This window comes from Chiloscyllium punctatum, chromosome 38, assembly GCF_047496795.1.
Source record: "Chiloscyllium punctatum isolate Juve2018m chromosome 38, sChiPun1.3, whole genome shotgun sequence".
In the NCBI taxonomy this organism is placed as follows: Eukaryota; Metazoa; Chordata; class Chondrichthyes; order Orectolobiformes; family Hemiscylliidae; genus Chiloscyllium; species Chiloscyllium punctatum.
The window spans coordinates 40,815,905-41,806,270 of record NC_092776.1 but is presented as its reverse complement, the minus strand read 5'-3'; the positions used below and the strand labels follow the sequence as shown (position 1 = coordinate 41,806,270).

The 990,366-nt window shown below is 40.9% G+C and overlaps 4 protein-coding genes and 1 long non-coding RNA gene across 15 annotated transcripts; 3 read left to right on the top strand and 2 right to left on the bottom strand.

Annotated features, from left to right (window-relative positions):
• The first annotated feature begins 134,023 nt into the window (after nucleotides 1-134,023).
• On the top strand, nucleotides 134,024-145,755 carry LOC140463548 (homeobox protein vex1-like). 9 transcript variants are annotated; one of them, XM_072557691.1, is made up of 5 exons: nucleotides 134,024-134,110; nucleotides 138,412-138,497; nucleotides 138,626-138,910; nucleotides 139,435-139,625; nucleotides 143,837-145,755. In XM_072557691.1, exons 2-5 carry the CDS (start codon nucleotides 138,479-138,481, stop codon nucleotides 144,125-144,127), a joined length of 786 nt encoding a protein of 261 aa, XP_072413792.1. In that variant the 5' UTR covers nucleotides 134,024-134,110; nucleotides 138,412-138,478; the 3' UTR covers nucleotides 144,128-145,755. The 9 variants fall into 9 exon arrangements, with proteins under 9 accessions (XP_072413792.1, XP_072413785.1, XP_072413786.1 ...); XM_072557684.1 differs by lacking the exon at nucleotides 134,024-134,110 and adding an exon at nucleotides 135,264-135,332; XM_072557685.1 differs by lacking the exon at nucleotides 134,024-134,110 and adding an exon at nucleotides 136,518-136,585.
• Nucleotides 145,756-181,677: 35,922 nt separating this feature from the next.
• Nucleotides 181,678-183,143, top strand: LOC140463547 (homeobox protein vent1-like). Its single transcript, XM_072557682.1, has 3 exons — nucleotides 181,678-182,117; nucleotides 182,204-182,466; nucleotides 182,660-183,143. The coding sequence occupies exons 1-3, from the start codon at nucleotides 181,754-181,756 to the stop codon at nucleotides 182,969-182,971; spliced, it is 939 nt and encodes a 312-aa protein (XP_072413783.1). The 5' UTR covers nucleotides 181,678-181,753; the 3' UTR covers nucleotides 182,972-183,143.
• A 13,361-nt stretch (nucleotides 183,144-196,504) lies between these two features.
• On the bottom strand, nucleotides 196,505-412,679 carry kndc1 (kinase non-catalytic C-lobe domain containing 1). Of its 2 annotated transcripts, none has more exons than XM_072557681.1 (31): nucleotides 412,614-412,679; nucleotides 412,051-412,242; nucleotides 372,167-372,365; nucleotides 360,813-360,871; nucleotides 324,283-324,429; nucleotides 311,904-312,021; nucleotides 310,350-311,500; nucleotides 306,217-306,331; nucleotides 301,342-301,413; nucleotides 301,151-301,212; nucleotides 300,905-301,063; nucleotides 298,212-298,289; nucleotides 282,545-282,659; nucleotides 282,287-282,452; nucleotides 280,420-281,348; nucleotides 278,465-278,612; nucleotides 258,001-258,236; nucleotides 255,507-255,952; nucleotides 245,239-245,332; nucleotides 243,839-243,936; nucleotides 241,615-241,829; nucleotides 238,920-239,036; nucleotides 235,708-235,855; nucleotides 234,655-234,837; nucleotides 234,159-234,374; nucleotides 228,028-228,110; nucleotides 225,459-225,609; nucleotides 222,705-222,827; nucleotides 220,764-220,823; nucleotides 211,605-211,759; nucleotides 196,505-197,205 (listed from the first exon to the last, which is right to left on the bottom strand). In XM_072557681.1, exons 1-31 carry the CDS (start codon nucleotides 412,614-412,616, stop codon nucleotides 197,202-197,204), a joined length of 6,042 nt encoding a protein of 2,013 aa, XP_072413782.1. In that variant the 5' UTR covers nucleotides 412,617-412,679; the 3' UTR covers nucleotides 196,505-197,201. The 2 variants fall into 2 exon arrangements, with proteins under 2 accessions (XP_072413782.1, XP_072413781.1); XM_072557680.1 differs by lacking the exon at nucleotides 196,505-197,205 and adding an exon at nucleotides 205,118-206,927.
• A 38,187-nt stretch (nucleotides 412,680-450,866) lies between these two features.
• On the bottom strand, nucleotides 450,867-981,727 carry adgra1b (adhesion G protein-coupled receptor A1b). The gene is made up of 19 exons (XM_072557678.1): nucleotides 980,526-981,727; nucleotides 919,486-919,557; nucleotides 771,906-771,977; nucleotides 765,631-765,702; nucleotides 764,056-764,127; nucleotides 751,580-751,743; nucleotides 730,556-730,769; nucleotides 683,327-683,491; nucleotides 676,584-676,782; nucleotides 662,314-662,463; nucleotides 651,531-651,692; nucleotides 638,895-639,116; nucleotides 544,417-544,624; nucleotides 543,314-543,522; nucleotides 504,649-504,776; nucleotides 497,346-497,469; nucleotides 480,125-480,270; nucleotides 455,943-456,038; nucleotides 450,867-453,581 (listed from the first exon to the last, which is right to left on the bottom strand). Exons 1-19 carry the CDS (start codon nucleotides 980,741-980,743, stop codon nucleotides 452,345-452,347), a joined length of 3,930 nt encoding a protein of 1,309 aa, XP_072413779.1. The 5' UTR covers nucleotides 980,744-981,727; the 3' UTR covers nucleotides 450,867-452,344.
• On the top strand, nucleotides 795,646-847,695 carry LOC140463729 (uncharacterized). Of its 2 annotated transcripts, XR_011954760.1 has the most exons (4): nucleotides 795,646-795,758; nucleotides 826,535-826,624; nucleotides 838,368-838,523; nucleotides 847,405-847,695. It is a non-coding gene; the product is annotated as an uncharacterized lncRNA (long non-coding RNA). The 2 variants fall into 2 exon arrangements; XR_011954761.1 differs by lacking the exons at nucleotides 838,368-838,523; nucleotides 847,405-847,695 and adding an exon at nucleotides 829,043-829,388.
• Nucleotides 981,728-990,366: the final 8,639 nt, after the last annotated feature.

The following is a 990,366-nucleotide window of genomic DNA, read 5'->3' as shown; positions in this document are numbered from 1 at the left end:
GCCCAGGGGTTGGCTTCTGGGGCTTTGGGCCATATCACCATGGAGATGATGGCCAGGATGATGATACATGCATGACACCTGAGAGGCTTCAATTCTTCACTCAATGGCTGGAAGATGTTGGCCAAAGAGTCAATCACATTACTGTGGATCTGGAGTCACATGTAGATCAGACCAAGCAAGGATTCTAGATTTCCTTCGTGAAAGGAGGTGAGTTAACCAAATGGAATATGACAAGGATCAGTGGTTGAGTCTTAAATATGTTTGGCTGAAGAACAAGTTGTCTGGGTGTTTTGAGTTCCTCACCATGAGGCCTAATAACTTGCCCCACCTTATCTTAGCAAACTCATCTCATTACCTACTTACTCTGCCCCAATAGCATCCAGCATGTCTGATTCCAGCCCTATCTTACCCATGCACCATTCCCAGAACAACTCAACACCTGGCAGATATCTGTCTAAAGACCATTGGCTCTTGCTGCCATGCCACCTTCAATTCGCCACTGTATACCCGGACAAGCACCAGCATTCCAAAGCTGCCAAGCCTAGTCAAGGTTATTTCCGGAAGATGTCAGAGAATGGGAAGGTAGCACCACAATTCTCCAACAGGGATCTGGAGGTGATGATCAAGATGTTGGTGCAAAGGATAGGACTGCTTTTCCTGGAAGACTGGCAGTGGAAGTCACAAGCCTGGTCCAAGATCACATCTGGGTGAGTGCAGTCTCCTCAGTCCAGAGGAATATCCAGCAGTATCATAAGAAAGTCAAAGACCTTCACCACTCCACCAGGATAAGTGCCAAACTCCTCTCTCTGTTACCTCACATTCACTTGATCTCTCCCACCTCAACACATCCACCAAGGCACCTGTTATGCCACTTTCGCTGTTGCCTTCAACGTCTTCCCTCACTGCTCTGGCCCAACAAGCCATTAACTCTTCATGGCATTTGTGCTGCCTACTCACTCACCAGACCACCTCACCAACCTTTGACCACCTGTACTAGGATGAAAAGCTATGCCAGTCACTTTCAACTCACTTAATTCCTTCCTTTCCCCCTTACAGGAAAGGGCAGGCCATAACAGGGCAGTGAGGACCTGAATGGGTGGACAAGCCCCCACCCCATGCAATGAAAAGGTCCTGGCTCTTGCAGGTGAGGACAGGGACCATACCTGTGGGGATGCCAAAGCATCATGTCCTCCCAACCTAGTAAGTATGAACCTTTCCCTCTTCATTTCACTGTAACTCTCACGTTAAACCTACTGTCAATCTCAGTCACTGCACACCACTCCTAAACATTAGCTGTAACACTTTCCCTCTCACTTTGCACGTGTCACCAGCATGGCCATCACATCCATGGTGATATGGCTGGCAGCCCTAGATGCCAATTCCTGGGCCTGAGTGAGAGCATTGGGATCTCATAGGAAGCATCAGGAAGGCTGCTCCCTGCACACTCACCAACTCAGATACTGACATCTCAGTGGGAGAGGCAGGTTTAGACAGTGTGGATACACAGTGATCTGGTGAGCACCTCACAACGACAGCTCTACAGCCAGCCAAGGGAGAATGCCCCAGGCCACTGGTGCTCGGAGAACTATCAGAGACCAGACACACACTCAGGCCCAGCTTGGAGAGGACCCTGTGGTGTTAGCAATCAGGTCTGCATCCACGTGTGCAAGGAGAAACTGCATGAGCAGACAGGGATGCAATGGCCCTCATGGGACTCTCTATCTGTCTCGATTGACAGGTTGGTGGCTGCAATGCATAGCCAGACCAGTACCCCCACCAAAACTGATAATGTGATGCCTCATAAGGGCCAATCACCTGGACTAGCACCAGATACTTTGATGGTGGAAATGGCAACCCTCAAAACATTTACAATGTGTTTAAGTGAGCATTTAAAATGCCATAGCAAACAAGACTACACACCAAGTGCTGGCAAGTGGGATTAGACTTCTTGTGCCAGGACCCTGTGCCAGGACTGTCTGACAATGGGTGCCTCCATGGACTTTGTTGACGATTACTCCCCTAAGACTTTGAAACATGGCTGCGTGCTCTCTGCACATGCAATGTATTTTCTGCATAAGCTGCTGGTATGTGGAGCAGGGATGACGTAGCACAGTGCCAAGATATATGGCCCTTTGCTGACTGGTCAGGCAATCTGTCTGGTTGCATGACTGTGCAGACTGACACAGCAAGGCAAGGCATGGATGCTGTGAGCACACAGACAGGCAGTAAATGAGTGAGCACTAAGAGAGCCAAACTGGAGATACAGTCTGGTCAATCCTTCAGCTGGGTGCCTGTACCTGCACACTAGATATACTGGCTGCAGCCTTTCAGTATTGCAAATCTGTGCTTTGAGAAGGAGCTCCAAGTGGACCAAAGAGGTGTTATAATGATTATAGCAAATACCAGCTGCCAATCCATAGATGAAGGGTGCATGCAGTCCATGGATAGTGCCCTGCGATGCTGATGGTTTGTCTAAAACATGGAGGTCTTTTGAAGGTTGCGGCAAGCTGAAAATCCAGGAACCCACTCTTATTTCCGAGTTGGGGTTTTGCCACCTTGGTATGATAAGAAGCAGAATAATAAAACGTTTCTATTAGCAAGCTATAATTTTCCTTTATTAAAACCTGCCACTGCCTAGTGAGAAACTAATTTCATGCTGGCCCAAAGTATAAAGATGGAATGAGATGTGCCTGATGTCAAGCTTGGTCTTGCTGGATTCTTGTCTGATTCTGACACATACCTCGCCATAGCCCACATCTCTGAGACCCCAATAAGATCCCACCCTAGTGTTTTTTTTATTCCAGGTTTTCTTAAATGAATTTAAATTAGAGCTCTCAAGGATAGTGGAATCAAGGGTTATGGAGATAAGGCAGGAACAGGACACTGATTAAGGATGATCAGTCATGATCACGTTGAATGGTGGTGCAGGCTCGAAGGGCAGAATGGCCTACTCCTGCACCTATTGTCTATTGTCTATTGCCTATTTTCTATTGTCTAAATTACACCAGCAGCCTCAGCGAAACTGCTTACAATGTCATTTTTCTTTGTGTCCTCAGCCAAATTGGATATAGGTTTTCAATTCCAAATAGACACACAATTTTAACAACACAAGAAAAGATCCATGATATCCATTCAGGTAATAAAGCACTTCTCTATTCTAATCCCATTTGCCAACACTTAGTGTGTAGTCTTGTTTGCTATGGCATTTTAAATGCTCACTTAAACACATTGTAAATGTCTTGAGGGTTGTCATTTCCACCATCCTTTCAGGTAGTGGATTCCAGATACTCACCATCTTCTGGGTGGATTTTGTTTCCTCAAATCCCCTTTAAACCTTCTGTTCCTTACAGAAGAACTGTGCCCCCTGGTTATTGACCTCTCTATGATGAGGAAAAGTTTTTCGCTAACTGCACTATCTATGTCCTTCATAACTTTGAACACCTCAATCAGATAGTTCCTCAGTTTTCTCAGCTGTAGGGAGAATATTCAAACCAATCAAGGAAAAAATGATTGAGAAAGCAAACCTGCAGGACTTCAACTACGACAACCCTTTGAAAATGAAAGTCACAAACTGAAATTTGATCTCTCACAGATGTCTGTGGTACACTCTGGTAAACAAAAATAAGGATCAATCTGAAGATAATTCGACAGATGAGGAAATAAAGAGTTCATTACTGCTCCTAGGATAGAAATTTTTCTTTCTGCATACAGTACACATGCTTCAGAGTGAGTCTGTTGTGGTGTAGACACATTTTTCTTAAGAATTCCTTTATAAAGTAAGAGTGCCCCATTATCAATAAATAAATTTCTGGACCAGGATTTTACAGTGTTTCAGTGCAGCATTCTGATTTGCAGACTTGGCAGAAGATTTGAAAATTGCAGCATGTTCAGAGAATATTATCAGTCTTAACCTAAGCTAACATTTGGCTGGTGAGATGTTGAGCACTTTTGTTCTGCATTTTCTGTTGCTTTTGGTTATAATCTCCTTGCCAAAGAATCATAACAATACCAGATCGGATCTCTGTTGCTGACATGAACTTACTTTTCCATTACAGAATCACAGAATTGTTAGAGTACAGAAGGAGGCCTTTCAGCCCATCACGTCTCTAACAGCTCTCTGATTAACTCTGTGTCAATTCCCCCATATTCTTTCTGTTGCAATAATCATCTACTGTGTTTCTGAGTGTCTCCATTGAATCTATTTCTAGACAGTGCATTCCAGACACTAACTACTTGATGTGCAAAAACATTTTTCCTCACCATGCATTTGCTACTTTTGCAAAACACTTTAAAACTGGTTCCTCTGGTTCTTGATCCTTTTACAAGCAGAAACAGTTCCTCTCTATCCAGATCCCGCATGATTTGGAAAACTTGTCAAATCTTCTCTGAGCCTTCTCCTCTCCACGATAAACAGTTCCAACTTCTCTAGTCTTTCCTCATAACTGATGAGTTTTATCCCTGAGACCATCCCCATAAACTCTTTTGCATTTGTCCTCTGCAACTGCGTTTGGAACTGTACACAATAGTCCATCTGGGGTCTAATTAGTGTCCTGTATAAATTCATTATATATTTCCTGCTTTTGTATTTTATGCTCTTACTTATGAAGCCTAGAATACTGTATACTCTATTTACATCTCTCTCTGTCTCTCCCAGCCTTAATATCTTCTGCACTTGCGCACTTGAAATGTCGGAACATTCAAGGCTGTGAACCAATTCCTGGAAAGTAGATAACTCAAAACAGATTCAATGGGCCAAAGGGCCTCTTCTGTGCTATAAGACTCTATGACAATGACACAAATATGCCCAGGTGCCTTTGCTCCTGCACACCCTTTAGTATAGTAGCCTTTATTTTATATTGTCTGTCCATATTCTTTGTACTAAAATTTCTCATACTTATTCTTCCATTGAATCAAAAATATGAGTGGCAGGTTCATTTTCTACGACATTCTTTTCTATGCCAGTTCTACCCTCTCTTCTGAAAGATCTGTATTCTCTTTTTCTGGTCCTCAAGATGTAGTCTCAGATGGATACTGAGTAAATCTCTGTGTCTTCTATATCTGCTAAAAGTCAGAAACTCACAGCCACCCACACATCTTCAAATAATAGAGAAGCATAGTGATTAAAAAGGACATACAACTTGTTACTGTTCTATTTCCCATTACAGTGAAGTGTAGCCTGTAGCTACCCTTTGGGTCCAATCCCGTGCCCCAGCGTTGAATGGACAATGTTTGGAGAATGCTTGGCTTCAACCAAAGTGTAGCACCTGGAAAAATGAATATATTCTCCCTGTATCAGCTTTAAAATTAGTTTCTTAACACTAACCATGATATTAGTACACCAGAATTATTTTTCTGAGGCTATGTAATCAGGGAATCTAAAATCCTGCTGTAGACCTATTATAATTCCTCAGCGTGCTCGACTGCTTGGACAATATTCACACATCTGTGATCTCTGTTTCAATGTTTGTGCTTCTGATCCAATTTTGAGTAGTCTCTCACTTGTCACTCATGACTGTAACACTAACTGGGCTGAGATCCCTGTTTCTGAGCTACTTTAATGGTGTTGACTCTGTTTCATTCTGTGCTTTCCACTGGCATATTTTCTGAGTGCTCTTTTCTTTACCATCCATGTGAAGACTCTGATCTATAGTAATCTATTATTAACTGTGACCAACTGCTTTTATAATTTACCCCATCCTACTGCATGCTTTGTCATTGTTGGGTGGGATTTCCCATTCTGCAATCTGATGCCGAGTTTAGCTTTGAAATCCTTCAAGGAGTCAGTACTAGATTGCTGCAGAATGCGTTTCAGCCTTTGCCACCTCTTTTCTCATCAGGTTGGCTCAGCCCTCACCCACTCCACTGTACTCTCATTCGGTTTCACGTCATGTGGTCTTTACCACATTTATCCAGTTTTATGGGTCAGGCACTGCTTGTTACCATGTAGCTCGACATCCAAGTAAGTAAATGTTACCAAACTTCATTAAATGTAACTACATACAAGAGATTGTAAGGGAGGAATCAGTGATGCCCCATAGGCTCAGGTCCAAGTCTCATGTTATCTGACAGCACGATAACATAGACCCTCCTTTACAAACTCAGTAGCATAGTTGGAGTGAAGGTATACTTAACTCCTCACTGCACAAGTATGTGGTTCGTCTTTGCGGTATTGGCAGTTAAATGATACAAATGGTTACCATGGAACAGTAGGCGTTCATGAAGAGGTATAACCATATTCCCATTGATCACATGCTTATAAATGATCACACTAAGAAAACCAAGAGGTGATTCCTGGGAATGGTCCATGAGTGCTCAAACAAAAAGGGAGAGAGGTCAACGAACGAAATGTTCTAATTACAATGGCACAGGTTTGAATAAAAGCAGCATAAGACAGTTCACAAAAGGAAACTCAATGAAAGCTGATGGAGAAAATGTTTCACCTCCAGGAGCTGAGGCAAGAGGGGAATTTGCCAATGTCAGATAGCTTCTTCGATGAAGAAGAAGAAAAAGACATTAATTAAACATAATTTGGATATGCCAAATTTGGACTGGGGTGTACAAAGTTAAAAATCACATAACACCAGGTTATACTCCAACAGGTTTATTCGGAAGCACTAGCTTTCAGAGCACTGCTCCTTCATCAGGTGGTTGTGGAGTATACGATCGTAAGACACAGAATTTATAGCAAAAGTTTGCAGTGTGATGTAACTGAAATTATATATTGAAAAAGACCTGGATTGTTTGTTAAGTCTCTCATCTTTTAGAATGAACATGTTGATTTCAGTTCTTCCATATGTAAATCGCAGAACATTTAACTGTTACATTCTGAAGTGAACTTTAACAATTGGTGTCATGCCGGCCCAGATAATGCATTTAAGGTGTGAGCTGCCCTGGGCACACAGGATCGAGCATGATAGCAGGATTGAGGATTAGCCCATTTCAGAAAGGGAAATAACAATAGCAATTTGAAGAGCAAATGAGTAGCGTGTAAAGAAACAGAATCAGTAATACAGCCATAGTCCTCATTTATGCTTCACCAACATAACCTCATTCTATCATACTATTTTTTCAAGTCATTGCACCTTTAGCACACCTTCTTAAAGTTTTCTTAATTGTGAAACCCCAAGTTAACACTTGGATTTAATGCAGGCAGGATCTAGGATACAGGATTCCCAGCCTTGCTACATAGATGTGTTGAGAACACATGTTGAATAGTGGAGAGTGTGTGGTCCACAATCCATTCCAAATCTTGCTAGTATGCTCATGGTAGGTGAAATTAATTTTACCAACTGCCATAATAAAATTGGGAACCGAGCTGACTGGAAAGCTCACAGCTGAGGATCAATAACACCCAGTTGAGTTATGAACTTCTCATTTTGACAAAGAGTAGTTCACTCTACAGAATATTGAGCATTTAGACCAATACTGATTTAGATGTTTAAAAAATTGTTGAAGCAGCATTATACTGTGGCATTCTAGTTTTCATTGATTTATGTTGCAGTTAGCTCATATTTTGTGTGCAATCAACCTTGGATCTGGATTTGTTCCTCTTCCTAAAGAAGTCTAATTAAGTTCTTATTTAAAGAAAAAAAGCACATTGAATGGGTTTGAAGGTTTGTTGCGAAAATGGATTTGATCAGAATGCTCAGAACTTTGACTTTAGCTAGTTTCTTACTGGAAACAAATTCTGCAGTAACATTAGACAATGCCAAATCCATCTCCAGAACTGAATGTCATTGCATTGCCACCATGATTGATGACAATTCCAGCCATGAACAAATTAAACAGCAAGTTACAAACTTACTACGCTCTGTCAGAAGCTAGTAATGCGATTCAAAATAAGATTACTGAACAAGAGCTCAAAACAAACCCTTGCAAACCTTAATTCAAATGACACAAAAGAGGGACAAGGGTCTCATTGTTTCAGAACATAACAGGCTATAGTGGAACAAATAATAACATTGGGTATACCGTGAATAATTTAAAATGCTCATGATAAAATATGTATTGAAACAAAATAAAAGCTCCAGCTCATGCCTTCTTCAAAGAACAAACAAATAATGCTTTTATCATATTTTTGCTTCTATCTCATCAGTTTTTATGATGTAATCAAAAAATAATTTCTTACCTTCATTGGACAGATCCCTGTTAAAAATGACTAGGGAGAGGATTTCATCGCAAAGTATTTCATACATTAGATGCAGAGAATAACTGTTGTCTTCTTTAGCCATTGCCAGAGCCAATTGTAATGGAATAAGAATTAGTTGGATTGAATAAACAGCAGGCAATCTGACAAACTACCACACAGAAGGTAAAGAAAGAATCTACCATATTTTCCTCCCTTTGTCAATCATGTTTTGACTGCAGATTTCACTTTGACATAAATAGTTACAGCTGAATTTTTGCATCATCCAAAACTTAGAAAATGGTATTTACTGAAATGTTCTTGTTTGTGGATGTAGGTTTGCTCGCTGAGCTGGAAGGTTCATTTCCAGACGTTGCATCACCCTACTAGGTAACATCTTCAGTGGGCCTCTGGGCAAAGCACTGCTGCTGATTCCTGCTTTCTATTTATATGTTTGGGTTTCTTTGGGTTGGTGATGCTATTTCCTTTGGTGATGTCATTTCCTGTTCTTTTTCTCAGGAGGTGGTAAAAGGGCTCTAACTTGATGCGTTTGTTGATAGAGTTCCAGTTGGAATGTCATGCTTCTAGGAATTCTCATGTGTGTCTCTGGTTGGCTTGTCCTAGGACGGATGTGTTGTCCCACAGTCATCCGAGGACAAGCCAAACAGAGACATGCACAAGAATTCATAGAAGCATAGCGTTCCAACTGGAACTCTATCAACAAACACATCGAGTTAGACCCCATCTACCACCCCCTGAGAAATAAACAGGAAATGGTATCACCACAGGAAATGTTATCACCAACCCAAAGAAACCCAAACATATAAATAGAAAGCAAGAATCATCAGCAGTGCTTTGCTCAGAGGCCCACTGAAGATGTTACCTAGTATGGTGATGAAACATCTGGAAATGAACCTTCCAGCTCAGTGAGCAAACCTACATCCAGAACCTCAACCTGAGCTACAAATCTTTTCAAAACTCACTGTTCTTGTTTGTGCCTTTGGGAGCAATATCAATGAATGTTTGATATGGAGACTATGTCCAAACGTCTTTCAAAAAAACAAAATATAAAGCGCCCTTCCAGACCCTCAGCAATCCCACACACTCACTACACCAACCTCTGACACCTCTGGCATTGTACCCTCATAACTCCTCAATGCCTCAATGTCAATCCATGCCCCTGCATTTATCCTCAAAACCCTTCTTACCTGCCATGTCAACCTATGTGCCCATTCCCACCAACAAAACACTTTATACCCCTTATGCCAATCCATGTCCCTTTACCAACTCTGCCATGACCATAACAGCTCTTTTGCTAATTTAATACATATTCCAATACCAATATTTGTTTATTCTTATAACTATCATGCCAACTCACCCAGTATCTAATATGAGTAGATGTCAGGACGCTGAAAAGAGGAGAAAACATAAAGTTCACTACATTGAAAAAAGTCCTCTTGTTCCTCAAACCCACCTACTACATTTACATTCTTTCACCGTATAAGTCATATTAACAACAAATATTTCAGTCCAGTGCACCAACCCATATAACAAAACAAATTGGAACTCATAGTCCCACTTCAAATAATCGATAATTACTGGACCTGTCAATCAAACTGTGAAATGAGAGGGACACTACAATGATAACAGAGGTTGTGAAATCATTTGTGCAATGGTAGTCCAGTAAAGGAAATCATCAGATTTATGTCAACAGATGGAGTGAAATGTCAAGGAAATGTTTTTTGCCACCCAATATATTAAAAGCGTATGACTTTTACATGCCTTGGTAGATTGGCAGCTACCTTTGACGGTGCCTATTGACACACTTTACATGTCCTCTTGGCATCTCTGACAGATCCTCACGACAGTTGCTGTTGACACTTTTAACAGTTGATTTTGTCAGGTTTACTGACAGTTCTAATGACCTTTGCAGATGGTGAGTTTATGCACTTCTAATGGCACTCATGTCCCCTTGTAACATTTCCAAAGAAGCATTACTTCCTGTAAAAGGAACCCCACCACTTCCATTAGTGTCCCAGGTCGACATTCAAAGGGGTACCTTTCTGCTATCTTGGTTCGCCGAAGAAATGCATAAGGTTCAGATCTGCTCTTAGAATGTCTATTCTGCACACCAGTTTTCACACTCCTGAGTTATTAAAAACAGGGTACTTAGTGGCCAGCTGCTTCTGTGAACTGCCCATGCACAAATCTTAACCTGACCCTATTCATGCCCCTATAAAAATGGAATGTTCTATATTTGGAAATTGGGGCTTGTAATTCCCAGAGCAGTCTACCATCTTCACTACCACGGAGAGGCTTCAATCTTGGCAAAAATCCAGGCCTTGATGAACTTCAAACTTTGTATTTATATCATCCTGAAAACCAACCACTTCCAACTCCACAATATCACTTGACATTACCTTTATCTCAGCCCATCTTATAGAATCATAAAGATGTACAGCATGGAAACAGACCTTTCAGTTCAACTCATCCAGGCCGACCAGATATCCTAACCTAATCTAGTTCCATTTGCCAGCACCTGGAACATATCCCTCTAAACCCTTCCTATTCATATACCCATCTAAATGCCCTTTGAATGTTGCAATCGTACTAGCCTCCACCACTTCCTCAGGCAGCTCATTCCATACATGTACCATCTTCTGCGTGAAAACATTGCACTTTAGGTCTCTTATGTATCTTTCCCCTCTCACCCCAAACCTATGTCCTCTAGTTCTGGACTCCCCCACCCCAGGGAAAAGACTTTGTCTATTTATCCTTTTCCATGCCCTTCATGATTTTATAAACCTCTATAAGATCACCCTTAGCCTCTGACACCAGGGAAAACAGCCCTAGCCTATTCAACCTCTCCCTATAGCTCAAATCCTCAACCCTGGCAACATCCTTGTAAATCTTTTCTGAACCCTTTCAAATTTCCGATAGGAAGGAGACCAGAATTGCAGGCAATATTCCAAAAATGGCCTAACCAACATCCTGTACAGCAGTAACATAATCTCCCAACTCCTAACTCAATACTCTGACCAAAAAGGATGCTGCCTGACCTGCTGCGCTTTTCCAGCAACACATTTTCAGCTCTGATCTCCAGATTCTGCAGTCCTCACTTTCTCCTCCAAAAAGGAAAGCATACCAAGCACCTTCTTCACTCTGCTGAAACCCTCACAATGTCATTATGACCTTTAGCCTCTCATACTCAACGCACTCCCGACTGGTCTCTTACTTTCTACCCCTTGTATAAACCAAACCTCTGCTGTCCATGCCTTAACTCAAAGGAAGATTTATTCTCATATCATTCCTGTACCTGCTGAACTACACCGATTCCCAGTCAATCAACACCTTCATCTTAAAATTTTCAATTCTTTTTCTGTTCCTTTCATGGTTTCACTAACCTCTAATCTCCTCTAACCGTACAACTATCTCAGTTAGTCTAATTCTGGCTTCTTGAGAATTCTTAGCTTCCATTGTGGGTGACTTTGTTTGCAGTTGCCCAGACTCCAAATTCTGCGTATGAGTTAAAGCTCAGTCAAACAGTGAGATTTGAATGAGTGCCTTAAAACAGAAAAGTGAGGTCGAGACCCTAAGAATTATAGGGCTGGAATTACATTCTATAATAACCCTGATGAAGGGCTTTTGCCTGAAAAGTCGATTTTTCTACTCCTCAGATGCTGCCTGACCAGCTGTGCTTTTCCAGCACCACTCTAATCTAGATTCTGATCTCCAGCATCTGCAGTCCTCACTTCTGCCTAGCATTAAGCAGAAGCTCTGTTAACTCTGATATATAACACTGGTACCGGATGGAGCATTAAGCAGTTTGGACAGATGGCAGATGGAATCTGGCCTAGTCTCCCCACAGAGACATACATGTCTGACCTACCTCCTGTTAGTAATAGTTAATGTTACCTGTATATAGTTGCCATATAAAAATACATACCTTGATACTTACACAATTGCCCCAACTGTTGAGAATTAATTAAGGTTCATCCTTCACCACAGGCTACCAGAACCTCCTAGTTGAATGTAGGAGGAAGGATTGGTGGCAGCTATTTGCTCCATCTGTGGGTTCAGTTAGCTTAATTGGCTGGATGGCAATGGAGAGTGATGCCAAGAGCAAGGGCTCAATTCCCACATTGACTGAAGTCACTACAAAGGTCTTGACCTCATCCCTTGCCTGAGGTGTTGTGATGCTTAGGTTAGACTTAGAAACAGTCATCGCTCTCTAATAGGAGGGTTAGGGAATATTGTGACTTCACTTACCACCCCAAACACAAACCATGATTATTAGTATCCGGGTAGCACATCAAAACAGCTTGCTAGGTGATTTCACAGGAGCGGTTAAGTGTCAACCACATAAATCTGGGTCTGGAGACACATGTAGGTTTCCTCTGCTAAAGGACATCAATGAATCACAAGGGTTTTTTAATGATAATATAGAGTAGTTTTGTGACACCATTACGAAAAGCTTTCAATTCCAGCTAAATGTTATTTAAAATAGTTGAATTTAAATTCCACTGGATGCTTTGGTTGGAGTTACTGCCCCACATCTCCAAGGCATTAACCTGGTTTTCCAGCCCACAGATAGTACCATGACCTAGCTATCTCCTCTTGTAACTCTACAGTTTAAATCTTTTCTAATATTAGTATTTGAATGAAGCTCAAGATGGAGGCAGCAGACATACAGCCGCAGATTTGAAAGGCTGTGATTTAAAGGTAATTCTCAATAAGTAAATAGTGTTACAATGACAATTCCCAGAACATAATTTAGGGATAAGTCGCTTGAGTAATAAAATTGAGTTTTTATATGCTGGATCGAATTTCAAGGCACAATGCACAGTATTATAAACTAAAACAATACCTTGGGAAATCTTCACTTATCTAATTATCCATGAAAAACTCTAAAAGGCTTATCTTATTTTCCATCATCCTTCAGGCTGGAAGTAGGGTGGGGTGGGGAGGGTGGCAACATTTGCATAAACATTTTACAATAGCTTTGACTTCCTCTGGCCTCATTCTGTCAACACATCACATAATTTTGTGGTACCATGCCGAGATATGTTCTGGCAGAAGATGGGAAAGCATTGCAGCATTTTCATTTCCTGCTGTCTGCTTACTTTATTAATAACAGAAGTAAATCCTGCTGGCAAAACCATAAGACCTTTAAAAACCGCTTTAATACAAAACAAATTAACAAACAAATAAGTCACAAAGCCAGGACATAAATGTCCATGGAAGAGGACTGACCTTAAAGTGAAACTGCCCTGTAAAAGCAGAGACTCACATACACATGTGGCTTCTGACGTTATTGTTTAGTAAATCAAAGGGGCAGATTTTACTTTGGCAGATAGCCTTCTGATTTATGAAGTTGGAATTTCAGATTACCAACTGGGAAAAATAAAATCATTCTCATATCTTTGATACCACCCACAGATTGTACAAGCGAAACACTGGAATCAGTATCGCCATTCTGAAACCCACAGAAAATGCTTCAGCTTCTAATTGCCGTTTGAATGCCAGTACAAAATACTGCCAATCATTTTGATGTCAGCCCCCAGTGTTTTCACTGAGCATTTGCCTCGAGTGCCAACCTTGGTGAGCTAGCAAGAGCTAGGCTGGGTGGTATAATTAGCACAGGCAGGATTCAGGTGTGGAGGGAATGGGCATAGCTGGTGGTCCTCATCAGCCCCCACTCAAATACGTGTCTTTCATATATTTTTGTTATACAGCTGCTCCCTGTGCCAATCACTCATATATCTTTTGCATTGGAGCCTTATTAAGTATTCAGGTAGCATGCTAATGAAATTCTTTAGCAAATTCAATTCACTTTCCGATATCTCGGTATGAATTTTTCCAGGTAATACTCTTGCACATTATGATCATACACACTCAAACTGCACAAAACTAGAAAACAAATATTTTGAAATTTATGGATTCTATGTAATAAATCAAGTGATATTTGCAGCCTGAATTCATGTTTCTCAGTTGTTACAATGTTTTATACTTTCTACCATGGGAGAAATATTAACCTATTGACAGAGACAGTTGAATGATTGTAACCACCGAAAAAATAGTTGTACAGAAACTCTCTCCAAATGTTTTGCAGAACAAGCAATTTTTAAGGAAGCTGGAACTGAAAAAGCATTAGCTGCCAGCAGAATCAATCTTCTTACCTCTTGATGGTATGCTATTTAAACTAAGTGGAGACAACAATCAATGCAATGCTGCATGGCAATTGACCCAACCAGAGTATGAAGTGACACCTGATGAGAAAGGGCATAGCAAGGAGCTCAGTGGTCAGTGGATTGACCATATGGCATGCCAAGATAATTGAGGAATTGGCCAAACAGTTGAGAATTAAGTGGAAGCCAGTGGAGAGCTGCTTTATCTGCTGCTAGAGCATCAACTTCTACCATACAAATCGTACAATGTTTGAATTCACAGACAACTGTTCTCAAATAGTATAACCCACACATGTAAATAACTGACCCAGGGCCGAGGACTGTGGCAGGAGGGGTAATAAGTCCAGCAAGGCTCAATATCCAGGACCTGAGCTATGCTCAGCTCAGAGGCAAACCTGCTGTGACCAGGCCGGGGTGGGGGGAAGGGGGGGGGTGCCATGTTCACATTGGGGAGTGGGGATGAGTCTACTGTGCTCATTCCAGGGACAGCTCCAGGGCCCAAGATATTCCCCAACACTGCAACCAATCGTGCCTGCTTTGGAAATGCTCTCAACTGCGGGAGTGCTGATCAATATCATAATTGGCCAAATGTCTTTTGTCAAGAAGTTCACCCATATTGCCCCCAAAGACTAATTATACAATAATGTTGTCCCAATGTGTAACAATAGCGCCACCTTGTGATCTGAGCTGGATCGCATGTCACATGCACTTTTCAAATTTATTTAAAGATAGACTGAAATATTTCACTCGACTATGCTCAATCTGAATCACTGATTTGCTATAGTTAACACAGAGCAAGTGAACAAGCAGATCAACAGCTTAGTAAAGCAGCAAGTTCATTCAACTGACCACTAAGCATACAGGAAAAAATATTTTTCTTTTAATTGTTAAAGAATATTTTGTTTTCCTTTTTGCTTAGCTTCTCATTCTAACTGGCCGAGTTTCAGACGCATGCTTTTCCCATCGCTGGTTGGGCTTTCCTTTGAGATTTAGCTGGCTAACTGACTGTTGTCTCTACATTCACAACAAATCCTCTGACCTCTTTCCTTCTATTGATTCACCAGCAAGCCTGTTAACCACACTACCTGAGACCATATTCCCAGCAGATGCCTTATTCTGTGAGCTTGCTGTTCAAACACCACAAGTTGAATAGGCTGAAAACCCTTCCTAAAATTTCAAACAGAATTCTCATTGCATATGCAACTCTAGCTCAGATTCTTCAGGATCCTGACCTAAATTTGCAGCTCTATTATTCTGTGCATTTCAACCCCTGTGTTCTTCCATTAACTTAATAATAACATGTTTATACATGAATTATCACAAGTTCTGTCAAAGATATGAACCTCAAGAATCCCAAAATAAGTGGTGGCATGGTGACTCAGTGGTTAGTAGTACTGCCTCATAGCCCCAAAGCCCTGGTCTTTCAGAGGATCAAAGACATCCTGGGCTGAACCTTTCGCTTACTTGGCTCAGTATTATTTGAAGGGTGTTTTGCTGCGAGGCCTATGAGATTTCTTGCCATATCTTATCAATTCACCTCATTAACTACTTTCTCTGCCCCTACGGCACCACTCATGTCCAATTCAATCCCATTTTACCACATTCCATCCCCCAGAATAACTTGACACTTGGAGGACATCCAACAAAAGACTGACAACCCTGGTACCTGCACTTTCTAATATGGGTCATTGTACACCCAGACATGGTCCTGCACAAGAACTGGCACTCTGAAACTGCCTGCCCTGTGATCAACGGACAGTATGAAGGTTTCAGAGAAGGGGAAGCTAATATTGCAAGTCCCCAGTAGGGACCTGGAGGCACTGGTAGAGAAGGGCATCCACGTCATGGAGGACCAGCAGAGAAGGGCATGTCATCAGATGCTGGAAGTCCGGCCTGAAATTGCCAACAAGGTCAATGCCATCTCCAGGCTATCGAGGAATAATTCCACAAGAAGGTCAATGAAGTCTTCCATTGCTGGTCAAGAGTGGCTCAGTGGTTAGCACTGCTGCCTAACAACACCAGTGACCTAGGTTCGATTCCAGCCTTGGGTGACTGTCTGCGCAGAGTTTTCACATTCTCCCCGTGTCTGTGTGGGTTTCCTCTGGGTGCTCCATTTTCCTCCCACAGTCCAAAGATGTCTAGGTTAGGTGAATTGGCCAAGCTAAATTGCCCATAGTGTTCAGGGATGTGTAGGTTAGAGAATTAATCAGGAGAAAATATAGGGTATGAGAATGGGTCTGGGCGGGTTACTCTTCGGAAGGCCGGTGTGAACTTGTTGGTTCAAAGGGCCTGTTTCTACACTGTAGGGATTCTAATTCTAATTCTAATTCTGAAATAATGCTCTAGCCCACTGGGCACGTGGAGGACTGTCAGAGAGCAGACTTCTGCACAGGACCAGGCAGGAGAGGAGCCATGATGCCATGGATGTCGAGGTGTCCCTTCTACACCAGGAGACAGTGTAGTGCCAGCAGGCACCCAGATGGGAAGTACACACAGAACTCTCAGAAATCACCCCTCAGGACATTCCAGGTGTGGCTGAGTCATCCACTTCCAACCTCCCTGACCATTCCAACCTTTGGGAAGTTCAAGCTGAAGGGAGCCCACTTGCCTCTGACAAGAAGACTCTCAGCTTGTTAGGCCATACAGATACAAATACTCACGAATCACCCTATCAAAACTGCAGGGCAAATGGGCCCTACTGCTGAGCAGGCGTGCTCCACCCCAACTAGGGACCCTGGTACTACACTCAGACATAGTTGGAGGGAAAGAAAGAAAAAAATCCTTGTGAGGGCACTCCGATGGCATGGGTGACAGCTCAGTGTGGATAAAGTCTCACGTTGTATAAATTTGATTGGCTTTGCACCACATTCATTTCAGTCTCTGTGTAGCCCCGAATGATATGTTCCAGCATGGTGCCCAACATCATGACCACACAATGTGTCCCATAGATAGACATCTGTAGTGAAGGGCTGCTGCAACATTTGCAAGCAAAGGGAACAAGACGTATACAGGACAATGGGTTCCTCTGACACCATGCCCCTCATACTAAAACATCCCCATTCCTTTCCTGCTTTCTGTGTCCAAACGTATTGGTGCCGAATGAAGTAGTCAGCAATGTCCGGGCAGAGAGATGTACCACACAGATAGAGCTTTAGTATCTATGTGAGGGATTAGACAGCCTACAGGGCTGTGTCGTGTATCAGGCCTGGCTCTGTGTACTATGCTGTTTCCCTTTAAAGGGCTTTACATTATTGGGTTGCTGCAGCCTCCTCCTTCTTGGTCATAACACGTACTCTGCTTACCTTGAGTGTGGTCACAACCATTTCTGTGCATACTTTCAAATTCCAACATGAAGGAAGGTGACAGTGAGCCACCAGTGTTCATCTCTACATGTCAATGAGCCCCTGAACATGCAGAGCGCCATGGAGTAAGCCTTTCACTTGCATCTCCCCAGGTCCCCACCCAACTCATCGACATAAGCCTCCACCTGCCTGCTTCTCCCCCCCCACCCCCGAGCCCCAGCAATAGGAAAGGACCACACCAAGTTTGTTCATCAACCATACCCCACTTGAAGCCAGGGTGTTCATAGCTGTGAGCGAATTCCCCCTTTCACATTACCCCATTGCCAACCACATACCCACCCTTTACAAACACAGTTGCCCCTTCTTCCTGATTGTTATGCCTCTTCCCCTGAGTCTGTCTCAAAAGAGTAGAGTCCTGAGACACCTTTCTACAGCTTCCCTGCCTCCCACCCATCTCTCTTTGCCATTAGTTCCTGTGTGTGTCACTGACATCTGTACACTGCCCCAAAAACATTAGCCCTACCCCTCCCGTACTGACTAGCATGGAGTCACAGGACTGACTGGAACCCACTCCCAAGTCTGCAAAGGCATGGATACGCTGACTGAGAACACCCCGACATGATTCTGGAACTGCTCTTGGCTTACTGTGTGGGGCAATGTGGAGAAAGTGCGGACTGCAGATCCCGGAGATCAGAGTCAAGAGCGTGGTGCAGGAAAAACACAGCAGGTCAGGCAGCATACGAGGACTGGGAGAATCAAGGTTTCAGGCATAAGCCCTTCATCAGGAATGAGGCCTGTGGGTCAGGGGGCTGAGAGATAAATGGGAAGGGGGGGTGGGGCTGGGGGGAAGGTAGCTGAGAATGCGATAGGTAGATGAAGATGGGGGAGAAGATGATAGGTCAGAGAGGAGGGTGGAGTGGAGAGATGGGAAGGGTGATGGGCAGGTCAAAAGGATGGTGCTGAGTTGGAGGCTTGGGACTGGGACAATGTCGGGGGTAGGGGAAATGAGGAAACTTGTGTATCCACATTGAGCTTGGTGATGGAGGAGGCCCAGGACCTGCGTGTCCTTGGCAGAGTGGGAGGGGGAGATGAAGTGCTTAGCCACGGGGCAGTGGGGTTGTTTTTTTTTAGATTAGTTTTCCTACAGAATGGAAACAGGCCCTTCGGCTCAATGAGTCCACACCAACCCTCCAAAGAGCAACCCAACCAGATCTATTCCCCTATATTTACCCCTGACTAAGGTACCTAACACTATGGGTAATTTAGCATGGCCAATTCACCTAACCTAGACATCTTTGGATGGTGCCGGTGTCCGAGAGATGTTCTCTGAAACAATCTGCAAGTAGGTGTCCTGTCTCTCGAGGTAGAGGAGACCACATCAACAGACACAGTCGATGACATTGGTGGAAGCGCAGGTAAAATGCTGTCGGACGTGGAAGGACCTTGGGGGCCTTGGACTGAGGTGAGGGGTGGTGGTGTGGGCACAGGTTTTGCACTTCCTGCAGTAGCAGGGGAAGGTATCAGGAGTGGGGCATGGACTGGTTGGGGGGGGTGGCGTGGATCTGACAAGAGAATCACGAAGGGAATGTTTTGTCCAGAAATATATCTCTGGTGCTGGGGTCCATTTGTCGGTAGCTGAAATGATGGAGGATGATGCGATTTATGCGGAGTTTGGTGGGTTGGAAGGTGAGAAAGGGGGTTCTATCCTTGTTGAGTTGGGAGGGGTGGGGTTCGAGGATGGAGGTGCGGGAATTGGAGGAGATGTGCTGGAGGGCATCGCCGACTACATGGGAAGGGAATTTGCGAACTTTGAAAAAGGAGGCCATCTGGGATTTTCTAAGGTGGAATTGGTCAACCTGGGAACAGTTGCAGCAGAGGCAGAGGAATTGGGCATTTTTACAGGAGGTAGGGTGGGAGGAGGTGTAGTGTAGATAGCTGTGGAAGTCGATGGGTTTGTAGTAGAGTGGTGAGTCAGTCGCTGGAGATGGAGATGGAGAGGTCCAAGGAAGGGAGGGAGGTGTCCAAGATGGACCAGATGAATTTGAGGTTGAGGTGAAAGGTGTTAGTGGAGTTGACGGACTTTTCAACCTCCTCGTGGGAGCACGTGGTAGCACTGATACAGTCATCGATGTTGCATAGGTGGGGTTGGTCCTACTCATGGGTGCCTCTAGGGACCAGTATGAACTACTTCCCCAAGACTTTGAGACATGGCTGCTTGCTTGCTGTATATCCTGAAGAAGTCCAAAAGAAGGGTTACATTCAAAATGTTGACTTTTCCATCTCCTGATGCGGCCTGGCTTACTGTGTTCTTCCAGCCTCCTGCCTGTCAACTTTGGATTCTGGCATCTGCAGTTTTTCTGTCTCTGACCATGTTTAGTGTATGTGCCATGTGTTTGCTGTGCAAACTGCTGGCACATTGTGCTACTGTGACACACTCTCATAGCAAGCTCTCTGTCCTGCTATCTGGCACGGCAAGCTGCCTGAATGTGTTACTGTACCCATTGGCAAAGTAAGTCAAGACGTGGATATTGCAAGCATGTAGGCAGGCCTTGAGTGTGCTCAAGTGAGCAGCACTGAGACACAGCCTGGTACAATTCACAAGCTGGGTGCCTACCTTTGCACATGAGGTGTCCTTGCAGCTGCCTTTCAAAACTAGTGTATGGAGTACCCTGCAAGGCAGGTCTGTGCTTAGTAAGTGCCCTGCAGATACATCAGAGAGGTGTAATGAGGATTGTGAAGAGTTGACAAATGTTGGATACAGACGAGCAGTCCGTGTAGCTGGTGCTCATGGCTTTTGCATGAGTTTCTCCTTGATACAGAGTAACTCAGACTACTTGCAATGAGAGACAAGCTTAAGTTGTCAGATACCCACTCTAACTTCCAGGTCACAAATTTTCAACATCAGGCTTATTTGTTTATTTTGTCAGATAGAAAATCGAACATTAATGAGTCGAGTTGGGCCAGCAATAAAGTATTTAACAAGTTATAATTCCCTGAGTTAACAACTTACGACTGCCTAGTGAGAAACTCACTTTGCCATCTGGCGGATGGAGCTGCAGATACAGTAATGGTGTCCATCCTTGTCATGGTCCATGTCTTTCAGGCCCCTATGTGCTGAGTTGCCTGAATTCTGAGGGTGTCTTTGTCACTACAATCCACCATTCCCGAATGTTATTGCTGTGGATGTGCTCAGCACAGCTACTGGAGCATTTCTCTTCCAAGAATTGCCAGAAGGAGATTAAACAAAAACAATGTAAGAGAGAATTCCTGCAGTGCAGAAGGAGGCCATTTGGAGCATCGAGTCTGCACTGACCCTCTGAAGAGCATCCTAACCACACCCAACCTATCCCCATAACTCTGCATTCCCATGGCTAATCCACCTAGTCTGCGCAAGTCTGGACACCACAGGACAATTTAGCACGGTAAATTCAGCTAATTTGCATATCTTTGGACTGTGAGAGGAGACCAGAGTACCCAGAGGAAACCCACGCAGACACAGGGAGAATGTATACACTCCACAAAGGCAGTTGCCCAAGGCTGTATTCAAACCCAGATCCCTGGTACTGTGAGGCAGCAGTGCTAACCACTGAGCCACCATGCCACCCTTTGTGTCTTAAATATCATGATTAGATTACTTACAGTGTGGACACAGGCCCTTCAGTCCAACAAGTCTACACCGACCCACTGAAGCGCAACCCACTCATGCCCCTACATTTACCCCTTCACCTAACACTATGGGCAATTTAGCATGGCCAATGCACCTGACCTGCACATCTTTGGACTGTGGGAGGAAACCAGAGCACCCGGAGGAAACCCACACAGACACGGGGAGAATGTACAAACTCCACACAGCCAGTCACCTGAGGCGGGAGTTGAACCCGGGTCTCTGGCGCTGTGAGGCAGCAGTGCTAACCACTGTGCCTCCGTGCCACCCAGATACAGGAACTCAGTATTGAAAAGTCTCAGTTATTTGGAACTGAGAGAGATTTTCAAATCCCATAATGGATCTTAAAGTTCTCATAAAGACCAAGCAAAGACCACAGGTTTCACAGTTTGATGAAAAATAATTAACAAGAATGCCTCATTAGATACAATGATTTTGTCTTCATCTCATGAGATTTGCATTCAAGGGAATATGTGCATGGGAAATCACAGATGGCAATGATGCCTCCACAGAGCAACTCTTGACAACGTTACACCAGCTGATAACGAATTTTCTGACAACCTCAATTCCCAGAAGCAGACAAGTAAGGAGCAGTTGGCCATTCAGTCCCTTGAGCCTACTCCACCATCCAATATGTTCAGGATTAATTTACTTACTTCACATTCCTGTCCACTCCTAATAACCTTTCCCCCTGTTGCTTATCAAGAATCTGTCTACTTCTGCCCTAGAAATATTCAAAGACTCTGTCACCACCTTTTGGGGAAGAAACTTTCAAAGACTCAGACTCTGTGAAAAGAAGTCCTCCTCAGCTCTGTCTGAAATGGCCAAACCATTCTTTTTAAACACTGTAACCTGATTCTAGATGATCTCGCAAACAGAAACATTTTTCCACTTCCAGCCTGTCAAGACCCGTCTGGGTTGTATACATTTCAATCAAGTCACCTCCTACTACTCACATTTGCAGGCAGCAGAAATGTTGGGTTCATCAACTCAAATAAAACTTAACCTCATCAGAAAGGAACAGGCAAGGATCCTAAATGTCTTGCCATACCATGGCTAATACTAACCAAAAGGGAAACTTTGCAGCCTAATTGTGAAATCCTATTTCAAACAGGCAAATTTTAGCAAAACTCAAAGTATCAAGGAGACTATGAGCAGAGTCACTGGGGACATTAAGAAGTTTCTGAGGGAAAATGGTACAGATGATACTTCATTGTAAATAGAATCTCACATTTATAAAAGTTTTGCAATTCAACATCGTCACCTGTCAACTGTCACGCTGAAAGTGATGTTCCTCCTGCTCAATGAACTCATCTTCCTCCTCAGAAAACTGCTGTCCCTCTTCCAGCCCTTCAGCCTCCATCACATCTCCTCTTTGCCTGCTCCAATTGTGCAGAGTATAGCATGTTAGGATCATGCAGCCCCCTCTCTCTGGAGTATACTGCAAGGCCCCATGTCACTGGTCCATGCAGCAGAACCTTCAGGAAGCCGATCATTACCTCCACAATGGCCCTGTTTGAACTTTAGACTGTATTGTATTGACATTCAGCCACAACCAGGGGTTACATAACGCAGTCATCAGCCATGGTTATAGAGGGTAACCCTTGACTACCACTAACCATCCTTGTAAGGCATTCAGCACTAAAAACAAAGCAGGAACATAGAGGTCAGGCAACATCTGAGGAGCAGGAGAGTCGATGAAGGGTTTATGCCCGAAATGTCGATTCTCCTGCTGCTCGGATGCTACCTGACCTGCTGTGCTTTTCCAGCGCCACGCTTTTCAACTCTGACTCTCCAGCATCTGCAGCCCTCACTTTCGCCTAGGAACATAGATGCGTCAATGATAGAGGCAGTTAGGCAACTTCCAGGATGCAAACTTCCAAGATGTGTTACCATTGATGGAATGGAATCCTTTCCAAATGATGCAGCACACCCATTATGATACGGTGCTCTCAAAACAACACGTGTACAGTATCTAGTGCCCTGTATCTGGGGGGGGGGGGGGTGGTTGTGGGGGGGGCAGCTATATAATCAAAGCCTACTGCCCAGGCTGCAGCACTGACCTTGTCATAGGAGAAACAGTGTGCCTGAGCTGATATGAACTGCATTAGCAGCATCTTTCTTGCATCTGTGGATTAAGAGATTCTACACAGGTCCCCAGTGGATCCTTGGAAGCAGTCAACTGCATAACAATGTCGTGGAGCTGTCACTTTGATGGCCACTAGGTAAGGATGGTTACCCCCCATCCCTCCCTCACCTTTCAGCTTACTGGTCCCACTCCAGTAGATGGTGTCCCAGGGCATCCTCAGTCTGTAGCAACAATGTGCTTGCCTTGCCTGGAGGCAATAGTATTGTGAGTAATAGACTCTGGGCCTCCTGAACCTCCTCCACATCCTGAGGGATTCTTCAACTGGGACTTCTTCATGTCAGGCTGTTCAGCAATCCCTGAAGGTTGTGCAAGTCGCAGGGTTGATTAATAAATACCCCTTTGAAGGTCCTCACATCACTCACAAGAGGAACCTGCTTACTCAGACAGGGAAAAGAATACAAGTTGTCCATTCACTCCATGTGTGGTCACAACCACATTCCGTTTCCATAGCGCTGTGGAACTTAGATGAGAAAGGAATGCAGCACAGGGTAAGTCACAGGCTCAGCCTGGTAATCAAACCATCACTTCCCTTTCTTCTTTGCACTTCCTGTAGACTCTATCAGTTCTGGGCTTTGGACATTCCCACTTAACTCTTTTATTTAAGTCTTCCACAGAAGTTTTGTCAGCATCAAGGGATAACTCTAATAGAGAGATTCGACCAAAACTGTGCAACAGGTTTTGGAACAAAATCAAATGATGTGGAATAAGGATCTCAACAGGAATGGTACTGTCATACAATAAAGTAACAATGGTCATAACTCATTAACCCTTCAGAAGGAACAATGCGTCAAAATCACGGACAACATATTCCACTGAAGAATCATGTTCCATCGCTACTTCAGTGGGATAAACCAAACTAACAACATAAAGACAAAAACAGAAATTGCTGAAAAAGCTCAGCAGATCTGGCAGCATCTGTGGAGAGAGATCAGAGTTAACGTTTCAGATCCAGTGACCCTTCCTCAGAATTTCCTCAGCACAAAGGGCCGGATTAGCCATAACTAACTTCAACATGAGACAAACCAGATCATCCCAGTCTTACACATACTCCATCAGGATAGTCAAACTTTTACTAAATTTAAAAAGTATGTGTGTGTGTGTGTGTGGTTGTAAACCTATTTGGCAAACAGACTTTATTTATTTTAGACAATTATGTACATGACCAGAAAAAAAATTAGGGGGAGATGTTGTGCAAGACAGTGCCTCAGTCGGTTAACTGGCATCATTGAATGCTTCAGGATATACAGGAATATTCTAAAGAAGAACTAATCAGTATAATAAGTGCTAGGTTCCAAGTGGCTAAACGGTCATGTTTACTTACTCTTAAGACAAGCCGGAGATCTCACAAGAGACTTGAGTAGCTAAAATACAATGTAACTAGCTATGAAGTGATATGTATCAAACCTACACGGTGCAACAACACTGAACCTCTTTTCTGTCAAAGATTTTGTGTAGGCATTCTTCCCCACTTGATATCAGTAATTTAGAATAACGTTAATAGCCACCATAGTACTACTGGACCACAGGGCTGCTCTCTCATTAGAGACCGGTGGTTTAACCTGAGGGTCACTGTGTTTCAGGTGAGGGGAGAGGCTGAGAAGGGAGAGCCCTTCATGGTAACTTCAGCATGTGGAAGAATTAAACTCACACTGTTTGCATCATTCACCATTGCAAACCAGCTGACCAAGCTAAGTGAAACAAAAACAGAATTTGCTGGCAAAGCTCAGCAGGTCTGCCAGCATCTAGGATTAAAAATCAGAGTTAACAGTTTGGGTTGAGTGACCTTTCCTCAGAATTGAGCTTACTGAATTCTTGGAATGCAATTAATATCAAGAAGAAAAATCAGTTTCAGTGAATCTACCCAAAGCGTCTCAGCTCGACACAACCGCAGTGTATACCAGAGGTTTCAATGCAGAACACAACACTCACTGTGCAGACATTTGGTACGATAAAATAGTTCTTGGATTTCATTGGCGGTTTGTAACATGAGAGCAGTGTGCTGCTTGTTGCAGCATGGTATTATGGCCTTACTATAATCTGATGTGAAGTAACAAACTAGTCATTGCTGCCAGGGAAATAAGACTGCATAGGTCTTATTGCCCAGTTCTTGCAGACATTTGTATTCCTGCCTATATTTATCCATTCATCTGCCCACTTTTGGTGGCCATGTCTGCAGGCAGAGACAGCCAGAGAGCCAATGGTACAGCATGAATATTTCAAGACAGTGTTAGTATAAACAGTTGTCCATCTCAAAGCAGTGCTGTCATTTCAACCTTGTCCTTAAACTGCTGTTGGGACATGAAATCAATTTTTTGCTCAGTTTCAAGTTCCCTGAAGCTAGTAATTACCATTACGTCAGCCTTCATGATTTCAAGATAACCAATCTTTTCAGTTTCATTGAACTATGTTTAGACATTATCATCAATAGTCACAGATGAAAGCATTGATGCATTTACCAAGATGATAGTGACTTTATACAATTGGGATTGAATCATTTTCTAAGGCCACTACTGGTCATCGAAATAAGATTACTTTCTGCCCTTTAAAGATGGCTCCATTGAATGTGACAGAACGGCACTGTGTTAACTTTGAAACCAAATGTTTTCTTTCCTTTTTAAATCTACGATACACTTCTATCTATGTTTGAAGATTAAAATGCAATTCATTATTCTGAATATTTTTGAATAGGCACAATATGCTAACTGCCTTTTCTTGGCCCATGATACCAAGCAACTATTGATCCCATTATCAGTTGCAATGCAATGTATGTCACTCTTTCTTCATGAGATAGAATTTCAAGCAGGTCTTGTACTCTGTGGAAATCAGTTGTACTCTGGCACCTTGTCAAGCAGCTTACTTGTACTTTGATTTTCACTGAGCTAGATATATGACACTGAATTTTATGAATTATGACCACTAAGTTGGCTACTGAATTGTGATTCTGGGTAGCATTATGTCAAACAAGATATATTGCCTGTGTAAAACCAGTGTATGTTTTCATTATCCCATTCTTCCATAACTTTCACTGTGCTGCCATCACTGCTTTCAACAGTCATCTCAGCTGTCAAGTAACTGGAACACATTCATTCATCCAAACAACAGCAAAACGAGAAAGGCCAACAGCTGTGGTCACCCTCTAATGGAACAACGTTTATCAGTGCTCATGCACAATAATTATTACTGGAGCATCCAACGGGCTTTGGCAACGAAATAACCTAGTCAGCAATCATGGGCAAGTGTGAATTTGATATATAGCTGGTATATTAGTCAGTGGTAAACTAAATGAAAATGCCTTTAGCAGTTGCATTACAAGGAGTGCTTCATTTTTTTACAGTTAGAGTGGTTGAAATCGGGAAGAAATAATGGTCTGATGCCAGAAATAATACAAAGAAATATTGAAAAAACACACAGAATTCAGTTATTCAAATGACTGAATGAATACATTTAGAAATGAAGCATTGCAGAGTTGTTGGAACAAATTAATGTACTAGCATACTTTTTATCAGTTTCTAAGATTGAGGTCCTGCTCCAGAGTGCATAATGATACTGCAAAGATTTATTTGGTACTTTTGAATAACTAAATCTTAAGGGTCATCAAAACATATGACCTGGACATACTGAAGAAACAAGGTAAAACTTCAAATCAAAGCTCAACCACTCTCACATGCCTTCACATTCTCATTCTTCTCAATTCTCTCTCTGCTCCGTCTTTCCACACGTCCACAAGCACTGTGTCACAGTACTCCAACTCCTTCCGGTGCTACTCACACCACTTACCCCTTCCCAATCCTTACTCCCTCACACTTTATTCCTGTCACACCAATCCACATCATGCGACTGAAAAAGGCACAGAACAGCTCACAAAGAACACTTTCCTCATTCTTAAAAGAAAAGATGGCAAAATGTCTGAGGAATGTGTGGTAACTGGAGGACAGCTAGACCATCAACTCATTCTGCTGATAATGAAGGAATCTGATGGATAAAGGCATGGCATGGTTATGGCAGGGCATATCACTAGAGGATATGTCCTGCAGGGTTTCATTATGCTTTAGCTTTCTTTCCTTTCTTGTTACTGTCTCACTTACACACCCTGCAGCAACAGCAACCTGTCATTTCTCTCCACGTTGACACTATAAAGTAGTAAATATCCATTTCTTTCATTTCAGATGTAGAAACAGCAGAGACCACTGAGGAAGAGATGATGCCACACAAGTGTAAACACACATTCAGACTGGCTCCACTAGTACTTCAAACCGTGGATTGGAGAAGGAGGTTTCATAACATGCATCACCAGGTACACAGTAAGAAATGATCTAGGAGCAACTGTGCTCTGTTTGCAGTATTCCTATCCTCCTCATTTTTAATCACAACTGCTCTTTCTCATGAGAGTTGATTTTAATGCCCCCTCCACTTCCTCTATCCTCGAAACTGGACTTAACACATCACCCAGGAGTGCAATAAAATGTGTGAGAATAGACCAGCCATCAAACACTCTCAAAGAATTCTTCCAGAACAATTCAATTGTGCAACAGAGAGCATTCCCAAAAACCTTTGACCGGCATCTTAACGACAACAAACCAACAAGTATTATATGCACAATGGAAGTAATATCTCTATAACCTGAAATCCTGGTCTGTTCACACCATCATTGATGGGAGCTTTCATCACATGTAGCAATCAACTGGAGGATCAGATGATATTCATAAAAAAGCCCTACATCTAGTGCCAAATGCATTTTGCTACTAGCTTAATGTTATAGTGGTATTAAATATTTTATTTCTTATACAGCAGGCTTTGCATGATTCCAACATACGTTTTAGATGCTAATGATGCACCCATTCTAATACGAAGAACCCAATTGCATCATGCCTCTTGTCCAAATACAACACAGATATCTAGGGCTCCAAGCTCACATGAAGATCCTAGAATCCCTACAATGTGGAAGCAGGTCATTTGACCCATTCAGTCCACACTAACCCTCTGAAGGACATACCACCCAGTCCCATCCCTTACCCTAACCCTCTGACCCTGCATTTCTCATAGCTAACCCACCTAGCCTGCATATCCGGGGACACTATGGGCAATTTCCCATGGCCAATCCACCTAACCTGCGCATCTTTTGACTGTGGGAGGAAACCAGGGCACTCGAAGGAAGCCCACCTAGACAAAAGGAGAATGTACAAACTCCACTCAGACAGTCACCTGAGGGTAGAATCTAACCTGGATCCCTGGCGCTGTGAAGCAGCAGTGCTAACCACTGAGCCACTGTGCTGCCCAGGATGTTCACACAATCATCCCAACCAGAACTTTGTGATTCCTAAATTGACCTTCGAATTGCCTGCTTCACACTTGAACAACAGACTTGGTGCGATTAGATCTCACTATAATCAGAACAATTTCTCCCCTATATTCTCCACGTTATCATTAGCATTGTACCTTAAACTTCACACAATTTATGGAAGGTGATATGTATATTTATTTTCTATCTTTAGACTCAAGCTTCATGATGTTTTCAATTAATTTCTTAAACTTATAAAATCTATAGCATCTGATGACAAGAAAAGTCTTTCTCAAAAATTGATCCTGTACCTCGTGACTGTTTGGATGACAAATTATCATGGGACATTTGACATGTGTACTCTATGTACAACCCACTACTTTCATATAAATATCCAATAAATCCCCTTAGTAAGCACTGAACACTTCAATACTGTCAGATAGAGCATTTGTCTGTTTACCTTGCTACATATCAAAGTGACATATGTATCCCATTTGAGACTCTCTGAGATCATTACTTCCAATAAATTTGCTGAATCAATCTGTTCAGTGACAGTGCTGCCAATTACACATTTGTCAAAGTCTGGCTGTTTTAATTAATCAATAACAAAGCAATAATAAGCCTGATGCTTGTGCTGTTTAATGTAATCCATCCAACACCTTGATTCATCAATTAAACTGTACTTTTCCTTCCATCATGTGGACAAAGCAAATCGACAAGTAAAGACTTGACAAATCTAATTACAAGCAATTGATTTTGTTTAATTTAGTTTCCTGTGAAATTAGGCTCTTGAACACTTTTCTTTTGTATCCAGGAATATTGTCACACAAAACCGAATGACTTTCCCAACACTAAATAACCGGGACTTTGTTTTTGTTTTTAATGATTAACAACCACCAATGGAGCCAATTAGAGGTTTACATGCAAAGCTATCAAAGGTGAGGGGGAAGGAGGAGGGGAGAGGCAGGGAGAACGGGCAGGGACTAAATCAAAATGGAGTTGGGGGGGGGCGGGAATAAAGCACTGTATCTTGAACCCTTTTATCTTCCATAATTTTCTGTGCAGCCATGAGTTCATCATTTTCTCAATCAACTGGGGAAGTCTGATTGTACCTGGATGGCTAGCAAGAATCTGATTTTCGGATTGGACTGTTAAAAAGATTCCAGTTTTTGCCCCTGAGAATATGAGACCTAATGATGAAAGATAATGCTTTTACTTGATAGCAGTTTTATGAATAATTATGTTCAGGTAAGCAGGACAGTACGCTAATTGCCACTGCAGCCTGATATAAGACCATAAGACATAGGAACAGGAATCAGGCCAGTCAGCAAATTGAGTCTGCTCCACCACTCAATCATGGCTGATACATTTCTCATCCCCATTCTCCCAGTTTCTCCCTGTAACCCTTGGTCCCATTGATATTCAAGAACCTATCTATCTCAGTCTTAAACATACACAATGACCTGGCCTCCACAGCCTTCTGTGGCAATGAATTCCATAGATTCCCCACTCTCTGGCTAAAGGAGTTTCTCCTTATCTCCATTCTTAAAGGTCTTCCCTTTACTCTAAGGCTGTGCTCTCAGGTTCAGGTTTCACCTACCAATGGAAATATCTTCACAAGATCTACTCTGTCCAGACCATTCAGTATTCTGTATGTTTCAATTAGATCCCCCCGCATCCTTCCAAATTCCATCGAGTATAAACCCAGAGTCCTCAAACGTTCCTCACATGTTAAACTTTTCGTTCCTGGGACCATTCTCATGAACCTCCTCTAAAGTCACTCCAAGGCCAGTACATCCTTCCTGATTTATGGGGTCCAAACCTGCACACAATTCTCCAAATGTGATCTGACCAGAGCCTTATAAAGCCTCACAAGTACATCTCTGTGTCTCAAAATAAATGTCATCATTGCATTTGCTTTCCTAATTACAGACTTAACCTGCAAGTTTATCTTGAGAGATTCCTGGACTAGCGCTGAAAATGTGTTGCTGGAAAAGCGCAGCAGGTCAGGCAGCATCCAAGGAGCAGGAGAATCGATGTTTCGGGCATGAGCTGCCTTACCTGCTGCGCTTTTCCAGCAACACATTTTCAGCTCTGATCTCCAGCATCTGCAGTCCTCACTTTCTGCTAGAAGATTTCTGGACTAGAACTCACAAGTCTCTTTGCACTTCAGACTTCTGAATTTTCTCCCCATTTAGAAAATAGTCCATGTCTCTATTCTCCCTACTAAAGTGCAAGGCCCCACACTTTCCCATGTTGTACTCCAACGGCCACTTCTTTGCCCACACTCCTAACCCATCTTAGTGCAGCCTCCCTGCCTCCTCAATGCTACCTGTCCCTTTACCTATCTTTGTATCATCTGCAAATGTGCCAGAATGCCTTCAGTTCCTTCATCTAGATTGTTAATGTACAAAGTGAAAAGTTGTGGTCCCAACATTGAGCATTGCAGAACACCACTTTGTCGCTCACTTCCTGCTTGTTTTTTGAAGTACATGATAGGTCTTCAAGGCCAAAGATGGAATTAAAGTGAATCCAAAGCTACAGCTCCCCTTGAGAAACTAAAGAACTGCAAATTTAATGAAAGAGAAAGAAATTCTTATCAGAGAATCAAGCACCATACAGTAAACACACAGAGAATCGAGAAAAGAAATGAGGAGCAATGTAAATGTATGAGTGAAGACCAGTGGTTCACATTTCTCTGGAAAAGTTGAAGTGTAAGAAAAACATTGTGAAGATCCATTCAGGAATGATATCCCATGCAGTGACCTCCATTTCCCTCTTCTTCTAGCTGCTTCTGTTCTCTGTTCCACCTTTTGCCTATGCCTTCTTGTTCTCCAGCTCCACAGTATCAGCCATTGCACGCGTTGCCAGGTCATGAGGTCATGGGTTCAAATTTTGCCCCAACACTGAACACAAAATTCATGGTCGATCTCCCAGCACAGCACTAACTGGAACATCATACTGATAAAAGTGCTGTCTTTTGGATGAAATGGCATAATAGAAACCCCAAAGCCCTATTCTGAAGAAAAACAGGAGAGTGATCCCTGATGTCCCGCTTAATATTTATCCTTTAATCAATACCTTAAAATGGGGTTATTATCACATCGCTCTTTTGGGGAGCTTGCTGTGTACAACTTGATTGCCACGTTCCCACAATACAGTAGGTAAACTTCCAAAGTACTTCATTAATTGTAAAGTAATGTCCTGAGATAATGAAAGATGCTACATCAATTAAGAATTCTTTATTTTAATGTGCCGATCTAAAATACCACTTAGCAGAAACGATGTGCTAGTCCAGTGTTTAGTGCAAAGTTGCACGTGAAGGCCGAATTCACTTGTGGAACACAGAAAACAGCCAATCAAAGACTACAGGTTAACTACAGCAGCCTCGGAGAACAAGTCAATAAATAAGGAGGAGATGAGCCCTTTGGTTAACATTCCTGGAGAATCCACCTTGATGGTTAATACCATAAATTGCTGGGTGAGTCCACCATATTGTAAGATCAGCAACAAGAACCAAATACCACAAAACAGTTCTGTAACAATAGGATCTTGATTTAAGTAATGTTGTTTTTGAATAGCTTTGGTAACTATGGTGTGTCTATATGGTGAGTGGCACACCTTAGGCTTTGGGCCCAGCCTGCACCCCGCTTCTCACATTGAACTCATAGGCACTCACTTATCATCTCCAAAATGTGCATGGTGTAATCTAGGCCCGTAAGGTCTAATTAATTAGTATGAACAGCTTTGATCATCTTCTCAAGTTAACCCTGCAGTAAATGTTAATACCCCTAATATCTGTAAACATTTTCTCCCCCAAAACACTGAGATGCTGACAGTTGACATGTATTGCAGCAACTGCATGACACAAAATGTGTTCTGATCTAATTTATCTTTGAATCTACTGCCTGGGGTATTCAATGCAAATTTTATTCTTTGTCTCTGCCTTTAGGCTCTTGCCAAACAATGTGTGTAGAAGAAGTAATGGCACAGTCTGCTGCACTTCATAACAGATTCTACAGAGTATGTCACCTTCTCCCAGCACTTGCAGAGTTGACAGCACATTCTGGTGAGTGTAGTTAATGATTTTGACAGAGGTGCACTCTGCGACACACAATTCAGAAATGAGAACTTAATGAAATTGTTAGGTGAGACAGAGAAAAGTTCAGAAAAAGGTTCCTTCTTTTAACATGTATCTGCTGAATGGCTTGGGGATTGGCGTTCCGCAGAGTTTTCATGAAACAAGAGTTTACGCAATCGCACAAACCTTCGATGTGTTATGTTCAGTCTTCTACGAGTAGATTATGCCTCACAGCTCACGATCAGCATGATAGTTGGGAGTGTAGCTTGTACAGCTAGTGCAGGGCAGCCAGTGAACACTGAGGGAGAAGGAACAGAATGACTTTCTCTCACAACGTTGCAACTCCTACCATTGATGCCTTTGGCATCCACTTGCAGAAATCTGTTGCTGTGAGATTTGACCCCCTGGGAATGATTTATTGGAAGGAAAAAGGTTAGTCACACACATTAAAAACACCACACAAAAAAACGACAATGTAAATTGGTGATTATTCATTTGAGAGGACCATAATCAGAGCTGTTGAAAGACAAGACTAAATGATGTATAAACTTCTGCGAGACACTTCAAAAGAACTGATGAAGGGAAATCATAGGTGTTGCATTCACCGCATTATTAGATGTAGTTACAGCTGTCACGGGGATAACTCATGGATTGGAGGCTGAGGGTGAGTTCCATCTCAAAAGGGCCAATGTCATTTTTTTCTCTTCCAATTTGGAGATTATTTAAATCTAACTAACATGTGCACTAGAACAAACAGAGCAAAGAGAAATGAGAGAAATAAATTAGAAATAACTTTGCATGAATATTTCATTTCTCCTTAGAGCAGATGATGTTTGCTCACTTGGGATACAGAAAGAAATGCATGTTGGGAAGAGATCACATGACATTTTGGTTGATGATACCATTCTCAGCATCTCTGAAGGCTTGCTCATGTACTGGCTTACACAGCAGAGACCAAATTAGATAATATCTGACGTGCCCCATTATTCAACCCAATTCATAATCATAGGATTCAGAAAATTAAGCAACTTTTGTCTAGACTTTAGATTCACAGCTTTCCAAAGGGGTCCTAATAATGAACTTGCAACAGCAGCATCCTTATTACTCAGTCTGAATTATGATCTAGATATATAGACTTCTAATTGAATTGTACAGCTAGCAGTACAGTCGTGGTCTCTGCCTTCATATTGTCACATTTTCAATAGAGTGGAGACACCAGCTGGTCAGGACATAGTAACTTTGCTCTGCTGCACTGTGGGAGTTTCTAATTAACATCATTAGCCTTGATTACAACCAGTATCCCTGATCTCTAAACAAGCATCCATCACCTCACTTCTTTAGCTTTATTAAATAATGCATAGGTCATGTGCTGGTATAGTACAAGAGCATGGATTCTCCCTGAGTAATAGCAATATATTGCAAGATCACTGCTGTGTTCACATAGCATTATCATATTTATCAATTGGTACCCCTCCTGTTTAGATGTGCCATTTGAAGCCCTCATCACCATGTGGATTCTAAAGGTAATGTGCTCATCTCTTTGAAAGCACATCATGTGGTAACTGTTCTGACTCTGACCAGCTGGTTTCACTGGACATATAGTAACATGAAGGGCAGAAGCTCCAGTTCTACTGCTAGCTGTACAGTTCATTTATCGATCATTTTAGATCGAATATCTTTCACATTTCATACAAAACAGTCCTTCTAAATTAATCAAGATTCGAAAGAAGTTACCACTTCCTGCTGCTTTTTCTGACTCAATAATCTGGTCTTTTTTCCAAAGTTAGCAGCATCGAATGTTCAATTATTTACCAGTCTTCAAAGATTTTGCTCAACAATTAGCCTTAAGGTTGATTATTTAGGCCACCTTCCCATCTATTGGACCTTAAACGTGACCTTACAGGGCCAGGCTGAGGTCAACTAATTCTACCTTATTATCAGAACATACAACAGAGAGGCCCAACCTCAGATTATCCATGAGCAGTATCACGGGGGATCAGTTAGGAAGTTGAAAGATTCACTTGCTCATCGTTACACATAATTAAACTCCTAGTGATGACACTGAACTAGCTGTTTGGTTATTTCACACATGATCCATGATCCAGTGAATTAAGGACTGGTTCAAATGATGTGAAGGAAACCAGCAATTCCTCCATATACCTGTCAACTGAAAGAAATAATCTGATAACAGCTAAAAAAAGATGCTCTCAAGTGACCTAACTTTAGTGAAGTATTTTAATTTCTCTCTCCTGCAATTGATTTCTAATAAGTAGAAAAGTAACAACAATCCATGCATCCTCTGACTCACCCTCCTTGATATTATATGTAATACTAATTTCCCAAGGCAACTGAACTGGTGCTGCTAACTATGGTGAAAGAAAGGAATTTTACCTTATATTGTATCTTTCATGGCCTCAGAGTAACCCAAAGAGATTCACAGCTGATGCACTAAGTTTTTAAGCGCTGTAACTGTTGGAATGTGGGAAACACAATTGCCAACATTCACATGTTTAGCTCCCACTGGTGGCCATGTGATAAAGAATTAGGGAATGGTGACAACAAAGCAAGAGGCCATCAGTCCATTATGTCCATACTAGGTCTCTATAAGAACAACACATCTGGTCCCAATCCCTCCCTCATTTTGGAAATAATTTCTCTTTGGATAGTTAGATTGTTCTGTTTGAAAGCCTTGATTAAATCTATCTGCACCATACTGTCGCATAGTGCAAACCAGGGCCTTAGCCACCCACAAGGCAAAACTGTTTTTCTCATATCACCATTATTTCTTTGGCCAGTCACACTAAATTAATTTTGTCTTGTTCTTCCGCCAATAGGGACAGTTTTTCATTATCTACTCTGTCCATACATTGCATGATGTTGCACACCTCTGTCAAATCTCCTTGTAACTATCTCTTCTCCAAGGAGAACAGCTCCAGCTTCCTCAATTTATCCACATAACTGAAGTTCCTCATCTCTGCAGGCATTCACATAACTCTTTTGTACATGCTGGTTCATGGCTTCACATCCTTACTAAAGCAGGATGCTCAGAATTTTATACAGTACACCAGTTGAGCCTGAGTTTTTGTTTGGAGATTTATCATAGCCTGTTTGCTTTTGTACACTACTTAAAAAGCCCAGGAACATGGATGCTTTATTATCCACTTTCTAAACCTGCCCTACTACCTCAAATCATATGTACAATTTTCTCTCAGATCCCATGCTCCAACACTATTTGTATCTTTAGTTTACATTGCTGCTCCTCATTCTACCTACCAATAGGAATCAATTCACACTTCGCTGCATGAAGTTTTATCTGTTACATGCCTGTCCATTTCATCAGCGTGTGCCCTCTGGAAGTTTATCCTCCTCATGGTTTATAATACTTCTAAGCAGGGCACAAAATATTTTGTTTTGTCTATAGTACCCATTTGAGGGCCTCTTTTTGACTTTTGGGAGCTGCTCTTTGATTTACAGAGGCATATTGTTTTCATTCTCATTACTTCCTTTATTAGGGAATGCAATAATGTATCATTACCCTCAATATTTGGATTGAGGGATAGAGTATTAGGATAAAGTTTTGGTACATGAACTAATCAGACTCACAAAGAAACAGGATTAGAAAATGCATCAATGACCACAATAATTACCAACCTCATTAAACAAAGCTACAATACAGAATAAAAGCATTAATCTCTGAGATACAATAGCATTTAAATTGGCAAAAGAAAATAGACATGAGTTAGGAAAAAGGTTTTGTTTTCAAAATAGGCCACACATACTTCGAAACACAAAAGCTATCATCCTAGCATACTCCCTGAAGACTAGTGACAATGCGGATATACATTTTCATCACAGCTAGAATAACTTAACCAGGAATTTCATATCCTTTTAATTTCGTCTCTGAGTTCAATCTCAGAGTTTATTTTTTAAAAATGGTGCAGTGTTCATTACAATAGCATCTTCCATTTTATTTCCCATACACTCCTGAATGTATGCAACCTTCAGCTACATTCCAAATTTGTTTGGAAGTAGTTCACTTCTGCTGTGATTTTACATTTTCCCAGCTCTTCGTTATCTAGTATTCCTTTATTGACAGGTTTGAACTGTTGTCTCATCTTTGCAGTTTCCCTCTCTCTTCCAGCCCCCTTACAATCTTCCCATCTCTCCCATTTATGGTTCCCTTGATTCCCTCTAGCCACTTTGCCACTCGTCATCCCTTGCTCCTGGGCCTCAGTCCTTCACCGACAGACCTTGACTCTTTGACCTCGTTCTCCTGGTTCTCAAACCCTTCTCCACTGGTTGTGTTCATTATCTCCTGCTCGTGTCTGAGCACAAGATTAAGCCAGCAGTTCTGTTAGTTCTATGTTTGATACATTGATTGATCTTTCATGATTGACTGTAACATTCCTGAACTAGCTACTTGGTCGACTCTGAGTTGTAAGTTTTCAGATGTTAATTTTTGTGAACAAAGAATCTTGAGGTCATGAATCTCATTATCCAGAAAGTATTTATCTGTGATTAAATACTGGCAGGCATCCTGGACTGGAATATGTACCTTTTTATTGCTGGAGCTTGGATTTAAATACAAACAAGGTGGAAAGGTAAAACTTTACTGCCTACTGGTTATTAAGTATCTGTTTGAAATGGCGCTGTGTAATCTTAACCCAATCCCTGAACCTTTGCAACAACACTACTCACAGTTTAATATAATTTGATGCCAAGTCTGCAATCATTCTCAAAATCTGACCCTTTCAAATGTACCTTTGAAGCCTTAGCCTGAGGTATCAGAGTCTTTGATCCAACTCAGTTCTCTCTGTTAGGTGATTTTGAGCCACACGAGCTGGGACATGTCTCAAAACATCATCACACAGGCATGTACACACTCTTCATTGTATACATGCATGTACGTACAGCAGGCCAGAATTTTAAGGAGAGCAGAGAATCCATTAGTAACCAATGTTAACTATCAAAGTCCATCCTTCACTGACATTGTGGCATCATAACGTACAATGGATCCAGAACAGTTTTTCAGTTTCAGGTGCGAAGCTGAATTGGACACTGTGCAAATCCACTAGGATAAAACACACAGCAACATAAGAAAGAATGGGATGAGAAAGCCCAACCTAACCTTTTGAGCTTGCACCTTTCATAGACAAGATGATTTGTGCCCAGTCATAATTTGTCAGTGAAACAACATAAATGCGGCAACAAAATTAAGAATACTAAGACTTTTAGAAAAGCCATAGGAGAGTTGGTATCAAAAATGGCACAAAATGAATAGTGATGTAGGAAAGACTGTTGCAGCAAGGTGAAGTCATAATGGGGAAAGATTTCTTCTGTCCATTATCAATAATGACAATGCTAATGTATGTAAAGACTTGTTACAAATAAGAAGCAACAAAAATCATCCAAAATCCTTGGTTGAGAATAGAAAAGGCTAAAAGCTTCATTTGGCCATGTTTTACCTGATCTTGAACCCAGGAATCCTTGGTGCTGATAACTAACACCCATAAGAAAATAATATACACTCCAAAATCAGCATCTCTCCATTTGGTGAGCACAAAAAAATACCATTTCCATATAAATTTAAGTGAAGATTTTACAGACGAAGATTTTTTGAGACTGTCATTATTTTCCAGTTTGTGCAAATGGTAGTTATAGATTCATTAACAATTTTATTATTAGCTCTGTAAGACTCTGATTCAGATATTTCAATAATTTTAATGATGTTTTGTCTTCTGAAAAAGAACTGCAATGTGAATCTTAAACATGTCAGATAACCTTGATAATCTGTGAAGAATGGGGATGGCCTTGGCTTTGATTTCAAATCCACAGGGATGGACAGCCAATTTATGCTCCTTTTATCACTCCTATGATACTGAAAAGCTTTGGAGTAGTTGAACCTGATTAAACTTTATAAAATTATACTTTGTTATATGAAATACCTCAGCTTAACTCAAAGAATATTTGCACATATAGTGAACCAAACATGGCCACCTTCATCATCTGACTTTAGTTTTCACTTCAGAGACACAATCCGTAGCTATTCATCTTAAAAAATTGTTATTGCCAGTCTAAACCAACAGCTTTGTGTTTCAATAAAACTCTGCCTCGTGCAGACATCAAGGTCAGAGCAGTGTCTCTCAGAACAATGATGCTGTTTGTCCCTTACAAACACAGAGATAAATGCAGAAATTCTTTGGCAATGTGAAGTTTAGTAATACAGAGTTACAAATGTAAAAAGTAACAAAGTCGCAAGATTCTGAAATGCGGCCATTTTCATAATTTCTGTTTTCATGCCAAAAAACAGAGTAGTGTGCAGTTGATTCTTTTAAAATAGAAAACTTTTGTCCAAAGCTTACCCAGTTTAATTTTTTGATTAAACTTTGAAATGCATGGCTCGTGCACATCTGAAAACAAGACTGACTCACTACCAATGGTACACACTCTACACTGTAGTATGAGGCACAGACCTGCCTAATCAGCGCTACTTTTAAAATGGGGCTGATCTGAAAAAGCACCAAAACTTAGCACTACTGATATTTTTATGAGACCAGGAGTAACAAGATTCAACCTACTGTCAACCACTCATTGCCCCCATTCTCCTCCTCCTGGGATAGCCCATGCCTCTCCTGTCATTCAACCTCTAGCTGGGCTCTACAGGGGATGTACAGAACTCCCCAAGTACCAGTCAGTGATTTACTTGTCCAGTTCAAGCTGAGCTTAATAATTAATATAGTTCTCCCCAATGCCATAATTAAATATTAATTGTAAATTTAAAAACTTGCAGTTTGTGAGTTAAGCCTTCCATTGGGATGTAGCATAATGTACTGCCAATTTAGGTGAGTTAAAATTCAAACGGAAGCAACAATATAAATTGTTAAGAGGCAAAGATAAAGATGGATGTACATTTATCTACACAAAGCACTACAAAACTGCTGTGTGAAAGTGCACATTAATTAATAACACAGTGAATATATATAGTTAAATTATTAATAGAAACTGTTTGCAATACAATTAGCAGTTAGAAAAAGCTAAGTTAAAGTTAAAACAGTTAAAAATCACATGCACAATGGATTGATGTGATTAACTCAGTCTCCACCATTGAACACTTTCAGTAGGTGACCTCAGTTCCAGAATTGATAAAGATAACACTTTTAAACAGCAAAATAGCTGCCATAGCTCAATAAAACAGAAAAAAAAGTTTTAATTATCCTAAGTAGTGTGGTCGCTCTTCACCACCAGAACCCTACCCCTTCCTGCCACTCCACTCTGCACCACATTTTCCCAACACAGTGATAGAGAAGATTTGCTACAATATTGCTCCTACTGATTTTCAACCAAATTGCCATGCCCAGGTAACAGTTAAATCTGCTGCATATTTACTTCCAGTGACAGATTTCCTTACCTCTTGAGAATTAGTTTCATTATAGTTTTGGCATATAAGTTTATATATATATTATAGAACTTGAACAATTAACATGGCATTGATTTTTCCAGTTGCAATTAAAATGTTTGCTGGGAAAGGCATTTATTAATTTTGCTAAAGGAGACTTTATTGTTAAGATTGAACGTCAATATACTTTATAAATAAACAATGCTTGTAGCATGTCAACGCTTGCCATTCTGATCAAGATCCCGTTGTAATCTGAGGTAACCTTCTTCATTGTCCACTACACCTCTAATTTTGGTGTCATCTGCAAACTTACTAACTATCTCTGTTATGCTCACATCCAACTCACTAATATAAATGATGAAAAGTAGTGGACCCAGCACAAATCCTTGTGGCACTCCACTAGTCATAGGTCTCCAGTCTAAAAAACAACCTTCCAACACCACCCTCTGTCTTCTACCTTTGAGCCAGTTCTGTATCCAAATGGCTTATTTTCCCCATGTTCCATGAGATCTAACCTTGGTAACAAGTCTCCCATGAGGAACCCTGTCGAACACTTTGCTGAAGTCCATATAGATCATGTCTACCGCTCTGCCCTCATCAATACTCTTTGTTACTTCTTCAAAAAAACTCAATCAAGTTCATGAGACATGATTTCCCACGCCCAAAGCCATGTTGACTATCCCTAATCAGTCCTTGTCTTCCCAAATACATGTACATCCTGTCCCTCAGAATTCCCTCTAACAACTAGCCCACCACCAATGTCAGGCTGACCAGTCTTTTGTTCCCTGGCTTTTCCTTACCACCTTTCTTAAATAGTAGCCTTTTGCCAAGAAAAAAAGATATGCAGTTGACATTTTGGATCTTGCACTTATTAAGACAGATGTAAGAATGCCAAATTTCAAAGGAATAATTACTTCACTTGCATGAAAAACAGGGTGCTGACTGATTTGCCAGTAGACTTGGATTGATTGAAGTGTACCCGTGGAGAACACATCAGACAACAGTGATCTTCAAGCATCTTCTCAATTAAACAATTAACAACAATTAACACTGCTGGGTGTTAACTTCTTTCCTCAAGTTGTACATGAAAAGCATATTAGGACAGCTTACTGTGCTGAAGGTGTTACATCAATATAAGTTACTGATATTGTCAATTTCACATGCTGCAATTGACAACCAAAGAATCTGCACCAGGCAGATATGATTGATGTGAAAAAGTGTAGTCAAAGAATTTGACATGAAATTAGAGAAGTTCTGAAGTAAATATGGACAGTAAAACTAAGTGGTAGTATCTCCACCCTGGGCCAAAATATCGGGATTCAAGTCCCATCTCTCCTAAACATCTGTCATAACATATCTGGTTGATTTAAAATATCTAGAAAGAACTTGTACAAAAGTACAGATTATTGAAAATAAAATTCTGTAAACAGCAAGCCAGCATAAGAAATGAAAACAAGAATTCCACAAGGCAAATTAAGGTGACCCAGAAGCTACAAACAAACAGAATTAGGAAAGAGGCAGCTGCTGTTCCAAAAAACATATTGGCGGTTGTGAAAGCATTAGAAGTGAATGCAGATTTGGAAGGTTACCAGTATTTATAATTTGGACCTTGCTCATAACAAAGCCAGTAGATATTTCCAGCTGTGTTACTAACTCACTTTCAACAGAATTGATGAAAACATCCCTTTGGATTTGAACATCAATTAAAGTCATATTATTTGTTTATTAATACTTAGCATCTCAACTATTCCTCAAGGATAAAATTTTACACCGTGTCTATATTTAGTGATTTTGGTGCAAGTTCATTGCGTCCCTTAACAATCAACCCATATTCAAAACTTGAGTGAAATTGCTCTCCCAATAAAAAATAATGGGAATGTTCTGTTTTTGTCTGTAACCAGCAGCCCAGTAATGAAATGATAGGAGTGGTGTTGAAATGTGCAATTTCAATTTTGTTACTGGGTTAATTAAAACTTGACATTCAATCAATTATTAACAGAAATTTCATTCCCTGAAGTAATACACAAAGTGCTACTCATCATGAAAGTTCCAATTATCCAGTGATAAACAATTACAAATTAGTCTTGTGTGATTATACATCAGGAATTCCAGCAAAAGATCTGCCTAGGTTTAAGGTACAGGAATGTAAAAAAAAATTAGATGTCACTCATTTGTGTTAAGGCAAATGCTTTAATCAGAAGCTGCTTTGTATTAGTGCTGCATGAGATATTCTGTACTCAATTTTCTAGTTATATTTCACACTATTAAAAAACAAAATGTAAGTAAGTGAGCAGTTCCAAGGAGCACTGAATGTGACTGATGGGTCTGTAGGGATACATGAAAGGCTACTGCTGTCAAGAGAAGACAGCTTGCTTTGCAAATTAAAGCAACACTCAAGACTGCATTTAAAGCAAAACAAAATAAGCAGGATTTACCAATGATTCCACCTTGACTGCCAAAAATTCAGGCTGTTTATTTCCTTCATCAACATCTTATTTAACCATTTTATTTAAGCTTAATTTAGAAGAACAATTCATGGACTTACCTGGTTCTTCCAGCATTAAACAATGCCTTGAGGTGCTTCATGGAACAGGGAAGTTGAATAAGTTGCAAAACAAAGCAAAAAATAGACAGAGCAACTTAATGCTTGGCAAAAGCATGTCTTTTGAAAAGGTAATGAGTAAAGGAAGGAAGTGGGGAGGTGAGTGTTCATTTTGGAAGGGAGGAAAAAAAGAACAGAATACTATTAAAATGGAGAAAATTTGCAAAACATCTGCAATACAAGGGGACCTGAAAGTACTTACGCACAACACCCAGAAAGCTGTCACGCTAATCCAGGAAGGCTAAGGAAACATTGGTCATTAGTTCAAGGGTTTGGAGTATCAGAGTAGGATGTCTTACTGCAAGGTGCTGGTGAGACCACATCTGGAGCACTGTGAGCTGCTTTGGTCATCTTATTGAAGGAAAGATATCATTTTATTGGAGACAGTTCAGAGAAGCTCCAATCGAATGATCCTGGTATGGGGGTTAAACAGGTTGGGGCACGACTTACTGGAGTTTAAAAGAATGAGAAGTGAACTTGTTTAAAACTGTCGGATTCTTAAGAGGCTTACAAGATAAATGTTGAGAGAATGTTTCCCCTCATGTGAGAGTCTAGGACCAGAGCACAAAGCCTCAGAATTAAAGGGGTGCCAATATAAGATTGGGTTGAGGAGAAATTTCTTTTCTCAGAGAATTGTGAGCCTCTAAACTGTGGGAGCTGAGTCCTTGTATATATTTAAGATTGAGATAGATAGTTCTTGACTAGACGTGGAAACAAGGTTTACAGGGAACACGCAGCACAGTAGAGATGAGGAATGTCAGATTAGCCATGATCCTACTGAATGGCGGAGCAGGCTCTAGCAGGTGAATGAGTTACTTCTGTTCCTATTTCTTACTATTTTATAGAAGTCCAGAGAGTAGGATCCAGGAGCCTGAAGGTTCTGCCACAAGTGTTGGGCAGACAGCAGAGGTTATACAAAAGATAAAGTAGAATAAGCAAAGTCTTTGCAAGGACATAGTGGCTGGAGGAGATTAAGAAAAATCAGGTGAGTGATGCACTGTACAGATTTATAAACCAAAATGGGAGTTTGAAATATACAATGCTGGGACTCAGGGAACAGGTTTGGTTTGTTCTTGATCTGTGGGAAATGCTGACAAAGCCATATTCATTGCCCTTTGCGAGTTGTCTTGAAAGAACTCTCCTTGAATTTATTGCAGTGGGATTATTCCATTAGGGTCAACAAGAAATGATGGTCAGATGGAGTTCATTGCAAACAAAGATGTGAGCTATGAGATTGGGGGCGGAATTTTACGGGATCTGAGCAATGTGGGCTGTGGTGGAATGTGCAGCAGTCGGCTATGTCAATCTCACATCTATGAAATGTGCCAGCAGTTTATGTGCCAAACACACTGCATGTGCAGCAAGCAGAAAGCCTTGTATCCAACACTTTGGGAAGTAGTCCTCAATGAAAACCATGGAGACACATGTCAGCCAGCAGTTCTCAGCCAAATATGTTAAGCCCAGTCTCCCATACCATCAAGGCCATAATCAGGGGTCCATTTGGATGTTCTCACTCAGGGGTCCATGCCTCTGCAGTCCAGGGAGTGGGTCATGATCAGTGTGTTAGCCCCACAGCAACAAATCCAGGAGGTAGGACTAAAGCAGTCAGGCAGGTATTGAGGCACCAGTCAGGGGTCTGAGATGTCTTGTCCAGCACTCACCAAGCTTCAGCAGGCATTGGGATCATCAAGTTGTGGGAAAGGCACAGTGCAATTGCGAAAGCAGCAGCAAACTTTTCAGGGGTGATACAGTAAAGCATAACTAGGAAGAATGTAGTGTGGGAGGTTGTGAGAGGTTGTCTGCACTATGGAGTGCTCTGGCCTCAAGAGGGGGCAGTATATGACCAAACTTGGCATGGTCACCTTATATGCCAGGTGCTGGTTGGAAAAGGTGAAATTAGATGTGCTGAGTAGAGACTTGGAAATGTGCTGTGAGGTTATGGGAGGGGTTATTTGGAACGTGTTTTGGATATTGAGGGGCTTACCAGCGCATTCAGGCTATGGCTGTGAGTCACTCGAAGAGAGCATTCACTGTCACCTTCCATCCTGATACAAATCAAAATTATAGGGAAGAAAATGGATGTGAGTACATTCAGATTGGGGGCAGGGTGCAGCAGGGGGTTGGGGAGAGGAGATTAAGTGAGGGAGGGGACAGCAGAAAAAAAGTCATAGGGTTTTGAAAATGAAATATTGGCCCCAGCACTCAGACACACAGACTCTTCCAGCATCGATTCTCTCTGCATGTTGAACCTTCCTGGTACAGCCACTGGTGGACAACTCTTTGACAGCTACGCCTTCATAAAGAAAAGGAGCCAAACATTAGGGATGTTGACAATGGAGGGCCAAGATGTTATCATGACCCAGTATCATGTGTAGTATTTGTTTCCAGCTGGTGCAACAGGTACTCAGTGCAGACTCCATCCATTGAGTCTCTTCTGTCTCCACAAGGGGTTGCCAAATGGCGTAAAAATGCACTCAGCATCTACACATAGCGTCTCACAGACAAACCTTTTAGCAACAAGCCAGAAACAGAAGTAAGAAAGTGTTCCTGAGCTTTGACTAAGAATATTAGACTTGAAACTCAGCTCAGGAATAAACAGATGATAACTATGCAAGGCATTAGTGAGACCATGCCCAGAGTATTGCATACAATTTTGGTCCTCCTAATTGAGGAGGGATGTAATTGTAATGGAGGTAGTTCAGAGGTTCACTAGATTGATTCCAGAGATGAGGGCTGTGAAGACAGATGGAGCAATTTAGGCCTATACTCTTTGGGGGTTGGAAGAATTAGAGGAGATTTAATTGAAGTAAATAAGATGTGAAAGGGAATTGACAAAGTAGATGTAGAGAGGATGCTAGGGCATTCTAGAACATAAGGTCACAGTTTTGGAATAAGGGATAGCAGGTTTAAAACATAAGGAGAAATTAATTCTCTCCAAGTGTCATGAATCTGTGGAATTTACTACCTGAGAGTGCAGTGGATGCTAGGACATTGAGTAAATATAAGAAGGAGATCGACAGATTTTTAATTAGTAATGGCTTGAAGGGTTATTGAGAGTGGGCAAAAAAAGTGGAGTTGATGCAAAGATGAGATTAACCATGATAGTATTAAATGGCAGAGCAGGCTCAAGGGGCTGAACTGCCTCCTCCTTCTCTTAGTTCTTATGTTCCTATGTTCTTTAGGTTGAGAAAGTGACTGGGACTGGATGTGGGTCTGGACTGGAATTATGGTGAGGGTTTAGAAATTGGCTAAAGACATTGACCTGAATTTAAGTGTGAATAGCATCAGGTTTTATTGCTGTATCCAAGACGGAGGACAGGAAAAAAATCTGGCTGTAACAGGATGCTCTTTTTTTGAGGTATTTTAGATGTTGGAGGTGATTTCCTCGAATTCCAGGAGCAGCTGTTGCGTTGTTTTGGAACTTTTGGAGAAAAAAAAAGTCAAAACAACGGCACTTTTAAAAGGGAGAGCGACAGATAAAGGCAGGACATGGTCAAGTCCGTGCAGGAGAGAGAGAGAAAGAAAGAAATCTACACTGCTAACTAACACAGCAGTGAACCTGCGCAGTTCCTGCCTTTGCTGTTTGAATTCATGTATCGCTGGACATTGGAGTGCGTCTGGGAAAATTAACAGACAGTGAAATTCACAACTAATCTTGGAGTAACTTGTTTGGGAGAGGTCACAGCACAGAAACGGATAGAACATAGAACATTATAGCAGGCACTTCTGCCCTTGGTGCTCTGCCAACCTGTGAAACTGATCTGAAGCCCATCGGACCTACAATATTCCACGTGCCTATCCAATGACCATTTAAACCCATAGAATTGATGAGTCTTATGACTGTTGCAGGCAGTCCTTTCCATGTTTCTACTACTTTCTGAGTAAAGGAACTACCTCTGACATCTGTCCCACATCTATCACCCCTCAATTTAAAGCTATGTCCCCTTATGTTCGCCATCACCATCCGAGGAAAAAGGCTCTCACTGTCCACCCGATCTAAACCTCTGATTATCTTATATGTCTCAATTAAGTCACCTCACAACCTTCTTCTCTCTAATGAATAGTTTTAAGTATAGCCTTGCTGTAAATCTATAATAGTGAGTAGAGTGGGTTATTTCTTGTTTATATGTTTATTTGAGATATGTCTCTTGATTAAACTTTAAAATATAAGCCATAACTATTAAGTTAGTCTGTTTTGGAGAGGAATAAGATGGTGCTATTTTCTGAGTTTGTAGATTCGAAGAAGCAAAAATGGCCTTTACTAAAGTGACATGCTTTTCTTGGTGATGTGGGAGTTTAGGAAGAGTTTGTGTTACTGAGGATTATATCTGCAATAAATGCCATTGGTTGCAAATCCTATCAGATCCAATTGATCAGTTGCAGTGACAGTTAGAGGCAATGAGGAATTTACAAGAGCAAGGGGGTGTGATGGATGGCAGTTAAAGAAAGGGAGAAAAATTGCAGATACAGCCACATAGATGGGCTAACTCCAGGAAAGGTAAGAAAGGGAGGCAGCTAGTGCAGGAGTCTTCTGTGACTATCCCCATTTCAAACAAGTACACTGTTTTGGAAAATGTAGGGGGTGATGGATTCTCGGGACTGTATCATGAATAGCCAAGTTTCTGGTTTCGAGACTGGCTGTAATGCAATGAGGGGTACGTCGGGTTCTAAGAGATTGATTGTGTTAGGGGACTCTCTTAACCGCATTCTCCCACTTTCTTCCGGTAACTCTTGATCCCCTTGACACTCAAGAACTTATCTATCTCAGTCTTAAATATACACAATATTCCAAATGTGATCTGACCAGAGCTTTATAAAGCCTCAGAAGTACATCCTTGCTTTTACATTCAAGTCCTCTCAAAATAAATGCCATCATTGCATTTGCCTTCCTAACTACTGACTCAACCTGCAAATCTACCTTGAGAGAATTCTGAATATTCCCAGAACAACTTGGATATCGATGAACAGACTAGCAATTCCTTGAACATACAGCATCTTTGAAGGCCTACTGTGCCCTGGACAAGTGTTGGCAATTCAATGTTGTCTCTTGCTGGCAACATAATTGCACGGCACACTTACAGCGCCAATCTCTCATCCTAGTTGGTGTAAAATAACCACGCCACATACTTTACCTGTCCCTAGTAACCTAGCAGCTAAACACCCACCAAGTCTGCCCTGTCTTGTCTGTGTGCCCACTATCGGCTCATATCCAGTAGAGGAACATCACAGGCAGGCAGGAAATCAGATGAATGCACGCATGAGCATTTATTTAATGGTAAAAACGAACACAAACAAAACCAGTCGGGGTTGAAGTTCCCCTGACACCATGACCAACAACTATTTTCCATTCTATGATTGTCTGCTAACCTGAGCTCTGTCATAGACAACTACAGCTTCCTCCTCCCCAATTTCTTTATTCTCAGAAGACTTTCCCACTGGCCCACTCTTTCAGCATCCAGCACGTTACCTTGTTACCCACTCCAACTGAATAAAGCACAGTACACCAGCATGATGCAGCACACTCTATACAGAGTATTTAGAAGACACATTGGTGGCACACCCTGCAGATGAGGGTTGAGTACGTTCCTCCATGCAGTGAGACAGTGCCGCACCCCAATAACAAGGGCCATGTCTCTACCATTCACACAGCCTTAGACTCAGAGTGTGCACCATCTTGGTGAAGGTGCTAGGCCAGCTGAGTGACCACCCAAAGTCATCAAGAGGGTAGTGCCTGAAGCATACAATTCCCTCCTTATCCTGGGCCCATATAAAGTGCTTAACTTCTTGCTGCATTCAATACTCACATGACAGATGATCAAGCGATAGTCTGTACTGAATAATGTTGCATAAATAGTGACTTCCCCTCAGCCTGCACGAACCTTTTGGCCCATTTCCACATTACTGAGATGGCCATGTTCAATCTGCAAGCACTAAAGACATGTTGCAAATCAGCATCTGAACCCTAAGCACTCTCACGCTATACACATTACAAAAGGGCAATGAAGTGATTACATAATAAATGTAGCTGAACCTTTGCAATCACCCACTCCATGTCTTTGTTCCTTCAATGTTTTAACATCCAACAAACATAGCTCTGAAGCTTTTGCCTGTCAAACTGACACTGTTCCCCCTCCCCCTGCCCCGCCCCCCCCCCACCCCCACCCCCACCGTGCATCAGCCCAGCCGTTTTGCCATAGCGTGTCACATCGAGAGAATGGAAAGTGATGGCAGTGAATGCTGTCCACAATGGCAACATCAGCACAAGACCCTGCCTGATCACCAGTGAACTCTATCACCAAAGCCTCCATGTCCCCTTTTGCCTTGCACCACCCAACAGCCTCTTTCCATGCATCCTTCTCATATGGAGCCTCACCAAAAATATCCTCCCTCCTGCCCTAAATTCCAGTATTATTGATTAGATTAGATTAGATTCCCTACAGTGTGGAAACAGGCCCTTCAGCTCAACTAGTCCACACCGACCCTCTGAAGAGTAACCTGAATGATCCTGGTAATGATCCCCACTGTCCTTATACTCCCTCCTCAGTCATGAAAGCACATGTAGGATCAACAAATGAAGAAGGACTGATGCCCGAAACGTCAATTCTCCTGTTCCTTGGATGCTGCCTGACCTGCTGCGCTTTTCCAGCAACACAATTTCAGCTCTGATCTCCAGCATCTGCAGTCCTCACTTTCCCCTCAACAAATGGACACCCAGGACTGCGTTCACTCTAGAACTCCAATCAACTTGTTAAGTAGCCCCTCGATTTGACTGACCAGACACCAGAGCAGTGTATCTCCCTGACTGACAGGACTCAATTCCCCCAATTGCAGGTGCTGGCTGCTGCAGAACCGAACATTCTCTACTCCCCGCCTGACCTGGAATAGCTTTCCCCAACGTGCAACCAAAATAGAAGATTGAAAATGGCCAATCCGCTGGGCTGTGTGCAGACAGTTCTCGTGAGTGATGGTACAGGGCTGCCTGACCAACAGCAGCTCCCAACTTGACAGGACCATGGACTAACTCCCATGGCCAACATGACCATTTGGTTGCAAGGTTGCTGCCACATAAAAAGCAGCCTGTCAGTCTGTCTCCTCTAAAGAGCACCTTGATAGAACAGTACAAGTATTCTCTGGCTCTGGTTGAGATGCCAACATGCTCGCTGGCAATGAATGCCATGGCATTTAAAGGTAAGGATTTTGGGAACATGCAGATCAGTGATAACTAAGTGAGACCAAGCAAGTCAATTTGAGATGCAGCCTGCTTCATTCCATGAGCTAGGTACCTGTCACTGCACACACAGTGAATTTGCCCCTGCAATGCAAGTCTGTGTTTCCTAAGCAGCCTGCACTTACAATGGAGAAGTTTCAAGTTGGCTGCGAGGGTTTGGATGTATCAGATCCTATTGTCTGCTGATGAGTTGTGTGTGTGTGTGTGTGTGTGTGTGTGTGTGTGTGTGATTTGTGCCAGTGGATTGTGCCATCAGCTGTACTTTGGTTGAGTGTATTATGGAGGACATTCAGAGCATGTGATGAGCTGAATCCACCAGCTACATGCTCTGGTCTCCACATTGAGTCTTATCGATGTCTAGCTTGTTTGGTAGGTTTGGTAAAGATTAATGTTGAATACTAATGAGGTGAGTTAGGCTGGCATTTAATAAGCAATACTCCTTCTTAATTGGCTATTATGTTGCTACTTAGTGAGAAAGTCGCCTCACTGCTTGTCAAAATATGGAAGATGGAGTGAGATGTTCCTGATGTCAAGATAGATCTCACTGGATATCTTGTTCCACTATTAGAAATCCCACCATAGCCCATGTTGCTCAATCTCCTATAAGATTGTGTCAAATGGCTTTGGTGTTACCAATTATCAGCAACATTGAAGCAATTGAGGGCAGTGACCTCAATGGTTTCATTTAAAAGAAGTTGGGATGGTGGGAGTTCTTGCCCAATAGCCTCAATTGCCCAGGACTTGGCCAAGCAAAATCTAGATAATGGCAACCAAAGGAAAATGGTGGTGGGCCTGGCAATGCTGACACCTTCCCCTGAAGGCAGAGTGCCAGTAAGGCCAGTCAACAAGGCTGAAATGGTCTGCATTTCTTTCAAGTACCACATTAATCTGGGCCTTCTAGCTCCTTTCCAAGCATCAGCTGAACCTCCAAGATCAGAGGGCAGGCCATTCCAGCACAATGATGTGTTCACAACAATGGGACAAAGTTCACCCTCTACATTTTGTATCCATCTACTCCAGCATAGGGCAAACTAATTTAGTCTGTATTCAGAACCACCAACAATTGCCAAAGACAGAACTGGAATCCTGAGAACAAGTAGACTTTCCAGCTTTTGAGAGGGACCTGAGTATGTAAATTAGCTTGTTACAGAGATAAGATTATGCTTTGTTTAATTTACCACATATTGACTTTATGATCACATAAAGGGGAAAAAATGGATTGTATATTTCCAGATTAGACCATTTTAAGCAAATGCATTTGATATGCTGAAATGAGTCCTGTTCATTGTTTTTGATCCCATGCCAAAGGTCTTGATTTATTTCCATGATCAACGTGGGAACAAAAATTATACTTTTGGACCTTGTCTGAAGTCCGTCTGCAATACCATCAGCTTTTCAGCAAGATTTATGATTATAGAAATGCATATGCATAGCAAGAATGTAATGCTCTCAGCCAACCTGACTGTGGAAACATTGGCTATTCAACTGGGTAGTGGGCTCATGGATAGCCTTCTTGCCCAGCCATTAATTAAGGTGCTTAAATTGGAATTAGATTACAATAGATGGTTAATGGTCACTTAAGGACCTCAATCCATCTCTGCTGGTATTTAACCGATGGCAGGTATGGCAGTCATAGAAAAGGGAGCCACAAGAGCAAACTCTGTTTGGGATGTTTATGGGCTCAGGGCTCCAAGCTCATTGAGGTGTGCAAGATGTATGGTTGGGAGGGACACCTGTAATTTAAAGACACGCAGTGCTTAATTGAGGGACCTAGCATTGTGAAGTCAGATATGAGGGGGGGGGGTATGGTGCCTGAAGATTGCTAGCCTGCCCTCCCTGCCAACCCCCACACCAAAGGGTAATCTTAGACCTCTGCTTGTTGCATTACAAGCAGCCACCATCACTCATCCTGTGATGCTGCCTGTAGTTCACAGCTACCAGGATCTGTTTGACCAGCAACTCTTGGAAGGTGGAATTTCCACCACCTGGATCCTTAATCCCAGGGCTGCTTCAGTTGCAGGCCTTGGGGGGTCTTGTGGCATTGTGGGTAGTACCTTGACCAGGGGCTGTAAGCCCTGCTATCTGCATTAAGTAGTGTCCACAGTAGTCAAAATCTTGACTAGATAATCCTGCTCTCACTGAATTTGAAATTTATTCCATTTAATTTGCCTGGGAATTTCCGTAAATCTTTTTTTTTCTGAGCTATCAATCTGATTACTGGGATATGAATAAGATTTGACTGTTGAGAATTGTCAGGTCATGTTTATGTTGCAATCAACTACAGAGGAGCTACAAGCAGAGAGTAGGCTGCTGGGTTGAATGAGCTACTCTAAGTAGTAGGTTGAAATCAGAACAAGTTCACCAAGGCTGTTCAATCCTAAAACATCATCCTTTCATGCAGTTATATATGGTCTCCTTTGATATCAAATGTATAATCCAATTGCTGTGCAGTGATGTAATGAGCCATAATAATCTACCATGCTTGAGGTTCAGTGTGTAAGTCAGTCGGGGAGGCATCAAATTCCCTTGCCATTCGATATCCAAAGGTTTATATTTTCTGGCCTTACATTAAATTTAAACCTATTCTGATACTAATAACAATTTCTGGAAAGATATTGGACAGTGGACAGGTAATTATAACCTGAATAATTCATGCACTTAATCAGTTGATTCAAGTTTTTTTGAAATGGTTGATTATCTGTTAAATTGTTAGTATGAATTTGAGGAAAGCTACATGCTAAATAAAGTTGTGCATCTTTGGGTTTTCTTCCTACTTAGAGCTGATGAATAATGAAAAATAGAGGGTTTTACTTTAAAAGTTGTTCCTTCCTAAAACCTCCTTGATCAGATTCAATTCCACAGAGACTGAATGGCCTCTGCTATCATTTCCAAATGGAACAACTCTCCATAGCTTTGACAATTGCCTAGCTATTCAGCAGACAGCATCACTACTAATTATCTTGCTATCAGTTACCTATACTTCTTTCTGCTTTGTATTGGCATTACAGACTGTTATCTGTATTCTGCCAACACAAGGCACTTGGCACGCATGCCTTCATTGCTCAGTCCTTTGAGTATAGGAGTTGGGAAGTCATGTTGAGGTTGTACAGGACATTGGTGAGGTCTCTTCTGGAATATTGTATCCAGTTTTGGTCGCCCTGCTTTAGGAAGAATATTATTAAGCTGGAGAGGGTTCAGAAGAGATTTATCAGGATGTTGCCAGGTGTTGAAGATTTGAATTATCAAGAAAAGCTGAGACTTTTTTCAATGGAGCATAAAAGGTTAATAGAAGTTTATAAAATAATAAGGGGTATAGATCAAGTTAATGGGATTGGGAATTTCAAGACTGGGGGGTGCATTTTTAAAGTAAGAGGAGAGAAACTTTAAAGAGGCATGAGAGGCAAATGTTTTCACACCAAGGGTGGTTCGTACGTGGAATGAACTTCCCGAGGAAGTGGTGGATGTTGATACAGTTACAACATTTAAAAGACATTGAATAGGAAAGGTTTGGAGGGATATGGGCCCAGGAGCAGGCACATAGTTTTGTTTGAGATTATATTGGGCATGGACCGGTTGGAACGGCGGGTCTGTTTCCATTCTGTATTACTCTGACTCAATGTACATGGGCATCACTAGCCAAATCAGGCATGACCTGCTGCAATAATCTCAATGAGAAAACTCTTAAATAGGAAGAATTTCAAGATGAGCCTTGAATGTTTCAAGCGATGAAGAAACTGGATGATGGTTATTAACAGGAATCATGACAGATTTTCCCTCTCCTGTCCAGAGGTGCTAATACCAATTCCATCAATCTCATTGTTAGCCCACTGTTTCTAACTTCAGCAAATTCAGCAGAGTGAGGATTACACCTGAGACACTGTTGCTCTGAGCTATTAACAAAATAAATATCAGGTCCTTTCAGGGGAGCTATAGCTTAGATTTAAGAAGGTTTTTATATTGGAATTGATAATCTAATTTGATTGTTTAAAGGCAAGATAATTACAAGGTGCCAAAGAGACAGCTCATGAACAGAAGATGATAACATAAGGGGAGATGGGGAGTAATTCAATTATCTTACCCAATAACCATAAAAACAAAATTACAGGACAAGAACTGCCTACAGTTTGTGCAGCTAGAAGCAATATAAATCATTTTGGTTTTAAAACTTTATGGAATTGCTTCAGCAGAATGGGGAATTCGCATTTGCTTTAATTGCATGAAACGTAGCAGTCCAAATAACCTGTTCAATAAGGACAATATGTAGTTGTAAATCTCATTCTCCAAATTCAAAAGCATCAGAGGAATATTTTAGTGAAATGATAGATATGTTGTGTGTCTTAATTTCCTCCACTAGCAGTAGAATTTCTGCCCACAATTTTCTCTTTTCAAGACTAACCGTTGGGTTGGGTTTAATTAGGTGCAACTAACTTTCCACCTCCCACTGCCACAATGCTCACCAGATTACACACCAATCAGGTTGTTAAAAGTGGATCAGTGAGATTCGCTGAGCTGGTTATGTAAGCAGAAAACCAGCCACTTTTCTCACCTGCCAGGGTGTTATGTAGTCGAGAAGGTGGAGAGTTGAGACTATTGACTGGTGTCAGATCAGCAAAGACCCCAGGGTGCTTCCTGGCCTTGCCAAGAACTACATTGGCAAGGTGGCAAGAAATGGACCATATCTTTCCAGGGCAAACTCAATTAATCATTCCCCGTTCTCACCACATCTCACGCCATCCGTAGGCAGGGGAAAATTGCACCCTCAGTCCTTGTGTACATTCCTCTCATTGTGACTGTTACTTTTCTCTGATTGTGTTCTTACATTCTTGAATTGTTGAGGAGATCTTTTAAGTTTTGTGTATCTTTTTCTTCCTGCGGTTTTCTCCTTTTTTTATGTTCCTTTTTTCTTCTGTGTGTTTTCTGTTTATTCTTTATTTTCTTTGTCACCTGTTTTTTTCAATCCCTCATGGACTTGAAACATGTGTCCATCCACCAACAAAATCTTGCACGGATACAGTAAATAAGAATGAGGATTTGAAAGTTGTCACACTGACAGACCAAAAGGCAGTATGAGGCAGCAGGTACAGTGGTGAGTGACACCTGGTGCAAGTGAAGTATGAGTAGGAGAGCTTTGAATAAACAGAGTTATATCAGATCAAAGATGGGAGTTATCCGGGAGAACGTGGAGGAAGTAGGTGAAGAGGTAATAAAGGCAGGGATGAGGTTTCAGCAGCCGATGAACTAAGACAGTGATGATCAAACAATGTTCCACAGGTGAAAATAGGTGCTTTATTAAAGGTTTTAGTGATGGTATGGATGTGTGGATGGAAGTTCATATTGAGTTCAGGTCCGGATAGCTGTCATTCTTTTATGTTTCTGAGTTAGTATTTGTTCCGCTCTCTCTTCACTCTGATCACTCTCTGCCATCTCTCAGCCTCTTTTTCGTTTTCTCATTACTGTTGAACTACATGTCTGGCAGCTTCTGTCACTGCTTTTGGCTTATTTTCTTCTAGCTCTGTCATGAAGTAGGGAAAGAAAAGAAAATATAAATGACATTAAAATCATTGTTTAGGAAAAGGAAATAAAGATGAGTGTACACAAATAGGATGAAGTGATAAACATAAGCAATTAAAATACAAACAAGAAATACAAAAATAGGAAAAGCTGGAGAGGCTTAGCAGGTCTGGCAACATCTGTAGAGAGAAAGCAGACTTCAAACTTTAAGTCCAGTGACCCTTCTTAAGAACTGATAGCTAGGCATATATGCTGAGAACAGGGGTTGGTGGGTGAAGGAGTGAGCAGATTGGAGAAAATGAAGCCTGCAGAGACAGAGGGATTATTAGGCACACATAGGGATGGTTGATAGCAAGCCAGGGAGGAAGAAAAGCTGATATTGAGGACCACGGGTTGGCTGTGCTGAAGACAGGGCACAAAAGGAGACAAAGGGCAGAAAGAAGGGACTTCAGATGCTGGAGATTAGAGTCTCGATTAGAGTGGTGTTGGAAATGCACAGCAGGTCAGGCAGCATCCGAGGAGCAGGAAAATTAACATTCCTGATGAAGGGCTTTTGCCCGAAACGTCGATTTTCCTGCTGCTCGGATGCTGCTGACCTGCTGTGTTTTTCCAGCACCACTCTAATCTTGAAAGAAGGAGACAAGCCAGATCTGCTGAGTTTCTTCAGCAACTTCTGTTTTTGTTTCAGATCTTCAGCCTCTGCATTTTTTTTGTTTTATTATACACAAGACTAGTATTTTCTTTTCAATTTACCACATTATTTATTTCCTTGAAGGACTGAATCTCTACATTTGTATGATTAAATCTTTGTGGTTAGAAGGATTATTCAGCATTTACTACAGTGGTAAACCACAGTTGGTTCTGATTGAATAAATTCTATGTTTTTCATTTGTTATTACTGCAATAATAGCGGGTAATCTGTTTACATTTACATATTGACAGTGATCTCTATGTAGATTGTGAAAGATTGTCCAATTGCGCAGCCTATGAAAGAGCAGGGTTTCAATAATAGCAATTTCCAGGTTTCTGTATTTATCTGCGCATGTGCAAACATCAGAAGTTGCTGTCAGTTTTACAAATGAATGATGGCAAGCACCGATATCCTTGTAGTTGATAAAACAGCAAAACCATGGCAATTATTTCTACCATGCACTTACAACAGTACAGCAATAGACAAGATACAGCTCTTAAGGAGGTTTCTGGTTTGTATTTTAACTTGTTTCCTCCTGCAATACCAACCTTACACGTATAGAAGCAGTCTATCACAGGCCAAAGATAGTTAGCTAAGTAAGTTAAACCTGACAGAAAATATTAGGTTTATTTACAGAGACACACAAAAATACACACTGGTCTCATCCCTAAATTGTTGGGCCTTGTCCCTCAAAAGGACAACAGAAATTCCTTTCCAGATGGATATTTTAAATCAATGCATGCAGATCTATAAAACCTATAAAAGTATGTAGATTATGCAATGGAGATTCATCACAGCTAGTTAACACTTCCTACAAATGTTGCACCACTGTCTACACACATGACTAACTTGCCACTAAAATTAACCAATGGAACAGAATTTTAGCCATCTGCTACCCTGCTGTGGTTATTATTTAACAGCTAAATGGGCTGTGAAGGATTGTCCTGTTGTTTTTGACACAATGTTCTAGTCAGTGATAGACACAACAGAATCACTAATCCCAAGATACTCTTTTCTTGCTCAAAATATTTGAAAAACATCACAAGAACTGAGGAGCCAGTAAATTTAAATTATAAAGTTAAAAACAAATCAACGATGAATATCAATGTTGGACTTGTCACCACTTTATGAAAATTAAAGTCTCAGTCAGGAACACCACCAGATTCAGCAGAGGAAATGTACACATCTGTGTGGAAAGGAACACAATTTTAAAGAACCTAGTAAATTGATGCTGTAGAAATTATCAGACAGCAGAATCGTCCCAGATCCTAACCAATGTGGGCTATGGTGAAGGATTTATGAGAACTGCATGACAGGTCAGGCAAAATCTTCCATTATGTCACGAGTAATATGCCGCATTTTCCAACTAAATTCCATTCGTCGAGTCAAGATTCTCGCTAGTGAACAGTGAGAGGCCTATTATCAAAATATTGCTCATTATCACCATCATTTCCTAATCTTGTTAATATGCATCATTGATATCCAGTTTCCCATTCTTCCATCCCCCAGATAGAAACTACAGAACTCCCCATATGAAAGTCCTCCAGCTCTCCGTCCTGGATGCCTGGCACCAATGTCTCTGGGTATACTCCATGCCTGTAGACACTGGCATCTAACACATGCCAGCTTCTACATGCCACATGGCACATCTCCAACCACTCTCATGGGATATCAGGGCACACTGAAAGCTTATCATTGGGATGCAACTACAAAGACATTCTGTGGGCAGGAACTGGGGTGCCCAGGGGTGTAGGCTCCATGCTCATTTAGAATCATAGAATCCCTACAGTGCAGCAAGAGGCCATTGAGCTATTCAAGTCATACTGACCCTCTGAACAGCAACCAACCCTGACCAAATCCCCCACCTTACCCCTATAACCCCACATTCCCTATGGCTAATCCACCTAGCCGACACACTCCTGGACACTACAGACAATTTTACCATGGCCAATCCATCAAATTTACACTGGTTTGGACTGTAGGAGGAAATTGTAAGACTCAGGAGAGCATGTAAACTCCACACAGCTGGTGACCCAAGGCTGGAATCGAACCTAGGTCTCTAGTACTGTGAGACAGCACAGCTAACCACTGAGCCACTATGCCGCCCGCTCACTCAGCATTTAGCTGGACACTCAAAGCATCCAAGCCTTCCATTATGTTCACTTTTTAAGCTTTGTACTCTCTGCCAAACTTTAAACACTCACTGTACTTTTGTCTTGCCTTGCTGTTTAGCGCAAACACAAAGACAGGCAGCTTGTTCTACTTGTCAGCAATCATCTGCCAGTGGGGAAGACACAGTGCTGTGTAGCCCAGTAAGTCTCACACCTACACAGCAAACATTCTACACATGCATCAACCAAATGGCCATGTCTCAAAGTCTAAGGAAAATAGTCATAGAGTCACAGAGATGTGCAACATGGAAACAGATCCTTAAGTCCTAATTGTCCATGTGACTAGATATTCTAAATTAATCTCGTCCCATTTGCCAGCGTATGGCTCAAATCTGTCTTCGTCCTTCCTATTCATATACCCATCCAGATACCTTTCAAATGTCATCATTGTACCAGCCGCCACCACTTCCTCTGGCAGGTCATTCCACACATGCACCACCCTCTGAGTGAAGAAGTTGTCCCTTAGGTCCCTTTTAAATCTTTCCCCTCTCACTTTAAACCATTGGCCCCTGGATTTGGACTCCCCCACCCCAGGATAAATAAACCTGTCTGTTTACCTTATCCGAACACCTCATGATTTTCTCAACCTCAAAGGTCACCCCCTCAACCTCCAATGCTCCAAGGAAAGTAGACCCAGCCTATTCAGCTTCTCCTGAAAGCACAATCCTGGCAACATTCTTGTAAATCTTTTCAGAACCCCTTCAAGTTTAACATCTTTCCTATAGCAGGGAAACCAGAATTGCACACAGAATTTCAATAGTGGCCTAACTAATGTCCTGAATAGCCGCAACATGACTCCCAACTCCTGTACTCAATGCACTGACCAATAAAGGGAAGAATACCAAACACCTTCTTCACTATCCTACCTAGCTGCAACTCCATTTTCAAGGAACTATAAATCTGCACTCCAAGGTCTCTTTGTTCGTCAACGCTCCCCAGGACCTTACCATTTAAGTGTATATTCCTGCCCTGATTTGCATTTCCAAAATGTAGCACTCAAATTTATCTAGATTAAGGGGTCTGGTCAGTCATCAATTGGGGCTTTCCACCTCATGTCAGTCAGGTAGGTGGGCCACAGACATTACTGGGATCAGCTGAGTGAGCACCGAAGGTGTGTGGGGGATTGAAAGCTGGGGATTGGCGGAAGCAGTCTGGATTGCATAAAGAAGGGCAATATTCTACACATGAGGGACGGAGATGGTATTGCTTGGGAGCTGCCAGAGGTGTTGTGATAGTCAGTCACCATCAGTGGCCTCAACAGGAGTCAGTGCAGCGCAATATGGGCATGACCAAACTAGTTTGAGGGTTCAGGTCCAAAAACAGAGGAAGCTGAAAAAGCTCAGGAGGTCTGGCAGCATCAGGGAAGAGAAATCAGAGTTAACGTTTCAGATCTGGTGACACTTCCTCAGAACTGGGCTGAAGAATCAGGATGAGAATTGGAGTGGTAGCTCGAGATAGTAGGCGGGGTTCAGTCAGAATGGGCTGCCCAGACAGTATGAAATAAAAGGTGATCTGATGGTTTATGGTAGGGAACCTGATGTCGAGGCTGAGCCCCTGGTACTTAGAGCCCAGCAAGCCCTACAGTATTCTGGATAGCCTGCCAAGTGCTAAATGTGATCTACAAATGGAAAATGACTGCAACTGTGGACAAAGTCAGTGTCTGTTCACCAACCAAACTTGCAGGCAGTGATAAACCCTTGATGAAACCCAGCAAAAATGACCCTTTGCTGAAATATGGTTAGTTTCCCACCTAAGGTGAGATTTGTGAACTAAAGTATTATCAAATAGAATTGTCTGGTGTTGAGATTGGTGTCTGATTAAATCCAGCCTTTGGTGTGCAATGTAAACAGATTGAAATCCTCAATCTTAATAGATTTTAATAGTTTGAAGAAGATATTTCATTTTAGACACCATGTAAATGTTCCAAGGAATAGAGAAAATTGCTTCATGTTTTCTCTGCAACAGTTTTTTAAATCGACTCTTAAAACTCCACTTTCTGCATCAGCCCGATAAGAGGAATAAATTAAATGAGCATATTTAAATGTATGAAGCTTCCAGAATACAATAAGTGCACAGCATTTGAGACAAGCACAGGATTACATCCCTGTATCAAGTTCCACAACAACGCATCACAAAATGTTTAAAAGACAGAGAGCTCTCATTTAAATCTATATAGATAGGGTAATTCAGCTCCAACCAGTAGTCCAATCTGACAGGGCTAAAGTGCAAAAACATTTACCAGGACCTCAACTTCAAAGTAGTATTCAGTTGTTGAAAATGAGAAATATACAATGCTATGCACTGAAATTCTACATTAGCATTATTCTCAGGCATTCATACAAAACAAAAAAAGTATCAATTGAAAGCATCAGCATGTGCTAATTGAGGCACTGAACTGATTTGACTATTGAATCACATTAAAATAACATCTGCCTTTTTGCCTATTTTTAAAATGTTGTTTTGTCCAATTGGTAACAAAGGGTAGTTGAAATCTGGAAGTCTCTCCACCAAAAAAAGAAATGTGGAGGCAAATTTTATTGAAAATTTCAAAGCTAAGTGATAGATACAAAAAATCTAGGATAAAGATCCAAAACCACAGAAAGTAGTTAAGATCAGATCAGCCATTACCTTATTAAATGACAGATCAAGACTGAGTTGCTGAATGGTTTCCTCTTGTTCCAATGTTGCTTCTTACATTCCAAAGACTCTCACCATTTTAAAATTTCAGTTTCTAGTTCAGGACATGAACCCACAACTTTGGTTATAGTCAAAGGGAGTGAATGTTGTTTGATGGAGGCACAGTCCTTCAGAAAACAAGTTAATACACGCTCCTTTTGCTTCTTTCATTGGGAAGTAAAAAGACGTAACTTTATTTCAATAATTTTGGAGTGTCCTAGCCAACATTCCCTCTGCAGAAAGAAACACCAAAATTCATCTCCATGCCATTTATGGTGTCCTGCTTTATTGAATACCTCAAAAAAGCCACATTTAAAAGTACATACTCAATTTCTGGAGGATTTTTAATCTCAGAAATGGTGAAAGTAGGGAATTATACAGGTCTCATTTCAGGGTCACTGCGTTGATTGTCTGGAAAATTTCATGGCTGTGTTACGTGACTTTAAAACTTATCTAACAACTATAAAAAGTTACCGACAGACAACACCTCATTTGTACTTTCTGTTTACAACATATAATGACATACAAGTCAGTTTTACAGCACAATGCCACTTTAAATTTGAGATCCTTCCAAATCTTTACTTTTCCCCAATATTCAATACTTGTTTTGTTGCAGCACTAATGAAGGTTTGGACTACATGGAGCTAAGAGCACCCTTGCCCATATCAGTTCCCTTCATATATTGCAGTACCCGTGGCACAAGGTATTCTTGTTCAAAACACGGCTTCTGGCAATCGATGTACTCTAACGCAGGTTTCATGGGAATGAGTCTGTGAAGGCTATCAATGTGCTTCCTTTTTCACTGATACTTATATTAGATACATTTGGTTATCTCCTAGTAACACATTTTTGAACAGAAATCCAGGACAGACAAGGACAATAACGACAGGCTAAAGAATTTGCTGGCAAGGCATTTATAATCACTGAGTATGGAGCAGTTCATCTGAACTGTTAACGAATAATTAAAGGAATGGCTATTTAAAGATGAGACTTCATGACTGAGATATACTTTTACGTTGACTGCATAAGTATATTTTATTTTAAACTGATTTTTCTGTCAAGAGATATTCTGACTTACAAGACAATTGAAGTAATGTACAAGATATTGATCAGGTGGTGTTTTCCTTCCAGGAGTGAAAGATGTGATCCTTTAGCATCAAATCATTTATCTCATTTTCCCTGTCATACAGCCCTCTGTAAAATTCAAATTAAGTCAGGTATCATTTTAATTGCACAAAACAATGTGACATGAAAAATCGCTACCTGTATATGTTTTACTACATTGACCACTCTTTAATAATTCAAGAAGGTAACTGCTTATTCTGCCCATTCTTGATACTGCTAAGTGCCTGAGAAAATGATGACATTTATTCACACGTCCTTGGCTTCTGACTGCCAGACAAATCTCTTAATGATTGAAAACAGCTGGGAAAGGAGGTCAGTTCTTTTCAACCATCAATATTCAAACGGCAGAGCAGGGGGACGATCTAATTTTTTTAAGCTTTCCAGATAAGGATTACATTCCATGCATGATGATGACTGCATTTACAGTGTACCTGATGTCATACACTTGTACTACATTGCAGCCTAGTGTTGCTTTTGATGCAAAAATTTGAATCTCCTTAACATTATTTTGTGTACTGAGCGGGTAATTTTAACTACCCAAGATTGTTGGATTTGAGATCAGAGTGTTCGAATTGAAAATCTTAAACCTGACCTCATTCACCTCCAACTGGTTACATCCCAGGCTAGTGGGTTGCCAGTTTTAAATATGATCCTGGCTGAAAGACTTATATTTAACCCAAGTTACAGGTTTAACCCTGGATGGCGGGGTGTCCCCAGCTGTTGGGAAGTGAGAACAGCTTTTGCGGAAAGCTAACTGGCAACGCAGCAGTCCTCCTCAAGCAGAAGGGGCAGTATCGTTCCTCCATATCCTGTAAATTTACAGATAAGACCATCGCCAATAACTCACCATCTAACCACCATTCCTTGACATTCATTGGTATTAACATCATTGAATCCCTTATAATCACCATCTGTGGATTATCATTGACCAGAAACCCAACTGGACTTGCCATTTAAACACAACGGCGATAAGAGCAGGTCAAAATCTAAGCATATGGCACCATGTAGCTCACCTCCTGATTTCCCAAAACCTGTCCATTATCTACATGGTACGAGTCAGGAGTATGATGCAATACTCCCATTTGCCTGAATGAATGCAGCTACAACAACACTCAAGAAGCTTGACACTATTTAGGGCAAAGTAGCCCACTCAATTGGCACTACATCCATAAACATCCACTCCCTCCACCATCAGCACTTGGTAGAGCAGTAATATCCAGTTACAAGATGCACTGTGGAAATTCAGCAAAGATCTTGAGACAGCACCTCCCAAACTCATGACCACTTCCATCTAGAAGGACAAGAGCAGCAGATACATAGGAACACCACCACCCTAACCTTTAATTAGCTGCAAGGAGAAAGTGAGGACTGCAGATGCTGGAGATCAGAGCTGAAAATGTGTTGCTGGAAAAGCACAGCAGCTCAGGCAGCATCCAAGGAGCAGGAGAATCGACGTTTCGGGCATGAGCCCTTCTTCAGGAATGAGGAAAGTGTGCCAAGCAGGCTAAGATAAAAGGTAGGGAGGAGGGACTTGGGGGAGGGGCGTTGGAAATGCAATAGGTGGAAGGAGGTCAAGGTGAGGGTGATAGGCTGGAGTGGGGGTGGGGGTGGAGAGGTCAGGAAGAAGATTGCAGGTTAGGAAGGCGGTGCTGAGTTCGAGGGATTTGACTGAGACAAGGTGGGGGGAGGGGAAATGAGAAAACTGGAGAAATCTGAGTACATCCCTTGTGGTTGGAGGGTTCCTAGGCGGAAGATGAGGCGCTCTTCCTCCAACCATCGTGTTGCCATGGTCTGGCGATGGAGGAGTCCAAGGACCTGCATGTCCCTGGTGGAGTGGGAGGGGGAGTTGAAGTGTTGAGCCTCGGGTGGTTGGGTTGGTTGGTCCGGGTGTCCCAGAGGTGTTCTCTGAAACGTTCCGCAAGTAGGGGGCCTGTCTCCCAAATACAGAGGAGGCCACATCGGGTGCAGCAGATGCAGTAAATGATGTGTGTGGAGGTGCAGGTGAATTTGTGGCAGATATGGAAGGATCCCTTGGGGCCTTGGAGGGAAGTAAGGGGGGAGGTGTGGGCACAAGTTTTGCATTTCTTGCGGTTGCAGGGGAAGGTGCAGGGAGTGGAGGTTGAGTTGGTGGGGGGTGTGGACCTAACGAGGGAGTTACGGAGGGAGTGGTCTTTTCGGAATGCTGATAGGGGAGGGGAGGGAAATATATCCCTGGTGGTGAGGTCCGTTTGGAGGTGGCGGAAATGACGACGGATGATACGATGTATATGGAGGTTGGTGGGGTGGTAGGTGAGGACCAGTGGGGTTCTGTCCTGGTGGCGGTTGGAGGGGCGGGGCTCAAGGGCGGAGGAGCGGGAGGTGGAGGAGATGCAGTGGAGGGCATCGTCGATCACGTCTGGGGGGAAATTGCGGTCTTTGAAGAAGGAGGCCATCTGGGATGTACGGTATTGGAACTGGTCTTCCTGGAAGCAGATGCGGCGGAGACGAAGGAATTGGGAATATGGGATGGCATTTTTACAGGGGGCAGGGTGGGAGGAGGTGTAGTCTAGGTAGCTGTGGGAGTCGGTTTATAGTAAATGTTCATGTTGATTCGGTCGCCCGAGATAGAAATGGAAAGGTCTAGGAAGGGGAGGGAGGAGTCTGAGATGGTCCAGGTGAATTTGAGGTCGGGGTGGAAGGTGCTGGTAAAGTGGATAAACTGTTCAATCTCCTCATGGGAGCACGAGGTAGCGCCGATACAGTCATCGATGTAGCAGAGGAAAAGGTGGGGTGTGCTGCCAGTGTAGCTGCGGAAAACGGACTGTTCCACATATCCTACGAAGAGGCAGGCATAGCTGGGGCCCATGCGGGTGCCCATGGCTACTCCTTTGGTTTGGAGGAAGTGGGAGGATTGGAAAGAGAAGTTGTTCAGGGTGAGGACCAGTTCAGTCAGTCGAAGGAGGTTGTCAGTGGAAGGGTACTGGTTGGTACGGAGAGAAAAGAAGAAGCAGAGGGCTTTGAGTCCTTCGTGATGGGGGATGGAGGTATATAGGGACTGGATGTCCATGGTGAAGATAAGGCATTGGGGACCGGGGAAGCGAAAATCATGGAGGAGGTGGAGGGCGTGGGTGGTGTCCCAAACGTAGGTGGGGAGTTCTTGGACTAAGGGGGACAGGACCGTGTTGAGGTATGCAGAGATGAGTTCGGTGGGGCAGGAGCAGGCTGAGACAATGGGTCGGCCGGGGCAGTCAGGTTTGTGGATTTTGGGCAGGAGGTAGAAACGGGCGGTGCGGGGTTGTGGGACTATGAAGTTGGAGGCGGTGGATGGGAGATCCCCTGAGGTGATGAGGTTATGGATGGTCTGGGAGATGATGGTTTGGTGGTGGGAGGTGGGGTCATGGTCAAGGGGGCAGTAGGAGGTGGTGTCCGCGAGCTGGCATTTAGCCTCAGCGGTGTAAAGGTCGATGCGCCAAACTACCACCGTGCCTCCCTTGTCTGCCGGTTTGATAGTGAGGTTGGGGTTGGAACGGAGGGAGTGGAGGGCTGCACGTTCCGAGAGTGAGAGGGGTGGAGAAGTTGAGGCGGTTAATGTCATGGCGGCGGTTGGCTATGAGGAGATCGAGGGCGGATAAGAGGCCAGCACGGGGTGTCCAGGTGGATGGGGTGTGTTGGAGGCGGGAGAAGGGACTGTCAGAGAGTGGGCGAGAAGCCTGGTTGAAGTAGTAGGTGCGGAGGTGAAGGCAGCGGAAGAATTGTTCGATGTCACGCCGCGTGTTGAACTCGTTAATCCAAGAGCGTAGGGGAATGAAGGTGAGGTGAAACTGCTCCCAGGAGGACCAGTTCCAATACCGTACAACCCAGATGGCCTCCTTCTTCAAAGACCGCAATTTCCCCCCAGACATGATCGACGATGCTCTCCACCGCATCTCCTCCACCTCCCGCTCCGCCGCCCTTGAGCCCCGCCCCTCCAATTGCCACCAGGACAGAACCCTACTGGTCCTCACCTACCACCCCACCAACCTCCATATACATCGTATCATCCGTTGTCATTTCCGCCACCTCCAAACAGACCCCACCACCAAGAATACATTTCCCTCCCCTCTCCTCTCAGCATTCCGAAAAGACCACTCCCTCTGTGACTCCCTCATCAGGTCCACACCCCCCACCAACTCAACCTCCACTCCCTGCACCTTCCTCTGCAACCGCAAGAAATGTAAAACTTGCGCCCACACCTCCCCCCTTACTTCCCTCCAAGCCCCAAGGGATCCTTCCATATCCGCCACAAATTCACCTGCACCTCCACACACATCATTTATTGCATCCGCTGCACCCGATGTGGCCTCCTCTATATTGGGGAGACAGGCCCCCTACTTGCGGAACGTTTCAGAGAACACCTCTGGGACACCCGGACCAACCAACCCAACCACCCCGTGGCTCAACACTTCAACTCCCCCTCCCACTCCACCAAGGACATGCAAGTCCTTGGATTCCTCCATCGCCAGACCATAGCAAGACGATGGTTGGAGGAAGAGCGCCTCATTTTCCGCCTAGGAACCCTCCAACCACAAGGGATGTACTCAGATTTCTCCAGTTTCCTCATTTCCCCTCTCCCCACCTTGTCTCAGGCAAATCCCTCGAACTCAGCGCCGCCTTCCTAACCTGCAATCTTCTTCCTGACCTCTCCGCCCCCACCCCCACTCCGGCCTATCACCCTCACCTTGACCTCCTTCCACCTATCGCATTTCCAATACCCCTCCCCCAAGTCCCTCCTCCCTACCTTTTATCCCTACTTTTCTCATTCCTGAAGAAGGGCTCATGCCCGAAACGTCGATCCTCCTGCTCCTTGGATGTTGCCTGACCTGCTGCGCTTTTCCAGCAACACATTTTCAGCTTTAATTAGCTGCAGCTTAGAATATTAGCACATTAAAGAGCAAAGCTCAGTGTCAGACCTGAAATTAGACCACCCCTCTGAATCGCACCACAGCTTCAACATCCTGCCCAATGAATCTAAAATCTCCCTCTTTGATCAAGCTTTTAGATTAGATTCCCTACAGTATAGAAACAGGTCCTTCAGCCCAACAAGTCCACACCAACCCTCCAAAGAGTAACCCACCCAGACCCATTCCCCTACCCTACACTTCCTCATGCACCTAATACTATGGGCAACGTAGCATAGCCAATTCACCTGACCTGCACATCTTTGGATTGTGGGAGGAAATCAGAGGAAACCCACACAGACACAGGGAGAATATGCAAACTCCACCCAGACAGTCACCCAAGGCAGGAATCGAACCAGGGTCTCCAGCGCTGTGAGGCAGCTGTGCTAACCACTGAGCCATCGTGCCACTCATAATCATGCCTTCCTTGAATTGTAGTTGAATTTTTGCCAGCCTACACTCTTGAGAAGGATAGAGACATAGAAAATAGAAGCAAGGATAGGCCAATCAACCTTTCGAACCTGCTCCATCATTCAATCTGATTATGGCTGTTCGTCCAACTCAATATCTTGCTCCTGCTTTCGCCCCAAATCCTTTGATCCCTTTAGCCTGAGGAACTAATTTAACTCCTTCTTGAAGTCGTTTAGAACATTTTCTATGTTAAAATGCTGTTTAAATCAAAATTCTTATCTTGTGCAAAAAGGTTCCCACTTTTCTTTTTGTGTTGGTTGTGAAGTACATTGGAAGGTTCTATATAAATGCAAACTATTGTTGTGTTCAAATTTTAATTTTCAATTTGAAGGCAGAATCAGGCCCAAAATGTTCATTTGACAGCGAGGTTGACAGATCTAATCTTTCCAATATTTCCTGCTTTTATTTCACATTTCCACCTCTTTAAAAATACTTTAAAATTACTTTAATTAATCACATACAAAACAGATCTCCATTTAAAACTGAACGTTTCTTAAAAAACTCATTTTTACCAATGACACAGGAAATCACAGAAAATGTTTGGGTCACAACCCTCAAAGTAGGAACTTTGATTTATTCTTAACTCATTCTCCAATACAATTTCATTCCTTTCACTAGAAAATTCACTGTTCCTGGGAGTGCAGTCTCAAGGAGGAATGTCAAATCAAAAAATCTTGATATACTCCCTCTATTCGATCCTTAAAACTTCTAGTGTATCAGATGCATTCCAATTGTATTAATTTCACCTTTTATTACCCTCAGTCCCCCGAGCTTTCTCACACAGTCCATTATACTTGTGTCAATAAATACTGTTGCTTAGAGAAAAATAAAAGTTCATGAAGATCACAAAATTTTAATATGCTGCGCCAATATTCCAAACTCTGAAGCTACTAAAGCTTCATTGCTCATTCGTAATGACAGATCTCAGGCTCACAGTTTCTGTCACTCTCACAAGCAAAATGAGGGGTGTAGGTCTATTAGGCGAAGTGATAATAGACTAATACAGATGCTGGAAATTAGAATTGACAAACATCTTCATGACATGAAAGCTTATCCCTCAGCTTTCTCCTTATTTAAAAGCATAAACCAATTGGTTTTGTTTTTACTGATAGCTGTGGACTCTCATTTTCAGTACAATCCTTACCAATATACTTCTATAATTATAATGGTGGTGCAAATTCATCATTTACATCCAGTATTATGCCTCAATTTGTCATATTCACAAGCAAGGGATACAAAGAGATATTTCACATAATTCTGAATGTGCTTTTGTCTGATTATATACTCCTGTGAAGTACCCAGAGCATGTTACTATGTTGAAGCCACCATTCAAATAGAAGTTGCTGATTTGACCCCACCCTAAATCTCACAGATGAAGAAGTGTTGACTGCATTACCCAGTTTCTGAAGTACCATTCCCTTCAGTTATTTCCCTCCATGAGCGAAATGGGTAGAAACACATAAAAGAAGGATAATGCAGAGTCCAGGCTCAGATCAAATTAAACTTGTGAAATGAAAATATCACTCTCTGATGCCTCTGACAGCCTTACCTGAAGCTTATGGAGGAACATTAAATCATTTTTCTAACATATACAAGTTATAGAGTCATAGGGTCCTTGAGTCATACAGCACAGAAACAGAGCTTTTGGTCTACTTGTCCGTGCTGACCAGACAATCCAATCTGAGCTAGTCATTTGCCAGCATTTGGCCCATATCCCTCTAAACCCTTCCTATTCCAAAACCAAGTCAGGTGCCTTTTTAAATGCTATAGTTGTACCAGCCACCACCACCCCTTCTGGCAGCTTGTTCCATACACACACTACCCTCTGTGTCAAAACGTTACCTCTCAGATCCTTTTAAAATCTTTCCCTTCTCATCTTAAACCTTATCCCTCTTGTTTTGGACTCCCCCCCCCCCCCCCCCACCCCCAACCATGGGGAAATAAACACCTTGGCTATTCACCTTATCCATCCCCATCATGATTTTATAAACCTCCATAAGGACATTCCTCAGTTCAAAAGAAGAAACGGTGAGTGAAGTGTTTCTGTTTGACAAAACTAACTTTGCTGCATTATACACATTGTTCATGTCATTGTGATCTTGTATTCTATTATTGTCCATCTCAATCATCAAGCTAAGCTGTGATTCAAATAGCTGATAGAATTGGTTTTCACAGACGTGGAAATTTGTGGATGTTCTGAGTTAGAATGGGGTATTGTTTGTGTCAGAGTAGGAAAATTTTACCCTGCTTCATGTTCACATTGTAACCGGCCTGGACCTATTGCTCCTGTTTTAATCTTGTAGAATACTAACAACTCAGCTACATCTATCCAAAACTTGATTTGTGACTTCAGGCATGGCTTTGCAGTGAATGCGTGGGGATGAGGTGAGCTCCCAGACAAACTGGCCAAAAGGAAATTATAACAAATATAGAACAGTGACCATAACAAGTAAAACTAAAACTTCATGAAAATTCTCTACTTTATAATAGCATACTTCAATGTGTGATGATCAAGCCAAGGAGCTAAAATGATTGTAAATGAAATACATTTGACTGATTTTATAAATTAGATCCATGCAGAAAATCCCTATGATTCATCCTTCACAAAAGGATCAAAACTAAAACTTTAGGTCATGACATCAAAGATGGAGCTCACAAATAGATTGCCCAGTTCATTTCAGGTTGATTGGTTTATCTGGGTGAAAATGAACATCTCTAATGTTAGTCTACTTGGTAAAACACAACAGCCCTAAGCATATAAAGTGGAGTAAAGCATTTAGAAATATTGCAATCTGCTGCCACCTTGCGGCTTCTTCCTGTAATAAACTGATAATGCTGATTTTTCAAGATTATTTTAACTGCTTATTTTGTTAAAAGCAAGTTATGAAAAGTAGCAAAATATATGAATGTTAAAGTGTGTAAAATGTCAAAAATGAACAGAAGCATGTGGACAATAAAGCTAAAACTCTGCTCATCTATTCAAAGGTTTGGGATGGTCTCTGGGACTTGTAGATGGAATTCAAGTACATTGAAGTGACCCTGTCTTGAAGCCCAGGAACAGCACCATTTTATAATTGGGGTTGTGCCCCACATTTGCAGGTAATATCAGACTAGTACAAAGCCATTCTGAGGAGGGAATCCAAGGCCCTCATGAGAGTAAGGACTTCAGTAAAAATATCTCTTCGTTCTCCAGGAAGAATGTTGGAGCTGTGTTAAGAAGGTAATTACTCCCTCTGGGACAGATTGCCTTGAAACATTTAGTTCTTTGAGGCCTTACACTAGTAACTAAACGGACTGGTGTGGGATCAGCTCTGACTGATTTAGTAAGGGTGAATTGGGGGTAATTCCCAGGAATGCCCACAAACATCTGTCCTTCTCTCACGTTACCTGACTGCTGCAGAGCTGTGTGTGTGTGTTGGGGGGTGGGAGAAGAGGTGATAAAGGGAAGAGAGAAGAGAGAGAAAATGAACAAAAGATGTCTCATGGCTGTGTTCTGCCCCAAACTATACTCCTTGTCCAATGTGGATTGTACTGTACCTCAATTCTCTATTGCTCCACAAGAGTGGAATTGGTCTTTGGTGATGGTACAAAATAGGCTTTTGCAAATCAGCAACTCATTGCACACTCTGCCTAAGTTTGTTTACTATTGACTTCAATAGAACAGAATATCAGGCAGCCCATGAAAACCTGGACAAAACATTCACTATCACTCATTTTCCTATGCTGTTAAAGGTTAAATCAATCTCATGTCTCTTTTAACAATGTAAATAATTAATAGATGAAGCTCTAAAGTATGCATTATGTTTTAGCTCTTGTCTTTTTTTAAAATTGTAGATTCCTGTTGGTGCTATGATTTAAATCATCATTCTTCTCGCAGGTTTCTGGGTTGTGTAGAATGAGGACATTTCAATGAACCTTTTGCTCCAAGGCAATTGGGCCAGTCTGTCAAAGGACAAGAATATACAGTCCACGCTGTCATGTGTCTCAATTAGGTACAATTGCTGCCTTACAGCGCCAGGGACTTGGGTTTGATTCCAACCTCGGGCGACTGTCTGTGTGGAGATTGAACATTCTCCCCGTGTCTGTGTGGATTTCCTCCGGGTGCTCCGGTTTCCTTACACAGTGCAAAGATGTGCAGGTTAAGTGAATTCTGGATTCGTGGTGCTGGAAGAGCACAGCAGTTCAGGCAGCATCCAACGAGCAGCGAAATCGACGTTTCGGGCAAAAGTCCTTCATCAGGAATAAAAGGTTAAGTGAATTGGCCATGATAAATTGCCTATAGTGTCTTTCTGACACTATGGGTGGGTGCATTGGTCAGGAGTAAATATAGGGGAGTGTTTCTGGGTGGGATACTGTTCAGACGATCAGTGTGGACTTGTTGGGCCCAAAACAGCCTGTTTCACATTGTAGGGATTCTGTAATTCTATGAAAGTTCACAGTGGCAATATTAATGACTTGTTCACCACAAAGTTATACAACATCGTCAATGCAATGAAACCATCAAACCAACATGTTCAAACTATGAATAGAATCAAACATCAGTAATAAAGGGGCAAGAGAAAGTTTAATGAAATGCCTTTTGAAAAAAAGAGAAAAAAAGTCTCTGCAAGTACATGTTTCTCATGGGAGTTCTGTCCTTGGCTTGTGCTGAGCTGGCTTATCTAGAGACGGGGAAAACTGCCTGTGTTTCTTTTTCTGAATCCAGCAATCAGTACTGTAAATATGAGCATGTTGCTATTGAAAGAAGAAGCCAACAGGATCAATTGTGATGGAGGCCCAGCCGAATAAATCTCACTATTTATTGTCCAGGCTCCTTAAAATATTGTTGACATTTGGTATTCCACCAACTGTTGCTTTAAGGAGATAGGTAATAAAGGTGGGTGAAACAAGTCATAGCCTTCATGACAAGGAAAACATATCTCAGAAAAGAGGTAACTCGGAAAACAGAAGAAAAGGGGTAAAATGCAGAAGGAAAGAAAATACAATTTCTGTAAGAGTGCAGTTCATAGCACACAAGAAAAGAAATAGGAAATAACAAATTTATAAATGCTCACTCCTATAATCTGACATCCTTTAAAAAAAACCATGCCTGCATCCACACAATCTCAAGTTACCCGACAACCACTTTACCAATCCTAATACCTTCAACCATATTTGATAAGTCCCACTTGCTAACAGCAATTGCGCAATGATTATTATACAGTTCCAATGCCTTCTTCAGGAACTGCCTTTTTAAGAAAAGAAGGCATCTGCAAGTGAAAAGATGGTCACTGGATCAGGGGTCAAGTTAGCTGGGGCAAATATCAAGTCTCTACTACCTTAGTAAAACCTCTGAAAATGAGACATGTTAGATTTGAAATGTTGATTTTGTTTCTCCTTTTGCAAATGCTACCAGGTATGTTGAGTTTCTCCTGCATCTCCTGTTTTGATTTCACATCTCCAGCATCCACAACACTTTGCTTGAGTCTAATACTTCATTTTATGTTTTTCAAAGCTGTATTGCAAAGATTTTTTCAACCATATTTGTCATCACTAAAGTAAGAATACTAAATACTAAGAAAACGGTCATGATTAAAAGCAAAGATGACAGTCCTATCACTAAGTACAGGCAGCCAGTTCTCCAGGTGTCATGAAACTATGCATGTTTTATATTTAGAGTGATTTCCTGCCACTTATTCAATGAAGAATACAGGAGAGGATATCAGGAGCAGCACCAGGCACGCATAAAATTGAGGTGTTAATGTGCTGAAGTTACAACACATACTTGAACTTCAAACAGTGGCAAGCATCAATTGATAGATTAGATTAGATTACTTACAGTGTGGAAACAGGCCCTTCAGCCCAACAAGTCCACACCGCCCCGCCGAAGCGCAACCCACCCATACCCCTACATTTACCCCTTACCTAACACTACGGGCAATTTAGCATGGCCAATTCACCTGACCTGCACATCTTTGGATTGTGGGAGGAAACCGGAGTACCCGGAGGAAACCCACGCAGACACGGGGAGAACGTGCAAACTCCACACAGTCAGTCGCCTGAGGCGGGAATTGAACCCGGATCTCTGGCGCTGTGAGACAACAGTGCTAACCACTTTGCCACCGTGCCACCCATAAGATCTAAACAATCCCATAGCTAATGGATCAGATCTAAGCTCTGCAGTCCTGTCACATCCAGCGGTGAATGGTTGTACACAAGTAAATAAATAGTTGGAAGAGAAGGTTCCACAAATATTCCCACCCTCAACAATGGATGAATAGATGAGCCCAGCCCAGCCCAGCAGAATTATGTGCAATCATCCTCAGCCAGAGGTGCTGAGTAAATGATTCATCTTGACATCCTTTTCAGGTACCCAGCATCACTGATGTCAGCCTCCAACTAGTCTAATCGAGCTGTTCCTGCATTGCTGCAACTCTGGCACTACCAACAATGTGGAAAAATGCCCTTGTATGTTCTGGAAACAAAAGGCAGGTCAAATTCAACTTAGCCAATTGTGATTACCCAAAAACACAGAAAATAGGAGCAGGAATAGGCCATTCAGCCCTTTGAACATGCTGTACCATTCATTATGATGAATCATCCAGTTCAAAAGGCTAGTCCTGCTTTTACCCATATCCTTGGGCCTCTTTAGGCTCAAATGTTATCTCCAGCTCCTTCTTGAAGTGATACAATGTTTTGGCCTTGATTACAAATCCTACAGGCTCACCACTCTCCGAAGCTATTTACCCCTTATCCTTAGGCTGTGGTCCCTGGTTCTGGACTTCCTTACTCTGTCTAGTCCTGTTAGATTGTTATAGGTTTCTATAAGATACCCCCCTCATTCTTCTGAACTTCAGTGAATATAATCTTAACCAATTCAATGTCTCCTCATACATCGTCTCCTACCATCTCGGGAATCAGTCTGGTAAAGCTTTGTTGTACTCCCTCAATAGCAAGAATGTCCCTCTTCAGATAAGGAGACAAGAACTGCACACAATATTCTAGGTGTGGTCTCACCAAGGCCCAGCATAATTGCAAGAGGATGTCCCTGCTTCTGCACTTGAATCCTCTCTCTGTGAAGGCCAACACACCATTTGCCTTCTTTACTGCCTGCTGCACCTGCATGCTTACCTTCAGCAACTTGAGTACCAGGACACCCAGGTCTCAATTTACCGCTATTCAGATGCCTTCCTGTTCCCAGAGGAGATAACCACACATTTATCCACATCTGACATGCATTTCCCCACTCACACTCAGCTTCTCCAAATCATACTGAAGCATCTCTACCAGCTTCCTACAGCTCATCCTTTTTTAAATCCAATTGATATTCATATACAACATCCATAACTAGTTAATTACTTCATAATTAATTTGTTCTTGCTTTTCTTTTAAAAATCCCTTGTCACCACTTGGTCAAGAACAGGTTATGTTCAAAGAAAATCAAGACAGGCAACTATTCATAAAGCCCCTGGACATGATTCAAAGTAGTTTTGTAAAATGCCAATGGTAGAAACTGACATTTTTAAAATTTGCTCATGGGATGAGGACATTGCTGGATCAGTCAACCATTAATACCTATCCCTAATTACCAAGAGGGAAGTTAGGAATCAGTCCCTTACTGTGGGCCTGGAGTCACATGTAGGCTAGGCTAAGTAAGGATGGCAGACTTCTTTCCTAAAGAAAATTCGTAGAGTCATAGACTCATAGAGATGTACAGCATGGAAACAGACCCGCATGCTGACCAGATATCCCAACCCAATCTAGTCCCACCTGCCAGCACCCGGCCCATATCCCTCCAAACCCTTCCTATTCATATACCCATCCAAATGCCTCTGAAATGTTGCAATTGTACCAGCCTCCATCACATCCTCTGGCAGCTCATTCTATACACATACCACCCTCTGCGTGAAAAAGTTGCCCCTGAGGTCTCTTTTATATCTTTCCCCTCTCACTCTAAACCTAGGCCGTCTAGTTCTGGAATCCCCAACCCCAGGGAAAAGACTTTGTCTATTTATCCTATCCATGCCCCTCATAATGTTGTAAACCTCTATAAGGTCACCTCTCAGCCTCCGACACTCCAGGGAAAACAGCCCCAGCCTGTTCAGCCTCTCCCTATAGCTCAAATCCTCCAACCCTGGCAACATCCTTGTAAATCTTTTCTGAACCCTTTCAAGTTTCACATCTTTCCGGTAGGAAGGAGACCAGATCTGCATGCAATATTCCAACAGTGGCCTAACCAATGTCCTGTACAGCCGCAACATGACCTCCCAAATCCTGTACTCAATACTCTGACCAATAAAGGAAAGCATACCAAACGCCTTCTTCACTATCCTATCTACCTGCGACTCCACTTTCAAGGAGCTACGAACTTGCACTCCAAGGTCTCTTTGTTCAGCAACACTCTCTAGGATGTTACCATTAAGTGTATAAGTTCTGCTAAGATTTGCTTTCCCAAAATGCAACACCTCACATTTATCTGAATTAAACTCCATTTGTCACTTCTCAGCCCATTGGCCCATCTGGTCCAGATCATGTTATAATCTGAGGTAACCCTCTTCGCTGTGCACTACACCTCCAATTTTGGTGTCATCTGCAAACTTACTAACTGTACCACTTATGGTCACATCCAAATCATTTATGTAAATGACAAAAAATAGAGGACCCAGCACTGATCCTTGTGGTACTCCATTGGTCACGGGCCTCTAGTCTGTAAGCAGGATAGGTTTTATGACAAATGACAGTGATTATGTGGCCACCATTAGGCCAGCTTTTTTATTTCATACTTCAGTCAATTCACACTTTGCCATCTGCCATGGTAAGATTCAAGCCCATGTCCACAGAATGTTAGCCAGGGACTCTGAACTAACATACATTACTGCCTCCCCATAAGCACATGTTATCTTCAAATCTGCTTTATTATTGAGTTTGAACAGGAGCAACGTTTGATCAAACTTGAGTTACAGTATTTTAATAAACCTGATTGTACGTGTTGTCCCATACTGCCTGGAGCGATGGGACTTGAATCCATATCTTTTGGCCCGGGTGTAGGAACACTGCCATTGCACCACAAGACACTTTAATGAAGCTCAATGTTTTTCACCCTAAATTTCATCATATTCCAACGACATTATCAGACTTCAAATGCAATTCTATCTCTAATCTGAGCTTGCCAGAGATGTTAGAAAGCAGAAACCTGTGTCATATCATGTGTTTGAATGATTATAATGTGGATAGAGTAAAGTGAAAGTAACTTTACAGCATTCATGGTGAGCCAACATGCTCAGATACATTCTGGCCAGTACGTGATCCTGGCAGAGGGCCGTGGCAAATTCAAATTCAATCACTCTGATTTAACCTGGATTGCTTAGGGAGCTCACAATATTACATGATTGAAAAAACTAAAGTCTAACTACTGTCATAAATGCATTACTTGTGTGTTACTAAATAACGGTTGTCATGTAAATCTTTATTTTGGCAGCAATACACAAAATTGTTGTAACATTTAAACTTTTAGTTCCATATAACACACATACACACACACACACACTCACACACAGATACACATACACACACACTTACACAGACACACAGACACACATGCACATACACAGACACAGACGCACACAAACACAAACACAGACAGACACACACACAGAAACACACATACACACACGCACACATGTTACTTTCCTTCCAAAAAAATTCCTAATATTCCAATCTTCAACTTGACTGGATATTATGCAAAAGATAATATTTTAGAAATCAGAATTTGTAGAAATTGCATATTTTTATTCCTTTCTTGGATGTGGATGTCGCTAGTTGAGCCAGCGTTTACTCCCTAGCCCTACTTGACCCCTGAGAAGATCATGGTGAATTTCCTTCTTGAACTGTCGCAGTCCATTGCTATAGGTAGACCCACAATGTCACAGGGATGGGGTTCCAACTTTAGAAACTTGAAGCGTCAACAAGGGGCACTATGGTTTAATCACAAATCTGAGGGTTTCTTGGATGTCATATTTCAGGACGTGGTAACCCTGCAGCATAAGGAAGTTCGGGCAGAGAGGTATTGGATATTTGCCAGACAAAAGATGGGAACTAGAGAGACAGTGAGGGAGTTTCTCAAAACCACCTCGCTTCCAAACCATTTTATGGCCTTGATCATCTAGGTGGAGAGGGTGGGGGAGAAGTGTGGAGGGCAATAGTGGTAAGGGTTTGTTAGTGAGGAGAGTAGACAAACACTCCTGAGTCATGTCTATGGCCACTGGATCATATGTTGCCTCCCCGGTGCCAGGATCAAGATTGTTACAGAATGTAAGGCATTTGGAGGAGGAGGAAGGTGAACAGCCGGAGGTCATGGTCCATATTGATACTAATGACAAAGGAAAAAGGAGAAATGAGGTCTAGCGAGCTGATTTTAGAGTGTTAGGTAGGAAGTTTAAAACACAACTTCAAAGGAAGTAATCTCCAGATTACTTCTGGTGTTATACGATAGTGCAAAAGGAAATCGAATGATAAAGCAAATGAATATGTGCCTGGAGAGAGTGTAGGAGGGAGGGCTTTAGATTGCTAAGGTATTGAGACTGTTTCTGGAGGAAGTGGGAAATATGCAAGTCACATCTGAACAGAAAGAGAACCATCATCTTCATTGCGAGGTTTGCTAATGCTGTTGGGATGGATTTAAACTGGATTGGCAGTGGATGGAATCCTGATGAGTAGTTAGAGTCATAGAGTCATAGAGATGTACAGCACAGAAACAGACCCTTCAGTCCAACTCGTCCATGCCGACGAAAGAGTCATAGAGTCATAGAAATGTACAGTGTTTATATCTTTCCCCTCTCACCCTAAACCTATGCCCTCTAGTTCTGGACTCCCCGACCCCAGGGAAAAGATTTTGCCTATTTATTCTATCCATGCCCCTCATGATTTTATAAACCTCTATAAGGTCATCCCTCAGCCTCTGATGCTCCAGGGAAAACAGCCCTAGCCAATTCAACCCCTCCATACAGCTCAAATCCCCAACCCTGGCAACATCCAACAGTCACCTAACCAATGTCCTGTACAGCTGCAACATGACCTCCCAATTCCTGTACTCAATACTCTGAACAATAAAGGAAAGCATACCAAACGCCTTCTTCACTATCCTATTTACCTGCGACTCCACTTTCAAGGAGCAATAAACCTGCACTCAAAGGTCTCTTTGATCAGCAACACTCCCTAGGACCTTACATTTAAGTGTAAAGTCCTGCTAAGAGTTGCTTTTCCAAAATGCAGCACCTCACATTTATCTAAATTAAACTCCATCTGCCACTTCTCAGCCCATTGACCCATCTGATCAAGATCCCATTGTAATCTGAGGTAACCTTCTTCACTGTCCACTACACCTCCAATTTTGGTGTCATCTGCAAACTTATTAACTGTACCTCTTAGGTTCCCATCCAAATCATTTATATAAATAATGAAATGTAGTGGACCCAGCATCGATCCTTGTGGCACTCCACTGGTCACAGGCTTCCAGTCTGAAAAACAACCCTCCACCACCACCCTCTGTCTTCTACCTTTGAGCCATTTCTGTATCCAAATGGTGAGTTGTCCATGTATTCCATGAGATCTAACCTTGCTCACCACTCTCCCATGGGGAACCTTGTCGAATGCTTTACTGAAATCCATACAGATCACATCTACTGCTCTGCCCTCATCAATCCTCTTTGTTACTTCTTCAAAAAAACTCAGTCAAGTTTGTGAGACATGATTTCCCACGCCCAAAGCCATGTTGACTTGTCCTAATCAGTCCTTGCCTTTCCAAATACATGAAGAGGTGAGAAGAGAGAAGATGTGATTAATAGTTAAAATGCAATTAATTGCATCTGGAGAAGAAGAAATATAAGCTAGAAAAGAAAGAAGTGAGTTTAGCACAGGATTTTATATAGGAAAGCCTGAGAAATAAAACAGATGAGCTGAGGGTACAGAAAGAAACATGGAAGTATAATATCAGAACTAAGATTGGGAAGTAATAGCAGCTCAATATTCCTGGTCACATGTCAAGATTAGAGTGGTGCTGAAAAAGCACAGAAGGTCAGGCAGCATCCGAGGAGCAGGAAAATCGATGTGTCAGGCAAATGCCTTTCATCAGGAATGAGGAATCCTCATTCCTGATGAAGAGCTTTTGCCCGAAACATCGATTTTCCTGCTCCTCGGATGCTGCCTGATCTGTTGTGCTTTTCCAGCACCACTCTAATCTTGACTCTAATCTCCAGCGTCTGCAGTACCCACTCCTGCCTATTGCTGGTTACATGTGAAACAAAGAGATAGAGGGTCTGACAGAATAGGAGGAGGGTCACAGTATTAATCAAGGAATGAATTATCGCGGTAACAAGGGAAGAATCATCAAATGAGGTGGTATAGTAGAAGTAAAAAAGGGACAAACACACTGTTGGGTACGTAGTCAGGGAGAGATAAGGAATATGTAACCAGATTTCTGAGAGGTGGTGGAACAATAAGTCAAAAGGGGATTTTAACCACCCAAATGTAAAATGGGATAATTTTAGTGTGTGAGATAGGGAAGGGAAGAAATTCTTAAATGGCATACAGTAGAACCTTTTTTAGTCAGTATATAGAAAGCCCAACAAGGGAGTTCTGGACCTAATATTTGGAAGTGATCCCTAGCAGGTGGAAGGTATATCATTTTGAAGATAGTGGCAATAACTCAGTTAGATTTAGGATGGCTTTAGAAAATGATAAGAATGAGCCAGGAATAAAATTTCTGAACAGGGGATAGGCTAACTTTATTAAAATATGATTTGGCCCAAGTGAACTAGAAGTAGCTACTGCAGATAAAACTGTGACAGAACAGTGGGAAGCATTCAAGAAGGAAACATTAAAAGTACACATCAGATAAGACCCATAAAGGGTGGGTTTAAAATTGGAGAACTCTGGATGTCAAGGTTAGGATTAAGAAATAGAGAGAAGTTTATAGCAGAATCCACTACCACAGAGAATAAAATTGCAGGGCAGGACCTTAAAATGGAAATCAGGAAAGCTAATAGTGTTTTTGAGAAAACAGGTAGACTAAAGAAGAACCCAGAGGGGTTTTACAAATACCAGTATAAAAAAGAGCAAGAGAAAAACTAAGGAAAAAGTAAGCCGCATTGAGGATCACGGACGTAATCTATATGTGGAGCTGAAGAACATTGGACAGTCCCTCAATGAATATTTTGTGTCAGTCCCCAAATATACATCAGGTGGAGAGCTGTAAAATATTAGAAGAAATTAACAGAGTGAGAGGAGGTAACAAGTATAGTGGCTTTGAAAGGGGGTGAAATCCACAGGCTGTTAGGGGATGATGCAACAGAGGAGATGTTCTGAATTCTGGGAGTAATTTTCACATCTTGTCTGACCACAAGTGAGGTCCCAGAGAACTGCTAACATTGTCCCATTATTAAAAACAGGAAGAAAAGATACACTAGAAAATTACAAACCTCTGTGACAGGGAACTTATTAGAAAGATTTCTGAGGGACAGAATATTTGGAGAGATGTAGATTAGTCAGGATGTGTTTGACAAATTTGAATTTTTTGGGGAGGCAACAGGAATGTTCTTGAGGGTAATCCATTTGATATGGCCTACATGGACTTTAGTTAGATTTTAGATAAGGTCCCTCAAGGCAGTCTGGTCAGATACGTTGGTTCGAAGGCAAAATGACATATTGTATCTGGAATTGGCTAAGAGAACGGTAGCAGAGGACGACGCAGAGGGCTGGTTCTGTGACTGGAAATGTGTTGCCAGTTAAGTTCCATAGAGCTTGGTGCTGGGGCCCTTGCCATTTGTTCAATAATTGAAATTTTGGATGTAAATTTAGGGAGTATGATCAAGAAGTTTACGGATGACATGAAAATTGGTATGATGGTAAATAATGAAGAGGATAACCAGGAAGATGTCAATAGACCAGTCAGGTAGGCAGAGCAGTGGCAAATGGAATTCAAACCAGAAAAGTATGAATCAATGTACTTGGGGAGGACTACAAAGGCAAGGGATTACAATGTGAATGATAGAGCCTAGAAAGTACTGAAGATCACATGGACCTTGTGTGCATATCTATTAATCCCTTGAAGGTAGCAGGATAGGTAGGTAAAATGGTTAAAAATGGTGAAATGAGAAATCTGCTTTTATTGGCTGAGGTACAGAATATAAGAGTAGGCAGATCATGCTGGAATTATATCATGCGCTGGTTAAGTCACAACTGGAGCACCGCGTGTGGTTCGGGTCACCCTGTTATAGTGACAGCACTACAGGGGGTGCAGAGGAGATTTACCAAGATGTTTCCTTGCCTGCAAGGTCTGAGATCTGAGAAGGGCTTGGGTAGGCTAGAGTTGTTTTGCTTGGAGCAGAGAAGATTGAAAGCTGATCTAATAGAAATGTTAAAGATTATGAGAGACATGGGGTGGAGAGGAAGATATGTTAGTGATTAGTAGAAATGGCTAAGAGGAGAGTTGAGAAATGTTGTTCACTCGCAGGATAGTGGGGGTCTGGAACTCACTGCCTGAAAAAGTGATCGAGTCAAAAACTCTTGTAACATTCAGGCAATATTTAAATATTCACTTGCATTACCATGACTTTCAAGGCTATGGGCCAAGAGTTGGAAAATGGGATGAATGATGTCAGATCTTTGTTGAGTCATGCAGGCACAATGGGCTGAATGGCCTCCTGTGTTGTAAATATCAATGAGTCTGAATCAAGGATATTGATCCAGTGACTGTGAAATAACAGCATTAAATTAATTACAGTAGGTATTGCTTCGAACATTGCTCCCTTACTACTTCATTTAATGGATGGGAATGAGAGGGAAAAAAAACTATCTAGAGGCACAAAATAATGTAAAGGCATATGGTTGGATGTGGCTGTCAAGGGTGTTGTTTTCTAAGTTGGCTGGATGGCTGATTTGCAATGCAGAGTAACATTGACAGCATGGGTTCAGTTCCTGAACTGGCTGAGATTACTCTTGAGGATTTTGCTTTGTAACCTCTCCCCTTGCCTGAGGTGTGCTGATCCTCAGGTTAAGCTGCCATCAGTCATCCCTGTCTAATGAGAGGGCAGTCTGGGGATTGGTTAGGACTATGGTGACTTTCACAATGACATGAATCATCTACAGCCTTAGGTGCATCACAATGAGTAAAGATTATTAAACCTAAGTGCTCAACTTTCGAAGAAAAGTTGCATCAGAACACAATTATCTGTTTAATGTGAAGTCGGAGACCTCTCTTCGGTTAGAGTTTGTACCAACCTCATCTTTCCGTGTTTTATTCCATTGATACCCTGGTGTATGCTCAGCCAAACTAGCATGTTACCATTATCCACCTTTGGAAGATATTTGTCACAAGCAAAATTTTGACTCTCACTCTATCTTCTTAATTATGAGAAATCAAAGAAGTCAGCCATCTTTTCATCATAACAAAGATGTTTAGCGGAGATCTGATATTCAACATGATAGGGACTTTTGTAAAGGTGGATTTGGGAAAATTTGATTTCACAGTTCGGTGAGTCATTAACAAGAGGACTATAAATTTCAGCCCACCTTTCAATGAATTTGGATTCATTTTTCCTTCACAGAACAGAATTGTTATGCATTTCCAGAAATAATTGCATATGCAAAACCAATTATAACTTTAAAAGATGATAAATACTTGAGAGAGAAAAAGCAAGTGTGGGAAAGGGCAAAGGAATGGTACTAAGTTGGCATCTTTTTCAGAAAGACAGAACAGAATAGAGCAATAATAAAAAAATTCTGGCAGTCATTGACAATTATTGTCCTCCTTACAGATCTGAATCTCACTGGCTTTATCTGCCCATTGAACAGAGTAAGCCTGACCCACAGGGCATTTTGGAGGAGTTTAGGAATTAATTTGTATTTTTATTAGAATTAAATCTATTCAATTAAGATCTTGCATCATTGGAGCAGATATTCCTCTTCTATCACAAAGCGATGCAAATGTTCAGCAGAGCAACACTTCCCAACCTGGCCTGAAGCTACTAGTTAAAATCATTTACAAACCTGACGGCAAAGGGTAAACCCACACCCATTGATGTCAGTGCTCCAGGATTAGGCGTTGGGTGGAGTGTGATGGGAATTGGTGCAGTATTAAGGGGCTATTACCAATGGACTCTTTTTTTTCATTCACTCATGGACTTTGGGCGTCACTGGCTGGCCAGCATTTATTACCCATCCCGAGTTGCCCTTGAGAAGGCGTTGGTCAGCTGCCCCCTTGAACTGCTGCACCTATTTGGTGTAGGTAGATCGACAATACCATTAGGGAGGAAATTGCAGGGTTTTGACCCAGTGACACTGAAGGAATGGTGATATAGGTGGAAGGCAAAATGGTGAGTGTCTTGGAGGGGATCTTGAAGGTAATGGTGCTCTCATAAAAGGAAATACTCATAAGGGGTAATGTTTTTCTTTTCAAATTTACCATTTTTAAGTATGCATTGTGATTCAGGAAACCAATCATAGATTACCTTCAAGGTAACCCTTCACAATTCACCATCTCACATCACCCAACCCACTGAGGCTCAGTGTAGCTCTGCTCGGGTATTTGTGTAAATGAGTGTGAGATGACAGAGCATTGACTCATACAACACTGAAACAGACCATTCAGTCCAACTCATCCATGCCGACCAGATATCCTAATTAATCTTCTCCCATTTGGGCCAGTCCCATTTTGCAGTTCAGTAACCTGGCAGTTTAATAACCTCACACAAATCTACAGACCAGTGAGCCTGACATCAGTGGTGGGCAAGTTGTTGGAGGGAATCCTGATAGACAGGATTTACATGTATTTGGAAAGGCAAGGACAATTAAGGATAGTCAACGTGGCTTTTTACGTTGGAAATCATACCTCATTAACTTGATTGAGTATTCTAAAGAGGTAGCAAAGAAGATTGATAAGGGCAGAGTGATGGACATCATCTATAAAGACTTCAGTAAGGCATTCAACAAGGTTCCCCATCAGAGACTGGTTAGCAAGGTTAGATCTCATGGAATACAGGGAGAACTAGCCATTTGGAAACTAAACTGGCTCAAAGGTGGAAGACCGAGGGTGGTGGTGGAGGGTTGCCTTCAGACTGGAGGCCTGTGACCAATGGTGTTCAACAAGGATCAGTGCTGGGTCCACTGCTTTTCATTGTTTATATAAATAATTTGGCTATGAACATAGGAGGTATACGCAGATGATGCCATGATTTGAGGTGCAGTGAACATCAAAGAAGGTTACCTCAGGGTACAATGGGATCTTTATCAGATGGGCCAATGAGCAGAGGAATGGCAGATGGAGTTGAATTTAGACAAATATGAGGCACTGCGTTTTGGGAAAGCAAATCTTAGCAGGACTTATCCACTTAATGGTAAGGTTCCAGGGAGTGTTGCTGAACAAAGAGACCCTGGAGTGCAGGTTCATAGCTCCTTGAAAGTGGAGTCGCAGGTAGATAGGATAGTGAAGGCGGCGCTTGGTATGCTTTCCTTTATTGGTCAGAGCATCGAGTGTAGGAGTTGGGAAATTCATGTTGTGGCTGTCCAGTACATTGGTTGGGCCACTTTTGGAATACTGTGTGCAATTCTGGTCTCTCTCCTACAGCAAGGATGGTGTGAAACTTGGAAGGGTTCAGTAAAAATTTACAAGGATGTTGCCAGGGTTGGTGGGTTTGACCTATGTGAGGGGCTGAATAGACTGGGGTTATTTTCTCTGGAGCATCAGAGGCTGAGGGGTGATCTTATAGAGACTTATAAAGTCATGAGGTGCATGGATAGGGTAAATTGACAAGATCTTTTTCCTGGGGTGAGGGAATCCAGAACGAGAAGCCATAGCTTTAGAGTCAGATGGGAAACGGATCCTCAGGGATAAATGTTTCATGCAAACGATGGTACAAGAATGGAATGAGCTGCCAGAGGAGTGGTGGAGGCTAGTACAACTACAACATTTAAAAGGCATCTGGATGGGTATATGAATAGGAAGGGTTTAGCGGGATATGGGCCAAGTGCTGGCAAATGGGACTGGATTAATTTAAGATATCTGATCAGCATGGACATATTGGATCGAAGGGTTTGTTTCCGTGCTGTAACATCTGTACGACTCTATGACTTTATGAATATTACAGTCGAATGAATCTGCCACTAGTTGGAGAGGAAACTCCTCAGAAGTAACAGGGAGCTGTGAACTAAATAACAGAATAACAAGGCAAAAGGTTTCAAATGGAAGAAATATAGCTCCATGTGTGTGGGAACATTTCAATCAGCATTTCACGCAGGCCGGATATTGTCACACAGTGTGACTTGCTGTGCAGGTGTTGAATGCAACAAATCTCTATGTGATATTCTGGCTGTCACAGTCTTTCTGCCCTGGTGGGACTGGACTAATGCATGAGGAAACCTGTTCTCATGTTGTTGTGAGATGAGAATAGGATCAAAAACATAATGTGCTTGACAGCTGAAGGTCCTGTCACTGTCGGAGATCATAGGTCAATACTGAGAACTTGAGTCAGCAGCTATGCAATCAAACTTCAGCAGTAAAGAGAGAACAAGAGTAAGTGGGGATTAAAATTGAGAAAAACAACTGAAAGACTGGCTAAATTATGAGTTTAACAATGAAGTAGTCAGTGAAATAACCCCCTCATTCTGATTACACTATGAATCTCTTTAAATCTTTTCTTACTTTTCTGTTTCTGCACATCTTTTATACCCAGGTTAGGAGAATCAAAAACTAGGGGGCATACGTTTAAAGTGAGAGGGGAAAGATTTAAAAGGGACCTAAGGGCAACCTTTTCACACAGAGGGTGGTGCGTGTATGGAATGAGCTGCCAGAGGAAGTGGTGGAATCATAGAATCAAGGGAAAAGACCTTGGCTATTCACCCTATCCATGCCCTTCCTGAATTTATAAACTTCTATAGTGTCGTCCCTCAGCCTGAAATGCTCCAGGGAAAATAGCTTCAACATATTCAGCCTTGTCCTACAGCTTAAGCCCTCCAACCCTGGGAGCACCTTGTAAATTTTTTCTGAACCCTTTCAAGTTTAACAACATCCAGAATACAATGATGACATTTACAAGGCATCTGGATGGGTACATGAATGGGAAGGGATATGGGCCTAATGCTGGCAAATGAGACTAGATTAATTTAGGATATCGGGTCAACATGAATGAGTTGGACCAAGTGTCTGCTTCCATGCTGTTCAGCTGCATGACTCTATGACTCTGCCATCCTGTCTTCGATCAAGCTCTCTGCCAACTTTGGTTAATGCACCCTGTACAAATACTTTACTGGGAAGAAAATGCTTGTGTTAAGAAAAAGCATAAGTTGGAAAGAGCTATGGCAGCCACTGCAACAGATTTAACATTTTCTCGCTTCTCCCTTTTTTCCTGAAGATGTTGACTCATGCTGGGTTAGTGTCTCACAGTCATCAACCCCTCTGACTGTCATTACAGCACAAATCCCACAACCAAGCTTTGCAGCAGTTTGAGAGGAGGAATTCTTGGTTGAAGTACTTTTTTTTATAACTTCTCTAATTCCAATACCTCTAACCTAAACAATAAAAAATGATAATAAATAATAAAAATGAAATGCTACTCAATAAAATAAGGTCACCAATTTAGTCAGCTCGTTTCAATCATTGTGTGTCACTGGCAATGAAAAAGTACTAAGCCTTCCTAATGTGCGCCTCCTTCAGTATGTGCACACAGCACATTCATGCACTTGCATAAGTACACACTCATACCTGAGAGTACACAGAGACAGAGCCATTTCCCTCCAATCAAGAACACTGAAAGCTAACATAACGGTGGCACCCGTACAGAAGTATTTGTAAAACTCCTAGCAGCTGCACTGTCCAAATAGCTGAGCAGAAATAAACTGCAATCTCTTAAACCATTAATATGGATTTTGTTAAGCAAGCTCTCTGCAGAGCTATAACCCTGTTTCACCCCTAAAATGTTTGGCCATGCCTTGTGATCCATTAACCTGGTGATTTTGGTTTTAATATTCATTAAGTAAATTTAATTAATGCCCTCTATTTATCTCAACAGGCAAGAAGAAACATCAGTAAATGGTTGTGTGGATAGCACAACAGAAAAGGGGACAAGCAAGTATGTAGTTTAGGAAAGTGAGGATTTATACTCAGTACTTAAATAATTCAAAAATCAACCTGTTTCAGATGTTCACTTTTGCCTGAGAGCAACAACTATTCTAAGACACAGAACACTTTCAATATTTTATCTTCTCACCCAAATGAATAGGTACATTTGCTGGATAAAAAAAAAACTCTGGGGCCATGATAATAAGGGATCTGCAGCACAGGCACATGAACAAAAATAAAGTTAAGGAGATAATAAATTACTCTATCACTTAAGCTATCTTAAATGGACAGAGAAACAATGACATCTTTTGAGTGTACCCAGTATATTTAAAGAACATGGTATCTTCCTTCTCTCACAATACCATTGGTGTTTGATCCTTCCAGATAGAGCTCCACAGGTTTCAGGTACACTCTGTTTCCACTGCTGGCTCCTTGCTCATACAGCCTGTTACAGAGTGGGAGTCCACTTGGGCCATGATAATGTTTTGGGTCAGCAAATGCAGCAACTGTTGGAAGAATAACTGAAGAGATAGCAGCTCCAGAAATTAAAACAGGGGAGGAACAAATACGACATCTGCCAAACACAAGAGGTTGCCCATGTAAGGCAGAATGAAAAAAAAAAGTTCTCTCTCAGGTTTGTGAGCTTTCGGAATTGTTTCACTCAAAAGGCCATGGAGTCTAAATGCTTTTAAGGCCCAAGGTGGATAGATTTTTGATAAGCAATGGATTAAAAGGTTATTGGGGGAGATGGGAAGGGTGGGGTTGAGGTTCTAATCAGATTACCAATGGTTTTTGAAATGGCTGAACAGGCTGAGTGGTCAAGCGTCCTTCACCTGCTCCAAATGTGGGTGTCTGTGAAAATTCAAGTTCATGTAGAAGTGTAAAAGGTACGATAGTTATGATCAGAAGTGACACCAGCAAACCAAACCCAGAACTGTTTCACTCACTTCAATTCCCACTCTTTCCAAATATTGATTTTTATTTTGTTTTTACTAAAGTAGTTAATTTGGATGTTTGTCACATGTAAATCTCTGGTCATCTATTCTCAGAATATTGTATTGCTGTCTTTGAAACAATTTTTTTTAAAGAAAGCAAAGTTTTGGATTCTTTCTGCAATCTTAAATTACCACAATTGTTACAGTTAGTAACTTGTTACTTTGCTTTTCACATTTGGCTATCAACCAATTATTACGCAGAAAGATTATGAAATCATAGCAGACTTGAAACAAGAACTGGCAATGAGAAAGGAGATATGAGCTGTGAATGTAATAGCAGGAGGCTTTGAAAGACTCCCATGTTCTGATAGTAGTCTTTCTCCGTACCTTTGGCCATTGCATTGTGTTGCTTGTGCATTTTCAGAAATTAAATCTATCCCAAAGTATCATTGTGACACTCAGTAATAAGGTAATAAATAGTCTTTGACATAAAAGGATTTAAAGAGTCTATATGACATTTCTGCAGCTGTTATGTAAACAAAACCGATTCAAAATTACAACTTTAACATTGTTACTATGTTTTGGTACACTTGAGTAAATTAGAATGTAAAAATAAAAATAAACAAAATTAAATATTTAACCCTGACAATAGTCAATGAATGCTATATTACAAAAATTAGCTTGTATATTTGATGTTTTAGAAACTTGAAAGAGAGCCAGAAAAATGCTTCTGACATTTATGCTCCTGACACGTCAGTCTTTTGGATCGTCTGCCTCTCCTCAGATCACATCAAATAAAGAGATGATCTCACAGAAACGCAGGGTCAGCCAATGACAGTGAAGCTGATCAATGGGGTAGATCAAGAATAATAAAAATATAATATGGCAATAATAATAAAAGACATACTTAAAAAGTACATGAAAACACTTCATATTTTTCCCATGGAACCTATTGTTTCAAATAACTTCACCTCTACTGATAAAGGTTTCTCGTAATTTATTCTTTACAATCAAAACATTTAGAGTGAAGTCAGAAAGCTGGCTGCTGAAATGGGTGGGATTAAACTTTTCATGCAGCACATCAAAAATACAGTCCAATGCTGTTAAGACAGTGTGGATAGTGGAAATGTGTGTTTGTATTTGGTAATGTATTTGTGTTAATTTGCAAATTAAAATCAATTAAGAACATCTAAATGCATTATTCACTGGGCAGATGGCAGAGTTAGCTCTAATCCTGTCTTTAATTGGCTACAAGAACAATAACTAATATTTATATAGCACCTTTTAATGTGCTGAAATTTCTCAGGATATTTCACAGAAGCAGAGTAACATAGAATGTGACATCAAACTGTTTAAGGACAATTTAACACTTCAACCCCACGGCATCAATGTGGACTTCAACAATTTCCTCATTTCCCCTTCCCCCACCTCACCCCAATTCCAAACTTCCAGCTCAGCACTATCCCCATGACCTGTCCTACCTGCCTATCTTCTTTTCCACCTATCCACTCCACCTTGCCCCCCCCCCACCGACCTATCACCTTCATCCCCTCCCCCACTCACCTACTGTACTCTATGCTACTTTCTCCCCACCCCACCCTCCTCTCACTTATCTCTCCACCCTTCAGGCTCTCTGCCTTTGTTCCTGATGAAGGGCTTTTGCCCGAAACGTCAATTTTACTGCTCCTCGGATTCTGCCTGAACTGCTGTGCTCTTCCAGCACCACTAATCCAGAATCTGGTTTCCAGCATCTGCAGTCATTGTTTTTACCTAATGTTTAAGGACAATCTCTGCTTCTTGGTCTGCAGCACATCTGTTGTAATGATACCACCTTCCACCAAGCTGCATCTGACATGCTTTCTCTTATCCTCAGCCAAGTGTTGACAGAGCCTTCAGCCATTTCTAACTCATTTCTGCACTCTGCCCTCATCCTTTTCCCTCCTTCCTGAAACAACGATAGGGTTACCTTGCCCTTACTTACCATCCCACATGTTTCCACATTCAAAGGATCATTTTCTGCTCCATCTTCCACCTCTGGCAGGATGCCCCCAACAAACATATCCCCTCCCCTGTCAGCATTCCACAGAGACCATTTTCTCCATGATAACCCTGGTCCGCTCCTACATCACTCTGACTCTATGGCAGCTTCCTATGCATTTGCAGAAGGAGAAATACTTGCCCATTCACACAACATCCCAAACACAACTTTCAGGTGAAGCAACATTTCATTTGCACTTATTTCCATCTAGTGTACTGCATTCACTGCTCACAATGCGGTCTTCTTTTCCATTGAGGAGACCAAATACAGACCACTTTATGAAATACGTTCACTCTGTCTGTAGGAGTGACCCTGACCTCCTAGTTAGTTAGCATTTCAATAAACCACCTTGCTCCCACGCTATCATTTCTGTCCTGCATTTGCTGCAATATTCCAGCAAGTTCAAGGAACATAACCTCATTTTCTGCTTAGGCACTTTACAGCTTCAAGGTTCCAATATTGAATTCAATAAGTTCAGAAATTGACCACATTATGTCTGAAATCCATTGTTCTTACATTGTTTCTCAACTCCAACAACCCATCCTAAAGCCTCGTCTTGTTTGTCATAGAGTCGTAGAGTCATAGAGATGTACAGCATGGAAACAGGCCCTTCAGTCCAACTTATCCATGCTGACCAGATATCCGAAATTATTCCAGTCCCATTTGCAAGCTCTTGGCTCATATCCCTCTAAAACCTTCCTATTCAGGTACTCATCCAGATGCCTTTTAAATATTGTAATTTTACCACATACGAACACTTCCTCTGGCAGTTCATTCCATACATGCACCACCCTTTGTGTGAAAAAGTTGCCCCTTAGGTCCCTTCTCACCCTAAACCTATACCCTCTAGTTCTGGACTCCACAACCCCAATGAAAAGACCTTGTCTATTTACCCAATCCATGCCCCTCATGATTTTATAAACCTCTATAAGGTCACCCCACAGCCTCCGATGCTCCAGGGAAAATAGTCCCAGCCTATTCAGCCTCTCCCTATACCTCAAACCCTCTCACCTTAGCAACATCCTTATAAATCTTTTCTGAACCCTTTCAAGTTTCACAACATCCTTCTGATAGGAAGGAGACTGGAATTGCACACAATATTCCAAAAGTGGCCTAACCGGTGTCCTGAATAGACAGGCAGGAGGCTGAAAGAAAATAGCAAGCCAGGCAGCATCAGGAGGTGGAGAAATCAACATTTGGGTGTAACCCTTCTTCAGGACTGGGGATGGGTGTGGGGGGAGCTGCAGATAAAAGGGTGGCGGGGGCTGGGTGGTGCAGTGGGGATAGATGAAGACAGGTAGAGGGTACAATCTGGTTGGTCAATGGGAGGAATGAATCTGGTTGGTGGCAGGGGGCAGTGGAAGGGATGTGGAGGGGCTGGGATGGGAGTTGGGGAATAGGAAGAGAGGTTATTTGAAATTGGAGAACTCAGTGTTGACTCCTCCAGGCTGTAAGCTGCCCAGGTGGAAGATGAGGTGTTGTTCCTCCGATTTGCTGTTTGCCTCGTTGTGGCAATAGAGGACACCAAGGATGGTCATGTCAGAAAGGGAGTTGGAAGGGGAATTAAAATGGGCTGTGACTGGGAGGTCAGGTCGTCCCTGCAGGCCCAGCTGAGATGCTTGGTAAACCATTCCCTAAGTTTACATTCCCTTTCCTCAATGTAGAGAAGACCACATCAGGATCACCTGATGCAGTAGACTAGGCTAGAAGTGAGGCTGGTGAACCTCTGTCTCACCTGGAAGGACTGTTTGGGGCCGTGGATGGAGGTGAGGGGAGTGGTGTGCCAGCAGGTTTGCATCTTTTCTGGTTGCAGGGGAAGGTACCTGAGGTTTCGGGGGATTCGGCGGGGAGAGTGGCGTAAACCATGGACTGTTGGCGGGAACAAACCTTGTGGAAGGCAGAGAGAGGTGGGAGGGGTAGATGTTCTTTTTGATGGGGTCTAGTTGGAGTTGGTGGGAGTTCTTAAAAATGATGTGTTGGATGCGGAGGCTGGTGGGGATTAGGTGAGGACAAGAAGGACTCTGTCTTTATTGTGTTGGGGGGGGCAGTTTACAACAGTGGAGAAGGAAATGGGGGTGGTGCGGCAGAGGGCTGTCTGGATGACGTCCTGTATAGCCACAACATGACCTCCCAACTCCTATACTCGATGGTCTAACCAATAAAGGAAAGAATACCAAATGCCCTCTTCACCACCCAATCTATCTGCAACTTCACTCCAAGGAACCATGAACCCCTACCCCAAGGTGTCCCTACCCAACAACACCTCTCTCCCTCCTCCCAACTCCAGAACCTACAACCAAGTGTATAATTCCTGCCACGACCCACTCTCTCCACACCCCCACTCAAAATCAGCACCTTACATTTACCTAAACTAAACTCCATCTGCCTCTCCCCTGCCCACCGGCCCATCCAATCAACACCCCGCTGCACCCTGAAGTAAACTTCCTCGCGGCCCACTACACCTCCAGAAGACCATAAGACCATAAGAAATAGGAGTGAAAGTAAGGCCATTCGGCCCATTGAGTCCACTCCACCATTCAATCATGGCCGATGGGCATTTCAATGCCACTTACCCACACTCTCCATACCCCTTAATTCCTTGCGGGATTAAGAATTTATCAATCTCTGCCTTGAAGACATTTAACTTCCCACCTCCACTGTGCTCCATGGCAGTGAATTCCACAGGCCCATCACTCTCTGGCTGAAGAAATATCTCCTCATTTCCATTCTAAATTGAAGCCCCTAATTCTAAGGCTGTGCCCACGAATCCTAGTATCCCCGCCTGATGGAAACAATTTTCCAGCATCCACCTTTTCTAAGCCATTCATTATCTTGTAAATTTCGATTCGATCTCCCCTCAATCTTCTGAGCTCTAATGAATACAATCCCAGGATCCTCAGCCGTTCATCGTATGTTAGGCCTACCGTTCCAGGGATCATCCATGTGAATCTCCGCTGGACACACTTCAGTGCCAGTATGTCCTTCCTGAGGTGTGGGGCCCAAAACTGGACACAGTACTCCAAATGGGGCCTAACCAGAGCTTTATAAAGTCTTAGTAGCACCTCACTGCTTTTACATTCCAACCCTCTTGAAATAAATGACAACATTACATTTGCTTTCTTAACCACAAACTCCAACCCTGGCATCATCTGCAAACCCACAGACCATACCTCCCACACTCACGTCCAAAGCATCAATACAAATGACAAAAAGCAGTGGACCCAGCACTGATCTCTGCAGCACGTCTCTGGTCACAGGTTTCCACCACCACCCTCTGTCCTCTACCTTTGAGCCAGTTCTGTATCCAACTGGCCAGCTCCCCCTGTATTCCATGCAATCCAACCCTGCCAACCAATCTTTCATGAGGAACCTTGAAAAATGCCTTACTGAAGTCCGTATAGATCACGTCCATCACTTTGACCTATCAATCCTCTTCACGATGCATTTACAAACAAAAATTCTTTTACCTCTTTGTGCCTCTATTCCCTGCTTAATCATAGACCTGTCAAGATGTCTCTTAAATGTTGCTATTGTATCCACCTCCACCACTACCTCTGGCAGCGTACTGCAGGCACCCGCCATCCTCTCTGAAAAAAAAACTGCCTCTCACATCTCCTTTACATTTACCCCCTTTTATCTTAAACTTATCTCCTCTAGTAATTAATATTTCTACCCTGGGAAGAAGACTGCAATTTATTCCTCTCATAATTCAGAAAACATCTATCAGGTCACCCCTCATCTTTCGATGTTCAAGTGAAAACAATCAGAATTTGACCAATCTCTCCTCAAAGGTACTACTCTCCAAACTAGACAATATTCTGGTAAATCGTTTCTCTACACTCTCTACCTCCTTCTGATAGTGCGGTGACCTCAGCTGGACACAATATTCCAAATGTGGCCTAAATAAATTTCTATGCAGCCACAACACAACTTGCCAATTTTTATAACCCACGCCCCAACTGTGTGGAATGAGCTGCCAGAGGAAGTAGCAGAGGCTGGCACAATGACAACGCTCAAAAGGCACAGGTCCAGAGGGACACGGACCAAATGCCAGCAAATGGGACCAAACTAATTTAGGATACAGGTAGTTCTTCTATAATACGATGGTTGTATTCTTGTGCAATCCAATATTATAGAAAAATTGTGCTTAAGAAAGAGTGCTTGTGTCTTATTTACTTTGCTCTAAGTATAGAGGAGCCATTCCCTCCTTTTCACACCTTAATTTACATTTGACATCTCTATTTCTCCTTCTCCATCATGATCAAACCCTTTATCTTCAACTCTAACCAGCCTAACGTGGCAAAGTCAGTGGATATCAAAAATCAGTTTCCAATATTGGCAGATATGATGTAATCCTTCCCACTATCAACTCTATCAAAAGTACATTTAAAACTTTTTTCCAATGAATTTCAGTTCTGAAGATTAATCATACCAAACTCGCAATGTGAGTTCCTTCTCTCTCCATAGATGCTGCTAGATCTGTTGAGTTTCTCCAGCATACTCTGTGTTTGCTTCAGATTTCCAATATCTCCAACATTTTGCCTTGAGAGAGAAATTGGTCTAATGACTAAAAATGTGGTCAGAGTTAGTTTTGAAAGAGTGCGTAAAAGGAAGAAAATGAGGTAAAGACAGATGTAGAGGGGGAATTCCAGAAGTTAGGGCCTAAGCAATTGAGGCACAACCACCAATGATAGAGTAATAAAATGGGGATGCACAACTGATGTTGAATTTGAATTGAATTTATTGTCACGTGTACCGAGGCACAGTGAAAAGCTTTGTCTTGTCAGCAATACAGGCAGATCACAGAATTAAGTAGCATAGATAAGTAAATAATAGGTAAACAGTGGCAAGATCAAAAACACAGGTACAGGTGAATGTTAAGAGTTTGTGAATCCATTCAGTATTCTAACAACAGTAGGGTAGAAACTGTTACGAAAACAGCTGGTGCGTGTATTCAGGCTTCTGTACCTTCTCCCCAGTGATGGAGGCTGTAGAAAAACATTACCAGGGTGGGATGGATCTTTAAGAATCCTGGTGGCATTTCCTTGACAGCGGGCCTGGTAGATGGATTCTATAGATGGGAGGTTGGCCTTTGTGATTTCACCTCTCTGTAACCAGGCTGAGTTCACCTCTCTGTAACCATCCCTGATCTTGAATGGTACCGTTGCCATACCAGGTAGTGATACATCCAGACAGAATGCTCTCCATGGCGGACCTATAAAAAATTTGCAACGGTATTCAACGTCATGCCAAATTTCCTCAGCTGCCCAAGGAAGAAGAGACATTGTTGGACCTTTGTAACCAGTGCGTCTACATAACGAGTCCAAGAAAGCTTGTTATGGATAACCACTCCCAGTTGTGGAGCTGGAATGTTACAGCGATAGAGAGCCATGGACAGATTTGAAAATGAGGATGAGAATTTTTAAATCAAGATATTGCTTGACCAGGAGGTAATGTAATATTCAAAGGGCAAAGGAGTAATGGGTGAAAGGAACTTGGTGTGAGTTAAGCTTTTGATTACCTCAAGTTTATGAAGCATAGAGCATGGAACAGTTGAATCCAGATATAACGAAGACGTCAATGAGGATTTCAGTAGTTGTTGAGCAAAGGAATAGGTTTGGCCAATTTCATGGAGTTGGCAATTGCTGGTTTTAGCATTGGCACATATATAATGTTAGAAGCTTATCACCCCATTATATGTGACAACATAAGTACAAACATATTGAGTTACAGCAAGATGTTTGATACTGATGCAAGTAGCTGGAGCTGGGGAATTTCCTGACTCTGCTGTGGTTTAAGCACCCCAATAGATTCAATTTCCACTCTGTGAAGGTGGGAAGGATTGCATCAGATCTGCCAAAATTGGAACCAGACCCTAGATATCCACTAGATATTGCCAGGTTAGGCTGGTTAGAAGGATTACCCTGACTCTCAGAAGCTTTGTCCCTGTTGATTTGTTTGTTACGTCCTCTAGTCCTCATCCCTCATATCTCCTCACCTCTGACCAAACTCTCATGACCCCTCACAGTCCAAGTCAATGTCAACTCCATGCTAATACAGACCCACACTGCAATGTCACTGTACCCCCATGGCATAGCATATGCCCCACTCACTCCCATACCCCTCATACTTGCTTACCCCACCATATCACTATGACACTTCAATAGCTACTCGTAAAGACACTCACCCAATATTCACCATGGGCAGATTTCAGAAATGAAGAAAATAAACATAATCTAATATGACTATTGCTCATGCACACAGTAGTGGGAAAAATTGCCATTCAAGAACCCCATTCAAAGCTTTGAAATCTCTTTAATATCCTCTTCAAACAGTCCTGAAGAAGGGCTGATGCCCGAAACGTCGATTCTCCTGTTCCTTGGATGCTGCCTGACCTGCTGCACTTTTCCAGCAACACATTTTCAGCTCTGATCTCCAGCATCTGCAGTCCTCACTTTCTCCTCTTCAAACAGTCAAGCAAACTATGAAGCCAGAATCTGGTGTTGAGATAACTCTTGCTTTTGAAACACAAGTAAGTATCCATACTGATTTAATAACAGCACTTGGGGAATTGTCAACAAAGCATTCTACAGAGGCAGCTTAAAAATATAGAACATAGAACATAGAACAATACAGCAGAGAACAGGCCCTTCGGCCCATGATGTTGTGCCAAACATTTGTCCTAGCTTAAGCACCCATCCATGTACCTATCCAATTGCCGCTTAAAGGTCGCCAATGATTCTGACTCTGCCACTCCCACAGGCAGCGCATTCCATGCCCCCACCACTCTCTGGGTAAAGAACCTCCCCTGACATCCTTCACCTTAAATTTATGTCCCCTTGTAACACTCAGTTGTACCCGGGGAAAAAGTTTCTGACTGTTTACTCTATCTATTCCTCTGATCATCTTATAAACCTCTATCAAGTCACCCTTCATCCTTCGCCGTTCCAATGAGAAAAGGCCTAGCACTCTCAATCTACTCTCGTACGACCTATTCTCCATTCCAGGCAACGTCCTGGTAAATCTTCTCTGCACCCTCTCCAAAGCTTCCACATCTTTCCTAAAGTGAGGCGACCAGAACTGCACAAAGTACTCCAAATGTGGCCTAACCAAGGTCCTGTACAGCTGCAACATCAATTCACGACTCTTGAATTAAATCCCTCTGCTAATGAACGCTAATACACCATAGGCCTTCTTACAAGCTCTATCCACCTGAGTGGCAACTTTCAAAGATCTATGAACATAGACCCCAAGATCCGTCTGCTCCTCCACCTTACTAAGAACCCTACCGTTAACCCTGTATTCCGCATTCTTATTTGTCCTTCCAAAATGGACAACTTCACAGTTGACAGGGTTGATCTCCATCTGCCATTCCTCAGCCCAGCTCTGCATCATATCTAAGTCTCTTTGCAGCCGACAACAGCCCCCCTCACTATCCACAACTCCACCAATCTTCGTATCATCTGCAAATTTACTGACCCACCCTTCAACTCCCTCTTCCAAGTCATGAATAAAAATTACAAACAGCAGAGGACCCAGAACTGATCCCTGCGGAACTCCACTTGTAACTGGGCTCCAGGCTGAATATTTATCATCTACCACCACTCTCTGACTTCGACCAGTTTGCCAGTTTTCTATCCAACTGGCCAAATTTCCCTCTATCCCATGCCTCCTGACTTTCCGCATAAGCCTACCACGGAGAAACTTATCAAATGCCTTACTAAAATCCATGTACACTACATCCACTGCTCTACCCTCATCCACATGCTTGGTCACCTCCTCAAAGAATTCAATAAGACTTGTAAGGCAAGACCTACACTTCACAAATCCGTGCTGGCTGTCCCTAATCAAGTGGTGTCTTTCCAGATACTCATAAATCCTATCCCTCAGTACCCTTTCCATTACTTTGCCTATCACTAAAGTAATACTAACTGGCCTGTAATTCCCGGGGTTATCCCTATTCCCTTTTTTGAACAGGGGCACAACATTCGCCACTCTCCAGTCCCCTGGTACCATCCCCGTTGACAGTGAAGACGAAAAGATCATTGCCAACGGCTCTGCAATTTCCTCTCTTGCTTCCCACATAATTCTAGGATATATCCCGTCAGGCCCAGGGGACTTGTCTACCCTCAAGTTGTTCAAAATGCCCAACACATCTTCCTTCCTAACAAGTATCTCCTCTAGCTTACCAGTCCATTTCACACTCTCCTCTTCAACAATACGGTCCCTCTCATTTGTAAATACTGAAGAAAAGTACTCATTCAAGACCTCTCCTATCTCTTCCGACTCAATACACAGTCTCCCACTACTGTCCTTGATCAGACCTACCCTCGTTCTCATCATTCTCATGTTTCTCACATATGCATAAAATGCCTTGGGGTTATCCTTGATCCTATCCGCCAAAGATTTTGCATGCCCTCTCTTCGCTCTCCTAATCCCTTTCTTCAGCTCCCTTCTGGCTATCCTGTATCCCTTCAACGCTCTGTCTGAACCTTGTTTCCTCAACCTTATGTAAGCCTCCTTCTTCTTCTTTACAAGACATTCAACCTCCCTCGTCAACCAAGGTGCCCTCACACGACCATCTCTTTCCTGCCTGACACGTACATACATATCAAGGACACGTCGTATCTGTTCCTTGAAAAAGTTCCACATTTCCACGACATCCTTCCCTGACAGCCTACGCTCCCAACTTATGCTCCTCAGATCCTGTGTTACAGCATCGTATTTACCCTTCCCCCAATTATAAAACCTACCCTGTTGCACGCACCTATCTCTCTCCATAACCAAGGTGAAAGTCACAGAATTGTGGTCACCATCACCAAAATATTCACCCACTAACAAGCCCATCACTTGTCCCGGTACGTTACCAAGTACCGAATCCAATATGGCCTCCCCTCTGGTCGGACAATCTACATACTGAGTTAGAAAAGCTTCTTGGACACACTGCACAAACATCGCCCCATTCAATCTACTTGATCTAAAGAGCTTCCAATCAATATTTGGGAAGTTGAAATCGCCCATGACTACTACCCTGTGGCTTCTGCACCTTTCCAAAATCTGTTTCCCAATCTGTTTCTCCACATCTCTGCTGCTATTGGGGGGCCTATAGTAAACACCCAACAAGGTGACTGCTCCTTTCCTATTTCTGACTTCAGCCCATACTACCTCCAAGGCAGAACCCCCTCGAACTGCCTTTCTGCAGCCGTTATACCATTTCTAATTAGCAATGCCACCCGCCTCCTTTTTTACCACCCTCCCTAATCTTACTGAAACATCTGTAACCAGGAACCTCCAACAACCATTCCTATCCCTCTTCTATCCACGTTTCCGTGATGGCCACAACATCGTAGTCCCAGGTACCGATCCACGCCTTAAGTTCACCCACCTTATTTCTGATACTCCTTGAAGTATACACACTTGAACCCATCTCTGTGTCCGCAAGTACTCCCTGTCAGTGCTACCTTCTCCACAGCCTCCCTACATTTTTGGACATCCTGACAAACAGCTAGCCTACTTGCTGGACTACAAGTCCAGATCCCATTCCCCCTGCCAAATTAGTTTAAACCCCCCGAAGAGTGCTAGCAAACCTACCTCCCAGGATATTGGTGCCCTTCTGGTTCAGGTGCAACCCGTCCTGCTTGTACAGGTCCCACCTTCCCCAGAATGCAGTCCAATTGTCCAAATACCTGAAGCCCTCCATCCTACACCATCCTTGCAGCCACGTGTTCAACTGCACTCTCTCCCTACTCCTTGCTTCACTGTCACGTGGCACCAGCAACAATCCCAAGATGACGACTCTGTCCGTCCTAGCTTTTAGCTTCCAGCCTAACTCCCTGAGCTCCTGAATGACTTCCCCACCCCTCTTCCTACCTATGTCGTTGGTGCCAATCTGCACCACAACTTCTGGCTGCACACCCTCCCCCTTAAGGATTCTGCAGACACGGTCCGAGACGTCTCGGACCCTGGCACCCGGGAGGCAACAAACCATCCGAGAGTCTCGCCCATGTCCACAGAACCGCCTGTCCGTCCCTCTAACTATAGAGTCTCCTATAACTAGCGCTCTCCTCCTCTCCCCCTTTCCCTTCTGAGCCTCAGGGCCGGACCTCGTGCCAGAGACCCGGTCACTGCAGCTTACCCCTGCTAGGCCTTCCCCCCCAACAGTATCCAAAACGGTATACTTATTGTTGAGGGGAACGACCACAGGGGATCCCTGCACTGCCTGCATCCTCCCCATCCAACCTCTGACTATTACCCAGCTACCTCTGTTCTTTGGCGTAACTATGTCCCTGTAGCTTCTATCTATCACCCTCTCAGCCTCTCGAATAATCCTCAGTTCATCCAACTCCAGTTCCCTAACGCGTTCTGTGAGGATCAGGATCTGACTGCATTTCCTGCAGGTGAAGTCGGCAGGAGCATCGGTGGTCACCCCTACCTCAAACATCCTGCAGGAGGAACATTCCACCGCCTGTGCTGCCATTACTCTACACTTAGTCTCCAAAACAAGAACACTGAGTAGCTTACCTGTGGACTTTAAAGTTAGGTTAGAGGAGGAGGGTGGGAGGGAGGCCCTACTTTGTTTTGTCTGGTTATGGTTATGTTTTGTCTGCCCTACACCAAATGTCCAATCAAAGCAGATGAGACTGGCAGTTTGCTAATACTGCTTTCAGTGAAAGAAAGAGGGATCAGTACACAGTCCAGGGAGTACTCAAGGACATGTCAGTAAAGGACATTAAAATGGAGGCTCTGTGAATCAAGCAGTCACTTGCATCCTCCAGCTAACCACTCTGATTTTCCAGTCAGGAATTGTCACCAGCTAGATCCTTGAGCAAGGAGAGAAATTTATGAGCTGCATTTTAATGTGGTGAATTACAGAAATCATGTAGTCGCTACCTGTCGGTGAGATTCTGATCTCCCCACTGAAACCAGAATGGGAAAATCTTTCTTCGCGTTGAGAATCAGCTTTTCTCGTTCTTGCCATATTTTCCCACATTTCCTGCCATTGCCCACGTCACTCAACCACAGGGAAATTCTGCCCTTTATTTCTGACTTATAGTCACAGTTCTTGCAGTGAATCTTAAATTTGGTCATTCTGAAATAGGTAAAAATTATAATGCACTATCTTTCCCATCTATGCTTGATGTTTGAGCAAATATACAGATGCAGTACTGAGTGGTAAGTTTATGGATATTTGTAAAAATGGGAGCTGAAATGTTGGCAGCTGAGTTACCTGCGCACCAAGTCATAGTATCAAACCAAACCTTATAAATAATATAACCAACTCCAGACTTAACTTTGATGCTGTTTGCCAAGCCTATCATTTCAGAATCACTTTTCTGAGTTCAGATATTGTAAATATTTCTTATACCTTAGAGTGTCAGGCAGTAATCATTTCCAGACTGATCCTACATCAAAGAACTAACTTGATAGCAGTTGCGTATGCTTTCTTCATTAATTTGGGAATTGTTAGGTGCATCATGTTATACAAGTCCCATAGTTAACACATAAAACAAAACTGAAACCTGAGCAAATGGTCAAGATTTGGCTTGTAATTTTATTCTTATAATTCAGCAGGAAAGCATTGAGACACATGGTACATTTTTAATTCATTCCTGGATGCTGCTGGACAGACCAGCATATATTGCTCAGCCCCAGTCCCTCATGAAGGTGGTGGTGGGTCTGCTTCATGAACTGCTTCAGTTCACACACTGAAAGACTGCCCACAGTATGGTTAGGTAAGGAATTTCAGGATTTTGCTCAGTAATAGTGAAGGAATATCAATATGTGTCTTAGCCAGGATGATGTGTGACTTGGAGGAGAATATACAGTGTTCTTATCAATGGGTTGCTGCTGTTGTCCTACTAAGTGGTACAGGCTGCAGGTTTGGGAAATGCTGTTGAAACCAAAAAAATGCTAATTCAAGGATGATACCTAATTGAAATCCAGTTGACCTTCAATCCACTTTTGATGCACAGGCCTCAGTATCTTCTAATGCAACTCATACTATTGGCTCAAAAACTGAAATTGCTGATAAAGCTCAGCAGGTCTGGCAGCATTTGTGGAGCAAAATTAGGGTTAATGTTTTCATTCCAGTGACCCTTCCTCAGAGCTGTTGAGCTTTTCCAGCATTTCTGCTCTTGTTTCTGAATTCTAGTATCCACAATTCTTCAGGTTTTCATACTACTGGCTGACTGAACCTATATTGGCAATGCTTCATGGGTTATGGTTTTAATTCTTCAGCACATGACCTATTATAAGAAATGACCTATTGTATCCTCTTGGCCTAGCAGATCTTTCGGCCCAATGCTGCAAAGCATAAGCTGACTTTAAGAAGTAGGATCAGATCTACACCATTGAGCCCATTGCTTCTGCTCCACTATTTATTGAGATCATGGCTGATCTGGGGATCCTCAATCCCACTTTTCTCCATAACCCTTGATTCCCAAGACAATTAAAAATCTGCCTGTCTCAACCTTGATAGAGTGAGAAACAACACCAGTTACTGTGAAAGATTGGCAGTGGCATGTGTTGGGAGTATAGAACTAAATTTTACTCATCATTTTCCATCCAAGCACAATTTTATGTCAAAACTTCCATATCCTTTTCCACAGTAAATACTGATTTGTGGGCGGCACGGTGGCAAAGTGGTTAGCACTGCTGCCTCACAGCGCCAGAGACCCGGGTTCATTTCCCGCCTCAGACGACTGACTGTGGAGTTTGCACATTCTCCCCGTGTCTGCGTGGGTTTCCTCCGGGTGCTCCGGTTTCCTCCCACAGTCCAAAGATGTGCAGGGCAGGTGAATTGGCCATGCTAAATTGTCCGTAGTGTGAGGTAAGGGGTAGATGTAGGGGTATGGGTGGGTTGCGCTTCGGCGGAGCGGTGTGGACTTGTTGGGCCGAAGGGCCTGTTTCCACACTGCAATTAATCTAATCTAATCTAAGGTCTGCGAGGATATTTGCCCGGGCTAACACTCTGACAAATCCCTCAGCTCCTCTCCCTTTGCTACAGTGTTATGACCTAGCATTGGTGAGAGATGTTTACCTTTATGTGGGCAATAGTAATTAAAATTATAGGAAAAGAAATACAGCCTGCTTGAACAGTGGGAGTGCTAACAGTGCTAAAAGAGAAATTGAGAGATAGATGTTAATTATTGGTGTGAAAAGGGAAAAAATGAGTCCACTCTGCTGAAAGCAAAGCCAACAAGACAAAAGTTCATAATCAAAATCAAAATGGAAGATAGTGTTCATGCTCTGAAGTTGTTGAACTTAATTTTGGGTCCTGGAAGCTGTAAAGTGTTTGGAAATTGTGGTGCTGTTCTTTCAGCTTCTGTTTAGCTTTGGTGGTATACTTCAGCAGACCTAAGATGAAATCTTTTGCATTTGAGTCAGGATTGTTTATTGAAATGACAAACAACTGAAAGGCCAGGGTCATTACTGTGGCCAGTGTGGAGATGTTCTACAAGGTAGTCATGCAGTCTGCATTTGGCCTTAGCCATATAAATATTGAAAGCAGTAAGTACAGTCGAGTATATGAACGAAAGTCAAAGGGTCCTGCCCAAAACATTGACTCTCCTGCTCCTCTGATGCTACTTGACCTGCTGTACTTATTCCCGGCTCCAAATTTTATCAACTCTGACTTTCCAGCATCTGCAGTCCTCACTATCTCCCAAAAGTTGAAGTAACATGGTGCTTGAACTGCAAAGTGTGATTTAGACCTTGGACAGTGAGAGGAAAGAAGTGAAAAGACGAATACATGGAAATATGTCATGAGGGTGAGGAAATGTTAGGAGTGATGGAGGATTGAACCAGAGTGTTCTGGAAGGGCTGGTCCCTGTGGAATGCTGACAGTGGAAGGGAGGGGAAGATGTGTTTGATGGTGGCATCCTGCTGGAGGTGGCAGAGAGTGAATGCAGAAACTGGTGGAAAGTGACAATAAGGAGAAGCCTGTCATTGTTATGGTAGGGATGGGAACTGGTGAGTTCAGAAGCGTAGGAAATGGGTCAGACACAGCTGAAAGCCCTGTCAACCTGACTAAAAGGGCATCCTCAGTTGAGACAAAAGTAAAACATGTTGGAGATACCCCATGGAAAGTGGTAACATCAGAACAGATGCAACAGAAATGCAGAAACTGAGAGAATGGGATGAAGTCCTTGCAGAAAGCAGGCAGTGAAGAAGCATAGTCAAGATAAGGATCAGGGTTTGGGGAGTTAGAATCTCTTGCCTCTGACCTGCTCTTGAAACCATAGTATGCGTAAGGTTGTTCAGTTCAGATCCTGGTCAATGTAATCCCCAGGAAGTTGACGGTGTATGATTCAGCAATGCAAATGCTTTTGAATATCAGAGGCAATGGTTGGATTCTCTATTTATAGTCATGGTCATTCCCTTGCATTTGTCAATGCACTTGTGAGGTGCAAATGTTGCTGGTCATTTTTCAGCCCAAGCTTAGATGTTTTATAGGTCTTGCTGCATATGAACATGGACTGCTTCACTATCTGAGGAGTCATAAATAGTTATCAACATTGCACAGTCATCAGTGAACGTCCCTATTTCTGAACCTATGACGTCAGGGATTTAATTGATAAAGTAACTGAAGGTGGTCAGGATGAGTACATTGCCCTGAGGATGTCCTGGGACATTATTTACACCAGTCTGAGATACATTAAGGATTCATGATTGTATTTGTGACTTGGCAAGTATTTTTTTGTTCCCACTCACAAAACTGCATTCTCAGATATTGCATATTTCAAAACCACATGCAATCCTGTATGTAAATAATAAATGAAGCCAAAATACGGACTTTTCAGCCACTTTTTCATTGTGCACAGAATATTTTATTACTCAAGTGTTTCACAGGAGACACAAGAGAAAAGTTCAGGAAATAAGATTCATGCAGTGTCAAACTATTTTTATATTCGAGCCATGGTGTCGTGTTTTATTTATTAACCTCAGTGCAGTAATTGTCAGCATTCCCAAAGGAGCAGCCCTTTTGTGTCAAATCCAATGCTGACTAAAGGAGTTTGTCTCAATGGTGAGGCACAATGACTCCCCCTCCTCCTGAGCTCAGCACAACATAACAGCCTTGAGTACTGAGTATATGCAAGTCAAAAAAAAAACAATTCCTATGTAAAATTTCACTGGCCATGTTAAACTGTGCAAATTAATGGTTAATTTTAAAAACAAAATTAAAAGATATCCAGTTCTGAATTTCAAGGTTGATACTATAGGCTCTTAGTTCTCCTTTGAAACAGGAATCCCTGTTGATCCTAAAGCCCTAGCAACAGAGAAGAGACTGGGAACAGACAGAAACACATACAATGTTGAAGTAGAGGGATTCAAGGTGATAGATAAGGCAGAGGAAGAGGTGCCAGGAGCCTAGTTACTGGCTCCACATCACTCCATAAATGGGCTTGAAGATATTTGTATGTGTTTGACTTATCAACATGGAAACAAGTGTAACTTTTAAGGTTCGCAAAGAACTAATTGTCCTGTCTGTTCTTTACAAAAGATGTGAGAGCAGTCCTGTTATTTTATGCTTCAAAATTGGGGTTCTTGAAAATGGATTACTGTACAATTGCTAAATTAAATTCCTTTCCTTGGTATTCTGAGATCACAATTTTTTTTTATGTTAATTTTTTTTAACAGCAGCAACAAGGAAATTTCATATGAACACAGTTGCTCTTAGTTTCAAGGCATTCATTTCTGAGCTATTACAGGAGATGCAGCTCTGCAACTGTTTAATCTACACAGCTGGAAGCAGCATGATGCTTAATTCGCACATATACTTTCCTAAGATGGTTATCTTAAAGTTCAAACTGACAAACTCAAACTAGAACTAAAATACACTGAGACCACCAAGGTGAGAGGAAACCAGTTAAGCAGAACCAGTAGATGGCCAATGAGGCACTGAAAAAGGACAGTGCCATGCACACACACACCTACAATGGAGATAGAGAGGCAATCATGTACAAGAGCTAAGGATAACACTGCCTTGATGCTTTGTTGGTAAATGCACTGTCATTGATAACAAAATCTAATCTCACCTATATTCCCGTGATCTTGATGCTGGTGTCAGTGTAGATCAGGGACAGAATAACCTGCTAACATGAATAATAAGCACTTGGGTGATGTGCCAATGGGGGATTCAGCCCAATGGTGCCAGTAAATATTAGCGATTTTCAGAAAAAAAGATAGAAGAAGATTCAGAAGATGTTAAAATAAGAGAAAATCATACATATACACAAGGAGAGGGATAAGAAATACATGCATCCACGAAATCACATGTGCACATGGAAATAGGAAATACACACATATCAAGAAGGACAGTTCCATGTGCAAATGCTCAAACACCCACTAACATGTACAAGGAACAAAAACAATATGCACCCAAAAGAGACAAATTAAGAATCTTACAGAGGGAAACATAAACATAGAATCAACATTATGTACCAAAAGAGACAATTTAAAATGTACACAATCCAACGTACATTAAAACAGAGAGAAAGATGTACAACAAACCAAGAATATTGACATAGAGACTAAAAACTAGATACAGAGACAGAATAAAAGACACAGAGAAGATGATATGCCAAGAGCAGGGAAATAACGATATACATCAACAACAAAAAACAAAGAGATCCAAAAGTATAAGGAGGTCCACAAGAATAAATATTAGATGCTATCAGTCAAGCTTCTTTAATGCTTCAGTGCTCAATGTTACTATCTTATTTGACACTGATTTATACTGAGCAGGAAAGTTTCTGATTTATTGCACTTCCTACACTGAGGCACCACTGAGAGAAAAAAAAATTGGAACCAACTAAAACAGACAGTGGTTATCTCATTGCCTTGAAAGTGCACACATGCAACTGTGTTCATATGAAATTTCCTTGTTGCTACTGTAACAGATTGTTCACCCATTTTAAAAGAAACAGTTTATGGTCTCAGAATATCAAAGAAATTTAATTTAGCAATTGTACAAGGAGACTTCAAATCCTATTAGGGCAGTTTGAGAACTTGTATTCAGTGATCATGAAGCTATCAGAATAATTTCAAACCTTAACCAGTTCATAATATGTTTTACAGAGGAAAGTTTGACATCTTTGTATGATCAGGTCAAGAGATAATTGCAGTTCCACACCAACGTTTTGACCTTTAAATGCCCTTTGAAATCGCCTAGCTAGTCTCTTAGTTGTATCAAGTTCCTATGGGCAATAAATTATGGTCAATAATGCTCACATCGCAAGAACGCATTAAAAGTAACCTGCCAATACATTGGTTGAAATCCATCTTACATGACAGCACAAAGCAGAAGGAATGAATTTGCAATATGCTATACAGCCAGCCTGATTTTATTTTCTGCTAACTTTGAACAGAGTGTCATCAGGCTGAGAATTGGTGCTTTTACGACCAAGTAAAATTTCACCCCCTTTCCCCCCAAGCAATACCTGTTCCCAGAAAAGCCATTGTGCCAGAATGCATAGTTGTAGGTCAGCCTAAGATATTACATTACAAATAGAACAACCAAACAACAAATAGATTTATACAAGAAACATGCAAAATGTAAGACAGACAGATATAATACATATATTGGTTTCAGATCAACATAAAGTACGATCATCAGACTGATGACAAAAACTATATGATCATCAGCATCTGACGCTGTGATAAGCAGTAATGGAACTCCTCCTACAATCACGTCATTGAGTCATAGAGATGTACAGCATGGAAATACACCCTTCAGTCCATCTCGTCCATGCTGACCAGATATCCTAAATTAATCCAGTCCCATTTGCCAGCACTTGGCCCATATCCCTCCAAACCCTTTCTATTCATATACCCATCCAGATGCCTTTTAAATTTTGTCATCGTACCAGTCTCCACCTCTTCCTCTGGCAATTCATTCCATATACGCACACCACTGTCTGTGTGAAAAAGCTGTCCCTTAGATCCCTCTTAAAACTTTCCCCTCTCACCTTAAACCTATGCCCTCTAGTTTTAGACTCCCCAATCTGGGGGAAATACCTTGACTATTCACCTTACCCATGCTCCTTATGATTTTATAAACTTTTATAATGTCACAACTCAGCATCTGATGCTTGAGTGGAAATAGCCCCAGCCTATTCAGCCTCAAACTCTCTAAGCTTGGCAACACCATTGTAAATCTTTTCTGAACCGGTTAAAGTTTCATAATGTCTTCCTATAGCAGAGAGACCAGAACTGAATGTAGTATTTCCAAAAGTGGCCTAACCAATGTCCTATACATCCACAACATGACCTCCCAACTCCTATACTCAATGCACTGACCAATAAAAGGCAAGCGTACCAAATGCCTTCTTCACTACCCTGCCTACCTACTATTCCACTTTCAAGAAACTATGATTCTGTACTCTGCTGAGAGTTCAAATTACCATTATACTAACAATGAAATCATATTAACACTATGTTCCTGTTCTATGTACTTATGTGTCAGTTACGTTAGTGAGGAGATGGGAGAACAGACAATAGAGTTCTAACTGTGCAATCACTAAGTTAGATATTAGTAAAATGAAGAAGTCAATTGCAAAGATCTACCAGCATGGATTTTGCCTTACTTTGAGAATAAAAGCCCCACTGTACATGTGCAGCATATATGTTCACCGTATCATGCAAGTTTTATGTGCTTGCAAATGCATATAGAATAGTAGCAGTGACAAGTGTGACTACACCTCAGGTAAGTGATGAGGATGAGAAGGCAGCACTTGCCTGGTAACCTCGGCCAGTGCAAGAATTCAACTCACACAATTGGCATAACTAACCAGCCATTCTGCAAACTGAGCTAACTGACCCCTCTGACATGAACTAGAAGACAGTATATTGCAACAGAGATGCTATCAATGTAACAAGAACCATTTGGAACTAAAGCTTGTATCCACTTACTTTCTGGAACAGCAGTCTTCCCTCCCCAACTCCCAGGACCAACCAGAAACAGCCACCTACAAATGAAGTTCAAGTCCACTTTCCCCATCATACTTCAGGCAAATTTCCAAGCCATTGAAAACAAGCTGGATGCACTTAAAGCTAAACTCACCTACAAAAGGAAATTGAGAGGCTGCTGTGTGCTGTTTTACAGAGACATAGTTCACTCCTGCTTCACCTCACCTGAGGGTTTCTCAATTCACCAAATGGGCAACTTGGCATCCTCAGGCAAGGCAAGGGGTGGTGGGGTCTACCTCCTAATCAATATCTCTTGGTACTCAGATGTGGTGACCCTGGTGAGCTACTACTCCCCACAGCATCTAATGGTGACGTGCAGTTCCTACTGCATGCTGCAGGAGTTCACCTCCACTTTTCCTGACAGCAGTTTACATCCCTCTCCATGCGGAAGTGAAGAACACACTTGATGAAGTATTCACCACAACAGAGAGCCTTGAGACGGAAAACCCTGAGGTTTTGTTCATTGTAGTTGGTGACTTCAACCAGGCCAGCCTCAAGACCTTGCTCCCAAAATACCAACAACACACCTCCTGCCCCACCACAGGCCCAAACATCCTTAACCATTGCTGCACAAACATCAAAGGCACCTGTTGCTCCATCTCCTCACTGCATTTTATAAAATCAGACTATAAGGCTGTGTGGCTTCTGGCTTGCAAGCAGAAACTGAGGTGTGAGGATCCCATACAAAACATAATGCAGTCGTGGTCAGAGGCAACAGCAGGTTCTCTACAGGACTGCTTAGAGTCAATGGATTAGTCCATACTCATGAACACAGTGGCCAATCTAAATGAGTATGCCACAACTGTTACAGACCTCATCAGTAAGTGTGTAGATGACTGCACGTCAAAGAAGTTAATCCAAATGTTCCCCAACCAGAAGTCATGAACCAGGAGATCCACTGCCTCCTAAAGTCCAGGTCTGCGTGCAATTCTGGTCTCCTTCCTATCGGAAAGATGTTGTGAAACTTGAAAGGGTTCAGAAAAGATTTACAAGGATGCTGCCAGGGTTGGAGGATTTGAGCTTTAGGGAGAGGTTGAATAGGCTGGGGCTGTTTTCACTGGAACGTTGGAGGCTAAGGGATGATCTTATTGAGGTAAATAAAATCATGAGGGGCATGGATAGGATAAATAAACAAGGTCTTTTCCCTGGGATGGGAAAGTGCAGAGCTAGAGGGGTTTAGGTTTGGGGTGAGAGGGGAATGATATAAAAGAGACTTAAGGGGCAACTTTTTCACTCAGAGGGTGGTACGTGTATGGAATGAGCTGCCAGAGGAAATGATGGAGGCATTTAAAAGGCATCTGGATGGGTATATGAATAGGAAGGGTGTAGAGGGATATGGGCCAGGTGCTGGAAGGTGGGACTAGATTGGGTTGGGATATCTGGTTGACATGGATGACTTGGACCAAAGGATCTGTTTCCGTTCTCTACATCTCTATGACGCCATGATTCTATGATCCTGACCTATACAGTAAATCCAGTTACGACCTTTGCAAGGCCATCAGAGTCACCAAGAGACAATATCAGTCTAAGCTAGGATCCCAGACTAACCACACAGACACCTGTTGTTTGTGGCAAGGCTTACATGACAAAATGGGCTACAAAGCAAAGTTGAATAGAATCGCTGGCAACAGCACATCCTTACCCAATGAGCTCAATGCATTCTACACTCATTTCAAACAGAAGGGCAGTGAAACAGTCACCTGACCTGACAGCCTCGGGTGCACCTGCACCCACAGTCACCCACACAGACATTAGATCGGCCTTCTTGAGAGTGAACCCATGGAGAATAACTGGCCTAGATGTAGTCCCCCAGCCATGCGCTCGGATCCTGTGCAGACCAGGATCCTGTGCAGACTGGCAGGTGTATTCACAGACAAGTTTAACCTCTCCTTAATATAATCTGAAGTTCTCACCAGTTTCAAGAAGACCACTATCATCCCAGCGCCAAAGTCAAGCAGCATGCCTCAATGACTAAAGCCTGGTGGCTCTGACATCCATCATTATGCTTTGACAGGTCAGTAATACTGTAAAATCCCTACAGTGTGGAAACAGGACACAACGATCCCCTGAAAGATATCCCATCCAGACCCATTCCGCTTGACTAATGCACCGAACCTACACACCTCTGAACACTATGGGCATTTTAGCATGGACAATTGACCTAACCTGCACATCTTTGGACTGTGGGAGGAAACTGGAGCATCCAGAGCAAACCCACGCAGACATGGGGAGAATGTGCAAACTCCACACAGTCACCCGAGGCTGGAATCAAACCTGGGTCCCTGGCACCGTGAGGAAACAGTGTTAACCACTGAGCCGCACTCCAGCCTCCCAGTTTACCTTGATCCTCTACAATTTGTCCACCATCACAACACATCTACAGCAGTTGCTATCTCTCTGGCCCTACACTCATCCCTGGAACACGTGTATAACAAGGATACCTCCATTAGGCTCTTACTTATTGACTACAGCTCCAGTTTCAACATTCCAACCAAACACATCTCCAAACTCTGTGACCTAAGACTCTGCACCCCACTCTGCAACTAGATTCCTGACATCCACAGACCACAAACAGTAAGGATGGGTGACAACATCTCCTCCATGATCATTCTCAACAGCAATGACCTGCAAAGTTGTCTACTTAGCCCCCGACTGTACTCCCTATGCACTTACAACTGTGTGGCCAAATTCTGCTCAAACTCCATTTAGTAGTTTGCTGATGACACCACTATAGTGGGTCAGTTCTCAAACATTGACAAGACAGAGTACGGGAAAGCAATACAGAGCTTAGTGACATGGTGTAACGACAACAATCTCACCATTAATGTCAACACAACAAAGGAGCTAGTCATCGACTTCAGGAAGCAGAGTGGAGGACACACTCCTGTCTGTATCAATGGTGCTGAGGTGGAAATGATCGAGAGTGTCAAGTTTCAAGGATTAAAATCAGCAACAGCCTGTCCTAGTCCCACCATGTTGACACTACAATCAATAAAGCACAACAATGCCTCTACTTCCTCAGCAGCCTATGGAAATTCAGCATGTCCACAATGATTCTTATCACATTTTTTTATAGATGCACCATAGAAAGCATCCCACCTGGATGTAGCACAGCTTGATATGGCAAATGCTCTGCCCAAGACTGCAAGAAACTACAATGAATCATGAACACAGCCCAGTCCATCACAGAAGCCACCTTTCCAATCACTGACTCAGTCTATACTTTGCAATGTCTTGGGAAAGTAGCCAATATAATCAAAGACCCCTCCCACCCCAATTATATTCTCTTCCACTCTCTTCCATTAGGCAGAACATACGAAAAAAAACTAACAGATTCAAGAACAGCTTCTTCCCTGATGCAATCAGATTTTTGAATGGACCTCTCAAGTATTAAAGTTGATCTCTCTTTCCACCTTCTCCACAGCTGTAATAGTGTATTCTGTTCTATTACCCTGATGCACTTTGTATGGTATGATCTGCCTGTATAGCACGCAAAAGCAGTACTTTTCACTGTACATGTGACAATAGTAAATTGAATAAATTTTCAGGTATGCAGCACTCTCGGTATAAAATTTGTAAAATCTACCTTCTTGTCTGTTGACCAAGTAAGCAGATTTACAACTCTAGGTAGGTCCAAATTGGAACATTTTTATGCACAATATTAGTTCAGACTTTGTAACAACGATAACAGTGAGGATATCAGCTGTCAGGATTCTTACCAGATAAATTTGATAGCTGTCAGCTTTTAACCCTATTTTTCATACATTGTATTTCTAGACGGTATAACAAACATAGCTGCCATAAGATGATTTTCTGCTGAGACGAGGGATAATCAGCCCCCTCATTATCTCCTTTTGTTAAGTCTCTCCCAGTTTGAAGTTTTAATCATACTTTACAGGTGCAGTATTTCATGGGCTTCACACAGGATCCGGCCAGTCATTCACTGAAATCACATTGCAAGTTTTGTTTTCTGTAGCAGTCCAGTTTACATATCCAAAAGGCATCACGTTTCTGAAAGCAGGAAAGAACAATCATCAGGGCTCTTGTAAAATTTAACTTGATGTATTCCTGTATTGCTCCTACCTAAATATCAAATACGATGGCATAAAGCCTTCAGCAACAGACATTTAATGTACTTAATCAATGTTAAATTGATTTAAATCAAAACAAATAAAATATGCTACAAACAGGACAGTGGATTGGTCCAGCCAACCTGTCTTTGCAGAAATAATGGGATATTCATGGAATATTAACCCACTCCCCTGACCCAGTACCTGTCTCCACTCAAGCAACGTTCTGAAAGGTGCCAAAAAAATGAGAAACTTCATGCCACTAATTTCAGAAATGTTATTGAAAATTGCCCAATATGTGTAACAGTAAAAGGGATAGATACGGAAAACAAAAGAATGCTGGAAATCCGATCAGGTCAGACAGCATCCATGGAGTCAGAGCAAACTAACATTACGAGTCTAGAAAACACTTCATTGGAGCTGATGTGAAGTGTGGAAGGGACGGCATTTATAAATGATGGGGGAGTTGGTCCTGTGATTTGAATTGAACTTGGAAGGTAGAACATGGGAAAACAGCATATGAAAACATGGAGTCAGAAAATATTTTTCTCAGACTGATCAACTTCCAGAATAATCATAGCAGATCTTGAAAAGAAAGCAGGATCCATTCTTCAGAATAGAAGGCATCTAGGGTTACCTAACAAAAGCTGAAACTAGAATTCAGATTTTGCAACCACCTGATTGATGCTTGCTCAGTTGTTTCCAGATTGAATGAAGAGTACAGGAGGGCAGGAACAACACCAGACATACGTAAAAGTGAGGTGTCAAACTAGTGGTGCGACCAAACAGGATCTAGATTCTGGAATCATGTGACAACCAATTGTGAATAGTGATGGACAAATGAATAACTCACTGGAGGAGAAGGAGCTACAAATAGCCCCATCTTCAATGATGGGAGAGCCCAGCGTATCAATGAATGAATGAATGAGTTATTGTCAGATATATCTAGGGAGATGCCATGAAAAGTGTTGCAAAAGATAGGGTTGAAGCATTCACAATAATCTTAAGGCACAAGTGCCGAGTGCATGATCTATCTCCATAAGACATGGGTGTGGAATTAGGCCTTTTGGCCCACTGCGTCCACTCTGCCATTTGACCATGATTTGTTTTTCATTACCACTCTCCTGCCTTCCCCCAAGTGTATGGTGCTAGAGCCAGATGACTTATGAGGATAGTTAGTAGAAGAAAAGGGCTAGGTCTGCAACCATGGCTGATGGCTCGTTTAAGTAACTCTGTGACTGAGGGCAAGTGGAGACACAATGCAGTTTATTCTTTAAACAGCACCATTGTGGAGCAGGCAAAAGACTTGCTAAAAATAAGGATTGATCTGAGGGATAGGGGACAGATGTGGAGGGCTTGTAGTATTATCCAAACAGAGTGCTACATAATCCTTGCAATCTATGCCCTTCACACTGGAACACGCAAAGAAGGGATGTGATAGACACTGGAAACGTGACAGCAGTTTTCTGAGGGAGAAGATGAGGACATTGAGCAGGTGAAACACAATTTTCAGCATAAAAGGGCTCCGTAGTGTCAGTTGCAACAAGCTAGACAGGACTTAATAACAAGATTAGAGTGGTGTTGGAAAAGCACAGCAGGTCAGGCAGCATCTGAGAAGCAGGAATTGACGTTTCAGGCAAAAGCCCTTCATCAGGATGCTGCCTGACATGCTGTGCTTTTCCAGCACCACTCCAATCTTGACTCTAATCTCCAACATCTGCAGTACCCATTTTTGCCTAGGACTTCATAACACCCAGTTTCAACAGATGTCAGCTGGATGCAGTGATCAATCACTGACTCAGGCTTTAGTTGCTGCTCAAGAGGCAAGCAGTCCCCGTTTATTCTCAGGAGCAAATGCAGCCTTTTTGTTTTTTTTATTTGTTCTTGCAACATTTTCAACTGCTTGAACGCCTTCCAGTATGTGATGCGCCAACATTGAACAATGAGATGTTATGTTACGTTAGGCAGGAGTGCAAGTAAAGAACTCCCTTCGACAGGGCTCTTAGCCAGATGTAGCTAAGGCCAGTTAACCTGATTGATTCTTGTCAGCACAGTTACAAATAACTATTGATCAGATGGGTGATAATCTCAAATAGCAACACATTTACAAATGTCAGCTTTTATTTGCAATGAAATATCATCTGTGCCATGGATTTACCTCAAAAGTATTATTCTTTTGTATTCCTCCTGCTATGAGCACTGTGGAGGCCAGTTCCTCTGTAAATTAGGGAAATATGTAATGTTGATTTATTCAAATACAAACTAAATAGATTTCTTTTAGAAAAAAATATTTTGTGTGTCTTGGTATGAGTATTTTAAATATTAGGTAAATAAGACACACTGGGGAGGAATTGGTGACTTTTGACAGATGATTCCCAAGTATTTTCACCACAGGGGATTTTGCACAACTCATATTTGGGTCTGTTGTGATCTAGTTGATCAAGATTCATGGTTATGATTAGTCAATTGCTCCATTATATTTGTATCAGGATAATGTAAAGTGAACTGGCATTTCCAGCATTTTCTACCTTTCTCAGGCAAAAAATAAAAACCGAACTCCCACAGGATGAGTTATCATCCTCCTGCTGTTGAAATATAGCAGTATGAGGACCTGCAGTGCTAAATCTTTTCACCAATTTCATAATCAGACAAAAGAAATTCATAAAACTCAAGCTGTAGTTACTAAGCTTCCAGGATTGTCCTGGGGGGTCTTCAGAAATCACATATTAATCTCTTGGGCACTAAGCACCCAGGAGGGGGGAAAAACACAAATGCATTTAGAAATTATATATTTTTTAATTTGAATACATACTTGTTAGTCATAAAAATATTAGTGGTGGACTGAAAAAGGCTGATGGACTGGCTGGAGTGGCTGGAGTAGGAAAATGGAAGTTCATGTCTCATAAACTCTTGGAATACATTGCCCAAAGTTGGTAACCCAAGCCCAGCAGAACCAGGTTCATAAAGTTATTTTCAGAGCTACTCATATGTATTATCTGCCACTTAAAATCACTTCTGCACCCACCACACACCACAAGGAAATGGATAAATTAATGAAACAATGCGAATCTAGGGTAAACACTTGGAGGTTGTGTGAAACAAGAATAACATCATATTCACAGCATTGACATAGCAGAATTAAGCTTTAAGCTTTTTTCAGTGAGGGGTTTCTTCCAGCTGTCAATCCCCTCCCACCTAGAAATATGCATCATAGACTGCGATACAACCTTGCTTTCATTGTTAGGTTGCCATGAAATATGAAAACATTCAGGAAATCTACACTACTGTCACTTTGGCACATGAAAACCAATTTAGCATAAATGCCCCCAGGGTCAATGATCAAAGAAACAGGCCTGCATTAGTTTCATCTGTGTCTTATTGGAATTTCTGCTCTCCACTTATGGCATTCTATTCACCACAATAGGGGATTGACTGAATCGTTTGAAGCAGTTTTACAAAGGTACGCACATTAGTGCTGTTGGTAATCAAATATAATGAAGGGTGAAGGTTTCACCCTGTCACCTATTAGTGGTTGGTGTTTCTGGGGATGATTGCTTTCATTTTCTGCATATTTTTGCCTTGTTGTTTTTGCTTGCTGTGTCAGCCAATAAAGGTCAATAAAATTATATTGAAGCGATGGTTTTTAATTCACAACTAATAAAGCTTTCTGCTTACCTAAACTGATATAAACGGTTCCCGTAGAAGGCAGTACACAATGCATACATTTCTGACCAAGGTTTCAGGGAGTGAGCTGCACACAAGTAACAGTAGAAAATCAGCTAATTACTGATAACATTGCCAAGGTCTGTCTGAGCATCATCATTATTACCATTATCATTACCTTTAGCATTCCTCGCAGTTCAGAAACAGAACCTATAGGCTTGCATCTCAATATCTTTTATGACAGCAGTTTCTTTCTCGATCACCATTGCAATCTTTCTCTGCCTATTTTTCAATTGATGTAAATCAACATTACATGAAACATGCTGAGCACAGGGAAACTCCTTTCTTAGTCAACGTTGGGCCTTTAATGGCCTGCCGTCAGACTCAGAAACAAACCTCATACTGGGGATAAATTCGACCCATGTTTGTAATGTATCCTGCAACACAAGAAAGCAAGTGAGATAAAAGAATAACAGTTTGATTGTCTTCATATCATGCTGACTGCTGATCTTTTCATTGCCTAAGCTGCCAGTTTTGAGTCCTGCAGATTACAATAAATTTAGAAAACAGTCAGTGTATGAACTTTTCTGCAAATGATAGCAGTACGGGTGGTTCCAAATTTTCAAAAGGCGAAAGAAAAGACAGTGGGTCATAAATTGTTGCAGCAAGACATCTAACAGTGCCTACTATTAGTTACACTTTATATATGTTGTGTGTATAATATTCTTCCATAGCAACCTGCTGCAAATGGAAGCTGGTAACGGTATGGTGAAGGGAATGAGACACCTGGGATTTGAGAGAACAAGTCATACAGTTTGTCTCCTGAGCCAGCCGGAGTGTAGTATTATCAAATAAACAGCAGAGCAACTGAGTAGGACATAGTGAGTGGGCAAATTCAATGCCTAATCGGATACAGAATGAGAAGTAAAGCATAACTGGGAAAAGAGGAAGAGATAAGAGATGGAAGGGATGGAAAAAAGTTAATTTTATTTTTTAAACTTCAACAGCAATTAAATCCTGAAGGAATGAGACTCCACATTTTCAGCACCAAAGTTGACATTGTTAAAATATTAGTTAGATTAAAATTGACAAAAGTTGACAGTTTCGATGCATGCAGCTTGCATCTAGTCAGCAATTTCATCCCATTCAAAGCATTTCAGAAATGAGACATAGAACAAAGACTGACTTTTAAAAATGCTAATGGTGGAGAGATTTACTAAACTTATCAAAAAAAGCTTGGTTTTCTATGTTTAATCTGTCTTCATCTGAGTTTGCTGTAGCATTTTTGTATAAACAATAGTAAGAAATATTAGCTTCACTGCTACCTGACCAGATTTGGAGATGCTGGTGTTGGACTGGGGTGTACAAAGTTAAAGATCACACAACACCAGGTTATAGTCCAACAGGTTTAATTGGAAGCACACTAGCTTTCAGAGCCACCATCACCTGATGAAGGAGCGTCGCTCCGAAAGCTAGTCTGCTTCCAATTAAACCTGTTGGACTATAACCTGGTGTTGTGTGATTTTTAACCTTACCAGGAGATAGTGGACCACTTTGTTAACTTCCAAAGCAATAATTTACAGTTGGGATTGAGGAAATTGACAGAAGAAACTTATTAATAATTGAAATTACATCTAATATTTTCTGCAAAGTAAAAATTTCAAGCAGACCCACGGGACACATGTCAAGCTGCTATGGTTTGTTCATAAAGAAGTTTGTTAGCCTTCAATTAAACAAAAATCCGCCACTATTTTCCAGCATAGACTGCAACTGTATTACTTTCATTGATCTATGATATGGAGGTGCCAGTGTTGGACTGGGGTGGCCAAAGTTAAAAATCACACAACACCAGGTTTTAGTCCAACAGGTTTATATGGAAGTATAAACTTTCAGAGCACTGTTCCCTTGTCAGGTAGCTGACAAAGGAGCAGCACTTTGAAAGCTTGTATTTCCAAATAAACCTGTTGGGCTCTAACCTGATGTTGTGTGATTTTTAACTTATTTGATCCACTTAACCATCAGAATATCAGATTACAGCTCAACTTTATCTACCTGACTGAAATCTTCCAGAAAATAAGGATTCCCTACCTGGAAACTTCTGAGGAAATCTGCAACAAGTTCTGCCTCACTAGGTTGCCAATGATCAGGTTCTGGTCTGCAGACATCTTCAGCCAAAGGGAGAGTGATGTCAAGGCAGTCAAATTTACCGCATCCCTGAACCTGGATAAGCTGTTTATCCTCTTCTATGTTTTTTCATCCAACAAAGTGAAAGTGAAAGCTGGCGAACAGAAACAAAAACAAAACAAAACTTATCCACCAGCATCGCATTAAATTGCAGAGATGGCTCAAGGGGCCAAATTCCATACTCATGCTCCTCGCTCTTCCATTCTTATGTTGGTCATTCTTCCGACTCATTCCAATACTGTATTCTGTAATAGTTGCAGTACGCAGATTCAGAGAGAGTTCCTAATGCATTGTAAAACAGAGCAAACTCCTTCTTCATTTTCTCCATAGAAAATTGGCAGACTTTGCAAAGTTTCCTGTCATAGGACTCACAAAGCACCAAGCAATTACTTGTTTGTTCTTCAAAGTATAATCCCTTGATCTTCTTGAAATACAAGGAGCTCTACTCCATCAATGATCAATTAGTCATTGACCAGAAACATTGACCTGTTGCAAGAATAGTTTCCAAGCCAAACTAACACTAACATGATTTTAAAATATTCATCATTGCCTAGACTATTTGAGGGAGAATACAGACCAGGTGAGACTGGACCAGCCATAAATTACAGCTGAATAGTGAAACCATGACACTTAGCAACAGTTAAGATTGTTATCAAACACACTGTAGCCATATTGAAGAGCACTTCAAGCCAATGTTGCAGTTTCTTATAATGAAGTTGTTGTAAATTTAGGGTCATGTGTTAAACATTTCCTTGCACTCAGAGATGATAGCCACTTTCAAAACTCTGTGAGTTCCTTCAATATGAGTTGTCCCCACACTTCTCATGTCTAAGGATACAATAGCATAAACCAACACAGTAACAACTCTCCAATCTTAACTGGATGGTCAAACTTTTTGTGGGCTTTTCTTCCATTTCTTTAAGGGTGTGCTGAGAGAAAACTTAATGAAACAAGACAATATACAAATTATGAAGACATTTTATTTTGTAGCAAATGAACATAAAATATGAGTAGATTAATTTAGTAGACTAACAAATAGTTCAATTGTGCAATTGCACAAAGTAATTAAAACATTATGACACTTTTATTTATTCACATGTGGGGTATCACTGGCTGGCGGGCATTTATTGCCCATCCCTAGTTGCCTTTGAGAACGTGGTGGTGAACTGCATTCTTGTACAGCTGTAGTCCATGTGCTGTAATTTGACCCATAATGCTTTTAGGGAGGGAATTCCAGAATTTTGACCCAGAGGCAGTGAAGGAATATTTCCAAGTCAGAATGATGTTTGATTTGAAGGGGAACTTGCAGGTAGTTGTGTTCCCATATATCTATTGCTCTTGTCCTTCTAGATGGAAGTGATTGTGGTTTTGAAAGGTGCTGCCCAAGGATCTTTGATGAATTTCTACAGTACAACGCTAAGATAGTACACACTGCTGCTACTGAGTGTCAGTGGTAGACAGAGTGGATGCTTGTGGATGACGTGCCAGTCAAATGGGTTGCTTTGTCCTGGGTAGTGTCAAGATTTTTCGAGTGTTGTTGGAGCTGCACCCATCCAGACGAGTGAGGAGTATTCCATCACACTCTTGACTTGTGCCTTGTAGATGATGGACAGTCTTTGGGAAGTCAGGAGCTGAGTTAGTCACCAGAATATTCCTAGCCCCTGAACTGCTCTAGCCACTGTGTTCATGTGATAAGTCCAGTTGAGTTTCTGGTCAATGGTAACGCCTAGGATGTTTATAGCTGGGATTCAGTGATGGTCAAGGGGTAATGGTTAGATTGTCTCTTACTGGAGATCGTCATTACCTGGCATTTGTGTGGGCACGAATGATACTTGCCACTTGTAAGCCCAAAATGGGAAATTGTCCAGATCTTGCTGTATTTGAATATACACTGCTTCAGTATCTGTGGTGCTGAACATTGTGCAATCATTAGCGAACATCCCCACTACTTACCTTATGATGGACCTCACTTCAGCCAGTCAATATTCTTGACTGAAACAAATAATTCCTGCATTTTGCATGTGAACCTGGTCAAAAGTTTATTCCTACAGCTTTCTGGTTCCAAATTTGATTGACTACCTGTGTCTCAGTTTATTTTTTGTATATGTCTCTCTAGCACAGTACCAAAGAAGAGGACCTACACAAACCAATTGCTATTGAGAATTTGAATATTAATTGCTAATGAATTGCTTGTTTTTCACAATCTTTGGAGAAAATAGCTTCCATTCATATCTGAATAACTTATCAAATTGGTATGTTTTAACTGAGTAAATACACTTAACATTAATAGCCCATGTTCAAAAGCAGTTTAAAGCTCTTCTATCACAAACTAAAGAGACAAAATCTCAAAATGGGGTACTAATGCTAACGTAATCTAACAACAGGGCACCTGGTATATAAAAGGAAAGGAGGTCCACAAACAGTCAAGGTCATACTGATAAGAAAGAAAGTATCCCCACTGAAATACATCTATATGCAGTAAATATTGTACATCAGTCTTCTGCTTACAATACCTTCAGCTAAGAATTCCATTCACTTGATGCATTAATAGTCACTTCTACGCATGGATGGCTTAGTTCCCAGTATGCATTCATCAATGTAATCATCTACTGAAATCAAACATCACTGATATCAGTCTTTTGATCTCTATTTACTTGAGAGTGTACCATACATTGGAAGATGTTAAAATAAAAAGAGACAAGATTTGCACTCCCTTAGCGGTAAATGTAGGTGAAATGTCAATAAGAGCTTTTGGAATTAAACTGGTCTATTGACTTCTGTGCTAGATAATAAAATTGCCCTTCAACTACTGATAGTGTAAACACTGCTGCAATGGCTGTCCACTTCCTGACACATGAGCAGATGCATCCATTTGCGATTGACTTTTTGTTAGCATTGTCCTTTTTCAGTCATTCACGGGATGTGGGACCACTATCAAGGATGACTGTCAATCTTCACACTGTCTATCCCTTGTGAAAGTTGAGCTGAGTCATCACTTGAACCAACCAGTCCAAGTGGGAAAGGCACATGTCCAGTGTTAGAACATTCAGGCTTTTGACACAGCCAGAGTGATGTAACAACTGTCTGTTGCCCTTGTCCTTCTAGGTGGCAGGCATCATGGGTTTGGAAGATGCTGTTGAAGAAGCCTTACTAAGTTACAACAGTACATCTTGTAGATGTTACACACCAGAGCAATGTTATAGCTATAGTGGAGGGAATGAACGTCTAAGCTGATGCTGGGGCACCAGTCAGAAAGGATGGAATGAGTTCCTTGAGTGCAGCAGCACTCATCCAGGCAAGTGAAAGATATTCTATCACACTCCTAGCTTGTGTTTATTGAAGTGGGAGGGGTAAGGAGGTGAGTCATTTAGCACAGAATACTCAGCTTCTCATCGATTCTTGTTCCAGCATTTATGAGATTAGGCCACTTAAGTTTCTGACCAATGGTGACAGCTAGGAAATTGATAGTTGGGATGTGGATGGTTATGCCTTGTACCTGTGTGTTGAGAATATTAAATGCCACTTAGCAGCCCAAGCCTTAATGTTGTCAAGAACTTGCTATATTTATGCAAGGATGACTATCATTCATTGGGAGGAATTGCAAATTTTATATTTTGTGATTTTCAATTTTGCAAATTTTATATTTTTGTGACCTTGACCTTAAGAATAGTCACCCTCACTTTATCTCTGGAATTTAGCTTTTTATGTATATCTTCACCAAAGCAGGTAAAGCTCACAGACTTCCTTTCCTATAGGGCATTAAAGAATCAGATAGTTTTTCTCTTATGATATAAAACTAGTTTTTTTCTTATGATGTAAAACTAGTTTTTAAGAATCCAGATTTATTGATTGAATTTAAATTTCACCAACTGCCCTGATGGGATTCAAAACCACATCCTCAGACCATTAGCCTGGGTCTCTGAATTAATAGTTCAGGACACTACCACAAAACCACTGGCTCCCATTATGGTGGCTGAAGTTGATAAAAAGGCTTTACATTGTGTTTTGCGTTAATGCTGAGCTCTGCCATTATGGAGTATGTAACTCTACTCCATTAACCGCTTAATCATCCGTAACTATTCACCACTGCTTTGATTGAACCTGGGTTTGTGGGATCATTTAACTCTGTCAATTGCATTGTGTTCACTGTCTAGCGTGCAATGCATTTTGCATTGTGGCTTTAACAGGTTGACACTTCATTTTTAAGCGTAGGTGGGCTATTGTTTCTGGCAAGCTCTTGTAGATGTTCACTGAACAAGATTCAAACACATATATGATGGCAATACTAAACTGACAGATAGCAATCTTAAGCATGCCTGCTGCACTTATGTACTTGCTGCTCTAAATGTAAGACATAGGAGCAGGAGTAGGCAATTTGGCCCCTCAAACTGGCCTCACCATTCAATAAGATCATCGTGGATCCACCCCAGGCCTCAATGCTGCTTTAATGTCAGTTCATCATAACCTTCAATGCCATGGTGTTTCAAACATCTATCTACCATTTCTTTAAATACTTTCAGTGATCTAGCCTCCACAATTCTCTGCTGTAAAGACTTCTAAGAGAAAGTAAGGACTGCAGGTGCTGGAGAGTCAGATTTGAAAAGTGTGATGCTGGAAAAAGCAGGTCAGACAGCATTGAGGAGCAGAAGAGTCGATGTTTCGGGCACAAACTTCCAAATATTCATAGAGTCATAGGGATGCACAGCATCCTTCAGTCCAACTCGTCCATGCCGACCAGATATCCAACCTAATCGAGACTCATTTACCAGAACTTGGCCCATATCCACCTAAACCCTTCCTATTCATATACCAATCCTGATGCCTTTTAAGTGCACTTGTACCAGTCTCCAACACTTCCTCTGGCAGCTCAATCCATACACGCATCAAGCTCTGCGTGGAAAAGTTGCCCCTTAGGTCTCTTTTATATATTTCCCCTCTCACCCTAAACCTGTGCCCTCTAGTTCTCAACTCCCCCACCCCAGGGAAAAGACTTTGTCTATTTACCTTATCCGTGTCCCTCATGATTTTATAAACCTCTATAAGGTCACCCCTCAGCCTTCAATGCTCCAGGGAAAACAGCCCCAGTCTATTCAGCCTCTCCCTATAGCTCAAATCCTCCAACTCTGGCACATACTAGTCAATCTTTTCTGAACTCTTGCAAGTTTCAAAACATCTTTCCAATAGGAAGGAGATCAGAATTGCACACAATATTTCAAAAGTGGCCAAACCAACATCTTGTACAGCCACAACATCTTGTACAGTTCAAACTCCTGTACTCAATGAAATCAACGTTTCGGGCCTTTATTCCTGATGAAGGGCTTTTGCCCGAAACGTTGATTTCGCTGCTCGTTGGATGCTGCCTGAACTGCTGTGCTCTTCCAGCACCACTAATCCAGTATTTGATTTTCAGCATCTGCAGTCATTGTTTTTATCCTGTACTCAATGCTCTGACCAATAAAGGAAAGCATAGCAAACACCTTCTTTGCTATCCTATCTATGTGCGACTCTACTTTCAAGGAGCTATGAACCTGATAGTGACAAATGCCTGCATGCTTTCTGCTGAAGAGTTTCATGAAAGGCACAGTGTTGTAATCAGTAACCTTAGTATTCAAGTGTTAAGATTACATTAAAATATATGATTTAAAGACACACAGGCATGACAGAAGTTTGGAATAGGGTTTCACTAGCAGCAGTTGATACCACGTCAATTATTAAACTGAAATCTGAAATTGAGGTTTTTTTATCGGTCAAATAAATTAAGGGATACCAGGCAAAAGCATGTTGCTGGAGTTAGGTTGCAAATATGTCATGACCTCATTGATTTTTTTAAAATTAATTAATCTCCAGAAGGAGAAATTCCATTGCATCGCAGATTTAAATGCATGTCCCCTTAGTCTGTAACCAAGTCCCCTAATTCAAGACTTGTCCCACTCCTCAATATTCTATCCTCCCAGCCTCTCCAGAATGTTGAATGTTCCAATAGGAACATGCCTCACTCTTCTAAACTCTAATGAATAAATATCTGACTTGTGTAGCTATTTTTGGCAAGTCAACCCCTTTGTGATAGGAATCAGCCCAGTGAATCTTTATTGAACTGCCTCCAATTCCAATGCATCATTTTTAATATGGGAATTAAACCATACACAACATCCCACCAACACACTGTAGTTGCAACAAGACTTCCCTATATTTAAACTCCAACCCCCTAATAATAAGGGCAAATCCATTTGCCTTTTTAGCGACATGTTGCAACAGCATGCTGACTTTGTGCTTCATGCAGAAGACACTCAAATCCTTCTATGCTGAACGTTTTTGATTTGATTTGATTTATTATTGTCATATGCAGTGAAATACAGTGAAAAGTAGTGTTTTGTGTGCTATCCAGGCCAATCATACTTTTGTAAGTACATCAGGGTAACAGAACACAATATAAAATATGGTGGTACAGCTGCAGAGAACGTGCGGAGAAAGATCAACTCTAATGTACTGAACATCTCTTCATAAGTCTGATAACAGTGGGGAAGAAGCTGCTCTTGAATTTGTTGGAACATGGTTTCAAACTTTTGTATCTTCTGCCTGATGGAAGAGGGTGGAAGAGAGTACACTGGGATGGGAGAGGGTCTTTGATGATGTTGGCTGCTCTCCTGAAACAGTGGAAAGTATAGACAGAGTCAATGGAAGGAAGGCTGGTTTGTGTGATGAACTGGGCTGCATTCACAACTCTCAGTAATTGCTTGCAGATTTGGCCAGAACAGTTGCCATACCAAACTGTGATGCATCTGGATAGGATGCTTTAGGTGGCGCACTTATAAAAGTTGGTAAGAGTCATTGTAGACATGCTGAATTTCCTTAGCCTTTTGAGGAGAAATTCCTCACATTGCAGAATTAAATGCATATCCCCTTAATCTGTAACTATGTCCCCTAATTCAAGACTCCCCCACTAGTGGAATCATCTTCTCAATATTCTATCCTTTCTTATTTGGAGTGTCTCTCAATTTTTTTTCTAAAATTGATTGTTTTGATTCTTTCTGCCAAAGTGCATCTGCCAAATTTTGTCCACTCATTCAAACTACCTCTTGCAGATTTGTTATATCTGCACCAGGATGTGCCCTACCACCTACTTTTGTATTGTCAACAGATTTGGATACATTACATTCTGCCATCTCCTCCAAGTCATGAAGACAAATAATATGCATTTGAGGCCCTAGAATTGATCCTTGTGGTAATCCACATTTCTCCTACAGGAAATTTGCAGTCTTCCTAACAGCTGCATCCCCACAGAATTCCATGAGCATTTAAATATCCCATTGCCAACAAGATCCAATTCAGATGGAGACTCGATGATTTCATTTGTCCAATGTCAGGAAAGCATGGTTGTTCTTGTACGATTTAGTCATCATGAAGATGTGTAATTTTGTCTATTTGCACACTGCAACTTTTGCATCACGACAAAACACTTTGACATTAAGGAAGTCCAAATGTGTTGTATAACAGCCAAGCAACCCTATACTGAGAGTTCAACTTGAGGTAGAAAAACATGATCAGGTATCCCATCAAAATAATGGAAAAAAACACGAAGCCAATTTTACTTTAAAATCAAAACCATTTCCATCCCTATCCCTATTTTTCTCAAAGATTCTGTAACATATTGGAATGCTGGGCACTCTCTGGTAACTTGTCTAAATTATGAGTGCCATCATATTTTGTGATCTTATATATAAGAGGGAAAAGGAAATTGAACCCAAAACCTTAAAGTACACTTCTTCCTCAAGGATTACTAAACTCAGATCAAAATGAGAAGCTGCACTTGTTTTCTCCCTTGTTTCACATATATATTAGAAGACAAATAATTATTCTTTGCCAATTTTCCCAGGCCAGAGATCAAATTGGAGCTTTCTAATTAGCAATGGTTCAGTACAGTGATGGTCAATGTCAACTTTCAAACTTCCAGGATGTCCTTTGGACTATCCTTAAGTTTCAATTATCAGTAAAAAAAAGGCCTTTATACATTTTTCTAGCAGTTGGCTGTCAATGAGCTGAGTTAAACTGTGTACTTGTGTTCTTTCATTACTCATCAAATCAGCATTAGTGCTGCAGTCTGCTGAGACCTCCTGAAGCACACACTGACAATTTAATGACAACAGTTGGATATGAATTCTGATAATTAATTCATCCTAATTGTCATTTGAGATGTTGAGATGGGTAAACATTTATTATTAAAACATATTCATATGAAGAAACAATAGATAAACAGTAAAATCCAGATAATTTTAAACATGGGACAGACAGAATCATCAGATTTTTTGATTTGATTAGATTCCCTACAATGTGGAAACTGGCCCTTTGGCCCAATAAGTCCACACCGACCTTCTGAAGAGTAACCCACCCAGACCCATTCCCCTACATTTACCCCTAACACTATGGGCAACTTAGCATGGCCAATTAATCTAACCTGCACATTTTTGGACTGTGGGAGGAAACTGGAGCACCCAGAGGAAACCCACGCAGACATAGAGAGAATGTGCAAACTCCACACAGACAGTTGCCCAAGGCTGAAATCGAACCTGGGACCCTGGTGCTGTGAGGCAGCAGTGCTAACCACTGAGCCATTAGAATGATACAGCATTGGGAAAGCCATTTAGCCATGTGTGCTGGATGTTCTGTTGTCCAAAATACTCAGAATTATTTTGCATCAAAAACAACAAACGCAACTTCTACAGGATTTTTGGTGTGAGTGAAAGACATTGACTGAATCACGAAGACCTAAGTTCAGTTCCTGTGCTTAGCTCACCAATCTTAGCCAAAACGGTATTGGGACATTATAACTCATTGGTGAAAATTCAGCCAAGTCTCACTTGATCATTCTCCAGTGCTGATTTGGAGATGCCGGTGTTGGACTGGGGTCAAAGTTAACTGGTGGACAAAGTTAAAAATCACACAACACCAGGTTATAGTCCAACAGATTTATTTGGAAGCACTAGTGTTCGAAGCACTGCTCCTTCATCAGATGTTTGTCCGAAGAAGCAGCACTTTAAAAGCTAGTACTTCCAAATAAACCTGTTGGACTATAACCTGGTGTTGTGTGATTTTTAACATTATCCAGTGCTGCTTACTAGAAAATATACAAATGTGGAAATTTAAAGAGAAGGATGTGGTTCCTCCATATTTTCTACTGCAGGCCAAATAGTCTGTTCATCTTCATTGTTCAGGGTCACAAATGGGAAACAATCATTTGGAAAGGATTTTGTAAGATGATCATTTCCCATGGAGCAATGATTATGTCAGAAGATATTGGACCTTCATATTCAAAAAAACCTGGCCTGGATAAATACTTATTAGGTTATTTTACCATATATTAAAACTGCTTGGACACCTAACATTTATAAATTAAAAGTTTAAAATACTGATTTTCCATTCTAGACCAAATATGAAAGGATGCTTAGGAGAAACATCAGAACAGTTTCACGCTTTTCATGGTTTCACATAGACTTATTAAGTTAGACTAATTGCAACAAGTTGGCACTGCATAACTTTAATATTGACAGCACTATATTAATATATTTAAAAGATTCAATCAGTGGATACAACAGCTGAAGGACATAGTTAAGTTTTCTTCTCTTTGATGCCCGTGATATTTGCTTGAACAGCAGTAAAAATCCTTGTACTCTGTCCTTGATGCCTGTGCCCTGTCCTATCTGTTGGAAGGGAGGCAATGAGATAAGACGGAAACTTACTGTAAACTCCTTGGAACTACGAGTTCTCCATTATATCATCATTTTGAATGCACTGACGCATAGGATGTATCAACAGATGATAATAAGAGCAATTTCTTCGAATATCGGACACATGTTAACAATGTACATTTTTCCACTAACTTTTTTTTCCAATTATACATATCATAACTCTTCCATGACCGTTTGTTAAATACGTGCTATTCCGTTTGAACGAGGGCTTTGTACTAAAAAATCTTGCAGGTGCAGCAGAGACCTTGGCCGGAGTCTGCAGCTGATTTTTTTTTATATTCGAAAACAGTTACACTGTGTTGTTAAATAAGCCGTCAAGGTCTTTCAAATGGGATAAATGTGGATGAGAGACAGCTTCTCAGTATTCTGTCTGCAAGAGGGGTAAGTAGTACTTTTGCGGTGGAAATTGGGCATAATTACGAACAGAATAATATCAATGTAAATGTATACAGCTGTCTGTTAATGCATTTTCTTTCATCAATAAGTTTTTTTTATGTTAGTCTTAAGAACAGATGTGGTTAGGTGAAACTTTACGATAGCAAGAGTTAAGATATTTCAAGGCATTTAGGAAAATTTTCACAAAGCCTCAAACCTTTTTGTTGTATGTAGTGCAGGTTTGCGTCATCACAGACCTTCTATTTTTATGCACTTGCAAGGATAAATTTGCATTTGAGAAAAACTTCGATTTGCTACCGAGACTAAATATAGCAACTTGAAATGGTCACTGTTGAATGATCGTGTGGGTCTATTCAGTTGAATAATGCCGCGTGTCCCATTTTAACAAAGCCTTATGAATGGATTTATTGCAGGACTGCACAGCACCTTCTGGGACTTGGTCTGTACTCGTTGTTCCTTTTTCCTATGCACATACCTCTTTGAGAATTTGGTCTAAAGAGGCATAGGGCATGGGAAAATGGGGCGATGGAGGCTGCGTCTTCTGCCTGCTAACCATTGATGAAGAAACCTGCGTCATTTTAGGTCGTCGCCAATCGCTTGTCACAGTGGATGGCAAAATCTCCGAACGTCTCTCTTTTTCAATATACTACTTTAAGAGAAAATCAAACCGCCGGCACCTTTATATTTCTATTCGTTGCTGAAATAAAGTCGTCAATATTCAATTTCAGTGCCTGAGTGTCATCTGTATTTCAAACTAGTTTTCCACGTCGGGTGCAAATCGAAAGTCATGGGTGGACTAATTTGTTCAAATACAGTTCTGATGAAGCCAATTATATATTTTCAGAAATAGCGTATTTTACGGCAGAGTTATGTCAAAGACATCACCAAATATAAAATAAAATGTCAGTCTTTGTCAAACGGGCAAAAACCATTCAATATGTCAGTCAAATCTCGGAATTCGGAGGTCAAATACACACACACTATTTCTGGACACGACTTGTATACTCTATGTATGGACATGGGGTCCAAATGCTTCCAACATTCATAGATTGTAAATGTTTAACTGGAAAACATGCCTGGGGATGATTAATACAAAAGCCAAGCAACTGTTTTATCACTACTCAAGCTCAAACAAGCACATTAAATTTCATGTAATAGTGACAAAAAAATACGAAAATAATCCCATCAAAATCTATGGGAAGGAGAAAAGAGACTGTAAATTAGCGTTGGGACTGCATTCTAAAAGTGCCTCTGTAGCTAATGCAATGGCACGACTTTTGAACTGAATTGCCAAAAGCTCCGTATGTGTGGGTCTAATCTCCAACATCTGCAGTCCTCACTTAGCTCCCAGGTGAGCTCGCCATTTATAAAATTACTGAGAAAAATAAATATTTTGGGCAGTGAGGAGGAGATAGCCCAGTGCGTGCGTTACTCACATTTTAAATAATGAACAATCAAAGATCAAGTCTTTAAATTTACTTTATTTTGGTAAATTAAGTTCCATATCGTTAACCCACGATATTGTCCGATCGTTTTAAGAGAATGCATTGATTGCACTCGCCGCCCATGGTCAGTAACTCGACGGTAAGTTGTGCCTCGGCTTTAAAAGGAGTGTTTGAGGCCCGCCAGCTCCCAGCAAATAGGTCTTCCAAAGCAGTTGGTTGTCAACCTCAAAAGTAAACGTACTACATTCCTTAAGTCAAGAAGAAAAAAAAAGAATAGACAGATGCTGGTTCTTCCAGGTTGTCCGCTTTAGAAAATTAAACTATTTCTTTCTCAGGAGTTATTGCCAGCAGAATTTTTCAGGTGCCCACAGCACTCCATTAAATGGAAAGTAAAACAAGTGAATGTACTGCTATTTGACTGAGGGGGGGGCTTCACAATTCAAATTGAGTCTATTCTCGCTGGTGCGCGGGATGGGGGTAGATGTTCCCGTGGATTTATTTGAAACAAATTCGGATTTGGTCACAGCGGCACACAAATGAAATGCTACACCGAACGCAACTCCTACTCCCCCCTCCCCCACTGTTTCTGGTGCATCTTTGAAGTCTTGGTAACATACTGCAGTTCAGTGGGTACCTGGAAATCATAGAATCCCTACAGTGTGGAAACTGGCCATTTGGCCCTCCGAAGAGTAACCCACCCAGACCTACTACCATAACTAATGCACCTGACCTACACATCCCTGAACATTTAGCATATCCAATTCACCTAACCTACACATCCCTGAACATTTAGCATATCCAATTCACCTAACCTACACATCCCTGAACATTTAGCATATCCAATTCACCTAACCTACACATCCCAGAACATTTAGCATATCTAATGCACCTAAACTACACATCCCTGAACGTTTAGCATATCCAATTCACCTAACCTACACATCCCTGAACATTTAGCATATCCAATTCACCTAACCTACACATCCCTGAACATTTAGCATATCCAATTCACCTAACCTACACATCCCTGAACATTTAGCATATCTAATGCACCTAAACTACACATCCCTGAACGTTTAGCATATCCAATTCACCTAACCTACACATCCCTGAACATTTAGCATATCCAATTCACCTAACCTACAAATCTTTTGGACTGTGGGAGCAAACTAGAGCAGCCGGAGGACACAGGGAGAATGTGCAAACTCCACACAAGACATTCGCCCGAGGCTGGAGTCACCTGGGTCCCTAGCGCTGTGAAGCAGCAGTGCTAACCACTGAACCATCGTGTCGGTAAAGGTATGACATGTAGAGTGTGTCACCTATTCCCTACAAACTGTTCACAGATTCCTAACACCCGCAGTACTTTATTTCATTTTAAGGTTGATTTGGAAATGTGTTCTCACACTTTGGAATTGAGTGATCTCAGCACTTTATCTAGTTCAGATGTGCAGTTGTATTAATTCGGAGTTGCATTCGCCTCACTTTTCCTGAAGAGATACCTGAACCTTCAGGAGCAAGAATCCTGGCTGATTTTCTCTATAACCAGGAGAAGCAACGTTTTTGAACGTTCCCCAACACACACCCCTTCCGGTCCCCTGTGCCTTTGAACTTCCAGATTAAACAAAATAGTTTTCACTCCACCCCACAGAGGGACTTGTTTTCCATTGGTGACGCCCAGAGCACATTCCCAAAACAACTTTAAAATAAAACAAGGAACTGTGATGTTCGAAATCTGAAGTAAAAACAGGAATCGCTGGAATTGCTGAATGAACCAAGTACCCAATCACTGACATACTCGGGGTGACTGTAACTGCTTTATTTCTGTCCCACGTGAGTCCTCAGCCCGAAGTAAAATATGAGCTCAGTTTGCTTAATGGGAAAGGAATATTAATATAAAGTTTGGAAGATGATCAGGGTTTAAGAAAAGGAAGGTTGCGTTGGAACAAAAACAGGAATCGCAGGAGAAACCCAGCAGTTTTGGCAGCATCTGTGGAGACAAAGAATTAACATTTCGGGTCGGTTCTGACCAAACACTGGATCTCAAACGCGATCTCTGCTTTCTCTGCACAGATGCTACCAGCCCTGCTGGGTTTCTCCAGCGATTCCTGTTTTTGTTCCAACGCAACCTTCCTTTTCTTAAACTCTGGTAATCTTCCACACTTTATATTAATATTCCTTTCCCATTAAGCAAACTGAACTTATAATATCTTTTACTTCGGGCTGAGAGGATACAAGTGGGACAGAAATAAGACAGCTACAGTGACCCCCGCGTATACCAGTGATTGGGTACTTGGTTCATGAAGCACTAGTGGTACCGATAGGAATTGCAGGCGACAGAAATGTCGAGTGTTGACAGTTGTTTGCGGGGTTGCGCTGATAAGAAGCAGGAACACTTGTGGCCTATTCGGCCCATTGAGATTGCAGCTTCTTTCATCTGCACTTCGCTGCTAGATCCCCATTACCCTCGTCTTTAGGGTCAGGCTGAGGTTTGCACCTAGAATGAGAGCTACCCAGCTCGCGGTTCCTCACCGTGGCTAAGATTATGGACGACTATGTGAACTATTGGATACAACCAAATCATAAGTGGTACGCGTGACTAGATCAGAACCAATCTCTAGATCCAACAAAGTAAATGGTTTGCACCGCAAGATTTTTATTTTAAATCGACCTGTTCCGCCCGCTGGAGCAGATGGGCCTTAAACCCGGGCCTTGTGGTCCAAGGGCAGAGACACTACAACTGCACCACAAGAGGGCTTTCAAGCATTTACGGGGAAAAAAAATCTAAAATTGGGTCTTCGGGAAGAAAATGGTATTTTAGAAATAACTATTAGTAACGTGTGCACCTCATTAATTTTATCTATTGATTCAGAAAATTGAAACAAGGAGGTCCCAATAGGAACAGGTTCTAGAGACAGCAGATGCTGGAAGTCAGAAGCACATGGAACAGCGTTGAAGTTTACTCGCAGTCCTGAGTAAGGCCTCATACAATCTGCGATTACAGGTGGGCCAGAAATACCAAACCATCAAAACGGTAATAACATTTAGACCCACTGTGCTCACTAAATTTATTAAATGTTAACGATGTTACAGGTTTCTCCAAACTCAGAGCCATATCGGTGTGTACCCACCTCACAGATAGAGAGGCTTTCTTAGCTGGAGGATATAATCAGCTCCTGCACCACTCCAAAAAAAAAGCATAGTTGCGCCTCAAGATTTTAGCTGCTGAGTGGTCAGTTAATGGGAACCACGCCATAGCCAAACTATTTAAATAGACTTTAATGAAACGACTAATGGAGTGGAAACAGAACTTGGACATGTCCTTAATTCTGTGCAAACACAACAATGAAGCATCACTTTGAGACATCGACAATATTTGATACTTTAAAACAAGTCCAGAATGGCCATGCAGGACAATATCAATACCCACACTGAGACACAGGACCGAGCACCGATCAAATAGGAATATAACAACAACAAAAAGTATTGGAGAAACTCAGCAGGTCTGGCAGCATCGTTGGAGGGAAAGCAGACTTTCCAGTCCAGTAACTCTTCTTCAGATAGGAATGTGTTGTGTTTGGTCTTGATCAGAATTCCTGCGTTTAACTTTCTTCAAATTTCACGATTGTTTTCCCCAACATCTGATTTTGTAACAATTCAAAATCGGTTTGGCTCCAGTTAAAAGCTGTTTGACTTCAGTCGGAGTTTTAAAACGATTGGTAGCTGACGAACATGCCAGTCCTATGGGGATAGAAATTCACCATGATACTGTACATCAAAACATTTTAAAGTTAGCCATAATTCGCATATTTTCTGATTTGACGTCCATTTGTGTATGTTTAGACCTCCTGCGGTTTTACACGCTAAATCTGACGCATACAGGAAAGTTGTCCTTTGATTTTCACCCAGACCTGTAGCAAATGTCTTATATTTGTAATTGCAGCCAGTTATAAAATAAGAAAGCGCATTATATTCTGTAAAATGTCGAACATTTATTCCATCCCATTTAAGGACACACCATTTGGAAATATCTGACATTCCACTTCACTGTGAATCTGATGCTCTTTAATACCAGTGGCCTCAAAATGGAAGTAAGGGTCACCTCTGCCCTCCCCAAAGCGCACTTGTAAAATTCAAAAGCAATAAAAGTCAGTAGGCTCTACGTATAATCAACCATGACACAGGCCCCGCTGTGAGACAGTGAGCTCTTAATTCAACAGCACCAAGTACAAGTTTATCGCCAACAAAAGTGTTTGCAGAAGCGAGGGCATGAAATGAGACATAATCGTGTCAGATCGTTAGAAAACTGCTGCATTGTGAGGATTGTGTTTGGTAGAGAAAAAAAGTTTTCGAAAGGATACGAGGATAAAGCCGACAAGTACAGGCCTGTCAGCCTAACATCCGTAAAGGGGAACCTTTTTGATGTAGTCATGTGGGGGGAAGTAATTGGCAATTGAAATGTATGGATTAATGAATGAAAGTCAGCTCGGATCTGTTAAAGGTACATGGTCTTTGGCTAACTGAATCGAATGCTTTGATGAATAATGGAGTGGGTTATGAGATCAGTGCGGTTGAAATGAATATGAACCTTCAAAAGGTGTATGACAAAGCACCATGTAAGGAATTAGGAGATTAAAGGGAGCAGCACAGTTTTTTTCCGATTAGAGGGAATCACGCAATAATGTTGTCGAAGGAACATAATTGGAAGTACTGTTCTGCTATTAATGATGTGGATATAAGTCAGGGCTCAATTACGATATTTCTAATTGACAGAAGACCTGGAAAGGTAGTTATCAGGAACAAGCAGTGAAATAACCCTGGGAATGATTTAAACTGACTGCGAAATTGACATACATATGGCAGATGATGCTTAATATAGAGCATTGTGAGGTAATTTACAGCAAGCCATAAAACAGTGGGGCAAACGAAGGACCATTCGGCCCATCCAGTCTGCTCTACCACTCAATGAAATCATAACGAATTTAATGGCCTTCCACGTCACTTTCCTGCTTTTTCCCCATAGCCTTGACTCCTTCACTGATTAAAAGCTTGCCTCTCTCAGCCTTCATGAGGTAACCTCTACCGCTCTATGTGGCAAAGAATTCCACAGATTCCCTACCCTCGAGCAGAAAAAATATCCCCCCCCCGTCTTCAATCAGTCATTTATTTATTTAGTCACGATAAATTCACTTTTTCCATGTCAAAATGAATTCAGAAACGAGAGGCGGACAAACGAAATGAATGCAGAAACGGAGATTTAAAGGTGTCTATACAAGCTTGCAGCTGGCAGAGCAAATTGTTAAAAGGCCCTGGTGATAAGGGGTGCTACCCTTCTGAAAGGAGTATCTTTGGAATTATATAGTAAATGTCGTCAAAGATCACATGTTCATAATTTAAAATGGAGTAGATGTCCTGAGGATTTAACTAATATGGCTTCCGCGACGTGGCCCGGGATTGGGTGATTTTCTGCAGCGGAAGGGTATGTGGTTCCTGTCTTCTGCTCGACCTTTAACAAAGATGGCCTTTGTCTTACTTTTTAAAATATGATTCCTGTTTCTAATACAGCACTGTGGTAAGGCGCCTTTTCACTTTTTTTTGTCAAAATACGACGGACAATACATTTCTATTTCATGCTTAATATTCATCACACCACACGTGCGATGTTGAGAAGGTGTTTCCTTTGACCACCTTTTCGATCCTCAATTTTTTAAAAACTTAATGTTTCTTTAAATCTTCTCCAGGCCCCTTCCCTCTCCTTCTGCAATTTTGTCCCGTCCCAGTTCTCTGTGGCCCCAGGCCATCCTATGGCCCACTATTCATGACTAGGCTTTTTCTGAACTCTGAAGTTCTTTCCCTAAACCTCAATCTCCTGGTTTGAAACACGTTTTATAATCTGCCTCTTTAATGGATTTTTAGATATCTTTTTTAGTTCCATAACACTTGTATGAAATGCATGGAAAGAGCTTTCTTCTCAATGAGAGGTAATAAGATAAATGTAGAACTCATCTGACCAGACAGGGCAAAACTACACCCACAATCCATGTCAGGACGCGAACCAGTCAGCACCGCTTTAAAGTAATTGATAGGGGAATCACCAGTGACATTAGGGAAAACATTTTCAAGCAGGGAGTGGTTACAGAGTGGAATGCACTTACTGAGTGTGGTGGAGGCAGGGACATCCTGAGTTTCAAAAGGAATATGTTGGATTGTTGTATAAAAAGGACGGATGTGCATGGTTACAGGGACAAGAAGGGGGTGGCGCTGGGTGAGATGATCACAGCCCCAGAGCCAACACGCTGGACGAATGGTCTCCTTAACAATTCAGCGACTGTGTGAGGTTGCTGGTTGCCAATCTGATCCTGCTTCTGAAAAATCTATCCGTACAAAATTATAGAACTGTGATCTTTCCCGACACGTTTAAATCAAGAGCTGGCGCCAAGTGCATGAATTGAATTGTGTTCATAGCTGATTCGGGGAAGAACAATCACTTATTCAGTTCCAATTATCATTTAAATTGCGATATCCCCACAAACGAGAACGCAGACAGTATTATCCCGCTTCGTCTGTAAAGGACAGGCATTTGTTCATCAAAATCAGATCTCAGTAAATGACAGCAAAGATCCATCCTTCCATTCCAGGCGTGATTAAATCTTGCCAGTCGAGAGTATGGCGCTGGAGTGGCACAGGAGGTCAGGAGAATCAACGTTTCAGGCAAAAACCCTCTTGCCAAGAGAGTCTGTCTCCACAATTTAAAACAGAAACAAATTAGGCTATGTATATAAATATTTACTAATACAGCAAGGCGAAGCAAGACTTTATAACCCGCTGTCCCCTTTAATGGTTTCGATATTAGGTATCATAAAGGTAGCACTCGCATGAAGCGGTGCCAGTCAAATGCAGAGTTTTTACTGGAATATTCCAAATGTTTTTTAATGAAATCTTCTGGTCCTGAGATAGCCGCTTCCAACCTTGGAAGAATGGACTGAATGGTCTCACTCAGTGCCCTCATGTTTCTGGGGCTGACATTGCAGATGCCCCTTTCGAACCAAACCAACAAATAGAAATCTGTGACAAAGAATAAATAGAATCTGCACAGCTTACCGAATCTGATTTCGCAATTACTGCCCCCGTTTGAATCCAGGATCTCGTATCCCAACCCCAGCCCATTGCTGTAACTGTGTTGTAATTAGTGCTGTCAGATAATCATATCTGTCCTGGCCTTAGTGGTTGGATTTGCAGTATTTACCTTGAGTTAATTCATCACCGACACTTATCGGTATATTGATAATGTCATTTTATTTCTAGTTGAACTTGGCGCCACATCTCGATATCCTCAATTTATCACGTCGTGTATTCATGGTTCTTCTGTCGGATGTTGCAAGGGTCTGCTGGTGAGTCAAGCTCTTGTTTATTGGAATCCTTGCTTTGATGTAGAGGCGAATTTACTCATTAGTGTAACACAAAGTCCCATAAATACTCGCTTGTTTGTGACACCGCCGCCGCTCTCTGCTGTGCTCAGGGCTGAGGATGCTGGAGATCCCCTACTCTGTGGAGTGGCTTGCTCAGAGCAGTCAAAGACTGGATGGGCCTGGGCAACATGTCAGCCTGAACCAGAACCTGGACGGACAATCTGCCGGCAGCAAGCAAGCGCTCACTGTTCAACAAGAGACAGGGGACGGTGAGCTGTGCAGAGCCGACACAGCGCACAGCAAAGACAGAGGGATCCCCAAGAAAGAGAGTGAAAGCTCAGTAAAAAGCAAGAACCACTGGGGCAAAACTCCACAGGGAGCTTTGGAATCCCCCGGTAAGTAATGATAATGAATAACAAGCAACAAAGGGACATCTACTCCTTAATGAACTATAGCTCCAACTTAAATCTCCTTTCCCGGCCTTAAACTTTTTTGAGTCTCAAATTACTACAGTTGCTGGAATCTGTATTGGAACAGACAAGGCTGGAGATCCCAGCGGGTCAGCCAGCATCCATGGAGAGAAAGCGAGCTAATGTTTCGAACCTAGCTGACTCTTCATCAGAATTGAAGTTCACTCAAACGTATTTGTTTCCCTCCTAGTTATTTTTCTGTCTTTACCCAACTTTGTTTCGCGTTTCCTTCCTGTGTGAAGCTTTATACAATTGCTTCGTTCAGAAAAGCTAAACCTATGAGGTCGCCTGAATTATGGGGCTGAAATCGGAATCCAGCTCATTTCAAAGACTGGAGCACGTTACAGCAGAGGGTGGACCTTTTGCATTTTACTGGAGAAGGCCTAGCAATTGTCTCCGGTGGTTTGCACCAACCTTCAGTGAGCTGCATGTTTGCCTTCTCTATACAGTGAGCTGCGAAGTTAGTGCCTCCCTGGACAGGGACTCCAGAACCGAGGGATGGGCTGATCGCCGGAGGCTTCGCACTGTCTTCACCGGGGAACAACTGCGCGTTCTCGAGTTGAGTTTCCAGTGTCAGCAATATCCGGGATCCGAGCAGAGGCGGAATCTAGCTGGAGAGCTTCATCTATCCGAGACACAGGTGAGCACTTCCCCTTCTCTAATTCGGCCCAGCATCAAACCATGCCCCTTTCATATGCACCCCTCTGAAAATGGCGATCTCGATGAACGGGAAGATAACTCATCGCCAGCTTCTGTCTTTGGCGTCTTATCATCAACCCTGGGGGAAAATAAAATCATCTTATGCTGCCAGCTAACTTGGCCAAGGCTGGGAATGCTTGTCCAGCTACGCAGAGAACAAACACACATTTCACTCTGCTGTCATATAGCACAATGAAATTATTGAGCATGTGAGAACTCCCAAAATATTTCCATACAATAATTTGGGAAGCATTTTCCAACAACTTACACTTACCCACACACAGCAAGTTCCTTGCTCTTTATGCCATTGACAAATGACAGAATAGACTTGTGTTGAAAGGTCATTACCAATCTAAATCATTCACTCTATTTCTCTTTACGTGGTCCAGGCAACCCATATTCAAGTCCCATCTATTAGTGTGTCATATTCAAATAGATTGATTCAAAGTAATTATTTCTCTCCACAAACCTGCTGAGCATTTCCATAATTTTCAGTTTCAGATCATATTTCCAGCATATATAGTATCTCGCTTTTACTAATTCAGTTTGTTTTGTCTTTTCCACATGAAAACAGCCAATATCCTATCAATAGATCATTAAAAGAATTTTTTTTAAATGTCAAAAACTTGGGTAGCACAGTGGGAATGAGATAAAACCAGCTGCTTTTTTTACTGCAAAAATACACTTTATTCATAAACATTATCTGCATAATTTGGGGCAGCACTGTGGCTCAGTAGTTTGCACTGCTGCCTCATAGTGCCAGGGACCCAGGCTCGATTCCATTCTTGGACAACTATATTGGCGTGGAATTTGCACATTTTCCCCATGTCTTTCCTCCAGGTTTTCTGGTTTTCTCCCACAGTCCAAAGATGTGCAGGTTAGGTGAATTGGCCATGGCAAATTGGCCCATAGTTTCAAGGAATGTGTAGGTTGGGTGGATTAGCCATGGGGAATAAAGGGTTGCAGGGATTGGGGATGGTGGTGGTGAGGAATACTTTTCAGAAGGTCAGTGTGGACTTGATGGGCTGAATTGCCTGCTTCCACACTATAGGGGTTCAATGATTCTATGATATAAAAGGTCCTAAAATGGTTCCATATAGTCTTTACAGAGAGAAAAAAAATAAATTTGATATCTCTCAGATCATCTCCACAGTTACAAAAACAGAGACATTTCCATTCATGCACAAAACTACCTATTTTGAGATAGAGAGAGTGCCTGAGAACTGAACTGTTATACAGAAGTATTTCAGATGGTGGCCTTTCCACACTGTACCTTCGTGGCTTTTCTTGATTTCAAAAATATAATACTTTATTCATAAAATTCTTTACATGCATACATAATCACTAGAGCAGTTCGACTCTGGACAGTTTTTACATATTGGGAACAAACAAGCATTTTGTACTTATACAAGATTATATTTATGTATATTTGGGGCAATGGGGGGGTCTGATAACTGAATGGACCCCCACTGTACTTTGGCAGAAAGACACTTTGGTGGTCTTTCCCAACTGTGCACCTTGGTGTCAGCTGCCCCAAGAATAGTTTTTGATTTAGCCAGAATTGACAAATTCTTACAGACTTCCAATATAAATCTGTTAAAGCCTAATGTCTGTCATCATAACTGACTGCAGAGTCCACTCCTCAGTCCTCCCAAACATAAGAATTTCATTATTCCCATAACTGCTGCATCGTGTGGCCAGATTTTCAAAAGTCAAAATTGGTTCACATTGAAAAGCCCTTGGAAGCCAAGACTGTGCCAGATGAGTCACCAGTTTGGGAGGGTCTAGGTGTGATCATGTGATGGTGTGTTGATTGTATGAGATGGTAAACAGTCGTGTTGAAACCACCTCAAATGTTACTGCATCTAGTCAGAGACTGTAAACCCTATTGGAGAGTTGATGGGACAAGTAAAGCTTTTGTTTTATCTTTTGGCTCGATATCCAGTCTATGAAAATGTTGCAGTGCTGCATCTGAAAATACTACTTAGAAAACAGCGCTCCAATGTTCGCAGACTCTGTTACCACCATGCCAGAGCCTCTATAGGGCAGAATCCTTCTGTCATACTGACATTTCAAAGATTTTCCAACCTTCTGCCTGCATTGTTACACATGGAATGTCAAATTCAAACATGCCTCACCGTATTTTCAAATTAAATTTCCAATTTTAAAGGTACAGTCTAAATGGGTAGAATGTTTTATGGCTACATTCACAATATACACTATTTGCAAATGTTTCCAGCTCATAGTCAGAGAATTCCTCCAGTTATTACATTTAAACAGACATGGATTGCCAAGTTATGAGATACTAACACTCCCACAATGATCTGAAGTAAAAAATTCCTTTGAATTATTTGTCATAAATTAATGATCTCCAAATATATTAAAACTACATGGGTTGGCATTCTATTTGACCCTGAACTGAACTTCAAGCATCTATCCCATAAAGCATCAAGCTAACTTGTCCATGTCCATTCATTTACCCTATTTTCAACTCTGCCCCAGGACATTCAGTGCTGAAATACTTCTCCAATACTAAATGATCTTTGGTATGGACTATCTCAACGATTTCCTGGCCAGCCTCCAACTGGCAAATTCCACAAACCTGAGCTTATCCAACACTCTACTGCCTGATCCTAACTAGCGCAAAGTTTCCTTTTTCTTGTTGACCTACAATGGCTCCCAGCCTACTAATACCCCAGTTTTAAAATTTTCAACCTTGTTTTCAAATCCACCCTCATAATGTCCCCTAGACCTCTCCACACCCCACCCTACTCATCCACTGGCTTCACTATTTCTAATCTCCTTCAGTCATACAACTATCAATGACATTGGAACATTCTAATTCTTGCACATCTTCAGTTTTCATCATTCCAATATTGGTGGCTCTGCCATTGTCCTTCTGTGCCATAAGATCTAAAATTCCCACTCTAAAAGTCTCCAGTTGTTTATCTCTCTGCTGTTAAGAGAGAGTAAATTCCTTTTTTTTGACTAAGCAATAGACAATAGACAATAGATGCAGGAGTAGGCCATTCTGCCCTTCGAGCCTGCACCGCCATTCAATATGATCATGGCTGATCATTCCTAATCAGTATCCTGTTCCAGCCTTATCTCCATACCCCTTGACTCCACTATCTTTAAGAGCTCTATCCAATTCTTTCTTAAAAGAATCCAGAGACTGGGCCTCCACTGCCCTCTGGGGCAGAGCATTCCACACAGCCACCACTCTCTGGGTGAAGAAGTTTCTCCTCATCTCTGTCCTAAATGGTCTACCCCGTATTTTTAAGCTTTTAATAATCTGTGCTAAATGGCTTAATGCCCAATTTTGTTTGACAATACACTTGTGAAGCAGCTTGGAATGTTTTACTACATTATATCTAATATAAGGTAACTTCCAGTTATTAAGGCAGCATGTCTTCTGGCTCACAGTGTGAAATTCCATTGGCGATCTTGCTAATGTTTATCATAAGACAGGGTTCTACTCCTCTCAGTGTATATTGTGGTAACAAGTTTCAGCAGGGAAACAATCTCTGAGCAATAGAGGCAGAAATAATTTAGTTTGGAATTGTTCAGCGACCTTTGCTAGAAAATGTTCATCAGTGTTAACTTTGTGTAAAGTAGGAGCAGACTTTGTTGCATGCTTCCTAAATATTAAACAACATGGCAATATTTACTGTCAAACCTCACACAGCAAAGAGTGACAATTTGAGTGAGTTGGTGGGACAAGTTGGAAACCATGGAGTCATAGTCCTGTGAGTCAATTGGAGTAGATTGGTTTTCTTTGATTTATTAATGGAATGGCAAAGTCAGCATTTGTGACCACACCTAATTGTACTTGAAAAGGTGATAGTGAGCCACCATTCCATATGATCTAAGAATTTCTGGTATGGATGATTTGCATGATTAAAGAAAAAAGGGAATTGTTTTTGCTAGCAGGGTGATAATGTTCTAATGTTACAGAGTAAGGACATTTTTCATGGCCAATGATATTTTGCAGTTTTTGATGTCAGAATCTGTATGCTGAGTACAAAAGGCATATCCAAGTAGAAAAAGCATAAGGGTGTGCAGGAAGGAAAATTTATCCAGGTACTTAAAATAGCTCGAAACCATTTGGTTCATTTATTTGTGGTGATGCTGTTTCATATTCTTTTTCAGGTCAAAACCTGGTTTCAAAATCGTCGAATGAAACTCAAACAGCAGCTTCAAGATGCTCGGGCTGAGGCATTTAAATCCAGATTGTTTCTTCAGTATTTCTCCAATCCCTTTGTCTCTATTCAAAGTTTGTATCCCATGACAAATTCCAGCTTTGTTGCTCATTTCACTGAATTTGGACCTCACCACACACAGACTTCTACCCCTTTATGTTCTCTTGACCATCGGTCAAACTTACAGCAGAGCAGTGCAAAAGCCACTCCTTGTCGATTCCACCCATATCTGCGTATCTAATAAAGAAATAAATTTATGGCAACATAAGATGCACATCAAAAATAGTAACTATAGATGATCTTTCATCAGGCAACATATTATAGTATATTTATTTTTTACATCTATTTTTGCAATTGTTTGTGGGACATTATTGCAATTGTACACACTAAATCATGAAGTCTTGAAAATCTTTCATCAGTAATCAGTCCTGAACAATCAAGCCTAAATCAGGTTGTGCTGAGAGTGAAGCATTGGTTTGCGTTCTTGTAATATACATTCCTTTTTATTGAAACTTGTTGAATCATTTGATAGATAATACAGAAGTTTTCAAAGGAGTGATCACAAGAATACATTGGAAGTTATATGGTAGACTAACTGTTTCTGAAAGATAGAGTTTCCAGCTTAGAATATCATATGCACAGGACAAAATATTTATCATTATTACTGTGGTTTGCTTCAACCAGCTTGTGACTCCAGAACTACTTCCTTTGGATTTTGTCTCCAGAATTCTCTAGACCTAACTCCAAACTGAGATGCAAATTTGTAGAAACAGATAAGGTCTTTAAACGACAAATGCTCCTGCATATTGTGGGTGGAACTGCTTTTCTGAATGGTCATTAGACAGTAGCAAGGAACAGTAACTCTGTTCATTCATTCCTTTTTCTTGCAAACTTATAATACTACCTCTCCTGAGATTTGTGACTCAGCCTAAAAATAAAAAAAGTGCGTAGTTTCATTTCACTAGAATTGTTATTTACATCAGTTTATACATCATGCTTTCATATTTCAGTATTGAACTTAATTTATAATAAAACTAGTAATGGTAAAGGAAAAACATGCAAAGAAAGCATTGTGCAATGAGCTCTAAGGTAAACTGCATTCACACTAATAATATAATTACTTCACATAGGTTATTGACATGCTTTTCAAAATGATGTGGCCACTATTTGAAAATTAATTAAAATAAGGTTGTTAGTGATAATGAGGCAGTAACCCAGTTTAGGTACTACGCAAATCAAATTTTGAAAACGTAATAGATTATTGATTCTAACAAAAGCAAATTTGTTCAAATGGTGACTAATGCCCTTTTTAAAATGTGGTCCCTGATGCTATGGTAGGCTGAGATAAGATGGATAAAGAAAAATTCTTCCCATTAACCCATAAATTAAGGAGAGGGAAATGCAGATTTTTAATCTTAGGCAAGTGATGCTTTGGGAATGTGAAGAATTTTTTTTATGCAGTCAGTGGTAATGACTGCCCATGAGGGTAGTGAAACAGGAAATAATTAATGGTTTCAAAAGGAAATTGGATAGCAGTAACAGTAAATAAACTTCTAGGCCCATGATGATAGAGTAGAAGAAAGGGACTGTCTGGATTGGTTCATGATGAGCCAACATGGATCCAATGGACTAAACAGCATCATTCAGTGCCTTAAATAGTTCTGGCACAAAATACTTAGAACAATTAATACAACTATGTTGTAAGTAATTAATAAAAACTACATTTTGTCTAATTTAATTAAGATGAAAAATAAACATCAAAATGACAGTAACATAAAGAGTAACCTTTTCCCAGTAAAAGTGGGTGAGTGTTATTTTAGTATGTACTAATATGGTTATATGTATAAATACAGGTTTCTTTGCATTGTGCTTTAAGTTTACTCACCCTAAAATGAGTCTTGACACTGAACAGTTTATGATCTACATAAGTACAGACATGTGCATCACAAACACAGTTGACCATTTGGAACCCTCAGTCTGAGCCACCATTTGATAACATCATGGTTGTTCTGATCAAGGCCTCAACACCACATTCTCTTTTGCCCCTCAATCAAAAATCTAATACTCAGCTTTAAAAATATTCAATGACTCTACATCCAGTGCTCCCTCGGTAAGAGAATTTCACAGACCAACAATTAGCTGAGAGAAAAAATAGTTTCATCTCGACATGAGAAGAAATGCCATTATTTTTTAAACTGTTCCTAGTTCTAGTTTCTCTTACAAGGGGAAACATTTGACAAGAAGTCAGCATTTTCGAAAAGTCCGGTTTTTGAAAGAAAATGTTTGACGTTTAGACCTATGTTAAGTATTTGGTTATGACTGACAGCAGACCCCACACACTCTTATTCCAATCAGGCTATAGATTGTTCACCACCATCATTGAACTATATTTATGATCTTATTATACAGGTCTTAAATTTGAATAACACAAAACTGTGTCTTTATAATAAATATATATACATATTGCATCAATCATGTGCTCCTTTTCTGTTGACAACTACATAGTTCTAATTTGCCCTCCTTTTACGAAGTCACCTCCTGTTCTCCTGACCCTGTCCCTATCATGTGCCTGTACTAAGAATCCAGCCTATAGCGTCATGTCCATAATGCAATTTGCCTAAAGCTCCACTGAGCATCTTTTTCAATGTGCTCCCAAGACTTGGGTGGCATGGTGGCTCAGTGGTTAGCACTGCTGCCTCACAGCACCAGGGACCCAGGTTTGATTCCAACCTTGGGTGATTGTGTGGAGTTTGCACATTCTTCCTGTGTCTGCATGGGTTTCCTCCAGGTGCTCCATTTCCTCCCACAGTCCAAAGATGTGCAGGTTAGGTGAATTGGCCATGCTAAATTGCTCATAGTGTTCAGGGATGTGTAGGTTAGGTGCATTAGTCGGGGTAAAATATAGAATAGGTCTGGATGGGTTACTCTTCGGAGGGTCAGTGTTGACTTGCTGGGCTGAAGGGCCTGTTTCCAAACTGTAAGAATTCTAATTCTAATCCTAAATCCATCATGGCTTTGGCTGTTCAATACTAAGCATATTTCACTGCAGAAGAGTGTGATGCTGGAAAATCCAGGAGGTCAGGCGTGGTTCGAGGAGTAGGAGAATCAATGTTTCAGGTATAAGCCCTTCATCAGGAAATGAGGCTTATGCCCGAAACGTCAATTCTCCTGCTCCTCGGATGCTGCCTGACCTGTTGTGCTTTTCCAGCACCACACTCTCGACTCTGATCTCCAGCATCTGCAGTCCTCACTTTCTCCTATGTTTCACTGAAGTCAATGCAAATTTCTGCCACAGCCTATTTCTTTTTCCATAGCATATATCCAGCTAACTTATCTGTTAGAATTGAATCTTGCTCACTTTCACCCTCTCCCCATAAATGTGTGACCAAGCTGCCAAATAGATAGTGTGAAAATGGTGATTATGTTTTCATGTGCTGCACTTCAACATTTGTTTTCAATGGGAAGATGGATGATTCAGGCAGTGCAACCTTGCAACTAAATGACGTTGACATGTATGGCCATGAACATTTGGAATTGTGTTGCATTGGTATAGATAGATTTTATATCACAGTAGTACACTGTCACAGAGACAACATGTCAAAAAGTACTTAATTGAATGCAAGACAGAAAACTATTGAGTAAAACAGCACAGAAAGAGGACATTTGGTCTGCTGAACTAATATTAGCTACTCAATTAGTCCCACTCCCCTGTTTTTTGTTTCTTTTTAAATATTTATCCCAATTATCTTTTAAAGTTCTAATTGAAAATATTTCCAACACACTTTCAGACAGTTTCCTTCATGTTGTGGTTTTGTCCGCCGAGCTGGGAATTTGTCTTGCATTCGTATGTGGCGCTTAGGCGGTTGGCACAGGATTCGCATTTCCTGGCTTGTCTTAGCGTCTCTCGCCCGTAGGTGTTCAAAGTTTGGGAGAAGATTTGTAGCTCGGGTGCTCGTTGTTGTGGTTCTGTTCGCCGAGCTGGGAATTTGTCTTGCAAGACAAATTCCCAGCTCGGCGAACAGAACCACAACAACGAGCACCCGAGCTACAAATCTTCTCCCAAACTTTGAAGTTTCCTTCATATTATGTAGTATAAACATTACTTTCCTCTCATTACCTCTGGTGCCTTTTGCCAAATGTTAGTCCGATTAACCCTTCGATTACTAGAATGTTTCTCATTAGTTATTTATAGAGTCATACAGATGTACAGCATGGAAACTGACCCTTCGGTTTCCCTGCAAACCCTTCCTATTCGTATACCTATCCAAATGCCTCTTAAATGTTGCATTTGTACCAGCCTCCACCACGTCCTCTAGCAGCTCATTCCATACACGTACCACCCTCTATGTGAAAAAGTTGCCCCTTAGGTCTCTTTTATATCTTTCCCCTCTCAACCTAAACCTATGCCATCTAGTTCTGGACTCCCCGACCCCAGGGAAACGACTTTGCTTATTTACCCTATCCATGTCCCTCATAATTTTGTAAACCTCTATAAAGTCACCCCTCAGCCTCTGACGCTCCAAGGAAAACAGACCCAGCCTGTTCAGCTTCTCCCTATAGCTCAAATTCTCCAACCCTGGCAACATCCTTGTAAAATTTTTCTGAGCCCTTTCAAGTTTCACAACATCTTTCCAGTAGGAAGGAGACCAGAATTGCATGCAATATTCCAACAGTGGCCTAACCAATGTCCTGTACAGCCACAATATGACCTCCCAACTCCTCTACTCAATACTCTGACCAATTAAGGAGAGCATACCAAACGCCTTCTTCACTATCCTATCTACCTGCAACTCCACTTTCAAGGAGCTATGAACCTGCACACCAAGGTCTCTTTGTTTAGCAACACTCCCTAGGACCTTACCATTAAGTGTATAAGTCCTGCTACGATTTGCTTTCCCAAAATGCATCACCTCGCATTTATCTGAATTAAACTCCATCTGACACCTCTCAGCCCATTGGCCCATCTGATCACGATCCTGTTGTAATCTGAGGTAACCCTCTTCGCTGTCCACTACACTTCCAATTTTGGTGTCATCTGCAAACTTACTAATTGTACCTTTTATGCTCGCATCCAAATCATTTATGTAAATGACAAAAAGTAGTGGACCCAGCACCGATCCTTGTGGCACTCCACTGGGCACAGGCCTCCAGTTTGAAAACCAACACTCCACCACCACCCTCTATCTTCTACTTTTGAGCCAGTTCTGTATCCAAATGGCTAGTTCTCCCTGTATTCCACTAGATCTAACCTTGCTAATCAGTCTCCCAGGGGAACCTTGTCGAACACCTTACATAAGTCCATATAAATCACATTTACCGCTCTGCCCTCTTCAATCCTCTTTGTTACTTCTTCAAAAAACTCCATCAAGTTTGTGAGACATGATTTCCCATGCACAAAGCCATGTTGACTATCCCTAATCAGTCCTTGCCTTTCCAAATACATGTACATCCTGTCCTTCAGGATTCCCTCCAACAACTTGCCCACCACCGAGGTCAGGCTCACCGGTCTATAGTTCCCTGGCTTGTCCTTACTCCCCTTCTCAAACAGTGGCACCATGATTGCCAATCTCCAGTCTTCCAGCACCTCATCTGTGACTATCAATGGTACAAATATCTCAGCAAGAGGCCCAGCAATCACTTCTCAAGCTTCCCACAGAATTCTAGGGTACACCTGATCATGTCCTGGGAATTTATCCACGTTTAACCTTTTCAAGACATCCAGCACTTCCTCCTCTGTAATCTGGACATTTTGCAAGATGTCACTATCTATTTCCCTACAGTCTATATCTTCCATATCCTTTTCCACAGTAAATACTGATTTGTGGGTGGCACAGTGGTTAGCATTGCTGCCTCACAGTGCCAGAGACCCAGGTTCAGTTCCTGCCTCAGGCGACTGTCTGTGTGGAGTTTGCACATTCTCCCCGTGTCTGCGTGGGTTTCCTCCGGGTGCTCCGGTTTCCTCCCACAGTCCAAAGATGTGCAGGTCAGGTGAATTGGCCATGCTAAATTGCCCATAGTGTTAGGTAAAGGGGTAAATGTAGGGGAATGGGTGGGTTGCGCTTCGGCAGGTCGGTGTGGACTTGTTGGGCCGAAGGGCCTGTTTCCACACTGTAAATAATCTAATCTAAAAATACTCATTTTGTATCTCCCCCATTTTCTGCGGCTCCACACAAAGGCCGCCTTGCTGATCTTTGAGGAGCCTATTCTCTCCCTAGTTACCCTTAATGCCTTACCTTACCTAGTTACCCTTACCGTTTGTCCTTAATGTATTTGTAAAAACCCTTTGGATTCTCCTTAATTCTATTTGCCAAAACTATCTCATGTCCCCTTTTTGCCCTCCTGATTTCCCTCTTAATTATACTCCTACTTCCTCAGTCACCTGCCCTGCCTTATTTCCCAAGAGTAGGTCAAGTTTTGCATCTTCTGTAGTAGGTACATTCACATACTGAATCAGAAAATTGTCTTGTATACACTTAACAAATTCCTCTCCATCTAAATCCTTAACACTTTGGCAGTCCCAGTCTATGTTTGGAAAGTTAAAATCCCCTACCAGAAGCACCCTATTATTCTTACATATAGCTGAGATCTCCTTACAAATTTGTTTTTCTCAATCTCCCCCTGCCTATTAGGGTGTCTAAAGTACAATCCCAATAAGGTTATCATCCTTTTCTTATTCCTCAGTTCCACCCAATTAATTTCCCTGGATGTATTTCTGGGAATATCCTCCCTCAGCACAGCTGTAATGCTATCCCTTATCAAATATGTCACTCCCCCTCCTCTCTTGCCTCCCTTTCTATCCTTCCTGTAGCATTTATATCCTGGAACATTAAGCTGCCAGTCCTGCCCATCCCTGAGCCATGTTTCTGTAATTGCTATGCTATCCCAGTCCCATGTTCCTAACCATGCCCTGAGGCCATCTGCCTTCCCTACTTAATCAAAACCATTAAAGATTTCGGACACCTATTAAAAATTTAACTTGGTCTGTTCTAATGAGGACAACATAAGTTTGTCTAATTACTTATCATGTAATTTAAGTCCCACATGCCAGCAATCTCCAAGGCTATGACAGCTTTTCTGAAGTACATATTATTCAGAACTAACCACAGTTTCCCAGAGATTCTTTCATCTCTGAATATTTTACAAACGTTTAGCACAACACGTGCACTCTATCCTCCTGTCTATAACGTCAAGGATTCTATATGATTCAAATGCTTACACAAGACTTGTGACTCTAAGATCCCTCTCTTCTGCAATCACTTCAAAGTTGCAGCATTTACATTGTCTCACCTCAATGCAAATTTCTCTGTATTAAATGACATCTTGTCACACATCTTACTCAACTCACCCACCTGCATACTTGCTTCTGAAATCTGTTACCATTTTCCTCACCGTTTAGTACATTTCTAACATATAATGCTGTGTGTTTTCAAATCAAAGTCATGAATATAGGTCAAAACGTACAGTGATTCCAACAGTGACCTCTGGGGGACACAACTGCACTCTTCTCTCAGTCTGAAAATTAATCACCAACCATAACATTCTGCTTTCTATCCCTTATCCAATTTTGTATGTGCATTGCTCCTGTCCCTGAACCTCACAGACTATAATTTTACAAACAAATCTCTTGCGTTATGCTATATCAATGCTTTGGAAAGTCTATATACACAACCTGAATCTCAATCCTGACCAACATGCTTCATGTTTCATCAAGTAACATAAACAAGCTCATCCCCCCAAACATAATGTGCCTTAACCCAATGCTGTTGCCATTCATTTATTTACTGACATTTTTGCAAGTGAAAATTAATTTTGCTGTGGATTAAGTGTTAACCTGCCACAGAATTTGGTTGACTGATCTTCTTGTTCTTGAGTTTATCCCTCCTCTTTGAACAGTATAACGTTTGTGTTCCTCCAGTCCTGGTACTATTATCCCAAGGAGGAGTGGATGATTGTAGACAATCTTTATTTTCAATCTTTATTCTGCTCAGCAACTATGGACACAGTTCATTTGGATTAAGTGAAATTTCCACATCAACATTTTATCCTAACCAAGATCTCCACTCCCTCCTTTATTACTGTGGCATTGGCAACATCCTCACTTTTAAGAAAGACATGAGATACTGATGTAATACCATAAGGCTGGCCTTTGCATCCATAAAACAATTTTTAGTACTTAATCAGCCCCACCTTTTCTTTATATTTTGAGGTCAAGAAAGAAATTGTATGAATGCAAGTTCATTCTTTCATTACTCAAGGGTGGGGTTGGAAAGTAACCAGTGTGTCTGACATATTGAAATGTATACTGTATCTTAAAATTCTTTTCCTTCAACTAAAACCTAATTCTATTCTAAAAACCAGCATAACGTCCTGTTCTGGGTTGCTATAACCCTACAAACCACATCAATAGAATCATTGAATGTGAACAGAGCAGCAGGCGATCTTTCAACTCATCATATCTATGCCAGGTCTCAGCAAAAACAACTCAGCCAAGTCCCACATCCTTGCCTTTTCTCTAAGTCCTGCACTGTTTTTCTCAATTGCTTATCCAGTTCCTTTTTAAAAGCTACAATTGAATCTACCCTATCACATTCTCAAGGGTAAAAACAATGACTGCAGATGCTGGAAACCAGATCTTGGATTACTGGTGCTGGAAGAGCACAGCAGTTCAGGCAGCATCCAAGGAGCTTCGACAAGGCATTCCAGATCCTAACCACCGACTGCATTAAAATGTTTATCTTTGTGTCACTTCTTGGTTCTTTTGTCAATCAGCTTAAATCTGTGTTCTTAACGTTGGTTCTTCACCCTTCTACCAGGAGAAATAGTTTCTTGCTACTTGGTCTGTGTCAATCCCCTCATGGTTTTTGAATACTTCTATCCAATCTCCTCTTAAACCTCTCTTAACAAAGACAATCCCAACTCCTCCAATCTATCCAAGCAAATTAAGTTGCTTGTCTTTGGAAGGATTCTCAGAAATCTTTCTAGTATTCTGCATGAAGCTAATTTAGATCCTAAGGGACCTTTCCCTTATTTTGAAATTGCCCCCTCTGCTTCTAGACTCTCTAACCATGGGAATCATCTCCTCCCTCTATCCCTTTAATCATTTGAAGGTTTCAATGAGATCATTTTTCATTCTTCAAACGTCTAGAGATTACAGGTCCATTTTCCACATTCTTTCTTCCTAAGACAGTCCCGCTATCGTTGGAACAAGTTTGACGAACCTTTATTATACTCCCTCAATTACAATGATATCCTCCCTAACATAAGGAAACCAAAACTGCAAACATTACTTTAAGTGCGGTCTAAACAACGTTTCACACAATTGAAGGAAGATTTCTCCATTCCTGTCCTGAAATCCTCTTGCAATAAAGGCTAACAGTCTATCAGCTTTTGTAATTGCCTGCTGTACTTGCATGTTAGCCTCTCGTGACTTACTGTCAGGGACATCCATGTCCTTTATTACATTTACACTTTACAACCTTGCATCATTTAAGAGATATTCCATCAGCTGTTCTTCCTACCAAAGTGGCTAACTTCACATTTTTTCTATCTGCCACACCTTATCCAATCACCAAGTCTGTTCAAATCTCTTTGAAGCTGCTTTGCATCTTCCTCACAGCACATTTTATCACATAGCTCTGTGCCATTTGTGAACTTGGAAATAGTACTTTACGTCCCCATATCCATATTTTGTGAACAGCAGAGACCCAAATACTCATCCTTGTGGGATTTCACTGGTCAAAACCTGTCAGAAAATGGTCCATTTATTGCTACTCTCTGTTTTCCACATATTAAACATTCCAAAATCCACCTAATACAGTACCTCCCACCCTAAGTGCTTTCATTTTTGCGAGCCAACTTCCTTTTGTGGAGTTAGGTTTAGAGTTAGCCTTCTGAAAATTAAAATATACAATGTTCATCAATTCATCATTCAACTGTGTTAATAACCTCCTCTAAACACTCCAAAAAGTTCCTCAAACATTATTTCTCCATTCACAAACCAACACTGATTATTGCCAAACCAATCATTATTATCCAATTATCCACTGATCACATCCTTTATAATAAATGCTAGCAATTTCCTAAAATTAGTATAAGGCTAACAGGTATGTGATTCCCTATTTTCTTTCTGCCTCCTTTTTCAAACAGTGGGGTTACATTTGCTACTTCCCAATCCTTTGGAACCATTCCAGTATCTGTTGAATTTTGGAAGGGGATCATTGATTTTCTATCAACTGCATATATAATGTTTCTCAGTACTCTGAGATGTAGAATAGGTGCTCAGGGACTTATCAACCTTCAGTCCCATTAATTGCTCTGACACAATCTTTTTACTAACATAAATTTCCTTCAATTTCTCATCCTCCCAAGTCACATGGATTTCTAATTCTGGAATGCTGTTTATCACACACAGTAATGAAAGACCCAACCCAATCATTTAGCTACTATACTTTTCTCATCATAAATTCTCCTAACTCTACCTTTAATCAACCTTTGTCTTAGCCAAGCAGTTCCTTTCTAAATAAATATAGAATTGTTTAGACCCTGTTTTTATGTTTTTGGCTCATATGTGTTCATATTCTATTCTCCTTTTATTCGTTTGTTGATCTTCCCCTGCTCTGTTCTAAACAATTCAAGTTTTCTGGTGTCTCTGGAATCTTCATAGACCTTTTTCTTTAATCTTACACAATGCTTAATATCCAATGTTAACTATAGTTGACTGACTGTTTTAGATTTTTATGCTTTGAATGAATATATGGTTTCTGTACACTACTTAATAAATATTTAAGGACTATCCATTCCCAAAGTATCATCATAGCTTTTAATGTATTGTCCCAATCCATATCAGCCAATTTGCACCTCATTCCTTCATAAATTGCTTTGTTCAAATGTAACACCCACCTCAGATTACTCCATGTACCTTCAACATCTTTCATATGATAATCACTCATCTTTACAGGTTAGTTTATAAAAAGATTATGAATTAGCCCTTTATCTTGACATAAAATAACTTGTTCTGTATGTAAGTTAGCTGGCTGAGCTGGAAGGTTTGTTTTCAGACGTTTTGTCACTTTGACTAGGTAACATCATCAGTGAGAGTCTCTGGTGAAGCGCTGGTGGTATGTCCCGCCTCTCCATTTGGTTTCTTAAAGTGCATGATGTAATTTCCGGTTCTTTTTCTCAAGGGAAAGTACATGGGATCTAAATCGATGTGTTTATTAATAGAGTTCTGGTTAGAATGCCATACCTTTAAGAATTCTCGTGCGTGTCTTTGTTTCGCCTGTCCTAGGATGTGTGTGTTGTCCCAGTCAAAGTGGTGTCCTTTTTTGTCTGTATGTATGGAAACTAGTTCTCTCTTCAGTTCCTCAATATTCTGCTCTAGAAAACCATTCCTAACACATTGCAGCAACTGCTTCTCCACAGCATGAGGGTTCATTATGTTGACCTAACATTTACACAGATTGAAGTCATCAATGATTACCGTACTACCCATGCCACATGCTTCTCTAAGCTCCTGATTAATACCATAGCCACATTATCAGTACTGTGTGCTGGCCTGTAAACAACTAGCACCAGTGTTCGCTGCTTGTTGCTGTCACTTAGCTCCATCCAAACACATTCTTCCAATCTGCGATCCTCCCTTATTAATATACTGATCTCATCCTTTATTATCAGTACAACTACAAGCTGCTTTTTCTTTCTGCTCATCTTTCTTAAATGTCAAATATCTCTCAATGTTCAGTTTATAGCCTTGGTCACTATGCAGTCATACTCCTAGAATGGAAAATAGATCATACTCAATGACCTCTCATAAATGTAATACTAATTTTTCAGATGATTTTGCCAATGAACAGCAAGTAGGTGAGAAGAGAGGGCAAAAGATAGATCCTTAGGGGATGCCCTTTGGATTCATTTTTAACCCTATTTGCCAGAGCTCTCACATGTTCCCTTTTTGCCCTCCTGATTTCCCTCTTTAGTAAACTCTTACTGTTTTTATACTCTTCTAAGGAGCCACTCGATCTCTGTTGTCCAAATAACATATGCTTCCTTCTTTTTCTTGACAAAAATCTCAATTTCTCTAGTCATCAGCCTTGCCTTTCACCACAACAATAACATACTGTCTCTGGACTCTGGTTTCCTTGTTTTTGAAGACTTCCCGTTTTCCAGCTGTCCCTTTACCTGCGAACATCTGCTCCTCCAATCAACCTTTCTAAGTCCTTGCCTCATACGCTCTTCGGGATAAAGGGATCAAAGGGTATGGGGGAGAAAGGAGGAACAAGGTATTGAGTTGGATGATCAGCAGGGATCATATTGAGTGAAAGCGCAGGTTCAAAGAGCCAACTGGAAAACTCCTGCTCCTATTTTCTCTATTTCTATTGTGGATGTACCTACTAGAGAAGGTGCAAAACTTGACTTACTCTTGGGAAATAAGGCAGGGCAGGTGACTGAGGTGTCAGTGGGGGAGCACTTTGGGGCCAGCGACCATAATTCTATTAGTTTTAAAATAGTGATGGAAAAGGATAGATCAGATCTAAAAGTTGAAGTTCTAAATTGGAGAAAGGCCAATTCTGATGGTATAAGGCAAGAACATTTGAAAGCTGATTGAGTGCAGATGTTCGCAGGTAAAGGGACATATCAAATGGGAAGCCTTCAGAAATTAGATAATGAGAATCCAGAAAAAGTACATTCCTGTCAGGGTGAAAGGAAAGGTTGGTAGGTATAGGTAATGTTGGATGACTAAAGAAATTGAAGGTTTGGTTAAGAAAAAGAAGGAAGCATATGTAAGGTATAGACAGGATAGATCGAGTGAATCCTTAGAAGAGTATAAAGGAAGTAGGAGTATATTTAATAGGGAAATCAGGAGGGCAAAAAGAGGACATTAGATAGCTTTGGCAAATAGAATTAAGGCTAATCCAAAGAGTTTTTACAAATACATTAAGGACAAAAGGTTAACTAGGGAGAGGATAGGACCCCTGAAAGATCAGCAAAATTGTGTGGAGCCGCAGAAAATGGGGGAGATACTAAATGAGTATTTTGCATCAGTATTTACTGTGGAAAAGGATATGGAGTTATAGACTGTAGGGAAATAGATGGTGACATCTTGCAAAATGTCCAGATTACAGAGGAGAAAGTGCTGGATATCTTGAAATGGGCAAAGGTGGATAAATCCCCAGGACATGATCAGGTGTACCCTAGAACTCTGTGGAAAGCTAGAGAAGCGATTGCTGAGCCTCTTGCTGAGATATATGTATATATGGATAGTCACAGGTGAGGTGCCAGAAGACTGGAGATTGGCAAACATGGTGCCACTGTTTGAGAAGGGTAGTAAGGACAAGCCAGGGAACTATAGACCGGTGAGCCTGACCTCGGTGGTGGGCAAGTTGTTGGAGGGAATCCTGAGGGACAGGATGTACATGTATTTGGAAAGGCAAGGACTGATTAGGGATGGTCAACATGGCTTTGTGCATGGGAAATCATGTCTCACAAACTTGATGGAGTTTTTTGCAGAAGTAACAAAGAGGATTGATGATGGCAGAGCAGTAGATGTGATCTATATGGACTTCAGTAAGGCGTTCTACAAGGTTCCCCATGGGAGACTGATTAGCAAGGTTAGATTTCATGGAATACAGGGAGAACTAGCCATTTGGATACAGAACTGGTTCAAAGGTAGAAGACAGAGGGTGATGGTGGAGGGTTGTTTTTCAGACTGGAGGCCTGTGCCCAGTGCAGTGCCTCAAGGATCGGTGCTGGGTCCTCTCTTTTTGTCATTTATATAAATGATTTGGATGCGAGCATTCGAGGTACAGTTAGTAAGTTTGCAGATGACACCAAAATTGGAAGTGTAGTGGACAGCGAAGAGGGTTGCCTCAGATTACAACAGGATCTTGATCAGATGGGCCAATGGGCTGAGAAGTGACAGATGGAGTTTAATTCAAATAAATGTGAGATGCTGCATTATGGGAAAACAAATCTTAGCAGAACTTATACACTTAATGGTAAGGTCCTCAGGAGTGTTGCTGAACAACGAGACCTTGGAGTGCAGGTTCATAGCTCCTTGAAAGTGGAGCTGCAGCTAGATAGGATAATGAAGAAGGCATTTGGTATGCTTTCCTTAGTTGGTCAGAGTATTGAGTAGAGGAGTTGCGAGGTCACGTTGCGGCTGTTCAGGACATTGGTTAGGCCACTGTTGGAATATTGCATGCAATTCTGGTCTCCCTCCTATTGGAAAGATGTTGTGAAACTTGAAAGGGCTCAGAAAAGATTTACAAGGATGTTGCCAGGGTTGGAGGATTTGAGCTGTAGGGAGAGGCTGAACAGGCTGGGGCTGTTTTCCTTGGAGCGTCGGAGGCTGAGGGGTGACCTTATAGAGGTTTACAAAATTATGAGGGGCATGGATAGGGTAAATAGGCAAAGTCTTTTCCCTGGGGTTGGGGAGTCCAGAACTAAATGGCATAGGTTTGGGGTGAGAGGGGAAATATATAAAAGAGACCTAAGGGGCAACTTTTATACGTGTATGGAATGAGCTGCCAGAGGAAGTGGTGGAGGCTGGTACAATTAAACATTTAAGAGGCATTTGGATGGGTATATGAAGAGGAAGGGTTTGCAGGGATATGGGCCGGGTGCTGGCAGGTGGGACTAGATTGGGTTGGGATATCTGGTCGGCATGGACAGGTTGGACCGAAGGGTGTGTTTACATGCTGTACATCTCTATGACTCTATCAGTTGTTGTTCAGGTGTTTGCATTCAGATTTCAAATAACTCAACATGTTGTAGGAATAATAGTCAACTGTGGGTATCCAGTATATTTTTAATATATTCAGGTAAGCATCTGCGACATGTGGGTTAAGTTTCATTCTGCAAAATAAGGCAGCTATTACAGACTGTGGTACATAGGCTGATTCTTGTTCAACTGTTGGTGGGAGGAGGGGGGAAGAATTCTAACAGGTAGGATTATTTGAATTGATTATTTTTGCAATGACTTCAAATAATCCACTAGTGGCATTTATAAATTCACTGTCGGGTGGCATGGTGGCTCAGTGGTTAGCACTGCTGCCTCACAGCACCAGGGTCCCAAGTTCGCTTCCAGCCTCAGGTGACTGTGTGGAGTTTGCACATTCTCCCTGTGTCTGTGCGGGTTTCCTCCCGGTGCTCCGGTTTCCTCCCACAGCCAGAAAGTGTTAGGTGAATTGGCCGTGCTAAATTATCCATAGGGTTAGGTGCATTAGTCAGGGGTAAATGTAGGGGAATGGGTCAGGGTGGGTTACTCTTCAGAGGGTTGGTGTAGACTTGTTGGGCCACACTGTAGGGATTCTAATCTAAAAAAACCGATATTGGTTTATGTTTGAAAGTAATTAGTCCAAATATCTTTGATTGTTTCTAAGACTTCGTTTGACGATGTGATACATTGGTGATTGGTGCGCTAGCTGGCAAAGAGAGAGCAATGAATTGGGACAGATCACTACAAACCTAGTCACACCCTGGTCACTCAGATTTGCTTCAGTCATTTTTACGGGCAACTGCACACTCCGCTGTTTAACCTTTCATAGCACTGCTGGAGATGCAAAAGGGATCACAAGACGCTTTTCCTGAAAGAAGTATTCTTGGGATTAGTGTTTCAAAACCAAATGGATATCGCCACCATTAGTACACGGAGTTATTTACATCACTAAGCAAAATTAAAGCCCTCCTTAACCCCAGGAGTTAATTTTCTTGGGGCAAGTTTATGTTCAGAAATTCTCATAAAGTTTAAACAAAAGTGACGAATACATTCTGATTTTAATGCCCTCAATTCCGTTGATAAATGGACCACTTGTCCAGTTACGCACTTTAAACAAAACGATTAGAAGGGGAAAGTTGGCGAGTTTTAACCAAGTGGCTGAATCTGAAAGAACCAAATTAGCCCCTGTGTCTAACATCACAGCGCCTACATTTTCGCACGCAGACGGGCGCCAAGAGTCTGGCGCTCAAGTGTTAATATAAATCGTCCTGTTGTGGCTGTTCCGATCGTTTGACTATGATCAAAGTCTCGTGGGAAGGGAAAACAATAAAGCCAGCCAAACAAATGCAAATTATAGTGTTTACAAATCATTTACAGTGCTGGCGGATTGTTGCTAATCTCTAAACGCGGCCAGCGATACACAAGATGTTTATGGTAAACCTCACGACAACTGATAGCCATGACCAGAGGTTTGTTTGAAGATGAGAGCTGGGTAAATCCCATCTAACGTCACACTTTTCACTAAGAAGGACTGACGTCGTCATATATAAAAATAACAGCGATGAATTCCTCTTGTATTGACGTCCGGACAACAGTGTACACTCACATTTCTGGCATCCCTCAAACATGTGAATTTGTTAGTAGGAAATTGAGAGTTCCTTTCCAAAAGACCCTTCAGGATAGAGTGATGTTTTAATATAAAGCAAATTACTGCTGATAGTGGAAATTGGAGTGATGCTTTGTTGGGTGTATATTCGGTTCTAATGAGTACGGTCACATATTTCATACCCCAACTCCGTTTGACCAAAAGTTAAACTTTTAAGTCTATAACATCTATAATTACCAAGGTTTCCAATTCAGTAACATTGTCCCTTTCGCCTGCTGCATTAGCCTCAAACTGTTCAAGAAGAATATATCAACCTTGGAAAGAGTACAGCAAGGATGTCCATTCTTTGGTATTTTTTTCCCCAGAGTGTTGGTGTCACTGACCAGGCTGGCATTTGATATCTATCCCTAGCTGTCACTGAGAAAGTAAGTCACCTTCTCAGGCAACTGTAGCCCATGTAGTATAGGTGCCTCCATGGTGGCAAAAGAAAGGAAGTTGCAGGACTTTGACCCAGTAAGAGTGAAGAAATGGCCATATAGCTTAAAATGGGTGGAAGTGGGTACTGCAGATGCTGGAGATTAAAGTCGAGCTCTTCAGATACTGCCTGACCTGCTGTGCTTTTCCAGCACCACTGTAATATAGTTCCAAATAAGGATGGTGTGTAGCTTAATACAACAAATGCTGGAGCTTGAGAGGAATTTTGCATGGTGGTGTTGCCATGCAACTGCTGCTCTTGTCCTTCTGGGTAGCAGGGGCCAGGGTTTTATAAGATCCTGTCATAGAAAGCTTGGTGCATTGCTTGTGAATAGATCTACACACTATTGCTACTATATGCCATTGGCTGAAGATGTGACTGTTCAAATTGATGGATGATGCACTGAGAAATTGGGCTGCTTTCTCCTTAATTCTGTTGAGCATCTCAAGTATTGTTGAAGCTATACTCATCCAGATAACTGGTGTGTATTCCATCACATCCCTGATTTGTTTGTTTTAAGTGGACAGGCTTTTGAGTAGTTTGGAGGTGTGCTATTCACTGCACAATGCCCAGTCTTTGACTTTGCTTTGCAGCTTCAATATTTATGTGGCTAGTCCAGTTAAGCTTCTTGTCAATGGCAATCCCAAAACGTTGATGGTGGTGGAATTAGCAATTGTACAGCTTGTACCTCCTTAATCCAGCAGCCTCATATTGGACAGTCCAGAGAATTTGCCTGATCACGTGCGGATACATGTCAGGGTCAACACAGTTCATAAACCATTCCTTTCTCTACTATCCCGAAGGATTATACAAAGGCATTCTATGTGTGCTACTTTTTGATGTTGATGCTTGCTGAGCTATTCAACTATCACTTACACAGGCACTTGTCGAATGGTGATGACTATTCTTCTTGTCTATCTTGTTGAATCACTCTTGCAGCTTGGTTTGAGTAATATATTTTGGTCTTTGATGTGTTTCCATTACATCATTTACAGAGGAACCTCAAATTTCTGACCGACACGGTTGGGGAGTGTTTCATTTGGTTCACTGAATTCCAGATAATCGAATGCCGGATAATATGGTGTAGCTGAACACCAGGACCTTGCAATCTTACTGGATAATCCGATAGTCGGATAATTGAAAGCCGGATAATCGAGGTTCCTCTGTATGCAGATATGACCTTTTGCTTGAAATTGTACATCTGCTTCAGCTATAAAATCTGTGGCCAACTTAATGCATCTAACAGTGGAAATTCTTTCTGCAATTTTGATCTCAACCGTAAATTATTCACTTCTTTATCTTTACTATACCCACCAGCACCATTCGCATGATTTCTTCATCAGCCACTTGTTTAATAATTGGTGCACCTTTGCTAACATCCATCCAATCCTGTAAACCTTCCTCTCTTCAATTTTGATCCACCCCAAGCTCTGCAGGGTTCGATGAATTGTTGGCATTCTCCAACAACTCAAGAATAATTTGTTTGTCTTGACATAGCCTCAATCCAGTGAAATCATTCTCCTGAGCTGCATCAGACTACTCTCATGAAGGTTGGCCACAGATTATGTCGTACATGCTTCAGAGTGGGCAGATTAACCTTCAGCCAGGTGCAAGCTTGTGTCCAGACCATACCCTTGAGGTGAAATTCTTTTTGAAATGTTAGCGGATCTTCCAGCATTAACAGCCACAAGCAATAGCTGCACAAATTTGGACCTGTATTTCAATTTAAGAGATTGTTAGATACCCTGATTGCAAGGCCGAATCAGAGATGTATAGTTAGGGGTTAAAATACACTCCAGCAGGTGCGGGGTAACACTTGTACAATGGGCTGTAACCTCAGGAACAAATTATTTCTCAAACCACAATTTAATGATTATCCAACCTTTCTTGTTGCCACAGTAGAAATCTGGGAATATTTTAACCCTTTAAAGGACCTTGGACTCACATGACCTTGAGCAAGACCAAACATCCTGTCCTTTAAATCCTTCACTCCAGTTGACACCTCCTCAGCCTCAGCTGTTAAAGTTTCATGAGACATGCAACAACAATAGACAGCAGTTTCATCAGCATTGTACACAGTACTGGGGATAACCACTCAGTGCCAACTAACTACAAATTCTTCAACAAACTTTGCAGTTGCTTCAATATCTGCCTGCTTTTTCACTGTACACTCATTGTAGACTAAAGCTATCCCCATTCCTAAACTTCTGCTGCCATCGTCATGAATATTCATACTCATGGTGCAAGTTCAGTTCTTTGTGGAATATTTGCTTGGAAATGAATAATTCTGCACAAATGCTCATTCCAGTCTTCTACAAAATCTAAACCCCTGCGAGATCTAAAATCACTATTTTTACCCTCCTTTAATGTCTTACGGACAGCCATAACATTCTTACTTTCATTGTCAACAAAAAAAATTCTTATTCATTAGATATTTTATGTCTCACACTCTGGAAAACCCAACATTGTAAGCTTCACAATGGGCTTTTTTTTCAATAATTTAACTTTTTGCTGTATTGAAAATGACTCATGTTTGTACTTTGCTGCTCCCTTTGATGTAATTTCAAACTATTAAATCATTAAGTTCCAGGAGCACATCAGAAAACCAGAAGAACCACGTTTCCTCAGAAAACTTTAAAATTGCTGGACCATAGAGATTGCCAGAGCAGAGATTGCTGGATTAGGGAGGAACAACTTGGTATGGCATTGAATATCAAGAGGCAAAAGCTAGTCTTGCTGTGGGATGTGGCCACCACCGGCCAGCCATGATTGTTACTTGCCACCTATTTATACAAAGCTTGAATTTTATTCACAAACTGCTTTAGTATCTGAAGACTTGAGAATATTACAGAATATTATAAAATCATCAAACATTTCCACTTCTGGTCTTATGACAGGGGAAAGGTCATTGATGAAGCAGATGAAAATGGTTGTGCCTATGACACAGCACTGGGGAACTCTTGTCATGGAACTGAAATAACTGACCTCCAACAATCAAAACATCAGTTTATAAAGAAGCAACATCCTATGAATGCTGGAGGCCTGAGAATGAATATGCTTTTGACAATTTCCACCAAGCTGTCCATGATGACGGCAGTCATGGTGGGTCTTATGGCATAGTCAAGAGTGTGGTGCTGGAAAAGCACAGCAGGTCAGGCAGCATCCGAGGAGCAGGTGAATCAAATTCCTGAGGAAGGGCTTATGCCTGAAACATCGATTCTCCTGCTCCTCGGATGCTGCCTGACCTGCTGTGCTTTTCCAGCAATACACTCTCAACTCTGAGCTCCAGCAACTGCAATTCTCACTTTCTCCTAGCCTAATGGCATTGTGGTAGTATCTCTATCTTTGAGTCAGGAGGTCTGATTCAAGTCCGACCTCTTTGTCATAATATGCCTCGTTAAAACAATGATATGGCTGGTTAAAATAACTGTCACAGATTGGTCTCAAGCAATCTACATAATGAAGGAGTTGAGAATAGACTTGAGGTGTTATTTGGCCAGGATTGGTCTTTTCTGGGTTTTTGTATGTTGTCATTGTCTTCATAGATGGATTTTTACTCCAAGTGAACTGGAACAGTGTGGCTAAGGCCTATTCTTGTAGTAGGGCCTATTATTGTAGTATTGTAATGTAGTTATTTGTAGCTTAAAATTAAATGGGCTGGCCTTTCAAACTTGAAGTTAGAAACTTTGAAGGAGGTTGGAATTTTATTTTATAATCTGCAGATGAAACTCAGTCAACTCCTAGTATTATGTCTGAGATGGGTGGATACCTGTTGGCCAAAGTGTATATGGATTGAAAGGGGAAGATGATGTATAGTGATCAATCATTCAGATGTTCCAGGATCATCCCATAACCTCCTGTGCCCGAATGATTCTGTGATTTTCTACAATTAGAATCAGCATTTGATGCTGATTTGCTAAAGGCGCAAGAAAAGCATTATTGATTTACCAATGAAAGTGGTGTCTTGTGAATGTGTCTGGCTGATTAGGCACTCCGTTAGCAAATTAGGTAATGATTTGATTTATGAGCTTGATAATATCAAACATGCAATATATTTTAATTTCCTATTTGCTTTTTTTACATTGATGGATGATGTACTTGCATATGGAGGGGCCCCAGCACAGATATGCTGGAAATGGAATTAGAATAGATGGATTTTTGGTGACAGCTATGGACACAACGGGCCGAAGGGCCTCTTTCCGTATTGTTAAAAACTGTAATTGACTCGTTTGGTCAATTCAAAGTTGATTTAATAGGCCACTTGCTATTATATTTTCTTTTAAACATCTTCCCAGAATTGTTACTGTGCTGAATGAGGCTATTCGGCCCGTCAGTGCAATTTTTGCATTTCCAATTGATATTACAGACAGCACATAAGACAAACGGGTAGGGTATGGAGACACTCACTATGTGGATCAGTAACCAACGCATGATCGAACATGCTCTCTCTCTCTCTCTCATTAAGGCGACTTCAAGCCTGTGAGTAACGGAGAAAGGATAGGGCGGGGGAGCAAACTGCACACCAAAGCCGTCTCCCTTTCTTGGATCTGTCACAATCAATTAAAGAGGAGAGCGTTTGTTCAGGCCGGCTGAGAATTTGCATGTCTGAAGAGGCATCAAAAGGGAAGATAATGAGCAAACAGCGGGAGCCAGTTTGAACTAATTAAAGACATCAATGAAATATTGGGAATCGCTAAAGCTGCTCATTGTTGGCGCCATGAGGTCTGTGTGTGTCCATTCTGTAGATTTTTACCTGGGCAGCCACCACACAACAGATCCCAAGGAAAAGGCTTAATTTATGTCTCTTGGCCAGTTTTCATTATTATGGGACTTCTGTTTGAGTTATATTTCGAATGTCAATACCATAGATGTTTGCCATGTTTTCTGGACGAGACCATAATCAAGGATTTTAAACTGGTTTCATCCCAAGATCATGCAAAACAATGTATCGGTATTATGATCAGCTCCCGTGCCGTTGGGGTTTCATAAGTTAACGGGAGATAGACCCAAAATATTATACAAAATCCAAAATAATAAACTAATAGGGGTTAAACAAAAAATAAAGTTCCAGTGAAATGTCGATAGGGATGAAACAATTAGCGTTAAAATTAACCTTGAGTTAATTTAATCTAAATTGGTTTCACGGTCATTTTTTATCACCCGAAACCATTTTCGAATTTTCTTCTGACGTTTTCGAGACCCGCGGGCATTATGCTCCCTGAATCATTCCGGGATATAAATGAACATTAGCACCTCGATTCAACATCTTCAACAGCATTTGAAAAATATCCACGTTTCTGAAAAGTGCAAAACTGAGACTACAGTCACACTGTGAGAGCGTACAAAGTTAAAAATCACACAACACCAGGTTATAGTCCAACAGTGCTTCCAAATAAACCTGTTGGACGATAACCTGGTGTCGTGTGATTTTTAACTTTGTACACCCCAGTCCAACAGCGGCGTCTCCAAATCATGGCTGTGAGAGTGGGCAGCTTTGCTTTAAAAAAAACCCCATCAAATATCATTAGGAATAGCTGAGCGAAAATAACGTGGCAAGTAAAGCGAGCTGCTTGTGAGGGCGCTACACCTTGGCCCGTTGGACCCAGTTGGCCAGTGCATTCTGCAGCTCAGTGGGGCGGCCTTACACCTCCACTCAATTGATACCATCGGCTGTGACAGCCTCTCACGTCTACGGTCAGTTCAAAGGTGTGAGCGACACTGCACACACAGTCTAATGAAAGTCTAATGCTCCCCAAGCGGATTGAATGGATTTACAATCGCGCCATTCTATTGAAGTATAGAACATACGTGGCACAACCAATAATGTGAGATGATCAGTACACCATTGTTTTCCGAATTATTCACAAGTTTACATTTCCCAGTCGAATATCAATGTCTATTTGTTTTGGAGATAGATTCGGTTTTTAGTGAGTAGATTCTGTTGAAAATTAGATTAGATTCCCTACAGTGTGGAAACTCGAGGGAAAAAATAACTGCATAAAATGTCTAAGTTTGATAATGTGTTTGTCTTCTGGACTAGATTTAAAAAATACAAACAGACACTGCATATTACCAACATTAATAACAGATTTACATGCACTAAATTTAAAGTACAACCAATTCCACAAATCTAATGCCTTTAAATAAATTAACACTTTTTACCATAATTATCATAACATTTCTATGAATAGAGTCATAGAATTGTACAGCATGGAAATTGACCCTTCAGTCCAACTTGTCCATGCTGACCAAATACCATATCATAAATTAATTTTGTCCCTCTAAACCCTTCCTACACATATAGCCATCCAGATGCCTTTTAAATGTTGTAATTGTACCAGCCTTCATCACATCTTCTGGCAGCTGATTCCATACACACACCACCATCTGCCTGAAAGATTTGCCCCTTGGGTCCCATTTAATTCTTTGTCCTCTCACCTTAAACCTATGCCCTCTAGTTTTGGACACTCCTGCCCTGGAAAAAAGACCTTCGCTATTCACTCTATCAATGCACTTCATGATTTGATAAACCTCTATAAGTTCAGCCTCTGATGGTCTAGGGAAAATAGCCCCAGCCTATTCAGTTTCTCCCAGTAGCTCAAACCATCCCCAATTCATGCAACACCCTTGTAAATCTTTTCAAAGCCCTTTCAAGTTTAACATCATCTTTCCTAGAACAGTGAGACCAGAATTGAATGCAGTTATTCAAAGGTAGCCTAAACATGTTGCTTCTCAATATAGATCCTTACAGTAATAGCACACTACTATGCAACAAACTGGACTTATATGTTTAGGGTTTAATGTAGTCAAACAGCCAAGGCACTCAAATGTGTAAAACAACTGTGTTATAAAACAAAATATGACATCAGGCTACAAAAGAGACATCAGGACAGATCACCAAATGCTTGACTAAACAAGTAGATTTTTAAGAACGCTTTTCAAAGAGGCAAGTGAGATTGAAGGATGTGGGGAGTTTCAGAGAGAGATTCCAAAGTTTATGGCTTTGGCTGATGAATGCCAGAGGTGGAGCAATAAAGTCAAGGATTTCAAGAGGCTAGAATTAGAGTAACTCAGATTTATTGCAGGATTATCATGTTGAGCAAGAGTTACAGTGAAAGAGTGAGGTCGTGAATGTATTAGCAAAAATGAGAAATTTAAAGTCAAAGTATTTCTTTCCCACTGAATGGAGGGGTAACAGATAAATAGCACTTGGTGCAAATTAGAATATGGACAAAGTTTAGCTGATGTTCAAGCTTATGAAGAGCTGATTATGAGAGGGTGGCTAGGACTGCATGAGAGTACTGAAGTCTAGTGGTAATGAAGACACAGGTGAGGGGTTCATCAGCAGATGAGCTGAAACAAGAGTGGAGCCAGATAATGTTACTGAAATTGAATTAGATTTGAATAATGTCATGGCTGTGTGGTCAGGTCATCATCTCAGGTCAATGTAATATAGAAATGTACACTTTCAAAGGACCATTAAGGTGGTAAACCATAACACAAAGGTTCCGAAGAATCTGCCAAAAACCACAAATGGAAATATTAGGAGAAATCACAAGACCGTGACTAATTAGATGTGTTTTCTAAACATGTGCCTTAAAATTGTGGAACACAGCTTACTGAAAGAAGAGAATTCCTGAGCTTACAGTTTAGATGGCTGATGGAATAACCAGCAGGGTCCACAGAAATGGAGAGATTGCAAAAAAAAAACTGAACCAGACCATCATATTTTTCTGAGGATCGTAGAGCTTGAGGAGATTCCAGAGCACGGATGGTTATAAGTATTTAAAGTTCAGAAGTTGGAAGCCAATGCAGAGCTGAGGTGATTTGGTGCTATATATAGGTTCAACTGTATTAGGGTTGAAAAGTGTGGTGCTAGAAAAGCGCAGCAGGCTAGGCAGCATCCAAGGAGCAGGAGAATTGACGTTTCAGGCATAAGCCCTTCTTCAGCAATGAGGCTGGTGTGCCAAGTGGGCTGAGATAAAAGGTGGGGGGGAAAATTTGGGGGAGGGGCGCTGGGAAAACAATAGGTGGAAGGATGTGAGGGTGAGGGTGATAGGCCAGAGATGGGGTGGGGGCAGAGAGGTCTGGAAGAAGATTGCAGGTCAAGAGGGCGGTGCTGAATCCGGGGGTTGGGACTGAGATAAGGTGGGGGGAGGGGAAATGAGGAGGCTGGAGAAATCTACATTCATCCCGTGTGGTTGGAGGGTTCCTAGGCGGAAGATGAGGCGCTCTTCCTCCAGGCGTCGTGTGGCCAGGGTCTGGCGATGGAGGAGGCCAAGAATCTGCATGTCCTTGGCGGAGTGGGAGGGGGAGTTAAAGTGTTCAGCCACGGGGCGGTTGGGTTGGTTGGTGCGGGTGTCCCAGAGGTGTTCCCTGAAATGTTCCGCAAGTAGGCGGCCTGTCTCCCCAAAGTAGAGGAGACCACATCGGGTGCAGCGGATACAGTAAATGATGTGTGTGGAGGTGCAGGTGAATTTGCGACAGATATGGAAGAATCCATTGGGGCCTTGGAGGGAGGTGAGGGGGGAGGTGTGGGCGCAAGTTTTGCACTTCTTGCGGTTGCAGGGGAAGGTGCCGGGAGTGGAGGTTGGGTTGGTGGGGGATGTGGACCTGACGAGGCAGTCGCAGAGGGAGTGGCCTCTTCGGAATGCTGATAGGGGTGGGGAGGGAAATATATCCCTGGTGGTGGGGTCTGGCTGGAGGTGGCGGAAATGACGGAGGATGATATGATGTATCCAGAGGTTGGTGGGGTGGTAGGTGAGGACCAGTGGGGTTCTGTCCTGGTGGCAACTGGAGGGGTGGGGTTCAAGGGTGGAGGTGCGGGAAGTGGAGGAGATGCGATGGAGAACATCGTCGACCACATCGGAGGGGAAATTGCAGTCTTCGAAGTAGGCCATTTGGGCTGTTCGGTAGTGGAATTGGTCCTCCTGAGAGCAAATGGGGTGGAGGCGAAGAAATTGGGAATATGGGATGGCGTTTTTACAGGGGGCAGGGTGGGAGGAGGTGTAATCTAGGTAGCTGTTAGAGTCGGTTGGTTTGTAGTAAATGTCTGTGTTGAGTCGGTCGCCCAAAATAGAAATGGAGAGGTCTAGGAAGGGGAGGGAGGATCTGAGATGGTCCAGGTAAATTTGAGGTGAAGAAGGCATTTGGTATGCTTTCCTTTATTGGTCAGAGAGTTGAGTATAGGAGTTGGGAGGTCATATTGCGGCTGTACATAATTTTGTTAGGCCACTTTTGGAATATTGCATGCAAATCTGATCTCCTTCCTATCGGAAAGATGTTGTGAAACTTGAAAGGGTTCAGAAAAGATTTGCAAGGATATTGCCAGGGTTGTAGGTTTGAGCTACAGGGAGAGGCTGAATAGGCTGGGGCTGTTTTCCCTGGAGCGTCGAAGGCTGAGGGGTGATCTCATAGAGGTTTATAAAATCATGAGGGGCAAGGATAGGATAAATAGACAAGATCTTTCCCTATGGGATGGGGGAGTCCAGAACTAGACGGCATAGTTTTAAGGTGAGAGGGGCAAGATATAAAAGATACCTAAGGGGCAGCTTTTTCAGACAGAAGGTGGTATGTGTATGGAATGAGCTGCCAGATGAAGTGGTGGTGACTAGTACAATTGCAACATTTAAAAGGCATGTGGATGGGTATATGAATAGGAAGGGTTTGGAGGGATATGGGTCGGGTGCTGGCAGGTGGGACTAGATTGGGTTGGGATATCTGGTCAGCATGGACGGGTTGGACCAAAGGATCTGTTTCCATTTTGTACATCTCTATGATTCTATGACTGTATAAATACTGGTAACACAGAGTAAGTGGAGAATGTGGTACAAAGTTGGAGTGTGTGTTTTTAATATACATGTACACCTTGCTCCAATGTCTTCAAACTGTGTTGCCATGTAGACAACAACCAACATTAGATCCTTGAAGAATAGGACCAAGATTAGCAAGGCAGCCTCAGCGTGGTACCGTGGGGGATGGAGGAGATACTAATTGAGTATTTTGCATCAGTCTTTACTGTGGAGAAGGACATGGAAGATATAGAATGTGGGGAAATAGATGGCGACATCTTGAAAAATGTCCAGATCATAGAGGAGAAGATGCTGGATGTATTAAAATACATACACGTGGGTAAATCCCCAGGACCTGATCAGGTGTGCCATAGTACTGTGTCAGAAGCTAGAGAAATGAGTGCTGGGGCCCTTGCTGAGATGTTTGGATCATTGATAGTCACGGGTGAGGTGCAGGAAGACTGGAGATTAGCTAACATGCTGCCACTATTTAAGAACTTTGGTAAGGAAAGCCAGGGAACTATAGATGGTGAGCATGACATTGGTGGGCAAGTTGTTGGAGAGAATTCTGAGGGACAGAATTTACATGAATTTGGAAAGGCAAGGACTGATTAGGGATAGTCAACATGCTTGTACGTGGGAAGTCGTGTCTCACTAACTTGATTTTTTTTTCGAAGAAGTAATGAAGAGGATTGATGAGGGTGGAGTGGTGGACGTGATCTATATGGACTTCAGTAAGCCGTTCGACAAAGTTCTTCTAGGTAGACTGGTAAGTAAGATTAGATCGCATGGAATACAGGGAGAGCCAGCCTTTTGGATACAGAACAGGCTCAAAGGCAGATGACAGAGGGTGGTAGTGGAGGGTTATTTTCAGTCTGGACGCCTGTGACCAGTGGAGTGCCACAAGTAGCAGTGCTGGGTCCACTATTTTTTTGTCACTTATTTTGTTACAACACAGGGTAAACTCTCCTGCTTAATTTAAAACCAGCAACACAGAAAATATTAATCCCGTGCAGTAATCTGTGATAATTTGAGAAGGCCAAGAATTATTTAAAGTAAAAATTAACAACTTATTGACAACTCTGTCCTCTAAGCTATAGTTTACCTTCCCCATCCACAACACTAGTCCGATAAAACTCCCAATTAAGACTTAGAGTCATAGAGATGTACAGCATGGAAACAGACCTTCATTCCAACTCGTCCATGCCAACCAGATATCCCAACCCAATCTAGTCCCACCTGCCAGCACCCAGCCCATATCCCCCCAAACCCTTCCTATTCATATATCCAACCAGTTGCCTTTTAAATTTTGTACGACCGAAGGGTCTGTTTCCATGCTGTACATCTCTATGACTCTACTACTCACTCTGGCAGCTCATTCCAGACACGCAACATCATCTGCATGAAAAAGCAGCTGCATAGATCTCTTTTAAACATTGCCCCTCTCACCTTAAACCTATGCCACCTAGTTCTGGACTCCCCCACCCCAGGAGAAAGACCTTGTCTATTTATCCTATCCTTGTCCCTCATGATTTTATAAATCTCTATGAGGTCACCCCTCAGCCTCCAACACTCCAGGGAAAACAGTCCCAGCCTATTCAGCCTCTCCCTGTAGCTCAAACCTCCAACCCTGGCAATATCCTTGTAAATCTTTTCTGAATCCTTTCAAGTTTCACAACATCCTTCCGATAGGAAGGAGACCAGAATTGCACGCAATATTCCAAAAGTGGCCTAACCAAAGTCCTGTACAGCCGCAATATGACCTCCCAACTCCTGTACTCAATACTCTGACCAACAAAGAAAAGCATACCAAATACCTTCTTCACTATCTCGTCTACCTGCGATTCTATTTTCAAGGAGCTATGAACCTGCACTCCAAAGTCTCTTTGTTCAGCAACATTCCCTAGGAACTTACCATTAAGTGTATAAGTCCTGCTACGATTTGTTTTCCCAAAGTGGAGCACCTCACAGATATCTAAATTAAATTCCATCTGCCACTTCTTAGCCTATAGACCCATCTGATCAAGATCCCATTGTAATCTGAGGTATCCTTCTTCGCTGTCCACTACACCTGCAATTTTGGTGTCAGCTACAAACTTAATAACTATACCTCTTCTGTTCACATCCAAATCATTTATATAAATGATGAAAAGTAGTGGACCCAGCACCGATCCATGTGGCACTCCACAGGTCACAGGCCTGCAGTCTGAAAGACATCTCTCCACCACCACCCTCTGTCTTCTACCTTTGAGCCAGTTCTGTATCCAAATGGCTAGTTCTCCCGGTCTTCCATGAGATCTAACCTTGCTAATCAGTCTCCCATGGGGAACCTTGTCGAACACCTTACTGAAGTCCACACAGATCACGTCTACTGCTCTGCCCTCATCAATCCTCTTTGTTACTTCTTCAAAAAACTCAATCAAGTTCGTGAGACATGATATTCCACACACAAAGCCATGTTGACTATCCCTAATCAGTCCTTGCCTTTCCAAATACATGTACATCCTGTCCCTCAGGATGCCCTCCAACAACTTGCCCACCACCGAATTCAGGCTCACCGTCTACAGTTCCTTGGTTTGGCCTTACCACCTTTCTGAAACAGTAGCACCACATTAGCCAACCTCCAGTCTTCTGCCACCTCTAGCACATGAACCACCTGTAGGAGGTCACTTAGGGGTACGAAAGACTGAGGCTAAGATACAAAAACCTATTTATTCGCCTGGACTGCACAAAGATGTGGTTAACTTTTGCCATACGTGTCATACATGATAAATGGTAGAAATGGTAGGTCAGCCACAGGCGGTAATAAAACCAGCCTCTTTGTTGCCAATTCCCACATTTGAAGAACCTTTCACGTGGGTTATAATTGATTGTGTAGGTCTCCTCCCGAGAGCTAAAAGTGGGAGCCAGTACTTGTTAACCATAATGGATGTGTCTACCAGATTTCCGGAGGCAATTCCATTATGGAGTATCAAGGCAAAAAAAGGTGATAGAGGAGCTTGTAGCTTTCTTCAAACAGTATGGGCTACCCAGAGAGATTCAGTCAGACCAACGGTCAACTTGTACTACGAGACTGTTTAAGGAGGTTATGGATAGCTTAGTTAAAAGTCACACAACACCAGGTTATAGTCCAACAGGTTTAATTGGAAGCACTAGCTTTCGGAACACTGCTCCTTGATCATCTGATAAAAGAGAAACGCTCTGAAAGCTAGTGCTTCCAATTAAACCTGTTGGACTATAACCTGGTGTTGTGTGATTTTTAACTTTGTACAACCCAGTCCAACACTGGCATCTCCAAATGATGGATTGCTTAGGTATATAACACTTTAATCCAATTTGTATCATCCTGAATTCCAGGAAGCTTTAGAAAGGTGGCAACAGGCCTTGAGGCCATGTTGAGAGCATACAGTCAGAACTACCCGAATGATTGAGTTAAAGGTATTCCATTCATGTTGTTTGCCATTAGAGATGCCCCAAATTAACTGACTCAGTTCACTCCCTTCGGTTAATATTTGGTCATGAAGTGAGAGGCCCTTTGAAATTCATTAAAGAAAAATTGACAGGACCGAAGTCAGAGATCTCGCATTTAGATTATGTATCAGAGGGGAGGGAGAGATTAAATAGAGTTGGCAAGTTAGCTAAACAGCACCTAAAAAGGGCATAGTGTAGAATGAAGCAGGTGGGTGATAAAAGCTCTGAGACTCTGACTTTTTTCCGAGGGGATAACATTGTTATCAGTACTGTTACTAATGAAAGGAAATTCCTTCAAAGCCAGGTTTAAGGGTCCATATCAAACTGAGAAAAAGTGTCAGGTGAACTACCTAGCAAAGATGCCAAAGAGAAAAAAAAGGTATCAAGTATGTTTTGCGAACATGTTGAAACCACATTATACTAGAGAGAATGAACTGGAGAAACAGGTGTTAGTTAGTGCCCCACAGAGTGAGTAATCAAATCCAGATGAAGTGGATTTTGATGTGCCTCAACATAGATTAAAAAATGAAGAAGTCCTTGAGGAGTGGATAAATGAGTAAGCTATCAGGAGCACAGAACACATGTTGAAAGACTTGTTCGTGCAGTATAAGGGACTAATGCATCTAACCCTAACCTATACAGCCCTGAACACCATGGGGCAATTTAGCATGGCCAATTCACCCTAACCTGCATATCTATGGACTGTGGAAGAAAGCCAGAGCACCCAGAAGAAGCCCATGCAGCCACAAGGAGAATGTGGCTGAAATTGAACCCAGATCCCTGGCACTGTGAGGCAGCAGTGCTAACCACTGAGCCAGCATATCACTTTCCCTGGAACATCAGAGGCTGAGGCGTGACCTTATGGAGGCTTGTGGAATCGTGGGGGGAGTAGATGGGGTGGATGGACAGGGTCTTTTCCCTGCGGTGGGTGGGTGGGGGGGTCCAGAACTGGAGGAAATAGGTTTAGGCTGGGGAAAAATGTGATCTGTGGGGCAACGTTTTCACGCAGAGGGTGGTGTGTGTGTGGAATGAACTGCCAGAGGAAATGATGGAGGCTGGTACAATTACAGCATTTAAAAAGCATCTGGTTGGTTATATGAATAGGAAGGTTTTAGAGGGATATGGGCAAAGTGCTGACAAATGGGGTGAGATTAGGTTGGGATATCTGGTCAGCATGGACGAGTTGGAACGAAGGGTCTGTTTCCCTGCTGTACATCTCTATGACTCTATGACATATGTAAGAATCAGATGGGGAGGACTAATGCTGTTGTACACGTAGTAGACGTAGGGAATACTGCTCTGGTAAAGCAACAGCCCTATTGGCTTAATCCTTTCAAAGTCAGTCAGATCCAGATGGAGGTGGAGGGCATACTCGACAAGGACATCATCGAACCAAGCAAGAGTGAGTGTAGTTCACCGATCATCTTAGTTCCCAAACCGGACAGGGCTCAACGATTCTGTGTGGATTACCGGAAGGTCAATGCCATTACAATATCGGACTCATATCCAATTCCTAGATTGGAGGACTGTATTGACAGAGTCGGACAAGTTGGAGTTAATGTGTGGTTACTGGCAGGTACTTTTATCAGAGACGGCAAAAGAAATTTCTGCATTTGTTACCCAAATAGGCCAAAGAGATGCCCTTTGGAATGAAGAACGCACTCGCCACATTCCAAAGACTCATGAACAGAGTTGTGGCTGGGTTAACAAACTGTGCAATCTATTTGGACAATGTAGTGATCTTTAGTAAGTCCTGGAAAGATCACATGGGACAGTTGGCAGAGCTTTTTGAACAACTACGAGAAGCAAAACTGGGGATAAACTTAAATAAAATGGAATTTGTGAAAGCAGAGGTGACGTTCTTGGGACATAACATCGGTCATGGAATATTGACCCCATGGAACACAAAGACGAAGGCTATCAAAGAATTTCCATGAACCTCGAAGAAAGAGGTACTTCGATTCTTCGGACTCAGCGGCTGCTCGTTGGATGCTGCCTGAACTGCTGTGCTCTTCCAGCACCACTAATCCAGGATTCTAACGGAAGTTTGTTCCAAACTTCAGCAGTATAGTAGCTCCATTAACTGATTTGTGGAGAAGAACATAAAGTTTCGGTGGACAGAACCATGCCATTCTAAATTGATATTAACCACTAAACCAGTTTAACTGAACAAAACTTTTCAAAACCCTTTAAAGTCACCATCTATGCTAGTAACATAGGAGTTGGAGCTGTACTCCAACAGGAAGATGAGGATAGGATTGAACTGCCAGTTGGTTACTTTCAGAACTGTTTTGCCTGGAGCGCAAAGGCTGAGGGGTGACCTTATAGAGGTCTATAAAATCATGAGGGGCATGGATAGGGTAAATAGACAAAGTCTCTTCTCTGGGGTGGGGGTGTCCAGAGCTAGAGGGTATAGGTTTAGGGTGAGAGGGGAAAGATATAAAAGAGGGTGATATGTGTATGGAATGAGCTGCCAGAGGAAATGGTGAAGGCTAGTATGATTGCAATATTTAAAAGGCATCTGGATGGATATATGAATAGAAAGGGTTTGGAGGCATATGTACCGGGCGCTGGCAGGTGAGTTGACATTCGGTTGGGATATGTGGTCGCCTTGGATGAGTTGGACTGAAGGGTCTGTTTCCGTGCTGTACATCTCTATGACTCAATGACCTCCTGTCTGTATGCTACCAGCAATACCACCTGATGAACTTTGATGCATTTCTCCTCTGCACCAACCTGAGTATGGTCTCCATTTCCGTCTGAGGATTCTATCTTTCAGATAACAACCCTCCGGAATATTCTCTGCCTCGTTTTTAGAGTATGCATCCACTTATATATCTTTTATCGTCTTGTCTTGCTGTTGCAAGTGTCTTAGTCTTTCAGGAGTAAACACTTCTGTCTGACCCTCTGCCTATTCAGGTTTTGCCTGCACCATTACATCAAACAGGGTATCTGCTAACTGAACCTCAACTCCTTCAGCTTTCTCTTTACATTTTGCTTTGTGCTGTGACTTACAATAGTGGGATCTGGTTACCACACAGTCTGGGAAAGTACCAGGATATTTCTGTTTTAACTCCCCAGTTTCTTGGTCTTCCTTTGGCTTCTCCATAACAAGGGTGTCACTCCCACCTTGGATCCTGCTAAATCATTCCCAAGAACAAACTGAATTCCTAGAACTGGCACTCTGTCAATTGCTCCCACTGTAAATTGCCCAGTCTTGAGTTGGCACTCCAACCTGATCTTTCATAGGGGAATGCTAAATTTCTGTCCATCTGTCCCACAAATTATCACATGCTTGGTAACAGATCAGAAAGAGTACATATTCACTCATCCTTTATTATCAGTGACTGGTTAGACCCTGTATCTCTCAAAATTATAACTTTGCGGCCTCCTCCCCCTGTGCTTCCTGAGTAAACTTTACCCACAAAGGCAAATTCTTTGTAGAGATCAGGTACTAACTCCATACCCAGTCCCTGCCCAGGCTGTGCACTCTCCTGAAGCTCCGTGGTTCTTCTTGAGATCTCCTTTACTACCTTGACTAATGCCATTGGCTTAGCTTCTTTTACCACATCTTTTCCCTCAGCGTCTTTCTTTAACAACCACCACTGTGACTACACGTCTCACCTTCTGGCAGTGAAAACACCTTTTCCCAGTGCCCTTCTGAAACCCCCGGCACTGTAATTTTTGTGTCCCACTCCATTACGGTAGAAACACCTGAGGCCTGTCCGCCCTCTTGGGCTTCCTTAACCTGTGGTAAAATTTTACTAGTGCTGTCTACTCTTGGTTTTGTAGTGTAGGATTCCCCCCTTCTCCCAACTTCTATCCCTCACAGGACAGAATTCTGGCCGGAAGCTTGTCTTATACACCAACACGTACTCATCTGCTAATCCTGCTGCCCTTCTCACTTCCTGAATTTTCTGTTCCTCCACGTGAGCACCTGTTACACTGTATCTTACTGAGAACACTTGGTGCTGTCAAGTAGCTCTACCAGCTTTTAACTCTCGTAAAGATACACATACTCCCACATCTTTGTAACATATACAAACAATTTGGATGTGAACATAAGAGGAATAGTTAGTAAGTTTGCAGATGACACCAAAATTGGAGGTGTAGTGCACAGCAAGAAAGGTTACTTTGCTGAATACCATGGAATCTTGATCAGATGGGCCAAGGAATGACAGCTTGAGTTTAGATTAGATTAGATTAGATTAGATTACTTACAGTGTGGAAACAGGCCCTTCGGCCCAACAAGTCCACACCGACCCGTTAGGTAAATGTGAGGTGCTGTACTTTGGAAAGGAAAATCAGGGTAGGACTTAATACATTTGATGGAAAAGTCCTGGGGACAGTTATTGAACAAAGAGACCTTGGAATGCAAGTTTATAATTCCTTTAAAGTGGAGTTACAGTTGGATAGGATAGTGAAGAAGGCATTTGGTATGTTTGCCTTTTATTAGTCAGAGCATTGAGTATAGGAGTTGGGAGGTCAAGCTGAGGCTGTAAACGACCTTCATTAGGCCACTATTGGAATACTTTGTGCAATTCTGGTCTCCCTGCTATCAGGAGGACGTTGTGAAACTTGAAAGGGTTCATTAGAGGATTTACAAGGATGTTGCCAGGGTTGGAGGGTTTGAACCAAAGGGAGAAGCTGAATATGCTGGGGCTGTTTTTCCTGGAATGTCAGAGGCTGAGAAGTGACCTTATAAAGGTTTATAAAATTATGAGGGGCAATGATAGGGTAAATAAACAAGGTCTTTTCCCTGGGTCGGGGGAGTCCAGAACTAGAGAACATTGGCTTAGGGTGAGAGGGGAAAGACTTAGAAGGGACCTAAGGAACAACTTTTTCATGCAAAGGGTGGTACATGTATGAAATAAACTGCCAGAGGAAACGGTGGAGGCTGGTACAATTACAACATTTAAAAGGGATCTGGATTGGTACATGAATAGGAAGTGTTTAGAAGGATATGGGCCAAAAGCTGGCAAATGGGAGTAGATTTATTTAGGGTATCTGGTCAGCATGGATGAGTTGGACTGAAAGGTCTGTTTCCATGACGTACATCTCAATGACTCTATAAATATAAACACCAGAGATAATACCAGGAGGTGATGCCAATGAGAATTAGAAAGAGAACACTTACATTTGATATATTCTGAAAGTGCTGTACACATTCCTGATGAAGGGTTTATGCCCGAAATGTCAACTCTTCTGCTTGTCAGATGCTGCCTGACCTTTTGTGTTTTTTCCAGTGCCACACCTTTTGACTCTGGTTCTCCACCATCTGCAGTCCCTCACGTTCTCCATGTATAAATTCAAAGGCTAGTGCCTCCACAGCTAAAAGATAAACCTGTTTTAAGATCTAAGATAAGTCTATACCAGAAATCTCAGTGAATATTCTATGCTGAGCTCTGTCATGTATTTCCAGTATTTGTAACTTCTCTTATAGAGGCTCCAATACTGAATCTGAAGGAGAAATTAAGTAAAATCCCATGCAAGGACTGCCACAAAGACTATGTAGGACAAACAGGAAGAAAGTTAGCCACCAGGATACATGAACACCAGCTAGCCACAAAAAGACACGACCCTCTCTCCCTTGTAGCCCTACACACGGATGGAAAAAACCCACCATTTCGACTGGGACAACACATCTATCCTGGGACAGGCTAAGCAAAGACATGCCAGAGAATTCCTAGAGGCCTGGCACTCCAACCACAATGCCACAAACAAACACATAGATCTAGATGCCATCTATCAACCCCTCAGAAAACGAACAGGAAATGACATCACCACAAACCCCAGGAACCCCATCCAGGAGAAAGATATAAATAAAAGCAGGAGACAACAGCTTTGCTTCACTTGGAGGTCACCACTGATGATGTTACCTAGCCAGGTAATGAAACGTCTGGATATCATACCTACAGCTCAGCGAGCAAACCTACACCCTAAAAATTAAGTAGTTTGTAAAGCAAACTAATAATAGCTAGAAATACAGGCAACCTCTGTAGTTGCAGAAATACGTAAAGATTCAAGTAGATGAACTTTCATTTGGATTGACAAAGTACTAATGACCTAGAGAGTGGAGTAATAACCTTCTTTCTTCATAATGTAATATAATAAACAGATTGGAAATGGCTTCTCCCACTTTAATAGCCCCCTCATCTACCAGATGGGTACCAAAGACAGGACTGCAGAGAATTCCCTGTGGATGGTACCATTTTGTGACAGCACCTGGAAAGGATTGTAGTAGGGGAGGAGGTGGAATTCAAACAGTTTGTAGAGACTGTGGAAAAAGGCAGAATGCCAATTTAACTGGTTCTCTCTTGGGAATTCATTTGTCATCAGATAGACTACATTTTCATGGTGTAAGATCTGTCAGAAGGAGGTGTCAAAAGTATCAGTAATGATGTATGTTCCTAGAATCTTTCCTTTGAACCTAAGGCGGTATTAATAATTAGATGTTCAGTTATTGCCAGAAATTTAAATTTTCAGCTTTGCTCTTCTCCAGTTAGCCTGTTCCTTTCAAATATATGTGGTCTGCGACCTCACAATGTGCTACAACAAAATTCACATTGGATTTTATCAAATCTCCGTAAGATATTGCTGGCAAGTAAGAAATGACAGCAAATTATACTGCCCATCTATTGTTACTAACAAAATGAAGTTTCCTAAATATACGAAGAACCATGGAGAGAAATGTTGAGAAATACAGTAAGAGGATAATTGGTCAAAGAAATGTCAGTATGAAAGTTCCTTTTCGACAATTCAAGTTCAACGTGTTAGCATCAAAGAGAAATCACCAATAGGTCAGCAATTTACTGGAACTTCAGATGTATTCTCTGAAGAAATGCTAGTTAGTGAAGTTAAATCAGTGAAGTAACTGAAAAAAAAATTGATAAGGGCCTGGGACCTCCAACTTTTACCTTTCAAGTATAAGGCTACTTATTGAAGCTTAAGTTCAACATCCAACTGTGAGTTGTGCTATTTTCATTAAGTACCACTTTCCTAAACATACAAGGCACATTTGAGATGAAATGTTCCATACTCACTGAGATTATAACATGTGTCAACGTAACAAAATAGTAGGAAGCAAGATAATAAGAGGCAAGAAATAGAGCGGCTCTGCATCAGAATTAATGGATCAGAAATGGCCAAGATTAACGGCCAGCATTGCTGACATTTCATATGATTAGCTTAACTATTAACTCAAGAGGATATGTTGTTCGAGTTATTTTACCGCTTTCACTGGGGGAAAAAAAACTATATTGAGGAGGAGTTGAGATTCGCTGGAGAGTCAACGGTTAGTAATGTCTTAATACATTGATGTTTTTAGATTGATTAACTCTAAATACTGAGAGAAAAAACTCGTCAAAATAAACAGATGTGAGTTTCTCTCGGATTAAAGTTTCTCTCGATGTGACTGTCTTGCTGTCTATCTCATTGTCAGAGACTTTTTGAACATAGGGCACAAATTAAACCAGTTTCGTCTTACTGGCTGATTATACACCCATGTTAGACAGCGGATACACTTTGCAAATTGTTGAGAGCGACTCTAAAAGAAAGCGATACGTGTTTAGTGTGTATAAATATATATTCCTTTCATTACTAATCATGCCTATTTACGAAACAGCACGCATCCTTCAGATGTGTAATTTTATGTCCCATTTAGGAAGGCCAGGGAGAAGGGCTGCAGACATGATGGAGCCAGCATTCACAGATTTGCCGGATACTCCAGCACATTAATGATTTCCTAAATTAGAGCCAATTGTTTGGCATTGTCTGTCCGTTATCTTTGCTTTGAAGTCTCTTCACACATGGAAATCTCCGCTGCGAAAGGCCACATAAATTCAAAGCTGCTCGCAAGCAACTCAGATGGATCAGAGAGCACTGGAGTGACAAAACACAGGGAGATGATGGTCAAAGGAAACTTTTCGATTGACTGGCTCGCTCGGAGTAGCCGCGAGGGGTACACGAAAGAAAAAGCTGAAGAACACAGCCCGGGTCTTCCTCTGTCTCCCAGCTTCTGCCCCCTTAACTCAACACAGCCTCGGACGGACATCTCCCAAGAGAGGCGAACAGAACCTCGGGACCCCCCATCGGAACAAAAGGGACAAGCACTACCCTGGATGGGAGAGTGTGGGCAGGAACCGGCTCTGAAAGACTCAGCGGGCGCGGAGTGTAAGTAAAACGCCACTTTACTGAGAATGTCCAGCAAGATGCGGACGCTCGCTGACAGCATTAATGTTTGATTTGTTGTTGTGCAGTGTCCGGTCGTGAGGATTGCTGGGCCTCGGAGAGTGAGTCTGGCCGATCAGATTGTACAGTCCGAGAGGAGGAGGATGAGGAGGAGGAGGGGGAACAGGCAGACAGAAACCCGGAGGCTGACGGCGATGGGCCTCGGCGTGTGCGCACCGCTTTCACCGCCCAGCAGCTCCACAAACTGGAGAAGAAGTTTAAGCGGCACACCTACCTGGGGGCGGCGGAGAGGTCCAGGCTGGCAGCTTTACTACACTTGTCCGAGACTCAGGCAAGTCAGCAGAACCTCTCCCTGTAAGCCCATTCCTACTCGCTGTAACTCCCAAAGCACCCCATGTGTCAGCATTCCTCTTCACTCTGACCTGTACAGCCTGAGGACTTGCACTTTCTCATGTCGCAAGGATTTGTACTCTTTTTGAAAGGAATTGTTTTGTTTTAACTCGGTGTATTTTCCTCACTCCCAGGTGAAGACTTGGTTTCAAAACCGCAGGATGAAGCTCAAGCGCCAGCTACAGGATCTGTACTCTGTTTCCTTCGCCGGCCCCGCTTTACTCACCAGCCCAGCGCGGATGAGAGAACCGCTCCTGCCTCCCAGCTCCTTCCCGGGATACTACCTTCAGGCCGCTCGCGGCTCCCACCCCTTCCCCCAGGCCGCCTACCAGCAGCCGGTTGCTGGCCACTGCCCGAACGTGGAGGAAAGCCTTTCTCAGTATCAGGCCTTTCTTTACCCGCTGCTGCTGAATCCTTCGCCAGGGGGGCTGTACATCTGTTCCTGATAAATTCCAGTAGCCAGGACTTGGGACTTTGGGAAGTCATGTTGTGCAATATCGCTAACAAGGAAGACATACAGTATAAAACTAAAAACTGCCCTTATTTAATGCCCTATTTAATTTTGTAATTTTTCTATCTATTTTGATAATAAAATTGACAGTTCGAACAAAAAGATCATTTTTCTGGAGTGCATTGTGCTTATTTAGGGTGTTGCTTGTTCCAACATAGTTTTCAATTCTCCTATCCAACTTCATGCCATAACGTAAAGCTTGGACAGTAGGTTCTACATAGTAAATTGAAGATTGACACAGACTCCTAATAGGACACAATATTGAAGGTACACTGGTATTGTCAAAGTGCCTTAAAGGGCCGGCAGCCTGAACTCAGACTGACCTCTTCATTCCAGACAAATGATGTATCACTGTTTCAATCTGTCCAGTACTCATGACTAACTCTGACATGGTATGCAGTAGATAATCAAAAACATAATTGTAGTCAAATTTTTGATGTTTAGAGGGTATTCATAGCAGTATGTGAAGTAATTTATCATTTCCACACTGATGCAACATAAAGAATGGTTCAAAATATGCATTGCCAGTCCCAGCAGCTACATAAATACACAGTGAACCTATGTTCAATGTTTGTTTATTTGTTTAAATTTTAAGTGCTGAAGAACTCCAATTTAGGAGTAAATTAATGAGCTGAACAATGTAATCTTGAGAAAGCCAGATCTTTTCTCAATGCTTGGAAGTTCAGGGTCAATCCCCACAAAGATTCTTGGTGGGATGTTGGGCTGCTCTAGAACAATTGGGACAGTTAAAGATAGAACCATGATAGCAAATTTATGAAGTTTACTTACTGAAAGAAAGCTCTTGGACCTTTTTCTTGTGCATGCTGAGAAAGTTAACAGAAGTGTAGAAAGGGATGATATGTCATATGTTAAAAGCTAAAGGTTCCTCCATCTAGTATAAATTAACAATGCTAAGAGAATTTAATGTGAGGGCCCCAAACAAGATGGATAGAGTTTGAAAGAACCCAAAGTTAAAAAGAAAAATGCTTGAATCAAGAAGTGAGTTAAGCAATGCCAAGGTCTGGCAGAATGTGCAATATTTCACTTTTTGGAGGTGTGGAGCAGGGTCAGAATTTAATAAGGGAAAACATCATGAATAAATAGTGACTGGAATACACAGGTTTAATCAAGATAATTAGAAAAAGAACAAGGAAGGTTTGAGATTGTTTTTAAAAACAGAAAGTAATGATCTGGAATTCATAGCAGAAGCAGATTCACTTTTAATGAGTGAATTAGAAGCAGGCAGGCCAACAGGAAATGGCAGGTCATAGAATTGAACAACTTGACTAAATATCTTCTGTGCTGTGTGATTCTGTTTTAACATTTTCTCCTCCTGAAGGCACTGGATCATAGGAGGGTTTTAGTTCACAGGTGCATATGTCACACTTTGCAGGTACTCATAAACCAGTATTAACTATGTCCACAGATGTAAATGTCATTGCTGCTAAACTGCTAGAAATATTTGATTTAGGTTGCCTTATCGGAGGACGTTTTGTCCAATATGCAGTATGGCTTGGTTTAATGTTCCCACGAGTTACTTAACTATAGTGACAATACCAAACAAAACATTCATTGTTTGCTATCCTCACGTAAATGAAGGCGTAATGACATATGCAAAGCAGAGCCTCAAAAGAGTGAATTGAAAGAATCGTTGAAGTGTAGGAATGAAGTTGTTTATAATGTGCTAATGGATGATAATGCAATACAAAGAAGATTTGCGTGAGTAATCAGGAAATGTGCAAGGAGTTTCAACAAAGGCAGTTTCACTACCAGTTGGAGAACAATCAGTGGTGTGTGCTTCAGTGGCATAGTGAAGGATGGAAAGATTGCCACAGATGGAAAACAATAAATCAGGCTCATCAGATGAAGAGACTTGTAAACATTTGCTTGTCATGCAATTTATGACAACAGAGCCACAGACCATAATTCAAAATGGTATGCAGCCCCACTACTCTGATAAAATTGGAATTTCTCTTCACCACTATTTTCAAGGATAGAATACTCTCCACTTCCCCAGGTCTGGCACTATCATTGGAGAGAAGGCAAGAGTTAACACTACAAGTCCAATGATACTTCTTCAGAAAAGGAAAACTGGAGCTGATGAAAATGAGAAGTTGCATCTGAAGAAAGATCATTGAACCCGGCTTTCTCTCCACAGATGCTGCCAGACATGCTGAGCTTCTTCAGCAATTTCTGTTTTTGTTTCTGATTTGCAGCATCTGTGGTTTTTTCAGTTTCGATTCTGTTTTTGTTTGTTCCACCGCCTTCTCTCAGTCTATCCGTTAATGGTGTAGAGTTCATAGAAATTGCACTCCAATAACTCACCAATGTTTCTTGGGCCGCATCTCCCAAACCTACAACCTCTGCCACTGTGAGGGACAAAGGCAACACATGTACGACCTTTATCTTCAAGTCATAGACTATCCTAACTTGAACTATATTTGGAGATGCTGGTGTTGGACTGGGTGTACAAAGTTAAAAATCATACAACACCAGGTTAAAGTCCAACAGGTTTAATTGGAAGCACACTAGCTTTCGGAGCGTCGCTCTTTCATCAGGTGGTAGTGAACTATATTGTTATCCAATACTGGTGTTGGTCAAAATCATGGAACTCCCTACTGACTGCACTGTGGGAATATGTTCACTGCTTAGAGTGCAGCCATTCAAGAAAGTTGTTCACCACCATCACCTTCTCATTGGAGAGAGGGGCAACAAATGTTGGCCTTGCTAGTAGTGTGCAAATTCTTCACATTTTTTGTAATGGTTGGACAGAAAATAAAGGTGGAGGGGAACAGATTATGTCCCTTGGCACCATCCCAAAATCAACCGCTGGCTGACTGCACAGAAACTTGTTGGGTTGCCATAGTTTCCTGCTTCACTCTCTCGAGACCACCTTAACATAAAGAGATTATTTGAGTTTAGGGAATCCGAGCCTTGCAGGAGTTACCACTTTCAGCAAAGAAGCCAGAAGGGACAGGAGAATCAGTCTGTTTATTGTGTGGCATTGAACAGAACGATTCTGGATTAGTGGTGCTGGAAGAACACAGCAGTTTAGGCAGCATCCGAGGAGCAGCGAAATCGACGTTTCGGGCAAAAGCAGTGAATGAAATGGAATATGCAGGCGTAGGAGAGGTTCGAACACCATTAGTATGAACTGTGTTGGATCATGAGCATTAAAAGCTTCATGTTACATTACAACAATAGACAGAACCCTGTGTGCTCTCCTCAGTAAGTAGAAAGTTAGTACACTTTCAAAACATTTAATTTCATCTTTTTAATGAATCACATTTTACCGCCCAGTCGGAATGACTCAGCTTTCCCCGCCAATTGCAGCTGATCAAAAGGCACTGAAGCAGTTCCCAGGGTGAGAGCAGAGGTACTCATAAACACCTCAGTCAGATGGGTGCCTCGGAGTCAGTCTAGGAAACTGCTCACCGATTGAGTGTAAACGGCGGAGGTAGAACCTTCAGCGTTCGCTGGACGGACGGTCTGAGCACAAGGTGGTCTGAGCACAGGGTCTACACAGCACATAGCCACTACCTCCTGCTCCTTTCCGAAATGAACAGGTCACATAACTTCCTAAACATAAAATTATTTGTTTCAAAATAATCTCTACCTGTCATATTCTCGGCACTTGTTACGCTATATCAGGGGCAGCATTGTGGCTCAGTGGTTAGCACTGCTGCCTCACGGTCCCAGGTTCAATTCCCGCCTCAGGCAACTGTCTGTGTGGAATTTGCACATTCTCCCTGTGTCTGTGTGGGTTTCTTCCTGGTGCACCGGTTTCCTCCCACAGTCCAGAGATGCGCAAGTTAGGTGAATTGACCTTGCTAGATTGTCTGTAGTGCTAGGTTCAGGGTAAATGTAGGGGAATGGGTCTTGGTGGGTTGCTCTTCGGAGGGTCGGTGTGGACTTGTTGGGCCGAAAGGCCTGTTTCCACACTGTAGGGAATCTAATCATCACTAAACAACGTTTCCAAAATGTTCCGATAACAATGTGATCCAGACAATATCAAGGCAAGAATTATTAATGAAAAGTTGTATAAGAGACTTGTATCATCGGAATGACTATCTATAACCTCACTGTTTACAAAGGACGGATGATGTACATTAACTACAATAAAATGTATATTTTCAACACAACTTGAACAGAATTTTTCGTAGGACCTTTGCTCCTTAGGGCATTATTTCTCAAACCTTTTAAGGTATTGATTACTCTTCAGTTCTTACAAATAACCTCCGAAAGCAATTTAAATTACTTTTAATTATGTGATACATACCAAAAGTGACAAAATTAAAAATCATACAACACCAGGTTATAGTCCAACAGGTTTATTTGGAAGCATTAGATTTCGGAGCGCTGCTCCTTCATCACGCACCTCCAAATTATATTAAAAGTGAGACATGTTTGTAGCAGGAATGGCCGCGCAAACAGAAACAAATTGTAAAGGGGGTGGGGTAACTACACAAACTCTTTTATAAAAGCGTCTATTCGGGAACGATGGGCGGAGTAGTTTTATGCGCTGTTTGGTTTTTTTATAGCCGACACGGAAGACCATCAGGAATCACCTTCGAGCCAGCGCCATTGCCAATGTGCCTGAATGTTTGTTTCCAGTGTTACACCGAAGTGTTTACATTTTCCTTTCCGCCCGTGTAAACTGCTGGTAAAAAACACATTTATAACTCGCTCCAGGAGCACGGCGCCAGCGGTCTTAACATGAACAGTCCCAGCACTTCCCACCCAAGAGAGCTAATCGCGTGAAATAGAGCTGTTGATCTCCCACAGAAGTGTTAATGCCGAAAGCAAACCATTTAGGTGTGACCCCCGGCAATCATTCCAAACTAATGGCACTGAAGCGCTCTGAACCACTTAACTAATATTAACATGAAAGGTAAAAAGAGACGCGGCACTTGTAAAAGCTCAATGTTGAAATATAACCTTAAAAAGCTCGAAACATCATGTAATTGTGGAACGTCTTAAAATAAATGGGTTAATCCCCCCCAAAAAACGACGTATGTCAGTAATTGCTTGAATTTCAGTCGGTACACAGGACAACAAATAAAGGTGGAAAGTGCTGAAGAAACTCAGCAGGACTGAGTTGACATTTCGAGTCCATTATGACTTCTCTGTTCCCTCACTCCACAGGTGGTGCCAGTCTGCTGAGAGTTTCTACCTTTGTTTTCATTTCAAATTCCCAGCATCCGCAGCATTTTGCATCTATGGCCTCAGAATGAAAGAATCGCGAGGTGACAAATCAATACATTTCCTTGTAGAAGTGAGTTGACTTTAGGAAGTGCTCCCTAATTTATACATTCTCACTGTTGATTGTTTCTGAACTCTGGGTTTTAGCGGCTGCTAATCAGTTTCCATCTGCAACAAAGGATCGCGCAAATTAGTGCTTGATCTTCAAAAGGCTCCCGCTCATGACCTAATGGGAGAACTTTGATCTCCCCTGGTCCCGCTTAGCACTGCATTTGGGCAATGAATTGCCATTTAAAATATCAGAGGGCCTTGATTGACTATCAGTTAACTTCTGCGTTCAGCATCCCCGCCCCCTGTTAACGGTTCCCTTTTGTAGCTGCAGGGCGGGACACAGCAGCAGGGTCTCACCGTGTTACAGAAGGAGGTGGAGACGGTGGAGTTACCTCAGAGGAAACATTAATCGAATCAAGAGGAATTGCGCGTAGTTGTCATTGGACAGCCCATGCTGTGTAACAATGTCACCGGAACTGTTGGGTGGCAACAGACTTGAGGGGTAGCTAATCTCCCCTCCACCATTCGTAGTATCCAACGGTAATGAAATCGTTGAGTATTCACAGCAATCATTCTCTCCCAGCGGCTCATCCCCAGCCCGTGAAGTTTTGAGCATCAGAGTTTCAAAATATTTCTTGTTCCCTCGTTTGTAAAATGTAAAACCAAATTCTTGTCTGCCTTCTATAATGAATTTCAAAACAATTACGTTTTTTGAAGACGATGGGAGTTAACCCTGATAGAACAGAATGGACATTTTTGAGAATGGGGATTTATTGTCACGTGTACACAACTACATGAAAAATACAGCGAAAAGTTTGTAAGTCGCCCAACCGCGCCTGTATTAATGACAGTATGATTGTGATGAACGTTCATTACTTGGCAGTTCAATTATATTTCTCTCAGCATAGAAGCTACCAGATTTGTTCAAAATTTCCAGCCTTTTCTGTTTTTACTTTATATTTTAAGAATCCACAAAACGTTGCTTTTGAGTTCTCCCTTGTGGACTGACTGTTAACATCGTTTCAAAACAACATTGCTGTTTGTATGAGTTTACAGCACCCAAATTAGTGACTGAATTTTCTGCATTCAGATAGTGACTAGTTGTAAGGGTACTGCATTGGCTTGAAAACTCTTTGCTCATGAATAATATGTAAGTTTCTTCTGTATAAAAGTTATCAGTCTATATGATAGGAAGTGTCCGCTTTCAAGGACAGTTCGTGAAACTGGAGTATCTTACTCGCTGTGTGATGGGACAGAACTTGAATATTGCTGAAACGTTTCAAATTGCACTCATCAAGGCAAATGTGCGAATGGCAAATTACAAATGATCATAACGCATATCCTGCAGGAGAAACGGAATTGACTGGTTGTTAACACTAATTCCATGGCAGTGTTTTGACCAAAGCAGTGGGGAACTCCAAGGTTCTCAAGTTCCATGGTAATTTAAAACGGGTGTCATCTTGCTGAAATAGTTCCCTTTGTATCCATGTACTAACAGGTAAAGCAAGCCATTTCATGCTGCTTCATTGCAACAGAGTGATGTTTTCCCCAAAAGTATTGTCACTTCAAAAATATGTTCTACCCATTACACAATTCAGCAATATCATGAATGAATTTCAGTACCAGTGCAACAACAGACAAATTGGCTTTAAGACTCATTGTTTTCCTGTGAAAATCAGATGTTCCTTCAGTTGCTGGTAATAGGCAGAGTACAGACTGGTATTCAATCAACCTTTGAGTTTGCAAAGCCCAAAACAAAGAGTCTACTGTTAGATGTCATTCTGTAATTGTGAATAATCTTGCTGAACAATCCATATTAATAGGTGCATGACCACCAGTTTCAAATAATAGTCACAGAGTCATAGAGATGTACAGCCTGGAAACAGACCATTCAGTCCAACCTGTCCATGCCGACCAGATATCCCAGCCCAATCTAGTCCCACCTGCCAGCACCCGGCCCATATCCCTCCAAACCCTTCCTGTTCATATAACCATCCAAATGCCTTTTAAATGTTGCAATTGTTCCAGCCTCCACCACGTCCTCTGGCAGCTCATTCCATACACGTACCACCCTCTTGTGTGAAAAAGTTGCCCCTTAGGTCTCTTTCATATCTTTCCCCTCTCACCCTAAACCTATACCCTCTAGTTCTGGACTCCCCCACCCCAGGGAAACGACTTTGTCTATTTACCCTATCCATGCCCCTTATGATTTTGTAAACCTCTATAATGTCATCCCTCAACCTCTGATGCTCCAGCGAAAACAGCCCCAGCCTGTTCAGCCTCTCCCTATAGCTCAAATCCTCCAACCCTGGCAACATCCTTGTAAATCTTTTCTAAACCCTTTCAAGTTTCACAACATCTTTCCGATAGGAAACAGACCAGAATTGCACGCAATATTCCAACAGTGGCCTAACCAATGTCCTGTACAGCCGCAACATGACCTCCCAACTCTTGTACTCAATACTCTGACCAATAAAGGAAAGCATACCAAACACCTTCTTCACTATCCTAGCCACCTGCGACTGCACTTTCAAGGAGCTGTGAACCTGCACTCCAAGGTCTCTTTGTTCAGCAACACTCCCTCAGACTTTGCCATTAAATAAATAAGTCCTGCTAAGAGTTGCTCTTCCAAAATGCAGCACCTCGCATTTATCTGAATTAAATTCCATCTGCCACTTCTCAGTCCATTGGCCCATCTGATCAAGGTTCTGTTGTAATCTGAGGTAACCTTCTTGCTTTCCACTACACCTCCAATTTTGGTGTCATCTGCAAACTTACTAGCTGTACCTCTTATGCTCACATCCAAATCATTTTTGTAAATGACGAAAAGTAGAGGGCCCAGCACCAATCCTTGTGGCACTCCACTGGTCACAGGCCTCCAGTCTGAAAAACAACCCCGCATCACCTCCCACTGTCTTCTACTTCTGAGCCAGCTCTGTATCCAAATGGATAGTTCCCCTGTATTCTGTGACGTCTGACAGTGAGAACCTTTTTCCACGTATGGAGTCAGCTGTTACTAGGGGACACAGCTTTAAATTAAGGGGTGGTAGGTATAGGACAGATGTTAGGGGTAGATTTTTTACTCAGCAGGTTGTGAGTTCATGGAATGCCCTGCCAGTAGCAGTGGTGGACTCTCCATCTTTCTGGTCATTTAAGTGGGCATTGGACAAGCATATGGAGGTTATTGGGCTAGTGTAGGTTAGGTAGGCTTCGGTCGGCGCAACATCGAGGGCCGAAGGGCCTGTACTGCACTGTATTTTTCTATGTTCTATGTCTAACCTTGCTAACCAGTCTCCCAAGGGGAATCTGGTCCAGTCTCCCACGGGGAACCTTGTCAAGCGCCTTACTCAAGTCCATATAGATCACATCTACTGCTCTGCCCTCATCAATTCTCTTTTTTACTTATTTAAAAAAACTCAATCAAGTTTGTGAGACATGATTTCCTACACACAAAGCCATGTTGACTATCCCTAACCAGTCCTTGCCTTTCCAAATATATGTACATGTACATCCTGTCCCTCAGGATTCCCTCCGGCTCACTGGTCTATAGTTCCCTGGCTTGTCCTTACCACCCTTCTTAAACAGTGGCACCATGTTTGCCAATCTCCAGTCTTCTGGCACCTCACCTGTGACTATCGATGATACAAATATCTCAGTAAGAGGCCCAGCAATCACTTCTCTCATTTCCCACAGAGTTCTAGGGTAATAACCCTTTGGAATATCCTTAACCCTATATGCCAAAGCTATCTCATGACCCCTTTTTGCCCTCCTGATTTCCCTCTTAAGTATACTCCTGCTGCTTTTATACTCTTCTAAGGATTCACTCGATCGATCCTGTCTATACCTTACATATGCTTCCTTCTTTTTCTTAACCAAACCCTCAATTTCTTTAGTCATCCAGCATTCCCAAACCTACCAGCCTTTCCTTTCACCCTGACAGGAATATACTTTCTCTGGATTCTCATTATCTCATTCCTGAAGGCTCCCATTTTCCAGCCATCCCTTTACCTGCGAACATCTAATCCCAATCAGCTTTTGAAAGTTCTTGCCTAATACCGTCAAAATTAGCCTTTCTCCAGTTTAGAACTTCAACTTTTAGATCTGATCTATCCTTTTCCATCACTATTTTAAATCTAATGGAATTATGGTCGCTAGCCCCAAAGTGTTCCCCCACTGACACCTCAGTCACCTGCCCTGCCTTATTTCCCAACAGTAGGCCAAGTTTTGCACCATCTCAAGTTGGTACATCCACATACTGAATCAGAAAATTGTCTTGTACACACTTAACAAATTCTTCCCCATCTAAACCCTTAACAGTATGGCAGTCCCAATCTATGTTTGGAAAGTTAAAATCCCCTACCATAACCACCCTTTTATTCTTACAGATAGCTGAGATCTCCTTACAAGTTTGTTTCTCAATTTCCCTCTGACTATTAGGCAGTCTATCATACAATCCCAATAAGGTGATCATTCCTTTCTTATTTCTCAGTTCCACCCAAATAATGTACCTGGATGTATTTCCAGGAATATCCTCCCTCAGCACAGCTGTAATGCTATCCATTATCAAAAATGCCCGTCCCCCTCTTCCCTTGCCTCCCTTTCTATCCTTCCTGTAGCATTTGTATCCTGGAACATTAAGCTGCCAGTCCTGCCCATCCCTGAGCCATGTTTCCGTAATTGCTATGATATTCCAGTCCCGCGTTCCTAACCATGCCCTGAGTTCATCTGCCTTCTCTGTTAGGCCCCTTGCATTGAAATAAATGCAGTTTATTAGTCCTACCTTGTCCCTGCCTGCCTGACTGTTTGACTCGCTTCTGTTCTCAACTATACCAGTCTCAGATTGATCTCTTTCCTCACCATCTCCATGGGTCTCACCCACCTTACTAGTTTAAATCCTCCTGAGCAGCTCTAGCAAATCTCCCTGCCAGTATATTAGTCCCCTTCCAATTTAAGTGCAATCCGTCCTTCTTGTACAGGTCACTTCTACCCCAAAAGAGATTCCAATGATCCAAAAATGTTAATCCTTCTCCCATACACCAGCTCCTCAGCTACACATTCATCTGCTCCATCTACCTATTCCTGCCCTCACTAGCTCATAGCACTGAAAGTAGTCCAGATATTACTACTCTCGAGGACTTCCTTTTTAAATTCTTGCCTAACTCTCTCTAATCACCCTTCAGAATCTCAACCTTTTCTATGTCGTTGGTTCCAATGTAGACAACGACCTATTGCTGGCCCCTCTCCCCCCTTAAGAACATTCTGCACCCTCTCTGAGACGTCCTTGATCCTGGCACCAGGGAAACAACACACCATTCTGATTTTTCGCTGCTGGCCACAGAAACATCTGTCTGTACCTTGGACTAGAGAATCTCCCCATATAATTGATCTCTTGAAATCCGACGTACCCCTCATTGCATTACAACCAGTCTCAATACCAGAAACTTGGCTGCTCGTGCTACGTTCCCCTGAGAATCCATCACCCCCTACATTTTCCAAAACAGAAAACTTGTTTGAAATAGGTATAGCCACAGAACATACCTGCACTAGGTGTCTACCTCTCTTACCTTTCCATATATGTGACTGTATCTCCCCTTTCTATAACTTCCATTCATCACATACTGTTGCTGTTGCAAATTCCTCATTGCTTCTAACTGTCTCTCCAACGATCCATTCGATCTGGTAAGATTCACAACCAACAGCATTTATTGCGGATATAGTCAGCAGTAATCCTTAAACTCTCTTTAATCTCCCACATCTGACAAGAAGCACATATCACTCTACTCAAGGCCATATTTGCTCCTTCACAATCTACAGACCCAGAAAATAACACCGTCTTATTCCTCTATAAAACAATGCCCCAGGTTAGATTAATAGTTACGGCTTGTATTTTAAGGTTAATCAAGAGACATATCTCAAAAACATCTAATCAAGAAAGAACCCACTCTACTCACTACCACAGACTTTCTGTAGGCCACTTAAACAATTAACTCATCTGATTCTGTGCTGTGAACTTCGCCCAGTTCCTCCAAGATCAGTTGTGAATTTCACTGTTTGTTAATTTCCGCAGACGCACTCCGATGTCCAGCGATACATGAATGATTTGAATTTGTGAGGCAGGTTGGTCCTGGCTAGGAGAAAGTGAGGACTGCAGATGCTGGAAATCAGAGTCCAAGCATGTGGTACTGGAAAAGCACAGCAGGTTAGGCAGCATCCAAGGAGCAGGCGAATTGACATTTCAACTGTAAGCCCTTCATCAGCAATGAGACTTGTGGCCCAAGGGGGCTGAGAGATAAATGGGAGGGGGTTGGGGCTGGGCGCAAGATAGCTGGGAGTGCAATGGGTAGATGAAGGTGGGGTGAAGGTGATAGGCCAGAGAGGAGGGTGGAGCGGATAGATGGGAAGGAAAGACCGGTAGGACAGGTCAAGAGGAAGTGGTGAGTTGGAAGGTCGGATTTGGGATAAGATGGGCAGAGGGGAAATGAGGAAACTGGTGAAATTCACATTGATCCCGTGCGGTTGGACAGAAGATGAGACATTCTTCCTCCAGGTGTCGGATGGTAATGGTTTGACAATGGCAGAGGCCCAGACTTGCATGTCCTTGGTGGAGTGGGAGGGGGAGTTGAAATGTTCAGCCAGAGGGTGGTTGGGTTGGTTGGTGCATGTGCCCCAGAAATGCTGTCTGAAACATTCCACAAGTTGGCGTTCTGTCTCCCCAGTGTAGAAGAGACCACATCAGGAGCAACAGACACAGTTGCACACAGATGATGTGTGTGGAAGTACAGGTGAATCTCTGTTGGATGTAGAAAGACCTTTTGGGACTTTGGACGGAGGTGAGGGGGGAGGTATGGGTGCAGATTTTGCACTTCTTGTGGTGGCAGGGGAAGGTGCTGGAAGTAGGGTATGGGCTGGTGGGGGGCATGGACCTAACATGGACAGTAGCAGAGGGAATGGTCTCTCTGGAACACAGATAGGGGTAGGGAGGGAAATATATCCCTGGTGGTGGGGTTTGGTTGTAGGTGGCAGAAATGGCAGAGGATGATGCAAGGTATTTGGAGTTTGGTGGGGTGGAAGGTGAGGACCGGAGGGTTCTGTTCGATGTTTGGGACACCTCCCATGTTTGTAGTGGATGTCCATGTGGAGTTGGTCACCAGAAATGGAGATGGAGAGTTCCAGGAAGGGGAGGGAGGCATCCGGGATGGTCCAAGTAAACTTGTGGTCGGGGTGGAAGGTGTTACTGAAGTTGATGAACTGTTCAACCTCCTCGTGGGAGCAAGAGCTGGCGCCCATACAGTCATTGATGTAGCGGTGTAAAAGGTGGAAAATGGTGCCGGAAGATGCACTGTTCTACGTACCAATGGAGACGCAGGTCCATGCGGTTGCCCAGGGATACACCTTTGGTCTGGCAGAAGTGGGAGGATTCTAAGGAGTAATTGTTGAGGGTGAGGACCAATTTAGCTAATAGAGTGAGATTGTCAGTGGAAGGGCACTGGTTGGGTCAGAAGAAAGAATGGAGGGCTTGGAGGTCTTCATCATGGCGGATGGACGGATACATTGTGAAGATGAGACCTTGGGGGCTGGAGAAATGAAAGTCATGGAGGAGATGGAGGGCATGGGTGGTGTGCCAAACACAGGATAGATACCCCCAGTCCTCACCATCCACCCCACCATGAAAGGCTTATGCTCAAAATGTCAATTCAAATTGCTCCTGGCTGACAGGCCCCCTGTCCTATGACTCCCTATATCAAGGAACCCTTCATGAAAACCAAAATCCCATCATATTGCCAATGTTGTCTGCCTGAGAGGTGCCATCAATCCCTGGTAATGTCAGACAATAATAATAGACACACTAGTAAACATGTCAACAACAAAGTTCATTTGCTGAATAACACTGCCTTCACAACTTTTTTCTTTTATTTCAGTTTCAATTTTGAAATAGCCAGTCCATATTATCTTCAGTTCAAGCTGTTGTTTGCACAGTATTTTATTTTCTGTCATTTGTTTATTTAAGGATTTATGTAAAACCTGGCAGTGTCATTCTTTAATGTCGAGTCATAGCCTATTAGGTATATTTTTTACTAGAGCTTCTGAGGTATCTGCATAATTTCAAATATATTGTTTTGACAATACACTTTATTGTTAATACAATACAAAAAATAATACATTTTATTTCTTATGCATTTCCAAATGTAACAACTACTCAGTATACAGTGGCCATTTGAATTTATTTGATTTTGATAAAGTACATTTTTGCCATGCATCTTAAGTACATAATTCAAATACAAAGTGTGACTGGTGATCCCAAAGGGATATATTATCATTGTAGAGAACCACTTGGTATTACCCTTGTTTCTAAGCTCAAGTACTGTACAAAGCTGGAGACTAAGAAAGGATGAATTTTAGTTCCTGGTGACAAGTAGATAACAGCTGAAAATGTGTTGCTGGAAAAGCGAAGAAGGGCTCATGCCCGAAACGTCGATTCTCCTGCTCCTTGGATGCTGCCTGACCTGCTGCGCTTTTCCAGCAACACATTTTCAGCTCTGATCTCCAGCATCTGCAGTCCTCACTTTCTCCTACAAGTAGATAACAATCTATCACACGAGTATGTTGGAAGCTGAGAAGATTTTTATTTCCACCCCTCAATTAAATCTAGCCAGTCTACTTCTGGAAAGTATTAGCTAGCTAGCAGACAGGGACTAAAATTAGTCAGGTCAGAGACAGTCCATCAGCATCTGAAGAAGGTTAATCACAACAAACTCAGAATGGAAATGACTGGTGCACAGAGAACTTTGCGATTGTTGGTTGCTAGGAGAGGGAACCCATGATGCAAGAGTCTTGGACTTTTCCTTTGGCACTTGGAAGAGCATTTCTTCAGGTTACTTGCTTCACTAGGCCTTTCTGGCTTCTTGTCTGGTTTACCTGGAATAGCAACTGTGGCAGGTGTCTCGCTTATAGACAGTTAAAATTCCATTGGGCTCTGAAGTATACTACCGGATTTCAATTTTCCCATAACATTAAGTATTCAATTGAAGTCCAGCAGGAGTTTTCTACCTACCATGAAAACCTGTGAAGGTAAATGGAACCACTCCTTTTAAATCACTTTCCTGTTCCATTCCCACTGATTAGAAAAAAAATGCCCCTAACTTTGAAGTTTTCTGTTGGGTAACCCAGAGTATAAAAATCACAAATGCGTTGAGTACTGATCAATTATTATAGTTACAATAAAAAGACTTCAAAACACATTTACTGATGTCATAATGGTAGTATCAATAATATGATTACTACTCGCATCATTCTTGCAATGAGGACTGAAACAATAGTAAATGAATATGAAAACAAAAAATATCTTCCATGTTAGGTCAAATAAAAGTTATGGAAAAATGAATAATTGTAATTTTGTTGTCAGTTAATTTTTTTTTCTCAATCTTCTGGTGTGATTGACTCTTGTTGCTTATATATGGATCATAGACTTGAAAATGTTTTCTGTAAGTGTGTCACTTTTCATCGTGTATAAGCGAAACAGCGCATAGTAGCAGTCAATTCAAATACACAAGACAATGCAGTTGAGTTCAATTTTTCTTTGCACAATGTCTAGAGTTAGTGTTTTGAGGGGTTACTGAAGAGCCAGCCAAAGATCTGGGGTTTTGGTGGTGATGGGGGAATGGGTGGTGGATTGAAGCTCCAATATTTACTCCACATGAGATCAGCTAAATCAGCTCAGAGTTGCTGGTTAAAATGGCTTCATGCTATATTATCACACATGTAATTAGACTGCTGTAAGAGCCAGTGTTACCACTCATAATTCTTTATGATGTTGCATTTTTTGACAAAACATAATATATTCATCAATATTCTGTGAAACTGGTTTGCTGTTTGAATTCAATTCTGAAATTCACTTTAAACCTGCATTAGTTTCTTAATTTTGAAAAAGTAACAAGGCTAGTTGTTACAGACAGGAACTGATGATCTATGTGGTCACAGAACACTAATTTCTCATATATCACACAGTTACTCATTTCTGCAGAAAGTCCTAGAAATAGGAAATATATTACAGGAGTCAGCCATTCAGTCCCTTGAGCCAGCTGTAGCATTTGACACAATCAGACCTGATCTGATTTTGGCTTCAAATCAACTTTGCTGTCTAACCCCAATAAGACTAATTAAGAATAATTTTCTTCCCAGTCCTTCTGCTGAGCGCAAGTTGGATATTCTGCATGAATGGAGCTCAATCTGCTTAGGTGCATGCATCTAGCTTCTTTGCACTTGGTTCTTTTCCAATTTTAAATCCTGTGATCTCATCCAGTTCTGAAACATTAACTTGTCTGTTTCTTGCCACAGATGTTATCTGACCTGACCTGAATGTTTCCAGTATTTTGTATTTTTACTAAGGCATCAGGGAAGCTACTTCAGCATGTGTTCTGTGATAGGCCTGGTGCACACATATGCCCCATTAATTACTGCAGAATGACCATGAACCAAATCATCCAAGAGCCAGCCACATATCAGCAAATAATAGGACTTTGATGGATGCCATTAAATAAAGATATCCTGAGCCATCCATAGTAGCTTGGAATAACTTACAACCTCTAGTCCAGATGATCCCATTTGTGTAATTTTGTGCAAATCCTACAAGGGACATTTTTTGGCAGGGGAAAGAAAGTCTAGAAGGCATTTTGGGGATTATAGTCATTTGAAGCAACTCTAAGGTTTGAGTTTCTGATTCCCATGAGCATTTGTTCCTTCAAATAAGGCTTCAGTCACCTAAATGTATGAATACACTGCTAATTGATATTACCCTTATCCCATGGGATCTGTGAAGAGACCCATAGCCAAAGAACTTTCAAGGCATTGGTCATCATGCTTGCCAGTAGAAGTGTTGTGTCTGCCCTGGAGTATGGTTTATAGTTTCACAGATCTGTACAGAGCAGGAGAATTCCTGATGAAGGGCTTATCCCTAAAACATTGATCCTCCTGTTCCTCGGATGCTGCCTGACCTCCTGTGCTTTTCCAGTACCACACTCTCAACTCTCATCTCTGGCATCTGCAGTCCTCACTTTCTACACAGATCTGTACAACCTGTCTCTTGAACTTAATCCTCTAAAAGCTTTGCTCCATTGTGAGGTGCAGCAAAGTTTTGTGGACCAATGTTGTCATGCAAATGGGTTATGATATGTGGGTCTCCTTCTTCTTGAATTACTTCGCTGACATCCAAACATGTCTCTATTTTACATTCTAAGTAGCATTTTGTAATAATATGGGAATTCCATTCTGCTCAGTGTAAGGTGCAATCCACGAATTTCCTGATTTGGAGATGCCGGTGTTAGACTGGAGTGTACAACATTAAAAAAATCACAAAATACCAGGAGTATAAGCTCCACAACCACCTGATGAAGGAGCAGCACTCCGAAAGCTAGTGCTTCCAAATAAACTTGTTGGACTATAAACCAGTGTTGTGTGATTTTTAACCAAGAATTTCCTGGTTGTCTTCAACAGTTTCTGCCAAAGTACTATTTGTTAGCACAAATGCCTTTCAACTACTACCAATACAGGCTCTCTTTAAGCAGGTTAGCATTTCAAAAGCAATGTTTCAAAACTGAATGCCCACTTTTGATAGCATCAGCCACAATTTGATCTTCAACAAATGAGGGCCATCATAACATCACTTCACTTCACTTTACATATTTGTACCTTTTAGGGGTATTAGAATGGTCTCTCCTTATTCACAACTTAAAGTGCAAATGAGCAACTTTGAAAGGAAGCCTTGCAATGATATCATGTCATGTATGATTTTGGGTCATTCCATAACTTTTTAATGCCAATGAATTAGTTTTGAAGGGTAATCATTTGTAATATAGGAAACATGGCAGCCAATTTGCACACATATTGATGTCACAACAGCAACAAGATTAATGACCTAAACTGTTTAGCAGAGATCTTTTAAAGGAAGAATGTTAGCCTGGGCATTTGTGTGCTAACCTGCTAGTTTTCAAATGATATCATGGAAATCATTTTGTCCACCTGAGTGGACAACCAGGACCTCTGTTTGAGATCTCCTACAAGTTGGCATTTCTGGCAGTTCATCTCCTGGAGTATCAACCAAGATTATGTGGCCAAGTCTTGGAAGTGCAGTTTGAATTCATGAGCTTCATTACTCCAAGACAAAACTGCCACTACAGGACCTTCTGACTTAGCCTAATGGCTCTAGATCCCATTTTCCATGACAATGTACCAAATAAGTATCTGCAACAAGTCCAACCACCAGTGAAAAATCAGTGACACAACGTATGAAGCTTTATGTTCATGCATATATTTATTGTTTGATTTACATGTGTTTTTTAAATATTTAATTTGAAATTTGTTTCTCGATCTACTAATGCTTATCCTTTCTTTGCTCTCGCTTGCTGCAAAGAAACAATTGGTGCACCGTGATATCCTTTTCCCAGCAATTTTTCTCAAAGGTCTTTTCATTGCTGGGAATTTTCAACCAATGGCCCACAGGGATGGAATCTTTCCTTTTGGAATGCAAATTTGTCAGCAAGCATGGAAGTGAGGGGTTAGGTCTGCTTAGATGTGAGTTGGCATTTCATCTGTTATAATCCCAGACCAGATCACCAATTTGTTACAATCTAGCTGGGGCCCAGTTACTTCATCTAACTGAAAAATAAGAGCATGAAATCTCGGGGACTTATTAAGAGAATAATACCGCAAGATTTCTTGGTTTCAACAAACAATAATAAATTTGACAATGTGAGAATGGTAATACAATCAACAATTATAATTGTATTCTAAATCCCTAAAATCAACATTTGGCTTATATGGATTGTACCATTGTATCATTGAATACCATACAATGCACATCAAGTAGCAAGATCAAGACAGGTCCCACTCATTCTCCCTACATGTTAATGACATGGTACGTCATCACATCTCATAAACATCACAATTCCTCATGTTTACAATCTGGCTTGAAACACTCTCTTAAGAGCCACACCATCCTGGTCTGCCTCAACTGTTGTGTCTGTTCTGGTTGATCACCTTCCTTTTAAAAAAAAACTGCTGAAAAACAGTAAGTTTCTTTCAAAACAACTGCTATTATTACCTCTCCATAAAAGTGTCAATCAAACAGACTGATAGAATATCAAAAATATAAATTATACATATCGGGCATCTCTTTATCTTCCTTAAGTTATGATTGAACTAGTGACATAAATAGATCACAGAAAAAAAAGGTTGTGAACTTTTCAATCAAGTAAAGGTTTTCCTGGTGTATAAACTAATGGGAGTCTAGGCTCTCAGTCAAGCATGTATAATGAGACCCTTCACCTTAGCTTTGATTTGCTGCCCAGCTCAGGCAAGTTCATATTACACACCAAAGAGAACATGAAATATAAGCAGCAAGCAATCTCTCTCATCAAGCCTGTTCCGTCATACAATAAGACCATGGGTGATATTCAGCCTAATACCACATCTGCCTAAAATCCATATTGTGTGGCTCTCTATAATCCAAAAATCCTTACAACATACTCAATGATTGAACATCCACAGACCCTGAGTCAGAGAATTTCAAAAACTCAAAACCTCTAAGTACAGAGATATCTTCTCATTCCTATCCCAAATGTGTGGCCCCTCAACCTGCAATGTTGCCCTCTGGTTACAGATTCTCCCAGCAGGAGTAACAGCCTCTCGGCATCTACCCTGTCAAGTAAAACAAAATTAATAAAAAATATATGGATATATTAAGTGCTGGTCAGGAATGTGGATGGCTAGCAGTGGGTCTTCATTAAGATGGAAATCCCACCTGCCCCTCAAGAACTGTCAACGAGTCAGAGCCTGGCAGCTCTTCGTTGCCATCAGTGTCACCCAGCAAGCAGAGGCTAATGTGGCAATGCAATCACCAAAGACACACAATTGCTAAGGGGCCCAGATCACAGCGGAAAGGGTTCAGAAAAGATTTACAAGGAGGTTGCCAGGATTGGAAGGTTTGAGCTAAATGGCTGGGGCTGTTTTCCAGGGAGCATCGGAGGCTGAAGGGTGAATTTATAGAGGTTTTTAAAATAATGAAGGGCATCAATAGGGTAAATAGGCAAAGTCTTTGCCCTGGGGTGGGGGAGTCCAAATCTAGAGGGCATAGGTTTAAGGTGAGATGGAAAAGATTTAAAAGGAACCTAAAGGGCAACTTTTTCATGCAGAGGGTGGTGCATGTATGGAATGAGCTGCCAGAAGAAGTGGTGGAGGCTGGTACAACTATAACGTTTAAAAGGCATTTGGATTGGTATATGAACGTGAAGGGTTTAGAGGGATAATGGGCCAAGTGCTGTCAAATGGGACTAGATTAGGTTAGGATATCTGATCGGCATGGATGAGTTGGACTATAGGATCTATTTCCATGCTGTACATCTCTATAATTCTGTGACTCTATCAGTGAGGGCAAGATAGAGGTTGGCAGAAGAGAGTCAGCAAAGAAGGAGGGAGAAGGGAGGTCAGAAGAAAGAGACAATTCTGATGCTAGTTCCTTCAATCAGACTCTGAGTGCTTCTCAACAGGGTTTCCCCATAACTTTCTGTGTAACCAATGCGCTGCAACCACTGGTTTCATATAGAAATACTTGGATGAATCATTAAGTGGAAATTAATTACACACTTGAGGGTCTCAGTTGGCATTGTGGAAAGCCTTATGAAACCAATCACAAGCCAACACCTCCAACTCACCTTGTTGGATAGCATTAAACTTGCATTAGATGAACATTAACTTTATTCCTGCATGTTTTTGACCTGGGTTAGAATAATCCACAGTCAATCCAATTCTTTGCTATTCTGACACTGGTGTAGTTATGGAGAAGTGTGAACTCTCATTAGTTTTTTTTCTATTCAATCATGGGATGAGGGTGACATTGGTTGGGCCAGCATTTATTACCTATTCCTAGTTGTTCCTTAGAAGGTGGTGGTGAGCTCAAGCAAAGTCAGCATAAAGGGGGAAATCATATCCAAACAAATTTACCAGAATTGAAGAGGCAACAAGCAAGATAGATAACTGGATGTAATATATTTGGAATTTCAGAAGGCATTTAATAAGGTGCCAGACATTAGGCTATTTGGTGAGGGAAGAACTTATGGTGTTGGAGGCAGTGTATTTGCATGGATTGAGGTTTGGCTAACTAATAGAAGACAGGGAGTTGGGATAAGTGGCCATTTTCAGGATGGCAACCTATAACTAGTGGTATTCTACAGGGAGTAATACTGGAGCCACAAGTATTAACTATATATACTAATGCCCTGGATGAGGAAAGTGAATATGCTATTGATAAATCTGCAAAGGCACAAAAATAAATGGGAAGACAAGTGTTAAGGATGAGTCAGAGTCTGCAGAGGGATACAGACAGGTTAAATGAATGGACAAAAAACTTGGCAGGTTTTATCTGATGTGGGAAAGTGTGAGGTTTTGTCTTTTGCAGAAAGAACAGAGGTGCTGAATATTATTTAAACAGAGAAAGACTGGAGAAAGCTGTCAGATTGATTTGGGATTATAAAAATCCAGCATTCAATTTCATTGGGTAAAACTATACAAGGCAATAATCAGACCACAGCTGGAATATTATGAAAAGTTTTAACATACTGATATACTGACATTGGAAACATTCCTGATGAAGGGCTTTTGCCCGAAACGTCGATTTCGCTGCTCGTTGGATGCTGCCTGAACTGCTGTGCTCTTCCAGCACCACTAATTCAGAATTTGGTTTCCAGCATCTGCAGTTATTGTTTTTACCCTGACATTGGAAACAGTCTAGTGAAGGTCACGTAGACTGATACCAGGAATGGAGGGACTGTCTTATGAGGAGATGTTGAGAGGATTGGGCCTATAGAGGCAACCTTGTTGAAATATACAAGATTTTTATGGAGTTTGATAGGTTTGGTGCAGAAACGTTGTTTCTCTTTGTGGGAAAGTCTAGGACCAGAGGCTCAAATCTCAGAATAAGGTCTTGCACATTTAAAGCAGAGAGGAGGAGGAATTTCTTTTTTCAGGGTTCAGTGAATCGTGGAATTCGTTACTGCAGAGAGTTGTGTCACTTAGTCAAGGCTGAGATAGATAGATTGTTAATCAATAAGGGAATCAAAGGTTATGGGAAAAGGCAGAAAAGTGGAGTAGAGGTCAATCAGGTAAGCTGTCATCTGACTGAAGCAGACTTGAGAGGCTGAACTTCCTACTTCTGCTCCTCAATCTTATGATTTTATTTTGTTACAGCGACAATGAAGCTACCGAGATATATTTCCAAGTTAGGATGGTGAATGGCTTGGGAGAGCACTTGTAGGTGTTGCTGTTCCTTTGTAGCTTCTGCGCTTTTCCTTCTAGTTGAAAGTGGTCATGGATTTGGAAGGTATTGACTAAGCAGCCTTAGTAAGGATCTGCAGTGCATCTTGTAGATGGTGCAAACTTCTGCTATTGATGGTGCAGGGAGTGAACATTTGTGGGTGTAGTGCCAATCCAGTGGGCTGCTTTGTCCTGGGCGGTGTCAGGCTTCCTGAGTGTTATTGGATCATCCAGGGAAGGGAGGAGTATTCCATCATACTCCTGACTTGTGTGTGTCTACACCACCTGAATCAAACCCATTTTCTTTGAAATAAACTTTAAGTTCACTATTCAAGTAGGAGATTTTAAATACTGCCTTAAGTCCAAGTAACTATAGCTATTATGTAAGAATGTTTTATTGTGGTTTTTCTAGACTATTGTGATACTATATACCAATGTGAATTATTTTCTTACTGGTTACAGAATAAATGTGAAGATATTTGAGAAGTATGATATAAGGAAAATGCACATTTCATGTATACTGAAGCCAGGTGAAACCATTTATTAGTTAAAGCTTTTAGTCAACATTCTGAATTGAATGCCAAATAACAAGTTGATTTTATATTTTCAATTCCCACATAACAATCTCCCAGCTGACCTGCCCTGTAGAACCACTGAGTTGAGAGAGAACATTTTGCTGATGATGGCAAGAGAACCACAAGTATTTTGAAATACTGAAGTGATGTTTTATTTATATCTAAAGGTGCAGGCAAGGTCACTGTGATGAACATTTCACAGATGGTGGGTGGCAAATCTCCATCTCACAGCAAACCATCAACACACCATCCATCCGTTACTGGAAAAGCTCAGCAGGTCTGGCAGCATCTGTGAAGAGAAATCAAAGTAAACGTTTCAGGTCTGGTGACCCTTCCTCAGAATATTAACTCTGATTTCTCTTCACAGATGCTCTGAGACCTGCTGAGCTTTTCCAGCAACTTCTGTTTTTGTTTCTGATTTACAGCATCTGTCGTTCTTTCGGTTTTTATCCATCCATTATTATTTGAAATTCCATTTCCACCTTAAACACCCTGCTGCCTATCTAGTGCACTTCTCATTACTTTGTCAGTAATTGCATCCATGGTGGATCCAAACCATTCCCAGAAGTAGGTTGTCTAATAGCACTGCCTGAGAGCTTACAGCGAGTTGCCTTTCAAACTGGGAGAAGTTCAGAATACAGGAAAACTTTCCATGTGGCAAAGGCAATAAAAGATGTAATTGTCAATTGTTGTAGCAAGTATTTGTACATTATCAAAGAAAATAGGTTCAATATATACTCACATGTAGTAAATAAATTATAAGCTGACATGCAAAATGAAACTGTAGGCTCCAAATAAAACACAGTTTAAACAGATAATTTCCCTTCCTGATTAAATTCCAACATTGCATTTGGCAAACAAATTAATATACATTTGTCAACAATTTCCTTAAATGACCCAGAAAATTGTGGATTTCCAGTTATGTTTTAACAGCTTATCATTCATTTCATACACTACCCAAACAAACTCCCATTGATACTTTTGAACTTAAAGTACAGAAAGGATCGATTAAAGAAATTAAGAATACATGCATGGACTTCACATAGAATATACAGTACAAAGACAGGACACTTTGCACACCAGTCCTTTCCAAAATTAATGCTCTACATGACCTTGATAGAATGAAGGTCAGTGCCTACACTGATGAATATATTTAAGAGATTTCCTGAGCAAGATTAAATTATAAAATAAAATAATATCAGGGAAGCATTTATGTGCTAAATTTAAATTGTTTGGAACTTGCTTTTCTGTATTAAATATAAAGACTGATTTAGTTTCTAAAGTACTGGTGCTTGTAATTAGATATAATTTTACTGGATAATAAAAGTGTACTATAATGTGTTCTTACAAATCCCTTATGAAACATAAAAGAAATTTGTAAAAGCAATATTTGTGTTTTTTTAATAATATAAATTTACTTTCTACTAATTATACAAATTGCTGGAACATTCAGGAAGACACTGTCAGTTAGTCTTCCAAACAAAAGAGTGGAAGTTTATTTTGAAGAATAGGTATGTAGTTTTAACGTATTACTGGAAGGTTGCTTTCACCTTACGAAGTGTATCTTGTATCTTGCGTGAGTGCCCTTCAGTTGGCAACTGGTAAAAATTAGTTTTGTTTTCTGCAGCAAGAACATGGACATCCACTTCACTGAAGTGAGATATTTGGTGCCTCAGATGTGCCTGTAGCTCCAGATCAGGGGTGAACATGTACTGCTTTTCTTGAAATGCACGAATTTGACTGATCACTTTGGCTATTTTCCTTAAAAGAAATCCAGAAATTTACAAGTAAGCACTGCATTAATATCCATGATAATTTGTTTTTTAATAAAGTAGCGCGATTCATACCAGAAACTAATGCAGAACCATTATTATTACAGACCGCAATCTGAATACTGAAAACTCAGGGTGAAGTAACAGTAGATGATAACAATTTCTGCTAAAAGGAATGAGGACAATAAGGCTCATTTGCTCCTTTGGCCATAGGTTCAGGTTTACTAGATTCACCAATTTGCAAGCTGTATTAGACTCTCTAAATTGCAGAAGGAGGTAAAGTGGGATGAAGGAAGGTCATGTAATTATTGGATATTGGCATTTTGAAAAGAAAGGTAAAAACAATGACTGCAGATGCTGGAAACCATATTCTGGATTAGTGGTGCTGGAAGAGCATAACAGTTCAGGCAGCATCTGAGGACTCCTCGGATGTTGCCTGAACTGCTGTGCTCTTCCAGCACCACTAATCCAGAATTTTGAAAAGAAAGCCCAGCCAAGGGCATGGAGTGGTGGAGGGACAGAAAATACTGGCACCTACCAGCATGCTGGGTTTGGGCCCTGGCAAAGCTACTTGCCACTAATAGACCATGCCTTCCCTTACAGGACAGGTAGCCGATTAAACTCCAAACATGCCTTGCCACAGGCCGTTAAGAAAGCAACTACAATTTCCCAGCATACCTCTAGTTTCCTGACACCACAGGAGCATTTTAAGTACCTGGAGCTGAGAAGCTCTCTTTGCCTAACTCTGGGTGAGAGTCCAGACAAAGACTGCCCGAACAGGCATTCTTCTCCCCCACTACATCCTCAGCAGCGGCTCAGCTGCTTTTTGTCTTCTTTTAGTTGGAATTTTTTCAAACAATTGGTCAAAAGGCAATCTCATATTGTAGCAGGACAAGCAGAACTGTACACGATACTCCAAAAGTCGCCTAACCAATGTCCTGTACAACATCAACATGATGTTCCAACTCCTATACTTAATACTAAATGCCTTCTTTATCACTCGGTGGTATTGTTTTATGGGTAATGCATCCCCTCACACTATTAGCATGGATAGCTAACACCAATCTTCCTGCTTAATCCTGCTACACATTGTAGCATGGTCTCAGTTACTGACCTTTTATTGCTGCCCAGTGTAATTCTGTAAGAACTCTGATTAACCCTTCAGCTTTCAGAGCTGCCAGCCACCCATAATTGGATAGGGAGGATCCCAGATGAGTGACTGTTGCCTTCAAGAGTGGGTTCAGGTCTTGGAAACAGGTACAACTCCTGTTCCCTGTCTCTGAGCAGAAATGCAACCCTAAGAACGTTCTTATAACTTTGAAGAACTTGGCAGAATTCCATTCCATTACCTCTTTGCCTGAAGGCAGATCCTCAAGTCACCGCCTGCTAAAACTATCCCATGCCATTTTCCTTGACATTTTTTTTTAACCAGTGTGTGTTAGCCACTGCCTTTCATTCTCAGGTGCGAAATCAAACTCAGCTATATAGGGTGGTATGGTGGCTTAGTGGTTAGAACTGCTGCCTCACAGCACCAGGGACATGGGTTCAATTCCAGCCTCAAGTGACTGTCTGTGTGGCGTTTGAGCATTCTCCCTGTGTCCGTGTGGGCACTCCTCTGAGTGCTCCAGTTTCCTCTCGCAAGCCAAACATGTGCGGATTAGGTAAATTAACCATGCTAAATTACCCATAGTGTTCAGGGATGTGTAGGTTAGGTGTATTAGTCAGGGGAAATGCAGCGCAATAGGGTAGGGGAATCGGTTAGTGTGGACTGTTTCCACACTGCAGTGGTTCAACGATTCTATGATTCAGCTGGAATAAGAATTGAACATTAACTGCTGACCTTACACTAAACCTCTGTACATCTTCTCACTAACTGGCCACTACAGCTTAGAGTCATAGAGATGTACAGCACAGAAACAGATCCTTCAGTCCAACTCGTCCATGCCGACCAGATATCCCAACCCAATCTAGTACCACCTGCCAGCACCTGGCCCATATCCCTCCAAACCCTTCCTATTCATATACCCATACAGATGCATTTTAAATGTTGCAATTGTACTAGCCTACACCACTTCCTCTGGCAGCTCGTTCCATACACGTACCACCCTCTGAGTGAAAAAGTTGCCTCTCAGGTCTCTTTTATATCTCTCCCCTCTTACCCTAAACTTAAGCTCTCTAGTTCTGGACTCCCCCACCCCAGGGAAAAGACTTTGCCTATTTATCCTATCCATGCCCCTCATGATTTTACAAACCTCTATAAGGTCGCCCCTCAGCCTCCGATGCTCCAGGGAAAACAGCTCCAGCCTATTCAACCTCTTGATATAGCTCAAATCCTCCAACCCTGGCAAAATCCTTGTAAATCTTTTCTGAAACCTTTCAAGTTTCACAACATCTTTCCGATAGGAAGGAGACCAGAATTGCACGCAATATTCCAACAGTGGCCTAACCAATGTCCTGTATAGCCGCAACATGACCTCCCAACTCCTGTACTCAATACTTTGACCAATAAAAGAAAGCATACCAATCACCTTCTTAACTATCCTATCTACCTGTGACTCCACTTTCAAAGAGCTATGAACCTGCACTCCAAGGTCTCTTTGTTCAGCAACACTCCCTAGGACCTTACCATTAAGCGTTTAAGTCCTGCTAAGATTTGCTTTCCCAAAATGCAGCACCTCACATTTATGAATTAAACTCCATCTGCCACTTCTCAGCCCAATGGCCCATCTGGTCAAGATCCTGTTGTAATCGGAGGTAACCTTCTTTGTTAACCACTACACCTCCAATTTTGGTGTCATCAGCAAACTTACTAAATATACCTCTTATACTCACATTCAAATCATTTATATAAATGGTGAAAAGCAGTGGACCCAGCACTGATCCTTGTGGCACTCCACTGGTCACAGGCCTCCAGTCTGAAAAACAACCCTCCACCACCACCCTCTGTCTTCTACCTTTGAGCCAGTTCTGTATCCAAATGGTGAGTTCTCCCTGTATTCCGTGAGATCTAACCTTGCACACCAGTCTCCCATGGGGAACCCTGTCGAATGCCTTACTGAAGTCCATATAGATTACATCTACAGCTCTGCTCTCATCAATTCTCTTTGTTACTTCCTCAAAAAACTCAATCAAGGGTGTGAGACATGATTTCCCATGCACAAAGCCATGCTGACTACCTCTCATCAGTCCTTGCCTTTCCAAATACATGTACATCCTGTCCCTTAGAATTCCCTCCAACAACTTGCCCACCACGGACATCAGGCTCACTGCTCTATAGTTCCCTGGCTCATCCTACCACCTTTCTTTAACAGTGGCATCACGTTAGCCGACCTCCAGTCTTCTGGCACCTCACCTGTGACTATCGATAATCCAAGTAAGAGGCCCAGCAATCACTTCCCTAGCTTCCCACAGAGTTCTAGGGTACACCTGATCAGGTGCTGGGGATTTATCCACTTTTATATATTTCAAGATATCCAGCACTTCCTCCTCTGTAATATGGACATTTTTGAAGATGTCACCATCTATTTCCCTACATTCTATATCTGCTATGTCCTTTTCCACAGTAAATACTGATGCAAAATAGTTGTTTACTATCTCCCCCATCTCCTGCAGCTCCACACAAAGGCCACCTTGGTGATCTTTGAGGGGCCCTATTCTCTCCCTGGTTACCCTTTTGTCATTTAATGTATTTGTCATATGCTTCCTTCTTTTTCTTAACCAAACCCTCAATTACTTTAGTCATCCAGTTTGGAAGAATACTCTGCAAAAGAATGCAATACTGGGTTTTGGTAGCCTGAAAATGTAAGTTTGCATCATGTTATGATTCTGTGGCTTTAAGAGGTGTCCTTTGTCCTAGTTTTTCTTAGGAAGAAAGGTTGAGACAGAGGCGCCAGGCAGCTTGCTCAAAGCCAATAAACAGTTTGTGAGGACTTAGAGTTTTTTTTTAAAGTTGGAACAACAGAAGCAGCCTCACTGAACTCGGATTTTTAGTTTTAGCTTTCTGCAATTGCTAAGCTCTTGAAGCTGGATGTATCAATTCTTATTCATCCCTCTCTAAAAACTGGGATTTTCTTCCTGCTGCTAGAATTGCATGTGAGACAATCTATTTTACTGAATTTGCCTTTGCCAATGGTGTGTTTATGGGCTGTAAGTATAATGGAACAGTTAATTAGTAGTAGTTTATATATATATATTATTTTGTTGAGCATTTAGATGGAATTACAGATAAACCAATTCTTTTTATTTTATCTGTATTTTAACTTTGTGTAAAAATAAACTGTGTTTTGTTTAAAGTTGAATAGTTTGTCCAAATCATTTGCATCTAGAACACAAAGCCTTACAGTTATCTTGAAATGAAGAAAAAGATAGGGTCTAAGATGCCTTCTTAAAAATTTTGACGGGGGTTTGTTCTGGTCTAAAACAATTGGTATAGTCAAATGATCAGTTAGCAATTTTTTTTAATGGATAGGTTTGATGTTGAACTCCTGGATTTATACATTTAAAACATTAAGATAAGAAAAGCAGCTTCGTGCAAAATGCAACAGTAATTCACTTTACGACATAAACATAGCTATTTGCACAAGATAAAATTACATCCCTGAGGAAGAGCAACTTAGCATTTATGAAAATGTTTATGACATAATAGGGTTAAGATTGTCAAACTCACCTTAGTTTTGGCCATTTGTAAGTGCCATTAGCCATCGTAAATGCACCTATTTCTATCTGTTGGACATGCATTGCCAAGATACGAGTACAAGGTATTGCTGGCCTCCTGAAGCTATCTCCTTCCATCAGGCATAGGCTGTCACTCTTCAAGAAAACCTAATAAACCATATTAAAGGTAACTTACTCTCATTAAAATAGTGTTTAATTTTTATCAAACAGCTTCTTATTTCATGCTTAAAAGGAAATGCATGTGATGCTGATAAAAACAGGACAGTAAAATTATCAGCCAATTTGAGATTTTTCCCAAATTTTTCCCACTGCTTCTTACATTTGCAGTGTAAAACTCCTGACAAATGGTAGTTATTTGCTTTAACACAGCTGAATAAAGTCTATTTTAAATAATTGTGCCAAAGTGACTGAATGCTCTGGCCAAGTAGAATAAAATCCATGAGGCAAAAGTGAGGACTGCAGATGCTGAAAATCAGAGTCTAGGTTAGAGTAGTGCTGGAAAAGCACAGCAAGTCAAGCAGCATCTGAGGAGCAGGAAAATCGACATTTTGGGCTATTCCTGATGAAGGGCTTTTGCCCGAAATGTCGATGTTCCTGCTCCTCAGATACTGCTTGACCTACTGCGCTTTTCCAGCACCACTCTAATCTAGAATAAAATCCACGGCCACTAAATTGCTTTAAGTGAATGAGCAAAACTCACTTTATTTGAGCTCAATCACTTTGATTTTTATTTTGAGTCAACCAAATCTTAATTATTGGCAATTGCAAAGTATCACAAACAATGCTTTGATTGGTATGTAATACTATGTTAATCTTTTGAACATAATGTACATTTATAAATAGTCACAAAATTGGTGTAGGAGAAAGTGAGGACTGCAGATGTTGGAGATCAGAGCTGAAAAATGTGTTGCTGGAAAAGCGCAGCAGGTCAGGCAGCATCCAAGGAGCAGGAGAATCGACGTTTCAGGCATAAGCCCTTCTTCAGGAATGAGGAAGGTGTGCCAAGCAGGCGAAGATAAAAGGTAGGGAGGAGGGACTTGGGGGAGGGGCGTTGGGAATGCGATAGGTGGAAGGAGGTTAAGGTGAGGGTGATAGGCCAGAGAGGGGGTGGGGGCGGAGAGGTCGGGAAGAAGATTGCAGGTCAAGAAGGCGGTGCTGAGTCCGAGGGTTGGGACTGAGATAAGGTGGGGGGAGGGGAAATGAGGAAGTTGGAGAAATCTGCATTCATCCCCTGTGGTTGGAGGGTTCCTAGGCGGAAGATGAGGCGCTCTCCCTCCAGGCGTCGTGTTGCCATGGTCTGGCGATGGAGGAGGCCAAGGACCTGCATGTCCTTGGCAGAGTGGGAGGGGGAGTTAAAGTGTTCCGCCACAGGGCAGTTGGGTTGGTTGGTGCAGGTGTCCCAGAGGTGTTCTCTGAAACGTTCCACAAGTAGGCAGCCTGTCTCCCCAATGTACAGGAGGCCACATCGTGTGCAGTGGATGCAGTAAATGATGAGTGTGGAGGCCCAGGTGAATTTGTGACGGATATGGAAGGATCCCTTGGCGCCTTGGAGGGAAGTAAGGGGGGAAGTGTGGGCACAAGTTTTACATTTCTTGCGGTTGTAGGGGAAGATGCCGGGAGTGGGGGTTGGGTTGGTGGGTGGTGTGGACCTGATGAGGGAGTCGTGGAGGGAGTGGTCTTTCCGGAATGCTGATAGGGGAGGGGAGGGAAATATATCCTTGGTGGTAGGGTCTGTTTGGAGGTGGCGGAAATGACGATGGATGATATGATGTATCTGGAGGTTGGTGGGGTGGTAGGTGAAGACCAGTGGGGTTCTGCCCTGGCGGTGATTGGAGGGGCGGGATTCAAGGGCAGAGGAGCAGAAAGTGGAGGAGATGCGGTGGAGAGCATTGTCAACTACATCTGAGGGAAATTGCGGTCTTTGAAGAAGGAGGCCATCTGGGTTGTTCAGTATTGGAATTGGTCCTCCTGGGAGCAGATGCGGTGGAGGTGAAGGAATTGGGAATATGGGATGGCGTTTTTACAGGGGACAGGGTGGGAGGAGGTGTAATCTAGGTAGTTGTGGGAGTCAGTCGGTTTATAGTCAATGTCCATGTTGAGTTAGTCGCCCGAGATAGAAATGGAGAAGTCTAGGAAGGGGAGAGAGGAGTCTGAGACGGTCCAGGTAAATTTGAGGTGGGGGTGGAGGGTGTTAGTAAAGTGGATGAACTGTTCAACCTCCTCATGGGAGCACAAGGTAGCACCGATACAGTAATCGATGTAGCGGAGGAAAAGGTGGGGTGTGGTGCCTGTGTAGCTGCGGAAGATGGACTGTTCAATATATTCGACGTCGAGGCAGGCATCGCTGGGGCCCATGCGGGTGCCCATGGCTACTTTGGTTTGGAAGAAGTGGGAGGATTGGAAAGAGAAGTTGTTCAGAATGAGGACCAGTTCAGTCAGTCGAAGGAGGGTGTCAGTGGAAGGGTACTGGTTGGGTCGGCGGGAAAGGAAGAAGTGGAGGGCTTTGAGGCCTTCGTGATGGGGGATGGAGGTGTATAGAGACTGGATGTCCATGGTGAAAATAAGGTGTTGGGGGCCGGAGAAGCGAAAATCATGGAGGAGGTGGATGGCGTGGGTGTTGTCCTGAACGTAGGTGGGGAGTTCTTGGACTAAGGGGGAGACGACAGTATCGAGGTATGCAGAAATGAGGTCGGTGGGGCAGGAGCAGGCTGAGAAAATGGGTCGGCCAGGGCAGTCAAGTTTGTGGATTTTGGGCAGGAGGTAGAAACGGGTGGTGCGGGGTTGTGGGACTATGAGGTTGGAGGCGGTGGATGGGAGATCCCCTGAGGTGATGAGGTTATGGATGGTCTGGGAGATGATGGTTTGGTGGTGGGAGGTGGGGTCATGGTCAAGGGGGCAGTAGGAGGAGGTGTCCGCGAGTTGGCGTCTAGCTTCAGCGGTGTAAAGATCGGTGCGCCAAATTACCACTGCGCCTCCAACCTCTCACCCTCACAACGTGCAGCCCTCCACTCCCCCCAGTCCAAACCCAACCTCATCATCAAACTGGGAGACAAGGGGGCAGTAGGAGGAGGTGTCCGCGAGCTGGTGTTTAGCCTCAACAATGTAAAAATAGGTACGTCAAACTATCACCACGCCTCCCTTGTGTGCTAGTTTGATAGTGAGGTTGGGGTTGGAGCGGAGGGAGTGGAGGGCTGCACGTTGTGAGGGTGAGAGGTTGGAGTGGGTAAGAGGGGTGGACAGGTTGAGGCAGTCAATGTCGCGGTGGCAATTGGCTATGAAGAGATCAAGGGCGGGTAAGAGGCCAGCATGGGGTGTCCAGGTGGATGGGATGTGTTGGAGGTGGGAGAAGGGTCATCAGAGGGTGGGTGAGAATCCTGGTTGAAGAAGTAGGTGCAGAGGCGAAGGCGGCAGAAGAATTGTTCGATGTCTCGCCGCGTGTTGAACTCATTAATCCGGGAGTGGAGGGGGATGAAGGTGAGGCCTCTGCTGAGAACTGATCTTTTATCATCAGAGAGGGGGAGGTCTGGAGGGATGGTGAAAATATGGCAGGGCTGGGAGCTAGGACCTGGTGTGGGGCTGGAGCTGGGAGTGGGGACGGGGTTAGGCATGTGGGTGGAGTTAGGCATGGGGGTGGAGTTGGGTGTGGGGACGGAGTTGGGCGTGGGGTGATTCCAAATCATTTCTTAAGAATTTGGACTTTAAACCCGTGACAGATGGATGTTGGTCTATTTTTTGTGAAGGGGTTTAAAAATGAACATTGTTGTGAACCATGATTTTCAACCAGTATGTGCCACCTGGAGTATTCATGGATGCTTGGTAACATTGAAAGACATCAGCTTGTATCTGGGTTCAGAATCACTGAGGAGTGCTTTCAGCTTGGGAAAACCCAGAAATTGGAAAGTATTTTTTTGGCAGTTTGAAGGAGACCGGAACCTGAGCATCACCACATGCAAATTCCCCTCCCAGCCACTCACCATTCTGACTTGGAAATCTATCCCCATTCCTTCAGTGGTACTAGGCCAAAATCCTGGAACTCCCTCCCTAATTGCTTTGTGCATGTACCTACACCAAATGGACTGCAATCTTTCAATAAGGCAGCTCAACGCCAACATCACAATGACCACTTGGGATGGGCAATAAGATGCTGGTCCAGCCAGCAACATCCCCTTACTATGAATTAATTAAAAGCAAGAGGTAGATGGATGTGGAGTCTCTCCTAAACATAAAGGAAATTGATAAGAGCAATTGAGGGATTAAGTTATCGCAGTAGAAGAGTGTAATTAAGTGTAAATGTCCAGACCAGAGGTGTTTGGTTAGAACTCTGTAGATTGTTCAGGGATGAGAAAGTCTAGGCTCTCAGTTATGTAAATAAACAAAGAAGAGGCCTTTCTGGGACCAGAACTGAGAAGAAGCAATTAGGCCAAATTTATAGATGTTGATCAGTTGTACGGTTGTGGTGTTAGTACATAGATAGGATTTTGTTTTGCCATGTGTTTTGAAACCTTTTAAACTGTCTTAAATTTAGATACCTTGGTTTGTTATTACTTTCTTATGTGTGCTAAATTTCTGTTTATTGTTAAAACCAAATTTGCAGCCTGGCTTGCTTATGTTTCAGTAAAAGACTACAATGTTATATTACAATGATATATGATCTATCAAGCCCATTTTATTCTGGGATGAGTCAGAGTTGAACAGCATGGAAACAGACCCACCTGTACTGTGCTGTACCATGGCCCCTATCCAGAAGATGTCTTCTGTCTTGGAGTTGTTGAAGTTGTAGCTTCCTACTGGCAAGACCCCAGCACCTTATCTGCACGAATGCCTCGGTATTCAGGCCAAAGGGTCATTGCACAGACAGGACTATTTATACTTTAAATATCTAACAGAAATTGCTAACTTTCCAATATTATGAAAATTCATTTTTTTTTTAATGTGGCTGGTTCCTAGCAAAGTTTTTTAGTTTTCAGGGAACTACACAGTTAGCAGCAAGCTGCCATAACAAAATTGGTTTAACTTTGCATATTGCTCAGAAACAGACCCCATTAAGACAAATGGTTTGATTTGGAGGGGAGCAGAGAGACACAAAAAAAGATCTGCATACTTCATTATCACACCCTCAGGACAACCAAAAGCACTTAACCAATTTTAGAACTGCAGCCACCATTGTTATGTGCGTAAGCGAGGTTGGGATATTTTGTGCACAGAAATATTCTGAAGGAATAAAAGAATTCTTTTGTTTTATTTCTGTGAGATGGGAGCATTAGTGATGAGGCTAGGATTTATTGCCCATCCCTAATTGCCATGGAATTGAGTGGCTTGCTGGCACATTTGAGAGTAGTTAAGAGTCAACCACATTTTTGTGGATCTGAATGGCACATAGACCAGATCAATTAAGGATAGAGATTTCCTTCCATAAAGGACATTAGTTTTTATAACATTGATAAAAAGGTCACAGACTGCATTTAATTTTAGGAAAAAAGTTGTTTATGGGATGTGGGTAACACTGGCTATCTTTTTGCCCTGCACTAATTACCCTCAAAGGTGGCTATCTGCTTTCTGGAGCCCAGCAGTCTATGTGGATAAATCTGCAGTGCTGTTAGGGAAGGAGTTGCAGTATTTTAGCTCCAGCAACAATGATGATCACAGTTCCAAATCAGGATGGTGAATCAATATTACCAAGCCTAGTTCTCAAGAAGGGTCACTGGACCCAAAACTTTAATTCTGCTTTCTCTTCACAGATACTGCCAGACCTGTTGAGTTTTTTCAGCAATTTCTGTTTTCATTACTGTGACCAGCTTCCAATTCCATGATCCATTCTTTGATTGATCTTGTGAAGTGGCCATGCTAAATTGTTCATACTGTTCAGGGATGTGTAGGTTAGGTGCATTTGTCAGGGGCAAATGTAGAGTAATAGGGGAATGGATCTGGGTGGGTTACTCTTCGGAAGGTTGGTGTGGGCTTGTTGGGCCAAATGGCCGGTTTCCACACTACGGATTCTAGGATTCTATGATTCTAACTCATCCATGCCAACCAGGTATCCTAAATTAATTGAGTCCCATTTGCTATCATTTAGTCCATATCCCTCTAATCCCTTCTTATTCATACATCCAACCAGACGCCTTTCAAATGTTGTAATTGTACCAGCCTCCACCACTTCCTATGGCAGCTCATTCCATATACGCACTACCATCCAAGAAAATGTTGCCCCTTAGGTCTCTTTGATAACTTCCCCTCTCACCATAAACCCATACCCTCTAATTTTGGACTGCCCCAACCTGGGAAAAAAGACCTTGGCTATTCACCCTATCCACACCCTTTTATGATTTTATGAATCTCTATAAGGTTATCCCTCAGCCTCCAATGTTTCAGGGAAAATAGCCCCAGCCTATTCAACCCCTCCTTATAGGCCAAATCCTCCAACCCCAGCAACAACATTTGTAAATCTTTAACATCTGTACAGTCACAACATAACACTCCCAATCCTATACTCAATGCACTGACTAATAAAGTTTAGCATACCAAACACCTTCTTCACTATCCTATCTAGCTGGGACCCACCTTGAAGGAACTATGAAAGTACAGCTTAATCAGCAACACTCCCTAAGGCCCTACCATTAAATGCATCAGACCTGCCTTGATTTGCCTTACCAAAATGCAGCACTTCACATGAACATTCTTGTTCTAGCCAAACTCGGGACCACACACAACGTTTTCTGCAAAATGTCATCATCAGCACTGCTTATTGCTGTCATTCAGAAATGAAAAAAATTAAACAGTTTTGCTTCAAATTTCCAACCTTCTCTCATGTTCACCTGATCCAGCTGGCTGGTTCCTATCCTGACTTAATGGTTTCCATTTTTGAGTGTGGGCTGTTCACCAATATTCATTACAAGTCTGATTCCCAGTTCCCTTGATTATTTCTCTCACCTTTCTTCCCTCCAAGGATTCCATTCCATTCTCCCAGATTCTCCACCTACATCACTTCTTTCTGATGTACAATCTTCCACTGGAAGGCATGACATAACATCCTTTTCCTTGCCCAAGGAATCACACCCCACCCCCACTACCGCTTTGCAGAATTCTCCAACCATCCAGTTATTTGTCATTTCAATAAACCACTTTACTCTCCTGCCCTGAGCCTGCTGCAATGAACAAAGTACAATTCAAGAAACAAGACCTCACTTTCTGCATTGGCACTTTACAACCTCTAGGACTCAATATCAAATTCCACAACTTCAATGCTTGATGGCGTGACATCTGTTCTCCATTTTTCTTACATTCCTACGCCCCACCCCACTACCTCCCAACAGCCCTGTTTTTTTGGGTCTTGCTTACTTTGCTCTCAGTAGAGAACACCTTAATTTACGATCATTTTATATTATCTTCTCTTTCACCATAATTAACTTCCCCTTTGAGTTTTGCCCTGGCCCTCCACATTGTATTTATCTCTGCTGCTTCTCTGCCTGTTAAAAGAATTAAAATAATTTCCAACCCATTTCAGTTTGAACATGTCACAATGGATTCAAAACGATAATCCCCTCTTCACAGTTGCTGCCAATCCTAATTTTCTCCAGTATTTTCTGTTTTACATTTCCATCATCCATAGCATTTTGCTTTTATTTGGGCTTTTAACTAAAAAGGAAATTAACATTAAAAAAAAGTAAACTTAGAACAAATTCACACTGCTGGTATCCATGAAACTCCATCCTTTGCAGTACACTCATCTGTCTAGTGGTAACACCAGCTGGGTTTATACCAAAATAAAGACAATCATTTTCACTATGTTTGTGCTGGCACCATGGATCACCAGCATATCAGCCCTGATACAACAACCCTTTGTTACAGTGCTCACCTCCTCAACCTTCCTCTGAACAGTAAAAATTCCATCATGCTTTGGAGATTGAACCCTCAGGCATTTTCAAATGAAATCCACAGGAGAAATGTAATTGTCAACTTGGTGGGAGGAAAATTCTGGGCCATCCCTCTGATCAATGCTAGTCTTGACAGACCCCCTGCCAGGCCACTTGTACAAAGCAAAATATCCTCTTTGGGGGAAGAAGGAAGAGACCTCCCTACCTACCCAAGCAAGCCTATCTAGAGATACTTTCATGCACCTTTGAATGTCTTAGCCTGTGGTCTTACATTTAACTGCCTCTTGTTTGCACTACCTGGAGCTGATGAAATTGATGGGACATTAACTGGTTGTAACTGGCCATTAAGGTTGACTACAGATGTTTCTGAGGGTCTCGTAAGTTGACAATGTGACAAGACTTTAGATACTAATTTTATCTCATAGAATTGGATTCCTGAGGTCTGGAAATTCATCAGGTGCAAGAGTGAACTGTGTAATTGTATGGAACAGGAGTGTGTTGGGAGCAATCTGAGAGGCATGCACTCCATGCATGATGTTGTTGGATGCTATCTCCTCATTAAAGTTCGCTTTAAGTGTTTTGTATCTATTTATTTCATTGGCATGTACAGAGGAACCTCGATTATCCTTCATTCGATTATCCAGCATTCGATTATCCGAATATTGGCTTATCCAGCAAATGCTCGGCTAAACTATGTTATCTAGCATTCAATTATCCAGAATTTGATTAACCAAACGAAATACTGCCCGCCCATGGCCTTTGGATAATTGAGGTTTCTCTGTAATATGCACAGCTTGAGCCCACTTACAACCTGCTAGCATGAAGAAGTGTGCTAATGTTGTAAATTGGATAAAATTCTTTACACTAACTTCACACAATTTAGCTAGTCATCTGTTGAACTGAAGGTAGGGTGTTGCAATTCAAAATTAGTTTACATTGCACTTAATATATGCCTTTTATTTCTCCCACTTGACATATCTCTGAAATGACCTTAAATCTTGATAAAGGTTGAAATTAATATTTGTCCCAAATGCAGGTCATAAGTTTTAGGCACACATTTTGGTAATTTAAACAAAAGATGTTTAGCCGATTGTACTTAGCTCCTTGTGCAAGCAGAAAGCTGCTTTGGGAAATACGGGATAATTACTCAAATGAGCTAAAGAACTTTTCAGGGCAGTTCATTTTCACTCACACACCTCTCTTCAATAATATTACTTGTAAACACATAAGTCATGCTGATAAAGTAACTTTGACATCCAACTATTTTTTGAGTATAATACCTGTACAGCAGTCAATTCCTCCATGATTTCTAATGCCTTTGAGGACAAGCTTTTCCATGACTGAAAATAAGAAAGCACATTTCAAAATACTGCAATAACATTCCTACACAACCAGCAGAATGCTTTTGTTAGTGAAGGATGAAAGATTTATGTTTATTTTCCCAATTTTCTGACAAGTCTCAAAAATGTCATTCATTTGTTGTGACTAGCAATGTACAGGAAATAATGAAGAGGCACACATACAGTCCAACCATAGGTCCTAAGTACTAAAGAAAGGCTGCAATCGTTGAATTTTTAGTCTTATTTCAATATTTTTCAACTTAATGAAAACAAGGATTGTAAAGTTAAACTTTCAACTTTTTCTTTAGTTTTTATGCTATACTAAGAGTGACCGTAATGTTTAACTTTGAACTTTGTTCCTTATTTCTTACAACTTTGTCTTTGTTTCTGTACCTAGCTATTTATACCTAGGATGGCGCTGTGTTTGGGGACATTTAACACTTTTCACTGTACTCCTGTACTTTTGTACTTGAGCATATGTAACAATAAAGTTTAAATCTAAAATCTAAACTGGCAGATTATTACAGAACTGGCAACTTTGGGCTACTTGTAATTCAAGGCCATACTTTGGAAGATAATTAACAGCAGCTCACTCTGATTTGGTTATAGGTCATTCTCCCAGTCACAGAGCTGGACGTATGGTGCTCACAGGCAGTCTGTCACTTGGATTGTCATTCTGTCATGGCCTTTTGGCATGGGTGGTGGGGATAAATGACATGGGAAATAAGAGAAGTGCAATTGGAAACTGAAATAATGAAACCATGCATAATTAAAATTCAAAAATAAGCAAGTCCAGAGTGAAAAATGTCTTGGTCACATATATCTACCCTATACAGCACGGATCAGTGACTGCCCTCATCCATGGGGAAGTAAAAAAATCAATATACCTGTTATAACTCCAGATATTCCAGCTTTGTTTGTCAACAGCTATCAATCCAGTTCCCTTTTAAGTGTGAAACTGGATGCTGAATCATCTACTTTCTCTGGTTGTCTTTTACATATATATGCCCAGAAGAAGAAAAACAATTTTGTTTTTTTTTAACCTTGTTCAAAGTTTGTGATCCATTTCTCAGAGACATTCACTTTTACCTGCTGATCTTCAACTGAAGGTTCACTTTTGAATGCAGTTCAAAGGAAAAAAAATCAATGACTAAATTTCAATTAGATACACTCACCTTGTATCAGATACATTTAAGTACGCAATGTAAAATGTAACCATTTTTTCAATGCTACCTCGCCAGAATTGTTGATTTATATTATGGTGAGCAGCATGGGGGTTTTAATTTTACTGCTTCAGGTCAATGGGTTGAGTGTGAATTCTAACTAAAGGAGCAGGTTTTTTTCATATTGGGAATATTACAGCTGAACAACATCATGTGCTAACCTAACAGGTGCAATGACTAGTAGGTCAGGGGAAAGCAATTTAAAATAAGATCCAAGCTGATTTTTCTTTGAAATCATCAGTCCTGGCCTCAACAATATAAAATATCAAAGTATTTTGTTTATACTGTCTAAATTATTCCAGATTAAGTGGTAGGAGAATGCCAATTAACATTAACACACAAAAGTGGTGATGCTGACATGTTATGATTAGAAGTATACATTAAGAGAGTATGGATCATAAATCAGACTGAAATAAGACTAGATCTGCTTTTGCACTCCAAATAAAATGAGTCATTTATCAGTAATGATTGTGATTGGTGTTCCTCTGATTAAAAGGGATCTGTAGTGATCTGGCTGTGGTGGAAGTTGTGAGGGATATAACTAAATCCAGCAGGAAATGTAGAATACCGAAGGATGTTTCAGTTAAACATAAACAAATAATAAGACTGATCAGACGAAGCTGAACGAGTTGCTTTCTCAATCTCAGTAATTACTTACAGGTAATTGCCGCACTATCAGGCTTTCCAAGCTATTAAGAATTTGCATGGCTGTGGCAAAATTTCTCAATTCATAACAAAACTTCGCAATTGAAAGAAACTTTGATAGTAGTGCACTTTGTGCCTGAAAAGGATAACAACCATAAATTCATTTCAAGGATGATTCCTTTGAATAAAGAACACCCAGCATGAACATTTTCCACATCAATTCACAGTTTTTTTGATAAATGTAATATCTTTGATTTCAAAGAATATGTTATTGCTGGTAGGAGGCAATACATAATCTATCAATCATGAAGCATAATAATAAAGATATTTTTAGACTTCTCAAGTATCCAACGAATCAATATAAGCATTATCTATTTATACAAATGATAAAAAAAGGAGCAGACTTTTTGGCCTCTTCAGTTTGCTCCACCACTCCACCATAAGAAGATCACAGCTGCTCTTTCTAGATTGCAACTTTCAATCTAGATTCCTGCTTACCCAAAGAACATTTCAACTCCTTGCTTATCAATTACATATCTACTTCTGCATGAAAAGTATTCATAGGTGTTGCTTCTACCATCTTTTCAGGAAAAGAGTTCTAAACCTTCAGTGATAACACTCTTTTTTGTCTTTTATCTGTTTTAAATAGGAAACCAGTTATTTTTTAGAGAGCGACCCCTAGTTCTGGTTGTTCCCTTTTGAAGAAACATCCTCTCCATAAGTACCCTGACAAGGCCCTTCAAATTTGCATGTTTCAATTAAGTCGCCACTTACTCTTCTAAATCTCGACAGATAACCGAGCCTGTCCCACCTCTCCTCCTAAGACAACCTAAGTAAACCTTTCTGAACGATTTCCAACTCATTTCTACCCTTCCTGTAATAAGATGAATAATACTCCTGCTGCAGTCCCAGCAGTGCCCCGATTTAACTGAAGCATAATGCTGTTTCTAATTCCCTTCACAATAAAGGACACCATTCTATTGTTTTTCCTGATTACTTTCTGTACAGTGTCTCCACACAAATTTCAAGAAGACTAACTTTCAAACCAAATTCTCAAGGCACTTGGCATGAATGTAATGGAAAACTGAGAGCATATTTCTGGTGAAATCAGATGCTTGTATTAGTTTAAAGAAGGTAGCCGTTATGAATATGTGACAGAAAAAGAGTCTACAAATGATTAGATACCTAAAAGTAGGAGATCTCAATAGAGTTATATGAAACTAAGCAGGCATAATATATATATATATTATATATATATAAATATTCCTTTGAGGAGATTTTTAAAAAATTAGTTCATAGGATATTGGCACCTCTGGCTGGGTCATCATTGATTGTCTATCCCTAATTGGTCAGAAGACTGTTAAAAATCAGCCATGTCGCTCTGGGTCTGGAGTCACCTGGCCAGACCAGGTAAAGACAGCAGTTTCCTTCCTTAAAGGACATTAGTAAAATCTACTATAATTTGTTTTTAGCATATTCATGCCAAAACTGGTACACAATCAGAAAATTTTACCAAATGATGTGACAAGAGAAACTAGGAGGAGTGCGTGGCACGGTGGCACAGTGGTTAGCACTGCTGCCTCACAGCGCTAGAGACCCGGGTTCAATTCCTGCCTCACGCAACTGTCTGTGTGGAATTTGCACATTCTCCCCGTGTCTGCATGGGTTTGCTCTGATTTCCTCCCATAGTCCAAAAACGTGCAGGTTAGTTGAATTGGCCATGCTAAATTGCCTGTAGTGTTAGGTGAAGGGGTAAATGTAGGGGAATGGGTCTGGGTGGGTTGCTCTTCAGAGGGTCGGTGTGGACTTGTTGGGCCGAAGGGCCTGTTTCTACACTGTAAGTAATCTAATCTAAAAATACATTTACATGTGTTTTGTTGAATGTCAATGTTATGATAACAATGTAAACAGCTAAAGTTATGATAGGAGACTGAAAGAACACCTCCGCAATTTCAGGATCACTACCTCTGTGACAGTATGTAAAGGATGAAAAAGAGGTCAAGGATGAAAAAGAGGTCAAGAATGAAACGATTTGGTATACTGGAATGAGGAGAAAGTGAGGACTGCAGATGCTGGAGATCAGAGCTGAAAATGTGTTGCTGGAAAAGCGCAGCAGGCAAGGCAGCATCCAAGGAACAGGAGAATCGACGTTTCGGGCATAAGCCCTTCTTCAGGAATGAGGAAAGTGTGTCCAGCAGGCTAAGGTAAAAGGTAGGGAGGAGGGACTTGGGGGAGGGGCGTTGGAAATGCGATTGGTGGAAAGAGGTCAAGGTGAGGGCGATAGGCCGGAGTGGGGTGGGGGCGGAGAGGTCAGGAAGAAGATTGCAGGTTTGGAAGGCAGTGCTGAGTTCGAGGGATTTGACTGAGACAAGGTGGGGGGAGGGGAAATGAGAAAACTGGAGAAATCTGAGTTCATCCCTTGTGGTTGGAGGGTTCCTAGGCGCTCTTCCTCCAACCGTCGTGTTGCTATGGTCTGGCGATGACCATTACATACTGGAATGACCATTACATGGAGTTCATTGAATCTGATGTTGTATCCTGAACAAACTTTTGACTGAACAAATTCTGACTAAATATAAAACTGGTTTCAAATGTGTAAAGGGCTTCATAATTTTTAGTCATTTTGCTAAAGTTAGAGAAAGTGTTGTTATTCCACAAAAAAAGAACATTATCATTCAAATAAAATTCTTATTATTACAGTGAGGTTACAAATTATAAATTAGTTCCTGTCACAAAGTTGTATATTAAATAATTTTGGAATCCTTACCTTGGGTGTATTACATATGACAATTTCAGCAGAGACCCAGTGACTAACGTAGTCTGCATATTTGATCAGGTCTAGAAGATACTGGCGTTGTCTGTAATCTAGCACAAACAAACTGCTGCCCTCTGCAAATGCTGATTCTGAAGAAACGGGCCTGTGAATAATTACATTAAAACCTGTTCTATAAATTATATTGGTTGATCTCTGCTATACTCACAATATTAAGGACAAATACGTGAGGTAAATCACTTATTTTTGCTGTTCAGGTCATTACAATCAATTACTGTTAAATGAACACAGGCCTAACCAGATTCTATCAAAAACCTAATAAAAGCTTTACGATGTCAAGAATTTTTGGTTTGTTATTAGAGCTTTGCAAGAGATTTCTTTTGAAATATGTTTTTCATAATAACAATCATTATGGTGGACAATGTCCAAAATTTTATTTAATGCAGTTTAATGCTGAAAACCTTCACCACCTTGAATGCCATATATAATGAAGCTCCTAAAATCTGCTGTTATCGCTCAGTTGTACACTCCACAAGAAGCCAAAGTTTTCCTTTTTTGATGCCATTTACAAGAATTTCAAGTCGTTCTGGATTAGTGTGGAGTTCTTAACACTTTGTTCCTCTGGATTGTAAAAATATGCTTTCAGGAAGATTCTCTAAAAGGCCACACTATGCATTCATATATTTAGAAACCCTAATACCATTTTGTGGTTTGAACATCATGTAATGAATCTCTGTGCTGGTCTTAGTCACCATCATGTTTCAAAAACATTCAACTATGCAGCCATTTTGAAAATTTTAAAGCATCAAATCCAACAAGTTAGTTACACTTAAAATGTCTCCTTACACACTTTCAAAGATAACATGGCATTCCCAATGGACAAAAAGATGTTTGATATGACAGTATTGTTGAGCTTTTCTGGTTTAAGTGCTAACCTATAATAAGACTTTATGAGAACATGTATTTTCTACCCAACAGCTCTTTTATAGCTTTCATCTCACAACAATTGTAAAGTGCATACACACTGAGATGTAATATACTGTTGCAATAAAATTTTATTTCAGATTGGTGCTTAACTCAGCACCAAAGCTGAATGTGGTGGTTAGTGTTTCCTCCCATATTATAGCCTAAAGGGTCTGTAAAATGAGTATAGGCACTGTCTAAATGGCCACACATGTCTTGATATATGGGACAAATTCTTGCGGATTTAGGAATAGCAGCACATGCAGACAAGCCTCAAGAAAGCAGCAGATAGTAAAATAAAGCCTCATAGATTGAATATGTTTGAGCCTTTGCAAGAGAATACTTTTAAATCTCTAATGGGAACAAAATTCCCCTCTCCAGAAATAGAGCTGGGAAATATTATTTTATTCAGAAACTAATAATTCTGTCAGGTATTGAAAACAAAAGAGCCTGGGATCTGGTGGCTGTAATAATCTGAAAAATCTATTCTTTGCTGCATGCCAGAATACAGTTAAATATTAAGGCCAGTGAAGACACTATTGGGACTATATGGAGCAATGGGTTGCTTAGAAATATTGTCTGAAATTGCAAAAGTTAGAAATAGAAAAAAAAGATTAAAGAATGCAATCTATCATAACTGTTAAACCACATACAATGCTGCCAGACCCCAAGATTCCATCCAAGCGCTGCTACATCCTGATTTAGTGAGGTAAGGTAACTTAGACAATATAGTTAGTTTTTCCCATAGTTGGTGACTCTGCCCCCCCCGACTGAAAAATCAAAGAAAATCTCTATGGTTAGGAATTGCCAATCTGATTTAACCTGTTAACTGGTAGAGGTTCAGACTTCCATCTCCATCTGAAAAGAACGATGCAGAACTGCTGAGACTTCTCTTAACTCCCAACAAGGATGGATGGAGCTGAACATCAATGTAAGTGATTTTACCTGCATAGGCAGGCAACAAGCATACTGACCTTCCCTGCCACCCAATTTTCCACCAATTTTACACTGGCCAGTACATTCAGAGGATGTAAAATTCTGACTTATTATTCAATTCAATAATCTGAAACAAGGGGTTGGATAAATAATTAATATTCTTATCTTTGGTCATTATGTAGTGGTTGCCCATTTCCTCACTGGGAAGAAAACGTCTTAGCTATGGATTTAAGTGTGGCTGCTCTCATAGCTAGACAGTTTAATGCCATGACATTTACAAATAAAGGTCGGCAGTATGAAAGAGTAATAGGAGGCTGTGGGTCTTTAAAAGGCAAACCTGAATTTTGCATGCATCAGGAAAGCAGCATGAGAAAACTGGATAAAATTTAAAATAATCCATAGGTGGGTTTGGGGGAGAGAAGTGGTTGGAGTTCAGATACTTTAACAGCAAACTGCTGAATTTCACTCACTTGACGCCATTTGACCAAGCCAATGAGAATATTTTCTTGCAAACATGACCAGATCATAAATACATGGTTATATCTAAGCCAATGTCATATAGTTTTATTCACATGATCAGTTGTATTAAAATCGACAATTGTAACTAAATTTCTAACGAGACCTCGAAACATTCATGCAAAATTTGGAATTAGAAGGTACTCACTTTAGGACTGTTGTAGGTTTGTCTTTAACACCAAAAGCTCTTGAGTTCAGAAAATGGACAGGGTGGCAATCTCGAAACAGTTCCTGAAATGAGAATGTGCACTGATGAACAAAGAATTTGGTAAGTATTCAAATATTGATTTGGCACTTGCACTAAAACTTTAAAACATTTCAGAGAGAAGGTAAGTTGTTTTTAGCACAGCTGTGTGCATGAATGATGAACATAATCATGCCATGCTCACCATCTAAAAAAGTTTTTGCTCATGTCAGAATATACAACAGATAAATGTCATAAAGCAGAAGAATATAAGGCAAAAGAAATATTGTTTAAATTTTAATATAGGGTTTTGCAATAGTTTCAGGCCGCTGCTAAAATAAAACCCATAACTAGTCCAGAATCTTGCCACAAGAATAAGGAAAGTTGAGTAGTTTACCTGGATGGCTAATAGTGAGTCCACCTACAGCTCTGAGATGCAATTAGCTAATAGTCTGCAGCTGGACACACGTGCTGCATATTTGGTTGTGAGGGATATAGTACGAGAAATATCCATGATCTCTTGCTTAGCATAGAAGGAGCAGATCATAGGTGCAAGCTCAGCTACCATTATTTCCCTTTACATTCTAATCTTTAGTTGCTCCTGTTAAAGAATACTAACTAAACATTCTAAACATTCTCACTTCAACCCAAAGCAGGGCAGCACGGGTTTCTCTTCGGAGGGTCAGTATGGGCTTTTTGGGCTGAAGGGCCTGTTTCCACATTGTAGGAAATCTAATCTAATCTCATGAACTAAAGCAGATTAATTCGTCAAAAATGTAAAGCAAAAGTATTTGCCTGATGTTTTCTAATGTAGGGCTACTTAAAGGTTTACAGATGTTCTAGCAAGCATCTTGATTATGTGTGGAAAAAATACAGTAATGTCTCAAGTTCAGTATGACACTTCTTCAGAACTAACTTCTGAAGAAGAGTCTTGGCAGACTTGAAATGTTAACTCAGATCCGCTCACCCAGATGCTACCAGATCTGCTGAGTTTCTCCAACATTCTCTGTGTTTGTTTCAGATTTCCAGCATCCACAGTAATTTGCTTTTATATCTCCATTTTATATCTCAATTTAACAATCTATTGTTGACAGAAAAGCCCATATCACAGCCAAGACTATTAGAAGCATCTAATAGTCTTCTGCTATAAATCCAGTGTTGGTTAATCTAGTTTCTTGGAGAGCAGCACTGTCAATGTTAAATTTAGAGCGTTAATAATTGATCAAAACCATCCTTTTTTTAAAAAAAGCAAATCTTCCATGGGATCTGGGTATCGCTAGCAAGATTAGTGTTTGTTGACCATCCCTAATTATCCTTGAATTAAATGGCTTAATAGGCCATTTTAGAGGGCAGTTAACAGCCAATCAAATTGGTATGGATTGAATGTCACATGTGGGTAAGGATGGCAGAATCCTTTCCCTACAGGGCATTAGTGAACCAGAAACAAAAACAGAAACTGTTGGAGAAAATCAGTAGGTCTGGCAACATCTGTGGAGCAAAAACAAAGTTAACATTTCCAGTTCAGTGACTCTTCTTCAAAAGAAATCATGGTACATATTGGTACCAACGTCAGAACCAGTTCTGATGAAGAGTCACAACTCAAAGCATTAAATCTGCTTTCGCTCCACACGTGCTAGCAGACCTGCTGAGTTTCTCTAGCAATGTCTGCTTTTCTTTCAGATTTTCAGTTCTTTGTTTTGACAATTGATAGTCTCATGGTCTCCATTTCTGAGACAAGCTTTCACTTTAATCAATTAAATTGAAATTCCACCAGCTCCAACTGCGGGATTTCAGTCTGTGCTCCAGAGGATCAGCTTAGCCCTTCAGATTACTAGACTAAGGACATTACAACTATACCACTGTCTCCCCATATGTGCTTTGCCTGTTAAATGCAAGTTCTCATGCATGCAAGACATATAGGTGTTCCAGATTCCAAGCCAGAAAATTTTTAGCTTTCATTTTATGAATGTGAATACAGGGTGATCACCATATCCGCAGAATCATTTTGCACACTTTCAGTTACTCATAGTTTATCACGGCCCAAAGGTATTACAGGGAACATTCCAGAACCAGGAACCAGGGGATTCTGGGAAGGTAAGTTTTCCATTTAAACGAATGGGTTTGCTCCTATCCGTGGTATCGGGCTACTGCAGTAAGTCTTGGAACGTATTCCTCCGTGGGTACAGGGCCTACTGTATTCATTCCCCTAAGTATATCCCAAACTCAAACCCACTTGACAGGACAGAATCCCACATCCTCACACACCCATTGAGGAAGGCCAATGTTAGCAAGTCAGTACCTTACTGGCTGGGGGCAGCACACCTTTAGGCAGATGGTAATGACCAATAAAGTGCAATGACTCTTACCACTATCAGAAGCATTCTGTGGCACCCTGCCTACACCAGTCAACGTGGCTTATAACCTGTAAACTGCTACTTCCCTCGGTGTTGGTTCCCTCACTGGTAACAAGGAGGATGAAGTACCCTCTCAATTTGTTATTAAAGCTGACATGTTCTCTTCAACTGTTTTGACTGAACAGCCTCAGCAGGATTTGAAATCACATGGTAGCCATTGGCTGTATCTCCCTCTTGGTCTTATAAATTGAACTGTAGGAAGGGGAGGAGTACCTTTGTTTGGAGCGCAGTGGAGTTGCCGAAGGGGATTGTTTAAAGTGATTAACAGTGAGCTGTTACGTTACAGCTGTTGCCTTTTAAATGTAATTATATCTACCTCCACCACTTCTTCTGGCAGCTCATTCCACACTAGCACCACCCTCTGCATGAAAACATTGCCCTTTTAAATCATTCCCTCTCACCATAAAACTATACCCTCTAGTTTTTGACTCACCCACCCCAGGGAAAAGACCTTGTCTATTTACCCTATACATGATCCTCATGATTTTTTAAACCTCTATAATGTCACCCCTCAGACTCTGATGCTCCAAGGAAAGCAGTCCCAGTCTATTCAGTCTCTCCCTATAGCTCATGCCCTCCAAATCCTTGTGAATCTTTTCTGAAATCTTTCAAGTTCCACAGCATCCTTCCTATAGCAGGGAGACCAAAATTTCATGCCGTATTCCAATAATGGCCGAACCAACATCTTGTGGCCGCAACATGACCTCCCAAATGCTATACTCAAAGCACTAACCAATAGAGGCAAGCATACCAAATGCCTTCTTCACAATCCTTAATACCTGCAACTCCACTTTCAAGGAACTATAAACTTGTGCCTCAGGGTCTCTTTGTTCAGCAACGATCCCTAGGACCTTATCATTAAGTGCATAAGTCCTACCTTGATTTGCCTTTCCAAAAGTGCAGCACCTCACATGCAGCTAAACTCCCATCTCCATCCTCAGCCAATTTACCAATCTGATTAAGATCCATTGTACTCTGAGGTAACCTTCTTTGCTGTCCACTACATGACCAATTTTGGTGTCACCTGCAAACTTACTAACTATCCCTCCTATGTTCCCATCTAAATCATTTATATAAATGACAAAAAAAAATTGGACACAGAACCGATCCTTGAGGCACACCACTGGTCACAGGCCTTCAGTCTGAAAAGCAACCCTCCACCACTATCCTCTGTCTTCTACATTTAAGCCAGTTCTGTATCCAAATGACTAGTTCTACCTCTTTTCCCTGCCTAAAGTCACCTGGCTTTTCCTTACCAGCTTTCTTAAATAGTGGCACCACGTTAGCCAACCTCCAGTCTTCCGGCACCTCACCTGTGGCTATCGATACAAATATCACAGTAAGGCCTTTTTGTTTAAGACCCAACACTTATGATAAATATACAAATGACAACTAATGCAATTCCATTTTTATGTTTCATATCAATGAAAACTATAGAATAGTACTTCAAATACTCAGAGGTGAGTTTTAATTAATTAAAAATATAATTTAACCCATGAATGTTAATTAGTGACTCATGTCCCATGTGAATCATCTAATGAACACAAGTTATAATGATTTACACTAATTATTTCAACAGTGATTCTGACAGGCAGATTTGATCAACGTTAGGTCAGTTCATCCAGAACATGAATAATGTTTAGAAGCTTTGGCCCAGATTCAGGGTAATGAAGACCCAGAGTACAAAGCAAAAAAAAGCTACAGCTTGCTGGGGAATTGGTAGAGGTTACAATTGATGGCATTCAAATGTTCAAAGAAGTGTTGCAACAGCAGGATATCATAGAAGGTTAATGAGAATTATCCAGGAAAAAGCAGCAAAGAACACCACCGAGACTCATTAGGTTGATATATATTACAGTTACTTCCACTCAAAGGAAGACTTATATTTATTTCTGTCCTTCCTTTCCACTAAGAAGGAATCTGTAAAACCTCCCAATCCCTTTGCTGCAGACCTTACCCCATCTATATGATAGCCTGGATTCACCAACAGCGACATGAGTCTGAATTCCCCACCACAATTACTCCAGAAAGACAACAATGATTTAGTTCAAAACACCACAGATATAAACGCTTATTATAAAAGTTGCGTTTATAGCTTTACCTGCCTGGCTGGGGCCCTTTCCTATCACTCTCTATTTCAGTGTTGCCTGCCTTGAATATCTCCTGCTTTAGAGAAAAAGAGCACATAATGTTTGTGGCACTGATCCTTAATTCAAGAATAGCAAATTGATCACTTTCCCTTTGTTTATCTTTAATCTAAGTAAGAAAAATAACATGACTAAATAGAGAACTTTGGTTTATATATAGTACATGTCAATTCCTCAAGATATTTCAAAGTCCTTTAGAGTTAGTTCTTCTGAAATGCAGGTATTTTTGCCATGTTTGTCTTTTACATTAGCACTAATCTTGTGATGATGGTTATTGATGTATAGTCAGTGAAACAATCAAGTTAAACCTCCCTAATCAATCTCCCCTTGCTAGGAGTTATGTTGATAAATAATTATACAAAGATTCACATGAAGGAGCAACTCAGATGTAAGAAATAAGACAAGCAAGGCTGATAGAGGAAGAAGTACATACTGAAAATGGATTTTTCATTTCCAGCCAGATGCTTTTATCCAAATAGTATCGATCCTTGTGTGAACTACAACTAGTAACTTGTTGTGAAAAGACTTTAGGTGGCCAAATGGGCATAAGTCCAAAGTATAAAGATGGGTTCTGATTGGTGTGGAAGTAATGTAGGTAAAGGACTAGATAATGCAGAGCCCCTTCACCTTTTCTGAACAGCTGAACCAAAGGACAACAATCTTGGCTTGAAAATGGAGTATGTTGTAAACTGTAAGTAATTCCAGTGAGCATGCAGTAAATCTGGAGAATGGCCTCCTTGTGAAGATTCTGGAAACAGGTTGCACTGATTCATTGAGAAGCAACTAAAATAGACTCAGAAAACAAGATTTTAGGGCACTGTGTTTGAGTAACTTTGAAACAAGATGTGCCATACATATATCAAGCTAGGGAAGAATAGATGTCTTTGGACTTAAACTTCCTAAAGCTTTCCTTTCCTCATATCTGTATCTGTTGTAGACCCAATGCTAGATATTTATTGCAGGTGCTGGATTAGTGGTGCTGGAAGAGCACAGCAGTTCAGGCAGCATCCAGCGAGCAGCGAAATCAACGTTTCGGGCAAAAGCCCCTTTTGCCCGAAACGTTGATTTCGCTGCTCGTTGGATGCTGCCTGAACTGCTGTGCTCTTCCAGCACCACTAATCCAGTATTTGATTTTCAGCATCTGCAGTCATTGTTTTTACCTTATTTATTGCAGGTGGTCAAGTCCACTATCACAGTAACATGTAATTCTGGGCATCATAGAAGGCAAATGAGGTGAATCTTGAGTTGTTTAGCTCTCAAAACTTCTAGATTCCTATCATGGTAGTTGTAAACAGACCTTGAGATATTGGTACAATTGGCTTTGATAGGGACAAATTTCCATTTAAGGCAGGATATTACAAGTGAAAATAAAATCAGATTCAGTCGTGTTTAATATTTATGTATGAATGAATGGTAACGGAGAGAGCATTCAGTGAAGAGCAAAATAGAAATTAGAGAATAGAAATATGATTAAAAATATATTTTACTTTGTTACAATTTTTTTTAGATAATATGAACAGAATTCCAATGGTACCTGTTGTAGCAAGGTCAGTTGCTGTGCTAGATGTTGTGGACTGTAGTCAGCCAACATGAAAAGTCCTTTCTCATCAACTTTCTGGTAAGCCCCTGACAGTTCTCTTGCAAAGCCAGTATAGCAGGGCTTTGGCAGTGCAGTGGCTATGGTGTAAGACTTTTCCTTCGGTTGAAGGTTTGTAGGCTCAGCACGCTTGCTAATCTTCCATTTAAAGCTCTGTTTCAACAAAAGATTAATAAAAGGTAATGTGCAGCAACATTGTATTACACCTGAAAGATCCACCAATGAAATCCATTCTAGTGAGGCTATGTTCTATTTTCAATGATTCTGGCCTGTGTTAGAATTCCCAAGGACCAAATAACATAGTTGAAAAAAGCAAAACAACACACTAGTTATTCAATTCCAAGGCACGGAGAAGAGGTATGTTTCCTAGGTACAACAATGAGGAATAGTTCCTAATACATTGTTTATCTTCAATTAAAAAGGAGTGCCATACCTTTCGAGAAATATCTTCATCCAAAACCTTTTTGAACATTGAATGAACTGACTGGTTGTCCTCCTCATTCCCCAAATCCTCAAACATGATGCTGTCATACAGTGGATTATGGGCTTTTTCTTTCTCAGAGAAGCTTTGAAGTAAATTTATTAAATATTCTCCTCGACTGTCATATAGAATAACCTTTTAAAAGAAAGATCATATTAAGTCAATTTAATATTTATTATTATTCAGCTCTTCAATGATCCACGTTGCATAATTAACCATAGTTTTGTATCTTTGGGATTCACACTCAATCTCTGATTTAATGAAGTCTATTCATTAAAATTATTGAGTGTATAATGTGGTAGTATGACTTCCACTGCTGTTTCATTGCTCCTGTTTTATCAATGAAACTCTGCATATATATTGTATTGTGCAGACAAAAGACACATAACAATTGTTAAGTTTATTATAAATGTAAAGACAACAGTCCTAAATGAATCAGTTATGCTCATGGTAACTATGTTGCGATTGAACCCACCAGTGCCACCCAACAATGATGCCACCAGGGCTTGAGAGTGCAGCGGTTTGGGGCACATAATCCAAATAGAGGGAGCTGGTGGTTGTATGACAAAGGGTGCATTCAGGCTTTCATCTTGCACCACAGTTTGGCAGCCTGGTGGAACCTTCCTCTTCTCAGGGCTTTCCCATCCAGAAACCAGCAGGTTGAGGCTCCAGCTGACTCTTGTGTCAGCGTTAAAAACAAATTCCTTCCATCTTCAATCTTTCAAGGTACAGTACCATATCCTATCCCAAGCTGCCATCCCAGCAGGGTTCACTTGCACTCTTCGGAAAGGCTGTACATCTGAATTTCATTCAGCATACTGGCCTTAGGGAATAATATGGGTCCTTCTAAGGTCAAGAATGTGTGAATTCAGTATATGATTGCTGAATGTTTCAATATTATCATTCACTGCATGCCCAAGCTTTAAGAAATGATCCCACATTTGTGCATATTTGTTAGTGAATGCCTTTTGGTGGTTTAATTATTCCAGCTGGGTTCAGAGTTACCTTTGAGGAAATAAAAGTTTCTAGCTTGTTTAAAACTTCAGTATCTTCTGCAAAGTCTACATAGTAACATTCTTCAATCCAGGCCTGCAGTAGATCTAAACTTCGGTTATACACATTTATGGAGTCAGATGAATTTCTTTGATTCGCACTGAAATTGTAAAAATAATTCAGATTACCTATTCTTGTGTAAAAATATTGCATTAAAATTAGTAAAAATGCGGACATGACATCATGACATCTATAAAAATCTAAAGGATAAGAACTGAATAATTCAATACATATTTTATGCTTGTCACTGAATCACATTTTGGATGTTAAGAGAAAGCTCTGATGCAGGCTTACAAATTTTCAATATTTTAAAGGTAAATGCTGAGTGTCAAAGTTCCCACAATTGGCAAACAGGATATTTCAATTTGCTGGGCTAAGTGATTTCCAAAGCCTAATACCTCTCTGGAGCTGTATGGTAAGTCATAGAGGTTTATAGCACCGAAACAGGCCCTTCAGCCCAACTTGCCCACATCACCAAATTTTCACAATTAAACTAGTCCCATTTGCCTGCATTTAGTGTGTATTCCTCCATACATATCCCATCCATGTACCCGTCTAAATGCTTCTTAAATGACAAAACTGTACTCGCTTCCACCACTACCTCTCGCAGCCCATTCCAGACACTCACGATCCTTTGTATGAAAATATTGCCCCTCTGGATCCTTTTGTATCACTTCCCTCTCATCATAAACCAATGCCCTTTAGTTTTAGACTCCCCTACAATGGGGAAAACTGTTGGCTATCTGCCTTATCTATGCCTCTCATGATTTTATACCTGTATGAATGTCACCCCTCAGTCTCCCACGCTTCACAGAAAAAAAATTCCAGTCTATTCGACCTCTGCTTATAACAAACCTTCCAATCCAGATAGCATTCTAGTAAATCTTTTCTGCACTCTTTCTAGTTTAATAATATCCTTTATGTAGTAGGGCAACCAGAATTTCACACAGTACTCCAAATGTGGCCCCACCAACATTTTGCACGGCTGCAACAAAATGTCCCAATTCCTATACTCAATGCCTTGAATGATGAAAACAAGCATGTCAAAAGCTTTCTTCACTACTCTTTCTGCCTGTGACTCCACTTTCAAGGAGTTATGAAGCGGTACCCAAAATCTCTTTGTTTTTATGGCACATCACTGGTCACAGGCCTCCAGTCTGAAAAATAACCATCTGTCTTCTACTGTCAAGCCAATTTTGTATCCAATTAGCTAGCTCTCCCTGATTCCCTTGAGATTTAACTTTACTCAACAACCAGTTATGTAGTTACTTGTCAATGCCTTGTTAAAGTCATTTAGACAAGTAATTTCAAGTCTAAACCCACTATATCACAGAAGTATAATATTGTCAATCGTTGCACATTGTGGTATTAAGCCCACAGGGTACAACACAGCTTCATTTAAAATAAGATCTTGTCCTACATTCAGAGTTACAATGTGATTTTTGATAGCACTCTATTTTACAGTGACATTGAAAAATAGCTGCATCTTTAGTTATGAACTAACTCTTCTTCATTGATATGTTGATCTTCTACCTGCAGGTTTTTGTGACATTGCGACTGTTGTCATGAGTGAGTTCCCTTAGGAGAGCAATAGGTATAATTTTATAGCACTGATTTTCTAAGCAACATAACTGATTAAACATATATGTATAGCTTACAGAAGAAAAAAACAAGTATTTTTTCTTCTCTACGAGATATATATGTGTATGTACATATTAAAACAACTAGTGCAATCTGATATGAAAAACATGAACTTCTGTACATTCTGTCTCTACAGTTCCATCCAAAATAACAAATAATTCTAACGTAGTTATCACTCCATCCCAAAAGTTGAAAAGAAAATTGTGCTGGGCTTTTTCTACTGAGGTGGGTAGCTCAAACTGGGAAATTTCTCAATTTTGCAGTCCAACCTCGGTTTAAAATGCTTCAAATTTCACTCTGTCATGGCAAAGTTGTATTGAGTTGGGTTAGCTGACCCCAGAAGGAGACCATCGGCACTACTAGGGAGGGCAAGTGTTGAAGTCAATTACTTAGAAGATCTGCTTTGATACTCTGAGCCTTTGTTCCATTTTTTAAAAAAACAGTGAAGCTCTCTAGATCTCACCCCTTGTCCAGCCTCTCTCACCTCAGCGCTCTCCTATACCCCATTCATGCCAAAGCACTCAGTCCCCAAATTCCCTCAAATGCGTCTTTTCATCTTCACAATCACTCCCAGGATCCTCCATAGCAGAACTCATGAGTCATAGAGCTCCACTAAAAAATTCTAATGATCCAATACTCTCATACATACACACTTGAGAATAATTATAATCATGAATCTTATTCAAAGCTCTTAAACCTCAAGCGGTTAATCCTGTGTAAACAAAACACATCTGACCCCACAACAAAATTTCGCAATAGCACTTTCAACTGTGAATCACACTGTAAACTCAGAACACCCAGCTAAAATACTAGTAGACTTTGAAACACAGTCAAACATTCTCAATTAAATATAATAATCCTCACAATAATTATGACGGTAACAATGATAATAGCCATTTGGAAATGTTAGCAAAGTCCTCTAATGAAACTGTATTAACACATACATTTTTAACTTACATCAGATGGCCTGTCAATCAAAGTACCCTAGCAAAGTTTTCTTTATAAGTTACATAGAGAGCTTCATGTTTAAAGAGCAGTGGGTTTGTAAAGCCTAAGCGCCTGATGCTTAACCAAATATTTTTTCATCCTTCAAGAGTATTTATATCTATACCATTATATTATTACACTGATTCTGTGGATTAGCTCCCTTGGAACAGAAAATAAAAGAGTCCTGCTTGAACACAGCACTAAGCTGAAATGATCTGAATTTGGATTTCTATTCTGTGTAAATCACATTCTAGCCTTTCCCAGAGCCATATGTAGGATCTGTTGGATGTGAAGGTGAAGCTTATACATCATCATCCCATTTTATAAAGTTCACTGAGACTTCCAAATCAAGTCTTAAGGATCATTTTGAGATATTTTGATCATATTGTCAAATTTGAAGTCAATGTTAACAGCTAGAATCACATCACTTAATTTGATTAAGTTAAGACACTTTCTAATACAGTATAAAAACATACATGGCAACAGAAAATGGAAGAGAACTGAGAGAGAGAGGTATGCTGTGATTTATACAATACCTGATATCAATGACACTGCTGAATCTATCTTCCAGAAACTGAAGAAATTCACAAGGTGATGTGAAATAACGAAAAGTATAAAGAAACTGCTGGACGTAGCCTTCTATTACTGCATTACTGCAAAATTAACAACATCTGTTAAATATACACATTACAATATGCAAAAGCGAAGAAAAAACGCTGTTGCACAAATTGAAAATGTCTTTCCCAGACAAATAAGAATCTACTGTTTCCTCCTAGGTAGAAATCAAAATAAATCTTTCTGATACACCTTATATAATTAAATTACCTATTACTGAACAATGGAGATTGTAGTCTGCATTTGGAATTAATCCTAACCAAGTTCTACACATTATTAGTTTATAACTAAATATAGATGAGATTGAAGCATCGAAATTTCTATCAGAAACAAAAACAAATCATTAAGCTTTCTTACTTTAAATTCAGGTCTTCCCCTGCAAATAGATAGCTTATATCAAGGAAATGCTTCTTTTTGAGAAACAAAATCAGAAATTGCTGGAAAATCTCAGCAGGTCTGCTAACATCTGTGGAGAGAATGCACAGTTAACATCTCAGGTCCAGCGGCCCTTCTTCAGAACTTCAGAACCCATTCTGAAGAAAGGTCATTGGACCCCAAACATTAACCCTGCCTTTCTCCATAGATGCTGCCAGATCTGCTGAGTTTTTACCGCAATTTCTGATTTTGTTTCTGATTTCCAGCATCTGCAGTTCTTTATCTTTTTTTACTTCTTTTATGAGATTATGTCACAAAACTGAAAGTCTATTCTTCATGATTTCTAAAACAAAATTGCTACAGTTCAATGCAAAAAGTAAATTTCTCTCTTCAAAGCCTTTTCCTTTTAAGCATTAAGTATAGTAAAAATGTCAACCTTGCACTTAATAGTAAACAGGCATTGCTGACAATACAAATGCTAACATCTTGATGGATCCTCAATAATAGACCACTACTGTATTCAGGTAGTCACAAGAGAATGGTTTACAAACAAAGCAATGAGGAAAGTGGGTACCATAGAGATGTCATTTGAATTTACAATTAATTTTGAAATGGAAACTATACCAGACATCCTCAGCAACATGATTACAAAAAGTTGTCAAAATATAGGCTTAAGATTGTTTTAACATTGTGTTAGTGGAAGCTATCTTGAGGTCTATTAACTCTTAAAATAAAGTTAAAATTACTTTGTTAAATTTCTACTCAAGCAAATTGTAAACTTCTGGTGTACAGTTTTCTTGATAAAAAGGCAATGCTGGCAACTGCCTGAGATAATTTGATTAGATTTGATTTATTACTGTCACATTGACTGAGGAACAGTGAAACGTATTGTCTTACTTGCTTTACAGGCTGATTGTACTATACAAGTGCATCAGGGTAACAGAACAAACTGCAAGGTGCAATGTAACAGCTGTTCACAGAAGATAACTTTTAGTTATTGGGCATAATCAGACGATAGTGAAGCTTATTTGGAGTATCAAATTAGAAGTCTTTGTAAATTACCTTCAACAAAACACTTAATAATTTTTTTCTCCAGTATGTTCCCAAGTCATGACTGAAAATCTGATGTCTAATTTTATTAATAATTTTTTAAAAAATTTACAAGAAGTAGGATTGGTTAAACAATCTTAATTATCCAGGTATTCATTATTCTATGAAGTCAAACAAAGCAAGCATAACATTTGTCAAAATTAAATACTCTGAAAACTCCCAGAAGTAATTAATAAAAATATCAACCTGTTTCCATGGCAAAATCAAAATCGTAAATACCACTGGTGGGGAAGGAGGTGCCTGTGGTGCTTGGCATGGATCTGTTGGGTTGAATACCCGAGTTCTAAATTGTGGTATACTATATAATAATGAACCAGTAATTACACACATCACAGTTTAGACATTGATCTTCTAAGAGCTGCTCATTTATATAACAAGTAACTGAAATACTACCACACTTCACAATGTTGAAGCACATATATTAATCCCCTGCAAGCAACAGACAAAGAGGCAGGCCCAGCACTGAAATGTCTATAACACCCAGTCTCTCAATATCTGAACTCCGCTATTGAGTTTTCACTTGCAAAGTTACAGTAGCACGAACTGCAGCTCTGTAATTTAAAGGCATCATTAATTACATTTTCACTTCTCATTAAATTTTATTTGTGTTAAAGGAAAATTATATTTCTATCTAAATGGGCTTTTTCAAAGTTGGGATAGCTCTGCGTTATCATAAAATAGCTACTAGTGTTTTTTATATTATATACTGCTCAAGTAAATTTAGTACAACACACATTCTGTTCATCTAACAAGGCATTTAATAAGATTTAATGAGATAGATAATTAATTAAAATGATAAATTTTCTTTATTCACGTGTGGGATGTGGCTGGCCAGCATTTTATTGCCAGTCTCTAGATGCCCTTGAGAAAGTGGTGGTGAGGTCCCTTCTTGAACCGCTGTAGTCAACTTGGTGTAGGTAGACTCATAATGCCATTAGGGAGGGAATTCCAAGGCTTTCAAACAGTGACAGTGATGGAATGATAATATTTTTCAAAGTCAGGATGGTGACAGCTTGGAGAGCAACTTACAGGTGGCAGTATTCCAATGGTCAGAAATGGTCTTGCAAATACAAATTCTTACCTTTTTAACTTTGCAATTATATTTAATATTCCTTGCTATGTGCTATTCACCTGCTATAGAGGTTTGCCATCAGCCCCACTGCTGTTCCAGCCTGAAGTATTTGTGTTCTGTCCTTGCTTTGGCTCTGATCACCCTTCAAAGAGTGGAAGGTGAGGAAGGAATTGCTATCAGTTGATCTGAGATTTAATGTCTCTGGTTGGAATGAGGAGGTGACCAGTAAATGAAGAACAGAGGAGTTCAGGCCCCATTGCTCCATTTGCAATATCTAGAGAGACCAAAATTACTATTGAGACGAACAATGACATCTGTTACAACAAAAACAAAATATACACGTTGGTGGAAATTTGAAACCAAAAACAGAAAATTCTAGAATTACTCAGCAGATATTACTTAACATCTGTGAAAAAAAGAAACAGAGTTAACGTTTCAGGTCTGCAACCATTCATTCAAAAGCATGAGTGAAACAAGGACCCCTTTAGGATACCATGCTGACAGTTTTTTATTCAGTAAAATGGTGATATGTCAGAGGAGCTTAAAAAGCAACATACAGCTTGTCTCGTGTTCACAGTGAAGTAATTAGTACCATGGCTCCATTACAGAGGATGTCGGATCAGAATTCAGCAGTGTATTTGAATAATTGAGCATGATATTGACAAAAGCAAAAAATGAGTGGCAGATTGGCTGAATTAGGGCAGAAGAGGGTGATGCTGCAGAACTTTAAGGTGACTTTTTTGATGAATAGGATATTTGGTTGAATGGGGAGTTTGTAAAGTTTATGGTTCAACCTGAGGGAGAAGGGAGGGAAAGAGGACAGAACCAGTTGTGAAGGTATGAAGTTTTCCTCAGGTCCAAAAACAATCACTTTGGTCTTCATGATGTCTAATTTTACAACTCACACAAGACAGGATGTCAGTCAAGCAGTCTTGTAACACACAGGAGCTGGAGGGATCAAAAAGACTGGTTGAGTGACTGAACTGTGAATTGTTCTAAGTGGGTTCCTTCAAACCTGAATATGCATTAGAAAATTCACTTTTCTTATCTAAGTAGAAGAGTCTAGTTGAGTAAACAATACAAAGTTTATTAAATTAATGCAATAATTTATTATTACATTAATATGACTTACATTATGACTGAAATTGGTGGAAGCACGCTAGCCCCAGTTCTGTCTCACAAAGAATCCTTCTTTACTCTGACAAATTCCTTATGATCTTACCACAGTGGGTGGGTATTTAATCAAGTACCCAATCAAGTATTTTCCTTTTCAGACCCATACTGTCAGCCTAAATAAAAAAAAGCTAACCCCATGTCTGCACTGAACACACCAATGGGTAACACAGAGGAAGTGGAGAAGGGTGGGGATATGGGTGGAAAAGATAGAATCACAGAGCATTCCTGAGATGATAGGATAGGAATTGGAAATATTAATTGGTGGAAACACTTATGGATGGGTAAAAATAAAAAGCTGCTCCCATCAAGCTAGACAATCAAAGATAGGCTTTAGGTGGGAATGTTATGGTTGACAATGTTGAAGGCTCCAGAGGAGGTTGTGGAGAGATAATGCACCATGATTATTGAGAAAGTTATCTGTGACTTTGGTTTATTCATTATTTTTATTCTTATTTTTGTGTTTTGTGACATTAAAGATTAAAGAGTCAAACTGAGAGTTGTGGGAGAGACGGATTTGGATGTTCATTGATATTAAGACTAAAAGATTGGAAATGGGGCTAATTTATAGATGTAATGGGTCAAATGGCAAGTAGGGAAGAATAGCAGTAGCTTTGAAACACAGGAGGACAATGGTGATGGAGAGGGGAAGAACATACAGTCCATTAGCCTAAGGGCCAGTAAGAAATTGGGTGCTCATGAGTGATCATGGGCATGAGCTCACAGAGGATGGTTTATGGAATATGAGCGGGCAAGAGAAATGTGAAGAGAATTTGAGGAAGCTGATACTCCTGAGTGTAAAGTCATCCTTAAACAACTGTGGCTCCCAAGGTCAGGGTGTTTTTTGTAATGTAAAGATGTTTGCAGTAGTGCATTCAAATAGGTGACAACTTCATGCTAGTCATGTACATGTGTTAGAGATTATGTGGAGATGTGTGGGTTCTGCAATAAATGTAAGAACACAATCTGTGATACTTTAAGCTACATATATACAATCTATAAAACTTTGTTCATAAATAATAACAAGAAAAAATATTGACTTCATGGTATGCTTAACAAATATAGTTCCCATTGATATATCCTTCATTAGACTTTTATCATTGAATATACCTCAATATACTTCTTTGCCAGCTCAAGGAACTCCATTTTCAGCTTCATTTCTTCAAGCTGTTGCCTCAGTTTGGGCAGCACCACCTTTGCATCAATTCCTTTAAATTAAAATGTAATGTTACATTGTAAATATACAGCAAATAAGCCAAGTCAACCAATGAAAGCGTTAGGGACAAAGATTTGCATATCTTTTCAGTAAACTCAATATGGTGCCATGAATTGAGGACGATATGCTAGTACCAAATTTCCACCAAGATCAAGAAGTTTTCATTTTGCAGTGACCCAACAGTGACCAAGTAACTAAAGTCAGGCCTCAATCTGATTCTGGAGGGCAAATATCCATAACTATGCTTGGCAAGCCATTTTATTTATGGAAGGTAGCACTGTCAGGGACTTATGCACTTGAGCTGGTTTAATTACCTGTTGAAGGAGTGGAGTTGATTAAAAACAACTGTAATAGTTCAAGTGGGCACACTGGTAAATTGACCAAACTCAAATCTAATACAGACTCTCTGAAAATCTACAAAAAACATCCTATGAAAGAAACAGAAAACAATTCTAAACTGTATGTTTGGTAGCATAAGTCTGTGTAAACACTCCCCACACTAGAGACAAATAGCTGCCTCACGGTAGGGTTGCCTGCCTCAAGGTTGAAAAGGGAAAACATAGGAAAAAGGCTACAAAAGCAGGTTAAGGAACTCATCTCTCGACACTGGCCAACCTGTCCAATATATTCAAGGCTCAAGTCAGGAGGGTGTTGGAATGACTTCCACTTGCCTGGATAAGTGCAACTGCAGTAATACTCAAGGAACTGGTACACCATCCAGGATGAACAGCCTCTTTGATTGGCAAACCACTTCACATTCATTCCCTTCCCCACCAATGCACCATGGCAGCAATGTGCATCAACTACAAGGTGTACTGCACACCAATGCCCCTTTGACAGCTTCTGCCAAACCTCCAATCTCCACCACCTAGAATGACAAAGGCACAGATGCATGGGAACACCAACTAGCTGCAAGTTCCTCTTCAACTCACACATCATCCTGACTTGGAATGCTATCACCATTCCTTCAATGTTGCTGATACAGAAGCCCACAGCTTTCTTCCTCACAACATTGTAGGTCTACCTTCACACCAGCTTCTCAAGGGCAATTAGAATCACAGAATTGTGAAGGTGCACAGGAGGCCAATCAAACCACTGCATCTGTGCCAACTCATGGAGCATTTTACCTTAGTGCCAATCTCCTATCTTTACCCATAAACCTACCCACTGGTTTTATTTAAATAATAATCCATTGACCTCTTGTGCAATTAGGAATAGGAAATAAATGTTTGCCAGTCATACACCTGCCTCCTATGCACAAATAACATAAAAAAATCAAATGTACCATATTAACCTTTGTTTCTTTTTTCCTGTTGTTGGAGTTTCTGGTAGAACACTTTAGTTTTTCGAAAATTCTTAGTCTCCATCATCAACTGTTGTTCAATTTCCTGTGAAACCAAAATAAGGTCAGTTTAACTTCAAAAAGTAAAAGAAAATCCTTTGCATTATAGCTATCAGGAACAGTGTCTTCGTGGTAATCCAGAGGCAACGATAATGGTCCAGAGATTTAAATTCAAATCTCACAGGCAGCTGGGTGAATTAAAATTAACTTAAATAAGTCAGGAATAAGATGTGTAAAGGTAAGCATGAAACCTGCAGGTAGTCATAAATGCCCAATTTGGTTCACTAAATTCTTTGAGAAAGAAAATTTAACCTAAGTATGACTCCAGACACACAACAGTGTGAAGGACAGTTAACAGCCCTTTAAAGTGGCCCAGCAAACCAACCAGTTGTACCAACCTGCTACAGAAAGTCAAATAACAATAAAACCCACTGCAACAAAGGCCTATACAGAGCAGTATCCTCTGCAAAGTTTGCCTTACCTACATCCTTTGCAAACATTTGGCAGAGCTGTCCTACAGGCAACAGCACAAGGTAGTTCGAATTATATTGCACTACCAACATCTCAGACAACTTTCATCACAATCAATGAGATGGTGCGATCCCATCAGTGAATAGGACCAGCACAGGTGGTAGTATAGTTGGAAGACAGTAGCATCTAGCGTCATTAGTACTGACCCCAAACCCCACCAGGTTTTGTTGTATCAGTTCAAAATTGGGAAAGGAAGTTTCCGACTGTTTATCACATATTACTTTCCTGCTGGACCTTAAGTTTCAAATTTAAGATCTAATTTGACACCCAGCTACCTGCACATCTGAAACTTTATGATTGTCTACCTTACCATATCCTGTGTCATTAACCAATCATCAGTTTATTTGCACTCAACATGTCCATACATTGGCTCCGAAACACGACTCTAATTCATTTTCCTGCATCTGTTCCAGCACAAAGTCTTGTTCACCTCGAATTGATATTGTCACAAACCTCTTGTAGCACTTGCACTGACTTCAAATTCTGCAGCCTCACTTTTCCTTTCTTTGAGATTTCTTCAGTCCTTGAATCATTGCTATCATCCTCTAACCTATCCCACAATAATGTATGGTACATTCTTCTCTCCTTCCAATGTAGCAGTGTTGCAGGATCTTGGTCACAGTCACAAACCCCAGAATTCTTTCTTCAAGTTCAAATTCCTCCTGAAGTTCAACACGTTCATGAGGTGCCATTGCTCAACCTCCACAACCTTCACATTCTCCTCAGAATGTGAACAACACACAAATGGAAAAAGGGGACTTTTAATTGACATTGGATTGAAAGTGTTGTTTCTAATGTACAGCTCCTCAAGTCCAACAGTGCCAGCGACAGCCGTGTTGAACACTAAATGCCATGCAGTCTGTAGGTTCTAAGTCTCAGAGATCAGGACCAAGACTGTCACACGGGTAGGGATATATGGTGGGGATAGGGGAATGGACACCCTGATGGAAAGGTCAGAGAGGAGGGAAGACCATGGGGTTAGACCCTGTGGGTAGGTCACTTATAGAGTCATAGAGATGTACAGCATGGAAACAGACCCTTCGGTCCAACTCGTCCATGCCGACCAGATATCCCAACCAAATCTAGTCCCACCTGCCAGCACCTGGCCCATATCCCTCCAAACCTTTCCTATTCATATACCCATCGAAATGCCTCTTAAATGTTGCAATTGTACCAGCCTCCATCACTTCCTCTGGCAGCTCATGCCATACACACACCACCCTCTGCGTGAAAACGTTGCCCCTCAGGTCGCTTTCATACCATTCCCCTCTTAACCTAAACCTATACACTCTAGTTCTGGACAACCCCAACCCAGGGAAGAGACTTTGTCTATTTATCTTATCCATGCCCCTCATTATTTTATAAACATTCATATGGTCACTCCTCAGCCTCCGACACCCTAGGGAAAACAGCCCCAGCCTATTCAACCTCTCTCTTTAGCTCAAATCCTCCAACCCTCGCAACATCCCTGTAAATCTTTTCTGAACCCTTTCAAGTTTCACAACATCCTACCAATAGGAAGGGGACCAGAATTGCACATAATCTTCCAAAGTGGCCTAATCAATGTCCTATACAACCGCAACATGATCTCCCAACTTCAATACTCAATACTCTGATCCATATCATACCAAACGCCATCTTCACTATGCTATCTACTTGTGACTCTACTTTCAAGGAGCAATGAACCTCCACTCCAAGGTCTCTTTGTTCAGCAACACTCCCTAGGACCTTACCATTAAGTGCATAAATCCTGCTAAGATATGCTTTCCCAAAATGCAGTACCTTGCATTTATCTAAATTAAACCCCACCTGCCACTTCTCAGCCCATTGGCCCATCTGATCAAGATCCCATTTTAATCTGAGGTAACCCTCTTTGCTGTCCACAACATCTCCAATTTTGGTGCCATCTGCCAACTTACTAACTATACCTCTTAAGCTCATATGCAAATCATTTATATAAATGATGAAAAGTAGTGGACCCAGCACCAATCCTTGTGGCACTCCACTGGTCACAGGCTTCCAGTCTGACAAACAACCCTCCACACCACCCTCTGTCTTCTACCTTTGAGCCAGTTTTGTATCCAAATAGCTAGTTCTCCCTGTATTCCATGAAATCTAACCTTGCTAATCAATCTCCCATGGGGAAGCCTTGTCAAACCCCTTACTGGACTCCATATAGATCACATCCACCACTCTGCCCTCATCAATCCTCTTTGCTGCAATCAAGTTTGTAAGACATGATTTCCCACGCACAAAGTCATGTTGACTATCCCTAATCAGTCCTTGCCCTTCCAAATATATGTATATCCTATCCTTAAGGATTCCCTCCAACAACTTGCCCACCACTGGTGCCAGGCTCACCATCTATAGTTCCCTGGCTTGTCTTTACCATCCTTCTTAAACAGTGGCACCATCTTAGCCAATATCCACTCTTCCAGCACCTCACTTATGACTATCGATGCCACAAATATCTCAGCAAGGGGGCGAGCAACCACTTCCCACAGGGTACACCTGATCAGGTCCTGGGGATTTATCCACTTTTATGTGTTCCAAGATCTCCAGCACTTCCTCCTCTGTAATATGGACATTTTTCAATATGTCACCATCTATTTCCCTACATTCTATTTCTTCCATGTCCTTTTCCACAGTAAACACCAATGCAAAATATTTGTTTTGTATCTCTCCCATCTCTTGCGGCTCCATACAAAGGCTGCCTTGCTGATCCTTGAGGGGCCATATTCTCTCCCTCATTACCCTTTTGTCCTTAATGTATTTGTAAAAACTCTTTGGTTTAACTCTATTTGCCAAAGCTATCTCATGTCCCCTTTTTGCTCTCTTGATTTCCCTCTTAAAGGCCTAATGCCTTTATACTCTTCTAAGGATTCATTCGATCTATCTAGTCTATACCTTACATATAGAGTCATAGAGCCATGGAGATGTACAGCATGGAAACAGACCCTTTGGTCCAATCCGTCCATGCCAACCAGATATCCCAACCCAATCTAGTCCCACCTGGCAGCACCTGGCCCATATCCCTCCAAACCCTTCCTATTCATATACCCATCCAAATGCCTCTTAAATGTTGCAATTGTACCAGCCTCCACCACTTCCTCTGGCAGCTCATTCCATACCTGTACTCCTTTTTCTTAACTGAACCCTCAATTTCTTTAGTTATCCAGCATTTCCTACACCTACCAGCCTTTCCTTTCACCCTGACAGGAATATACTGTCTGTGGACTCTCGCTACCTCATTTCTGAAGGCTTCTCATTTTCCAGCCATCCCTTTACCTGCGAACATTTGCCCCCAGTCAGCTTTTGAATGTCCTTGTCTAATATCATCAAAATTAGCCTTCCTCCAATTTCAAGCTTAAACATTTAGATCTTGGCTATGCTTTTCCATCACTATTCTAAAACTAACAGAATTATAGCTGCTGGCCCCAAAGTGCTCCCCCACTGACACATCAGTGACCCTGCCCTGTCTTAGTTCCCAAGAGTAGGTCAGGTTTTGCACCTTCTCTAGTAGGTACATCTACATACTGAATCAGAAAATTTTCTTGGATACACTTAACAAATTCATTTCCATCTAAACCCTTAACATTATGGCAGTCCTAGTCTATGTTTGGGAAGTTAATATCCCCTATCATAACCACCCTATTATTCTTATGGATAATGAGATCTCCTTACAAATTTGTTTCTCAATTTCCCTCTGACTATTAGGCGGTCTATAATACAATCCCAATAAGGTGATCATCCCTTTCTTATTTCTCAGTACAACACAAATAACTTCCCTGGATATGTTTCTGGTAATATCCTCCCTCAGTATAGCTGTAAAGCTATCCCTTATCAAAAACATCACTCCCCCTTCCTCTGTTGCCTCCCTTTCTATCCTTCCTGTCGCATTGTATCCTGGAATATTAAGCTGCCAGTCCTGTCCATCCTGAGCTACATTTCAGTTATTATTATGATATCCCAGTCCCATGTTCCTAACCATGCCTTGAGTTCATCTGCCTCTTTCGTTAGGCCTCTTGCATTGAAATAGATGGCAGTTTAATTTATCAGTCCTACCCTGTTTTATGCTTTGTCCCTGCCTGTCCTGACTGTTTGACTCACTTCTTTTCTCAACTGTACCAGTTTCAGATTGGTCTCTGTCCTCACTATCACCCTGCCAGTATATTAGTCCCCCTCCAATTCAGGTACAATCCTCCTTCTTGTACAGGTCACTTCTATCCCAGAAGAGATTCCAATGATCCAAAAATGTGAATCCTTCTCCCATACACCATCTCCTCAGCCATGCATTCATCTGCTCTATCCTCCTATTCCTACCCTCACTAGCTCACAGCACCGGGAGTAATTCAGATATTACTACTCCTCTCGAGGATTTCCTTTTTAAATTCCTGCCTAACTCTCTATACTCTCCTTTCAGAATCTCATCCTTTTCCCTTCCTATGTCATTGGTTTAAATGTGTACAATGACCTCCTGCTGGCCCCTCTCCCCCTTAAGAACATTCTGCACCCTCTCTGAGACATCCTTGATCATTGCACCAGGGAGGCAACGCACCATTCTGATTTTTCGCTGCTGGCCACAGAAACATCTGGCTGTGCCTCGGACTAGACAGTCCCCTAACATAATTGATCTCTTGGAACCTGACATACCCTCATTGCATGAGAGCCTATCTCAATAGCAGAAACTTGGCTGTTCGCGCTACATTCCCCTGAGCATCCATCATAGAGTCATAGAGATGTACATCATGGAAACAGACCCTTTGGTCCAACCCGTCCATGCCGACCAGATATCCCAACCCAAACTAGTCCCACCTGCCAGCACCTGGGCCATATCCCTCCAAACCCTTCCTATTCATATACCCATCCAAATGCCTCTTAAATGTTGTAATTGTACCATCTTCCACCACATCTTCTGGCAGCTCATTCCATACACGTACCACCCTCTGCGTGAAAATGTTGCCCCTTAGGTCTTTTTTATATCTTTCCCCTCTCACCCTAAACCTATGCCCTCTAGTTCTGGTCTCCCCCACTGGAGGGAAAAGACTTTGTCTATTTATCCTATCCATGCCCCTCATAATTTTGTAAACCTCTATAAGGTCACCCCTCAGCCTCTGACGCTCCAGGGAAAACAGCCCCAGCCTGGTCAGCCTCTCCCTGTAGCTCAGATCCTCCAACCCTGGCAACATCCTTATAAATCTTTTCTGAACCCTTTCAAGTTTCACAACATTGTTCCGATAGGAAGGAGACCCAGAATTGCACGCAATATTCCAACAGCCACTCTCTACATTTTCCAAAACAGCATTCTTGTTTGAAATGGGGATAACCACAGAAGACTCCTGCACTACCTGCCTACCTCTCTTACCTTTCCTGGAGTTAACCCAGGTAACTGTATCTGCAACTTTTCTACCTTCCTATAACTGCCATCCAGCAAATCCCCTTGCTCTTGTAAATTCCTCATTTGCCTCCAACTGTCTCTCCAACTGATTCATTCAATCTGATAGGATTTCAAACCAATGGCATTTATTGCAGATATAATCCTCAGTAACAGGTAAACTCTCCCTAAACTCCCATATCCAACTGAAGAGCATCTCACTCTACTAAAGGCCATTTCTGCCTCTTTCACTCTACAGATCCAGAAAATAACACTCTTATTCCTCTACAAAACACTGCTCCAGGCTCACTTAATACTCATGGCTTATATTTTTATGTTTAATCAAGAGACATATCTCAAATAAAACGTATAATCAAGAAAGAACCCACTCTACTCACTACTGCAGACTTACTGTAAGACCAATCTTAAAACTATTCACTTATCTGTTTCTGTGCTGTGACCTCTCCCAAACAGGTTCCTCCAAGATGGCTCTCTCCCTCCTGCACTGCCTGACTGTGCTGCCTTTGTCTGTTCTGCTTCCTTTTAAAAGTCCTGTTGTTTTGACTTTTTTTCTCCAAAGTTCCAAAACAATGCAACAGTATATAAAACAGTAATTGCTGCTCCTGGAGTTCAACAAAATCACCTTCAGCATCTAAAATACCTCAAAAAAAGAGCAGCCTGTTACAGCTAAAAAGTTTTCCTGTCTTCCAAGGGCGCCCTTGAGAGAAGGAACCATCCTGAGGCCTGAGCAGGTTGAGCTGCCAGACATGCCCCTTGTGCCTTACCACAAACTGTCCTCAGAGTCGAGAGTGTGGTACTGGAAAAGCACTGCTGGTCAGGCTGCATCCGAGGAACAGGAGAATCGATGTTTCAGGCAAAAGCCCTTCATCAGGAATCCTGTGTCCTTTTCCAGCACCACACTCTCAACTCTCATCTCCAGCATCTGCAGTCCTCACTTTTGCCATTAAATTCCCTCAGTTAGGATGGGGATCAGAGGGCAGATCATCCTCGGCCTTACCCACCTCCATTAAATTGCAGGCAAATAGGAGTGTGGAGGCCACCTTGGAATTTAATGAGTCCCTCCTTGCCTATCAAACCGGCCAGTTGGAGACCACACACTCATAGAATCCCTACAGTGAGGAAAGAAGCCACTCATCCCATCAACTCTGCACTGATCCTCCCAAGAGCATCCCACCCAGCCTACCCTAGCCCCATAAACCCTACATTTCCCATGGTTAATCCACCTAACCTACATTCCCCTGGAGGCTATGGGGCAATTTAGCATGGCCAATCCACCTAACCTAGTCTATTGGAGGAAACCAAAACAACTTGCAAAAGGTCAGGGGTAGAATAGGGAAAATTCCACACAGACAGTCATCTGAGGCTAGAATTGAACTCAGGCCCCTGGTGCTGTAAGGCAACAGTGCTAACCACTGAGCCACTATGCCACCCTAGTGACAATCCTGTCACTAATTCAAAATCTGGATTTACTCTCCCCTGTCCTTGCTTTTAATAACTGAGTCAAGCACCTTCCTTTCTAACTCAGCCACCAACTCAATATTCACATCATGGGGTCATATAATGAATCTCTACCATTTGCAGCAAAGCTTGTTCAGTGATTGAGCAAATTGGAAATGTAGGGATAGCCCAAATCAGATTTGTGGAATAAAGGAGCAAGAGTGTCTTGTCTGGAGGAAATGAAATGGGGCCCAACACTTTAAGAAAGTTTTTGTTTGTAAAATGTTTACATTATATCATTTAAGTTAAATTTTACTATTTGCCACAATTGCCTGGTGATGAAGTCCTAGAGTGTTTACCATTGATGCCCCTTTAACCAAGTGATGTAATTCACCTTCATCGGATATGTTCCAAATTGCACTCTGAGTATTTAATTGATATTTCAGATCTATGAAGGAAAACGTTACAATCTTATTTAGCCAGAATCCAGTACTTCCAAAAGTAATGCTTGCATCAATTTGATTTTATTTAGCATTGCTTTCGAATGTTTTCAATTTTCGAACGGCATCTTGCCATTATTCATATTATCAACCTTGAAAATTAATTTGAGCAATGCTTTCAGTGTAAATGGTCAGTTGTAGCTGGTGCACATCTTAACTCCATCTACTCACCCTGGTTCCATTGCCCTTAATTCCCTAGCCAAACAAAATGTAAATATTTCCATTTTGACATTTTCAGTTAGGCTCCTAAAACGTGTTTGGAAGTTTGTGTAAAATATCGCTTCCTAATACAAAATAAGTTAGGGCTTGTCTCCTTGTTCTGAATTCTCCCACAAGGGGAACACAGCTCTTTTTACTCACCCTGTTAGCTTCTTTAATATTGTAAACATTTCAATTAGATTACTTTTTCAGCTTTTATACTTAATCCACGCACAATTTATGCATCTTGTCATCATAATTTAACCTTCTTAGTAAAGTTAATGATGAATCAGTGCTGCACACTCCTGAAGCCAACAGATCTTTCCCAAGATGCAGTGCCTGGAATTGACCCAGTACTCTAAATAGACTCTGGACGATACTTTTTCTAACTGTAACATTAACTTTCTTCCCTTTACATCCCATCCCTATTTGTGATAAATGACAAGTTTCATTAGTATTTTGAATTACCTTCAGTTTCTGTACTCAAACTTTTACTGTTTCGTGTATTTGAGCCCCAAAAATCTCTCGGCTACCCCGTCCCCAAGTTTCTCAACATTTAGGAAGCAACCTGATCTTTCTTTCTAAAAATCCAAAGTGGATGAGATGAACTCAGACTTCACCAAGTAGAGCCCAATCTGAAAAAGTTTTGTTCACATTCACTGAATCACCTCGCTTAGCATGCGCATGCAAGTGGGGTAAGTGGCACTCTATCCTTCCATTTAAGTTTGTTATAAATATACTGAAAAGCTAAGGCCCAGTACAGATAGCTGGGTGACCCCATTTGTCATATGCAGACAACTTAAAGACATCTGTATCCAGTCTTCCATCTGCTAAACAACTCCCTACCCATTTAAACAAGAAACAAGAGTTGGCCTTCCGCCATTCTAGTCTGTGCACCATTCATCAGATCATGGCTGATTTGCTTTTCACCTCAACTCTACGTTCCTGCATTTCCCTGATAATTTACATTTCCTTGGTAACCAAAAATCTAACTATCTCTGCCTTAAAAATAGTTAAAGATTCTGCATTCTAAACCTTCTGGATAATGGAATTCCAAAGACTCACAACTCTCTGAGAGAAAACATGTTTCCTCATTTCAGTTTTAAATGACAGTCCTTATTTTTAAACCATGAGTACATTACTTCCAATTCAATGCTATCATTCTTTGATAACATTTTATATTATCAAATGTTAATTCAGCACCACCTTGAAGCCCTTTTTTTATTCAAAAAAAAGCATCACACTACTAAAATTTTCAAAGCATTTATCTTGGATTTCTAGATATGCCTTTCCCTTTATAAAACACAACTCTTACTTGTCTATAATAATTATTTATTGTGTCTTCTTGTTAGTTGATAGCAGCAGGTTTGCAACGAATAAAGGGAAATGAATATTAGAACAATAGTAATCAATAATGCTTTATTTTAAACTTTATTTTATTGTCTTCTGTCAATATCAGTATTTTCAGAATCTATTGTTTCCAAGCACCATTTCACTTGTAATGGTTATTGTACAGTGTTATGCACACTCTGTTACGGTGTTTTTAAAATCTCATTCTCAAAACAACGAAGTGTACAATTCCATTCAGAATTCAAATGCTCATTAGATTTTAACTGCAAAGTTTGCATAATAAAGGAGTCGTGACACGGTAAGTTCTAACTGAATGGCCTTCAGTAATTGAATTCTGATTCTTAGCTTTGATACATTTCTGTGTATTCTCTATAAAATTAATTTCTTGCTCTACAAAAAAGACAATTCCTTAGAAAGTGACAACAATATAAACTACAATTGGAATACAAATAATAATTATTGAATGGAAATGAAAACTTACAAAATTTTGAATTGTAAGTGAATTCAGAAGAAAAATGCAAATATAGACTTGTACTAGCCTTTGCTTTGTTTGTTGGATAGAGTCAAACTCCAATCTTTGTTTTTTTCATATGCTACTGTACAGAAGTGAACTGCTGCAGTGACTAAAAATGTATAAAAAGACATTTTTATGAATAAAGTCAATTTTTGAAATAAAAAAAATGAAAACAAAAGGACTGATTTTTGAATGTCAGCCTATGAACAAAACTCATGATTCATTCAGAGGCAAGCGGTTCATTTAAAATTCTTTTTCAAGTCCACTGAAGTACAATGACAAATGCAACACTTACCAACAATTTGGCCTCTATGTTCTTTTCTTCATTAAAGTTATGTTGACCCATTTGCTTCACATAGGTCTTCACTTGCTGGTTAAAATACTCGCTCCCAAAAAATGCACTGCTCCATCCTGGGTTGCATCTCTTTCTCCCTACACTTGATTCTGTTTGCCGAAGAGGCAAAGAAACTTGGGATTCAGATTCTTCAGTTAAATGGCCAATATCATCCTTCCTTTTTTCATTGCTATGGCCAAATTTTAAATCTTGACATGGAGTGCAACTTTCACCAGTAAAGTGACAGTTATCTTCCATCTGAAGGAAACGTTTTGTCACATTTTGCTCTTCTTCCCAATGACCTGAGTTAGTCTTTACAAAGTTGGTTTCATCAGGTAGCATACTGCTGACATCTTGCCCAAGGATTATGCTATCATTGCTGTTAAGCTGGTCTTCCTTACAGTTAGCTGTAGAATACATGTCGAGGAAATTTACATCAACAGGTTATGTAGTTCATTCAACAGATTCTTGTATCAACTAACAGCAAGACTGTACGTAACATCATGACAAGTGTGTCCTGTGCGAGATGGAAAACGTGTTTGATTCAAATGTCAGTTACCAGGGCAACAAGCACCAACTGAGATATCTATCAGTATGAGTCTTTGCATGTTTAATGTATAGCCAAGCTTTCAATACTGCATAGATTCAATAAATTATGTTTTTATCCTGCAGGTTGTCACATATATTTAAAAGGATAATAGACAGATGAGCATCATCAGTTCTCAAAGATAATAGTAGCCTTCATCAGGTCTTTTCAGGAAAGAGCAGAACTCACTACGAGCTCTGGTTGGAAAATCAAAGGGGTGGATTTGAAGTCAGAGCACCTTTTTGGAGGCATAATTTCTCCTCTACTTGGGCTTCTACTTGACATGTTGCAGGTTAACCTGAAGGAAACTCTAGGACATCAATGGAATGGAAGTTGAGCCCCTATTGTTATTTTAGACTCCCAACAAATACAATTTTACTTGCAAAGTAACAGATCTCACAATAAAATTAAGCTGTCAAAAATAGAGCTGATCAAAATTAACTTCATGATGCAAGTCTAGATAATTTATGGGAGGTACATCAAGAAACACTAGTGCTATCCAGCGCATTTTCTGATAAAGCAACACTGTGGTAGAAAGGAAGCATGTGATAGTGCAGCAAGACTCTGAGCTGTCATGCAGCCAAACTCCAAACATTTTGCACAAAGATTCCCTGACAATGGCAAATGGTGGCTTCAAAACTATATGAATAGTGAAGGTTGGGAGCAGAGCCTTGAAACAGGAACATGACTTCACCTCAAATTTTGTAGCCTTAACAGTGAAGCATGTTATCCAGAGACTTTGATTGCAAATGGAAAACCCCAAGGCAACTCTGAAAGTGAGTTAACAGCTCAAAAAGGCTGACTAATACCTTTAATGCCTGCCTTCTGTCATATCTGTTAAACATCCACCTCATTTCAAGTGGTTCATCTTTTTGCATATGCCAACAAATTCACATTTCACTCATTTGTGATCGACGGGTCCAAAGAGCAAGGCAAATATATAAACCCTGTACAAATCTGGAAAATCATGAATTATTGCAAAAATTATGGCATCATGCAGAATTGAACGAAGTCATTGTGTCTGTGCTGAAGTACTATCCAATTAGTTCCATTTCCTGCTTTTCTCTCACAACCTTGCAAATAAAGTATGCATATTCTATTTGCTAGTTCTAGGAAGCTGCTGCCAGCACCCTTTCCATTGTAAGAAGGGAAATCAGGCATGGTGTTTGATCGGGGGCAGTGGTAAAGGGAAATTCACTATCTCTCTCCCTGCACCTTGTATTCTGACTTGCTGAGGTTGAACTTTGCCAGCACCGTGTGCAACACATGGAAAGATGTTTGTGAATAATGTCTGGAGATGACAACTGCACAGAGAGAAGGCTGACTCGAATCGGGTACTCTGTGTGTATTCACTGTTGTTCATAAGCCATCAAAATATCTAAGAATAACTTGGGTTTGGGGATTTGTTTGCACAGGTAGCCAGATGACTGTTGCGAGATTCTGAATAACATCAGGTTCAAGTCCTGTTTTGGATGAAGCAGACTTGCGACCTGCTTGAACCTGGATGTGCACTGTCTCTGTGCGTGATAGGCAATGTTAAAACCGACAGTGACAAAGAAAAACTGCTGAGAAAGCAGCCCAAGGTGAATGAATTAATCATTTAATCTGTGTCTACAGGGGAAGAGCCATTCTGATTCAAAGATTATTTCACAAATTCATTATTTCTTGGTAACTAGAGGCTAAATGAACATGCTACGCAGGTATGAACTTAACATTTAAAAACTAGGTGCATAAGAGCCAGAAAACAGGCGTAATTTATAATTTTTTTGAAATATCTCATATCAAACTATCCTTCCAAACAACAGCAGCATTATTCCAAAAAACAGCAGCATTATTCCAAACCAACTTTCAATTTGTAATTTGTAATACCTGAATACAACAAATCAGAAAGATCATTCGCTTTCAAAGTATTGCATTCTCGTGATGGTGTTGCTGATAATTGAGGTTTGCTGGTGAATACTTTGGTCTCTCGACCAACTGCTTTCACCAATTTATCTTCGCTACTTCTTTGTTCTCTATGCATAGGATCTGAGTTGTTTTTATTCATGGCATGATGTTGTGCGATGTTAAAATCATCTGGATTTGAACTTGTGGCAGCCCTTGACCTGAAACATAAATAATAATTTGAGATCACGACAAGCTTCCAAATTTGAATCTGACAGGAAATAATAGATGAAAACTCTGATTATGGTGACATATTGAAAAATGTCCATATTACAGAGGAGGAAGTGCTGGATGGCTTGAAATGGGTAAAGGTGGATAAATCCCCAGGACCTGATCAGGTGGACCCTAGAATTCTGTGGGAAGCTAGAGAAGTGATTGCAGGGCCTCTTGCTGAGATATTTGTATCATCGATAGTCACAGGTGAGGTGCTGGAAGACTGGAGGTTGGCTAACATGGTGCCACTGATTAAGAAAGGTGGTAAGGACAAGCCAGGGAACTATAGATCAGTGAATCTGACGTTGGTGTTGGGCAAGTTGTTGGAGGGAATCCTGAGGGACAGGATGTAAATGTATTTGGAAAGGCAAGGACTGATTTGGGATAGTCAACATGGCTTTGTGTGTGGGAAATCATATCTCTCAAACTTGATTGAGTTTTTTGAAGAAGTAACAAAGAGGATTGATGAGGGCAGAGCGGTGGATGTGATCTATATGGACTTCAGGAGGCCTTTGACAAGGTTCCCAGCGTTCAGAAAAGATTTAAATGGATGTTACCAGGGTTGGAGGATTTGAGCTATATCAAGAGGTTGAATAGGCTAAGGCTGGTTTCCTTGGAGCATCGGAGGCTGAGGAGTGACCTTATAGAAGTTTATAAAATCATGAGGGGCATGGATAGCATAAATAGACAAAGTCTTTTCCCTGGGGTCGGGGAGTGCCGAACTAGAGGGCATAGGTTTAGGGTGAGAGGGGAAAGATATAAAAGAGACCTAAGAGACAACTTTTTCACTCAGCGGGTGGTACGTGTATGGAATGAGCTACCAGAGGAAGTGGTGTAGGCTAGTACAATTGCAACATTTAAAAGGCATCTGGATGGGTATATGAATAGGAAGGCTTTGGAGGGATATGGGCTGGGTGCTGGCAGTGGGACTAGATTGTTTTGGGATATCTGGTCAGCATGGATGAATTGGACCGAAGGGTCTGTTTCCGTGCTGTACCATTCTATGACTCTAGGTCTCTATGTCCCCAGTATTTCAGTTCTATAACTCTTACAACCTTTAGGTGTAAATGTTTAAGTTACATCTAGATTAAACAATAACTTGCATTTACTTGCTACACGTAATAAAATGTCTCGAGGAACTTTGCAGGAGAGATTTTCAAACAGAATCAGTAGCCTCATTCATGATCCTAGAATGAAGTTATCCGGATCCAGAGACTTGTCAGTCTGCAGCTCTACCGGATTTCTCAATACCTCTTCCCTCATGATTTCTCTTGCCCTTGCAGTTCCTGATTTTTAGGTATTACTGGAACTTTTTTGTATACTTTAAAAATAAAAGCAAGCTGTTTGTTAATTTAATTGATGTTTCCTTATTATCCACTATTAACTCACCATTCTCAGTCTCTCGATCACTGACACCCATTTTACTCACTCTTTGCCTTTTTAAATATCTTTAGAAGCTTTTGTTATACATTTTAATACACGTAGCTAGCTTCCTCTCATACTTCTTCCTTCAGATTAACAGTCAAGATTTTCTCAGAGTCTGAGTGACACGGGTGATGGTGAGGTTTGTGACGGAATAGGACAAGAAACCCCTTGAAGTCAGTCTTGATGTGGGGACCATCTCACTAAAGCTTTTAGATGTTTTCCAACCAGCCTGTTCAGTGATGTTACTACTGTGAGACTTAAACCTGGGACTCCTGGCTCAGAGGTAGGGACACTGCCACACCTGTACCACAAGAGCTGCCAAAGTGAAGAGGGTGTACAAATCTAAATTTATAGCTATATAGGGAGGAAATTATCTCACTAAGCAGCAATGAGTTAACAGTTAAGAGGATTATAGCTTGTCAAACATCTTAGTAATACCATATCGCATGTATATATTATTCAGCTTCCTAATTTAGCGAACACACCAACAAAACTAGATGTTGAAAGTTTGACATGCCAGTCAGAATGGATACCTGATAACTTCAGCTTGCCACTGCAAGCAACAATGGCATCCCAACAAACAATCGATAGCACCAGTTGTATGTACCTTTCATCCATGGATATTGGTATCCAAGCTCTACAACCATCCCAACCAGCGTAGCACCTCTCCAATCCACTTGTAGGAAACTGAGGGAGCATAGACATGCAATGCAGGGATCAACGGCAACCAGCATCGAATTGCGGCAACAAGAAAATTGTGTGCACAGGTCCAGCCATCCAGCTCACCGAATGAGCCACGCTGCATCTCAGGGCTGCTCATTTGCTCTCTTAGCACTCACTCAGTCAGCACCTACCTCTGTGCTTGCAGCATCCATGCCTTGCCATGCTATGCTGTACCATGCCAATTAGAATGTTGGCACTTCAGCTAGAGCCTAAATGTATTAATACTACTGTACTGCCATGCCCTTTTGCACAGACACACAGACAGCTGCTTGGCATGGTTGTCAGTGAGAATCTGTCTGGGGGGTTGGGGACAAGGTTTTGCTGCACGACACACAGACATCAGTGTAACACCGAGAGTATGTGCCAGCTGTCTGTGCAGCACATTGCATAATTATTCAACCAAATCGCCATGTCGGTAACTGAATGGGGGCTAGCCCTCAGTCCAGTTAAGATGGGTTTGCTTTCTAAGCTGGTTGTCACTGTACTGTCAGCCATGGCTGCAGTCTATGCTCAGTTCATGGCCTTGGCCATGGTCATTTGCCTTCATGGGCCAAGTACGGATATGTCCAACTACAGTTCGGGGAGTGGGCAATGGCCAATCCTGTAGGGTCAGAAGCAAGCTGTTAGGGGATAGTATATTGTCAATGAGGGAGCTGCAATCACAGCAGCCAGGATTCTGCTCAGTCATGGTTAGGAACTGATTATCATAGTTGGTCAGAGGTCTGGGAGTCTATTGATTATTCAGGAGGGTGCAAAGAGGGGCCTGGAGAGCCTGTTGGGGGGTTATGCCAAATAGGGCAGGGGAATTAAGCCTGTGGGTGGGAAAATAGAGGTGTTTGTAGACGTAGAGGCCACGATGATGGTAGGGGTGATCTTGAGGTGCATGCGGGTAGGATGAACAGCTTCAAGGGTATGGGAGGCTATGGCAATGGGTGGCAGTTGTTGGCAGTGACTACCACCATGGCCCAGCCTGGCATCATTAAGATGTAATATCAGAGTTTGAAGGCAGGGAAGACAAATGAATGGGGAGTTCAATGTGATGGATCTCCACATGGGGGCTCGGCTGGTGAGGGGCGGAAATGGGCTGTTGGAGAATTGCAAAGTTGATGGGGATACAGTAAAGGTAAATTTGTCACTGCCCTAACCACTGCTGCAGCTACATTTCATTTACAATAATTTCTTCACTCATTTGCAATGCCTGTTGAGTCAACATGCTTAGATCAAATGCTGATCAAAGGTGATTTGCACAATTCCATTGGTCACTACAAATTGAACATTGGCAACTCAATCATGCTGGCATTAGCAACAACAGATTAAAAAAGGCCAATGCTGGCTAAAGGTGAGACATTATTTATGCAAGGGGATTGTGGGAATCAAAGACTATCCATTATATCAATTTAACAATGATCTATACTGAATGCAATGGGGAGTTGAAGGATTGATGTGGGTCTGGGATAAAGTTAAAAATCACAGAACAACATGTTATAGTCCAACAAGTTTATTTCGTAGTACAAGCTTTCGGAGCTCTGCTCCTTCATCAGGTAGCTAGCAAATCTAACCTGGTGTTGTGTGATTTTTAACTTTGTCCACCCCAGTCCAACACTGGCTCCTCCACACCATGGTCTGGGATAGGAAGGGGTGCAGAGACACTCCCATGAGATGTAATGTGCTGGTCTTTCAAACGGTGGCACATTCACCAAGTTGCTGTACATGTGGGACTGAAGCTGAATGAATGATGGAGGTACGTCTTTCGTTATTAGGATGGTGCTTGTCTCTTGGTCTGGAGGAGTGCGTGCACCCCTCACCCACAGAGTATGCCATCAACAACTCTACAGAGAGCCAAGAGTTTCTTTCACTTCTTATATTCCCAACATGGGTACATGGGTCATCTCCACTGAGAGTCCTGTGCCCCGTTGTTGGTGGCATGTTGGTCGCTTGCTGTGGCAACCTACCTGGAAATGCCGGGACCAACAAGAAACCCAGGAACAGCAGCATTCTACGGTCGAGAACAAGGAGTACCCAGCTTAGTGAGAGGTTTTCAGCAACATGGCCACTTGGGATGTGTTGTATGTACAGGAGGCCCAAAGGTTTTCAGTCGCTACTCCATTTCCTTCAGATGTGCAAAATACAGTGTTGGTGGAAGTTCCATATTAATTTCCAATATTCCACTTTACTGTGATGGGACGACACTGTATGCCAGAGTAGGATTGGAAAGCTACAGGACTGGGAGGCCATCCTCTTCCAGTGACTGTGAAGGCAACATCTGCTTTGAACTTCCATGTGCCTGGCTCCTCCCAGGAAATGATGGGTGACCTCTGTGAGATTTGGACTCGCAAACGTGTCAGGACAAGATCACACTCATTTACAAGATGGGTGCTGCAGCCTAGGCAGTAAGTTTCAGGAATACAGCTTGCTTCCCCCAGGTGCAGGGTGCCATCAACCGTACACATGTGACACTATGAGGGCATTGTCACAACACTGCAGAATTCATCAACAAGAGGGGGCTTCATTCCATTCACATTCAGGTGATCTGTGACCACTTCCTGGAGTAGTGTGTGTGCCACCCTGGCAGCTGCCAGCATTCCTACACTGTGGGGCATTCTTGTGTACTTGGTGTGTTTGACACAGTCCAGGTACCTTACAAAGTTGGTCACTGAGGGTCAAGAGATACCCATTGTGACCATGACCAATGACACGACTATGCAAGGCCTTAACTAATGCAGAGTACAGATAGAATGTTGTCTATGTCTTAACCAGAGCTGTGGTGGAGCAAATATTGGAGCTGCCAGTTTCACCACTTGGGCTGGTCTTGGGTGCAGGGGAGAAGTGTTGGAGGCAGGGGAGCTGAGGATGGCACTCCAGTATTGTCTGGACAATTGGAGCAGGCAAAAAGGTGACATGCTGGAGACTGAGGAACTGGGGAAAGGGGAGCAATTTTTTGAGAAAGAGCTGATTGATACCTGATTTCAGTGGATAAGAGTCGGTGTGGTAGGCAATCATTGGACTGTAAAATGGTCATTGCTCACGATTTCAGTTTTGGGATCAAATTGCAGTCTGTATTGTTTTTTTTTGTGTTCCTTTTTTGTAGCTGTGAGCAAAAGCCTTTGTTTGGAATTGTCACTTCTTGTCTGTGTATGATGTTCCCTTATTGGGCAATGGCAAGTTGTAGATCTCCAGTAAACACTGGTATACCATAGAGAGGCTGTTTGGATGGGATGCAGTTGAAGTTAAAGCTATTAGAATCTTGCTAGACCACAGGGCTACTCTCTCAGAAAGAGACAACTGTTGGTGGCTTAACCTGATGGTCACACACCTCAGGTGAGGGAGCAGGTAGAGGAGGAGAGTCCTTCATGGTAACCTCAGCCAGTACAGGAATTGAACCCTTACTGCTGGCATCCCTCTGCTTTGCAAGCCAGCTGTCCAGCCTACTAAGCTAAAGTGATCTGGAGGTTGAAAACTGACTAGGGTGAGAGAATGGGGTTGATGTACAAGGGAATGTCATCCATGTGCCATGTTACGTGCTTGAGCTGCCTGGCCTTTTGGTTGCTGTGCCATTGCTCTGCCAGCGAGGGGCAACAACAGTATGCCAACACAAACTGGGTATGCAGTGATCCTTCAAAGGCAGGAACAGGTGCAATGGCTGACAGTCTTCCGAAAAATATCTGCCGATTACTGAGCTGTTCTGGGAATGGCAAGTGGTGAGATGGGGCTAGAATTGGATGTGAGGATTGCCACAGCAATTGGGTGGATAGTTAATGAGGCAAATTGGAAAGAAAAAGCAAGAAATTTCACTGGGGTCCTGGTGAGAAGCCCTCTGAAAAAAATCTGACACAACTTGCACTTCACCAACGCAAGATACAATCCAATAAACTCAGTTATCTCTGCTATCCTATATGTTCTGACCAAAGTGCTTTTAAGGAGTGAATTAGAGATGGAAAAACATGCAGAAAGGTTTCTGTTATTTCAATGTTATTTCTACATGTCAATAACATTTTCTATTTTATTTCCAGCTTCATGTCAAAAGTAATTTTTTAAAGTGTATTTTGTCTTACAAATGCTCTCTTCCTCTTCATCCTAAACCTGAATTTGGTTGTGTAGAGTCTTTCCTGGGATCCACCTCTCAGCTGTACTAAGACAATATCTTCTTTACCTCTGTTAATGCTCTATGGTATCATTTTTGAATGAAATGAAATCTAATAAAAGCATATGGCAACATTTATACTGTTATTTTTAAAAGAGACCTTGTCAATAAGGGTGGGGTTCTCCCCTCCCTGGTGTGGAGAGAGTAATGGTGAGCAACGACAGTAAAAATGAGAAAATCAGATTCTCAATCTTAATCTTAATCTTTACCCTTTCCAGGTTTTCTCCATGAAACATGAATGGCAATTTCAGAATCTCATTGTCGAGTTGTGACTACCTTACTTCTATACATTTGTGTCTCATTAAATCCCCAGCTCACCTTATTTGTGTGTCACTTGTAATTCTCTTGTCTTTCACAGAGAAACCAGATGGTACAAACTTCCAGCATGTATATCGGAACGGGTTCCTGGTGACTGCAGCTGTCTGAACGCTTGTCCCAAACAACATGCAACTATTTCTTCACAACCTCCTTGTATATTCCATAGCCACTGTCCTCCTTGATGCTTTGAATGCGCTAGTTGGGATCAGCAACCAGTCCCAGCATATCAACATGCCTGCTCTCAGACCAATTTCCACACCACTCTAGCCCTTTAACACTTTGGAAAGCAGAGATGCCTATGATTTTCATGTTTCTGACAGGTTGCTTTACCTGCAGGGACACATATGCATCTCATGCATCTGCATAAAATGCACTGAAAGACTCTTAGATTGCTTTCGTAGGCCTCACTCTATTTCTTAGTTGGAGGATACCAGCCTCTCTGTGGATTCCCTTGCTTTATTAGTATGCAGCATCTTTAGTTCCCATTGACAAGCCATCAGCCTCTCTGACTGGCATTACTCTTTGGTGCAGAGGGAGAGGTGGGCAGCTTCTGATGGAGGGTATAACTGAATAGTCAATCTAGTGATCAGATCCGGTGGGGAGACACATTTTGCATGTGTCACTGTGCTAAAGTTACTTCACACTGGCAGCAAGTGGTTTACGTGACAAGCAAGGCAAGTGCTTCAAGTATATGGCCTGATGTGAATGTCAGGGCCAAGCAGTTTTTAATAGGAAGAAGGGGACTAAGGTCAGACACAGGGAGTGCAACACAGACAGTCAAGGTGCTGACCATGGTTAGTCAGGTTTTAGTATGACTAGAGTCTGAAGATCTGTGACCTTGCAGTCTGGGGACTGGACCACATTCTGTCCTGGTACATTGGGTGGAGTGCTATTGAGGCAGCAGTCTGATGGGGAGGTGGCCATGGTCAGTTAGGACAGTTCTGCCAGGTCAGTCTGGCAGTGGGCCATGGTCCCATCCTGGGGAATTGGTCAATAATTATCAAGGGGTTATCAAGTGACAGTACATGAAATCCCGAGAAATCAGACAGGCTTCATTTCCTGGAAAGCTCAAAGACTGGTGACAGTGATGAGGCAAAAAGAGGCAAAAAAGGTGGGACCTCATAGTGAGTAGGAGGGGGCTAGGAGCTCTGAAAGTCGGGGTCAGAACAGGTACAGTATTTCAGGACTCCACGTGGACAGAGGCCATAGTCAACAAGGGCACATGGAAATTTCCGAAGTCATAGAGGCTGGGGTAAAGTGGGGACAGTGGCAGTTATGAAATGGGGCTCAATGGAAATGGGGAGAGATTGAAAGGTCATAGATGCCACAGGAAAAGCAACACAAAAGAGAATAAAATGAATGGGGTAATCTGTGTGTCACAAGCAGAGCCTGCAAAAATGACAAACAGAACTCGGGTGGAATATTGTCCTGTTGGATAGAAAGTCAACAATGCAATAACTAGACAGAATGGCTAACACCACAAGCAAACTGGATCGAGTAAATTACTCATTTTTCCTTCGGGGTAAGTAAAACTTTGAAATTGCAGGAATCATGCTTCCACTGATTCAGTAATGCCACCCATCTGACTTCAATTTGCCCTTCATCAGCAGGTCATTCACTGGTGAAGAATGTTAATGAAGAATTATGGCCCCAAGTAACTGTAACTATGATATCGTGCTCACTAATCACCTCCTTATCTTGTCAACTAAACAACTGCAATGAGAACAAGGCACTTAAAAGTCAAACCTGAACTTCTGATATCACAACCAATTTCTGCAGCAAGATCTGGAAAATGATGCATTGGTGCTGTCAGATTCAGACAACAAATGGCAATTGGACAAGAACATGGAGTGTGATGTGGAAGGGAGCTTTTTCTTTTTGGGGAGGGAAATCGCAGTAGATTACTAGCTGAATTCTACACTCAATGCAGCATGAAAACTTTGGTTATCTCACATAAAATTGGATAAGGTCACATACCTTGAGCTCCGAATGGAAATTGACAATGATCTCCTTGTGAAGTCTTTCTACCACACTGTGTGAGGGCATAACTTCACTGTGATGGACTTAAGAGGTAAGTAAAATCATTTCAACATTCGGATAAACCCCACAGATTGTCTGCTCATGGAGCTCACATGAAGAACATTGATACAGGAATTATTGTGACCTTGGTGCTATTCCCAATGTAGAAACAGACAGTGATTGTGACATTAATCAGCAAGAACAAACTGCACAGTCTCCAGAGGGACAAGCATCAGCTGAAGATATGGTGAAACTCTGCATGTATAAGACTTGCTGTCATTTTGTTCAGCTTCAGTTACTGATTGATGATGTCCTGGTCTATCATTTCCAAACTGAGTCATTTTCTGGAGGAGGACTTGTTCTCAGAAGGCCTAGGTGACAATCCCATCCTGGTGGTCATCAGATTCAATGCTTCACTGAATCATTTAAAAGTGCAGCTGAAAACCTATGCACCATCTCCCAATCCTTGAACCATAAATAATCTGGGATGTTTCTGATGCCATTTTTACCACAACATAGCTCTTCATATGTTTCCCCCACATCCACTCACATTGCTTTTAAAGCAACTTTTCACCAATCTCCAAATTCTCTTGACAGAAAAGGCATCCACTCCATCAAGGTTCAAACCTTATGTGACCATCATTGGCTAAATCTGGACGTCTGCACCAAATATCCTGACAGCCGTCATGACCCTTATACACTAGGGAGCTCTCAGGTTCCTGTCTCCAATACAAGGGTGGCTGCTGGGACACAAGGAATGGGATGATTTGCACAGGTCAGGCCCTAGCATATTCCCTGCACATTGTGTTAAGCTCCACTATTGTCCACATTAAAATCAAATGCCTTGACTACAGTCTTCAATGGCAGGTGCTGAAGAAGGGTTCATGCCTGAAACATCAATTCTCCTGCTCCTTGGATGCTGCCTGACCTGCTGCGCTTTTCCAGCACCACATTTTCAGCTACAGTCTTCAATGTCATTGCTCAAGCTACCTGTGGTCAAGGAGTCAGTTGTTTGTTGGAGGTGAACAGCAGCTGGCTATTAAAACTTCTTTCATCCTTTGAATGTCTGAAGAGGTTGTTCATCTCTCACATGGGTGTGACGTAACTGAGTTCAACAGTAAAACTTACACTGCAGCAGATGTTTTAAGCATTTAAGTGAATATATAGTTCTAAAAGTGAAAAGTTACTGACTCAATGTGACTCAGTAAATTTTCTTCTTCCTCTGCCTCCTGCTTTGTCTCGGTTCATAGATTCATGCAGCACAGAAAAGGCCCTTTAGTTTATTAAGTCTGCACCAACAGAACTACCACTAAAAATGTACTAATCCCAATATCTTGTACTTGTGCAATATCTTTGAATGTTGTGATATTTGAAGCACTCATCCAAATGTTTGTTTAAAGGTTGCAAGATTGCCAGCGTCCAGATTACCTCAATCTGCTGGATTAAAAAGGCTTTCTCTCAAATCCCCCCGAATCTCCTGCCCCTTACCCTATAACTATGCCCTCTCATGATTGACCCCTCAACCAATGGGGGGCAGCTGCTATCTATTCACCTGTCCATGCCCCTCATAATCTTATACGCCTCAATCATGTCCTTCCCTTAGTTTTTGCTGGTCTAAAGACAGCAATCCAAGCCTATCTTATACCTCAATTTCTCCATCCTAGGCATCATCCTGGTGAACCTCCTCTGTACCTCCACTAACGCAATCACATCCTTCCTGTAGAGAGGTGACCACAACTGCACACAATACTCCAGTCATAGGCTGACCAATGCTCTGTACAACTCCAACATTACCTCCTTGCTCTTACATTCTATGCCATGACGTATGAAAGCAAGTGTCCCACATGCCTTGTTAACTGTCCTATTCATGTGCTCTGACAATTTCAGTGATCTGTGAATAATTACCCCAAGATTTCCCTGTTCCTCTAAGCTAGCCATTCATTCTGTTTCTTTTTCCAAAGTGCATCACCTCACATTTATCAGGGTTAAAAACCATCTGCAACTGTTCGGTCCATCTGACAAACTCTCCATTATGTTCCTGTATCCTACAACCATCCTCTTCACTACTAACCACTCTACCAATCTTGTGGTCATCTGCAAATTTGCTTAGCATTCACCCCACACTTTCATTGATATAATTTATGTATATAACAAACAATAAGGATCCGAGTACCAATCCTTGTGGTACACCGCTGGGACACCAGCCTCCAGTCACTCCAATTCTGTGTTCTATTACTTAGCCAGTTTCTGATCCATCTCACCAGGTTTCCCGTAAATCTATGTGCTTTAACCTTCTCAGTCTCCCACATGGGACCTTGTCAAAACCTTTGCTAAATTCCATATATTCTGCATCAATTGAACTTTCCTCATCCACACACTTGATCATACTGGTGCAGTCCTAAATTCCACAGGTGGGGTGGAGAGAGCCTGTTCTGTGTCTGGTCTTGTTGGCCTGGAAGGGATGGGCAACTGTTCTCAGGTATTTTTGGTTTGAGGGGGCCCAGGAGTACAGAAAGTCTCTCGCCCAAGTACAAGCTCACCTTTGTTGGTTTTGCAGGTTTTGGGATCCCAGGTGAGGGGGACGAGGGGGAATGGGCAGCTTTGGAGTGGAAGTGGGAGAAAGTGTTGACTGCAGATGCTGGAGGTTAGATTAGATTAGATTCCCTATAGTATGGAAATAGGCCTTTCGACCCAACAAGTCCACAATGACCCTCCGAAGAGTAACCCACCCAGACCCATTCCTCTACTCCCTATAATTACCCCTGACTAATGGACCTAACACTATGGGTAATTTAATATAGCCAATTTACCTGACCTGCACATTTTTGGATTGTGGGAGGAAACCGGAGCACCCGGAGGACGCAGACACAGGGAGAGTGTGCGAACTCCACACAGACAGTTGCCCGAGTGGGAATTGAACCTGGGTCCCTGACGCTGTGAGGCAGCAATGCTAATCACTGAGCCACCATGCCACCCTGAGGAACAGGAGAGTCAATGCTTCGAGCATAAGCCCTTCAGATATTCCTGATGAAGAGTTTATGCTCGAAACATTGACTCTCCTGCTCCTCAGATACTGTCTGAGCAGCTGTGCTTTTCCAGCACCACACCTTTCAGCTCTGCAGTGTACTGAGAAGAAGCTCTGAGAGTGCCCGAGTGTCACTCTTCCTCTGTATGGGTGCTTGCTGGCACCACGCTGTCTCCCTGAGAAGAAGGGGCACCTCCAGCCTGGCCACTGATGCTGATCACTCACAACTACAGCAATGCAGTGCAGGTCTGTGTGCAGATGCAGCAGACACTGAGTGCCTCCGTGGTGGTCGGCACCCCTATCTGTGCCGACAGCCAGATGCCACATATGCTGGAGCCAGCACAGAATGTGGATTCCTCAAAGCAGCTTACTGATGGTCTTTGATTAACCTGCCTGACCTTCCTGTGCCTGTCTGTGCAGTTCAACCAATTCATTAATGACTGGGAACAGGGGCTTGACTTCTGCCGGGGCTGAAAGAGGTGGCTGGTCCCTAGCAATCCTTGGAGTTTCTTCCTCCACTCTCTGCAGAGTCAAATCAGTGACGTGCTCATCAGATTGTGCTCCCAGGTCCAAATTGCAAAGAGAACTCTCGGAGGTGCAAGTCTCTGAGCAGGTGCAGGCTGAAGTGGGAGCCTCATCAGAGTATCCTTCTGAGGGTTCAGGGGCATTCTCCCCTCGAGTGCAGGTGGAGCCGACCTCACTGTGGAGGTACGCTAGGTACCTGCGCAAAAGGCAGAACAAATTTTGTTTTATAAAAGGGATAAAAGCTTGTGCAGGTTAGAAATGAGTTTGCACTGCATTAACAGGAGAGCAGTGCAACACAGTATAATGAAGCTTACAGGGTTGGTTGGCCCATAGAGGTGTCTGCATTCCCACACGAGCAGCCAGGCTCTCCTTTGGATAGCTCCAGTCTCACGGGGAGTGACCAACCCTACCCCACAAAACACAATGAGTGGTGAGTCTCTCCAGCGAATGAGTTGGTGATGCAATGGATGGAAAGGGCTAGGTATTTGAGAGGATAAGGATGTGAGAGTCATTGAATGGATATAATGCATGGAACTAACTCTCGCCATTCATGAGCCTCGGTGAGATGTGCAGTGTGCAGAGCCAGAGCTGGTGAGGGATTGTCCACTGAGTGTGAGTTGGCTAAGAGGAGACGGTGGCACACACTCTTACAAATGCAGAAGATCACTCATCTTCCTCCGCTTCATATGGGACGCAAGTGCCAATGAAGTGGGGAACAAGCTTTCCTTTCCTTAGGGCTGTTTGTTGAATGTTGCCGCTTGAGTACCACCAGTGAGAAGGCTTTTTACTGGTTTGCAGCATCTAAACTGGTGGGCAGCTGGGCTTTAAATATGGCATCAGAGGCATAAACGCCAGAAACATGATAATTAGAAATGGGAAAGGTTTGCCCGAAGTGTCATTGCCAGAGAATGACAAAAAAAAAGACAATTTAGTGAAATTTGTCTTTGGCAGATGCAAATTAAGCATTCGGCACCAGTTTCAGTCTGAACTTCTGGCTCAGTATAAAGCAGATAGCTAAGTTAGTATTGTCTGTTTTGTGCTGATGCTGATGATAATACAAAATAATGATGATGATACAAAATAATACATGGCTTTGAAAAGGTGGATGCTAGAAAATTGTTTCTGTTAGGCGAGGAGACTAGGACCCGTGGACACAGCCTTAGAATTAGAGGGGGTCATTTCAGAACGGAAATGCGGAGACATTTCTTCAGCCAGAGAGTGGTGGGCCTGTGGAATTCATTGCCACGGAGTGCAGTGGAAGCCGGGACGCTAAATGTCTTCAAGGCCGAGATTGATAGGTTCTTGTTGTCTAGAGGAATTAAGGGCTACGGGGAGAACGCTGGCAAGTGGAGCTGAAATGCGCATCAGCCATGATTGAATGGCGGAGTGGACTCGATGGGCCGAATGGCCTTACTTCCACTCCTATGTCTTATGGTCTTATGATGCACTACTTTTCTTTTGTCTCCCTATCGCAGAATATTTCCCAAGATGGGATGCCAGGGGGAAGTTGGATGGAAGGCAGTATGTTGACGCAAGTACTGGTGAAGGATAAAAGACCTGGTTACAAATGGCCTTGTCAATGATTGAGACCAGAGGAGAAAGGAGATGCTGAAGGCAGAATGGTCATGGGTGACCAAGAATACCAGCAAGAAAGTTTATCTGAAGGGAGAGATTTTGGGAGTGGAGGGTCACAGAGAAGTGTAGGAAAGCAAAAATGAGACAGAGATTGATTTCATCAAAGATGAGAATTAATTTAGATACAGACTCAGATTAGACTGGATAAGGGATATTGCTACATATCATGTAAGTTTCAATCAAAAGCCAAAATTTCAATGCAATCACTAGCAAGAAAGTTAAAAATCACAGGTTATCGTCCGGTGTTGTGTGATTTTTAATTTTAACACCCCAGTCCAACACCGGCACCTCCACATCAACAAGAAAGACGATGGATGGCAATGATGAGTGAACAGACCAACAGGCAGGAAGCACACAGGACAGAGTGAATGGTTCACTAGCAGAATGCAAAAAAGTAACACAATAAGTTGCTGGGGAGAGCTTGTTAAGTAGGAGGGCTTGGCAGAAAGGAAGATGGGCAAATGGGGTTACCGTTAAAAAGGCAATGATGGTTGCCTTGAAGGGTTCTTTGGAGACTGCCAAAATAGGTACAGAATGAAGGGCGCAGGCATTTTAAGCCTGAAATGGGGAGCAGAAGGAGAGAGAAACTGAATGAAAGGAAACATAAACAATAACAAGCAGAAGAGAGACATAATGGTCTGAGATGGGCTAAAAATAATACAATAAAGGAGAGTGAAATAACTGGCTCAAATTCAGATGGGTAGCCATAATGTGCACTCAAAGAGTGACACAGTATGATGATCAAATTCTATAATTTATATCTCTTAGTCTGACTATGCAGTTCAGCATTCTAGTGGCTCTGTTGATTACTACTCGGCATTCATTGAGCAAGTTATACCTAATACTGGTAACTTAATAGCATTCCTGGATGTTGCTAGCATCTTTAACGATTTCAACATTATCCCAGGGCAGCATAAATACACAAACAGAATAGGCCATTCAGCCCTCAATCCAATCTACTATGCATTGGAACATGGTTGATCAGTATCCTCTGTCCTATACCACCAACTTTTCCTTTCTAAATATAATACTTACACTTAAGTGCTGTATTATTCTTTGTTCTTATCTGCATAAGCTGAATTCACCCATCTCTGTGCCAGATTTGGGTTCAGCATACATGCTTTTCCAAATAAATTTCTCCCTCAGTCACATTGAAATCTATGCTCACATCATGGATTTTCAGTCCTCTTTACTACTGTTCAATTCTATATTTAAGAGCAGAAATTTCTTATGAGGGTTCCAGTATATCATTTGATTGGGACTATTGTTTTACAATAGATTTTGTTTGTAGAATACAAATTTCAAAATGTTCTACAGTCGCCTTTTGAATATTTACTTTTGAAGTTGTAGGAAAAAGCTTTTGAGGTATTTCCAGAAAATAATTATGGCTTTCATAAAATATATCTATAACTTTAAACAAATTATTTGACTTGTAACAGTTTAGTGAAACCTAACCACCAACTTAGCATAAAAATTTATCAAAGTAACAACTGTATGCAGATCCAGTGAAATTAGATGTGGTCTATGATGTTCTACTTAATTGATTTTAAAAACGTATATCTTTTGGATAATCTTATGAATTTAGATGGAGAATTGGTTCCCAATAAACATTAAAAATGTTAAACTAATTAGAAGCCTTAATATTGACATTAATTGAATAGTTAAATGCTTAATTTAGAACACTACACAAATTGGTACACTCGTTCTCCCATTTTCTCTGACAATTTATTTAACCTAGGTTGCCTAGGATACACTTGTGTTCTCATGGCAACTAAACTGGATGCTGCTGCATTTTTAAACATGTAACTGCATGAATACTAAACTGATGCTCCATAAGATTCTCCAAAAACATGGATACGGGCATTGGCTATGACATTTTAAGCACACCAATGTTACCACTGAAATAAATTTTTCAGATGATTTTTTCAAACTCTCGTCTATTTGTCATCATTTTAAAAAATGCACACATACTGAACACCAGCAACATAATTACAATATCCAACTTGCTGCACAAAAGCATTGGAGATTGAGAAATGAGGAAGAAAGGTTAGCACAGATGGCCAAAAGCAATATTGAAGATTTAGTTTTTATGGAGGGAAATTGACATAAAGATAAAGAGAGGCCTAGGTGGAATGTACCTTAATGTGATGTGAGGGACGTACAAGGAGTGGTATTTGCTCTCAAATATTTACTTTGTAATATTTAAAGTATTTAATTTTATGAAGTTTATTAGTCCCTACCATCAGCTGTTTTGCTATCAGAGTAATGCTGAAAAATGATCTGCAATTTACCAAATGCAAACGTCAAGAGGTCCTGTCCTCCTTCCTTTATAGTTCTGAAAATAAAATGACCGTACTTTTGGAATTAGATGGGGAACGTTAAAATCACAGTGATCAGAGAATGACATGCAACAATCCACAGCGAGAAAATCAATTGTCGGCATAGTTCAATAGGGCAAGAACAGGACTGACTGGAATGATAGATGAGCATGAAAAATGGCTACTTTCAAAGAGGAGATAGTTTAGGCACAGTCAAAGTATATTTCCTCAAATGAGAAAAGTAGAATAAACAAATCCAGAGCTCCCTGGATGACAAAGGGAACCAAAATTAAGATTATGAGGAAAAAGTGTGTTTATGACAAGTGTAAGTAGAAAATAAAATTTGAGAACCAAGAGGAATACCGAAGGTTCAGAGGCAAGATGAGAAAGCAAAGAAGAAAAGTAAACAGGAATTATGAGAAGAGACTGGCAGTCAACATAATGAAGTACCCCAACGCTGACTATGGCCAAATGAGTAAAAGGTTGATAAAAAGAGAAGTTAGGGCTGATTTGGGACCAAAAACAGGATTTATATTTGGAGGCAGGGAGCATGGTTGAAGTATTACATGAATACTTTGCACCAGTCTCACCAAAGAGGAGATTACAGGGGAGGGGCCTCAGGCATTAGAGAGTTCAAAATTAATAATAAGAAGGAAGTCTTGGACAGACTGTTAATGCTTAAATTTTATAAAGTACTGGGACCAAATGAGACGCATCCAAGGGTTTTGAAGGAAGTGAGAGTTGAACTTGCAGAAGTACTGCCCACAATGTCTCAGGTCTCCCCTAGACTCAGGGAAGGTGCCAGAAGATTAGAAATTGTAAACATTACAACTTTGTTCAAGAAATGACATAAGGATAAATACAGCAATTATAGACCAGTCAGTTAGCATTAGTGGAAGGGAAGCTTCTCGAACCAATCATATCTGGATTGAAAGAGTCAAACATGATTTCCCTTACAGAAATTCATGCGACCTAACATGCTGGAGTTTTTCGAAGAGGTAACAGAAAGTGTGATGAGGGTAATGTTGTTGATGTGGTACATATGGACTTTCAGAAGGTGTTTGATATATTGTCACACAACAGACTTGTGAAGAACTTTAGTGAGTTTGGAATAACAAAGTCAATAGTATCGTGGAAACAGAATTGGCTGAGTAATAGGAACAGAGAGCAATGGTCAATGGATATTTTTTGGGATGGAGGAGGATTTGTAGTGGAGATCCCCAGGAGTTGATATTGGGACCTTTGTTTTTCCTGAAATATGTCAATGATCTAGTTTTGGTGTGCAGAGGACAATTTCAAAACTTTCAGATGACAACAAAGCTTGGAATAATTGCAAACTGTGTGAAGGACAATGCAAACATCTAGAAGGGCATAGGCATGTTGGTGGAATGGGCAGATAAAGGGCAGATCAGTTTCAATGCAGTGAAGTGGAACATAATGCATTTTAGGAGGAAGAACTTTGAAAGGGAATATAAAATGGGGGGGGGGGTCAAATTCTAAGAGGGGTTGAGGATCTGAGGAAGCCAGGTGCATATGCGCACAGATCATTGAAAGTAACAGGGTAGGCAGAGTAAGTAAAGCATATAGCATCCTTGACTTTAATTACAGGAGCATGGATTACAAAAACAGGGAAATAACATTGAACTTGTATAAGCCACCTATTTGATTTTAGCTGGAGTATTGTGTACAGTTCTGGGTGCCACTTTATAGGAAAGATGCAAATGGATTGGAGAGATTGCAGAAGAACGGTTCCATGGTTGAGGAACTTCAGCCAGGAGGACAGATTGAAGAGGTTAGGCATGTACTCCTTGAAGAGGAGGTAGTTAAGAGCATATAAGATAGAGGTTTTCAAAATCATGAGTGGACTGGATAGAGTAGATCAGGAGAAACTGTTCCCATTCAGGAAAGGAAAAAGAATAAAAAGACACAGATTTAAAGTGATATGCAAAAGAAGCAAGAATGATGTGAGGAAAAATGTTTTCATATCGCAAATGTTTCGGATATGGAATGCACTACCTGGAAATATTGTGGGGGAGGGTGGTGCAGATTCAATTGAGGCATTCAAGAGGGCATTGCCTAATTTTTTTTTTGGATAAAAGTAATATGCAAGAATATGGGGGAGAAAACAAGAGATTGGCACAAGGTAATGATGTTCATTTAATGAGCTAGGGCAGGCACGATGGGCCAAATTACACTCCTGCTGCACTGTAATACTCCTGTGATTCTGTGATCACATGGCAACTCTTGCAAACAATTTTATTTCATCAAATGAAATAGTTCATTGTTTGTCTAGGTTATCGGATAGGTTAGTGACAGAAAGTTGAAAGCAAGATTTGTATTTATATAGCTGTGATCGCATGGCAAATCTTGCAAATGATTTTATTTTTTCAAATGAAATGGTTTACTGTTTGCCCAGGTTATAGGATAAGTTAGTGACAGAGTTGAAAGCTAGATTTGTATTTATATAATGCCTTTCATAATCTCAGGGCACTTCAAATGCTTTACAGCCTTCTTAAGTATGCTTGATGTCTGCCCACTCTTGTAAAGTAGGAAATCTAATGCATTGAAGACAGTAATCCTTTAAAGTTCCTTCTGAAATGCTAAATATTTCCATTTCAGTATGTGATGTTTTAATAGTTATAATATATGGTTGCAGTGTAACAAATTTTCCTCTGAAGAAAGTTTTAATCAATCATAATTTCACTGCATTCAACAGTACCTTGCCTGATAGGATCACAACACATGCAATTTCAGTACTATTGATCTTTCAAACAACAACATGAAAGCTCTTCATGACATTATACAAATAGTCGACAAGTCAGTATTTTAAGCAAAGGTGAGTTAATAGAGAAAAACGTATTATTAAATAAATTACTGATTTGAATTGACTAGAAAATAAAGGCAATGATAATTGTTTACAAATTAAATATAACAATTCTAAACTGATATTAGACAGTTCCTCTCTGCTCGATGTCACATGTCTGTTATGCTTCTCCCAATCCACATAGAGTTTAACCTTCTCTTTTTTTTTGTCTGGAGTCTGTAAAACGTCCCCTTCATGTCTCCCTGTTGGGCTGCATACAGGCTTTCTGGTTTTGCTGAGTTAAGCCAGTAGTGGTGCTGGTCATCTCAGGACAAATCAAGCTCACCATGGGACCCTTAAACAAATGCTGTGACTCTTGCTTGCATAAGTAAAGGGACAACAACTTCAGGATGGACACTGCACACAGATGTCTTGAGATTTATCAATATGACAGCAAGTGGACCCTGTTTCATAATAGATCTGTGCAACCCGTTCATCCTATTGGAGGTTCAGTGGAGGGTTGGCCATGTGAAAAATAGGAACTGAGTTGAATTTCTAAGTTCATGTGTTCATGATGAATTTTGAATGTATTAGACTTTGAGGCAACTTTACATGTGTATTTGTACAGAAAGGGAATCTGGAAATTTTGTGGATGTTATAACTCCAGTGGGGATTCTCTGAGATAACTACAATCCACAAGTTCAAATCTCTGAGTTGGGATTTCCTCTTCCCTCTCACTCCTGCCTGATTTTCTCTTCCCTCTCACTCCTTCTGTGCACCTCTACAGTCCATGGCATAAAGGAATCTGGTGACTCCCTTATTTATGAGGTCCTGAATCCAGGCCTCAAAGTGTGATTGGTGGAGGCAGTCCCACTTTTAGCAGATATATCTAGCCAAAAGGGGTTTGCAATCAAGGTCAAATTGGATCCTGAATGATGAAGGAAACAACTGATGAAGGCCCATTTCTCCTGTACAAGAATAAGTGAGGACCCGACACCTCTCCTGAGACAAGACAGGTACAATGTTGCCAAGGTTTATAGCAGAGGAGGGGCCACATCGAATGTGTCTCCAATGGCTGCTTCTGCAGCTTCCTTCTCCTGACTCTGTGAACTCTAGAGAGTTCCGATGCTGAGTCCTGTAGAAGAGACAAGTCTGCTCGCAACTCACAGACTTCGACATTCAAGGATTGTCCAGGACATTTGTGCAGATTTTCTAAAAAAAAGACAAAAGTAATGGATACTTACAGTGATGCAGGATGTGGAGGATTCCCATTAACTACCTCATACAGATGTTCCAGTAGTTTGTCATCCCAGTAGAGGTCACAAAACTTCTCCGATATAGCACTAGTGAATGTACTGAATTTAAGACTTTTCAAGGATAAGATGTACTCACCTTATGAAAAGAAATCAAAAGTCTAAAATCAATTATAACAATGTACTGTTAGCTTTCATTAAGCTAAAGTTTTTAAAATTAAGATTGCAATTCATAACTGGTCCTAAGAGATCTGAATCAGTATTAGCTAAGACAATTTTTAGATTTGTCTCTAGCGAGTACAAATGCATCATGCGACACTAACAGTTCAGATGGATGATGATGGTTCAAATACTGTATTTTTTTCTCTTTTACACAATTACTGTACAAAATAAGACCTTTCAAACAAGAATAATATTGATCAAAACACAGATTTCATTTATTTCTGAATGGAAATTTTTTGTTTGATTTAAAAAGACTCAGAGGATTAGTCAAATTATTTTAAATGAACCAAAAATAAAATGAGCCATGAATGAAAAAACACACTGAAATTGAACTTCTCTCTTCATCACCTGCACAGTTGATACAGCAGAATTCTATGGAAGGACATGGAGGAGTTTATTGGGGTAAGTAGGACATAAAATCATGAGGAAAATAGTATCACCAGAACAGATAGTGAACATGGTACACTCTACAACATTGAGTTCAAAAGCCATAAGCAATAAGAACTGAGCTAATCACCAAATGGGAGCACGTGCAATCTAGATGATGCACTTAATGGTGTCAAGGCAGAACACCTGTGATGTTACAGACTTTCAACAGTCAAAAATTAATTCAGTTACATTTGTAAAATGGAATTTAAAAATGTTTGCCAGGTGCCATATCTCACTTTTATGACTGGCAAGTCATGCTTTGGGAAAACCCATGCTGTATACTGAAAAGGCATTGAAATTGAGAACGGATCATATCCTGTTCCAAACAGCACTTCTGTTTTACAGAGTATGCACCTATCACAAACAAAACAATTAATTTCAATTATAATTACCCAGATATATAAGGTGAAAACAATTCCATGTTCATTCCTGATTCAGAAATTTCACTTTGATCTATTATTATTGCTAATGAAAGACAGCAATCTGTGTTAATAGCACTCAATGTTTTCACATTAACTTGACTCCCAAGTTTGAGGCCAGGCCTACCAAGGCCTCATTCAAATAAACATGTCAGCATTGTCTTTTGATAGAGTAGAGTAAGAGTGAGAGGGAAGAGGAAATCAGGCAGGAGGCAATACCAGGGACTGGAGGGGAGAGTCTATGGCAGCTGCCATGTTGGGAAGAGCTTCTAACAGGTATTAGCTCTAACTTTTCTGCTACTGGTGAGAGTGAGGGGGAAGGGTTAGGTCTAAAAAGGCCCAAACATCTTTAAAGACCCTGCGGGAGGCCTACTGTTCTTTCCAGTTGACAAGAAATCTTCAGTGTTTTTTCCTTGTAAAAACTCCCCATGATTATTCTGTTGACATGGTTCACTGATAGGATTTGGCACTGTGTGGATAGCCCACAATTTTTACTTGTAAAATATAATACCAATCACAATATCTGCCACAACCTTAGCACATTAAATAGGCCCCCATGCACCTATCTGGAAGAACAGTATTCCAGCACCCAAAACATTATTGATTAAAATGATGGTGCATGAAAATTAAGTGCAAACCCTCCAAACATCATTTGATGTCAGTACCTGCATCTTATGTGCCACTGGGTTGAGTTTAAAATCAGGGCTAAAACAAACCAATGCTTTAGCCATGATTTTAAGATGTTCAATAAAACTAAACCAATTGTTCAAAAAAAAATTACTGAAATTAAAACTGATGGTAAAAAATATTATCATTTTGCTCTATTTATATAATTATTTATAAAATAATTTCTATGTTAAAATAAAGATCATCTACCCATGACATGGGCTTCTTCACCATTCTCTAAGTAACCATCAAATGCAAACTCTTCTTTAATGAGCTGAACTGCTTTCTGCAAAAGACTGACAGGCTCTGGGCTTGATGAATTTATTGCCACTAGATTGTCATGACAACATGATGAGATGCATGCAGAAGGTAAGTGGACATTTTCTGAAATTTCCGCAGCAATGTTTGGAACAGCGGTGAATGGTTTTATTTCATATTCAGTATCCAATGACTCCTGCGCAAAAACACATCCCTCAGAGAGTGGTGCCTCTAAGGCAACACAGTCAAATTCAACAAATTCACTAGAACTGTTATTGGAAGGCTCTGATAGAGTGTCCTTTTTCATCTCAGGCTTTTGATCCTTATGGCCATCAAGTGTAGAATTGGGCAGGTTCTGCAACTGTGATCCAATATAATTTGAAGAATTCCCTCTGCTTCTGCCAGAGTCCCTGTTTGAAAGTACTGTAGATTCTGAGAAGAGTCTATTCAACTCATATCCAGAAGTGTTAGGCAGAACTGATAGCTGTTCTGGCACAATTGATTGACCAGGTGGTGAAGTTAGTGTCTCCATTTTGGAGTTCTGAAGTTCATCGTTTGTTGGAAAAGTGGAAACAGCTGAAGAATCAGAGTTACAATTTGCTTTCTGGTACTGCAAACACATTGTTTGTGCTAGATTTGCTTTGCTTTTAACCATGGGAGAATGGTTGGCAGAATAAATTGAGCTGCTTTTAGTTTGATCTGACGTAGATACCAAAGATGCTGGTGTGTGAATGGTGCTCTCAACACTTTTACAGTTCACAGCAGATGCTTCCACAACGATATCATTTTTAATATTTTCGATGGACATTGCTTCCTGATTTTCCTGTTTCAGAGCTATAACAAGTTGTTTGGCTGTTGAAGTTTTACTTGACACTTTGACACTGTTGGAATAGGAGAAACATCAATTTAGAAAGATAAGTACTTTTGTCTGCAGAAAATGTTGAAAATAATTTTGAATAGCTTGTAAATGTTTCAATCCCATGTGCTTAGACTCTCAATTCATGCAGAAATGATGAATACCAGAAAATAAAAGGAGAAAAATTGAACTACTTCGAAATAAAATGGGACAACTGCAAAGGAATGTTGAAATTATTCACTTTGCTTTCTCCAACTCCCACCCTGGACCCCATTACTTTAAGACCGAGTAAAGAGACCGTCCTTCTATAGGAGATAATATTACATACCTCATCAGTGTAGAAGTCTGTTGATTAAACTATGTACCAGTGAAACACAAAAATGTTCTTGAAATATACAGAAATAAAACCAGAATCATATGCATTATACCATTTCCACCTAATGCCATTTACAAAATTAAAATAATTTCACAAAATTAGAAAAATAATAGTACATTTGACACATAAACAAAATGTAACTACATGCTGCACAAGAGGACAAACATAATAAATGATTTCATTCCATGCAAAGGATGAAGAAACACATGATATTGAAAATCATAAAAAAAACTCCCAAATAATTCTATCACGTAAGCTGTAAAATTAATAGCTGCGTCTTTTATTGGTTTGGAGGAGTGAAGTTAGTTCAAAGAAACCTTTCATTCATTCAGTAAACTTAACTTTATTCAGAGACATGTTTTTATTATTATTGTACTTGTCTGATTATCCAAATAACACAATTTTAAATTCAGAGCCATTAAAAATGCAACCAATGGATTATTCAATAACTATGTTTTGTATATAATGTGAAAAATACATATTTTTGCTGAATATTTTTAATATTGTAAATTCCCAATATCAGTCCTGGACACAAATTATAAAACTCAGAGGGGATTTGCTTTCTTATATCATTAATGCTTGATTACCTTGTTTTCTCTTTGTGCTCTGTGAGTATTATAGGTTTGAAATGGGTGGCTGGGGAAGTGAAGGCCTCTGGAAGTTTGGAAGGGGACTTGCCCTTTACAGAATACTGACAAGGAATTGGGCCTTTTACAGCTGTCAGCTTACTGTCACTAGCAAGAGGTACAAATCCTATAAATAATGAATGAAAAAGAAAGAAAATTCAATGGTCATGCTTTGGCAATTAACATGAAAGTGTGCAAAATTCTAATAATAATCAGTACCTAGTCTAGATGATTCTTGGGCAAAATCTGCATGTCCCAATGGAGAATTTGAAAATTCCAGCTTCTTTGTTTTGAAATTCAATCCAATGACATCCGTTCCTTTTTTGTGGTAATTCTAAAAACAAATGAACAGTTGTGAGTTCACATAATTTTACCTGTAAGCACTAAATTTACAAAAAGAATGAACATAGACTCTAGAAAATTGTATATACAAACCAGAGCAAGAAAAATATTAATAGAGAACTGGCGCCAAAGACTAATTCAAGGCAAAGTTAGACACTATACATTCTTCTTTCTGAAAGAAACACATTTTGGATTTCTCCAGGACATCGAGCTAAAGCTAAGGAGTCCTTTAATATTTATGTTTATCTTATTTTAAATAAACTTTTAAAATGGTTTTAAAATCATACTCACAGCTATTATCTGAATAACAGGAAACAGAACTATAGTGAAAATATTTCTTTCTCCAAATAACTGTCGATATATCTTGGAGATTACTGAATGTTAATTTGACAGGGAATTGCAAACTCTTTATGAAATCCATTAACTTCACTTGACAAAAAAGAAATTCAGTCTACTGTGAACTCATAGCCTGAAAATAACCTGATGGCTATACATCCAACCAACCACATTGGCAAAAGTGGAAATTGGCAACTTTATTGCATTTACTCTGAATCCAAGGTTCACTATTCCAACCCCCATCCAGGTGGGGACATCTTGATTGACCATTCAATGTACTCCTGCAGGACTTGAAGATGTCATTATTATAAATTACATAATACATGAGTAAAAGTTTCTAATTTGTTTTTGGACTTGTGCAAAGGCCTGGCTGAGAGCCTAGACCATCGAGTCAGCTGCAGAGTAAGGGGTAGAATTGAATTTGGTAAAAAATTGTTCACTCAAATTTGCTCCCCTCTCTAGCTGTGAATGCTCATACTTTGAGTATATTCAAGACAGAGAATGATAGGTCTTTCCATACTAGACCTAGGTAGTGGTTTGCAGGGTGTGGTGCTAGAAAAGAACAGCTGGTCAGGCAGCATTGGAGGAGCAGGAGAATTGATATTTTGAGCATAAGCTCTTCATCAGGAATGAGGCTTGTGGGTCAAGGGGGCTGAGAGATAAATGGGAGGGGGGGGTAGTACTGGGGGAAGGTAGCTGGGAATGCGATAGGCAGTGAAGGTGGAGGTAAAGGTGATAGGTAGGAGAGGAGGATGGAGTGGATAGGTGGGAAGGAAGATGGACTGCCACCGAACTTTTTAACTCCCCCTCCCACTCCTCCAAGGTCATGCAGCTCCTGGGTCTCCTTCATCACCGAAGCCTTATCACCCGATGCCCGGAGAAAGAATGCCTCATCTTTCACCTTGTGACTCTCCAACCACAAGGAATCAATGTGGATTTCACCAGTTTCCTAATTTCCTCTCCCCCTATCTTATCCCAGATCTAACCTTCCAACTTGGCACTGTCTTCTTGACCTGTCCACCTTCCTTCCCATCTATCCGCTCCATCCTCCTCTCTGACCTATCGCCTTCACCCCCACTTTCATCTACCCATTGCATTCCCAGCTACCTTCCCCCCAACCCCCTCCCATTTATCTCTCAGCCCCCTTGGCTCACAAGCCTCATTCTTGATGAAGAGTTATGCTCAAAACGTCAATTCTCCTGCTCCTCAGATGCTGCCTGACAAGTGTGCTTTTCCAGATCCACACTCTCGACTATAATCTCCAGCATCTGCCGCCCTCACTTTTTCCCAGTGGTTTGCCAGGGGCAATTTCAAAGTGTATGGATGAGACAAAATTTGGAAAATTTGTAAACTGTGAAGAGGAAAGTGTAGGAGCCTTAAAAAGACATTGCTACATTGTGAGTGTGGCTGGATAGGTGGCAGATGAAATTCATTGGAAAAGTATGAAGTGATATAATTTGATACAAAGAACTATGCTAAAAGTTGTGCAGGATCACCTCAGTTCCTTTGTACATTCCAACCTCCTGCCATTTAAGAAATACTTTGCACATCCATTCCTCTTATCACAGTGGATAACCTCATTTTTTTTCACATAATATTCCATCTACCATGTTCTTGCCCATTCACTGCCTGTTCAAATCTTCCTAAAACCACTTTGCATGTTCCTCATAACATGCATTCTCAGTTAGCTTTGTATCATTCACCAAACTTAAAATATTACATTTTGTTCTCACCCCCAAATTATTGATATATATTGTGAACAGCTGGAGCCTGCCAATGTGAGAATGACACAGTTATTCCTTCTCTTTGTTTTCTGTCTGTAAACCAATTATTAATCCACACCAGTACACTATCTCCTGTTCAACGTACTTTAACCTAACAGTCTCATCTGGTAAATTTATCAAAACCTTTCTAAAAATCTAACTACACTATGTCCATTGGGCCACCTTTATCAATCTTTTTATTAACACCTTCAAAAAACTTCAATATGTTCATCAAACGGCATTTCCCATTCACAAATCCATGCTGACTACTCCCAATCAGTCATTATTATTATCCAAGTGTCTGTTTATCCTTTACATAGATTCTAGCACCTTCTCCATGACAGTGGCCAAGTGGTAAGCATTGCTGCCTCACAGCGCCAGGGACCCAGGTTCAGTTGCAGTTTTGGGCGACTGTGTGAAGTTTGTACATTGTTCCCATGTCTGTGTGGGTTTCATCTCACAATCCAATGATGTGCAGGTAAAGGCCATGCTACATTGCCCATCGTGTTCAGGGATGTGTAGGTTAAGTGCATTGGTCAGGGGTAAATATAGGACAGGGGAATGGGTTTTGGGTGGGATAGTCTTTGGAGGGTTGGTGTGGACTTGTTGGGCCAAATGGCTATAGGGATTCAATGATTCTATGACTGACAGAAGGCTAATAGGTCCATTTGTTGTTTTCTCTCTGACTCACTTCTTTAGTAGTTGGTGATATTTGCTATCTTCCAATCTGCAGAAAACATTCCAGAATCCATAAAAGTTTGGAAAATGACTACCAATGCATCGACCATCTGTAGCCTGCTCCTTTAAAAGGGGAGAGAGACCTTCAGGTCTTGGGGATTTATTGACTTTTAGTCTCATTAATTTCTCCAGTATAGTTTTCTTGCTAGAACTAATTTCCTTCAATTCATCATTCTCTTCAGTTACTTGGATCCCTTCTTCTAATAGATATCTTGTATCTTCCTCAGTAAGAACAGACATAGAGTAATCATTTAACTTCTCTGCTATTTCTCTATCCTATATTTTACTGACTCGCCCTGTCATGGAACCACCTATGTTTTAGATAATTGTTTCCTTTTTATTGAGCTTTTACAGTTTATGTTTATATGTTTTGCTGAAATACATTCACATTCTGTTCTCCCTTTCCTTATCAGCTTCTTGTTCCTCATTTATTGTATTATGAAAACCATTTACTTCTATTTCTGGCAACAAGATAGCCCTTTCTTTAAATCTGATAAAATTCAGAAATTCCTTTGTTAGTCACCGTTGGCTTACCTTTTTTGAGTTTTGCACCTTGAAGGAATGGATAATTCCTATAAGTCCTATAATAAGATTATCCATTGCCAATGTATTCTAGGCTTCATTATTAGGGGCATAGAGTACAAATGTAGGAAAGTTATATGAATTTGTAAAAGACAGTGATTAGATTTCAGCTAGAGTATTGTGAACAGCTCTGGGTGTCATGCCATTTGGAGAAAGTGAATGCATTGAAAAGAGTACAGATGAGGTTTACAAGAATGCTTCCAGGGATGCGAAACTTCATTTATGAGGATAGATTTGAAAAATTGGGATTGCCTTCCTTGGACAGGTGAAGGCTAAGGGGAGATTTGATCAAAGTTTACAAAATCCCAAGTGGTCTCGACTGAGTAGATCGGGAGAAACTGTTCCCATGTGTAAAAGATCAAGAACTAATGGGCAGAGTTTAAAGCCTTTTTGCAAAAGAAGCAAACATGAGGTGAAAAGAAACATCACACAGCAGACAGTTTGAGAATGGATTGTACAGCCCAGAAGTGTAAAAGTAGTAGGTTCAAAAAAGTCATTTTGCAGATGTACAGGAGATTGGCCAGGTCACTTTTGGAATACTGCATTTAATTCTGATCTCCCTGCTGAAGTAAAAATGTTGTTAAACTTGAAAGGATGCAGAAACGATTTATAAGGATGTTGTCAGGGTTAGAGGGTTTTTTGCAAAAGGGAGAGGCTGAATAGGTTTGGGCTATTTTCTCTGGACCATCAGAGGCTGAGGGATGACTTTATTGAGGTTTCTAAAATCATGAGGGGCATGGATAGACTGAATAGCCAAAGTCTTTTCCCCAGGGTTGGGGAATCCAAACTAGACGGTATTGACTTAAGGTGACAGTGGAAGGATATAAAAGAGACCTAAGGGGCAACTTTTTCATGCAAAGGGTGGGACGTATATGGAATTAGCTGCAAAGGAAATGTTAGAGGCTGATACAATTACAACACTTAAAAGGCATCTGGATGGGCATATAAATAGGAAGAGTTTACAATGGATATGGGTCAAATGCTGGCAAATGGGACTAGATTAATTTAGGATATCTGGTCGGCATGGACGAGTTGGACTGGAGGGTCTGTTTCCATGCTGTACATCTCTACCACTATTCGAGGCATTCAAGAGAGCTCTAAATGATAATTTAAGTGGAAACAATGTGCAGGGGAAAAGGCAGGAGTTTGGCATCTTGTGAAATTGCTTTGCGAACTGGTACAGAATGGACCATTTGGGTTCTTTCTGCACCTAAGCAATTCTTTGATCCAGTGAAGTAGAGAGAATCTGCAGATGGAGAGAGGAAGATTATGCGACTGGGCAAAAATGTAGCAGATGATGATGATATTGGAAAATATGAATTCATCCATTTTGAAAAAATAGAAAAGAAAAAGACCATTTAAATAGAGAGACATGGCAGAGCTCTGAGAAAGAGAGTTCTGGGTATCATAGGATCATCATAGAATCCAGACAGTGCAGATGCAGGCTATTTGGCACAACAAGTCCACATCAACCCTTCGAAGAGCATTCCACTCAGACCCACCATCCCTACCCTATCTTGTAAGTCTGTATTTCCCATTGGGCAATCTGCTAATCCACCTAGCCTGTGCATCCCTGGACACTATGGGCAATTCAGCATGGCTGATCTACCTAAGTTGCACACCTGTGGGAAGAAACAAATGTAAAAGTAGAGAAATTTTACAGGAGCTGTATAGTGCCAAATTGAAGTCACATCTGGAGTGCTGTGTACTGTTCTTTCTCCTTACTACTTATACACTGACGCTGAATTTGGAGCCATTCAGCAAAGGATCACTTAACTCATTCTTTGGATGAAGAGCTTATTTTATGAAGGATGGTTTGATGGGTTGGCGTTTAGAACAATGAGAGAAGATATTATTAAAACATAGATCAGATCTCAAGAGGATTTAATACGGTACATATCGGGAGGGGGTTTCCTCTTATGGGGAGGACTAGAATGAGTTGACACAGTTTAACAATAAGAAGTTTACCATTTAAGACAGAGGTGAAGAAAAATATTTTCCCTTGAAGGCTCATTAAAGGCATGGAATTCATTTCTCCAGAAAGCAATGGAGGCTAGGTCACTGAACTTATTCAAGACTGACTCAGATAGACAAGGGAATCAAGGTAACAGGACACAGTCAGGGCAGTGAAATGAAATCGAGAACAGAACCAGATCAGTCATGATCTTATTGAACGTTAGCACAACCGTGAAGCACTAAATGGTGTACTCCTGCTCTGAAGTCCTATGTCTTTTGTCTCTCGTTGTCTGTCAGGCTTCCTGAGACACAGAAAACCCTGCTGTTCAAACTTAAACCTGGATGACAAATGAAACATGGAGCACATAGCTTTGCTGTAATAAACAGTCATTTGATACAACAGAACTTGAGTGCTGCTGCTGCAAAAGAAATCCCACATATTGTTAAAGCTTTTTGTTGTGCACTTGTCAGGACAATTCACAAGAATACCAATGTAAAGGGAAGAACAGAATGTTGATTTGTTGATTCCTGATGAAGGGCTTTTGCCCGAAAAGTCGATTTTTCTACTCCTCAGATGCTGCCTGACCTGCCGTGCTTTTCCAGCACCACTCTAATCTTGAGTCTGATCTCCAGCATCTACAGTCCTCACTTTCACCTACTTAAATTTAAATCGGTTGGTTGACTCTGATTGGTCAAGGCATTACCCAGAGGAATGAACCAGACAATACCTGTTGCTTATTTTGTTCAGCTTAAACAAGCACAATAGGTCAACAGGTTCTTTTTGTCCTTAAAGAGTAGGGCCTTGTAGAAGTACCGGAAGGGACTTATAGCAATCTAAAAGTGGTCTTTATATATTAGATTTTGTGCTAATATTGTAATGGACATAAAAACATTTATGAAATCCATCAGCACCATCAGCTGCCATATAGCGGTACTGCACCAACTGCACAATATACCCTTTTGAAAATGTTTAACAATTTAGCAGAACATTCCCAGATTCTCACCTACTGTTACACTGAGGACCTTGTTTTTTTTTGCTCTCGTTGAGCAGGGGTTTTGATCCTCCTCCAGGGAAATGTGCAGGTATTTATTTCGAAAATAATTCTGTAGCCCTCTGCATTGCACTTGCCTGTTCTTGTATTTTCTGCTGAAATGTGGGTGTATAATCAGTTTATCAAAAACATTATTAATACCAATGAATGGGAGGAGCAAATATTTACAACAAATTTCCCGTCATGTGTTTAAGTGACAGTATCTTTGACACCCAGTGTTCATATGAGATGGTGGTAAGACTATTAAATCATTATTGGTCAAAAATTATAAAATTCAATTGAAAAGCAGTTGACTGAGCCAAATAAAGACCCTTCCTAAAGTAAATGAACTTTTCAGGCAGCAAATGTTTGTCAGGTCTCTGCTGCCTTCTGTTATTTTGCAGCTTCCCGAGTCAGAGGAAAAGTAGTGGCCCAAAAACAAACTGAAGTTATTCACATAATATAGACCGCAAAAAAATTAACTTTCCCATTCAATGTTTAGCACTAAAATAACCAAGCAGGGCATGTTGTCCAATGTAACTAATATTCCAAAAGTCATAATTATCATTACAATATAATGTGGCTATTTGAAAAGAATTCTTCAGTAATTAATGTTTTCCTTGCATTTGAACTGAAAACTCCTGTCCCTCCCAGTTCCTGTCCCCTTCCTTTATCTTCATCACAGCAAGTCTGCAGAAATCCTGTTTGTTTATGGCTGCTGAAGTAAAAAGCTGTTTGTGTGCTATAAATCTTGACAGAAAATGTTTTCCAACATTCCTCACAGATTCAGGCTAACAATCAGTTTGGTTCTTGATGTGTAGGCGTTGTGGTTTTCTTTCAGTCCACCTCACACAAGCTTTGTGCTTCCTGCTCATTTGATTATTCACCGTTTTCAGTGAAGCGGAACCCATGTTACTGGCTGGCTGAACATTGTGAAGCAATCCCTGAATCCTCAGGCAATATTCTAGGGGCTGGGCTGCTAAGGTATAGCCCTACAGTACTCACTGGAGGCAGTCTTTAGGTCATGGGGAACTGCCGTGACATTCACCACCTTGCTCTTTTAAGGGCGGAGCCATTGGACTGGGAATAGCAGGGGAAGGAGGTGATGCCTTCCAAGATGATTGCAATCCAGACGGGCTGACTGATTACTTACTGAGCTCTGGTTCCACTCGGGTACCATCTCATACCATGTTTCTCCACAGTTTCCCATCTTGCTATCCATCTGCTTCATCCCATTACTAAGTCCTTTAGACTACAATATTGCGATAAAGGCTAAAGACCAAATGGCTTTCCAGTACAACTTTAACAACACAACGCGTTTGTGACAGTCATAAAGAAGGAAGTTGAAAGATCTTTCCTTTTGTGATAAAACGCACAAAAAAAAATCTTTTACAAACAAGTTCTGAAATAAATAAACAAGGAACCTACAGAGTTGTGCCGCACTGCTCTCATGTCATGCCTTGTCTGATCAGGAGGTGGAGAAAAGTCATCAGCCTTGGGCCTAGTCTCCAAGCAGGAGAAAGCGAGGACTGCAGATGCTGGAGATCAGAACTGAAAATGTGTTGCTGGAAAAGCGCAGCAGGTCAGGCAGCATCCAAGGAGCAGGAGAATCGACGTTTCGGGCATAAGCCCTTCTTTAGGAAGAAGGGCTTCCTGAAGAAGGGCTTATGCCTGAAACGTCGATTCTCCTGCTCCTTGGATGCTGCCTGACCTGCTGTGCTTTTCCAGCAACACATTTTCAGCCCTAGTCTCCAAGCAGACAGCCTCTGGTTCTTCATGTTGACTTGAAGACAAAATGAAAGGGGTGGAGGGATTTGATGGCCTATCACCCAACTATTAACCCAGAAACTCAGCTAATGTTCTAAGGACTCAGATTCGAATCCCTCCGTGGCAGATGGTGGAATGTGAATCCAGTTTCCAGTTTTAAAGAACTGAGAATTAAGAATCTACAGATAACTGTAGTCGTTTGTCGGAAAAATTCAGCTGGTTCATTAATGTCCTTCAGGGAAGGAAACTACTATCCTTATTTGGTCTGACCTACATGTGACTCCAGAGCCTAGCAATGTGGTTGACCCTTAACTGCCCTCTGATATAGCCCAGCAAGCCATTCATTGAATTAATTGCTACAAAGACATTGGCAAAGAAATGAAAGCGGATAGACCACCTAGCATTGACCTCGGCACCGGAAAAGACAACGGCAAAAGCAGCCTTGTCAGACTCTGCAAAGTCCTCTTTACATCTGGGGGCTAGTGCCAAATTGGGAGAACAGCCTCACAGCCTAGTCAAACAACAGTCTGACATGTGCTGACAGAATCACACCTTACAACATCCCAGGTACCACCATCGCCATCTTTAGATATGTCCTGTTCTACCGGCAGGATCTTCCTCCCTTGGCTGATGAATCAGTACTCCTACATATTGGACAACACTTAGAGGAAGCACAGAGGATGTAGGGGTGCAGAATGTACTCTGGGTGGGGGTTTCAATGTCCACCACCAAGAGTGGCTTGGCAGCAGCATTACCGAATGATCCTTTTAGGTCCTAAAGGACAAATCTGCTAGACTGGGTCTGCAGCAGTTGGTAAGGGAACCAACGAGAGGGAAAAACATTCTTGACCTCATCCTTACCAATCTGCCAGTTGCAAATGCAGCTTTCTAGCACAGTTATTGGTCAGAGTGAAGACTGCACAGTCCTTGTGGTGAAAAAGTCCCACCTTCACATTGAGAATAACCTCATTGTATTTTGTGGCACTATCACCATGTTAAATGAGACAGATTTTGAGCAGATCTAGCAACTCAAAATGGCATCCATGAGGCTCTGTGGGCCATCAACAGCAGCAGAATTGTACTCTGCACTATATGTAACTTCATCACCCGGCATATCCCCCACTTAACCATTGCCATCAAGTCAGGGATCAACCTTGATTCAATGGAGGGTGCAGGAGAGCATGCTGGGATTAGCACCATGCATACCTCAAGATGAGATGCCAACCTGGTGAAGCCACCAAACAGGATTACTTGGATGCCAAACAGCTTAAGCAGCAAGTGACAGACAAAGCTAAGCGATCCCACAACCATTGGATCAGACCAAAGCTCTGCAGTCCTGTCACATCCAGGCATTAATAGTGGCATACAATTACAAAAACTCCCTGGAGGAGGCGGCTCCACAAATATTCCCATCCTCAATGATGGAAGAGCCCATCATATCAGTGCAAAAAGATATGGCTGATTTCTCTTAGCCTCCTCCAGTGGTCCCCAGCGTTACAGATACCCATCTTCAACCAATTTGATTCATTCCACATAGTATCAAGAAACAATTGGAGGTACTGCATACTGCAAAGGCTGTGGGCCCTGACAACGTTCTGGTAATAGTGCTGAAGGCTTGTCCTCCAGAACTTGCCACTCCCCTATGCAAGCTATTACAGTACAGTTACAACACTGGCATGTATTCCACAAATTGGGAAATTGCTCAGGTATGTCCTGTACATAAAAAGCAGGACAAATCCAAAGTGGTGAATTACTGCCCATTCAGTATACTCTCGATCATCAGTAATGTGATAGAAGGTGTCATCAACAGGGCTATCAAGCAGCACCTGCTCAGCAATAACCTGCTCAGTGATGCCCAGTTTGGGTTCTGCCAGGACCACTCAGCTGCTGACATCATTACAGCCTTGGTTCAAACATGGACAAAAGAGCTGAATTCCAGAGAGGAGGAGTGAGTGACAACCTTTGACACCAAGGCTGCATTCGACCGATTGTGACATCAAGGAGACCCTAGCAAAGTTGGGCAAACTCTCCACTGGGAGAAAGTGAGGACTGCAAATGCTGGAGATCAGAGTCCACAGTGTGGTGCTAGAAAAGCACAGCAGGTCAAACAGCATCCGAGAAACAGGAGAATCGATGTTTCGGGCATAAGCCCTTCATCAGGAAATTCTCCATTGGTTGAAGTCATACTTAGCAGATAGGAAGATGGTCATGGTTGTTGGAGCTCAGTCTTCTCAGGTTCACGACATATCTGCAGGAATTCCTCAGGCCCTAGGTCCAACGATCTTTAGCTGCCTCATCAATGATCTTCCCTCCACCATAAGATCAGAAGTGGGGATGTTCGCTGATGATTGTACAAAATCCAAGACCATTCATGACTCCTCAGATACTGAAGCAATACATATTCAAATGCAACAATATCTGGACAATATCCAGGCTTGAGCTGACAAGTAGCAAGTAAATTTGCCATCACTACTAATAAGAGACAATTTAACCACTGCTCCTTGACATTCAATGGCATTACCATCACTGAATCCCCTGCTATTAACATTCTGGGGGTTACCATTGACCAGAGATTCAACTGGACTTACCATTTAAATATTGGCTTCAACAGCAGGTCAGAGGCTAGGAATAGAGGAGTGAATAACTCACTTCCTGGCTCCCCAAAGCCTGCCCACCATCTACAAGGCACAAGTCAGGAGTGTGATGAATATTCTCTACTTGCCTGGATGAGTGCAAACCCAACAACACTCAAAAACTTGATACCATCTAGGACAACACAGGTTACTTGACTGGCACCACATCCACAAGCATCCACTTCCTCCAACACTGATGCTCAATAGCAGCAGTGTGTACCATCTACAACATGGACTGCAGACTGAAGAAGCAACTTACATACCTATAATCATGTCCATCTAAATGGACAAGGGGAACAAATACATTGGAAACATCACCACCTGCAAGTTTTCCTCCAAGCCAGTCACCATCCTGTCACGGACGTATATGGCCATGACTGAGTGATTAACAGAGAATAGTACTGGACCTACACAATCCAGGTTTGCAGAATCTAACACCAAAGAAGCCTCAGGGGTCATAATTTGCTCACTGTAAAAGCTTCTATTACATACATGGCAGGCCCTCTTTAGTGTCTTTCCCTGTAGAAAGTGTCCTGCAGGCTACTCGCTGACTGAAAGAGCTATCCCCAACATTTTGATGATATTTAGTTTTGATTGTGCTGGTTTCAGTGGAACTACAGACCTGAACATTAAGTTAAAAACTAGTTCTGATCTGCCGCAAAGTACGAAAAGTAATCTAAAATGTCTTGTAGCTGTGAATGAAGAATCTTTCAATTCTTATAGCTTCTTATTGCAATCTTTCACGATTTCTGTACCATCTGCCACTTTACTATGTTTACCTCACAGTTTCATTTAACCACAGGGCACCTTTGAAAAATCACCAGTTTTTCCATTGCTGATAACTTGACTGGAAACAGCACATTTTAATAACTTAGCTGCAAAGATGCATGTTAATATAATTATTCCAACGGCTGCCTGCACAACAACTGATTTCATTTTATATCCCCTCCCATTGGTGTGAATTTCTACATATGCCTCTTTCCTTCCTACACAGGTGGCCCATAATGCTGAGAACAGAACTGTGTGGGAAGAGGCAATTCTCTGAAGAAGCAGCACCTGGCTTACTTGGTACAGAGTTGTGCATGAAGAATGTGGCAGAACAAATTTGTAGCCTTTCATCAGGCTGAGGACTAGTGACATTTTTAGCATCATCTTCATTCTTACTCTATCTGATCACTCACTTATTAGATGCCGCAAATGAAAGTTCCATCGCACAAAGTGGGGCAAATTCTAATGTAATTCATTCTGCATATCATTCGGTTATTGTCTCCTTTCACTCATTTTCCAGGATTGCTAAAGTAGGGAGTGCAGCTCTAAGTAAAGTCTGCACTTGCTCTCCACTTTAATGTACACACATTCACAGCAGCTGTTCAAGGCACTGGAGGCCCATTCTGTTGCTCCCAGCTGAGGATTAGTGTTTTTGCAGAGTAAGAACTTGGAAAATGGTGGTTGCCATTCCCCTGACTTCTCAAATAATTAAGCGCAGGAGCTGAAAATCCAGATATGCAGGCCCATAATTTCCTGATCAGGCCTTGATTGCGAATGTCATTCATCTATGGAAGGGCTTGAATGGGAAGTCAGAGCAACTAATATATTTCAAAACGTAAGTTGCAATGAGCAGACCCTGAATCTGATGATCATTATATTAAAATTGTGGGATATAGGTAGTGTTACTTCTGCAATCATAATTACTTATGCAAGGTAAATGAACTCACACCAGTGTGTAATTGTTTCAACCAAGAGCTAAGTGAACAAGAATGAAAACTATGTGAAGGAAATATATAATTGTTTTGTATTCGCTAAAATGTGCATACAAGAATGAAACGTGCCTGCAAACAATGGTAGACGTTACAGACAAATAGATAAGGTGCTGTGAGGATGTAGGTTAAGCCAGATATGCTTGTACAAACAGTAGTTATAAGCATCTGTTTCCCACTTCTGCAAAAACGAAAAAACAAACCCCAAATAAAGGTGATAAGGTTCAATATGGTTGAGGAATGGGAGGAAATGTTACAAGTAAGGGAACCAGATGGCAGTGAAGGAGGATATACCTAACAATGGACCACAGCAGGATGTGGTGAAATGGCCAAGTAAAACCTGCACTTTGTTAATCACAAGGCCGGATAAGGCAAGAGATAAACAATAGTAATGGGCACCGGGTTTGGAGTGGTGAATCCTATATAAGAAACGTACTTGCTAAACTCTGCCTGTCTATTTTAGGCACCACACTCGCAAGCATATAATAAACGTACTGATCACTTCAGATCTAGTCTCGGACTGAAATTATTGAAGTGAGTGAGCTGCGTTTTTCACAAAATCAATCAACTTGCACAAGGTCATCTTGCACATGCTAATTATCCAAATAAAAGATAAAGACTAGTAGTCTTTTAGCACCGCCTTTCACCACCTCTGAACAAACCAAACTATATAAACACTATTTCAGATGTGGTCTCACCAACACCATGCGGTAAGACTTCCATGCTGTTATCTTCCAATCCCCTTGCAATAAATGTACAGACTTCCATTTGCCTTCCTGATCATTTGCAGTACCTATGGACTGACATTCTGTGATGCATGTAGCAGAACACTCAGATCTCAGATACCTCTGTACTGCTGGCTGCTGCAATCTCTCTATCATGAATACCAACATAAAATTTCTGTCCAAAGCCTCTGCCATTTGTTTGGTCAGAATCATCAGTTTTCTTGGCTACTTTCTAGAGGAGCAATGCTAGCTTTAGATAATCTTTTCCTATTCAAATTATTAGATTTGTTTCTTTTAATATTACTATCTAACTTTCTCTCATGCTTTCTGGGTCTTTATTATATTTTTAATCATTATTTTCTGGTACATAAACTCTGACCTTCCACTCAACTTTGCTGATTTGCACACTATTACTTTCGACTTCATATCATCCTTAATATCCTTTTTTAACCATAGATGGTGCATTCTATACAAGGAGTTTTCTTTCTCATGTGATTAAATCTTGAATTTTGCCACTGCAACTGTCCAATCCTACCTTTTAACCTAACTTCCCCTAGTTTACCCTAGTGTACTCCGCCTTCATATCCTTTTGGTTACCTTTATTTACACCAATAATCATGGGCCCACACTTCTCCCTTTCAAATTGAACTTACATGCTACCATGTTGTGATCCCTGTCACCAAGAGGGCCTTTTACCAGGAGGTTAATGATTGCGCCTGTCTCATTAACTAAGTTTAATTGACAGGGTATACGTTTTGCCAGGAGGGGTCTCTTCCCCACCCTTCATCCCAACACCACCAGTGATAAAGACCATAGTGAATCAGGCCCAACTCCAGCAGATTGCCCCACAGTCAGAGTGACAGTGATTCAGGTGAAGACATCTATCATTTTATCAGAGAAGGAAGTCCTTCTTCGGAGATCTTCTGGACAATCAGTTGGCCAACAGCCCTCTAGTCCCAGCAGCACCAGTAATAGCAATGTGCACTGTTGGCACAGCATCACTCTCTTAGATCACCAAGAAGAAGCCAAATAGAGTAATGAGGATCCTCAACAAGTCCATGATAGGAGGCCACACAAGACAGCAGTGTGAAATGGTACGTGGATAGCAACGACCATGAAGCAATATCAGGGCAGGGCTGGGAGAATCAGAGAGGGCAATTCCTTGGGGGAGCGAATGGAATCTCAGGAGTGTCCATGAGGCCCATAAAAAAAGCTATCCTCCCTTTCTTAATAGTAACTCCAGGAATGACATCTGCAGCTTGAAACCTGGCTTCGTTCTCTGCCTTCAGTCAAAAGTCTCAATTGGCCCAAGAGTGATTGAGCCATTAAAAGACATCACTAACTGGGAGTAAAACTGCAGTACATATGGGACAGGTGGGCAGATATTGGAAAAGGCACTCATCGTATTACACTGAATTTTCTACCTCCTCCTTGCCTATCTGCCAAGCCATTGGAAAATTGTAAAACTCTGCCTAAAGGTTTCAAAATCTGAGGATGTTCAACCAGTGTAAAACATGTTGGGAACTGATAACGTTGACCTCTGCTAATAGACCTGGGGTCGACTTTACGCTGTTATTCCTAATGTAAATCAGTGAGCACCTGATTTACAAACTGCAAGCTCTGAGTTCATTTAAACTTAGAGAACACAAGTATATATTATTCATAAACATGACATATGATTTAGCATAGATTTATAATTTTGAGAACGAGAATATCAAATGAATGTTTTGAAGTGATACAATCATTTCTGATGGAGAGATCAAGGAAATGTACTGAAATGAATGCTGGAGTTTGAACTATCAGGATGAAGGAGAAGTGGAAGGCCTGAGACCAGATGGAAAGATGCAGAAAAACTTTAATCACATCAAGATAGGAAGGGGAATAATTGACTGATAGGGAAGATGGAGGAGGGTGATTAACTGGCATTGCGGTAACTTCAAGGTAATTGGGAGAAGCCAAAAGAAGAAATGTTGATTCGAAAATGATGATATCACCATAGCATCAAATGAGTCTCAAAGTTAATAATCTCCAAAATCTGTGCTCTGTTGAGGGGAAAAGAAGTAAAATAAACAATATAACTTTATGATATTTCAAGCATTGCTTTAATTCCTCTTTTCATGTAGTTCATGCGCTTATTCCAATGTAAGCAACATTATCACAATTCTGGCAGTCATGCAACAGAAATTAAAACTGATGTTTCAGCAACAAAGAAGGAAGGGTCTCTGAACAAAATTATTTAATGAGAATATAAATGTACCTGTATAACAGAATTCCTCAGCAGAATCAGAATCTCTCTGCTGTCAATCCCTCGCTTAATGAGATAATCATTGCAAATCTGTGAGAATAAAAAAAAATACATGAACAAAAAGACTGATGATGTCATTTGCAGTTTCTGATTTCTGTAAACTTTCTGGATTTGCAGGACAGAGCAAAACAATATGTTTTCCCATAAACTAACTTCAGCTCTTCACCTGTTACTTTAACTTCTATAGATCATTTCAAACATATGTGAGCAGAATGAAAGAACATCACAAATTAAGATCTCTGCCTGGAGAATTTACTGATCCTAGTTTAGACCACCCTAGATGGTTACTGAGGATTCCTATGCCAGAAGAGTGTAATGAGTTTTTTTGAAGAAGTAACAAAGAGGATATGATCTACTGGAGTTTAGTCAGGTATTTGACAAAGTTCCTCATGTTAGACTGGTTAGCAAGGTTAAATCACATGGAATACAGAGAGAACTAGTCATTTGGATACATAACTGCCTCAACAATAGAAGACAGAGGGTGGTGGTGGAGGGTTGCTTTTCAGACTGGAGGCCTGTGACCAGTGGAGTGCCACAAGTATCAGTGCTTTTTGTCATTTATATAAATGATTTGGATGTGAACATGGGAGGTATGGTTAGTAAATTTGCAGATTACACCAAAATTGGAGGACAGCAAAGAAGGTTACCTCAGAGTACAACAGGATCTTGATCAGATGGGCCAATGGGCCATGAAGTGATAGATGGAGTTTAATTTAGACAAACGTGAGGTGCTGTATTTTGGAAAGGCAAATCATTTAATGGTAAGGTCCTGGGGAGTGTTGCTGAACAAAGGGGCCTTGGAGTGAAGATTCATAGTAGAAAGTAGAGTCACAGGTAGATAGGGTAATGAAGAAGGTGTTTGAAATGCTTAACTTTATTGGTCAGTAAATTAATTACAGGAGTTGGGAAGTCATGTTGTGGCTGTACAGGACATTGGTTTGGTTAGGCGTCTATTTGAATACTGCATGCAATTCTGGTCTCCCTGCTGTAGGAAGAATGTTGTGAAATTTAAAAGGGTTCAGAAAAGATTTACAAGGATGTTGCCAGGGTTGGAGGGTTTCGATAAAGGGAGAGGCTGAATAGTCTGGGGTTATTTTCCCCGGAGCTTCGGAGGCTGAGGGGAGACCTTATAGAGGTTTATAAACTCATCAGGGTCATGGATAGGGTAAATGGGCAAGGTCTTTTCCCTGGAGTGGGGGAGTCCAAATGTAGTGGGCATTGGTTTAAGGTGAGACGGGAGAGATTTAAAAGGGACCTAAGGGGGAACATTTTCATTCAGAGGGTGATATGTGCATGGAATGAGCAGACAGAGGAAGTGGTGGATGCTGGTATATTTACACCATTTAAATGGCATCTGGATGGGGTATATGAATAGGAAGGCTTTGGGGGATATGGGCCGAATGCTGGCAAATGGAACTAGGTCTATTTAGGATATCGAATCAGCATGGACGAGTTGGACTGAAGGCTCTGTTTCCATACTGTATATCTCTATGACTTTATGAATACGAGCCAACACTCAATTCAGGGCAGCACGGTGGCTCAGTGGTCAGCACTGCTGCCTCACAGTGCCAGGGACCTGGGTTTGATTCCAGCCTCAGGCAACTGTCTGTGTGGAGTTTGCGCATTCTCCCCGTGTCTGCGTGGGTTTCCTCTGGGTGCTCCGGTTTCCTCCCACAGTCTGAAGATGTGCAGATTAGATGAATTGATCATACTAAATTGCCCATTGTATTCAACAATGTGTAGGTTAAGTGCATTAGTTCGGGGTAAATATAGGTTAAGGGAATGGGTCTGGGTGGCTTACTCTTCAGAGGGTCAGTTTGGAATTGTTGGGCCAATGGGCCTGTTTCCACAGTGTAGGGATTCTATGAATATACATGAACACTTCTTCTTTCCCAAGCTAAGATTTGAATATAACTTCTTCAAATTGGTATCATTGTTTGGCTTTAATCTTCCCTTTCAGAAGCAGATTGTAGTCAAGTGAGTCACTGGGGCTGTTCAGCCCAGATAAATAAAATTCAGGTGCCCCCTTCTCATACACAGACTATGGTTCGATTACTTGAGTTGTTATTACTTTGTGAAAATATTACTCCACCTGCATCATTTATAATAAACTAACTGGTGCTAATTAAGCCCTGCCAGTTTACAGAGTTGAAAATATTATCTTCCTTCATTTCCCATTGCTTAGTAATGATGCTGTAAAATATCACCTTATCTAAAGCTCTAAGATGATGAGTTGCACTCTCCTATAAAAGTGATTCTGCAAGAATATTCTTCACTGATTTCGAAAATACGATGGTTTGAGGTGGATGTAATTTTAAGTCTTTTTTTATATTCAAGTATTTTAATTATTCGCAATGTTTCAGAACCTATTTTCTATTCTTACCTTATCAAAATACTGGAGCTCGATTATCATTACCATTGTCAATGACAAGCAAGTACAGATAGATGGTGGTGCAGGACTACAACTGACTGGATTGATTAAGACTGCATAACCAGGAAGCACAAGAATGCGCACACATTTTATCAAAAGTCATTGAATTGTTTTTAAGAGATTTATTTTTAATAATAGTGAGATTACTTTGATATTACTTGTAGAAGTATAACAGAAAATGCTAGCTAGAACATATGAGGTTTGATACACGTACCTCCAGTGCATCTGTAATTGAAGGTCTTTCTTTGGAGTTTCTCTTTGCCATATCCAATAGTAGCTTCTTGAGATTTCTAGACAATGGTAACTTCTGATTTACTGGAGCATTGTACTTAGCAGCTGCCCACAAAATGGCCGCAATGCCATAAACGCAAACCTGTCAAGCAAATACATTAACTCAGAGAAATCTAAAGGGTTTTTTTTAAGGCTTTACAAGGAAATACTCTCAATATAATAAGCAAACCTTTTCTGTAACCACTCCTTGTGTTTCAAATTCAGGTGCCAAATAGAAAGAATCCAGATTTCCTAAGTGAAGATAATGTATGCCAATGAAATAAAGCTTATAGTGGTTGTTCACTATTGAAAATATTTTACATTCTTTATTCAGAACATAAAATTCATAATGCAGAAACTAAAAAATGCAATTCCCCATACCATTGCACATTGGTGATACAAACAAAACTTCTCCATTAGTGTCAATGTAAGCAGACTCCAGGCATAAGTATTCTAGAAAATATAAAGAAAATGTTATCGGAGTTATGAACAGATAATTGTTTCATACTGCTGACTGAAATAATTTACAAAATTAGTTAACTAATCATGCCACATGATTACACATCAGAAGCCCATACAGTCCAGCCAGCTAAGTTGATTAATGATAACAAATCAAAGTTAGCATTTGTGTAGTTCTGTTTGTCCACTATAGTTAATGATGTAATAAATAGCATTCTCATAAAAACCTCAATCCGAGCAAATCCTATCTGGATACATCACAGCATGGTAATGCAACTGTGCTTCCCAAGACTGAAAGAAACTACAGAAGGTTGTGAACACAGCCCAGACCACCACACAAACAGCTTCCCATGCATTGACTCCATCTATACTTCCCGTTGCATTGGGAACCAACATAATCCAAGAGCCCTCCCACTCCAGTTATATTTTCTTCCACCTCTTCCATCAGGCAGATGGAAGTTATAGAAGTTTGTATATGTGTATGAATAGATTCAAGACCAGCTTCTTCTCTGCTGTTATCAGATTTTTGAATATTAATGTTAATTTTGCCCAACACCTTCTCAGCAGCTGGCACATTATATCCTGCACTCTGTTCTGTTACTCTGATCCACTTGTACAGTATGCTCTGCATGTAAAGTACGTAAGACAATACTCCTCATTGTACGTCAGTACATGTGACAATAATAAAGCAAATCAAATCAAATCAAAGGATGCCAAGTGATCTAAAAGAAGAACTTGAGGAATGGCTTGACCAGGCATGAAAGTAAAAGTTAGATAAGGGAAGCTGAAAGGATCACTTGACAAATGAGTTTCTGATAATTTACAGAGAATGAGCAAAATGCACAACAACAAAATGTATTCAGGAATGTAAATATGGCAAAAACACATGTGTAATATAGGGTAAAGTTGCCATTGTCCTACAGATCATCGGGCTGCTCTCTCTTTAAAGAGAAATGACTGGTGGTAGTTTAACCTGAGGGTCACGCTGCCTCAGATAAGGGAAGAGTTTGAGAAGGAAAGTTCTTCATGGTAACCTCAGCTGGTGCAGGAAATTAATCCATACAGTTGGCATCACTCTGTATTGCAAACCAGCTAACTCATCCCGTTATTAAATATATATTAGAAGTGAACAGGCTACTTTCAAAGGGGACGATATTTTTAATGAAGAAGAAGTGTACCACCTTCTCCTACTTCTGGAGCCTTACAGTGATTAATAATTTTTTCAAATATTAAGCTCCTTGAGTCTGCTCTGCCAATTGACAGGATCACGACCGATCTGATTATGGCCTCAATGGCCTCAATGTTCCACAGGTATTTCACCTATGGCATGAAATGCAAGTTTAAACTACATACCATGATATGACAAGTTGAGTAAATGAACAGTTTAAAATGAAACTCTGGGACACAATTGAATTTTCTTCCAAAGACTCTGTTTAAAGTGAACCAAAAGAAACATCAAAAATATACAAAACATGTACACCAAACACAGGCTTTGGCAAGTCAGGTGAGACAGGAACAGTTTCAATTCAAGCTTGTTAAGAACAGTATATTATCACTGTCTAGCTGCCCAAAAGGAGTTTGAGAGACATCTGAACAATGTAGCAAGTAACTTATATGGAACAAGAAGTGCTGTTATGATGTAGGAAAAATAAATTGTGATAGTGTAAGCGTAAGATATTGTGTGCAGAATCATCTAATTGGATACCTGTACCAGGCCTAAAATGCCTGAAAATATTATATCCATAATACTGAGTCATAGACCAGTGCAACTGGGCACTATCTGCAGAGGTGTGTAACTCCCTTTGCACACACTCAAATAAAACTGGTGAACAAAATAACTCCAGTCTTTTCTGACCACTGCGAGTACAAGAGGGACAAAACCTTTCCATTTCAATGTGTTTCAACCACAAATATCTTACAATGTCAATTTTAGGAATGAGTATAAAATCTACTGTCGCCATCTGTTACCAAATAGCAACTAAGACAAATGTTTGTTGACTACATTAATAAAGAAAGGCAGCACTACTAAAAGATAAATCAAATACCTCGGGCTGAACCTTACATTTATCTTTTGGCCAAGTGCAAGTTGCATCAAACCTTTTGGTTTTTTTTTGGTCCTGATACCTAGTGAGTATTCTCACCCTTTCTTACCAAACTCACCTCAGTAACTAGCTCTCCCACCCCAGTCTGGTGCCCCTCAGACCCAATTCCAGCACAACAATATCACATATTGTTTCGGAATAATTTGCTACTGCTAAGATATTCCAGAATTGACCAGCATCCCTTGTACCTGTGCCACCTTTGGAAGCTCAGTATGCACCCAGAGTTACCCTGCACATTTTCTGACATTTGCTCCCGATTTAGACTGGGGGAAATTGGTCCACTGCTGTACAGGCAGTGATCTGGATGGCCTGCTCAACAGGGTGGTGTTCCTTAACACATTTGAAGAATGTTTAAAAGAAGATGTTCATCCTCATACAGTACCTGCTCTTCCTGCTCCCTCCCACTGCAGACCAGCAGAGGAGGCCACACAGTATATCTTGTCAACCTGGTCCAGGATTGTCATATAAATCAGTGCAATCTCAATCATCTGGAGGAATACTCAGCAATATAGGAGGAAGGTTGATGTCCTTTTTCACTCTGCCAGCATTAGTGCAACCCTCTTCTCACACTCACTCTAACCTTGCATACCTTCTGTGCTGCTACTGTCTCACCCAGAATGCTTCCCCAATTGCACTAGAAGCAACAACTGTGCCACTCTCTTTTGTGTCTTTTAATAGATGCCTCTGCCTCTCTATCTCTCTCTCTATCTCTCTTGCATTCCAGGAGAGGACCAGTTCACAATATGGCAGAAAGAGTTAAGACAAGTGAGGGACTGCCTCAGCTCCTCATGTCTTATGTAGATAACATCCTGACTCTGAGCATCCTCAATGGCTGATTGACCATGGTCAAGCCCACGGATTTGTATTGAAGACTGCCCTTGTCTTACTGTGCCAAGATCCCAAGTAAAGGCTATGCACAACATCTAGGGACAAAATTATTTCAAAGTTTGTCAAAAATCAAACAAAATCTAAAAACAAAAGGACTACTGCAAAAAGATTTGTACATTGGAATGATGTCTCAACCCCTTTAGTGGCGTGGCAAATGTGTCGAAGTTATTGAGGTGTGAGAGAATGAATGTGATTCTCTGCATCCAGAAAAACCCAATATGGTGACTGAAGTTGAAAATGTAAAGACAGTCTTGAGCAGGCTACTTTCAAAGGGGACGATATTTTTAATGAAGAAGAAGTGTACCACCTTCTCCTACTTCTGGAGCCTTACAGCGATTAATAATTTTTTCAAATATTAAGCTCCTTGAGTCTGCTCTGCCAATTGACAGGATCACGACCGATCTGATTATGGCCTCAACTCCACTTTCATGCCTACTTGTTGTACATTCTCCCTTGACAGTGAAGAATCTATCTATTTCTGCCTTTACACACAGCTGTCCAGGGAAGAGGGTTCCACAGATTCATGTACTTGTCAGAAAAAAATGCTTCATTTCCTCCTTATATTTAAACTGTATCATTTATTTCTAATCTCTCCTGCATCCTTTCAGCATTCACCCTGTGAAGTTGCTTCAGGATCTTCGATGTTTAAGTAAAATCACCTCTCATTCTTCAGTGAACCTTCTCTGAACTGTTTCGAGTGCAATTACTTGCTTTTTAAAATAAAGACACCAAAACTTCACTCGGTACTCTAATGTCTCACTAGCACCCTGTACAAATCTGGTAAAATATCCCTAAATACATTTCCTTTTCCTTGTTATAAATAACAACATTCCATTTGCTTTCCTCAGTACTTACCTTTACTAACTTCTTGTGATTGATGCCCTAGGACATCCAGATTCCTCTATACCTCAGAGTTCTTCAATCTCTCTTCACTTAAATGTCATGCTAGTTTCTATTCTTCCTGCCAAAGTGGAAACATTAATTGTCTCCCTACATATTCCAAAAAACTCTGACTTGGGGACAGTGGTGCAGGTGCCAGGAGATCTCCAAAATATCTTCCAAGAGGCTATAAATTCTGTGAGTATGATCTTAACCTCAACAACTACCTGATGAAGGAGCAGCGCTCCGAAAGCTAGTGCTTCCAAATAAACCTGTTGGACTATAACCTGGTGCTGTGTCATTTTTTACTTTTTCCAAGAGGTATCTTTTTTTCTTGTGTGAGTCTATGGATTTCAATAGACTTTTCAGATTTAAGGGACATCAGGGTTCTAGTTTTTCATGACCTCACTTGATATCTACATGTAAGCACTTCATGATTGTTTAGACAGAAATTGGGTATGGAAACAACATCTGACTCTTCTCTTAACAACTGAAAATATGGTTAATAAGAGCTCACCATTGCTGATTTGCCTGAGATCATCTAGCTTAGCATAGACTAGGGATCAGACTTGAGGCCCTTGTGCCTTCCACAATCAACTGCGATCAGTTTCAACAACATATTTGTAGTTTCATATCACTTTTGGAAAACTTTAATGGGTGTCTTTTAAGACATTAACAACTTCTACTGCTGAGTCTTAGCAAAGATGGCAATAGTGACTGATAAATATAAACACAGGAATGAATTACATTTATGGGAAGTAGGTTGTTCTTAAAAACTAAATTATATGATGCAGCACATATTACCTGATTATGTTTACAGTGTAATATTTTCTCTGCAGCTTCCCGACATAAACGAAAAAGGAAACAAATGTGTACAATTTTAATAATATTGATAAGAAAAGCAAAAAAAAGCCTTGTAGCACAATACCTGGATAATCCTTGCAGAGTTGCAGACTGATCAAACATTCATGACACAGAGCCCACAATTCATGATCTTTCAAGGGTCTATCATCCTCAGACAGTAGCTCCTCTAATGAAATATGCTGGTACAGGAATGGGAGGGAGAAATAAGAATCAGTATTCTGAACAAATTAACTTTGTTAACGCAAGTATACAAGCAAGTTACATGTCAGGATCACATGAGTATTAAATGAAAGGGTGAAATTGTTGTTAGCAGAATTGGCAGATAAATTCTAAAGCTGGCTGCCATTAACAGACAATCATTAACTTATTGCTAGGAGTGTAATTAAGCTGTACTGTGACACTGGAATGGTAGGACAATCCATTTGTGAGAAAATGTACTTCTTTGAGGTGGTAGTATAGTGAATGACAATAACATATCGGAGTTTGGTGATATGTATGGGAAATCTAGTGGAATTGTATAGGGCACAAGTAGATGATTACAATAATTCTCTATTTCAAATGAGAGTTTTACACCTCGACAAAAAATAAAAGTCATGCAACATCCTGCTCTCCACTTCGCAACAACATAGCATGCTCAAACATAAGGCTAAGAACAGGTTTAGTAACTTTGCCCTTCCTTCTGGACAATTCTCAATTTCTAATAAGGTGTGATTTCCAGAGAAATACATTAAGTTTTATTCGGCAACAACTCTGATTTTCAAATAACAATTTTAATTTCCAATTCACAGGTTGTGTTGTTTCAAATTGGTCAATTTTTGAACAATGCACAATGGTTCGCACTGCTGCCTCACAGGACCCAGGTTCAATTCTACCCTTGGGTGACTGTCAGTATGGAGTTTACACATTCTCCCCATGTCTGCGTAGGTTTCCTCTGGGTGCTCCGGTTTACTCCCACAGTCCAAAGTTGTACTGATTAGGTAGATTGGCCATGTTCACTTGTCCATAGTGCCCAGGGAAATAGCCATGGAATAACCATGGTAAATTGTCAACAGTATCCAGGAATGTACAGGTTAGGTGGATTGGCCATGCTAAATAGTCCGTGGTGTTCAGCGATGTACAGATTAGCTGGATTTGCAATGGTTAGTGTGGGGTTACAAAGATAGGTTGGGATGTTCTTCAGAAGGTCACTGCTGACTCGATGGTCCATATGACCTCTTTCTGCACTGTAGGGATTCTATTAATATCGACATCTTCTTTGACACAAAATGTTCTTTCAGATTTTGAAAAAAAATATTCATGGCCATCACAAACAAGGTTAGCATTGTTTGTGTTTCCTTGGTAGGGGGAATTGCTGCAGTTTCAATGGTGTCAGTTTGCCCATGGTGCTGTTAGGAAGGGAGATTCTGAACCTTCTTGAGTATTATTGGGGCTGTATTCATATGGGTAAATGAGGAGAATTCACTAACATCCCTGACTGACACCATGCAGTAGTGGATAGGCTTCAGGTCAGGAAGTATGATATGACATTTAGAATTCCCAATTATTTTTGTATGGCTGTACAGCATAAGTATCTAATCAATGGTAACCCTGCGATGGAGATGGTGCTATACTCAATGATGATAATATTGTTTAATGTCAAGGAGAGATCGCTAAATTCTTCTTGGAGAGAAATAAAATGTTCATGACAGTTTTCATTTTAGAGTAGAAGACACAATGATAAAAGTGATCATCGGTTTTGAGACCAAAGACATGGCATTGCTATCACGACAGTTGTCACTTGGGACACAGAACAATCAGCAGAAAATAGCATGAACCAACCTAATTCAGAGTGAGAGAACAGGGGAGAAATTCATTCAGTGTCAGATAATAATCTCCTTTAGGAGTAACTATTCTAAATATATTTAGAACTTTCCCTTGAGGGATTATTTGATATATTGATGGTTTCTACAGGATGAAATAAAATTGTGCAGTAAGGGTTTTGTCCTGTGGCAAAAAATTTCACAGCAATGCCAACTCTCGATAAATTGAAGCACTAATGTCAGCTCAACACAACTTTCATTTTTATCACTGAATCAAAACCCTAAAGGAAAATGCTTTAAGTATATAAAACAACAAGCTTGGATGTCTAGCAAAAAGAACTACTCAATGATAGAATGCGAGTCTGTGCCCTCCATTCATGACTTGGGAACCTCCAAGCCTGGTTATACTTCTATGAATAAGAAAAGGACTTGGGGTACTTGTATACAATACGTAGAAAACTAGCACACTAGTGCAGCAAGTAATCAGGAAGGTTAATAAAATATTGGCCCTTATTTTAAGGGGTTTAGAGTATAAGAGTAGGGAAGTCTTACTGCAGTTGTACAAGATACTGGTGAAACCACACCCGGAGCACTGCGAATAGTTTTGGTCTCCTTATTTAAGGAAAGATATCATTTTATCAGCAGTTTGGAGAAGGTTCTCTAGGATGATCCCTGGAATGGAAGAATTGTCTTATAAGCAAAGGCTAAACAGGCTGGGACACTACTCACTGGACTTCAGAAGAATGAGGGGTGATCTCATTGAAACATGTAGGATTCTTAACAGGCTTGACAGGGTAAATGTTGAGAGAATGTTTGTTGAGAGTCTAGAAAAGAGGGCATAGTCTCAGAATAAATGGATGCCAGTTTTAGACTGAGATGTGGAGCAATTTCTTCTCTCAGTGGGTTGAGAGTTTTAGCAACTCCATGCCACAGAGATCTGTAGAGGCAGAGCCTTTGTGTATACTTAAGGCTGAGAGAGATTCCTGATCAGTCTGGGAATCAAGGGTTATGGGAAAAGGCAGGAAACTGGATGTGAGGAATATCAGATCATTCATGATCCTATTAAATGGCAAACCAGGCTCAAGGGGCCAAATGACCTACTCCTGACCTTGTTTTTCATGATTGATTGGTCCTAATTGATTGAAGGCCGGATGCATTTTCAAAATGAGAGGTAAAAGCATGAACAACATAATTGTTGTCAAGCTGTTCTTTGCAACCCATTTCCTGTGTGGCATTAATAGAGACTTGGATGTTATTGACCTTTTCATCTGCAGACAATACACAACTAAAGGAAGATCCCATGGCAGAAACATAATAAAAAAAGGTTTCTCACTCAAAATATAGCACTGACAGCAAGACCAGAATCGTGTACTCCAGTAACCAAAAATTCACATCTTAACATAATGCTAAACTGAAGCTAAATGAGATTTAAATTTGGGAGAAATTATTTCAGTGTATGTCAGATTTAAAAATATCACAACACCAGGTGAGAGAGCAACTGGTTTATTTGGAAGCACTAGCTTTCAAAGCACTGCTCCTTCATCAGGTAGTTGTCCTCCTGATCATCATCACCATCACCTGATCATCAGCCACCTAATAAAGGAGCAGTGCTCTGAAAGCTGGTGTTTCCAAATTAACCGGTTGGACTATAACCTGTGTGATTTTTAACTTTGTACATTTCCTAACTTTGCACGTGGGTGGCACAGTGGCTAGCACTGTTGCCTCACAGCGACAGAGACCCGGGTTCAATTCCCAACTCAGGCAACTGAATGTGTGGAGTTTGCACATTCTCCCCGTGTCTGTGTGGGTTTCCTTCAGGTGCTCTGGTTTTTCCTCCCACAGTACAAAGATTTGCAGGTCAGGTAAATTGGCCATGCTAAATTGCCCATAGTGTTAGGTGAAGGGGTAAATGTATGGATGGATTGCGCTTCGGCGGGTCGGTGTGGACTTGTTGGGCCAAAGGGCCTGGTTCCCCGCTGTAAGTAATCTAATCTACACTCCAGTCCAACACTGGCACCTCCAAATCATGAGAATGCCAGGAAACTATCATCACTTAATCAAGAATCTACTTTCAGTAGTAATTCACCCATGCGTTATAAACTTGCATATTTTGCAACTAAGCAAAAGTGCAAAATGCTAAAGTGATTAATTTTCTGGTGTTTTAAAGAACAATTTAAATTAGCGTTTATCCTAAACTCAATTCAAGTTATCTTCTATAGCCTTATTAAGTGAAGGTGATAATGATTCATAATGCTTTGCAAAAGATACATTTATGATATAGAAAAATGAGAATGAAAACTATGAATCAAGAAAGAATGTCTTATATTTTTTAGCAACGCACACAAAACATTGCACTTAATAACCAAAGAAACAACATATCTCATAAAAATTTTCATACCTGTTTATCAAAATGAAATTCTACAGGATCATTTTCAGCAGCTCTGATAGGAGACATCTGCTCTCTATTATCATCTTGAGAATGTTGAATGACATTGCTAAATAGCAGGGTATTACTTGTTGATAAATCATTCACACTTTGGGAGCGGCTTTGTTTGAAACTATTTCTCTGAGTACAGCCAACAATTCTTTCAGTATCTAAAAAAATACTGTCCAAATGAGGCAAATCACTTGCTTCAGTTTTTGCTGCCCTGTAACTGTAGTCTCCAAATGCAGCCCTTGTGCCTAGTAATAGTCCACTGGAAGCAAGCGAATCCATTTGACTGTTCATGCTTGCTGAAGTAAATGATAATGCTGAGATTTTAGCTTTGAGACTTTTCGTGGAAGACATTTTCCCGAACGTGAAGGGAGGTTTTAAGGATCGTTCTTTGCTTTCATCGAAAATTAAGTTACAACTCTTGGGCAAGTTCTTATTTACTGCTGCTATACTAGAGACCTTCTGAGTCCCATCACTTGACCTGTTCACATTTAACCTTTCTGATGGAAGACTGTTCTTTGGAATGAAATTAACATCATTATTCTTAGTTCTAAAAAGTACCTTCTGAGGACAGTCTGTAATATTCAGCATTTTGACAGAGCCGACTGAAGACAAAGAATCTGCAGTAATGTCAGAAAATGAAATTGGTGAATGATTAGATGTGACAGATCTGCCAAGCTCCATTTTGGATTGATGAAGATGTTGAGAACTGCCCGCCAATTCTGTTGGTAGTTTTGGTAGCATTCTCTTCCGAGCTGTTGATCGTTTCTGAGGAACAGGTGAAATCCTGTCGGCCTCATGTCCTTTGGTATTCATTTCAGTAGAATTCATAACGAGCACTGGTTCCCGTCTCTCGCACAATTCTGCTGAACTCATGTCATCTAAACATGGCTGGAAAAGCTGATCACCTTCAACAGTTAAATCTGGATCTACGTCTTGCACACGTTTCTCAGTCTTGCAAATAACCTCTACTGTTCCGCTGTTCTGCATGTTTAAATCATATGGCAGGTCTTCAGTGCTCGATGAGCCGTCTGCTGGGTTTCTTTCACTTGTTTGCAGCTCATGACCTACACCTTCCTGACGCATCTTCTCTTTACAGGTCTCTTCACATCCATCTATGTAAAGATTTTGAAAATGCAGATCAGTCAGATACCAAGATCCATTTCAAATAAATAGAAGGCATGTGTAAGTTAACAAAATGCACTCCAGAATAGATGAAAGAATAAATCTGTAGTAATAATTCAATCTCACTGAACGAAACATCTGGGGAGTGAACTTATTCAATGTCAAGATCACAGAACAGGCATGTCCCAAATGTACAGTTAAATTTTCATCACTCCCAATCTTTTTCCCACTGAAGTTCACAATTTAAAATCTTTCTGGAGAATAATTTTCTAGACTTGTCATTTTCACTTGCTTTGAAAGTAGAAAGCTTGGCGATATTTTCCAAGTTTGGAAAACATCTGAAAATGAGCCAAAAATTTCTTGTGGCCAGGGAAATAATTATCTAACACCTACCTTGGAAAGCACCAACAGATTCAATTGAAAGTACTCTTCTACCTATGGCGGACAGATTACGGCAAATACTGTCTGAGGATAAGCATTTTAGTTTCTCTTCACATGTGGTGATGATACTCTGCAGAACATAAATAAATGGGTAACATTATTAAAACGTCTATATTAATAATACATGTCATTGTAATAAAACAAATGCTGAGATGAATGGGTCTTTTTCTGGTTGGAAAGGTGAAATTACTCAGATGCCACAGCTTTCAGTCCTTCGGCCCCCAACTATTTCCAATCTTAATTAATGACTCGGATGCAAGGAGAAAAAATTATACAGCCAAATTTGCACATGACTCTAAAATAGGTGGGAAAGTAAGCTGCAATGAAGAACTAAGAAATTTACAAATAATCTCTATGTATAGTTTCAGTGAATGGGTCAAAGTTTGTTAGGTGAAGTTTAACATGGAAAGTGTGAGGTTATCCATTTTGGTCAGAGGCATAGAAAGGTAACTTATTATGTAAATGGAGAGAATTTTCAGAATAACTTAAGAGTCGTAGAGTCATAGAGATGCACAGCATGGAAACCGACTCTTCCTTCCAACCCGTCCATGCCGACCAAATATCCCAACCCAATCTAGTCCCACCTGCCAGCACCCGGCCCATATCCCTCCAAACCCTTCCTATTCATATACCCATCCAAATGCCTCTTAAATGTTGCAATTGTACCAGCCTCCACCACTTTATCTGGCAGCTCATTCCATACACTTGCTGTAGAGGGAAAGGATGTCCTCTTGCACAAGTCACTGAAAGCTAGTATGAAGGTACAGCAGATCATAAGGAAGGCAAATGGAACTCTGGCATCTATTGCTAAAGGAACAGAGTATAATAGAGAAGAGTTGCTGCAACTGTACAAAGCATTAGTGAGAGTGCATTTGAAGCAGTATATACAGTTTTGGTCCCCTTATTTGAGGAGGGATGTAGTTGTATTGGAGTCAGCTCAGAGGAGGGACACTAGATTGATTCCAGAAATAAGGAGCTTGTTTTATAAACAGAGATTGAACAGTTCAGCTCTATACTCTCTGGAGTTTAGAAGAATCAGAGGAGATTTAATTGAGATACATGAGATGCTAAAGGTCATTGATAAAATAGAAGTAAAAAGGATGATTCATCTTATGGGGCAATCTAGAATGAGAGGTCATAGTTTTAGGATAAAGCAGAGCAGATTTGAAACAAAAGAGGAGAAATTATTTCTCTCAAGGGGTCGGGAATCTGTGAATTTACTTCCCCCAGTGTGCAGTGGATGCTGGAACATTGAATAAATTTACAAAGGAGATGGATTTTTAATTAAGAATAGGTCAAAGGATTATGAAGAGCAGGCAGCAAAGTGGAAATGAGGCTGAGGTGAGCTCAGTCCTGATCATACCAAATGGCAGAATAGGCTCAAGGGGCTGAACTGCCTACTCCTGCTCCAGATCCTTATGTTCTTTATGCTTTTGCCAAGCAGCAAGGTGAGTTTTGTGTCTGTAGCAATGAGTTACCAGTGAAAGGGATTATAAATTGTTAAACACTTTATTAATGCCATAACTTGCCTCATTCATATTCAGATTTTTATATTACCAAATGCACCAATAAAACGGATAATTGAAAACAAAGGGGAAACCTGGTAAATTCAACTCACCATTGGCTGTGGGAACCCTCAATGATGCTCAGCTTCTCAGGCTACAGTTCATGGCCACCAGCCACACATACCCTTGTCCAACCTGTTGGCATCCAAGAATTGCCAACCCCTCTTCACCATTATGTCACCTCTCCAATCCACTTATGGGCTGTTTGTGAAGCACAGACTAACATTACAGGGTGGACCAGAAATGAGCATGAAAGGATTATGGGCATGGACAGGAACCAATCACATGGATTAGACCAGTTTAAATCTCAGGGCAGCCAGCAGGCATATAAACGACGCAGTGCCATATTCCTGATGTTGAATTAGGATTTGCCAAACCTCTTGTGCAATCCTGATGTGCCAGCAATTTAACAAATCAGCTAAGTGTTTCATCAGTTTCATACAGTTTATCTCTGAGTGAATTTTCTCATTCTAGCTTACCAAACTCATCTTACTAACTACGCATCTTGCCCCTATGGCACCTACTTGTTGCATTCTCCCATTCACTGTGGGCAGAAGTACTCGTCACTGCCAGGACATGCCCATGTTCCAGTTGTGCACCATGTTAGATGCTGTCAGTCCTGAGCTACCCTGCATGCTTCACAACATTTGACAAAGGAATATCCACGCCTTCGCGTCCTCCTCCCCCAGGACCAGCAGACAACAACCAGCGTTCCCTCTAATTTTCTTTCCGGCAGTGCAAGCCTCCAAGATCCATGTGCAGTAGCGACTTCCAGGACTGGAAGTGAATGTTGTAATCGACGAGTCACCACCGATCATTGGAGCAGCTGCATACACACAACTGCGCAGTTTCAAGGGAATGCTGACCACGACACCTTCACTCTGCCAGCCTGGTCGCTGATTGCTACCCTGGACAATGTAGTGTTGATGATCTGGAGAAGTGCCCAGTAATGCTACCAGGTCAATGATCTTCTCCGCTTTGCGAGGGATGAGTATCATCATCTTTTGTCATTGTACAAAACTTCCCCTGTGGCTCATGGCACGTGATATCTTCTCTCCCTCGCTCCCACCCACCCAATCCCTTCACAGTGCATGGCATCAGCACTGCCCACCCACTCCCTCGGAAGCACCTTATCACCTGCACTGGCACAAACTGCTTTGCCAGGCACTTTCATTTCCTCTCATCGCTCCCTTTGTCTTATTCCAGGAGAAAGCAGCCCAGAAGACAGTAGAGAAAGTCAAGAAGGGAGGCAGGGTGCCCAAATTCAACTCCTCACCCCGGGGTGAGGAGAGGATCCTGGCACTGGCTGGTGTGGGCTGCAACCATTTAAGTGGATATGCCAGATACTGACATCATGGTGGGTTTTCTTTATGATTAATATCCTGAGCACCTGCTGGTAAGCACGTCATTGCCACATGTCCATAGGTGGTCAAGGAAGAAAAGCTCCAGAACTCTGGCATTTGGATGACAGATGGAGACCAAGGACCTGGTCAGCCCCAGGCAGGAGATGATCCAGTGATATGAGTAATTAACAACTTCCACAAACTGCACAAGTAGACACAGCAGCAGCAGACAGCTTTGTCAGAGCGTCCAGGCAAAGTATTCCAAAGGCTGTAGGACTGTAGCAACACAGGAGAGGCAGGACTTGCAAGGTCTGCTGGATAAATACACAAACCGATTGTTCTACATGTTGGTGCTCACCGCCACCAGCCAGGTAACAGGGGAACGAGGAGCCTCCTCATGACGAGACAGGATGGTGCCACTAGGCACTGTATAACCAGACCTCTTGCATAGTCTCCTCTCCGGATACTTCAGCGGTGGCTAGACCTTTCACTTCTACTCTGCCTGCCAGCCTTAGCCCTCTGGGAGTTTGAGCTGAGGAAAGTGTTCCTATCTGTGAGTAGGACCCACACAATGTGTCTGCACCCTTGAAAAACAGAATCCTCCTTGTGGTCACCCTTCACAACTATTATTCCCTCAATGTTACAGCATGCTGTCTCCAAATTCCATAATTCAGTTCACAAATTTACCTTCCACAGAAATGACCCTGATGAACCCCTAACTTCGTGTGGATGAATCCCCCAGGACTGACAATGAACTCGTCTGCCTTGAAAGGATAACCCAATCTGGTGAGACTCACCAGACACTGACGGATCTCGATGCAGCTCCCTGTCTCGTTTCCCATGACGCTCTCAACTGTTTGCACTAGACCCATAGGTCTCAGGGTGGCCCACTCCCCAGAGATACAAACCCCCTGACTTTGATCATCCCAAGTAGCTGACAGACTGGACTCAATGAGGGGGCAGTAAGCCAATGTGTGTCAGATGCCAAGATCCATGGATGGTGGGGGTTGCATGCTATTGCTGTTGTTGACAGGTGGGGCCAGAGGAGCAAGCACTGAGCTGGAGTCACTGACTTTCATGTCACAAATTGTCTCCGTCTAGTTTCTATTCAGCAGGCACAAAAACTGGGAACTCCATATAAACGAAATGTAATTAGATAATGATTGGGCAGAAGATATAAAAGTTTGAATATGCATATGAATAAATTCAAGAACAACTTCCTCCCAGCTGTAATTAGACTTTTGAATGGACCTCTGAAGTTAACGTTTATCTTTCTCTCTCTGCACTTTCTCAGCGACTATAACGCTATACCCTGCAATCTCCTTCGATCTGATGCACTTTGTATGTTATGATCTGCCTGTAGAGCGCACAAAACAACACTGTTCTCTATATCTTGGTTTTCCCAACTTTCTCACCAATGTCTACAGCAGAAGAATGCACCCACGGAATAATATCTAGTGGGACATAAAGTGTCAAACAAGCTGACGGTGTGCTGAGGGTGAAGACTCGTGAAGGTTTTGAAAGAGGAGTGTGAGGTGGCAAGATAAAGATGTACTGCCAAAATTGGGACAGCTGTTTAAGACTAGTCAAGAAACAGTCTGACATCGTCACAGTCGTACAGTTGTCTGTAAGGTATAGTTCCAACACCATGTCGAGGCATGTCGTGTCCCACTGACAGGCCAGGCCAAGCTGAAGTGACAGCACAATAGCATACATTTAGGAAGGAGATATCACATTGATTCTGTGCCCTCTACTGCTACCCTCTCCTCAGCCCATGAATCATACTTCAGATTGAACACCACAGACCTGCTCAGTGACACTCAATTTGGATTCCACCTCGGTCATTCGACTCCGAACCTCATGACAGCTTTGGCTCAGATATGGGCAAAAGAGCTGAATTCTGGATGGCAGATGTGGGAGACTGCCCCCTGACATCATTTCAAATCCTTACCAATGGTTATAGATGCATCATAGCAAGCATCCTAAATGGAATCATCACAGGGTGGTTTGGCAACTGCTCATCCCAAAGCTGCAAGAAATTACAGAGAGTCGTGGACACAGCCCAGTCCATCACATTAACCAGTCTTCCATCCATTGGCCAAGATGGAGGACAGGAAAAATTTCTGGCTGTAACAGGCTGCTCCTTTTTTGAGGCATTTTAGGTGTTGGACTTGATTCCAGGAGCAGCAATTACTGTTTTATATACTGTTGCACTGTTTTGGAACTTTGGAGAAAAAAAAGTCAAAACAACAGTGCTTTTAAAAGGGAGAGGGACAGACAAAGGCAGCACATGGTCAGTGCAGGAGAGAGAGAGAGAGAGAAAGACACCACACTGCTAACTGACACAGCAGTGAACCTGCGCAGGTACTGCCTTTGCTGTTAATTCATGTATCACTGGACACCAGGAAATTTAACAAACAGTGAAATTCACAACTAATCTTGGAGGAACATGTTTTGGAGAGGTCACAGCACAGAAACAGATAAGTTGAATTGTTTTAACTGTGGCCTTGCTGTAAGTCTGCAGTAGTGAGTAGAGTGGGTTCTTTCTTGATTATATATTTATTTGAGATGTCTCTTGATTAAACTTAAAAATATAACCCATATGTATTAAGTTAGTCTGGAGCAGTGTTTTGTAGAGGAATAAGACTGCTATTTTCTGGGTCTGCAGATTGAAAGAAGCAAAAATGGCATTTAGTAGAGTGAAATGCTCTTCTTGTCAGATGTGGGAGTTTAGGGGCTGTTTATATGTCACTGAGGATTATATCTGCAATAAATGCCAATGGTTGCGAATCCTATCAGATGGAATGGTTCAGTTGGAGCGACAGTTAGAGGCAATGAGGAATTTACAAGAGCAAGGGGGTGTGATGGATGGCAGTTATAGAAAGGGAGAAAAGTCGCAGGTACATAGATGGGGTAACTCCAGGAAAGGTAAGAGACGGAGGCAGGTTGTGCAGGAGTCTGCTGTGGCTATCCCCATTTCAAATAAGTATGCTGGTTTGGAAAATGTAGCAAGTGATGGATTCTCAGGGGATTGTAGCACGAACAGCCAAGTTTCTGGTATCGACATTGGCTCTAATGCAATGAAGAGTATGTCATCAGGTTCCAAGAGATCGATTGTGATAGGGGACTCTCTAGTCCAAGGGACAGACAGACATTTCTGTGGCCATCAGCGAAAAATCAGAATGGTGTGCTGCCTCCCTGATGCCAGGATCAAGGATGGCTCAGAGAAGGTACAGAGTATTCTCAGGGGGGAGAGGGCCCAGCAGGAGGTCATTGTGCACACTGGAACCAACAACATAGGAAGGGAAAAGGATGAGATTCTGAAGGGAGTATATGGAGAGTTAGGCAGGAATTTTAAAAAGGAGGTCCTCGAGAGTAGTAATATCTGCATTGGTCCCGGTGCTATGAGCTATTGAGAGCAGGAATAGGAGGATAGAGCAGATGAATGCATAGCTGGGAGCTGGTGTATTGGGAGAAGGATTCACATTTTTGAATCATTGGATTCTCTTCTGGGGTAAAAGTGACCTGTACAAGAAGAACGGATTGCACCTGAATTGAAAGGAGACTAATATACTGGCAGGGAGAGTTGCTGGAGCTGTTCTGGACCGATTTAAACGAGTAAGGGGTGGTGGTGGGGGGGGGGGCGGGTGGAGGTGAGGGGTATGGGACCCAGGAAGATAGTGGGGAAAGAGATCAACCTGAGATGCTACAGCTGGGAAAATAAGTGAGTCAAACAGTCCGGGCAGGCAGGGACAAAGCAGAGAACAAAGTAGGACTGATAAATTAAACTGCATTTATTTTAATGCAAAGGGCCTAACAGGAAAGGCAGATGAACTCAGGGCATGGTCAGGAACAAGGTATTGGGATATCATAGCAAGTACAGAGACATGGCTCAGGGATGGACAGGACTGGCAGCTTAATGTTCCAGGATACAAATGCTACAGGAAGGATAGAAAGGGAGGCAAGAAAGGAGGGGGAGTGGCGTTTTTGATAAGGAATAGCATTACAGCTAGTGACGGGGACATGAGATACCTTTGGTAAATAGAATTAAGGAGAATCCAAAGGGTTTTTATAAATACATTAAGGACATCAGAGTAATTAGGAAGAGAATAGGACCACTCAAAGATCAGCAAGGCAACCTTTGTGTGGAGTCGCAGGAGATGGGGCAGACACTAAATGAGTGCTTTGCATCGGTGTTTACTGTGGAGAAGAACATGACGATATATAATGCAAGGAAATAGATAGTGACATCTTGAAAAATATCCATATTACAGAGGAGGAAGTGCTGGATGTCTTGAAATGCATGAAAGTGGATGAATCCCCAGGATCTGATCAGGTGTACTCTTGAACTCTGTGGGAAGCTAGAGAAGTGATTGCTGAGCCTCTTACTGAGATATTTGTATCATCGATAGTCACAGGTGAGGTACCGGAAGACTGGAGGTTGGCTAACGTGGTGCTACTATTTAAGAAAGGTGATAAGGACAAGCCAGGGAACTATAGACCAGTGAGCCTGATGTCATGGTGGGCAAGTTGTTGGAGGGAAGCCTAAGGGAGAGGATGTACATGTATTTGGAAAGGCAAGGACTGATTAGGGATTGTCAACATGGCTTTGTGCATGGGAAATCATGTCTCACAAACTTGATTGAGTTTTTTGAAGAAGTAACAAAGAGAATTGATGAGGGCAGAACAGTAGATGTGATCTATATGGACTTCAGTAAGGCGTTCGACAAGGGTCCCCATGGGAGACTGGATAGCAAGGTTAGATCGTATGAAATACAGGGAGAATTAGCCATTTGGATTCAGAACTGTCTCAAAGGTAAAAGACTGGGTGTGGTGGTGGAGGTTGTTTTTCAGACTGGAGGCCTATGACCAGTGGAGTACCACAGGATTGGTGCTGGGTCCACTACTTTTCATCATTTATATAAATGATTTGGATGTGAGCATAAGAGGTATCATTAGGAAGTTTGCAGATGACACCAAAATTGGAGGTAAAGTGGACAGCAAAGAAGGTTACCTTGGATTACAACAGGATCTTGATCAGATGGGCCAATGGGCTGAGGAGTGGCAGTTGGAGTCTAATTTCAATAAATGTGAGGTGCTGCATTTTCGGAAAGCAAATCTTATCAAGACTTATACCCTTAATGGTAAGTCCTAGGGATTGTTGCTGAACAAAGAGACCTTGGAGTGCAGGTTCATAGCTCCTTGAAAGTGCAGTCGCAGGTGGCTAGGATAATGAAGAAGGCATTTGGTATGTTTTCCTTTATTGGTCAGAGTATTGAGTACAGGATTTGGGAGGTCATGTTGCAGGAATACAAGACATTCGTGAGGCCATTTTTGGAACGTCGCATGCAATTCTGCTACCTTTCTATCGGAATAATGTTGTGAAACCTGAAAGGTTTCAGAAAAGATTTACAAGGATGTTTCCAGACTTGGAGGATTTGAGCTATAGGGAGAGTTTGAATAGGCTGGGGCTGTTTTCCCGTTAGCTTCGGAGGCTGATGAGTGACCTTATAGAGGTTTACAAAATCATGAGGGGCATGGATAGGATAAATAGACAAGGCCTTTTCCCTGGGATGGGGAGTCCATAACTAGATTGCATAGGTTTACAGTGAGAGGGGAAAGATATAAAAGAGACCTAAGGGGCAACTTTTTCACACAGAGGGTGGTACATGTATGAAATGAGCTGCCAGAGGAAGTGGTGGAGGCTGGTACAATTGCAACATTTAAAAGACATCTGGATGGGTACATGAATAGGAAGGGTTTGGTGGGATATGGGCCGGGTGCTGGCAGGTGGGACTTGATTGGGTTGGGGCATCTGTTCGGCATGGACAAGTTGGACCGAAGGGTCTGTTTCCATGCTGTACATCTCTATGACTCCTTGACTCTCTGACTCCATCAATACTTCCCACTACCTCAGGAAATCAATCAACACAATCAAAGACCCCTCCCACTCTGGTTATACTCTCTTCCACCCTTTTCCATCAGGCAGAAGATATAAAAGTTTAACTACACATAGAGGAGGAGAAAGTGAGGACTGCAGATGCTGGAGTACCAGAGTTGAAAAATGTGGTGCTGGAAAAACACAGCAGGCCAGGCAGCATCCAACGAGCAGGAGAATCGACGTTTCGGGCGTAAGCCCTTCTTCAGGAATGAGGCTGGTGTGCTAAGCGGGTTGAGATAAAAGGTGGGGGAAGGGAATGTGGGGGAGGGACACTGGGAATACGATAGGGGGAAGGAGGTGAGGGTGAGGGTGATAGGTCGGAGAGGGGGTGGGGACGGAGAGATCGGGAAGAAGATTCAGGTCAAGAGGGCAGTGCTGAATCCAAGGGTTGGGACTGAGATAAGGTGGGGGGAGGGGAAATGAGGAAGCTGGAGAAATCTACATTCATCCCGTGTGGTTGGAGGGTTCCTAGGCAGAAGATGAGGCGCTTTTCCTCCAGGCATCGTGTGGCCAGGGTCTGGTGATGGAGGAGGCCAAGGACCTGCATGTCATTGGCAGAGTGGGAGGGGGAGTTAAAGTGTTCAGCCACGGGCGGATGGGTTGGTTGGTGCGGGTGTCCCAGAGGTGTTCCCTGAAAACTACATATAGATTCAAGAACAGCTTCCTCCCAGCTGTAATCAGACTTTTGAATGGACCTCTCAAAAGTTAACATTTATCTTTTTCTCTCTGCACTTTCTCAGCAGCTGTAAAACTATGTTCTGCAATCTTCTTCGGTCTGATGCACTTTGTACGGTATGATCTGCCTGTAGAGCGCACAAAACAACACTTTTCTCTGTGTCTTGGTATATTTGACAGCAATAAATCAAATCAAACCAAATTAAAGTTTTGTCAGGATATGGTTTCAAGGAGTCCAAGCAAACTGGAATCAAGGGCATTGGGGGGAAAAAAGTCTCCACTGGTTAGAGTCATTTCTTGCACACAGGAAGATGTGATTGTTATAGATCAGCCATCTCGGATCTAGATCCAGGAGTTCTTCAGGATAGTTTTCTCGGCCTAAACATCATCCATTGTTTCACTAATGACCTTCCCTCCATCATCAGGTCAAATGTTGTTCGCTAATGATGCACAAAGTTCAGAACTCCTCGCAACTCCTGAGATATTGAAGCAGTCCATGTTGAAACACAACAAGAACTGGGCAATATCCAAGTCTGAGCTGACAGATGGCAACTAACATTCAGGCAACATTAGTGCCACTTAATGGCTATTTCTTATAAAATAGAATTTAAACATCATCCCTTGACATTCAATCACATTAGTATCATGAATCCCCAACTAACAATACCCTGGAGATTACCATTGACCAAACAATTAAAGTGGCCAGCCATATTAATATTGTGATTGCAAGAACAGTTCAGATACTAGAAATCCTGCATCAATTAACTCACCTCTGACTCCCCAAAGGCACAAGTCAGAAGTCTGATGGAATACTTCCCACTCGCCTGGATGAGCACAATCTCAATAACACTCAAACAGCTTGGTACCATCCAGAACACAACAACACAAATGATTGTCACCAAATCCACAGACATTCACTCCCTCCGTTACTGCTGCTTAAAATACACTGCAATAACTCACCAAGCCTCCTCTGAGAGCAGCTTGCAAACCCATAGCTACTTCCATTTGGAAGGACAAGTGCAGCAGATACATGGGAACACCACCTCCTGAAATTTCCCCACTAAGCCACTGTTATGGACCAGACCCAACCCCCTCAAAAAATATGAAGATAGTCTCGACCCTACCCTTTTCTTATTTTATAGGTAAGTGTAAGGCATTGTTTTCCTGTTGCAATTTGATTGGTCAAACTACCAGGCTTGAAACAAAACACACTTTGTTCATACACTTTAATAAAACACAGACAAAATAGAAATAAAATAATTGGCTCAACTGCAACTCTATTGAAATGCTTAAGAAAATAATAAATACTAACTATTACAAATTAACTGTTCCAATAACGTAACACCCCATTAACACACCCTTGGGAATGTGTAATTCAGTCAAATGTATTGTCTCACATTCAATTCTAGCAGTAGGATGAGAACCCCAGCTTTCAGCTGTAACAGAGAGAGGAGTAAGAGCTACCACATTCAGGTTCAAGGCACCAGCAATCGCTACTGAAGGCTAAAACTAAAAAAAATCCTGATTCTGTGGGAGCTTGACCCCACCCATTCAGGCTGCTTCTATTGTTCCAACTTTAAAAAAGAAACTGCAAGGCTCCTTAAGCTGTTTAGTGGCTCGAGCAGTCTGCTCAGTGCCTCTGTCACAGTCTTTCTTCATAAAAAACCAGGACAGAATACACCTCTTAAGTCCATAATATCATCACATCATTCACCATCCTGACTTAGAAATATATCAGCATTCCTTCAGTGTCACTAGGTCAAAATCATGGAATTCTCTCCTGAACAGTATTGTGAGTTTACCTACAGCACATGGACCACAATGGTTCAAGAAGGCAACTTATCATCTTCTCAAGGGCAACTAGGGATGGGCAATAAAATCAGTGGTGAGCCACTTTCTTGAATTGCTGTAGTTCGTGTGGTGCAGGTACACCCCTCATACTGTTAAGAAGCAAGTTGCAGGATTTGTACCTCGCAACATCAAAGAACAACGATATAGTTTCAAGTCAGGATGGTGAGTGACTTGGGGGATTGTCAGGTTGCAGTGTTACTGTTCATCTGTCCTGGTCTATCGACATGGGTTATGGATTTGGAAGGTGCTGTCAAAGGAGCCGAGGTAAGCTATTGCAGTGCATCCTGTAGATGGTGTGCACTGGCTCCTCAATGTACCAATAGTGGAGGGAGTGAATTTTTCAGATTTTGGATGAGGTAGTGGGAAGAAGAAGATGGGGGATTAGGGACGGTGGTTGATTGGTTTGACTGCTCATCCTGAGGAATACTTAAAGATTTCTCAGATAGCCAGATACTTAGGTCCAGGAGTTTGGCATTAAGACACTTGCCTCCTGAATCCACCAAGTTTCTTGCCTTAATGAAACTGCTGGAGACACCAGAAGACCACAGCTAAAAAACAAAATGAACTGAATGACCATAAGCCTTTTTCATTATTAAATCTGCATCAGATTGATTGCTTGCTCACTTTACAGGCTCAGACAGAGCTGGAAGTGGATGGTTAGAGTCAGGTTTAGGGACAAGAAGCATAGTTTTCAGACTAACCCAAACTTGCCTTATTTCTTTAAAGTTCAAGATCCCATTCCCAGACTATTCCCACTTTAGAACCTCTCACGCGTGGCCCACAAATTTCCAGCTTTTTCAGATACCCAGTTGGCCTATATGTACATAATCCAAAATTTGCATTATGAAGAGGTTCTTACACAAAGTTATACAAAATGATTTTATACTCAGGGCTCTACATGTATGGAGGAAAAATAAAGCCATACATAAATTCCACCAAGAATCTCAAAATCATACCTCAATGTCTGGTCTGTCTTCAGGCTTTTCCTGCTGCATTTGATCGAGAAGGCTACTTAATTCTTGGCTGAGGTTTGGTTCTAACTCTGGCTCTATCACAAACTCAGCTGCAGCAGCTAGCGTAGCCCCCAAAGAATAGACGTGAGCCTGAAAATATTAAGAACATGCATAGAAAAGTTACAGTGTTACAATATTTGTTGGATATCCTGGTACATTAAAATATATGCACTATATAATGTAACTCTCACAACGTTCCAGCTGTTATCTCAGCAAAAATAAATGACATTGTTTCAGGTTAATGTTACATTTATTGCTGAACAAAATGTTTTTTGGACAAAAAATATAGTCATTTCATTTGAAATCAAGTAGCACTTGATACGATAGGCACCTTAAAAAATAGGAATTACGTTTTCTGGAGAACTTAGTAAGGAATTATATTATTTAGCACTAGTCCAAATAATAAACTGTGATAATGATTGTATTACAGTAGCACAAAATCCAAAGTTTTTCTCATCGCTGCACTTACAATAATCACCATGACACACAGGTTACCAATGATATGTTATTATTGTTACCTTACAGCACTTCTTCAAATTAAATTTTAACTCAAGCGTGATTGGTGTGGAGCAAAAACATTTCAGAAGACTGTACAGGCAGTCCCAGAGTTGCAAACGGATTCTGTTCTTAAGTCCATTTGCATGTTGATTTGTATGCAAGTCTGAACACAATGCAGGACAATATAAAATATATTCATAAGTACAGGAAATGTACGTTGGATCTTTAAAATGTTTATTAATGCATCCTTTTAATTCAGAAGTATGAGCACTATAAGTCATATGTTTATAAATTGGGGACCCACTGTAAAAAACTATTTAACAAACTAATTTGCATCAAAGTCCCAAAATTTGTAAAATTTGGGTGGGAGTGGAGTAGAAATCTGTACATCTCAACCTTGAATATACATAAGAACACATTCTCGACAGTCCTCTGTAGTAAAGAATTCCATAGGTTCACCACACTCAGAGAGAGAAAGAAATACAGCCAAGTGTGGTTTGGGAGAAGTTATTCTCAGGAAAGAATTCACAGGAAAGGATTACTTTTACTTCATCGTAGAGCCCAAAGGAGCACTGCTGGTCCAGCTGGTCACAGTCGGAAAGGTTACAAACATATCCACATCATTTTTTGAACACAGGTCCTCTTCTGATTGAATTCAGGTGGGAACTGAAGGCCCACTCTTGTTAAAATTTCTGCTTCTATTCCAATGATCTAATTGGAGAAGTGTGTATGCTTCAAGGACCAATTGGATTTTGTGACAGGAGACTCAACTCTAAGATCATACCCCTACTAATCCTCCTACATCCCAGTTAGTTAACTTGCATTTGTAATTTTTATTGTGTGTTCTCCCGGCCTCAATTTGGCTTTTTACATTTATCACAGTTGTGGAATACAATTCACAGAGCAGTGATAAATGCTGGAATATCATATGATAATAGCTGAATTTTACTTGGCTGTTGTTAATCAATGTTATCGATGTCACTCTCACATTAATACATATACTGTGTCATGAACTAGGGACAACAAGGTGAATATTAATTGGGTTAAAATTAAAATGCATGCTAATCTTGAAATAAGTGCTGTAGTCATACTTAATTTCTTCCTGGCATAATGAGATACTTGACAAAGGATGGGCTTTGAAATTGTTAGTTCAGAAGTTGCAACAATAACAGGCTGTGTCAGAATATTATTCACTCTACACAGAACAAGGGAATAAGGAAACAGAAAATAGAGACCAGTTGAGCTATTACAGAAACTAGACCCAATACTGAATGTTGAGATTTCAGAGGCCTGAATGACGTTGGATATTATAACATGAACTAAAACTCTATTATTGAGAAGTTCTTTGGCTAACTGAGCTCAACTAAAATATCCAATTCTTAGTCCACACAGACTCAAGTGTGGTCATCTTTCACCACAGCAATGAAATTATTTAACTTCTAACTCACCATGAGCAATCCCATGCGAGATCTGCCTGTTAAAATATAACTTGACACTGACAACACTGCACCATTTAGTAATGTCAGTACAGGCTAAGTGATTCAGAGAATGTTAATCTATTAATTGGCCTGATCCAAAGATCACATTCATCATTTGTCCAATTGCATAAACAAACAGCTTATATTTCAATGACTAACCAAATACACAAGTCCTAACATGCAACACCAAGGACATTATATTGTGAAACAAGTCAATGGAGTCTAGTATCTACCAGGCCCTGTTAAGACTCCTGTTACAAAGAACAGGGTTTTTTTGTTCTGTCCAGATTTGCATCAAAAGATTGAGATTGCTTTTCATGACGTAAAGGTGGAGGTGATCAGACTTTGTGAGTATCTGCAGTGGTTCAATGGGACTTGCCAATTAAATGAACTAAATTAGTGAGAGCAAAACAAGTGACAATACATGTAATACAGTTGTTGTGTTACTGGAGAACAGGTCTCCTTTACAGGAAGAAATTTAAATGAGCTAACGATCAACAAATGTAACACACGTATAGTCCAACTGAGTAGCACATAGGGAGGCTTGTTTCATTTTGACAGCCTCATTTAAATGTTGCTGCCTATTTCACACAAGCATCCAGAAGTAGCTCACCAGGTTCAAGACTGTACAGGACAGAATTAAGCCAGTTGGTTCATTGAATGTGCTCTGCCCTTCAATCATGGCTGATAGCCAACAGAAATGCAAACTGTCCTGGAAAAAAAACACTCTGGTACTGCTGTAAAAGGAGCAGTCAATCTATGATGAGCCCATTTAAGGTATTTTTAATCTATCTGTTCAGAGATGTTCCAACACACCTCTGGAGCAAGTGGACCATGAATGCAGGTCACTGGCTCAGAGGTAGGACACTACCACTGCGCAACAGGAACCCTATATTAAAGTTACAGTACAGAACCAGAGTCCACAAAAGAATGCAGGTATTTCTATCCATTATGAGCCCATTTAGCATCACAGGCACAAGCTGATTTCATCCCTTTTGCTTCTGTTCTTGTTGATGAAAGTGATGTTGAGTGCCAGGCTAGCGTGCTTTTATGTTTGATTCCAATGTTGCTAATTGTGGAAATGGTTGTAAGTACATTAAGTTTGATCAAGCTGCACAACATAATGACATTCATCCCAAAGAGATGCATGAAATTGAACAGCTTTGCTCAAATAATAGCTCATTTATTTCACACCATGAAGGGCTTTGAAGTCCTTGAAGCCTGACGTTGTTCCTATGCACTCAAAGTTGGTAGATGTGATTCCAATATTAAATATGGGGATGTTGAAAGCTAAAAATCACAGGCCACTTCCATTGATGCTTGAAAGAAAGATTGAAAAAAAGAGGAACTGATCTGATCAATCCACCACAACAAAATGCAGAACCACATTGTACACCATCACAATCCTCATTGACCACCCTGACGTACATACAAACAGTCATGCAGTCTCTTGCAAGAGGTGAACAGAAGAGAAACTTAGGACTAATTTCTACAAGTCGCCCACAAATATGTCAAGCTAGCAACTTATCCACAGGAAATCCCAGCTAAGTGCACACATATTCAATAGTCAATTACCCTTGACAAAATAAATTTTCCTTAATACCTAATTCTTTAATGCCTTTCGTACAAATGCCCTATTCTCCGACTTAGCCAACTAAAGTCATGAAGAGAACAGACTCCAAGTATTCCTATCACAACTTCTGGTGGCTTTGCACTTCTCTAATGAAAAAAAGAAACTAAATCCTGTACAGCTAAAATTTGGATACCATTTTGATTGACCTCCTTTGGAAGTTTTCCAGTGCCTTGACATCCCCACGGTAGATCATGACCAAATTTGTGTCTCTAATAATTTTTGTGTACAACTTAAATACAATGTTGTTGGTATTAGTCAACAACAACTTGTATTTATACAGCAGTTTTAACATATCAAAGAATTCCAAAGTGCTTCATAGGAAAATTAACCAACAAAATTGGACACTGAACTATATAAGGAGATGACCAGATGGGTGATTAAGACTTGATCAAAGAAAAAGGTTTTGCAAGAGTCATATAAGTAGAGATAGAGAGTTATACAGAGAGTTTACAAAGGAAGTTCAGAATTTGGAGTTGAGGCAGCTAAAAATATGGCCTCCAAACATGAAACAATTAAATCTGTGGATGCTGAAAAGACGGGAATTTGAGAAATACAGCGATCTCAAAGGGTTGTAGAGCTGGAGGAGAGAGATAGGAAGGGCTAATGGAAGTCTTTGAATACAAAGATGATAATATTAGATCAAAGGGGGGGTCCTTGCTTGGGGGCTGGTCATAACAAGGTCCATGTCTCTGTTGCATATAGGAGTGCAGGTAACACAGTGATTCTGCAGACTCATCATCTGAGTGCTGGTTTTGATGCCTTTCTTATCAAACATTCTTCTCCACAGGTAGCCAAAGGCTGGATGAGCACATTGGAACAAGACTGAGTTTCAGTAGCAATGGCTGCCATTGCTCAAAGGATGTGGCCAAGGTATGAAATAGCTTCCACATTGGCAAAGACTTGTTATTGATCTTGATTGTCAGAGGTTTGAGGGGGGAGAGGTTGTTTTGAATAGCAGGAGCAAGCTGGCATAGGATCTTGGTGTTCCAGATGTTTAGCCTAAGGCTAATTCTTTAATTCACCTCAATGAATGGGGTTGGAGCTCAGCATCTGAGATAATGCATCCACAAACATTATCTGTGTATTGCAGGCTTGATGACAGAGGTTGGGCTGCTCCTGGTTCTAGACCAGAGGTGATAGATGACACACTGCTTATCCAGTACAGTTGCTCCACTGCAGAGGGGAAGTTATGGAGATAAGGTTCAGTGTTGTGGCAAGGAAGTTTTTAGATTAGATTAGATTACTTACAGTGTGGAAACAGGCCCTTCGGCCCAATAAGTCCACACCGCCCCGCTGAAGCACAACCCACCCATACCCCTACATGTACCTCTTACCTAACACTACGGGCAATTTAGCATGGCCAATTCACCTGACCTGCACATCTAAGGACTATGGGAGGAAACCAGAGCACCCGGAGGAAACCCACGCAGACACGGGGAGAACGTGCAAACTCCACACAGTCAGTCGCCTGAGGCGGGAACTGAACCCGGATCTCTGGCACTGTGAGGCAGCAGTGCTAACCACTGTGCCACCGTGCCGCCCACAAAGTTAGATAATTTTGTGTGATGACAGAGCTTTGGTGATGCCAGTTTGCATTGATATAGAGTCAATGGTAGGATCCATTGGTGAAGATCACAGCTTGTAACCATCATGTAGCAGGAGCAGAATGGTGATAAATTTCAGAGGGCAGCCAGATTTCAGGAGGACACTCCACAACCTCCCCATTTTGACAGAGCCAAAGGCCAATGTGAGGTGGATAGCTGCCGGGCATAAAGGTTCCTGGTGCTCTCTGCAATTTTCTTGGACTTAGTCGCTGTGAAGATCATGTGCATCTCAATGGGTTAAATTTGCATTCTAACTTCAGGAAATAGACATGGATAAAATTGTGCAATGACTTCTCCTGTGACAAGCAGCAGGATACTCCTTTATAGTTCAGTCTCAACATCTTTCTTAAAGTTGGTCACAAATATGGCCTTTAAGAGACCTTGGCTTGCCTGCTTCCTTCCAGATGAGGGAGACATTGTCATGAAAGGAATTTTCTATTAGCCTGAGTAGCATAGGCAGATGTAAGACAAATGAAAAAAATACAGCAAGATTGAATAAATAGCTAGATTCTTGGCATTACGAGAAAACAGCTTGCGATTTTTCCTCTTGCAGTTTAAACAGCGAGTTTTGAATCTTGCGACTGAGTGACGATACCTTATGTCCATGCACTTGCATCTCATTGTGAGCTAATCATGCCTCAGTTATAAGCAGCTCACAATAATCCCCTCCTCCTCTCACAAACCAGCTGGTGCAAAGTCCTTACATGAAAGTCAGAACATTTAAGTAGCAGCAGCAGCTCATCCCATTCATCACTGGGCTTTCATCCAACTCCACAGTTTTTACTGTTTGCCTGCAGCACTCCACCATTTCCCAACCTTTGACCAGGGAAATCGGTATCTCCAAAACAACAGCCTCGCCACATTATCACGACTGCTTTGATACCAACTCACACACTACTTGTGCCCTTCAGGACCTCACTTTGGAGCTCAGGATTTTTTCACAGGCATCTCCAATATAACATTAGTGGTTTAGTCTTGCAGCACATGCCTACATAAGGTTACGTAGCTCAGAACTCCTTATTGAAACCTGCCATTGGCCTCCTTTCCTTGCAATGAAGTTAAAGCACACTGTCAAAGTCATAGAGTCATAGAGAAGCAAAGCACAGAAACAGACTCTTCGGTCCAACTCATCCATGTCGACCAGATATCCCAACCCAATCTAGTCCCACCTGCCAGCACCCGGCCCATATCCCTCCAAACCCTTCCTATTCATATACCCATCCAAATGCCTCTTAAAAGTTGCAATTGTACCAGCCTCCACCACTTCCTCTGGCAGCTCATTCCATACATGTACCATCCGCTGCGTGAAAAAGTTGCCCCTTTTATATCTTTCCCCTCTCACCCAAAACCTATGCCCTCTAGTTCTGGACTCCCTGACCCCAGGGAAAAGACTTTGTCTATTTATCCTATCCATGTCCCTCATAATTTTGTAAACAGTTATAAGGTCACCCCTCAGCCTCCAACACTCCAAGGAAAACAGCTCCAGCCTATTCAACCTCTCGATATAGCTCAAATCCTCCAACCCTGGCAACATCCTTGTAAATCTTTTCTGAACCCTTTCAAGTTTCACAACATCTTTCCGATAGGAAGGAGACCAGAACTGCATGCAGTACTCCAACAGCGGCCTAACCAATGTCCTGTACAGCCACAACATGACCTTCCAACTCCTATACTCAATACTCTGACTGATAAAGAAAGCATTCCAAGCACCTTCTTCACTATCCTATCTACCTGTGACTCCACTTTCAAGGAGCTGTGAACCTGCACTCCAAGGTCTCTTTGTTCAGCAACACTCCCTAGGACCTTATTGTTAAGTGTATAAGTCCTGCTAAGATTTGCCTTCCCAAAATGCAGCACCTTGCATTTATCTGAATTAAACTCCATCTGCCACTTCTCTGCCCATTGGCCCATCTGATCAAGATCCTGTTGTAATCTGAGGTAACCTTCTTCGCTGTCCACTACACCTCCAATTTTGATGTCATCTGCAAACTTACTAATTGTACTCTTATGCTCACATCCAAATCATTTATGTAAATGACGAAAAGTAGTGGACCCAGCACTGATCCTTGTGGAACTCCACTGGTAACAAGCCTCCAGTCTGAAAAACAACCCTGTACCACTACCCCCTGTCTTCTACCTTTGAGCTAGTTCTGTATCCAAATGGTTTGTTTTCCCTGTATTCCATGAGATCTAACCTTGCTAACCAGTCTCCCATGGGGAACCTTGTCCAGTCTCCCATGAGGAACCTTGTTGAACACCTTACTGAAGTCCATATAGATCACATCTACCACTCTGCCCTCATCAATCCTCTTTGTTACTTCTTGAAAAACTCAATCAAGTTCGTGAGACATTATTTCCATGCACAAAGCCATGCTGACGATCCCTAATCCGTCTTTGCCTTTCCAAATATATGTACATCCTGTCCCTCAGGATTCCCTCCAACAACTTGCCCACCACCGATGTCAGACTCACTGGTCTATAGTTCCCTGGCTTGTCCTTATCACTTGTTCGTGCTACATTCCCCTGTGAATCGATCACCCCCTACATTTTCCAAAACAGCATACTTGTTTGAAATGGGGTTAGCTACAGAAGACTCCTGCACTTACAGCCTATCTCTCTTACCTTTCCTGGTGTTAATCCATCTATGTGACTGTATCTGTGACTTTTCCCCCTTCCTATAGCTGCCATCCATCACATACCGTTGCTGTTGCAAATTCCTCATTTTCTCGAACTTTCTCTCCAACCGATCTATTCAATCTGATAGGACTTGCAACCAACAGCATTTATTGCAGATATAATCCACAGTAACCCGTAATCTCTCCTTAAACTCCCACATCTGACCAGAAGTGCATATCACTCTACTAAAGGCCATTTTTGCTCTCTCACAATCTACAGACCCAGAAAATTCCTCTACATAACACTGCTCCAGATTAAATTATTAGTTATGGCTTATATTTTAAGTTTACTCAAGAGACATATCTCAAAAACCATATAATCAAGAAAGAACCCACTCTACTCACTACTGAAGACTTTCTGTAGAACACACTTAAAACTATTCACTTATCTGTTTCTGTGCTGTGACTTCACACAAATAATTCCTCCAAGATCAGTTGTGAATTTCACTGTTTGTTAATTTTCCCAGATGCACTCTGATGTTCAGCGATACATGAATTCAAACAGTAAAGACAGTAACTGTACAGGTTCACTGTGGTGTCAGTTTCTTTCTCTCTCTCTCTCTCCTGCACTGACCTCACCATCTGCCTCCTTTATCTGTACCTCTCCCTTTTTAAAACTGCTGCTGTTTTGACTTTTTTTTTCTCCAAAGTACCAAAACAATGCAACAGCATATAAGCAGTAATTACTGTTCCTGGAATTCAAGGAAATCACCTCCACCACCTAAAATATCTCAAAAAAAGAAGCAGCTATTACATCCGGAAATTTTCCCCCTCCTCCATCTTGGATTATTGCTTCATGGTGTTTAATGGGAGGGCTCTGGAGTACCATTACTGATACACTGTTCTATTTCCAACCTTCCATATGGATTATCTACTCATGGATCTGAGATGGAGCCCATGGTCTAGGGAGCCACTGGGAACCTGTGTATCAGCTTCCAACCCTTAATCCATAAATCTGTCTGGCATATAAGTGATGGCATGTTCTCCAGAGCACAGCTCTTTGAGTGTTTCTCTGTGATGAAGGAATTCCAAGGAATGGGATTCTCGAACATTGTTGGCTTACCCTCACCACAATGGACTGCGCCCACATCACTCTGAGAGTACTCCATCATTCACCTGGAGAGTTTGTCAACAGCAAAGGCACCCACTCTAACAATGTTCAATATATATTTGATCATCAATGCCAAATTTTGGAGGTCTGTGTTAGTTATCCAGGGAGTTGTCATTACTCAATCTCTCAATGTAATCAAGAACTCACAGGTTCCTGCTTCAATCCACATCCCTGTGGTCATACAGACATGGTTGCTGGGAGACAAAGGCTATCTCTTCCAAACAGGACTCATGTTTATAAATTTACATTTACAAATCCCTCAGTAGGATACACAACAGTGGTACAACACTGCCCATACTTTTATCAGAACAACAGTACAGCACACCTTGAGCCTCCTTAAATGAGGCTTTGTTGCCTGCACCACCCCAGTAGGGTCTTGCTGCACAGTCCATAAAAGGTGTGCTGCTTCACAGTGGTATGCTGCACCCTTCACAAGTACAGCCAATAAAGGGGAGAATATTCTAGATCATATAAGAATCAGAACTCTGACTGGGATATCCAAGAGAATATGACAGAATTATGCCCAATCAAGCAAGAAGGGCCAAACAGAATGGTATTCAAATCAGTTCCAGGATAAATTAGCTGGGTGTGTACCTTCTGTACCCAATGTGTTAGTTATAAGGTAAGCAGTTCTCGATAGGTCCTGAATACACATGGACATGTTTATTTCTGCACTCCTTGAACTTTTCAGTTGCTCAATAAATCTTTCCTTATCCATATGATTGTACATGTGGTATCTTTGGCTGATTCTACCACAAGGTATTTACAAAATTCAGATTCTTTTCATTGATCGGGAGGAAGCAGCAATGAAACAGGGCAGTAATGCAGCAGAAAAGATGACTGATCTCACTGCCTATTGGTACAGACTGCTTTAGTGTCTGAGGATTTGCAAACGGCACTGAAAATTGTGCAATTGTTATTGAATGCTCCCATTTTTGACTTTATGATGGAAGGAAGGTCACAGCTGAAGATGACTGGATCTTTAATATAACATTTAAATCCTTTGATCCTACTTTAATCAGTGGTCACTAGCATATTCCTGGATCTCAAAATTAAACTTACCAGTCCAGTCTCTATTGATTTTTTTTGTAGTCATACATGAATAGATTTGTGACAAAAGAGAATTTTTCAAACTTTAACAGGTTTTGGGTCTTATCTGCTGCGTATCTTTTTTAGCTATACATTCACCACAGCGCATCTCTCATGTTCAGTAATATTTTCACACATCTCTTCCACAAAAAAAAATAGAACATGCAGCATTCTGGTTTCTGTGATTCCATTTTTTTTCAATGTGAAAATCCCAGAAATTAATATATGGCACTGGAAAAGCACAACAGGTTATTCTGTGAAAAGAAGCATGACAAATTCTCAACTACTGTTTGATTTTAGATGCACTGTAGTAACTCGATTGTTTACCACTTTCTTCCATTAGATGGCACACTCTCCCCGACGTCAAACATTCCACACAGTGATACTGCTGTTTTCCTTCCGAAATAATGTTTCCATTTTGCTGGATTTGTGTGAGAGATATTTAGTCTGCTTCGGATGGTTGCTGGTCAGTTTAGGGGGGATTCCTCAAATACTGACAGAATTGGCAACATTCGCCAGAATTTTTTCTGACTGTGACCGACTATACTAATACAACTGGTATCCATTTTTGACATGACAGAAACAACAGATTACTCATTTTAGGACAGTGTTATTTTTCAGTTTGTTGAGCATATGCAGTTCCAGACACTACAGAGGTCTGATATTCCTTAGAGTGATTGTTTTAGAATATCATCAGTTTGCATTATCATTTGTACCACTGCCAACATGTGAGCTATTGTTCTTTCTTCATCTAAAGGCAGCAATGTCACTGCACATTACTTCATTTTGCTCTAGGCATACTAACTCTTGAGTTCACACAGTAACTTGTAGTACATGCCAACAACACTCAGTACTTGATGCCAATAAGTCTCCAGTGCCTATTGTCTCTAGTTTTCAGATTGGTACTAGGTCGTGTCAATTGTCTCTTTAATTGGCCCTTGGATATTAAACTGCTGTGAGTGCTAATGCGAACCTGGTACCATGAAACCTCAGATCAGAATCTGTGATCCTTTCTTTGACAGGCTTATGCGACTTATGCTTATTATGTCCTATTGTGCTTTGTGGGAGCAAAGCAGAGTGTTCTGTTCAATGACAGAAGTAGTGAATAACAAATTCAAATGTTGGAGCTGCAGGAAGATGAACTGATTGAGACAGTGCCAACCTTTATAATGAACAGGTCCTGTGTCAGCATCAATACAGATGTCATTGTGAAAATCTGCATGTTGTGTGATCCCCAAAAAGCAATCAGAACTTATGACTATTACAGACAATGTTCATTTTCATTCTGCACAATGTACATCTGATTAAGTTTTTGTACTTGGCATAAATACATAATTTGTTTGTTTTATTGAGTTGTTCATGCATGAAATATATAATTGTAGTGCATTTTCTATCATAATTTGGAGAGTTAAAAGTATAAACAATTCTGAAGAGCTTTCGCTCTAGTTACATCTATAGAAGTGACATCAAGTAAGTAAATAAGATTACAGAGGTGAATTTTTGACTCAAAGATTTAGCATGGAAGAAATGGATTTCAGTTCATGGGGCAATGCTTTTCAGATTGGAGGTCTGTGACCAGTGGTGTGCCACAAGAATTGGTGCTGGGTCCACTGCTTTTTGTCATTTATATAAACGATTTGGATGTGAACACAGGAGGTATGGTTAGTATGTTTGCAGATGATACCAAATGGGAGTTGTAGTGGACAACGAAGCAGGTTACCTCAGAGCACAATGGGATCAGTGGACTAAGGAATGGCAGATGGAGTTTAATTTAGATAAATGTGAAGTGCTGCATTTTGGAAAGGCAAATCAGGGCAGGACTTATACATTAATGGTAAGGTCCTAGTGAGTGTTGCTGAACAAACAGACTTTGGAGTGGAGGTAGATAAGATAGTAAAGAAGGCATTCGGTATGCTTGACTTTATTGGTCAGTACATCAAATACAGGAGTTAGGAGGTCATGTTATGTCTGTACAGGACATTGATTAGGCCACTTTTGGAATACTACATGCAATCCTGGTCTCCCTGCTTTAAGAAGGATGTTGTGAAATATGAAAGGGTTGAGAAAATATTTATAAGGATGTTACTGGGGTTGGAGGATTTGATCGATAATGAGAGGCTGAATAGACTGGGGCTATTTTCCTTGGAGTGTCAGAGGCTGAGTGGTGACTTTATAGAGGTTTATAAAATCGAGGGGCATGGATAGGGTGAATAACCATGGTCTTTTGCCTGAGGTGAAGGAGTCCAAAACTCGAGGGCATAGGTTTAAGGTGATGTAAAAGGGACCTAAGGGGCAACTTTTTCATGCAGACGGTGGTGGATGTATGGAATGATCTGCCAGAGGAAGTGGTATAGACTGATACAATAACAACATTTAAAAGGCATCTGCATGGCTTTATGAATAGGAAGGGGGTTAGAGGGATATGGGCCAAATGCTGGCAAATGGGACTAGATTAATTTTGGATACTTGGTTGGCATGGACGGATTGGACTGAAGAGTCTGTTTCCGTGCTGTACATCTCTATGACTCTCTGACTCAATAGCATCAGTACTGAGGAAAATAGGACCTGTACTGTTGGAACAACCTACACCTGAACTGTGCCGAGGCTTGTCTTTGGCTGACTGTGTTAGTAGGGTGTTAGAGAGGGCATTAAATGAAATAGCTGCTTTGTGGTTTAGGCATTAGTGCTGAAAGAAGATCAATGACCATCTCTGTTCTGCCAGGGGAAGTGCTACAATCAGCTCTCTACTACCTCGCACTAACCCTATCTCAGCTGCTGCATCCAACTCCCACCCACCAAAGCTCATCTTCCCAACCACTCTCACGACTACATAAAACGCGTTCACTTACTCGCTGTCACCATCAACCCCTCCTCCGTGAAGTAACTCCACAGAAGCCAGTATCCTATCACCAAGTCACCCTTTATTTACATGTGGAGAGTCTTTGACAATGATCCAGCTCCCTCAGACCAAGCTGTCAGAATAAATAGGACGTCTGATACTCATGTTTATATCTATCGGCCAAGGCTCCCTGATTGGACCAAAACAAAAGCCTCAATCAGGGAAATCATATTCTATGAGGTCTACCTGCCTCACCTCAGTATAATCACTCCACTTCCCTTCATTCCTTCTGCACCTCTACTCACACCAAGCTCTCCCCACCTCTGCTAACAGCTGTGCCACCCAACTTCAACTCAGCCTTTCACAATCAAAGAGCCAACTGCTCATTATCAGGCAGCAAGACAACACAAATGGTGGGATGCCTGACATTTGACTCCTCACCCTCTATCAGTAGGGTCCTGACCTTGTCTGTCCCAATCAGCCATCTGACCATGCCCAACCCAGTAGGCTGATACTGAAAGTTGCCCATACTGCCCTGACTCAAAGGATACTCCATTAATGTACCTTAGCACTATTTTCCTCTGATACTGGGGCATAGTCATTTGGTTGAAGTACATGTAGAGTGTCTGCCATTTAGTAGCATGGAGTTAGGATGGTGGCAAGCAGCAACATGTCCAATCCTTGTCTGGTGACCCGCCAACTATGGATTTCAGTCTGTGTTAAAAGGCAAAGCAGGATAAAGCAGTGACACTGCAGGCGTCCAAGTTGGTGCAAAGAGAGTGAGTGCTGTGAGAGCGAGTGAGTGAGTAAGCAAGCAGCCCTGTGATGCAGCCTGGTTTGGTCTGTGAGCTGGATGCCAGTCCTTGCAAAATGCCTTGCAGCAGCCCTTCAATGCCATGTACCAGTGGACTCCAAAGTGTAGCATGGCATCATAGAACTGTACGACAGGCACGGAGAAGCTGGCACATGTTCAATGCCAAAATCCATGAATACAGGTGTATGGCATATGCAGTTGATCAGAAAATACAACTGGTTGCTCCTGATGTCAAGAAATGCCTCGCTGGACATCTCAAGGTGACTGCCCTAGATTTTCCACCATAGGCCACATCAGTACATCAAGCTGCCCATGGTTTTAGTTTCATTTTGAGTTCTGTAAGTTGTGGCAAATTGTCTGGAAGTGCATTAAAATCAGGCCTTTAGAAACCCTTCAGGTGAACAGTTCAGTGCTTTAGAAACAAAATAGAAAAGTGAAATTAACAATTGGGACATTGCTAGCAATAAGGTGTCACATGACACAAGAAGTCAGCAATAGAAACATTTCGTTTGAGAAAGACAGAGCCATCCAGAAGGTCAGTGAGTGTGCAGATTTCTTGCAGAGAGAAAAGTGAGGCATTCAGAAAGGGAAAAGAAAAGCTTAGAACATCACCAGTGCAGTTTAGTATTCTCCAAAACAGCTAGGGCAGAAGAAAATATGTCCTGAGTAGCTTAAACATCAGAATGAGAAAAGCTCCAGAAACAGAAGATGGTGGAATAGGAGTTTAATGAATTCATGTTAAAAAATATGTGCGCTGTTTTGTTTGGTTTAAGGTTTTCACGAAGAGACATTAACTAAAGAAATTGTAGAGTTAACACAAACATTTTCCAAAAATAAATCAATTTCTGCTGTGCCCAGTTAAAAAGGAGTTTTAAAATGTAAAAGGCTGACCCTTCACTGATTGATTTGAGTATATGTATGGTTGTTGAAGGTAAAAGAGTTATATTTTCATTTCTGATAACTGCCATAAAACCATTCCAAATGTAAAATAGTTTGTGCTGTTCTTTCCTTTCGCTTGGAGTAAACTTTGTTTTTTTTTGTTAAAAGTACATTGGCAACGACTTGTGAATGTTCAATGGCTCTGTATGATAAATAAATTAAAAATAACACAGTCTGTCAAGGCAAGCTTTACTCAGATCTTACTTGTTCACTATTACTACCCGCTGAGAACACAACAGTGCAGTGAACAACAGAGTAATACAGTAGAGCAGCAATTTGTGTAATGATTCCTGGAATGCAATAAAAAGGAACAGAACAAACAAACTTGAAGATGCACTAGAAGATAAGGTCAGAGATTGCAAAAATAGTTAAAAATAAAGATTTAGGATTCTCTATCTGAATGTACACAACATCTGTAATAAAAGCAATTAGTTGTCATGCATAGATTGCTCAGTAGGATTAAAGAATCCAGTTGAATGTCAACTGGGGCTGGGATCTGATTGTTAAAGAGTATTTTAAATAGTGGAATGACAGGAAGTTAGGAAAAGGTGGTGGGTTAGCTTTGTTAATTAAGGATTACATTAATATAAGACTGAAAGATGACTTTGCTCAAAAGAAAAACATGTAAAATCAGTTGAGTAGTGGTAAAAATATTGTTAAGATAGCAAGACACTTCTGAGAGTAGCTTCTTAGCTCCATATGGTGGTTGCAGGACAGAATATACAGGAAGGAATGAATAGGACATGTTAGAAATGTGTTGTAATAGTCACGAATGACTTAATTTACATAGAGACTGAGAGAAGTAGATGAATAAAGGTCATCTGGAAAATAAGTTTGCATTGTGTTTTCAGAACAATTTCTTAGAGCAAAATGTTCTCAGTGAGCAGGCTATTCTAGACCTGACAGTAGATGAGATTCTGTAAAGAGATACGATTATTTCAGTAACCTTATGGTAAAGATGACAGTGATCACAATGTGTCAGAATTTGACCTTCAGTTTGAAAGGGAGAACTATGGGTCCATGACTTGTATTTTAAGCATATTAATGTGTACGCCCCAGTGGGTAAGAGTGAATGGTTGGCCGTCCTGCAGCAGCTTCCACTGTTGCTGGCCACGTTCAGGCTGGTCATTCTGGCTGGAGAATTCAACTGTATCACTGATCCAGATGGATGATCGGTGCAGGGGGACAGTAAACTGGATGCCACGTCCAGAGTCCTGGTGGAAACAGACAAAGATGCTAAGCTGCATGACGTCTTCAGCACCCCTGCAGTCGGAGCACAGCTTAGATACACCTGGTCACGGGCAGACGGGTCTATCCACTCGAGGATAGATTACCTGTTTGTGTCCTGAACGCTCTCGGTCAGATCCACTGATGTCAAGCCAGTGTTCTTCTCTGACCACTGCCTCCTGCAGGTTGACTGTCACCTACAGGATGAGCAGCGGGCCAGTAAGGGAACGTGGAAGCTGAACACCAAGCTGTTGACCCTGGGAAACATTGAGGAACTCAACAGGGACTATGCAGGTTGGAGAACCGTGAAGCCCCTCTTTGAGTCCCCAGCGGACTGGTGGGACACAGTAAAAGGGAACATCAAGAGGTTCTTCATCCTCAAAGGTGTTCAGGTGAGAGAGAGGCGAGGAAAACTGTCCCAGCTCCAGGAAAGTATGCAGAACCTGCTCCTGCTGCAGATGATGGGGGTCGATGTCACGGAGGACCTCAAGGAGGTGAAGGGCCAGCAAGCCTCGCTCTTTGCCTCAGAGGCCTCCAAGATAATCTTCCGGTCCAGGGTCCGCTCGGTGGAGCAGGACGAGACGTGCTCATGTTTCTTCTTCAAGAAGGTGCACAAAGAGAGCTCTGTGCTCAGCAGCCTGAAGGAAGAAGATGGCTCAATAACGTCATCTCAGGCTGACATCAGGAGGATCAGCAAATCCTTCTATGCCCGTCTATATGACGCGAAGCTGACCAACAGCGCGGCCTCCTAGTCATTCCTGTCCTCTATCACGGAGGTTTTAAGACGACAGAAACGGGAGAGGCTGGACCAGCCGCTATATCTGGATGAGCTGACCAAGGCCCTAGAGTCCTTCGAAAAGAATAAAACTTCTGGAAGCGACGGCTTACCGGTCGAGCTCTATTCTGCTCTGTGGGACTTGATTAGCCAGAACCTGCTGGAGGTGTATGTCAGTATGCTTCGGGCAGGTACCATGAGTGAATCCATGAGGAAAGGCATCATCACCCTCATCTACAAGTGGAAGGGGGAGAGGCAGGAAATCAGAAATTGGAGACCAATCTCACTATTGAATGTGGATTACAAACTTTTGTCAAAGGTTATTGCCAACCGTGTCAGGTCTGCTCTGGGGTCAGTGATTCACCCTGACCAAATCTGTGCTGTACCAGGCAGGATGTTCGCTGAGAGTCTCACACTCCTCAGGGATACGATCACCTACGTGCAGGACAGAGGATTGGACACCTGCCTCATCAGCCTGGACCAGGAGAAAGCCTTTGACAGGATATCACACACATACATGAGAGATGTTCTCTCCGAAATGGGCTTTGGGGAGGGAATCTGCAATTGGATCAGACTGCTCTACACCAACATTGTCAGTGCAGTCTCAATCAATGGGTGGGAATCAGAGAGCTTCCCAGTCAGATCTGGAGTCAGGCAGTGCTGCCCTCTCTCTCCTGCCTTATTTGTGTGCTGCATTTGCCGAGTCCATCAGGAAGGAGCCGGAGAAGGGTGACTATTCCTGGCTGCAGGGGCCTGCCGGTTAAGGCCTCCCTGTACATGGACGACGTCGCCATTTTCTGCTCAGATCTACTGTCCGTGCACAGACTCATGTGCATATGTGACCAGTTTGAATGGGCCTCGGGGGCCAAGGTAAACCGAGGCAAGGGCAAGGCCATGCTCTTCGGGAACTGGGCCAACCAATCCTCAATTCCTTTCACCGTCAGGACCGACCACCTGAAGGTGCTGGGTATTTAGTATGGGGGAGCTGGGGCATGCACCAAGTCTTGGGAGGAATGTATCAGCAAAGTGAGACAGAAACTGGGCAGACGGAAGCTACGGTTGGTCTCCAACGTGGGAAAAAACCTGGTCATCAGGCGTGAGGCACTGTCATTGCTGTTATACGTGGCACAGGTCTGGCCTATTCCCAGAACCTGTGCCGCTGCAGTCACCCGGGCCATCTTCCAATTTATATGGAGATCAAAGATGGATCAGGTCCGAAGGGACTCGATGTACAAAGATCCGGGTAACAGGGGAAAAAACACACCCAATGCCACCCTCACCCTGATGGCCACCTTTGTGTGTGGCTGCATCAAGCTGTGCATGGATCCCCGGTAGGCAAACACCAAGTGTCACTACGTACTGAGGTTTTACCTGTCCCCGGTGTTGCGAAGGATGGGCCTGGCCTCACTGCCGTGGAACGCTCCAAGTAGTTGGACCGTTCCGTATCACCTGTCCTTCGTGGAGAAGTTTATGAAGAAAAACACCTTTGACCACAAGTCCATCAGGAAGTGGTCAGCACATAGTGTCCTTGAGACCCTTCGGGAAAAGGAGAGGGTGGATCCAATCGAGCAGTTCCCTGAGCAGACTGTCAAAGTCATTTGGCAAAATGCCTCATCGCCAGAACTTTCCAACAAGCACCAAGACATGGCCTGGCTGGTGGTGAGAAGGGCTCTGCCTGTGAGATCCTTCATGCACGCTCGGACTCTCAGCCGCACCACACACTGCCCTTGAAGCGGCTGCGGGGGGGACGAGACTGTCACACACCTCCTTCTGGAATGTGCCTATGCAGAAGAAGTCTGGAGAGGAATGCAGTGGTGTTTGTCGAGGTTCGTCCCGAGCAGCTCCATGACGTGGACTCCGTGCTGTACGGTCTGTACCCGGGACGCACACCAAGTCAAACATCAACTGTGCCTGGAGGATCATCAACTCGGTGAAGGACGCTCTCTGGCCGGTCTGAAACCTGTTGATCTTCCAGCTGAAGGAGCTAACTCTGACTGAGTGTTGCGGCCTGGCACATTCCAAGGTCCAGGACTACGTGTTGAGGGACACGCTGAAGCTTGGGGCAGCGTCCGCCAAGGCACGATGGGGAAAGACCACGATATAACGTCTGCCTGCCTAAGAACAGGGGGCCCACTCAGTAAGTGGGCTCTGCTCACACCTCAGCAGAAGAGCTGGATAGTAAATGTACAGACTTGTATATGAAAAATAAATTTTGATGTCTGTATGTAAAGCAATGTAATGTGGGCACAAGAATGGTTTGACCAATTGTATAGAGATCCAAATAATTTTATGAATAAAGTTTATTTTTGAAATAAAAAAAATAAAGCTAATCTTAAGGAACAAGACAGAACTGGCCACATTAAGCTGGGAAACCAAGTTGAAAGACAGGGCAGTAAAGATTCACTGGCAGACCTTTAAGGAGATATTTAATAACTCCCATCAAAGACTAACTCAGTGAAAAAGAAAGGTACTGTCAGAAGGATACATCACCTGCTGTAAAACAAGGAGGTTATGGATAGAGTTAAAAACTGAAAGAAACAATCTACAAATCTGCAAAGATTAGTCATAGGTCAGAGGCTTGTTCAAGCTTTAAATACCAACAAAAAAAGGCTAAAATGATAATAGAGGTAGAAAACAGATTAAAAGAGAAAGCTAACTGGCAGTATAAAAATCTAGCAAGACTTTCCACAACTATTTAAATAGGAAAAGAGTAACTAAATCTTGCATTAGTCCTCAAGACAAAACAATGTCTGGGGAATTGATAATGGAAAACAAAGAAACAGTGAAGGGTGTGGTGCATGTCTTTGTGGTGGGAAAGCTTAGAAAACTAAATGAAAATCAAGAGGTGTTAGAAGGGGATGAACTTAAAACAATCACCATTATCAGAGAAATATGCCAGTAAAGCTATTAGGTCTAAAGGCTGAGAAATTCCCAGAAATGGGCAGCCTGCATCTCAGGCCTTCGAAGAAGTGTCGGTACAGTAGATTTATCAGTTTTAATCTTTCAGAGATCCTCAGAAGTCATGAAGGGTCACAGCAGCTTGGAAAACAGCAAATACTATATCTTTATTCAGGCAAGGAGGGAGGCAGAAATCAGAAAACTACAGATAAATTATGTCATAGTAAAAGGTTCTGGAATAACTTATTAAGGAAGTTATAGCAGGATATTACAAAATCATGATGTGATGGGCAGAGCCAACATGGCTTTGTGAAAGGAAAATTATGTTTAACTAATTTGAGATTTATTTGAAGTGCAAGTCAATAAAGTAAAACCTATCAATGTGTTGTACTTGGATTTCCATGAATAATCTGACAAGATATCAAAGGTTGCTACAGAAAATAAGAGTAGATGATGTTGAAGGCAACATAATATAGCATGATTGAATAGTGATGCAGACTTGATGGACTAAATGACCGAATTCTGCTCCTTTATTTTAGATTAGACTACTTACAGTGTGGAAGCAGGCCCTTTGGCCCAACAAGTTCACACCGACCCTCCGAAGCACAACCCACACATTCTCCTACATTTAGCCCTTTGCCTAACACTAGGGGCAAATTAGCATGGCCAATTCACCTGACCTGCACATCTTTGGACTGTGGGAGGAAACCGGAGCACCCAGAGGAAACCCCGCAGACACGGGGAGAATGTGCAAACTCCACACAGTCAGTTGCCTGAGTTGGGAATCGAACGCGGGCCTCTGGTGCTGTGAGGCAGCAGTGCTAACCACTGAGCCACCGTGCCGCCCAACTAATCTTTTATGGTTTTATAACGGATTAGTTAGCTAACATGATGCAGACAGTAGGGATAAATGAGTCATTTTCAAGTTGGTAAGCTGCAAGTAACAGAGTGCCACAGAAATCAGTCTCAGGTCTTCAATTATTTACAATTTATATTAATGATCTGGATAAGGGGTCCAATGTATTGTAGCTAAATGTGACAATGTCACCAAGATAGGCAGGAAAGTACATATTCAAGAGGAGTGGGGAAAAAAATAACCGATGGAGTATACCTAGAGTAAATGTGAAATTATTTTGGGCAGGAAGAACAGAAAAGCAGAATGCCATTTAAGTGGAGAGAAATTGCAGGCTTTCAAAATACAGAGGGATATAGGGATTGTGATACATGAATCACAATGTTAGTATGCAGGAACAGCAAATGTTTAGGAAGGCCAATGGAATGCTGCTTATTGCAAAGTGAATGAAATATGAGACTGGGAAAGTTGTGCGGCAGCTGTACAGGGCATTGCTAAGATATAATCTGAGTACCGTGTACAGTTTTGGTCTATTATTTGAAAAAGAAAATTAGTTATTTTAGAAGCAGCTCAAGAGAAGGTTTGTTTGCCTCATTCCTGAAACGAAGGGATGTCTTCACACAAACAAAGGTGGAAGGGCCTCTGTTGCAGAATGAGGCAATCCAATTGGAACAGAGAAGATTTTGACAGACTGAACAGGGTGGATATCTGCTAGATGTCTCCTCTTGTAGTAAAGAATAAAAGTCGGGGACATAGTTTCAAAACAAAAGGTATCCATTTTATGGCAGAGACAAGGAGATTTTTTTTCTCAAAGGATGAAATTTGTATCTCCAAAAGGAAATGGAGTCTTTATTAAAGGTTGATTTATTAATGGTTGTGCTAGACAGATTTCAAGAGACAAGGAAGTCAATGGGAAGTTATGTACTGTGAACAGGAAAGGTGAAACCAATCACACCATCCCTAACTGTATTGAATGGTGGAGCATATTTGATGTGACCAAGTGTCTTTCTGCTCCCAAGTCCTATCTAAAGCAATCCATAACCCCAAAATAGCACATGCCCTCATTTATTATAATAAATTAGCAATTAACAATTAAAGAGAACGGTGTACTGCGATGCACTATCAGACAGAAGGTGTCAGCTTCGATTCCTGGTGTGTGCTAAAAATACCCCTGTGGTTTGGGAAGAGAGGTTAGTTTAAGAATGGAGTTGACATGGTTCCTGACCATGATCCAATATGTGGACAGTAACTGAAGAATGGTTCAGTCTCATCTGTGATGCCAACAATGATCAAGTAGCCTAGCAACATTCACCCAATTCAAATATGAAACACAATCACCTTTATAGTCTGTGGAAACCCAGCATGAGGTCATATTTTTAGATGAGAGGAAACTTGCTACAAATAGAATTAAAACTAGGCTTTAAAACCAGTGTAAGAGACAGTATGAATTAATTTAGAGAACAACTGTGCCAAGCTGATGGTGGAATGCAAGTGGGCGACATGACAAAGTTATCACAGCCAAGACCTCAAACATCAGAATTACACAAAGGTTGCTATTTTTCCAGAACATCAAATAAGCATGGTACAGTTATCAGCTAAACGAGCCATCAACCATATACTTGTAAAATTTGAATTGCACATGCATTGCAAGCTCAGCAAATAAGGATCAAAAGGCATATCTTGCCCTTGAACAAAGGCTATTTCCTTCAGCTGTAGCTTCTGCTACAGTGTGCATTAAGTTCACTTGTTTTCCGAATGGTTGCTGACATTCAACCCTGTCCATTTGACAAGGATAGGAGATTTAGTTATCAGGATTACTGGCACACAACACAGCTACAAACAATCTGGCATTTTAACAAATGTGTTTTGAGAAGTGTTTGAGGCCCTCACCCAGACAGTAAAAAGGCTGAATGAGTCTGACAATGTCTTTCACAACCAAATTTTAACCAGCACCAGTGAGGACAGAACCTAGCACAGATGTTTCTAAGGTAGTCCACAACGTATGAAGCCTCCCTTGCCTCAGGAATCCTAAAACTGCATTGGACCCACCCCTTCAGTCTTTCTCCTCAGAATTGTTTTGTGTGTCCGTGACTGCAGCTTCTTCTCATGCTTACCCACTGGCCTGCAATTAGTAACTTCAAGTCGGGTGCAAATCAGGTTTTAGGCTTGTTTAAAATTAAATTGGGGAAAGGAATGCCCGTATAGTGCCTGCTTCTGACAGAATTAAATTTGAGTTTTTACAGATCGAGGAAAATTGCACTATATTCACACAAAAAATCAACAGGCATTTGGTGTTATGTTCTAATAGCATGCCTGGGAAATGTGCAAAGTAGACAGTTGAAGACCATTCCCTTCTAAGGAGTTGCTATCAACATCACTACATTTCAGTTGTTATGAAAAAGAGCGCTTTAATTTTCATTACAAATTTTGACCCAAGAAAGAAACTTAATGCAGGCCCACAAACTTGAATGGCTGAGAAGTTAGACATAATCTGAAGCAGTCTTGGACTGATTTCTAACTAACGTTGTCATAACTTGGATGTTGCTCATCTACCTAGAAGTAAGATGAAGATTTGAGCACAGTAGTCTTGCATGAAATGTTTATTTTTCCAATCCCATGTGCGCTCCTGGTCTTTTGCAAGATCATTTATCACAGAAGGAACAACTGGGCATGCATTCCTAAGAGACTGACAGAAAACTAGGACATTGCATTTTTAGGTCAAAAGAAGAGACAGAAACTGTGTGTTACCTGATTCTGTCAATTTTTGCAGATTCACTGGTGGCAGAATATACAATTTCAGATGAACGTCTGTGCAAGTCAAGTTGTCCATGTTGTTAAAAACTTTGCATCTAGTGTGAGTCTATGACACCTTTTAAAAATCACACACCTACAGTGTGCCTCATACCATCCCAGTCTCTCATCCCTAGCCTAAAATGTCACAGGAAAATTCATTGATTGGCTTAAAACCATAAGACCCTTGCTCCACCCTTTGATCATGGCTGATATGTTTCTTGGTCCTATTCTCCTGCCCTCTCTCTTTAACCATTGATCCCCTTTCTAATCACGAACCAATCTATCTCTGTCTTAAATACACTCGATGACTTGGCCTCCACAACCCTCTGTGGCAATGAGTTCCACAGGTTTGCTGCCCTCTGGCTAAATAAATTCCTCCTCATCTCAGTTCTAAAGGGTCATCCCTTCACTCTGAGGTTGTGCCTTCAAGTCCTAGTCTCTCCTACTAGTGGAGACATCTTCTTCATGTCAACTCTACCCAGGCCGCTCAGTTATCCATAAGATTCAATGAAATACTCCCTTATCATTCAGAACTCCATCGAGTAAAGATCCAGAGTCCTCAACCACTCCTCAAAGAACAAGCCCTTCATCCATGGGATCATTCCTGTAAACCTCTTCTGGATGCCCACCAATGCCAGCGCATCATTCCTTAGATACGGGGCCCAAAACCGTTCAAATGTGGTCTGACTAGAGCCTTATGCAATCTCAGCAGTGCATCCCTGCTCTTGTATTCCAGCCTTCTTAATCTAAACGATATAATTACAAAACAAATTAAGGCTTTACAGAGTGAATACAAGAGGCCAGGTAGAAGATTTGAAAAAACAGAACAAAAGTAGTAATCTCTGGTTTACTCCCAGGGGCAATCTCAAATGGGGGCAAGAATAAAAGAATAACGGAGATAAATCAATGGCTGAAGAGATCGTGTAATGTTCAGGGTTTCTGGTCTTTGGATTATTGGAAACTGCTGGGCAGTAAAGACTTGTTCATAAAGGATGGATTTCACCTGTCCTGGAAAGGGACCAATATTCTAGCAGGAAGATTTGCAAATCCTATTAAGGGAGATTGTAAACTATGAAACAGAGGAGGTGAAGGGATCTAAATGGCAGAGTAAATAGAAAGATAAATGAGGATGGTTTTGAATCTGAAAAGAACAAGTTAATTAGAAAAGACAGACAAAAGCAAATCAGAGAATGAAGTAACTCTGAAGAATTAAACTGTATTTATTTCAATCCAAGGGGACTTACAGGTAAGGCTAATGAACTCAGGGCATGTTTGGGAACATGGGATTGAAACATCATAGATATTATAGGAACTTGGCTGAGGCACAGACAAGACTGGCAGATCAATGTTCCAGGTTTCAGATGCTACAGGAAAGATAGAAAAAGAGGCAATAGAGGAGGGGGAGTAGCATTTTTAATTAAGTAAAATATTACTGCTGTACAAGAGATGATACTTCTGAAGAATCATCGAGTGAGAATATATGGGTGGAAATTAGAAATTAAAAGGGAATGATCCCATTAATGGGATTATATTAAAGACCTCTCATTAGTCAGAGGGAAATTGAGCAACAAATACGTAAAGAGATCTCGGATATAACAAGTTTGTAATAATGGGAGATTTTAATTTTCCAAACATTGACTAGGACCACCATGTGTAAAAGGTTTGGATGGTGAACAATTTGTGAAATGTGTTCAAGAAAATTTTCTTTATCAATATGTAAATGTTCCTACTACAAAAGGAGCAAAACCTGACCTTTTGGGTAATAATGCAGGACAAGTGACTGAAGCATTAGTACGGCAATACTTTGAGTCTAGTGATCATAATTCTATTTGTTTTAAAATCTTTATGGACAAGGATAAGCCTTCCATAAAAAGTAAAGTTCTTAATTAGGGTAAGGCAAATTTTAATGCTATGAAACAGCAACTTTCAAAATTGATTGGAGTAGACTGTTCACAAATCAAGGGACATCTGATAAGTGGTATGGTTTCAGAACTGCGATAATGAGGGTTCAGAGTCACTATGTTCCTGTTAGAGTAAAGGATAAGACTGGTAGGATTAGAGAATAATGGATGAATAAAGATACTGAGGTTCTAGTCAAGAACAAAAAAAGTCTTATATTAAATATAAACAACTGAGTTCAAATGAATCGCTTGAACAGTATAAAGCATGTAGGGGCATTTGTAGGAAGGAGATCAGGAAGGCAAAGTGGGGCTATGAGATGGGTTTGGCAAATAAGGTTAAGGATAATCCAAAGAAATTCTGCAAGTGCATTAAGAACCAGAGAATAACTAGGGAGAGAGTAGGACCCCTTAAAGATCAAAGAGCTTGTCTTTGTGTTGAACCTCAGGAGAAAGGAAAGATATTAAATGAATATTTTGCAACAGTTTTCATTGTGGAGAGAGAAATAAGAGGCTAGAGAACTCAGGAAAATAAATATTGGTGTTTTGAAAACAGTTCACATTATGGAAGAGGAAGTGCTGGAGGTCTTAGAAAACATAAGACTTCCAGTGTGTCCAGTGCATCCCAGGACTTTGTGGGAGGCAGGGAGGAAATTGCTCGGCACCTTGCAGAAACAGTTGTATCATCTATAATTGCAGGTGAGCTGCCAGATGACTGGACAGTGGCTAATGTTGTATGTTTGTTTAAGAAGGGATACAAAAAGAAGCCTGGCTGTCTAGCAGAAAGCAGAGAGAAGATAAAAGGGTCTTTCTCAGGATGGGATCCGGTGACAAGTGGTGTTCCACAAGGCTCAGTACTGGCACCACAACTTTTCACTTTATACATTAATGCTCTAGATGAAGGGCATTCAGGCTAAGTTTGCAGGTGGTATGAGCTAGGTAGAGGAACAGGTAGCATTGAGGAGGCAGATGGAGTACAACATGGTAAAGTGTGAGGTCATGCACTTTGGTAGGAAGAATAGAGGCATGGATTATTTTCTAAATGGGCAGAAAACTCTTAAGTCTGAAGTGCAAAGAGACTTGAGAGTTCTAGTCCAGGATTCTCTTAAAGTAGACTCACAGGATGTGTCAGTAATTATGAAGGCAAATGCAATGATGGCATTTATTTTTAGAAGACTTGAATATAAAAGCAGGAACGTATTTGTGAGGCTCTATAATGCTTTGGTCAGACCACATTTGGAATACTGTACACAGTTTTGGGCCCCATATCTCAGAAAGGATGTACTGGCCCTGCAGCGTGTCCAGAGGACATTCATGAGAATAGTCCCACAAATGAAAGGATTAATATACAGGAATGTTTGAGGACTCTGAGTTGATACTCAATGGAGTTTCGAAGGATGATGGGGGATCTATTCGAAACATTCTGAATGGCCTTGACAGAATGGATGTTGGGAAGATGTTTCCATTGGTAGGAAAGACTAGGACCCAAGGGCACAGCTTTAGAGTAAAGGGAATACCCTTTGGAATGGAGATTAGGAGGAACTTTTTCAAACAGAGAGTGGTGAATCTATGAAATTCATTGCTGCAGAAGACTGTGGAGGCCAGGTTATTGAGTATGTTTAAGACAGAGATAGATAGGTTATTGATTATCAAGGGGATCAAACATTATGGGGAGAAAGCGGGAGAATGGGGTTGAGAAAGTTATCAGCCATAATTGAATGGAATAGCGGACTCGATGGGCCAAGTGGCCTAATTTCTGCTCCTATGCCTCATAGTCTTATGGTCACCTGGGACCTTCCTGACTCCAGTGATTCCTGAAAGATCAGCACCAATGCCTCTACAATCTCCTCAGCTATCTCCTTCAGAACCTTGGGGTGAAGTCCATCCAATCTACCTTCAGACCTTTCATGTTCCACAGAACCTTCTCCTTCATGATGGCCATTATACCAACTTCTGTCCCTGGCCTCTCTTGGACTTTTGCTATACTACTGGTGTCTTCCACAGTGAAGACTGGTGCAAAGTACTTGTTCAGTTCCTTCATCATTCCTTTGTTCTCCAATACTACTTCTCCAGGCTCATTTTCCAGAGATCCAATGACCACTGTTGCTCCTCTCTCAACTTTTATACATCGTAAGAAAACTCTACCAATCTTCCTTTGTATTATCAGCTTGCTTACCATTATATTTCATCTTCTCCCTCTCATTCCATTTTTAGTAGTCCTCTGCTAGTTTTTAAAGGCTTCCAAATCCTCTAACTTCCCACTACTTTTCACCACATTGTATGCATTCGTTTTCCGTTTATACTGTTCCTGAATTCCCTTGTCTTCTCCTCAATATATTTCTTCTTCCTTGGAATGAATTTCTGCTGTGCCTCCCAAATTAACCTCAGAAACTCCTGCCATTGCTGCTTCACTATCTTCTCTGCTAGGCTCCTCTTCAAATCAACTCTGATCAGTTCCTCCCACACATGTTTGTAGTTACCTTTACTCAGTTGGAATACTGTTACATCTGATTCCAGCTTCTCCCTCTCAAACTGCAGGGTGAGTTCTATCATATTATGGGCACTGCCCTCTAGGTGTTCCTTCACCTTAACCTCCCTTATCAAGTCTGCCGCCTTACACTTCACCAAATCCTGAATTCCCTGTTTCATAGTGGGCTCTAACACAAGCTGTTCCTCAAACCACCTCATAGACATTCTAAAAAATCCTTTGCTTGGGATCTGCGACCAACTTGATTTTCCCAGCTCACCTGCTACTGAAGTCCTTCATAATTAACGTAATCATGCCTTTCTTACATGCCTTTTCTATCTCTTGATTTATTTTCTGCCCCACATTCTGACTGTTGCAAGGAGGCCTGTACACAATGCCCAGCAGAGTCTTTCATTCCTTTGTGGTTGTTCAACTCTACCCACACAGATTTTACGCCTTCAGATACTATATCACTTCTTGCTATTAATTTAATTTCATTTCTGAGTAATAAGGCACCCCACCCCCTCTGCCTATCCTTTCCATAGGACGTCTATCTCTGGATATTGAGTTCCAGCCCTGATTCCCTTGCAACCATACCTCTGTGATATCCACAATAACGTACCTGGTAATTTCAAACTGTGCGACAAGCTCATTTACCTTGTGTATTTAAGTACAACATCCTCAGTTCTACATTCTACATTGACTTCCCCCCCCCCCCCCCCTCCTCTCCTTCTCATATGCTGCAGCTCTACAGTGCCTGGTTAGACTTGAAATATTGTGTTCAGATCTGGTCACCTCCTTATAGTAAGGATGTGGGAACTTTAGAAAGGGTGAAGAAGAGATTTACCAGGACGCTGCCTGGACTGGAGGGCATGAATATGAAGAAAGGTTGAGGGAGCTAGGTCTTTTCCCATTGGAGCAAAGGAAGATGAGAGGTGTCTTGATAGAGGTGTTCAAGATGATAGGGCATAGATAGAGTGAAGAGCTAGAGACTTTTTCCCATGGAGAAAATGGCAATCATGAGGGGGCATAATTTTAAGGTGATTTGAGGAAGGTTTAGAGGAGATGTCAGAGGTAAGTTCTTGACACAGAGAGTGTTGGGTGCATAGAATGCACTGCCAGTGGTGGTAGTAGAGTCAGATACATTAGGGACATTTAAGCAACTCTTAGATAGGCACAGGGAAAAAAGCACAATGAAGGGTATGTAGGTTAGTCTGAATTTAGAGTAGGATAAAAGGTCAGCACAACATCGAGCGCTGAAGGGCCTGTACTGTGTTGTACTGTTCTATGTTCTGTGTCCCCTTATCTGTTGTGCCTGAAATTAGATTCCTGAGCCTTTTCGTACTCTCTGTCCTTTGACTTGCTCTGGAAGTTTCAATAACTTTTGTTGATCTCTGTCACTTTAACCTTTCCCTAACTTTCCATGTAATTGAACTCAACCATTAGTTTCATTAATTACATATCTATTCTTATCAAATATAGAAACATTACATTCCAACACGGAATGAGAGCCACCAGAAAATTAAAAATAATTCTACCATTCTTTTGAAAGCTATGCCTTAGAGTTATGTCTAAATCTCAACTGAAATTTTAATTCAGTCCTGTACTGAGGAAGACCCAAACTGTTGGACTATTATCTTTTAGATATTGTGGATCCTGTCAACTAACATGTCTAGATCCATGAACTAGGAGTCAAAAATGACTGTAATTCAAAACTCAATGCTTACAAAACCCATTGTGACAATTTAAAATGAGAATCTGTGCTACATATACTCAAAATTAGCTTTTCATTTGGTAATTACATTGACTAACAAATTTCCTGTTTTGTTTCTATCTAATAGAAAGAGGACTCTGAGGTTGGAAGATGATAGCATGTGGAAAGAAGTTTGAGGAAGGTGTGATCCAGGGCAATAGTTGACTGGTTATTAAGCAAATAGACAACAGTTACATATGATGGACATATTCAACAAAACCTGACAAATACTTTTAAGGTAGGCTTCTTTCTAACATTGAAATTCCAACATTCATAAAAAGGTAAATGTCTTCAGAGAATGATTAATTTTAATTTTAATGTAAGTTATTAAAAAATAAGATTGTGCAAAAAGAGGATCACAGTAGTTTCATGCTAGAGAAAGCCACCTGATGTTTAGTACAGAAAAGCTTTGCTGGGGGCAGGGATAGATTCTCCAAGATTCACACACAGTAGGATACGCGTCGTGTTTTTCTATCATGGGATGGTTGGTGGTTTATATTGGGTGGTATATTGGGTATATGTGCAAAGATGAGATTCACTTAGGTTTCCTGACATTATTGGAATCAAGTATTAGGTAGCTTGTAACAGGCAGTCGATCTTAAATTGATCCCTTTGCGGGTGAGTAGAGGTGTATTTCTAAACCCATGCCTTCTACAACTTAATTAGGCAGATTTTCTCATGACAATAATAAACCCACTTTAACAAAAAAGGAAAACTCTTAGATTTGGATTATAGTCACAATATGACAAAAGCATTACTACAAGAGATAACTGAAGTTAATAAAGTTTCAATTCGGGGTTTTGGGCCAACTAAGATTGAACAGAGGAACAAAGGATAACTTAGTCAGTTTCCATCCTGAGAACTGCAGGTTGAGAAGAAGCATGTATTGAGAAATCAGGCACACTGTCCACTCAGTTTTCCACCATCACTTCTCAAACTCTCGGCTTTTATTCCCATTGTTGACCTAATACTAAGTAACCCATTCCATCTCCATCCCATCCTGCCATGCACTGTTCCCAGAAGAACTCAACCTCCCCTGGACATTCACCACACAAAGAAAATCCCTTTTGGCAGCACCATCTTCAATAACCTAGAGTGCACTTGGGAGGAGCATTGACATCTGACGTTTACCCTGCTTGTCACTGGTGACTTATTGGAGATGGCTGACAACGGCAAGTTGGCATTGATAGGAACCTGGAGGTCCTGCTGATATGGATGTGCACAGGAAGCCCATCTTTTTCCAGGAGAGGAGGTTGTGCCACTGTACAATATCTGCCTGGTCAGACATCGTCACCTGGATCAGTGCCCTAACCAGGCCTCAGAGAACCAGGCAGTCGTGCCAAAAGATCATTGTACTTCTCTATACCGCCCGGGTAAGCACCATAATCAGCTGTCTGTTAACTCCCATTCACTTTATCTCCACTGCTGCACTCCTCCCACCAAGGTTTCAGCTGTGACAAGTCCTTGGGGAATGCAGAGATACAGTTGCTCTGTCAATTGAGAAGTAACCACTGGTAGTAACACTAAAATGCTACCATTCACCAGGCGGACAGTACATTGCAATGGGCACCACCTTGAACCACTGGCCGCAATGCCTTCTGCCTTTTGTGTTCCACAGCTGCAGCCATTGAGCTGAGCACATCAGCCAAAAGGGAATCATCCCGCCCAGGGGGATTTCCTTGACCTCAGGGGAAGAACCCCTTCAGACTTGGAGGAACCACTGGCAAAGGTGGACCAGTCCACCCTCCTCCCAATCCAGCCAACCAGTGATGACACTAAAATATCGGGGACTCGATGGGCCCCTACAGGCTTCACTCTTCATCAGGTTATCATCCAAGCCAGGTAAATGTGCCAAAACCTGTCTCACTTTCTAACTCATCCAAACAACCACCAATCCCTCTTTCCCTTTAACATCTATGAATGGTGGCAGTGGGATGACTATGAACCATCCTCTTGGGTGGCTTGCTTGGCCAATCCTGGCAAACACCCACACAGACCCCTGATTGGTGGCTACACGATTGTGGAAGACCTCCTCCCAGGCCCTAGCCTAGCCCCTATGGAGACAAAGGAATAACTTTGACCTGTTCATTGCAGCACAGAGGCATGACCCTTTTGTGCAAAGCCACCTCAACCAATGTCCAGGACTGGTATGGGACACTGCCCTTGACTAACCCTGCACTGGACCTACCCAACATGGAATTGGTTGGGGTCTTTCAGACAGGTCCCACTGCCTGCTGTACTTATACTGAGTTTGGCCTGAATGCTGCTCCCATGTGGTGCCAGTGATAGTCTAATGTTGTTCACTGATGTATGAGAAGATGCAAACACACTCGACTGAGCATTGTAGCACAACATGGCCATCCGTCCAGTTGCATGACTGCACCAACTGCCAGTGCAAGGAATGGCAGAGCAATTGAGAGCATGCCAGTAGGCACTAGGTGTACACATTCTGCGAGAACAAAGGAGTAATCCTGGTGGATTGCATGGTTCACATTGCTGGCTAGGTGCCATCCCCATGCTGCTACCTGACCCAATGCAGCAGTGTATGGCTGGCAGTCAATGTGCCCTGCATCACAAACATGCGAGTGCAGGGTGCAATGCCATGGCATAGAATCTATCCTGGAAGTTAGGTGCCAGTGCCTGTTGTGAAAGGATGGGTGTGGTCACGGGCAACATGCAGGTCACTTGGAGCAAGCAACAATATGAACCCTCCATGAACCCTTTCTGGTTCACATGTTGAGTTTTCTTGGCTAGTTTGGACAGACTTTGGTAAGACTGCAACCCGTGGTGAATTGGGCTGTTAACAGGACATTCAACAAATAATGAAGAGCATCAATTTGGAACGTGCTACTTTTTCTACTGTTGCTTATAAGTGAACATGTATCAAGAATGGGCACCCAGAGAATAGGGTTGGTGAAAATAGTCTTTATAATTTTTAATTTTATCAGTGATAGGACTTGGCCATGTTTTCAGGTAATACATGTAATTGTAAAGTGTTGTAGAATTGGAAAATCACAGAATGAGTTAAACAAAATAGAGTTGATCGGACAACACTAAATAAAAATGTCTAGTTTTTCCAAGGTAAAAATTCCACTGTGGTCTACAGGTCCTTCTATTATTTATATAAAAACTGGTAGATAATAATGCACTTCAGATGATGGGCGATATTTGGTCTGCTTCTGAAAGAGATGCTAAAACTCTAAAGTATATCCTCTGATAGGTTTGTTGGCCAAAATACAAAAGAGAATCAAGTTTCAAGACCTAGAAGAATCTAGAGAATATTCTTAAAATTATAACAACAAATCTGAAGGCAAGGCAGAATTGATGTTTCAAATAAGAGAATGTACTGAGCAGTGTTAATGATCAAGATAAATTCCACAGCCAGACAACTTTCAATCTTTCCCTGCCCTCTTTCCCAACATTCAATAAATCTCTGTTACATGAACATACTTCACATCTGAAATAAAAACAACAGCTCATTCATGAGGTTGCGAGATTAACTGAGCAATCAAATTTCTCCCACAAAGTTGGAAACAAAAAAAATTATGTTTGAAAGCCAACAGGACACATTTTGCTTGGTTTTATGGATGATATATGCATGTGTATGTTTAATCATGTAGCAACAGATGTCAGGGTGACAAGGAAATAAATTCTACAAGGAAGGTGATAATGATAAGCACTTAATATCTTGTTTGCTTTCCAAACAGCAAGGAATAACAATCAGACAAATTTCCATTCTCTGTGCTTGTCTATGCCCATTGAATTACATCAAGTTGTGACACTCAGTAAAATTTAAACAAATCCAGTTGGCCCACAACAGAGGCAATAGTATGCTGTTTATCATGATAACTTCATCATTATACTTTAAATCTGCATGTTAATAATGTAATATTATTATACAACAAGTGCAAAAGCATTGTTTTGAAATCGATAAGACTAATTTCAACAAATTTTCTTTCAACATTTATTTCTTAGTAAACAACAAATAATAATCAAATGGTAAATTTGTGAAAGGTAATGTTTTGTGATTTCCACTGAAGGAGGTGCACAGAATAGTTTCACCTCTCCTTACATCCCAATTGAGCTGTTTTCAATTCAATTTATTACTTCTCTTGTCTTAACTGTGGCAATATCAATGTAGGAACACCATGACAGCACTAATCTGAGATTCTACATCGCCCAGAAGATTTTAACGTAGAACTTGCACTTTACAAAAGAAGTATTTAAATTGGAATCTATACATAGAATAGTGTGGAAGCATGCCATTCGGTCCATCGAGTCCATATCCACCCTCCGAAAAGCATCCCACCCAGACCCTCTCCTTATGCTATCCCTGTAACCCTGCATTTCCCACAGCTGATCCACCTAGCCAACACATCCCTGGACACTATGGACAATTTAGCATCGCCAATCCAGGTTACCTGCACATCTTTGGATTGTGAGAGGAAACCAGACCACTCAGAGAAAACTGATGCAGACATGGGGTTGTGAGAAACAAAGCCCACTCACTTCAATAATTTCAGTCCGAGACAAGATCTGAATCAGTAGTGTCATTTATTTTACACTTGCAAGTGGGTGTGATGTCCAGTGTCTATAAGGCAGAGGACATACACACCAAATTCAATTCATACACAACATTTATATAATTTGATTTCTTTTGTTTTACACTGCTCCTCCCCTGTTTACATCTTCCACTTCCCGAAGACCAGCCCCCATTACCCCTGTTTATCTCTTGCCTTATCCGGCCTTGTCTGTGACAAAATGCTTATTTCTGGCCTCAAGTCTGTTTGACCTAATCCTGCTGTAGGTCATTTTTAGGCATATTCTTTCTTCATCATTATCTACCCCCTTCATCTGTGCCTTTCCCGAGGCCGTTCTGATCCCTATGACCCTTTTAATTGGGGTTTGTTCCTCTGTCTCTGTAAAAGTGGGAAACAGATGTTTATACCTACTGTTTGTACAGGCGTATCTAGCTTAACTTCATCCCCTCACAACATCTTATCTACTTGCCCGTAATGTCTACCATTGTTTTGCAGTCACATTTCATTCTGACATACAGTTTCAGCTAATACTAATATATATTTCCTCCACATCGTTTCCATTCTTGTTGACTCAGCTCGTGGCTAAAACAATTACACACTGATGTGAGTTCATTTTACTTTGTAAAATGGAATTGCAGAATTGCAGAAGTAACATTAATTTACCTACATCCCACAGGGTCAATGTACAAACTCCTCACAGACAGTCACCTCAGGGTGGAATTGAACCTAGGTCCCTGTCAGCATACATTCCACGTGTAAATGATCTAAAAATGACTCCACAGTATAATGTCAAACATCTCTTCAAATGACCAGTTTAAAAAAAACTTATCCCAAATTCCTAACAAATTTTTATGAGATGGCTTTGCCTGCTATTTAAATCCAGGCTTTATCCCATTTATTTCAAACAGTTTGGATTGGAAATTCAACAATGCAGCATTTATTCTTCAGGTAGTAAACAACATCCTAAAGTATTCAACCTGAAAATCAGGAAGTGTTTTCTCATTTGTGAGTCAGACTTACATTTGTGAGTCAGTCAATATGGGCCAAATGAAATACTCATGCAAATAATGGGTCAGTGTGTTGCAGCTTCCTCCACAAGATTGGTTTTCCTAAAGATGACTAACACAAGCTGTGCCTAGAAAAACCAAGTCTGTGTTGGGTAAGGGAATCCTTAAAGAGGATGCTCAATCTGATTTCATGTTCAGTACAGATGGGCCTCAATTTCAGTGTCGCTATCACTGCCAGTACCACCCATTCAGCATTGCTACACTGAGGGCACTACCAAGAGCCAGTGTCACCATCTCAATGCCCTGATCTTCCAATTCATCTGATTCACCAGCTTGACAATAGCAAAAAGCCAGGCTCTAATATCAGCTTCGCTATGGGTCTCATCATTCTGCCACGGAGATGAATAGCCAGCTCCAATACTTCCTTTAAACTCTGCAGCCAGTACAAAACACAACGTGTTCCATGAAGACTTGCACAAATCAATCTAGCAAAAATGTTTTAAAGGGGCTTCACATGTAAGCAATTCAGCCATGCCCTAACCCCACACCAACTCAATTTGAAGGCACAATGGAAGGTGCATTGACTGGCTGATCAGATTTTAAGGCAGCGAGCCAGGCAGCATTAGGAAGTGGAGAAGTCAATGTTTCGGGCGTAATCCTTCTTCAGGACTCCTGAAGAAGAGTGACACCCGAAACGTTGACTTCTTCACCTCCTGATGCTACATAGTTAGGCACATGTACATTTAAAGATCTTGAAAAGGACCTTTTCTGACCATTTTCTTCATCTCCACCATCCCTTTATTTCCTGAGAGCTCTCCCTCTTTTACAGATTGTGCATCCCACCTTCAATACAACTTTTGCCGTGAGTTTGATGCCACATGAGACAGATTGGTTGAGGGGAAAGTAAAGTCAAGAACTGTCTTCAGGCTTCAATTTCAAAGTAACATTATTTATTATGCTTTTGTATTAACTACCATTGCACGTGACAATCATATAACAGGTCCTGACTTAGTTACATCAGGTAATAATTAATCTGTCTTCAAGGGCTCATTTCCACATGCTCTCAGTCAGTCTTTCAGAAAGTCTCATTCTAACTCTGCCTGGCTTGTTGTGTTTTTCTAGCCTCCTGCCTGTCTATTTTGGATTCCAGCATCTGCAGTTTTTTTTTGTCTCTGATCAGATTTCAAGGCTGGTTACTTCTCCATTAATATAAATGGCTTAATTACTCTGCACACTATCCTTCTGATCACATTCATATCACAAAGCACAATATGCAGGCTTGCAAACTGCAAAGGATCTGCACTGGATAAAAATGCATAACATATTTGGCAAAGACAGAAGTTTGAAAGCACTTTGGAAAATGAAAAGCCTTTTAGGTTGCTGCAGTTTGAAATAATTGGCCTTGATTAATAACTATTCCTAAAAACCTCTCTGAAATCGATCTAATCTTACCAGACATTTCACATAAAGGTTTCTGGCATACGTGGTTGGGGGGTGGGTGTTCTCATTGAATTTTCAATGCTATTCATTGGGAAAATATTTCCTGCTTTCCTATTATGTTCACAAGCTATTTCTACTAACCTCAAAGGTATTGCCAGTAATGTCAAATTCAGGGGGTACAAAGGCACCTTCTGGATCATCTGTAAAGAAATAATAAGGAAAATCAATCACAAAGCACTAAAGTAATATTGCGGTACTGAAGAACTTTGAATAGTTCACACATGTACATTTAAAGATCTTGAAAAGGACCTTCTTTTACAAGTTTCTTTTTCTCTCCCATTCCTTTATGTCCTCAGGGTTCTCCCTCTCTTATAGATTGTGCATCCCACCTTCAATACAACTTTTTCCATGAGTTTGATGCCAAATGATGAATTTGGGTTTGAGACAGATTGGTCGTGGAGAAAGCAAAGTCAAGAACTGTCTTTAGGCTTCAATTTCAAAGTAACATTATTTATCATGCTTTTATACTAACTACTATTACACGTGATGAACATATAACAGGTCCTGACTTAGTTACATCAGGTAATAATTAATCGGTCTTCAAGGGCCTGTTTCCATGTGCTCTCAGTCTGTCTTTCAGAAAGTCTCATTCCAACACTGCTCATTCTATGGCATTTATACATAGTGAAATGCAGCTCTGTGACATCAACACAAAGTTGCTCTCGGGTCTTAATCCCTTTACACTACACTATCATCTTACTGGAATACAGAAAGATTATGACAATTCCTACAGGAAGCAAGTGACTAGCTTTGGTGACTTATCAAAGAATATCCCATGTAGACTTCATGACCTGTTTCAGGATTCAACACTTCTCTGACCTGGATTTTAGTGGAGAGGCATTTATTCATGATCCACTCCACTTAAGGACAAGTGGTCTGGCTGATGTCTTACCTGCCCACGATATTATAAGGGACAGCTTGGAGGTGGGCAGGAAGATGGTGGGCTAGCCACCCATTCTATTTTACATATTGCCTGTCACCTCAGCTTCATACTGACTTAATACTGAAATTTTTGTGTGCGAAACAATGAGTATTGACAGTCTATTTGTTACCAGGAACCATCACACCAAGCCTCCTCTCAACCCTTAATTAACATTCATGTGAGCTTTTGCAATATTAACCACTGGTAAGAAATGTGGAGCAGAAATCCTGCGTGACATTCCACCTTTCCTTGCCATGGAGCATAATGGTGGGTTGTAGTTGTTCCTAATGTTGCTCCACCTCACTCATTTTTCAGAGTAGTGTTATGAAGTTGAAGGAATATAGAGAGCGTGAATGCTGTTCTGAACTAAGAGCTGACAAGTGCCTGTGTATATGACTAGATGGCAGTCTCAGAGTGCACTAGAAAATTTAAAATATGTAACATTTGCCTGTGAAGTGGATACCTGAGTTTTCATCGCTGTTTTGACAACAAATTGAATTTAATCAATCAATTTAAATTAAATCAAATTAAATTATGCCCCAGGATACTAAAACCCAATTGAGTTTGAATTTATTGTTTTGCCAACATTGAACTGCCATTGAGAGAGACCTAAGAAATTAAGAAACACACTCTTCTAAAGGTACCTTTTCATTTGAAACATACTTGCAGTAAGAAGAAAGAAGATGACCCAGGACATTCAGCAGCCAGAAGAGCGAAGTCACAGAAGATGACCGCAGCTCTGTAGTTTTGAAATTAAGTTGATGTAATTTTAGTAAGCGTCTTATTGGAACAGCATGGAGGCAGATAATAAGCAGTTAAGAGAAAGAGTGCTTAGAATTGTGAATAGTTGTTGTTTAACATTCACTTTTAGAGTTAAAAATATATTGATATTATTTTCTTTAAATAGTGGAATTTGGGGGTTCTCTATCACTCATATTTTAAGACTACAAGGCGAGATAAGCTTTTCTGGGTGTTGGGTTTAATTAACAGATAGGTTCACTGCCGTGTCGTAACAGTAGAAACAGGACTTGGACCTTCCTGAGAGTTTGAAACAATGAAATAAAGATTAATAATCTATGATAATCAAGAAAAGTCTTGTAAATATATGAAGGGATAGCAGTGCACTCGTAACTATAGTCTACATGTAACGGAGCAATGTTCAACACTTCTGTGTTCTATGGTGAGCATAAAGACAAATGTGGACCCTCGGGGAATAGACAATGTTTGAATGTGTACTCCCATTGATTTCCCTCGACTTCAGGCTGTGAACCTAACAGATCCTGGTATTCTGATTGAGGATTTAACCATTACTAGGGAAACAAATCCACAAATTTTAATCTGAAGAAATACAAAAATACAAATTCAGGTCAGTCTTATTGTGTAACATTACTTTTTCTTTTTGGGTGCAGCTCCATTTGCGACCATTGGAAACGATATAGATAAAACATAAAATTCGTCTTTCTGAAGGCAGAATTGAAAAATTACAACTGCATTCAAAAGCACTTCGAGGTTCTTAGCTGAGTATGAATTTCTAGGGCCTTGAATACAGCCAGGCACAGACCAAAATTAAAAAGTGTATAAGCCAAGCAAACAGGTATCCTTACTCAAACAGTGTCTGTGTTTTTTTCCAGCTGGTGGTTTTCTGTGAGGTAGTGACAGGTGAACAACATATATAAGATAGCAACTTCAAAATATTGCACGACAGCATGTGGTAAATGGACTGGCATTTAAGCAGCCTTAAAATACCGAAATGAATTCAATAAGACAAAATGGGTCAGAAGACTTTATTCTGTCTTTATCATATTTCAGGGCTTATATAATCAACTTTGTCAAACACTAGTTTTTTCTGTAATCAACAACTGGATTCCAAGTCAAATCAGAGCCAGATATCAGCACATCAAAATGGTTTGAGGTAATGGAATTTCATATGATTCATCAATGAAATATAGAATTCAAACAATGTCATGTAGTATTCTCAATTAACACACTGGGAATAGATGCAGATGTAAAGATTATACAAAGAAATCATTTCTTTACTTTCCCAGGACAAGAAAACTGAATATGAATAATGAAGTCGTGTGTGCTTGGATACCAGGTGTGCAACTAAAGTAGAGTGACAAAATTTCACATTCTGTTATTTTTATTGGGCTCAAGTGTTTGTGACCAGTTCTTCTAGAGAACATTTGAAAGCTCCAGATTGAATGCAAGATATTTAAATGAGTAACTTCATCAATTTGACAGTATTATTGCAGCTTTATTTCTTTTCTGCTCTCCACCCCCATTTGTATTGGACTAAAGGGAAGGTCTATTGGGACTACAGCTCATATATACTTCAGACTAGTTCTAGAATAAAAAGAAAAAAAAAGCACAAAAGAGAAGTACAGAACAGGACAGGACGTTAGGCCCTCCAAGCCTATGCCGATCATCATGCCCTAACTAAGCTAAAAAACAAACTTTCTGCCCTTATTCGGTCCGTATCCCTCTATTCCCTCCTTATTCACATAACCATCCAGGTTCAGCTTAAATGTTGCCATTGTGCCTGCTTCCACCATCTCTTCAGGCAGTGCATTCCAGGCTCCTACAACTCTCTGTGCGAAAAACTTCCCTCACACATCTCCCTTACATTTCCCCCTCTCACCTTGAACCTGTGCCCCTGTGTAATTGAAACTTCAACCCTGGGAAAACGCCTCTGACTATCCAACCTATCCACACCTCTCATAATTTTGAAGAGCTCTATCAAGTTGCCTCTCAGCTGCCACCTTTTCAGTCAAAACAATCCTAGTATTTTTAACCTTTCCCCCAGAGCCAATGCCCTGGAGACCAGGCAACATTTGATGAACCTTTGCTGCACTCTCTCCAAAGTTTCCACGTCCTGAAAGTGTGGCAACCAAAACTGTACACAATACTCCAAATGATGCCTAACAAGCACTTTTTATAGTTGTAACATGATTAATCAACTCGTGTACTCCATGCCCCTGGCCGATGAAGGCAAGCATGGTTACAGGAGTGTTATCCAATCCAGATATTTACCATATTTCAAAAACCATCTTGACTTTTTTTTGAAAATGAAACTGGATTTCCTGTCTGCACACTTTAAGATAATAGGTGATATATTAGCTTTTGACACACTGGGAGTGGAAGCTTGCAGGAGAGCAGAGGAAGTCCAGAGGTTAGTGCAGTTCTTATCCTTCTTTTTCCTTTTCAATGCATTACAACATAATTACAGTGTTTCCAATCTATGAGCACAAGCAAGGGTGATGTCATTGACTGTTCATCTGGTGTCTGTTCATTGCCAGAGTAGTGTACCTATTGTTCCTGTGGTGAGTGTTGTTGCCATGGAAACTGTTGTTGCTGATCTATATCTGTTGTTGGAAACAGTGTACCTCCAGAAGTAAAGGTTATCTTGTGTAAATGGGGATGTGACAACTTCCAGATCAGCTATCTACCATGGAAGAACAGTTTCTCTAGCTGTACATGTGTTTGTGGTTCTGATAATATTGTGGTCATTGATGTTCACTGCTTATGACTTAGGGGACAATTGCTCTCGCAGTTGTCACATGGACTGACATTTGTTGAGACCACTGAACATTTGGACTCTGACTGGCTCTCCAATATTCAGGTCCGGCAATGAATCAGAAGGTTTATCAATGTGAAATTTGGTTTTCTGTCATTTCATCTTGATTTTGTCTCACACATTGATTGCTACTTCTGGCTTCAATAGATTCTTCATGACTGTAAAAATAGTTTAGATGTGGCACAACCTTAAATTTGATTAGACTACTTTCCATTTGTTTCCCCACTCAAAGAATAGTCAGTGGTGGATTTACTCTTTATGATCTCTTCAACAATTTTGCTGCTGCTCAGCCACTCCATATGACTAGGATGTGTGGAGATGATGTTTGGTGTTGAATTTCCCAATTCAATCCAATGCCCTGGATACAAATAAATCTAGTTGTCCTTTTTGCATAAACATTGCTTCAAGTCACTGGCATCATGCTGCAAGGTGACTTCATCATTGACACTGTAGTTCCTTAGTACTGTTGGTCATCACTCATTGATTGATTCTAGTGGTAGATCCTTTTTGTTCTGTGCCCAAATACCATTATGTGTCCTAAACAGGAAATTTGTACAGAGAATCACGCTCTGACAGCAAATTAGACAAGACAGCAAATTAAATAGTTCACAAATTCAACACACCATTGCATTGTTTTCAACCTATTGATCACTCAAACTCTGCTCTCATCTTATCAGGATCAGGGTGAAATCCTTTCACTATCAGTATATAACCTACATACTTGGCTTCAGGCTTTTCAAATTGCAACTTTTTTTTGTTCAGCTTCAAGTTCAACTGGCAAACCCTCTAGCAGTGGTGCTAGATTTTGATTGTGGTCATTCATAGTTTCTTACATCATGTCTCCATATCCACAGCCTAGCAGATAATCCACAAAACCTTCCACTCCAGGAAGATCATCACCTCATGCTGTCTGCTTTGCTATTTTTCTGGAGCAATGGAAATGCCAAACAATATCCACAACGTTAAAAATCACACAACACCAGGTTATAGTCCAACAGGTTTAATTGGAAGCACACTAGCTTTCAGAGAGACGCTCCTTCATCAGGTGATTGCGTCGCTCTGAAAGCTAGTGTGCTTCCAATTAAACCTGTTGGACTATAACCGGGTGTTGTGTGATTTTAAACTTGGTACACCCCAGTCCAACACCGGCATCTCCAAATCATGACAATATCCACAACCATCTGTATCTGAATGTGAAACAGCTGCTTTCACCGAGATTCAGTTGTCAGTAGCCAGCCTTCACATAAGCTTGCCACAGCAGGTTGTAACAAAATGTCTTCAATGGTTAACATGGGATAGTGAGATCATTTGAAGTTTTATTGAGGTCCTTTGGATACATTGAGTTTCCAGAGTCTTTTCACTTCTGCCATGCTGTTAATCCATCTGTGTAAGTTTCAATTTTTAATTACTCTTTTCCTTTCCACATCTTTTATCTAGGCTTTTGGGCAGCTCAAACTTTCCTTGGCAAATGCTGTGTTGGTGTCATATGGTCATCCACTTCACAATGATATTTAGATTAGATTTGATTCTCTACAGTGTGGAAAGTTTACCAGGAAGACACCTGAGATTTGTAAAAGGATTTTTTTTAATCTTCTTGGATTTACTAGGTAATCAATTGCTTGGTAACCTGTAAAGCACTGAAAATCTCTTCTGGAATGTTTAAAGTTTTTAGACTTCCTTTAACTGAGATGAATGGATTTGTGCTTAATGTCTATTAACAGAAATGCCAGACATTCATTCCCATTGTATTGGGCTTTCAACTTAGCTTGTACTCTTAGGATGAGTATTGATCCATCAAACAGCCTCAACAATACCTTTCAGGGTTTCATTTCTGGGTCACTAACTTGACCAACTTTGCATAAATCTATAGAGCTCATAGTGTTGTGTAAAGCACCAACCTTTGATGCTCTTCTTCTGCTGTCATTATTCAAACTGTCACAAACAATTTATCCCTTTTAGATGTGATAGCAGCAATCTCTTGTATCGTACAGAGTGCGATTTGTCAGTCTTTGGTTGACATCTCTCCTGTAGCCATCTTTACTGGTTTAGTTCACTTTACACTGGTTCTAGTTCATAGGAACATAGGAATTAGGAGCGGCAGCAGGCAATTCAGCCCTTTGAGCTGATTCTGCCATTTAACATGGTCATAGCTGATCTTCTCCTGGGCTTAACTCCACTCTTCTGCCTGCTCCCCATAGCCCCCTTTTCATCAGGAACATATCTATTTCTTTCTTGAATCAATTGTTTGATTTTGCCTCCACTGCAGTCCATGGTAGTGAATTCCACAGATTCACAACCCTCTGCCAGAGGTAGTTTCTCCTCATCTCAGTTTTGAACCTGCCTCCTCTCACGTTAAATCTATGATCTTCTGTTCGAGACTGTCCCACTAGGGGCAGCATCCATACAACATTCACATTATCAATTGCCTTTAGCATTTTATATTCCTCAATCAGATCACCCCTCATTCTTCTGATCTCAAGCAAGTACAAGCTTAAGCTGTTCAACTGCTCCTCAATGACAGCCCTTTCATCTCTGAAATCAATCTAGTTAATCTCCAATAGGTTCATATATAACATGAATATGGGGGTTTTAAAAAGTGAAATAAAAGCTTTCAAAATCTGTTTGGTATTTCTGCTTCTCAGTGAAATCTAGGTTTCAGTATAGCTGGCAGCACTCATTCCCCAGCACAGATAATAGCAATGCTATTCTTAACTGCTCAAGTTGTTCACTTACTTTTGTAACTATTTCATAATATGTTTTTGAGAGTGTGGAAAAAGTTCCAATCTTGAGTCATATTTTCTTTTGTTCACAAGCTTTTTGTGATTAGAAAATACATAACCATTTTGACACAAAGTTGCAGGCATTTTGTTTTACTCCTCGTTGATTCTTTCGGTCTCCAGCTCTCTTCCACCTAGGAAATCCACACATTTTCAGTTGCACCATCCCTGACACCATGTTGCAAGTGATGTGTGTTTAATGCTGCTATAAACTGCACACAAAGGCACTCACAGAATAGAAAGTACAACACAATAGCAAACCTGCTACAGCTTCCCACATCACTGAAGTGCCTGTCATGTAGGCGGTGTAGTTTGGCAGCGTGTTCCAGGATTGTGAGCCAGTGATGATGGCAGAATAGCAACAGAGTTTTAAATCAGAATGGTGTGCAACTTGGGGAGAATTTTCAGGTAAAATTACGCTCCTTCAAACACTAACCATTTTATTTCTATTTTTAAGCCCAGTCTAGAACACCATTCCTCAACAATTTCATTTTTCAGTATGCACATCCTAGTTTTATCCACTTCATCCCTTTCCCATCTGCTCATCTACAACTGACACACCTCATCCTCCTGTAATGCCATGCCTTTGCTCTCATACTCTCAAAAGATGCCTTCCAACTATATATTCCAGAGATGCATTTCTCCCACTTACTTTTCTTTTCTTTCCACCACTTCCCCCTTTACAGAAGAAAGCACAAAACATAAGCGAGAGGCAGAGAACTCAAAATAGGCCTCCAGCAATCTCACAGCTGCAGGGTAGAACAGGCTACATACTAGTGAAGTTTCAGTGTAGCTAGCTGCCCGGCCTGGGGAGTAGTCAGCTATTCAGGAACAGTATTCAAAACTGGTCATATGACATTCAAAACTTGATCATGTGCGCAATGTTTCCTTAAAACATTCTTATATTAATCATTCTAATTTATGTCATGGTTATTGACAGGGCCTTTAAGTATTTGAAAGGAGATGATCCGGGAGGATACACCAGCTGGTCAAAAGAAGTCCCTTCCTCTAGGGTTCACTATCACAGGATTAATTGTGAACTAGCTCAGATGCTCTCAGTTCAATGGCACTGACAAAACAGATACTTGGCTTCTACTTTGTGATGAAAATGTGTTGCTGGAAAAGCGCAGCTTGAACTGCTGTGCTTTTCCAGCAACACATTTTCAGCTCTGATCTCCAGCATCTGCAGTCCTCACTTTCTCCTCCTTCTACTTTGTGATGTATGAGAAGTTTTCATTTGTTGACAAAATGACAGTATTGCTGGGAAGGCCAGCAGTTGTTGCCCATTCTAAGTAGCCTTTAAGATGGTTGTAGTGATCTATCTTCTTGCACCATTTTAAAGTCCTTGTTATGTAGGTACACCAGCTAATACCCAAGGGAACACCAAACCTCTGATCTGCTTTTTGTGGCTCCAGCACATTGATGATGGAGAATTCAGAAATGATAATACCACGGAATGTCAGGGATAATTTAATGGACTCTCTTCTGCTGAAGTTGCACGTTATGTGGCACAATGGATCACTTAGCTCTGTCCACATAATATTGCTTCCTATCTTTAGCAAGTGTATGATTCTACAGTCATTGCAGGGTTGTCACCTCATTTTTAGTGTGACAAGTGATGAACAAGATAGAGGACAGTGAACAGCTCACGCTGGAGGTGGTGAAAACCTCCAAGATCTGTTCAGCTGGACACAGAAGCTGTGCAATGGGGATTGTCAATTATTTGGATACTTCTGAATGACAAATAATGTCTCATGTACTGGTTTGCATACTGTGCATGCTTACAAAGAGTCTCTCTTCAAGCATGTGCAGCATGATGTTGAAGGCCTTTGTGTGGGAGTCTTCATCAATGAAGAAAAGGTCTGCCTACACTGAGAACTAAATTTCAAAATCAGCTGAGTGTAGGCCTTCCCTAATGGCTTGCTCCTATTGAATGATGATTTGAACAGGCTGAATAATTTCACCTTCATCGGTTATTCAGTGCCTCCGAGAGTTCAAGGCTAACTAATGGATCATGACAGAGACAATGACGAAGAGAGACCTGAAAGTGGGCACTCTGCTCAAAGCAATTCCACTTCATCTTCTGTCCCCATGCCCTCCTTAATAAGTTGTCTCATACCTTGATAGCTGAGTCAGCTCCAACAAAGGTCTTTGGTAGGATCCTCGTGGGATCCAAAACTAAGGGAATGCCAGTACTACAGTGGAGACCTTAACAGTCTGCCACTCCCTCTGATTGGGTAGGAAAGGAAGAGTTCAGCTAGAGATATGAACATGAATTTATTTTCTCCCAGTTAGATTCACTACAATGTGAAAATGGGCCCTTCAGTCCAACAAGTCCACACTGACCATCCAAAGAATAACCCAACCAGATTCATTTCCCTACCTTTACCCCTGACAAATGCACCTAACACCATGGGCAATTTAGCATGGCCAATTCACCTGACCGACACATCTTTTGGAATGTGGGAAGGATCCCATGCAGACACAGGGAACCATGCAAACCCCCATGCAGACAGTCACCCAAGGCAGGAATCAAACGCATGTCCCTGGCACTGTGAGGCAGCAGTACTAATTCCTGAGCCACCATGCCAATGCATGGTGTTATGTTTGACTTTTAAGTTTGTTTCATTTTTAAGGACAACTATTGTTGCAATTCATTACATTTCTGTCTTGCTTATTGGTATTTGGTTTCTGCCTGCAAAGTAATGTTTTCAGCTGGGAAGAATGGCAATGCATAAATTGAAACCAAGCAATGTAGGGATATTAAAGGAATGCTAGTTTGTTTGGTGGACTGTATTGTGTTATTGTCATTGTTGGGGGCAGGGGTGGGTAGGTGATGGAGGTATGTAATATTTTATGGATACACTTGTCACATGACTGTTTGTGGGATCAAATCATAATGTGGGTAAACAGGCAGTAGTCAGTGTTACTAACAATGCTTTTCCCAGATATGGTTCAATGTTGTCCTGGAAATAGTTTGAAGGGGATATGTGCTCTGTTCCTTGTTTCTTTTTCGAGGAGAATCTTTCCCAATGAGCAGAAGGCAGCACACCTGAATCATTCTGGAGATCCTCACTAAGACACACTGAAGGGTGCTTTCAAAGTTGCCCAGGCATATCTGATTGTCACATGACTTCTCTCTTGGGTTTAATTGGTTGAGGCCCTCATTACTCAATTTAGAAACTGCATCAAGAGAAGACAGACTACCACAGATTGTAAGCTTCTTGATCAATGCTCATGAATCTTGCTCACAACTGTATAAACACCTTTTTAAAAGCCCCAAGTCTTGTTCAGAATATAACTTCAATTTGTAAAGCTTTAGTATCCAAGATATGTGTCTTTTTAAGCCATACGCATAAACTATACCTGAAATTCAAATCAGTGCTCACAATAATTAGAATATATGTGAGGCTATGAACTCTAACAGTCTTTAATATTCTGAGTTTGGAAGGAATCCCTAAGAACATTCCTTTTCAGGTCCACAAAGCTCAAACAGAATAAAGCAGTGAGCACTAAATGTAAACCCAGAGCTTCGTGGGACACATGAATATGGACATCTCAACTGCATAGAGTGAAATGCAAGAAGAACCTATTATGTTTTAGTTCAAAACTAAAGAGAGAATGTAGTTGACAGATTTAAGTTCTTAGTCAACATCTATCCAAAACAAATGTCTATATTCATTAAAGAAAAGACTATGTACATCCACCATTAATGGTTTACACAGTCGGTGGTTTAGACAGGAAATGCAATTAAGTCATGAAAATCACAAATGTCTCGTTACCATTTTTGATATTTTGATTTGATTCTATTATTACTGTCAAGTTCTGCCTGTATTGATCATTTCAGGAATGGTTCAGGTTTTATGTGTAAATGAAAATCACATATATATCTTTTTTGCCGTGATTTCCAAAGTTTTATTATCTCCAAGACTTTCAAGTTAAAGGGAGAATTTTCCAAAACTGAAATTACAATTAATTGACTAGATTATCCTCCCAAATATTTCCCAGGTTGTTTTGCCAATTAGCAAATGAAGACAATAAATAGAGTTCAACGAAAAGAAAGATTGGTCATCGAAGCTATTATACATTGCATCATGTGAAATCCTCTGAAGTTCACTACCATTTGTGTCATAAAAGGTTTTGAAGAGCACACAGTACTTACCACTCAGCTGCTCCATGAAGCAAACATTCCCATTAGCATTGAAAGCCAATGTATCTGGGGTGATACAGAGAGTATGAAAGAGTGGAGTGTGGGAGATGCTCTTCATTGAAAGGCAACATTCTAGGCAGGCTGCCCAGATATCCTGTTCACTGAGGCAGCTATCTCGTAATGACAGGATGTCAGCAAGGGACACATTCTCCTGCCAAGTAAATACATAAATTAAATAAGAAACTAACAGTGACAGCATGAGAAACAGGTTATTATTTTTAAATTTCATTTGCGTACAGCCACAGCCTATCAATATTACCCACATTCTCTTGGCTTCTCTGCAGAGCATTAAGAAAGGGGATCATCTTAATAGACAGATTAAATGTAGATTACTTAAATAAGAAGATTTAATTATACTTTGAGTCATCACCATTGATATGAACAACCTAAAAAAAGTGAATTCCAGGCAACAATTGTTCTAAAATCAAAGTTTTTGCCGTGGGTGGAGAAGTTTCGTCATTCACTTCAAATGCATTTATACACAATAACTTACAGCTTTTCCCAGTGGAGATTTCAACTCATGACATTTGTTTGAATTCGGCACCCTCTCCAGGGGATTAGTGGTGGCTGTGAAATGGGCAAGCGTTTTGAAAGCAGTTTCATCAGTCAGTCAGACTCGAGAATCATCACAAATAAAAAAGCAGGCAGTAAAATACGGCAACTTGAATTAAATTCAAAGCATTTCATACAATGCGAGTGAAAGACTAAAATGTAGACACAAAAGAGAAAATACTGGATTAGTGGTGCTGGAAGAGCACAGCAGTTCAGGCAGCATCCAACGAGCAGCGAAATCAACGTTTCGGGCAAAAGCCCTTCATCAGGAAGGGCTTTTGCCCGAAACGTTGATTTCGCTGCTCGTTGGATGCTGCCTGAACTGCTGTGCTCTTCCAGCACCACTAATCCAGTATTTGATTTTCAGCATCTGCAGTCATTGTTTTTACCCACAAAAGAGAAAATCACAAGTGCTATAAAAAGTAAGTTGCAAGGTTTGTGAAGGTTTGTAGCTCATGTTGAGGTTTAGGGTGTAGGTTTGCTCGCTGAGCTGTAGGTTTGATATCCAGACGTTTCATTACCTGGCTAGGTAACATCATCAGTGGCAACCTTCAAGTGAAGCGAAGCTGTTGTCTCCTGCTTTCTATTTATATCTTTCTCCTGAATGGAGAAAGCAAGTTACTTTTTAATAGCTGCAACGTTATTTTTTTCTGATGGAATTTGATTTGGGATTTCACATTTATAAAATTAGTTTTGCTGTGCATAGAGAGTTATAAAAAAACTCAAATTACTCCAGAGCGAACCAAGTTTAAATTTCTTATTGGTTTTTTGTGTGATTATAATGGGCAATTATGCAAAGTTAGCATCTTAAGTTTCACTTCCATTGGTAAAGCTACAAATAGTGCAGCATATCTGTCAGCACAAATATCAATTTTGGGATTTTAGTACTTAACTGCACATGTGTTGATGCTTGGGATTGTCAACAGTCTCACCCAATAACACCAGCAATTGCTGGCAGCTGATGAGATGGTTATTTCCCAATCAACAGTGCAGCTGTAATTGATTGGGGGGATTTTAATGCCACCTCCCCCATATCAGGTTTTGAGGTGGGACATCTAAATTCCAAGTACTCCTAGGGTTCCTATTCCAAGGGAAGGCCAATGCTGGCCATTTAAATTCTGACAATCACTTACTACTGGTTGGCCCTCACCAGAGGTAACATGGAGCTGCAAACAAGTGAGTACGACTCCGATTGCAAACATTACATTAGATTATGTTCTTAAAATGATAGCAATCCTATGCATATGTTCAAACAATTTTGAATAGGTTAGTTTGACAGGATCTGGGGTAACAAATGTTAAGCATGCACATACACATTCCACTATAGGTTATTATGAATGTAGAGCTCAATTCTTAATGCTACATTAGCATATGTTCCCAGAATTCTAAGTATACATTTTCTTTTGGCTGTGAAAATTGCAAATGAACTGTTTATTGCTAATCACAACATTTTGAAAGCATATTGGAAAGGACGCATTGTTTTGCAATGCAAGCAAGTAGCCTTTCATTGGGAAGCTTTCCTATGCATCTGAGGGCTACCCAGAAGCCAAATGAAAGAGAACTATCTGATATACCAGAGCTGAGAGGCCAGAGGTGACACTGTTCTCATGTGGATCTTTGGTGGTAGGAGGTGACTTGCAAAACAAGTTGTATGCCTTGTTTTTCAAACCATTTTTAAGTTCAAACTGAAAAGTACTTGTAACTCACGTGGTTTGTGGTTCTCAGTAACACACAACCTAAAATAGGATTTTGAGTTTTTTTTCTGTGCTAAGGTAGATCTCATAATTTTCAATAATAATAAATTCAAAGGAAGAAGTGACCTGTAACTCCAGCTGGTCAAATATTCACAATTTAAAATAATCATTGTGATTCAGTGTGCACAAAAGTAAAGAAATAATTCCTTGGGGTACAGAAAGAAATTTTTTAGAGAAGTGTTTCAAAGCAACATCAAATGGAAAAAAATCTGTTACCATAGTAACACAATTCCAACTTGTTTCCTATTGAGAACTTGAAATAGGATGCATAAATTAAATTTAGAATTGTTACTTCACTGTTTGACATATGCTGATTAACAATTACAGTTAAAACTAGGAACCAGCTTAAACGTTGATCCATGACAATTTTTCAACTGTTTGAAATTGAATTGCTATTTTCTTAACAGTGAATCATGTGATTAGATTAATAAAGGTTTTAGCAAATGGTTCTTTCAAATTCTGTGCAATGCCTCCGTTCAAACCATCAGTTACATCCTAAAAATGCAACATTTTTTCTACCTTTTGATAAAAGAAAGTTATATGTTTCAAATCAGTTTCACATTCCATGGACACATAAAATACCAACAAGATGTATGATTACAGGGTGTGTTGTTAGATACTCACAGCCAACAAAGTGACATCAACTGCATAAATAAATTGATGCTATTTTTAATGTACATGATTATATGTGATATAAAATAGGTTTACGTTATCTGTTAAACTCTGTACATTACAGGTTTTATTAAACTGTTTAAAATGCTTTATTGTGCAAGTAATCTGCTCTTTTGAAATTTCTCCTGAAAAGAAAATTGACAGTAAACGTTGCCTTCTAAACACTAATTTTCTTAAGCATTGAAACATTTGAACAATCCATGAGAGGAGATAACCTGCTTCCAGGATCTCATTCAATGTCACTCCCAAGCAGCTTTAGGGAGACGTGTAAAAAATGGTTCCAAAAGAAACAGGAATAGAAACAGACTGTTCATCCCTCCAGCCTGCTCTGCCATTCAATAGGATCATGGCCAATGTGACTTTTCTCTACTTTTCTGCATTATTCCCATAACCCTCGATTTCTGACTGATCAAAAATTTATCTCAGCCTTAGACATACATAAAGATTTTGCCTCCACAGCTCTCTATGGCAATGAGTTCTAAAGATTCTCAATCCCCTCAGAAGAAATTCCTCTTCATCTGAGTCTTAAATTGATGACCCTTTATTCTGAGACTATGTCTTCTGGTCCTTGATTCTCCCATGAGGGGAAACATCCTCTCAGCATTACCTTCTCACAAACTCCTTAAGAATCCTACATGTTTCAATGAAATCCTCTCTCATTCTTCTTAACTCCAGTGGGTTGAGTCTCAAACTTTGCTCATAAGACAAACCCTCCATACCGTGAATAATCGTAGTGAACCTTCTCTGAATTACCTCCAATGTAATGACATCTTTCATTAAATAAGGGGGCCCAAGCCATTCACAGTTCCAGACTTCCCTATTGTTATACTCCACCCCTTGAAATAAAAGCCAACATTTTACTAGCCTTCCTGATTACCTGCTGTACCCGTGTGCTAGCTTTCTGTGTTTCATACAGAAGTCCCCCCCCCCCCCCCCCCCCCAAGTCCCTTTATATTGCAGCTTTCGGCAGTTTCCCTCCACTTAAATAATATCATTTTTTTTGTTCTCTCTTCCAAAATGAAGACCTTCAAAATTTCCCACACCAAACTCCATTTGCCAATTACTTAACCTGTCAATATCTCTCTGTAAATTGTTTGTATCCTTCTCACATCCTGCCTTTCCTCCTATTTTTGTATCCTCTGTAAATTTGCTACAGTACATTTGCCTCCTTATTTCAAGTCATTAATATCTATTGTAATCAAATGCAGTTCCAGCACTGATCCCTGTAGAATTCTAGTGGTCACAGGTCACCACTGAAAAAGAACCACTTATCCCCACTCACTGTTTCTTGCCAATTAGCCAATTCTCTAGCCACGTCAATATACCACTTCTAGCACCATGGGCTGTTTTCTTGTGACTTCACCTTATGTGAGGTACTTTACCAAACACCTATTTGAAGTCCAAATACAACACATCCATTGGTTCCTTTCTATCTATTCTGGTTGAGATTTCCTCAAAAAAACAACTCTAATAAATTAGTCTGACAAAACTTCCCTTTCATGAAGCCATGCTGACTCTGCTTGATGAGATTATGATTTTCCAAATGTCCTGCTATTACTTCTTGAACAGTGGATTCTAATACTTTTCCAACAAGAGATACTAGGTTAATCAGTATTTAGTTACCCAGTTTATACCTCCCTGCCTTTTTGAATACGGGTTTCACATTGGCAGCTTTTTAATCCTTTGATACTTTACAGAACCCATGGACGTTTGGAGAATTACAACCAATGCATCTGCTATTTGATAGCTACTTCTAGGATCCTAGGATACATCAGGGTCAGGAGACTTATCTGCCATTAGCCTCACTAATTTGTCTAAAACTACTTCTCTAGTGATGTGATAGTACTTAATCCTTCCTCCATATTAATGGGATGTTCAAAGTATCTTCCACTGTAAACCTCACTTAATTTCTCCCGAGTTAAGGAATGCTCCATTACTCCAAAGCTGCTTTCTACATGGATGTCAGTGGAATCATTGTGGGGAAGTCAAATCTATACCCATCTCTCTGTGATTGATTGTTTGTGAGCAAATGTACTCAGTTGTTGCATTCTCCCAGTGTTTTATAAGAAATTAGCTGCATTGCTCCTACTTGCTTAGGTTAACAGGGCATAGGATTTAGTGTAAATAGGCTAATATAAACATCCATAATCATGCTTGTTTACAAAAGCTAGTTAAAATTACATGAAAACAAAGTGCCTTTACAACTTATTGAAAGCTTCTTAGCTACACTAACCTCAATTACCTTGTTGTAAATTCATCTTTACCAAGCTTGTTAGGAAATAAAAATGTCAAAAACAAAGTAAATTGATTGTAGAGCATCCATTGCAATATACTTGATTGGAAATTGGAGATTTCCCATCTTAATCGAAGTGTAGACAGTTACAGATACAGCAGTTACATTAAGAATACCCGACCCTTACAAAGGGAATGGTTGTAAGTTCTCATTTACGTTCATGCTAAGCATTGATCAGAAATAAATTGAAACTTTGCAACCAAATGACCCAAAATGCAATGCAAGTCCTTTTATGCTGTGCAAACATCACAATACAGATTTTCTGGTTACTAATGAAGGCATGGCATGTGTCTTTCACCTTGATAAAACTCCTTCCACAGAGTCTTAGAAGCCTGCACTCTGAGTCTTGCTGCTTTTCTGCCACAGATTTTAAATTGGAATTGGTGTCCTCTACTTGCAGTTTGTAGGGTCTGTGAACAGGGCTGGCAACGAGCAAACTGATTAACTAATCAAGATGAAGAATTCTCAGGACAGAATCAAAAAATACACTTATTATACAGAAGGTGAAATAATGATCAAGATAATCATGTGGGAGTGAAGGGGAAAACCAGCAAAACAAAAATTTTAAATAAAGCTAAAATCTAACATTTTAATTTTCTTCTGGGGAATGAGATTCTACATTTTTGAAATTAAGTCACAATTAATTGCAAGATTATTCAACAGAAATTCTGAGTAAATATATTACTAAAAATTCAGATATCCCTCTCTGAACAAGGCTTCCATTAGTCAGTCATCAATGAACTCGGCCCGGACAATCACAAAGGCCAACCTTCCATCTAATGAATCCATCCACCAGGCCCACTGTCAAGGAAAGGCTGCCAGCATTCTCAAAGATCCATCCCACCCTGACAATGTTTTTCTACAACCTCTATCATCGGGGAGAAGGTACAGAAGCCTGAACACACGCGTCAGCCAGTTTCGTAACAGTTTCGACCCTACTGTTGTTAGAATACGGAATGGACTCTCAAATTTTTAACATTCGCCTGTACCTGTGTTTTTGTTTTTGCCGCTGTTTACCTATTATTTACTTATCTATGCTTATTAACTATGTGACCTGCCTGTATTACTCGCAAGACAAAGCTATTCACTGTGCCTCGGTACACGTGACAATCGATTCAATTCAGCTTCAATTCATGGTGAGAATAATGTGTATTTAGTGCAAGTTCATGTTAAATCTGCAAAGATTACAACAAAGCACCAAATGGTGGAATGAGATTCCTCTGACAGCATGTTCTGGGTTTAACCTTCACAGGAGAAAGTGAGGACTGCAGATGCTAGAGATCAGAGCTGAAAATGTGTTGCTGGAAAAGCGCAGCATCCAAGGAACCGGAGAATCGACTTTTCGGGCATAAGCCCTTTTTCGGGAACCTTCTTCATTCCTGAAGAAGGGCTTATGCCTGAAACGTCAATTCTCCTGTTCCTTGGATGCTGCCTGACCTGCTGTGCTTTTCCAGCAACACGTTTTCAGCTTTAACCTTCACACCCTAAAAGACCTATACTGGCTAAGTTATACAGTGTGCATTTGACCCCCACCTGTCACCAGGTTTCGGGGGGAAGAGGGGGATGTGGTAAATGTCACCTGGAATCTCCGAATTGAATAGCAAGGGTTCCCTCAATGGGGAGTATTACTGGCTTTATTAACTACCTGCCACTGGTGGATGAGTACCCATCTTCCCACCCTCCGAAGCCACATCTTTAAAAATAGTCCACAAGTGGGAACATGCCAACTGTTGGCATGCAGTATAGTGAGAAAATAAACATCACATTACCCATTTCCACCTTGCAATGACTATTCTGCCCATTGATTAGCTGAAAAGTAAATAATATCTGATTGGTATTTAATCTAACATTGCTGATAAAATTGTAGGCAACATCCAACCCTACCCACCTCAAAAAACATATTCAATTCATATATTCTATTACATGATTATTTAAAAGCTTTAGTCATATCCTTTTAATGACTATCAGCTCACGCCCATGTCCCTTCATGATACTGCACATGTCGAGAACATTCTTAGCCCCAAAAGCACAGCATGTTATTGTCCTTATTAAAAGTCATGTACAGCACAGGGGCTTATTCATCAATCTTCTCTAAACGGAAATGAAATCTACTGATTTAGTTTCCCTGCCAGTATATTTTCGAACAATCCATTAAAAGTCATAAAGGCCTCTGTGGAATCATTAAAGTTGTTTGCATACACAGTCTCACTCCACTTATTAAGCCAACCGAGAAGGCTGGTGCTGGGAAAGCACAGTAGGTCAGGCAGCATCTCTGACCTGCTGTGCTTTTCCACTGCCACCCTTTTCAACTCTGAGTCTCCAGCATCTGCAGTCCTCATTTTCTCCTTATTAAACCAACCGTCAAAGGAAAACATTTATTAACCTCTGCTGAGTTACTTAGTCTCTGCTGAGTGTTTGAAATAACTCCACAGAGGCCAGCATCCCGTCACCAAGTCACCCTTTATTTCCACACCGAGTCCTTGGCACTGATCCAGCTCCCTCTGAGCCAGCTGTCAGAGTGAACAGTGCCTCGGAAATTCCTGTTCTTTTTTTTCTTTTCTTTTTTTTTTGAATTTTACTTCTTGCAAATAAGGTTCTTGCCAGTGAAGGGTGAGAGGCCTATTTCTCTATTCAACTTTTGGTTAGTGAAATAGCTGCACAGAGGCAAATATCACCAAGTCACCCATTATTAATAAGTGCACAGTATATGGGTTCTGACCAGTCAGCTCAAAACCTGTCCCTCAACTGAGGAGACTTTTTGAATCCCTTGTTTATTTTTTTTTACACTCAAGTGGCCAGTCACAACTCCAGGGTGTTGGTGGACACCGCGTGCTCCTTCTCCAAGGACACCCGGGGAAATTCCTGTTCTTATCTGTGACCCAGGGCCCCCTGATTGGACCAGCGTAACAGCCCCAATCAGGGAACTCATATTCTATGAGGTCCACCTGGTCGACCTGATTTCAATCACTACAGTGATAACCCATTTCATTTTTATTGAGCTACTACTGATATTAAATTACATTGGGCTCTTAAAGGCTCTAGTGTGAAGCTCCAATTCTAAACTTAACCAGCCAAAAGATTCAAGTCAGTCATCTGGTTTATGCCTCACCCAATTTTATTCTGCTCTGACTTCAAGACTGGCTTCAAAAGTTTAAAGTTACAATGCAGCAAGAAGCATTTTGCTCTCATCTGCTTATTATCCATTTGGCAACAATCAGTTTTCAGCAGCTATCACTTGCTCCTGATGTCTGAGCCAAAGAATCATCAAGCAATACATACTTGGACACATTTCACTGAGACAGGATCCCCATGCTTTCAGAGATGAAGGTCTGACCATTTCCCCTGATGTTATATGGCTGAACAACACAATTTGTATGTGCCAGATGCATAATTTATGCTGATAATGTGAAGCGCATTTATTCTCCATCCGTTAAAATTACTGCAGTTCCTTTTCTCCTAATTTTAGGGCATTCTCCTTGAACAAGGTCTTTCTGCATGAAACTTACGAGATACTGCTAGGCTCAGGAGAGTGACATTGGTTTCATGATTTTCAGAGCTGCTAACAGATCTTTGCAGTAGAACGGGTATAACTGCACACAATTTAGTTGCAGTCAGTTGCTGTTTACTTGGCTTAGACATTGTTAGTATGCAAGAAGCAGCCAGGGACAACCAACCTCTGGTAAGTACTGGAAGAGGAGGAGAAGCTGACAGTCGGTAAGGGTAGAAGCCATCACAAAAGGACAAACAAAACACCGTTTCATCTCATGATGCCAGCAAGAAAGTACATCGGCCCTATGTTAGCCATCACAAACTCCCTAGAGACCAATGCCCAAGAAGGAGCACTCCAAAAGCTCTTAGAACATAGAACATAGAACATAGAACAATACAGCACAGAACAGGCCCTTCGGCCCACGATGTTGTGCCGAACTTCTATCCTAGATTAAGCACCCATCCATGTACCTATCCAAATGCCGCTTAAAGGTCGCCAATGAATCTGACTCTACCACTCCCACGGGCAGCGCATTCCATGCCCCCACCACTCTCTGGGTGAAGAACCCACCCCTGACATCTCCCCTATACCTTCCACCCTTCACCTTAAATTTATGTCCCCTTGTAACACTCTGTTGTACCCGGGGAAAAAGTTTCTGACTGTCTACTCTATCTATTCCTCTGATCATCTTATAAACCTCTATCAAGTCACCCCTCATCCTTCGCCGTTCCAACGAGAAAAGGCCGAGAACTCTCAACCTATCCTCGTATGACCTACTCTCCATTCCAGGCAACATCCTGGTAAATCTTCTCTGCACCCTCTCCAAAGCTTCCACATCTTTCCTAAAGTGAGGCGACCAGAACTGCACACAGTACTCCAAATGTGGCCTAACCAAAGTCCTGTACAGCTGCAACATCACCTCACGACTCTTGAATTCAATCCCTCTGCTAATGAACGATAATACTCCATAGGCCTTCTTACAAACTCTATCCACCTGAGTGGCAACCTTCAAAGATCTATGTACATAGACCCCAAGATCCCTCTGTTCCTCCACCTGACCAAGAACCCTACCATTAACCCGGGGAAAAACCCGGTTTGTAAACAAACCTGTTGGACTATGACCTCTGACTTTGTCCAGCTCAGTCAAACACCAGCACCTTCACATCTAGAAGGTGTGAGTTAAGCAGGGAAGTTCTTGTTGGCATACAGTTGCAGATACAATTGGCAATTAAAACTCCTTACTTGATTTCAAAGTTACCACTCCATGTAATTTCTATATATCAGGATCTTTTTCAGTGCCTATCAAGGAATATATCTGAACTCTATCAAACTGCAGTCCAAAGTGCAATACACATGGTGTTTAAGCAGATTACAATCAACATAATGGACTTTTGTGGTGTAATGGTAGTGTCCCTGCCTTTGATCTGAGAGACTTGGCATCAAGTCACATTTGCTCTGGATACAATATCTCTAGTTAGTTAGAAAACATCAAAGAGCATTGTAGTTGCTGCCAGAAAATATCTAGAATTCACTGAACAGCAACTAACAATAACTTTCATAATAGCCAAAAGTTTGAAATTGGAATATCTTTAGTTTCTGTAGCTTCAAACTTATGTTACAGAAATAGGAACAGATATTATTCTATCAATGTTCAGACTCGATCTTTCAAACAAATAAACATGAACACGAGAACTCAATGGTCTTCTAAAGGTATACTTTTAAGAATCAAATAGTTTCTTTATTAAATGATAAATAATCAGAAAGGTCATGAAGTTACTGTTCCATCTGAAACTGCAACCGCCTTCATACTAGACAATAGAGTTGTTGGTCCAATATATCGATTTGCATTTCTGGCTTTCCCAGTTCTTGGGATTGTGTCTTTCAAGATAATCACATCAAGAATCTTACTTTTGGTTGTTATGAAGAACAGATTGTGCCATGATTGTTACCCACCCTTCTTTTGCAGTGACCAGTTTGAGAAAGTCATTCTTTACCAGGCATTAAAGCATCAAGTTCAATTTTCAAGGACCCACCTATTTTAGGTGCTTGCCTCAAAATGGGTGCCATGCATTTGCAATGGAACCGACAATGGTGCGCATTGGGCTGAGACTTTTACAATAAAGTTGGCATGTTTTGTACCAGTTAAAGAGCAGAAAATGAATACGAATTCTCATGGCATAGTCTATAATCCCCAGGACTGCAGAAGTCAAGTTAGAACCTTGGTCTTTATTAGATTAGATTCTCTACAGTGTGGAAACAGGCCCTTCAGCCCAACAAGTCCACATCACCCCTCCAAAGAGAAGCCCACCCAAACCCATTCCACTACCCTATATTTACCATGACTAACGCTGTGGGCAACTTACCAGCCAATTCACCTGACCTGCACATCTTTGCATTGTGGGAGGAAACCAGAGCACCTGGAGGAAAACCACACAGACACAGGGAGAATGTGCAAACTCTAGACAGACAGGAATTGAACCCAGGACCCTGGTGGTGTGAGGCAGCAGTGCTAACCATTGAGCCACCGTGCCACCCATTACTTACAGACAGGAACACATATGGCAAAGGTTTACTCCAAGAAGCACTCCAGTATCATATCCCAGTGAGAAGAAGAAAGAGCAGTACATCTTAGGGAAATAAAGGCATTTGTGAGTTAAATGCACCAGGACTTCTATTTAGATCACACACTTCCCACAGCATCTGCAAATCACTATGAAGGATGGCATATATGTTCAACATCCCTGGGAACCACCTAGGCTTGTCCTCACCGACATAACTACTACAGAGGTACATTTTTAGGTCATCTAATTCTTCCAAATCTTTAACCACAGAGGGTAAAGATATGAAAGAAACCTAAGGGGCAATGTTTTCATGTAGAGGGTGGTATGTGTATGGAATGAGCTGCCATTGGAAGTGCCAGTGGAGGCTGGCACAATTACAACATTTAAATGGGTATATGAATAGGAAGGGTTTGGAGGGATATGCAGTAGGTGCTGGCAGGTGGGATTAGATTGGGTTGAGATATCTGGTCGGCATGGGCGAGTTGGGCCGAAGAGTGTTTCCATGCTGTACGTCTCTATGATTCTACGACTCCATGTATGTGACCCAGCTAGTTAACTGCTAATAACTGCAAGAATCAAGTAACAGAACAGGGCTTAAGTCAGGGTACAAGGAACAACACTGTTCCTACATTAAAGATGTACTGACTTGACTGAGTGGTCAGTTTCAAATGTATGATGGTATTCGAGATGGGACGTATTCATTGTAACTTTATATGTAAGATCAAGACCAACTGTAGATCCTGTCAAGGAAGACACATTAATACTTTCTGGATGCTACTCTTGGGAGCATGAAATAGACCAGCACTCCTTTCATTCACTGAATTCAGTAGCAGTTATTAAACAGGAGCTAGATATAGTCACTGTGACAGCCCATAGATTCCACCTCATGCCTCACTCTACTTTTCCTGCATTTCTTACATCCCTCCACCTGCCAATTTGACATGCTATTCAATGCCTTCACATCCTTCCTAAAGTGTTGTGTTGAAAACTGAACACAAGTTTCCATTTGAGGCTGAAATGTATGTGTGCTTGCTGATGACAAATGCAAACTTTGATTTGATTTCTTATTGGTAAATGTGCTGGGATACAGTGAAAAATATTGTTTGGCATGCTAACCAGACAAATCAGACCATACATAAGTAGATCCAGATAATAGGACAGAAAGCAGAACATGGTGTATCAGCTACCGAGAAGGTGCAGAGAAAGATCAACTCTAATATATGAGAGGTCCATTCTATTGGATAACAACAGGGAAGAAGCTGTTCTTGAAACTGTTGGTACTTGTTTTCAAATTTTTGAATTTTCTCTCTGGATAGAAGAGGATGGAAGAGAATATAATCGGAATGGGAGGGAGCTTTGATTCTGTTAGTTACTTGCCCAAGACAGTGAGAAATATAAACGGAGTCAATGGAAAAAGGCTGGTTTTTGTGACAGACTGGACTGCAATCACAACTCTCTGTAACACACGTTATGAGGAGGACAAAAGAGCTGCAAAGCATTATAGACATATGAAACGAATGGGAAACAATGTGATAGGTGGAACATAATGTGGAGAAGTGAAAGCTTCTCCCCTTTGATGGGAAAATTAGAAAATCAGAATTTTTTAAAAAAGGTTTGAAACTTGGAAATGTTACTGTTCAGAGGGACTTGGGAGTACTGACACAAGAAACACAGTTAGCTTGCAGGTATAGCAAGCAGTTAAGAAGACAAATGGCATATCAGCCTTATTGCAAGGGTATTGGAGTGCCAGAATAAAGAAGGCTTACTACATTTGTGCAGGGAGGCTGAAAGTCTACATTCTCTGGAGTTTAGAAAAATGGGAGGTGATCTTCCTGAAACATGTAGAAGCTCTCAAGGTATTTGACCGAGTAATCAATGAGGTTGTTTTCCCTGGCTGGGGAATCTGAAAAAAAAGGGGCAGGTTGAGAATAACAATTAGGAGAATTTTCACAAAAAGTTGCAAATTTTTGAATCTCTACCCTGGAGGATTGCAGCTGCTCAGTTATTGAAGATACTTATAGCTGAGAAAGATGGCCTTTTGATCTCTGTGAACCAAAGAGACCAGGATGGAAAATGAAGTTGAAGCCAAGGATCAACCAAGATCATTTTAAAGGGTACAGCAGGCTTAACAGGCCATGTTGCTCTCCTTGCTCTCCCTTCTTGTGAATTACTGTTTTATAAAGTTCCATTATAACTTTGTTTCTTTTGAACTCGATTTATAAAGCCCAGCATCTCTCATGTCTTATTAAATACTTCCTCAGCCTGCCTCACTATCTTCAAAGATTTGTGCATATATACCCCAAGTGCCACTGCACCTGTACTCTCAGAAGAACTGGGTCCTCAATTTCATTTTTCTTTTCCGCATTTTTCCTGCATCACTTCAACTTTCGGCATTAAATTCCACCTGCCACATGCCTTCTCATTCCACAGCCTGTAACACCATCCTCCTGGCGTCTCTCAAAATTTCCAAGTTTTGTTGTGGCTACAAATTTTGGAATTGCATCTCACATGTCAAAGTCAATAACATAGATCAGGAAAAACTGTGCATTACACTGGTTCCTTGGGAAATGCACTCTGTACCACGGCTTTCAAAACCAAACTGGATAGCCAGCTGAAAAGAACAAAATGCAAGACTCTGAGGAAAAGCCAGTGCAGGAGCTGAGCTGAGCTGCTCTTATAGACGACCAAGACTGTAATGACTGGCACTTGCTTCTTTGCTGTGGTTCTGATAAAATATTTAAAAACCTTACGAAAATATAAAATAATAAATGCTTTTCTGCAGGAATTCACCACTGTTCTTTCATGAACTGGTTGAAAGATGTCATGTCAAGTTTTATTTTTGGGTGTGAGCATATCTGATTCCTGAAAGCTCCAGAAAATCTGATGCCCTACTGGCTCCTCAAATAACTGTACAACTTTAGCTATGACCCGAATACAACAGAGATTAAAAGCAATGTATTACTTATTCAGGTTAATGAGGGTGTGGGAGGATGGGAGAGAAAGTGGTTTGCTTGAATATCAAAGAGTTAGCAAAAGTTTGTTGTATGTCTTGCAAAATGACCCTCAATGAATACATTTCCCTGGAGGTTCACAGGAAGCAGCTGTTGTAAAAGATTAAGAGGCCAATATAATTTCAAAATAATTGCTTTCTAATTCTTGCCTAAGCCTAACAATCTCAGCCACACAACCTAAACCCCTCTGATATCAGTGTACCTCAGCTCCCTTCAATTCACCATTAACGATCTCATTTGCTTGATGGAATTCATCCCTTAAACATCACCTTTACAACCTTTCTCTTGGTTTTTATTAGCATTTTTGCTATTTTCCCTTTGACTACACTTTCACCACATCTCTTAATTATTCCACTTAATTAAACATTTGACTTCTCTCCAACTGAATCATCGTTTTTACTTAACAACACTAGGAACACCAGAAGGATGCAATTTGCTTTTTATTACTGTGGTTGTTTAACACTCATTTCCACCTGAAATTTATTCACCTTCATATCTAAGAGCAGTGCAAGTTTTAAGAGTCCCCAACATTAGAATCGCTACAGTGTGGAAAGAGGCCATTCAACTCATTGAGTGTGCACCAACCCTCTGAAGAGCAGCCCATCCAGACCCAGCCCCTCACCCAACCCCATAACCCCAAACTTACCATGGCTCATCCACCTGATCTGCACATCCCCAGACACAATGGGGCAATTCAGCATGGCCAATCCGCCTAACCTATGGACTATGGGAGGAAATTGGAGCACCTGGAGCAAACCCAAGCAGAACGGGGAGAACGTGCAAAGACAGTCACCCAAGACTGGAATCGAACCCAGGTCCCTGGGTAAATAGGATAGTGAAGAAGGCGTTTGGCATGCTTTCCTTTATTGGTCAGAGTATTGAGTACAGGAGTTGGGAGATTATGTTGGGGCTGTACAGGACGTTGGTTAGGCCACTTTTGGGATATTGCATGCAATTCTGGTCTCCTTCCTATCAGAAGGATGTTGTGAAACTTGAAAGGGTTCATAAAAGATCTACAAGGATGTTGCCAGAGTTGGAGAATTTGAGCTATAGGTAGAGGCTGAATAGGCTAGGGCTTTCCTTGGAGTGTCGAAGGCTGAGGGGTAACATTGCAGAGGTTTATAAAATTGAGGGGCATGGATAAGGTAAATAGACAAGGTCTTTTCCCTGGGGTGGGGGAATCCAGAAGTAAAAAGCATAGGTGTAGGGTGAGAGGGGCAAGATATAAAAGGAACCGAAGGGGAAAGGTTTTCATGCAGAGGGTGGTGCATGTATAGAATGAGCTGCCAGAGGAAGTGGTGGAGGTTGGTACAATTGCAACATTTAAAACACATCTGGATGGGGATATGAATAGGAAGGGTTTAGAGAGATATGGGCCAAGTGCTGGCAAATGGGGACAAGATTAGGTTGGGATATCTGGTCAGCATGGATGAGGGCTCTGCTCCCGTGCTGTACATCTGTATGACTCTATGGTGCTGCAAGGAAGCAGTGCTGACCACTGAGCCACTGTATTGCCCTTTATAAAATTAAGAAAATACTAAGCTGATGTTGCAACTTTGATTATCTCAATATAGTGCACCAGAAATTATTCATGAGCAGACGTTAGCAGTTCTCAAAAGCAGTAATCAACACATGATTGTGTATGATGTGGTAATGTCTGAAACACTTTTTCATGCTAACAGTGAACAGGAATAGCATATGTGGTATGAGGTACGACTGTGACTGCTGTGTGCAATGAAGTGTTAAAGACCCCAGGTCCTTTCAGTCATAGAGATGTACAGCATGGAAGCAGACCCCTCTGTCCAATCCATCCATGCCGACCAGGTATCCCAATCCAATCTAGTCCCACCTGCCAGCACCCAGCCCATATCCCTCCAAACCCTTCCTATTCATATACCCATCCAAATGCCTCTTAAAATGTTGCAGTTGTACCAGCTTCCACCACTTCCTCTGGCAGAGTTTTGAATTTCACTGTTTGTTAATTTTCCAAGACACACTCCGATATCCAGCGATACATGAATTCAAAACAGCAAAGGCAGTAACTGTGCAGGTTCTCTCTCTCTCTCTCTCTCTCTCTCTCTCTCTCTCTCTCTCTCTCTCTCTCTCTCTCTCTCTCTCTCTCTCTCTCCTGCACTGTCCTCACCATGTGCTTCCTTTGTCTGCTCTTCTCCCTTTTAAAACTGCTGTTGTTTTGACTTTTTTTTTTCCAAAGTTCCAAAACAATGCAACAGCATATAAAACAGTAATTGCTGCTCCTGGAATTCGAGCCCTCAGATGCTGTATTGGACTAGGTCCTTGCACAAAGGCCTGAATCCATGATTCATCCTGATTTTCAAGATTAACATCTATTATTATTTAATTTGGATTTTATTTTCAAAATCAAACTTTGGTCAACAGAAGGCCCTTGATATGTTTACATTCCATCTTGGCACTAAAAGAAGTAGGGGAAGAGAAAAAATTTGAAAAGGGAATGTTACTGGAGGACTGGCAGCCAACTAATATTATACCCATGCCATAGTGCATAGGTGAGGTCCTAGGAACTAAAGATCAAGTAGCATAGCATCAGTGGTAGAAAAGTAAAGGACCATTTATCCAAACTGAAAAGGACATAAGTGCCAGACAACTACACAAGCCGGCAAGAGAAATCATTATTTGATCTAATTCTTTCTGTCAATCCACTTGTTCTAAAAGCTCCATCTAGGAGAGTATTGATAGAAGTGATCACTCTATAATGCATGTTGAGGAAAAGTCTTGTCTTCACAGTCAGAAGACTGTCCATCATGTTATGTGCCCCTACTACCATGCTAAATGGACAGATTCAGAGCAGCTAAAAACTGAATATCCATAAGGTGCGAATGGTTAAGAACAACAGAATTGTCTCTGATCACAATCTATAACCTCAATGGCCCTGCATAACCTCACCTCACTCCACTACTACCATTGAACCAGGGGATCAATCCAGAATGTCGTGGACAAAATATGTGCTTACTTCATTTCCTTGATTAATATGTGTTGTAAGCAAGTGATATGTCTTTTTATATTCTTAGACTGTGGATCACAAATTAAATTAATTCAGCAACAAGAATTTGAGAGTTTTAAAACAAAAAAGTAATGTATTTTCACATGTATAAAACATATTTTTTAAAAAAGATGGCACCTTTCTCTTTGACTGGGACTCAAATGAGCTTTGAAAAGTCAACCCATTTCTGAACTTGATCCACAGGGTGTTGTTCCATTTTTACCTATTTATTTCCAAATAAGAAATATGCTTCCTTGTCTGTCTGTCAACGTGTGTTTGAAATTAAGGCGTTCTAGTTCAATTTGGAATACAAATATGGTGGTTAACCACCTTTGCCACTTGTTTAAAGAATAAGTCTTGCTTTGGATATATAAGTTTTGTATGACATCATTAAAGAAACCTGTTGGACATCTTTTCTTTAGTTATTACTACAAAGGCAAGACAAATTGGTCAATTTTAGTGATTAAATAAAACACTTCTGTACACCTGGTGGAGTAGTAGGGCTTGATTACCAGTTCCGATCAGAACTGGCAAATCTTCAAAAGGTTTACAGAAAATAAAAGCTCCATGTAGGGATTATTGTCATTGCTTACATTGAATTAGTGCTTGATCGAAAAGTTAGTATTCAGGCACATCATATAATCAAGAATGCTAAAGGAACCACATCCTTTACTATGAGAGAAACTGAACACAAAATAAGGACGTTATGCTTCTTTTATACAGGGCATTGAGGAGACTACATCTCAAATACCATGTAAAGCTTTGATATTATTTAACAAAGTAGACATGAAAAAGGGGTTTCCTCTCATGGGTCAGTCCAGAACTGGGGCTCTGTCTTAAAATTAGGGGTCACCCTTTTAGGACGATGAGGATTTTTTTCTTTCTCTTTCTCAGAGTTGTGTGACTTTGTAACTCTGCCTCAAAATGTTGGGCTGTTGAATATTTTTAAGACAGATTTAGATAGATTTTGTTAGGCAAGTGAATTGCAGATTGATGGGAATGTGGAGTTCAAATCACAAACAGATCATCTACGGTCTTATTGAATGGTGGCACAGGCTCAATGGTGAATGGTTTATTTCTGCGCCATTGTGTATGTTTATTTGTAACATACAAGAGCTTGAGAGGAGTGCAGAATAATATTTTTGAAGCTGCAGCAGGTGCACCTGAAAATGATGAAGCCGAGAGACAACTCCACAATCAAGGGATCAAGTTAAAGTTCTGAAATCTTCTCACACTCAGTATGATGGTGATGAACAAAGAAACACAACTAACCAGGATAAGGAAGTTAATAAATTTCTCATCTTCAATACAGCATTCAAAATCATCTTCAACCAGAAACATCAAGTGAATGATCCTTCAGGCACTATCACCATGGGTGCCAGTCTTCACCCAATTCAATGCATCATTTGTGGATTTCACAATGGCCAAGGGCACTGAATACACCAAAAGTTATGGGTCTCATTCAACACCCTGCTGGTGTGCTGAAGATTTGCACTCCAGAACGAGCGCTAATCATGGTGATTCAGTATATCTACAACATTGCCATCTGGCATTCAGTCAAAATAGAATATTGTCCTGATTTTTTTTCTTTTGAGAAAAAGCAGGGCAAATCTACTAAGTTCAATTACGACAATATGTCCTTCCTCTGAAACATCAATGTGATTAAAGCTCTAATCAACAGTGCTATTAAATAACACCTATTCATCAATAACCTACTAACCAATGCACAACTTAAGTTCTGCCACAATCAGACAGCTCCAAGACCTCAAAGTGTGTTAATGGTATATCAACTGAGTGTTCAGATAGTGCGCATTAACTAGAAATTCATGTGTGTCCTGATAACAGACTCTTGTGGTGCAGTGCTATTGACGTGATCTCTGGGCCATGAGATATGGGCTCAAGTTTCATCTGCTCCAGAGGTGTGTAACAGCACTGCTGAACAGGTTAGTTGGAAAAACACATGTGGGCCATTATAAATGGAAGCAGACAAAGTGTTGTTATTAAGTTTTGAAGGTGTATGTTTTACTGTCTGTTCCCTTAAGTAAAAGCTTGTTAGTATGTAAGGACAGCATCCAATCCAAGCCAAGCACAATGTGGTTGTAGCATTTTCCGGAATCAAGATATATTTAACAGGTCTCAAAGCTTCTTCAGTGGCAGCTCCTACTTCTATGATCCCCCGCTACCTAGAATAACAAGGTCAGCAGGTACACCACCTCCAAGTTCACTTCCAAATCTCTGATATACAGTATCAAACGAACATATACATGCTTCTAAAGTTACACCACTCAAACTACTCACAGTTCTCACTTTCCACTTGTTGAAAAAGAACTGCAAACTCTAAGTCACTAGCTATGTATTGGATAATTGCTTCATCAACCAATACACAAAGCTCACTACAGCCATATATACATAACAATGTGTGACTGGTAGTCATGTCAACTGTGAGACAACACTCAAAATATAAAACAGTTACAATTACATGACAATAGGGAATCTGGCATAAAACGTGATGCTAAGCTTCAATATCAAGGCAAAATCGAAGAAAGTACTGGACAGAAACACAGCCACACTCCCATATATCCAAAACCAGGTTTGTGTTGCAATACATTGTTTGCTTATTTCTCATGGTTTGTGCACAGTACACCTTTAAGAGACATGCTTATGATAGCTTCATTGTATTACAGCATCTGACCTGAAGCAGAACAGTCGCAGGCCACTGACGTCAGTGAAAGCATGCTACCCTTTGTAAGTGTAGAGTTTAGTATTAGCCGAGACAATGAAGTGCCCATGACTAGAGCAATTATATATAGTCAACAGTTGAAGGTTTCAATACCATGTCCCCATCTTTTAGATGTTATGTTACGGAAGCTAACATAACTGGGGAGTATTGCTAAACAAAGAGACCTTGGAGTGCAGGTTCTTAGTTCCTTGAAAGTAGAGTTGCAGGTTATATAGGATAGTAAAGAAGGTGTTTGGTATGCCTTCGCGTATTGATCAGAGTATAGGGTATAGGAGTTGGGAGATCATGTTGCAGCTGTCATGTAGGCCAGTTTTGGAATATTGCGCACAATTCCGTTCTCCTCCCTATCGGAAGGTTGTTGTGAAATTTGAAAGGGTTCAGAAAAGGGAATTTGCCAGGGTTGGAGGATTTGAGTTATAGGGCCAGGTTGAATAGGCTGAGGCTATTTTCCCTGGAATATCGGAGGCTGAGAGGTGACTTTATAGAGGTTTATAAAATCATAAGGGGCACAGATAGGACAAATAGACAAGGTCTTAGCCCTGTGGTAGGTGAGTCCAGAATGAGAGGTCATAGGTTTCGGGTGGGAGGAGCAAGATATAAAAGGGACCGAAGAAGCAACTTTTTCAAGCAGAGGGTGGTTTGTGTATGGAATGAGCTGTCAGAGGAAGTGGTGGAGGCTGGTACAATTGCAACATTTAAAAGGCATCTGGGTATGTGAATAGGAAGGTTTAGAGGGATATGGGCAAATTGGACTAGATTAGATGAGGATATCTGGTCGGCATGGATGAATTGGACCGAAGGGTCTGTTTCCATGTTGTACATCTCTGACTCTATAAGCACTGCTGCATCAAGCACAAACAGCCAGCTGATGACTAAAGCACACACCATGGTTGCACTTCAGCAGTGACTGTTTATCAAAGAGTTTAAACTTTCATTGGTGGAATCTTGGAAACCTTTTTGGACATCAGCTAGATGTCAGGCTAGCCTTCAAAGACTTCAAAATAAAAACAGCCACAATTTGTGCAAGTTGACAGCCACAGATTGACTAACAAAAAGATATAATGATCTTCTTTCTGCTCAAAGTACAGCCTTATTCAACTGGAAGACCTATAGCTCTTAAAACCAAACAAGCCAACCAACAACCTGCTTTCTGATTTAAAATGTTTAAAAAAATAGAAAGCTTCTTACAGCATTGATACAGAGGTCCCCTGAAAGAAATACATTATTTTAAAACCCTAAAAGAAAGCCTTCTAAACTCATCAGTATTACTTGTGTATAAAGATCGGTTGGTTCCACCATTTTGTCTCTCCAATTCAGTGCAGAAGTAAAGGGAAGACCCCATGACATCCCCAAACATTATTTGGTATGAATGCTGCACAGTAGCAGAAGTCTTCCACTGCCAGCCTGTATTTTTTAAAGGACTAGTTTTTAAAAGCGATCTAAGTCCAATTAAAGGGCAGCAACACTGAAAAATAAAGTGAAATGAAAGCAGAAGGAGGAAAGAATAAAAAGGAGAGAAAAGCAAAATAAGCCAAAGAACGCAACAAGCGACAAATAAACCCAGCACACTCTTTCTAAAAATGAAGACCTTTTACAAGAAATGGAAGCCAAACATTACAGTATAGATTGGGTACCTTTACTGAATTACAGCCATTTAAGCGACAAGGACCTGTTCATATTACTGATTAAATCATTTTATTTACTGACAAATGATCCCAAAAAGAGCCCTGAAAATCTTGCTGGTTGTTGACCAGAATTAATACACCTGGTCTGGTGTTTTTGTGGAAAATAAGAAAGATCCAGAAAAAGTCTGGAAAGGACTCCAGGACAAACTCAGGGTAAGAATTAATTTCAGGATTAACAGACTCTATCTCCTGTCACAGCCAGAACCTGTAAGAGTCAACTGACCAGCTTGTAAGATGACGACGCAGTCAAGGGTATGGGGGAATTCTCTGATGAAGAGTTATCAGGGAAGCTCATCAAATTAGTAATCACTTCTATGTTGATTAATGTCTTCAGGAAGGATATTCTGAGCAAAGTAAAGGGTAATACCATTGATATATTATTTGAAGATGAATACAATTGTGAAGTCAGTGACAGGCCAACAACAATTACATGCTGTGGTTAGCAAAGCACACCAAACCACCAAGATGTGTCATAGATGTGGTCTCATGGTGGCTCAATGGTTAGCACTGCTACCTGACAGTGCCAGGGACCCGGGTTTGTGCTAGCAAGTGCTGGCAAGTGGGACTGGATTAATTTAGGATATCTGGTCGACATGGACGAATTGGACCGAAGGGCCTGTTTCCATGTTGTACATCTCAATGACTCTATGTTCTGAAAGGGTGGGTCAACATATTTTAAAAACTAAAATCAACACAGGAGCTGGTACCAATATATTAGCAATATAGATCCTGAACAACACATTCTTTAGCAAGTGACACTTCACAATACCACCCTTGAGAGATGGTCTTGTGGTTTATATTGGATCATCGATTCCATGCCTTGACAGAATCACACTGCCATGCTAAGGTACAAGCTCATCTTGACTTCCTGAAATCTTCTACCTGTTAAATACCAACTGTCCAGCAGTGGCAAGGCTACCAGTCTACACAGATTTCAGTCATCAGAGTTCATGACATTCAACCCACATCCACTGTTGTTGCACTGTCTACACGTATCACATCAAATCAAAAATCATGCAACACCAGATTATAGTCCAACAGGCTTATTTGGAAGTACTAGCTTTCGGAGCATTGCTCCTGTGTCAGGTGGCTAGTGGGGCAGGATCATAAGATACAGAATTTATAGCACAATATCATAGTGTCATGCAACTGATATGATATATTGCACAAACTTAGATTATTGTTAAGTCTTTCATCTTTTAGAATGGGTTGCAGGTTTTGATTCATCAATATGTTGTCCCAGAACTTCTTTCAAGTCACATTCTTGAGACAACTTAAGGTTTTATAAAAAAAATGGTGACGGTGGATCAGTGGTTAGCACTGCTGCCTCACAGCACCAGGGTCCTGGGTTCAATTCCAGCCTCGGGTGACTGTCCGTGTGGAGTTTGCACATTCGCCCTGTGTCTGCATGGGTTTCCTCCCACAGTCGTTTCCCAACAACTTGTGCAGGTCAGGTGAATTGGCCATGCTAAATTGTCCATAGTGTTAGATGCATTAGTCAGAGGGAACTAGGTCTGGATGGGTTGCTCTTCAGAGGGTTGGTGTGGACTGGTTGGGCTGAAGGGCCTGTTTCCACACTGTAGGGAATCTAATCTAACCTCAGCTCATCTCCATGAACATCAAACCAGGTGAGTTGAGGGCATTCTCAAAATTGATATGTTGCGCTTTGGCCAAGGCCAGTGTGATCAGTTACAATCAGCATCTGCAAGAATTGCAAAAGAGCATTCTCCTTGGTTGGCCAAACAGTGTCTGAGAAGTGTTGTTAACTTTGACCAAACAGAGTTGAACTTGGTATATCACAGCGAGTCATTTTCAAGGGCAAGTCCTAATACCAAAGAAATTGTCATGACATCACGATCTTGTAACGGCAGGGATACATGGGTTTTTAATGTGCATGAAGGTTTATAAGCAAATATGTGTATTGGTCAGGAATGAATTTGGATATTCAACAACTTGTGAGGCATGAAAGATAAACCAACCCCAACAGTAGAGGGAACCTCTATATCCACACGATATTCCATCCACTGCTTTGGATGAAAACAGCAAAACTCCCTCACTCATAGTGCAAACAGATTATATCTTTATGACAGATCACTTCTCCAAATTTCCCATTGTTTGTTGACAAAGCAACATAAAAAGTGCAACCATCACTAACACAATTACCATTGTTTTCTGTTTATTCAGTATTCCTGAATGGATAGTGACTGCCAACAGACTGTAATCCACTGACAAATTGTTTGAAGACATGGGCCTCTCCCCACGTAGCACCCATATCGCATTGTCATTCCACTATCTTCACTTAAATTGTCTAGCAGATGATATGGTTCATACAATCAAATCAGCGATCAAGTGTTGCGCAAGAAAACAATATTTCTACATTGCATCACTGCATTTTAGAGTCTTAGAGGTACAAAACAGAAACAGACCTTCAGTCCAACTTGTCCATGCCGACTAGGTATACCAACCTAATCTAGTCCCGTTTGCCAGCATCTGGCCTATATCGTTCCATACCCTTCTTATTCATACACTCATCCAGATGCCTTTTTAAATGTAATTGTACCAGCCTCCACCACTTCCTCTGGCAGCTCATTCCATACACAACCTCCCTTTGCATGAAAAAGTTGCTCCTTAGGTCACTTTTAAATCTTTCCCCTCTCACCCCAAGCCTATGCCCTCTAGTTCTGGACTCCTCCATGCCAGGGAAAAAACCTTGTCAATTTATCCTATCCATGCCCCTCATGATTTCATAAACCTCTAAGGTCATCTGTCAGCCTCTGATTTTCCAGGGAAAATAGCCCCAGCCTCTCCCTGTAGCTCAAATCCTCCAACTGTGACAACATCCTTGTAAATATTTTCTGAACCCTTTCAAATTTCACAACATCCTTCCGATAGGAAGGAGACCAGAACTGCATACAATATTCTAAAAGTGGCCTAACCAATATCCTGTACGGCCACAACATGACTTCCCAACTCTTATACTCAAACATACCAGACGTCTTCTTCACTATCCTATCTACCTGCAACTCCACTTTCAAGGAACTATGAACCTGCACTCCAAGGTCTCTTTGTTCAGCAACACTCAACAGGACCTTACCATTAATTGTGTAAGACCTGCTCTGATTTGTCTTTCCAAAATGCAGCACCTCACATTTATCTAAATTAAACTCCATCTGCCATTCCTTGGCCTAGTGGCCCATCTGATTAAGATCCTGCTGTACTCAGAAGTAATCTTATTTGTTATCCACTACACCTCCAATGTTGGTTTCATTCACAAACTTAATAACTATACCTCCTATATTCACATCCAAATCATTTATATAAGTGACGAAAAGCAGTGGACCCAGCACCGATCCTTGTGGCACACCACTGGTCACCGACCTCCTGTCTGAAAAGCAACTCTCCACCACCCTCTGTTTTCTACATTTGAGCCAGTTCTGTATCAAAATGGCTAGTTCTCTCTCTATTCCATTTGATCTTTCAGGGACTGCCACACCCAGCTTATGTTCACATGGAAAGTGCAAATGAACTTGCCCAGCAACAAACTGTCTGACAACTCCTAGACCCAAAAATTCTCATTGAAAGCCAGAGGATAGTGAAAGAGATACATGATCTGCAAGCACAAATGCGCATTGGGTAGAGAGTAAACCAGAAATCCAAATGTAAATACTTGGATACCATCAAAGATTTTTAGAAAATGTAACTCACCCAGATTGTTGAAGTCCGCGCTGATCATAGTGCTAAAATGTGAAGGAGCAGAACCAGCTCAAACCAGTGTATAAAATGCCAATCAGGCACAAAACGAATGAGGAACTAATCTGATGCTGATTGTATGGGGATGATGAGTGACAGCAATCAGCAGGAGGATAACCAGGCTGTCAACAAAGAGCAACCACAAAGAATACATGCCTTTCCAGGTGGGGAGACAATTACCAGATCAGGACAAGTTGTCAAACCACCACTTTGTGAGATTAAAGTGTAAATTGTAAGCTCATTTTATGTGTTTGTAAAATTATTCATTAAGGAAACATGCCTGTGTACACCATTCATATCAGTTTGGGATAATTATTGCCTTTGGAAAAATGGGGATGTTGTGGTATTTCTCACAGATAGTATGCAGTATATCTTTAAGAGACATGACTGTGAAGGCACTACAGTATCATAGATTATAATCTGAGATCAGAAAGACCTTGGATTCCATTTTAACTGGGACCACGTGAAGCATGACGTATTCAGACCATAAGACCATGAGACATAGGAGTGGAAGTAAGGCCATTCGGCCCATCGAGTCAACTCCGCCATTCAATCATGGCTGATGGGCATTTCAACTCCACTTACCCGCATTCTCCCTGTAGACCTTAATTCCTTGTGACATCAAGAATTTATCAATCTCTGCCTTGAAGTCATTTAGTGTCCCGGCCTCCACTGCACTCCGTGGCAATGAATTCCACAGGCCCACCACTCTCTGGCTGAAGAAATGTCTCCGCATTTCTATTCTGAATTTACCCCCTCTAATTCTAAGGCTGTGTCCACAGGTCCTAGTCTCCTCGCCTAACGGAAACAATTTCCCAGCATCCACCCTTTCCAAGCCATGTATTATCTTGTAAGTTTCTATTAAATCTCCCCTTAATCTTCTAAACTCTAATGAGTACAATCCCAGGATCCTCAGCCATTCCTCGTATATTAGACCTACCATTCCAGGGATCATCCGTGTGAATCTCCGCTGGACACGCTCCAGTGCCAGTGTGTCCTTCCTGAGGTGTGGGGACCAAAACTGGACACAGTACTCCAAATGGGGCCTAACCAGAGCTTTATAAAGTCTCAGTAGCACATCGTTGCTTTTATATTCCAACCCTCTTGAGATAAATGACAACATTGCATTCGCTTTCTTAATCACGGACTCAACCTGCATGTTTACCTTTTAGAGAATCCTCGACTAGCACTCCCAGATCCCTTTGTACTTTGGCTTTATGAATTTTCTCACCGTTTAGAAAGTAGTCCATGCTTGTATGCTTTTTCCAAAGTGCAAGACCTCGCATTTGCTCACATTGAATTCCATCAGCCATTTTCTGGACCACTTTCCTAAACTGTCTAGATCCTTCTGCAGCCTCCCCATTTCCTCAGTACTACCTGCCTGTCCACCTAACTTCGTATCATCAGCAAACTTCGCAAGAATGCCCCCAGTCCCTTCATCCAAATCATTAATATATAACGTGAACAGCTGCAGCCCCAACACTGAACCCTGCGGGACACCGCTTGTCACCGGCTGCCATTCTGAAAAAGAACCTTTTATCCCAACTCTCTGCCTTCTGTCAGACAGCCAATCCTCAATCCATACCTTGAACACCATGGGTCCTCACCTTGCTCAGCAGCCTCCTGTGTAGCACCTTATCAAAGACCTTTTGGAAGTCTAGATGGACTACATCCACTGGGTTTCCCTGGGCTAACCTACTTGTCACCTTCAAAGAATTCCAACAGGTTTGTCAGGCACGACCTCCCCTTACAAAATCCATGTTGACTTGTTCTAATCCAACCCTGCTCTTCCAAGTGTTTAGAAACCTCATCATTAATGATGGATTCTAGAATTTTACCAACAACCGAGGTTAGGCTAATTGGCCTATAATTTTCCATCTTTTGCCTTGATCCTTTCTTGAACAACGGGGTTACAACAGTAATCTTCCAATCATCCAGGACTTTCCCTGACTCCAGTGACTTTAGAAAGATCTCAACCAATGCCTCCGCCATTTCCTCAGCCACCTCCCTCAATTCTAGATGTAGCCCATTGGGGCCAGGAGATTTATCAATTTTTAGACCTTTTTTGCTTTTCTAGCACTCTCTTTTGTAATGGCAACCATACTCAACTCAGCCCCCTGACTCCCTTTAATTGTTGGGATATTACTCATGTCTTCTACTGTGAAGACTGACGCAAAGTACTTAAGTTCTCCAGCTATTTCCTTATCTCCCATCACTAGGCTTCCAGTATCAGTTTGAAGTGGCCCAATGTCTACTTTTGCCTATTGTTTGTTTCTTATGTATTGAAAGAAACTTTTACTATCATTTCTAATATTACTGGCTAGCTTACCTTCATATTTGATCCTCTCCTTCCTTATTTCTCTCTTTGTTATCCTCTGTTTGTTTTTGTAGCCTTCCCAATCTTCTGATTTCTCAGTGCTCTTGGCCACTTTATAGGACCTCTCTTTTTCTTTAATACATTTCCTGACTTCCTTTGTCAGCCAAGGCTGTCTAATCCCTCCCTGGATAATCTTTCTTTTCTTGGGGATGAACCTCTGTACAGTGTCCTCAATTATACCCACAAACTCCTGCCATTTTTGCTCTACTGTCTTCCCAGCTAGGCTCTGCTTCCAGTCTATTTTTGTCAGTTCCTTTCTCATGCCCTCATAATTACCTTTTATTTAACTGTAACACCATTACATCCGATTTTGCCTTCACTCTTTCAAACTGCAGACTGAACTCTACCATATTATGATCGCTGCTTCCTAAGTGTTCTCTTACTTTAAAATCTTTTATAAAGTCTGGTTCATCACATAGCACTAGGTCCAGAATAGCCTGCTCCCTTTTGGGCTCCATGACAAGCTGTTCCAAAAATCCATCCTGTAAGCACTCCATGAATTCCCCTTTTTTGGATCCACTGGCAACATTATTTACCCAGTCCACCTGCATATTGAAGTCTCCTATGATCACTGTGACCTTGCCTTTCTGACATGCCTTCTCTATTTCCCAGTACATGTTGCGTCCCTGGTCCTGACCACTGTTAGGAGGTCTGTATATAACTCCCACTATCGTTTTTTTGCCTTTGTGGTTCCTCAATTCCACCCACACAGACTCCACATCATCTGACCCTATCTCATTCAGAGCCATAGATTTAATTTTGTTCTTAACTAACAAGACAACCCTGCCCCCTCTGCCTGCCGCCCTGTCTTTTCAATAAGTTGAAAATCCATGGATGTTTAACTGCCAGTCCTGACCCCCCCGCAACCACGTCTCTGTGATGCCTACCACATCAATCATTCACGATGATCTGTGCCATTAATTCATCTGCTTTGTTACGAATGTTACGAGCATTCAGGTAAAGTGCCTTAATGCTAACTTTCTTATCATTAGAGATATTGGAAGTCATAAGATGTCCTAAGTTATCCTTCCTTTTTGCTGCATTCTCAGTCTGCCTCAAGTTTAAATCCGCCTGCACACATGCTATCCTGCTGCTTATCTTTCCATTTAACTCCATACTCCCTGTCGCTTTCACTTTCCCTTCCCCCCCCCCCCCTCTTGAATGGCCTTCTGTACCATGGTGCCGTGGTCAGCTGGCTCATCCTGTCCAGAGCCCTTTTCCTCATCTGTACAGGGAGCAAGAATCTCATACCTGTTGGACAAGATCAAGGGCTGAGGCTCCTGCACTCCTGAATTCAGGTTCCCCCTACCTGCCTCACTTACAGTCACACTCTGATGTCCCTGATCACTAACTGAATGTGAATTACTTAATCTCCCAGGTGTGACTGCCTCCAGAAACAAAGCGTCCAGGTAACTCTCCCCCTCCCCAGAGAGTATTGACAAAAGCATGGTACAATTCATATCCAGTAGTTTAATCCTAGTCCATACATTGTCGTGCCTTTGATTGTAATATTTCTATGTATCAGGAGCTGTAATCAACATTGTCAAATTCTTACTACCATGTTACCTACATCTAGTTTTTATGTCAAGGAGTTAATACAAGAACTGCCATACCAAGTACAGATACCCTGCTGTTGGAGGCAAAAGCTCCATGATGGCAATTCACATATTAAACTTGTGTTCATCTGAAAATACAACAGCGTGCAATTTGTTTTTAGAATCCATTAGCAACAACTATGTGATCTATACAGCACCTTTTAATAGCGTAAAACATGTCTTGAAGTGTTTCAGCAGAAAGTCGATACCACATAAGATGGGGGACAGAGGCAGTTTGAAGAATCATCGACAGAGATAAATTTCAGGATGAAATTGCAAAGCTTACAGCCAATGCAGAACTAGCACTTATAGGGACTTTTGTCAGATTTGGCTTCTGGTTATGATTTACAATTGCGACCACTATTATTATAGAGCATAAAATGTCCCAAAACAAAAAAATAGAGGGGAGGCATTGTGGCTCAGTGGTTAGCACACCTGCCTCAGTGAGTTCAATTCCAGATTTTGGAGACTGTGCAAACTCCCCACAGACATTCTGCCTGGATTTTCTGACTGCTCTGGTTTCCTCCCGTCGTCCAAAGATGTGTAGGTTAAGTGAATTGGCCATGCTAAATTGCCGGGATTGAGTGTGTTGCTGGAAAAGCACAGCAGGCCAGGCAGCATCCGAAGAGCAGGGCCGAAACATCAATTTTCCTGCTCCTCGGATGCTGCCTGACCTGCTATGCTTTTCCAGCAACACACTCTCAATTCTGAACTCCAGCATCTGCAGACCTCACTGACTCCATGTCAAATTGCCCCATAGTGTACAGGGATGTATAGGTTCGGTGGATTAGTCATGGGAAATCCCGGACTATACAGTAGGCGCGTGGGTCTGAGTGGGGTCTTCAGAGGGTCAGTGAAGACTTAATGGGTCGAATAGCCTACTTTTGCACTGTAGAGATTCTACCATTCTATGATACAACCAGCACCTGTAATGGAGTAAAAGTCTAGAATAGGTTTCTGTCAGGATGAAGTAAAAGTCACAGGAAAATGCAGGAATGAAGTTCCCAATGACTTTGGAGTCCAGAAGTAGAGGTGGCAATTTAAGGATACAGGGTCTTTAGGACTCAGATGCGGAGAGAGTTCTTCACCCAGACAGTGGAATCCTGTATTCCTGATGAAGGGCTTTTGCTCGAAACATCGTTTTCCCTGCTCCTCGGATGTCTGCCTGAACTGCAGCACCACTCTAATCTAGACTCTGGTTTCCAGCATCTGCAGTCATTGTTTTTACCTAGTGGAATTCTGTACCACAGAAAGCAGTTGAGGTTACAACATTGAATGTTTTCAAGGAGAAGTTAGAGAGATGTTCTTGAGGCTAAAACTTTCAAAGGTTACGGGGAAAAAGCAGGCATGTGCTGCTGAGTTAGATGATTAGCCATAAACATACTGACTGGCAAAGCAGACTCGAAGGACCCAATGGCTGACTCCTGGCACTGTTTTCCAGATTCTTATGATGATTTGCCTCTGTCACGTTCTATATAACTCTTCACTGCCCATTGCTTCAGTAATTTTGCAGCAGTTTCTATCCAGGTTTTATCCTTTTCTTTTCAAATTCAGTCAGTGAAATTTAGCATCTATACTATAATATTTTACCAATTAACTAATAGCAATAATTCTATTCAGATCTGATGACAACATATTCTTTATTACAGATACTACAATACATTGGCACTGGCTTTTGTTTTTGTTTACATAGGATATAGGCATTACTGGCTAGACTATCATGTGCTTCCCATCCCTAATCACCCTTGAGAAGGTGGTGGTGAGCTGTCGTCTTGAACTGATACAGTTCATGTGGTGGAGGTACGCTCTCAGTGCTATATTAAGAAGGGAATTCCAGGATTTTGACTCAGTGACAGTGAAGTAGTTCCAAAATAGAAGGATGTATGGCTTGGAGGGATACCAGCTGGTAAGGTTCCCTCAAAGTCCTTGCCATCTGCGGAGAGCTCCAAGGTAGCAATTTCAGCAACCGGAAGTCCAATGTCAAGATCAGTGTGCTGATGTCAATCACTGTGCATGGAGTCTTGGATCAGCTGTGCGCTCATGCATCTTGTATTGTCCTTCCAGGTAGCAGAGATCGCAGGCTTAGAAGATGCTGTTGAAGGAGCCTTAGTGAGTTGCTGCAGTATATCTGGAATCATTGCTATCATGGTATTACAATGGTGGAGGGAATGAATGCTGGTAAAGATTTTTTTTTGAATGAAAATGTTACTTGCCACTTATCAGTCCGAATCTGAATTTTGTTCAAGCTTCACAACTGAATAGATTGCTAAATCCACAAGTGAGGGTTCGGATGAGGGAAAATGGGAAGGGGAATGATATACGAATGAATAGCAATGGTGGAGTAAAACAAGCTGACCCATCAAACTGCCATAAGTTGTCATAGAGCAATACAGCATCATCACCCCAATGTACATTCCTCTGAGACATAGGCAGCCAACCAAAAAAAAATGAGTTAGCCATGGTTAGCAAAAGAAGTTAAAGACTGCATTAGGTCAAAGGAGTGGCTTATAAGAATGTCAGATAAACCTGATGGTTGGGAGCAATTCATTACCAAGCAAATTAGGACCAAGATGTTTATAAGAGATAAGGTCACAAGGACTATCTGGTGAACTGCAAACATTTCTAATGATATGTGAAATGAAAATTATTAGAAATGATCAATGTGGCTCAATACAGGAGACTTTATAGTGGAGAACAGGGAATTGGCAGAGAAACTAAACAGTTGTTTTGTGTCTGGCTTCATGGAGACAATGCAGAAAGTCTTCCAGAAATACTAGGTGACCAAAGGGCTCACATAATTGATGCGTTAAAATAGTAACTATTAGTACAGAGGTAGTATTTGAAAATTAGCTTAGTGGAGGGTGGATAAATATCCTGGACCAGAAAAGTTTCATTCCAGTGAGTACAAGTCATAACAGAACGAGTAATAGTGCCATGTTGAGAATAATCCATTTATTCATACTGTCTGCTTTTTGTCTATTAACCAATTCTCAAGCATTGGTGATATAATTCTATATCTTCTAGAAAGGTTCCTGCTGACTGGAAAGCAGTAGATGTAGCTCCACTGTTTTTAAAAGGAAAATGAGATAGAAGGGAGAACTACAGGCCTTTGCGCATGACATTCACAGCAGAAAAACTTTTAGAATCTATTCTAAAGGATTTGATAACTGGACATTAATAAATGAGTGGCAAAACTGAGGAGAGTCGATGTGGATTCATGAAAGGGAATCATGGTTGACAATCTTTGAGTTTTTAAAGGATATTAGTTTTATTTTATTCATTCATGGGGTGAGGCCAGGCATTGACCAGGCCAGTTATTATTGCCTATCCCTAATTGCCCAGAGAGCAGTTAAGATGCACTTTGCTGTGGATGTGGAGTCAAATGTGACCAGATAAGGATGGCATTTTACTTCCCGAAAGGGCAAGAGTGATCCAGATGGGTTTTTCCTACAATCAGCAATGGATTAATGATCATCATTAGACTCTTAATTCTAGATTTGTATTGAATTTAAATTCTACCATCTGCCACGATAGATTCAAACCTGAGTGTCCAGAACATTATCTAGGTTTCTGGATTAACAGTCCAGCGGTAATACCACTAGGCCATCACCTCCCTGTAGTTAGTTGTAACATAAACAAAGGAGAACCAATGGATGTCATGTATTTGAATGTTCAAAAGACACTGATTTACTAAAAGATAAGTTTAGTAAATCATAGTGCAAGGGATTCAAAGGAATATATTACTATTGTTACAAGCATTATATTACAAATTGAGAATTGGTTAACAGACAAAAAGCAGACAGTTAGAATAAATGGATCATTCTCAGGATGGGACGCCGTTAAATCGCAGAATACCACAAGAGTCATTGCCAGGTCCATAATTATTTACAATCTACATAAATGATTTGGATGTGTGGGCTGTTTCAAATTAACTGGTGATATTAAACCTTGTGGGAATTTAAGTTGTGAGAAGGGTACAAGAAAACTTTAAGAGGACTTGGACAGGCTTATCGTCGGGACCAGAACATGACATTGGAATATAATGTGAAAAATAAATGTGAAGTGATTCACTTTTGTGGAAGAAAAACAGAAGGGCAGAATATTTCTTAAATATTGAAAGTTTAAGAAGTACAGGTATCCAAAGGGATTGGGCTATGCTTGTGTATGAATCACAAATGCTAGCATACAGGCAAAGCAAACAATTATAAAGGTAGACACTGTCGGCATTCAAGGAGATGTGAGTCAAAACTGAAAATATCGTGCTGCAGTAGCATAGCATCTTGGTGAGATTTCATCTAGACTACTACGTATAGCTTGAGTCTCCTTATTTAAAGAAGGATCTGCTTGCCACAAAGGGAGTGTAACAGACGTTCACCAGATTAATCCCTGGAGTGGCAGGATTGTCTTCAGGGGAGATAAAGCAGAGATTTTGGTACATTTGCTCTAAAGTTTCATAGAGCAAGGGGTGACCATATTGAAATTCTCAAAAAAATCACAAGAGAGTATATATAGATAGGAAGTCTCCCAATTGGTGAACTCTAGAAACAGGGACATTATCTCTGGATAAGGAGCTGGCCATTTAAGACTGAGATGAGAAGGAATTTCTTCACTCAGAAACTGATGAATCTTTGAAAGTGTCTACTCCAGAGGGCAGTGGAAGCTCAATCATTGATCACACTCAGGACAGATATCGACAGATTCCTGGAGACTCATGACATTAAAAGATATGAAGATAGTGAAAGAGTAGATGCTCAGCTGTGATCTAGAATGATGGGGCAAGGTGATGTGCTGAATGGCCTAATCTTGTTCCTAATTAGACATTGTTAAGGAGCTATAAAAGCCCTGAGGAAATCCCACAACCATGTTGAAGAATTAAAAGATTTTGGGAAATTCTCTCTGACACTAATGAACATGAATGAGACACAATGAGTAATGTTTCATCTACATTTAATAAACTGCAATATTATTCATAACTAGAGATTCATCTGGCTCCCTAATGAAAAACATGCGGTGAAGTCGTCAACTTTATTTCCCACAAAGTTGCCTGCCCCTCCACAAAGAGTTATTTACATCTAACTTGCTTCTGTACTCTGTAAATTATATGCATCTCCTCTGCCTACTTAAGTTTCAAAATTCAAACAATCTAATGTCTTCACATTTTAAAGATTTCAGTCAAATCACCTCCTAGCCCTTTGTCTTCTACAGTGGAAAAGACTCAGCTTTTTCTTTAGTAACTAAAACCTTTTAAGTTTGACATGTGTCTAGTGCGCCCCTTCCTTTTTTTTTATCTGGTAACCTGGTACCTTGATCAAAATATTCCAATTGATATTTAAAATATGGTGCCATTGGACAATCTCAGTTATGTCTACATACAGCAAAATTCAGGCTTGATGTTGTGAAACTTGAAAGGGTTCAGAAAAGATTTACAAGGATGTTGCCAGGGTTGGAGGATCTGAGCTACAGGAAGAGGCTGAACAGACTGGGGCTGTTTTCCCTGGAGCGTCGGAGGCTGAGGGGTGACCTTATAGAGGTTTACAAAATTATGACGGGCATGGATAGGATAAATAGACAAAGTCTTTTCCCTGGGATCAGGGAGTCCAGAACTAGAGGGCGTAGGTTTAGCATGAGGGGAAAGATATAAAAGAGACCTAAGGGGCAACTTTTTCACACAGAGGGTGGTACGTGTATGGACTGAGCTGCCAGAGGAAGTGGTGGAGGCTGGTACAATTGCAACATTTAAAAGGCTATTGGATGGGTATATGAATAGGAAGGGTTTGGCGGGATATGGGCCGGGTGCTGGCAGGTGGGACTAGATTGGGTTGGGATATCTGGTTGGCATGGACGTGTTGGACCGAAGGGTCTGTTTCCATGCTGTACATCTCTATGACTCTATCTCACACAAGTGAGCAGTAATGACTTCCTCCAACAAGAGAGAATGCAAACATCTCTTATAGACTTTCAATAACATTGACATCACTGAACATCCCACTATAACACCTGAGGTTACCGCTGACCATGAACTGAATTGGGTCAGCTAAAATGAATACTGTAACTTAAACAGCAGGTCAGAGTTTAGAAATTCTGAGGCACATAACTCACCTCCTATCTCCCAAAAGCCTGTTCACCATGTACAAAATACTGAGTTTCAGGTCGAAAGAATTAAAGAAGCTCAACTAGATCTGAAAAGGAGCTCTCTTGATAGTCACAATACCTTCAACAAGCACATCCTCCACCACAGTCAGACAGTAACAGTAAACATACCATGTAAGGAATTACTGCATTAAGAAACCAAGGTTCATTCAACAGCATCTTTCAAACCTGTAATTTCTAACACCTAGAAAGGTGAGGACAGCAGGTGCGTGGAAATCCATGATTTGCAAGTTCCTCTGGAAACTCTAAACTATCCTCACTTGGGACTATTTTGTTGATCCTTCACAAGATCAATATCCTGGAACTTCCATCCGAACACTGTGCACTCCGTGTGGCAATTCCTACGCCACATGGACTTCAGCAGTTCAAGAAGATGCAACTATCTGCTCAAGGGCTATTAGGATTGAGCAATTAATTTTGGCCCTGCTAGGATCCTGCAACTGAATAAATGAAAAATAAAGAATATCCTAGCAATACACCTGAATGCTAAGTTATAATAACAAAAATGCAATATTGATTCATTACAAACTGAATCAGAGTTAATTCATTTATCTTTTTGAATGTTGACTGTGTTTTTCTGTCATTTAATGACAGGGAAGATAAAAGTTCAGGCATACTTGGCACTTTGGTCAACATTTTGTGTATGCTGTCATAAGGCAGTAGTAAATGTTTGGTACTGCAGCATAACAACAGGATTAGGTTTACAGTCATTGTTATACAGTCACAGCTACATTCGCTGCATTTCAGAAACTCCGCTTCCCAAAGCTATGTTTAGCAGTCTGCTAATAGGAAGCAGCAGCACAGAATTGTCAACTAAACATTTCAATGTTCTAAAGCAAAGAACTAAAGAGTAAAGCAATGTGTGAAACAACTGAATCTATGAGGTATCAAATATAACTTTGTGTTAGCAATGAAAGAAAAGAATTGTCATAGAAAAGTCAAGCAGTAACAAGTGAAAAGTGACAGCATTAGTCATGATGGACATCTGGTCATGAATGTGGGTTATGTAGGAGGATGCAGAAACACATCCACATCTCTCTTTCTCTCGCTATCTCGCTATCTCTCTCACTGTCTCACTTTCTCTCTTCCTCTCTCTCCCTTTTTCTCCCACCCTCTCTGTCTTGCCTCCTCACTTTCTCACTTTCTCCCTTCCTCTCTCCCTCTCCCTCTCCCTCTCCCTCTCCCTCTCCCTCTCCCTCTCTCTCTCTCTCTCTCTCTCTCTCTCTCTCTCTCCCTACCTCCATCACTCCCTTTTCTTATTTGCATTGGCTTTCCATTTTTGCGTGCCTTACATCATGTGCCTTGGCATTAGCACTATTCCTTGTAGCTATAATGAAATTACAGATGCAAATTGGGAAAAATGGCAGCCCATGAGAGCAAAGAGAAGAATGTACCTTATGGAGGGACTGCTTAAGTCATGCATATAATACTAACTGAATATTTTGCATGTCATACTTCTTCAGATTTTCTAAGCAAGCATTGACTGAATTGTAGCTAATGTTTAAAATGTAATTAAAGTGTTCAACCTTAATTCTGTCTGCTTTGTCCAGCACTGTGAATGGGACTGTTGCATTAAGTTCTTTTTATTCCAGGGTCTTCCTACATAACACAGGAAACTCTTTGATAAGGCATCATCCACATCTGATCAAGTGCTGATAGACAGAACAGTTGGGAGACTCTCTGGTTCTACCAAAATGCAGAAAAGGAACTGAATATACAGCAAAACTACATGCTACTTCTAAAATGGAGTCATGTAGTGAAATGGGTACTAATAAATCAAGTGAAAACTTTCATGCCTTCAAAGGCCAGAGTCATAATGTCTAGAAAATGATTTTTCAAGTTGAATGCACAGTACAAATGATCAACATTTGGTTCCTTCCTTTTTAATCTTTCATAGATTATGTTGGACTTTGATAACAAATCACAAAACTGATTTCAGGAGATCTTGGCTGCAGCCATAAATTTTACTGATAACACCAGCGGACAAGTTACTTGTGGATAAACACAGCATATCAACCACAGGAAGAGATGGAATTAATAACAACAGAGTTATAAGGAAGTGATAACTTTTACCCCACTCAGACAATGAGCCAGAGTGCCCCATTATAAGTGTCTGATTTTAACTGCATGGCATACAATGGGTAGCTGATCTTGGCCACTGCAGAGAACTAAAATAATCCTTTCAGTGTTTTCAAACAGTGACTTTGGTTTTTGGATCATTTGAAAGATCTTTTGGCACATCAATATGTTGTGTGCAATATTGCTTTGTAATGTGTTGTATATGTCACAAACTAACCTATTAAGCCATAGGTTAATTGCATAATTATGATTTAAATATAATTCAAAATGATTTCATATGCAAAAGGAAACCAAATTATCAGGCATTATGGTTTGACCAACAGCACTAAAAACAATCATTTGTTCTTCCAATTTTCTAACAAAACTATTGTTCCTCATAGGTACCTTCTTTGGGATCTCAGATCTTGAAAATCACCACAGAGCAATAAAAATTACTTTTTTCTTTAAAACATCAAAGTACATTGTAATGAAGGACAGAGTCAGGAAATCACATATTTATGCTACTGCACCCCCACCTTCCCCTTAATCGCTATGTTTATTGCTGCAACTCAATTTATGTACCATAACATCCAACACTCCAGTCCAAATATACAGCTCCAATACATATGGACAATATCAAACATTAAAGTAAATTTTAAGAAGTTAATATTTTATAGACCACAATATTAGATTAACATCGTGTAACCACTTCAAGTCATCTTCCTTTGACACTTTCTACATTCTTGGTGATTTTCATTGGCATTGTTGACCATAGTTTGATTCCTTTTCCTTTTTATCTTTAGCTTAATTGTGCTATTTATCTCTGGGAATGCTTTTCATTTGACATGCCATCTCCTTCATTTATATAATTGCATCTATGATGTATTTGCGCAATCTCATATTTAAAGATTCCCCATCACTACTATTTGCTAACCAACTTGCAAAAACTAGGTTGGGTGACTTTATTTCTTAAAGCACTGCATTTTGCCTTTTTACAGCCTAATGCCCTCAGCTTGCCAATGCTTTCTGTGTCAAATTTTCCAGAATTAAATCAAGCAACTGTTAGCTTCTTGTTCGACAAGAAAAATCATGATCTAGAATGCAGTTCAGGGTGCATTTGAAGTATGCTTCACTTTGAAGAATTACATTAGTTTAAACCAGTTTATTTTCTGACGGTTATATCACCAATTTTATTACCCAATGGTTCTTGTACATCTTAATGAACCCTTTGAAGATCTCCCCATTGACTTTATCTCCACTGTTTGGTGAGTTGTAACATACTTGCAACCGTATCATTGCCTTCCGGCTTCTTAACTGTATCCATATGGATTCAATCATAATCTAATACTCTGGAACGTTCTTCTATGTTAGCTTAGCGATAAATCTATTATTAATGCCAGCTTCCTTCATTCCCCCCCTCCCCCGCCATTTGTTGTGAAAATGTTACAATCGGAAGATGAAAAGTCCCGTTCAAACCATTACAGAAACTGTATAATATCCCTCCAGTCTTTAATAGTTGCAATGCATATTTAATCATTATTTCGCAATGACCTATTTCAAAATGAGAAGCATCATCATTCTGCAGTGTTCATTTGAGCCTGAGATGCACAACATCAACTGCAACTTTGTCGATTACCTCAAAAAAAATGATCAGTGCATAAAGCATCTATATATTATAAACCAGGTAATATTCAAGCTAACTGTTCGACTTGATTATTGGTGCCGTTTTGTTAATTATGACTGACGACTGCTTACGAGTTGACAGATAATACATTTTTCAAAATTGGAAGATTTCTGACAAACGGGGCAGCTCGAGCATTGAGGGTATTTTTACCAGATAACATTTTTTCCATTAACCGCTCCTGTAAGTTTGTCTAATCAATTAAAGTTGAGTTGCGGGTTACAAGTGGCTGGAGGAGAGCGAGTCGTGCAAATTCACTGCCTGGCCTAGAGGCCGATCAATTTCCAGTCATCGAAGGACTGAGCATTTGGATTAATTCCACCCGGGGCTGAACGACAAGGAGTGTTTACATAGAGGCATTGCACCGGCAACTTAGTCAATGGCCCAAGCCTACTGGAACTCCTTAAGAAAGATCTGAAATACCGCAGGAACATCAATGCAGACCTACCTCATCTTCCAAAAGCGTAGGAAGAGGTTCAAATTCATAATACTCCCTATCATCATCTTCATGATAGTACAGAGCCATCGCTTCTTTGTAATTGGGATCTGACGGGTGAAGAATTGATGGAGAGGTAGTGAACAGAGTCAACAAAACCAAAAAAAAACTGAGTCGAGATCTGCCTCTCTTGTCGATTACAACCTGTTTTTATTGAGAACAGGCAAAAAAAACAAAAGTCAGTGCAGCCGTGCCTCTTCAGAGAGAATGCTCAGCAGAGAACACTTTAAAAAGAAAACAAAAAAAAACATTAATTCATGTCATGTTCGTGCAGTTTTTTCCCCTCCCGCTGCGGAACTCGCTCTTCACACAGTCATGGGAAAGATTTCTCGGTCACTGATTTAATATCCCCCTCCAACCTCCCCCTTCCCCTCCCCTCTCCCTCTCCCTCTCCCTTTTCCACCGACCAGCCCAGATTGAGGGAGCTGAAAGATTTATATTCTCTCTCTCTCTCGGTCAGTTTGCTAAACGCTTGCTGTCATGGCAACATCTCCAAATAGCAGCACAAGCCGCACCATAGAATCTGCAGCTCCGTTCCTGCCGGGAGAGGCAGCGGCAGGGAGCGGGGGCGGGAGCCAGGGGAGGCGGAGGTGGGGGGGGGGAAGGTATGGGAGAGAGCGAGGCGGCTTCAGCAGCAGCGACCCCGCCTCGGCCGCTACACTGCGGCCACGAAACCCCCTTCACCCCGCTCCACACACTCCGCAGCCGCCCAGCTCCTCCCCATTCCCACCTCCCCCGCCCCCTTCTCCCGACCTCCAGCGCACAGTCTCTGTGACTGACGTTTGAAGAATGGTTGGGGGTTAACACAGGTAAACCCCGCTATTGGACCCGGGGAGGCATCGCCAGGTTAGATAGCCCAGGAAGCGGGGGTGCGGGGCTGGGAATAGGATCGGACTCCGGGAGGAGCAACCCTCTTCCCCCATAATTTCCATTACAGTACAATCTGCCCACTGTTAATATGTCTACCTGTGGCACAGAAGGTTTCGATTCAAGTCCCACCTGTCTGTCATAACATGCCCTAACCGGCTTATGAATATTATGACAATTGAGATCCTCAGGTACAGAAGGTCTCTCCCACCCAGTAGATCCAAATCCAAGCCTGACCTGCCCCAGAGGTCTATCATAACATATCTCGACAAGTTGATAAAGAAAAAAATAAAGTTGTACATCTCAGCGATTTCCCCAGATTTCGACCAGGTTAGCACCACTTAGAGGGGAACATTGCTGTCAAAGATACTGTAACACTAGAGGCTGTATTGCAAGAGGGGGAAAAGGGTGTCTCTAAATTCAAGTGGGCAGTGGACACTCTGGGCAGGAGCTAAAAAGATAATGGGAGTTAATACAGGCAATCATGCCTTTAGAACTCAGTAGCAATAAGCAGTTTAATGGTCTCAAAACAAACCACTCAGCTGGATTGAATGTATCTTCAAAGGCTAAATCTTTTCTGAAGAACCATTAACTTCTAGCCACCCCATTCACCAACCCTGTTTCCCTAATGTCAGAATTCTATATCATGCATGACCATACCAGTCACAGTTTAGATTAGATTACTTAGTGTGGAAACAGTCTCCATCCTCACACACTGAGTACTACTGTGAGACTCACATCTACATCTCTCAGTTTGCACATACTGCCAGTCATGGTAGGCGCATCAGCCAAACAAGTAGCACCACAACCACAGGCACACTTCCCAGTCCCTTACAAAACAAGGTAGCACCTAACTATTCAGTTAAAGGTGGATAAATCCCCAGGACCTGATCAGGTGTACCCGAGAACTCTGTGGGAAGCTAGAGAAGTGATTGTTGGGCCTCTTGCTGAGATATTTGTATCATCGATAGTCACAGGTGAAGTGCCGGAAGACTGGAGGTTGGCAAACGTGGTGCCACTGTTTAAGAAGGGTGGCCAGCCAGGGAACTATAGACCAGTGAGCTTGACCTCGGTAGTGGGCAAGTTGTTGGAGGGAATCCTGAGGGACAGGATGTGCATGTATTTGGAAAGGCAAGGACTGATTCGGGATAGTCAGCATGGCTTTATGCATGGGAAATCATGTCTCACAAACTTGATTGAGTTTTTTGATGAAGTAACAAAGAAGATTGAGCAGTAGATGTGATCTATATGGACCTCAGTAAGGTGTTCGACAAGGTTCCCCATGGGAGACTGATTAGCAAGGTTAGATCTCATGGAATACAGGGAGAACGAGCCATTTGGATACAGAACTGGCTGTGACCAGTGGAGTGCCACAAGGATCGGTGCTGGGCTTTCTCCTTTTTGTCAGTTACATAAATGATTTGGATGCGAGCATAAGAGGTACAGTTAGTAAGTTTGCAGATGACACCAAAATTGGAGGTGTAGTGGTCAGCAAAGAGGGTTACCTCAGATTACTACAGGATCTGGACCAGATCAGCCAATGGGCTGAGAAGTGTCAGATGAAGTTTAATTCAGATAAATGCGAGGTGCTGCATTTTGGGAAAGCAAATCTTAGCAGGACTTATATACTTAATGGTAAGGTCCGAGGGAGTGTTGCTGAACAAAAGGACCTTGGAGTGCAGGTTCATAGTTCCTTGAAAGTGGAGTCGCAGATAGATAGGATAGTGAAGGGGGCGTATGGTATGCTTTCCTTTATTGGTCAGACTATTGAGTACAGGAGTTGGGAGGCCATGTTGTGGCTGTACAGGACATTGGTTAGGCCACTGTTGGAATATTGTGTGCAATTCTGGTCTCCTTCCTATCAGAAAGATGTTATGAAACTTGAAAGGGTTCAGAAAAGATTTAGAAGGATGTTGCCAGGGTTGGAGAATTTGAGCTATAGAGAGAGGCTGAACAGGCTGGGGCTGTTTTCTCTGGAGTGTCGGAGGCTGAGGGGTGACCTTGTAGAGGTTTACAAAATTATGAGGGGCATGGATAGGATAAATAGACAAAGTCTTTTCCCTGGGGTGGGGGAGTCCAGAACTAGAGGGCATAGGTTTAGAGTGAGAGGGGAAAGATATAAAAGAGACCTAAGGGACAACTTTTTCATGCAGAGGGTGGTACGTGTATGGAATGAGCTGCCAGAGGATGTGGTGGAGGCTGGTACAATTGCAACATTTAAGATGCGTTTGGATGGGTATATGAATAGGAAGGATTTGGAGCGATATGGGCCAGGTGCTGGCAGTTGGGACTAGATTGGGTTGGGATATCTGGTTGGCATGGACGGGTTGGACGGTTGAAGGGTCTGTTTCCATGCTGTACATCTCTATGACTCTATGACTCTATTAATTACAAAAACTTAACCAGTAGGAGGCAGGCATTGACACAAGCTCTCACTCAGTGGAGGACAAAGTGATGGAGTGGCCATGTTTGAATCCATGGCCAGTGGCAGGGTTTAAAGCATGAAATATGCAGCATATTTTTGTTTAATCCATTTCTGAATGGATTTCACCTTCATTTGCAAGCTCTTTGATGTTCAAGCTGCAGATAGTGTTAGCGTTCATGTCCCATCTCCCTAACAACCTTAAACCTTGTGCTTTTCTCCTTTTAAAACTGCCATGCAGTCCAGCATTGGCACAAGAGCGTTCAATTCTCGTTGAGCATGAAATTGTCAATGACTCACTCAATCTCACGCTGGCAGCCATCAGCTCAGAAACTGATTTTGTTTTTAATTCATTCTCTGGCTAGGCCAGCATTTAGTGCCCATCCGAATTACCCAGAAGGCAGTCAAGAGTCAACCACATTGCTGTGGTTTCTGGAGTCACATGTAGGCCAGACCAGGTAAGGATGGCAGATTTCCTTCTCTAAAGGACATTAGTGAACCTTTCCTGACAATCAACAATGGTCATCATTAGACTCTTAATTTCAGATTATTTTTAAAATTTAATTCAAATTCTACGATCTGCCACAGTGGGATTTGAACCCAGGTCCCCAGAACATGAGCTGATTAATAGTCTAGCGATAATACGACTGGGCCTTAATTATGTGTTCTTCAGAGCATAACTTAGAATGGGGATCTGCATTAAGTGAATTACCATGCTCAAAAGGTCAGCAGCCAGGGCAAGGGATTGAATGACATTGGTTTCAGCTCCGTAGCCAATGAAGTTCTGCTGCAAAGGATATAGATAAGGACTTTCATGGCACAGGAGACAAATGGACACGCACAAGGAAATGCTTTGTGAATTGGCAGGCCAGCCAGAAAGCTTGTTGTCATTGGCACACATTATAGGGAACTCTAGTATCAAGTTGGCACAGAGACTTAAGCAGACTTTGGAGCCAATCATTTTTAAAATGTAGGTGGTGCTCAGTACCACTTGAAAATCATAAGGCAGCATCTGACAGTCAGTGTTTCAGTTTCTACCTCAATACAAGCAGAAGCCACCTTATTGTTTGGATCTTGCAGTGAAAACTCAACTAATGTCATGGAGTCTCACTTTGATGCTGTCATAACTGTGGAAACAAATCTCACATCAGTTCAGCTCAAATTTCCAACAGGTTAAAACATCACTGAAACATATTGTGGGGGAGTTACAGAGCCTGAATTGAGCACAATCTGCTGATCTCTATGTGGTTGGCAGTGTTCATGTTCCTGCACTGATAGGCACAAGAGAATGGACAAAGGTGATTAATTTATTTTCATATGGAATATTGACTTATCAAGTTGGTTTGAAATGGGTGTTTTGTGGTGGTGTTTATTCCTACATTGTGCCCTCAGTGACACAGAACATGGACAGAGTGAATGGAAGGAACATGGCTTTTGGAGAATAAGCATTAAGGATTGTGTTCACTGACACCAGAGTTGGATGAGGTGATCACAAAACAGCAAAGGTTTAGAGAAATATTGCCAGGATATTATCAAGGCCCACAGCTTTTGCAGTCTCCAGTACCTTCAGCCATCTCTTGATGTCATAGTGAGTGATTCAAATTGATTGAAAATGGCTTCTATGGTGCTGGGACCTTTAAAAGAGGCTAAGATGGATTATTCCTTGGCACTTTTGGTTGAACATAAATTCAAATACTTCCACTTTATCTTTTGTGCTGATGTGTTTCCCCATCATTGAGGACAGGTATAGTCATAGAACTTTCACTTGCAGTTAGTTTTTATTTAATTGCCTACTCGCATTCTCAAATGAATGTAGCAGGACTGCAGAGCCTGGACTTGATCTTTGTCTTTGAGATTGCTTAGTTCTGAATATTGCATGCAGCATAGTTAGCAATCAAGTTGTCTTGTATTAAATATTCACCAGGTTGATGTGTTTTTAGGTAGAGTCAAGATTAGAGTGGTACTGGAAAAGCACAGCAGGTCAGGCAGCATCCGAGGAGCAGGAAAATCGACATTTCAGGCAAAAGCCCTTCCTCAGGAATGAGACTGGGAGCCTTGGGGGGTGGAGAGATAAATGGGAGGGGAATGGGGCTGGGGGGGGGGGGGCGGGGGAATGATAGCTGAGAGTGTATTAAGTGGATGGAGGTGGGGGTGAAGGTAATAGGTCAGAGAGGAGGATGGAGCGGATAGGTGGGAAGGAAGATGGACAAGTAGGACAGGTCAGGAGGACAGTGCTGAGCTGGAAGTTTGGAACTGGGGTAACTTGGGGGGAAGGGAAATGAGAAAACTGGTGAAGTCCACATTGATGCCCTGGGATTGAAAGGTCCTGAGGTGGAAGATGAGGCATTCTTCCTCCAGGCATCAGGAAGTGAGGGAGTGGCGGTGGAGGAGGCCCAGGAACTGCATGCCCTCGGCAGAGTGGGAGGGGGAGTTGAAATGTTCGACAGTGGGGCGGTGGGGTTGATTCGTGTGGGTGTCCCAGAGATGTTCCCTGAAGCACTTTGTGTGAAGGCGTCCGGTCTCCCCAGTGTAAAGGAGGCCGCATCGGGAGCAACAGATACCATAAATGACATGTACGGAAGTGCAGGTGAAACTTTGATGGATGTGGAAGACTCCTTTGGGGCCTTGGATGAAGGTGAGGGCGGAGGTGTGGGTGCAGGTTTTGCAATTCCTGCGGTGGCAAGGGAAGGTGCCGGGAGGGGAGGGTGGGTTGTTGGGGGCGTGGACTTGACCAGGTAGTTGCGGAGGGAATGGTCTTTGCGGAAGGCGGATAGGGGTGGGGAGGGAAATGTATCCCAGGTGGAGTCTGTTTGGAGGTGGCGGAAATATCATATGATGATGTGATTTATGTGGAGGTTGGTGGGGTGAGGACCGGGGGGGGGGGGCTCTGTCCTTGGTACGGTTGGAGGAGTGGGGTTTGAGGACAGAGGTGCGGGACGTGGATGAGATGCGTTGGAGGGCATCTTCAGCCACGTGGGAGGGGAAGTTGCAGTCTTTAAAGAAGGAGGCCATCTGGTGTGTTCTGTGGTGGAACTGGTCCTCCTGGGAGCAGTGTCTAGAAAAATATTGCAAGGATACTATCAAGGCCCACAGCTTTTGCAGTATCCAATGCCTTCAGCCATCTCTTGATATCATATTGAGCATCGGAAGGGGAGGAATTGGGAATTGGTATTCCAGTTTCCTCATTTTCTCTCCCCCAATCTTACCCCAGTTCCAACCTTCCAACTCAGCACCATCCTCCTGACCTATCCCACCTGTCCATCTTCCTTCCCATCAATCTGCACCACCCTCCCCTCCGACCTATCATCTTTGGTCCCACCTCCATCATCTATTGCATTGTCAGCTACCTTCTCCCCAGCCCTAAACCTCTCCCATTTGTCTCTCCACCTCTGAGCCTCATTCCTGATGAAGGAATTTTGCCCGAAACATCGATTTTCCTGCACCTCAGATGCTGCCTGACCTGCTGTGCTTTTCCAGCACCAATCTAACTTGACTCTGATCTCCTGCATCTGCAGTACCCACTTCTGCCTATGTTTTTAGGTAGCTTGGGGTTGCTCTTGCATGCCCTCCTGTACATTTTATTGAACTAGGGTTGACCTCACAGTCTTAACAGTAATGGTAGAATGCAGGATATGCCTGGCCAAGACGATACAGATAGTAGTTGAATTCAATCCTATGCTACCTTTGGCCCAGTAGAGAAGAAGTTGAGAAGGGGGAACCTTCATGGTAATCTCAGCTGATGCAGGAATTGAAGTCATATCGTTAACATTACCCTGCATCACAAGCCAGCCATCCAGCCAACTGAGCTAACCATCGCCCACATCAATAAATGCAGACCTACCTGTTTCACCTTTCTTCACAAAGTGAGTCCTTCATTCCAAGAATGAAAACAGTGAACCTTCACTGAAATACCTTTAAAGCAATTATGTCTTCTTACAGATAAGAAGCTCTGTATTCTAGATGTGGTCTCATGAATGTCTTTTACAGCAGCATTAAAACTTTTCTACTCTGATACTCCATTCCCATATTGCATTTCCACTTGCTGTAGCTGAAAACGTCTTATTTGATTCTCCCTATCTCTCACTGAGTCTTGCAATCTTTGTACATTTAAATGGTATACTTTTTTTTTGTGTTGTTCCTGACAAAATGGACAAATTCATATTTTCACTGATAGTCCTTGTCACCCAGCAGGTACCCTCTTCACAAAATCACTGTTTCATTATAGTGCAGAGGGAGATCACGCAGTCCATCATGTCTGTGGCTGGTCTCTATACGAGCAACTTAGTGCCATTCAACAGCCTTCTCCCCTTACCCCTACACATTGTTCCTTTTGAAATAACTATCTCATTTAATTTTTAATGCCTCGATTGAACAAATCTCCACTACACTTTCTGGCAGTACATTCCTGACCCAAACCAGCCAATTTATGGAAAACTGATTCCTCATTTCATTTTTATTCTTTTTGCTTATTACTTTAAAATATGCCCTTTCCTTCTCAATATTTTCATCAATATTTCTTCAAGACTTTGAATACTCTCATTAGATAGTACTTTGCTTTGTTCTTTGATATGTGGAGGGAGCTTAGATTGACATAGAATAGATGCATCATAACTGCTGTCAGGATACAATTAATCTGTATGACATACTGCATATAGTCATATATCAACTGGGCATTCAATGAGCTGAATCCTTTGAGGCTGCAGTATATCTCTACAATTAGGTTAGTGTCTGTAAAGACCAGCACAATGGAGAAATCCACTATTCTGGAAAAAAAATACATGCACATTCTACTTGCATCTCTTTTGTCAAAGGAAACACTCAGTAATTCCCTCTATTGGCCTCTATTTATTTCCCATTTGTACCAGTAGATGGTGAATGGAGAAGCACCAAAGATGTTGCCTACTCAAGCCTGGAAGACACTCACAGGCACTGTTATTGGCAGTTCCATCCTAACCCTACTCTGAGACTTCAGATTTGTCTGCAAAAGATGATAGCAGAGTTTCCTTCATAAAGTGGAGATAATATACTATTGTGAAATGGTATTTGAAGACCCAAGTTGATATTATTTTTAAATATGCACTTAAGAGTATCCGCTTAGCTACAGGTAGGATCTCCCATACACCTCCCCGCCACACCCTGCATCCCCCTGCCTCCTACCAGCTATTGTGGAAATTAAATCAACTCGACTCAAGTGCTAGCAAGAGCAAAGAAAAAGTTTATTCGGACTCTGCAGAATCAACTCAATGCATTTGGCAAAATGCCACATGTAAGGGGCACCTGAATAGCTTTCACATATTCCCTTTATACGAAACTTCACTTACTCTTATCACATCTCAAGGTCAAGAGCTGGGAACATCTGAGCTCCTTTCCACACATGGAGTTGTCTTTCTCATTCCTTGACAGTTGATATGATAGTTTACTGTCCTTGTGAGACTGCTGTGAGTCTAGTTTAGCTTTTACATTTTTCCTGACTTTGCTTTTCTGCCTGCCTGCAAGATTTTGCAAAGTATTCTTTTACAGATTTCACAATAAATGTTAATTTTCCATTACACAGCTCTATTTATTTTCAATAAACTGCTACTGAAGGCATGTCCCTGTCTACATCAATGGTGCTGAGGTAGAGATGGTTGAGAATGTCAAGTTCCTAGGAGTGACAATCACCAACAATCTGGCCTGGACAACCACGCTGATGCGATGGTCAAGAAAGCAGAACAATGTTTCTACCTCCTGAGAACGCTAAGGAAATTCAGCATGTCCATAATGATTGTTGCCAATTTTTATAGATGCACCATAGATAGCATTCCATTCAGATTCATCATGGCATTGTAGAGCAACTACTCTGCCCAGGACTGTAAGAAACTACAGAGAGGTATGAACACAGCCCAGTTCATCATGCAAGCCAAGCTTCGAGCCATTGAATCCATTTATAATTTTCACTGCCTTGGAAGGTCACCTACATAATCAAAGACCTCTCCCACCTTGGTTATAATCTCTTCTGACCTCTTCCATCAGGCAGAAGATACAAAAGCTTAAACACACATACCAACAGATTCAAGAATAGCTTTTTCCCTCACTGTTATTAAACACCCGAATGGACCTCTCAAAGTTTAAATTTAAGATTGATCTCACTCTTTGTGTACCTTCTCTGCAGCCGTAACATTGTAACCTTCATTCTATTCTATTACCCTTAAGAATTTTGTGTGGTATGATCTGCCTGTACTGGATGCAAAAAAAAACTTTTCACTGTAACTAGGTAAATGTGACAATAATAAATCAAATCAAATCAATTAAAGGAACAATTAACCGTCACGTTTCACCAGGGGCACTGTAACATTTACAGATATAGGGTCTGATAGAGAGGGTGGGGCTGCTAACTCTATTTATAAAGAATGCCAAATAAGTTCACATTGGTGACTGATTGATTTTGAATTGTACCCAGAGTATTTACAGCCTCCTGCTGAGTGTTCCTCTTCCTTGGCTCTTGTCCTTCTTCATGCTGCCACTGTTAAATCTCCCTGGCATACTACCTGCCAAGCAGGATGGTAGCTAGAGTAAAGTAAAGGTAACATTGTCATAGTCCCAGAGGACCACTCCCTCATTAGAGAGAGATAACTGGTAGTGGTTTAATCTGAGTGTCACCGTTCCTCAGGCGAAGAGAGAGGGAACTTCATGGTAACCTCAGCCAGTGCAGGAATCAAACTCATGCATTACTCTGCATTAAAAACCAGCTTTCCAGCTAACTAATCCTGGTAAGTAGAATACCCCACAATGGAAACAATAGCCTGACCGAAACGTGAGAAGCCAAAGTCAAGGTCTTCTTCATTTGTAACACGACCTCCTGACTTCACCAACTTTAATTTGCAGTAAACAACCTTACAGTCCTTTGCACTTCAGGTACCATTAAAAATTAATCAGTAACCAACCTGAAATTATTTGACATTTAGTTTCAATAGAGTTAGCAACCCCTCCCTCTCTTCCTACCCTCCCTAATATCGGTTAATGTTGCAATGCCCCTAGTGGTAATGCTTGTTAATTGTTCCTTGAATTAGAAACATAGGTGACGAGCTGCACAATTTAATATAAATAGATAAAGCTGGCAGGAGCGGAGTAGATGCAGAGAGTTGGGGGGGGGGGTGGGGGAGGTTTACAGGAGGTCCTTCATGTTGCTAACACGATCTTCTAATGTGCATATTTAAAAGTAGGAGCATAGCATCAACTTGGTATGAGATATCTGGTTGGCATGGACAGGTTGGACTGAAGGGTCTGTTTCCATGCTGAGGTTACAGTTATTTAGAACATATGTTAATAATTTGGATAAGGGAAGTGAATGTACTATCACCAAGTTTGTGGATGATGTAAAAATAAGCAGGAAGGCAAGTGGCGGGGAAGGCACAAAGAGTCTACAGAAGTATATTGACAGATTAAGTGAGTGGGCAAAAACTTGGGAAAATATGAGGTTATGTACTTTGACAAGAAGAATAGAAAAGCTGAATATTATTTAAATTGGGAAAGACTGTAGAAAGCTGTAACACAGAGGGATTTGGAAGTCTTTATACATGACTCACAAAAAAAATGGCAAAATGGACAATGGCTTTTATTTCAAAGGAAATGGGATGTAAAAATAAGAAGGTCTTGCGAAAACTATACAAGGTTCCAGTTAGACCAGAGCTGGAATGATGTTAACAGTTTTGGTCTAAGTAAAGCTTTCCTGTCCTTAGAGGCAGTTCAGAGAAAGATTAATAAGTCAATTCTGGGAATAAAGGGATTTTCTTATGAGGAGAGGTTTAACTTATACTTATCAGAATTTAGAACAATGCAAGGGGATTTTATTGAAACTTGCAAGATTCTTGGTGGGTTTGACAATGTAAGTGTGGTGAGGTTGTTTTTGCATGTGGGTCTAGGACCAGAGGACATGATCTCAGAACAAGGACTTGTCCGTTGAAGACAGAAATGAGGAGGAATTTCTTTACTCAGTGGGTGTGGAATTCTTATTGTGAAAGCTGTAAAGACTGGGTCATTAAGCACACTCAAGGCTGCAATAGACAGATTTTTCTTCAGCAAGGGTATTGAGGGTTATGACGAAAATACAGGAAATTACCATTATCTCACTAAATGGATCAATCTCGACTTGCTGAATGGTGTACATCTGCTCCTATATTTTATGTTTAGATCAGAGTGGTTCTGGAAAAGCACAGCAGGTCAGGCAGCATCTGAGGAGCAGGATGCTGCCTGATCTGCTATGCTTTTCCAGCACCACTTTGATCTAAACTCTGGGTTTCAGTGTCTGCAGTCCTCACTTTCTCCTATATTTTATGGTCTTACATGGGTCGTTATGGTCATTAAAGCAAACCAAAAGTAAGTCAGCAAAGTGCCTCCTTTTTAAGGGGGAGCAAAATATAGACACCAACATCATACAAAAAAGGAAACTCATAAATTAGATAAAAAATATTGTCTTTTGCATCCAATCATTCTAGTGCCCAACACTCAAATTTAAAGGATGCTCAGAAAAATTGCAATGCTTAACATTTATAAATCTTACCATGTCATTCTCAATATTTTAAAATAACCTTTTTCTGCTTACTTACATTTGTTTCTTTTGAATTCTTCTGAGGCCTTTGCTTTACTTGTTGGCATTTTGACACCAAGACAATCATTGGAGTGAATGAGCTAGCTTACAATTTTCAAATTAATCTTCTCTGCAGTGGCAGCATGGCCTAATGGTATTATGCTAGACTATTAATCCAGAGACCAGGGCAATATTCTGCCATGGTGGATTATGGAAATTTAATTCCTACTCTCAACCGAAAAATCTGGAATTAAGTTTATGGTGAGATCCATGAAATTGTTGCCAATTGTCTTTAAAATCTGTCTTTTTTACTAATATTCTTTAGGGAAGGAAATCTGTCACTCTTACCTGTTCTGGCCTACATGTGACTCCAGAGCCACAGCCATGTGGTTGACTCTTAACTGCCCCCTGGACAATGAGGGATGGGAAATAAATGCGACATCCACATTCCATGAATGAATTTTAAGAATTGTTACTGGTAAATATTGCTGTGAACACATGGTACAAAGGCAAAGAAAGACAGTCTTGCATTTTATTGCACCTTTCCTGACCTCGGGACATTCAAAAGCACGTTATTGCCAATTATATACATTTGATCTATTGCTACAATTGTAAATCAAGGAAATATGGCAGTCAAGCACAGGAAAACCATAATGTGATTATGACGAGATAAACTGCATCTTCTTAATGATTTTGATTGAGAGATAACTATTGTCCTAGAGATCAGGAATAACTTGCCTGCACTTCTCTAAATTTGTGCCATTGAGACTTTTACATCCATCTTGGAGTCCAAACAGAACTCAGTTTAAAATTCCATCCTAGATTTTAACAAGATGTTGTTGATCTTTATGGCTTTGACTTGTGTACTGAGAATGGAAAACATTGACAAAACCAATTAAACCAGTTGAATGAAGCTTTGAGCATGTCATTAAAAGAGTCTTACTGGTCTTATGCCTCTAAAAGTGTTTTAATGTTGGAAAAATATATGTTATAATATGAATCAAAAACCAATGGAGATCAAATTGCTTCAGAGATCCATATTTTGCTCATTCTCACAAATAGTAACAGAAGCTTTAATTAAATGAACAGTCTTGCAATTGTTTTTTAAATATGAATTACCAACTTCCAAATAACCACAATCTTGGATTAACCTTGAAGAAAAGGAAATTGTTGTAAACAGAAATGAAGTTTGCCAGTCTTCACTTTAGGTTTAACTCTCAGGGTGTTTGCTCAAATTGATTTGCAAGTGCTAATCTGTTGGACCATTAGTACCCTTAGTGTTTTGCACTCTGTCCACCGATTAACCAAAGCCACACAGGATGAGAAGGAATCTGTGATAAAGCATCAGTAAGCTGCCTCTTTTGCTGATGGTATATGGGTTAGAAATAAATGTGGTACAGACGCCCTCTGGCTGCAAGACAAAATTTAATGGATTACTTTTTTTTGTAGTTTTTTTAAACTTTTTTTGTAGTTTGAAAACAATTGCAGTCTCATAATTAGCATTTATTGTCAGATAATGAAACTGTTAAAATAAACTTTCAGAGATTTATTTTGTCTAAAAATATACTTCCATGAAGAGTTATTGCAAACTTCTTTATATTTTGAGGGACCATACTTCGTCTGTGGATTTAAGATGAGGTATAGTGATTTAATAGTTGTGATTGAGGGTTCAAATCTCACCACTGAGAAATTCAGTTCAGTTTTAAAACATCTGGAAATAAAAAGAAACACAATTTCACTATAAATGAATTGAAGGTTTTGGAATGTGATTCTAAATCCAGCAGGTTTGTTTCAAAAAACTGAACATCCTTGCACAGTATGTCTATATGTGACTCGAGTTTCATATCAGTATGTAACTTAAATCTTTGAAGTGGCTTAAGCAAGTCAATCAGTTACATCAAAGAAGGTGCCTCAACATCAGTTCCTTCTCAAGACAACTAGGGACGGTCAGTACATGTGGGTTTTGCTGAAACATATTCACAAGAACTAAATTTTAAAAGTAGTGTGACACAATGAAGGCAATTATGCACATATTCACTCAGGTGACATGAGAAAGTGCGCATTCCTTGTCTGTCCAACCACCATAAAAACAAGAAATATTGTTTGCCCAGTCTGTTGGCACAGTGTAATGCTTCAATGTTGAACAATTAAGTCCGGAATTTCACCTAGTAACTGGCAGAGGTGCCAGAGAAAATAAGTGTTTTGACAGTCAATGAGAAGGCAGGAAGTCGTAACATGTGTCAAGCTGAGCTGTTTTTGCATACCTTCTGGTGGTTGATTGCAGAAGCCTGAGGAAACTTGCCAATATTTTCAGCTACGGCATTGTACATACCCGTCCCTGCCACCAACCATCATAGTGCATGACAAACAAAACATGAATGATTTCCTCTTGAATGATTTGTAGAGTTTTGGGGTCTAGAACATGTTGGTAACACTTACTGGGGGAGATGCAGCTGTGTTTAACTTGGCTTCGCACTTGAAGACTACTGCTACAGGCATTTCCTGTGGGGAATTGATCTAAATTGATCCATCATGAGGTAAATTCAAGGTTAATTCCACTAGGAGTTTTATGGAGCTCATATGTATGCAGCCCATAACATTTTGCATTTTTTGTTTAATCGACAATTCGGGGATCAGAAGCAGTGGATGGGACTGTGTCCTTCTTTGTGTGGCACAAGTAATGGTGAGAAACATGAGAAAATACATTGAGAATGGAAAATAATTATTCTCAACATCAGCAAAGACTTTTGGGTGGCCAGCCTCTGTGTTACTTGTATTGCTTTCTGAGCACACAGTACAAAGTTACAGGCTGCCAAACTAAACGGATTTTCATTGCTTTTAAGTGCGGTTGGAGAGACAGCAGGTTCTGATGGTAGGGGGCACTGAACGATCGACCTCTCCATCAAATAGGGGGTGGATATTACATGCTCCATCAATGTCAGACCTGCAACATGTGCCAGTATGACCATGCATGACAGTCAAAGGTAGCAATCCTTAGCAGGGTGAATCAGACTGCATTAGGTCAAGAGGCTTGTCCGACCACACTATAAAGAGTTGGTCACAGTCAAGCAGGCATCTGGTCCAGTGAGAGTCTGGGAATCCATGTACTTGTTCTCTGGGGACTAGGCCATACTCAGACCTACAGGTCAAGTGCAATCAATCTGGGGATCACAGCTAGGTCTGTTAGTGTTGAGACATCTGTCTGGAGGATGGGCCAATTCATCCTGCAGTCATTGCCTGGGCAAAGCGAGGGACTGCATATTGTGGAAGTGGATGGAAGGGCAGTTAGTGATGATGCAGGAGGAGGTTCAGTAAGGTGTCTTCAGTGAGTGCGTAGGAATTGGAGTGGGCAGGAAGGGTTAACACGTTATGAGATTGAGGTGAATGAAAGCTGTTGAATAGACAGATGTAATAATGAGTGTTGAGGTTGGTGAGAGCTGAGTGCAGTGCCAGAGATTGAGTGAGTGCTGACTATGACTGTGAGGTAGGAGAGAGAAGATTTAACCTTGTGGAGTGCAGCGATCATTATCTTTTTTCCCACACCACTGAGCATTTCTTTTCACCTGGGCACAGCAGTGTACTGGTCTGTAACAAAGTCCTGGTGTCATACAACATGGAAACAGGCACTTTGATCCAACTCATCCTTACTAACTAAGCTATACTAGTCCCACTTGCCTGTGTTTGGCCATATTCCTCTAAACCTTTCCTATATATGTATCTATCCAAATGTCTTTTTAATGTTGTAACTGTATTTGCATCTACCACTTCCTCTGGCAATTCAATCCATATCGGAACCACCCTCTGAGTGGAAAAAGTTGTCCCTCACATCCTTTTTAAATTTTTTTCTTCTCACCTTTAAACTATGTCCTCTAGTTTTGAACTTCCTAACCCTAGGGAAAAGACCATTGCAATTCACCTTATCCATATCCTTTATGATTTTATAAGCCTCTGTAAGGTCAACCCTGAACCCCCTACTCTCCAGTGAGCAAGTTCCAAGCTTATCCAGTCTCCCCTTCAGCTGGCCATGTTTGGTGGCATTGGCTCCTGTGAGGTTCAGCTGAGAAAATGTCTGCCCTTGCTCGCCATCACTTCCAGCCCCGTCTGTGAAGCAAGAGTGGCTCTTCCCTTTCCTTTGGGCCATGTCCTTGGCCAGTCTGAGGGTCAGCTCTTGGTTTGAGGCATCAGCAAGGCTTGTGCTGCTGGGTTTTAAATAGGATGTCAGGGATGTGAAAGCTGGAAGGCTTTGACAGTGATGTGTACTTCCATCTCTCTGGCTGAGGGATTTCCCAAGAAAGGTGCTCAAGTTGCATAGTCAATGAGATAAAGAGCAGAAGATTTCAGGAAGATCCAATGCTCTGAGCATGAGGGGCTGGTCCTGCACTGACCTGCATATCCTGTCTCTCAGAAGTTGCATCTAGGCACCAAAGGTGGCTCCTGTCCAGCTGACCATCTGAAATTGTCAACTGTAATTGTCAGGCAATGACCATTTCCAATAAGAGACAATCTAACCACTGCCCCTTGACATTCAATGGTGCTACCATCACTGAATCCCCCAATATTAATATCCTTTGGGCTACTGTTGGCCAAAACCTCAACTGGGCTCACCATATAAGCATTGTGGCAACAAGGGCATGTCAGAGGCTAGGATATTGTGGCGAGGAACTCATCTCCTGACTCTCCAAAGCCTGTCCATCATCTCCAAAGCTCAAAAGGGTAATGGAATACTTTCCACTGCCTGGATGACTGCAGACCCAACAACACTCAAGAAGCTTGATGCTCTCCAAGACAAAGCAGCCCACTTAATTGGATTCACATGCACAAGCATCCACTCCCTCCACCATTGGTGCTCAGTAGCAGTGGTATGTACTATCTACAAGATACACTGCCAAATATACCAACAATCCTCAGACAGCACTTTCCAAACTCATGACCACTTCCATCTAGAAGGGCAAGGGCAGCAGACACATTGGAACATTGGAACATCACCAGCCAGTTCCCCTCTAAACCACTCTCCATCCTGATTTGGTAATATATTTCTGTTCCTTCACTGTCGCTGGGTCAAAATCCTGGAAGTTCCTCCCAAAAGGTATTGTGGGTCAATCTATAGCAGGTGGACTGCAACAGTTTAGGAAGGCAATTCATCATCAAATTCTCAAGGTCAACTAGGGGCAGGCAATAAATGCTGGCCAGCCAGCGATGCCCAAATCCCATGAGTGAATAAAACAAAGTGGATACTTTATGAGCTGTGAGATCGACTTACAATGTGCAGAAACCAAACTCACAGCATACCCCAATCCCCTGACACCTGCACCACCCCATCCCTCTCTAAAATGGCTGAGAGTCAGGCTGAGAGACTGAGACCAAAAGACTGGCTTCTAGGGGCTATATTTAGCACATGCCTGTTTGATTCCCAGTCCCAACAGGAACTCGAAACCTTGTTCACTATTAAATTTACAGATCCTGGTCAGGCTGATCTGGGTCACAGGCCTTGTGGGAATTTGTAAGGATAATAACTAGGACCTGCAAAGCTATAGGCATGTGTCACGACTGCAGAAGGTGTGTTCCAGGCAGTTTGTTGGTGATGGCCTAGCTCTGGAACGGCATCCATTGGCCTGACATGCTGGAGAAGAGCTGTTTCGGACAATTCCATTTCACAATTTGTGGTCTATTGTGCAACTTGAAAGAAGGTACATCAGAAAGTTAATCACATCTGCCTTGCTTACATTTCACGTGAATTCATCTTCATCTGAATCTTAAAACATCACTTGAACCCTCAAAGGAAATTTTATACCGACAAATGTTTTGCAGCAAATGAAATTATGGCTGTAAATAAGACAACTGTAACAAATGTATTTTAATACAAATTATTGTCCTTTAGATCATCAATTTGTAAGGCAATTTGTGAATGAATTTAGTTGTTCAGTGAAGAACATATCAGTGTTGCAATTGGCATGAGCACCGATCATATCTTTGGACCATCTATGGACACATTAGAACGAGGAGAATAAGATACGGTCTGAGAGACATGAGTCACAACAAGATTTGTCGCTGGATTAGTGGAGCTGGAAGAGCACAGCAGTTCAGGCTGTCACAACAAGATTTGTCGCTGGATCAGACAAGTCCAGTGAAGATTGTCTTAACTTCAGGAGCATCTTACTCCACCTTTGATGTTCTGGTTTTCGAGGTGAATTTCACACATGGCAGTAGCAAGTTGCCAATTAAGGGGGATTATTGTTTGTTAAGTGTCTTAATAATAGCCCAATCTTCCTCATTACTATTTGGCTTCTTATCTTCCCAAGCACAGCAAACAAGCGCAACCAATAAGGGAATATGGAGTTTTGGGGGCTCAGTCAGCCTGAGGAGTGCTCACTGTCTGCTTCCATCATTCTGGAAATCTAAAGTACACCAGGGGGAAGAAAATGGCTGTGTTCACTCTCAGCATGGTTCAAGTGACTCAACCTGTGAGACAGAAAGATGTTGTGAAACTTGAAAGGGTTCAGAAAAGATCTACAAGGAAGTTGGCAAGGTTGGAGGATTTGAGCTATAGGGAGAGGCTGAACAGGCTGGGGCTGTTTTCCCTGGAGCGTCAGAGGCTGAGGGGTGACTTTATACAGGTTTACAAAATTATGAGAGGCATGGATAGGATAAATAGACAAAGTCTTTTCCCTGGGGTTGGGGAGTCCAGAACTAGAGGGTATAGGTTTAGGATGAGAGGGAAAAAATATAAAAGAGACCTAAGGGGCAACTTTTTCACACAGAGGGTGGTACGTGTATGGAATGAGCTGCCAGAGGAAGTGGTGGAGGCTGGTACAATTGCAACATTTAAGAGGCATTTGGATGGGTATATGAATAGGAAAGGTTAGGAGGGATATGGGCCGGGTGCTGGCAGGTGGGACTAGATTGGAGTGGGATATCTGGTCGGCATGGACAGGTTGAACCGAAGGGTCTGTTTCCATACTGTACATCTCTATGACTCTATGACTCTGAGTGGTTGGAAGGACCCATCAATGTTAAATTGTTTAAAGGGAAAGTGTATTACACATAGACATGTAACTTCCCTGATCTCTGGCCATCCCAATAGTTATTCCGTCTTTTAGTTTTGTTACCTCACTGACATCACTGAACAATTCATTCAAACTAAAACGTTTGGAGACCGAGGTCAGGAAATAACGATAACATTGTAGGATGAGGGTCAAAGGTCTTAGCAGTACCACTGACCTCAATGAGCCTTGCTCCTCTTGTTCCTAGACACAGCAGCAAGCTCTGAGCACAAACATAGTACATGCTATGCAGCCATGATGTCATGCCTCATGTTGGAGCAATGGCATTTGTGGCTACAAGAAAGAGTAAAAAAAAAACAGACGTAAGGGTGAAAGCAATGCCATTTAACACAGTAATTAATCTTTAATCTTTTTTGTGCTAAGTTTGTCTTTAATTAACAGAGCCACTGCCCCACCCTTTCTTAGCTTCCTGTCTTTCCGAAATGTCTCATACCCTTCAATCTTTAGGTCTCAATGTGGGTCATCCTGCAGCCATGTCTCAGATGGCTCATCAGCTTCTACTAGTTTGAATGCTCAATGCATTCAAATACAGCGCCTAAGTTTAGTCCTTTTATTACTTTTGTATCTTCTCATGTTATCCGCTGATTTGCTCTTTGATCTGTATTCTCTATCCTTCCTGTCATTGTCTGTTCTTATTTCTCACATTAATTCCTTCCTCTGTTGTCTTTCCCCCACTCTTTGATTCATCACAACTTCCCAAACTTGCACTCCTGCCCCACTATTTAGTATAAATCCTGCTTTACCTCCCAAGGTATGTAGCTTGAATGAATATCAGTGCCTGTACGGTTCAGGTGTAGCCAGTACCAGTGGCAGAGATTGCATTTTCCCCAGTTTTGATGTCCAATGAAACAGAACCCACTTTTCCTACGTTTGTCTTTCAGTCATGCATTCATCTCTCTAACTTTGTTTACCTCTTTTGCATAATACAGAGATTATTACCTTTGAAATTCTGCTTCTTAATTTGGTGCTTATCTCCTCATAATGGCTATGCAGGACCTCTTTCGTAGTTCGACCGATGTTATTGGTGCTTACATGGATTGCAACAACTGGATCCTCCCCCTCCTATTCCAAGTTCTTCTCTCGCCCAAAGCAGATATCCTGAAGCCCAGCATTGGGCAGACAGTGCACCTCATAGAGTCCCTACAGTGCAGAAAGAGGCCATTCACCCCATTGAGTCTGTACCAACCCTCTGAAGAGCAACTGACTCCTCCCACCTTTTCCCTGTAACCTGACATGGGGTTTTTACAATGGTTAGCCCACCTAACCCACCCATCTTTGGAGGTTTGGACTCTCACATTTTGCTGCAGAGACTGGTGTAAATTCTCCTTATTATGCTGACCACTGCCACCAATAGATTCCTTTTGGCTCTCCCCGGTTGAAAAACTTCCTGTGTCACCGTGCCATGGTATTTTAGCTTACCTATTCCATAGCCCCCACACTCATCCAATCTTGAACTTGTTGGACAATTGTAGAGGTTGTGACTCTTGTTCTTTGGGTCCCCTTACCTGATTCACTTGCTGTCACACCCTCCTGTCCCTGACTACTGACCATATTAGACCACCCTATCCAAGAGGGATGATTGCCTCCTGGTAACATTTCCTTGGGGTTGGGGAGTCCAGAACTAGAGGGTATAGGTTTAGGGTGAGAGGGAACATTTTCCCCTCCGTGATGCCTCGCAGTAGTTCCACCTCCAGCTCATAAACACTTGACTCTAAGCTGCTCAAACTTCAAACATTTTCCACAGATCTGTTTGCCCTGAATCACAATGGTATCCTTGAATAGCTATGTCCTACAGCTTTCACACACCATATGTACTGCTATTATTAATGAGCTTTTAATAAATTATTTAGTTAAGTTATTCATTTATGGTAATTTTTATGTATATCAACTTATTCACCATTTGTCAAAATTTGATATTCAAAACTGCTTCAACCATTTAATGGATAGTTCTGATGAAACAAACGTATCTGTCAGGTCTTGATCTGATGTTTAGTTTGATCTTCTTGGTCTCAATTCCTCCCTTTTCAACACCAGCCAGTGAACATAAACTGATTTCACTCACTTTTGTTCTAACAAGAAATGACTGCAGGACACTCTTTTCAGAAACTAACTGTAAGACCCTTCAAGTCCGAGGAATACATCAGAGCTGTTCTTCTTCCTGTTAGAAATGTTGCTTTATTTATCAAGTGCAGTTGAGCAGAAATTTGAATCGACTTCACAACACTTTTAGGGTCATAGAGTCTTAAAGCTGTACAGCGTGGAAACAGACCCTTCGGTCCAACAATTCCATGCCGACCAGGTATTCTAAATAAATCTAGTCCCATTTCCCAACATTTGGCCCATATCCCTCTAAACCCTTCCTAGACTTGTACCCATCCAGACACCTTTCAAATGTTGCAATTGTACTACTTCCTCTGGCAGCTCATTCCACACATGCATGCCCTTCGAGATGATAGTTTAAAAAAGTATTAATTTTATCACTCAGTTTTTATTTGCTTATTTTTCCTTATTTACTAATTGTCTTGAACTGCTTTGTTCCATTCTTCTCATTCAACTAGTAATCCATGGTGTCACAACAGTTCTATTGTGTTTTCAGGCAACCACTAATTTACACATACTGGATATGTCATGTTTCAAATGTTGACATGCTCATATTTGATGCAATAACTATGTGAGTATACATCAGACCTTAAATGGAAAGATGCATCATTCATGAACACTGTACAGTTTATATTTTGCTGTATGTTTTATTTAAAACATACTTTGTAAAAATGGTGAGAACATCAAAATCTAGATTATCTTTAAGACTAGCTATTCTTCTCTGTAATTCACAGCAACATTCAACATAAGCTGCTTAGAATTGTCAAGACCTGTAGACCTGTCAGTGTTTATGATCTTTCTTTGATTATTATTAACTTTATGCAAAAATAAAAGGAAACTACAGTATCTGTAGAACAAAAGATGACATCCAGCTTTGGGTGAGCTTCTGTCCATATTATTCATTTCTTCTCAAATTGTAATTTCTTGCGCAATACCTAAAGTGTTTTGTAAATATTACTAAAGTTATAACAGTATAAGTGTGTCCAAGCTATAATACATCAGTTATTGGAAATACATGTCAAAAATAGTTCCACTTGCTGCTAGCTACGCAGTTTATCACTAATCAATCAATTTATTTTGTCAGTTGGGTCGAGAAACAATCTACAAAAATGCCAATAAATGAATAAGCATCTCAGGTAACAAATTGAATTTGTTATGAGGTGTGCAAAATGTCCTATATATCAGATTACAATGTAATTGCATTTGCACCTTCCTTTGATGGTGCTTTCTTTATTTCTGCCCGTCGAAGATATTTTAATGAATCTCCTCAGCATGGAAACATAAGATGGTTCCATCACAACTGAATGTTATTAATTATGTTAAACTCCATTTTCTGAAAGAATAGGGCTTGGATTCTTATTGGAGATTATTAATATGAACCAAATGAAGTACAAATGGCAAAGAAGAGCAGGTCCTTCTAATAATGAACTTGATTTTTTTTTTGTTTGTTGTAAGTCAAGTGGCTGCATTACAAATCTCTCATTTGTCACACTTCCTTACATATCATAATTCATTGATGTCTGATTGACTACACAATATGGAATGCCTTTGTCGACGAAAGAAAAAGGAGCAGAAAGATTTCAATTCTTTTTAATAGCATTGAACTATGAAACTGATTATACTTACATGCTTACAGACACCACAATCTACAGTAATATGCACATGTGTAACATCCAGCAAGCATTTTGTTTTTGTTTTAGTTTGTTAGAGACTGTGGGCAACTTATTATTTGGTTGAGTTGAAATTTGAACATTTTCATGTTTTGGAACTATTATTGAACACAATTAGAAAGTGGGAGGAGGAAGTATGATTTTAGGAGAAATCATTCGACTGTTCTTTCCTCAAGGTATCATTCTCAGTCTCCAGATGGCCTGCTGTACTGCAATGGGATAGGAGGTAGCATCTCTCAAAGTCTCAATCAAAGTCTTCACACCTAATGTAATGATTACTTGTGGACAGGAAAACCAAACACAGTTGCAGAAGGATTTAGATTCACTCAGAGAATGTTTCTGTAGATAGAAAATAACTTTCAAATGGTCAAAATGCCCCACTGTTCTTGCAGTAAGATGCAGACAGCCTAGAACCTTCACATAAATCATGACAGCAATCAACCACACATCCATCAAATAAGCCTTGGACCGTGCTATCCTTCTATCAAGTGATATGGTTTCGGAATGCTATGCAAAACTTGCTGTGCAATGTAAGGTGAAAATTAAACAAATTCAACAGACAGTCAAGATTGCTGCACACAGGCTTTAGTATGTCCCAAAACAGAGATGGTAACAATGGTCTCTGACTCTTAGCAAGTCTGCCTTGTGAACAAACTGGAAATGAGGTAACACAATTCACCAGGAATAATAGGTGAGCTCAATATTACTTAAAAGGAGAAAGACAGCAGAAAGCTATGGAGCAAAGGGATTTGGGAGCTCTCATCCATGAATCATAAAACGTTTGCATCCAAGTTCAATGGGAAACATGGAAGACAAATGGTATGTTGGTCTTTATTTCAAAGAGAATGGAGTATTAAAGAAGGGAAGTTTTGCTAAAACGATAGAAGACATTAGTTAGACCCCAATTGGAATACTATAATATTTTGGGCCTCTTATCTAAGGGAAGATATATTAGCATTGGAAACAGTCCTGAAAAGGTTCACGAGACTGATACCAGATATGGAAGAATTGTCTTAGAAGGGATGTTGGGTAGATTGAGTCTGTACTTGTCAGAATACAGAAGAATGAGAGGTAACCTTATTGGAACATTATAGATTTTTAGAAGACTTGACAAAGTCAATGTGGAAAGTGAGTGCATTTATAACCTGAGAGCACAATCTCAGAATTAGAGGTCACACATTTAAGGTACAGGTGAGAGAACTTTCTTCTCGCAAAGGCTTGTGAATCTGTGGAATTCTTTACTGCAGAGGGCAGTAGAGGTTGGGTCAATGAGTATATTCAAGGCTGAGATAGACAGAGTTTTAATCAGTAAGTGAATCAAGGGTTATGGGGCAGAGGCAGGAAAGCGGAGTTAAGGATTACCAGATCAACCAATGATCTCATTGAATAGTGGAGCAGACTCGATGGGCTAAATGGCCTACTTCTGCTGTTACATCTTACAGTCACACCAAAAACACATTTAGTATGGTGAGGTCAGTGTAGCAACAATGACATCTCGAGATAACAAAGATAGAGATGCAAAAATATTTATCCAAACTGATAACAACCCCACCCCACCCCACAACTCTGAAAAGTTGCATTCTTCACAAATAGAGGGTCTGAGGGAACCACATCATGGCCTACGTTGAAACAGAAAGTAAATAAAAACATTTAAAACTAAAATAATTTATGTTACATACAGACAAGGAGGACTATAATTCAGTTCACTTCTTTTACCTTCCTGTGCCAGTACCAATGCTCTAATTAAGGAAAATACTCTCTAGGTTGGTGCTGTCATCAAATTATTTCACAAATAAATTAGTAACTTCAATTCTGTTATTAAATGTTTATAAAATTGGTGCAGTACATTGACACTGTCACTAGAGGTCATTAGTGCATTTTAAAATCTCAAAATACATTTGCCAGCATAAAGTGTGCAATTATCTTTTGTTAATAATTTTATATAAAACTCCTGCTTCTCCCAACAGACAATTTGAGTTTGAATTTAACCTGTATCATCTATCTGACAAATGCAAATTGATCTTGATTTAATTTTAAAGTCAGAACAAGTACATATTTTGTAAGTTCTTTCTTTATTCAACAAAAATGGTCACATTCTGCATTCTAACATACTGGAAATGGATGTACTTTCTTTAATTGACTGTCAATTACTAAAGATCGATGGCAACATAGGAACAAAAGTAAGCCTGAATGGAGAAAATATTCAATGCCAATTTTTTCATCATGCACTACTTCACACAGATTGAGTTAAAAACGGAACAAGCTGCACATAACCTCTGAAAAGATAAAGCTTTGTGAAGTCTCTCCCTGAATACAATGATTAATAATATAGCTAAAACTTGTGTTTATAATGCATAATATTAGAATAGCTGAGATTCGTAGAATGTGTGTGACGATACTACGTTTGAATAGGTGTATTTTGCTCTTTTTTTAATGAACCAAGGTTGAGACAGGGATATCAGGCAGACTGTGCCAAGCCAATAAAATAAACAGCTTGTGAGGCCTTGGGATTTAAAAAAAAGTTAGAACAATAGAAGTAGCATAAAGGGGCGGGGTGATGTTCTCACAGAACTAGGATTTAAGCTTAACTTTCAGTAGCTGTTGGGGTTTAGAAGCTGCTACAACTCTTTCCCTGCTACAGCAGAACACTTGTGTTTTCTTTCTCTCTCTCAGAGTTTTCTCTTGATGTTCTTTTCTCCTGGACTGCAGAACTGCATTTGAAACAATCTATTTTCCTGAATTTGTTACGATACTGTAACAGTTGTTGTTTAGTACAGATAAACCTCGATTATCTGAATGAGACAGGCGGGGAGTATTTTGTTTGGATAACTGATTGTTTGGATAACTGATTTGATCGTAAACAAAGGAAGCCATACTGAACAAAATTATGTAAAAAAGCATGTTCACAGAGATTTTACTTCATTCAGTCAATAAAATGTGCACAAACACTGGATATTGTTGAATATTTTACAAAAATCACTTTTTGGTTCAAGTTTGACTGAAGTCTGTGAAATATTTCGCTGACATTTTCATCGGTTTTATCCTGGTCCTTGACAGCTGCCGGCATCTTTCTGTTTGGTGTTGTCCCACCGTCCAGACTAACCAAGTGTTGTCCCTCCCTCAGCGACCACCAAGCCTTTAAAGAGAGAGAGGGGGGTGCAAAATGTATGGGGAACACGAGGGAGAGGGAAGATTTTTTCCACTGACTTTGGCTTCTGTACTCTTATCAATTTTTTTGGGGGGGCTTAACATTTTCCTGGTGTTTCCTCCCATGACATTTTCCTCTTGTTCATTTTCATGTGCGCTAACACACGACAATTTGCTCTCCACCATCAAAAAAAGCGACCTTTTGCTTGGAAAAAAAAAGTCGTCATGGGATAATGGGAGGAAAAAGCAACTCTCCAGAGAATGAGCTGAGGAAAGAAAATGAGTTTGCAAAATGGAGCGAGTCAATGTTGAGGGGGAATCTTGCTGTTAGAGTGCACAGCTTGGGCTTGCACATATGTTGTTGTGGGTTCACAGTCCTCGGGGAGAATAAGTATCAGAGAGCCTTTTTATTAAAAGTGTAAGACTTAATTCTAACATCACACCTTGAGTATATTTAGATTAGATTAGATTACTTACAGTGTGGAAACAGGCCCTTCGGCCCAACAAGTCCACACCGCCCCGCCGAAGCGCAACCCACCCACACCCCTACATCTACCCCTCACCTAACACTACGGGCAATTTTAGCATGGCCAATAAAGCATACTTGCATCTATATTCCTGTACAAATTTACAAAATGATGCATTAACTGGATGAGGAATAAAACTTTCCTATTTCAATTGAAATACATATACAGTACAGGGACTTTGAGATCTTGTTCAGATAATCCGAAATTCGGATAATAGATGTTCGGATAACCGAAGTTGTTCTGTAGTTCAATAATCGATTATTCTGTTAAGTTTTCCAGTAGAGTTGTCATTCTTTTGTCTGTATTTTAACTATTGTGTAAAAATAAAGTGTATTTTGCTTCAAGCCTGGTAATTTGATCCGTTGAATTTCATCCAGAACACAATAGCTTACACTTGCCTTTAAAAATAAGTAGAAGTTGGGGTGTAGGTTATCCTCTGAATATAGTTTGAGGAGGTTTGGTCTTGTCCATAACAGGTGGAAGGTGGGATCTCAGGACAACATTTGAATAGATAAGTCGAGAGTTCGTGAAGTTGGACATGCAAAATTATTAATCCAACCTTACAATTTCCCTCTCCCATCTTTACAACTTTGACCAGTTACATTCTACAGCTATTTCCTACCTAATCCAAGCAATGTATCATGGTGCATGGAAAATTTGATCATTTAGGTTTAATAATACAAACCTTTGACAAATACTAGACTCCCTCCCTAACAGCACTGTGAGAGTACTGACACTGCATGAACTGCAACGGTTCAAGAACGCAGCTCAAGGCACCTTCTCAACAGCAGTTAGGAATGATGACTAAATGTTGGTCTAGAGTATGACACACACACTCCACGACTGAATTTAAAAAAGTGTTAAATACAATAGGATTAGTAAACCTATTAACCAATAATAGATTTCATTCTTAGATGTACAGTACTATTGCTGTATTTCTATTTCTCTCAGCACCTATGGTATTAGTGGCATTGGAGATTGCTTGTTTAATGATAATTAGATGTAGCTTTCTGATTTGGGCAGAATACATACTAAGAAATGGATTAGGACGACACAAAATGAGCCTATTCCATTTCTAAACCAATGCTGTTTTTGCTCTTGTAAACAAGCTTCCTTGAAGGGCTTTAATCAACTTATTATTAACTGTTTTTGCTCAGAATCTAACAAAATTAGTCGATACCACAGTGAAAGGCTGTAATCTGCAATTCTGTTTTCACATTTCTTGTTGTAGATTCATGTTCAAAGTTAAGTAATCTGTATAAATCCATAATATCCATGCCTGTCATCATTTTAAACCCAAAGTCACGGTTCCTATAATCATATTATCTTCAATGAAATGCAAAGTCTTGAATCTTTCATTTGAGCTCAAAGAAACAGAATCGTCATAGTTGTTGTCTTTTAAATTCTCATCAATGTAGCAACATCCTTTTGAAGTGTCTAAAACATAGTCTTCTCAATACTGTACAAAATTGGAATAATTTATTTTGCTTCATAACTAAATGGCCTTGATTTTCTTTGTAAACGTTCTCAAATACAAATATAATCTTCACCTTGGCAATGATTCATACATTTATTACATACCTAGATTCCAGGTGTCAAATTATATTAGTTTTGATTTGTCTACAATTTAGTAGCGAATAGTGCCTTTGATGTTAATATTTCCTGTACATTAATTACTCAATTATGTAGATTGGTGACAACAGAGTACTTTATAACACCATACTTCAATTTTTAGTAGTTCCAAGTAACAACTGCCTCAGAATGGATACTTGTGCAGCACTGCTTATGTTATACCATTTTTAAGAATTTTTTTTTCAATTTACCAGCTTCAGCTCTCTATTGACAAGTCAAGTTTCAATTTAGCTAACAAACTTGTCAATATATCCAAGTGTCTTGCTCTTCAACCAATTGAAGCTTCAGCCATGAGCTTTTGAACACCAAACTAAATCGTACCTGTTGTATAACACTAGTCCACTGGAACTGTGAACTCTGTTGAGTTCCAGCAGCTTTGTGAAGCATAGCTGAATGCTCGTGAGAAGATACCAATACCTGTTACTCATCAGATTTCTCTCAATTAGCATTGATAACATCCTGAACAAGATGCTCGACAGCATTTTCTGATGCTAACTGGTCTATCATTCTTTTGTGGAACATGTAGATATCATTTGTGACTCTCTAGATGACAGAGACAGTCCTTGGATTTATAGACTGTCTCAGAGCATTAACTCAACTGCATTTATTGCAGGTAACCATCTGTTATCAGCAATCTCCTTTTCCATTATCTTGTTTGCCCTTCCAGTTCTCACTCTGATTACTTACAGCTGTTACATGACTCAGGCATTTTAAAGTTTTTACTTCCTTTAATCTTGTAAAGAGAATTTGCTTGACTTTTATGTTCCCTTGATGATTATTTTATGATTCCTTGTACCTTGCCTTGCACACTTTTCAAAGGTTACTATCAGTTTGCTAGCAGCTAAAAGCACTTATTAATCAATGTGTGTTCCCAGGCACTTAGACATTAGTCATTCTACCCAAATTTGGTTTAAGTCAATCCTGCTTACTGTCATCTTCATTTACACAATTATTTAGCTTTTCTTTTTATCATGCAGATTTAGTCACATGCTTGAGTTAGAGGCAGAGAGACATGCAAACAGCTTGAACTTTAGAAGGTAATATGACAATGTTTGCTTGGTACAAAATATGAATTCAGTGAACTTGTATTCTCAATGACAGGAGAATCAGGATTTCAGTGTTGTCAGGCCACTCACAATCAGCACTGTCATTTCATAGCATAGAATTGTTACAGCAGAGGAGACCATTTGATCTATCCTATTGTACCAGCTCTCTGCAAACATACGTCTCCACCCTTTCTCTGAAACCCCACAATTCTTTTATCCAGGTGCGTATCCAATTCTATTGTGATGACCATAATGCAAATGTCCATCTCCATATTTTTAATAGAGCATATTCCAGTTTCTTGAGACTTGGTGCATAAAAAAGCTTTTCCACATGCAGACTTGGATTGCTTTTTGTTGCCATTCACTTTCAATAATTATCTTCTGCTAACCCTTCTGCTAATGGGAACAGTTTCTCCCTATCTCATCTGTCTCAACTCTTTAAGACTTTGAATATTCTAGTAAACCTCTTTTAAGCCGCCACACACTTCCTCATGTGTCCAGAAATGGGCAAAATGATTCAGTTGTGGTTAATCCAGTACTTTTGTGGGATGTAGGTGTCACTGGCTGGCCAACATTTATTGCCCATCCTTAGTTGCCCTTGAGAAGGTGATGGTGCCTTCTTAAACTGATGCAGTCCACCTGCTGTCAGTTGATCCACAATGCCATTAGGGACGGAATTGCAGGATTTTGACCCAGTGACAGCGAAGGAACAGCAATATATTTCCAATTCAGGAAGTTGGGTGACTTGGAGGGACATTTGAATGTGGTGGCATTCCCATGTATCAGCTGTCCTTGTCCTTCTATTTGGAAATGGTTGTGGGTTTGGAAGGTCCTGTCTCAGGATCTTTGGTGAATTTCTGCAGTGCGTCTTAGATAGTACACACTGCTGCTACTGAGCATCGGTGGTGGAATGGATGCTCTAAAAAAATATGGAGATGGACATTTGCATTATGGTCATCACAATAGAATTGGATTCCCGCCTGGATAAAAGAATTGTGGTGTTTCAGGGAAAGGGTGGAGACGTTATGTTTGCAGAGAGCTGGTACAATAGGACAGATCAAGCGGGCAGTGTCAAACTTCATGAGTGATGTGGATCTGCATTCATCCAGGCAAATGAGGAGTATTCCATCTCACTCCTGACTTGTACCTTACAAATGATGGACAGGCTGCGGGGAGTCAGGAGATGAGATACTCGCTGCAGTACTCCTCTAACTCTGATGTATTTATGTGGCAAGTCCAGTTGAATTTCTGGTCAATAACCTCCTGGATGTTGATTGTTGGGGATTCAGTGATGATCTTTGAATGTTAAGGGATGGTGGTTGTTATCTCTTATTGGATATGGTCATTGCCTGGCATTTGTGTGGCGTGAATGTTACTTGCCACTTGTCAACCCAAGCCTGGATATTGTCCAGATCTTGTTCCATTTGAACATGGACTGCTTCAGTATCTGAGGAGTCCATGTTCAAATGATGCTGAACATTGTGCAATCATCAGTGGACATCCCCACTTCTGACCTAATGATGGAGGGAAGGTCATTGATGAATGAGCTGTGAAGATGGTAGGGCCTGGGACACTATGCATATGCATCTCCTGCAGAGATGACTTGCAGCTGAGATGATTGACCTCCAACAATCACAACCATCTTCCTATGTGCCAGGTTTGACTCCAACCATTGGAGAGTTTCCCCCCGATATCCATTGATTCCAGTTTTGCTAAGGCTCCTTGATGCCACACTGGTCAAATGCAGACTTGATGTCAAGGTCTGTTACTCCTACCTTACTCCTGTAATTCAGCTCTTTTGTCTATGTTTGAACCAAGGCTGTAATGAAGTCAGGAGCTGAGTGGTCCTGGCAGAACCCAAACTGGACCTCTACTTTTGTACTCCACGCCTCTATTTATAAAGGCCAGGATCCTGAATTATTAACCACTTTCTCAAATTGTTCTGCTACCTTCAACAAAGGATGCACATCTACCTCTGGTCTGTCTGTCCTTGCAACTTTGTTGAATTGGACCCTTTTTATTGCCTCTCCCTATTCTTTGTACCAAAAATCATCACTCCAACCTTCTCTGGATAAAATTTCATCTTCCATGTGTCTGCCTAATTCACTTGACTGTGATCTCGAGGTCATCATGATCCTCCTCAGAGTTCAGCATACTTCCAAGTTCTGTGTCATTCGCAAGTTCTGATATTGTGGCCTGCACAACCAAGTATAGGTCTCTAATATTTATCAAGAAAAGCTGAGATTCTGGGGCTGACTTCCAGGAAATCCTATTACATACCTTCTTCCAAACAAAAAAACCAAGCATTCACCATTATTCTTTGTTTTCTGTTATTCAGCCCTCCAAACTACCACTGTGCTATTTATTCAAAGAACAAAAAGAATAAAGAAAATTTACAGCCCAGGAACAGGCCCTTCGGCCCTCCAAGCCTGAGCTGATCCAAACCCACTGTCTAAACCTGGGCTTCAACTTTGCTGACAAGACTGTCATGTCACATGTTATCAAATGCCACTGGAAGTCCACATATACCACGTCAACTAGATTTCTCCCATCAATCCTCTCTGATATGTCATTCAAAAATGTAAGAATCCTAATTCAAAATGTCTTACCTTTAACAAATTAATGCAGATTGCTTGTTTTTTGTATAAATTGTTGTATCTAAACATTATTCCTCTGCCAAGTTAAGCTGACTGACTTGGAGCTGCTGGGTTTATCCTTCCACACCTTTTTGAATAGGATGCAACATTTGTAATTCTCCTTGACTCTAGTACCATCCTTTCACTTAAGGAAAATTAGAGGGCGATAGTGAATGCCTCTAATTTCTACTTTATTTCCTTCAGCATCCTTGGATGCACCTGAGCTGGTCCTGCAACATATCAACCTTCAGTAGACAATTTATCTGAGAACTCTTTTTCTGGTCCCTAAAACATCCTACCCTCCTTTTAATATGATTGAATTATATACTCTTGAATGCCTTTCACATTCCATTTTATGCTGTCAGTCTCCTCTCAACATGACTCTTTGCACCAAACTAGGAGAAAGTGAGGATTGCAGCTGCTGGAGATCAGAGTTGAGAGTGAAGTGCTGGAAAAGCACAGTAGGTCAGGCAGCATCCGAGGAGCAGGAGAATCGACAATTCGGGCACAAGCCCTTCATCAGGAATGCAAGAGAATCGACGTTTCATGCGTAAGCCCTTCATCAGAAATTCCTAATTAATCCTTCCATTTTGATCTCGTATAGCCAACTGGTTAACAGGTCACCATGAAGTCAGATGCATGCAGTTAAAACATTGAATTCATGGGTAAATATGTTAACCATCAAATGTACTTGTCATAGACCACAGTGAGCGATCAATAATTACATTCAAATCCTTTATTTTTTTTTGCGTTCATACCTCTACAATATGTTTTAGAATCTGTTTATCTGCATAAAAATTAATCTTATGTGCCTTAGCTACTTAATTTACTTGATTGGTTTGGATGCCAATTATAATCTGATATTTGTCCTCTGAGCCCATTGCTTAGCATAAGCATACTTACTTTAATGGAAGCACTTTCCTTCAAATGGTATAAGTAGTCTAATGCAGAGAAAATTACATCCATTAACAGCTATCCAATGGCTCAAGTGACTAAAATCACTGCATAGATATACGGTGTATAGCATCAAATACCACTGTAATAAGTTGTAACTGTAGGAAGGGAAGAAGTTCATTAATTCTTTGACCAATCTGACTTATCCATTAAGTGCAGTTCAACACAGTTTGATGTGTTAGTTTACAAAGCAAATTTTAATCTCACATATTTATCAAGACCAGCTTGAAGACAACACAGATACCTTTCCAAACTATGGGTAGAAACGAAAGGACAAGTCAAACTGAATCTCTTGTTGTCTGGTGTAATCATTAGAGACCTAGGTGCAGGTGGCTATCTACCTTCACATGATGAATGAGGAGGGGGAATCGAAGGTAAGATAAAACTAAATTGGAACAAAGAGTGAAATCAATGGAAAAATATCAGCATTTAAATGAACTTAATAATTCTAACATATTTCTTTTGTTTTCTGTTTTAGGCTAACCTGTTTAAAATAAATGAGTTAACCGATGCATTAAAAATGATAAAAACAATGTTAAAATATGGTCATGTGTACTGATATGAACACTGCACGGTATAAAATAGGTGATCTTTACACAGTTGTGGTTGAAAATAAAGAAAAGGAGTGTACATTGAGACAATTCCTGTAATATGTTTAAGGTGAAATTGTTTCACATTATTTTAATATTGTTCCCATTTTAATACCAATGAGACAAAGGTTACATAAGGAAAAATTCAAAACCCAAACTTACCCTGATTGCTCATGCAAGAAGTGCTTACAGAGGTAAGGGATCCTCCAGGTTGAAATAATTTGTCGTTTTGTTTGTTGTTGAAAGAAGTTGCTCTCCCCCCCATAAACATCAATAAATGCCAATGGATATCAACAGTTTTACCCAGAAAACTACATCACAAACTCATGACGGAAGAAGAAGCAAACTGTTCCAGGGCAATGTGAATGCACTCCATCGCTTCAGACCTGGAGCCAGATCTAAATGTCTGGTAATTGTGTTGAAGAAAATAAAACAAGTAAAATTTGCCCAGTTTGCTATTTTTGTTTGTTACTGATTAAACGTAGTTCTGGGGTAACGCACATTTCGGCAATGCAATTTGACTCAAATGTTTATGAAGAATTAGGGAATGCTTTGGAGAATGCTTACCATAATTGGCAATAATGCACTTTGTTCTGCGCATGTGCCAACGTGCATGCCAAAATGTCTGCTGTTCCATGCATATGCCAATGCCTGCGCCGGTCTTCATGTCATACTGCACATGCGCTGAAGTCAGCTGTCAGCAGAACAGCTTTCTTACATTTTTTAAATGTAGTATTAAATTTACTTTTGTTTTGTTAATAAACATGATTTCAACCTTCACTTAGGCTGTGCTACACTCTGCATTAGACTTCTGGGTGTTTTTTGAGCAATCGTGCATGATATTTTGTGATGGTCTGCCCTGAACCCCACTTTTCCCATAGGCATCATTAGTTACATTAAGCGATTTTCTGTTAAGCGAGGTTTCACTGGAACGCAACTACGGCACTAAATGAGAACTACCTGCATCTCTAAGAACAACCTACTTTGAAGATTCATTTTGGCCTGACTTGGATTTCTTGTTTTGATATGTTCTCAAATATTACATGCTATACAATGCAAAGGGTTGACTTCAACCATCTGAATATTGCTCATGCACTTGGATTGATAAACTTTAGCATCACAACTTAGAATATGAAACTATGGATGAACTTATTTTATAGATAGAGAGGATCAACAATAAAGAGGTGAATACTTTGTTTCTTGCCTCAGCCCTTTCCTGAAGAACAGCACTCTGTGTGCAGCTGAAGTTCTCCTTCACTCTTCACCATTAGTTGACAGGAAGTGCAGAAATTGAGCATTGCTAATAAAATACACATTTTGTCAGCTTCTCATCTTGCATATTTGGGACAATTCGCAAGAAAACTGTTATAAAGAGGAATTAAACTGTTTATACTGGATGGGGAAACAGAGTTGATTAGTTGGGAAGTGAACTCTGATTGCTGGAGGTGTGGCTATGGAGGATCCATTTGTAAGATGATTACTGGCAATTAACTGCCAAACTCTGTTTAAATACAAGCAGGCAGGTTGACTCTGATTGGTCAAGGTATTGCCCTGAGGAGTGAACCAGGGGTTGTCTATCACCTATTTTATCCAGTGGAAACAGATGCAGATGTATATTCTGTCTGAAAAGAACAGTGACCTGTGTGTTAAAATATGTAGCTTCCAAAACATGGAATTATATCAAGCTTTAAATCCAGCTGACAATCTTAAATTGCATTGTCTACCAGAACATGTGATTCTGCAATTGGATATTTGCTATATTACCCTGAGTTTGCGAAGAATTACACTGAAAATCATTTTAAGATTATCAGTTTATTTTTGACAAAAACTTCAACAAAATATTTCTTTCTTTTGCAAACCATAACCATTGTTCAGACATTATTGTCGGACAGATTGTTGGCAGGCTATTTGACAATAGAAAATACCACTACAATCCCAATGCTACCCTTATCTGACAGTCACGTGTTCATATGTATATTTTTCAGATGTGATAATCAAGAATTAAAACATTGTAGGATTTCAACCACATTGTAAATTTGAGAGAGAGCAATTATTTGTTGTGTTCTCACTGCCAACATCAACTGAGGCTGAACAGTACATTCGTAATTCCAAAAGGAACTGAACTCTGTCAAACTGGGTCAGCAACATGACCATCCATGGTTAGGACAGAAAACATTTTATTAAAGGGGTAACGGAAGATGTTTGGACAAAGGCCTATGCTGTAGAAACTCTGGCAATTACATTATAGGACTGTAATGATTAGCCTTGGAAAAGCACAACAAGCTTTCCAGTCACAGACATTAATTGGACCACTGAAAGTATTCTACCTTAAACTTACAGTAACCTTCATTTTGCCGGAATATTTTAGTGATATGTTCAAGTGAATGCTGCCTTGATATTAAGGGGACTTTGTCTCAACTTAGTCTTCATATTTATGACTGGTTCAAGTCACAACAGAATCTGGAGTTGAAGGTTCTGGTAGAATCCAAACTAAGCAGAGTAAAGGAGCTAATTGTGACAAGGTAAATTTTGAGGGGGTGACGCCTTCCATCATTTTGCTGATGAGTTAAGGAAGCTGACAAGATGGTAATTGGCCAGGTATGGATTAGTCTTCTGTCATGTCAAATAACACATATGAACAATTTTCACCTTATTGAATTGGTTTTTGTAATTCCCATAGAGACCAATAAGGTCCAAAAGAAAACAATTAAAAGTTCTAGTTAATAGCTAAACATCATGAGACAACATAATTTCACGTTTTAGGATTTTAACTTCAACAAAATAATAAAAAGTGTTTTTGTAGGCAACAACAGGAAGGAAAGTTCATTTTTGAAATACTTACTTTACACTCTTCCACAGAATTATAGTCTTCATGGCAAACGGTTCCCAGTTACTTCCAGATTCCAACGGTACTCATTTCTCCATATCACAGAATCCTTACAGTGCAGACAAAAGTCATTTAGCCCAATGAGCCTGCACTGACCCTCCAAAGAGCATCCCACCCCATCCCCACAATCCCTCATTTACCATGGTCACTCCAGCTAACCTGCACATCTTGGATTGTGGGAGGAATCCAGAGCACCTGGCAGAAATCCATGCAGACGTGCCAAGAACATGTAAACACCGCACAGATATTCACCCAAGGCTGGAATTGAATTCAGGTCCCTGGCACTGCGAGCCATCATACTGCCCACACGCAGTATCACTGAGTAACAACATCAATTGACTGCTTCCAGGCATTTCCCTCCATCTTTGGAGAATCTCCCAAATTCACTACCAGCAGGAAAATCTACTGCAAAGCTTCCCCTTCTGCCCTAGCTCCACAGGATGAATCTCACAGATTGAATGGAAACTATGTAATGTGACCCTTTGGCTATTGACTATTTTTCTCCAGCATCTGGCTTCAGTAACTTGCAGAGAACCTGAAGTTTCTTGACTCTGCAACCACGCCATCTGCTTCTTCTTTCTTTCTTCTGCCTAAAAGCTTGGAGTTGGAAAGACTATTTTCTGCTGATATCGCTGCCCTTGTTTTTTGTTCCCTGGTGTGAGAACTTGCACTTCCCTCAGCAGGTAGCTTGATTTCATCAAACATGACATCAGGCAGTATCTAAGATAGTCACATAGATCCTTTACTTTTAACCTAGACTTAAGTAAGCTGTCATAGAGTCATAGAGATGTACAGCATGGAAACAAACCCTTCAGTCCAACCCGTCCATGCTGACCAGATATCCCAACCCAATCTAGTCCCACCTGCCAGCACCTGGCCCATATCCCTCCAAACCCTTCCTATTCATATACCCATCCAAATGCCTCTTAAATGTTGCAATTGTACCAGCCTCCACCACTTCCTGTGGCAGCTCATTCCTTACACCTACCACCCTCTGTGTTAAAACGTTTCCCCTTAGGTCTCTTTTATATCTTTCCCCTCTCACCCTAAACCTATGCCCTCTAGTTCTGGTCTCCCCCACCCCAGGGAAAAGACTTTGCCTATTCACTCTATCCATGCCCCTCATAATTTTGTAAACCTCTATAAGGTCACCCCTCAGCCTCTGACGCTCCAGGGAAAAATGCCCCAGCCTGTTCAGCCTCTCCCTATAGCTCAAATCCTCCAACCCTGGCAACATCCTTTTCTGAACCCTTTCAAGTTTCACAACATCTTTCCAATAGGAAGGAGACCAGAATTTCACACAATAGTCCAACAGTGGCTAAACCAACGTCCTGTACAGCTGCAACTTGACCTCCTAACTCCTGTACTCAATACTCTGACCAGTAAAAGAAAGCATACCAAATGCCTTCTTTACTATCCTAGCTACCTGCAACTCCACTTTCAAGGAGCTGTGAACCTGCACTCCAAGGTCTCTTTGTTCAGCAACACTTCCTAGGACCTCACCAGTAAATGTATAAATCCTACTAAGATTTGCTTTCCCAAAATGCAGCTCCTCGCATTTATCTGAATCAAAGCTAAAACATAATAATCACAAAAACATCATAACTGCAATAATGCCATTGAAACACCTGGGCTTGAATAGCCAGTACTGAGCTTTAGACATATCTTCAAGGATATTGTCCTTGGCATATCCAGTGCACTCACATCGGCTTTAGTCAACATATAGTCACTCAAAGCCAAAATGCCTGAATAATGATATCTAAATCGACAATAATTGATTTCTACTGGATAATGTTTTGCTCCTGTTGCCAATAGCTCACAGCACCTCATAGATGTCCAACTTTAAGCATTTATGTCTCTGCCTTTACTGTCTTTAGCAAAAGGGTAAAGACACGATACATATAATGGGTGTATTCAGTTAAGGAGATGAGTTTCATGTATTGTGGTAAGCTTGAATAATTCTCACAGATAGACATGTTGAGAACAGACATGCTACCACTTAACAAAACGCAAGGAAATTACTTCCTGTTTTTATTTCCTTCATCATCTCGTGCCAGGCCATTCCAGAAGTTATGCCCTTCAAACTCAGCCCACATATTCAGTTGTGTTATTACCAAACTACTTGACTGACATTTAAATGCATTTTCAGTCCCTTTGCTTCTCTTACTGTTTCCTTTAGTTTCACATTGAGGAGTACAGATTCTTCAATTGGGGATTGGTGGCAACTGATTATCTGCTGAAAATTCTTTCGTCTTGTTTGACTTCAAAGAACAAAACCTTCCTCACCTTGTTTCCACAAATTATGTAGAAAATTGAGAGAATGTACACTATCTTGCATTGGAATTGTCTGGTTCCAGAAAAACAAGCCATGCGTAGCTTTATGTATTCAAGGTACATAAGCCTATGGTAGAGAAAGGACCAGAAAGTTATGGTGATATGGTTGCAGGAAGCGGGGTGGGTTAAGCATAACGCAGCCAATGTTGCCCATTCCTGGAATTGAGTGGCTTATGAGGCCACTTTTGAGGGCTGTTAGTGTCAACCACATTGTTGTGAAATTGGAATCATACATAGACCAGTGCAAATAAAACCAGTAGGTTTCTGTTCCTAAAGGCAGCAATGAACAAGGTGAGATTTAATGAAAAGCGGACAGTTTCACAGCTGGATTTACTTATACAATCCTTTTTATTTCTCGATTTTTAAGAACTGCCATGTTGGAATTTGACCACAAGTTACCTGGATTACTAGTCCAGCAATAACTGCAGTGCTACCATACCTTTAAATACACCAGACTAAAATAAAGTTAGCTAATAATAAGATAACTAGTAATTTGATGCGATAAACTGCAGTTACTGTAACATTATGACTGTTCAATGCATTCCCTTACATGGGAAACTAGATGGATCAAATGCAACTGGCGTTACCTGAATTCACATTTATATTGTAACGAAGATGACTGAACATATACTTAAAAACAATCTTATTAAAATAGATGACAAACTGGATTTGAAGGTTTTTTTGCTGTTTTTACTAATAGACATGGTGATATCTGCATTTACTGAAAACAACAATTCATTATACAGTGTACACTGTAACATACAACAGGCACTGCATGCTCTGCACAGACAACCGAAAACTGTCATCTCTAGCACAGTTATCGCATTAACCTTATACATGTGCTGTGGCACTTTAGCGAGTGAAGGAGTTCAATGACTATGTTTCTGCTTTACTGTTCAATTGCATGGATTAAAAAAAAGCTATTGGCTTTTACATCACCAAAATAATTAGTTTTTACACATAATAGCAGATGAGAAAATACTGATGGTTAAACTGAACAAAAATCATGCATGTTACACTAACATGTACTGTATGCCTTACAATAGACTTAATACACAATTTCTTCCTACAAAGTTAAAGAGCCAATACCCTTTTATATTTAATTTAGTGGGAAAGGTTTCTTCTGGATTCTTTGTGAAAAATTGGAATTCATCTATATTACTGAGGCTTACAATTTAAACTTAGCACACAAGAGAAATCATCCCCTCATGTGCCAAGTAAAATAAAAGTTCCACAGTTATTTTACTGAATGCAGGATTCTGTTAAAAGTTTTATTAATGACATATTCCAATGAATAACCAGGATTTTCAGGAAAAAATAATTAGAAATGATAAATTTATCCTCTGAAGAAATTGCACATGATATTGTTTCTACTAATGATTAGGGAAACTTTAACAGGCATTAGGACAGTACTTATGTTAGCCATCCAAAGGGCTACTGTCTCTTTAGTGTAACTGTAATGCTTACCTTAATTGTGGCTCCTTAATTCGAAAAAACCAATACATTGAAAAAAAAATCCAAAGCTTCAACATAATTGTGATATATCTGCAGACTAACTTTTCAACAACGTCCACATTGTGGTAACACAAATGCATCGTTTGTAGTTTGAAATACAAATACATTATATAATACTGCTCTCATGATACTTTGTATGTGCTGTACAAATATAGATGTATACATACAAATATGCAAATGTTACTTGAAATCTGCACAATGAATTATGTAAACAAACATAAGCATTATACAAAATTTATATACAACTTTTGTAGCAATAATGATTTAAATTTGTAGTCATGAAACTTAAAAACTACACAGTAGTTTCATTTTTCCAAGGACCAGTCCTTATATTTCCTGTACTGTCTGAAGTATAAATGATGGCTTCATGCAGGTTTCCCTTCAGTATTCCATTTTGGTTGGTTACACTTAGAGGACACGATTGTCTCCGTGATTGCATCTCAAACGTAACTCCTTGGTGTAAAGCTTCGGTACTGACACCACTGTCTACAGCTTTATTGCATCCATATAGCACTGTGCTGGCATCACTACTTTCAGGCTGGCAGACATTGGGGCACTGATCACTTTTTGCACAGACAACTTGCCTTTGGATGGACTGGCTGTCCTGGACACTGTGATGACTTTCTGTATGTGAGCTGTGGACACTTCCATCTATGCTGGAAGGGATATGATAAGCGTATTCTCTCTGGGCTGCTGACCTGCTGTGCCGAACAAAGTGTCGCGGTTTAGTTCGACTTTTTTGACATCTGTGGATATGCATTCCCGATCGACATGTACCATCAGCACGCAGATGAATGTCGCCATCGTCATCAATAATCTGTTCACTGTGCACTTTGGCACAACATGGTGTAACTGGTGAAAGACAATTTACATGATTTTGGACGGCCTGTAGATTAGTTAGCTTACAGAGTCCAGACACTGAATGATTGCAACTGGATGATGATTTACTGGGACATGGAGAATCCAGGAGACATGGGACATGAAGCTGAGCATCACCGTTCATGGTTACCTGGGGACGAACGTTCATTTGAACAGCGTATGTATTCCTATTGGATTTGCAGCAGGACCACCAACAATGCCAGACATCATCACGTTTTGCACAGTGGTGAACCAGAATAAAGAGTCCGAGAGTTACTGAGACCGCTCCATATAAGCAACTGAATATCATATCTAGGAAATGTCCTTGTGAGACTGCGAGGGCTCCAAAAGTCCACATAGCAATAAAGAGAAACAGAGTGAACACAGAAGCACGAAGTTGAGCCTTAAATGAATGCTCGTTTTCCAGCATTGAGGAAGAAACCATTGAACATGTGTGCGACACAGAGCTGGAGTCCGTTACATGACTGGGGCCTACCTCTGTGCTGGCCAATCGTTGTTGTTCTTCTGTCATCTCCTTTAGCTCATACTTCTTCCCTGGATGTCGTTTCAATTGCACTAATGTACACAGAAAATAGACACAACTAACAAGCACAATGAAAGCAGCAGGCCCATAAAATGCACCAAGGCTAGGCTCCCATGCCATCCAGCAACTGCGAATAAAGAGAAATACAATGAAACAGGAAAATGATAAAGTCCTAGAAATGAACCCAGAAAGTATCCAACCAAAATAATCTGACCTCAAAGTACAAACTAGAAGAAACAGTCATGGTACACTTTATAATCAGATCCCACTGCAGAAGTTTTTTTCTCACTCAAACACTGCAAGTGACAATTACCTCCAGAGGCAGTTGGTAACAGACACTCAATATTACACTCCATTCAAAAATGGGGTGAGTGCAAACTGGTGCTGCTGATTCACTACAAACCACTTTACAATACTTTCCAAGGATTCTGACAAAAATCCATTGCTGAGCCTATAATTATCTACAAATTTGATCATTAATGAAAAAAAATCTTCTCAGAAGGTTCATCATGTACTCAGCTCTGTGCAAATAGATATGATACCCAGCAACATCACACTATTCAATTGAAGTTGGTCACTTCCTGATGTGAAGCTGCTTTTTGTTTCTTTGGGCAGGAGAGTGACACTACCTATTTTTAATGAAAGGAAGGAGCTCTGCCTTTCTGACAGATTTTGATCAGGGTTCCCTCATAAATGTGGAGCCATATGCTCATTCTAACAGTTCTTTATTTCGGGTGGAACGTTCATGTGTAAGACAAATTGTGCCCACTTTTCATAGCAGTCGACTGCTGTATTCAGGCATCCAGAAAGCTTCTTTGACAGCTGCAGTCAAATAGTAAGTACATAAGATAAGTATGGTTGCTCAGGTGCTGGAAGTGTAAGTGCCAGATGGGTAGGAAGATGCCAGCTGGGTAGGGTAACAGCTGAGTAGGATGCGGGTTGCCAGTGGGAGGATACCAGATGGGTAAGGGATGAATGCTGGGGATAGGTTGACAGATGGGAAAATAATATGCCAAGTGAATAGGGTGTCAAGTGGGAAGAGGCCAAGAGTGCAAGGTGGCAAGGAGGCCAAGTAAATGATACAATGTTTTGGGTTGATCGGGTTGGGTAGGAGAAATCTGTTCTGATGTTGGGGTGGGGAGGATCTATTTCTCCTGGGGGTCAGGACAAGCAGCATGGGAAGGTAGGAGAGCAGTGTGTAGTGGGGGAAGTGGGCCAAATTTGGAGTAGGCATAAGCAGTGGTGGGGGAAGCGGGGAGCATCAGGTGCTAAGCAGGAGAAAGGGATATTGGGTCCTGGAGAGTGTCAAGCCAGGGTCTGGGGAGTGTAAGTGGTCTGGTAGAAGTGTAGTTGGGCTGTGTGAGTTAAGTGTAGTGTTAGTTATAGAGTCGCAGAGGTGTACAACACAGAAAGAGACCCTTCTGTTCAACTCGTCCATGCCAACCAGGTATTCAAACTTAATCTAATCCCATTTGCCAGCACCCAGCCCATATCCCTCTAAGCCTTTCCTATTCATATATCCATCCAGATGCCTTTTAAATGTTGCAATTGTACCAGCCTCCACCACTTCCTCTGGCAGCTCATTCCATACATGCACCACCCTCTGTTTGAAAAAGTTGCTCCTTAGGTCCCTTTTATATCTTTCCCCTTTCATGCTAAACCTATGTCCTTTATTTCTGGGCTCCCCAACCCCAGGGAAAAGATATTGTCTGTTTATCCTATCCATGCCCCTCATCATTTTATAAACCTCAGCCTCTGATGCTCCAGGGAAAACAGTCCCAGCCTATTCAGCCTCTCCCTGTAGCTCTAATCCTTAACTCTGGCAACAACCTTGTAAATCTTTTCTGAACCCTTTCAAGTTTCACAACATCTTTCTGATAGGAATGAGACCAGAATTGCATGCAATATTCCAAAAGTGGCCTCACTAACATCCTGTAGAGCCGCAACATGACCTGTGAACTCCTATATGTTGAATAGTTACACAGGCGATTATATATTTAATAGTCTGAGTAACTATTTCCTGAGTTTCCTGCATTTCCTGAGTAACTATTTACTTAATTTCATTACGAACCTTCAAATTCACTGACTTACTTGAAGACTTTTAGGGGGATCCAAGTGTAAAGGAATTGGCAAGTGAAAAATTAAATTTCCCATTCAATTTCTTTGCAATGGACAATCCCACCAACATTACAATAATAACTGTCTAAACATCAGAAAAGCCAGCCCACTGTGTTTAACCAATAGAGTCCACCAGGACTCAGACCCACTTTCACAGTACATGATAAAGTATGTGATAAAAAATAAACGACTCCTTTCATGTACATTTTCCTTTATAAAATCTGACTGCACAGAAAATATGATAACTGAAAGATCAAGGAATTATCTACCAGTGCATCTGGTGCCTTGGGGAAGTGCAATCCCCAAACACCAAGAAACAAGATCTCCAAACTCAGCAAAGTGATGTTGAACAAATATAAAGGCTACTTACTATGGTGCATTGTCTTCACTTCCATAATTGTTGATATTTGTTGCAGCAGTGATCCCACAAATTATGAAAGGAATGCCTCCTCCAATCAAATAAAACCTGATTAAAGATCGTAGCAGAATTAAAATGACAAGAAAATAATTTCCTCTCCCTGAATAGGTAGAGAAAATTTCAGATTAATAAATTTCAGATAACAAGAAATACAGAGAACAATTTTGCATTAACCCTAACAAAATGCAGTAAAATCATAAACGGTTGATACAATGCTACTTCAAATGAATGGATGTGTACCAGCTCCCAAATGGTTTCCTTGGGTCTGCACTGCAAATGACCTAAATTTTTTGCACATCATCATTAACCTTGATCAGGCGTTGATTGGAATATATGAAAGGGTATAGGCAATGGAAGCTTGCAACCACTGTCTGTGAGTAGATATTTGTTGGGAATTTTTAACAAGCTTGGATGGATGGATACCAGAGATGGGTCCAAAGTGGCAATTATGCCCTGGATGTAGGTTCGCTCACTGCACTAGAAGGTTCATTTTCTAGCTCAGCGAGTGAACCTATATCCAGAACCTCAACCTGAGCTACAAACCTTCTCAAAGCTCGGTAATTATGCCCATTTGGTCCATGTTATTGAGGCAGCTTTCCACAGAGTGTGGGACCTCCCGTGCAAATAGAATGGTGGACTCCAGTGGGTGGAGGATTTAACACTTTTTTGTTCAGATCATTTTCAATATATTTCTGTTAAAAACTGATAAGTAACTTTGGGCACTTTGAAGTATTTGTATGAACTTGCTACTTTAACAATACTTAAATATTCTTGCATTCAAGTTAAGTTTTATATTCAAACTTACTACAATAACGAATTCATACAAGATTAAATGTAAAATGAATCATATATTCCTGCAGATAATTGCCAATTACAAAACTATATTTAACACCACATTATGGTATTGGAAATTCACCCAAGGCAGATGCTTGTAAAATGAGACTGCTTATCACATAGTATAACATAATTACATCACATTATAAGTTCTTCATTTATGTAGCTAGGACTGAATATATTTAAAATAGGAATTATTAATAAAATTGGCACAGCTCTTTATTGAAAAGGCAGGTCAATAGACCTTTCCAGTTCTTATAAAGCTTCTCAGTTAGTGGCTTCTGAATTGGTTCATGCAGTGTGTACAAAGATGGGAAAATGAATCACTTAGTTAAGCATACTTAAACATATTCTGAACCCTGCCTCATAATGTGGTACTGTGTTGCACCTACAATGTTTTTAGCTTGCTTAACATACAATGGCAGATAGTGCACTAAGGCTTAGTGTTAGTGTACTATTTTAAAAAAATATCTTATTGTATTACCAGTTACACAGGGGAGATGATGTAGTCATAATGTTAATGGATTAGTAAATTGGAGGCCTCTGCTATAGGTTCAAACAGCTTTACTTTTTATTCACTCAAAGAATGTGTGCATTGCTGACTGGATCAGCATTCCCGCTCATTCCTATTGGCCCCTGAACTGTGTGGTTTGCTCGGCCATTTCAGAGGGCAGTTAGGAGTCAACCACATTGCTGTGGGTCTGGAGTCACATGTTGGTCAGCGCAGGCAAAGATGAACTGTTTCCGGGAGAGCAGGGGTTGAGTGAACTAGATTTCTAAACAAAGATTCTTTGATTTCAATTATAAAAAAAATCTGGAACTTTAATTTCATCATCTGCTGTGGTGGGATTCAGACCTGGTTGCCTGGGTAACCAGTCCAGTGACAATACCACTAGGACATCACCTCTCCATGCAATGGAATTGAAATTCAATGAATCAATCTGCATTTGATAGCTAGTTCCATCTATTAACTACCATTGATTACCATGAAAATCGATATGGTCATTACTGTCCTTTAGGGAAGGAAATCTGTGATCTTTAACCTGCCTGGCTGACAGGTGACTCCAGATTCATAGTAATATGGCTGACTCTTAATTGCCGAGCCAGCTATTCAATACAACAGCAATTAGAAATGGTCAATAAATGCTGGCCTTGTCAGTGACATACAGATCGACAGGCTGATAAATAAAACTAAAGATATGTATAATCAACCCATTTTCCATTAAAATTGCAAATTCAAGGATTTTATAATACCTAAAAGATGCATATTTAGAAATTCAAAATATTGCAATTTCTGCATAATTCCTATTGGATAACATTAGAAAATCCTCGAATACTAATTAATTGCGGCCATGAATAAACAGACAGGCAAGGTCCCCATGCAATTCAATGCATTTCAGACAAAGCATGTGAACTGATCAATTCAAAATGATTTCTGAAATTGTATTGCTACTGTACACACCAGAATTAAACCTAAGTGAATGACTAGAGATTTTAGAGCTCTGTTTGAAAGTCAATTACGATCAAGATGTCCTTTTCTCTTTCACAAAAAGAGAACCACTGTAATCAGTGATCAGGATGACAGTTTCTGCCTGCTTATTAACCTAATGTTCTGGAACATTTGCAGGCATCACCAGCAGACAGGATGATTAAGATTTAGCATGCTTGCCTTCCTTGTTCAGACCTTTGGGTATCAGAGTTTAGACATCATATTGAGGTTGTACTAGACATTGGCGAGTCCTCTTCTGGAGTACTGTGTGCAGTTCTGGTCATCTTGTTCTAGGAAGGATATTGTTAAACCAGAGAGGGTTCAGAAAAGATTTACAAAATTTGCTAGGAATGGAGGGCTTGAGATATAAAAATAGACTGGAACATTTTTCATTGGAGCCTAAGAGGTTGAGGGGTGACCTTATTGAGGGTCCAACAGGGGCACAGATAAGATCAATGACGAGGATCTTGCCCCTAGGCCAGGGGCATATTTTTAAGGTGAGAGGAGGAAGATATAAAGAGGACATGAGGGGGCAACTTCTTATTTTACACAGAGAGTGGTTAGTGTGTGGAATGAACTACCAGAGAAAGTGATAGAAGCAGGTACATTTACAACATTTAAAAGACATTTGGGATAAGTTGATGAATAGGAAAGGTTTGGAGGGCTTTGGGCCAAGCACAGGTAAGTAGGACTAGTTTAGTTTGGGAACATGGTTGGCAGGGACTGGTTGGACTGGAAGGTTTGTTTCCATGGTGCATGATTCTGTAAAGGTAATGCAAGTGAAGTACTTAATTGAAAATGGAATGAAAATAAGTTATTACTGAAATCAAGTAACACACTGCTAATGAAACAAGATGGAAATTGCTGAAGTACTAAAAGCTGCGGGGGGGGGACTGGGTGTGCAGAGGAATTTTAACATGGGGAGCAGGTGGAATTCGATACAGGGCAGGTGATTGAACTAACAATAAATAGACAATAAATAGACAAGTTTGGGTAGATGCACTTGAAGTGTAGTGGTAGTGTTCATTCCTCTGAACCAGACTACCTGGCTTCAAGTCCCACCTGCTCCAGAGGTAGGTCATAACATCTCTCAATGGTGTGCCTAGAAAATATCTAGATGACCATGAGGAGGCTTGCACCAATATGCTAACTTCCAGCTTTTACTCAAACAGGGAGCATATGCAGCCTGGGAATCGAGATGGCATTTTAAATACATTAAAAAGTCTGAAAACCTAGAATTTAACACAATTTTCATTGTGGCTGAATAATGTTAGATTAGATTAGATTACTTACAGTGTGGAAACAGGCCCTTCGGCCCAACAAGTCCACACCGCCTCGCCAAAGCGCAACCCACCCATACCCCTACATCTAACCCTTACCTACTCTACGGGTCAATTTAGGATGGCCAATTCACCTGACCTGCACACCTTTGGACTGTGGGAGGAAACCGAAGCTCCCGGAGGAAACCCACGCAGACACGGGGAGAATGTGCAAACTCCACACAGTCAGTCGCCTGAGGCGGGAATTGAACCCAGGTCTCTGGCGCTGTGAGGCAGCAGTGCTAACCACTGTGCCACCGTGCCACCCATCTTTGGAAAGCTCGCAGCTGCAGAGAAGCAAGAAGACCCTCTGATGAAAGAACACAGACTTGAATCAGTAAGTCCATTTCTCTTTCAATGGATACAGCCAAACTTCCTGAGCATTTTCCAATATCTTCTGAGTTTATTTATATTGGCCTCAGGGAGGACTCCTTGTGGGTCAGGTGGAGCAAGGGTGCTCCCTCTCAATTCCCCAGCAGCCCATACCCAAGCCATCAGAGTCCCTTCCAACACTCCATACCAGCCCAGTATTACGAATCCAACCTTTCCTCCAACTCCATGGTATCATTCCATCCTCAACTCATGCTTCTTTGCCACACGGGATAACAATTTCATTCTTGTTTTAACACTTCTTTTGAGAGAAATCTCAACTCATTCCATCGCACAGCAATCCTGATGCAATTCACTGTAGCCCAAGTTCATTACAGATAGACAGTAATGAGCGATGCCCTTACCTACCATCCCACCAGCATCCACATCCAGAAGATCATCAGCTGCCATTTCCGCCACCTCTAGTGAGATGCCACCGCCCGACAGATATTCTCCTCCCTCCCTTGTCCGCCTTTCACAGGGACTATTCCCTCTGGGACACCCTGATCCACTCTTCTTTCAGTCCCAACAATGCCCAACATCCCCTTCCCCTGCAGCCGCCGCAGATCGAATACCTGCTTATTTACCTCCTCCCTCCCAAGTATCCAAAGGTTCAAACATACCTTCCAGTTGAAGCAACACTTGACCTGCACTTCTCACAATCTATTCTACTGCATTCACTGCTCACAATGTGGCCTCCTATACATTGAGGAAACAAAGCGTAGACTGTGACTGTTTCTCAGAACACCTATGTTCTGCCCGCAAAAAAGACCCTGAGATTCCTGTTGCCGCCCACTTTAAGACACCACCCTGTTGCTTGTCCATCTCTGCTGCAGTGTTTCAGTCAAGCTCAGTGCAAAATGGAAGAATGACATTTTCCATTTGGAAAAAATGTCCATATTATAGACAGGATGGTGCTGGATATCTTAAAATGCAAAAAGGTGGATAAATCCCCAGCACCTGATCGGATGCACCCTAGAGCTCTGTGGGAAGCTAGGGTCCTTTGCTGAGATATTTGTATCATTGAAAGTCACAGGTGAGATGCCAAAAGACTGGGGGTTGGCTCACCTGGTGTCATTATTCAAGAAACGTGGTAAGGAAAAGCCAGGGAACTGTACACCGGTGAGCCTGATACTGGTGGATAGGTTGTTCGGAGAGAATCCTGAGGGACAGGATCTACATGTATTTAGATAGCCAAAGACTGATTGGGGATAGTCAAAATGGCTTTATGCATAGAAAATCATGCATCACAAACTTAATTGAGTTTTTTGAAGAAGTAATGAAGAGGATTTATGAGGGTAGAGTGGTGGATGTGATCTATATGGACTTCAGTAAAGCATTCAACAAGGTTCCTCATGGTGGACTGGTTAGCAAGGTTAGATCTCATGGAATACAGGGAGAACTAGCCATTTGGATACTGAACTGGCTCAAAGGTAGTAGACAGAGGGTGGTGGTGAGGGTTACTTTTCAGACTGGAGGCCTATGACCAGTGGAGTGCCACAAGGATCGGGGCTGGGTCCACTATTTTTTGTCATTCATTTAAATGATTTGGATGTGAACATCTGAGGTATAGTTAGTAAGATGACACCAAAATTGGAGGTATAGTGGACAGCAAAGAAAATTACCTCAGGGTACAATAGGATCTTGATCAGATGCGCCAATAGGCTGAGCAATGGCAGATGGAGTTTAATTTAGATAAATATGAGGTGCTGCATTTTGGAAAGACAAATTAGGCAGGACATATACATTTAATGGTAAGGTCCTGGGGAATGATGCTGAACAAGGAAACCTTGAACTGCAGTTCATAGTTCCTTGAAAGTGGAGCACAGGTAGATAGGATAGTGAAGAAGGCATTTAGTAGGCTTTCCTTTATTGGTCAGAGCACTGATTCTTGGAGGCCGTTGGATGCTGCCTGAACTGCTGTGCTCTTCCAGCACCACTAATCCACTGATTCTTGGAGTTGGGAGGTCATGTTGCGGCTGTACAGTGCATTGGTTCGACCACTTTTGGAATATTCTGTGCAATTTTGGTCTCCCTCCTATAGGATGGATGCTGTGAAACTTGAAAGGGTTGAGAAAAGATTTACAAGGATGTTGCCAGGGTTGGAGGATTTGAGCTATAGGAAGAAGTTGAATAGACTGGGGCTGTTTTCCCTGGAGCATTGGAGGCTGAGGGGTGGTCTTACAGAGGTTTATAAAATCATGAGGGACATGGACAGGTTAAATAGGCAAGATCTTTTCACTGGGTTGGGGAGTCTAGAGGGTTATAAGGTGTGAGGGGAAAGATTTAAAAGGGACCAAAGGGCAACTTTTTCATGCAGAGGGTGGTGCGTGTATGGAATGAACTGCCTGGGGAAGTGGTGGAGACTGGTACAATTACAATATTTAAAAGGCACCTGGATGGGTATATGAATAGGGAGGGTTTAGAGTGTGGTACTGGAAAAGTACAACAAGTCAGGAAGCATCAGGAGCACGAGAATTGACGTTTCGGGCATAAGCCCTTCATCAGGAAACACGGTTTAGAGTGGTGTTTAGAGCCAAATGCTGGCAAATGGGACTAGATTAATTTAGGATAACTGGTCAGCATGGATGAGTTGGACCGAAGGATCTGTTTCCATGCTATACAATTCTATTACTCTGTTCCTCGATAACTCAACATCAAGTTCAATAATTTTAGGGGCCCCATGTCCTAGCCTCCTACCACATACACCAGGCCCAGATTCCTGATGAAGGGCTTTTGCCCGAAACATCAATTTTTCTCCTCCTTGGATGCTGCCTGACTTGCTGTGCTTTTCCAGCACCACACTCTCGACTCTGATACTCCAGCATCTGCAGTCCTCACTTTTGCCTTGTTATCACATAGTCTGCCATTACACTATCCATTGTTAGCCACTAGCAATGTCCATTTACAGTTATTCACCCTCCCAGGCCAGATCATTATCGACTCATTTGCCTGTCCAACTGTTCTTCTCTCTCTTTGGGCTCCACCCCTACCTATCATTTGCTCCTTACCCCCTTCCCCCCCCACCCCGTTTTTGTACATAAACTGACATTTTCCTCGCTACCATCACTTTTGAGGAATGGCCACTGGATCCAAAACATTAACTTTGATTTCTCTTCACAGATACTGCCCAGACCTTCTCAGCTTTTCTAGCGACATCTGGTTTTGTTTCTGATTTACAGCATCTGCAGTTCTTTCAGCTTTTAGACAGAAATTAACAGCCACGTGGAGATTTTACTGTTATTTAGTCAGATTTTACCAAAATCCACTGAATTGAATAATAATGTACTGACGAATTGGTAACTCAGTACAGGTACAACATTTAGTGATATCTACACTGAAATTTTCAGTTAATAATCACAAATTATTAGTACTCCTAAGAGCCACCTAATTTCAAGCAGATTAAATTTAATATCCAGCTGGATTTAAAACATGCAGATGGACTGGGAGAATCAGATGGTATTGGACCTCAAGAAAGAGACTTTGTTGAGTGCCTCGGAGATGGATTCTTAGAACAGCTGGTGCTGGAGCCAGCCAGGGAGAAGGCAATTCTGGATCTGGTATTGCGCAACGAACCAGAATTGATCAGGGACCTCGAAGTGAAGGATCCATTGGGAAGTAGTGACGATAATACAATAAGCTTCAATCTGCAATTTGAGAGGGAGAGGGTACAATCTGAAGTGACAATATTTCTGTTGAATAAAGGGAACTATGGAGCTATGAGGGAGGAGCTGGCCAAAGTTCAATGGTGCAATACCTTAGCAGGGATGACAGTGGAGGAACAATGGTGGATATTTCTGTGTATAATGCAGAAGTTGCAGGATCAGTTCATTCCAAAAAGGAAGAAAGATCCTAGGAGGAGGCATGGGTGGCCGTGGCTGATGAGGGAAGTTAAGAAACATATAAAGTTAAAAGAGAAAAAGTATAACATAGCAAAGATAAGTGGGAAAACGGAGGACTGGGAAGCTTTTAAAGAACAACAGAGGATTACTAAGAAGGAAAACGCAGAGAAAAATGAGGTACGAAGGTAAACTGGCCAATAATATAAAAGAGGATAGTAAAAGTTTTTTTAGGTATGTGAAAGGCAAAAAAATGGTTTAGACTAAAATTGGGCCCTTGAAGACAAAAACAGGGGAATATATTACGGGGAACAAAGAAATGGCAGAAGAATTGAATTGGTACTTCAGATCTGTGTTCACTGGGGAAGACACAAGCAATCTCCCTGAGGTAATAGTGGCTGAAGGACCTGAACTGAAGGGAATTTATATTTGCCAGGAATTGGTGTTGGAGAGACTATTAGACCTGAAAGTTGATAAGTCCCCGGGGTCTGATGGTCTACATCCCAGGGTACTGAAGGAGGTGGCTCGAGAAATTGTGGATGTGTTGGTGATTATTTTCCAGAGTTCAATAGATTCGGGATCAGTTCCTGCGGATTGGAGGGTAGCTAATGTTATACCACTTTTTAAGAAAGGTGGGAGAGAGAAAGCAGGAAATTATAGACCAGTTAGTCTGACCTCAGTGGTGGGAAAGATGCTGGAGTCTATTATAAAGGATGAAATTATGACACATCTGGATAGTAGTAATAGGATAGGTCAGAGTCAGCATGGATTTATGAAGGGGAAATCATGCTTGACTAATCTTCTGGAATTTTTTGAGGATGTAACTCTGAAGATGGACAAGGGAGATCCAGTAGACGTAGTGTACCTGGACTTTCAGAAAGCTTTTGATAAAGTCCCACATAGGAGGTTAGTGAGCAAAATTAGGGCGCATGGTATTGGGGGCAAAGTATTAACCTGTATTGAAAGTTGGTTGGCTGATAGGAAGCAAAGAGTAGTGATAAACGGCTCCTTTTCGGAATGGCAGGCAGTGACCAGTGGGGTACCGCAGGGATCAGTACTGGGACCACAGCTTTTTATAATATATAGAAGATGGTATTAGTAATAACACTAGCAAATTTGCTGATGATACTAAGCTGGGTGGAAGGGTGAAATGTGATGAGGATGTTAGGAGATTACAGGGTGACCTCGACAGGTTAGGTGAGTGGTCAGATGCATGGCAGATGCAGTTTAATGTGGATAAATGTATGGTTATCTACTTTGGTGGCAAGAACAGGAAGGCAGATTACTACCTAAATGGAATCAATTTCGGTAAAGGGGCAGTACAGAGAGATCTAGGTATTCTTGTACACCAGTCAGTGAAGATAAGCATGCAGGTACAGCAGGTAGTGAAGAAGGCTAATAGCATGCTGGCCTTCATAACAAGAGGGATTGAGTATAGAAGCAAAGAGGTTCTTCTGCAGCTGTACAGGGCCCTGGTGAGACCACACCTGGTGTATTGTGTGCAGTTCTGGTCTCCAAATTTGAGGAAAGACATTCTGGCTATTGAGGGAGTGCAGCGGAGGTTCACGAGGTCAATTCCTGGAATGGCGGGATTACCTTGCACTGAAAGACTGGAGCGACTGGGCTTGTATACCCTTGAGTTTAGAAGACTGAGAGGGGATCTGATTGAGACATATAAGATTATCAAAGGATTGGACAGTCTGGAGGCAGGAAACATGTTTCCGCTGATGGGTGAGTGCCGAACCAGAGGACACAGCTTAAAAATAAGGGGTAGACCGTTTAGGACAGAGATGAGGAGAAACTTCTTCACCCAGAGAGTGGTGGCTGTGTGGAATGCTCTGCCCCAGACGGCAGTGGAGGCCCAGTCTCTGGATTCATTTAAGAAAGAGTTGGATAGAGCTCTCAAGGATAGCGGAATCAAGGGTTATGGAGGTAAGGCAGGAACAGGATACTGATTAAGGATGATCAGCCATGATCATATTGAATGGTGGTGCAGGCTCGAAGGGCAGAATGGCCTCTTCCTGCACCTATTGTCGAAAAGTTGACAATTTTCAGCTGAACAGAAATTATTACTCTACAGTCACAACTTCTGAGAGGAGTGGATTGCTATCTTTTATCAAGAACAGCTTTCTTATCCCATTTAGTTATCTTATAAGCAACCCATTGAGAGATGTCACAATACACCTCTGGAGCAGGTGGGTCTTGAACCCAGGTCTCTAGACTCAGAGATAGAATCACTACCACTGTACCACAAGTGCACCTGCCTCAAGCTCGACTATTTATTGTCAGTTCAATCACTTAACCTGTACACAATTCCATCTGCTCCCCCATATTACAATTCTCACCCCTCCACAGCTTTTAATACTGCAGCAATTTGCATATCTTTTAGTTAGCAGTGTGTTACTGTGACTTAGGCAGCAACTTAACTTTGTTTTACGGAGATGGAAACTAAGAGTTATGGTTTTCATCATAATTTGTTTCTTTCTGCAGAAATTAAAGGTTTACAAATGATCATTACTTTCTTTCAGCAGAAACTGAAATGAGGAAAAGAAAGACCCTCCTGTGTCCTTGACTTTTTATCACCCACGTGACAGAGATCTTCACAGCAGTGATGTGCTGAGTCTCCTCACTTAGTCAACTAGGAGAAAGCGAGGACTGCAGATGCTGGGGATCAGAGCTGAAAAATGTGTTGCTGGAAAAGCGCAGCAGGTCAGGCAGCATCCAAGGAGCAGGAGAATCGACGTTTCGGGCGTAAACCCTTCATCAGGAATGTTCCTGATTCCTGATGAAGGGCTTATGCCTGAAACAGTTATTCTCCTGCTCCTAAGGTACTGCCTGACCTTTTGTGCTTTTCCAGCGCCACATTTTTCGACACTGATCTCCAGCATCTGCAGTCCTCGCTTTCTCCGATCTCTTGCACCCATCATCTTATGTTTGGATCTTTTCCCCTGCTCCTGAAGTTAAGCTCACACTCCTTCTTTGCTCATTGGCTACGTGCTTGCATTATTCTTTCACAATATCGATCAATTAATGCTAATGCTGTTTTTCCTCTTCCATTTTAAAACTCTCCAAGCTTTTCTTTTTATTCTTCACTAAAGCACTGCTTGCAGCCTTGCCTTATCGTTCCCCTTCACTGCTCTGTTCTCTTTCACTTTCTCTTTTATTCATGTTTGCTGCCTTCTTCCATTCATTTCCTTCTTTCCTCCTCCCTGGCCTTTCTCTGCTGTCTATTTGGATGTGAATATAGGAGGTACAGTTAGTAAGTTTGCAGATGACACCAAAATTGGAGGTGTAGTGGACAATGAAGAAGGTTACCTGAGATTACAATGGGATCTTGATCGGATGGGCCAATGAGCTGAGAAGAGGCAGATGAAGTTGAATTCAGATAAATGTGAGGTGCTGCATTTTGGGAAAGCAAATCAGAGCAGGACTTATACACTTAATGGTAACGTCCTAAAGAGTGTTGGTGAACAAAGAGACCTTGGTGTGCAGGTTCATAATTCCTTGAAAGTGGAGTCGCAGGTAGATAGGATAGTGAAGAAGGCATGTAGTATTAATTTTCTATGTAGTATTAATTTGGGGTCTGTTGCTAATGGATGTGATTTCCATTGCAACATACTACTGTAATACAATCTGGTTAGGTACTATTAACAACTTGAGACAATCTGAACACCTCATTGTAATCAATAAAGCTACATGACAAAACATCAAAACACTAATATTATTGGATATAAAATAATGAACTACAATAAGGGCTATTAACTTACTAAAATGGTGTGCACTCATGTTTGTTTCTTACAGCTCCTGAGAATTATCTTATAAGACACGTCAATCTACAAGTTACTTCCTTCTGAAAGAATCATTCATCAATATGCCACAGTCCCCTGGAGAGGTCTTCTCAGCTCCATGTATTATAGAGTAATAGAGGCACTGAGATGTACAGCACAGAAAGAGACCCTTCCATCCAACTAATCCATGCTGACCAGATATCCTCACCTCATCAAGTCCCATTTGCCAGCACCTGGCCCATATCCCTCTAAACCCTTCCTATTCATATACCTATCCAGGTGCCTTTGAAGTGTTGCAAATGTAACAGCTTCCACCACTTCCTCTCGCAGCTCATTCCATATATGCACCACCCTCTGCATGAAGAAGTTGCCCCTTGGATCCCTTTTAAATCTTTCCCATCCCACCCTAAACCCTCTAGTTCTGGACTCCCCACCCCAGGAAAAGATCTTGTCTATTTATTCTATCCATGCCCCTCATGATTTTATAAACCTCTATAGAGTCATCCCTCAGCCTCCAATACTCCAGGGAAAACAGCCCCAGCCTGTTTAGCCTCTCCCTGTAGCTCAAAACCTCCAACTCTGGTAACATCCTTGTAAATCTTTTCTGACCCCTTTCAAATTTCACAACATCCTTCCAATAGGAAGGAGATAAGAATTGCACACAATATTCCAAAAGTGGCCTAACCAATGTCCTGTACAGCCACAACATGACCTCCCAACTCCTGTACTCAATACTCTGACAAATAAAGGAAAGCATACCAAATGCCTTTTTCACTATCCTATTTACCCACTTTCAAAGAATTATGAACCTGCACACCAAGGTCTCTTTGTTCACCAACACTCTTTAGGACGTTACCATTAAGTGTATAAGTCCTCCTCTGACTTGCTTTCTCAAAATGCAGCACCTCGCATTTATCTGAATTCAACTTCATCTGCCTCTTCTCAGCTCATTGGCCCATCCGATCAAGATCCCATTGTAATCTCAGGTAACCTTCTTCATTGTCCACTACACCTCCAATTTTGGTGTCATCTGCAAACTTACTAACTGTACCTCCTATATTCACATCCAAATTGTTTATACAAATGATAAAAAGTAGTGGACCCAGCACTGATCCTTGTGGCACTCCACTGGTCACAGGCCTCCAGTCTGAAAAACAACTGTCCACCACCACCTTCTGTCTTCTACCTTTGAGCCAGTTCTGTCTCCAAATGGCTAGTTCTCTCTGTATTCCATGTGATCTAACCTTGCCAACCAGCCTCTCATGAGGAACTTTGTTGAATGCCTTACTGAAGTCCATATAGATCATGTCTACCACTCTGCCTTCATCAGTCCTCTTTGTTACTTAGAACATAGAACAGTACAGCACAGTACAGGCCCTTTGGCCCTCATGATGTGCTGGCCTTCTATCCTACTCTAAGATCAGACTCACCTTCATACCATTTATTGTACTATGTCCTATGTGCTTATCTAAGAGTCGCTTAAATGTACCTAATGTATCTCACTCTACTACCACCACTGGCAGTGCATCCCACGTTCCCACCACCCTCTGTGTAAAGAACCTACCTCTGACATCTCCCCTAATCCTTCCTCCAATTACCTTAAAATGATGGCCCCTTGTGATAGACATTTCTGCCATGGGAAAAGGTGTTTGCCTCTCAACATCTTCTACATGTCTATCAAGTCATCTCTCATCCTTCTCTGCTCCAATGAGAAAAGCCCTAGTTGCCTCAACCTTTCTTCATAAGACCTGCCCTCCAGTCCAGGCAGCATTCTGGTAAATCTCCTCTGCAGGCAGAAAGTGAGGACTGCAGATGCTGGACATCAGAGTTGAGAAGTGTGGTGCTGGAAAAGCACAGCCAGCCAGGCAGCACCCAAGGAGCAGGAGAGTCGATGCCCCGAGCACAAGCTCCCAACAGGAACGAGGGGGCAGCCAAAACGGGCTGAGAGTCAAAGGTAGGGGAGCAGCCAGGAACGCAACTTCAAAAACATCAATCAAGTCCGTGAGACATGATTTCCCACGCACAAAGCTATGCTGACTATTCCTATTCAGTCCTTGCCTTTCCAAATACATGTAAATCCTATTCCTCAGGATTCCCTCCAACTACTTGCTCACCATCAATGTCAGGCTCACCAGTCTATGGTTCCTTACCATCTTTCTTAAATAGTGGCACCACATTAGCCAACCTCCAGTCTTCTAGCACCTTACCTGTGACTATTGCTGATACAAATATCTCAGCAAGGGGGCCAGCAATCACTTCTCTATCATCCCACAGAGTTCTAGGGTACACCTGATCAGGTCCTGGGGATTTATCCACTTTTATGCGTTTCAAGACATCCTGCATGTCCTCCTCTGTAATATGGACCATTTTCAAAATGTCACATGTTTCAAAATTTCTTCACATTCTATGTCTTCCATGTCCTTCTCCATAGTGAACAGTGATGCAAAATATCCTTTTAGTATCTCCCCCATCTCCTGCAACTCCACACTGTTGCTACCTTGCTAATCTTTGAGGTGCTCTATTCTCTCCCTAGTTACCCTTTTGTCCTTAATGTATTTATAAAAACTCTTTGCATTCTCCTTAACCCTATTCGCCGAAGCTATCTCATGTTCCCTTTTTGCCTTCCTGATTTCCCTCTTAAGTATACTCCTACTGCTTTTATACTCTAAGGAGTCACTCGATCTATCCTGTCTATACCTGACATATGCTTCCTTCTTTTTCTTAACCAAAGCCTCAGCCTTTAGTCATTCAGCATTCCCTATATCTACCAGCTTTTCCTTTCACCCTAACAGGAATATACTGTCATTGGACTCTCATTATTTCATTTTTGAAGGCTTCCCATTTTCCAGTCATCCCTTTACCTGCGAACATCTGCCCCCAATAAGTTTTTGAAAGATCTTGCCTAATTCTGTCAAAATTGGCCTGCCTCCAATTTAGAATTTCAACTTTTAGATCCGGTTGATCCTTTTCCACCACCATTTTAAAACTAGTAGAATTCTGGTTGCTGGCCCCAAAGTGCTCCCTCACTGACACCTCAGTCACCTGCCCTGCCTTATTTCCCAAGAGTAGGCCAGGTTTTGCACCTTCTCTAATAGGTATATCCACATACTGAATCAGAAAATGTTCTTGTACACGTTTAATAAATTTCCTCTCCATTTAAACACTTAACACTTTGGCAGTCCCAGTCTATGTTTGGAAAGTGAAAATCCCCTACCATAACTATTATTCTTACAGATAATTAAGTTCTCCTTACAAATTTCTTCCTCAATTTTCTAGTGACTATTAGGGGGTCTATAATACAATCCCACTAAGATGACCATCCCTTTCTTATTTCTCAGTTCCACCTACATAACTTCCTTGGATGTATTCCCAGGAATATCCTCCCTAAGTATAGCAGTAATACTGTCCCTTATCAAAAACACCACTTCCTCGCCTCTCTCTTGTTCCAACTTTCTATCCTTCCTGTAGCATTTGTATCCTGGAACATTAGATGTTCCTGATCATCTCTGAGCCACATTTCTGTAATTGCTATGATATCCCAGTCCCATGTTCCTAACCACGCCCTGAGTTCATCTGCCTTCCCTGTTAGGCCTTTTGCATTGAAGTAAATGCAGTTTAATTTAATCAGTCCTACCTTGTTCTCTGCTTTGCTCCTGACTGTTTGACTTATTCCTTTTCCCAACTGTACCAGTCTCAGATTGATCTCTTTCCTCACTATTACCCTGGGTTCCCCCCCAACCCTAATAGTTTAAATCCTCCCAAGCAGCTCTAGCAAATCTCCCTGACATTATATTAGTCCCCTTCCAATTCAGGTGCAAATCATCCTCTTGTACAGGTCACTTCTACCCCATAAGAGATACCAATGATCCAAAAATGTGAATCCTTCTCCCCTACACCAGCTCCTCAGCCATATATTCATCTGCTCTATCCTCCTATTCCAACCATCACTAACTCGCAGCAGATATTACTCCTCTCAAGGACCTCCTTTTTAAATTCTTGCCTAATTTTCTATATTCTCCCTTCAAAATCTCATTTATTTCCCTTCCTATGTTGTTAGTTCCAATGTGTACAATGATCTCCTGCTGGTCTATTTCCTCTTTGAGGACATTCTGCACCCTCTCTAAGATATCCTTCATCCTGGCATCAGGAAGGCAACACACCATTCTGATTTCTCACTGCTGGCCACAGAAATGTCTGTCTGTGTCTCGGACTAGAGAGTCCCCTATCACAATTGATTGCTGGGAACCTGACGTACCCCTCATTATATTAGAGCCTGTCTCAATACCAGAAACTTGGCCGTTTGTGTTACATTCCCCTGAGAATCCATCACCCCCTACATTTTCCAAAACAGCATACTTGTTTGAAATGGGGACAGCCATTGGAGACTCCTGCACTAACTGCCTACCTCTCTTACCTTTCCTTGAGTTAACCCATCTACCTGACTGTAACTGCACTTTTCTCCCCTCATCACACCCCGAGCTCTTGTAAATTCCTCATTGCCTCTAATGTCACTCCAACCAGTCTATGCAATTCGATGGGATTCACAACCAAACACACTTCCTGCAGACATAATCATCAGTAATATGGAATCTCTCCCTAAACTCCCACATCCAACAGAAAGAGCATATGACTTGACTAAAAGACATCTTTACTCCATATAACCAAGAAGGAGCCCACTCTATTCAGTACTGCAAACCTACAGCAAGACTACACATGCACTTATCTGTTCCTGTGCTGTGAGCTCTCCCACACAAGGTTCCTCCAAGGTCGGCTGTTTGTTAATTTTCCCAGACGCACTCCGATGTCCAGCGATACATGAACTCAAACAGCAAAGGCAGTAACTGTGCAGATTCACTGCTGTGTCAGTTAGCAATGTAGGTTTCTTTCTCTCTCTCCCTCCCGATCATGAGCTCGCTTTCTTTGTCTGCCTTTCTTCCTTTTAAAAGTGCCGTTGTTTTAACATCTTTTTCCTCCAAAAGTTCTAAAACAATGCAACAGCATATAAAACAGTAATTGCTGCTCCTGGCATTCAAGGAAATCACCTCCAACACCTAAAAAGGAGCAGCTCTTCCAGCCACAATCCTCAAGCAACTGGACAAACCTCCTTTGAAAGCATCAGCAAACCCTTGCTCTCTAAGCCCTTGAAGGACACAAATGAACATCACCTATAAGCTCCTGTACAAGTTCACACCTTCAGTGCTTCCTTCGGTATCAAAATGCTGGAACTCCCTTCCTTATAGTACTTGCAGTGTACCTGCACCACGTGGACAACAGCAGTTCCAGAAGGCAGACAACTCACCATCACAAGAATAATTAGGAATAAACAATAAGTCCTAATTGTTTCAATGATGCACTGATCCATGAATGCATTAACAAAAATGATAAAATAACTTCATGAACATATTGAATCATTTCTTAAAAATTGACCTGTCTCAATCATGACTGCTAATTTGTGCAAGACCTCATGAGCATCAAATACTGAAATCATGCTGAGTAAAGGCCTTCAGGTATTTATTTATGTTTTCCCTATTAATATGATTCAAGGAATGTTGGACATTTTTGTTGATTAAATTGCAAGTCCATGACATGGTGGCTAAGTGGTTCGCACTGCTGCCTCACAGCACCAGGGACCCAGATTTGAGTCCAGCCTCAGGCGACTGTTCGTGTGGAGTTTGCACATTCTCCCTGAGTCTGTGTGTGTTTCCTCTGGGTGCTCTGGTTTCCTCCCACAGTCCAAAGAAATGCCAGTTAGGTGAACTGGCTATGCTAATTGCTCGTGGTGTTCAGAGATGTGTAGATTAGATGCATTAGTCAGGGGAAATGTACAGTAATAGGGTCTGGGTGGGATACTCTTCAGACAGTGAGTATGGATTTGTTGGGCCAAATGGCCTGTTTCCACACTGTAGGGATTCTAGGATTTTAGTCAGGACTTTGTTAACTTAATAGCGTTCGTAAAATTGTATCAGGATGGTTAGAGGATTGATTAACCAACAGGAAATACAAAGTAGGTAGATCATTGGAAGAATGGGTGGCAAGATGTGACAAGTGGATTACCACAAGGATCACTACTGGGGCCTCAGCTGTTTACAGAAGTGGGGGGGGCCTGTCAGCTTTTTACAATTCTTCCAGAACACATTGTCTGTAGAGTTGGAAGATCTGTAGGTTTTTTCCTTGAGGACTGTTGACTTTTATGGCTGTCTTTAAAGATGGAGCCATCTGGTGTGGTCTGTGGTGGAGCTGGTCCTCCTGGGAGCAGATGAAGTTGGTGTGGAGGAATTGGGAATAAGGGAGAGCATTTTGCAGGAGGCAGGGTGGGAGGAGGTTTAATCCAGGTAGCTGTGAGAATCGGTGGGTTTGTATAAGATGTCAGTGTTAAGTCGGTCACCATTGGTGGAGATGGAGATGTCCAGGAAGGGGAGAGAGGTGCCAGAGATAGTCCAGGTGAATTGAAGGTCGGGGTGGAATGTGTTGTTGAAGTTGACATTCAATGCCAAGAACATTATTATTTCTCAGATTGAAGAATTCATCAAAAATTGCTAAAACATCTTCAAAAGTATCTTCCTTTATATTTTGCCAATTTATAATGTCATCAGCTGTAGGACCTACTGAGTATACTAGTGTGTTTAATTTTTTTCAGCATGTGATTAAGTATTTAATTTGGAAGCAGTTCTATGTCTTAATGGTCTTCTCCCATGTCTAATCCTGTGTTCTATATGGCCCATGTCTGACAATAAATTTTAATGGCAATAATATCTCTTCCACCATTTCTTTTTAACATAATTATTTATTCTTGTTAGCTGCTTTAATCTGTAGCATCTCAATACAGTTTTTCTTCTTTTTCTGAAAGATGTAATAATTCCACAATAGGTAACAGTTGGTGGCTTTAAAGCTTGTCATCTTGCATTAAATAAATGTTATTTAAATTATCTTGAATAAGTCTGCTCAAACTTTTATACTCTGTTAAATAACAATATTGCAGTATTTTCTTTCTTTGCAAGAACACTATTACAACAATGCTATATTTTGTTATTCATTCAATGAAACTGGAAATTGCTGATTAGGTGAACATTTATTGCCCTGGAGAAGGTGCAGTCCTAAGTGTGCAAGAACACCCAAAATGCTATTTGCAAAGAATTCCAATATTTGACCTGCCATAATGAAGGATCGGTAATATAGTTGCAAGTCAGGATGGTGTGTGGCTTGGAGGGGAATTTGAGGTCGTGGTGGTGGTGGTTTCCATGCATCTGCTATATGATATTCTATATTCAGTAACAACAATTTTAAATCTGAATTATGGCAATACAGTATTTCTGTACTGAGGACATTCTCACCTTTGTTCCTGATCAAAATGGTGGTTCCCGACGTCTCCAGCTAAGATTGAAGTGTTCTGCTTTTTCAGCTTTGATTATCGAAACTGTGCAGGTCCCCTTGCACAATTTTTTGAAATAAACCTCTATGTCTGTGGCATTAATAAATCTTCCTGCCAAAATCAATATTTAAATTATGTCTGCCCTGGTCTTAGCACAATCTTAACATTCTTCTACTAGTCATAGAATCCCTACACTATTGAAGGAGGCAATCAGATCTGTTGGATTGTGTCTTCAAAATCATTAAATTGTCTTTTCATCACTTTAAATGTACTTGGTGACTTTTTTGACTTGTTTCCTTTGTATAAATTACTGTTCTGACTCTTGCTTCATTCTGTGGCCATATCCCATGGAGCCTTCCTCATGATGGCATTGGTGTTCATTTTGAAGGACAAGTCTTCCTTTCTACCTCTATTCTTCCCAGTCTGGTCTTTTGTGCTTTTATTTTAAAGTTTACCGCCCTTGCCCATGGGAAGAGCTCTGAACTTCTTCCACAAATCCTTCTTCTGCAGAAATTCTTTAACATCTTCAATGATGGGTTTTTACTTTATTCCTATGCCACACTGCTTTTCTTAAGTCCATTGTATGTTCTGAAGTGAAGTTTTTCTTCTGAAGTGCTGCTTTTGCCCTGCTGCTGCTTCCAGAAGCAGTGCTGACTGTTTGTTTACCTCCTTTCAGTTGTTGACTGACACACCATGTATTCTTAAAGCGTCATGCTCTTAAAGTAGTAAGCTCACTTTTCTTCCAAAACTGTTTTTTCTCCGAGATCAAGTGAATTATTTTACTTCTTGTTTCTTTGAAGTCTTTTTTGCAATGAACCCACAATAATCATCTCATGTAGTATCGAACTTTAGTGATTTGTGTTTAAGACTGGGTGCAACCACTAATTCTTCTTTGTGGATATTTTTAATCAATCTGTTCAGAAACAGTATTACATACCTTTGGTGCAACTTGAACACAGGTATCCTGTCTCAAGTATAAACACCATCACTGCGCTACATAAGTCTTCAATCCCTATTTCCATGCTGAGTCTAAGGGCTTGTCAAACTAGTGGTGGTACAGGATAAACCACTATTGAGGTCTTAATAAGGTGATGCACTTGTCTGACCCAACAAGATGTAGTTTGCTGCATGATAATAGCTGGTACAAGTTACATTAATTAGTTAGGCATAATTACAAAGACTATCAGGAATGAGAGATGATATGTCTGTTTCTATCAGGATCTCAGGCTACACTGCTTCTGTTTCACCTAAAGAATGTAATATCCACTGCTTCTATCTCTAACATAACCTCTTTCTGAAATATTACTGGAGACAACCCAGCTGGCCTTAACACTGATATTTCATTGAAATGAGTTGATTCTTTTCCTTCAAAAAATTTGTCAGGCGCAGGCCTAGATTTTCTGATTATAAAGTTACAATGTCATAGCCATTTAAAATAGGCAGATTGCTGCCAGTATTCTAATCAGAATATCTATATCAATAAATACAGTCTGGCATTAATGCATCCAGGCAAGAAAATATTATGGCAGAAGCAGATAATCAGTATTATGACACACATTTCATTTTGTCACCCCTGTAAGATCACAACCTTCACAAACGGTATTCCTCAAAACGTTAAACACAGAACATCTCTGAAGGTCAATGATTCTGTGTATGCATAAATGTGGTTGTTTTCTGACAGCAATTCTACCTCATAGAACCTCAGAGGCCCAAAATAACCTACAACCTCTATCAAGATTAGATTTTGGATAATGTCAGGGTTAATTTGTGTGAGATCTGAGATCATTTGTAAGGTTTATTTGAGTTCCAGAATTTTCTTCCTGAGATTCTTGTAATCCTGAATTCACATGACTCCTACCTATTCTGCCCGGTTTCAGGCAGGGAAACATCTTTTCGTGAGTGAGAGAAGAATTGATTGGATAACAAGTGGAACATCAGTGAACCTTGTATAATTTTTGGAAATATGCCCACAAGCTGTAAGAAAGGAGAATCTTTAAACAGCCAGGGGGTTTTTAAATAGAGTATGATGATGTGAAAAATTACAACAGCTGTTGTTTTAGCTCGGCCAGCCGATGAATCTTTTGGTGGTATTTTGCCCCACACAATGCTATAAAGAAGATTAATGGCACCTGGAATGAGGTCAGCTCCAGCCCTTTATAGTGAGAGGGGTCAGGGATTTGAACGAGGTGATATTTGCAATTCATTCAGTAAGGATCGAAGTGTCGAGGGTAACGTTTTGGATGGCACCCCTCCCCCCACTTATTTCCTGCCCTTTCAAAACAGCCATTTTTAAAAGTCTTTGCCTCTAGCCCACCTTCTGCTGCCCAGCATTTTAAAGCAGTGGTGATAGACTGAAACCCTTAATTGTCACTTGATTGGACAGCTAAGGGCCTCAATAAGTCTAAAGATAGGCAACCTCATGGTGTCTTCCATGCCCCCTATGTAATGGGGAATGGGTTAGGATGGATTAGGGTGGGCTGGCCACCTAACACATTTCACATGCCGTCTCTTCAGTATTATCATGGGTTAGAAGGTGCTGTCTGAGGGGCCTTGTTGAATTCCTGCAGTGCATCTCATAGATAGTACACACTGTTGCTATTCAGCATCAGTGGTAGAGGCACTGAATGTGGATGTGGTGCCAATCAAGTGGATGATGTTCAGCTTTTTGAGTGTTGATGGAGCTGCACTCATCCAGGCACGTGGGGTGTATTCCTCCACACTCCTGACTTGTGCCTTGAAGACCATGGCCATATTTAAGGGAGTCAAATGGTGCATTACTCAATGATGCATTCCTAGCCTCTGACCTACTCTTGTAGCCACTGGTCTTATATAAGGAGTCCAGTTGAGTATATGGTCAATGGTAACCCCCAGGAAGTTGATAGCAGAATAAAGACTGTATAAATATGAATGCTCATTTTCCAGTAAGAACTTCATAAGTACAATATCCATGTCTTGTGCTATATGTGAGTTGTCATAAATCTGTACTTTGCTGTAAATATTAGTAACGGTTTTGGTGAGCTACTTCATATAAATTTTCTTATCCCATAACCACTGTATTTGCCCAAAGCACTTTCAGCAAATGAGAGATAATCAAGCTAGTACCTTTGCACCAGCAAAATTCTAACATTATCTGAGTATTAGTGGGCAACTATATATTCTCCCTGAGATCCTCCACTGGGATCCGTTTTGCTTTACACCAAAGAAAAGAGATTTGAAAATTTCCCTGAAACATTGAACACGAGAAAATTAAAAAGTACGAAGGAATGAAACTAAACTTCAAATAAGACAAAAGGGGAATAATAATGCCTTAAATCCTAGCAAAATAAATTTAATGTTAAAATATTTTGCAGCATTTGTGTTGCTGTTATGTGACAAACTGAATCCAGTGGAGCTCGAAGTAATGTTAGGGGACAGCACAGCTGGTCACTTGAACAAACCCTCATCTGTATCCCCCAAACAGAATACCTTTCATGATATTGCGGGAAATGTCAGCAGAAGCTGGCAAGGCCATAAATCAACTTTAGTGACTGTAATCCATTGACGCTTTTAAAATTGAAACAAAATGTAAATGAACTAATCAGTAAGAATCAGTAAGAATCAAGCTCACTGGGCACAGGAAAGATTGCAAAATGGTACAGCAAATGCATATTCCAAGTGGAGTAGTGAAGTGCGGTCACCAGTAAATCCCAAAGTGAAGACTAAAGGATTTTCAAAACATAGAAACATTAAGGTTGCAACCCGATAGTGGCTGAGACACTGAATGAAAAAGAGCAGAAAATAACATTTTTTTCTCTCAGCCTTCTCCCACCATAAAAAGATTAGGAAACGTTTCTAATAATGTCGAACTGAGATTCCTGATCTAGCAGTGCGACAGCAGAACGAGTGGCAAAGAAACAAGAAAACCAAAACCAATTATGTTTTAGCTGCATCTCACAGGCAATTACTCCCAGATCTTCCATTAAATGACAAGCCACTCTCCGCCTTCATGAGTGAGAAAAATGATCACTCCGATTCTGAACATTAAGTCCCATATTGTACTCAACTCATTCAGATTAAGTTCCTATAGATATGCATTTTCCTGTTGCCTGTAATTTCTCTTCCAACTAAAGAGTGCTGTTAATTCTCTGTGCAGAAAGTGAGGACTGCAGATGCTGAAGATCAGAGTCGAGAGTGTGGTGTTGGAAAAGCACAGCAGGTCAGGTAGCATCTGAGCAGCAGGAGAATTGACATTTCGGGCAATTAGCCCTTCATTCCTGATGAAAAGCTTCTGCCTGAAATGTTGATCCTCCTGGTCCTCAGATGCTGCCTGACTTACTGTGCTTTTCCAGCACCACACTCTTGACTGTTAATTCTCTGTGCCATGTGCACCAAATTCCCTTGCCCTCATCCCAGCCCACTAACTGACACTATTGCAGTTCTCCTCAGAGACCCTTCTTGCACAAATTTAATCTCCCCTTAACCCCATTTTTATTTCCTTTGATCTGGCCCATCATTCACCCTTGTCCACTTTCACCATTCCTCTCATTTCCACTCTCCTGTTCTTGTTCAATATTCTTGCTCTCCTTTCTCCTCCACATCCCCAGTCTTGTCCTATTTATTGGTTTTCTTTTTTCAAACTCCTTCCCTCTCCATATCCTCGAACTATTCTTCCATTTGTGTCAATAGTGACTCCTTTCCTACCCTCTTCCCAACAACCCCAGCTGAAATTAATAGAGTCCATTGTCCTGAATCCCTTTGTGCAACATTATATTAAAAGTGATGAGCAGTCAAAACAGTTTGATAGCGTTGTATTTTCTGTAACTGTGTTATCAAAAGGATCACATGGAAATGATTGGAATTGCCAGAAATAGAATTCTGTTTTAAGGCAGACAAACCAATTCAGACCAGTAACAACCATTTCACATTTTATTAGCTTTTCCTTCTGGCTGGTGCATTGCATGGATGTGACAAAGGGAGTAAAACAAATGCAGGGGTAAGAACATACAGACACGCATAGAACATCTTTCTCAGTAAATGCTTCTCACAACTTCAAGTTGACCATTCACTTCATTTGCATTCTAATATTCATCATCAATACAAATGACATGTTGTTGTTTCTTCAAAGTTTTTAATACTCTTGATACTTACCTCAACATCGGTTGCTGAGTGTGTTGTGGCTGGTCATTGTCATGGTACTGAGGGACTTTTCTGGTCACTTGCTTGTAAATATTCCTGGCAGTGACACAAGTCCAGAAGATTGTAGATAGGGTGGAATAATGTAAAACAATTCCGACCTAAAACATAAAAGTATCTGCATTACACAAGCAGCCTCAGCAAAATACCTGGATGGTCAATGTACAGACTTGTACATACGAATGAATAATTCTGATCTCTGTATGTAAAGAAATGGAATGTATACATATGTACGGCATCACCAATTGTATAGATATCAAAATAATTTTATGAATAAAGTATATTTTTGAAATTAAAAAAAGCTGCATTACACACACAGAAAAAGGGAAAGCCATAATAGACATTTATGCTCAGTGTAACGGCTAAAACTGGCTTTGTCATACAATATAAAACCTCTGTGGTGTCATTACACACTATACAATCCTTGTGTGCCTGGCAATTAAAAGACATTGGAATGAGAAGCTATTCCTGTTGGCTTTTATTTTTGAGAAGTCTCATGAGAGAGTTTGAATATTTGAACATTGTTCAGAGGGCACAGTCTGAATGAATATCCATGTATAATTCAAACTGGCAAATATTGAAATCTTTTTAAGATCTGTCTCTCATACTTCCTAAGACTCAGACAGTAAATATATCAGCTTCTCACCACCTCTGCCATTTGGGATTCAACTCTGGTTACATTTCATTTAAAATGATTTTTGAACATATTCATGAAATCACTAACATGCTAAGGGTCAATTTTACATGGCTGTTGCACTGTACACATGCTGGATATTGGATACAAATCAACAGAACACTCAGCAGCAGATGTGGACCCAAATATACTGGTCCTGGTTGACCATGAGATTTTCCACTCCTCTTTAAAGATGGGGAGTTTAACAGACCGCTTACAAAACTAGTCCATGGTGAGTCTCCTGTTCTTTAAACTATATCTAGGAGCCAGAATGTTCAGACAGACAAACCCTCCAGAAACTTGCAAGTGAACTACATGAAAAACAAATCCTGTTACTGATTTCCTGGCAAAGGGTGATAAAGCAGGGCGAAAGGCACTACCCACATCTGGTGGCCACTTGCTGGACTTTCCAATAGAGTGGGGGTTTGATGGACACTCACTTGCAGTGATTTGCCCACCTGCCAGATCTGAAAGAGTGAGGTGCCTTCCCACTGATCCCAGAAACTTCAGCAGAATCAGTGTTGGAGAGAAGTGACCAGCGTGACCCCAGAAAAAATGTTGCATAGCATGACCATTTTCAGAGCCAGCAAGTTTAGGAGACAGTCACTTTATCTTGAGAGGAGTGCAACATTATGATCAAAGTTTGATGTCTTTATGGGGGGGGGGTTACATGTATGTTTTTTACTATTGTATATTAGTATTTAATTAGCATTCTTACTTCATTAGAAGATTTGTCAAATTGTATTCACAGAATCTTGTTAGCATAAAAGAAAAACTGCATTTAATTGGATTCATGATCCCTTTCTGCATCCAACAAGCACCAGAAATTATAGGCTGACGTTTTGGATTTTAGCAAATATGGCAGTGTGTTTGCGACTACAATAATTCAAATGAACAGAGTGTACTGAAGGGATGTACATAAAAGTCTACATCCTTGATTTATATCACAAACAGTTCATTTCATGATCCTTATGTGGTCAATGGATAGCAGCAGAACTTGATAAACTAAGTGTATAATTTTCAGCTAAAATACTTTAATGCACTGCCCTTGAAACTTTCATACATATTCTTCCAGGCTATCCCAACGAACAAATAGATGAATCATTGATTCTGTACACCTGTCAACATTGTGGCTACAAAATGGCACCCAGAAAGAAGGCTGATGTACAGGCCATTCTGCAGTAACGCACATTTTGTCAATGCAAATTTGCTGTAACAGAATTGATGAATTGGGGATATTGTTTCTAAAGCATGAACCTTTTAAACGTGTTTTGGCTGTAACACGATTACATCACCAACACTTTAAGTACTGTTTCTGAAGCGCAATTTTTTTTATAACACACGGTTGCACACAAACACATCCATCACATTACAGAAGAACTGACTGTTATGTGTTAACAACAGTGTTTTTGGAAAACATTTTTCTATTCAATGTCTGATAAACCTTTCTATTCAACACATTACAAACAATCTGCACTGGCATTGTTTATGTTTAATTAAAGTAAAAATAAAGATATAAAATCCTTTTTTGTAACAATGCCTATTGTCTAATAGCCAATGTAAAAGATTTAATAGCAGAGCACTTAGGAAACAATGACAGGATTGGATTTCGGAAGCAGAAATCATGCTTGACAAATCTACTGGAAGTTTGAGGATGTAACCAGTAGAGTTGATAAGGGGGAACCCATGGATGTTGTTTCCTTAGAGTTTCAGAAAGCTTTTTATATGTTGCACGTAAGAGGTAAAATTAAAGTGGATTGGGAGTACTGCAGTGAGGAGGAGAGAACTGGTTGGCAGATTGGAAACAAAGAGTACAAATCATGAGTCTATTTCTGAGTGGTAGGCAGTGACTAGTGGGGTACGGCAGGGATCAGTTCTTGGCCCCCAGCTATTCACAACATATGTTAATGATTTAGGTGAGGGAATTAAATGTAATTTCTCCAAGTTTGCAAATGACACAAAGCTGGTTGGAAATGTGAAATGTGAGAAGGACACAGAGATACTTCAATCTGACTGGGACAATTTGAGTGAATGGGAAAATGCATGGCCCATGAAGAATAATGTGGATAAATGTGAAGTTACCCACTTTGATTGCAAAAACAGACAAGCAGTTTATTATCTGAATGGCGATACATTGGGAAAGAGAGAGCTGAAAGAGGACTTTGGTGTCCTGTACACCAGTTGCTGAAAATAAGAATGCAGTTGCAGCAAGCGGTTATGAAGATAAATGGTACGTTGGCTTTCATAGCAAAAGGAGCAGGAATGTTTTGTTATAATGTACAGAACCTTGGTAAGACCATGCTTGTAGTATATATGCAGTTTTGGTCACCTTATCTGAGGAAGGATGCTCTACTCTGGAGGGAGTGCAACAAAGGTTTACCGGACTGTTTCCTCAGATGGCAGGACTCATGTTTGAGGAGAGAAATGAAAGATGAATTAGAACCACATTCACTTGATTTTAGAAGAATGAATGGGGGGGGGGGGGGGGGGGGGGTTGCAATTCATAGAAGGTTATGCTATTTCTTCCTTCCTGCAAGTCCTTGTCTTTATTGCCTCCTGTCAGTTACATTCTGTCTCACTTTGTTTCTTGTCTTGCCTTCCATTTCTTTTTTCATCAAAGTTTAAAGTTCACAAGATGATGGAGACCAGAACGTAAAATGTACCACCAAAACCTTTGATATGGGGTTGTTAATCAGGCAAGGACGTTGCTAGCACCAGACAGACTGGAGGAGGAGATCTGGGTCAGAATGGGAGACAGATCCAGAGCAAGGTCTGCTCATGGAATTGGCAATGGCTATGATATGATGGCTTTCAATTCTTCACCAAGTGGTGACAGAGTGAATCGATATTATCAAATCTCAATAGTACTAATAAATTCTGCAATCACTATAACATAAGTTGACTGAATGTTTAAAAAATGACTTAAGTTTGAGTCTGATCAGGGACTGGTCATACAATCCAAACCTACAATGGGGGAGTGGCGGTAAAAACTTAAGATTGGGAATAGTTAGAGCAAGATTCTGGGTCCATAGATTGTAAAGTGGGATAGCACAATGGAGACTAAGATTAAATGGTGGACTTCAATATGGTCTGGCTACAAGGGGATGAGAAGTTAATGTTGGCCTCTTTTTCTAGGGGGGCTGGGAAGCAATGCTTCCTCTAAGCTGACTAGCTGACATTCCAATCCCGCGGAGGCCATACATATGTTTGCCTCTTTACTGCATTTCTTCACAAAAGGACTGTGCTCTGAAATAAGAAAAAGAATAGAGGGTATACTGCTGACCAGCATTGCCAATTCCACAATGTTATGGTTGATGATCTTAAAAAGGGAAAAGTGAGGACTGCAGCTGCTGGAAACCAGAGTTTAGATCAGAGAGGTGCTGGAAAAGCACAGCAGGTCAGGCAGCATCCGAGGAGCAGGAAAATTGACATTTCAGGCAAAAGCCCTTCATCCTGATTTTCCTGTACCTCGGATGCTGCCTGACCTGCTGTGCATTTCCAGCACCACTCTGATCTAAAATCTTAAAAAGGGAACATAACCTTCGATTTTGTTCTGGTCACCGGACCCGAAATGTTAACTCTGATTTCTCTCCTCCACCACTGGCAGACCTCCTGAGCTTTTTCAGCAATTTCAGCTTTTAGTTTCTGATTTTCCACATCCACAATTCTTTCGTTTTTTTATAAGATTGGATTTGGCAGATTAGATCCTGCTCTGTGCTTCCAATTTGCTTTTAAGATTTACATTCTGCACCCCTCAATGACCTGAACACAGAGCACAATGTGAATTCAAAGAAGTGGCACAGGGAGAATTACATCCTAGAGGAGCAAAATAGTAAAAATAAAACAGCATTTTTAAAAATATTAATGTGCCATTTGCACAGCTGCTCCATTTTGAAATCTATAAGGCAGATCGGCACGCCTCATTCAGCAGTTATTACTGTGTTTTCCTTCAGGGTTACAACAGAAACAGTGGATGGAAGAGATCTGGATTGGTGCAGCTTCAAAAACTATTGAGTGAAGGAAGGAATAGAGTTGGAACACTTGGAATACTAATTAGAAGCAGGAAAGATTGAAACTGGAATGAGTGAATTTGGCAGGGAGCAGAGCTGAGAATGGAAATTTTTCGCAGTGATTGAAAGCAGATCGACGTTTTTTTCAGACCATTTATGCGTGCTGTTATATTGTTAAGCTATTCTCATGCTGGGGATCAAGTCCACCTTCTCCCATTGCAGGAGCCACCTCTGTTCTGGAAAAGCAAGACAATCATGGCTGTTATCTCATTGAAGATCTCATCCCACCACAAGAGACATTGGTCTAATGCTGGCAGCTCAGTAGTACCAGTGTTACTAGTGCCTGAGAGGTGGGTCTCTCATACTGAGACATTCTCAAAGCAAAGTGCCTTTGGTTATAGAAAGGTGGGGGACAAGCAAACAGGCAGGCAGGCCTGTAATCAATGCATTTCAGGCTGCAACAGAAGCACTGAGAATGCCATACTGGCCAAGGGACATCCATAAAAAGGGCACAGCCCTGAACACACTGGGAGGCTGCTAAGGTTTAACTCAGCACTTGAACACATGGCAGCGGGTCCTCTTGATGCACTAAAATGCCTGCATGGGCAGGAAGTGGCACCTGATGGTGGTTTAAGTCGTTCATCTGGGCCCCATGATGCTGGACTGGCCTCAGCTGGCAAACTGCTGTGGCGCGGTGGGGGGGGGGGGGGGGGGGGGTGTGTGGGTGGGGGGATGGGTTGGGGGAGGTTTTAGGCTTTACTCCACCGGCTCTCCCATCCAGATTGTTAGCTCTCCCAGATTTCACCCTATCCTATTGGACCGGGAACATTCAGGCCACTGTATCAGAAAGTTAGTTGAGACAATGTCAGGTTGTTGACAAAAAGAAACATTAAATAAAGTAGCAAGGATGGTGAAAAATGAGAGAAAATCCAGAAAAATCTTCAATAGAGGAATGATAAACATGTACAAATTATCACCAAGAGAGATAGATCAAGAAGGTATGAAATAGTTCAAAAATGGCTCTGGACAGTTTCTGTCAGGAAGAAGGATTTTGAGTGATTAGATTAATAAATACATTAAGAAATCTTGAAGGAATTGGACAGTTCAGCCAGATGACCCAATTGTGTAGCTGACTCTAAAATTGGTGTTACATCACAATCATAGACAGGTAATGAATACTAGATTTTCTTAAGATACTTGATATGGACAAGTCAATCAGGTTAATCTTTTCCACATTTTCTCTTGACAGTTGGCAAAGGTCAACCAGAAGGTTCTGGAGATGAAATTGTTGTGCGAATGCAAGGGAATTGCTAAAATGTACATGTACACAAACATTTTTGTTCTTAGCCTGTTGATAGTAAGGACTGAATCACTGTTCAGAGTGGTCCAATTCTATCTGGATTTTTCTAATCTATGACAATTACGTAACAATTTTAGTCTGCCTCTAAATCTGATCACCTGAAGGGATGTTTGGAAGCAACAGATTCAGTTCTTATGTCAAGGGGGAAAGAGAGACGTTGTTATGTAATCTGGGTTACACTAATATAAAAGCAGATATTGCATAGAAAGAGTTAAATGGCAAGTAAGAAGCATGGAATTTTCTTTTTGGGATTAACATTGCTGAAGCTATGAGGGCAAACTCAAGTCTGTTTTGTTGAATTGAATGAAACTCTATTCAAATTATAAAAATTGGCTTTTGAACCACAAAACTGAGAATTTTATTCAGTTAACAGTAATGGAAAACTACAGTCAATCTACTATTTTCTTTTCTTTTTAAAACTGACCTTAATATGTTACTCAAGAATGGGTCACTTCGGTGATAAATTTGATAAATTCTAACCAGTTTGTTTCCTTCAGTGACCACACACGTTTAATTGCTTATCCAGTGAGTTCAGGTCCAAAGCACTGATTCTGGGAATATAGGTCAGCTACCGAAAACAAGTTGTGTAAAGAGGACAATCATTCAAGGTGTTGCTCATAATGAGCAGGGGATATCCTGCAATTGAAGTGCTCTTGTGGTGTAGAGGTAATGTGCCTTCCACTTAACCTGCAAAGGCTGGGTTCAAGTCCTGTCTACTCCAGAGGCACATAATAACATCTCTGAACAGGTTGATACGGAGCACATTAATTTTTAAAAAATTATAGGAGGGGAGTGGTTTTGTGGCACAGTGGTAGTGTCCTTATTTCTGAACCAGGAGGCCCAGGTTCAGGTTCTACCTGATCCAGATGTGTGTTTTCTCATGGCTGAACAGGTTGATTAGAAGTATTTAAAAGCTGATACTGCCATGATACCAAAAGCAATTCTATAAGATTAGATTCCCTACAACAGACCCTTCGGCCCAACAAGTCCACACTGACCCTTCAAAGAGCAACTCACCCAGACCCATTCCTCTATACCTAACACTATGGACAATTTAGCATGGCCAATTCGTCTAACCTGCATATCTTTGGACTGTGGGAGGAAACCAGAGTACTCAGAGGAAACCCATGCAGACACTGGGAGAATGTGCAAACTCCACAGAGACAGTTGCCCGAGGCTTTAATTGAACCTGGGTGCCTGGCACTGTGAAGCAACAGTGCTAACCACTAAGCCACCATGCCGTCCTTAAAATTATGCAGTGCTCAGACTTAACCTCAAGATGACTCAAATCCTTTACTGTTCCCATAAGGAAAAGGCTCTCCAGTTTGAGGCAGAAGTCCAAAGATGGTTTCAATTTCAAGTTGCAGATCCATCTCTGCTCTAGGCTTTTTAAGAAGTGGGATTTTCCAAAGGTCAGAACCATATTTGGATCGGAGGTGGCATGCAGGTCCAAGCTGAGACAGGAGGAGTGCTGATGTTGGAGCAGACAGGTTAAAAGCCCTGCTCCTGTTTCTGTCCCCATTTGGGACAGGAAAATCTGGCCCATTTATATTTGTTTGTCAAAAATGATTGATATCAAAAAGCACAATTTTACTGTCATTGATTTACAAAACAATGTTGAAAAAAAATCTGGGCACTGGTAGATCCACAGAAGAAAAGATATGATGTCACTCAATCAATAAATATGCAAAACTTAAGAAAATCCCCATATTTTACTTGACATGAATATATATGGCAAAATGGTATATGGCTTGTAGAGACACAACAGAAATCATTTATTTCATTGGGATACATGGAGATTAAGTTAAAATTGTGCAATTATCAACAATGAATTGGAATATAGGAAGAATTAAGATTTAAGCCTGTTACATTCCAAGATGTTTTTCAGAACTGATACATGGTAAGTCATGACTATGTGTAACTTTGAAGCTGAAAAAATAATATTTTTTGTGAGAACAGTAGAAAGGGAAAGTTAAGACTTGAGGCTTTTAATTCGTTAGGAATTGTACATAATGAGTCAAAAGCTAGAGCTGTTTAACCACATACAATATATGGTTGGATTCTGGTGTATCAGAAAACAAGGCTGGCAAATGTTTCATGATTATGGATGATGGAAGAAAGAAATTGACAATGTTTATCCAGACTGGTCAGCTTTTAGGGTTCCTAAATAGCGAACTCAATCTAAAGTTCTCTAAATAGAAAACTCAATCCAAAACAAAATTTGTTCATTGTTGTGGTTCTGTTCGCCGAGCTGGGAATTTGTGTTGCAGATGTTCCATCCCCTGTCTAGGTGACATCCTCAGTGCTTGGGAGCCTCCTGTGAAGCGCTTCTGTGATCTTTCCTCCAGCATTTGTAATGGTTTGAATCTGCCGCTTCCAGTTGTCAGTTCCAGCTGTCCGCTGCAATGGTCGGTATATTTAGTGTACAAAATCCCATGCAAGGACTGCACAAAACACTACATAGGACAAACAGGAAGACAGCTAACAATCCGTATCCATGAACACCAACTAGCCACAAAACAACACGACCAGCTATCCTTAGTAGCCAGACACGCAGATGACAAGCAACATGAATTCAACTGGGACAACACTACTATTATAGGACAAGCCAAACAGAGAACAGCCAGGGAATTCCTAGAGGCATGGCACTCATCCACAGATTCAATCAATAAGCACATTGATCTGGACCCAATATACCGACCACTGCAGCGGACAGCTGGAACTGACAACCGGAAGCGGCAGAGACAAACCACTATAAATGCCGGAGGAAACACCACAGAAGCGCTTCACAGGAGGCTCCCAAGCACTGAGGATGTCACCTAGACAGGGGATGAAATGTCTGTAACACAAATTCCCAGCTCGGCGAACAGAACCACAACAACGAGCACCCGAGCTACAAATCTTCTCACAGACTTTGAAAAATTTGTTCAATTTTGGAGTATAAATTTATAAAATATGGTGGGGCAATAAGATATATTTGGAAAAATACATAGCTTTTAAATTCAATCATTTTCATCAGCTTCCAAAAATTACAAGCTATACATTTGAATTCTTAATTTTATAAAAGTAATATAATTGGATGTAGACAGATTGACTGGTCTTTCACCTATCCCTGTTCAGAGGATTGGCCAGACTTCAATAATCTTTCTCCACTGTATTCTATCCTTCACTGCCCTCACTGCTTACCCCACAGGGAGGCCAGTCCACATTTTTTATGGTACATCAATTTCATTTAGGTATTCCGTGTGCATGAATTCCAGGTGCTGTGCCTTTTTCTCCCCCCAAATACTCTCCTTTTTGCATGGCCTGCCTACAGTATGTGACCTTTTTGATATCACTGCCTGAAGTAAGTTCCCCTGAAAACCAGCTTTCACAGGAACCCAGTCATTTGTCTGTTTGACTGTCCGTGACACACGTCCTTCTGAGTCACTTCATTTCGAATTCATTTATTCGAGCCTCATCACTCTTCTTGATAGGTTCTGCTTTCAGAGCCGTATATTGTCATCAACTTTACAAGGGATTTCAGAAAATGAGCCTTTGTTACAATCAAGATGCTCTGGCTGCTCCCAAATCTCTGAATTGAGTTCGCAACACCATGGCTCATGTTCAGTCTTGCTTGAATACATGCTATTGATAGATATTTTTTGGACTCTTCCTGTCTCCATTATATGGCTCTTGCCTTCATGCAGTTAGTCTGACACCAGGCAGCTGCTAAAAATTGGTTTCCATTGATTTCTTTGGATATTTAACATTAGCTTCCAGGCATTCCCCTGGTTTTCCAGTAGTCTCCCTACCTCTGGACCAGGAGGCCTGGGTTCACGTCCCAACTGCTCCAGAGGTCTGAGATAACATCTCCCAGTAGGTTAATTAGAAAATACCTGGGCTTCCAGAGCAGGTGGGACTTGAATCTGGAACTTCTGACCCAGAGATAAACTGCCACCACTGTGCCACATTAGCAACCTTACTGAAAATTGGAACATGTACTGGAAAGATTTCTAATGAGCTTACAAAAACCTAAATTGTCTCGTTATAGAAAGGGTGGGGGGGAGGGGGGTGGAGGTGTGTGTGGTTGTGTTGCAATGCCTGCTCCTCTCCCACTTATCGTAAATTTAAAAGAACAATCTCCCCTGCCCAATATAATTATCATCCAGGTTATCCATGTCCATTTGGTACAGTGTTACAATGCTTCCTGCACTGACTCTCAACAGGGAGCACAGATCCCCTGGCACTGACTCACGGAGAGTATAGTTTCCAATGACTACCTCTGAGACTAGGAACCTCTAACAATGACTCACGGGGAATAAGGTCCAGTTGGATTTTCTCCCATGGCACTACTTCAAAACAAAGAACAGAGGAATGATCTCTGGTGTCTGGGCCAATATCTATTCCTCGATTAACATCATAAAATCAGATTATTTTGTCACTATTGGACTGCATAATGATGAATGTTTAAAAATCTCAAGGGTGGTTTTAATGCATGCCAGGCAGATAAATACCTAATTTTTTGTCAGTCTAATTTCCTTCAGCATTTCTGATCTATGTTTTTGTGGTTTTCATTTTATCTCCTGGGGCCTCATGCATAGGATTCTTGGTATAAACAGTCACAGGTTCCAAAAACAAGAGGTCTGTGAGTCTAAATATCTCATGGTTTGAAGCCAAAAACAGAATAGCACCAAGAATTTCTGCTGGGAGTCTTTTGACATTGTGCCATAACTTTGGTTAATATCTCATAGAAATGGCGATAAATCAGTTATTCATGAGGTTTCTCAGACCTGTTTGTCAATCTCCTGCTAATATCGTCATGGGAGATTGGAAAATCATCAGAGAATTCTGTCTCGGCTTTTCAAAAAGAATATTACTTACTTTAAACTTCATTTTGCAGGAATTCAGGTTCCTGCTTTTCAGAGAAGACAAAAAAAGCTCGAAGCTGCTCTAATTTGTGACACGAAATCACAATTGGTATGATCCATACAAAGACCTGCAGCACTGGGAGCCGAGCATAGCAAAATGCAGCCAAGAATTGGTGATTCTGAGCTCTTTCCATGGTCAACCCATACCATTCACAGTCACCCTCACTGGGCTTAACAGACCAGGACTTCAACAGTTTGGAGGATTAAGTGTTATATCCCTGCCCTTGGCCACCCAAAACAAGCATCATGAATAGCTCAACAGCCTGATGTGCTCATTTTTACTCAGCATGTCAGCCTCCTGAAGTTCTCAGAGGCCTTGGATGTGGAAACTCTTGGTCTGTGAGAGCTTGCCACCAATTATGTCACTCTTACATTGGTGGTCTTGTTTGGGATGAGTTGAGATTTGCCCTTGAAAGGGCACTGTTAAATCCCCTTTGACTCGCCTCTCACCTGAGTTTATGACAAGATTGGTCTAAGAAGGGTTTGGAGTTTAATCAGCATAATTTCAAAACAAACACAACCCATTACTTGTAACTGCATTTCAAAATGAGTTCTGATATTTGTGAACACACATTCCAGTAAACTTTGAGGACAGTTACACATGGTTGCAAAATGCTTGCCTCAAGTGCAAAAATTTAATAAACTCAGTTGTAGACCATGGATTCTATTCAATCAAAAGCTTTTAAAAATGAACAGTAATTCAACATTTTACTTTTAAATTTACCATACTTCATGTGTCATTGTTTCTATTGCCTCTTACAACAATTGTAACTTGCAGGTAGTTTTCTTTTCTCTAGATATTTAAGCAGCTATGTGGAGAGACTAGAGAACCTGGGATTGTCCTCCTTAGAAAAGAGAGGTAGAAGAGTAAGTTTGTTAGAGATGCTCAGCATGAATGGTTTTGAAAGAATACATGAGGAGAAACTGTTCAAGTGGCAGAACACATGGTAACCAAAATACACCATTTTAAAATGACTGACAAATTTTACCAGGTGAGTTTTATTATATGGAATGGACTGCCTGAAAGAAAGTACAAAAACTACAGTTCCTCCTCTCCCCAGATCTCCCTGCCTCCTTAAATCATGGAAAATGGGAAGCTTCAACCTCAGCTTTTTGATAGCACAGACACAGTGGCTCAGTGGTTAGCACGGCTACCTCACAGCGCCAGGGACCCGGGTTTGATTCCAGATTTGCGTGACAGTCTGTGTGGAGTTTGCACATTCGCCCCGTGTCTGCGTGGGCTTCCTCCAGGTGTTCCAGTTTCCTCCCACAATCCAAAGACATGCAGATTAGGTGGACTGGCTATGCTAAATTGCACTGTAGCTTCCAGGGATGTGCAGGCTGAGTGGGTTAGCAATATGAAGTGCAGGGTTACGGGGAGAGGGTATGAGGTTGAGTCCGAGTAGGATGCTTGTTGGAAGGTTGATACGGATTCGATGAGCCAAATGGCCCCTATCAGCATTACAGGGTTTCTACGTAAGATTCTAATATTCTTAGGTCTGGAGAAGCAGCAAAATTTGTTTGTTGCAAAAAACTGAAATTCACTAAGCAGCACGGAGCTTCTTCTTTGGACCCAGAAGATTTAGAAAATGAATGGAAATTGAATCGTATCTCGTGTGAGATATGGAACTGACAGGAGCTTCAATGTCTGTATTTAGTTCCCCAGGCTGCATATCGCTGCAGGTCAATGTGCAAGCTTGATCCATCTTAATTAATAATATAGAAGAATTTAAAATAGATGACTTCTGGATATTATCTTCTATATTTAATTTATGTAGGTCCACATTTGATGAATCCAAAAGGGTTATAACAACAAATTCACAGCAAAATATGAAAATAGTAAAAATGCTAACAACTCTGTCATTTCATGTGTGGATATGGATTAAAAATTGTCGAGGATACAACAGGACAATTCTGTAATTGTTAAAACTATAGAATAATGGAAAGTGTTTAAAAGCTATGATATTAAAAGTATCTATAAATAGGACATTTACTGTATGATAAATAGCATAGCACATGCATGGTCATAGCATAGGAGCAGGTTAACTTACACTAGCAAACAGTAATTACAGAAAGAGAATGATGATGTTAAAGGCAAGGTTGGAATGTTTTATGAACAGAGTTCTGACTTCATTATGATTTAATTAAAATGTCAGGAATCAAGGACCAAGTTGAATGAGAGATGAAGAATTTCTTTCTATATATAAGAGCAATTCGGATCTTATGGCTATTTTAGCTGGTCACAGATTTGGGTAAAATTAATTCAGCCCAAATTCTTCACTTCCTACATTGAAAGAAACCCCAATTTTTTCAAGAGTATTTATATGATTAGTCTATCCAATATTGCATACTAGACAGTTACATCAGGAAGGATAAATGCTTTAGAAAGTATTTACTTCAGCAAGAGGCCATTCACTTTTTGATAAAGGTATATGTAGTTATTCATTTGAAAAACACTGTTAATTTCAACTAAAGTGTATTTATTGAATTTACTCTCAGACCACAAGTCTAGGTTTATTATTTTGTTTATAAACTTTCCCCTACCATTCCTGTCAGGAAAGTGAGTTCTTCTCAAACTTCTGTCAATGTCCCTTTGCAATCAACTAGTAGCAAAGAGAGAGATTATTTATTTGTCTCTATGTGAGAAATACATAGAATTCACTTTGCACTTCATCAGTGAACAGTGGATTTGCAAAGTTACCAAAGCAATTATTCTAGCTGATGAAAGAAATTCTCTATTACCATGACAAAAATAGATATGAAGTATACCTCACTTGTGCCTTTTCAGCCTAAAGGGAAATTGAACAATTATGTTTTTTCCATTTCTAATATTCCCACATAACTACAAATTATGTTCCTCAGAAACTTGGTGATAGGAAGTGAATGCAAACCAGGAGTTACTAAATATTACAGCAGATTTATTGCACCAGCCAATGGATAGTTATGTTTCTAAAGCACAACAATTTATATCAGTAATTTATCATTTTAAGCAGCAGCTAACACTAAAATTCTTCCAGCTACCTGATTAATTCATTGAAAAGTACAGCACAGAACAGACCCTTTGGCCCACAATGTTGTGCTGAGACTTGTGGACTCATCTGGACTTGTATTGCCAAACATGCAATTTTCAGAACTATAAAAATATTATTTTAAATGAAATAATTTTATGTGCTTCTAAAAACAAAAGCATCAATACATTGGAGAAGAGGACATTTCTTGTTGTTCCTTTTGTCAAAGTACATATTTTCTCTGAGAGAGGCAATAAGCATCAATGGGATCTTGGTCTGTAAAAATTGAATAATTAGCCATTTTCCTTACCAAGGCCAGGATTATCCATTTACGAGCGAGGTTCTGGCAGCATCAGACCTCAGCATGCTCATCCCATGCCTCTGATTCTATGATGCTCATTGAATCGGCAATTCAGGCTCCTGCTGGGATGCTTACCATCTACCACAGTCCTGAGGTAAATGCCAAATGTATGTTGGGAGATCACCAATGTAGCACAAGAGGACATGATGTTAAACAGACAGAAGTACTCTGAAAAACAATAGTGTTCCACACTTGTATGCCTTGGCAGGCACTGACTCCCACATAGGTAAGTCATTGGGGTTCAGGAGCATTAACATTACCTTCCTAGCCATGGTGCCGGAAATGGCAGTGAGGAGTGTGGAATAGAGGAAAAACATCCAGGATCTGCCGTCTTGCTACTGTTCATATGCAATGGATGGGGTAGGAGTTACCAGGGACAGCCCATCATGGGTAAGGGAATTGAAACCACATCTCAGCTCTTTAAAATTCCCGTATATCTTACTGCCTAAATTTATTCTCATCTTCAACCACAACACTGCCTGATGATGGATGAGGCTTGGAAGAGAACTCTATTCATCCACCTGTTTGTCAGTATTAGGCACTTAACAGGCATGCACACGTGTAGAATGAAAATTACTTCACTGTTTACTGCAAAAAAAATGCCACAAAGGTGTTGAAATCGCCAAGGAAGAAACTGAAAGGCAACAAGGGATCTTAGAAGATTTGTTGCTCAATATGTTAAATTATTGCAGCAATCAACAAAGCCAGTAGAATATATGACTAAAGCAGTGGAGTATATGTCAGAGGAATTGTGTTCAAACTGCTCTAATCTTACTGTAACTTGAGTATTGTGCCAGGTATGGTTATACATACACAAGGATGATGTTTAAATGCTAGGGCCATTACAGAGAACAGCATAAAGTTGATTCTTAATTTAAAGGAGCTGGGTTATTACAAAAGACAGGATAGACTGTTCATTCCAGATTTTTTTTTAGAAGTAGCAGAGTTGAGATACAAAACTGTTATGGAAATAAAACAGATCAGTAGTTGAGGTTGCAAAAGGGACACAAATTAAGTTGGTAAAAAATAATTTAGAATGCATTAGGAAATTTTCCTGGGTTGAAGATGATCAAATTAATTTCATTCAGAATCCTTATAGCTAGCATTAAAAGAAAACTTTCATTCCTGTTTGATTTGAATTTGAAAACAGTTTCAAGAACTGATATATTAATGTTCTAATTTGCAGCAAAATCAAATCCTCTGTTAATAATCCATCTTTTAAATACTGTTTACCTTGCTCAAAGGGTTTTTGGGAAACAATATGAAATTACTGGGATAGTGCCAAATGGGCATAGTATTTAATTTTAATCAAGTTCCATATATGTCAATCATTGACTTAACATATATGGTACATCTTTTGCTTTAATGGTCTTAAGGGAACACTTTGTTTCATCATTCAAATCAATTATCATTGTGCACTCCTGCTAAACAGATTGAATCTCACAGGAGTGAAGCAAAGGGAGATATGGGATTTTTAACAAGACTGGTGTTATTAGTGAAAATGTATATGTGAAAAAATACAAAGCGGTCTTTAAAAAAAATGAGAGTTTAATAAAGGCATAATGACCATAATACATTATGGGCTTAATGGCGATCAAGTCTTTGAAAAACTCCCATATGCAATTAACATCTATAATAAAAGACTTGTAAACTCATAATAAATATTACAAGCAAGCCTTAATATGAGTATTAAAATAATTACTTTCTTAGTATATTTGAATGCAACAAGGCATTAGTTAATAAAGCATTTCAGCTTGCTGCAGGAGGAAAACTCAAACTAAATGTAGTTAAAGTGATTAAAATGCTTTGAAGAACTCACCTTGACAAAAGATCAAAATGGAAACCAAATGGATCAACCATAATGTTTACACTACTGGTTTGAGATTAAATTGTTGTGGAAATTACTTTTGACATACGTAAATCCATGAAAAGAGCTGGATCAATTCAGTTTTATGTGCAATCAAAGCCAAGTTGGCACAGATGACAAATATTCTCCATAATATGGAGAAGGCCCCACTCCTATATTGGAGCAAAAATACTTCTCTACATGCTTATGCCACCAATTTCATTTCAGATTCATTTAGTCCACTTTTGATTTCATATTAGTGCAAGTTTCAACCTTACAGATTCTAGTTCACATTAATTGGAAGATCTATAGATGTAGCTCTGCTTGTCCTAATCAGGTCAGCTCAGCTGTAGAGGGGATGTGTGTCTGCTTGATGATAAATATGCAAATTGATGCCCATTTCTTTTTAAGTTATCAGTAATACTCCAGGACAATGCAAGAAAATGCCAATTATAATTAAATGGAAATGTTGCATTATGTTAATTCAGATTAGAATTAGAATCATGTACTCAATTATGCCATTGCTCAATCTGTATTTCATGAAGAACATTTACTGCAGTTCATTTCAATCTTTTAAGAATAGTGCCACTTCTGTATAAGAATAGCTTTACAAATGATCATTTCTTTTAGCTAGAAAATTCAGAAGAGGAAATGAGCAGATATTTATTTATTTTTCATTTCAAGACGAACATACAATCTTGCAGTTTGCAGTTACATGTAAGTACTCAATGAGCAGATTCTGAAAGACCATGCAAACAAAAGCACACAATGAAATGGCATTAGATTTCGAAAATAAGTTTATCTCTCCATAATGTGATTTTGTACACAATACATGATGAAACATTTTCATAAGGGGAGGGAATGTGGAACAGTATAATAGAAGCTGGCCTGCCTCCGACCAATATTTTATTTTTCAAGTGAAGTGATAGCCAATTGTATTGCCAGGTTCTATCATTCGATCTCCAATTTAGTGAATTCCCAAATTACTTGACAAAATGCAATACTCACAGCTTGGCAGATGATTGGGTATTTTGTGCGATTGATGCCTCCAGCAAATACTGCACACGTCAGGGCAGTATGGAAACAGAAGTTCAGCAACATATGCCAGCCTTTTCTGCTAATGCGAATGGTGCTGTCAAAAGGAAGGATTTGTGATTCAGCTGCATTTATACCTTTTCTTGTTTGTTCCTAAACAAAAGACATACTACAGGCATTTTACTGTTAGTTGCTCAGACTGCTGACAATCTTACTGTCTGTAATGAGGAACAAATGATTGGCTTCATTGTCACCCAAACAAAAAAAAAATCAATTAAGAATAGTTATTGTTCCAAAAGATGCAACAGAAAAATAATAATGAAAAAGAAAAACTGAAAGAACTGCAGATTTGGATATCTAAAACAAAAGCAGAACTTGATGCAAAAGCTCAGCAGGTCTGGCAGCAGCTGTGGAGAGAAATCAGAGTTAACGTTTTGGATCCAGTAACTTTCCTCAAAACTGATGGTAGCTAGGAAAATGTTGGTTTTTATGTAGAAGATAGGGCGGAGGATGGGGTTGAGGAGTAAATGATAGGTATAGATAGAGCTCAAAGAGAGAGAAAATAGATGAACAGACAAAGGAGTGGATAACGATCACCGTGGGAGAATGAATAACTATTCATGGACAATTAGTGGCTAATAATGGTTGGTGAGTAATAGCTGATGATGTGATAACAAGGCCTAGTGTGTGGGCGTTGGGGTAAGCACATGTGAAGATGCTTCAAGCCCTAAAATTGATGAACTCGATATTGAGTCCAGAGGTCTGTGGTGTTCCTAAGTGGAAAATGAGGTGCTGTTCTTCCAGTGTGTGCTGGAGCACTGCAGAAAGCCTGAGACAAAGATGTTGGAGAGGGAACACGGTGGTGTGTTGAAGTGGCAGGCAAGTGGAAACTCAAGGTCATTCTTGTGGACGGAACATGGATGTTCTGCAAAGCGGTCACTCACTCTATGCTTCATTTCCACTTTGTCAGGGAGACTACCTTATGAGCAGCAAATGCAATAGACTAGATTGAGTGAAGTGCAGGTAAAACAGTCTAGCCACTGATGACCTTCAGCAAATTCTGGGGATAACTTTATCATGAATAAGATAATTTGTTTTTTTAATGTTATGAAGGTTCTATGAAACACAGAATTGCTAAATATACGATAAGTTCAGAAAGAACTGTTTCTCACATTCCTGCAGAGGCGACAGGCTTTCAATGTGAAAAAGCTATAACTAATTAAGTTTTACAGTCAACAGACATCAGCTGAACTTGAACTGCTACTAATTTCTCCAGATATTCAAGGTAATAGTATAATTATTTAATTAAGCTGCCTATGATTACATTTAAAAAGTTTATTTCCAGTTTGTGTTGATTGTTGAGCGAACATAAACATCTCTTAGGACCTCTCCAAAGCAAAAAGTGTAATGAAAATGAACTGTGTGGAAGGTTTACAGGAGAGACAAAAATAGGAATTACTGGAAAAGCTCAGCAGGTCTGGCAGCATCTGTGAAGAGAAATCAGAGTTAATGTTTTGGGTCCAATGATGTTAACTCTGATTTCTCTTCACAGATGCTGCCAGACTTGCTGAGCTTTTCCAGTAATTCCTATTTTTGTTTCTGATTTACAGTATCCACAGTTCTTTTGTTTTTTTATTCAGGTTGAAAGCAGTCTGCTTACAGAATCAGAGTTTAGTAAGCACAGAAGGGGCTCATTCAATTCATCAATTTTATGCTTGCTCATTTGAAATGCAATCCAGTAAATTGCAGTTATTAGTCCTTTCCTGTATACCTACAGTTTTTTTTCTCTCTTTATAATTGAATAAGTATTTATTTAATTGCCTTTTGCAAGCTTCTTTTGATTCTTCTGCCAGACCGTGGTTTCATCAAGTTTCCCTCACACTCATATTAAGCAGACTGAATTGTAAATTGTCAGGTTAATCTCTCTCCCCTTTATCTGAAGTGGGAGTGTTGGGGGTAAGCGAGTGTAACATTTGCAATCTTCCACTGCTCTGGCAACACAACTGTCTTGAAAGTTTGGAAGGTGAATTTGAAATAAAGAGTTCCAGTTGTAGCATGGTTTCACATAAACCGTAGGTTTTATTTGACCTAAATATCAGCATGCTGTAAATATAATAAATGACAAAATGGACTTCCTTTCTCTGGACCTCAAGCATGAAATCAGTTCAAAGCAATGGAATCGATAGTTTGGAACATAAGAATCTTGGTCTCCGTTCCACTTTACTGTCTGCCTCCCACAAGCCCTACTCCCACGTCTTTCAAAATCTACCTAACTTAGTCTTCAATAAATTTAAAGATTTAACTCTCACTAGCTTCTGGGGAAGAGAATTTCACACTCTAATGATCCTTTCATTGAAAAGCTTTCCCCCCATCTTGACCTTAAAAAGGGAGACCTCTTATACTTGAACTATATTAGTTTTAATCTCTCCCTCAAAAGGAAAAATCCTCCTGCTAACCACCCAATCCTGACCTGCAAAGATCTTATATGTTTCATTACAAACTCCTCTCATTCGTATAAACTCCAATAAATATTGGACAATCCATTAACCTTTCTTCATTAGATAAGCTCTTCATCCCTAGGGTGAGTTGACTGAAAATCCTCTGAACTACTTGTTTGAAAAACGAGACCAAAATTGTACACAGTACTCCAGATACAGTTTCAGTAAGGTCCTATATGATTGCCTTAAAACATTTCTAATTTTATATTCTATTCCTTGCAATAAGCAACAACATTCCACCTTAACCATTTGCTGTACCCACAAACTAACTTTATGTGATTTATGTACCAGGATTCTCAAATCCTTTTGTAACGCTGAATTCTGTAAATTTCCCTCCAGTTAAATCGTATTCTGCTATTTTATTCTTCCTGCCAGAATGCTCACATTTACCCTCATTATATTCCATCCACCAAACTTTTGCTCACTCACGCAATTTGTCTTTCTCCTTATGCAGACTCTCGACCTACCCATGAACTTACTTTCTTCCTCATCTTGGTGTCATTAGCAAAAGTAGCTAACATATGATCCACTCCCTCAACCAAGTCACTGATATAAAGTCTAAAGATGTGAGGACCCCACACTGATCCCTATGGCACTCCTCTCACTATAAATTGCTGGTCTGAAAATGACCCATTTATCCCTATTCTCTGCTTCCTGTAAGCTAACCAATCCTTTGCCATGCCAATACCTTATACTCTATTACTATGTGCTCCTATCTGAAAGAGGTGCCTTATCAAATGCCTTTTGGAAATCCAATGCACCACATCTACCGGTTCCCCTCTAAGCATCACAACTGTTACTTAATCAAAAACTCTAATGGATTTGTTCAACATATTGTCCCTTTCAAATATCTATCATGGCTATGCCCAATTGCATTTTGATTTTCTAAGCATCTTGGATTCCAGCATGCTCTTTATGACAGATGCTAGGCTAACTGGCTTATGGTTATGTGCTTTCAGTCTTCCTCCTTTCTAGAACAGAGGTGCTACATTTGCCATCTGCTGATCCACTAGGACGCTTCCAGAATTTGGATCATTATAATAAATGGATCTCGTATCTGTGCTGCTTTTTCTTTTAGACCCTGAAATGCATACCACCCAGTCCTAATGACTTATCAACCTTCAGATCTAATCGTTTTCCCAGCATCTTTTGCCTGGTGATGGTGATTGCTTTAAGCTCATCCTGCCCTATCACCTCTGGATTTTCAATTATCTTTCTTCCATGAAGACAGACACCAACTACTGTTCAAACCTCTTTTTTTCTTTCCCATTATCAATCCTCCAGACTCTCTCTCTCTCTCTCTCTACTAGCCTAAAAGGATTTTAGTAAAGCTATTTAATGAACCTTCAACACAGTAAAAGGATCAGCAGTGCAAAATTAATCATTGAAAACCATCAAGGTGATCTTGTGGAGGGTCACAGCAGCATAGCTCCTTAACAGAGATTTTAAGAAGGCTGGCATGGAGACAGTATACAGTTGCTGCAGGGTTAATCTTTTTTGCATTCACAGTACAGGTCCAATTTTAGCTCTGTGTAAGTGAACAGGTTTGGGTGGATTAAAGTGAGGCACTACTTTCCTTTGTTGGTATCTAAATACCCTGCACAAGCTTGAACTTACGTCATTTTGTTTTAATGTAATCATTTAAGGAATCTTCCAGATTTGGAACTTGCTGAGTGCATAAAGTTGTCTGTTTTCTATATTACAAGAGTGAACACGCTATTTTAAAAAAAGGCTCCTTGGCTGATAGGCACATAGGGATTTCCTAAAGATGCAATGAATACATCTTTTCTTCCTTGTCACTTCTTTATATTATGTACTCAATGGATCTTAGTGCATTTTCAGGGACAATCAAATGCCATGATCATTTTTGGTTTTTACCCTACACTGTCATCACGTCCACCGGGAAGATCTTCCTTGAAGTGGTAATGTAACTGATCATGGCTGGGAACAATCAGAAGGCCTATGGTCCAGGAAGGAAGGCAGTTCCACTGTCAGAATTGGCCACCACCACTGTTACAAGGTGAACATTGTCTGATGAATATACAGATTTGTTTATGCAAACCACTGGCTACAAGATCATGCTTGTGAAGGGCAGGCCCTCCCTCAGGTTTGTCATGAGTCCACAGCTTTGGTTGATGATGACAGCTCAGGATCAGGAGGCTATGTGTGAGAGACCTTGGAGGGGCCCCATCACCGGCTGAAGGTAAATCACCACAAGACACGTCTCTCCTAATGATGTACCCAAGCAGCTGACAAAATGAGCAGTTAATTATGCTGATTGACTACCCCCAGGTTCAGAGCGTGTCAGTCCACTGACTTGATACCCACTCCGGGAAAATTTCTCCCAGATCTGCCTTCAGGCTGACTCCTTCTGAACCTGGAATGGGATGAGAGGAATTTTTTCAGCCAGAGGGTGGTGAATCTGTAGAACTCATCACTGCAGAAGGCGGTGGAGGCCAAATCATTAAGTCTATTTAGGACAGAGGTAGATTGGTTCTTGATTAGTGAAGAGATCAAGAGTTATGGGGAGAAGGCAGGTGAATGGGGTTGAAAAACATATCAGCGATATTTGAATGGCAGAGCAAACTTGATGCGGCAAATGGTCTAATTCTGCTCCTACTTCTTTTGGAGGATTTTGACTGCCAAGTTTATATTATCACTGGCTCTGAGTTGTAATGTGATGATAACATTGGTTGGAAATCATCAAATTAGAGGGAAGGTAGTGACCAGAATTTTAGTAGCAAGATTGACACAAAACTGTAAGTGTAATACTTTTAAAAAAAAATTGTAGAATTCAAAGTCTTATGCAAGGAGTTACAAAAAGAAAGCTTCTATTTGTTTCTGAACTAAGCTTAGAGTCTGTGAGTGAGCATTGAGATGTCAGGAGACAATGATGCCAATAACCTGCACAGCCATTTACAAGGGTTTTGGAAAAGAAAATGAGTTCAAATCAGCTCTTCAATCCTGAAGAATATTCATAGTGCACTCGCAGTTTGCTTTGCTGCATTTTAATATTCCATTATGATAACCCCATTAATCACCTATTTTCTCTTTCATTTAGTGATGGGATGGATACATGATTGCACCATTAAATAACCCTTATTCAGCAATAACCTTGTCACTGATGCTCAGTTTGGGTTCTGTTAGAGTTCCTCATCTTGTGGTTTCATTTGGACTCGTTCAAACTTGGACAAAAGAGCTCAAATGCTGAGATAGGAGTGATTGTCTTTGATATCAATGCAACATACAACCAAACCTGTTAGCAAGGGGCTTTAGTAAAACTGAAGTCAGTGGGAATCAGGGGAAATCCCTCCATTGTTTGGAATCATGTTGTGCACAAAGGACCATGGTTGTGGTTGCTGGCAATCAATCATTTCAGTCATAGGAGTTTCTCAGGGTAGTATACTAGTCCCAAGCATCATCATCTGGTTCATCAATAACTTTTCTCTTTCATAAGGTCAGATGTGGGAATGTTCCTGATGATTACACAATGCTCCGTACCATTCACAACTCCTCAAATACTGAAACAGTTCACATCCAAATGCAAGACCTGGATAATATCCAGACTTGAACGGATCAATGGCAAATGACATTAGTGTCACACAATTGCCAAGGAATGCCCATCTCCAACAAAGAAGAATCTAACCAACTCCACTTGACACTCAGCCACATTACCATCAATTAATACTCACTATCAACATCCTGGGGTTAGCATTGACCAGAAACTCCATATATAAATACTGTGGCTGGGAGAACAGGTCATAACACCACCTAACACCCAATTTTCTATCTACCATCCACAAAGCCAATACTAAGTCAATAGTATGAAGGAAGATTCTCCACTCAAACAAGACATGAAGCTCAACACCATATGGGATAAACTAGCCCACTTGATTGGCATCACAGTCATTGCACTAAACATTCACACCCTCCTCTTCTGAGACATAGTAACAGGCTGTATCACCTACAACATGCACTGCAGCAACTCACCAACACTCCTTTCAAACCTCACCCACCTATAAGAAGTGCATCAGATACATGTGAATACTGCCACCTACAAGTTCTCCAAACCATACACCATCCTAACTTGGAGGTATATCACCATTCATTCACTGAGCTAAAATCCTGGAACACCCTTCCAAATGTCATTGTGCGTGTAGGTTATGCAGGAGCAATGTCCTGTACCTTAAGAGACAGATAATGTAACAAATATGGGAGGATATCACTGAGCAGTTAACAGTCAGGGGGCGATGAACCAGGAAATCATTTCACTGCTACAAGAAATTTAACAATTTGTCACAAGTAAGATCACAACTCACAAACTCATTGTTCAATAAGTACACCATTGCCACCATCACAACTGCAACATATTCCAAAGAAAACACAATGACACATTGACATTCACACATCTCACATTACTATATCCTTTCCATTTTTACTCTAATTTCAGACAACCCTCACAGCTCTTTAATCAAGTGACTGTGCATACACAAAAACACACCTGTGAAAGCATTCATTCACAATCATACTCTTTTTCTTCCAAAACCTGATTGCATACAACAAGTACCAACAGAAACTGACTGGGTAAGTCAGTCTATTCTGTATCATATGTCCCATATTCACTTTTCTCAAAGAATTCGTACAATTCCATTTTCGATTTCATTTCAAATGGCACAAATTTTAAACAAAAGACAATTTTCTGTGATTAACATTGTATGCTTCTAGAATGGCTTAAAGATGAACAAATCAATAATTAAATGTTATTTTGTAAAGCCTACCTGTGATGCACAATGTAGGTGATAATGGATGCAAAAAGGCACAGCAAAAGAACTGCAGTGCACGCATACACCACAGGGTGCAGATATTCCCCTGGGTACTGATTGAAGGAAAGCACAGTCTTCAAATCCTGGAAGGCAATCAAAAATATTCATTAACAGTCTCTGCTTCTTTTCCACACAATAAGGAAGAGAACATACTTTATTAAGCTACATACATCTAGCAACTGAAGCATTAGACAATCACTTTCTAAGGCAGAACTAATCTAAAAATCATTCTTGTCTCTTCAAAACACGAATGCAATCTGATGATATAGCTTTTTTTTAAAATTCACCTCGACACAGCTCACAAGACATAAACAATTTCATAACATATTTACTTCCAGCTAAACCATAATTAAGAGATTAAGATGATTTCTGCAATTGCCTTAGCAATCTTTCACAACCATTTTATGAAAGAAACAGAGAGAGAGACACAGGAAGAACTTGCAATTAAAAAGAAAATAATTTAAAAACAGCACTGGACACACTGATACACAAGTTAAATAAAAAATAAATAAGATGTTAATTATTTGGTCCTAAACATGTTTGCTTAGTACAGATTTAATGGCATTTTTGGCTCTTTAGCTTGATGGAATCTGGAGCTCAATATTCTTAAATTAAAAAGAAATGGGAGATATGCTGAAATTCAACATCTCATTACATTAAGCAATCTGAATGTGCACCTGAAGTGCTATAAACAACAGGGCTATTTAATAATTAATAAACAACTCTAACTAACTAAATAGTTTACAGTATGCTAGGCTTTTCCAAGTGGAGTACAAGAACAAGGAGGTTATCTTGAATATGGCATGAGCTCAGCGTCAGTCACAGTACTGTATCCACTTCTGGGCACTGCTCTTTGAAAAGGATGCGATGGCATTCGCAAGAATGCAGAAGAGGTTCACAAGAATGGTTTGAGGAATGAAGTATTCCAGCTACAAATATATCTTAGAGAAGTTAGGATTATTGCCTTGGAGAAGAGATGGCTGACAAGAACTCTGATGGAAAAATTGAAAATCATGAACGCCCTGGACAGATAGAATAGGGACAAAGTGTTCCCTCTTATGAAAGAGTGAAAGTTCACTGATTTAAAGCAATTAGTGAAAGATGCATAAGTGACATGAAGAGAATCTTTTCACATAGCGAGTGGTTAGGGTTTAGAATAAGTAGCTTGAGAATATATTGGAGGTAGGTTCAACTGAGGCTTTCAATAGGAAATTAGATTGTTATTTTAAAATGAAAAAGAAATACAGGATTATAGGGACGAGACAGAAGAATGGCAGTACATTTGCAAAGCTGGCGCAGACCTGATGGGCCAAATGGCCTCCTTCAGTGCCATAATGCATCTGTGATTCTGAGCTCTTTTTGCCTATTACATGCACAATGGACCAAATAGTCTCCTTCTGTGCCATAAATTTTCAATGTTTGTAGTTTCTAAGTTTAAAATTGCTAAACTGCTAATGAAATCTCAGTTTTGAAAAGCGTGATTTCTAAGAATGCAGCTTCATTAGTGCTAATTAAACATTAGCACTCGATCATGACACAGTTGCAATAATGATCCTTAAATGCTTCTCAAGCATCTAATGAGTCACAGAACCAATGTAAATATCAAAAAGCTCATGAATCCAGCTGTGAAAAGGGCATTTTTTGTTGAAAATGGCTGACAGCAAGTGAGAAAAATCATACTGTCATGACAAGTCCCTCTCCGTGCGTGCAGCCTCTGTGGCTGAGTATTGCAAGCATTTATATTGTTAGGAAAAACCTGAAATCTAAAAGGAAGTGTCAACTGTGGCAGTATGTGACTGACAGAACAAATCTTATCAGGGTTTCTTGGAGCTTCTCACTCGAAGTCTCAAAACAATTGTGTGACTCAAAGAAGATCACAAAGACATGCTAAGAATTTTACTGTTAAATAGCCACATATAACAGACATAAAAACAGCAATCCCTAATGGTATTGTGGGCCAACCCACAGCAGTCATTCAAGGAGGCAGCTCACCACCATCTTCTCAAGGGCAACTGGGGATGGGCAATAAATGCTGACCCAGCCAGGGACGCATACATCCCACAGAATGGATAAAAGAAAGTTAACTAAAGGCATGTAAAAATAAACTGCATGATGAGCAAGTTATTTTTGAAGAAAGGTAATAGGTTGTTCAAATTACTACTATGCTATAAGGAAGAGTAAAGTGATAAAAATATTAGCCAGCTCTTTCTATGCCGTAACTCAGAGGCTTAGAAATTCAGTCAGGCCCACAACTGGAGTTCCCCATTCCTGAAGACAGAAACCTGAAGTCCCCATCATATTGGGGCATAGGCCTCAATGCCATCAAACAGTGGAATGTGATCAATGCCCGATCCACTGCACCCGTCACAGCTGCCCCAAGGAAGGAAAGAAAAAGAGTGATTAGGTCGAGGGTAACTGAGTCCAGGGGTGATGATGGACAGTGTATGGTGATGGTCAATTCTATTGTGGTATGATCTAAGATCTCTAAATGTAAACCTCGTTTGGGCTGTTGTACCTCTTCCTTTTGGCTAAATTGAATGTCATCTCTCATCCACCTTCTGCTGGCTGCAGATAATATTCCTATTCAGGAACAAAATGATCTGGATTATTATCCTCTGTACAAAAACCTGCAGACAATTAAGAATAGGTTGCTCTAAAATAAACCCAACGCAATGAGAAATAGTTTAGCTACTGATCGCCTCCAATTCATTGTAACATATTCGGAGGATTGTTCCATTGTGAGTAAGTCTTTTATTTAGTTCTATGAGAGTTATTTGAAGCATGGAGAATCACTGTCTACCCTGATTAATATGAAATAACTGTCTATCCCATTCCTCCAAAGGCAATAGTCTTGCAAACTGAAGAAGCCAGTGGTATGTTTGGGAAATATCACCAGACACTAAATGAGTGAGGGAGGGATAGCAATAGGCATGTGGCCACTAAAGAGTATCAGTTTTATGGTCAGAAGTGGTGAAACATTATTTTTGGGAAATGAATCTCACTGACAATGCCAGCATTTACTGTCCATCCCTATGATCCCGCATAAGGTACCAGTGAGCGTTTGAACCAGACTTAGTGTTCCAGGATTTTGACCCAGCAACATTGAAGGAAATGGTGATGTACTTCCAGGCCAGGATGGTGTATATCTTGGAGAGAACTTTCAGGCGGTGGTCTTTCTATGTACCTGCTGCCTTTGTCCAGCTAGATTTAAAAATCATGATTTCTACAGTCCTTTTCAAGAAGATGTCCATATTGTAGATGGTCCATACTGCTACTACAGTGCACCCATCGCAGAGAGAGTCAATGATGTTGGTGATCGGTTCACTGAGCTGTTGATTTTCTTGCAAACGTTTCAAATCCCTCCTGGGTGACATCTTCAGTGCTGTGTATCCTCTGGATAACATCTTCAGTGCTATGTACCCTCTGGGTGACATCTTCAGTGCTGTGTACCCTCTGGGTGACATCTTCAGTGTTGTGTAGCCTCTGGATGACATCTTCCATGTTGTGTACCCTCTGGGTGGCATCTTCAATGCTGTGTAGCCTCTGGGTGACATCTTCAGTGTTGTGTAGTCTCTGGATGAAGCGCTATCATTGTGATCTGCTCCAAACTTACAATAGACAATAGATGCAGGAGCAGGCCATTCTGCCCTTCAAGCCAGCACCACCATTCATTATGATCATGGCTGATCATCCTCAATCAGTATCCTGTTCCTGCCTTATCCCCATAACCCTTGATTTCACTATCCTTAAGAGCTCTATCCAACTCTTTCTTGAAAGTATCCAGAGACTTGGCCTCCACAGCCTTCTGGGGCAGAGCATTCCATACACCCACCACCCTCTGGGTGAAGAAGTTTCTCCTCAACTCTGTTCTAAATGGCCTACCCCTTATTTTTAAACTGTGTCCTCTGGTTCGGGACTCACCCAGTTCTGTCTGTTGTGGCAGGTGGTTCAACCGCCAATTCAACTGGGACAACGTTACGAGACTGGGACAACGTTACGATACTGGGACAGGCTCAGTAAAGACAAGCTCGAGAATTCCTGGAGACCTGGTCTTCACCCACTGGTTCCATAGAGAAACATGTTGAAATAGAGACCATCTAGAGACCACTACAGTATAAAACCGGAAATAGAGCAACACACCATAACAGATAGAATGGCATATGTTCGGGGCGGATCACAACGATAACACATCAGTTGGAGACACTCAGCTCTGAAGAGGTCACCCAGGAGGCGGGAACAAAATGCTTGCAAGAAAATTAACCAGCTTGGCGAACCGACCAACAACTCCAACCACAGCCTGAGCGACAGATCTTCACTAAAACCTTGGAGAGAGTAAATGTTTAAGATGCCGAACAGGTGCTAATCTATTGGGTTGCTTTTGTGGATGGTGCTGAGCTTCTTGAGTGTTGCTGGAGTTCCACCCATCAGGGCAAATATAGAGTATTGCAAGCAATCCAATAAATGGAGAACAAAGTTTGAGTCACCTGCTATCATCATATAAAACTTAAAGATATGTGTGTGGGGGGAATGAAATTTATGAACCAGGCTCCTCATTAAGCTTGATCAGCATGGTATGACTGTCTTTGCTTCAGAGAATCTACTTCAGTATCACCATCAGGGAGTTCTAACATTCTGCCTTTCTTGGAGCTGGGCTGTTGAGATTGGGGTTTGGGGGAGTGTGGGGAACAGTGTAATAAGCTTTAGCTGCATGCCTTGTGTATTTGACATCACTGAGAGGTTCTTCACAAAGGAGTTAGTGTAAGTGACAGGCTTGGCTTTCATTTGAGTAGAGAAGAGATTGCAGGTCACGCAAGGGGAGTGGATGGTGGAGAAGCATTGGCTATCTGAAGTCTGAGAGATCAGTGGCAGGAGGATATGAAGTTGGAATCCTGAGGGAATCAGAGGCACAGCAGACAGAGCACTGAAGGTATCATGTAGAAGTTCAAAGGCCTCAAGGTGGGGAAGGGGTGGAGGTGGGAAGGGCTAGTCATGGAGGGTGAGGGAGTTGGGGTCAAGATGATTGATGAGGCAGTTTAATGGATACAGTAGTTAAGTGAAAAAGGAGCTAACTTCAAGGATGCAACATTCCTAATCTTCTTTAAACTTACATGTATTGTAATATCAGGTTTCAGTTACTGAGGGCATACCCTTAGATTATGGCATGGCAGTTATCTTGTTACAGGCTTTTTTGGAATATTGACTGTCTCTTTTAGGTGTTATGGTGTTATGGAAGTTCATTTGTGGGTTTCCCTGCCGCAAGTTTGTTTCAACTGGTGAGCTGAGGCATGCATGAAGCTGTTCAAGTGGTTAGCAGAAAGCGAGTTAGTTAGATACACGGTTTTGTAAAACAGTCCATACTCAGCCCTAGCTACTAGACACAACTATTGTTGTATTTCAGCCTTTCATGTCTGCAGCCAATGGCCAGGTTATTCAAAGATTGCAGGCACTTGACATTTAAGAGATGAGGTTACAACTCTGATCTATATTTATCAAAAATCTGAGGAGATTATCCTTAAGTGGGTAAGTTTAGCTGAGATAGGGGAATGGTAATTAAAAGGTAGTGAGGAACTTGAGTGTAAGATGCTTTGAGACATGCACAGATCATGAAAGGCGATACTTAAATGCAAGTCATTCTTCTTTATAGTCTGTCTTGTTAATCTTATGGATTTTTTTTTAGATTGAAGTACATAAAAAAGAAACTGCAGCATTTTTGATTCGTCTATGCTGGGATTCTTCTTACCACCTGGAATTGGGATCTTCTGTTTATCTTCAGGCTTCCACCTCTAGGTTTGTTGTAAACAGTTTGAGATAAGTGTATCAAAAACATGTTCCCTGAATATTTTGGGTCTTATTTTCTTGGATTTGTTGCAACACCTTTAAAGCATGTTGAGGTTTCTTTGTCTGGCAACTAAACCAACCGCAATTGAAAGCATTTGTCTTTGATTACCATTGAAGATCCATCACCATAAACCAAAGAATGTCTAAACAAATGGCAGAAATTTAGAAGTCATTAATACATTAATGTTTCAACAAGGTGCATGGTGATTCTAATCAGGTCTTTGATCCTTGAGTTTTCATCACCTAGCTAGCTTCCCTCTTTTGGCCAGACCAGAGATACTTGATTCTTTCACTAGGTTAGGTGAATTGGTCATGCTGAATTGTCTATCATATCCAGGGATGTGCAGGTTAGATAGATTAGCCATGAGAAATGCAAAGTTACAAGGATAGATTAGGGAGATGGTTTTGGGTGGGATGCTCTTTGAAGGGTTGATGTGGACTCAATGGGCTGAATGGCCTGCTTCCACACTGTAGAGATTCTATGATTCTACCAAATATTAAATGTTTTATTGCCCTTTGTTGCTAGTGCTGAGTTTATATTTTCATCATATGAGTATTCAAATTCATCAATCTGACAAAGCTTCCTGACATGAAGTCTGTTAGGTTCAAATGTCCTCGGTTTTTCAACAGCCAGGTCACCCAGGAGAGAGAGAAACAAACTCCAATGTGCCAATGCAACTACAAAAACATACTTCTACTGTGATTGGGGAATGCATTTGAAGTAGGACAATATATCATCATGGTATTAACATTTTGAATTGACAATGTCATCTTCTCAGTCCTCCAAGTCATTGCAACTTCAAGTTCCAGCCACTTTTCACCAATACTTGTTAACAGATATTTTACAGATGTTGCTGATGATATGACATCCTTGGATTTTTCTCAATTACCAAGATTTCTATGGTTCAGAAAAGCTCTGGAATCCATACAATGGAAAATCTTCTGAGGGATCTAACCTGCAAAATCAATTACTCCACATAAACTTCAGGCAATCTTATCAAACTCATTGCAGAACAGAACTCTAAATTCATAGGCAATATCTTGAATGTTTCCTTTCTGAGGGAGCTGTTCTGACCGACCCTTCCTTCTAGCTACCAACCAGATTCATTCCTCCCATTGATCAACCAGGTCGTACCCTCTACCATCATCTATCCTTACCTCACCACCCCACCAGCATTACCCCCTCCCCTACCCCTGCATCCCTCCTCATCTGCAGCTCCCCCTACACCCACCCATGATCCTGAAGGGTTACACCTGAAACATTGACTTCTCCACCCCCGACGCTGCCTGGCTTGCTGTGTACTTCCAGCCTCCTGCTTGTCTACCATGTTAATGGAAGCAAGCAATTGTTGTTCTAGTGCCAAAGCAAAAACAAAGGAACATTAAACAAACTACAGCATATTGCCTTGACAGACCACCTCTCTAAGATTGCAGAACAGTTCATGACTATGTGGTGATTATCTGACATTGAACACCGATTTGACTATCACTATTTTGATCACTAGTCTAGAAGATTTAGAACCACTGTCTGGTTGACATGCTGAATTTTCTTTGCTAAAGTATTGATTTGCTGGGAACAACCTCACCCATTATTGCAACAGGTTTTATAAAGGCACTGGACAAGGTTGATCATGCAGCTGAATAAAGATTTTTTTAAAAGTGTGATTCTTGACTAATGGAATTCCAACTTCCTCGACACTTTGAGTTGGTTTTCTGAAAGTGTTCAATTAACAGCAGGTTGGCCTCAGGGCACTCAGGAAGGGACCGTTTTTATCCTCTCTTATCCTGACTAACGATTCTTGTTTTTCTGGCCTTAAGTATTGGAAGTATATGGACGATAAGACCCTTGTGGAGTCTGCTGTGGTTGGTGAGGTTCAAGAAACTTCTGATGGCATTAATGAGTGGTTTAGGGGATACAGCATGCAGTTTAATGTGACTAAATGCGATTCCAGCAATTATGAGCACTTGACATAAAATTAAGCAATTACACCCTGACAGAGCTAAAGATTTTGAAAATCCTCGGGATACATCTTTAAGTAGGACAGATAAGTGACAGCATATGAGATATAATAGAAAAAAATGATGCATATTCTTAGGTTCTTCATCCCTTTCAGGGTCCTTTGTCCTGACCTATTTTTGTCTCTGCCAGTTAAGACAATGCCTTGGGCAAATAGCCTGTTGGCATCTTTGACCAACTCTCATCCAATTTCTGACCAGGTTATCACCATTACCCCAAAGCAAACAAGGCCACTCAGAAGTTCAACTAACTTAAGCCTGTAAGATTTGGAACAGAAAGATAACCATATAGTACTACTTCACATATGGTTCAGATCCTCCAAAAAGTGCTTAAGTAATGAAATCCCTTGGAAAGATGGTATTCACAATGTAGCACTGGTGAAGTATTCTGTAAATTTAAAATTAGATTACATTAATTACAATATTCTTCTTTTAACATCTTGCCGAATCTCTGTCTACTTTTGCTGCTACATGCTTGTTGCATGCTTTAAACCAGATTACTCAGCCCATATTTGATTTTTAATGATAGAAAATACACTATAATTCAGCTTTAAGACTGAAAAATGTTTTTGGGATAAAGTACATTATTATTTGATAAACACATTTATAAAAAAATTGTTTTGAGATGTGAGTGTCCTTGGCTCAGCCAACACTTATTGCCTGTCCCTGATTGCCTTTGGTAGTCATTGACGAGCAGCCTCCTTGAACTACTGCACTGTGTGGCGTGTAAGGACACCCATAGTGCTAACAGGAAAGGAACTCCAGGATTTTGACCCAGCTACAGTGAAGTAATGGTGATATTCTTTCAAGTCATGATGCTTGGTGACTTGGAGGGAAACTTGCAGATGATATTCCCGTATATCTTTTGCCTGTGTCCTCCTAGGTGGTAGAGGGTGCCAGTTTGGAAGGTTCCATTAGAAGAGACCGGATAAGTTACTGCAGCGGATCTTGGATTTTTAGTTCCCAAAATAATGGGGAGAAAGAGGTAGCACAACTTCCCTCCTTGATTTTCCTCTTTCCAGCCGGATGGTTTCTGAGCACTTGCCTCTTGCCAATACTTTCATCCAATTGACAAGAGATGGAGCCTGATACTGCCCCACTGGCATACCATTCACTCGTCCTATTGAAATCTCCACGCTCTGCCCAGAGAAGCTTATTAATAACCCCAGTGTTTGGAATTTCTCCCAAACTGTGGGAATGGAGGAAGAGAGCCTTGCGTCTTCTCCCTTCAATTCAGTCTCAGACAATTAAACTCTTTCAGAGTTGGCTAAGGCCCAGAATGATTTGAGCTACTCTCGTTTTTAATGCCATGTGCCCTCTGACCTTTTAAATGTTAGTCTTGCTACTGTACCACCTTGGTTATCCTGAGGGTAGGTTGCAGGCTCCTGACAATAGCCTCCATGAGTATCTAATGACTATTGACCCATGAAAATAATCGGGGATTGTGCTGGCATTGGAGCACAAGTCTCTCCTCATATTGTAGAGACAGAAAAATGCAAAATCAGTTCACGTCTTCAATCGCTATTTTTGGGATTTGCCTTGCGAGGCTCAGAGCCAGAATTTATTGCTTAATCATGACTCTGCCAAGTAAAAATTTACATAGGATTTCCAATGTTTCTTCGATACCAGAAAATATCACACGCTAGTTTAATTTTACACAGTTATCAATAAATCTTATTTACACCGAAATAACTTAAAAGCAGTATAATTATTATGTACCATTTGCAATCCGTGAATCTGAAGTGTTCACCTCAGAAGATGGAAATGGAAACAAATCCCAGCCCACTATTATCTTGGAGGAACCTCAACAAGGTAGGTCAGCTGCCATTGTTTTCAATTGGCAGATAACCCATCCCATTATTCCCAGGACAGGGTCTTGTAAATAATCAGAGCATCAATCTAAGCTTGTTGCTACACAATGGTAGCGTCTGGAATTGGCACTGGGACATGGAAGCAAAGGGGAGTGTTGAAGTTAAGGGCCACTGTGGTGTTCCTGGGGAGTGTTAGGCAGCAGAAAATGGAAGACGAGAAGAGTCAGCGACATTGGTCAGGCTGTACAAAGGACAATTATTTTTTCGATCTTATGTGAGGTAACTTTAGCCAAAAGATGATTGTCCTGTTCTGAATCATCACAAGTCATTAGTCGGCAAGAACTGCTTGGCATCTCAGTGTTCTGCCAGAGAAATGAATGGAGTCTATTGTGAGGCAGTCTATTGTGCTAGACAGAGAAAATTGAACATCCTGTGATTAGGTAATTGTCATTCACACTTCTTTGCAATCATACCCATATTACTTTGTACAGTACAATCATAACGTCATCAAAATCACTGTATTTGGTATGAACAGTCTCTCATAACTGTTCATATCATATCAGCCGAGATATCTGTAGTAACAGGTTATTTTTGCCTGACAATTTGCTGTCTTAGCAAAGATGAGACTGCATTGCACATGACTGGCAATCTCATTAACAACAGTGTTTTTTTCTTAAAAATAAAAGTCATGTTATTATGAGACGGACTTTTTCATTCAAATGGAAGTTAACTCTCTGCCTCAGAGGGAGGTGGAGGTTCAGTCATTGTGTATGTCCAACACTGACAGTAATAGATTTCTACATTTTAGATACATCAAGAGACACGAGGAAAATGGTACTGAAGTAAAAGATCATCCAATGACAGAGGGGATTGGAGGGCTGAATTGGGGGCTTTTCTTTATATTTTCATGTTCTTAGAGAATACTGATCTACCAAGTCATCAGTAGTAAGTAATGATTAATCGCTTTGGGGAATAGTTTGAAAATGATTAATTGTCCTGTAACTCCAGGACAAATGGTGGCAGAATTGCAGTGCTGTGAATCTATCCACCTGCACTTCTGATTGGCAGAGAAATTGAGTAACCTTAATCCTAACCCACCATATTACCCAGAATCCGAGGGAAGTGTGAGTATTATTAAACTAAATGTTCACTGTTCCCTTCTTTATATCAGGCTCATTTGTTACTGTTGCTTCTGCAAAGGACGCACTTTCCATCCCACAGTTGGAGTGCCTGAAATAATGATATTATCCACATACCTAAATAAACAATATCCTATACTTAATTTGTGACAAAACGTCTTTCCGCATCCCATTGGATTAACTATGTCTAATTCATAACTACATTTTACACTATATGCTTGCAAAACTTACTATGTGAGAAACCTGAATCCTTTTACTTTGTGGCATATTCTATACAGGTCGTGGCAGGGTAGTTGTTTATCCCTTATAATTGGCAAAATCTGACATCTGATTATTGCTCAACTATATCAATATTTGTTTTCTGCCAGGGCTTGACAAAAAAAATCACTGAGGTAAACCTGAATCTCCCTTGACACTAATATCTTCTGTTCATTTGATGGGTAAACAGTGCATGCGTGGGCAAACACAATACAGGTTAATGTGCGTGCAAAAGTGTGTGCATGTGCAAAGATGCCTTCAAATTAGCACCAGGGGATACAATCTGCTGACTAATAGATGTCTTTCAATGCTCAAACAATAAAAGCAAGGCAGCTGAATCTAGAAAAGTATACATTTTCATCTGGTGTACATTCATATTACATGGCTATGTATGTCAAATGTTACAACTGAAAATTTTAAGTCTGCCCATTGCACAATAATTTTAGTGCATATCTCAGCAGCAACTGATTGGTTTAAGCATGAGATTCAAAAAACATAAATCACTTAACTAAATACTATTGATTATCTGAGGTAATACTCACAAAGAGGATTGCTTTACAAAGAGCAAATAAGAAGTAGTTAGCAGACTGAAGATAAAAAGTTAGCAAACAATTGCCAATTGATAATCAGGCAGTGACCAATGCCTTTTGATTTGGAGATGCCGGTGTTGGACTGGGGTGTACAAAGTTAAAAATCACACACCACCAGGTTATAGTCCAACAGGTTTAATTGGAAGCACACTAGCTTTCAGAGCGACACTCCTTCATCAGGTAATAGTGGAGGGCTCGATCATAACACAGAATTTACAGCAAAAATTTGCACTGTGATGTAACTGAAATTATACACTGAAAAACTGATTGTCTGTTAAGCCTTTCATCTGTTAGAATACAGTGATAGTTTCACTTCTTTCATGTGTAAATCACAAAACCTTTTTTTAAAAGTTGCATTCTCGGGTTAGCTGTTAACAATGGTGATAGCTAGACAATATGTTGAAGGTGTTAGCCCCCTGTGTTCTCTGTCTATGACCTGATGTTTAGATTGATTCTAATCTAAAAAGTGAGATAACAGAGTTTTACATAAATTCATGCAGTTTTTGAGCTCAGAGTTCGACATGAATGTATGCAGTTTTTGAGCAAAGTGCAATGTAACTCTGCAAGTACAAATTCACCCCACAAAATATATGCGTGCATGTGGGTCTTTGTCTGTGTGTGTGTGTGTGTGTCTGTCTGGGGTGGGGGTTGTGAGTGTGAGAAAATGTGTGTGTGTGTGTCGTGAGTGCAGAGTGTCTTAAGTCTGTGAGGGGGTGCATGTGGGAGTGTGTGTGTCTATAAGGGTGTGTGGGTGTCTGTGGGCACGTCTGTGTGTACCTATGTCAGTGTGTATGTGAGAGTGTGTGTGTGTGTAGGAATATCCATGTGCTTGTGTAGTGCAATGGTGATCACCTGTAATGTGACATGAACCCAAGGTCCCGGTTGAGGCCCTCCCGATGGGTACCGAACTTAGCTATGAGCCTCTGCTCGGCCACTTTATGCCTTTTGATACATCTCAGTTTGTTGTTAATCTCTGACAGTCTTGTCCAATAGGATATTAATGCTCCCCCAAACTTAGGGCAATCAGACCCAACAATATTTGCCACATAATGCAAATTAGATGCAATTTAGTCAAACAAAAGAACAACTGTTTGGAAATAGGTTGAGGTTTTAAACTATCAGTAATCAAGGCTGATGGACTTACTACCAGAGCAAGGAGAACTTCAAAAGGACTTTACAATGCACCTGTTCTGCAAAGCAAGCTTGCAGCATATACTCTCAAGGAGTGGTAACCATCTGGTGTATGATGAGTTCAGTTTCTGAGAGGGCACTCCTTTTTTTTAATTCTGCAAAAGCAAACTATCTGTATTTTATCAGAATTAGGAGGCATGAGAAAATAAAAGAATCCATGCCTCTCCAGTATCTAGAAGGCACAAGTCAGGTATGTGCTGGAATATTCTCTACAGCTCCAAACAACACTCAATGCTGAATACCAACATTCACTCCCTTCACCTCTGATGCGCAGCAGCAGCAGTACTCTATCTACAAGATGCATTGCAGTAACTCACCAAGCCTCAAACAACAGCACCTTCCAAACCCATAACCTCTACCACCCAGGAGGACAAAGTGTAACACTACCACCTTCATATTCTCCTCCCAATCACACACCATCCTGAGTTCGAACTAAATCACCAATCCTTTGGTGTTGCCGGGCCAAAATCATTGAATTCCTTGCCTAACACATTGTGGGTGTTACCCCCCCCCCCCCCCCCCCCCCCCCCATGAACTACAGTGGCTCAAGAAGGGCAGTTCATCCTCACATTCTCTAAAGTAATTTGGATAAACATTGGCCAAGCCAGGAATCCCCACATCCGATGAATGAATTTTTAAAAGAAAAACTATGAAATGGATTCTGTACTCAGAATCTTACTCATTATCCGTCACACACCATTTCTGAACACAGTGCCTCACAAAAACACACTAATCAGGAGTAAGTGTTGGCACTTGGCATCTCAGACCTGCTCTGCCATTCAGTAAGATCATGGTTGATATGATTACTCCACATTTCTGCCTACCCATAATAACCTTTTGCTCTTTTGTTTATTGAGAATCTATCTACCGCTGCTTTAAAATTAGAGATTCAGCTTGCATGTCTTTTCAGGAAGTTATTCTCAAAGACAAATGAGACAAATTCCAAGAGAAGAAAATTCACCTAACTGTAAACCTTCTCTGAACTGCTTTCAATGCATTATAACTTTCCTTAAATCAGATCAATACTGTACTCACCAGTGTCTGATATAGCTGCAGCATTACCACCCTACTTTTGTATTCAATCCCCCTGTAATTAGCAACAACGTTTTATTAGCTTTCCTAATAACTTGGTATACTCCATACTAGCCCTTTGCAATTTTGCATTAGGCCATGCAAATCCCTCTGTGTCTCAGAACCACGTCATCTCTCACTCCCTACATAATCCCATGCTTTTTTAATGTTTCCCACCAAAATGAAAATTTTCACATTTTCTACCTTATACTCCATTTACCAATTTCTTTTTCCCATCAGTGAACCTCTGTATTCCTCTGTTATGTCTTCTTCACAACACACATTTCCATATCTCTTTGTGTCATCAGCACATTTGACCTCTTCGTCCAAGTAATTTATATAAATTGTAAAAAGCTCACGGCTCACTGACTCTTGTGGTGTACCTCTCATTACAACTTGCCAAGCAGAGAAAGTGTCATTTATGCTGACTGGTAACTGTTGGCTAACAACCAACCGTCTCACCATGCTAATATTTTTCCACACTATAACCTTTTATTTCCTGCAATAACCTTCGATGTGACACCTAATCAAATGCTTTCTGAAAATCTAAGTACAGTAGTCCACCAATGCTGCTTTGTTCACAGCATGTACTACATCCTCAAAGAATTCCAATAAATTGGTCAAAGATGATTTCCCTTCCACAAAACAATGTTGAATCTGCCTAATTACCTTGATTTTTTTTTGAAAAGGTGCCCTGCTATGGTGTCCTTAATAATAACTTCTGACATTTTCCCTACAACAAATGTTAAGTTAATTGGCCTGTCATCTTCTGCTTTTTGGCTCCCTCCTGTTTTGAATAAAGGATATACAAACAGTTTTCCAAGGTAATGGAATTTGCCCCAAATCTAGGAACTTTTGCATAATTGAAAGCAATACTTCAATTATTGCACTAGCTAGTATTTTTACAACTCTAGGGTGAAGTCAATTAGCAGCCAAAGACTTGTCCGTAATTCCTGTAATATTTTACACCGTAGGAATAGAATAGCCCTTATCCAATTAGCAGACACTCAAGAAAAAAATAGTTTCTTCTCTATAGTCGATTAAGAATCAATTTCTATGAGGCAAAACATTTAGGAAAATCAAGGGAGTACCTCCTTTTCTTCTTCACTAAACTTCCTTACTCACTCAAATTAGAGATCTCTGTTCAAAGTCATGATTAGTGTTATGTCACACTGAGATGTCTAAATTTATATGCTCTGAGCTCTGTTCCAGGAAAACCAGTTTAAGGCAGTTTCCTTAATTGATTAACTTCAGCTGCTCTCCAGTGGAATATTTGTATATCTATTTTTAAACCCAGACGAATTTTAGAATTTTAAGAATAATATGAAAGAGAAGAGCTCCAAATGTTAGCTTTTATTTGAAGACTATGAGGGCTCATGAACATACATTAAATTTTAAACAAAGGATAGTTTATTCAGAGAAAGGTAGTCATGATTTGTAGGTGCCGGTGTTGGATTGAGGTGGAGAAAGTTAAAAATCACACAACACCAGGTTATAATCTAACAGGTTGATTAGAAGCACTAGCTTTCGGTGCACTGCTCCTTCATCAGGTGGTTGTGGAGTATAAGATCGTAAGACATAGACTTTGCAGCTATAAATTCCATGTCATTTGATCTTATACTCTACAACGACATGATGAAGGAGCAGCGCTCCGAAAGCTAGTGCTTTCAAACACAGAGGAACCTCGATTATCCGAATGAGATGGGTGGGCACTATTTCGTTCGGATAATTGATTATTTGGTTAATCAATTCAATGCCTTTCCTCTGTGGCTCGGTGTTTTTGTTAAGTCTGCTCCATGTTCAGGAGACTAGGCAGCAGCACACTGCACACGAGACCCCCACCCCTGGCACCCCTCCACTCCCCCCAACCTCGTCCAACACAGCGCACCCTTCTGCCCTACCCCCACACCCCACAAACACCCCCCATCTGTCCCCGCCCACTCTCCGGGGCAGCTGGACTGGACACAATTACAAGACTGCTGCTGCCACCTTTTGGAGGGTAAGTCTCCAAATAGCACAGACTCACGCACACACACACACAGACACACACACAACTTTTTACTGCAACTTTTTGACAGGTTCCACCTTTGCCCTGTACAGGACAATGTTGGAAAGATCACCTGGGAAGGGGAGGGGGAGGGTTTAGGGTATACACCTGTGTAGAACTCTAGGGAAAGTGTGGGAAAAGAGAGGGGGAGAGAGAGAGAGAGAGAGAGAGTGGGAGGTCAGTCATTTAAAGACGATGCCTGCACTCCCAAGAGTCCAGGACTGTTCTCGGCAGCATTGAGTTCACTTTTAATTACTGTAAACAAAAGACGCGATCAGTGTTGGAAACATGTCTTTGATGTAATGTTTCTGTCAGGACCTCGAGATCTCCTTTGGATAATCCGATATTCAGATAATTGATATTCGGATAATTGAGATTCCTCTGCAAACTTGTTGGATTATAACTTGGTGTTGTGCGATTTTTTTTTAACTTCAGAGAAAGGGCCAGTGAAAACAACAACAATAATGTTGCACATGAAAGGAGCTCTGATGGAGTCATATAAGACTGTTGGTGAAGTCAACATGTAAGTGGAATAATCTGCAGTCATTGTTTTTACCATGTAAGTGGAATAAGACCACTGTAAGTCTAACTCAGGGAGGGAGGCCTTCCTGAAGGACAACAAGCCATTGCTATCTCTCTTTCTTTGTAACTTCTTTCAGCAAAGTGTGTGAGCTGAAAACCCACCAAAAGTCAGCTTTAGAATTAGGAAGAGCTCCTAAAGATGATTTTCTTAGAATCTACCTCACCCTCCGAAGCAAAAGGAATTCAAGCAAAGACCACAGTTCCAGGAAGGCACCCCATATCATGAACATGTGTTACAGAAATGCCAAATAAATTCAGAATCAGAAGATGTTTTGGGACAATACATAACTTATCTTCTTTTCACAGGTGTAACTATTTTTTAAGTGCCTTAAAGTGAACACACTGCAAAATTTTGACTTTTCTTGTTTCTCCTTAGACCTCTCTGCATGACAGTGTGCATATTAACTGCTTAGGAAGGGTGATATATATGTAGATTGACTTAATTCCAACTGTTTGCCAGTAATCACTGCATCATTGTTTGAGGAATTTTTTTTTGTTAATTTACCAGTTATTTATTGTTGACTCACAAAACCTGTCTGACTTATTCTTGGCACTGAATCTGACACAGTCTGGGACCTATATAATTGACCATGTTATCAAAGTGGTTCAATTTAAAATTTGTTGTGACCAGTGGAGGAGTGGGCCTGGAACAGGAAACTGTGCACCCTTCTGACCTCAGTTATAACAACTGCAAATTTCATACTTAACCTGTAACTTCTCCTTTTCTGCCAATACTGCCCCATCTGTTTTAAATATTCCTCTTAATTGAACTACTATATTAATGGCTGAACACATTTGGATATTGTTGCACCCTTGCAATTGGCCACTGATTGCAAATTTCAACCCTCAGAGGCTGTCATATTGTAAATTAAAAATATGAAAAGAACTGTGGATGCTGGAAATCAGAAATGAAAACAGAAATTGCTGGAAAAAACTCAGCAGGTCTGGAAGTATCTGTGAGCGAAATTAGAGTTAACCTGAAACCTGGATCTGAAATATTACCTCTCCACAGATACTGCCAAACCTGCTGAGTTTTTCCAGCAATTTCTGTTTTTGTTTGTCGCAAGAGTGGTACTGTCTGCCACTCTTGCATCTCAATTATTCTCCCAAAATTGCCAACCACAGGCTAAAAAATGCCCAAACTCTTCAGTTAGCGGATTTCCCAAGAATATTTTGCGACCTATCAGACTACTGAACTTCTGAATGCTAGCCTTGCGCTTCACAGCGGCTCTTCAGAGATGAATGTAGCCGTATCTAGAGGCACTGACAGAAAATATGGACAGAGAACAGCTTTTCATGGAAATAAACATGAGTGGCTAAGGGCTAGCACTGGGAAATGTCTCTGATTGCTTTATTCTGTAGACAAGCTGCAGAGCCTCAACATGCAGAATGTCCTCTGGCCATGCTTAATGACTTTCTGAGGTGGTAATCTGATAACATTTGTTTATCTTCAGTATGATAAACCCAGTTGCAGCTGACTTTATCACACAACATCAAACTGCTACTCTTAAACATATCAGGGACTATCTTTGCAAACAAACAATTTGGGGAATTACATTTTAACACACTGTCTTGATACACCAAGTCATGGCAGATTTTGCCTTTGACAATGTGTAAATGAGTGAGCAAATACTTGACCAAAACAGACATTTCTTAAAGCACTTGCAAGTGAGTTTGGATTTGCACCAATTTCACTGATTGCACCCAAAATGGATTCTACCTGAGAAACCAACTTCTTTGGTGTGGGAATCCAAAATTAAGTAGCAAACACTTATAAATCAGAACCATCTCATTCTGGAGTGAAATCACAAAATGCTTTTTCACACAAAGGGGAGTGGAACTGTGGAATTATCTTTTTCAAAAGGCCATGGGTGATGGTTCAATTGAAATTTTCGAGACTGCCATACAGATTGTTGTTATGCTCCAATTGTTAAAGGCTGTCCTATGGGATTTTATTATTAAGTGTGGCTTGCAATACAAAAGAAAAATTTTGGATTCTGATCACCTTATGTATGACTGACAGGAGCTCAGCAATGCCTTTTAAAAGATGTGACAATTTGTTCTTTATGTTCACTTTTGAACTTATACTCCAATTGAACATGTTACCTCTGAATTTTAATTGATTATTATTTTGATTTCCACTATTTTACTGTCACATTCTTAGATTTGTTAAAAAACTTATTTACTATTTGTAGTGCAATTTAATAACCTGTTTTCTATTAATAACATTGCATCATGTTTTTAAATAAAAAACTCTTAAAATTGCTTTCCAGTGATAGGCTGCTATTGACAGCAGTGATTAGACATGAGGATTGAATTCATATCCTTATAAAATTGAATCATGTGGCTGTCTTGTTTGCTATAAGGTTAAAAATCACACAACACCAGGTTATAGCCCAACAGGTTTAATTGGAAGCACACTAGCTTTCAGAGTGACACTCCTTCCTCAGGTGGTAGTGGAGGACACAATCCTAACACACAGAATTTATAGCAAAAATTTACAGTGCGATGTAACTGAAATTATACATTGAAAAACTGATTGTCTGTTAAGCCAAATCTTGTTTGCCATAGTTTGTGAAATATTAATAGCTGTTATGGCGAAAAAGTGACTGATAATTTTTCACTCTCAGAATGCTCTGATTAATTATGGTCCTGACCTATTATGATGAAAGTTAAAAGTGGAAGCATTTCCTAAAAAGCATCCTGGATTTTGAAGAATGAATAGCTACTTTCAACATTTCTCAGTCAACAAATAAACAAAATGCCATCTTATGTGGCTGCTTACAAAGACGTAGAATTATATACCACTGATTGTTCAATCACCTTTCATTTTATAATAAACAAGAAAGACGTTGATTATGAATGGATCACAAGGACTGTGAAATGAACAGTTACTTTGATGTAGAGATTATTCCATTTTCCTGATCTGGCACTCAATCTAAGAAAACCTTTAGCTGCTCATCACGTTGAAAGAATTATCAATGTGTGACTGCAAGCAAAGCAGTGACCAGCATTTCAAGGCCTCATTTCAAGGCAAAATTGATATATTGCAGTCATAATAATACCACATACAACGAACAAAAAAAATCTTCAATTTGTGCTGAAATTGCTTCTGATTCAATTAAGTTTACTAGAAATGACTATGTAGTGAGAATTTATATTCTCGGACAAGGTCATACATTGATGCAGAAATTATATCATTTTCAAATTCTCTTTGAGTCGCAGAGTCATAGAGATGTATAGCACAGAAACAAACCCTCCGGACCAACTCGTCCATGCTGACCAGATATCCTAAATTGATCTAACCCCATTTGCCAGCATTTGGCGCAATTCGCTCTGAACCCTTCCTATTTGTGTACTCAACTAGATGCCTTTTAAATGTTATAATTGTACCAGCCTCCACCACCTCCTCCGGCAGCTCATTTCACACAAGCACCACGCTCTGCAAGAAAAAGTCGCCCCTTAGGTCCCTTTTAAACTTTTTTCCTCTCACCTGAACCTATACCCTTTAGTTTTGTACTCTCCTACCCAGGGAAAAAGACCTTGGCTATTCACCCTACCAGCCCCTCATGATTTTATAAACCTCTCTAAGGTCACCCCTCAGCCTCTGATGCTACTGGGAAAACAGCCCAAGCCTCTTCAGCCTCTCCCATTAGCTCAAACCTTCCAACGCTGGCAGCATCCTTATAAATCTTTTCTGGCCCTTTCAAGTTTCACAACATGTTTCATTCAGCAGGCACGCCCAAAGTTGAATGCACTTTTCCAAGTGGCCTTACGTTATGAATTTTAATAAAAACAATAGTATACAATATAAACAAAGAAAATCACTTGGATGATACTTCTATGAGTTTTTTTAATTTCAAATAAGACATAGCTAAGTTGACATTCTAGTCTGCAGTCCATTGAATTAATAATAATATTTTATGATACAGAAATTGATTTGAGTTTCACCTAATCAGTTCATTTTGAAAAATGTACTTGATGACTTTCAGAAATGCAGTCATGGAGTTGACAAGGTAACAAGACCACGAGATGTAGCAGCAGAACTAGGTTATTGGGCCTATCACACATTAAAATCATGGCTGATATGATAATCCTCAACTCTACTTTTCTGTCTTTTTCCCATACCTCTTGATTACTTGACTGAGTGAACATCTGTCTGTCCCAGCCTTGAATATTTTTAATGACCAGGCCTCAATAGCCCTCTGATGAAAAGAAAATCCAGTGAATTAACATCTTCTGAGAGATGAAATTCCTAACTCTGCCTCAATTACTCGGAGATTATACCTCCAGATCCTACAGTCTCCCAAAGGGGGAAACAAACTTTCCACATCTGACATGGTTCTTAAGAATCTGATATATTTCGATAAGATCATACTCCCTGATTATTTCTATTTCTTTAAATATACATCGTGACACTATATCTGTAACAGGAATATTTATAGCACAGATTAATGATGTATTTAACTTTGTTAAGAGCTGCAGCAGAATAACAAAGTTAAGATACTAAATTCATAATATCGCAATGATTTCCTTGAATGAATCCCAGGTATGCAGTAAACATTAACTTCCATTAAAATAAGAAAGATTTGATGCTCCTGTTATATTGGGCTTCACTGTTACTGAATCGATGAGCTGCAGAATTGCCAGGTAATTCATCAAAGATGAGGCCTTGAAATGCTTGTCACTACATTGCTAGCAGTCTCAGATGGATAATTCTTTAAAGGTAACTGAAAAAGGGAGTGATCGGAAAAAGGGGCAATTCAGAGGGATGTCTGATCGAGCCACAGAATGATAGCAGCAGGCAGGTAGGGTATTAGTAACCAGGGAGGATGGAGAGATTATGACTGACAGTGGCTTATGGTTTTAATAGGAGGTTGGAAAGAACATTCCGGCTCCTTTTGGCTCCACATTTGGATCAAATCAATTGTGAACAAATGGCCTCAGTCAACTATTAGGCTTTTTATTTACACCTGCAAGAACTTAAGAAGTAGGTAGACACATGTGGCTCTCTGGCCTGCTGCACCATTCAGTTTGATCACGGTCGGATCCTAATTCCATTTTTCCAACCATTCCCTATACTCCTCGGGTTCTTTCAAGGGCCAGAAATATTTCCACCTCAGACCTAAATATATTCAACAAAGGTGCACTGAAAACCATCTGGGATTGGAAAGGTTTGCAATCTGAGTGAAGAAATATGTCCTTTGCTCAGTCCAAAATAGACCTGTTGTCTGAGAATTGTACCTACTCCAGCCAAGAGGAATGTCTTTTCAATGCCTACCCAGGCAAACCCCTTTAGAATCTCAACTGTTTCAAGTAGATCACATTCCTTAAGCCCCAGAGTCCAGGACCAATGTATCAAACCTCTCCTCATAGGACAATCCACCCATCTCAAAAACGAATCCAGTAGACCTTCATGGAATTGTCCCCAAGGCAACTATATGATGGATAGAGAGACAAATCTGTAAACTGCACTCACCATGCAGTACTAAAAAGACCTCGTATTCTTGTATCCCCTTATAATATTCACAAACATACCATTTGCTTTCCTGATTTGGAGATGCCGGTGTCGGACTGGGGTGTACAAAGTTTTAAATTTGCTTTCCTAATTGCTTACTGTACTGGCATGTAAACTTTGTGTTGCTCATGCAGGTGCACCAAAGTCCCTTTGAACATGAAAATTTCACCTTACAATTTTCCTTTTAAAAGGTTTCCTGCTTTTCTATTCTTACTCATTAAGGAAAGAAGGTCACGCTTCCTCACATTATACTTCATCTACTACCAAATCTGTTAATATCTCTTGGCTGCTTCCTCACAGCTGACATTTCCACTGAACTTTATATCATCAGCAGATAGATATATTACTCTCACTCTCTAAGTCTAAGTCATAACTATTGATTGTAAATAACAGTAACTCTACTATTGTTCCCTTCAGAGCTCTACGTCACAGCGTGCCCACTTGAAGATACCCTGTTTATTCATATCTGTGTCCTCTCCATTAACCAAGCCTCTGTCCACAGTAATATATTAAAACAACTACATGAGCCCTTATCTTGTATATTAACATTTCACATTTGCAGCTGACACAAAGGTTGGAGGTGTCGTCGATAGTATCGAGGGCTATTGCAGGCTGCAGCGTGACATACACAGGATGCAGAGGTGGGCTGAGAAATGGCAGATGGAGTTCAACCTGGATAAATGCGAAGTGATGCATTTTGGAAGGTCGAACTAAAATGCTGAATATAGGATTAAAGACAGGATTTTTGGTAGTATGGAGGAACAGAGGGATCTGGGTGTGCAAGTACATAGATCCATCAAAGTTGCCACCCAAGTGGATAGGGTTGTTGTTAAGAAAACATATGGTGCTTTGGCTTTCATTAACAAGGGGATCAAGTTTAAGCTCCGCGAGGTTTTGCTACTGCTCTACAAGTCCCTGGTGAGACCACACTTGGAATATTGTGCCCAGTTCTGGTCCTACTATAGAAAAAATACAGATGCTTTGGAGAGGGTGCAAAGAAGATTTACCAGGATGCTGCCTGGACTAGAGGGCTTGCCTAATGAAGAAAGGTTGAAAAAGTTCGGACTTTTCTCTCTGGAGAGAAGGAGGAAGACAGGAGACCTGACCGAGGTATACAAGATAATGAGAGGAATAGATAGAATCAATAGCCAGAGACTTTTCCCCAGGACAGGATTGACAGGTACGAGGGGTCATAGTTTTAAGATATTAGGAGGAAGGTATAAAGGAGACATCAGGGGTAGGTTCTTTACGCAGAGAGTTGTGAATGCATGGAATGCGTTGCCAGCGGTGGTGGTGGAAGCAGAGTCATTAGGGACATTTAAGCGACTGCTGGACATGCACATGGAGAGCAGTGAGTTTAGGGGTGTGTAGGTTAGGTTATTTATTACATTAGGATTAAACCTCGCCACAACACCGTGGGCCAAAGAGCCTGTTTGTGCTGTACTTTTCTATGTTCTTTGTTCTATGGAATCTTGTACAATGCCACTTGAAAATCCAGATATTTTACATCCACTGGCTTCCCTTTACCATTCCTACTAGTTACATTCTCAAAAACTTACAATAAATTCATCAAATATAACTTCATTTTCATGACACCATTTTGATTTTCATCATACTCTGGTTTTCTAACTACATTGTTAAGCTTTTCTAATAACAGCTTCCTGTAAACTGATGCAAGCTAAGAGGCCTTATTTCCCTGTCCATTGAATCCCTACAGTATGGAAGCTGGCCATTCAGCCCATCAAATTAACACCAACCCTGTGAAGAGCATCCCACCCTGCTGTAACCCTACATTTCACTGAGCTTGCACATCCCTGGTCACCATGGGCAATTTAGTGCAATCCACCTAACCTGCACATCTTTGGAGGAAACTGGGGGAACCACAGGGAGAATACGCAAACTCCACACAGTCATCTGAGGGTAGAATCAAACCCAGATCCCTGGTACTGTGAGGCAGCAGTGCTAACCACTGAGCCACCCTCCTACCCTCACTCCTCTTTCTTAAATAGCAATGTTACATTTGTTGATTTTCAATTTGCTGGGATCATTCGAGAAATAAGGGAATTTTGGAAAATCATCGCTAGTGCATTTCATCTCTCTGTAGCTATCTCTTTTAGAACCCTAGGAAGCAGGCCATGAGGGGACTGATCCAAATTTGTTCCTGATGTTACTTACCTTACATTTCTCTGTGTTAGTACCATCTTAGTTACCTTCTATTTCCGGTTTATAATTTGTACATTTTTTGTATGAACACCCAATGGGCAAAAAGATCTTTTAGTGGCTCGAACTTTCCTGAAACTGCTATTGCCATTATGTCATTAGGTGTAGGATTGATCAGCTGCTGACCAGGACAGTGACACTAGGAAGCATAAACCTACTGCCCCTTTCAAGGTTGCATTTGTGGTCCAACTACTCTCCTAATACTCTTCTGCTGCCAGTTAGTCAGCCAGCCCAGGCTGCTTCTGCCCATGCCAAGATAGTCCAGCACAAAGAAGAGCCTTTAGGCCAGAGATGCACAATTTATGAAGAACTCGTCCAGGGAATATGGATGTCACTGGTAAGGTTGGCAATTGTCACTAGTTCCTAATTGTCCTTGAATTGAATGGTTGGCTAGATCATTTCAGACATAAGGTAAAGGTCAAACACCTTGCTGTGGGTCTAGAGTCACATGTAGTCCAGACCCCAGGTAAGGATGACGGATTTCTTTCCTTAACATGTATTAGTGAACCATGTAGGTTTTTAGTAATAATTGCCAGTGGTTGCATGGTCATCATTTGAATTCTACATTTTACTGAATCGGAATTTCACCATCCATTATGGTGAGATTTGAAATGAAGTACCCAAAACATTAGCTCGGGGCTCCAGATTACTAGTCCAATGACAGGACCACTAGGTCACCAACCTGTCCCTCCTTAGGCATCCTGAAAGGACACCTGCATTCACCACAACATGAAACTCAGCAGCCTTCTATTAGCCATGTTGCAGCCATTAAAATAGCATTACATAGGGGCAATGGACACGAAGGAAGTGGATAAGAGTGACTGTTTTTTGTATGGAATAATCAAACATTTCTTTGAGAAAGTTGATTATAACGTGCGTTTTGTGGTGACTTTTTTCACACAATTGTGAGCAATACCTGTGTAATCAATAGCACCATATACCATGGGGCAAGTGTTCCCTTGTTTCAGTTGCTTTCCTCTCACAAGAGAAATTGAAATAAAGTCAGCTGTCTCCGTATACAGAGGCTCAGTAAACTCCCGTACGCAACAGTAGATTACAAACAGTTTTAAATTTGCTTGTTTGAGGAAGACGTAAACCACATAAAACTTTACTGTCACAACCAGTGTCACTGTACTGGCAATGCTGAACTCATTCTGGTCTGTGCCACAGCTACGTTGCAACAGATGGGAGTTGTCAGTGAGCACCATCTTGGTGAAACAGAGAAGTCTATTGCACTGCTCCTAAATCAGGCTGAGCTCAGACAATTATTTCCTGAAGACTGCTGAAGTGTCCCATTGAGAGCCTTTCCCTCCTCTTTAGGAAGTTTGTCCTATTCTGGGTTAACTTTGCTTATTCAGCCTGTCATGGCACAGGCCAAATAGGATAGAAACAACTGCACATATATCTGGGAGCAGGTGCTCTGAGCAGGAACACGGAAGTGAGGGTGGAGGCATTCATTATGTGTGATACAAGTCATTGTGGTTTAAAAGAATTGTATAAATACCCAAATGCTTTGGCCACAATCAGTAGAATTCAAACAGCAACTAACCTGAAAGATGCTTAAGATATGTTAAAATAGCAGAGGCTCTTTCTGCTATTCATCGCAAGCTCAGCTACGCAAGGTGAAGAGAGGGTGTTAGTTCAAGGACTCACATGTCAGTGTTGACGTCAAATGCAGACTGATGTCAAAAGCTGCTTATTCTGTAATCCTCCACGACACTCTCTAAACAAGCTTAACATACCCTTATGAAAGTGGTGCCTAACTTGATCAATGTCACAATTGCTACACAGATGCTACACTTCTCCAGCTTCCATCCACATACATAGGATCTGTTCAGATGAGGAGGAATAGGACGGCACTTGGAAGTACTCAAGGGTGCCTTCATAAGAACATGGTACAATGCTCAACTCATCAACCGCCAGTTCTGACGTGTCATTGCGAGAAACTGTAATGACCTCCTCAGGAGACAGACACGAGCTGCAACCGACAGAATATCTTTCGTTGTCCAGTACTTCCCAAGAGCCGAAAAACTACGTCATGTTCTTTGTAACTTGCAACACATTATCAATGAGGACGAGCATCTCGCTAAGACCTTTTCCATGCCTCCACTTCTCAGCTTTAAACGACCAGCAAACCTCAAACAGATAATTGTTTGCAGCAAATTGCCCGGCTTCCAGGACAACACCATACAACCCTGTCACAGTGGATGCTGTAAGACATGTCAGAGAGTAGACATAGAGACCACCATTTTGCATAGGGACACCTCCCATCATGTACACGGCAGGTACTCATGTGACTCGACCAATGTTGTAAATCTCATACACTGCAGGCAAGGTTGCCCTGAGGCATGGTACATTGGTGAGACCTAGCAGAGGCAACGGCAATGGATGAACGGATACCAGACAACAATCAACAGACAGGAGTGTTCCCTCCCAGTCAAAGAACACTTCAGCGGTCCAGGACATTCAACCTCAGACCTTCAGTTGACTGTCCTCCATGGTGGACTTTGGGGCAGGCAACAACGCAAAGTGGCTGAGCAGAGGCTGATAGCCAAGTTCGGTACCCATGGGGATAGCCTCAAGTGGGACCTTGGGTTCATGTCACACTACAGGTGGCTCCACTGCATCTCACACACACACACACACACACACATACATTTTTAAGTTTGTTGCGTGAATTTGTACTTGTAGAATTACATTTTATTTTGCTCAAAAACTGCATGAATCCATGTAAGATTTTGTAAAACCCTTTTTTAGATTAGAACCTGAACACTGGGGCACAGACAGCCTCACACAGGGCATCTCACGCCTTCAATGCATTATCTGAGCTGACATGGCACCTGTTGTTAAAGTTCACTTGAGAATGTAACTTTAAAAAAAGGTTCTGGGATTTACATATGAAAGAACTGAAACCAACATGGTCATTCTAAAAGATGAGAGACTTAACAAACAATCCAAGTCTTTTCAATACATAATTTCAGTTGCATCACACTGTAAACTTTTGCTATAAATTCTGTGTCTTACGATCTTGTACTCCGCGACCACATGATGATGGAGCAAGCTAATGTTTCCAAATAGACCTGTTGGACTATAACCTGGTATTGTCAGATTTTTAACTTTGTACACCCCAGTCCAACACCAGCACCTCCAAATCATGACTGCTGGACTATAACCTGGCATTGTGTGAGTTTTAACTTAACATCACAACTGTGTGCAGAGTGGATTCAATTTTGGACACCCAATGTGACATTCGTAGTGTCAAAATTACAGGCGTATAAAACGAAATATTGCTGTCCAGGTGTCTTCTGAGCTGCCGATGAAGCAGGAAGTATACAGGTGAGAAATCTGAATGAGCAAAATACCCAAGGTATGCAAAGTAAATAAATATGAAAGTAAATTATGAAGTTTCTAGAAACAAAAGTACTCCTGCTATATTTTAACCATGTTTCCTTTGCCATCAGACTTGAGCAGGATGTCAGTCCATCAGTCTCATCATTGTATGCTCTCACTGCAACAGAAGTGGAACTGCTTCTCCCTTATCCTTCCCCTGAACCCACTCTCCACCCCTCACACCTTGCTGCCCCCATTGCTGTCCAGTTTGCCACTTCATTCAGAGAATGATGCAGCTACTGAGGCAGCCTGTGAAATATTGAGGGCTCTTTATGTGTGTTCCCCGGGTCAATGGTTTGTAATTCCTTTCAGGGGTACCTGGCTGCGACATGAAGTAAATTAAGTACAAAGCCATTACTCAAATCCTTATGTGTCCTTGGAAGTGATATCACAGACATTGCGACACATCAATTGCAACACTGTCGCCTACATCTGCGATATCAACAAAGTGCAACCGTATTGTAATCAGAACGACTACAAATTGCCTGTTATTCTAAATCATAGAAATTGGACAATGACAGCAATTTTACAAAGGGAGACTCCAAAAATACTGTTCCTATAAAATCTTCAAAATGTAGTTTTTTTTGTTTGTTTTAATACATTTAATTATCTAAATTAAAAATCCAATACAAAAGCCCTATGATTGCCATTTTTCTTTTGACTTCTATCAATATCATTCGCAGATCATTTTAAATATTAAAACTATCCCATTAGGAGAAGTAACTTAAAGAACTGATTTCAGACTGTTGTAAGAGTGATCACTGAAGAGTCCAAGGAATTATAGCAACAAAAAATTATTCATAGACACATTTAACATCTGTTCAACAATTATTTGAATTCCATGTAAAAATGATATGCTTGGTAAAGAGTAAATCCCTTCAATGATATGAAAACTGAAATGTATTACCAAATAAACTATAATTCAGAGTTTTAGGATGTTTAAAAACTAATATTATTAGTCTAGAGTCTACATATTCTATTCAACTACTGAATCTATTTGCTGTAATAATGATAAAGACAAGGAACGTTAAATTAAAGGCAAGTAATTTCTTTTGAATAAGCCATTTAAATTGCTTTATGAAGAATGAAGCTATGTGGACTAAGAAACCAAATGTGCTGTGTACCATTTCTAAGATGAACAGGATCTGATTACGTGAATTAACATTAAGCAGATCAAATATGCCTATATAAAATTTTGTTATATCAATTAATAATAGCCTAAATACAAAGTTAAATTTTATCATGTGCGGTATGTCAATCATGCAGAATGTCAGGTTGCATTCTGTGCTATCTACTTGATCTTCTCGGGTTTCTATCATTGAGTATTTTCATGTTGTGCTTCAGAGAATATAGGACACACAGTGACAGTATTGCAAATGTGCTTATGCTTGTCCTTATGATGCTGGATAACTGGGACTAGGGAAGGATAAAGAAGAAGGTTCTTGTTTTATGCTTCACCTGTTTCTCACTCAGAAAAAATGATAAATGACAGGGAGTAGTTTGGTGGGGGCCCTATTTTAAACCTATTTGCAATGAATAAAATTTCAGCAAATCTGCAAATGTAAGCTAACATTCTCATTCACTTGTGTACTTCTTTAAACATACAAATTCAGAGACTGCACCAGTTACAAAACCACGCTTGTAAATGGTGGAGAAATAAACAGAGCCTCCATAATAAGTTAAGTCCCACTTTCTCCAGTATTTGTGACATCGAACCTTCTATTTTTCTATTGAATGGCTTAAGGTACTGCTAAATGGACAGATTTCTTTAAAAAAGGTTTATTTTTGTGCAAGAAAGAGGAGTATTTCTCTTGCCTACCATCAGATATCAGCCTTCAACTTCCACAAATTTTGCTCCTGCTTTCCCATCCTATCCAGAATTCACACAGCAACAAAACTGGTAGAATGCAATCAAGTGTCCATAATGTGCCGACAGCTCTCTGGTAAACAAAAACGACATTAGGTTTGTAACTGAAATTTATTCAGATCTCCCAATCACTGCTTGAGCAAGCATCACATTACTCTTCTCTGAAATCTCCTCTCTGATCCTCATAACACGGATCTCTACTCCCAGGCTGCTACACATGTGAACTCTTAATCATAATCTTAAATGGAAGTCATGAGAAAAGGTGTGAAATACTTTGTTACAAAGTGTGAAAAACACTGAGGTTTATACCATCTTGTTGTCCTCTAATATATGTACTCTAACAAATGCTTGCGAGCAAAAGAATAGCATTTGACAGTGTTAAAAACTACTTTAGTGTTGAGGCATTTTGTTGAGGAAAAGAGCAGTATTTGTTTGGAGTTAGAAAGGAACAGGAGATATATATCAGAGTAGATTTTTGTCTTCACTACCAGGACAGTAATCTGACAAAGGGATTTGCCCACTCTTTACAGAAACTGACGTGTTCCATTTTATTAATTTCAATCAAATTGCCTAACAGTCATAGGGAAAAGTAGGTATCAAAGAATCAGCAGCCCTTTATTTATCATGCTCAATTTTCCTTTTCATTATATTCATTGACATTGGGAAAACTTGGCTGTCCATAGCCATTGCTCAACCTTTATACAAACATCTGGTCAGGCAGCACCTGAGGAATAGAAGAGTCGATGTTTCCAGCATAAGCTCTTCATCAGGAATTCTCTTCATCAGAAAGATTGACTCTCCTGCTCCTCGGATGCTGCCTGACCAGCTATGCTTTTCCAGAGCCTCACTTTTTGACTCTGATCTCCAGCATCTGCAGTCCTCACTTTCTCCTCTATGCAAGCATAACAGTTACTTAGCATTTACAGCTCAGAAGTGGAACATTTAATGCAACCGTGTTTATGTTTCACATAAGCTTCCTCCCACTTTATTCTGTTTCAGCAAATCAATATATCTGTTCTCCCGAATGTATTTATCCAACTACATGGTTATGATATTCATCCCAAGCAGTAGTGAGTTCCACATACTCAACATTCAAAACAAACGACAAAAATCCCCAGAATTCTTTCTTGAATTTATTTGTGACAATTTGGACTGTCTTATAGAGAGTTCCTATCAGTTCTGAAATGCAATGCAAATGCATTATATACTCATTGACTAATATGACACACTGTTCAAATTCCGTGCTTCTATGTTCAATCTAGTTATTCCACACAAGCCTTCATGCACATATTTCACATATCGTGAATGATTGTTCCTTCTCAAATTTCCTCAGTGAGCTCCTTATTATTTGCTTTTTGTCTCTCTCAAACTGAGCAAAAATCAACACATCTCACTGCAGTTTGTGTGATCCTGCTGTGTAACAAGGTGCTGTCATGTTTGGTTTCACAGCACTCATGGCTTTTCAAATTAATTGAAGCTGAAGGTGTGTGAAGATAATGTATTTGACCATTTTTGTTATCCAGCTTACAAACAGTCCATCTCAAAAATTAGTTGTTGGATTCCAATTAAACCTGGCACACAGCTAGGCTGTGGCCCAAGGCAGAATAGGTTAGTTTTTTGTGAAGATACAGATTTAGATCCAAATGTTAGACTTTTAAAAAATAATCTGTAAACATTGGAAGTAGGGCAAGTTAATTTTCTTGAAAAGCATATTGGGCATTGTTTGCTTTGAATCAGACTGTCATGGATTCTCTCAGCTGTGAAAATATGGGCAGAATGTTCAGTGCAGGTTGTTGGGTATGGCCTCGTCTGAAGCTTCTTAATGGGAAGGGAGCATTTAGTAAAGAGATTTCTTTTTAAGCTTTGTACTAACAGCACATCACCCAGACAGGGAAATGCTTCAGGAAAGAGCTACAAAATTGTAATACTTTGAATATGTGGAGAGATATAGAGTTAATGTTTTGAGGCCAATGTGACTCTTCTCCAGAACACTGATGGAGGCAAGAAGTCTACTAAGGCTCCTCTTCTGTTGTGAGGTTAGGCATTTTGAAATGTTTTCAGGACATGAAAAGTGCTGCATAATCAATGGCATTTTTTTTTCTCCTTTCTTGACAGCCCTGATTTACTGAGATTCAGTTGAGGTGCTGGTAGCTCTCTAGTAAATTGAACAGGTATCCATTGTACCGAGGCGATTCTCGGCAGTGTAAACAAACACTTTGGCATTGTTGCAATTGAGCAAATTGCCACATTTTGTGCATGCTTGTGCACCTTCTAAAATGGTTTATTCACATCTATCCAGAGCAGAAAAGTCAGTCAGTTTTCCTCTTCCTACACTAGGGACAATTCAACTATTGCTACGGCTGAGTTAAATTGTTTCAGTCAAGGCTGGAAATTGTATCTTGGTCCTTCTGAGTTTTATTATTTAGTATATTTATCACCAGGGTCTTCATAATATTGCTGCTTATGTTAAGCTTGAATTAAACTGAAATTTAGCTTTGTGAAGTTAAGCCAAAATGCCAGTCTGAATTTCTGCTTGTGTTTGAACAATCTAGTTAGAATGATATAGATTCACAAAAAAGACTGGGGCATTTCATGAAATTACCTTACACTGCAACCTTTAGAGCTGGAACGTGAGTCTCGGCATTTCATGACCTTGTTTTTCGACACAATGTCATATACAAATGACATCTTTTAAATTTATCTGCAAATACCTATGTAGGGCATATACATAAATACATTTTACCACATGGCTCATAATTTATTATACTCTCACACTTATTCCAGCATTACCTCTCAATGTGCTCTGCCTGTAGATCATGACAAGCAAGTCCAGGCAGCCCAGATGTTCCCTTCAGCGATAAGCCAGCAGCAGCTGCCTGTTTGAAGCTGGAAAGTGATGAGGACGATCAGAATCCCAGGGGGCTGCTACAGCAGTCTGGCTATCGTGGGCACTGAGAAGGATTATTGGATGAGGGGACAGGACGACACATCTAGTCATCAAGGAGAGTCAGAATGCAAAATATAAAAGTATGCTCCTTTATTTCAACTCAAGAATTTGTTTTCATTGAAGTACAGATGTGAATGTTGAATGAATCTTATTATTCATGGATACTGAAGTCATTCAGAAAGGTGAACATTCAGTTGATGTGAGATCTTATACTCAGGTGGTAAATATTGGAAGGGTCCAGTTGGACAGTAGGATCTCTTTAGTTGTGATATGAAGAAGTTGGTAGTGCTTTGACTCTCTTAACAATTGGCCTAAGAAATGTTGAACATGCAGTACATTGCTGCATTCAATCACTTTGTAAATGCCTCCTGTAGTATCTGATTGGATGGCATTCACAATTGAAATGAATGATTTATCTGAGTGGTCATGCTATTGGTGAACTGGGACTGCCACCTCTCTTTGCATAGCCACTATCTCCCTGTCATTCACATTGAACTGCATAACGCCATTGAGCACAGCATATAGTCAGGATCTTTAAATAGCTTTGGGAATCCATCTCTCCAGAAGGATTCATCAATGAATTGAGTGTATCTCTTGCAAGCCGAAAGTTTACTGCCCATCCCAAATGAGAAGATGGGGATCAGCTATTTTCTTGAACTATTGCCAATCAGGTGGTGGAGGGACTTCCATCATGCTGTTAAATACTAAGTTGATGGATTTTGGATCCAGTGATAATGGAAAATTGACAGTGTATTTCCAAGTCAGAATGGTGTGTGTCTTGGAGAGGTATTTGTAGATGGTAGTGTTGCCTTGTGTCTGACGCCCTTGTCTTTCTCGGTAATAAAAGTTGTGGGTTTTGGAAGGTGCTATTGAAAAAAAACCTGGATAACTGCCAACTTGCAACATGTAATTGGTTCACACAACAGGCCCAGTGCACTGATGGTGCACGGAGTGAATGTTTAAGAAGATTTAGATTGCGCAATCCAATGAGGTGTTCTATTTTAGATGGTGTCAAGCTTCTCAAGTATTATTGGAGTTGCACTTATGGGGAGGCAACAGCCAGGTGGTACAATCGTTAGACTGTTACTCTAGAGACTCACTTCTTGTTCTGGGGACTGGGTGGTGGAATTTGAATGTCGTACAAATCTGGAATTTAAAGTCTAATGATGACCATGAATCCATTGTCAATTGTCCTAAAAACCTATCTGGTTCACTAATGTCTTTTAGGGATGGTGTACATGTGACTCCAGACCCACAACAATGTAAATGACATTTAGCTGCACTCTGGGCAACTAAAGATTGGCAAAAAATGCTGGCCCAGACAGCAACACCCTCATCACATAATTATTAAAAGAAACGGATCCAGGCAAATTATTTGTATTTGCTCACACTCCTGACTTGTGTCTTGCAGTGGTAACAGGCTTTGGGGAGTCAGGAGATGAACTGTGTGCCTCTGACCTGCTCTTTTACATGCTCACCCAGTTAAGCTACTGGTTTGGACACTGAGGATATTGATTGTCGGAGATTCAGTGATGGTAATGTCTAAGGTAATGCTTACTGTTCATGTTACATTCACTACACCCACCCAACTCTGGGTAGAGGCAAGGAGTCCTTCTCTTGATTTCAAAGGAAGTAGGTAGATCTGTATCAAGTCCCTGAGATCTGAGTAATTCTGCCTGAATGAATATTGCTGGACTTATTGCTAGCATGCAATAAGCCTTTCTATTGTCTAGGCATAGTGTCTCTCCTGTAGTACTCTACAGTGGTATATCCTCTATCAATAGGTACTAGATAACCCAAGACAAAGCACAAAGGAGGCAGTGAAATACTTCAAACAAGTGCACACCAGTAGAGGTGGCAAATGTCAGAAGAGTCCAGTAGTGGCAAATATCATAGTGATTGCCAAGAGGTGATGGTCAGATGTTTTTTCTGGCTTAGACATGCATTGCCCCGTTTGTATCATAATGTTAACTGTAGTGAGTTGATTAGGTTTTGTTGCATTCAAGCACAAATTGCACCATTATCTGAGGGTCTGTGAATGAAAAACAGTGCAGTGAACTATCCCACTTTTGACCTTACGATGGAGGGAAGGCCATTGCTGAATCAGTTTCAATGGCTTAGGTCTTGAGGCATTACCCTGAGGAACTCTACAGCAACGTCCTGTGGTTGAGATGATTGGCATTCAACAATCTGATCCATCTTCCCTTGTCCTAGGTATGGTTGCTGTACAACTTTGATCTGACTGATTGGTCACTTAGCCCATGCTGATTGGTGCACAAGGTGTAGTACGCCGTAGCTTCAGCTGGTTGACATCTTTGAAATGCCATGACAATTGACCACTTCACCTCATTTTATCTATGTTAGGTATAGTTCCTGCTGTGCTATTCTGCACTCCTCAGTGAACCAAGATTGACTGCCTGTCTTAATGATGTTGACAGAGCAAGGCATATGCCAACTCGTGGTTTTGTATGATGGAATGATGTTCTGTAGCTGATGATAGCTGATGGCAAATGGGCTTTGAATTGCTGGATCTGAGCTGGATTTGGCATGGTGATGTTACTCCTGAATTCACTGGGAATATTCTCAGCACGAAGACAGGGCTTTATTTGTACAGGAACTGGTCATTCCTACCAATACTGCTGTGCATGGATGTAGCTGCAGCAAGTACATTGGTGAGGGTGAGATCATGGAGGTGTTCCCTTCACTTTGGGATTCTGCCCACAAGTCCAGTGCAACAGAAAATCCTCAATCCTTCAGGATTTGACTAACTTTGTCAGTTGTGGAACTACCAAGCCACCTTTGGTGATGGACATTAAAGTCTCCCATCCAGAGTCCAGCAGCCCTGTGCTTCTTTCAAGTAATGTTCAACAAGGAGGAACACTCATTAATTAGCTAAAGGAAGGCAACAGCAGTTTTCAGGAGGACCACCCTTTTCTCAATATAGGCCAGATTTGATGAACCATCATGGATCCTGAGTTAATGATTAAGACAACACACTGTTGTGTTAATGGACAGTTGAAGCTGTCCTACTGGTAGGATGTGCCAAAATCATAAAGTGTTAGCCTCAGGCCATCAGGTCAAAAAGTTAGAAATCCACAATAAGGCAAGCTCTCAAACTGCACACTCACACCTGAAACAGTTGACTGGGGAGCAGCTGTACTTAAATGGGTATTAGCAGCACATGGTTCAGTTATAGCAACAGCAGAATAAAACGTTCATTCACAAAGACAACATATGACAGTTGCACCTAGACAAGTAAGTCTCACAGGACTCAAACAGGGGATTTAGTAAGCTGTTAAAATAATGTTAAAGAAATCCTCCTTTAGTGCTGCAACTACAAATTATGCTAAACACCAATTTCCACAATCTCTTCAGCACAGAACTCTCATGTACAATGGCATTACTAAAGGTATATTGTGGTTTTTTTGGTTGCTACTACAAAGGGCAGTAGTTAAAATCACAAAGAAAACTTTTTCAGTTTGTTGGTAGATTGCAAAAATTCAATACATTTAAACCACTTCCTGGAAGAAAAGGAAAACATGAGGAAAGACTGAGCTTGCATTTATGGCCTTTAGGATTTCCCAAAACATCTCACGTGAGTGAAATCATTTTGAAGTGCAGTCACTATGTGGACACAGCCAGACAGCAAGGTTCCATTTGCAGCCATGAGATAATTGACGAGGTGTTTTTTAACTGATGTTGGTTTAAAGATGATTGTTGACAAGACGATGAGGAAAGTCACCTTGTTTCGAAGGTGAAAACAACCTTAAACATCAGTAAAAAGGTTGGTGTGGCGTTGGTTTTAAATGCCTCATCCAAAGGATAACATCTCAAGCAATGCAGCAATTCGTTAGTGAGGCAACAGCATTGATTACGTGTTTAAATGTTCGAATAGGGCTTAAATCGACAACTGTATTCCCTAAAATCAACAATGAATCCTGCGTAAGTCGGTACCCAGCATTAATGGCTACCAAGTAATTAACAGAGGTACGACTGATTATCAAAGAATTAACATAAAACCTCATATTGGGGGGAGAGATTCAACTTTGGTTTCCTACCAGAGCTGTAATGCAAACTTTCAAATATAGTAGTAGAACAAGAGACCTCCATAATATATGCATTCTATAATACAGGCCTTACTTCCTTTATTTCGCTTCAATTTGAAATATTCTTACTAGCATTCTCTTCATTACTTGAGTCCCTTGCTGAGAAGGTGAGTGTAAATAAGGTGACTCAGATTTTTAAGAGTGACCTACAACAGATCATTACCATTTTTCTACAGGTGCCAATGTAAACACCCATTATATTACTATTTTGGAAGCTCCAGTATTAGAGTAGCTTAAAGTTCTAAACTGTTCTCAGATCTAACAAATTTACTGAGTATCTTGGAATCAAACAGATCATCCAGCCATTTCCTTTTTGTCCTTCTTAATATTTTACAAGAGTATTCACATTTAACAAGAGTATTGGCCTAGTCTCAATGCATAGATGTTGTAAGATAAGTTTCTCAGTACAATACAATGTCAACATAATCTTATAAAATTCATCAATAGGTAGATGTAGAACTCCTTCACAAATCTATTACCCTGCTTTAATAAGTCTTAGTTAACAACTAAGTTTGTTTGGTCAAACAGAGATTTCAGTCTTAAATATTTCACGTACACACAGTTCTTAATATGCAACACTGACAAATAATTTCAAATTGGATGACTACCTATTAAAAATTTTAGTTTATGTTTGGAATAATATGCTAATGTCCCTGAAGAGCTTTTGAAGGCCCCTTTATAAATAAAAGAAAATTCATTTTGGGGGAAATATCGTCAAACTACTTTGATGGCATTCATCTAAATATTCATACTTTGGATGGTGTCCAAGAGCTTTAGAAGAAATTCAAAATATTTTCCAAGAGGAATGATTTATGCCTCGGTGAGTGATAATAATCACATTACACTATAGACTGTCAAAAGCCCATGCTATGATTGGCCAACATCTGTGCTCCATCTGACAGCAGATTAGCATTCTGCACACACTTATCCTCTGTTCCACAGTCGTCAGTACAGCTGTCTTTTACAAATACATACCAATACCTTGACATTTACACAATTACAATACTTTCAACATGTAAACAAACTGAGCCTATTTATCTTGGTGTAATGCTGCTAAAATAATTCATTTGTAAATGCAATACATTTGATTTCAGCATGTGAGGGTAGGATTTAATGCTTCACATCATCTATTCAAAAAATCATGTTTGGAATGATAAAGCAATTTTAAATCCAATCTTCCCAAATTGCTCCCACTAGAAAGGGACTTTCAGTATGTGTTGATGATCTCACCATGTACTGTATTTTACAGATTTGTCACACCCATTCTAAGGGATGATGCTCAATTTATATGCATATTGCATGTTGCTTGGAATATGAAATGCGAGTCAGAACAAAAATGAAAGGGTATGCCACAGGAAACACAAAGACACAGAAATGATTTGGTGACATTTTAGCAACATTTTAAAACACATCTTGCAGCATTTTACAGTAGCTATGATCCCACCTTTAAACTGCAAGCAGGTTTTATAAAGGGTAAGAAGTCAAATATATATTACAGGCAAGGGTATCAGTAAACAAATAATAAACCCAGGCTTGAATATTACTCTAAAATGGCAACTAATGATGTGGGAAATTAGGACTGAGTGCTCTTGTTTCTTCTCTGGTCATTTAATAAAATTCTATTTCACATCGCATTTTCCTCATGTCTGATTGGAATAGACTATACAACACAATTTAAATGAAGAAACGGAAACCCTTTCAGGAATACAAACTGAACGCCAAACATCAACATATATACCGGCAGGACTTAGCCTACAAATAAATCAATTTACACAATATTTTTCTTCAACTAAAATTTATGAAGCGAGAGTTCAATGTTCGTCTGCAATACACTGAAGCACTGCAGTCTGCAAAAAAAAGATGTTGAATTATTTATGTCTAATGCTGCCTATAAAATGCTGCTGCCTTATTCTTAAACATCCCTTCTGTTTGTAAAATATATTCCTTTTTATTGAGGATAAGCTAAAGGGAGCGTGATAGTACGTTACCAAGCGTAACTTTCTGTTCAATGTTCCAAACATGTACTCACCATTAGGACTGCAAAGTTACCGAAGTGCACACATTGAATGGTGGTAATATTGCTTGCAGAGCCTGTTATATGGCACCCTTTAGCATGCCAACCACCGTGCCCATCCAAAAGGTCAAAATCCCAATATGCTGCAGTGGGATCTGTACCCAGCGCAAAATGCCTCAGAACAACAGTAATGGGTTTAGTGAGGTTCCCAAAGCTGCACCCATCTGCAGAAGCAAATTGAATTAGGTTAATGGAGTGGAATGGTTTATAGCTGAATACTATATACACAGATCTGGAAGGTTTTGACAACAAGAATCGCAGGATTTAAAAAAAAAACTTTTCAGCTTAAATGTAATGATTAAAGACTCAGCACGAATTATGAAATGTGATGAAATTAAAGAACATGAAACTTCTACCTGTCTTTTAGAAAGTATTCTGTTGGAATATATTATCCAGAAATTAAAACTTATTGAAATGAATTTAAAAAAAGCCCTGCTAGAATTTCTGCAGAACACATTTTGTCTTTTGACACTTGTTTACATTATCCCTGACATATGCATTTACGCTTTATGCAGATTAAATCATGTGTATTGAGTGTTACTATTCCCTCACATAACAACAATATTTTTGAAAATGGATATTTTAAAAATACAGTAAATCACTGAGCACGATTTATTTTCAAAATGCATGCTGCTTATATCTTGATTGAATGTTATACACTACACTTTATATTGGATAACAGCTGAATGATGGGCATGAGCTGGATACATTTTCAGAACGGACAGACTTGTTTGAATAAGTAAGCTAATTAGAACAATTAGCGAGAGCTATAGAAATTGATGCAACAATTATAAAGCAACTATTAGACATAGATCTCTCTTTTACATCCATATGTAGCAACAAATTGAAGGTCAACAATGCATTCAGAATTAATTTAGTTAAATGCTACATTTTGCAAGTGGTTTGACAAACAAGCTTTTGCCAAAACAAAAATACTGTTCAGGAATCTGTTTGATTTCATTGTCTCTCAAAGTAAGATAAAACCCTGTATGGTAATCTCATGTGCATCACTTAAACTAGTAGAACATACAGATTTTCAAATTTAAATAGAAAATTACCTATTTTGATGAAGACAACTGGAGTCGAAACACACTTGCGTTTCCCATCATCAGCAAGGTTTGATGAGTTACCTGTGCTGGGGAAGAGTTTTCCATTCCGAAATACAATAAATTGTAGCTTGCAAGATGAGTTGTCAACAGTGTGCAAGGCGAGGAAATGAGTGAAAATTGCTGGTGGCAACTGAACTGATGCCACTGCTACGGTGTTCTGTAGAATTAGAGAAAGAAGAAAAGATGTGAGTCACAATACTCTTGTTTTCAATAATTTCCTTTACAGCAAGGCATATGAACTGTCTCTTTTACTAACAGATTGGAAGCTACCAAAAACTGGAGTTATAACTAGGGGAATAGCTATAATTCAGTGCATTTTAACAAACAGCACATTTCCATTGCCTGAGAGTATCTTTCTGGTCAAGCTCCCTGCTGCAGAGGTGAGAATGGTTCCTACCATCCAAGCTAGAGGGTTACATCAACACTGCAGATCTTATTTAAAGAGACAATCTACCAGGTTTTTATCCTTCACTTGCAACAGAATCGGACAACTTACATACAGAATGGATTTATAAAAAGATTGCATAGATGTCTTTGTTCTTTATTAATATAAAATGGCACTGAAATAAAGTGCCTCATCAAAGTAAACACAGAGAGGAAACATATTTAAGCATTTTAATTCCAAATTTTCTCCACATAGACAACACTAATTTCTTCATTTTCTCTTAAATGATTACTGTTCATCTGGGTTTGTCAGCTGCCTGGATTAATCACACATCAGTACCAAAAGTGTTCAGTGACTCACAGCATATCCTCATTAGAAAAGTAATGTAATATTTACACTGCCCACAACTGTATTTTTTTTCCTTTTGTGATCAGTAATAAAGTTCAAACAAAAGTTTCATTTAAACCTTTTACCCACAATATTAAACATTGCAGTCATTAACAGTCACAGTTTCTGTGACATTTACTGTATGTGCAATTATAAATCTGAATGATAATCTCATAAAGCCTCCACGGCAGATGTAATATTTGGAGACAGAACATTGCCTTAGGCCAGGTTGAGGTGGAAGCACATTATGCAGCAAATGCCATGAAAAAAAACACCCAGGAACTAAGACTAGAAATAACCATTGACTTCACTCTGTCAATGCACGCTTGGCCCAGCAGGGATAACAATTGCATTAAACAGAATATATACTATGCCCCATTCTCATCCCACTTGGGTGCCTGTCATAAGCCAGCCTCACATCAGATCTTTCCACCTATAACACTGCAAGCTAGAAAAAAAGTAAAGTTAACATGAAGTAAATGTGCATTTTGTTTTCCACATTAACTCAGATAGGATAAACCAAGTTTATCAGAGAAAATGAGCAAGGAACCTAAGCTGCAGGTTAGACACTGTTGAACGGATATTGTCATGTCACCTCCAGGAGCAGAATGTTCTCCGTGGGTTTTGAGGCACTTTCCGCTGCCTGCAATCTGTCAGGTTAATACTGGGGGTGGGGGATGGTGTCAGATGCTGACAATTTGCAGGAAACAGTCCCTGATTTTCCCTGAATTGGCCAATCAATGGCCAGAGGGTGGGCCATAGTTAAGCTAATGGCTAACCTCACAAAGTAGAAAACTTAGTACTGAGGAAGCAAGGGGCTGCCTTTTCAAAAAGAGATCAAGAGTCACCAGCTTAAGAAGGAGCCAGCTTAACACCTTGAGATTTGTCAAGATTTAAAAGAATAATTGTTATGGGGAGCTCTCTTGTCAGGGGCACAGACAAGAGATTCTGCAGCCATAACCTTGAATCCAGGACAGTAGGTTGCCTCCCTGGTGCCAGGGTTAAGAACAGTTAAGCACTTTGTCAAAGGGGAGAATAAGAAACCGTAAGTTGTTGTACTCATTGGTAAGAACAACATAGTTTGGAAAAGGGCTAAGGCTTTGCAGAGTGAATATAGGAGGTTCGGGACAAGGCTAAAAAGCAGAACCTCAAAGGTAGTAATCTCTTGATGCATGTTCTAGTGAGAATAGGAATAAACAAAAGGGCAGAAAACTCAGTGGCTGAAGAGAAGGTGCAGTATGTAAGGATTCAGAGTTTGGATCACTGCAATCTCTCCAGGGCAGAAAATACCTGTTCAAAAGGGATGGGTTCGCCTGAACTGGAAAGGGACCAATATCCTGGCGGGGAGATTTGCCAGTTCTATTTCAGGAGCCTTTAATCTAGTGGGGAGGGAAGGTGGGGGTGGTTTCCTGAGTAGCAGTGCAAATCAAAAGGCAGATGAGGATGGTTCTGAATCAGAAAATAGCAAGTTAATTAGAAAAGACAGACAACAGCAAGTCAGAGAATAAGGTAACTCTGAAGAATCAAACTGCATTTATTTCAATGCAAAGGGTCTTACAGGTAAGGCTGACGAGCTCAGGGCACGTATGGGAACATGGGACAGGGACATCATAGCTATGACAGAAAATCAGCCGAAGGAAGGATAGGATTGGCAGCTTAATCTTCTGGGTTTTAAATGCTACAGGAAGGATAGAAAGGGAGGCAAGAGAGATGGGGAAGTGGCATTTTTGATCAAGGAAAGCGTTACTACTGTACTTAGAGAGGATCTTTGAGTGACTGTCCAGTGAACCTATATGGGTAGAACTTAGAACAAGAAAAGAACAATCACCTTGATGAGATTATACTATAAGCCCCCCAGCAGTCAGAGGGAAATTGAGGAACAAATATGTCGAGAGATCTCAGAAATATTAAGAATAGTAGGATTGTAATGGTAAAGGATTTTAATTTTTTTGACTGTTATTGTGTCCAGCGTTTGGATAGTGAGGAATTTGTTAAATGAGTTCTAGGTCATTTTATTTATCGATATGTAAACGTACCGACGAGAGAAAGACTAGAGACAGGACGCCAACTCGCGGAACGTTTCAGGGAACATCTCTGGGACACATGCACAAAACAACCCCACCGCCCTATTGCCAACCAGTTCAACTCCCCCTCCCACTCTGCCAAGGACATGCAAGTCCTGGGCCTCCTCCAATGCCAAATCCTAGCCACCCAACAATGGAGAAAGAACGCCTCATCTTCCGCCTAAGGCATCAACGTTGATTTCACAAGTTTTCTCATCTCCCCTCCCCCAACCTCCATCCCAGATCCAATCCTCCAACTCAGTACAACCCTCTTGACCTGTCCCACCCCATCGACCTAGCTGCACCCTCCACACCTGCATTTATCTTTTGCCTTCCAAGCTACATTCTCTCAGCCCCATCACCCCCTCCTAGTTATCTCTCAGCACCCCTCTCATTCCTGATGAGGGGCTTATGCCCGAAATGTTGACTCTCCCACTCCTCGGATGCTGCCTGACGTGCTGTGCTTTTCCAGCGCCACAATTTTTCACTCTGATCTTGAGCATCTGCAGTCCTCACTTTCTCCTACTACAGAAGGTGAAAAACATGGCCTTCTCTTGAGTAATAAGGCAGAGTAAGTGATTGAAATGATAGTGGGAGAACGCTTTAGGATAAATGATCGTAATTCTATTAGTTTTGAAATAGTTATGGAAAAGAGTAGGCCTTCCATATAAGTTAAAGTTCTTAATTGGAGTAAGGCAAATTTTAATGATATGAGATGGCACTTTCAAAAGTTGAAGGGAGTCAGCTATTTGCAGGCAAAGGGATAACTGATAAATGGGAGTCTTTATGCTAGGTCCTGTGTTATGTTCCTATTCTGTTCCTATTAGAGTGAGGGGCAAGGTTAGTAAGTGTGGAGAACAATGAATGAATAGAGGTGTTGTGGTTCTGATCGAGAATAAGAGAGTCATATATTAGACACAGACAATTTGGTCAAATGAATCTCTTGAAGAGTATAAAGGATGGAGGGACATTCTTAAGAGGGAAATCAGCAGGGCAAAAAGGGGAGATGAGATGGCAGATAAGGTTAAGGATAATCCAAAGAGATTTTACTAGTAGCATTAAAAGCAAAAGAGCAACTAGGGAGTGAATACAGCCTCTTAAAGATCAGCATTAACCTCAGAAGGTTGGAGAGATAAAATGAATATTTCAGGTCACGTTTTCCTGTGGAAAATTAAATGGAAGCTAGAGAACTCAGGGAAATAAATAGTGTTTTGAAAGCAATTCACATTGCAGAACAGGACGAGCTGGAGGTCTTAGAAAACATAATGGTGGATAAATCTCTGAGACCTGATCAAGTGAATCCCAGGACATTATGGAAAGTTAGGGAAGAAATTGTAGAGCCCCTAGCAGAGATATTTGTATAATCTATAACCATGGGTGAGGTAACGGACCACTCGAGGGTGGCAAATGTTGTTCCTCTATTTAAGAAAGGCTGGAAGGAGAAGCCTGGGAACCAAAGACCTGTGAGTCTGGTGATTCCGAAAGATATGTTTTATATGCATTGAGAGAGGCCAGGGCTGATTAGCGATAGTCAGCATGGTTTTTTGTGAGGGAAATCATGTCTCACAAACTTGATTGAGTGTTTGGCGCAAGCAACCAAGAAGATTGATGAGGGCAGAGTGGTAGACATTGTTTACTTGGACTTTAGTCAAGCCTTTAACAAGATTCCACATGGTCGACTAATTAGTAATGTTAGGTCACACGAAATTCAGGGAGAGCTTGCCAATTGGATCCAGACTTTGCTTGACGTAGGCGACAAAGGGTGGTGGAAGGTTGTTTTCCGAACTGGAGGCCTGTGGCTAGCAGTGTTTTGCAGGGATCGGTGCTGTGTTCACTTTTATACAAATGGTTTATATGAGAATTTAGGAGGCATGGTAAGCAAGTTTGCAGATGACACCAAAACTGGTGGTTTAGTGGACAGTGAAGAAGGTTACCTAAGATTACAAAGAGATCTTGATCAATTGGATCAATGGGCTGAGGAGAGGCGGATGGATTTAAGTTTGGATAAAAGCGAGGTATTGCATTTTGGCAAAACAAATAAAGGACTAAGACAATTAATGGTAGGGTCTTGGAATAATATTACAGGACAGAGACACCCAGAGTTCATGTACATAATTCTTGAAATTTGCATCACAGCGTGCAATTCTGGTCTCCCTGCTATAGGAAAAATGTTGTAAAACTTGGAAGGGTTGAGAAAAGATTTTTAAGGATGTTGCCAGGGTTGGAGGGTTTGATCTTTCAGGACAGGCTGAATAGATTGCAGCATCGGAGGCTGAGGGGTGACCTTCTTAAGGTTTATGAAATCACGAGGGATGTAGGTAAGATGAATAGCAAGGGTCATTTCCCTAGGGTGGAGGAGGACAAATCTAGGGGCATATTTTTAAGGTGCAAGGAGAAAGATTTCAAAAGGACATGAGGGGCAACTTTTCTTTTTACACAGAGCTTGGCTCATACCTCAAATGAACTGCCAGCAGAAGTGATGGATGCAGGTACAGTTACGACATTTGCGTAAATACTCAAATAGCAAAGGTTGGAGGGATATGGACCAAACACAGGTAAGTGGTTGGCATGGACTAGTTGGACCAAAGAGCCTGTTTCCATGCTGTATCACTCTACGAGCCCATCTCCAAAGCCCCTGGATTACTCATCCAGTGACATTATTAAAATACCATGTGAAAAGCGAGAGGGGTCAGGCCTGGCTCAATCTGCAGAAAAACAACAGTGTGAACTGTGGTAAAGCCAACTCAGCCAGTCTGTTATGACGAACACAGGAACAGGAGTAGGCCATTCAGGTTGTCAAGCTTGCTCTGCCATTCAACCAGACCAGGATTGACCACCTACCTCAGTGTCACGTCCCCAATGTATTCCTATTTTTCTTAATGTCATTATTATCCAGAAATCTATTTATTTCTGTCTTGACATGCTCAACCATTGAGCTAGCATAGCCCACTGGGATACAGATTCCCAAAGATTCACCAGCCTGTATGTGAAGAAATACTTCCTCATCTCAGTCTTAAATGGCCTATCCCTTATTCTAATGCTACATCCTCTGGGTTGGGGGGCGCACCAGCCTGGCAAAGAATCCTAATTCCATCCATGTCACCTTGTACAAGTTTCAATCTATTCACCTCCCATTCTTGTGAACTAAAAAAAACACCCAGTTTCTCGCTCTCTCTTCATAAGACATCCTGCCAATCCAGGAATTAGTCTGATGAACATCTGTTGCACTCTCTCAATGACAAGTACATGCTTCATATGATAAGGATACCAAAAGTGCATACAATATTCAAAGTATGATCTTATACAACTGCTCAACACAACTACACAAGGCATCTGGTGGCACTGTGAAGTCTATAGTCCCTCGAATATCCAGATGTGGACAGGACAAGCTAAATCAGAACAACCAGCTTATGACAATCTCAACAAAGTAACACTTTGCAGGAGTGTAGAAACTACAAGGATGAATTATAAAAAGAAATGAGGAAAGCAAAAAGACAATAAGACAGCAGCCAGTAAATTAAGGAAAATGGAATGGTGTTTTATCAGTATGTTCAGAGTAAGACATTGATGAAGGGAAGGTTTGCACTCATTACAGAAGTACATGGTAACTTGTGTGGATACAGAAGATGTGGACATGGTTCTTAAACAGCATGCTGTTTATCTCTTAACAATGGAGAGGGATGATCGAGGATTTCTAGGGAAAGAAGAATGTGAAATATTATTGAAAATATGCAAAATGAAAGGAAAGGAAATACTGGAGGGACTAACCTCCTTGAAGGTGAACAAATCACCAGAGCTGGATGAATTATATCTTGGGTTGTTAAAGGAAGCCAGAAAGGAATAGCAGATGCTCTGAGGATGATTTTCCAACATTCATTCAATAGATGAGGTACCAGAGGACTGGATGTCTGCAAACATTGTACCATCATTCAGAAAGAATGCTAGAGATGGACCAAATAATTATACGTCAGTCATTCTGAATTCAGTGGTGGGCAAATCACTCAAATCAATTTGTGAGATAGGATTAACTATTACTCGGGAAGGCATGGATTAATCAGGGGTAGTAAGCATGACATTGTCTGGCTGACTGACTTGATTGAAATATTTGATGAAGTAACAAGACAAGGTTAGTGCCTTGGGCATTGTCCACCTGGACTTTAGTAAGGCACATGACAAGGTCCCATATGGCAGACTGGTCAGAGAAATACAAGGATACAGGAGGATGTGGCAAGTTGATTCCAAAACTGGCCTAATGACAGGAAACTGAGTGCAAAGAAAATCTTCAACAGAAGATGCCGTGAATGGATAGCAGTTTCCAATCGTGTTCCACAGGGCTCAGTATTGGGTCCCTTGATGTTTAAGGTATGCTGTCAACTACAGGACAATATCAATATTTTAGTTGAGTGGGAGCAAAGTTGCAAGTGGAATTCATTCCAGAGATGTGAGAGCTTATGCATTTGAAGAGGAAAAACAAAACAAAGGAATACATGCCAAACAGGAGGGGATTGAGAGGGGTGGAGGAAGCAAGAGACCTTGGAGTGCAGGTCCAGAGGCCCCTGAAGGCGACAAAACAGCAGGTAAGGTGTTAAAGGCAGCATGTGGGATGCTTTCCCTCATTAGATGAAGTACTGAAGGCAAATGCAGGATGTAGCGCTGAAACTAGACAAACCTCAAATGGACAAAACCAGGCCATTTGTGTGGACAGCTTTGGTCACCATGCTACAGGAACGATGTAGTCGAGACAGAGTGCAGCGGAGATCGACAAGAATGTTGTCAGGGTTAAAAATCGCCACTAGAGTAATGGATAGGCAAGGTTGTTTTCCACAGAACAGAGAAGACTGAGGGGTAATTTTATTGAGGTACACAAACTAATGTAGGGCTTGGACAGGGTAGACAGGCAAGGCCTATTTACTCGAGTGGAAATGTCAGTTCCCAGGCGCGTAACTTGAAGGTGATTGGCAGAAGGCTGAGCGGCAACATGAGGAAAAACCAATTTCAACACAGAGGACCACAAGACCAGCATTGAAGGTCACAACACTATACCCTGCCAGCCTGGTCCGAGGTTGCCACCTTGGTCAGTGTGGTCTCAGCTGTCTACAGTAATATCCAGTAGTGTATGAAGAAGATCAATAATTTTCTCTGATCAACCTTTAAGGGCTACACTCTTCTTTCTGCTACCTCATGCTCATTCTATCTCTGCTACTGTATATCCTTCCCACCAAGGGTCATGATCTGTCACTCTCACCATTGCCTGCACCATCTTTCTTCACTTGCTCTTACACCCATGATTCTCCCACACTAATAACCCTGCATCACTTCAGAGCTGCCTGCATACCTTGCTAAGGACACCTCATCACCTTTCCCCCATCTGCATCTGCTCTAACAGATGTTCCAGCCACATTCATCTCATTGCATTCCTTCCTTCCTCTCTGTGCTGAAGAAAAGAGCCAGGATAGGGCAAAGGAGCCAGGATGGCTGGCAGAGTGCCCGACATTCAGCTCTGCCTACCCCATGAAGAGTGGACCCTGACTGTCCTGAGTGGCTGAATGATGATACCCAAGTCCAGTTTCTCAGGTTGAGTTTCTGTTCGCAATTTCTGGTTTTGTTTCCATCTTTGGTGGCCGTATGAATGTGATCAATGGTGCCCCGCACAAACTAAAGCATATTGATGATGGTGAAATTATTACATTGTCCAGCTCAGACAAAGAGGGCATCAGTGACCAAAAAGCTCCAGGGTTGTCCAGCCATTAAGAAATACCATTAAGGTACACAGCTGATCTTTTGAAGGACTCAGAAAGGAATCACTTCAAGGCTATAGTGACTTTGATGCTTACAGCAGGACATGGTGTTGTGTAGACCTTGATTGTGAGGTTACAGATCTCTGTGATTATTTACTGAGAGAATATAGCCTCCTGTGGTATTTGGTCTTGATGACCTCCAAGGTAGCCTCATCTTCAGCAGTAGATTTTATACTGAGACTATAGTCTCTGTTGTCTTCTTGTCCCTCTTTCCTCTCCTGTGCCCTCCTGATGCTGGGGTTCCAGCAATTTTATGGAGTACATTACTTCTCATTGTCATTGGCCATAATCTTAAAATCATTGCAAGTTGTAGTCTTCCTTTAGGCTGTCTAAATGCAATTGGAGGCAGTGTCCTCTGCACTTCTGTCCATGTGATGCCACTAGTTCTATATGCACTACCTGAGTGCAGACTCTTCTTGCCATCCGCAATATCTCAAGCGCTCCTTTTTGCAAGTGCCAAGTCTGCCTTTGCATCTGGACCATTGTATAGGGCTGGAACAATGTCCTGGGGCAGCTGTAACTGGCTCCCCATTAGAATCATAGAATCCCTACAGTATGGAAACAGGTCCTTCAACCCAACAAGTCCACATTTGCCTTCCAAAGAGCATCCCACCCAAACCCATTCATCATTACTCTACATTTATCCCTGAATAATGCACCTAACCTACACATCCCTGAACACTATGGGCAATTTAGCATGGTCGATTAACCTCAGCTGCACATCTTTGGATTGTGGGAGGTAACCAGAGCACCTGGAGGAAACCCACGCAGACATCGGGAGAATGTGCAAACTCCACACAGACTGAGGGTGGAATCAAACCTGAGTGCCTGGCGCTGTGAAGCAGCAGTGCTAACCACTGAGCCATTGTGCCACCCCATTCTGAACCTGCCTCCCTTTCAATTCATTAGCAATCAACATTTCCCCTTCAAAGTTCCACTCTTTATCTCCAACTAATATTTTGAATCCTTTAATTGGATTCAACAGTAATGAAGCAGGATAGCTTCCCCACCCTGTGTAACATTATCAATGCCCAGGAATGATACCCTGAAACTGGCACATCGGTCATCACAGGTATTTCATAAAACAGGCAATCTGGCCCAACAGGTCCACACCAAGCAGCATCTCACCCAGACCCATTCCCTAGTTCCACATTTCCTATGCCTAACCCTAGCCTGCACATCCTTAAACACTATGGGCAATTTAGCATGGCTAACTGGCACATCTTTTCACTGTGGGAGGAAGCTGGAGCACCCGGCGGTAACCTACACAGATACGGGGAGAATGTGTAAACTCCACATAGACAGTCATCTGAGGTAGGAATTGAACCCTGGTCCCTGGCAATAGGAGGCAGCAATGCTAACCACTGAACCACCATGCCGTGCCCCCCTGCCCTCTCCATTACTCCATCGACCTTCATTCCCAGTCACTGGAAGGTGAGGGACAGGTTTCTGCCCATAAACTCAGTTTTTCTCTTGAAGACCTGTTGAGTATTTTGAGCATCAAAACCGTCATCTCCCAGAACATACAGAACCTCATCACTTCAAGGGATCTCCAACCCATAGCTTCCAACCTCATAGTTTAGGAACCCTGCACCACCCAGTTCTGCCTCCCACTCAAGATCCACAAGCCTGGTTACCCAGCCAACCCATCATCTCAGTCTGCTCCTGCCCCACTGAATTTATCTCCACATACCTCGATACTGTCCTATCTCCCCTGGTCCAGGAACTCCCCACATACGTTCAGGACATCACCCATGCCCTCCACCACCTCCAAGACTTTTGTTTCCCTGGCCCCCAATGCCTCGTCTTCACCATGGACATCCAGTCTCAATACATCTCTATGTGCCATGACCAGGCCTCCAAGCCCTCGGTTTCTTCCTCACCCAACGTCCCTACCAGTACCCTTCCATTGACTCTCTTATTTGTTTGACTAAACTGGTCCTCACCTTCAACAATTTCCCCTTCAAATCCTCCCACTTGCTCCAGACGAAAGGGATAGCCATGGACACCCGCATGGGCCCCAGCTACACCTGTCTCTGTTGACTATGTAGAACAGCCTATCTTCCGTAGTTACACCGGCACCACTCCCCACCTTTTCTTCGCTCCACCTCGTGCTCTCACAAGGAGGGTGAACAGTTCACCAACTTCACAAACACATTCCACCCTGACCTTAAACTCACTTGGACCATCTCTGACACCTCTCTCCCTTTCCTGGCCCTCTCTATCTCCATCAATGGTCAACGACTCAACACTGGCAATTTCTACATACCCATTGACTCCCACAGCTACCTGGATTACACCTCCTCCCACTCTGCCTCCTGCAAAAATGCCATCCCGTATTTCCAATTCCTCCACCTCAGCCGCATCTGCTCCCAGAAGGACCAGTTCCACCACAGAACACACCAGATGGCCTCCTTCTTTAAAGACACAATTTCCCCTCCCACATGGTTGATGATGCCCTCCAGCGCATCTCATCCACTTCCTGCACCTCCGCCCTCGAACCCCACTACTCCAGCCGCAACAAGGACAGAACGTCTCTGGTCTTCAGCTTCAACCCCACCAACCTCCGTATACATCGTATCATAATCTGCCATTTCTGTGAACTACAAACGGACCTCAGAGATATATTTCCCTCCCCACTCCTATCTGCTGTCTGTCAATACCATTCCCTCCCCGACCACCTTGTCATGTCCACGCCCCTCAACAACCCACCCTCCCCTCCTGGCACCTTCCCCTGCCTCCGGAGGAATTGCAAAACCTGCGCCCACACCTCCCCCCTCACCTCCATCCAAGGCCCCAAAGGAGCCTTCCACATCCATCAGAGTTTCACCTGCACTTCCACACGTTATTTACTGTATCCATTGCTCCAGATGCGGTCTCCTCTACATTGGGGAAACAGGATGACTTCTCGCAGACCACTTTAGGGAACATCTCCAGGACACCCGCATCAATCAACCCCACCGCCCCGTGGCCCCACACTTCAACACCCTCTCCCACTTTGCTGAGGACATGCAGGTCCTGGGCCTCCTCTACCACCACTCTCTTACCACCCGATGCCTGGTGCACGAATGCCTCATCTTCCGCCTCGGGACCCTCCAACCCCATGGCATCAATGGGGATTTCACCAGTTTCTTCATTTCCCCTCACCCCACCTTACCCCAGTTCCAACCTTCCAGCTCAGTACTGTCCTCATAACCTGTCCCATCTGTCCATCTTCCTTCCCAACTATCTGCACCACCCTCCCCTCTGACCTATCACCATTAACCCCACCTCCGTCCACCTATTGCACTCTAAGCTATTTTCTTCCTAGCTCCACCCCCTCCCATTTATTCCTCAGCCCCCTTGAGCCACAAGTCTCATTCCTGATGAAGGGCTTTTGCTCAAAACATAGAGTCTCCTGCTCCTCAGATGCTGCCTGACCTGCTGTGCTTTTCCAGCACCACACTCTTGACTCTGATCTCCAGCATCTGCAATTCTCACTTTTGCCTATTTTAAGCATTTTCTATATTATCAGCCAAGAGTGTTACTACATATAATACACAGGGAAAATCAATAAAAGGTTATGGTTAAGTAGTTGCTTAGCAGACATTCAAGTTGTAATATCTTGGAAGCAACGTTATTTCCAAATATGAAGCAAATAGACACCATCAGATTAACATACCCAGCAGACCTTCCCAGAGTCCTGTGCTAGACAAATGGTGATTTGCAAAGGCAACTTCTCCTTCTCCTTTGCTGCTCTTGGACTTAAACATTTGATGCAGGACAGGAAAAGAAAATAAATTCTGCTCCCCAGCATACAACAGATCACAAGATTACAGTCAGCAAGGTCAACACAGGCACTTGTTCCTCAGTAGGGGGTGACTCCACACACAAACCAGTTCAGTCTTAACGCATCCTAGATTCAAGTATTACAATATGGTCATTGGCAATTAGGTCCCACCCATAGAAAATCAAGCCCACAAAACATAGCATTCTTGCAGTAGTCTTATCAGTTGGGTAGGGAAAGCCAGCCCCTCTTACACTCTCATATATCCTCAAGTATAATAAAGTTACTCGGCAAATGAATAAGATGTGTAAAATGTACGCACAGTACATAACAGCTCTATGGAAATTATTCTGGAAGCAGCAACTCATTGATGCCTTGTTTTGACTTCTCAGATACCCCAGGGAACGCTGATTCACAAATGCACTCGGGTGTTTCGACATACGATTTCAATCTTCAAAATAAGTACATGAGCACAGAATTCTGCAATTATTATATCACATTGTTCAAAAATATAAATTCTGAAAGAAAGTTTTAAATTTGATAGGTCTTTGAAATATCTTAATGCGCACAGCGACAGAACACTGCATTATGTTCTGCTTAGCTCCTATTTAATGCGTAAATCCTAATCATTTTGCCCCACTGAATTAATCCATTGTAATGAAATTCAATAAAACATTGTGATTTTTGTCAAGTTGAAACCAAAAGTTTTACTATTTTATTAAATTGCTGAAACAACATATTTACTTTCAGTGGACCAGATAATCACAAACCATTTAGTTTCATAATAAGACAAAAATCGTACTCTGGCACACATCAGTGTTCAGGTGGGATGTGTATAAAGGAAAATGACAGTGAGAATGTAAGCAGCTAATATTTGTTCACCCATTATGTCTTCAGCATCATTTTTCTGTTAGTGCTACTCAGAAGCAAGAATTAGAATCTGCAGTACTGCTCCCATGACAACCAGCTGCCTCCAGTACACAGTATCAATTTGAATTTGTGCAGGCCATTTCCAATACACTATTCAACCAGAAAAAAAATGCATCTTGAGGTAAGAATATAATTCTCTTTATTACATACAAGGGCCTTATAAAAAGAGATGCAAGATAAATTGTTTAATATGTACAATCTAAAATTGATAGATTTGTAGAAAATGGAAGCTTGTTTTCTTTTGCTTTCAATTCTTTACATACTTAGTAAGTTTGTATTGTAGCTAAACCAAAAAATATACAAAGTATACAAAGGAACAGAAACATAAATGTCAATTCCTATTCCATGGTTTGTTAACTGTTGATTCCTAATACATGTTTTAACAATATTGCCTACTTCTATTACAGACCATTTATCAGATAACATGTCAACGGTTGCACCACTTTCGACCTCACAACCCATTGTAATAAAATATTAAGCATTTTCCAGTTTTAAGCAAACACAGCAACTGATCGAGGTGAGAGTAAGTTCAAAGTAATCAGCTCATAACAAGAGAGAGTTATTATATCGACAAGGGGGTTCGTTGAAGGTTTGTTAAAATAATTACAATTATCAGAAGTTAAATATATCTCCATGCATAATCTTGTTAATCAAATCAAGGATCGACTGGAAACTGCCATTCTTTGGGTTTTTGGAACTCGATATTAAATGAAAAATCATAATTAGAATGAAGGTAGAATCTCTTCTAGTAAACAGAGTGCCTCATGTGTAACTTCAAGCAGAAGAGTTGGTGAATATTTCTCTTAGAATCTGTGGCTTGCCTTACAACATTTGCTGGCATAAAACCAATTTGTATCGATCTGCATCAGCCACTGGGTGATACTGTCCCCTGACAAAAAGATTAGCTTGGTAGCTTGGATGATTTTTCTTTTCCATGGAGGAGTTTCAGACTTATTTCCACATAGCTCTACCAGTGTCAGCCTCACTGGGGATATAGAAACATCGGCATTTTTAGAAATGTACAATGCCATTTTTATATATCGGATTACCGTCAATATTTAGAAAACATTGTACTATATCCTTTGTCTCAGTTCCATTCTTCCCTGAAAAACTAACTTGCTCTCTTTTTAACTTGTTGCCAGTGTCTATTTTGAGTGTGTTTTTGAGTGTCCTATTTTGAGTCTCCTTGTCTATATTGTTAGATCACCTTCTCGTACAATTCTGAGGCTTAATCCAAAACTGGATTACAGAGTTCAGTTCAGTTAAACTCACTAGAGTTTTGAAAAATGGAATATGCTTCTTTGTGTACCACCTCCTTCTCTCTGTCATAAACAGAAACTGCCAACGTGCAGAGTTGAAGTGCATAGGTTCACAAAGCTGAACAGAAGCAAAATCAGTAATATATTGTTAATTTATTACTACCTGGAAAAAAATTGAAAACAGCATTTTATGTTTTCCCTGCTTTACTTGATGAGGTCCCTCTCTCTACCATACACCATAGAAAAGCAGACAAGAGATTGTCTCTAGCTTTTGTTACCATGAGTTGGTAGATGTTGCAGGGCAGAACCGATTTTGTGATTTCTAAGTTTCCTGCTGCCTTTGTGGTAGTCTATGTTTGATTCCTAACCTGATGCTGACATTTGACATTCACTTTATGCAGATTCAGTAACCAAAAATCAGATCCTACCACCATCTGGTGCAACTGAAATTTCACATTAACATGACACTCTGCTTTCCGTGTTCATTCAAAACTAAGCTTTTTAAAAATAATTTACTTTTGAACAAATGGGTCTTAGAATAAAAGTTAGAATTGGTTGGCTCAATGATAAGTCAGCAGTAGGTGTGCAAAAATGTATCCAAACCTCTTATTTCATAGATCAAAAATTACTTCTTAAGCATTAACATTTATATAATGTCTTCATCATGCCACATTACCGTATCCAGAAATTTCAGTGTGAAACAAGGTAAACTGAATGGAAATCCTAACTTTGTGTGAAACACCAGATATTAATCATCACCTTCTTCATTAAATGGAATTTCCTTTAAGAAGACAGTTCAATTCTACTGTGTTAATGTACTTTTTCAATTGTACAACGCTGTGGCAGCAGCTTATGCTGCTAAAATATCAATTGACAGGTCGAATGAAAGCCAAACTATATCGAACAAACACTGTCATCTGGTTTTGGCTGCAACTGAGCAAACAAGAATGACTTTGATTTCAATGACCAATACTAGAACTGGCTTCTACCATGAAAGAATTTTAATGCCTTCGTTTAAAAATGTGATTCATATAAATGTCACATGTATTTTCCATAACTTTGAAATTTAAAATGAATTGAAAGCATATGTTTTTCATTTCTTGTTTTAAAACATAACTGTGTCTTGCAAAATGTGCCCATGCTGCTTTCATTTCCCTCACATGTCCTTGCTGTAAATTGGCCATTTGTAGGTGAATTTAAAAGCATCAACTGCATTGATGCAAATGTTCATTGTAATTTGGCAAACATTTAAGTATGCTGTTAAACCAAAGAACAAAATGCTGTGTAATAAAAATAATAAAATAATCATTTAGGGAAACAGATCTCTTTTATCTAACATGGCTTAAACCTTTTCCTATTTACTTCCTGCTTTCTTATCAAATTTACCTCTTTTATAAACAGTGATCAAAAGAGGTGACAAAAAGCACCAGTGATACCTTGGACTCTTCAAAACTGTTGCCCCGTATTTGCTACCTCTTTAGCTTCATCAATAAAATGGAAGCTGAAACACTGAAGATGGCTTCAAGCAAACAAAGGCCAGTTCAGGATCAGCTGATTTAAAGCACGAACCAAGATGAAACTTGTCACTGACTGAGGCACAAGAGGCAACAACAGCAAAATACTGGGAAAGGGAAATTGGGTGAAGTGTGAAACAAGCTGCTGATTTGCGATCACCTGGTTTCTGTTACCACACAGCCAAAATGTTTCTACATGATTCTCGAGTGAACATGGCAGATGTTATTATGATTTCATCTTTTACTCCTAGATAAAGCTAACAACTTACGGGTGCAGCACTTAAGCAAATATTAATGATATTAAGTTCAAAGTGGAACTTATCATTGGAAAATATGCCTATCTACAAATTTCAAAATTTGGGATTAATCAGACTCATATGGATTTGTCTTGATTAACTATAGCTTTCAAGCATGTCAAGTGACTGCCAACTTCTGTATTCGCAATATAAGCCATCAATAAAAATCAACATTCATCCAGTTTTATTGAAATTTAAGTTACAGCCATACAATTTGAAAACAATCAGCAACATTGGTTTGGCAGCATCTCAGTAAATATGCCAACAGTTTTCAGCTATTTATTTTCTTTGTTAGAGTGCACTCAGATATGGAGCTGCACATTTTGTGACATAATTCAAAGTGACTGACATCTATCCATCCTTTCTTTTTAAATCAGATCAAAGGTTGCCACTGAAGGATTGCTGCTATGACAGCAATACCCAATCTGCCAAATCAGTTTAATTACAATAAAGTCGATCTTCATGTGATCATTTTCTTCAGTGGGTGAAGTGACCCCAACGAGAAGAGTCTAACACCCATTTTCCTGGTCAGTCAAGTTGACATTCTGTTGGTGATCCAGATTGGGTCAGGAGAATCAAGGTCAGTGGGTGGGTGCAAGGTTGATTTTCTGGGGTTATCAGAAACATGAATTCATGCTTCTGCCAACTCCACAAAACGTAATTTATTTAGAAAACATTCCTGCATTGGGTTACTTTTGACACCAAAGGACATCATCCTTGATTTGAAATCTGCTAATGGCCCTCCTGTGATTTTCCATATTGGTGATTGGACTACTCATTTTAGGGGCCTGAAGAAATCAGTGGAGGTGCAGGCACTGCAACTTTGACAATGTTGCTCTGGATTCCCAATGAAATATAAAAAATGCACAAACATAAGCAACATACACAATGCAAAATCAGTATCACGTGACTATGTTGAGGGTACTGGAAGGGAACAAATATTCTGCCAGGATCTACACAGTTTGCATGTTTAGATTAAGCTGTAAATAAGGAATTTGCACAATGTTACATGGACCTCAATGGAAGACAAATACTCCTTGTGGATGCAGCAATCCATTGTGTTTAAAATAGAGAAGAAGGTCAATATTAAGATCCAGCTGAAGTTACTCTTGGACAAGTCATATGTCAGAATAAAATCTAATTCAATAGCTCATGTTTTGTTTTCTTTTAACTTTAAGCGACAGTCTTTCACTGAAACATATGTACATCAGGCTGCAGATTTGATTTAACCATAGAATAGAAGTTTATTATATAAAATAAGCAAAAATAAAACAAGACAAACCAAGCTATCTGAACTCTATACAGTTTGAAAGATTATTAAAGACATGGTAAACAAAATCAAATGAGGCCTTCACCCTGGAATATTCTCACAACTGAGATTGTGGACTTTATCAGTCTTGTGATAATTGGCAGTCCTAGTCTGGCAGCTTTCACAAACTAAGCTGTTCCATTGGAATACTCTCCCCAATGGGTCAACCTACAACACACAGATTACAACAGTACCACCACCTTCTCAAGGGCAGATAGGGACAGGCAATAAATGCTGGCCCAGCCAACAATACCACATCCCACAAGTGGTTAAAAACAAAAGTAAATTTAATCTCTAATTGCTCTGAAGCATCTCATTTCACCTGGTCACTGTGGGCTCTCAAGAGATTGCAGACTCAGACCCATTTCAAGTTTGGTAAATCTAGCCTGATATGAAAAAAACGCCAGATAGGGCGAAACTAAAACAATGGAATAATTCTGTGGAGAGAAAGCAGAGCTAACATTTTGAATCCAGTGACCCACTTCAGAAGTTTGTCACTGCACTTGAAATGTTAACTCTGCTTTCTCTCCACAGATGCTGCCAGATCTGCTGAGTTTCTCCAACAATTTCTGTTTTTGTTTCAGATTTCCAGGTTCAAACTTCAGTGTTAACTTGCTGCACCACTGCACCAGTAAAATTCAGAAGGCAACTGAATGTACAAATATACAAACAAGAAGAGTCATCCATTCAAACACTTGAAACGGTTTCCCCTTTAAACAAGATCATGACTGATCAGATTATAACCTCAAATCTACATTCTCACCTACACCGAATAATCTTTCATCCCCTTACTTAACATGAATCTATCTACCTCTGCCTTAAAATTATTAAAGTACACACCATTTTTTCAGCAAGAGATTTCCAATGACTCACAACATCCAAGAGATGTTGTCGCACCAGTGCTCTCTATACCTGAAGCATAACCTCCTACTAATGTGTGAATTTCCCTTCACAATCAATGGTAACATTCTATTAGCCTAATTACATGCTGTAGCTGCAAACTAACCTTTTGGGATTCATGCACGAGGACACCCAGATCACTTTCCATCTCAGCAAACTCGTACTGCTCAGATACTGAACTTTTCATATTTCCTGTCAAAATTAACAATTTTACATTTTCCCACATTATGCTCCATTTGCCAGATCTTTGCAAGTTCATTTAAACTGTCTATATGTTTTTGTAGCCTCTTCACTTACTTACTTTCCTTCTCTGTGTCATTAGCAAATTTAGCAACCATAGATTCTGATGAAGGAAGGAATGTCAGCAGCTGCTCCAAGCTTCAGTTGTCCCACAGCACACAGTACTGGACCTTGGAATGTGCCAGTCTACAACACTCGGTCAAGGAATGATGAAGTGAAAGCAACTGAGATTATATCTTGCCAACATGAAAAAGACTTGCTCTCTGCTTCCTGTTGGCCAATCAATCTTCTATTCCTACCAATATGTGACCCCAAGACCATGTGCTTTTATTTTCCACAATAACTTTTGATGTCACACTTCATCAAGTACCTTCTGAAATCCTAAGTACAATAGATAGACTGGGTCTGCATTAACTAGGTCAAAGTTTGCCAATAGATTGTTAAGACATGACTTCTTGCCTGATTACCTTGAACTTATCAAAGTACTTCTTTAATAATGATTTATAAAGTTTTCCTGAAGATAGACATTGAGCCAACTGCCCTATAGCTTCCTGTGTTCAATCTCCATCATTTTTTGAATAAAGGAGTTATATTTGCTATATTTCAATCTAACATGATCTTCCCTAAATGAGAGGAGTTTTGGAAAATTAAAATTAATGCATTAACTATATCATTAGCTTTTTTTATTCATAAAAATCCTTATGTATAAATATAGTCACTGAAGTAGTTTGATTTTGTATGGACTTTATATATGGAGAACAAATCCAAGGCATCTCTTACTTATACAAGACTATATTTACATACATTTGAGGCACCAGAAGGATCCGATGACTCAGTGGACCCCCTCGGTACTTGGGCCAAAAGACTTTACGCAGTGGTCTTTCTCCGCTGCACCTTGTCGGCAGCTGCTCCAAGCTTCAGTTGTCCCACATCACACAATACTGGACCTTGGAATGTGTCAGTCTACAACACTCGGTCAAGGTCAACTCCTTACTCTGGAAGACTAACAGGTTTTGGGCACCCTTTCACTGAGTTGATCGTCCTCCAGGTGCAGTTAATATTTGTCTTGGTGTGCCTGTCAGGGAACCGAGTTTCTCAGGCCGAACCTCGGTAAGAACCATTGCATCTCTCTCCAGATTTCCACTGTATAGGCACATTCCAGAAGGAGATGTGTGAACGTTTCATCCCCCTGCAGCCACTTCGAGGGCACCATGCAGTGGCACAGAGAGTCCAGGTGTATGTGAAGGATCTCTCAGGTAGTGCTCATCTCATCACCAACCAAGCAAAGTCTTGGCGGTTGTTGAAAAGTTCTGGTGAGGAGACATTCTGCCAAATTACTTTGACAGTCTGCTCAGGGAATAACCCAACAGGATCCACCCTCTCCATTTCCCGCAGAGTTTTGAGGACACTACGCGCTGACCACCTCCTCATGGACTTCTGGTCAAGGTGCTTTCCTTTGCAAACTTCTCCATGAAGGACAGGTGAGAAGGTATGGTCCAACTATTTGGAGTGTTCTGCTGTACTGAGGCCAGTCTCATCCTTCGCAACACCGAGGACAGGTCGAACCTCAATACGTAGTGACACTTGGTGTTTGCTTAGCGAGGGTGTATGCACAGCTTGACGCAGCCTCACACAAAGGTGGCCATCAAGATGAGGACGGTGTTGGGAACATTCTTCCCCCCTTTATCCAGAGCTTTGTACATGGTGCCCTTGCAGACATGGTCCATGTTAGACCTCCAGATGAATTGGAAGATGGCCCAAATCTTTACGTACGCCCCAGCCCATCCGAACCAACTCGCCAGCATCTTCAGGTAATCTGCCCTGATAGCGAAGCGGATGAACGATTGGTCAGCCCAGTTCCCAAAGAACATGGCCTTGTTCTTGCCTTGATTTCCCTTGGCTCCTGAGGTCAGTTTGAACTGGTTGCAGATGCTCATGAGTCTGTGCACTGACAGTGGATCCAAGCAGAAAATGGTGACATCATCCATGTAGAGGGAAGCTGTGACCAGCAGACCTCCACAGTCTGGAATAGTCACCCCTCTCATCCTTCCTGATGGACTCAGTAAAAGGCTCGATACAACAAATAAACAAGGCAGGAGAGCACAGGCAGCTGATCAGGAAGCTTTCTGATTCCTACCCATTAACTGAGACTGCACTAACAATGTTGGTGTAGAGCAGTCAGATCCAAATGTGATTTCCTTCCCCAAGGCCAATTTTGGAGACCACATCCCGCATGTAGGTGTGTCATATTCTGTCATAGGCCTTCTCCTGGTCCAGGCTGATGAGGCAGGTATCCACACCCCTGTCCTCCGTGTAAGTGATCGTATCCCTGAGGAGCACAAGGCTCTCAGAAATAGTCCTGCTCAGTAGAGCACAGGTTTGGTCAGGGTTAATCACCGAACCCAGAGCAGACCTGACCCAGTTGGCAATGACATTAGATTTGATTATCTGCATTCAGCAGTGAAATTGGTTGCTAATTTCTAATTTCCTCCCATTCCCCATTCTGCTTGTACATGAGGGTGATGATACCCTTCCTCATGGATTCACACATGCTACCTGCTAGCAGTATACTGTCATACACCTCCAGCAGGTCATAGCCTATCAAGTCCCATGGCTGGTAGGCCGTCACTTCTGGGAGTATTATTCCTTCCTCAGAACTCGAGGGCCTGGTCAGCTCATCCAGAGGTAACAGCTCTCATGTGCTGTGGTCTGACACCTCTGTGATACAGGATAGCAACGAATGGGAGGCTGCGCTGCCTGTGGACTTGGTGTCACACATTCTGACAGAAATGGATTTGCTGATCCTCAGCATGTCAGACTGAGATGATCTTACTGAGCCATCTTCTTCCTTCATGCTGCAGAGCATGGAGCTCTATGTGTGCACATTCTGGAAGAAGAAACACAAGCACTGCATTTTGACTGATGTATCCTTTAACTCAATTGGCCAGTTCACTTTAGCCATCGGCACTTTCATATCCTCATTATTGTCCGTATTTAAATTCAGAATAGAGTGTCAGACCCACTCCTCTCCTCCTCAAACTGAATGTCGAATTCAATCATATTTCAAACACTGTTAACTTGGAACACCTTCACTGTAAACTAATTAATTAATCCCAACTTGTTGCAAAATATCAGGTCTAGCATTTCTTGCTTCTGGTCAGCTCCAGAATGTGCTATTCTAAGAAACTATCCTGAAAACATTCGATGAACTCCTCATCTGGACTACCTTTGACCATTTGACTTTTCCAGTCAATGTGTAGAATAAAATCTTTCACTATTATTGCAATGCCTTTCTAAGAAGCTTTCATATTTCTTCTTTTATGCTTTACCTGACTTTGTAGATTCTGTTAGTGGACTTGTACACCACTCCCATGAGTGAATTCTTCCTTACTGGTTTACTGAATGTAGAAAGTCCTTTTCTTTTGTGGTAACACCATCATTAACCAACAGAGCTACCCCTCCATCCTCTTTTAGCTTCCTGTCATTCCAAAATATCTTGTACCATCAAGGTTCAGGTCCCAAATCATATCCCAGTCCAAGTCATCCTGCAGTCATGTCTCATAATGGTTACCAGATTGTACTTATTCATTTTTATTTCTATTGCAACGTCCTATCAATACTGAGCAGGCCATCTATCACACTTTATATATAAAAAAATTTTTAAAATGGCTATGGAGAAATTGAACTAATTGGATAGCTTTTGTTGAAGAACTGGCGTAATCACAGTGAAGAAAGAATGAAATAGTTTCATTTAGTCAGGTCCTTCCAGAACCCTAAGATATTCTAAAGCCTTTGAAGACGATTGAGGCCTTTTTGAAGTGTAGTCACCATTGTAGTGTAGGAAGTATGGTAGACAATTTCCTCAGGAAGGGCTTATGCACGAAACATTGATTTTCCTGCTTCTCGGATGCTGCCTAACCTGCTGTGCTTTTCCAGCAGCACACTCTGATCTTTGCATCTGCAATCCCCACTTTCTCCTGGACAACTTATACGCAGCAAGGTCCCACAAAGAACGATGCACTAAGGCCAATCAGCTTTCAGGTGCTTGTTAAGGGATAAGCATTTTCCAGGTCACAGTGGACAACTCCTTCAAATAGTTCCATGGGAACTTTTCTAACCATCTGAAGATAGGGGCCTTAATTTAATGCCCGACTTGCAAAGTGACATATCTACAGTCTTGCATTCTCCCAGTAGTGCGCTAGAATGTCAGCTCCGTCCTGATTGCTACCAAGTAATCATGAATGACATAGTCAATGGGCTGAATGGTCTCCTTCTGATTTCTAAGAGTTGACAATTACATTTTGTTAGAATAACTTCTATACCTCGATGCAATTTCCCATCAACAACTCACCAACATCACTGGGCTTATGACACGACATGAATGCAGTTTCAGAATAAATTTCACTCAATAATTGGGTTCAAGTTGTGTAGTGTCACAGTAGTTAGCAGAGTTTCTTTCAAAGTCTGTGAGAAGATTTGTAGCTCGGGTGCTTGTTGTTGTGGTTCTATTCGCTGAGCTGGGAATTTGTGTTGCAGACATTTCGTCCCCTGTCCAGGTGACATCCTCAGTGCTTGGGAGCCTCCTGTGAAGCGCTTCTGTGATCTTTCCTCAGGCATTTGTAGTGGTTTGAATCTGTTGCTTCCTGTTGTCAGTTCCAGCTGTCCTTTGCATTGGCCGGTATATTGGGTCCAGATCGATGTGCTTATTGATTGAATCTGTGGATGAGTGCCATGCTTCTAGGAATTCCCTGGCTGTTCTCTGTTTGGCTTGTCCTATAATAGTAGTGTTGTCCCAGTTGAATTCATGTTGCTTGTCATCTGCGTGTCTGGCTACTAAGGATAGCTGGTCGTGTCGTTTCGTGGCTAGTTGATGTTCATGGATACGGATCGTTAGCTGTCTTCCTGTTTGTCCTATGTAGTGTTTTGTGCAGTCCTTGCACGGGATTTTGTACACTACATTGGTTTTGCTCATGCTGGGTATCGGGTGCTTCGTTCTGGTGAGTTGTTGTCTGAGAGTGGCTGTTATGAGTCCTAGTGGTCACAGTAGTCTGGCTGTCAGTTCAGAAATGCTCTTGATGTATGGTAGTGTGGCTAGTCCTTTGGATTGTGGCATGTCCTCGTTCCGTTGTCTTTCCCTTAGGCATCTGTTGATGAAATTGCGCGGGTGTCTGTTTTTGGTGAATACATTGTATAGGTGTTCTTCTTCCTCTTTTTGCAGTTCTGGTGTACTGCAGTGTGTTGTGGCCGTTTTGAATAGTGTCTTGATGCAACTTCTTTTGTGTGTGTTGGGGTGGTTGCTTTCGTAGTTCAGGACTTGGTCTGTGTGTGTGGCTTTCCTGTAAGCCTTTGTGGTGAATTCTCCGTTCGGTGTTCTCTGTACCATCACGTCTAGGAATGGGAGTTGGTTGTCCTTTTCTTCCTCTCTAGTGAATCAAATTCCTGTGAGTGTGGCGTTGATGATCCGGTGTGTGTTCACAGAACCACAACAACAGAGTTTCTTTCATTTTTAATCATTTTATTGCAAGTGAAATAATTATTGGCAAGGCACTAGCAATTAGGATTTAGCACCATCTCTGTCTCTGTGCAGTTCCAATAGTCCCGACAAGTGTAAAAAGTGCTATGATGAAAAGAAAGCAGCCTATCTTCGGATTGCTTCACAGGGTAAAAATGCTGCTAAATCAAGTAAAAAACAGTTCACATAAATAATCAAACAACAACCTGATGTGGCCAAAACGATGTTGCTTGCATAGCAGGAGATTATTAAATCACATTATAATACAGTAAGTAGCAAGAATCATACAACAGAAGACTAGAGAGCGAGCTATAGAAACAATGCAAACTTCAATGCAAACAACAGATTGTTTAATTTGTGAAAATTTTGTGAATCTAATCTTTCCTCATTATTTGGGAGTGTTGCTGAACAAAGAGACCTTGGAGTGCAGGTTCATAGCTTCTTGAAAGTGGAGTCACAGGTAGATAGGATAGTGAAGAAGGCGTTTGGTATGCTTTCCTTTATTGGTCAGAGTATTGAGTACAGGAGTTGGGAGGTCATGTTGTGGCTGTACAGGACATTGGTTAGGCCACTGTTGGAATATTGCATGCAATTCTGGTCTCCTTCCTATCGGAAAGATGTTGTGAAACTTGAAAGGGTTCAGAAAAAATTTACAAGGATATTGCCTGGGTTGGAGGTGCTGAGCTACAGGGAGAGGCTAAACAGGCTGGGGCTGTTTTCTCTGGAGCGTCAGAGGCTGAGGGGTGACCTTATACACGTTTACAAAATTATGAGGGGCATGGATAGGATAAATAGACAAAGTCTTTTCCCTGGGGTGGGGGAGTCCAGAACTAGAGGGCATAGGTTTAGGGTGAGAGGGGAAAGATATAAAAGAGACCTACGGGGCAACGTTTCCACGCAGACAATAGACAATAGATGCAGGAGTAGGCCATTCAGCCCTTCGAGCCTGCACCGCCATTCAATATGATCATGGCTGATCATTCCCAATCAGTATCCTGTTCTAGCCTTATCTCCATAACCCTTGACTCCACTATCTTTAAGAGGGTGGTACATGTATGGAATGAGCTGCCAGAGGATATGGTGGAGGCTGGTACGATTGCAACATTTAAGAGGCACTGGATAGGTATATGAATAGGAAGGGTTTGGAGGGATATGGGCCGGGTGCTGGCAGGTGGGACTAGATTGGGTTAGGATATCTGGTCAGTATGGACGGGTTGGACCGAAGGGTCTGTTTCCATGCTGTACATCTCCATGACTCTATGATTCTATGAAAATGGCATTGCATACTGAATTTTCACAATTCATACGTGAATGGAAATGTTGAGAACTGAACCTACAGTATAGATTTTCCTGAATATCTGTATTAATTTACTTCAGTTCTTTTACTAGCTGATCCTCACATACTGCTTGCTGTGTGTTAAATGTGGTGCATTTAATTTTATTTACATTCTAAGGTGAGGATCAACAAGTTTAATTGGTTGCTCATGGCATCTGTGAATTGATAACTTCCACTGCATTTCATTGGAGCCTCAGCCTCCTTGAGAGGTCTTGCCGACTCTTCATGTAGTCATGGTCAGGAACTTCTGAAAATTCTGTTTTGCATCCAGTTAAGAGATAATCATTAGGCAGGGCACCAGAGGAAAGTCAAAAGGGAGCTCTGACAAACTAAATCTTAGGAACAGCATCTAGTAAGCTTTTCAAAAATTGATAGGTTTTGATGTGAAATCAAATTATTAGATGCATAGAATCCCCACAGTGTGGAAACAGGCCCTAGGTCCAACAAGTCCACACCAGCCATTGGAAGAGTAGCCCAACCAGACCCATTCCCCTTACTATTCTATATTGACTAATGCACCTAATCTACTCATCCCCGACACTGTGAGGCAGCAGTGCTAATCACTGAGCCACTGTGCCGACCCGACAATTATTTCATCAAATAATTGTGCTGCTATAGACTTTTCATATCCTGATAGGTAAGTTTTAGTCAGCAGCTTTGCAAATGGAATGCCTGTGGTAACACCACAGAGAGATGACTGATAAATCAATTAGTCTCGTCTATTGGGAAGAGAGACAAACATTTACTTTCACCATGGATTGGTTACTTTTGTTGTTGATTAATCTGAAGACATCTGGGAGAAAGTTTGATAAAGGATCTTGCTGGATGTTTATTGATGATTGTTTTCCAGCTTGAAACGGCATTCTGACTTAAAGCTCGAACCTTCTGATGAGCAAAATAAGAAAAAAAACATGGAATTTTTTCCGCATAGAAACATTATTAGGAATAGTAATTAAATATTTTCACCTGGAGTTATCCATCACTGTGACTTCAATGGCCATTATTTGCCAAAGGGAAAAGTGAAGCATTTGTTCGACAGATATAGGAATTTCTATAACTTTCTTTGTCGCCTTGCCATTATTTTAGGGTAAATTAAGAGAGTTATGGTGAATTCAACTTAAATGACATTAGCTAATTTCTCCAGGATATGTACTTTGGTGACCAACACAGATGTGAAAAATGTGTTGCTGGAAAGGCGCAGCAGGTCAGGCAGCATCCAAGGAATAGGAGAATCAACGTTTGGGGCATACGCCCTTCTTCATTCCTGAAGAAGGGCTTATGCCCGAAACGTTGACTCTCTTATTCCTTGGATAGCTGCCTGACCTGCTGCACTTTACCAGCAACACATTTTTCAGTTCTGATCTCCAGCATCTACAGTCCTCACTTTCTCCTAGACCAACACAGATGTGGCTGCCATATTTGTTGCATAAGTTTGCAAATAGCCCTTGAAAAGTAGAATCAATTCTTCTGTTTGTGTTTGCAAGAAAATTAACACCAATTTCAGGTGTGGACCTGGGACACCTTTTTTTTGCTTTTACCAGATCTGTATGTTTTTGTAATAAATTATTTCACTTTTCTCCAACTATAATTTATCTCAAATAGTTAGTTGCAACCTGTGCACATCAAGCTCTCTGGCCAAGTCTTCCTTTGTGCCTCTGGTTTGAATATGGTTAGCTTACTTGACTAATGCAGAACCATTTTCACAAAAGTGGGCTTCCATGCCAGAAATGTAAAAATATTCCATTCCTTTGTAGTGATATGCATCTCCTTCATGAGCACAAAACTCCCAGCAAAATTATAAATGCAAGATTGAGGTGATAGTTTTATCACTGGATGAGAATTCCAGAGCCACAGGCTCTTGCCCTGCAGACAATGGATCAAATACAGGTCGGTCTGGTATAATAAGTGTTTTGTTAATACAAATTGGCTATAATGTGATTGACTAATTGGGAATACCATTTGGATTACGTAAACTTTCTACTGAGCAGATACAGTGATTCTCTACAGCGTGATTTTGTATAGTGGTTTTCAATAATGCGTTTCTCTATAGTGCGAAGTTTCAGAGGAACACAACAAACTTGTTATAGCAGAATGACTGGTACACCACTGCAACTGATGGAATTTAATTCCAATTCATAAAAGCTGGAATGGAATGCTAGTACAGTAGCACCTCGACTTACGAACTTAATCCGTTCCGGGACGCGGTTCGCGAACCAAACAGTTCGCAAACTGAATCAATTTTCCCATTGTTCGGATATTCAAAGTGCGCGTAGCAAAGCAGAACAATGGCAATGAAACCACGGGCTTTTTGCGTTCGTACCTTGAATTTTGTATGTACATTGAAGCAAACCTTTACGTACAATCCTGTTCGTAAACCGATTTGTTCGTGAACAGGGTCATTCGTATGTTGAGGCACGACTGTATCAGGTGACCAGGACAATTACCATTAACCATTGCATAAGTCTAGCTAATTATGTCTAACTAGTGCAGATTTGGTCTCCTTCATAAATAAGGACGTACTGGCACTGGAGGGGATGCAGAGGAGGTTCATTGGTTGATTCCGGTGTTGAGGGGGTTGGCCTATAAGGAGAGGCTGGGTAGATTGGGATTATATTCATTGGAATTCAGAAGAATGGGGGGGGGCGGAGTCTTATCGAAACATGCAATTATAAAGGGAATCTACAAAACACAAATAGATGGGATGTTTCTGCTGGTAGGTGAAACGAGGACAAGAGGGCATGTCCTCTAGATGAGAGGAAGCAGGTTTAGAACTGAACTGAGAAGGAACTTCTTCACCCAGAGGGTTGTTAATCTATGGAATTCCTTGCCCAGGGAAATAGTTGATGCGACTTCAGTAAATCGCTTTTAAAGCTAAGGTAGATACCTTTTTCAAAAATAAAGGAATTATGAGATATGGTGAAAACATGGGTAAGTGGAGCTGAGTCCATGAAAAGATCAGCCATGATCTTATTGAGTGGCGGAGCAGGCTCAAAGGGCCAGACAGTCCTGCTCCTCATTCTTATGTTCTTAACTCCAGGTCATTCTACTACGACAGGAGTGTACGTTTGCGACCTCACACTATAGAATGTTGCGCTATAGAAGATCACTAAACCCAATCAGTAGAAAATTCACACTATCCAAACAGTGCTTCCAATTCATCAATCATGTTATAGCTAATATGTGTGAGGTTTTTGAGGAAGTAATGAAAAGGATTAATGAGGGCAGAGTGGTAGATGTGATCTATATGGACTTTAGTAAGGCATTCGACAAGGTTCCCCATGGGAGACTGATTAGCAAGGTTAGATCTCATGGAATACAGGGAGAACTAGCCATTTTGATACAGAACTGGCTCAAAGGTAGAAGACAGAGGGTGATGGTGGAGGGTTGTTTTTCAGACTGGAGGCCTGTGACCAGTGGAGTGCAACAAGGATTGGTGCTGGGTCCACTACCTTTTGTTATTTACATAAATGATTTTGACGTGAACATAAGAGGTACAGTTAGTAAGTTTGCAGATGATACCAAAATTGGAGGTGTAGTGGACAACGAAGAGGGTTAACTCGGATTACAACAGGATCTTGACCAGATGGGCCAATGGGCTGAGAAGTGGCAGATGGAATTTAATTCAGATAAATGCAAGGTGCTGCATTTTGAGAAAGCAAATCTTAGCAGGACTTATAACCTTAATGGTAAGGTCCTAGGAGTGTTGCTGAACAAAGAGACCTTGGAGTGCAGGTTCATAGCTCCTTGAAAGTGGAATCACAGGTAGATAGGATAGTGAAGAAGGCATTTGGCATGCTTTCCTTTATTGGTCAGGGGACTGAGTGTAGGAGTTGGGAGGTCATGTTTGAGCTGTACAGGGCATTGGTTAGGCCACTATTGGAATATTGGTCTCCCTCCTATCGGAAAGATTAAATTAGATTAGATTACTGAACAGTGCAGAAACAGGTCCTTCAGCCCAACAAGTCCTCACCGACCCCCCGAAGCGCAACCCACCCAGACTCATTCCCCTACATTCACCCCTTCACCTAACACTACGGACAATTTAGCATGGCCAATTCACTTAACCTGCATATTTTTGGACCGTGGGAGGAAACCGGAGCACCCGGAGGAAATTCACGCAGACACAGGGAGAATGTGCAAACTCCACACAGTCAGTTGCCTGAGGTGGGGGGTCTCTGACGCTGTGAGGCAGCAGTGCTAACCACTGTGCCACCATGCCGCCCAGATGCTGCGAAACTTGAAAGGGTTTAGAAAAGTTTTACAAGGATGTTGCCAGGGTTGGAGGATTTGAGCTATAGGGAGAGGCTGAACAGGCTTGGGCTGTTTTCCCTGGAGCATCGGAGGCTGAGAGGTGACCTTACAGAAGTTTACAAAATTATGAGGGGCATGGATAGGGTAAATAGGCAAAGTCTTTTCCCTGGGGTCGGGGAGTCCAGAACTAGAGTGCATAGGGTGAGAGGGGAAAGATATAAAAGAGACCTAAGGGGCAACTTTTTCACGCAGAATGTTCATAGTATTTTCATGGAATGAGCTGCCAGAGGAAGTGGTGGAGGCTGGTACAATTGCAACATTTAAAAGGATGGGCATATGAATAGGAGGGGCTTGGAGGGATATGGGCCAGGTGCTGGCAGGTGGGACTAGATTGTGTTGGGATATCTGGTTGGCATGGATGGGTTGGACCGAAGGGTCTGTCTCCATGCTGTACATCTCTATGACTGTGACTCTATAACAACCTGTACTATCCTTTAGGTAAGGAATCTGCCATCCTTACCTGGTCTGGCATATATGTGGTTGCAATGTGGTTGTCTCTTTACTGTCCTACCAAACCACAGTTCATAGGCAATTAGAGTTGGATAATGACAGCAAAGTCCACATTCCGTTAAATTAATCATTTTCATAAAGGCTATCCAATATTAGGAAGAATAGATAAATAATAAATAATCATAAGTTCTCTGATCATCAAAGTGCCACTGAATAGAAAAACTCAATATGTAAGAGCATAATGTTGCGTTTCATTATTTATTTCAATACTGTAAATAAGAAACCACCTCTTGCCAATTAAAGTGACTTCATAGTGGGAGACAACCATCTGCCACCAATACTGAGAAAAATGATAAATGACAAGAGATCTTTAAGAATATGCTGTATTTAATTATCTGTACAGGAGATGGTGATCCAAGTCTGTAACTTGTTCTGGAAATTCCTTGATTCTTCACAAATCATAAAAGTAAAGCTATCTTAACTTTCATCTGAAAGTAGAATTCATTACTTATGACTCTCACACATTTAAAATATTTTTAAAATCATTGACACTTCTGAAATATTTTATAATTGAATGGGAATTGATGTGAAGCTTGAAGTCCCAGTTGCCTGATGAGTGTTTTGCACTTCTGATTGCCACTTTGAAAGCTCTGAAGTGAAAAATGAACTAACTTGCAGATCTAACTTGGTCCAAATTAAAAATCCATCAATGGACTAGCAAGATGATGTTGATCTGTGATTTGGCAAATACACAGAAATTTGTTCATTCTCATGATTGGAAGTAGTGCATTATAATGCCACACAATAGTATGATTTATTACAAAGGGAATGTAGGAAATTTTGTTAAAACTATAGAAGGCACTCATTAGGTCACAGCTGGAATACGGTGAACAGACTTGAGCACCTTATATAAGGAAAGATATACTGCCATTGAAGGGCGGTCCAGAGGAGGACTACTGCACTGGCTTTGCTACTGTGGCAGTCTCAGAAATAGGACCCAGTTCCACCAAAGCTTCATCTGTTGGAGAAACCATGGAGGTGGATCATGATGTCACCAACAGGTTCTCATGAGGGGTGGTCTCCTCACCATCTCACCCTTCCTCACCCTTGCGTGGCATCCTCAAATGGTGGATTCAACCATCATCTGGACCACAGCTGAAGTGAAGCGAAAGTGAAGTGAAGCTGAAGCTAGCACTCACAACATGATACAGTTAATGCCTAGTTTTGGTCCCCATTCCGTCACTACCATGAGCTTTCTTGCAATGTTACAGCTTCAAGTCAAGTGTGCATTGCAGCAGGTTGCTCTGTGCAGGCTGTTGGCGTGCAGGGATTTTCCCAAAGCTTTACACTCCCTTCAGGTTCCCCTCCCCTGACACTTCTAAAGCCCTGAACTCCAACACCCTAGTTTGGGATCACCAGTTTTGTATCCTATGAGACCCTCAACCCACTATAGGAAGAGTATGATTAAATTGGAGACAGTTCAGAAGGGATTTACAAGGATGTTGCTGGGACTGGAGGGCTTGGGTTATAAGGAGAGGCTGGACAGGCTGGGATTTATCTCACTTGAGTGTGTGAGCTTGAGGTGTAACCTTAGAGGTTTATAAAATCATGAGGGGCATAAATAAGGTGAATAGCAAAGGTCTTTTCCATTGGGTTTGGGAGTCCAAAACTGGAGGGCATATTTTTAAGGTGAATGGAGAAAGATTTGAAAAAGGGACCTGAGGGCAACATGTTCACACAGAGCGGTGCTCTTGTGTGGAATGAACTGCCAGAGGAAGTGATTGATGAAGTAACAGTTACAAAATTTATAAGACATTTGGACATTTACATGAATAAGATCGATCGCGAGGGATTTGGGCCGGACATAGACAAGTGGCACTATTTTAGCTTGGTCAGCATGGACGAGTAGGGCTGAAGGGTCTGCTTGCATTTTGTATAACTCTGTGACTCTATGTTGCAATAAAGTGCTCCCTGCCTCTTGATGCCTGAGTGGAGTGCCAGCAGTAGCATTTTCTCCTGGTTGTGCTGCTAGTACCAGAAAGCTCTGGTCTTGGATTTGACAGCAGCTCTCTGAGGTGGGACATGGTGACGCTGACAGGTAACATTTCTCCTTTCATCCTGTGCATGTCAGTGCGCTCTTCCTCAATCCTCTCGAAGACATGCTTGTTTCTCCTCAAGAGGTTGACTACTCCCACGGTGGGGTTAACGTGTTCAATGCAAAAGTCAGATAGTCCAGATGTACTCCTGATAGTGCCACTGTTCCATAACCACAGGCATCTCCAACCTGCTGAGCATGGCCAGACTCTCCTCTACAACCCCTTCATGTAAGGATTGGTCACAGCCAACCTGCTTGCTTCAAATCAGTCAGCTCTGAAAATGTGTGCCTTCACCTATGTTACCCTGTTCAGTAATGCAGGAGAATCCACCAGGCTGAAAGTTACAGCATTGATGCAGAATGAACAGGAAGGATGTGATGATCCATGTCTCACATGGATCTACGTGATCTTAAATCTATGAAATTGCTGATTGTAGCCCTTGCCCCTCTACAGCTTTCCCTCTGGGAGACATCAGGGAAGATGCTGATGAGAGATCAGCACAGTCAACAGATGCTCACACTGCTTCAACTGCTCAGATTAGACTGGCAGGAGGCTGGAAAAACACAGCAAGCCAGGCAGCATCAGGAGGCACAGAAGTCGATGTTTCAGGTGTGACCCTACACTCAGATGGCACCTTACTCATTGATAGCTGTTTGCATGGAGTGTATTACCAAGCATTCTTGCTGCATTAAGTCAGGCATCCTTGCAAGAGGATTCTGATTGGTTAAAGTATTGCCATGAAGAAAGCATCAGAGGACTAGAAGCTCCACATGCTTCTGTGTAATTCAGAAACGGTCCATTGCTTCATCATACTCTTTTTGCTTGAAGTGAACAGATCCTTGTCACTGAATGCATGTTACTTCAAACAGTTATAAATGACTCATAGCATAAGCTTGATTGATTATCTTAAATTGATTATTGATGTAGCTATTTTTTTTTCTTTCGGTTGATGTAGCTATTAGCACCCTCAGGGTTGTTCAGCAAGCACTACCCAACTACGGAATCACATCTAATAGCACTGTTTAGTTGAGTACATTTGTACTTTGTCTATTATGACCAACCAGAAGAACATGTTGCCTGGTTTAATTGAGACACCAACATGTCTGCTCAGCAGTGAAATTAATCTCTGATGTTATTCAGCTGTGTGGTTGTCAGGACATCTTTCAGAATAATGTCAGCAACCAATTTGTGGAAAATACCACTCACATCAGCACTGCATTTTAGCGATATGAAACAGTTTACTTCACCTGTTGTTGAAAGGTTGAGATGCCTGCCTTTCCAATGTAATTTGAGGTAGACTGAACTTAATCTTTTGAGATTTTGTACAATAGAGCAAATCATGATCTAATCACTATAGTCATTGTCTTGAAATCTAGCTTTGCTGTGCTTTACTTCTGTCTCGAGATTACAAGGTCTGCAAATGGCCTCATTTACAAGCATGTTAATAAAGCCAATCTTATAATCAGTGGAGAGCCCCTGAACAGGCTGATTAAAAAAAATCTATAATCAGTGGTGTCCCTGCTTCCAGGCCAGGAGGTCCTGGTTCAAGTCCCACCTGCTCTAGATGTTTGTTATAACATGTTAGAACAGGTTAATTGGAAATATTTATAATCTGTGGAGATAATCTATGTAAAATAAATGGGTTAATACCCAAGTCAAAACAGAAGCAGGAGAGATTTCATTTAATTATACTTGTATGCTGAAATTGCATGGTACAATGTCACCCTATTCAATTCTTTTTACATTCCCTTGAAAGGGACAATATGTAAACTTGAAAAGATGACATTCATAGAACCTGTCAAGCAGACAGATGGTTGAGCTGAGCAATTGTGCAATTATATTAAAGAATCAGAAAGTTCCTAAGCCCAAGACTCATTTGAGGATCATATTCTAGCTAATTTAAAGAAAATGTGCCAATCTGCACTCTTTTGTCCTTTGTTTCTTTGAATTGATAATTAACTACCTGCAAAACACTGCTGAGTATTAAACTGTTACTGCAAAATACCTGAGGAAGAATAAATTGACTTCGAGATTAATATTACATTAAATAATGCATTTATCCAAATTGTTGACTTAAATCCATAAAACTCTCAGACCATGGCAAGTCCCTTCAATCAGCAGTAACTAATTTTGATAACCACATATTTTGAGCTTGAGCAGTCTGCGCTGCATACTGACATTTCAGTTCCTATTTTATCTGTGTACTACAGTAATATGGAAACAAATATTTATGTTGAACTTGGATTCCTAATGACCTGCAAACACATTTGCACAGCAGAGTGATATTTATCACATAGGTGTGCAAATATTAAGATCTGACTTGCAGATGGTGAAAGTGGAACTGTATCATTTTATGTGATGGATTACAGACCTAGGCTGCCAGTTCTTCACAAAATTTTACTAAATGCAATAAGCAATACAATATAATGTACAATTTAATGAATCATGTACAAGTGGTTAAGAATGTAAGAACTGGAAAGGCAATTTAATCTTTCCAGTTGAATGAATTATTAAAAGATTTTTAAATCCCATTTGCTCAAATATGTTCACAAGGTTTTTTTTAATCATTTGATTTAGATAGAGGAGTCGTTTTGATGTCACTAAATTAGCTTTCAGAAGATGTCCCAAATAGAAATTTTACTTGGTATTAAAGAACAGAACAAAGATTCTATTCAATGTATTAAATCTCCAGAATGCACCAGTCAACTGACTTCATTGAAAACTTCAAAATATCTGTCTAATTTCACAGTCTGCATTTTTGACCAGCCTTGGGTGGCACATGATCATGTTCCCCACAGCTGAAGACCCATCATATCAGTATATCATTTGACCAATCATGTTCTCTGGAAAAATTGGCAATAAGCAAATTCTACTGCTGCCCATTAAGAAAGCTTTCACAATGCTACTGAAATGTATCCTAAAGAACCAAAAATGTTGATAATTCTTGTTTTTCTTTCCTTTTTTTTTAATAAAAAAAAATTCAGACAGCTGTTCTCGCTGCATCCTGAGGTCCACATATATTGCCACACTCTGCCATTTGCATGCTCTTGACCTCTCTCTTCATCAGCGCTGCCTCATCCTGTTCAGAGCTGTCCTGCCCCCAAGTTCACCCTTCGGCTTGTTCAATGTTCTAACAAGGATAACTTTCTCTTCCTTTCAGGCATTAAGGAATGCAGGTTGCAATAACTGAGAGGTGCCCATGCCCCTCCGGAGCCTCCCTTCCCTTCCACCTGAAGCAATTCCTCCACATAACCCCATCTCTTGTGAGTATTTACTATCCCTTCTGACCTTCTCCTCTCTGATGCTGAATATTCTGTACTCAGCAAAGATCTTAGTTTTAACCCTCTGTGCCACCACCTCCATGAACTCCGGACTCGACATGACACTGAACTCTTCTTCCATTGCCCAGATGTCCATTTCTTTGGACAATAGTTCTCTCTCCACCTCAGAATCCTTCACTTGCCTCCAACACTCTCCCTCCACCTGGACCCTTCCTCCTGGCCTTTTACCTACATTCAGCGAGAACTGACAACATGATATTTGGATTCCTTACTTTTTCTGTCCCCCTCATCCATTCAAACCGATCTCCTTCTGAACTGACTGCACTCAGATCCAACCCTGACTGTCATCAAGCCTGCTGACCATGGATGGTGCTGTTTTTGTCTGGTATTCTGACGACTACATTGCAGCGGCTGAATGCCAGCTCTCAGACACCTCCTCCTCTTTCTCTCCCTGGATCATGACCCCACCATCGAGTATCAGGCCATTGTGTCCACGACTGTCTCCAACCTCATCTCATCTGGCGATCTCTCTCAACAACCTCCTAGCTCATAGCCACCCAACTCTGTATGGCCTATTTCTATCTAATCCCAAAATCCCCAAACAGAATTGACCAGGCAGACCCTTGTTTCTGCCTGTTCCTGTCACACAGAATTTATCTTTCCCCACCTCGCCTTGATTTTTTTCTCCCCTTTATTAGTCCCTTCCACTTACATTCGCAATTCTTCTGATGTTTTACATTAGTTTCAAAATTTTCAGTTCGAGCTCCAGTCGCCTCCTCTTCACCATGGACATGCAATTCCTTTATGTGTGCTTCCCCCACCAGGATAGTCTCAGGCCTCCGTTCCTTCTTGGAAAATAGGCCGGAACTTTCTCCATCCACCACCATCTCATCACAGTGAACAATAGTAAGGTCCTGGGGAGTGTTGCTGAACAAAGAGACCTTGAAGTGCAGGTTCTTAGTTCCTTGAAAGTGGAATCTCAGGTAGTTAGTATAGTGAAGAAGGTATTTGGTATGTTTTCCTTTATTGGTCAGAGCATTGAGTAGAGGAGTTGGGAGGTCATGTTGCGGACATGTGCATGACACTTGTTAGGCAACTTTAGGAATATTGAGTGCAATTCTGGTCTCCTTCCTATTGGAATGATGTTGTGAAACTTGAAAGGGTTCAGAAAAGATTTCCAAGGACGTTGCCAGGGTTGGAGGATATGAACTATAGGGAGAGGTTGAACAGGCTGGGGCTGTTTTCCCTGGATCATTGGAGGCTGAGGGGTGACCTTATAGAGGTTTATAAAATCATGACGGGCATGGACAGAACAAACTGACAAGGAATTTTCCTTGGGGTGGGGGAGTCCAGAACTAGAGGTCATAGGTTTAGGGTGAGAGGGGAAAGATACAAAAGGGACCTAAGGGGCAACATTTTCACACAGAGGGAGGTGCACGTATGGAATGAGCTGCCAGAGGAAGCGGAGGAAGCTGGCATAATTACAGATTTAAAAAGCATCAGGATGCATATATGAATAGGAAGGGCTTAGAGAGATATGGGCCAAGTGCTGGCAAATGTGACTAGTTTAGGTTAGGATATCTGGCTGGCATGGACGAGTTGGACTGAAGGGTCTGTTTGCATGCTGTACATGTCTATGGTTCTATGACGCTTTCACTTCTCATTTAACTCTTCTTACTTCCTTCAGGTCAAAGAGGTGGCTGTAGGCACCCACATGGCCCCCCGTTATGCCTGTCTCTTTATGGACTCCGTGAAACATTCCTACACATCCTACTCTGGCTCCCACCCACAACTCTTTTTCTGGTACATCAATCACATCACTGGTGTTGCTTCCTTCTCTTATTCTGAACTTGAAAAACTGATCAATTTTGCTTCCAATCTCCACCCTGCTCACGCATTCACCTGGTCCATTTCTGACTCCTCCCCTTCCTCAACATCTGTTTGCATTCCTGAGGATAAGCTGGTCACTGTCATCCATTACAAACCCACCAACTCTCACAAATACCTGGATTGTACATCATCGCACCCTCTTTCTTGTAAAGATTCCATCCCATCCTCCCATTTTCTCTGTATCCATCACATCTGCTGCGATGGTGCTACCTTCCATAAGGGGCCTCAAATATTTCCACCATTTTGCTCACCTGAGGAATCCTCAACATTGTACTTAATAGGATGCTCAGCTGTGTCCAACTAATTTCCCACACTTCTGCCCTCACTCCTCTTCCCTTGCGAAAACCAATAGCATTCTCCTGGTCCTTGCTTACCAGCTGACCGGCATCTACATTTGAAGCATTGTAAACCACCCTTTTTGCCACTATCAGCGGGATTCCCTCACCAGACATAGATTTCCCTGGTTGTTCATTTTTCCATAGGAACGTTCCCTCTGGGACACTCTGGCCAATTCCTCCTCCAATCCCTATCCCTCCCCACAACCCCACACACCTTCCTATGCAATTGTAGGAGGTGTGGCACCTGCCTCTTTACTTACTCTCTCCTCACTCTCCAAGTAACCAGACATAACTTCCAGGTGAAGCAGCACTTTATCTGCACTTCACTCAATGTAGTCTACTGTATTCGCTACTTGCAGTGTGGTCTGCCCTACATTTACAAGTTTGCTGATGACACCACCATTGTAGGGCAGACCTAAAACAATGACAAAATAGAATACAGGAAAGAGTGCTTAGCGGCATGGTGTAAAGATAACAATCTCTCCATCAACATCAGCAAAATAAAGGAGCTGATCATTGACTTCAAGAAGCGGAGTGCAGGGCTCCAATAATGGTGCTGAGTTGGAGACAGTCAAGGGTGTCAACTTCTTGGGAGTGATGATCATCAACAATCTGTTCTGGTCCATCCACAGTGATGTAGTGGTCAAGAAAGCACAACAATGGTTCTATTTCCTCAGAAGGACTCTTGCCAGGTTTTACAAGTGCACCATCGAAAGCGTCCTATCTGCTTGCATTACAGCGTGGTTAGCAACTGCTCTTCCCAAGAATGCAAGACACTGCAAAGAGTTGCGAACACAACCCAATCCATCACACAAGCTAACCTTTCATCCATTGACTTTCTCTATACTTCCCACTGCCTTGAGAGTACAACCAATATAATCAGACCCTTTCCATCCCTGTTATTGTCTCTTCCACCCTCTTCTGTTGGTCAGAAGATACAGAGGTTTGTCTGCATGTATGAATATATTCAAGAATAGCTTCTTCCCCACTGTTATTAGACTTCTGAATGGAATGCTCAACATGTTAAATGTTGATCTTGTTCTCCGCAGCTATAACATTGCATTCTTTGCTCTGTTCTATTAGCAAAATGCACTTTTAATGGTATAATCTGCCCGTATTGCACACAAAACAAAAAACTTTTCACTGTACTTAGTACATGTGACAATAATAAATAATAAATCAAACATTGGAGAGATGAAACACAGGCTCGGGTGTAGAAGAAAGTGAGGACTGCAGATGTTGGAGATCAGAGTCAAGAGTGTGGTGCTGGAAAAGCACAGCAGGTCAGGCAGCATCTGAGAAACAGGACAATCAGCTTTTTGAGCATAAGCGCTTCATCAGGCATGAGGCTTGTGGGCTGGGGGTCTAAGAGATAAATGGGAGGGGGGTGGGGTTGGGTGGATGGTGCCTGAGAATGCGAGAGGTAGATGTAGGTGGGGAGAAGGTGATAGGTCAGAGATAAAAAGTGGAGCAGATTGATAGGAAAAAGTGATGGACAGGTCAAGAGAGTGGTGCTGAATTGGAGGCTTGAGACTGGGACAATGTGGGTGAGGGGAAATGGGAAAGTAGTGAAATCCACATTGATCCCGTATGGTTGCAGGATCCAAGGGTGATGAATGAGGCATCCTTCCTCCAGGCATTGGGTGGTAATGGTTTGGTGATGGAAGAGGCCCAGGACCTGCACATCCTTGGTTGAATGAGAGGGGGAGTTGAATTGTTCAGCCATGGGGCAATGGGTTTGCTTGGTGCAGGTGGCCCAGAGCATGTTCTCTGAAATGATCCACAAGTTGGCGTCCTGTCTCCCTGATGTAGAGGAGACCAATCAGGTGCAACAGATACAGTAGATGACATTGGTGGATGTACAGGTAAATTTATGTCGGATATAGAAGAATCCTTGGGGGCCTTGGACAGAGTTCGGGGGGGGAGGCGTGGGCACAGGTTTGGCACTTTCTGCTGTGTCAGAAGAAGGTGTCAGGAGTGGGGTGTGGGCTGGTGAGGGCATTGTGTGGATTTGACAAGGGAGTCAGAGAGAATGGTCTCTCCGAACGCTGAAAGGGATGTGGGGGGGGGGGAATATGTCTCTGATGATGGGGTCCGTTTGTAGGTGGTGAAAGTGGTTTTGCACTTCCTGCGGTGAGGTGACAGGGGACTGTGCCGGGAGTGGGTTTTGCACTTCCTGCGATGGCTGGGAAAGGTGCCGGGAGTGGGAGTGTAACCACACAGGATCAATATGGATTTCATCAGTTTCCTCATTTCTCCTCCCCCACATTGTCTCTGTCTCAAGCCTCCAACTTGGCACCATCCCTAGACCTGTCCATCACCTTGCCCACTTTTCCACTCCACCCTCCTCTCTGACCTATCACCTTCTCTCCCACCTTTATCTATCTATCGCACTCTCAGCTTCCCCCCAGCACCATCCCCATCCTATTTATCTCTCAGACACCCCCAGCCCACAAGCCTCATTCTTGATGAAGGGCTTATGCCTAAAATGTTGATTCTCCTACTCATCGGATGCTGCCTGACATGCTGTGTTTTTCCAGAACCACACTCTCGACAGACTGGGGGGCAGCTTTGTGGAACACCTACATCCTGCCTGTAAAAGCGACTTCAAGCTTCCTGTTCTGAAAACAAAAAGTGCTGGAAATCACAATGGGTCAAGCAGCATCCATGGAGAGAGAGAGAGCAAGCCAACATTTTGGGTTTGGATGACTCTTCATTAGAGCTACATTGAGCTTCCTGTTGTCTGCCATTTCAATACACTATTATGTTCCCTGGCCAACATCTGTCTCAGGCTTGCTGCAGTGCTCCAGTCAGGCTCAGTACAAGTTGGAAGAACAGCACCTCATTTTCCTCTTGGCGACCCTGCAGCCTTTATGACTCAAAATCAAGTTCAATTACTTTATTGCCTGAGCACCTCCTTCTGTCTTGTTTACACACCTTATCATCACACAAACTGTTTTCATTACAGCCAACACATTTTCACCAACAGTTCCCATGATCAACTTTTCTCCTTCCCTGACATACATTCTTTTGTCTGCTGAATGGTTTCTTTCTCTTGGCTCTGTCTCCATCCGTCATCTGATTCCTTAACAAACCCCCACCCTCACAACACCAGAGTTCAGCATGTGTACCACCTCTTTCTAGCTACTACAAGTTCCAGTGAAGGGTCACTGGACCCAAAACATTGAATCTGCTTTTTTACTGCAATTCCTGCTCGACCTGCTAAGATCCTCCAACAATTTCTGCTTTTGTTTCAGATTTACGGCATCCACAGTTCTTGGTTGTATTGTATGAACAAACGAAGCTTGACTTCTTGTTATCTCCTGCTTGTAGCAGTCATTGCTCACCATCGCCTATAATGTTACAGCATGCAGGGGCGAAAACAGTTGAGCTTCATAGTCACGGCATGTTGTCGATTAGTGCTTTAAGTCATGTCTGGCCTGTGATTAGCTTTTAAAACAGTATTGAAATTCACCCATTCTCCAACTGCCAATAGTCATATACATCACTTGGCAATTCTTTGTTACATCTTTCTTTTTCTCTAAAATTTAACCAACTTCACATCTTTGCCACATTATTGTTTTCATGGAAGAAGAAAGGACTAGGGTCTTATTGTGCTCTGGGATGGTGCAAGGCCACACCCTGTAATGACCAATTCAAAGCCACTGGTGACAGCCTTTTGGTAATGCCCCGTGCTTAAACTCTGATGATTTTGGAGTGAGATTTTGAATTGATCTGTGATCACCTTTTCCAATAATCATGCATTCTAATTAGATTGACATCTGTACACAGTAACTCCAGAGCACTTACATCAAATGATATTGCATGGTTTGAACGTGAATAATAAAGAGCAAGAGGATGCCCATAACTTAAAAGAAAAAAAAATTAGAATCAGCAACCACTTCTGTGTGCATTAATGCACTGTGGAAAATGAGTAATTAATTTTCCTTTCAGAAACATGCACTACAGTTTAAGTCTTTTGCAAAGTAAAGAATTAAAATCAGATTTGGAAAAGAAAAAGATTGTATATTTGAGGAGACCTATTGTATACTCAAGATGTTTCGAGATAAAATTATTGAAATTAATTATTAATTAATAAACAAAAAAGCCATACATTAATAAAGGAAAATGTTTGAAGATTTTGCATTTCTGCAGTTGTGTTTAGCCCCCACAGCATCTGCAATTAATTTTGCCATTGACTGCTGTTTGTTTTGATTACTTCAGAATCAGAATTAGACCCAGGTCTACATCAGCAGAGGGCTAATCAGAGGAATTGTTAGCAATGTTTCGAGCAGCACCCCATGATGGTTCAGGAATGTACAAAGGTGTGGAATTAGGGACTGCATTTATTTCCTGATTCCTAAGAGATGAAATTTTCAGACTACTGAAAGGACAATAGTGAGGCAAAAAGACCTTCAGAAAAAGAAACATAACTGTGTTAAAAATCAACACATTTTCTTTGCTATTTGCTCCCTCCACAACATTTTAGCCTTGCCATTTTCTTTTCTTTTTGTTTAGATTTTCTATATTCCCATTTGGTTTTGATTGCATTGCAACCCCTAGATTAGTCATAAGTCTTTTGCATTAAGTGCCATTTTAGTTTTGTCACTGCATCTCAGTCAATTATATTGGGAATGTGCTGAATTTGCACTATAAACATCAAACTTTTGATAAGTGTCCAGATAGTCACTAACTCTGCACCCCAACATCATCCCTGAAAATAGTGGAGCACTTGATTAGATGGACCTCCGCTTATTAAATGGACTCACTGTCTACTCTTGAGATAACTATGTACGATGAAAAACAAAGCACCTATATAAATCTCACAGACAGCATGCCATTACGTTTATATAGAAAGATACACTCCTGCCATATCAATCTGTTATGGGATCTTTAAATCAAAGGAAACTTGCATAATACAAAGGTTCTGAAAAGTTAATGTTAGAGACTGAATTAAAAAGAAGCAATTCAGAAAATATTTCTCAGAACAATAAATTAAGGATATTATAAGAGCTGCCACATAGCCCAGTTTTGTTATGATAATCAGGTTGATCGATCTAGCATGGTAGGAACTATGGTCTTATGTTTAACTACTATCATTTGATAGGTTAAACATCTTGCAATTATCTCTTCTCTTTTGCTACCAATGCTTGGGAACATTTCAGTTCTCCCTTGAAAGCAAGTGATATTGTTTAATTCATTCGTTCCATTAGGATGACTATAAACCACAGCCAAGAATGCTGTTACCTATTTGTTTATAGATTACCTGCTCCAAATTGTCAGTAGTATTTCAACTGATGTTATAATGCACTCTCACACACATCAACAACTAAGATGCTATCATGTGGCTTCGAGTCAGCTTGATGCAAGAAATGCGAGTAACTCGATAAAACGGAGTACTTTTCATATGATTAATGAGCAATATGTTACAGCTGGCAAGAACTCAGGGACATCCCCTCTCTGGCATTTTACTGGTGTAGGGAGATGCAGTCACTGGAAGGCACCTTTCCACCTCCTGATCACAGGGGCTTGCCTGCCTAGTCCTCATATTATTAAACAAATAAGCCTCCCTCATTTTGAGGTGTCTTGGAATTTAGGTGCCCTCTCATTCTTCCTGCCACCCATCATGAGGCCACCTATAATGACAATGTTGTTGAAATTGCTGTGATGCCAGTCTTTAACTGTATGGCATCTTGACAGCATTCTACTTAGTCACCAGCAGTAAAAATGAATATATCTCGTACAGTATTTTATATTCATTCATGGGGTGTGGGCACCATTGACAAAGCCAGCATTTACTGCCTCAAATTGCCCAAATAAGAGTCAACCGCGTTGCTGTAGGTCTGGAGCCACATGTAGGCCAAACCAGGTAAGAATGGCAGTTGCATTACAATAAGGGCATCACTGAACCTGCTGGGTTTTTTTTGGACAGTCGACAATAGTTACATTAGACTCCTAATTCCAGATTTAAAAACAAATATTGAATTCAAATTCCACTATTGTCATGGTGGGGTTTGAACCTGGGCCACAGAAATATTATCTGGATTTCTAGGTTAATAATCTAGCAATAATGCCACTAGGCCACCCCTCCCCAGATCCTACTGTCTGCTGGCTTGGGCTTGGGTTCCATTTTTGGTGCTGACAATAGGAGAAAATTTCAACTATAATTTCTAGCAGTTGCAGGGTCTAGAATGGTAGATCATAAAGAGAATGTCTAAATTTCTTACATTTAACCGTGAAGTTTAGACGGAAATATAGACAAAAAAATCTTCATAAAGAGAGCTGTCAGTCTATAGAATTCACTTCTAGAGTTGGTAGTTGGGGTAGATTCACTTATAGCATGCAAACTTAGATTGGATCTTCCAGTGAGGTAAAGTTGGATAAAGTGTTAAGGAAATAGTTTAGGTTTACAAACATGAATAGAACAATTTGCATTTGTGGATGGTTGCTCTGAATGCCACTTTGGTAGGGAAGCTTTGAGAAATAGGTATTTGAGATATAATGAGTCGTCACAAGAAAAAAATTTGAGTTGCTTAGGAAGAGCTAGCATGGTTTTCTGATGGAGACATTATATTTGACCACTGTTCTGAGTTTTCTGAAGTGGTACAAAAAAGTTCAATGAGGTCAATGCTGTTGCTGTGGTGCACATGAACTTTCAAACAGAATTACATTCAGTGCCACACATCTGACCTGTGAGAAATGCTATTGCTCATGGAATAAAAGGGGCAGCAGCAACATTGATACAAAACGTGCTGAGTTTTAGGAAGCAAAGTTTTTTTTTTGCACTGGAGTAAGGTTTAGAGTGGAATTCTCTTTTGCTTCCTCATATATATTAATAATCCAGAGTTTGATGTGCAAGGGACAATTTCAAAGTTTGTACAGCAAATGTGAAAACATTGTTAACTGAGAGGAGGACAGTACAGAACTCCTAAAGGACATAGACTATTAGGCAGAAAGGTGACAGATGAAGTTCAATGTAGAGAACTGTGGCACAATGCGTTTTGGTAGGAAGCATCATGGATAGATAGGAAGTGCAGGAGCAGAGGGAGCTGGATGCATGTGTGCATAGATCACTGAAGGTACCAGGACAGGTGTAGAGAGCATTTAATAAAACATTCACTAAACATTAAGTTACAACCCTGGCCTTAATTGCTACAGGCATAGATTACAACAGCAAAGAAATTATGTTGAACTTATACCAGACAATGTTTAGACCTCATAGGGAGTATTGCATAAATATTTAGGTGCCACACTTTAGCAATGTTGTTAACATATTGGGGACATTGCGGAAGGGATTTACAAAAATGGTTCCAGGGATGAGAAACTTCAGTTATGAGGTCAGTGTGAAAGAGCTGAGACTTTTATTCTTGGAAGCAGAATGATAAGAGAATTTTCAAAATTGTAAAAGAGCTGGGTAGATAGGGAGAAACTATTCCTGGTTGTTAAAAGGTCAGAAACAAGAGGACACAGATTTAAAGTGACTTGCAAATGTTATGTGTGAAAGAACCTTTTCAAATAATCTGTGGTTTAGATCTAGATTGCACTGTCTGGAAGTGTGGTAGAGACACAGTCAATTGGAGCAGTCAAGAGGGCATGGATGATCATTTTAATAGAAATAATATGCAAGGATAATGTTAGAAAAGTGAATGGTGCTCTGTCACATTGCTCATTTGACAGCCAGTACAGATTCAATGGGCTGAATGGCTTCATTCTGATTCTGCAAAGTTTCTGTGTTGCACATTCTATGGGGCTGCTTTTTAATCAGGTCGATGAGTTTTAAAATCTCATTCTATGTATTTTTTACTTGGAGCCACATTCTAATGGCCTCAAAGTAGTTTGATGCCCTGCAAAACAAAAAATCTCTGATGTATAAATGTCATTTTCATGAAACTCTACCACAATACAACAGCAAGGAAAATGAAGCATAGATTCCTCCAGTTCACAAAATGCAATTTTCACAACCACTGGAGTTTGGGATGTTTATTTCTGAGCCAGCTTTCCTATTTGTTGCATCAACGACTTGATAGTTTCAGCTTAATTTCACATGGCGATTATACTGGGGGTGGTGGGGGGGCAGGGGGGATTGGTGGGGGATGAACACAAGTTTTCACCAAAAGTCTGACTTCATGAAAATATGATCCTTTTATATTACACCAAACTAAATCCACTTTATTTCCCTCCACCATCCTCACTTGTGTAAAATTACCCATGCTGCAAACTCCATGGTCAGAAATATTTGCTTCAGTCTATGCAAGTGGAAAGGACAAAGGTACACCAAATAATTATGCATACTGATATCAATGGCAATATAAGTATTCATTATAATAAGCAATAACTAATTAGAAGCTCACTGTGACCTTCTCTGCTAGGAGAAGCTGTATATCACTGGATAGAAGGCTACTTCAACCTGCAGCTGTTAAGAGTCACACCTCATTTATCTGAGACTCCAGCATTTGAGATAGTCTACACTGATCTTTTTTGCTTCTCCACAATTTCGCTTTCTTTTGCAGTAAATGGTTCCAGATACTTCCTTTATCAGTTCTTTTGTAACATTGTTTGCTTTCTCCGATTTCCTAATCCATAAAGCGTGCTGGCAAATAAACCTCTCTATACCCGTAGCATAACTCTGCCAGAGGGTTCTGGGAAATTTGCTATTCATGTGTGTAAACAGCCAGATGCAACCTTTCAGAGAATAGTATGTTCCATCTTCCTAGAGGTCCAGATATTACATGGTGCAATTAAGGGGAAAAAAAATTAAGAAGCCCTTTCAGTACAATACCAATATTAGCCATCATTAAATGTAGACCTTCCACAGTTCCCAAGTACAACCATCTTAAGGAAAGCTTCAACTGAGCAAGTTCAGGTTTTTTGTTTTTCCAGGATTTGGCTCTTTGACATGTCAACATTTTACAACAACCTCTCAATGTACGTTAGATTTAAAAATGTGGAGAGAATTACAAATATAGCTTTAAAAATATTAAGGGATAAAATTCTTGCCTTTATTTAATTTACTTAAAATGGTGTAAAATTAGCGAAAGCAGTAATTTCACACGGCATGCGTAAATCCTGTTTTCTGGAGACTAAGTGTGAAGAGAAGTTAAAAAACTATCTGCTTCTGCTCAGGGGTGGGTCTCACATTATTGTGTTCTTCTCAGTTTATTACATATGCACTCATGGATAAAACCTGACAGATGGAGTATAATGTGAGGAAGTGTAAGGTTAGACACGTTAGAAGGAAGAAGTGCTGAATATTATTTAAATGGAGAAAGATTGCAGAATGTTATGGTAGAGAGGGATTTGGAACTCCTTATCCAAGAATCACAAAAAGCTAACATCCAAGTTCAGTAGATAATAGGGAAGACAAATAGAAATTCGGGCTGTATTTCAGATAGCTAGAGTATAAAAGTACAGAAGTTTTGCCAAACCTATACAAGACACTCACCTGCTCACTCAACTGTGAGCAGTTTGGGCCCCATAAGGAAAACCATACTGACATTGGAGGCATTCCAGAGAAGGTTCACTCGGCCGATACCAGGTATGGAGGAAATGTCTTACGAGGAGAGGCTGAGTAGATTGAGCTTTTATTGGATTATGAAAGAATGGGAGGTGACATTATTAAAAAAAAAACAAGATGTTTAGGAGAATTGATAAGGTAGATGCTGAGCGGTTGTTTGCCCTTGTGGGAGAGTCTAGGATCTGAGAGCACAGTCTCAGAATAAGAGCTTACACATTTAAGACAGAGATGAGGAGGAATTTCTTCTCTCAGAGGGGGTGAATCTGTGTAATTCTTTAATGCAGAGAGCCGTCGAGGTTGGATCATTAAGTATAGTCAGGGCTTAGATGTAGAGAGTTTGAATCTGTAAGGGAATTGGGGTTTAGGGGAAAAGGCAGGAGAGTGGAGTTGAGCATTATTAGATCAACCAAGATGTCTTTGAATGCCGCAGAGGAATTTATGCGCTGAATGGCTGACATCTACTCCCACATTTTACCATCTTTCCCTGAGCTTTCCAAACTTCAACCTTTCTCTTTATAGTGTTATGGAAATGTGGGTGTACTGTACCTTTAAGAGAGTTAAAAGCTTGCAGTGACTGCATCAAGTATTCTCAATAAGGTACAATGTAACATGAGGTCCAGCTACTGGGGTAGCTAGGGTAGCTGGTTGCATGGAGATAAAAACAGATTCAAATTAGGCCAATCAGTTTAAATTATACTCCCCAAAATTACCAATATCCAATCAAGTTTGAATTGAGTATATTGACAATCTTAAAAGCCAGTGACACAACCTGATGCTTTAGGGGTATAAGACTGGGGGAAAATCGAGCAGTTGGGAGCCAGCATGTACAGACTGCCTGAAAAATAGCTCTCTAAAAGGTACTTTATTGATCAATAACCTGTGAAAGAGAATCCCCAAGAAGAAGAAAAAGACCAGAGTACAGAAAAGAATCAAATGTTGCCTGATTTGAAAATAAGAAGTTTTGTTTTGTAAATCTTAATCGTGGGTTTTATTGGACAAGTATTGTAGGAGGTAAAAGATAGGTTAGCGGAAGGAGTTGTAAGCAGTTGTTAGTTAATCATTCTCTGTTATACTTTAAGAAATAAAGTTGTTAATTTTTACTTTAAGCAGTTCTTGGCCTCTCTAATTTTCACAGATTACTGCATGGGATAACTCGTTTTTGTATAGCTGTTTTAAATTGAGCAGGAGAGTTTACCTTGTGTTGTAACAATAATGACTTGGGTCTGTGAACCTTTCTGCATAGCTGCTGGTCGGTTAACACCTACCCAATTCCCACCACCAGTCTCAGTCAATCTTAGGTGCTCTGCTTCTCTGAATGAAATGAATGACAGGTCATAATTAGAACGTTAGTGTTAGGAGTTGATAGAGTTTATTTGCCTTGATTTTACTCTGAGTGCTTCTCTTCAGGCAATAGTATTTTACAGTTTCTGTTTCAATTCACTTCAATGCCTGTACAAAAACACATAATCAGATTTCAAACCCCTTTCATTGTATTACACATTCTGAGGCCTTCATATGTGATAAAATTTAGGAGAGAGACACTGGTGTTAAATCTTTCCTTCAATTCATTCATCCTTTAACCTTCCCCATCTACACTTCTTATTTTATATTCATTCATGAGATGTGGGTTCCATGTTGCAAAGGTGGTGGCGAGCTAATTACTTGAACCACTGCATTGCATATGGTAGAGACGTAAGGAATGGACAGTCTCATTTTCCATCTTTACCCTCGGATAAAAATGTGGTTTGGAGCTCATGATATCACTACTATTAAAATCTAAATAAAGTACTAGCTTTTATATAAAACACTGTTCATGTGCTCAGGGCATTCCAAAGTGCTTCAAAGTTAATGACCTATGTTTGAAGTTTAGTGTCTGTTTACTGCAAGTAAAACAGCAACCAATTTGTGCAATGAGGAAAATGATCAATTTGTATTGATAGAGAGATGAACACTGTCAAAGATGTCAGGAGAAGCCCCCAATCTTCTTCACATAATATCATAGCATTCTTTATAAAACAGCCATGAGGGAAGGCTTAGCTTCAATTGAAAGTGTTATTGAAAAGGCAACAGGCTGGACATGGTGGGACAGGCGACGTGCCCTCCCAACTGATAGGTCAATCAGAAACTTACTAACTAAGACAGTACAACCAGCAAGCATAGCTTGTGACACACCACAAGGCAGCATGGTTGCTCAATGGTTAGCACTGCTGTCTTACAGCACTGGGGACCTGGGTACAATTCCACCCTTTGGCAACTTTCTGTGTTGAGTTTTGCAAGTTCTCCCCATGTTTGCGTGGGTTTCTGCTGGGTGCTCCAGTTTTGTCCCACAGTCCAAAGATGTGCAGTTTAGGTAGATAGGCCATGCTAAATTGCCCATTGTGTGTAAGTTAGGTGAATTAGCCATGGTAAATGTGGGGTTATGAGGATAGGGTGGGGGCTGGGTCTGGGTTGTACCCCCTTTTGGAAGGTCAGTGAAGATTTCATGAGCTGAATAGCCTCTTTCTGCAGTATAGGAAATCTATGATTCTATGTTGTGGATAGCCACAGCAAGGGAAAACTGGGACTTCCGCAGTTCACAGGGGAGAAGGTTTTGCCCCAGGGAGCTGCCTGTCAAACTTTGGTTGGCAACCACAACACTGCCACAAGTTCAGTCACGTAACTCTTACTGAAGCCAGGCTCATCATGAAAACTGCCATGACCTCTGGAGTGAGGCAAATGTAGAGCACTGGGTGAGGAAGGTGTAGCATTCTTAGGGAAGATGGGGGTTGTGGTTTTGGAGAGTGCAAGGTAGGAAGGGAGGGAGCACAAAGGGCATCCCCTTTAAGACAAGATCCCACTTCCTTCCCTTGCTTTTTAAATTAATCTTTTTGCATAAAAAGATCAACATATGAACTTATGAAGAAGGAACAAGAGAACATCACTCAGCCATTTGACCCCATTGTCATTCTCCCACCAGCAATTTTGATTCTTGTCATTCATGACATCTGTCCAAATGGATTTGACCTCCTGATCTTTTGGCCAATATCCATTCATTTTACTATCCTTATGTCAACAGTAATAATCAGAATTACCCTTTGTTTCCGTTCTGCCTGAATTCTCAAACAGTTGTCAGCTCTGAAACCTTGGTCACTTTCCTAATCTTGGTCACTTTGCAACAATATCTCCATAACAGGAATTATACCTAACCTATCTATATCTGCTGACATCACTTGTTCATCTATCTTGTTATGAATGATTTGCACAACCCAGATAAGGAACCTAAAATATTTTTTAACCATTATTGCTCACACCAACCTTATTATTGATATACTATTAGTTACATTCCCTTCCTGACCGATTCTGCTTTACTCAAATCACTATTATTTTGAATTTTCTCGACAGGTTCCAAATCACTCATTCCCTCTCTTTTAATTTAAATTCAGTACCACAGTGTAAGAGGGACACAGACTTTAGCTGAGAAGTCCAATATATTGAAACCATTTCTTCTAACAGTCACATGTCTAACTCATTAATCTATTTGACCTTGAGATGACCATATACCCAGAGAGTGGTGGGGGCATGGAATGCGCTGCCCGAGGGAGTGGTAGAGTCAGATTCATTGGCGACCTTTAAGCGGCATTTGGATAGGTACATGGATGGGTGCTTAATCTAGGATAGAAGTTCGGCACAACATCGTGGGCTGAAGGGCCTGTTCTGTGCTGTATTGTTCTAAATATACCAACTAACTCATAGCTAAGGTTAAAATCTATTCTTCCTTTTAATTTGTATCTTAGCCTGTCAAATACTCTCAACGAAACCTCATTACTCGTTCCACCACTGTCAAGAGCCAATGCTTCTCCATCTTTGCATTGTGGATTCCGCATACACAAACCACTGTGTCTGACCATTGACCAACTCTAAATATTAAATAATTAATGGGTGTGAAAGCCACCTGGAATACCCCTAACTCATGCATACCCTATAGTATTTGCAGATCAGACTCCAACTCTGATTCAAAGTTGCTTGAGTTGCAGATATGGATGTCTGTGACTGCAATCCCCAAGTCCTACAGGCTGTTGTTACTATGCATCACCCATCCTAAATCGATTTATTTAATTAGTTTAGTACAGTAATAGCAAAATACTGTTTCCCAGCTTAAAGGTGAAAGAGAAACACTTCCTAACTATTGGAGAGGAAGAAAATAAGGAAAAGGAACATCTTCCCTCTGTTCAAAGTATTTGACTTTTGTTCTCTATTTACTCATCTTCCAGTCACTCTGTACTCTCACAAAGATCCAACACGGACCTGGAAAAGACAGGTCATGCTTGCTCAATGTGATTAAATATTTTGATGAGGAAGCTGAAATGGTGGTAGTCAGTATGGGAGATCTATGCATGATATTTATATGAATTTCCAAACGGCATTTAAAGTGTCTCATATGAGACTGACAGCTAAAATTTGAAGGTCATGGAATTGAGGGCTGGTTTGGGATGAGGGAGGACAATGGGCAGCTACTCGACTTGACAAGATGTCACCAATGATTTGGCGCCTCAACTATTCATTGTTTTTATGAATGACTTAGATGATCAACAGCCAAATATCTAAGTTTGGCAAATGACATTGATAGACAGTATTACAATTGATATTAAAATACAGGGATATCAATAGACGAAGAAAATAGATAGAACTGTGATACGTGTATTTCAACATGGGCAAATGTCACTCAAACTGGATATAAAAAGGATTGATATATGTACTTTTCCAATGATGAAAAATTATGGACAATTATAGCTCAAACAGGTTGAAGGGTCCAGTTAGATAGATCATTAATATGTATTAATGGCACCTGGACTCACAGCAATATATTACAAGTAGAGAGCACACAATTAGGTTGCATTACCTAGAATTAAGAAGTTGAAGGGATAATTTCATTACTGTAAAATTTTCTAGATATTAAGCAGAACTGTGAGGGTAGGTAGAAAGAAACTATTTACATTAGGGAATCCAGGATTAGGGATTATATCTTAAACATTTGAGCCAAGTTTTTCAGGTGTGTGTCACAAAGGACTTCTACAGAAAGGGTTGGTGGAGTTTGCAGTACTCCTATGATGCTAGATCAATTATTCAATTTGAATCTGAGCTTGATAGATTTCTATCAACTGAAAACAATAAGAGTTATTGGGCAAAGTTGAGGTTGCAGAATTGGGTCATATATCAGTCGTGGTCTCAATGAATGATAACTCAGGCTCAAGGGATCATATGACTGGCTCCTTTTCCTAAATTCTTTATGGAAAGCTACAGATTTAATTTGTCGACATTTACAACATCAAAAAAGGACTTTTGTAATATCTATCAAGTGATGGCTTAGAAAATAAACAAATTAAGTTGTTGGGCAGTTGTGTTTAGTGGAATACTAACTTTAATTACAAAAATCAAATAAAGTCAAATCTAAATATCAATAAAATTAAAATTCTCATCAGGGCTTTACAAAATATCTGAAAAGGAGATTACATTTCTACAGCAAGTGCAAGAAATATTTAAAGGTTTGGCATAATTAGGCACCTTCATCTATAATGAATAAAATTGTGCACTTTTAATATAAAATACAATACAAGAAACACAGCAGAAAAAAAAAGTGTGTATCTAATGGTCAGAAGTTCTGGTGATTCAACTATAACTGATATATTTTGTCCAGTTCTACATAACATAACAATAAATATTGTGAACAATCTTTACCACGTTATCAATAATTATATCCACTGAAGATTCCTCTACCCAGCAATTCTACATAACAAAGTCAAGCATAAACTCTGGCTTTGCCTATGGGAAAAATGTAAACTTGCTCCCTTTGTTCCTGACTGCCCAATCTGGTTAACCAAACCACTTGCCTCCATTCAGTTAATGGGAGGGCACTGCCCAGATTCCATGCCCTAACTCTAGCCACAAAATCACTGATACTGATTTCTGTTCCCACTCCAACATCTTTAACTCTCATGGCCCTCAAAGATTTACTTTCCCCCATCACTTCTCATGTTTGTGTAGTCCTTGGGTATATCATTCCAAAAATACAGCCTAGGTTACCACAGTTACTCCAACCTTACTTTAACACCACCAAATCTTGAACCTTCATGATCTTTTAAATTACCAGACAGCTATCCAATAGTAAATCCAGGGTGAGCAGAAATTTCCTTCCATTAAATCTAGTGGAGTCTGGAGCCTTTGTCTATGATCCTCACAACAACTTCCATTACTGAGCTACCCTGACAATGCCCTGACAATGATTTAAGGTAGATTCAAAATACTGCAACCTTGATACTTTATTGACCACATAAATTTGCAAATTTCAATGAGGTTAGTCCACATTTTCTGAAAGTCTAGAGTATACAGTCTCCTAAATTTCTCCACATAAGACAATCCTGCCATCTGAGGGAAAAATCAGGTGAACCTTCTCCATGACAAGTATATCCCTTATTAGATCAGGGAACCAAAGCTGTATGCCATAGTTGGTGAGTTTTCATCAACTCTCTAAAAGACAGCAAGACATCTTGATTCCTGTAATCAAATCCCCCTATCATAAAGACCATTAGACCATGTGCCTGCCTAACTGCTTGCCGCACCCACAAATTAACTTTGCGTCACTCAAGAATGATGACACCCAACTCCCATCAAATACCTGCACTTCCCAATATCTCACCACTTCATAAATATTCTACCTTTCTGTTCTTTTTACAAAGTCGAATAACTTAATACTTTGCCACAAGTTAAATCCCAAGAATGTAATGCTCCTCTATTCCGTAAAGCACAAATGTATAAAATCCCAAATAGATAAAGAAAATAAGAAATTTGTTTGACTGACTGCCATTCAAGGCAAAAACAATTTACATCATGTTTTGTCATTAACAGAAAATAATCCTGTTTATGGCAACACACTTCAACAGATAGCAGAGAAAATAAAGGATTTCCACTACTATGTGACTTTGATTATGCTGCTTCCAACCCCCCAAATAAATACACACAATCACAATTGAGACAGACAAAAAAAAACAGATGATTTGTCATAGATTTGTAAGTAGAAAGGAAAATAAACAGGGAAAATAAAATTTTGTGGAGTAGAAGTCCAAATTGAAAGATTGACTTAAATTTTCTCACAATTTGTTTGGATTTCAGTGAAAACCTCACATTGTTGACTATAAAATAATGGACATTCTTCACTTTGCTGACTCTTTTAATTGATCAAGGTCTTTTCATGTTAGAACAATTTCATTTAAGTTTCCTTGGTTTTTCTATTTTTTCACCACACAGAAGGCTAGGGAAAGGAGAGAGAGGTGTTCAATTCACAGGCTTTGGATGTTCTGCCCTGCACTTACAGTTTTGTAACAAATTGCAGATCGATCAATCTGAGAGACACTCTTTCCTTAACCTAAAAGTCTCTTTGTGCCACCCTGTCTTAAAGTACCCCCTCTCTGCTCCAAAAAGCAATACTCTCTTACATACCAAAAAATTGCCATTACTTGATTTAACCATCTGCTAATTCTTTTTAAAATGTCCAGTTTTTACTATATTTTTAACATTCTCACAATTTCCCTAATGATGACATCAAACTCACAAGTCTATGGTCTTCCATTCTTCTTCTTCCTTGGTTAAACACTGGGATTGGCTAATTTCCAGTCAGCTAAAACCCTTCCACAATCTATAGCTCTTTATCAGATAACCAGCACTGCATCAATTATTTCTTTCACTGCCGACTTCAACACTTTGGATTGAAGTTGATTTGTCCAGCAGATACATCAACCTTAAATAGAGTTAATTTTTAAGTGCTCCCATTTTACTAATATTAATTTCTTTTATTTCTTTGGTTTCGTAGGTGCCTTTATTGCCAAGTAATCCTGGGATATTTTCTGTTTGTAAAGCCAGATGCACAGTAACCTTTTCATTTCACCACCATTTCCCTGCTCTCCACTTTAAATTCTCCTATCCTCCACAGTAATGGACTCACAATTGTCTGAGCCAAACGTTTCCCTTTTATAGATCTCAAAGAAGCTTTTATAGTTCACCTTTGTTTCTTAAGAGTTTTCATTCATATTCCCTTTTCCTTTTCTTCATCAACTTATTGGTCCTCCTGTGCAGTGTTCTAAATTGCTCCAAAATTACAGACTTACTAGCATCTTTGTAAGCCAGTTCCTTTTATCTAGTGTAGTTTTTAAATTATTTTGTTAATCATAGTTGGCTTATTTTTCATGATGGATGTTTGTGTCTTTGAAGAGTATTGTAGACCATGAGGCACTTCTTTAAATACTAGCAACTGCCTGTCTCACCATTAAAATGTTTAATTTCGCTTCCCAATTTATCACAGCCAACTTACCCCTCAGACCATCAGAATTTCCTATCCAGAGTTTAAGACCCTAGTTTCAGAATGAACCATGTGGCATTCAAATCTAATAGATAATTTTGCATTACCACTCCATATTATGGCCATGATGAATACCCTCCAATATGTTGTGATACTTCACATCATTCAAAATGGGATAGATTTCCAATAGATGTGGAAGAACTCAGAACTGGACATCCATGATGCACTGTAGGCTATCAGCAGCCAAATTGTGTTAAATCAAAATCTGTGGGCCAGTATATTATCCACTCTACCACTACCTTTACCAATCCTGGTTCAATTAAGAGCAAGAATGGTGTTGCACAAGCATGACCAGGCATACCTAAAAATGAGGCAGCCACCTGGTGGATCTGCAATACAGGACCACTTGTGACATCAAACAGAGAACAAGCAAGTGAGAGCCAATGCTAAGTGATTCCACAATCAACCAATCAGATCTAAGCTCTGCAGTGCTACCATATACAGCCAGGAATATGGATGGAGAAAGTGAGGACTGCAGGTGCTGGAGATCAGAGTTAAAACATGTGGCACTGGAAAAGCCCAGCAGGTCAGGCAGCATCCGAGGAGCAGAAGAATTGACGTTTCGGGCATAAGCCCTTCATCAGGAATGTACCTGATTCCTGATGAAGGGCTTATGCCCGAAAAGTCAATTCTCCTGCTCCTCAGATGCTGCCTGACCTGCTGCGCTTTTCCAGCACCACACTTTTCAATCATGAATAGTGATGGTCAATTAAACAACTGACAGGAGAGGAGGTTCCACAAATATCCCCGTCCTCAATGACGGGAAAACCCAATACATCAATGCAAAAGACAAGGCTGAAGCATTTGCAACAATCTTCAGTGAGAGAACCATTGGATGACTCATCAAGGCCTCCACTGAGGTCACCTGCATGACAGCTACTAAGTTCAATAAATACAATTCAATCTGTTATCAAGAAACAGCTGAAGACATGAGAGACTGAAAGAGGGATGGGACCTGATAAGCTTCTGAAAATAGCACTGTGATCTAAAACTACCTATGTCTCGAGACATGGTATTATTGTAGTATATCCAGCAATGTGGAGAATTGCCCAGGTATGGCCTGAGCACAAAAAAGCAGGACAAATCTAAGCCTGCCAATTCCACCACATAAGTCTACTCTGGATCACCACTAAAGTGATAGAAAATGGAATCAACAGAGCTATCAAGCAATACATGCTCACAAACAATGTACTCAGTGACACTCTGTTTGCTTTCACCAGGCCCATTCAGGCAAACGTAGGCAAGAAAGCTGAAGACCAGCAGTGAGGTGAAAGTGACTGCCTTTGCCATCAAAGCAGCGTTTAACAAGAAAGACATCAAGGATTCCTCGCAAAATTGGAGTCAATGAGAAACAGGTGGATACATCTCTACTGTTTGGAGTCACATCAAGCAGAAAGGAAGACTGTTGTAGCTGTTGAATGTGAATTATCTCAGCCCAAGAAGATCACTGTCGACCTTCCACAGGGTACTATCCCAGGCCCGACCATCTTCAGTTGTTTCATCCATGTAATCTGTTCACCACCATTGGGTCAGAGGTAGGGATGTTCAATGATGTTTGCACAATATTTAGCACCATTCATAACTCCTCAGATCTTGAATCAGACTGTGCCCATTTGGATCAAGTCCTAGACAACATCCAGGCCTGGGCTGATGGCTGGCAAACAATATTCACACCACATAAATGTCAATGTCTATCACAATGGAGTGAATTTAACCATTTCCCTTTGGTGTTCAATAGCATCATCATTGTTGAATCCTCTACTGTTAGCATCCTGGTGCTTACCATTGACCAGAAACCAAACTGGACGAGCCATTCAAATACTTTTGCTGCAAAAATAGGTCAGTGGGTAGGAATCTTGCAGTGATTAACTCCCCTCCTACCTCCCTAGTACCTGTTCACCATCAATAAGAAATAAGTCAGTGTGACGGAATACTCGCTACTTGCTTCAACAGCACTTAAGTATCTCAATGCCATTCAGGACAAAATAGCCCACTTGATTGGCAAACCATCCCACAACCTTCAGCATTCACTCCATTCGCCTTAGTGCAAAGAGACAGCAGTGTGTACATATCTATAAGATCCACTGTAGCAACTTACCAAGGCTTCTTGACAGCACTTTTATCACATACAGGGACTACAAATGCATGGGAACACCATCATCTCCAGGTGAAAGTCGAAGGCAAATATTATCCTGACTTGGAAGTATGTTGTCATTCCCCCACTATTGCTAAGTCAAATATCCTGGAACTTTCTTCCAACAGCACTGCTGGCATACCTGCCCCCACAAGGAGTGCAGTGGTTCAAGAAGGCAGCTCACTGTCACCTGGCCTCGCCAGCAATATCCACAGCCCATGAACCATTAATAAAGAAACTTAATCAAGACTAATCACCTCCAGATCATGCCTGACACATGCCCTGCCTCACAATATGCGCTGCTTAAACCCTCATCCAGGCCTTTATTAATTGATCTTGATTTGACTATTTAATGACAGGATGACCTTCCTCGTTTTACCCTTTCTAAACCGGAGGTCATCTAAAACTCTGCTGCCCATGACCCAACTAGTACTAAGTCCAATTCACCCATGCCCCAAATGGCCACAGACCTAAATTAGTTTCTCATTAAGCAATGCATTAATTTCAAAACTGTCCTCTAAATTTCCATGTTCTTGCATCGCCTCGTCCTATTTGCTCTAAAGAAGGTACTCACCTATAGAATGAATGGGCACAACGTATGTGTTATCAGACTCAGACTTTAATATTCCCCAAAACAGATGACCTTTCCCAGGACTCTTCAGAAACTGGTGAGGTGGTAAATGATCTGATCACATCTGCAAGCGGTTAGCAATTTAGTCTTGTCGGGCAGACACACTTATGAAGTAGCATCAGTGTGTCAAAGCAATTAGAAAAGTGAATGAAATGCTGGCATATAAATTTTGAGGAGTAAAGTGCTAATATATGGAACTGATAAGGCTTCCCAATAATTAGTCATGGCATGCCATCAATACAATGTTAACTTTGTGCAACAGAGTGTGTGCAAAAAAAAGTTTGCTTCCATACATACAGGAGGTGAGTTATGAAGAAAGGAATAGGAAGCTCAAGCTTAACATAAAGCCAGTGAGAGATTTCAAATCTGGTTGTAATTTATGGGTTAGCTTCTGTTCTGGCAATGACGGTTTGATAGAACAAACAAAAGAATTCCAAGCTTGGGTGTCAATTTCTGTGGCTGTCGCCAAGCTCAAGAATGAATTTTACAACTGAAAGAAAATTAGGTTATAACATCAAATAAGATATTGAGAAATGACATGCATGTCAAAATTGTAAACTTATGAACTAAAATGTTCCTGAATAAAATTTTGATTGGTTCATTTATTGACTGATGTCTCTTATAATAGGGTGGATATTGTAGTCCACTACTCACACTTTAAAAATAAATTTGAGAAAGAACAGCATTTCTTGCAGATAAAAACAGCAGCCATGCCTTTAGGATTATACATGAATAGGATGTGTCTGCCCAACAGATCTGAAATATAAAATGCCTGATCCAAATCTTTAAGATTCTTGCAAAATGGTTCTTCTTGGGAGAAGTTGCTGCTGAAAGAAATGGTGACAAATGTAGGAGACTCACATCAACACCCATCATCAAAATGCTTCCATGCCTGGATTTCTCATGCATTGTAAATTATGACTGAATCAAGTATTAAGAATTGTGTCAAGAAAGTTGCCCTCAATGTCATCAGTGATGACCATCCTGTTCATATGTCTGGAAGAGATAGATGAATGTAGGTTCAGATGATACACAACATGCCAGTTGACAATGACAGTTACAGCAATCATGATTACATTGTTCAGCATGCAGAAATGCCTTGCTCTAGAGACCAAAATGAACAGAAAGTAGTGCAGTTTCACAACAAGAAAGCACTAAGGAACAGACAGAAGGATGTCAGTGCAAAAAAGACAAGAACATGCTCAAGTCATCTGAAAACTGTACAATCTGAAAGAGCAGCAAGACTCATAGATTGCCACATTTTCACCATGCAGACCAAATATCCCCATCAGCAATAACAGAAATCATGCCTTTCAGAATGAAGGTTCACAGTATTCATTGTTAATGTGCAATAATTGACTTGCATGTTTCTTTTATGACAAGAGTGACTACACTTTAAAAATTATTTAATTGGTTTTAAAACACTGTTAGGTCATAAAGTATAAAAATATGTATTTTCTTTAAAAACATCACAGAATTGTAATATGTACAAAAATAATATTGTTATAGAAGGCAGAAAGGCATCTCATTCATTCCTGTTTCAAGTTCCAGAAGGAACATTGTGATGGCTGATATTAAAAGAATACTATCAGCCTTCAGCTTTAACACATGGAGCCATAGTGCACATCATTGATTTAAAAGCAAATTTATTATGCCACAAAAACTTTACTTGACTGTAATGAAGAAGGAACTGAAACAATGAATCGAGATGCAAAAGAATACAATTTGCTTTGAACTGGAAAGGATTTGATTCAGTGCCTCCTGTAGAATTTTACAAAAAATTAGAATCAGTAGAATTACCTGCAAATTGGCCAGCTGGATAGAAAATTAACTATTTAAAGCAAGTGGCAATGATAAATACATAGATTTCAAGCCAGATACAGCTACAGTTTTTATTAAACTCTAACACGACAGAATTTTTTTTAATGTTTAAAAGGCTAAGTATGGATCTAGTGATTAGCTGAAGGTTTAAGAACAAGAGATGTGTTTAATTATAAAATATATTTGATATGGGACAAGGTAAGTTCTTGAGAAAGGTTTTGGAATTTGTGGAATGGATAGCAAACTACTTAAAACATACAAGGCAGAGAAATGTTGTAACGAATAGTTGGAAATGGTTTTACATGATGACACATTTCATAATATATTTGTCATTTATATTCAGAATTGATGTTAATAATTTGGGAGTGAATTGTAAACACCTCAATATCAAGATACACACATTTCCGAGACTAAGAAAGAGCACAATGCAACACTGGACTGAAACTTTGAGCAAATAACTTAGTTGTTTCCTAATAAAAACTTGACAAATTTGGTTTAGAAAGTTATTATGGAAGGCTGTAAAAAGAGATTTCTATGCAGTGCAAACACCAATACAGATTAGTTGGACCAAATGTCATTTTTCTATGAGCATATTGTATAATATAGATAAAACAAAAATTACTCATATTGGAACAATAAACAAGCAAAACAGTTGGAAGTTTCAACCAGGTCGAGAGATGGAACAATCAAGGTTGACTGCAGAAAATTAGGAAAAGACCATTAGGAAATCTTATGCCAATTATGTCTTTCAAAAACAGCTACATAAATATTTGCTAAATTGAACTACAGGTTGTAAGAGTGAACACAAATACCTTACTCTGAATTTTTGTCTTCTTGTTTTGTAAAATTAATTCTGCTCTCCACCCATTAAAAAATATAAACTGGAATCAAACTCTGAAAGCTTTCAGACAAATATTCCACAATAAATTAATTAGGGACAGCTGCACCCTCTTAACCTGCAAAGCTGTCAATTCAACATGAAATAATGTTGCTTTTATGAAGACAAATTTAAATTATGAACAGATTTTAATCTGAAATTTATATTCTGTGTGTGGGTATTTTGGAACTGTGTGTATCAAATTGTTCCATATTTAAAACTATGCTTGACTTCAAAATGGCAAAGTTCCATGCCATTTCTATCAAACACCAGAATCACTATTGCAGACCTGATTCCCTCCTCCACATGACTGGCAACTGATAGACAGACCTCTCCCATTTGGCACATATTGCTACTGTTTTGCTATATATCCTTGGATTTAGAAATAAAAATTTCATCTACACATTGAGGAGTACGCTTTAGCGTAATAAACACATACATTGATTAGGCTTTAATATTAAATTGGACAAAATCCAGGAGTTTCAATCCCAGACTACCAGTAAACATCAAGAGCACTGCACAATAAAAATGTGATTTGGCTTATTCTGTCACCAAATATCAATAGCATGAACAATACAATGTGTCTCACTTGGCAATAACATCACTGTTATAAAGCTATAAGTCAGCTAACCCAATGATTCTGCTAATGCATAAAACGCAGATTGTTTTAGATGTGTGAGCATGTTTTATTAATTCATGGAATATTTCTAAGTGTAAAGAGTTGTCCTTTTTAGGACAGCGATGAGGAGTAATTTCTTCCCACAGAGATTGGTAAGCCAGTGGAATTCTCTGTCACTGGAAACTGTTGAGGTCAAAACATTGAAAACTTGCAAGGAAGATTTAGTTCTTAGGGCTAACGGGATCAAAGGACATGAGTAGAAAGTAGGAATAGTGTACTGAGTTGGTGATCTGGCCTGATCATGTTGAATGACGGAGCAGGGTCAAATGTCCAAATTTTTATTGGGTTTGAAAACACTGATAACCATAGCTTTCATCACTTCATTGAAGGTTGAGAGTAGAATGAAGGAGAGGTGATAAGGCGGATTGGGTTTGAATTACGTTTTATAGACCGGACATGGGCAAAAGGATCCACACTTGGAATATGTAACAATAAAAAGAATGATGCAATGGTGAAAAGAATATTGCAACAGTGGGCGGCACGGTGGCACAGTGGTTAGCACTGCTGCCTCATAGCACCAGAGACCCGGGTTCAATTCCCGCTTCAGGCGACAGGCTGTGTGGAGTTTGCACATTCTCCCCGTGTCTGCGTGGGTTTCCTCCGGGTGCTCCGGTTTCCTCCCACAGTCCAAAGATGTGCAGGTCAGGTGAATTGGCCATGCTAAATTGCCCGTATTGTTAGGTAAGGGGTAGATGTAGATGTAGATGTAGATGTAGGGGTATGGGTGGGTTGTGCTTCGGCGGGGCGGTGTGGACTTGTTGGGCCGAAGGGCCTGTTTCCACACTGTAAGTAATCTAATCTAATCTAATCATCTCTTATCTAGTTAAGATACTCTTACATGGGCAAGGTAGCAGACCACAGCAGGAAACTTACCTAAGTTTGCATGGTATCTCTTGTCTTTCTCCTGTTTGCTTAGTATATCTGACTGGTTGTTCGACTGTAAGACCAAGTGTACCTGACTGTACGGCGTGGTATCTTCCAGGCCTGAGTGAAGTGGAGATGATGCAGTTGGAAAATCAGGTGCATTGTCATATGGACTGACAGCTGATACCTTTCCTTCTCCAAAGTGAGTAGAATTAGAATTAGATTGTATTGTGACATGTGCTCAAGTACAGGAATACAGCAGTACAGTGAAAAGTGTACAATATTGCCATTCTCAGCACCATCTTAGGTACAAAGGTAACTAGCTACAACATTTTAGGTACAAAGATACCTAGGTACAAAATCTTAGGAACAAAGTAGAAAAGTAAGGAAATAAAGTTTAAAGATTCAACATTGAAGTCCAACTTATTATAAAGCAGAAAAATAAAGAAATAAAGTTAAAAGTTCAACATGACAGTCCTACTTAAGTGCTTAGTCATTCTGGGCTCGCACTCCCCAAAAGGGCTCAACCTACTCTGCTTTGGGAGCATTGATGACCTCCCAGCCTGACGTCCACTTAAGTCCCTTAAGTAGTCAGTTATTGACCAGTTCAGGATCGGTTGAAGACCTTTCCTAATTGGCTACAATTTTCTCAGCTCCTGGCAGGAGAAATAATATGCAGCCCATATGATAGTTCAATCAATATTTGTTGCAATTCATGTCAGTTGAAGGGGTGTGGCCTTGATCTGCACGAGCATTTGGAGAATCGAGGGCAGGGACATGGGGTAGGGGCTACCTGCTTGCTCTTGTTTCCAATCCCCATCTCCCCATAACCCATGACTTGGCAAACCACCCACCCCACCCCAAACTGCACTTATCCCTGGTCACTCCTCCATCCTGGGAGTTTGTGGGTGGGTGTACTGGGAATAGCCATATTCTCCCACATGGCTGAATGTTGGAGCTGTTGGCCCCTGACTGGCTGACATTCTTGATAGCTGGGACATTGTACGCCAAGGCCCAGCTCATGTCCACTTCAGAGCCAGATGTTGGATGCTGCCTGAACTGCTGTGCTCTTCCAGCACCACTAATCCAGTATTTGGTTTTCAGCATCTGCAGTCATTGTTTTTACCTTAAGGCAAAGCAAGCCTTCTTTCTAAAAGTGAATGAGGGTGTATTTGGGCTTTTGCAGGCGGTGCACAAGAATCCACTTAACAAGAAGAATCCACACCGAAAACAAAAATTGCTGGACACCACAACAGGTGCAGAGAGAGAGAACAAGCTAATGTTTTGAGTCTAAAGCTTTCTCTCTTTCCATGGATTCTGCCTGACTCGCTGTGATCTCCAGTATTTTTTGTTTTCAGTACAGATTCCAGCATCTGCAGTAATTCCCTCCTATAAAGAATAATCAGCCCATGGTTTCTGAAGCCTAGCAATGAACAGTCCTATATCTTTAGATGTATATGCTGCATTGTTTGAGTTTTCAATGGAAAATGTCATTAAGTAATTAGAAATAAGAAATGATAAGTTTACCAATAAAGACTATGGCCAATAAATACTACATCTGCATTGTACTGAGTGTATTATTCTGTTCTTGTTTCGGAAGGGAAGAGTATTGAAATACAGACAAACTGCTTCACTCTGTTCATCTATTTGCACGTGATCAATTAGCATTCAGCACATTAAAGTACATTGTTAAAATGGCACTTAACTATATGATTCACCATTTTCTACTGATGTGCTGTTAAAGTACTACATCTGAAGATGAAAATTCCAGCAATTTTTGCACACTACTAAAACTAAAAGATCATAAGAATAAAGTATTATGTTAATCAGGTTCTTTGTTTTGTTAATTTTATTCACTGCAGAGGTATGTGTCATTATGATGGAGGTTGGCAGGATTGCACAGATTTTCAAAATCTTATGCATGAGTGTGCCTTCAGACCAGTAATTTTTAATATATGTTTTGCAACAGGGAAGACATCCTGCTATGCACAGGGACTCAAAGACTGTTGTGTCCAATACAGAAATGTACATTCTGACCTTTCGGTCAATACTTTTAAAAGCTGGACTGAAATAAGGTTTTAAAATGGCTGTAGAGTGTATTCTGTATTTGTGGTCTGTTATTAAAAATCAATGAAAAGCAGTGTGCTGGCAATGCCATCAAACTCAGTTCATCCAGCCAATCAAATTTAGGAATGAGCAGCAAGACATTTGGAGGCAAAAGTATATAACTTATTCCAGATTAAAGTCCACCAATGAACCCATCTCCAAAAGGAAACTACAAGAAACCCCACAGCCTGCTGAGAACCCTACATTTCGCAAGGCCCTCACTTTAAAGCATCAATATAGAATTAGCTTAGCCTTTTACGGGTGGCACGGTGGCACAGTGGTGCCTCACAGTGCCAGAGACCTGGGTTCAGTTCCCGCCTCAGGCAACTGTCTGTGTGGAGTTTGCACATTCTCCCCGTGTCTGCCTGGGTTTCCTTTGGGTGCTCCGGTTTCCTCCCACAGTCCAAAAATGTGCAGGTTAGGTGAATTGGCCATGCTAAATTGTCCGTAGTGTTCAATGAAGTGGTAAATGTAGACAGTTGCCTGAGGCGGGAACTGAACCCGGGTCTCTGGCACTGTGAGGCAGCAGTGCTAACCACTGTGCCACCGTGCCACCCGTAAAAGGCTAAGCTAATTCTATATTGATGCTTTAAAGTGAGGGCCTTGCGAAATGTAGGGTTCTCAGCAGGCTGTGGGGTTTCTTGTAGTTTCCTTTTGGAGATGGGTTCATTGGTGGACTTTAATCTGGAATTTCCTTTGGGTGCTCTTCGGAGGGTCGGTGTGGATTTGTTGGGCTGAAGAGCCTGTTTCCACACTGTAAGTAATCTAATCTTTATACTGATACTTGCACTCATTCGCATGAATACAGTGAAAAGTTTACAAGCTGTCACTTATGACACCATCTTAGGTACAAATGCACCTAGGCACAGAATCTTGGCACGAAGTAGAAAAATAAAGAAAGCAACTTAATAGTTCAACATCACAGTCCGTAAGTGCATGGTCATGCTGGGCTCTCACTCCTCACAAGGGTTTGACTCTACCCCCAGGCCTGCCTCCTCCGGCAGAGGACACACAAATTCAGTCTGTGACACAATCATAATTAGTGATGGATGTTCCTGAGCTTTTGTTTTTACACACGTAGTATTGAATGTATATACTTACCCACTGTCCAAAATTATAGGCAGTTGTATGATTGTAACTTATACCCAATGATGAATCTGTCTGACATCCTATACTTAAGTTAGGCAGATGTTTGGTCACTCCAAAAGTTTGGTACAACTAAGCTTGCAAATTTCAGATTCAATAATGCCTTTGGTCATAGAGTTATAGAGTTGCACAGCACAGAAACAGACTCTTCGGTCCAACTCGTCCATGCTGACCAGATATCCAAAATTAATCTAGTTCCATTTGCCAGCATTTAGCCCCTATCCCTCTAAACCCTGCCTGTTCATATACCCATTCAGACGCCTTTTAAATGTTATTATCGTACTACCCTCCACCACTCCCTCTGGCAGCTTGTTCCATACACGCACCACTCTCTGCATGAAAAAGTTGCCCCTTAGGTCCCTTTTAAATCTTTCTCCTCTCACCCTAAACCTATGCCCTCTAGTTCTGGACTCCCTCATCCCAGGGAAAAGATCTTAGCTATTCACCCAATTCATGCACTTCATGATTTTATAAACCTCTACGAGATAACCCCTCAGCCTCCAACATTCCAGGGAAAATAGCCCCAGTCTATTCAGCCTCTCCCTATAGGACAAATCCTCCAACCCTGTCAACATCCTCGTAAGTCTTTTCTGAAGTCTTTCAAGTTTCACAATATGCTTCCTATAGCAGGGAGACCAGAATTACATGCAGCATTCTAAACATGGTCTAACCAATGTCCTGTACAACTGCAACATGAACTCCCAACTCCTATGCTCAATGCACTGACAAATAAAGGCAAGCATATCAAATGCCTTCTTCACTATCCTATCTCCCTGTTACTCCAAGGAACTATGGAGTTGCACTCCAATATCTCTTTGTTCAGCAACACTCCCAAGATCTTACCATTAAGTGTATAAATCCTAAACTGATTTGCCTTTCCAAAACACAGCACTTCACATTTAGCTAAATTAAAGTCCATCTGCCACTCCTCTGTCCACTGGCCCATCTGATCAAGATCCCATTGTACTCTGAGCATTAAGTATTAATTTCAATCGGGATAGGTTTGACAATATGCTGTTCAAATGAAGATGATTAACAAAGCTAAAAATCTGTAAGTTCTAATGAGACCTTTATAATTGATTAAACTGATCAATTACTTTTGGTAAGAATTGGTGACATCGTCCCTTCTTATGGACTGAATGGAAACAACAGCAGAAATAGCAGCCTACCTTTCTCTACACAAAACTCAAAACGGACTCTATCTTTTCCAATGTGCATTTTTTGAACCAATTCTCTCAGAAGTTAACATTTGACATTCTATTGTTGCAGCTGCTGATAACACCACAGACACTGCTCCTCAGAGAGGTCAGTATCAGCATGTCCCTTCCCGTCGCTTGTCAGCAGCTACGTATCAGACTAGAGCCTGAAGAATCCTCTCTTCAGTTTAATCCTGACAACGGGATTAGCAATTCAATAACTGCTCTAAATTCACAGATATGTGGGAGAATTTATCAATTTTTCGCACTTAGAAACCAACAAAAGCCTGATTCAGTGAGAGGGATACAAGGGGCTGTCAGACTTCGGATCAGTCTGAACAGAGGGAATCTGATCCTATTAAAGTATCATTTCATTAAGCCTGAGCCCTGCTGCTTCATATCAATGGCCACTGCAGCTGCTGACCTATTCCCCATAAATTAAAGTCAGAAATAGATTTGTCTATAAGCATTTAAGGACAAATACTAAGAGATATTTTGTAACAGTAAATGGGCAATATTTTTGTCATTGAAAGGAATTGGCTATATCAATTTAAATTGTCCATACTGATGCTAAGTGCAGTCTAATATTCAATTGTAATTTTTATCCTATCAGTTTGGCCTTGATTGGTACCCAGGCTCAGAGATTAAAGATCAGCTAATTCCCTCCACCTTTCAATCTCCCACTCATGAATAAACTAAGGCTTTAGTGAGAATACACATAATTTACAGGACAAAATTCATAAAGTATTGCATCTCCTGGTGTTCCCTGTTCATAGCCAATGAACTCAGACCTCTGATAGCAGATTGGCGGTTGTTTTGTAACAGAAGCACCGACAAGTCCTGAGACATGCTATCTCAACTTTAGTTTTTTGAAAATTGGTTGTTTAAAGATCGCCTTGCACCAAAATATTAGTATTATAGATTGGAAAATGTAAACATTTCCCAAGGACAAAGCAAATCCAGTAACTACTATAAAAATAAAGAAATAGAGAAATCTTTCTTCCCCAACATAACTAACCAATCAATCAATTAGTTCAGATAAATGGCTGGACACCTTGGTTATTTAAGTCTGTTAATTGTTAATAAGTCATCAAAATTAAATGCATCGTTACCAACGATGATTGGGATTCAATGCCGAATGCAAAGCCATCTTAAATGTACATTTTAAGGGCGGCATGGTGGCTCAGTGGTTAGCACTGCTGTCTCACAATGCCAGGGACCCAGGTTGGAGTCCAGCCTTGGGTGACTGTGTTGAGTTTACACATTCTCCCCGTGTCTGCGTGGATTTCTTCCAGGTGCTCCAACTTTCTCCCACAGTTCAAAGTTTGGGAGGAGATTTGTAGCTCGGGTGCTCATTGTTGTGGTACTGCTTGCCGAGCTGGGAATTTGTGTTGCAGATGTTTCGTCACCTGTCTAGGTGACATCCTCAGTGCTTGGGAGCCTCCTGTGAAGCACTTCTGTGATGTTTCCTCTGGCATTTATAGTGATTTGTCTCTGCCGCTTCCGGTTATCAGTTCCAGCTGTCCGCTGCAGTGGCTGGTATATTAGGTCCAGGTCAATGTGTTTGTTGATAGAATCTGTGGATGAGTGCCATGCCTCTAGGAATTCCCTGGCTGTTCTCTGTTTGGCTTGTCCTATAATAGTAGTGTTGTCCCAGGCGCACTCATGTTGCTTGTCATCTGAGTGTGTGGCTACTAAGGATCGCTGGTCATGTCGTTTCGTGGCTAGTTGGTGTTCATGGATACGGATCGTTAGCTGTCTTCCTGTTTGTCCTATGTAGTGTTTTGTGCAGTCCTTGCATGGGATTTTGTACACTACATTGGTTTTGCTCATGCTGGGTATCGGGTCCTTCGTCCTGGTGAGTTGTTGTCTGAGAGTAGCTGTTGGTTTGTGTGCTGTTGTGAGTCCTAGTGGTTGCAGTAGTCTGGCTGTCAGTTCAGAAATGTTTTTGATGTATGGTAGTGTGGCTAGTCCTTTGGGTTGTGGTATGTCCTCATTCCATTGTCTTTCCCTTAGGAAATTGCGGGGGTATCTGTTTTTGGCGAATACATTGCATAGGTGTTCTCCTTCCTCTTTTTGCAGTTCTGGTGTACTGCAGTGTGTTGTGACCCTTTTGAACAGTGTCTTGACGCAACTTCTTTTGTGTGTGTTGGGGTGGTTGCTTTCATAGTTTAGGACTTGGTCTGTGTGTGGCTTTCCTGTATACCTTTGTGGTGAATTCTCCGTTCGGTGTTCTCTGTACCATCACGTCTAGGAATGGGAGTTGTACCATTCCTGGATGTGATGGTACAGAGAACACCGAATGGAGAATTCACCACAAAGGTATACAGGAAAGCCACACACAAAGTCCAAGTCCAAGACCATGCAAGGACTGCACAAAACACTACATAGGACAAACAGGAAACAGCTAAAGGTCCGCATCCATGGACACCAACTAGCCACGAAACGACACGACCAGATATCCTTAGTAGCCACACATGCAGATGACAAGCGACATGAGTTCAACTGGGACAACACTACCATTATAGGACAAGCCAAACAGAGAACAGCCAGGGAATTCCTAGAGGCATGGCACTCATCCACAGATTCAATCAGTAAGCACATCGACCTGGACCCAATATACCGGCCACTGCAGCAGACAGCTGGAATTGACAACTGGAAGATGCAGGTACAAACCACTATAAATGCTGGAGGAAACATCACAGAAGCACTTCACAGGAGGTTCCCAAGTACTGAGAATGTCACCTAGACAGGGGACGAAACGTCTGTAACACAAATTTCTCCCACAGTCCAAAGATGTGCAAGTTAGGTGAATTGGCCAGGCTCAATTGCCCATAGTGTTCTGGAATGTGTAGGTTAGGTGTGTTAGTCAGGGGAAATGTAGTATAATAGATTAAGGGAATGGGTCTGGATGGATTACTCTTCTGAGGGTTGGTGTGGACTTGTTGGACCAAATGGGCCAGCTTTCACACTGTAGGGATTCTATGATTCTGTGAATAGTGTCAATGTATAGTCAATGCTTTCTTATAAGAATAGCATCTTGACCAAACTATTAAGCTATTTTTAGTAATTATCCCGTTGATTTACTTTTCTGACAATGTCATTACCTCGTAAGGCACTCTAGAACAGTGACATATTCAGAGCTCTGGAGCATAAACCAAACATCTGTTATTCCAATATATGACCTGTAAATGCTGCATATGTTGGACTCCTCTCTTTTGCTTGATCAAACATTTAGTTTGAGTGAGTACAACCTATATTTAGTAAAAAGCATGATTCACTTACTATTTTTCATCTCCATAATTTATAGCTTTTGGGACTTTTTGGATTCAAGTAATGTTGTATTTTCTACTGAAGAAAGTACTACCAACATTAAGCATTATCTTGTAAATACAATTTTCTGACAGCCCTTCATTGAGTTATTTCAATGTGCAAGACATATTCTTGAAATGGTACCATTTATTCACTAAAATCATTATTAAACAATTGTTTACTTGTTCAAATCTTTTGTAACACATATCAATAGGAAAGCTGAATGCACTGTTGATAAGATAGTGGAAACAAATTCAAAGAATTATATAGGACACAAAGCAGGGAAAAAAGCCATTCAATCCAATTGTTCTATGCAAACATTTATGCTCCACTTGAATTCTTGCTGTCCTTCCTCATGTGATGTTATCAGCAGGCTACTTTCTTTGCCCTTTGATGCTTATTTGACTTCCCTATATGTGCATACATGCAACTCACCATAACTCCTGCCTATGGTAACAAGGAGAGAGAGAGTGTGGATGAGCATAATTGATGTTGTGTACATGGATTTTGGGAAAATGTTACATCATAGTTTTTTTGCAGAAAATTTTAGGAATGGAGTATAAGGAACAGTGGTAGCTTGGATGCAGAATTATAGAGTCATAGAGCTGAACAGCACGAAAACAGACTCTTTGGTCCAACTCGTCTTTGCCGACCAGATATCCTAAATTAATGTTGTGGTTCTGTTCGCAGAGCTGGGAATTTGTGTTGCAGACGTTTCGTCCCCTGTCTAGGTGACAGCTTCAGTGCATGGCAGCCTCCTGTGAAGTGCTTCTGTGATGTTTCCTCCAGCATTTATAGTGGTTTGTCTCTGCCGCTTCCAGTTGTCAGTTCCAGCTGTCCGCTGCAGTGGCCGGTATATCAACAAACACATCGACCTGGACCCAATATACCGGCCACTGCAGCAGACAGCTGGAACTGACAACTGGAAGTGGCAAAGACAAACCACTATAAATGCCGGAGGAAACATCACAGAAGCACTTCACAGGAGGCTGCCATGCACTGAAGCTGTCACCTAGACAGGGGACGAAACGTCTGCAACACAAATTCCCAGCTCTGCGAACAGAACCACAACAACGAGCACCCGAGCTACAAATCTTCGCACAAACTTTGAATCCTAAATTAATCTAGTCCCATTTGCCAGCATTTGGCCCATATCCGTTCAAACCCCTCCTATTCATATATCCATCCAGATGCTTTTTAAATGTTGTATTGGAACCAGCTTCTCCATTTCTTCTGGCAGTTCATTCCAAACATGTATTATACTCTGCGTGAAAATGTTGCCCCTTAGATCCTTTTTAAATCTTTCTCCTCTCACCTTAAACCCATGCTGTCTAGTTTTCCTACCCTGAGGAAAAAGACCTTGACTATTTGCCATGCCCCTCATGATTTTATAAATCTCTATAAAGTTACCCCTCAGCCTCTGATGCTCCAGAAAAGATAACCCTAGCCTATTCAGCCTCTTAAACCCTCCAACCCTGGCAACATCCTTTTAAATCTTTTGAAATTGGTGGATTGAAAGGAAACGGTATAATGGTTAATGGTGCATTGCCATACTGATATGTTTTTGGAATGGAAAGTCATTGTAATATTGAGGATATAGTTGTAGCAAAAAGATCATAGACCCAAATCAGTCTGTAGCCATTTAAGATTGTAGATGAAAATCGATAAACCTGAGCCTGAAGTGTGCAAAATGCTGATTCTCATTGGCCATGATGCAAAAGATCACATTCAGATTGAGGAGACCAAGTCTGATAGAGTTTAAAGGAAGAATTACCCTAGCTTCGGCTAGTAAGAGGATAGTACAGTGTAATCGCCACAGTGAAGATCATTCTGGACTGGGAGCTTACTGATTGAAAGTGAAAGGAAGCAGGCAGTCAGCAGCTGAGGAAACCTTTATATGTTGGTTCCTTCAGAACAAAATGTCCTTTTAAAGGACAGTGTGAAGAAAATCTTGAGCAGGAGACTTTCAGTCTAATTAAAAATTCAATAGGATATTATTTGTTTTCTGTAGTTTAAATTGTGACTGACTAATGTTTAGGCTGTGTTGCTTTTGGTTTGTTTATTGCAGTAAAAACTCACAAAATATGATACCTCATCATGTGATTCTTTTAGTCAGTCACTGGAATGCCAAATATCTTGAAATTATTGGTCTCTCTGGAGATCTTCACACAATCCTAAAGGACTGCAGGAATTATGGATTAAGTGTGGATAGATTATTGAACATGGCAGGACTGGTTGAGAAGGTTGTTAAAACAGCCAACTACATTCTGGGGCTTACAAATAGAGGCATAAAGTACAAAAGCAAGGAAAGTTTGACATTCCATGATAAAACACTGATTTAATACCAAGTGAACAAGTGTGCCTAATTCTGGCCTCTGTATGTTTGGAGAGATACAAAGACTTTAGAGAAGGTACAGAGAAGATTTCCAAGAATGGCTCTGGGTTGGAGATTCTTTAGTTATATGGGCAAATAAGGAGGAGCTCCTTAAGGAAGAGAGGTCTGAGAGGAGATTCAATAGGAATGTTCAAAAGCATAGCATCTTGACAGAGGAGAGCATGATAAACTGTTCATTTTGGCAAAAGATTGGATAACCAGAATATAGTGATTTCAGGGGGATGGCCAAAGCCAAATACTGTGGAGCGCAGAGCTTAAAAGGGTGGTGGAGACTGATTCAGTTGTGACTTTCAAAAGGAACTAAAGGGAAAAAGAAATTGGGAAAGACTGGGGAAATAGAGTTTGCTAAATTGATCTTACAGCTGGTCCAGGCTCCATTAAATAAATGGCCTCCTTCTCCAACTATTCTGTAATAAGAGTACTTCCATATTCTCAGCACACTCTAGGTCAAAAATCTTTTCCTGAATTCCATGATTGACTATTGTCCATATTATATTGATGACCATTAAAGACTGCAAACACTTGCTTCAAATGTTGCATTTTTGAGACTTCTAATTCATCACTCCAAGAGATCCAATCTGTTCATCCTCTCATGTAGGTAAGACCCCACAGATCTGGTGCAGTTCTAATAAATTTTCTTTCATCCTTTCAAATGTCTCTCTATTCCATTAATACTATAATTAGAACTTTACACTGTACTTCAAATGTAATCTCACCAAGGTTTGATACAAGGGTAGTGTCCCTCATTTTCAAATGTATTTTTCCAGAAATAAACTCTAATGCTAGGTTAACCTGTTTTATGGCCAGATTTAATACTACATCATATGTTATAGTCCAGCTAAAAATATGCAACAGTGCTGATAATAGGATTTCAGTAGTGTGGCACATGTCTGATATCAGTATAGTTACCTGAATATACAGTTAGATTTTGTCTGTCCCTTCAGATATGATCTAAGAGGAGGAGTCAAGAGGGAGAATGTTAGATCTGTAGGGACTATTAACATCAAAGAATATGTTTCTTTCATTCACGGGACAAGGGTAACTCTTACTGTCCATACCTAACTGTCCAGAGGTTATTTAAGAGTCAACCACATTGCTGTGGGTCTGGAGTTACATGTAGGCCAGATGAGATAAGGGCGGCAGATGTCCTTCCCTGAAGGACATTGGTGAACCAGATGGGTTTTTCTGACAATTGACAATGGTTTCATTGTCGTCAGTAGGTTCTTAATTCCAGCTTTTTTTTATTGAGTTCAAATTCTACCATCAGCCATGGTGGGATTTGAACCTGTTTGCCCAGAACATTAGCTGAGTTCTTTGGATTAATAGTCAAGCAATCATACCACTCAGCCATTGCCTCCCCAATGGGGTTGGCACAGGGGATAATGTTGAGGTGAATGGTCAACCATGATCCAGAGTGGCTCAAAGGACTGAATGGCTTACTTTCACACTTACATTCCACTTTTCCTGTTCTGTTCTCTGGGGTAAATGTTGTCATGATGGGAGCATTTGTCTGAATTAACAATCTCACTTATTGTCTGTGCGCCGGTGAGATTGTGGAACTCGACATAAATAAACTGAATCACAGAAGTGTTACAGCACAAGAGATGGCCATTTGGCCCACCTCTACTGCACCAGGTCTCCAAATGAGCATCATGATACTCTTGCATACTCTTGCACGTTGCTTCTATTTAAATAATCATTTAATGCCCCCTTGAATGCTTCAATTCAATCGGTTTCCACAACACTTTTAGGCAGTGTGTTCCAGATCCGAATCACTCATTGTGTTAAGACTGCTTTTTTTTTCTCAAATCAAACTTGTTTCTTTTACAAAACACTTTAAACCTGTGCCATCTCCTTCTTGATCCTATTATGAGCAAGAGTAGTTGCTCCCAAACTACTCGATAAAGTTCCTTCAGAATTCTGAAAACTTGTATCACGTTGCCTCTTAGTCTTCCCAGAGAACAGTCCTGGCCTCTGCACTTTATCCTCTTAACTGAAGTTTCTCAATCCAGGAATGAATCTTGCACACTTCACTCTCAATTTGCACTCTCTCCAATATATTCAAGTTTTTCTTATAGTGTGGTCCACAGAGTTGTACACAATATTCCAGCAGAAACAGTATTATTCTGATGAGTTTCAGATTCTACGGGGAATATTTTTAATGTGTTGTGAAGTATATATGTTTTAGACAGGGGCAAAAGTAGATAGAATAAGCCAGTGATTTCACAGAAAAATTCAATGTCTGAAATATTTATATTTTGTAAATTGCTAGATTCTGTTTACCACGTGAGAAAATGTTTCACCCTTGTCTCGTTACGATTTCTGTTTTGCACCATCATTCATTTTGCCACATAATCTCTCCTTATCTCCAATTCCACTTGTTGAAAGCTGTTACATCCTAACCTTTTCCATTTCTGATGAGAAGTCATAATGGCTACTAACATTGATGGCTAGTCACTGTCATGCATAGGAGGTGTTGTATAAACAATACCTTTGTCTCCATCTCACAGTTCCAAGTCCCACTCCAGGACTTGTTGGTCAGAAAATGAACATTTATGATGTAATTTACAGGTCAGATATCAGCCTGCTAATCCTTCCAACAATTCTCCACTGCTATTAAACTTCAACAAAAAGTAAGATTGCAAAACAACCAAACTATCGTGCATTGTTTAATGCAAACACATACTGGAAATTTTCTTGGAGGTTCTTGTACTCCTCTGCCTCAACTTTGGTGGAAGTTCAGGAGAAATCCAATAACTTTGGTTTTTGCTCAAGTTATACTGAGAAGAGAGGAAGAAACTCTGAGGAAATCTGTGGCTACATCTTTCTTCTATAACATGTATTGGCTGAGCTTCATTTACATGATTGGAACTGAGGTGTACAATTTGACAAAGTGCCCACAGTGATTCAGAAAGAAACAATTAATAGTGGACTGAGATCTTTGTTGTAAAAGGAATCTTTTCATTTCTGAGCTATAATGTATCTTATTGTTTGGGTTTTCTGTCAATATGTTGTTTTTCTTGATTTTTCAGTAAATCAAAAAATTATACTTCCCTTTTCCAGAACATTTGATTTAATAAAGAGATGGTGTAATTGTAGTTCTGAGCTTTGTTTACATAAATGTGCATTAACTTTCCAATCAATCCACTTAGACAACTCACACAGTGTACATTTTTGATTAAAAAAAACTGTACATCTGCCTCTGTTGCTGTCACCGTTAATTATATTTTGATGCCTGACATATTGAATTCTGACAGATCCTGTAATCACTCAGCCATTGCAAGTTCTTTAGTCTTGATTGTTAGCTGGGTAATTCTGTAAATACACATACAAACATTAAAACTATATTTTCTATCAACATTTTGCTAACTTCATCTTAAGTTTGCAACTGTTATATATTAGCTATTATTTCTGATCATGCAGAGACTCATAATTTTACTGTTTCCCCTTGCTCATGAAAGCCAAATATGAAATGCAAGTGTCCCCCCATATCCGCGGGTAAGAGTTCCAAGACTTCCCGCGGATTCCCGAAACCGCAGAATTTAAATGGGAAACTTACCTCCTCGGCAGCCCCCCTGGAATTATTTCTGGAATGTTCCATGTAATATTTTCGAGCTGCTGTAAACCGTGGGTAACTGAAACCCGGAAACCAAATTTGTGGATACAGAGGTTCTACTGTACACATTGGAAAAGAAAATGCTCAGAATATTTGGTAACATCCCAGAAATGAGAGCAGCAAAACTCCTGGACTCAGCTGATCTGAGCATACAGTCAATTTAAGACGGGCAGATTGGCTCCCAATGTTGCCAGTGGATCCTGCTAACCAGCCCGACAGGGACAGATGGGGATTGTGGCACCACAATGTGAGCATGCTCACTGACAGTTCAGAAAGAAGAATTTCAGAGAAGTGGTCAATAAGCCCCTTGAAGTGGAGGGGAGATCCATCAGACAGAGGAGCAGAAGTTAGGCCACTCGGCCCACTGAGTCTGCTCCACCATTCAGTCATGGCTGACAAGGTTCTCAATCCCATTCTCACATTTTCTCCCCGTAATGCTTGATCCCCTTGATAATCAAGAACCTATCTAATCTCCGTCTTAAATATACTCAATGTCCTTGCCTCCACAGCCTTCTGTGGCAATGGATTCCATAAATAAATCCGAAATGGATGGGATCATTTGGTCTGTGGGTCTGACATTTCTGCCTGCCACTGTGACAGAACCCCAGTTAGCAGGGAGACCACCAGCAAAATTCAACACAACCTTTCTTCATTGTGTGCTGTAACAAGATTACTAAATGGTTGTCTCTGGGCAGCCTCCAGGGTGTTGGAAATATCTAGTCTTTTGTTTCAGATTGATGACTGTTCATCAGAAAGAGATTCTAATTCGGATCCTTACTAGTCAGTACGAATGCAAAATGGACCCAGTTAGTTGTAGTAACCAGCTATCCCTCTTCTGTGTGCTGGGCACTCTGCTGAGTTTTCACCTATTCACACCCACAATGGGAAAGCATACAAGGGAGTTCTTCTGATCACTGTGCTCCCCTTCTTCAACTCCATTTCCAAACGGTCAGGGAAATTCAGCCATTGATTCTCCACAAATGTTGCCAGACATGTTGAGTATTTTTTGAATTTGTTTGTTTTTATTTCAGATTTTCAGCATTTAGCATCTTGCTTTTTGTTCTCACTTCTAAATACTCATCATCTGAAACCTCCTGTGGTGCTATTTTCCAACACATGTGTTTCAAATCTTGTCAATTGTGCATTACTTCTGTCTTTGGCTGTATTGTTGGTGACAAAACACCAAGTTATCAGTTTGCATGCAGCAATTCCCATCATTAATCCCATTTGTTTTTACTATAACTCTCTCCTCTTTTCAAAACTGCATCAAACACCCCCCTTCACAATTCCTCATGCCACTACCACAAACCCCTACTGCTAAGATTATTTTTGTAACAGTAAAGAAAGTCTGGTTGCTGGGAGCAGTAATCAACTTATTACCAGGTCAAACTTCCAGAATTATCTGACTTCAAAAAAAACTATTCAAAATGGGCTCTTGTATTGAGCTGAGTGGAGCACTAAAGAGAAGGAGGAAATCATACCTGTGTAAAACATTTAAGATCCTGATAACTATATTTACTAATAAAACTGTGGTGTGCATTATAAGGGCTATAAATATATGATCATTATTTGTGCTTTTTCGAAAGGCTTCATTAGACAAGATTTAAAGTGACAGGTGAAAAGCAGCAGTTAGTGAAATAAATGTGGAGATAAGGGACAATGCCTGATTGATAGCTGAAGAAGTGGAGTATATTAAAATACTATCACAATGACAATAGTGCAGAATTAAGTGGGTAGAAGTAGTGGCAACTTGATCCAATGCTAGACATGTTGGACCTATAACTGGATAAAGGCATACCTCAGGAAGCTGACAAGCATTTCAAGGACTTCAAGGAAAAAGAACTCTTGCTTATTTATGTATACCATATTTATTGTTGCTCTTTCAGACTTGAGGAATAAGAAACAGCTCCATAGATAAATTCTATTACTCAAAGATGGCTTGTGAACAGCAGAATCAAATTTACTGCAATATCTCCAGATTCCACTCGAAACTTTTCACTGGATTATTCCAGAAATTCTTTTTTTGTTCATCCACTACATTTTGATTTGCTTATCTACAATTTTACTGGATGGTTTACCGTACCTCTTAGTTTGATGTTGATTAAAGCAACATTAGCTTTCAAATCAATATAAACAGTGAAATTTTCCAAGCAGTAATAGTCAAAACAGAAGAAAGGCTAGTCATTAACTTAAATGTAACGTTAGAAAAGTATTTCTGGATTAATTGCAGAGGTATGAAATGGTATCGAGTGATGTATCACAACTTCAACATCTTTGACAGACGTAGATCAGAGTTTGCAGTCGGAGCATTTGTTTCTAATTAGAACATCTTTTGAGTAAATGGCTGAATATTAATATCTCATAATTTGCTGTCAAGATAATCTTGAGGTTAATGATGCTCATAGTTATTTATGTGCAGTGTTACAGCAACTTATGGCAAAGGCAGGTGCACCATTAAGTGCTGAAATTCAAATCTGATGTTAAAAATGTACCATTCCACTGTTAGCTTCACCCAAACACCATTCTGTTATTTACCTCACCTTGAGATGCATTTAATGACATGAGATTGCTGCACTTGCAGGATAGTTACAAACTGAATTTGTCTGTAAAGAGAGAGTCCATTACAGTACCTTCTTAACTACATTATCTTACCTAGATATATCCTGTACATAAATCCAATGTAATGAATTATCACCCGATCAGTGTATCTCAATCATCAGTAAAACGATGGAAGGTGTCAGCACAGTGCTAATCAAGCAGCACTTGCTTACTAATAACCTGCTCACTCTGCCTGAATCACTCAGACCCTGTCCTCAGTGCAACCTTGGTTCAAACATGGACTAAACAGCTGGACTCTAAAGATTGAGAATGATTGCCCTGACATCAAGGCCACACTGACCGAGTCAAGCAGAATTGGAATCAGTGGGAACTGGGGAAAGCTCTCCACTGGTTGGAGCCATAGATAGCACAAAGGATGATGATTGTAGTTGTTGGAGGTCAGTCACCTCATATCCCGGAAGTGACTGCAGGTGTTCCTCAGGTTAGCGTCCAAGGCCCAGTCAGCTTCAGCTACGTCATTAATGGCCAACCCTCCATCATCCAGTCAGAACGGAGGAGGTTTGCTGACAATTATACAATGTTCAGCACCATTCATCACTCCTCAGATACTGAAGAGTCCACACATCTGGACAATAACGAGACTTGGGCTGACAAGTGGCAAGTAACAATGACACCACACAAATGCCAGGCAATGACCATCTTCAAAAAGTGAGAAGTTAACCATCACCTCTTCAATGGTATCATCAGCACTGAATTCTTCCACTAACAACATCCTGTGGATTACCATTAACTAGAAAACAAACGGAACTTGACATATATTGAATTGAGGATGGATTAGTGGTGCTGGAAGAGCACAGCAGTTCAGACAGCATCCAAACAGCAGCGAAATCAACGTTTCGGGCAAAAGCCCTTCATCAGGAATCTCGTTGGATGCTGCCTGAACTGCTGTGCTCTTCCAGCACCACTAATCCAGTATTTGGTTTTCAGCATCTGCAGTCATTGTTTTTACCATATATTGAATTGAATTGGGTTTATCGTCACAGGTACTCATATGAGTACAGTGAAAAGTTTACAAGTCGCCACTTAAGGCACCATATTAGGTACAAAGATCCGTGGTACAGAATCCAAGGGACAAAGCAGAAAAACTAAGGAAAACAAAGTTAAAACGTTTCACATTACAGTCCCTCTTACTAACAATAGAAAAGCAAAGACAGTTCACAGTTCAACACTGGGCCTGGCCACGCTGGGCTCGCACTCCTCACAAGGGCCTGACCTTCCCCATTCCAGACTTGGCTTCCCTTGCACTGTCGCACCGTGCTGCCTGATCCCCCTCTCGCTGCCAGTCCCTGTGCTGCCCGCTTCTATTCTCATCTCATGCTGCTTTCTCATGCTCTCGCCACTGGTTCAGAGACTAAGTACCGTGCAGTGAGGAACTCACTTCATGACTCCCCAGTGCCTGTTCACAATGTACAAGGCACAAGTCAGGATTGTGATGTAATATTCCCTACTTGTCTGGATGAGTGCAGCTCCAACAACACTCAAGATGCTTGACACCATCACAACCAAGCAGACTGCTTGATTAGCACCACATAAACCTTCAGTCACTGCACCACTAATTTACAGTAGCACCAGTGTGTACCAACATCTGGATGCACTGCAGAGGTTGCACAGACAGCATTTTCAAAATCCATGACCAAATCCAAAGTCAGCAGATACATGGGAATACCACCACCTGTAAGTTCCTCTCCAGGTCATTCACCATCCTGACTTAGAAATATATTGCAGTTCCTACACTGTTGTACAATCCAAATCCTGGAATTCCCTCCCAAGCAGCATTGTGGGTCTACCTACAGCACATGGATGGTGGCAGCTCGTGATCCAAAGAGATCACTCTCCAGCACCTTAACAGCAATTAGGGATGGCCCAACAAAACCAACATCCCTTGGACGAATTAAACAATAATTGCTAATTGCAGCCAAACAAACTCTCGGACACTGAAAATGAACAATTTCAAGTGTGGATTCCATTTCTTCAGGTATTAATGCTTGGAGATTTTCAAAACATTAAATTTCAACGTTTACTTCCTCTTTTCTTTCAATCTGTGTTCCCTCACTTTTAAGTGTAGCTTTTGTTCAACATTTTTATTTGTCTCTTCATACTGATTTGATATTGAATTCATGGCTGCTAGGTTAAAGTTCTTTCTCAGTCACTTTGCTGATAATTTTATAATCCTTCAATCCGATTAGTTACTTGCCCTGTTCACCCCAGTCTGAGATAGCATTTTCCATGACACTGTAATCAGTTGCTCTTTCATCAACTAGTTGCACAAAATTTTGTTAAAAAGTTAAATGGACAAGGCCCTGTCTGACTTACAGGAGATACCATCAAAAGTCCTGCTACAATAAATTAATATGCTTATAGATATTCTGGTTTCCAAAATAATTCTCTGCAGTTCTTTATCAGTTTTGATGATGCAGACTGCTCTATTTTTCACATTGGACAACATTTCCCAATGTTCAACCTTCTGTGCAAACTATAATTTTCTACTTTCCTCCAGTTTCTTGCATCTATATTTAATGAATGCAGAATACATAGTTGGAAATTAAATTTGCAAAAGGTTGATAAAACAGTTCAAGTCCCATAACTCTCAAAACTCCCAAATGAGAAAGCTTGCCAAAATGCAAGCTGGTGCATGCACAATGTGTGCTTTGTGACCTCACAGCTTCATGTAAATCTGCACTAAACTCAAAGAGTAAATCTATAAATACACAGGAAGTACAAAGTGAAATAGCCAATTGAATACTGTTGCAATTGGAAAGGGCAAATATGGTGATACTCTGTGCTACAGGACAATGAGGATTTGGACAATCACGTATCCAAGACTGTAGAAGTAGTTGCTCAGTAATTTCTACTAGGAGAGGTGGTGACTGGATCTGAATGTGTTTGTATCGCAGTTACCAAATAGAGGAATTACTGAAGAGATTAATCAAATGATCATGTTGCCTGAACCATTCCAGCAGCTCTGCAGCGCTCAATAGAGTGGCTGTTTAGAAACATTGTGGTACTTTGCATGTGGCACAGCCTTATCATCAGGCCAGCCATTACCAATGTCTCTACAGCCAGCAGTTCAGGAGGAAGAGCATGAGGAAGAGGAAATGGGGGGACATCCTATACAGTCCCGTTCTATTGCACTGGCAGCAAAAATTCAGCTGTAAACAATGTCAGTAATCGCAACCAAAGGTGCTTATTCATCAACAATTCTCCATCTTTTCTTCCCTTTGATGATCAAAGATACCCTAGCCAGAATATAACACGTCAATAACACGTAAGCATTCCAGACAAACTTATACATGAAACAATTCCAAACAGAAAACAAAAGCAATTAATCATTCTTGCATGTACCTTTGTCTGTCCTTATGCTCCTATACAAAGTCATCCCAGTGGCTACAGCATGACTGTTAGAAGACTGCTGACATTCATTGGAATAAACTACTGATGGCATTGTTACAGGTTTGATCATAGAAAGCCCAGCTACACTCTCCATTATCAGTGACTGCAGCACCAGTCTTGGGTCATCGGCTAACTAGCAGCTGTGGGAGGACAAAAGCTGTGTTCCTGCGAGGGGGTAAGGGCTCACGCTCCAGAGAGATACTGCCACTTGCTGACGGCAGCACCTCAATTAACCCAGTGGCAAGTTGGAGAGTGGTCTGACACATTGCAATCTCCTTTGCACACTGGAATCAATCAGCAGTCACAATGGCAACAGGCTGACCATGCATGACTTCAGTCAGAACTTCCGCTGTACAATGTACTTACGCTGCAATGAAAGTAATGGTGCCAGCTGACAGAGGTTACATCGTGGTAAACCCATAACATATGAATATAGTTGACCATCACTAGCACAACGAAGTTTATGAGCTCCAAGCTCTGTAAGAAGCCCTGTGACAAATTGGTGTCAAGATTAGAGTGGTGCTGGAAAAGCACAGCAGGTCAGGCAGCATCCGAGGAGCAGGAAATTCGACGTATCGAGCAAAAGCCCTTCATCAGGAACAATCTGTGACAAATTGGCGCTGAGCACCTCCATGATGTTTGACAATGCACAAAGCTATTTGGGAAAATTACAACCCTGCTTCAGTTGATGCAGCTCTCTCATAAAGGGTCCAAAACCTCGCATTAATTGGTACAATCTAGTTTTAAGTAGTGTCAGCCACTTATGAAATTGACCTCTGTCTGCTGTGTCCAGTCAATAAAAAACATACACTTACTATTGGTGGGACCTATCCTCAAATGAGTAAGCAGAACAAAATTGGCAAATGTGGGGCTTAAGGTCATTTCAGGATAGCACTGCTGAAAGCTCGCCTACACTTTTAAAAGGAGGGGTGAATTCTACCTACTACAGATTCTGGAACTAGTTACTGAAGAACAAACTTTGATTAATGAGGCAATAGGGCAGAGAATGAGCTCCAAGATTCTCTGAGGCAGTCATGGAGGGCTTTTGAGCAGGAGAGGGGTCCTCTACCCACAAGGCACCAAGAAGCCATCCAGTTAGACACTATGAAGACAGCTGAGATAGAAATAGAAGTTAGAACATTACAGCGCAGTACAGGCCCTTCGGCCCTCGATGTTGCACCGACTTGTGAAACCAATCTGAAGCCCATCTAACCTACACTATTCCATTCTCATCCATATGCTTATCCAATGACCATTTAAAATGTCCTTAAAGTTGGTAGGTCTACTACTGTTGCAGGCAGTGTGTTCCATGCCCCTACTGCTACCTGAGTAAAGAAACTACCTCTGACATCTGTCCTATATCTATTACCCCTTAATTTAAAGCTATGTCCACTTGTGTGAGCCATTGCCATCCGAGGAAAAAGGTTCTCACTGTCCACCCTATCTAACCCTCTGATTATTTTAATGGTCCAATCCAGGAAGGTGGATCTGGATCTGATCCCCGAATCTGGATGCAGTGCTGGAGGAAGTTTAATGGTCTCACACAAGTGATCAACGATGCATCCTCTGTGCTATAATCGATACAACGAGCCTCACACATGCTCCGTTCATCAATCAAATAAAAACACGGCTTGTAATTCACATTAATGAAAGCAGAAAATTCTGAAGTTGATCACCACGCAATGTTGGTTGAGAGAAAGACAGAGTTAATGTTTTAGATCGGTGTGAGAGAAAAACAGAGGAAGCATTTCAGAGCAATTGCTATTTGTTAACTTTGATTCTCTCCCCAAGACTGCTGAGAATTTGCAGAATCTTCTGTTTTACTTCAGATTTCCAGCATCTGCAGTACTTTGCTTTAACCATCCTTTACATTCATTACTTCCTCCCATCTTGACAATATCAAAATAGCTACAAGCTTTGTACCCATATCTCACAGCACACACACACTGCCAGCTATTTATCTATGACAGGCACTTCACCCAGATATATTACATCATACTCAATAACACACTTTCTTTCTCCCTCTCTATTTCATCAAGTATAGGGAACAGAACTGCAGGCAATAAAACCGCATTCTCTGGACCCTCTTCACCACATTACCAAAATCCAACTCACAATATTCCAAATGCGGTATGAACAGAGGTTTATACAACCTCAGGAGTACATCTCTTCTCTTGTATTCTAGCCTCTTGAAAAGAATGCTAAGATTGTGTTTGCCTTTCTAACTGCCAATTGAACCTGCCTCTTGTTTCTCCTCCCCTCCTCCTATTCTTACTCTTTCAGGCCACCATCTCACACTTCTCCATAATAGATTTCATTTGAAACCTTTCTACCTAATCTTCGAATTCATTTCTGCTCTGCCACGGCTGCTTACTCTCCTTTACTCCGTTAAGAAGACTCCTTATTGTTCTAAAGATTTAAAAAAAATTCTTTCATGTGATGTGGGTAGGCCAGTATTCGTTGCCCCTCCCTAATTGCCAGAGCGCAGTTAAGAGTGAACGACATTGCTGTTGGCCTGGAGTTACATGTAGGCCAGACTAGGTAAGGACATGCTCCTTCCCAATCCCCCTTCTCTCCAACCCTCACCCACCACATGCCATCACCCTTTCCCCCTCTCCTCCGTCAGCCACCGCGAGGCTCCCACAAAACTCCGCCCCTGAGCCTTGTCACATGTTTATTACCCACCCCTAACCTCGAACACTCTGAGGCTAAATGGGTCTGTCCTCAGAAAAGGGCTCATGTTTGTACCCTTTTGTCCTCACCTCAACAAATTCCAGATCCGCCAATCCGTGCAGCTCTTCTTCTGCTCCCTCCACCTCTGTGCCGTCTTCTTTAACAAAAACTCCCAAATTCCTATGAGGATACCTTCTCCTGCCTCCAACCTTTCTCCTCCACCTGGTCACCACCCGCTGGCCTTATACCTGCCTTAGACCTCTTCATTGAAGACTGCCAATGTGACATCATCAGTTTACTGCAGTAGATGCTCCCAATGTGGCCTTCTTTACAGCGGACCAAATGTGAAGTTAGGGAACGGTTCACCGAGCATCTCAGATGGGCCCGCAGGGGCCGACTGGACCTCCCAGTCACCTCCCATTTTAATTCCCCTTTCTGACGTGACCATCGTTAGCCTCCTCCATTGCTACATTGAACCAAACCGCAAAGTGGAGGAACAACACCTCATCTTTCACCTGAGCAGCCGACAACCCTGAGGACTTAACATTGAATTCTCTAATTTCAAATAAGCTCCCTTCCCCTCCCCTGACTCCCTTCCTAGCCCCATCCCTTCCCTTGCACTACTCCCTGCCACCATCCAGATTCATTCCACCTATTGACCAACCAAGTCGTGCCCTCTACTTGTCTTCACCTATCTTCACTTCACTGCCCTGCCCCCGCCACCCACTTTATTTGCAGCTCCCCCTACACCCACGCCCAATCCTAAAGAAGGGTGACACCCAAAACATCGACTTCTCCACCTCCTGATGCTGCCTGGTTTGCTGTGTTCTTCTAGCCTCCTGCTAGACTAGGTAAGGACAGCAGATTTCCTTCCTGAATGTACCAGATGGGTTTTTTCCTGACAAAGGTTTCATGACCATTAAATTCATAATTCCAGATTTTTATTCAATTCAAATTTCACCACTTGCCTTGACAGGATACAAACCAGGTTGCCAGAACATTACCTGGGGGTCTCTGGATTAATGGTGAGGGATAATTCCACAAATATATACATCACCACTACCAAACAGTGATGAAAATATCATTAATGGTACCTGTTAGAATGTGATGTCTGGGAACCAACCTGTTATGGCCAGGGTGGAACACCACCCGCAACCTTCCTCCTTCTGCTAGTCTAAGAGACTGTTTGATAGATTGTGGTGGAGGACAGGCCATGCGTAAGTCTCAGTAGAAGAGGCTCTTGTCTTAGTAACAAAATATAGTCCATTATGTCACAGCAATGATACACAGGTCACATCAACTTTTAGGAATACTAACTGTTTCTAACAAGAGGTAGAGAAGACACGTGCCTCTCCATCAGGAGACCAGGCCAACTCAAACTGCCTCGAATTATTTGATGCTCCATATGGAATATGCAGACCTTCAACTTTGCTCAGGTTAACCATTCATATTCAATATCATTTTTCAATTCATTCATGGAACATGACCTCACTGGCCGGACCAGAATTTCAAAGTTTCTGAGAAGATTTGTAGCTCGGGTGCTCATTGTTGTGGTTCTGTTCGCCGAGCTGGGAATTTGTGTTGCAGATGTTTCGTCCCCTGTCTAGGTGACATCCTCAGTGCTTGGGAGCCTCCTGTGAAGCGCTTCTGTGATGTTTCCTCCGGCATTTGTAGTGGTTTGTCTCTGCCGCTTCCGGTTGTCCGTTCCAGCTGTCCGCTGCAGTGGCCGGTATATTGGGTCCAGGTCGATGTGTTTGTTGATAGAATCTTTGGATGAGTGCCATGCCTCTAGGAATTCCCTGGCTGTTCTCTGTTTGGCTTGTCCTATAATAGTAGTGTTGTCCCAGTCGAATTCATATTGCTTGTCATCTGCATGTGTGGCTACTAAGGATAGCTGGTCGTGTCGTTTCGTGGCTAGTTGGTGTTCATGGATATGGATCATTAGCTGTCTTCCTGTTTGTCCTGTGTAGTGTTTTGTGCAGTCCTTGCATGGAATTTTGTACACTACGTTGGTTTTGCTCATGCTGGGTATCGGGTCCTTTGTCCTGGTGAGTTGTCTCAGAATGGCTGTTGGTTTGTGTGCTGTTATGAGTCCTAGTGGTCACAGTAGTCTGGCTGTCAGTTCAGAAATGTTCTTGATGTTTGGTAACGTGGCTAGTCCTTTGGGTTGTGGTATGTCCTCATTCCGTTGTCTTTCTCTTAGGCATCTTTTGATGAAATTGCGGGGATATCCGTTTTTGGCGAATACATTGTATAGGTGTTCTTCTTCCTCTTTTTGCAGTTCTGGTGTGCTGCAGTGTGTTGTGGCCCTTTTGAATAGTGTCTTGATGCAACTTCTTTTGTGTGTGTTGGGGTGGTTGCTTTCGTAGTTCAGGACTTGGTCTGTGTGTGTTGCTTTCCTGTAAGCCTTTGTGGTGAACTCTCCGTTCGGTGTTCTCTGTACCATCACGTCTAGGAATTGGAGTTGGTTGTCCTTTTCTTCCTCTCTAGTGAACTGGATTCCTGTGAGTGTGGCATTGATGATCCAGTGTATGTTCTCTGTTTCTGTGTTTTTAATGATTACAAACATGTCATCCACATATCTGACCCAGAGTTTGGGTTGAATTTGCGGTAAGACTGTTTGTTCTAGTCTTTGCATTACAGCTTCTGCTATGAGTCCAGAATGGATGAGCCCATGGGTGTGCCGTTGATTTGTTCATATATTTGGTTGTTGAATGTGAAGTGTGTTGTGAGGCACAGGTCCAGTAGTTTGAGTGTGCAGTCTTTGTTGATAGGTTCGCTGTCTTGTTGTCTGTTCTGTATGTCCAGCAGGTTGGCTACAGTTTCTCTGGCTAGGGTTTTGTCAATAGAGGTAAACAGTGCCGTTACATCAAATGAGACCATAGTTTCTTCCTTGTCTATGTGTATATTTCTGATGATGTCCAAGAATTCCTGTGTTGACTGTATAGAGTGTCTGGATCCGCTGATTAGGTGTTTCAGTTTCTGTCGTAGTTCTTTAAATATATGAACAAATCAACGGCACACCCATGGGCTCACCCATCTCTGGACTCATAGCAGAAGCTGTAATGCAAAGACTAGAGCAAACAATCTAACTGCAAATTCAACCCAAACTCTGGATAAGATATGTGGATGACACCTTTGTAATCATTAAAAACACAGAAATAGAAAACACTCACTAGATCATCAACGCCATACTCACAGGAATCCGATTCACGACAGAGGAAGAAAAGGACAACCAACTCCAATTCCTAGACGTGATGGTACAGAGAACACCGAACGGAGAATTCACCACAAAGGTATACAGGAAAGCTACACACACAGACCAAGTCCTGAACTACGAAAGCAACCACCCCAACACACACAAAAGAAGTTGCATCAAGACACTGTTCAAAAGGGCCACAACACACTGCAGTACACCAGGACTGCAAAAAGAGGAAGGAGAACACCTATATAATGTATTCACCAAAAATGGATACCCCTGCAATTTCCTAACGGAAAGACAACGGAATGAGGACATACCACAACCCAAAGGACTAGCCACACTACCATACATCAAGAGCATTTCTGAACTGACAGCCAGACTACTGCGACCACTAGGACTCATAACAGCACACAAACCAACAGCTACTCTCAGACAACAACTCACCAGGACAAAGGACCCGATACCCAGCATGAGCAAAACCAACGTAGTGTACAAAATCCCATGCAAGGACTGCACAAAACACTACATAGGACAAACAGGAAGGCAGCTAACGATCCGCATCCATGAACACCAACTAGCCACGAAACGACATGACCAGCTATCCTTGGTAGCCACACACGCAGATGACAAGCAACAGGAGTTTGACTGGGACAACACTACTATTATAGGACAAGCCAAACAGAGAACAGCCAGGGAATTCCTAGAGGCATGGCACTCATCCAAAGATTCTATCAACAAACACATCGACCTGGACCCAATATACCGGCCACTGCAGCGGACAGCTGGAACGGATAACCAGAAGCGGCAGAGACAAACCACTATAAATGCCGGAGGAAACAACACAGAAGCGCTTCACAGGAGGCTCCCAAGCACTGAGGATGTCACCTAGACAGGGGACAAAACATCTGCAACACAAATTCCCAGCTCGGTGAACAGAACCACAACAATGGACCAGAATTTATCGTCTGCCCTTTATTGTCCTTGAGAAGGTGCATCTGAACCACTCCAGTGTATTTGATGTATATTCAGTAGTCACCCCGTGCTCACGGGGGAATTGTTCCGTGGAAGCCCAAAACCACAGTTAGGTGCGAACCCATTCTTTAAATAGGAAGTTTACCATTCCGGCAGTCCCCTGGTCCGTGGTTCAGGAATTTTCCCTGTTACACGTTCGGGCCACGGTATACCGCAGGTAACTGAAACTGCAGAAACCGACTCCGCGGATATGGCCTTTGCCCTGTATATCCACAATGGTGTACGGGAGGGAGCTTCAGGATTTTCAGCGAATGACAATGAAGGAGTGGCAATGCATTTCCAACTCAGGATGGTGATTGACATGGAGGGGAACATGCAGACGGAGTGTTCTTGTCTAAACGCTGCTATTGTTCTTTTAGATGGATTTGCAAGATGATGCCGAAGGATCCTTGGTGAATTGTTGCAGTGAATCTTCTTAATGGTACACGCTGCTGCGATTGTGTTTCGGTGGTGGCGGGAGTAAATGTTTGTAGACGTGGTGTCAATTAAGCGGGCTGCTGTGTCATGGATGGTGTCGAGCTCCTTCAGTATTGTTGGAACTACACACACTCAGGTAAGCAAGTAAATTCTGTCACATTGCTGACTAGTGCCTGGGAGTTCGCTTTGGGGAATTAGCAGGTGATTTGTTCATTGTATGATTCATGGCCTCTGACCTGCTCTTGTAGCCATTGTATTTATATGGCAAATATAGGTCCATTTCTGGTCAATGGCTACTCCTAGGATATTAGTAGTAGGGGATTCAACAATAGTAATAACATCAAGAGGCGATGGTCAGATTGTCTCTTGTTAGAGTTTACTATTACCTGGCATTTCTGTGGCATGATTGTTACTTGACATTTGTCAGTTCAAGCCTCAATGTTATCCAGGATTTGGATGGCTTCAGTATCTGAGATGGCATGAAGGGTGCTGAGCATTCTGCAATCACCGATGATTTCTGATCTTATAATGGAAACATTGATGATGCAGTTGAAAACGTTTAGGACTTGAACACTACCCTGAGGAGCTCCTGGTGTGGAAATACCTGACCTCCAACAACCACAATATCATCCTTTTTGCTAGGCTTGACACCAACCAGTTTTCCTGATGATTATAGATTTTCCAGAGCTCCTTGAATGCTCCATTCCGTCAAATGGAGTCTTGAAGTCAAGGGTAATCTGACACTTACTTTATCATAAACAATTTACAGACTTTCAGGATAAGGCAGTGAAAGGATCAAATACTGTTCTATTCAAGAGCATCCATGACTGCCCATTGTGAATTGTTAAAGCTACAACTGGGCTGAATTCAGTTTTGGAAATCTATTGATTTTGCTTCAGCCTTTCCTTTTTATGCAGGGAGAATGCTCAAGTTAAATTCTTGCATTTTGTACGTGAGCAATGTTTGTGGGCAGTAAATCTGATATTTGTGCTATTCACCTCAAATACTTCTGAGTTCTACATTTAACCCCTCACTGATAAAAGAAACTTTTTTCTTACGACGTAATTTCTTTTTAATCAAATTTTGCTAACATTTCTAATTAACTTGGTTGGGCCACAGGTAGTGTGTGCACTTCTATAATCCACCTTCTCCAAGGAATGTTATCACACTGGAGAGGATGCAAATGAGATTTATCAGGATGTTGCCTGGATTGGAGAATTTGAGTTATGAAGAGAGATTAGACAGACTGGAGCAGGCTGTTTGCCTTGGAGCAGAGAAGACTGAGGAGATACAAAATTAAAATGTATAAAATTATGAGGAGCATAGACAGGAAGAAGCCTTTCCTCGTGGTGTAAGGATCAATGACCAGGAGATTTAAATTAAGGGTAGGAGGGTTAGAGGGGATGTGAGGATTTTTTTTTCACACAGAGGATTCCAGTGGAAATCTAGAACTCACTGCCTGTAAGGGTGTTAGAAGCAGAAACCTTCATAACATTTCAGAAGTATTTAAATATTCACTTGTGGCACAGAGGCATACAAGGATATGGGCTAAGTTTTGGAAAATGGGAGTAGAGTAGTTACATGGTTGTTTTTGACTGTTGTGGACATGGTGGGCCAAGGGGCCTTTTCCTGTGAGGTAGATCTCTCTGATTCCGTAGCTTTTATTCGTGGCCTGTCATCAAATGGAGCTGTTTACCACATTGAACATTCAAAGCAGAGATTCATTGATGTAAAAGCAAACAATTAATTAATCACTGGGCTTTTGTACTGAAACACAGAAATCTCTTCTTAGATTAATTCTGGAACAGACTGCAAACAAAATATTAATGCTATAAAATGCTAATAGAGAGCAGATACAAAACAATTTCATGATATATCTTCTCATGATATCATGTACAGGATCAGTTTGATTATACCCTTGTGTGAAGTGCACTCCATCCTTTAAAAAACCTTACATTTTGCTACAGTCAGCACACCATATTAAATTAGCATGATATAGTGAATTGTTCACTGATTCATAAGGGAGGATTAAATATTTCATATATACATATATTTCTCATATTATTGAGATTAACTGAGGCTTTGGGAGTCTTGGTTGATGCTGAAAAAAGAGAGAGAGGGAAATGAGAGAATAAATGTAGTCTGATAGATTCAAATAAATATTAATGCACATGGTATCAACCCATAGAAAATGACTGAAGTAAGCTGATTGTACCAAACTGAAGGAAATGGGATTCCAGGGACAATAGCAAGGTGGGTATGAATTTGGCTGAGGGACAGAAAGTGAGTAGTGCTGTTTTGCAGCTTCCAAGGAAGTATACAGTGATGGTTCCTTAATTTTTATTAATGACTCAGACTTAGGTGCAGAAGACAGAATTTCAATGTTTGCAAATGACTAGATTTGCAAATGTGGCAAATGCCGAGGCAGGTGGTAACAGATTTCAGGAAGGCACAGACAGACTAGCAAAATGGACATCCATGTGACAAGTGAAATTTAATGTTGAAAAATGTAAAGGGATACATTTCAGTAAGAATATTAACTAATAATACAATTTTATAGAAGGTACATTTTCAGAAAGATTTGAGGGGATGTACATACAGGTGGCAGGAAAAGTTGAGAAGTCTATTAATAGAAGAAACATGGGATGTTTGCCTTTATTAACAGGAGGCTAAGAGCACAAGAACAAAATGAAAGATGTGCTAGTTCTTTCCAGGTATTACACATTCGGAAGGATGTCAAGGCCTTTAGGAGGCTGCAGAAAGGATTTAGTGGAATTTAAAACAATAAAGTCATGCATGGGATGTGGCTGTGCTGCATTTACTGACCATCCCTTGTTGCCCTTGAGAAGGTCATCACGAGTTACCCCCTTGAGCCATTGCAATCCATTTGGTGTAGCTAGATCCACAATACCCTGACGGAGTGTGTCCCGGATTTTATCTAGTGACACTGATGAAATGGCAATATATTTCAAAGTCAGAAGGCGACTAGTTTGGAGAGGACCTTACAGAGTAGTACCACAGGTGAAGACAGAAATTATGTGAGTTGATTTGAGACTCTTTGGTTATTCTCCAGAGAAGAGGTCTAATAAAGCTGTTTGAAATCATGAACAGTTTTGATACAGTTAGTAAGGAGCAACTGAGGACAAATACTTAAGATGATTGGCAGATGAACCCACCTGAAGAAACTTTTTTTAAAAATCAAAGTAGATTGTTGGAGTCTGAAATACATGACACATGATGGATGTAGATTCAACAACTTTCAAAAGGGAATAGGATATTTACATTTAGAGAATTATTCTAGAAAGAGTAGGGAATAGGACGAGGAGGAATTCCACCAAAGGGGCAGCACTGCCAAAAGTATACTGAATCAAATATGTTGTACTGTCCTATGATTTGGAGTTACAATCGGCAATTGCTTGGACAAGGTTAAAAATCACACATCAGCTTATCGTCCAACGGGTTTATTTGGAAGCACTAGCTTTCAGAGTGCTGCTCCTTCATCAGGTAGGAGCAGCACTCCAAAAGCTAGTGCTTCCAAATAAACCTGTTGGACTATAACTTGGTGTTGTGTGATTTTGAACTTGGTCTACCCCAGTCCAACACCGGCACCTCCACATCAATTACATGAAGATCAGGAAAGAAATAGACTAATCTCTTGGTAACTCATCTCACCTAAGTATCCCTCTTTTACAGTACTATTTAATTGATTGTAATCATATGCTATACTTGTAAGAGAATCCTTCCACAGGTTTGATCACAAAGCACTGACCCCATCAAGTTGTTTTCCTAAAAATGCCAGAAGTAAACATTTTGTTTATCCAGTTGTTTACTTACATATACAGACACCACACTTCACCACAAATCACTGTACAATAAGCTGCTAAATGTTTCTGGATGACTTTATAAACAAATGTCATTCTTCTTCTTTTCAAAACCTTGAGTATTAATTGCCTGAATCAGTATTATGCAAAATGATCATGATATCCAGAAATGCTATTTTATCATTTTAAATTACACTGCTTTTCACTACATTGCAATGTAATAATGTGGAAAATTAGATGATTTTTATACCCGACAGCACAATAGACACATCATTTTCTCACCGTTTGAATGCTGAAGCTTGTGTTCATATTCATGAATATAATTCATAAGAGTACTGTACAAGGTATACATATCACATTATAATTTTACACACTTACTATAACCTGAATGTTCTTTGTTGCAGTTAATGACTTGGGCTAGGAAGGTTCTTTTCAAACTGTGAGGTTAATCAAGAAAATAACCAGCCTGGCATTTTGAGAGCTAGCTGCGTCAAAAAGCTGCCTTCACTTGCCCACCTCAAAACATCCTTACCTTAACTGGGAAATTCACGAGAGAACTGGCCAGATTGCCTGTATTGCATTTGAAATTCAGATGCTGATCCCAACGATAGTCAGCCTCCCAATCCAGTCGAGCCACGTCACGGATCAATGATCTGCCTGGATGCAAACCCATTTTCTGGAAGGCGGTGCATGTCATGCCTGTGAAACTAGCTGGCTTGATCATGAAGGCTTCCAGTGCTATATTCATGGAAACCTGGTGAGAATGTAGAGGAAAAGAAAAGATTCAATGAAGCTGGCTGAAAGATGACAAACATCCCAAAGTGCAGGTTACTTGATATGACAACATTTCATTGTTGTAATTCTGCCTTTTCTATTGCTGACTTTTGCCTTTTTAACATTATTTTTCAATCTCAGGGAAAACCATGAATTCTCAATGAGCCAATTCAGTACCATTAATTGCTAGACTGGCAGTCATTCAAGATGAATTGAAATTGTTGAGCATTGCGAGACATTGTTTTAGAAACACTGCTTTATTTTGTTTACAGTCTGTGTTAAACCTTATTCATTTCAGCTTTACTGGACACAAGACAGGAAAGACTCACGAAGACAAATTTAGAAAGGGCAATGACACGCATCTGAATATAAGTTACACCAAACAGAGTAGTAATTATTGTACAAATGACTAAACAGCAGAGTTTTCATACAGAATCTGGACCTCAATTAATAAAATTCAACTTAACATGGTTGCAGCTTGCATAATCAAATCGTATTAACATGCAAAGTGCATTCTAATACCGAGTCTGCTTTGACAGAAAAAGGTAGGCGCAGGCTGATGTTCATGAATAAAAATGAAACATGGTTGGGAAACCTGAAATATTTAACAGAAATCCTACCTGCAGAATGCAAACTGTTCCTCTTTCAGTGAGAACACAAGAGGTTACAGGTTACATCTTGCATTTGTTCAACAGAGAAAGCACAATTTTAAGTATATACTCCCATAAACGTTTTAATAATTAAAACCATTCAGATAAGAATCTTTCAGAATTTCCTATTGATCTGAAATACAATTTTAACATTTTATTTTGCCTGAAGGCTTCAAATGTCTGTTGTAAAACTGCTTTACACACACTACAATGAATCCTTAAAGTAGCTGGTAGCAAATGCTTACAATGATATGATTTTCAGATGTCGCACACAAAGTCCATGTCATTATTAAGTTGCAGTATGAGTTTAAATCAATTGTCAAATTTTATGAACAAAATCACTTATTAACATGACCAGAGTTGTGTGATTGGATTGCAGACTCCAAATACAAGATGGTGGCACGGTAGGGCACCTGAGCCGGACCTTGTCCACTCTGACCACTTTTATTTCTTACTTTTTCATTATTTAAAAGTTTTTTTTTAGTTTTCTCTCTTAATTGCCTTCTGGAGGCAGTGACGGTGATGGTAGCAGCTGTGGGTCTAGAGATGGACTTTGACAGTTGGTCATGAGGCAGTTGGTGTGCCCAGATAGGCAGCTAGGGGCACCAGAATGACACCAAACTGGGACTCTGGTGACTTGTGGCGATGTGGCTGGTGAGCTCGGATGGCAGTTGGTGGTGAGACAGGAGTGTGGAGGCGCAGGGATGGAGAGATCAAGCCCAGCTTTGGAGAGAATGGTGGCGAGATGGCAGCGCAGAGGCACACCAATTGAGAGATCAAGCCCAGTGTAGGACAGAGAGAATTGTGGTTCGGTAGCGAGATGACAGTGTGGAGGCACAGGGATTGAGAAACTGAACTCAACACGGGAGGGAGATCGAACCCTCGTGGGGAAAGCCAGTGTGACGTGACTGCAGGCCCACGGCTAAAGAAGGACTGTAATTTTGAACAAAATGTTTCTACCCTTTATCTAAAGTTTTGTACCTAGGTGTGTTGTACCTAAGGTGGTGCTGTGAATGGGGACATTAAACTTGCCTCTGTACTCCTGTATCCTTGTTTTGGGTACACATGACAATAAAACCTCATTCTAATTCTAAATACTTGGGCCAAATCTCAACATGTCGCTTTTGTACAAATACACTTAACCTGTATTTTTTTTAAAGTAATGATTAGCAAAGCTAAACAGATTATTTTTTAAACAGATGAATGTTTCCAGTCCAACAAGAAAGGAGGAATTGCTAGACCTGCCTCTTAGGAGTGAGGTAGAGTGAATGGATCAAAAGTTAGTTGAAGAAGACTTAAGGGACAGTGATGAATAAATGAATGAATGAATGAATGATTTATTGTCATGTGTATTTTACAGTGAAATACAACAAAATACAGTGAAAAGCTTTCACTTATCACCATAATCTGGTAACATTGATAGTTTAAGAATAAGAGAAAATGAAAGACATGGTCGAAAAAGAAATCCATCTATATATGCATTCTGAGCTGTCTCAGCACCACCACCACCATCTCGCCAGCCCCAATTAACAGTGAAGTCACTGATTCTCAGGCACCACCTTTTACCACTGGTTTGATTCATCTTCACCATTGCCCACACTGGGCACACCAAGGTCAGAGACTATTCCCACTGTTGATGTTACCATGGCACCCTCCCAGTACTGTTTCACCACCACCAGGACTGGACCCAGCCAACAAGTCAGTCGCCAATCCTCAGGCACCATTCTCACCACTGGGCCAATTCTACATCGCCACTGCCCACGCCAGGTACATCAATGATGGAGAGTATTGCCATCTGTTATAATGCCCTCCCGCTACCACTGGACCCACCAATGCTTAAGACACCGATTCTTAGGTGCCATCTTTCACACCTGGGCCTATGGAGGGGCTCTCTGTCTCTCCCCCTCACTGAGCTCTCTCTCCCCTCTGCTGGGCTCGCTCTCCTCCCTGAGGGGATCTCAGTAAACAAATAAAAGAAGCAAAAAGAGCATTAAGAAGTGACTGGAAGCTGAATTTCATGGAATCCAGAAGTCTTCTACAGGCGTAGAAACTGTAGGAAAGTGGAAAAAGGGATTTATGCATCAAGACGGTGTGTATCGCTGAGGTATTCAATGAATACTTTGCATCAGTATTTCACAACAAGATGCTACAAATGAAGAGAGGTAGTTCGGACACTTGACATGTTTAAAATTGGTAAGGACATGGTATTGGATAGTGGACTAGACTTACAGTGCTCTTCTAGCTTATCTCTCCATGCTTCAGGCTCACTGCCTTTATTCCTGATGAAGGGCTTTTGCCTGAAATGTCGATTTCGCTGCTCGTTGGATGCTGCCTGAACTGCTGTGCTCTTCTAGCACCACTAATCCAGTATTACAGTGATAAGACACAGGTATAGGGTGTGATGTGCCAAAGAATACCCAGCAAAGGAAGTGAAAATGAAAACTGAGGCAACCTGGATCAGATTTTCTGATATTTCTCAGACTCAGGATGCTGCCTCTGGATTTGAGAATTGCAAATGTTACACCCACGATATAAAGAGGATAAAGATAAGCCAACAACAATTGGCCAGTCAGTTTAATGTCAGTCATAGCAAAGTTTTCAGAACTGATAGTGCTGATCAAAATTGGGCGGCACGGTGGCACAGTGGTTAGCGCTGCTGCCTCACAGCGCCTGAGACCCGGGTTCAATTCCCACCTCAGGCGACTGACTGTGTGGAGTTTGCACGTTCTCCCCGTGTCTGCGTGGGTTTCCTCCGGGTGCTCCGGTTTCCTCCCACAGTCCAAAGATGTGCAGGCCAGGTGAATTGGCCATGCTAAATTGCCCATAGTGTTAGGTAAGGGGTAAATGTAGATGTAGGGGTATGGGTGGGTTACGCTTCGGCGGGGCGGTGTGGACCTGTTGGGCCGAAGGGCCTGTTTCCACACTGTAAGTAATCTAATCTAAAAAAAAAATTAATGTGAATAGCGTTTTATTAAGAAAACCTGTGCATTTTAAGTGCAAATCATGTTTAATCTAATTTATTTGAGTTTTTTAAATGAGATAACAGACTGTATTGCCATTGATGGTGGAAATAAACATCCAAAAGGCATTTAATAAAATGCAGCACAAGGATGTGAGCATAGTTGGAGGCCATGGAATAAAAGAAGTAGTAGCAACATGGATGTTGAAAGTGTGATGCTGGAAAAGCACAGCAGGTCAGGCAGCATCCAAGGAGAAGGAGAACCGACGTTTCAGGCATAAGCCCTTCATCAGGAATTACTTACATACAGTGTGGAAACAGGCCCTTTGGCTCAACAGGTCCACACTGACCCGCCAAAGCGCACCCACCCAGACCCATTCCCCTATATTTACCCCTGCACCTAACACTACAAGCAATTTAGCATGGCCAATTCACCTAACCTGCACATTTTTGGACTGTGGGAGGAAACCAGATCACCAGGAGGAAACCCACGCAGACACAGGGAGAATGTGTAAACTCCACACAGTCAGTCGCCTGAGGCGGTAATTGAACCCGGGTCTCTGGTGCTGTGAGGCAGCAATGCTAACCACTGTGCCACAGTGCTGCCCACTTGTGGGCCGGGGGCTGAGAGATAAATGGGAGGGGGGTAGGGTTGGGAGCAAGGTAGCTGAGAATGCAATAGGTAGATGAAGGTGGGGGAGAAGGTGATAGGTCAGAGAGGAGGGTGGAGCAGATAGATGGGAAAGGTGATGGACAGGTCTAGAGGATGGTACTGAGTTGGAGGCTTGGGACTGGGATAATGTTGGGGGAAGGAAATGATGAAACTGGTGAAATCCACATTGATTCCATGTGGTTGCAGGGTCCCAAGGTGGAAGATGAGGCGTTCTTCCTCCAGGTGTCGGACGGTCAGGGTTTGGCGATGGAGGAGGCCCCAGGATCTGCATGTCCTTGGTGGAGTGGGAGGGGGAGATGAAGCATTCAGTCAGGGAGCAGTGGGGTTGGTACGGGTGTCCCCTCAGGATCTAATATAGAAGATTGTAGAATCCCTCCAGTGTGGAAACAGGCCTATTGGTCCAATAAGCCCACACCGACTCTCTGAAGACTAACCCACCCAGACACATTTCCCTACCTTTTTACTCTACATTTATCCCTGACAAATGCACCAAGCCAACACATCCCAGATTACTACGGGCAATTTAGCACGGCCAATTCACCTAACCAGCACATCTTTTGGATTGTGGGAGGAAACCGGAGCACCCGGAGGAAACCCATGCGGACAATGTACAAACTCCACACAGACAGTCGCCCGAGGCTGGAATGGAACTGGGGCCTCTGGTGCTGTGAGGCAGCAGTACTAACCACTGAGCCACCGTGCCACCCAATATGTCCCAATTAAGTCAGCTCTGACTCCTCTAAATTCCAGAGGACACAATTCTAGCCTGTCAAGCCTTACCTCATAGGGCAATTTCCTCATTCCAGGTATTAGTTTAGTAATTCTTCACTGAACTGCTCTCAATTCATTAACATCCTTTCATATGCGTGGTGACTAATTTTGTATGCAGTACTGGATGTAGGTTTGCTCGTTGAGGTGGAAGGTTTGTTTTCAAACCTTCTAGCTCAGCGAGCAAACCTGCATCCAGAACCTCAACCTGAGCTACAATTCTTCACAAAACTTGTATACAATACATCAGATGTGGTCTTACCAATGCCCTGTATAACTGAAGCATAATCTCTCTCCTCTCATATTTAATTCCTTTTGAAATATCCATAATATTTCATTGGGTCTCCTGATTATTTACTGTACTTGCATAATAACCTCGTGCGATTCATGCACGAGTGCACTTAATCTCTCTGCATCGCAGAGCTCTGCAATCTCTCACCAATTTGATAATACACTTTCTTTTATCATTCAATCAAAAAGGACAATTTAACACTTTCACACACTATTATCCATTTGCCAGATTTTTGATCACTCACTTTACTGATCTATATCCCTTTGTAGGCTTCTTGTGAAGGCTTACTTCCTATACCTTGTTCCCTTCATCCAAATCATTTATATAACTTGCAAGGAGTTGAGGACCCGGCACCAACACCACTCATGACATCCTGCCAGTCTGAAAAGGACACATTTATTCTGATTTTCTGCTTCCTTCTCACATCTTCTATCCACCCCAATGTGTTACCCCTAAACCATAAGCTTCCATTTTCTGCAATAACCTTTTATGGGGAACCTGATGAAATGCTCTCTAGAAATTTAAATACAGTATAGCCACTGGTTCCCCTTTATCTATAGCACAAGCTACTTAGTCATAGAGTCATAGAGATGTACAGCACGGAAACAGATCCATCGGTCTAACTTGTCATTGCCAGCCAGATATCTTAAAGTAATCTACTCCCATTTGCCAGCATTTGGCTCATATCCCTCTAAACCATTCTTATTAATGTACCAATTAGACATCTGCACCGTTATATTGATCCTATGGTGTTGAGGCCAAAATTCAGGTAACTTTCTTTCCCACTTCTTCTCCAATCACAGGATGTTTTCTCTCCCATACTTCCTGCCCTTTAGTGAGATGCAGTTGAGTCTTACTAATTGAAATTCTTAAATTAAAAAACTTAGCATCAAAAAGTCCTACAGCATGGAGACAGGCCCTTTGGCCCAAACTGGTCCACACCGATCAAAATGTCCATCCAGTCTAACCCCACTTCCCTGCACTTGGCCCATATGCTTTTCATCCTTTCTTATCCATGTATTTGTCCAAATGCCTTTTAAATGTGGTTAATGTTCCTGCCTCAACTCCACCGACAGCTCATTCCACATGTGTACCACCCTATGTGTAAAAAAGTTGCCCCTCAAGTTCCCTTTTATTCTTTCTCCTCTAACCTTAAACTGATGCTCTCTTGTCCTTGAGTCCCCAACCCTGGGAAAAAGACTTGAGTGCATTTATCCTATCCACGCCGCCTCTCATGATCTTATACACCTCTATAAGATTCTCCCCTCAGTCTCCTACGCTCTAAAGAAAAAGGTCCTAGTTCATGCAACTCAGACCCTTGAGTCCTGGCAATATCCTTGTAAATTTTTGACCTGCTTGTGTGTGTGCGTCTGTGTATGTATGTGTATGTCTGAGGACACAGTAGCATTTTAATTAGTAGTGCTATACGGTTTACAACTATTTACTTGCAGCTAAAGTCTAATTAGTTGCAAGAAATGGTATTTATTTTTGTTCAGTGCAGAAACCTGGTTTTTACTTTCTTTCAACATGCATCTGAAAGTCAAGTAAATTGGAGAAAAAAAAGTTACCTTTTGTAATGACTCTCGAAAACTGAGGCTTGATTTCAAGCATCCTAGCCCAACGAATGGTAACAATTGGTGGAAGGATCAAGAGTCACAGGGCACAGATTAAAGGTGACCAGCAAATGAAACAATGGTCACATGGGGAATAGCTTGCTCCATGCAGCTGGAGATTAGGATCTGGAGGTCACTGCCTGAGATTGTGATGGAAGATTCAAAAGAAAACTAGATTATTACCCGAAAGGAAAGATGTGTAGGACTACAGGGAAAAGACGTGTTTCAGGCATTAGCTGAATTGTTCCTTCCAAGACCCAGCATAGGCACAGAGGGCTGAAAGTCCTCCTTTTTTGCTATAACCTTACTATGATCCTAATGAAAATGTTGATGTTGCTGCTGGACACTTCAACATTTGATGTTCATTTCAGCTATCAGATATTAGGTAACCTTTATGAGATATATAGATCTTTCAAGATCAAATCTTTCTGATTATTTCTCAGCAAAAAGTGGCAGTACAGTACATTCTGCTATAACACGTGTTTCATCAACGCAAATTGCCTTTAACTTGATTTAAGAATTTAGACTGTTATTTGTGGAATGCAAAATTTCGTCACCTGTATTGGCTCTAATATGATTCGTGCCCGATTAGTTTAAATAACATAGATATTGCACGATTTTCTTATAACACGTGATCGCATGAGAACAGAACTATCACGTTGTGTCAGAACTGACTTCATTTCCAAATTAAACAAAGAGAAAACCATAGTGTAAGGATGACAATGTGATTAATTTTTGATCAATAAAATCTCCAAAGCAGACTACAATCAAGTTCATTGTTACAATTAAATGTACAAAATTGAAGGCCTTACTGTGTTATTATTTGTGCAGCTATACTGAATTGAAACACTATCAAATGGTAGGTTTGTTTCCACCATCCTCTTTAAGTGTAGAAATCTACAGCAAAGACTTGGTCTAGTGTAGTAAAGCAAAATAATATTGAATAAGAAGTAACTTAATGCATGCCAGAACTAGTTTCCAGGTGACATCAGTATACAGAGGAATGTCGATTATCCAAATTTCGATAATCCAAATTTTGGATTATCCAAAGAAGATATCAAAGTCCTGCAAAAACGTTACATCAAAGAGGTAAGTGTATTTGGATTACCTGTACTGAAGAACATGTGAAAACGCTGGCAAAAACAAAGAAACACAAGCAGCTCAAGCATCAGCAACTGGATTTTTAAAAAGTTGTTACACAGCTTTTACAGCATTCCTGTCATTTTACCCGGCCATTCATTAAAAAAAAATGGCCGTGCGCGAGGTGGTGCTTCAGTCTTTCTGTCGCAACACCAAGCTCTCAGAACCTGACAAATGCTCTTGCAATCGTAGAAGCTGTTTGGGATCTTGTTTAATGCTTGGATTTCATGTACAGTGTTTATGTGATGGTAAGTCCTTCTAGTTTAACTTGTAATTTGCAGAATGCAGAGACTAATGGGGCCTAAAAGGAAGGCAACTGCTAAAAATTCAGGGCACATAAATTAGGTGGCCACTACAAGTGAGACATTGCACTGAGGGCCAGTGATTTGGGGCAGTTCCTCTTTGGTCAGCTGCAGAGCAGCTGCAGGGAGAAGCTCACGTGCTTCTACTCCCACACATTCTACTGTTGACATTTCCACAAAAGTGTTCGTATTTTAGTGGGTGGGGGAGGAAGAGGCAGCCTTGGCGATGCTTCCACTGTGCCCTCAAAACTGTCTTTCTCAGGAGGTCTTGGCGATCCTTTTTGGTGGACCATGATCTTCCCACTGGCAGACCCAAGAGTGAGAAGGCACTGTGGCCAGTGGTTGGGAGTGATGTGCAATGAATGGACCTGACAGCAGGATTCATGTGAGAGCTGTAGTGGAATCAAGTGCAGTACTTAGCTGATTGGTGGGACACAGACATTTCAACTACCCTGAAGGGGCTGTCCCGGTTTTCTCCTGTAAGGATCAGGATTCTCTCCTCCTAGAGGATGAAGTGGCTAATGTCAGGTACCTCTCCAACTGACCTAGCTCTTACTGCTGCCACTGTGATGAGAGAAAGGGAGTGAGTGAATGAGGTGGAACTGGCTGACACAGCTGATTAGTAAGCCTGATCTTGCACTTGGATTAGGACAGTACCAGTGAGGTGAGGGGAACCTGATTCCACAGCTGTTCGTGCCCGTGCAGGAGGGAGACATGTTCCGAGTGAGTAAGTCGGCAGCACAAAGGCCATGTAGTGGTGTGGGTGGACAGGAGTGGAACAAGAAAGATGATAGAGACAATAGTGAGAGTGGCAGCTCCAGTGGGACATGGGTCTAGTGGCAGAGATAGACTAAGAGTGAAATAGCAGAGAGAAGATGGGGCACTTGCTCCAGCAGAATGGAGGAGATCATTGATCATCTTCTTGCATTGCCAGGGTTTTCCTCTGGGCCATAATAACAGCACTGACCTGGGCAGTGACCTCAGACCAGTCTACCACCAAACAGAGATGTCCTCCACCCTGATCACCAGCACCTCCAGGGACTCTGTCAGGAAATCATGGCACCATTTTCCCCATCGCCAATATCTTCAGGCCTTTTCAGAGCATGGCAGCTTCAGAATGCTGATGTTTGTCCAAGTGCACAGCGGCCTTTTAAAGATGGCATGGATACCAACAATGCCGGTTTACTACGGGATATCCGCAACCTCTTCCAGGAACAGAGGAGGGTAGAAAAGGGCTAGAATCAGTTGAGAAGGGCACCATCGGAGTGCAGCAGTCATCAATGAAGGGAGTTTGTTAAGATGCAATGACAGAAGTCACTCGGTTTCATGGAGAGAAAACCTCAGTAAAACTCAACAAAATTGACACATTGCCAGAAAACTGTAATGGAGTTAAATAACTAGTTTGTTAATTATAGGTTGGAGAAGGAATGATTCAAGCATAAATAATACCACCTGATTGATTTTGCTTGAAATGATTGCTTTATTTCTTTTTTCAGACTTAAGGAATCAAACATAATCCAAAAATCTCCAGGTGTAAGATCCTCATACATTTTGAAAGCCTGCTCCTTCTTCAATCAGAAAGGCAATGTGAAATCTCTAGTGAAACAACCATAAGTAAAACCAGTTAGTAAAGGCCTGATTGCTTATTATTCCCAACAATAAAGGAGAAGCACTGAAGGACAGACTTGCAACCTTCACCTCTGTCGATTAATGCATTGCCTAGTCAGAGTGCAGCTACGAATGCTGTATGGGTCACAAGGCAAACTCATTACAGAATCAGGTCAATTCTTCCATTGATTGCCACAGAAAGGAAATTGTGCAGGTTCTGTTACAATCATGTGAGACACTCCAGCAGATTGCTTGTATTGTATTTCCCTCAGTAACCCCATCACCCAGTCAGGAAACACCACAATTCATCACTCTTACATATTCTAAGAAAAGCTATTTACAAATAATTCGTTTAGTGCTAAGAAGGGGAGCCTTTGTCTTTTTTGGATGATATGGACAATTGTGTGGAAGGTTAACAACGTAAGTTAGAGATATTTCCGGATCACCACATTACTTTTTTGTGTGTTTGTTCATCATTTGGAAAATACATTTGTTTGAAATTCTAAAGGTAAAACAAGAGCTGATGAGAGTCCCCAGAGAGAAGGCAAAAGATAAACTAAGTGCTGAAATGCAATTACAAGAGAAGGTTTGCAGTTCATTTCCCAAGTGCTTTACTGAAAATTTACCAACATCACACATCAAAAATAGGCACTCTTAAAGCTACAGAGTTGGAACCCAACCGTGAGATTGATCTAAGAAACAGCAGCCAAAATAATTGGAGGTGAAAAAATTTCAAAGATGGTCCCAAGCATTTCCTTCCCAAGAATTAGACGCTTCAATGAGACATTCATCATCAGGTTTGTACCTTAATGGATCTAAAATTGTAATTTTATAATGGATTCACATTCACGAAAAACTGATTTGCCTGTCTCTACAGTTCAAACTAACATATGGACAAAGCAATTTGACATTCCTAATGAGTGAGGTATGAACTAAGGAGGTATGGCTCACTCTCTGACATACCATCTTCATATTTGTGCTCCTGAATTACCCTGAGAAAAATCACTGGTCACATCCACAGTCTAATATTGCCAGGCCAACTGCTCCTGACCTCACCTCAAAAATCATTTGACTCAAATCTCCATCACTCATCAAAAGTCCACAAATGCAGTGACACATCGCAACTGCTGGGAACAAAATGGCGAGAACAATGCAAAACCACCCCTCATGTGATTGCAATGGCCTCATCCAATCTAGAATTGGACACAGCCAAGAAAGTAGATGGGATTTTCTCAGGAGGGGCAACTGTTGGTTTTGGGTCCAGATTTCAGTCTTGTGACCGTTTACCGACAGATAGCAGAATCACGTTGCCAATTTCTCCAATTATGTTCCCTTTTCTCACTGCTAGCCCAGAGCACAGGCCACAGCTGAAAGAAGAATGAGACAGTGCCTCACTTTTCTGCTTTCTTTGTGGGGAAGTCAGCATTTTGTTTTCACTGAGACCAAGCAGTCAGTCCCCCGTGATTGAAGGGGTGCTCTCTCTAGCAGTGAGGTCAGGCCTTTGCCAGGAACACACACACAAACTCTCGGACTGGGCCATGAAGCATGAAGATCCATGGCTCCCTGAATCTGCAAAGACACAGGAAAGCTGCATTCCCACTGCTGTCAAACTCTAGCAAAATACCCTTCAAGGTTCTCATGACATGGTCCTCCAAACTGCTTGCTTCCAGTTTCCCCAGAAGGCTGTTCTAACCCAGCTCCCCTCAAGTCTCCCCTACATGCCACACATTTTGACTTGTTACTGTGTCAGCATTCTATCACTGTGAGTGGGTCAAAGCCCTGGAACTCCCTTCCTAATAGTTCCGTCTTTTTTTTCTCTGCTCCTGTACAGACCTCAGAGGCTTGTGGAAGCCACGTATTAACTTGCTGATTGAGATGCATGGATCTTCCCAGTCTCTTCCAGGGAGGGAATGTTGCCTCACAGTGCTGCTGTTGTATGACCACAGAGAGAAACTGTAAACGGTGACAGCTCACCACCACCTTCTCTTAATCAGTTAGAGATGAGCAACAAATGCCGGTCCAGCCTGCCACATCCTCATTCCACTAACAAATAAATGTACCAACTCCAGTGCATCTCACAGCCCACCAACTGGGGGCTAGAAAAATTCCACCCACAATGTGAGATTCTATTGAAAATTTAAAAAAATGTTTTTGTTTTATTGAGAAATAGTGCTCCTGGCTCATTCCACTGAACAAAGCTTCACCAAATATATTTCCCCTACGGACAATGGTCCATTAAATCATTTGTAACATTACACATGTTTACTTAACAGAAAGAACAGCTAGTAGCTGAAGCACTGTTGTGTTTACAAATACAAATTTTTTGAAAACTTAGTGAGTCTATTTAAACGTCCGGTCCAATTGAGAAGGTACACATTGGAAAGATTACCTTTGAAATATCCTGTGCATTGCTTGTTAACACAAGACTTGCAATGAATTCCACACACTGCACGATTCGGGTACAAGCCTTCTCTTCATTTTGTGCCATCCACAGTATGTGTTCATCCACTAGCATCATGTTGCTGGCTATTTCTGTGATGGATTCTCCCAGCTGTGGAACAAAATACTCTCATTTATATTTGGATGATTCATCTCCAGGTGTTGCTTTGCACCACAAATGTAAATATCTTTTTTCATGGCATATTAGCATTCAATTAAAAAAAAAACAAGGCTAAAGATGATCAGAATAAAATCTGCACAAATATCAACCTTTACTGATTCAGCTCCACTTGTCTTTTCCTGTAATGACTGACTTCTACCATTTTACAAGGTAAAAACAAGGACTGCAGATACTGGAAACCAGAGTCTAGATTAGAGTGGTGCTGGAAAAGCATAGCAGGTCAGGCAGCATCCGAGGAGCAGGAAAACCGATGTTTCAGGCAAAAGCCCTTCATCAGGAATAAAGGAATAAATGAAGGGCTTTTGCCCAAAATGTCGATTTTCCTGCTACTCAGATGCTGCCTGACTAGCTGTGCTTTTCCAGCACCACTCTAATCTGCCATTTTATAGGTTAATTAAATCAAAAGCAAAAAATTGCATGAAGTAAACAAGATTCAAGCAGACTGTTCTAGTTATTCTTCAGACCTTGTATACAGTGAAGTTTGATAATTTTTTTTCTACATTAAAGCGAAGTTGCAGTGATGCACACAATTGAAGTTTTGCCCCGGTGCAATTTCTGAGAACATTCTAAACTGTCTCTATCTCAGCTTACTGTGCCCTGCACGGACTTCCTTCCCTAGGCTAGGGACATTAAAAAAACATAAATGAGGATGGCTGTGTTTGTCAGAGACCAGTCATCGCAGCACAGCAAAAGCTCTTCAGGATAGCGTCCTTGGCCTCACAGCGCCAGAGACCCAGGTTCAATTCCCGCCTCAGGTGACTCTCTGTGTGGAGTTTGCACATTCTCCCCGTGTCAGCGTGGGTTTCCTGCGGGTGCTCCGGTTTCCTCCCACAATACAAAAATGTGCAGGTTAGGTGAATTGGCTGTGTTGAGTAGCCCGTAGTGTAAGGTGAAGGGGTAAATGTAGAGGAATGGGTCTGGGTGGGTTGCGCTTCGGTGGGTCAGTGTGGACTTGTTGGGCCGAAGGGCCTGTTTCCATACTGTAAGTAATCTAATCTAATCTAATCTACGTTCAGCTGCTTGATTGAATGTCTCTCCTTTGACATGGGAGTAGAGTGAAGCTGTTCACTGACAATTTCAAAATGTTCAGTTTATTCACAATTTGTGATCATCAAATAGCCCCTTGATATGATATGGACAATGTCTAGACATTGGCTCATTGCATATTACTTTGAAATGACCACCTTAAAAAAACCAGGAAGCTCAGCCACCACCCTTTGAGCAGCAATTGCCCGATATTCACCAAGACCCCTTCATCAATATCCTAACAGTGAAATAGATAAGAAATCTGAACCAGAATAATTATAACAATACTAAGAATACAAGAATATGGAAGATACCAGAGATACTTGAACTCAAACAGCAAAAGCAGCATCTGTACAGATTCCCTGCTGAGTCAGACAGTGTAGGTCTCTTTCTCCTTTTGAATTATTTCCCAAGTGGTCACTGCCTCCCTTCCTCCTTTTCAAAGTGCTGTTGTTTTGATCTTTTGTTTCCCAAAGTTCCAAAACAATGCAACAGCTTGTAAAATAGTAATTACACCTCCTAGAATTTGAGGAAATCAGTTCCAACATTGAAAATACATCAAAAAAAGGAGCAGCTCTTACAGCTACAACTTTTTCTCCTCTTCCACCTTGATTACCCATTACACTTAATGGTAAGGTTCTGGAAGGTGTCACTGAACAAAGGGACCTTGGATTGCAGATTCATAGTTCTTTGAAAGTAGAGTTGCAGGTAGATAGGATAGTGAAGATGTTTGGTATGCTTGCCTTTATTGGTCAGTGCATTGTAGTTAGAAGGTGGGAGGTCATGTTGCGGCTATACAGGACATTCATTCAGCCACTTTTGGAATACAACATGTGGTTCTGGTCTCCCTGCTACAGGAAGGATGTTCTGAAACTCGAAAGGGTTCAGAATAGATTTACAAGGCTGTTGCCAGGTTTGCAGGTTTGAGCTGTAGGGAGAGGCTGAATAGGCTGCGGCTATTTTCCCTGGCGTATTGGAGGCTGAGGGAACCTTATAGAAGTTTATAAAATCATGAGGCACATGGATAGGGTAAATAGGTAAGATCTTTTTTTCTTGCTAGGCAAGGGTGGGGGAGTACAAAACTTGAGGGCATAGGTTTATGATGGGAGAGGAAAGATTTAAAAGGGACTCAAAGGGCAATGAGCTGCCAGAGGAAGTGGTGGAGGCTGGTACAATTACAACATTTAAATGGCATCTGGATGGGTATATGAATAGGTGATATGGGCCAAATGCTGGCAAATGGGACTTGATTTATTTAGGATATCTGGTCAGCATGGATGAATTAGACAGAAGGGTCTGTTTTCATGCTTTATATCTCTACGACACTATGATTCTATGCTAGATACTCTGTGACGAGTAGTTCAACTCCTGACTCATCAAGCTCCATCCACTGTCCACAAGAGTGAAGCTGGGGGTATGATCAATTATTAAACATGCAAATAAAGGCTAAATATTGCAGATGCTGGAAATATGATATATATACACACAGAATGCTGGAGAAACTCAGCAGTTCAATTCTGAAGAACAGTCATAATGGATTCGAAATATTAACTCTGTTTCTCTCCCCACAGACCCTATCAGACCTGCTGAGTTTCTCCAATATTGAATACTCACCTGACTGAGCTCACTTCCAACAATTTAAAATTCGATGAGTCAAAATTCGATTAATTTGTGTCTGTCTACCAGACTTAAGGTTCATCCTTTCATCACCAGAATATCATTATTGTATTATACATAATAGCAGGATAAACTGCTGAGAGAAACCAAGGTTAGTTCAACAGCATCTCCTTCCTCTGCAACCTCCATGACTAAGAAATGTAAGCACCTGCATTTTCACCCAGCAACTCTCCTGTCAAAACTGTGAAAAGCAATTGCCAAAGGAAAGCTTTCAAGCTTTCAAAGCATTTAGAATTCCTGTTCTTTACATATATGGACATCACATCTGGAGTGTTAACAAAGTAACTGCTTGCTATTTCACTCTGTCTATTGGCATAAAGCTTGAGGGTTTCCATTGCTGGATTGCTCTGCATGACTCATTTCACAATCATCCATTATCGCAGTGGGGGTCTGTCATCTTACAGTTTGATTGACAGCTCCAAATGGTTGTGGAATCTTGGAAGTGGAAGAATACAATTAAGTTCAATTATTGCTGTTTTAAGGGATTTGTGCACTTGAATGAAATGGTTACATTTAGAAGGCATTATGAAACTTAGGAATGCATTTGTAGTGAATGGGTTTTTATGAAGGAGTAATATTTCCAATATGTTTGCAATTTACATAAAATTTTATGTAATTAAAACTTATTTCATATCAACTCTGCATGGATTCTGATGTCAACCCTTAGTTGACACGAGAGACATAAGAACAAAGGTAACGCTGGGGAGTATTTAACTGAGTTACTCCAAAAGGACCATGAGGGGATTACAGAGCAGCGAAGGTTGGCATGGAGGCTGTAAAGGGAGTGGGTAGAGTGTCATGGAGATTAAAAATATCCAAGGCTAGGTAGAAGGGTAAAGGGGCTATAACGTGTTTTGGGATAAGTAAACGGCCATAAGTAGGCACTGAGTGCATGACTGTCACGGGGATATGCACAAGGACATAACTATTCCTACCTTCCATGCTAACCTACATAGGTGGGTAGGGAACATGAGGTGGCAAATGTTTGCATGTATATGGCACAGGAAGGAAGTGGGCAGGGTTGAGGGTGAGGGCTGTTTTATGTTTTATTTGTTATTTGAAACGTCCATGTAGTGTCATTGCACACAGGCAGGCCTTCTGCCCAGCCTATTATCCTCACCCATCTACCCCTCTCAGATGCACCCATCATCTAATCGGTAGGAGTGACCAATGCACAGTCCTTTGAGAAGCAAAGTCCCATCTTCACATTGAGGATACAATTCACTGTATTCCTTAGCAGCACATCTGTGTTAAATGGGATAGCTCTCGCAATTCAAACTGGACACTTCTACGCTGTGTGCCACTAGCAGCAGCAGAATTGTATTCAGCCATAACCTTTAAGCTCATGGCCCAGTACATTCCCCGCAATCTATCATAACCATCAAGCCAACAGATCATCCTTGGTACAACAAAGACTGTAGGTGGGCATGCCATCAGTAGAACTAGGCATACCTAAAAATGAGATGTCAGCTTGAAATTATGCCTACTTGCATCCCAGCAAACTCAACATGCAGCATACAGCACTAAACAATTTCACAGACAATGAATAAGATTTAAGCTCTGAAGGTACATCCAAGCTGCCAACAGATGTGAGCAATCAAACAACCCATAGGAAGCGTTGGCTTCACAAATATCCTCATCAATAATGATGGGACAGCACAGAAAATCAGTGCAAAAGACAAAGCTAAAACTTCTACATCTATTTTTAATCAAGAAGTGTCGTTAAGATCAAGCATTGATGCTTCCTCCTGACATCCCCAACATCATAGATTTCTGTCTGCAGCCAATTTGATTCAGTTCCCATGATAGAGAAACAGACGAAGATGCTGGATGCTCAAAAGCTATGGTCACTGACAATACTATTGGCTTCAAGCTAAACACTATACTGTCCTTGATGAGTACAATAATTCATAACTGAACATGTTATGTTCCTGAAATGTGCAACTGCTCGAAGGCAGTCAGATTTTCCCATAACATCAATACAGCAAAAGCTGCTGTAGTTACACATTATAGGGCCTTTTTCATCAGGAAAAAAAGAACATTATATCCTTGAAATTGAAGTACTATACACTTCTGGATTCCCATGTTCATAAATGAAAATCTATTGATGTAACTTTAAAAGCATAAAAGAAATGTGCTAACTCATTCTTCTTTGCTGCTGCTCTTCACCTCTTCTGTTGGCTGTCTCTCCCATTGTCAACTGCCCTCTTGTGAATCATTGCAGTGAGTGAGGGCTTGGGAATGGAGGGGCGAGAGGGAGAACACAAACACGTGAGTGAGAGGTGCTACAAATGGCAGGGCTGGAGAGGGATGTGGGAAGCGGAAGGGTTGAGGGATGGAAGTAGCGAGTGGGGTAGGAGGTTGGGAGGCATGAGAGAGAGGTGGTGCGCCAGAGTGTCAGGGAGCAGAAGTAGCCTGGCCCAAATGGTGCCATTGGGTCAAGCGCAGCTCAGGATGCACTGGCATGAAATGTATTATCATGGAAATGTCCACGCAAAGTGCATGTGTTGGCCCCATTATATCTGCAATGTTGAAAAGGAATGAGGCTGAAAGAAGCAACGTGCTATGACAACTTAGAATATCGGTGCCCCTTCAGCATCACTGGGTCTTCGCCCTCTATTCTCTCTCTTGGTAGCATTATTGCCACAGGATAGCAAATATTCGAGGAAAAGCTCCACCACTACTTTTTCAGGGTGAGAATGATTACAATCCAAAGCTTGCCAGCATTGCCAGAGAACAAACATTAAACAAAAATCTCAAGCACTTGTGAACCAGTGAAAATGTTTTTCAAAATTTTACAAATAATCCAGCAGATAATCTGTGCTCTTTAAATGTTTAAGTTAGAAAGTTGACCTTGGTTATATTTGCAAGAATGACAAATGGCGAGCAAGCCTTTCCAAGAGGTGTCTCACAATGCAAAATGCTCGTCTGGCAATAACATAAAAAATCAGCAAACAGTATGCTTTGTCTTTACTGTTAACGCTTGTAATTAATACATAACACACTCTGGTTACTATACAACTTTGTTATTTCCAGCAATAGCTACAGACAAGTGTAACATTTCTTTCAAATGTGCAAGCTTTTCGCTGTGCTGGAGATTTTATGCTTGGACAACAAGTTATTGCAAATCCTACCAAATATAAGTGACTGAGCTAAGGATGCTATTTTAAAATTAACTATCTGTGGTAAGACTGGGCTTTTGTTTTGACCTGCCTTGCTTCCCCAACTAAATACATTTACCCATTCCAACTAGTGAGAAAAGCAATCAATATAACTTGACCTTAAAGGTATTGAGTGATTGTGCAACTGTACCCATTCAGGTGAGAAGTGAACCTTCTCAATAAAAGAAAAAAACCCATATTTCTTTGACTGCTGTGAAGAATTATTTCCAGAACTGGATTGCACTGAACTTAAAGTAACTACAGTATAGCAACAAAAGAAAACACAGTCACCTCAGAAACCTCACACCCAGCAGTGAAACAATATTTTCTATGAAGCAGAACAACTTTCTTTCGAGAGCACCAGGAATCTAACAAGATATCTCACTGCTTTACTCACTTGTCAAAACTTCACTGGATAAAAGTTTGACGTTTATGCGTTATAGGAAGAGGTGACTAAAAGCTTGCTCAAAGAGGTAGATTTTAAGCAGCATTTAAAGTGGAAGAGAGGTGGAGATGCAGAGAGATTCAGGAGGAAATTCCTGAAGAATTGAAGGTACTTTTACCGATAGTAGGGTGAAAGATACCAAGGGTGTTGAAAAAGCCAGAATTGGGGAATAGTAACAGAGGGTTGTTGGGATAGAGGAAGTCACAGAGGTAGAGAGAGATTGATATCCATGTGCATATTTATTCTTATGAATGTAATTCTTACATTATAATTTAATTGATACATAATAGTGACAGATAACAGAACTCAGGAAAAGTAGTCATCAAAACACTGACACCACATATATCTCGCTCAGTTGATAAACAATTGTGCACCACGGTTTTCCGTTTTCGAAGGCCATGCCAACCTTGTATGCATGCCATTACTGCCCCCTTTAAACCACGGATTTCAGTCTTGCTGGAAGTTTTTTATGTGGCACTTTATCAAATGCCTTTTGAAAATTCATGAACCACCAAACCAATTCTCTCTGGTAACTTATCAAAAAAAAACTCAAATCAATGAGTTAAGCATGATTTGTCTTTCATTAAAACGTACTTCCTTTCACTTTTTAATTCAAGTGGCTGTTAACTTTATTCTAGATTATCATGTTTGACTGCTTCATTCAACCAGTAAATAGAACAACTTGGAGTTTCTGTGTTTATTCTTAGCCCTGAGAAATATTGCAAAATGATGACTTGCAATATCTATCCTTACTTCTCTCATGATCCTCCGATGCATCTTATAGAATTTTGGGGCTGACTTTTTATGTCATGCTAGCTGCCTGTTATTCGGGTTAATGACCAGACTGTGAACAGTTTGGGCCTCAGAAATTAAAGGTTGTTGTCTCTTACGAGGGGAGTGGAATTTAAAGTAGGGATGCTTTGCTAAACTTGTCCAAGGCATTAGAGGGACCACATCTGGAGAATAATGAATACTTTTGATATCCTTATTAAGAAAGGATGTAAATCTTTTAGAAGCAGTTCAGAGGAAATTCACTTAACTGATATGCTGGGGTGGGGTGGGAAGGGTGGGGTGTGAGGATCATCTTATGAATAGAGGTTGAAAATATGTACATTGGAGTTTAGGACAACACAATGTGATTGCTTTGTAACCAGGATGCTCAAATAGAAACTAAGACATGAGCTTTTTTGTGCAGAGTGTCATTTTTATTTGTATGAATTATGTGCGTATCATTGGCTCGGGCAGCATTTTTGCCCATCCCAAATAACCCTGGAAAGTGGTGGTTATGAGCTGCCTTTTGGAAATGCTGTCATCCTTAGAAGGCAGCAAAATCCACATTGCTATTAAGAAAGGAGTTGAGGATTTGCATCCAATGACAGTGAAGGAACGATGATATAGTTCCAAGTCAGGGTGGTGCGTGACTTGGAATGGAACTTGCAGATGGTGGTGTGCCAATGCATCAGCTGCCTTTGTCCTCCAAGGCCATGGTAGTCACAGGTTTGGAAAATGTCATCAAGGGAGGTTTGGTGAGTTACTGCAGTTCATCTTATGATGCACAGTGCTGCCACTGTACGCTGGTGAAGGAAGTGAATGTTCAAAATGGTGGAAGGGGTGCCAATCAAGCGGATTGCTTTGCTCTGAATGGTGACAAACTTTGAGAGTGTTGTTGGAGCTGCATCTAGGCAAATGGAAAGTATTCCAACACACTGCTTTTTTAAAAAAAAATTCTTGCATGGGACGTCATGTGCCTTATACACTGGCAGACTTTGGCAGGGGAGGATATGAGTTACTCCCTACAGAATTCCAGCTTGGGACCTGCCATTAAGCAAGAACTAAATTTTTTAAAAACATTAAAGTCCCTTTCCTCACAATTCTCTGACCCAGTATACTACCCAGAATCTATTTGTAAACATTTGCCACCAATTGGGTTCTATTTGTGGGGAAAATTCAACAAGGTCAAGTTTCTTACTCATCAAGATTCTGATATTTGAATGTCTATGGAGGTTCTCTTGACTGTCTGTCAATAAAACCCCTCATACGCCATTTATAGCATTTCACCAGCATCTCCATTGATTCTCCTTTGAATTAATGATGGATCCTTGGGAGTATCTGAATGAAAATTCAGCTGCCAGATGAGATGTGAAACAGAGCAGTCTAAGCTACTGATGAAGAACAATTGATTGTGATTGAAACATTTCATCTTACTGAGGTTTAATATAGTTTTCCAGGCATTAATGGGTAGCAGGTTGCTTTGAGGTATAGGTGACATCAGGCAACAGGGAAACATATTTTAAGAATAAAAGTCTTACTTGTAATATTTGCTGAAATCCAAATCCTAAATGCTTCCTTGTACTTCATACATGTGGCATTTTGAGACCAGTTAGAATGTTACAATCTGATTATTATTTAAAAGAAATGCATGGCAACTGCATACTTACAGAAGAATCCCTTGATGAATATGCTGTGAACACGGACCTTTTTATTCCCAAGTGGTTCACATTTTCTTTTGCAGCACTTGAGATGTTTAGATGAAGCTGACAAATCCACTGTCTCAATTTTAGGTAAAGCATTGAACTGAATTTACAATATCAGCTTGAAATAATTCATAGCTTTGGTGCCATTGTATACAATAGATTACAAATTCAAGTAAGCTGACTATAAACCCTATAGTGTTCTCATTAACATGCAACTTGAATACTGTCACCCATTATTGTCACTTAAGAGAGGCAGTGCAGAGAGCATACATACAAGCAATGTGATTATTCCCTAACTTCAAGTATGAGCTACATCCATAGAGGTACACAGGAGAGAAAATACGCAGAAAAATATAATTCAAAAACAGGAGTAAACAGTAAAACCAAAATAAAAAAAATGCTTTTGAATGGTTGTTAGGAAGTTGATCTTCACAAAAAAGTTATAGCATTGAAATGAGAAATAGAGCTAAAACTCAAGAAAACATTTAAGATACTGTCATAAGATAATTTCTTAATGGATAAGTTGAAAAGGGTGAATGGATTTTCTCATAAAGCACAGGAATTCGACCCTACGGTCCAACCAGTTCATGCCAAACATAATCCCAAACTAAACTCGTCCCACCTGCCTGCTCCTGGGCCAATTCCATCCAATCTTTCCTCTTCATGTAGTTTTTTAAGTGTCTTTTAAATGCTGTAACTGTCCACCACCTCTCTGTCAGTTCATTCCACACATGAATCGCTCTCTGTGTAAAATAATTGACCCATGTCTTTTTTTTAAATCCCTCTCCTCTCATCTTAAAAAACATGCTCCCTAGTCTTGAAATTCCCAACCCTCTGGCAAAGACATCTATATTAATCCTTTCCATACCCCTCATGATTTTATAAACCTCTAAATTTATCTCTCAACCTTCTACATTCCATTGAAAAATGTCCCAGCCTTTCTTTGTAACTCAAACCTTCTATGCCCAACAACATCTTGGTAAATCTCCTTTGAACTCTCTCTAGCTTAATAATATCCTTCTATAACTGGGTGATCTCAAATGGAGATAGTACTCTAGAAAGGACTCAGCAGTATCCTGTACAATCTCAACATGACGCCCCAACTCCTCTACCCAAAGGTCTAAGCAATTAAGGCAAATGTGCCAAGTGTCTTTTTAACCAACCTGTCGACATGTGACCCAAACATCAAAGAATTTTGTACTTGAACCCCTTGGTCCCTCTGTTATACAACACTACCCTAATTGTATAAGCCCAGCCCCAATTTGTTGTACTAAAATGCAATACCCCACATATATCCAAATTGAAATCCATCTGTCATTACAAGGTTGTTGCCATTGTTTTATGGATGGATTTTCACCTTGATTCTTGCTTAAAAGTTTGACATTGTAGACTGGCTGAGCATTATAGGATTTTATTCCCAGTTATTTCAGTAAGAGGAGAATCAGGCAGTTTCTATACACACATGAGATCCACCACGTCAATTTTAAGCTGGGTACTAAATAAGTAATTCCCTAGATCTCAAATAGCTTTTTCTTCCATGATCCTCTGATTCAATATTGATTTAGCTTGCAGTAGACATTGTAAACTTAAATCATATTCAGTCTGCTATGCCTGAAACAAAAATAAGATTATGAACAAAAACCTCATTATTCCTTCTGTGTTACTAAAAACCTAAATATTAAATGATCATCTTTCAGCACAGAGCAAGATGAAGTAACTGTATGAAATGACTTCAGTGTGGGATTCACAATCGGGTTTTGATACTTTACATCTTTGACTTGATCCACAAAGATGATTAACTTCTGAATCATGCGAGCCACAAAAATGACATCCATCATGTCTGCAAAGTTAGCTGCATTTCCCGTGTAGGTCATCAGTTGTTGAGCAAAAGCAAGAGCATTGGTGGCATTCACCGGAATCTGAAATCACATATTGAATTTAATTAGCACTCTCAAAAGGTACAAGAATGGTAAACCACTTGTGTTCATGATCAATTAACCATAAACCAAATGTAGATTGCAGGCTGCAATTTGATTTTCACACACATAAAACCTTCCTTTGTTTTCAAGCAGTGAAGAAGCAGGTAGATGGTCAATATAAAGCAATCGATATTTTATGGGAGAACATTAAGACAGAATAGCTTACAGCCAGTATCAGCATTATCTCCAAATGTCATTCCCTACAAAAATTAGTTTTTCTACTCAAGTTAACTCTAAATAAGAAGGAGACTTTGAAGACAAGTCAAAGACTTGCATATTTAGTTTCTGAATGGAAGTTTTCTTTAGTTTATGCATTTTGGGTTTAAATTTCTTAAGTGATGAATGTTTTTTGTATTTGAATAGACAGCATGATAATAGTTGAGATATAACTGAGCTAACTAATTTCTGAAAGGGAGAGTTTGGTAGTAACCAGCTACTGTAAACTGTTATGTTATACAACCACTTGCTTTGTTGCATTAAAATCAAGTTGTATTTATACATTCACAATTGTTCAAGTGGAATGACTCTTGTACATCAACTATTTATATCTATCAGCATTTCAGTAATGAAGACTTATTAAATTTTCAGCTAAGTGACTACCATGATAAAAAAAAGATAACAAGCAAAAATAAAACAGCAATTTTCTTGAAAATATGCTCTGAACATAATGAAGTGCACATTGATAATGTTTCCAAAGCAAGCAAGCTGACCCAGATGCACTCTGCTGTTATGCAACTTAGCATTTGAAATTAGGACCATTATCAGACAAATAAGTCCTTGCAGTGCTTTAATTATCACCTCATTGCTTTTACAATGCTACTATCTTTATCCTTATCATTTTGACTTTGCATTAATTTGTGAACTATCATAGGGTTAGCATGCTACTTTTTTAGCATGAACGGTGCATTACATATGTTATTCAGTGGCAGTAAAATGATCATTTGAGTTCTATATTTTGCATATATTTCATTTAATGTTAGGTTTTAATTTTTTTTATTTCAACTGTCACAAAGGATTCAATTTTTATAATTTTTCAATTTGAACAATTTTGATTGGCAGAACTTTTGGCTTTCTTCTGAGCAACATCCAGCGCCATTGTTTTATTATAGTTTGGACCTGCTCTGCACTAACCTACAGAAAGAGAACCTGCAATGCTACACTACAGGATTAACATGTACTGTGGCTTTCAAAAATAATTCTGGTTTGTGCCTGTTGAATCAGATTCAATTGCCTAGACATGTATTTTTAAAATTCAATTTAACCTTTGGCTGTGACAGATTTGCTGTAATACCAGCATAGCACACAACATTTCATAGCATTAAAGAATATAACTATATATTCCATGACTCACCTTACAGGATATATTTGTTCTTTTTTGTACTAGGAGTGCAGTCAGCTGATATCTTTCTTTTGTAGAAGATTTACCTGATCTCTTCACCTAGGTGCAGAATCTTTCCATTAAGCATTTCTTAATTGTTACACCTGACATACTGCTCTGACAACTACATGCCAATTGCTTTTGAGACGTTACACACATTCTATCATATGAAGAATGGTGTCACGTTTGACACAACAGTTCCCTATCTGTTGAATTAACGTTCTGATTTTCTTGCAATGTGTGCAACTATCATTCAACATTCTACCTACAGTCAACCATTGTTCAAACATATGGATCTATAAGTTGAGATAATGTTCATTGTACTTCCCAAATCCGCTGAACTCACCCTTCAATGCAATATTTCATCGCAAAGACACAGCCTTGTAAAGGGGAAAAAACAGCAAAAACAGTAATACTTGAAAACGAATGTAGAAACGAATTCCAGACTTGGGCGACTGCATGAAGTTTGCACATTTGCCCTGTATCTGCATGGGTTTTCTTCGGGAGCTCTAGTTCCCTCCCACAGTCCAAAAACATGCAGATTAGGGTGAATTGGCCATGCTAATTTGCCCTTTATGTTCAGGAATGTGTAAGTTAGGTACATTAGTCAGGGGAAGCATAGAGTAAGGGATCTGGGTGGGTTACTCTTCAGGGGGTCAGTGTGGACCTGCTGGGCTGAAGGGCCTGTTTCCATACTGTAGGGATTATAATTCTATTGAATAACATGCCACCAGAGTGGTTTCTGCTCTATTACAATATCTTTTGGTGTTGGATTCCAGACCAGAGGTAAGTGATAGCAGGAGGGAAATCAAGGGAACATGCATGTCAGCCGCATGGGCAGTGGTGTGGCTTTGAATGGACCCTCTCTCAGCCTTCATTCCAGATGCTGGGTCCCTCAATCATGCACTGAGTGGGTTTGAATGAGGGACCTTCCTGGAAGCTCACGAATTATCCTACATAAGTTTTCTTGCTAGGCTTCCCTCCACAATCTGCTGCTGGTTTAGTATCAGGAACGGTGGAATTAATTATCTTTGTTAGGGCTTCAGTTGGTCTCAGGCTAGGATGGCCATTCACAGAGTTAGCAACCATCACCGTCCCACCTGAGTAAACATCATTCTGCTATCAGACTAGCCATAGGGGAGCATATTAAATTCCTACCATCATTAATCCTTACCATACTGGTCTGTTGCAGTTTCCAATTTGGTATTCCATTATAATAACCTTGCAACTTTTTATGAAGTGACATTAGCAGAAGTCAGTTACAACCAAGGACAATGCCATCTTTACAATTAATTCTCAAAGCAGGTGGCAGGGGTCGGATGGCACTGGTTAGAATTATAAAAAGGGAATATCTTGTTTTATATCTGACACAAAATATGCAATTTAACTTTAAACAAAGCAAAAATTGAGTGTAATAAATAATCCATACAACAGCAATGACCATACAGTAAGGAATAAAAGCTTGGAAGTCATTTTATCCATTACAGTCAACAGAAATATAATGGAACAACTGGAGGTGACTTCATCATTCAGTGGATCAGAACATGGTGGAGCAGAAGAATACTCCACTGTGCTAACCCAGATCCCTAACCTTGATACCTAGCCTAGTAGATGGAAATACAAACCCTGTCTCAACACTGACTGTCAAGAGCTCCTACTGCAACAAATCTCAATACTCTCAGTCAGTTGCAGGAGATATAGATGCATTGTGTAAAGCCAGACTCCACCTTGATATCATAAATAATAGTTTACTATTGTCTTAGATAATCTAAGTAGATGCTAGTAACACTGATTTAAATATGGATATACTGGATGGGATATAAAGGAAAAATAGAATGAGTATACAATATTATTTTGGTACAAATTCGATAATATATTAGTGTCTTTACAGTGAAGCTTCAGGGCCTATAGTAATCACGAAATAACCAAGGTAATCCAAGGAGTGCAGATCGTTGTATGCACCGACAGAAAACATTGGTTTCACTTTATCGCATTACATTGATACAGTATAGTTGCTGTCCAAATCTGGAATCAAAGTGCAACTTGACAACAGAAAAGCAAGGAGAGAGAATTCCTTCTATGGAAACTCATTTCACTTTCGTTTTTAGTCAATTTGGGCTTTCACACTCAATACACAGCACACATTTTATATCAGAGTAAAGCTAAATTCTCTTTATACTGACACGGTTAGTAATGAGAATATCAGCAGAGTTGTGGATTTTGAGTTTGGTAACAGGTCATTTAGACATGCAGTCAGCTCTGCCCTATTGATTTTCTCTTCCCTACATGAACCACCTGGTCTAAATACACATTCCTACTCCCCATTCCTTTCACCTTCCACAATCCAATTCCCTTATAAGATCATTTATAAATCACACAACACTGGGTTACAGTCCAACAAGTTTATTTGAAACCACAAGCTTTCAGAGTGTCACTCCTTCTTCAGGTGGCTAACTGAAAAAGGAGCAGGGCTACGAAAACATTTAGTTTCAAGTAAATCTGTTGGACTATAACCCGATGTCATGTGATTTTTGATTTTCCACCCCAGTCCAGCATCTCCACATCAAAGATAATTTATGGCATCTGTTGTAATGTCTGTATGCGTGCGGATGACTGTGTGTGTGTGCGCGCGCGTGTGTGCGTATGTTTGTGTGCATGCCTGTGCGTGCGCGTGTCCATGTGCGTGTGTGTGGGGGGGAATGCAGGGAGTGGTGTAACAAAAATCCACATTCTAACTACAGAAACCCAAAATCTCCCAATTATGTGGTTTTGAGGTTTCTCTTTTTGAACTTAAGGCATATTATTGGAGTTACACAGGCAACTTGTGTTTGCACTTCACTCTAATTACAACTGATTCAGGTACAGATCCTGTGGTAGGTATTCACATGACTTAGTGCTCCTGACTTCTATGAGGCAAAATGATGGGGAAGTCAGATGAGGGAATATAAATTCTGGACTTAATGGTGAAACTGTCACATTTACACTTTTAACCATAGTTTGCATTGCCTGTGAATCTATAAGGACAGAAGTGTAGCTGAGCAGCCTTTCCTCTGATTGGGATTCAAGCTGAATACAGTACTAGGTATGTGTCAAGCCTGATGCAATCAGTGAGATCGAAGTTGGAGAGAGTCTATTGTTCAAATAATGCTCCTTCAATTGAGCAAATGAAGTCAGTCCAGCTGCCTGAAATATCACACATCAAACAAAGATTTTAATCTATTCAAGTAACAAAACCAGGCAGACAAATTATATCATGAGTATTTATGATTTCTCTTATCTTCTTTGTGGCATTTTAAATTCAGCACAGCAGCATGAACAAAGGGGCAGTCAGATAACATCATCAGATGCTGTTTATACAGCACAGTTCTGAGTAAATAGGGATTATCTTCCATTAAACCACAATGACTAAACTGAAGCATTATTCACCATATTTATATTTGTTGAGTTCAAACAAAAACTTAAGAAGCTATGGACATCCTGGGATTTACTATCACAGTACCTGAATTTTGACCACTGCTGACTTTGAAGAAAACTGTCATTGCAGTTCCAGTAACCTTGTTAGTGTTGATTTTAATGTAATTCCAGTGCAAGATATCAGAAGCTAAATCTGCTCCAAGAATGTGCATGGAAAATAGAAGTCTAGGTTGTTTTCTAGACCCCAAATCTGCTTCTGGTGTGAATCTAATTAAATTTCATGTGTTGAAGCCCTTAAAGTGGCACAGAGAGGGAATTCCCATTCAATTAAGGGTGGGATGTGAGCACTCAATTGGCAGACAGTCAATCTAAGGCTTTCAAGCTTGAGAGAATCATCTAACTACAGTTCAGTAAGAAACTGGGATGGCACCTTAACAAGGACATGGTTGCTCAAAAAAAGATTTCACATTAAATCTTTTTTAAAAAAGATTTCACATTAAAAAAAAACAGAAGCAGCTGCCAGGCCAGCACATTTGTGGCAAATCTCTAATGGATCACCTTGGACTGCATCAGATGCAGACTGACATGGAGAGCCTATAGGCCTGACTGGGCCACAGTCCCCATGGTCTGCCACTGGTTACTAGCCTTCAGGCAATTGATCAGCATCGTGACATGGCAGGAAAATTCCAGCCAGGCTCCTTAAAATACTTTTAACAAAGCGCTTTACATACCAAATTGCCTGACCATCTCATGAAGGTTGGTGGCCTTCCCAAAGCCTTATCCCGCGCCTCCAAAATGCACTTTGAAAAGTGAAATTATCATTTCACACCTGATGTTTTGAAGTCTTGGTGAAATGCAATCTGAAAGAATCGAGCCATTTGGATATGGTCAACTATGAATTGCTTCCTCTATGCTGAAGAAATTATTGAGCATTACAAAGTAGTGTACTTCAATGGCATGTGTAAAATACCACATGAGTGACTGGCATTCACTAGAATTAGATTCCAAACGCTGAAAATAATCCCAGTCGTTACAATGCTGCAGAATGAACAATTCTTTGAAGCAAAAAACTTAAGTTGCAGCGTAAACAAGTATTCACTTAAGTGAAGGAATACATATAAACACTCAGACTTACATCATTACTACCTTCTAGGCTTCATTGTATCTACCAGTAGGTGAACAAATCAGGGCATCTTCGTAGTACCACTGCTGGGAATTGCATTGTATAAAACATAAATGCACAAACCAGTCAAGTCCGAGTGGTGCTGCTTTTAAACATTGGGCTTCACTGGTCCAAAGTGAGAACATTATTTGTTGTATGGTACCTGGGATGAAAATAACTTCATGACAGCGCAGCTCAGAAGTGCCTGCTTCAACCCTTTGAAAATATTCACACAATTTCTGCTTGATTAAACATTTCTCTCTTATCATACTGGCACAACACCCCTCCCAAAATATGCTTTCGAGAATTTGTTTCTGGGATATCAGCACTGTGAGCAAGACAGTGTTTGCTGTCCATCTTTAATAGCCCGTGAGAAGGTGGTAGTGAGCTGCTTTCATGACTTGTTGTAGTATATATGGTGCAGATGTGCCCACAGTACTGTAAAGAAGGGAGTTCAGAAATAGAGAGCCAGTGACAGTGAAGGAACAGTAATATAATTCCAATTAAGGATGGGGTGTGGCTTGGAGGAAATCCTGAAGGTGGTAGTGTTCTCAGGTGTCTGCTGTCGTTGCTCTTCTAAATAGTAAAGGTCACAGTTTGAAGGATGATGTCAAAGTAGACTTGACAAGTTATTGCTACAGATGGTATTCATATTGATGAAAAATTTAGTAAGCATTTAAGGTGATGGATGAGATGCTCATCAAGTTAGCTCCTTGTCCAGAATAATATCAATCTAATTGAGTCTTACAGGAGCTGCGCTTGTCCAGGGGAGTACAGTGTGCTACTTTACATTTTTGACTTGTGCCTTCTCAATGTTGGCCTGGCAGTGGGAGTCTCAGGAAGAGTTACTCACTCCAGAATGGTGAGTTTGCAACTTGCTGTTGCATCCACAGTATTTATGTGGTTGCTCAATAAAATTTCTAGTCAATAGGAATCCTCAGGATGTTTATAATGTGGTATTCAAGAATGACAATGCCATTAGATTAGATTCTCTCTTCTGAATATAATAATTTTCATGTGCTTTCTTCACATGAATGTTACTTTTCACTTGTCAGCCGAAGCTAGGTGTTGTTCTGCATCTGAACAAAAACTGCTTTGGTACTGAGGAGTTGCAAATGGAGCTAAAAATAGTGCAAACATCAGTGCACACCACCACATCTGACCTCATGATAAAGGGAAGGTAATTAATGAAGATGGTGGAGCCCAGGACACATCCCCGTGGAACACCTGCAACCACATCCTGGATGTGAGGGGACTGGCCTCCAACAAGCACAGGAAATATCTTTGTGTTCAACTGCGATGCCAACCAATGGAATATTCTTCCTGATTCCCACTGACTTCAATTTTATTCGGACTCCTTAATGTCACCCAGTCAGGCGAATGCAGCCTTGATGTGAAAAGCAGTCATTCTGAACTCGCTTCCAGAGTTGCACTCTTTTGCTCCATATTTGGTCCAAAGATGTTAGGCAGTGTGTGGCCTGAGGGTCTGGCAGAATTCAACTGAGCATTGGTGCGTAAGATATTGCTACAGCTACTTTAGTAAAACTGTTTTTTTGATTGGCTGTTCCTCGGTATTCTTGAGAAGCTAGTGGTGAGCTGTCTTCCTGAACCACTGCAGTCCACATACCGTCCATAGACTCACAATGCTGTTAGGGAGGGAATTCCAGGATTTTGGCCCAACAACATTGAAGGAGTGGCAATATATTTCCAAGTCAAGATGGTGAGTGGCTTGAGGGGAACTTGCAGATGGTGGTGTTCCTATATATACGGTATACTGCTCTTGTCCTTCTAGATGGAACTCGTCGGAGGTTTGGAAGGTGCTGTCTAAGGATCTTTGGTGCATTTCTGCAGTGCACGTTGATAATACTGTTGATGACACCTTCTATCACTTTGCTGATGATTGAGTGTTAACTAGAGTGAATGGCCTGGCTCTGCTTTATGTGGGCAGGAAATACCTGATACATTTTCCAAATTATGGATAGAAGCCAGTGTTGTAGCTGTACTGGAACAGTTTGGCTAAAGTTGCAGCTTGTTCCAAAATACAGATCTTTGTTGGAACATTGTATGTGTCCGTTGACTTTTAAGCATTGCTCCTGCAGAAGAAAAGGACTAATGATATTTTTCTGTCCTGTGCCAATATCATCGTTGGACTAGCAGCTTGTTGACATACATGAATGCTAAAGATAATCTCTTGTTCCAGTTCTGTTGTGAAATGTTTTGACTCATTGCTCAGTGGATGACACTAATACAATTAGGCATTTGAATTGAGGGTCATTCAGGTGTGGCTATCATCACAAAAAGAAAACGTAAAAAGCTTTTTATTCAGCTGTAGCAACAGGACCAACAGTAGCAATAGCACCAGCTGTCTTCTATGTAGACACACTCCCTAAAACAGAAGGAATGGGTACAGAGATGCAGGTTGAAAGAAGCAAGACCCCTAAATGAGGACTTACAGGCAGTGGACTAGCTACCCTGACACATGAGAGCACCAGTGCTTCAGGAACTCCAGACTCAGATCTGAGGTTCCTGTTGATACCTGGATCTTCATACAGGACTGTGAAGGAACCTCTTGCCAGTGCCCAGAAGGTGTCAGCTACGAGAGGCTCACTCCACCCTCCTTGGACTCTCACCAAGTCTCTCTGAAGGAGGGAAAGCAGGGAAATGGAATTTCCAGCAGTTTGTGAATGCTGCAAGCTGATCTTCTGAGTCAAAGAGTCATGCAGCACTGAAAGAGACCTTTCGATCCAACCAATTCATGTTGACCATAATCCCAAACTAAACTAGTCCCACCTGCCTGTGCTTGGCCAAACCCCTCTAAACATTTCTTATTTATGTACTTATCTAAATTTCTTTTAAACATTGTCAATGTAGGTACATCTACCACTGCCTCTGAAAGCTCATTCTACACATGAACCACTCTGTGTGTAAAGAAATTGCCCTTCATGCCTTTTTAAATTCTTTGTCCTCTCACCCTAAAATATGCCACCTTGAAATCCCTACCCTGGGGAAAAGACATCATACAACACCAAGTTATAGTCCAACAGGTTTATCTAAAATCACAAGCTTTTGGAGCACTACTCCTTCATTAGGCTGCTCCTCCTTTACCTGACGAAAGACCAGTGTGCACAAGCTTGTGATTTTAAATAAACCTGTTGAACTATAATCTACTGTTGTTTGACTTCTGAATTTGCCAATCCAAGTCCATCTCTATGTGCATTTCCACATCACAGGGAAAGGACAGCTGCCATTCACCTTAACTATACCCCTCAGGATTTTATAAACATCTATAAGGTTAGCTCTCAATCTCCATGCTCCAGTGAAAACAGTCCCAGCCAATTCAGCCTCTCCTTTTAACTCAAACCTTACATACCTGACAACACCCTGGTAACTCTCTCCTTCCTATAACAGAGAGGTCAGAACTGGACACAGTATTCCAGACGAAGCCTCACCAATGTTCTGCATAACCACAACATAACATCCCAACTCCTATACTCAAACGTCTAAGAAATGAAGGCACCCTATCTTAACTACCCTATCTTTATGTAAAGCAAACTTCAAAGAACTGAACCCCAAGTCTCTCTGTTCTACAACACAACCCAAGGCCCTACCTTTAACTGTATAAGTATTGCCTCTGTTTGTTTTATAGAATGTAAAACCTCACATCGACCAAAATTAACCTCCATTTGCCACTCTTTTATCCATTGGCCCAACTGATCAAGATCTCTTTGTAATCTTAGATAACCTTCTTTACTCCCTACTATGCCACCAATCTTGGTGTCATCCACAAACGTACTAATTGTACCTTCTATATTCTCATCCAGATCATTTATGTAAATGACAAGCAAAAGTGGACACAGCACAGATCCCTATGGAGTACTGCTGGTCACAGGCTTCTAGTCCGAAAAACAACCCTTCACCATCACTGTAAATTTCCTGCTGTTAAACCAATTTTGCATCCAACTGGCAAGCTTACCCTCGATCTCATGTGATCCAACTTTACCAATTAGTCTACCATGTGGAACCTTGTTAAAGCCTTTGCTAAACTCCAAGTAAATAATGACTACCATTCTGCCCTCATCAATCTTCTTGGTTAATTCCTCAAAAAACTCAGTCAAGTTTGTGAGACACAATTTCCTTTGCACAAAACCGTGCTGACTATCCCTAAATATTCCTTGCCTCTCCAATTGCACATAAATCCTATCTTTCAGAATCACTTCCAATAAATTACCCACCACTGAAAGCAGACTTACAGGTTGATAGTTCCCAGCTTTTCCTTACATCTCTTCTTAAACAAAGGCACAACATTCGTCACTCTCCAGTTATTCTGCAACTCACCCATAGTTATAGATAATACAAATATTTCTGCATGGGGTCCCACAATTTCCTTCTAGGAAGGTAAAAGGCTGTGAGTGTCAGCTGTTTGGATGGTGATTCAAGGTGCATGTAGAGATGGGAGTGAACGAAGCTATAAGTTGTGCTGACCTGAGGTATACTGTGAAGAAAGATACTGAGGCAACATAGATTGTAGGGCTTAGCTCTAAAGACTCTACATTACTCACCTGTTATACCTTCATGCGGTCCTGGCTCCTTCACGTCAGTTTTCTTAAAATCAACTTGTTCAGAAGTGTTATTACGCACTTCTGGAGGACGTGGAACTTAAATCTGAGCCTCCAGATTCTGGCTCCTCCAGTTACTGGCCAGGGGACATATTGCTGCTGCTCACTGCTCAGCCATTTTAGCTGACTCAATTAACCTGATGGGTAGCTGTCCTGCCAAGTTCCCTGTTCCCTCGAAAATGTATCAGCATGGCAGGATTATATTGGGCTACCCTACTGTAATCTACTTGCTATGCTGCGGGGGCCGACCTGACCACCCAGTCACCGCTCATTTTCATTACCCTTCCCACTCCCTCTCTGACATGACCATCCGCGGCCTCCTCCATTGCCGTAGAGAATCAGACCGCAAATTGGAGGAACAACACCTCATCTTTCACTGGGGTAGCCTACAGCCCGGAGGACTCAACACTGAATTCTCCAATTTCAAATAACCTCACTTCCCATTTCCCAAATCCCTTCCCAGTCCCTCCCCCTCCCTTCCATTCTTCTGATCACCCCTTCCTTCTAGCTACCAACTGGATTCATTCCTCCCATCGACCAATCAGGTCATACCCTCTACCTGTGCTCATTTATCCCTAACTCACCATGCCATGTACCCTCCTCACCAAAACCCTCCTCCAATTCCACCTCACTTTAGCTGCAGTTCCCTTTACACCCACCCCGAGTCCTGAAGAAGGGTTACACCTGAACCATTGACTTCTCCTCCTCCTGATGCTGCCTGGTGTTCTTCCAGCTTTCTGCTTGTCTATCTTGGATTCCAGCATCTGCCGTTCTTTTCTTTGTAACTAGTGCTGCCTCCAGACCAACAACAGTGGTCTGAGAAAAATCAGCCCAAGCACTCCTCAAGGGAGCCTTGGCTTTTTGGTATATTTGGCATTGATAAGCTCCATTTGGAGCCACCAACAAGAAAATTTGAAGTTTTTGCTTTCTATTTTAAGCAGTACAGTGGCTCCTTTAAAAAATAATAAACTCATCAGAATACCTACAACCAACATAGAATCTCACTTTACATTTTTAAGCAGCTTTGTGGTATGTCTTCATACTTTCAGACTGGAGTGCTTCTACAGCTTTCAAACACAGGCCATTCATTTTCAAACAACAGCCAACAATGAAGTTCATCCTCACAAGACTTCACAGGAACTGGATGTTCCTTCTTAGATCGACAATTCATTTTTCCTGAACACTGATTTGATAGGTAAACTGACATTTTGTATTTTATGATACACTTGTCTATCAGTTAGGCGCATGCCACAAATTAAGTTGAGTCATTTTACTTGGGTACATTGACTGAAAGCACTGGTGTTCTTCACAATGTTCTAGCATTACCAAATGGTTTTGAATTGTAGAAACACAACCAAACATGCCTTTCAGTCAAGTGTGAGACCAACAGCAGGTACACTGTTTAAAACTAAGTTAGATTTCATGGAAGCATACAGAACAGAAGTAGGTATAGGCCAGTCAACCCTCTGAGACTGCTCAGTACCCAATTCAACACAGCATTCTGTTCTTGCTTTCTTCTCATATCTTTTGATCCCTTTAACTCCAAGAACTTTCTCCTCACCTCAGTCCTAAATGACCTAACCTGGATCTTTCAACTGTGATGGCTGAGTCTGTACTCCCTGGTCATCAGAAACATATTTCTTGTGTTTACTCTGTCTAGTCCCGTTAGAATTTTATGAGATTTTCTATGAGATCCCACTCATTCTTCTAAATATAGACCTGACTGTCTCAGTCTCTCTTCATATGTTTTGCTGTCCCACGAATCAATCTGGTATTTGTCTTTATTATTCAGAATTATTTAATTATGATTGTGGGAGTTATGAAATTTGTCCTTTTATTCTAGGGACAATATCCTGGAATTATGTCCATTTCTCAATTGTGAAAGAGCCCATATGAGTGACTTTTTTTGGCACAACGATGACAGTTGTCTTTCCAAGAGGCAGAATGTATGAACCTGTGCAAATAAATAACTATGATGGTTGAATATTCAGGTCTACAATGATATTTAATAGCTTGAATTGTTAGATAAATTAAGCATCTAGAAGAAATAACAAAGTGTGAGAATGTGGATTCAATAATATATTATAATCAAAATCTTTCAGAAGAATCATTTTTCAAATCGGTGAATTGCAAAGTTGGGAGCAATCAAAGCTTTCAAATAACTAAGTTCTACGTTTTTCAATTTTAGTTTTTTGTACATTTCTCTGAATCATACTGCTGAGTTCTGAAGGTCTAAAGGCCAGTAATCATCAAAGTACTATCCTTCATTCTCCTTAGATATTGGCAAGAAGATTCACTTTCTTGAAAAGGAAATTGCCTCCAACTTTTCACATTCTGAAGCATTTCTCAATCACAAAAGAAACACAGTTTGACTAAGAAGCCATGTTGCGCCCAAAACTACAAAAATCTCTTTTGCAGGGGGCATGCATTCTGCATGCAAAAAACTAAACCACCTGAGGAATAAACTTGCTAAATAATGCGCAGGTTTTAAGATAAAACGTTCAACTATAGAGGAACAAAAAACAAGCCGACTGGGACACATCCACACTCTGGCTTTAGATGAACCTAAGAACGCACAATGAAACTAGTTTGGAGATAGTCAAAATCCACATTTAAATTAAAATAATCAAGAACATGACAGATATAGAAAGGTATTTTTATCTGCTTAACAGCATTAAAATGATAATACAATTATATGAAATACCATTTCACACCAACAACACCAAAAAAATCACAACACCAACATTTTTTCTTCATCCAAGTCATGCCTAAGTTTTCAATTTTGACTTACTGTGATAAAACTATTCAGAAATATTGCAAGATACTGCACAATACTCAAGACACACTTGTTATGTTCTAGTTATTGATTTCCTCACATTCTCAAAGGATAGACACACATTATTTCAAAATGAAGCAAATGATGCTTTGAATAATGACCACCTAATATTCCAACCTCTGTCTTTTCATCTTGAATTATATCAATAATGAATTCTGTTCTACTTTTTGCACCTATTATTAGATTCCCAGTTAGGTACAATATTGCAGTGACACACCCTGTTTCATTAAACTTCAAGTCCCAAAAGAGAAATTGTTAGATTAGTATCAATTTTTCATCTTTCTCTACAAGTCATTCACATGTTTAGCTCCTGACCTACTGCTAATCGATGCAAAATTATTAAAGTATAATGTACAAGTTGGTGATTTTTTTTCTGGCTACATAAAGATTCTAAGTTTTTTTTTACGTTCATATCAGCAATAACAAGATTTGTTTCAACGGATGATATCTACCTGTAAACCCAAAACTGTGCAATGAACTAATTTTATTTCAAATCTTGCAGCTAGTAAAGAAGGATAGTCATGACTGGACTCTCTTTTATGGGAATTCAATATAAAGGAAGTGATTCCACACAGTGGATCATCTAATCCACCATGTTCGGATTTCTGAATGTTCCATAAAGAGCTCAGGGTATTTGTTTATATGAAGAAGTACCTGGCTGAATGCGTGAAGGACTCTCGTAACTTCACTTGCATAAGCACACTCAGTGTAGTTTCCTTCCATCCAGCGTCCAGTTCGATCACATTTACGCCATGCTTTTCTTTGCCGATGGTCTCCATAATAAGGTACAGATCCAAATGGATATCGTGTACAGGGGTAGTATGCTGTGATACCAGCCAATGTTCGAGGCCATCTGTAGAAAAGTGAAAGCAGTGTGAAGGCCACATCTTTTTATTTCCTTCATTTTTGGATTGTGGATTAAAAATAAGACACTGCTTTAAACCAAGGAGACTATGTAACAAGATGGTTGCAGTTTCAAAAATTATATTTACTGGTGTATAAAATGTGGCTTTCCCTGGAACAATGAAATCACAAGCAAGACACCTGAGAGCCATTGGGTTCTGAATTAAGGGAGATAATTACTTAACAGCAAGATCTTTTTTGGCTCTTGACCAGGTGACCATGGCACTTATGAGGTCTAATGCTGCAGAGAAAAAAAACTTCAAAACAATTACTGGGAAATCTCAGCAGGTCTGGCAGCATCTGTGGAGAGAAATCAGAGTTAACGTTACACATCCAGTGATTCTTCTTCAGAACCGATGTGTCACAGATGCTGCCAGACCTGCTATTTTCATTTCTGATTTCCAGCATCCTCAATTCTTTCAGGTTTTTTTCAAAACAACTTCTCTCTCTCTTTTTTCTGGATGAAAGTAACAAATGTCTCTAACTCACGTTCTCTGTAGATCCATCCTCAAGGAGAAAAAAAGGGATAGAGTTTAAATATGGGGTTGTACAATCATATTGTTATAGAGTCAGAAGGTTATAGAATCATACAACACAGAAACATACCCTTCAGTCCAACCAGTCCATGTCGACCATATTCCCAAATTAATTCAGTACCAACTGCCTGCGTTTGGCCCATATCCCTCCAAACATTTATTCATGCACTTATCCAAATGCCTTTTAAACATTGTGACTATACCCACATCCAGCACTTCCTCTGAAAGTTCATTCCACACACAAACCACTCTTTGTGTAAAAGAAACTGACCCTCGCACCTTTTCTAAACCCTTCTCCTTTCAACTTAAAAATATGCTCGCTGTTCTTAAAATCCCCTACCCTAGGGTAAAGACATCTGCCATTCATCTTGTCTATACCCTCATGATTTTATAAACTTCTATAAGGTCACCCCTCAACCTCATATGCTTCAGTGAAAAAAGCCCAGGTTGTAAATTAGCAATTCATGTTTCCAGAATGCCATTGATTAAAGACAATTTGTTTGCAACACAGTTATTTCCTTGATAGGTCCAGAAACCTGGTGAGTGTTATCTTTCAATCTGCATTGGTCAGGTAAGTAATTGGGGGACTTTAGATAGTCTGATAATATCTTCTCATATTTAGGATGAATCTGGGAATTATGGGCTTTATCACCAGCACACTACCCCAGAGTATTGTAACACCAGTAAGATTAATAGGAAAGTATGCACTTTTTAAATACTATTTGTACAGTTGACCAGAGAAGAGTTTTGAAATAATAGGAGGATAAGCTTTGTAAGATAATACATTTAACTTTGTTTTTTTCAAATTTGTTTGCGATAATTTCTGTTATAACTATGGGGCATAGTTGATCAAAAAGTTATGGTATTAGGCTTTAATGAAATGCAGGCTGGTTCTGGAATTTGGCAAGATCTTGGTGACGCTGGTAGCATTTGGAAATATGGGTGGAGGAGCTTTTCCTTCAGACTGACAAAGCACAGGCTTAAAGCCGCCCACCACTCTCCACCGACATAACAGTTGCCCTGTTAATAATCCAGAAACCCAGGCTCTAACATTCACTTCTCACACAAGAACAAAACTCAGAACAGGTGAAATTGATGCAAAAGGGAGAGGTCAAGAAAAGGGTAGGATTGGGACCAGAGCAGAAGAAGGATGAGATCAACAGGAGAATGTTAATATTAATAAAGGACAGGGGCTAACAGCAGAATATGCAAACAGGACACAGGCTGAGAGTAAAACATTAACGAAAGAATAGTTTTCCAATTTAAGTGTCTATAATGTCAGGAAATTCGTTTCAAAACAAAGATTTTTAGCTCCACATGCAAGAGAATATGAAATAAACAAAACACAATGTAAATAATTCTCATTCTCCAATGACCTAAGAACTAAGAGAATGAAGTTTGTTTATCCCTTATTGGTCAAAAACAAATTTACAAAGCACCTCCCTAAGATATTGTCACCACTTTTCCTAGATGAATTTCTCCTATATTCATTCTTTGATTCATCCATTAAAATGACCATGTTACCAGTACAGACAGTTCTGCTATTACATGTCTTTTGGTCACACAAATTGGCTATAATGTCATTGCGTGAATAGGGAATGCTTTTTCTAATACGCAAAATTTAAAGTGTGTGTTGGTTATAACACAATTACATCACCAACATTTTAAGTTTATTTTTGTTGAGCGATTTTTATATAACGCAGTGTCACACAAGAATGTGTAATAGCAAAACTACCTGTACTGATCATCTCAGAAATATAGAATCACAAAATCTTCCTCATGGCACTCGGTTTTGTCATTGTCTTCATGGATGTTAGGATCTTCAGAGTGTCCTGAGTAACCATGATGAAGTGGAGGAAATCAGGGTTGCACATGTCAATTGTCAGTTTCCTGGGGTGAGCAAGAATAACAGTGGTCATGCATCACTCCTTCAGCAGTGCTGCCATGAAACATGCAGCATCCTCAATGCAGATCCAGCAGGATAGTTTCTTGACTGTTGATGAGAGAAGCATATTCCAAGGTGATATTGAAATCTCTTTGGTTTAGGTGGCTGGGGGAGAGGGGGCTTTGGTGGTGGTCCTCCTGTGCCAGTTCTGACAAACTTCTCACTGAAATAAAATGCGGAACTGTGGATGCTGGAAATCTGAAACAAAAGCAGAAACTGCTAGAGAAGCTCAGCAAGTCAGGCAGCATCTGTGGACAGAAAACAGAGTTATGATTTTAGAGTCCAGTGACCCATCGTTAGAATCCCATGTTCTGGTAAAGAGTCAATGGATACTAAATGTTTACTCTGTTTTCTCTCCATAGATGCTGCCAGACCTGCTGAGCTGCTCTAGCAGTTTCTGCTTTTGTTTTTGATGAAGTTTGCTTCAGATTCAAAACATTAATTTTATTTCTCTCTACAAATAACACCTGATCTGCTGAGTACACCAACATTTTTTGTGGAGGTGGCAGCTTTGACTCAGTGATAACAGCCTTGCATTTCAGTCAGGGGAGCAGTGATTAAAGTCTCAGACACTGAATGAGCACATCAGCCTGCACATCCATCTGTGAGTTGGGTGGGCAGAGTCAGAGAATTATCAACTCCACAGTCGTGACTTTCAAGAATGGCTTTATGGATTTCAGATTCACACTCTGTTAGTGAAGGAAGCTATGCAAAACTTGCCTCTGTGCACTTGCACTGGATTCATGTTTCCATAAGAAGTGAATAAAACAAAATATCCCTCCACATTCATGACCCAACTATGCCACCTCAAGCTATGTAACCACCCCATGACTCAGATCTCCAGTCCAAGCCAAACTCCCGCACTGACTGTCCATGCCTCTCATATCCTCCATGTGAACCAATGCCTACTTGTCCCATTCCCCACCTCCTCCAACCACTGCTATAAAGGCTTTCATGCCTTACATACCAACCTAATCCTTGTGCCATCACATTGAGCTCATCATGTCCTCCTTGCCAATCTTTGCCCATGTAACTACCACCCTGCATCCTTACATGCCAACTTACCTGGAACTCACCACAGGCAGAACTCGGGACAATGGACGGATGAGATTAAATAAATTTCTCAAGTGTCAATTGCAGTCTTTACAATTTTGAATTTAAAAAAAATCATGCAGCTAAAACAGCTGACTAAAATTACATTCCTTCAACTAATTCATGTCTCATATAAGAAATGTCTCAATCACATCCTCAATCCTTCTTAATAAGAAGCATTAGCATTCACTTATACATCCACTTCAAGAAATCTATTAACACATGGTGCTGTCAATCAAACAGTAAGCTGGCAGACACTCTACTGTGATAATAGATGGTTGTGAAGTCAGTCATGCATCAGTAATCCAGTAATGGAAGCCCTCAGGTTAATGCCAGTAGACAACACAGAAACAAGCTCTGTTTTCTTTTAAGTACATACAGGTGATTGTTTCAAAGCTGTGAAGGGGCCAAGTTATAAATGCCTTCAAAGCTAAAAAGTTCCCTTTGAGAGGTCAACTTTACACTTTTGTTAGTTGAGTTTGACAGGTCTGTTGACATTTCCAATGAATCTGGCAGCTAATAAGTTTATTCATAGTTTGTACAAATTTTTTTTAAACAATTCCAGAAGTTATTTTACCCCATGCAAAGGGTACCTAATCTCCCTGAAATGACAGCTAACATTTCCCAAACATATCCCAGCAGCACACCTCAGGAAGTAGCTTACCTTTCCAATCAGGTATTTTGGCTTTCCAAAGAAGCACACAAAGTACAGATCAGTTCTAACCAGGTCCACTCCTCAGACCTCAGGTTTCACACTCTTGGGCTACCAACATCACACAGAAGTGAAGGGAGCTAATTATGTTAGCTCAAAGTGCATGCTCAAGTCACAATCCAACCTCATTCCTGCCACAATCAAAATGGGAACAGCTGTATTTGTGAGTAGGACTTGCCATTTCTGTGCTAACTTACTAACTTTGCCATGACTGGAGCTTCTCTGTTGTTATGAAAATTCAGATCCTAGACTTTGCTGGCACCTGAATGCATTATTGAATGACTGCTATATTGTTGCAGGTGTTGACTTTTTGATGTCTATTAACATAAAAAAAACTACCTGTTCTTTCAAGTGCACATTGTTATCCCATGGTACTGGGTGAAGAAAGATTTCAATGTTACGATGGTGGAAGAGGGGAAACTGTAAAATATCTCTGGATATGTAAAGCAGATGACCAGTGGCATTCTCTATTTCTATCTATCGTGTGATCACAAACAGAATGTAAACAATAAGTGTACATGCCATCTATTACTGTGCTGAACTCAAAGGAAAAAGAACAACACACTTGAGGCAAATCTAAGAATGCACACACAGATGTCGTTTCCAACCTGAATTCTCCTCTTGAAAGAGATGTGAAATATTATTTTAAATAATTTCATGTTTATGTTTGTGTTGGTAGGTGTTAGTGGTAACAAAAGGAATAATATCCATTTCAGGCACCTAACTGTACCATTTAATGAATCATAAGGCACTAGCAGGGTGCCATGCTGACCAATTTAAGGAATTATTGCTGCAATGTGACCATCCTTAACAACATCCCCAATTTTGTGGCACATTAGGTTCAATTTTATGCCATGAGATCATACCCACAAAGAACAGATGTGACATTTCCCAATACCATTTTTGATTTTATGAGTTCTAATGAAAGGCCATTGACCTGAAAAGGTAAATCTGTTTCTCTACCCACAAATATTGCCTGACCTGGAGACTATCACCAATCTTCTTTGCATTTATTCCAGATTTTCAGCATCAGAAGGGTTTTGTTTTTGGAACCCTTTACCAACTTGTTTCACTTTGTAAACAAAGAAGACACCCATTCCATTCAGGGACATAGGGCTTAAGAGAAGTACAGTTAGCATTTCAAGACAACTCTGCCATTCGATTATATCATAACTGATCTGGCTGTGGGCTCCACTTCACCTTTCCGTCTGTATCCCATAAATCTTGACCACCATACCTCTCAAAAACTCATCTAATTCAGCCTTGAATAAATTCAATAAATTCAACAATTCAGCCTCTGCTGCTTTCTGCGGAATTGAATTCTACAAACTAACAATAATCTAAAAGAAAACAAATTCTCCTAATTTCAGTCTTAAAGGGTGAACTTCTTAACCTTAAACTGTATCCTCTATATTGGTTCTCCCTGTCAAGATGTAGCAACCTCCCAATATTCACCCTGCCATGTCTTCTCAGGATCCAATATTCTTATTCTTCTAAATGCCATTGGGTTTCTTTCTTCATAAGCTCAACCATCATCCTTGGATTGGTTTGAGCTTACCATTTCTGAATGGCTCTTAAACCAAGTGTTGCTGAAAAATGGACACAATGTTACACTCGTTAGGACACATTGCAAGAATACAAATTCAAAGGGGATACATAACAGTTAGACTGTGCATGAGGACAGTTTGCTATCAAGTGACTACTCAACTCAATTATACCTTTTCTAAATTAAGAACAAAACTGCAAACAGTCCTTCAATCTGGTCTCAGCAAGCTGCAGTAAACTTTCCCTACTCTGATACTTCATCCTCTTTGTATTAAAACAACATTCCATTTACCTTCAGAATCACCTGCTGCACCTACAAACTAAATCTTTGTGATTCATCTGCCCAGCTATCCAAATCCCACTGTATTACTGAGTTCGACAACCTCTCTTCATCTAAATAGCATTCTGCTTTCCTGCTCTTCCTGCTACAGTGGATAAAGTGTTCTTAAACCAACATATTGAATTCTGTAACTTAGGGACAGGAATGGGGAAGGGTGTCAATCATCAATACACAACACTTCATAACAAAATATTTTAAGTTTGCAACTTAATCTGTGGTTATCTGGCTGGGCATTTTTGTTTCAGTTCTTTTTAAATGTGAAATAACTTTCATTCGCAAATCTGGAAAACAATCCAACTGCTTGTTGCTCCATGTAATATATACCTGAAGTCCCCTTTATTGTTGGTGACTCGCTCTGCAGAACAGTAAGGTGCAGCGGTTTCTAGCACCATAATTTCTACCTTCTTGCTGCTATTTCCTCGGGAGGTAGTGATAAGGCACTCCCACTCTCCAGTTGCATCAACATCAATATTGGTCAGGATCAGCTCACTGCATATATTAAAGAAAAAATATTTTATTGCACCATTGACTTGGAGATCTTGGATAGCTTTTAATAATTGCACTTCAGAACATACAGTAAGTATCAGCATTCAATTTGGTTAGTGTCCTCAGTTTCTAGAACATGTTTGCTGTCAACCATATCATAACTTCAAACATATTGTGTGCTTTCCAAGATTTAGATTATAAAGTAAATACAGATAACTGCATGGAATTATTGAACATTCCACTGTTCATGTCTTGCTTTGAGTGAATGGTAGACTACAGTCTTGCTTTTTTTTAACTTGGTGGAGAAATTCCACTGTAATTTTCAAAGCAATAAAAGAATATAATTCTTTAGCCCAGCAGTAGCAAAGTTAAACAAGAACTATATACAGATGCTGGATTAGTGGTGCTGGAAGAGCACAGCAGTTCAGGCAGCATCCAAGGAGCAGCGAAATTGATGTTTCGGGCAAAAGCCCTTCATCAGGAATAAAGGCAGTGAGCCTGAAGCATGGAGAGATAAGCTAGAGGAGAGTGAGGGTGGGGAGAAAGTAGCATAGAGTACAATGGGTGAGTGGGGGAGGGGATGAACGTGATAGGTCAGGGAGGAGAGGGTGGAGTGGATAGGTGGAAAAGAAGATACAGATGCACCAGCTTAAATCTAACTATTAAACAAAAGCAAGTTTGAGACTTGTTTCTAGCCAGAATAGCTCAAAGCAGATTTATGATAGCATTATCATTTCAATGTATTGCACATAACTTTTCAGAACTAATTTTATACCATCTAGATTTGATTATAATTAAATCAACATGACCCTTCTTACTTATTTTTACTGTACTTAATATAACATTGGAAAATCCAAAATTTCTCCCAAGACTTTGTCATTGCACAACATAATCAGTCAGTGAATCTAATCTTTTCACTATTTCACAACTTTGAGTGAGTACACAAGTACTCACCAACTTGCATTTAGCTAGCATCTTTGTAAAACATCCAAGTGCGCTTACCAAGCAAACTCAGACACTGACCTATAATGGTAGATAGTCAAAAAGGTCACCAAAAGTTAGTCAAACAGCTAGATCTTAAAGAAAACCCAAAGAACTGCAGATGCTGAAAATCAGAAACAAAAACAGAAATTGCTGAAAAAGCTCAGCATGTCTGGCAGCATTTGTGCAGAGAAATCAGAGTTAACATTCCAGGTCCAGTGACCCCTCCTCAGAACTGAGGTAAGTTGTGTAAATTTTAAGGAACATTGCTAAAAAAACAGAAACAAGAGGTTCACAATGGAAATTCCAAAACATAGGCATTGGCAGCTCATGGCATAGATGCCAACAAAGACATTTAGTAAAGAGTGCTGGGAATTTAAAAATTGATATTTAGTTCAATGAGGCTGCAATTTAATTCAGTTCGGACAAAATGAGCTCAGGAAGCCTGCAAGAATAGCCTTGCAGCTAACTGAGATATGCTTATGAGAACTCAATGATACTATCAAGAACAGAGGAAAAAACAATTAAAACTTATTATTTTAACTGAAGCAATGAAAAGCTGGTGACAAAATGTGAATATATGTTTTTGAATTGCTAACTTTGAGATTTCAGTTTCAGTAATTTTTTCTCTTAAGTTGTCAATTATAATGGATTTATTCTACTACATTTTTCAAAGAATTCTGTAGAATGCACAATTTTGCATTAAACAGGTAAATAAAAATGGACCAAATCCAAAAAATTGCACTTCCATATACACAACAGCTATCTTATTTAATATGAGCATTCACAACTCCCTTGCAGATATCACGTTCCAGTCCCCATAAATTACTCCATGCAAAAGATATTTATATTTTACTTTTGTAATAAAATGAAGGTGAAGGGCTGTTCTTTACAAAGAAACCATTGTTATAATTCACTTTCTCTCAACTCTCTTCACTTATCGTCACAGCTGAATTCAGTGCTTATAGAAACCATCAGAGTTATGATCCAGAGTTGACAGATTTATGCGGGCTCTGAGTAAAAATAGTTATTGAGCTATGTTACACTCAAGGTGTTGCTACAAACAGAAGGAAAAAAAGACAGCTTTCCTTAGGATGACATATAGCTGTACAAGGTAAAAACAATGACTGCAGATGCTGGAAACCAGATTCTGGATTAATGGTGCTGGAAGAGCACAGCAGTTCAGGCAGCATCCAAGGAGCTTTGAAATCGACGTTTCGGGCAAAAACCCTTCATCAGGCATCGATTTCGAAGTTCCTTGGATGCTGCCTGAACTGCTGTGTTCATCCAGCACCACTAATCCAGAATATAGCTGTACAACCCAGGGAACCGTCTTAAAAAAAAGTGCCAAATCATTGCAATAATATCTTTTGCATGCATTCTTCAACATGGAATTTACTGCCACAGAACCACCTCATAACTCATTTTCATTTTTGAGGTCCTGTTTAATAGCAACATTATGTTTCTTCGTCTAAGGCAGGATATAACGTAACAAAATGCAGCTCAAGACAGAAGTATGATCAAAGAAGCAGCATAATGATCATTGCAACAAATTTTACTAAATCAATTTGATGTATCTGGTCCGAATCTAAATACTTTTACTCATACACATAGCAGGATCGTACATTCTGTAAAGACCACAACTTTTCATTTATCTGTATTTTTGATGATGGAATGAAATGGGAAAAGGACGGTTTTAAAAATCAAGGATTGGTGTACTTTTTAAAAGCAGGTTTACTTCACACTCTGTAAGTGCTGTTTATTTGAGCAGTGGGCGAGGTCTGGTTGCAGATGAACTGAAGTCAATAGATTTATATGGATGGAGTTTTGCCAGGCAACAAATAACTGACTGGTTTGTGAAATGGTGTCTAGTTAATGATGACACAGACCTCGCAGATAGCTGAAGCACTTATAAGTGGGAATGTTTGAGAGAAAAGTCATTGGACTTTTGAAAGAGAAGTGGCTGTCCCTTTACTCTGAAGTGCAAACCACCTCAAACCTGGAGAAAGCTAGTTTATTTCCCCCTCACAAGTTACTGTAAGTTGTGGCTTGGCAACCATGCATTAAGAGATTTTATGAGCATGAATCAGCTGCCCTATGCCTTCTGCAAGCAAGTGAAAGTACCTAGCAAAGGGCAATCAATGAGCAGTATATCCTGAAAAGCCAAAGCAATCATCAAAACAAAACCTTTAACAAGGACCACTGAACTGCATTGCAGGCTTTCCCTCAACCCATAACACCCTTTTTCTTGCCCGTGTATGTTTGCGGGGTATTTTATGTAAGACTGGGAATTTTACCTAGTAGAGTTATATATTGACTGTTTATCATTGCTCAACTAAATACTACTCCTTGTTAAGTACAGTAACCTGATCCATGCTTTCTGTCAACCTGGGTCTTCAAGACAGGTAAATTGAAGAATTCCATGTATATTTTAAAGTCTTTAACTTTTGTGCCTACTCTGGGAACAGGTGACTTGATTTCCAATGCACTACCCAGAGAGGCAAAACACTCCATAGATTCACACAGCAGAATCTGCATTACAGACCAGCACAGAACTAACTTTATTCGAAGCACAATCAGAATATCACACACAAATTATAAATTCGATCATTGTCAATGATCAGTAAACTGTGTAAAGTCATTTCTCCATACTGAAATGTGCAGACTGATACATATATCAAGGCATTTTGTCTAGTACTCATCGGGAAATGGTAATGTAAAGGAAAAACAACATTTTACACTGTGTGAAGTGACAGAGCCAATTGGTTTACAACTAGACTTTGATTAATAGATAGAAAATGTATTAATTTGATGATGACTGACAGTTAACTGCCAAGCTTTGTTTAAATTTAAACCAGAGTCAAGACTGTGGTGCTGGAAAAGCACAGCAGGTCAGGCAGCATCCGAGAAGCAGGAGATGACCATCACGAATGAAGTAGTATCAGACAAACTAGTGGGGCTAAAGGCAGGTAAGTCCCCTGATCCTGTTGGTTTGCATCCTAGGATCCAAAAATACTTAGCTCCAGAAAGCAGGTAATTGTAGGCTGATTAGCCCCACATTTATTGTTGGAAAAGTATTGGAATTAATTATAAAGGAAGTATATGTGGAAAATCATAATCTAATCAAGCAGAGTAAAGCATGCTTCATTGAAGGGAAATATTGAAGTTTTTCGAGTAAGTTGCAATCAGTAGATCTGTTGTATTGGAACTTGAAAAAGGCATTCAACAAGTTACCTTCAAGGTTAAGTCATATGATAAGAGCTCTCAGTGTTGGAGGTAGTATATTGGCATGGATAGAGAACTGGCTTATGGGCAGGAAACAGTGAGTGGGGATAAGGGGTTCTTTTTCAGGTTGGCGACCTGTAAGCAGTGGTGTTCCCCAGAGACCAGTGCTGGGAACACAACTATTTACAACACATATTAATGACTTGGAGGAAGAAAGAGAATGTACTGAAACCAAATTTGCAGGCGACACAAAAATAGGTGGAATGCTTTTTTCACTACTTCTCTAGTGATGGTAGTTCATGATGATCCTTCACCCAGAATTTGCTCAAGAGATGCTGATAGGTTCAATAAGCCATCAAAAACTTAGCAAATCAAGTATAATGTGGGAATATGCAAAGTTGTTTATTTTGGAAGGAAGAGTAAAAGAACAGAATATTATTTCAATGAAGAAAAACTGCAGAAAGTTGCAACACAAAAGGCCTTGGGATACTTATGCACCATACATAGAAAGTTAGCACAAAGGAACAGCAGGTAATCAGGATGGCTAATGGAATATTTGCTCTTATTTCAAGAGGTTTGGAGTATAAGTGTAAGAGAGTCTTACTGCAACTGTACAAGGTGCTGTTGGGACCATACCCGGAGCACTGTGAGTAGTTTTGGTCATTTTATTGAAAGGAAGGCATCATTTCATTAGAGGCGTTCAGAAAAGTTTCCCGAAGATGATCTCTAGTATGAAGGTATTATCTTATGAACAAAGACTAAACAGATTGAGACTCTACTCACTGAAGCATATAAGATTTTCAAGGGCTTGAGAGGGTAAATGCTGAGAGGATGCTTCCTCATGGGGAGTCTGTGACCAGACAGCATAGTCTCAGAATGAAGAAGTTCCAATTTAAAACTGAGATGAGATGGAATTTCTTATCTTAGGGGGCTGAGAGTCTTTGGAATTCCTTGCCACAGAGAGTTTTGGGGGCAAAAAGTACTTGTGTATATTTAAGGCAATGATTGATAGTTTCTTGGTCAATAGGGGAATCAAGAGTTACAGGGAAAGGGCAAGAAAGTGGATGTAAGCAATATCAGGCCAGACACGATCCTTTGAATAGCAGTGGAGGTTCGAAGTGCCTCACGCAGACACAGGGAGAACATGTAAATCCACACAGACAGTCACCCGAGACTGAAATCGAACCTGGGTCCCTGGTGCTGTGAGACAGCAATGCTAACCACTGAGCCATCATGCTGCCCCACATTGTTCTGTCACACAAACATGGAATGTTCCATCACCTGATTGACAGGCCTGGGTGCTTTTACTCTGGACGTTTATGGAGTCCAATATGCTATTTATTTCTTTCCTACAGACCTTCCCTTTTGTTTTACCCCTCCACCCCTTCCAATTACTACCATGATCACCACCTTTTAAAAGCATAAAACCCATCAAGTTGCAAGCTCCCTTCATCGAACATAGAACATTACAGCACAGTACAGGCTCTTTGGCCCTTGATGTGAAACCAATCTGAAGCCCATCTAACCTACACTATTCCATTATCATCCATATATTTATCCAATGACCATTTAAGTGCCCTTAAAGTTGGCGTGTCTAGTACTGTGGCTGGCAGGACATTCCACGCCCTTGCTACTCTCTGAGTAAAGAACCTACCTCTGACATCTGTCCTAGATCTATCACCCCTCAATTTAAAGCTATGTCCTGTTGTGGTAGCCATCGCCATCCAAGGAAAAATGCTCTCACTGATCGCCCTATCTAACTCTCTGATTATCTTGCAGGTCTTTATTAAGTCATCTCTTAGCCTTCTTCTCTCTCATGAAAAAGCGTCAAGTCCCTCAGTCTTTCCTCTTAAGACCTTCCGTCCATGCCAGGCAACATCCTGGTAGATTTACTCTGTACCCTTTCCAATCCTTCCTGTAATGCAGTGACCAGAACTGCATGCAATACTCCAAGTGCTGCCGTACTAAGGTTTTGTACAGCTGCGACATGACCTCATGGCTCCGAAACTCAATTCCTCTATCAATAAAAGCTAACACACTGTATGCCTTCTTAACAACCCTATCAACCTGGGTGGCAACGTTGAGGCATCTATGCACATGGACACCAAGATCTGTCTGCTCATCTGCACTACAAAGAATCGTACCATTAGCTCAGTACTCTGTATTCCTGTTACTCCTCCAAAGTGAATCACCTCACACTTTTCCACATTAAACTCCATTTGCTACCTCTCAACCCAGCTCTGCAGCTTATCTATGTCCCATTGCAACCTGCAACATCCTTCTGCACTATCCACAACTCCACAGACCTTAGAGTCATCCGCAAATTTACTGACCCATCCTTCTATGTCTTCATCCAGGTCAGTTATAAAAATGACAAACAGCAGTGGCCCCAAAATAGATCTTTGTGGTACACCACTAGTAACTGAACTCCAAGATGAATATTTCCCATCAACCACTACCCTCTGTCTTCTTTCAGCTAGCCAATTTCTGATCCAAACCACTAAATCACCCTCAATTCCAAGCCTCCATATTTTCTGCAATAGCCTACCGAGGGGAACCTTATCAAAAGCGTTCCTGAAATCCATATACACCGCACCAACCACTTTACCCTCATCCACCTGTTTGGTCACCTTCTCAAAGAACTCAATAAGGCTTGTGAGGCACAACCTACCCTTCACAAAACGATGTTGACTATCCCTAATCAAATTATTCCTTTCTAGATGATTATAAATCCTATTTCTTATAATTCTTTCCAACACTTTACCCACAACCAAAGTAAGGTTCTCTTGTCTATAATTACCAGGGTTGACTCTCCTTGAACAAGGGTCATTTGCTATCCTCCAGTCTTCCAGCACTATTCCTGAAGACAATGCTGACATAAAGATCAGAGCCCAAGGCTCTGCAATCTCCTCCCTGGCTCCCCAGTTAATCCCAGGATAAATCCCATCCGGGCCACAATTGCCACAATTGCCAACACGTCCTCCTTTTGAACCTCAATCCCATCTAGCTTAATAGCCTGTATCTCAGTACTCTCCTCAACAACATTGTCTTTTTCCTGTGTGAATACTGAGAAAAAAAATTCATTTAGCCCCTCTCCTATCTCTCCAGATTCCACGCACAACTTTCTAATACTGTCCTTGACAGGCCTTAATCTTACTCTAGTCAATTTTTTATTCAGTTCTGAAGCAAGTTATTATGAGCTTGAAATATTAACTCTCTTTCCACCAATGCAGTCAGACTTGCTGAGCTTTTCCATGACCTTCTGCTTTTAATTCTGAAATACTCAACTGAATGGTTAAATCAGGAGTCATTGCCTTTAATAACTCCTTCCAAAGCTGAAATGAACTAGTCATCCTTACCCAAACAGGCACTGAACACTATACCAAGCTGAAGTACCAGACTAAACATAAATTTCCTGGAGCATGCTTACACATAATCGTGTAGCAACTCAAATTGTGTCACAAAGTAAACACGCAGGCTGACTATTTCATGGGGAATGATTATATCCATTATTTTTTCCTTCCCAAAACAATTGACAAGTTCCGCATAATGCTCTTTTCTAACCTTTGAATGCCATCATGCTGTATGTCGCAGCACCTGTCGGAACCTATTTTCAGTGCTTCATTTCCTGTCTACGTCAAATGGTTCAGTTGTTTTCAACCTGACATTATGTCAACCAGGGCAGGCTTGCTGTGTCTCCCAAAGTTTACATAACTTGGTCAGGCACATTCTTTTATTTCGTGTCTGCCAATAAAAAGAGCTTGAATTTCCTGAATTCTATCGAGATTTATTATTTACCTTAAACAAGTAAAGGAAAGATACTGCAAACCTATCATATGGTTCCAGTTATTGTTCTAAAACAGACTATCATTTGTTTGTCTTTTGACATTTGAGTATCAAAATGTAACTATGAAACAGCAGTGTTGCTGGCACAGTTTTAGTAAATTTCTTGTGAAAGTGAAACGCATTTCTTGTTACAAAACCTCGTCTCATTATACAAAAGAAGCCAAATAAAATGTTGCAACATGATATTGCAGTGAAATGGTTTTCCAGTCCAACTTTCCCTGGAGACCAACTCAGATCTATAAACACATTTTAGACTTTGACATTTTGTGTAAAACAGATAAAGTAAACTCAAGGATATTCAATATTTTCTTCCTGAACCTTTTCACTTAAATATGCAACAAATTCACAATTCCTTTGCTCCTGGCAGTTTACAGTCTACTTGTGATAAATTATTGAGTGTTTACTGAAAATAATAATGTGCAAGCACAATAAGGCACTTCTCCATTCTCAAGCTTTTTACTTCAACAAATGTTGCTAAAGTCTTGCAAGATACTTTAAGTCTGGCCCAGATTTGGAGATCACTGCAAATAAAAGACTCAAATTAACAAAAACTCCCAAGCTTTGTATGGTTTTCTGAACTTACAATTGATTACAAGTTCTATAGATGGAATCTGGGCAATCTGTGATAAGGGCAAGTAACTGTGACTCTCCTTAACACCCAATCAGATTGACCTGTCCTTAATAAGATACCAAGGTTCCAAAATTTGACAACTTAGTTCTAAGAGAGTCAATTGAAGTTAAAAGTGATTTTGTTTTAAGGTTTGATGCACGGTGGCTGCTCCAGACAACACATGGTGTGGTCCACAGAGGACACAGCTTAAAAATATGGGGTAGACCATTTAGGACAGAGATGAGGAGAAACTTCTTCACCCAGAGAGTGGTGGCTGTGTGGAGGGCAGTGGAGGCCCAGTCTCTGGATTCATTTAAGAAAGAGTTGGATAGAGCTCTCAAGGATAGTGGAATCAAGGGTTATGGAGATAAGGCAGGAACAAGATACTGATTAAGGATGATTAGCCATGATCATATTGAATGGTGGTGCAGGCTTGAAGGGAAGAATGGCCTGCTCCTGTACCTATAGTTTATTGTTTATTGTCTATAACGTGATGCATCACCTGCCATTTTCAAGCTCCCTGTTCCAATGAATGTGCTCTCTTAAACATGAGCAGCAAATTGAAGGGCCCTCAGCTGTACTTTTTAAAGACATCTATCTAACTTGTAGGTTAATTATTTGTTGCTTTACTTTTGTTCATTCATGAGATGTGGATATTGCTGGTTGGGCCCACATTTATTGCCCATCCCTAGCTGTCCTTCAGAAGGTGGTGGTGAGCTGCCTTCTTGAACTGCTGCAGTCCACTTGCCGTGGGTTGACCCACAATGCCATTAGGGAGGGAATCCAGGATTTTGACCCAGTGACAGTTAAGGAACAGTAATGTATTTCCAAGTCAGGCAGCGAACTTGCAGGTAGTGGTGTTCCAATGTATCTACTAGCCTTGTCCTTCTAGATGGAAGTGGTTGTGGGTTTCGAAGGCACTGTCTGAGGATTTTTGGTGAATTGCTGCACAGTATCTTGTAAATAGTACACACAGCTGATACTGAGCGTCGGTGGTGGAGGGAGTGAATAGTTGTGGATGTAGTGCTAGTCAAATACTGACTACTTGATCTTGTAGTTTGCAGAGTACTGGGTTGTTGAAGGTATTTTGAAGAGTTGGATGAGCTCATCGTGTATAGTAAGAGATGCTGAAACAGGGTTGGACACTATTGAAAGGCTTCTCTTTCCCAGTCATGGGGGCTGCAGTTGTTATTTTCTACCTAGGCTTCAGAACCAAAGGGAAATGATGTGAATTCATAAAGATGGCAAGGTATTCTAAAAGGGAAGAGGAGAGCTCTCAGCAGGTGGCCTTACCCACATACAGTCTCCGGGGAGCAGCTCTCTTGGACCTAAGACAGGAGTAGTCTAATTCATGCGACACTTCAGCAGAGGTGACAGTCAGGGAACTGTGCCTCCCCTTTGGACTAGACCTCCAGCCTCAGTGCAGGGTTCGGAACACATTGTTTGTCAGCTTTAAAATGACCATCATCTTAAGTATTCTCAGCAACAGATTCTTCCATGTTGAAACAAGTAACACAACAGAAAGCTTGCAGTTTTTTCATCCATCATTGCATCCACGCCAGGAGAGGGGATTGCATTGACTTCCTGCTAAACAGGGAAAAACAACAAGTGCATACATGGCTTTTGCGAGATATTGGGCTTCCCCATGTTGCAGTGTGCCATCAACTGTGGATTCACAAACGCTGCATCACAATGGTGAGATATATCAAAACCAGAAGGGATACCAATTTGCTTAATATGCAGACAGTATGTAATCATGCTTAGCACAACATGCTTTGTGAATGCCCATTATCATGGCAGTAACTACCATTTGTTCATTCTTTTCCAATTTCCTCTGCCAGCAATCTTTCAGCCACCCTATTGAGACAGACAATAAGGCTCCCTGCTTTACATCACTTTGTAGCCTCACCTCTATTATTCCACCATGGGATCAGCACCCATGTACTGACAGCTATGCTGCTGTGAGGAACATCAAGCACACCACAAGACTCCTGAGACAACAGCACCCTCCAGTTAGGTGCCAGAGCCCTGTGTAATGCCCTGTGAAAACCTGTTGCTAGATTCCTTCATTATTGTTAACAGTGATTCGAGGCTTTCTGGCAAGTCTACCAAAGTGTCATGCAGTTCTGTGGGTATGCCCACCAGTCTTTCTCCATATCTTAACCCATCACTATCCTTAGCTAAAACTGTACTAACTGGTGAGCTGACACTAGCACTCCCTTTACCCTGTGCCCGGGCTGCAGGCCACGAATGTCTAGTAACTAAGCTCGTGCAGATTATGTCTCTATACTAGCTAAAAGTATAGGCTGTGCCAAATTCTGATCTTCAATAATAAATCTAGGTAATGGGGCTTTTGCCTCAGTTAGTATGCTCTTTTTTGTCATCTTCAGCATTTCAGTAGTTTCTGCACTTCTGTAAGGGCACAAAGGTTGGGTTGGAGTGAGGGAATTATTGGTGGGAGTAGGTAAAGAGCAAACCTGAGATGCATGATTGCAGATCCTGCAGCTTGAACATGAGAGCAGAGAGTGAGATATGGGTAATGTAGGTTTTGAGAAGAGGCATTCGGCAGGAATGTCATCCTTGATGGCCACGCCCAAAGTGATGGCCACATTAATTATGGCCAGCAGCCTATCTCCTCCACTGGAGCCAACACATGCAGCCATATCTGTCCCATGCTAGTTTACTGCTGTGGCATCTATGAATGACCACTTTCTCCTGCAAAAAATCATTATGTGCATCAGTGAGTGCGTGTTGCAAGGTACTCAAGTGAAGTGCTTGCAAGAACAGAATGTTCAGCAGTAAATGCAAAATGAGGGATTGGAGTGTGCAGCCTGGTGCACTGACAAACATGCCAAGATGATCTGAGTCTTGTGGCATTGCATCCAGGTGCATGCCATCAGGTTGGTAACTCTGACTGGCACAATCACCAACTCCCACTGTCTTCTAGGCAATTATCTGGAGAGCCTCCCTGCTGCTGAGAGACGACAATCTTAATCTTCTGGTCTACTTCCCTCAATGATGATTGCAGCAATGGCGTCCTAACATCTGTGGAATACTTTCTTGCTTGGTCTTCTTTCAGCTCCGCAAATCTTCTCCAGAATGTACTGTGCCATCAAGACATGAAGTCCGACTCTTATATCAAACAAACCTGGACTTTCCGCCGGGCATAAATTCAGAAGTACGTTCAGTGTTGAATATACAGCATAACTACAGAAATGAGCAGTGAGGATTCTACTTGAATCACTTTGAACAGTGTGGAATAACTGCAAGTAATGTGTTTTCTTGGCTGCATGCCTCCTGACCATTCCTGTGCAGGTCAGCTCTTGCACTTTACCATGCATACACAGTCTGGCCAAAATATAAAGAGGTCACTGCACTCTCAAAAACTTGCAGGGGTCTTGATTGTAAGCCCCAAGCCAAGTTTCAATTACTGTCAACCTTAAGCCCAGCAAAGTCTAAACCAGGACATCTCAAATCTGATTAATTCAGGATAAATTAGGTCCAGATAAATTAGAGAAAACAAAATAAAGAAAGGGAAGAAAATGGGATTAAGACTGAAAGATAAAAGAGAAAGACAACAAATTTCATTTTAAAAAGTCTTTACGACAATTATTAAGATTCAAAAGAATGAGACTGCGATTAAGTTTTAATTGCCAGAGGGTTTTTTTTTGGCAGTAATAGGAACTAACTACATCACCTACACCTGACAAGCCCTAAATATTTCAGGAAGGTTTAGTGGCTATCTATCACATAACCCCCAACCTCTCACCCCTATGCGTAGCTGACTGCAAGATACTATTACAGTAAGGCTCCTGGACAGCAATTTCCTGAATTCTTCAGTCACCTGTGCTTCTGCAGTTTGCAGATGTTGCCCTCTGACGTATGCTGATTGCCTCACCACTATAACTTGCTGCAAAATCTGAAGCATCCAATTCTTCTGTTATAAATATTAAATTATGAGTCACATCAGTTGAATTAAAAATGTTACAGACTTTAATTCAGTCAGTATTAATGCACACAGGTGTAAAAAGAGACCTCTTTCACTGGTTTAACGTCAAAGTACACTTTAAGGCAAATGTAGACAACCTCATGGATATAAATTTGAAGTGGGTTTCAATGACTACAAAACACAAACACGTTTTCTCAGTGCGTTTGCCTTATAACATTTTACATGGCATCCCACCTGCTCATTGAGTGCATCTCAATTTAAAAGCAACAGCTGCAGCTTTTTCATTTGAAGAGGGAAGCACCAGCCTTTAAGCAAAAAAGGGGCAGTGGCTTTGCAACATGGAAAGTTGCTCTCTACATATTACAAGGCCACAAATCCACAGTAATTACAGTCTCTCTGGGCTGGTAGTTTTAAACAAAAACTTTCAGCATGTATAATGTGCAGCTACAAAACGTTACTTTTGCAATATAGCTTTTCAGTTGTACATAAGAGCATTTTTAATGTGATTTTATCCTTAAACCTTTATCCTTGAAATCCTTTTATGATTTATCCCTCAGATAATTTAGAATTCAGGAATGGTTGCAACTGCACAGAGGGAGGCCACTTGCCCTGTAGTCCCTATGCTCGCTCCCGCAATGTGAGAACAAGTGAGCTTACCCAACTCCCTGGCATCTACTCCACAGCTGGACAAATTTTCTCTTTTCAGATAACTATCAAATTCCTCTTTAAAAACCATGATTATATCAAAAGAGCTTTTCAAATATCAATGCTGCAGGTTTTGCCAATCATTTTAAAACCAGTGCTTTCTGGTTTTCAAACTATCCAACAATATAGCAGCTTCTCCCTATTTGCTCTCTTCAAAACTGCCATGATTTTGAATGTATCCGTTAAATGTCCTTTAAACCTACTGTGCTCTAAGAGAACAATTCCAGCTTTTCTAATTTATCCTTATACCTGAAGTCCCTCAGTCCCAGATACATTTTTTGAAGCCTCTCCAAACCCTCTATATGCTTCCTAAAACATGAAGCCCAGAACTGAACACCATATTCTGGTTGATGTTCAATCAGTGTTTTGTAAATGGTTCACCATAAATCTTATACTTTTAGATCCTCCATCTTTATTTGTAAGGCTCAAGATCCCACATTCCTTATGAATTGCTTTCTGACACCCTTCCTCCTGCCCAGCCTGGGCGCAGCACCCTGATTTCAATAACCCTATCCCTGTCGGACCGACAACCCCTCCATTGGATCCGACACTACCTAATGCCCACCTCTTCACTCAACCTGTCTGATCAGGGTTGGAAATTATGCTTCCAATCCTGATGGAAATGTCTGAGTCATTAAACCAATATTCCCTGCAAACCTTACATTACCCGACTCTTATATTGGTAATTGAAATAATATTTAAAATAACATGCTTTTTAAAAAGTAAAAAAGAAAAACAAACAGGAATCCTGAACTCGCAGTTCCTTAAATCTTCCAGATCACTGCACTGTGCTCCCCCTCCCTGTGGGCCTTTGATTTGTACCCCCAAGCACTGGCCAATCCTCCAACATGTGGATGATCCCCTTCCTCAAAATTTCATCTTGCAACACTACCCCCCTCCCTGACCTGACGTGTCACCAAACCACAAGAAAGTGAGGACTGCAGATGCTGGAGATCAGAGTGAACAGTGTGGTGCTGAAAAAACACAGCAGGTCAGGCAGCATCCGAGGAGCAGGACAATTGACGTTTCAGGTATAAGCCCTTCATCAGGAATGAGGCTTGTGAGCCAAGGCGGCTGAGTGATAAATAGGGGTGGGATGGGGCTGGGTGCAAGGTGGCTGAGAGTGCCATAGGTAAATGGAGGTGGGGGTAATGGTGATAGGTCAGAGGGGAGGGTGGAGCAGCTAGGTGGGAAGGAAGATGGACAGGTAGGGTAGGTCATGAGGGTGGTGCCCAGTTCGAAGGTTGGATCTGGGAAAAAGGTGGGTGGAGGAGAAATGAGGCAACTGGTGAAATCCACATTAATCCCATGTGGTTGGAGGGTCCAAAGGCAGAAGATGAGGCATTCTTCTTTCAGGCATCGGATGGTTAGGGTTTGGCAATAGAGGAGGTCCAGGGCCTGCATGATCTTGGTGGATTGGGAGGGGGAGTTCAAGTATATTGCCATGGAGTGGTGGGGATGATTGGTGCAAGTGTCCAGGAGCTGTTCTCTGAAGCGCTCTGCAAGTAGGCATCCTGTCTCCCCAGTGTAGAGGACACCACATCGGGAGCAACAGATACAGTAAATGAAGAGCAGGTAATCTCTGACAGATGTGGAAGTCTCCTTTGGGGCCTTGGACTGAGGGGTGAGGGGAAGTGTGTGCACAGGGAATTCCTGAGGTGGCAGGGGAAGGTGCCGCGGGTGGAAGGTAGGTTGGTAGGGGGCACGGACATAACAAGAAAATTGCAGAGGGAATGGTCTTTAAGGAAAACAGATAGGGTGGGGAGGGATATATATCTCTGGTGATGGGCTTCATTTGTAGGTGGCGGAAGTAGAGGATGATGCAATATATCCGGAGGTTAGTGGGGTAGAAGGTGGGGATCGGGGAAGTGGGGGAGTGGATTCTGTCATTCTTGCGGCTGGAGGGGTGGGGTTCAAGGGTGGAGGTGCAGGAAATGGAAGAGATGCTCTGGAGTGCTTCATCGACCACGTGGGAGGGGAAATTGCAGTCTTTGAGGAACAAGGCTATCTGGTGCGTTCTGTGATGGAACTGGTCCTTCTGGGAGCAGATGCAGTGGAGGCGGAGGAATTGAGACCAAGGGATAGCATTGTTACAGGAGGCAGGGTGGGAGGAGGTGTAATCCAGGTAACTGTGCGAGTCGGTGGGTTTGTAGAAGATGTCCATGTTGATTCAGTCCCCGTTAATGGAGATGGAGAGGTCCAGGAAGGGGAGGGAGGTGTCTGAGATGGTCCAGGTGAACTTAAGGTCGAGGTGGATCGTGTTGGTGAAGTTGATGAACTGTTCAACCTCCTGATGGGAGGACAAGGTGGCACCGATGCAGTCATCAATGTAGTGGAGAAAAAGGTGGGGAGTGGTGTTGGTGTAGCTGCGGAAAATGGACTGTTCTACGTAGCTGACAGAGACTGGCAAAGCTGGGGCCCATGCAGGTGCCCATGGCTATTTGGTCTGGAGGAAGTGGGAGCATTCAATGGAGAAATTATTGAGGGTGAGGACGAGTTCAGCCAAACAAATGAAAGTGTCAGTGGAAGGGTACTGGTGGGGATATCAGAAGAGGAAGAAATGGAGGGTTTGGAAGCCTTTGTCATGGCGGATGGAGGTGTATAGGGACTGGAGGTCCATGGTGAAGATGAGGCATTGGGGGCTGGGGAAATGAAAGTCAGGGAGGAGGTGGAGGGCATGGGTGGTGTCCCAAATGTAGGTGGGGAGTTCCTGGACTGGGGGGGATAGGACAGTATCAAGGTATGTGGAGTTGAGTTCGGTGGGACAGGAGCAGGCCGAGATGATAGGTCAACCGGGGCAGCCAGGTTTGTGAATCTTGGGTCAGAGGTAGAACCGGGCTGTGCAGGGTTCCCAGACTGTGAGGTTAGAAGCTGTGGGTGGGAGATCCCCTGAGGTGATGATGTTGTGTACGGTCTGGAAGATGATGGTTTGGTGATGGGATGCGAGGTCTTAATCAAGGGGGAAGTAGGAGGAGGTGCCTGCGAGTTAGTGCCTAGATTTAGCAGTGTAGAGGTCAGTGTGCCAAACTACCACTGCGTCCCCACCTTGTCCACTGGTTTGATGATGAGGTTGGGGTTGGAGTGGAGGGAGTAGTGCGCTGCATGTTACCAAACCTCCCATTCTTGTAGTATGTGTAAAACAAAAGTGAAATTTTCCCCTCCCCAAAGAATTGTGGATTATGGTGAGAAATGGAGAAAATATATTGTGGACGAAAAAAACAATCAGATTCATTCCATAGAGGAAACAAATTAGCTGATTTTCCCCAGAATTTCAGTTTTGACCAGTGAACATCTCATTATTAGCACAACTCAGGGCTTTTGCCCGAATTGTCGATTTTCCTGCTGCTCAGATGCCACCTGACCTGCTGTGCTTTTCCAGCACCATACTCTTGACAACTCATCTTATTTCTATGTAATTTCCAATTCTCTCCATCCCCAAGAAACGAGGCAGCATTAACTCCTGACTTGTAAAACAGAGCAGGTTCCTGGCAGCTGCAACTCACTGATCACTTGCCCCAGCCATGATCCAAATGTACCTTCCCTACAGTTCCACAATGTATTTTCTTTCTCCTTCATCCAAGTCACAAACCACCAACCTCACCACAATATGTCTGCTTCTGGAGAATCTCAAACACCACGTCAGCCATACAGCCATTCAGGACTTTACTCTGCAGCTCAGGGGCACCAGGGCTTGCAGGAATCTGTCAGCTTGCTTTGTGCTCAGGGACACGGGCCTTTCACACATTTGTACAGGTTGCATCTTATGGTTATTAGCTCGATTTCTCAGTGCTCATCCACTTTGCCCTTCTTTGGAAGCAGACAATCTTAGTAACTTGCCTTTCTTTCTGCACTATGAAACAATGCAGGCAGCTTGTCACAGTGGGGAGGACTGAACAGTCAAGGGGGTGGACATGTTGATGAATGGCAGCCTGTTACATGAATGTCAAATCTATGGCATGTGTAAGCAGTTGACGTGATAGTCACTCTGTGTGTGCTTTAATTAAATGGCCATGCCTGAAAGTAAAAAGGGGACCAGTCCATCAAAGGGACTTCACAGTGGACTACAGTTCGTCAGATATATTCAAGATTTGTGTCATCAGAACATTTTGAAATTGTGCCTGTTAACTAAAGCCTAAGGCAATGATATCGACCAACCAAAGTCATGTTCCAAACAGTGATGCCTCAGGAACTCTACTAAATACCATTGTCGAGTTTGAAAAACAACTACTCAAAGCAGGGCTTTATTTTGTACCACTCAGCCTATTGTGTCCATGCTGCAACTGGCCTCTTTTATTTCATGGGCTTCAACACTGCTTTCATCTGCCATTTTAGCAAACACCTTTTGGAAGTCCATGCATACCACACCAATCACATTATGTCCATCAACTCTTATTGTTACCTCACCAAAAACCTCAATCAAATCGGTTAACCATGATTTGCCCTCAACAAATTCATATCCATCTTTCTTTAGTTAATCTGATTTTGAGCTGCTTCATAATTTTTTAAAGCTTTCCCATTCAGCAAGTTGACCAACTAATTGAATTGTTGTTGCTTTGTTTAACCTTAAACCCTTTCCTGAACAAGGATGAAAAATTGTAGTTCCTCATTCTAAGGCAGCATTGTTTCCAAGAAGGTTTAGAAGATTACAAAGTTACAAACCACATAACACCAGATTATAGTCCAACCGGTTTATTTGGAAGCTCTAGCTTTCGGAGCGCTGCTCCTTCATCAGGTGGTTGTCCTCCTGATCATTACCCTGATGATCATCATCATTACCTGATCATCAATCACCCTGATGAAGGAGCAACGCTCCGAAAGTTAGTGCTTCCAAATAAACCTGTTGGACTATAACCTGGCGTTGTTGATTTTTAACTTTGTCCACCCCAGTCCAACACCGGCTCCTCCAAATCATTGAAAATTACAGTCAGTGTTAACATAATTTCCACACTAACTTCCTACAATATTTTCAGAAGTATCCTGTTAGTCCTAGTGAATTATTATGGCACTGTAATATTATTTGTTATGTTATCTTTCATCAATACTGTCAACTCTCTGTTTATTTCCCCCCCCCCCGCCATCTTTAATGAACTTCTTATATCCAAGAATATTTAATACTTAGTCCTATCTCTTTTTAAACCAATCCTTTCAATAGTCACAGCATATTCTCATGTGGTTACCTGAGCCTCCATTTCACCAACTTTATTGAATATGCATTCACACACTTGCCTGACAAATTTAATTTACTTCTTATTACATTTCCTTTTTTTCTGACCCCACCTAATACTCTCACTATTTTCTAAACTGGTGAAATCAGACTCTCCCAATATTATATGCACATAATGTGCTCATTCATTCAACCTATTTACTTTTACCATCAGGAAAAAATGCTTTCAAAATGTTCAGCATTTTCCTTCTTTCTCTGATTCTTACCATCCATTCTCTCCAACTTCTATAATAACAAGTCTGTGTTCAGTTTAAAAATAGCACAAAAGGCTATGCTCTCCTAATCAAATGCACTGTGCACTTTCTTGATTATAGAATAGATTTGACACAAATATTCTTTAATGAATAAATGAATGCGAAACCAGGAATGGTTACTGGCAGATTAGTATTTCATTTAAATCTCAAAACTTGACTATTTCCAGATGTGACAACTTGTCTGTGGTTTAATGGCCTATCTCAGCAACATAGCACATCAATTTTTCCAGGAGCAATCATTGATACCAAATCTTTACTAAAATAAATACCAAAGTAGAGACACAAAAAAAGTACTGACATTTCCTCACACTTTAATGAGTTAAATTAAGTTCTACACTGTTACTATTCACTCATGATATCAGGCCATCACTGCCTGTCCCAGCATTCACTGCCTGTCCCTAGTTGCCCTTGAGAGCTGCCTTCTTGAACCACCACAGTCCATATCCTGTGGGTTGATACTTTGGCTGGGTAGTTCGGGATGTTCCAGTTTTCTCCCAGAGCCCAAAGATGGGAATTTCAAAACTAGGGGCACATTTTTAATGAGAGGAGAGAGATATAAAAAAGAAGTGAGAGGAAATCTTTTGGGATGTGGGTACAATTACAACATTTAAAAGACATTTGGATGGATGCATTAATAGAAAAGGTTTGGAGAGATATGGGCCAAGAACAGGCGGGTGGGACCAGTCTAGTTTGGGATTACGTTCAGCATGGACTGGTTGGACTGACCAGTTTGTTTCAGTGCTGTACGACTCTGTGACACTATGTGTAGGTTTGGTGCATTAGTCATGGGAAATGTAAGGTTACAGGGATAGGGTAGGGAGTTGAGGCTGAGTTGGATGTTCTTTGGAATGGTATGGACTTGTTGGGCCAAATGGCCTGTTTCCACACTGTAGCGTTCTACTAAATAAAATACAGCACTTAGTGTTCATATTGAACTGTAAACAGATAATGCAAGTTGGGGCCAAAGATTCAGATACATTGGTGGGGAGGAGAGGTAATATTATTTCATTGATCATAATAATGCATCTGTGTCTTCATTCAGCAACCATCTTTCTCTTGTTAAATCTTTACATTTTCATTGTTCTAAATCTCACGTCTGTTAAATTCAGGATGGCTTCCGTCAATCATGTCAAATTTACATCTAAAAATATTCCTAGGAACTTGATGACCATCCCTGTGCAGTTGCAAATGGCCCTGTTAAAGTATACTGATGTGGGAATGGGCATGGGAGAGCTTTTTTAATTCATTTATCCCCCCAAAAATTCTTTCCTGGTGGGTTTCTTTTGACTCAGTTCAGAGAGGTGAGGTGAACCTTGAAGCATTCCTCCTCCGGCCATAAGTTTTGAATTTAAAAGGGAGGGCCTATTGCTAATTATACACAATCAGACTGTAGCACTCTTGTGGTGCACTCATAGTGTTCCCTACCACTGAGGCAGAAGGCCTGGGTTCAAGACCTACCTGCTCAGAGGTGTATCACCACATCTCTGAACAGGCTGAATAGGAAAATATCTATAAATCAGACTGTACACAGCTCAGTATGACAGATTAGTCAGCCAGGTTCCTTTAGTTAACAAAAAATGACTTGTTTGTTGCAAAACGCCAAGCAAAGTTGGTGAAATAATTAAGAAATTATTTAAACTCTCAATCTTCTCACAACCTGGAGAATAAAAGCATAAAACTCTGCAGAGAATTATCTTATCAGTAATTTGATGAAGTAACAGTTAAGTTTAGGGAAAATAAAGACTTATTCCCAAATTTACAAACGCTGTTCTTCAACTGAAGTCACTTTCTACACAAACTGTTGGCGATGAGTTTTTCTTCTGCATCAGTTATGGCTGGATGAATTATTTTTGTTTATGGAGACAGTGGTATGGGTTGAGACTTCTCCTTTAAGGACACTTCACTGGCAGTAAAACATTCACAAGTAGGACCATCTAGAAATCACCCCATATTTCAAATGAGACTTTTCCATTTACATGGAAATACAACACAAAATGCAATGAGTTTTATGTGATATCTATCAACAGCTGAAAGTTCTGGCCTGCAACAGTGAGTGAGTGATAAAGAATCCCATCATCCTCGGGGTTTCTTATGATAATAGTAAGTTTACTGATTACAGGGTGACATCAAATAGCGACCAGCAAGTTTGGTTCTCAGCTTATTACAATTGAAATTAGCATCACTCTCTTCCAAGTCAGAAAGTTGTGCATCCAATTCACTCTCCCAAGTTTGAGCTCTTCAACACAGACTGTTTGAGGACTGCATCTTCAGAGGTACTGTCTTTTGCATGACATCTTTAATGATTGGAACCAGGTTGACCTCATTGACTATGATTTGGGTTGTTAACCTGGGTCAATCATGGAAGTCCTGTCTAACATAACCAGGAGATGAGAATCTCCTCAGTTCAGACAACTGACTCTGAGCTGGCTGGCCACAAGTAAATAAAGGGTGACTTGGTGACAGGATGCTGGTGTCCATGCAGTTATTTCAGCACCAATGCGAGAAAACAGGATGTGCCTGAAGAACATTTGCTTGGTACAGTCATCTTGGAGTTAGGGTAAGCATTTCTGGCATCATGCCTCTATTTGTAAAGCTTGACTCATTTGATCCTGCTGTCAAAGCCTGGGCCCTGTATGTGGAAAGAATGTGATATTTTGGGACAGTGGGATTGATGAAAGTCATTGAGTAATCCTTCTGACTGCTTGTGGACCCACAGCATTCTTGGTTATAAGGGGCTTAACCTTCCCAGAGGCACCAGAGACTGAAACTTTCCATGAGTTGATGGAGTTAGTTAAGGAATATTACGACCCCAAACCATCTCTAATCCTGAAATGCTATTGGTCTTATTCAGCTGTTAGAGAACCTAGGGAATCTGTATCTGGATTTTGACGAGGTTATGATGACTGGCAAAGGCATGTGATTTTTGGGGTAACACTGAATGAGATGCTGAGAAACTGTTCAGTTTGTGGGATGAATGATGTAACCATGCAGAAGTGCCTATTAGCCAAAGTCCAACTGGACTTCAAATAGGCACTACAACTGGCCTTGTCATTAGAAAATGTAGCAAGTGGAGATACAGGGCATCCCAATGGAAATGCACACGCTCACCTGTCCAAGTGAGCTTGGGAACATCACTTGAGTGTAGGAAGTTGCAGAGCCTCATGCAGGGCATATTCTGAGCAGTGGGAGCCTAGGCCAGCCCACATCAGAATCTCACAACAAAGCCGAGCCTTAGCCAAGCAGCTAAAAGGTTCTTAAAGATCTGGGCCAGCAAGCCATTGCAATTGCAGCCAGTATGTGGACTTGAGACAGCGAAGGAGTTCTACAAGACCTGACTAGAGTAAGGAAACTTGTAGGCCGGTACCCAAAAGAGTGCACACTCTGGAAAGTTCCCCTCCACATGGGTTGGAACAATTAAATTGCTTAGCGACATCCAAATTCAAACCGATTAAAATTAATGTTTGGTTAAATGGTTACCCAGTTCCTATACTGGTCAATACCAGCACAGCTGTACCTGTGGTTGCAGAATCTGTATTTAACAAGATTCACTCGGCACTCCAATGTTTAGGTTTTCACAAGATTGAGGACATAAACTGAGGAACCGCTACACATTATGTGTACGACTTTAGTTCTGGTCTCCTACGAGAAGCAGTTACCACTGATGGTGGTAAAAGGCTTGGACTCAAGCCTATTGGGGTGAAATTAGTTGAGATAGATTCACCTGGATTGACTGAATATTTTTCAATTAAAAAGTGGCTGCCTCAGTAAAGTCCTAGTGATCTACCCAGCATTTTTTTTTCAAGAAAGGCCAAAGCCACTTTACATGTTGACCAGGAAGCAATTCTGAGATTTTGCTAGGCTCAACCAGTGCCATTTGCCTTTGGGCAAAAGTAGATGTGGAAATTGGGAGGCTGAAGAGCAAAGGAATCATCAAATCAATGAAGTTTGCAGAATGGGCAGCACTGGTCAGACCAATTGTGAAGCCTGACAGTGTAGTTCGTTTCTGTGGGGATTTTAAGCAAACAGTAAATCACTGGATATATACCTAATCCCTCACATAGAGGTCTTGTACACAAAGTTGGTGGGGCGGGGGGGGGGGGGGGGGGGGGGGGGGGGGGGCTATCCTTTCCGAAGCCGGACATGAGCCAGGCCTGTCTGCAATTGCAACTGGATAAGGAGTCCCAGTACACTATAATTAACACCCATAAGGGCTTAAATCAATATACAAGACGGACATTTGGGATATCAGCCTCTGTGCAGATATTTCAACATCTTTAGTCAAGATCCTATTGGCACTCCCTTGTAAAGATCTCATGGTATTATTTCAAAGTACATGGGAGTTAACCCACTCAAGTGACACAATACAATAGTTGATTGTGAACAGTTGCAGCCTGCAAATTAACAGCTGCATTCCTGTGTAGCAACAGGGACTACATTTTATAAATTTGCCATTGACTATAAAGGGCTTTGGCTCATGAGCTGACAGTGAACAGAACTAGAGTCAGAGAGTTAGGGAGATGTACAGCATGGAAAAAGACCCTTCGGTCCAATTCATCCATGCCGACCAGACATCCCAACCTAATCTTGTCCCGTATGCCAGCACCCGGCCCATATGCCTCCAGACCCTTGCTACTCATATACCTATTCAGATGCTTTTTAAATACTGTAATTGTACCAGCCTCCACCACTTCTTCTGGCAGCTCATTCCATCCACTCACCACCCTCTGCAGGAAAAGGTTGCTTCTAAGGTCCCTCTTAAATCTTTCCTCTCTCACCCTAAACCTATGCCTTCTCATTTTGCACTCCCCCACCCCTGGGCAAAGATCTTGTGCATTTACCCTATCCATGCCCCTCACGATTTTATAAACCTCTATAAGGTCATCCCTCAGCATCTGACACTCCAGGGAAAACCATCCCAGCCATCCAGCCCCTCCCTATTGCTTAAACCCTACAACTCCAGGAACAGCTGAGCAAATCTTTTCTGAACCCTTTCATGTTTCGTAACATCCTTTCTCTAGCAAGGAGACCAGAATTGTACATAATATTATAAAAGTGGCCTAACCAATGTCCTGTACAGCTGCAGCGTGACCTCCCAACTCTAGTACTTAATGCACTGACCAATAAAGTTAAAAATCACACAACACCAGGTTATAGTCCACCAGGTTTATTTGGAAGCACTGGCTTTCAAAGGTAGTGCTTCCAAATAAACCTGTTGGACTATAACCTGGTGTTGTGATTTTTTAACTTTGCATTGGGATATCTGATTTGCCTTTTCAAAATGCAACCCCTCATATTTATCTAAATTAAATTCCATCTGCCATTCCTCTGCTCATTGGTCCATCTGATCAAGATCTTGTTGTACTCTGAGGTAACCTTCTTCACTGTCCACTGCACCTCCAGTTTTGGTGCCATCTTCAAAGTTACTAACTATACCTCCTATGTTCACATCCAAATCATTTATAGTTTTTCTTTTCAATTTGAACTGATTGTATTTTCTCTAGTAAAATAAAACAACAGTATCACTGCAAATCATGTCTTAGAATTTGTCAGATTTAACTTTGGAGTAGGATTCTGCATTTTCACTTTCAGTGATTACAGTAAAGTTATGATTGAATTACATATTGCACATAAATATCTTTATTAAATGTCCTATTTCAGTGAAACCTTCCAGTGTTGCTGTCTGCTGGATAGTTTCTCTTGTAGCTCTGAGACATAGAAGACTAATTTTTATTAAATTCTTCCTTCACACACTAGAAGCACGAAGCACAGTTGTCTGGCAAGTTTCTGATCTGATCTCCAGATGTTAATTCAGCTGGTGTCTGTGGACCATATTAGTGTATTCGCAGCAGCATGGATCTACAGCAAATCAGATATTGAGGGTTTCTTGGTTTTATAATGTCTTCATCAGTTTATCAGAGATGATTAGTCAATGACAACATCTTTCTATTAAATCATTTAACTTCTCAAATTTCTTTGAATAAGAATGCATTTCCCACTTTGTTATCCAACAAATGATATGGATCTATTAGGTTTGGATGTTCTTTTGCTTCCTTTAACTTACTGAGTCTTTTGCTGACTTTGAGATTTCTTCTATACTTCAACAAAGCTGATCACTCATGATTTATACACTTGAAAGGATCCTGAAATTTCTCTCACCAATCAAACCTTTTTAAGAACCTTTTTTTGATCTTTCTGAAATGTACTTTTGGTACAGATGTCAGAATTATGCAGGAAAAGTTGTGCTGATGTATTTCATAATCTCTGTTGAGCAAATAAACCATTCTAATTCATCAACGCTGCATGATCTCAATTTCTTCTCATATAACAATGTTGCAATGACATTGGAGAAACAGTAAACTGAGATAACAAACTGAAAGACTTCCATAGGGATGATTACCAAACACATCTACTTTTTGTGGCTTTTACTTGTGCAATTTGCATTGATTTATATTTGCATTCAAGAATTAACTGGCAAATCATATGTGAAATAAAAAAAGGTAAATTTCACTTTAACTAGTCTATACAGCAAAGATACCTTAAATGTAACTAGATGCATTCATATCAATCCCTGCACAAACGAGACACTGTACATAGCTCGACAATGAGCCATTCTGGATCTATGCAGAGAAGGTCACAACTCTTATTTGATAACAGCTTCCAATTTCAGATTTCTCAGGTACATTTATCATCAAGGCACAGTCCTACAAGCCCTCTCTCCTTCAGGACATTACAATCTAATGGTGTAACTTCAGGGAGGTCCTTTTTCAAACAACTAATCAACATCATCCTGGTTCATTGTTTGGCAGTGTTTGAGAAAACGTTCAACTCTACAGGACCTCAGTGATATTCAGAGTTTTCTGGTGTTAGACATTTTTCTCCAGTTCATAGAAACCTAGAGTAATGACAGAACTCACTGCCTTTTCTGGCTTCTTCCTGAGAATTACTTGCTGTGTCTTGTCACAAGAAATCTGTGTTCTTTTTTCTGTCTGCTTTACGTTTGTGCCTGTCAGCTGATTGCCTTTGCCTTTGCCTTCCAGCTCCTTTACTTGTAGCTTTTCTATGTCTGGAGTTCCCCTTTGTGACATTCAATTTTCGTCTCAACTTCATTTCTGTGGATATTGCTTCCAGTTCAATGATTGTTAGGTTATGTGGGCTACTATTTATCAATATTCAAGAAAATGGCAATTGATCCCTTAAAAACTGGTATAAAATCTTAAAAGCCCTTTACTGAAAAATAATCACAAATTTCCTAGCTAGCTTAAATAAACTATCAATTCTCTTTACTGTACTGTGCCTAGTCAATGGTTGCCACAACTACAATAATTTGTTACTTTCATCAATACAGTGTGAAACATTTAACTTTGATAAAGGTCATGCTTTATCCTACTTTCATACTTATATAAAATCAACATTGTATCCTAAACTATAATTACCTATGTAATATCTTGAGGTATTCTGGTTCTCTAGTTTCATACTAACTCTCAGGTTCGAGCCATAAGTTTTTTTTTATAAAAAAAGTTAATTTTCTCACAGCACTGAAAGTTTTTTTCTTATTTTTAAATGACATCCACGCTGGCTTACATGGGCATCACTTGAGAAATAAAATTGTTTGTCCTGACTTATATACTCCTCTTTCTCAGCTTTCCATATTTAATATTGGACTTTATAACTTTGACTGTTGACTCACTTCCACATCGTCCTCAATTTTTTGATTGCTTAATTGAGTGTCCCAGATTTAACACTTTGTTCAAATTGCATCTATCCTCTGAGGTCACTCAGCATACTTTGTTTTCAAGTACCACTATCAATTGTCTGTCTTCAAGACTTCTGACCACACTCAAATATATTTAATTTCTTTAATGTTTAAAACTTTGTAATTGTATCTCCTGTACATTTTGTTCGCAAGCTGCAAGTGTGAAGAATGGTATTTAAATAATCTGTTTTACTAAACACCATACTCATGAAAAATATTTACAACTACAGACTTAACACAAGTGAGTCGAGCTACAGTTAATTTTCTTATATGCATCTTTACAATTTGGGTTCCAGTCACTACATTGCGGGTCTGTAGATGTTTGAATTTTTAGACTGTGGTATGCACTGAATCTAATAATAGAGATATTTTTAAATTCAATTGACATACACTTGGGGTACATATTTTGAGGGTAAATCTCACTTTGGGTGACTGCTATTTATTCAAAAGCAACAAGTGCTTGAAAGAGTAATTACCTGAGAGGACACTGAAGTGCAAACAAGGTTATTTTGTGGTCCATTGCAAACAGTCTGCCTTTATTGTTGCATGTTATGTTGACACTGCTGTAGCCATCATTTTTATAAGTAAAAACATTTATACAACTACAATCCAAATTCATACACATGAAACCCTTCAAATTCAAACGTCAACAGTAAATCCAACAACTGATTTTTCAAATCTCATTCAAATAAGGAACACAAGTATTTATCAAATAAATACAAATGACAATTTTGAAAATAAATTTTCTGTTAATATGAAAATACAAGTCTTTATTTCTCTTGCTCAGATATTTCTTTCTGTCATCTACTTTCCCCTCTTCACAGTTTGGGTGCAGAATTCGTTTGAATTTTTTCAGCAATTGCTTTTGCAAGATCAATGCAACTGTGTTGAATAAAGACACTTGTAAACTAATTTTGTAAAAGGAGAGATTATTCATTGTTTATGGAACAGGATTTAATTAAATCCATGGTCAATCTTATTACTGATAAATGGGTACATTACATGTACAGGGTGACCTGTATAATATAGTGCAAAAATGATAGTCATACATTTTGACTATTACAAAATGTTTCTATTTACAGATGTAGGAAAGATTGTGCTGGTAACAAGGATACTAACAGATGGAATTAAAGAATTGACTCCTTGGTTTTAACAGCAGCTTCAACTGTATTCATCACGTAGCTCACCACCATCTCCTTCAGGGCAATTTTGGAAATAAATTGAACATCTACATCCCATGATCAAACATTAAAAACAAAACTCTCTGCACAAAGAAAGCCCACATCTTTGTTATTAATTGAACAGTAGTAGATGCTGTAAAATAGACAAGACTGATCAAGAACACTCAAAAGCTCATCACACTCGAGAACCATTTGGCACCATGTGGGGGGATTGACAGTGTTTGATTTGCAATTTTGCTACTAGACTTAATGGGCTGAAGTCTAGAAAGGGGGTTGCTGGGGAAGTATTGTGCCCAAACACCCACCCACCCACCCAGTAAAAAGGTCCATTGCAAACCGTCTGCCTACCATATAACACTCCACAGGGGGCCTAAGCATACAAGTGTCTAATGTCCACCAATGTGAATCAAAGTCTGCCTTGAAAATCTGCCACCCAACCTGATTGGCAGCAGCTTTTCTAGTCCCAGCAGAACCACATGACAGTCATTGGAGCTGCTGGGATTGTAAGCAATTTCACAAAGAGGTCATCGAGTCATACAGTGTGGAAGCAGACCTTTTGGTCCAACCAGTGCAGGCCGAACATAATCCTAAATGAAACGAGTCCCATTTACCTGCACTTAACACATATCCCTCCTATTCATGTACTTATCCAAATGTCTTTTAAATGTTGTAACTGTACCTGCATCCACCACTTTCTCTGGCAGTTCATTCAACACACAAAACACTTTCTGTGGAAATAAGTTGACCCTCCTGTCCTTTCTAAATCTTTCCCCTCTCATCTTAAAAACATAGTCCCTAGTTTTGAATACCTGCACCCAAGGGAAAAGATCCTTGTCATTCACCTTATCTCTACCGCTTATGATTTTCTAAACCTCTACAAGGTCACCTCTCAACCACCACTGGTCCAGTGAAAAGGTCCCAGCTTATCCAGTCTGTTGTTATATCTCAAACCCTCCATTCCTGGCAACTTTCTGGCAAATCTCTCTTGAACCCTCTCCAGCATAATAATATCCTTCCAATAACTAAGCCACCAGAATTGGACACAGTATTCCACAACATCCCTCACCAATGTCCTGTACAACCTCAACATGACTTCCTAATTCGAATAGAAGACAGTGAGGAATTCAGATGCTGGAGATCAGAGTCGAGAGTGTGTTGCTGGAAAAGCACAGCAGGTCAGGCAGCATCCGAGGAGCAGGAGAATCGATGCTTTGGGCAAAAGCCCTTCCCAACTCCAATACTCAAAGGACTGAGCAATGAAGGCAAGGGTGCAAACTTCAAAGAATTATGTATCTGAATCCTGAGGCTCCTCTATTCTACACTACCCAAGGCCCTACCGTTAATTGTCCTACCCCTTTTTATTACACTAAAATGCAATACCTCGCATTTATCTAGATTGAACTCCATCTGACATTTTTCAGCCCATTTTGATCCGTTTGATCAAGATCCCTTAGTAATCTTAGAAAACCATCATAACTATCTATGATGCCACCAATTTTGGGATTGTCTGTAAACTTACTAACCATGTCTTCTATATTCTCATCCAAATCATTTATATAAATGACAAATAAAAAAGGACCCAGAACCGATCCCTGTGGAACACTTCTGGTCACAGGCCTCCAGTCCAAACAAATCCTCCTCCACCATTACTCTCCATCTACTGCTGTTGTACCAATTATGTATCCAATTGGCAAGCTCACCCTGAATCCCATATGATCTAACTTTACAAGTTAGTCTATGATGCGGAACCATGTCAAAGGCCTAACTAAAGTCCAAGTGAACAATGGCTACTGCTCTGCCCTCATCAATTCTAGAGACTGCAAAGTCAGATCTTTTTGAAAGGGAGACAAGGAATGGATCTTGAAGGGAGACACTAAGGATAAATACTATCCTAGCAAGGGCACGCAGGGCACCCCTGAAGTACTGCTTCTTGTTTTAAACCACTTTCCCAGGGGAAAACGCAAGCAGCACCACTCTTGTCTGGTTTCCACAGCTGAGCAGGAAGTGGAATGGGTCCCTTAACTGGCCATTAATTGGGCAGCTAAATAGGCAGCAGACTGGCTGGGTTTTTTTAAAACTTGCCCCTTGTATTATTGGAGACAACTCAGGAGTGGGCAGGAGGTCATTGAGTTAAGCATAATCTAGGCAGCTCCTCTCCACTGAGGGGCATATGCGACAGTGTGAAACAAGGCAGTACAGCACAGTTCAGTGACAGAGACCCACAACTCCAGGGGGTTTGCTTTACTCAGCTCAGAGACTGGGCCAGAGGTCTGGGCCAGCACCAGAACCAGGGCCTGTGACTTCCATATCTGTCTCTGACTGCTGGAAGACAAGTGGATTTATAAAATGCGTCTCCCCAGCCCCCACCCTGCAACTCACTCCATATCTACATTTTCAATCACCAGGGAACTGGTGTGCACAACTAAAAGATTCATGTGTGGTTAGTACAAAAGCTTTAATCTCAGTTGTGAACACTACCTGTAAAGCACTTCAAAGTTTCCATCCAAATTACACAATCCTGAATTGGTCTTGCTTTGCAATTTCTTCATCATTGCCAGATAATTTTCCTGGAGTACTTTACCTAAACTTTCACAGTCACACTATTTCAATGACAAGAGCTGTGGCAAACAACACTCCCATCTCTCAGGAGGATGAACAATAAATGCAGTCTTGTCAGCATAGTCTGTATGGTGAGAAAAGGCATATCAATTCTTATCTCTACAAATAACAAGGATCTCTTTGCCTGTTGCCATTTAGCTGGTTCAAAGTTACAACCTTGTATCATAATAAGAAAGTCAATGATTTCATGTGATCCTGCAGAGAATTGCTTTTACTTCAGTGCCTCATTGGAAGTTTGCGACATGGAATATTTTCAATCATTTGATGAAATATCAGCATGATTTCTGCTTTCTATAGCAGTAGGAGCCTCAGTTTACTTGAAAGTTGACACCACCAAAACATACAGAATTCTTTTAGCCATTACATTTGCATTTACTCACATTGCTCTGGGATTTTATCACTATATTCTGTTCTACAGAATATATGCACACTGGCTTCCTGACAATCTGATAAATAAAGCAAAAGATTAGATTCCTGAATATTTACTGAATTTTTTACATTTAGCAAAAGATTCTAGGATCTAGATATAGAAATGCCTGTGGAATTTTCCTCTAATCTGTCTCTAGTTTTATTCATGCGGTTTATAATCTCTTTTGGCGACACCTCTCCATAGTTGTCCTGAAGACATTACAGGACTAGCGTTACATTATCAGATAAAAGTGGCAAGTTCCCTTCCCTGAAGGACATCAGTGACCCAGTTCGGTTTCCATGACAACACTGCAATTTTCACGGTCATTTTTCCTAATGTTGGTTCACAGCCTGCAATGGTGGGTGTCAACTTTCCAAACTCTGGAGTGCTAGTCCAGTGAAAGTCTCTCTCATCCATTTGGATATAGATGCAGTTTGAAAACAATTATAAATATCGTCCAATAAACGAAATGCAGATTAAAAAGTTCTATGTGGCTTCTTCTCGTGAAGGCCAGTGAATGTGTTTTCCACTGCTGCGCCAACTGAAGTCATTTCAACTCAACAAACACCAGAAATTAAAGCCAGACCCTTTCCAGAACAGAGTGGGATGAAAATGTTCGTGCACAGAATGCATATTGGAGTTCATGACATTTTTTAACAATCAGATACCTTCTAAAACTGTTGAGCAGTGAAGGAATTTGATATGATCTCACTACCTACATCCTGCATTACCCAGTGTATTGTGACTTTTAGTGTCAGTGCAGTACATCCATTTAAAGATAGGGTAATGTGGAAATATTAACTCATGAATGTATTAGTATGCCACTACAACATTAACAGCTGCTAACATGCCCACAAATTAAATTGGTACATGATGTGATATTTCAACTCTATTCTGGGCACCTTCATTTGTCTAAATGAGGCATAATCTTAATTTGTCCACCTTTAAAGATATAGTTGCCATCAGTACTGATGCCAATTTGTGGTTCAGGTGGGGTTCATTAACACTTATAAACAAAGCACACCTCTGTGGGTCTTGACTGGGACAAAAACCTCTCCAAGTGTTGTTGCATCAAACATGACATTCACTGAATAGCTTAGTTCTCTCATAATTAATTCTCTAACATTCTAGAGTAAGAGAGAAGCTGTTTCAGAATCATGTTGAATGATTTTAAGTGTGTTGTCCATTTAAATAAGAAAATTAATTTAGCTGTAGAAACTGTACAATTGCCTGTCCTAGTTAAAGCAAGAGTCAGGATTGTGCAAAGGCATCCTTTGGGTAAAGTACAAAGAGATGGTGCAGACTTTTATAGTCCCATACAGGAACGTTTTACATAGATACCCTAAAATTATGTTGTGACTTTCCCACCACCTATTCTGTCACCCTCAACCTGGCTACAATTTAACAGGTGAGACCTCGAGTTGCCCATCCGCCTCATGCCAATTTAGGCCCTTTCAGCACCATTTTCTGCCCATCTGCAATGTTATGGAGAGGGGGAGGAGACTAGTAATAAGTGGGAAAGGGCAGGTGCCTCCTTCACTGCCCCCTGCTTTCTAAATAAAAGCTTCTCCTAAGGTTGACCCTACTCCAGGTGTCTCTTTATCCCCGTTGGACTCAAGCCCTTTCAAACATCTCCTCCCCCTGCCGCACCCCCACCTCACACCCCACACTCCCAGCACCCATCCCAACTATAGACCTTCCTTTCCTGCTCTCACTTTCTGCCACTGGCTCCTGGTTTTCCTTTTTCAAGGCTTGATACAGTCTCAGCAGTGGCCGCCACTCCTGGTGCTCAGTCCAGAGAGGTGCCAGCTGATCAAGTGTGCTGCAGGTCACAGAAGTAGGACCTCCATCCTAGATGCGGTGTGCAAGGACAGTTTCCAATAACAAAATGTTCCTGCTAGAGCTAATGGCTGCAAGCCTGCCTGTCGGATCAGAATCAAGTTTTATGGTGACAAAGCAGAAAACCTAGCAGCCACAAAACCATCCTCAAGGATGTTTCCTGTTTTAAACGGATACTTTGAATTATGAATCACCAATGTCATTGAGTAAAGCTTGCTAACCAGTTTAATACTGATCTAAAACATTGTACATGCAGGTACACTAAATATTCATTCCTGGCGAACTGGAACTGTTCTGTTAATTCATAACAACTCCCATGTGAAAAATATCTTCTACAAAGTTCGGAATAAGGGGAACCATAATGTTACCTTCCTTTACTTCCTGCAAATAATTGCTTGCAGAAGTAAGTGAATTAATGAATAAGTTACTCATTCTCTGCGTAGTCAGGTATGATCACAAGATAGAATGAGAAGAAACTCCTTACCATATTTATTTTGATGAATAAAACACACTATTTTCATTTCCCTTATATCCTGGCACCATGCCTAAATACAATCACTGCCTGCAGCATTAAGTCTCATTTTCTACACTTCCTGCTGGCATCAAGTATGTGCAAGGCAAATCTAGTGACTGGACTAATTAAGTCTTTCCTCAACTCAGCGAAGACAGCATTAATCTTTTCCCAGGCTAGGGTGCAAGGATTGTTTAATGTATTCATATGTCTTTAGATGCAAATCATCAGTAATCTAAAGAGCTTTTTATGGTTTCACAAGGATGCATAGTGGAGTTGAGGTCTTGTAATATGGAACTGTAGGTATCTCAACACATTGGAAAATACAATTCTGAGGAAGGGCTCAAAGCCTGAAATGTCAGTGATGCTTGCTTTTCAACAGATGCTGCTGGACCTTCTGCATTTCAGCAGCATTTTCTGTGTTGGGTTTTCAGATATGCAAATCCAACTTGGGTTTTGGTGATTAACTGTGTGTAGCATAGCATTTGGTTTAGAGTTTGTCATGGATTAGTGGTGCTGGAAGAGCACAGCAGTTCAGGCAGCATCCGAGGAGCAGTAAAATCGGATGCTGCCTGAACTGCTGTGCTATTCCAGCACCACTAATCCAGAATCTGGCTTCGAGCAACTGCAGTCATTGTTTTTACCTCAGAGTTTGTCATGACTCTAGCCTATAATTTCTACCAATGTGATCTGAAAACCTGGTAACTTCTCTCCCTCATCTAGCATTCTTAAGAGTGTATCTGGCCAGTTATCTCAATGTGGCAATTTGTTTTCCAGCAGTAGATCCAAAGATGTGCAGGTCAGGTGAATCGGCCATGCTAAATTGCCCATAGTGTTAGGTAAGGGGTAAATGTAGGGGTATGGGTGGTTGCGCTTCGGTGGGTCGGTGTGGACTTGTTGGGCCGAAGGGCCTGTTTCCACACTGTAATGTGATCTAATCTAATCTAATAACATGGTCCATGTTTCAAAATGATTGTTTCATCGGCTGCAAAGTGTTTTGAGACATCCTGGGCTCACAGAAGACTTGATATACAGATAATTCTTTTCCTTTCAAAGCAAATAGTAATGTTTCTCATCACCGTGACTGCTATTATCACTGACAACAGTGCTATGCTTCCTCTGAAACTGCAAAAGATATTGTGCTTAGCATTAAAATTTGAGCTACAGGATTTTATTTCTGCAGCCCTTTTGTTAAATAATAAAGACATTAGGAGAAAAGTTGTTTGTCGAGTACTGCTTCAAGCAGACTAAGTTAGTTCCCTGAAGGCAGGCAGTGTTGCTGGCTGTTACCTTCACAGCCTGAGAGGGTTTCTCCATTGACACCTCGGTGCTGTGCACCTCCGGAAATTGACAGATCAATCTGTGACATTGCCAGTGCCACTTGAAGCAGCATGAGGCAGCCTCATTCTCCTCCATTGAAATTGTGGTTTCAAAGATTTATTTCATGGTGCGCCACGACCATAATACTGAATAAAAATATGAAGTAATTACAAAAGGGAGGGCGAGGGTGTGGGGTTAATGCATTCAGTTCAAACCAATTTCCCAGTATTTCCACAAGTGACAGGGACCCTGCGATTCAAGTACTGATGTGAAGTTTTGCAGCATTAAAGTACATTTGTGCTTTTACTGTTTTACTAGATTCCAGTAAAACAGTGGCAGGAACAGCAGAAATAGCCACTTATGTTCTCTTAAGGAATGGTAATCTAGTTTTGCATGCTCAGTTTATTCTTATAAAATTTCTTTTGAAGTTATTCCTTTAATTTTGTATTAAAATAATCAACAGCTGATTACAAAAATATTCTACTTTTGGGTCAAAACTCCAGTCCAAACTGAAATATATTAGAAATAAAGCTTTATTTTATGTTGTTTGCTTTGTTACCCTTTCAATTGCCTCTTTTTTTTTCCATTCTTCATTCTTCCACCATGTCCTCCCTTTACTCATTAAAGTTCTTGCTCCCTGTTGCTAAAACGGTTGCAGATAATCTTTTCATGTAAATTGACAGTGCAGTCCTTCAAAGTATTGATAATGTTTACAGTATTAAATATTGTTGTGCTACTACAGTTCCTATTTGTTGTCCAGCCTCTCTCACAATACCAGGAGCAGCATACTTTGCTCATGCTGTGAAAAGAAAGCGCTTTTCAGAATGCCCTATAACTGATCAATCGCCAGGTTCCATTTAACATTAAAACTTAGTCACAGTGAAGGTGCTGATTTGGTTTCTCAATGAAATAAACACTCAACTTTCTCTAAAAGCTCATCAGTTGCCAGTATTAATTTTGTTTTCATCTGTGCAGAGCTCTGAAGTCTGTTCATAAGTGCAACTGTGAAAGATGCTGGCAAACCGATCAGCACAGGCCGACAATCAGAGTAACTGTGCAGTCGCCCAGCTTAAAGGAAATATTGCCAGGTGCCATTTCTCCTTTGTTTCTTTTCCTGTTGTATTGCAATCTATAATTCTACTCTTCCTCATCCCCCTACTCACATCAAAACAAAATATGAGCATTGTTTTATTTTGAAAAGCTTTTTAAAAAACCATTACAAATGAAGAACACCCCTGCATTATTCCTTTTATTCATTTGAGAATGGGTTCAAGTATCATCGAGTTTGTGGATCCCATATATTCAGAGGTTCATACTGTATCAAAGGACTGTAACACCATATGGCTAATTCTCTAACCCATGTTCAATTCAACCTCAATTCTTCATTAGAACAAAGAGACTAGGGAATTTAATCTTGTGCCTCAGTAAACACTAACGACTTAATTTCATGCTAAGATAAAAATCTGATAGAACACAAGTCTGTGTTAAGCACAGATAATAAGCCTGTGGTTAGCTACTTGACAAATTGACTCGTGCAGTTTGTATGATTTGGACCAACAGAACCAGCATAAATTTCATATCAGGGCAAAGTGGGGTCAAACAAGGCAGTGTCACTGCACCAATATTTCTCTCCATTCCTTTCAATGCAATCCTGGATTGCACCTTCAGCAAGTTACCCACAGGTGTGGAGGTAATCCACACAACAGACAGGAAATTGCTCAACCTTTGCCAATTTCAGTCCAAGTTCAAACCACTTTGATCTTCGTCATAGAGCTTTGGCATGTTGATGCCCTTTGTGTGCATTCACTGAGAAACTGAACTCTAGGTCACTGTCAACTCGTTCTGTAAGGACAGGAAAATGGGCCTTTCACTAAAAGAAAACCTGGAAATCAAAGGGCCTCTTCCAAGCAGCTCCCACAGTAAAACATCTCCCCATTCCCACAGTTCGCTCATTTTAGATCCCATTAAACTGATATGCTAGCAAGTCATCCTTGATCCCAAGGGTCTATTTAAAAAGGAGGAATTACTGAACAAATTGACTAATGCAGTTAATCTTTCAAACATCAATATCCAGCTGAGCCATTTTTAATCTGTTGTTCTCTAATTTCCTATTCCTTTATTGTGATAGAAGGGAATGCAAACATATTCTAGCTTATGTTTTCACTATCTGCAAAGTACATGAGATGACATGACTGCCTATTCTATTTGGTTTAAATTTTCTCATGCTTTTCACATTTTGTATTCCCTTTCTGGGTTTTTTAAAGTCTTTTCTTGTGCCTCTCTCCTTACGTATATTGTATTCCCTTTTCTGTTGCTGTGGGGCACAAAAGCAGAAACTAGGAGGAATTGTCAAGATTATTTAAGTTATGGAATCCACATGGGATCATGTTATTCCCAAAGAGCAAATTGCATTTATACAGCACTTGTAATGTTAAATATTCAAGGGAAAATTAGACACTGAATGGGAATTGGAAGAGTTCACTGGGAGTTGGCATGGGGCAATGAATGCAAGCTTGAAAAGAGTTTTTAGAAAGTCTTTAGAAGGCAGGAAAGACAAACTAAGGCAGAGAGGTAGATAGTATTCTTCAGTAAAGGACTACCATTGCACAAGGTTTGCCAGAAAGACCATGGATAGGAGCTCAAATATAAGGCTGAAAATGTTTGCAAGTGAAAGGGTGCAGCAACATCACGGATCATGGTAAATAATTTTTTGAAACACAAGTATTGAAACAGGATGCACAAAGAATACAATAAAAGTTGACTTTATTTTTTCTCTATCATTGTTCTCTTGGCACTTTGTATGCTTCTGTATCCATGAGTTGTACCTCAATCTCTGCAATGGACTATTTCGCTTTCACCATCAATAAAATTCATGCTTAAAGTATAGAATGTTGTTCAGTGGGTCACTTGATTACTGGTGGGTTAAAATTTCAATCCCTCCATTTATGGAGTATTCAAATCTTTAAAAGAAGCACTCCATTCAGATTTCATACATTTCATATACCAACATTAGGGATTGACTGGCTCAGCTGTCTCAACACCTAGTGAGTGTTGCTGGCAGCATGGCTATCAATGTGGCTTCAATTCCCGCACCAGCTGAGGTTACCATGAAGAACTCTCCTTTGTAACCTCTCCCCTCTCCTGAGGGGTGGTAATTGTCAGGTTAAACCACCATCAGTTGTCTCTTTCTAATGGGAGACCAACCCTATGGCCCACTAAGACTATGGCGACTTTACCGATACGTACCCAAAGAAAAACATGTAACAAGCTACTACTGCAGGTGCCTCCTTCTCTGCAAATGTCATTGCAAAGCAAATGCTTAAAACCCAGAACCTTATAAAGTACCTGTTCTTCATTCTAAGTATGAAGATTTCACTGGCAAACTTAGTATTTACTTCCTACCCTCGAAGGTAGCAGACAACTGTTACTTTACAGTTTTGAGTAAAGGAGTTGTGAAGTAATGTTGAGGTTGTACAGGATGTTAGTGAGACCTCTTCTGGAATATTGTGTCCAGTTCTGGTCGCCCAGTTACAGGAAGGATATTACCAACTCAAGAAGGTTCAGAAAATGTTGACCAGAATGTTGCCGGGAATCAAAGGTTTGAGTTTTTGGAAGAGGTTGGATCGGTTGTGACACTTTTCACAGGAGGGTCGGAATTTGAGGGGTGCCATTACAGAGGTTTATAAAATCGTGAGGGGTATAGATAAGGTGAATGGCAGTTATCTTTTCCCTCGGGTGGGAGATTTCATGTCTGGGGACATATGTTGAAAGTGAGAGGAGAAAGATTTAAAAAAGGAAGTCAGAAGGACAACCTTTTTTAAAATATACATACAGAGTGGTTCATGTGTGGAGTGAACTTCCAGAGGAAGATGTGGGTACAGTTACAATGCTTAAAAAACATTTGGATGAATAAGAACCGTTTGGAGAGATATGGGCCAAGCGCAGGCAGGTGGGACTTGTTTTGTTTGGGAATATAGTTGGCAATGGACTGGTTGGACCAAAGGATCTGTTTCTGTGTGCTGTATGACTCTGTGCATGACATGACTCGAGGCAGCACAGACTTTTTCTGAAGATTTTCATTAACTTTAACTTGGTTTCTGATGTCACATTCAGTAAAATAAAACCTAGCATGATGGCAAGAACAGACATTCTCAATACAGCTTTTGCATTCATCTGAAATTTCTAGGTTAGCACCAAGGCTTCAGTGAGATCGAGAGCTGAGCGGACTTGGATAGAAGCCAAGCTGAGGTTGGGTTATTGGAAAATGTCACTTGTTACCACTGTCATCTCCCAAGGATGAATGACAGGAGACTGATTAATGGGATGGTAATTTGCACAACTGAATTTGTCCTGTTTTTTGAGGACAGGCTAGATAGACACCAATACTGCAGCTGGACAAAAGCAGTTTGTCTAGTGGCAATGCTCCTTCTGAAGCATAAGTCTTCAGCAAAACAACTGGGATGTCATTGGTGCTCATAACCTTTCCTACATGCAGTGTACTCTCTCACCTTTTGATATAATTTGTTGAAGACTGCCTCTGTGATGGTTGGGATCTCAGGAGGAAGCACAAACAGACCATCCAATTAACACTTCTGGCTGAAGGTGACTGCAAATGTTTCAGTTTCCTTTGTATTTGGCAATAAAGTGTTGAACCCCACCATTATTAGAAATGGAGATATTCACAAAATTTAGTCTTCCATTATTTGTTCAATTAACCACTGACATTCACAACTGAATGTGGCAGAACTGCAGAACTCTGATCTGATCCTTTGCTTGTGGCAGCTTTTAGTTCTGTCTTTTACGCACTGCTTCTTTACCATGCATTACATTCATTGCTATAGCTTCACCAGACTGAAGGTAGTCTAGTTCTGCTCTTCGCCATTCTGAAGTTGGTCATCAGTCTGGACATTTTGTGTAAAATAGGAATATACTGAGCCATGAGGTTACAGGTTTGGGGGAATGCAATTCCAGTCAGATCTTGAGGAGTTTGTCAGCTCTGTCAGCCACCATGTAACCGTCCATAAAGGTTATTTAAATTCCCACCCAAAGTACATTTTGTGCCCAGGCAATTTGTTTAAGCATGCAGAACCTTTCAATTATTTTGCACAGCCGCACACATAATAGCTTAACCTGTGCCCAGTTTGAGAGAACTTTTGGATTGCTGCATTGCTCATAGCCTCAAAGCTTCTTTCATGTCATTTTCAGCACAGGAGGAGTCTTGATTCATCAGCTCGGGGAGCCCACTGGGTGAGAATCTGCAGGAGGTATACTTGTTTACGTTGGACTTAATGTCATGAGATGTATGGAGTTAGCAGCTTTTTCCTACACCCATCAACTTTCATGATCCTCTGATTTATGGGTACTGTAGAATGAGATACAAATGAGAATATCAGTAGAAGGTGCAGGAAGCAAAGTGTCACTACGCCACCCCAGGACAGCCCATATAGTTAGTAATAGAGAGGCAATAGCACCTCTCTACCACAGGGTTTTATGCTATCACTCCCATTATCTCCCATTTATTTTTCCTCATGTTGAAACAGCTGATGTTCCTGCTGCTATTGTGACTTTTGATAGGATGTTCTGTTCCAAACAAAAGGCATCCTGCCAGGAAGAGGTCAAAGGAACTGATCTGAATGCGTACAGCTGATCTCAAGACAGAAGTAGAAGAGAGATATGTTGCTCCAAAGGAAACAGAAATATTCCCAGTAAACTAAATTACCACGTTATAGAAGTACAAACACCCATCAACAACTGAATATAATGAAATTTAATTGCTTCAAAAGGCCTTCCTTAATTGAAGAGATGATAAAATTGAGCTTGTCATTATGAAACAATCTAATATTGCTGAAATATTTCAAACGCTCATAACTGTTATAACTAAAGTCTTGAACCTTGCAAAACATAGGAAGGGAAACATGTGTTGCTTGGCCTTGCCAAAATAAACAAATGGACTTTCAGGGTCGTTGTCTTTCTCACTAAGAAGTAAAAACTGCGGCTGAGGGGAAAGGGACTCTGTTATTGTGAGAGACGAGATGTATTCCAAATTTAAGTTGCAGTGTTCCGTGGTTAAAGCATTCCTCCAATATTACATCACTAATTTCTCAGTCAAAAATCAAAATGGGGAGAGGGTCATATGTAATGAATTAAACCAAACATATTTATCAAAATGTCAGATTTAAAAACTGAAAACCATTCTTACATGGATTGCTTTTTGCAGATTCCTGAATTTCCTTATAGTTAACAGTATCTATTCAGAATTATTCAGCCATCCAAATAGTACAGGCAAATAGATCACCCAACTGCCGGGCTTTAACATAAACATGTAGCTTTCTCCAAGTCTGTTGTCCTCATTTTGAAGTTACTTGTTATTAATCTACGTAACAAACATTCATTCTCTCCCTTCTACTTATGGGCCTTTATTTCTGTCTTTTTAACTATCAATTTGAGAATCTCTCTCAATGGACTGACTTTTAAAATTTCATTTTTAATTCACAGAAGTGAATCACAACGTGTGAATTGATTTGTTTTTGATGCCAGGCTGATACAGTGATAAGCTGGCCCATTGTGCTATGTAGCTTCATATGATCAACATTTATTTTAAAGCATTTGTAGGTAATGTTAGCCTACAATGTTAATAACAAGCTTAACCCATATTGGATCGCTGTCAAGTTTTCCAGAATGTTTGGTTATCCACTCAAATTTTGAAGATGAACTATTGATATGGGATTTCTGACTAGACTAAGAACATTGTGTTAATTCCATAAAATAGATATACATGCAAATAAAGCATTTGCAAAATTAAAAATGAATAAAAATATAAAGCAAACTGACTGCCAAATGAAATAATCAATCAAGTCATCTTCACTATGATAATGATTAAACATAACCTGGTCAGGAAAGTTGATTCTGCTAGCGTGAAAAATCTAACTATTGATTACAGAAAGAAAACACATTCCTACTCACATAACTACTTGTAAATTAAACCAAAGAAAGTAGGATCATTTTCTCAAGTCAGATCATCAACAAACACAAAGCACCAAGCAAAAGACATATACAGATGACCACAGTGCTTTTTAGCTTTCAGTTGCTTTGGCTCAGACATTAAACTGAATCTGTAAGCTAACCCTTTTCACGCACCATAATTGTTTCATTTATTCATTTTGTAATAGGATCATATCAGTGTATTCTATTGCATTAGCTCAAAACATTCACAGCAGGAAACAGACAGCAACTGGGTTTTAATAACATATTGACAGCCATACTGTGTTGCTTTTCAACCACACATCTGTTACCTGATGTGGATTGCTTCTGGTAATACGTGCAATGAGTATTTATTTGGTGGGATGGAGAAACAATGAGATTCTGTACCTCAGCTAGAAATAGTTTAGGATGTAGATTGTTAAAACAGAATCATATTATTTCTATTTTTCAAATGCCACAACAGCTAAAGCAAAGGTCACAGAAAATTCACTTGCTCGTTCTAATTAATTGTCTAGGAATGTGACCTTGACATTTATTGAACACACACAAGTTCTCGATTGTTCTGAAATTCTACACACTTAAGGAGCAGTATTGAAGAGTATTTGCTTACATTTTGCAGCTAAAGCTGTATAAGTGCACATACCATTGTTAAACCAACAAAATGACCAGTGAAAATTCTCACTGCTGCAGACTGTAATGCCTTTGCAGCATATTGTCTTGTGCTGTACTACTTTAAGACACCAAATACAGTGGTGTGTCACTGACGACTTTACTTGCTTCACTTACATTCAAGCACAACAATATTCCTTTAAGAATGGATTTTACACAACTCATCTCAGTAAATATTAATCAAAAGTCTCCTGAAGCAACAACATGCTGTGTGAGATGAAGATGATAATGGTAACCGTGAAGGACAAAGTAATCCACAAATAGCATTTTTGCTATGGCTCATAAGCAAATTCACATAGAAAAATAACAAAAGGCTGACAAGTTTGCATTGTCATAACCACAGATCATAACATGGGATCACCAATATATTGAAATTTTTATTCCATGTGTTTTTTTTAAGAAAAGGACTGGTACTGCCACGATAATAATGAATGTAAATCCAGGATTATCTGGAAAGGAATATTAGAATACCACATTGGTACAGAGTCAAGGAAGCCATTTACTGCAGATATATGTATGTTCTACTCTTCCAGGAATATGCACATAAAATGTTTCAAGCTGACTTCAACCAGAGCCCATGTGTGTCAGTGGCCTGATGTCCTACTGTGTTTACTAGTGTGTTGTGAAACTCTCAGCTTTGAGAACAGCCATTAAACACCCCTACACTGCAGGTGAAGAAAAGGTTAAAACACTCTTTTACTCTGAGTGCTGCCAGCCAATCAATGTTGAAAGGAATCAGAATAAATTAACTGCAAATCGATCTCCAAAACCAAGAATCTTGAAATCGACTGTTTTTAACCACCAACATCAATGCTATTGTTACTACCCCATGCATCTAAGGGCCATAAGTCATGGACATTGTCCCTTAATGAGTTTTCCCTAGACAGAAAGTAATGAATTGATCAGAATATCCATTACTATGTCAGATTGTTTTAAGCAGTCTACCTCAGATTATCTTGGTAGGGGAAGGTGTCTCAAAATCTGAATGGATGAAGCTAGATATCTTATACTTCTACTATGTAGTAAACCCACCATCACTTTTCTCCATGAACAGGAGGCAGTTGTTAACCAAAATAATCATTTTGCATGCCATATAAATGAGTAATATGGTATATAGGTTTCAGCCCTGATGTGATGCCAGCTTTGGAGACTGTATGTCACAAGGGCCAGTGGACCATATCAAAAAGTACATCCTCAATGAACATTTACAGTGAGCAGCAGCACAATGGTGCTCAACCAACTTCCAAACCTCAGAAAAGTATATCTCCCACCATATATGATTCTGTTACTGAAAATCATTTATTAAATAATCCGAACAACGTTAAGTGTTGCAACAGATATTAATTTAAGGTCACCAATCTTGTTCAGAGCATGTTGTATTTTTGCAGGCTAGAATCCAGAAGTATTAACACATAGGGCCATTATTTAAAATCTAGACCAAAAGAATTTGTACATACATTGCACCGATGTCATGAGAAAAGGGTCCTTTGAGACTTCCAATCTCTGTTGCATTTCCATGGCAACACCCAAGCCAATTGGACTCTACCTGCCTAGTCTGAGAATTAACATTGACAGCTAACTGTTCTTGCGAATCAGCATCCTCTTCCCATGCTACATAAAGTGATATCCTTTTTTGCCAAGACTCTTCTTGTGTCATTGTCCTGATGAATGCCAGATAAATAGCTTTAACCACTTGTCGCCTTGTAGCAATACTTGACTTTTACTTCCTTTGGACTCATTTCTCAATCTTAACCTGTGCATATATGTTTATTGTGTAATTATTTTTTCTCACGTTTAATAATGAATAAATTTATTCTTTTGTTAACTCAAGAAGACCTGATTAAATTGGCACCTTTTACAATAAAAATCCATTTGGTTTGGGAAGAGAGAAACCCCTTAAATTAGCCTTGTTGTGACCTTGTACTTAAGGGTGATGCGGGGGCGGGGGGAGTGGGGGGGGGATGGGGGAGGGGGGGGGGGGGTGAGGGTGGGAGGGGGAGGGGTTGGGCGGGATGGGAAGGGTGTGGGCGAGTTGCTGCTGAATAAAGAGGAGAGTCAGCTCATCCCTCCTCAGCTAGGAGCTGAATAATTTGCGGTACCCATCTGGATCTGTAACAAGTTGATGAACCTTGATTGGGGACTGATCATAAAAGTTTTTAAAAAGCCAGAAAAGGTTTACGTAAACATTTTTCAGCAATTTGTTGATATTTTGACTGTGATCGTAAACACCCAAAAACACCCGATTTTTGGAACTTCAAAAAACTAAAATCAAATCAAGACTGAAGTAAACTCTGACTGCCTTAAGCCTGCAATATTTAGCGATTCACTGGCCTTGAAGCTTAGTCAAGCTTTGAAGTCCCTTTCAATCCTGTTCTATTTGCTTTGGTAGTGATGACCATGATCCCCACCCTGCATTTGTCAATCATTTGAGTCACTGTTTGCCCACTTTAAGTCTCAATTGATGATTCGCAAATGCCATTTTTGATCAAAACGTCAAAAATACTCCAAGCTTCACTGCTTGACAATGATGACTCTTTGAGTCTCAATGTTATACCAAAGCGTAACTAAATTCTATAAAGTTTAATTAAAACGAGGACAAAGTAATTAACTTTGAAATGGCATTCTGTGCACACCTACAAGCTATTCAGTCATTTTTCCTCACATCCTTTTTTAATCAAAGACTGCAAGCATTGTTGTGTTGTGTCTCATGGCTAGACTGCTTTATACTTTTCAGACACAGGCTCATGATAGCATCACTGTGTCATAGTATGTAACCTGCTGGTTCAAAGGTCGCAGTCTCCATCTTGTTGAAACGTCTTGTAGCATGACAATCTGACAATCAACATGCCATGGTTGATATCCAAATTCCTTAGCTTTGGTCCAGTCATGTACATGCCTCTCTTATAATACATTAAATACCAGCAGCTGTGATAAACACCTACTGGATCCATTCATATTATGTTATCTATGCCTCATTTTTATATCAAGACAGTAAACACAGGTGTAACCTCATCAGGGTACAAAAATGCTGCTTAAGGAAAAAAAAATCAGTAATTCTGTGACAGTCTCTGAAAGAGAGGTAACAGTGGTGGCCACTTATAAAGAAATAATTCCCAGATCCTACTTTGATTTACAGGGTTACAGGGATGGAGGGGTTGGGGTACAGTGAGTCTCGGTGGGATGCTCTTTGGAGGGCCAGTGTGGACTTGATGAGCTGAATGGCCTGCTTCCATACTGTTTGGATCCAATGATATATCTTAACTCAATGTGGACATTTTGAACTTTTATAATTCAGTAAGCTGGAAGGATTGACTACTCAATTTCCCTAACTCCCAGCAGCAATGCTGTTCCATCCTTATCCAGACAGATAGTGCCATTCTCGCTGTGAGAAAAATGAGTTATCTTATCAACCAGTCTGACACTAACTGTGTCCATTAGCAGCAGGACTACAGTCGACAATTACTCTGGTACCATAAAAGGTATCCATGCTAAATTGTTGTTTTCTCCTGTTTGACACTCAGGGCAGCTCAAACATTTCATAGAAACAATGAATCATTATCTATTTTCCTTTCCAAATGTGTATTAAAGCAATGCCCATTTCAGGTAAATTAGGCTAATACAGCATGGAAGATGAGCACAAATAGCCACTTGAAGTACTTCAATAGGAAATCCTATTATTCAAAAAATTCTAAACTAATAATCAATCATTCAAGAGAAGAGGTTGGGGAATTTATAATTAGCACTTTTACAATGATTAATGTCATTTAAAGTATGAACAGCTTCAGCAATCAGAGGATTGAAAAAGCATATTTTTCAATGTAATTTCATGCCTTTTCCAAAAAGAAAGTGGGAGTCCCCTGTGGCACAGTGGTGGCATCCTTACCTCTGGACTGAGAGACCCAGGTTCAAGTCCCACCTGTGCCAGTGATACGTAATACTAATTAGGAAAAATAGGTAAAATAAAATAAATCGCAAAAGACTTTTGGTCTGAAGTTCTGGATGGGTTTGATGTGCTATATTCATCATTGTTGACAATATAATTTCTTCTTCAAATAGCAAAGTAAACAATTACAAGTAAAGACAGAACATGCTGTAGGTACTAAGAAGCTCTGGGGAGGGAAGCAAAGTAATATTTAAGGTTGATGATTTTGCATCAATTCTGAGTATTTCCAGCATTTTCTATTTCTGATCTCCAGCAACCCAACTAATTTTCCTCTTGTAAACAAATGCAAACTTCGTCTTGGGAAACTATGTTTTTTTTGGTGGTTGATGACATGTTAGGTTCAAACCATTCTGCACCGAACAGCTGAAATTGCATGACTAAGGCTTCTTTATAAATATTAATATAACCTAGCTGAGTGGCGAGAACTGAACTGAAGGGTTGGGAATGGGGATATCTGCATTGTTCATGGTTCAAAACATTTGTACCCAAGCCATGTGTGATTTGTAATGCCACATGTAGTAAATACTTGTAATAGAGTGACAACATTAGCAAACTATGATTTGATTCGATCATAATGGTTGTCTTATAGATTAGTATTTGTTGCATATATCAGTTATTTATTCGCTTGCATTTTTGCATGGTACCAATGGAAAAATCTTCAAACTTTATTAAAATTATCAAAAAATTAATGTTTCTGTAGCATCTTTGGAAATTACTAATAAAACTATTTTGCTAACCTAGTTTCTAAGGTGGAGAGTTAATAAATGATAGTAAAATACTTAAAATATCTGTCATTATTTTTCACTCCAGAAGGTGGCACTTGCTACTGAGAACAATGAAATGGTATGGATTATTACTTTGACTTCAGTCATTCATTTGTTTTCAGCTTAGTATTATTCACTCTGCAATGCGTCATATGTAATATACAACAATGCAGAGAAATCAAGCCTTTATAATATCTCTTCTGAACTACAATGCAACAAAAACCTCAAACCTAGAATGATTTAATAGTAGACAGTTAAACAGCGAGCAAAAAGGATATTTCTACCTGGATATTAAGCAGCAGTCATGTATTATAACGGGTTCTACAAATATTTCATTATCTTCGTCTGTTTCCACTATTTTCCCACTATGGTGCCATTGGATTTGTGTTGTTTTATCCACATACGTTGCAGTGCACATAAAAGGTAGACGATCGCCATGGAATACCACTTGTTGTCGTGATGGAATCATCTGAAATAAAGGCAGCTCAAGTGGGCCATCTGAAAATGAACAATTGTAAATAGACACAATCAGTAACTTTTTGATCCATACAAAATACTTTTCAGACAATCAACACTAGCAAAAGAAACCTTTTGGTAGGCATCACAATAAAATTCCTTGTATTAATGTTTCTTCATAATATTCATGGAAATAGTTCTAAGACACATTACAGTCTGTAATATTATTTCCTAATCCCAATCAGATTTAATTCCTGTATCTACATGTTCCTTTAGGTACACATGTACTTACCACAATTACTTTCAATCACAAAAGCATTGAATGAAGCAAGATTTCTAATTTTCTTGTCAGGTTTGCTAAAAGCTCTAACTTCACCTCATCAATGATCTCTCTCACTCTACAAAACTTATTCCTTCATAGATGTTAGATATTGTTGACAAGGTCAGAATATATTCCCCATCACTAAATTCCCTTGAGAACAGGATGGCGAGTTGCTGCCTTTAATTGCTGCTGCCTGAATAATAACAACGTTGATAATGGTGTCAGGTAGGGAGTTGAAGAAGAAATTATATTGTCAACAATGATGAATATAGCACATCAAACTCATCCAGAACTTCAGACCAAAAGTTTTTTGCGATTTATTTTATTTTACCTATTTTTCCTAATTAGTATTACATATCACTGGCACAGGTGGGACTTGAACCTGGGTCTCTCAGTCCAGAGGTAAGGATGCCACCACTGTGCCACAGGGGACTCCCACTTTCTTTTTGGAAAAGGCATGAAATTACATTGAAAAATATGCTTTTTCAATCCTCTGATTGCTGAAGCTGTTCATACTTTAAATGACATTAATCATAAATCATACTTTAAATGACATTAATCCAACAACAAAGAAGAAATGGCAGTACATATTCATGTCAGGATGGTACAGTTTAGAGGGGAACTTGCAGGTCATGCTGCTCAAATAAAAAGGCAAGAAAAACAATGCCACAGATTGTGAAGTTGCTGTAGGAGTAGTCTCAACTAGACTAGATTCCCTACAGTGTGGAAACAGGCTCTTCGACCCAAGTTCACACTGACCCTCTGAAAGGTGACCCACCCAGATCCATTTCCCTCTGACTAATGCACCTAACACTATGGGCAATTTAGCATGGCCAATTCAACTGATCCGCACATTTTTGGACAATGGGAGGAGACCGGAGCACCCGGAAGAAACCCGCACAGATACTGAGAGAATGTACAAACTCTATACAGACAGTCACCTGAGGCTAGAATCGAACATGGGTCCCTGGTGCTGTGAGGCAATAGTGTCAACCACTGAGCCGTTGTGTGCTCGTTGAGTAATATGTGCTTTGCCTCCAGCTTGGTATCTTTACCTGATGTGGCAGCGCTACTGTTATCACTTGTTACATACAAAATCAGGCATGGATAATACAGTCATAGAGATGTACACCATGGAAACCTACTATTCTGTCTAACTCATTCACGTCAACCAGATATCCTAACCTAATCTAGTCCCATTTGCCAGTACTTGGCCCATAACCCTCGAAACCCTTCCTATTCATGTACCCATCCAGATGTCTTTTAAATATTGTAATTGTACCAGCCTACACCACTTCCCCAGGCAGCTCATTCCATACATGTGCCACCCTCTGCATGAAATTGTTGCCCCTTGGGTCCCTTCAATTTTTTTCCCCTCTCACCCTAAACTTATGCCCTCTAGTTCTAGACTCCCCCCACCCCAGGGAAAATACCTTGTCTGTTTACCCTAACCATGCCCCTCATGATTTTATAAACCTCATCCTCCGATGCTTCAGGGAAAACAGCCCCAGCATGTCAAACCTCTCCCGACAGCTCAAACCCTCCAACCCTGGCAACATCCTTGTAAATCTTTTCGGAACCCTTTCAAGTTTCATAACATATTTCCGATAGGAGGGAGACCAGAATTTCACAAATTTTTCCAAAAATAGATATGTGGCATTGAAAGATCCAACAGACATTTACACCTCATTAATAAATACAAACATTACATTCACAGGTTGAATGCTGGGCTAGTATTAAGCTTTTCAACTATAATGGAACAGCATCTCCTGTTCCAAGCATTTGGAGTTAAGGTAGAGTTGGAGACCCTTATACAATCATGTCACATGCTATGATACAGTAACAATATCATGAAAATGTTCCTTTTTCACATCTTCCTTTGCCAAAGATTACTAGAAATCCCAAACAGGTATAGATGGTTGTACATGGGGAAGTGTTGACAAATTGAAAATTATACAAATAGATAAATCAGAGTGTACAGGATTAACATTTCGAATTTCAGTGTAATATTTTGGAGGTTTCACAACTCATCCTGACCTAGAAGTGTCTGAGGAAGTATGCATTGTTTTCTCTGTACTTGTTTGACAACCTGGATGCCATTGTTGTCCCTAACATTACTGCACAGTTGTCATTTTCAGTGTGTCTTCCATCACTCGCCATGCATGAATGATGTGTCATACATTGATCTCAGCTGGTTTCTGGTGCATCATGGTTAGTAATGACTTTATTTGATCTGGGCTAGATGCATATTCTAGTCACCTTTGCTGTATCTCTATTTCCAACTCTCACTCTCTGCCTACACAGTTTTGGTAGTTCACAACCTGATTGCTCATTATTCTTCAAAAACAGATGAAGATGAAAGAAGTGTACAATGTCTTCAGATGTGTCTTCAACATGCTTTGGAGTAATTTGATGATTGGTAACCACTTGTAAATCTGTGCATAGGTTGTGCACAAAAACACGGCAGTGCTCTGGAGAGATCTTGTTTCGTTGTTCAAAACTTAATGATCATTGATATAAATAGTAGATACCATACATTCAGCCAGATCATTTGGACATGGATACTGGGGTAGCTATGTGATATAGGTCACTTCCCATATAATATACTATATATGGCTAAACAGTTTGTCAATGAATTGCAGTTCATTGTCAGACACTATCCAGTACTGAAAAATAACGGTCATTATGTCAGCGACTGTTGCACTCTGTGTTGCTGAGTTATTAGAGAAAAGGAAATTTGGAGAATTAACCCATCTCAAGGATGTAATTTCCTTCATGCACTATGAAAAGGTCGATTCTTACTTTTATCCAAGGAGTGGACAGAACATCATGTGGAGCTAGACAGTCCCTCCGCTCCTGGAGTTGAGATGTTTGTTATGCCTCACATGTATTCATGAGTAATTGAAATTCCTGATTTACCCCTGGGCAGTACAGACTCAGGTGCCATGTGTGCTCAATACTTGTCTCCCTATTGCAACAAGAACATAATACTTTCACATAATACTTCTGATATTATAACATGTTTGACCTTGTTGATTTGTTGTGATATACGACGCTCATCTCTGTATGGTCAAAATGAACAAGTCTTCTCAGGAATTTCTTTAATACTGTGGGTCATCACTAAAAATGATTTTTTTTTTGCAACTGTTATAGTTGCTCATCTTCAGTATTTGCGAATTACAACTGGTCTCATTGGTTCTGGCCAAAGAGCAACAAATCTACCCTAACAAAATCTTCAAATTATACTGAAGAGCATCAATGAGCAGATCAATAGGAATATCTTGGATGTGTATGGGTGTGCATGTTTCTGTGTGTATACAGGACTGGCACAGGTATAATCTGCTCAGCATCCAAGATTAAATCTTCCTACTGATGCTTTATAGTTCACTTCAACGTTATATCTTTGCAGATTATTGACAGATTCAGTTGTATCATGGATGATCTGTTCCACCATAATGGGTGTGGTTTGAATCTCGTGAATTGTGAGTATACTGAGGTCTGTGTATTTTTGTGGACCTGTTACTGCTGGTCTACCGGTATCTAGCAGGTAGAAGATTTCAGGAAGGCAAGATGAGCTTGCACAATGGCATTGCATTGTGATTCTGCCAATATACATAATTGTTGATCTGCATTACACTGTGAGAAGGTCCTTTGTAGGCTGTACTCTGGAATAACCGACAACTTTTCATTGCTGTTTAGAAGTCTTTGTTTAATTGTAGTCTTGATTACAGTGCAGTGTTTGTTGATTTCTTTTTCTAATTTTGCTTCTCTTTCCTTTTTCTCTTGGTGCTGGCTATAGTCAATTAAGAGGGTTGTTTTAAAAATTAAGACTTGTGGTGTAAAAAGGATTGCAGTTGCAGGTTTCTACGACTAGGTGGCGTTCACACAATGAGATTCTGGGGCTGAAATGGCTGCCCTCCAACAACCATCACCATTGCCCTTTGTACTTGGCATTACACCAACTAATGGAGAGTACTCCACTGATTCCCATTGACTCCAGTGTTGCTCGGGCTCCTTGATGCCATACTCTGTCAAATGCTGTCTTGATGTCAAAGGCAGTCACCTTCATCATCCATCTAGATTTCAGCTCATTTGGTCATCCGTGGATCAGCAACATAATGGACTTTGGTGCCACTGATCCTGGTCGAACCAATTTGAGCACAGACAAGTTGATCATTGTTGTGTAAGTATTATTTAACGACACTGTTGTTGAGACTTTCTGTCTTTTGGATGATGATTACAAGCAGGTAATAAAGTGGTAACTGACAGATTAAATGGCCTGCTTTCAATGGACAGGACATACATAGACAATTTTCCATTTTGTCCAGTAGATGCCAGTGTTATAGTTGTACTTCAGCAGCCTGGTGAGGGATATGGTTTGTTTTGTTCTTTTGCACAACAACGCACATGTTTTCAGAACCCACAGTCTTTGCTGAGCTCAATGCGCTCAGCCATTTCATGAGATAAATATGTCAACTCCTGTCTCCCCAAAACCTGTTCACTATCCACAAGTCAGGAGCCTGAGGGAATACTCCCCACTTTCCTGGATGTGAGTGCAGCTCCGAAAACACTCAAATAAACAGGATAAAGCTACCCACTTTATCAGCATCCAATGCATTGCATTTAACATTCACTCACTCCACTACCAATGCACTCTGGCAGAAGTGTGTACCGTCTACAATGATGCACTGCAATTACTCCCCAAGGCTCTTCTAACAGCACCTTCTAAACCCATGATCTCTATCAACAAGAAGGACAAGAGCAGCTAGCACACAGGAATGCATCCAGCTGTAAATTCCCCTCACAGTCACACACCACCTTGACTCAGAACTATATCACTATTCCTTCACTTTTGCAAGGTCAAAATCCATTTCCTACTAGCAGTATGAGTGTATCTGCACCAGGTGGTCTGCAAAAGTTCAAAGAAGCATCTTCTCAGGGTCAATCAAGGTGATCAACAAATACTGATCTTGCCAGCAATGTCCACATTCCATGAAAGAATTTTAAAAATTTATTTGATGTGTATTAATTATCGGATACTGATACATGTGATGATGGGGACCACAAGTGGAGTCACTGGTGCATCTTTCACTTGATACTTGTGCAGAAGGTGATTGCAAATATTATAGCTTGTCTTTTTCATTCAAATGCTGGCCTCCCCATCACTGAGACTGGAGCTAATTGGTCACTCCTGTTCACAACTGGAAATGGCACACTAACAGAGGTTTCACCTGATCAATTGGTTGCAAAATTGCTCAGTTCTGTCAAAAGTAAGCTGCTTCGACTGTTAGCCTTTTGTAGCCCTGAAATGTAGCTTCACTAGATTGGTACCTCTTTAATGGGTATATGTAATACTTCTCCTGGCACTACTCTCCAAACTTCAGTAAATCCAATGTTAGTCATCTGACTCAAAGGTAATGGTCGAGTGAGAAATTTGTCAGGTTGCAGTTTTTAATTGAATATAATGCTTTTGTTGTTGATGGTCCACAACTCTTAATGGATACCCAGCTTTGAGCTGCTAAGTGTGTTCTAAGCCTCTCCATTTAGTACAGTGTCAGTGCCACACAGTGAAGGAGAAGTTTAATGTGAAAGTGGGATTTTCACTTCATGAGGTGGTCTCACTTATCGTCTATCATGGACAGATGCATCTGCACAACAATAGATTAGTGAGAGTAAGTTAAGTGAGTACTTCCCTGTTACTGATTCAGTCTGGAAGCTGCCACCTTCAGGACTTAGTCATGAACTGGACTCACAAATTAATTATATTCAACGGCTTTGCAATCTTCACTGATTCTAACACGTGATAAGATATTATTGTCCAATCTTGTATGAGCAAGGGAGATCGGGCTGAGAGCTGGGAATGAATAAGATTAGCTGTGAGGCTTATGGCTTCACCTATTTATAGAATCATAGATATGTACAGCATGGAAACAGACCCTTCGGTCCAACTCGTCCATGCTGACCAGATATCCTAAATTAATCTAGTCCCATATGTCAGCAGTTGGCCCATATCCCCCTAAACCTTTCCTATTCATATTGCCATCCAAATGTCTTTTAAATGTTGTAATTGTACCAGTCGCCCCCACGTCCTCATTCCATATACACACCAGCCTCTATGGAAAAACGTTGCCCCTTAGGTCTCTTTTATACCTTTCCTCTCTTCACCCTAAACCTATGCCTTCTAGTTCTGGACTCACCCACCCCAGGGAAAAGACCTTATCAATTTATCCTATCCATGCCCCTCATGATTTTATAAACCTCTACAAGGTCACCCCTCAGCCTCCAATGGGCTTCATGAAAAACAGCCCCAACCTATTCAGTCTCTTTCTATAGCTCCCTATTTGCTGCCTTGTCACTCCTATATTCAAAGCTGTTCAAGCGATCTCCTCAAAGATTGGCAATGCATCCTCCTGGGATTTTGCAAATTTGGAGAGACAGGATACCGGAACATGACTACATTAGAGACTAGAATTAAAAAGCAACGAGGTCATATAAAAGGTAAATAAAAATCTTGCATCAAACTTTCTAAAATGATTGAAGAGGTTAAAAAAGAAGTGACAATGAGAAAAAACAGACAGGTGGGAAGGAAGATAGACAGGTAGAACAATTCAAGAGGGGGGTGCCGAGTTGGAGGGTTGGATCTGGGATGAGTTGGGGGAGGGGAGATGAGGAAACTGGTGAAGTCAACGTTGATGCCGTCCAAGACCCCAAAGGGTCCTTCCACATCCAGCAGAGATTTTCCTGCACAGCCAAGCACCTCATCTACTGTATCCATTGCTCTCGACGTGGCCTCCTCTACACTGGGGAGACAGGATGTCAACTCACAGAACGTTTCAGAGAACATCTCCAGGACACACGTGCCAAACGACCCCACCGCCCTGTGGCTGATGACTTCAATGCCCCCTCCCACTCCACCAAGGACATGCAAGCCCTGGGCCTCCTTCACCACCAAATCCTAGCCACCCAATGGCTGGAGGAAAAATGCCTCATCTTCTGCCTTGGGACCCTCCAACCACAGGCATCAACATCTACTTCACCAATTTCCTCATCTCCGCCCTCCCCCCATCTCATCCCAGATCCAACACTCCAACTCGGCACCGCCCTCTTGAAATGTTCTACTTGTCCATCTTCCTTCCCATCTGTCCACTTCACCCTCCCCTCTGACCTATCACCATCACCTCCAACCCGCATCTACTTATTGCCTTCCCAGCTATCTCATCCCCAACCCCACCCCACCCTCCTATTTATCTCTCAGCCCCCTTCCCCTCAACATTCCTGATGAAGGGCTTATGCCTGAAACGTCAACTCTCCTGTTCCTTGGATGCTGCCTGACCTGCTGTGCTTTTCCAGCACCACACTCTTCAACCCTGATCTCCAGCATCAGTAATCCTCACTTTCTTCTAATTGTCACTTAGGACAGGTTACTCAGAAGGCAAGAGCACAACATGGCCAGTGAAAATGGCAAATAGATCCAAAATCACGTATCACATTTATATAGGTGAGAGCACCTTTCCATGATATATAACAAAGCAAAGCTACTCAACAATTCCACTAACAGCTTGGTGTAGCAATACTGCAAGTTGTTACATGCCTGTCTGCTGTATGTTTCTTGTTGGTCCATATAAATCTTTTTGATAATGTTACAGCGTCCTTTCATTTTTTAATGTGCATGTTCATACTCTCTGTGAAAGCTCTTTAAGTATTTCAAAATGTCTTCTCTTCCAAATGGCATCAAATCACCTTGGCTTATATTGATAGAACTCACCTACAAAGGGAATGATTCTAGTTCCATTCTCGAAATTCAGTCTTTGGAATCAGCTGGCATTTCAAAGGGGCACTGAAAGCTTGCCTTTAAGATGAGATGCCAAAGAACAGCTCAAGTTACCTTTAGTTTTGTGGCTTGATTTGACAATAAAAGAGCATCATTTGAAGAGGAGTGAAGAGTCCTCTTGTTGTGGAACACATCCTTCCCACAAAGACAAGCTACCGCAAGGATGATAATTAGCCAGTCATCATATGTGTTGTTTGTTTCATTTTACTGTGTGCTCTCGATTACAAACAAATCCACTAGCTTTATGGTAATGATTCCAAGGCTACTTGAGTGGACGGACACAAGAAGGTGAATGGGATGGATTTGGCAGCCAAGGTATCTCAGTGGGACCTCATCACTGGATAAGGGCTCCCTCGATCACCCCCACAACTCCTTCACTTGCCCCCACCTGCCCTCAGAAGCTGCAAACAAGTCTGACGGGGTTTCTTTGGTGGGCTTCCTGTAAGGCAATTTTTCATTCCTGGCTGCAGGGTAAGGTCCTGCACCGTTAAGACCATTAATCGCTCACTTTAGGACCTAAGTTGGTAGCAGGCTGGGAAGGCTGCCGATGAGTCTTCCCACTCCAACCTTAACTGGAACAGTAGCTGGAAAGTGTTGAGGCTCCCACCCGATTAAATGGCTCCTATTGCCAAGTGTGACTCACAAGTGGGCAATAGATCCCATTAGCTCATGATAAAGGCTTATACCACTTTGAGTTCATTAACTCTCTGTAATCCAACAGGACATATAAAAGAGATTTCAGAACTGAGGAGCTCAGTTTGAACATCATTGACTATAAGAGTGTTAAGGCAGCAAATAGGTGAAGCCATAAGCATCACAACAAATCATATTCACTCCCTGCTTTTGACACCACCTCCCTTACACAAATAATAGCTTTATCTCCAGCAGTTTCTTGAGATCAACATTTTCATACTTGCTTATGAAAAATGAAACTTTAAACCCTGGAAGAGGAGTCGAGCAGCATTACTAGTTGTCCAGAGTTAGACTATCCTTGATTTCACAAAGCAATCCTCTCTATCTTATGCAAGTACCACTACAATTATATGCATATCCTAATGGATCTGCAGTGAGTTTCAGGAAGTACATGTTGGAAAAATTAAAGCTGGTGAAACTAAAGGTTAGTGGCAGTACAAATATGGAATTGACTAAGGAACACAAGGCATAGAGTAGTGGTGAATGGCTGTTTACAAAGTGTAAAGTGGTACTCCCCCACAATAAGTTAGGACCACTACACTTTTTGATATATATTTACAATCAGGAGGTCGGTGTACATAGTATATTTCTGAATGGAATAAAACTTTGGAAATACAGTTCATTCTACTATAGCACACATTTTGTTAATGTGAATTCACTATAACACGACTGACAAATGGGGATACTGTTTCTAAACTTTTAAAGTGTGTATTGGTTATAATGCGATTCCAACTCCATTAGATTAAATGGTGCTGCTATTACACGATTTTCTTATAATGGGGCATTGTATGAGAATGGGACAACCATGTTATAGCAGAACTGGCAATATAGTAATTAATGAAGCAGCTAATAACATATTTCAGTAGGAATTGACCAGTGGAAGGAACCGAAACAAGGCAGATAAAATTTAAAGCAGAGAAGTTCAAGTAAAGAAAGAAGGATATACAAATGCAACATGAGCTAACTGCTACATGTTTGAACATGGATCCAGGAAAAGAAAGGCCTTGGTATTCATTAACATGAGCATTTCAAAGAAGGCAGAGAAGTTGAGAAAACTGTTAAAAGAGCTAATGGGATCCTTCAAGAGCAGAATACAAAAACATGGGTTTGGCAGCCAAGGTATCTCAGTGGGATCTCATCACTGGATAAGGGCTCCCTCGATCCATGTACAGCATGGATACAGACCCTTTGGTCCAGCTCCATGCCAACCAGATCTCCCACCCCAATAGTCCCACCTGCCAGCACCTGGCCCATATCCCTCCAAACCCTTCCTATTCATATACCCATCCAGATGCCTTTTAAATGTTGCAACTGTACTAATGATCACCACTTCCTCTGGCAGCCCATTCCTCACACGCACCACCCTCTGCATGAAAAAGTTGCCCCTTAAGTCTCTTTTAATGGTTGCTAAATCATTAGAAAGCACTGGTTTGGTCATAGTCGGAACATCGCCTTCAATTCTCAGGACCATACTTAAGGAAGGATGTCAAAGCCTTGGCAAAGATGCAGAAGAGAAGTTCCAGAATAATTTCACAGCTGAGGGATGTTGGTTAAGTGGAGAGATTAGAGAAGCAGCAATTGTTCTCCTTGATGCAAGGCGTATGGCCAGATGTAATAGAAATTTTCAAAATCATACTTCGTTTTAATATTGTGAATGAAGAGGAACTGCTTCCAGTGGCAGAAGGGTCACAAACCAGACCACAGGGATTTAAGGTGACTGGCAAAACAGACAATGAGAGAAAAGCTTCTTTACAAAGAAAATCTGGAAGGTTGCGAAGGAGAAGGTAGTGAAAGCTGATTTTATAGTAACATGCATAAGGTAATGGAATAAATATTTGAAGGGATCAAATTTACAGCGTTATGGGGAACTGTGAGTGAGATTAAATTGATAGTCTATCAAGGAATCTGAAAAGGTACAATGAGGAAATAACCTTCTACTATGCTATGTCAATTCTGTTATTCTACAAAGATGAATGTCAAGGTGATGAACAGTAGCAGGTTACTCCAGATCATGAACAGTAATGTGCTCCTGGGTGACATGGTGCCTAAACTATGTCTCAGACCATGGAGAAACCTTTCAGCTAAAATCAATTCCATGTTCTTTCGTTGTCAGGTTGCATGGTCAAAGGATTATTGAGCAAAACTGTTATACTGATAATTAACTGTCGCAAGTTATGGAAGTCTAAAAGGTAGTATAGAATCATAGAGTTGTACAGCACGGATACAGACCCTTCGGTCCAACTCGTCCATGCCGACCAGATCTCCCACCCCAATAGTCCCACCTGCCAGCACCTGGCCCATATCCCTCCAAACCCTTCCTATTCATATACACATCCAGATGCCTTTTAAATGTTGCAACTGTACTAATGATCACCACTTCCTCTGGCAGCCCATTCCTCACACGCACCACCCTCTGCATGAAAAAGTTGCCCCTTAAGTCTCTTTTATATCTTTCCCTCTCACCCTAAACCTATGTCCTCTAATTCTGGACTCCCCCCACCCCAGGGAAAAGACCTTGTCTATTTATTCAATCCATGCCCCTCGTGATTTTATAAACCTCTATAAGGTTACCCCTCAGCTTCCGACGCTCCAGGGAAACAGCCCCAGCCTATTCAAACTCTCCCAATAGCTCAAATCCTCCAAACCTGGCAATATCCTTGTAAATCTTTTCTGAACCCTTTCAAGTTTCTCAACATGCTTCCAATAGGAAGGAGACCAGAATTGCACGCAATATTCCAAAAGTGGCTTAACCAATGTCCTGTACAGCCACATGACCTCCCAACTCCTGTACTCAATACGCTGACCAATAAAGTAAAGCATACCAAACACCTTCTTCACTATCCTATCTACCTGTGACTCTACTTTCAAGGAGCTATGAGCCTGCACTCCAAGGTCTCTCTTTTCAGCAACACTCCCTAGAACCTTACCATTAAGTGTATAAATCCCGCGAAGATTTGTTTCCCAAAATGGAGCACCTCACATTTATCTAAATTAAACTCCATCTGCCACTCAGTCCATTGGCCCATCTGATCAAGATCCCATTGTAATCTGAGGTAACCACCTTCACTGCCCGCTACACCTCTAATTTTGGTGTCATCTGCAAACTTACTAACTATACTTCTTAGGTTCATATCCAAGTCATTTATATAAATGATGAAAAGTAGTGGATCCAGCAGCGATCCTTGTGGCACTCCACTGGTCACAGACCTCCAGTCTGAAAAACAACCCCGCACCACTACCTCCTGTCGTCTACCTTTGAGCCAGTTCTGTATCCAAATGGCTAGTTCTCCCTGTATTCCATGAGATCTAACCTTGCTAACCAGTCTAGTTTCCCATGGGGAACCTTGTTGAACGCCTTACTGCAGTCCATATAGATCATGTCCACCACTCGCCCTTATTAATCCTCCTTGTTACATCTTCAAACAGCTCAATCAAGTTTGTGAGGCATGATTTCCCACACACAAAGCCATGCTGACTATCCCTAATCAGTCCTTGCCTTTCCAAATACATGTAAATCCTGTTCCTCAGGTTTCCCTCCAACAACTTGCCCACCACCGATGTCAGGCTCCCGGGTCTATATTTCCCTGGCTTGTCCTTACCATCCTTCTTAAATAGTGGCACCATGTTATCCAACCTCCAGTATTATGGCACCTCACCTATGACTATCGATGATACAAATATTTCAGCAAGAGGCTCAGCAATCACTTCCCTGGCTTCCCACAGAGTTCTAAGGTACACCTGACCAAGTCCTGGGGATTTATGCACTTTTATGCATTTCAAGACATCCAGTACTTCGTCCTCTGCAATATGGACATTTTTCAAGATGTCACCATCTATTCCACTACATTCTATATATGCCATGCCCTTTTCCACAATAAACACCAATGCAATATAATCGTTTAGTATCTCCCCCATCTCCTGCGGCTCCACACAAAGGTCATCTTGCTGATCTTTGAAGGGCAAAGGTGAGGATGGCAGATGCTGGAGATCAGAGTCTCGATTAGAGTGGTGCTGGAAAAGCACAGGAGGTCATGCAGCAATGGAGGAGCAGGAAAATCGACATTTCGGGCAAAAGCCCTTCATCAGGAATGAAGGGCTCTATTCTCTCCCTAGTTACCCTTTTGTCCTTAATGTATTTGTAAAAACCCTTTGGATTCTCCTTAACCCTATTTGCCAAAGCTATCTCATTTCCCCTTTTTGCCCTCCTGATTTCCCTCTTAAGTATACTCCTACTTCCTTTATCCTCTTCTCAGGATTCACTCAATCTTTCCTGTCTATACCAGACATATGTTTTCTTCTTTTTCTTAACCAAACCCTCAATTTCTTTAGTCATCCACCTACATGCCTTACATCCACCGGCCTTTCCTTTCACCCTAACTGTAACATACTGTCTCTGGACTCTAGTTATCTCATTTCTGAAGGCTTCCCATTTTCCAGCCGTCCCTTTACCTGCGAATATCTGCCTCCAATCAGCTTTTGAGAGTTCTTGCCTGATACCGTCAAAATTGGCCTTCCTCCAATTTAGAACTTCAACTTTTAGATCTGGTCTATCCTTTTCCATCACTATTTTAAAACTAATAGAATTATGGTCACTGGCCCTAAAGTGCTCCCCCACTGACACCTCAGTCACCTGCCCTGCCTTATTTCCCAAGAGTAGGTCAAGTTTTGCACCTTCTCTAGTAGGTACATCCACACAATGAATCAGAAAATTGTCTTGTACATACTTAACAAATTCCTCTCCATCTAAATCCTGAACACTATGGCAGTCCTAGTCTATGTTTGGAAAGTTAAAATCCCCTGCCATAACCACCCTATTATTCTCACTGATAACTGAAATCTCCTTTTAACTTTATTTCTCAATTTCCCACTGACTATTAGGGGGCCTATAATATAATCCCAATAAGATGATCATCCCTTTCTTATTCCTCAGTTCAACCCAAATAACTTCCCTGGATGTATTTCCGAGAATATCCTCCCTCAGTACAGCTGTAGTGCTATCCCTTATCAAAAACGCCACTCCCCCTCCTCTCTTGCCTCCCTTTCTATCCTTCCTGTAGCATTTGTATCCTCGAACATTAAGCTGCCAGTCCTGTCCATCCCAGAGCCACATTTCAGTAATTGCTATGATATCCCAGTCCCATGTTCATACAAGTTATTGGACGGAATCCTGAGGGAAAGGATGTATATGTATTTGGAAAGGCAAGGACTGATTCGGGATAGTCAACATGGCTTTGTGCATGGGAAATCATGTCTCACAAACTTGATTGAGCTTTTTTGAAGAAGTAACAAAGAGGATTGATGAGGGCAGAGTAGTAGATGTGATCTATATGGACTTCAGTAAGGCGTTCGACAAGGTTCCCCATGGGAGACTGATTAGCAAGATTAGATCTCATGCAATACAGGGGGAACTAGCCATTTGGATACAGAACTGGCTCAAAGGTAGAAGACATAGGGTGGTGGTGGAGGGTTGTTTTTCAGACTGGAGACCTGTGACCAGTGGAGTGCTACAAGGATCGGTGCTGGGTCCTCTACTTTTTGTCATTTACATAAATGATTTGGATGCGAGCATAAGTGGTACAGTTAGTAAGTTTGTAGATGACACCAAAATTGGAGGTGTAGTGGACAGTGAAGGTGGTTATGTTAGATTAAAACAGGATCTGGACCAGATGGGCTAATGGGCTGACAAGTAGCAAATGGAGTTTAATTCAGATAAATGCGAGGTGCTGCATTTTGGGAAAGCAAATCTTAGCAGGACTTATACACTTAATGGTAAAGTCCTAGGGAGTGTTGCTGAACAAAGAGACCTTGGAGTGCAGGATCATAGCTCTTTGAAAGTGGAGTCACAGGTATATAGGATAGTGAAGGAGGTGTTTGGTATGCTTTCCTATATTGGTCAGAGTATTGAGTACAGAAGTTGGGAGGTCATGTTGCAGCTGTACAGTACATTGATTAGGCCACTTTTGGAATATTGCATGCAATTCTGGTCTCCTTCCTATTGGAAAGATGTTGTGACACTTGAAAGAGTTCAGAAAATATTTACAAGGATGTTGCCAGGGAGGATTTGAGCTATAGTTAGAGGCTGAACAGGCTGGGGCTGTTTTCCCTAGAGTGTCGGAGGCTGAGGGGTGACCTTATAGAGGTTTACAAAATTATGAGGGTCATGGATAGGGTAAATAGGCAAAGTCTTTTCCGTGTGGTCAGGGAGTCCAGAACTAGAGGGCATAGGTTTAGGGTGAGAGGGGAAAGATATAAAAGAGACCTAAGGGGCAACCTTTTCACGCAGAGGGTGGTACGTGTATGGAACGAGCTGCCAGAGGAAGTGGTGGAGGCTGGTACAATTGCAACATTTAAGAGACATTTGGATGGGTATATGAATAGGAAGGGTTTGGAGGGATATGGGCCAGGTGCTGGCAGGTGGGACTAGATTGGGTTGGGATATCTGGTCGGCATGGGTTGGACCGAAGGATCTGTTTCCATGCTGTACATCTCTCTGACTCAAAAACCATGCCCTGAGCTCATCTTCCCTGTTGGGCCTCCTGCACTCAAATAAATGCAGTTTAATTTATCTGTCCTATCTTGTTCTCTACTTTGTCCCTGCCTGCCCTGACTGTTTGACTCGCTTCTGTTCTCAACTGTATCACTCTCAGATTGATCTCTTTCCTCACTATCTCCCTGGGTCCCACCACAATCCCACCCCCCCACCCCCACCTTATTAGTTTCAATCCTCCCGAGCAGCCCTCGCGAATCTCCCTGCCAGTATGTTAGTCTCTTTCCAATTTAGGTGCAATCCATCCTTTTTGTACAGATCACTTTTACCCCAGAAGAGGTTTCAATGATCCAAAAATGTGAATCCCTCTCCCATACACCAGCTCCTCAGCCGTACATTCATCTGCGCTAACCTCCTATTCCTACCCTCACCTAGCTTGCAGCATTGAGGATAATCCAGATACTACTACTCTTGAGGACCTCCTTTGTAAATTCCTTCAGACTCTCATGCTTTTCCCTTCCTATGTTGTTGGTTCCAATGAACTCGTGCTGGGCAGTCTCCCCCTTGAGAACATTTTGCATGCTCTCTGAGGTATCCTTGATCCTGGCACCAGGGAAGCAACACACCATTCTGATTTTTCACTGCTGGCCACAGAAATGTCAGCCTGTGTCTCGGATTAGAGTGCATCCAGGATTTGTTGGAACCTGACGCACCCCTTATTGCATTAGAGCCAGTCTCAATACCAGAAATTTGCTGTTTGTGTTACATACCCCTGAGAATCCAACCCCCCATACATTTTCCAAAACAGCATACTTGTTGGAAATGGGATAGCCACAGAAGACTCCTGCACTAACCGCCTACCTCTCTTCTCTTTCCTGAAGTTAACTCATCTCTGTGACTGTATCTGACTTTTCTCCCTTCATATAACTACCATCCATCACACCCCCTTGCTCTTGCAAATTCCTCACTGCCTCCAACTGTCACTACAAACAATTCATTTGATCTGATAGGATTCACAACCAACAGCATTTATTGCAGACATAATCCTCAGTAATATGTAAACTCTTCCTAAGCTCCCACATCCAACAAGAAGAGCACATCACTCTACTAAGGGTCATTTTTGCTTCTTCCAGTCTGCAGACACAGAAATAGCACCATCTTATTCCTCTACAAAACACTTCTCCAGGCTAACTTAATATTTATGGCTTATATTTTTAAGTTTAATCAAGAGACATATCTCAATAAAAGATATAATCAAGAAATTCAATTGTCACTCTACTCGCTACTGCAGACTTACAGCAAGGCCACACTTAAAGCAATTCAACTTATCTGTTTCTGTGCTGTAACCTCTCCGAAACAGGTTCCTCCAAGATCAGTTGTGAATTTCACTGTTTGTTAATTTTCCTGGATGCACTCTGATGTCCAGCGATACATGAATTCAAACAGCAAAAGCGATAATGCGCAGGTTCACAGCTGTGTCAGGGAGCAGTATGGGTTTCTTTCTCTCTCTCTCCTGCACTGACCTGACCATGGGCTGCTATTGTCTGTCCCTCTCCCTTTTAAAAGTGACGTTGTTTTGACTTTTATTTTCCTCCAAAGTTCCAAAACAATGCAACAGCACATAAAACAGTCATTGCTGGAATTCGAGGAAATCAGCAGATGCAAAGGCATGGATGACATTAGTCATCATCCCTGCTATTCGCAGTTCCGCAGCTGAGGTTGTCTCCAGGTCACTTTACAGCTGATGCTTCTCAAGTGAACCACTTGCACAGCATCAAAAGGTCCAAATAAATTTGGACCTGCAATGCGAAGGTCAATGGGTGGACCGGCACGTAAAAGACATAGCTCCAGAGCAGATAACCTTCCTTGATGCCCCAATGTTCAGTTTCTTCATGTACCATAAGGAGAGTGCTGAAGAATCCACCTATTTTGTCAAGGTTTGTAGTAACATTTCAATTCTAGCAGGCAACCTTAACAGTTTATTGGCCTTTTATATACAAGTATTGTATATACAATATACAATGCATAACAAGCATTGGAGAAGGCAGAATTGCAGGCACAAAAAACTGTGCAGCTGGAAAAAGCACAGCAGGTCAAGCAGCATCTGAGGAGCAGGAGAGTTGAGGTTTCGGTTTGGGACCCTTCATCAGGACTTCCTCAGTTCTAATGAAGGGTCCCGACCCGAAATGTTGACTCCCCTGCTCCTCTGATGCTGCTTGACCTGCTGCGCTTTTTCCAGCTCCTCACTTCATTGACTCTGACTTTCCAGCATCTGCAGTCGTCATTATCTCCAGAATTGCAGGTACCACTTGGATAAACTGGCAGAGATTAATCAAAAGTTCTTACACATTCTGAGGAGGATTTTTGAGGTAGTCTCCAGGTTTCACACAGTTTCCATTCTTGAGTCTGTTCACAGTTCAAGTGCTACACAGGTCAGGACACAATGCAGACCAATATAAAAAAAAAAGCCATTTGTATGTACAAGGAAATGTTTGTATATTGGATCTTTGGAATTAATATTAACACACCCCCCAATTATGTTCATATGTGCGAGTGCTCAGAAGTCAGACATTTCTAAATCAGGTACCTAAATCAGCTCACCAACAGAAAAATCCACAGGATAACATACATACTACTGCCATGGAGAGAAAGTAAAATATTGCAATGAGTCATTTCCTGGCATTTGCATGTCAAATTGCACAAATTATAAAAATCTACTCCTGAAAGTCTTTACAACACAGCTGAGTTAAACTAACTAGAACACGTAACCATTCTGCAAGCTGTTAGTCAGACTATAATCTATAAACTCTCTGTCATACAGCCATTAACTGCTTTTGTTGCAATAACACATTTGCAAAATGTTTTCTTTCAATCTGTGCTATGCCTTTTTCAGGCATGATACCAAATACTAGTACTCTGACATGGTACAGCCAGACACATGGATTCAAATTACCAATGCACACTTGTGAATTACACGCAATCAACTTTTCAGCATTGTAGTTTACATTTCTTCATGTCAATTTTTCCTGACACTTTCAATTATGATAACAGCAACAGTAACATTACCTGAAAATGCATGGCCTCAAACAAATAGCAAGAGACAGAAAATATTTTAGAATAATTCGGCAAAACGCTGCACTGGATCTTCAGCATTGAATCATGCTTAGCTTTGTAATCTATCCAGTATGGATACATAAAATAGTTATAGTGGACAAAATTCCTTTCCCCCCCCCCCCCCACTGCAATATAAAAAGATTACAATATTATGACTAAGTGAACCGAACTCTGCAGTTACCCAAAAGCCACTTAATCACATACGTCTGACAACAAACCCCAGAGTGAGCATCATGACTTTTAGCTAACATCTGATCAAATCTACATCTGTTTTACATTCTTTTGGCTTCTATCACAGAGATTTACTGCTTCCAAGCACAAATCGTTTTGCATTCTACAGATTAAAGCTAGCCCCTAGAGGATTGAAGTTATGCACAGGAATACATTTTCTTCAACAATTACCTGCAAGATTTTACCCCACTGTGGGACATCTGCAAGTGAACGGTGACGGAGATAGTAAACTGTGAAACCCTGCTCACTATGAAGTACAAAGCATACTATCTCTCTACCCTGCCCTTCATATAGGCCTCAAGTGTTTCACAGGAAGCACAAGATTGCTGATGGGCAGCAGACAATTAAATGGTTGACGGAGTGGAAGGAGGTGTTGGGGTCAGGCAGGTATTATTGTTGGAAGAGAAGGTTCCCTTGGAGAGACTACAGCATGCTTCTATTTCTCTTGGCAAAGAATCAAACAAAATGTAAATCGCATGCAATCACGGGCCTCTTCTGGTTCTGAGGCTCACATCATCCGATGGTCTGGATTCAAACTGTAGTAAGGCCTCAGTTACACAATTAGGATGAAATCTCCACATCTGAATGGATCTTGCTGTCTGCTGGTGAGGGTCCTGGCTGTGCTAAAATCAGATTAAAACAAAGTAGATCACTGCCCCAACTATAATAATTCAGGTTAAAATCAGGTCTGACAGCTTTAATTTGGATATATATTTTGCAAACTCACAAAACGGCTTCAATTACAATAGCTCTTTGCTATTTATTCATTCATGGGATGTCGGTAATGCTAGCTGGGCCAGCATTCATTCACCTTCTCAACTGCCCTTGAGAAAGTGGTGTTGAGCTGTCTTTCACAACCACTGCAATGCTTGAAATGTAGGGATACCCACAGTGCTCTAGGATTCTGAAGCAGCGACAGTAAAGGAACATGATATCATTCCAAGTCAGGATGGGAGGAAATCGTGCAAGTGGTGTTGACAATATTGGCAGATAAATATTTAATATTGTCATGCAATATATGTTTATTGTGTTTTAATGCGTTATTTCCTCTATCTTACAGACCATTAAAAGGCTGTCATATGAATATGTTAAGTATGTATTTGCTTATCTACCAGCAGTAAGTTCTCAGTTAATAGATAAATGTCAGTTGTGCAAGTATGAATGAGGCAGAAACGCCTGCGCATGTAATAACATGGTGAGACACTGAGCTGCTGCTCATTAATAAATGAATAAATGATTCTTTAAAAATATATTCTCCCGTTCAATCGCCACATCATTAACTTTGTAACACTGGATGAGTAAAAAATGACACTCATCCTAACAGTTAAAGCCTATAAGAAATGAAAGGAGCATTGTGGGTAAAGAATGCAGCAGCTCCACACAAGAACGACAGAGATTCTGGGAAGTGTTCAGCATTTGGGATTTAGAGCCATTTTGACATTCAGCGGACGCACGAAAGGTACTCTGTGAAGGATGAAGCTGATGCGGGTTCCAGAGATCTTAACATTTCCTCCTAGTGAAGTTCAGGACTCAATGAGGTGGAAACTGCTTTCAGTTTGCCAACTCATCCATAGTATATTTTCTTCTGGTTAGCCATTTCAGGAAGATGAACAGCTACCTGCCTGTCATTCAGGATGGTCACTGATAGAGCTACTGGGAAATGAGTTGGCACTGTTTGTGTAAAGAGCAATGGATTATTTTTTATCTTAATTAATTCCTTTTCACTCAAGGAGAGAAAAATGATTCAAGCTGAGAACACCACAAGGATTCAAGCTTCAAATATCGTCAAGGTTGAGTGGTGAAATTGATGAATTAACATCCGTCCCAAAAATGTTTCACTTGACCATGGCTGAATCTAAGTTCCTTCCACTTACATTTTGATAATAAAAAGGCTGCACAATTAGAAAGCCCACAGACAAAATAACAGCCTTCATTAGATTCAGTTTTGCTTAAAAGAGAGATGAAATAAGAGGCATTTCTGCTGAATTTTAACCTAACCGACACCGTTGTTTTCCGTGCTGCTTTCTGCAAAAGTAAGGAAATCATTTCATTATCTCAAAATAAATATCTCCACCCCCATGGGCTGAGGTGTGGCTCACTAATTTGAGGCAGCAGAAGCTTTTCCATCATAAACACCACAATAGTGACAATTTTAAAATGAAGGCACCACTCACCACATGACAATTGGTTTTCCTTCAAAGTTTTGAATGGCCTTCCCTGCAGAGTACTTGGGTAGACACACACAGTTTCATCTGCTATTCGAACTGAAGAGTTTCTGGCCCACTGTAAGAGCCATCTAAGGTTGCAGTCACACATTAGAGATTCAGTGCTAAAGTGCCTGTAAAACACAGATGAATTCACAAATGAGGATGGATCCTTCCCATACATCACTCTGATGTCAATATCTGATACATTAACATTAAGATAATACTGTTTTTCTTCTTCTTGAGTTTCAGTTTCTCTTTGTAACATGCTAATACTATCCTTAATTGAAAACAATGAAGATACTGGAATATAGGTTTGAGTGATAATGATTTACATTTTGCTCATATACATATATTCATAATTCATAAGTAACATTCTATGTTCTATGTGTCATTCAAATCAATGAACTTAACATCATTATTACACAGATCACATATCCAGCAGACTCAAACACTGAATTTTTTCAGGAACTTATGCTGCAAAAAACTCAAGTATATATGAAGCCTTAGCTGGACAGAGTTAATGTAAGCAGTCAGTTTGTTATGCATTTGACTGTGTTTCCAAAGCTGAAGTTGATTTGGAGCAAAGCAGAACTGGTTATGAAAGAAATAGAGTAACTTTAAAAATAAAGCTAAAAACCTGCATAAAATAGACAAAGTAGAATAACTGTAGGCAATATGTGAATCAAGTAAGTATAATAAGATTTGATTCCTGTCTAAGTAATCTGAAAATGAAAATAAAATCAATAGAAAGTTAATTCATGAAAAAATTAAAATGCATTTTCCATTATCCTCAGTGTTTCAAAGATGAAAAATTATTTCTTGAAGCACTGATAAATGCAGCAACCAAATAGTCAACAGCAAGGTTCCATAAACAGGAGGTATTTCCTAGTTTCACCATTAAATGTCTGGCTCACATTTTTGTACAATGCACCATTGACACCAACAACATAACCAGCAGATATTGTTTCTCTCTATCTACCTTAAACGCATGTCTGAAGATATTGCCCCTTTTCTTTATTTAAAGCTACACGCAGCACTGTAACCTCTCCAGGCTGGAAATCTGTTGTTTGGAAACACCATTTGTCTTAAAATTCTTTTGTCAAGAGTTTTATTTCATGCTGTGCAACACCTACAATTTGGGTGGTTATCGATGCTCCAGGCAAGTCCTGAGCAGCACAGCTAGAGAGCACTACTGGGCTTTTTCGAATTAGTTTAGCAATTGTTCCTCAACACTGTTCAGGCAAAAACGTTCTTTATAAAATACAGAAGAATAACTCTCAAGAAATAAAAGCATTTAATTTTTGTTCAGTTGGCCTGGAACCAGACAGAATGAAGGTAATCAAAGTTTGCTCCTCCTGCAGAAAGACTCTTAGTTTTGTGTAAAGGAGATTTTAAATTAGATTGCATCGGTGAACAAGTGGTATTTTCACTCAGTATGAGACCATCGGTGGCATTTTTCCTCATGAACATTTAATTTCCTATTTTTACATGTCCAGGATCTTCAACTAATATTCTATCCATCAAATGCTGCATTCTTTAATTGATGATTTCAGTTTCAAAAACGAAAACAAAATTCCTATATCTTTCCAGAGCAATTGAGTGGAAGCTGCACTGCTGTAAATGAGCAAAACCTGTAGGACTTCCACTTTCTTCTAACAAGATCAGTGACATGTGTCAGGAGTCTATCCACATAGCATGTTGCTGTATCTTGGGAGGTTTCAAGCATCCAGGGAACAAGCAAGTATCACATCTTCATTAATGGGTGTGCGACTGAACCTGAGGACTCACATTGCTGTTATATCCTAGCACCCCTTAAATTTCTAAGGTTACTCATTTTAAAAAAAAGCATTAATGCAAACCCACCAAATCAGATTAGGCCTAACTAATTCCAAAAGATTGGCAAGGTGGGAGAAGTGGAGGACCATAGAGTCAGGAATTGGCCCATTATCTGCTGATCCATAAGCAAGCTCCATATATTTGACTTTGCCTCATACCTCTTAATACCTTTTGATAACAATAGTTTATCCATCACAGTTTCTCCATTTTGGAAAAACAGTCTTCCAAACTTTTAGCACACTTCTCATGTGCAGGTATCTCCTAGCTTCAAACTTAAATGTCTGGCTCCCATTCTTATACAATGCCGCAACAACAGATATAGTTTCTCTCTCTGGATGTAAGTTTGCTCACTGAGGTGGAAGGTTCATTTTCAGATGTTTCGTCACCATACTAGGTAACATCTTCAGTGAGCCTCCGGAGGAAGGCTTTGACCAGAGGCTCACTGAAGATGTTACCTAGTCTGGTGACGAAACGTCTGAAAATGATCCTTCTGGCTCAGCGAGCAAACTGACATCCAGAACCTCAACCTGAGCTATAAATCTTCTCCAAACTCATTTATATTTTCTCTCTATCTACCTTATATGTTTTCCTAAATATATTAAAAACTTTGATCAAATTATCCTTAACTTTCTAAATTCCAAGCTATACAACCCTAGTTTGTACAAACTCTCATTGTAATTTAACCTTCAGAGTCTAGGTTTCAGTCTGGACAAACAGTGCTGCCATTCCATGAAGGCCAATAAATCCTTCATGAGGGTTAGTACCCAGCACAGCTCACAATGCTCCAGGGATGCTTATCCATGACCTTAGAAAGCAGAAGCATAGAGTAAACCCCCACGCATTCTTTAGCCTTTTGGCTATTTTCTGCATCTGTTCATGACATTTTATTCATCCATGTATGTGGAATCTTAATTATCTTTGGACCACCACTGTTTCTAGTTTGTTTGCCATTCAGAAAGTACTCTGTCTAACACATTTTAGATTCAAGTGGATAACCCAGATGGCCTCCTTCTTCAAAGACCACAATTTCCCCTCAGACGTGGTCGACAATGCTCTCCACTGCATCTCCTTCACTTTCCGCTCCTCCGCCCTTGAACCCTGCCCTCCAATCACCACCAGGACAGAACCCCACTAGTCCTCACCTACCACCCTACCAACCTCCAGATACAGCAGATCATCCTTCGTCATTTCCGCCACCTCCAAATGGACCCCACCACCAAGGATATATTTCCCTCCCCTCCCCTATCAGTGTTCCGGAAAGACCACTCCCTCCGTGACTCCTTTGTCAGATCCACACCCCCCACCAACCCAACCTTCACTCCCGGCACCTTCCCCTGCAACCGCAGAAAATGTAAAACTTGCGCCCACACCTCCCCCCTCACTTCCCTCCAAGGCCCCAAGGGATCCTTCAATATCTATCAGAAATTCACCTGGGCCTCCACACACATTATTTACTGCATTCGCTGCACCCGATGTGGCCTCCTATACATTGGGGAGACAGGCCGCCTACTTGCGGAACGTTTCAGAGAACACCTCTGGGACACCTGCACCAACCAACCCAACCACCCCGTGGCTGAACACTTTAACTCCCCTCCCACTCCGCCAAGGACATGCAGGTCCTTGGCCTCCTCCATCGCCAGACCATGGCAACACGACGCCTGGAGGGAAGAGCGACTCATCTTCCGCCTAGGAACCCTCCAACCACAGGGGATGAATACAGATTTCTCCAGTTTCCCCATTTCCCCTCCCCCCACCTTATCTCAGTCCCAACCGTCAGACTCAGCACCGCCTTCTTGACCTGCAATCTTCTTCCCAACCTCTTCGCCCCCACCCCCTCTCCGGCCTATCACCCTCACCTTAACCTCCTTCCACCTATCGCATTCCCAACGCCCCTCCCCCAAGTCCCTCCTCCCTACCTTTTATCTTAGCCTGCTTGGCACACCCTCCTCATTCCTGAAGAAGGGCTTATGCCTGAAACGTCGATTCTCCTGCTCCTTGGATGCTGCCTGACCTGCTGCGCTTTTCCAGCAACACATTTTTAAGCTCTGATCTCCACCATCTGCAGTCCTCACTTTCTCCTAATCTCACATTTGCCCAGTCATGTTTGATTTTTGAGGTTTGTTTCTTTATTTTTCAATTTAATAGTAAGAATTACTGTAATGTTTAACTTCTAACTTCATTCTTTCTTTCTACATTGTTCTAATGATTCTGTACCCAGATACCTGTTACCTTAGATGGGGCCTTGTGTGGCGACATTGTACATTTTCACTGTACTCCTTTGAGTACAGTCTAAGTCTTTAAAACCTAAATATAGAAATACATTGGCCAAAGTTTTGTCATTTCAACTAATCTATCAAAATCTCTTGGCAATTGTATGCTTCCATCCACTGTGCTTCCAAATGTCATCTATATTTGTTTTATGAGTTGTATTCCAGGGCATGTAGTCAAGTGCCTGAGTCCATATTTCAATCAGATGAACTGCATTGGCCTGTAGACTCTCACAAAGAGTGGCATTGTTTAATAACAAGCAAGACCCCAGTGTTATTTCTACCCCAAGGAATTTCTAGATTACATGATAGTCAAAAAAAAACTTCTAGGTTCAGCACCCAGAAAACTCTCTAATTTTCCTTGTTAATTGCCCAGGTATTCTTCATACAGCAAGCTTTGCAAATTTAATAATATATCTAATTGTGATCAGTTTCCTGAGTTTATTAATAACCAGAGTGCATTTAATAAGCACTTGCATGGTTCAGTTTGCAGAGGGAGCTGACACTGTCAGCCCCACATGTTCATACTGTTACAGATCGCTTATGTTGGTCCCTCAGAGACCAATTTTAAAAAGCATTCTGTCAGAATAAAAGAAAATAATCGAACAATGTAGGATTAAGGTCAGCAGATCATGACACACTCACATACGATCAAACTAAATGAGTGTCTCTGCATTATTCATGATTTGGAGATGCCGGTGTTGGACTGGGGTGTACAAAATTAAATATCACATAACACCTGATGAAGGAGCAGTGTTCTGAAAGCTAGTGCTTTCAATTAAACCTGTTAGACTATAACCTGATGTTGTATGATTTTTAACTCTGCATTATTCATTATGCACAAACAATGTGCATTCCAGTATCAATTTATATTTCGCAAGAAGCTTGCAAGGTTTATACTTTTATGCACTGTTTTAAAAACAGAGCTTGGGAGACAATACTATTCACTGGTTATCCACTGGTTTGCATCAAACAGCAAGTGTTTGTGTTGGAAGCCCAAGGAGGATGTGTTAACCAGCGATTTAACCTTGGGAAGATCGCTGCAATACCAGCTAAATTCAATCTGTGTTGATGGCAGTTTAGGGGTGATATCACCACCCTAAATGAGATCAATTAGCTTAATTCAGAGCCGTAATGCTCAGGGTGTCTCAGCTATTCATTGCTCTGATTGAGCTATTAGTTGATCTTTCTAACTTGATAATTCAACACTGATCTGGAGTTCCAGCAAAAGATCATTGATCTGAAATGTTCACTCTGGTTCTCTCTAACGACAGCTGCTGGCATATTCTCAGCCTTTCAGTACTTTCAACATGCTCAGTTTTTATCCTTGATCTTTTTCTGTTTTCACCTTTGTGTCAACTGTACATGTCTTTTTTGTGTTTCACATACGTTATCATTTTCCATGTTAAGCATCTGCTTTTTTTAAAGTCAACCATAAATATTTATTCAGCATCTTCTGAATGCTAGCAATCTCCCATAACTCATCTAGTCAGAGAAGAAGACACTGAGGCACCCCTGCTTAAAAAGGGATTAAGGCAAAATACAGAAAATTACAGGCCGATTAGCCTAACCTCAATCATGGATAAGATCCTGGAATCCAATCTGAAGATGAGATTTCTGAATACTTGGAAGTGTATGGTAAAATCAGGCAAAGTCATCATGGTTTCATCAAGAGAAGATCATGCCTGACAAATCTGCTAGCATTCTTTGAGGAAGTAACAAGCAAGTTAGACCAAGGAGAGGCAACGTATGTTATCTACCTGGACTTCAAGAAGGCGTTTGTCAGGGTGCTGCACAGGAGGCTACTGGGTAAGATAGGAGCCCATGGTGTTAGAGGCAAGGTACTAGCATGGATAGATGCTTGGCTGCCTGGCAGAGAGCAGAGAGTAGGGATAAAAAGGTCTTCTAAGGATGGCAGCCAGTGACAAGTGGTGTTCCACAAGGGTCAGTGTTGGGATCACAACTTTTCACTTTATATATTAACAATATAGATGAAGGAACTGAGGGCATTCTTGCTAAGTTTGCAGCTGATACAAAGAGAGGGAGAGGGACAGGTAGCATTGAGGAGGCAGGCAGCTGCAGAAGGATTTGGACAGGTTGGGAGAGTGGACAAATGGAGTACAACGTGGGAAAGCGTGAGGTCATGCGCTTTGATAGGAAGAATAGGTGTATGGAATATTTTCTAAATGGTGAGAAAATTCATAAGTCTAAAGTGCAAAGAGACTTGGGAGTTCTAGTCCAAGGTTCTCTCAAGATAAGCTTGCAGGTTGAGTCAGTCGTTTGGAAGGCAAATGTAATAGTGACATTTATTTTGAGAGGACTTGAATATAAAAGCCAGGATGTACTTCTGAGGCTCTATAATGCTCAGGTCAGGCCATATTTGGAGTATTGTGTACAGTTTTGGGCCCATATCTCAGGAAGGATGTATTGGCCCTGGAGCGTGTTCAGAGAAGGTTCACAAGAATGGTCCCAGCAATGAAAAGCTTAACATATGGGAACGTTTGTGGACTCTGAGTTACACTGTATGGAGTTTAGAAGGATGAATGGAGATCTAATTGAAACATACAGAATATTGAATGGCCTGGACATAATGGATATTGGGAAGATGTTTCCATTGGTAAGAGAGACTAGGACCCAAGGGCACAGCCTTAGAGTGAAGGGAAGACCTTTTAGAATGGAGATAAGGAAACTCTTATTCAGCCAAAAACGGTGAATCTATGGAATTCACTACCGCAGAAGGCTGTGGAGGCCAGGTCATTGAATATATTTAACATGGAGATAGATAGGTTCTCAATTGTCAAGGGGGTCAAGATTTATGGGGAGAAAGTGGGAGAATAGAGTTGAGAAACTTATCAGCCATGATTGAGTGGCGGAGCAGACTCGATGGGCTAAATGGTCTAATTTCTGCTCCTATGTCTTATGGTCTTATAGAATAGAATGTAAAAAAAGGATCATTTATGGCATTTGTAAACATCAATCCTTCCCAAACAGCTGGGTACCTCAGCCAATATCCCATGGAATATTATATTTTCTTAAATATGATGTTGAATCATTAATGGTGGAGACTTTCAGGATACAGCACATTCTGGGTTGTGATCCTAGGTGATGCTTTGGGGTCAAAAGTTGCCATGAGCTTGAACAGATTCCCGACAGCTGAGTGGCCTCTTTAAAATGTTGGTGCCTTTTCTCTATGATGGTTATGACCTAATTAATTGCTCACTTTCAGCTACTGCTACTTTCTGTGGGTACAAAAAGCCTAGGTGCTCCTTTTGTTTCCTTCCTGCCTTTTTTTAATCAACTCCCTGCATGGAATGGGGCTTATGAAAGATTGGGAGGTGAGTGGGTGGGGGGTGGGAGGAGAACGATAGCAGATGGCGTGGTGGGGTGAGGGTAGGGGGAGGCATGGGCAGGATTGCAGAAGGCTGGAGGGCAGAGTAGGAAGAGGAGATTGGAGTGTCTGGGTGGGATATAATGGAGGGAAAGATGATGGCGAGTAAAACAAACAGGGTTATGGGGTAAAAGGAAGAGATTATGTGGAATGTTCAAATCCATTCACCCATCTTCACTGAAAATACCCAATACCAACCACGGTAGTGTTCCCAAATTTTCACCCACAGTCGAACAAAGTCTGAGACATTAAAAACGGAAGACATGGAAAGAGAGAGAGAGAGAAAGAGAGAGAGACAGAGACAGAGAGAGATGCCTATCAATGCGACATATGAGCATGGGCTGAGGTTTTGTTCTGTAGAATAAAGTCTCGCCCGAGAATCAGAGAACAAGAGGAGAACCCCCATCTGTTCTGGAGGGCAGCCTGACAGAAACAAGTATTTTCCCACAATTGAGATCCCTGGGTCAGAGGTCCCATCTACAGAGAGCTTCGTACCCACCCACTGTGCATGATCATGAAATGACCCAAGCCACAGTTAATTGGAGACAGGGTGGGATTGAGGCACGAGAGTCATGGTAGTGTGGAGGGTCGGGAGCAAGGGCATCGTTTTCAGTAACTATCTCCCTGCCTGATGCCATGTCCCTCAGTTGGGCACAAAGCCCTGACGGCAAGAGACTTTTGCAAGGCCACTTGGCAAACCAAAAAGGTTTTACTGGGTGGGTTTCTGCAGGTGTGAGGGACATTAACTGTATTGGGGCTTAGGAATTAGGCATATCACCTGATTCTTGTTGGAGATGGTCATTTACACCACACAGGTGTCAGGCAATGTTTCCTGCCACTTTTCAGCCCAAGCCTAGATATTGTCCAGATCTTGTTACATTTGAACATGGACTGCTTCAGTATCTGAGGAGTCACAAATGGTGCTGAATATTATGCAATCATCAGCGAAAATCCCCACTTCTGACCTTATCGTGGAGGTCCGGTCATTGAAGAAGCAGCTACAGGGGATTTATATCATAACATCTCTAAACACGTCGATTAGAAAATGTCTATTCGAAGAAACACCTACAGAGATGCCACAGAGCAGACATGCCTGACGTCCACCAACAACAATCATCTTTCTCGATGTGAGGTATATCTCTAACCGGTGCAGAGTTTAATCCCCAATTCAAATTCACTCCAGTTTAGCTAGATCAGATTGATGCCACAATCAGACAAATGCAGCCTCCATGTCAAGGGCAGCCACTCTCCTCTCATTCCCAAAATTCAGGCCCTTTAACCATATTTGGACCAAGGCTGTAACGAGGTCAGGAGCTGAATGGCCCTGGCAGAACCCAAACTGAACGTCACTGACCAGGTTATCACTAAGCAAGTACTGCTTGATAGAATTTTTGGTGACACTTTCGATTACTTTATTGCTGTTTGAGAGTAGACTGACGTGGCAGTAATTAGCTGAGTTGGATTTGCCCTCCCTTTTATGTACAGGATATAACCAGACATTTTTCCACATTGTCTAGTTGATGCCATCGTTGTAGCTGTATTCTAAAAGCATGGCTAAGGGTGCAGCAAGCGCTGGAGCACAGAGCTTCACTTTGATTGCCGGAATGTTATCAGAGCCCACAGCCTTTGCGGGATCCAATACCTCCAGCTATTTCTTTATACAACATAGAGTGAATCAAATTAGCTGAAAACTGGCACCTAGGATGCTGGTTTGTTCTGGAGGAGGCTGAGATGGATCTTCCACTCAATGCTTCTGGCTGAAGAAGGTTCCAAGTGCTTCAGTATTACCTTTTGCACTGATATATTGGGCTCCCCTATTATTGAAGATGGGGATATTTGTAAAGCCTGTTCCTTGACAGTGAGTTGATTTACTGTCCACCAACCCTCATAACCAGATGCAGTAAGACTGCAAAGCTTAGATCTGATCTGTTGACTGGGGGATTGCTTAGCTTTGTCTATCACTTGCTTTTTACATCGTTTGGCATGCAAGCAGTCCTGTTTGGTAGCTTCACCAGGTTGACACGTCTTTTTTCAGTACACCTGATGCTACTCCTGTCATGACCTCCTGCACTCTTCACTGAGCCAGAGCTAATCCCCTGGCTGAATGGTAATGGCTGAGTGGGGGATATGTCACACCATGAGGTTGGACTACAATTTTGCTGCTGTTGATAGTCCACAGCGCCTCATAGATGCAGAGTCTTGAGTTGTCAGATCTATTCAAATTCTGTCCTATTTAGCACAGTGATAGTGCCATACAATGTGATGTAGGCTATTTTCAATGCGAGAGGTTTTGACCCACAAGGACTGCGTGGTGGACACTTTTGTCAAACTGTCAAAGATTTGTGGACAGTCAGACTGATAAGCATGAGGTAATGTTTTTCCCTCTTGTTGGTTCCCTCACTATCTGCTGCAAATCTAGTCATGCAGCAACATCCTTTAGGTCTCGAGCATCTCATCCAGTAATGATGTAACCGGGTCACTCTTGCTAATGGACATTATAATGCCTCATCAGGAGTACATTCTTATGCCATTGCCATGCTCAGTGTTTCCTTCAAGTGGTGTTCAACATGAAGGACATAGCTTTACACAAACTTTCAGGTAGAAAACATTATTTGCCTCAGGCAAGCTCATCCATTTTTGCAAACAAAAGTAAAATCATTCGGATGCCGGAAACCTGAAATAAAACACAAAGTTATGAGAGACCCAGCAGGTCTGACAACAACTGTGGAGAGAGAGAGAGAGAGAGAGAGAGAGACAGACAGAAAGAGAGAGACAGAGTTATTGTTTCCATCTTCAGAATTATTCCAAAGGAGTGAAATTAAATTTGAAATGCTGACTCCGTTTTTCTATCTGCAGATGCTGCCTCAGATCCTGAGTTTCTGCACTATGTTTTAAAACTATCCATTTCCTACTTTATATCTATCTAAGCTAACTCTAGATATACACAGGCCTAGAAGACTCATACTTATTGGAAAAACTTCTCTTGGAGGAAATAAATCAATGGTTGAACACATGTTGGCAAAAGATGTTGGCCATAGTTTGCAAATGGTACATGGGCAATCAATTAAAAGTACAATGTGATCAAAAAGATCCAACAGGTCTTGTGAAGAAGGCCAACCTCAGAGGTGAGGACTGTGGGGATCAGCATAGTGGGCAATTTCTTGTCTTCACAGAATAAACAATCTCTCGGTGATCAGCACAACATATTCACCTGTAGAAGTAACACTACTGGTAACTACTTTACTTCCATCTGGCTAGTGATGCACAGTCAAGTCTTGGATCTATTCAAATAAGGACGTTAAAAGAACTGGTAACCATGGGGTTGGAAACAATAAAAAGGAAGAGTGGGCAATGTTTCAAAGCAGATCAACAATGTATATTTAGCAAACAAGCATCTGTTTCGTTCAAGAAGCACATACCAGCAAACCCTACTGAAGATGTAAAAGCTGTGGCTCAAGAATGAATATTGCTAAGCTCTCACCGTTGAAAAGCAGAGTTACAAAACATCACCGGACACACTGTGTTTCAGTACACACTGATCCCCTGGAGCATGAGTGTAAGTTAAGGCAATTTTCAGCCACAATATAGAAATATACTATGTCAAAATATTAGAAGTCGAACAATAAATTGAACTTTGAAATGACTAAAATTTTGTAATCCTAAAATCTAAGAACTTGGGAAAGAACAGGACATAAAGTTATCTTATAGATAACTATAAGATATCTATAGTTCTTAGGCAAGTTAATCATCTTGGTTTTTTTGGGATTTCATGGAATCATAGAATCTGTACAGTGTGGAAGCAGGCCATTCAGCCCATTGAGCCCACACTGACCCTTGGACAAGTAACCCACCCAGACCCAGTGGGTTTAATCTTTTTTCTTTTTCCTTTTCAATCTTCAACAGTGCTCTAATTTATGTGCTTCCACATTTCGAATGCATTTTGTACAAAAGGTGATCATGGAATCCTCCATAACTAAAAGTCAACCTGACAGGTTCTGTTGTTGCAAGATGTTATTTTTAGTCGTTCAGTTGCATTTATTCTATGATGGCAATCAGGAGTTTCACAATACAAACCACAGAGCCAACCAAATAACACACTCTAAATGGCATACGAGTTCTAAATTTGCTCAGCTCTTTCACTTAATTAAATAGACCAGCAATTTTGCAGTGGATTCTATGTCAGGACATTTTGTGCTCTTTAAAGGGTGGCCATAGTTCCCATCATGCACTGTGACTAACACTGCTGACAACCTGTTATTCTATAATTAAGTTATAATTAGGAAGATTACGCTAATAATCAAAAGTTTCTGTTCAACAAACCATCACAGGGATGGCATGGTGGCCAGTGGTTAGCCCTGCTATCTGAAGCGCCAGGGACCCAGATTCCACTCTGTGTGGAGTTTGCATGTTCTCCCAGTGTCAGCTGGGTTTCCTCCAGGTGCTCTGGTTTCCTCCCACAGTCAAAGAATGTGCAGGTTAGGTGGATTGGCCAGGCTAAATTGTTCATAACATCCAGGGAAGTGCAGGCCAGGTGGATTACCTACGGGAAATGCAGGGTTATTGGGAGGGACGTGGGTCTGGGTGGGTTACTTGTCCAAGGGTCAGTGTGGGCTCAATGGGCTGAATGGCCTGCTTCCACACTGTAGGGATTCTATGATTCCATGAAATCCCAAAAAAACCAAGATGACTAACTTGCCTGACTCAATGCTACTCAGGCAAAAAACAATTCATACCAGGATTCATGATGCCATTTACGAGCAAGAACGGTGGGAAGAAAAGATTCCTAATCTACTGCTTCATGACTTAAACTATACCCTTCAAAACCCTTTATATATTTAACTACAGTAAGACAAACAAAAGGCAAATGCCTTAGTACATCTATTTTGGGTAGAATAATATAGGCAGAATAAACAAAATTCAGAAGAATTTCAGGTAATGAATGGTATACTCACAAAACTTTTAATGCGCTAAGTTCAATGAACAGTCCAAGAGGAAGGGTTGAAAAAATGTTCCCCGACAAATTCCTGCAAAAAAAACATCAATTTTACATTGGCATCGGTATACAAGGCAAATTGGTTGTGGTGACAGAGATAGTTGGGGAATCAGGAATGAGGGTGAGGTCAAAGCAGGGGAATTGTTGCAAATTTGCGTAATATTATCATTGAATACATCACTTAAGTTTACTGTTCATCACTAGGAGTGAGACATTAATGGAATGAAAAGGTGAAGTTCAGTTCTTTAAGCCCATTACTTCTGGAGGGCAGGTAGAATCTATTCAAATACATCCAATTCAAGAAGACTTCTTGAAGTTTGTGTCCACCAGCAACTTGATTGTACCTTAAGTTTCCATCTAAAAATGGATTGTTGAGTTAATTATAAGTCAAAGAAAATTTTAATATTAACACTGTCAGTAACTCAATTAGAATAAACCACAATTGTCATTTGTTTAACTTTCAAATACTCTAAATACTTCGATCAACATTCGATAGAAAACCTGTCATTTACAAAACACCTTTTGATATACCATACATAGATATAATACACAAAGGTGTACATATATAAGAATTAGAACTTGCTAATAATTCACTGGAATTATTGAGCTACAATGGGGACAATGCACATTACTGGGCACTAGGATCATGACATGCAATTACCCCACAGACAACTGAAGTGATGCAGGTATTTCACTCTGCTGTACAGCTGCAAGTTTGGTTCAAGGAAAAAGCAGTGCTCAATGAGCACCCCTCAATGAGGTGTAGCCGAAGTAGACCCTACTCCTGTCCAAGGTGGAGGCAGTAGTGTGTTCCTTCATGACCCAATAAGAACTCTGATGAGAGCTCTCTTTCCCTGCTCAATCAGGTTTCCCCATACCATCTCTGCTCCACCTCTACGTCATGCTGCAGCCTAAGAGGAACTGAATGAGTGGGTCAAGGTGTTCTGCTTGATGCCTTTCAAATCCACAGCATTTCAAAAAGTCCCTTCTGAACACTGTACTTGTTTAAAAGAGGGGTTCAACCCAATCTGAATGGCACAAAATGGCAGGTTGGCCATTGAATCAGCATTTCCCACTAATTGATGCCACAGTCTGTCCAACCTGCAAGATTCCAGTGCCTCTGCTCTTCCTGACATGGTGACTAGGGCAGGTTACACTGTGCCTTTTTTTCATCTCTGGAACCAAATTCTGTGGCCATTTCCTACAAATCTGCAGCATCACATCTATTAAATCTTCATTGTCATCATCAAAACATCAGTGATATACATAGCATCCATGTACCTCCATCCTTAAGTATCTTTTGTAGCATAGTTATTTCTGACTCATTAGAATGAACTAATCTAATCTTAAAGTGTTGGCCGAAGTGACCTTTTAACCATTTCTAATTCGGTGGCATTCTCATTACTTTTATGAGCAAAATCGCTTAAAACTAAGCTTGCCCTTAAATTCTCAGCAGATTGAAGACAAAGATTCAAAAAATATTGAAGAGAACCTTCATTAAGTGACTAAAAATAATTAAAAGCTATGTACTTACAGCTTAGTCAAACTGGTGAGGCCTGTAAATATCTCAGGACTCAGACATCCTATCCTGTTGTTTGACAGATCTCTGCAAACAAAATACAAAAGAATTTATTTGTGATATATGACTATATGCTGAAACATGGCAGTGATAGAGTAAGTAATGTGCAACTGAGTGTTAGAAAGCCGGAAACTCCAGAGATAACATTCATGGTCTAAATGCTCCCAAGTAAGATTTCAGACAGTTTGTACTTAATGTACAATAACTTGATTCTATGTCCCTGGCAAGATGAAGGGCAAAGTCTGCCTGGTAACATATCCCTCATCATTTTTTCAGTAGCCAGTGCATACTCACATTGATCAGCAACAGGGATAGCTGAGTCAATCCTGACTACAGGCAGCTGATAGCAACATGTCAATCTGTTGATCAGGAAGTGAGAGATGTTTGTATGGCATGAGGCTGAATGGCCAGCTGCTACCATGATGGGAATCAAAATTAAACAGTACCAAAGAAAGAGGACAGGTAATAAAAGAGGAAAGTAGGTCTAGGAAGTGGTAACATGAAAAAATTTACAGAATGACATACAAATATACAAATATTTAAAAAAAAAACAAACTTTGAACCAACTCAGATTGCAACTTGTGTTGTACCGATACAAAATGCAAAAAAGCACATGCACTAAATTATAGGGACTGTCTCTCTCATATAATGATAAGTAAGGATTTATTTACATTATCCAGAACCGAGTGATCTGGGCCAATCAGATATCGGAAGTACCTTGAAGAACATGGGTCAGGATCTCTCAAAAGTCCCAAGGTGCTGAACCCAATCAAATTTCCTGTAACTTTTAGGCACCTGATGGACAATTACCCTACATTCAGCACCCTCTGAAAATGTGTCCAATTCTGAACCAAAGTCACAGGCTTTGGACAATTCAAACCAACATACCTTGATCATGATCCAGGAAACATTAGAAGTTCCAATGGCTGAGTAACATTACGACTGATCATCAAATCCTCACTGGAGCATCCTCCCGAATCCAGAACTATTCCTTCAATTCCCCTTTAACTCCCCAGTAAGCCCAGGAACTGACCACAACCTAGACAACAGTCTCCCTCTACAGCCACCAATCTGTCCCTGAGAACCCTTGGTAGGAAATACACTCCTATCCCTCCAACCCTACCCTTTAACCAATCCAATTACCCACCCAAAACCATGACTCAGCCTCTCTGCCAACTGAACTTATTGTTTAACCTGGCCTGATTATCTCCCAGCCTGCCTACTTCACCAGACTAACCCCCTCCAAGTCATACCCAACCCACTACCAATCACCCAGCCTTACACTGGTACAACCAGTCTAACCCACTCATCCCATAACCCAGCTCCTCCCTGATTCCCCAATACCCAGATTGCCACCATTATGAGACGTCACTCCCTTTGACCTGACCCAACATATCAACAAATACATCCTGTTTCTTCAACCACCCAAATGTAAACCTATCATCTTGCTTCAAATGTATCTGGCTTAGCAGAATTAGCAACAGAAACATCAGGTTGAGCTGAAAGCAATACTGATGAAATTGACAGACCAGAAAAAGAAAGGGGGAGATGCACAGTGCACACATCAAGGAGCGGGAAATCACCCATGAGACAATCGGTTCAGATATAAATGCTGAGCAGAGCTGCTCCTCTGAAAAAACTGAAGCAGAACATATAGTAAGCCAAACAACTATTGAAGCAGCAAGTGGAAGAGGTCCAGGATTCAACAAAAACAAAAATAAAAAACTGTTGAAGAGTCTAAACAATGATTCAATCAGGTTATAAAGGAGAAAATATATTGGATCACTTAGTACTTTTAAGGAGTTAGGAGGGAAATGTTGCATGTCTACTTTACCTTTGAGAGAGTTTACGTTTAAGGATTCCATCTACTGTATGTATTCAATGTTGCATGAGGAAGGAGGTGAATGTGCTGTAGACAAATTTGCAGACAGCACAAAAATAGGTGGAAAGCAATGTTGCAAGAGGGGTCCAGACAGTTTACAGAGAGATAGTGACAGGTTAAGTCAGTGGGCAAAAAGTTGGCAAATGAAGGGTAAAATTGGAAAATGTGAAGCTGTCCTTTCGGGTGCAAGAATAAAAGAACAGAATATTATTTAAATGGAGTAAAATTGCAAAAAGCTGAAACACAAAGGGGCTTGGGGATACTTGTGCATAAAACACAGTAAGTTAACACAGAGATGCAGCATATAATTAGGAAGGCCCATGAAATGTTTAGCCATCCAATATTAAGGCCCCCCTCTTATTTCAAGGAGTTTGGAGTATAAGAGTAGGGAAATCTTACTGTAACTATACAAGGTGCTGGTGGTACCATATCTGTGAGCAGGTTTGGTCCCCTTGTTTAAGAAAATATATTATTTCATTGGAGGCAGTTCAGAGAAGGTTCACAAGGATGATCTATGGTATGGAGGCATTTGAGCAAAGGTTAAATGGGTTGGGACTCTACTCACTGGAGTTTAGATAAACTAGGGGTGCACTTATTGAAACACATAGAATTTTTAAGGTGCTATACAGCGTAAATGCTCAGAGGATGTTTCCCCTCATGGAGGGTCTAGGATCAGGGGCGTAGTCTCAGAATAAAGGGGCACCAATTTAAGACTGGGATGAGGAAGAATTTCTTTTCTGAGGATTGAGAGTCTTAGTAACTCCTTCACACAAAGACCTGTGGGGGCAGAGTCCTTGTGCATATTTAAGGCTGAGAGACATAGATGCTTTATCTGTAGGGGAATCAAGGGTTATGGGGAAAGAGCAGGAAAGTGAGTGTGGGGGATGTTGGATCAGCCATAATCCTATTGAATGGTGAAGCAGGCTAGGGGTGGGGGAGGTGCTGAACAGATATCATAGCATTCAGCATTGCGGCATTAATAATTTACAATCTGTATTAATAATTTTGGATGACGGGACAGTGAGTGTTGTATTGTCAAAAAATGTGGCACTGGAAAAGTGCAGAAGGTCAGGCAGCATCCGAGGAGCAGGAGACTCTACGTTTCAGGTATAAGACCTTCATCAGGATGAAGGGCTTATGCCGGAAACATTGACTCTCCTGCTCCTCGGATGCTGCCTGACTTGCTGTGCTTTTCCAGCTTCACTGAATCTCCAGGATCTGCAATCCTCATTTTCTCCTTGTGTGCATTGCAGTCCAAATTGCTGACAATATGTATGCAAGCAAGTTGAGAGGAAATTGGATATTGGCCACAGAGGTGGAACAGGAACCAGGTAAGTTATTGTGTCAAAAGCTGCCTCTGGTCACTGAAGTTCAGATTTTCATAGGACAGCACCTCAGAGAGAGATTTCCTGTCCAGGTAAAGCCAATGAAAGTTGATATCTGTGAAAAGATAATTTCAGACAACTAAGATAACCGCTGCTGAGGCTACTGGTTACCTTGAGGGACAGAGTTTATATCAAAGCCTTTCATCACACCACATGGAGGTATGATATCACAGGGGACCAAAAGGGAGAGCATGAAGGTTCTAGCAGCAGCAGACCACATTGTCATACAGATGGATCCCTCTCTGTTTAGCATCATCTCGTCCTGTCTCCAATTCCTCAAGCTCTTCCTCCAGTGAGATGTTCCATTCTATCCTCAAGGTACACAACTCTCTGGAGATTTTTACAGAGAGTTAAGAACACCACCACAAAGAGCAAGACCTGCACAGCTTAACGACTGATAATGGTCTGCTGCAAATTTACCTTCAGACCGATAAGATTAAATTATAAAAAACACAAACACTTACCTTTGTGAACTTTTCTAGGTGTCCTAGTACAAGAATCTCAATGATTTAGCATGTAAACATAACTGATAATTAGGATGGCAAATGGAACCAGCCTGTATTGCAAGGCGAATGAATCAGAAAAGTCACGAAATCTTGCTACACCTGTGCTGGGTACTATTGAGACCACATTTACAGTACTGTATGCAGTTTTAATCTTCTTATTTGAGGAGAGATATATACTGCCAATGAAGATAGTTCAGAGAAGGTTTCCTGGCTTGATTACTGGGATGAAGGGTCTGTCTTTTATGAAAAGATTGAGCAAATGAAGCTTGTATCTGAGGAGTTGCAAAGAGTAAGAGGTGATCTTTTTGAGAGAAGTAACATTGTGTGACAGCTTGGTCGTGTAGATAATGGATGAGTATTTCCTTGTGGGGGAGTTCTAGAACAGTAAGGGGCTGCAGTTTCAAAATAAATCTTCCTTTAAAGGTGGAAATGAGGAACACTTTCTTCCTCAAAGGGTTGTTCTGTGGAATTCTCTACTTCAAGGTAGTGGGGATTTAATCATTGAATATATTCAAGGCTGAGTTGGACGGATATTTGATGAACAAGGAAGTCTAGTGTTACAGGGGCTTGGGGGTGGGTTAACTGAAAAATGGACAAGGTAAAAACAATGACTGCAGATGCTGAAAACCAAATACTGGATTAGTGGTGCTGGAAGAGCACAGCAGTTCAGGCAGCATCCAACGAGCAGCTCGTTGGATGCTGCCTGAACTGCTGTGCTCTTCCAGCACCACTAATCCAGTAACTGAAAAATGGAGTTGAAGCCACAATCAAATCAGTCAGGATTTGTTGAAGCTTTGGAGCTGCCTCGAGGGCCTACACCTGTTTCCATTTCTAGGGTGGGAGGTATATTGCATTGGATGCTTGAGATGTGCCATGGACTGCTCTACAGATTGTATTAATGGCCCGCCCTGACCGACTGGCCCACTGGGAAGGTTAGTTGAACAATGCAGAATGGAATCCACTCCCAGACAGCTTTTCTTCATTTCTGCAAACTAAAATGATGAATTGTGCAAACTGGATCCCAGGGCAAATTCTGATGCAAATGCCACTCAATACCACTCAAACTCAAAGGTGCACAATGCAGGAATTTATACCAATTCTCCTGTTACTAGTCACTGTTGCCAAGTTGTTAATCGTACAACCCCCACACTGCAATCACACTGCAATGTTCTGTTCCTTGTAACTACAAGTAGTCCATGGGGATGTACTGATTTGCTTTTAACCCTGAAATGCTGCGCAATTGGAATACAATTATGTTTCAGACTAAAGATGGACAGCTGTGTAGAGATTTGTGTGGAATAACCTTTACAAAAGACATGAAGAAAGTATTTGGTTTTCTTCACTCCATTTCAACTTTTGCATGATTAACATAGCATTAAAAAGAGTTGCTGACTCATCTGTCCATTTATGCATCTGGGTATGCTTCCATCAGGTTTTTGTTTGACAGCACTGTCATGATCAGATCCACTTTGAGATACTACAAAAAGTTATTAAGAAATTAATTTTCAAGCTAATAAGGCTTTGAAAGGTTTTATTCTGGAAGTACAAATAATACATATAAAAACATTTCACACATTGAAGAGTGTGAACACATTCCCCACATTCAACTTTCATAACAACTCTCAATCCTTTCTCCAAAGAATTTATGACAAAGTAAACAGGTGTCAATGTACAACAAGGACCACAATTTGCATGCATAACCTTTGCAGCATTAGAAAAATCTCTAAAATATCAGAACTGTTTTGAAAAGAGTACACATCAGAAGAAAGTTACTCAAAATTTCAAATAATTCAAAGCTTTTTTCTTTTGTTCTTCCTCAATCCACATCGCTATCAGGAACTCTTCATGAAACCTAACTAACTCTTGAAACAAGTCAAACCGACAAAAATGCTTCTCACATTGAAGCCCAAATCCCTCAAATGAAATTCATTTTAAGAGACAGGAAAAGAAAACTGATTTCTAAACAGGTGCTAAAGCCTTTAAAATAAAGAAAAAGACTTTAATCTCTTAAACCGTGAAACTGAAGATAGCTTAAATCCTTTTACCCATGGGGTTGTAGCAAGATGAATGTGAATTTTGCAGACTGCACATGAATGCATTTTCCCCAACATCATAGCAAACTTTATAACCAATAAACGAAAACATTTCATTGCTCTGTAAAATTTACAATATATGGTATAAGCGCCACAAAATATATTATTTCAGATTTGACCGAGAAACACTGCCAATTTTTAAAAAATGCTTTCATTTTGCTTGGTGCAGTGTAAACACACCACGAAAAAAAAACATTGATCAACTGCTTATGCAGTGAAGTGTATCTAAATACATCAATTATGCCAAGAGTAAAACTGCAATGTTTCTCATCAGAAAGTTGGCTCAGGCTTTACCCTAAGTTCCCTCACAGGACTTTATCTAACATGACAGGATCTAGGCAATTCAAATAGAATGAATACTTACAGCCGCTTCAATTCTGGAAGCCCATAGAGAGCCCCAGGCTCAATGTTGCTAATCAAGTTATTCTTCAAATCCCTAGAGAGACCAAAGGAGAATGAAAAATTAATTATAGGTTGATGAGCTGTTTTCTTAACGTAATGAGTGAAATATGGTCATTTAAATTAAATGCTGTATGTTTGTTTTCACAACAACAAAGAAGAATGCACTTTGTGGCTTCCTTATGAGTTCACAGAGATATGTAAAAAAGTTTGTTTTCTTAAACAATTAAAGAAAAAACTTCCATGCTTTTCTATACTATAACATTTACAGTACAGCAGCCAATTTGACACTAAGGATAAGCATTTGAGCTCAGGATCTAGACTTCAGAGGCAAATGATAAAGGCCAAAGGCAAAGTCATAAAACCACAGCCACAACAATGCCAATACTCAACCATCTAATACATGATATCAGTGTCAGGCCAGTAAACGAGTGCTCACATCCAGACTGTCACAAACCAGTTGAGCAGTTTGAATGGATTGATGTAACCTGGTGCAGCTATCAACAGTTAAGGAACTATTTAATATAAGTTGTTGTTGTTACCAGGCAACATTGTTGGGTGTCATTTAAGGTAATCATTCTGAGATTTAATATTAACTTGTATTGAGCTTCTCGCAACCTGAAGATGGCACACAGTCTTTCCGTAGGAGGTAGCTAGTCTTTAACATTGTCCCAATAGAGCCAGATGTAATATTCCTGACTCCTGAAATTGTAATTATCCCTAACAGGTTATTGTTAATTCGCTTATGCGGCATGCAATAAAGTATACGTCAACTACGTAAGACAAGTTCATCTTCTTGTTAAGTGTCTATAGTGGTCTAGCCTTTACCACTGATAATTAAACTGCCCCTTACATTCAATTTGAAAAGGATAATTTGTTTAAATTTGATAAATTTTCACTTTTTGTTACAATGCCCCTGAGGAGCTGTCAGATCTAAATTAAGTTGACTTGCTACCTAATTAATAAAAACTGTAAGAACAAGTGTGTGTAGTAGCAAAGTAGGCTAGCTACAAGTCACCAGTGAATGAGGAACCAGCAATATGACCTGGCAGTTATGAACGAGGCTGATATTCCTCACTGAGAGAAGCTAATCACATCAGCCACTAGATATCCAGAGATAAGCCCTTCAATATGCTGCTTCTCACAGCATCATTAAACAATCCAAGTTACATAGCATTAAACTTTGCAAACTAGAAAGATAAACCTCGCAAATCTCCCTCTCCAAAGAAACTTTTTTGTTGTGCTCATTTGTTTTCGGGATTTGGGCATTGTTGGCTGGCCTGCATATGTTGCTGATCTCTAATTCTCCAGAGGTCAGCTACTAGACTAGTAATCCAGGACCCCAGACTAATGTTCTAGATAAATCGATTTGAATCCAATTGTGGTCAAGAGTGAAATTCAAATTCAATAATAATCTGGAATAAAAAAATTAGTTTAATGAAAGCCACTGTCAATTGTTGTGAAAATCTGTTGTCTTCAAAAGATCTGGCATACGTGTGATTTCAGATCCAAGTATTGTGGTTGGCTCATAACTGCCCTCTGGGCAATTTGGGATGAGCAAAAAGATACAAGCCTAACCAGCTATGCCCACATCCCACGAATAAATGTAAAACAAGAATGCGCAGAGAGAGAATAAATCACGTTTCCAGAACAGCTAATCATCATCTTTTGCTTTCATTTCACCACGGTACAAGGATTCTGCATTCTTTTAACAGTAATGGAAAATTTGTAAATCTAGAGTCATAAAGTCATACAGCACGGAAACAGATCCTTCAGTTTAACCAGTCCATGCCAACCATAATCCATAACTATACTTGTCCCATCTGCCTGAACTTGGCCCATATCCTTCCAAACATTTTTTATTCATGTACTTATCCAAATAATTTTTTTTAAACATTATAACTCTACCTGCATTCACCACTTCCTCTGGAAGTTCATTCCACACATGAACCATACTCTGTGTAAAAACGTTGCCCCTCGTGTTTTTTAAAAATTTTTCTCCTCTCACCTTAAAAAAAGCCCCTCAGTCTTGAACCCTAGGGAAAGACATCTGCTATTCACCCTATCTCTATGCCTCACAATTTTATAAATCTCTATAAGGTCACCCCTCAACGTCCAGTGAAAAAGGTCACAGCCTGTCCAGCCTCTCTGTATAAGTCAAACCTTCCATTCCCAGCAGCATTCTGAGAGATCTTTTCTGAACCTCTCTAACTTAATAACATTGTTCCTCTGACAGGGCGACCAGAATTGCACACAGTACTCCAGAAGAGGCCTCACCAACGTCCTGTACATCAACATGACATCCCAACTGCCGTACTCAAAAGGTCTGAGCAATTAAGATAAGTGTGCTAAACGTCTTCTTAACCACCATGTCTACATGTAACACAAACTCCAAAGAATTATGTACAAAAACACTAGGTTCTCTGTTCTACAACACTAGCCAATGCCCTACTTTTAATTAAATATGTCTTGTCCTTGTTTTACCAAAATGCAAAATCTCAATTTGTCCAAATTAAACTCTATCTGCCACTCCTTAGCCTTTTGGTCCCATTGATCAAGATCTTTTTCATAATCTTAGATAACCTTCCCTATACCACCAATCTGATGTTGTCCACAAGTTTTCTAACTATGTCTTCTCTAACGTCTTCTATATTCTTATCTAAATCACATACATAAAATGACAAACAGAAGTGAATCCAGCACTGATCCCTTTGGAACATGCTGGTAACAGGCCTCCAGTCTGAGAAACTACCTTCTACCACCACTTGATCTCCTGTTGTTAAGCCAATTTTGTATCCAACTGGCAAGCTCACTGACTCACAAATCTACTGATGATGCAGCTACATTTCATGTTTATAAACCAGACATATGTTTAACATTTTACAAGAGTAATAGGACACCTTTCAAACTAATGTATAATTTATTCCGCTCATGGAAATCGCTTTGAGTGCACTCTTGTTTTGAACCAATCATCAACAATGAAGGTTTACACACACACTCAGAAACCTCCCTCCACTTTGCCCCAATATATGCTGTTTATTAGATGTGACCTTGATTGGATTTTCACATAAACATAATATGTAAGAGTTTAACATGATTCATATGATTCCTACAATAATTGAAGAACTCAATAGACATGAAATTATGTAAATGCATAACTAATATGTTTAACTTAAATTGCTCTCCTGCTAATACATTAGAACACAGAAACAGGCTCTTTGGCCCACCTAGCCTGTGGTGATTCCTAACCTTTATTTAGACTCGCTAGTTACTGCCCATACACAGTTTCTATCCCTCTGTTCACATCCCGTCTATTTGTCTATCAACTTTAAACACTCCAAATACCCACCGCCCCCGTGTATAAACATTTCCCTACACCTCTCCCCTCAATGTTCTCCCTCTCACCTTGAAACTGTACCTTCTTGTGGTCAACCTTTCTACCCTGCGAAAAAGCCTCTGACTCTCCACCCTATCAATGTCTCTCATAATTCTGTAGACCTCCATGGAGGTCACCCCTCAGCCTCCATCTTTCCAATGAAAACAATCTGAGTTTTAGAGTGTGGTAACAAGGCAAGCAGTGCCATGCATGGGCTGGGTATTGAACCCAAACATGGCAGGCAGGAATTCTACCACTGAACCACTAATGTAACTACCACAAATATTGTAACCTCAGTAGGAAATTGAAAATGGGGAACATGATATGTGGCTATTGCACCTTGTGGTGCAGCATTGAAGTGCAGAAGTATCCTGTAAGTGGATTGGAGATGTGTCAAGGGGGTTCTGAGGAGCCTGGCATATGTTCAGATGCCTATGTCTGTGAACCTGGGTTGAACATGGCTGTTGCTGAAGCAGTATACCCGGAGATATTGGTGTCTTGTATCCAACATGGAGATCCTTTGGAGCAAGCAGCTGAATTTGTCAGACACCCACTCTAACTTCCATGTCAAGAATTCTTGGCATCCAGTTTATTACAATTGGTGGTAAGACAGGAAGCAGCATATTAATGAGGGAAGATGTGCAGTTTACAAGGTCATTAACAAAAAATAATACCCCTTAATGGACAATTCAGCAGTAAGGATCTCACCTTTATGTCCAGACTTTAGTTGGAAATGCAATGAGTTGCCCCTGACATTGAAATAGGCCTCTCTGGATCTCTTGTACAATTGTGCTATGTTTCTCATTATAGCCTGCATTGTTCAGGTCTCTACAAAATTCTGCCCACTGTTCCAAGTCAGGATGATGTGTAGCCCAAAGGACAAGTTGCAGTTGGGAACATTTTCATGAATCTGTTGCCCTTATCCTTTCAGGTCCTAGAGGTGGTGGGATTGAAAGGTGCTGATGATAAACGGTCCTTGTTGCATTGCATCTTGTAGACAATATACTCTGTTGGCAGCAGGCAATAACGATACAGGAAGTGGATATCGAAGGTATTGGATGGAGTACCAATCAAGCAGATTCCTTCAATCTGAATGTTGGCAAAAGTCTCAAATGCTGTTGCAGCTGATCCCATCCAGATAAGTGGACAGTATTCCATCATACTCCATACTGGTGCCTTGTTGATAGTGGACAGGCTTTGAGCAATCAGAAGGTGAATTAGTCACTGCATAATTCTCACATTCTGACCTGATTGTGCAGCTGCACTATATATATGGCTGGTTCAGTTCAGTTTCTGGTCAAAGGATAGCCATCATGATGTTAAGAGTGGCAAATTCAGTCATGGCAATGCTTCTGAATGTCTGAAGGTTGGATTCTGTCTTGTTGCACATCATTATTCTTGTCACTTGTGTGTTGCATGAAAGTTACTCTCCACTTGACAGCACATGTTCTCCAAGTCTTGGCGTATTTAGCTAGGGCAAGGTTCTGTATCTGAGGAATCAAAAATGGTACTGAACATTGTGTAACAATTAGTAAGTAACCCCGTCCCAACTTTCCGATGGAGATAAAGTCATTGATGAAGTAGTTGAAGATGGTTGGGCTGAGGAACTCCTGCAGAGATGTCGTGGAGCAAAAGTGATTCTCCATGACATAAGCAATAGTGACTTCAAATGGAACAACTTAAAATGGGGACATCTGCTAATATCAGCGTAGAGAAATTATTAATGTAATGCCTGACATAATACCCCTTGAAATTGAATTTATTTGAAAGGGGGGGGGGCTAGATTCACATCAATCCTTTTAGACCAGTCTACCCTAAAGCTTATGTTAAAATTTTAAAATTCCATTTATACAGTTCAATTTCACTCAAAGTTTTACTGTGGAATTCACAGGTTCACATGTTTTTTTCTGAGCATTTCTTTAACCAATGAAAAGAGGAAAGTGATTCTTGTGTCATAAAAGCCATTTATCTCCCAACTCCTCAGTGAATTTCCAATCTGCAAACCAAGAACTGAGAGTCTGTGGACCACAGAAATGACGCATATTTATTTATCAGCACAGAACAACATTTTGTAGCGTTAAATGAAATACTTATTTGAAGGCCACACAACACCAAAAGCACACAGTGGATCATTGCTTTAAAAAATAGTTTTAGCTATTTGACTGAGAGCTATTCATCTGGCATACCAATCATAATGAATAACTATCTTTTTGAAAAAGCAACTTGCCTGCACTTTGTAAACTAGAAAGCGCTATTTTCCTTTACTAATTGCACAATCACGTACTTTATCCTTTCCTGATCATGTACCCACTGCCTCAGTCGCTAGTATTCCATCTCCTCTGTCAGTATAGCAGTGTAACTCTAATGGTGTGAGGTGTCAATTACATTTTGTTTTAACATAAAATCTTGTTAGTAATTATGTTAACTAGAAAGAACTGGAGATTCAGACGAAGGCTGTAATATTATGCTGGAGTTGTGCTAACATTCACGACCCTTGGGAGTTGTACTCCTGTAGCTTATTATGTTTGTGGATCTCAGTCAGAGGAATTGCATCCTTAAAAAGCCATTCACAGAATAAATTATTCTGTAACATGCAGACAGAGTAAATACTCAAGTGGTTTTGCTGCTACATTTATTAAGGTGCTCTATTTTGTTTTTGTAAACTGATCTAAAATAACATTTCACATGGTTGTAAAACAGTGAAATTATGTGCAAAATATGTGAAATATCTAACAAGCTCCATCTGTCTTCAACTGTGTATATCACAATGAATATTTAATTCTCTATAAATGTTTATACTTCATTATGGGAAGTACACACATTTCTTAAATACATTTGTAATGAAGTCTGTCCCTGGGAATACCTTGGTAATGCATATCCAATGGTGTAGTTTTGTACCTGCATTATTACCTTAAAAATAATTAGGAACACAATCTGATCTGAAATACCTGAAATGAAGTACACTCCCTTATGATTTTGTGTTGGTAATATGAACTGCTACTCAGAAGCTAGAATGTTCACAATGAAAGCAATAAGAGCAATCCAGTTCAAATTAAATTTGAATTGTGGAATTAGCCTCTGTTTACCTGTAACTGTGGACTCTACTTACCTTTAAAAGTCTTGATCCTTTACTGATTAGTACTATTTCAGTCAAAGGGGAGCCATAGCATCAACACACATTTTCTTTATGATATTTAGAAATTAAATTATGTTCAATTTTAAAACTTGCCCTTGCAAATTCTTTGAGCTTTAGGCAATGTGTAGTGTTTATTAAGCACTTGAAACCTGCTAAATGTTTCTGTGAATTAATTCTGTAAGTGGCAGAACCATAACGATCAGGGAGTCAGGTTCAACCCAGGGAAGTGATTTAGTTTATCTCGGAGTGATGTTGTCAGTGCTGTAACTGGCCAAAGAGCAGTAGATCACGATTCTGACATTTGTTTCTTGAATAGAAATGCACAGATATCGATTTTGGTTGGGTGTAAGATTAGGTTTGGCTTTGATGATATTAACCTGTAATAGGGTTGCAGCTACACCTATAAAAAATATATACGTTACTGAAGCAAGGTGATTCCATTGGTGACTCTAAGACCAGGGTGTCAAGACACAAGTTGGCATGCTGGGAGAAAAGATTTACAAGGATGTTGCCAGGGTTGGAGGATTTGAGCTATAGGGAGAGGTTGAATAGACTAGAGCTGTTTTTCCTGGAATGTCAGTGGCTGAGGGGTCACCTTATAGAGGTTTATAAAATCATGAGAGCATGGATAGGGTAAATAGACAAGGTCTTTTCCCTGGTCAGCGAGTCCAGAACTAGAAGGCATGGGTTTAGGGTGAGAGCGGAAAGAGAACTAAGGGGCAACTTTTTCACCCAGAGGGTGGTGCGTGTGTGGAATGGCTGCCAGAGGAAATAGGGTATATGAATAGGAAGGGTTTGGAGGGATATGGGTCATTGCTGGCAGGTGGGACTAGATTGGTTTGGGATATCTGGTCAGCATGGACGAGTTGGACCAAAGGGTCTGTTTCCGTGCTGTAGATCTCTATGACTCTATGACTAAAACAAGGAAGAAATTCTGCTGTAACCACATTGCTACGGTATATGAGTGTGAAAAAAATCTATAAGAGTTAATATTTGATTGACATAAGCAGCATCCACTATGATCATATCACGGGAACCTAGTCTGAATAAAGGAGCTTGCAGAAACAGACCGAGGGCAAAGGTGCTCTTAACAATTTCTATAGTAATGCAGGTTGCCCTTGCGTAATCTTTAAATAGTTACCATAATTTAATGAACCCTTGTTGTTTGCTTCAAAAGACTGTTCCAGTTAGATCAGAAAGATGTGCACCCTAATCCTACTAAATGATTGTAGGCTTGAAGGAACCTACACTCTCAACAGAAGCAACACAAATGTCTTCTATACCACGACAAAAAGTGGCTGGGATGGAAATTTAAAATTGTAAGGAACCAAACAAAATTAAACATATTGAACAGGAAAGAGTCAATGAGCCAAATGATAACCACCACCACCCTCTCCTCCCCACCACAATGTTGGTGAACTAGTAGGTGCCTCTGATCACTTCCATGGGAGGTGAAGAGTAAGTCCTATTGATTTTGATGCTCTTAGACACTTTACTGGCCAGCATTATGCCTTCCCTGCTGCCAGTCCTCCACTGGGAAAGAAATTCAAACTCCAAGAGATGTTTGGCATGTGGCTATCCACCCCCAGCTGTGAAAGTGGGAGTGGTGACTGCTGTTGGCAATGCTTCAATGCCCACTCTGAGTATTATCTGTGGTGAATCTGTGGATCCAGATGGGTGAGACAGAAGTGGAATTACGGAGAGCATGCGGCAGAAAGTGAGGATTGAAGGGAACAGGGGAATATCTTTCGGGGCCTTCACCCTTCCCAATGACAGGCCCCACAAGAGGAAGATGAATCATTCCTCCCATCGTACCATCTACCTGTCTTCACCTATCCCCACTTCACCACCCTGCCCCTGGCCACCCCCTTTATCTGGCGCTCCCCTACACCCACCTCCAGTCATGAAGAAGGGTTATACCCACAACGTCAACTTCTCCACCTCCTGATGCTGCCTAGATTGCTGTGTTCTTCCAGCCTCCTGCCTGTCTACTTTGGATTCCAGCATCTGCAGTTTTTTTTTTGCCTGTAACCAAACTTTATTGGGGATAGTTTTCCCAATATCAGGAATCCAATGCAGTTAATCCCTCTTAATTGATCCTCTCATCACGCTCCAGGGGCTCAATTAAGTTCCATCCATTGTGAATTCTTTGGAATTTGAATATTTTGAAACTTAAGATCTCCAAGAAACCAAGTTCAAAAGCAACGAATCCCCTCAAACAGATACACTAATACCACAAGAACCTCATAGAAATTCAAAAACTGCTGACACGCGCGCACACACACACACACACACACACACACACACACACACACACACCATTGGGCAAATGCAGTTCTTCTGTTCAGTGACAGCAATAATACGATGTAACAGTGCCTGTATGAAGGTATCCCAATAAGGGACAAATTTCAAGCAATGGACATTGACTAATAATTGGGAAAGCTAAAAGAAGAAAGAAACTGTTTTCAGAAGGATCTGGTGGTTGTATGGTGGGGAGTAGTGAGTATGGATGAGGTATGGAGTGCTCAAATTCTTGCTGTTATGAACACGATACTTGTGGTGGAATCTTCACAAGGGATCAGAGGTTTCACCGAGTGGTGAGAGACTGTGCTACCTCTTTCTGGGAAACTTTACTGAGCCAGAAGCTAATCAGGTAATGAAGAGGATATCACTGGGCCATTGTAAGTAATGAGGAAGAGGGAGCGTTGGAATTAAGGGGATGGGGGTTGCAGGGAGAAGGGAGGTTGGTAGCAAGATAGCTCGTAGTAGCTCCCCTCCGCTCATAATATCCAGTCCCTTGATAAAGCATAGCGTGTCTTTTACCAAAGGGTCCAACCTCCAGGAGGTGCTTCCAAGCTGCTTCCAGGGTAGGAGTTGCTACATGGTTGTTGCCCAGCTACTGGCAAGGCCTCACCAAATTGTCCAATTCTACCACAAGTTCATAGGAGATGTTATTTTTCCAGCCATGTCTTCCTAGTATCATTATTTATTCTTCTTACTTTTAAGCCTTGACATTCTGCAGTATCCCACTGCTACTTTAATCTCATCACCCTAAAACTCGTACTTCTGGCATTTCCTTTCATTTATTTTCCTGAAACTGTGTAGTATAGAAATGCTTTTTTTTTTCCCCTCTTTTGAACTTTTTAATTATGTTAAATAGTAATGCTGCACATCTGTAATACTGACTGGCGGTTTTTTCATGTTTTACTGTCAAAATGGAGACATCCCATCTTACACAATGAAATTGAGCTTTTCTGCTTTCTGTGACCATATGTACAATGTAATTCCTTTTTCACAACTTCAACAACTAAAGCCTTGTGCTCGTGACCTTAACAAAATCTTCCCGCCAGAACTACAGTTTAAATTATGGACCTTCGAGTCTTATCACAACCTCAGAAATCCTCTAAATATTTTGTTGTTAGATTCTATTTACATTAGCAATTATGTGGCCCTGTTTTTTCTCCTTAATTGAGCTTCGCAACATTCCTAATGTTGTGAATGCAGCATAATATACTTCAGTGGCCCTTGATCTCCTTACTGGAGCTGTGCCTTGTGGTGATGACATTCATTGTGAACTATAAGTGCTCCTTTTTAATACTTCTGGTGTTCTCAGCCTCTGTATGTGCATCGTTAATTTAAAGTTTCTTCCCTTACCCAAAAGTGTCGTTTTTAAACTTTATTTGTGCAGTACATCTACTTGATACATCTGTTTCCTAGTTGAATCTCTATCTGTAACTGCTGGGAGGGACTAGTCTTTAAAGGTCTTTCTAGCTCACAGTGATGCGTCAGCACTTCCTCTCCAGGTCTGTACTAAAAGGCTTTAGTTTCTCCCCTGTTGGTCCTTCCACAAGTTCCTGCTGACTGCTGGTTTCTTCAGACATATGTAGCGGCTGACTGTCTGTAAAAATAGTCCTTAAAGCAGCAAAGTCTGTCATCTCACTTAGTTTTCTGGAAATTTCTTCTCCAAGATCCAATGGAACTTTTCACTAATGTATCCTAAGCAACACATCCCACCTGTAATCACCATGTGGTATACATGAATCAAGGGCTAATGTTCCTCTTTCCTTGACACTGGTGATGTATTTGATGCAGTGCTAAAGGATCAACCCCTATTGAATACTTGGAAGAAGAGGTTTATGTCTTAACAAGAAGGAGGGTTAAATCTTAACAGGCTTTGAGTGATGTGGGCTACAGCAAGATGATCAGCAGCACCAGTCTTGATGTCGAGATCATTTTCCCATACCTCAAGTACCACTTACCCGTACCACTTACCTCAAGTGGTATGAGGAGGTTCTCGCTAGAGAGTGGCAAGATCCTATCTGTTGAACAGCTTTCTCACAGCCCAACTCCATATGAGTTGTGATCTGATCAAACGTGTCATGCAAACTAAACAGTCAGGAAAACTTAGCATGTCAACCCAAGCAGGTATTTGATGGATTCAACTCTCCTCTTACTCCAAAGACTTCTATACTGGAAATCAGGCCCAAACATCCCAGTCACACTTGTGGGCACCATCCACATGTGCCCCGCATCCAATGACATTGGAATCTGACTCTTGCCGGTCTCTATGGCAAGCTCGCCAACCACTTACAGGATACTTCTGCACTTCAGTGCTGCACTGGCAATGATTTTTGTAATGCTGCAGCAGGGACTCTGCGTACTCAGCGATGTACACCCAGCTCATGGTCTGGACAAAGCTGCATCTCTGGGTTCTTCACACACTGTCATGGTGTTCACCCACTCTGAGCCTACCTGGATGCTCACAAGATCCCTCCCTGGCCTTTTTTGCACATGGTCCCCTCAGCCAAAGACACCTGGCTGTATTACCCTGCCATTTAGCACAGGTACAAAGCCAAAAAGCATACCACAGTTTGTCAACAGGTCTCAGTCCAGCATTTGTACTGTCAATATTAACTGCTGCCTTATAGTTTCAAAGTTTACAAAGAAATCCTGCTTCACCATAGGCTGGAGGTTTTCAGGTCTCGAGAGCTGGTGGAGAGTTCCGGGTTGTCTTTTTTAACCGAATCAAAGCCGAAGCAAGTGCCAACCTGGACGGCAGGGGGCATTTCCAGGGGCAGGTACCCCACCTGCCAAGAGCTGCCAGAAAATCAGAGGCCAGCAGCTCTATTGAATGGCAGTACCAGTGGAAGACAGTGACATCTGAGCCTTCCTATTGTTACCGATCCCAGGCTACCATGAGTGATGCGCAGCGGGGCAGGGTGGGGGTCACTGGGTGGGGTCATGGGGAATGGGGGTGTTGGCTATCAGGGAAAGGTTCTCAATGGGCCTCCCTCTCCTGATTCTGAGCCCTGCACAATCTTGCTGCAGGAAACCTAAAATAAAGCTGTAGAGCTGTGCTTGTTAATACATTTATTCTTCTACTCTGCTACGTTACGACAGTTTCACTCCAAAAATTTAGAGATTTAGCTTTCGTGACAGTGTTACTCTACTATTTAATGAATAGTGTATTTCATTGTATTTCTGATTATACCTCATTAACTGATACTGAATCAAGTTACTGTCAACAGAAAACAAGTATGCAATAGGACATTTTTAAATCTTGCGACAGTCTATTGCTTTTCCTTCTTACACTGTATTTTGAATAACACAGCACAAGTATTTTAACGTTTATAGAGACTAAACATCTGTTTTACAAACAAGCCAAGTTTCTGTCAAACAGATATCTCAAAGCTATTGACAAGACCACAGTGAAGTAAAACACCAAAATGCACTGTGGAATGGAGAAGCACTGGTGGTCCCTAGTGGTGAGAATATGTAGTGTTAGAACATTCATTTGTTGCCTGAAGCCTGTTGGCTTGGGATATAATTGGGGACAGTACTTGCAAAAAGACAACCAAAATAAGCACTATTTTAAATATCGTTGAAAGCCCCATTTTACATTTCAATGAACACACAAAAGCAATCATACATAAAATTCCTTCTAAACTGAATAATTTCTCTAATTTAAGAAGGTCTGTACCAATAAAAGCAGGAATTGTTCCTGTTTCCATTCAGCACTCATCACTGAGTTGCTTGCACAGCTGGTCTGTATATTAATAGTTGTTTGCAATATTCTACTAAGGCACAACAAAGACCATGTGAAAAAATACTTAATTATTGCAATTAGCAGATTTTGTTGTGCATTTTAAGCATCTCATTTTTAAACTTTAATCCTGAAAACAATAAATAGTCTTATTTCAGACATTCATTGTTGTTCAGAGCTATATAACATGATAAGCACTTCACTGCTAACATGTCAAAATTAATTAGCATGTTAAGCAAGTCATTTTGCCTCTCTCACACTTCAGTCCAAGAAATCTTTTACAGAAGCACCTGACTCAGTCAATCATGCAATTGCAATTCTGTTATAAAATTGAGTTAGAATAGGATCAATAGCTATGAGTCCTATTTGCCTTTTTTTATAGGTATTTTTATTGAAAATTTAACATGTTTTTACATGTTTTTAAAAGAAAACTAAAAAAACCAAGTATAAACATTGATATACAGTTAAATCTTTAATAAATAATAACCAAAATCTATCAAAAAAAAATACCAAGAGAAAAAAAACAAAACTCAACGAACTACTCATCTCACCTATGACTAACCAGTGTGTATGATTAAAACTCTTACATTATTCATGAGAAAAAAACCCAATGGATAACACAGAAATTGAGCAATGATATACAAAAAAAAACACCAAAAAAAGTGATATACATGCTTGGAATGTGTTAACATCATATCACAACAAAACCCGTATTCGTGTGGGATTCCTCTCCTAAGGGGCCCCAGACCAGCCAGGTTCACCCTCTCAATTAAATAAAGGCCCTTGTTAGGATGACCGAGATATCTGTATTTGTGTAATTCAAGAAGGGCTGCCATATTTTATGGAGTAATTCATTTTTTTTCCTGGTGCACCATATTTGTAAGGAAGTCAGGGGGAGTATATTCCATGATTCTTCTGTGCCAATTTGAAAGTCCATGAGGGCCCTCAGCCACCCAGTTTACTAAAATGTTTTTCCTTGCACAGAAAGAGAGAATGGAAAATAAAAAATAATCTCTTCCCTGTCATAATTTCAGGTATTATTTATCCAATAAATGTGTCTCCTATAGGAGAGCTATATCAACCCTTTCTTTCTTCAGTTTTGATAATATTTTCTTCCTTTTGATTGATGAATTACTCCCCATGACATTCCAGGTGCACCATTTAATCGACCAATCACCCATAATCACCGGGGCAAGTCCGAGAGCCCTCGGGAGAAGAAACCTATCCAAAACATCCCGAGCATAGAGCATATAAAATTCACAAAAGTAAAGGCTCTTTAATACACTCAGATCAATATAATAAAAAACTATTTCTAAATAAAAAAATATAAAACGTATTTAAACGGAGATCTTCCCCCTTATTCCCAGGGGGCATCACTTCCTTTCCAAAAACCCTTCATAACCTCTCCCAATCAGTGCCCCACCCTTGACCCAGGCATCCCATGATAGGATTAAAAAAGTTTCAAATATTTCAAATTAACAATGAGTACCCTACCCCCCACCCACGCCAACATCTGGATATATTTGGTAATATTAATACCATATATGAACATATATGACTATTAAAATTAGTCTCAGCAAATAATAGTTAAATATAGTAATACAGAATAACAGGGGAAAACAACCCCACTCCTAAGGACAAAGATAAAATAGGATAAGGTAACCACCTTCCCCCCATCTACGTTAACTAGAACCCCTGGCCTATATATATATAAAAAAAGGAAGAAAATCGCTAAGTAAAGAATGAATAAATAATCCCCTATTCTCACTCCCCGGAGATAATATTAAATAGTAATGTAATGAAAGGAAACAAAAGGGGGTAAACCGGGGTGGCGGGGGAGGGCAAAACAACATCAATTAACTCTTATAATTTATCTAAGAGAGTCCAAAAGTTTCTTGGCCTTCTCCGGTGATCTGAAGTTATACACGGACCTCGTGTAGCTGGGTAGCGCAAGGAGTACTGAATGTTTAAGTCCCTTAAACGCTTCTTCACTTCGTCAAATGCCTTCCTCTTTTGGACCAAAGCTGGGGAAACGTCCTGAAATAACATAATCTTGGATCCTTTATAAATCATGGCTTGGGGATCTTTCCCAAGATTTCTGGAAGCTTCCAAGAGCATCTGCCTCTCCTTGTAGTTCTGCAGCTGGAACAGGACCGGGCGGGGGCACTGGTTCAAGCCAAGCCTGTGCACTGCAACCCGGTAGGCCCTTACCTGGCCTGATCCAGCCTCCAGATTTAACAGCTGTGGAAGCCACTGCTCGAGGAACACTGTAAGCTGGCCTTCTTCTTCCAGTTCGGGAAGGCCCAGCAAACAAATATTTTTTTGACGACCTCGATTCTCAAGGTCGTCAATGTGGTTCTCTTCGGTCCGGACTCGCTGTTTGAGGGTCTGGACCCGATCCACGGCCGATTCTGCTATGGTCTCGGAGGTTGTGGCCTTTAGCTCCGCCCGTCTGACACAGCGCTCAGTTTCTTCGATGTCTTGGCCGTGCTTTTGTAGCGCGGCCGAGAGTGAATTCCATCGGCTTCGGGACTCTTCTATGAAGGCGTCGATCTTCGAATCGAGTTTGGAGATTATTTCCACGAGGCTCGCCACTGTAGGTAAGTCCCCCTGGGGCGGCTGTGGACGCCTCTGCTGCAGCTAGGGAGGGTGGGGGAGGGGCTCCTGCCTGCTGAGAACTGCAGGCTCCTTTCCCCCCTAGTCATTTTTACAGGAGACTAGACTGTTTAAATTTAGTACTGAGCCATTAATTACACTAAGTAAAAACTATTTTAAATGGTTTGGTGAGTGTGGTGTAGGTGGGTGGCCTACTTTGCCCAGGTCTTGGGAGGAGCACTATAGACTCAGACTTGCTGGGTCGCCGCCATTTTGGATTCCCCCCCACCCTATTTGCCTTTAATCACATCATTGAAGCGTTCAGAGTAAAATTATACTAGCTCAAACAGTTATCATAATTATAAGGTCAACTATTTGTCAGAGCTTTGATCTAAATATCAACTTTTGTTACCAATTATAAAGCTGGTGATAGTGATCTATGCAACAGTGAATTCTAACATTCAGTTACATAAATCAAAACAATGTATCTTCCATACAAGATAAATTTAGGACGTAATTCTTTGTGCATATCGTCCATAATTCAACTAGTTACTTATTAAACTATAACTTAAACCTATATGAAAAATCATGATAGTTGTGGCATTTTTCACCTGCACTGTAATACTAAAGTATGAATTTGGAGTGTTATGAAGGTCATTAAATGTGATTGCCTACACAATTAACTCTTCTCAATAAATACATTAGCAAATATTGTCCATCTTGTGAAATATTTAATATCAGTGGTGTAACAAGAAAGGAGATACATTTTATATTAAAAACGTATTGGTTCACTGCTCATTTGTTACAAATACGTTAGGAAATATTTAAGGTGCATCATACAATGGCAATTAAAATAAAAATTACATTATACAAAGGAAGAAACTACAAGGTCAGCTGACCCAAAGTCTAGTTGAACAGATAGGAGTATCTTGAACAAAGAATCAGAGGTATGGAGGGAAATCCAGAGCATCGAGTCTCTGTAGCTGAAAGCACTATACAAAATATACTGAAGCCATGAAAATTAGCAAAGTTTAAAAGGCCAGAATTGGAGGGGTAGATCATTTAAATGTTTCAGCACTGGAGCAGTTTACAGAGATCAGAAGGGGCAAGATCGAATGGAGATTTGAAAACATGAACAGGATTTTTAAACCTGAACCATATTCGTCTACAAATCAGTGGTGGTCCATGAATGCAGGGTTGATACTGGTACAGGACATGGGTGTGTTGAGGCATGGGCAACAGAGGCTTGGAGGAGCTCAAATTTATGGAAGATAGGAGGCTAGCCATGAGTGCACTGGAATTATTGCCTCTAAGACGTGAATGAGGGTTTCAAATTAGATAAGTTCAGGTAGAGATGGATTCAGATAATAAACTGCAAATGGTAGTCTTAGTACTAAAGTAGACATGTGGTCAGAAGATCATCTTAAGTTCAGGTATGACACCACGTTTGGCCACAAACAATTGCCAGGGAGAAGGACGGAGCTGGCAATTTAAGGAGGGAGTGTGAGGAGCAGAATATCTTCCAAATATTTGGCTGAAGGAAAGATTTGCTCACCTAGTACTAGACGTCAGAAAAGCCAACTGAGATTTTAGAGGCATTTGTCTTCTGAATAGAAGGAAGCAGGTTTGATTCTCAGAGCTTCATGACATCTGAGCCAAGGAATGATAATGAAAGGAGATACATCAGTTCTTGGAGCACTGTGTGGGGGGATGCAACCTTTTTAGGGGAAAGCAAAAAGGTGATAACTCAGTGCAATTGAAGGCATGTGTTTCCTCTTTTATATAATATATATTTATGTACAAGCAGCACTGACAGAAGCCTGTGTCCAGACTGTGCCTTCTTCCTGATTAAAGGATGTTGAGTGGTGATAAGTAGCCCATGAGGAAATCACAGGATTATCAGATAATAACAAACGTGTTCATTTTAGCTCAGCCAATGGGAGGACTGCTCAGATTCTCCCACACTCCCAGTCCACCATCACTCCCCTCAACAAATTGCAACTATACAGATGCTTTTCGTGTTTCAAAGCCAATGAAGTTCTTGTGAACTGCAGCCCTCATACAATGCAGGAGACTTGGCAGCTAATAAAAAGGACAGCAGGCTCCCACAAACAGCAATGTGACACTCACTGTTTCTTTTGTGGTGCTGTCTGAGGGATAAATATTGACCAAGATACGAGAGAGAGAGCACACCTGTTCTTTGAAATAGTGCCCTGGGATTGTTCACATCAGCCAAGCGGGCAGATAGGGCTTTGGTTTATACCTCCACCAATGGGCAGCACTCCCTCAGCACTACACTGGAGTGTGGGCCTTGGTTTTTGTGCCAAAACCCTGAAGTGGAACTTGGATTGAGGGTAGATCCCCACACTGAGCATCCACTTGTTTGAGAAATTATTTGGTAGTTCTGACTTCTACTACTCTTTCTTGAACTCTACCCATGTATTAAGAATAATCATAAGTCCCAAATTTTACTTCTATTTACTTGGTTCAATGCCTTCTTCTCCATGATCACATTTTAGTTCTAACGGGCTGTTCCAGATGAATCTCTTCCATTGCGTTTCTGAAGTTATAAGCCTCCCAAAGATCAACTGTGTAAACCACCCCCTTTAGTAAAGTGAAAAAGCCACGTCCCTCACTCTTTTCCTCAAAAGTCAGACTTTTGCTTCCAAGGATCAGTTCCTTGTCTTTCCCCTTGTACAGCTCCTAATTCTGAACTGTCACTGTGATGGCTCAGTGACTGGAGTTGTTTGATCACCAAATCAAAAGCAAAATGCTATGGATGCTGAAAATCAACAATAAAAACAGAACATGCTGGAAATATCAATAGGTCAGACATCATCTGTGGAGGGAAAGATCAGAGGTTTTGCCCTCCACAGATGCTGCCTGACCTGCTGGATGTTTCCACCACTTTCTGGTTTTAGTTTGATCACTACTTCCTCTGATGCGTATTGTTTTGTGCACACAGTTCAACATTCTAGTAGCACTATTAATGTGCCCAATCAATACAGAACAGCAATTTAGTCCACAAAGGCTGAATATAACCTTCAGAATGATTACACAGTTGAAAATGGGTTGGGCCAAATGGAATTTCCATCTGTTATCCTGAACCCACCATGACCTCAACCTGGTTTCCCGAGCTTCAGTTCATTATAAATCTAGGCAGGCTTCTGATGAAATTGTGTCTGTGCAAAATAGCCCATTGGTTCCAGTACTGGAAACAGAAGATTTTGGAGCAGATTTAAAGGAGCAGAAGCATATAAAAATTCAAGAGACTATCTCTCACTGAGCTATGGCCCCTTCAAAACTAAATAATGGATCGGAAGAGAGAGCGTGGCCACAAATAGCTCCGCCCCCCCCCACCTCCTCCCCCACCCCATATCCAACACAGTCTTTGCAGACTTCCAGCTGCTGTTCTATAGTATACTGACATCCCTCCTCCCTGTGTGGATGAGATTAGTGACATTTCTTGCATTCCTCCCCAGCCTCGCCTATCATACATATAACTTGGAGGACAGCACTGAGTCAGGATCTGGTTATGGTGAGTCACTGAGTACGAATGGGCAGCAGCCAGGCCCCAAGGTTTAGTACGAGGGTTAGCTATATAGAGGACAAGGTTGCAGACAAACTGCACAGCTGAGCCTCAGCTAACAACTTTGAATCAGACAAGACTGCATGCAGGAGAGGGTTGATGAGAATGAACACCAAAATAATTGGTGCATTGGCAAGCCTCCCAAACATCCTGTCTGCATCATTGATGAGCCTGCCAGAATACATCCCTGACTTGATGTAGAAAATTGTGCAAAGTTGGGAGCCCATCCTTTCCATTAAGGGAGTAGTGCCTATTCCATGACAGAACACTTATGGGTCCAGCCCTAATACAACATTCGGTTGCCAAAATCTTATTTTCCAATGCAGAACAGGTAAGGGAGGGTGCGAGATTCATGATTGGTGCTGTGCTGCCTCAGACTGCTACCAATTTGTTTGCAGATCACAGTTTTCAAAGAGTGTTGGAAGCCTTCATAGTGAGCAGGTAATCTGCCCTTGTGACTGATCGTACAGATTGTCTGAGGCGTTTCAGAGTGGAGGCTAACAGCGACTCCACGCTGCAGAAGTCTGTTGTCCTCGATTGGAGTACAGCATTTATCATCCACACATTAGCATTCTGACAGTGCCCTTGCTGTTTGGCTGTCAGCCAGCCAGCTGAGGTGTTGAGGTGCAGAACCAGGCACTCAACATGCAGAGCTGTGCAAAGGCATCCCACAAGGTCATCTCTGTCTTCCCTTGCAACTACTGGAGTTATACTGCAGAGGTGCACAGAGGTGTGTTTTCTATTCACTGGTCCTCCACTTTGAAATGTGCAAGAGGAGTCAGACTAGTATGTCTCATCCAACAGTTTTACTGGCTTTACCTATTGGGGTATTACACCATAATCAATGCTTTATACGTACTTTGCCATGACTCATTTTAAGATACCCTGTGACCAGGAAAAATGCCATGCAAAAGACAAGTCGTTGTGTTTTGTTTTTCTTTTTGTATACAAAGGAGAGAGTAGTGAAGCTAAATATAATCTCCTTGAGCAAGAGAATTGAGAGGTCAGTCTCTCAATGTGCGAGGACATATCATCTAAACCCACTCTGCAGACAGAGAGGAATCTGACAGATAAAGGTTGAAACAGTCAACAGAGCATCCAAGTCATAGAATCATAGAATCCCCATTGTGTGAAAGCAGGCCATTCAGCTCATCGAATCGACGCTGACCCTTCGAAGAGCATCTCACCCATACCCACTCCTCTACCTTATCCCTGTAACCCTATATTTTTTATGGCTAATCCACCTAGCCCTGGACATTATGGATAATTTATCATGACCAATCCACCTAACCTGCACACCTTTGGACTGTGGAAGGAAACCTACACAGACACAGGGAGGATCCCCAAATTCCACACAGTTGACAGAGGCTGGAATTGAACCCTGGATCCCTGGTGCTGTGAGGCTGCAGTGCTAATCACTGAACTTCTGTGCCACCCCAAAATCTGTTTTACAGGGCCTCCATGAGTGGGCTGGAGGCCAAGAGAGGCAAAGGACTCTGGTGAGAGGGCATGGGCAACAATCTACCTGTCACATTCCCAACACTGCTGGCATTTTGGCAATGGTGGCTGGGCCCTGTTCTGTGTATGAGACTTCTTAGTAAACCCTATAAGCTCTCTGCAGTCTCCAGGGGTTGGGGGTGGGAGTCTTGACTGAGCACTGTGGCCTAGTGTCCCCGCCCAATGTCAATGGCAAAAACCATCCCACTCTCTAATCAATCACCATTTACCCGTCATCCTGCCCATATCACACACTGGTCACACCAACCTTGGCATGAGGCCAGTGGTCATGCTGCTTTTCAGTAGACAGCGGTCTTAGTGGTAACTATCGTTTCCAGTAATGCTGCTAGAACGGAAGCTGTTCACCATCCAATATCCAGGACCATATCGTGGTGTGAACCCATCCCTTAAATGGTAGTTGCCTGATGGATATAAAAAATAGGGTCATCACTGAATTTCTTGCCTGTGGAAGGGGCCATTACCACTTCTAAAGGTTGTGGCCAAGGACACATAGAGAATATCAAATACTTCCATTGTATCCTATGTAAAAGCCATATTCTGGAGCCTAGGGCCAAGACAAGCAATGGCAGCCACTAAATCTCCCGAGTAACCCCTCAGGACGTGTAATGGCCACCGAATGGTCACACCTTGGGTAAATATCATTGATTGAGTTTGCCAACCTAACTTAGACCTATGGCTGCTTCGCAAATCACTGAGTGATCATCCATTTGATGACAAAGAGTCAAATGGCTGTGCTTTAAAATGTAGAATCTGCTTAAACAAATCTCAGGGACTGGAGTCTGTGCAACAGCTCCAAGTATATGTGGTTATTCTTGTATATCATAAAAGTGTGACGTTGTTTTCTTTTTGTGTGTGGAGTCATTCAAGATTTTTAACAAGCAGAAAGGGGCCCAGGAGTGGGAAATAGCAAACCTTTACCGTCAAGGTTCAATCAAGAATGGAATGACTATCGCAGACGGTGTGAAATGCAAAACAAACTCGCACATCTTTACAGAAATCGTAAAAAATCATTGCTGTTTAAACAGTGCTCGGCAAATTTATTTGAAGTAATTTTCTATTTACTTCCTGGTGGCATGCAAAAATGGAAGTGAAGGAAAGCAATCAGACACTATTGTTTTAAAAGGTCTAGCCGCAACATCCTACTGATTCTAAATGAATATTGCAATGAAGGTGGTGCATGAAATCAGACTTTATGCAGGCTCAACACTATCCCTGTGCAATGCACATTTACTAGCAGCTGTCAGGGCAAGCTTTCAAAGTTTGTCATTAAAGGAGAGCAGTAGCTAAAGCAATTTCTTTCTGATGGGTGACAGTCTGCAATATTATTGAATTTGCAAAAGAATCTATGCAGCATCTGGATAACTTTGCATGTCCTTAGGCCTTGAAGTGTCCATGTATTCTGCTGGCTCAAAGTGTGTAAATGGAGTTAGAGTCAGAGTCATACAACACTGAAAAAGACCCTTCGGTCCAACTTGCCAACCAGATATCTTAAATTAATCTGGCGCCATTTGAACCTTATCCCTCTAAACCTTTCCTATTGATATACCCATCCAGATGCCTTTTAAATGTTGTCATTGTACCAGCCTCCACCACTTCTGGCAGTTCATTCCATACAGTCACCACCCTCTGCATGAAAATGTTACCCCTCAGGTCCCTTTTACATCTTTCCCCTCTCACCTTAAACCTACGTCCTCTAGTTTTGGACTCCGCTACCCCAGGGAAAAGACCTTGTCTGCTCATCTTATCCATGCCTCTCATGATTTTATGAACTTATTTAAGATCACCCCTCAGCCACCAATGCTCCAGGGCAAACAGCCCCAGCCTATTCAGCCTCTCACTCTAGCTCAAAACCTCCAACCTTGCAACATGCTTGTAAATTTTTTTCTGAACCCTTTCACGTTTCACAACATCTTTCCTAGAGCAGGGAGACCAGAAGTGAATGCAGTATTCGTAAAGTGGCCTAACACTGTCCTGTACAGCTTCAACATGACCTCCCAACTCCTGTTCTCAATGCACTGACCAATAAAGGCATGTTTACCAAATGGCCCCTTCCAAACCAAAGAAGTAGCCATGGGCCCCAGCTATGCCTGCCTCTTCGCAGGATATGTGGAACAGTCCATCTTCCACAGCTACACTGGCACCACCTTTTCCTCCACTACATCGAAGACTGTATCGGCGCTGCCTCGTGCTCCCACGAGGAGGTTGAACAGTTCATCCACTTTACCAACTCCTTCCACCCCGACCTCAAACTTACCTGGACCGTCTCAGACTCCTCCCTCCCCTTCCTAGAGCTCTCCGTTTCTATCTCAGGCAACCGAATCAACACGGACATTTACTATAAACCGACCGACTCCCACAACTACCTAGACTACACCTTCTCCCACCCTGCCCCCTGTAAAAACGCCATCCCATATTCCCAATTCCTTCATCTTTGCCACATCTGCTCCCAGGAAGACCAGTTCCAATAGCAAACAACCCAGATGGCCTCCTTCTTCAAAGACCACAATTTCCCCCCAGACGTGATCGATGATGCTCTCCACTGCATCTCCTCCACTTCCCGCTCCTCCACCTTTGAGCCCCGTCCCTTCAATCACCACCAGGACAGAACCCCACTGGTCCTCACCTACCACCCCACCAACCTCCACATACATCATATCGTCCGTCGTCATTTCCGCCACCTCCAAACGGATCCCACCACCAGGGATATATTTCCCTCCCCTCCCCTATCAGTGTTCCGAAAAGACCACCCCGTCCATAACTCCCTCGTCAGGTCCAAACCCCCCACCAACCCAACCTTCACTCCTGGCACCTTCCCCTGCAACCGCAAGAAATGCAAAACTTGCGCCCACACCTCCCCCCTCACTTCCCTCCAAGGCCCCAAGGGATCCTTCCATATCTGCCACAAATTCGCCTGCACCTCCACACACATCATTTACTGCATCCGCTGCACCCGATGTGGCCTCCTCTATATTGGGGAGATAGGCCGCCTACTTGTGGAACGTTTCAGAGAACACCTCTGGGACATCCGGACCAACCAGCCCAACCACCACCTGGCTCAACACTTCGAATTCCCCTCCCACTCCACCAAGGACGTGCAGGCCCTTGGCCTCCTCCGTTGCCAGACCATAGCAACACGACGGCCTGGAGGAAGAGCCCCTCATCTTCCGCCTAGGAACCCTCCAACCACAAGGGATGAACTCAGAGTTCTCCAGTTTCCTCATTTGCCCTCCCCCCACTTTGTCTCAGTCAAATCCCTCGAACTCAGCACTACCTTCCTAACCTGCAATCTTCTTCCTGACCTCTCCGCCCCCACCCCCTCTCCGGCCTATCACCCTCACCTTAACCTCCTTCCACCTATCGCATTTCCAATGCCCCTCCCCCAAGTCCCTCCTCCCTACCTTTTATTTTAGCCTGCTGGGCACACCTTCCTCATTCCTGAAGAAGGGCTCATGCCCGAAACGTCGATTCTCCTGCTCCTTGGATGCTGCGTGACCTGCTGTGCTTTTCCAGCAACACATTTTCAGCATGTGTACCAAATGCCGCCATCACTACTCTATCTTGGTGAGAAAATATGTTATGTTGTTAATATTTCATGATGTGCTTTGAGGGTTTGAAAATTAAGTGATATCTTTCTTCCAGTTCTGATTTCTAGTTACTTACAGCACTTGAATGTTGAATTTCTAATGATTTAAACTTCTGATCTCACCTTCCACATTTTCGGATCATATTGAAGAAGAGAATGACAGTGGATTTGGTCGTCTTCCTCAGCCCAGTGAGAGTTTCTATTCTTTCTCAGTCTGAAAATGAGTTCCTCTTTTAAAGACTAAGCTATGTTTCTGGATAAGGATGAATCAGCTGTAGCAATGTAAACTTAACTTTCTTTAATGTAAATGTTTATAACCAACAAAGGGACCAGACTACTTTGTTACTTTAAAATATGTTTTATTTCTTGTGCACCTCTTCAAATGTTATCTGTTTCTTTGGATTGCTATAATAAGGGATATTTTAATTCATGTCTTTTTCTGATAATTCAGGTGAGTTTGAGAACCTTTAACACCTTTAGCATCTTTTCAGTTTTATACTGTATCAGCTCAGGCCGCCTTTTACATTTATTATGATGGCAGAACACACTCTTCATGGAGACTGTGGCTGGTTCACTTGCACTCAAACTGATTGAAAAATTCCATTGCCACAAACATGCACCCTTTCACTTTCCAGAAGTTTCTGTCAGCATTTCAAACTGCTTCACATAATATACTGCAGAACAAATCAAATACACAAAATGTTCCTGCTAAGTCATCATTCTTTTGAAAATTGCCTATTGATTCTTCACACACACAAAATACTTAATGATCACTTCTTCTACTTTAAGATCTTATCTGAAGGTTTTTTTCACTCATAGAATTGTTTGCAAAATATTTTGTTTTGCTCTAAACAAAGGCTTAGTCCAAAATTTAATTCAAGGAACAAAAAACTATTTTTATTATTTATTTTTACAAAACTTTGAGGCTCTGAAACAAAATTTCCACAAAACGTGGACAAAAAGAGTAACCCATTTGTAAGTGCGCGAGTTCACATGAATCCAGATTTTTATGAATTTCCTAACAGGATGCAATCAGTTAAAAGCCAAAAATAATCTGGAAGTTCTCAAGGAATGGCAATTTGTTTATGGGAGAGAATATTTGTCTCCTGATTTCCTGATTACAATTACTTTGTTTCTGCATGTAGGCAAAACAAACCCAAAATATAAATCAGTTTCTCATCTTGTTTGGTAGCAAAATCACATAGCCCAAGGGCAATGAGACGACAGCTGGACAAACTCTAAGCATTAGGGATCATAAAATGGTTCTCCACCCCCAAGTCTTATTCCAGCAGACTCTGCATTTCAGTGACATGACCGGAGCTGAATTTAGAACTCAGGGCGCATTTGGCTGTGAGTCATTCAGTTTGAGGTGTTCACAGATCCAAGTTGATGACCGTGGTACATCATGGTTCAATCAAGTGTCGGTCATTCATATCCCAATGTTAAATATAGACAGCATTCACAATTTTCCTTTTAAACTGTGCAAACAAGATCCTTTGTGAGAATTAATGGCAACTGGCCCAAAATAAACAAATGCATTCAATGACATCATTGTTTTTTTTAAAAAAAGACAATTTGTAAGCAGATATCTTAATTGGAATAATGCCAGCGTCTTGGCCGTTGCAAAGTTTTAATGGAAAACAGAGCCATGAACTCCTGTCAAACCAATAGCCTGTCTGAAGTACATTTCAACGTTCCCCAAGTCACACATGCATGAAATCACATGAAGCCAATCATAAGCAGGATACAAGTTCCATGTGCACATAAACTCAATTATGTGTCAAAGGTTCTGGATAGCTGCTGTTCAAAACTGCTTACATAAAGAAATGCCAGATATCTTAATGCTATACATGAAGGTAAACATGTAAGCTTAAAGCATAGACTTGCAGCCTCTTAAACTCAAAAAGAATTTTAAAAAAGAGTGAGAATTTGATCCTAATCATGCTACAGCTGCATGGTATAAATTATTGCTATATGCACCCGGGGTACCTCTCCAGTTCGGATCATTGTCTAAAGTTGGGTCTGTAAATGAACACACATTTGAGCTGTTTCATTAGCAATTCAAGTAGACGTGTTCAGGCAGATTCAGATTCAGTGTCCAGACTCATTCATGACTGGGATTTTGGTTCCAGGGGAGGGGTTAAGATGGTGGATGTCAACTTGCCAGAAAGAGATCAGAGATAGCCACAGGGGTTGCTGGGTATGGTAATGACCATTGTGAAAGATCAGCCTTGGTTCTCCAGAATTCATCCCAGTTATAACATAAGGATACATTTTTAAAAATAGGGCTTCTACCACTCAAATTCCCTCACCACTCATATTCTTCCTATACCCCATCCATGCTAATTCATGCTACTTTATTCACTCCACCTGTCCCTCCAATGTGACTTTATGCCAACCAATGCCCCTGCACCTGCACCCAACCATTGCCTTTTAAAGCCCCAATGTCAACTTTGTGCCAACTCATTTCAATCCATGATCCTCAAACACGTCCTCCTTCAATTTATCCAGTGTGCAGTTGGGCAGACCTCAGCATCCATGCCAAGAGGGAGTAAAATAAAGTTTTAAGTGTCTAATGATTATTTCAGTTATATAAAAAAAAACTGTTCACTGCATTAAATTTCTGCAGTGATTTAATTCCTTATTAAAACAGGAATTTGTATTCATAGCCACATAAAGATTTTACAATAGTTTAGAGCTGTCAATTAAGCTGTAAATGAATAAGCAGCTTGGTGTTCAATGATAGGTTGCATAACTGATTGCACAAGCTATTTCCTACAATGGTATTATGTCAACAAGCAGAATAATTTTGCAAACATTCTTTTTGGTCTAAGTTAAAGGTCACGGGTTTTAAATGCATCTGTAGCTTGACTTGGGGCAGCACGGTGGCTCAGTGGTTAGCACTGATGCCTCACAGCACCAGGGTCCCTGGTTCAATTCCAGCCTCAGGTGACTGAATGGAGTTTGCATATTCTCCCTGTGTCTGTGTGGGTTTGCTCCCCAGTCCAAAGATGTGCAGGTCAGGTGAATTGGCCATGTTAAATTGCCCATAGTATTAGGTGCATAGGGAGGTGGGTTACTCTTCAGAGGAGTGGTTGGGCTGAAGGGTCTGTTTCCACACTGTAGATAATCTAATCTAATAATTGAAATGCTTTGGCAGCTTAACAGTTTCAATGTGTTTATCTACTTTTTATGCACATTATGGTGCCTTTTAACAATCTCAAAAGGCACTTAACCTCTCCCAAAGGGCACCTTACTTGTCCCAAAAGGATCCATTACCTTTGAGGAAATTTGGTAAGTCCAGGCCTTCTCATGAAAGAAAGTGTAAAGCCTACAAGTTGTGTTTTGAACCTTCTTCTAACAAGAAGGTCGATGTGATTGAAGGTTGTTGCAGCTTCACATTTGTAGCTGCCTCCATGAATCATGTCTGAGCCACCGCCTTTCCCTCCTTGATGAAAATGGTGGATGCTAGGTGCAGGGAGAGGACATCTGCAAAATAGGGTTCCAGTATCATTTTGGCTAAACAATTGCAAAAAAGTTAGGCTTTTTTTTAAAACCACTCAGATAGGATGGAGCAGAAATGCAAAATATTTAACCTGAGGCTCAGACTAACCCTTAGAAAAACTTTGTGATAGTCTCCAAGTGCAAAAGGTTTTAGTCCAAGTCAAGTTCCCTTGCTACTTTGACCTGATTAATGTTAGCAGATGTGGCCCAACCAACTGAATACTAGCAAGTTAAAAAAATTACTTCATTCTACTTGGGAAGCTTGTTAGTTTTTTTTATGAAGTGTGGGTTCATTTGATTTTAATTTGCAGTGAAGGAAAATTCTTTTAATAATGAAAACTGTAAAGCATTTCCTGTTTAAATGTCAAATATATCATGCAACAATATACTTTCAGTCCTGTTGGGATCTTGAGATTATTTATGGAATCTAACTCAGCGTTGAAACATAAAAAAAAGGAACTGCAAGTGTTGCAAATGTAAAATAAAACATTAAGAGGACATGCAAAGGTATTCATCTACACTTGAAAGCAGAAAGACGATTATTATTTTGGGTAAAGATCATCAGATATCTGAATAGCTGAGTATATCTGACTGTGCATATTTACTGCAGTTTTTATTTGGAATTCATTAACATGAATCAGAGTCTTAAACTGAAATTCTGTGGAGTTTTCCTTGATATTTTAGTAATCAGTGAGAAATCTCATCCTTTTACTGGAATTTTTACATGCTTCAGTAAGATCCAAGTGAAATTAACCAAAGGAACTCCTACATTATTGTAAAATAGTCCGTGCTGCACATCTCTATGACTCTATACGGAGGACTAGAGGAAAGTCTAGAATTAATGAATTTAGCATCTTTTTCTAAATCTGTAAAGGAGTCATTTTGGACAACAGGAGAGCCATAAACAAAAACAGAAGTTGTTGGAAAAGCTCAGCAAGTCTGGCAGCATCTGTGCAGAGAAATAAATGCTAATGTTTCGGGTCCAGTGACCCTTCCACAGGACTGATGGGAGCGAGGAAAATATCAGTTTACGTGCAGAAGATAAGGTTTGGGGAGGGGGGTGTTTAATGATTTACAAGTAGAGCCATGATGAATTTAACAGAGAACACTTCGCAATTTTCACTTTTTTTTTGTTTAACTCAACATCTCTGCTTACTCAGGGTGATTTATTATGCAGACTCTGTGGAGTCTGTATGGCAATCATTCAGCAAGTGCAACAGTCTCCAAATTTCAAGTTTCTTTTTGCTCCACTATTGCAGAAACAAATGCTGAAGCATCTTCAGCCAACAGGGCTGAATGGATTACCTATCTTAAACTCCTCCTTCGCTCACCAGTTGTGGCTGCCAGTCTTTAGTCAATTTGATTCACCCTTTAGCAACATCAAGGAATGTCCAAAGGCACTGGATACACTGCAAAGGTCATGGGCCTTGAAAATATTCCAGCTGTAGTACTAAAGATTCCATGCAAATCCCCCCTCGCCCCCCCCCCCCCACCCCCCCCACCACCCCCAACACCCTCAGCCAAGCTTTTGCAGCTACGACACTGGCAGAATGGAAAATTGACCAGGAATGCTTCATTCACAAAAATAAACAAAAAGATTGCAGATGCTAGAATCCAAAGTAGACAGGTAGGAGGCTGGAAGAACACAGCAAGCCAGGCAGCATCAGGAGTTGAAGATGTGTTATACCCAAAATGTTGTCTTCTCCACCTCCTGATGCGGCCTTGCTTGCTGTGTACTTCCAGCCTCCTATTTGTCTACCCTCATTCACAAAAAAGCAGGATGATTCCACCCAGCCAATCAGTACCTTACCACTCTCATCTCAATCATCAGAAAAGTGATGAAAAGGGTTGTCAATAGTGCTGTCAAGCAGCACTTTCTCAAAAATAACCTGATTATTGTCAAAGCAAGGGAAGAGAACCCCAAAGCAAAAACAGAAATTGCTGGAAAAGCTCAGCACTTCTGGCAGCATTTGTGAAAAGAAATCAGAGTTAACGTTTTGGGTCCAGTGATCCTTATTCAGAACTGAAGTGTGAAGGTAAGACTCACCAAGGTGGTTATTTGTCACAGTTAGAAAGTGGAAACTCGAAATCAGCTTTGGAAAACAGTGAAGTTCAGCCTCATGTCAAGTTTTATTGCCTTTTCAAAGATGATCAGAGCATCATTCCAACGTTCAACATTAACAGGAACAGGTAAAATGATCATTTACTTCTGTCTTTGGGTTCTTATTAAGGGCCAATCAGCATATTCATGATAGAGGCTGCAGTTCAGACTATAATGCTGTAAGATGCTTCCATTGATAAGCTATAGAAGTACAAGTTCATTTTCTGAACTTTCCTGGGTCTCAGTTGCCTGGTAGGTCTGCTCAGGTGCACTGTCCACTGAAGAGGCAGTCAATGACTGACCAATCTGTTCAGTGTGTGTCAATGCCAATCTGCTACAAGGAAAAGCAAGGGGACAGCCCAGGATTTATGAGCATGCTCAGAAAGTACCACATTTTAATTTTTAAACCTCATCCATGAAGGTGCTGAGAAACAGTAAATTTTCCAGATTGCAATTACATTCTTTGTAATTATCATGAATAAATGTTAAGGATGGAGGATAAGCAGAGTAGTATTCCAGGATTGCTACTGATGCCACGGGCTTGGGAGACTAGGAACAGAGAGCAAGTGCAGATGAACACGTGGCTGCAGGGCTGGTGTAGGAAGGAGGGTTTCAGATATGTGGTTCATTGGGATGCCTTCTAGGGAAAGTAGGACCTGTACAAGAAGGACGGATTGCACCTGAACTGGAGGGTCACCAGTATCCTCGATGGAGGTTTGCTAGAGCTGTTCAAGAAGGTTTAAACTAGTTTGGCAGAGGGTTGGGAACCCGAGCTACGGGTTTAAGGATGGAGTAGCTAGTGAACAGCTGGATACAGCACGCAGAGAGTCTGTGAGGGGTAACAGTTGATTCGGCAAAGTTGCAGTCAGTGTAATGGGTTGAAGTATGTCTATTTTAATGCAAGATGTATCAGGAGTAAGGGTGGTGAACTTACTGCATGGATCAGTACTTGGAACTATGATGTTGTAGCCAGTTCAGAGATTTGGATATCATAGGGGCAGGAATGATTGTTGGATGTTCCAGGGTTTAGATGTTTCAAAAGGAATACGGGGGGGGGGGGGGGGGGGGGGGGGCGCAGGTAAAAGAGGTGGGGAAGGGCATTGCTAATCAGAGATAATATCACAGCTACAGAAAGGGAGATCAATGAAAAGGGTTTGTCTACAGAGTCAGTATGGGTGGAAGTCAGAAACAGGAAAGGAGCAGTCACTTTATTGGGAGTTTTCTACAGACTCCCCAATAACATCAGAGATACAGAGAAGCAGATTGGGAGGCAGATTTTGGAAAGTTGTGGAAGCAAGTGTTGTTGTCATGGGTGACCTTATCTTCCCAAATATTGATTGGAACCTCCTTCGTTCAAATAGTTTAGATGGAGCAGTTTTTGTCAGGTGTGTCCAGGAAGGATTCCTGACTCAATACGTAGATGGCCCAACTAGAGGTGAGGCCATATTGAAGTTGGTGCTTGGCAATGAACCAGACCAGATGAGAAATCTCTCGGTGGGAGAGAACTTCCGTGATAATGATTGCAACTCCCTGACCTTTACTATAGTCACAGAGAGGAACAGAAACAGACGCAGACAGTATGGGAAAGTATTTAATTGGGGGTGGGGGAAATACAATGCTATTAGGCAGAAACTGGGGATCCTAAATTGGGAACAGATGTTCTCAGGGAAATGCACGACAGAAATGTAGCGATTGTTTAGGGAGCATTTGCTGATAGTGCTGGTTAGGTTTGTCCCACTGAGGCACAGAAGGGATGGTAGGGTGAAGGAATCTTAGGTGACAAGGGATGTGGAACATCTAGTCAAGAGGAAGAAGGAAGCTTACTTAAGGTTGAGGAGGCAAGACCATGCAGTTTTCTAGAGCATTACAAGGTAACCAGGAAGGAATGAAGGACTTAGGGAGTGAGAAGGTGGCATGAAAAAGCTTTACCAGGTAGGATTAAGGAAAACCCTAAGGCATTCTACACCTATGAGAGGAACAAGAGGATGGCCAGAGTGAGGGTAGGGCCATCCTCTTGGTCCTCACATAGGGATAGTGGAGGGAACATGTACCTGGAGTCAGAGGAGGTAGGCGAGGTCCTTAATGAATACTTTGCTTCTGTATTCACTACGGAGAGGGACCTTGATGTTTCTGAAAATTATGTGAAATAGGCTGTTCTGCTCGACCAGGTTGATGTTAAGGAGAATGTGCTGAAAATTTTGAAAATCAAAGATAGATACCTGGGCCATATGGGATATATCTAGGTTACTACAGAAAGCGAGGGAAGAGTTTGCTGCGCCTTTGGTGATGATTTTTGTGTCCTCACTGTCCACTGGAGTCCTGCCAGATGATTGGAGGGTGGCAAATGTTATTCCCTTGTTCAAGAAAGGAAAAAGGGAGAACCCTATGAATTACAGACAAGTCCGTCTGACATCTATGTTGGGTAAATTATTGGAGAGGATACTGAGAGACAGGATTTATGATTACTTGGAAAACCATAGTTTGATTAGAGATAGTCAGTATGGCTTTGAGAGGGGCAGGCCATGCCTCACAAGCCTTACTGAATTCTTTGAGGATGTGACAAAACACGTTGATGAAGGTAGAGCAGTGGACGTGGTGCACATGGATTTCAGCAAGGTTCCCCATGATAGGCTCATTCAGAAAGTAAGGAGGCATGGGATACAGGGAAATTTGGCTGTCTGGATACAGAATTGGCTGGCGCATAGAAGACAGAGGGTGGTAGTAGATGGAAGGTATTCAGCCTAGAGTTCGGTAACCAGTGATGTTCTGTAGGGATCTGTTCTGGGACCTCTGCTCTTTGTGATTTTTATAAATGACATTGGTGAGGAAATGGAAGGGTGGGTTAGCAAGTTTGCTGATGACATGAAGGTTGGTGGAGTTAAGGATAACGTGGAAGGCTGTCATAGGTTGCAACAGGACATTGATGTAATGCAGAACTGGACTGAAAAGTGGCAGATGGAGTTCAACCTGGAAAAGTGTGAAGTGATTCACTTTGGAAGGTCGAGTTTTAATGTAGAACATAGGGTTAAAGGCAGGACTCTTGGTAGTGTGGAGGAACAGGGTCCATGTCCATAGATCCCTCAAAGTTGCCACTCAAGTTTGAGCCATAGGGAGAGGCTGAATAGGCTGGTGCTGTTTTCCCTGGAGCGTCGGAGGCTGAGGGGTGACCTTATCGAGGTTTATAAAATCATGAAGGGTATGGATAGGGTAAATAGACAAAGTCTTTTCCTTAGGGTGGAGGAGTCCAAAACTAGAGGGCATAGGTTTAGGGTGAGAGGGGAAAGATATAAAAGGGACCTAAGGAGGAGGTTTTTCACACAGAGGGTGATGCATGTATGGAATGAGGTGCCAGAGGAAGGGTTTAGAGGGATATGGGCCAAGTGCTGGCAAATAGGACTAGATTAGGTTGGGATAGCTTGTCGGCATGGACAAGTTGGACTGAAGGGTCTGTTTCTGTGCTGTACATCTCCATGACTCTATGTGCAGGTTTGGTGGATTGACCATGCTAAATTGCCCATAGTGTTCAGGGATGTGTTAGTTAGGTGCATTCATCAGGGGTAAATGTAGGATAATAGGGTAGGGGAATGTGTCTGGGTGGGTTACTCTTCAGAGGGTCAGTGTGGACTTGTTGAGCCGAAGGGCTGTTTCCACACTGTAGGGATTCTACGATTCTAAGTTGATAGGGTTGTTAAGAAGTCATATGGTGTGTTGGCTTTCATTAGCAGGGGGATTGAGTTTAAGAGTAATGAGGCTATACTACAGCTCTATAAAGCCCTCGTTAGACCACACTTGGAATATTGTGTTTAGTTCTGGTTGCCTCATTATAGGAAGGATATGGAAGCTTTAGAGAGGAAGAAGAGAAGCTTTGCCTGGATGTTGCCTGGACAGGAGGGCATATCTAATGAAGAAAGGTTGAAGAAGCTAAGGCTTTTCTCATTGGAGTGAAGAAGGGTGAGAGGCAACTTGATAGAGGTGTACAAGATAATGAGAAGCATAGATAAAGTGAATAGTCTGAGACTTTCTCTCAGGGCGGAAATGGCTATCATGAAGGGTCATAATTTTAAGGTGACTGGAGGAAGGTTTAGGGGAGATTTCAGAGGTTGGTTCTTTACACAGAGAGGGGTGCATGCATAGAATGCACTGCCAGCAGTGATAGTAGAGTCAGATACATTCTGGACATTTAAGCACATGGATGATTGTAAAATGAAGTTAGTTTGATCTTAGAGTAGGATAAAAGGTTGAAACAATATCGAGGTCAAAGGGCCTGTACTATCCTGTACTGTTCTATGTTCTTTCTATGTTCAGTGTTTGTAGGTTTATATTTCAGTGAGATAGTTAGAAAACCAAACACTGAGATAATAACTCAACTGTGAATGGATTACAAGTGATCAAAATACTAAGGAAAAGATGCATGGATATTGTTTAGCCATACAATGGTGAAGTGTGATTCCACATCTCTACTGGGATAACAATATTTCTATTCTGTGCACCGACATGAAGTAATTCACCCACCTCAACTTCAGTTTATTATTTTCCAGCACACATTCTGCAATCGTGCTGTCTGAGGTTTGGTTTAATTCCATTTGTCAAATGGATAAATAGTACATTCAAAGGACGGTGATATATTCTGCATTCTCACCATGGGTACCAACAAAAACTACTGGTTTTCCCTTTGAAGGAAAGGTTACCAAATTTGAAGGAATGTTTACTAAATGAGGTGGTAAATGGTGACATCATGCAACTTTCATGGTTGAAAGCAGTTTTTATTGATTAGGTCTCCTCTTTCATGTGTTTGGCTCAGTTGCTAAGCAAATGTTAGGTCTGCGTGATTTGCAGTGATGTGGGGAAAATGAGGGAAACAGCTGCTTCTTGGTTCAAAAACTGATGTCTTCTTTGATGTCTTAAAAATAATGAAAATAGTTCTGCAGAAATCACTGATGATAGCTTTATCTCGTGCGTTGATCAATGCAGCCCACTATATAAAGAAAGCTTGAAATACTAGATGTGCTACAAATGTGGGCGGGTCTTTCCATAAATTGAAGTGATTATACCTAGTTGAATCTTGATAAGTACAACACAGGCTTGCCAAGAAATGTTATGCTTGGATCAAGAACTCTATAAACTGAATAAAAAAAAAGCTAATTTAATCATTATTGTACCACAGCACATCTAGTGATTCAGTCAGCAATTTAACTTGCACAAAAGAACAGAAATGCAAATTTGATTACACCTTGGCAATGCTTGGACTGACTTTCAAGTGTGCTGACCATTAAAATCCAGGAACTGAGGATCATTTTGTGCCTGGATCAGGGATTTCTACTCAAGTGTTATGTTTTGATCAAAGGTTTCACAAAACAAAGCTGTGAGATCTACAATAAAAATTGGATGCAAACCATATTTAGGGGCCAATGTATCTTGTGATTAGTTCATATTTTTTAATGAGTTTTGAAAACGAAGTTAAAAAGAATAAAACTTTAAACTATACCAGACTTGACAGTATTTTTGATAATATGGCAATTCCTGTTCTTTTGCGGTTGGCAGGGTCAAGAATTTAGAGGAAAACAGATGACTACGGTTTGGGACCAATGGATCTCTTTGAACGATAAACAACTTTTTCCAATCAGTATAACATTGTATCCATTACTTATTCCAGTTATTTACGTTACCAGGTATAGCTAAGTAATATTGTGCCACATTGATAATCATGCCTGGTTTAAGTGTAGACATTACCAAGATTAGAACAAAGCTCTGCAGATGGAGCCATATTGGAGGATTGACTCAACAGCTTTCAATTCTTGCAGCAGCAAGTTTTTGGAAACTTAATTAAATACTTGCCATGTTGGCAACTGAAAAGGAGGCAGATCAACTGCAGTGATATCGTTTGGTCTGTTTAGTTAGTTAACTACATGTTGTTTGAGGTAGAAGTAATTGATGGTGCTATGAAATAATATTGACTAAATCAAAACCCTCTGCATAGATTAACTTTAAAATACTTCAAATAGATTTGTGTTGTAAGTGGGAAGGGAAGGGACCCTTTGAAAATGGCACCACTGCAGTGTAAGATACTGTGGTGTGGTGTGGTCTTAAGTGGGGGGGGAGTGAGGGGAACATTGTGGATAGAATGTAATATTATGGCTGAGAAGTTGATTCCTCCTAACTGTCAGGTTGGGACTGCCCTATGTCTGAAAGCTGTGTTTTGTAACTTGCAAAGGGAACTCTGTGAACTTTACGTGATTGGCTTTTGGTATCTGGATATGTAACTCCATGTTTTTGAGTCATTCTCCCTCTGCTTCACCATTGAGATTAGATTAGATTAGATTACTTACAGTGTGGAAACTGGCCCTTCGGCCCAACGAGTCCACACCAACCTGCCAAAGCGTAACCCACCCAGACCTATTCCCCTACACCTAACACTACGGGCAATTTAGCATGGCCAATTCACCTAACCTGCACATTTTTGGATTGTGGGAGGAAGAAAATGTATACATTTTAATTACTCAATAACAATAAAACATAGATGATAATTACAACAATCATTGATAACAAGATAATTCAAGCTGGTTGAGCAACATAGTGAAAATGATACTCATGGACACTGATATTTATTTGGTAAAATATGTGCAACTAACTTTTTTTTAAGAAATGGCAAAGAACATATGACCTCTCTCCCTCACCCTCTTACTCACACACAGCTTAAATGCAATTAAATGCATGGGCTCTGGAGAAATGTATACCTATCAGATATTAGCAGCAGCACTTGCAACAGAAGCTACTTGACACTTTGGAAATTATTCCATCAAATTGGATGTATTTCATATGCTTGGTCTGTTAAGTCAATTTAGCTCCAGACTGATATATCAAGTCTAATACCAAATTATTTGTCAGAGGCTGACAAAACATGAATGGGAGTATTATAAAATGCAAAAGATTATTCACTGAAAGAATACAATAATGGTTACCTTCAAGTATGCAACTTTTTCTTTTTGTGTTTTGTCCAAATCCTGATTTTAAACAAACTTCACTTGTTGGGAGGCAACAGTAGCAAATGAAATATTGTGGAATAAGTCCTCAGCTATCTTTTGTGAAAAAGATTATACAGAGCAATCCACCAGTGTTATGATCCCAGATGATGGTATTATAGGACAAGTCAGATTCCAGAATTAAACTTGGCTTGATCGATCATATGTTTAATTTGTGCATTTGGTTATGATGGTGGTGATTCAGTGAAACATATTCATTCAAGGTTTTAGGTATTCTTGAACTACAGGATTCAAGTTCCTTTTTTATACAAACAAAAAAAATTAAACAAAGACAGTTATATATCTTAGATAGTTAGAAAAAAGAAACAAAGGTTATTATATATTTTAGATAGAAAAATCTTAATGCAAACAGCAAAACAACCTGTTCCCAACACTACCTTTTTATTGATACGCAATTGCAGAGAAAATTCACTTCTAATTCAAGGTCTGCTAAAATAACTTCTCCCAGTTTCGTTTTCTTGGAATGCAGAGATAATTTTATAATAGTTCCATCTTGAGTCATCCAGCATGAATATTTCACAATTCTAATGGGCTTAACTTTTCCATTTCGAACAACTGGAAGGTCTTACCCTAACTCTCCTGGCTTGGAAGTTGAACAAAATAAAAACACTTCTGTTATAGTGACTGATTGCCCTGAACTAAAGGCTTGATTCTCCTTTAATTTTTCTCAACTTCTGAATCAAACTCTTGATTCTCCTGAACTGAGACCTTGAGTCTTCCATTCTTAAGTCAAAACTAAACTAATGGCTTCTTGGTCTGTTGTAATCAAGAGTATATACTTCCACCTGTTATAACATAGGTTTAACCAGGTATTGGACTGCAGTTGTTTGCTTTCTTGGAAAAGATGCACTTATGTCATTGTTTCAAATGCCTTTCTGATCAGTTTAGAAAAAAGTTATTTTCTCTTTATTTTGAAGTTCCAGGCCCAAAATATAGCATAAATTTTATATATAGAATATAGAACAGTATAGCTCAGTACAAGCCCTTTGGCCCACAATATTGTGCCAAACACTTATCTTAAACCAAGATCAACCTAACCTACACACCCCTCAATTTACTGCTGGCCATGTGCTTGTCCAGCAGCTGCTTAAATGTCCCTAATGTCTCTGACTCTACTACCACCACTGGCAATGCATTCCACACACCCATCACATCTTTAATAACAATAGCTGAATTGTACTGTTAGAAGGTTGGCAAAATTGAAAATTTCCATCTAATTGTGAAATATAAATTTAAAATGAAAGTAAACATATAGTACATGTACACAATTACATTTTTTCATAATATATAATTACCTGACCTAAAATCATGCGAATTGTATAACTTCGATACATCAGATTATTTTCATCAGGAATTAGTTTAGTGATTTTGTTTGGCACTACACATTAAAAAAAATGCTAAGTCTGGTCTACATTTTCTGTAAAATACTGCTACTTCCATGGTCTGAAACAGTTTCCTGGCCTCCTATCTGTTTGCCCAAATGATTACAAAATTGGTAGTCAGGTTTCATCCTAGTAACAGTACCCTATCATTTTTTTTTCCAGAGATATCTTCTAATTTTCATTTTTAACAAGACTTGCTGTTATTGTACAGTGGTTAGGAAGTGTACATATGAAACTTTATGGCTGCTGGATCACCACTATGCCAGATATATAATTACTTGTGAATTCAGAAACATCAGCATTGAAGCAAAACATAAAAATAAGGAATCTTAAGTACATGTAGCTTTAACTTTAAAACTGGCTACAGCTCACTTTTGTAATTAGCTGCAGTCAAACCTGCTGATAGGTATGAAAGCATAACAATAATCAAGATGTCATTTTTTCACCATTCTCTTTAAATTACGTTGCAAATTATAGACTCAAAGAGTCATACAGCACTGAAACAGACCCTTCAACCACCTCACCCATGCAAACCAGACATCCCAATCTGTCCTAGTCCCATTTGCCAGCATTTGGCTCATATCCCTCTAAACCCTCCCTCTTCATGTACTCATTCAGACACCTTTTACCTGTTATAACATAGGTACCAGTCTCCACCACTTCCTCTCGCAGCTCATTCCATGCATGCACCAACTTCACTGTGAATCCTTCACTGTCAGCTCAAACCAATGCCCTCTACATTTGGAGTCCCCTACTCAGGGAAAAAGACCTTAGCTATTCACCCATCCACACCCTTCATGATTTTACAAACCTCTTCAAGGTCACCTCTCAGCCTATGACAGTCCAGGGGATAAAATCCCCAGCCTACTCATCCTCTCCCTATGGCTCAAATCCTCCAGTCCTGGCAACATTCTGTACCCTGTCATGTTTAACAATATCCTTCTGATAGAAGGGTGACCAGAATTGTCCGCAGCATTCCAAATGTGGCCTCACCAGTGTCCTGTATAACCACAACATGACATCCCAACTCCTATACACAATGTTGTCCCCAATGAAGGCAAGCTGCCAAACGCCTTCTTCACCACCCTGTCTACTTGCAACATTTTGTCCAATTGATTTTGGAATTTCTGAGGTTTTCATTCAATTTCCATTCCCTTCTTGGGTTGGTTCTGTCCACAATTTTGATGAATCTGCATGAGGAATCCATGTCCAATTACTTTCTTAGTTTCAGTAATACCAGAACAATTTTTTTTCGGCTGTATTTCCTTTCAAGTAATTACAAACTATTACCTTGCACTGTAAAAGAAATGTAGTTTGTCAATCTTTGTGTCTATCCAATATTATATAATTAGACTTGATCAGCAGAATGGGAGAAAATCTCATTTTCTGACAGTGAAAAGTACACAGCGTCTTTTTGAGTTAAAGACTGAAAATAAGTTGGAGCTTCTAATTTACTCTCTTTTGTTGTCCTTAAGGTAATAGTTTACACGGGTACAAACGTCTGAGGTCATTCTTCACTACTGAACAGGCCTTTGATTATGGAGGGCATCACATGGATCACAAAATCATCCTCATTTAAAAACCACAAGAACATAGGAGACCTGGGGTCACCAGTTAGAAGCAGAAGCTCTACCATATTTTCAGTCTTTAACTCAAAAAGACGTGTCCTATTCACTGTCAGAAAATGAGATAATTTTCTCCTCAATATGCTGATCAAGTCTAATTATATAACATTGGATGCACACTAATGACTGACAAGTACATTCATTTTCAGTACAAGGTGTTATCTTTTAAGAAGCTCTACTAAAATTATTGTTCTGCTATTACTGGCACCGAACACATAATTGCAAATTCATTGAAACTGTAGACAACACCAAAACAGGAAGACAGTGAAAACTGAATAAATATCTCAGAAATTCCAAAATCAATAGATTAAAGTATGTAAGCAAAATTGCAGCAAAAAAGCATAAAATATTGCTCCAGAATGGAATTCAACTAACCCAGGAATAATGCGTTCACGGCATCTTGGTTTACTCAAATTCTGAATATAAATGCAGGGAAGGTGGTAATTTAGTGGTAATGTTCTGGGAGCATGGGACCAAATCCCACCAAGGCAGCTAGAAGAATTGAAATTTGATTGGTCAATGTGGAATTGAAAGGTAGCCTCGTGGTCAGCAAATCGTATTGTTGTGGATTGCTATGAAAACTTGTGTGGATTAGATTAGATTCCCTACAGTGTGGAAACAGGCCCTTTAGCCCAACCAGTCCACACCGACCCTCCGAAGAGTAACCCACCCAGACCCATTCCCCTCTGACTAATGCGCCTAACACTATGAGCAATTTAGCATGACCAATCCACCTGATCTGCATATCTTTGGACTGTGAGAGGAAACTGGAGCACCCTGAGGAAACCCACGCAAACACAGGGAGAATGTGCAGGCTCCACACAGACAGACAGTAGCCAGAGGCTGGAATTGAACCTGGGACCCTGCTGCTGTGAGGCAGCAGTGCTAACAATTGAGCTACAGGGCCCTTACTTGGTGGCCCCAGACTCTCAGGACTGTGCTTTCCTTTTAACTATCCTCTGAAATGACCAAGTAAGCCACTCAGTTGTATCAAACTGCTACAGAGCTTAACATAAGAAAAGAAATTCAACAATCCATCCAGAACTGTCCTCAACATCAGAACCAATAACGGCAAACTCAGCTCTGTGTGGTCCTGTAAGTTTCTCTTTTGGACGAAATGAGAGAGTGGTCACATGGACTGATAGGCATACTCAAAGAATCATATCTTATAGTCTCAAAGATATTCGTACTATCCCTTCATAGATCCATATGTCCAGATCCATAGACAGGCCAGACTTACCAGAGGTGGCAGCATTGTAATAATAGTCAAGACTGAGATGCGCTGGCAGTCTTCCACATTGGCTCTGCAGCCCATGAACTCTCCTGCATCAGCATCAAACATGGCAAGGAAACTTTCTGCTGATTACCACACTGCACCCCCTCAGCTGATAAATCAGTATTCCATGTACAATTTGGATGAAACACTATGGCAAGGAAACAGAATCTACTCAGGACTGGGGCTTCAGTGTCCATCATGAAGAATCGCTGCGTTTCATTAGTTTTAACCAAACTGGTCATGTCCTGTAGTAGTGAGAGAAGTGGCCAATTTACACTCCTTATGAAGACAAAGTCCCATCCTCACATGGATGATATTCTCCATCATGTTGTGTGACACTAATCACCATGGAAAATGGCTGTTGCAACTCAAAATTGTGCAATCATGAGGTGCATTCATGGCATATTGGTTTACTCAAAATCTGAATATAAATGCAGGGAAGATGGTAAATTAGTAGTAATGTTATTGGTTAATGTTCTGGGGGCATGGGACCAAATCCCACCAAGGCAGCTAGAAGAATTGCCTACACAGTGGGCCATTGCCAACACAGTACTTTATTTAATGTCTAGATGTAATTTTTGTTCTGGCACTTCTCCCATTCTACCATTACCACCATGTCGGAGGATCAACCCTGGTTCAGTAAAATATGTAAGAGGGGATGTCAGGACCATCACCAGGCACACCTAAAAGTAAGGTGTCAATCTGACCCACTGACACAACAGGTTTACTCGCATGGCAAACACCAGATGCAGTAAGTAATAGACAGAGCTAGATAATCCCACAATCAATGGCTCAGATCTAAGCTCCACAAACTTGTCACATTCATCTGTGGATAATGGTAGACAATTAAATTATAAGCAGAGGGGAGAAGCTCCAACTGTATCCCCATCCTCAAATGATAGGCAAACCCAGAGCATTCTCCATCATTGTGCAACAGACAAGGCTGAAGCATTTACAACCATTTCCACCAAGTAGGACCAAGTAGACAAAACATCTCTGCTGCCTTTTGAGATCCTCAACATCACAGGAGCCAGTCTTCAATTCATTCCATGACACTGGATATTGTAAAGGCTATGGAATTTCCAACAGCAATACGGAAGATGTGCTCCAGGATTAGCCATGCCCTAGCAAAGTTGTTCCACTACTGCTATAACAATGGCTTCTACCTGAAAATGTAGAAAACTGCCCAGGCATGTCCTGACTATAAAAAGACAATCCCAACCCACAAGCTCTCCCATCCAACAAGAGAAAAGTACCAGATACCGGAGAACACCACTCCTTACAAGTTTCCCTCCAAGCCACACACCATCTCGATTATATCAATGAATTCTAGAATTCTTTCACCATTGCGTCAACATTGCTAAGTCAAAAGTCTGGAACTCACCTCCTAACACCACCTTGATGTACTTGACCGTTTGAGACTTACAATGGTTCAAGAAGGTAGCTCAGCAACCTCTTCACCAGCATCTTTAATACTCATCTTTTAGGGATGAGTATTAAATGCCTGCTTCTCATGAAGGAAAATAAGGACTAGAGTGGCAATCAAAAGAATATTAAATGTCATATCATGACACAAATTCATAATCAAACTCTAGGATGCTGTCTGCCTTGTTTTAGTTACTAAAGTACCAAAGAGATACTCAAGCCAAGAAAACAATGGTGGGCAAAGCCATGTGGATGACCTCAGTGTCAGTAGAGTCAGAGAGAATGGAAACAGACCCTTTGGCCCACTAGTCCATGCTGACCACATTTCCAAGCTAAACTAGCCCCAACTGCCTGCACTTGACACATATCCCTCCAAACGTTTCCTATTTATGAACTTATCCAAATGTCTTTTAAATATTGTCACTGTTTCTGCATTCGTCACTTTATCTGGCAATTCGCTCCAAAAACAAACCATTCTGTGGAAAAAAATTGCCCCTCCTTTCCTTTCTAAATCTTTCTCCTCTCACCTTAAAAAAAATTGCATCCTAGTTTTGAACTCCCCACCCTAGGGAAAAGACCCTTGTCATTCACCTTGTCTATACCCCTTGCGAATACCCCTCATGATTTTATAACCCTTAATAAGGTTACTCCTCAACCTCCTACACTGCAGTGAAACAGGTCCCAGCCTATCCAATCTATTTTTATATCTCAAACCCTCTATTCCTGACAACATCATAGTAAATCTTTTCCAAATCCTCTCCAGTTTAATAATATCATTCATATAATAGGGCAACTAGAATTGTAAACAGTACTCCACAATGTCGTGTACAACCTCAACATGACATCCTAACTCCTACTCAAAGATCTGAACAAGGAAGGAAAGTGTGCTGAAAGCCTTCTTAATCACTCTGTTTCCCTGTGATGCAAATTTCAAAAAAATACATATTTGAACCACGAGGTCTCTCTGTTCCATAGCATAACCCAGGTCCCCACCATTAGTTGTGTAAGTCCTGCCCTTGTTTGTTTAACTAAAATGCAATAACTCACATTTATCCAATGCCTCAGAAAAAGACATTGACAGGAATTCTTATGGCAGTACTTACACAAGTAAGTGGTGAGGAAAAATAAAAGTTCTCAAAATTAACTTGCATTGGATGGGACAAGAGGTTGTATAGTCATGTTAATAAAATGAGGACCGATATTATGAAGTTGCACTTGAGAAAACATGATCAACGCACAAGACATTTCCAATCAGAGTAGGGGAGACAACCATCCTACTACATTCAATTAAGAAACAATTAGATAGCTTTCAGAATGCATGCACTAAAACGGGCCAAGTGCCCTCCTTAACCCATAAATATTGTTATCTGAATTGTTCCACTATTTGCTAGAACTGCTCATTATGGCAAAGCTGGTAACAAATAAAGAAACAACTGAACCACACAGTCGCTGTGTGTGGAATTCAGCGACCACAATGGTAACTGTGGCTCTGGCAGCATACAATGCCCAAAGATGTAAAGTGTTCTTGTCACTGCCTCACTGGTTGGGTGGTATAATCCTAAACCAAAAGCATATGCTACCACTGGTTCAACTATAGAGGGGACTCAGCCACCCAGTGAATCCTCAGTTTGGTTTAACATATACAGAGTAAAGGGAAAAACAAAACAAAATGAAATCAATACAGCTGTATATTTTGCTAACTCCAATTGGCCTATGTAAACAATAATGGACATACAAGGGTGAGTAAGTTTTAAGCAAAGAATTACAACATATTACCATAGGATATAACATACAGGAGCAGATTTAGGCCATTCACCCCATTGAGACTGCTCCACTCATTTACATTCCATAAAAATTTAATCAGTTGATATTTATTTTAAAACAGGCAATGTGAGCTCCCGAGAAATTGTCACAATTTTTGAAATTCCGAGCAGGCAGTCTAAACTTAATTGCATTTTTCTTTCGCTGATTTCCAATTAACCTTTCAAACCATGATCAATAATGTCGCTTAAAAACACATATACTGTTGGAATATGTGAAAAGAAAGGGTACTAAACAACTGTTCCATTTAGCGAAGCTTTTAACTCAAACTAAATACATTATAGGTAACTTTTAAAATATTTGCTTAATAACAAGCTTTGGAGAAAGCAACACTGCCCATGATGCTGCAAATCTCACACACACACACGATTATACAAAAAGGTAGCACAAAGCTGGGTTAGGGTATGACAAGATAGAAGCTCAAATGTTACAATCTTGATGATTCCATTTGGATTCACCGAAAAATAAGAAGACTGAATTCAGTCACTTAAGACTTGTACAGAGAGGCCCGAATAGAGTGGATGTGGAGAAGATATTTCTAACAGCAGGATAAATTAGGATCCCTGGGCACAGTCTCAGAGTGAAGGGATGACTCTTTAGAACTGAGGTGAGGAAGCATTTCTTCAGCCAGAGAGTGATTGAATCTGCAAGAGCTCTTTGCTGCAGAGGGCTGAGGAGGTCTAGTCATCAAATGTCTTTAAGATAGAGATAGATAGGTTCTTGATTAGATTAGATTAGATTAGATTCCCCACAGTGTGGAAACAGGCCCTTCAGCCCAACCAGTCCGAAGAGTAACCCATCCAGACCCATTTCCCTCTGACTAATGCACCTAACACTATGGGCAATTTAGCATGGCCAATTCACCTGACCTGCACATCTTTGGACTGTGGGAGGAAACCGGAGCACCCAGAGGAAACCCATGCAGACACAGGGAGAATGTGCAAACTCCACTTAGACAGTCGCCCAAGGCTGGAAACGAACCTGGGACCCTGGTGCTGTGAGCCACCGTGCCGCCCATAGGAAAGGGAATAAGCGTTATGGAGAGAAGACAGGAGAATGGAATTAAGAAAGGTATCAGCCATGTTTGAATGGCAGAGCAGACTTGGGCCAAATGGCTGAATTCTGCTCTCCTACGTTATGGTAACAGCAGGTTTCTTGTCATGATCAGACAACCAGGATAGCTTCCAGCCTTGGGCAATTTAGTGTATATTGGCAGGCAAGAAGTCAGAACCTGACACTTTTGATTCCATTTCATTAAAGTACAGAATGTCCATTCTCCCTACTGCAAAAAAAAGGTTCAGATATTCTGATGGTTCGATAGCCTGCAGATGGAAACTGCACATGGAGACCCTGTAGAATCCCCAAAGTGGCAAACACCAGGAAACTGAAGATCTGCTGAGTAATTCCTTTATCAATAGAATCTCCAAAATATCCCAAGGTAACAGAGGCAGTAGATAAAGGTAATGGAATAGATGAATAGATGCAACCTATCCAGAGCTTCAAAAACAATTTATGAAGTTACATAATAATATCTGACAGTATTCATAAGTATACGTAGTCAAGAAGCAGGATGGATTGCTAGCAGACTGCTGACAGCAAGCAAAGATTAGTCTGTTCCGCGTGGATATTCAGGGACAGGAAGTGTGGTCTCACAAGGATCAATGCTAGGATTGGTATTCATAAAGTTACATTAATTATTTTGACTTTGCACCTTTGAAATGTGCAGATTATATGAAAGTAGTATTGGGGTGGCACATAAGAACATAAGAAATAGGAGCAGGAGTAGGCTATTCAGCTTGCTTTGCCATTCCATAAGATCATGACTGCTCTTTTAATGGACTCAGCTCCACTTACCTGCCCGCTCACATCCTAACCCTTAATTCCTCTACTTTTCAAAATTCTATCTATCTTTTACTTCATGTTCTACCTATCTTCGCATGATGGTCAACTCAGAGCATAGCTCAGGGGATCACAGAAGGAAGCAACATGCGACACTGTCCTGGAGTCTCTTTTTCTCTCAGATCCATGCTGCAAATATACAGGAGTTCTCTTTCCATTGCACACCCTTCCTTCAACGCAACTCACGCCTGCCTCCACTCCAGTGTGGGGGCCTGCTGCAAAAAGCGATTGATAATTTTAAACTTTTTTTAAAAAGCCAACAAGAGAACAGCTCCATTTTGAAGCATCCTCTCAGTCACTTGTCTTCCCAGTGGCTGTTCCCAGGCTGGAAGGCCACAGAGTGTTCCTCCAACTTCAACAAAACACCTTAAATCAGATGGTGAGGCTGCCATGTGTTCTTCAAACTGACCACCCTGTAGAGGAATAGCTGCTTTCCACACATCAAGGCTCCTCACACCCATTTGAGCCTTAATGGCAGAGTTCAGACATCCTCAGGGAGAACCTTGCGTATTATCTTAGAACATGAGACAAAAGCCGGACAGCACGCTTTCTGTTTGCCAATGTTTTTATTTTGCAAAAATCCATCCACAACAGTCCTGGCTACGTATCAGAGGAAATAGGGATCAACATGATATCCAAAAATAAGTATTTTAATTAAAACTGACTTGCACAAGTTTTCTTATCTCTTAAAGAGAGCACAGTTGACTAAAAACAGGCACAGGCTATAAACAAATGCTGGAGAAGTAGACAGAAATGAGAGAGGGGAGTCAATCTTGTGTGAGACATCTTTGAGGGTGCATTTTGTTCAGTGTTTAACCTATTTATTTAAAAGTTCCATTGATATGAAATGTAAACAAAAGTAATAGAAAGTGGTAGGCCTTTTCAACATGTTTTGGAGTTGCATAAAGCAGTTGTATGCACAGATCGAGCCATTACATTTTTCTTCAATGGTAGCCCTTCTTTATAATGGCTCATCATTTATCTAACCGGTATGTTGTTCAAACAATATAGTGTCACAATTACTATAGAAACAATGAACAGTACATTTTTGAACAGAGATTTGATAGACTTGGGCATTTTCTTACAACAGTTTTGCACATGTGTTCCTCTCAACTTGAAGAACTGGTGCACGATGATGACATGTTGAATAAATCCTAAATGTAAATGAAAGCTACGCTCTCTGCTATGACCGGTCCAACATAAAGAGCACAGTGTGTTAAACAGCCAGGTCTCTGAAGAGCTCGAACATCAAGCCATGAAAGAACAAAAATGTTCTCTGTCAAGTGAGCAGCAATTGGCCATGCTCTTCACAGTACTTTATAAATCAACCAAATAAAAGACATAAACTCAAATCAGTAATTCATGACATCATAATAAAAAGAACAAAATCAGCACTCACTTCATTAACTGCCAATCTTAATTGAATGCCACATTCATATCAACAAGAACCTTTGTCCTGCGACTTGCTTGGGGCATGACTGAAGGAACATTTACTGGGAGTTTGCAATTCACTGGAGTAGTCTCATTAAAGCATTCTCAGTGCTGTCCAGCAAGGACAGTGGCACGTGGTACGCTTCACAGGTGGTTGAAGCTCAAACTATACTGTCACAATGGAAAAGCACAGTCCACAATGATGTGATAACAAGTGCTCCTTTATGTGCACAGCTCAAAGTCCCACGGCAGTTCATTAGAATCAAAAAAAGTCCAAATTATTCAACCATTTATGTGGTGATGACTGGGAAAGTGAAGAACCTTTATTGCACCGTAACAAGAACAAAATGCACATTTACGTTCCAGTAAATGTAATGAACTTGAGAGGGGAAGAACGTATACTTCACATTAACAATGTATGTCTGATAACCAGAAATGCATACAACTTTATTAGTGTTTGGTATAAAAATGAAATGCCACAAATGGGTGGTTGAAGATGTACAAATAACTCTGGTCATTTTTTTGTCTGATGTTTGAGAGGAAATACAGTCAGAGATGTACAGCATGGAAACAGACCCTTCAGTCCAACTCGTCCATGCTGACCAGACATCCCAACCTAACCTAGTCCCATTTGCCAGCACTTGGCCCAGATCCCTCTAAACCCTTCCTATTCATATACTCATCCAGATGCCTTTTAAATGTTGTAATTGCACTAGTCTCCACCACTTCCTCTGGGGACTCATTCCATTCATGCATCACTCTCTGTGTGAAAAAATTTCCCCTTAGGTCCCTTATATATTTTTCTCCTTTCACCCTAGACCTATGCCCGCTAGTTCTGGACTCCTCGACCCCAGGGAAAATACCTTGTTTATTTATCCTGTCCATGCCCCTCATGATTTTATAAACCTCTATAAGGTCACCCCTCAGCCTCCAACACTCCAGGGAAAACAGCCGCAGCCTTTTTCAGCCTCTCCCTATAGCTCAAATCCTCCAAACCTGACAACATCCTTGTAAATCATTTCTGAACCCTTTCAAGTTTCACAACATCCTTCCGATAGGAAAGAGACCAGAATTGCACACAATATTTGAAAAGTGGCCTAATCAATGTCCTGTACAGCCGCAACATGATCTCCCAACTCCTGAACTCAATACTCTGACCAATAAAGCATACCAAACACCTTCTTCACTATCCTATCTACCTGCAATTCCACTTTCAAGGAACTATGAATCTGCACTCCAAGGTCTCTTTGTTCTTAAAACCTCAATTCTTCCCATTTCTGAATTGTGCTTAGTCTTTAAAAACAAAGGGCACTTGCATCCAATCTACTCCACAGCCTCCACCAAAACTGTTCCAAAGCAACAGTTGTAATGCACATTTTGAAAAACCAGCAGTACTTTTGAAGTTAAATCCTTTCCTCCCTTCATGGTGCAGCAGAACATTCTTAAGCAAAGTCTTGTTAGTTCATGGAGATCAATATAAATCCTTGTCAGTCACTGACACTGTACAGTGCTGAAAAGCTGTGTCAAAGGCTAGCACTTAGTCAAGTTATAAGATTCAAACAGCACTCATTGCACTTCTCTTGCAATTCGAATGAGAGGATTTTTGTTTTCCTTTTTTGGTGAACCAGATTTTGATGCACCTATCACCATGAGCAAAACTATCCAAACCAAATTTTGTTGAAGTCAACACAAGCGAAGAACTTCTATTTCCCCAATATTAAGAGCAAAATGGACTAGATTTTCCCGTAGGTATCAGGACCCTGACATCGGACTATCAATAGTGCAGGCCCAATCAGAGAATTGGTAGCTCTGGTACCCTGGCAGCCTTCCCGGGAGAGACGTGTGCTGCAAGGTTGTGAGGATTTCAACATGGAAGTGCCCTCAGGTATGTCCAGGAGTTTCTAAAGCATTGAGAGAGCAGCCCAGCAGACCTCATGTATGAATGAGAAATTCCTGCTTTGTAGTTGTTTAGGCTATACATGTTCCCTTTTTGGCCAGGCCTTCTCTGTGGGATTTATGGAGTCTCCTTCATAATGGATATACAGCTTTCCCTTGGGAACCGAGCTTAACTGAACTGAGAGTCTGCACACACAGCTTGGATAGCTTGAATGTGACTATAATATCAGTGACAATATCAGTTAATCACCTTAACTCTGTTCAAATGTGTAGCTGATCTGGTTTCCTGCTAACACTCCCCTTGCATGAATGATTGCAGCTCCAATACAATAAAACCATGACACCATCCAAGACAAGCAGTGCCTCTGATTGGCACAAAATCCACCATGCAGGGTGCTAGTAGTATATGCCATGAGATAGGCGCACTGCAGGACCCTTCAACACCATCCTCTGAGCCGTGATTACCACCCTCTTGAAGGATAAGGGCTGCAGATGCATGGGAGCACCACCACATTCAATTTCTCCTCCAAGCCACACAACATCAGACTTGGACCATTATCTTTCGCTATCACTGAGTCAAACTCCCTTCTTGAAGAACCATGGGTTTTCTAAAACCCCAAAGACTGCTGTCATTCAAAAGGCTGCTCACCAACACCTTCTCAAGAGTATTTCGGTATAGTCAGTGAATACTAGCCTAGTCAACAATGCCTACATCATAACACAACCCATTCCCATGCCACTAACTAATTTCCATGGGGCTGGGAAAACCTAGTCTATAATCTGCAAGCAAAACACACTTCAAAGTCAAATCTAAAGACAGCTTAGTTTGACTAAGGAGTATAAATATGCATTGAGGTAATGCTGGAATTCAACGATGAAAGCCGTACAGCTTCTGCACAGAGCATCAGTAAACAGCTTAGTCACTGAACTGTTAGGACTAAAGTATCATTTTGGACTAATTGTCAAAGTTATTTGAAGTACAGCAGAAGAATGTCATGTCCAATGATGGGTCTATTTCTCCACATCCAAATAGCAAATCAGTTCAGCTCGTTATTCATCAGCACTAGTAGACTATTGAACACTTACCTAAAACATGTATCAAGTAATTGATGGTATCATACAGAATTGATCAGATTCAAATTTTCCAGAGCTAAATTTAACTCTGTTTAACACTAACCCACCCACAACCAATAAGAGTAGTCATGATTTGGTTCATGACTCTGAAAGCACAACCCAGTTCTAAACGTGCATCTAGTAAGTAAGCACTACCAGTTACTGAAGCTTTGAAAGTTTATTGCTCTTAATATTTTCAACAAATGGTCCCAGGAACATGAAATTTAAAAATCATTTTTCTGCAGTCCAATCATTAGTAAGACCGCTGGATACATTCTATGACCAAACTGAAGGAAATCCTCTTAAAATTTATCATAATGCTCATCAGATTTTATGGTAGATGCCCATTTTCAACCTCTTGCATTGACCTATATTGGGATGCACGGACATTTAATATCCAACTTTTCACACCAGATTTGATCACCAACTACATAAATCAGATTCTAATGCTGGAGGCTATGGTACAAATGAGCCTACTGTGAGGTTCAATCCTTCAAGTTTGCTTTGAATCTGTAGCCCTGTTTAACTTTGCTTCTCACCTCAGAGTGTCAAAATAAGTTTCCTGCTGCATACCCAACCGTTCTAAAGCATGACGGAGAACAGTTTGGGCATGACTTAGATGTAACAGGCCTAACCTATATTGTTGTTGAAGAGACCAAAGATCAAACTATTTTGCTTCTTCACATCATATTGTATTTAGTCTTAAACTGACATTTACCTGTGCCTCGAGTCAATCATGTGAATTGACAGCTGCTCTTGCATCTTTCAACCAACACTTTTAAAATGAACTTCAGCTGCATTTCAGTACAGCTCATAGCAGCACCACGACGACACTTCATTAGTTATAGCTGTTCTTCTTAACGATTGGTAAGGATTGGTAAAATGGATCCTCAGGCAAGCCATGAAAAAGCAGCACTACAATTCTTACAATTCTTTTTCGATATATTTGAATGGAGAAACATCTTGCAGAAGATTGTAGCAGAAGTAATGAAAAATACCCATGATCCAATATTATTGCATTAGATACCCTAAGTAAAAATAATAATAGAATTATTTTCATTCAAAACGTTTTTTGAATGAAAATCTGACTGAAGTTTAGAAGCTCCTGCACCAAGCACATTGATGGAACTGTTATAAATCTTTCAACATTTATCAGCTTTTTTTTCAATAAAATGATTGTGATAAAACTAAAACAATACTCAAACGGGTTTCATTATATTTGAAACACTGATGTTGCTATTTCAGTTGGAGGTGTACTGATCTAAACTAAAAGTATTGAACAAAAAAAATTCATAAATTTGCAACATGTTTATGTAATTCCACCTTAGCAAATTGTGCACAATTCACATTTGTTTTCAATGAAAGAAAATGCTTCTGCTGCACTTCTCTCATACCATGTTGGATGCAATCTAGCAGAAACGCAAGCGGTGAACAACTTTCTGAAAAGTGTTCAAGTCAGTGTTAATTAAATAATTATACCAGGATGCCCCATTTCATGAAATAAAAAATTTGGATTGTTCTGCACTAAATTCTGTTAACAAAAAATGACAGCTTTCAGTACCAACAAAATAGAACCCAATTATTTGAAATAACATGTTTAACAACGACTGCATCTGAATGGCAGGCATTGGTGAGTTTACTTATTACAGGTCACTTACTAGCTCTGGAGTGACCAGAAGTTAACCATTCAGGATTTAAATCTGTTCCATGATATGTCTAATCCCACCCCAAAACCACTGGGGCAATTCTTGTCGTGTGCATTTTGGAATCCAACTACTACATGATTATTAGAAGCCTTAATAGAAAGTGGAAGTGGCAATCTCGACAATCCAACAACAAAAACTATCACATGCTGATCACACTCAAAATGTTTCTTTCAAAACTTGTGGAGCAGTCGTGTTCCTTTAGGCTAAATGAGAAGTTTAGGTCACCCCTATCTGAGCATTGCTACCAGCAGGATTCAAATTAAACCTGAAGCTAACATTTTTGCAACAGCAGCTAAATTCAAACTCATCCACTTGCTCACCTATTAAAAACTGGCCTAGAGTTAAAATTGGGGCCCTTATGGTAACAATTTTTCTCCTTTATTTTCATCTCAATGTGTCAATTTTTATGTGTCTTGGAATTTTGCCATCTTTTAATAGATAGGCATATGATCATAAACTTGCTCAAACTTTACACACTCTTACATTAACAGACCTTAACCTTTATCAATTAAGCTTAATAAAGGGCTGGCTCTCTTTAAGCTTTTAGGAGCCTTTTTTTTGCTTTAGTTTCAGGCCTCAGTGTTCTCTAGCTGCCCAGTGTGTGTGTTGTACAGATTCCTCCCAACCCCTCCTCTGCTGATAAGTGGTGGGAAAGGGCAGCCCAGAAACAATGTCCTTCCAAGGCTGGCTCCAACTCCACACACACTAGCACCATTCTCCTTGTTCTCATCAGAGCTCCTAAAATGTAGCTCATTAAATGCAGTTTCAGGAGGAGAACAGAGCGATGTGGAAAACCTTTTACCAACTTAAACACTGTATCTACTGTTGTTAGTAACTGTAAGCCCGAGGCACAGAAGTAGGCCATACGGGAGTGATCATCTTGCTGTTAGTGACATTCTATTTTAAAAGGCATATTCTAAAAATGTGTTTCTCGTTAAATAGAAAGAGATACTGAGTTAACTTTATTTTAGTAACAAAAGCTAATCACATACTAAATTTCAGATCGCGCGCTTTGAGCTTCAGACTGTTGTTATAAAGTTTTAGAACTGTAAAATAATGGAGCAAGATTAACCAAATCTGATTCACATGGTTATGTTTGCAAGTAAATGTTCAAGCTATTATATGCTGTTAAATATAAACACATCACTTTATTGGAGCCATGAAAGTTTTGGGCATCTTAGTCCTATCACCCTAATTAGACAATAAAGTAGTGTAGAACTTACTTTAACATGTTTGCGTAAGCGTCTCAATACAACGTCTGTCTTTAAACTAATTTCACAGGGGCTGTTGCATGTAGTTCTCATTTTGGAGCTTCTAACCATGTCTGTTACACAAGAATGCTCAACTGATGCCATCTGGTTATAAACCTCTGCTGAGTCTGACGCACTTAAGATAAGATGAAAATTCAAATATGGTAAAAATAAGCTTTGTTGTGACCCCCTTATTCAGTTTATGCACACCAGTTTAATTAAGAAAATTAATAGTTTGTTTTTGTTTGACAGGATGGTCCGGTTATTTGCTTAAATGAATACCAAAATCAAAAAAAGGGAGGAAGGCAATAACACTAAATGAGTGGACAGCAACGAGCTGTTAAAAGCTGACTGACTAAACATTATCATGCTTCTTATTACTCCTCCAAAGTTTCCAGTTAATATATCAGTGTTCACTGAATGAAAATGTAAGCACTTATAACTAATATGCTTTCTAGTCATTTCACCTCCATTTTTGAATTATTCTCATAATTTACTCGAAACACAGAGTATCTTCACTGCTTTATACCAACATTAGTTCCCAAAAGCATCCTCAAAACATCAAACAGGAATCTTCTGTAATAATTTGTTGAGTCACTCTACAAAAGATTTGTTTCTGTCTTTGAAGATCAGCAGAAATATCCAACAGGAGTTCTTTGTAGTTTTAACTAACAAATTTACTCAACAGAATATGAACAAAATACAGAGTAATATAATAGATTTACTTGGTGGTGGTCTGATACATACACTCAGAGTGAGAGTCGTTGTAGAGATATGGATAATGATATACTTCCAAATTTCTTTCCATCACGTCTGCAACCAGGAATCTCCCTGGCTCTCACCATCTACTTTGGAAGGATCTTGCAGACTAATAATCAGCATCATTCTTGGCAATCAAATCTTGGGATGGGACTCGAACTCAGAGCTTCTGCCTCAAAAGTTGGAATGCTACCCACTATAGCACACCTCCATATACACATAACGCTTACTCTAGATAATTAACAAACTATTCAAACATAAACTAACAAAAAACACAGCACAACTTTTGCAGGTAGGCTTTAACTGCAAACATTAAACCCAATTCAACTTTTGAAGTTTGCAATGATCACAGTTTATAGCCATATCCGTTATGTCAGATTGTAGAGTGAAACTGGTTTGAATAGATCATAAAATTTATTTTTGCAATTCGCTTACCATCACTGATTAAGGCTGTCAATTTACTAGTAACAAAAGAACACAAATTTACTTTTTACAATGAGTGCATAAAACTTTATTTATGTTCCAGCACCAGGAAGAAAGGAGACACCTGAGTGGTCAGTGACAAGCAGTGCCATTCTCAACAGAGGGCAATTCCGCGTGATCAAAAAAGTGAAAGGTGGGTGTGTAGGAATTAAATCAAAATCAAACAGGAAGGGGAAATAAAACACTCCACTCCCTGCAGCGCCTATCTCTCCCTGAACAACTCAAGGGTGTTGGTGGACACCGCGTGTTACTTCTCCAGGGACATCCCAGCCCAAACGTAACCATGGAAGAGGGGTAGGCAATCAGCTATAACGACCCCCTCCATGGCCCGCTGCCTGGACCTGTTTATGGCCAGCTTGGCCAGCCCCAGGAGCAGACCCATGAGGAGGTCCTCTGACCTACCCTGACCCCTCCGCACTGGATACCCAAAGATCAGGAGCGTGGGGATGAAGTACAACCTTAAACACAAAAGAAGATCCTTAAGAAAACCAAAAAGGGAATGCAAGTGCACACACCCCATATACACATCGTCCATGAACTCCACAGCACCACAGAACAAGCAGTTGGGCTGGGAGTCCGTGAGTCTAGATTAGAGTGGTACTGAAATAGCACAGCAGGTCAGGCAGCATCCGAGGAGCAGGAAAATCGATGTTTCGGGTAAAAGCCCTTCATCAGGAATAGAGGCAGGGTGCCTGCAGAGTGGAGAGATAAATGAGAGAAGGGTGGGGGTGGGGAGAAAGTAGCATAGAATACAACAGGTGAATGGGGGTAGGGATGGAGGTACTAGGTTAGAGAGGAGGGCGGGGGAAGGTGGCAAAGAGTACAATGGGTGAATGGGGGTGGGGATAAAGATCTAGGTCAGAGAGGAGGGTGGAGTAGATAGGTGGAAAGTAAGATAGACAGGCAGAACAAGTCAGGGGGACAGTGCTGAGCTGGAAGTTTGGAACTGGCGTGAGGTGGAGAAAGGGGAAATGAGGAAACTGGTGAAGTCCACATTGATGCCCTGAGGTTGAAATGTTCCGAGGCGGAAGATGAGGCATTCGAGTCTGTTTCAGGATATGGTTGAAGAGCTTCAGGGCAGAGAAGATGACCTGGGGGTTGCAGTGAGAGAGAGATTCACTGAGATTCTTGTAGAGAGAGGAGGGAAACTTTTTCAAGGCAGGCATCCTTGCAAGAGAATTCGCAGTAGGGTTAAAATGAACCATTGCAATCTGCAGTTGCAAGGACTGCTGCGTGCAGTACCCTCCACCCCAGATCCCCAACAGAAAGGGGGAGGACTCCCACTTAGAGACCCTCCAATGGGGATCCCCACCACTTGGTGGCAAATGTGCATGCCAGGGCATGACTGGGCGGTGGGTAAGGAAGAAGAGGTGGATAGTGTGCAGCAGCACCCACTGTTTTACATCTCTAAATGGGACAAAACAAAAACCACTGAGGCAGCTCAAGTTGTGGGGCACAAGCTCCCACAGGAGGTATGGGACCTTGGGGCCATTGTGGAATTCTGTCCCTGCAGGGTTATGAGCAGTTAGGATTCCACCGCATACCTGAGCATCCTCCAACTGGTGCAGCAGGTCAGGTCCCAACACCACCGTTTTAAGGCATTGAGTGGTAGTGGCCACAAACCGGATGGTTTGTGCTGCCCTGCTGCCCTGCTCGCTGTGCCCTATGGCAGTGTCCAGCCCAGACCCCCGCTATCCAGCACGTCCCCGACCCTGATCACCCTCACTGCCATGGTCCTCCCTTCGGAATCCGCAAGTATGGAGGTACGGATTCCTGAACAACGGCTTCCTGACGACAGCCATTACTCCTCCCAAAGGGTAGGCACGACTGAGTCGACCATGTTTCATACAGTGATCAGGTCCCAGTAAAAGACAAGCAGCGTCCTGAGGGTGACCTCCAAACAGTCCTGGTTGATAAACAGAAGCTGCATGTCGTAGTTGAGGTTACACACCTTGCGGGAAAAATACGTCACCGGGGCACACCACCTAAGAGGAGGCTCGATATAAAGGCATCACTACAAGGTCTGAAGAAGGAAAATCACCACCTGGGTGCGAATGCACACCAGCGAGTGACTGCCCTCCTTAATAGGGAGACTCAGAGCCTGTGCCGCGACCCAGTGCATCATTTTGTCCCAGAAGAAGTGAACCAATGTTCTCTGGATGTCAGCAACAAACCCAACAGGAGGGACCAGCCAGTACCACAGCATGGCAGCTGGCTCCTGTGAGACAGTATTGAGCAGTCCCGTCCAGTGGCCTAGGCGAGCCGATCCTTTGGCCTCCAGGTCTTACTAATTCGCCAGCCAGTATTCTTCAGCAGGGCTAAGGTAGACCCTCAGATAGAGAAGATGGGTGGTACTCCAGCTGAAAGAACACAAGCTTATTGCCCAAAAGAAAATAGAAAAAACAAAAAAAAACTTTGTGACAATTTGCAAAAGTCTTATCATAAATAGCAAAAAGAAAAATTCAACTCTTTTCCCCAGCAATAACCTTTATAGACACTCAACCTCAGTGAAGTCTCTCTCAAATTTGCTTTAAATTGTTTTTTTTAACAGAACTGACAAAATTACTAGCCATTCCAATCAGCGACCTTCTGTACATTGCCAACGTAAGATTCTCTGTATGTATCCCTGAGACACAGACCGGCTAACTTACTGATGTTTCCTCACTCAAGGCGAAGAAATTCTAAAAGCTTTTTTCCAGGCATGTCTACTTGGACTATAAAAATAGTTTCGGACTTCTTTTGAGCCTAAAGGCTGCCAAAACAAAAGTGTCTGCCGTTGGTATGGATCTTGTCTTCTGAATGCCACCTGTTTGTAGATCCTGGCCATCTGCCTTGCTGCAGGTCATCAAAACCCAAATCAACAATAAGCATTTTGCCAGGTACCTTGTACTATTTAGCTGAAGTCACGTGATTCTTTTTTCTTTTGCAAATGCTGCTTTGATTTCACTGTTCAAAAAATGGCTTTCTAACATTTATGAAAATAAGTTTCCATTAAAGCACTGAAAACTAAAAACTTATTTATTCCCTTTATAGAATTCAAGTTGCTCAATAATCCTGTATACAGATTTAGATTTTACTGTCACGTGTACTCAAGTACAGGAATACAGTGAAAAGTGTACAAAGTTGGCATTCTCCAGTGCCATCTTAGTATACAAAACAAAGGATTAAAACAGAAGCAGAAATAAAAGTAACAGCTGAAAGGAAAATGTCTGGATCACTCCCTCGCCTCTGCTACGTGTCCTCACCACCGGTAAAACAAAGCCACAAAGCCTATCCCTCAGACTGTGAACATTCAGGTGCCCAGAATTCCTGCACTCTACCACAGACAGAATGCCACCACCTCCACTGTCAGGCACCCGGGCCCAGCCAGGTCCTGAAGGGACCACGAGGGTAGAGTCACCATTCTTCCGTGCCATCTTGTGTCATTGCTGCCATGAGTCTGAGATGGGCCGACCTCAGTAATGCTGCCACCACTGAAGCAGCCAGCAGCCGGACTGGAGTCCAAACTGACGCTGGACTCACCACATTGAAGCAGCCGGTGCCTCGTTCTGACTTACATTGCTGCCGTCTCCTAGGGCTGCCATTTCAGCAAAGGAACCCTCCCCACTGCCAACACTCCAGGAAGGGGACCACTCCCGCTCCTCACTACAACTTCTTAAGTACATTAAATAAAGCTGTAAACATTGTGAGGGATTCCTGGATGTGAATACGTGTCAGATGCATCCAAAAGTAATTACCAGCCATCCACACAACTGCAACTAATGAAAAATGCAGCTTGGTTCCTCCTTTCAAAAATGTAATTAGTAAACTAGTACTTTCCTTACAATATTTGTGTGGAGTTTAAGGTGGATCGTTTTTTAAAAATATAATTTGAAATCTATAATTTAACTGGAAAGAAAGCTACAGTGCTAGTATGCATACTTAAATCGAACTGAACACATATGTTCCTTACATGAACTAAAGCACACAAGATCAAGTGGTTCTGATGAAACTTGACATGTTAACTCAGCGTTCTTCCTACAGATGCTGCCAGATCTATTGAGTTTCTCCAGCAATTTCTGTTTTTGTTTCGGGTCTCCAGAATCCACAGTTCTTTGTTTTTAAATCAAATAGTAGTTCAAATTAGTGTAAATATATTGAATATGCAATGATAACGTTCAATGATAGTGGAGCATGCTGGAACAAGTGAGCACAGGACCATCAATGCACCTGCGTTCTTGATTAACAAGGCTGGTCTCCTGGTGTCCAAGACCAGAAAGAAAACTTAACTAGTATCAGTATTTCACAATCAGCAATACATTGCTCGAATTTTCCAGATTTTCCCTGACATTAGCTGAAAGAGAAGACACAAAGATTATTTGTTTAAAAAAGTCAACAATAAGACAGCAACTATAATTTGTAGCTGATATTGTTTTTAAATTCATAAAAATGCAAATTTCAACTGACATTACTTCTTACATCACCATTAAAACATTGTAAAGTAGTTCCTTGCTTTATATTAATTGATATCAATCTTTACCAATCAAATTTTACAAGACAGGAAGATGCCATTTGGCTCATCATACCTTCTCTTACTTGAAATACACCAGCAATGACACCCTCCAGTCACCAAACAAAAACCCTTGCTCCTTGTATATTACTGCCATCTCAATTCCCTTTTTTCTCTCTAAAGTCCTTTGCAATGTTGTCACTTCTCAAATTCGGGTTCATCTTTCCCAGAACTCCACCATTGGATCCCTCTAATCGGGTCTCTACCCTATCACAACACCAAAATACCCCTGGTCCACGTTACAAATGTCATGCTGTTTGACTGACAAAGTGAACTATCAATCCTTATCCTTTTCAACCCATCTGCTGCCTTTGACTAATTTCCCAAGAGCCTCACTGTCTGCCAAATACATGAGAATTGGACTCACCTAGTTCCATTCTAAACTACCAAATCGTACCTAGTGTCACGGACACTGAATGAATCACACAGAAAAATACAAAATGGAGAACAACAGATCTGTAATGTGATAAAAGTTTGTGAAGTTATCGCAAGAAATCCTCCCACTTGATCTGTACCTCAGTTTATTGTCCCTGAGGTATACTTATCACAGAGACTGCTGACACCATTTGTTTTATGCAAAACAGTAACAACTCTTTATTACCAGCAAAAAGGGCTTTGCAACATTCTAGGAGTGGCAATGCTACACACCCTTAAGACCATTAGGTAACTACCTTGAATATCACCTCAATATTCTCCATTTTCTCCCCTGCAAGCCAGCACTTAAACCTGACAGACAAGAGGACAGTAATGGAGGTTAGACATTAGATTAAAAATAGAAAGAGAGAAAGGTGATAAGCCAATTGGCTGAACTCAGTATTTGAATCTCACACAAACAGTTCCAACCTCCAAGTACGCAGAACATCCGAGTGGCTCTATAACAGTTTGATGAGGAAAAAGATGACATTTTTGACAGAATTACTGAGTTGGGTTGGTTCCTTCGTCTGGGTAGTCTCCTCATGGTACCTAGGAGAAAGTGAGGACTGCAGATGCTGGAGATCAGAGCTGAAAATGTGTTGCTGGAAAAGTGCAGCAGGTCAGGCAGCATCCAAGGAGCAGGAGAATCAACGTTTTGGGCATGAGCCCTTCTTCAGGAATGAGGAAGGTGTGCCAAGCAGGCTAAGATAAAAGGTAGGGAGGAGGGACTTGGGGGAGGGGCATTGGGAATGCGATAGGTGGAAGGAGGTTAAGGTGAGGGTGATAAGCCGGACAGGGGGTGGGGCGGAGAGGTCAGGAAGAAGATTGCAGGTCAAGAAGGCGGTGCTGAGTCCGAGGGTTGGGGCTGAGATAAGGTGACGGGAGGGGAAATGAGGAAGGTGGAGAAATCTGCATTCATCCCTTGTGGTTGGAGGGATCCTAGGCAGAAGTTGAGGCGCTCTTCCTCCAGGCGTCGTGTTGCCATGGTCTGGTGATGGAGGAGGCCAAGGACCTGCATATTCTTGGCGGAGTGGGAGGGAGAGTTAAAGTGTTCAGCCACGGGGCGGTTGGGTTGGTTGGTGTGGGTGTCCCAGAGGTGTTCTCTGAAATGTTCCGCAATATAAAGGAGGCCACATCAGGTGCAGCGGATGCAGTAAATGATATGTGTGGAGGTGCAGGTGAATTTCTGATGGATATGGAAGGATCCCTTGGGGCCTTGTAGGGAAGTGAGGGGGGAGGTGTGGGCACAAGTTTTGCATTTCTTGCGGTTGCAGGGGAAGGTGCCGGGAGTGGAGGTTGGGTTGGTGGGGGGTGTGGACCAAGGATATATTTCCCTCCCCTCCCCTATCAGCATTCCGGAAAGACCACTCCCTCCGCGACTCCATCGTCAGACCATGGCAACATGACGCCTGGAAGAAGAGTGCCTCATCTTCCGCCTAGGAACCCTCCAACCACAAGGGATGAATACAGATTTCTCCAGCTTCCTCATTTCCCCTCCCCCCACCTTATCTCAGTCCCAACCCTCGGACTCAGCACCACCTTCTTGACCTGCAATCTTCTTCCCGATCTCTCCGCCCCCAACCCCTCTCCAGCCTGTCACCCTCACCTTAACCTCCTTCCACCTATTACATTCCCAACGCCCCTTCCCCCAAGTCCCCCCTCCCTACCTTTTATCTTAGCCTGCTTGGCACACCTTCCTCATTCCTGAAGAAGGGCTCATGCCCAAAACGTTGATTCTCCTGCTCCTTGGATGCTGCCTGACCTGCTGCACTTTTCCAGCAACACATTTTTCAGCCCTCATGGTACCTACCAATTGGACACGAACAGTACAGCTGCTCACCAAAAAAATAGTCTTCCAGCTCTACTCTTACTGCTCCAGTCCTGTTGACTGCTTCAGGCAGTGTCCCTGTGGTTTCCTACTCAGTCGACACTCACGGTGCATCTCCTCCACTTTCTCAGGCCTCACAGTTCAAACTCCAGCCACCAACGCCACACGCAGCACTGTGGCTTTGGCTTTATCATTCCGGTCCCTCTTTCCTCCTTCCAGATTGTAACTTTTCTTACCTGTCATTTTTGTACCCTTCGTGAAGTCATAAGGTTAAACTCCCTCTTAGCTTTGGTTGGCTTTCTGCAATGATCAGCAGACAATCTTAAACTATACTGATTCCTGCTGTCCCCAAAGTGCAGTTCCCCAGCAGCAGGCAGAGAGCTGGACTGAATCGGTAGCCTTACACAGAATCTCAATCTTCTGATAACTTGTTGCAAAAATTAACATTACAAGTTAGCTATGCAAGTTAGAAAGAAAAGATAAACTGTTATAAAACCAAAAACTCACCTTCAATGGCTTTCCTTCCTGTTCAATATTGCTAATTCAAGTGCCCTTAACGTACCCTCATATGCACAGAGTCCTTACACCAACGGTGTTTTTTAGGTTAGATTACTCACAGTGTGGAAACAGGCCCTTCAGCCCAACAAGTCCACACCGACCCACAACCCACCCAGACCCCTACATTTACCCCTTCACCTAACACTACAGGCAATTCACCTGGCCTGCACATCTTTAGACTGTGGGAGGAAACTGGAGCACCCGGAGGAAACCCATGCAGACAGCATGGGGCGAATGTGCAAACTCCACACAGTCAGCCGCCTGAGGCGGGAATTGAACCCTGGTCTCTGGTGCTATGAGGCAGCAGTGCTAACCACTGTGCCACCGTGCTGTCCTTTGAAGGGTGGACCAATTCCTTTTTGGTCCCAACTACTCCGCTGGTCACAATAAATTGTAAACTTAACCACAGAGTGATGAAATGGCTAATTATATAGGCTCTGGACTGAACTGGTTTAGTCAGAACCAAACCAGCTCGATTTCTTTAATAAAGAATAATGCATTTATCACAAGTCAGACTTGTTGAATCAAACATAGAAAGATTATTGCTAAAAATACTTCGATTGTGCAAAGGTAGATCTGACTTTTTTCTAACATCACAAACTGAGCAAGAGACAAATGTGAGTAACAAAAAAACAAGTTAAATGCTCCACAGAACATATGAAATGGTGAATACAAATACAGATCCCATGGAATTTACTCTAATCACCACATTCTCCAAGTTATTACTGACACCACGAGATACCATATCTCACTAAAGCTTCACAAGAGGTTACAATTCTTGACTTTTCATTACCAACTGTTGAAACTCCTTCAGGAACCATTCCATCATTGGGTTGACTTAATGACTGCGCGTGCTCTAGAGGCCTGTCTTCCTTTTGTGGAACTACCTCCCACTGGATGCTTGGAAACAGCATTTCAGCACTTACAGTTACAACTCCAATTTCTAACTAACAGCGAGCTTCACCAAGCCAGTACTGCCCCTGGGTTTGTTTTCTTAACCCTAATCAGGCTTGGTTACACAAAGTAAATACTGCTTGTGAGTTTCCTTCACCTTCGCTCACAGCTGCACTGAACTATTAGTGACTGACAGCTTCTCTGAGCTTCCACGGCTGCTGGGACCTGACCAAAGCCCTCAATCCAAAATATGACTGCATATACACTCCTAGAATTTCTTCCTGAGTTCTAACAATATAGAGCCATTCAAATGCTCTTGATATCTCACAGATATGGTGCATTTTCAGCACTACATCATATCGGCTCTTTTCTGCATGGAAATTTCTCTACCTCTGTTTGTTTCCTTCTCCAACTAACTGTGACCTAAGAGCTACTCTTTAGCAACCCTGAATTGCTTTGTGTGACTGAAAATCTTGCAACAAGCCACATTATTTTTTTTCAGGCTGGATTGATGGTAACTTGTATTTTTTAAATATGCAAAAGTAGCGAATCAGCAATGGGACTTGAATGTAAAAGCCCCTTGAAGTAAGTGTCTTCTAAATGTTACAATATTCACCAATTGCTGACTCCAGCAGCACCAAAACACTTACAAAAAAAGTTCATCATAATGCCCTTCATTCACGTAATTTGTGTTTACAGGCTGTATACACACATATATGGATGACGCACAGCATGACCTTACTGAGACCTCTCTTGGCTCCTATACTAGCTTTAATTTGTCAGAGAGCTTGTCCAAATGCAGCACTTGTTGAGCAGAAATTTTCTCCAACCAAATACTGGGAAGAGCGATGCCATTACCGTTGGACTTTTCCATAATTTCCATTCCCCAGTTAACTCCTCTTTTTCTCTCTCTCTCTCTCTCTCTCTCTCTCCCTGGTGACTGTTTAAGACAGAGCTTTCATGTTCATAATCTTCAGGCTAGATTTTCATTCCCGAGAAAGATAACTTGAGCGGAGAAATCTCCTGACTCAGCAGACGTGCCTCTTGTACACTCTCGGTACAATTTTTGCCACAGGACCAGGTCATAGCCCCACTGGGAAGAAACCAGATTGTGTTTTGGGTCTGATTTGCCCCAGAACACCATTCCTGCTGTAAGGGAGGTAACTCATGAACCTTACAGGTTCTTGAGAGGAGATGTTTATCAGGTTAAATTTGTTGATCTACTGGTTCCTTACTCTGGTAGCAATGGCAATACTGGCCTTTCCCATATCAAACTATAGATTTTAATGCTGCCTCTTGACCTAGTTTAATGACCGCGTTAGTAAGGCATCACAAGAGCCATGCAGATAGCTGCATCTTGGCAACTTCAGTTGGTCTCGACAGTTTGCACAAATTGAAATTAGCATAATTCTCCAGGGACTAACATTTACAGTCTGCATGGAGAGTCTTTGCCAGCCACCTAACTTCCCATCTCCCATCCACCCGGGTGTCCACACCCAAATGTTTCTTGTCCATTAACCTCACAGCAACACAGAGCAGTGTGACTCTGAGGGAGCAGGTCAACAGTGTGCTCACCCAACCATCACTCCATTTATTCCAAGGGGTGTCATTCCATGCTGTCATTCTCCAGCCCAGACCTCAGGTCTGTGCTTGGCTTCTGAGGGATGGTGTTTACCTGTTAAAGAGAGAGTTGCTGATTTGATGAAGAATGTGAAAACGGAGCACCCAGTGTTGGTACAACAAAAGGCTGTGCATCCAGAATTCACTAGCCCCCATCTTTCCTCACCCAAAACACCCAGTAACAGTGGTCTGTGCTGAACCAGATGTTCAACATTCTGTGGATGAACAGACATGACCTGTGATTTGAGCCGCATATAGCAAGAAACCTCAAGTAGCCATATACTTTCTTCAGAACAGCAACAGAAGGTCTAGAAAGGACAGCTCTCCAGTTCTGTGGTCAGGATCTCGCACTCCTGGTCCATGAGGAGAAATACTGGAGGGAAATATTTTATTCAAGAGATAAGAGAAACAATCCAAGTATCACCAAGTGAACATGGCAGGAGAGAACGTGGTGAGTGCAGCAGGGAAATACCATCAATCCTGAATCCAGTGCCACAAGCAATTTCATGGGATGAATTGTTTGGCAGAAGGACACAGATGTCCCTGTGATGATATCTGAACAACATAGCAACTGGGGTGCACCGGGTACGTATCTTGTCTATAGCATAGACAAATCAATGATCAAGGTAAGCAGTTATAGAGTGACATATAAATGCTCATGTGGACTCACTGCCATATTGATGGCTTCTCTTCTGGATGCAGGGCAGAACATGATCTTACATCTCTCTGCATTTTACACTTGCAAAGAAATGGTTCAAGCCTGGATTAAAAACAAAATAACTCTGGAGAAATGCATCAGGTCTGGCAGCTTTTGTGGAGAGAGAAACAGAGTTAATGCTTCAAATTCAGGGCTCCATCCCTACCTATCCACTTACCCCTTTTCTCCCCATCATCAACATAAATGCCACACTTTCCTCACTATTGCTCTGAAAAATGATCACTGGACTCAGAATGATAGCTGTGTTTTTCTCTCCACAGATACTGCCAGACCTGCTGAGTTTCTCAAGTAATGCTGGTTTTCTTTGTTTCAGATCTCCAGCATCCTCAGTTCTTCGCTTTATTTTAATCAATGTAACTGCATTGTCCTGTACAGTGTTAAGTTCTGCATTTTCTTGGTGCTGAATCCATGTCTTCAATTGTTCAGAGTCTTGCCTCCCACTGCTCAAGTGCAGCACCATGGTGAACAGCCTTTGGGTAAGCACAAGGTGAAGTTTTGTCTGGTTAATCACGAGCATTAATGGTCAATTGCAGGCCTGAATTTGCAGGGGCATCTCATGGGCAAATCTTAGACAATGGTGAATCAAAGGGTAGAGGTGATGCTGGATTCAACCATGTTGATAGCATCAAGTGTCGTGGGCTGACTTAGCATTTTCTTTTGTTGTGAATGGGCATCTTCTGGAAGATAGTGAGGACTGCAGATGCTGGGGATCAGAGTCGTGAGTGTGGTACTGCAGAAGCATTGCAGGTCAGGCAGTATCCGAGGAACAGGAGAATTAATGTTTCGGGCAAAAGCCCTTCATCATTCAGACTCATTCTTGAGGAGGTGCATTTGCCCGAAACGTCGATTCTCCTGTGCCTCGGATGATGCCTGACCTGCTATACTTTTCCAGCACCACACTCTCAACATCTTCTGGAAGATGTGTGGCATCAATTTTAATCAACGTTTATATGACAACAGCATGCCAACGGAATGTGCAGTGAGATTCTCAAGGCTGATTTGATGAATGGTCTCTATATCAAGGGGTTCTTGCATCTTATTGTATCCCATACAGCTCCAGTCAAAAATAAGTAGGCTCTTCAAGTTGCCTTCCATGGCGACCATCCTCATTGGTTGCTTCTCCATCAGAGTTAACAAAGTCTTCTTTGTCCTCTTCAAAATACTCCTTGTTCTTCTCTAATTAAATAATTTCTTCACTAGCTTCTGGTCCCTCAATGTGTATGTTTCTCGACTGAGCTATTCAAATGAACCATGAACCACATAGTAATCGATCATTAATTTCAACACTCTTGCAGCATGCTCCTTCCAAGTGGTCAACGCAGCTGAACTGCACTTTTAATAGGTTATATCCCAACTGAAGATGATCATCATCTGCAAGTGGATTTTGTTGGAACAACATTGGGGCCCCATCTTCACTTTCTTCAATCAAATCAGCAGCTCACTCTTCAATGGTAAGCATCACCCCACAGAAGCCAATCCCAGACCCAAGCTCAGGGCTGCAGATTGTGCAGGCCATGACACCCCTTAGAATAAATGAGTCAGAGAGGCAGCCAGGCAAGGTTACATGAGAGCAGGGAGGCTTTATTGTGGTCTCACACAGCTCACAGAATGGATGGAATTATTTTCTATTTGTAAATATCTTGGACTGCTGCTTTGGTGCTTACAACTGATCACTCCTCAAGTTTGTGGGAAAGTGATTTGGAAGCCAAATTCCATTGTCTTCTCCATCTATGATGCTACATCCACCTACTATTCATCGACCATGTCTATGTTCAATGACCTTCGTTCAGTCCTAATTAAGCTGTGCCTTAATTTTGAGTGTGGTTTTCAAATCCCTCCATGATATCTCTGAAGCCCTTTCAATTCCTGTAAGATCCTCCAATCATTCAAAATGCTGAGATATATGTGCTTCTCCAGTTCTGTGTGTTTGAGCATCCCTGATTTTAATTGTCCGAACACTGGCAGCTAAGCCCTCAGATCCTTAAAATCAACATATTTGCCTTAATATCCCCTCATGGCTCAATGTCAAACTTTGTTTGACAATGCCCCTCTGAATAACCTTGGGCAATTTTATTACATAATTTTTTTAAAAATATAGGTTGTTGTGTAAAAGTGCCTCTTAGTTGGTGTTATTATTTTGTCCCTTCAATATGTTCTTTTAAATATTCAAAAAAGCAAAGCATTATCAAATTTTCTTTATAAAATTGCTGAGCTGTCTTTCTGATGGGGTATTCTCCACTTTAATTCTTCAGTGTGTGTGTGTGTCAAAGTTAAACCTTTCCATCTCTGCTTTATTTGTTTTGATAATGTCAAATGCAGCACAAATAGATATTACCTTTTTTCCCCAAACATATTAATATTACCTTATCCCTTATTCTGTACACTTCTACCAAATAATTCCCCTTGTTTTATCCAATAAAAGGTTTCCCCTTGGTCTGCAAAAGTGAAGCCTCCCATTCCTGTTATCACTTTAATGAATCTTTTCCGTCCACTCTCTGTGGCCTAACTGAAGCAGCCGAACATGGGGACAGTATTCTAAATGTGGTCTGATCAAACAAATTCAATAAGTTTCTTTTTGTTTTACATCACATGATCCAACACATAAAACCCAAATCCCTTAAGTGCTACATTTGTTCCCCTTTTGTTAAAGATGTGTACTTGTTTTGAATCCTAACCACAGCCATTATCACTTCCTTTGCTTTTCACTCCCCATGAATCTTTGTCAATAAATCTCTCCTGTCTTCCGCCCTGTTCCAGATCTTTCTTTTGCTCCTGTCCCCATCCTCCATTTCAACAGCCTAAAACCCATCACACCATTACTCCTTTCTTAGTCATTAAGAGCCTTATGCAACCTGAAATACTAACCTTGTTTATCTCTCCACAGATGCTGCCTGACCTGCTGAGTATTTCCCGCACTTCTTGCCTGTATCTAGATTTCAGAGAGAATATACAAAATACAATATAGCCGACCACAGTCAATGACATCGCCTGATCGTGACAAGACAGGCCGCAGGCTCATGTGCTACTGATGTCAGGGAGGTGTGGCAGAGACGGGGGTCCTGGTGAGAGATGGTGAAGTGCAAAGTGGGAGGAGGGGATGGGACAGCCTCTGTCGACTCCAGCTGCCTCCACCTCAAAGTCCACTCCATTCTTCATTCCTTCACAATAATTATTTATTTTGTATCTCCCATGATATCAAGTCACGACAGAGTGCATTTGCATGTTATGCCACTTAGTGGCGTATTGAAAATAAACTCAACCTGCAGCCACAGTATTTTGCTTCAACTTTGCTGAATGACAGGGGTTCATCTTAATATTTCATTTAAGGAATATGTGTCTCTGACTATACAGCAGTCAATCATTGCAGTACAATGTAGCAGTGTAGGTCATGAAGCAAATCCTGACATGATATCCACAATGACACATTGAGGAAGTCTTTAGTACAGCTTGCTATACTCAATCAAGCAGCTTTATGGTTTCTGGCAATCATTTCACAGCATGACAGAATTGTTTTTGTAGCAGGCCTAAGAAGTTATCAACTCTTGTTATTAATTGGATCAAGTGAATTGTCAAAATTGCCACCATGAATAGTTTGAAGAGAGTAGATAAAACAAAGTACAAATCTATCTGCTATCATTAGAGTAACAACTACCATAATGACATTTACAGATATTCAAACTGATTTTCCAATGACCTCTTTCCTGTGCCCTTTTAAATTCTGCATATCTTTCAACAGTGTTCCTTTCCCCACCATCTCTCTTTCCCATGCATTCAGTAAATAGCAACCATTTGAAAAAAACTTGAATACAGATGTGCAATGACTAAATCTGGATGTATAATCAGCAGAATAACTTCAATGTCACCACAAATTAGTCACAGAACTAACCATAACATATTTTAAGTGAAATTAGATAGTCCACTGCACACACATATACTTTCAAGTGACACCTCCATATTTAGTGAACCATAAAATCTGCCGCACTTTTGAGGGAACTTGAATGTAGTCTGCCTAGTTGGAAAATAAAGTCAACGGAAGTAACATTAAGCTGGGTATAAAACTTTGTTAAACCCAATCCTATAAGTGACATGGCAGGCGGTTACATTAAAATTACTCTTATTTGGTTTTTGACACAAAGATCCATATCAGAGTCCAATTGCCATAGAAGCACATCATAAAAACAATGACATGCATTCATACAGCATCTTTAACATAGGTAAACATTCAAAGGTGCTTTACAAGAGCATTAACAACAGAAGTAACAGCTGACACTGATCCACAGAAGGAAACGTCAGAACACAGTTGAAAAGAGCATCTTGAAAGGAAAAGAGCAGAAAAAAATTAGGGAGGAAACTTCAGATGACACAATGCAGCTGAAAACTGCATTGTGATAAAGGATGCAATGATTACAATTGAGGGATGCCACAACATGCTAGAATTGGAGATGCATCAACATTTCAAAGGCCTGTAAGATTACAGAGAGGAATTGTGTTGCAACACTGTGCTATATAGAGGGATTTGTAAAAGAACAATCATGGTTTTAAAATTGAGTGGCTAACTAGTGGACAGGAGCAAATGTCACAGCAAGCTTGGAATGATGGGTAAACAAGATTTCGAAGGATTTAAGTTATGGGCAACAAAGTGTTGAAAATCAGCATTCTGGGTGACAGAGTGAATGCGTGGTCAAAAACCCATCTTGGGATTGAACACAATGCCAAGACTGCCAATAGTCTGATTCACCTTCCAAAGTGTAGTCATCCTTATCTTGCACCAGGTAGCTCCTGTTGTCTCCAGTTCTGTGTCAACATACCCTGTAAGAGAGGGAGATCTCTCTGCAGATATGCTGCAATGTAACTGGATGATGTAATGGCCATGGATGAATAGCTGACAGTATATGCAAGTTAAGAGATTTGTGTGCAAAGCTTACAGCAGTCCTAAGGGAACGTGGATGAGCTGAAGTTACAAAGGGCAAGTGTGTTACAAAAGTAAACGAGAAGTTAAGGTTGTCCTCCTTTACAGTTCCTTCTCAGTCAGGCACGACAAAGAGCTTATTTTAATTATTTTCCTTTTTATCATGCACCTAATATGGTTCAATTAATTTACATGGCCAGATTTAAAACAATGGAGCACTATGTCCAAAATTTGAGTGAAAGGAAATGGAATTTTACTATCTGAAAGAACAATAAAACCCAACAAAAATAACTTCCTAAAATACAAGCTTTCGAAGGAGGATGGAGGAGAGGTTAACTAATGCAGACAGGAAGGCAAGGCCAAAAGTTTCTCAAAGTCATACAGTACGGAAACAGACCCTTCGGTCCAACCAGTCCATGCCAAATATAATAGGAGAAAGTGAGGACTGCAGATGCTGGAGACCAGAGTTGAAAAGTGTGTTGCTGGAAAAACACAGCAGGCCAGGCAGCATCCGAGGAGCAGGAGAATCGACGTTTCGGGCATCAGCCATTCCTGAAGAAAGGTTTATGCCCGAAACGTCGATTTTCCTGCTCCTTGGATGCTGCCTGGCCTGCTGTGTTTTTCCAGCACCACACTTTTCAACCATGCTAAATATAATGCCAACTAAACTCGTCCCATTTGCCCATCCCTCGCCCATAACCCTCCAAACTTTTCCTTTCATGCACTTATCCAAATGTTTTTTAAATGTTGTCATTTTGCCCACATTCACCACTTCCTCAGAATGTTCATTCCACATGTGAACCACCCTCTGTTTAAAAGATTTGCCCCTTATGTCTTTTCCTCTCACATTAAAAATGGGTCCCCTAGTCTTGAAAACCCCATATTGTGAACTGAAAGAGCGAAATCTGAGTCCCAACTGCTTGGCTGTTGACCACTTTCTTCAGGAGTCACAAAGCTTTCACATACCTTTGGTGTCTCAGTCAGAAGTTTTCCCGTGGTCTTTTGTTTTAAACCACTCCTGGTTTGCTAAGATAGTGGTTCAGAGGAGGGAGCTCTTGGTATCCTTGATATGTTCAGTCCATGTTGCTTTGTCTTTGCTCAAAGCAAGCTACTGAAATACGGTTCATTTATGTGTTACATGACTAGTTCTATCGCTTTTGCCAAAGTGAACTCTCTAAAGGTAACTTTTCATCTTCAATACATAAAAGATTATCTTAAAAGTGTGAGCAAATGATGAAACTCAAAAGTTTTTGAGACCTCACTGGGTTTCGTTGCTTCATGATCAAAATTATAATTGAGGCAGATGTTTATTGTATATTTAATATGGGTTATTTCAGCTTGTCAGGTCATCACAAGGGCCATTTTATGATTAGCAGTATTCTTTTTAAACCATGTTAAGTCCACAAAACTCCCAAATCAAATGATGAAAATGTAATTCTCATCATCCATTTTTATTATGATCATAACCAGTATGAGTGCTGCACATTGGAGATTGTTGGGAGGCGAGTGAAGAAGATGTCGTGAATTGAGCTGGTGTGAATGAGGCAATAGATTCATTTGTGTGGATATGGCATTCACTGACCTCTTTCCTTCGTGTGAGGACAATAAACATCTTGCACCCAGGTCCTCGCAGCTAAACTGCTGGCCTTGATAGGATGATAGATATTTGTCCCCATTGCATTTTTTGCAGTTACCTAGCTGGAAGTGGCATGTAACTCAGTGGTTTAGCATTGCTGCCTCACAGTGCTAGGGACTTTGGTTCAATTCCAGCCTCGGGTGATTGTCTGTGTGGAGTTTGCACATTCTCCCTGTGTCTGCATGAGTTTCCTCCCACAGTCCAGAAATGTGCAGGTCAGGTGTAGTGGCCATGCTAAATTGTCCATAGTGTTCGGGGATGTGTAGGTTTGGTGCATGCACTAGGGGAATGGGTCTGGGTGGGATACTCTTCAAAGGGGCAGTGTGAACTTGTTGGGCCAAAGGGCCTGTTTCCACACTGTAGGTACTCTAATTCTAGAGAGCCTCCTGGTCTGCTTTGGGTCACGGACCCTTCTCCTATTATCTCCAGGGTCTCTATCGTTCCATCCGAGAAACTTGTGTGATGGTACTGCTCCTGTAACAAGATTATGTTGTCCTTGGATTTTTTTCAGAGAAGTTGTAAAAGACACAGACTCCGAAAAGTCTGAGTTGAAGGGTGTTAGGGCTAGTTTGGTTATAACTAATAGATACTGCCTGAGGCAAAAAACTTTCAAGTTTTAAAAAAAATCACTTGTACAATGAAAGGGGAGTAGCCAGTTCTCCCAGCTTATCTTGTCTCTGGTTTGGTTTGGTTTTAGCACAGTAGTGTTCGGAAGCTGCTGGACCCAAAGAAGCAGGTCTTTGCTGGTACTCTCTCTCTCTGACATCTCTTCAGTCAGACCCTGGGTTTAATTTTACCTTTTGTACCAACGGGTGTTTATGGGGATTGTTGCAAGTATTTGGAATGACATCATTAAGTCGGGATGATCTGTTGGATTTTCTGAGAGATTAAGTTATTCACTATTCTGTTCTCTTTTGTTTGATTTTCTTTCGGTAATCTTGTAAATAAACTGTTTTGTTGAAAACTACGTGGTTTGACCAACTGCATCGCTCCTGGAATATCCATGTTACACCTACTTAAAACAACTAGCAATGTTAGGGTCTGGGCTACTTTCTTTAAATGTTTTGAGGGGATCTGGCATCGTCCATAACGTTTGAAGCTTGCCCTCTCCAGCTTTGTGCTATATTCTCTTTCCCCAGTCAAATTCACTTTTTGTGACTCCAGTCACACAGCACACTTCCCCTTTCAGAGATGCAACTGTTATTTGTATAACCATAGTCAAAAGCGTGGTGCTGGAAAAGCACAGCCAATCAGGCAGCATCCAAGGATCAGGAGAATCGATGTTTCAGGCATAAGCCCTTCATCAGAAATTCCTGATGAAGGACTTATGCCTGAAACATTGATTCTCCTGCTCCTCGGATGCTGCCTGACCTGCTGTGCTTTTCCAGCACCACACTCTCGATTCTGATCTCCAGCATCTGCAGTCCTCATTTTTATTTTCCTATTTGTATTACCATAATTTGTTCTCGGGATGTAAGAATCACATCAAGGCCTACATTGATTTATCTAAGTGCTCCTGAACTGAATGGCTTGCTAGGGCATTTCGGAGGGCAGCTATGAGTCAACCATAATGCTACGGGTCTGCAGACCTCCTCCCCAAAGATGGCAGTAGTGAACCAAATGCATTCTTATCAAAATCTGGTAGCTTCATAGTTATTAATAAGACTAGCATTAGTTTCCTCAACCTATTAATTAATTGAATTGAAATTCTCCTAGCCATGGAAAACCCTGCAGTGGAAATTGAACTCTTATCTCTGGAACATTAGTCCAGACTTCTGGATTACTACTCAAGTGACAATACCATCAGGCTACCATTCCTGTGTGGACTGTGCACACGAATCATTGTCCAATTCAATCCTGTCGTGCAAAATTTTGCCTGCATCAAAATGAAAAGGTTAATAGAACATAGAACATAGAACGAGAGTGTGGTGCAACACAGTGCAGAACAGGCCCTTCGGTCCTCGATGTTGCGCCGACCTGTGAACAATTCTCAGCTCGTCCCCCTACACTATCCCAAAATCATCCATGTGCTTATCTAAGGATTGTTTAAATCTCCCTAATGTGGCTGAGTTGACTACATTAGCAGGTAGGATATTCCATGCCCTTACCACTCTCTGCGTAAAGAACCTGCATCTGACATCAGTCTTAAATCTATCACCCCTCAGTTTGTAGCTGTGCCCTCTCGTACAAGCTGACATCATAATCCTAGGAAAAAGTCTTTCTCTGTCTACCCTATCTAATCCTCTGATCATTTTGTATGTCTCTATCAAATCCCCTCTTAGCCTTCTTCTTTCTAATGAGAAAAGACCCAAGTCTCTCAGCCTTTCCTCATAAGACCTTCCCTCCAGACCATCCTGGTAAATCTCGTCTGCATCTTTTTGAGTGCTTCCACACCCTTCCTGTAATGGGGCGACCAGACCTGTACACAATATTCCAAGTGTGGCCGCACCAGCGTTCTGCATAGTTGCAGCATGATATTGCGGTTCCGGAACTCAAACCCTCTACCAATGAGACGTAACACACCGTATGCCTTCTTAACAGCACTATCCACCTGGATGGCAACTTTCAGGGATCTAAGCACATGGACTCCAAGATCCCTCTGCACATCCACACTATCAAGAATCTTTCCATTGACCAAGTACTCTGCCATCCTGTTATTCTTCCCAAAGTGCATCACCTCACAGTTAGCTGCATTGAACTCCATTTGCCACCTCTGAGCACAATTTTGCAGTTTATCCAAATCCCTCTGCAACCTGTAACATTCTTCCAAACTGCCCACTACTCCACCGACTTTAGTGTCGTCTGCAAATTTACTAATCCATCCACCTATGCCTGTGTCTAAGTCATTTATAAAAATGACAAACAGCAATGGTGCCAAAACAGATCCTTGTGGAACACCTCTAGTAACTGGACTCCAGACTGAATATTTTCTATTAACCACCACTCGCTGTCTCCTTCTAGAAAGCCAGTTTCTAATCCAAACTGCTCAATCACCCTCAATTCCATGCCTCTGCATTTTCTCCATCAGCCTAACATGTGGAACCTTATCAAAGGCTTTACTGAAGTCAAAGTACACCACGTCAACTGCCCTACCCTCATCTACATGTTTGGTCACCTTCTCAAAAAACTCAATTAGGTTTGTGAGACGCGACCTGCTCTTGACAAAACCATGCTGACTATCTGAAATCAAATTGTTGCTTGCTAGATGATTATAAATCTTATCTCTTATAATCCTTTCCAAAACCTTTCCTACAACAGAAGTAAGGCTCACTGGTTTATAATAACGCAACGCAATCACTTATACTCATTTTCAGCAGCTATCCAGTTTTATACCCTATCTCCAAAAAATGCTAGCACTATAAAATCATTGTTAATAATATTAATAATGGAGTTCAATTCCACAGTATCTTTGAACTCAAAATTTACCTCTATTTCCCTTTCCACAGCAGTTACCTAACCAGCTGCTTTTCTTCAGAATTTATGTTTTCATTTTAGATTGCCAGCATCCATAACATTTTGCATTTATTTGACTATAATATTATTACTTAGACATACCATACAAAATATTAAAACTGGGCATATAGTGAACCTATTGTAAAAACAGTCCAAAAAAATGAACACACTAGCTGCAACAACAAAAATGTTGCATTTGAGAAGGAACAAATTATATGAAAACGCTTAGTTTGCAATACTTCGATGTCTCAGTTTGTGGAAGGGATAAATGATATTGGGCTTGAATACCGAGTCAGTCTCTCACATTCTTTTTTCTGAAACCTCTCTCTGTCAGATATATATCCATTGGAATCAGTGATGCCACAGATGAAAGGTTCCTAAAGAAAAATCTGAAATCTACATCACAGTCTCTAGAAAAAGAAAATCGTTATTGGCCAACTATAACCGATCCAAGAAGACACTACAGAGTCAACTGATTGGATGAAAAGTGACATCAGCTACAGACTAACATCTGGACAATCTGTGAATGATTTTCTTTTTCAATGTTGAACCAAAGTTTGGCCAAGAACTTTTAAAATAACAGTCGACAGAGTTCTTGATATTTTTATCAGACTTGGAGCTTGAGTGTGTGCATGTTATTTTTCAAGTAGAGTAGTTATAGATATTTGAACAGTTGAAACCTTTTGTTAGTAATCATTGCATCTTTCCTCAACTAAGTTTTCTCTTTGAAATAAGCTAGCTATTTAGGTGAGGAATCTGGCTGACTTGTTTCTAATGCTGAACTATAGAACTGTCAATATCAACTCCCTTTTTAACTTCAAACTTTATTGAAATCTGCACAGCAGTGAGACTGGAAAGCAATCAGTTCATTCCTCCTGACTTGACTACAAGAAGCCTTAGAACCTTTGGACACATTGACACTAAACTGTTAATAGCCATTTTAAATTCTTTGCTCTATAAAATTGATTGAAATGGTACTGTCACAAAATATTTGCTAGCCAAGTTCATGTTTAAAATAACTGCACCGAAAGTTTTCCCTACTGCAGTTCAATTAATGTGCAAACATTTCCCAGGGAAGCATTATCATCTTCCATGGTCATTAAACTAGGAACCTTTCTACACGAAATACCAATCTCAAACTATTGCACAGGTCTTTTTGAGAAAGATACAAGAAAACCTTACTTCAAATATGCGCGATTAACTGAAAACAAAATCATTGCTATGTATTAACATTTGGGAAATTTGTCTAGACAGTTTAGTCCGAACCCTCAAAAGATTCCAAAGGATGCCAATAAATCAGTTTTATGACTAACCCATTTTCTCTATTTTGTTAACAATGCAAATAAGAACTATTCTAAAGATGATGTACTACCAAAAAAAAATCACTCATTACACAATATTAAAACTTCATTATTATGAAATTCTCAGTCAAATTGGTACTGGCTCCAGCTGAGTATTATAAGAGTTGGAGACCAACACGTTTGTTGAACTATTACTGTGAAAAGCTAAATCATTTCCTTAACACATTCATTTTTTTTTGTCAAAAAGATCCTTAAAATGTATATTGAGGGATTTTCCAATTCGTTTCTCCATTGAGATTTATACATCAGGTTCAATTTTCTGCATTCTTAACACTGCTGAAATCTGACATCTGACCCATGTTATGTTGGTAATCACAATGTTTTGTTTATTAGGGCATACTGGGTTTTAACCCTGTCTACCCATATGGCTGCATTAGCCTGACTAATAGAATCATGCTTCTGGAACCGATGTGTTGGCTGCACGATAGTGTATCTTTGAAGAGTGCGGTTCAAATTAAGAGGCTGGGTTCTTGCAGGAACTACAAGCCAGGGTGGTGGTCAGGAGGAGGGCAAGTACAAGATTTGGCACCTGCAATCTATGCCTTTCAACAGCTGCAAATAGTTGAAACAGCATGACAAATTACTACTCCGTGTTGTGTTCAAAGCAGGGTGTGTTGAAAATGGCAAAGAATCTTTGAAAAATAAGAGCATAGACAGGACACAGCAACCCACTGTTACGCATTAGCAACAGCATGAAGATCCATTTGTTACAGTGTACATCCCAGTGCATGATATAAACTGTGCTTAATAAATCATATATTTTTCTAAGTGACAAGATTAGTCCAATCCTCATTTTTCAAATGAAAATCCATATTGTAACTTCTTCCTGAGGCTGTTTTCATCACCCTTAAGGAGAGCTGTTCTTCTCAGGTATTACTGACAGACAATCTCTTCATCCAGTTATCTATAAAATGCAATTTTCCTGAACTGAAACCTGAAACAGAAGCCTTTCTACAGTCCACAATCACAATTACAAACACATCAGCAATTCAGACAGGCAGTCTTCCAAATTTAAACTAAAAGCAACCCATTTTGCAAAATACATGCACAACTGATAAAAAAAAAGACAATGCCTTTGAATCAGAATTTCCACGTGGAAAAGAAAAACCAATCCAGTCGGTGTAAGGCAAACTTTCAGCAACTGATACTGTTCAAACTATCAAGGTAAAGAGCTGTGATTTGTTGTTGCAGACATTTTATCGCACATTGTCCAGGGTCACTTGAGTACTTAAATTCTAAAACTACTATTCATTATGAGGGTGGGTCACCAATTAAAAGGAGCAAGGAAACCAGCACCATTTTTTCCAAAATAGCTTGTCTATTGCCTACAGGCCTTCTCAGCTGATTGTTCCCTCATGGTAAAAAGGTCTTTTGATATCAGGGTTTGTGCTGCTACTACTGTATAAATTATGATGAGCAGCTTGAAAAGGAAAATTCCATTACATTATTGTCTACTTATTGATTCAAAAATACATTTTTAAAAATGTCTGCACACTAAACCAATTATTTTCAAAAAATTGATGCGATTATTACATTTCCTTGGCTTGAAAGAATCTACTTTCAATATACCAACAATAGAATTCAGAAGCATATAGTTTGTAAGCTTCTCAATAATTTCAACACTGATTTTTATTGACATGTAGCTCACTGTTATCACATTAGCCACTGGAGATGAATCATTGCACTGTTTTGTAAAAAGGCTGTTGGGCAATGCTGGAAACCCATGAGGGCCATCACTGACATTCATTGGAATATCTTTTAATGGTAACCATCTTCATGATTACAGAAGGCAACACATATTGGACTTGAATCGTCACCTCTTTTTGCCTCCACACAGAAGCTGCCAGACCTGCCAGGTTTCTCCAGCATTTTGTTTTATTACCCATCTCCAGAACCTGCATTCCTTTGCTTTTGTAACCTTCATGATTAACTGACTTTTCATTTGAGTTAGTAGGCATGAACAGATAAGTTAGTGCAGGATTTAGGAAACCTAACATTCTGCCTTTTATGAAACTGAGGTCACACACCACCAATGAGAGATACAGCACTTTATGCCATGGTTCTATCAGAATTGGAAACAGATTAAGGAATGATACCATATACTTTAGACAAGACCAGAAATAAACATTTTTTTTACAGCTGTGAATAAGAGTGTAGTATATACCTTGTTCTGAAACTCGAGCCAAAGTTTCCATCAATTAGCCTCCATGACAATGTGAAACACTTGAAGGAAACACAAATGTTGGCAAAAGTATAGACACATTACTTTATTAAAAGGAAAAGCACATTTCAATTAATATGGTCTGAATTAGATCAGCAGTGAGCTTCCAAAGATCTTATAATTCATGTAACTGCAGAAAATAAATTCAACAACATCTGAAAAGATGCACAATTACCCTGTGTTCTTTGCGTGGTGCAGATAGAATAGCAGCTTTGTCTGCTCACTTCAATAATTTTAGTTTCAAGGCAATGTAACAAAGTTGTTGGTTGACTGAGTGAATCAGATGAGGACAATATTATGAATATCTAGTGCCACTTAAAGCTAGCCCTTCTTAAAAGTGAAGTATATTGTAATTAGAAAGTAATGGCATAATGGGAATATGACTGGACTAGTAATCTAGAGGTCCAGGCATATGTTGTTATCTCATCATGGCAGCTGAAATAGGATGGCAATAGAGACCATGAAACTAATAATTGATTGTTGTAAAAAAAAACTGTCTGGTTTCCTCATGTCCTTCAGGGAAAGGAATCTGCCAACCTTACCTGGTCTGGTCTACATATAACTCCACACTCATAACAATGTGACTGACTATTAACTGCCCTTTGAAATGACTTAGCAAGGATGTTTAGGGATGGGCAACCAGTGCTGAGCTTGCTAATGACATTCACTTTTACGAAATAAATAATAAAAGCTGCTGACAGTTATTCTGGAATTGAATAACTGGGAAACATTGAACAATAAGAACGTGGCACTGGAGCCTTAGTTGTTGACAGCTCTTCCTATGTTTGACCAGCAAGTCTTCCAGGCGCACCCTCTGAAGACAATGGGAGCAGATAGCGATGGAGAACAATGCCACGGGTCTAGCTCAAAGGATCTGGGTATCGCAACACAAGACATTTGATGACATTTCATGAGTGGTCAAAGTCAGTGAATATATCTTCAAATGTCATGCCCTATCAAATGTATTACTGGTCTCAAAATACTCATTGGGCAGCCACCAGTAGAACACTGTTTGGGTGTGCAAACCAAACTGCTTGGTGAACTGGGAAACATGCCCTGGTGGTGACCAGCACTGAATAGGTACAAGGATTCAACACCAAGCATGATGGTCAACTCCTTGCAAGGGGAGCTCAACCATGAGACTGTTGATTGCTCCAAAGCAGCACAAGCAGCAGTACCCCCAGAAGCATGTCACAGAAACTGTGGATTATGCTGTGCACGCCACGTGCTGGACGTCATAGCAGTCCAGCAATCTGCCCTCGAGGAGTCACTCGGTTTATTCAGGTGCTGCCTTTAGGGAGTAGGAGTGGTGCTGTGGAGGACAAAGTGGATCCACTTTCTCGGGGCTGGGGGGGGGGGGGAACATTTGTCCTTTGAACCCTGTGCAGATTGCTACTGCCTGCACCTTGGCTCAAAGCTGGGCCTTCTAGACCCAGAGCTGTTCAATGTCGTCCTGAAAGTTGTCGGCAGTCTACTCCACTGGAAGGTGGCAGCTTTCCATCAGTCATGCTACAGCCATTGACACTGCACATGAGAAGGTGAACAAGGACAAGAAGGCACACAGACATTTAAAGTGGATTTATTAATTTTTGTTTGCATTGTGGCATGGTTTGTTTTGGAATGTTTATTTTGTGGTGGCTTTAAATTGCAGCCAAGCAGAAGCTGAGATTGTCAGTGACATTGGGAAGTTAAGCTGTGGGATTGCTGGTGAATGGAGAATTATTGTGGTTCCTGGCATCACACCCATTGCGTTCTTCACAGACAGATTAACTAGAAATAGGTCAAAGTTGCTTCCCCTGCCTCCTAATCTTCTCATCACTTATACTGTAAAGGCAACCCCCTCGTGATGGTGAGGTCATGCAGTATGCAACAGACCACAAGCAATTTTAAAGTCTGTTCAGCACAGTACTGCAGGGATCCCCTGGAGCAGGCCAGGCATCTGAACCAGTCTGATAGCATGCCCATTTCTGTGTGGTTACATTGTGTGTTGCAGCACTGCTTCCATCATGTGCACTCCATACAGAAGTAAGGGTCGTATACAGAGGGCACTCATTGCCAACTTTTGTTTGTTGTGGCGGTTAAAATATAGCCAGCATGGCAGTGTGTCACAGAGTGATAGAATCAGAAGATCATGCTGGATTCTGCCAGTTTCACTACCTATGACCTCGAAACAGCTGGACAGTGACAGAATGGAACCCCTCTCAGTTGCCCCAACGTAGGGCAGTGTTGCAAAGTACACAACGCAACGTGCTCGCACCACGACACCTTGTACCACAGAGACACCAGCAATCTCAGCAAGGCCACTCTGTCTGCTGTTCTCTATTGAGACAGAATGACATGTTGTTAGCTTTCATTGAATGGAAAGCCTCAGTTACCTCCCTTGCTCAAATGGGAGGATGGAAACTCCAGCCTGCAAAAAAACCCTTGTATGAACGGTTCATTCCCATGGTCACCTTCACAGCCACTGACAATGCAGTCCATTTCCTGCTGTCAAGTTGCAGTTCTGACTGAAGTAGCTAGTCTATCTTAATAAAGACATTCTTATTGAAGCACCAAATCTTGCACACCATTGAGGTTCAAGTAGCAGAACTGCTCTCTGGGCACCCAGTACAAATACAGCCTCCCACTGAGCACCATTCCCTCCATCCTTCTTCTCCCACTTCAGCAATACTGCATATCCACTTTCATTCTCCCAGTGACATAGCCCATAATGAAGGACAGGGAGGTGAATCAGAGAGCTAGCTGCATGTAGAATGGCATGTGAGAAGGATGAGTTTGCTGGAGGTAAGAAAGGGGAAGATGAGGGATGTGAGTAGACAGGCAGCACGAGAGCAGGGGGAAAACATGCAGTGTGAGAACAGGGTGGATGGGGGGGGCTAAAGAGGAAGATGGGCAGGGCGAGAGCACAGAGTCAGAGTGGGGAGGTAGCAGCAATGCGAGTTGGGAGGTGGGAGAAGATTGTACTGAAATGAGGGCGATTGGTGATGGAGGAGTAGGACGGGATTGGAAAGGTAGAGAGGCACTTAGCATTGGATGGAGGTAGGAGTGAGTCTGAGTAGTGGAGGAGAAGGGAAGGAAATGAACAGTATGGGCAGAAGGCAGAGAAAGGGTGTTACAGCAGGGAGGGGTTCAGTTTGATTGGTGATGGCAGGTGTTTGAAAGAAGTGTTTCTGGGGTGAATGGGGAAAACCTGCTGGGGAATGAGAGAGGGCAAATATCAGACATGAGAAGGTGAGGTGAGACTGAGGGAGGAGGACGGAAACTGAAAGGAGATAATAGGAGGGGCTCAAGAATACAGAGGAAGGAGTAAGAGACAAGTCAGTGGGAGGAAAAGGAATGGATAGGTGTGATAAAAGGGATTAGGACATTATGGTCTGTGCTAGGTGGTGGAGGAGAGAGAGGAGGAAAGGAATAAACGTTTTGGGAGGTTGTTGGTAGAAGAATGGAGGGACATGAAGATGTGGCTTCAAGTACATCCTCCTGCTGTCCTTGAATGCTTGTCAAACCCGCTGCCTGGTCTTTAATCAGGTTTGAAAATCCCCACAGACAAACCAAAACTATGCCAAAGCAGGCTGTGCATCTCGCCACCATTTTGGATTCTCACTCCCTGATGGAAATCCAGTTTCTGCTGTATTCCACCAGGAATGGTTACTGCTGGAGATATGCCATATAGTAATTGGTTTGTGCAGAAGCCTCAAAGTCAGTAAGAATACAACTTTAATGTCAGTCACATTATCCTATTAGGTTTTGCCAACTTTAAACAACAATACATGTCCCAAGACCTGTACAAAAACAATAATAAGAAGAAAACTGAAGAGAAACTAACCTTAAGAGTAGTTGTTAATGTCTTCAGAAGCTCAGGTAGAGGTCTTTGTAGCTGCTGAACATGTCTGCTGTTGCTGCAGTGGGAGGTTATGAAACCCTCTGAGCTGGAGCTCTGAGCTTCTAAATGGTGCTGCTGGTATCAAATCAGCTTTTAACATTGGTGATTTGCCTTGCCTACGTACTGACATAGCTGTTTACTGTGCACAGGCCTCTCCTGTATGGCATCCAGTACTTTTCACAAAAGTGCAAATGTACAGTACATTATCAACAGAGAGCAGGCAACAAACAGCTGTAATGACTTCCAATTTCCCACCTTATGAATTACTGATCCAGTTGTGAAACGTAACGGCTCAATATGACTGCAACAACTTTGACTGGGAGATCTGAAACAAATGCCTTCAAAATCTGGACCTGGTTCAAGCAAGGCTATGTGATAGCTCCCATTCAACTTACAATCAAATAGTGCCTACTCAACTCAAAGATCAACTGTACTCTGGTGTCAGCATAAAATGCAATTGAGTTGGAAAACTCCTGAACCTCAGTTGCCTCCCTGCCAAAACTAACCTGACCACCACAGATATACATGGATCTACAGTACATGGATGAATGCACTGCTTTTGCCCACTCTGTATCAGATTTGCAAATTACTCCTGATCTCCTCAATTCTGCTTACAAACAAAAAACTCAGCCCACTCCAGATAATACTGCATCAAAACTCATAAACCCAGACTTAGAACATAGAACAATACAGCACAGAACAGGCCCTTTGGCCCTCGATGTTGCGCCGACCTGTGAACTATTCTCAGCTTGTCCCCCTACACTATCACATCATCATCCATGTGCTTATCCAAGGATTGTTTAAATCTCCCTATTGACGCTGAGTGAACTGAGTTGCAGGCATTCCACGCCCTTACCACTCTGAGTAAAGAACCTGCCTCTGACATCTGGCTTCAATCTCTCACCCCTCAGTTTGTAATTATGCCCCCTCATACAAGCTGATGTCATCATCCTAGGAAAAAGACTTTCACTGTCTGCCCTACCTAATTCTCTGATCATCTTGTATGTCTCTATCAAATCCCCTCTTAGCCTTCTTCTTTCCAATGAGAACAGATTTGGTCAGTTAAATATTCCATATTCCATTCATGTTGAAGGAGAGTCTTAAGGAATATATAAGCACTTCCCATGCTTCAACTGCAACATCTTGCAAAAGGCCGCATTGATTAGCACATCCAACGCTACATCCACTACTCTGGCTCAGTCTTCTTTAATCAACAGCAGCGAATGCAAAACAACAAAGATGACTGGAGATCAACAAAACGCCTGGCTTATAGCAATTTTTATCAGCACAATCCCATCCTTAAATATGGTGCGTCAGTCACACATTAACAGCACCACAGGAATTCCATCCTGAATCACTGGGAGCACAGTCAAACAAACAAACACTTGGGTATTTCTTGAAAACAGTTCTCTAAGTATTCATGCCTTTCAGACAGAAATGATATGGAACTCCTAATGGTTCACCAACTGGTAGACGGAAATCCCATTATACAAACTGAACTCTGCTGCTGATCATTCCACATTTTTACTGAATAAGGTTCACAACTGCAGATTATTTCAACAGACTTATTGGATTGAATATTTGGATTGCAGGCTACTACTGGTGTCTGAAAATACTGGCCAGTCAAACAACTTTCCAATTCCATTCTCAGCATTGTGCATTTTGCCGAGGCAAGTTTGGACAGTAAAGCTATCTGTCCCCACTGTTATTGTTAACCCCAGTGAAAAGAAGGCCAACTGGCAGTTTCTAATTAGCTTCATTCCCAATCCAATGGGGACAGTCAAACTGCCTACAGGTGATCACCCAGAGCAAGCTAGAGTTCAGCATTCCAGGCAGGCTGAAAGGTTGTAGTGATTGTAACGAGGTCAGCCACATGGACTTCATAGAACATGAGTTCCCTAAGGCTATTAATCGGGTCCAATCAGGGAGCCCCGGCTGACAGATAAGAACAGAAGTGTCTGCACACACAAACATGGGGGGAAAATAAAGCACTACCGCAGTTAGGCAGCAGTGAGGGTAATGGAAAACAGAACAAAAAGAAAAAAAAGAAAAAAAGGACAAAGAAAACAGGAGTGTCAGACATTCTGTCAACCTGAGAGCTGCTTCTGAGGGAGCTGGACCAGAGTCAAGGAATCCCAATGCAAAAAAAACAGAAATATCAGACATCCTGTTCATGCAAAGCTGGCTCTTAGGGAGTGGGCTCGGTGCCAAGGACTCTCTACATGTCAATAAAGGGTAACTTGGCAATGGAAGACTAGCCTCTGAGAAATTAGTTCAGTGATGATGAGAGAAAAGCACACTCTTGAAGAAATTCACTCGCAACAGTTGTCTTTGAGTTGTGGTAACCGTTTCTAGCATCATCCCACTATTTGGGAAGCTTGACTTATTTGAACCTGCTGTCAAAGACTGGGCCCGGTATGTGGAAAGAATCAAAATAACTGTTTGGTTAAATGGTCACCTGGTTCTAATGGAGGACAATACCGGTGCAGCTCTATCAGTGATTGTGGAACCAGTCTTTAACAAATCTCATTCTGGACTCCAACCCTTAAGTTTGCTCAAGACGTCAACCAAGCTGAGGACCTATACCAGGGATTCTCTACAGATTAAGGGTACAACTTCAGTTCCAGTCTCTTCTGAGAAGCAGCTGATTCAGTTACCACTGATTACCAGGCCTGAGCTTGGTGGGGTGAATTGATTGTGAAATATTCACCTAGACTGGCTCAATATGTTTTGGTTAGGAAATGGCTGCCAAGTGAAGTCCTAATAAAAATCGCCGGGTATTTACAGGAAAGACTACAAACTAAGGCCACCTTGAATATTGACTAGGAAGCAATTCCATGAGTCTGCATGGCCTGCTCAGTGCCATTTGCCTTATGGGCAAACGTACGGGCAGAAACCAGAAAACTGGAGAGCAAAGGAATCATCAAACCCCTCTAGTTTGCCAGAAGTATGCTACAATTAAAACCCATGGAGTTTGTACCAAAATACAAGACTACCATTTGTGATATCATCAGCCTGTGTAATTTTTCAGTGGACTATGGAGAACATTTTACAAAGGTCTACCCCAGGTCACCATTTATCCAGATAGCATGTTAATAACAGGGAAGACCAATAAGGAGCACTTAGAGGACTTGGACATAGTACTTAGACATTTCTCCCAGGTGGACTTATGTCTTGGAAAGGAAAAATTTGTTTCAGACACCGCAATGACTTGGTGTACAATGTTGATATGACCAGGTTTCACTCATTGGAAGATAAAATGAGGACAATCAAAGGTGCCCCAAATCAGTACCAGAGCTCGTGACTATCACGGAAAGTTCATGCATAACCTGGCTTCCACCTTGGCACCTTTGCATCAACTCTTTTTAAGAAAGGTCAGCCTTGGAAATGGTTATACAGCCAAGCCTTTAGTGAAACAAAGAAACAGCTACCATACTCTAAAGGTGTTAGCACACTATGATCCCAAGTGAGATCTGGTATTGACTTGTGATACCTCCCTGTATGGCATCGGTGGAAGTGGGGATTAGCTTAAAGGTGGCCCAATGGAGGAATACCCATTAGCACAAGCATCCAGGACTTTGGCTAATGCCAGAGCATAAATAAGCCCAGATAGAGAAGGAGGGTTTGGCGGTCATATTTGGAGTCAGGAAGTTCCACAAATACCTTTACAGATATAAATTTGCAATAATAATTGCCACAAATCCTTGCTAGGGCTACTTAAAGAGGACAAGGCAGTGTCATCCATTGCTTCAGGTCAAATTCAGCTGTAGGCTCTAATACTAAGTGTGTATAATACAAGATGGAACACTGTCCAAGATGCCAAGAAGCAAATGCGGATGCATCCAGCTGCCTCCGGATGGCAAATACATCACTGGTGGTACTGCCATTGAAGAGTCCATAATAGTTTTAAATTTTCTGGACAGATTTTCAGTCACAGCTGACAATATCAGACTTTAGACGCAGAAAGATCCAGTCCTGGCAAAACTGAAACAGCTAATGGCGATGGGGGAAATCAAATGGCCACCCCTACCAGAATTGAAACCTTTTTGGACCCAGAAAGACCAGATCACAGTACAGGATAGAATGTTATTATGGGGAGCAAGAGTGATTATCCCAAGCAAAGTTCACTGCCAGACACTGGCTGAGCTCCACCAGGGTCCTCCAGGAGTTTCCAAAATGACTTTGCCGGCAAGAAGTTATGTCTGGTGGCCAGGACTGGATGCAGACATGTTGGTAGGGCAGTGCCCAGACTGCCCACAAGGACAAACATTACCACCAGAAGGACCCCCCTCTACCATTCATGAGAATGGCCGGGTAAATTCTTGACTCAGTTACATATCGACCATGCCAGTCCTTTCTTGGGTTCAATGGTCTTAGTCTTTGTGGATGCCTACTCAAAGTGGCTGGATAAGTATAGAGTTCAAACACAGGGACAATGATAGAAAAACTGTGTGTATTTCTTGTAATATACAGGCTCCCCAAAGTGTTGGTTAAAGACAAAGGGCCATCATTTACCAGCAGGGAACTTATGTATTCCCTCAAGTCAAAAGGTATTCATCATACAAGGACAGCTCCATACCATCCATCATCCAATGGTCTGGCAGAAAGAGCAATTCAAACTTTGAAGGCAGGTGTAAAGAGACAGGCTCCAGCTTCATTTCACTTGTGATGGGAAATGGACTGATTGGAATGAGGTCAGCCAGGTAGATGTCATAGAATATGAGTTCCCTGATTTGACCAGGCTAGCACCTCCAATCAGGGAACCCTGGCTGACAGATATAAACATGAGTGTCAAAGGATCTTTTCAATCCAAGTTGACTCTGAGGGAGCTAGATCAGTGTCAATGAATCTCCACCTGTAAATAAAGGGTGGCTTGGTGATGGGATACCAGCCTCTGTGGGGTTAATTCAAAGGCCCTCCTTGTAAACCTGGGTGTGGTTGCAGCCAGGAGATGGCCTAGGGAAGGATCTCTTCCTTACAGCACCACATCCAACGTAGTGCCAATGCCAAGTTTTCTACTGTTTACTTAAAGTTTAAAAAGCTTTGATGAAAGGGCACCTCTATATTTAGATTCTCTTAACCTTTACTGACACCTACTTCTTCTCAGTTGGAAGATCTCTGGTTGGCCCCGTTAGTATCTATGGCCTACCTGTCACCCTTTGTTAAACAGCGAACCTGTCAGTCTATGCCAGCAAAGGTCCATCCATATCAAAGTCTCAAATCATTGACAGCTTCCTACTGGGAGTACTTTTGGGACCTGGAAATAATCTCTACAAACTCTGGTTTCTCGCCTCTAATAAGATCCATTTTGTCAGCGCTCCTATTCTCTCGTAAGTGAACTTAACAAACGTAATGAGTAGACATTGTTATAATTTACTCTTTGTTAATAGCTTCTGCCACCCTCACAGGAAAGGGCTGGTCAACAGCAGTGAACACTGATAATAATAATTCAGTTTTATATCCTGAAACTCCAGTGCAACTGAAACTTCCATGATAAAGAGACCAAACGCCTATCAAAGACATGTATTTATATCACATCCATTACAACCTCAGCATTTCAGACTTTACAATATGCACAGCAGGGATTCAAAGAGCAATGGAATATTGTTCCGATCATTTGCTGAATGACGGGTGAGTTTGTTCAACTGGTGTTATGAAATCTTTTAAGTGCAGATGGAGCCTTATGATAACATCTCACCCAGAACAAGGAAAACAATTTGAGTTAACTTTTAAATGCTATTTCAGCGCAAATCAACATTTGAATCTTTGTAATGTAATTAATGGATGTGGAAGTCTAAAGGTTCTCTCTATTGAAGAGGTATAACAGCACTCTAATGCATCATATGTCTGTACAAACTGTTCTACCACTTCGGAATAACTTAGACAGATCCAACTCTATCATGCAACAAAACAAATAATTTTAAAAGTCTTTTTAAGGCATGCATGGCTGTAGACTGACCACTGAAATAAAAAGTCACATCATAACTAACTAAAATGTTACCAGCCCAGGAATTAAAGTTACTCTGCATGAAAAACATATTTCTCAAATAATATTCCTGCTTTTCCCTAAATACCATCTCAATGATGGTACCACTACCATAGTTAATTCATCCAAAAAAGACTCAGTGTAAAAAGAAGTTGAAATTCTCTGTGAAATATTTTAGAAACAGGAAACCAACTAGTTAAATAAATTAGTTGTTTCTTTTTTCACCTATATAAAATCAAAGGAAGATCAATGTAAGAAATTCCAATGAAATAAGATGGACTATCAGTTGACACATTCCTTCATTAGCTTTTAGTATGGGACAATGGGAGATTAAAAGGTGTCTAATGGTGTAAATGGCTGGTAAAAAGGAGACAAAGTCACCCTAGAAGGCTATAGTGCACCAAACTAAAAATGTAAAAAATCTGTAACTTTGACACACGGCATAGAATGAACTTGCTCTCAGACAGTGAGGAGATTGAATTTTTATTCTACTTGGAATGCATGTTTGGTGCAATGACGAGCCTCAAATTCAATCACTACATGCTGTGTATTAACTGCTTGTCCAATATTTGAAGAATAATGATACTCATGGTTTTTCTTCACACAGCACCAGTCTTCAATGAGGTTAGGATCAGCTGTTTGTCTCTCTGAAATATTATGCACATTTTGATGACATTTTGAATACTCATGAATGCAAAGGGCAAAATCACAAGCCTGCTGCTTATAATATTCCAGTAGCAGTATACAAGTCACTTCATGTGTGGGGACTGAAGCAGAGACTCAGCAATAAAATCTCAGAGAATAGCAAAAGATACAAGAGCACAAAAGTTGAAAAAAACATCCTTTCATCCCATCTTCCTCATTCGGCTGTTTTGTACCATATTCAGTACAAAGCCACTGGACTGTGATACGGACAGTAGGTGGCGATTTTTTGAGGTGAAGGGAATAATGACTTTCCTACCTTGCTGCACGGGCAGTAAATTAGTAAAATATGCAATGCCAAAACAGTTTAAGCAAATGACAAATAGCTAAGCGATCCCACAACCAACAGATCAGATCTATACTCTGCAGTCTCGCCACATCCAGTCGTGAATGGTGGTGGACAATTAACTCACTGGAGGAGGTGGCTCCACAAATATTCTCATGCTCAATGTTGGAACAGCCCAGCATATCAGTGCAAAAGGTAAGGCTGAAGCATTTGCAGCAATCTTCAACCAAAAGTGCCGAGTGGATGATGCATCTCGGCCTCTTCCAGTGGTCCCTAGCATTACAGATACCAGTCTTCAGCCAGTTCTGGCACAGAGTCTGTCCCTTTTGCTCAGAAGGGAAATGGGAGAGGAGTACTGCATTAGTCAATAGGGACTCCATAGTTAGGGGAACAGATAGGAGATTCTGTGGCAACGAGAGATACTTGCGGTTGGTGTGTTGCCTCCCAGGTGCCAGGGTCTGTAATGTCTTGGATTGTGTTTTCAGGATCTTTAAGGGGGAGGGGGAGCAGCCCCAAGTCGTGGTCCACATAGGCACCAACAACACAGGTAGGAAAAGGGATGGGGATGTAAGACAGAAATTCAGAGAGCTAGGGTGGAAGCTTAAAGCTAGAACAAACTGGTTTGTTACCCGTGCCACTTGCCAGCAAGCTGAGGAAAAGGGTGAGAGAGGAGTTGAACACATGGCTACAGGGATGGTGCAGGAGGGAGGGATTCAGATACTTGGATAATTGGGGCTCATTCTGGGGTAGGTGGAACCTCTACAAATGGGATGGTCTACATCTGAACCAGAATTATCCTGGGGGCAAATTTGTGAATGTTGTTTGGAAGAGTTTAAACTAACTCAGCAGGGGGATGGGAACCTGAATTGTCCCTCCAGTACACATGAGGTTGAGAGTTGTGAGGTCTTAAATAAGGTTTCAAGTTCGCAAGAATGTACCAGCAGGCAGGATGGTGGTTTGAAGTGTGTCGACTTCAACTCCAGGAGCATCCGGAATCGGGTGCATAAACGCGCAGCATGGATTGGTATCTGGGACTTTGAGGTTGTGGCCATTTCAGAAACATGGATAGAGCAGGGGCAGGAATGGTTATTGCAGGCTTCGGGGTTTAGATGTTTCAGTAAGAACAGAAATGGTAGTAAAAGAGGGGGGTGTGTGGCGTTTGTAGCAGTTTCAGGGCAATTCCCAGTTTTAAAAGGAAAGAATGAAAAGAAAATGGCCTTTTGTGAAAAACTAGTCAACCTGGCATCTGTGCAGGCAGAATTTCCCAGCAGGCCTGAAAGAATAAAGGCACACTTTGTTCTGGGAATGGAGATCCTCAGAGATATGAGACAACTCGACCAACAAAACACCACCCGCCAGGCATCATATCAAGGGACAGGCATAGAAATGGTAATGAACACCAAAACTTGAATAATGGAGTCTATCTAGTTCATGAGATAATGATTTACTTTGACCTGAAAACAGTTTGGGAGGCTTCATGAAGTCATCAAAACTTCAGTTAAGTGAATTTGGAATGGTATCGACCCTTTTGTTTCCACGAATGGTGAGATTAAACCGGCCCCAGCAATCACCGGAGATGCTTCATGACATGGAGCTCCCTGAGGGGTAGAGCCAGCTGGCCCTTTGGAATCACAAGAGTAAAGGGGGCAGCAGGCCCAGCTATCGGGGCTCTTTTCCTTTTCACTCTCCTCGCTCTGAGCTGACTGCATCTCTGCACACAAAGCCTTCGGGGCTGAAGACATCGGCCCTGTCTGCGACCTCAGACTTCAGAAGTTTGCGACAACACCCGAGGCAGAGAGGGGGCCCACCGGACAATCAACAAGTCCCTCTGTGACTGAAAGAACCCTTTTCAGGCCTGGGACACTCATACTCTGGAGTAGCTGGGTAGGCATGGGGGGAGGGTGGTTGAGTAATTCTTAAAGTATGAGTACCCTGTAAACTGTGTAAGGTTAAAGATTTATGTTGTGTCTGCTCCAGTTCGCTTAGATTTTATATCATAGTGTAGAGTATAAGTTTCATCAAAGTATTGTATGAATTGGGCAAGTTGAATTCTTTCTGCAATAAAGATCACTGGTATCTTGAGCTCATATTTGAGTCCGTCTGTGGTCCTTTGGGGTACACCAATTCTGGCTGAGCTCACAACAGATCCCAGACTATAATTCCAGTGTCAAGGTCCAATTGGTGATCTGGATGATTCGAACCACCCACTCAAGGGGGATTGCTGGCCAGGATAAGTAGTTTCATTTCTCTTTTTCTCTCTCCGGATTACTGTCCGAGTGGGTAAGTGCCAGGTGACCGTTGTCCCACGAACAAGAAAGGGAATTGTCCAGGCATTGGTGGCAGTCGTGATTACTGTGTGGAGATAAGTTCTGACTTGCTGGTCAGGCTTTAAATAGGGAGTTCGGTTCAGCGCTCTCTCTCCAGCGGAGTTGCCCTAGTGCGGCATTCTGGATCTTTGAAGTTTCACAGCCTGCTGGAGAGAGACCACCACAGTAATTGCTGAACCCCAAACACTGGCCTGAGTGCAGAGTAAAGGAAAGAGGCCCTTCCACACATTGTTAATCAAGGACAGTATTACGGTGATAGAAAGGATGTTTGATGAGGACTTGGCCACTGAGGTAGTATGGCTTGAGGTTAGAAGCAGGAAAGGTCACCTTCTTCGGAGCTTTCTGTGGCATCTGAAAAGTTCCAGAGATGGAGAGGAAAGGATTGCAAAGATGATTCTGGATAGGAGCAAAAGTGACAGGGTAGATATTATGCTTTCCAATACTTTCCAAATATTGACTGGAAACACTATAGTTCGAGTACTTTAGATGGGTCAGCATTTGTCCAATGTGTGCAGGAGGGTTTCCTGACCCAGTATGTAGATAGGCCAACATGAGGTGAGGCCACACTTGGATTTGGTACTGAGTAATGAAGCAGGTTAAGTGTTAGATTTGGAGGTAAGTGAGCATTTTGGTGATCGTGACCACAATTTGGTTACGTTTACTTTAGCAGTGGAAAGGGATAGGTATATGCCACAGGGCAAGAGTTATAGGTGGGGGGGGGGAAGTCAATTATGATGCAATTAGGCAAGACTTAGGATGCATATGACGGGGAAGGAAACTTCAAGGGATGGGCACAACTGAAATGTGGAGCTTGTACAAGGAACAGTTACTGTGTGTCCTTGACAAGTGTGTACCTGTCAAGCAGGGAGAAAGTGATCGAGCGAGGGAACCATGGTTTACTAAAGAAGTTAAATCTCTTGTCAAGAGGAAGAAGGAAGCTTACCTAAAGATGAGATGTGAAGGCTCAGTTAGGATGCTTGAGAGTTATAGGTTAGCGAGGAAGGACCTAAAGAGAGAACTAAGAAGAGCCAGGAGGGGACGTGAGAAGTCTTTGGCAGATAGGATCAAGGAAAACCGTAAAGCTTTCTATAGGTATGTTAGGAATGAAAGAATGATGAGAATAAGTTTAGGACAGTAGTGGGAAGTTGTGCGTGGAGTCTGAGGAGATAAGAGAGACACAAAATGAATATATTCCTCAGTATTCACACAGGAAAAAGACAATGTTGTCGAGGAGAACACTGAGATGCAGATTATCAGACTAGATGGGATCGAAGTTCATAAGGAGGAGGTGTTAGTAATTCTGGAAAGCGTGAAAATAGATAAGTCTTCTGGAATGGATGGGATTTATCCTCGGATTCTCTGGGAAGCTAGGGAGAAGATTGAGGAGCCTTTGGCTTTGATCTTTATGTTGTCATTGTCTACAGGAATAGTGCCAGAAGACTGGAGAATAGCAAACGTTGTCCCCTTGTTCAAGAAGGGGAATAGAGACAACCCTGGAAGTTAAAGACCAGTGAGCCTTACTTCAGTTGTGGGTTAAGTGTTGGAAAGTGTTATAAGAGATAGGATATATAATCATCTAGAAAGGAATAATTTGATTGGGGGGGTAGTCAACACAGTTTTGTGAAGGGTAGGTCATGCTTCACAAACCTTATTGAGTTCTTTGAGAAGGTGACCAAATAAGTGGATGACAGTAAAGCAGTTGATGTGGTGTATATGGATTTCGGTAAGATGTTTGATAAGGTTCCCCATGGTAGGTTATTGCACAAAATATGGAGGTATGGGATTGAGGGTAAGTTAGTGGTCTGGATCAGAAATTGGCTAGTTGTAAGATGACAGGGTGGTGGTTGATGGGAAATGTTCATCCTGGAGTTCAGTTACTAGTGGTGTACTGCAAGGATTTGTTTTGAGGCCACTGCTGTTTGTCACTTTTATCAATGACCTGGATGAGGACATAGAAGGATTGGTTAGCAAATTTGCAGATGACACCAAGGTCGGTGGAGTTGTGGACAGTGCAGAAGGATGGTGCAGGCTACAGAGGGACATAGATAAGCTGCAGAGTACTGCTGAGAGGTGGCAAATGGAGATTAATGCAGAAAAGTATGAGGTGATTCATTTTGGAAAGAGTTACCAGGAATCCAGAATACTGAGCTAAAGATCAAATTCTTGGGACTGCAAATGAACAGAGAGATCTTGGTGTCCATGTACATGGATCCCTGAAAGCTGCCACACAGGTTGATCAGGTGGTTAAGAGGCTTTTCTATGTGTTAACATTTATTGGTAGAGGGATTGAGTTTCGGAGCTATGAGGTCATGCTGCAGCTGTGTAAAACTCTGGTGCGGCCGCACTTGGAGCATTGCATACAGTTCTGGTCGCCGCATTATCGGAAGGATGTGGAAGCATTGGAAAGAGCGCTGAGGAGATTTGCCAGGATGTTACCAGGTATTGAAGAATGGTCTTATGAGGAAAGGCTGAAGGACTTGAGGCTGTTTTCATTAGAGAGAAGAAGGGTGAGAGGTGATTAATTGAGACATACAAGATAATCAGAGGGTTAGATAGGGTGGACAGTGAGAGCCTTTTTCCTCAGACAGTGCTGGCTAGCACAAGGGGACCGAGCTTTAAATTAAGGGTTCATAAATATAGAGCTGAAAAATGTGTTGCTGGAAAAGCGCAGCAGGTCAGGCAGCATCCAAGGAGCAGGAGAATTGACGCTTCGGGCATAAGCCCTTCTTCAGGAATGAGGAAGGTGGCCAAGCAGGCTAAGATAAAAGGTAGGGAGGAGGGACTTGGGGGAGGGGCGTTGGGAATGTGATAGGTGGAAGGAGGTTAAAGTGAGGGTGATAGGCTGGAGAGGGGGTGGGGGCGAAGAGGTCGGGAAGAGGATTGCAGGTCAAGAAGGCGGTGCTGAGTCTGAGGGTTGGGACTGAGATAAGGTGGGGGGGAGGGGAAATGAGGAAGCTGGAGAAATCTAAATTCATCCCTTGTGGTTGGAGGGTTCCTAGGCAGAAGATGAGGCACTCTTCCTCCAGGCGTCGTGTTGCCATGGTCTGACAATGGAGGAGGCCAAGGACCTGCATGTCCTTGGCGAAGTGGGAGGGGGAGTTAAAGTGTTCAGCCACGGGGCGGTTGGGTTGGTTGGTGCAGGTGTCCCAGAGGTGTTGTCTGAAACACACCCTGCCCCCAGTAAAAACGCCATCCCATATTCCCAATTCCTTCGCCTCCGCCGCATCTGCTCCCAGGAGGACCAATTCCAATACCGAACAACCCAGATGGCCTCCTTCTTCAAAGACTGCAATTCCCCCTCAGACGTGGTTGATGATGCTCTCCACTGCATCTCCTTCACTTCCCGCTCCTCCGACCTTGAACCCCACCCCTCCAATCACCACCAGGGCAGAACCCCACTGGTCCTCACCTACCACCCCACCAACATCCAGATACATCATATCATCCTTTGTCATTTCCTCCATATCCAAACAGACTCCACCACCAAGGATATATTTCCCTCCCCTCCCCTATCAGCGTCTGGAAAGACCACTCCCTTTGCGACTCCCTCGTCAGGTCCACACACCCCCACCAACCCAACCTCCCCTTCCCCTGCAACCGCAAGAAATGCAAAACTTGCACCACTCCTCCCCCCTTACTTCCCTCCAAGGCCCCAAGGGATCCTTCCATATCCGTCACAAATTCACCTGCACCTCCACACACATCATTTACTGCATCTGCTGCACCCGATGTGGCCTCCTCTACATTGGGGAGACAGGCCACCTACTTGCGGAATGTTTCAGAGAACACCTTTGGGACACCCGCACCAACGAACCCAACCACCCCGTGGCTCAACACTTTAACTCCCCCTCCCACTCCACCAAGGACATGCAGGTCCTTGGCCTCCTCCATCACCAGACCATGGCAACACGACGCCTGGAGGAAGAGTGCCTCATCTTCCGCCTACGAACCCTCCAACCACAAGGGATGAATGCAGATTTCTCCAACTTCCTCATTTCCCCTCCCCCCACCTTATCTCAGTCCCAACCTTCAACTCAGCACCGCCTTTTTGACCTGCAATCTTCTTCCCGACCTCTCTGCCCCCACTCCCTCTCCGGCCTATCACCCTCACCTGAACCTCCTTCCACCTATCGCATTCCCAACGCCCCTCCCCCAAGTCCCTCCTCCCTACCTTTTATCTTAGCCTGCTTGGCACACCTTCCTCATTCCTGAAGAAGGGCTTATGCCCAAAACATCGAGTCTCCTGCTCCTTGGATGCTGCCTGACCTGCTGCGCTTTTCCAGCAACACATTTTCAGCTCTGATCTCCAGCATCTGCAGTTCTCATTTTCTCCTGGTTCATAAATATAGGACAGATGTCAGAGCTAGGTTCATTACTCAGAAAGTAGTAAAGGCATGGAACACCCTGCCTGCAACAGTTGTAGACTCGCCAATTTTAAACGCATTTAAATGGTCATTGAATGAAATATGGATGAAAATGGAATAGTGTAGATTAGATGGGCTGGTTTCACAGGTCAGCGCAACATCAAGGACCGAAGGGCTTGTACTGCACTGTAATGTTCTATGTTGTAATTCGAATCACTCCACATAATATCAAGAAATGGTTTGAGGCTATGGATACTGCCAAGGCTATGGACCCTGACAGCATTCTGACAACAGTTCTGAAGATTTGTGCTCCAGAACTTGCCACTCCCCAAGCCAAGCTGTTCCAGTACAATTGCAACACTGGCATCTACCCAACAAAGTGGAAAACTGCCCAGTTATGTTCTGTATATAAAAAGCAGGACAAAGCCCACCTGGCAAATTACTGCCCTATTAATCTCCTCTCTATCGTCAGTAAAGTGATGGAAGGTGCCATCAACAGTGCTATCAAATAGCACCAGCTCAGCAATAACCCGCTCAGTGATGACCAGTTTGGGTTCCGCCATGACCACCCAGCTCCTGACTTCATTACAGTCTTGGTTCAAACAGGGAGAAAAAGAGCTGAATTCTAGAGGTGAGGTGAGAGTGACAGCCCTTTTTATCAAGGCTGCATTCGACCAAACATGGCATCAAGGAACCCTAGCAAAACTGAAATCAGTGGGTATTGGGGGGCAAACTCTCTGGTGGTTCAAGTCATACCTGGCATGTGGGAAGATGGTCGTGGTTATTGGGGGTCAGTCATCTCAGTTCCAGGACATCTCTGCAGGTGTTCCTCAGGATAGTGTCCTAGGCCCAACAATCGTCAGCTTATTTCATCGATAACCTTCCCTCCATCATAAGGTCAGAACTGGGGATGTTCACCAGGTGATGACTGCACAATGCTGAGCACCACTCTTCAGATACTGAAGCAGGTCATTTTCAAATGCAACAAGCTCTGCACAATATGACTTGGGCTGGCAAGTGGAAGTAACATTCATGCCATGCAAGTGCCATGAAATGGCCATTTCCAATAACAGAAAATAAAACCCCTTGACGTTCAATGGTGTTACCATCACTGAATTCCCTCACTATCAACATCCCTGGGGTTACTACTGACCAGAAACTACAACTGGACTCATCATATGAACACAGGGGCTTCAAAAGCAGGACAGGAACTCGAAATACTGCAGCAAATAACTCACCACCTCACTCCCAAAGCCTTTCCATCATCTACTTGCCTGGATGGGTGCAGTACAAATAACACTCAAGATGCTTGACACTATCCAAGACAAAGCAAACTGTTTGGTTGACATTACATTCACAAGCATCTACTATCTCTACCACTGATGCTCAGTTGTAGCAGTGTGCACTATCTAAAGAGATGGACTGCAGAAATCTACCAAAGGTCGTCAGACAGCACCTTCCAAACCCACAACCATTTCCATCTAGAAGGACAAGGACAGCAGACACATGGGAATACCTCTACCTGCAAGTTCCCCTCCAAAGCCACTCGCCACCCAGATTTGGAAATATAGCATCATTCCTTCAATGTTGCTCGGTCAAAATCCTGGAATTCCCTCCCTAATGGCATTGTGGGTCAACTCACAGCAGGTGAGTTCAAGATGGCACCTTCTCAAAAGCCGTCAGGAACTTACAATAAATGATAGCCCAGCCAGCGCCAGCTACATATCATGAATTAATAACACAAAACATTTTCCACTTCAAATTTAATACCTGAGTTAGAGTATATGTTACATGTCATATTTTTGTTATTTTGTTTCCTCAGAATTAGTCGGTGATAAAATTACATTCACTCAAGAAAATCTTGGAAACCAACTCTTCCATTTTCAAGTGAATTACATTTTGGTTGCAGTGTAATAGCTGAATGCTGAAAAGAAATTAAAATATTTGTGGCAGCTGAGCAGTCGATTTACCCTCCTCACCTGATTGAACAGAATCAGCCTGTTCCAGTTTCTGAGCAATACAAATCTGCAGAATGTTGAGAGTGAGGTATTCAGTTAGACTACTGCCAGTGAATGCCAAAGTGGATGGAAATAGATGGGCCCAGAATTTCGAGTTGATCCAGCATGCCAGTACTATCCCACCTCCAAGCTATTTTTCAGTAAGGCGACATTAGGGCAGAATCTGTCCACAATGGGTATTAAAGAAGCCAGTCAACTGGTAGGATCCATTCATTGTACATAAAGGATTGTTGGTGCCAAGGGCTGCAACTGCTGAGCTATAAAAAGCTTTCTTATACGCCCAAGAAGAATGTCCTGTTATAATGATTAAAACAGAAAACAAGGCAGCCTCCCAATAGCTAGAGAGTCTGCATTTCATCTCATTAAAGGACTCCCTTACCAGCATCATTCATCAGGCCAGACTGGGCCTGCTCCACCATGACCACAGCAAAGGAGCTGCAACCTTTTCTTTAAAAATAGTGTAAACATTATATCTATCCTGAGGCATGCTCTCTCTGGGCAGGAACCAGCAGCTCTTACTTGAACTAGTGTCCCCCTGGTCACAGGAACCTGCCTGCCACCTTTGAGTTGACAACAAGCATGTCTTCCAACCACTAATTGGGCAATCGCTGCTGAGTGACTATTCCCAGCAGAGTGTGGTGCCGAGACACACATTTGGTTTAATCATTCGGGCCCAGACCCCACTGGAAAATTCAGCTGATTGTGGCCTGTCAAGCTAAAGTGATCAACAACACAAAAAAACACATGGAAACCAACTAGGCCCTTATTCAGGACTACCTCATTTCAAGCTAAGATTGAAAATTATATTCAGCTGGTATTTTAAATAAACACACTTCAGAATTTTTAACTCCACCCAATATTTAATACAATTCTGATGGTTTCTTTGCAAATATTATCTGGCTGACCTACTGTGCAGCCAGATTAAAAATCTCATTTTCTCCATCGCTGTATGACCATGGCTTTAATATAATTTTTTTTTAAAGTGGTCAAAATGTATTATACATCAAGTGTTTTAGCAGAGAATTTTCTTTTCCTGTTATAAAATTAACTCCAGCCAACCATTGCTCAAAAGGAAATTTGTGCACTTAACAAGGATGAAAGTAGAGCAACATGTACAATTTTGCTAATTGCTCTAAATAGAACTTTTGTATTTAGGTTTGTAATTGTCACTGCTTGTTTGTTCCATTTATACTGACATAGCTCATTAGCATTGCTAGACAACTGAATAAACAGACAGGGGTAAAGAATGGTTCACTTAATCCAAAATTGGAAGCAAAACCCTTGAATATTTTAACCCTGTTGTCTTAGCTATGACCTTGTATAGCCATGAAAATTATTTCACTAAATTCTCTGGATATTATTAGTTTTATTTGATGCCCTGGCCAAATCAAAATCCCAGTGACAGAGTGGAAAATTTATGGCTGTCACGAGCATTAACAAAACAAATTTGAGTTAAGATCAAGTAAGCTTCCAATTTTTCATAGAAATAGTAAGATGAAAAATATTTTTTGCTTTATAAGTTAATAAAGCAAGTTCATGTATTCTGCTATCTTAAATCCAGTTCACTGAACTGTAGAAAAATGTCGACAACAAAAAATATTCAGAATCAATGTGCAATTTTCTAAAGACAATGCCAAAAAGGCATAGTAACCCAATAGAAGCTGATAGCTTTAGATAAAAGATTGTTGGTGCCAGAGTCTGCAACTGCCTCACTATTAGAAGTTTATGCATTCTCCTAAGACGGCTTTACTACCATAATTATTAAATAAAATGACGATTGAATACTGTTGAATATACACACATTTATTAGAGCAAAATCTAAGTATGAGGACTATTGTTTGCATATAGACCAAGTATACAAAGGCAAAACAAATACATAGTATGTTTGAACAACTGAGCAACATTGTTATTAAACAAAATTGGCTTTTGAGGATTCCCACTTTTGGATCAATTATTGGAGTTACCAAATTTGCTTTGTGTATCATTAGAGGGGAGCTTGTTTCAGAAGGAATCTATGACTTGCACTTTTCCCATTTTCACTACAGACCCTGGGGTTTTCTATTCAGCAACCTTTACATGACAATAGCTTCTCAAGGAAAGTCTCCTTCTGGACCCGAAATAAATAAATATTTTGGCTCAAATGGTCTTGCTTGGGTCAAGTTACATTTACGGTAATGAACAATCATTGGCTCTTTTTCAAATGAATACTTGGACGAATTTAGTTTAAATGCATTTTAGGTACATGCACTTAGGTACATGAAGGGAAAAAGCAACAGAGGAATACGCTTGATGAAGTAGCATAAGGGAGAAGTACCTTATGGAGCTTAAACACTGGCACAGACCAACTGTGAAATAACCTATTTAAGCAATGCTATAAAGACCATTGCACAAGAGTATTTAGTTTCTGGGTAAAAATCCAAAAAAATTTGATATCAATTTTAATCCATTGAAGCTGGATGTAATATTGGACTGGTTTCTCTCAAAAACAAATTCTTCAAATAGCAGACAGTGAAGTATTACTGTGGTTGATGTTTTCAGCCATGTTAAAACAATTAAATGGAGGAGATTTTTTTTTGCAGTTTAGACAACCAGGTGTCTACTCAGTAGTCTATGTTGTTTTACACTTGGTTGTTGCAGTCAAAGCCTTGAATCAAAAAAACTTGCACACATCTATTGACTCAGTCACTAGAAATTCAATTGTTTTAAAAATGTTATCAGTCAAGTGTGGATTATAACATTGGGAAGGAATCTTTGGGAAAGTGGTTCCATGTTCTTGCTATCTTCGTCCTTGGTAGATGTGAATTAAACAGCTTCATAAAACAATGTATTGATAATATGCAGCAAAGTGCCATATAATTTCCAAAAAAAAAATTTCTTTTCTTCTGAAGTAGGACTTGGAAATGATTTGCTATTCTGATTAAACCGTAAATTCAGTGCACTGTTTTGTTTCATTATGGTAACAGATTTAAACATTGGACATTTTAAATATGACATTCATCACAAAAAATGAATAGCCAGAGTTTGTCAGTAAATCACAATATGTAAACATTAACTGTCTAAGCTAAATATTTGTACCAGATGTCTGCAATTCCCAATAAAAGTGAAAACATTTCAGAGAAAATAAAAAACTCCTTTCATTTCAGTGCCAAATATCAGTGCAAAGTTCATAAAATTAATAAATTATGGTTAATCTGGCTGTTCAAGGAAGGCTTGGCGCAGGCATGAACAACAATAATTCTATAGTTAATCATTTATTTAAAGAACATCATATGCTCTGATTTTGCTAAAGAGTGTTCAAAATGTAAGACATGGATCTAATCCAGCAAAACATTATTCACTCTCATGGAGGAGTGTGACAACTTGTAAAATCTGTAGAATAAAAGAGAAAAAGTAGCAAAGGAATCAGATGATGTTCATTAAAAATCATAATGATACTGTGCAGCATTTCTTCACAGCCCTGTGATGGTCATCAACATCTCGAAGGACGTCTAAGGGGATTAGTGACAACAAGAGTAGACAACATTGTGGCATTGTAGATGAAATCTTATGTCAAACGTGTACAGTTTCATTGATTTATTACAATAATGCTTTCAGCTGCATTGAATGCTAACAAATTGTAGGTGTGAGTACCTTTCAACACTTTAATTGAAAGCACATGTGGTTCATATGACACTTTTTACCACCAGTGGACATCTCAAAATACCTATTAGGTATATTCGATGTGTAGTCACTGTCATAATGCTGGAAACCTTGCAGCCAATTTGCACTTAGCAAGCTCCCACAAATAACTATGCCAAAATGACCAGATCATCTTTTATATGTTATCGTTTGAGGGATAGATATTAACCAATCCATCATGTGTACCTCACTCACATTTCGAAGTATCTCTTGATTGCCATTTAATAACACCTAAATGAGAATTTTGTTTCTTTTTTTACTTTCCATAACTTTGTAATGTACTTGATAATATAAACAACCTGGATTTGTGCAAAGTCATGGAGATACCACAGAGATTCCCCAAAGTCATTGGTGGGACCTGGATGCCAGTCCCGGTTGTGGCAGACCCTGGTTTTAATGGTAGGGGGAAAGGTAAGGGATTGATTCATACAATGAAAACCCAACTCAGCAGAGTCAACTGAACTCAGTGCCAAACCCACCTTGATTCAGCATGGACCTGATCTCTCACTTGTGGTAGTCAAGAAATTTTATAAGCATCACAAATGGCAGATAATGTCTATAGAACTGACATGGTACAAAGTCCTTTACATTTTCAGTCTTTAATTCAGTTCAAATAATAAGCTTCCTGTGTCAATTAAAATAGTTTGTTCCAGCATAACAGTTAAAGTCTGATGATATTCCCCCAAAAGGTTACTATGAGGTCATATTAATACTTGGCTGCTTTCCACAACCTAAAAATTACATCAGTCGAGACTGTCATCGGTGTATAATTATGGTACTACGTTTTGTAAAGATGGCTAATCTGCATTGAAAATGTACATAGACTACTACAAAATGGCTTGCATTGGTCACATCATTACCCTGTTGGTTCAGTTAGCATTAGTACTAGGCTGTGATAATCACAGAACAAAATTTTCTGAAAGTCAATGAACATTTCCAAGGCTAAAAAGAAACTCCCTGACAAAGGTTCCCATGGATGTGTGAACAGCTCATGTAAGCTCACTGCAACCTAATAGGAAATCATTCAAACTGATGGTCGAAACTGTTTGGATTACCTAATTTGGAGGCATGATGGAACAGATTTGGGATTAGCAACTGCCTTAAGGGTTGAGGTGCATAAGACAGGCCATCCAGCTTTTTTAGACTTCCAACAGGGATGCTCAGACAAAGAAGGCGGAAGGGATATTGTGATCTCTTACAACTGGTCAAGTCAGAGCCTAGAATAAAATGCCCAGTGGATCATAATTTGTTTTATTTTAACATGGCGATCTTTCACAAAAATATAAGCACAGAAGACTGTATATTTATTTATACGTTAAAACAGAAGCTTCTTACAAAATGGAAACAAAATAAAACAAGCTATCTAAACATCGCAATTGGAAAATTTGAAGCCACACAGCAAAACAAAATCCCACCTAGTCTCCAACACTGTCATTTTACAGTCACTCACAAAAGAGACATATCCCTTCCCTCTTCAATCTTTACATCTCAACCATTTCTTCTCAGACCCAGTCCTTTGAGCTGCAAAGCCTTTTCACTGACTTTCCTGTAAGTTCTGATCTTGTGAACTGCAATATTATTTTTCTTTGGCTCACACAACTGAAATATACAACTTTGAATAACCAATGCAGATTACAAACCAAACACTCCTGGTCTGGAATTGATATATAACTGAATTACGCTAAGACCAAGGACCAATGAGACGGAGGAGCAGAATTAGGCCATTCAGCCCATCAAGTCTGCTCCACCTTTCGAGTGTGGCTGATATGTTTCTCAACCCCATTCCCTGCCTTCTCCATGTGATCCTTGATCCCCTTACTAATTAAAGTATTTATCCATCTTGGTCTCAAATAAAAATCAATGTCTTGGCCTCCACAGATTCACCATTCTCTGGCTGAAGAAATTCCTTCTCATCTTAGTTCTGAAGGACTGTCCTTTCACTCTGAGGTTGTGCCCTCAGGTCCTAGTCTCTCCTACTCATGGAAACATCTTCTCCATGCCCACTCTATCCAGGCCTCTCAGTGTTCTGTAAATTTCAAAGAGATCCCCCCTCAATCTTCTCAACAAATGCAGACTGAGAATCCTCAACCGCTCCTCTTCGACATCCACAATTTCTACATCCACAGGATTATATTTGTGACACTCCTCTGGGTGCCAACCAATGCCAGCACATCCTTCCTGAGGCACATGGTCCAAAACTGCTCACAATATTCAAAATGTGGTCTGACCAGAGACTTATAAGGCCTCAGGAATACATCACTAGTTCTGTTGAACTGAATGCTAACATTGAATTCACCTTCCTATCCGCCAGCTGAACCGGTATGATAGCCTTAAGAGAATCCTGATGTCGGACTCACAAGTCCCTATGTGCTTCAGATTTCTGAAGCCTTTCCGCACATAAAAAATAGTCTACACCTCGAATCTTTTGACAAAAGTGCATAACCTCACACGTTCCCCTCCATCTGCTACTTCTCTGCCCATTCTCCAAGCCAATCCAAGTCCTTCTGCAGCTTCCATGCTTCCTCAACACTTTCTGTCCCTCCATCTTTGTGTCATCTGCAAATTTAGCAACAATTCCCTCAGTTTCGTGGTCTAGGTCATTAAGGTATAATGTGAATAGTTGTGGTCCGAATACTGACACCTGTGGAGTTCCACTAGTCACCAGCTGTCATCCTGGAAAAGACCCCTTTATCGCTGCCATCAGCTAAATCTTTTTCCGTTTCAGTATTTGCTTCTAACACCACAGGCTCTTATCTGATTTAGGCAATCTCTTGTGTGGAACTTTGTCAAGGGCCTTCCAGAAATCCAAATAGATCACATTGACTAGCTCTCCTTTGTCTAACCTGCTCATTACCTCCTCAAATAATTCCAACAGATTTGTCAGGCATGACCTCCCCTTGGCGATGAAGCTGTGCTACGCCATCCTATTTTACCGTGTACTTCCAAATACTCTGCAATCTAATCCTTAATAATGGACTGGAAAAGTTTACCAACAATCAAGCTCAGGTTAATGGCCTATAGTTTCTGGCTTTCTGCCTATCTCCCTTCTTACTTAGGATGTGACACTAGCCATTTTCCAATCCTTTGGGACCCTCTCTGACTCCAGCAATTCCTGAAAGGTCATACCTCGCTGCTCATATTCCCTTGCACACAACCTTTTTATCATTGGTACCTGTGTGGACCACAACAACTGGAACTTTCACCTTCCATTCCAACTTCCTCACAACCCAGATGAGATATCCTGAAGCAAACACCAAGCAGACAACATAGCCTTTGGGACTCTCAATCCTGGCCACAGAGAACAGTGACTATACTATCCTTGATTATAACTACATTTCTCTTTTCTGTCCACCCTCTTGAATGGATCCCTGTACCATGTTCCAATGATCAGTTTGTTCATCCTCCCTACACAGCCCCCACAGCTCCGCACAGGGAGCAAGAATCTTAAACCTGTTAGACAAGCTCAAGGGCTGAGGCTTCTTCAGCACTACCTCCTGGATTCCTCGACCTGGCTTGCTCACAGTCACACCCTCATGAATAGCAGAACACATCTTATACAAAACTATTGAATAATTTCAACAGCATGGATCTTGCAGCTGCTCCTGAGGTTGCAGGTTTAAAGAATTATTATTGTTTTATTACAGTTATTGTGTTTTACTATATGAATGGGAAAGTTTGGAGGGATCTGGGCCAGGAGCAGACAGGTGGAACTAGTTTAGTTTGGGATAATGTTCGGCATGGACTGGTGGGATCTAAGGGTCTGTTTCTGAGATTGGCAAGTCTCAATATCCCTGACTGAATTCGAGGCAGATAATTGAAGAGACATGACTGCCTCCTGAATACAGAGTCCAAGTAACACTCCTGCTCCCTGATATGTTACAGTGCTTGAAGCTCAGACTCCAGCTCCTCAATTCAGACAGAAATAGAGATTGCCAGAAAAGCTCCAGAATATTGGCTCAGCAAGAGATAACAAATGGTGCTCTCGTTACAAGGTGGTGCTGCTGAAGGCTTACAGGGGAACTTGCCTAGAGATGGTGTTCCCATGCATCATCCTTCCAGTTGATGGAGGTCATGAGTTTGGAAAGTGTTGATTAAGGAGCTTCCACCATAGTTATTTAGTGATGAATAGGAAATCAGACATCAGGAAGAAGTTCAAAATGAACAACAGGGATAGGATTTTCAGTTTGGGCTTCAGAAACACAGTGTTAGGGCCAAATAGGATCATAAGTTTGCACTTTGGGGTAAAACAGACAATTGGCTGCCAAATTGGTGACCAAATGGCAAGTTCACCGTCCAACTGAGGATAAATAGCACATCCTGAAAATCTAAAAAAAAAGTTCATCCTGAGCTTAAACTGGGACTCAAAACAAAGACATTTAATTCCATATGTATGTTATTATTTCTCCATCATTTACACTCAGCAAAAAAGTGATTTGGGAACCACTATGTCTACTTTACTCATGATTAATAATAAATTGTAGTTAATGTTGTGAATTCATGCTTAGATTTCCAATCAAGCAAATAATCATCAAAAGAAACTATTGTAGAAATAACAGAATGCATTTAAACAAAGGAATCCAGGAAATTATCTTTCAAAAGATTAAGCAATTGTACAATTAAAGGAAAAATTGAAGCAATTTCTTCCTTCCCAATACGTGAGCATAAACCCGGTGTGCACTATTTAATAAACACAAACACATTATACAACTACTCACAATTATTAACACAATATTTTGATTCCAATTTTGAGAATTGGCATTTTGACAAGCTATCAACAATTTATTTGGCACAGTATCAGTCACTTTCTACTGGCATGCTTGTGTTGTGGAAATCAGAAAGAAGCAGATAAAGAGGTGGTTCTTCAGCAAGAATAGTTAACATATTGTGTGTTTAGGACATAGGTCAACCTTGTAGCATTTGCTACTTTCATTTGAAACCACATTACCATTGTTGAAGGCACTGAGAAAAGTAAAGTGCATAATTCACATTATTACTGATCATTGGTACACGAGCCATATGTACCATAACTCATGGTGATGTACAATCTTCCTATGTTATTGTTCACTATCTAATAATTTTCTGGCTTCCATTCTCTTTCAGGACCTGATTGGTGTGGAAGAGGAAACCACTTGCTTGTCTGAGAAGTAACTCTTATCTTTGACATCTGATTGCATGATAGCAACTACAGGGCGAAATGAGGACTGCAGATGCTGGAAATTAGAGTCGAGAGTGTGGTGCTGGAAAAGCACAGCAGGTCAGGCAGCATCCTAGGAGCAGGAGAATTGACATTTCAGGCAAAAGCCCTTCATCAGGAATGAAGATAGCAACTACATTCAAGTTACACTGATGTAATGGACTTTATTACAGAGACCATCAATGAGGAAAGTCCAGATGGTGGGTCTCACTCCTTCGAAATCCCAAGTTATTCCATCGCCAGGTCTACATAATACCATCATAGTGGCGGAAGTTAAAGCACCCAGCATTAACTCATTCAGATCCTTATCTAACAATTATATTTGCAGAAATTTTTCCTGTTGAGGCTGAGCTCTGGAAAAAAAACCATCAGTACAATATTCCTCAACTGGCACACCTCTCTACCATTTTGTGCAGTCTAAATTGGCAGTTCAGTGATGTAGTGACATCTGCAAACTGAATGGAATTATGCAGCATACTGAACTGTCAAAAGACTGATGTCAGGCGTGTGATACATTCTTGGCAAAGACAATGCCAATTTGTATTGCAGTGCAAGCTTTACCATGTATCCTACACAGTTGTTCGAGCTTCATCTACACAGCATGCAATATGTATTTTCGTGTCCTTGAAGCATATGGTTCTATTATAAAGTTGTGAAGTGGAAATTTAGAAACTAGGGACTGCTTCCTCCCTCCATCTTTTTACAATGGATTAAACCTACACTGTTGTGAAAATAGCTCAGTGGAAAACCCTACAAATGAGGTTGAGCTCTCGACAATTTTCCATTTTACTGATCTTCTCATTTCCAGTTACTGGAGTGTGTTTCACATTGCTTCTTTCCATCTGGCTTTTCCAACTGAGTGATGGTGGTTTTATTTTTAACAAGCATCATGTGTGATTTTCAACAATATAGATATAAAAGCAGAGATTTATAAAATGAAACTTTCTACAATCTTTAGAAGATGTTTTTTGAAAGACTATCATCAATCATGAATCCATAGGTAACTGCAGATAGAAGTGGACTGTGACTATCATGTGTGCACTGTAATGCGTTTTCTCGATTTATATGTTTATGTAACCATACATATGGTTACAATTATGAAATAGGGAATGACCTTGAAAAATGCATGCAGCTTATGTCACAATATATTTCCATATAATGATTCTCTAGGAGTTCTCGTCGATGATTATACATGATATAAAAACGCATTCCACCTTCAATTTCTGACAGCTGATTTAAGGGCAGGCAAACGTTTTCAATTACAATTCCCTCAGCAGCTATCCAAATTAAACAAAGTGACCAATTCCTTTAATTCAGTTTTTACTTATCAATACGTCAAATATCTTCAATCCATTTTTTAAATGGGGTAAAATCATTTGAATATAACTTTCAGATTGCCAAATAAACTTACAATGACAGTCTACTGTTTGTTTCACACTGGGCTGGCTTCATTTGTATCAGGGTATGCCTAGGAATCTTCGGGTGACCCTGTACATAAAAGCATTTTTTTAATCCTCACTCCATCCAATGCTCCTAGTTTAGACTCTGGATTGAGTCGTGTTGAATGGACATCTTTCTAGTCAGATGCATTGCTCCAGACAAGTGAAGGGAACTTCCATCTAACTAATCTGAGAGCCTGGATGACACATTTGAGATCTCTCAAAAGACAGCACTAACAAAATCCTGAAATGTATCTGTTCCAGATTCATTTTTAAAAGTTTGGTGCTTTTGAGATGATTGCACACGCAATTTTCTCTCCACAAATTGCTACTTTTCATTTGGCTGGCCAGGTATGCCTTTTAAAAAAAATGTTTTGCTCGTTATGGGGCTCCATAAATACAACTGCAGAGCAATTTATTTTTCCTCTGTTACTTTCAGCATGTCACAGTCCCTCTTTTGCTTCTGACAGCACATTTTGTTTTCCTTCCTTTAATCAATCTATTTATTTATTTATGTGGGGTAATTTTCCCCCATGCATTGTCATGGACTCAAGCTTGTGAATCTTATCTGTGTTGTTTTCTCTCTCCCCCTCATTAATTCACAACGAAAGAGCTCTAAAGAAAATTTCCACATTATTTTGTCTCTGTTGTCATCAACGTATGTAAAATCTCACTCATTAACTCAAGGTCAAATGGTTAATTTCCTGTTGTTAAACTGTTTCACTTACATAATACTCCACTAGCAACAAATTACACTGTGATTCGCTACCTCATACCGATACACATAAAAACGTCTAAACGAGGCTTTTGGCCCTATCCGACAGCAAACTTGCACCAATTCTGCATCCCAACAAAATATTTTATTGGATAAAATCCCAGATCTCTAATCCAACTATTTGCCTCAGGCTAGTTATTCTTTGGCTGAAGCTTTCTCCAGACACTCCTGGGAGTACACTGGGAAGCACAACCCTAATGAGTGGACACCAGATGAGTCTACCCATGGGACTTTATAACCCGGCCTCTGACTGTCCCATAGGTTTACTCAAAAAAAAATTCTCATGACATAACAGCACCCCAATTTATTTAGCAAAGGCCATGCATACATTTCAAAAAGCAAACAGTAATAACTTAGGGATAAAGCCAAAAAAATCTCAGTCCAGTCATAGTCACGAGAGAATACAAGATATAAACAGAAGCAGAGAACTGGCAGGACGCCAAGAAATTCAGTGTACTAAAATAATAAACATGACCAGATGACATTTAACACTACTCCCCATTTTTAGTCAACGTTATACCAGCAGTAACTTTTCCCATCTAAAAGGGAACTGCAGCCTGTTTAAAATGGTTTCAAATTTGCAATGCAAATATTTGCAAAGCAAAGACAAAATAATGCAGACGCTAGAAATCTGAAATAAAAACAGTAAGTGTTGGAAATACGCAGAAGGTCTGGCAGCATACACAAAGAGAGAAACGAGTGTTAATGGACAGAATTCTACCCTACTTGGTATGACATGCACAATGGTGAAAGCCCTAAGAAAACACATTGAAAATGAAAAAAAGATCAGAATGTCAGTGTTGAGAAAAACATTCTTGTTTCCCTTTAAGCTTGAAATAGTGGCCTCAGAATTTCATTATTGACTGGCAACCCCGTTATTTCCATTCATGTGCATCTCATCACTAGCTCAACTCACCTTATTTCCACGTCTAACTCTGTCCTTCTCTGAGGAACTAGTCCATGCAAATTCTTGATTCGTAAGGCAGAGTGGTTATCTGGTGGCTGCAGTTCATTGATCGCTTGGCCTGGACTTTTGTGACTATTTATTCTCAACACTATCCCCTCATAGCAGTGGACTGATAGCTCTGAGAGTAGGGTTCTTCACAAATCTTGGTGACTGGCGAGTGCGTTGGAGAATGTATGGCAATTTGCATAATCATGGACTCGGGGGGGGGTAAAGTGGGGGAAAGGGGCAAAACCTGGAGTTCACTCGCATGAATACATGGGACCTTGGCATGTTGGATGGAAACTCAACTACACAAAAAGTGAACAAAACAACAGGCACTGTATGCAGAGTGGGTTCTTGTTTTCTTCTTCCAGACAGAGTAAAAAGTTTTGGATTTGAATTCCTGCAAGGGGCAATTGCAATTATAATCATTACAATAATGCCACCCATCTGACTTCAATTTGCATTTAATTGACAGGAATGCACATTAAGAATTGTGGCCTCAAAACAATCCTGGTCTTCGCATCATGCACACTAATTGTCCCTTTGTTATGTCATTTAACCAAATGTAATCTGACGAATAAAAATGTCACCAAACTTGACCCAGCAGAAACACATTGAAAAGTTAGGACTGAAAGACAATGCTTCTCAGCTGTCATATTCCCAAACTGAACTGCAACTAAGCAAAGCTGCTTTATCTTTGTGGGTGTGAGTGCAATCGTGATTGCTTACTGGGAGAGTTCTACACCCTGGTGTAGCAAGAAAACTTTGGTTGTGCGACATACATTTAGATAAAGCTGCACATATCAGGGCTGTTCATGGAGGCAGGGCATTTGCCTCCATGTAATAATGTGAAGGCTTAATATGAAGCTTTACTGTAATAAATGTGAGCATTCAGGAGTTTGTTTGATAAAAAGGCATTTTCTTTCAGGCCTTCCACACAAATGATCTACTCAAGCATCAGATATGAACATCACGGTGACCAGAATTCTTGTGACCTTGGTTCAAATGTGAAGACAGCACAGGAAACAACAATTACAATGTCAGCAACAACAGCAACAATCCCAGCAAGAAAAGTAACCTCCAAGGATTGCCATGCAATTTCTAGATGAAGAAACATAAGTGAAGATCCACCATGAAGGTGGAGTAGATGGAGGAATCATTTTCTGGATCATTTTCTTTAGCGCTCTGAAAGACAAGTGCAACTGTCAACCAAACATGTCTGAGGCCATTATCATCCTCTGGGACAGAACGTGCACTCAGAGGGACTGCATGGTCATCCCACTTCAACGACCATCAAGGTCACTGCAGTGACCTGTTTCAAGGAACATCTGGGAACTCAGTGTACCCAAGCCTTAACTCATTACCACATGTGGATGTCAATTATAGTATTTCTTCCAGATCACAACTGTTCATATTTTTGTCCCATGATGAAAGGAGTTAAGCAGCTAAGACAGTGAGATTCTCCAAGATCACTTGCCTCCCTCAGATGCAGGGCATTATCAATTGTACCAGAGTTGCTTTGAGATTGCCCCATCACCAAACTGCAGTTATCAACAGAAAAGACTTTTACTCCACCTGTGTTCAAATTATATGTCTCCAGGGAGCTTCCATTGCTCTTGCATACAATAGAACATATAGGTTTCTGCATCTGCCTAAGGTCCTCAGGCAATACACCGAAAATTTGCAGCAAATCTCAGTCCACTATTTTTCATCAACCCACTTGATGCTATCATTTCTTCCTCCAGTACATTCTTGCCACAATTTACTAGTTTTTCATAACTTTCCAGAGAACACTGCAAAACAAGCTTTTGCTTAATAAGCAATTACATCCTTCTGAATGTGCAAAGCTGAAAATGTGTTGCTGGAAAAGCGCAGCAGGTCAGTCAGCATCCAAGGAGCAGGCGAATCGACGTTTCGGGCATCAGTCCTCTTCTGAATGTGCAAGTCAACTAATAAAATTGCTGTTATCTGGAAACATCTTACATTCAATTTTCACCTGTGTAGCTGTTAATTATTCATTTTTGAAAAGGCTTTCACACATCACCAAACTCCCAATTTCAGCCACACAACGTGACAGTAACCCTGAGGGAGAACAGACCAGGACTCGTGTGCACACTTCCTTGTAACCAACTGAGAAAAGTATCGAGAGAAACTTAGGACCAAGTCTGCTGTCTGTTCCACTAGCCAGTGCCAGGAGATACTCAACAGCTAGTTCACAGATGACATTATACCACAAATACAGAACAATGACAAGTACCTGTCCAGTGCAATGCCTTATGTAAATACCAGTCTATTAATTTTAGAAGCATCAACTCTCCACTAATGTAAAAAAATCTAATAACTGCCTGCAGAACTTTAAAAAAAAGTGGGTTCACATTAAGCTAAACTATATTGCATCTCCTTTATGTTGCAAGCATTGGACTAACAAGTTTTCTTGGCTTCATATATCTGACGCAAGATTTATCTGTCTTAGTGATTAAGAAGAACTAGGAAAAGCAAAGATAGGGATAAAAATGAATGGAATGTACTGTCAAGAAAGAAAAAAAGAACATCTAAACATTAAATTAAATCAGAACATGATCTGCAAAGTTAAGATTATCATAGGAACATAATCTGTTTTATCAAACACTCTATGCAGGTTTTCTGAAACTCTAAAAAGATCTGTCAACATGACATGCTGCATCAGCAGAGGGTATATTTAACACGCTCAATAATGTCTTTGCACGCTCAGTCCCACATTTGTTCAACATCAACCCCATTTCAACTTAAGTCATTCTGGCAAAAGCTGCTTGCTAAACAAACAAAAAGTTCAAGGATTCTAACAAGGCCATAAAAGAAACAAAATTAGTTGCTAAATAACGGGAGTGAATCCAAAGGGTGTCTCTGGCCACGAGTTGATTTCTGGCGCTAAACATTTCAAAATCTTGACAGAAACTTTACTGTTTCCTACTCCCCCACAACAGGTCTGAAAATAAGATCAAAATGTACTGCCAAGGAGGCTACCATGCAAAAGAACAACAGCCAAATCTTCCTGTCTATAGAATGCAACATTTGAAACCTACACTGTTACTAATGTGCAAATCAGTCAGGAAATTCAAAGAAGCAAAGGTTATGATGCAAATTGTGAATCATCAGCACTTACTTGTCAATTTGTATTGTTCTGCCCTTTGCTTCACTCTAACAACATATCAACATAACTTAGCCTCCCTGTTCTTTTTAATAACTTGCCATATTTGTGCATTAATTTCACATGAAACCAAGTGCAGGAATTTAAAGCTCACAATTAACAGTGAGATTTCAATTTCACCAACACGATCATTGTTATTGCAATGCCCAGAAACAGAACAAATTAAATTATTGGCTCTCATCCCTTTTTGAACAGATAATATACACAGTACAGAAACAGGCCATTCAGCCTAATCTGTACTGGTGTTTATACTCCACTTCAGACCCATCTGATTCTAACCTTCTCATGCCAGGCATCTCTTCCTATTCCTCTTTTTTCTTATATACTCATCTAATTTTCTCTTGGAAGTGTCTAAGTTATTTATCGTAGCCATTTCCTGTTATAACTGCTCTCTGAATAAAGTTCTCTATTTTCCTATTGGATGTATAAGTAGCTTTATACATTATATCCCTTTCCCCTTGTTGGAGAATTCAAAATTTTCTTTCCACATCTATCCTGATGACTGGTGCAGGAAGCAAGGATTTAAATTGTTGGATCACTGGGGTATGTTTTGTGGTAGGCATAAATTATACAAGAGAGATGGTTTGCACCTTAATAGGTTAGGGACCAGCATTCTTGCAGGCAGGTTTGCTACTGCAACACAGCTACGTTTAAACTAAGTAGCGGGGGGAGGGGACAAATTGGATGTTTAAGAAGGAAATTGAAGGGAATGTTAGAACAAGGGAAGTCAAGAAAGACAACTATCAATGAAGCAGAAAAATCAAAAAGGGATCATGCTGTAAGGTTGAGTGAAATAGGAGTTAATGGGAAGGGCGAGGGCAGTAACAAATTGAAAATACTATATATGAATGCACGAAGCATTAGAAATAAGATGGATGAGCTTGAGGCTCTTTTGGAAATTGGCAGATACGATATTGTGGGGATAACTGAAACGTGGCTTCAAGTGGACAGGGCCTGGGAAATGAATATTCAAGGCGACACGTGCTATCGTAAGGACAGACTGACGGGCAGAGGGGGTGGGATGGCCATGTTGGTAAGGGATGATATTCAGTCCCTTTCGCGGGGGGGACTTAGAATCAGGGGATGTAGAGTCAGTATGGACAGAGCTGAGAAATTCTAAGGGTAAAAAGACCCTCTTGGGAGTTATCTACAGGCCCCCAAACAGTAGTCTGCATGTCGGATGTAAGTTGAATCAGGAGCTGAAATTGGCTTGTCGCAAAGATGTTACTACAGTTGTTATGGGGATTTCAACATGCAGGTAGACTGGGAGAATCAGGATGGTATTGGACCTCAAGAAAGAGACTTTGTGGAGTGCCTCCGAGATGGATTCTTAGAACAGCTGGTGCTGGAGCCTACCAGGAAGAAGGCAATTCTGGATCTGGTATTGTGCAATGAACCAGAATTGGTCAGGGACCTCAAAGTGAAGGAGCCTTTGGGAAGTAGTGACCATAATACAAAAAGCTTCAATCTGCAATTTCAGAGGGAGAGGGTACAATCGGAAGTGACAATATTTCTATTGAATAAAGGGAACTATGGAGCTATGAGGGAGGAGCTGGCCAAAGCTCAATGGTGCAATACCTTAGCAGGGATGACAGTGGAGGAACAATGGTAAATATTTCTGTGTATAATTCAGAAGATGCAGGATCAGTTCATTCCAAAAAGGAAGAAAGATCCAAGGAGGAGGCATGGGTTGCCGTGGCTGATGAGGGAAGTTAAGAAACATATAAAGTTAAAAGAGAAAAAGTATAACATAGCAAAGATAAGTGGGAAAACGGAGGACTGGGAAGCTTTTAAAGAACAACAGAGGATTACTAAGAAGGAAATACGCAGAGTAAAAATTAGGTACGAAGATAAACTGGCCAAAAATATAAAGGAGGATAGTAAAAGTTTTTTTAGATATGTGAAAGATAAAAAAATGGTTAAGACTAAAATTGGGCCCTTGAAGACAGAAACAGGGGAATATATTACAGGGAACAAAGAAATGGCAGAAGAATTGAATTGGTACTTCAGTTCTGAGTTCACTGGGGAAGACACAAGCAATCTCCCTGAGGTAACAGTGGCTGAAGGACCTGAACTGAAGGGAATTTATATTTGCCATGAATTGATGTTGGAGAGACTGTTAGACCTGAAAGTTTATAAGTCCCCGGGGCCTGATGGTCTACATCCCAGGGTACTGAAGGAGGTGGCTCGAGAAATCGTGGATGTGTTGGTGATTATTTTCCAGAATTCAATAGATTCGGGATCAGTTCCTGAGGATTGGAGGGTGGCTAATGTTATACCACTTTTTAAGAAAGGTGGGAGAGAGAAAGCAGGAAATTATAGACCAGTTAGTCTGACCTCAGTGGTGGGAAAGATGCTGGAGTCTATTATAAAGGATGAAATTATGACACATCTGGATAGTAGTAACAGGATAGGTCAGAGTCAGCATGGATTTATGAAGGGGAAATCATGCTTGACTAATCTTCTGGAATTTTTTGAGGATGTAACTCTGAAGATGGACAAGGGAGATCCAGTAGACGTAGTGTACCTGGACTTTCAGAAAGCTTTTGATAAAGTACCACATAGGAGGTTAGTGAGCAAAATTAGGTCGCATGGTATTGGGGGCAAAGTACTAACTTGGATTGAAAGTTGGTTGGCTGACAGGAAACAAAGAGTAGTGATAAACGGCTCCATTTCGGAATGGCAGGCAGTGACCAGTGAGGTACCGCAGGATCAGTGCTGGGACCGCAGCTTTTTACAATATATATTAATTATATAGAAAATGGTATTAGTAATAACATTAGCAAATTTACTGCTGATACTGAGCTAGGTGGCAGGGTGAAATGTGAGGAGGATGTTAGGAGATTACAGGGTGACCTGGACAGGTTAGGTGAGTGGTCAGATGCATGGCAGATGCAGTTTAATGTGGATAAATGTATGGTTATCCACTTTGGTGGCAAGAACAGGAAGGCAGATTACTACCTAAATGGAATCAATTTAGGTAAAGGGGCAGTACAAAGAGATCTGGGTGTTATTGTACACCAGTCAATGAAGGTAAGCATGCAGGTACAGTAGGTAGTGAAGAAGGCTAATAGCATGCTGGCCTTCATAAGAGGGATTGAGTATAGAAGCAAAGAGGTTCTTCTGCAGCTGTACAGGACCCTGGTGAGACCACACCTGGAGTACTATGTGCAGTTCTGGTCTCCAAATTTGAGGAAAGACATTCTGGCTATTGAGGGAGTGCAACGTAGGTTCATGAGGTCAATTCCTGGAAAGACAGGACTACCTTACGCTGAAACACTGGAGCGACTGGGCTTGTATACCCTTGAATTTAGAAGACTGAGAGGGGATCTGATTGAGACATATAAGATTATTAAAGGATTGGACAGTCTGGAGGCAGGAAACATGTTTCCGCTGATGGGTGAGTACCGAACCAGAGGGCACAGCTTAAAAATACTAGGTAGACCATTTAGGACAGAGATGAGGAGAAACTTCTTCACCTAGAGAGTGGTGGCTGTGTGGAATGCTCTGCCCCAGAGGGCAGTGGAGGCCCAGTCTCTGGATTCATTTAAGAAAGAGTTGGATAGAGCTCTCAAGGATAGTGGAATCAAGGGCTATGGAGATAAGGCAGGAACAGGATACTGATTAAGGATAATCAGCCATGATCATATTGAATGGTGGTGCAGGCTCAAAGGGCAGATTGGCCTATTCCTGCACCTATTGTCTATTGTCTATTGACAGCATGCATCATTTTATCTGATCATCTCCAACTTTTCTCATTTGAAAGAAGAAGGTTTAAAAAATTAAGAATCTTTTCAATAGCTCCGATCTCTATGATTTGGAGATGCTGGTGTTGGACAGGGGTGTACAAAATTAAAAATCACACAACACCAGGTTATTGTCAAACAGGATTAATTGGAAGCACTAGCTTTCAGAGCGACGCTCCTTCATCAGGTCATCAACCACCTGAGGAAGGAGTAGTGCTCCGAAAGCTAGTGCTTCCAATTAAACCTGTTGGACTATAACCTGGTGTTGTGTGATTTTTAACTCCGATCTCTATATTCTGGTACCATGCTTTACATCTTCTTTTACATCTATTCGCTGTTGATATGCACTTTTTCAAGAATGGAGGCTAGGACAGCTGACCAGTACATTAGTTAGGTGTCAGCTCTGATTCAGTTCACAGCACTCGTGTAGGAATCAGAAAGTTGTGAGTTCAAGTTCCATCACCCGACTAGCTGTGATTCCCTTGAAGGTAGCCATCATGAATATGATAAACCAGATGGCATCCTTCTGTGCTGTATCCATTGTATGATTACAACAGTGCCTACAGTTCATCAGCCAAAAGGCACTGTGGAACACCCAGTGATCATGAAAGAGACTTTATATATGCAGATCCTTCTCATCTGTACAAGTTTAACATAATTTCACAAACTCCTATGCTTTGTTCGTGTTTTCATCATTTTGCTAACTCAGAATATTGCTTTTAATGATTTTCTCACTTTGGTCTTCTGTCTCATTCAGTGTCTTAACTATAAAGTGAAAGTAACATTTCTCTTGTTGCTACTAAAATGCATCGTCTTGCACTTACCAATTAATTTTCCATTCAACTGTCCAGTCATCAAATTTTGTTCATGTAATGCATTACGTTGCCTTCTTCCTTAGCCAGTTCTATCCCCAGATAGATATCATCTCTCTGAAGTTGAACAGTAAGTTACTTATTTCTAATTCTGAATCACTAATAAAAATTACTATAATATGGTTAGCCCCAGAACAGATCCTCACGAAATAATGCTGTCTCTCTTCTTCCAATCTGAATAACTTACCTTAACCCATGTTGTCTGCTTCTGGTTTTCAGCCAATTTGTCATCCATTCAGCTACGTGTCTCCTCATTCATGTGCCTGAATATTTGGCATACCATGTAGTATCTTATTAAAGATGTTAAACATCTATAACTAGCATTTATTGCATTTTGTTTGTTTACTTTTTCCATTTTCTTCCCTCTTCTCTGAGACTATGTGAATGCATACCATCAGATCTGAGACCTTTTCACTTTCTTTTATTAGTTTGTAAATTCTTTCCTCCAATCCTATTCCACTTGTATTGGTAACTGTTAACCTTATGTTCTAGTACCATGTCCCTATTCTTATCTTCAAATTAAAGCTATAGACTTCATAGGATAAAGCAGTGCTGACGTTCACCATTTAGCCCATTGTGCATAGATCAGCTCCAGTTTATCAAAATCTACTGCTCTTTCTGCATAGCCTTGTTTTTTTTTAAGTGATTATGCAATTTCTTTTGAATGTTCTATTGGATCTGCTTCCATCCATTCAGGAAGTGCATTTCAGTTCACAATAACTAAATCTGAAAAACAAGTTTCCTTTGTCAATTCTGATTCTTTTGTCAATCATCTTAAACTTGGGTCACTTGGATACAAAATTTTCTATTCCTGTAAATGCTTTACACACTATCAAATTTCAACATTATTTGAATCCTTCTATCCACATTTCCCTTAACCCTAAAACACCAAAGTTTCTCTAGTCTGTCCATGGACCCCTTGCAACATTCTAATAAATCCCTTCCATCATCACTCCACAGGTTTGACATCTTTCCCAAATGCAGTTTCCAGAAGAGAACACAGATTAGGGATAACCATTGTTTTATCCAAGTTGAGGGTAACGTAATTGCTTTTGTATTTGGTCCTTCTACTAATAAAGCTAAGATGCCATACACATTTTCAATGATGTCTTCAACTTGCTCTCCTGTGTAAAAATATTTGGAACACAGATCTTTGTTCCCGCACTCCCTTCAAAATTGTACCATTTAATTCAAAATTGCACCATTTAGTTCAAATTATTTTCAATCCTTCAATCAAAATATACCATTGATGCCTACTTTGCCATACTGTCCATATGTTCTTGGTGTTTGTGACATAGTTGAGTTTAGCATCATTGGTAAGCTTTGGAATTATCCCCTCTGGACACATGTCCAGGTTAATATGCATCAAAAAGAGTAGCGGTCCCAAACATTCACCCTGGGGAACACCATTGCATATTACCCTATTCCAAAAAAACAGTTCATGACTACTACAAATGTTTTACCCCATAGCCAGTTCTGTATCCATGTTATCACTGTCCTTTTAGTCACATGGACTTTCACTTTAAAACAAATAGAGATGGTAGGTTTTCAATATGTTATATTTTGGAACAAATGTGGGCAGAACACTTACTTGGGATCATTCCAATGAAAATCTACAACAGTATTATTTTCAAAGCCTGCTGGCAACTTTTGGAAGTTCTGTGGTAGACCCTTTTTTAAAACATCTGTCTGAAATTATGCACATTTTTCAAATGTACCTTGCATTCACTACCTGCATGGAGCTCATACGGTATCATGAAGATACAATTACCTGTAGTTTATCACTTCCTAACTTTGAAGAAGATATTTTACATCTTTGCACCATGCGTTGTTAAATGATTGAAAATGCAGACAGATCATACTAACTGTTAGGGCTCTACTAACTGGAACGCAGTAGTTAACTGGGTAGGCCATCCCTCCATACTCAAAGGGAAATGGCTGATCCATGATCCAATTTAATATCACAGGTACAGAAACGGTTAAAGTCTACATGGACCTAAAAATTTTTGCAAGCCTGCAGTCAGGACAAATAAATTGAAATCTACCTGTATTGCAGACTGATGCACTCTATACTTTCCCTTGAAGATGACAAAATCAATATTTTACATTTGGCTTGACCAAACAAATGCTATGTAGCAAATATAAACTTATCCTTGATGCGATTTCAACTATGTTCAAAATACCACTAGGTGCATAATTTCTCCAGAAGTAAACAAAAAAGGTTTTCTCAAATGGTTCTTTTTCTGGCTTTTTTGATACCTGAATGTTTAAGGTGATAACAAATCTGGGAAAAATATTTATGGTAAATAATATCAGTAGCACGCTTCTCTCTAGGACAGAGATGAGGGGAATTTTGTTTTCTCAGGGTTGTGCAACATTTGCACACTCTGCCTCAGAAGGCAGTGGAGGTAGGGTCATTAAATATTTTTAAGGCACAAGTAAATAAATTTTTTGTTAAGCAAGGGAATCAAAGGTTATCAGGAGTGGATGGGAATGTGGAATTTGAAGCAAAGACTGACCAGCCATGATCTTATTGACTGGCAGAGCAGACTCAAGGGACAAATATCTACTTCTGCTCCAGTTTGTATGATCTGTTGAAACAGAATTCAGATATTGCAAAAGTTAAAAAGTCATTTGACAATGACTCAATTCCCCTGTATAATTGTTGTCCAAGGAAAGTAGTCCATTTTCAGTGAATATTACAGCTTTTACATTACGAAATATCTATTTTACTTTCCTTCATTTTACATTTATTGAAAATACAAGCTAGCAATTATTGAGGAAAGGCAATGATTGAGTTAGCAATTTTATGTATGGTATTTAGATTAACAGGGCTTGGTAGTAGGTGACAAGTTCAAGTTAGCCTATATGTTTAAGCAATTAGTATTGCATTTTTGAACTTGAATTGTTAAACTCAATTTACATTCAAAAGTTGAGAAAAAAATAATTATGGGGGCAACACTCATTTGCCTATAGTTGAATATATGCAAGAAAGGATATTTTAAAAACACATGAGTTTAATTGAATATAGATTTTTCAAACCAATGCAATATAAAAAAAAGCTCAAAAAACTTGATTGACTGATTGTCCATAGCACCATACAAATGAAATTGACTCATGAACCGCACATCTACATCACAGAAAGAAGAATGCCTGTTCCAAAACAAAATGAAACACTGAAGTTAACCAATTTCTGCAAAACAAATGTACATGTGATAGATACTATGACAACTTCTCAAGTTTTATGCCGAAAAGGGTTAATGTTTTTAACTTGGTTTCTACTGAAGAAAGTCAAAGCGGCACACTGGACGTCTGTTCAGAATTATAAGCTCATGGCACACAAATCACAAGCAGAATTTTGTTTTTCAAAGGAAATTATGAACTCCCTTTGCAGTCAGTACTTTGAGTGTTCTCACATAGCAGTCAGCAGCATATCCAATTTTGGCAATATGCCTAGATTGGAGTAAATAAAAAGTCTTTTCTCTTACTTCATCTGTAAAATAATTGGCCCTGAATTTGCTGAAGGCTTGCACCATATAAATGGTGCTTCCACAGCATTTGCCATTCTTACTGTGCAAGAAACACCATGTTGCAGTTTCATGGGACTTTTCATGCTGCTCCTCAAAGCTCTCAGTGAAAATGTTGAACAGCTAATCAATATAGCTCCTCTCTCTATTGAAATATAGTGATGGAATTTACCAAATTATACTGCGGCATCGCAGTCATTTAGAAATTACAGGTTGGTACTGAGGGGCTTCGAAGCAGCATAGTATTCAATTATTCAGCAGATTGCCCAATAACATTTACAGTGACTTGTTCCAAGAGTTTCATTTAAATCTTGTACTGTAATTAAATAGCAAAATCATGTTTTGACAGGTAGCCATGTCCTGATTTCAACCAGCTGTTATTTGTTATCTTCATGTTAAATGTGCTTATGCATTAAACCTGCACTATAATTCAAAATGAAGTATGGTTAGGGATAGCATGCAGTTCAGGGGATGACTCCATGGGGGACACCAGATTTTCCTTAATGTCTATTCATATATTTAAATGCTGGTGTCTGTACAAATTCAACAGTCAAATTAAATCAGTGCTGCACATTCTGCCTATATTTTCCCATATTATCACAGTGGAGCTATTGCTGTTGAATGGTGTCCTATTAAATAACTTATTGTTCTGTTCCGTTTCTCAAAACATTACTCCAGCAGCATCTATTTGAGCGAGACAGTGTTTGACTTGTTCCATTCCTATCTATCTCTCCAGAAATATCCAAGGTGACTTGTCTTTCTGCTGCATGACAATTACCGCTACTATCTGCTGTCTCTACTGACCTCAAGGAGCTATCCTCCTATTTCTCATTTGCAGGCAAAATTATTGGAAAACAAAGCCTATTTTCATACTTAGGAGATGACAACCAGCTCGACCTCATCATCACATCTCTGCACCCTTGAGTTGTCAGGTTGGTTATTAGAACATCCAATATTGGCTGAGTAAAAATATTCTCCAACTATAATATTGGGAAAACCAAAGACATTTTCTTTCCTTCCCATTCCCATCTAAGCACCAATTCCACCTTTTTCTCTGCAACTTAAACAGATTGTTCATAACCTTGACAATGTCATTGACTTTAAAGTGAGCTTCCAGTTAGATAACTGTGCCATGACTAAGATAACTTATCACCATCCAAGTAACATTACCCAACTGTTTCCTTGGCTTAACTCATTTGATGCTGAAATCCTTGTCCCAGTAATTGTTACCTCTTGACATGATTGACAGTCCTGATCATCCATCACTGTCAATTTGAGGTAATCTAAAACTCAGTTACCCATTGTTCTAACTTGCATTAAGTTCATTTCATCCATTATGTTGGTGTCCATTGATCAACATTGACTTCCAGTTAAGCAATCCTTTGATTTTAAAATTTTTGTTCTTGCTGTGGATCCTTCCTTATCTTTTTGAGGTCATCCAGCTCAACAAACAGCATGGATTTGACAATGGCTCAGTGGTTAGGACTGCTCCCTGACAGTACTGGTGACTTGGGTTCGATTCCAACTTTGGGTGATGGTTTGTGTGGAGTTTGCACATTCTACTTGTATCTGTATTGGTTTCCTCTGGTTTTGTCCCACAGGCAAAGATGTGAACATTAGGTGGATTGGCCGTACTAAATTGCCCCAGTGTCCAGGGATGTGAAGGCTTAATGGGTTAGCCATGGGAAAGGCAGGGTTACAGGGATAGGGTGGTGAGGGGGTGAACGGGGACTGGGTGGGATGCTCTTCAGAGGGTATTAGCCCTTCTCCAATTGTAACGGTTCCATTTTTGGCAGCCTTCAACACAGGTTGAAGGGATTCATTCTCAAATATTCTCTGCTTCTCTAACTTTTTTTCTTGTCTGTAAGCTCTCCATAAAATTTTCTTTCTATCTCGATATGTAGCTTGCGAGAAATGTTGTTTGACATTTTTATGAAGTACCTTGGAATGTTTGTTGTTTAAAAGGCACGATATGAATACTGCTTGCTGTTGTGCTCCAGTGTTTTGGATTTGTATCAAACTTTGGTTTCACTGCTCCTGATTTTTCACGACACATGTTGCATCACATTGTTTATTTATTCAGTAAATATGGTGTCAATTAGCACTTTGAGAATAGTCTCACTTAAGGCAGCTGCCACCAACAATGCATAAGTGCAAATCTAGACCATCCTAACAAACAAAGTGAATATAAAATTTGAAATGATTTCTGTTCCTACTTTTATCCTGCAACCAAAGTTTTGTAGCCTTTGAAAAGATAAAATGATTAGTGCGAAACTATATCTTTTCATTTTACCTTTTTTAAAATTGTGGACTAAACTGGGTAAAGGACTGTTTTAAAGCAAAGGTGTGAAGAAGAAAATACTGTACTTTTAAAAAACAAGTCAATGAAACTCATTGTGTATGATATTTATCCTGTTGTTCAAACACTGGGGAAAAACGGTTGTAGATGGGGTAGCTCTGGGCATTCATAAACAAAGTAACATTCAGCCAGCAGCAGATTGCTGATTGGATTCTGGAGTTGTGAGCAGTTGTGGATGCCAACAGCAATCAGTTTGACAGCAACAATCGGAATGGCTGCTGTGTAGCTGCACAGCTTGTGGGTGTGAATGATAGTGGCAGAAGATTTCGGACCGTCGATAGGGCTGGCAAACGGTCTCGCTCTGTCTGTCTCCCTCTCCACTAAAATACTTAAGGCCTGAAGAAAACCAGTTTATTTTATCCCAACAGTTCTCGAAGCTATTCCTTTTAACCAATAAGTGAGAGACTTTATAATGTACAAACCAGTTGCTCAGTGTTTGTTGTAAAGAAGTGAAGGGACCTGAAGGAAAATATCAGAGACCCCCCCAAACTTGGGAAATCAAAAGACAGGCCCATGAAATCCTAAGGACCCGCACCTTTGATCTGCTTTTCTAGTTATATTTTCTACTCTTAACCCCAATTTTCTTTTTGTCTGTCTGTATATGTGTGGGTACTGAGGATTTTAGAAAAGAAAGTCGGTAAAATTATATGTCAACAGTTCATAATTGTTTGCCTGTGGTTGGAATCTTTTTAATTGTAATAAATAGCAGTCCTTGCAAAGTACAAAAATGTGGTCTGTGTTTTCTGTTAACCTGGGTCCATCTGATAGTTAGGTTGAGTCTTTGCATTCCTTCACAAATTTTTTTAACTTCTTTGACAACTGTTGGAATAGCTGGGCTAGTGCACTACCCCAGTAAGGCATAACAAGTATAATAACAATTACATCACATTTCGATACAAAAATCAAATAGATAACGTTTACATTTTACAACTGGGTCTCTCAGCTTTTACCAATTATAAATATCTGCATTATGAAACAGTTACATGTAAAATTCACAAGCTTTTTATGAATATTTAACACGGCAGGTTTTCCTGTGGTTTGCCCCCAGATACAGAGTTGAGTTTTCACTTTGGGTGGAATCAGTGAGCCACACACATCTTGTTTTTTTTAAATTTCTTTTGTTTAAATTTCTGCTCAAATTTATTTGGATGTCACAGAGTATATTGCAAGTATATTCAGGCTGCATTTTAAAATATAATTGTTTATTTAAAAAATAAAAATATCTAAAAAATATTCCTTGATACTCAAGAGCAATTTATACCACTGAAAATGGGCCTATCACAATAATGTCCTTAATAAGTTTTTGGTTAGCTTGTTGTGATCAGCCTGCTTTTAGATAATTGACAATGCCCTTCAACACCAACACATATCATTTACTAGTTTCATTGTGCAGAGTACTCAGTTTCTCAGAAAGTTGATTTTATTTTTATTTTTGAAAAGAGCCTTCCAGAGGCCTTGCACCAAGAAAAGCATAATTTAAGAGACTTCTTGAAATCTCACAAAGTGGTATAATGGTTGGAGTGATTCGAATGCGGTTCCAGCCAGGAGGCCCTTATAGAATATGAATTCCCTGACTGGGACTTTTAAGCCTGGTGCAAGCAGGGAGCCCTGTCTGGCAGATATAAACGAGCATGTCGGGAGTGCTGCTCACTCTAGGAGATAGCTGGGTGCTAGTTGGGTCAGTGTCATGTACTATGCACGTGTAAATAAAAAGGTGAATTGATAATGGGATGCTGGCCTTTGTGGAGTTATTTCGATGGTGATTTATTAATCAGGGTTTAGTCAGTTGGGCAGGGTGGAGGCATATCCAATTGATGGGCTTGGGTTCCAAATTGATGTTTCTTAAACCAGTATGGAAGTTTTCAAAAACTCAATATTCGTGTCTTTTATCACTTTAAGTTCCTCAATATATTTGCACTGATTTGGCCCGTTATGAACAGATTGCAGCAGAAAAACTTGCAGAAGTTCTGTTCCATCATTCTTGAATGAAAAAAATACTTCCACACACAAAATGGAATTGCAGAACAAGGCATTATCAGATTAATTAGTGTGGAAACAGGCTCTTCAGCCCAACAAGTCCACACTGACCCGCCACCCATTCCCCTACACCTAACACTATGGGCAATTTAGCAAGGCCAATTCACCTAACCTGCACATTTTTGGACTGTGGGAAGAAACCGGAGCACCTGGAGGAAACCCACGCAGTCACGGGGAGAACGTACAAACTCCACACAAACAGTCGCCTGAGGTGGGAATTGAACCTGGGTCTCTGGCGCTGTGAGGCAGCAGTGCTAACCACTGTGCCACCATGCCAACCACACAGTGGCACAGAAAGATTTGAAGACAGCTAAATCCTAAATTGGGATCAAATTGTTATGATTCGATTATAACTTTTATACAAAGAATACAATAAGAACAGATAGATTTGAATTCAATGCCTGAGTCAAAGTTTGTATCAAGTCTATACTCTTAGTCTCCTCCATATTGTGTAATTCTACAAGTTATAATTTGGAAGCAAATACATTAAGTAACATACAACTTTAGTGGAGAGGTGACAGACAAACATTAAAAGGGTTTGCACAGCAACAGCTGCATATTTCAATGTGGCTGTATCTGCCACTGTTTGCCACTATCTCAGTTTGATGGCTGGATTAACTTGTCTGCCAACAGCTCCAGCTGGTATAGTACATTATAATGCGATGTCACGCTGATCATTACCACAGTCAGAGGATGCACACATGCAAAGCCTGTTCCAGTTAACCCGATTTTCCAGATCAAATCTACAGGCCATTTCCCTCCATGAAATTCTAACATTGATCAGTAAATAATATACTCCTAATGTGATACAACTGGAAAATGTTATTTATGTTCATTCCCTATTTTAAGAAAGAAATTTGCAGAAATATTTAAGAAAATTTTCTGGCATAAACTATGACTAGGGTAAGATTTTTTTAAAAATCAGCTCCAGCACATGAATAAACAGTTAGAGGAGAAGTCTGTAATATCAGACAAACAGAAAGGATGTTGCAAAATGTCAAAATATAAAAATGTTTATTCATCGCAGGGTAACCACGCAGGCAAATGGTTACAAAAATAAATATCTGAAAGAAACGCATTCAAAGGGAAGTGAATTCTGCCACATATTGCCTCTGCTGGGTCTAAATTCTTTTCAGGAGTGACGAATGTGAGGTTTTTATTAATATTGTTTTCTTTTAAATTATCTGTTTCAATTTAAGGTCCTAAAGAATAAAGATGAGGTATCTGATCTTCTACTCATTCTGCTCAACAAGCTTGACTTGATCACCAAGGAGACTACGAGCCAATATCGACCTTTGTTGAGAACATAGGCAGAAGCAGCTAGGCTAAATTAGGGCAGACTTTCTGTTTCAAACTTTAGGAAAGAAAGAGAGTAAGAGAAGTCTCCCAGAGACAAAATTTGCAACTGGTATAGTCAGCAGAGAGAAGTTGCCAGTCTTCTGTGAGTTATTAAGTAAAATGTCCAAGGGAGGATAGTCTCTAGAGAAGGAATTGCCTGATGATCTAAAGACTCTGGAACATTTGCCCTGATCAGGTTGGAAGCAAACATTATTTACAGTCTGCCTTCTTGCTCAAAGTTAGTATCGGTTTTCTCAGACAACTGATGGTCAGGTTGTTCGACAGTCACTGGCCAATACAATTTGATGTATCAGGGATACATGAACCCTTTGGAAATGGAAAATATTCTTGGACTGCTTCCTGTAAAGACTGCTATTCTGCTGCAAGAGTGATGTAATGCATTAGTGTAGCATGGGTTTTTGATCATAACGCATTAGGGTTAACTTTTCAGTAGTTTCGATGTTTATTGCCTATTAATGGAATGATTAGTCTCACATGTAATTCAGGCAGCACAGACAGGACCCAAGGTTTTAGCTGTAGCAGAGAAAGAGAGAGACACAGCTTCCACAGCCAACTTCAAAACCCCAACAACTACTGAAAGCTAAACTGGAATCCTGATTCTATGGGAGTCAGACCCACCCATTCATACTGCTTCTATTATTCCAATTTTTTTTAAACCCCCAAGGCTTCACAACCTATTTACTTGATTGGCTTGGAGGAGACAGCTGGCTTCTCTTAAAAAAAGCCAGGTCCAAATACATCCATTAAAGCCATAGTTTCATCATATTAATCAATATTGCGTTTTGTTTGTTACAGTAGAAGTCTTACAACTTGAAATCTTGTCAAGGCATTCCTTTGAGGCTTTTACTGGGAATTCAAATACCTTTTGCAAATTTATTGGATCCTATGTGAGTCATAAAAGCAAGTATAGTGAACAAAGAAACTTGTCTATGTGACAAGACAACCAAAGCAGTTTGGGAGAGTGTAAGTGAAGTGACATTACCATGCCATTGTCTTTTGCTAAACGTTACCTGAAATTCTCCATGCCCTTTAAAAAGAAAAGGAGCCCCAAATTAGCTAGTCCCTGGCTACAGAAGCAATGAAATCCAAAAACTTTGCAAATAATGCTTTTCCTTTAAAACTGAAAATATTCTGAGAGATTTAAATCTGGCAGAGTCCAAGCTGTTTAATTAGTACCTGGGGCACAGCCTTGAAATGAGCCTCCTTATGTTGTTTTGTACAGAATTTTACTTGTTAAAAAATATTCTTTGGAATAAATATTTCATTGGCTGCAGAAGCACACTCCAGCGAAACATTCATACTGCTGCATTGGCCACACGTTTCTCAACCCGTTACCTCAGTGAAAAGGTTTGCCAAATATTTTGAGAGACTCAAATGCTCCTTTTAAGTTTTTCCAAACATATGGAAAGCACTTTCTGCTCACCTAACTAGATCTTGTTTTCTCACTAAACCTGAAACACTAATCCCAAGACAAAGTAAAAGATAGTATAGATAAAAGACAAAGTATAGATTGGTAAATTGAGTTTGGGATGGGACAACGAAAGGAAGAATGAAGGTAACCAGACTACAAAAGACCAGAATACCAGCTAACAGAGGCAGTAACATAAAAGGATTGGAAAAGCAAATTTCTGCAAATGTTGGAAATCTGAAATGAAAAATTAAAATGCTGGAAAGACTCAGAAAATTAGGCTCCATCTGTGGAGAGACAAACTGTCAGAATTTATATCACTCCTTTTGTGGGCGGCATGGTGGCACAGTGGTTAGCACTGCTGCCTCACAGCGCCAGAGATCCGGGTTCAATTCCCACCTCAGGTGACTAACTGTGTGGAGTTTGCACGTTCTCCCCGTGTCTGCGTGGGTTTCCTCCGGGTGCTCCGGTTTCCTCCCACAGTCCAAAGATGTGCAGGTCAGGTGAATTGGCCATGCTAAATTGCCCGTAGTGTTAGGTAAGGGGTAAATGTAGGGGTATGGGTGGGTTGCGCTTCGGCGGGGCGGTGTGGACTTGTTGGGCCGAAGGGCCTGTTTCCACACTGTAAGTAATCTAATCTAATCTAACAGAGGCGAGAAGGTTCAATGTAGGTAACATTGAAAGAAGATGTATTTCTTGATGAAGGACTCCTGCCCGAAATGTCAATTTTCCTTCTCTTCAGATCCTGCCTGACCTGCTGCGCTAATTTTGACTGTAATCTCCAGCATCTGCAGTCCTCACTTTTGCCTAAATTGTAAGAACTCCCCATCGCTGTCCTGCTGATATACAATGTTTCTCAACACTGGGAGTTTGGTATCCTAGAAATGCCCTCCCAGCAGCTGAAGGGCCACTGGGACCAAAGGATTCCTGGCCTAAAGAGGGGACTATGGTCAACAGAGGCACCCCCATGACCTCACAGAATCCCACAGAGCTTTGCTCCTTTGGTTCTTAAATTTTAATGTTTACATGGTGCATTTGAATATTGGATATCTCAATTGGTTTACAAAATTAAGGGTGATGTAACTAATGGTACAATCAATGTTAAGCTATCAGTAAACTTTAAAGCAATGGCCACAACATTCAACTATCTATTCTTCAAGAACAATTAAGAGACTGATCCGTATAACTTTTCTTTTAAAAAATATTTGGCCCATTTACAACTCAACTCTGCATATGTTGCATCGGTATTTCTTCTTATCTATTCTTACTAGTTTTGTTAATTCACCAAAGCATGGTTAACTTGGCTCCTTCATAGGTCTTGGAAAAAGGGAAGAGATCCTTTTAAAACTAAACTTGTTCCAACCCAAGGGGGATGTGTGAAAATAGAAGGAGGGTCCCTCACCTTACAGCTTTGGTAAATTCCATCTGTAACTCTGATCATTGAATCCCTACAGTGTGGAAGCAGGAACTTGGCCCATCAAGTCCACACTGACCCTCCAAAGAGCATCCCACCCAGACCCATCCTGCTCCCCAATCCCACTGCATTTCCCATAGCTAACCCATCTAGCCTGCACATCCATGGATATTATGGGGAATTTAGCATGGCCAATCCACCCAACCTGCACATCTTTGGACTGTGGGAGGAAACCGGAGCACCTGGAAGAAACCCACATCGATACAGGGAGAATATGCAAACTCCACACAGTTGCCTGAGGTTGAAATTGAACCCAGATCGCTGACATGGTAATGATTTGGGGAACCTTACTTGTGGTCTGGTCATAGCATCTTACCACTTGGAAGTGTTGGAAAGCATTCCAATTTGTTTCAATATTTTGTAATAAAAACAAGGTGGTGCTGGAATTATAGTTGTACAGACAAACAGATCACATAATTGGTCTATGTTACTTATGGATAATATTAAATTTAAATGCAGAAAGGCAATGTAATTAGTCCAAAAATCAAACATGTTTGATGAATCTTTATACATGGAAGCAAATACGAAACAAAAATTTGAGGGGATCCTCAGGTTTCCAAGATGCCTTTCCCTTGAATATGCATGCACAATTGCAGAACATCATTTGTCGACGTTAATTGAACGAATAATCAAAGCAGTAGTTGTGACTTGCCTGTAAGAATGACTTTGATCCTAAACTATACTGTAGGATGGTTTCTCTAATTGCTTAGCAGTCATGATGCATAAAGCTATCTGCATTCAACAGCTAACTCACAATGACAGCAGTAGCACAGAAATTATGGCTCTCTCTGTCAAGTCTAAGCATTAGCATAGTTTATGGACTCATTCCTACACAGGCCTGAGTATCACTGAGAATGCAGTGAAGGATATCAGAAGTGCATGCTAAGATTAGGCACCTGAATTCAGAGTGAAGACTGCATTAGTTAAACTGGAAAAGGGATAGGTCAGGAATGACCTTTTTAAAATTAGCCAAGCCTAGAAGGTATGGAAATTATAAATGTTGCAATTAGCATAATCACAGATTACAGAAGGAGCATAACATTAAATTTAAAACAGGTACAATGCAAAGACAGTTGAGATTTAACTAATGTTATTGACAATATCAAATGGATTGCCAAAGGATGTACTAAGAGCTGATTAGATCAACAAATTCATCTGAGAACTGAATAATTGTTTGCAGAAAAACCTGAGACAGTGACATGACAAAAATCGCAGGACATGATACTTATTGAACTCTGATGTGCTGCAATGATTCTTTTTCTATTGCTGTGCCCTTATGTGCTAGTGATCCTCCACATTAATTTTGAACCTCAGCAAAGAATGGCCCCTCCATTTTGACTTTGGTCTTAATAAACAAATTACATACAAAAAAGATTGAAATTCTTGAGTACAAGTAATGTATGTTCCAGACTTCTTCCACCTACCGTTCCAACAGAACAAAACTGTTTACTTTAATTCTTTAATGTACACATTTAAAAAATTTTTACTAAGATTTAGGAGACAGAGTGTTCAGTTTTAACCTCATGGTATGAAGCTCACAAAGAGGTTGGAATGGTTTTCCTCAAATGGCGGTTGCTGCAAATTAAATGGTTAAATTTAAATCTGAAATAGACAAATTTTTATTAATCAAGGGTATCAAGAGACATGGGCCCAAGGTAGGTATATGGAGTTAGGCCACCGATCAGCCATGATCTTCTTGAATGGTGAAGTAGATTTGAGGGGCCAAATGTTCCTATGAAGCACTGTCTGAGAATTGCAGCTTGCATCTAGCATCTTGATACAAGATAAGGAGTTGAAGTGTTGAAAGCTCTGTACTAAGATTCAACCTACTTATTACGAATGATAAAGATTACTCCACGTTGCTCGCACAGGAGAAAATATTAACATTTTTCACGCCTGTGTCAATTTAAGCAGGATTTGCAACAGCATTTGTTTAAATGTGATTTATAACCTAATCTTTGAATTCATTCGTTTTTAAAATTCAGACTTAGTCAGCCATGACTGCCACCGTACCAAACTCCTTTAACATCCTTCCATCTCTCATCCTTCCTGAAAATTCCTGAATCCTTCCAATTCAGCTGCTACCCTTACAAGAGCACAGAAAAGGCTCTTGATTAAAGCCATGCATGGTATCCAATGTGACCATCACAAAAGTAAGCGATCCCTCCTCTTTCCTCTTGACCTGCCTGTACGCTTCAACACAGTTGACCACTCTAACCTTCACCATCCTCCAGCCTGGATGAGCCTGCCCTTGTCTGGTTCAGGTTTTAACTATCAAATTACAGTCACTGTATCGCATGAAATGGCTTTTCTTGTAACACATCAACAATTACATCTGGTTTCCCAAAAATCTAACCTTGGCTCCTTCCTGTTTCTTATCCAAATATTGTTCCTTTGTGAAATCTCCTCTTGCATACAGGTACTCTACCATCATCTCTCTTTACTCCTTTACTGTCTCTAAATAATTAGACAACTTGTCCAATATCCAGCAGTTTTGCACCCACTTAAATGATGGGAAGACTGGAGTTATTGTCTTTGGTTCTCATCACATACTCAGCCCCTTAGCCATTGGATTCATCCCTCCTCTTCTAGACTGAGCCAGACTGTTTGCAACTTTGGTGTTGCTTTTGGACTTGAGGTAAGCTTCCAACAGCATACCACATTATCTCTAAAACTGCATGATTTCACTTTCCCAACATCATCTGTCTGCACCCTTGCTTAAAGATTAGACGTTGCTGAAACTTGCATCAATGCTTTTGTTATTGAGACTTAATTCTTTTACACATCTGGGCTTTGTGAACTTTATAGTTGTCCAGACCCTCAGTTGCCCATGTCCAAGCACACACTAAATGCCATTCACCTATCACCCCTCTCCTCACTGATTAATAGCTGGCATTTGTCGAGCAATGTCTTGATTTTGAAAATTCTCATTCTTGTTTCCAAATCCCTTCATGGCCTCACTTATCCTTGTCTCTGTCATCTCATTCACTTACCGTCACCTCCCAAGATAACTAAACTGCTTCACAGCATCCCCAATCTCTGCACTGTTGATTGTCCTTTGTGTTACTTGGGTCTGAAGATCTCAATGTTCCCAGCTCTCTCCAACTCCCTCATCCAACTTTCTGTGTCTACAAAACTCACTAAAAACAGAAATCTTCGATCAAATATTTGGTCATCTTCCCTAATATTTCTTCATGTTGTTCATGACCTGCTTGGTCTAAAGATGTCCTCCAGACTGCAATGGGATATTTTAGCAAATACAAGAAATGAGCCACATCAATACGGTTGTGTTGTAATAAAGGCATGGTTTTAAGACATAATGCACAACTTCAGTGAAAAGTCTTAAGGCAAAACAGGAATTTCTAAATATTTACACAAAGTTAAATAAAGATCCATGTTTTATTTTCAAAGTAGCTACTCAGAAATTTTTAAAGTGCCATGCAAAATATATTGCATTTCTTCAAACCTTGAACCAAGCAAAACGTTCACAGTTTAAAATTAAAATCACATTTTGGTACATGTGCTGGAATGAACTGGTTGAAGTTCATGAGTCTAGTGTTGGAAAGCATGCAATTTTTCCAACAATTTCTTGCCCTCCTGACACAGTCTGATTCACTGCAATCCCAGAGCAGGATACATAGCGTAATCCACTTGAGTAAACAATTGCCTGAGCATGCATTTAAAATACTTCATATGATCCCTGGAGAAAAGAAGAGTAAGATTTCAAGATACAGCACTGCATTAAAAACTCAATAAATAAATATACTGGTACAGTAAAACCATTCTGTCTCTGTGACAGACAAAATCTATCCACATAGTTTTTTGACTAATTTTGACAAATGCAGCAGTGGCCTACCATAGTTGTAACTGCGCACACCAGTTTTTTTTAAACAAATAAAACTTCTCACTATTCATTAAATTTAATATAAATTCTACAAATACGACACAATGTTTAAATGCAAGGTCATGCAAACTAATGATTCATTCAGTGTACCCTTTGCGTTTATATTGGTTTTCTGCTTGTTTCCTTCCCTAAAGTTCTTTTTAAAGCGTTGATACACTCCTCCCTTCTAGGGCTCTCCTGAGCTAATGCTTTCACAAATGGCAACCAGATTTTGTAAGTACTGAATGAAGAAAATCAATTATCTAATACAGTTTGAGAATTTCTTCATACATTTCCGACATTGGGATAGATTTTAAAACAACACCATCTTATTTATGAAGGAGAGGCATTATAATGTAATTGTGCTGAAAATCAATAATTGTACAAAATGAATGAAATTAAAAACAAAAACCTTTAGCTTGACAGAGTTTCTGTGAAACCCTCTGATAAAACATCCCTAGAGGATTTAAATATGAAAAGCAGCAATATTCTAATAAATTTTAATTCTCGACACAATCACAGGCAGAGGATATTTAATGATGAAAAATGTGACCGACTTGCTCTTTTCCTCCATAATTAGGCACTTGCATTTCTCTAAATCTGTAAGTAATTAGTTCTATGAATGATCAACTAAACAGTGAACTCAGATCTCTGCAGTGAAAGGGAGAATGGATTGTTACTTGTCGAGTACTATTCTCTTCAGGTCCTAGCCAACTGCCAGATGTTATTGAGCTCCATTTACTGTTACGCTCCTCATAAATCTCGGTGAGAAAATACAATTTAATTAAATCTTTTGGTTTTAAAATTTAAGTATTAGACCAAATGAAATAGGAGTAAGGGTTGGCTATTTCATTTCTTGAACTTGTTCTGCCATTCAGTGAGACTATAAACAATCTGATTGTTTCCCTTTCCATTTTTTGCTTACCCTTCAGTCCCTTTGACTCCTTAGAAAATCAAAAATATGTCCATCTCAGCCTTGAATATATTCAATGAACCAACATTGACTTCTCTCTCGGGAAAAGAATCCCAACGGTCAATGATCTGTCTTTGTACAGTAGGTAAAAGCAAGGACTGCAGATGCTGGAAACCAGAGTCTAGATCTGATGAAGGGCTTTTGCCCGAAACATCGATTTTCCTGCTCCTTGGATGCTACCTGACCTGCTGTGCTTTTCTAGCACCACTCTAATCTAGACACTGTCTTTGTACAGTGCCTGCTAGCTCTAAAACCTCTCACAAGGAAATCATCCTTTCAGTATCTACTCCATCAACAACATCAGAATATTAAGTTGCAATGGCATTGCCTCTCATTCTTGAAAGCTTTTCCTCATGAGGTGAGATGTTGATCCCAGAAAACAGGCTTGGAAACCTTCTTTGAATTGCATCCAATGCAAGCATTCCCTTCCGAAAGTGAGGAGACCAAAACTGGACAAGGCATTTCAGATATGCTCGCAACAATCCCTTGCACAGTTGTAGCAAAACTTCCTGACAGATATACTCCATTAATGTAATTCTATTTGCTGTACTGCACCAGGATGTTACATTTTTGTGATTCATATAACAACAACACCTGGATCCCTCTGTATTTCAGCATTCTGCCGTCCCTCTCTCTCTCTCTCTATATATATATATATTTCAGAAATATCCTATTTTTTAATTCTTCCCACCTCTCAATTTTCCACATTATACTTAATCTTCCAAATTTTTGCCCATAGTTTTTATTCTTCTGAGAAGATTCTATATATTCTCCTCAGAATTTAGTTTACTGATATAACTCCACTGAGGCCCGCATTCCGTGACCTAGTCACCCTTTATTTACAAGTAGAGAGTCCTTGATATTGATCCAACCCTCTCAGGGCCAGGTCTCAGCATGAACAGAACCTCTGACACTCCTGTTTATATCTGTCAGCCAGGGCTCCCTGACTGGCCCAAGTTATCCAGCCCAATCAGGTAACTCACATTCTATAAGGTACACCTGCTGATCTCATTGCAATCACTGCATTTACTGCTATCTTTTTATTGTGAGGAAAGAAATTGTCTGATACAACCAGGGAGAATAGGAACCAGTGCTGATCCCTTTGTACTCCAGGTTTTGCAGTTTACAAATCGGAAATCACCCATTCACCTAAACTCTGTTTCATGTGAGCCCATCCTCTAACTTGTCCAATCAATCTGTTCAGAGATGTTGTTACACACTTCTGGAGCAGATAAGACTTGAATCAGGGCCACCCAGTCCCAGGGTAGGGACAGCACTACTGTGCCACAAGAGGGCCCTTAAAGAATTTTTTTGGGGGATCCAAGATGGCGGCGACCCAGCAAGTCTGAGTCTACAGTGCTCCTCCCAAGACTTGGGCAAAGTGGGCCACCCACCCCCACCACACTCACCAAATAATTTAAAATAGCTGTTTAATTTAATTAGTTGCTTAGTATTAAGTTTAAACAATCTAATCTTTAGTAAAAATGACTAAAGGGAAGGGAGCCCGCAGCTCTCAGCAAGCAGGAACCCCTCCCCCACCCTCTCCAGCTGCAGCAGAGGCATCCACAGCCGCCTCGGGGGACTTACCTACAGTGGCGAACCTCATGGAAATCATCTCCAAACTGGATGCGAAGATCGACGCTTTCATTGAAGAATCCCAACATTGATGGGACTCACTCTTGGCCGCACTGCAAAAGCACGACCGAGACATTAAAGAAATCGAGCGCCGAGTCAGAGGGGTGGAGCTAAAGGTCGCAACCTCCGAAACTACAGCGCAATCGGCCGTGGATCGGATCCGGACTCTCGAACAGCGAGTCCGGACCTTAGAGAATCATATTGATGACCTCGATAATTGAGGTCGTCGAAAAAATATTCGTTTGCTGGGCCTTCCCGAACGGGAAGAGGAAGGCCAGCTTACAGCGTTTCTCGAGCAGTGGCTGCCACAGCTTTTAAATCTGGAAGCTGGATCAGGCCAGGTAAGGGTAGAATGGGCCTACCGGTTCGCAATACGCGGGCCGGCTCGAACCAGCGCCCTCGCCCGGTCCTGTTCCGGCTGCAGAGCTATATGGAGAGGTAGATACTCCTAGAAGCCTCTAGAAATCTTGGAAAAGATTCCCAAGCCATGATCTATAAAAGATCCAAGATCATGTTATTCCAGGACTTTTCCCTGGTTCTGGTCCAAAAGAAGAAGGCATTCGATGAGGCGAAGAAGTGTTTAAGGGACTTAAATATTCAGTACTCCTTACGCTACCCAGCGACACTACGTTTTAACCGTGAAGGATCCGTGTACAACTTCGGATCGCCAGAAAAGGTTAAGGAATTTTTGGACTCTCTTAGATAAATTGTAAGAGACAATGGTTTGCCTTTCCCCCACTCCAGTTTATATCCCCCCCACTTTTTCTTTTTTCTTACCTTACTGTTTAATATTATCTTGGGGGGTGGGGAGAGGGATTTATTTATTTGTTCTCTATTTAACGATTTTCTCCCCCCCTTGGGGTTGTTTTTTATATTATTCTATGCATGTATGTGTGTATGTGTATATATATATATATGTGTGTGTGTGTATATATATATGTGTATGTATATATATAAGCCGGGGGGTTTAGTTAATGTTGGTGGGGGGAGGTGGTTACCTTATTCTATTTTACCTTTGTCTCTAGGAGCAGGATTGTTTTTCCCGTGCTATTTTGTATTATTATATTTAATTATTATTTGTTGAGGTTGTAATTTTATAGTTATATATGTTTATACATGGTATTAACATTACCAAATATATCCAGGTGTTGGTGTGGGCGGGGGTAGGGTGCTCACTGTTAACTCTAGCTTTGTATTATATCTGAATTCTCCTCATCCTATTGAGGAGTGCCTGGGTCAAGGGTGAGGCATTGGTTGGGAGAGGATACGATGGACCTTTGGAAAGGAAGTGACACCCCCTGGGAACAAGGGGGAAAATCTCCATTTAAATACATTTTTTTTATTATTTAGAAATAGTTTTTTATTATACTATTGTGAGTATATTAGAGAGCCTTTATTTTTGTGAATTTTATATGCTCGATGCTCGGGATGTTTTGGATAGGGTTTCCCCTCCCAAGGGGTCTCGGATTTGCCCGGATGATTATGGTAGATCAGTCGGTTAAGTGCTGCACCTGGAATGTCAAGGGGAGTAATTCGCCAGTCAAAAGGAAGAAAATATTATCAAATCTTAAGAAAGAAAGAGTTGATATAGCTCTCCTACAGGAGACACATCTTTTGGATAAAGAACACTTGAAATTACGACAGGGTGGATTTGATCAGGCCTTTTTTTCTTCTTTTAGCTCAAAAAGTAAGGGAGTTGTTATTCTTGTTCGGAAGAATTTCCCTTTCAAAATCCGAAATCAGATAAAAGACGAATCTGGACGATATATTCTGATTAAAGCCCTTATAAATGGAGAGGAATATGGGATTTTAAATTTGTACTGCCCCCCCGGCACACGCCTTTAAATTTATAACGGAAGCCTTCTCAAAATTGATGGCTCTTGGTGCCCGTCATACAATTATAGGGGGAGACTTTAATTGTATTATGGATCCGGAAATAGATAGGATTCCCAAAAGTACTGCAGGAGTATCTCCCAGATCGAGACAATTGGTGGATCTGAACAAAGAATTAGGATTAGTAGATGTATGGAGATGTCTTCATCCACAGGGCAGAGATTTTTCTTTTTACTCCAATCCACATAAATGCCATACCAGAATTGATATGTTTTTTGCCCCCTCGATTTTTAAAAATTCCATATCACCCTGTAAAATAGGTAGTTTAGCAATTTCCGACCATGCTGCTGTATATATGGAAACCAAGGCAAGGAACAATGGGACATCCCCTCGGCATTGGCGTATGGACCCCTTCCTAATGAAAGACAGTAAATTTGTAAAGTACTTCTCTCAAGAATTTAAAACTTTTTTAGAAATTAATTTAGGTACGGCTAGCAACCCACCAATGATGTGGGAGACCATCAAAGCTTATGCGCGAGGTTTGATCATCTTCTACTCAGCGATCCAGAAAATATTAAAGGGAGAACAACAGCGTCTGCTCGAAGCTCACTTAAAAGCAGCTGAAACAGCATATGCTGATAGACCTTCTATTATCAAATTGCAAAGGATTACGGCCCTTAGGACAGCTCTAAACACTACGCTTACCCAAACGGCTAAGAGGGAAATATTATTTGCAAAACAAAGGTTATATGAATTTGGCGACAAACTGGGTAGATACTTAGCATTTCTTGCAAAGAAAAAAAAGGCCCCTCAAAGTATCACGTCTATCAAGGAAAATACGGGTATTTTGACTCATGATCATAAAAAGATTAATGCAATCTTTAGAAAATTTCATTCTGATTTATATAAATTGCAGGATTGTGAAGACAGGACTAGGAGGATGCAATCATTTTTTAAAAATTTGACCTTTCCGGGCCTAACTCCCGAACAGGTGTTGGTCTTAAATGCTCCCCTAACAGTCCAATAAATACTTGATGCAATCAGGCAACTTCAGAGCGGTAAGGAACCAGGCCCAGATGGTTTTCAAGCTGAATTCTATAAAGAATTTACAGAAATATTGGCTGGTCCACTTATGGACATGTATAACTATGCATATAGTCAGGGCTGTCTCCCTGACTATATGCAAAGAGGCAAATATCTCTCTTATCCTTTAAAAAGGAAAGGATCCAGAAGATTGTACATCATACAGACCAATATCCTTGCTAAATGTAGATTTTAAAATCCTTTCTAAAACGCTAGCATTGAGACTAGAAAGGGTACTATTACATATCATAAAGGAGGATCAGATGGAGTTTATTAAGGGCCGTAGATCATCCAATAATATTAGAAGGGTTTTGAATATGATTCAAGCCTGCCATCAGGGAAAGATACCGGGAGTAGTAGTTTCATTAGACGCGGAAAAGGCATTTGATAGGGTTGAATGGTCATATTTGTTTTACACATTGGAAAGGTTTGGCATTGGAAAGGTGTATACTAAATGGGTCTCAACATTGTATAGTGATCCCAAAGCAGTTGTGGTTACCAATGGATTCGGTTCGGATAGCTTCAGTGTGGGTAGGGGCTGCCGTCAGGGATGTCCTCTCTCGCCATTGTTATTTACGCTAATAATTGAACCACTAGCAGAAGCTATACGGGCTGATCCTAATATAACGGCCCTGAGGATTGGTACAGGTAAACATAAAATTACCTTGTATGCAGATGATGTTCTTCTATTCCTTAGTAATCCTCTGATGTCCGTACCTCGCTTAATCCAAGTTATTAATACGTTTAGCGCATTCTCAGGCTATAAAATTAATTTCTCAAAATCAGAGGCTACGCCAATGGGTGGCCTTGCTATGATACCCCACTTAGTGGACGGATCCCATTTTCTCTTTCGTTGGTCCGTGGAGGGTTTCTTATATTTAGGCATTTTTATTACCCCAGTATTTGGTCAGTTATACAAGGCTAACATTGTGCATTTACTGGAAAGGATAAGGCAGGACCTCCAGCGATGGGGAGACCTTCCAATTTCCTGGTTGGGTAAAATAGCACTAATTAAAATGAATGTCCTGCCCCATCTCCTATACCCTATGAGAATGCTTCCGGTGATGCTGCCAAGGCTGGCACTACGTAAATTATATAGCTGGTTGGGTTCCTTTATTTGGAATCATAGACGGCCCCTCATTGAGCTGAAGAAGCTACAGCTTCCACAGGCAAGGGGAGGATTGGATTTCCCAAATTTTAGGAAATATCAATTAAGTTCCTTATTAAGTTACATAGCTGATTGGGTCTAGTTTGATCCACAATCAATCTGGCTGGACATTGAGGCTTCTCAAGTAAAATGCCCACTTATTAACCTTTTATTTTCAGACAAGAGGAAAATCATTACGGATCACTGTAAAAACCCTATAATACTAAATACAATTAAAGCTTGGAATATAATGCGGCAAAATGAGGGAAACTCACATAAAACATCCCCCTATGCGCCGATAGTGGGAGCATGGGGATTCCAACCGGGGTTTACAGATGTCACTTTTAAACTCTGGAGATCCAGGGGTATCTCATGTCTAGGGGACCTATTTAAGGATGGGATCTGATGTCTTTTGAACAGCTGCGTCAGAAATTCAGATTACCTAATGGAGACCTCTATTGATACTTCCAAATTCGAGACTATATAAGAGGAAGACTACGTTATTAGATAGTCTTTATAAATCAGATAGAGAATGTAGAGTACTACGAGCAATGCGGGTATCCTCCGTCAGTATTATTTATCATTTACTACATGATGAAGTATCGGGAGATAAGGACAATCTGCTTAAAACATGGGATCAGGAATTGGGACTAGAAATCTCTATAGAAAAGTGGAACGACATTTGGGAAAATGCCAGAAGAATCACCATCTGTAACAGAACTCAGGCTATCCAGCCGAAGATACTTCAGAGGGCCCACATAGCACCAGATCGATTGGCAAAATTTAAGGCAGGGGCATCTCCAATGTGTCCCAAATGTAAAATAGAGGTGGGCACTCTTATACATTGTCTATGGACCTGTCATAAGATCCGTAGATACTGGACTAAAGTAGCAAGTGCCCTGACAGAAATTTTAGGAACTGAAATTAAAGTGGACCCTGTATCTCTCCTTTTGGGCTTTTCGAACTTATCCTCCCTGGACATGCATGGGAAGAGATTATTTTCTATTCTCTCTTTCTGTGCAAGGAAAAATATTTTGGTAAACTGGGTGGCTGAGGGAACCCCTGGACTTTCAAATTGGCAAAGATTAATTATGGAATGTATTCCCCTTGACTTCCTTACAAATATGGTGCACCGAAAGACCGAATTATTTTATAAAATATGGCAGCCCTTCTTGAATTATATGAATACAGATATTTCGGCTATCCTAACAAGGGCTTTTATTTAATTGAGATTACGAACCTGGCTGGTCCGGGGCACATTGGGAGAGGAATCCCGCACGAATACGGGTTTTGTTACATTTGATGTTAACACATTCCGAGCATGTATCTCACTACCCAATTTCTATGTTATCCGCTGTTTTTTTTTCTCTTTCTCTTATTTGAATAATGAAAGAGACTTAAATATACACTCTGGTTAGTTGTAGGTTAGATTAGTAGTTAGTTGAGTTTTGTTTATTTTTCTCGGTATTTTTCTTTTGTTAAATTTTGGTTATTATATATTTAGGATTTAATTGTATATCAATGTTTGTACTTGAGAGTTTTGTTTATTTTTGTAAACTTGTAGAAATGTTAAATTTCTAATAAACATATCTACAAAAAAAAAGAATTTATTTTGCAATCATTCTGTTCAGAGTTGCTTTAAGGCACCTCTGGCTCAAATGGGACTTGAACCCAGGCCTCCTGGTCTAGGGGTAAAAATGTTGCTCGGATTCTTAGTCCAGCGATATTACCACTCTGCCATCATATGGGATATCCACATTAATATATCTTTCCAATCATCATGTCTTGTTAGTTCCATTTTTACAAAGTTTCCTTTGGAAATCCAAATAGACAGTATATACTGGTTCCCATTTATCCACATCACTTGTTACATTCTCAAAAGGCTCTAATGAATTTATCAAACACAGGTTCCTTTTCATGAAACCATGTGTACACTGCCTGATTGCATTATGATTTCCCCTACATCCTGATATTACCTCCTTAATAATGCAGTCTAGTCTTTTCCAAATGGGAAATGTTAGGCTAACTGGCCTGTAGGTTCCTGCTTTCTTAAATAGAAATGTTACATCTGCAGTTTCCAGGTCCACTGAGAATTTTCCAAATTTAAAGGAATTTCAGATGATTCGGGAGAGGTATATCACTACACACGCAGAGAACAAGGTAGCTATTGGTTCAATGAATTCAAACATAGTTTTAGGTATGCACGCACCAATTTCACTAGCAGTAAATTACCAAAAATCACATTCAAGCTCAATTATTCCTGCGAGGAGAGAATTTTTGCTTTCTCATTTAGGTTCAGTATTTTTCTGCTTAAGAGTTATAGGTAAATATTGTTATTAATCCTCACATAGAAATCATCCCCCATTTAGAAATGGTGCAAGATAATGCATTTATATATTCATATGCAGTTGGATTTAAACTTTATTTTATGCAATGGAATAGGTGGGACAACTTGGATTAAGAAGGGTCACTGCCCCCAAAATGTTAACACTGCTTTCTCTTCACAGATGTTGCCAGACCTACTGAGTTTTTGCAGCAATTTCTGTTTTAGTTTCTGATCCACAGTTCTTTATTTCCAGATGTTGTTTTCCTGTTTTTCTGCAAAAATGGGAACTAAATCAACTTGGCAGCACAACGTTCCACATTTGAATGCCTCATGCATTATGCACAAAGCTGTCCTTGAATTCCCTTACAGTTACCTGAATATATGGCACATTAAAATATGGCTAATAATTGCCTGGCATCCAAATTATGAACATTTTATGAGATTGGCATTCAACAGTTTCTAAGCCTCCACAAAACTACTTTAAACATTGAGAAAAAAATTATTCCACAAATGTCTTAATCTCTGATTAGGGATTCTGGGATGCTGAGGTTGTTTTCAGCATCCTGATTGGTACTTGACTTTATATTGCTTCCAGGAAGTACTGCAGTCTTTTCCAGCATTGGCAACAACACAGTGATATAAAATGAACTATTTAAATTACCTTTGAGGCTACCATGTGAGATGGACAGTAGCAAGCAAGGAAAGCAGCACAAAGCTGGGGGTGGTGCATACAGGGGAAGGCATGGTGGGGGAGACTTGTGTTTGAACATGAGAGAGATGTTATATGGCTGCGCTTCACACTGAACCAGTTACTGAGCTGTTGCACATGTTGCAGCCAAGATTGAGAGCTAGCACTAAGCCCTGTAATGGTGAAAGTAATTATAGCCCCATTTCCTGTGCACACTCCAATTTGAATGGCGATCACGGTTATATTTCATCACTTTCTCCATGAAGATTATCTAGCAACTTAAAATTGATTTAGGGTTTTCTGGAATTCTTTGATTTCCTCAGTGATTGGTTGCACCTAAAAGGCCCTGCATTCTTTTTCTAATGAACCTGGCATTTTCTATAACATTCAGTTTTTCAATTCTCCAGCTGCAGTCATCAAAGACAGAAAATAATGAAGCTATGTTTTCAGTTGCTGAATAGACTTGATGATTCCATACTTCACCAGTCCTCGATACTGCCTTTCTTTTCCCCAGACTGTCAGGACGTAGGCTGTGCACTTGAGGCAAGGGATATCCACTCAATAACACCTCATGATTCCTGTCAGGAACTTAGGCACAGATATGTTGCAGTTTTGCCATGACAGCCACACAAAAAACATAATCCTGAAAGAGGAGACAATAAGGATCTTAAAATAAAAGCTCTGAGTGTATTGTTCACTATCATTCAGGATATGGTTCATCTTTTGTTGTTGTCTGTTGCTTGCTGTACATTGTTACACTACAGTAGGAGAAGCCCAAAGCCACATGGAACATGGAACACAAGCAAGGGATAAAGTGGAAAAGGCTCCAAAGGAAGGGGAAGGCCCAACAGTAGAGTTAGAATTCTGAGCTGGCAAATTACTGAAAATAACCTTTTTTGAAGAATCCCTCCCAATGCACAAGTCACTGCCCATTGATCTAACTCAGTCCTAATATGGCTTCAGTTTACAACTTTATGGATTGGCTCTAACATCACTAAGAATACTAAGACTAACCATGATTCCAAAATAAGTTTCACTGATCCACCATGCTCAAGCATCTTTCATTTTATCAAATAACTAAAAAGAATGGAGGGACTAAATATCACAACTATGAAAAGCCTCTCTTATATGCTTGATTATTTGTCGCAATGCTGCCATGAACTGGGTCCTGAAAGGCTACTGCTTGGGAAGTAGGAGGCTCTTGAATTTCTGCTGAGACTACTCAAGCTGACCCTAATGGTCAATCTCAAGGGGTTCTAGATTTTGAGAGAGCCAGCTGGTGACAACTGGGACTCAGCTTTAGCTGTGATCCAGGAAGCATGGGGAATGGCAAAGTGTACAGGAAAGCACTAGCATAGAGTAGCAAATGGTGGCCAAGTGACAGGTTAAGGTTTCAGTGCAAGCTGGGCTGAGGGAAGGCTGAATCAGGAAATTCTACAAAAGTGAAAGTAACTGATCATCATCTTGGAAAAAAAAATCAGGCATTTAGCTCAGAGTAAAATATAGTAGCAAGACAATAAATAATCTAGAACATGGTAGCTGCAAAGATCAATAGAGAGTTTAGCAAGAGTATGATGTTTGTGTGGGAGCCAAAGACTAAGGCTTTCATCCTCTCCATGTTTTGTTGAAGGTAACAGCTGAAGATAGCTCATTCAAGAGCGAATGTGGAATAGCAGTCTGACAGCACAGAGAAAACTGAAAGAGCAAGTTATGATAGTAAGATTAGGTTGTGATTCATCAGCCCTGATGTACTAAATATGTCTAAAATTTCCAAAGGACATCATGTAGATTAGGAAATTAAGGACTTTAAGAAGAGTCCCTGAGGGTCTATCAAATTTGGGATTTGGAAATAAGAATTCATGGAAAGAAATGCTGAGATTGGGAACAATGGAACTGAGTGGATAAACCCAACAAGAGGAAACAGAGGAGACTTATTGATGGGAAAGTTGTGTTTGATCACTGATGGCAACTTTGAAAGGAATGACATTGCAGCATGGTCAAAATCACACAGGATGCTGTTCCTGACTTTATGAATATACGAACAAAAACAGGGAAAGATCACTTTGATCCTTCTTTCAGTCACACACTATTGTGACATAATACTTGTTCTCTCCACACTCCCCAAAAATATGTTATCTTTGATCAGGGCCTCTGAAATGCTTTCAGAGAGATAGAAACCAGTCTGAGGAATTGAGATATCACTTGCTGAACATCTGGAAGAAAGTGTGTCAAGGGTCACCTTGTGCTATGGGTAAGAAGGAAAAATAAGAGGTGTATACTTGCAGTTTGCAAATCAGAAGACATTGTGGGATGAATGGGAAATGGAATTTGAAAAGTACAGTTAGTTATGAAGCTGCATAATTTTAATTAATTTCAGCATCTATTTTGATCATGATCTCAACAAAAATCATTTCAATAACAGCCAACACTATCTCCTCTGTGGAAGACAGAACGTTCAGGCATACCTGAGCTCTCTATTAGCACTTGTTCATTTGCTTGCATATCACCTCATTTTGCAAGAGAGAAAGGAGCATTCAGTGTGGCTGCTAAGATATATTTGGTACATTTAATTGGCAGAGCATGCGAGCTGTGAACTGTCTATGTAAGGACTGCAGCAGTGCGAGAGTTTAGAATGAATTGGGCCATTCAAATTCGTATGAAGCCTGATTCATAGTTATTTGGTGAGTGAATGATGGAGATTACTTGAACAATGGCTGAGGCTAGCAATGCAGTTGGTAGAACCTGGCACCTGAATGTGAATTCATTGGCCTTGACCAGTTCTGTCAGGTCAGACAATGTTTTATGGCATTTCTTCAAAACCTTCGGCCATGACTTCTGAAGTTGACCTCCAAGACAATCTGCTCCCACTACCTTTGGAGCATGTCTGGAGGCCTTTTAAAAATCACTATGGACACTAAACATCCCTTTTTACTTTCTACATTTCCTCCTCCAAGGCCTTCAGTGCAGCATCCACGAACCTCGCAGTCCAATCTGGTCTATGTTATGCCATTCACTTATCTTTCCTGCGTTAGAATCAATTACACAAGGATTTTCAGCATCTACCTCAGCAGTAACACATTTCCCCTATTACAGGCACAGGCTGGTTTTGCCGGGCTAGTTTAAGCTGGTGTCGGCTCACCACAGCCACTATATTGTTGGGCCCTTTACTGACGCAACAGCATGGATAGTGTTGGTTGCACACTGCAAACGTGTTATATCACAACGTTAACACACTGCCTTCATCACATTGAATAGGCATGGATTAATTATGCATTATGATCCCTATCCACATTTTCAGGGGCTATTGAATTTCACCCCACTTGCATTTTAACAATACAACACTGCCTTTAGCAATGGCATTGAGAACAAACATTAGTCCCTGAAGAGTTAAAATACAAATAGAATTCACTTTGAAAGAAAAACAGTAAAGTGCATGACAGCTATTCACCTCATGAATTAGAGTTTATTTTGCTTAAAATTACTAGCAATTTCCTGCGTATTTTTCTTGAAGTCTACATCCACCAATCACCTACCATACCATTTGCTGGCCAGTTGCCAGTCATACTCCCTTGCACACAAAGAAAAACAACTTTCAAAATGGCCTCATTTTGATTGCCAATCAGTCATTACAGTTTAAAAAAAAATGTTGCACCCATTATGCATACCAGAAAAAGGAATACTGATCAGTTACTCACAGTCTCTCTAGAGAGCGTAAGCCAAAGAAAGAGCCATTCTTCAGCAATGAGATCTTGTTGTTACTCAGGATCCTGCAAAATGTCAGAGAATAAAGTTAATGGAGAACAGTAAAGGAGTTGCTGTGAAATGCATTTCTTTTTGTGTCAACATAAAATTACTAAATTGCAGATTAATAAAATGCAGGTTGAATGAAATGTAGACTCATTTCTACTTAATAGTACATAAAGCTTTTTACAGTTACATAGAAACTTTACATGTTGCATTTTATTGCAACTTATAAAAACTGGATCAACTACATTTGATTTCAGTTTGGTTCAACCAGGTGTAAGAGCAAGACCTAGGATTTTAATGTTCTGAGAATTATTGAAATATTTCAAAGAAGCAAATGCTCAAGCAAACCATCAAAACAAATTAACTGATCGTTTGTATCATTTGCTAACTGTGCTGCCCTAATGTGATCAAGGAGAAGGTAGGGCCGATCAGGGATAGCAGAGGGAACTTGTTCAAGGAGTCTGAGCAGATAGGGGAAGCCCTAAATGAGTTTTTTGCTTCAGTTTTCACCATGGAAAGGGAACTTGTTGTAAATGAAAACTTGGAGGAGCTGGGATACAATCTTGACCAGATCAAGATAAATGAAGTTGATGTGCTAGAAACTTTGGAAAACATTAAGATTGCTAACTCCCCAGATTTATCCTAGGCTGCTCTGGGAAGCGAGAAAGGAGGTTGCTAAGCCACTGGTGAGGATATTTGCCTCCTCACTCTCCACAGGAGTCATACCGGAGGATTGGAAGGAGGTGAATGTTGTTCCTCTTTTCAAGAAAGGTAATAGGGATATCCCTGGCAATTACAGACCAAAAATCGCTCAAAGTTGCCACCCAAGTGGATAGGGTTGTTAAGAAAGCATATGGTGTTTTGGCTTTCATTAACAGGGATATCGTGTTTAAGAGCCACGAGGTTTTGCTGCTGCTTTACAAGTCCCTGGTGGGGCCACACTTGGAATATTGTGTCCAGTTCTGGTCGCCCTACTATAGAAAAGATACAGAGGTTTTGGAGAGGGTGCAAAGATGGTTTACCAGGATGCTGCCTGGACTGGAGGGCTTGCCTTATGAAGAAAGGTTGAATAAGCTTGGACTTTTCTCTCTTTCGAGAGAGAGAGAGAAGGAGGAAGAGAAGAGACCTGATCGAGGTGTACAAACTAATGAGTGGAATAATTAGAGTCAATAGCCAGAGACTTTTTCCCCAGGGCAGGATTGACTGGTGCGAGGAGCCATAGTTTGAAGACATTAGGAGGAAGGTATAAGGAGATGTCAGAGAAAGGTTCTTTAGGCAGAGAGTTGTGAATGCATGGAATGCGTTGCCAGCTGTGGTGCTGGAAGCAGAGTCATTGGGGACATTTAAGTGACTGCTGGACATGCACATGGATAGCAGTGAGTTGAGGGGTGCGTAGGTTAAGTTATTATATTTTACATTAGGATTAAACCTTAGCACAACATCGTGGGCCAAAGGGCCTGTTCTGTGCTGTACTTTTCTATGTTCTATGTTCTAAATTACCTCCATAATAACAGTGACCCCCAAACTCCAGAAATATTTAGTGAGTAGAAAGCCTAAAATATTTGCCCACTGGTACAATGGGGCTACAGTGCGCACCAACAACCAGATGCATTGCGGCAATCACTCATTCATCTCCCAAATCTGTGACTTGCACATCCTGGAAGAACAACAAGGAGTTGGGAGTGCCACTAATCCCAGGTCTTCTTCACACATGGTTTGTCCTGCCTTGGAAACTGATTGCTTTTCACTTGTCAATACTGGATCAAATTCCTGAACCTGGATTCTCACTGACGGGTGGAAGTATCTTATCCCTACAGTGATTCAAGAATGAGGCTCACCACCACCCAGGGACAATTCGAGAAGGACAATAAATGCTGGTGGCTTTGTGAGCAACACCTGCAATCAATTACTGAAGAGGCAGTGGACCTCAAGTTCATTCCTGCTCTAAATTCACTCTAAAGTGTGAACTGCAAGTACCTTCATCTTCCTGTCTCTTTTAAACGCCTCTTAAAACAACACCAAGCCACCTTCTTTATGAGATCTTTACCTCTGTTTTGAGTATATGCATGTTTGTTGTTGCAATTTTTTTTTGAGTAACGAAACTCCCCTGTTTTTCTCTCATGGAAATCTTGTAACTGATTCGCTTTCATTCAAAAGTACTACACCAATACAAGTCCTTTTTACTTCACGCCCGATCAACCTGTTCCAAAGTAAACTGCCTGTCTTCTGATGCATTTTCCCCAGGTTTTCACTAGCTCTTTGCTTTACATGCACACAATACTTTGTAATAAATCATTTGTTAAATTCTGGACAAGTGGTGACAAGGGGCTGTCTATGTAAAAAGGGCTAATGTGGTTTGTTTGTTTCACAGAGAAACAGAAATGTTCAGAGTTGTTGGAGGAAATCCTGAGGGACAGGATGTACATGTATTTGGAAAGGCAAGGACTGATTTGGGATAGTCAGCATGGCTTTGTGCGTGGGAAATCATGTCTCACAAACTAGACTGAGTTTTTTGAAGAAGTAACAAAGAAGATTGATGAGGGCAGAGCAGTAGATGTGATCTATATGGACTTCAGTAAGGCATTCGACAAGGTTCCCCATGGGAGACTGATTAGCAAGGTTAGATCTCATGGAATACAGGGAGAACAAGCCATTTGGATACAGAACTGGCTCAAAGGTAGAAGACAGAGGGTGGTGGTGGAGGGTTGTTTTTCAGACTGAAGGCCTGTGACCACTGGAGTGCCACAAGGATCGGTGCTGGGCTCTCTACTTTTTGTCATTTTCATAAATGATTTGGATGCAAGCATAAGAGGTACAGTTAGTAAGTTTGCAGATGACACCAAAATTAGAGGTGTAGTGGACAGCGGAAAGGGTTACCTCAGATTACAATAGGATCTGGACCAGATGGGCCAATTGGCTGAGAAGTGGCAGATGGAGTTTAATTCAGATAAATGCGAGATGCTACATTTTGGGAAAGCAAATCTTAGCAGGACTTATACACTTAATGGTAAGGTCCTAGGGACTGTTGCTGAACAAAGAGACTTGGAGTGCAGGTTCATAGCTCCTTGAAAGTAGAGGCGCAGGTAGATAGGATAGTGAAGAAGGCGTTTGGTATGCTTTCCTTTCTTGGTTAGAGTACTGACTACAGGAGTTGGGAGGTCATATTGTGGCTGTACAGGACATTGGTTAGCCCACTATTGGAATATTGCGTGCAATTCTGTTCTCCTTCCTATCGGAAAGATGTTGTGAATCCTGAAAGGGTTCAGAAAAGATTTACAAGGATGTTGCCAGGGTTGGAGGATCTGAGCTGCAGGGAGAGGCTGAACAGGCTGGGGCTGTTTTCCCTGGAGTGTCGGAGGCTGAGGGGTGAACTTATAGAGGTTTACAAAATTAAGAGGGGCATGGATAGGATAAATAGGCAAAGTCTTTTCCCTGGGGTCAGGGAGTCCAGAACTAGAGGGCATAGGTTAAGGATGAGAAGGGAAAGATATAAAAGAGACCTAAGGGGCAACTTTTTCATGCAGAGGGTGGTATGTGTATGGAATGAGCTGCCAGAGGATGTGGTGGAGGCTGATACAATTGCAACATTTAAGTGGCATTTATATGGGTATATGAATAGGAAGGGTTTGGAGGGATATGGGCTGGGTGCTGGCAGTCGGGTTCTAGATTAGGTTGGGATATCTGGTTGGCATGGATGGGTTGGACCAAAGGGTCTGTTTCCATGCTGTACATCTCTATGACTCTATGACTCTAATTGCGGAATCTATATTTGTAGTTCTAAAGGGAATAAATGTACAGTACTATTTCATAATTATAACAATATTTTATTCAACTATTTAGCATGAACAATCTAAGTTGAGCCAAATATCTCTATCTGTTGTGGTCACTTTTACTGGCACATTCTCGCACTTTGAGTCATGGAGTCATACAGCATGGAAATAGACCATTCGATCCAACCAGTCCATGCTGACCATAATCTCAAAGTAAACTAGTCCCACCTGCTTGCACTTGGCCCATACCCAACCAAACATTTCTCATTCATGCACTTATCTAAATGTCTTTTAAATGTTGCAGCTGTACCTGCATCCACCACTTCCTCGGGAAGTTCACTCCACACACTCTGTATGAAAAAATTGTCCTCTGTGTCATTCTTAAATCTTTCTCATCTCATATGCGCTAGAGAAGCCTGACTTCAATCTTATTGTGGGTACAGAGGAGCCTCGATTATCCGGCATTAGATTATCCAAATATCGGATTTTCCAGCAAGCTCCAATGTCCCGATGCTTGGCTAAACTATGTTATCCGGCATTCGATTGTCTGGAATTTGATTAACCGAACAAAATACTCCCCGCCCATGTCCTTTGGTTAATCAAAGTTCCTTGGTATTCTCATTTACAAAATAAATATATAATTAAGCCCTTCAGTAACAAGCAAACCATATAATTTTGGGAATACTGGCAAAGGTGATTCAAGAGATGGGTTTTTAAAAGATTTTTAAAGAACGGAAAAGCAGGAGAGTGGAGCAGAGGAATCATTATACTGACTCCAACAAGAATAGTTATTAAATAAGCACATTTGGAGCTAGGCTCTAGAGACAAGATCACAGGTGACAGGAGCCAGAGTCTGCAGAGTTCCTGAAGTAGCCTGCTTTTACAATCCCTCATATATACATGATTATGTTTAATAAAGCCTGCTAATTTCCACTTATAAGTGTCAAGTAAGTTAATATTTACTACCAGCAAACCTGGAAAGAGAGCATGCTGAAACACATCCCTGGGATAACTAGAAATTAGGACACCACAGGAATTAGAATAGCCTTTATTAGAACACTTCAGTGGTCAGGGACATTCAGCGTGACCATCCTCCAAGGCCGACTTCGGGATATGCAACAATGCAGAGTGGCCAAGCAGAGGCTGATAGCCAAATTCTGAACCCATGAGGATGGCCTCAGCTGGGATCTTGGGTTCATATCACACTACAGGTGACCCCACTGCAACCTTCATTCTCACTCTCTCACGCACACAGACAAGCACACACACCCTTACATACACACACACTCATGCAGACCCTTTCTCATATATATGCTCTCTTTCTTACACATATACACATACACCACCACCCAACCCCCCCACCCCCTCCCACCCACACTCACAACCAAGCACAAACCCTCTCACAGGCTCATACTCCATCTCTCTCTCTCTCACACACAAACACACACACACACACACTTTTCCAAGCTTTCACACACAAACACACACCGTCTCATATGCACTCACACGCATACACATGCACACACAGACCCACACACACACAGAGACACACACACACACACACACACACATAAAAGTCTATGAGGTGAATTTGTATTTGCAGAATTATATTTGCAGATACATTCTATTTTGCTCAAAAGATGCACAAACTGCAGGCAGTTAATGCAAGTAGTCAATCTATGTAATATTTTGTAAATTCCACTTTGGAAATAGAACCAGTCTGACTCAAGATTGGGATACAGACAGACTCTGACCTCACACCTTTAATGCATTATCTGAGCTGAGATGCCACCTTTTGTTATAAAACCTTAAGTTATCTCGAGAAGGTGACTTAAAAGAAGTTCTGGGATTTACATATTAATGAATCAAAACCTGCAACCTATTATAAAAGATTAAAGACTTAACAATCCAGGTTTGTTCAATGTATTATTTCAGTTTCATGACATTGTCATCTTTTGCTATAAATTCTGTGTCTGATTATCTTATACTCCACAACCAACTGATGTAGGAGCAGTGCTCCGAAAGCTAGTGCTTTCAAATACAGAGAATCCTTGATTATCCAAAGGACACGAGTGTGGAGTATTTCACTCAGTTCACAGAGTTCCGGATAATCAAATACCGGATAGTTTAGCCAAGCATCGGGACCTTGAGATCTTGCCGAATAATCCGCTATTCGGATAATTGAATGTCGGATAATCAAGGCTCCTCTGTAAACCTGTTAGATTGTAATCTGGTGTTGTGTGATAGAATTGAATTGAATTGAATTTATTGTCACGTGTTACCGAGGCACAGTGAAAAGCTTTGCCTTGTGAGAAATACAGGCAGATCATGTAGTTAAGTAGCACAGATAAATAAATAATAGGTAAACAGCAGCAAAAACAAAAACACAGGTACAGCGAATGTTAAGAGTTTATGAATCCATTCAGTGTTCTAACAACAGTAGGGTAGAAACGGTTTCAAAACCGGCTGGTGCGTGTGTTCAAGCTTCTGTACCTTCTCCCCGATGGTAGAGGTTGTAGAAAAGCAATGCCAGGGTGGGATGGATCTTTGAGAATGCTGGCGGCCTTTCCTTGACAGCGGGCTTGGTAGATGGACTCTATAGATGGGAGGTTGGCTATTGTAATTGTCCAGGTCAAGTTCACGAGTCTCCTTAACCATCTCCGATCTTGAATGGTGTAGTTGCCATACCAGGTCGTGATACATCCAGACAGAATGCTCTCGATGGAGCACCTATAAAAGTTAGCCAGGGTATTTGCCATCATGCCAAATTTCCTCAGCTGCCTGAGAAAGAAGAGACATTGTTGGGCTTTTGTAACCAGTGCGGCCACATGAAGAGTCCAAGAAAGTCTGTTGCGGATGACCACTCCCAGGAGCTTGACAATCTCCACTCGTCCCACCTCTGTGCTGTTAATGTGTGTGTGGGGGGGAGGGGGGGGGGCATCAGTAACATCCCAGCGAAAGTCAATAATGAGTTCCTTGGTTTTGTCGGCATTGAGAGCTAGATCGTTTTCAGTGCATCATTTTTCCAGGTCTTCCACCTCCGTCTGTAGTCTGTTTCATCGCTATCTGAGATTTGACCGACTATGGTGGTGTTTTCAGTGAGCTTGTAAATGGCATTAGTCTAGTATTTGGCGACGCAGTCATGGGTATACAGTAAGTACAGTAGGGGGTTGAGTATGCACCCCTGTGGGGTTCCAGTGTTGAATGTTAGTGAGAATGAAATATTGTTCCCAATCTTCATTGATTGTGGCCTGTGAGCAGGAAACTGGGGATCCAGTTGCAGAGAGTGGGGCTTAGTCCAAGATCACTAAGTTTAGTAATCAGTCTCGAGGGAATATTGGTGTTGAAGGCTGAACTGCAGTCAATGAGTAGGATTCTTACGTAGCTGTTCTTGGTGTCAAGATGTTCTAGGGAGGAGTGAAGGACAAGTGATATGGCATCTGACATGGATTGGTTGATCCGATAGGCAAATTGGAGTGGGTCAAGAGTAGTGGGGAGGCTGGAGATGATTAATGCCATGACCAGCCTTTCATGACCACCGAAGTTAGTGCCACTGGGCGGTAGCCATTGAGACATGCTGCATGAGCCTTCATAGGCACAGGATGATGTTGGCCCTCTTGAAACAGGCAGGGACAGCGGCCTGCTGCAGGGAGAGATTGAAGATGTCTTAGAAGACCTCTGCCAGTTGATCTGCGCATGGTCTGAGTGCACAGCCTGGTTCTCCATCAGTAAGCCTTAGTTGTCACATGCTCCCGAATGGGTGCAGTAAAGAGTCTGCATTGTCACCCCTCAGTGCCATCTTATGTATAGGGCACCTATGTACGATACTTCAAGTGTTGTTACAGAATTGAAATAGTAAAAGAAAAGAAAAGAGTAGCTTGAAATACAGAGTTTATAAAGTCCAGAATTATATTAAAAATATCTTTAAAGTATTCAAGTTATTGTCCTTTTTCACAAAGGCGGACCTGTCGGGCTTCAGAACACAAGGCCTCGCTGACTCCACATGTCTCTGGTCTCTGTCCAGGACTCACCTCCAGGACTCATCCACCCAGCCAGCCTACACTCGCTCTGCTCCCCACTGCAGGCTCTGGCCCACGACCCAACTCCCAGCTCGGCCTGGGCTTGCTGTACTCCCACTCTGGGCTCCGGCCGCGACTCACTTCCTGCACTGGCCTGGACTCCAACTTGATTCCCATGCCAGGCTGGTCTTGACCTTGATACTCCACTCCCTCCAGGTAGGGTAGTTTAAGAAGTTAAAAGTTGGGGAGGGGTGGTGGGAGAAAAACTGCAGCAAAGACGGAAAGAAGAAAGAAAAAAAGAAAAGGAATTGGCGAGCAGAGGAGCTCTGGCTGGAGTGTTTTACTCTGCTGCCACAACACTAAGGCACAAGGCACTACACAGGAGGGAAGATTAAAGAACAAAAACGTATTTGTGAATGGATCAAGAATGAAACGGCACAAATGTAATTAGTAAAGGAGGCAAATGTGATAAGAGGAAAAATGCAGTGAGTGACTACAGATTGGAATGCACTGTTTGAGAGTGTCGTGGAAGCAAGTTCAACTGAGGCATTCAGAAGAGATTTAGATGCTTATTTGAAAGGGAACAATGTGCAAGGTTACGTAGAGGAGCAAGAGAATGGTACTAGGTGAGGTGCTTATTCAGAGAGTGGGTGCAGACACAATGGGCCACATAGCCTCCTAGACTGCAATAATTCTGTGGTTTGTAACATTGACTTGCTTGATTCTATGTCTACAATCACACACTAGCTAGTCTTAGAGAATGAATTTCCCTTCTGTTACAGTCTAGGGTGGAGATGACATGTGACACTTGCAAAGCAAGATGTGTGAAATGAATGCTACCCTGCATAATAAGAAAAGCTGATCTGCTAGTAAAGCCATGTGCTCAATCGATGTTCTTTTCTCTGGCCAATTGGGAATGAAATTTAGTTAGCTCTCAATGAAGAGAGAGCTTCAGTCACTTTAGCAGTGGACAGCAATCTGGGAATTTCTCCAATTCCAGGCTGGATGGAGCCGGAAGCCTGGTAATGTGGTCAGCATGCTGTTCTGAGGTTGGAGTTAACTACAGAAAGTTGCAGATTTCAATGGGGACAGTGTTACTGGAATGCACATATCATGCACGATTTCCTTCACTGAGGTTCTGCTTGGAGAATTGCTCCTTGTTGAGCATGTTTTCCTATTCCCTTACCCCACCTCTTCTTCTTGAAGCTTCTCCTGCTCTGCATTGCCTTTGTTCATTCATCAAGACATGCTGTATTTAAATGGCTACTTTTGACTGTAAGCAAATGATATGAGCAAAAGTCTTGAATTCAGAAAAAACTCCCTGCATTCCTACTAATGCTCCCTGAAGATTTTGTCAGCTTGAAACAATTTTAAAACACTGACGACTTATACACTTGAAGCAACAGTCAGAAGAAATTACCAGCAACTTTGTGTTAGTAGTTGATGATCCTTTTAAGTAACAGAGTTGTGACATTTTTCCTGCAGCTCAAGGCTTATTCACAAATGCAAGGATTAAAAAAAAGTGGGTGTTAGCTGGAGAGTTGAGCACCAAAATAACACTGCTGGCATCAACCCACATCCCACATTAATTGAAGTTATAATTTGGTTGTTTCCAATGGGTATTAACCAAAAGTGTGCCAAAGTTTTCACCAATATGGCAATGATGCAACTCCCTCCCCGCCCACCCTCCACCCCCCCCCACCCCGCCCCAGAAGGTGTGTGTACAGTACAGACTTTTAATAAAACAGCACACATGGTGCCCACATTTCACAATGTCTACTTTTTTGCTTAAAGAAGGTATTAAATAAAGATGTTGGAGCGCTCCAAAGTGTTAAGAACATTCAGGTATTTGAATGAGGTCACTTGACCCTTTTTCATGAAGTGCTATATGTTTAGGCATGAATCCCATGGTAAAAATATATACCCACATGAGATCTGAATCAAGATAAATGGCAACATGTCCCAGTTATTTAACCTCTTACCACCCAACATAAACAAAAATGCAGCAATTCTGCAATAAATGAAATGCAACGCTATACTCACTCAAGTAACCTCTTTCAAGTCAAATGTATATGTTTGTGTAATCTTGCTCAGTATTTTAAAATGTAGAATGTGCAGAAAAGACATTTTAGTTTACTGAATTTCAAACTGGAGAACAGAAAAATGCCAGATAGACAAACACAGTTTTTGAAGTAACAATGCGTTAACACAGTAGAAAACATTCATAAAAGGAGGTCATTTAAATTGAATATATTAAAGAAACTCATCATCTTTCAGATATTGAGGACTAAAAAAGTAAAGTTGATATGCAAAGGGTTACTGTCTTTACTACAATTATTCTGTGAAACCTTCAATGCACATCATATATACGTCATTGGAGTTGTACAGTCAAAAGAAAGTATGTGATGCCATTTGTGACTAAAGTAACTGTACTTCTGGCTTCAACCCCTGTCTGAACATGTTTCATGATCTTAACCAAAAAGTTTTTAATTTACATTTCTAGGTAATTGTTCACATAAACCAGCAGCATAATAAAAGAGGCCTATTTTTACATCTTGCAAATTTTCTACTGTGCAAGCAGACCATTATAGTCTTGTCATGGAATCTGTTTAAGATGGATTTCACTAAAAATGCAAGACATTTAATTATGGGAAATTTGTTGCCAATATGTAAGAAATTAGAGTTGCTAACTTATCCAATGCAACAGCTTGTACTAATATCTCTTATTGTTTGGTTCATTGTCCAGTCTGCACTCAGTTATCTAATCTCAGTTGTTAACAGTAGACATGATATAATTTGTGTCATGCTTCAAGAGTGGAAGAAACTATTGTCCTCATCCAGCAACTCAGGTTTGTTTACAATGTTCTCCACTGTGTCACAGCATGTCAACACCCTCAGAACAAATAGAAAAAGAAGGGAAGTAAATGATGGAGTGCTTCTAATTTGATTCAACTTGTTGAATAGTACTATGTGGTACAGAGAGTGCCCATTTGGCTCAAAGAGCTAACACCCATAACCTTTGCATTACGGCATGACAAAGATGAAGATTTCAAAATGGACTTTACTGATGGTGCAAGCTCAATGCTTTAGATTTTCTTCTTGTGTTTCCATATAATTATTATCACAGATTTCTGTTAGACTTAATTTATGTTCCAGCTCCAAAGAAATGTTATGACTTGGCAATATTTAATTCAATGTGGTGCATTGTTAACTTCTCAAAAAGTCATTCAAATGTCTCGTCCTCCATTTAAAATAGTCAATAAGAAACTTATTATAAAACTGTACATTGGCTGCTGATACAATGGCTATCCTGTTCACTTTCCCTGCACCATCTATTTTGGAACAGAAAAGCAGGATAATAAGTATTTGCAGGGGCAGTAATGCCAATTTAGTAGTTGCTCTCATAACTAAAATAAGCTGAGGACATAATGCATTAGGTCCCGCAACACCTTTCAAGTGTGTATGTATGAGTGTGTGCACGTGTGCGTGAGTGAGAGGGGGAGGAGAGAGAGAGGGACAGGTGAACACTGACAAAGACCTTCCAATGCCAGCAATACAGAATTAATCTGTGTGGATATATGGAAATCAGCTGAACGGTCTTCCTGGTGCACAATTATTTTCTCATCATTGATTTGATCATAGATGAGCATAGGAAGCAGTGTCAACTATTTGCATAATGCATGGCACCTACTTGCCAAGATTCCTTCAATAGTGTTACGATTGTATATGCTTCATAGATATGGAAACTGGGGAGAATGGAAATTTGGATCATGCCACATTGCACAGAATAACCAGTTGCCCCTTTTCAATTCAAACATTAAAAGTGGAATATGTGGTGTTAACTTATTGGTTATACAAGATCATGTAACTTTTGGAAAAGCTAGATTTGATAACTTTGTGAGTCAAGGTAGCAGCAGGTGTCTTAAGGTTGAAAATCTGCCCATCAACAGCTTTTTAAAGATAGTTAAGCTGTAGTTTGCCACAGAACTGTGAAAGGAGAGTTGCACTCAGACTGCTAGAAAATCTGCAGGCCAAGACACACAGCTCTCTCTCTCTGTCTCTCTTCCCCTTCCCTCCCCCCTTTGAGACTAGAAGAAGGACAGCATTCAAAAGATAGGAAAAAGAAGAACTTCCAACTCAAGCAGAGAATTATGTCTAACAGATTGGCTAAACAACTGAGGGCCTCCTTTTCTTTTCTTATTTATTGTTACATGTACTAATATACAGTGAAAGTGTTGTTTTGTGTGCTTTACAGGCAAATCGTGCCAAACAAAATGCATCAGGGTAGCAGAAGACAGTGTCACAGCCACAGGGAAGAGAGAGATCAAAATTAATATTTGAGAGGTCCATTTAAAAGTCTGATAAGAGCGGGGAAGAAGCTACTCTTGAATATATTGTCACACGTATTCGAACTTTTATATCTTCTGCGGCTGCCAACAGCATGATATCATTGCCAAAAATTAAAAGAACTGTGAGGAAGACACCTCATTCCACTGATGTGGTTTGGATTCTTGATTCACAGAATTTATTCCTTTTTCTCCACCTTTTCTGTTTCTACAGAACTATCTTGTCATGTTCATCCTATTTATGGATGAAGGTGTTTGTGTTGGGATTTAAATGGAATATAGTTTAAGGCTGTATATTAGTAATTAATTATTCATGTTGTCACCTTTAAAAGATAAGTTTGTTTATTACAAGTTTCGATTCCTTGCTTCTTGATTAAACCTATTGTGATTTCTTTTATTTTAGATATGCTCAAAGCCAGACAAATTTACAATCTTAGGGATTCACTTGGTTATTCATACATTTGCAATGGCTTGTGGAAAAATGGGGTTTGAGTACCAGCACACTTTGCACCAAGTCTGTGACAACAGCACTTTACAAATCCGCAGCCTGTAGCACCATGTAGAATAGGGCAGCGGACAGATCGGAACACAATCAAGTTCTCCACAAGCCACTCGCCAGCTGGGAATTATAATTCCTCTTATGTCACCGTCAATGGGTCAAAAAACCCTCCTAACACAGTTGGGGGTGCCCCCAAAACATGGATTAAAACTGACCATCACCTTCTCAAGGGAGACTAGACACAGTCAACAAACACTGGTCTGGTGCCTGATGCTTACAACCCATGTACAGGAATAAAAACGTGAGTCAGAAAGTCACCAACTAAAGAATTAATGTTGGTTAAAGAACAGATTGATGATTGGCAGAAAATAAATTGACAAAATATACAAAGTTACAAGAAATGGATAATAGGTACTGCTTTGCTAATGTATTCTTCAGAAACTTGGTGAAGATATCAAAAGATGAGTGACTATGACTGCTCCATTTGAGAGTTTAATTCATCACATACCATGATGGTATGACAGTGCTGTAGATGAGGGAATTCAACTTCCAATGGTCAACTTCTGTTTCTAGCTTTGAGTCACATCTGAAACTAATCCTGTTATATCTACAATGACAAAATAGTTTTGGATCTGAAGGCCAATCAGGCCATCTTAAATTGAACCATTTAAAGTAATCCTACACACCTCCCGTTGCTGCATTTAATTGTTTCCTAAAATGTTCCAGGCTTTATGCTTCGACATTGCATTTGAAAGTTTATAAGGTGTTGATCACTCTCTCCTGACACCAATCCTAAATTTACCTCCACCTAGTTTCCCTTATTCAGCACCCACAACCTAACTTGTCAGAATCTCCATTTCCAAGCTGAAAGGCCCAAATCTACTATCTTTTTGCATAGTCGAGAGTGTGCGGGAAATGCACATCAGGTCAGGCAGCAGATGAGGAGCAGAAGAATCAATGTTTCGGGCATAAGCCCTTCATCAGGAATGAGGTTTGTGGGCTGGGGGGAGGCTGAGAGATAAATGGGAGGAGGTTGGGATTTGGGGAAGGTAGCTGGGAACGTGATAGGTAGATGAAGGTGGAGGTAAAGGTGATAGGTTGGAGAGGAGGGTAAAGCAGATAGGTGGGAAGGAAGATGGACAAGTCAAGAGGGCGGTGCAGAGTTGGAGGCTTGGGACTGGGATAATGTAGGGGGAGGGGAAATGAGGAAACCGATGAAATCCACATTAATCCCATGTGGTTGCAGTGTCCCATGGTGGAAAATGAGGTGTTCTTCCTCCAAGCATCAGGTGGTTAGGATTTGGCGATGGTGGAAGCCCAGGACCTGTATGTCCTTGGTGGAGTGGGAGTGGGTTGGTTGGTGTGGGTGTCCCAGAGATGTTCTCTAAAACAATCCACAAGTTGGTGTCCTGTCTCCCTGAGGTAGACAAGACATTGGGTGCAATGGATACAAAAGATGATGTTTGTAGAGGTACAGGTAAATTGTCGGATGTGGAAGGATCCTTCGGGGCCTTGGGCAGAGGTGAGGGGGGACGTGAGGGCACAGGTTTTGCACTTCTTGCGTTGGCAAGGGAAGGTGCCAGGAGTGGGGTCTGGGCTGGTGGAGGGTGTGGATCTGCCAAGGGAGTCACGGGGGGAATGGGCTCTCCAAAACCCAGATAGGGGTGGGGAGGGACATATATCCCTAGTCGTACTGTCTATTTGTAGGTGGTGGAAGTGGCAGAGGATGATGTGATGTATCCAGAGGTTGGTGGGGTGGGATTTTGTCTTTGTTGTGATTGGAGTTATGGGGTTCAAGGATGGAGGTGCGGGAAGTGGAGGAGATGCACTGGAGGGCATCGTCGACCATGTGGGAGGGGAAATTGGAATCTTTGAAGAAGGAGGCCATCTGGGATGTTCTACAGCAGAACTGGTCCTCCTGGGAGCAGATACACCGGAGGTGTAGGAATTGGAAATAAGGGATGGCATTTTACAGGATGCAGGGTGGGAGGAGGCATAGTCCAGATAGCTGTGGGAGTCGGTGGGTGGGAGTCGGTGGGTTTGAGTAGATGTTCGTGGTTCATCGGTCACCGGAGATGGAGATGGATAGGACCAGGAAGGAGAGGTGTCCGAGATGGTCCAGGTGAATTTGTGGTTGGGGTGGAAGGTGTTGGTGAAGTTGATGAACTGTTCAACCTCCTCGTGGGAGCAGAGGTACCGCCAATGCAGTCATCGATACAGCAGAGGAACAGGTGGGGAGTGGTGCTGGTATAGCTGTGGGAAATGGACTGTTCCTGATAATATAAAACAATACCGTGGCTGTGTTCTGCAGTGCCTCCATTAAGTGAATGACTCTCTTGTTTATCCATGACCAGAGACACAGTGACCAGTATTCTGTACAGTTTGATCACTCAGTTCCTCTGGATTGTATTGCCTTTTGTTGTTTGCTGATCTGCATTGATTAGATATGTTGATCATCATAATGGAACGAACTGTAGGACCAACTAAAATTAGTTTTTCAATCATGCATGAACTGGGTGGTGGATATTCAACATGACAGGAAGTAACATAAAACCATTCCAAGGAAAGACACAATATTTTAGTTTGCATTTTCCGTTTTCCAGCCTGTGTTTCTGCACTGCCTGATAACACAAACTGCATTTCAAGCTTTTGCACTTCACTGAACATTCTCTTCCATTCTTACCTCCGCTGTATCTGCTCCCAGGAGGACCACTTCCATGCTTACATACTCATCACATCAGATATCTTTGATAATTTGGGGAAAAGACTAATTGGCGGAAGTAGGTCTGGATTTATATCCCTCGGGCTGGTAGCAGGTGTCTGGAAAATCCATGGCTTCACATACCTGCATGTGAAAAAGCTCCTGCAAAGACACAATCCCCATTGCCAGGGGCTGCATCCGGGCCTGCTGACTCAGAGAAGGGGTTGGAGACAGCAACAGGTGCTGAGGTGGGCTGTTCAAATGCCTGTTCTGGCGTGTGGAAAGTGAACCTAGCCCTTCCCCCTCTCACACCCTGCCATGCTCCACCTATGGTATTTCAGCTGTTTTAACAGAGGAATGGATATCTGGTCTCTCAGCCAAGAATGCGTAATGAGGCTTGGCTAAAAGCACAGAAAACATTTGCGTGCTTAAATATATGCGCCACAGGGAACATTGCATAATTAACAGCTCCAGCTCTCTGATATTTGTTATCAATGACACAACATTTGTGTCCATGAGGTTAAGAGTTTTCAAGTGCTTGTAGGTTCTGCTACTGATGTTTTAATGGGTCTGAATGATTGACATTCCATTGTTAAGTCGGAAATGAACGTTTTTGAGCATTGTGAAATAGAATGAATGACTTACTGTTTTAAATTTTATTTTAAGACATCCTGTTGACACTATAAGGTTAAATCATTCTATAGAATATAGTAGGTCACATGGCATCAGGCAGCATAACCTGGCATTGGGGATATGAACAACCATAGGATGGAGGGCAAAGCCTGGCATTGAGCATGACGACAAATTGGCAATGAGTGGAGGTACATAACCTGGCATGGGGGCATAAGGAGGACATTTTTATCTCATCTTTCAAAAATCTCCCTCATTCAGACTGTGGTTCACAGCACCTGAGGTGCCATGAAACATGACTCTTTAAAAAACCTTTGGCAATCTCCATTAAATCTGCTGAGATATAGGATGCCTGTCCTGCATTTTACAATGGCCAGAGAGTCATTCATCCAATGTAGACAGGAGCTGCACATGGAGCACCTGTGCAATCCCCAGCAAAGCAAAACCAGATAGAATTGACAGAGAAATTGAAGATTTCACTGGACAATTCCTCTCCACCTGGATATGTCTCTATCCAAACATTTCCACTTAAATTGAAGAATTCAGAAGGTTCCAGTGAAATTAGTAAAATAGTTACTCAGCAAACGTTGGACTATTAAATGCAATGCCTAACTCCTTAATAATTATCCAACTGACCCAATTCTACCTGATTCCAGACCACTCAAATCTTCCCCCTGATGGTTCTGTCAGAATGGAAGTAAAGCTCCTCATTTGTGAAAGAGCCCTGATCAGAAATGCCTGCAGTTTCAAAGTTGAAACAAGTTCCTCAGTTAATTTTTGTTGAACTAATTGACAATAATACAATAGAGTGAAAATGGAATAGAGGTGGTGGTGTTGTAAGAGGTTTCAAGTGGACCAAAAGGAGGGGGCTGGAAAAGAAGTGACTATTTCAGTGGTGCTCGGGTGAGTGTAAACATGCAATGAATTAGAATGAAAAGCTAATGTCACCTGTCAAATGTAAAAGTAATAAAAGAGCAAACATATAAAAAATGTAAAGAAGTTATTTTTTATTTTTTGATAATAGATTGATCACAGTTCTCATTAAAAAGGATTTTTGCACAGTTTCAGCAAATTATATTTTGTCATTTTTAATGTAATTGCAATGCATCAGGGCTTATGGTATAATAGAGTATTGAACAATTCAAATAAAGAATAACAGGCAAGTGCTGTTAGCATTATAATCTAGGATCTCCAACAAACTTACAGGACCTATGCACACATTCACATGAGAAGCACTTTCCAAGTAATCAACTACAGAACCTGAATAGTTTCTGAACATTTTAATAATCTATTAACGCATAAAAGATTTCCTTCATAATTGCAGCATGTTCATTTGACAGCACATGATTCCTGGTGAAATCTTCAACACTTCTGATTTGGAGACGCTGGTGTTGGACTGGGGTGGACAAAGTTAAAAATCACACAAGACCAGGTTACAATCCAACAGGTTTATTTGGAAGCACTAGCTTTCGGAGCACTGCTCCTTCATCAGGTGCTTATGGAGAATAAGATTGTAAGATAGAGAATTTATAGCAAAAGTTTACAGTGTGCTGTAACTGAAATTATATCTTGGAAAAGATCTGGATTGTTTGTTAAGTCTCTCATCTTTTAGAATGACCATGTTGGTTTCAATTCTTTTATATGTATATCACGAAACTGTTTTTTTAAAGTTACATTCTCAAGTGAACTTTAACAATTGGTACAATAGAGTATTATTAAAGTTCACTTGAGAATGTAACTTTAAAAAAAAGTTTTGTGATTTACATATAAAAGAATTGAAACCAACATGGTCATTCTAAAAGTTGAGAGATCTTTTCCAATATATAACTTCAGTTACAGCACACTGTAAACTTTTGCTATAAATTCTCTATCTTACAATCTTATTCTCCACAACCACCTGATGAAGGAGCAGCGCTCCGAAAGCTAGTGCTTCCAATTAAACCTGTTGGACTATAACCTGGTCTTGTGTGATTTTTATCTTCAGCATTTCTGCAAGTTAACGTGGACATTACATGTCTGATGTTAATGATCAAAATAGGAGAACTCTCAGTTTTGCCTTTGATAGATTTAGAACATCATTGCTGACAGGGCTGAAAAATGACCAAATCAACCACAGAATTTGGAAATGTTATTTGGATGCAGAAGTGCTGATATTCAATTCAGAAATTAATCAACGGTATTCAAGTCACAACAGCTTTCTGATTTGCATAAGATACCAGCAGCTGAAATTAAACTGAGTTTTTCTCTCAGCATTTTATATACTTTTTCTTGTTCTAGTCCCACATCATTATTTGCCACTTCTAGACTATACTACTTTGGTACATTTTATGACATTGCCATGGGGACTAATTTTCCAATACAACAATTCTTCTGTGTTGTGCAAAGGAAACATTACCAGCCAACATTAGTGAACTTAAAATTGTTTACTATAATTGTTCCATTAGAATTCTAAGCATGTACTCTCCTTACACACTTTAAAACAGGAGAGAATAAATCTTATGCATTGTTTTAGTTGCTCGAGGCAGAATATTTATGTATATAGAGTAACAAAAAGCAAGCAAGGTTCTACAAAGCAGCATTTAAATTAAATAGTTTGTATGTCATGAAGTGAAAGAGAAAAGCTCAAGTGGTCTCCGTATGTCAAAACAACACCATAATTGAGTCATTGTCTAATAACCTATTTATAGCAGCAAATGGAAGCCAAATAAAGACATAATTTGGCTTCTGTTTACAACTATAGTCTAACAATTTGTAAAATCTCAGCTGTTTAAAAACCCCTTGAGCTTCTGAAAGCTGAAGTTGTCACAAGTGCCATCTGGCCCAAATCATATTACTCATCTGGTACTGCTGCTTCAGTTGTTCTTGTCGAAAACTTGGTATATTATGATACTATGCCATAGCACTTGGAAAGTGCACTGCCAAATTAACTGGGACCTATGCAATTTGTTTTAATGACAATATTAACATCTATATGATATAAGGCCCTTATCCACAAATGTGCACACTATTACCATCAAACCCAGAATGCGAACTGTTTCCACGAGCATTAAACAGCATCAAAACTTCAAGCTGTAAAATGGGTTTGTCAACTTTTCTTAAAAAAATGCTTGTAATGTTGTTATTTGAGAAGTTCCTTTGCTTTTTTTAAATCAAATCACTAACCCAGTTAAAACACTGCCTCAATTAAAACAGAGAAAACAAGAATTATACAAAAACAAATTAAACGTAGACAATATCTAGAGATCCAGAGTCTAATTTCAGGCATTGTGTATCTTCCAAACACCTTAAATTATGCTACTAATTTGGAATAGCATGATGAAGTGTAAAATATATTATCATCAGGTATAGTCATCTGTTATAAATTACCACTTCCATCACTTTCTAAACACATTTATGTATAGAATTAATTTATTTTGCACACAGGAAAACAATAAGCTGGTGCCCTTCAAAGTTTCTAACGTGAGGTAACCTGTTGTTACTTTGTAAATTTGTAAATCATTGCTGCCTTCTGCAACCTACTGTAACCCAGCACTGTAGGGATAAGAGTAAATCCATCAACTAAGCAGAAAATGCAACAAGAAACAAAGAACTTCCAACTGAACTAAAGATATGACCTATTAATATGACCTATTCTGGGTTACAGAATGACACATACCAACCAGTTTCAGACAGTCCAGGTCAAGCTGAACAGAATATTAATGCAACTTGTCAGTTTGAGAGCAGCAACGCAGCATTTCCCAATACTTTAAATTCAGTTTTTCTGCTGTCCTGCCAGCAAAGCTTTATTCAGAGAATGCCAAGGCTGACAGTGTTTACTTATGAGGACAGATTAGCTAAACTGGGGTCATTTTTTGCTAGAGTGGGCTAAGAAGAGATCTGATAGAAATGTTCAAAACTATCACTGGCTTTACTGAGGTAAAAAGGGGACAAAAAATAAATCCACTGACAGACAGCCATGCGAGGGTATGAGTTCTTCACACAGAGAACAAAAGGAATGTTTCATGAATTTCATTTTGAAACAAATACACCAGAAACGGCAAGATAAATTAAAGCAATGATGATTCTGAACAGCAGATAAAGATTTGAAACAGATAAATTTTAAAGGGATATGTACAAAGGGCTAGCCTGGTGCTGAGATCCTTTATAGCTGGCGGTAGTGGTGGTTGTTGGGGGGGCGTGGGGGGTGGTTGTGGTGGTGGTGGTTTTGGTGGTGAATTGACCAATGAGCACCATATTTTTTTCTGACAGTCTATGGTCAAACATTAGCAATTACTCACAGCCGTTTCAAATTACTACCAGAATAAATAATTGAGTTATCTTAAAGCATCAGTAACAGAATCCCCAACTGTCCCAAACAATTTACAGTACAGTTCTTTATTGTACCATAGTTATATGCTTGACTTTGGGCAGAATCATCTCAGCCTTTAGTGGCATGGGCAATGGTGAGGTACTTGGGAGAATGCAGCAAGAATGAAAAACTTAGTTTCTCCACCTTAACAAAAAAATTCTGATTTCGCCTTTACATTTTGGATGCTCGTTAAGAATCTCACTAGTAAGTGGTGAGGATCCTATTTGTATGTATAATCTTTTTTTAACTCATTCATGAGATGCGGGCATCACTGGCTGGATGAGCATTTATTATTCAACCCTAATTACCCTGAGGGCAGATGGGACTCAACCACTTTGCTGAGCGTGTGGAGTCATGTGTAGGTCAGACAGAGTGGGGTTGACCAATTTCCTTGGCCAATGGCCAAAGAAAATGAATAAACTAGATGGGTTTTAGGACAATCAACAGTAGTGGTATGGTCACCACTGGGGTAGCCTTTTATTCCAGATTTTTATTGAATTCCAATTCCATCATCCGCAGTGATGGGATATAAAGCCATGCTCATCCATCCTCAACTGCAAAATGTTCCTGAGAACACCCTCCAAACCCCATCATCATCCCTATACCCCAAAATACTTGCTCCCACCCCATCCCCACCACATGAATCACATTGTTCGTGGCTACTTAGTTGGGCTCAGATGATTGGGCATCTGACAGGAGACTGGACATTAAAATATCAGGTCTAATGTGGAAGAGGGTTGGATATTTAGTTGCCAGCATTAAAAAGTCACTGTACTCCCTCTGAACCATAAGGGTGGTCCTTTATTAGGCAGATATAACCAGTTGTGCTTTAATCTGAGGGTCATTATGCCTCAGGCAAGAGGAGAGGTTAAGAAGGAGAGTCCTTCATGGTAACCTCAGCCAGTGCGGGAATTGAGCCCAGGCTGTTGGCATCACTCTGCAGTAAGACATCAACAGGAGAATCCAAGGCATTGATCTTTTCAACCTGGGACTGATAAATGACTTGTGAAAAAGGTAGAAATAAATAAGGAAAAAGACCTTGCAGGAATGAATAACATAAAATAAGGAAGACTTCAGGAATCCTCATCTCAAACATTTCTACCTAAATTTGAAAGAGAGGCAGACACATTTCAAGCCTGTAAGAATTTTCAGCAGATTGTTTAAGATGGTTGCTGCCAATGGGTACATCACTTAAAGTCTTATATCTAATGATCTACATAGAGCTCGTTGAGTTGAAGCATTTGTATTTGCCCTCTGTTAGAGATCTGACAATCGCATCTTAATTTTTCCCTAAAAACTATATCATTGCACATTGTGTAATTTTGACTGGGATTATTTCCTGCATTGTCTGCAAGAAATTGGCACGAGAAATGCTCGTAATTCAACACTTTCCTGGATTCACTATTCCGTTAGCATTTTCCATGAATCAAACTGAGTCAACCAAACACAACAAATGCACATAATAAAGGAAGATAGATTTTAAGATCAACTCTTATGTGCAGATCATATTCTTGGCAATGAGTTTAATACTGTAGCTTATGACCCGCTTATGGTTCATGGACAGCTTAGAAGATCATCGGTATGTTTTGATTGAATTACTGCGTCCTGTTTGCTGCCAACCCCTTATTACTTTCTGACACACAATCAATAAAAGGAATCATAATATAATGTTTACTTTTATAATAAAAACAGATTAATAGTAAGGAAAACGTTATCAAGAATTAAAGGTTCTGTGGGAGAATTAAACTTATTTGCTGTTCCTTTCTGAGTCTTATTATTAAGGACGTAAATTGTTCAGAAAAAAAATCAAAGTTTTCATCATTTGAAAATGGCACGAATAAAATCTTCAGGATTAGCTTGCCAGATCAACATAAGATATGAACCAAATTTAAACGATCACTTTGTCATTAAATTTTAAATGGCTGAGACAACTTCTTCAACTGACACCAAGAGATCAAAATTCTACAGGTGTTGTTGCAAACCAAAATGTAAGGGGACGAGTTTGTGTGATGATATTGCTGCTGGCCATGTAATGTGCTGGGGACCTAAGTTTGAACCGCATCATGGCAAATGATGGAATTTGAATTCAATTAAATTTGGAATTAAAGGTCTAATTTTGACTGTAAAACCTAGGGTGAAGGTGATGGTGCCATGGTAGTGACACTGGGGTAGTGATCCAGAATCCCAGGCTAATATGCCAGGCCATGAGATTGCAGATTGTGTTGGAGTACAGTTCATCTGCTATGGATGGCCCACTGCATCTCATGGGTGCCCAGGCTTGCATTGCTCAATCTCTTGAAGTCTAACCCATTTAGCATGGTGGTAGTGCCACACAACACAAAGGAAAGTTTCCTCAGGCAATGATTATCTCCAATAGAGAGAATGCTCCTACCACAACCTGATATTCGATAACATTATCATCACTGAATCCCTCACTATCAACATCTTGGAATTACCATTGATCAGAAACTGAACTGGACTAAGCCATAGTAATACTGCGACTACCAAAGAAGATCAGGGGCAGTGTGTAACTCACCTCCTCATGCTCAAAGCTTACCCACTATCTACAAGGCACAATTCAGAAGTGTAATGGAATACTCCCTGCTTGCCTGGATGACTGCAGCTCCAATAACCTTCAAAAGGATTGAGACCATTCAGGATAAAGCAACCTCCTTAATTTGCACCACATTCACAACCTCCCCCCATCCCCACCACCATCAACACCATGGTTGCAGAGGTGTGAACCATCTACAAGATGCACTGCTAAAATTCACCAACACTCCTTAGACAGCAACTTCCAAACCTACAGGCATTACCATACACAAGGACAATGATTGCAGACATAGTGGATTGCCTTTACCTGCAAATTTCCCTATAAGCCGCTCTCCATCCTGACTTGGAAATATGTTGCCAAACCTTCAGTGCTGCTGGGTCAAAATCTTGGAACTCCCTCCTTAACGGCTTTATGGGTGTAGAAACACCAAATGGAATGCGGCAGATCAAGAAGGCAGCTCATCGCTACCAAGGACAACTGACGAAAGTTCCGGGGTGGGGGGAGAGAGCAATAAATGCTAGCGCAGCCAACGATGCCCATATTCTATGAACAATTGTTTTAAAAATGCACAATCTTACTGGCAATATTCCTGAAGAAAATCCATTCAAAATGTAAAAATTCTCTTAAGGTCGAAGTTAAGGTGTAATATCCACTTAGCAAGAGTAGAATCTATGGGTTGAAGTTTCCTAGCTCCTGAACAATATGAGAAATGGATTGTTTGTTAGGGGAAAATGGCAAGATTGGAAAAATAAGATTCTCAACATCATGAAAAGAAAGCCCAATTTTTCACCAAAGTTTGAACGTAGAGATGAGAATCTCTCCTAAATGTCGCAAGATGCCAATGCTCATGTATTAATTTACCAATATTACTTAGTCTCATCTCATTGATGTGCAGTTTGCTATTCTCCCATACGTCAGAGAGAAACTAGATGGTAACAACTCTTGACAGAGCTAGTACCCAGCAGACCCAGCTCACTACTTGCTCCCCCAGAACTCCATCTTGTCCAGCCGTCCCCAACATCCCAGAGTATGATCCCCTGTCCTTAAAGGTTACCATTGGATATGCACCAATCTCACCGTCTCTTCAAGACGCATCTCCAGTTCACTTATAATAGTTTTCAGTTTAACGTTGCACTGTAGATGCTTTGTGTTGCTGCATTCAGGCATCTATCTCAATCAACAAGAGGAGATGCATCTTAGGGTTCTTTGCTTGCTCTCTGAGTGTTCACTCAGTCTACACTGACTTGGATGCTCTCAGCATCTCTTTCTTGCCTTGCCATGCCTTTTTGCAGATTGCTGAATCATTCAGAATCTACAGAATAACAATATTTCCCGTTCTGCCTTGATTCTTAGCACAAGAACAAAGCCAGGCTGAATGTCATATTTGCCAGCAGTGATCAGTAAGGGTTGAACCTGTTGCTTTGTGGCACCATGCCATATCAATACCACACCTACAGCATGTGCTAGCAGCTTACAGGGCAAATAAATTGCATATGCTTCAGCCAGATGGCCACACCTAAAAGTGTAAGGTGAGTAGTCTTCAGTCAAGTCAAAGAAGTCTATCGTCAGTCCAAGGCGATTGGCACAGTAAATCAAAGGCATTGTCCAATCGTAGTCAAGGCACTTTAACATGCTTCAATGAATTCAGGGTTAAGTGTTCTTACAATATGGGGAGTGAGACAAGGCAATACTGAACAATGCAAAGATGTCATGTTACATTACATATTAGGGATAGTGCAGCAGTCTTTAGACAAGTTTAAAATGGCACTAAGGACAAGTAGCCTGTGCAGTTTGATTCTTGTAGCTGCAGTTACTATGATAGCTGATCAGGCAGGTGAGGGTATAAAGAAGCAATCGGTATACAAACATGAGCTTCTATTTCCAGTAAAGTATTATTTGTGCCACCTATATCCCCTCAGAAGCGTTGCTTCTCATTTCCCTCCCACTGTGTGTGTTCGATTAAAAGCTGTTCATAGTTACCAATGACTGACCTGGTGCACAGCTGGGTTTTCAAACTGGCACTGGCAGCAGAAATCCCAGAAGGTCCTAGCATTGGCAAGCATTTCAACTGCTGGTGAGTGCAAAATAGCAGGAGAGCAGCAATAAAGAGTCATGGTACACATATAATGAAGTGAGCTGCATGAAATGACTTGCTAGAGCTCACTGAGAGAAACCTGTATAAAACTCTTGAAACAGACATTTAATTGATTTTTTGCAGAACTCAGCCTTGTGAGAATGATTCACTTTATATATGATGTAACAAAACAAATGGAGACCCATTTGTAAAATGCATAGTTATGATTCCACTGTAAACCTTGCACAAATCAAATCTCACCCTCAGGCTTTATATGATTTCTTCCATTTTAACTTTAACATCCAACAAAGTCAAGACACTGTCCTCCCATTCAAAATAGGATGCAGGACAGAAACAGCAAGAAAGCAATTAATTAAGTGGAAGATCAAGATTAATAATTATTTTTCTGTACTTCCCACAAGTTGGTTGCAGGATTAGGCCGCCACTAATGTAATTCAGATGCCAAGAGGACCACAGGAGTGCCAAATAATGATTTTTCTTCAGCGCACTTGCAAAGGCAGCACAAGTGAAATCAGCAACTTCCCGTGAATGCAAACCCACATTCTTATCACTGCAGGGCACCCCATTAAAGTGTTCGGTCACTGGGTGATTTTGGTATATACTATCGAGTAATTTATATTGCATGAGAAACTGGGACATATGCTTTGGATTCTTTTAAAGTAAAAAAGTAAGAAGTAAAGTGAAAATTGTCCTTGAACCTCACATTATTTATGTTGTGTACATTAGTGCTAGCCAGTAGCATTCATATTGCAAAGTCACTGTTCCTACGAGTTATTCCATATTCTATGAAGTGTGTCAAGGAACCAATTAGTGCTAAACCATTTTTACAAAACAGCTAATGAATAACATTACAAAAAGACCAAATGCAGTGGATGCTGTAAATCTGAAATAAAAGCCAAAAATGCTGGAAATCATTCTACAACCTTAAAAAAGTATCTGGACGAGCACTTGAAACGTCATAACATTCATGGCTACGGACCTAGTGCTGGAAAGTGGGATTAGTGTTAATTTAGAGCAATTTTTTTGGCAGTAGACTCAATGGGATCAAAGGTCTCTTCTGTGCTATATGATCCCACATTTCATTCAAACCCTCATAATATTGAAGAAGTATTTAGATGCACACTTATGATGCCACAGGCTTAGGGCTGAATGCTGGAAAATGGATGAGAATGGTTGGATTAATGTTTTTGACATGACAAGCCACAAGGCCTTTTTCTGTGCTGCAGACCTCAAAGATTCTTTGACTCTGTGAAATTCTTAGAGGTCTAGCAGCTTCTGTGATGAGAGAAACAGAGTAAATGTTTTAGGTCAATGACCCTTTGTTAGGACTTTGTTTTGCTGTCAGATATTGTTCTGCACGATGAACTCAGGATGGTCACACACCAGTTGTAGAATCAGAATCAAATCCTTTTGGAACATCTCCGAAAAGGTATTTGGTGCCAAAAGAACGACATGTGCTGTAATTTCCAGCCTGCACCATTAAGAATCATATTATCCGTGTGAACCTGTGTGTTCATTCCAAAACATTCCCCTCTCTGCATATTCAATGTATCAGGAGTCTCCATTGCACACAACAGTGGAAGGTGAATTGCGGGATATTGAGGCTGTATCGTAGTCCAGACTGGTAGGAGACCAATACAAAGGCATTTATGGTTATAGTCATCTTTTACACCCACTAGCAATGCTATCCTCACCCTGCTCTAAGGCTATAGCTCTGCCTGGATGAGGTGGTGGATTTCAGTCAGCACATTCTTAGTTCTGTGGAGGCATGATACATACTCAGTTACATTATGAGTTACATCAGTGGCAGCCAAACCCTGCAACCAATTTGTGGGAAATTTGAGCTAAAAGAAGCACCTCGATGATAAGGCTTTCTGTTAAAAATCCTTCTCTTCTTCCTCTAAGTTTCCTTTGCATGTTCTCCCTATGATGTTGCAGGTCAAGAGGGTTGGAGAGTATAGCACCAAGTTTTAAGTAGAAACTGAAGACAGAGCAAAGTCTTCAGCATGCATTAACTCCACTCCCTGTAGATTTCACAAGCTTAAACAGTATAGACCACCAAATCCTTTCTCAGCAACAGCCAGTTTAAATAAATTAACAGCCACTTATGGTTGTTGATCCCTTTAAATAAAGCTGGTGAGGGGGTCTTCCTGCAGTTGAACACATGTTCAACCATGCAAGATTAGAAGAGGGAATTAGCTCAAGCACTGAGATTAAAAATTGCAATGTTTTGGTCAAATTGAGATTACATTCTGACCACATTAACAGTGTATTCTGTGTAATTCTGGCATATATTCAACATAACCAAGAGTGTGTCCAGCGCAGTGATGATATTACTTTGAATTTGAAACACAACTTGTTCTGCCAAAAATATGGGTGTACTTTGTGTCCTGTGTGTCTCAGTGAGGATTCTTTACAGCATCATAGAATTATTACAGCACAGAAACACAAATCCACTGTGCCCAATCTGCTGTCTTTTGTCCTACATCCCGAAACACCATTTCTATCCAAATGATCATCAAATGCCTCCTGAGTGCCTCAATCAAACCTGCCTCCATCCTATTTTTAGGTACTGTCTCCCACAAATTAACTATTTGCTGTGTCAAAAAGTTTTTTTTTCCCTCACATCACCCTTATTTCATTTGCATATCACTTTCAGGAAGGCAATGGCTTAGAGGTATTGGCAGATGGTGGAATTTGGATTCAATTCAAAATCTGGAATTAAGAGCCTAATGATGACCATGAAACTGGTGTTGACTGTCAGAAAAACCTAAAAAAGTTCACTAATGTCCTTCAGGAAAGAAAATCTGCCATCCTTATCTAGTCAGTCCTCCATGTGACTCCAGACCCAGAGCTTCACTCTTAACTGCCTTCTGGGTAATTAGGTGCGGGAAATAAATGCTAGCCTGCCAGCGGCGCCCTCATCCTGTGAATGAAGTAACAAAATAAATCTGTAGATGGGAACAACTTCTCCCTATTTACTCCCCAGTGCACTTATGATTTTGAAAATCTCCTATTAAATCTCCTCTCAGACCTTCTCTTCGAGGAGGACAGTCCCAACTTCCTCAACACATCCTCAAAACTGAAGTTTTTCATTCATGGAATGACATTTGTAAATCACTTCTACACTCTCTCCAATTTTTCCTATAGTGTGGCACCCACAACATATTCCAGCTGAAGTCTGACAAGTGTCTTATTCAAATTTATTATCACTCCTTGTTCCTGAACTCTATGCCTCTATTAATAAAGCTAAATCAGTTATGAATTTGGCAGGAGGCTCATAATGGAAATCATGCCCCACTACTCCACAAGCCATACCAAGTGTAAATATCTGACTCAATCATCAAAAATGGTAAAATTGTTTCTCTTAATTACGGTTGACTAGAACAGAAAAAACTTCCACCAGTTTTTTTTCAATAAACTCAAAAACAGCATGTTTATTACAGGCAAAGGATTCTCCAAACAAAGGGCAAAGTAATTATCAACTTAATTATTACAAAAATTAAACAATATCTCCATTAATCCGAAACATACACACATTCATAAGGAGCTAGGACGAGATTCACACACAGTTCTGCACAGCAATGGTGATTGGAAGGACTATGAAAATCTGATGGATCAAGAATCTAAACTAAAACTAATATTCTCATAGCTTTTTTGGTCTCATATCATTTTACTGTCAGTCACAGAATGGTGAGAAATCTTCAAACCAGATTTCAAAAATGGAAATGGTTAGGAGTCTAGATATTTGACACTTTATCTATGAGGTACCCTTCCACTGACACCCTCATTTGCCTGGCTGAACTGGTCCTCACCCTCACTCTCACCCTCACTTCTCCTTCCAATCGTTCCACTTCCTCTCAACCAAAGGGGTAGCCATGGGCACCTGCACGGCCCCAGCTATGCCTGCCTCTTTGTCGTGTACGTGGAATAGTCCATCTTCTGCAGTTACACCGGCACTAGCCCCCAACTGTTCCTCTGCTACATCGATGACTGTATCAGCACTACCTCATGCTCCCACGAGGAGGTCAAACAGTTCATCAACTTCACCAACACCTTTCATCCCGACCTCAAATTCACCTGGACCTCCCTCCCTTTCCTGGTTCCTTCCATCTCCATCTCCAACAACTGACTAACCACAGGCATCTACTATAAGCCCACTGACTCCCACAGCCAGCTAGATGACACCTCCTCCCACCTTACCTCTCGTAAAAACACCATCCCTTATTTCCAATTATTTCACCTCCACCTCTGCCACATCTGTTCCCAGGATGACCAATTGCACCTCAGAAAATCCCAGATGACCTCCTTCTTCCAAGATCGCAATTTCCCTTCCCACATGGTCGACAATGCCCTCCAGCACATCTCCTCCACTTGCTGCACCACTGTCCTTGAACCCCAGCCCTCCCAACACAACAAGGACAGAACTCCCCGCCTGGTCCTCACATTCCACCCCACCAACCTCCGCATACATGGCATCATCCTCCGCCACTTCCACCACCTACAAACAGAGCCCACCACCAGAGATATATTTCTCTCCCACCCCTATCAGTGTTCCCTCCACGACTCCCTTGTTAGGTCCATGCACCCAGCCAACCAACACCCCACTCCCGGCACCTTCCCTTGCCACTGCAGGAAGTGCGAAACCTGTGTCCACACCACTCCCCTCAACTCTATCCAAGGCCCCAAAGGATTCTTTCACATCCAACAGAAATTTCCCTGTACCTCCACCAATGTCATCTCCTGTATCTGTTGCACCCGATGTGGTCTCTTCTACATCAGGGCAACAGGACGCCTCCTTGAGGATCATTTGAGAGAACATCTCTGGGACACCTGCACCAACCAACCCCATTGCCCATGGTTGAACACTTCAACTCCCGCACCCACTCCACCAAGAACATGCAGGTCCTGGGCATCCCCCATCACCAAACCCTCACCACCCGATGCCTGAAGGAAGAACGCCTCATATTCTGCCTTGGGACCCTGCAACCACAGGGGATCAATGTGGATTTCAATAGTTTCCTCATTTCCCCTCCCCTCACATTACCCTAGGCCCAAGCCTCCAACTCGGCACCGCCCTCCGGACCTGTCCATCACCATTCCCATCTATCCACTCTACCCTCCTCTTCAACCTGTCACCTTCTCCTTCACCTTCATCTACCTATCACATTCTCAGCTAACTTTCCTCAAGCCCCACCCCCTCCCATTTATCTCTCAGCCCCCGGCTCACAAACCTCATTCCTGATGACGGGCTTATGCCTGAAACGTTGATCCTCTTGCCCCTTGGATGACCTGCTGTGATTTTCCAGCACCACACTCTTGGGTTTATCTTACAAGCACCCTGTACAGAAAGTAGTGCAATGTTGGTCTGAGGCAATGGAAGGTCTACAGAACAGCTCAGAGTCGGCGGATTGGTCCCAGAGTAAACACGTAGAAGACGTTAATCCAAATGCTCACCAATCAGAAACCATGGATGAACTGAGAGATCCACGCCCTACCTGATTAGAATCATAGAACATTGCAGTGTGCAAGCGGGCCATTTGGCCCGTCAAGTCCACACTGACCCTTGGAAAATAATCCCACCAGACACAACCCAACATCCACCCTAACCCTGTAAGCCTGCATTTCCCATGACTAATCCACTTAGCCTGCACATCTCTGGACACTGTGGGCAATTTAGCATGGCCAATCCACCTAACGTGAACATCTTCGGACCTTGGGAGGAAACCAGAGCACCTGGAGGAAACCTGTGCAGACACTGGGAAAATGTGCAAATGCCACACTGACAGCTGCCCATCAGTGAAATGATGTCACCTATCCCAACAGCCTCGGATGCACCTGTACCCATGGTCATCCCTGCAGACATCAGATCGGCCTTCTTGAGACTGAACCCAGAGCAAGTGACTAGCCTGGGCAGTGTCCCGGCAGTGTGCTCAGATCCTGTGTGAACCAGCTGGCAGGAGTATACGCAGACATCTTTAACCTTTCCTTACTATAATCTGAAGTTCTTACCTGTTTCAAGAAGACACTCATCATCCCAAAGCCAAAGAAAAATCATGCAGCATGCCTCAATGACTACTGCCCGGTGGCTCTGACTTCCATAGTTATGAAGTGCTTTGAGAGGTTAGTCATGGCTCACATCAACTCCAGCTTACCAAACTGTCTTGAAAACAACAAACGCTGGAGATCACAGCGTGTCAGACAGCATCCATTTACAGAGAACAAGCTACCATTTTGAGTCTGCATTCTCCTACCAAATTGCCTTGATTCTTTGCAATTTGCCTGCCAGTGCAACAGGTGCTCAGAAGATGCTCATCCCTGGAACATCTGGACAATAAAGATATCTTTGCCAGGATCCTACTTATTGACTACAGTTCCACCTTCAACACCACAATTGCAAACAAACACATCTCTAAACTCTAAGAGCATCTTAAGAGGACTTATACACTTAATGATAAGGTCCTAGGGAGTGTTGCTGAACAAAAAGACCTTGGAGTGCAGGTTCATAGCTCCTTGAAAGTGGAATCACAGGTAGATGGGATAGTGAGAAAGGCGTTTGGTATGCTTTCCTTTACTGGTCAGAGTATTGAGTACAGGAGTTAAGAGGTCATGTTGCGGCTGTACAGGACATTGGTTAGGCCACTGTTGGAATATTGCGTGCAATTCTGGTCTCCTTCCTATCGGAAAGATGTTGTGAAACTTGAATGGGTTCAGAAAAGATTTCCAAGGATGTTGCCAGGGTTGGAGGATTTGAGCTATAGGGAGAGGTTGAATGGGCCAGGGCTGTTTTCCCTGGAGTGTCGGAAGCTGAGGAGTGACCTTACAGAGGTTTATAAAATCATGAGGGGCATGGATAGGATACATAGACAAAGTCTTTTCCCTGGGGTAGGGGAGTCCAGAACTAGATGGCATAGGTTTAGGGTCAAAGGGCAAAGATATAAAAGAGACCTAAGGGACAACTTTTCCACTCAGAGGGTGATACGTGTGTGGAATGAACTGCCAGAGGAAGTGGTGGAGGCTGGTACAATTGCAACATTTAAGAGACATTTGGATGGGTATATGAATAGGAAAGATTTTGTGGGATATGGGCCAGGTGTTGGCAGTTTGGACTAGATTGGATTAGGATATCTGGTCGGTATTAGCGAGTTGGACTGAAGGGTCTGTTTCCATGCTGTACATCTTTATGACTCTAAGACTAGGACTCTGCTCCCTGCTTTGTATCTGGATCCTTGACTTTCTGACCCATAGATTGCAATCTGTAAGAATAGGCGACAAAACCTCCTCCGCCATAATCCTCAACACCGGTGCCCCACAAAGGTGTGAACTCAACCCCCTACTGTAATCCGTATACACTCTGTCGCCTTTTGACTGTGTGGCCAAATTCTGCCCCAACTCCATTTACCAGTTTACTGATGTCACCACTGTTGTAGGTCACATCTCAAACAACAACTAGACAGAATTCAGGAAAGAGATTGAGTGCTGTGTGGCATGGTGCAAAGACAACAATCTCTCCATCAACGTCAGCCAAATTAAAGTGCTGGTCATTGACTTCAGGAAATGAAGTGGAGGACATGCCCCTGTCTGTATCAATGAAGCTAAGGTGGAGACAATCGAGAGCAGCAAGTTCTTGGGAGTGATGATCACCAACAATCTGTCCTGGTTCACCCGTGTCAACACGACAGTCAAGAAAGCACAACAACATCTCTACTTTCTTAGAAGGCTAAGGAAATTCGGCATGTCCACAAGAACCTTTAATAATTTTTATAGATGCACCATAAAAAAATCATCCTGTCCGGATACATCACAATGCGATTTGGCTTATTCTTCCCAAGACCGTAAGAAACTACAGAGTCATGAACACAGCCCAGTCCATCACGCAAACCAACCTTTCATCCACTGACTTTACCTATACTTCCCGCTGCCTCGGGAAAGCAACCAACATAATCAAAGACTCCTCCAACCCCGGTTATACTCTCTTCTACCCTTGTCAGTTTGGCAGAAGATATAAAAGTTTGAATACAGATACAAATAGGTTCAAGAACAGTTTCTCCCCTGCCGTTATCAGGCTTTTGAACAGACCTCTCAAATGTTAATTCCGCTCTCTCTCTCTGCACCTTCTCTGCAGCTATAACACTGTATTCTTCACTCTGTTCTGCTACCCTGATGCACTCTGTATGGTATGATCTTCCTGTACAGCATGCAAAACAACACTTTTCACTGTACCACAGTACATGTGACAACAATAAATCACTCAAAATCAATCAAAAGCGTTATCAGCATTCTTCAAACTAACTGCTTCACTGAGAGAGATGTAGACCAGTAACGCTTTCATCTCCAAGCTTTGACTCTTACAAGCACTCCTTGTCCTTAAAAGCTTCAAGAATTGGCCAAGTTTCTATATTGAAAAAACACCCATTAACTCAGTCCGGAAGCTGTTACTAGGTGACAACAGCAGAAATGCATTATGGTTTCTCGGGTCTGTTTGCTCAACAATTAAAGCAATAAAACTTCACCCTTATCTCTCTCTAAAACTTTGCTGGACACTATTTTTCAAAATAATTTTTTGTTTGTAAACAACAAAGAGACCACAATTTCCTTTTGACTTTGCACTTCAAAGCAATCACATGATAAATCCTTTGTAACCCAATAATCTCCAAATGTCCACATCTAGTTCTCATAGCCCACAAATATATGCAAACCCAATGGATCCGACTGATTGAAAAGACAAGCTGTACTTATCCAGTTCACACATGCAATGGCCACTTTCAAGGGTCTACACCAGGAAGGATCTTCAATCGCCATGAAATGCAGGTCAAAAGCATGGAAATGTCTCTGGGCAGCATGAAATGGAGAGAATGGAGATAGCTGTTCTTTCACTGTTGACCACAAAATCATGGCACTTGTTAAGGTGACGACTCAATGAAATTCCCTTGTCATCACAATAATAAAGATGGTGGAACTTAGACCAACACAAATGTAACCTTGTCTTTCACAGCTTGTTGAGCACTAATAAGGTTAGCTTCTTGCTTTCAAACGTGTCTTTCATGTCCGATTTTCCCTTTCTTTCTCTTGAAGGTAAAGGTTTATTCTGAGAGGTGGTTGTTTAATGTTAGCAGCCAACGTAACTGTGAAAATCATTCCATTCAAATTGAATACAACCTCATCCAGGACCGGAACTTGAGGCAGTAATTGCCTCTTCTAGTCCAGTGACAATACGAGTGGTATTTTCAGCAACATTTCAATTGAAATTAACAAATTCAGCATTAACGTTATCATCCATATGACTCAACATCACAATATACAGCAATTTTGACAGTGACAACATTACCAAAATCTGGTACATTTGGATGCAATTCAATCCTTTCCAATATGGTTATACACAAAACTAATATCACTCCACATTAAATTCAAGCTCCTATAGTAGACACATGCTGTTCCACATCACACTGCAGAGCTGTATTACAATGAAGTATTCAGCATGGTGTAGAGCACATTCACACTCATATGGAGAATAAAACAAAGTATTTCACTGCTAATCAGAGATTGAGTTTCAAATTCATGCTTGCTTCAGGCCACCAAAAAGCAATTATATTGTCTACTGATAATGCAGGACATGGATATGACTGCGCTTTATGTTTAGAATGACTATACAGCATAATGGCTGAGCCTCTGCCCTGAATAGAATACTTGCTACTGACTTCACAGTTTAAAGTCTAAGTATTTATGTAAACTGAGTGACCTTATTTTTGTTCCAAGAGCCCTGATTCTGATCCTTTGAATGGAGAGCAAACTCAAACAAATTGGAGTTCTTTATACTTAGTATAAACTAAATCCAAAACATTTCCTGTGAAAGTTCTGTGAAATTAAACAATGCTGCTTGCCATGTCAAAGCTAACATAAAACATTAATATTGTCATTTGACTTAAAGTAATTTATCATAAACTAGCCATGCCTTTATAGTAACACGTTCTCCCCGTGTCTGCGTGGGTTTCCTCCGGGTGCTCCGGTTTCCTCCCACAGTCCAAAGATGTGCAGGTCAGGTGAATTGGCCATGCTAAATTGCCCATAGTGTTAGGTAGGTGTAGATGTAGATGTAGGGGTATGGGTGGGTTACGCTTCGGCGGGGCGGTGTGGACTTGTTGGGCCGAAGGGCCTGTTTCCACACTGTAAGTAATCTAATCTAATCTAATACCTGCATTTAGATTTGAAATATTAATAGAAATAACTGTGTTAATATGTTTTATCACATTTCAATATTGTTTAGCTGACTAAATCTTTTGCTTACTGAGCTAAAAGTAAAACATGATAACTGTAATTAGCTGTTAAATCAAATAAACTTTGTCCTTAGACTTTGTCAAGCTGAGAAATATTTGAAATAGTAGTAAACTTAAATGTCAGTTCAAACGCAATTGCTGGTGTATCTACGTTAAAAATTTGGTGGTTTTGAAACCATTCCCAACTCAAAAAACGGATGCAAACTGAGTAAACGGCTGCACAGTTCTGGCATCTGTTATAATTTGATACACATTCATACATTGTGGTAAGAGATGTCTCTCTTTAGTACTCATTATGACAAATTATGTAGTCATCATTATCCAGAACATTCGGAATCAAATAAGGATTTTAACTGTAAGACAAATTCATTGCTTTAAACATGAGAATTTGATTTGTCCTTTTCATTCTGCTTATGCTGTTCTGATTTAGTATGCATTTACTGAATCCTCTTGCAGAGTTGGTGCAACCAATTGAAAACTTGACCTGCTGGAAGTAGTGCAAACAGAAGTAGAAAGGAATCCTCCTCTCCATCACAGCAACATTTCTTACTAAGACAGTAGCTTTCAGCTAAAATGGAAAGCAGGCAATTAGTTGTGTACCTAGAGTGTTATCTTTTGTTCTTTGCTGAAACTGAGAGTCCTGGCTCAATATACACCAAGAATTAAAGCCAAGCACTAAAACCAACTAATATATTGTTATATATTTCACACACACACTTACAGCCATAGAGGTTTTGTTTTGCTCCACAATCAATTCACTAATACCAACAATCAAATAATAGTGAAAAGACTTGTGTTTGTCCACAAAGGAAGTGTTCTTGTGGAGTGGTATGGAGCACGCAGCTCTGTCCTTTTACCGCAATTTGAAAGTCTCTCTGAGGGTTGCAAAGCTTTTAAGTGAAATGAGTTAAAGCCGCCTTGATTCAATGCCAGGTAAGCATTTGTCTCAGGCACATATTGCCAACCATTCAGCACTCAGTTGGTATCCTTTATGGATAATTGCTACAAGCAAATGTGGAAGCATTATTTCGAAGCTGGAGTTACGAGTCAGTGTGCAAGCTTCTTTTTGTCATATTAAATTTATGACCTGATCTGAGTTGGTTGTGCATTTGGTTCACAAAATGGAGAAAAGTGCCTTCCCATAAAACCATTCCCTCTCATTTTCATGAGAACAAAAATTTATTCCACATTTATAAATAAGGATCTGGATGCTTGAATACAAGTTTTTTCTGAACTGAAAATATCTTAAGGTAAGTAAGAACTTCTTCCTAAAGGAGCCACATTGCAACTTTGATATTGCTTCATGAAAAGTTTCATTACTTCAAAAACCTTCTTAGATTCAACAAAGTGACTCATAATTTGTTTGCATCATAAAAAGATATGAGCGACAATCAAAAAGGATAGATTTAATACCTTCATTTTCCAATCAAGTTTTCTACCTTTGAATTTCCAACATAGTGTATGAGCAGGTACTTTACCCTGCTAAAGCCAAAATAGATTAAACAAGTTCTGTTCCATTTTTAATCATGATTTAATTAAATTCTTTCAGTAAAGCTGATAGAAACACAATTTACCAAGGCTATGTTTATCTTGCCCTCATCAGGACATTTCATAAGAATACAAATTCAAGGTAAAAACCAACATTTATGCTGCACGAGAAGACAGTACTGATTAGTAAGCAAAAGGATTTTGATTGATAGAGGTACTGCCGTGGAGAATGCACTCATTAAAGCTGATTGACAGTGAACAGCTGATGTCAATGATTCACCAACATCTGTAAATTCCTCTCCAAGTCACCCACCATCCTGAACTGGAACTATATCACTGTTCCTTCACTGTCACTGGATATAACTCATTGAACTTCCTCCCTAATGGCATTGTAGCTGGATCTACACTGAATGTTTTCCCAGGTTGCTCCCACTCCCTCTTCTAATAAGAATGTGATAGGTTTCCTTCTGAAATGTTGTTTAAGTTATTTGTGTTTATTGTCCAGTGTTTTGTTTGTCAATTTTCACCTCTAATTTATCTCTGTGATTTTGCTTTTTAATCTGAGAAAATGCCATTGGATCTGAAATATTAGCCAAACCAGCCTCTCACCATGTATAATACTGTCACTCTATAAATCCAAAATAAATCCAACCAGCAAGATGGAGGCTAAGATTATAGTGTACAATTGTTGAACCCACTGTTGAATGCAGCCCTGAATTTGGCACTGCAGCCCAATTCACCATACTCTCGAGATGGCATTGAACAGTGCGGCATCGTCCAGCTGTGTCGCCTTCTCTGATGGTTGTCGGGGAAGAGAATACCTCTTCATTCCACAACCTCAGCAGCAAGGACTTGCACATCCCTGTTAGAGAAATGTACTGCCAACTTTCTCTTCTCACTACCTCTCTTCAGTTTCCAAAAAAATCAGCAGGGCAGCTGTCAAAAGGCAGCACTCCTCTGAGTGCACTGCATGCCTTCCTAATGATGCAGACCCAAGGGACACTGACCTTAGGGCAGACATTCACTGGTTGGCAAGTTCCTCCACGTAGTAAGATGAAAATTGGACATAAAAGACACCACAGGGGTAGGGTTGGCACTTTTTGCATGTTTGGTGAGATGCAAAAAGAAAACTCACTGGATGTCATTGGGAAATTCCATTCAAAAAACTCAAAACCATAAGGTTCAGCCCATGCTACAGTTCCAGAGCCCAACACTTCCATTGTGAAAGAAATAGTGCATAGATATCAGAGATTTAACAAACGTAAGTATTAACAATTTTGGAAAAAATTCTCGTGAATTGGAAGTAATAAAAGCCCAATTATCATTTAAAATTTGCTTCATGTGAATAGTATAAGTTTGATCAGGCATTGTAATCCTTTTGAACAATTAATTATGGTTAGCCTCGCTGAAATTGCTTGCTGGAAATCAAGCCCCTCTATTCCCAGAATCATCACAAAAGTTAACCATTTTAAAAAGTACCCAGAATTCCCCCATTTATTTATCTTTTTAATGCAGGTTGACAGAACGCATGGACAATGTTTCTATATTTAACAAAAATTATTATTTAATACAAAATATGGATTCTAGCTACAGACAAACAAAAATGAACCATCAGCATTTAACTCTTACTAGTTAAAGTCTAATCCACCTCTAAATTCCCCTTCCACACACATGTATGGACAGACACACAAAAAGATAGTGGTTGTAAGCAGAGGGAAAGATTGGGAAGGCAGTGCAGTGATCCCTTGCTGAGATGAATCTCTTGCTGATCTGACTGCTGCTTCTTGATCTTCCTTTACCAGGTGCCTTCACTTATTTGCAAGAGGCACAGGGTGGCTGGTTCACAATTATAAAAGACACTACATATTAAATATCACTGACCACAACAACTGATGAAGGGAAACAATTTTCAGACTTGTGATGCCATTTTCATTGCAGATTTGAAACACAGCTCATTCCCTTCCAGAGGTCCAATGGCTTTTGCTGAAACATTCACATGTCCAAGCTTTTTGGTTACCTAGGAGGTAATCATATGGTTGTTGGTCAGCAAGGGACCTTTGTAATGGATGACTGGTCACCAGTCTGCAGGGCAATCAGCTGCTTGCTGTCAGCCAAATATTTGATTGTAAACAGCTCCCTGGTTCTAATTAAACCCCACTGCTTGAACCAACTGCCATGTAAACAGCATTTACAATGAGTGTTGGGTAACTCGTTTTTAAAAAAGTTCAAGTCCATCAACAATCCTGGGCTTTTATACCAGTCATTTTTCCCATTTCAGTACACAATTAAAAATGCAGAAAATTAAGAAGATACTGTCTTCCGAATCACATCACTCCAATATTTTCCTTTAAGGCCGAAAGAGATTATCATGTTACAATAAACTTTGGTTTCAATGGCTGAAGTCATCACATTGGATCAGTTCTGTATTTTGTTGGCTGGTTCTGAGAGTTTAAAATACCACATACTACATTCATCAAGAAACATCCAAATGTGCCTACATTGCGATTGCCAAATACTGCACAGTTTCAAATGACAGATATAAGCTTGAAGTAAGGTACGACAACTATATTACATAAAGATTTATCTTATTTTACTACGATGACAAAGTGCCAAGTAAAATCATAGTTTGACAGTCACGAATCATTGAAAAATAGCACATTTGTCTGTTTGAAGTTGCAAGCTGTTCCTGAACTATAAATTGTAATGATGACTGCCCTGATCGGAATTATTTAGCCCTTCAAAATTATTTAGTATCTTCTGTATTCCATTCTTAGTTATATGTAGCATTCATTGCAGATACCAACACTAAAGACAACCTCAAGATTCTAAACAAAATAAATCATCTGTAGTTGTTGTGGTTCTGTTCATCTATAGGTTATGACGCTTTTTGAATCCTTTCAGGGCTCCAGGCTTTGTAAATAAACACTGCGCTCAGAATCATATTCTACACTAAATTAGAGCACTCCTTCAGGACATTTCCACTGAGCATATCTTTTCATTCATGTTCACCAAATAACATTTGATCTTCTGAACAATTCTATCCCTCCTTAGATATAAATAAAGTACCAGATGGCCTTGAATGAAAGGCTGGCTAATGGACTGTGGATTCTGTTTTTATTCCAATTATTGTTTCCTGGCCTACAGCTAAAATACATGAACTATGCTACCATGCACATATCTCCCCATGTGGGCTTAAGTAGTATTTGACACAATATAAAGTATAGAGACTGAATTAATTAATTTTGCAATGCATGTATGTGTAGATGGTCAATTATTAACTTTAGCTATCTATTCAATTTATAATCTGGACCTGATTCAAGTTGGTCTTTGACGCTTTTTATCCAAACTGAAACTGATGGTCAGTGACTTAAATGCAACATGAAATTTACTGACATGGTTCCAAATTTGTAACATAGCATTAAAATGGATATACAGTACAGAAACAGGCCATTCGTCCCTCTAGTTCATAATGGTTCATGTGAGCCTTCTCACATCTTCCCTTATCTAAATTTGTCAGTGTAACCCTCTAGTCTTGGTTTTATCATGTCATTGTCTAACGTCCCCTTCAATGTGCGTATACCTTTTCACTTCAATTATTCCCCATCATTCAACATTCTCACCCCTCTTTGAGAAAATTCATTTGTTCTGAATTTGCTATTGAAGTTTTTGGTATCCATGTTATAATGATTGCTTGTTCTTCTCAACAGTAGAAATAATTTCTCCATATTCTTTCGATCAAAATATTTCACAAAATCATAACTGTTCCACACAAAAAGCTATTCAGCCCAATATATCTTTGCTGATTCTCTATAACAGCAGTACAACTAATTCCACTGTCCCAGAGTTATCAAGGTGACAAGATAAGCATAGTTGGGGCCTGCTGTAATTAATTCAAACAGAGAGATTCAAAGGAATCTCTTTCAGCATTCAGTTTTTTCCTAAAAGGTGATGAGATTTTGCCACTGTTATTCTCCCAGGAAATCTACTTAAAAAATGATGACAGCAAAGTAAAGATGAATTTCCTACAATTGATCTTAATTTATCTTTAATTACAAAATTTCTTTGTAATTTCTCACGAGTTAACGTAAACTATTACTCCTTTGTTCCCTTCATTAATTAACTTACATCTTTTTGAATGTTTTGAATGAACTGAAATTTATGACAAATGGGAGACTGGTCAGCGGAGTAAAAAAGCTATTGGGGACTTGAATGATAAACAGAGTATGGGTGGAAATGGAAGCAGGTAATGCTACAGAGGTCACAGCATCATAACAGCACAGAAGGAAGCCATCCACCCCATTGGGTCCATGTCAAATTAATCTATTCAGTCACCCTCATACTCCCACTTTTTCCCAATGCCAGGGCAAGTTCGATTTCCTCAAATGTTCATCCAATTATCTGCATTGATCATCACTACTTCCACCACCAAGGTAGGCAATTTCTTTCACTTGTTGTGAAAAAATATTCAACCTTCTAGCATCCACTGAACTTTTGCCTAAATCCTTAAATCTGTGCCCTTTATATCTTGTATTATCTGCTAATGGAGACAGCTTTTTTGTTTGTTGTAATCGTTTAAATCTCCCATCACCATCCTTTGTTACAAGGAGAACAACACTGATCCCTAATCTAACCATATTTAAAATACCTCATCACTGCAGCCATTGTGATAATTCCCCCTCACACCTTCACATTTTGTGGTGACCAGAAACAAACTCAAAACTCTGATTGTGGTCTCACCAGAGCTCTATAAAGGATCAACATAACTTCGCTGTTTTTATACTCAATACCTCTATTTATGAATCTCAGTTGCTTTGGTACTCACTTTTTCGATATGTGCTCGCACTTCAAAAATCCGCTGACATGAACCTCCAAGTTTCTCGGTTCCTACAGTTATTTTTTAGAATTGAATCATCTCTTAAGCTACTGCCAAAATGGATTACCTCAGTGAAAAGCAACACTATTCTTAATCATTCCACCCATTCTGCCAATCACACCCAACCCTCACTTCACTTCCACACCAGGGCCTGCCTGATTAGCTCCAATGAGCACACCCCCTTGCTTCCTTCTCTGGTCTCCATTGTTGGGACTGGCCTCCACCAGCCTGCATATATTTTTTTCTCACAGATTTTGTGTCATTGGCAAATTTTAAGATTATGTCCTACACCCAAGTGTAGATCATAATGGAAATTAGGTAAAGCAGGTGTCACTGTCCTCATTCCTGGGGAACCCACGGCGTACCTTCCATCAATCTGAGAAGCACTAATTCAATACACTGCTTCCTGCCATTCAGGTGTTGCAAGGATTCTAAAATGGTGAATGCAGAAAACTGCATTAAACTCACCCAAAAGATGTCACAAGGACTTGGATGTGGAAAGGCAGAACATCTCTGGATCTTGAAAGGAACAGATCTAGCATATAGATCTCACTCATAAACTTTGTAACAATGTCCAGCATGCATAACTTGTACTCGATTGCTATCATGCAATAAACTACATCCTGTTTAAGACAAGAACCTTTTCTCGTTCAATTACCAAGTAGTTTTCTCTCCCACACTTAATAAAGCAGGCCCTGTTGATTACAACATAAAAAAAAGATGATAAAGTCAATTCTACCTCATGGGGGCCAAGAATCCAGCCAGTCCAGGTTTAATGACGCCAAGAATGGTCATCTGGAGATGTAATTTAGCTGAACCGTTACAACACCATATCCATGCTGCCACTGCCCCTTATTATTTTATAGACTTCAACTTTGTTGGTGCAAATTAGATTATTTGTACTTCATGATAATTTATTTGCATTTCTTATTCACAAAAATGATACTTTTTAAATGATAAATTATGATTATTCTTCTAACTAATCCTTTAGACCTCTCTTGTATTTGTATCCGGTACACTTTCCTTAATTGCCACACCACGCAGTACCTGATAGTCCTTATTTTGCCAATCTTATTAATTAAAGTATTATGAACGTGTGCTTTTATCTACATCATTATAATATTCATAAAGCAGCAGTGAATACCTTTTAAATTTAATGCATTTGTTTCCTCAGTAAAGATTTGTGAATATAAGAATACATTCAGACTTGCTCACTTAACAGCGGCCCTGCACAAAAATTGCAACTAATGTCCCTTTTTTTGCATTTAAGCATATTCCCAATTATTGCAAAAAGCAGAATCACCATAAGAAATTGCTGTTGTATGCTCAATGCGAAAGATTTAAAGCTAATGCAACATTTACATAATTTGGAATCTGTCATGAATTGTAAGAAAGCAATATCTGGAGAAAGTAAAATAAAAACAAGCACCAACTTGTTAATTTTTAGTGGTGAACAATATTACACAAAACAGACAGTTTTGCAACAAAGCAACACGAGATTCACATTTCGATGGTTCTGAAGATACAATGATCGTATTTCCTGAGAAAGTATCTAAAATTCAGTTTGCAGGAAACAACGGTTCCTGAAACTACGGAAGTACATGGAAGGAAAAATGTAAAGATAACAAAATGTGCAGCAATCCTCAGAATTATTAGAAAACAAAAACAATTTTAGGGTGAAAGTGCTCTTCCAACAACCATTCCAAAATAATTACTTATTGAATTCAAGTGTAAATGATTGCAGCCCCTATCCATTATTGTTCTGCCGATTTGTTGCCCATGTGGGAATTGATTTTCCGAGCATCAATGTGCCTTGGGTGCTTTTGAAATAAATTCACAAACTATTCTGCAGTTTTAACAGAGCAACAACTATTTTATCATCAACAACCTCTCTGTTTGAGTCAAAGAGTGTACAGCACAGAAACAGACCCCTCTGTCCAACTCATCCATGCCAATCAGCTATCCTAGCTGAAAATGTGTTGCTGGAAAAATGCAGCAGGTCAGGCAGCATCCAAGGAGCAGGAGAATCGACTTTTCGGGCATGAGCCCTTCTTCTTTCCTCATTCTTGAAGAAGGGCTCATGCCCGAAACATCGATTCTCCTGCTCCTTGGATGCTGCCTGACCTGCTGCATTTTTCCAGCAACACATTTTCAGCTCTGATCTCCAGCATCTGCAGTCCTCACTTTCTCCTTCAATCAGCTATCCTAACCTAATCTAGTCCCATTTGCCAGTATTTGGCCCATATCCCTCAAAACCCTTCCTATTCGTATACCCATCCAGATGTCTTTCAAATGTTGTAATTGTACTAGCCTCCACCACTTCCTCTGGCAGCTCAATGCATACATGCACCACCCTTGGCTTGAAAACGTTGCCCCTTAGGTCCCTTTTAAATCTTGCCCCTCTCATCTTAAACCTATGTTCTCTAGGTTCAAACTCACTCACGGCAAGGAAAATACCTTCTCTACTTACCCTATCCATGCCCCTCAAGATTTTACAAAGCTAAGGTCATCCCTCAGTCTCCAACAGTCCAGGGAAAACAGCCACAGCCTATTCAGCCTATCCCTATAGCTCAAATCCTCCAACCATGGCAACATTCTTGTAAATCTTTTCAGAACCTACAGAAGGGAGATCAGAATTGCACATAGTCTTCCAATAATGTTCCAATATAGCCACAACATGACCTCTCAACTCCTATGCTCAATGCTCTGACCAATAAAAGCAAGAATTCCAAACACCTTCTTCACTATCTTATCTCCCCGTGACTCCATTTTGAAGGAACTATGAACCACTTATCCTTCCTTTTCCCTCTTGGGGCACCACCTCCAACTACTCTATTCACACCCTCCCTCACCCACTCTACCCAGGCAACAGCATAAATACTACCCCTTCCCAGCTATTTTCTGTTCTGAAAAAGAGTCATCGGACTCAAAAAATTAACTTTATTTTTCTCTATATATATGCTGCCAGACCTGCTGAATTTCTCTATAGTTTCTGTAGTTTTTTTTTCATTTTTGTATTAGGCAACTATATTGTATTGCCAGATTAATCATGCAAATAAATCAACTGGAAAGATGGCTTCTAAGTAACTCAGGTTATTACTAATATCTAAGCTATGGGTTTAATAAAATTAAAGACCTGATATTGATGATGAAAAATGACAGAATTGAGAACAGTAAAAGGTCTTTATTGCAGAACACAAATAAGCAAAGATGAAGCATTTTCTTCAGCAATATCTTTAAAACAACAAGCATTACAATTATAGACATTTATTAAGATAATAAGGAAATACTAGGTAGATATGTTTTAGAGAGACGTTTGGAATTACATGTAAAAGAATGAGAAATAGTCATTAGTTACAAACTGAAATGGTGAACAGATTGATTGAAGAGGTAATATATCCCACTTGTTGGACCAAAACAGCAGTTTAATAATATAAATGTCAGCCGTTATAAAGATATGACACTAGCATTGACACTTTCCATGGCTCAACTAAATGCCTGTAGCTCACCGCTGCTGGTTGGTCGGGAAAATATCTATCTTCTGTGGTTGACTGGATTGTTGTTGCAAACTTTCTGACTTATAAAATGGTGTAACGGAAAGGCGGTAGGTGAGGTCTTCCTTCTGCTCTGAAGCACAATGTGATCGCTTCCTACTGGGGGAATGATTGCTTTTTGCTGTTAAGTTCAGCATCCTGCATTCAACACCTCATAATCTGTAAATAATCTTCTCATTTTAAGACACAGCAAAATAATAGTTACTTTCAGCATTTTTTAAACAAACAATGGGCTGAAGTTCACCAGAAATTGGCTAAATGTTTAAGGGTTTTACAGACAGTTTACCCTCATGAACATACCTCATTAGCTATAACTCCCCTCTATATAGTGCCACTCACCCTGTCTTCCCTCTCACCAGAGACAGAAATTCTTGTTATTGCCAAGACCTCCTAGGAAATCTGGTATGGTGCCAATTTTAAAGCCCAGTTATATGCCAGGTCAAACTCTGCCAGCCAGGAGTAGCCCTTCACATTGCATGTAGTGTGAGGAAAACCAAAAAAGAAAGGATTTGCAGGCTACATGGGTGGCACAGCTGACACTTCAAATACAAGTGCACATTCATAAATGTACTGCTCGTTAAATTGCAAACTGCACAGATTACCTGCCCTTAGGATCACACCACCTTAGTACCCTATAAGTGCTACTCTTTCTGCAGTGCACAGTGTAACCTTGAGCCTGATATGCCAACCATCAAATTTTACTGTCATGTAGATGTCAGAGTAGTTGTGACCATTAATGACCTCCCTCCCTCAGTAACCCATGTCTGTCCAGTGAACTATTGTCTCCACCCTTACAATTTGAGCTTCTATCCCCTTCACAATTGTCTCTTTTGCATCTCAATGTGCTGTCTCTAATCTCCACAACTGACCTCCCCAGCTTCCTTACGACAGCAGTGGCCTCTGATAACTCCCCATGACCTTCATTGAGCAGACCACCAGGATTGACCATGGCCCATCTCCCTGATCGACCTGGAATTGCAGTCCTGCCTAATAAATGACCAGAACCCTGACTGATCTGGATGCACTGATCCCACGGATTTATTAGAAATCCCTGGACTGGCTGCACTGGACCTGCAGCTTTGATCATGGCTCACTTCCTAGACTGTAAAAGTACTGGCCCATGACCCTTACTGTCTTAAGTGGCTTATTAACTATATCCAAACTCCTGGTCTGATTACGGATACTGCCCTTAACTTACTGCGCCTTAACGTCTTGACTGAAGGTTGTTTCCCTTCGCTTGACAGATAACTATTTTTCCTAGTCTTTGAGACATGGCCCTTTGGATGAAACACGTGCAAGTTCTCGGCAATGTAGAGTGCTGACACACGGTACAGCATGGTGCCACAGGGTAGTATGTCTACCCCCTTGATGGATTACTGCTGACAACTGTGACAGGCTGCCTGCCTTTGTGATTGCATGGGAAGCAATTCAAGGCAGAGGTACTGTGTGCCTTTCACTCTGGCTGAGGAGGAAAGGTGCAGAAAGTCAAGACAAGGCGGAGATACTATAAGTATTTAAATAGGTGCAGAGTGAGTGAGCATGAAAAGAGCAAGTAAGCAGTGCTGAGATGCATCCTGGTCCAACCTGAGTTGGCTGCTTGACCCTGACGGCCAAGTAGCCTGGCAGCAGCTTTACAATGAGAGGTGCTGGTGTGCTTCATAGCACAGTATTGAAATATAGAATGGTATTGTAAGTGGGTCAGAAAGAGTGTGGCGAGGCATATCCAATGCTAATGTAGCTGGATGGGGTGTGCGGGCATTCGCTGACAATGGAGAATGCCCTGAGGTTTTCAGGGCTTCTGTCCAAAATGGAGGCCCAGAGCAGCAAGCAGCAAGCTAAGGTCGCCAAGCACCCACTCTGACTTTCATCCTGAGAGCTACTGTGTTGTTTCTATCCAGCAGGTGGGAGAATAAGTAAATGCATATTAATGCGGGGAGACAGGGTTATAATGGCATTCTATTGCATGCAAGTGGATGCAAATATTCTTTGTCACTCACTAGTGAGATTCTCAGCTCACCATTTAGAACTTGGTTGATCGATTGATGCTGACAATCTTATTTTGGACATTCTCACCCTCATTTCCAAAATGACTTGCCAATGTCCGCGTCATTTAGGGGCTTTGGAAGGTTCCACAAAATAAATCCATTCATATTTTTTGCTAAGTTTTAAATAACAATAAAAGAAAGAAGATCACCTGGTCATTCCTCCCTTTAATGCCATGGGACCAAATTAGCACAATCTCACTATTGCATTTGTTAAGTAAACAGTAACAATGAGCAGAATTTTCAATTGTCTTGCTCACTGCAAGATAAAGTGTTGACACCCATGCTGCCTCTGAGGAGGAAGGTGTGTTCTATTTTCTGCCTGACAGATGCTTAAGAGGAGAGCAGTGGGACATTGTCTGGAATCAGGGCTCAAGGTGCCAAAGTCCTTCCCAACCGAAGATTCTGACTGACCAGAAATCCCAGGTACTGTGCTCAGCAGTGCCACGTGAAAAACATGGAATGCTATCACAGAGACTATGGTGCAGGCTGAAGGCTAAATTGTGGGCAATGGAGGGTATTTCTTGGTTCGGTGTTCATTGGGAGAGAGGGATTCAAAAGGAAGGATAGGGGTGACTCTCAGCAGCTACCCCTTGCCTAAAGTACAAGCTCTTCATTAAGTCCTGTGAACATTTATTCCCAGTTGGGCTAATCCCAGCAGCCAGGTTAACCATGGAACTTAATCTGGATGGAGTCAAGGGCATGTCATCTTCATCTGCCTTGCTTCCCCTTTGACCAGAAAATATTTCCCATTATTTTAGAGATCTTTATTAGATAATTAAATGTTCTGAAGTTTCCTTATCATGCAGAAAAATACTTGAATGCAAATTCATTGTTTTTTTTAAAGGGTAGAAAATAAATGCCTAACACATGATTCATAGTCATTCTAAAATCTATACATTTGAGTCTAATTATTGCAAGAGGGATCCTTAAGATATATCCAATGACAATAATTCTCAGATATTTCTGAGTCATTCGTATTCATATTTGAATCCTACATAATTATATCCATGTAACATGATCAGGTCTGATCCCCTGAATAGAACACGTCAATAATTAGAGGGCCATAGAGTTAAGGGAAGCAGCAGGTAGTTTAGAGGGGATTTAAGAAACAAAACTTCACCTAGAGGATAGGGATTTCTGGAAATTGCTGCCTGAAAGGGCAGTAAGGGCAGGAACCCCCACAGTGTTTAAAAGGACTTAGATGAACACTTGAAATGCAATGGCAGAGAAGGCACAGGCCAATGCCAGTAAATAGGATTAGATAAATACTGACGACTGGACTGGACACAAAGGACCTCGTTTTGTGTTGTAGAACTTTATGATGCTATATTTACATTTATGAGATACCCATGCCACAATGTGCTCTCATCTTTCTTCTTGCTTTCCCTCTCACTATTTCTAAGTGCAATCCCAACATCTGCAGTTGGTATGAAGGGGTCCTGCTCTGTGGTTGGTCCCATTGGTCTGGAAGACCGGGACGGTTGTGCCTCAAAGGCATTTGGTGGGCCTAGAGGGTCTAGACCTGTTGACAGTGTCCTGCCCAGCAGCAGGCAACTCCTGCAGGGGTTTACATCAGAGAAACAGTAGGAAGGGGAAGGGGCCAGGCACTTCTGACGTCTCCTGAATGGAAGCTTCTGAAGTTCTATGTGTGGCCTCTTCCTGCTCTGGGTGTCAGCTGGCATCACCAATTTCCCCCAGAGGAAGGGACACCTAGAGTGAGATCAAGTTCCCTTGTCCATGCACCTATCCAGAGAGAATGAGCATGCTGGACCCAGTTCTCCATGTTGGCTGCTAATCTTTCCATGGACACAGTCAGCTGGATGCCAGAGCCAACAATATGGTACTGACAATGTCAGTGGACACCTCTGGCCTTTGATCCAGTTTACCAACTGCCTCTGACAAACCTGCTTTGTGTACCTCTGCTTTTTTACTGTATTACCAATGGCCAGGACCATGGAATGATCTTCATACAGGCGCAGTGCAGGTGCCTGGTCTCTGATAGTCCTCTGAGTGTGAAAGACCTGGAGCGTTTCTTCCTTAACCTGCTGCAGAGACAAGTAATTGAAGTGCTTATAAGATTGTATTGCTGAGTCTAACCTAGATAGAAGGCACACCAAGGTGAACTGCGCTGAGCTTGTGGAGGCTGCAGGAGAATGCCCCGCTGGTACATCCCCTTTGAGATGAGTGGCTTCATCTTCAGGGTTGGAGATGGAGCTGAGAGTTACTGGTGCTGGCTGCTGGGAGCCAAGGTTTGCTGGGTGCCTGCACATGAGAAGAGAGGGAATCAGTTGTGTATGGGAGAGAAATGCTTGAGTGAGGTAAGACCAAGTTTGCGTCAGAAGTAATGGGAGAGAAGCACAAGCACAATGAAGCTAATTGGCTCAGTTGCCTGCTGTGATCTTCTCGCCCCTAAATGAGTTGTCAAGCTCTTCTCCGGCCAAGTAGAAGTACTTCTTTTCCCCTCATTTAGTGTGAAGAGCCTCATATCTGTCAACCCTCGCCAACTGAGTGGATATGAGGCATTCAATAATGATCATTGTAATCCGTGAACCTTGGTGAGATGTGTATGCAGAGGAAAAGTTAGAATGAGTGCTGTTCCTCTGAGTGTGAGGTAGTAGAGAGATTACAGTAGCACTTACCCCTGCAGAGTGCAGAAGATCACTGACCTTTTTTCTGCACATCTGGGCATTGCTTTTTATGCCCTCGACATGGCACAGACCTGAGCTATTGTTTCCGTCCGGGCTGGCTAGCTCTGGTCAGCAGGGCAAAGCACTGTCCTCCCAAAATGCCATGCCATCCACCACCACCTCCAGGTTGCTGTCAATGAAGGAAAGAGCAAACATTCCCAAGTGTAATGGCTCGAACACAAAATTGTGAAAGTAAGTTCCTGGCTTGCCACTTGGGAAGTAGTGTGCAGCTGGGTGCCAATGAACTGAGCAAGGTCCAGGTAGCAGCAAGTACTCCTGCCTCTCTGCTGCACAATTCCACAGGAGGGGTGATGTAAGGCCCTGACACATAATTAGTGAGGAAAAGAGCAGGGGATTGTCTGAAAAGAGTTGCTGTGTGCCATGGTGGGCTGGGCGCCATGAATCCCAATCAATAAATGATTGTCAGAAGTCACACGACACCAAGTTATAGTCCAACAGGTTTATTTGAAATGAAAAGCTTTCAGCAGCTCACTTGATGAAGGTGCAGCGCTCTGAAAGCTTGTGATTTCAAATAAACCTGTTGGTTGATAACCCGGTGTCATGTGACTTCTGAGCTTGCCCACTCCAATCCAATACTGGCACCTCCACATCACAATTGACTTTAACAGCTAAACTCTTAACTCTTTTACTCCTCTACTATGAAGAGAATGAAGACCAACTCTCTCAGACACTGTCTTATAACCTTCCTTGGACTATGACCCCATCACTGAACATTGAGCTCTTGTTTCCAGGACTGTCACTGACCTCATTTCCTCTAGAGATCTCTGCTGCACAGCTTCTCACTTCATTGTCCCCCAGCAGAGCATTACCTGATTCTGTCTACTTCATATCTCCAGCATCTGCAGTACATTGCTTGCATAGTCCCTTTTGGACCCCTTCCATTCCACTTTGTCTCAAAGCTGATAAACAAAAGTTCATACCCCAGGTATTCAGGCAACTCTACTTAGATTAAACATGACTACAAATGCATTGAAATTAAGCTTTTGTGTCCATTTCTGGCTTGAATACTTACCGGGTCAGCCCCACCAATATGCAGGTAGCCTGTGATAATTAGCATAACATTGAATAACTCAAAACCCACTTTCTGGCAGCAATTAAGATGCCTCAATTTTATGATATTCTTCTCTTGCTGAGTTATTTAAAGGAGAAATCACAGTACAGGGGTGCTGTTAGAACTTAAACATGTTCCAGATGCTTATTTTCACGCCAAATTCAAAAGGTCTGCTTCCACAGGCAAGTTCTCACTTGCTATGAACTGAAACATCAGTCTACATACAAAGTAATCTGGTACAGCAAGTCACAGGGTGAACAAAGAACTCTTTTTACCAATGAGGTACAACACACTGTACAGGGTACCATAGTGTGCTTTTGATCTCTCTGCCTGATGGACAAATAACTTTGTAATTGATTGTATATCCTATTATAACTTACGATCTTACTACAAGTCAAGTTTCTTAAAAGTAAAGCTGAACATGAGCAGAGCAAACCCAACATGCCCGCTGGATCACAGCCTTCACTTGTATACCTCCATAGTTGCAAAATAATCAATGTCTCTATGCAGTAAAAAGAGCATAGGACTGAAATCTACATGCCAGCTATTGATCAAGCTGCACATTGCAATAATACTACCTGGCACTGCCGGGACAAATAAAGAATCAAACAGTTATTTTAAAGTCTCACTAAGTTCTGAACATAGGTTCCAAAAACAGAAATAACTTTTCATCGAGTTCTACATTTCTAGCAAGTAAAGCTTGAGCCACTGACTCATGCAGGACAGTTTCAATCTGCACTGAGGCAGTCAAGGTTCTGCAAGACGGCAGTGACAATTGGTCTGAACGTTCCAGGTCTAAGGATGCCAAAAGAGGTCAAGCAGAGCTCCTGAGCATGATCCAGTGACCCCTACTGGGAACTGTATGCTTTTGGCCAACAGTTGAGAACAGGATTAAATTTCCTGTGATGCCTTACACAAAAGAAAGGCACATTGTCAATCATTCTCTGTGCCCACACGTGCAGAAAAGGAAATCTCTGCAAGAGTTGCCAGAGCCACATAATTGTACTCACAGGAATTAACCCACTTCTGGGAAGAACTAAGTAAAGGTAATTAAATTTAGAAAACAAAAATAATGATTTCTGAAATAGTTTTAGGAACTCTGGCAGGTGCTGAATAGCATACAGAGTCATAGAGATGTACAGCACAGAAAGCGACCTTTCGGTCCATCTCGTCCATGCTGACCAGATAACCTAAATTAATCTAGTCCCATTTGCCTGCACTTGGTCCATATCTCCCGAAACCTTCCTATTCATATACCCATTCAGATGCCTTTTAAATATTGTAATTGTACCAGCCTCCATCACTTCCTTTGGCAGCTCATTCCATAAACAGACAATCCACTGCATGAAAATGTTAACCTTTAGGGCTTTTATATTTCTTTCCCCTCTCACCCTAAACCTATGCCCTTTAGTTCTGAACTCCCCCACCCCAGGGAAAAGACCTTGTCTATTTACCCTATCCAAGCCCTCATGATTTTATAAACCTCTATGATGTCACCCCTCAGTCTCTGATGCTCCTGGGAGAATATTCTGCAATTTGCTGCTTTTCCTTTACATGTCAAATCATTCAATAAAGATCAACAAAAGACAAATTTAAATGTCGGATTCAACTTGAGGCGGTAATGTGCCCTTGCTATTTAAAGAAAAGTATGTTTTGTTTATTTTACTTTTAAGGTGCAAAATACATTCTGTGAAATTCTTGATGTATGTTTTAATTTCGATGCAATCGTACATTACTAGTAAAAAAAACTGAATTACTTTATTTTATCAAATTAATGTTTGGAAATATACTGTAGTCATGAATAAACTCATATTCATATGGAGAAATAATCTTCTGTGCATCTGGTATAAAGCTGTAGTTCGATCATACTACTACTATTTTCACCTTGCATTTTAATGAATCTGAAGCATTCTATGCCAATCTTATATCTTGTCACGACAGCTTTACCATGACTATTATGTTCCTAAACACAACTCTTTTCGAAGTGCCTATTGCTGTCTTGCTGCCCTTGCAGCAGCCATTCCTTCTGTATCTTTTCTCTGAGTCAGCTCGCAAATATTAGTCCTCTGATCCAATTCTCTTTCTGTTCTAACAGCCCAGTTCATAACACTTGTGAAGAAACACAATGATCTATTTACACACATATTTGGATTTTGATTACCTTGACTAGACAAACAGTGGAACAGACCTGAGAAGCCTTCGATGATTCTAATTTGTCTGTTGCACTACTACAAATAGATAATGAATATAGAAAGAATGGTACTCCATTATCCTTCTACTATATGATTACAATATATTTTGCATTTACTGAACATACAGCTTGCCAACAGGGGAGGATCGTATTCCACCAGAAAAAATACAAGCTTTTTGCCTCAGAAGCAGCCAATAGTATGGGAAGAACAGAATATGATAACATGTCAAATTCTCCCATGCTTAATTTAATGACTACGCTCTAATTCCTAAATGAATCTCAATCTGCCAAAGAAAAACAGAATATGGTGTGCAGAACAAATTTACATAAAGGACAATCAAGGACCACATTTGAAACAAAAACAGCAAGTGCTGAAGAAACACAGCAAATTTGGCAGCATCAGGAGAGAAAAATAAACAATGTTAACATTTTAAGTCAAGTGATCCTTTGTCAGAAAGACAGGACCACATTCTTTTTTTTTTGCTAAGATGCTTTTTTTAAACTAAAGCAACTACCTTTGCTTAACACATTCTTTTGAACAGCAAACATGTATTGCATAATTTTGAAGAATATAATTCATAGTGAAACAAAGCAGCCAACCACAATGAAGTTGTAATAATAGCCCCCAGTCACTCAAACAGCTAACAAGCCACTTAAACATGGGAGAAAGTTGGTGATGGATGTGGGAGGAGGAAGAAATGTAGTCAACAATACTGTAGTTAAGTGTCTACTTTTCTGGCAAGTTCATAAAGTGTTTTTACTGACAAAAGCTGCAGATCTTTGTGAGCTATGTAATTGAGAAAACATTTTCGCTTCACATAGAGACTGGCAAAGAAGTATTTTACTTGGTTTTTCCAGTAAGTTCTCCAATTTACCACAATTATCTAGGACACTTTTAAGGAGAATTTCAGTGCCACAGAATGGACTAGACAATGTCATTGGGTCATAGAGTGGTACAGCATGAAAACAGACCCTTTGGTCGTGTTCATCCATGCTGACCAGATATCCTTAATTAATCTGGTCCCATTTGCCAGCATTTGCCAATTTCCCTCTAAATCCTTCTTATACATGTAGCCATCATAATGCCTTTTACATGCTACAATTTTACCAGCCTCCCACACTTCCTCTGGCAGCTCAATGCATACACGCACCAACCTCTGCATGAAATCATTGCCTGTTACGTTTTTTTTAATCTTTCCCCTCTCAGCTTAACCCTCTAGTTTTGGACTCCTCTACTCCAGGGAAAAGGCCATGTCTGTTTCCCTTATCCATGCCCCTCGATTTTATAAATATCTGCAACGTCACCCCCTCAGCCTCCGATGCTCCAGGGAAAACAGCCCAGTCTATTCAGCCTCTCCCTATAGCTCAAGCCCTCCAACCCTGGCAACATTCTTGTAAATCTTTTCTGAACCCTTTCAAGTTTAACAACATCTTTCCTTTAGCAGGAAGATCAGAACTGAATGCAGTATTCCAAATGTGTCCTAGATTTGATTGCAAATTCAATTTAGACAATTGGTTGAAACTATTCTGAGAAACAGGTTTCACTCATAACCTTGTCACTCAACTTAAAACTATCCTTAATAGGTGAAGTCACTCAGGTAGATCAAGAAATGGTAGATATGAGAAATACCTTGCTACTACAGTTGAGGACACTCTCCTAATGATGAACTGTCGAGTGTAATTGGGATAAGAAAGAGGGCACTTTGTTGTTTGTCCAATGTGCAACCTTGTCCTCCATACGTGATGCTGATACTGGCAAGGCAACTGCTCTACTCTCCATCAAAAACTAATGTACAATATTTTAGTGCAGTGAAAGGTCATCATGTCGTAAACTGTAGGTGATTAGGAAATTAAATTTGGCAAGAAACCACAAGAAAGTATTGGGGTAACTTATCAAAAGCTTGATCAAAGTGAAAGGCTTTGAGAAGCATCAGATAGAAGGACAGAAAAGAACAAAGGTGAAAATGTTTAAGGAAGGAATTCCAGAAACAGATGAAGACATGGCAACCAGTGGTGAAACAATTAAATGTAAGGATGCACAAGACACCAGTTTTACAGGAATGCAGATATCCCAGATATTTAAAGGATTGGAAAAGATTTCAGAGATTGGGAGAGGTGAGGCTACGTAAGGATTCAAAACCAAGATGGTAATATTAAAATTGTAACACTGCTCAAATAAGAGTCAACGTACGTTATTTAGCATAGGGGTAAGAGATGGTGAACCGGACTTGGATCAAGTTTCAATATGAATAGCAGAGTAATGGATGAATAAGGTTTAGGGCAGGTGGAAGATTGAAGACAAGCAGGGATGCAGTGGAATAGTCACATCTGGAACTAACAAAGGCTGAGAGAAGGAATGGTGCACCAGATGAGCTTGAGACAGGAGATGGGTCAAGTGATATTATAAAGATTGTGACTGACCTGAATGATAAGGCAAATATCTGGTCAAAAGTCCAAGGATGACACTATGGTTGCAAAGAATCTGATATAACCTCAGGTGGTTGCTATGGCCAGTCCAAACCCCCTCAAAATCTAATTAAGAAGATAGTCTAGACACTCATTTATTTCTTACTTTAAAGGGAAGGTGTTGCATTCAATTGGTCAACCTACTCAATGTTAAGCAATATACTCATTAGTTTCACACTTTAGTTAAAATAAAGACACAATAAAAATAAAAGAATTGGCTTAACTGTAACTCTATCAGAATGCTTAACAAAATAATATTTATACATTAACTACTAATAATTAACAGTTCCAATATAGTAACAGCCCATAAACACACCCTTGGCAAAGGCAAATTCAGCAAAATAGATTGTCTCACATGCAATTCTAGCAGCAGAAAGAGAACCCCAGCTTTTAGCTGTAATAGAGAGAGGAATAAGAGATTCCCATATTCATTTTCAAGACCCTAGCAACTGTTACTCAAGGCTAAAACTAAAAAGAAAACCTTGATTCTGTAGGAGCTGGACTCCACCCATTCATTCTGCTTCTATTGTTACTTTATTGGCTTTGGAGCAGAATACCCACCACCTAGGTATGAACTTTTCTTCACAAAACAAAGGACAAAATACATCTCTCAAAGCCATAGCATCATCACATAGATGCCATGGAGAAGAACTGAGTTGCTAGGTAGAGTAATTGTGGCAAGGGCCGAAAATGACGGCTTCAGTCTTCCTAATATTGAGTAATTGCTTATTTCTGCTCAGCTAATACTACATATTGGACATGCAACGCAAAAAATTAGAGATAGTTAAGACATCAGCGAACTGGTACTGAGCTAGAACTGGGTGTCATAAGCATTCATACAGAATCCAAGAGCACTGCTTTCTCTTAAATTCATAAACACAAAAATGAAAGGAAAAGGGAGGCATATTTACATTTGGACAATTGCTAGATATATTAACTGGTCAGTGTCATGAAAATAGACATTTTTCTCTTAGTTTATTTTTCTAAAACCTGTTAGGGAGGGACTCTCTCTAGCATATAATAAGAATAAGTAATAATTACTTCATGTTGAATGCACATCTATGTTTCTGCTGTGTTATTACACAGATCTCAACAAGGCACTGCAACTTTAAGTCAGCTGGATGGCATCACAACATGTATGATATGTAGATACATTTCCAACTTATTCTTTATACAATAGGTCAGTTAGTTAGTCAGCCAGACAATTACATACATAATGTAATAGTTACATGAGTCAGCATACAACCTGGACTGTACATAAGTCAAAGATCTCATATTCATGTACACAGTTAGTTGTTAATAAACTTCGATATAACTGTCTCAAGAAGAACCTGTCTATATATTACATGTGCTAACATTTAGATAACCATGTGGAATTGGCACACAAGGATGGGTTTTATTAAAATACAATATTTTTAAACAAATAAATCCATGGAATGTTAATTCAAAATAGTTCATTATTGCAAAACACATAAGGATCTTTACAACTTTTCCATGGTGCTGCATTTCCAAACAGATTCAAAAGTTTGTATTCCTGGGAGTTTTTGTTTTGTCAGTACTTCTGAAATTCTTTTTCTAAACAGAGTTGATCAAAGAGCAAATGACCAAATGGGCAATAGATGCCATATTTTATATAAACAGAGAAAGAAGAGACCGCAACAGCATGATGGGCAAAAACACTGAAGCTGAAAACATCCTGAACAATTTAAGAAGAGAAACATATTATTGCAGTCTGTCAAAGGAGACATAAAAATTGAGTAATAAGGACAAAGTGCTACTCTTGGAATTGAACAGGAAACCAGAAACCACTGAAAAACCAGTGACACTACCAGTGACTCATGACACACACACACACAAATAATTAATCATGCTAGCATAATTAGACCTTTCATATGCTTTAATTAAGTGAAATGTTAACACTTTCCTCTCTTATAGACACACCACCCGTTATGCCCACTCTGAAGAATAGTTGATGCTTTGGCATGAATTCCAATACAAGGTGCAGCCAACAGTTCAGCTAATCACAAACAATGAAATCAGTGTATAATCATGAAGACTGACTCAGAATTACAGCTGATATTCATCACAAGTAATGGCTAGTGTTTTCATAGCATAAATATAATTTTCTATATGTTAAATATACTTTTATACTTATTCATATTTTCTTTATTTCTTTTCTTTAATCTTTCATAGTGTGTGGGATCCATTGCTAAGGTCAGTATTTCTTGCCTATTTTTAAATACCCTTGAATCTAATGACATGTCAGGGTAGTTTAGTGGGAACCACATTGCTGGTGAATGAGCATCTTACTTAAGACAGGAAGGGATTTCAGAGGAAGGAATAATTTCAGTAGTTTTTACTGTTTGTTCATGTATTTAGGAAATTAATAATTTAGGAGTAGATGCAAATTGTTCAAAAATATTTATTAACGACTATACGATTTTTTTTGCAAATGAACATTTTAATAAAGATAGATATAACAAAGACATTTTAATCCGAATGCAGGAATCGCTGGCTGGGCCACTATCTATTGCCCATTCCTAATTGCCCCTGAGAAGGTGATGGTGACCTCCTTTCTTGAATCACTGCAGCCCATGTCCCACATGTATACCCACTGTACTGCTAGGGAGAGAGTTGCAGTAGATTTGCAAGTCACAATGGTACATGGCTTAACAGAAACTTGCAGGTGGTGTGTTCCTGTATATCTGCTGCCTTTGTCCGTCTAAATGGTAGTGATCGTTACATGGAAGATGCTGTCTAAGGAGCCTTGATGTCTTGTTACAGTGCATCTTGTAGTTGGTACACACTGCTACCATTGTACACCAATGATGAAGAAAGTGAATGTTAAAAATGCTAGATGGAGTGCCAAACAAGAGGGCTACTGTGTCCTGGATGTTGTTAAGATGCCTGAGTGCTGTTTGTGCTGTTGTTTGCCTCATCCAGGCAAGTGAAGAGTATTCCATCAGACTCTTGATGTACGCCTTTTAGATGGTGGGCAGGCTTTGACATATCAGGAGGTGAGTTATTCACCACAAAATTCTGAGCCTCTGACTTGGTCTTGTAGCTACAGTATTTAGATGTCTCATCAGTTTCTGGTCAATGGCAATCCCCAGGACACTGATAATTTTTATTTATTCATTCAGTTTATGTTTGCGTCACCGGCTGAGCCAGCATTTATTGCCTATCCCTGGTTGCCCTTGAGAGGGTGATGATGAGCTGCCTTCTTGAACCACTGAAATCCACATGCTGTAGGTTGACTCATAATTCCATTATGGAGGGAATGACCAGATTTTGATCTAGTGACACTGTTATAATAGGTAAATTTAATTTCACAAATGTAAAAGAAAGGTATTCCAAAATATACCAATAAGGAGTATAAAATGAGAGATCATATTCCAAAGTAATGATGGTACCCCTACTTGGAACACGAACACACATCATGGAATGCGAGAATACAAGCAATCACTGCATGATGAATTCCTGATAACTGGGTTCCTTCGATAAGCACTATTTGCTTTCATGTAGCAACAGCAAAAAAGATCAAAGTGCTAGTAACCTTGGATCACAAACAAATCTTCCAGTGGCTAATGACTAACACAGGCAGATACACAGGATTCAAGCATTGCCCATCCTCGCAGTGTCTTTAGTCAGGAAGGAAGAGAAACAAAAAGAATGATTGTATTAAATGAGAGAAATTCTAAAATTCAAATATAATGTGCAAAGCACTTGTGTATTTTAACGTAATAGATCCAATTGATGCTGTAGGACGGTTAATTTGTAATGCATTCCTTGTTTAATTGCTGCATAGTACTTGTAAATATCTTTCGTATAGTTCTTGTAATTGTTCACAACTTTTAGTATCCTGTTCTTGTGGATAAAAGTTCTAGCATCACCACGCAACTTCAAGCAAGACAATCTTTTAACTATTTGCTTTTATTTATAAACCATGCTCGAATTTGATCAGTTGTTATTCAAGAGAGAATTCTTGCTTCTGTTCCTTTAGTGAGGCAGAGTCATTTCATATGATTGCAACATGAATTTAACACCATAAAGCATCCCAAGCACTTTCATGGAAGTGCTACTCAGCCAAGTTGAAAGACTCAAGGAGAAATTAGGAAAACAAAATCACCTAAGTAGTGGTCAGGGTCTCAGCAGACAATACAGGCACATTCTCCCAAATCATTTAAACATTTTCTAATCAATCTCTTCAGTGATGTTATTACAGAACTCTGGATTATATGGGACACTTACCTGGGTGTACTGAAAGCAACAAGTGCTGGAGATCACAGCGGGTCAGGAAGCATCCATGGAGAGAGAGCAAGCTAACATTTCAAGTCTAAATGACTCTGATAAAGAATCATCTAGACTCGAAACATTAGCTTGCTTTCTTTCCATGGATGCTCCCTGACCTACTGTGATCTCCAGCACTTGTTGCTTTCAATGAAAGTAGGCGGCCTTGCGGAATGTTTCAGAGAACACCTCTGGGACACCCGGACCAACCAACCCAACCACCCCGTGGCTCAACACTTCAACTCCCCCTCCCTCTCCACCATGCACCATCCACATGCAGGTCTTTGGACTCCTCCATCGCCAGACCAGAACAACACGACGGCTGGAGGAAGAGCGCCTCATCTTCTGCCTAGAAACCCTCCAACCACAAGGGATGAACTCAGATTTTTCCACTTTCCTCATTTCCCCTCCCCCCACCTTGTCTCAGTCCCAACCCTCGAACTCAGCACCACCTTCCTAACCTGCAATCTTCTTCCTGACCTCTCTGCCCCCACCCCCACTCCAGCTTATCACCCTCACCTTATTGCCCTCACCTTAACCTCCTTCCACCTATCGTATTTCCAACGCCCCAAGTCCCTCCTCCCTACCTTTTATCTTAGCCTGCTTGGCACACTCTCCTCATTCCTGAAGAAGGGCTCATGCCCAAAACGTCGATTCTCCTGCTCCTTGGATGCTGCCTGACCTGCTGTGCTTTTCCAGCAACACATTTTTAGCTCTGATCTCCAGCATCTGCAGTCCTCACTTTCTCCCGGAAGAGTTACCCAACCAATCTCATTCTCCAACCCTCTCAATTCATCACTTTCCAATATGCATCCTGCTCTCTTTCGAAATCTCATGACCAACATTTTTTTGCAATGTATTTCTCATCAGAGACTGCCACGGTGTAGTTTGAAGCCACCCCAAACACTCAGCCACATTGAGCGCTGATAGAGCTCCCGGGCTGACAGTCACAGGTAGGACTGAGACCCGTCCCAGTGGAGAGATTCCCACACTGGAGCGTTCAGGGAGCTCGTGGTCGGATGACATAAACTGCATCCCCGTGGATGCTGCGCTCAGGCAGAGACGAGATCGCAGTGCAGTACTTACAATGTGACGGTTTGGTTCGGCAGGAGGCTGGACTGCAAAGTTTCCAACAACTCGCCATGACTGCACGCCACTTTGATCCGGATGATCTGTCTGCCTGGTCCCTTCGAGCGCTCACTGGTACAGCTGCAGCTATCGATGATCAAGTCAGGACAGCTCCTGTTACCGGCGGTGACCCCATACAATCCGGCGATTAAATGCACCCAGAGCAAGAGTTTCATCGTGAACCCGATCTTGGGAGCGATTTCTGCAGTCCCGGTCTCTCGTTGTCTGAACTGCTCATTTCACCAGTAAATCCGGCGGACTGGGACAAGTCTCTCTGCAAACTTCTCTCTGCGAGTGTCCAATCTCACCTAGTGACTGGACATCCCCAGCATGGTCTTCCTTGACAACTGTTGATGCACAATCTTTGGCAATAGTCTTGGGAGGTACCATTCGGCTGGCATTGGTTTCTCTTGTTGGGGCTCTGTCACTGGGTTTGGGTAGATCAGAGGGTCTCTCTCTCTCACACACACAGGGGAAGGTGCTGACAGTCCCCAGCAGTTGACCAGCCGCAGCCTCGACCCCTTGGAGGCGCCGCACTTTTTCACATTTCTTTCCCCAGCCAGGGGCGGCCTGAGATCTCAAGCACGGCCGGAGTTCGGCTTCCCGCTGCCGAGTTGACTCCACCGGCTCAAGGAAAACAAGAGCAAAACAAAAATAAAGTTTCTCTCCCCCCCCCCCCCCCTCCCACCGTGTGTTCAACTCGAAACTCAACAGGTTCCGAGGTGCAGCGGCCGCGGCTCCAGTGCGCTCAGCTCTCCCCAGGAGTGGAGCTGTCAGTGGGCAGGCAAGCTGAGGGCAAGTGGCTGTCAGTCCGCCCCGAGTTAGCCCAGCCTCCAATCAGGCAGCCTTCAAACCTTCCAGCGCCGATTCCTGCTTTGGTTTCGGGGAGGATGGGAGGGGAGGGGGGGAGGAGGAGGGAGACAACTTGGCTGCAGTCTGTAATGGTTCACTGACATGACCACGTTCCCTTCGGCATTGTTTAGATTTGACTTCAACAATGTTCCCCCGGCGCAGTTCATCAAGGGGAGCAGGAAAACGCCGAATTGTACAAAAGAAAACTTTGTTGTGTGTGCGGGAGAAATGCTGTGATTCACGTGACTAGAGTGGGGACAGGAGACAAGGCAAATGACTGACCTGTTATCTGTTTGCACCGTTACTTTCCGACTCATCTGTCAATGATAATACACCGGGACTGACGCTCACTCATTCCTATTTTAAAAATACATCCAAATCACAGCGCCTCATGGTTAAACAGGCTTGGAAACTCTCCCTCCCTCTCTCTTTGGATATAGTATTTCTAACAACATGTTTCCTTATTCAATTGCAAGTACTGTTGGTATATATGCCTTTCCTCTTCATAAACTACAAGGAGTGATGTACTATGAAACCCCAAGCAAGCTGATGGGACAGACAGCTCTCATTACAGACAACAGCTTTCACACGAATAGATTATTGTGCCTGTGAAAATACATTGCTTTCTTAAAACAATACTTAGTTTTGCTCATTTACAAAGGACTCACTAAACTCCAATTTTAAGATAATCTGTGGGGTTTTATTTCAGTGCACAGGAATTTTTCAGATATTATCTCATTTTCTGGGTTCAGAATTTTATCAATCCTGCTGAATAGTTTAGATACAAGGGCAGGGAACGGAAATTTATCTCAATGAGTGTTGCTGTCAGTTTATTTGCCTCAAGTGACCATCTAATTCCCTTTTGAAATCATTGATGGTCTCCACTTCTGCCATCCTAGTAAGCCCTGAGTTCCAGTTTGTTACCATTCAGTGTTTTAAAACAAAGGCTTTCCTCACATTAGACTGCCATCCTCAGCCAAAAACCTGTCCTGGAGTCCCCGTACCACCAGTTAATGGGAACCGGTTGTCCTTGTTGAGGCTGGTTCGATCTCAGCTGGAGCATTGTGCACAGTTCTGGCTGCCTACACTTCAGGAAGGAAGGGAATATTTTCGAAGGAGCTCAGAAATGCTTTATGAGAATGGCTCAAGGGATGAGAAACTTCAGTTTTGAAGAAAGATTGGAGAAGTTTGGGCTGTTTTTCTTGGAGAGGAGATTTGATTGAAGTACTCGAAATTAAGAGCGGCCTGAACACAGCAGATGGCGAGAAACTTTTTCCCACTCATAAATGGATCAAGAACACAGGGCACAAATTTAAAGGCATGTGCAAAAAAAGTAAATATGATCTGAGAGAAAAATTGTTTTCACACAGCGAGTTGTTCCCGTCTGGAATGCACTGCCTGTAAGTGTGGTCGAAGCAGGTGCAATCAAGGCATTCATGAGGGCATTAAAGGATCATTTAAATAGAAGCAATTTGCAGGGATCTGGGGGAATGACAGGAGTGAGGAATTATTCATGGTGCTCATTTGGACTGAATGACCTGCAGCTATAGCAATTCTATGATAAACCTTTCATAATCTTAGATACCTCCATCAAATCTCCATTCAGCATCATTTGCTCCATGGAGAGCAACCCCAGCTTCTGTAACATTATCTTGCAGCTAAGCCCTTCCCCTCAAACTCTGGAACCATTCTGATAATCCCGCCATCTCATAAGAACCCTTCTGGAAGTATGGAGAAAAGAACTGAATGAAATACTCCAAGTGTGGCCTAACTAAAGCTTTTATACAAGTTTACCATCATATTTCTGCTTTTGCACTCAATAACTCTGTCTATGAAGCCTAAGATTCTGAATGCATTACTAACTACAGTACATAACTGTGTACAAGTTATGATTCTAAGCTAAATGTTTGGTTAAAAGGAAAGGATCAGTTTTCACATGAGCAACATTTTGGAAGCATTTAAATCCCATCGTCTCACAAAGTTGCTAAACAGAGACTGTTCCTGCCAACCCTGTTCCCAAAAAGAGCCTAAAATGATTTTTATTGAGTTTTTGCTTAAAATTACTGTATATGAAATCAAGGCCTGCTGAAGTGCAATGTTGTTTCTTTTTTAAATCCGGTACATCATCCAGGACTGACTTTGAAATCTGCATTGCTTTATAATCTTGTTCACACCGACCTGCAACCCACCCATACCCCTACATTTACCCCTTACCTAACACTACGGGCAATTTAGCATGGCCAATTCACCTGACCTGCACATCTTTGGACTGTGGGAGGAAACCAGAGGAAACCCACGCAGACACGGGGAGAATGTGCAAGCTCCACACAGTCAGTCACCTAAGGCAGGAATTGAACCCGGGTCTCTAGCACTGTGAGGCAGCAGTGCTAGCCACCGCACCACCGTACCACCCACTAAGTCTACCTTCATAATTTATTCTTATGTATCTGCTTAAGCTGTGTAGAATGCCTCCTACAATCTCTAAAGTTCTTCTCTAATGTCGTGTCACCTTGATATCACATGTTGATGCACTCAGACATGAGGCACTAAACAGCTCTCTTCAAATATGTGCCGTTCCATGATCCTTTCAAGCAGATTGGCTCTCGGGTGAGTTTGAATTCTACAGCAAATGGATGGTGAATGCAAATAATTTGAATTTTTTGGCTAAAATTCAGAGGTCAACCTACATATGAGCTTTGTGAAAAATGAATAACTTTGTTTGGCTTTAATTACGGGTCAACCTTTACATGATGTCAACTTCATTTATGCAAATGCAGTACTTTATTTCAAATTGTATGGTGACGGACTGGCTATCGCCTTTCCTACTTTTCAGGTGGCATTTACAAAAAAATTCATTGGCAGTAAAGCAGAATGAAATATATTGAAGTTGTGAAAGATACCATTTCAATGTGTGCATTTCCTTTCAGAATAAAAGTGCACATTTTAAATTCCTTAAAACCCTGACTGAATCTGGACTGCAATAACACAAATATGCCATATTCAGATGCTGGAAATCGCAAATAAAAATGGAAGTGATGGAAATACTCAGTATATCTGACAGTACCAATGGAGAGTAAAACAGAGCTAACAACTCAGGCCTTTGGCTACTCATCAGAATTTGATTTAGATCGACCTGAACTGTTAATTTTGTTTCTGACTCCACAGATGCTGCCAGATCTGCTGTGTATTTGCAGAATTCTAGGCTTCAACTTGAATCCAGTGTTGAGGAGATTCTGCATTGCTAAATGTTATGATAAAAATATTTAATAGAGAGCCTGTGCAAAATCTGTACATGAATTCCTATCAACAGAACAATTTCCCTGCTCAGGTCAGTGCATACTGACAATTGAAAACTTGGGATTGGATGCCTCCACATTCACCATTCAATTCGAGCTAATGGTTGGGTTCCAGAAGAGGGAGACCCAATAGCTGATAATGAGCTCTGGAAATCTAGCATCCCCATTGGCAGAGTTAGACAAGTACAAGACCGTCTTAAAATGGCTGAGGCTCTTGATTTGACACAATGTTGGCACATTCATGGGGTCAGTGCCTTGCCTATCACTTCCAAATTATCTTGTTGCCAGTCTAATGCTAGGAAGTTCACAGTGGAGTCAGCAACCAACCTTCAATTGGTCCTTTAATTAATCTAAGTGATTACTTACCACTGCTGTGTGGGTTGTCCCTGTGATATGCACTCCACTTCTGCCAAGATTGCTCAGATGCAGGAATGCATTAGGGCAATTTCTCCTGTTCCCACCTCCAAACCTGCCTGTATGGATCCAGGAAGACTGCCCTGTTTCACAGCAAATTTTGAAGAATAACAAAGAGTTCACTATGTATTCTGGACAACTTACACCTCAACCAACAATAGCCACCTTGAGCCAATATTCCTCTGCAGCCAATATCACAAAAAGTCAGATTAATTGGTTGCTCATTTTATCATTGCCTGCCATGCACAAAATATCTGACAAGTTTTCCAACATAACAGTAGTTACTGCACTTCAATTAATCGCATGTGGTGTGTCTTCAAAATGTTTTGAAATTTGATGTGGTACCCTAGATATGAAAATAATTTCTGAATATTTTATCAAAAGCAAATCAAAAACACTATTGTAGGATTCTCTGTGCAGTTTAATCGAACCTGTCTTTGATTATAACATAATGCATGTGAATTAATATTCATTTGTATTTGTTGCAATGATCTTTTTTTTAAGAAAACAACAATTCATATAACTTACTATAAATATTAAAAGTCAGTTGTCCAGAGTGAAATTCTAGAAAACAGACATGAACATAAAAAAAATTGTGGGATTATTTTGAGTCAGATATAAAAGGATGCAGACTAATTTACATGTGAAACTAGAAGATCGGATTTTGAATATTCTTTCATGGGTCATGAACATCTTTTGAGAAGGTGGTTGTGAACTACCTTCTTTAAAAACTAAAGCCTATGTGATGTATTTATATTGCTGTTAGGAAAGGAGTTCGTGAATTTTGATCAAACTTCAGCGAAGAAACATTGATATAGTGTGGCTTGACAGGATCTTGCAGGTGATTGTATTCCCATGTGTCCCCAGTCCTTCTAGGTGATCCAAGTTGTGGGTTTGGAAGATACCTTAAAGAAGGCTTGGTAAGTGGTTGCAGTTCATCTCATGTTCTACTGTACACAGCAGTAGTGACAGGTGGTGGAGGGAATGGATCTTTAGATTTGAGAATGTGATGTCAATCAATTGGACTGTTTTGTCCTGGATGGTGTCGAGCTTGAGAGTTATTGGAGCTGCACCCATTGAAGCAAGTGGAGAGTGTTCTATCGTACTCCTGAGTTGTGCATTATAAACGGTGGATAAGAGTTGATTATTTGTCAGAGTTCACCAACTCCCACCTGCTCTTACAGCCATAGTAATTTTTATGGCTTGTCTGGTTCAGTTTCTAGTCAATTGTAACCCCCAAGATGTTGATCATGAGAAATTCAATTTGGTAATGCCATTTTTTTATCAATAGAAGGTGGTTAGATTTACAGAGTCATAGGGTCATAGAGATGTACAGCATGGAAACAGACCCTTCTGTCCAACCCGTCCATGCCGACCAGATATCCCAACCCAATCTAGTCCCACCTGCGAGCACCCAGCCCATATTATTGGAGATGGTCATTGCACAACATGAATATTATTCAGCACTTATCAACCTAAACTTTTACCACAGATGTCATAGAATTCCTACAATGTGGAAGCAGGCTATTTGGCCCATCAAGTCCCCGAACACCATCCCACCCACATCTCCTACCCTGTCCCTGCATTCCCCATGGTTAACCAACCTAGCTTATACTTTCCTGGACACTATGGGCAATTTACCATGGCCAATCCGCCTAACCTACACATCTTTGGACTGTGGGAGGAAACTACAAATGAAGAGGAATAGAATGGGCCTCACGACAATGTCTTATTTTAAGTGAGCTGTCCATAAAACCACTTCATTATTCTTCTCAAATGTTAGTGTTTTCTGCATTTCTTTATCAACACTGATTAGATTAACCACTTGATGGGATAACAGATGAATTTTAAAAAGTAAAAATAAGAATAAAATAAAGTAAAGCATGTCCTTATTAACCTTTTACTGATACTGCATCCAGTTCCAAAGTAACAGTATTGCATTGCATATGGTTTCAAAAGCCTAGATTATGGATTAATAGTAATGATCTTAATTGCAGCAATATAATCTGTCTTATATGCAATATATTGGTGCATTTGCCAGGTCACATTTTTATTTTTTAATCTAAGTCATAAGAAATACTCAGTGATATTAAATAATGATAATATATAAAATATTGGCATCTTAACAAAACACACAATTGCCTATTCAGTTTTGTTCTTTTCCAGTTCTCTACCTGAAGACAGGTCCTTTATGATTATTCACCAAAACCCTGCAAACTACTGACATGCCTTGCTGTGACTGTGAAGGCAGACCCCTAATCTGCCCCAGTGGGATAAGGGATCAAACCCCACGCTGTTAGCATCAGTCTGATTGATATAGCCATTTAGCCAACTGAACTAACAAGGCATCCCCCACCAGCTTGTCTATCTTTCCATAAAAAACATGAGTTTTTCAAAACTTCTGTTTTCTCCACTGCCCTGCTTGATGGAATACCTTCTGAAGCAAATATCTTCTTCCTTCAGTGTGTAGACCAACACATTAGTATGGTTCTACTAATGAATTGGAGGTGTCAGTATTTGACTGGGATGGCCAAAGTTAAAAAAATCACACAACAGCAGGTTATAGTTTAACAGGTTTATTTGGAAGTACTAAATTTAGGAGTGCAACCTGATGAAGGAGCAGCACTCTGAAAGCTAGTACTTTCAAATAAACCTGTTGAACCATAAGCTGTTGTGTGATTTTTAATCTGGTTCTGCTAAGACCAATCCACTTGCTGGTACTCTGTACTCCAATGCTTATACATTAAACTCTTGGTAACAAAGACTGACTTCCCATTTTTCATCCTAATTGAGTGCTACAATTGCATGCAACCTTTCCGTGATTTGTGTACAAGGATTTACCAATTCCTCTAAAGATACCACATTGCACAGTCACACGCCCTTTAAACATATCCTGCATTTCTTTTTAACATTTTCTTTATATTTTTACTTTCCAAAATGGAAGATTTCACAGTTCCCCAGATTATATTGATAATGATAGAACATTGAAATTTATAGGAGGTCATTCCACCCATCGTGTTTGTTCCAGCTCCTGAAAGAATTGCCCAGCTAGTCCCATTCTCCAGCGTTATCTCTGTATTGAATTGAACTGAATTTATTGTCACATGTACCGAGGCACAGTGAAAACCTTTGTCTTGAGAGCAATACAGGCAAGTCACAGAGTTAAGTAGCATAGATAATAAATAATAGGTAAACAGCAGCAAAAACAAAAACACAGGTACAGGCGAATGTTAAGAATTTGTGAGTCCATTCAGTATTCTAACAACAGTAGGGTAGAAACTGTTTTGAAACCGGCTGGTGCGTGTGTTCAGGCTTCTGTACCTTCTCCCTGATGGTAGAGGTTGTAGAAAAGCATTGCCAGGGTGGGATGGATCTTTAAGAATGCTGGTAGCCTTTCCTTGACAGCTGGCCTGGTAGATGGATTCTATAGATGGGAGGTTGGCCTTTGTGATTGTCTGGGCCGAGTTCACCAGTCTCTGTTACCATCTCCGATCTTGAATGGTACAGTTGCCAGAGATAGTGATGCATCCAGACAGAATGCTCTCGATGGCACACTTATAAAAGTTGGTAAGGGTATTCACTGTATGCCAAATTTCCTCAGCTGCCTGAGGAAGAAGAGACATTGTTATGGATGACCACTCCCAGGAGCTGGACACTCTCCACTCATTCCACCTCTGTGCTGTTAATGTGTAGGGGGGGGAGCATGAGTAACATCCCATCAAAAGTCAATAATGAGTTCCTTGGTTTTGCTGACATTGAGAGCTAGGTTGTTCTCAGTGCACCATTTTTCCAGTTGTTCTCTAAATTTCTAACTTTCAAATGTATATCCAGGTGTCTTTTTAAGCCTTGCGTGGAATTCCCTCTCCTAGCAGCACATTCCAAGTCCAAACAAATCTCTGAGTAAAGACATTTTTCATCATCTCACTCCGAGCACTCTTGGTAACAACCTTGAAATTATGAACCCCTAGTTACTGACATACTAACTGGTGGAAACAGAATCTCCTTATAGCATAGATTAGATTACTTACAATGTGGAAACAGGTCCTTCGGCCCAACAAGTTCACACCAACCCACCGAAGCACAACCCACACAGACCCATTCACCTAACCTGCACATATTTGGACTGTGGGAGGAAACCGAGCACCTGGAGGAAACCCACGCAGAATGTGCAAACTCCACACAGAGGGTCACTTGAGGCGGGAGTTGAACCCAGGTCTCTGGCGCTGTGAGGCAGCAGTGCTAACCACTATGCCACCGTGCCACCCAATGGAAAAATGGTGCACTGAGAACAACCTAGCTCTCAATGCCAGCAAAACCAAGGAACTCTTTACCCTTTCAAAATTGTTCATAATAGAAGTTGTCTATATGCTCTTGCCCCTTTGTTTCCTTCTCAGAGCATATTTTTCCATCTCATGTTGCATTATCAGTGAACTTTAATATGTTATACTAAGTCCCTATATCTAGATCATTGGTGTAGATTACGAATAGTTGGGGCCACACCCCGTTACTTGCACTACCTCGCTATTTACAGCATGTCAGAAATGCCCCATTTCAACTCTTGTCCCTGTCCTTTAATTCCACGTCAAATATATTCAGCTTGTAACAACTTGCACTAAAATTATTATGCAGATATTTTTACTAAAGCTATATCACTTGCATTATCATAATCTAATTTCTGTCTAAAATACATCTCAGTTCTCCAAATGACATACATGATAAGTCTAATGATTTACATGATGCCAAGTCTAGTATCAAGTATGATCGCTGAGGTTTGAGCAAGCTATTTACAAGTGTGGATGATTAGAACAGGTCTCCTTGCCATGAGACTAAAAGGAATAATACCAGCAAGGGTTTCTGCTCCTACTCTTTCATCAAGTTTTTATTGAGGTCAGTTTTTATCCTTGGCAAATATTCCAATTACATTCTACATTCAGTACATTGCTTTAGTTTTATTTTATTGGCTGTTATGAGGAGAGATTTGCTGAAAAATATGACACTCTGATTACTTTTTATTGTCAGCTATTTGCATTAATTAACATAGAACAATCTTTTTTTTCTTTTTATGGAATATATGGATTCTTGTATTTGTGCAATTCCTAACCACAACAGATAAGTGTATTATCGCCACCTGGTGTTCAATAACTTGGGGAACATGATGCGCAAAATCACTTTTGTCTGTAAAAATCAAGTTATATTGGTGCTGGCAAGTGACAGCAAACTGGAATAAAACTTCATAA

Coding starts and splice junctions, on each gene's coding strand:
- LOC140463548 (XM_072557691.1), top strand. Junction 138,911..139,434: donor GGGAGCTTTGGAATCCCCCG/GTAAGTAATGAT, acceptor TTCTCTATACAG/TGAGCTGCGAAGTTAGTGCC. Junction 139,626..143,836: donor TTCATCTATCCGAGACACAG/GTGAGCACTTCC, acceptor ATTCTTTTTCAG/GTCAAAACCTGGTTTCAAAA.
- LOC140463547 (XM_072557682.1), top strand. CDS start 181,754: ATGGAAATCTCCGCTGCGAAAGGCCACATAAATTCAAAGCTGCTCGCA. Junction 182,118..182,203: donor AGACTCAGCGGGCGCGGAGT/GTAAGTAAAACG, acceptor GTTGTTGTGCAG/TGTCCGGTCGTGAGGATTGC. Junction 182,467..182,659: donor TACACTTGTCCGAGACTCAG/GCAAGTCAGCAG, acceptor CCTCACTCCCAG/GTGAAGACTTGGTTTCAAAA.
- kndc1 (XM_072557680.1), bottom strand. Junction 360,872..372,166: donor CTTCATGGAGCAGCTGAGTG/GTAAGTACTGTG, acceptor ATTTCTTTACAG/ATGATCCAGAAGGTGCCTTT. Junction 211,760..220,763: donor AGGAATTGACTGCTGTACAG/GTATTATACTCA, acceptor ATGGTTTATTAG/GTTTTCTTGAAGAGTGACAG.
- adgra1b (XM_072557678.1), bottom strand. CDS start 980,743: ATGAAACTCTTGCTCTGGGTGCATTTAATCGCCGGATTGTATGGGGTC. Junction 683,492..730,555: donor GACTGCTGCTTAATATCCAG/GTAGAAATATCC, acceptor TAATATATGCAG/TGAGCTGATCCTGACCAATA. Junction 543,523..544,416: donor AGTTGTCTTCATCAAAATAG/GTAATTTTCTAT, acceptor TTGCTTCTGCAG/ATGGGTGCAGCTTTGGGAAC.